At 35.7% G+C, this 1,153,433-nt stretch overlaps 3 protein-coding genes and 1 non-coding gene across 22 annotated transcripts; 3 read left to right on the top strand and 1 right to left on the bottom strand.

The window, feature by feature from the left end:
* Positions 1-90,148: 90,148 nt before the first annotated feature.
* On the top strand, positions 90,149-90,230 carry TRNAS-CGA (transfer RNA serine (anticodon CGA)). Its single transcript has one exon. It is a non-coding gene; the product is annotated as a tRNA-Ser (tRNA).
* A 21,683-nt stretch (positions 90,231-111,913) lies between these two features.
* On the top strand, positions 111,914-131,538 carry LOC141397688 (uncharacterized). Of its 6 annotated transcripts, XR_012411479.1 has the most exons (4): positions 111,916-112,225; positions 128,475-128,652; positions 128,807-130,238; positions 130,310-131,538. XR_012411479.1 is itself a non-coding variant. In XM_073974323.1 (3 exons), exons 2-3 carry the CDS (start codon positions 128,487-128,489, stop codon positions 129,349-129,351), a joined length of 711 nt encoding a protein of 236 aa, XP_073830424.1. In that variant the 5' UTR covers positions 111,914-112,045; positions 128,475-128,486; the 3' UTR covers positions 129,352-131,538. The 6 variants fall into 6 exon arrangements, 5 of the variants coding, with proteins under 5 accessions (XP_073830424.1, XP_073830426.1, XP_073830425.1 ...); XM_073974323.1 differs by having other exon boundaries at positions 111,914-112,045; positions 128,807-131,538; XM_073974325.1 differs by having other exon boundaries at positions 111,916-112,086; positions 128,807-131,538.
* A 1,938-nt stretch (positions 131,539-133,476) lies between these two features.
* On the bottom strand, positions 133,477-143,520 carry LOC141397685 (ubiquitin-conjugating enzyme E2 N). The gene is made up of 2 exons (XM_073974318.1): positions 143,318-143,520; positions 133,477-134,990 (listed from the first exon to the last, which is right to left on the bottom strand). Exon 2 carries the CDS (start codon positions 134,831-134,833, stop codon positions 134,378-134,380), a length of 456 nt encoding a protein of 151 aa, XP_073830419.1. The 5' UTR covers positions 134,834-134,990; positions 143,318-143,520; the 3' UTR covers positions 133,477-134,377.
* Positions 143,521-429,904: 286,384 nt separating this feature from the next.
* On the top strand, positions 429,905-1,128,139 carry mamo (maternal gene required for meiosis). Of its 14 annotated transcripts, XM_073974312.1 has the most exons (11): positions 504,089-506,429; positions 696,403-696,438; positions 733,717-733,768; positions 891,517-891,677; positions 1,013,475-1,013,666; positions 1,013,745-1,015,025; positions 1,016,451-1,016,576; positions 1,111,977-1,112,125; positions 1,112,195-1,113,698; positions 1,115,064-1,115,518; positions 1,115,590-1,116,373. In XM_073974312.1, exons 4-11 carry the CDS (start codon positions 891,537-891,539, stop codon positions 1,115,861-1,115,863), a joined length of 4,122 nt encoding a protein of 1,373 aa, XP_073830413.1. In that variant the 5' UTR covers positions 504,089-506,429; positions 696,403-696,438; positions 733,717-733,768; positions 891,517-891,536; the 3' UTR covers positions 1,115,864-1,116,373. The 14 variants fall into 14 exon arrangements, 13 of the variants coding, with proteins under 13 accessions (XP_073830406.1, XP_073830413.1, XP_073830412.1 ...); XM_073974305.1 differs by lacking the exons at positions 504,089-506,429; positions 696,403-696,438; positions 733,717-733,768 and adding exons at positions 429,905-430,385; positions 430,507-430,536 and having other exon boundaries at positions 1,115,587-1,116,373; XM_073974316.1 differs by lacking the exons at positions 696,403-696,438; positions 733,717-733,768 and having other exon boundaries at positions 504,090-506,610; positions 1,112,195-1,113,165; positions 1,113,223-1,113,698.
* Positions 1,128,140-1,153,433: the final 25,294 nt, after the last annotated feature.

Genomic DNA, 1,153,433 nt, shown 5'->3' with positions numbered 1-1,153,433 from the left:
TACGAGGTTTTGAAATTTTTCTGATACCTTTGTTAAAGAGTAATGTAATACCTAGAAATATTGTTTTTTCCCAATGATCGATTCGAACAATGCGTCTGAACTAACTTTAAATGAAAGGTGTTTACACCTGAGAATCCAATGTTCATAGATGAGAAAAATAAACAAAAAATAGCTGAAGGGCATTTTAAATAATTGCGGTCAAAGTTCAAATTTTTGGGGTTTCCTTAAAACCGCAAGTCCTATGGAAATGGGACTAAAGAAATTGTTTTATCAGTGAAAATTCTCTACAAAAACGGTAAATATTAAAAACGCCAATCCTGTAGAGCATTTTCACTGCTACAACATTTTCCTTAGTTCCATTTCGCTAGGACTTGCGGCTTCAAAAAAAACCAAAAATTTTTTTCGATTTTTCTAATCTATGAACATTGTAGTTTCAGAATCCGCGAAAACTTCCCAGGTAAAAGCATTTTTCATTTTAAGTTAGTTCAGGGAACCGTGATCGGTAAAAATCGTCAAAAGTGATATTGTATTTTCCTAATACACATTTAAATTTTTTTATGAAAACGGTCCGTCCATCCATTTTAATATAAAGAAAGTAACACATAAAGTGTCGCAAGTCATGAAAAAATTGTGCTCAGAGGAAGTGGTGTAGGGTATTATACGACCGGACCCGTACGATTATAGCCTTCTCTTACTTGTTTCCTTTAATTCCACACTCACTTCGATCTTCTCATTCGATTCGTTCATCATTCAGATGCGGTCATCCATATAAATAAAAATCAACTGTCTGTCGTTCGTTGGTAATGGCATCAGTAGAGAACGACTGGACCGATTTGGATAATTCTTTTTTTTTTTTTTTTTTTTGAAATGTTCGTCAACTTAGGTTTTTATGCAAAGAAAATTTGACCGCGCCTACTTTTTTTAATTTTAGATTTAAATCTTTTCTACAAAAAACTACTGATCTGACATTCCTTAAATTTTCATAGAATGTACGTAAGTCCTTGTAACGAATACTTCTCTATATCGAAGTAGTTTTTAAGGCACAAGTGGAAATTCTCACACAAAATAATCTCTCTATTACGGATTTTCTCTATAACGTACTAATTCGTCGGTTCCCAAGTGCTACGTTAAAGAGAAGTTCGACTGTAATTTGTTGAATTTGGGAATGCGCGGGATACTTCCCCTATACCCTAATTCTTTTAAAATGCCATATTTACAATAATTACGAATGTATAGATTTGGAAATTATTTTGCGAGACAAATGTGGTTGTGTCTCCCACCTTACCTACCTATTTGGGATCCAAAAACTTGACCACGCCCACTTTTTAAAATAAGTTACATTTAGAAAGCTTCTGAACCGATTTCCTTGAAATTGTCAGGGACTGTACAAGGATGGCCCCCGAAAACAGGCTACATATTTTTTTGTATTCCAGAGAAGGCGCGGTACCTCCCCTATGCGATATTTAAACAAGTAAGAACGACTTTAAGTTCGGCCGGGCCGAACTTGTTATATCCTCCACTACGAGTGATACGAGCCCTAACCACTATTAATTCGTATTGAAATAAACTGGAACAATTAGTTTCCTTTCGTTTATGAAGAAGACCTAATACAAAATTTCAGCAATTTCGGTAAAACAATGTCGCTAACCTTCAAAATACCGGAATTCGGGATGTACCGTTCTATGGGAGCTATATCAAAACGTCGATCTATACCGACAAATTTATTGTGTAAAGCAAAGAAGAAAGAAGGCTAAATACGAAATTTCCGATATTTCACTAAGATAATCTGGTTAAAACCTAAAAAATACCGTAAATCAAGAGGTACGCTTCATGGGACGTGGACCTATACTGATAATTCTTTTCTGGAACATTTTATGACTCCATGAAGGACTTAATAACGAAAATTGGAGGGGCTATATCGAAACGTGGACTATACCGAAAAGATTCAGTCGGAAAGGGTTTTACTTCCAAAGTAGACTAAATACCAAATCTCAGCCATTTCGGTGGGTTGTTGTGACCACAACTTCAAATATACCGAAAATCGGGAGGTACCTTTTTATGGGGGATATATGAAGGCGTGGGTCTATACTGATAAATACCAAATCTCAGCCATTTCGGAGGAATTTTGAGGCCACAACCTTCAAAATACCGGAAGTCGGGAGTTACCTTTCTTTGGGGGCTATATAAAGGTGTGGACCCATACCAACAAAACTCTGGGGGAAAATGTTATACCCTCAACGAAGGCTAAATACCAAATTTCAGCCATTTTAATGGATTATTGTGGTCATAACCTTCAAAATGCCGAAAATCGGTAGGTACCGTTCTATGGGGTCTATACGAAGGCGTGGACCTATGCCTTCAAATTTCTGGGGCAAAGTTTTATACCCCTGACGAAGACTAAATACCAAATGTCAGCTACGGATGAATATTGAGGCCACAACCTTCAAAATACCGAAAATCGGGAGGTACCGTTCTATGAGGCGTGAACCCATACAAACAAAATTCTGGGGGAAAGTTTTATTCCTCTAACGAAGACTAAGTACCAAATTTCAGCAATTTCGGTGTGATAATGAAGCTAAAACCTTCAAAATACCGAAAATCGGGTTGTACCGTTCTACGGGGGCTATATCAAAATGTAGACCGATATAGTCCATTTGCAATACCAAACATCTAAGAAGTAATATAAAACTTCTATACCAAATTACAAAGCTCTATCTTGATTTCAACAGACGGACGGACATATATACGGACATTGTTATATCGACTTAGAATTTTACCCTGATCAAAAATATATATACTTTATAGGGTCTCCGATGAATATTTCGATGTGTTACAAACGGAATGACAAATTTAATTATACCCTCCATATTATGGTGGAAGGTACAAAAACGCGATATTTGCAAATATTACGAATGTATCGGTTTAAAAATTTACAAATTAATCTAAAATCCAGGTACTTCTTTGGGGGCCTAAAAACCCGATCACGCCTACTTTTTTAAATATGTTATTTCTCCAATACTACTGAACCAATTTCCATGAAATTTGCAGCAAAAGCTCAAGGTTTGCCGTAACATATACATAAATGTAGCTTTTTAAGTATTTTGTGGTGAATTAAACTCCAACGTTTCATTAGGAAATAAATGAAGATTACCAAAATAACCCAAAATTTGACGCGTCAAAATAAAGTTTTGCCAAACGTTAGAATTTTGTTACTTCTCTCACAAAATGAACGGATATTTTGGCTTTTGAAGTTCTAGTCATTACATTCGAGCCTCCAAACAATAAACCAACGAGTGTTTTGGTGTAATCCGGTGATATTTCACCTCATTTCGGCATAAAATAGGCATCTATTTAACTTACTGTCGATTTTTTTCGGTAAGTACTGAATAAATTTGAGGTCTAAATACTTCAATGAGTGATCCGATATACATAGGAGTCAAATATAGCAGCATGTTGTTCATAAATATGGGCGAATGCGTCAAATCCCTGCCCATATATTACGTAAACCTTTGGTATTAGCCCCATTCCTCTAGACTAGGGTCTTTAATATCGTGTCGATTAGAGTGAAAGATATGGTTGTTATATCACTGAAACCATAAAAACCATTTATCCGCACACTGCTACTGTCATTACATACAGGAGACTTCAAAATAGTTGACTGCGTAGACGTCATGCTCACCGTTAAAATCTTCGTTCATATTTTTATACAGTTTTGGCATTTATTTGCGACCCAATGTTTTAAAAAAATTCTTACTTTTGGCAAAAGTGTAAACTTTATTTTGACGCGTCATGTTTTGGTAATCTTCATTTATTTCCTAATTCAACGTTGGAAGGGCCTAATATTTTCTGGATTTTAATTCACGACTAAATACTTAAAAACTTACATTTATATGTTACACGTATAATATCTCTACGTCGGTGTAATAATACAATCAAAAAAATGTTGAGAGGTAGAAACTTTATTTTGAAGCTCACTGTATTTGCAAATTTCCTTAAATGGTGAGGTTCAACGATCCATCAGTCATGAAAAACTAAAACATATAAGTCTCAATAAGCGGGAGAATTCGACTTAACCATTTTTTTTTTAACTTTTATAATTAGATCGCTTTATTAAAAGGACAGGGGACATGGACGATAATAAATCCTAAACAGCATTAAAGGAAGAAAAAAATCGACAAAGTCCGTAAGAGAATAGAAAGGTTAGAGACAAAATCTGTAGATACATTTAAAATCCTCCTCGGTTTGACAATGGACCGAAGAAGTGATGTAGAAAATACCAATTTTTGAATTGTCTAGCATAAAGTCCATAAAAAGTTGTCATTAAAACTCATTACGACGGGCCAGCAACGCGGCCCGCTAGTTGTAAAATAAACGTAAATCACATCCTCTTTACATCGCTGCAATTTATATATGTATTTGTATGTCAATTCATCCACCATAGGATGAAAAGAAAGAGGAAGTTTCGTTAAAATACTTCACTCTCGAAACTATTTAGAACGAAGGAAAAACGAACGACGGAAGAGAAAGATTCATGAACTATATCGCTCTCGAAACTATTTGGAACTATGGAACTTTATTAAGGAACTAGTTCCTTCTGGGAAAAGGAACTGGAAAGATCGATCCGCTCCAGGAACAAGATTGCCCAACTCTATTGCGCTTTAATTCAGCGTGTTGATACCATCCACTTGGCCTTGTCACCGTTTAAGAATCTTCTACTTTGGGTCTGACAGCCAAAGTAGAAGATTCTTATTCGACTTTTTTTAAAGGTATCAATGTCGTCGGCATAACCGAGTAACATATCGCCTGTCTCGCATGAAAAGGTCGTAAGTCCGCTTTTTACGAAAACCGCGTTTTTGTTACAGAATGAAAGTACTGGTGAAAACGCGCCGTATGAGACAGAGAAAATAGTATTATGTAGCGGTTTCATACCCTCAGCATTTATGCTAACGAGGCTATATACACTTTCATACGGGCAAAATGTAATAATAGTTTTAGAACCTAAGTATGTTTGGACTTAATCTGTTTCAGACAATTTGGAGTTGATTTAGCCATGTACGTCCGTCTGGCTGGAGCGCACGATAACTCTCGAACGGATCAAAATTTGGCTTTCGAAATATTTTTTCCAAACTTAGTTTAAGTTCGAAGATGGGTCAAATTGATCCACTCCTTCGGGTCCTTCCCCACAAAAGTTCAAACATGTTCGGAAATATTGTGTACATAATAACTCTCGAAGGCCGTAACCGATTTGGTCCATATGATGACGTGGTAATATTTCTACTAGATATAGATTGGGTTCTAATATGGACTCTATCGGTCCACTTCTTTGGGTCTTTCCCACACAAAATTTCGGAAAAATGCCGTTTAAGGCCTTCTCTCGAATCGCTTTATTCTTTTCGTAACGACTTCTATTCGCTGCCCCCTTAATGACGTTTTTTCAGGGGCAAGTGCATACTTCTTGAGAAAACAGTCCGAAAACAGTAAAAAAACCCCTAGCACCATATGTAATGGCTCGAGAGCACGATAACTTTCGACCGGATACCTACCGCCCATATTAAAAAAATCACTAAAATTGTATGAACGATATCTCTTGAACCAATATGGTCGAAACTTTGGATCTTTTAATGCTTTGTCCAAATTTAGTTTAACTTCGAAAATGACCAATATCCGTCCTCCCCTTAGGGTACCACTCTCACAATATTTGTGTGTAAGTGCAGTTTAGGGTCTGTTCGAAGATCCTTTGGAAATGTATACCGATGCTGTTCGTTGTGGTGCAAGTTCAAATGTCCAAAAAGGGCTATAACATTCTGAAAAGACCCTAAATACACTCCTGGTCATACAATGGGTTCCTTGGTGGAGGCCTCTGGTATTCAAGAATGGAATTTGCGGTTGTTTGCATGGAGTGGGCAATATTTTGCCACTGTGCTGATTTCTTAGTTGAACGAGCAGAGCTTTCTTTAAACAAATGGGCCAGTTGACTGGAGTATACCCGATGCCCTATTGCTTACGTACATTTGCTGCAACAAGTTAGTGAATGATCCGAGTCGATGTTTGCTTCTCGGAACGCCTGTACATCCAACAGACACGATGACATTTTTCCATCTAGCACAACGTGATCTAGTTGGTTTACAATGTAAACCAAAACTTTACATGCACAATGTTTACTCTTTACTTATGATGGTGCCCGATACTGTTTTACACCATTCGGATTCAATTTTATTTGTCTGCCAGTATTAAGACAATGTTTTCAGGATAACCAAGTTAGTCTCAAAGTGTGGAGCGGCTTTGTTGTAGTTATCCTTGACAGAATTTCGTAACCTTTTGTTTGATTCAAAATTTTTCTTGACAATAAAAGAAAGTCTCAAACTGGAAATTGTGAGACCATGGAAGAGACTATTACAAAAAGTTTTTTTTCGGTTGTATGTTTGAAGCCACAATATGCTGGGAAATGTAGATACGCCGATTCTTTTTTTGGAATTTCGTTTTTATGATTCAAGCCGCTTCACATTTTATTACTAATGGTGACGTTTTTATGAGGCATAACATTCAGAACGGCTGTTTCAGTTACATACTGGCTGGTGGTTTTCACGCTCTGATGTTACTTTTCATGGTTTGGTGTTGCCATTGCAAAATATTTCTTTTCATGCAAACACACCATAATTAGCTTGCAAAAAAAACATAATAACGTCAAGTCTCAAGTATTGTAAACGTTGCTTTCTCCACCGTACAAGGAAAGGAGTAAAGAAAGTCCTATTCTATATTTTAAAGGGGTTATACATTTTAAGACCAAAACAAAAAGAACATTTTTTTTGGTGACATTTGGCACCATTACATCAACAGTCACGCACTTGCAGGTTGTTGCCTTGTTTAGGGCAGAACTGATGTCTTTGGCCTCCTTAAACGACACAAATAACTCCACGACGTTGGTTGTTTTGAAAACGCTTTGTCAACAAATTCTTTTGAATAGTTTTAGCAGAAGATGGATATGAGAATCCTTTACGATTGACAACAAGCAATGCTGCACTGCTTTGCGCATTGATTTACATAAAGTTGGATGTTGTATGTATGTTTGTTATGGAATGTAATTGTTATGGCAGATGACATCCTGCCACAGCTCCTAGTTGGCAGTCCTACTGCAGCAGCACTTAGCACCTTTACTAAGTGCACAACCAAACTTAACGTATAAAATATACATATTGTATGAACACAAATAGCGTATTGCGGATGTGCTAAAGCCCATATATGTTGCCAAATGACAAGAGTACAATTCATGAAAATGTTTAAGATTGAGAACACTTGACCTTATATTGTATACCATCCATCACTTGGTCATATCCTCGTATTTCTGTACTTTCCTTACTAAGCATACTTACTCACTTAGTTATCCCTCTACAGAACATTTGACCTATAAGCCGAACTAAGAAAAGATTTCATCTCTGGAATGCAGCACCATATTTTTTAATCTCGTCTCCATCGAAGCTTTGGCCTTCCAGTTTTGCGTGTAAGGCAATGGGGGCCCACACTTAAACTCCTGTTTAGTGGGTTCATCATCGCTCATTCTTATGACATGGTATAGCCAACGCAATCGTCGTATTTCGATACGTTTAACTGACTGTATATCCCACTCTCAAACACGCCAAACATTGCGTTATATGTTTGCCCAAGTACCCAGGCTTCGCAACCATACTTTAGCACGGGAAGTATCAGTGTTTGCGAAGTCTTATTTTGTTTTGACGGCATGTGTCTTTGTTTTAAACCGCCTACCTAAGCTAAAGTAGAATCTGTTGGCCAATACAGCTCTTCTTCTTATTTCACAAGTGTGGTTTGTGGTGTTTATGGCGGTGCCGATGTAAACAAAAAAATTAACTACCTCAAAATTATAGGTACCATCTTCCACAGTTTTTCCCGAGATCTATGGACGCATTCTGTGTCGATACCATCCACTTGGTTTTGTCGCTGTTTACTGCCAGACCCACTTGGAAGAGATCACACAAAAAGTTGTATCCTTGTATGAGGTTCTTTCCTATTTTAACTGAGGACCGGGCATCATTTAAATTATCTTACAAAGCTGACTGAGTTTTGCGGGGATGTTAAACGTCGAACTGTATCTCTTGGGTCTTTTCCAGGAGTTACCGCCGTGTAAATATTTGGTCAATGGTGGATTTGGCAGGTCTAAAGCGGCATTGGTTTGGACCAGTTATTTCGTTGACCATGAGCTTTAGTTGTTCGCTCAAAATCCACGAAACTGTCTTATAAGCAATAGAGGGTAGACGTATGCCCCTATAGTTAGAGTACACAGTTTCAAATCTTTTCTTGTGAACTGGACCCAGTTTCCAAACGTCGGTACGCGTTCTTCCTGCCAGAAAATGCATACACCGTGTCGCCTCTGGCTTTAGAAAGCTAGGCTGGTAATCGGCTCCTTCTGCCGAGTTATTGCTGTCTTAACACCATCTTGGTCTGACGGTATGCACTCAATACCATTTTCTGGGTCGCTAGTATTGGATACGAACAATTTAGAGAAATGATCTTTCCATATCCTGAGCACACAATCTTTATCACTTACATGTACCAAAGACATCAGTTTGATGTTCCCCCTTTGGTGGAATTTTCGAATTCATTCTGGCTCCTGTACATTTCGATTGTTTCACACTTCCAATTATATATCTCTTTTTCCTACGGAAAATACCTCTTTTGTGAGCTACGACGCGTTGCTTCTGATCAAACTGGTCATAACATTTACTTCCTTGGAGGAGGTCTCTGGTATACAAGTATGGATTTTGCAGCTGTTTGCACTTGATATGTTATCGGGACGAGAAGTGCTTTGACTAAGCAATTGGGCCTGTTGAGTGGAATATGTTGTGGCTCTGTGTTGTGATTGAAGCTTACCGATGTCCAACTTTCGTGTTGTGTCTGTTCTAACTTTATTTAGTACGTTTAATCGGGTAGGTACCTATGCTGCAACACGGTGGTGGTGCGAGTCTATGTTTGTTCCTCTTACATCCAACACCCTCGATGAATGCCTCGCATCTATCACAACATGATCAATTTGATTTCTTCTTTTTTTCTGGTGACAGCCAGTTGTCCTTGGGGATGTCGATGTACTTAAATCTAGCACTGCTAACTACCATATTTTGCCGCTACGAAGTCTATCAGCATCATTCCATTGTCAGACGTTTCACTGCGGAGACGGAGACTTGGAAAGTAGAATATATTTGGTCTAACAGTCGGGAAATTCAGTCTTCACTGTGAAAAGTCTGACAATGAAATAAGTCTGATAGACATCGAAGCTGCAAACAACATGGCAGTTAGCACCACCAGATTTAAGCATCTCGACATTATTAATTGCACCTGGCTGTCGCCAGATCAAACACAAGAAATCAAATTAATCACGTTGTGATAGATGGAAGACATTCGTCGAGCGTGTTGGATGTACGAGAAGCACCACCACCTTGTTGCAGCAAATGTACCCGATTAACATTACAAATAAAGTACGAACAGACATAACACGGAAGTTGGACATCGATAAGCTTCGATCAAAACATTTAGTCACAGCATACTCCACTCAACTGGTCAATGAAAGCACTCCTCGTTCCCATACCACATTTCCCACAGTGGCAAAGAATTGCCTACGCCATGCCAACATCCGCAAAATCCATACTTGGATACGAGAGACCTCCACCAAGGAATGCATGGTATTACCAGGAAGGAGTGCCGTGCCGCTATCTTAGAGAAAAAATGAGACAATAGCAGCGCGTAGCGCGCAAGAGAGAGGTATCGGGAGAAAAGCAGAGAGGAGAAACGTCTTTTCCCCAGGAAATAGAGAGAAATGAAAAAGTGGGAGTGTGAAAAAATCGTTATATACAGGAGCCAACATGAAGTCCGAACATTCTACCAAAGAGTGAAACATCAAACTGATGGCTTTGGAACAGACGAGCAAGGTCATAGGTAACAGACACAGATAGTGCGCTCAGGTTATGGAAAGAAGAATTATAAGGCAACAGGAGCCATTGACATACCAGCCGAGCTGTTCAAAACCGGAGGCGACACCCTAATAAGATGAACAAATCAGCTAGTAGCTTTGCCCCTATTGCATATTATGTAGTGTCTGGGATATTATAGCTATGTTCCTTTACGTTCAAGAATCTTCAAGTTTTACCACTTTTTACTCGAAAAACGTTCCTTTACTTCAGGCACAATACAATTCATATGGGAGCATTTTACAACTCTTTTACTCTTTGTCGGTTTTACCATTTTCAGAATTAAAGGAACAGACCATATGTGAACGACTACATAATGGGGTCATACCAATGCACATTTAGACCTCGCAAATCCACCATTGACCAGATATTTACACTGCGACAAATCCATCTCTTTGTTAATTTTAAAGTAGTCTTCGACACCCTATACGGTCTTCGACACCCTTTACCGATTTGGTCCACATTTTGGCTTTCGTAATATTTTGTGCAAACTTAGTTTAAGTTCGAAGATCGGTTATATCGGTCCACTCCTTCCGGTACCTCCCCAACAAAAGTTCGAAAATGTTCGGAAAATTTGTGCGCATGATAACTCTTGAAGGGAGTAACCGATTTGGTCCATACTTAGCACATCCTGAAATTTCTACCAGACTCAGACGAGTTTTTAAATGTGGACTCAATGGGTCCACTTCTTCGGGTACCTCCCACACAAAATTCCGGAAAAGTTCAGTTTAGGACCAAACTTTCGAATCGCTTTGATTTTTGTTGTAGCAACTTGTATGCACTGCCCTTCATACGACGGTACATGTTTAACAGGGGCAAGTCCATACTTCCTGAGAAAATATCCTGAAAGGTGCAAACAACCCCTACAACACCGTGTGTAGTGGTTGGATAACTTTAGAACGGATCTGTCGATTCGGTCCAAAATTACGCTTTCTTAATTTTTTGGCAAACTTAGATTAAGTTCGAAGATAAGCCATATCGGTGCACTTCTTCAGGTACCTCCCCCACAAAAGTTCAAAAAGGTTCGGAAAAATTGTGCGCACAATAACTCTTGAAGTGAGCGGCCGATTTGATCCATACTTTACACATCCTAATATATCTACCAGATAAAGATATATGTCAGGTTTCAATATGGACTCTATCGATCCACCCTTCGGGTACCTCCCACACAAAATTTTGGATAAATTCACTTTAAGACCTGCCCTCGAATCACTTTGATTTTTGTTGAAGCAATCTGCATTCGCTGCCTCAATTACGACGGTAAAAGTTTTTTCAGGGGCAAGTCCATACTTCTTGAGAAAACAGTTGTAAAAACTCTATGGCATCATATGTAGTGGCTGGAGAGCTCGAACCGAAAACTGCGTTCGTCCACACTTTGGATATCGTAATACGAGGGCGGTTCGGAAACTTCTTAGCCTATCAATGAAAGAGAATAGTTAGTTTTTCAAAAATATAATCTCCTGAAACTTCAATACACTTAGTCCAACGCTTTTCTAGCAATTCTATCCCTTGATTAAAATAGTTTTCCTCAAGGTCTTCAAAATAGTGGTTTACAATTGTAATTGCATCTTCATTTGAGGTAAAACGCTTGCCAGCAAGGAATTTTTTTAGATTTGCGAACAAGTAAAAGTCACTGGGAGCTAAATCAGGAGAATAAGGTGCGTGGTCAAGCAACTCGTACTTTAATTCGCTGATTTTAGCCATTGTTAAAACACTCTGGTGCGCTGGTGCGTTGTCTTGATGAAATTTTTTTTTTTTTGTTGTAAGCCAGGACGTTTTTCTCGAATTTGTACATTTAATTGATCCAAAAGGTTGCAATAGTACTCTGAATTTATTGTTTTTCCCTTTTAGAGATAGTCAATCAATAAAATACCTTTGAAGTCCCAAAAAACCGTTGACATAACCTTACCAGCCGATTGAATTGTTTTTGCCTTCTTTGGGCCACTTCCTCCAGCTTCAGTCCATTGTTTGGATTGTTCTTTTGTCTCTGGAGTATAGTGGTGGATCCATGTCTCATCAACAGTTATGAAACGACGCTTAAAATCCATTTTATTGCGCTTAAAACGATCCAAACAAGCTTGAGAAATGTTCATTCTTATTCGTTTTTCATCGACTGTTAACAAATGTGGCACCCATCTTGCAGAAAGCTTTTTCATCTGTAGTTCTTCATGCAAAATTAAATGGACTCGATCATATCATTATGAATTTCTTGTCCCGACAAACCTTTTTTATGTAACTATTTAATGACAGCACGCATTTCTAATTTTTCCATTGTAAAAAAAATGCGGATGCGTCTTTTTTGAACACCTGTTTCTATATGAAGGAGTTGCCAGATCGAAACAAAATTTAACATGTGTTCATAACAGAGATGGAAGTTTCCAAAACACTTAACTTTTCTCTGTTTATACCGCACTTTTTGTGCTAGGCTAAGAAGTTTCCGAACTGCCCTCGTATTAGATGAATGTGGTACATATATGTCCACTCCTTGCGGTACCTCCCCCACAGAAGTTCGAAAATATTCGCTAAAATGGTACGCGCGATATCTCATAGACGTAGCAAATGATTTGGTCCAAACTTTGGATTTCTAAATGTTGTCGAAACTTAGTTTATGTTCAAATTTGGGCCCTATCTGTCCAATCCTTGGGGTACCACCCACACACATGGTCAACATGCTTGTGTGGTTAAGGGTCTGTCCGACGATCCTTTGGACATTATTACCGAAGGTTTTCCTAGTGGACCTGTTTACAGCGATATTATGTTTTTCGTATGGCAGTGTGGTAAAACACCCTATCTATCGATATCCCCGCAAATTTTTGCTCGATTCAAACGCTCAAAATTTTGAAAACCCTCCTAAATTCATAAGTTTTTTTTGGAAAAAAAAATATTTCAATCCACACAGGCTGAGGGTATATCTCTGACGGCAAAGCCGACTGATACTTTTTTACTTGTTTCATATAATTTTTAAGGGTTGTGGTCTCAATATACCATTGAAATGGGTGAAATTTGGTACGTAGGCTTCCTTCAAAACTTCCCCCAGAAATTTGCTAATATAAGTTCATGTTGATATAGCCCCCATAGAACGGTATCTTCCGAGTTTTGACATTTTCAAGTTTTTTTAGACACATTCTCCTATATAAATCATCTTACCGAAATGGCTGAAATTAGATATGAAATGAAATCTTCTTTGGAGCTACAAAACTTTCGCCCAGAAATTTGCCGGTATAAGTCCACGTTTTGATACGGCTCCCATAGAACAATACCTACCGATATTCAAGGGTTTTAGCCACATTATATTACCAAAATGGGTGGAATTTGGTACTTAGTCTTTTTTGTGGCTACAAAACTTTCGCCCAGAAATTTGACAGTATAGATTCACGTTTTTCAGTTTAACTATTTAAATCATTTCTTTTGAGAGAAATAATTTCACACACCGTATATACATACATGTTCTTATTAACATACTCGTATGTATGTCGTCTACCCAGCCATGAATTACATTCATCCTGTTTTAAAATATGAAATGAATTTGGCCACCTGTTTTCTAAGGAACTCATAAATGCCGTATACAAATTATCTCACATTAAAGACTACCTGGTCCTAATGTCAGTCAAGACATAAAACATTGAAACAATACAAACAAAATGTAAACAAACGTTTTTTAAATAGCGTAACCTCCCATACGTCCAAAATATTTACCGTTATTCCACCGTTCAGTTGGTAAAACGAGTGTCCATATGTAGATAAATTCATTAGATAACAATTTCAATTTGTTGTTCTTTAGGTGGTTATGCCCCTGACGACAACCATCATTTACCTGAGAATTTCCTTAACCCACCACACACAGAAGTGTTTAAAAGGACATTTCAGAGGGATGTTTGTTAAATTTCATATTTTGCAAAATAAATTCACATGTCTTACATCTCAGCAGAGTTCAATGATCTGGGTGACAGACATGTGTATCATATATTTTACGGTATGTACCTACAGAAATGTTAAAAAAATAAAAAAGCTGCGTGTGACTTTGTGTTGCTTTTTAAGAGACATTCCAATATTTCGAAATTCCCTTATATCCCTTCACGTGTGTCCTGCCAAAAACTTCAAAATAACAACAAGAAGTTGTTTGTGCAACCCAACAGATGATCTGAATGGGTTTATAAATGCGTAGGTCATATGAAACTGTTTTCTGAAGGTTGGTATTTCTAATTTGTATAAGATGGCAGTAGAGAGAGATAGTGTTTAACAATGGTGATGTAAAGTCTGAAAATTTTACAAAAGATAAAATATTTATGAATCTGATAGCTTTTGTGAAAACTTCGATACAGCACTTTGTATGTCAACCATAAAGCGGTAAGTCTCGTTAACATAAACTTAGACCATTTTAAGAGCTTTCTTTATAACCGCAGTAGGACATTCTACAATGGCTCAAAACATCGGACTGAGTACCATGTGGCTTTTTGTGCATTTTGTGTCAATATATCTAAAATCAGACGGAGTCGTTATATGGGGGTTATGACAAAAGTTGGACATATTTTGAAAAAAAGTTTACATACTTGCTTTTTGCACCCTCAATATGAATTGTATGAATCTTAAGGAAAATTGGTTGATCGATTTTAGCTACGACCGATCAATTTCCATTGGATACTATATACAGTCGTAACAGGTATATATAAAAAAACTGGTTACCGAATTTGTTAGTATAGCATAAAAAATCGATAAGTATATTCTTCCTCACGATGGAATCTCCCAAATAAAATACTTGCTGTTTAATTTTGCCGCTATTTTTAATTTAAATGCAAACGTTTTATTTGAGAAATTCCATCATGAGGAAGAATATACTTATCGATTTTTTAAGCTTGGGGGTATGTACTAACAAATTCAGTAGCCATTTTTTATAAATACCTGTTACGACTGTATATATATATAGTATCCAATGGAAATTGATCGGTCATAGCTAAAAATGGAATTTTTCATAGAAATTGTTCCGATTTCTTCATTGAAGTTCAGTATTTCTTCATTGAAGTTCGGTAGGGTGACGTAGGGGATGAATGATACCAAGCAACGGTCCTGACCGGTTTTAACATGGCAAAGCCCAGGATTTATCTTGGTCCCTCTTTCATCCCAAGTGGACACTGACCTCCCCGTGGTGTCACCTGGGGAACTGCCTTTAACACCCGTTAAAGGTAGTGAGATAACATGTGCCGCGCGTTCACCCATAAGAACGTTAAAAACTTGCGTTTGGGCGTCGGGTTAGTAACCCTCCCTTAGAAAAACAGCCAACTATGAAAAAACGAAAGAAAAACAAACCCCTCTAAAGTTGACGAACCCCGCAAACGTTTTAAGGACCATGATCTGCGAATCTGCACCTGGAATGTTCGCACTCTTTATAGAGAAGGTGCAGTCTTCGCATTGGCAGACGTACTTGAAAAGTACAAGGCCGATATTACTGCCATACAGGAAATACGATGGATTGGGAAAGGCGTCACAACAACACCTAAAGGTGACGCACTGTATTATAGCTGCCATGACGTAAAGCATGAGTTTGGTTGCGGATTCGTAGTTAGTCGGAGACTAAAACATCTAGTATCCAGCTTCACCCCAGTGAATGAAAGACTTGCTGCAATTCGAATAAAAGCTAAATTCTTCAACATCAGCTTTATTTGCGCTCATGCTCCCACTGAAGAAAAGGACGAACAGACCAAAGATATATTTTACGAGCGCTTAGAAGAAACATATGACCGTTGCCCTGCCCATGACATTAAAATCATTCTAGGCGATTTTAATGCCAAAATTGAAAATGAGAATATCTTTGGCCTAACAGTCGGGAAATTCAGTCTCCACAGTGAAACATCTGACAATGGTATGAGGCTGATAGACTTTGCAGCTGCAAAAAACATGGTAGTTAGCAGTACCAGATTTAATAATCTCGATATTCATAAGGGCACCTGGCTGTCTCCAGATCAGAAAACAAGAAATCAAATTGATCATGTTGTGATAGATGGAAGACATTCATCGAGCGTGTTGGATGTACGATCGTTCCGAGGCGCAAACATTGATTCGGACCACTACCTTGTTGCAGCAAAGGTACGCACCCGCATAAACGTAGCAAACAAAGTACGAACAGACACAACACGAAAGTTAGACATCGGTAAGCTGCAATCACAACAGATAGCCACAGCATATTCCACTCAACTAGCCCAATTGCTTAATCAAAGCCCTCCTTATCCCGATAACATATCAGCGCAATGGCAAAGCATTGCCCACTCCATGCAAACAGCCGCAAAATCCATACTTGGATACCAGAGACCTCCACCAAGGAATCCATGGTATGATGAGGAGTGTCGTGCTGCCACCGAAGAGAAAAATGCGGCATATAGGGCTACTTTACAATCCGTAGCAACGCGTAGCGCACGAGAGATTTACAGGGAGAAAAGGAGAGAGGAGAAACGTGTTTTCCGCAGGAAAAAGAGAGAGATGGAAAAGCGGGAGTGTGAAAAAATCGAGATGTACAGGAGCCAGAATGAAGTCCGAAAATTCTACCAAAGAGTCAAGCATCAAACTGATGGCTTTGGTACAGGCACATCCTCCTGTAGAGACCAGCAAGGTAATTTGGTAACTGATACAGATAGTGTACTCAGGATATGGAAAGAACATTTTTCAAAACTGTTGGTATCCAATAGCAGCGAAGACGACGAAGATACCACAGTCCCAATCCCAGAAGATGGTATTGAATGTATACCGCCCAGCCAAGATGAGGTAAAGACAGCAATAAATCGGCTGAAGAATAATAGGGCAGCAAGAGCGAATGGCTTACCAGCCGAGCTGTTCAAAACCGGAGGCGACACGCTGATAAGGTGTATTCATCAGCTAGTTAGCACCATCTGGCAGGAAGAACGAGTACCCGACGATTGGAACCTGAGTATCCTGTGCCCCGTCCACAAGAAGGGAGATAAGACTGTATGCTCTAACTATAGGGGCATAAGTCTACTCCCTATTGCCTACAAGATCATGTCAGGGATATTGTGCGAACGACTAAAGCATATGGTCAACGAGATAATTGGACCATACCAATGCGGCTTTAGATCTGGCAAGTCCACCATTGACCAGATATTTACCCTGCGGCAAATCCTGGAGATGACCCAAGAGATGCAGATCGACACCTACCACCATTTTGTCGATTATAAAGCAGCCTTCGACAGCCCGCTGCGTTACAAGGTATTCCAAGCCATGTCTGAATTTGGTATCCCCGCAAAGCTCATCCGGCTTTGTAAAATGACTTTAACTGACACGAAGTCCTCAGTTAAAATAGGAAAGAACCTCTCCGAAGAGTTTGGTACCAAAAGAGGTTTCAGACAAGGAGACAGCCTTTCGTGTGACCTCTTCAACATCCTGCTAGAAAAGGTTATACGAGGGGCAAACGTCAAAAGAAGTGGCACAGTCTACACCAATAGTCACATGTTACTTGCTTATGCTGATGATATAGACATCATGGGCCGATCAGTAAAAGAAGTAACTGATACCTTTATAAAGGTCGAAGGAGAATCTGCTAAGGTGGGTCTGGCGGTAAACGGTGAGAAGACCAAGTTGATGGTGTCGACGCGCAATGCGTCCATTGAGATCGGACCAACTGTTGAAGTTGGTTCCTATAATTTTGAGGTAGTAAAAGACTTCGTATACACCGGCACCTCCGTAAACACAACAAACGACATCAGTTGTGAAATAAAAAGAAGAATTGTATTGGCCAACATATGCTACTTTGGTTTAAGTTAGCAGTTCAAAAACAAAGCCACATCTCGTCAAACAAAAATAACGCTCTACAAAACACTGATACTACCCGTGCTGATGTATGGCTCCGAAGCCTGGGTACTTGCGCAAGCAGACATGGCAGTGCTTGGTGTGTTTGAGAGAAAAATTCTTCGAAAGATCTACGGACCAATCTGCGTTGACGGTGAATATCGACGTCGCATGAACCACGAGCTGTATCTGCTATACATCGACATCAATATAGTTAAACGTATCGAGATGCAGCGATTGCGTTGGCTAGGCCATATGACCGTGTTTAGACATTCAAACTGGAAACAAAATTTTTCTTCTCAATTTCTTTTAAAAATTTCCTTGTTGTTTAGACACGGAAATCATGTTTGTGTCAATTTTATAATTTTTCTTATTCTTCTTCACACTCATTTTCTCATTGCGCCGTTCAAAAACAAAGCCAAGGCAAAATTGTAATGAAAAGTAAAAATGGACGTGAGTGATAAACAATTAATTATTAAAGAAACCCTTGATTTGCATTTTAATTTTGATATTTCCACTTATTTCGAATTGTTTTTGCTTAAAAAAAAATAGTTTTTCCTCCAAAAGGTTTTTTCAATTGTCTTCGCTGTTGTTTGTTTCTCGACAGAGAAAATAAAATGAAAGAAAATGCAAAAACAAATATGCAGCCAACTTCAGGTTGTATACGAAGAAAATCGAAACAAAACAGAATTTGCCAGTACAGAGGTGTGTGTACCACCTCTTATTCCTCTCTACTCCCTCGCCCATAAACTCAATTTTCTTTCCCATCAACTTTCCCTGTGTAAAGACGGACTATCATAAGAATGAGCGATGATGAACCCGCTAAAAAGGCGTATGAATACATGCCACATGGCGGTGCACGCAGAATTTGCAGGCCAAGGAATAGATGGCGCAAACAAGTTGATGATGAGATGAAAAGGCACGGTATTCCAGAGTGCAAAGCAACATTAAAGAGGAATGGAGATCTCTTCTTAGTTCGGCCTATAGAGCAAATGTCCTGTAATGGGCCAGCTAAGTAAGTAAGTAAGTGGACAAAAAAAGTCAAAATTTAAATGTTTGGTTTAAAAAACTGACGTTTTGATTGGCAAAAAATTTGAAAAATAAACTCGATCGACGAGTTTCTAGAGTTTGATGTCCCTACTAGATTTTTATGGAATCACCTTTTAATAAAGATTTTATCTAATCTTGTGTAAAAGCTATTCAAAATATGATACAGGAATATCAGGCTTTAAAAAATCATAAACATAATAACCATCCGTATTTCATATATAGGTAATAACTTTTACGTAATGTACCGAAATACTTAAACATATGGATTTTTTGAGGAGGAAGATTTTTGTCGAATTTTTTCTTGTAGAAAATCCCGTCTTGTTTCTCTTTTTCAGTTCAAGAACAAAACGGACATGGAAGGAACTGAGCTATGAGATCAAAATATTCTACAAAAATATTCCTCATTCTATTTTACTGAAAACATGTCATTTTAAAATGATGAAACAATATCGCCAACCAAAGCTATAAAGCATTTTTTTTTTCAAGCGTTATTGGGGGCCAATCAAAAAAATCATTACGTCATAACTCAGAAATATCAGCTATGGGACCTTTGGGTTACTTAAAATACTCAATATTGGCTTTCATTCCTTAAAGGGATTCTTCATTCCAAGACTTTGACTTCCATTTGGTGTCACACGTAATCAGTAGTATATCCGAGGATACCACATTGTCTTTCGACGGAGTCCAACAGGTCCTTTAATAGAAGACAGGGATGATTTCTCACAAAAAACAAGATGAAAAAACCGGTAGACCTTTGTGAGAAGACCAGTAGGTCTTCTGACAAAAGACTTGTAGAACTTATATAGTTGACGTAAAATGTTCAATTATAACCCGATTGTTGTAGAACTTTACTTTTGCTTGCAACAAATTAAAAGATCAATTGGACCAAAAAATATTTTCCACATGAATTTTGTAATCAAAATAGAGTTGAAAAAGTCTAGACTTCAAAGGATATTAAATATGCTGTGAATCGTCCTCTAAATACCGTTCGCTTATATGTTTTTTTATAGATTTCTTTTCAAATAAATATTGTTTTTTGAAAAAATTGGTGTGCCGAATTTAGTGTTATATTTCTATAATGTAGAAAAAATTGCCCGGAGTCGGAGTCGAGTTATTTTTTTCGACTCAGACTCCGACTCCAGCAAAATTGCTCGACTCCGACTCCGAAACCCTGGTTGCAATCCATAACCTGGCGGCATAACATTTTGTAATTTTCCTTTCATATGAATTTATTTTCTTACAAATTTGCCGCTAAGTTTTGGTCCATAAAGCCATAGAAAACATTATTACAGCGGTATTTCATACTGGACCTGGGGCCTTAAGGCTGGATATTTGAGTTTTTCAGTTTCCTCAAAATATAATAAAGTTTGGTTCAATATGAGTTAAATTCGCAATTAAAAACAAGTGAGCAAAGGCAATATTCGGGACGGGGCCGACTAGGTGATACCCTACACCACTACCCCTGTGTATAAGTTTTCCACTCGTAAACATTTCTTTTAGTGAGATACTGAGATAACAATAAAATTATTTTTAATGGTAAATATTCGCGTTTTCATTGTTAGGTCAGAAAGGATATTGGATATTGCTTTGCCAACAAAATTTACGCCAAACCGATTCCAAATATTACAAGGCAGACATCAATTAAAATATCAATTGGTGTGAACCATATTCCCAATAATTCATACTTGCCAAGACACAAGTGGATAAGGGTAAATAAATATGTATATTTAACAACAACAAAACACTGAAACGGCTTAATGGCTAAAAGTAGGCAGAACAGACAATAATTTATAAATATATACGAACGTTTATACAATTCCTTCTTTATTCTGCTAAAATGGAAAAGTTCAATGTCCTTGTTGTTGTTAGATAGACATATGTAAGGCCATATATACATACATATGTAAGGCCATATATACATACATATGTATGTGTATAAAAACAGTATTATATGCTGGCACATTGGCTGGCTGGCCGTTTGGCAAGGTACATACTTAAGTTAATACAACATGGTTTACTAACCGGCTAACAAAAAATTTAGCACAAACAATAACAAAATATAGTAAGAAAACATTTTTTTGGAACGAAAAGCGAAACGCTATTGAAAAACAAAGGAACCCGAAAATAAATAAGGATAACAGAAAAAACACCATAATATTTCTTTGTTGTCACGGGGGTCTCTTGCGTTGTTGCTTTTTGTTACGCAGTCATTCAGTCAATATGTACTTAGAAAGAGAACACATTGTCATCATCATCGTCATTACAAAGGACATAATGAGACAAATAGACAGACCTACGGCCAGACTAAAAACAACACCAAAAGTAAGTTTTTGCCAAATCATGCGTTCATTGTCCTTTCGATCATATTTCGTCTTTTAGATTTTATAGACTATGGTGTTGTTGCTTTTGGACTAACCGAAGAAATACTCTCCAATAGTTTGTGACTGTCGATTTCACGGTCGAAATGAAGATATATTCAAAGCTGTAATAGTTGATTTTAAGGAATATTTTTTGAAAGTGCTATTACACCAATAAAGGGATAAGTGGACACCACTTTAAACAAAAAATTTTTGCAAAAGACGACCAGACATGAAGAGGCCTATTGATTCTGACCATCACAGATAATATTCAAAGGTCAATACATCTGTTGACAAATATTATCCATCTCTTTATTTAAAAACTGATGTTGTTTGTTTTATTTACGACGGTAACGAGATAGATGAAGTCATTAACTACTTCAAATGTGCAATTTTGGACGTACAAAACTTCACAAACCTGATTTTAAGTGTTTTGAGAAGTTTTGTTGACCGAACTATTTGTAATTTGACATTTGAGGTTCCTTGTAGTCATGAACCTTATCCAGCAAACACTGTCAATATAGGCCCATGTTTCGGTATGTTGAGGATTTTAGCTACAATTTTTAACCGAACTAGCTGTAAAATGCCCTTTGAGGTTCCCTGCAGTCACGAAAACTCTCCACTAACAAGTAAAAACGCAGTATTCGGTTCAGAAGTTGTCGTGCGCACCAAGAAAAATCAAAACGATTTGAGAGTGGGTCCTAATAAGCACTTTTCCGAAATTTGGTGTGGGAGATATTCGAAGGAGTTGATATATATATTCCATATTCCAACTTGATCTGTGTCTCGTAGAAATATTACAATGTCCAAAGTATGGACCAAATCGGTTACTGCCTACAAGAGTTATCGTGCGCACCATTTTAGCGAAAAGCTTTGAACTTCTGTGGGGGAGATACCCAAAGGAGTTGACCGATAAGGGTCATCTTAAAACTTGATTTTAATTTGGGCAAAATATAACGAGTGCAAAATTTTGGATCAAATCGGTTTATCTCCTGAAAAAAACTTGTTATAACAAAAAAAAAAAAAAACAAAGGATTCGAGAGGAGGTCTTAAACTGTACTTTTCCGTACTTTTGTGTTGGAAGCAGTGAACCGATATAGTCCATATTTGAACTTTATCTATGTAGAAATTTTACGATGTACAAAGTATGGACCACATCGGTTAGTCCCTTCGAGAGTTATCGTGTGCATATTTCTTGCGAAAAAATGTGAACATTTGTGGGGGAGGTCCCCGAGGCAGTGGATCGATATGACCCATATTCGAACTTAAACTAAGTTTGAACAAAATATTACGAAATTTGGTGTGGGAGATATTCGAAGGAGTTGATATATATATTCCATATTCCAACTTGATCTGTGTCTCGTAGAAATATTACGATGTCCAAAGTATGGACCAAATCGGTTACTGCCTACAAGAGTTATCGTGCGCACCATTTTAGCGAAAAGCTTTGAACTTCTGTGGGGGAGATACCCAAAGGAGTTGACCGATAAGGGTCATCTTAAAACTTGATTTTAATTTGGGCAAAATATAACGAGTGCAAAATTTTGGATCAAATCGGTTTATCTCCTGAAAAAACTTGTTATAACAAAAAAAAAAAAAACAAAGGATTCGAAAGGAGGTCTTAAACTGTACTTTTCCGTACTTTTGTGTTGGAAGCAGTGAACCGATATAGTCCATATTTGAACTTTATCTATGTAGAAATTTTACGATGTACAAAGTATGGACCACATCGGTTAGTCCCTTCGAGAGTTATCGTGTGCATATTTCTTGCGAAAAAATGTGAACATTTGTGGGGGAGGTCCCCGAGGCAGTGAATCGATATGACCCATATTCGAACTTAAACTAAGTTTGAACAAAATATTACGAAAACAAAATGTTGGACTTATTGTGCGCTCCAGCCAGACAGACGGACGGACATTGCTAAATCGAATACAAATTGTCTGAAACGGATTTCGTCCAAACATACTTGGGGTCTAAAACCATTATTTCGATTAGGTACATTTTGCCCGTATGACAGTGTATATACCCTCGTTAAATGCTGAGGGTATAAAAATGGTCAAAAAATGTTTTTTTTTTGCATCCGCGGTCATAAAATATCTCCACCTAAATGTGAATAGGGAAGAAAACTAATAACAGAAACATAATTATTTTGTTCAGAATATTTCATGGTGAAGGGTATAAACAGTTTGGCCCGGCCGAACTTAACTCCGTTTTCATTGTATGTATATGCATTTGCATCCTGCATAACCTTAAATAAGTCATGTTAAATAGGTCACGCGATACACTTACACCTTATCTGAAACCTCATTTAATCTCGGAGAGGTTCATTCTTATCAGCAGCCGCGTCAGTCATTTTTCATTCGCATAATCGTACCAATTTTGTAGGTTGTCTTTGGTTTACTGTAGATTTCCCATTGGCCTTAGGTTGTAATCGTTCACACAGCACTTTATATGGGATGAGTATTAGACTTATGCATCTGCAGTTCGCATATACCGTCTTGTCTCTTTTCTTCTGTACGGGTCTCCGATAGTTGAGACTGCGTTCCTCCAGCCAAATTTTGCTAATCAACTGATGCATACGCCTTATCAGTATGTCGCCACCGGTCTTGAACAATGGTAGGTAGCTCATCAGCTCCTTACTTACTTACTTAGCTGGCATATTACAGAACATTTGTTCCATAGGCCGAACTAAGAAAAGATCTCCATTTCTCCCTATTTGTTGCTTCGCACTCTGGAATACCGCGCCTTTTCATCTCATCATCCACTTGTTTGCACCATCTATTCCTTGGCCTGCCAATTCTGCGTGCACCGCCAAACGGTCCGTATTTATACGCCTTTTTAGCGGGTTCATCATCGCTCATTCTTATGATATGGCCTAGCCAACGCAATCGCTGCATCTTGATACGTTTAACAATATTGATGTCGTTGTATAGCAGATACAGCTCGAGGTTCATGCGACGTCGATATTCACCGTCAACGCAGATTGGTCCGTAGATCTTTCGAAGAATTTTTCTCTCAAACACACCAAACACTACCATGTCTGCTTGCGCAAGTACCCAGGCTTCGGAGCCATACATCAGCTCGGGCAGTATCAGTGTTTTGTAGAGCGTTATTTTTGTTTGACGAGATGTGGCTTTGTTTTTAAACTGCTTACTTAAACCAAAGTAGCATCTGTTGACCAATACAATTCTTCTTTTTATTTCACAACTGATGTCGTTTGTTGTGTTTACGGAGGTGCCGAGGTAGACGAAGTCTTTTACTACCTCAATATTATAGGAACCAACTTCCACAGTCGGTCCGAGCTCAATGGACGCATTGCCCGTCGACACCATCACCTTGGTCTTCTCACCGTTTACCGCCAGACCCACTTTAGCAGATTCTCCTTCGAACTTCATAAAGGTATCGGTTACTTCTTTTACTGATCGGTCCATGATGTCTATTTCATCAGCATAAGCAAGTAACATGTGACTATTGGTGTAGATTGTGCCACTTCTTTTGACGTTTGCCTCTCGTATAACCTTTTCTAGCAGGATGTTGAAGAGGTCACACGAAAGGCTGATGAATACACCTTATCAGCGTATTGCCTCCGGTTTTGAACAGGTCGGCTGGTAAGCCTTCGGCCCCTGCTGCCTTATTATTCTTCAGCCGATTTATTGCTGTTTTTACCTCATCTTGGCTGGGCGGTATACATTCAATACCATCTTCTGGGATTGGGACTGTGGTATCTTCGTCGTCTTCGCTGCTATTGGATACCAACAGATTTGAAAAATGTTCTTTCCATATCCTGAGTACACTATCTGTATCAGTTACCAAATTACCTTGCTGGTCTCTACAGGAGGATGTACCTGTACCAAAGCCATCAGTTTGATGCTTGACTCTTTTGTAGAATTTTCGGACTTCATTCTGGCTCCTGTACATCTCGATTTTTTCACACTCCCGCACACTTTTCCATCTCTCTCTTTTTCCTGCGGAAAATACGTTTCTCCTCTCTCCTTTTCTCCCTGTATCTCTCTCGTGCTCTACACGTTGCTACGGATTGTAAAGTAGACCTATATGCCGCATTTTTCTCTTCGGTGGCAGCACGACACTCCTGATCATACCATGGATTCCTTGGTGGAGGTCTCTCCAACTATGGATTTTGCGGCTGTTTGCGTGGAGTGGGCAATGCTTTGCCATTGCGCTGTTATGTTATCGGAATGAGGATTGTTTTGATTAAGCAATTGGTCTAGTTGAGTGGAATATGCTGTGGCTATCTGTTGTGATTGCAGCTTACCGATGTCTAACTTTCGTGTTGTGTCTGTTCGTACTTTGTTTGCTACGTTTAAGCGGGTGCGTACCTTTGCTGCAACAAGGTAGTGGTCCGAATCAATGTTTGCGCTTCGGAATGATCGTACATCCAACACGCCCGATGAATGTCTCCCATCTATCACAACTTGATCAATTTCATTTATTGTTTTCTGATCTGGAGACAGCCAGGTGGCCTTATGAATATAAAGATGATTAAATCTGGTACTGCTTACTACCATGTTTTTTGCAGCAGCAAAGTCTATCAACCTCATACCATTGTCAGATGTTTCACTGTGGAGACTGAAATTCCCGACTGTTGGGTCAAAGATATTCTCCTTTCCAATTTTGGCATTAAAGTCGCCTAGAATGATTTTAGTGTCATGGGCAGGGCAACGGTCATATGTTTCTTCTAAGCGCTCGTAAAATATATCTTTGGTCTGTTCGTCCTTTTCTTCAGTGGGAGCATGAGCACAAATAAAGCTGATGTTGAAGAATTTAGCTTTTATTCGAATTGCAGCAAGTCTTTCATTTACTAGAGTGAAGCTGGATACCAGATGTTTTAGTCTCCGACTAACTACAAATCCGCAACCAAACTCATGCTTTACGTCATGGCAGCTATAATACAGTGCGTCACCTTTAGGTATTGTTGTGACGCCTTTCCCATCGCATTTCCTGTATGGCAGTAATATCGGTCTTGTACTTTTCAAGTACGTCGGCCAATGCGAAGACTGCACCTTCTCTATGTTTTTTCTAGGGGAGGGTTACTAACCCGACGCCCAAACCCAAGTTTTTAACGTTCTTATGGGTGAACGCGCGTCACATGTTAGCTCACTACCTTTAACGGGTGTTAAAGGCAGTTCCCCAGGTGACACTACGGGGAGGTCAGTGTCCACTTGAGATGAAAGAGGGACCAAGATAAATCCTGGGCTTTGCCATGTTAAAACCGGTCAGGACCGTTGCTTGGTATCTTCCATCCCCTACGTCACCCGCTCATCAGTTCCTACTGCCTTATTATTCTTCAGTCGATTAATTGTGCTATGACCTAACTTTGCGTAGATGGCAAACACTCCGCCCCGTATTTTAGAATTGTTTCTGGGGTATAATCGCCTATAGTCAATACCAAAAACTTGCTAAAATGCTCCTTCAAGATCTTCAGTACGCTATCTGTGTCAGTTTCCAGGTCCCCTACCCTACCCTTTAGTCTGGGTAAAAATTCAAATCAATAGCTTCTCTACAAATATTTTGTCACACCTTCCCTATCCATAGGGTCAGGCCAAGTTGAGTAGAGAGTTATTTTGTACAAGTGATTCAGAATTTCAACATATTTTCACGAGTGTATCATTATCTTCCAAATTATTGCTGATATTCAGTAATGCCGGCGGCGTCGGTGGGTATTCAATGAAATGTTAACGCATTTTTGTTAAGCTGAACCGTAACAAGAAAATTCACAGTGTCAGCCGTCGCAGCAACAACAGTAGCAACAACACCTAACTACAATAACGGCAACAAAAGCTTATCCTCCACAAAGGACATTGACACCCGAAAAAGAAGGAAAGCAGGCAGTAAACCCGAAAATAAAAACAAACAAAACAGTTACACAAATTCAAGAAGCCTTATCAAATACGAACGAAGATACACACGCTGTCTCTGCTGACAGGGTTAGGGAATTCCTTTAAATAATATCTTTGGTTACGAGCAAGGCGTGTATCCACCACAATGCCTTAAACCCGTAAAAAAGAGCAGAACATCAACGACGATGGATGGAAACTAATAAACATACATAAATATTCGTACATACATATATACGTCCTTTAGTATACGTAGATGTGTACCCTTGCAGATGGATCAATGAATGAAATGAAATATGATTGAGAAGGCGAACATATGTACTTTATATAACACATACATATGTATGTATAACGAGTCGGGGCAGAAGAAAAGCACGTGCGTAAAATTTACGCCGTAAATGCCAAAAGAGATATTTGAGAAATTTGTTTTTAAAATAGAACTTGACATTATATTTGCAGTTGATAATACGAAAAAGACAGTACCATGGCCAAGAATAATTATATATACATATGTAATTATTGATACAGATAACAATAGAAAAACAAATAATAGATAAACAAACGACTCTAAAGTTGACGACCCCGACAAACGTTTTGAGGACCAGGATATGCGAATCTACTCCTAGAATGTTTCGACTATCTATAGAAAAGGTGCAGTTTACGCAGTGGCTGATGACTTGCAAAGTACAAGGTCGATATTACTGCCATACAGGAAATACGATGCATTGGGCAAGGCGTCGGAGGTTGAAACATCTGGTCTCCAGCTTCACCCCGGTGCATGAAAGACTTGCTACAATTCGGCTAAAAGCTTAATTTCTATACCCTCAGCATTTATGTCAATGAGGGTATATGCACTTTAATACGATCAAAAGTGTGCCTCATCGAAATAACGGTTTTGGACCCCAAGTATGTTCGGACGAAATTCGTTTCAGACAATTTGGAGTCGACATAGCCATGTCTGTCTGTCTGACTGTTGGTGCGCACGATAACTTTCGAACGTATTAACCGATTCGAACCAAATTTAGCTCTTAGTAATATTTTGTCCAAACTTAGTATAAGCTCAAAGGTGGGACATATCGGTCCACACCTTCGGGTACCTCCCACACGAAAGTTCAAAATGTTTCTGTAAGATCGTGTGAACGATCATTGTCGAAGGGAGCAATCGATTTGGTCCAAACTTTGCACATCGCATAGTTACTTCCAGATATAGATCGAGTTCTAATATGAACTATATCGGCCCACTCCTTCGGGTACCTACCACACAAATTTCGGAAGAAGTGAAGTTTAAGAGCTCCTTTCGGATCGTTTCCAAATTTTTTTCAACAGGTTGTCCTTGTAGAATTTCATACTTAAAGACCTAAACTCTCCAAAAGAACCCGACCGCACGAAATAAAATGGATAATCAAATAACACTCACAGCGAGTCAGAGCTGAGGGTATATCTCCGTCAGCACAGCTGACTGATACTTTCATACTTGCTTAACATTAGTTTTATTTGCGCTCCCGCTCGCTCCCACTGAAGACAAAGCAAGCAGACCAAATATATATTTTACGAGCGCTTAGGAGAAACATATGACCGTTGTCCTTCCCATTACATTCAGGAGATTGTAAGGCCAAAGGTGATTATCTTTGGTCCAACAGTCGGGAAATTCAGATTTCTCAGCGACAAAAAGTATGCTATATTTATCGAGAGTGTTGGTGTACGATAGTTCCGAGGAGCGAACATAGACTCGAACCACGTACGTACCCGATTAAACGTAGCAAATAAAGTACGAACAGGCACAACACGGAAGTTGGACATCGGTAAGTTGCAATCTAACAGCATACTCCACTCAACTGGCCAATTGCTTAATGAAAGCACTCCTCATTCCGAAAACACATCAGCACAGTGGCAAAGTATTGCCCACTTCATGCAAACAGTCGCACAATCCATACTTGGATATCAGAAACTTCCACCAGGGAACCATGCAGGTTGTGCTGCTACCGAAGAGAAAAATGCGGCATATAGGGAACAGGCCCAAGTGATCAGCTATGAGTAAGAAAAGAAATTGTATTGACAACAATCATCACAAGCTAAAGTTTGAGACTGTCGAGGTAAATTTACTGAAATTGTATATACCGCGAAGAGTAGCTGTGCCTTACGTTATATGCCCGACATTACTTCTGGAGGGCAAAAACAGCCTGGTGTTAGGGGGACTTCAATGCTTAGGCAACGACCAGAGTGGTACTGGGCTGGCCGAGGAAATTAATATATCCACATTTTGCACAGTCAACCTGACTTCAAAACCTCTGGCCGTCGTACTTTTCTGAACCATGGAAACCGCCGATTGGCAAGGGTTCACAGAATTTACCAATCACCGCTTCAGGGTGATTTTCATTCATTCAGATCCTCGGGTAGCTGATAGAACTTTCCGGGACATCATCACTGCAGCAGACGGTTGTTTTATACCTGTTTGTTGCATACCCGAAATCAGACCCGTTCCGTCGCATCTGCTGTGAAATTTTGTCTGATTTTGGGTATTCAACAAGCAGGTACACAACAACCGGCTGCTGCAGTGATGATCAGCCTGAAGCGGTGATTTTTAAATTCGTTATGATCATCGTCGTACTAAACCTGAAGACCCAATAGTTAGAGAACTTACTCTTGATGCTAACAGAACTTACTCTGAGGCGAACAGAAGCAGAAATAGTGGCTAATCCACCTGAAGCAATGCAACATTGGTGCACGATTAAGTAAATTGTTGTCAACGGTTAAATCACTACCGAATCCGGGAAAGAAGGATGAGAGAATAGCTTTTAATGGCGTGAAAGTAACTGATCCGAAGAGGTGTTATTTTAACCGGCAATTTATATAGGACCACGAGAGTGATAGGGCAAAGAGGAGCATGCTACGCCGTATAGGAGCCCTCCCAGCCAAGGAAGTACCACCACAATTTACAATGAGCGATGTTTCAGACGTCATCCGAAATGCGAAATCATCCAAAGCGTAGAGCCCACACAGAATCTCAATGGTAATACTTATGCAAGTGTTACCGCTCTAACGTTAGCCAACCATATTGTACCAGAAGCCTGAGAGGTTGGCAGGGTGGTCTCGCAACTGAAGCCAGGTAAGGATGCCAGCAGAGGTGAATTGTTTAGCTATCGCTAGTAGCAAAGATAATAGAAGCACTACTCCTCCCCATGATGAGAAGCAAAATCCCAAATCTCAATTGCCCAACATCAACATCCGTTCACATCCTGGACGGTTGAAATAGACCCCCCCATGTTGGTCGATGATGCACTGATTCCCACCACTAACTACCTCAAGATATTGGATGTAACGTTTAACATCATGTTAAGGTTGTCCGCGCAAGCCACAGCTATTTGCGGCAATATCAGAAGTACGAAGAAGGTTCTCAAGTCGCTGGTCGGCAGCAATTTTAATAATTTTATACCTTGTTGATTTCTTATAAAGTAATAGACCGGTATGTTGTATGCCAATGTTAGAGCTACGCAGTGGATGAATATTCAAACCCTCCATAATGCCGTATTGATGTCTGCAACAAGGTTCCTTCTCATGACACCAGTGGACCACCTTCGTGGGGAATCGAAAACGTTTTCACTACATCAACACGATGATCAGGCAAGAGATGTCCAAAGGTACAATCGAGAAACTCCAGATCAACGAGCCTACCAGGCATGCTTGAATAACAGTACAAAGTTACGGTGTGAACGCCGTACTCGCAGACCATCCGCCATTCATCGCAGCAAAAGAACGTCAGCGGCCAGACAAATACGAGTGGTTTTAGCCCAATTAAGATCCGGATGATGCAGCCGCCTCAATTAATATTGGACCCGAATTGATGACACCATACCCAATACATGTCCTTATCCCTTTTGCAATAAGACTTACCAATTTTAGCTTTTTTGCCAATCTTATCCAAATATTCTGGCCAAAAACAGAACATATAATGACGCAAATCGTAAGCTAACCAAATCTGTGGTCCAGGATTCTATTTGTTCGCACAGAGGACCATTTGAGTAATACGGGCAAATAGTGCGGAAAATTAACCGAACACGATATACACTTACATAAATACTGAGATCGCAACACTTAAACGAAACTGTTACGTTTTTATAACAAAAAAAAATAATTTTTTTCGGAGCCCTTTTTCTATGCATATGTGAGAACGATTAAAATGCAACTGCAACCATTGCAATCTACAGAAAAAACAATTAAAAAACAATCAACATAAGTAACGAAGCATTTATCATGTTCTTCAAACCTTAAATGACTTAATGTTCGGTGCATGCAAGCCAACAGGCAACATGACCAGAAACATGCCGCCGCTTATAGCCATGTCAATGTCTAAACTTTAACAAAGGGGAGATGGATGAATCGATCGACCATTGTGGATGTGCATCTGCTGGTGCTGCTTCTTCGTGTATGGTGCAATCGAAGATCCTGCAAACGGTAGCGACATTAAATGTCGTGTCCAACTAAATGATTCATTTGGCCAAAAATGAATTGGCATGGAAGTAAAGATTATTACGTACTACATGTGTGTGTATGTGAGTTATCCGTGGCTTCATACTTATCTATGGAGAGATCTACATAATAATTGTTAAAGGTTTATGATTTCGATACGATGTTTATGTTAATAATCTAATTTTGTTAAAGATTTTGATTTCTTTGAAGTAAAGGGAAATTAAGGCTTTTCAGTGTTGAAGTTCCCAGTAAAAAAAAAATCTGAACATTTCAAGAAGTCTCATGTTGTTGTTGTAACAGTGTTTTATTATTATGTTTGTATGTTCGTTCTCCTGTTCAATCTGGCTCCGGGTCTATCTCCAGTTCCAGGAAGTTGGCTACTTCGATGGGATGTAACCACAGATCGACTGGAGTCAGATGAGTAGGCTTTGCGGGGCAGTTGAATAGGTGCTTATTATCGTGCGGGCCCATGCCGCATACTGGGCAGATGTCTTGCACGGTGCGATCGATTCCGCCCAATAGGAATTTGGGCGACTCCAATATCCTGAGCGTAATTGAGCCAAAACTACTCTGGTTTATCGTGGCAGCTGACGATCTCCAGCTGCGATGGATGGGAGATGAGCTCCGATGACTGCATTCACACAATAATTGCTTATGGTCTTAGCAACTGTGTCCGTGTGAATGCTGTTCAAATCTTCCTGATATGACTGTTGATCTAGAGGTTCTCTCCTTTATTGTTGGACCGTCGTCTCTAGAGCATGAATATCCTTCTTGATATGCCTGGGTGTATCGGTGGCCAGCAGATGGTGATTGGGATGGCTCTCACGGTAACACCCGAGCAAGTACTGCTACAATAGCATCTCGTTATGTTGTCGTACTGGAAGAATCTTTGCCTCCTCATGTAGATGGTCCGCTGTAGATTTAAGGAGGCAACCTGTTGCTGTTCTCAGGGCGGCGTTCTGACAAATTTTAATCTTATCCCACTGCGTGTCACATAAATTCGGGGACCAAACTGGCGCCGCATAGCTTACAACAGACCGACCTATCGCTTTATTATGTGACCCCTATAATTTTGGGGCAGTTTGTGGTCGGAATTCTGTTACCATCGACACTGATATTCAACTCTCTTCTGTACTGCGCCGTCCATGTGGTGAACAAAGTGGCCGTCGATTTAGTGGCGGATATCTGCATATTCCTCGCGTGGAAAAACGTGGTAAGATCGGTTAAATAGGAGTTCAGTCTTTCACAGATGTCATCAGGGTAGGTACCTGACGCCAGGATTGTACAATCATCCGCATACGTTACGATCTCAATGCCGTCTAGAGGGGCGGAATACAGGAAAGGTAGAGGGTAAACAGTTCCGGAGATATCACCCTCCTTGGGGAACTCCCTATTTCACTCTACGGGGCTTGGATTTCTTGTTCCTGAATTCCACATACGACTGGCGACCACAAATATAGTTGATTATCCAACGTTTCAGACTTGACCGGAGGGTTGTCTGCCCGATGTCCTCTAACAGCGTGGAGTGCTTGACAGTATCAAAGGCTTTTGATAAGTCAAGCGCGACCATCACTGTTCTATCACACGGCCGCTCCTGGTTGAGTCCTCGACAAATATGTGTGGAGATGGCGTGCAGCGCTGTTGTCGTGCTGTGCTGCTTACGGAATCCATGCTGATGATCGGCAACTTGATAGCTATTTCTAATGCTGGGGAGGACTAAGGCCTCAAGGGTCTTCGCTACAGGTGACAAAAGCGAAATCGGCCTGTACGATTCACCTTTGCTGGCATCCTTGTCTGGCTTCAGTTGCGGGACCACCCTGCCCATTTTCCAGACTTCGGGAACAATAAAGGTGGCATAGCGACAGGTTGAGAACTTTAGTGAGATACTCCACTCCCGGCTCATCCAGCTATTTCAACATTACCATGGAAATTCCTCCAGGGCCCAACGATTTGGATGATTTAGCGTTCCTGATGGCATTCGCAACATCATCCATTGTAAACTGTGGTGGTTCATCCTCGGCAGGAAGAGATCTAATGCGACGTAACACTCTTCTCTTCGCCCTGTCACTCTCGGGGTGCTCGACAAACTGTCGATTGAAGTAACTTGCACACCTCTTCGGGTCAGTCAACGTAACGTCGCCAAACGTGACTGAAGTCCTGTCATCCCTCTTTCCGGGATTCGAGAGTGACTTAACCGTTATCCACAATTTACCTATACCGGCTCCAATGTTGCAACTCTTCAGATGATTAAACCACTTGTTCCGCTTATGCTCGCCGACCAGCTTGTTAACTTCCAGTGTCAGCTCCCTGACTCTGGGGTCATTGGGGTTGGTTCGGCGAAGCTAATCACGCTCATTTGCTAATCCCGTCGCCTCTGCTGGGAAGTTTGGTCTTACTTCGGGTATTCGACAAGCAGGGATATGGCGAGCGGCTGCAGCAGTGATGATGTCTCGGAACGTCCTTTCCGCTACCCGAACATCAGAAGGATTGGGTAGTTCTCTGAAGCGGTGATTGGTGAACTCTCTGAAACTCGGCCTATCAGCTTTCCCATGAGTGAAAAATGTGCGGCGTTCAGAGGTAATGAAATCGGGTGGTCTGCTTATGGAGACAATTATGGGGAGATGGTCTGATCCAAGGGAAATGACGGGTTGCCAGGTAACGTCATTTGTCAGACCAGGTGACACGATGGTTGTCTGGCGAGCTGCGACACTCTCCTCTAATTCTGGTAGAGCGTACTCATTGACCGTGCAAAACGTAGAGCTGTCAATCTGCTCAGCCAGCGCTGTACCTCTCTGGTCGTTTCCGAGGGCCTAATGCCACATCTCATGATGCGCATTAAAGTCCCCAGGACCAGACGATTATGACCTTCCAAATGCGGGCTAATGTTAGGCACGTAATCTGAGATACAGCTATTTCTCGCCGGGATGTATACGTTCAGCAACTCTATCTCGGCAGTTCCACACCTGACTGCTACCCCCATACATTCCATGTACGGGTCATTAGAGACAGGCTCAAGCGAGATAGGTCTGTATTGGACAGACTGGTGCAATAGGAAAGCTAATCCCCCACCTCCACTTCTGGTGCGATCCTTCCTTAGCACGTTATAACCATCGCAACGTTGTAAGCTACAGTTGTTGTTTAGCTTGGTTTCTTGCACCGCAGCGACCTTGATTCCTCCGACTCATGAAATCTACTATTTCCTCGATCTTACCTCGGAGTCAATTGCAATTAAATTGCAAAAAGGATGCATTTTCCGGGATTGGGACAACAACGACTGGTGTTAAAGGCTGCATGTGCGGTTGTTGTCGAGGGGACTGCGGGGGAGTCTCATAATCAGACAACGAGGGAGTTTCGTAATCCGATGACGACTCACTGGGGACTGTATTCACACAGCATGCAGCAACATAGTCCCTGTCGTAGTCCCTCGCGTGGGCAAGTCCAGAGCAACCCCTTAAATGCACCCACTCCTGACATCTATTGCATCTCACCGAAGATTGGATATGGGTGAAGATGCGGATGTGACAAACCGAGCACAAATATATTGGTCCTGGGTTTTCCTCCGTCCCGGCACGGACCAAAAGAATCCGGAGCAGACATTCCGGGATATGCCGCTCCCAGCACAGAAAAACGAAACAAATACAAACACATGTATACTGAGGTGGCAGCCGCTGGCCGGAACGCTGATGTTGTGTGGTCCCGTTCAATCCGGTACAGAGAACCCGCTGCCGTGGGATTGGAAGAAGCCTCATTGACGAATTTTGTTTTTTTTTTTACAGCAAACTTAAACGTTGATGATTTCTAAAAATTCTCACAACTGATGAAAATTAGTGAGAAACAAAAGGATATGAAATGTTTATGATTGTGGAAATAACAAACTGTTTCAAATTTATGCTGAATTACTCTTCGTATTCGGGTGACGCAGGAAATGAAAGATACCAAGCAACGGTCCTGGCGTCTTTTATATGGAAAAACCCAGAACTGATCTTACTCCCCCGTGGTGCCACCTAGGAAACTGCCTTTAACACCTGTTAAAGGTAGTGAGCTAGCATCTGCTGCTCGTTCGCCAATAAGAACGTTATCATCAGACAAGAAAAACAAACCCCTCTAATGTTGACGACCCACACAAACGTTTTAAGCACCATGATCTGCGAATCTGCACCTGGAATGTTCGGCCTCTTTATAGAGAAGGTGCAGTTTATTCATTGACAGATGTACATAACAAGTAAAAAAGTATCGTTCGGCTTTGCCGACAGAGATATACCCCCAGCTTATCTAAATGTAAACTTTCATCTACACTCAGAGAAGAGATATTGTTGGATCAATCATATTTTAAGAACAAAATAGTGTATTTTAAAAATCTAAAAATATATGTTGTTGGTCCAACAATATATTTTGTGTCATTTTGGTTCCTGACACAAAATATATGGTTGAAACAACAATATATATTTTTAGATTTTTAAAATACACTACTGTGTTCTTAAAATATGATTGATCCAACAATATTTTTTCTCTGCGTGTACGGACAGTTCGAATGTATTTAGGGAATTTTGTGACCCTTTTTGGACATTTGAGCTTCCCTAAAAACATGTGGATTAGGATTAAAGTGCAAAAGTGTTGCGGAGGAAGTACTTAAAGGAATGGACCGACTTTGTACATTATGGAAGCGGATCTTATTTTGGGAGTCATAGATATCGCGCCCACTAGTCATTTCAGTGGGTCATCGTATAACTTTTGGACAGGTATGCCTTTAAACATGACCACAGCGAACAGCATCGGTATACATTTCCAAAGAATCTTCGAACAGACCCTAAACTGCTGTTAGACACAAATGTTGACCTCTTGTAGGGAGGTACCGTGACAAGAGGACCAATATGGACCATTTAAGAAGTTAAACTAAATTTGGACAAAATATTTGGAGATCCAAAGTTTGGACCAAATTGGTTGCCCCGTTCAAGAGGTATAGTGCATACCATTTCCGAACATTTTTGAACTTGTGTGCGGAAGGTACCTAAAAGAGTGGACCGATATGGCTTATCTTAATAATTAAACTATGTTTGGATAACATATTGCGAAGGCCAAATGTTGGACCGAATCGGCAGATCCGTTCCAGGGTTACCTTTCGCTCCAACCACCACACACGGTGTCATAGGCGTTCTGCAACTTTCAGGCTATTTTCTCAGGAAGTATGGACTTGCCCCTGATGAAACTGTCGTATAGGGGACAGTGAATAGAAGTTGTAACAACAAAAATCAAAGGGATTCGAGAGCAAACTGAATTTTTCCCAAAATTTTGTGTGGGAAGAATCTTATCTAAGTCTGGTAGAAATTTCACGATATTCATGATACACAACAACATGATACTAGTGTATGATTTTTCGATATATCACTGCATCCACCTAAAATTGATGCTGACATTTTGAAGCCGGAATTTCGGTTTTTTTTTTTAATTTGTTTAATAATCCGGACGCGCAACAGTATAATATTCTAAACTCATAATAGGATTATAGAACTCGCGATTTTACGTCGTTTAATGTATATCACATGAGTGTGCTCCTTACACTATCCTAGTAATTGGAGTCTAAAAGCCAAAATTCGATGAGTGAATTTAAAAAAAAAATAAAGATTTTCTGCGTTTAAAATTTACATGCATCATTCAATCAAAGTTTGTAACGCATGAAAATAATGGCCGTAGACCCATACATATATATACCAAAATGAATGTCTCGACGAGCTAAGTCCGTCTGTCCATCTAAAGCCTATTGGTTTTTGTGATGGTCGGATAATATTCAGGGGTCGGAATGGGCAAAAAACTTATTTGGGGAAAAAAACTCAACATTTTATTTCAAAGGGAATATCTCCGCTTCTATAAGGGGTATATCACCTTTGCAGTCCAACAACGAAGATATCGCAATAGCCGTTAGTAGAACCCAACATTCATTTTTGCGATTTTTATAATAATGACGTATATCACAGCTTTGGTTGGGGAACTTCCAAAAACAATGTCTGACTGTGAAAGTAGAAAATTTCATCTTTACAATGATGCAAAGTAGGTTGGCGTCGGTGGCCAAATAACACCTTTACAACGATGTGAAGTAGGTTGTCATAGGTGGTCGAACAACAGAGATATCGCAATAGTCGTTAATGCACCCCGTTTTCCATTTTTTGTGTAAACACACTTCATGTCGGAATTTTGATCGGATCCTTACGAAATTTTGGGGGTTGAGAAAGAAGCCTGTTGATGTTTGACGTACATCCCACTTTTCCATTTTTTTATTTGAGTTGTACTGACGATGCACTTATTTTCATTTATTTCAACAAAATTGAACTGTATTAACAATTTTAATATTTTGAATTTTACCAGTCAAAAGCTTATGCACAGGGGTACTGGTATAGGGTATCACATAGTCCGACCCCCGGCTCCGACCCAACTATAGCCTTGGCTCACTTGTTTTTTTTTTAATTTTTTTATTTTCCGCGAAAATAAAATCAAATTTTAGAAATTATGATGCATCTACGGATGGAAATCAAATCCTGCTACTGATATATGCATACATTTTCTCAATACAACAAATAAAAAATTTAAAAAATGTTTTTCTTTATAAGATAATAAAAACCGATATAACTTTTGCGCGCATCGGCCAATTTTGTGAACGCGAACAGATTTGAAACCTGATTTTTTTCCTAACCTCTATACCAAAACTCGAAGATGTGCTCACAAACAATTTTTTTTAGTTTTGTTTCAAATGGAATTGTAAAGGAAATTTGGTTTAGTACCATATACCCTAGTTAGCATAAATGCTGAGTGTTTAAACTTTAAAGAGGTTCCAGACAAGAGAACATCCTTTCGTGTCATCTCTTGCTTATGCTGACGACATCGATATTATGGATCGACTAGCAGACCCCGGTCCGCGTTGCTGGCCCATCGTAATGATTTTTAATGAACATTAGGTTCAGTAGTTTTGGAAAAATAATGTTTTGAAAAGAGTGGGCGTGGTCATCAGTTTTCAAGATATAACATATTAAAAAAAGTAGGCCTGGTCCGGTATTTTGGCTTCAAAATGTACCAAGGGTGCACACAACTTCATTGCCTACCAAAATGTATGCTGAAACCGATATAATCATACATTTGGCTTATATATAGCGTTTAACAGAAAGGCATGGGGAAGGTACCCCACCTCTTCCGAAATTCATAATATATACATAACAACGGTAAAAATTGAGCTTTTGTCGCAAATTTTCTGGAAATCCCTTCAGTAGTATTGGAGTTATGACATATTAAAAAAACAGGCGTGGTCGGGCCTATTGGTCCTAAAGAAGTACCTAGATTGTAGATTAATCCATAAATTTTTAATCCGATACATGCATAATTTTTGCAAATATAACGTTTTTTTTTTAAATATGGCATAGGGGAGGTACCCCGCTGCCTCAGGAATTCAATAAAATATGTAACCTGTTTTCGGGGGGCGTGGTAAACTTTTCTTTCCAAAAAACCTAAGTTGGGTTATTACAGCATTTGATTTTTATTCATAAAGGTAAGGCGATTTTTTCAAATATGCCCCCTTTAATATTCAAGAAAATATGCCCGTACATTCCCTGACATTTTCAGGAAAATCGGTTCAGTAGTTTTGTAGATGTAACATATTTTAAAAAGTGGGTGTGGTCAAGTCATTCGATCCTTAAAAAGTGGGTAAGGTCTTCCGAAATAGATACATTCGTAATTATTGTAAATATAACATTTTTAAAAAAGTAGGGTATAGGGGAAGTACCCCGCCCCCTTCCGAAGTTCAACTGAATTTGTAGCCTATTTTAAGCGGTGGCCATCCTTGTACATTCCCTGGCAATTTCAGGAAAATCGGTTCAGTAGTTTTTGTAGAAATGATGAAAATTGAAAAAAAAATTGAATTGAAAATTTGCATAAAAAAATATCGAAATCGGTCCAGCCGTTCTCAACTGATGCCATGACCTACGAACGACATTTGATTTTTATTTTTAAAGATTTAAAAGTTTAGACAAATCGCGATTTCCTTGAAAATCCCTTCAGTAGTTTTGTAGATATAACCTAATTAGAAAGTGAGCGTGGTCGGATCTTAAGTCCCAAAATAAGTACGTAAGGTTGGAGACACAATCGCCATTGACTCGCAAATAAATTCCCAAACCGATACATTCGTATTTGTTGCAAATATTGCATTTTTACAAAAATAGGGCATAGGGGAGGTACCCGCCGATCCGAAAGTCAAAAAATATGTAGCCTATTTTTATCGGGGACCAACCCTGTACATTCGCTGAAAGTTTCAGGAAAATCGATTCAGTAGTTTCGTAGATATAACATATTTAAAAAAGTGGGCGTTGTCCAGTCTTAATGCCCCAAATAATCACATAAGGTCGGAGACACAATCGCCATTGACTCGGAAATTAATTTTCAAGGCGATACATTTGTAATTGTTGCAAATTTTGCATTTTTACAAAAATAGGGCATAGGGGAGATACCCCGCCCGATCCGAAATTCAACCGATTATGTAGCCTATTTCAACAGGGGGCCATCACTCTACGTTCCCTGAAAATTTCAGGAAAATCTGTTGAGTAGTTTCGTAGATATAACATATTTATAAAAGTGGGCAGAAACGTGGGCGGGCCAATTTTTCTTTGCATAAAAACCTAAACTGAACTATGACTAACATTTCCACAAAAAATTATCCAAATCGCTCCAGCCGTTTTCAACTGATTCAATTACCAACAAACGACAATTGAGTTTTATATATAAAGATCAGTGAAAAAAGTAACTGACACCTTTAAGAAGATCTAAGAAGAATGTGCTAAAGTGAATATGACATTAAACGGCGACAATACCAAGTCGAAGGTATAGACGCGCAATGCGTCTATAGAAATCGTACTAACTGTAGACGTTGTTTACCTCGGCACAGCCATAAACACAAAAAACAACATAAGTTGTGAAATAAGAAGAAGGATGGCATTGGCTTAAGTAAGCAGTTTAAAAACAAAGTCAGATCTTGCCAAACAAAAAAGCACTTTACTAAACACTCATACTTACCCGTTCTAAAGTATGGTTCCGAAGCATGCGTACTAAGCTTGGTATGTTTGAGAGAAAGATCTACGTTCTAGTATGCGTTGATGGTGAATTTTGATGTCGTCGATTCTCGAGCTGTATCGGCAATACAACGACATCAGTATAGTTAACCGTATCAAGATGAAATAAGGCTCAGTGATATGAAGCCGCACAGCTAAACGGCTATGCCTTCGATGGAGTAAACAAATGGAGAGCGAAATCAAACAAGTGAAAACGGCGTTAAGTTCGACCATACCGAACTTTGTATACCCTCCACCATAAATTATATTGGAACCAGAATCTGAAAGTATAGTTCTATGGGAGATATACTAAAACGTTGGCCCGCATCTACAAATTGTGGAGAAAAATGTGTAGTGAAAACTAAATACCATATATCAGCTCTTTCGGTGCGATAATAAGACTAAATCTTAAAAATACAGAAAATCTAAATTTTTTTAACCACAGAGAACCACAGAGAACCTGGTTGTAACTGTACAATGGATATAGTTTTTTTCCAAGGTGAGAGCGGAGAACCCCATTTTCTTGGTGCCTTAAACTGTCCGACAAACGTTTGGTTCATTCAGAGTCCAGCCAGCTAAACATCCATGGTCATTCACCCGACTGTTTTTCACACAAAAAAAGAGTTTGCCCAAGACTGTCAATTTAAGTCCCTGGAAAACGGAGGAGATTAAGCAAAAATACCAGAGTTATAAAAGCATTGAATTGCTGATACTATAAAGTGAAATGTTTCTATTGTGTTTTTCTAATTTTTGAAAAATTGTTTGTAATAACATCATTCGATTTTAAATAAATTAAACATTCGTCGTTTTAAATTTAGTCGACACTGTTACGACATGTCCTCGGGCCCTTAATTATTCTCTTATGAATGGATTTTTTTTAAGTTGTACATTTTTTGTTGTTGTTACATCTTGCTTTACATGCATAAAGTAATCATGTAAATCATGAGAAGAAGAAGAGAAGGAAGACCATAAACATATCTTATACACGTGATACAAATGAACCGACGACCACCAATAGCCCCTCCGTCTGTCGCTTTCAACATTGGACCAAAGTCACATCATCATCAACATCGTTGTTGTCATCATCGTCGTCCGTCTACATATTATCGACTACCATCGGATCTTTCGCGCAGAGAGATGGCGGCGGAATGAAAACTAAATGTTCTTCGTTGACTCACTTACGTTTCAACGCTTAACAGACAATTAAAATCCAATTAATTCTGACTTTTATTATGGTTAAGCCGCTTAATGTTTAACAATTGTTGATGTTTTTGTGTTGTTGTTTTTTTATCCTGCATTGTTGTTATTGTTGATATTTAACTACTGTCGGCCTGTGTTGGGTGGCTGGCTGGCTGGTTGACTGACTAACTCGGCGGCAAGTTGTTCGTTTGGCTGACTGTGTACTATTTTTTCACTGTTGCCGTTGCTTTATTTGAGAATTCACTTCTGTGGTTGGTCACTTGGTTGTCTGATCCTTGTTGTTTTCGCTGGCTGGCTTTTGTGGCAATGTGTGTGAATGTTGTTGCTCTTACTTCTTTCTGTCTTGCATTGCAATTGTAATAATGCCACCAAGTTGTTTTAAACTTATTTTCATTTGCTTGTTAATTTTTCCTCTCTATCTTTATATTGTTTTTTTTTTTTTTTGTGGGTAGGTATGTACAGTAGTTCCGTGGATTTAGAAAATATGCTTTACTATTTGCAACAATATTTAACTATTTAGTGCAAACAAATTCTACTTTGCTAAGCCGTTTTACGTGGTCTATGCCAACTAGAGTTGCGTCGTTCATGAACGAACCGGCTCAAAGGAACGATTCCGTGAAAAGAACGAACGGATCCGTATCCAGCTCATTCTTTTATATCGTTCATTTAGATCCCCGATGGACGAGTCATTGCTGCTTACAAAATTAGCAGCATTGGTTTTGCAGTTAAACTCTAAACAAACGCTGCGTTAGCACAAGCAGCACAACTTTCCACACAAAACAAACAATGATTCAGAGAGCTACTCTCGCTCAGTAACTCACCTCATTCAGTAGCACATCTCGGTCATATCTTTCATTTGCATCATTCGTTCATCTGGTTCTTTCATATCAAAACCACCACCACTACGTTCAGAAACAAAACCACCCCCATTAGCACACAACCAGCAAGTAACACAACAGTTGTGTCATTCGTGACCGAACATTATCAAAAGAACGATTCGGTGAAAAGAACGACGGAGTCATATGCAGCAGAGAACGAACGACTTCAAAAGAAAATAATACATTCAAATGTATTGTTGAACGAAAAAGAGCCAACGAACGAAGTAAACGACCCGGATCTTTTTGGTGAACGGAATGAAAAAGATCGATCCGCTCAATGAACGAGATTGCCCAACACTAATGCCAACACGAGGCCCTATTTCCACAATTTTTGGTAGATAAGTTTTTTGACCATTAGGAACCCTAAATGTCTAATTATATATTATTCGGTAGCTGCAAACGTAAAAATAATAGGAATCTGGTGGTACCGTTATGTAGCGGCTATTCAAAAATGTGGACCAATGTCCACAATTTTTGCTGGAGAATTTTTTGACCACATCGAACCCTTAATGCCAAATAAAATCTAATTCGGTCAGAAAATGTAGCTAAAAACGTCAAAATATCTAAAATCAAAAACAAGTAATAGAGGGATATAGTCGTACAGTGCCGACCATATGATACCCTACTCCACTACACCTGTGCACTATTTTCCAAGGAGTTTCTTTTATATGATTGCGACATATTTTAGCCAACCGGTCATACATACATAAGTTGATATACATGGTAACATACCAGAGATATAGAACGTACATACATATATATGCCGTCATTGCTGGAAACGTAAGGTATTATTTTCCGTATTTTCGTCCAAACATACTTGGGGTCTAAAATAATTATTTCGATAATCTCGTTGGCCTAAATGTTGAGGCTATAAACAAATATTAAAAAAAAATTAGAAATAGTTTTCGGTATTTTTTATCGAATCGATCAATGAAAAAAGACCAATATTTCGAGGTACTATGTTAGACAGCAGTTCAGTTATCTAACCGCTATATTCATGTTGGGTTTCAAGTTTATTTGCTTAGATTACCGAAATATGTTTCCTAGAAATAAAATATAGACCAAAAATTGAATTTGGATAGTTTTCCCACAAAAGTTCACCCGCTAAGAACTATTCGCTCATTATCCAAAATTGTTGACACCTTCCTTGACCAAAATTCTTATCTTGTGTAAAAATGTCTCAGTATTAAACTTATAGTGGTTTACGTCTGAAAACCCCCGCAAAAAAAACTATAACCGAATTTCTCACAATTTTTAAAATAAATATTGATCAAAACAAAAATTTAAAATATTTTTGAAAATTATGAAAAATTCAATTATAGTTTTTTGTGGGGTTTTTCAGACTTAAACCACTATAACATAGCCATTTGTTAACCGATTTAAAAAAATAATAACTTGTTAGAAAGATATAATTCACCCCTTTAAAAGGAAGAAGGATCAATAGAAATCTGTTTGTGTCTGTGAAAAAATAAGATATGCCCGTTTAAATTTGAAAATGTAAGAAACCTAGATTCTCACTGCTCTTACCGTTATAAAACAAAAATAAAACGAAATGACCCAAAAGAACTAAAGGCATTGTCGTTCTCCATGGATCCCAACACGATAGATTTTTGCATCAGTACGCTTGAATTTTTTTCTGGTCAATTTTTGTAGTACAGTGCCATTTATCGACATTTTCCGAAAAGTTTGCACCTTCTCAAGGCCAAAATCGACTGAAGGAGCATTCCAATGTTTTTGCGATGTATTAGAGACTTCTTAATTACTTGGATCGAAAATCTCAATGGTTTGGCCGTTATATGCCAAAATGTCAAAAAAAAAACGTGGATAAAAAACATAAAGTCTAAATCGGGAGGCTCGATTTTCACCGTAGACCTATGGTCTAGTGAACTTTTTTGCTCAGTTCAATCCCAGGAATCAGAAACGCGAAGGGCCCATTAAGTACATCAACATAATTGGCATCTATGGAAAGGTCGAGAGATCGTCTTTCAAAAAACACTCACGTGGGCGGAATGTGTCTACCAGCAATAAAAATATAAGATGGGAGCTATACCAAAACGTTGACCTGAATAGTCCAGCTTCGAACTTGAGCTTCTTGCAGACAAAATTTTCTACAACATTTTCTACACCATTAATTCTAAACAAGTAAAAAGTTACAATTGGATTTGGGTGAACAGTAGTGCGATTCTGTAACCTTTTTAAATAACGAACCGACATCGGTAGTTAACAAAAATATTCGGTTGAGTTAACGAATGTGCTATTCTGTAACATTATGTTAACAATTGTAGAAATCATTAGCACATACCGACGAATATGGATGGAAAGGCAATTTGTCAAATATTATATTTTGATATTTATTAATGTATTTTTGAATTAAAAATATTATTTCTTCGCAAATACACGCATAAAATGCGTAAGGGAGGAAAAAAGGCCCGCTTTTTGAAGAAATGCGCTAACAAAGCGTCAAGTGTGTATGTATGTACTTCTAGGAGGCAAATAAATCTCATAGATTTTCGTGGTTTTATTCCAGGATATGAATAAACATGTCATTCGCATACAAGTAATAGCTATGTAGGCAAGGCATTATATGTTTGGAGTGGGCAGGACAGTGTAATCAGAAGCATTGGTCAAAAGGTCACTTTGAAGTGTATTGTATTACACTGTGCAACATTTTTAAGGTGATCTTGTGCAAACAATTCGAACTGAGGATTTTTTGAAAGTACAGACCCAAACGACAAGAAACCTTAGTTGGGTTTTGTTGTGTCAGATCCAGCTCGGATTTTATGGCTCCATCTAAACATGGTTAAATGTTGAGTTTTTAAAGAAATTCGGGGCTATATCTCTGAAACCAATGCGAATCTTCTTCTGACCTCTGAAGCAAATTTGTAGATAAGGACAAAATAAAATATTTGGAGAAATAATGAACTCGTAAAACTACACTTATTGCCTCATATTTCAAAATATATGCAAAAATTCCACAATTTTTATACATTTCGCACCGTATCTCCAAAACCGTTAATTTTTTTCTGAATATTTTCTTTTGGAAAAATATTTCCTGGAATATAATACACAACTCTTCAGAACATGTCATTGTTGTGAAATGCCTCTGTGCCGTTGTTTTCAGTACATTTTTCAACGACGATTTAATAAAAATGTCAGTAATGTAGTGAAATCCGAAAAGCGGTGATAAACCGTTGGTGTGAACTGTGTTTGAAATACGTGTTGTAAAAGATATGATGCAAAATACGACTGAAACAACATGAAGTAAGCATTTTAGAGTTTCAGAATGTTCTAAAGAATTGTTGAGAACTTTATTTAGAAGATTTTTGCAAAAGGTTACTTTGTTCAACTCCCAATTGTTTGGCCGATACTGACCAGATTTTCAGCAATTATGTAAAATTGTCTATATTTTATAGATTTTGATGCTCTAGATGGAGTTTTTCTTATATGGTCTATTCAAAAGATAAGTTCTACTAGTTTAGGGCTTCAATATTTTCGAAGACAGCAAGGCCAAATTCCTATTCGTTTCTGAGATAAAGGCCTGATTATTGCAAAAAAGTGTAGATTTAGCCCGGTTTAGATGAGGCCATAAAATCCGAACTGGATCTGACAGGACAAAACCCTGCAAGGGTTTTTGTAGTCTAAATATGTACTTTCAAAAAATGCATACTAGAAGTTTTTTGCATTTTTAGTTAGTTGCATAGTGTTATTATGCATGTACAGATCAAGACATTTTTAACACCGCAATAAAACGAAGAGTTAATTTTGCCATTGAGTTTTAAAATTTGAAATGATTTAAGCCCCTACAATGATTGTACGTGGATCCACGTTACCGTCATTTGAGTTTATATATTCACATATTCAAATTCACACCCACATCAAATGGAATTTCTCATAGCGGAGAGTATGAAAAGTTCGGAAATCCGAACATATACACCATTTTTAGCATTCTGATTATTAGTGATGCTGAGTTTATTAGTGATGCTGAGTTTAAATCTATAATATTACCACAGAACAAAGTAGGTTATAGGTTAAGGCCATTGGTATAGACCTTATATAACAGTACCACATTTGAGTTCTTTTGAAGCTTTAGCTAACGTTTTCGGGGCCGCTTCGCCACTTTTGCGCCTTTGCCAGCGCCGATTCAGTTGATGCTACATGAAGATCGTCCAAGGGAAAGTTATGAGCTAATCGAAGATCTACAACTTTTTCGTTATGCAGCTTCAATAAAATCGGCGCTGGCGAAAGCACAACAGTGGCGAAGCTGCCCCATGTTATCCTACATAGTTAACCCTTATGTAAATGCCTTAAGAAGATTTTTCTCAATAAGGCGGAATTTACCTTGTGTACCCTCCTTATTAACATAACATATGTTCATATAAAAACGCCGTTCTTAAAAGAATTCATCAAAAAATTGCAAAAATGTACTGTCGTTAAGTCTGAACGACTACTTTTTTGGTTGTTAACTTAACAATAATTTTCGGTAATTAACGAGAAAATTTACCGACAAAAATCGTTAAAATTGGTGTACAGAATAGCACTTACCGAAAATGATCATTAACTACCGCCATCCGTCGTTAATTCTGTCGTTAAGGAGTTACAGAATCGCACTACAGGGTATCAATTCTTGTTCTATGAATATGTGAAATGAAAGAAATGTCAAATGAAAAAAATTACAAAGAAAATATTTTTCATTTCAAATTTTTATAGAAAACGAATCCAGCCCCAGGTGAGCAGTATTCCGGAGATGCAAGTTACTTAAGCGTGATTTGCAGTTCCAAGTCCAAACCATATAAAGCCGTTGGTCCAGACGGCTATGTTAAAGATGTAGACAGTAGGTTTGATCTACTTGACAAAAGTTTTGCAACTAGCAATTTCACAATTGGAAATTCGGGACATAATTACAATTCCAAAATCAGACAAAACCGCTACCAATGGAGAATCGTCCAGGCGGACCAGACGGTATATCCATTGCAAAGTTAAAGAAATTGGGAACAGTAGGTTTGAGCTCGTGGCAAAGGTCAAACTTGCTAGTTCCAAAAATTTTCCAATTGGTAATTTCGGACATGATTCCCATTCTAAAGCGAAACAAATTCGTTACCAATAGAGAATCGTACCGCCCGCCTTCCCTTCTTTTACCTACAGCAAAGGTTTTTGAATCCCAATTGAGTCCATAGCTGAAACTGTATTTCCAACACATTACGAGGGGGGTTCGGAAACTTCTTAGCCTATCAATGAAAGAGAAGAGTTAGTTTTTCAAAAATATTTTTATTTTTCAATATAATCTCCTGAAACTTCAATACACTTAGTCCAACGCTTTTCTAGCAATTCTATCCCTTGATTAAAATAGTTTTCCTCAAGGTCTTCAAAATGGTGGTTTACAACTGTAATTGCATCTTCATTTGAGGTAAAACGCTTCCCAGCAAGGAATTTTTTTAGATTTGGGAACAATTAAAAGTCACTGAGAGCTAAATCAGGAGAATAAGGTGGGTGGTCAAGCAACTCGTACTTTAATTCGTTGATTTTAGCCATTGTTAAAACACTCTTGTGCGCTGGTACGTTGTCTTGATGAAAAATTATTTTTTTATGTTGTAAGCCAGGACGTTTTTCTCGAATTTGTAAATTTAATTGATCCAAAAGGTTGTAATAGTACTCTGAATTTATTATTTAACCCTTTTGCAGATAGTCAATCAATAAAATACATTTGAAGTCCCAAAAAACCGTTGTCATAACCTTACCAGCCGATTGAATTGTTTTTGCCTTCTTTGGGGCACTTCCTCCAGCTTCAGTCCATTGTTTGGATTGTTCTTTTGTCTCTGGAGTATAGTGGTGGATCCATGTCTCATCAACAGTTATGAAACGACGCTAAAAATCCATTTTATTTCGCCTAAAACGATCCAAACAAGCTTGAGAAATGTTCATTCTTATGCGTTTTTGATCGACTGTTAACAAATGCGGCACCCATCTACAATTTCTGTTATTGTTGCTGTTTTTGGCCGTCCACTACGTGGTTCATCTTCAATGCTTGTACGACCACGTTTAAATTCAGCAACCCAATTTTTTACTGTTGCATATGAAGGAGCACTTTCACCTAACACATTCACCATATCATTATGAATTTCTTGTCCCGATAAACCTTTTTTATGTAAATATTTAATGACAGCACGCATTTCTAATTTTTCCATTGTAAAAAAATTGCGGATGCGTCTTTTTTGAACACCTGTTTCTATATGAAGGAGTTGCCAGATCGAAACAAAATTTAACATGTGTTCCTAACAGAGATGGAAGTTTCCAAAACACTTAACTTTTTTCTGTTTATACCGCGCTTTTTGTGCTAGGCTCAGAAGTTTCCGAACTGCCCTCGTAACATCTTTTCAGAGAATCAAATAGTACAACCATGGCTTTGCAACCAGAAAGATTGCGAATGACCTAAATCAGCGAAGACACCCGAACAGACCATTGTGAAAGCACTTGATCTGTCCAAGTCGTTAAAACATTATATAGATTGCTAACCAAATGGTAGGCAAGCTTTCCTTGAATTCCGAGGGCACGCATCAAAGTCCCGCAAGATTACAATGGAAGTACCGCAAGGCAATGTACTGTCCCCCATTTTATTTAATACCATATTTATTTAATAATAATCTTGCAAATCTCGCATCTCCATGATGACTGCACCATACGTAAGTGCTTAAATTTCCAGGTATTAAGCCACCATTACAAATTTCTTTCGGGAGTGCAATCTAAAGTTATCTTTCTTTCTCTACAGAATCCCCATTGTTCATAATCCAAAATTTCTTGGGGAAGTCCTAAACAAAAATGCTCAAACTATTTAGATAGAGAGCGACATCTTCCAAAGCAAACATGTTTCATACGGACACAACTTAAGTCCGGTTATAGTAGCATTCTTAATTCGTACTGAGAAAGCATTGCTCCCGGTACTCTAAACAACTGTCCCTTCTTTCATCAAAAACCTCACGGCACCCACCATGTATTAAACTGCCCATCCGCACCCACGAATCTAAGTTCTATCGATTTTTGTTAAAGCCCTCTGGTGCCTCCCCAACAAGAGTTAAAACATTTTCTGTAAAATAGTGTGAACGATAACCCTTGAAGGGAGCAATTGATTTGGTCCAAACTTTGCACATCATATTCCTTCCAGATATACATATATTGGGCTCGAACATGGACCATATCAGTCCAATCCTTCGGGTACCTCCACCACAAAATTCTTATAAACTGTATTTTAAGAGCACCTCTGGGATTGTTTTGAAACTTTTTTCAGTAGGTTGTCCTTGCGGCTTTTTCTTGCGCAAGTCCATACTTCGTGAGATATTAGCCTGAAAGCTCCATGAAACCCTGCGGGCACCAACCAAAATGGTAAACCCGCAAAATAATTCTCGCAGGGAGTTTCTGATTGGCACAGCCTTTGCACAGCATATTATTTCATCCAGTCATGTATCAGGTTAGAATATGGACTACATCGGTCCACTCCTTCGGGTACCTCCCACACAAAATTCGGAAAATGTGAAGTTGAAGAGCTCCTCTCGCATCGTTTTGAATTTTTTTTCAGTAGGTTGTTCTACCGGCCTCATTTACACGGGTACATTTTTTATTACGGAGTGAGTCAATACTTCCTGAGATAATGACAAAAAAGCTCCGAAATCCTGCAGGCACATACTAAAATGGCTTTTGTGCAAATGACTATAAAACTTTTTCAACAATTTCTTCCAAAGTTAGTTTAACGTAATTTAGTTTCGAGTTTTTTATGAAGAAGTTTGGTTACTAAAAATGTTTGGTATATGTCAATGATTTGGTATAGCCCCACATTATGATACCTACAGATTTTATTGCAAACTCATGATACAAAATCAACATAATTATTACTTTTTTTTGTCAGTGGCTGAGGGTATATCTCCGCCAGCAGCCATAACAGCCATACCATTGAGACACTAAGACTAATACAGTAAGACAAAAATTGTAGCCAAGACAATAACAAAGAACTCTCTAGTACATCGCGAAACCATTGGAACGCTCCTTCAAGATTTTCAAGTTTAAACGGGTATAACTTCTTTTTTCACAACGGATTTCTATTGGTCCTTTTTAAAGTGAATAATATCTTTCGAACAAGTTAGCCTTTTTTCCTCCGTGTAGATATTTCGAAGAAATTCTCTCTCAAACACACCAAGCACTGCCTTATCTGATTGGGTACTTCGGAAAATTACATTAGCACATATAGTATTAGTGTATTGTTAAGTGTTATTTTTGTTTGACGAGATGTCGCGTTTTTTTTTAACTGCTTACTTAATGGGGGAGCAAAATTGGCAGAGATATGAGCATTGGAAGGGAAAAAATTATTTTGATTTTCATGTAGCAAAAAAACTTTAAACGCATGTTTTTCGATTTTGAAGTTGATGCCAACGATAGCTCGAAAACGAATTGACCGATCTTCATACGGTTTGTTGAGCTTATTAAATACATAAGAAGCTTGTCTTGAAGCGAGACAGATTTTTGTTAAAATACCGTTTGCCCGATTCTTTGACATAAAAGTTCAATTTTTTCCGTTAAAATCGAAATTTTAACTTTGGCAGTTTAAAATTTGTTTTAACGGATTTTTAAAATACCCTCAGCCTATGTGAATTGAAGATTTCTTCTATGGTCAGTTCGAATGTATTTAGGGTCTTTTTAGTATTTTACGACCTTTTTCGACATTTGAACTTGCTGACGAAAATATGGATTAAGATAAAAGTTCAAATGTGTTGTAGAGGAGGTACTTAAAGGAATGGTCCGACATAGTCCATTAAGGAAGTGGATCTTATTTTGGGAGTAATATCTTTTCGATAGATATCTCGTCCACTAGTCATTTCAGTGGGTCATCGTATAACCTTTGGACCAGTATGCCAGGAAGCATGGATTTGTCCACGGGAAACATAATAAACCTTTAAACATTACCACATCTTCGAAGAGACCTTAAACTGCACTTAGACTCAAATGTTGAACTTTTTTGGGGAGGTACTTTAAGGTACCTCCATTTTAGAAGTTAAACTAAATTTGGACCAAATATTAGGAGATCCAAAGTTTGGACCAAATTTGTTCAAGAGAGGTATGCATGATACCATTTACGTGACATTTTTTTAATATTCGGGGGAGGAACCCGGAAGGAACTTAAACTATGTTTGTACAAAATATTATGAAGGCCAAATTTTGGACCAAATCGGTTTATCCATTCGAGAGTTATCTTACGCTCCGACCACTACACACGGTGTCATAGGATTTTTTGCAACTTTCAGGCTATTTTCTCAGGAAGTATGGACTTGCCCCTGATGAAACATGTACCATCGTATGGGGGGCAGTGAATACACCTTTTTACAACTAAAATCAAAGAGATTCGAAATGTACCCGAAGATGTACCCGAAGGAGTGAACCGATTGAATCCATACTAGATCCTTATCTAAGTCTGGTAGAAATTTCACAATGTGCAAAGTATGGACCAAATGGGTTACTCAATTCAAGAGTATCGACCTGTTCAAAGGCATCGGTTACTTCTTTTACTGATCGACCCATGATGTCAATGTCGTCAGCATAAGGAAGTAACATGTGGCTATTGGTGTAAATCATGCCATTTCTTTTAACATTTGTATCTCTTATAACTTTTTCCAGCAGAATGTTAAATAGGTCACACGAAAGGCTGTATCCTTGTCTGAAATATCTTTTGGTACTAAACTGCATGGATAACTTTATTTATTATTTTAACTGAGGAGCAGGTATCAGTTAATGATGCATCTTACAAAGGTTTGTAGGGGATACCAAATTCAGACATGGCTTCGAATACCTTCGAGCGAATGTGGCTGTCGAATATTGCTTTTTAATCGCCAAAAAGATGGTAAGTGTCCATATACCTCTCTCAGGTCTTTTCTCACAGGTTATATATCTGGTGAATTGTCGATTTGCCAGGTCTAAAGCCGCAGTGTTATGGTCCAATTATTTCGTTGATCATAGCCTATAGGCGTTTACAATATATTTCTGAAAATATCGTATAAGTAATTGTAAGCAGACTTATGCCACTGTAGTTGGAGCACACAATCTTACCACCATTCTTGGGGACGGGGCATAGGATGCTCAGGTTGCAATCGTAGGGTACGCGTTTTTCCTGCCAGATGGTGCTAACTAGCTCGGTTGGTACGCCATCGGCTGGTATTTGTCTTCAGTGGGAACATGAGCGCAATTAAAAGTGATGTTGAAAAATTTAGCTTTTATCCGAATTGTAGCATTCTTTTAAACCAATGCAAAATATCCACTGAAATCATGGCATGGCACCTGGAACCACTTCCATTCTGATTTAGATTTTAATATCTGTCAAATAAATATTTTATGTCCCAGTGTAAATTGGTCTAATCCAAATTTCAAAAATATCTTTCAAATGAATACGCGCCCGAGACACTGTTGCTTGGCGGTAGTCTTCCCTTTTGTCCATCTGTGCATACATTTTTTTTGCTGTTGTTCTACCTTTTTTCGCCCATTTTCACCCATTGTTATATGTTGGTGTTATTGTTGTAACCTTTCATGGCGTTCTGCCTGTTGAAGAGCCATGCTAATATGTTTAATATGTTAGTTGTTGATGGTGGCCCTAATATCGTTTCTCTGACACTGCTGGTACATTGCCGCCACTCCACACACATTTAGCAGGCCGGGCGGGCATACTGCAATAGTTATGCATGCATGCATGCTTGCATTCCACCAACCACCATCAACTCAGCCGAGTGGGTACCACCACTTTTTTATTCAGTCAATTCGTAGCATTTCCATGCGTTTCACTTCATTGTTGTAGGTCGGTCGTCGGTGGTCGGTTTTACAATGTCGTTTTTCTTTTTGATGTGGCCAGCGTTTCGGTTTGAATTATACCATGAGAATATTCTGCATCAAGTGGTCGACAGAATGGACTAGAGCGCATTATAAAGTGTTTAATTATTTAGTTGCAAAATAAACATATCATCGTGGAAAACATTTATGTACATGATCTCAGGTAGATGGATGGATGGTGTCTTTGTAGTAAGTATTTTAAATTATTTTCTCGTTGGTAGACCACAATCGAAGAATAAAATTTAGGAAAAACATTGCTATACATAAACTAAAATATTAGGTAATAGGTTAGGTTAGATTGAAAAGAGGGCAAGATGTCCCGTGTGACATACACACGTTGCCAAACAAGAGACGAAGTATAAGAGCAAATAATGGAAATGTAGGGAAAAATAGGAAAGCGATTTTGCATCTCATGAAAATATTAAATATTTCTGAAAAAATATTGGCTTTCGCATGCACCTGTGTCTTATGTAAGGTACCTGTACAGTATGAAAAAAACTACATACAACAACGAAAATATGTCGGCATTTCCCAATCTATAGGTTTTTATTAAACATTGGGCTAAACAGCTATTTACTGCTCTAGTAAGACCAATTTTGGAATATTGTTCTGTAGTGTGGGATCCACATTATGCTATTTATATGGCAAAATTGAATCAGTGAAGAAACTATTTTTGCTTCTTGCTCACAGAGGTTTGAATTGGAATAGCAATTTCAAACTCCCCTCGTACACTAACAGGCTAAAATTGATTAGATTACCAACATTCAAATGTCGGCGATCTATGCTTAGTTCAATTATGATCTATAACATTTTAATCGGAGATGTGCCATCGGCTTTCCTAATAGCACCAGTTAAAATAAATGTTCCATTTAGACCCTCTAGATTCTACAAATTATTGTATACTAACTTTCATCGTACTAACTACTCGTATTCGTCTAGTGACCTTATCAGTAGAATGTGTTTGAATATAATTTCTTATTTAAACGAATAATCATATTTTTCTACTCCTGCAATAATTCCATTGGGAAGAGTTGGGGAGTTGGGGACATGTCATACACTAACTGTGTGTAACCGCTGTCCAGCCTATCTTAACCTACGATTGTTGTTGTTGTTGTAAGAGTATTTTATATGTTTGTATGTTCGTTTTCTGCTTAATCTGGCCCTGGGTCTATACTCTGTAACCACAAAGCTACTGGAGTTAGCTGGGTAGCTTTGGCAGGACAGTTGAAAAGTTGAAGTTCGACTGGAGAAAGGTGAGTGGGGTTAGCTGGGCGGCTAAATAAATGCAGCGTGTCGTGTAATCCACATGCCGGGTATGTGTATGTGATGGATGGGGGTGGTTCCCAATTACGGCATTCCACGCGTGCCTCGTTGGTCTAGAGGTCCCCATTTATACCTTTGTACCTCTCTCTCAAGATCATGAAGGGCACGCCATAAGGTTGCTCTACTGGAATAATTTTGTCTCCTCATATATATGGTCCACTAAAGACATGAGGAGGAACCCAGTTAAGTCCTCAATGCGGCATTCTGACAGGTTTGCAATGTTATTCGCAGACCACACTGGCGTCGCATAGCTTACCGCAGATCGACCTATTGCGTTACATGGGGTCAATGAGGTCTCTTTATCAGTACCCTAAGTGCTGCCGGCTAGGGACTTAAGGACCTTGTTCGTACATCTCAGCTTGTCGCAGATGCCTGTGGCATGCGCGAACAATAGCTTCGTTCCCATACTTTTTTAGTGGCAAAAGTTGCAAAAGAGAGAACTCTCAAAAATGTCTATTATGTGCAACTTTTTCCATAATGTACGGGAACGGAAAAGTGGTAAAAATGTGAAAAAATGTCTGAATCAATAATGTCGTCACTTTGTATCAAAATCGCACTAGGGGTACCTAGCTAAACATGACATCAACAAAAATTAAACATTTTTGGATTCCTCCAATAAATGATGAAACAACTCCTTCTCTATATCAATTTATTGTGCTTTTTATCACAACTTTACATTTAACTTATTTTTTCCTTTCCAATTGTTTTTGTTTTATTTTTTTTTTCTTTTCCGACTTCTTGTTTGTTTTACAATTTAACTTTTTATTTTGTCCTTTCCGATTGTTTTTGTTTTTTTTTTTTCTTTTCCGACTCCTTTTTTCTTTCCTTCCTTTTGTGTGTACTCATCATTGAATCTTTTTCCTACGTAGTTATCCCTGGCAATTAAATGTCAAATTTACAAATTGCTACACGCAAAAAAACGGCCTCTCTAACATATGCCCCAAACATATTTTGAAGCAAACATATATATGTTTGCAACAGTCCCAAACATAATATATCTTTGGGTGCAAACAAAAATATGTTTGGGTGGAAACAATTTTATGTTTGTGTGCAAACAAATATATGTTTGGGTGCAAACAAATTATATGTTTGGGTGCAAACAAATTTATGTTTGGGTGCAAACAATTTATATGTTTGGGTGCAAACAAATACAAACCCAAAAGTCACAAAAAAAACGAACACATGCGCCAGTGGGCGATTACTGAGAGCAAGGGAGCGTAAATTTCAATGTAAAACACTTTGAAATGTATGCTCTCTTGCTCTCAGTAAGAGCTCACTTGATATCTCTATAATATACACACAAATGTTGGTGTTTTTGTTTACTGAAAGACACAACAACAACAACAGACACATACAAAATTCCAAAGAAATACATAACACACTTTAATAACAGAAAAACTGATTGAAGTAATTTGTAAATAGTCACACTTTTAAAAAGAAAAATATAGGGTAAGTGCACCAGTAGTCGGCACTTTAAGGATTCTCGTATCTTTAACCGTATGTAATTCCGAGCCTAAATATCCAATCAAATTGAATTTAAGTTGTTATGATTCGTTATTTTGTGTAGTTTTAGAATATATAAACAATTTTTTGATTATTTTTGATCAACATGCAAAAATTACAATTTTAGTGAAATACTGTTTTTTCACAAGTAGTCGGCACCATTACCCAATAGTCGGCATGATATGATCCAGTAGTCAGCATGTTATATTTAAATAAAGAAAAAATGCATACTTTATATTTTTTCTTAAATATTTGAAAGAACAATAGCTTAAGCATTAGTTATTTATACATTTCCAGTTTATTATATACATTTCTATTGATTTTACATCAAAAAATAAGGAAATTTAAACATATTGTTTAAATAAATTAGTTCGTACCAATAGTCGGCATCTATTACCCAGTTGTCGGCACTCCACACGTACGTACTTCAAATCATGGCTAATATTGCTTAAAATCGCTAAAGTTCCTTTCAAATTGAAACAATTTTTTATTAATTAGCCTTTAAAGTATTTGTTTAGTATTTTTTATCATTTTTAGCTAAAAGTAATCGGAAAAAACCCAATGTTTAAAACCCCATGCCGACTTCAGGCAAATTTTACATTTTTTGTCCCTAAAGTCGGCATCAGCAAAAATTGCACAATTATAAATATTTTTTAAAAATGTCTTTTTCTAAAGTGTTCTTTTAACTGTTCTCTACCTAAATAACAAAAATGTTGTGGAAAACTTCTTCATTTTAATATAAAGGGTGTTTTTTAAGCTAGATAGAACTTTAAATTGTAAAAAGTAACACAAAAAATTAAATTTTGATGAAACTTTTTTTATTTGTTTCAGTATACTCTGACAAATTATCATGAATAGACTCACGCTTGAACAACGCTACGAAATTATCCAAATTTACTTTGAAAATCAGTCGTCGATTCGCGCAACTTATAGAAGTTGTTTTATTGCAAAATTGTGTTCAGCGATGAGGCGCATTTTTGGCTTAACGGGTTTGTTAATAAGCAAAATTGCCGCATATGGAGTGAGACCAATCCACAAGAGACCCTACAGACTACATTACATCCAGAAAAATGCACCGTATGGTGCGGTTTTCACGCTGGTGGCATCATCGGACCTTATTTCTTCAAAAATGAGGCCGGAGCTCGCGTTACGGTCAATGGAGATCGTTACCGCACCATGATCAATGATTTTTTGTTTGAAAATATGGTGACATTGATCCGGAGGAGATGAGGTTTCAACAGGATGGCGCTACGTGCCATACGGCGAACGCAACCATCGACTTATTGAAATCAAAATTTGGCGATAAGTTGATTTCGAGAAGTGGACCTGTCAATTGGCCTCCAAGGTCGTGCGATTTGACACCTCTCGATTATTTCCTGTGGGGCTACGTGAAGTCACTGGTTTATGCTGATAAACCAGCAACAATTGATGCCTTGGAGGCCAGCATTGCTCGTGTTATTCGTGACATACGGCCAGCAGTGCTCGAAAAAGTGGCCAAAAATTGGACGTCCAGAATGCACTTCGTCAAGAACAGCCGCGGTGCCCATATGCCCGAAATCATTTTCAAATGTTAATGTCACGTATAGATCTTTCGAATAAAAAAAATTTTTGATTACAATTTAATTTTTTGTGTTATTTTTTACAATTTCAAGTTCTATCGGGCTTAAAAAACACCCTGTAATTACAGAGCTTATAAGGTTAACATCTCCACAATTTATTTTCTTAAGAAACATGCATTTTCGGTTGTGGTGAAAACCCTCCACTGACAAAAACTTAAATTTCGATATAAAAATTGGTCCTAGCTCAATGAAATTTTATATAAAGTTAGCTGACAATATTGTTAAAGCATTTTTAAGATTCTTTTCCTATTTTGTTTTCTTAATTTTCAGTTATTTGAGTTCAAATTCAAAAGGTGCCGACTACTGGTACATGCCGACATTAGGTGCACTTACCCTATAGAAACTTAGTTGAACGCTTCTCCTTAGTTGTGAAATAAAACAAATTTTACTCAAAGTTGACATCATCAGTGGGGAATCGGCATCTGGAATCAAATGATTATGTAATAAATAAATATGGATATTTGGGTTATGACTTTTTTACAACCTCATATCCCTGTATGATAGCGTGATGAGTTTTGCCATAAGATTACATAAAATCTTAATTATAAGGTGATTCGGTAAAAAACCTCACGCACAAAATGATTTTAAAATTTTAATTTATCAAAATTATAGACAATTTTTTGAAGTCACTGAAAACAGATATATAATTGAAAATACACTTTAGAGTGACATGAGATAATTAAAATGACATAAAATTTATTTCTCACTATTTTTCTTCAATTCTGAGAATCGTAAAAATGTCGTAAACGCTTTTATTCAAAAATATAATTTTTTAACAAAAAACAAAAAATTTAAAATTTTTTCAAAGTGACTTTTTTCGCAACTTTTTTAATATTTGAATGAAATAAACGTTATTATAGCTATTAGTAGGCTTATATTTATTCATTCGTTCAACAACAAATAATTTGTTGAAAATTTTTTTTTTCATTTCATATATTTTTTCAAAAATTATTTTTTTAAAATAGATTTGTGCGTGAACTTTTTTATATTTCAATGGAATAAACGATAGCATAGTGATTAATAGGCAAAAGTTCATTGATCCCTGCTACAGGAAATCATTTTTGATGAAAAATGTCAAAAATTCATAACCCTAATGGATATACCATATTTCAAATATACATATGTATGTAATTACTAATATTAAATGCGATTTCTTCCTTGTTCAATAAAATAATTCCATTCAACTTTTCGATTCAATTATAAAATGTATTGGGCATTTAATTTACTAAAAACACAATTTCTTTAAGAAAACACAAAACACTGATTTATTCACGCACTTTACCGTCTTGACGCTACGCTGGCAACTAAAACACTGAAGAAAGAAAAAACAAAATAATTCATACCATTTCTTCTTATCCTCTTCGTCGCTACGTTGGTTAACAACAAAACAAGAAACACACTGTTATTACCAGGGCTTCGGAGTCGGAGTCTGGAGTCGGAGTCTAGCAAATTTTGCTGGAGTCGGAGTCTGGAGTCGTGAAAAAAAGCTCGACTCCGACTCCGGGCAAAATGTTTTTTTCTACATTTATCAAAAGAGTTTTTATTTTTTTATGATAGAGAGATTAACTTTATTAAAATTTTGATAAATCGTTTATTCATTTTATAGGAAATCTATGAGTAAACTTGTAAGCAAAGGATTTATTATATTTAGTAATGTTCCATGACAATAGAATTATAATTGCATCTTTCAATATGAATCGATTTCTTAATATACCATCACATTTATGACAAAACGTATATACACTCTGGAATACTAGTTTTAGATCTCACATATTTATACTTCACAATATATAGCATTTCCAAATTAAATGAAACCTTTTCCAAATCAAATGAAACCTTTTCCAAATCAAATGAAACCTTTTCCAAATCAAATGAAACCTTTTCCAAATTGAATGAAACCTTTATTTTCATTGAAAGAAAAAAAAAACCGGACTATTTTGAAAGGAGAAAGAAATAAAAAATTATATGGGTTTTCAACAATTTTTACTTAAATTCTAATCTTAAGTATTGACATAAGATTGTAATTCGCTGCATTTTTTGCTTCCTTGAACTTAAACATTTTATAAGCTTTGGGCATCGATTAAGGTTACAGCGAAATAATGGTAAAGAGAGAGTTAAGGTTTAAAAAATTGCTAATAATAACAGGGGCTAATTGTACTTCCTTATGAAGTGGTTCACGATTTGCTGCATGTGAAATTTTCAATGGACATGGTCATTAAATAATTGGAGCAGTCCTGTTTATTGAGTTGTTGGTTACTATGCTCATTCACGTCAGCGGCATTACGATCTATTGTCTGATCGCGTAGTACCACTCAGGCACACAATTTTGTTTTTGAAAATGCCTTTACTATTGGGTTCAACATTGCTAAATATGGCATTAAAACTTAAAATTACACAGGTTTAATTCTATCATTATGTGTGTTACTTATTAAATTATTGCATAAAAATTATCCTGAAAAAAACTTTCAAAAATAAAATTGTGCGCCAGAGCGGTACTACGCGACCGGACAATAGATCGTAATGCCGTTGACGTGATTGAGCATAGTATTCAACAGTTCAATCAACAGGACTGCTCCAGCTCCTAAGCAGCAAATCGTGAACCACTTCATTAGGTAATGCAAATAGCCCCTGTTTTTATTAGGAATCTTTTAAACCTAAATTCTCTCTTTCGGAATATTTGGCTATAGCCTTAATTGATGCCCAAAAATTATGAAATGTTTAAGTTAGTGGAAGCAAAACATGAAGGGAGTTACACTCTTATACCATTATTTAAGTAAAAAATCGTTGAAAACCCATAAAATATTTTTTTCTTTCTCTTTCTAAAATAGTATGGCTTTTTTCTTTCAATAAAAATATAGGTTTCATTCAATTTGGAAAATGTTTCATTCAATTTGGAAAAAGTTTCATTCAATTTGGAAAAGGTTTCATTTGATTTGCAAAAGGTTCATTAAATTTGGAAAAGGTTTCATTCAATCTGGAAAAGGTTTCATTCAATTTGGAAAAAGTTTCATTCAATTTGGAAATGCTATAATGTAGAAAAGTATTACATATAAGTTTATTTTGTCCACAATTAAGGGGTTATGGTCACTTATTGTGCACGAAAAATTAAATTTTTCATGAATTTTTACAAGTAATCTACCAATTTTTCCCAAAAGATATTGTTTTCATCTGATTTATAATACCTTGAGCTACTTTCAGATTTTTTTTGTTGAAAAATATTGACAAATGACCACCTACGAAACACTGTTTTTACTAAAGCAGTTTGCGGTGACCACTGTAGCTCGAAAACGAATAAACCGATCAGCATATGTTTTTGTGGGATCATTAAGAACATAATAATCGTGTACTTAAGCGAAACGAATTAAAAACAAGTAAGAAAAGTCTATAGTCGGACGGAGCCGACCATGGAATACCCTATACCACTATCCCTGGACGATCGCTCTCCACGGAACTTCTTTTCAATTATTGTGAAAATTAAATTATTATTAAGTTATCTAGCATGACAAAGACATTTTTGTAGCAGGAAAGGAAAATTTAGTTCACACAAACTAAAATGTAATGAAACCCACTTATGTAGTACTACTACTTCCGTTCTTTAACCGCTATGTTATTGAAATTTTTACCAATTTCACATAAAAGTTTCAGTCACTTTAAACGGCTAAGTATTATCTGATCTTCACGTTGCACAGTGTCCGATTTTCCGAAAAACCTGGCCAAAACTCTAAAAATTAATAGATTTTGACCTAACCTTTGGTTCTTATGTTTTTTCGGCCGCTGATTACGTTTTTGATATTATTTAACCCTCAGGCGGTCATTTAAGTGGATTTTTGGTCCCTCCTCCTATAAAATGTGATCTTATCGGATCAAAATATTCTACAAATTTGTTCGCCATCAATTTTTACTATGGGTCCTAGAATACACCAAAACTCTATACCTTACCTAAACTCCAGAAATATGCAAAATTATAAACAAATTTTAGGGTTAAGGGCGTACTTCATGTGAGCTTTGGCAAAATTGTCATACAAAGCATCATTTTAGAAGAATGCCGTCAAAGACAAAAATGTTCTATGCTAAATTTCACTATAAGTTACCAAAGAAAAGAAATCTCTATTTGCATTACATACCAAGTAGAGTTGGGTAATCTAGTTCCTAATTCCTTGTACTAGTTCCAAAACGTATGAGTAACATCATGAAATTTAACGTGTGTTGTTAAGTATACGCAGTTTGTTCAAAGAAAAAATGTGGGCCATTGGAACTGCGAAGTGAACGATATAGTTCCATATAGTTCCTGGCACAACTCTAATACCAAGAAAATATCGGTATCAATTTTGCCAAAAAACCATGAAACTAAAATAGGGTTGCAAGCTTCCACCATTTCTAAAGTTTTGGAAATATTTGAGTTAAGATCACTTGGATTCCTTGCACTTTCGGTGTATAATGTCTTTGGTAACTATACTGACAAGAATGCGAGAAATATTTTTCTTAAAAAAATTAACCCTCGTGCGAGTCATAAAAGGGGTCCTTTTGGTCCCTTTTTCCACAAATCTTTAAAATCTCCTATAAAATGTGATCGGATCAGATCAAAATATTCTAGAAATTTGTTCGCCATAAAATTTTACTATAGGTCTTAGAATATACCAAAACTCCAAATTATACCCAAACGCCAGAAAGTGACCCTATACTATATTCTGACATTCTGAATGAAAGAAAATCTGTACATACCTGCAAGACAAAAAATATCACATAAAAACAAAAAGTGCAAATATGTGCAGGATGTTTCGATGGAAATTGGTAAAAAACCCTTCATTTTTTATGAAATGGTAAATTACACGGCCCAACTCAATCTTACTCACAACTATTTTCATAATTTATTGTGAAAATGATCTTAAAAAAAAATTAACAAGTACGGACATCAATTCATTGGCGACACTGAACATTTCATTGGCGACACTGAACATCTTAAATACGTTTCACATACCTTTTATTACAATTACAAAAAGAAAATATTTAATAACCGTTGTTTAGTTTGCATATTATCATAGATTTATAAACAACTTAAATATTGAAAAGAAAAAAATCCAAATAGGGTCACTTCGACCTGCTTTTATATATTTTTTCATAACTAAACGCACTTTTTTTCGATTTTTGGCCAGGTTTTTTTGGAAAATCGGACACTGTGCGTTGGTGTGTACGCTTTTTCTTCATCATAAACTCAAACTTTGTTTAAAATTTTGCGGGTTATTATTTTGACCTACAAAATTGGTTAAAATTTTGTTTTTGGTCCATTTCATCCCCTGAACATTTCACGATCATCACCAAAAACTAATCATTTCTATTCTGGCCCGAACCCAACCTATTTAAAAAATTCGTTACAATCGGTCCATAATTGCGGCCTTAAGCTTGTTTACAATTTTTAATGGACGGACACACATCGCTAAATCGCTTTATCTCGTCGAGATATGAATTTTGGCATACCAAATAAGGGGTCTAGGACGAATATTTCGTGGTGTTACATAAACTTTTGGAGAGACAACATGTAGCATGGGATAAAAATGTGGTTCTCTACACAGAACCCATTATATATTAGGCAGTAGGCCCGTTATCTAGCAAACACTTTATTGCAATTTACATCAGAGTTTTTTTCCATATGTAGGCTACTTTGCGAAATATATATGTCCTCAAGGAATTAAAATATCGACCAAAAATAAAATTTTTATATTTTTCATACAAACGTAATTGCCATTTTACCCGCTAAAGAATATCAGATCATCATTCAAAATTCTAGGCATCTTTTTCGACCTATACTCTTACCCGGTGCAAAATTTCGTGACTATTGATGTATAATTGCGACTTCTAGCGAGTTTATTATTACACTAGAAACACCTAACGGAATATATTAGGCTGTAACTCTGTTATCTGATCATGCACACCAACATAATTGGCATCAATTGAAAGGTCAAGCGTTCCACTTTCAAGTATATCTCACTTGTCCGGAATGTCACTTCCAGGAATTAAGATATAAGCTGTATATTAAAAATTTGCACAATTTTCACACAAAAGTTTTGGTCCATTTAACCCTCTAAATATTATCCCATCGCCATCTCAAATTGCATGCTTCTACTTCGTGATATACTCTTACCTTATTTAAAATTACGCGTTGATCGGACTATTATTGAGACCTACAGAGCCGCTAGAAAATTGGATAAATATTATGTTTTTGGTCCATTTCACCCGCTAAATATTTCACGATCATCACCAATAAGAATAGGGATCTATTCTGATCTAAACCCGACCTCCATACAAAATTTCGTGACGATCGGTCCATAATTGCGGCCTGGAACGTGTTTACAATTTATAATGGACAGACGGACGGACGGACGGACTGACGGACGGACACACATCTCAAAATCGCTTTATCTCGTCGAGATATGAAGATTGATATACCACATTGGGGGTCTCCGACGAATATTTCGCGGTGTTACATGAATTTTTACCAAAACAAACTTATAATACCCTTTTCCACATTGTGGTATAGGGTATAAATATGCATTTAAAAAATGTGAACTGTAGAAGTCAAAATTTCAATTTTACCTAAAAAAGTTGAGAGTTTTTTCGCCATAAATCCGTCAATTTTTTTTAAGCCTCTTGCTTAAGTACAATCTTTTTATACGTATAATAATCCCAAAATGCTATTTTGAGAAAACCGTGTTTCAAACTTCGATGTTACATACAAATCACAATAAATTTTCTATTTCTAACGCTCATATCTCAGCTAATTTTTATCCGTTCGACATATTCTATTCTACATGTACTTTAAAATGAGTCAGCAAAAAATTATCGCTTTCGTAAAATCTGTAAGTACCAAATTACTGTTGCCATACCCATCTTCATATTTCGACAAAATAAAACGAAAAAGATATGTGACCCGTCCGTACAAAAAAATTTTAATCAAACTCGTCAGTTCTACTTGTTTTTGTTTATATTTCGTATATTTCATATATTTCGGCAAAATCTACTGAAACTTTGTAAATTCTTTCTGTTGTTTTTGTTCTTTTTGATATAAGATACAGCAGATTCAATACGGAACATCAATTTTACATCGCATTGCATTACAAATTGTCTTAGAGAAAAGAACAGATAAGCATATAGGGTCTTAGTATAGGAAAAGTTGAAAAATTTAGCAAATTTGATTAATTTTTAGTGGTATAGGAAATTACCCTCGGAGTCGACTCCGGAGTCGGAGTCGTGAAAAAAAAACTGGCCTGGAGTCGGAGTCGAAGGAAAAATGGCTCGACTCCGAAACCCTGGTTATTACTCTCGTTGACAAACATCCTCTCTCCACCCATGAAGAAGATGTTCTAACATAAAAAATATGTTTTACCCAAACATATCAAATTGAGATATGTTACAAAATGTTGCAAACATATATTTGTTTGGATCCAAACATATTTCTAACATAAATTTTTCTGCGTGTAGATTTGCAAGCTTCTACACAGCCAAATTTGTGTAGTAGAAAATTGCAGAAGAGAGCTCAATTCAGCGCCATATTTGTTCAAAGAGAACTGCAAGTTTTGCTACTTTTTTTGTACAGGAACACATTTCTAGCACAAACTTGAAAAAATAGTACTAAATAAATAGTACTAATTTGCAGGTTCTGGAACACAACTAATGTGAACGTACTCTCAAATGTGACCCCAAAATCTTGGGGTAGTTGATGGTCGGAATTCTGCTACCATCCACTCAGTGCTCACCTGATTATGATCAGCAATTGCATACCATTTTTGACCACGAGGATAAGAAGATCTATCTCAATAACTTTTTAATGTTATTTGCATACCAATTATTAATTAATAGAAATAAATACCTCAAAAAAAGAAGAATAACTCTAATAACTCCGCAAGTGCATATTAGAATCGTATCGAATGATTCCAATCAAAAATTATCTACCCTTTTTATCCCCTTTTTTCAAATCCCCTTTTTTCAAATCCGTTCTTTTTTAATGTCCGTGCAAGCCAACTAAAAATTCAGAAAATTACATGAAGAAAAATAGAAAACATTTTTATCATGTGTTGGGCGATACAAACTACGACTCATAGAATCCAAATCTTATTCGCAGTACTGTTTGTGACTACGAAGCCCATATTTGAGCCTTGCAAAAACATGGTCAAAAAATATTTCTTTCAGAGAAAAAAAATTTTAGCTAAGCTAATTAGGCTAAGTCGAAAAAACTTCATCTGATACCCCAATGGTAACATAAGATTAATAACTTTAAAATGACTATGCTCAAAGATCAATCACTTCTGTCGGTACAACGAAAGCAAACTTATGAAAATTCATAACTATTGTTTTCCGCAAAACAAGTAGAAAAGTATCAGTCGGGTTTGCCGATAGAAATGTACCCTTAGCCTGTATGAGTTGAGACTTTTATCTATAGACAGATCTAATGCGGGCAACATAACCAAAATTTGTTTCCTAAAAATTGTATAGTCAGCGAGTTTCAGAATATTGTGTTCTTTTTAGACTTGTAAACTGTCCTTCAAGAATATCGAAACATATGGGGTCACTTCACGATTGTGAGCGTTGCGAATAAATTTGACTTAGGTAAATGTGCAAAAGTTGTGCACTTTTGTGGAGAAGATACCTAAAATAATGTACCAATATAATCGATTTTTGAAGTGGACCTAATTTTGATAGATTTCGTGTCAAGCCGTCATTTTAGTTGGCCACCGTAAGATTTAGAGCATTTGGGACATTATGTCAGGATGCATGGACTTACCGACGAAAAATAGAATGTCGCTGTAACCAAGACCGCAAGGAGTACCATTGATCAAAATGTCCAATGGATTCTCAAACAGCCCTTAAACTTTACTTTAGTTGATCTTTTGTGAAGGAGGCATCCGATTCTGTCCCAGATAGACCCTCTTGGTACTTGATATATGTATGTATGTCTGGATGCAATTTTAGGATGTTTAAAGTTTCGGTGAAATCGGATATTTGAATTTTTTTGTGGGAGCTACCTGAAGGTATGCACCGATTTAATCCATATTCGAACCTAATCTATGTCTCGAAGGAATCGATTTGGATCTTCGATTGTTATTATATGCATCATGAAATCTTGAAATCTTGTGGGGAAGTGCCTGAAGGAGTGGACCGATATGACTCAAAGTTTGCGAGATCCAAAATGTTGACCAAATCGGTTGATTCGTTCGACTCCAAATTATTTGAAGCGGATTTCGTTAAAACATATGAGATGTATAAGACCACTATTTCGATGAGTTACATATTTATCGCTAGCCTAAAGGCTGAGCATTAATTTTGTTTACGGTATTTTTCAGCTACCACTTTATTAATGACAGGAACAAAAGTCAGATGGGTATGCTACGTATAGCAGATATTAGCACTTTATGACTGACAACAATAAATTTTTCTCTATTATTAGCTGTGTCTTTTACGTGATAATTAGTTATAATTATTACAAATGTTTCTAAAACTGACAGTTGTATAAAGAAAAAGTTGGTGAAAAATTTGTTTCAGCATCATTTAGTAAGTACAAGGACAAACCTATTTTCTACTATTATTTATCAACAAATTTAAATAAAATGCTCGTACTTACTAAATGTTGCTGCAACACAGTTTCCAGCAACTTTTCCTTTATACATCTGTCAAAATTCGAAACATTTGAAATTCAAATTTTGACAGTTGTATAAAGGAAAATTTGCTGAAAAAATTGTATCAGCAACATTTAGTAAGTAAAAAGACACACCAATTATTACAAACTTGGGGACCCGGCGAACTTCGTCTCGCAGTTTGTTAGGTACCGGACGTTATGGCTTTGGTTCAAACCTATAATACTATTATTGCTATCACCTTGTTCAATGGCAAATATTTCTTTGTTTTGAACTGTTTAGGACGATCTTTGAAGCAGATGCACATTAGACAATTGTACTTTCGACAATTGTCAGTTTGAGGAAGAGAGAAGGTACTGAGAGGCAAAGTGTTTCTATTTTCCTCGACTCTCTCTTCTATAAACTGACAATAGCCGCGAAAAAATTAGGTAACTCTAAATCGGGACTAAGATATATTTTTTAAGTAAATAACACGTTTTGCGATGTAAATAAGAATATTTGGTAGCGCAGTTGAAGCAAAATAATAGCATAACGCCCTACTCGTTTCATAATCGATGGTTTTCTGCAATTCTTGTTTCCACCACTGAACACGATATTTCACTCAAGCAATTGAATATGAATTTGAATTTAATGCTGAATATAGTGCTTATTTAAATTTGCGTTTTAATCAATTAACCCATTTTAACCTATTTACCCATTTTGATCCGATCATTATCAGGTAATCACCTTTGTTTGTTTTTATACCCTCCGTCATAGTATGGAGGGTATATTTAGTTTGTTTTTCTGTTTGTAACACATCGAACCGGACGTTATGGCTTTGGTTCAAACCTATAATACTATTATTGCTATCACCTTGTTCAATGGCAAATATTTCTTTGTTTTGAACTGTTTAGGACGATCTTTGAAGCAGATGCACATTAGACAATTGTACTTTCGACAATTGTCAGTTTGAGGAAGAGAGAAGGTACTGAGAGGCAAAGTGTTTCTATTTTCCTCGACTCTCTCTTCTATAAACTGACAATAGCCGCGAAAAAATTAGGTAACTCTAAATCGGGACTAAGATATATTTTTTAAGTAAATAACACGTTTTGCGATGTAAATAAGAATATTTGGTAGCGCAGTTGAAGCAAAATAATAGCATAACGCCCTACTCGTTTCATAATCGATGGTTTTCTGCAATTCTTGTTTCCACCACTGAACACGATATTTCACTCAAGCAATTGAATATGAATTTGAATTTAATGCTGAATATAGTGCTTATTTAAATTTGCGTTTTAATCAATTAACCCATTTTAACCTATTTACCCATTTTGATCCGATCATTATCAGGTAATCACCTTTGTTTGTTTTTATACCCTCCGTCATAGTATGGAGGGTATATTTAGTTTGTTTTTCTGTTTGTAACACATCGAACTAATCATTTGCACATATATTCTTGATCAGGATAAAATTCTAAGACGATCTAGCCATTACCGTCTGTCCGTCTGTTGTAATCACTTTAGCGTTCGCAATAATTGAGCTAGACCGCTAAATTTTTGCACCCGAGCGTCTTTTTTTCCATAGGCAGGTCAAGTTCGAAGATGGGTTATATCGGAACACTTTTTGGTATAGCCCCCATATAACCCTACCTCCCGATTTTCGGTATTTTGTGTATTTTAACTACATTTTTTGACCGAACTACCTGTAATTTCACGTTTGGGGTTCCCAGTGGTCACAAAACATCTCCACCAAAAACCGTCATATAACGGTACCTCCCGATTATCGGTATTTTGAGGATATTAGATAAAATTTTTAACCGAACTACCTGTAATTTGACAGCTGAGGTTCCTGGTAATCACAAAACATCTCCACCAAAAACTGCCAACATAGGTCCATGTTTTGGTAGAGCCCTAATATAAGGGTACCTCCCGATTTTCAGTATTTTATGGATTTTAATTACATTTTTTGACCGAACTATCTATAATTTCAGGTTTGGGGTTCCGAGTGGTTCCCAAAGTATATCCACTAAAAACAGTCAAGGTCCATGTTTCGGTATATCCCCCATATAGCTAACATTTTTGATCGAACTACCTGTAATTTGACCGTTGAGGTTTCTAGTAATCACAAAATATCTCCACCAAAAACTGTCAACATAGGTCCATGTTTAGGTATAGCCCCCTATATAACTGTACCTCCCGATTTTCACTTTGATACAGCCTCATATAAGGTTCCTTAAGGGCTGTTTACACCATATATCAATGTCGTATGAGATGTCAAATTTTCTACCTGCGAATGTTGTACACATAGTGTGACCACTATGAAAATTTTCATCTATCAAAATGATTTGGCAACTCATATGTAAATTTTTCATTTAGGGGGCGCTCTATTTGATACGGCATTCTCGTATTTAAACATAAATTACTCAGCTGTTTTCTGGCATCAAAAAAATTGAAAAACAAAGTCTTTTAAAAAAGAAAATGGAGAGTTATGTATATTTAAATATTTAGAAAAGTAAATAAATGGTGTTTATAATGTTATTTTCAGATCGATTGGTCGGAAGAAGCAGTCTTGGAAATGATTGCTTTGTGCCAAAAACATGAATGCCTCTATAACCCCAAAAGCCTATTATACCACAACAAACATGCTAGATATTCATTTTCCTTCAACCAAAATTTAAATTTGCGCAAATTTGCAACTCAACAATAAATGTAAACAATGACAAAAACAGCTGTTTTTATATTTATAGTTTATGTCATATGAAAATAACACTTGTAGGTATGAACGCACAAATTGAATGTTGTATGTATGACGTCAATTTTGACAAACATAGAGAATGTCGAATGGGTGAAAGAAATGACAGCTCATATGACATTGATAGATGGTGTAAACAGCCCTTTACCGATTGAATACATTTTTTTATGTTTTTTACCTTATTTAGGTATCAGAGGTCACAAAATATCTTCGTCTAAAATTGTGGACAGGAAACAATATAATTATTCCGTTTTAGTTAAGAATATTTTATGGTGAAGGGTATAAAAAGTTCGGCCCGGCCGAACTTAACGCTTTTTTACTTATTTTTTGCACTGCACTGCAAACTCGGTATTAGATGCAATGGCTCTGGTAACATGGATAGAGGTATTCTATTAGTTGCCGTTCTTTGTGTGTTTCGGATACTTGAAGTCTTGTCACACTAACACGTGACTGTTGTCGATTACTTGGTCACCCTATACTTAATTTCGACGTAAATAACATAGTAAAATTAATGTCACAAACTAATTAACGATTAATAAGTATTTACCTACTTATGTCGCCGATAAAGAATATTTGTCAGATAATTCGACCAAAAAAATCTCCGGTACATCCGATTTCTTGTTTTTTCCAATTTTGAATATCATCCTTTTTTCGAATGACATACATACAGTGTACCAACAGTACCAATGTACATATGTATGTATGTATGTATTTGGCCGTTTGTAAATGCCTTCCAGCTCTGCGGGAACTAAACTGATTGAATTTATACTCTTTTACAGTGGAGGCATCATGTTTTTTGTATCATGACAGAATCTAAACAGTATCAAAATATATCTGGTACAGCTTAAATATTACATCGGAAGTTTATCTTTCGAAGATGTTTTTACCTACGGTTTAAAAGTATACATATATGCCACAACTTCACTTCCAATGAAATTACGTCGGAGCTCTTGATGTTTCAATTAACCCACCAATTTTGTGGATTTGTACCTTTTTCCTCAAAATTGTGGAAACCACTTTTGGCATTATCATCTTAGTCTTTTCAATCGGAATCTGACCAAAACCACCACTAATCTTTACAAACTCTAAACTAAGCCCTTTTAACCATTTTCGCTGTTAATTTTCTAAAAAGACGCTTGAAAATAAATGAAAATCGATTTGATTTTGAATAAAAAATTCTATACAACTTTCAAAAATTGACAAAGCAGAAGCGTACAATGGACCCTCACAGTAGGTGCAAATACAATTTTCGCCAAAAACTGTCCAAATAAGTGCCAAGATTTACTCCAAACGCGAAGCTCGATAGAAATTTGTGGAAAAATTGAAAAAATATTTTTGCAAATTTTTTGCAAATTTTCGCGATTTTTTTAGGTTTTATCCTTTTCTGCCTTGAGACCATTCCGAATTGGTGCAAATTGTCAAACCAAACCATATTAAATCCTTGACCTTTAAACACAATCTATACACATCTTTTGATAGCTGTGTACATATTAAATTTGATATAATTTTTTTATTACATGATTTGTTTTGTCTGTCCCATTCCCCATGATAACGCGTTGTCGTTTTAGGTTATTAACCTTGTGACAGGCAAACGTGCTGCTTTAGCTTGCCTTGTCCGTCTAACATGTCAATTGCCTTTTCGTTCGTTCGTTTTCATTTAGTAACAGCTACGACAGCCTGTTTTCCTTGGCCAAAATCTGTCTGTGTACGTATTTAGACATAGAAAAATGTGCGTAAGTTTTATCGCCAACACGTCTTCGCCTTCACCGCCAGACATTGCCTATTGGCCAGAGTACGGCACCGCAAAAAAAGGATACGGGCTTGTTGAGTGCGTATATATCAGGACTCTGTGGTAATGTCAAAAAGGGTCATAATATCCAGTCATTTATTTTGGTTTCTTTTCCTCGTGCGTTCTTTTTTCAGAAAATATAGGATTTTATTGAAGTATTTCATGGAAAACGTTCGTTTACCTTTTACATCTCATGTGTATTTGAAATGTTTGGCTGCTTAGCTTACATGGTAGGTATTTTATTTTTGGGTTTAGTTCAATGAACTGAAATGACTGTCGTTTTTTTTTACTTCTTGTTATACAAAACGGAAACTTAAGTTAAAATATGCAATAAGTTAAACAGGGAGTTCAATAATCTCTATAAGAATTTAAGAATTTATAAAAACTAAAACAAAAACAAATACGAATAGAATTTAAGAATGTAAAGAGAGTAGTGTGTGATAGTAATTTTACTTTTCAATGGAATTAAGATGCCAAGACACGACTAAATTGACTATAAAAAGACAAAGTACAAGCTTTATCTTTATCCTTATTTCATCTTAAGCGGGGACGAAGAATCCTGTGGACCTATACTGATAAATCTCTTCTGAAATATTTTACAACCCCATGGAAGACTAAATAAACAAGTAAAAAAGTATCAGTCAGCTTTGCCGACAGAGATATACCCTCAGCCTGTGTATATTGAAACAATTTTTCCCAAAAACGTATGTATTTAGGGGGTTTTAAAACCATTGGATGTATGAACCGATAAAAATGTTGATTAGGATTAAATATCGAAAGTTTTGCGGAGGAGATACATAAAGGAATGGATCGACATTGACCATTATGGAAGTGGATCTCCAGCCACTACATATCGTGCCATAGGGGGTTTTTACACCCTTCGGGATATTTGCTCAAGAAGTATGGACTTGCCCCTGAAAAAAAACGTTGGCCATCGTAATGGAGGTAGCGAATGCAAATCGCTTCAACAAAAATCAAAGTGATTCGATATCAGGTCTTAAAGTGAATTTATCCGAAATTTTGTGTGGGAGGTACCGGATGGAGTGGACAAATATTGTCCATATTTGAACCTGATCTATATCTGGTACATATATTAGGATGTGTAAAGTATGGACCAAATCGGCCACTCCCTTCAAGAGTTACCGTACGAACAATTTTTCTGAACATTTTTGAACATTTGTGGGGGAGGGACCTGAAGGAGTGGACCGATATGGCTCATCTTCAAACATAAACTACGTTTGGACAAAATATTACTAAGGCGAAATTTTGGACCGAATCGGCAGATCCGCTCGAGTGTTATCTTGCGCTCCAACCACCTAACACGGTGTCATAGGAGTTTTTGCAACTTTCAGGCTATTTTCTCGGAAGTGTGGACTTGCCCCTGATGAAATTTGTATCGTCGCATAGGGGGCAGTGAATACAAGTTGCAGAAACAAAAATCAAAGCGATTCGAGAGCAGGTCCTAAACTGAATTTATCCCAAATTTTGTGTGGGAGGTACCCGAAGGGTGGACCGGACCTGGTGGATATTTCACGATTTGCGAATTATGGACCAAATCGGTTAGTTTCTTCAAGAGTTATCGTACGTACAAATTTTCCGAACACTTTCGAACTTTTGTGGGGGAGGTACCGGAAGGAGTGGACCGATATAACCCATCTTCGAACTTAAACTAAGTTTGGACAAAATATTACGAAAGCCAAATTTTGGATCGTTTCGGTTGATCCGTTCGAGAGTTATCGTGCGCTCCAGGCAGACAGACGGACGGACATTGCTCAATCAACTCCAAATTGTCTGAAACACATTTCGTCCAAACATACTTGGGGTCTAAAACCATTATTTCGATGAGGCACATTTTGCCCGTATGAAAGTGTATATACCCTCGTTAGCATAAATGCTGAGGGTATAAAAATGTCAGTCATTTCTGTGGGATATTGACGTCACAACCTTCAGAATTACCAAAAACGGGAGGTACCGTTCTATGTGGGATATATCGAAACGCGTACCTATACTGATGAATTTTAATCGGAAAGTTTTTTACCTCCAGCGTAGAATAAATATCGAATTTCGGTGGGCCACCAACTTAAAAATACCGAAAATCGTACCATTCTATGGGGGCTGCATGAAGGCGTGGACCTGTACCTACAAATTTCTGGAGGAAAATTGTATACCCCCAACAAACACTAAATATCAAATTTCAGCCATTTCGGTTGAATATTGATGCCATAACCATCAAAATACCGAATATTGGGAACTACACGCAGAGAAAAAATATTTTTCGCTTTTGTTGGAACAAAAATATATGTTTTGGTTCCAAAAATGTATTTGTTTTGTTCAAACATTGTAATCCAAATCCAAAAATACCATCTTTTGTTCCAAACATAGAAAACAAAAACAACTTTCGAATTTCCGCAATATTGTTAAAATCGTTAACAATACCGATTGTAGGAACTATCATCATCTAATTTTGTTTACAAAAAGTATTGTCAATACAGAAAACCAGCCCAGAAATTTTTGATTTGAGTGCATATACTTCTCATATACACTTTTCCCATAACTTGGATATAAATGTCGTATAATAATATTGCAATCATTGATGAACACAATACATGGTTTGCTGCATTGGCTGACAACAAAGACAAACAAAAAGCACAAGAACCCACCACAACATAAGGAATAATTAAACACCATAACAAACATGAAAAGGAAAGAAGAATGAAACAAAACAGAAACAAATAAAAACAAGAGTCTGACAAGTACATACACACAAAAACAAAGGTAAAGGCAGCATGTCATACAAACACCACACCACAACTCACCAAAATTGTTTTTTCAACACGGCATCGAATAGCGAGAGAAGAGAAACAAATTTTCGAAGAAAAGAGAGAAATATTGTTCAGTTGACACAAACTATTTTTGGATTTACAATACTACATGAGGAATCCAACAATATGTTAACAATACATATTTTGCTCTTGGAATATTGTTGGATCAAACATTTTTTTTTCTCTGCGTGTACCGTTCTTTGGTGTGGACCTGTACCGACAACGAAGACTAAACACCAAATTTCAGCCATTTCGGTGTGTTATTGTGGCCACAACCTTCAAAATACCGAAAATCGGAAAGTACCGTTCTATGGGGGCTATATTAAGGCGTGGACCTGTACCGACAAATTTCTGGGGGAAAGTTTTATACCAACAACGAAAACTAAATAACAAATTTGAGCCATTTCCTTAGAATATTGAGACCAAAACCTTCAAAAGGAATGGAACGACATTGTCCATTTTGGAACAATGGCGTTTCGATAGATATCGCGCCTACCAGTTACTCCAGTTGGTTACCATACAATTTAGACCTTTGGACTTGCCCACGAAAAACATGTTATCGCGGTAAGCAACGACACTAGTACGTTCAGTAAAAACTTCCAAAGGATCCTCGAACATTTAAACGATATGCAAAGTGTGGACAAACGCAATATTCAGTTCGACCAGCTGGCCGTAGGGGTTTTTTACAGCTTTCGGGTCATTTTCTCAAGAAGTATGGACTTGCCACTCAAAAAACTTGTACCATCATAATGGCGGCCTTGAGTGCAACCTGTTGCAAGACAAATCAAAACGAGCTTGCTGAGAGCAAGTGAACATACATTTCAATGTGTTTCACATTGACATTTACGCTCCCTTGCTCTCAGAAAGCGCCCACTGGTGCATGTGTTTATTTTATTTTTGTGGCTTTTGGGTTTGTATTTGTTTGCACCCAAACATATAATTTGTTTGCACCCAAACATATATTTGTTTGCAGGACGCAAACATATGCTATGTTTGGGACCGATTGCATACAAATATATGTTTGCTGCAAAATATGTTTGGGACATATGTTAGAGAGGCCATGTAAATAATAAGTAAGAACGACGGTAAGTTCGCCGGATCGAATTTTTATACCCTCAATAACGGGGTTATTCCTAGGAGAAGTGAAATCTGCTAACTGAAGAATAGATGAACCTATATTGATCATTTTCTGCGTGGAGGTTTTCTACCCATTGAGAATCGGAAAAACCAAGTAATAGTCGCTATAGTGACATCGAGCGGTATCGTTGTGTCTTCTAATCTGAGAACCCACAATACCTCTTCTATGGGGGCTATATAAATACGTAGATAATTCTCCGCAGGAATGTTGTATATCCCCACATTATATACCTGTTTTTTCTATTCCGTTTTTTTCCTATTCCTCCAGGCATTTAAACATTAAAAAAATCGTTCTATGGTGCTACATCTAAAACGATAAATTTCTTTCGGTAAGATATTTATTCTTTTGGTCCGTGCCGGGACGGAGGAAACCCCAGATTTCCTATTGCACCAGTCTGTTCAAAACAGACCTAGCTCGCCTGAGCCTGACCCTAATGACCCGTACATGGAATGTATGGGGGTAGCAGTCAGGTGTGGAACTGCCGAGGTAGAGTTTATGAAGGTATACATCCCGCCGTTAAATAGCTGTATTTCAGGTTACAAGCCTAAAATTAGGCAGCTTTTAGTAGGTCATAAACGTCTGGTCTTGGGGGACAGAGAGTGTGACTGTTCGCCAGACATAAACCTGGCCCGTCATTTCAATCAACTCTGAACGCCGCACTTACGTCAATCATGGGAAAGCTGATTGGGAAGTGTCAGTGAGTTCACTAATCACCGCTTCAGAGATCTGCCCAACCCTTCTGATGTTCGGGTAACAGAACTGACTTTTCGAAACATCATCACTGCTATAGCATATAGCTTTAAAGAATATTATTTTGAAATGAATGAATTGGTTCATATTTTGAAAAAAAAAAAATATGTACATATATCCCATGTTTATGTTTCATTCAAAAAAGAAACCAGTATTTCGTCATCATAAATGCCCGAAGACGTAACCCACATGATTGAATATAATACATAAAGCTAAAACACATGCTCTGGTAAAATTTCAAGCTTCTACGTTCAAAAATAACGATCCTATTCAAGAAATGGCATTTCGGAAAATGAGATAAAATTGCTGATATTGCTGTAATGACGGATACCAAAACCAAGCGTTTTCGATTCATTATTTACACCCCTTCGTACATGATTGAAAATACTCCAAATACTCGCCCTCATAAGATTGATATTCTATAAAACAGTTTTTCATTTTATAACGTTTTTGCTTCTCCTGTAAAGTTTTGGTTTTGTGGGTTACGTCTTTGGACATTTATGGTGACGATTTATTGCTTTATGAATTAGGTTCATACAAAGTAAAAATCTAAACATTGGAAAAAATTGTTGAACACTATTCATAAATTGAATGAATTTATTTTTTCTGTGTACATCCGCTCGCTATGTACCTGCTGGTCGAATACCCGAAGTTACCCCAAACTTCCCAGCAGAGACGAAGGGAGTAGCAAATGAGCTTCGTCGAACCATCCCCAGTGACCCCAGAGCCAGCTGACACTGGAAATTAACAGGTTGGTCGTTGAGCATAAGCGAAACAAGTGGTTAATCATCTGAAGGGTTGCAGTTAAGTTGCGGTTAAGTCACTTTCGAACTCTGGAAAAAAGGAAGATGGTCCTCAGTCACGTTTGGCGACGTTACGTTGACAGACCCAAAGAGGTGCGCAAGTTATTTCAATCGGCAGTTTGTCGAGCAACCCGGGAGTGACAGGCGAAGAGAAAAGTACTGCGTCGCATCAGATCTCTTCTGACGAGGATGAACCAACACAGTTTACAATTGTGATGTTGCGAATGTCGTCAAGCGTTGGGCCCTGATGGAATCTCCATGGTAATGCTGAAACAGTTGGATGAGCCGGGAGTGGAGTATCTGACTAAGGTTCTCAACTGGTCGCTAGCCATCCTTACTGTCCCCGAAGTCTTTAAAATGGGGAGGGTGGTTCCGCTACTGAAGCCAGGCAAGGATGCCAGCAAAGGCGAATCGTCAGTTGCAAAGACCCTTTAGCTATCCAGTTACCGACCATCAGTATCGATTCCGTAAGCAGCACAGCACGACAACATTGATGCACGTCGTCTCCACACATATTTGTCGAGGACTCAACCATCAAAAGCCTTTGACACTGTCAAGCATTCCACGCTGTTTGAGGGTATTAAGCAAACAACCCTCCGGACAAGCTTGAAACGTTGCCAATTATGTGTGTGGACACGTCGTACGCGGAATACAGGAACAAGAAGTCCAAACCCTGTAGAGTGAAACAGGGAGTGGGAACTGTTTAACCTCTACCTCTCCTGCATTCCGCCCATTGTACGATCTTGGTGTACCTTCCCTGATTTCATTTGTGAAAGGCTGAACTCCTATTTGACTGATCTTATCACATGTTTCGACTCGAAGAATATGCAAATATCAGCCACTAAATCAACGGCCATTGTGTTCACCACATGGACGGCGCAGGTGGGATGAGAGTTGAATGTCATGATGGTAGTAGAATTCCGACCACAAACTTTCCCAAAATTCTAGGGGTCTCATTCGACAGCACGTTCTCGACGTCCGCAGCTATCTGTGACGAGCTGAAATGTAGGAACAAGGTCCTCCTGTCCCTAACCGGCAGCAATTTGGGGTACAAATAAAAAATCTCAACCTCTCCTGGATTCCACCCATTGTACGATCTTGGCGTACCTTCCCTGATTTCATTTGTGAAAGGCTGAACTCCTATTTGACTGATCTTATCACATGTTTCGACTCGAAGAATATGCAAATATCAGCCACTAAATCAACGGCCACTCTGTTCACCACATAGACGGCGCAGGTGAGAAGAGAGTTGAATGTCGTGATGGTAGTAGAATTCCGACCACAAACTTATCCAAAATTCTAGGGATCTCATTCGACAGCATGTTCTCCGCAACTATCTGCGACGAGCTGAAATGTAGGAACAAGGTCCTCATGTCCCTAACCGGCAGCAATTGGGGTACAAATAAAAAACTTTGCAATTCTATATCGTTTTAGCCATGTCCGTCTCTGGAAATCACTCTAGCGTCTGAACAGATTGAAGTAGGTAGATGCAATTTTGGTAAAATCTCTTGTACGTTTGTAAGACTTTTGGCATTGAAACCGGGCTATGTAGGTCCACGTTTCCCATTTTCCTCCCGATTTTCGATATTTTGATGGTTTTAGCCTCATTATTTCACCGAAGTGGCTGAAATTTGGTGTTTAGTGTTTTTCGGGGCTACAAAACGTTCGCTCAGAAATTTGTCGGTATAGGTCCACGTTTTCATAGAGCCCCCATAGAACGGTACCTCCCGATTTTCGGTATGTTGAAGGTTGTGTGCACAATATCCCAGCGAAATGACTGGCATTTGGTAGTTAGTCTTCGTTGGGGGTATAAAACTTTCCACTTTGGGTACAGGTTCACGCCTTCATATACACGCAGAGAAAAAATATTGTTGGAACAATCATATTCTAAGAGCAAAATAGTGTATTTTAAAATTCTTAAAATATGTATTGTTGGCGCAACAATATATTTTGTGTCATCATGTTTGCTAATAAAAAATATATGGTTGAAACGACAATATATATTTTCAGAATTTTAAAATACACTATTTTGCTCTTAGAATATTATTGTTCCAACAATATCTCTTCTCTGTGTGTAGCCCCCATAGAACGGTACCTCCCGATTTTCGGCATTTTGAAGGTTGTAGCCTCAATTTCCCACCGAAATGGCTGATATTTGGTATTACGTCTTTGATGGGGGTATGAAACATTCCATCCGAAATTTGTCGGTATAGGTCGACGTCCTCAGAAAGTCCCCATAGAACGGTACCTCCCGATTTTCGGTATTTTGAACGTTGTGGCCTCCATATACCACCGATATGACTGAAGTTTAAACTGCCATGGGTGTATAAAATATTGCAGAAGAGAATCATCAGTATAAATCCATGTCTTCAAATAGCCCCCTTAGAGGCGTACTTCCCGGTTGTGCCATCAATATCCCATCAAAACGGCTGAAATTTAATATTTAGTCTCCGTTAGTGGTATAAAACTTTCCACCTGAAAATTTCCGGTATTGTTCCATGTTTTTATATAGCCCCCATAGAAAGGTTCCTCCCAATTTTCGGAATTTTGAAAGTTTTAGCCACATTATTCAACGGGAATGACTGAAATTTGGTATTTAGTCTTCGCTGGAGTTACGAAACTTTCCTCCAGAAATTGACCGGTACAGGACAACGTTTTATACAGCCTCAATAGTATGGTGATCCCGATGTTCGTTAACTACCCAAATCCAGAATATCTAGTTTTAGGTCTAGTCGGTATTGCCCAATTTTATGTATTTCGCCCAATTCGGAAAATTATAAATATTGGTTCATGTTTTGGAAAGAACAACGATGTCACCCCATATGTGCTGTTTTGAAGGCAGTATTATCAGTTGGGATATATGTATGTATGTATTAGTCCTGCAATAAAAGGAAGAGTTTAGTACTTTCATAAACGAAATTAAACTAATTGTTCCTATTCACCTCAATATTGTTCGTGGTGGAGGATATAAAATTGTTTAGCCTTAAAGTGGCTACAATTTCCGCGCAAATAATTATTTTAAACATCTCTCGGTGAATCGTGGTAAAATAGTTTATTTTATCGAAATGCGTTTAAAGTTAATGTTGAAAAACAACAGTTCCCGCGTTATAACCCACCACACCAGTTGCCAATGAACGGAAACAAACAAAACGATTCCCGTACCAATCACACAAAGTCACAAACTTTTCAGTTTCTCTGAATCGTTTCGCTCTCAAAACAAAACCACAAACTTTTCAATGCAAAAATACATTACTGAATTATTGAAATGTACTTCGGCTATGCTTTACGATTACTGAAATGTACTTCGGCTATGCTTTACCGAGATGTTTCATTCACCACCGAAACAAAAAGAATTTTTGGCAAACATTTGCTGTGCGAAATGATTGATTAACAACCCTGTAAGGCTTACAGTGTAAGGCTTACACTGCAAGCTAACATCATCATTTGTGAGAGAGAAGATCTCTTGGCTTACTCGCGTGTAAAGGGCTGCGGAATGTTGTTTTTCAACCACCAAACGAATCATTCATTGAACCAATGGTGAACAAAACAGTACTCTAGCATCGATTACTCTTAATCTCAGCCATAATCGACACAAGTGCAATCAAAAAAAATATGCACATTGCTTTATAAATATTTTTAAGCAATATGTAACTTTTACTTTTTTAGAATACAATTAAAGTTTTAAAACATGAAAATATTTATGTGAAATATTTGTAAATATTTCTCTTATAACAGAAAATTTGTCCGATTCTCTCTTTGCATCCCTGCATTGAATCATTCATGGGTTTTGAACTTTTTCGTTTTCTATCTGTTGTTGTGGAATTGAGAACTTTTCGCTATTCGTTTTGTTCGCACTCACGAATGTAAACAAAACGAAACAAAACAGCGAGATCGGTCAACGTGGGTTATGTTTCGTTTTGTATTGTTCCTATGGAAAATACGAAACGAAACCACTGGAAATGTTTCACAAATTTTTACGTACGCTGTCAGCTGCTAATATTTTTCGAATGTTAGCGACAAGTTTCGAAAACGATATCATTTTCGGACATTTGGCAAATGTCTTTCTTGTGTTTTTCTTTTGTTCGCAAAAAGTTCGAAAACGATATAATTTTCGAACATTTGGTGAATGTTTTTTCTTCACAAGAACAATTGTTTCGAGAAACATTTCTTACTTTGGAAATGTTTTTGTTTCAAAAAATTATTTTATGTTGTTTGTGTAAAGTTCCCACAAAGACATAAAGTAATAAAGACCAGACAAAATGCATGCAACAAAAAATGTTTACGAAACTATGTGTAGAAACATTACCCTTAACATGTTGCAGTTAATTCAAAATCGCAACCAAGGAGGAACATTTCATGTAATGGTATCAGAAACGAAATTTATGAATTCAAGGATCTATTCAAGAATAATTCCATGTCAATTGGATCGGTAAATTCGGTTAAATACGTAAAAATGTATAAAAGATAAAAATGTTATTTCACCATATCGTAACATAACATTATGTTAAATTCAAAATCCATTCACTGAAGAATGATAGCAAAAAAATGTCTTATCTTGTTGTATTCATGTCTTTGGTTCCCATTTGCATTTTTCAAATAATTTCAATATAAATGCTACTTATAATATAAACAATAAAACGCATTTTACTTACAATGAGTGTCAAAAATATTCGGTTTTTTTTCTTTTACCAATAATAACACCTCAGTATGTTAGAAGTCCATAACCAAAAAACAAAAAAACGAAATACATAATAAAATGTTGGTCCTGTGGCTATTAAAACATGTATATAACATGCCGAGGGCAACCCTATAATCGAGAATAACAACGAAAAGTTCGTTAATCCTGTTTTCTATGCGTCAAAAATATTCGGTTTTTGCAAGTTTTGTTAAATATTTTGCCAAAAAACGGGTCAGTATCAACCTTTTTCTGCAATTTTCGTATACATTTTAATAAATGCGAACAGAATCATTGTTCCAGTGTGTAAAATGATTATATTTTATAGCAAATTATTAAAATTTAGCGCTAAGGAAAAACGCTATCCTAGAAAAGAGAAAACTGGTTATATTTTCATTATAAAAACGGTAGATATAAAAGGAAATTTAGCTTATTTTTAAATATTTAGTCGAATATAGTTGAAATCGTGTGCAAAAGTCACGAAAATATGGGAATAATAGATTTCGTGAAACACATAAGCCAGCCAAAACCATGGACTGCTAAATCGCCCTTAATTTTCTTGAAATTGGTTACCGAGTCCTAAATGACTCTCAGAAGATAGCAAATGTGCACTTACATTCCAAAAAATCGTAAGGTTAAAGATTGTATTTCGCATATAATTTCAACTATATTCGACTAAATATTTAAAAATAAGCAAAATTTCCTTTTATTTCTACCGTTTTTTAATGAAATATAGCCAGTTTTCTCTTTTCTAGGATAGCGATTTTCCTTAGCGCTAAATTTCAATTTGTTATAAAATATAATATTTTTACACACAGGAACAATGATTATGTTCGCAATTATTGGTCTGTTCAAGTACTGCAAGAATCTACTAATTTTTACTATTTTTTTTCGATAACATAAAGGGGAGTACACACTAACAGTCAAAACTGACAGTCAACGTACTTTAAGGACAATTTTCCGGCAAATAACAACTTTTATTTCGCTAAAAACGTTTGAAATACAATATTTACGGTATTATTTAGAGAATATAAAAGAAAATTTTCAATTAGGCTTTGATATTCACGAAATAGACCTCGATGACTGTCAGTTTTGCTTGTCAATGTGTACTATACTTAAAGGAAAAAATGTTATCGTAGTAAAAAGTAGTAGCTTCTTGCAGGTTCTGGAACAGAGCATATTAAAATGTGTACTAAAATTGCAGAAAAGGCCGATAATGACCAGATTTTTTGGGAAAATATTTAACAAAAGTTACAAAAACCGAATATTTTTGACGCATAGAAAACAGGGTTGACAAACTTTTCGTTGTTATTCTCGCTTTAGGGTTGCCGTGGATGCATGTGGTATACATTTTCTAATGGCCACAATACAAACATTTTATTAAAGTCGTGTTCCTTTACGTGCCAGAGGTTCCCAGTTTTTACCACTTCTTACCCGCAAAGTGTTCCCTTACTTTCAAAAGCATACAATTTATATGATTGCAGTTCACCACTTTTACCATTTCTTGCCACTGTTACCATTTTTAAAAGTAAAGGAACATACCATAAGTATTTGGTTTCTTCTTTATTGGGTATGGGCTTCTAAAGTACTGGCGTATTATTTATTATTGGTAAAAAAAAAAAACCGTATATTTTTGACATTCACTGTACATATACAGTTAGTCAACTATATTACTGCAATCGATGAATTTTTAAAAATTTAGATTTTTAATTAGGAATTTCTACAAGAAATTCTTTCAATAATATTGGGTTTTTTTTACATATCTGTTGATTTACCTGTTAATGACAACATCAAGCCAAAAAATGCAGAAATCGGTCGTAAATTACAAAAGCAACGGGCAAAAAGTATAGGTACCTAATTTTTGTGGTGTCAACTAAATAATTGCAAATGAATGAATGTGCAATAAAATCGTGGGATTTCGCAGCGATTTTTTGCAATTAAGGGTTTTTATGACTTTTATGATATGTGGACATGTAAATCCATAATTTTTGATCATAAATTACTTGTTGTGTGTGTAACATAGACGGTATATTCAGAAAAGCGAAAGTCAGGTATACGGGTTTCGGAAAATATGCTACATTTGGTCTATTCCAATTATAATAATGGTAAATCCGCCAGAGAATTCGCTAAAATCACATCTCATAAGCTGAAAACTGTATACAACATCATATAGCGCACCGGGAGAGAGAAGGCAGGCTCAAACTAAGGACGTTACATGGCAGGCCAAAAATAGTAACCCCAGGAGAATGATTAAAGAGATTAACGAAAGTCCCTAAAGCAGAACTAGATAATTGTTTTCTCTAATCAAAAATATTTTGGAGTATGTGTGTCACATGGAAAAGTCAGGAAAGTGCTACATAATAAAAAGGCTTCATCACGAGTGACTAGGTAAAAACCCTTGCCCTCCCAGCACAATATATAGAAACTATTCAGACTTGTTACAGACAACTTTTCACGCCATCTTAAGTATTGGGATGACATTATTGGTCTGTTCCAGAACTGCAAGAATCTGCTAATTTTTCTCGATAACATAAAGGGAAAAATGTTATCGTAGTAAAAGTTAGTAGCTTTTTGCAGGTGCTGGAACAGACCATATATTTTCTGATGAGACTAAAATTATGTTGTGCTATAACGATGGACCTCAAAAAGTATTGCGAGAACCCTTACAGCCGTGGAAAACAAATATTTAAAATATACCGTAAAGTTCGGAAAACTGTCAGTTATGGTATTAGCATAGACAAATAAAAGAATAGACAGAGAAATTGTAGTGTGCATGTTTTTTGTAGGGGTCGGCCTAACGAAAACTACGCAGACATCTCACTCAATCGCGTTTTGTTTTGGGGTAAAATGCAAGATTTTGTTGAATTTGTTTATATGTATGAGGATGTACACTACTTTTTTATTATACGGAAAACAAAAGAACGGTTTATATTAATCCACCTGCCGAATGAATATACTAAAATTTAAATTTTTATATGAGGGGACAAATTGTGATTTGAGGGTACTATATTTTCCCCAGACCATGGGAAAAGTGGCAACCCTGTTAGAGTAACAAATGCACATTCATTCTAAGATGACACTACCATGCCCCAAAAGACAACTTTAACATAAAAGTTCAGCTAATACCTAGAAACAAATAACATAACAATTTTTAATAATATTCTATTGTTGCTTTTGTTTTGCAATCCCCATGCTCGAGGATCACTCAATATTGTTGTGATTATTATCCCATCCAGCTACAAAATACAGAAACAACTTGTTGAAAGCTCTCTATACATAACAAGAAACAACTGGACACAAAATACTACATTTTAAAAAATTGAAACGTAAAATTGATTTAATGCAGAATACTAGATTTGTTGCTTTTGATATGCACAACACTGTACATACATATAGGTATACATACGTATGTGCATATGTATGTCACGGTGCACCTGTACCAACTTTAAGTGGAAGTTGCTTACACCTAGAAAGTTTTTGCAGATTCTGAATCTACAATGTTCATAGATGAAAAGAAAAACAACAAAAATTTTTAGTTTTTTTTAGGTTTTCACTAAACACCTAAGAAATCCTTTTGTTTTATAAAACTTTAATGGCCCTAAAAGTGTACATGTGTTCTTTTACTATCTGATGGATTTGAAAACGCAAAATAGACCAATTTGAAGGCATTAAAAATATAATTTTTACATCGAAAGTTAATGTCAAGAATCTCCTCCATGAAACTTAATCATCACTTTTAACTTTAAGTTAACCGGAACGCTATAAATCTGTTCGGTAAATCCAAACTATAACAAAAGAATACTTATAATAATGGGCGTTAGTGTGAATACTTTTCAATGTAAGGTACAAATTTATGTTTTTTAACAATTATTTTTATTCTCTATACCACAATGTGGAAAAGGGTATTATAAGTTTGTTTTGGTAAAAATTCATGTAACAACGCGAAATATTCGTCGGAGACCCCACATGTGGTATACCAATCTTCATATCTCGATTTTGAGATGTGTGTCCGTCTGTCCATTATAAATTGTAAACACGCTTCAGGCCGCAATTATGGACCGATCGTCACGAAATTTTGTATGGAGGTCGGGTTCAGATCAGAATAGATCCCTATTCTTATTGGTGATGATCGTGAAATATTTAGCTGGTGAAATGGATCAAAAACATAATATTTATACAATTTTCTAGCGGCTCTGTAGGTCTCAATAATAGTCCGATCAACGCGTAATTTTAATTAAGGTAAGAGTATATCACAAATGAGAAGCTTGCAATTTGACATGGCTTAGGGGGTTAAATGGACCAAAACTTTTGTGTGAAAATTGTGAAAATTTTTAATATACACCTTATATCTTAATTCCTGGAAGTGGCATTCCGGACAAGTGAGATATACTTGAAAGAGGAATGCTTGAACTTTCAATTGATGCCAATTATGTTGGTGTGCATGATCAGATAACAGAGTTGCAGCCTAATATATTCCATTATTTGTTTGAAGTGTAATAATAAACTCGCTAGAAGTCGCAATTATGCATCAATAGTCACGAAATTTTGCACCTGGTAAGAGTATAGGTCGAAAAAGATGCCTACAATTTTGAATGATGATCTGATATTCTTTAGCGGGTGAAATAGACCATTACTTTTGTATGAAAAATATAAAAATTTTATTTTTGGTCGATATTTATATTCCTTGATGACATATACATATATTTCGCAAAGTAGCCTACATATGGAAAAAAAACTACTGACCTTTCCTATGATGTAAATTGCAATAAAGTGTTTTGCTAGATAACGGGCCTACTGCCTAATATATAATGGGTTCTGTGTAGAGAAGATAGTACTAAATAATATCAAATTTAATATGTATATATGTAAATAAGTAAATGAAATGTACCTCAATATGTATTGTATTGTATGGTCGCTTACATTCGAAAATCGAATTAGCAAATAAAGAAGAAGTAGAGAACCACATTTTTATCCCATGCTACTTACTGTCTCTCCAAAAGTTTATGTAACACCACGAAATATTCGTCCTAGACCCCTTATTTGGTATGCCAAAATTCATATCTCGACGAGATAAAGCGATTTAGCGATGTGTGTCCGTCCATTTAAAAGTGTAAACAAGCTTAAGGCCGCAATTATGGACCGATTGTAACGAATTTTTTAAGGAGGTTGGGTTCGAGCCAGAATAGAAATGATTAGTTTTTGGTGATGATCGTAAAATGTTCAGGGGATGAAATGAACCAAAAACAAAATTTTAACCAATTTTGTAGCGGCTCTGTAGGTCAAAATAATAACCCGCAAAATTTTAAACAAAGTTTGAGTTTATGATGAAGAATAAGCGTACAAACCAACGTGAAGATCAGATAATTCTTAGGGGGTTAAATGGACTGAAACTTTTGTGTGAAATTGGCAAAAGTTTCAATAACGTAGCGGTTAAACAACGGAAGTAGTAGTACTACATACATACACATAGCCCAGAAAGTCTGCGTTCACCATACTACTTTTCAAAAACGATGCTAAAACTTTAATTAATAGGTGAACGAGATCAGTTTTTCTTTCATAAATATGTTATTGGCACTCTTTACTACTAGTATAAAAAGAAAAATTCCTGAAAATTTATTATTATTACGAAGATAACGGTAAAAAAGTCTTACAACTGCTAAGTTAGAGCCCCAAAAAGTCTGCGTTCACTTTGTATGTTACAATAATAACGTTAGTTTTTCTGAATTTTTTTGCAGTTTTCTCGCATTTTTAATCAATATTGTCACAACTGGTCATTCTGTGAAATCGTTTGCACACTTAACTTAAAAAAGTAAAATATTTCAAAAATGGAAAACAAGGACAAAGAAATTGGCATCGATAAAAGGAAAATTCTAGGTAAATTATGGAAAAAGCTATCGAAATATTGGCGGAACTGTAGGTAGAACATATTAGTCTATACATAGAGTGATATTTAACTATAAAAAAATCGGAAGTTTGAAGTCAATGCCCAGATCTGGACGGTCAAAGCTCAGTTTTGGACGGTCAAAAATATTATCAGAATGGGAGAAGCGTAACATAACTAATATAGTTAAAACAAACAGTCCGATAATTACTTCAAAAATTGTTGAAAATGTGAAAATGGCATCCAAAAAAAGTATTTGTGCACAAACCGCCAGAAAAATACTGCATAAAGCAGGATATCATGGTATAGTCGCACGGCGAAAACCGTACATATCACTAGTGAACAGGCAGAAGCATATTTAATTTGCTAATGAATACAAAAACAAGCCTCCAAGTATTCCGGAATCAAGTCATATTTTCGGCCGAAAGTATGTTCTATATGTTTGCAATGAAAGGACTTCAAACTGTTTAGAGAAAGCTCGAACAGCGCTTGAAAAACAAAATCTTGTTTTACACTGTAAAAAATGGTGAGGGTGCTGTTTTGGTTTGGGGTGTGTAGCAGCTTCTGGAGTGGGCCAACTTGTATTTATTGAATCGACAATGGACAAGTATGGTTACCTAAACATCATGAAGCGCAATTTGAACCAAAATGCAGAAGAACTACGAAATGTTGGTTGCAAAAACATAACGTTTTAAAGCATATTGCTGAGATTGTAAGGTTTTGGCTCCTATATAATGCCCAGATCTGGATTTTGACGTAAAAATTCTGGTTTGTTTATAGTTAATTATCACTCTATGTATGGACTAATATGTTCTACCTACAGTTTCGCCAATATTTCGAAGTTTTTTCCATAATTTACCTAGAATTTTCCTTTTATCGATGCCAATTTCTTTGTCCTTGTTTTCCATTCTTGAAATATATTACTTTTTTAAGATAAGTGTGCAAACGACCTCACAGAATGACCAGTTGTAACAATATTGATTAAAAATGGGAGAAAACTGCACAAAAATTCAAAAAAAAAACTAACGGTATTATTGCAACATACAAAGTGAACGCAGACTTTTTGGGGCTCTAATTTAGCAGTTGTAACACTTTTTTACCGTTATCTTCGTAATAATAATAAATTTTCAGGAATTTTTCTTTTTATACTAGTAGTAAAGAGTGTCAATAACATATTTATGAAAGAAAAACTGATCTCATTTACCTATTTTATAAAGTTTTAGCATCATTTTTGAAAAGTAGTACGGTGAACGCAGACTTTCTGGGCTATGTGTATGTGGGTTTCATTACATTTTAGTTTGTATGAGCTAAATTTTCCTTTCCTTTCTTTGTCATGCTAGATAACTTTTTGGTTTTGGTCATAAGTATTATACATTACATCTCTGATATTTGATCATTAAATTTTGACAATAATTGAAAAGAAGTTCCGTGGAGAGCGATTGTCCGGGATAGTGGTATAGGGTATCCCATGGTCGGCACAGTCCGACTATAGACTTTTCTTACTTGTTTTAACTGAATATACCAGAATATTGCTAATTTGATTTTATTAATTTTAAGTTCATTTACATATGTATTTACTCTTAGAAATCGCAGTTTCAATGAAAGAAACTTTAAAATTAGCTTAAAGTTCCATAAACCTCCAATATTTCGCACTGTGCAACGCAAACAACCATATCTACATACATACATATGTTTGTATATACTTTTAATTATTCTGAACAGCACACACTGACTACATTCTCTATACCTTGTTTGCTAAAGCATCTATTTTTAGACAGCCACCACTGTGTATTGCAATTAGAATTCTCAATGAATCAAATAGGAAAAGCAATGCGCAAATAATGAGAATGAACGACGATAAAGAGCATTCAAGCAATCAACTTTATTTGTACACTTATTCTTATTGGAACTGAGTAAAGGGAGAGCAGTATTCTCATGGTGGTGAACAGATGTTAGCATTTATGCAGCATTAACAAACAAGCAGTCGTGGCCGAGTGGTTAAGGCGTCTGACTCGAAATCAGATTCCCTCTGGGAGCGTAGGTTCGAATCCTACCGGCTGCGAATAATGGAAATAACAGATTCAAAATTTTTTTTATTTTTCAGAACTCTAAATTCAAAACCTACAATTCTACTCAAAACATTTGCAATTCAAATGCTTTTTGGGGACATTTTAGTCATTGAAATGTATTTATTTGTTTATTCCTTTAATATTTCAAATTGTAAAAGTTACAAAAATAGTCTTTTGATGTTAGTCCCGGTCCACACTATAGTGATTGCATTGATAAAATTTCATGAAATCATGCATCCATAAATCGAGTTCCATAGTCCCAGGCCACACTAGAGTAATGTCAATGTAATTTTAACATGAAACTTTGCATTTTTTTGGGAAAAAACACATAATTTCAAGAAACTAGTGTACACGCTTTCATATGTTCTGCAATTTTACTTTGTTGCAATATTTGTATGAAACAAACAGATCGTTTTATTTTACATTTTCTTTTACCTTCATGTCAAAATTTCAGTGAAATTACTCTTAGTGTGGCCCGGGACATAATCGAGTAACATCTTGAAATTGCTGTAGTGGGGAACTCGAGAACGCCTAATTTCATGATGTAAAAATGTTCGTGTATGTAAAAATATTATATTTTACATACTAGCAGTAGCGGGTCCGCGTTTCTGGCCCGTCGTATTTTAATGACAACTCTTTACGGACTTTATGCTTTACAATTCAAAAATTGTTAAACCCAGTTATTCATTGAGGATTTTAAATTTATAAACAGATTCGGTCTGTTCCTTTACTTTTGAAAATGGTAAAACCGGCAAAGGTAGTAAAAGGTGTAAACTGCTCCCACATGAATTGTATGGTGTCTGAAGTAAAGGAACACTTTTCGAGTAAAAAGTGGTAAAACTTGAAGATTCTTGCACGTAAAGGAACAGAGCTATTTTGTCTGTAACCTTTCTTCTCTCTTACGGACTTTGTCATTTTTTGCCCATTGATGCTGTTTAGGATATATTGTCGTCCATGTCCTGCATCTTTATCCGATCTTATTAAAATTAGATTAGATTGAAGCGATCTAATTATAGCTTTGTTCCTTTACTTTTTTAATGGTAAGGGTGGTAAAAGAGAAAAGTGTCAAAATTGCTCTCTCATGAACAATGTCGAAAAGAAACATAAAAAATCAATTTTCGTCTTTTATTTCACAGTTTTTAATTTAGTTTTATCAGCGTTCGACTCATTGTGAAATAATCGTCAAACAAAAGTCGAAAAATCAGTTCTGCCATTTTTTACCTGCAGAAATTTTGCTGGTAGCCTGTGGTAGAAGAGAAAGCCATTTTCGCTCTCTCCACTCTCACTCTCTTAAAACTTGCTTCCAGTTTTGCCACTTTTCGGGGTTAAGGAACACTTTGCAGGTTAAAAATGGTAAAAATGGTAACCTCAGGTAAGTAAAGGAACACAGCTTATGAAAGTTTAAAAAATTGTTAAGTCCAAGGCACATTTATAGAAGGTAGAAGTGACAACCAGCTGTATTCTTACTTTTTTTGTAAATTTAGTTTTCAAAATTTAATAGGGTCTACTCATGAAATATAAAACTTCGAAATTTGCTACCTTAAAATACTGTTTTTCATCCTAAACGTGTAATAAAAATGACCTACGACAGTTCTGAATGCTTTTTATTTACATTTTGTTTCAAATTTGTTCTATTTTAGAGGATTTTCAAAATGTATTTATGTTTTTCGTGAGAACATTTTTGGAACGACCCTATTATTCAATATTTTCTTTGACAATGAATTTTCAATAACAACATTTGAATTTGCCTTGGTTAAGTCGAATTGCCCCACTCAACATACATACAGTCAACCAATCAAGTCTACATACACCCTATAAATCTCGAGTTTTAAGGGTAAGGAATCATTTTTATGAAAATCCAAGTACATAGTTCTATCTCACATCCCTAATAAACAATATTAAATACAAAAAAAAATATATTCCATACTACGAATAACGGTAAATTCTATAAAAATTAAAAAAATAATAGGAAAAAAGTGTGCATACACCCCAATGAAATATTGAGATTACCGTAAAATTTATGGAATAAGCAATACAAATTTTACGTTTTCTTGCTTTTGCGAATGCCTCTGGTTGTCCATGATATCTTTTAGGCCAAATAGGAACATATTTGTGGATTACTTGCCGTTATTTCAGGTCAGATTTCGCGTATAGCTCGTTAAATTAGACTTTTGCAGATTTCTTTGAGATTTTGAGTTTGTTACTTTATAAAACCCCAGAAAATACAGTGGGACTGATAATTTTGAGATCCTGGAGCGCTTTGAAGTTGTCCTTGTAAACATTATATCCTCCTGAACTTCGCAAAATTTACGAATTCCTGACTTTTCTCATAAAGTTTATATGTTTCACAGCCTTGGAGTTACCTTGTAATAAGGTCTGGTACAATCCTCGAGCATCCATTGAATCAAAAATGTAAAATTATCCAACATTTATAGCGCTTTAAGTGACCCTAAGGATCATAATACGAGATCGTAGTAGTTAACAGTGTAAATTTCATGCATTCTTTGGCGGTGCTTTTATTTTGATGCTTTGGAAACTTTAGTACCGGGTTTGTAGAATAATGTTGTACATTTCTGATTGAGTTAAGGTCTAAAAATTATATGAGACCCTATTACAAGGTAATTCCAAGGCCTCTGCATGCAATTTGCCCCTTGGAATGCTGTGAAAACTATAAAATTTATGAGAAAACTCAGGAACTCGTATATTTAGCGAAGCTCAGAAGCACATATTTGTCCCAATTTACATTAGGCGAGTTTACTTGCGGCAATTGTCAGTTTGTAGGTGAGAGAGGGGGCTGAGAGGCAAAAGGTTACCATATGCCTCACCTCTCTCTCCATCAAACTGACAATTGCCGCAAGTAAACTCGCCTAATGTAAATTGGGACTTATCCACAACGACAACTTCAAAGCACGCTAGTATCTCAAAATTATTAGTCCCACTGTATTTTCTGGGGTTTTGTAAACTACCAGAATGAAAAACTCAGTGAAATCTGCAAGGGTCCGCTTTAACAAACCATACGCAAAGTCTGACCTTAAATAACATCAATTAAAGCACAAATATGTTCGTATTTTGTCTAAAATATATCAGATACATTCGATAAAGCAAAAAATATAAAATTTGTATTGCTTATCCCATAGATTTTACGGTAATCTCAATATTTCATTGGGATGTATGCACGCTTTTTCCCTATTATTTTTATACCCTCCGCCATAGGATGGGGGTATATTAAGTTTGTCACTACGTTTGTAACTACTCGAAATAATAATTGTAGACCCCACAAACTATATATATATTCTTGATCAGCGTGCAATTCTACATCGATATAGCCATGTCCGTCCGTCTGTCTGTCTGTCCGTCTGTGGAAGTCACTCTAGCGTCCGAACGGATTGACGTAGGTGGATGAAATTTTGGTACATTATTTGTACGTAGGACTTTTGGTATTGAAAGTAGACTATGTAGGTCCACTCTTTCGTATAGACCCCATACAAAATGACGCGTCGTCGTTTTAAGGAATTTTTAAGATATTTGTCCCATTTTACTACAGAATTGGTTGTAATTTGGTATTTTGTGTCTCCAGAGGCCAAAAAATATTCCTATCAGAGTTGGTTTATATATGTCCACGTTTTGGTATAGCCCCCATATAACGCCCCATTTGACAACAGAATCGGTTGCAACTTTGTATTTTGTGTTTTTCCAGAGGCTAAGAAACATTTCGACCATAAAATGTTTATATAGGTCCATGTTTTGATATAGCCCCCATAGGACAATATCTCCCGATTTTTGGTATTTTGAAGGTTTCGGCCCCATTATCACACCGAGATGGCTGAAATTTGGTATTTAGTCTTCGTTGGGGATATAAAACTTCCCCCCAGAAATTTGTAGGTATAGGTCCGCGCCATCATATAGCCCCCATAGAACGGTAACTTCCGATTTTCGGTATTTTGAAGGTTGTGGCCACATTAATCCACCGAAATGGCTGAAATTTGTGATGGTGGCCACATTAATCCACCGAAATGGCTGAAATTTGTGATGGGAGGGTATAAAAAGTTCGGCCCGACCGAACTTAACGCTTTTCCCACTTGTTTTAATTGTTATAGAATTTACCGATATTGGTATTATGGAATATATTTTTTGTTATATGTTATATTGTTTATTAGGGATATGAGATACAACTATGTACTTGGATTTCCATAAAAATGCTTCCATACCCTTAAAACTCGAGATTTATAGGGTGTATGTAGACTTTTTGGTTGACTGTAGGTTCGCGTTTTGGTATAGCCCCCCTATTAGCGTAGTCACAATTTAAGGGTTTTTTAAATATTTTAGTCACATTTTTTCTACCGGACTTTTGTGTTCCCAGAAGGTAGAAAACTTTCTCGCAAACACACTGTTCGTATTGTATATCCAGGTTAAACCTAGCCGGTATTGCCCAATTTAATGTATTTCGAGGTTATCTTGTCAAATTTTCGAACCTGATTGCTGTAATTTCATATTGTGTGGTACCTGGAGTTCAGAAGCTCAATTCGGAATATTGTAAATATTGATCCATGTTTTGTAAAGAACTACGATGACGCCCCATATGAACTCTTATGCAGGGAGTATTATCAGTTGGGATATACTACTCCTGCAATAAGAGGAAGAGCGTAGTACTTTCATAAACGAAATTGCACTGATTGTTCTTATTCACTTCAATGCAGTTCGTGGTAAAGGGTATACAAAATTCGGCCCGGCAAACTTAACGCCTTTCTTACTTGTTATATGCATACATTTATCCATGGCCTCTTTTGGACAATTTCCTTTGGCGTTCATCTATGATCTTTCTTCATATTTTTTTTTTTTGTATACTAAGCGCCGGCTTTTTAAGAAAATGATTTATGATCCAGCGGAACTAAAGACAGAATTGGGAATCACATTGTTTCTTGTTGGTTGAATGCCTAGCTTGGATGTTTTGCGGGTTATTGTTTTCATTGTATTTAACACTTAAATATGTGTCTCATATGTCCTTTTGTGTGGCATTGTCCCGCAGCATTACATGCTTCTTCTAGGGGCACAACTAACTCTGACTAAACAGTGGATAGGTATGGCGCGAATGGGCCATTAAAGAAAACAATTGTCGACAAAATTGAACGCATTTATGACTTGGTTAGATTTAAAGTAGCTATGTACTTAATTGGCATTCTCACCAAGCAAGAGAAGGTTTAGTAAATACTGAACATTTTCAACGATTGTTTGCCTCAATTTTCGTAGCGGCACACATTTATCACCCACTTTAACAAAACAATAATGGTATTGTGCCATTGAAAATGGGTTCGGAAGTGCTATGATTTTTTTATAAATCGTCTTCTTAACGTGATAACGAAAAAGGTTATTTCTTTGTCGGCTGAATGAAACAATGAAAGAAGGTGGTGGAGCGCTAATAAATGGAAATAAATTTGGTTAAAATAATTAATGATTATTTATTACATATTGTACACCGAACTGATCGCTGTTAATACGTTAATTGTTGCAATTTGGAAATTTAATTTGAGTCTGAGCATCTACATACCGCCAAAAGGCTTATTTTCATAGTGCTAATTTCCTCAGAAAGTGTCGTTAAGTTCGATTCCCAAAGAATTCTGTTGTCAAATATGTCTAAAATGTAAAAATACCTCAAATCGGGATTAACCTTTTAAGGGGTCATATCAAAATGGCAGATTACAGCTATTTTGGTCGGAAAATGTGGCTAAAATCCTAAAAGATTCTAAAATCATGAGGTACTCCTATATGGGGGCTATACAAAAATGTGGACCTATCTCCGCAACCTTCAAAATACCGAAAATCGGGAGGTATCTTTCTATGGTATGAAGGCCTGAACCTAAACCGACAAAATTTTAGGTGGAAAGTTGTCTACCCCCAAGGACGTAATACTAAATTTTAGCCATTTTGGAGGGATATTGAGGTCACAACCTTCAAAATACCGGAAATCGGGAGGTACCGTACTATGGGAGCTATATGAAGACGTAGACCTATACCGACAAATTTTAGGTGGAGCGTTTTATATCACCAAGGAAGACTTAATACCAAATTTCAGTCATTTCGGAGCCATATTGAGGCCACAATCTTCAAAATACCAGAAATCCGGAGGTACCGTTCTATGGTATGAAGGCCTGAACCTAAACCGACAAATTTTAGGTGGAAAGTTGTCTACCCCCAAGGAAGACGTAATACTAACTTTTAGCCATTTCGGAGGGATATTGAGGCCACAACCTTCTAAACAACAGAAATTCGAAGGTACCGTTCTATGGCTTTATATGAAGACGTGGACCTAAACCGACAAATTTCAGGTGGAAAGTTTTATACCCCCAAGGAAGACTTAATACCAAATTTCAGCCATTTTGGCGGGATATTGAGGCCACAACCTTCAAAATACCGGAAATCGGGATGTACCGTACTATGGGTGCTATATGAAGACGTGGACCTATACCGACAAATGTCGGGTTGAAATTTTATACCCCAAAGGAAGACTTAATACCAAATGTCACCCATTTCGGAGGGATATTGAGGCCACCCCCTTCAAAATACCAGAAATCCAGTGGTACCGTTCTATGGGGGCTATATGAAGACGTGAACCTATAACGAGAATCGATCCACTCCTTCGGGTACCTCCCACACAAAATTTCGGATGTGTTCAGATTAGGAACTGCTCTCGAATCGCTTTGATTTTTATTGCAACAGCTTGTATTCATTGCCCCCCAAACGACGGTACAAATTTCATCAAGGGCTAGTCCATGCTTCCTGAGAAAATAGCCTGAAAGATGCAAAAAGCCCCTATAACACCATGTGTAGTGGATGGAGCGCACGATAACTCTCGAACGGATCAACCGATTCGATCCAAAATTTGGCTTTCGTAATATTTTGTCCAAACTTAGTTTAAGTACGAAGATGGGCTATATCGGTCTACTCCTTCAGGTGCCTTCCCCACAAAAGTTCAAAAATGTTCGGAAAAATTTTTCGTACGGTAACACTTGAAGGGAGTGGCCGAACTGGTCCATACTTCACAAATCCTAATATATCTACCAGATATAGATCAGGTTAAAATATGGACAAGTCCCTACTTCTGGATCAAACAGCCCGAAGGGTGTAAGAACCCCCTATGGCACCATTTGTAGTGGCTGGAGACACACTTCCTTAATGGTCAGTCCATTCCTTTAAGTATCAACTCCGCAAAACTTTTGATGTTTAATCCTAATCAACATTTTTGTCGGTTCATACGACCAAATTTTTTAAAACACCTAAATACATACGTTTTTTGGGAAAAAAAAATTGTTTCAATATTCACAGGCAAACCCGACTGATACTTTTTTACTTGTTTGCTTTTAAAATTTACAAGTGCCATTCAATTTCCTTTGTCCCCTGCGTGAATATAGTTTTTTTACGCGACGGATCTAATAAGCCCATCCGCAATCGAATCCATCCACTAAAACCGCGGATATAGATACCCTGAAAATAGGAAAATCAGCAAAAATTTATTTTGACAAATCCGCGTACTAAACCGCGATTTTCTTTAAAATTTTTTACGTAAATGGAATCATTTATACGCGATTACAATATTTGCGAAAACGCGTGTCATAAATTACAGAGATTCGCGAGTAATATGGGTTTTTTACCAAAAATAGAATGCGGAGGCACATCCGCGGTTCTCGAAGAATCTGTTTAAAATATGTGTATATAGACGTATTTTTGATGAATGCTACTGAAACCGGATGCGCATCAAAATCGTATGCACATTGCGCGATTTATACCCAATTTAAGGTGTTTTGCATTGGGTGATGCAACTGGCGGCACACTTTGGCCGCTTGGTGAAACATCGAAATATGCATAAATATTGAAAGATATTGATTCGCTGTACCCAAAAACGGATGCGCATCAACTGATTTTAACTAATTCGCGAATAATAGGCTTTTTAATTTCCACATTTTTTGAATGATTGTAATTTCAATATTACTCTTAATTTCCTATCCTTATAAGTTATCACAGTAAGCAAATAAGCTTTCACGATGGTAAACCATATTTCTTGATGAAGTTTTAGCAGTACACATTAATTATTGTATGGGATTTTAGCGAAATAGTTGGAGAACTCCCAAATATTTTTTCTAATTTTTCGAATCAAACCAAAAAATATATTTGCAACAATATTTTCCAAAAATAAGTTTTTCTCTTTTGTTGTTGCTATAATATGCAATTTATGTACCCAATCTCTATAAAATTCGTATCATATTTTTCTACGCATTGTCTAGATTCCGCATATCGTCTGCCCCGTCGGAAAAGGTCGTAAGTCCACTTTTTTTGGAAATCGCGTTTTTGTTACAGGATGATAGTACAAGTCAAAACACGTCGTATGATACAAAGAAAATGGTAGTATATCGCGTTTTTCTACAAGTTTTGCCCCTGTCGGGAAAGGTCGTAAGTCCACAAAATGTACAAATTTGAGTACGAAAATGTCGTAAGTTTACAGGAAAATGTATACTTTAAAAGAATACTACAGCTAATGTAGTTCAGATAAAATGTTTGACGTCATCCAAGGTTGGGGTACAATATAAAGAACTAGCCTACACCTTTGGATGATAATCGGATGATATTTGGCGGAGCCTGTAGACCAAACTTTTGAACAAAAATGTGATCATTTTTAAATTACAACGAAAATTTACATTTGAAATCTATTTTTCCCTATAAGCGAACTGATTATGAAAAATGGACTTCTGGCCTTTTCTTTGATACAAATTGGGATGCTGTATGTGCTCAAATACCTCATATATTGAAAAATTTAAAAAAATCTCAATTTTTACCGTTTTTAATGTCGTATATCTTACTTAACTTTATCAACTGGTAATTTGTGGTTTCTCTCGGGTCATTTATTCACATAACGAGATAAGTTTGTATTCTGAATTCAATAAAGTAATACCTTCTAACGGACCGGTAAGTGCAATGCTTATATTATTAAATTATTCTAAAATAATAATAATTGATTAAAATGTTATTAAACTAAGAAGACAACATGGTTTTTGCTAACAAAGAGCAGTATGAATTTGGAATGGAATTAGACGATGGTGTTATAGGTCTAGTTCCCTATGGTTTTCACAGTTAATCTGAAAGCTCTGATGATAAACTTCCTAAACGCAGGAAGACATACATGCTGAAGATTCTACATGGTTTACCGACAAAAACTAAAGATGCAGGGAGTTGGGGTAGAAATACATGGGAGACAAAAGAGGACACTATTTGGGATTACAATGTAGCTAAGAAACCACGTAGATTAACGGAATTAATCATGAAATTTAATTGAAGGAAAATGTCGTAAAGCAAAAATAGAAGGTCGTAAGTACAACGTGTCATGTTTTATATTAAATATTAGCCGAACCGGTCCACGTTGCTGGCCCTTGAAACAGTTTATGTTACCTTTTCTTATGTCATTTATATTTTTGCATCGCAAATTAGTTGGGATATGCAAGTGACTATCAACAAGAAGAGAACTTCGTTAAATTCGACCAGGCCGAACTTGTTATACCCTCCATCAATTAGTTTCCGTTCGTTTATGAAGTAGACTAAATACCAAATTTCAGCAATTTCGGTAAAACAATGTGGCTAACCTTCAAAATAGCGAAATTCGAGAGGCACCGTTCTATGGGGCTATATGAAGGCGTGGACCTATATAGACACATTTATGGGAGACAGTTTTATACCCCAAAAGAAGAATAAATACAAAATTTCAGCCATTTCGGAGGAATATTGAGGACACACCTTCAAAGTACCGGAATTCGGGAGGTACCGTTTTATGGGGGCTATATGAAGGCGTGGACCTTTACAGACAACATTCTAGGGGAAAGTTGTATACCCGCAACGAAGACTAAATACCAAATTTCAGCCATTTTTATGAGATAATGAAGCTAAATCCTTGAAAATACCGAACATCAGGAGGTACCGTTCTATGGGGGCTATACAAAAACGTAATAGAAACTTCTATACCAGATCACGTAGACCTATCTTAAAAATTGGGAGCTGTATCTAAATTTCAAAAGACGGACAGACGATCATTGTTATACCGACTTAGAATTTTGCTCTGATCAAGAATATATATAATTTATAGGGTCTCAGCTGAATATATCGATATGTTACCAACTGAATGACTAGTTTAATTATACCCTCCATATTATGGTGGAGTGTATAAAAATCTTCAGAAATGTTGGTGTCGATATGCAATTTTAACATACCGCCAAATAACTGATGACTTGAGGCATGCCGACTGTGCCCACCTTTATATAATGTATCTTATATACCTGATGAAACTATAGCTATCGTCACTTCTGGTCGGAACCCGATCTCTCCACAAAATTTCGTGACGATCGGTCCAAAATTGAGGCCTGGAGTTTTATTACAATTGTTAATGGCTGGACGGACACACATAGCTAGATCGCTTTATCTCGTCAAGATATGAAAAAATAGCAAACGAAGGGGGTCTAGGACGAATACTTCGCGATGTTACACGAATATTGGACAAAACAAACTTATAATACCCTTTCCACATTGTTTTGTAAAGTATAAATATTTTATTTTAAAAACGTCCGTAAATTGTAGTAAAAGGTCGTAAGTCCCTACAAAAATACAAAACTGTACAAGGAAAAGGTCGTAAGTCCAAAGACATCCAATTATAACAAAGTACAGATATTGAAGCGGAATAAATAAACGAAGAATACTGCCTTTACCACCATAATAAAATCTTTAATACAGAACGCGCTGGAATGTTTTTTCTTCCTCCTGAAAAATTTATTGAGAGGGACTTACGACCTTTTCCGACGGAGCAGACGATATATTTTTTAATTTATTTTTTGATGGTATGTACCATGGCACAATTACCCAGGTAGTGGCATCGTAAAATTTTGAATATGTTATGTCAAAACTTTCTTTATGTTGTTGGGGAAATTACAACAAAAAATATTTTTTTATAAAGGCATTTGACTTTTCATATTCGATCAGCTGGTGCGATACCACTACCTGGTAGTTCTGCCATGGCATGGCACAATTACCCAGGTAGTGGCATCGTAAAATTTTGAATATGTTATGTCAAAACTTTCTTTATGTTGTTGGGGAAATTACAACAAAAAATATTTTTTTATAAAGGCATTTGACTTTTCATATTCGATCAGCTGGTGCGATACCACTACCTGGTAGTTCTGCCATGTGCCATGGTATGTACGGAGTGACAGGAAAATTATTTTATTTATTATTTGTTGATTTTTCGCGAAAATAATAATAAATTTAATAACTTTTTAAACATCTACGCATATATATGGAAAGCTGTTAATGATTTATGCATACATTTTCTCATAACAACAAATAAGATATTTTTAAATATTTTTTCTTTATATGAGAATAAAATACGCTATAACTTTTACGCACATCGTCCAATTTTGTGAACGCGAACAGATTTAAAACCAGCATTTTTTTCTTAACACACTATATATATTCATGATCAGCGTGCAATTATACGACCTAGATCAGTGTCCAGTTCAAAAACGTATGAGTAACATCATACAAACTAACGTGAAATATTAGGTATATGCATGGTATGTTCCTTTACTTCTGAAAATCATGGTAGAACAAGAAAAGGTAGCAGCAATACCCAGCTGACTGAATTGGGTTGTAGTGTTAGTGTCAAATTTCATATGACATTTTATACATTCATTTCTATTTCGATGTACATTAGGGACATATATTTTTTGAGAAAAAAAAAATATATCACATGGTATAAGTAAAGAGGTAGATTTAAATGAAAAAATCTATAGAACCCTTGTTTTTCTTGAATTCCTAAAACTTCAAAATAAAAGCAACAAGTGGGTTTGTTTACACTGCATTTTTTGAGCATTTTATAAAAACCGCGAAAAATGAAAGAAGAGTTAAGTTTTCTCCACATAATCGAGTTGTGAATATGATAAACTGATTGTTTCAATGCAAATCTCACCAATTTCTTCCATAAAAATGGTCTAAAAACAATTTTAAAAATCATTGAATTCGATTGTTTTTAAATTGTTTTGGCATATTTTTCAAACACCACACACACATACACAGTTTGTTTATATTGTTTTGAAGTTTTAGGCATATTCGAATGAAAAAAATTAAATTGACATAAAGCTTTGGCTAACCTTTCTTATTAAACCATGATATATCATTCGGAAAAAACCAATTCCCAGAAAGACTTCTTCATATCAATGATATGTAACCTCCTCCAAGTTCAAACGATAAGCCGCGCAGTAAATCACCGCTTGTAGAGGCGATACAACGTTTGTTAATATGTGAGGTATTTTGTTAAAATTTAAAAAAATAAAGCCCTAATAAATATGTGCTTCTTTGATTTCTAAAACAAAACATTGAAACAGCTTCTCCTTTTTCTATGAATTTCCAGCGACCCCAAACTTTTCTGCAGGAATTCTACTTTCTGCGAGAATTTATGCATTTAGTGGAATGATGTGGAACCATAAAAATTGAACATGTAACGAATTTTCATTCATGTTTTCCAAAATATTCAACCAAATGTGAAAAATTATTAGTTTTTTAAATTCCAATAATTTATAGACATTTCCTTGTTTTGTTTACAAATACAACTGGCAGTAACGTTACAAACAAAAACAAATTCCTTTGTGGTTGTTGTTCGAGTTGTATTTGTTGTAGTATTAACTTTACCTTGTATTTGTTCTACCATGTGAAAATGGCAAAACTGACAAAAGTAGTAAAAGTTGAAAACTCCTGCCATATGAACTGTATGGTGTCTAAAGTAAAGGAACGCTTTTCGAGTAAAAAGTGGTAAAACTTGCAGTTTGTTCATACAAACGACCGGTGTCCATTGAACTAGATTGTGAACTAGGACGTTCAATTGCCCAACTCTAGCTTCGTTCCAGTACTTTTTTAATGGTAAAATGTTCAAAAAAGAAAACTGTCAAAAATGAGTTCAACGCACACATTTTTCCAAAATGTACGGGAACGGAAAAATGGCAGAAACGTCAAAAAATCTGGAACAAATGTCAAAGTCGGCGTGTCAGCGAATCGGAAGCAGGCAAACATGTTGCACATTTTTGCTCGCTCAAATTTGTCGTGTAAAAAGTTTCTAAAGAGAAAGCCATTCAGCGCCATTTTTGTTCAAAGAGAAGTGAAAATTTTGCAACTTTTTTGGTGTACGGGAACGCATTTCGGTGAAAAATGTTCAAAATGTGTTAAATGTGTAAAAACTTTTTAGTTCTGGAACGAAGCTTCTATTCTACATCCATATAGTCATGTCCGTCCGTCTATTCGTTTGTGGAAATCACGCTAGCGTTCGAACGGATTGAAATATGCGGATAAAATGTTGATAAAATCTATTGAAGATATCTAAAACATTTGGTTTTTGTATAGACCCCGTACAAAGCGACGCGTGAAGCGTCGACGTTTTGAGGAATTTTGAAGATATTTGTCCCATTTGACCACCAATTTGATTGTAATTTGGTGTTTTGCGTTTTCAGAGTCTAAATAAAAATAATTAAAAAAATTAAGTTACAGTGTTTTATTTATAAATGCATTAGAAAATAATTTTTCGCTTAGACTTCTCTCAAATCTTTCAAATAAAACCCTGGCCGTTTAAGTTTACCACCATTTTTAATTTAAATGCAAGCGTTTTATTTGAGAGATTCCATCATGAAGAAGAGTATACTTATTGAGGCTAAGCGAAAAATTATTTCCTAGTTTCTAATGTATTTATACATAAAACACTGTAACTTAATTTTTTTAATTATTTTTTATTTTCAACTTTTAAGTAAATAACTTTTTTTTGCCACTGAGAACCCCATAACCAAATTACAGCCAATTTAGACAGAAAATGTAGATAAAAACTTTAAAATGCCTGAAATCGGGTGGTACGGCTACATGGTGGCTATACCAAAACCTGGATCGATGTATTGGTGAGGAAGTGTCTGTACCATTGGGAACACCAAATGCCAAGTTACAGCCAATTCGCCCTATACATGAAGATAAAATCCTCAAAATATCTGAAATCGGGTGGAAATGCTATATGTGGGCTATAGGAAAAAATTGACCCATATTTGGTTTTATATTCATGTATTGTCATCTGAAAAGTGTACAAAGTTTTAGATCGATCGTTCAACTGCAACTGTGTTAAAAATTAGATACTAAATTTGAACTAAACAGACAGAGAACAAAGCAAGTTAAATAAAACACTGTAAAAACATTTATACCAAAAATTGTTTATATAAGACCATATAAGATACGCGTCACTTTAAAGAATTTTGAAGGTATTAACTCCATTTGACCATCGAATTGGTTGTAATTTGGTATTTTATGTTTCCAGAGGCTAAGAAACATTTCTATTTTGTTCATATGGGTCCACGTTTTAGTATAGCCCCCACATAAAGTACGCGTCACATTAAGGAATTCTTATGTTATTAGCCCCATTTGACCACCGAATTGGTTGTAAATTTGTATTTACAGAGGCTAAAATATAGCCTCCATAGACCTGTACCTCACGATTTTCGGTATTTTGAAGGATTTAGCTATACTATCCAAACCCCAATGGCGAAAATTTAGTATTTGGACCTCTTTGTGGCTACAAAACTTTCCCAAAGAAATTTGCCAATATGCGTGTATGTTTTGAAATAGCCCCCATAAAATGGTTCTTCCAGACTTTCGGTATTTTCAATGTTTTAGCCACATGATCTTACCGAAATAGCTTAAATTTACGTTTTGATATAGCCCCCATAGAACGGTACACGCAGAGAAAAAAATAATTTTTTAACTGGTGGTGGGCAAAATTTTATTTTCGCTGGCACCAAATAATTTTTCTGGAGCACATATTATTTTTAAGGCGATAATGTATATTGCCAATTTTGATTCAGTTCACCATATAAAACAACAACAAATCACAAAATCTTGATATATGGTAATATTTTCATAATTATCTGATGGTCGATCCAACCACAATCTGCTTAACTTTCTCATTTTGATATATAAAGTGTCAAAAACTAGGAACAGCTGCTGTTCACTGCCAAAAGCAAATACATATTCTCTCATTAGTTGTTCTGTCGCTGAGTAAAGAGGTTGTAAATTTTGTTTAATTTTCATTTCAAAGAATGGTATGAAATTAGTAAAAACAGATTCCAAACAAAAAATGAAATAGTTCGAGTATTTGTTGACGGTATTAATGACAACAATTTATTTGTGAATGAAGATATGAAAATGTGTAGAAAGAAAAATCAAAAAGTGACAAAAAGATATCAGTTGAGTTGTGTTTCATTTTCTGTCACTTCTTAAATAAAAAGAATCTCCGAATGTTTCGTGCAAATTTTGTGCATTATTTCAATTTGTAATTAATAATTAATAAAAACCGTATGCAAGTGATCAAAATAACAAGAAAAAGAATGTATGAATAACATAAACATCTGTTGTTGTTTCGTAATGTTCTCCAACATACTCGTAAACATGTCTTCGGTATATGTAGGTATGGGACAAACGGAGAGACCACAGAGATAACTGCATAGTGTTTTTTAATGTTATCAAGTATAAGTGTATTCTATATTATACTTATTTATTCTATTATATCCAAAGTGTTCTTAAATAAATAAAACTTTTATTTAAAATATATAGAAAAATCTTTTAATGGGCAATTTATCACAGAGGTACAGTATAATTCCAAGAAAAATACTACTTATTACAGGCAACCACAACATGTTTTGAAGGCTACCACATCATTTTAAAATATTTCAAAAATTGTATTATTAAAATATGATAGAGATTACCATATATCTATAATATATATTTTTCTTTCAAAATATGGTGGCATGAATCATATTTTTTCTCTGCGTATACCGCCCGATTTCGGCCTTTTCAAGGTGTTAGCCAAACTAATCTACATGAATAGGTCAAATTTGATATATAGTCTTATACAACATTCCTGCAGATAATTTTCGGTATAGTTCGACGTTTTGATATAGGCCCCATAGAATGGTACCGCCCGATCTCCGGTATTTTGATGATTTTAGTCACATTATCTAACTGACTTTTGCACTATTTTACGATCAAAATACCTCTGATTTGCTATTTAGGGTTCCTAGTCGTTAAAAAGACGTAACCCACAAATCCAAAACTTTACAGGAGAAGCAAAAAATGTTATAAAATGAAAAACAGTTTTAGAGAATACTAGCAAAATGCGTAGGCCGAAAGTATATAAAAAACCAAATAAGACATTTTAATATGGAAATAGCGACCACTGAAAATTTTGTTGTACTAATACCAATATTAACCAATATGCATTTTTATTTAAGTACTGTTCGCACCACTTTAGTTTGATTTTCAAAAAAATCAACCGTATCTCAACAGCGAGCCACATCTTTTGAGGCATTGTAATAAGGGGTTTCTGTCCTCAGAAGGCAAATCATTCTTGTTAAAAAAATAAATCCAAGACCAATTTTAAAAATAAGTAAATACGAATTTCCGAAGCCTGCTAGTATAATTTCAAAAATTCCTACTAACTCCTTTACAAAATAACAAATTATACCAAATTCTGTACCATTTAATACTTTTCATGGTATGCATTTCCAAATCCATCTCAATATCTTAACCCCACATAGCAACAGTGACTCTAAGAACAAATTTTAGAATGCCAGCTTTGTTCCTACACCCGATACAACACATAGACCGAATCTCAGGATTTCAGCTGCGTTCGCCCATTATCAAATTGTACTAAACTCAGTACCATTTAGTACTATTCGTACCCATAATTACGATTTTCCAAAACTACCTCAATCCTTCATTTTAACAGTAATATTAATTCAAAATTTAATGATTCCAGCTCTATCAAATCCAAATTGTACCAAATTAAGTACTTTTCATAACCATAAGTACATACGAATTTTCAAAACTTCTTCAATCCTACCTGCAAACCATAATCATAATTTCAGGATTCAAGAGCTATGCGTTCACCCAAATCCAAATTGCACCAAATTTAGTACCATTTAGTACTTTTGGTACCCATAAATACGAATTTTCAAAACTTCCTCAATCCCACACTGTAATCTTAATTCCAAATGTCAGGATTCCAGCTCTATCCATTCACCCAAATCTAAATTGTACCAAATTTAGTACTGTTCGTACCCATAAATACGAATTTCCAAAACTACATCAGCTCTACACTCCAACAGTAATCTTAATTCCAAATTTCGGGATAGCTGCTCTATCCGTTCACCCAAATCTAAATTGTACCCAATTTAGTTCCATTTAGTACCTTTCGTACCTTTAAGTTCGAATTTCCATAACTCCCTCAATCATACACTCCAAAAGTAATCTTACTTGCAAATATGAGGATCCCATCTCTATTCGTTCACCCAAATCTAAATTGTAAGAAATTTAGTACTGTTCGTACCCATGAGTTCAAATTTCGAAAACTACCTCAATCCTACACTCCCACAGTAATCTTAATTCTAAATTTCAGGATTCCAGCGCTACCCGTTCACCCAAATCTAAATTGTACCAAATTTAGTCTCATTTAGTACTTTTCGTGTTCATAAGTACGAATTTTCAAAACTCCCTCAGACCTACACTCCAACAGTAATCTTAATTCCAAATTTTAGGATAGCAGCTCTATCCGTTCATCCAAATCCAAATTGTACCATATTTAGTACCATTTAGTACTTTTCGTACATATAAGTACAAATTTTCAAAACATCCCCAATCCTATAGTCCAACAGTAATCTTAACACCAAATTGCAGGATTCCAACTCTATCCGTTCGCCCAAATCCAAATTGTACCAAATTTAGCACTTTCCGTACCCATAAGTATTTCCACAGTAATCTGAATTTTAAATCTAAATTGTACCATGAAACTACCTCACTCCAAAAGTAATCTTAATTCCAAATTTCAAGACTCCAGCTCTTTTCGTTCACCCAAATCCAAATTGTACAAAATTTAGTGTCATTTAGTACTTTTCGTACCCATAATTACGAATTTCAAATACTACCTCCATGTCTTAATCCTGCACTCCAACAGTGATTGTTATTCCAAATTTTATATTTCCAGCTCTGTCAGTTCTCCCAAATCCAAATTGTATCAAATTTATTACCATTTAGTACTTTTTGTACACATATGTACGAATTAAAAAAAAAAAAAAAAAAACATTTCCTCACATCAGCACCACTTCCCAACCTTGATTCTATATCAAACTTCAAGATTCTAACTATATCCGCTCAATATACATATTCAATTGGTACTATATTTAGTAACTCTTAGTACTTTTCGTACACTTATTGGTCGAATTTCCAAAAACCCTTTGGTATATCACGCCATTAGTGACCCTCATTCCAAATTTCAGAATTCTAGATCTTCTCGTCTGCCTAATACGAATGGTACCTTTTAGTAATTTTCGTACCGTTCTAGTTCGAATTTCCAAAAGCCAAGTCTTATCTGACACCTTCAGACAAAGGGTAATACTCACCCAAAATTTCAAGATTCTAGCTTTAGCCATTTGGCCTGTGCGTTGATTACACTGTGAACCGAAATTTTGGGGGGTGGAAAATTCCTTTTGGGGATGAAAGCTCTTGGTGAGTATATACAGAACCCAGAAGGACAGATCCGCCGTGAGTCGAACTTTTGAGATATGGCGTGATGAATATTTTGCTGGATACCCTATAAGCCCTCAGATATTAGCGTTATATCTTTGTCCGCTGTTGTTTTAGCTTATTTTTGAGATCACATTTCTTCAGCCAAATCAAATGAGGATTATTTTCGTAGAGCATTTTGACCTTCTATCTCGCTTCCTTCAATGCCCTTTTCGTACTTTATTTAAAGAGCCGCTATAAAAGTACCACAAGATGACGTTTTTTAGCTTCGATATGTTCTGCAAAAATGTCGGCCAGAAAATTTTAGGTACGGCTCTCATCGACAACAAATCAATTTTATCGCGTTTTGGTGGTCGTTTTGTGTATTTACCCTGTTTTTGTTCAGAAAAAGACTAAATTTAGTTTTTTGTATATTCGTTACAGAACATACAAAAACACAAACACAGTTTTTTTTTGAGCAAACAGGAGTAAATGTAAAAAATTACTATTAAAACGCGACAAAATCGATTTGTTGTCAATGAGAGCCGTACCTAAAATTTTCTGAGCGTCATTTTTGCAGAACATTTCGAAGCTGAATAACGGCATCTTGTGGTACTTTTATAGCGGCTCTTAAAATAAAGGACGAAAAGGACATTGAAGGAAGCGAGATAGAAGGTCAAAATGCTTTACGAAAATAATCCTCATTTGATTTGGCTGAAGAAATGTGATCTCAAAAATAAGCTAAAACAACAGCGGACAATGATATAACGCAAATATCTGAGGGCTTATAGGGTATCCAGCAAAATATTCATCACGCCATATCTCAAAAGTTCGACTCACGGCGGATCTGTCCTTCTGGGTTCCGTATATACTCACCAAGAGCTTTCATCCCCAAAAGGAATTTTCCACCCCCCAGACTTCGAGCTCCATTTTGTTGCACAGTGTTATCAGTCAGTAAGTCAGTCATTCACTCATCTTTATCTCATCAATCTTATGAGGAAGAGTATTTGGGTATTGTACGAATGGGAGTAAGTAATGACACTAAAACCGCGAAAACGCTTGGTTTTGGTATCCGTCATTACAACAACATCTGCAATGTTACCCCATTTTCCGAAATGCCATTTCTTGAATAGGATCATTGTTTGTTTGTAGAACAGTGTTCATCAGCGAGCCCGTACTGAGAGCAACTGAGCATACATTACCGTGTGTTTTGGATTGAAAGTTACGATAATTTGCTCTTAGTAGCAACTCGCTGGTGAACACTGACGTAGAAGCTTGCCAGAGCATTTATTTTAGCTTTATGTAAAAGATTCCATCAAAAAACGAATTGCGATTTTCATGTGGGTTATGACGACGATATATGTATATATTTTACATATATAAAGGTTATACACCAGACCGACCCAAAAAAAAAAACAAAAAAGCTCTTTTTGGTTGGAAGTCCTAGCCCCTAAATTTGTTCCATTTGACTCAAAAACATGATATATGAAATCAGTTAAGGTTAACCCGTGCCACCAAGGCGATCTTTGTTTCCATAGTAATTTGTATGGGACAAAGGTGAATTTTTACGAAAAAAATTCTAATTTATGGTCCAATGGATGAACATTTTTTAACAGTTCATTTTTGTGGCGAAAAACGAATCCTACAAAAAATTGGGAAAATCGGATAAGATTTCAATATAGCTAAATAGGACTCAAAATACCTAATATCGGCCTATCGGATCTATATCAAACTCCGAACCGATTTTTTTCATCGATTGGACCATAAATGCTGCTTTTCGTGAAAATGCACCTTTGGCCCTATACAAATTACTATGAAAACAAAGATCGCCCGGGTGGCACGAGTTAACTTTAACCGCTTGTCATAAAATTTCATATACAAGGGTTTTGGGTCAATTGAAAAAATTAGGGGGTAGAAGTTCTAATCGAAAAATTGTTTTTTTTTTTTTTTTTTTTTGATCGTTCTATTGTACACCCATTGTCTAAATGGAATGGCTGTAACATGGTATTTCGGATTCTGAATGGGTAGAAAATATCGATGTCTCATTTGTATTAAACCTTGATAAAATATTCCATATTCCACTTCTTCTAGCTTAATACTTTCATAAACGAAAGGAAATTAATTGTTCCATTTTAGTTCAATGCAACTCGTGGTGGAGGGTATAAACGCCGTTCTTACTTACATACATAACCCGAATAAAAGTTTTTTAATCATTAATAGGCAAAAGTTCATTTATTCCTGCTACAGGATATCATTATGGAGAAAAAAAGGCAACAAGTCATAACCCAAGTCTACATATCATCATAGGGAAATGGCTAAGAACTCACGGTGTGCCTTAACCAAATTTAAATGGAAGGTGCTTACACCTGTGAAGTTTTTTGCAGATTCTGAAACTACAATGCTCATAGATGAGAAATATCAAGAAATAAAAAAAATCGCCGTTGGGATTTTACAATAAATCGCGATTTAAGTTCACATTTTTAGGGTTTGTTTAGATTTTTACGATTTTTCTTGGAAACCGCGAGTCCTATGTAAATAGGTCTCAATTTGAACTTCTATATCGCAAAAACCGCAAAACCTACGAAAATATCATAAAGGTCAATCTTGTGCAGAATTTTCACAGCTACAACATCTTCTTCAGGCCCATTTATATAGGACTCGCGGTTTCCAAGCAAAATCGTAAAAACCTTAAGGACCCCTAAAATGTGAACTTAAATCGCGATTTATTTCAAAATCCCTCCGGCGATTTTTTTGTTTCTTGATATTTCTCATCTATGAGCATTGTAGTTTCAGAATCTGCAAAAACTTCCCAGGTGTAAGCACCTTCCATTTAAAATTAGTTAAGGCGCACCGTGAACTACGTTAGTTGAAATATCGAGCTATTTTATTTCATGGACGACCCATCGGAACGTTTTTACAAGAACGCAATTTCAATGTTCGGAAAAAATCCGAAATTTATAAGATTTCCCCCAAGCCCGCAGATTTAAAAGTTGGCCCCGATTTGGGAAAATCCCAAATGATGGCAACACTTAACTTTATCTACAATCATTCGCGACGTCGAACGATTTCATCAGTATCGGAATAATCGTCAGCAAAATAACACAGTTTCTGTTATCCGCACTCGTTCGGATGAATACAACAAACAAAGAATCATAAACAAACAAAAGAAAATATTAAAAAGAAATTAAATGTGTCGAAATACGTAACTGATTTAATTTAACTGAAACAATTTGTTTTTGTGTGGTATTCAGATTGTAAATAAATCTGTTATACCTATACATATTTTTTAATGTTGATAACAAATCTTTGCATATTCGGATAATTATGAAATAAGTTTTTTATTTGCTTGAAAATCTAAACAAAAATATTTTTTTATACATAGGTACTTTTCAAACTAAAATTATGTGAACTTAAAAATTATTTGAAAATGATGATTTTACTTTAATTCAAAAGGGCTTCTGAAAGAACGGTTTAAAGATAAGCCGACTTTTTTACGATGCCCGCGTCAAGTCGATCAATTATTAATAACACACGTTCTTAATATAAACATTTATTAACATGTTGTATGTTTGTGCATGATATGATGATATATATACAATTACGTGTGTGTACATTTCTTATGACGGTGATTCACAATTTTATTATGACAAGTTGTAAAACTTATTAGTTTTGTCTGGTTACCCTAAAACAGCCAAGAGCACCTATATACGTTAACGTGACTGCAACAACAATATATGTTTTCTTTATTCTCAGTTGTCGTGGATTAGCAAAGGAAAGACTTGCTCAGAGAGGCTAATGCACAAAATATTTTGAGCACCACCGCCCGAAAATTTGTAACAATTTGTACCAATTGTTGCTGGAAGCATAGACTAATGAAAACATAGACGAAGGAATACTCAATTTTGTGCCGTCAAGTTACTCAAACACGAAAACTCAAAAAAGTTCGAAGACGATTTTTGCGGAAAATGACAATATTTTTATGGATATTTTTGTCTGAGGATATTGTTCCCATCAAAATCTAACCCCAAGTTGCCTTTTGCTGGAACAAAATATCAATATAAAACGCAAAATGAGCAGGCAGTCTTCGAAATGCGTTCGTTTGGAGCTGCTCTTTTAGGCAATATGCTTTTAGAGAAAGCTGAGCTATTTGCATTAAAAATAAATAAGCCATTTACTCCATATAGTGGCTGGCTATGGCGGTGGCAAAAAAATTATTGACTAATTTAGAAAATCAATGAATATTGTTGACCCAGTTTTTTTGTATTAACATACAATGTGATTTTTGACGAGCAGTAACAACCTACAATGTTATGGAGATTCAAGGGGAGTCAGAAAAGTTATGTCGGAGTAAGGCTGTAATGCCAACCAATACAACATTTCTTCATGAAATAGAAAACATAGAGCAATTCTATTTTAGACAATGCACAGGCAAAATTAAGGGACTTTTTATACCCTTCATCATAGTATGAAAGTTATATTAACTTTGTTTTTCCGTTTGTAACTCCTTGAATTAATCATTTTCAACACCATAAAGTAAAAATATTCTTTATCAGGGTAAAATTCGGATTCGATCTATGCATTTGCGTTTCTCCGTCTGTAGTAATCACTCTAGCATCCACAAAAATAAAGATAGGATGCTGAAAATTCGAAAAGATGAGTCTTTTGTTTGCAGTTCGAGTTTTGGTATAGCCCCCATATAACCGTACCGTCCGATTTCAGGTATTTTGAGGTTTTCAGCTACAGACCGATTTAGTTATAATTTGACATTTATGGTTCCTAGTAGCCAAAAAACGTATCTATGCAAAATTGTGGACATAATTCCATATTTTGGTATAGCCCCAAATACCGTTACTTCTCGATTTCAGATATTTTCAAACTTTTAGCTGACGAAATTAGCTAAAATTAGGTATTTGGGGTCCTCAGTTGTCAAAATATTTCTCCGCCTAAAATTGTTGACATTGGTACTTTCGTAACAGCAAAAAAAATATTTATTTTATATTAGTTAAGAATATTTAATGGTTCGGCCCGGCCGAACTTAACGCTTTTTTGCTCGTTTAAGAATAAAAATAATTAAGATTATTCTCTCTTTAAATATACGTAACTTCTATTGATATACGAGATTAATACTACACAGAGAAGTGGGATGTTTTCTTATGAATGAAATTGTTGATTAAAAAAGAATAAATTGTAATTTTAATGAGAATTTGTATGTGGGGGATTTATATATATGAACCGATAGTGCTTATAACCGGGATTTATATATAAGCACTGATTGTGCTTATAAACGTGATTTCGATAAATGAATCCCCCGCTTATATGCACAGCTTTTTTTGCATTTCCCACAGTGCTTATATCCGGGAAATGCTGAAAAAAACAAAATTGTTGCTTCCTTCATTGGCGGACAAATTGTTCTGTTTTGGCAAGTCAGCTGATTGCTTGCTGGTTTTTGCTGGGAAGGTGTCTGTTTACTTTTTACCATTTTCTTACAAAAGAGAATAAAAACTCCTTACTCTCTGAGAAAGTTCTTGCTGGACAATTCTTATTGGGAAAGTAACCAGACAGACCTATTATCTGTGATGCACACAGGCAAATTGTGAAAACGTACTCTTAGTCCCAATTTACATTAGGCGAGTTTACTTGCGGCAATTGTCAATTTGTAGGTGAGAGAGGGTGCTGAGAGGCAAAGGGTTACCATATGCCTCACCTCTCTCTCCTACAAAATGACAATTGCCGCAAGTAAACTCGCCTAATGTAAATCGGGACTTAGTTTTTGTGAACCATAAACAATTAAAAGTTTATGCAATTTTTTATTAATATTTTTTAATAATTAGCATTGTGGACGATTTTAGACAACATTAATGTTTAAAAAATGTTGAAATAAGTAATGAAACATCAAGAAACATCCCTTAAATTTGCCTCTCTCTCGATTTTGTTCAGCTCTGGACTGGAATAAAGTACCTATGCACAAAAGAGTACAAAAACGTCTTCACACCAGGGCTGTCAGATATGGCGATTTCTCGCCAAACGTGGCGATTTTTCAACGCGTTTGGCGACTTAATTTGGCGATTTTTGGCGGATTATAGAATAGTTGGCGATTTCGTTGGCTAATTTTAGGAAATGTCCTCTTTTTTATTAATTAAAAATTTTTTTTTTGTATTTTTATGTTTTATATGTAACGTTAAAAACTTAATTCAATTTGTAATATATTCCCAAAAAATCCATGCATGTGAATAATTTTGTAAATAATTACATAACAATGATAACATAGTATTTTTGCTTCGAGTGTAAATCAAAATTCTTAACGGTTTGGAAGATAGCGCTCATTTACTCAAAGAGTGACACATTTAAAAAATCAAGTTTCGAGAAAAACGCGTTTTAAGTTGTCGATTGAAATTTGACTAACCGACTTAAAAATAATATTACACAAAATAAAAAAAATTAATAAAAAATGACCTTCGCCTAATAGGCAAAATTTTCAAATAAAAATAAAAATCAGCTTGAGCCAGGCTGGGGTTCGAACCCACGTCCTTGAAAAACACATGGAAAAAAGTGTTGTCACGGCGTGTTAGTGTTCAGAACCAAACTCATAACTTTCAAAGGCTACGCTAAGCGTTTGTCATGAAAGCCATACAAAGATTTGAACAAAAAATTCAACTTTGTAAAAAAACAACTTGCATTTGAAAGAGGAAATAAGTTAGAGGATAGCGAAGCCGCCCCACAGTCGATGTGTCTGAGGAGCCTTCCTAAACCAAAGGCGAAACATGCATGTCACACAGTGGTGATTGTGTGGGTTCGTATCGTCGGCTTTCCTTTTTCAAAAAGCATCTTGGTCAGTAAGCTCGTCTCTAACGAGAAATTAATTAAAAAAAAAATTAATAAAAAATGACCTTCGCCTAATAGGCAAAATTTTCAAATAAAAATAAAAATCAGCTTGAGCCAGGCTGGGGTTCGAACCCACGTCCTTGAAAAACACATGGAAAAAGTGTTGTCACGGCGTGTTAGTGTTCAGAACCAAACTCATAACTTTCAAAGGCTACGCTAAGCGTTTGTCATGAAAGCCATACAAAGATTTGAACCAAAAATTCAACTTTGTAAAAAAACAACTTGCATTTGAAAGAGGAAATAAGTTAGAGGATAGCGAAGCCGCCCCACAGTCGATGTGTCTGAGGAGCCTTCCTAAACCAAAGGCGAAACATGCATGTCACACAGTGGTGATTGTGTGGGTTCGTATCGTCGGCTTTCCTTTTTCAAAAAGCATCTTGGTCAGTAAGTTCGTCTCTAACGAGAAATTAATTAAATAAAATAACTAGTTGGACCATATTTTGAAGAGAACTAGCCAGATATCAGTGCTAAATTTCTGTGCAAGATCAAGCATGACTTGAAGTGTTTTAGTGCTTCATAAATGCAAAAAACTTTTTTGATGATTTTTGCCAAACTCCTAGAAAATAAGCTGTATCTCGTTGAGTTTTCGAGATATTAACTTGAAAATTTGACACAAGATAAAGTAGAAGTCGTAGAAAAAATAGAAATTGTTAACTCAAAAAACCCATTTTTTGAATTATGCCACTCTTTGAGTAAATGAGCGATATGAGCCTGACAAAATACGTATGTTCTCTTTTTAAACCTGTGCCTGTCAGAATAGGGTCAATTTGTTCTTGTTGCACAGTGTTATTATTTACAAAATACGTTTGGACACACCACTGAATATTCTTGATCCGGGTAAATTCTGAATCGATACATGCATGTCCGTTTGTCTGTGGTAATCACTATATTTTCTAAACTAATTGAGATAATACGCAACAATCCTTTGTTTGCAGGCATTACAAATTCAAATATGGGCTATGGCCCATATACCTGTACCGCCCGATTTCAGTTTTTTTGTAGTTCTAGATAGTTCTAATATGGAATTTAAGGGTTCCAGTGGTCAAATCCGAAATTATTGCTAATTCGGTCGGAAAATGTAGTTAAAACACCTCAAGATACCTGAAATCGGTGGGTACAATTATATGGGGGCTATTCCAAAATATAGACCTATGTATGTCCATAATTTTTGATTGAGAAATTTCGTGATCACTTGGATTGAAAATGCCAACTTACAGCTAATTCGGTCAGAAAATGTAGCGAACAGTCGGGCTGTACTGTTATATATATATACGTATGTTATACCAACACGTAGGCCGATATAGACCATCATCGAACTTGACCTTCCTGCAAACAAAGGAGGCATTTGTGCAAAATTTTAGTGTCCTATCTCGATTTATCTGGATGCTAAAGTTATTAGCACAGACGGACGAACGGAGATGCATAGATCGACTTACAATTTCACCCTTATATGTATACTTTATAATGTCGTTACAAATGAAAAAACCCAACTTAATATAAACAGCTAAATGCTGTATACCTTTTAACATAAATTGACGAATTTTCGGTTTGGCGATTTTCGATACTTGATTTGGCGATTTGGGTAAAAAAAAACTGGCAGCCCTGCTTCACACGTTCAAATTCAATGGAAAAGTAAATTGAGAGTATAGGCGAGGAAGTAGAGGTGAATAAAAGGGGTACACACTAGAGCTGGCAGAGTAACGATAGTCCGATTATTGTTTTGACTGCTGTTGTAAAACAAAGGTTAATTCGGAAACCAAAGCAAGTTATTTCAGTTATTTGTCGCGAATCATTTAAAACATAAGTGCTTCTTAAGCTGGGTACACATAGTCAGTTTTGAATGTCGATATTTCGCAATTATCGATAACTGTCAAACCGTTCAGCAAGCACAAAACATTTTGTGGTTGCATGATGAATGACAAAAAATGAACGGCCACACTAGCAAGCAACAACAAAGCTGTCATTCAAAAATGACAATGTGTACCGAGCTTTAGTCCGATATAAACAATGCTTTACGACAGTGATCAAAACGATAGTCCGACTATCGATAGTACGCAGTACACACATGTACAGTGGCGGGAAATTCTAGCTCTGTTCCTTTACGTGCAAGAATCTTCAAGTTTTACACCTTTTTACTCGAAAAGCGTTCCATTACTTCAGACACCATACAATTCATATGGAAGCAGATTACAACTTTTGCTACTTTTGCCGGTTTTACCACTTTCAAAAGTAAAGGAACAGACCATCTGCTTTCTTTTCTTTACTCAGAAGTCACACGTTCAAAATGTATGGTATGTAAATTGAGTGTATGGGCGAGTGAGACGAGAGGTATAAAGAAGGGTAAAAAAATTGACACGCAAATTATTTGCGTGTCTAAACCACAGCCGATCAAGAAGAGGGCACACAAAATTCTCAATATTTGCAACTTTTGACAGTGTGTTAGTAACGTTGTATGCACGCATGCTGCAAAACAAAAACAAATCAAAACATTTGTGTGCTCTTTCGTTGCGTTCGGGTCGTGTGTGTGTGAATTGCCGAAAAACTTCGTAACTTTAACAATATCAAAGTACGACATTGCTCTAAACTGATCGGAAATTTTAACAGAAATTGAGAAGAAAATTTACCATTCATGTTTGAACGTGTGAATTCGGACTTACTCTTAATCGCAGCCATAGTTAATACTTCGTTTACATTTACGAAATCCACTCGATTTCAACTGTCAATTCCTTTGCCGTCAAATGAAAACTCATCTGAAATCGATTGGATTTCATATGACGTTTGAGTAATGGAATTGACAGTTGAAATCGAGTGGATTTCGTAAATGTAAACCAAGCATAAGACAACAACAAATAAAAATATCCCCATTTTTAAATAGTTTCAAATACAGTGAGTCACAATCAAAAGTATCCACTTGAGTTTCTTTCATTACAAAACACGTTTTACACTTGCACTTAAAACAGGTGTTTTGGGAGTTTACGTCATTTATTTGACATATATTAGTTGTGTTCCTTTACTTACCTGAGGTTACCATTTGTTACCATTTTTAACCTGCAAAGCGTTCCTTAACCCCATAAAGTGGTAAAACTGGAAGCAATTTTTAAGAGAGTGAGAAAGGAGAGAGAGCAAAAATGCCTTTCTCTTCTACCACAGGCTACCAGCAAAATTTCTACAGGTAAAAAATGGTAGAATTGAAAAGCGGAAGAAAAAGGCGAACACTGACAAAACAAAATTAAAAACTGTGAAATAATAGAAGAAAATTGAATTTTTATGTTTCTTTTTGACATTGCTACCAGTAATGGTACCAAATTTCAGCAAGTTCGGTAAAATAAAGGGTCTAACTTCAAAACAACGAAATTCGAAAGATACCGTTCCATGGGGGCTATATCAAAACGTCGATGTATAACTACAAATTTCTGTAGTAAAGTTTTTAGTCTCAAAGAAGACTAAATACCAAATTTCCCATAATTCGGTAAAACCATCAAAATAACGTGGACCGATGTAGCCCATTTGCAAATACCAAACATCCTGGGAGTAATAGAAACCTCTTTACAAAATTAGAAAGCTCTATCTTAAAAATTGCGAGCTCTATCTTTATTTCAACAGACCGACATGGTAATATCGACTTACAATTTTATCCTGATCAATAATATATGTATATGCTTTATAGGGTCTCTGATGAATATTTCGATGTGTTACAAACGGAATGACACATTTAAATATACCCTCCATATTATGGTGGAGGGTATAACAAGTAAGAACGGCTTTAGGTTCGACAGGGTCGAACTTTTTATACCCTCCACCCCGAAATCTGTTGAAGTAAATAGGAACAATTAGTTTCCTTTTGTTTATGAAAGTACAAAGCTCTTCCTCCACGTTAATAGGCCATTTAGATATGATCTCATTAGCCGGATTTAGCCCATTATCAGGATTTATTTGCTAAATCTGGCGATAATCTACCAGATTTTCCATTCAAAAATATATCCTCGTATTGAGTGTATTTGTTTTAAATCTGGCATAAATCCTCGTATACAACTCTGTTTTTTGCAACATGTTGGTAGAAAATACAAAAAGTTGCAAGCTGGCACAAGAAACAAGGTAAATGCATCGGTGAATTGCTACACTAAAAATAATTTAAAATGTAAAAATTTATAAACAAGGCGGAAAAATTATATTTGTTTTGATGTACAAAGTTGATTTTAATCAACCAAGACTAATATTTATAATGTCTAAACGATAAAATAATTCGTTTATTTATTTGCTCTTTAGTTAGCATTAGTAGCATAATGTGCTAACATTTTCAGTATTAAACAATACCTTTATAATTTTACGTATGTTTTTTGACAAAATTCAATTTGCAAAAAATTCTTTTGACGTTTCACATTCTTTCAGATGGGCTGATGCATCTACCTTGGTAATTGTGCTATGAACAAAAATCAGCTGACTAAATCCTCCAAAATGTATATCTAAATGCAATGAGATTTGTACTGGATTTATTAAATCCAGTCGAGGATTTATGGCTAGTCTAAAGGCCTGCGTACATAAGCCGCTCTGCCTGATTGCCTTGCTTTCCTGCTTCATTTCTGACGTAATAAAAATAATAGAATAAAGACGAAATTTTGAACTGGGTTGCCATCAGTTGGAAATTGGGTCGGCCTTCTTTGTTCTTTTATTTTTTATTGAAGCAGCAAAGCAAGGCAATCAGGCAGAGCAGCTTATGTACGCAGGCCTTTATGGCTTATTCCTTGGAGAAGTAGAATACCTTATGCTTGATTTAGACTATTCATAAATACTCCATTGGATTAAATAAATCTAATACAAATCTTTCGGCATTTAGATATACCTTTTGGAGGATTTAAATGAGAGTCAGCTGATTGTTGTTTATGTATACACAACAGCAAACAAAAAAGTACATCGCATTCTTTTGCCATCGCCACTATAGACGTTTGCAGATGTCTAAACAAATATCGAAACTTAAAACAAATATTGAAAAACTTTTTATTTTAATTATTTTCGATGTCCTTATTTTATTTTCTGTTTTTCATGTTTTGTTTGCAAATCGTATTTGACATTTAGCAAAAGTTGCGTGGAAATATGTAGTTGCAACTTTTGGTACTTTTCTAGCAACATACGTATACGAGGATTTAATAGCCCGTTTAGACTAGTACTTTTAAATCGACTCGATTTCTAAATCCAACTTTCAAATCCTAGTTGTTTACACTAGTCTATAATGATATAAGATACCAGTCAGCTGATCTTTGTTTACGTATACATACACGAATTTGCAAAAAGAATTGCTTGAAAATTAAAAATGGAATACTGCACAAATAATCTGAAAAATTGCTATTAAATATGTTGTTTACAATATATATTAAATTAAAGCAACATCCGTTTTATTTTTATTTAATATTTTTTTTTTTTATTTTTCCGCTTCTGTTTGTTTTTGTGCGTTTGTGTTTACAGTTATTTGAAAAATGTAAATAATAGGGTTATGACTTTTTTACAACCTCATATCCCTGTGTCATATTTGGATGAGCTTTTGCATAAGATTAGATAAAATCTTAATTACAAGGTGATTCGATAGAAAAAAGCTCACTCACAAAAAGCTTTTAAAGTTTTTATAGATGAGCTTTAGGGAAAAAGTTTTGGAGTCACTTTAAGCACATAAATAACTCAAAACAATCGTTAAAGCCACACGACAAAGTGGTTTGTGCGTGACCTTTTTTGGTAATGGCATCAGTTGAGAACGACTGGACTAATTTGGATAACTCTTATTTTGAAATGTTCGCTAACTCAACTTTGATTTTTATGCAAAGAAGATTTGACCACGCACTCTTTTAAATCTACTACATTTTTCAATTTTTATCTTTTCTACAAAAACTACTGAACCAATTTCCCTGCAATTGTCAGGGAATGTACAGGGATGGCTGAAATATGCTACAAATTTAGTTGAATTTCGGAGGGGCGGGGTACTATAAAAATGCTATATTTACAATAATTACGAGTATATCGGTTTTGAAATTAATTTGCGACACAATTGTGGCTGTGTCTCCGACCTTACCTACTTTTTAGGACCCAAAGACCACGCACAATTTTTAAATATGTTACATCTAAAAAATTCCGGACGGGCCATATTTAAAAAAACGCCATATCATTATGAATACAAATCCTATGACGGTATTAGGTTTTTATGTTTTTTTTTTTTTTAATTTTAAATTTACCCCCTGTTTTTGTAAAAGTTTTTATTTTTCTAACTCGAACTGTCAAAATTTCTAGATCGATTTACTCGCCTCAGCGCAAATGTAGAGCTCTGATTTTTAAAAGAGGAATTCTTAGCGGGAGTGTAAAAAAATCGAGATGTACAGGAGCCAGAATGAAGTCCGAAAATTCTACCAAAGAGTCAAGCATCAAACTGATGGCTTTGGTACAGGCACATCCTCCTGTAGAGACCAGCAAGGTAATTTGGTAACTGATACAGATAGTGTACTCAGGATATGGAAAGAACATTTTTCAAATCTGTTGGTATCCAATAGCAGCGAAGACGACGAAGATACCACAGTGCCAATCCCAGAAGATGGTATTGAATGTATACCGCCCAGCCAAGATGAGGTAAAGACAGCAATAAATCGGCTGAAGAATAATAAGGCAGCAGGGGCCGATGGCTTACCAGCCGAGCTGTTCAAAACCGGAGGCGACACGCTGATAAGGTGTATTCATCAGCTAGTTAGCACCATCTGGCAGGAAGAACGAGTATCCGACGATTGGAACCTGAGTATCCTGTGCCCCGTCCACAAGAAGGGAGATAAGACTGTATGCTCTAACTATAGGGGCATAAGTCTACTCCCTATTGCCTACAAGATCGTGTCAGGGATATTGTGCGAACGACTAAAGCCAATGGTCAACGAGATTATTGGACCATACCAATGCGGCTTTAGACCTGGCAAGTCCACCATTGACCAGATATTTACCCTGCGGCAAATCCTGGAGAAGACCCAAGAGATGCAGATCGACACCTACCACCTTTTTGTCGATTATAAAGCAGCCTTCGACAGTCCGCTGCGCTCAAAGTCCGCAAAGCTCATCCGGCTTTGTAAAATGACTTTAACTGACACGAGGTCCTCAGTTAAAATAGGAAAGAACATCTCCGAAGAGTTTGGTACCAAAAGAGGTTTCAGACAAGGAGACAGCCTTTCGTGTGACCTCTTCAACATCCTGCTAGAAAAGGTTATACGAGAGGCAAACGTCAAAAGAAGTGGCACAATCTACACCAATAGTCACATGATACTTGCTTATGCTGATGATATAGACATCATGGGTCGATCAGTAAAAGAAGTAACTGATACCTTTATAAAGGTCGAAGGAGAATCTGCTAAAGTGGGTCTGGCGGTAAACGGTGAGAAGACCAAGTTGATGGTGTCGACGCGCAATGCGTCCATTGAGCTCGGACCGACTGTGGAAGTTGGTTCCTATAATATTGAGGTAGTAAAAGACTTCGTCTACCTCGGCACCTCCGTCAACACAACAAACGACATCAGTTGTGAAATAAAAAGAAGAATTGTATTGGCCAACAGATGCTACTTTGGATTAAGTAAGCAGTTTAAAAACAAAGCCACATCTCGTCAAACAAAAATAACGCTCTACAAAACACTGATACTACCCGTGCTGATGTATGGCTCCGAAGCCTGGGTACTTGCGCAAGCAGACATGGCAGTGCTTGGTGTCTTTGAGAGAAAAATTCTTCGAAAGATCTACGGACCAATCTGCGTTGACGGTGAATATCGACGTCGCATGAACCACGAGCTGTATCTGCTATACAACGACATGAATATTGTTAAACGTATCGAGATGCAGCGATTGCGTTGGCTAGGCCATATCATAAGAATGAGCGATGATGAACCCGCTAAAAAGGCGTATGAATACATGCCACATGGCGGTGCACGCAGAATTGGCAGGCCAAGGAATAGATGGCGCAAACAAGTGGATGATGAGATGACAAGGCGCGGTATTCCAGAGTGCAAAGCAACAAATAGAGAGGAATGGAGATCTCTTCTTAGTTCGGCCTATAGAACAAATGTTCTGTAATGGGCCAGCTAAGTAAGTAAGTAAGAATTCTTAACTATATATGGAACGCGTCTACGAAAAATTAGGTCCGTATGTCATCTGGGGGCTGAGCTATGGATGCCTGAATTATTACGAATATAGACGAACGAACAAAAAATAGTTACAAAAACAGGGGGTTAATTTTTTTTGCAGAAACTACTGAACCGATTTTCCAGAAATTGTTAGGGATGGCCCCCGAAAACAGCCTACATATTTTATTGAATTCCTTTGTGTGATATTTTAAATAAAACACTATATTTGCAAAAATTGCACATGTATAGGTTTAAAAAATGTTAGATTAATCTACAATCTAGGTACTTCTTTGGGGTCTAAAGACCCGAACACGCCTGTTTTTTAAAATATGTTATTACTCCAATACTACTGAACCGATTTCCATCAAATTTGCAGCAAAAGCTCAATGTTTGCCCTTGTTATGTATATTTTATAAATTTCGGAGGAGATGGGGTACCTTCCCAACGCTTTTTTTAAACGTTGTATGTATAAGCCAAATTTATGATTATATCGGTTTCAGTATAAATTTTGGGAGGCAAACCCTAGGTACATATTTGGAGCCAAAATACCAGACCACGCCCATTTTTTTAAATATGTTACATCTTGAATACTGATGACAACACCCACTCTTTCAATACATTATTTCTCCAAAACTACTGAACCTAATTTCATGCAATTTTGAGAAAATGTTCAGGAATGTTGCGTGGTCCAAAATGCTAAATATTTGCAGATGAATTTCGGGGACTTATTGGTATATGATAGCTTTATTTGCTAAAGTTATGAGTGCATCGCCTTGCAAGTTAATTTTCGAGACAACGATCCTTGCGCCCCCGATCAAGAAAAACGATATATTTACAAATTTCTTAAAATGGATAGGTTCAACGGTCCATCAGCCATGGAAAATTAAAACATATAAATAAGTCTCAATAAGCGGGAGAATTCGACTTCACCATTTTTTAACTTTTATAATTAGGGTAAAGACAGGGGACATGGACGATAACGAATCCTTAAGAAAAGAAAGGTTACATACAAAATCTGTTGATAAATTTAAAACCCTCCTAGCACAAACCTAGCACAATTCAGTACAACTCAGCTTTTATCGAAATTCGAAAATTGCAATTCCATCGGATACCACATCAAAGAAATAAAGGCGAAAAAGGCACATAACAGAAACATCAAGAAACTCCACCAAAAATGTTTTTCGGCATTATCGTAAAAACTATCGTTAATCATTTGCAAATATTATTATTGCCGATTATTAGATTATTAGAAATCGAAGGTTTTCCTGCCACAAACTGAGCGACGAGTGTGTGTCATTCTCGAACAAAATATCCGCAAAACTATCGAGAAACATTCGAAAACGATATCGTTTTCGATTGCAATGGTATGGTGGGATACTACAACTAATACAACTCAGGGCCAAACCTATAGCTCTGCGTGTTGCGTGTGCGTTCAAAAATACAAAAACAAAATACATGTATTTCAAATTGAACCTCAACAACAACCACAAAGAAATTTGTTTTTGTTTGTAACGTTACTGTCACCGATACATGTAAACAAAACAAGGAAATGTCTATAAATTTTTGGAATTTATAAAACTAATATTTTTCACAGTTGATTGAATATTTTGGAAAACATGAATGAAAATTCGTTACATTTTCAATTAGAATGTTTCCACATCATTCCACTAAATTCATAATTTCTCGCAGAAAGTAGAATTCTTGCAAAAATGTTTGTGGTCGCTGGAAATTCATTGAAAAAGGAGAACCTGTCTCCAACTTTTGTTTTTGAAATCAATGAAGCCCATGTTTATTAGGACTTTATGTTTTTCAAATTTAACAAAAAACCACACATATTAACATTTATTGTACCGCCTCAATAAGCGGTGTTTTAGTGTGCGGCACGTCGTTCGGACTTGGAGGAGGTTACTTTTAATTGATATGAAGAAATCTTTATGGGAAATATTTTTTTTCTGATGAATATATTTTTCTTAAAAATATGTATATATCCCTAATGTACATCGAAATAGAAATAAATACAGTCGGACCTCGATTATCCGTGATGGTCGGGACCGGAGGCATTACGGATAATCGATTTTCCCGGATAATGGAGGCAATGCTTTTATGCAGTTTTTGAACATATTTTTGAGTAAAAATGATATAGTATTGTACAATAATATGAAAATCTGTAATTTTAATTAAAATTGTTACGGTAATCCACCAAATTTTAAAAGGATACATAATATCATCATCATCAGATTCATCTGAATTGACTTTGCCCAATGGTTTTTGTAATACTAAAAATACACAAATTGTGTAATACGGGAGAATTTCCAGTTTTCGTTTGTTTACCTTTTGTTTGCTTAATCAGATTAATTGGAAAGTGTGTTTTTACTCCCGGGCAATGAAGTTTATAACGAAAAATAGAAGAAATGGAAAAAGTCCAACATTTCTTTTCTATCACGGATAATGGAGGTTCCCGGATAATCGATTCACGGATAATCGAGGTTCAACTGTATATAAGGGCCAAAACTATAGCTCTGCTTGTTGCGTGAGCGTTCAAAAATACAAAAACAAAATACATGTATGTATTTAAATTTTAAATGTCGTATGGAATTTGACACTAACGTTACAACCCAGTTTAGTTAGCTGTGTATTGCTGTTACCTTTTTTTGTTCTACCATGACCACCATCGAAGAACAAATACTAAATACCTATACCAGTGCTGACCAGCGAGCCCTTACTGAAAGCAAGTGAGCATACATTACTGTGTGTTTTACATTGAAAGTTACGCTCACTTGCTCTCAGTAGGGGCTCGCAGGTGAGCACTGACCTATACTAACAAATTTCTGGGGGAACGTTTCATAGCTCCAAAGAAGACTAAGTCCCAAATTTCAGCTATTTCAGTGGCTAGGTGGCTTAAACCTTCAAAATACCGACAATCTGGGGGCTATAGCAAACCGTGGACCTTTCTGGGAGAAAGTTTTGAAGCCACAACGAAATATAAATGCCAAACTTCAGACATTTCTATCATTAGTGATGCAGCCGCTCGCCATATACATGCTGATCGAATACCGAAGTGAGACCAGGGGGTCGATTATGGATAGCAACCCAACTCCAGTTGCTTTGCCCACAATAAATTTAACTTTTTTACAATTAAATTAATAGCTCAAGATTCAAAAGGCTGGTATTGAATGAATTTGACAAAAATTTCTGTCGTTTAACTTATTTTAATTCTACGATTTTCTCTTCTGGCAACGTAACTACAGTTGGGTTGCTATCCATAATCGACCCCCAATCTTCCCGGCAGAGGCGACTAGGGATACGTAATCCAAGTCAAAAATCGACTATTCGATCTTTCGATTTTTACCTTCAATGGAAAAGTCGACTTTTCGATCATTCGATTTTCACCTTCAACAAAAACGTCGATTTTTCGATCTTTCGATTATGATCAAAGTCGACTAAAATCGATTTTAGAGCTTTTTTGATACATATCGCTGTCAACAGAGGGTGTTATTACAATATTTGTCATTTGTCGATTTCTCTATAACCAAAGGTCTACTTCGATTTTTAGACTTTTCAAACCAAATAGTCGACTAATCGATTAATCGAAAGTCGACTTGCCTATCTCTAGAGGCGACGGGATTAGCAAATATGCGCGATGCCAACCCCAGAGTCGGGGATCTGACAGTGGATGTAACCAGGTTGGTCGGTGAGCATAATCGGAACAAGTGATCATCTGAAGGGTTGAATAACAGGACCTCATTCACGTTTGGCGACGTTACGCTGACAAATCCGAAGAGGTGCCCAAGTTATTTCACTAGACAGTTTGTCTAGCACCCCGTGAGCGACGGGGCGAAGAGAAGATTACTACGTCGCATTAGATATCTTTCTGCTGAGGATGAACCATCACAATTTACAATGGATGATATTGCGAATTTCATTATGACAGTGAAAGGGTCGAAAATTGGTATTCAGTCTTTTTTTTTTTTTTGTCAGTACATATCCAGGTTTTGATAAAGCCATCTTAGAACGGTTTTGAAAGTTATGACCTCAATATCCAAACGAAATGGCTGAAATATGGTATTAAGCCCTCGTTGGTTAGTCTTGGTTGGGGGTATAAAACTGTTCACCTGAAATTTTTCGGTATAGTCCCCAAAGAACGGTACTTCCCGATTTTCGCTATTTTAAAGATTGTGGCCTCAATATCCCAGCGAAATGCTGAAATTTGGTAGTCTTGGTTGGCGGTATAAAATTTTCACTTGAAATTTTTCGATTTACGATTTAGATTATGGCCTTAATATCCCACCGAAATGGCTGAAATTTGGTATTTAGTCTTCGATGGTGGTATAAAACTGCCCAACTGAAATTTGTCGGTATTGCACCACGTCTTCATATAGCCCCCACTGAACGGTACCTCCAGATTTTCCGTATTTTGAGGGTTGGGCTCCCAATATCCCACCGAAATGGCTGAAATTTGGTATTTAATCTTCGAAGGAGATATTGAACTTTCCACTTGAAATTCGTCAGTAAAGGTCCACGGTACATCGATGTCTCATTGGTATTATATCTTGTTCAAATTAGCGATATTTTGTTGTTGTATGTATCATATACATATATTATTTCTATAATTTCTTTCAGTTAACAGCAGCAATGTCATATAAATGTATCATCATTATCGTTGGCTTTGATAAAAATCGAGATGGTTTAGAAGCAGATATCAAAGCAATAAAAGGCGCCTTTTCCGAACATTTCGAAGTTGAGCTTGTATCGTTGATTAATGAAGACCGTCCCACAATAGCAGAAAAGTACGAAGAATGTAAGTAGTCGCTAAATTGATAGACATTTTGATCTATGATGGGTTCACTTATGTATCCTCCATGCATAACATTACGATCTTGATTGTGGAAAACCAGTTTTTTAATTTTATTTTTACTATGCATTTTTATCTTTTTACGATATCTTTTCGACAGTTGAAAAACCAGAATGGTTGGAAAAATTTAATGAAGCGAGATTTGTTACTGTTTTCTGTCTTTGTCATGGCACAGCGGATGGTCAAATTAAACTCAGCTCCAAACGTGATACTGCGAATTGCCATAATGGAGTCCTTGAATATGATGAAGTAAAAGACGCCAAAAGGTTATTACTGAATCCTCTATTCAAAATAGAGCAGCTGGATATGAAACTTAAGTGGTTAGTTGTACAGGCTTGTCGTGGAAATATGAATGATTATCGACCGATGCAACGTGATGGAGAGGCTGGCGTATTTCCCGATTATAATTTTGTTTCGTATTGTACAGGTGAAGGTACTGTTAGCTTTCAAGTTGGTCATGGAGGTAAGGCGTACATTCAGTTACTCTGCGAAGAAATCAGACTGAATATTAGAGAGAAATCTTTATGCGAAATGCTAAGAAGTGTACATGCAGCTGTAGAAAGATTTGGCGAAACACAAAATTCCACGACCTTTGCAAGGCCTTCTTACATAGGCAGTGTAGATGATTACAATTTCTTTCAATAACTAATATGGCATAATTTAATCTCAACAAGGCTGAATCAGCAGGCATTTGTATAAATCTAAGAAAAGTATTCACACACAAAACACTGCTCAATAAGTTGCCGGTGTCCCGGCTTAACCTCCTATGCCATCATAGCGATTATGAATCTTCACGTAGGGAGCTACTCACAAGTGAGTTGCAGTTCACTTTCACCTGCTCGAGCTATTATGATTGAGCAGGGAGGAGCACAAAAAGTGAACAAGGGTTGACAAGTCGGAAAATGGAAAATAATGGCGCGACTTGTGAACCCTTGAAATAATAATTTGTGTTGCCATACCGTCATTTTTTGCACAAATAACTTTGAGATTAATTAATTCTTATTTTTTGTAAAAAAAATAAATAAATTTTCAAATTAATAAACATTTCTAGCAAGAAAAATGTCAGTTATTAACAATCCACTGTAAAAGAACATGGATATTGGTAAAAGAAAATACAACATTAAAACAACATGGCAACATCTGTAACAGCTGTTCTTTTGTTTTGGCAGATATGTGAAAATTGTTTATTTACACTGAAGAATTCGTGAAATTTATTGGAAAATCGTAAAAAAGTGAACAAATGTCGTTTAAAAACGTCATTAAATGGCTACAATAAGTAAATGTTTAATGTTGCATTTTGGGTGATAACAGAAATGACAAATTCTGAGGAATACCAAGGAAATGAAGTGGAAGTTGTGTTTAGCACCATCTCCCATTCTTTCCAAGACTGCGACCCTAAAAGATCCAAATCGTGTACATTACTCTCTCTAGGAATAACAATTGCAGACAGAATGCAGAATGTACCTTTTTGATCTGTCCATACCTGAAAACTCGATTTAGGCCTTCCTTCACTGATACATACCACGGGCAACGTTTTAGTTACAGTACTTGCTCGGGCATTACCGTGAGATAGGGATGGCTCTCACGGTAATGCCCGAGCAAGTACTGTAACTAAAACGTTGGGTGGGTTGGCCCGACACACTAGGTCCATCAAGAATGATCTTCACGTTCTAGAGAGGGAAGCCCAACCATACTGGATAGAATCCCCTGCTCAACAAGCATTTCAAGTAGTTTTGAATAGCTTTCACATAGTCGCAGGTTCTAATGTAAACAAATATAGTGTGAATAAAGTTCACAACAAACCAGAGTAGTTTTTGCTCAACTATACTTGGGATATTGCAGTCGTCTAAATTCTTAGGCAAATATTGATAGCACCATGCACAGCACTCTGCGTCTTTTAATGGTGCGATGCCAAACCTAGTCATATAACTCCAGTGGATAGTTACATGCCATTCTTGGAACTGAAGGTAGACCCAATTTTGTACCAAATTCTGAAAGAATTCAGAGATTCAGACCGAATTCGTAAAGAACTCTGAAAAAATGTTAGCGGTCAATGTCCTAAGCTTTAAAAAACAAGAACATTCGTTTTATGCAACTATAAACATTATGGTAGAAATTTATAATAATGATATTTCTTTCTTTTTATAAGAATAAAAACAAAAACGCCCATTTGTTTTTAAATTTTTAAGTTGACCTCAAGCCAAATTAAAACCAACGAAAATAGCGTCCAAAGGTCAACAATAACCTCACAACATAAAAAATCTCTTATTATTTTTTGTTACTTTCAACCTAAAATACAATTAATTATCATTACAGATACAAAATATTCGTATTTTTTAAAATAAATGTTCACACTTAAATTTTTTTGTTCAACTCACTTTGATTTCGGTAGTGAGAAATTTCAGCAGAAATTTGCCTCTTTTTCTCACTTTTTTTACATTTGTAATAGCTAATTTTTTCACGAACGTGAGTTTTGCTCACCCTCTTGTTGTTTATAATAAGGGAACAGTGAGAACATAACATCACTCACGGCGATATGATGTTTATAATAGGGGAGGAGGCGAGAAAGAGAAAACTCACGGTGAGAGGCCGTTCATAATTGGGCTGCATATGTCTCAGACCTCTCTCCATCAATATGGCAATTGCCGCAATGAAAATTGCCTAATGTAGATATGAATATTATGAGGATTTATTTGGCGTGCACCCAAGAGATTTAACTGTTATTTAAATAAATGTTGTTTAAGTAATATGTATGTAATAATTATGATGTTCACATTTAACTTCTAACAAAAAAATTGTCAAAAAGAATTGAAAATAAAATTCTCAAGTGTATTCTCATTGGTTTCCATAACCGATACAAGTTTTTCAGTGTAAGTATTATTCTCATCCAAGGCATATTTGTAGAAGGTAGAAGTAACAATAGGCTGTATTTTTACTTTTTTTGTAAATTGGGTTTCCAAAATGTAATAGGGTCTACTCATGAAATTTTAAAGTTCGAAATTTTCATCCATAAGATAATTCGTTTTATTTCAAACGTGTAATAAAAACGAACCACGACAGTTCTGAATGCTTTATATTTTAGAGTTGGGCAATCTCGTTCAATTGAACGATTCGCATCGCTATCTCGTTCCATGGTCACCAGTAATTTCTTTGACAAAACTGTGTATACTTAATTTCACACGTTGGATTTTATGATGTTACTCATTCGTCTTTGAACGAGGACAGTGATCCGGATCGTTCATTTTAACGAGATTGCCCAACTCTATTATATTTACACTTCCCTAAACTGCAAGGAAGTTTTAAACGAAATTGAGAACAAAGGGGTCGATTATGGATAGCAACTCAACTGTAGTTGCGTAGCCGGAAAAGAAAATCATACAATTAAAATGAGTCAAACGACAGAAATGTTTGAAAAATTCATTTAATATCAGTGTTTTGAACCTTCAGCTACTAATTTTATTGTAAAAAAGTAATTTCAATGTAGAAATTGGATTTTTTATCATTAAATTTGCTTTCGGCAACGCAATTGGAGTTGGGTTGCTATCCATAATCGACCCCAATATTTGCCATTCCAGTTTGAACGTATAAACACGGACTATGTAAGAACAAAGTCGTTGTTACAAGGCGTCTACACCAGACAATTTGTCTTCAAATACAACTCCGATTTACTATGAGATAGTTTTGGAAATTCGTACTTATGTGTACGAAAGACTGGGTATATGCAAATTGAAATAAGTAAAAATAAATAAATAATATTTGTACCAAAAATTATTGTTATAGCATCAAACATTTTTTGGATTTTTTTTTTTAAAATGGAAAACCCAGTTTTACAAATTTTTGTCATATGAGTAGCTGACTTATACACTGTCACAATGTTCACCACCTGGTCGGCTGAAATGAGACTTTCCCTGAACATTTTGGTCGATGCTGACCTGTTTCTGACCACTAACTACAAAGATTTGGGCGTAACGTTCGCCACAGCTATTTGCGACAAGATCAGAAGTAGGAACAAGGTTATCAAGGGCTGTCCGGCACCGATCGGGTTGCTGACAAAGAAACCTTGTTGGTCTCTTATCAAGCAATGGACCGGTCTGTGGTAAGCTGTTGTGTGGCGCCAGTATGGCATGCAAATGTTAGATCTTCGCAATTAAAGAATATTCAAATTAAATAGCATTCATACAGTGTGAATGCAGTACTTAAAAGGCAAATACCAGTGGTTTATTCTAGTTAAAATCCGGACGATGCAGCCGCATCAATTCATATTGGGCTCAAATTGATGCCACCATACCCAAACATGCCTGCAGATTGGGACACGCTACATTTGTTTGGCAGCTCAGCTAATCCCACTCACATGTCTCTTGATTCTTTATGCACGCAGCCAGTCAGGGATGCAGAATTTTTTAATCTGGATGCAGAGGAACCAGGAAATAATACACGACCGAACATATTTGCGTTGCTAACAACGTTTTATGTCACTGGCCTCCATTCCAATAAATCTGAGGTTTGTCATATTAAATTTTTTTAAATAATTACGGTGAAAATTAATGCTTTTACTATATCTGATATTTGTAGACATACAAAAGCGTTTACCGCACCACACCCCTGCAGTGTCCTGCACGATTTCGTCATTTTTAGAATTTGTTTGTATATTTTATTTCGGAAAAATTCAAATTTTGTCCATTGGGCCCCATACGACCCTGACGACATCACACATTGTCAACAAGTGCTTTGTCAACTTACAGACACACACTGAAAATAAAAAGAAGAATCTTTTTTGTTTTTTTATAATTGTTTTTATTTAAATATTTAGTTTTTTGTTTTCGTTTTTTTAATTAATAATTTTAAGATTGTTTTGTTTTTAGGTGTAATTGAAAATTAAAAAAGGGGAAATTATACATATCATTTGAATACACAATATAGATTCTAAATTTCATGAGGTTGTTGTATAAAGTGAAAAATGAGAAGAGTTGTTCTCTTTAGGAAATTATTTTGGATGTGATTTTCAATGCAACGAAGAAAATAGAAAGAGAAACAATATATTTTGTTAATGATTGGGCAGAGGAAAAGGTGTTTGTGGTGGCGGTGTTAAGGTAATATATGTTGTTCTTGTTTTTATTGTTATTTTGTTGTTTTGCAAGCTTTAAAAGTAAAACAAAGGGAATACTTTATATAATAATAATCATTATCGACATCATCATCAGGTGTTGGGGAAATAAATAAGTTTGCAGTATTGCATTTTTTTTTGTTTTCTTCTTCTTTACAATTCACGACGTAATACAATTTCCTCAAAAAAGTTTTGTTGTTGTAAACCCATAATCATTTCTCTACATTGTTTTTAATATGCTTAAGGAGTTGTTTTTATTTATTTATTTTTTTATATCAAACACCTTGCGCCTGCTCTTCATTTGTTTCAAAGTCAAAATAAAAATAATAAACTACAAAAATTACCCCCCTCAGTTTCGAATTACTAAGCAACTTCCAATCCAATTACAATTCAGTGTCACCAGAGTAGGTGGTGTGTTGTTGTATCCATTATTCTTTCTATATATAATAAACTTTCTTTATCCCCCGACCAGCAGACCGAAAATTTTTCTTAATACGCTCCTTCTTCTCTTCCTCCATCATCTTCTCGCTTAGTTTCATTTCTATACATATCTGCGGTATTGCTACTTCAGTCTTCGACAGCATACTTTTGGGTCCATTCTCGTGCATTTTTAATGGCCTCAGCCTCATTGACTTTCCATAATTCAGCGACATCATTGGCCAAAGGATCATCGGGATTTGGAGCGCTAAGCAGTGCCTGAATCGACAACAAAATGGTGCGAATTTGTAAGGCAGGACTCCACTTATCCTTAAGTACATCCAAACAGATACGACCTAAACGATCAATATTTGGATGATAGATTTTTGTGATAAATCTAACTTTTGGTGCCGACATTGGATAGTCTTCGGGCAAAAAGAGTTCCAATTTAAAGATGCCACCTTCGAATGGTGAATCCGTTGGACCTGTTACAATGACATGGAAATATCGTGCATTGTTTTCATCGGGAATGGCATTGATACCCGGTACGGGTTCTTGCATTAAACGTTGTGTTTCCTTGATAATGCGACGGGGTAAGCTGGACATGTTTGTTAAATTTGTTGGGTTTTATGCTTCTAATTAAAAAAATAATATTTTTTGTTTGGATATCACCTTCTCCACACTTTCTGCCTCGGTGTTCAACTTCTATCCGAATGATGGATGCACTGTAGCAGTGACTGCTTCAATTATATTATTGGAAACACTGTAAGTAAATAAAGAAAATTGAGAGAAACAAAAACATTGGTTAATCACAACTTGGGTATTAAACTGAGATTGTATTAGGATGCACCGTAATATTTGAAGTAATATTTATCTAAATACAAGCATGCGTAAATAAACGTAAGGGCGTAAATAAATGAATCTTGAATCAGAAAGCAATTCGAAGTCAAAGTACCACCCATTGCCATCGCCCTTGTAATAAGAAACCCATAATTAACATACATATGCTTCCTCGAAAAGGGATAGGGATATTTTCAAATACAAAATGTACCTTTATCTTAACACTTAATACTACGTCCACAATTTTTGGTGGAGAAATTTTCAATTTACATCAAAAATATAAAATTTAGAATATCCTTAATCGGGAGCTGATATTTGGGGGCTATTTAAAATTTCAGAATTTTTATTTTTTTATTTATTAATCAACTTTACAATAATTCTAAGCCATCGGCCCAATTAAAATGAATTATATTACATATTTGTATGTTATCACTACTCAAGAGTGCATATGAAACTTTATATATATGAAAAAAAATCCTATAGTTACGAAAATACTTAAAGCCATCAGGCAAAAAATTCATACAAATATTTATATTCCCACTCAAAGTAATTAAAAAATCTAGCAGAAGAAACATAATAAACTATAGAAAATAATATGCAAAAATCATATAAAGATTAACTGACACTTAAAAAATGAGATCATTTAAAAACAAAAGGAAAACATTCCAATCTGACGATGGAAAGATCTAATCAGTCTAAGTGATGCAGAAGATGTCTTGAGAAAGCTGCCAGTGATACATATATTAAATACCTTGAAATTGTTAGGTAAAACATTATAAAGAAGCGCTACTCTAACTAGGAATGATCTATCCATTAGATAAGCAACACTAGAGATATTCAATTGATTTCTTCTAGTAGAGGACATGGTAGAACAAGAAAAGGTAGCAGCAATACCCAGCTGACTGAACTGGGTTGTAGTGTTAGTGTCAAATTCCATTCGACATTTTATGTATTTATTTCTATGTTCGATGTATATTAGGGATATATATTTTTGAAGAACAAATGTATTCATCAGAAAAAAAAACTATTTCCCATAAAGACGGCTTCATATCATTGACATGTAACCTCCTCCAAGTTCGAACGATAAGCCGCGCAGTAAATCACCGCTTGTAGAGGCGATACAACGTTTGTTAATATGTGAGGTATTTTGTTAAAATTTAAAAAATAAAGCCCTAATAAACATGTGCTTCTCTGATTTCTAAAACAAAACATTGAAACAGCTTCTCCTTTTTCTATGAATTTCCAGCGACCCCAAACTTTTCTGCAAGAATTCTACTTTCTGCGAGAATTTATGCATTTAGTGGAATGATGTGGAACCATAAAAATTGAAAATGTAACGAATTTTCATTCATGTTTTCCAAAATATTCAACCAAATGTGAAAAATTATTAGTTTTTTAAATTCAAATAATTTATAGACATTTCCTTGTTTTGTTTACAAATACAACTGGCAGTAACGTTACAAACAAAAACAAATTCCTTTGTGGTTGTTGTTCGAGTTGTATTTGTTGTAGTATTAACTTTACCTTGTATTTGTTCTACCATGAGTAGAGGAGGAGAAATTGAACAAAGTAATTAAAAATTTAGGACATTGGTTACGAATCAACTCATGGTAGAACATTGTACCATGGAATCAACTTATAAAAAACAAAAGTTATCGAAGTCTGATATAACTGGGAAAAAGAGGCTCCTAGAAATTTAACGACATAAGACGTGATGTGAACACGTCTGTTAACGCCGTAAACATAGCGATTTACTTCCATTTTGGGCCGGAAACTTTGATAACTTTAAAATATCAGAAATTTTGAATGCAGCAGTTGTTTGACCAATACAAACCCTAGATTTCAAATTACATAAGATTTAGACCGAAAAAATCTGAAAAGTATGCAAAGTTTTAGTTAGACTGGTCAACTACAACTGTGTTAAAAATGAGTTACCAGATTTGAACTTAACGGACACAAAAGCAAGTTAAGTAAAACACTGTAAATATCGATAAAAAAAAACTTCAAATTATATAAAATCGAGTGTTGGACAGGTGCAAATCTCTGAAAAAATATATTTTTCACAAGCAAATTTTCGGAACTTCAGATAGTCATATCTCGGAAAGTAAGTACTTCCCCATAAACGTTATATCCATATACAGTGATGGCCACTGTAAGATATTTTTTGAAAGTGAAATTAAGTATTTTTTGCAATCATTTTTATTTTTATGCTTCAAAAATAAGAAAATAAAAAGATTTTGCTCGATATACAACAACAATTATGAACAAATTTGAAAACCCGCCTTAAAATTTAATGGTCAAAACATAAAACATATGCAACTGAACCAAATCACATGCAAAAAATCTTCAATATTTTGTAAAATATTTTTTTTAATGATTCAAATCATTTCCCTTTATTTTGGGAAGTCTAAAAGTGAGTAAAATTTTTAAAGTGATATCAGTCATACGTACTTCACCGGTGGGGTGGCGGGTAATAGGGGAGAAACATGAACATGGGTGCAAGAGTAAAAAACTTCGGAAATAATGGAAATTTCTTAACATTTTTCGATTTCATAAAATTCGGAGTTTAGGGTGCAGATATATTGTTTATTATCAAAAGTCAGAACTCTGTGTCTCGAAAACAGCTGACCCACAGTGGATGCGCACAGTGACAAAAATAAAATAAAAAATCATGTCATCATTTTAAGAATTTAATGCAAATCTCTTCTAAACATTCCAAACATGACTAAAGGCCTGGGTACATAAGCTGCTTTGCCATGTATTCAAAATTGAGGAAAATGTTTGTATTGTAAGCGAGTTTCTGAAACAGTGGACTATTTATTATTCACGTATTATGTTGACTGCTTTAGTAGACTTCCTAAGCATCGTTTTCCTACTTATTACAATTCCACTAATTTGCAATGGTTACCAAATATTTTAGTTTTAATTTAATATTGGCCAAAATGAAAATATTTAATATAGAAGTATGGATTTGCTTAAATGTTTAGTTACTTTCCAAGCATCTGCAAGAATCGCCACTTGTACAAAATTGAAGGCAAGGGTCAGATGTTGAATTAATATTTTTGTAATATTTCGAAATATTTTTATTATCCACTCTTATATGTACTGTGGTGGCCAATACATTTGCAACAAAATTACATGTTGTAGAAAAAAAGCTGTGTATTAAAATTGTTGTTGTTGTTGTAGGGCACAAAACGGAAATTGAGATTCTCCTATAATTTTTTATTGTTGGGAATATGAAATGTGGCACAATTTGTGAGAAAATTTGTTCAAAATGAAACTCCTCATGTGTACGGATTAAGGATTATTACATCCTTCGAAGGGACAATTGCCCCAAAAGTATGAATTTCCTTTAAGAAATTCCCTTTTTATCAAACAGAAAAAGTTGAAACACGATCAAGATCATCCCATATGGAAATTTTACAGGTTTTCTGAGCATTTCATGTCTTAAGAATTTATTAACAGGACATAACACCCGGAATTTTGTCGCTACAGTACAGTAAAGTTATATTTATAGATGACCAATTTTCTAGGTTTTACGATCCAGTGTACGGTGGATTTGTCAATATAAGCACTATAACTGCCATTACAACTAATTAATATCCTCTTGATGATCTTAGAAACAGATTTAGTTTCATTTTGTTCAAAAATATCAAACATTTTTCACACAGTTCCAAAAGGGATCTCCGGATCTCAAATGGAATAATTCGAATTACAAATAAAACAATTGGAATTACAAATTGAATTATCGAATTACAATGAAATGTTACGAATTACAACTAAAATGTTTCGAATTACATCTGAAAAAGGTGTATATATTAAATGTGTGCGGAAAAATATCGGAGCAAGTTGAGTTGAGTCGCTCACCTAAAACTTTTTTCTTTAAATTGTAAGTAGTCGGCCATCTGCCTGTATGTTCAATATAACGTTTTTTGTGCTATTAGCGATTTCTGAAAGAACAAGTTTTGGGGCTATTCACTTTATAAAATATTTTTCTTTTTTTGGACACCCTAATGTTGGACCATTCGTTTTTGTTTTAGCTTCTTCAGATCGATCGATTTAATGAATTCCGAAAATCTCATTATTAAATATAAATATTGCAACATAAGAGGAATCGAAAGAAACGAAACAAAAACATATTAGAAAACACTACAGAAGTGAGAATTGTGAAAATATTGTGTTTAAAGAAAGATTTTTTGTGCGAAAAGTTAATTTTTATTGGAATTTAAATTTTTCTATTCTTTCTCTAATCGAGGTGCAAAGTAATCAACATAATACCCTAGACAGACGGCATAGTTAATTTGCATTAAAAATGTCCTAATTTGAATTAATTTTTCGCCCTGACAGACGATAGTATCTGCATTTGTGAAACAGCTGTTTGTGTTGTTTGTTTGTACCCAGCAGACCATTTCATAAAGCTTAACAAAAGTTCGCCAAAATATGCGAAACAAATACACTTTCTACCTTTGATCTTTTCACCACGATGAAGCAAAAATAAATTTAATTTATTCGCGATATTTTTGAGTCTTTTTAATATTATAAAAAGATTGCAAAACTTTAAAAAACATTTGAGGAAGATATAATTTTCGATAGAATTGGTATGGTGGGTAATGAAATTTTTTGTGAAAATAAAAATTTGAAAAAGGGATTTGTTAGAAGGCGTGAAAACGATTAGCTGCTATTCTACTCGCGAAAGACCACTACTTATTTTGAAGAAACGCGAAAATTGCTGATTTGCTTTCCATTTTTATTTTCTTAAACATTTGGCAAAAGACAATTGATTTTCAACAGGATTGCCATATTGAAATTGCTAAATTCAGTTTAAATTTCCTTTGATTTTGTGCATTAAGAATGTGGATAATGCACGAATTAATTTGAATTAAGGCAGTTAATGCAAATTAACGCTGCCGTCTGTCTAGGGTATAACATTAAAAAATACGTTGTTTAAGTTCTTTATTATTTTGTTTTCTTTTACCTCTTTTAATTTATCATTGGTAAGCCAGGTGCCACGAAAAAATTATGTGGCAATACTTTGTTAATAACACTGCTCAACAAAATTGAAAAAGTTGAATGTTTCAGACGAAGTTGCAGTTGTTTCTAGATGAAATCGGTGAGTTATTTTCAAATCCGGTCCCTGTTTTTCTCCATCAGCTCTTGTTTTTGAGATATAGCTCAAAATCGTTTTCTACGAGTTTAACCCAGACTTTCGTTATTTTCGGTTACAAACAAATATTTTTTGGTGGGTTTTTCGACATTAATATATTATATGCAAATATGCAATTTTTACAAGGTCCGTCGTATATTTTCTATATTTTTTGATATATACGCACCATTACTATTTCAAAAATGATTTTTATCGAGCGTACAACATCTTCTTAATATATTAATGTCGGAAAACTCACAAAAAATATTTGTTTATATCCGAAAATAACGAAAGTCTGGGTTAAACTCGTTAAAACCGATTTTGAGCTATATCTCAAAAACAAGAGCTGAAGGAGAAAAACCGGGACCGGATTTGAAAATAGCTCGCCGATTTCATCTAGAAACAACTGCAACTTCGGTTGAAACAAAAGGACTGTTGACCAGTGTAATTGGTTTCGTTGATTGAGAAATAATGGAAATGTGCGAATTTTTTAAAATAAAATTATCAAAAATATGAATTTAAATGTGATTTTGTTAATAAAACAATAATTTTATTATTTTTAAGTGTTTCTGGAGTGTTTTAAAGTGACATGTTTCAAAAAAAATACAATTCCACTTGAGAAACCAAAAGTCGTTTCATTCCGAAAAAAATCATTTTTCGGTTTCCGAAGAAGCTAAATACGGAATCAATTCCACTTTCGATCGGAATTGGTTTTTGTGACATGCCTGTAAATAATATAAAGTACCAAAAATGGATGGTAACCCTATATGGAGACAGTGGTCAAAAGTGGACCAATATCACATTTCTTTATAAGGTGGTGTTCTGAACTCTGAATTCATTATTAGAACTTATTCGTTTTGAATATTTGGTTAAAATCTGCCGAAATAAAATGAGACATAGATCATATAAGAAGTATACTAAATCATGGACCAATACGGACAATTCTTCTCGGAGAGGTTTACTATGAAATAAAAACTCCTGGCACCGGATTACGACAATTTCGGTGGAACAATGTGTAGCAGTAAAATACTTCAATTCAGGATGATTCGTTACATGGGAACCAAGCGAAAACTTGGACCTAGGACTGTAATATTTTTGTTACAGTGTTTTCAGGTCACTAGAACCCATTGGTAAAAATTTCAGTTTGATATACTGATATTTGTTGCAGCTTATTTATTATTCATTTCTGCCATTTTCCCGTTCCCGTACTTTTGAAAAAATGTGTATGTGGAACTCATTTCTGACAATTCGTTCTTTTGCAATTTGTTTCAATTAAAAAAGTACGGGAACGGAGCTATATTGTTGTCAACAGAGGGTCTCAGTTCAAAACGAGTCATATACCTACAAAATCGTGGATAGGAAAATTCGACTTTTCGACTCTCTCGATAACTTCGCAAGTAAAAAGTATTTGCAAGTTCTTCCAAGTACTTGCAACTACTTCTCATTTCGGCATAAATAGAATACTCTACCAGCTGGCGGAGAAATCTGAAATGTTTACCACAGGTAGATCTTTACGTCCTGATTACAAAAATGTAAAGTTTGTTGGGTGAAGTCCATACTTCCCGAGATATGGGCCCCCGAAATTCCGAAAATTCCCTTGTTAAAGTAAGAAAAAAATTTAAATTAAAAAAATGTTTTCGTGCCCTAAATTGTCCATGGGAGAAAGTCTAAAATCCCCGGCCGAAGGCAGGCTACTTAGAAAAAACTTACAATTTAAAAAAAAATTTCAGATTTTTTCCGTCAGCTGGTAGAGTATTCAATTTGTTCCCTCATTTCTTTTTTATTGAACAAGTTTGTTATCGAATGGCATTTCGAACAACAGACCAATTGATTTTTAAGTCGAAAATACATCCAAAGTTTGAGTATTTTTGCGCCATTTCTATTAAAAGAATAAAAGACTAAGATGAATATAGTTCGATTTTTTTATTCTTTTATCAGAAATCACACCAAACTTTACTCAATCTTTGGATGTGTTTCCGGCTTTAGGATTTTGAAACATAAAAATACCTTGGATTTGTAATTTTTTCACAGTCATATTTGGCAACCCTGATAAGGAGTGATTAATTTTATAAAATTCTTTTACAATTGACGCTCTGCCCAACAGAATTAAACCAATAAATATGTTCACAAGATTATAATATTAAACACAAGATTATAATAAACACAATTTTGTTCACCAAAATGTTAAAGAAAATTGTATGATTTTCTTTGTTAGACCCCCGTATACAAATCTAATTAGTCACTTCTTCCGATGTTTCGTTGTTGTGTTTTTTCTTTTTGCGTAGAAACCAATAACAATTGTTTGGAACAAGGGTGAGGAGAGAAAACCCAACTCAACAGCAATAACAACGATGTATAAAATGTAACATAACAAAGGAGATGGATGGTTGGTTGTTGTCTGACAACGAATATTCCAGAAAAGTAAACAAAAAGAAAACATTAAAAATGTTTTTAATATTTCTTAAGAACAAAATAAATAATTACTTTTAAAAGGAAATTTTTTTGCCGATTTTACAATAACAGCACGTACTTCTGGCAGAGGGGAGCTTCACAGGAAAAAAGTAAGCAACATAGGAGAAAAATAGTGTAGGAATCACGTATGCAATACTTTGTTGTTGCCGTGATTCCACCACATAATTTGTCTTTTTAAAATAATCCTCATAAAATAATTTTATTGGTTTCTTGATTTTTACCAAAAAAATCACTTTACAAATCTCAATATTGGAAGCCTCACAACATTGTTGTAATACCATTAATTATGCGGGGGGTGGACAAGCAACGATATTTCTCGAAATCAATAATTTCTCTATTGATTTTTCGCTAAAATGTTCCCTTTTTTCAACACCAATAAATGTTAATATTAAATCCACGGAATTAAATTATTTTCTGCAAAATATCTTCATTTTTCCATGAACTGTTAAATATTCGCATTTACCGACTCCACCGAGTGTCCAACTAACAAAACTCTCACATAAATTGTGCCGTCATGAATGACCATGTTTCTTTTTGCTGTGCAATTTTTTCCATCTACTACTTCACGTATTTCACATTCGATTTTTGTTTCTTATATTTCTCGTATACTACAATAATTGGACGCCTACACTTACCACTACTTTATGTGGTTTTTTGTTATGAACATTTAGCGCAAATAATTAAAATTTATTAAAATAATTTTGATGTTCTTTCGTTCACACTTTGGAATTGGACTTTTTTTAATATTCACGAACGCACCACGAATTTTTTCTTTTATTCTTTTGTATTTTAGCTGTCAACCTCTCATTTTCTCTGTGTGAGTGTCATGATTGTGAGTAGTTGGTACCCAGTGTTGGAAAAAACAGTGTTGGTAAACGTTTAACTTATTCGCTCTTTAATCTATTACATATGTATACAAAACTTGTGCAATTGACTAATTTTAATGTTTAATTTATTAATAAATATGAAATATTATTAAATTATATGTAAATAAGGAATAAAAAAAAAATAGTAAGAAAATGGGAAATGAAATATTGTTTTAATTTTTAAATTTTTAAGATTTTGACTAATGTTGTTTTAAGCCGAAAACACGTTCGAAGACGGAAACATAATAAATGTAGATGCATCCATGGCCCAATTACAGGTCCTCCAGACCTGATTTGAGCTGTCAAAATTCAAATATGTCATTTGAATTCGCTGTGAGGTATAGAAATGTCAAACTGAACAGAAACAGGTAAAAAGAAAACAAATTAATTTAATGTTGTACCAGTAAAATGTAAACTTTTGTTGCGTTTTGTATGAGAATTTAAAAATGTAAAAAAACTACTGGCCTGTTCCCGTACTTTATAAAGTGGTAAAAGTCGTAAACGTTTTTCATATAAATTTTGTGTACGGGAACGCAAAATGTGTAAAAGTGGTAAAAATTGTAAAAACTTTTTTGTTCTGGAACAGAGCTTACGTCTCCACATTGCCTCCATGGGCAAATATGGAATGTTTTTATTTCGTGTCATATGACATTGATAGATAGTGTAAACTACCTCTAACTACGGTAACAACTTTTCTCGGAAAATATTTTGTATGTATCTACCTGAATCGAAAGAAAATAAATTTGCCTGGTATCACACATGGAAACGTGACATTTTTGGCGCCGGCGATCATATATTTTGGGTAAATAAAAAAGTATTTTGCAATTTATTAATTTTTCCTCAAACATCGTATAGTATTCATATGAAAAATGTTATTTAAAATCAAAACAAGCAAGTCACCGCCAATTGTTTTTGTTAAAAATGATTGTATTGTGTCAAATGAAATGTCAAATATCAAGCCGAATACTAATTTCAAATTTAAACAATTTTTAACTTCGGCGCCTGAAATCTTGCTTCGTTGTGGGGTGTGTTCTATTGAAAACAGTACAATTTAATTTCTCGCTTTCACGCCAAGCAAGCGGAGCAAGCAACAAAAATCCACTGTGTTTCTACCTTTAAGCAGTCATAAAAGAATAAAGAAAAATTCGAACTATATTTGCAATTTTTTTTTCTAAAGTTTGGCGTCAATTCTGAAAAAAGAATAAAGAAAAAATCCAAAAAATGACGCAAATCTTTACTTCGTCGTTGAAGGGCAAACCTCAAGTTGAAGTACATCCAACGTTTGAATGAAGTTTTGCATAATTTCTGTTAAAAGAATAAAAGACCAAGAGCAGCATAGTTCGCCTGCTTCTGATAAAATAATAAAAAAGAAAAGGGCCACCCAGTTTGTAATTTGCTCGGCCTTTATTCTTTAATTTTCAGAAATGAAGAAAGAAAGCAGGCGAGGCAGCATATGTATCCAGGCCTTTAATAATTTAGTGTCGCACTTTTAAAAAAACAAGCTACAAAACAGCTAACAGCTTATTAAAATTTTTTTTGTTATGGCTTCATCTGTCAAAACCGTGTTGACATGCAGAGTTGATATTTATTATTGATCAAAAAATTCAACTCTGTTTTGTTTTCATTTCAACATTTCGTTCTTCTTCTTCTTTGTTTACTCATCCGTTATCATTCATCAAAACAATTTTGACGTTTTAAGCCATAGCGACAGTGTTGTATTTTTTTGGCGATTCTCATACCTGGCCTACCTATGAATTATTGTACCATGCGTCCAGCAACCACAGAATATTTTGTGGTTGCCTGATGACTGACAAAAATGAACGGTCACACTGGCAAGGAACCGATTATTTGAGCAAAACTGACAGTCAAAACTGATCGTGTGAACCCCACTTTAGTTGTAAAATAAAACACATTATCCTGTCAAAGTTAAAATCATCAGCGGGAAATCGGTATCTGGAATCAAATGATTATATAATGTAATAAATAGGTACATCCATATTTCAAAATGAGAGTACCCTTTGTCCCACATCATATTTCCATTCATCTTTTTTGATTCAATTATAAAATGTATTGGGATTTAGTCCCTGTTTTTGTAAAAGTTTTTATTCTTCTCACACGAATTGTCAAATTTTGTAGATCGATTTACTCGCCTCAGCGCAAATGTAGAGCTCTGATATTTAAAAGAGGAATTCTTAACTATATATGGAACGCGTCTACGAAACATTAGGTCCGTATGTCATATGGGGGCTGAGCTATGGATGCCTGAATTATTACGAATATAGACGAACGAACAAAAAATAGTTACAAAAACAGGGGGTTAATTTACTAAAAAAACACTAATGGTCTGTTTCTCTAAAGCTGGGTACACATTGTCAGTTTTGAATGTCGATATTTCGCAATTATCGATAACTGTCAAACCGTCCAGCAACCACAAAACATTTTGCGGTTGCATGATGAATGACAAAAATGAACGGCCACACTAGCAAGCAACAACAAAGCTGTCATTCAAAACTGACAATGTGTACCCAGCTTAAGACGATTCGAATTCAAATTCGTTCGAATTACTACCAAAAATCTGTTGTTGTAGCAAATGTTTGTTTGATTGAAAATAAAAACATTCTAATATTTTTCAAAACAAACAAGTTTGGTAGTATTTCGAACGAATTTGAATTCGAATCGTCTTAGTGAAACAGCCCATAATTCACTTTATCAACTAGAGCGACCCACACTGAAATATACTTACTTACTTAGTTGGCCCATTACAGAACATTTGTTCCATAGACCGAACTAATGGGTACTCTACACGATATGTTTTTTACATATGAGTTGTCACTTTGCATATACATTTTGTATTGGAGAAGTGACAACTCATATGGAAAAAACATATCGTGTAAAGTACACATAAGAAAAGATCTCCATTCCTCTCTGTTTTTCGCTTGACTTTTTGGAATACCGCGCCTTTTCATTTCTTCATCCACTTGTATGCTCCATCGAAGCTTAGGCCTGCCGATTCTGCGTGCACCGCCATGTGGCATGTATTCATGCGCCATTTTAGCGGGTTCATCGTCGCTCATTCTCATGATATGGCCTAGCCAACGCAATCGTTGCATCTCGATACGTTTAACTATATTTGCATGTCTTTGTATAGCTTATATAGCTCGTGGTTCATACGACGTCGATATTCACCGTCAACGCAAATCGGCCCGTAGATCTTTCGAAGAATTTTCCTCTCAAACACACCAAGCACTGCCTTACCTGCTTGCGCAAGTACCCATGCTTCGGAGCCATACATTATCACGGGTAGTATCAGCGTTTTGTATAGTGTTATTTTTGTTTGACGAGATGTGGCTTTGTTTTTAAATTGCTTACTTAGGCCATAGTAGCATCTGTTGGCCAATACAATTCTTCTTCTTATTTCACAACTGATGTTGTTTGTTGTGTTAATGGCAGTGCCGAGGTAGACGAAGTCTTTAACTACCTCAAAATTATAGGTACCAACTTCCACAGTTGGTCCGAGCTCAATGGACGCCTTGCGCGTCGACACCATCAATTTGGTCTTTTCGCCGTTTACCGCAAGACCCACTTTCGCAGATTCTGCTTCGACCTTCCTAAAGATATCAGTTACTTCCTTTACTGATCGTCCCATGATGTCTATGTCATCAGCATAGGCAAGTAACATGTGGCTATTGGTGTAAATTGTGCCATTTCTTTTGACATTTGCATCTCGTATTACATTTTCCAGCAAAATGTTGTCTGAAACCTCTTTTGGTACAAGGTTCTTTCCAATTTTAACTGAGGACCTAGTATCAGTTAAAGTCATCTTACAAAGCCGGATGAGCTTTGCGGGGATACCAAATTCAGACATTGCGTGGAATACCTTTGATCGGAGGGGACTGTCGAATGCTGCTTTATAATAGACAAAAAGGTGAAATGTGTCGATCTGCATCTCTTGGGTCTTCTCTAGGATTTGCCGCAGGGTAAATATCTGGTCAATGGTGGACTTGCCAGGTCTAAAGCAACAACCAATTATTTCGTTGACCATTGGCTTTAGTCGTTCGCACAATATCCCTGACACTATTTTATAGGCAATAGGGAGAAGACTTATGCCCCTATAGTTGGAGCATACAGTCTTATCTCCTTTCTTGTGGACGGGACATAGGATGCTCAGGTTCCAATCGTCGGGTACGCGTTCTTCCTGCCAGATGGTGCTACTAGCTGATGCATACACCTTATCAGCGCGTCGCCTCCGGTTTTAAACAGCTCGGTTCTTTCCAACATGATCAATTTGGTTTCTTGTTTTCTGATCTGGAGACAGCCAGGTGCCCTTATGAATATCGAGATGATTAAATCTGGTACTGCTAACTACCATGTTTTTTGCAGCTGCAAAGTCTATCAGCCTCATACCATTGTCAGATGTTTCACTGTGGAGACTGAATTTCCCGACTGTTGGGCCAAAGATATTCTCCTTTCCAATTTTGGCATTAAAATCGCCTAGAATGATTTTAATGTCATGGGCAGGGCAACGGTCATATGTTTCTTCTAATCGCTCGTAAAATATATCTTTGGTCTGTTCGTCCTTTTCTTCAGTGGGAGCATGAGCGCAAATAAAGCTGATGTTGAAGAATTTAGCTTTTATTCGAATTGCAGCAAGTCTTTCATTCACTGGGGTGAAGCTGGATACCAGATGTTTTAGTCTCCGACTAACTACGAATCCGCAACCAAACTCATGCTTTACGTCATGGCAGCTATAATATAGTGCGTCACCTTTAGGTGTTGTTGTGACGCCTGTCCCAATCCATCGTATTTCCTGTATGGCAGTAATATCGGCCTTGTACTTTTCAAGTACGTCTGCCAATGCGAAGACTGCACCTTCTCTATAAAGAGTGCAAACATTCCAGGTGCAGATTCGCAGATCATGGTCCTTAAAACGTTTGCGGGGTTCGTCAACTTTAGAGGGGTTTGTTTTTCTTTTCTTTCGTTTTTTCATAGTAGGATGTTTTTTCTAGGGGAGGGTTACTAACCCGACGCCCAAGCCCAAGTTTTTAACGTTCTTAAGGCCTGCGTACATAAGCTGCCTTGCCTGCTTACCTTGCTTACTTCTGATAAAAGAATAAAAAAGAAAAGGGCAACCCAGTTCGAAATTTCCTCGGCCTTCTTTATTCTTTTATTTTTATTATGTCAAAAATTAAGCAGGAAAGCAAGGCAATAAGGCAGAGCAGCTTATGTACGCAGGCCTTTATGGGTGAACGCGCGGCACATGTTAGCTCACTACCTTTAACGGGTGTTAAAAGCAGTTCCCCAGGTGACACCACGGGGAGGTCAGTGTTCACTTGAGATGAAAGAGGGACCAAGATAAATCCTGGGCTTTGCCATGTTAAAGCCGGTCAAGACCGTTGCTTGGTATCATTCATCCCCTACGTCACACTGAAATATAGCCCAGAAAAAACTGCAAAAAAAATCAAGCTGCTTTTCTCGCAAAAACAACCAAACAGAACAACAAATAATAATCCATGAAAGTCCGTATTTATATTAGGCAATTTTCCTTGCGGCAAATGTCAGTTGGTATGAGAGAGAGGTGAGATATATGGTAACCCTTTGCCTCCCAACACCCTCTCACCAACAAACTGACAATTGCCGCAAGGAAAAATGTCGAATGTAAATATGGACTATCAATGTATAGAAACATTACTCCAAAGACATAAATACAACAAGATAAGACATTTTTTTGCTATCAGTCTTCAGTGAATGGCTTTTGAAGTTAACATAATGTTATATTACGATATGGTGATATAACATTTTTTTCTTTTATACATTTTTACGTATTTAACCGAATTTACCGATCCAATTGACATAGAATTATTCTTGAATAGATCCTTGAATTCATAAATTTCGTTTCTGATACCATTACATGAAATGTTCCTCCTTGGTTGCGATTTTGAATTAACTGCAACCTGTTAAGGGTAATGTTTCTATACAAAGTTTCGTAAACATTTTTTTGTTGCATGCATTTTGTCTAGTCTTAGTTGTATTTATGTCTTTGATTACTCTTAACAGAAACAATGCAGGTTGCAGGTAATTTAAAATCGCAATCTAGGAGGAACATTTCATGCAATAGTAACAGAAACGAAATTTATAAATTCAAGGATCTATTCCAGAAGAATTTCATGTCAATTGGATCGTTAAATTCGGTTAAATAAGTACAAAACGTATAAAAGGAAATAATGTTATTTAACCATAGGCCTGTTCGATAATTTCGCAAGTAAAAAGAATTTGCAAGGTTTTGCAACTACTTGCAAGTACTTCCCATTTCTCTTTTACTGATCAAGCATTTTGTAAAAGTTTGTACAAATTTTTACAAACTTTTGAGTTATAGTACCTCATGTCATAAAATTATATTTGGTGTTTCTTTGTACTTACTAAATGTTGCTGAAACAATTTTTTCAGCAACTTTTCCTTTATACAATTGTCAAAATTTGAAACATTAGTAATAATTAGTACTAATTATCAAGTAAAAAGGCACACCTATTATGTTAAATTCAACAAAGACATAGAACTGTAAAGATTGGACATAGTGCATAATGCAGTTAAATTTTACTATTAAACCATAGAGGGTGTTTGTGTATAACAGACAACCAAAGACATAGAACTGTAAAGATTGGACATAGTGCATAATGCAGTTCAATTTTACTATTAAACCATAGAGGGTGTTTGTGTATAACAGACAACTAACAGAACACGACGGCAAAAAACAGGTATAACATAATGTTATGTCACCATATTGGAACATAACATTATGTTAGACCTCCAGCGCCATCTGCCGATGTATAGTAGCAATGTAAATGTCCCATCTTGTTATATTTTATGTCTTTGAGACAACTAACAGAACATGACGGCAACAAAAACAAGTATAACATAATTTTATGTCACCATATTGGAACATAACATTATGTTAGACCTCCAGCACCATCTGCCGATGTATAGTAGCAATGTAAATGTCCCATCTTGTTATATTTTATGTCTTTGAATTCAAAAGCCATTCACAGAAGAATGATAGCAAAAAATGTCTTATCTTCCCAGCAAACCAAATGTCGCAAAAGTCGGATGTCCGACACATCTAAACAATTTCGGAAGCAAAATCGTTCAGATTTCGTTCCGATTTCTATACGATTTTTCGTAGGGGAATTCGTTCCGATTTCGGAGAGAATGTCGGATGTAAATTTCCCCTCGAATATGCTAATGTTTTTCTTCCGATTTCGTTACGAATTCGGATCGATATGTCGGAATCAAATTTCCCTTTACCACCTCTTGTATATATCTAATAAGCAACATTTTAGTTTGTTGTCGGAAAATAAAATGGCTGGTTATAAAATTCGCATATACAATTTTTAAATATTTTAAATATAAATGCAACATATAATAATTCAAGCTAGTGTTGAAAGACTCTACATATTCGTACAAAAAGTTTACATTGTTCTACAATAACTACAAAATGATAACAACAGTGAAACCACAGTTTATACAGTTGGACACTAACCACCTGTAGTGGAAATCTGTAACTCATTTTTTGAGTTACCGACAAAAATCGGTAAAATTAAAACTTAAAATTATAAATGAAAAGTATCAATAAAAGTTTACAACACTGTTGCTATCGGTAGGACTTAGCGACCACTTTATTTTGGTTGTTAACTTACCGAAAATTTTCGATAATTACCGAAATTATAAGCATTTTAATTTTACCGATTTCTGTCGTTAACTCGAAAAATGAGTTACAGAATTCCACTACTGATTGTTATGTTATAGTACGGTTACACTAGAGTTTTTTTTGGCGGGTTAACCCACTTCATGAGGATTTATTTGACGTTTGCGCTATGGAATTGACACTTGAAACCCAAACCCACTGGGTTAATCCGGTATAGTTTACACGGGGTATTAGTTGTCAAAAACATTATTGTGATTTAAAATACAAAGAAACTCAAATCACAATAATATGCCTGTTCGATAACTTCGCAAGTAAAAAGTATTTGCAAGTTCTTGCAACTGCTTCTCATTTCTCTTTTATTGAACAAGTTTGTTATCGAACAGCATTTTGTAAAAGTTTGTAAAAATTTGTACAAACTTTTGGGTTATCGAACAGACCTAATATAAAATCTATTATGTTTGTTGTCAAAAGTTGTTAACAGAACTCTAAATGGACGACCTTCCATAGTCCCAATTTACATTAGGCGAGTTTACTTGCGGCAATTGTCAGTTTGATGGAGAAAGAGGTGAGGTATATGGTAACCCTTTGCCTCTCAACACCCTCTCTCACCCACAAACTGACAATTGCCGCAAGTAAACTCGCCTAATGTAAATTGGGACATAGGCCTTGAGTGAAACCATTAAGCCGGAAGCACATCTAACGTTTGAGTAAAGTTTGGGTTCATTTCTGGTATAAGAATAAAGAAAAAAATCGAACTTGGCTGCAGTTTTCTTTTATTCATATAACAGAAATGAAGCCAAACTTTACTCAAACGTTGGATGTGCTTCCGGTATTAGATACATTTGAAATTACAATATTCCAATAAAAACATAACAAAGATAAATTGATCAATAAAAAAGAGACGTCAGAGAAAAATTTTTTCCTTCGATATTCATACGAAATTATTCCAAAATCGTTCGTTTCATACGACATTATTCCGAAATCGTTCACAAATCTGTACGAAAATTCGGAGGAAAAAATCGCATTCCGAATTTCCCAAGGATTTTCTTCCGACTACGTTGCGAATTCTGAACGAAATCGATCTGATTTCGCTCCGAAATTATGTCAAGCACTTCAATACAACTTTCGTTAAGATATCGTTACGATTTCGGATCCGATGCGATGCTGACGTAGCATCCGAATTTTGTTCCTATTTCGTTACGATGTCGGTACGATTGATTTGCTGGGTTATTGTATTTTTATCTTTGCTAAATCGAGGTACACACGATCAATTTTGACTGTCGATTTTCCGAATTATCGATAACTGTCCAACCGTCAAGCAAACACAAAATATTTTGTGGTTGCCTGATGACTGACAAAAGTGAATGGCCACACCGGCAAGCAACCGACTATTTGAGCAAAACTGACCGTATGTAACTCGCTTAATACCAAAGGTGTATTAAGCAATATTAATGAATAACATCTATACTTATAAAAGCGTTCATTAATGATGTGTGACTGACTGATACTCAACGCCCAGGCTAAACGGCTAACGCTAGAATCTTGAAATTTTGGGTGAGGGTCACTCTTGGTTCGAAGGTGTCAGATAAGTCTTGGTTTTTGGAAATTTGAACTAGAACGGTACTAAATATGGTACCATTCGTATTCGGCAAACGGGAACAGCTAGAATTCTGAAATTTGGAATAAGCTAAAAAGATGTACCGACGGTTTTTTGGAAATTCGACCTATAAGTGTGCGAAAAGTACTAAAAGTTACTAAATTTAGTACCATTTGTATATATTAAACGGATGCAGCTAGAATCTTGAAATTTGATATCAAGGTTGGGAAGTGGTACCTATGGGTACGAAAAGTACTAAAGGTAGAAACACAATGAAATACGCCGCTTTATCACGCTCAGTTTTATGTAAAAGACTAAAGGCAATGTACAACCTAATTTATTATACAGCATTTGAATTAGGTAGTACTTGGCCTTTAATCTTTGACAATAAACTGAGCGTGAGAAAAGCGACTTATTTCATTCTGTTTACACCTTAAATGGTACTAAATATGGCACAATATTGATTTGGGTGAACGGATAGAGCGGCAATCCCGAAATTTAGAATTAAGATTACTTTAGGGAATTTTGGAAATTATTTATGTGTTCGAAAAATACTAAATGGTACTAAAGGCCTGCGTAGATAAGCTGCCTCGCCTGGTTGCCTTGCTTACCTACTTCATTTCTGACATAATAAAAATAAAAGAGCAGCTTATGTACGCAGGCCTTTAGTTTTGTACCATTTTGTTATTGCATGAACGATAATAGAAGGCCATGTTTATATTATAGACTTTTGCAGGGTTAACCTTCTTTTTGAGGATTTATTTGAAATATAAGCAATGGAATTGGCATTTAAACCCCAGTGGGTTTGTTAAATCCGGTTATATATAAACGTACTATAAAGATTTTTTTAATGCGCACACATTTCTGAAATTTGGTATGAGGGTAAATGGTACTTAAATTGGTCTTGGGTTTATTTTTAACAAAAATGTTTACCTTCTGAGGACAGAAACCCCTTATTAATATGTCTCAAAGAATGTGGCTCGCTGTTGATGTGCAAGTGTGAGATACGGCTGATTTTTTTTGAAAATCTAACTTATAGTACGTTTAGACTTATAAATCCACTCGATTTTAAATGTCAACCCCATAGTATATACATCGTAGTATATATCGTAGTTCTAAATCCACTGGATTTTTTGAAGTATATTGTATGGGATTGACAGTTGAAATCATAGTATAATTTCATAGTCTAATAGGCGTTTAAGTTGGTACGAACAGTAATTAAAAAATAAATATTGATTAAAATTGGTATTAGTACAACAACATTTTCGGTGTTCGCCATTTCCATATTAAATATTGTTTATTTGTTATTTATATACTTTTCGAATACGAAGTAGCGGGTACTTTTCTAGTGTTGTTAGATTTGACTCCTATGTATCTAGGATCACTCAACGAACTAGAGAAATATCTGTGGATTCCACCAAAACACTCGTTGATTTAATATTTGCAGGCTCCAATAGGATGACAAGAAGTTCGAAAGCCGAAATATGCCTTTATTTTTTTAAAGTAATAAACAATTTCTTACGTTTGGCAAAAGTGTAAACGTTATTTTGACGCGTAAAATTTTGAGTTATTTTGGTAATCATTCTTCATTTATTCCCTAATGGAACTTTGCAAGGGCCTTATATTTTCTGGATTTTAATCACCACTAAATACTTAAAAAAAAGCTATATTCATATCTTATGTGTACAATATCCCCATGTCGGTGTAATAAGGCAATTAAAAATTGTTGACAGGTGTATACTGTACACTTTATTTTCAGGCTCACTGTATGTTTTCGTCCTATTTCATGTATTCGACTCGCCAAACACAAAATTGGACAAACATTTTGATTAAATTTGATGGAACTTGATCAAGAAAAAACTTGGCAAAATTATATTGAAATCGTGGTGGTGTAGGGTATTGTATAATTATAAGAGCGGTCCCACCTGACTTTATCCTTTCCTTACTGGTTTTTAAAACGCTATATTTGGAAAAATTTTTGGACGTGTCGCATTGAAAATTAATTTGCAAACAAATAACGGTTGCATTTCAGAATATAGGTTATTTTTTGGGACAAAAAGACTCGCCTACGCATACTTTTTAAAATATATTGTACTAGCAAAATACCCGCTACTTCCCAGCAAAATATTTTGGAAGTTGTGCAATTGGAGTTATGATTTCACAACATCGTTCGATGTAGTCCAACAGAGTTATGAAAAATGTACTCCTTTCGATACATTTTATAAGCACTTGCTGTAGGTACTTACTGAGAAAATGGTCCGAAAGTTGTTAAAACCACAATGGCACCATACGTGGTGATGGAGCGCCCTATACTTTCGAACGGACCAACCGATTAGGTCCAAAATTTGGCCTTCGTAATATTATGTCCAAACTTAGTTTACGTTTCAAGATAGGCCATATCGGTCCATTCCTTCGAATACCACCCCACACAATTTTTGGAAAAGTGTAGTTTTAAGGTAGAATTAGACGTGACATAGCTAGCCATAACGCCATAACCATAGAAAACCAAAACCCAATTGGTTTCTTATGGTTATGGCTATGGCATTATGTTATGTTACTACTAATCAAATACATTGATTTCCATAGGTTTGGTTGAATCAGCTTATTGATATGGCCTTATGGGTTTATGGTTATGTCACGTCTAATTCTACCTTAAAGTGTAGTTTAGTATCGCCATAGACTAATGAAGACATAGACGTCGGAATGCTCTCACCTAGTATGTTCGAATTGAGTGTGGTAACTAAGAAACTCAATATAAAATGCCAAAAATATAAATGTTAATAAATATTTTGTTCTGGCAAAAGACTACATGGGGTTAGTTATTGATGGGAACTATATCCTCAGATAAAAATATCCAAGAAAATATTGTCATTTTCCCCAAAAATCGTCTTCGAACTTTTTTCAGTTTTCGGGTTTGAGTGACTTGACCGCGGAAAAATTGAGTGATCCGTCTGTATGTTGATTAGTCTATGGTATCGCTTTAAATTTTATTGCATTACGACTTGTATGACGGTACAAGTTTTTTTCAGGGGCGAGTCTATACTTCCTGAGAAAATGACCAAAAGCTGCACTTTTAGTGGCTGCAGCGCACGATAACTCTCCAACAGATAAGCCGATTCCGTCCAAAATTTGGACTTCGTAATATTGTGTCCAAACATAGATTAAATTCGAAGATGTTCATATCAGACCACTCCTTCGGGTACCTCCCCTACTAATGTTCAAAACTTTTCACTAAAATAGTGTGTACGAAAACGCTCAAAGGCAGTTACCGATTTGGTCCATAGATAAGGTTCGAAAATAAACTGTACATATATGTATGTCAACTCCTTCGGGTACCTCCCATACGAAACTTCGAAAAAGTCCAGTTTTAGAGCTGCCCTCTAATTACGACGGTACATGTTGTTTTAGGGGCAAGTCCAAACTTCCAGAGAAAATGGCCCGAAAGGTGTATAAAAACGCTATGGAGCAATGTGCAGAGTCTGGAGTACACAATAAGCTGCCTCGCCTGCTTACCTTGCTTTCCTGCTTCATTTCTGACATAATAAAAATAAAAGAATAAAGAATAAAAGGGCAAACCTAATTCGAAATTGCACCGGCCTTCTTTATTCTTTTATCAGAAGAAAGCAAGGCAAGCAGGCGAGGCAGCTTATGTACCCAGGCCTTTACTCTCTAACGGATCAGCCGATTAGTTCCAAAATATAATATAAGTTCAAACATGAGCCACATCGGTCCATTCCTTCGGGTACCTCCCCCACCAAAAGTTCCAAACTTTTCGCTAAATGGGTATAATTAACTTTGTGATTCCATTTGAAACAAATCGAAGTATTCGTCGGAGACACTTTTCACATAAAATTGTTCAACCTGTGGGAGTATGTGAAATGGTACTGAATAGGCCGCGGGGGTACTTCGATAGTTTTTATAGAGAAATGGTACTGAAAAAAGTACTATTGTACTGAAATTTACACCCCTGCAGTGTGGTAGTAAGTTTATATGCACGCAAGCTACAAAACAAAAACAAATCAAACAAGTAAAAAAGTAAAGATCAAAAGTTTTGCGGAAGAGATACTAAAAGGAATGGATCGACATTGACCGTTATGGAAGTGGATCTCCAGCCACAACATATGGTGCCATAGGAGGTTTTCACACTCTTCGGGCCTTTTGCTCAAGAAATATGGACTTGCCCCTTAAAAAACTTTTACCATCTTAATTGAGTCAGCGAATGCAAGTTGCTTCAACAAAAATCAAAGTGATTCGATATCAGGTCTTAAAGTGAACTTATCCGAAATTTTGTGTGGGAGGTACGGGATGGAGTGGACAAATATAGTCCATATTTGAACCTGATCTATATATTGTAGATATATTAGGATGTGTAAAGTATAGACCAATTCGGCCACTCCCTTCAAGAGTTACCGTACGAACAATTTTTCCGTACATTTTTGAACTTTTGTGGCGGAGGTACCTGAAGGAGTGTTCCGATATGGCTTATCTTCAAACTTAAACTATGTTTCTCAGGAAGTATGGACATGCCCCTGATGAAACTTATACCGTCGTATGGAGGGCAGTGAATACTAGTTGCTAAACCAAAAATCAAAGCGATTCGAGAGATGGGCCTAAACTGAACTTTTCCGAAATTTTGTGTGGGAGGTACCCGAAGGAGTGGACCTATTGAGACCATATTGAAACCTCATATAACTCTGGTAGAAAGTTTACGCTATACAAAGTATGGACCAAATCGGTCACTCCCTTCAAGAGTTATCTTGTGCACAAACTTTCCGATCATTTGCTACAAATGAATTATTAAAGAATTATTACAAAAAATACTTAAACGTCCAAGTGTTGTTGAATTAATTAAATTAAGAGTATTTTACAGAAACCACCAGTGGATGGCCGTGCACACCATTGGTATATACCAGTGTTCACCAGCGAGCTGCTACTGAGAGCAAATTATCGTAACTTTCAATCCAAAACACACGGTAATGTATGCTCAGTTGCTCTCAGTACGGGCTCAGTGAACACTGGTATATACCCTCCTTAGCCTAAAGGCTGAGGGTATAAACATTTGTTCTCTCTTGATATTTCTTTGCGTTCGGATCGTTGTTATTAGTGAAAAGGATTTTGGTTGCGTAGCCGGAAATCTCATTCAGGTAAGTATATACATATATTATATGTAATGTAAGTATATACATATGCATATTATTGATCAGGATAAAATTCTGGACCAAATTGTGGACCTATATGGGTCTAGCTATATTCGTATATTGTAATCAATCTAGCGTCTAAAATAAATAAGATAGAATGCCATACTTTTACACATTTTAGGCACATTTTTGAAACCGAACTAGCTGTAATTTGACATTTGAGGTTTTTAGTGGTCGCAACACCTCTCTACCAACACTTGTCCATATAGGTCCATAACTTGGTATAGACCCCCCATAAAATTATCTCCCGATTTTCGGTATTTTATATGTAATGTAAGTATATACATACAGTGAATCACAGTCAAAAGTACCCATTTCAGTTTCTTTCATTAAAACTGCGATTGCTAAGAATTGGTTAATGATAGCGATTTCATTCCTTTGATAATTCCCTACGCCGGGATGAAATCATGATATTGGTAGCGATCAGTAAAATTTTGCAACACTGTAAGTTCGTTTTGAAAAACATTACTCTCTGTAATAGAGGGTAATAAATGAAGTTGAGCCATTGGGGGAATAGTCCAACTCAAGCAATCAAAAGAAATATTTTACGTATAGCGGAAGCATTTTATAGAATATATTCTGTTAATTTGTGTTGGGTAATATATACAAAGGGCTTTCGACTCTGCTGTTCCACAGGGCCGTCGGGTCAGCAGTTCCACAGTACCTTATGGGGACGCGACTGAGCTTACCCCGGCCGACGACAAGAAAGATGGTTGTTGCTTTTGTTTTGCGCACCCCACTTCCAAGGATCAGTTAGAATTGTTGTTACTATTATCCTTTTCTACTTTAAAACTACTTTAAAGTATTTCACAGCTTTGAACAATTAAATTTCTTTAGGGTACTTGTTTTGTTGCTTTTGTAGCTCCATGTTTTGGCATATACCCCATAAAACGTTACCTACCGGCTCACGAATTTTAATTACATTTGTTGACCGAAATATATATGAGGAAAAGTCAAAATTTGTTAGTTTCCATGAAGCCAAGGTGTTAATATGAAATCCGTTCCATTATTTTTATAACTAAATCTAGGAAAAATGAAATAGAGATGTCGTTTTAATCAATTTTTGAATTTGCCGAAAAACAACATACGTCATCTGTCAATGTTAGTTGTTAAGTTTTTTACTGAATAAACCCTCTCTTTGAATTCAACCATCAACCCAAGCACAAGGTAATCCTGTCTTTTGTTCAACGACTAGAACGACGAAACCTAAGTACAAACTACAATTCCTAAGAAGTTCATAGTCAATCCTGATAATTTCGAATGAGATGATATTTCTAAAGGAAAAATACTAATAATACAAGATTAGTCATTTTTCAATTTCGTTATGAGATTATGACTGCTGCAATTATAAATTGGTCCTAAAACGAGCCGGATTGGTACTGGGATACCCTCTATACATCATATTTGTGGCGGAATCATTTCTTTACACGGATCATCTCGTCACTTCCATTATAAAACAGGTTTGCATTTCATTTTGCTCGTTCCTTCAAGGTACAAGGTATGTACAAATTGTCCAAAGCAACTAGTTGTAAAGAAGCAAAGCAAGTGCGTGGTTAATTCGGAAAAGTAGCTTAAAAACGAAAAAAAATACTGAATGTCCGTCAGGTTCCTTTAAGGAAACTAAATACGTGTGCTTTAAATAAATCTAATCCTGATTTCCATAACTTAGAAAGTGAAAATTCATCCAAAATAGTTGCCATCAAATTTTCTATTACACTTGAATTTTCAATTGCACAACAAATATATATGTCCGTAAAACACCTTATTAAAATTGTCGAACAAAAATCTCTCAGAAATTTCATTATTGTGGTTTGAAGTGTGGTCAGTGAAAAAACATAAAAATAAAAAAACATAACCTGCAATTCCATGTGGTTATCTCATTACGACCAAAGATTTACCTAGTGATTTACATACAGACCATCTACATAAGTATATAAACATATGTACATTCGTACATATCTGCCTAAGCACATTCAAACGGCAAGCTAAGACCCAACTCGACAAACATAAGCGGTACGTACATACATATTTTTTTCTTTCTTCGTATCACACTTCATTTCTCACTTGTCCATAATTCTCTCCATAATCCAAATATACGTGTGACCATAATATTCTCATTTCCAGTGAGAATATCACTCGTCACTTTTAATTGTAAAGTTCGAAACAAAAGGGAAAGAAGAATAAAGATCAGATGTTCCATTCCACTTGTTTCAACAAAACTACTCGTTATTTTGAGCAATAACAAAGCAAAACATTACAATTTGCGAATAATACAATTTGTTATTCGCTATTTTATCACATTTCTCTATTAATTCATAACAGAGTTTATGTTACAAAATCTGTTTATTATTTCAATTAATTTGGGAATGAATGATATGTTTAGATCTTCTCAACTGGTCAACAACTGGTAGTAACCCTCTAGTGACCTTAATAATTCTTCGTGTACATTTGAAATCACACAAATCTGAAACTCATACATAATTATAAACAAAAATCTTGGAAAGTCTGTTAATTGTTGGTTTATTTTATCAACAAAATTTGTATTCATCTTCCGACATACATTTTTCATTACGAAATCTGAACATATACACTCTATTCAGTCCATCCGCTGCCCACTCCAGAAATTGTCATTATTTTATTTTTTCCAAACCTTCCGTTCTACTATGACTGCTCTTGAAAGATTTATACGTGCCAACGTAAAATTGGTAAATTTTGAACAAGAGCTAACTGATGCCATTATCGCAGAATCTACTATATTCGCTCTGGATGTCCATCGCGAAGAATTAAAGGCGATATGGGGAACGATTAAAAGTTTATATGAAAAGTGCATTGAAGTACTTGATAACCAGGAAGATGGTGGAGCGGACGGCGGAGAAGACGAAGACGATAAAGATTCCACCGAAGACAATACCCTGACTAGCATAAATGCCAGGTACCATGCTTCTTATGAGACTTATGTCAAAATAGTTTCCAAAATAAGTGCTAGCATCCACGAAAGATCTAAAGATTCTCCTTCTAGCACCCCTTCACTTTCCAATTTTCATTTACCGGCATGCGATACCGAGTCATTTCGTGGAGACTATCAGTCTTGGCCATCTTTCAAAGATATGTTCACGGCCATATATATAAAAAATTCAAGTTTATCCAAAGTCCAAAAACTTTTCCATTTGAGGAAAAAGACTGAAGGTGAAGCTAATGACATCGTTAGGAAATGCCCGCTTACTAACGATGGATTCGATATCGCTTGGAAGAATTTGATTGACCGCTTTGAAAACAAGCGAATGCTTGTACACAGTCAACTCCGCATACTTTTTAATTTGACCCCAATCACCTCAGAGACTAGTGAAGAAATAAAAACTCTACAACGTAATATAAATGCTTGTATCTCATCTCTAGAACTTTATAAAATAGACATCTCCAATTGGGACGCTATTTTTGTTTATATTTGTTCTACTAAATTGCCTAAGATCACACTCTCATTGTGGGAGCAATCCATTCAAAATAAAAAAGATATATCCAAGTGGTCAGATTTAAACGCGTTCTTGTCATCCAGATACCAAACTTTAGAAACGATTGGGGAAATAAATAATCCCCAAACATCTCAAAAACTCAATACAAACAACTTTTCGGGTAAAAAGGCTTCATTCACCGGTTCAAAGAGATTGAGTTCAAACCATACCAGAATCAACCCTTCAGAATGCAACATATGCTCTAAAGAATATCATACTGTACGAAAATGTCCAAAATTTAATGAAATGAATTCGGAAGACAGAACATCTTATATTAAAAAAACAAAATTTATGTCTTAATTGTTTTGCTAGTGGTCACACTGTGAAAAATTGTAAGAGTGCCCACAATTGTTTCACGTGCCACAAGAGACATAATACGCTTTTGCATAGTGACACTTTATTCTCTTTATCTAAACCGACAACATCCCAACCTAATGTTATCCCAAATATTCAACCGATACAGTCTACACCATCCTTTTCGAATCAAAAGTTTAAAAATAATTCTGGAGTATCATTAGGCCCCTCCACATCTCCCAATCATGTTCATAGTTGTTTCACAACCCACGCTCAAAATGTCCTCCTAGGTACTGCAGTAATTCAAATCAACCATTTAGGGTTAAATTACATATGTCGAGCGTTAATTGATTCCGGATCGCAAGGAACCTTTATTACCGAAAAGGTCTTCAATACTTTGAAACTTCCTTTCACCTCCATTGACGCTGATATCTCAGGTCTCAACGGCGTAACATCTGCAAGAGTACGAAAGTTGGCTCATTTTACGGTTTGTTCTCGATTTGACACTAAGACACCAATCAATACAACCGCCCTGGTTGTTCCACAACTCTCAGGTAACCTTCCCTCAAGCTCCATTGATCCATCTATTCTCAAAGACCTTGGTACTTTTAAGCTTGCTGATCCAAAATTATACGAGAGTTCGCGGATTGACATATTAATAGGGGCTGATATGTTCAATCAAATACTTCTAAACAGAGTTGAGCGAAATATTTGTGGATCTCTTGTTGCGCAAGAGACCATCTTTGGGTGGGTTATTATGGGTCCTCTACCTTCCGATTTCAAAATATCTTCCTTTTCTACCACCATCACAGTCCACGATGAAATTAGCTTAGAAAAACAGCTCAAGCGTTTTTGGGAGGTGGAGAATATTCCGCAAAAGTCTCATCTTTCCCAAAACGATGCCATTTGCGAAAAGCTGTATTTAGAAACAACCACCAGAGATAGTGATGGAAGATACATGGTATCACTTCCATTTAAAACGTCATTTTCAGAGCAATCTGTAAGCTTAGGCCAATCCAGAGCTAAAGTATATTCCTTATTCTTACGAAATGAAGCTCGGCTCTTAAAAAACGAAGACCAAAAACATAAATATGATTCAGTTCTTCAGGAATATATTGATCTTCAGCATATGAAACGCATTTCCATAAATCCCCCAGAAAAGCTTCCAAATCATTATTACCTTCCCCACCACGCGGTTATTAAACCCGAAAGAACTACTACTAAATTGCGGGTAGTATTTAATGCTTCCTTTCCAACCACTTCGGGTATGTCCCTAAATGATGTCCTTTATACAGGACCCACTCTACAGAACGATCTGACAATATTGTTACTGAAATGGCGTTTCTATAAATTCGTTTTCTGTGCGGATATCGAGAAGATGTATCGCCAGATCAAAGTTCGTAAAGAGGATACTTGTTACCAAAGAATTTTATTTCGAAAGAATAGATCTGAAGAAATGCAGGATTACGAACTTCAAACCGTAACGTTCGGACTAAATGCAGCTCCTTACTTAGCAATCAGAACGTTATTGCAACTAGCAGACGATTCTGAACAAATGTTTCCACTTGCAAGTAAAATTATTCGGAAGTCTATGTATGTCGATGACGTCATTGCTGGAAGTCATGACATATCCTCAGCAATTTCATCAAGAAACCAATTAATTTCAACAATGGACTCCGCATGTTTTCCTCTTCGTAAATGGGCCTCTAATAATCTTGAGATTTTAAAAGGTTTGCCAAAAGAAAATCTTCTTCAAGAAAATTTTCTTCATTTTGACGACAGTAGTCAGACAAAAACTTTAGGCATCGGGTGGGATGCAAAGAACGATTACTTTGTATTTCGTTCTATTCAATTCAGTAACAAATGTGTTAGTACAAAACGCGAAGTTCTGTCGGAGATTTCAAAAATATTTGATCCAGCTGGATGGCTGGCCCAATCGTCATTATCACTAAGATTCTAATGAGAAGGATTTGGCTTTCCAATGTTGGTTGGGATGATCCAATTACCACCGACTGTCTCCAGGAATGGGAGCAGTTTAAGCAATGTTTTTCAGTTATCGATTCAATCCAAATCCCAAGATGGATTTCATATTCCCCAGCTTATAATATCCAATTCCATGCATTCTGCGATGCATCGGAGAATGCATACGCTGCGGTTATTTACACTCGTGTCCAAATTGATAATCATTTTATCTGTACCCATCTCCTAACGTCAAAATCTAGAGTAGCTCCAGTGAACACTCTATCTATCCCAAGGCTCGAATTGTGTGGTGCCACACTCTTAGCCGATTTAGTTGAGTCAGTTATTCCAAACCTCAATATGTCAAAATATGAACTGTACAAGTGGACTGATTCAACCATTGTTTTATCTTGGCTGAGAAAACCTTCGTGTTTTTGGAAAGTGTTTGTGGCAAACCGAGTGTCTATCATTTCCTCCAAAGTTGGTGTCGACAATTGGTTTCATGTAGACTCCGACTCCAATCCCGCTGACTTAGTCAGTCGCGGAGTTTACCCACAAGATATAATCGACAACAATTTATGGTGGAATGGGCGGGCCTTCATGGTTAAAATCACCCCCAGACTTATGGCCAAAAAGTTTAGACATTGTAATGAGTACTGATTTAGAGAAAAAATCCATTGCAGTCAACGTTGCATTGCTGCCTGATGACAATGATGTCTTGGAACGATTCTCAAATTACAGTCGTGCTATCAAGGTAATATGTTATGTTTTTCGTTTCTATCATAGAACTCACCCAAGACACAAAGAGTCCTTTCATCATTCGTCTACACTTTTAACATCTACAGAGGCAATTTTCACTCGAAATCGCTTAATATCTCTAACTCAAAAAAGACATTTCCCAGAAATATTTAAAGCAAAAGTCGAAAACGAAACGATTCCGAAATCGTCATCAATTCTAAATCTTAATCCGTTTATTGACAAAAACGGTCTAATTCGCTCCCTTGGTCGACTCTCGTATTCGCCATCCTTAAAATACGATGAACGACACCCCATCATCCTCCCCTACAACTGTCAACTCAGTCGATTGTTAGTTCAATTCACTCACTTGTTATCCATACATGGTGGTAACCAGCAAGTCCTGAACCTTATTCGTATGCAATTCTGGATCCCTAGATTAAAGAACTTAATAAAAACTACTCTTCATAACTGTAAAACGTGCATTATCCATAAGAAAAAGGTTCAAGAACAACTCATGGCAGCATTGCCTCCAGAAAGGACAACGCTCCATCGTCCATTTTATTCCACGGGTATAGATTTTGCAGGTCCCTTTGACCTTAAAGCATTTAGCGGTCGTGGTAGCAAATTCACGAAGGGATATGCCTGCATTTTTATCTGTTTTGCCACGAAAGCTATCCATTTGGAAGCTGTATCCTCATTGACCACATCAGCTTTTCTTGCTGCTTTCCACCGATTCATTTCCAGAAGAGGATGTCCTTTAAACGTTTATTCCGATAACGGAACAAATTTCGTCGGAGCCTCTAAAACCATAGCCAAGAACTTTTTATCTGCTTCCCGTTCCGATACTACTTCCCAATTACTCCCTCAAAATTTGTCGTGGCACTTCATTCCACCCGGAGCTCCACACATGGGTGGTCTCTGGGAAGCTGGGGTGAAGAGTTTTAAGACTCATTTCAAAAAGATGTGCGGTTCCTACAAATTTACATTCGAGGAATTCTCCACACTTTTATCGAAAATAGAGTCCTGCCTCAATTCACGTCCGATATCGCCAATCTCTGAAGATCCTTCTGATCTAAACCCTCTTACACCTGGTCACTTCTTGATAGGATGTCCTATCCTTTCATTACCTGAACCTTCTGTTGAAACTAACCCTGAATCCATCATAAATCGTTGGCAACGTGTAAATGTCCTACAACACCATTTTTGCCAAAGATGGAAAATGGAATATTTAAAGGAGCTCCATAAACGTAATAAATGGAAAAATCCTGAGAAAAATATTGATATTGATTCCATTGTCGTAATCAAAGATGAAAATTTAAGTCCCAACGAATGGAGAATAGGGCGCGTTGTTCGTTTACATCCAGGTAAAGATAACCACGTTCGGGTCGCAGATGTATATACACAAAAGGGAACTATCACACGTCCAGTTGTCAAACTAGTTTTGCTTCCTACACAATAGTTCAGGATCAACATTTTCTTACTAAAATTATATTTCTTACAGAATGCCACGAATCATAAAAAATCGCACATCTCCAACTAATAAGATTTTTCAACAAAAAAGGAAACTATATTCATGCAAGGTTTGCAAAATGGTTCATCCACTAAAAACGTGCAAACAATTTCTAGCCATGAGTATAGGTGAAAGGAAACAAACAGTTGAACGATTCAAATATTGCAGAAATTGTTTAGCCCATAAACACTCGCAGTCAACCTGTTTCAGCAAGTCTGGATGTCACATTTGTAAACGCCGCCATCATACTCTTTTGCATGAAAATATATCCCACGCCATTGACAATAGTCCTTACCAACGAATCACGGTATTACCGACAGCCATCGTTAATGTATCCAATAAAGGAAGAATTTATGAAATTCGAACACTTATTGACACTGGTTCCACCATAAGTCGTATCGCCAAATCGTTCATCGATAAACATCAAATTGCAACCACTGTCATAGACAACTCAAATATGGCACAAATCTGTATTCGAGCTCATAGTAACAAATCTGTAAAGTTAACAGCATGTCTACGTGTAGATAACAGAATATCGATGTTAACACCAAGCAAATCTCTTCCCTCTTCGTTAAAGGATAAATTTGTCAACATTATTTTAGCGGATCCCACCTTCTACGAATGTCATGGCATACAAATGGTAATTGGAGCAGATTTATACCCTAAAATCATACTAAGCGGAACTATGCCGGGTCTTGAAGGAATACCAATGGTACAGAACTCGATTTTTGGATGGTTGGTCTCTGGCTCATTCTCTCAATAAAGAAGACGTTTAATGTAAAATTCACTACTATTTACAAATATGTATTTTACTTTGTTCAATGGATTTATTTGCATTTAATATTACATATCATGTTATATATCTAATAATTTTCTTTGATGGGACCCATCAAGGCGCCCCGGAATGTTAATATGAAATCCGTTCCATTATTTTTATAACTAAATCTAGGAAAAATGAAACAGAGATGTCGTTTTATGTCAATTTTTGAATTTGCCGAAAAACAACATACGTCATCTGTCAATGTTAGTTGTTAAGTTTTTTACTGAATAAACCCTCTCTTTGAATTCAACCATCAACCCAAGCACAAGGTAATCCTGTCTTTTGTTCAACGACTAGAACGACGAAACCTAAGTACAAACTACAATTCCTAAGAAGTTCATAGTCAATCCTGATAATTTCGAATGAGATGATATTTCTAAAGGAAAAATACTAATAATACAAGATTAGTCATTTTTCAATTTCGTTATGAGATTATGACTGCTGCAATTATACACAAGGTTTGCACTATTATAATACGCGAACTATTGTAGTTTACCAGAAACTATGACTATTGCTGGATTAATTTAGATGTTTTTGTACAAAGCTCAAAAATTTAGCAAAAAAATTTAATTTACGTGGTAGTTACGACCGCGTAAAGGAAAAACCATAGGTAAAAACACGTTGAATCTAAACAGGTTTTTTACATTACTATTCGATTTCTGATTAAACCATTCAAATGACGGACATCTGTCCAAAGTCAAAGTTGGAGAATACAAAATGAAGATTACACTTCTAATGTATCACTTTCCAAATTTTCAACTGCATCCACCTTTTATGGATGCTGATATTTTGAAGCCGGATTTCAGGTGTTTTTTGTATTTTTTATGTAACTGGGACGCGCATTCGGATATTTCGAAAAACCATTTATAGGACTAAAGAACTCGCGATTTCGCATAATCTGATATGTATATTAAGTAAGTAGCCCACACAGCAGCAGAGTAATCTACTGCCAAAGGCCAAAATTTAGTGCGATATTTTTTCTAAAAAACCTATTTTTTGGGTACAGTATTTACAATATCGTTTTGAGTGTGCTGGTACCCCGCGATATTTTAGTTTTTCGACAATCCGGATCATATGAATCACAGATCGTAAAAATCCATCTACTAGAACGGCGGAAATGGCTACTGCAAAAATTGAAAAATTTGCAAAAAATCTTTTTCAAAATATCGCTGACTAATTCGTGTTTTATGTGGATCGTTTCCATTTCAATGAAGAAAGTGAATCATCACTCGCGTTTGTGCGAAAACAGCGGTTTGAAAAATTTAGTGGCATGGGAGCTGTATCCGATTTATCCAAAAAATACTGTGTGATGCTACATCCACGGTTCATGATGGATTTTATTGAAATATGTTTAGATCGATGTATTTTTTCACGGTTGATAGTGAAATCGGATGCGCATAAAAAGTGTATGCACTTTGTGCAAAATATAAGCGTTATACAGTTTGTTGCACACTAAACTGCAGACGATGCTACATCTTAGCGGCCAAAGTAAATCCTGGCAAATGTGTACAAATTAAAAGAGAAGAACTCGTTGTATTGGTAAACCGCATGCGCATCAAGTGATTTTGAGGATTTCGCGATTTACACGCATTTCAAAATGAACATTACCCGATACAATTTTATTTCAAGATTATACCCCATTTAAAGGAACCCAACATTTATTTGAAAGATATCCATATCTTCTGCTAGATGTTAGCGTGTTTTCGAGAAGTGATTAGAATAAAAAATGTGATTTATTGCGTGGAATTTAACTAAAATAGAAGAAAAACTCCGACCTATTTTTCTTAAATTTTGTTCAACTAACTCACAAAATAAATTTTAATAAATATTTTCTCTTACAAAAATTTTATAAATTTCCTCAATATATTTTTTTGTTTTTTGCTAAAATATGCAAACCGCTAAACGGATTTGTATAGTTTTGGTTTCATTTGAATCTTCGCGATGTTTAGATTACGTACATATTTTTTATATATTTTTCAGATGCATAAACAGCTTGAATTTTATTAGAACAAGATGTAAACTAATAATTGTTTTGAATGCTTTCCTAATTTCCGCGAAAATTTACAACTTTTTCACTAAAGTTATGGGACCTCAGTAACCATATAGTATGTAGGGAGCCACTAATTAAGAGAGTTTCTCAATATAATGATTAGAGTCTTTTAAAGATATTTTTCTTTTTATCAGAATTGAAACCGCCATAACTTTTGCGCGCAACAACCAAAATTAGTATCTCGAACAGATTTAAGAATGGGATTTTTTCCCCAATCTGTGTACCAAAAATCATTCATGTAGCTTAAAAAAAAAATATTTTTTTTTTTTTTATGGAAAACTAAAAAATTAAAAAAATTTTTTTAAGCTACATGAAAGATTTTTGGTACATAGATTGGGAAAAAAATGTCATTCTTAAATCTGTTCGTGATACTAATTTTGGTTGTTGCGCGCAAAAGTTATGGCGGTTTCAATTCTGATAAAAAGAAAAAAATCTTTAAAAGACTCTAACCATTATATTGAGAAACTCTCTTAATTAGGGGCTCCCTACATACTATATGTTTACTGAGGTCCCATAACTTTAGTGAAAAAGTTGTAAATTTTCGCGGAAATTAGGAAAGCATTCAAAACAATTGGTAGTTTACAACTTGTTCTAATAAAATTCAAGCTGTTTATGCATCTGAAAAATATATAAAAAATATGTACGTAAACTAAACATCGCGAAGATTCAAATGAAACCAAAACTATACAAATCCGTTTAGCGGTTTGCATATTATAGCAAAAAACAAAAAATATATTGAGGAAATTTATAAAATTTTTGTAAGAGAAAATATTTATTAAAATTTATTTTGTGAGTTATTTGAACAAAATGTAAGAAAAATAGGTCGGAGTTTTTCTTATATTTTAGTTAAATTTCACGCAATAAATCACATTTTTTATTCTAATCGCTTCTCGAAAACACGCTAACATCTAGCAGAAGATATGGATATCTTTTAAAGAAATGTTGGGTTTCTTTAAATGGGGTATAATCTTAAAAAAAATTGTATCGGGTAATGTTCATTTTGAAATGCGTGTAAATCGCGAAATCCTCAAAATCACTTGATGCGCATGCGGTTTACCAATACAGCGAATTCTTCTCTTTTAATTTGTACACATTTGCCAGGATTTACTTTGGCCGCTAAGATGTAGCATCGTCTGCAGTTTAGTGTGCAACAAACTGTATTACGCTTATATTTTGCACAAAGTGCATACACTTTTTATGCGCATCCGATTTCACTATCAACCGTGAAAAAATACATCGATCTAAATATATTTCAATAAAATCCATCAAGAACCGTGGATGTAGCATCACACAGTATTTTTGGATAAATCGGATACAGCTCCCACGCCACTAAATTTTTCAAACCGCTGTTTTCGCACAAACGCGAGTGATGATTCACTTTCTTCATTGAAATGGAAACGATCCACATAAAACGCGAATTAGTCAGCGATATTTTGAAAAACATTTTTCGCAAATTTTTCAATTTTTGCAGTAGCCATTTCCGCCGTTCTAGTAGATGGATTTTTATGATCTGTGATTCATATGATCCGGATCGTCGAAAAACTAAAATATCGCGGGGTACCAGCACAATCAAAACGATATTGTAAAAACTGTACCCAAAAAATAAGTTTTTTAGAAAAAATATCACACTAAATTTTGGCCTTTGGCAGTAGATTACTCTGCTGCTGTGTGGGCTACATACTCAATATACATATCAGATTATGCGAAATCGCGAGTTCTTTAATCCTATAATTGGTTTTTCGAAATATCCGAATGCGCGTCCCAGTTACATAAAAAATACAAAAAACACCTGAAATCCGGCTTCAAAATGTCAGCATCCAAAAAAGGTGGATGCAGTGGAAATTTTGGAAAGTGATACATTAGAAGTGTAATCTTCATTTTGTATTCTCCTACTTTTACTTTGGACAGATGTCCGTCATTTGAATGGTTTAATCAGAAATCGAATAGCAATGTAAAAAAACCTGTTTAGCTTCAACGTGTTTTTACCTATGTTTTTTCCTTTACGCGGTCGTAACTACCAAGTAAATTAAATTTGTTTGCTAAATTTTTGAGCTTTGTACAAAAACATCTAAAATAATCCAGCAATAGTCATAGTTACTGGTAAACTACAATAGTTCGCGTATTATAATAGTGCAAACCTTGGCTTCATGGAAACTAAAAAATTTTGACTTTTCCTCATATATATATGTATCTGTAAACTCGTCCAAAATTCTGTAATGACTATCGATTAATTAGGCTAATGAGCCACGCACTCAAAATATTTCTAAAGATTATTCACTCCAGAATTTACCGGAAATGTGAAAACGCAATGGGGACCACCCAGTTTGGTCTTAAAGATGGGATGGGAACCCGCGAAGCTTTATTCGCCTTACAAACGTTAGTTCAAAAATGTCGAAATTCACAGGAGGACGTGTTCATATGCTTTATTGATTATGAAAAAGCATTTGACACGGTCCAACATGACAAAATGATAGAGATTTTATTGTCCATTGGAGTAGAAGGCAAGGAGCATCCAAACAGCGCAAATCAACGTCAATGGCGAACTGACTGAAAATATTAATATTTCTAGAGGTGTTAGATAAGGTTGTGTCCTGTCCCCTCTACTTTTCAATATATACACTGAACGAATATTCAAAGAATCAATAAATGATTTCCGGAAAGGAATATATGTAAATGGAACGTTCATTTACAACATAAGGTATGCCGATGACACCACTCTTATAGCTGATAATATGTCAGGACTTCAAGAAGTCGTCAACAGACTGACCACTTGCAGGGAAAAATACGGGCTTAAAATTAATATCAACATGGTCATCAGTAAACGTCATACATATAATAATGCGGCCCCATTAAAAATTAATGAAATAAATGTGGAAAGATTCCAAAGCTTTAAATATCTGGGAGTTATAATCAACAACGAATGGGACATTTCTAAAGAAATAGCCTGCAGGATTCAAAGGGCTAGAGACACATTCTTTAAATATGTATAAAAAGTCTTTACAAGCCATAATGTAAACTTAAAAACTAAAATAAGATATATTAAAACATATGTATGGTCTGTCCTATTATATGGTGTGGAAACATGGACCTTAAAATCCGTAGATATGAAACAAGTGAGCAAAGGCTATAGTCGGGATGGTGCCGACCATGTGATACCCTACACCACTACCCCTGTGCATAAGCTTTTCACTGGTAAACATTTCTCTTAGGGAATATAATCCGACTACCACCAAAAATAATATGCCTTTTTCTCTCTGAGATCCCCATAAGCAACCAAAATTTCGTGACCATCCGATCAAAATTACGACCTGTAGCTTGATTGCAAAAAATGGAAGAATTGGATGCATTACCGACTATTGTGGTATCTCTCTTGTTTGACCACCTTCGCCAACCTGCTTTACACCAATGTAAAGGTAATATTTTCTTCTTCCATTGACAGGCTTTGCCGTTGGAATACCCCAACTAGAAGCCGATATATTCACAAAGAATAAAACTTTGAATTTGTCTCCAAATGAGTGTTTCCCCATTCCGACCCCTAAATATTATCCGACTATCACCAAAATCAATAGGCTTCTTCCTCTGTGGGGCCCGCATCTATCCCCAAAATTTCGTCACTATCCGCTCAAAATTCCAACTTGTAGCGTGATTACAAAAAATGGAAAAATTGGGTTTATTACTGAATTTTGCAATATCTCGGTTGCTCGGTTTGTAACATACGTTGCATCAATATAAACGTGATCTTTTCTTCTTCCATTGACGGGTATTCCTTTTGGAATACTCCAACCAGAAGCGGAGATATTCGCATAAGAAATAAACGTTGACTTTTCTCCACATAAGCTTTTCGCTTATTCCGACTCCTGAATATTATCCGACCATCACCAAACTAAATAGGCTTCTTCCTCTGTGGGATCCGCATCCACTCCCAAAAAATTCGTGACGATCCGATAAAAATTGCGACCTGTAGCGTGATTACAAACAAATCAGAAAATGGGATGCATTACCGACTAGGTATTGCAATATCTCTGTTGTTTGAGCAGGTACGACAACCTACTTTACATCGTTGTAAAGGTGATATTTTCTTCTTTCTTTGCCAGGTTTTGCTTTTGATATACCTCTTAAAGAAACGGAGATATTGGCTTTTCTCCAAATAAGTTTATGCCCATTCCGACCCCTGAATATTATCCGACCATCATTAAAATCAGTAGGCTTCTTCCTCTGTGGGACCCCTATTAACTCCCAAAATTTCGTGACGATCCGATCAAAATTGCGACCTGTAGCGTGATTACAAAAAAATCGGAAAATGGGATGCATTATCTACTATTGCCAAATCTCTTCTATTTGACCACCTACGACAACCTACTTTACATCGTTGTAAAGGTGATATTTTCTACTTTCTTTGCCAGGTTTTGCTTTAGATATACCTCTTAAAGGAACAGAGATATTGGCTTTGAAATAAAACGTTGGCCTTCCTCCAAATAAATGTTTGCCCATTCCGACCCCTGAATGTTATCCGACCATCATCAAAATCAATAGGCTTCTTTCTCTTTGGGACCCCCATTAACCCCCAAAATTTCGTGACGATCCGATCAAAATTGCGACCTGTAGCGTGATTTCCACAAAATAGAAAAATGGGATGTATTACCGACTATTGCGATATGTCCGTCATTTGGTTACCTACGCCGACCTAGTTTGCATCATTGTAAAGACGGGATCTTCTACTTTTATAGTCAGGCTTTGCTTTTGGAAAGTTTAAACAAATGCTGTGATGTTCGTCAATATAATTAAAATCGCAAAAATGAAAATTGGGGTTTTATTTGCTACTATTGTGATATCTTCGTTGTTTGATCACCTACGAGCACGTACTTTACATCATTAGAAAGGTGATATTTTCTACTTTCATTGTCAGGTTTTGCTATTGGTATACCCCATATAGAAGCTGATATATTCGCTTTGGAAAAAACGTTGTCTTTTTACCCACCTAAGTTTTTTGCCTTTTCGGACCCCTAAATATTATCCGACCATCACCAAAATCAATAGGCTTCTTCCCCTCCGGGACCCCCATCAACATCCAAAATTTCGTGACGATCCGATCAAAATTGCGACCTGTAGCGTGATTACAAGGTTAAGATGGACAGACGGACAGACGGACGGACACACATAGCCAGATCGACTCAGCTCGTCGAGACATTCATTTTGGTATATATAAGTATGGGTCTACGACCATTATTTCGATGCGTTACAAACTTTTTGGCCAAAACCAACTTATAATACCCTCCCCACATAGTAGTGTAGGGTATAAAAACTCGAAGCCTGGACATATCGACGCATCGTAAAAATATCGTGGACACACTTCATATCAAATAATGAAGTGCTGAGAAGATTACACAGAGAAAAAGAGCTGTTGAATAACATAAAGAGACGAAAAACATCATACTTGGGACACATTATGAGAAATCAAAAATACAAAATGCTGCAAAGTATTATCCGTGTAAACTTTGAAGGAAGGCCTACCAGAGGGAGGAAACAACATTCAACATTCAAGAATGGACCGGCATACGTGACGTCATAAACCTGCTAAGCGAAGATAGAAACAGAGAGACTTTTGCCGATACATATTATAAACAATATTTAATAATTCAAACTATTGTAATACTATACTTATATTTGCATTTTGGTCGCCAACATTCGAAAATCGAATAGGCAAATAAAGAAAGTTTTTAGCTAAAAATTTCCACATTCTTTTTAGTTATGAAAATAAAACAGCAAAAATAAAACCAAAACGAAACAATTAGACAACCTCAACATTACTCTGTTTCAGACGCAATCGACGATGACAATGACGACAACCGTGATTAGTTGAAAATAAAACAGCAATAACAAGAACTTCAAACGGGCATTAAATGGCTGCACCTGAAATGCACACACCAACAAGTGCAAGCAACAACAACAAAAATACAACACTAACAAGGGCGGCCGAAAAATCTTTTACGTTATGGCCTGAGTTTTTTTTGTTTGTCTTACTGTGGTTTCGTTGCATGTATTTTATTTTTGATTTGCTATGTATTCTCTTGTCTGATTTTCATTCTTCCTCTGCGTTTTTTTCTTCATTTTCTCATATGTGCAATGCAAGATATTTTATTGGGTGTTGAGTTAGTCGACCAGCCGTCGCCACCGCCAGATAGTCAAAAGGCAATGTACACAAACACGCACACATTAGTAACACACTTACATCGTAACAACCAACCGAACGGGCAAACGTAGTACTCGCACTCACGAAACCCAACCCACTTTTACTTTAGGAAATATGCTGCAGCAGCACCTAACCAATATTAAATGTGTGAGAGAGGTGTGAGTACGTATTGCAATGGTAATGTTTATTGTTGTTTTTGTTGGGGATATAATGTTGCACTGAGTTTGGCTGTTTGTTGTTGTTTTTTTTTGTTTCATAGTTCATACACAGTAAATGCGTTTTAATATGAGAGTTAACAGTTCTGGGGCTCTTCTCTTTGCAAACGGCTAAGTGAGAGAAAAAGAGACAGATAAAAAATATTCGAGAGAGATACATTCAATGCAATGATTTTGTTGACCAAAGACCTGCCGAGGCATTATTCAACTTGTGGCTAATTAGAATGCTAACTAGCCTAGTTAAACTAGGTATGAACCTTTCTATTCCGACTTTCTTGGTCTGCAATGAGTAAATTGAATTGCCATACACTGTAGAGCTTTTTGCCGGGTTAACCTTTGCTCTGTTCCAGAAATTTGAAATTTTGTATGAAATGTCGAACGGGTCGACCTTTTTATACATTACACCACGAATTGTGTTGAAGTAGAATGAAACAAGTACTAAGTTCTTCCGCAAGTCAAGGCTCTTATCAAAGAACGATTCTGGTCGGATTTAACATGGCAAGGACTTATCAGGACTTATCTCGATCCCTCTTTCATCTTATGTGGACACTGTCCTCCCCGTGGTGCCACATGGGGAACTGCCTTTAATACCCGTGAGCTAACGAGCTAGTGAGCTAATATGTGCCACGCGTTCGCCTATAAGAACGATACAGACTTGAGTTGGGCGTAGGGTTAGTAATCCACACCTATATCCAGATTTTAGCAATTTCGGCTGAATGATATGGCTGAAACTTTAAAATTGTCCGTTCTACGGGGGCTATATGAAAACTTGGATCTTTACAGACAATCCTTTGCAGGAACGAATAAAAAATACGGAATTGTTGCCATTTCGGTTGGATAACATGGCTAAAATAGTTAAAATACATAAATCGGGAGGTACAGCTAAATCTTTCTGTCAGTTTAATTTTTTATACCCTCCACCATATTGAGGGTATAATTAAATTTGTCATTCCGTTTGTAACACATCGAAATATTCGTCGGAGACCCTATAAAGTATATATGTATATTATTGATCAGCATAAAATTCTATGTCGATTTGACCATGTCCGTCTGTTGAAATCAGGATAAAGCTCGCAATTTTAAGGATAGAGAGTCAAAAATTGGTACAGAAGTTTTCATTACTTGCAGGATGGTTGGTATTGAAAATGGGATATATCGGTCCACGTTTTGATATAGCCCCCATAGAACGGTACCTCCCGATTTTCGCTATTTTTAAGGTTTTAGCTTCATTATCTTTCCAAAATGGCCGAAATTTGGTACGTAGTCCTCTTTAGGGGTATAAAACTTTCCCCCAGAATTTTGTCGGTATCGGGCCACACCTTCATATAGCCCCCATAGAAAGGTACCTCCCGATTTTCGGTATTTTGAAGGTTTTAGCTTCATTATCACACCGAAATGGCTGAAATTTGGTACTTAGTCTACGTTGGTGGTATAAAACTTTCCGCCAGAACTTTGTCGGTATCGGTCCATGCCTTCATATAGCCCCCATACAACGGTACCTCCCGATTTTCGGTATTTTGAACGTTATGGCCTCAATATTCTACCGAAATGGCTGAAATTTGGTATATAGACTTCGTTGGGGGTACTCAAACTGCCCCTTTAAATTTGTGGGTATAGGTCCACGCCTTCATATAGCCCCCATGGAAAGGTACCTCCCGATTTTTCGTATTTTGAAGGTTGTGTCTTCAATATTCCACCAAAATGGCTGAAATTTGGTATTTAGTCTTCAATGTGATATAAAACTGTTCGCCAGAAATATGTCTGTACAGGTCCACGCTCTCATATTGCCCCATTTCTGACTAAAATTCGTCAGTATAGGTCCACGTTTCGATATAGCCCCCATAGAACGGTACCTCCCGATTTTCGTAATACTGAAGATTGTGACTTCAATATCCAACCGAAATGGCTGAATTTCGTTATTTCGTCTTTCAAGAGTTATAAAATATTCCAGAAGAGTATGATCAGCATAGGTCCACGTCTTCCTATATCCCCATAGAAGCGTACTTCTTGATTTTCGGTATTTTTTAAGTTTTAGCCACATTCTCTTACCGAAATATAGGAAATTTGGTATTTAGTCTTCTTTGAGTCCAAAAACTTTCCGTCAGAAATTTGTCGGTATAGATCGACGTTTTGAAATAGCCCCCATAGAATGGTGCCTCACATTGTTTTACCGAAATTGCTGAAATTTAGTATTAAGTCTTGTTCATACACGAAAGGAAACTAATTATTCCATTTTATTTCAATACAACTTGTGGTGGAGGGTATAACAAGTTCGGCCCGTCCGAACTTAACGCCGTTCTTACTTGTTTTCTTTCGAGTGTTCCCAAAAGTCCTTGGTCACACTAGATGGTTTCATTGAAACAATTTCATGAAATCCAGGGTTCCTACGTCGATTTCCATACTAGAGTAATTTTATGAATTTGCTATAGTGGGGAACTCGATTTAAGAATCCCTAAAAGTTTCAATGAAACTACTCTAGTGTGACCTTCGACAAACTTCAAAACAATATACACAGTCTGCGTATGTGTGTGAACTGATTGAATAATATGCCAAAAAATTTTAAAAACAATTGTTGTCGATTAAATTTAGATCAAGTTTAAAAATACACTATGCAACACTGAAAATGCACACAACTTCTAGTAGGCATTTGTTGAAAGTACATATTTAGAGTACAAAAACCCTAGTAGGCTTTTGTCCTGTCAGATCCAGTTCCGATTTTATGGCCTCATCTAAACCTTTTTTGCATTTATTAGGCCTCAGAAACGAATAGGAATTTGGCCTTGCTGTCTTTAGCAATATTGTAGCCCTAATTTCACTACATTATTGACATTTCTATTAAATCGTTGTTTAAAAATGTACTGAAAACAACGGGATAGAGGCATTTTACAACAATGACATGTTCTGAAGAGTTGTGTCACAGGGAATATTTTTTCAAAAGAAAATATTCAGAAAGAATTAACGGTTTTGGAGATAAGGTGCGAAATGTATAAAAATTGTGGCATTTTTGCATATATTTTGAAATTTGAGGCAATACATGTAGTTTTTCGAGTTCATTATTTTCCCAAATATTTTATTCTTGTCATTATCAACAAATTTGCTTAAGGGGTCATAAGAAGATTCGCATTGGTTTCAGAGATATAGCCCCGAATTTCTTTAAAAACTCAATATTTAACCATGTTTAGATGGGGCCATAAAATCCGAGCTGGATCTGACACAACAAAACTCATCTAGGGTTTCTTGTCGTTTCATACAATCCTCAGTTCGAGTTGTTTGCATAAGATCACCTTAAAAATGTTGCACAGTGATATTGATGCACTACCTCGCAACTCACCACAAAAGTTCAAAATTTTTCGCAAAAAATGGTGCGCATCCCTGTCACGGATCTTTCGAAGAAAGTAACCAATTTGGTCCATACTTATTATATCGTAATATTTCTACTAGAGGTAGACCAGTTTCGAATATGAACTACATATGTATATCGAACCACCTCTCACACACAAATTCGGAAAAGTGCAGTTTAAGACCTGCTCTCGAATCGTTTTGATTTTTGTTGGAACTGATTTTTTAGAAGTCCTGAGAAAATGGGCCGAAACTTTAAACCCCCTGCGGTCATCATGTGTAGTGGCTGGTACGTACGACAACCTTGGAACAAATTTTGCATATCATAATATTTGTTGTTGTTGTAACAGTGTTTATTATATGTTTCTATGTTCGTTTTTCTGTTCAATCTGGCTCTGGGTCTATCTCCAGTTCGAGGAAAATGGCCACATATCCACTGGAGTTAGATGAGCCACATATCCACTGGAGTTAGATGAGTAGGTTTGGCGGGGCAGTTGAAAAGGTGTTTTGTGTCGTGCGAGCCTATGCCGCATACTGGGCAGATGTTTTGCACGACGCGATCGATTTCTGCCCAATAAGAATTTAGGCGACTGTAATATCCTGAGCGTAGTTGAAAAAAGTGTTAGGTGTTGGAATTATGGTAAATCTGAGGCTTAAAAACATGGTCTCCAAATTCACACCGGGAGATGAGAGAATTGTCAAATATTGCCGTATAAAAGCTAAGTTCTTTAACATCAGTCTCATCTGAGCCCATGCCATAACCTAAGAGAAAGACGAAGAGATCAAGGATATATGTTCTACGAGCGCCTAGAGAGAGAGAGCTTGTGACCACTGCCTCGCCATGACATTAAGATTGTTCTAGGAGATTTGATTGCTAAAATTGGGAGGGAAAATATCTTTGATCCCAGGGTCGGCGAGTTCAGCCTTCGTGATGTAACACCCGACAACGGAATGAGGCTGAAAAAACATGACAGTGAGCAGCACCATGTTCCAACACTTCGACATACACAAGGTGGGAAAACCAGAAACCAAATCGATCATGTTGTGATAGACAGAATACACTCTCTCAATGTATCAAAAGTCCGATGGATTCGAGGACCGAACATGGATTCGGATCATTTCCTTGTAAAAGCTAAGGTAAGCACTCGTCTTAATGTTGTGGCAAAAGTGCGACGGACGGAAACTGTCGAGAAACTGTAAACACAACAGACAGCACAAACCTACTACGCTGAACTAACACTCACACTGGAAGACGGCACTCCTTGTCCCGATAATGTGGAAAGCTAACATCCCAGAAGGGACAAGAGAAACTCTCTTCAAACTGCCGCAAAATGTATACATGGGTACCAAAAACCATCACTTAAAAATACCTGGTAGGATCAGAAGTGTCGAAAGAGAAGAACGCGGCATACAGGGTAACCCCGCAGTCAATAGCCACACGAAGCGCCAAGGCATAATATTAGGAAAAGAGCTGAGAGGAGCAGGGTATTTTCAGGAGAAAGAAGAAGGAACAAAAACAAGTAGGAAAAGCGTCGAACTTTTTATACCCTCCACCACAATTTTCAGCCATTTCGGTGGATTAATGAGGCCACAACCTTCAAAATACCGAAAATCGGAAGGTAGATTTATACCCCCAACGAAGACTAAATACCAAATTTCAGCCATCTCGGTGTGATAATGAGACCAAACCTTCAAAATACCGAACATCGGGAGATATCGTCATATGGGGGCTATATCAAAACGTGGACCTTATATATAAACAGTTTATGGTAGAAATGTTTCTTAGCCTCTGGAAACACAAAATACAAAGTTACAACCGATTCTGTTGTCAAATGGGACTAATACATTCAAAATATATTAAAATGACGCGTACTTTTTAAGCGGCTTGCTTTCTTGTTCCGCTGCATTTCAGGTAACATAATAAAGATAAATAAATAAAATTTAGAAAAATGTTGCCCTTTTCTTTTTCATTCTTTTATCAGAAATGAAGCGGAGCAAGAAAACAATCCGCTTATGTACCTAGCCTTAAGGCATCTGTAACAGATGGACTGTCTGTCGAAGACCGGTGGCGACATACATTCAAAATGCCAAAACATGGAACTATGTTTACATTTTTTGGGGGAAGTTTTGTGTCCACTGGGAACTTCAAATGTTGCAAGGATGTATGGTGTCATACCAACGCATGGACCCACGTTGACAAATTACGGGGAGAAGTTTTGTGACTACTGGGAACCCCAAATGTCAAATTACCGTATTTCGGTCAAAAAATATTGCTAATATCTTCAAAATACCTACCGTACCGTTATATGGGGGCTATACCAAAACATGAACATATGTTAACACAAATGTCAAATTCCAGGTAGTTCGGTCAAAATATGTAGCTAAGAGCATTACGTCGCATTAAATATCTTTCTACCGAGGATGAACCACCACAATTTACTTTGATGCTGAAACAGCTGGATGTGCCTGGAGTCGAGTACTCACTAAAGTTGTCAACCTATCGCTAGCCACTCACATCGTTCCCGAAGTCTGGAAAATGGGCAGGATGGTCCCGCTTCTCAAGCCAGACAAAGATGCCGGCAAAAGTGAATCGTACAGACCGATTTTGCTTCTGTCGCCAGAAATAGCTAACCAGTTGTCGATCATCAACATTTCATGACAACAGACAGCGTTGCGACAGCCATCTCCACACATATTAGTCGAGGACTCAACCAGAACAAGTTGTGCGATAGAATAGTGTTGGTGACGCATAACTTAGCAAAAGGCTTTCATACTCTCAAGCACTCCATGCTGTTTGAGGATATCGAGCAGACAACCCTCCGGACATGTTTGACACGTTGGATAATCAATTTTATGTCAGTCGTACATGGAATTTGAAAACAAGAAGTCCAAGTGATATTGTAACGTATGCAGATGATTGTACGATCTTGGCGGTAGGTACCTTCGCTAATGTCATTTGAGAAAGGCTGAACTCCTATTTGACTGATCTTACCACTAAATCTACGTCCACTCTGTTCACCACATAGACGGCAGATGTGGAACAGAGTTGAATGACATGGTCGATGGTAGCAGACTTCCGACCACAAACAACCCCAAAGTTGTAGGGGTCACATTCGACAACATGTTCATGTCGTCCGCACATGCCACAGCTATCGGCGACAAGCTGAAATGTAGGAACAAGGTCCTCAGGTACATACCGTAAGAGCCTTCCTAATCACATTATGGTGGGTAGAACACCCCTCCCAGGCATGTCAGGAGGCATCCTCAAGATCTAGAAAGAGGGGCCCAACGTTACAAGAGAGAATCCCTAGATCAACAAGTCTATCAAGCAGGTTTAAATAGCATTCACACGGATGCAGTCGCAGATGTCATAAACAACTATCGTGTGAATGCGGTCTTCTGACAAACCAGACTAGTTTTTGGCTCAACTACGTTCAGGATGGCGCACCCGTCTATCTATAGAGTGAGGATCGAAGACACCGTGCAAAACATCTGCAAATACGATGCACAGACCAGCACACACTGCACCCTTTCTACTGGGGATAGACCCAGATCCAGATTAAGCAGAAAAACGAGTATAAAAACGTATCAAATCAACGAGCCGTAACAGCCACCTTTGGAAATGTTGAAAAAAGTCTGGCACAGTGGATCTGTCAGTAAATGGCGATAAAACCACAAGTCGTTCAGTAGGTTTGGACCAAGTGTGGACGTTGAAAGCTATTAATTTCTTAGTTAGTGACTTTATTTACCTTACGAATATAAAAGCCACCACAAATATAACAAACAGTATCAGTTTCGAAATAAGGAGAAGAATAACATTGGCCAACAGATGCTATTTTGGTCTAAGTAAACACTTTAAAAGCAAAACCACCTCTTGTCAAGCAAAAATTACACTTTACCAGACACTGATACTGATACCCGTACTTGTGTATGGATCCAAAGCATGGGTACTTGGGCAAGCGAATGAGCTAATTAATAAATAAAATAAAAATAAACAATAAATAACACTGTGACACAAAATGGAACTTAAAGTCTGGGGGATGGAAAATTCCTTTTGGAAATGAAAGCCCTTGGTGAGTATATTAAGAACACAAAAGGAAATTTTCACCATAGGTCAAGTTCTTGAGATATCACATGATGAACTTTTTCATTTTCCCCCTATAATGCCTGAGAAAATAGCTTTATATCTCTGTTGGCGTTATTGTAGCGTTGTTTTGAGATTACATGCCTTCAGTCAAATCGAATGGAGAATCTTTTCGTAGAATATTTCATCCTTGTAACTCAATTACCTTCATGTCCTTTTGGTCGTTTATTTCTTGAACCGTAGTAAAAGTACCACAAGATGAAATTTTTCAGCATCCAAATATTCTACAAAAATGTTGCTCGCAGGATTTTATGTACGGTTCATTGGCATATAATCAATATTGTCCCGTTTTCATTGTCCTTTTTGATATTTAATCGGTTTTGGTTCAGAAATAAACTATGTTTTGTTTTTTTTTTGTTTATTCGTCATTGCTTATTTATTGTTATGTAGCCATACCGATTGGTTATTACTTATGAAGACATCTGGGCGCTTCTGAAATATTTACCACAAATAGTCCTTGTAATGATGAACATGTTAATAACAAACATTCTTGGAGGATAGATCCGGTTATCTCAATTTTTGAACCGGATATTTCGACTGATTAAACTTATATGTATACCATTAAAATACTTATAGAATTGTCAATTGTCAAATTAAATTAATTCGCTTATTAAAACTATGCCAGTTGCAGTTCTAGAACAAAAAACCGTTTTTGGATAATTATTTTTGTGAAATGTTGGTCATAACCCGATTTAGGTTTTATGCAAAGAAAATTTCTACAAAAACGACTGAGCCGATTTTTCTGAAATTGTCGGGGAATGCACAGGGATGGCCCCGGTTAAAATAGGCTACAAATTTAGTTTTGGAGGTGGCGGGATAAAATGGTTATTTAAAATAATTACGAATGTATCGATTTTGAAATTAATTTGCGAGACAGTTGTGGTTGTGTCCCCGACCTTACCTATTTCTTTAGGACTCAAAGACTTGACCACGTCCACTTTTTAAAATATGTTACATCTACAAAAGTATTGAACCGATTTTCCTGAATGTACAGGGATGGCCTCCGGTGGAAGTAGGATGCATACCTTTTGAATTTCGAAAAAGTCGGGGTACTTCCCTTTGCCATATTTAAAAAAAGCCATATCTTTATGAATAAAAATAAAATGCCGTCATAACCCAACATATGTTTTTATGGAAAGAAAATTTTACCGCTCCCACTTTTTTCAATTTTCATTTCAATTTAAAGTTTTACTGCAAAAACTACTAAAGCGATTTTTCTAAAATTGTCAGGGAAAAGGTACAGGGATGTCCCCCGAAAACCGGCTACATATTTTATTGAGTTCCAGAGGGGGTGGGGTATCTCTCCTATGCGATTTTTTTTAAGAACGCTATATTTGCAAAAATTACGCATGTATCGGTTTAAAAATGTACGGATTAATCTACAATGTAGTATTTCTTTGGGGCTTAAAGACCCAACCATGCCTGTTTTTTCCATCAAATTTGCAGCAAAAGCTCAATGTTTGCCGTTGTTATGTATATTTTATGAATTTCTTCGGCACGTCTATCTTTTAAACGCTATATGTATAAGCCAAACTTATGATTATATCGATTTCAGCATAGATTTTGGTAGGCAATGGGGTTGTGTGTACCCTAGGTAAATGCCAAAATGCTATATATTTGTAGACGAATTTCGGAAGCCTATTGTTTTGTAAACGCTATATTTGCTAAACTTATGAGTGCATCGGCTTGCAAATTATTTGCGTTCCGATCAAGAAAAACGACATATTTGCAAATTTGAAATTTCCTTAAATGGTGAGATTCAACGGTTCATCAAAATATGCCTCATCGAAATAATGGTTTTAGACCCCAAGTATGTTTGCACGAAATGACAATTTGGAGTCGATTTAGCAATGTCCGTCCGTCTGTCTGAACGGATGAACCGATTTGGTCCAAAATTTGGCTTTTGCAATATTTTGTCCAAACTTAGTTTCAGTTCGAAGATGGGTTATATCGGACCACTCCTTCCGGTACCTCCCCAACAAAAGTTCGAAAAATTTGTGCGTATGATAACTCTTGAAGGGAGTAACCGATTTGGACCATACTTTGCACATAGTGAAATTTCTACCAAACTTAGATGAGTTTCCAATATGGACTTAATCAGTCCACGCCTTCGGGTGCCTCCCACACAAAATTTCGGAAAAGTTCAGTTTAAGACCTGCTCTCGAATCGTTTTGATCTTTGTTGTAACAACTTGTATTCACGGCCTCCCCATACGGCGGTACAAGTTTCATCAGGGGGCAAAATCATACTTCCAGAGAAAATAGCCTGAAGGGTTCAAAAAACCCCTATTACACCGCGTGGCTGGAGCGCAATATAACTCTCGAACGGATCTGACGATTCGGTCCAAAATTTGGCCTTCGTAATATTTTGTTCAAATTCAGTTTAAGTTCGAAGATAAGCCATACTCCTTCAAGTACCTCCCCCGCAAATGTTCAAAAATATTCGGAAAATTTGTGCGCACTATAACTCTTGAAGGGAGTGACCGATTTGGTCCATACTTTACACATCCTAGTATATCTACCAGATATAGGATATAGATCAGGTTGGAATATGGACTATATTTGTCAACTACTTCGGGTACCTTCCACACAAAATTTCGGATAAGTTCACTTTAATACCAGCTCTCGAATCACTTTGATTTTAGTTGAAGTATCTTGCATTCACTACCTCAATTACCACGGTAAAAGTTTTTTCAGGGGCAAGTCCAACTTCTTAAGAAAACTGTCCGAAAGGTGTAAAAAACTCCTATGGAACCATCTGGGGCTGGATAGCACGTTAACTGTCGAACTGATCAGCCGATTTGGTACAAAATTTGGCATTCGTCATATTTGGTCCAAATTTAGTTTCAGTTCGGAGATGCCAATACCGGTCCATAACTTCCGTACTTCCTCTCAATATTTAAAAAAATTAACTAAAATGGTATGCTCGATATCTCTTGAACGAGGCAAACAATTTGTTCCAAACTTTGGATCTCCTAATATTTTGTCCACATTTAGTTTAACTTCTAAAATGGCACATATTAGTCCTCTTTTCACGGTACATCCCCCACAAAAGTTCAACATTTGTATTTAAGTGCAGTTTAGGGTCTGTTCGAAGATCCATCGGAAATGTATACCGATGCTGTTCGTTGTGGTCCTGTTTATAGCCATATTATGTATTCGGTGGACAAGCCTATGTTTCCTGGTATACTGGCCCAAAAATTATACGATGACACAATGAAATAACTAGTGGGCGCTGTATCTATAGAAAAAATATGAGTCCAAAAATAAGATTCACTACCATAATGGACTATGTCAGTCCAGTCCTTCAAGTACCTCCTCCGCAAGACTTTTGAACTTTAATCCTAATCCACACTTTTGTCGGCAATTTTAAATGTCCAAAAAGGGCCACAAAATTCTGAAACGTCGCTAAATATATTCGGTCTGTCAGTAGATGAAAGTTTCAATTCACATTGGCTGAGAGCAAAGCCGACTGATACTTTTTTACTTGCTTTATTTGAATTGTACTGACGTGTATTTCAGCATTGGTTGGATGCGTATTACCCCTGTAGGACATATTCCAAAGAGAGAGCTTGATAATGATACTGAACCATCTGAGCTTTAAATTAATACAAATTGTGGCATTTATGGTAAAATATCAGAGTTATTGCAAAAGGCCCAAAGCTATCACAATTTTAATATTTCAAAGTTTTTACTTTAATGACAAATACCTCTGCTTCTAATCAAAGCTTTCAATCAGTACCAAGTAGATGTCGACAGCAGTCAAAAATAAAATTAAATATTAATTATTTTGGTTCAGTTCGCCTTAAGTCATTTAGGTGGAAGACAAAGAGGTGAAAACCTTAGTATCTCCCTAAAAGCAATGTTTGCGAATGAAAAGCTTATGTACAGGGGAAGTTCTGTAGGTTATGACATAGTCGGCCCCATCCCGACTATAGCCTTTGCTCACTTGTTAATATATAGGAAGGTATAAAAACACAATTATTTTGATGAAAAATATAAAAAAAACTCAAAAGTTTAACTTTGACTTTGAATTCCTCTGCAACTTCTGGACCGCATTTGACCTTCTTTGTTCACCGGAAAACTGATTGTGTTATCTGTCGAATTATGAAAATATGTCTATTCTTTTAAAAGTTACAGAATTTTTACCAAGAAAAAACAATTCAGAACCACAAGCTGTATTGAACTACAATGATTGTGTTAATGGGACCCTGTCAGCAAAATGGATAAAGATGCCCGCCAGAAAGTCAATGGGAAGGCATGGCCTAAACTACGATAGAATGACCAACTTCAAGATGATATCTCAGAACATGAAATTAAAAAATGATGAAGTAAAGTAGATGATCGGTGTTTGGATTATGGAACAAAACGTTCTGTTTAGAATATACTGACTAGTCCTAAGTACCATTTTCTATTGTATAGCTTTTCTTTAAACTTTCTCTGTTTTTTTGTGTGTATGCTACATCCTGGTTTCCAAAGCACATAACAAAGAGCCCGAGAGAGATACAGAGAGGGAGAGCGCGAAGAAAACATGAACTCTGTTGCCACCACTACACCATACTAATCAACCAACCCCTAAACTTAATATAACAGGATAACATTTAAAACGCACTTCTTATATCTATGCCAACATGCCGTCCTCACTGGCTCCTCGACATTGGTGTACCACCATATTGTTGTTGTGTTCTATTTCTTATTATTAGCTCATTTCAACCCTCATCCCCTATTCACTTTATGGATCTATGGGTCTAGGATGCCATTAAATAGTTTATTCTATCTACCATTGTTATGTCGTTTGTCTTCTTTGCTATTTTAATGGCTACAATTCCGATTGTTGTTGTTGTTTTTTTGTTGCATAAAATCCTTTCCCCTAACACACCCCAACCAACCAACCACCGCTAACTTCGAGAGTTTCTTTTTATTCATTCATTGTTTGTATGTTGTAGAGTTCCCTCTTTTTCATTGTTTGACATAGTTTTTCAAGTTGCAAAATAGCAAACGCGATAGAAAATGACGACAAAGAAGCAAGGGGAGGGAGGGGATCTTAAAAAATAACAACGTCGAAGTCTCAACAAAGACGACGGCGAGTTAGACGAGATGTTAAGAAACTATTTCAAGGAAAACTTCTTATAAAAGAGATGTTTTTCGCCACACCAAAGTTACGAAGAAGTTTTCTTTGTATACAATGAATACAGACAAACACACACATTGACTTACATTTATTTGTATGTGTATTGCATGGAAGTAAATACACAATCAGAAAAGTAATAGAATTAGATCACAGATGCTGCCTCCGATTTCGGAGCGAAATCTAAACGAAAATTTCATGAACAAATTGATATGTATTCAGACCAAAACTCCTGAGGGAAATGCCGAATTCGGACAGAAATCTGATGTACGAGGGCTGCAACACCGTGTGTTGCCAGGCACCATTTGATTTTTTTGGACAGTTTAACCGTTTTTAGCCTATACGTACTCAAGACAGCTTGTCATGCGACCTTGTGTTGTTAAGAGTGACTTGAAAAAATCACTTTGCAAAAAAATGGAATTTACTTGTGAACATTTTGGATAATCACGGAAAGAGTGCATCGATCAAATTAAATTACTATGTTGATAAAGGGCCATCCTATAGCACTATTAAAAATTGGCTTAATGAATTCAATCGTGGCCGACTCTAGCCAAAAACGAAGGTCCTGAGGGTCTCCCAAAATCGGTCGTTGTGCCAGAAAAAAAATTAAGACGTGCGTGAACGGATAATGCCATGTTATATACCGTGAGATAGAGGCATCCTTAGGTATTTCTTCCACCAACTAACATTTGATATTGCATGAACACCTGACCGCAAAAATGCATTTTTCTCGTTAGATTCAGCAAAATTGGACAATCTATCAAAAAGAGGCTCTTGTGGATTGGTGCAAAGAAATCGTGAATAAAAACGATCGTTCGTCACAGGGACGAATCTTGGATCTTTATCTTAGGAGCCCAAAACAAAACAGAAATCGACCGTTTAGGTCTTCGAAAGCTAGCCAAATCCAACGAAAGTTGTTCATGTAAGAAGCACTTCGAAGCAAATGGACGCGTGTTTCTTCGGCAAAACTGACCATGTGTCGACTATACGGCTTCAGAAATGTAGGAATTTTGAGAGGTACAATACAAGTTGTTTGGCAGAAGTCTCCTGAGAAATTCGAAAAACGGAAAAGAGAAAACGACTCATTGTACGCCATGACAATGCGAGCTCTCACACATCGATTCAAAGCAGCACCTGTTTGACCGGACAAAACGTGGAATTGATGGGTCATCCGCCATACAGTCCTGACTGGGGATCCAGTGACTTTATTTGATTCCAGCGATTCGAGAAAAAAAGGCAAAAAGGTCAACGATTTTCGTCGCCAGAAGATGCTATAAAAGCGTTCAAAACCGTGTTTTGGAAGATGTCAAAATCGGAGTTGACAAAGGGATTCAATAATTGGTTTGAGCGCATGAAAAAGCGTATAAATCATGCTGGAGACTACTTAGGAAACAATAAAAATATTTTTGATAGTAAATATCCGCGTTTTCATTGTTAGGCCAGATAGTTACCGTTCAATCCTCGTTTAATCTTGCAAGATTGTTATATTGAGAAAAACTCACAAAACTCGTTTCTAGAAACTCGTTAGTGTGACCGAGGATAAAGGATTGAAGTAAGGAAGGGATGTAATTGAACTAGAGCGCTATATTTTTGGACCCGAACGTCTTTTTTCCACAGGCAGGTCAAGTTCGACGATGGGCTATATCGGGCGGATGGGCTTAGTAGTCACAACACTTCTTTGGTATAAGCCCCATATAATGGTACCTGCCGATTTTCAGTCTTTTGAGAATTTTACATTTTTTGGCCTAACTACGTGTAATTTGACATTTGAGATTCTCAGTGGTCACAAAACTTCTGCACTAAAAACCGAACTTGCTGAAATTTGACATTTAGGGTTCTTATTGGTCTCAACTCTTTTCCACCAAGAAATGTCAACATAGGTGTATGTTTTGGTATAGACCCCATATAACTGTATCTCCCGATTTTCGATATTTTGAGGATTTTTGCTTCAAATTTTAAATTTAGGGTTCTTGGTGGTTACAACACTTCTCCACAAAATATTGTCGACACAGGACCATGTTTTGATATAGACGCCGTATAACGAGGATTTTTGATACAAATTTTAATCGAACTACTTGGAATTTGACAATTATGTTCTTAGTGGTTAAAACACTTCTCCACAATATATTGTCGACATAGGTCCATGTTTTGGTATAGCTCCCATATAACAGTACCTCCCGATTTTCGATATTTTGAGGATGTTTGCTACAAATTTTAACGGCACTTGCTGGAATTTGACATTTAGGGTTCTTAGTGGTTACAACACTTCTCCACAAGATATTGTCAGCATAGGTGCATGTTTTGGTATAGCCCCCATATAACGGGTATCTCCTTACTATCTGTATTTTGAGGATATTCGGTACAAATTTTAACCGAACTAGCTGGAATGTGATATTTGGGGTTCTCAATTGTTTCAACACAAAATATTCTCGACACAGGTCCATGTTTTGTTATAGACGCCATTTAACGGTACCTCCCGATTTTCGATACTTTAAGTCGTCTGACATTTGAGGCTCCATGCAGTCACGAAACTTCTCCACCAAAAATTGTGGATATTGGTCCAACGGTTGGAATATCCCCCATATCGCTCATTTACTCAAAGAGTGACACAACTCAAAAAATGCGTTTTCTGAGTTAGCAATTTCTATTTCTACGACTTCTATTTTATCTTGTGTCAAATTTTCATGCTGATATCTCTAAAACTCGAAGAGCTACAGCTCATTTACTACGAGTTTCGCATAATCCAACCCACAGGTTTTTTGAGTATATGAAGCACTAAACCACTTCAAATCATGCTTGATCTTGCACAAAAATTTAGCACTGACATCTGGCTAGCTGTTTGAAAAATATGGTCCACGCAGTTATTTTAGTTTTTGTGTAATAATCTTTTTAAGGTGGAAAGTCAAATTTCAATCGCCAACTTCAAACGCGTTTTTCTCGAAACTAGATTTTTTGAGATGTGTCACTCTTTGAGTAAATGAGCGATATGACGGCCCCAACCTATGTTAGTACTTTGACGTTTTTAGCAACATTTTAAGACCAAATTAACAATAGTTTGACATTTGAGGTCACCGTGGTGTAATGGTATGCACACCCGCCTTGCAGGCTGAAGGTCGTGGGTTCGAATCTCCGGCCAGGCAACATCAATCATTTTCAACGGTGGCAAAATACCCCACAGTAATGTTGGTGACAATTTGCTGAGTATTTCAGCCATGTAAAACTTCTCTACAAGTGGTGGTCCCATATCATTGAGCTAATATAATCGGGGTGCACTCATTGATAAGAGAGAAGTCTCCCTTGTCCCTTCTGGGATCTTCGTGGAACAATTATATATTGACATTTAAGGTTTAAGGGTTGGCATTTAAGTTTGCATTTTAGTTTAAGATTACTAGTGGACAAACAACTTATCTAACAAAAATTTGGAATAGCCCCAGTATATGAAGGTACAGCCCCATTTGGGCTATTTAGAAGTTTTTAGCTACATTACAAAACTTCCCACTAACATTTTTTAACTTACGTCCCAATTTCAGCTATTTTGTAAGCTTTATCTACATTATGTGTCTAAATTTACTATAATTTGAAATTTATGGTATATGGTATGGAGTAGTCAAACAAACTTCTCCACTTATGATTCAATATAAGTTCTGAATATTTCATGGTGGACGATATAAAAAGTTCAACCTTACCGAACTTATCGCCTTTTTTACTTATTCATAATTGCAACATTTTGATAGATGTTAAAATGCAAGATTGGACAGAAGTACAAAGCTAGATTGTTGTACAATGTACATACTCGACCTATAAAAATCGGTATATTTAAAGTAACAATATTTCGAGGGATTACCTTACTTCTGATCAAAATTAAAAAGTTCTCTATCATTTTAGCTACACTTTGTAGTATAGTCCAGTCAAAATAGAATTGCGTATAAAGGGGAAATAGCGAAAATTCTCACAAACCTGAATTTTGGTGGAAAGCTAGGGTTTGTCATTAGAAGTAACGTCCTAAAAGTACCCATCAATCCCATGTGTGCAATCGAAGTTATTCAGGGTCAAACGTCATTTTTGGGGGCCATATTCAGTTTTTTGATTTTTCCCAAAAACGGTAAGACCTATCTGAAATGAACTAAAGTAAAAGTTATGAGCTTACTGTCTATAAGAATGATATTGAAAAGTCATCAATAGGAGTCACCGTTTTTGAGATATCGCGATATAAATGTCAAATTACACATGTGAAGAACTAAGCCGCGTAAGAATATCATGAGGCGGACCGGTTAAAATAAAAAGGCCATAGGTTAGGTATTTCCATAAGCTTTCAAACGATACCCACAGTAACCAGTTCAGTATAATCAAGTCTAACCCGGTTTTAAATCTGGCCTTTCGGGTCATATAAAAATGAAAAAATAAAATAAAAAACAATTGAGCAAAGGCTATAGCCGGGACGGGACCGACTATGTGATACCATACACCACTACCCCTATGTATAAGCTTTTCACTTGTAAACATGTCATTTAGGTGGATACTCTATTTTTCACCTATCTGGCTTTTATACCAAATGACTTAAGGCGAACTGAACCAAAATAATTAATATTTAATTTTATATTTGACTACTGTCGACATCTACTTGCTACTCTGTCGGTCTTCTTGATTAGCATTTTACATGTCTGTAGTACACCAAATAGAAGCAGTAAAACTTCAAAATATTAAAATTGTGATGGCTTAGCGCCTTTTGCACTAACTCTGATATTTTACCATAAATGCCACATTTTGTATTAATTTAAAGCACGGATGGTTTAGCTTCATTATCAAGCTCTCTCCTTGGAATACGTCCAACAGAAGCAGAAATATCTGACATGTTAATAAAATTCCATAAATTGGAAATTGGTATATCCTAGCGTCTTGTTCAACTTCACAAGCATTTCACCAATTTGGGTAACGCTATTGGGAACATTTTTAAGCTCAGAATGTCTTTATTGTTCAAAAGCATCCAATCAAAGCTGAGATACTCGTCAGTACAATTCAAATAAAACAAGTAAAAAGTATCAGTCAGGTATACCCTCACCCTGTGTGAAGTGAAACATCTATTTCCCAAAAAACGTATGTATTTAGGGGGTCTTCAGAATTTTGGGCGTATGAACTTGCGGAACTTGCGAGTCATTCCTCTCGATAGGAACATTATATCAGGAAACATGGACTTGCCCCCGAAAAACATAATATCGCTTTAAACAGGGCTACTAGGGGTATCTTCGGTAAAAATTTTCAAAGGATTCTCGCACATACCCTAAACCGCTCTTTAAAAAACTGTTGCCTTTTTTGTATGGGTGGTAGGTACCCTAATGGACTGAACCGATACGGTCCACTTTTGAACATCCAAATTGGGCCAAAGTGGTTGCTCCGTTTATGAGATTTAGCGGATATTTTCGAACTTTTGTGGGCAAGGTATCGGAAGAAGTGAACCTATAAGCACCAACTTCGAATTTCATCTAATTTTCGATGATATATTGCGAAATGCAACGCGTGGACCAAGGCAGTATTCGGCTCAGGAGTTGTCGTGCGCACCAGCCACTGCACATTCAGGCCGTAGAGTTTTTCGTTTTCGAGCCATTTTCTCAAGAAGTAACATGCCACAGAATGTTCTAACCTACACTTTTCCAAAATTTGTGTAGGAGGTATCCGAAGGAGTTGACATATATAGTCCATATTCTAACCTGATCTATTGTCTCGTAGAAATATTATTTTGCCCAAAGTATGGACCAAATCGGTTCCTGCAGTCGAGAGTTATCGTGTGCACCATTTTAGCGAAAGGTTTTGAACTTTTGTGGGAGGTACCCAAAGGAGTGTACCGATAAGGTCCATCTTAAAACTTGATTTCACTTTGGGAAAAATAGTACAACTGCCAAATTTTGGATCGAATCGGTTTATTCGTTCGAGAGTTACCGCGCCCTCCATCCACAACACACATGGTGCCATGGCGGGGTTTTACAGCTTTCATGCCATTTTCTCAGGAAGTATGGACTTGTCCCTAAAAAACATGCATCGTCGTAATGGGGGCAGCGAATATAAGTTGCTACAACAAAAATCAAAAGGATTCGAGAGGAGGTCTTAACCTGCACTTTTCCGAAATTTTGTGTGGGAGGTACCCAAAGGAGTGAACCGATATAATTCATATTCAAACTGTATCTATGTCAGTAGTGCGATTCACTAACTAATTTTGTGAGTTACCGACAATTGTCGGTAAAATTAAAATGCTTATAATTTTGGTAATTACCGATGTTTTTCGGCAAGTAAGCGATGAATAAAAAGCAGTCGTAAGGTTATACCGATAGCAACAGTGTTGTCAACTTTTATTTGAACTTTTCATTTATAATTTTGCGTTTTAATTTTACCGATTTTTGTCGGTAACTCAAAAAATGTGTTAGAGAATCGCACTACTGATAGAAATATGACGATATTCAAAGTATAAACTAAATCGGTTGGTCCCTTCGAGAGTTATCGTACGCATAATGTTTGCGAAAAAAATTGAACTTTTGTGAGGGAGGTACCCGAGAGAGTGGGCCGATATGGCCTATCTTCGAACTTAAGCTAAGTTTGGACAAAATATTACGAAAGCTAAATTTTGAACGAAATCGGTTATTCCGTTCGAGAGTTATCGTGCGCATCAGCCAGCCAGACAGACAGACGGACGCACATGGCTAAATCAACTCCAAATTGTCTGAAACGGATTTCGTCCATACATACTTGGGGCCTACAACCACTATTTCGTTGAGGCACATTTTACCCGTATGAAAGTGTCTATACCCTAATTAGCATAAATGATGAGGGTGCGCTGTGATATTTTCCTCATCCATTGACGGGCTTTCCTTTTGGAATGCGACTAGGAAAAGCGGAACTATTTGCGTAAGAATAAAACTTTAAATTTTTCCACATAAGTTTTTTGCCCATTCCGACACTGTAATATTATCCGACCATTGCCCAACTCAATATGCTTTTTCCTCTCTGTTAACCCCGATTAACCAACAAAATTTCCGATCCGATCAAAATTGCGACCTGCAGCGTGATTTCAAAAAAAAAAAAAAAAAAAAAAAAAATGTAAAAATGCATTACCGACTTTTGCGATATCTCCGTTGTTTGGCCACCCACGCCAACCAACTTTGCATCATTGTAAAGATGGGATTTTCTACGTATTTGGCCATGCTTTACTTTTGGAAGGTCCCCAACCAAGGGGGACCAGATCGACTCAGCTCGTCTAGATATTCATTTTGGTATATGAAGAAAAGACAAAATTTTTTAGTTTTCCATAAAAAAAAATTTTTTTAAGCTACATGAAAGATTTTTGGTACATAGATTGGGAAAAAAAATCCCATTCTTAAATCTGTTCGAGAAAGTAATTTTGGTTGTTGCGCGCAAAAGTTATGGCGGTTTCAATTCTGATAAAAGGAAAAACATCTTTAAAAGACTCTAATCATTATATTGAGAAACTCTCTTAATTAGGGGCTCCTACATGCTATATGTTTACTAAGGCCCATAACTTTAGTGAAAAAGTTGTAAATTTTCGCGGAAATTAGGAAAGCATTCAAAAAAATTGGTAGTTTACAACTTGTTCTAATAAAATTCAAGCTGTTTATGCATCTTAAAAATATGGAAAAAATAGGTACGTAATCTAAACATCGCGAAGTTTCAAATGAAACCAAAACTATACAAATCCGTTTAGCGGTTTGCATATTATAGCAAAAAACAAAAAATATATTGAGGAAATTTATAACATTTTTGTATGGGAAAATTTTTATTAAAATTTATTTTGTGAGTTAGTTGAACAAAATGTAAGAAAAATAGGTTGAAGTTTTTTTTCTATTTTAGTTAAATTTCACGCAATAAATCACATTTTTTATTCTAATCACTTCTCGAAAACACGCTAACATCTAGCAGAAGATATGGATATCTTTCAAATAAATGTTGGATTCCTTTAAATGGGGTATAATCTTGAAATAATATTGTATCGGGTAATGTTCATTTTGAAATGCGTGTAAATCGCGAAATCCTCAAAATTACTTGATGCGCATGTGGTTTACCAATACAGCGAATTCTTCTCTTTTAATTTGTACATATTTGCCGGGATTTACTTTGGCCGCTAAGATGTAGCATCGTCTGCAGTTTAGTGTGCAACAAACTGTATAACGCACTTTTTATGCGCATCCGATTTCACTATCAACCGTGAAAAAATACATCGATCTAAACATATTTCAGTAAAATCCATCAAGAACCGTGGATGTAGCATCACACAGTATTTTTTGGATAAATCGGATACAGCTCCCATGCCACTAAATTTTTCAAACCGCAGTTTTCACACAAACGCGAGTGATGATTCACTTTCTTCATTGAAATGGAAACGATCCACATAAAACGCGAATTAGTCAGCGATATTTTGAAAAACATTTTTCGCAAATTTTTCAATTTTTGCAGTAGCCATTTCCGCCGTTCTAGTAGATGGATTTTTACGATCTGTGATTCATATGATCCGGATCGTCGAAAAACTAAAATATCGCGGGGTACCAGCACACTCAAAACGATATTGTAAATACTGACCCCAAAAAATAGTTTTTTTAGAAAAAATATCGCACTAAATTTTGGCCTTTGGCAGTAGATTACTCTGTTGCTGTGTGGGCTACATACTCAATATACATATCAGATTATGCGAAATCGCGAGTTCTTGAATCCTATAATTGGTTTTTCGAAATATCCGAATGCGCGTCCCAGTTACATAAAAAATACAGAGAACACCTGAAATCCGGCTTCAAAATGTCAGCATCCATAAAAGGTGGATGCAGTGGAAATTTTGGAAAGTGATACATTAGAAGTGTAATCTTTATTTTGTATTCTCCTACTTTTACTTTGGACAGATGTCCGTCATTTGAATGGTTTAATCAGAAATCGAATAGCAATGCAAAAAACCTGTTTAGCTTCAACGTGTTTTTACCTTTGTTTTTTCCTTTACGCGGTCGTAACTACCACGTAAACTATTTTTTTGCTAAATGTTTAAACTTTGTACAAAAACATCTAAATTAATCCAGCAATAGTCATTGTTACTGGTAAACTACAATAGTTCGCGTATTATAATAGTGCAAACCTTGACTTCATGGAAACTAAAAAATTTTGACTTTTCCTCATATATAGGTATGCGTCTACGACCATTATTTCAATGAGCTGCGAAATTTTTGGCCAAAACTTTGCCCACATAGTGGTGTAGGTTATAATAACACTTTACAAAACACTGATACTACCAGAAGCCGGGGTACTTGCGTAAGCAGATAATGCAGTGCTTGGTATGTGTGGGAATAAAATTCTTAGCAAGATCTACGGCCAATATGCGTTGGCGGTGAATATCAATGTCGTATGAACCACGAGCAGTATCGGCTATACAACGAGATAAGTATAGTTGAACGTATCGAGGTACAACGATACAGTTGGCTTGGCCGTGTCATAAGAATAGACGATGATGAACCCCTAAAATACCTATAAATACGGGCCACATAGCGGTACACGCAAAGCTGGTAGGTCAATTCTCCGATGGAGCAAACTTGTGGAATAAGAGATCAAAAATCCAAATTGGAGAAGTAAAGCAACAAATAGGGAGAAATGGAAATATTTTCTTAGTTCGGCTTATAGGACAAATGTTCTGTAGAGGGCCAAGTAAGTAATATCGAAAGTATCTTTTTCATTCTTCACATGTCAATAAGACAACATTTGGTGATATTATATTTTTTACGTGTACCAATACGTATATTTACTTTCTTTCACACACACCCATCTGAATACATACATACATACCCGTCATGTTAGCATATTTGTTTACGTGGCAATGAATATGTTCCAAGTTGTTCTTCTTATCTTAATAAAGTTTTACTTGGAAAGTACGACACTTTCACTTTTCCAGAAACCCTTAGTTTATAATACTACCCCCAAAGCAACACCATCACCACCATTGCCACCTTGGTTAGCGGCATCACAATGACGGCATCCCACCTTCTTGTAGTTCTTGTGATAGTGGCGTTCATGGAAATTGTGTCTTCGTTGTTATTTCCAATGTTATGCAGCATTTTGTTGCTGCTCTTGTTTGTTGTGTCACTATAAACTTTAATCGTTTTCATGTCGAGAAAACTTTAAGTTGAAGATTTGTTAGAATTTAATGTGTCATTCACCTACCGTGTGGCCGGTGAAAGTTATGGTATGCATTTCATAGAAATCTTGTTTTCAATATATCTGTGGTTTTCAAACAAAACAACATAAGTCGACTTATGCTATTAGTACCACATAGTTGTGCTTTTTGAGAGCTTTTCCCATCAATTTTCCGTTTTTGAAAAAAAATCCGTTATTGATATATTTTTTTGGCAAAACTACGTAAGTGGGCCTTTCTACAAAATAATTTTCATAATGAACTTATTATTAGACAGCGGAATCCTATGGAAATGCATATATGGTTAGCATGGCCGTAGAGAAAATCTGATTAGACAGAAACTCGTTTTACCACAAAATAAAACGAACTAGGCATATTTTGACATATTTGCATAAAATGAGCATATGCAAAACCATATTCAAGGACATGTGGCCTAAGCATTCCACCGAAATGTCTGAAATTTGGTATTAAGCCTTCGTTGGGGTATACAACCTTCCACCTGAATTTTGAGGGTACAGGTCCACGCCTTCATAAAACCCTCATAGTACTAAAGTTGTGCCAAAGGAACTATATGGAACTATCTAGATCACTTCGCAGTTCCAAAGGCCCGCATTTTTTCTTTGAACAAACTGCGTATACTTAACATCACACGTTATATTTCATGATGTTACTGATACGTTTTGGAACTAGTACAAGGAACTAGATTACCCAACTCTTCATAGTACGGTACCTCCCGATTTTCGGCATTTTGAAGGTTGTGGCCTTAATATCCCACCGGAATGAACGAAATTTGGTATTTAGTCTTCATTGAGGGTATAAAACTTTCGACCTGAAATTTGTCGGTATATAGCCCCCATACGACGGTACTTCCCGATTTCCGGTATTTTGATGGTTGTGGCCTCAATATCCCACCGAAATGGCTGAAATTTGGTAATAAATCTTCCTTGAGGGTATAAAATAATCCATCTGAAATTTATCGGTATAGATCTACGCCTTCTTATAGCCCTCATACAACGGTACCTCCCGATTTCCAGTATTTTGGTGGTTGTGGCCTCAATATTCCTCCGAAATGGCTGAAACTTGGTATTAAGTCTTCCATGGGGGTATAAAACAATCCAACTGAAATTTGTCACTATAGATCCACGTCTTCATATAGCGCCCATAGAATAGTGCCCTCCGATTTTCGGTATTTTGAAGGTTGAGGCCTCAATATCATCCTTGAGGGTATAAAACAATCCATCTGAAATTTGTCGGTATAGGTCCACGTCCTGATATAGCCCACATAGAACGGTACCTCCCGATTTCCGGTATTTTGAAGGTTGTGGCTGTGGTTATACATTTCTCTAATTTATTGACTTGTCTTAAGAGAATTTTAAACCGGAAAATTGTACACACAAACATTTTTGTACCTATTATTGAAATATTTGATGTATTGCATTTTGCATATGTCATATGTTTCGATTGCAATTTAATCAGAAGCCAAAAATATGGCCAGTCATGTCAAATGAATCGGACCAAAAATAGGAGTTGCATACAATTCCGCTCTCTACTTATTCCCAGCAAAATTTGAGGGAAGGGGTTCCATGCGATGACGTGATTTCATGGCATCTTTTGCATTGGTTCAAACGAAGTCGTGAAAGATCCGATCTTTTCATTAGCATTTGAACAAATGCAAAGGAATTCGTGAAACATCCGATCTTTTCATCAGCACTTGAACGAAGAAAGTCGTGAAAGATCCGATCTTTTCGAATATGGACTATATTTGTTCATTCCTTCGGGTACCTCCCACACGAAATTTTGGATAAATTCACTTTAAGACCTGCTCTCGAATCATTTTGATTTTTGTTGAAGCACCTTGCATTCGCTTCCTCAATTACGACAGTAAAAGTTTTTTCAGGGGCAAGTCCATACTTCTTGAGAAAACAGTCCGAAAGTTGTAAAAAAAACCCTATAGCACTACATGTAGCGGCTTGAGAGCTCGAACCGAGTACTGCGTTCGTCCACACTTTGGGCATCGTAATATTTCTTCGAATATTAAATGAAATTCAAAAGTGGTGCTTATAGGTCCACTCCTTCCGGTACCTCCCCCACAAAAGTTCGAAAATATTCCCTAAAATGTCTATATATATCTCATAGACGAATCCACAAAATTACTATTTAGTTTCTCTTTGTACTTAGCAAATTTGACTATCACTGTTCTCATTCGCAAAGTGGTTGTGCTATCTTGCTTAATTTTTCCGCCATTTTGCTAAGTCTCTCCGTTCTCTTGAAAAGTGTGGATGCTATTTGTTCCACAGAACAGTTTATCATCTTTGAATTATTTTCTACTTGGCAATGATAAATAAGACATGTAAAAATGGGACGCGAGAACAAAAATGAAAAGAAACTGGCGTTATTAATAGTGAGTAATGAAAAAAATAAAAATAAAATAAAATAAAAATAAAGTAAAAATAAAAATAAAAATAGAATAAAAATAAAATAAAAATAAAATAAAAATAAAAGGCCCGCATTTTTTCTTTGAACAAACTGCGTATACTTAACATCACACGTTATATTTCATGATGTTACTGATACGTTTTGGAACTAGTACAAGGAACTAGATTACCCAACTCTTCATAGTACGGTACCTCCCGATTTTCGGCATTTTGAAGGTTGTGGCCTTAATATCCCACCGGAATGAACGAAATTTGGTATTTAGTCTTCATTGAGGGTATAAAACTTTCGACCTGAAATTTGTCGGTATATAGCCCCCATACGACGGTACTTCCCGATTTCCGGTATTTTGATGGTTGTGGCCTCAATATCCCACCGAAATGGCTGAAATTTGGTAATAAATCTTCCTTGAGGGTATAAAATAATCCATCTGAAATTTATCGGTATAGATCTACGCCTTCTTATAGCCCTCATACAACGGTACCTCCCGATTTCCAGTATTTTGGTGGTTGTGGCCTCAATATTCCTCCGAAATGGCTGAAACTTGGTATTAAGTCTTCCATGGGGGTATAAAACAATCCAACTGAAATTTGTCACTATAGATCCACGTCTTCATATAGCGCCCATAGAACAGTGCCCTCCGATTTTCGGTATTTTGAAGGTTGAGGCCTCAATATCATCCTTGAGGGTATAAAACAATCCATCTGAAATTTGTCGGTATAGGTCCACGTCCTGATATAGCCCACATAGAACGGTACCTCCCGATTTCCGGTATTTTGAAGGTTGTGGCTGTGGTTATACATTTCTCTAATTTATTGACTTGTCTTAAGAGAATTTTAAACCGGAAAATTGTACACACAAACATTTTTGTACCTATTATTGAAATATTTGATGTATTGCATTTTGCATATGTCATATGTTTCGATTGCAATTTAATCAGAAGCCAAAAATATGGCCAGTCATGTCAAATGAATCGGACCAAAAATAGGAGTTGCATACAATTCCGCTCTCTACTTATTCCCAGCAAAATTTGAGGGAAGGGGTTCCATGCGATGACGTGATTTCATGGCATCTTTTGCATTGGTTCAAACGAAGTCGTGAAAGATCCGATCTTTTCATTAGCATTTGAACAAATGCAAAGGAATTCGTGAAACATCCGATCTTTTCATCAGCACTTGAACGAAGAAAGTCGTGAAAGATCCGATCTTTTCGAATATGGACTATATTTGTTCATTCCTTCGGGTACCTCCCACACGAAATTTTGGATAAATTCACTTTAAGACCTGCTCTCGAATCATTTTGATTTTTGTTGAAGCACCTTGCATTCGCTTCCTCAATTACGACAGTAAAAGTTTTTTCAGGGGCAAGTCCATACTTCTTGAGAAAACAGTCCGAAAGTTGTAAAAAAAACCCTATAGCACTACATGTAGCGGCTTGAGAGCTCGAACCGAGTACTGCGTTCGTCCACACTTTGGGCATCGTAATATTTCTTCGAATATTAAATGAAATTCAAAAGTGGTGCTTATAGGTCCACTCCTTCCGGTACCTCCCCCACAAAAGTTCGAAAATATTCCCTAAAATATCTATATATATCTCATAGACGAATCCACAAAATTACTATTTAGTTTCTCTTTGTACTTAGCAAATTTGACTATCACTGTTCTCATTCGCAAAGTGGTTGTGCTATCTTGCTTAATTTTTCCGCCATTTTGCTAAGTCTCTCCGTTCTCTTGAAAAGTGTGGATGCTATATGTTCCACAGAACAGTTTATCATCTTTGAATTATTTTCTACTTGGCAATGATAAATAAGACATGTAAAAATGGGACGCGAGAACAAAAATGAAAAGAAACTGGCGTTATTAATAGTGAGTAATGAAAAAAATAAAAATAAAATAAAATAAAAATAAAGTAAAAATAAAAATAAAAATAGAATAAAAATAAAATAAAAATAAAATAAAAATAAAATAAAAATAAAATAAAAATAAAATAAAAATAAAATAAAAATAAAATAAAAATAAAATAAAAATAAAATAAAAATAAAATAAAAATAAAATAAAAATAAAAATAAAGTAAAAATAAAAAATAAAATAAAAGTGAAATAGAAATAAAATAAAAATAAAATAAAATAAGAAAAAATAAATATAAAACAAGTGAAAAAGTATCAGTCGGCTTTGCCGACAGAGATATACCCTCAGCCTGTGTGAGTTAAAACCTTTGTCAACCAATGTCTTTTTCCCAACAAATAATGTATTAAGCAGGTCTCAGATATTGTGGCCCTTCTGGGCGTATGAACTGAGGCTCGCTAATAATGCGGAGGAGGTACCTGATGGAATGGATCGACATACTCCATTTTGGAAGTAGATCTTTTAATTTTGGACCAAATCGGTTGATCAGTTCGAGAGTTATTGCGCTCTCCAGCCACTACATTCTCAAGAAGTATGGACTTGCCCCGGACAAAACTTTTACCGTCGTCATTGAGGCAGCGAATACAAGTTGCTTCAACAAAAATCAAATTGATTCGAGAGTAGGGCTTAATGTGAACTTGTCCGAAATTTTATGTGGGAGTTACCCTAAGGAGTGGACAAATATAGTCCATATTCGATCTTGATCTATATTTGGTAGATACATTAGGATGTGTAAAGTATGGACCAAATCGGTCACTCCCATCAAGAGCTATAGTGAGCACAATTTTTCCGAATTTTTTTGAACCTTTATGGGGGAGGTACCTGAAGGAGTGGACCGGTATGGCTTATCTTCGAACTTAAGCTAAGTTTGGACTAAATATTACGAAGGCCAAATTTTGGAACGAATCTGCAGATCCGTTCGAGTTATCTTGCGCTCTAACCACTACAAATGATGTCATGAGGTTTTTTGCATATTTCAGGCTATTTTCTTAGGAAGTGTGGACTTGCCCTTAATAAAACTTGTACCGTCGTACAGGGGACAGTAAATACAATTTGCTACAACAAAAATCAAAAAGATTCGAGAGATGGTCCTAAACCGAACTTTTCCCAAATTTTGTGTGGGAGGTCCCTGAAGGAGTGGACCGATTGAGTCCATATTATGATCTCATCTAAGTCTGGTAGAAATTTCACGATGTGCAAAGTATGGACCAATTCTGTTACTCCTTTCAAAAGTTATCGTGCGGACAAATTTTCCGAACATTTTCGAACTTTTGTGGGGGAGGTACCGGAAAGTGTAAAATATGAATGTGTATGAAAGTGTAAAATAAAAATAAAATAAAAAAATTAAATAAAATAAAAATAAAATAAAATAGAAATAATATAAAAATAAAATAAAAATAAAATAAAGTAAAATAATATTTTTGTATTGTTAGTTGACCTTTGGTACGATAATTTTTCTGGAGATTAGTTTGGCTCGAGGTCATTCATTCACCATTACATTCAATCTTATAAAAAATCAAATGTGGTTTATAAGATTGAATGTAATGGTGACAAGTCCAACGTATGCCAAAAGGTATACGTTGGCACTACAAAGACAAAACTAAAAACCAGACTAAGTGCTCATAAGTCTGATTTAAAGGTAAAAAATAAGCCATTGGACCAAAAAACAGCCCTAGCGGCACATTGTTCTCAGACAGGCCATACCCCAAACCTTAAGGACGTAAAAATTATGGCACAAGAAAGCAATTATAAACGCAGATACATGTTGGAGATGCTGCATATAATCGATGTGCCAAATGAAACTCGTATAAATTATAAAACTGACACAGAACACTGTGCACAAATATATAGGAACATTGTTCAAAAGACACAGCAATTAAGAGAAAAATTCTAAAACGCTTCAGTAGCAAATCACCTGTGCAATAGAAAGAAAGTGAAGTTGTTATTAAAAGTAATTACCATTTATTGTATTTTTGTTAACATTTATATAATTAATGTTTTTATGTTTTATTTAATGTCAGAAATCCCTGATGATGATCGTCAAATACGGTCGAAATATTGGAAGAATAAAATAAAATAATAAAACTCAATTTTCATTGTTTTATTACATGACCTCGAGCCAAACTAATCTCCAGAAAAATTAAAGTAAAATAAAAAAATAAAATAAAATAAAATAAAAATAAAAAACAAGTAAAAAAGTATCAGCTTTGCCGACAGAGATATACCCTCAGCCTGTGTATACTGAAAATTTTTTTCCCCAAAAAACTTATGAATTTAGGGGGTTTTAAAAATGTTGGGCGTTTGAACGGACAAAAATGTTGATTAGGATTAAAGATGAAAAGTTTTGCCTAGGAGATACTAAAAGTAATGGATCGACATTGACCATTATGGAAGTGGATCTCCAGCCACTACATATGGCTCCTATGGGGTTTTTACAGCCTTCGGGGTGTTTTCTCAAGAAGTATGGACTTGCCCCTGAAAAAACTTTTACCATCGTAATTGAGGCAGCGAATGCAAGTTGGTTCAACAAAAATAAAAGTGATTCGATATCAGGTCTTAAAGTGAACTTATCCGAAATTTTGTGTGGGAGGTACCGGATGGAGTAGACAAATATAGTCCATATTTGAACCTGATCTATATCAGGAAGATATATTAGGATGTGTAAAGTATGGACCAATTCGGCCACTCCCTTCAAGAGTTACGAACAATTTTTCCGAACATTTTTGAACTTTTGTGTGGGAGGTACCTGAAGGACTGGACCGATATGGTTTATCTTCGAACTTAAATTATGTTTGGGCAAAATATTACTAAGGCCAAATGTTGGACCGAATCGGCAGATCCGTTCTAGAGTTTTCTTGCGCTCCAGCCACCTCACACGATGTCATAGGGGTTTTTTTGCAACTTTTATCTTATTTTCTCAGGAAGTATGGACTTGCCCCTAATGAAACTTGTACCGTCGTATTGCGAGCAGTGAATACAAGTTGCTAAAACAAAAATCAAAGCGATTCGAGAGATGGCCCGAAACTGAACTTTTCCGAAATTTTGTTTGGGACGTACCCGAAGGAGTGGACCGATTAAAACCTTATCTAAGTCTGGTACACATTTCAGGATGTGCAAAGTATGGACCAAATCGGGTACTCCTTTCAAGAGTTATCGTGCGCACAAATATTCCGAACATTTTCGAACTTTTGTGTTGGAGGTACCGGAAGGAGTGGACCGATGTAGCCCATCTTCGAACTTAAACTAAGTTTGGGCAAAATATTACGAAAGCCAAAATTTGAACCGAATCGGTTCATCCGTTCGAGAGTTATCGTACGCTCCAGCCCGCCAGACAGACAGACGGACGGACATTGTTCAATCGACTCCAAATTGTCTGAAACACATTTCGTCTAAACATACTTTATGTGTAAAACCATTATTTCGATGAGGCACATTTTGCCCGTATGAATATTGTCAATTATTTCATATTCCAACTTTTTTCAAAATGAAGGCCTATTTAGTGGTCATAAAATTACATAAAATTTTTTTGTGGATCAAAACTTCACGGCGAATCAAAGGAGACTACAATCATACAGATTGGTGTTATAATTTCGATGTTACAGCCAAAATAAACACATATTTTGGTCAAAAAAATAATTTTTTGTTTGAAAAATATTTTTTCACATGCATTATGTAGTAGAAAATATTGTAAAAATCTATAGGAATACTTGCTTCATTTTGCTTAAATCTCCCAAAAAATAGACGGATTTTGCTTTATTGACATTCGTATTAAAGCTTTTCCATTAGGGAAGGTAATTGGGTTGATGAGGATATATCTCGAAGCTTCTGAAAAGGAAATAGAGGTCAAATAACCCATTTTAATTTATATGCATTTTAAAATACGTGTAAATCGCGTAATTATCAAAATCATTTTGTCTGCATGTGATTTTCATGTACAGCAAGACCCTATCTTTAAATTTGTAAATATTTTTCGAAATTTTATTTGGAGGCTAAGATGTAGCATCGGCTGCATCTTAGCACTAAAAAACCTATAAAATATCGCTAATTTGCGCAAAGTGCATACAATTTTTGTCCGCATCCGATTTCAGTGTCCACCATGAGAATCTACATCGATATATATATATATCTATTTGAAGGCGATCAATCAAGAACCGTGGATGTAGCATCACACACTATTTTTTGTGATAAAATGAATGTAGCTTCCATATCAGTGAAATTTTCAAATCTCCGTTTCCGCTAAAACAAAGATGCTGCACTAGTTTTAAAATAAAATACGCGATATTTTCAAAACAAATTTTAGGTGATTTTTCTACTTTGGAATTTGTCGTAACTCGCGTTTTAGTAGATGGATTTTCACGAGGAATGATTTATTGGATCCGGAACGTAAAAAACTAAAATGTGCAATGGAGTACGAGGTATTCTAGAGACAATTGCAAATATTAGATCCGAAAAATATGATTTTTAGAAAAACATTTCATTTTATCCAAAAATATTTAATTTGTATAATATATAATCACAAGTCGCGTGTTCTAAAAGGGTAAACCTTGGCTTCAGCTATGTTAAATTTTCAAAAATATTGGTGATATACCCTCGTTAGCATAAATGCTGAGGGTATAATGAAATGAAATAATAAAAAATTATTTAAAAAAAAAAATTAAGTTTCAGTGTTTTATTTAGAAATGCACTTAAAACTAAAAATTAATTTGTCGCTTAGCCTCAATAAATATATTCTTTCTCATGATAGAATCTCTCAAATCAAACGCTTGCATTTAAATTATGAATGGAGGCAAAATTAAACGGCAAGCGTTTTATTTTAGTGGGGAAGTTCCTGGACTATTGAGAACTCCAAATGCCAACTTACAGCAAATTCGGTCTAAAAATGAAGACAAAATCCTCCAAATACCAGAAGTCGGGTGGTACCGTTATATGGGGGCTATAGGAAAAAATGGGCCCATATTGGTTTTGGTTTATATTCATGTATTGTCATCTAAATCTGAAAAATGTGCAAAGTTTTAGTTCGATTGGTAAACTGCAACCGTGCTAAAAATCAGTTACCAGATTTTAAAAGGGGGTCAGGTTAGACACCTTAAAAACACTGTAAGAATGGACCAATATTAGTTTTGATTTCATATTCATGTATTGTCATCCAAATCTGCAAAGTGTGCAAAGTTTAAGTACGATTGGTCAACTGCAACTGCGTGAAAAATGAGTTACGAGATTTGAAAAGCAAAATACCGGAAATCGGGTGGTACCGTTATATGGGGGCTATAGGAAACAATGGACCGATATTGGTTTTGGTTTCTTATTCATGTATTGTCATCTAAATCTGAAAAGTGTGCAAAGTTTTAGTTCGATTGGTCAACTGCAACCGTGTTAAAAATCAGTTACCAGATTTGAAAAGGGGTTCAAGTTAGACACCGTAAAAACACTGTAAGAATGGACCAATATTAGTTTTGATTTCATATTCATGTATTGTCATCCAAATCTAAAAAGTGTGCAAATTTTAAGTTCGATTGGTCAACCGCAACTATGTGAAAAATGAGTTACCAGATTTGAAAAGCAAATTAGATAAAACACTTTAAAACAGTGTAAAAATGGACCAATATTGGTTTTGGTTTCATATTCATGTATTGTCATTCACATCTGAAAAGTGTGCAAAGCTTTAGTTCGATTGGTAAACTGCAACTGTGTTAAAAATGAGTTACCAGATTTGAACTAAACACACACCAAAGCAAGTTAAATAAAAACACTGTAAATAATAATAATAACAAGTGAGCAAAGGCTATAGTCGGGACGGGGCCGACCATGTGATACCCTACACCACTACCCCTGTGCATAACCTTTTCACTGGTAAACATTTCTTTTAGTGAATATAATCCGACTATCACCAAAAATAATATGCCTCTTTCGCTCTGGGACCACCCCCATAAGCAACCAAATTGTCGTGACCATCCTGTAGCTTGATTGCAAAAAATGGAAGAATTGGATGCATTACCGACTATTGTGGTATCTCCCTTCGCTTTACACCAATGTAAAGGTAATATTTTCTTCTTCCATTGACAGGCTTTGCCGTTGGAATACCCCTACTAGAAGCCGATATATTCACAAAGAATAAAACTTTGAATTTGTCGCCACATGAGTTTTTCCCATTCCGACCCCTAAATATTATCCGACTATCACTACAATCAATAGGCTTCTTCCTCTGTTGGGCCCGCATCTACCCCCAAAATCTAGTGACTATCCAATCAAAATTCCAACCGGTAGCGTAATTACAAAAAAAAGGAAAAAAATTGGATATATTACTGACTTTTACGATATCTCGGTTGTTTGCCCACTTACGCCAACATACTTTGCATCGATATAAAGGAGATCTTTTCTTCTACCATTGGCGGGTTTTCTTTTTGGAATGCTCCTACCAGAAGCCAAGATATTCGCATAAGAAAAAAACTTTGACTTTTCTCCACATAAGCTTTTTGCTTATTCCGACTCCTGAATATTATCCGACCATCATCAATATCAATAGGCTTCTTCCTCTGTGGGACTCCCATTAACTCCCAAAATATCGTGACGATCCGATCAAAATTGCGACCTGTAGCGTGATTACAAGGAAATCGGAAAATGGGATGCATTACCGACTATTGCGATATCTCTGTTGTTTGACCACCTACAACAGCTTACTGTACATCGTTGTAAAGGTGATATTTTCTACTTTTTTTGCTTTTGATATACCTCTTAAAGAAACAGAGCTATTGGCTTTGAAATAAAACGTTGACCTTTTCTCCAAATAAATTATTGCCCATTTCGACCCCTGAATATTATCCGACCATCATCAAAATCAATAGGCTTCTTCCTCTGTGGGACCCCATTAACTCCCAAAATATCGTGACGATCCGATCAAAATTGCGACCTGTAGCGCGATTTTGAAAATAATTGAAAAATGGGATGTATTACCGACTATTGCTATATCTCCGTTATTTGGCCACCTACGCCAACCCGCTTTGAATCATTGTAAAGGTGGGATATTCTTCTTTCATAGTCAGGCTTTGCTTTTGGAAGATCCCCAACCAAAGCTGTGATATTCGTCATTATAACTCAAATCGCAAAAATAAAAAGATGGGTTGTATTAGCGGCTATTGCGATTTCTTCTTTGTTTGACCACTTACGACAAACTACTATACATCGTTGAAAAGGTGATATTTTCTACTTTCAATTGCAGGTTTTGCTTTTGATATACCCAGTATAGATGCGGAGATATTCGCTTTGAAATAAAACGTTGACTTTTTCCCCAAATAAGTTTTTTGCCCATTCCGACCCCTGAATATTATCCGACCATCACCAAAATCAATAGGCTTCTTCCCGATCGATGACGATCCGATCAAAATCGCGACCTGTAGCGTGATTACAAGGTTTAGATGGACAGACGGACGGACGGACTGACGGACGGACACACATAGCCAGATCGACTCAGCTCGTCGAGACATTCATTTTGGTACATATAAGTATGGGTCTAGGACCATTATTTCGATGCGTTACAAACTTTTTGGCCAAAACCAACTTATAATACCCTCCCCACATAGTGGTGTAGGGTATAAAAATAAAATAAAAAAAACACTGTAATAAAGTAAAAATAAAATAAAGTAAAATTAAATGAAAAACTCTGAAATAGAGTTTAGTCTAATTGATTTGTGGGGTGGTTCGAAAGGTGTTGTTCGGAGGTTGGAAGTTCGGAATGGGATCGTTCGCAAGGTCGAAGTCCGGGAAGTTCAGTAGGGTGTGGTTCGCAGGGTAGAAGTTCTGGGGGCAAGGGTTCTGTGGGTGGAAGTTGGAAGAGGAAAGTTCAGAGGGGTTGACGCCTTATAATTTCTTGTCATTACCGTGTTTTCAATATTTCGAAAAAAAAACTCCCTTCGTAACGTTTTAAAACTTTACTTATTTTATCAATGTACATTGGCAAATAGAACGTTTACCCTGCAAATTTTAGGCAAAGTTATCAAAAGTTGGTCTGCAAAAACAAAATGCAAAGTTTTCTGTGGAACGAATGTGCTCAATTTTTTTGCAAAATCTTAGCAAAATACACTTTGCAGTTACAACTTTTCATTTAGCAGAAGAGCAGGGTTGTGGAACAGAAATAAAAAAGAGAGCAACAATTTTTAGCAAACTCAACATATCATTAGCAATTTATCACTTATCAAAAATTAGGTTTCTGTGGAACGGAAAAAATTGCGAATTGTCAAAAATAATGCTAAGTGCAAAATGAAAATTTGATATGTTGTTTCGTTGAATAGGGCCAAGGTTATATCGACTTACAATTTTATGCTGATCAAGACTTTCTCCTCCATTTCTTCCAATTCCTCTCTCGTGCACAACGTGTTACTACTGTTTATAGAGTAGGCTTATTTGGCGCATCTTACACTTCGGTAGCAGCAGGACACTCCAGGTCGTACCATGGATTCCTTGGTGGAGGTCTCTGACATCCAAGTATGGAATTTGCGGTTGTTTGCATGGAGTAGAAAATAAATTGCCACTGTGCTGGCATGTGAGAGGTGAGACTGAATTTCCCGACTGTTGGAACAAAGATATTTTCCTTTCCAATTTTGGCATTAAAATCGCGTAGAATGATGTTTTTTCTAGCCGTTCGTAAAATATATCTTTGGTCTGAGCGCAAATAAAGCTAATGTAGCTATAATACAGTGCTTCCCCATCAAGGTGTCGTTGTTACGCCTTTCCCAATCCATCGTACTTGCTGTATGATAGTAATAACGGTCTTGTATGTTCGAGTATATCTCTTTGATGAGTTAGCGGGGCCGTCAACTTAAGAGGGATTTGATTTTCTTTTTCTTTATTTTTTCATAGTAAGAGTTTTTTTTTTATAGGTGTGGGTTACTAACCCGATCTACAACCCGAGTTGGTTTCGTTCTTATGGGCGAACGCGTGGCATATGTCAGCTCACTACTTTTAAAGTGTGTTGAATGCAGCTCCTTAGGTGACACCTTGGGGACAGTTTCCACTTGAGATGAAAGAGGGACCAATATAAGACCTAAGCTTTGCCATTTTAAAACTAGTCAGGACCGTGCTTATTATTTTCCACACCCTACCTTACCACCAAAAAATATTGAATATAGAAAACATTGTAATATTACACTGTGCAACATTTTTAAGGTGATCCTGTGCAAACAATTCGAACTGAGGATTTTTTGAAAGTACAGACCCAAACCACAAGAAACCCTGGTTGGGTTTTGTTGTGTCAGATCCAGCTCGGATTTTATGGCCCCATCTAAACATGGTAAAATATTGAGTTTTTAAAGAAATTCGGGGCTATATCTCTGAAACCAATGCGCATCTTCTTCTGACCTCTGAAGCAAATTTGTAGATATAGACAAGAATAAAATATTTGGAGAAATAGTGAACTCGAAAAACTATATTTATTGCCTCAAATTTCAAAATATATGCAAAAATTCCACAATTTGTATACATTCCGCACCATATCTCCTAAACCCTTAATTTTTTCTGAATATTTTCTTTTGGAAAAATATTCTCTGAAATGTAATACACAACTCTTCAGAACATGTCATTGTTGTAAAATGCCTCTATGCCGTTGTTTTCAGCGCATTTTTCAATGACGATTTAATAAAAATGTCAATAATGTAGTGAAATCCGAAATGCGTGAATAAACTGTTGGTGTGAACTGTGTTTGAAATACGTGTTGTAAAAGATATGATGCAAAATACCTATGAAACAACATGAAGTAAGCATTTTAGAGTATCAGAATGTTCTAAAGAATTGTTGAGAACTTTATTTGGAAGATTTTTGCCAAAGGTTACTTGGTTCAACTCCCAATAGTTTAGCCGATACAGACCTGAATTTCAGCAATTATGTAAAAATTTCTATATTTTATAGATTTTTATTCCCTAGATGGAGTTTTTCTTATGTGGTTTCTTCAAAAGATAAGTTCTACTAGTTTAGGGCTACAATATTGCTAAAGACAGCAAGGCCAAATTCCTATTCGTTTCTGAGATAAAGGCCTGATAAATGCAAAATAGTGTAGATTTAGCCCGGTTTAGATGAGGCCATAAAATCCGAACTGGATCTGACAGGACAAAACCCAACTAGGGTTTTTGTAGTCTAAATATGCTCTTTCAAAAAATCCATACTAGAAGTTGTTTGCATTTTCAGTGTTGCATAGTGTTATTACTCCTTAAAAGTTGCTACAAATGGAATTACTAGCTATTCTTGTGAGGCAAACAATTTCCCTTTGACTGAAAAATACTTTCTTTTTTCAGTCTTGGCGAAATTTAACAAAAAAAAAAAAAAATTATTTCATTTTTCTGTATCCCAACAAAGATGGATTCCATGTCTTTAATACGCTTAACAATAATTGTAGAAATTTGTTTTCAAAATAAAATGAAAAGTCAAAGCCCGAAATACAATGAACTTTGTCATAATAAAATTCGGTCTAAAGAAAGACGACGAAAGGCACGCAAAAGTGAAGAACAAGATGATGTTAATGATGACGATGATGATGATGATGACGGAGCAGACAAAAATCACACCACCCCAAATGCTCAAATGCCAAACAGGATAAAATAAAAATGAGTTCATTAACTTAGAGACCCTAAAGTCATACACAAACAAACAACAACCTACGTACATACATACATAAATACGTACTCATACTCTTGACTAACGGTTGTTTTTATTTTTTGGCAGCAAAAAGAATATTCGATTATATACAAAAACACTTCGTACATACATACAAGCAAGCACACGCAGTTAATGTGAGTTTTTGTGGTCTAAAAGTGAAAAGGGTAAAGAACTGCTACATAAGAGAACAAATGAGATTTTGTGTGAATAAAATTTCTCTTTATTCCATCATAAGGACATTTTGTGGGAACACCAATACCTAGGCATTTCCAAACAAAATAAAATGCGAATAAAAGGAGCAAAACAAAATCCAACAAAATGAGAAAAAGAAAGAAACGCATATACAGCATAAATGCCTGTCGTCTATGCCCCGTACGGCATATTGTGTTTCAGGACTACACTTAGTCATGACCATGCCTTATAGTATCCTCAGTCGCACACAATGTAAACGCAACGAAAACTTAAGCAAAACAAACTGTGTACAAAAATGCATACACACATAGACTTACAGTGTGTAAGATACACTAACAAGACCAACCAGCAACGGCAGGATAAAATAACAGGACCTAAACTTTAAGGCAACCAGTCACCAGCCAGCCAGCTAGCCGGGGAAAGATGAGACAGCCAGTCAATCAGGCAGCCGCCAAGCCAGCCGGTGTGGCAATGGTTGTTGATTGCCAACCTGCCTGCAAGTAGTGTTGGTGGTGGCAAAAGAAGTAGAATTAGAGACAGAACACAAAGAGACGGGGCCAAACAAACTAAAGTGGAACTCAGGCGTAATCAAGTGGAATATGTGTGCGTGTGAGTGTGTGTTTGAAGATTTAGCGTTCGAATTTTGACAATGGATTTGAAATAGTAGATAGGAGCAAGTGAAGGGCGGGGGAAGGAATAACACCGATCACACACACACGCACACCAACAAAGGAAACCCTTGGCAACGCAGGCCCACCAACTCACCAACAAAAAGTGGATGACGACGAAACAACAAAACACAAAAACAAAGACAACATTCAACCAAACAGAAAGAAAACACATGGTTATAGGAACGTTAACAAAACTCCAGAAAAAGAAAAAAGGAAAACCAAACAGGACATATTATACATGTGAAGTGTATAGGCAAGAGTATCCTACAAGTATGTAGATGTGCGTGCAAGAGTGTGTGGACAGTATATACTTCTAACGACTACTGTCTAGGCCGATTGGAGTTGAGAGTAGGAGTAATACTGTCTGCTGTTTTGTTTTTTTTTTTTTCAACATATAAAAAGAAGATGATGATAATTTTCAGCCCAAAGGTGTATCACAGCCCACCGAAGAGCCTTACCTAAACTAGGATATGTTCGACAAGAAACATAGACATCATTGTGGACATGTTTGTGTGTGTGTTGCACCGATTGGAATGTAAACTGAGCAGGGATAAATAACAGGCTGCTAAAATTGTTGTCCATGTACCCTCACACACACACATGCACACACCCAAACGTGAAATTGTAATGCCTTTCTTCCCTTACCACCTACCCTTTGTTTTTAGATCCAATCCAAAATAATACTCCAAAAAGTTAGACTAGAAATAATGTACATGTGAGTGTTTACCCTTCGATTTTATTGAGTAAACAAACGAAAAAAATTTTGAGCTTTGCCCGAATTCTCTACTCTTTTGATTCTTTCGTAGAATCTGGTGTTTTTGTTCTTTAGGATTATGCCCATTTTACACAATGGGCATGTACGGGTATGCGTGACCAAAGTAAACATGAAAATATTACATATAATGTACAAAGAAATATGTACATACATATTTATACATGTACAAAGAGTTTGCAATTCAGTGCGAACGCACTTGTAATACAGTAATGAGTAGAAGTATGCACATACATATATCTTAAAAACTAATCATCGGGTGATTATCGAAATTTATATGACAGTTTTGATCTTCTTTACTTTGAAGTGGACATTGATCTCCCTATCTTTTGATCGCTCAATGCCACCCATAAGAACGATGAAAACTTGGATTGAGGGGTCTGGGTAGTAACCCGCCATTGCGGACTCAAATCCTGCTTTATCAAATCCAAGGTCGTTAACATGTGTAGAAATCTGCTAGAATGACTACAGAATAAGATAAAACCAGTACGGAAAGGATCAAAGTCGGGCGGGATCGACTATATGATACCCTAAAGTAGAATTTGCTGAACTTTTTTCTAGACCAAATTGAGTCACAATTTCCAAATTTCATCAAAATGTTTCTCCAATTTTGTGTCTGCTGCATCATATACAAAAAATCATCCAAACATATCACGGTGCTCATAAAGCAACTTTAAAAGGAAGGTGCTTACACCTGGGAAGGTTTTGCGGATTATGAAACTACAATGTTCATAGATGAGAAAAATCAAGAAACAAAAAAATCGCCGAAGCACTTTTTAAATAAATCGCGATTCAATTTGACATTTTTAGGTTTTTTTTTAGGTTTTCAGGATTTTGCTTGGAAACCTCAAGTCCTATCGAAACGGTACTAGCGAAAATGTTGTTGCTATGAAAATTCTCTACAAGATTGACCTTTATGGTATTTTCGTAGGTTTTACAGTTTTAGAGATATAGAAGTTCATATTGGGACATTGCACTGACTGTATCGTCTCCTTATAAAACAGTGTCATGACTACAATTTCTCAACTTAAACTTATATATCTCAAAAAAAGTACAACCTAGGAAAAAATACGAAAGCCAATTTTGTAGAGAATTTTTACAGCTACAACATTATCTTTAGTCCCATTCCGATGGGACGTGCGGTTTTCAACCAAAATCCTGAAGACCTGAGAAAAAATCTGAATGATTGATCTGAACTTCTATATCTCAAAAACGGTAAAACCTATGAAAATATTATGCAGGTCACTCTTGTACAGAATTTTCACTGCTACAACATTTTCCTTAGTCTTATTCCGATAGGACTTGCGGTTTCCAAGCAAAATCGTGAAAACCTAAAAAATCCCTAAAAATGTCAACTTGATTTTTAGTTTCAGAATCCGCAAAAACTTCCCAGGTGTAAGCAGCTTCCATTTAAAGTTGCTTCAAGAGCACCCTGATATATATATGAGCTGTATCCAAGTCTGTACCGATATCAAAATAATTTGGCGACCTTATATCTAGTGCAAATGCTAAGTCCAGTTCATAAAAATTGGACATACGTAGAGAGGTTCATGCATAAAAAACCTAAAATCGGGCGAAAATATATGTATATGGGAGCTACATATATCTACATTAGAGCCCATTTTAATATTATTTGGCAATTTTTTTTCTAGTCCGAATTCGGTGACATTTTCCAAATTTCATCAATATTGGGCAGTATTTCCGATTTTCATGCACATAGGAGCATGTACGTTGGCACGGCCCAAAATACGACAAAATTATTTTTTGAAACGTTTACCCCCTAACTTTTTTCCATTTGATTCAAATCGCGTTCGGTAAGCCGGTCGGTTTCCATAGTAATTTATATGGGGCCAAAGGAGCATTTTCACGAAAATTCTCAAAAATCCGCATTTGTGGTCAAATCGATGACATTTTCTACGAGTTCATTGTTGTGGCAAAAAAAAAAACGATTCCTACGAAAAATTAGAAAAATTTGATCAGGTTTCGGTATAGTTATATAGGTTCCAAAACACATAAGATCGGCCTATCGGAGCTATACCAAAATCCGATCGGATTTTTCGATTTTTGTAGGATTCGTTTTTTAGCCACAACAATGAACTTGTAAAAGATGTTCATTGATTGGACCATAAATGCGGATTTTAGAGAATTTTCGTGAAAATGCACATGGAAGACTGAACCGGAGCACATCGTGCGACAGAACAGGCCTTCGATACCATCAACAATGCCAAGCTGTTCGAGGATATAGAGGGAAGACTTCCCTCTAGCCGTGTTAATCCAATCGTTTGTGGAATTCAGAAATAAGAAGTGTAAGACTCGCAGAGAGAAACAGGGAGTTCCCCAAGGTGGGGTGATATCACCGGAACTGAAATTCCACACCCTTCAGACGGCATAGAGATCGTAGTATGCGGATGATTGTACTATGTGATAGATTAAAAGTATATATTGTTGACTTAGTGCACTTCTTCCATCTGAGGAATATTAAAATATCTGTCACTAAATTCACTGTACCACAATTCAAAGTCAATTCAAGTTGAAGGTGTACTTATTCCGACCACTAAATATCCCAAGATATCGTGTGTAACGTTCGATATCATGTTTAGGCCACATCTAATGGCGACAAGGTCAGAAGTAGGAACAAGGTTCTCATGTAGCTTGCCGACAGAACATGGAGTAATGACAGAGAACCCTACTTAAACTTTAGTAAACTATCCAGGGCCTGTGTGGTACGTAAATGTTAGCGCTACGCAGTGAAAGAATATTCAAACCGACCAGTATGTAGTACTGATAACTGCAAGGGTGTGCCTCATCATGATTCTAGTGTACCATCTTCATGAGCAGACGATGATTTTAACGGTACATTAGCGCAATAAGATGTTTTCGATGTAGTACCTGCATCAAGGCACGTCAGGACAGATCTTTATGATTTGGAGAGGGATGTCCAAAGGTACAGGCGAGAACCACTAGATCAACGAACCTATCGGCAGGCTTGAATAACATTCACACTGATGCAGTTGAGTAGGCAGTACAAATGGACAGTATGAATACCGTACTCAGAGACCACCCCCAGCAAAAGGACGCCAGCTGCCGAGGCTAACACGGGTGGTTTTATCCCTGTTAAAATCCGGACGATTCATATTAGGCCCAAATTGATGGCACGACGCCAAACAAATGCCCTACATTTGGATTTGGGACTGTACGAGCATTTGTTTAATTGTCCAGTTTAATCAATTCCAGGTTGCTGAATTTTTGAATCAGTAAGGAAAGGAAGGTGGTGGGTATAAAAAGTTTGTCCTGGCCGAATTTAACAATGTCTTATTTGTTCTCTTTCGAGATGAGCCGAATAGTCAGAAGACTTTTGCAAATGAAAAAGAATGTCAGAGAAATATTCATTACTAATCGCTACACGCCATATTTCGCACTTGGTGACGGAGCTCATCAGACGTATTAAGTGGTGCCAGTCTGGCTATCACTCTTCTCTAAATTTAAGTCGTGTTTATTCCGAATTTATTGCAAAATTGCAATTCCATATTAGATACAAAGAATTTTAGGGCTTATGGGGTTTTTGTAGGATTCGTTTTTCATCAACAGCAATGAGCTGGTAACAAATTTTCATCGATTGGACCATAAATGCTGATTTTAGAGAATTTTCGTGAAAATGCTCCTTTCCTCTGGGCCAACGTTAACCGATCGCCATAAAATTTCATATATAAGGTTTTTGGATCAAATGGAAAAAAATTAGGGGTATGCGTTTCAAAAAAAAAAACTTTTTTCTTTTTAGGGCCGCCCTAATGTACAGTCTTCGATTAATACAGCAGATCATAGAGAAAGCTATACAGCTTCAGGAAATCTTTCTCCGATCTGTGGAATATTCGTTTTAAACTGTAATTTTAGGAACATTTTACTCAAAATATTTTTCATATTTAAACGTATTTGACATTATTAATTTTGCTGTACCTTATGTTAGTTTACTTTAAAGAACACAATGACAATTAAAAATATTGAAAATGTTACTATTTTTTAAAACCAGTTAACCGACCCAGGTTAGGTTAGGTTAGGTTGATAAGAGGGGTGATCCTAGATCACCACATGCCCATGTGGACATACACTTAAGCCATAAGTAGGCCTGTTGTGCGCTCTAATTTTTTGGGTTATGGAGGATTATCTTTTTTTTTTGACTTAGTCTAGGATCTCTGTCCTATTTACATAGTCTCTGATCTTTTTGAACTCGATTGTCCTAATTTGGTCGAGTCCTGGTATAATGTCATTCCCTAGTAACTGGGTTCTCAGATTTGTGAAGGCTTGACAATGGCAGAGGTAATGTTCCAACGTTTCGTCGTCCTCTCCGCATGCTCTGCATTCACTGTTTTCTGCACAACCTATTTTGTGCAGATGCGCTTTTAGGCCTAGGTGACCTGTAAGGATTCCTGTCAGTCTACTAATATCTTTTTTACTTAGTAAAAGTAATTCTTTTGTTTTGTCCTCGTCTGGGTTTCCCCATAGGATTTTTGTGTTTTTTCCCTTCTCTTCACTACTCCAGAGGGATACATGTGAATTTTTTGCCCATGTCTTTAGTTCTAGTCGCGTAGCTTTAAACGGCTTAGCGTTTTCTAGACTTAACGTGGGTTGCTCCTTGGCTTGTTTTGCCAAGGAGTTTGCTATTTCATTACCCCTAATCCCGGTATGCCCTGGTACCCATATAATGTTTTCCTTACCGTGTTGGGAGTAATTATTTATAGATTTAATACATTCCAAGACAGTTCTAGATTTCACTGTCTTGGTTGATATAGCTCTAATGGCTGCTTTGCTATCCGTAAGGATATTTACAGTGGTAGGCCTTGTGTGAGTATCAAACCAAAGCAGACACTCTGTTATCGCCCGGAGTTCCGCCTGTAGGATCGTGTTATGATCCGGCAGACGGAGGGAGATTTCCGTTTCCGGTTCCATTATATAAAGACCCAGTCCGGTTCTCCCCCTAGCACAGCCCCATCCGTAAACCCACAGCTTCCAGCGGGAATCTGTGCTAGAGCTCCCCCGATCCACATGTCTCTGTCAGGTATTGACACTTCACACAAGGCTACTTCACTAATTTCAGGTATAGATTATAGATTATATATTATAGATTCACCCGTTGTGACCTTTAATATGTTTTGGTGGTATGTTTGGTGGCTCTTTTCGATCCACTCGCTCATCGATTTTAGCCTTACAGCTGCGATGGCTGCCTCATACCTTACCTGAATATCTATTGGGTGTACAAACAAAATTGTTTCTAGAGCCCTAGTCGGTGTGGTCCTCATTGCTCCGCTAATGCTTAGGCAGCATGTACTTTGGACCTTTTGCAATATTTCCACATTGCATTTTTTGTCCATGGCTGTCCACCATACCACAGACGCGTACGTTAGAATTGGTCTAATTACGCTTCTGTATAGCCAGTGTATCATCCTAGGATTGAACCCTCATTTTGAGCCTATCGCCCTTCTGCAGGTTGACCAACATATTTGGGCCTTGTTAGCCCTTTCCATTTAAGTTTCCTATCCAGAATTACTCCTAGATATTTAACTGTACAGGAGATATTTATTGTCTTATCTAGAAAAACTGGTTCCTCGTAGTGTCCCATTTTCGTTTTTCTAGTGAATAGACATAATTCTGTTTTTTCCGGGTTGACGTTCAGACCTCTCGGCCTGGCTCAGTTTAAAGCAATTTTTAGAGCCGTTTCTGCTCTTCGACAGAGTTGATTCGGATTCTTTCCCCTCAGAAGTATTATAACGTCGTCTGCGTAGCAGACTGGGTCAAATCCTTCTTCGGTTAGGGTCCTCAAGAGACTGTTTATGGTGGTAACCCACAACAGAGGTGAAAGAATCCCTCCCTGTGGCGTTCCTTTTCCAACTTTGTCTCTTATTTTCACGTCGTATAGCCCGCAGCTTATCCATCTGTTCCTTAGCATGTGGTTTATCCAGTTCCTTAAGGCCCTGTCTACCTGAAACTCGTCTAAGGAGTGGATAAGTGTCTCGGTGCTTACGTTATTGAAAGCGCCTTCGATGTCGATGCATACAGCAAGTGTGTACATTTTCATTTCGAAGGTTCTTTCTATGTGGTGTACTACCTCATGCAATGCGGTTTCCACTGATATGCCTTTAACGTATGCATGTTGTTTGAATTTAAGCATATCGTTGGGGATCTTACTCTTTATCATGGTGTCGACTGTCCGTTCCATTGTTTTGAGTAAGAATGAAGTTAAACTTATCGGTCGATAAGATTTTGGTGTTGCATAACTTGCCTTGCCAGGTTTGGGTATAAAGACTACCCTTGCCTCCTGCCAGGCTATAGGAGTGTATGCAAATTTTAAGCATGCATTGAAGATCCCGACCATTTTGGACGCAATAAAGTCCACTTCCCTCTGTAGTAAAGCCGGGAAGATCTGATCTGGTCCAGCTGCTTTATATGGTGAAAAGCTTAAAATGGCTTGTTGGACCATTAAGCTGTCGATCTTTGGTGCCTCTTCCGATGAGTTAATACATTCCGTCGATGCCTCTGTGTTAACCATGGTATTCTGCGGGAAGTGCGTTTTCATCAGAAGCCCTAGAGTTTCTTCTGTTGTTTCAATCCTTTTTCCATTTCCATCGACCAATTGTTCGGTCTGTGTATGGGTTTTAGATAGAAACTTTTTAATCTTTGAAACGTCATTTACACTATCCACCTGTTCGCAGAAAAGCTTCCAGGAGTTTCGTTTGGCGTTTCTTGTTATTTTGTTGTATTCCTTTAATTTTGCCTGATAGTTGTCCCAGAATACAGCTGCTTTTTTACGTTTGGCCCTATTATAAAGTCAACTTTCCTCGACAACTTTCCTCGAAAGACTTTACTATTGCCTCAGTTAACTTTAGGACATCTCTCTCTATGTCCTCCTTACTTAGGCATTCCTCATCAGGTTGCCCAAGTCTTTCTTTTACTCGTTTTCCGAACTTTGTCCAATTTGTTTTGGATTTGTTTCGGAAGGTTATTGGGTTAGGCGATGGCCTAGCTATTTTAAATCTAACATACTTATGGTCTGAGAAGGAGTGTTCCTCCAGGACCCTCCACTCGTGTACCTCGTTTATTAGATTTTCTGAACATATCGTTATATCTAGTACTTCCTCCCTAATTCTATTAACAAAGGTTGGCGTATTCCCGGTGTTAAGTGTAATCAGGTCGTTAGTATTTAAGTAATCTATAAGGGCTTGACCCCTTTTGTTAATGTTAGTACTACCCCACGAGATGTGGTGAGAGTTAGCATCGCTACCTACTAGTACTTCGTTACCTGTTTGCTTTATCCTTCTCACCAGTTGCTGCAATTCCGACGAAGGTGGTAATGTCGGGGAGTCGAACGGCAGGTATAATGATGCTAGGTATATGTTACCATTCCCCTGCTTCAATACTGTGACGTCCGACGATGACAACTCTGGAGAAAAAAGAAAGCATAAGTTTTTGTGCCATATAATGCAGGTCCTCGGTCGGGATTCCGTATTTGCGTAAAAAAGTTGATAATTTATATGGTTAAGTCCAGAAACCTTGTTTATTATGGTCCAAGGTTCTTGGATTAAACCAATATGTATATTACCTTTAGTTATTTTGTCCATCAGGGCTAGTGTTGCCGTTTCGCTCCGATGGAGGTTGATCTGGATGACCACAAACATTGGTCCTCCAGTAGGTTGGCTTCTTGGGAGTCGCTAATTTCGTCTGCTCCTCCCTCCTGTAAGCCTTTTGGTAAGTTGACCTCTTGGTTGTTTGGTTTGGCAATCTCCTCCCCACCAACTCTTGCCTTTCCAATTTTGAAGAAGACCGAGTTCGAGACGAAGAATGCCTTGCCCTTGGTTTTGACGAGCCCGGCTAGCGAGAGATCGTCGATCCCCATCACAAGGAGAGTGCCGTCTTCCTTCTTCTCCCTGTGGAAGATCTCCCATCTTTCCACCTTTAGGGCCTCCACCGACCGACCCAAGTAACCGGCTTTTCGGTTAAACGGAAATTACGTTTTTGGTGAAACCCGGGTTCGGGTTTGGACACCCTAATGGCAACATAAACAGGCTTATTCATTTGCCACCTTCCGTCAATCAATTCTCTCATACTTACAGTCGGAAGTGTATTTTTAATTTCATAGGCTATTTATATTGTCTTTTCATATCCCCCTTTTGTAACGAATTTTCCTATAGTGTTTATATTTATAGTTTGTTATGCATCCTACCCACACCATCTACTTTGGACATTTCTCTTTCTATCCAACATATAAAAGTATATAAAAGTTTACTTATGTACATATACGTGTATATTTGTATGTATAAATAAGTCTGATACTTTCCTGAACACAATTCATGTTTTATTTTAATTGATTTTAAATAATAATGTGATTTTCTTCTGCAATACACGGAAGAGGTTACATGAAAGTGCACACATGGCACTTCAAACATCTACAACTACACATGTATGTACATACTTGTACTTGTACATACATGCGCTGTAAAATTTAGTTTAAGACTGGAACAAAATAAACCGAAAATATAGACAAAGAATTTCATATACCTGAAATCGGACTGTAGCGTTATATGGGATCTATAGCAAAACATGGACCTATGTTGAAAATTTTTGGGGTAAATGTTGTGTGACCCAAGAAAAAGGTAGATAAAACCTTCAAAATACAAAAAATCTCGAGGTACCGTTATATAGGAGCTATACCAAAACATGGACTTATGTTGATAATTGTTGGTAGAGAATTATCGCGACTGCAGCGAACTTCAAATATTAGGTAAATTACGGGTACTTTAATAAAAAAACACTCAAAAGGCCGAACATCGGGAGGTACATATAACGGTAAGGGTCTATACTAAAACGTGGATCTTTGCCAACAATTTTTAGTGTTGTTGTAGCAATGTAAATATTTTCGTTTTTATATTTTATTCAGGGAGAAGTCTCCCTTGTCCCTTATGGGATGTTTGTGGAACAATTATATTATATTATATATTTTATTCAGTTATCTGTACAGGTTCCTCCGTATACAAATTCAAAAATTATGCAACCTGAACTTGCTTTGTCCCTAAAGAATCAGGAGACAGATGAATGGGGTTAGCTGGGCAGCTAAACAAATGCGAAATGGATCACATTTGGTATTTATTCTTCGTTGGGGGTATAAAACTTTACACCAGAAATTTGTCGATATTGGTCATGTAGCCCCTATAGAAACGTGCCTCCCAATTTTCGGTATTTTGATAATTTCTGGCACATTATCATACTAAATGGCTGAAATTTTGCTTTTAGTCTTCCTAGGGACTACAAAATCTTCCCCCAGAAATTTGTCAGTATAGGGACACGTTTTGATATAGCCCCGGTTCCTCCCGATTTTCGGTATTTTGAACGTTGCGACCTTAATATTGCACCGAAATGGCTTAAATATGGAATTTAGTCTTCCTTGGGGCTACGAAACCCAGAAATTTGTCAGTGTAGCTAAACGTTTTTATATAGCCCCCAAAAAAAGTTACCGATTTCGGTATTTTGATCGTTCCCGCTAATAATAATCGATAGAAAGGTACAACAACACTTTAGCGACTGTTACTCGGTATTTCGACTGTTATTTGGTAGTCTTAATGGGTAGAAAACCTCCTCGCAGAAAATGAGCAATATAGGTTCCTCTTTTGGTATATTTCCAATATGAAGGTACCTTCAGATTTTACGTAGTTTGAAGTTTGTACACGCATTGTCCAAATGGAATGACTGTAACTAGGGTGTCCAAAACCGAAAGCGGTTAACCGGTTTTAAGTTACAAAACCGAAACCGGTTTTCACCAAAAGCGTCATGGTTAACAAAAAAAAAAAACAGGATATTTGTGTCGGTTAACCGATTTTTAAAAAATAGTAATATGTTTAATATTTCATTACAATTGTATTCGTGAGATAACTAACACAAGGTACGGCCGTGATATAAATGTCAGATGCCTTTAAGTTTGAAAAAAAAAATTCTGTACAAATTAAGGCCTGGGTACATAAGCAACCTTGCCTAATTGCCTTGCTTTCTTGCTTCATTTCTGACATAACTAAAATAAAAGAATAAAGAAGGCCGAGCAAATTTCGAACTGGATTGCCTTTTTCTTTTTATTATTTTATCAGAAGCAAGCGAGGCAAGCAGGCGAGGCAGCTTATGAACCTATGCCTTTAGAGTTGTGACACTTTTTCCAATGGTCCACATCATTTGTATGAAAAAACAGCGTATATGTAATATCACACCTTGGTTTGTATGACTTTACTTATACGTTTTGAAACTAGTACAGTGAACTAGGAACTAGAGTAAACAATTTAAAATCAATGCACAGCGGTTCCGCTTGTAATGGGAAGGTGCGGCAAGTATTTCTAATCATCGGATAGATCTGATCTCAGTAAATGCATAAAATAAGTAAAAAATACTTTAGCCAAAAAATCATCATATAACGGTACCACCCGATTTCAGTTATTTTGAAGCTTTTATCTATATCGAGTTGACTGCAACTTGGTATTTGTAGTTCTCATTGATCGGGAAACTTTCCCAACAAAAACTGTAGACATAGGTTCAGGTTTTGGTGAAGCCCCCATATGACGCTACCGTCAGATTTAAAGTTCTTTGAAGTTTTTATCTACATTTTCCACCTAAATTGACTGTAATTTGGTTCAGGGACGTACGCAGGGGGGTGGGGGCATGATGCACGCAACCCCCTACCCGAAATGGTTTGGTCCGACAAAATTTTTTGAGCTACTTTAACAAATTATTACTTTTTTTCTCTAAAATAAGTTTTGCTTTTGAAATTCTTGTAGGTAATCGGGAGTAGACTTAAGCCCCTATAGTTGGAGCATAAAGTCGTATCTCCTTTCTTATGGACGGGGCACAGGATGCTCAGGTTCCAATCGTCGGTTACGCGTTCTTCCTGCCAGATGGAGCTAACTATCTGAAGCATACACCCTTTCAGCGTGTCGCCTCCGGTTTTAAACAGCTCGGCTGGTAGGTCATCAGCTCCTGCTGCCTTATTATTCTTCAGCCGGTTCATTGCAGTCTTTACCTCATCTTGGCCGGGTGGTATACATTCAAAACCATCTTCCGGGATTGGATCTGTGGTATCTTCGTCGACTTCGCTACTATTGGATACCAACGGTTTGGAAAAATACTCTTTCCATATCCTTAGTACACTATCTGTATCAGTTACCAAATTACCTTGCTGGTCTCTATAGGAGGATGTGCCAGTGCCAAAGCCATCAGTTTGATGTTTCACTCTTTGGTAGAATTTTCGGACTTCATTCTGTCCCCTGTACATCTCGATTTGTTCACATTTCCGCTTTTCCATCTCTCTCTTTTTCCTGTGGAAAAGAAGTTTCTCCTCTCTCCTTTTCTCCCGATACCTCTCTCGTGCGCTACGCGTTGCTACTGATTGTAAAGTAGCCCTATATGCCGCATTTTTCTCTTCGGTAGCAGCACGACACTCCTGGTCATACCATGGATTCCTTGGTGGAGGTCTCTGGTATCCAAGTACTTGTCCTGATATGTTATCGGGACGAGGAGTGCTTTGATTAAGCAATTGGGCCAGTTGAGTGGAATATGCTGTGGCTATCTGTTGTGATTGCAGCTTACCGATGTCCAACTTCCGTGTTGTGTCTGTTCGCACTTTGTTTGCTACGTTTAATCTGGTACGTACCTGCATGTCTTCCATCTATCACAACGTGATCAATTTGATTTCTTGTTCTTTGATCTGGCGACAGCCAGGTGCCCTTATGAATATCGATATGATTAAATCTGGTACTGCTAACCACCATGTTTTTTGCAGCTGCAAAGTCTATCAACCTTATATCATTGTCAGATGTTTCGCTGTGGGGACTGAATTTCCCGACTGTTGGGCCAAAGGTATTCTTCTTTCCAATTTTGGCGTTAAAATCGCCTAGTATAATTTTAATGTCATGGACAGGGCAAAGGTCATAAGTTTCTTTTAAGCGCTCGTAAAAGAAACTTATGCAGATTCGCAGATCACGGAACTTAAAACGTTTGCGGGGGTCGTCAACTTTAGAGGGATTTGTTTTTCTTCTCTTTTATTTTTTCATCGTAAGCTGTTTTTTTTTCTAGGGGAGGGTTACTAACCCGGCGCTCAAACCCAAGTATTTAACGTTCTTATGGGTGCATTTTAGCTCACTACCTTTAACGGGCGTTAAAGGCAGCTACCCCAGGTGACACCACGGGGAGGTCAGTGTTCACTTGAGATGAGAGAGGGACCAAGATAAATCCTTGACTTTGCAATGTTAAAGCCGGTCAGGACCGTTCCTTGGCATCTTTCATTCCCTACGTCACCCGGATATATTAGGGTATAAATGTGTTACCTGATCACGTACATCAACATAATTGACTTCAATGGAAAGGTCAAGAAGTTTTCTTCAAAATACGTCTTAAGTGTGCTGTAGAAGAACGCTATAAGATTTAAAATCTTTACCAATTTACAGACAAAAATGTTAGCATATTTAACACTTTAAATTGGTTGGTTTTAATGTTGTTTTGGAGATTGTTATGTTTCCCCATGCCTATTTTTGCATCATAAGATAATCGGTATTTTGTTCATCGCATTTTGTATTAACAGCATAAAACAATTCATACCGTGCTACGCTCATGGTTTCATAAAACAGTCTGCGCAGCACCACAAAGCAGTAGCCAGCGTATTAACTTGATAATTGCACTGGAAATACTTTTGGCCACTTTATCCATGCAAGTGGATCCACTGTGCAGAGGCATCATTAGTAGTTTTGATGTGACACACGGAAATGCAAATATATGCAGCTGGAACCAAATTCTTTTTAAACTTGACACTATTTCGAACATTGCCTAAAAAATTGAGAGTGGCATAGTTAGTAAAACTCACCTTCAATTTTAAGGACTTGGAAAAAAATCCACAAAAAAGTTTTAAAAAAATAAATTCCAGCACATTTTATGCGAATAATTTGTACAGATGTTCATGCAAAACTAATCACAATACCTTAATCTAAAATTTCCATTTCGAAAAAAATATTTTATCTTTTAAATTCTTAGTTATTTGCCTTGTAAGAAGTCACAACCTTACTGACGTTTTTTAATTGTTAAAGACATCATACGTAATATCAACTTCTTCAGTTTAGCTTTCTTAAGTACCGTTATAAATAACAAAAACATTGTTGGAATATTAAAATATGATATGTTTAGAGATAATTTGATTAATTGTCATTGAAATTTGTTTATATAGATTTTTCGATTTTTTTCGCAGATTGGGACCACAGTGGAATGTTTGGTCCAACATAATCATTATTCAGCAGACCGGCGAATTTTCTGATGCTATCGAAAATCAGGTTATAAATGGCAACGGCGTACAGAAATAAGGACCCATGAAATAACACCCCAAACGGAAATGAAAATGGACCCCAATTTTTGTGTGTTTTTCAATTTGAAAAATGGCCTCAATACAGAAAGGCCCCAAGCTAGGATTTTTTTTTTTTTAAAATTTGGAGTGTAAATGAAGCAACAAATTTCTGGTGTATTTGCAAAAAGGATTTTTAAAGATATTCATATTTTTTATAATTTTAAAATATTGATACCACTTCTACTCTCTTTTTGTTTGAATTGATTTGGAGAGTTGCAGAGGAAAAATATATATTAAAATTTTTTAGAAAGTACAAAGTTTTTGTGAATATATGCAAATATTTTTTTTTAAAACCGAAAGCGCAGCAGTTGGAAATATTTTTGAAAAATAACGCGAATTTGTACAAAAATATTTTCACAATTTTAGAATATACAACATTTTTCTAAAAAATTGCAAATAATTTTTTTGACACCGAAAAGCGCCGCAGGCGAAAATATGTTTGACAAAATTTTAGAAAATATTAAATTTTTTTTCAATTCAATAAACTTCATTTTTCAAAAACGTTGTAATACATAAAATATTTTATATGAATATGAAATGAATTGAAAATATAAAGTACAAAGTTTTTCCAAAAAAGAAAATATTTTTGAAAAATAATCGCGCGATTTTTTACAAAAATATTTTCACAGTTTCACTAAATACAATGTTTTCTAAAAAATTGCAAATAATTATATAAAACCGAAAAAAGCCGCAGGCAAAAATATTGTTGAAAAAAAATCGGACGATATTTTTGCTATTTAAAAAATACAGAGTTTTTGTAAAAAATGCAAACACATAAAAATTTCCCGATTTATTATACCCTCCACCATAGTATGGAGGGTATATTAAGTTTGTCATTCCGTTTGTAACACATCGAACTAATCATTTGCCTATAAAGTATATATATTCTTGATCAGGATAAAATTCTAAGACGATCTAGCCATGTCCGTCTGTCCGTTCGTCTGTCCGTCTGTTGTAATCACTCTAGCGTCCGCAATATCTGAGATAGAGTGCTGAAATTTTGCACCCGTGGGTCTTTTTTCCATAGGCAGGTCAAGTTCGAAGATGGGCTATATCGGTCCACTCTTTGGTATAGCCCCCATATAACGGTACCTCCTAATTTGAGGTATTTTGACGTTCTTCGCCACATTTACAGACCGAATTAGCTATAATTTGGCACTTAGGGTTCATAGTGATCAACAAATTTATATCCCAAAGGATATGGGCATAGGTCCATGTTTTGGTATAGTCCCCATATAACGGTACCTCCCGATTTTCGGTATTTTGAGAATTTTAGCCACAGTTTTTAACCGAACTATCTGCAATTTGACATTTGAGGTTCTCAGTGATCATGAAACATCTCTACAAAACATCGTCAACATGGGTCCATGTTTTGGTATAGCCCCCATTTATCGGTACCTCCCGATTTTCGGTATTTTGAGAATTTTAGCCACAATTTGTAACCGAACTATCTGCAATTTGACATCGTCAACATAGGTCCATGTTTTGGTATGGTCCCCTTATAACCGTACCTCCCGATTTTCGGTATTTTGAGCATTTTAGTTACAATTTTTAACCGAACTAGCAGTAATTTGACATTTGAGGTTCTCAGTGGTCATGAAACATCTCCACCAAACATCGTCAACATAGTTCCATGTTTTGGTATAGCCCCCATATAACGGTACCTCCCGATTTTCGGTATTTTGAGAATTTTAGCTACAGTTTTTAACCGAAATAGCTGTAATTTGACATTTGAAGTTCTCAGTGGTCATAAAACATCTCCAACGAAACATCGTCAACATAGGTCCATGTTTTGGTATAGCCCCCATATAACGGTATCTCCCGATTTTCGGTATTTTGAGAATTTTAGCTGCAATTTTTAACCGATAGGTATTTTAGAATTTTAGCTACAATTTTTTTAAAATAATAATCGTCAATATAGATCCATTTTTTGGTATATTTCCCCCATCTAACAGTACCTCCCGATTTTCGGGAATTTTCAGTGGTCACGAAATTTCTTCACTAAAATTCGTCAACGTGGCTCCATTTTTGAGGGTCTACATTGTTTTGATGAAACTACCCTCAATTTGACTCTTGAAGTTCCCTGCAGCTATAAAACTTTTCCGCCAAAAAAATTAAAGATAGGTTGACTCTTTGATATAGCCCCGTAGGTGGTACCTTTCACCTAGCTGAACACATTTTTTTAGATTAGATAACACTGTGCAACAAAATGGAGGTGAAAGTCTGGGGCACCGAAAATTCCTCTTGGGGAAGAAAGGCCTTGGTGAGTATATTATGAACCCCGAAGAACAGATCCGCCGTGAGTCGAACTTCCGCGTTATGGCGTGATGAAATTTTTGTTAGAGACCCTGTGGGCCATCAGGAATTATCGTTATATCTTTGTTCACTGTTGCTTAAGTGCTCTTCAAAAACAACAAGCAAAGATATAATGCTAATTCATGATGGCTTACAGGGTCTCTTGCAAAAACTTCATCACGCCATAACGCGGAAGTTCGACTCACGGCGGATCTGTAATTCGGGGCTTTCATCTCCAAAAGGAATTATCTCCGCCTCAACATTTGTGTTCACAGTGTAATTTAAGCAATAGTGGGAGGCAGTAGGAGTCTATCCATTGTCGAAAAGTTGTTCCACCTAAAATTGTGAAAGGACCCTAATTATTCCAGTTTAATTAAGACTATTTTATGGTGGAGGGTATAAAAAGTTCGGCCCGGCCGAACTTAACGACTTTTAACTTGTTTTTTTTTCAATTTAAATAATTATTATACTCTAAAATTACTCTAAAACTAAATTTCTGCGAACTAAACAAACAAACATTGTTCCACAACATCCCATACGGGACAAGGGAGACTTCTCTCATATCAATGAGTGCACCCCGATTCATATTTAGCTCAATGATATGGGACCTACTGTTTATCGCCGAGTCCGAACGGCGTGTCTTAAGACACCACTTATGGAGAAGTTTTTCAAGGCTGAAATACTCAGGAAATGTCGCCAACATTACTGAGGGGTATTTTGCCACCGTTGAAAAACGTTTGATGTTGCCTGGCCGAGGAATCGAACCCCCGACCTTCTGCGTGCAAGGCGGGCGTGCATACCATTGCACCACGGTGGCACCCAAATTTCTGCGAACTGCTACTGACAAATTCAGATAGAATTTCATTTTTTAATATTCTTATAAAATCTGGAAGATTTTGTGGAGACTTCGGTATTGTTTGGCACTTACGCCTTCCCAAATATACAAATATATTATAACTTCTTCTCTAAAATTTATGAGAGTTCTTTGATCAATAGAAAATTAAGAAAAATTTCGAAAAGCAAAAAAATAACTTTGCCCTAAAAAAAAACGTTGGGATTTATGTCCGCCTTTTTGTGGTTATGTCCATTTTGCTTCACGGACATAACTCCCAACGGATTTTGGGAGGTATGTCACGGCACCGTGTTTTGTTTGTTCGTTCTTAATAAAATTTTTTAAATTACACCCTAATTTTTGTTCGTTTTCTTCATAATAGCTTTCGAAAATTCACCCCAATTTGTTTTTTCTGTTAAACCCTGGATTGCATTTGGGCCTTGAAAAACGCAATTAGACCCCAATATTTTTCATTTGATTTTCAAAATATCGATTTTCTTGTTGTGAAGACAAATTGGCCCCAACAGCTGAATGTATGCTTGATTCCACGATAATTTGAGGTTGGCAAAGCAAGACGAAGAATACGGATTTAATAAAATGTAAACTTAAGCAAACTTTGAGGTTGGCAAATCAAGTCGAAGAATCCGGATGTAATAAAATGTAAACTTAAGCATACCTCTGAGTTATATGGGAATTCAAAGGAAAATTAAACAAAATCGTTAAAAATTTCTTGTAACTTATGGGTAATAAAAAAAAAACTGGCGTACCCTTCAAACTTTCATTGTTCTATATTCAACTTGTTTGAGATTTATATATATGTATATTATACCAAAACATGTACCTATGCCCACAAATCATAACTAATTCCGTGTGAAAATGTAGCTGAAAACTTCAAAAAGTCGTTAAAAATCGTTGAGATTTGATCTTTTACATTTAAAATTTTTAAAACAATTGTAGACAAATAGCCGTCGGGAAATTAATATGAAGTTGCATAAATAATTTTGATAATTTTGTAGAGTGTCTCAAGAAGGAAACTGAGCTTTTTTATTATTCGGTTTTCAATTTATTTTGTTAATTTCTATTTGTCCAGCTCATTACGTATTTATATCGCTGGAAACATGGACACATGCCCAAAACATCTATGATAGTTATAAACGTATGTGTGTGTGTGGGCGGAAATAATTCAGTTCTTCACATTTTAACCTCACAAACAGAAATTGTGTAAAAAAAAGTTCTAACAATTCGACCAGTATCACTTTGTTTTTCCATTCCCCAATTGCTCGCCTCATCCAACAAAACAGTGAGGACAGGTGCTGCAGTGTGCGTTCAACAAACAATCGGATTAGAAATGCTTGCACATACAAATCCTTTTTTGTGGAGAATTCGTAGAATTTTTTGGAAACAAAAGTATTGGTTATTCTCAGAGCATTCCATTGTTAGTGGTTCTGTAGATGATATTATGCCGATGGAAAACTATTTTTCTGCACACATCTCTTATATGAGAATTTTTAGCATATCACAATGTTTCTTTTTTTATAATAAAAAAGAAATAATTGATTTTCTCTTAATTTAAGAGAAAATATTTCATAACTGCAGAGAATTTGCAATGAAAATATATATGTATGCATATTACAATGCAATATACATATATACTTCGAGAAAAATAATTTGTTTCTCTTTCGTTAGAGCAACAATATCTGTTTTGTTAAAATTTTTATTTGTTTTTCTAAATTATTGCTAATGCGAATCCGAAAACACCATCTTTCCTCTAACCATAAAATACAAAAACAAATATCGAAAATGAAAAATATTATAAAAATTACTTACGATAAACATAAATGATCGTCACAATCACAATCTAAACTCTTTATAAAATGCATAGTCATCCCGGAATACAAGTTGCCGAAGTATTTATTTTGATTGTATGTAATATTGCCACCTAATGTTTCATATTTGGTGGGAAAGTTTCGTGACCGCTGAGAACCTGAAACGTCAAATTACAACTAGATCGGTTAAAACTTTTAACTAAAACCCTCAAACTACCGAAAATCGGGAGGTACCGTTACATGAGGGCTATACAAAACATGGATTTATATTGACGATTTTTGGTAGAGAAGTTTCGTGACCACTGGGAACATGAAATATTTACAAATTACAACTAGATCGATTAAAACTTTTAACTAAAATCCTCAAACTACCGAAAATCCGGAGGTACCGTTATAAGCAAAACATGGATTTATATAGACGATTTTTTTGGTAGAGAAGTTTCGTGGCCAATGAGAATTCCAAATGTCAATTTACAGCTAGTACGCTCAAAAATTGTAGCTAACATTCTTAAAATACCGAAAATCCCGAGGTACCGTTGGCGGTTTTTTATAGAGAAGTTTCGTGGTCACTGAGAATTTAAAATGTCAAATTGTAGCTAGTATGGTTAAAAATGGTAGTTAAAATTCTCAAAATACCGAAAATCCGGATGTATTGTTATATGGGGGGCTATACCAAAACATGGACCTATGTTGACGATTTTTGGTGGAGAAGTTTCGTGACTACTGGGAACCTCAAATGTCGCATTACAGCTAGTTCGGTTAAAAATTGTAGCTAAAATTCTCAAAATACCGATAATCGGGAGGTACCGTTATTTGGGGGCTATACCAAAAAAAGGGACCTATGTTGACGATTTTTGGTGGAGAAGTATCGTGACTACTGGGAACCTCAAATGTTGGATTACAGCAAGTTTGGTTAAAAATTGTAGTTGGTTGTACCGTTATATGGAGGCTATACCAAAACGTGGACCGATATAGCCCATCATCAAACTTGACCTGTCTGCAAACAAAATACGCATATTCCCAAAGACTTCAGCGTCTTATCTCCATTCTGGTGGATGCTAGAGTGATTACCAGTACCCTGATGAAGATAATAGGTACTTTATACACAGAAAATTTTTTTTGCAATTTGATAAAATATTTCAAAGATTCAATCAAAAATTTATCGATTTTCCGGCGATAAAAAAATTGTCATATTGACAAAATTCTATAAAATTATTTGATCACAAAGTAAAAATACAACTGATAAGAAATCGATAAATATTTTAGTCAATATGTGAAATATTTTATCAGTTGTATTTTTACTTTGTGATCAAATAATTTTATCGAATTTTGTCAATATGACAATTTTTTTAACGCCTGATTTTTTCTGTTTAGGGTCGCAAATGATTTCTTCAATGCGTTGCCAACGGGAAAACAAACTTTTTATACCCTCCATACTATGGTGGAACGTATAAAAATCATACAACAAAATTCACCATCATTGTTTGTTGGTAAAAACTTATTTCCTTGCTATATATATTGTTGATGTTATCATACATATTATTAAAGAGACAAATGACATGCTTGTCCTAAACTTCTATTAACCTATTCTAGACGCGAAGAACTCTGTTATTAAGTATTATAGGCACTTGGGACACTATTTAGGTTACAGAAAAAGCTTCAAATCTCAACTAGAGGTGGGAGCGTTCTTGAAAAAGTAGGCACGAACATGCCCGAACACGGACCAACATTTTTATGCATTTTTCGTGTAGATGTGACATTGTAATTTCCAGCTCATAAACAGAGCAGTCTATGTTTTCACTTTGTATATTAAGTAAGGAATAAAAAAATACCAAGCAACGGCCCTGGCCGGCTTTAACATAGCAAAGCCCAGAACATATCTTGGTCCCTCTGTCATCTCAAGTGAACATTGAACTCGCCGTGGTGTCACTTGAGAGGCTGTCTTTAACACCTTTTAAGGGTAGTAAGCTAACATGTGCCACACAATTCTACAGATGATTCAACCACTTGTTCCGTTTATGCTCACAGACCAACCTGTTAACTTCCAATGTCAGATCCCTGACTCTCGGGGTCACTGGGGTTGGCACGACGAAGCCCATCACCCTCATTTGCAAATCCCGTCGTCTCTCCTGGGAAGTTTGGTCTCACTTCGGGTATTCGACCAGTAGGTATATGGCGAGCGGCCGCAGCTGTGATGATGTCTCGGTAAGTCCTTTCTGCTGCACGAACTTCAGAAGGGTAGGGTAGATCTCTGAAACTACTTCATTTGTTTGTTTTGTAGTTGTTACAAAAAAAAATTACACAATATCGACAATAGTTAAAAGTTACAGAATAGGCGCACAGGTAACACGATGGTTATATCTGACGAACTGTGACACTCTCCGTTAATTCTAAGAGTGGCGTCCTCTTTGACCTATAAAACGTAGAGCTATCAATCTGTTCAGCCAGCACTATACCCCTCTGGTCGTTTCCGAGGACCGAATGCCACAACTCATGATGAGCATTAAAGTCCCCCAAGAGCAGAATGTTATGACCTTCCAAAAGCGAACTAATGTTTGGCCTATAAGCTGGAGTGCAGCTATTTACCGGCGGGATGTATACGTTCACCAACTCTACAGTTCCTCACGTGACTGCTACCACCTACATTTCATGTACGGATCATTAGATCAAGGCTCAAGCGAGATAGGTCTGAATTGAACAGACTGGTGCAATAGGAAAGGTAATCCCCCCACCACCACTTTTGGTGCGATCCTTCCTTAGTACCTTGTAACCGTTACAACGCTGTGAGCTGCAGTTGTTTTTCACATTAGTTTCTTGCACCACCGCGAAATTCACTATTTCCTTGATCTGGGGATACTGCGATGGTGAAATAAATTCGAATTACAAATGAAAAAATTCGAATTTCAAATGGAATTCTCAACTTACAAATGAAATAATTCAATTGGAATTCTCAAATTACAAGTGAAATGTTTCGAAATTGAAATGAAATAATCAAATAACAACTGAAATTTTTCGAATAACATGTGAAAATGGTGTAGAGAGGAGTGAAAATATATTCATAGTTCGGCTTATAGGACAAATGTTCTGCACTTACATAAGTAAGTAAATGGAGCAAAAAGCAGGTGGTTTTTGAATTTTTGCTCTAATGCGGACGAGCAACTTGATTTGTAAAATCCTATTATGTGATTGTAGTATTCACGATTTCGCATTTTTTAATGGTTCAACAATTGGATTGAGCACATGAAAAAGCTTATAAATGATGCTGGAAACTACTTAAGAAAACACAAAAAAAAAAAACTATTGTTGATGGTAAGTATTCAGCCCTCGTCGAAAATATATTTGCAAATCCATTGAGACATTGCAGGAGTATTTTGACATCATCACTAAAAGTTTTCAAAGAGAGCGTAATTCTGCGCCATTTTTGTTAAAAGAGATGTGAACATTTTACAACTTTTTTGTGTAGGGGAACGCTTTTTCGGGTAAAATAAAAATGGTAAAATAAAAGTGGTAAAAATTTTAAAAACTTTCTAGTTCTGGAACAAAGCTGTTATTAAAGAGACAAATGGCATGCTTGGTCTAAACTTCTATTAACCTATTCTAGACGTGAAGAACTCAGTTATTAAGTATTATAGGCACTTGAGACACTATTTGGGTTGCAGAAAAAGCTTCAAATCTCAACTAGAGGTGGGAGCGTGCTTGAAAAGGTAGGCACGAACATGCCCGAACACGGACAATTTTGTAATAAATTTGATTTTTCGCGAATCCATTGAGACATTGCAGGAGTATTTTGACATCATCGCTAAATGTACTAAATGAGTTAACGACAATGACTTACGACAGATTGTTATATTTAGCCGCAATTTTTTTGGATTTTTTTCTAAATATTAAAGTTAAAAGCGTCATAGGCACGAACATGCCCGAACACGGACAATTTTGTAATAAATTTGATTTTTCGCGAATCCATTGAGACATTGCAGGAGTATTTTGACATCATCGCTAAATGTACAAAATGAGTTAACGACAATGACTTATGACAGATTGTTATATTAAGCCGCAATTTTTTTGGAATTTGTTCTAAATATTAAAATTAAAAGGGTCATATCTTTTGCGCGCAACGGTTAGGTTAGTTACAAAAACATATTTGGAATGCATGGTAGAACAAGTAAGGTAAAGTAAATACTACATCAAATACAACTCAACAACAACCACATAGAAATTTGTTTTTGTTTGTAATGTTAGTGTCAACGGTATATGTAAACAATATAAGGAAATGTCTATAAATTATTGGAATTTAAAAAAAAACTAATAATTTTTCACATTGAATATTTTGCAAAACATGAGTTACAACTCGTTACATTTTCAATTTGAATGTTTCCAAATTATTCCACTAAAAGCATAATTTCTCACAGATAGTAGAATTCTTGCAACAAATGTTTGGGATAGCTGGAAATTCTTTGAAAAAGGAGAAGCTGTTTCAATCGTTTGTTTTTGAAATCAAAGAAGCAAATGTTTATTAGGGCTTAATTTTTTCAATTTTAACAAAATATCACACATATTAATAAATGTTTTGCCGCCTCTATAAGTGGTGTTTTAGTGTGCGGCTATGTGCGGATATGAAGAAGTCTTTATGAAAAATAGTTTTTTCGGAATGATATATGTTTTTTCCCAAAAAATATATGTCCCACAGTTTATACAGTTGGCCATTCAGCCCAAACTAGTTAGCCCTGACTATTTAGTTTGCTGTCAAATACATAAAATACAAAGGAAATCGAATCACAATAATGAACAATCTATTATGTTTGTTGTCAAATGTTGTTAACAGAACTCTGAATGGCCAACTGTATAAACTGTGATATGTCCCTTATGTACATCGAAAAAAAATACTTACTTACTTAGCTGGCCCATTACAGAACATTTTTTCCATAGGCCGAACTAAGAAAAGATCTCCAATTCTCTCTGTTTCGTGCTTCGCTTTTTGGAATACGACGCCTTGTCATCCACTTGTATGCGCCATCTATTCTTTGGCCTGCCAATTCTGCGTACACCGCCATGTGGCTCGAATTTATACGCTTTTTAGCGGGTTCATCATCGCTCATTCTTATTATATGGCCTAGCCAACGCAATCGCTGCATCTCGATACGTTTAACTATATTGATGTCGTTGTATAGCAGATGCAGCTCGTGGTTCATACGACGTCGATATTCACCGTCAACGCAGATCGATCCGTAGATCTTTCGAAGAATTTTTCTCTCAAACACACCAAGCACTGCCTTATCTGCTTGCGCAAGTACCCAGGCTTCGGAACCATACATCAGCACTGGTAGTATCAGTGTTTTTTAAAGCGTTATTTTTGTTTGACGAGTTGTGGCTTTGTTTTTAAAGTGCTTGCTTAAGCCAAAGTAGCATCTGTTGGCCAATACAATTCTTCTTTTTATTTCACAACTGATGTCTGATGTTTGTTGTTTTTGCAGCGGTGCCGAGGTATACGAAGTCTTTTACTACCTCTAAATTATAGGAACCAAATTCAACAGTTGGTCCGATCTCAATGGACGCATTGCTTGGTCTTCTCGCCGTTTACCGCCAGACCGATTTTAGTAGTTCTCCTTCGACCTTCATAAAGGTATCGGTTACTTCTTTTATTGATCGTCCCATGATGTCTATATAATCACCATACGCAAGTAACATGTGGCTATTGGTGTAGATTGTGCAGCAGGATTTTGAAAAGATCACACGAAAGGCTGTCACCTTGCCTGAAACCTCTTTTGGTACAGAACTCTTCGGAGATGTTCTTTCCTATTTTAACTGAAGATCTTTTGTCAGTTAGAGTCATTTTACAAAGCCGAATGAGCTTTGCGGTGATACCAAATTCAGACATTGCCTTTGAACGTAGTGGGCTGTCGAAGGCTGCTTTATAATCGACAAAAATGTAGTAGGTGTCGATCTGCATCTCTTGGGTCTTCTCCTGCTGCAGGGTAAATATCTGGTCAATGGTGGACTTGCCAGGTCTAAAGCCGCATTGGCATGGTCCAAATATTTCGTTGACCATGGGCTTTAGTCGTTCGCACAATATCCCTAACACTATCTTGCAGGCGATAGGGAGAAGACTTATGCCCATATAGTTGGAGCATAAAGTCTTATCTCCTTTCTTATGGACGGGACACAGGATGCTCAAGCTCCAATCGTCGGGTACGCGTTCTTCCTGCAAGATGGAGCTAACTAGCTGATGCATACACCTTATCAGCGTGTCGCCTCCGGTTTTAAAAAGCTCGGCTTGTAGGCCATCAGCTCCTGCTGCCTTATTATTCTGCAGCCGGTTTAGAACTGTCTTTAACTCATCTTCACCGGGTGGTATACATTCAATACCATCTTCTGGGATTGGATCTGTGGTATCTTCGTCGACTTCGCTACTATTGGATACCAACAGTTTGGAAAAATGCTCTTTCCATATCCTTAGCACACTATCTGTATCAGTTACCAGATTACCTTGCTGGTCTCTACAGGAGGATGTGCCAGTGACAAAGCCATCAGTTTGATGTTTTACTCTTTGGTAGAATTTTCGGACTTCATGCTGTACCCTGTACATCTCGATTTATTCACACTCCCGCTTTTCCATCTCTCTATTTTTCCTGCGGAAAAGACGTTTCTCCTCTCTCCTTTTCTCCCGATACCTCTCTCGTGCGCTACGCGTTGCTACTGATTGTAAAGTAGCCCTATATGCTGCATTTTTCTCTTCGGTAGCACCACGACACTCCTGGTCATACCATGGATTCCTTGGTGGAGGTCTCTGGTATCCAAGTACTGATTTTGCGGCTGTTTGCATGGAGTGGGCAATATTTTGCCATTCATGATATGCTATCGGGACGAGAAGTGCTTTGATTAAAGAGTTGGGTCAGTTGCGTGGAATATGCTGTAGCTATCTGTTGTGATTGCAGCTTACCGATGTCCAACTTCCGTGTTGTGTCTGTTCGCACTTTGTTTGCTACGTTTAATTTGGTACGTACCTTTGCTGCAACAAGGTAATGGTCCGAGTCTGTGTTTGCACCTCTGAACGATCGAACATCCAACACGTTCGATGCATGTCTTCCATATATCACAACGTGATCACTTTGATTTCTTGTTCTTTGATCTGGCGACACTCAGGTGCCCTTATGAATATCGAGTTGCTTAAATCTGGTATTGCAAACCACCATGTTTTTTGCAGCTGCAAAGTCTATCAGGCTCATACCTTTGTCAGATGTTTCGCTGTAGGGACTGAATTTCCAGACTGTTGGGCCAAAGATATTCTCCTTTGAAATTTTGGCAATAAAATCGCCTAGTATAATTTTAATGTCATGGGCAGGGCAACGTTCATAAGTTTTTTCTAAGTGCTCGTAAAATATATCTTTGGTCTGCTCGTCCTTGTCTTGAGTGGGAGCATGAGCGCAAATAAAGCTGATGTTGAAGAATTTTGCATTTAATCGAATTGCAGCGAGTCTTTCATTCACTGGGGTGAAGCTGGAGACAAAATGTTTTAGATGTTTTAACCTCCGACCAACTACAAATCCGCAAACAAACCCATGCTTTGTGTCATGATAGCTATAATACAGTGTTGTTGTGACGCCTTTCCCGTTCCACCGTATTTCCTGTATGACAGCAATGTCGGCCTTGTAGTTTCAAGTACATCTGCTAATGCGTAAACTGCACCTTCTCTAAAAAGAGTGCAAACATTCCAGGTGCAGATTCGCAGATCATGGTCCTTAAAACGATTACGGGGGTCGTCAACTTTTGAGGGATTTGTTTTTCTTTTCTTTCGTTTTTTCATAGTAGGCTGTTTTTCTAGGGGAGGTTTACAAACCCGACGCCCAAACTCAAGTTTTTAACGTTCTTATGGATGAACGTGCGGCACATGTTAGCTCACTACCTTTAACGGGTGTTAAAGGCAGTTCCCCAGGTGACACCACGGGGAGATCGGTGACCACTTGAGCTGAAAGAGGGACCAAGACAAATCCTGGGCTTTGCCATGTTAAAGCCGGTCACGACCATACCTTGGTATCTTCCATCCCCTACGAAAAAGGAAATAAATATTTTAAATGTCGTATAGAATTGAATGACACTAACGTTACAGCCCATTTCAGTCACCTAGGTATTTCTGTTACCTTATATTGTTCTACCATGTTTAGAATGAAATTTTTTTTAAAATGGACAACTCCATTAAAAAAAGTTTCCCCATATGTATATTGACGAATCTGAAACTGAATTTAAGTTTTATTGATTAGGTATCGAAAATTGTAATAACAATAGTTGAATCCCATTGTTTCTCTTAACAAAAATGTAAGAGATGATACTAATTTTTATCAGAGAATGAATGATGCATTTACTAAGAGAAATTTTTATTGTAAATTACAACTGAATAAGAGAGACCCTTTGAATTTGCAGATATTGAGAATTTATTTTTCCCAACTGTTATGTTAACATTGATAATAATTAACTGGGAATGGTAGTGTCCACCAAATTGCAGTATGCATGCTGGTGATATATACATGCATACATATGTACATATGTATGTAATGGGGTTTACTTGGAAGTTCTGTTGTTTTTGCTGTTAGCTTTCTGCAAAATGAGTAGAAATATACTCTTAGTTTTCTTACTGTTCTAAACAAATTTATTTATAATTGAGGCAAAAAGTTTTGTTGGCTGTCTGGTTGGCAGGTTGGCTGGCTGGAAAGGTAGAAAGAGTGTGCTGCATCTGTTCTACTTCTGCACTGCAAGTTTTTGTTTTGGTCATTCTCTTTTGTAATTATTATTTTGTGTGTGTGTTGGCTTGTTTTGAATTTGACAATGTTTTTGTTGTGAAAGGAGGGGGATCCGCCGCACACCCTGCACCATTACTTGGTTTGTATTTTAAAAGGAATTTCTGGATTAAGTTTAATGGCAAAATGTGTTGGGTGACTTGAATGTGGAAAAGTATTGGCCCAATATTGAGTGTATTTAAAAAGAGGCCCATAAGAGATTATTTTGGGAGAATGTACAAATTTCTCCTGCAAAACTGAAATCTTTGACTGCGACGCAACATAAGGTGGCGACAAAAATAAAAACAAAACAACAATATATTGGGGTTTGGGTCACTTGTTTAGCTTATCAAAAAAGGGCATGGAATGAATTGTGGGCATATCTGTATGCGTATGTGTGTGGGAGAATTCAAGCATGTCATCAGTTATCGACATCTATCGAAATAATGTGTTTACGATGTCCGTCGCAATACATCTTGGAAAGCATTTCCACTCCTTCTTGCACAAAATGTGTGACTGACTGACGACCATTTCATTTATGCTTTTAAGACATTTGTTTTTATATAAAAGAGTGGGAGGGGTGTTATGTATTTCCCAATTGTTTTTGTTGTTATTTACTAGTAAAATAGAAGTCATAGTTGGCAGTAGCATGTAGTAGGAAATGTGGCATTGCTGCCTTTGCTGTTCTGCTTTTTTCGTTTGTGTAGTTTGGTCTAGTGTCTAAGCCACCATTGCCGTACTACCATGTGTTTTGTATTATTGTATGGAAGTCAGACTCCCGACACGTTTTGTTTAGTGTATTTAGCTATTTTGTTTTTTCTTTTCGCGCTATAGTTTTTGGCATAGAATACGGCTGGCATAGCATACGTCTCACACAACGAATTTAGCTGCGATTGCAACAACGCAATTTTACCGGGATTTCGCTTGTTTGTTGTCCACCACATGTATACGATGGGCCTACATCCGATTCATTAATAATAACAAATAGAAATACGGTCCGTACAGGATATTCTATAGATTCCATAACGTAAACGTGTGAACTTGCAATGAAATTGAAATAAATATGAAATGATGTTTCAAATAATCGGTAATTTTATGAAAAATATTGTGTGAGACAAAAAAAAAAAAAAAGAAAGAAAGAAAAGAAACTGAATATATCAAAAAGAAGTATGTAGTAGTGTTGAGTTAAACTGAAAATATTTTATTTCATGAAATACAATAAAAATGAAGAAAAAGTAATGCAAAGTAATAATACACAAATACAAATAGAAAGATGTATATATCTATATGCACATTAGGGTTATGACTTTTTTACAACCTCGTATCCCTGTATGATATTTTGATGAGTTTCTTCCTAAGATTACATAAAATCTTAATTGTAAAGTTATTCGATAAAAAAGCTTTTAAAGCTGTAAGCCGATATTTATTTATACACGACATAACCAAAGTGACATAACCGTTTGCTTCTCACTAATTGTATTATGGTATTATTACATATATATATAATTTTATGTTATTTATAACTCTATTTCATATATCATAAAAATTAAAAAGTGGTTTGTATGGGAAATTGTTCAATATCTAAAAGTTAAAAGTTCATTCATTCGTGCAACAGGAAATAATTTTTTGAGAAGCAATTTTTTTCATTTCATAGCATTTAAAAAAATCAAAGTTGTTTGTGTGAAACCTTTTTTATAATAAATGAAATTAATGTTAGGCAAAAGTTCATTCATTCTCACTACAAGAAATCATTTTTGAGAAAAAATGTCCAAAAGTCATAACCCTAATTCACATTTATAATATTTATGCGTGAAACCGTAATATCACCATGGTGTATCTCCATCTTCCTCTTTCATTATACCCTACACCACTATGTGGGGAGGGTATTATAATTTGGTTTTGGGCAAAAAGTTTGTAACGCATCGAAATAATGGTCGTAAACACATACATATATATACCAAAATGAATGTCTCGACGAGCTGAGTCGATCTGGCTATGTCCGTCCGTCCGTCTGTCCATCTAAACCTTGTAATCACGCTACAGGTCGCAATTTTAATCCGATCGTCACCAAATTTTGGGTGTTGATGAAGGTCCGTCCCGGAGGGGAAGAAGCCTATTGATTTTGGTGATGGTCTGATAATATACAGGGATCGGAATGGGCAAAAAACTTATTTGGAGAAAAAGTCAACATTTTATTTCAAAGCGAATATCTCCGCTTCTATATGGTGTATATCAAAAGCAAAACCTGCCATGCTGCATTACTGCAAACTCGATAACCATAGGAGAGCTGGGTACACATTGTCATTTTAAATGGTAGGTTAGCTCAAATATCGTTTGCTTAACAGAGTGACCGTCCATGTTTGTCCGTAAACGTACATTTTTGTTGTTGGGCAGTCGAAAATCGATAAAAAATTGTCATTTAAAACTGGCTGACAGCTTTAAGAGGGCATTTGTAGGAAGTTAATAAAACTGGACTAATATTTTTTGATAACAAAATAGATATAATTAATATTTTATCTCGCTAACTTTTTAAGGAAGGTTTTCATCGATTAACAAAACTAAACGAAAATTTTCAGCTCATGTAATTTGAATGTGGGGCAAAAACTACGAAATACTTGTGCCTAGATATGCCAGATATGTGCCTAAATATAGCCAATCCGTCTGGAAATTGCTATAAAGCATTAAAAAAAACCCAAAAATTGAGTTTGGAACATTGCTTTCCTTACAATATTTCGTGAAACTTTGGTCAAAATGTATTTATCGTCTTTTATTTCATGCATTTCTGGCTTACATGAAAAATCGTCATTTTGGACCATAAAATCGTCAAATCGTCATTTTTCAACTTTGGGCTAAAATATCGTCAAAATGACCATAAATCAGCAAATTCGGCAACACTGACTTAAATGCGTTTCAACAAAGTCAAAAGCTTATGCACAGGGGTAGTGGTGTAGGGTATCACATAGTCGACCCCGACCCGACTCTAGCCTTGGCTCACTTGTTTTTATTGCTTTTCTTTATATTTACCTTGAAAACTGAGATGTTTAATCGCATTTTAGTAGGATTTACGGTACTGAATTAAAGAAAATGAATTAGCTAATTAACTGAAATTTTCATAGGGGCTATAAGGCAAACATAAACATTATACTCTCCATCTTATGGCGGAAACCCTATGAAGTGTAAATATTCTTTATCAACCAAAAATTCTACGTCCTTTAAATGATATCCGTCCGTTCGTATGTTTGTTGAAATCAAGACACATCTCGCAATATTTAAGATATAGCTTTATAATTTGGTACAGATGTTTCTATTACTCCTAGGATGTTTGGTATTGAAAATACATATCTTATATCGGTCCACGTTTTTATATAACACCTAAAAACACTACCAACTGATTTTCCTTGTTTTAAAGGTTGTAGACTCATTACCTGGAAATGGTGGTAATGGTTCGTCAACGTTTTGACATACCCCACATAGAACGGTGCCGCCCGATATTCGGTATTTTTAAGGTTTTAGCCAAATAATCCAACCGAAATATCTCCCTTGGAGTTATAGAATATTTCTGCACAGAATTGTTGGTATGGGTCCACGATTAAATATAGCCCCTTATATAGTCGCACGGTGCTCTTGAACCAACTTTAAATGAAAGGAGCTTACACCTGGGACGTTTTTGCGGATTCTGAAACTTCAATGCTCATAGATGAGAAAGACCAAAAAAAAAAAAAATAAATAAACGGAGCGCTTTTTAAATAAATCGCGGTAAAAGTTCACATTTTTAGGTTTTTTTTAGGTATTCACGATTTTGCTGGGAAACCGTAATCCCTATCAAAATCGAACTCAGGAAAATGTTATAGCAGTGGAAATTTTCTACAAGATTTGCCTTTATAATATTTTCGTAGGTTTTACCATTCTTGAGATATGGAAGTTCAAATTAGGACAATGCACTGACTCCTTATACAACAATATCATGTACGTCGCGCCTTAACTAACTTTAAATAAAAACCACTTATACTCGTACCTGAGAAGTTTTTGCGGATTTTGAAACAACAATGTTCTTCGATGAGAAAAATCCAAAAAACAAGAAAAAAAATCTCTGGATGGAGTTTTAAATAAATTGCGGTCAAAGTTCAGGTTTATTTTAGGTTTTCGGTTTATTTTAGGTTTTCGCGATTTTGCTTGGAAGTTCTATCGAAGTGGGGCTTAAGAAAATTTTGCAGCTGTGGAAATTCTCTAGAGGATTAACCGTTATGATTTGTTCCTAAGTTTTACAATTTTCGAGTTATAGAAGTTCAGGTCACATTTTAAGCGTTTTTTAGGTTTTCACGATTTGCTTGAAGACGGTAAGTCTCATAGAAATGGGAGTAGAGTAGATCTTATAGCTTTGAAAATTCTCAATAAGATTGGCTTTGTAATTTTTTCCTAGGTTGTGCCATTTATGAGATATATAAGTTTAAGTTGGGATATTACAGTCATGGCATTGTTTTATAAGGAGACGATACAATCAGTGAATTGTCCCAATTTGAACTTCTATATCTCAAAAATGGTTAAAACTACGAAAATATCGTAAAGGATAATTTTGTAGAGAATTTTTTTGTACAATCCTACAACATTTTCTATATTCTCATCTACATAGGAATGTCGGTTTCCAAGCAAAATCGTGAAAACCCCAAAAAAAAAACATAAAAATGTGAACTTTGGCCGCGATTTATTTAAAAAGCTTTCCGTTTTTTGTTTTTTTTTCTCATCTATGAACATTGTAGTTTAAGAGTCCCCAAAAACTTCCCAGGTATAAGCTCCTTTCATTTAAGTTGGTTCAAGAGCACCGTGGGAGTAGTACACGATTTTTAGTATTTTGAAAGTTTTTGTGACACTGTACTACCGAAATGTGATATTTAGTCTTCGATCGCGGTTTAAAACACTCCAAAAAGAATTGTCGGCAGAAGAAGTTACCACCCGATTTACTTTGAAGTTTTTAGTCATATTATTTATTTCATACCTTCCACCATAAGATCATCATAAAATTCTAAAGCAATATAACGATGTCCACCTGGTTATCCGTTCGTCTTTCAGATCACAAAATATAAGATAGAGCTTTATAATTTGGTACAGAAATGTATATTACTCCTAGGATGTTTGATCTGGAAAGTGGGTTATATCGGTCCATGTTTTGATATAGCCTCCAGATTTTGGGTATTTTGAAGTTTTAGCTTCATTAGGCCACCAAATTTGCTACAATTTGATGCTTCATCTTCGTTAGGGGTATAAGACTTTCTTCCAAAAATTTGTTTTGATATGGTCCCCATAGAACGGTACCATCCGATTTTTGGTATTTTTAAGGTTTTAGCCACATTATCCAACCGTTGGGGATAAAAAATTCCCGTAGAGAATGATTGGTGCAGATCCACGTTTTCATATACACCCACCTCCCTCCGCACCAAGAACGTTACCACCCGATTTTTGGCATTTTGAATGTTTTTTTCACATTATTTATTCGAAATGAATAAAAAATATTCTTTCGCACTTATGTGAACCAGGACAAAAAATGCATTGTTTTAGTCCAAAAACTTTTTTCATCTTGTTCTTTTTCATTTCCTGATTATGTAAAATCCAAATCGGATTTAGTTGCCCTGATTTAAAAGAGAAGGGTAGATATTTCCTCATTATAGGTTTTTAACCTATTAATTTATTCATTCCCGATTTCCCAGGTAATATGATTTTGTTTTCCGAAAAAATTCTGTAGCCAAAATACCGAGAACTCCTGGGAATTCCCGATGCGGAAAATCCATACCCAATACCCTACCGAATGGATTAATAGAGACTTTTCAGTTATCAATGAGTGCAACCCGCGTTACGATTAAACAACCTTAGAATCCAACTACCCTAAGACTTAGGTATGCAATTTTAAGAAAAAATTAGATACCATGTTTCAAAAATTCCAAAAGCCATATCGGGCGAGTTTGCGTATGAGTATTATTGATTACATTTCTCGCTGATACGTATACGTATGATTAATTTCAATTATAATAGATCAGCGATAGGCACCATCTATTTCTATTGCATACTTTTGGGGTTGTCATTACGTGAGTGCATGCATTTTCAATTAGTTGAATTGTGTGTGTGGAGAGAGAGCCGTTTACTGAGGGCACATGTGCGCTCTCTTGCCTGACCCTGTAATAGATAACAATTAAAGACGCACAGTGTTTCAGAATTGTTTTATCTCGGTCAAAACTCTGTAAATTTTGAACGGATAGAGATATTTTCATAATTTCTTCGTTCGACAGATAACACAATCATCTTTCCGATGCAGTGTTTTTTTCATATTTTGTAGCAAATTATAAGTGTTTTTGTGTTTTTCAGTTGTTTCAATCTATTAACAAAAGTCAAACACAAATAAATAAATCATAAAAATACAAAAACAAAATTTCAAAAAAGTTTAAATTTGTACAAAAATTAAAAAAATACTCCTTATATATTTAAAACATTTTTATAATTTAGGAAACGGTATAGAAAAACACACATTTTTATGCATGTAATTTCAATAAATTTAAAAATGTATTAAACGGACGGGTTGGGTACAAAAGTATATATGGGCTGAAAGATGGCACTCTCAAGCACCATTCTGCGATAACGTTTCATGCTGTTTCCTAATAGGTGGACTAACCTAATTTGGAATTTCACTAAAATTTAGTACCTGAGGAAAAATAAAACAGGTCACTTTTCACGGAGCTTTTAAACTTTAAATGAAAGGTGTTTACCCCTGTGATGTTTTTGCGGATTCTGAAATTATAGTGTTCAAAGATCAGAAAAATAAAAAAAAATCGCAGGAGTGCTTTATGAATAATTTGCGATCACAGTTCACACTTTTATGGTTCTTTTAGATTTTCACGATTTTGCTTTGAAATCGCAAGTTCTATCGAAATGGGATTAGAGAAAACATTGTAGCTGCGAAAATTCTGAAATTCTGTTCAGCTTTCGTAATTTTTTTCTAGATTGTACCATTTTTGAGATATATAAGTTTATGTTAATAAATTGCAGTCATGACAATGTTTCATAAGGAGACGATATAGTCAGTGAATTGTCCCAATTTGAACTTATATATCTCAAAAATGGTAAAACCTACGAAAGTGTCATACAGGACAATCTTGTAGAGAAATTTCACTGCTACAACATTTTCTTTAGTTCCCTTTTAGAATGGCTTGCTATTTTCAAGCAAAATCGTGAAAACCTAAAAAACCCTAAAAATGTGAAATTTGACCGCGCTGTATTTAAAAAGTATGTAAACTGAGCTTCTTTATCTCAAAAATGGTACTGCCTGAGAACAAATCATAAACGTTAATCCTGTAGAGAATTTTCACAGCTACAACATTTTCTTTAGCTCCATTTCGATTGGACTTGCGGTTTCGAAGCAAAATCGTGAAAATCTAAAAAAACAACTAAAAATGTGAATTTTGACCGCGATTTATTTAAAAATCCCTACAGCAATTTTTTCTTGTTTTTGGATTTTTCTCATCTATGAATATTGCTATTTCAGAATTCACAAAAACTTCCCCTGTGTAAGCGGTTTTCATTAAAAGTTAGTTAGGGCGCACCCTTCATAATATTGTTTTATAAGGGGGCGATACAGTCAGTGCATTGTCCCAATTTGAACTTCAATATCTCAAAAATGGTAAAACGTACGAAAATATCGTGAAGGTCAATCTTGTAGAGAATTTTCATAGCTACATTATTGTCTTCAGTCTCCTTTTGATAGGACTTGCAGTTTCTAAACAAAATCGTGAAGACCTAAACAACCCCTAAAAATGTCATCTTGAATCGCGATTTATTTAAAAAGGGCTCCGGCGATTTTTTTTTTTTTTTTTTTTTTGAATTTTCTCATCTATGAACATTGTAGTTTCAGAATCCCCAAAAACTCCCCAGGTGTAAGCACCTTCCATTTAAATTTGATTCAAGAGCACCTTGTCTTGCGTTCATAAAAAGCAATTCTGTCCCGACTAGTTTTGTTTTTAAAACAATGAAAATAATGTCAAATATGAAAATATAAAACGAATTGCCTGAAAATTGCCGGTGCGAGCAATTTTTTTCCATATTCCCTTTATTACGAACAGGGACTTGCCATAAGTAAACTTGCCTAATGTAAATTGGGACTTATGGTATTTTATATATTAAAATTTTATTATTTTAAATAAAGTTGCAAAAATGTGTCTATAAAATGTTTGATATAATATTCAAAGAAAATATTATAAAAATAATACTCTGTTTAACGAACTGTAACTTTATAGTAACATTATGTATCGATAAAATACTTCCGCGAATATTCTATTTGGAGTGTTGTCAATCAAATAAAACTGGCAAAATGTACAAAATCGGGCAACACATTTTTTTTATTTTTTTCTACCAAGGCAACACTGTGCTTCGTCTTTACTTGTTATTTGTTACCCAGCAAAATCTATTTGAAGTTGTTCCTTGTAAAGTAGTGATTGAATAGCTTTTTTTGAAGCAGTCCACGCAGAGTCATGAAAAATGCAGTCCGTTCTTCACATTTTGACAATGTCCGATTTGAATCCATTTCATAAATTTTTCACATTTTAGAAATTTCAAAATTTTGCAAAAAAAAACTTAAAAAGACAAAGAACTTAATTTGTTTCTTGTTAATTATAATAACAGCAATATGTTTGCATCCATAAAAAGTAATTTGTATACAAAAAATAATAAAAGTGATTTAGAACTACATCTTTGTTTGTAGCCAAAGAAGTAGTTGAATCATATGTTGTTGTGATTTATTCACTACAAAGAACTAATGCAAAATGTGTGCTTAAGAAGTAAATTAGACAGTATCCTCACTGCACCATGCCCTTGTAAAAATCATGACTTCTTTCACGTAAAAAGATGTAGTCCGGAGTCACTTGCACTCATGATTTAACCACTTCTTTGGCTACAAGCACTTTGCTGGGTATAATTGAAATTAGTCATACGTATACGTTTCGGTGAGGAATGTAATCAATAATAATCATACGCAATATCGCCCATATGAATTCTTTCTTGCACTGCACGAGCAAATTTCTGAAAATCTAAACATTTTATTTGCTTCATTTTGAAATATAAGTAGAAAAGAACAAGTCGATTCGAATAAAAGTAACTGAGATATGAGCGTCTAAAAGGGAGAATTCGTTGTGTTTTGTATGTGAAATAAAACACGTTTTTCGCGAAATTGGAAACCGTTGACAATTGAAACGATCGTTTTACATTAAATAAATATAAAAATAATTGGCCTTTTTATACACCCAGCCTTTAGGCTAAGTAGGGAATGCACGATAGTTCGCGAACGGATCAACCTATTTGGCCTAAAATTTGGTTGTCGTTATATTTTCTCCAAACGTAGATCAAGTACAAAGATGGGCCATAACGTTCCACACAAGTATTCAAAAATAAATCTCGAACGGATCAACCGATTTGTTTCAAAATTTATTTCGCATAATATTTCTTCAAGACATATGATTTATATCGGTCTACTCCTTTGGGTAACTCTCACACAAAATTTTACATAAGTGTAGTTTAAAGATATGTCTCGAATCGTTTTACAAATCCTAAGACTCATACGATGACTTACTAAAATGGCGGGTTGACATAATATAAGCCAAAGAAATTACTCCCAGAATTGAATCCACTTCCAAAATGGACTATGTCGGTTCATTACATCAAAAGTTCATTCTCCGTACAAGTTGAGCAATTTTGCGTTTTAATCCAACTCAAATTTATTAGCAAAATATCCGCATTTATTGGACACGTCCACAGGCGTTAAGATAAATATCCTAAAAGTTTCTGCATTCTTATCGGTAAGTTCATACGTCCAATAAAGCCTACATATCTCTGAAAAACTCCTATGAAAAAGGATTGGGGTAGAGTTACCTGCCACTGTCCATAGATGAAAGTCTGAACTGACATAGACTGACTAATGGGTTTAGACCCCAAGTATGTTTGGACGAAATCTGTCTCAGACAATTTTGAGTTGGTTGAGCAATATTCGTCCATCCGTCTGGATGGTTGGTGCGCACGATAACTCTCGAACGCAGCAACCGATTAGGCATTCGTAATATTTTGCCCAAATGTAGTTTTTAGCTAAAAAAAAAATGGAAAGAAATGAAGTTTAAGATCTCCTCTCGGATCGTTTTAATTTTTTTTTTCAGCAAGTTGTCCTTGCCGCCTCCTTTACGACAGTACAAGTTTTTCGGGGGCAAATCCATACTTCTTGATATATTGGCCTGAGTGTTCCAAGAAACCTTGGTAAATTGAATGTCCGCGAGGTAAATTGCAAGTCCGCGGGCGATTCTGATTGGTCAAATTTTACACATCGTATTATTTCATCTAGTCATGTATCAGATTGGAATGTGGACTATATCGGTCCTCCCACATAAAATTTGAGAAAAGTGCTTAAAAGCTCATCTCAGATCGGTTTGAATTTTATTTCCAAAAAGTTCTTCTTGTGGCTCCTTTCAAGTCCATACCTCTTGAGATAATTGCCCAAAATCTACAAAAAAAAAAGCCTGCCGGTACCATCTAAACTGGGTAGTACGTAAGATAACCCTCGAAGGGACAAACCGTATTATTATTCTATACAGCCTTGAATTATATCCGAATATTGACTACATCGGACCACTTTTTCGGGTACCTCCCACACAAAATTCAGAAAGAGTGCAGTTTAAGGAGCCATCTGGAATCGTTTTAAAATTATTGGCAACATGTTGTGTATTCGGCGTAGTTAGGACGGCACAATTTTGTTCGGGGGCAAATCCATATTGCTGAGAAAGTGACCCAAAAACTCAAAAAACTCCTGTGTGTATATCTCTGCCGGTACAGCTGACTGATACTTTCTTACTTGTTTTTAAATTACTTATAGTGGTCACCGCAAAACGCTTTAATAACAAGTAAACAAGTATCTGTGGGCTTGGACGACAGAGATATACCCTCAGCCTCTGACCTAAAGAAAAGAAGTAACAAACAATACTTATATAACACTATGTACAACTTTTGGACCAAATCGGTTTCTCCCTTTGAGGGTTATCTTACCTACTACTCAGTTCAGTTGGTGCCGGCAGGCTTTTTTTGGAGCTTTTGGGCCATTATCTAAAGAAGTGAGGACTTGCGCCTGAAAAACATGTACCGTCGTAATTTAAAAAGCGAAAACAAGTTGTTACAACAAAGCCAAAGGGATTCGAAGTCCAAATTTTGAACTATTTCCTCAGGAAGTGTGGACTTTTCCCTGAAAAAACTTGTACTGTCGTAATAGATGCATCGAATACAAGATGTTACAAAAAGAAGCAAAACTATTTGAGAGCAGGCCTTAAACTGAACTCTTCACAATTTTTTGTGGGAAGTACTCGAAGAATTGGACCTGTCCATATTTAAACCTAATCTATGTCCCGTAGAGATATTACGATATGAAAAGTATGGAACAAATCGGTTACTCCTTTCAAGAATTATCGTGCGCAAAATTTTTCCGAATATTTTCAAAATTTTGTGGGGGAGTTACCTGAAGGGGTGGAACGATATGGTATACCTTCGAACTTAAATTAAGTTTGGACAAAATATTATAAACGCCAAATTTTAGACCGAATCGACTGATCCGATAAGGGGCTTTTATAGCTTTCGGGCTATTTATTCAGGAAGAATGGACTTGCACTTGATAAAAGTTATACCATCGTAACGGGTGAAGCGAATACAAGTTGCTACAATAACTATAAAAGCGATTCGAGAGCAGGTCCTAAACTGAACTTTTCGGAAATTTGGTGTGGTTCGGGTACCTCCCACACCTCGACCGATAGGTTCCATATTGAAATCTCATCTATGTCGATAGATTTTCACGATGTGCAAAGTATGGATCAAATCGCTCACTCACTCAACTGTTATCGTGCGCACAATTTTTCCGAACATTTTCGAACTTTTCTGGTGGCGGTATCTGAAGGAGTGGACCGATATAGCTCATCTTCGAACTTAAACTAAGTTTGTACAAAATATTGCTAACGCCAAATTTTGGACCAAATCGGTTCATCCGTTCTAGAGTTATCGTGCGCACCAGTCAGCCAGACAGGCAGACGGACGGACATGCCTAAATCGACTCCAAACTGTCTGAAAGACATTTCGTCCAAACATACTTGGTGTCTGAAACCATTATTTTGATGAGGCACATTTTGCCCGTATGAAAGTGTATTTACCCTCGTTAGCATAAATGCTGAGGGTATAAAAATAGGAATGAAAAAATATCTCGGGAATTCCTCGGAATATGTGACCTTTCATATAAAAATGATCTACAAAAAAGATTGGTAGTTTTCTTTAAAAAAGAACCGTTCTGTATTAATGTTCCGTTCTGTATTAGTGTTTTGTTCTGCTAACAGTTCTTCATAAAGTTTCGTTAAATAATTTTTAATGAGGAATGTCATCATCTGCAGGGTACCTTAAGGGAACCTTATAAACAAAATAATATGCAAAAAAATTGTCTAAAGGCTTTGACACAAACATGTAGTGCATATTAGTATAAACCGTCCTGACCTCGTCCATATTCAACATTTCCTATTTTTACTTCGAATAAAATTTAAACACAACACTTAAATTTGAATAAACTTCTTGGTTCATATTAGTGTGGCAGCACAACAAATGCCAACTCTAAATCCTGTCTAACTGACCTACCTCAAACAATCGTCGATGTTGTCTTCTTCTGCTGCTTGCGTTATGTTGTGTCTGAGAAGTTTTTCAAGAATTTTACAAAGTGGTAGGACGGGCGGTCGGTCGGTTGTCGGCAGCATCTTCAAAGTAAGTCATAAAGAAATTTAAGAAAACATTTTCGCGCCATTATACAAGGAAAACAATTCTTGAAGATACTCGCGCGATCCTTAGAGCGAGACATAACGTAAAAAACACACACAACAACAACACCAAACAGTAAAAAGTTCCTTTTTATTCATGAATGAAGTCCGTCCGTCGTGTGCAACAACAACAACAAAAAGTGGTTTAACGTAGTTTTGCGAAACATGTTAAGCATCCAATGTCACCCAAGAATACACCTTACTCTTACTCAGTTCCTCTCTGCCACTGTATGTAGTATTGTATCTTATTCTCACAGTGGGGTTCTCTCTTTTGGTCGGTGTTTTTTGTTTTGTGTGTGTGTGGGGGGAAATGATAGTAGAACGTGGCAGGTTATATGGCAAAGGCAATCATCATCATCAACATCGTAGTAGAAAGCTCTCGTGCAACACATTTGATACGAACAACAACGAAATCGATACAAAACGTGTGTGTGTGGGTAAATTTTCTGTGGTGTGGCTTACGTTGATTGCATGTGGATTGTTGTTGTTGTTTTGTGTGTATGAGTGTGCGAGTGCTCCAGTGTGTTTGCAGTCCATGAGTGTCCGTGTGCAATTTGCATTCTTGTTGTTGCTGTTTGTTGTTGTCTTAACGTCGTTGTCGTATGTTTATTATTTTTGCTGCCCCAAAACAACAACAAGAACAGCAACTAGGTTTTTTTGTCTCGTTGTTATTATTTTACGCCAAACTCATTCTGCAACAACACTGTGTGTAACAACAGCAGCAGCAACCAAGAGACAGCAGCAACATCTGAATGAACATAACAGTGCCACACGTAGACGCACGTAGACGTATTGCATGTAATCGGAATAACAAACGGCGGCACTAAGACGTCAACTACAAAAATTACAGAACGAAAAAACGCGAAAATATTTTTTAAACAAAAATATAGCTTGAGAAAAGTTTTCAATGCAAAACATGAAAAATAATTGTACGATAAATCGTGTGTGAATGAATTTGTTTTTTGAAAATAATAACAGGAAAAATTGCGGTTTGTGTAATTTTAGCTTGTGTCGAAATTGAGAATTGAAGGATAACAAATTTGTTGTTGAATTAAAAATAAATAAAAATTTTTTTCTTTGTTTGAAAAAAAATGCAAAAAAACTTAAATAAAAAAATTGAAACTAAACCAAACAATTGTTTGCAATAGTATGAAGGACCAACAAATTTAATAAAAATATAAAATATACTATATAACAAATTAAAAAAAAGTAAAATTTACTGAAAAAAAGAAAACAAAAAATTCAATGTAAAAAAAAATTTCAAATGTGTTTTTTGTTCTAAATGTCCGAATAAGAATCGCAAATCTTGTCAATTGTAAAATAGTGAATATAAATACATATAATAAAACACGATATTTTCAAACCTAATGGAAAAAGCAAAAAAGGTAAAATAAATATACCAACATAATTACCAATTTGTAATATAAATGTGTAAGTGTATATATAAATGCATGTCAAGTGTATTGCAAGTCTTACAATTTGTTTTCAGAATAGCTACATATTGTCCAATTAGACAATAGTAGTTATACAACATTATAATGTCTATTTAAAAAATATTAAAATCGGAACAAGAGAAAGAAAACTTGAAAATAAATATACATGAAATATTTGCATAATTTTGTTAAACGTTTTAATTTTTATTATTTGATGCATAAGTGAGTGTGCAATTTATATAAAAGAATTTATAATTATGTGCTGCAGTAAGTGTTGAAATTTATAGTTATTTAAATAATTTATTTGCAAAAACACTATAGAATTGTTTTTATTATTTTTGAAAATTTTGATAAAAATTAGTGATAACAAATATAAAAGTAACATTTTCATACATTGTGAAATTTGTGTATGTGTCGGTGTCTGTTTGGAAAGAAAAAATGTTGAATGAAATTAAAAAAGAGCAGGCCGATCATCAGCTTTCACGATTCTCAGTCTGTGCAAAAAAAAAAAAAAAAAAAAAAAAAAACAATGACAATAAAATCTTGCGCAAAAATGCTAAGAACAGATCCCTAGTTCCAAAAAGAATTTCTCTATTCCAGTACCTGCAAAAAACTATTTTTAAATTTTTTGACAAATTTACCGGCTTACCTAAATAATTGTGGTGTGTGTGATTTTATTTTAAATAAAAGTTAGATACATGTATTTCAATGATTGTTACCCAAATACGTTTTTCGTATAAAATAAATATGTTGCACAATGCTGCCCCACTGGACAAAAATCGAAAAATGTGTTGTCGACTTTTTTTATAATTTTATGACTTTATTTTATTGAGAGCACTTCAAATATGACAATCGTGAAAGAATTTTGTCGATATATGGTGTTACCATAAAGTTATAGCTCCTCAAACATAGAAAATTATTCGTAGGTAGCTGACATTGCAATTTATATAAAAAACCAGAGAGGAAAGGATCAAAGTCGGGCGGGGCCGACTATATGATACCCTACACCACTGTGAATATGTAAAATATAAATCGGAGCTATATCCAGATCTTAACCGATTTTGATATAATTTGGCACATTTATTTCCAGACCGAATTCAGTCACACATTCCAAATATCATTGAAATCGGACTTATATATCGTGTTTGGAGCAGAAAAAAAAACGAAATCGGCCGAAAATATATATGGGTGCTATATCCAAATCTGAACCGATTTCGATATAATTTGGCACATTTATTTCTAGACTGAATTCAGTCACACATTCCAAATTTCATCGAAATCGGAAATATATAGCGTTTTTGGTACAGAAAATATGTGAAATCGGCCGAAAATATATATGGGAGCTATATCCAAATCGGAACCGATTTCGATAAAATTTGGCACACTTATTTCTAGACCGAATTCAGTCAAACATTTCAAATTTCATCAAAATCGGATATATATAGCGTGTTTGGTGCAGCAAATACGTGAAATCGAGCGAACATATATATGGGAGCTATATCCAAATCTGAACCGATTTCGATATAATTTGGCTCATTTATTTCTTGACTAAATTTAGTCATCGAAATCGGACATATATAGCGTTTGTGGTACAGGAAATACGTGAAATCGGCCGAAAATATATATGGGAGCTATATCCAAATCTGAACCGATTTTGATATATTTTGGGACACTTATTTCTAGACCTAATTCAGTCAAACATTTCAAATTTCATCAAAATCGGACATATATAGCGTGTTTGGTGCAGCAAATACGTGAAATCGAGCGAAAATATATATGGGAGCTATATCCAAATCTGAACCGATTTTTATATAATTTGGGACACTTATTTCTAGACCGAATTGAGTCAAACATTCCAAATTTCATCAAAATCGGACGTATATAGCGTGTTTGGTGCAGCAAATACGTGAAATTGGTCGAAAATATATATGGGAGCTATATCCAAATCCGGACCGATTTCAATATAATTTTGCACACTTATTTATAGACAAAATTCAGTCACACATTCAAAATTTCATCAAAATCGGACGCATATAGCGTGTTTGGTGCAGCAAATACGTGAAATCGGGCGAAAATATATATGGGAGCTATATCCAAATCTGAACCGATTTTCACCAAAAGCAATAGCGTTCTTCCGACGGCTAAAAAAATGGTATTCCCCAATTTTCAGCGAAATCGGTCAACAAATGCGACCTGTATGTTGCGAACGGACGGACGGACGGACATGCATAAATCGACTCAGAAAGTGATTCTATGTATATCCCTAGAAGGAACTATGGGTCTATCTCGCTTCCTTTTGTATGTTACATACAAATGCACTAACACATAATACCCACATAGTGGTGTAGGGTATAAAGACCACATGTTCAAGGAAATGTATTCAAACAAGTTATTAGGAATATTAAAACTTTTGAATTGGGAATTAAAGAGTGTTTTGTCAACAAAAAGTTTACATAAAATGTTTATATATAAAATAGCGTTATGTTGATTGAAGCAATATCATGTTATACATTACTCACGAATTTCGTTTCTTTCATGGAGTGTATCTAAAAATTTCAGCAAATTGCAGCTTCGTCCATTTGGTACATGAAACAGACATCCCTTTCGAATAAAATTATGCAAAAATTACATCCGACAAAATCCGATTCTTTGAGACGCAACTACATTTTCATAAACAGTGTGTACGAAAAATACAAGTTTCCTGATTTTTCCTCAGTTTACCAATTCACTTTATTTGACTACTGTTATTTTGTTAAAATATTATTAAAATAACAGGAAAAAACTTAAAAAGGCTCGAATCTGAAATAATTTTGCCGATAGTAATTACCACTATTTTGATATGTTTTCGGACATTTCACGTCAAATAAATCGAAATAGAAAACATGACTATAGTTTCATTAAATTTATTTCAAATTCAAACGAACTATGTGGTAACTCTAGGCAGTTTTTTTAAGAAGGAATATTAAAAACAAAAGTACCGTTATATATAGGGACTACATCCAAATCTGAACAATTTTTTGTGTAAATCTGTAAAATTGAACAGGGACCTTAGAAAATATCGCATATTAAATTTGAAGGCTATTAAAAAAATTGACTGAGTTATAGCAAAATCGGAAAATGATGTATAAGGACTATATCAAAATCTGAACCGATTATTGATAAAGTCGATAAAACTGATCAATGACCTAAGAAAGCATTGCATATTAAATTTGAACGATACGCAATTAAAATTGACCAATTTATTGCAAAATCGGGGAAAGTATATATAGGGGCTATATCCAAATCTGAACCGATTTTTATCCAAATAGGTAAAACTAATTAGGGACCTAAGAAAATATCAGAAATTTAATTTGAAGGCTATTCTTTTAAAATTGGCCGAGTAATAGCAATATCGGGGAAAGATATATATGGGGGCTATATCCAAATCTGTACCGATATGGACCAAAGTTGGTATTTTTCATTCATATGCCCTCATAAGTACTTGTACAAAAATTCATCATCGTAGCTCAACTCCTTTTATTTTTGTCCACGTTTACAAGGAGGCGGCACCACTGTGCGTTGTGCGTTTATAAAGTTTAAAATTTCACTGTGCAACATTTTTAAGGTGACCTCGTGCAAACAAGTCGAACTGAGGATTTTTTGAAAGTACAGACCCAAGCGACAAGAAACCCTAGTTGGGTTTTGTTGTGTCAGATCCAACTCGGATTTTATGGCCCCATCTAAACATGGTTAAATATTGAGTTTTTAAAGAAATTCAGGGCTGTATCTCTGAAACCAATGCGAATCTTCTTCTGACCTCTGAAGCAAATTTGTAGATAAGGACAAGAATAAAATATTTGGATAAATAATGAACTCAAAAAACTACATTTATTGCCTCAAACTTCAAAATATATGCTAAAATTCTAAAATTTTTATACATTTCGCACCGTATCTCCAAAACCGTTAATTTATTCTGAATATTTTCTTTTGGAAAAATATTCCCTGGAATGTAATACATAACTCTTCGGAACATGTCATTGTTGTAAAATGCCTCTATGCCGTTGTTTTCAGTAAATTTTTCAAGGACGATTTAATAAAAATGTCAATAATGTAGTGAAATCCGAAATGCGAGAAAAAACTGTTGGTGTGAACTGTATTTGAAATACATGTTCTAAAAGATATGATGCAAAATACCGCTGAAACAACATGAAGTAAGCATTTTAGAGTTTCAGAATGTTCTGAAGAATTGTTGAGAACATTATTTGGAAGATTTTTGCAAAAGGTTACTTGGTTCAACTCCCAATAGTTTAGCCGATACTGACCAGAATTTCAGCAATTATGTAAAATTTTCTATATTTTATAGATTTTGATGCCCTAGATGGAGTTTTTCTTATGTGGTAGATAAGTTCTACTAGTTTAGGGCTACAATATTGCTAAAGACAGCAAGGCCAAATTCCTATTCGTTTCTGAGATAAAGGCCTGATAAATTCAAAAAAGTGTAGATTTAGCCCTGTTTAGATGAGGCCATAAAATCCGAACTGGATCTGACTGGACAAAACCCTACAAGGGTTTTTGTAGTCTAAATATGTACTTTCAAAAAATGCATGCTAGAAGTTGTTTGCATTTTCAGTGTTGCATAGTGTTTTCAAAGTTGACAATCCGCATTTTGTACATTTTCTTGATTTGTTGACGAAGAACATTTAGAAAAGTGTAAACTATTTTGAATGCGAATTCCAATGTCACTTTTATAAATGTCGCATTTTTGTGATTTGTTTGGTAATATGGTCGTACAACAAGGCACACTTTGGTAAAAAAGTATGTACAAGCAATTCAATTTAGATAATGCGCCTATAAAGGAAAAAGTTGTCAAAATTTCAAAGATAGTAGACTCTTGCAGGTTCTGGGAGAGAGCATATGTCAGGAATTCAATGACTTCACGCTATTTAAATTTTCACAAGCCACACTCCATATCGTTTAAATTTATCTAATTCTGAGAATCATTCCTTTCGATATTTTGTTGGTCACCGTAGATTTTGTCATCAAAAAGGGGGACAAATGACTCGTCTTTGCAAATAAAAAGCTTCAATTTTAAATTCTCAAATGCAAATTTGCAATATTGTACAAAAAATAGCAACAACATCTAACATACCTGATGATGTTACCCTAACCAGTTAACGAAACGATCGTCGCATAGCGGTTGATGTGTGTAGGACTTCGCTAGATATCAATTTTTCAATATAATCTCCTTAGGTCATACAGCTCGATTAGTAATTAAATTATTTAAAAATCTTACCAATAATGGCCTAAAAAGACAAAACACTTATATAGTTTTAATCAAAGTAACATGGGATGAATTCGATAAAAATTTCAACAAAAAACCTATGGGTGTGGACCAACATAGCCAATTTTCAATACCAAAAATCCTAGGAGTAATAGAAACTATTATTGCGAGCTCTATCGTGATTGTGATTTCAACCGACATACGGATGGACAGACCAACATCGTTTTTTCGAGGAGGGTATAAAAAGGACCACAATGAGTACCTCGGTCAAAATTTCAAAACTATCCTCGAACACCCCTTTAACTAGTTATTTAAGTTGCCTAAGGAAACCAAGGAAATATATCAAAGTATATGCCGTGGCGTGCTTCTGAAACGCCAATTTTCTCCATTTTGGAAAATACTTATTTTTGCAAATTTCCGGAGAAAGAACAGCTATTTCTCGGAAACTTAAAAGATATTGTGTTTATTGTTTTTTTGTTATGTTGACAGGGTTGTTGCCTTCAATAAACGTGTTAATATATTACCATAGCGTTTACACGTAGTGTGCTATTTTATTTTTTCTTATGTGCTACATTTTAATGAAATTCCGATTGTAGTGCAGTAGAACTTTCAGGGAAAAATATGGAACACAGTTTCAAATCGCATACAGGTGCATGGGTAAAATGTGTGTTTTTTCCAACCGTTTCCCATATTAATTATAGATATTTTACACAAATTGTCATTTTTTTATGGTGTCACACCAGCTCACAGTGGATGCGCCCAACGACAAAAATAAAAAAAATGCATGACATCGTTTTAAAAATTTAAAAATGCAAATCGCTTCAAAACATTCCAAATTTTTCGTAACTCAACTTATTCTTTCCAATTTTCGCGGTTCTTAAGGAGAAAAAGCCACACAAGCCTGACTAATTTTGAAGAAAAAATTTAATTTAAAAATGAGAAAAAATGGTTATATTTTAAGCGAATTTATGAAACAAAGGACTGTGACTTTTTGCGGAAATTTGTGGTTTTGGCAGTTATGACCAAAAGTTTAACACCCTTTTTAGTTGCTGAATTTATATTTTTTGGCATATTTTTAAGTAATTTTATTATCCTTTCTTAAATTTGGTTTCAGTATAATGTTTTTTGTACTATTAGCGATTTCTATGGTCATGGTTACTTAGAGCTGTAATGAAAACTCGCGAAAAAAGATTTGGGAGTGGAGATTTTTCCCCGCATTGAGAACCAAAAATACATTATTACAAGTAATTCTGCAGACAAATGTGGTTAAAACTTATAAGGTACCAAGAAAAGGATGGTAACCCTATATGGAGGCTGTGGTCAAAAGTGGACCGATATGACATTTCTTTATAAGATGATGTTCTGAAGTATGAGATCATTATAAGAACATAGTCGCATAGAATATTTGGTTGACAAATAAATCGATATATAAATCATAGGGGAGTAAACCAAATCATGGACCAATACTGACAATTTTTGGTGGGGATGCTTAAAATGCAATAACAACTCCTGGTACCGGATTACAGCAAATTTGGTTGAACAATGTCTTGGTAACAGTAAAATACTTACCCCCAGTTTTTGTAAACAATTTTATTCTTCTCACACGAATTGTCAAATTTTGTAGATCGATTTACTCGCTTTAGCGCAAATGTAGAGCGCTGATTTTTAAATGAGGAATCCTTAATGATATATGGAACGGGTATACGAAAAATTAGATGTGTATGTCATCTGGGGGCTGAGCTATGAATGCCTAAATTATTACGAATATAGACGAACGAACAAAAATAAGTTACAAAAACTGGGGGTTAAATTCAAGCAGATTCGTTTCATGGAAACCTCGCGAAATTTTGGACCGAGGACCCCAATATTTTACATAGAGTGTTTTTAGGCCACTATGACCCATTGATAACAATTTCAGTTCGATATTGCATTTAGAAGTATTTTTGTCACACCTTCCCATGTAAATGCCACCACTGTGCAGCTGTTGGTATATGAAAAGTCAAATCCGTTTATAATAAAAATATTTTGGTTGTAATTTCACCAACAACATAAAGAAAATTTTGACATAACATTTTTAAAATTGTATTATACCACTACCTTGGTAATTGTGCCATGCGAAAACCCAAGGAGATTTTCTTCAATTTTTGAAGAATAATTCATATTTTGATGAAAAATAGTAAAAAAAAACTGAAAAGTTTATTTTCGACCTTGAATTGCTCTGCAACTACTATTCCGAGTTTGGCCATTTTTGATTTGATTCTGTTGTCTGTTAAGTTACCTCTATTCGTTCAAATGTTACGGAATTTTGACCAGGAAGAAAATGGTGGGTTTTTTTGGTAGAGCTTTTGGGCCATTCTTTCAGCAAGTATAGACTTGAATCGAAACAAAATGTATCGTTGTTATAGGAGCCGCGAAACCAAACTGCTTCAAAAAATTTCAAAACGAAAAAAATGAAACTGTGTATTAAATATTACGAGAACCCAAATTTTTATCAAATCGGTTGATACCTTTGAGAGTTATTGTGCCCACCATTTTAGTGAAAAAATTAAGTTCTTGTGGGGAATATGTCCCATTTTCGAACGTGATCTGCGTTTTGGGCCATTATTTCACGAAGTATAGACTTGGCTCCGAAAAGAATTGTTCCCTTATAATCAGGGCTACCAAATTATCTTGAAGAAAAATCTTCAAAATGGCGATAAATAAAATAAAATTCGCCAAATCTATTTCATAAAATCGTAAAAAATTAAAATGCGCACATCTATTTGTATTTAAATACATTTTTAATTTATATAAATTTGAAATGAATATTCTAGTTAGTAAACATGTTTTTACTTGAAATAAGTATTAAAGTAAACGAGAATGTTATTCATGTTGTAAATAAATATTTGAGTTAACATTTTTAACGAGTCGTGTTTAAACAATGCGTCAAACAATTTGTTTTGCTAAGTTTCAAATAATCTTTAGTATAAAGTATCCCCTACATAGAATTCTTATGAAGAGAATTTCGATATTTCGTTTCACTAAGATTTACTTGGTTGAAAACATGTTCAACATTTGCTGACGAATGTGGTAGTGCCTTTGGTTATCTTCTTAAAATATTTTTTATTATAGAAAAAACATATGTACCATCAAATTAAATATTTCAAATGCGAAATAAATCCATTTCATTATTTTCAAGCATTTCCTCAAAATCCAAAAACTTAGGTTAATGAAATTCTGAATACAACTTTTGCTTTTAGTTCTTGTTGGCAAAATGTGAAAATTTTTGAAAGATGTCGAAAAATTAATAAAATTGTATTCAAAATCAAATCTATTAATCTTTTAAAATTTCTGTACAAAATTCAATATAAAAGTTAACTGCGTTAATTGCTCCATCCCAGAACACAATCTACTTTTGTTGAAATTTTTACTTTTTGCTCCATGATTTCGATGCGGCACATTTTTAAAATCTCCACCATAATATGGAGGGTATAATTATATTTGTCATTCCGTTTGTAACGCATCTGGCCTTGTTTTCAGCTGAATATCTGCTTACAGCGACTTCAAAAATTTTCCAAAGTTCTGAAAAATAAAAACCTTAAAAGGTTTTTGTGCGGAAGCATTTTATCGAATCACTTTATAATTAAGATTTTATGAAATTTGTATGTATTTTATGTATTTATTTTAGTATTTGGAGCGAATTTGTATTCGAATCGTCTTAGTGAAATAGGAAATTAGGGTCACTTGAAAATGTCCAATTAACGATGGTTGTTGGTAATTCTGTCTTTAACTAGTTACAGAATCGCACTACAAGTCGGCGGTCAAGCCCAGCTGAAATTCGAAGTATTATAGAGTAAATACGTTGTGTTGACCGCGCACAGTGATTCAGAATTGTTTTTCCGGGTCAAAATTCTGTAACATTTGAACGGATAGAACTATTTTGTTTTTAAATAAAAAATTTTTTTTTAATGTAAATTTTTTTTCAAATTAAAAAAAATCCATTGATTTTCATATAACTCATATAAAAACTCATATATTGTAAAAAAATGTTCATGTGTGTGTAAAAATTCTAATTAATATGGGAAATTAAGGGAAAAAATACATACGTGTTCACCCATGTAATTTCAAAAAAATTAAAAATTGTTAAACGGACGGAGCGAGACTTTGGGCATCTTTTTGCGAATATGTAACTTTGTTCCATATAAATTTGTACCTGAGGAAAAGAAAAATAGCTCACCATGTGTAAACGCAACGGTAATTTATTAAAACGAAAGAAATAACATTTTCTTTCTAAAGAAATTTGCAAAAATTACATATTTTCCAAAAATAGGGGAGCACGCCACGCCCCCACCTTCCAATATTTTGACATAATTTTTTGGTTTCAATATGATTACTATAGTATCCAATATGGAAATTAATAATCGGTGACGACAAAAAATTGGAGTTTTGGTCACGAAAATCTATTTCTGGAATTAAGTGTAGATGTAAAAAATAATCAGTTCGGGAGTTTAAACAATCCTTAATGTTCGTAGGCATGGCCTAGTGTGTAGTGTGTTCGGCTACAAATCAGAAGTTCGTGCGTTTAAATCCAGCAAGGAGCGAAAAAATAAAATTATGAAGTGTGTTTGAACTTGAAAACTAATTCCACCTCAACTGTTCTAAAAATAGAAAATATTTTTTTACCTTATAGCTAATTTTCAACTTCCAGTGTCCATAGAATAACTAGTAATTTAGTGCGACATGCCCTTGTTAAAATAATGGGTTAGTAGGGGGTTTTGTAAGTAGTTACGACTACCAAAAAGCTTTAATGGCATTATCTCAGGAAATACGGATATCCAAGGATATAAGCAGGACCACAGGAACCCGTAAAAGTGCGGTGTAAACGTAAAAACCCGTAAAAGTTTTTTAATGCTAATTTAAATAAGATTTATTAAATATTAAGGAGATGGGGAGAATGCCAATTCGTGCTGTAGTTAAATGAAGAGTATTTTTGCAAACAATATCTTAAATGAAGCGAGGTAGCTGGAAGCACCAATGCTTCTTGGAGGTCTGTCGCAGCCGATACCCAACAAAAGGGTATTATGATCATTACCGTCACTGTAGAGGCGGAAAGTTTCGGATAATTGTACACGTATGATTTAATTGATACCCAGGTATTGTATCAGACCCTATTACAAGGCAATTCAAGGCCTTTTGTATGTAATTTGCGCGAAGAATTCCTCGACTGTCGAAGCAAAAAACCGATTATTTCATATGTAAAGAGTTTTGACCTTGCAGATGAAGTTCGATGGATTATATGTGTTCACAATTTTGGTTCTTTAAGACAAGAGCTACAACTTTGTCTCTGAGATAAATTCAAATTTCCTAACGGTTTGGAAGATATAGCCCTGACTAAACGACCGCTTTTACATCAAAGCCTCAGACTTTTGGAGGCCTACAACCGCGAAAGTTGATGAGATAGGGAAAACGGTCTTCTCGTTTTTTCTGGTCTATCACACTGCGGAGTCAGAATATGGTTAATAAAACATGACTCAAAAAATTACACACAGTGTTATATTTAAATATTGAAAAAGGTCACGCACAACTTATTTCTCAAAATATATTTTTGTAAAAAAAATGAAAAGTTTTTTCTTTTGTCAAGTCTTATAACTTTGACGACAATCCACACAAACTATGAGCAAAATGAAGCATTAATCATAGCCTTTTTGTAGAAAATTTATTTATGTTGAAACTGAAGTATGGGGTATTGTAACTCGCGAGCCATAACTTTTAAAGCATTTCGGTAAAATAAACTGAGACAGCTTGGATGGCTGCATTTGAAATACAGAAGACGCTGTGGGATCCACAACTACGGCTTCTGCACAGCGAAAAGCTTACACAACAGCGACGGCTGAAACACAGAAGGCAACGGGAAACCACTGAAGTACTCTTCCTTGAAAATCATAGATTATGAAGCCTACAATACATAACACACGGTCCTAAGTCTCCGGCCAAACGAGGGTGCTAAGAATCCCCAGAGGTAAAACCAAACATAACCTAAAATTCGGAATATGGAACGTAAAGAGTCTTTTTGAAATCGGAAAGCTTAATAACACCATAAATGTGATGAAAAGACTCAATATATGTAGATATACTTGGAATAAGTGAAACATGGTGGGAAGAATGTGGAGATTTCAAGTCAGAAAATACTCATGTAGTATACACTCAGGGAATAAAGATGGGCATCGACGAAAAGGCGTTGCCGTAATTATGAAAGACGGTATATCTGCATGTGCTGCTGGATACTTTCCGATGTCAGACCGAGCTATGCTTGTTAAAATTGATGCTAGCCCACATATTTTAACAAGCATAGCTCGCCCACATAATATAAATACATATTATATAATTTTTTATTATGATTTTTAATTGTAATAAATATTTCGAAAAAAATAAATATTATATTATTATGCCCCAACATATGATTCAAGTTCGGAGGAAATTGAGCAATTTTACCATGAACTACACACAGAAAAAATGGCCTCTCTAACATATGTCCCAAACATATTTTGTAGCAAACATATATTTGTTTGGGTGCAAACAAATTATATGTTTGGGTGCAAACAAATACAAACCCAAGAGCCAGAAAAAAAACAAACAACACCAGTGGGCGCTTTCTGAGAGCAAGGGAGCGTAAATGTCAATGTGAAACACATTGAAATGTATATTCACTTGCTCTCAGCAAGCGCTCACTGGCTATTTCTAACATGTATACACATTTATAAATTACTAGCAAAGTACCCGCTACTTCGTATGCGGAAAGGATAACCAAACAAATAAAAAAATATAATATTTATTCGTATACAAAGTACGAATTTCTAAACCTACCTCTATCAACACTCCAACATCAATTTTAATTCCGTATTTAACGATTCCAAATGTATAGTTTCATTGAAATCCAAATTGTACCACATTTGGTACCATTTAGTACTTTTCGTACCCATAACTAAAATTTTCACAAATTTATCAATCCTATACACCAACGGTAATCCTTATTCCGAATCTCGGGATTCCAGCTATATCCCTTCATCCAAACCCAAATTGTACCAGATTTGGTACCATTTCGTACTTTTCGTACCCATAAGTACAAATATTCAAAACTACCTCAGTGCTATGCTCAAACAATAAGCTTAATTCCGAATTTCAGGATTCCAGATACATACATCCGATCTCTCAAATCCAATGTTTGTACCATTTAGTACTATTCGTATCCAAAGTACGAATTTTTAAACCTACATCTATCAACACTCCAACATCAATTTTAATACCGAATTTCACGATTCCAAATGTATCCTATCACTGAAATCCAAATTGTACCAAATTTAGTACCATTTAGCACTTTTCCTACCCATAACTAAAAATTTCCAAAACTTTATCAATCCTACACTCCAACAGTACTCCTAATTCCAAAACTCGGGATTCCAGCTATATCCGTTCACCCAAACCCAATTGTACCAAATTTGGTACTATTTAGTACTATTCCTACCCATGAGTACGAATTTCCACAACTACCTCAACCCTACACGCCAACAGTAATCTTAATTCCAAATTTCAGGATTACAGTTGCGTCCAATCACCGTAATCCAGATTGTACCAATTTTAGTACCATTTAGTACTTTTTGTTCCCATAGGTCCGAATTTTCAAACCTACATCTCTCCAACACTTCAACAGTAATCTTAATTTCGAATTTGAGGATTCAAAATGTATCTGATCACCCAAATCCAAATTGTACCAAATTTGGTACCATTTAGTACTTTTCGTAGCCATAAGTACGAATTTTCAAAAGTATCCCAATCCCACACTCCAATAGAATTCATAATTTCAAATTTCACTATTCCTGCTCTATCCGATCACTCAAATCCAAGATGTACAAGATTTGGTACCATTTAGTACTTTTTGTATCCACAACCAAAAATTTCCAAAACTACCTCAATCCTACACTCCAATAGTAATCTTAATTCAAAATTTTAGAATTCCTGCTATATCCGTTCACCCAAATCCAAATTGTACTAAATTTAGTACCACTCAGTACTTTTTGTAACCACAAGTACGAATATAGTACTTTTCGTTGCCATAAGTACGATTTTCCAAAAGTATCCCAATCCCACACACCAATAGTAATCATAATTCCAAATTTCACGATTCCAGCTCTATCCGATCACTTAAACTCATATTGTATCAAATTTGGTAACATTTAGTACTCTTCGTACCCAAAAGTACGAATTTCCAAAATACCTCTATCATACACTCCGACAGTAATCCTAATTCTAAATTTAAGTATTGGAGCTCCATCCGTTCCCCCAAATACAAATTGTACCTTATTTGGTACTATTTAGTACCTTTCGTACCCATATGTACAAATTTCGAAAACTACCTCCATAGCTCAAACCTACACAGTAATAGTAATTCCAAATTTCACAATTCCAACTTTATCGGTTCGCCCAAATTCAAATTGTACCAAATTTAGTACCATTTAGTACTATTCGTACACATGAGTACACATTTTCAAAACCACCTCCCTATATCAACTAATCTTCTAAACCTTGATTTTCATTCCAAATTTCAAGATTTTAGCTCTATCCGTTCAAGTAATACCAAATGGTACTAAATTTAGTAATTTTTAGTACTTTTCGTACCGTTCTAGTTCGAATTTCCAAAAACCCAGCCTTATCTGACACCTTCGGACCAAGAGTGACACTCACCCAAAATTTCAAGATTCTAGCTCCAGCCGTTTAGCCTGGGCGTTGATTATGAATCAGTGAGTCATCATTACTCAACTCTTTTATAAGTATAGATGGTGTTTTTTATCGAATGGCATAGAAAAAAAGCAAAGCAACAAGACATATAGGTACATACAAAATTCCAAGGAATACATAGCACACTTTAATAAAAGAAAAACTGAATAAAATAAATTATAAAAACTCGCACTTTTAAAAAGAAAAAAATATATAGTAACATCGTTGAACGCTTCTTCTTAGTTGTGAAATAAAACACATTTTCTTCAAAGTTGAAATCATCAGCGGGAAATCGGCATCTGGAATTAAATGATTATATGTATAATGTAATAAAAATAGGTACATCCATATTTCAAATATACATATGTATGTATGTATATGAAAAATGTATTGATGTAATTACGAATATTAAATGCGATTTCTTCCTTGTCCAATAAACTATTTCCATTCACCTTTTTGATCCAATTATAAAATGTAGTGGACATTTAATTTACTAAAAAGCACAGTTTCTTTAAGAAAAGACAAACACTGATTTATTCACTCACTTTACCGTCTTTACTCAACGATGTTCTCTAGAACACTGTTGGAAAAAGACCAAAATAATTAATACCATTTTTTTTCTTTTCCTCTTCGCTTGCTATGTTGGTTAACAACAACAAAGCACGAAACACACGTGTTTTACGCTTTACACCATGCACACAGCTCTTTATTATAAACCAGAATTCCGCAGCTGCGAGAGCCCTGTTGTTACTCTCTTTGACAAAAATCCTCTCCACCCATAAAAAATATGTTCAAACATAAAAAATATGTTACAAAATGTTGCAAACATATATTTGTTTGGACACAGCATACTTCTAACATATATTTTTCTACGTGTAGAACAGCTACTAATAATAACAAAGCCGCACGAAATAATCATAATACAAGGTGACTTCAATACAAAAGTCGGAAATGATGAAATACGTGGCATTACGGAGAAATATGGACTGCATACAAGAAACGATAGAGGAGAAGGATTAGTAGAATTCTGCCAAGCACACAAAATGACAGTCACAAATACCCTTTTTCATCTACACTCAAGAAGGCTATATACTTGGAAATCTCCAAGAGACAATGAGGACAACATTATACGGAATCAAATCGATTATATAATAATAAAAAGGTCATTATTGCACAAGTGTAACAAAATGCTCGACGTTCCCAGAAGCAGACGGTCCGTCTGACCACGACCTCTTGTTGGCCAATTTTAATTTAAATAAAATGCAAAATTAATGCAATTACAAGAAATAACTTAATGGAATTGACTACTAACGAAATTACGGAGCTTCGTCTAGAACGTAGAAAGTATCAAAACTCTAACTTTGAAAGATACTGGGAAATTAACAAGGAAATTCGCAATGCAACCAGAACTTCTGGAAGAGTATGAGCGCTGCAGAAAAAATGGTAAAAATGGTAAAAGCGAATAGAAGTGCAAAAAGAAAAATAAACCTCTACAAACTGCAAATTGGGAGCAAAGGCCGTATTTGTTACTCCAGCGGTAAACTATCCACCTATCCAAGCGAAAGAGGACAATGGAAGTGACTGTGCCCACACTTAGTACATCAACGATACCTGATTGTTTCAAAAATAGTGCGGACATAATAACCCAACAGGTATTGCGATACCTTAAAAACAGACATTGTCATTCCGCTTAAGACATTTAAATCCCAAGAACCCACAATTCAATCTAGAAGGTATCTCTTCGGCTGAAGTAGTAGGTGATAAGCACCCTTTATCTGGATAAGTGAAGCATGCATTTTGGCCATAAAACTTCTTAAGAGCTTTGGTATTCAAGAACGAATCTATAGCAATTAAGGAACTCAGTATGTGGTAGATGTGTTCAACCTGTGGGTGAAGAGCAGCTAAATGACAGGCGTTGTAGTTCGACTGCAGCAAATGTTCGAGAAGAAAGGTCTCCCCACACCCAAATTTAGCATCATGTCCTGCATCGCGTTCTTCGTGTAATCGAAGATGAGCTCCAATACTTCTATGTGCAAAGTTGGTGAACAATTATGCACAATTGAAAGCAGCCTTCTCTAATGGCAAAACTGAGATTAACGAATCCGACGGCAGCAGAGACGACATGAAGTTTCTCTTTCGTCACTTCACTGAGAGGAGTGAAACACCTTTTGTTATGCTATGTACGCTGAAACTTTCGTCCGATCCTAGATCTTCTTGCGTTATTTTGATTCCAGAATTCAGGAACAGATTGCGTAAAATCTGTTCATTCATTTCTTACTTATGGTCTAATCACTTATTCGGAAGTCAATGGTTCCGCACTGAAAATTCTGAAGAACTATCTGTTGCACTGAGTGGCTTTGTTCGTTATAAACATAGTTTCTTATAATCGATATTCCTTATAATTCGATTTTTGAAGATAGAGATTTATAATTTTGTGAAGAAGTTTCTATTACTCCTAGGATGTTTGGTATTGAAAATTGGCTATAGCGGGCCACGTTTTAACATAGTCCCTACTTAATAATACCTACCGATTTTCTTAATTTTTTATCAAACCGAAATGGCTGAAAATTGGTATTAAGTTTTCTTTGTGGCTACACAATTTTCCCTCACAACTTTGTCAGTACAGTTCCATGTTTTTATTTACTCCCCATAGAACTGTACCGCCCGATTTTCGATATATTAATGGTTTGAGCTTCATTATCTGACGAAAATGGCTGAAAATATATATTTAGCCTTGTTTGGGCCACAAAACTTTTCCCCAGAAATTTTTAGTACAGATACAGATTTTGCTATAGACCCCATGGAACTATACAGCCTGACTTCAGGTTCTTCAAGGTGTTAGCCGCATTATCCTACAGAAAAGGGTAAAATTACGTATATGACCTTCGTTGGGAATATAAAATATTCTGGCTGAAAATGGTCGGTATAGATCCACGTTTTGGTATAACCCCCATTGAACATGCTTGCTTACTTTCGGTATTTTGAAGGCTTTAGTCATATTATTCAACCGAAATGGCTGAAATTTGGCTTTTAGTCTTCGTTTGGGGTACAAAACATTAATGCTGAGAATGGTCAGTACATATCCACGTTGTGATCCCATAGAAACTGCCTCCCCATTTTCGATATAAATGGATGAAATTTTGTTTTTAGTTTTTGATAGCGGGTTCTCAGATTGGAGGTCTTTTAAAGTCTTTTCTATTTAAATGGGCGTAACTTGGTATATCGGATAATGAGTAAAAAAAAAATTGGTATTCTTCAGCTAACATATTCCATTTCTCCAAGGAATAATCCTTGATGCGGAAGACCTTAGTTCGTTCATAAGTGATTAGAAACTATTTTTTCTCTTTTTCTTTAATGCAGTAAATGTAATGGTGGAGGGTATATAAATTCGGTCTGATCGAACGCCGTTCCTATTCAAATTAAAATATAATCCCAGCAAAAGCCATTACAAAATAATGGGGTTTTGTTGTTCTTATTGATAGTGGTAACTACTTACAAAACACGCTACTAACCCATTATTTTAACAAGGGCATGTCGCAGAAGTTGAGCAAGTAAAACCATAAAATATTCTGAACTAAAATAGAATAATTATTTTCTTTCCTGTCCACATTTTTTAGGTGGAGATATTTTGTGATCAAGTATACCTTAAATGCCTAAATAAGGTAAAAAATTAATCTAAAATGTCTTCAAGGGTGGACATTTGTTGACACATTATGGTGGAAAAGTTTTGTAACCACTGGGAACCTTAAATGTCGAATTACAGATAGTTCGGCCAACGAATGTAGCTGAACCCTTCAAAAATAGCAAAAACATGGGCCTATGTTAAAAATTCTTAGTGGAGAGGTGTTGTTACCGCTATGAACCTCAAATTGCAAAAAGAGAAAATTCGCTTTAAAAATGTGGCTAATATACACAAAATATCGGAAACCGGGATGTATCGTTATAGGGGGGCTATACCAAAACATGGACCCATATTGAAAATTTTAGGTGGATATGTTTTGTGACCACAGGCAACCTCAAATGATAAATTACTGGTAGTTCGTTTAAAAAATGTAGTTACATCCTCACAATACCGAAAATCGTGAGGTACCGTTATATGAGGGCTATACCAAAACATGGACCTGTGTTGACAAATTTTTAACGGAGATATTTTGTGACCACTAGAAACCTCAAACCTCAATAACGAGAAAATTCGGTTTAAAAATGTGTCTAATATCCTCAAAATATCGGAAACCGGGACGTACCGTTATATGAGGGCTATACAAAAACATAGGATGTTTTGTGACCACAGGAAACCGCAAATGTCAAATCACAAATAGTTCGGTCAACAAATGAAGTTAAATCCTCAAAATACCGAAAATCGAGAGGTACCGTTATATGGGGGCTATACCAAAAAGTTGAACCTATGTTGACAATTTTTGGTGGAGATGTTTTGTAGCCATAGCGAACCTCAAACTTTAAATTACAGGTAATTCGGTAAAAAAATATAGCTAAAATCTTCAAAATACCGAAAATCGGGAGGTCCTGTGTTGACAAGTTTTTAATGGAGGTATTTTGTGACCACTAGGGACCTCAACTGTCAAATTACAGGAAGTACGGTTAAAAATTTTAGCTAAAGTCCTCAAAAATACCGAAAATCGGGAGGTACCGTTATATGGTTGCTATAGCAAAACGTGGACCTATGTTGACAATTTTTGGTGGTGACGTTTCGTGACCCAAATATTAAATTACAAGTAGTTCGGTCAAAAAATGTAGCTACAATCTTTAAAATACCGAAAATCGGGAGGTACCGTTATAGCAAAAATTTAGCGCTCTATCTCAATTATTGCGGACGCTAGAGTGATTACAACAGACGGACATGGGTATATCGACTCCGAAAAATACTTTATAGGGTCGCAAATGTATATTTGATTGCGTTACAAATGGAATGACAAATGCAATTATAGCCTCCATATTATGTTGGAGATTTTATTTCAAAGTAAAAAAGCGTTAAATTTTGTCAGGTCAAACTTTTTATACCCTCCACCATGAAATACTATGAGGTAATACGGAATTATTACTTTTCTTTCTGTTGTGAAGGTACCTATGCTCACAATGTTAGGTGGAGAGTTACTTGACAACTTGAAACCTTAAATGCCAAATTAAAGCTAATTCGACCAGAAAACGTAGCTAAAACCGTCAAAATACCTGAAATCGGGCGGTACCGTTATTTGGGGGCTATCAGAAAAGTTTGGCCTATGTCCATAATTTCTGGTGGAGAAGTTTCTTGGTCACTGGGAACCCTTATTATCCAATTATAGGTAATTCGGTCTAAAAATGTAGCTAAAAACGACAAAATAGCTGAATTCGTGCGTTACCGCTATATAGGAGCTGTACCAAATCGTGGACCTATGACCATAATTTTTTGTGGCGAAGTTTCTTGATCACCCTAAACGCCAAATTGTAGCTAATTCAGCCAAAACATTCAGCTAAAAACGTCAAAATACTGGAAATCGGGACCGATATAGCCCATCTTCGAACTTGACCTATGTTTAGACCAAAAACACATGTGACGGTCATCGCTAAATCGACTTAGAGTTTTACGCTGATCTAGAATATATATATACTTTGTAGGGTCGCAATTATGATTATTTCGATGAGTTACAAACTTAATATACCCTCCATATTATGGTGGAGGGTAGAATTTGTTTTCAATTGCAACACTCTTCATTTTTTTACCTCTGCTGGATTTGATCATGCGAACTTCTTAGTAAGTAGAACTAAGTAAGTAGTGAAATAAGTAGTTTCGACTTATAAAATTTTCAAGAAATAACCCATTATATTTCAGTTTACTGGTAAGATGAAAGCAGCTTGTTTACATTACTTTGTAATGGGTTACATAATGACTAGCGGATCCGGTTTTGTTTTTGCTGGGATATTATCAATGTATCTAAAAATAATTTCCCACAAATATACACAACGGAACAAAAAAAATGAGTGCAGACTGATTATGGTTAAGAACAAAGTTTTACATGGCCGAAAACGCAAGAGATAAAAGTCAACAACGTTAAAGCGTTTACATCCACCGAAAACTGTTGCCCAGTTTGGTATTCTGCTGTGCTAACCATTGTACCACGGTAACACCCATCTGAAACTACCAATACTAAGGAAAATATTTCAACAGAAAATACCAAAGTGGCAACACTGCTATCTAGAAACACGCACAACGGCAAGTAGGTTTGCAATGTCGATTAAACCTACCTACCTCCCCACCAAACTAATCAAAGTAATGCATCATCACTAAAGGCCAAAGCCACCCACTTCAAATGAAGCATGCACCACATTAAGAGTTTGATGCGAATAGTGTGAGCTGCACACTTGCCACTCGCACACCCATTAACCTGTACATAGATAATCCTTTTGCAGCATTAAAGCTACTCTTAAGATTTGGTGTGTTGTTTACAGAGCTTTGTCCTTCTAAAACTAAGAGTGAACGGAAACTGTTCCCACTTTAGAAGTTTGCAGAAATAAAAAAGAGAAGCAATAATTCATACTCTTTGCAAAAAATAAAGAGTATTGAAGGGTTTGCAAAATTCCTTAAATCAAGTCTGCAAAAATGAAATACTTGGCCACTTGAGACTTTAACTCTCTCTATATTTCTACTACCAACTTGCCATTTGTTGTGTTGTGTTGTGCATGTTGGTTTTGCGTGTCTGTTATGCACTCGTAAGTCTGTTTGGTCGGTGGCTGTTAAAGCCTCCTCATCACTTTTATTGTTACCCACTGATGAAGAATTGTGTGTGAGTGGTGCATGGTTTTTGCGTTTTTCGTTTTGCAGAGAGGCTTTTTTGGTTTGGTTGAGCTGCGCTTTTATGCTTCTGCTGCTGTTATTTGCAACAACAGCCATCGTTTTGCAGTGTGTGGCAATTACATAGACTACACAAACGCAGTGGCATGAACAATGACGACGACTACGACGATTACGACAATGTTAAGTTGGGGACCTTCACAGAGATTGAAGTTGCGTTAAGGCTGCAGTTCTTGCAGATACTTTCATACGTTCGTTTGTTACGCTTGCACCGGCCAAAACCAAAAAAATAAAAACAAAAACAAAAAAAGAAATTACCAAAATTTTTTGTAATATTTGTTTTCTTCTGTTTTGTGTTTTACTTCAGAAACAACAAAATCGCAAAACAAAAACAACAACTAAACACAAATCACATACAAATTTACCAAATAAAATTTGATTTTTAAAGGAAAGCAAGCAAAAAAAAATCCCTTAAAAAATACAACAAAAAAACTAATACGCGCGCGTTTTAAGGATAATTAAATATTTTCATATTCTCCAACAACAACACCAAAAAGCTAATTTCGGGTTACAATTTTAACGTTGGTTTAGAACCAAAATAACCAGAAAATAAACGCCGTGCATAGCTAAGAAATGTTTTGAAGATGAATAAAAAGTAAAAAAATATATATTTTTTTGAAGAAAGAAATTAGAAAAATAACAAAAAAAATTGCTACACCACAAATGTGTATTTTAAACAAATTAAAGTACAATTGGCCATAATTATAAAAAAAAATGTTGCAATGCGGTGAAATTTCTCAACAAAAATTTGTGGAATGTAACATAAGTCAATTAAAAATAGTTTTGAAAAAATACTATATCTGCAAAAACAAGAAAAATAAAATTATGTGAATGAAATTTAAATGGAAAAAGGTGGGTTCAAAATCTGTAAAAAATATTATCGCTAAAAGTTTAGTCAAAACTGTTATTCAACAACACCTGAACGTAATGTCAAAAATAATATTCCTAAAAGGACTAAACGAAAAAAATATTCTAAGAAAAATTCAAGTGTTTCTCAATACATTTTGTCGAAGAAATGGCAACAAATTTTTGGAGAAATGACAAATTATTTCCGCGGCTTACTGAGAGCACAGAAATTGGAAATTATTTTAAAAATTGGAAATTATTTTTTGAGATTTTGAAAGTATATTTATAAAAAGTGGAGTCCTAAAAAATATAATTTTTGTGACCTTCAGAAAACCACAGATTTAAAGGGTGAAACGTCCTGCACTATTACACCTGTTAAATAAAAAAACAAACAAAAGTAACTTTTCTCCACTAATAAATTAGTTGCTTTAATAAAATATTGAAACAACAAGAGTTGGATTAAACCAAATTAGTTTGGATCCCAATAAAACTTCACCAAAAATCAAAAGTTCAAAATACAAAAAAATATATATAAATAATATTGAAACAGCTATGTGACAAATGTGTTTAAGTGATAAAATGCTATTTCCACTTTTTCTTTGGCAAAATATTTCTTAGGTCAAAAATAGGAACGGATGGTATTTTTATACCTAAGCAGATATCTATAATTTAGAAAAAAATAGTTGTTTTGAAGATGAAGAAATTTAAAACTCGTTTACACTGAAAGTTTGGATTTTTTTAAAGCGCGTGCATAAATAGAGAATATTAATATCACTTTGTGGGTTTCTGAGAAAGTCGTAGAAGTCGGCAAATTTTTTAAGTTACTGTCACCACGTATTTTTTTCTTTTCGATAGCTGTTTATAGCAAAAACCCGTTTTTGGAAAAAGTGACCGCTCCCGAGATATTTTAGTTAAAATTCGTAAGCTCGTATTTTACAAAATTATTTAAAATTTTTTAAAAAATAAAAATATAAGTCGAAATAAGTAAAATAAATAATTAAAATATGCTAAAGATTGATTACCAAAAAACATTTTTTAAAAAGACAGTAGACAGAAAAATTAAAGCGCCCACAGAAAAATAATGAAAAAAAACTAATCAAATAATTACAAAAAATATAATGCATTTTTGGTTGTGCTCTATCTGTATATTAAAAAAACTTTAACAAATCGATCAATTTTAGCGTATAAAAGATATTATTGTTCTCCAGATAATGTGTAAATTTCGATTTAAATCACCAATTGATATCTAAGGTTGTTACGGACACATATTGATTGTGCTGCTGGCTGTATTTCGCCACACCTCACATTTATAAAGGTCTAAACAAGTCTATACGGAACTCTGGAAGTTTTTTACTTATGCATTGAACCGCTTATCGAACATTTAGAAAAGTTTAGAGCGGGAATATCCCAATACATAAATTGTGAATAACTGTGTAGCTGATTAATTTTTTTCAGTATATCTGACTTCTGTAAATTGGTATTTTGAGTATATATGTATGTATATTAGGGCTATAACCAAAGAAATACCACGCCAGTACCATGTGCGGAATATTGTCTGATAACGAAAACGCGTGTTTTAGTTCGATTCGGTGAAAAAAGTTTCCGCACGCACCGACTGCGATTACTAAAGCCTTTTTGATATTTTTTCTTTTTAAAAATTTAAATTTGCTTTGTTTGAATAAATATTTGTAGAAAAGAAATACGAGTACAAATAAATAATTCTCACAGGCAAAGTCATTAAAAACAGTCTGTAAGTTTTGCGAATTCATTGCAAATGACCACATATTCTCTTGTCAGATACGTACAATAAATATAACCATAAAATTCGCGAGTTTATAAAGAAATACAAAAAAATGCAATATTGTCGAAGGCACATTAATGCTCTGAAAAATCGCGATTTGATAACAAATTGGTCCAGAATGGTTTGATATTGATTTTAAATTAGATTAAAACTATTAATAACACTGTGCGACATCAAAAAAAATGACAAGGAAAACTAAGCAGATTATGAAAGTAGACCTAAAAATATGAGACACGTGTATCGGCGTTTTTAACGTTTACATCGAAAAGTAACCAAAGTAGGTGGGGCAAGTTCCGCCCATTTCTAGCTTTTTCGAAATATTCGAGTTGAAATATCATGGAATCTATGCACTTTAGGTGTATAGTGTCTTTGGCAATATTACAGAGGAGGATATGGGAAATATATCTGCTAAAAAACTTAACCCTCATACGGTTCATGAAAGGGGTCTTTTTGGTCCTTTTTTCAAAAATTGTTCAAAAACTCCCTTAAAATGTGGTCATATCAAATCCAAATGTTCTACAAAATTCTTTGCCATAAAGTTTTACTATAGGTAGTAGAATACGTCAAAACCGTAAAACTTACCTAAATGCCAGGAATAAGCAAAAAATAAAAACACGTTTTAGGGTTAAACTCGTACTTCATCTGAGTTTTTGCATAATTCTCCCACATGACATAATTTTAGAGCAAAATCGTCAAAGGCAAAAATATTCTCCATAAAATTTTACTGTAAGTCTCCAAAGAAATGAAACTTATATTTACATTATTTATCATTAAAATATATGCATCAATTTTGACGAAAAAACACGAAAATATCTCATCATTTTTTTGATGAATTTTGTCTTGGACTTTTTTCGAGTTAATGCATGAAAGTACCATGAAACTTAGTTTTAGACAAAAATTGTCAAAAGAAGAAATATTTTGCACAAAATTTCACTATGAGTCTCAGAATAAACTAGGTATCTATGTATAATACTTTTTAAAAGAATTGCATTACAAAATTATGTATTATAGGTGTAAATTTTTTGTTTAAATTCCAATCTGTTAATGTCGTATATTTCCAAACTGACGCAAAATCTTCCAAAATACTTCACTTTACGCAGATAGTGTCAAAAGAAAAAATGTTTATCATCGAATTTTATTATGAGATTGTGAACAAAAGACATCTGTAACAATAACATAGAACCATAAAAATTAGGCAGCAATTTTGGTATATAAAACTGTTTTTTATTTTCGTCGAATTTGGCATTTTTTCCCTATTTCGCTGCATTCTGTTTTAAAATTATGCACTTTAGAAGCATGTTATCAATGAAAGAAATGTTCTACATAAAATTTCACCATAATTTTTTTAATAAAATATACCTCAAAATATTACATATAAGGATAAAAAACGCTAAAATGTTTAAATATTTTAAAATAACATTGATTTTACTGATGTTTTTTTGTGGATCTTGGCAATTCTACACCATTGTCAAACAGTGTCCAACATAGATCAGCCATGAGGGAGTGTAGACTTTTACCGCAGTATCGTTCTTCTATAGGCGCACATATTTGATGAAACTGTTCGCCCTGTTCATCGGATTCTGTGGATAATTGTTGTTGGAAATAGTCCATATGAGTATGGATGCTTCTTATGCAAATGGGACAGCAGATGGAAAGGGAACCAATACTCAAAAAAATCTGGGAGTTTAGAGATGAAGAATCTCTAGGCGAGTTTAATATCTTCCATCAACATTTGGTACCAGCTGGGAAAATTCTCTTGCCACCACTACATATAAAACTAGGAGTAGTGAAAAATTTTATAAAATGCTTGCATGAAGATGCAAAAGTATTTCTAAAGTCATTGTTTCCAAAACTAAGCGAAGCAAAGATAAGAGATGGTAAAAACAACTAAGATATTTTAGAACTTATTGTATAACAATTTCTGTTTATCTTACACCTAATAGGCGTTCTTGTAGGACCAGATATACGAAAGCTGATGCAAAATGCCGAATTCGAGCAAATCCTTACCCAAGAAGAGCTGGGAACGTGGAAAAGCATAAAAGACGTCATTTACAATTTCCTGGGCAAGCACCGATCTCCAACAGCTCAAATATATGTAGATACTATGCTCAACAATTTTGAAAAGCTTGGTGTTCACATGTCAACAAAAATTCATTTTTTGAATTCTCATATGGACTATTTCCAACAACAATTATCCACAGAATCCGATGAACAGGGCGAACAGTTTCATCAAATATGTGCGCCTATAGAAGAACGATACTGCGGTAAAAGTCTACACTCCCTCATGGCTGATCTATGTTGGACACTGTTTGACAATGGTGTAGAATTGCCAAGATCCACAAAAAAACATCAGTAAAATCAATGTTATTTTAAAATATTTAAACATTTTAGCGTCTTTTATCCTTATATGTAATATTTTGAGGTATATTTTATTAAAAAAATTATGGTGAAATTTTATGTAGAACATTTCTTTCATTGATAACATGCTTCTAAAGTGCATAATTTTAAAACAGAATGCAGCGAAATAGGGAAAAAATGCCAAATTCGACGAAAATAAAAAACAGTTTTATATACCAAAATTGCTGCCTAATTTTTATGGTTCTATGTTATTGTTACAGATGTCTTTTGTTCACAATCTCATAATAAAATTCGATGATAAACATTTTTTCTTTTGACACTATCTGCGTAAAGTGAAGTTTTTATGGAGAATATTTTTGCCTTTGACGATTTTGCTCTAAAATTATGTCATGTGGGAGAATTATGCAAAAACTCAGATGAAGTACGAGTTTAACCCTGTGTGTGTGTGTTTTTATTTTTTGCTTATTCCTGGCATTTATGTAAGTTTTACGGTTTTGACGTATTCTACTACCTATAGTAAAACTTTATGGCAAAGAATTTTGTAGAACATTTGGATTTGATATGACCACATTTTAAGGGAGTTTTTGAACAATTTTTGAAAAAAGGACCAAAAAGACCCCTTTCATGAACCGTATGAGGGTTAAGTTTTTTAACAGATATATTTCCCATATCCTCCTCTGTAATATTGCCAAAGACACTATACACCTAAAATGCATAGATTCCATGATATTTCAACTCGAATATTTCGAAAAAGCTAGAAATGGGCGGAACTTGCCCCACCTACTTTGGTTACTTTTCGATGTAAACGTTAAAAACGCCGATACACGTGTCTCATATTTTTAGGTCTACTTTCATAATCTATTCAGTTTTTCCCATCATTTTGAAAAAAATTGAAATTTGTTGCACAGTGTAAGTTATTACGAAAAGCGTGTATGTCATTATAACAAATAAAATTAAATAATGCATTACTGAACTTCAATGTATTTGGTGCGGAAACTTTTTCGCGATAGAGAAAAAATGACACCGTTTTTCACATTTTCATGCTCTACACGGCTATGCGGTCGTATTTTTGATATTTCCAAAAATTGCAAAAAAGTTATAACCCTAATATATATATGTGTGTGTGTTTTTATACCCTAATATATAAGTTAGTTTTTCAAAAAATTAATGTAACACCGCTAAATATTCGTCGTAGATCCCCCATGTGGTATACTAAAATTCATATCTCTCCGTCCGACTGTCCGTCCATTAAAAATTGTAATCAAACTACAGGCCGCAATTATGGACTAATCGTCACGAATTTTTGTATGGAGGACGGTTTCAGACCAGAATAGACCCCCATTGTTACTGGTAATGATCGCAAAAAAATTAAGTGGGTGAAATAAACCAAAAACAAAGTTTTTATCCGACTTGGCAGCGGCTCTGTAGGTGCAATTTGCAATTTAACATAGTGATCAGTTAATATTTAGCGAGTGAAATGGACCACAACTTTTGTGTGAAAATTGGTAAAATTTTTAGTATAATGACTATAACTTTATTTGTGGAAAATATGTTGACCTTTCCATTGATCCCAATTATGCTGATGTACGTGGTCAGATAACAGAGTTACAGCCTAGTATATACAGGGATCCCACAGTTTTAATTGAGTGTAGTGTAACCATTATTACGCAGGAAGTATGAGTTTTGTTTTGGTCAAGAAAATTGCCAATTATTTTGAAAAATGATCGGATGGCATTTATCGGGTGAAATTTATTATTGACCATTGTGAAAAAAATCGAAATTAAATTATTGGTCCAAAATTGAAATACTATACTATACTATTGACCTTTCCTTTGATGCAAATTATATCAATAATAAATGATGCGAAAATATCATTTAATTATACCAATAATATAACGTGCCGCAATGATATAAAATAAATTCAGTGAAAACAGTGGTCAGAGGAAGTGGTGTAGGATATCAACTGGATATCGAAAAAGTAAGAAATACGTGCAGTTCAGGAACAGAACATTTTGGTCGATAACATCCATTCGCCGTCACTGCACTGAAATGATAAATTTGGATAAATTTGGAATTTTTCTTGCTTTAGTTAGAATAGTTTAGTTTTCAGGATATTATACAATTTTCGCAAATATGGACTATCGTTTTAATAACACTGTGATACAAAAGTTGACAAAAAATTTTTGCAGGTGTTCTGATGCATAAATTCGGTTTTGTGGGAGTCCGTGGAAGACGAAAATACCTCTGGTTTCTTTAGGTCACTTCGGTTTTTGGTTTTATAACGGTAAGTGTAGCAAAAAATAGGCATTCTTGGATTTTCAACTTTAAACGAACATTACTTTCTTTTCTCCTCAACCGATTTGCACCCGCTATTTTTCACTACAAAGGGGAGAATAATGTCTTTCGAATAAGCCATAGATTTTAAAAATCGGTTAACAAATGGCTGACTAATAGTGGTTTATATGTGACAAAAACCCATTAAAAAACAGTGGCATGTTTTTCCTTGTGCCCTAGGCTGCGTAAACGATAGCTAACAGTACGATTAATTACTGTTAGCAAGTAGGAAATTTAGTTGGCTTTCCAAAATGGGAAAAACCAACGAAATTGGTTGAAAAATGATTGCGCTATGTCATTTTTTGTGTTTCAACTTTTTGGTTTTTTTATATTTTCCTTTATAAAAGATTGGTAGCTTGTGCGTAATTGTTAAGCAAGATAATCACAATTAGAATCGTACATGCTAAGGTACCAATCTTTTATAAAGGAACATATAAAAAAAAACCAAAAAGTTGAAACACAAAAAATGCCACAGCGTATTCATTTTTCAACCGATTTCGTTGGTTTTTCCCATTTTGGAAAGCCAACTAAATGTCCTACTTGCTAACAGTAAATAATTGTACTGTTAGGTATCGTTTACGCAGCCTGGAGCACAAGGAAAAACATTTTACTGATTTTAAAGCGTTTTTGTCACATAAAAACCACTATTACTTAGCCATTTGTTAACCGATTTTAAAAATCTATCGCTTGTTCGAAAGACAATATTCTCCCCTTTCCAATAAAGGATTGAGTGTGAAAATCGGTTGTGGAAAAAAGAAGTAATGTCCGTTTAAAGTTCAAAATCCAAGAAAGCCCATTTTTCACTACATTTACCGTTATAAAATCAAAAACCGAAGTGACCCAAAGAAACCAAAGGTATTTTCGTCTTCTATGGACTCCCATAAAACCGAATTTATGCATTAGAACCCCTGCAAATTTTCACTGTAGCACAGTGTAATTATCGGTAAAAGAGAGAATAATCTGATCAAAAAATTTCCCAAATTTCCAAAAATGTTTTCAGGGATATCTTTAATCTTGCAAGACACATTCCGGCCAAGTAAATTGTATTTGGGAAATGAACTTGTTGACCTTTCCATTGATGCCATTGATCGGATAGTATTTAGTGAGTGAAGGTTACCATAAATTTTGTTTAAGACAAGTAAGAAAAGTCTATAGTCGGACGGAGCCGACCATGGGATACCCTATACCACTATCCCTGGACAATCGCTCTCCACGGAGCTTCTTTTCAATGATTGTGAAAATTTAATTATCAAATATCAGAGATGTAATGTATAATACTTATGACCAAAACCAAAAAGTTATCTAGCATGACAAAGACATTTTTGTAGCAGGAAAGGAAAATTTAGTTCACACAAACTAAAATGTAATGAAACCCACTTATGTAGTACTACTACATACTTCCGTTGTTTAACCGCTACGTTATTAAATTTTTACCAATTTCACACAAAAGTTTCAGACCATTTAACCCGCTAAGTATTATCTGATCTTCAAGTTGATCACGCTGATCTTCTCGCGGTGTTACATAAACTTTTGGAGAGACAATATGTAGCATGGGATAAAAATGTGGTTCTCTACACAGACCCCATTATATATTAGGCAGTAGGCCCGTTATCTAGCAAACACTTTAATGCAATTTACATCAGAGGAAAGGTCAGTATTTTTTTCCATATGTAGGCTACTATGTCCTCAAGAAATTAAAATATCGAACAAAAATATTTTTTTATATTTTTCATATAAAAGTAATGGCCCATTTCACCCGCTAAAGAATATTAGATCATCATTCAAAATTGTATGCATCTTTTTCGACCTATACTCTTACCCGGTGCAAAATTTCGTGACTATTGATGTATAATTGCGACTTCTAGCGAGTTTATTATTACACTACAAACAAATAACGGAATTTATTAGGCTGTAACTCTGTTATCTGATCATGCACACCAACATAATTGGCATCAATTGAAAGGTCAAGCGTTCCACTTTCAAGTATATCTCACTTGTCCGGAATGTCACTTCCAGGAATTAAGATATAAGCTGTATATTAAAAATTTTCACAATTTTCACACAAAAGTTTTGGTCCATTTAACCCTCTAAATATTATCCGATCGCAATCTCAAATTGCAAGCTTCTCCTTTGTGATATACTCTTACCTTATTTAAAATTACGCGTTGATCGGACTATTATTGAGACCTACAGAGCCGCTAGAAAATTGGATAAATATTATGTTTCTGGTCTATTTCACCCACTAAATATTTTACGATCATCACCAATAAGAATAGGGATCTACTCTGATCTGAACCCGACCCCCATACAAAATTTCGTGACGATCAGTCCATAATTGCGGCCTGGAGCGTGTTTACAATTTATAATGGACAGACGGACACACATCTCAAAATCCCTTTATCTCGTCGAGATATGAAGATTGGTATAACACATTGGGGGTCTCCGACCAATATTTCGCGGTGTTACATGAACTTTTACCAAAACAAACTTATAATACCCTTTTCCACATTGTGGTATAGGGTATAAATACTCAAATTTATTTTTTGTGCATATACCGTAAAAATGTGGGAGCCACATGATCCGAATAACCCATTACCTTCTGCATTACCAGTAAACTGAAAAATAATAGTTTATTTTTTTTAATTACACGGCAAAACTATCTCACTCCATAAGTACGGCGGACATATAGATCGTGTGTGACAGACTACACAACTCTCGGTTTTGTACAAAATCTAATATATTAGGGCTTGCAACTTAGTATGTCTTGCAATTAATTTATTTGTCTCAAAAAAATTCAATACGCAATAATTCATCGACATATTTTTATCATGTGGATTATTTTTCAATTTTTAGACATGCATATTCCCGAATCTGTTAGCGCTCAGAGGTGGCGTAGGTGTAGGGCGGCCCTGTCCGACTATAAGCATTCCTTGTGAATTATGGATGGATTGTCAATCGACCACGAAACTCTCATTACCAAATAATCGATTTAAATAGCACATTTTAGTAGCCGCAACTGCTTACAAATACACCTACCTACCCCTTATTTTTACAAGAACATATCACTCGAAATAATTATTTATTCTATGGCCAATCAAAGTCGAGAAATATGCGGAAAAACATATGTTCTATTTTTAGATCTGTAGAGGTGAATTTATGTTCAATTTGATAAAAATCCTCTCTCCACCCATAACAAATATGTTCTAACATAAAAAAATAACCCCCATAGAACCTTACCTCCTGATTTTCGCTATTTTGAAGGTTGTGGTTGTGGATTTTCGGTGTTTTTAAGATTGTGTCTCAATATTCCTCAGAAATGGCTGAAACTTGATATTGAATCTTCGTTGGGGGTTTAAACTTTCCCCCATAAACTTGACGGTAGAGGTCCACGCCTAAGTATAGCCACATAGAACGGTACCTCCCTATTTTCGGTATTTTGAAGGTTGTGGCCTCAATATTCCACCGAAATGGTTGAAACGTGGTACTTCGCCTTCATTTAGTGTACTAAACGTTCCATATGAAATTTGGCGGTATATGTCTAAGCCTTCATATAGCCCCCACAGAACGGTACCACCCGATTTTCGTTATTTTAAGGTTTTGGCCTTATTACCACACCGAAATGGCTGAAATTTGGTACTTAAGACTTTCTCCCAGAAATTTGTCGGTATAGGTCCACGCCTTCATATAGCCCCCATAGAACGGTACCTCCCGATTTTTGGCATTTTGAATGTTGTGGCTACAGCAATCCACCGAAATGGCTGAAATTTGGTAAAAAAGCCTTTCTGACTGAAATTCGTCGGTATAGGTCAACGTTTCGATATAGCCCACATAGAACGGTATCTCCCGATTTTCGTAGTTCTGAAGGTTTTGACGTCAATATATGTAATGGAAAATGGAAATAGCCTCTACAATGGTGTATATGTTGTATTGATTTAAAAATTGTTAAAAGAAAACTTTCCACATCTAATCTTAAATCCAATTACTTTTACAGCCTACAAGCATAAGTTTAGAAGAATAACTTTTATAACATGATTTTCAAGCTGAATATTTCATAATTTATAGATATTTAATTAAGGGCCTGTTTATGTATGTCGATAAGAAAACGAATGCGGAAGAAAAACTACCAAATTTGAGTGTGTATTTCAAATTTTTTTCTCAAATTTGGTAGTTTTTTTCCGCATTCGTTTTCTTATCGACATACATAAACAGGCCCCATTACTTCTTATCGAACTCTTTCAATGTCAAATATTTACTTTTATTATTAAAATGTATAATAAATGTATAATAATTTTCTTTTCAGGGGCTTTGGAAAATATTTGGAACAATAAAATGGACCTATGCTAATAAATAAAACGTAAACCAACAATTAAAACGCTGTAGTTCGGAACAAAATCTTGAAAAAAAAAACTTCAAAACAAAACAATTACAAAAACAAATATAAGACAGTAATTAACCTTTACAAATCATAAAACTAAAAACCATTTTATGATTCGGTTTAATAAAACTGCAATAATTTAGGCAAAGACGCTTAATAAAAAACTAGAGTTCTGTAAACAAAACTTTTTTTAGTTAAAACAACCAATGCACAAGGGAAGCCAATATTTTATTTAGTTTATTACAATAACCAAAAAAAAAAAAAACAAAATAACTCCCCTCCAAAATCAACAACAACAACAACCCAAAACAAAAACGAAATAACAAAATTCAAATTCAAAAATAGAAATTTTTCAAAACTTTCGCGGATACGTTTTCTTTTTTCACAGAGCTCTAGTAAAAACCAAAAAATCACAATAATATATCGTTTTTAAGTTTTACAAAAATCAAACAAAATTATAACATTTTGGATTTCAATTAAGAGAATCTTTTGAGTGTTAGTAATCATTTATTTCAAAACTAAAATAAAACAAACACAAGTAAAAAAAAAACTGAAATAAAAACATAAAACTCAGCAGCAAATGAAAAAATATAAATATTTAAAATTTTGAACTCAAACAAATTAAGACATTTCGAAATTAAAAAGGAAGAAAGTCGTTGATCTTAGACAAAAAACCATACAAAATTGAAAACATAATTGAAACTCAGCTGCAATCCTCTAGATTTTTTGGCAACTCATTTGGAAAACTGCGAATTTCAAGGATAACTTCGTACATATAAAAGGCGCGTAAAATATAAGGAGTCAGCTCTTAACGCTTAAAGAAGTGGTAAGTAGTAATATTGATTTTGAATTTAATTAAAGATGTGTATAACTCCATCAATGTATTTTGCATAGTACAATAATTTGGTGATATCGTTGGTGGCTCCCCCCAAAAAATCTATTTAAAAAAATTATAATTTTTGTGTAATCCGAATAAACATTTTCAGCTTCCGTTCTTATACATATGTATGTACATATATTCTGAAGTTTTGAATCTCATATATATGAATGTTCATTACGCCCGGGGCGATTTGAAAACCGTAGTGGGCGCGGTGCGTTTCTGATTTCTGCGATTGTACTGAGCAACATGTCCACTAGACCATATATCTACGGTGAAAATCGAGCCACCTGATATAAAATTGAAGTTTTTTATCCATGTTTTTGGATGTTTTGGCATACAAGAGCTAAACCATTGAGATTGTCGATCCAACACCAAAACAAAAATTGTAGCCAAGACAATAATTAAGAACTTTCTAGTACATCGCAAACCATTGGAACCCTTTTTTAGGCACTTGTGGCTTGGATACTTTGCAAGTTTTTCGAAAAAGATCGATAAATGGCACTGTTCTACAAAAGTTAACCAGAAAAAATATTCAAGCGTTCTGATACAAAAATTCTATAGTGTTGGGGTTCAAGGATACTTTGGTTCGTTTGGGTCACTTCGATTATTGTTTTATAACGGTAAAAGTAGTGCAAATTTAAACGGACATAACTTCTTTTTTCACAACGGATTTCTATTGATCCTTTTTCTTATTAAAGGGGTGAACAATATATTTCCAATAAGCTATTTTGTTTTTCAAATCGGTTAACAAATGGATATGTCATAGTGGTTGATTCATACCAATACAATTACTTTGTGCTTTAACTGAATTTCTCATACCCCCATTATTATAAGTCTTCTTTTGTTATAGTTTGGATTTACCGAACAGATTTATAGCGTTCCGGTTAACTTAAAGTTAAAAGAGATAATTGAATTTCAAGGAGGAACTTCTTAACATTAACTTTCAATGTAAAAATTATATTTTTAATGCCTCCAAATCGGTTTATTTTGCGTTTTGAAATCCATCAGATAGTGAAAGAACACATATAATAATGGCCCATAATATTCAAAATAAATATTGAACAAAGTAAAAGACATTGTGGGTCTATTCCAGTACTGCAAGAATCTACTAATTTTTACTATTTTTATCGTTAACACAAAGGAAAAATTGTTATCGCAGTAAAACATAGTAGCTTCTTGCAGGTTCTGGAACAGGCATTATATTTTTGGATATTTGTGATATATACACTACAACCTTAACTTTTTTCACAATACCATTATAAAACAATAAGTGACCCAAACAGAACAACGTATTTTCGTTGTCCATGGAACCCAACACGATAAAATTTTTGCATCAGAAAGCTTGAACATTTTTCTGGTAAGCTTTTGTAGCACAGTGTCATTTATAGATATTTTGCGATAAATGTGCACTGTCTCAATGCCAAAACTGCCTGAAGGAGCGTTCCAATGATGTACTAAAGAGTTCTTAATTATTGTCTAGGCAGCAATTTTCATGTTTGTGTTGGATCGAAAATCTCAATGGTTTAGCGGTTATATGCCAATATATCCAAAAAACTTCAAGTCAAACTCGGGAGGCTCGATTTTCACCGTAGATATATCGACGTCTCCAAACAATAGTATGCTAAGTCGACTTAGCATGTTTTCAAGTTCTTTACATTTTTATATTTAACGTCATTTAACTTAAATTCTGTCAAATTTTGGTAATAATCGGACAATCCGAACAGAAGTTATAAACAAATATTTACTTAGCATAGTACTGAAGGTAAAATAAATTTCCAAACTTTTAGAGCTTGTCCTGCAAAACTCACTGTTCAGAATTAGCAAACTATTATTTGGAGGTGTCGAACGTCCTTTAACTTAAATTCTGTCAAATTTTGGTAATGATCGGTCAATCCGAACAGAAGTTATAAACAAATATTGACTTAGCATAGTACTGAAGTTCAAAAAATTTTCCACACTTTGAGAACTTCTCCTGCAAAACTCACTTTTTAGACTTAGCATACTATTATTTGGAGGTGTCGATATGGTCTAGGGTACTTTTTTGCTCAGTGCTATCCCAGGAATCAGAAGCAAGACGTGCCCATTAAGGTTTTTTCCTTTCATACAAATCGTGTCGGCCTAATGTACATATTTCGAACGAATTGGGTTAAATCAGGCCTTATAGCTTCTCTTGTAGAAGATAATCTTTTTCCTCTAAAATGACACATGTTCTCAAGAAAAACGAATTCTACAAAAAATTGTGAATATCGGATCAGATTTCGATATAGCTATATAAGGCCCAAGATACACAAAATCGGTCTATTTTATTTAGACCAAGACCTCGCTTTGCGTCATAGATACGTTCCAAAAAAAAAACACGACAAAAGTGAAACGACTCAAAGCAAATTCTTTCTATGGAAAGCCATATAAGGCTCGGAGATATGTTCCAAAGTACAAAGCACTATTTTTTTATGCCCCCAATTTTAGGTGGAGAAATTACTTGAACAAATAGAAACTCAAAATACTAAATTACAGCTATTTTGGTGTAATTCGGCCAGAAAATGTAAAAAAGCAGTCAAAATATCTGAAATCGGGGGCCATATGAGGGCCATACCAAAACGGGGACCTATGTTCCTTATTTTTCGTGGAGAAGTTTCTACATCACTGAGAACACTAAATACCAAATTATAGCTAATTCAGTCTGAAAATGTAGCTAAGAACTTCAAACTAACTGAAAAAAAAAATCAGCCCGCTATTTAAAACAACAAAGGGCTAAATCAGCTTATAGGGTCGCAAATGAATATATCAATGCGTTTCAAACGGAAAAACAAAATACAAAATTAGACACTCAAACTTAAAACAACGCAACATCGAAATTTTTATACCCTCCACCGTAAATCATTTGCGACCCTATGAAGTTTATATATTCTTGATCAGCGTAGTATTCTGAGTCGATTTATGCATGGACGTCCGTCCGCTTGTGGTAATCACTCTAGAATCCACAAAAAATCCACAAAAATGGAGATAGGACGCTGAAATTTTGGGAAGATGCGTGTTTTGTTTGAACTCGACCAATGATGGGCTATATCGGTCCAAATTTTGGTATACCCCCCAAATAAAGGGTACCGCCCGATTTCAGTTTTTAGTCTCATTTTCAAACCGACATTTTGGGTTCCTAGTAACAGCAAACCTTTACTGGAAAAATTTTGGGCATAGGTCCATATTTTGGTATAGCCCCCTTTAACGGTACCTTCCGATTTTCGGTATTTTGAGAATTTTAGCTACAATTTTTAACCGAACTATCTGTAATTTAACATTTTATGTTCTCAGTGGCCATGAAACTTCTCCACAAAAATCGTCAACATTGGCCCATGATTTGGCATAGCCCTCATATAACGATACCTCCCGCTTTTCGGTATTTTAAGGGTTTTAGCTACAATTTTTAACCGAACTATCTGTAATTTGACATTTGGAGCCACTGCGAAGGCCACGAAACTTCCCCACCAAAAATCGTCGACATAGGCCTATGTTTTGGTATATATATAACGGTACCTCCTGATGTTCGGTATTGTGAGAATTTTAGCTAAAAATGTTAACCCAACTAGCTGTAATTTGACATTTAAGGTTCTCAGTAGTGACGAAAGTTCTCTACTAAAATCGTCAACATTGACCCTTATTTTGGTATAGAGGTTTTACCTTAGGAGTTCTTACAGGAATAGGCAAATAGGCACCAATTGATCAAGGATAATCAAGGACCACTCACTCCTTTAGAGAGGTTTAATTGCACACCATCCAGTATAGGCGGTGAATAGTACCAACTTGGTCATTGCTGGATTTACGCCAAGATGAGCCAAGCCATAGTTCAGTTAGAGTGGACAAAAATTTGCCATTAGAATGGCTGGTCATAGTTGTCTACTACCGCAGTTCGTTGTCGATCAAATTGCTTGATCATTCCATAGTAAAGAAGATAAAAACTCCCACCCTGTGGTTTGCCTCTGGCGATTGACCTCCTTACGGAGCTGTCTTCAATGTTAGAATTGATTAGTTTGCTTTCATTTTATCAATCCCATTAGTTAGGCTAGAGAAGACACTTAGTAGCTCTACAGCCGAAGGTGTGATTCTAGTCATACATATATTTTTCTATATCTCCCAGAACCTCGTTGATTTACCTTTGACATAAGCATGTTGCTTATGAGGTCCCGATTTATGTAGGATCTTATTTCCAAGTCCTGAAGCCTTTCTAGTATTTTCATTAGACGAGATGTGATACTAAACGGTCTATAGTCTTGCGGTAGCGAGTGACTTCTTGGACTTCCAGCCTTGGGTATGTATGTCACTGTAACTTCTTTCCATAGGGCCGGAATTTTGAGGCATCGCCGGAATGCTGCCATCTGGTCCATGAGATTTATAGGGTTAAAAGATACTGATCGCCCGTGAGATCCTTGGATTACTTAATAAACCATAAACCGATACCCTATTGTCAAGAAAACATGTCCTATTCGTATCCACACTAGGCAGATAAGAATTGGCATCCTTGCACTCCGGAATATGTGTATCTGCCAGTATGTCTAGAGTTTCTAGAACAGAGTGTGTCTACGCGCCTACACGCCATCTTGCAGCTGCATTAACTCATTCTATTGACTCACTGAAGTTTATCCAGGAATCTCTTCCAACTTTCCTGACTTCACTCGTATGCTTATTGAAACTATATCTATAAATATACTCGTAGGTCTTAATATTTATTATGTTTGGCTCTGCTTTATAATTGGGTGCTGGGGGTTCTATTACTCCTGGGATGTTTGGTAGTGAAAATAGGTTATATCGGTCCACGTTTTGATATAGCCCTCATAGAACGTTATAACCCATTTTTGGTATTTTGAAGGTTTTAGCCTCATTATACCATCGAAATTGCTCAAACCTAAAAACGAAGTGACCCAAAGAAACCAAAGGTATTTTCGTCTTCCACGGACTCCCACAAAACCGAATTTATGCATCAGAACCCCTGCAAAAATGTTTTGCCAATTTTTGTATAATAACATTATTATTGGTAAACATAACATTACTAACATGTTCACTTTAAAAATTATTTAAAATAACATTCTTATAATATATTTCGATAAAATAACGCACCGCAGCGCTTTTTTGTTGATATTCTGTTTTGTGGTATGCATGTGATACACATTATGACGAAATGTCAAGGCTGGCAGGGCAACCAACAGGCACTATCAACATCATCACTGTTACAAACCAGCTGTGTGATAAGGTTGAACAAAAAAACAGAGAGAAACACTAAACAAAGAATTTGTAAACACACCTTTTAGCTAATTAATTTTAATCAAGCAAATATCCAATCATAAAACTAATTCTCTTACAGATAAATACAAATTCACCGACGTAGTCAGGTTTGATTTTGGTTTTCATATTATGTCAACCTATTATACACATTTCAGAGGATATAATTTAACTACATCTATATACTATTGCCCAAAATATATGAAATATAAAAACTATGAAAAATTTGGGCTTTTTAAATATTTTTTTGCATAGTTTATATCAAGCCTAAAGTCGGTTTGAAGGGTATAATAGTAATTTTAGACTGATTGTAGTGTTTCTGACTTCAAAATTTGTGTTTATTGGACGTTTTTGGCAGATACCGTGCAACAATTTGGCTTATGAACGATATTTTTGTCTTTTAAAATTTTGACAAGAGCAATTCAACAATAAAAGATAAAATCGCTGCTTAATCTTTGTGGTTTTCAATTTTTGTATATTTTTTTCCAATATGTTTTTGTAAGCCGTATTTTGCACTATCTCTGCTAAAATCTCTATTGAGCAAAAAAGGATTTTTCTTCCGATTATTCTTACCCTCGCATAGTGCGAAATATGAGCACTTTAGCGGAACTTTACTAATAACTTTTAAAGTAAAGGGCGTAGATTCCTAAAATTTTGCAAAAATGTTTCTTATATTAGTGGATATTGTGGGGCTCAAATTGGGCCGCATAGGTCCGCGGTTTCCCGTAGCGTTCATGTAACGGCGGCTGTCGTTTTTACGTTTTACATTTATTTTTAAATCGATTTTGCTGCAATTTGGTATATTGAGTTTTCAGCAGATAGAAAACTTATGTACAAAATATTTTCAATATAGGTTCGCGTTTAGGTATAGCCCCCATTGAACGGTACCGGTCGATGGGACATATTTTAAATGTTACAGACACATTTTCCAACGTATTTGTTGTATTTTGGCATTTTATGTTCTTCGTAGATAGAAAACCTCTGTGCGAAATATTAACATCATAGGTACGCGTTTTTGGTATAGCCCCCATATCACGGGTTCCCTCATATTAGGTATTTTAAATGTTGAAGACAAAAATTGCACCAGATTTTGATGCAAATGTAAATTTTAAGATGTTAGCGAATAAAAATCCTCCTCACATAAAAGCTGTCAACATAGGTCCACTTCTGGGTGAAGCCCCACAACCCTACACATCCATTAAGGTGTAAAATGTCAATTACTGTTTGTTTTCGTTTGTACCTATAATGTTTATCGGTCTATTAACAGGTCTGTGCCATTTATATTATTAATAATATCTCTCAGATCAAGTTCAGGTTGGAACTGCATTACTATCTTTAACGTATATGGGTATTTGCACCACAGCATTCAAAAATGTTGCACTATATATAAATCACCAACATTTACAGGTCAAAACTATTAAAAATTGCGAGAGGATTCTTAATTTAACAGAAATCATCATTTGTCAATATTAGTGAGTCCATTTCTTCAAAACACAGTCAACAACGGCGTTCATCGTCGCGTTTACCTTCCACTTTCGAAAATGCAATTAAATGAAGTTTCCGAAGTAATTTTAAAAAACTTGAATTTCTCCGAAGACCGCACGTTACCGCAGCTCTTTTATGGCTTTGCGAACAGAGGAGACCCCAATCTTTCAGATCATATATATCTTAAAACGTGAATGTACGGGAATCACTTTTGTAATATCCTCGGAAAATAAAAAAAAATATTTTGAAAACTTCAAAAAACACTTTTTTCCGATTAAAATTGCACGAAAATAATAAGAGTTCTTGCATTTTTTTAAGAGTAAAATATTATAATAGTTTTGTAAAATATTAAGAAAAATAAATCATGGCATACTGACTTACCATCGCGCCACGCTATATTTTTAATGAAATCAAATTATATTTTTTAGAAAAAAAAATTATGAAACAAAAGTGAAACTTTAAGTACATTTTTAAGTCGTTTCGCGGAGTACATCGCCAAACTGAGTATGGGTCATTTGCAGTGGAGTGCTTAGCTAACGAATTCAATTAAGATTAAATAATTTTATGTACTTTCAAAATTCCTTAAAGTTTCACTAAACTTCCCATATTTCGCACTGTGCCTCGGCCTGTGTGAAGCGTGCATCTATGGACATCGAATACCGGCTAGACAACCAAAATCCTCTTTCCCAAAAATTATGTATTTAGGGGATTTTCAGAAGTATGTGTCCTTTTTGGACGTATGAACTTGCCGACAAAATATGGATTTGGATTTAAGACCCCAAGTGTTGTGGAGGAGTTGCATGAAGGAATGAGCCGGGTCGATGTAGTCCACTTCGGAAGTTGAACTTATTTTGGGAATTACACTGTGCAACATTTTTAAGGTAATCTTGTGCAAACAATTCGAACTAAGGATTTTTTGAAAGTACGGACCCAAACGACGAGAAACCCTAGTTGGGTTTTGTTGTGTCAGATCCAGCTCGGATTTTATGGTCCCATCGAAACATGGTTAAATATTGAGTTGTTAAAGAAATTCAGGGCTGTATCTCTGAAACCAATTCGAATCGTCTTCTGACCTCAGAAGCAAATTTGTATATAAGGAAAAGAATAAAATATTTAGAGAAAAAATGAACTCGAAAAACTACATTTATTGTCTCAAATTGCAAAATATATCTAAAAATGCCATAATTTGAATACATTTCGCACCGTATCTCCAAAACCGTTGATTTTTTTCTGAATACTTTCATTTGGAAAAATATTCGCTAGAATGTAATACTTAACTCTTCAGAACATGCCATTGTTTTACAATGCAAGGCCAAATTCCTATTCGTTTCTAAGATAAAGGCCTGATAAATGCAAAAGTGTAGTTTTAGCCCGGGTTAGATGAGACCATAAAATCCGAATTGGATCTAACAGGACAAAACCCACCTAGGGGTTTTGTAGTCTAAATATGTACTTCCAAAAAATGCATACTAGAAGTTGTTTGCATTTTCAGTGTTGCATAGTGTTATTGATTTTAATAGATATTGCGCCCAACAGTCATTTGAGTTGGTCACCGTATAATTCAGAGCTTTTGGACCATAATTTCGGAAAATATGGACTTGCCCACGAATACCATAATTTCTAAAGGATCCTCGAACAGACATAAAACTGCACATAAATAAAAATGTTGACCTTTTGTGAGGGAGATACCCTAAGAAGCTTAAACTAAGTTTGGGGAAAATATTACTTAACCCAAAGTTTGGTCCAAAATATAAATTTGTTTGCACCCAAACACAAATTTTTTGCAGGACCCAATCATATGTTATGTTTGGGACTGATTGCAAACAAATATATGTTTGCTGCAAAATATGTTTGGAACATATGCTAGAGAGGCCTTTTCCGTGTAGTTGCCCATTAACATACCCACGGTTGGCTCCAGAATTGGCCTATTAACAAACCACACATTGGTAACACTGTGCAGCAGCATTTTTGGGGGTGGAAAATTTCTTTTGGAGATGAAAGCCCTTGATGGGTATACAGAGAACCCAAAAGGAAATTTTCGCCATAGGTCAAGTTTCTGAGATATCGCACGATAAATTTTTTGATTTTTCCCTATAATGCTTGGGAAAATAGCTCCATATATCTGTTCGGCGTTGTTGTAGCTTCATTTTGAGTTGATATGTCTTCAGTCAAATCGATTGGCGAATCTTTTTGTAGAACATTTCATTCTTCTAACTCAATGCCTTTCCTGTCCTTTTCGTCCTTTATTACTTGAACCCTAGTGAAAGTACCACAAGATGAGATTTTTCAGCATCCAAATATGCTACAAAAATGTTGCTCAGAAGATTTTAGGTGCGGTTCTCTTTGACAACTAATCAATCTTGTCCCGTTTTCATTGTCCTGTTTGACATTTACCGCCGGTTCATGTATGTCGCACGGAAACCTGTACGAAAGGAAAGCAGTCACTCACTTCCGTCTAAAAATGCGTTCATGTATTTCGCAAACTATCGTGCGACTGCCGTTACGTATCCTATGCGAAATACTACTAATTTGAATGTACATTTGTACAACTATGTTCCATAAATGAGAGTCAAATGAGAAATGAAAACAAAATCCACATATACATACAAACTTTGGAATATGTGTGATTTGTTTTGTTTGAAAAATAAAATGTATCGGTATTTTGAATTATTTTATTTTATTGATTTCTTCAAAATAATAAATGAAACCGCCATTAAATAGTGTCTATAAAATGTTTATTTTGTTTCAAGAATGTGTTACATAAATTTCTTTTAAGATTTTCGGTGTTATTCGCGAGTTTACGTTCTACTCGGCAGCTACAAAGCAAGTGAGTGATTTTGACATTCTCTTTCTATAAGAGACAGTCCCATGACACAATAAGAAGGTAGAATTATCAGACCAGCTGAAGCCCAGCTGGTGGTAATATAATGTGTCAATTGCATTGAATTTATGTCAAATTTTGACATCTTATGTTACCAAAAACGGCAGTTGCTGCTACCTTCTTATTGTATCATGGACAGTCCTTTCGAAATACATAAACCCAAATTTAATGGAAAAGTGTACGTTTACGTGTTATTTCGTATGGCTTGTCGGTCGCTTAGATTTCCGTATCGAAGGCTCTTACATGAACAGAAAATGATTTTTTTCCACTTCCGAAGAGCAAAAAACCTTTCGGTCGACATACATGAACAGGCTGTTAATCGGTTTTGGTTCAGAAATAAACTATGTTTTATTTTTCTGTATATTCGTCATTGGGTATTTATTGGTATGTAGACATAACAATTGGTTATTGCTTATGTAGACATCTGGGGTGCTTTTGAAATATTTACCACCAATAGCTCTTGTAATGGTGAACACGTTAATAACAAATTTTCTTGGAGGATAGATCCGGTTATCTCAATTTTTGATCCGGATATTCCGACATTAAGACGGATTTTTGAACCGGTTTTAAGTAACCGATTAAACGTATATGTATTCCGTTAAAAAGCATATAGAGTTGTCAATCAAATTAATTCGTTTCTGAAAACTTTGTTAGTTACAGTTCTAGAACAAAAAAACCGATTTTTTAAACCGTTTTTAAGGAAAAATATCAGTACGCGCAAATATGGAGATCAAAGGCTGGGGGCGAAAAATTCTTTTTGGCGAGGAAAGTCGATGATGATAATATTACGAACCCGGAAGGACATTCATGCCGTAGGTCAAACTTCTGAGTTATGGCGCTATCAAATTTCGTTAGGTTTTTTTGTCATGTAGGTATGTATAGTTTGTCAAGAAAGAATTCATTTCGCCATAACTCAGAAGTTTGACCTACGGCATGAATGTCCTTCCGGGTTCGTAATATTAACCAATAAATAACCAATGACGAATATACAGAAAAACAAAACATAGTTTATTTCTGAACCAAAACCGATTAAATGTCAAAAAGGACAATGAAAACGGGACAAAATCGATTAGCTGTCAAAGAGAACCGTACCTAAAATCTTTTTAGAATTGTTGGCGTTTTTACCATTACTTTTATAACTCCTGAATTCTACATGTCGATACAAAAAAATACAAGTGGAGGAGGGCGCCTGATGTCTAAGGCGTTCCATCTGCATAGATAAATTCTTAACTAATCCTATCTTCCTTCCAAAAATTACTCAATAAAATTAGAGTGGACATTTGAAGTCTTATTTTTGAACTTTTGTGAAGTAGGTAACAAAGGAAAGGACCTAACAAGTCCATGGACATATTTAACGCAATTTTTACCCGGGGTTTAAGATATTTTTTCGGGAAGTGTGGATATTCTAAGAAACTGTGTAGTTGTAATATCCAAAGCGCTTTGGCTATGTTCTCTGTGATGAAATAAATATTTGTAAACAAAAAACATTGTTTTTTTAAATTTTCAAATATTTCTAAGGGTTTCCGATTGCTTTAAATTGAACTACGTTGGTGTTACCGAAATTATATCACTGAATTGAATTATACGTATATACTCTATTGGTGAGATATAGCTAACTTATGTAGTATTCTGACGAGGGCCTCCAATTGATTAATAAATGATGCGACCAAAAATATTTGCAATTATTTATAGATCTATTGTTTTGAAAATACATATATTAACTCCAATTGTTCAAAGTGTTCTAAAAACCAATGGAAATTTTACGTCTATTTAATGAAAAAAATATTAATGAAAATTATTTCATCTTTCTGAACAAGGTTTACATCAAAGTTAAATAAGAAATTTTCGCTAACATAAACTTCCAAAATGTTGGTCCAGTGACTCACCCCCCAACCACCCGAAATGAAATCCTGGTTACGACCCTGTAGAAATTAATGCGTGATAAAAAACATGTAATATCCACTTAATGTAAAAATACAGCTAACTTGCCAAAGATAAGCATGAAGAAAATATAACAAAAAAATAATAAAACATAAAAATACCTAAAATCGGCACGGTACTCTTAAATTAACTTTAAATGAAAGGAGCTTACACCTGGGAAGTTTTTGCGGATTATGAAACTACAATGTTCATAGATAAGAAAAAATCAAAAAATCGTCGGAGCGCCTTTTAAATAAATCGCGGTCAAAGTTCACATTTTTAGGGTTTTTTTTTAGGTTTTCACGATTTTTCTGGGAAACTGCGAGCCCTATCGAAATAGAACTAAGGAAAATGTTGTAGCGGTGAAAATTTTCTGTAAGATTGTCCTTTGAAATATTTTCTTAGGTTTTGCCATTTTTGAGATATAGAAGTTCAAATCGCCTCCTTATAAAGCAATGTCATGTACGGTGCGCCCTAACTAACTTTAAATAAAAACCGCTTACCGCTTACACCTGGGAAGTTGTTTGCTGATTCGGAAACAGCAATGTTTATAGATGAGAAAAATCCAAAAACAAGAAAAAAAATCGCTGAAGGAATTTTAAAATAAATCGCGGTCAAAGTTCACATTTTTAGGTTTGTTTTAGGTTTCGCGATTTTGCTTGCAAACCACAAGTCCTATCGAAATGGCACTAAGGAAAATGTTAGCCCTGTTCCTTTACGTTCAAGAATCTTAAAGTTTTACAACTTTTTACTCGAAAAGCGTTCCTTTACTTCAGACACAATACAATTCATATGGGAGCAGTTTTCAACTTTTACTACTTTTGCCGGTTTTACCATTTTCAGAAGTAAAGGAACAGACCAGTTGTAGCTGTGATACAATAAACGTAACAAAACGTACAACATTTACGTAAGAAAACGCACAACATATATATCACAGAGGATTTTTGGTTATGCAGCAGAAGTTCAAATTTATCACCTAAATGTTTTTATCAGCCATTCCTCTCCACACGTCTTCGATTTTAATACTCTTCTACGTGAATTCCATTTTGCGCCATTATTTCTCTGTGATCTGAAGTGTTACTTCTTCATGGTTATCATTTCGCAAAATCTATCTCGTAAATCAATTTGTATTACAAACAAGAAGTGATCTTGTTTGTTTTATTCTACAATTGTTCGCCATATCTTTGCGGTGGAAATTTATTCCTTTTAAAACCTGGATATGTGTGGAAGCTTTGTTATTATTTTATTAGTTATTGTTATAGTTATTTTGGTTAATATTATTTTCAAATTAAATAAAATTTCATATGTTGCTTTGGCAATGATGGCCTGTAAAATGGAAATTGTATTTTCAATTGCGTGCTAAATTTTGTGTGCATTTTTTTGTTTTATTTTAGGGTTTTTCTTTGACTTTTGCATTTTTTTCCATTTCGTCTTCGTTTAAAGTCCAATTAATTAATTATACAGGAAATAGCATAATTTTTTTGATGTGTGGAAGATTTAAGGTTTACACTGAACAAAAAAAAAATGGCTGTGAAGTGAGGAAAGGTATTTATTAAATGACAATTAATTTTCTCGGCGCAAGATTCCTGAAGTTTGTACACATTTTAGCTATAACTCGGCAATAAAAAGAAAAAGTAAACAACATTAAGTTTGGCCGGGCCGAAAATGTTATACCCTCCACCATAAAATAGTCTTAACTTAAATGGAATAGTTTCCCTTCACAATTTTAGATTGAAACATCTAATCTACAAAATGTGTTCAGCCAGTTTAAAAGGAACCACATACGGGGCTATATCAAAGTGTCGACCTATCTTTACAATTTTTGGTGGAAAGTTTAATAACAGAAGGAAACCTCAAAAATCAAATTACGGGTAGTTCCGTCAAACAATGAAACTAAGACCCTCAAAATACCGAAAATCGGGAGGTACCGTTGATGTTTTGTAACCACTGTTAACTTTAAATATAAATTTACAGGTAGTTTGGTCAAAAATTGTATTGTTATTAAATTTATATTTAATCTAAGTCCAGGTTGCGAAGCACACCGGGTTCAGCTAGTTTTTGTTGAAATAAACAATTTTCTCTCAGTGTGTTCAACTCATTATGGTGCATATTTATCTCGAGCTGAAAAAAATGGTTGCTCGATTTGATAAATATGTACTTAAAACTCTTAATAAATTACAACGACTCATTTCATATCATTAAATATTCATGTAGTCAACATGTTTATGATACATTGTAGTTGTTGTTGCTGCTGTTGGTAGGTTGCATTTCTTCTGTCCAAATTTTACAAGGCTAAAGAAAATGCAGTCGTCTGTAGTAGTTTTGGCCACTTTTCTCACTTTGCTTCTCCTTTCTTATGAACATTTTTGTGATTAGTTCAGCAGAATAAAAATTCATATGGCGGCAATCGAGGTGCGATATTTGTGCTACCTTCTACTTATCGCTTTAGTTGGTTGGATGGTAGATGATCATGTTATGGCAACATTTAAACAAAATTCGTTGTTAATTTTAATTAGTTTCGTAGTTCTGTTAGTTGGTAATTAATTTTATGTCGGCAGCCTTTCCATTAGGGGAGCCCTATCGGAAGATGGAGTGGTGACAAAGGATGAATATATGAAGTATGAAACAGTATGATCATCATAAAAAACTTTTAATAGAAAAACTGAACGCTACTAGATGCCGATATACTCATTAGCCTTTAAAGGCATGTTTGGACTATATCCTTTCTTCCAGGAAGGGTCTATGGAAGCCAGCCTTCTTCCAGAAAGGGTCTATAGAAGTCACCTTTCTTCCAGAAAGGGTCTATAGAAGCCACATTTCCTTCAGAAAGGACCCTTAGAAGCACCTATAGAAGCAACACTTGTTCCAGAAAGGGACTATAGAAGCCGCCGTTCTTCCAGAAAGGGTCTATAGAAGCACCCTTTTTTCCAGAAAGGGTCCATTGAAGACACCTTTCTCCCAGAAAGGGTCTATAGAAGCAACCATTCTTCCAGAAAGGGTCTATAGAACCCACCTTTGTTCCAGAAAGGGTTTAAAGAAGCACCCTTTCTTCCGGAAAAGGTTAATAAATGCTATGTTTCTTCCAGAAAGGGTCTATAGAAGACAACTTTCTTCCAGAAGGGGTCTATAGAAGCCACCTTTCTTCCAGAAAGGGTCTATAGAAGCCACTTTTCTTCAAGAAAGCGTCTATAGAACCATTCTTTCTTCCAAAAAAGGTTAATAGAAAACACCTTCCTTCCGAAAAATGTTAATAGAAGCCACCTTTCTTCCAGGAAGGGTCTATAGAAGCACCCTTCCTTCCAGAAAGGATCCATAGAAGCATCCTTTCTTCCAGAAAGGGTCTATAGAAGCAACCATTCTTCCAGAAAGTGTCTATAGAAGCAACCTTTCTTCCGGAAAATGTTAATAGAAGCCACCTTTCTTCCAGAAAGGGTCTATAGAAGACAACTTTCTTCCAGAAAGGGTATGTAGAAGCCACCTTTCTTCCAGAAAGGGTCTATAATAGCACCCTTTCTTCCAGAAGGGGTCTATAGAAGCCTCTTTTCTTCAAGAAAGGGTCTATAGAAGCTACCTTTCCCCAAAAAGCGTCTATAGAAGCACCCTTTTTTCCAGAAAGGGTCTACAGAAGCACCCTTTCTTCCAGGGAGGGTCTATAATAGCACCCTTTCTTCCAGAAAGGGTCTATAGAAGCACCCTTTCTTCCACAACATGTCTATAGAAGCATCCTTTCTTCCAGAAAGGGTCTATAGAAGCAACCACTCTTCTAGAAAGGGTCTGTAGAAGCCACCTTTCTTCCAGAAAGGGTCCATAGGAGTGCCCTTTTTTCCAGAAAGGGTCCATAGGAGCGCCCTTTCTTCAAGAAAGGGTCTATAGAAGCACCCTTTCTTCAACAAAAGGGTCTATAGAAGCCACTTTTCTTCAAGAAAGGGTCTATAGAAGCTACCTTTCCCCAAAAAGCGTCTATAGAAGCACCCTTTCTTCCAGAAAGGGTCTACAGAAGCACCCTTTCTTCCAGAGAGGGTCTATAAAAGCACCCTTTCTTCCAGAAAGGGTCTATAGAAGCACCCTTTCTTCCACAACATGTCTATAGAAGCATCCTTTCTTCCAGAAAGGGTCTATAGAAGCAACCACTCTTCTAGAAAGGGTCTGTAGAAGCCACCTTTCTTCCAGAAAGGGTCCATAGGAGTGCCCTTTTTTCCAGAAAGGGTCCATAGGAGCGCCCTTTCTTCAAGAAAGGGTCTATAGAAGCACCCTTTCTTCAACAAAAGGGTCTATAGAAGCCCCCTTTCTTCCAGAAAAAGTCGATAGAGGCACCCTTTCTTTTAGAAAGTGTCTATAAAAGCACCCTTTCTTCCAGAAAGGATCTATAGAAGACACCTTTCTTCCAGAAAGGGACCGTAGAAGACACCTTTCTTCCAGAAAGTGTCTATAGAAGCCACCTTTATTCCAGAAAGGGTCTATAGAAGCCACCTTTCTTCAAGAAGGGGTCTATAGAAGCTACCTTTCTTCTAGAAAGCGTATAGAAGTGGTTTATAGAAGCACCCTTTCTTCTAGAAGTGGTTTATAGAAGCACCCTTTCTTCCAGAAGTGGTTTATAGAAGCACCCTTTCTTCCAGAAGTGGTTTATAGAAGCACCCTTTCTTCCAGAAGTGGTTTATAGAAGCACCCTTTCTTCCAGAAAGGGACTATGGAAGCACCCTTTCTTCCAGAAACGGTCTATAGAAGCACCCTTTTTTCCAGAAGAAGTCTATAGAAGAAACCTTTCTTCTAGAAAGGGTCTATAGAAGCAGCCTTTCTTCTAGAAAGGGTTTATAGAAGCACATTTCTTCCAGAAATGGTCTACAGAAGTACACTTTATTCCAGAAAGGGACCCTTTCTTCCAGAAAAGGTCTACAGAAACACCCTTTCTTTCATGAAAACAAAAATGGTTTTAAAGAAGGAGCGCCCTTTCTTCCAGAAAGCATCTATAGAAGCACCCTTTCTTCCAGAAAGCATCTATAGAAGCCCCCCTTCTTCCAGGAAAAGTCGATAGAGGCACCCTTTCTTTAAGAAAGTGTCTATAAAAGCACCCTTTCTTCCAGAAAGTGTCGATAGAAGCCACCTTCATCCAGAAAGGGTCTATAGAAGCCACCTTCATCCAGAATGGGTCTATAGAAGCCACCTTTTTTCCAGAAAGGGTCTATAGAAGCCACCTTTCTTCAAGAGAAGCTACCTTTCTTCCAGAAAGCATCTAGAAGAAGCACCCTTTCTTCCAGAAAGCATCTAGAAGAAGCACCCTTTCTTCCAGAAAGCATCTAGAAGAAGCACCCTTTCTTCCAGAAAGCGTCTAGAAGAAGCACCCTTTCTTCCAGAAAGGGTCTATAGAAGCACCCTTTCTTCCAGAAACGGTCCACAGAAGCACCCTATCTTCCAGAAGTGGTTTATAGAAGCGCCCTTTCTTCCAGAAGAACAAAATGGTTTTAAAGCTAAAAGTCCTTCCGGATTCTCAATTTTAAGCTTAGCTTACTAAAGCTTATTTGCATCCTTAAAAATTTTTAAGAATAAATAACTGCAATCGCCAGCGATGATGCATTTTTTATCTCCAACGCTTTTCAATTTGCTATCTCCTGGCTTTTTTGATAGGGTCTGTTTCAAATGCATTCAAATTGCAGCAGACTCAACTGTACCTTATGTCCAAAAAATAACGACAATATATATATTGAAATATATACATACTATATATTCACATGCAAACTCATAGGTAACAAAAAATCTGAAAAGAAAGCACCAGCAGCAACGACCCTCAATGCAATTTGTGTGAAATGCAATGGCATATTCTCATGCATTTAAAATAATATTTCTTTTCGTTTGTTTATTTCTGCCAAAAAATAGACAAAAATTAAAAGAAAATAAAATAGAAATCAATAAATACCACATCAAATGCAATGCCCTGAAACACACCTATATATACATGTCAGCCACCAGCCAGCCTGCCTGCATGCATTGCATTCATGTTTGATGTCTATGGTGCTTTCCTCTATATAAAATACCTCACAAATGCATATCCTGCCATGCATGCATTCAAAATTTGAATACCTTCGAATCAAGCTCAACGACCAAACAAACTGCTTCCCCTAACCTCCCTAATAATTACCAAAAAACGAAGATGAATTAAGTGACACAGCAGAAGAGCAAAAGAAAAGAAAGCAATCCTGTTTTATATCCTCTACTTTCACTCTATCTACATTTGCCGCATGTATGTGTGTGTGTCTCACTCATCCCCGCTGTCGCATTTGTACTCCTGCTGGATTTCTCAAAAAGGATAGCAAAGCCAACATTTCATGTGTGTGTGTGTGCCTGTGTTTGTGAACGCGTGTTTTATGCATTGTCGGCAATGTTTTTGTTAGCGTTTTACAATAAAAACAGTAACTTGTCGTTATTGTTGCTACTGCTTCCATCGCTGCTGCTGGTGCTGGTGGTCTTTTAAATATTCTCCATTTCTCCCTCACATAATGGCACGCATCGCATCTATATGTATGAATGCATCAGTTTTTGTCCTCATTCTGCATTATCGGTGCAGCTCACAAGTAAGGCCATGTCACTGCTCACCCTTCGTCTCCTCTTACGGGTATGTGTTCTTGTTTTATTTTGGGCCACATTCGTTTACAAAATATAAAAAAATAAGAAATTTCAGAGTATTTTTATATCGAAATAAATGTAAAATTCTTGTTCTTATTTTCTTCATCTTCATCGTCGTCCTGTTTTTCCTGTTTCCTCTAGAATTTCAAATGAATTTCCATCCTCATCACCATCCAGCTGAAACCTTTTGATAAGCACGCTCTCTCACACACACAGACAGACATACCAACGAAAAAAGCAACACAATCAGACGCATGTACATACATATTTTGAAACAGCCAAATGCATTTGAAAAAGAAGAAAGCGCAAAGCGAGCGAATGGATGGAATGAAAAAATATAAAGTTTTTTTTTTTTTAAAAATATATCGATGGATTAGAGTGTAATGAGTGTATAGGGATCAAATCGGTTATTCCCTTCGAGAGTTATCGTGCTTATAATTTTAGCCAATATTTTGAACTTTTGTAGAAAAGGCACCCAAGGGAGTGGACTAATATAACCCATCTTCAAACTTGATCTAAGTTTGGACGATATATCACGACAGCCAAATTTCCAAACAAATCGGTTGATCCGTTCGAAAGTTATCGTGCTCACAATTTTAGCGAAAAATGTTGAACTTTTGTGGAAATTCATGGAAATTGATATAAGTTGGGAACTTTGATCGAACTTGAATACAAAAAATTTCAAGAAAATCGAAGAGTACAATCATTGTTAAAAATTGATTTTAGATTTTACATCACGAAAATTGCATTTCAGCCAACTGTGCAATTTTTTATTTTTTATTAAATGGCTGATAAAACAACAAAACATACAAACAAGGATTTTTTCAAATTGGACCAATATTAAAGAAGTTATGAGTATTTCTTTGCATATAGTTTTTACAGAAATCGACTTTTTTAAGGCGCGATATCTCTGAAACCATTAGTCAAAAAATATCTATGAAAAAATATCCTGAAATGTTTTGCTGATGAGCAGCATTACCACAGCAAAATATAATGGATATCAAAAACCTCATTTTGAAAAAAAGTGTCCGATTTCACTCAGAAATCCCCATAAATACTTTATATGGTGGCAAATGTTTAGTTCGATGTGTTACAAACAGAACAACAAACCTAATATACTCTCCATACTATGGTGTAGGGTAAAAAACACACATATTTTGATGCAAAATATTAAAAAAAAACCGAATTTAATCAGTATTGAAAGCATCATAGTCAGGCGGTGCCGACTATATGATACCCTTCACCACTGTGACTATGTAAAATATATATAGGAGATATATATCGATTTGAACTGATTTCTATATAATATGGTTCACTTATTAATAGACAAAAGTCAGTTACATATTCCAAATTTCATCAAAATTGGACAGACATAGGGTGCTTGGTGCAGCAAATACGTGAAATCGGGCGAAAATATATATGGAAGCTATATCCAAATCTGAACCGATTTCTATATAATAGGGTGCACTGATTTCTAGACCGAGTTCAGTCACACAATCCAAATTTCATCAAAATCGGACGTATATAGCGTGTTTGGTGCAGCAAATACGTCAAATCGTCCGAAAACTGTATCCAAATCTGAACTGATTTCGATATAATTTGGCACATTTATTTCTAGACCGAATTCAGTCACACATTCCAAATTTAATCGAAATCGGAAATATATAGCGTGTTTGGTGCAGCAAATACCTGGAATCGTGCGAAAATATATATGGGAGCTATATCGAAATCTGAACCGATTTCTATATAATTTGGCATACTCATTTCTAGATCGAATTCAGTTGCACATCCCAAATTTCATAAAAATCGGACCTATATAGTGTGTTTGGTGCCGCAAATATGTCAAATCTGCCGAAAATGTATGAGAGCTACATATATCCAAATCTGAACCGATTTTCACCAAAATCAATAGCGTTTTTCCTATGGATAAAAAATTATATTTCCCAATTTTCAGCTGAATCGGACCAAAAATGCCACCTGTACGTTGCGAACAAAAATACATGGACAGACGGACGGACGAACGGACATGCATACATCGACTCCGAAAGTGATTATATGTATATCCCCAAAAGGAACTATGGGTCTATTTCGTTTTCTTTTGTATGTTATATACAAATGCACATAGACATAATACCCCTTACCACAGTGTGGTGTAGGGTATAAGTATGAAAATATCTATATTCCTTCAAAAGTTACGGAATTTTCACAAAACAAAAAAAAAAAAACGATTCTAATACACTGTGAGCCGGCAACTGAAGCAAATGGCCTAATATTAACTGGATTTCAATTATACTTTTTGACCTTTTCTCAAAATTTATTTCGTTTTGAACGAATGAAAAATATTGTGCCTATTAATGTCTAAAATAAAGTTTAAGTTGGATTTAAATATTCAAAGAGCTCACGCACAAATTACTTCAAAATCATTTCTTTTTAATTTTTAAACTCATTTTCGATTTGTATCGAATCACTCACTTTATATGTAATATTTTATCTAATCTTAAATATAAACTCATCAAAATATGAAACAGGGAAATTAAGTTTTATAAAATGTATCACCCTAATGTGTGTATATTTTAACATTTCTACATATGTATATTTTGTTTATATCCCAGACAGGGTATAAAATGACAGTATTTTTATAAGAACTAAAAAGAAAGAAGAAACCCCCGAAAAATTGCATTGCAAAAAAATTAAAAGAAGACGAACAAATGTAGAAATGTTTGTCAGGATATACACACTCATATATATGTACATATATCCTGAAAATGCAGTAGAACACAGCTATAAACACACACACATATTTATACATTCAATTAACATGCAAACATATTTATAAAAATATGCATGTATGTATGAGTGTCTGTATGTATGAGTGTTCCAAAAAAATTGCCAAAAATTTCGTAACGAACAATAACAACAAAAGCCAGCCAAAAACAAATAATCGCCAAAAAAACAGACATTTGCAAAAGAAAACGGAAAATGAACCCTCATATGTCCCTTCGTTTTATGCCTTTTTGGTAACATTTCTACGAAAGCTACGCGAAGCTGTTAAGCAAACGCCGCTGTTTACTGCGCTCCCAAAAAATATTCTGCCAAAAATGTCCGGCGTCGCACGTACTTAAACAAGTTAACAATGAAACAGTCATACATACGCACACACTTACAGCAATGCATGTATGAAACGCACGCATTTACTCTTTCCCAAAAAAAATATACCAAAAGGATCATTTGTATCCTGTCTCCTGAAAATAAAATAAAAAATATAAAGAAACTCAAAAACGACGTAATCGACATTAAGTTAAGACCTCAGATGTCGTCGTCGTTCGTTAAGTTGGTGGCTGCAAGTACCCTTTTGTTGGTTGCAACGCATGGGTGTGTGTTTGTGTGTTGGCAGCGGGGCAGCGCCAGCCAGCCTGATTAATTGAAGTGTGAGTTTTTAACAACGACCACCGTGTGCTTTTCATATCACATTGCACTTTGTCTGCATTCGGCTAAATTAATTGTCTGCCAAAAATTAGTTCATTCAATTGATGGAGTTTTTTTTTTTTGCGAAGTACTTTGCATTACTGGATAAAATGTGAATTACATGAATAACGCATATACTTTGTGGAAATAATGTGAATTAAGTATCTACGTTATAGATATAATGGATTAATTGTGTATCCTTTTTTAGATAACGCGGATAATCTAGCTAACCTCTCCAAAATAAAACCAGTAAGGAAAGGATCAAAGTCGGTCGGGGCCGACTATGTGATACCCTACAACACTGTGAATATGTAAAATTTAAATCGGAGCTATATCCAGATCTTAACCGATTTTGATATAATTTGGCACATTTATTTCCAGGCCGAATTCAGTCACACATTCCAAATATCATTGAAATCGGACTTATATAGCGTGTTTGGAGCAGGAAATACGCGAAATCGGCCGAAAATATATATGGAAGCTATATCCAAATCTGAACTGATTTCGATATAGTTTGGCACATTTATTTCTAGACTGAATTCAGTCACACATTCCAAAATTTCATGGAAATCGGAAATATATAGCGTGTTCGGAAAAGAAAATACGTGAAATCGGCCGAAAATATATATGGGAGCTATATCCAAATCTGAACCGATTTCTATATAATTTGGCAGACTTATATCTAGACCGAATTCAGTCAAACATTCCAAATTTCATCAAAATCGGACGTATATAGCGTGTTTGGTGCAGCAAATACGTGAAATCGGGCGAACATATATATGGGAGCTATATCCAAATCTGAACCGATTTCTATATTATTTGGCACATTTATTTCTAGACCGAATTCAGTCACACATTCCAAATTTCATCGAAATCGAACATATATAGCGTGTGTGGTACAGAAAATACATGAAATCGGGCGAAAATATATATGGAAGCTATATCCAAATCTGAACCGATTTTCACCAAAAGCAATAGCGTTCTTCCTATGGCTAAAAAAGTTGTAGTCTCCAATTTTCAGCTGAATCGGGCAAAAAATGGGACCTGTACGTTGCGAACAAAAATACATGGACAGACGGACGGACATGCATAAATCAATTCAGAAAGTGATTATATGTATATCCCCAAAAGGAACTATGGGTCTATTTTGTTTCCTTTCGTATGTTACATACAAATGCACAAAGACATAATACCCCTTACCACTGTGTGGTGTGGGGTATAATGAATAATCCCAGCAAACCAATCGTACCGACATCGTAACGATATCGGAACAAAATTCGGACGATACGTCGATATCTGATCCGAAATCGTAACGATATCTTAACGAAAGTTGTATGAAGTGGTTGACATAATTTCGGAACGAAATGTCGGAGCGACATCGGATCGATTTCGTAACGAAATCTGAAGAAAATCCTTGGAAATTCGGAAAGGAAATTTCTTTCCGGCATTCGATCCGAAATCGAAACGAAATCGGTACAAAATCTGAACTATTTCCTCTCCAAAAATCGTTTAGAAATCGGAACGAAATCTGAACGACTTTGCTTCCGAAATTGTTCAGACGTGTCGGACATCAGACATTTGGTTTGCTGGGATGTTTCAAAGTTATTCACCAAATCTGGATAATGTTTCTGCCTTATCCAACGTAACGTAAATAAAGTGTCTACTTTATCCATATGACATACATATACGACTATCATGGATAGTAGTGTGTATAATGGGCCAATATCAAAAAATTCTGTGGATAGTGTTCTAAGCTATCGACGTTTTCCAAACGATTTCCATAATGTGTCAACATTATTAAACATATGTGGATAATTTACCTAAGTTATCCATATAATGTGGATAATACGTCTATGTTCTCCAAATATCGTGGATCATATTATATATCGATTTTCCCGGATAATGGAGTAACACTGTTTCTCATATATATTTTTGTCAAAAAATATATGGTTTGCAAATATTTAAAAATAAGAGCAAGCATGAATTTAATGTGCAGTTTAAGAGATTGAAACTTTTATAAAATAAGTCAATTGTGCATTGTTTTTGCTCAATTAAATTTGTCCGAATGAATTATATTCCCGGATCATAAAGATTTTCACGGTTAATCGGTGTAAAATTAAGAAAACAACTTCTGTGCTTTCCTTTCGCGCATGGTGGAGGTTTACGGATAATCGATTCCCAGATAATTGAGGTTGGACTGTACATATATGGCGAATAACAAAATTCCTTTACAATTCCATTTGAAAAAAATTAAAAAAATTTTTTACGAGCACATCTACGATTTTTGGTACAGAGGTAAAGGAAAAAAATCCGGTTTCAAATCTGCTCGCGTTCACGAAATTGGCCAATGCGCGCAAAAGTTATAGCGGTTTTTATTCTCATATAAAGAAAAAATATTTAAAAATATCTTTTTTGTTGTTATGAGAAAATGTATGCATAAATCGTTAACAGCAGTCCATATCTATTCGTAGATGTTTAAATAGTTATAAAATTTATTATTATTTTCGCGGAAAGTCAACAAATAATACAAAAATTTTGAAGTAAATCCAAATTATCCTGTCCCAGAATCCGTACAAACCCTCAAAAAATAATTTAAAGAATATATGCGGAATCTAGACAATGCGTAGAAAAATATGATACCAAATTTATAGAGATTGGGTACATAAATTGCATATTATAGCAACAACAAAAGAGAAAAAACTTATTGTTGGAAAATATTGTTGCAAATATTTTTTTGGTTTGATTCTAAAAATTAGAAAAAAATATTTGGGAGTTCTCCAACTATTTTGCTAAAATCCCATAGAATAATGAATGTATACAGTTAAAACTTCATCAAAACATACGGTTTACCATCGCGAGAGTTTAACTGATTACTGTGATAACTTATAAGGGTAGGAAATTAAGAGTAATATTGAAATTACAATCATTCAATTAATATTATAATTAAAAAGCCTGTTATTCGCGAATTAGTTAAAGTCGGTTGATGCGCATCCGTTTTTGGATACAGCGAATCAATCTCTGTCAAAATTTATGCATATTTCGATGTTTCACTCAGGGGCCATTGTGTGCCACCAGTTGCATCATACACTGCAAAAAACCTTAAAGTTGGTAAAAGTCGCGCAATGTGCATACGATTTTGATGCGCATCCGGTTTCGTCAGCGCCTATCAAAAATACGTCCAAATATACCAATTTTAGTTAGATTCTTCAAGAACCGTGGATGTGCCTCCACATTCTATTTTTGGTGAAAAACCCATATTACACGCGAATCTCTGTAATTTATGACACGCGTTTTGGCAAATATTATAATCGCGTATAAAGGATTCCATTTAAGTAAAAAAATTTCAAGAAAATCGCGGTTTAGTACGCGGATTTGTCGAAATAATTTTTGCTGCTTTTTCTATTTTCAGGGTATCTATATCCGCGGTTTTAGTGGATGGATTCGATCGCGGAAGGTCTCATTAGATCCGTCGCGTAAAAAAACTAAATTCACGCGGGGTACAAAGGAAATTGAATGGCACTTGTAAATTTTAAACGCAAAAAATAAGTTTTTTTAAAAAAATCACACATCAAATATTGGCCTTTAGACTCCAATTACTATGATGCTGTAAGGAGCACACTCATGAGATATGCATTAAACGACGTAGAATCACGAGTTTTATAATCCTAATGTGAGTTTTGAATATTATCTTGTTGCGCGTCCGAATTATTAAAACAATTCAAAAAACCCCGAAATTCCGGCTTCAAAATGTCAGCATCAATTTTAGGTGGATGCAGTGGATATATCGAAAAATGATACACTAGTATCATATTACCCATGAAGTATTCTTTGTGTCTTTCTTTGGGCATATGTCTATAAAATGTAAGGTTAAGCCTAAAATCGGAAGGGAGCATAAAAAAACTTGTTGGCTTCAACCCATTTTTACCTATTTTTCTACATTTATGCCAACACAGCTTCCACGTAAATTAATTTTAATGGTCGACCTTATGGGATTCCTGCTAAAACACTTCAGTTTAAAGAATGTATATCATATATATATATATAATTGTTCCACAACATCCCATAGGGACAAGGGAGACTTCTCTCATATCAATGAGTGCACCCCGATTCATATTAGCTCAATGATATGGGACCTACAGTTTATCGCCGAGTCCGAACGGCGTGTCTAAGACACCACTTTTGTAGAGAAGTTTTACATGGCTGAAATACTCAGGAAATGTCGCCAACATTACTGAGGGGTATTTTGCCACCGTTGAAAAGTGTTTTGATGTTGCCTGGCCGGGGAATCGAACCCACGACCTTATGTGTGCAAGGCGGGTGTGCATACCATTGCACCACGGTGGCACCCAATGTATATCATACTATATAGAATATGTTAACAGTTCGCGAATTCTGAAAGGGTGAAACTCGGATTCATCGATTGTAAAAAAATTTTGTTTTTCGCCATATACATTATCGAAATATTGTAGATAATATATCTACGTTATCCAAATATAGTGGGGGTAATATATGTACGTTTTCCAAATACCGTGTGTAATCTGCCTACTTCAAAAAATAATATGTATAGTGTATTTATGCTAAAGGGTTACCCATTTTGTAGTTTCAAAAGTAAACGTAAATAAATCACATATAAAATATGTTTTTTCATGATATTTCTTTTTATTATAAAGCATGGTAGAACAAGAAAAGGTAACAGCAATACCCAGCTGACTGAACTGGGTTGTAGTGTTAGTGTCAAATTCCATTCGACATTTTATGTATTTATTTCTATGTTCGATGTATATTAGGGATATATATTTTTGAAGAACAAATTTATTCATCAGAAAAAAAACTATTTCCCATAAAGACGGCTTCATATCATTGACATGTAACCTCCTCCAGGTCCGAACGACATGCCGCACACTAAAACACCGCTTATAGAGGCGGTACAATATTTGTTAATATGTGTGGTATTTTGTTAAACTTGAAAAGAATAAAGCCCTAATAAACATGTGCTTTTTTGTTTTCAAAAGCAAATGATTGAAACAGCTTCTCTTTTTTCAATGAATTACCAGCGACCCGAAACATTTTTGCAAGTATTCTACTTTCTGCGAGAAATTATGCATTTAGTGGAATGATATGGAAACATTCAAATTGAAAATCTAACGAGTTTTCATTCATTTTTTCCAAAATATTCAATCAAATGTGAAAAATTATTAGTTTTTTAAATTCCAATAATTTATAGACATTTCCTTGTTTTGTTTACATTTACGTTGACACTAAGGTTTACAAACAAAAACAAATTCCTTTGTGGTTGTTGTTCGAGTTGTATTTGTTGTAGTATTAACTTTACCTTGTATTTGTTCTACCATGATTATAAAGTTTGAACGTTGACATTTTATGTGAAAGACTACATCATTTAAATTACCTTTACGCGAACTGTTGCAAGCATGGAATTTTTGAGGTCCATTTCGACCACTTTTTTACAAATATTGGGCGGTATCTCAGCCATAACTTGACGAATGTTGGTGCTCAAGAGATGAAAGTTAATCTCCATAAACACGGTCTTTCGCGTAGCCCCCCTAAAAAAGTCTAGTGGTGTCAAATCACATGATCTTGGTGGCCAGTTGATATCGCAACGACGAGAAATAACGCGGCCAGAAAATGTCTCCTGCAATAAAGCCATATACGTTCGAGTTGTGTGGCATGTGGCACCGTCTTGTTGAAACCACATATTCTCCAAGTCGTATTCTTCAATAGCAGGCAAGAAAAATTCGGTTATCGTATGGCCATTCCGCTCCGAATTGACCGCGACAGTCGTTTTCGAAGAAGGAGGGTCCAATCACACTATCGGGCCAAAGACCGCACCAAACAGTGACTTTTTCTGGATGTAATGGCCTCTCTTCAATTACCTGAGGATTCTCAGAAACCAAAATACGACATTTTTGTTTATTAACATACTCACCGAGCGAGAAATGTTCTTTAAAAGAAGAAAATTTTGTTCAAAAATCACGAAAAATCAATCAAACAAAAAATCACCATTTTTGTAGTAGGTTTTGATCATTTTTATGCGTTTTGTGATAGTTAAGCGATCCAAATTAAAAAAAAAATGGTTTAAAAACTTTGTTTGACAAATGTCGAATTCCAGCCCCATACTTTTGAAACCACGTAATGGATAACCCTTTATTAGAATAACGTCGATAACATATCGATTCGTATATTACATCTTCGTTATCCATATGTCGTGGATTATGTGTCTACGTTACAAAAATTAAATGGATAGTTATCCATTTTACATAAGTACTCGAATATATGGGGATTTCTGAGTGAAATTGGACACTTTTTCAAAATGAATATTTTGATTTCTTTTATTGTTTGCTGATGTGATGCTGCTCATCCACAAAACATTTCAGTATATTTTCAGAGTTATTTTGACTAACGGTTCCAGATATATCGCTCCTTGAAAAAGTCGAATTCTGTAAAAACTATTTGCAGAAAATACTCATAACTTCTTTAATATTGGTCCAATTTGAAAAAAATCTTTCTTCGTTTTTTTTTTGTTTTATCAGCTATTCAATAGAAAATAGAAAACAAACAAGTAAGAACGGCGTTAAGTTCGGCCGGGCCGAACTTGTTATACCCTCCACCACAAGTTGTATTGAAATAAAATGGAATAATTAGTTTCCTTTCGTGTATGAAGGAGACTTAATACTAAATTTCAGCAATTTTGGTAAAACAATGTGAGGCACCATTCTATGGGGGCTATTTCAAAACGTCGATCTATACCGACAAATTTCTGACGAAAAGTTTTTAGGCTCAAAGAAGACTAAATAGCAAATTTCCTATATTTCGGTAAGAGAATGTGGCTAAAACTAAAAAAATACCGAAAATCAAGAAGTAAGCTTCTATGGGGATATAGGAAGACGTGGACCTATACTGATAATACTCTTCTGGAATATTTTATAACTCTTGGAAGACGAAATAACGAATTTCAGCCATTTCGGTTGGATATTGACGTCACAATCTTCAGTATTACGAAAATCCGGAGGTACCGTTCTATGTGGGATATATCGAAACGTGGACCTATACCGACGAATTTAGTCAGAAATGGGGCAATATGAAAGCGTGGACCTGTACAGACATATTTCTGCCGAACAGTTTTATATCACATTGAAGACTAAATACCAAATTTCAGCCATTTTGGTGGAATATTGAAGACACAACGTTCAAAATACGAAAAATCGGGAGGTACTTTTCAATGGGGGCTATATGAAGGCGTGGACCTATACCGACAAATTTAAAGGGGAAGTTTGAGTACCCCCAACGAAGTCTAAATACCAAATTTCAGCCATTTCGGTGGAATATTGAGGCCACAACGTTCAAAATACCGAAAATCGGGAGGTACCGTTCTATGGGGGCTATATAAAGGCACGGACCGATACCGACAAAGTTCTGGGGGAAAGTTTTATACCACCAACGTAGACTAAGTACCAAATTTCAGCCATTTCGGTGTGATAATGAAGCAAAAACCTTCAAAATACCGAAAATCGGGAGGTACCGTTATATGGGGGCTATATGAAGGTGTGGACCGATACCAAAAAAATTCTGGGGGAAAGTTTTGTACCCCTAAAGAAGACTACGTACCAAATTTCAGCCATTTTGGTAGGATAATGAAGCTAAAACCTACAAAATACCGAAAATCGGGAGGTACCGTTATATGGGGGCTATATGAAGGTGTGGACCGATACCGACAAAATTCTGGGAGAAAGTTTTGTACCCCTAAAGAAGACTACGTACCAAATTTCAGCCATTTTGGAAGGATAATGAAGCTAAAACCTTAAAAATACCGAAAATCGGGAGGTACCGTTCTATGGGGGCTATATGAAAGTGTGGACCGATACCGACAAAATTCTGGGGGAATGTTTTATACCCCTAAAGAAGACTACGTACCAAATTTCAGCCATTTTGGTAGGATAATGAAGCAAAAACCTTAAAAATACCGAAAATCGGGAGGTACCGTTCTATGGGGGCTATATCAAAACGTGGACCGATATATCCCATTTTCAATACCAACCATCCTGCAAGAAAAAAAAATTCTGTACCAAATTTTGACTCTCTATCTTTAAAATTGCGAGCTGTATCTTGATTTCAACAGACAGACAGACGGACGGACTGACGGACGGACGGACAGACGGACATGGTCAAATCGATATAGAATTTTATGCTGATCAATAATATATATACTTTATAGGGTCTCCGACGAATATTTCGATGTGTTACAAACGGAATGACAAATTTAATTATACCCTCCATATGGTGGACGGTATAAAAATTGCACAGAGGGATTGGATGCAATTTTTGCGATTTAAAAAAAAAGATTTTTGTTTTTAAATTGGACCAATATTAAATAAGTTATGAGTATTTCTTTGCATATAGTTTTTACGAAATTCGAATTTTTCAAGGCGCGATATCTCTTGAACCATCAGTAAAAAAAAAAATTGAAAATATACGGAAATGTTTTGCTGCTGAGCAGCACCACCACAGCAAAAAACAAGTGAGCAAAGGATATAGTCGGGACGGGGCCGACCATGTGATACCCTACACCACTACCCCGGTGCATAAGCTTTTCACTGGTAAACAGTTTTTTTGGGAATATAATCCGACTACCATCAAATATAATATGCATCTTTTATTCTGGGACCCCCATAAGCAACTAAAATTTTGTGACCATCCGATTAAAACTGCGCCCTGTAGCGTGATTGCAAAAAATTGCAGAAGTGGATGCATCACCGACTATTGCGGTATCTTCCTTGTTTGACCACCATCACCAAGCTATTTTACACCAATGTAAAGGTAATATTTTCTTCTTCCATTGACAGGCTTTGCCGTTGGAATACCCCTACTAGAAGCCGATATATTCACAAAGAATTAAACATTGAATTTGTCTCCAAATGAGTTTTTCCCCATTCCGATCCCTAAATATATACGACTATCACCAAATCAATAGGCTTCTTTCTCTGTGGGCCCCCCATCAACCCCCAAAATTTCGTGACTATCCGATCAAAATTCCATCTAGTAGCGTGATTACAAAAAATGGAAAAAATTGGATATATTATTGACTTTTGCGATATCTCGGTTGCTTGCCCACTTACGCCAACATACTTTGCATCGTTGTAAAGGTGATATTTTGTACTTTTCTTGTCAGGTTTTGCTTTTGATATACCTCTTAAAGAATCAGAGATATTGGCTTTGAAATAAAACGTTGACCTTTTCTCGAAATAAGGTTTTGCACATTCCGACCCCTGAATATCCGACCATCATCAAATTAAATAGGCTTCTTCCTCTGAGGAACCCCCATAAACCCCCAAAATTTCGTGACGATCCGATCAAAAAAAATTTAACTTTCATAGTCAGGCTTTGCTTTGGTAGCCTCTCAACCAAAGCTGTGATATTCGTCATTTCGACCAATGAATATTATCCGACCATCACCAAAATCAATCCGGGACCCTCATCAACACCCAAAATTTGGTGACGATCAGATCAAAATTGTGACCTGTAGCGTGATTACAAGGTTTAGATGGACAGACGGGCAGACGCACAGACGTACGGACACACATAGCCAGATCGACTCATTTTGGTATATATATTTTTTGAACCGGATATTCCGACATTAAATTCGATTTTTGAACCGGTTTTAAGTAACGATTAAGCTTATATGCATACCATTACAGGGCTTATAGAGTTGTCAATCATATTAAATTAATTCGCTGATTAAAACTTCGCCAGTTGCAGTGCTAGAACTAAAAACCGTTTTCTTGAATCGATTTTAAAGAAAAATATCGCTAAGCGCAAATATGAAGATCAAAGGCTGGGGGCGAAACATTCCTTTTGGCGATGAAAGTCGATGAAGATAATATTTAGAAGCCGAAAGGACAGTTATGCCGTAGGTCAAACTTCTGAGCCTTTGATCTTAAAATTTGTGCGTTGTGATATTTTTCCTTAAAATCGATTCAAGAATACGGAATCGATTTAATCAGCGAATTAATTTAATATGATTAACAACTCCATAAGCTCTGTAATGGTATGCATATAAGCTTAATAGGTTACTTAAAACCGGTTCAAAAATCGAATTTAATGTCGGAACATCCGGTTCAAAAATCGAGATAACCGGATCTGTCCTCCATGAAAATTTGTTATTAACGTTATTACAGGAGCGTTTTGTAGTAAATATTTCAGAAGCACCCAGATGTCTACTTAAGCAATAACCAATTGCTAAGTCTACATACCAATAAATAACCAATGTCGAATATACAGAAAAACCAAACAGTTTTTTTCTGAACCTAGACCGAGTTAACGTCAAAAAGGACAGTGAAAACGGGACAATATTGATTATGAGTTGTTGTCAAAGAGAACCGTTCCTAAAATCTTCTGAGAAATGATTTTTTAGAATATTTGGTTGCTGAAAAATCTGATCTTGTGCTACTTCGATGAGAGGATAGAAACGTCTTTACGGCAGGAAAACGAGAGAAGTGGAAAAGCGAGTATGTGAGAAATCGAGATGAACAGAAATCAGAATGAAGTTCAACAATTCTACCAACGAGTGAAACATCAAACAGATCTAATTCCAGAAGATGGTATTGCATGTATACCGTCCGAGATTAGATAAAGACAGCAATAAATCGGCTGAAGAGAAATAAGTCAAGAGCAGCCGATCTCTTACCATTCGAGCGATTGAAAACCCGAGGCGACACGCTCCCAGCAAAATTTTATGGAAGTGGTTCCATGAGATGCCATGATTTCACTGGATCTTTTGCATTGGTTCAAATGAAGTCATGAAAGATCCGATCGTTTCATCTGCATTTGAACCAATTCAAAGGAAGTCGTGATATTTTATTTAACACATGTATATATTCTTTTATTTATCTAAATATGTACGTAAGTACATGTAAGATTTATATTGCTAGGAAGTCCCAATCATTGAGTTAAAAGTAGAGTCGGACTGCACTCTTTGGTATTAGTCGTGTTCCTTTACGTGCCTGAGGTTACCAGTTTTTACCCGCAAAGTGTTTCCTTACTTTTAAAAGCATACAATTTATATGAGACCATTTCACCACTTTTACAATTTTTGCAAAAATTACCATTTTTAAAAGTAAAGGAACAGCCCAATTATAAAAGTTTCCTTGCCTGCTCTAGAGAACCCTGCTCTGCAAGTCGATTTGTAGATCCCTACAAAAAGAGTACATATGTATTTCCAAAATGTTGTAAAATAAAATTCACGAAATAGTTATCTGCAGTTGGAGTCCATGTCGAGCACCCCACGTTGTTTGGGGTCATCGAGCAGACTACGCACCGTCAAAGTTTGAAACGTTTGATAATAAATTATAAGTGCGGACGACAGTAGTACGTAGAATTTAGGATCAAGAAGTCCAAGACCCGTAGAGTGAAGAAAATCTCTTCTGAATTCTAAACGCTGCAGACGGCATTGATATCGTAACGTATACGAATGATTGTACGATCTTGGCGTAAGGTGCCTTCCCTGACGACATTTGTGAAAGACTGAACTCCCACGGTGCTCTTGAAACAATTTTAATTGGAAGGTGCTTACACCTCGGAAGTTTTTGCGGATTCTGAAACTACAATGTTTATAGATGAGAAAAATCAAAAAACAAAACAAAAAAAAAAAATCGGCGGAGCGCTTTTTAAATAAATCGCGATTTAAGTTGAAATTTTTGGGGGTTGTTTAGGTTTTCACGATTTTGCTTAGAAACCGCAAGTCCTATCACAATGGGACTTAAAAAAAAGTTGTAGTCATGAAAATTATCTACAAGATTAACATGTATGGTATTCTCGTCGGTTTTACCGTTTTTGAGATATAGAAGTTCAAATCCCCCACGACACACTGCTCCTTTTCAATTACCCTACCAATCCTGCTAAGAAACTTATTATGCAGCTTTGTGGTTACAAACTATATAAATAGCGAAATAGCCACATTCTTACGACAGATAGACCCAGAGTCAGATTAAGCAGAAAAATGAGAATACAAACATATTAACTACTGTTACAACAACGAGAGCTAACTGCAACTATAGATGTAAACTTTACGATGATAAATAAATTATAGTTATTTCATAAATTCCTTTGAATTAATAAAATAAAAAACATGAAAATCATATTTCAATACACCATTTTCCATTTTCCGAACAAGACGTGAAAATTACATTCCAAAGTTTGGTGAAAATGACATGCCAAAGATTAGTGAAAATGCTATTCTTGGGAACTGGTTAAGATGGCATGCCAAAGGATTGGTATGAATGTCATGCCAAAGAATTGTTGAAGATGTCATTCCATCGAGTTATTAAAGATGACATGCTTAGGATCTGAAAATGAATTGCATCATTTGGGGGTCACGCTCTTGTAAAAAGAATGAGTGAAGATGCTGAAAAATGACATTCCATTTCACTTGCACCCATTCTTGAATAGCATCTTTGGCATCGAACATTTTGCTGGGCTGTTAATATGTATTCATCTGCTAGTTAGCAACATCTGGCAAGAGAAACGCGTACCCGATGATTGGAACATGAGCATACTGTGAACCGTCCACAGGAAAGGAAATATGATTTTGTGCTTTAACTATAAAGGAATAAGCCTGCTCCCTATTGCTTACAAGATAGTGTCAGGGATATTGTGCGAATGGCTAAAGCCTATAGTTAACAAAATTATTGGGTCATACCAATACAGCTTTAGACCTGGCAAATGCACCATTGATCAGTATTTACCCTGCGGCAAATCCTAAAAAAGTTCCAAGAGTTGCTTATCGACACTTACCATATTTTGTCTATAATAGAGCAGCCCTCAACAGCCCCTTACGTTTAATGGTATTCCGCAAATTTAATTCAACTTTGTAAGATGGCTTTAACTGATACCCGGACAGACGTAGCCGAATGGTATTTTTAAAGAAATTTACTCACAAAACACCAAATTTTGTCCATTGGGCCGCCATCCCGGAATGCTGTCGAGATGCTTTTCCGACCACGTCCCCGCCCGGTCCTCAGTTAAAATAGGAAATAACCTCTCCAAACAGTTAAGTACCAAAAGAGTTTTCAGACATAAAGATAGTCGTTCGTGTGTCCTAGCCAACATCCCGCTCGACCATCTGTGAAGTTGGCACCTATAATTTTGAGATAGTTAAAAACTTTGTCTACTTCGACACCACATAAACACAACAAAAAAAAAACGGGCTAGAGAATTGTCTCGAAGTCTGGGTAGTTGCACAAGCAGATAAGGCAGTTGTGAGACTCATGAAACACGATCTGTGTAAGCTATACGACGACATCAGTATAGTTAAATTAGGGATAAGGAACCCGCGAAAGCATGGACTTGCCCACGAAAAGCATAATATCGCTATAAAGAGGAGCACAATATGTATCTTTGGTAAAAATGTACAAAGGATAATTAGGAAAACGCAGCATACGGTTCGAGAGTTGTCGTGCGCACCAGCCACTACACATGGTGGACATAGGGTTTTTATAGCTTTCGAAAAGTAGTCCTGAAAAGTTGCTCCTGAAAATACTAATATACTAATACGAAAAATCAAAACGATTCGAGGAGGTTTTAAACTGAACTTTTCTGAGATTTTGTGTGGGAGGTACCCGAAAGAGTTGACTGATATATGTTTGGTAGAGGTATAACGATGTGTTGGGCACCATTATGGCGAAAAATTTGAACTAAACTAAGTCTGTATAAAATATTACGAAGGACAAATTTTTAACCCAGTCGGTTAATCCATTCAAGATTTATCGTGCGCTCCACCCAGACCGACAGACGGACGGACGGACGGAGATTGCTAAATCGACACCAAATTGTCAAGGGAGGCAGAGAATAAGAGTTGTTGCAATAAAACTTTAATCAATTCGAGAGCAGGTCCTAGACTGAACTTTTCCGAAATTTTGTGTGGGAGGTACCCGAAGGAGTGGACTGATTGAGTCCATATTGGAACATTATATAAGTTTGGTTTAAATTTCACGATGTGCAAAGTGTGGACCAAGTGGGTTACTCCCTTTAAGAGTTATCGTGCGCACAAATTTTCCGAACATTTTCGAAATTTTGTGGGGGAGGTAACGGAAGGAGTGGGCTGATATAATTCATCTTCGAATTTAAACTAAGTTTGGACAAAATATTACGAAAGCCAACTTTTGGACCGACAGACAGACAGACGTACATGGCTAAATCAACTCCCAATTGTCTGAAACGGATTTCGTCTAAACATACGCGAAAACCATTATTTCGATAGCATAAATGCTGAGAGTATAAAAACTCCCGTGTCGACGATGAGCGTTGAACTTAGAGTTGTAGTCGGACACTTACGCTCTGTACCAACGTACTCATTACATAATAATGAGTAAAGTAGTTAGTTTTGTCTTTTTAAACATATTATGAAATACAAGGTGGCGCAAAAGTAATCTTCCGAAGTTTTTTGGCTGTAATTAAAAAAAAAAAATGAAAAACTTTGATTTTTCTTGTGGATTATTTTTATTTGGTCTTTTAATTTTTTTTACATCAAGTCGAGAATATGATATCAGATAAATGGCCGCCGCCATAGTTGTCATTTGTCATTTGAGCCCTTTTTATGGCATTTTACATTACTTTGGCAAAAACTTCCAGCGATAGGGCCTAACATTCTTGGCGGATATTGTCTTTAAGAGCTGAAAGAGTCTGAGGCTTGTTGGCATAAACCCGCGACTTCAAAAAGCCCCACAAAAAGAAGTCTGGAGCGCCTCATCACTCATGATTATTTTTGATGAAAAATCATCTTCCTCTTGGTGGTGATTAAGGATGGATTTATCTATGTTAGACGCGATTGGCGGTCAGCGTTTACCAGCTGATGCACCGTCTGGACTTTGTACGGAAACATCTTCAAATGTCGTACCAAAATTCGCTGTAAAGACAGTCAACTGATACCCATTTGCGTGGCACGTCGTCTGGTCTATGTCGAAGGCGCTTCCGTGACATCCTCGGCTACAGCAGCAATATTCTCTGTAGAACGGATACTCCGGGGCAGCATCTCGTGTTGTGCCAGTCTCTTCGAAGCGAGCGGCTAAACGACGAAATTCACGTTGTGCCAAAGTCACCGACCGATTATTGGTCAAATAAATAGTCACCAATATTCCGCGTTCTGGAGCAGTGTAGCGTAACATTGTTTATCAACGTGTATTTCGCATGTGTTTACTACACAAATGTCAAAACAGAACTGACATTAGGGGTCAATCGCAAAAATTATAGCATTCTCCGATAGGAGGATTACTTTTGCGCCACCTTGTATTAGCTTACAGGTAATGCAAAAGGCCCTTGTTTACACAAGTTTGTAATAGGTTATTCGACTCTTGTGGCTTCCAATTTTTTGCTGGATATATAAAATATTTAAGTTTTAAAAAAAAATGTGAAAACATTTATCTAGATAATGTAACTGCGTTATCTTATCTCTATGTATGTTTTTTGACAAAGTCTTTCTCAATTTGTAATATTCCAACAGTTGTTTATTTCTCTCTGCCAATGTCGATAAAATTTCTCACCTAACAGATATAACGGCGACACACTTTTTTGTCTTGTTTTTTATTATTTCAAAAAAAAGACAAAAAATTGTGTTGCTTTCAGGATACTGCCACTGCTGCTGCTGCAACAACGTCAACTGAGTTGCGTCGACAGACTTTATATCCTTTTGAATATTCTTAGTTTTTATTTTATTTAAAATTTTTGCCAAAAAATGTCTGTGTTCAATGGGTAATCAACATATGCACACATGTCTCTCACATTGTCTGTGTGAGTCTGTTGAGGTGGGGGATATTTTACTCTTGGCTTGGTTTCTTTTTGGGAACCAAATTGCCGGGTGGGGGTAAGCAGAAGAGGGATGAGTTGAGTGGTAGTAAAAGTGCATTTTATTCATCTTCGTTTGGGTTTATTTTTGGTAAAAAGGAATTGAATTGCATGTATGCAAGCAAGCAACAACAACAACACCAGTACATACCATATTTTTTGGCAACACTTGTGTATGAGCCCATTTGTTTGTTGTTGCCGTATTTTCTTTGTGTTAATTTCTTTTTGACTTGTTATTTTTTGGTGTGTGTGTCTGCGTGCTTTAAAAAAGGAAGTAAAAAGAAAGTAAAAGCAAAGTATACAAAATTTTAACCCTTAATGAAAAATTGAAATTTTATTAAAGTTCAAGTTGTTGAGGGGAACAAATGCTGGCCGATGCAATTTTTTGTTAATGGTAGACTGGGGGAGTATCGAAAAAACTGCTGGCAATTAGAGCGGCTATCAGACATGAGTTTAATTTTGCTTTTTTGTAGCTTAAAAAAGAGATGCATCACTGAATTGTAGTTAATAAATGCATTATGACCATGTCATGTGGGGCTCCATATATATTTTGTTGTCCACCACACCTGCCTACCAGGCAATCATTAATTATATGTGCGTGTATATTTCTAATAGAACTAATTTAATAATATATTGCTAAATGATGCCTGCTTGCCTGGCGTTTGTTCGAGGAAACAAGCAATTAAAAACAGGCAACAAGTCTACCAACCAACACCGCTGCCATCTTTCAAATTGTGGAAAAATTGATAGTTTTGTAACATTTCCAAGCATTAATTTGTAGATAAAGAATTGCAAATCTCTTGAAAGTGCCAGCAAAACAAATCGCTTCCATGTTCATAGCATTTCTATACAAAATGTTATAGATTGCGCTAGCGTTTTATAGGTTTTTTGCTTTCTTTTACATTGAAGACATATCATTGTGGCGTTATGTTGAGACACTATAAGAAAAGTGCGTTTTCTTGATAATTACAGATATTTTTATAAGTTCCAGTTTGTTGTGGTTGTGTTCTTTACGTGATGGGCCTCTCAGCATCTTCTAATAATCAATGAAGTTTTTAAAGCATATCGATATTTATACCCTACACCATGCGATGGTAAAGGGTATTATGTTTTAATGCAGTTGTATGTAACATGCATAAGGAAAGGAAACAAGATAGACCCTTATTTCCTTTTAGAATCACTTTTTGAGTCGATTTGTGTATGACCGTCCGTCCGCTCCCTACGTACAGGTGGCATTTATTATCATATCCTAGTGGACATTGAGGTTTGTATTTTTTGTTCAAAGGATGAACACTATTGCTGTCGGTTCAGATATGGGTGTAGCTCTCATATAATTTTTTGTCCGGAGGTGCACCAACCTCGCCATGTGTGTTCAATTTCAATGAAATTTGGAATGTGTGACCGAATTTGATCTAAAAATAAATTTTACAAATTATATTGAAATCGGTTCTAATGTGGATATAGGTCCCATATATATTATCGCCTTAACAAGCTATATCTGCAAAATGTTGACGGAATTTCCACTAGAAACAAGTAAAAAACGTTTGAGTCGACTTGGCAGACAGAGTGCAACTTTTATCCATTGACAAATCGAATACCGACTACACAACCAAAATCCTTTTCCCCAAAAATAGGGATTTGGTTTAAAGCTCAAAAGTGTTGCGGAAGAGGTATCTCAAGGAATGGATCGCTTTCCATTTTGGAAGCGGCTCTTATTTTGGGAGTCATTCGTTTCGATAGATATCGCGCCCACCAGTCAGTTCAGCTGGTTTGGTTTAAAGCTCAAAAGTGTGGCGGCAGATTTATCTTAAGGAATGGATCGCTTTCCTTTTTTGAAGTGGCTCTTATTTTGGGAGTCATTCGTTCCGCTAGATATCGCGCCTACCAGTCATTTCAGTTGGTTACCGTATAATTTAGAGCTTTGGGGATTACCCGAAGGAGTAGACCGATATGACCCATCTTCGAACTTAAACTAAGCTTGGACAAAATATTACGAAAGCCAAGTTTTAGACCGAATTAGCCAGACAGACAGGCAGACTTACGGAGAAGGCTAAATCGACTTCAAATTGTCTGAATTTCGTTCTCGTCTTCCACTTGTTTGCTCCATCGAAACTTTAGCCTTCCACTTCTGCCATGTACCGCCGTGGGGCCCTATTTATACACTTTTTAGCGGGTTCATCATGGCTTATTCTTATGACATGGTCTATACGTTTAACTATACTGATGTCGTTGAATATCGACGTCAAATGAAGCATATGTCGTATGACCCATAAATCTTTCGAAAAAGTATCCTCCCAAACATACCAAGCACAGCCTTATCTGCTGGCGCAAGTACCCAGGCTTCGGAATCATGCATTAACACGAAAATTATCAGTGTTTTCTAAAATGTTATGGTGGTTGACAAGATGTGTTTTTAAAGTAGAATCTCATGGTCAATACTATTCTCCTTCTTATTTCACAACTGATGTTGTTTTTTTGTGTTTATGGCGGTGCCGAGGTAGAATCTCATGGTCAATACTATTCTCCTTCTTATTTCAAAACTGATATTGTTTTTTGTGTTTATGGCGGTGCCGAGGTAGACGAAGTTTTTAACTTGCTCAAAATTATATGTTTTTTCCCATCAACTTGGATTGGTCGCAGTTTACTGGCAGATCCACTTTAACTGAATCTCCTTCGACCTTCTTTAATGTATCAGTTCCTTTTTTTACTGATCGACCCATGGTGTCAATGTCGTCTGAATACTCAAGTGGCATGGTGGTATTGGTGTATATTATATCATTTCTTTAAAGCTTGCATCTCGTATAACCTTTTCCAGCTGAATGTCGAACTGGTCTCATGAAAGTCTAAAACCTCTTTTGGCACTGAATTGTCCGGAGAGTTTCTTTTCTATTTTAACTGCGGACCGGGTATCCGTTAAAGTCATCTTAGAAAGTCGAATGAAATTTGCGGGGATACCAAATTCAGACATGGCTTGGAATGCCTCTAAACGGAAGGGGCTGTCGAAGAAAAGATGTTAAGTATCGATCTGCATCTCTTGGGCCCTTTCCAGGATTTGTCGCAGGGTAAATATCTGGTCAAGGGTGGATTTGTCAGCCGCATTGGTATGGCCCAATTATTGCGTTGCCCATAGGCTTTAGTCGTTCGCACAATATCCCTGACACTATATTATAAGTAATAAGGAACAGACGTATGCAGCTATAGTAAGATAAAACAGTCTTATCTCTTTTTTTGTGTACGGGACACAGTATGTTCAGGTTCCAGACGTCGGATAAGCGTTTTTCCTTCCAGATGGTGCTAATTGGCACCTCGCATCCTTTTTGATCAGCTCGGTTTTTAAGACATTGGCTCGTGCTGCCCCATTAGTCTTTAGCTGGTTTATTGCGGGCTCTAGCTCATTTCTGCCGGGCGGAATACATCTTCTGGATTGGATCTGTGGTATCTTCGTCGTCTTTGCCAGCATTGGTTACCAAATTACATTTTTGGTCTCTTCATGAGGATGTGTCTGTACTAAAGCCATCAGCTTGGTGCTTTGGTAGAATTTTCGTACTTCATTCTGACTCCTGTACATCTTGATTTTTTCACATTACTGCTTTTCGATTTCTCTATTTTTTCTCTCTCCTTTTTCTAGTGCACTACTCATTGCTATTGATTGCTGTTTGCATAGAGTGGGCAATACTTTGCCACTGTGATGATATGTTATCGGAACGAAGAGTGCTTTCATTAAGCAATTGGGCCAGTTAAGTGGAATATGCTGGGCTATCTTTTGTGATTGCAGCTTACCGATGTCCAACTTCCATGTTGTGTCCGTTAGTACTTTATTTTAATCTGGTACGTACCTTTGCTACAATTAAGCGTTGGTTCGAGTTTGTGTTTGCTCATCGGAAGGATCGCACATCCAATACGGTCCAATACGGCCATCTATCACAACGTGATCGATTTGATTTCTTGTTTTTGTTCTGGAGACAGGCAGGTGCGTTTCTAACTATCATGTTTGTTTGCCGCGGCGAAGTCTATCAGCATCATTCCATTGTCAAATTTTTCACTCTGGATACACAATTTCTCGACTGTTGAGTCAAAGATATTATCCTTTCCATTTTTTGCATTAAAATCCCCTAGAATAATTTTAATTTCATGGGCAAGACAACGGTCATATGTTTCTTCTAAGCGGCTGTAAAATATACCTTTGGTATGTTTGTTCTTGTCTTCAGATCGAGATTTTATTCGAATGATTGCAAGTCTTTCATTCACTGGGACACGATGTTTTAACCTCCGACCAACTACATACGCGCAACCTAATTCATGCTTTATGTCATGACAGCTATAATACAGTGCTTCAGCTTTGGGTGTTGTTGTAACGCCTTTCCCAATGCATCGTATTTCTTGTATGGCAGTAATATCGACCTTGTAGTTTTCAAGTACATCTGCTAATGCATAAGCTGCATCTTCTCTACAAAGAGTGAGAACATTCCAGGAGCAAATTACCAGTTCATGGTCATTAAAACATTTGCGGGAATCGTCAAAATCTGAGGATTTTTTAGTTTTTCTTTGTTTTTTTTTCGAGTACGACATTTTTTGGAGGGATGGGTTAATAGTAGAGCTGGCAAACCATCGATATTCCCAACATTAGATATTTTCGATATAATATTTTAAAATATCGATTGCTATCGATATTATCGTTAAGATGTCAAAACCATTAATTTGAAGATGAAAATGGCGAAAATGTCAATGATTTTTTGACATTTTGCACAAGTAGTTCACCGAAATGTAAAGGAGAATAAACAATTGGGTTTACTTTATAAAAATATTAAAAAATACATTTACTTTTCGGAAAAATGTGTACGTGTGACTACGGTCTTACTTTTTCATACACACAAAACCGAAAAACAGCGAAATTTCTATTTATTTCAATGAATTTTAGGTTGGGGGTTTTTGTTCCGATAATATCGATAGGCAAAACTATCAATCGATATTTGATTTTAAAAAAACAATCGATTTTATCGATAGTGCCATCGATTTTTTGCCAGCTCTATTTACTAGCCCAATGCCCAACGCAAGTTATTAACGCACATGTTTGCTCACTACCTTTAACGGGTGTTAAATCTAGCGCCCCAGACGTCAGTGTCTACTTGAAAGGAAAGAAGGACCAAAATACGTCCTGGGCTTTGCCATCACTTTGATGAAATTTGAAAAATGTGACGGAAGTTGTTCTTAAAAAATTTTCACCAAATTATATTGAACTCCTGGTGGTCTAGGATTTAATATGGTCGCCTCGCTCGACCTTGCTGGTTTCCCCTATATGTACTTACATTTGTATGTTTTTTAAGGTCTAGTATAAGTTTGTGTTCAATAAATACAAAATATGATTATGGAATTTCGTGTTAGCCCCGTATTGGGCGCCACTCCTGTAATTTAAAGTGAACTATCTAGTATAAATTTTTATACTCTCAGCATTTGTGCTAACGAGTGTATATACACTTTCATACCGGTAAAATGTGTTTCATCGAAACATGGGGTCTAAGTATGTATGGACGAAATCCGTTTCAGACAGTTTGGAGTTGATTTAGTCATGTCCGTCTGCCTGTCTGGCTGGCTGGAGCGCACGATAACTCTCGAACGGATCAAGCGATTCGGTCCAAAATTAGGCTTTCGTAATATTTTGTCCAAACTTATTTTAAGTTCGAAGATGGGTTATATCGGTCCACTCCTTCCGATACCTCCCACACAACATTTCGGATAAGATCTCTTTAAGACCTGCTCTCGAATCACTTTGATTTTTGCTGAAGCAACTTGCATTCGTTTCCACAATTGCGACGGTAAAAGCTTTATCAGTGGCAAGTCAATACTTCTTGAGAAAATAGCCCGAAAGGTTGGCTGGAGAGCACGATAACTCTCGAACTGATCAACCGATTTGGTCCAAAATTTGGCCTTCGTCTTATTTTGTCCAAACTAAGTTTCTGTTCGAAGATGGGCAATACGGGTCTACAACTTCCGATACTTTCCACCAATATTTAACAAAATGCCACTAAAATGGTACGAACGATATCTCTTGAACGCGGCAACCAATTTAGTCTAAACTTTGGATCTCCTAATATTTTGTCCAAATTTAGTTTAACTTGTAAAATGGCCCATATCGGCCCTCTTCTTAGGGTACTTCCCCCACAAAAGTTCAACATTTGTGTCTAAGTGCAGTTTAGGGTCTGTTCGAAGATCCTTTGGAAATGTATACCGATGATGTTCGTTGTGGTCCTGTTTAAAACGATATTATGTTTTCCGTGGACGAGTCCATGCTTCCTGGTATACTGGTCGAAAATGTATACGATGACCCACTGAAATGACTAGTGGGCGCGCTATCTATAGAAAAAATATGACTTCCAAAATAAAATTCACTGCCATAATGGAAAAAGTCGGTCCATTCCTTTAAGTACCTCCTCTGCAACACTTTTGAATCCTAATCCACATTTTTGTGAGCAAGCTCAAATATCCAAAAAGTGCCACAAAATTCTAAAAAGACCCTATAAACATTCAATCTGTCCGTAGGTTGAGGGTATATCTCTGTCGGCGAAGCCGACTGATACTTTTTTACTTGTTATAATATACATATGTATATAGAATATATGACATGGTTTTATATACATAGGTACTAAAAGTCCTTCCTTTTTTATAATCCCCACGTCACTGTTTTTTTTTTTTTGCACCACGGAAGCTGTGAATTATTTACAAACTGGAATAGCTGTTGCCACACAGTTCAACCAAAGAAAAAAAAAATTAATCCACAACTCAAGAAGCTGCTATTAAAACAAATCCACAGAACATTTCTGTTTCTACTTTTTGTTGTTGTTAATGTTGGTGCTACGTTTTTCTAAAGCAATTTACAAATGCGTTCTGTGTGCGCCATCAATTATGATAATTATCAGTTTTATTGACATGGGCTGTTGAAGTAGCCAAATCCGACAACAGTAACAGAAACAAACCTTTAAAAACCCATAGCGAAAGAGAATAAATCTGCTAGAGAATGAGCCATGCAAGGAAAAACTAGTCAACCAACCAGCCAGCAAAACATTCTGGCATGTGTGCCAAACACAAAAAAATTATGACCATAAATCCCAAAAAGGATATACACTCACACACTTCTTTGGAGATAGATGCGAGTACAAGCTATGGGTTAAGCTTCACACAACTCATGAAGGCATATGTTTATGCAGTGGACGAGCGAGTGTGTGGACTTGAACTTATATTTGCAGTTGTACTGAAAAAAAAACAACAAAATTTAATCCCGTTGTCTTTACATAACTTTACATAACTTGTGGCTGGTTGTATGGTTCTTAGTCGCACTTCAGACCATATCTGCCTTAGTTCAGCAGACACAACAATAGCAAACACCAGGCACACACACACACACCCAGAACACAAAACTTTGAATGCGTGAAAAACGATCGACTTGCGTATAACAACTGGCTGTATGTCTGTCTGTCTACCTATAAATGAATGAATATTTTCATCCTTCGTTGGAATTTTTCAGACATCAAACACGCACGCGTAAATTTTAAACGTTTTTTGTTAAGAATTGTTTTGTAGTGCCAAGAAGCTGTAGAGCGAAGATATGAAGTTTGCTGCTGCTGATGATGACTGTATATGTCATTATGTTAATTGTAGCCGGCGCTAAAAGAATAAAAGATAAACGCATTCTGCTGCAGATCGCTTAATATAACCCAGTTATAAATTTCAGAAGTGATTGGTCAGCTATAAGACTAAATGTGATATCGCCTTAGATATAGGAGATACGGAAGATCAAACAAAGGTTCTTATAACATGACAAAGTGCGAGGCATATGATGAACCATCTTTCAACTTCACTGAAAAAGTAAGTCATGCATACTTTGAATAGTTTTCACAAAGTGCTACCAAGTTACACATTCTTGTATACTTTGTACGCTGTTCCTAAAAAGGAATAGAAGAGGAAGTTGAATACTTTAAAAGTCCTGAAATGGGTTGATACCGTTATATGGGGGCTCCTTATACCCAAACGTTGGACAGTTTTTAAATCACAAATTACAATCAATTCGATAATTTCAAAATTCCTTAAAGGGACGCGTCGCGTTATGTGGTGCCTACACCAAGCCGTGGGCTATATAGCCTATTTTCAATGCCAAAAGTTCTACAGACATACAATACATTCCGACTCCAAGTATGTTTAGATGTTTTAGAAACTTTGGAGTCAATTTAGTCATGTCTAACCTTCTGCCTGGCTGGAGGGTACGATAACTCTCAAACGTATCAACCGGTTTGGTCCTCTTAATATGTTGTCCAAACATAGACCAAGTTTTAAGATTCACTCCTTACAGTACGCCCAACATACAACTTGAAATTGTTTCGCTAAAATGCTGCGCACGATTACTTTCGAACGAATGTGTTATTAAAATATGTATATTAGGGTGATGCAAAAAAAAAAAAAAAAAAAAAAACAATATTTTTTATGTTGGAGCTTCTACCCCCTAAATTTGTTTCCATTTGATCCAAAAACTTTATATATGAAATTTTACGGCGATCGGCTAACGTTAACCCGTGTCCATCGAGCGATCTTTGTTTCCATAGTAATTTGTATAGGGCCAAATTCTCAAAAGGCGGCAATTATGGTCCAATCGACGTAAACCCCCTACCAGTTCATTGTTGTGGCTAAAAAAACTTTCTCTTTAGACATACATACATTTGATGTTAATTAAGTTTCATGTTAAATAGCGACAAAATACCTGGTGTACGAATTAGTGGTGGTTAGGGCTCGTACATAGATCAGTAGTGCGATTCTCTAACTCATTTTTGTCGGTAAAATTAAAATGCTTATATTTTCGGTAATTACCGATGGTTTTCAGTAAATTAGCGACGAATAAAAAGCAGTCGTAAAGTTATACCGATAGCATGAGTGTTGTCAACTTTTATTTGAACTTCTCATTCATAATGTAACTCAAAAAATGTGTTAGAGAATCGCACTACAGGTACGAATATTTCACAAAGACACAACATTTCACCAAAGTGCAGTTTAAGGTCATGCCTGGGATCGTTCTGATATTTTTTGCACTATCATATCAGAATATGAGCCGTCTGCCGTCTCTCCAACAACAACAAACGCAGCATCTAACACGCCCCAGAAATGCATCATTCCTGCAATTTAATAGCAACCGTCTCCGCAACAAAGTGAGCGGAATTTTAGACTTTATGAGTCGGGGGTACGTTGCGGTCGCCGAGTTCTATGAAACGCAGCTCATCGTCAACTGCAGCTTGCAAAGTTGCTATGGTTACAACGTTTTTTCCAAAGGAAAATGGCGGACGCGGAGAACTTGGCTTCATGCCTTCTAAGAGGATAAGAGAATAATACCACAGCTCGCCTGACATCATTATTGTGGCACCCGGCCTGATAAGCGACGTGTCATGGCAACCAGATTCACTTGGCTTAGATCACCGTCTCCATTAACAGACTACCCAAATTCATAACTTCTGACCACCGTAGTTTTCTGAACTATGTAAAGGCTTCAGAGAGCACCCATTCAATCAGATCCTCGGATAGCTGAGAGAAGATTGCGGGACATCATCAAAGCTGCAGCCACTCACTACATACCTGTTGGTCGAATACCCGAAATTATTCCAAATTTCAGAGCAGAGGCGACGGAACTAGCAAGTGAGCGTGATGATCTTCGTCGTACGTACTCTGAAGACTCATACTCTTGTAGTCAACAGGCTGGTAGACGAACATAAGTGCAAAACGCGGCTAGACCATATAAAGCAATGACACTTTGGTATAGGATTAAAGCTGAAAACACATCCAACATTTGAGTAAAGTTTTGTGTCATTTCTGGTAGAAGAATAAAATACAAAGTGCTGCCAAGTTTCAAATTATCTTTATTCTTCTACCGTAAATGACACAAAACTTTACTCAAACTTTGGATGTGTGGGCAACGTTGAAATCACTCTCGAATCCGGAAAAGAAGGATGATAGAACGGCTTTTACATTCAACTGCGCGACAGTTACAGATCCGAAGAGGTGCGCGTGTTATTATAACAAGCAGTTTATAGATCATCCTGAGAGTAATAGGTGTGCTACGCCGTATAAGAAAAGCTCTTCAAGTCGAGTAGGCACCACCAAAACTTACGTAAAGCGATGTTGCAGACGTCATAAATAAAGCCCCCATATAACGGTACCTCTTTATTTTCGGTATATTTAATATTTTAGCCTAATTATCCAACCGAAAGAGCTAATCTATATATATAAAAGAGCAGTGAGGTGAGGTATTCACTGACTGACTGACTGACTGACTGATTCATCAGCGCCCAGACGAAACCGCTGAAGCTAGAAAGTTGAAATTTTGGGTGTAGGTTGCTGTTGGTGTGTAGGGGTGAGATAAGGCTGGATTTTTGGAAATTCGACTTAGAAGTGTACGAAAAGTACTAAAACCCTTTGTATTAGGCAAACGGTAAGAGCTAGAACTCTGAAATTTTGAATGAGGGTCACTGATGGAGAGTTAGAAAAATGTACCAAAGGGTTTTTGGAAATTCGAACTATAAGTGTACGAAAAGTACTAAAATTTACAAAATTTAGTACCAATTGTATATTTTGAACGGATATAGCTAGAATCATGGAATTTGGTATGGAAATCAAGGTTGGGAAGTGGTGTTGATATAATTAAATGGTTTTGGAAAATGTGTGCTAAATGGTACTAAATTAAGTACAACTTGAATTGATTGAACGGATAGAGCTGGAATCCCTAAATTTGGAATGAGGGCCACTGATGAAGAGTAACAATGAAAGGTTTTTGGAAATTCGAACTATAAGGGTACGAGAAGTACTAAACGGTACTAAATTTAGTACAATTAGAATTTGGGTGAACGGATTGAGTTGGAATCCTGAAATTTAGAATTAGGGTAACAAAGAAAAGTTTTTGGAAATTCGAACTAAATGGTACTAAATTTAGTACAAATTGGATTTCGGTGAACAGATAGAGCTGGAATCTCGAAATTTGGAATAAGGGTCACTGATGAAGAGTAACTATGAACTTTCAGTGCACGAAAAGTACTAAATGGTACTAAATTTCGTACAATTTGGATTTGAGTGAACGGATAGAGCTGGAATCCTGAAATTTTGAATGAGGGCCACTGATGAATAGTATCAATTAAAGGTTTTTGGTAACTCGAACTATAACGGTACGAGATGGTACTAAATTTAGTACAATTTGAAATTTGGAATCCTGAAATTTGGAAAGAGGGTGATTAATGGAAAGTAACAATGAAAGGTTTTTGGAAATTCGAACTATAAGTGCACGAAAAATAATAAATGGTACGAAATTTAGTACAATTTGGATTTGGGTGAACAGATAGAGCTGGAATCCCGAAATTTGGAATGAGGGTTACTGATGAAAAGTAACAATGAAAAGTTTTTGGAAATTCAAACTATAAGGATACGAAAAGTACGAAATGGTACTAAATTTAGTACAATTTGAATTTGAGTGAACGGATTGGGTTGGAATCCTGAAATTTGGAGAAAGGGTCACTAATGGAAAGTAACAAAGAAAAGTTTTTGGAAATTCGAACTATAAGTGCACGAAAAATAATAAATGGTACGAAATTTAGTACAATTTGGATTTGGGTGAACAGATAGAGTTGAAATCCTGAAATTTGGAATGAGGGTTACTGATGAAAAGTAACAACGAAAAGTTTTTTGGAAATTCCAACTATAAGGGTACGAAAAGTACGAAATGGTACTAAATTTAGTACAATTTGAAATTGGGTGAACGGAAATTTGGAATGAGGGTCACAAATGGAAAGTAACAAAGAAAAGTTTTTGGAAATTCTAACAATAAGCACACGAAACGTACTAAATTTAGTACACTTTGGATTTGAACGGGTAGAGCTGGAATGCTGAAATTTAGAATTAAGATTACTGTTGGAATCTAGAATTGAGGTATGGAGGTAGCTTTTGAAAATCATACTAATGTGCACGAAGCAGTACTAAATGGTACTAAATTCGATACAATTTGTATTTGCGTGAACAGATTGCTGTTGGAGTGTAGGATTGAGGTAGTTTTGGAAATGCGTACTTATGGAAAAGTGCTAAATGGAACTACGTTGGCTACAATTTGGAGTTAGGTGAACTGATAGAGCAGATTTATGAAAGTAGTTATAGGAAAGTCGTGTACGAAAAGTGCTAAATGGTACAAAATTTTGTACATTTTGGTATTTGCTATATGGTACAGAATTTTGTTTTTAGTATTATAATTGGTTTCAGAGGAAGAGATAATGCTGGAAAAGTGAATTGCGGTTGGTATTTATGTTGAATATTAGGAAGTAATTTTTGAAACGTTTACCTACATATGTGTACGAAAAGTTTGGTAACATGTTGGTACCAAAACCATTTTGGTATTGTGTATACGGTTAAAGTGAGAAATACATACTATAGGGGAACGAAAAGTACTAAATGGTACTAAATTTGGCGTTGGTTGTAGGAACAAAGCTTGGATTATATAATTTGGACAAAAAACTACGAAATGGAAAAATATTTGTTAAGAAGATCATTCTGATATTTGAGATAAAGTTCGGAGTTTGAAAATTTGTACTGAATATTGTTCTATTGATTTTATGTTAACGCGAAGGCGTTTCTAAGTAATGTCCTGGAATTATGTAGTCAAACGTGAAGTATCTTTTCAAAAAAATTTTTTGTTAATTTGAAAATGTGGTCCAATGCGACAATTTTGTAAAGTAGAAGGTTTTTGCCCCCTGATAATAAAAAGGCCTAAATTGAAATGCATCTGTTTTTTTCTAACCTTTCATGCCACAAATTCCGAATTTCGGTCGGAAAATGCGCATAAAATCTTCAAAATACTCTAAGTCTTCAAAATATCTCTTTTAATAAAAGTGGATTGAAGTAGAAATTTTTTAAATGAAACTTTTGTATCCCCTGAGTATTCAAGGTCCAAATTTAATGAAAATTTGGTAATATAGATTTTTTCTATTTTTAAAATACACTAAGTCGAGGGGTACCGTTATATGGTGATATATGAATTTTTGTGGCCATTTTGAATGCCGAAAATTAGGTTCGTAGAATTTTCGGGTTCTTGGCGAAACCGCTGAAGCTAGAACATTTAATTGTTGTGAAGGGATGAGATAAAGTTTAGTGTTTGGAAATTCGTACTGGGAGGGAATGCTGTTTTAGTGAAGCGGTAAAACCGGAAGTCAAGTCTGAAATTAGCAATATGAGTCGCTGTTGGTGTATGTCTGCGATATGAGGTCGTAGTTTTGGTAATTCGAAATAAAAAATATGGTAGGGGTGCGATACGGCAGATATTTTTTTTTTTTTTTTTGGGAAATTTTAACTACAGTGTACAGTATTAAAAGGAATTAAATCGATTAAATATTGAAATTAAAAATAGGTTTTAGTACAACAGAATCGCCAGTGTTCACCTCTTCCATATTAAATATTGTTCATATATATTTTATTCCCTTTCCGCATACGAAGTAGCGGGCATATGCTAGTATTAGATATTTAGCCTTCTTTGGGGATTCAAAATATTCCCAAATTACCCCAAATGCCTAAATTATCTAATCTAATCCAAAACAAGTAAAAAAGTATCAGTCGGCTTTGCCGACAGAGATATACCCTCAGCCTGTGTATATTGAAACAATTTTTTCCAAAAAACGTATGTATTTAGGGGTTTTATAAATTTTGGGAATTTGAACCGACCAAAATGTTCATTAGGATTAGGGATCAAAAGTTTTGCGGAGGAGATACTAAAAGGAATGGATCTACATTGACCATTATGGAAGTGGATCTTCAGCCATGTGGTGTCATATGGGGGATTTACACATTTCGGGATGTTTACTCAAGAAGCATGGACTTGCCCCCGAAAAAACGTTTACCATGGTAATTGAGGCAGCGAATGCAAGTTGCTTCAACAAAAATCAAAGTGCTTCGATAGCAGGTCTTAAAGTGAACTTATCCGAAATTTTGTGTGGGAGGTACCGGATGGATTGGACAAATATAGTCCATATTTCAACCTGATGTATATCTAGTAAATATATTAGGATGTGTAAAGTATTTACCAATCCGGCCTCTCCCTTTAAAGTTCCCGTATAAACAAATTTTCCGAATATTTTTGAAGTGGGAGTGGACCGATATGGCTTATCTTAAAGCTTAGACTATGTTTGGACAAAATATTACTAAGGCCAAATTTTGGACCGAATCGGCAGATCCGTTCGAGAGTTATCTTGCGCTCCAACCACTACACACGGTTTAATAGGGTTTTTTGTAACTTTCAGGCTATTTTCTCAGGAAGTATGGACTTGCCCCTAATGAAACTTACAGTGTCGTATAGAGGACAGCGAATACAACTTGCGTAAACAAAAATCAAAGCGATTCGAGACCAGGTCCTAAACTGAACTTTTCCGAAATTTTGTGTAGGAGGTACCCGAAGGAGTGGGCCGATTGAGATCATTTTGGAACCTAATCTAAGCTTCGCAGAAATTACACGATGTGCAAAGTATGGACCAAATCGGTTATTCCCTACAAGAGTTATCGAGCGCACAAGTTTTGCGACAATTTTTGAACATTTGTGGGGGATGTACCTGAAGGATTGGACCTATATGCCCATCTTCGAACTTAAATCGAATCTGGACAAAATATTTCGATACCCAAAATTTGAAGCGAATCGATTGATCCGTTCGAGAGTTATCGTGCGCACCAGCCAGCCAGACAGACGGACGGTCGGACATTGCTAGATCTACTCAAAATTGTCTGAAACGGATATCGTACAAACATACTTGGGGTCTAAAACCATTATTTCTATGAGACACATTTTTGGTCGTATCAAAATGTAAATACCCTCTTTAGCCTAAAGGCTGAGGGTATAAAAATTTGTTCAGCCAGGTGAAGGGTAGAATCTACGGGGCTATATCAATGTGTGGACCTATCTTTACAATTTTTGGTGGAAACGTTTTGTAACTGCAGGGTACCTCAAAATACCGGAAATCGGGAAGTACCGTTATATAGGAGCTATACCAAAACTTGGACATATGTTGACGATTTTTAGTGGAGAAGTTTCGTGACCACTGAAAACTTCATATGTCAAATTACAGCTAGTTCGATTTTTGGTGGAGGAGTTTCGTGACCACTGAATACTTCATATGTCAAATTACAGCTAGTTCGGTTAAAATTTGTAGCTAAAATCCTCAAAATACCGAAAACCGGGAGGTACTGCTATATGGGGGCTATACCAAAACCTGGACCTATGCCCATAATTTTTGAAATATAAGTGTGTTGATCACCAAGAACCCTAAATATTATATTATTGATAATTCGGTTTGTAATACTGATACAATGATCGAACTTGACCTGTCAAACAAAAGACGCATCTTCCAAAATTTCATCATCATATTTCAATTTTTGTGGATGCTAGAGTGATTACCACAGACGGACGGACGGACCCTTTTGAAAAGGGAGCTCTTTAATCTTGGATTTCTAAAGGTTTTTAAATGTCGAATACCCATACATACAAACCTTTTTTGAATATGTTCGCTGGGTTATACCTTTACGTTAAACAATATTCTTTAAATCATCTTAACTCCTCTACCTATGTATGTATGTACGAGTATGTATGTACATATATCAAAATCATAACAAAACTGCGTGAGCGTCTGTAGTTTGGCTGCTAGTTAATATATCTAGATTAGAAGAATTGGACGAGTACAAAAAAATCAAAATTTGTATGAAAGAAATAGCGGTGCCGACATTCATGACTTGTCGGTTGTTATTTTGGTTTTTTTTTTCTAGCAACAAAGTTTACGTGTTTGCAAACAATTTCTGTGAAGAAGATAAACAAAATTAACGCATTTGAAAAGAAGACTTCTTTTGTGCATCTGTTTTTTCAATGATTCATGAGCGCGGTGTATTATCTTGTCGAACTACCTTAGCTGCGATAGATGCTTCATAATTTAGAACGCATGAAATTATCTAAATTTCTTTTACACACATTCGAACAAAGTGTTGGTAATGCAGCTTACGGTTTACGGCTCATCTGATGAGGGTTTAGAACATTTAAAGTTCAGAGTTTGGTTTGTGACTACTTTACCAGACTACAAAACCATCAATACCCCGGTTTGTGGCAACTTTGAACAAATTAAATAAGGTGGCCTTTGAACAAATTAAGTAAGGTAGCGAAAAACATATACTTATTTATGTATAGTCACTTTTGAACAATGCTCTCCATTACCAACCCACATCCATGTTAAAATGTTGCCCAAAATCTCCTCTTATTCGTATGCATCTACCTCCATTCAACTGTCTGTCATTAGCGAGATGATAGTAGATATATTACTCTGGCTGCCGTTCTTTATAATTGATGATGATTAAATCAATGCTACCGCGAATAGTTTATTTTTCTTTGTTACTTCTTTATGTGTCTGTCCATAGATCTTTTTATTATTCCTTATCTTTTAGAATTTACGGCTACCCATATTTTTTCACGCAATTTTTCATTTACACGCTCTCCACTCTTCTCTGTGCTGCATTGTTTTCCTCAACGTCCCATATAAATGTTCTTATGCAATTCATTCTTCTTTGCCAATTCCATTTATGAGCTGCATAGCTGTGGATATGGAGCTGGTCTTTATTAAGCCATTTGATCTTAAGAGTGTGCAATGATGCCCGTTTTAACATTGCAACTTTTGATCTTTGGCAAGAACTTGTAGCCCTTTGTGAACTTCACTCTTGTTGCGGCGAACACAGGTGGAATTTTATTGGTGCGCCAATGTTTAAAAGAAATTCCGCCGGATGATGCGATAGCGCCAGCTTCATTAATAATGATGTTTTCTTTGGTAGATCATTTACACTACTGTGTGTGGAAAGGGTGCATGCATCATCGTAACGTATACTATCCACGACCATTTTATAATGGAAATTGCTCTGGCTATGCGTAGCAAATAATTATTTAATAGTAATTTGTTGTTGTTGTCTTCTTTATCGTTGTCTTCTCATAGCATTAATGATATTTTCTCAAATTGTTTTCTGTAATTTTCTGGCATTAAAATAATTTTAATTTGTTGCAATTGTTGTTGGCGAATTCCTCCGCACAGGCTCTCTATGGCATGAGGAACAATATTCGCAATGTTGTTAAATTAGTTTTGGACATGGGAACAATTCTAACATTGGAAAGTTCGAAATTTTCACCTCCGTTAATGAAAATGTTGGAGAAAAATTTAGGAATAGAAATTTTTGTTTGAAAAATAACAAGTAAAAAAGTATCAGTCGGCTTGAAACACTTTTTCACAAAAAACTTATGTATTTAGGGGGTTTCAAAATTTTGGTCGTATGAACCGACAAAAATTAAAAATGGACTTGCCCCTGAAACAAATTTTATTGCTTCAACAAAAATCAAAGTGATTCAATAGCAGGTCTGAAAGTTAACATATCCAAAATTTTGTGTGGGAGGTACGGGATGGAGTGGACAAATATAGTCCATATTCGAACCTTATCTATATCTGGTAGATATTATGAGAATGTGTAAAGTATGGACCAAATCGGTCACTCCCATCAAGAGTTATCGTGCGCACAATTTTTCCGAATATTTTTGAACTTTTGTGGGGTAGGTACCTGAAGGAGTGGACCGATATGGCTTATCTACGAACTTAAACTAAGTTTGGAAACAATATTACGAAGGCCAAATTTTTGGCCGGAATAGGAATTTCCGTTCAAGAATTATCTTGCGTTTCCACCCATAAACATGGTGTCATAGGGTTTGTTTTTCAACTTTCAGGCTATTTTTTCAGGAAGTATGGACTTGCCCCTGAGCAACTTGTACCTTCGTATAGGGGACAGTGAATACAAGATATTACAACAAAAATCAATGCGATTCGAGAGCAGGTCTTAAACTGAATTTTTCCGAAATTTTGTGTGGAGTTTACCGATTGAGTCCATATTGGAACCTCATCTAAGTCTGGTAGAAATTTCATAATGTGCAAAGTATGGAACAAATCGGTTACTTCCTTCAAGAGTTATCGTTCGCACAAATTTTCCGATCATTTTCGAACTTTTGTGGGGGAGGTACCGGAAGGAGTGGATCGATATAATCCATCTTTGAACTTGAACTAAGTTTGGAAAAACACGGCGTCATAGGGTTTTTTGTAACTTTCAGGCTTATTTCTCAGGAAGTATGGACTTGCCCCTAATAAAACTTACAGCGTCGTATAGAGGACAGCGAATACAACTTGCGTAAACAAAAATCAAAGAGATTCGAGACCAGGTCCTAAACCGAACTTTTCCGATATTTTGTGTGGGAGGTACCCGAAGGAGTAGACCGATTGAGTCCATATTGGAACCTCATCTAAGTTTGCTAGAAACTACACGATGTGCAAAGTGTGGACCAAATGGGTTATTCCCTACAAGAGTTATCGTGCGCACAAGTTTTGCGACAATTTTTGAACATTTGTGGGGGAGGTACCTGAAGGAGTGGACCTATATGGCCTATCATCGAACTTAAATCGAATCTGGGCAAAATATTTCGATACCCAAAATTTGAACCGAATTCATTGATCCGTTCGAGAGTTATCGTGCGCACCAGCCAGCCAGACAGACGGACAGACAGACAGACAGACGGACGGACATTGCTAGATCTACTCAAAATTGTCTGAAACGGATATCGTACAAACATTTTTGGGGTCTAAAAACATTATTTCGATGAGGCACATTTTGGGTCGTATCAAAGTGTAAATACCCTCTTTAGCCTAAAGGCTGAGGGTATAAAAATGGTAGGCTCAAGCAAGTAAAAAGTTTTCTACCCATTCAGAATCCGAAATACCACGTTACAGTCATTCCATTGGGCCAATGCGTGTACAATAGAGTTGTTTAAAAAATCGATATCGACGGCACACCCCTAAATACCTAATATCTGCCGTTTCGGTGTCGTAAAGAGGTTAAAATCTTTAACATACTGAAAATCGGGAGATACCGTTCTATGGGGGCTATATCGACACCTGAACCTATACTGGAGAAAAATTTAGTAGCCCCAAATACCAAATTTTAGCCACATCGGAGAGATAATTTTTTTTAAAACCTTCAAAATACCAAATCGGGGTGTACCGTTCTATGGGGGCTATATCGAAAAAAAAAATTTACAGCAAAATAAGACTACGGCCTGAATTTGCCTTTTGGATCACCTTATTAAATTTGCCTTGGTTTTTAGCCTAAGCGTACACAGGACAGTTTGATATACGACCATGTGTTGGGTTGTTTACAGTGGCTTCATTGAGGCACCTCCAAAACATGGTTTTGAACGTTTTTACAGCATTTTCTGGCGATTGCTGCTATTTTTCGGGTTCATACGCATATTTCCATGATTCGTCACCTGGATCCATCTTATATGCTCCGATAGACAGGGGATCCATGAATTTGGTTGAAGATTTGAAGTTGGTCGTAGGTTAAAACATCTGGTCTCCAGCTTCACCCCAGTGAATGAAAGACTCGGATGAAAGCTAAGTTTTTCAACATCGGCCTTATTTGCGCTCATGCTCCCATTGAAGACAAGGACGAGCAGGCCAAAGATATACTTGACGAGCGCTTAGAAGAAACATATGACCGGTGTCTTGCCCATGACATTAAAATTATTCTATGCGATTTTAATGCCAAATTGGAAAGGAGAATAACTTTAGCCAAGCAGTTGTGAAATTCAGTGTCCATTGTGAAACATCTGGCAATGGAGTGAGGGTGATAGGCTTCGTAGCGGCAAAAGCATGGTAGCATTACTAGCTTTAAGCATCTCGACATTCATAAAGGTACCTGGTTGTCTCGAGGCTAAAAAGCAAGAAATAAATTTGACGACGTTGTGATACTTAGAAGACATTTATCGAGCATGTTGGAGTCGATGAATGATCGCTCCGAGGTACACACATAGAATCATCATCACCACCTTGGTGTAGCAAAGGTACGTACCCGATTAAACGTAGAAAAGGAAGTACGAACAGACACAACACGGAAGTTGGACATCGGTAAGCTGCGATCACAATAGGTAGCCACCGAATATACCCCTCAACTGTTCCAATTGCGCAGCACAATGGCAAAATATTACCCACTCTATGCAAACAGCCACAAAATTCATACTTGAATACCAGAGACCTCCACCTAGGAACGCATGGTATGACCAAAAATGTCGCCTGCTACAGAAGAGAAAAATGCGGAATAAAGAGCTACTCTACAATCAATAGGAACGCATAGCACACGGGAGAGGTATCGGGATAAGAGTACAAACGCATTTTCCGCAGTCAAAAGTGGGTAAAAGAAAAGCGGGAGTGTAAAAAAATCGAGATGTACGAGAGCCAGAATGAAATCCAAACATTCTACAAAAGAGTGACACATCAAACGGATGGCTTTGGTGCAGGCACATCCCCTCGTAGAGGCCAGCAAGGTGATTTGGTACCATATACAGATAGTTTTCTCAGGATATGGAAATACGATTTTTCTAAACTGTTTGTTTCCAATACTACCAAAGACGATGAAGATACCACAGATCAATTCCCAGAATGTGACATTGAATGTATCCTGCCGGCCAAGTTGAGGTAAATATAGCAGAAAAACCTGCTGAAGAATAATAAGACAGCAGGAGCCAATGGCATGCCAGCCGAGCTGTTCAAAACTGAGGGCGACATACTGATAAGGTGTATGCATCAGTTGGTTAGCACCATATGGCAGGAAGAATGTGTATTCCGCGATTGGAACGTGAGCATCCTGTGCCCCGGCCACTAGAAATGATATAAGACTGTGTGCTCAAACTATAGAGACATAAGGTTGCTCCCTATTGTTTATAGGCTAGTGTTAGTAATATTGTGCGAACGGCTATAGAATATGTTCAACGAAATAATTGGTCAGTAATAATTCTGATTTAGACCTGGCAAATCTACCATTGATGATATATTTACCCTGCGGCCTATCCTGGAAAAGACCCAATAGATGCAGATCGCCACTTACCATACTTTTTTCGCTTATAGAGAACGCTTCGACTGCCCCTTACGTTCATAGGTATTCCAAGCCATCCCCACAAAGCTAATTCGGCTTTTTAGGATGACATGAACTGATACCCGGTCCTCAGTTAAAATAGGAAAGAACCTCTCTGACCAGTTTAGTACCAAAATAGGTATCAGACAGGGAGGCAGCCTTTCGTGTGATGTCTTCAACATCCTGTTAGAAAAGATTATACAAGATCCAAGCGTTAAAAGATATTGCACAATATTCACCAATAGATTCATGTTACTTGCATATGCCGACGACATTGACATCATGGGTCGATCAGTAAAAAAAGTAACTCATACCTCTAAGTAGGTCAAAGGTTATTCTACTTTAAAAACAAAGCCACAACTCACAAAACACTGATACTACCCGCGCTAATGTATCGTTCCGAAGCCTGAATATTTGCGCAAGCAGATAAGACAATGGTGGGTGTGAAGCAGCGTCAGGCACCATACTCTTCTGTTGCATACTTTACGGGGTGTCATTGTGTGAGTGCATGCTTTTTCAAAGGGTTGAATTGTGTGTACGAAGAGAGCAACGTTAAATAAGCGCACGTGGGCACTCTCTCGCCTGAAGCTGGTATGAAGAAGAAATCTTCGAAAAAATCTACAGTTGACGCTGAATATCGACGTCGTATGAACCACGAGCTGTATAGTATATACAGCGACATCAATATAGTTTGAGAGAAGAATTTGTGAAAATTCTGCAATGAACCACCAGTTGTATCGGCTATATAACGTCATTAGATACATAATTTTTTTTGGAAAATGATTTGAATTGTTCTCCCGGTATTCGATCTGTCCGACGATGAATATCTCAATTAACACAGTATGAGGGAATATCGACAGATACTGTTTTACCTGGTGCCATTTAGTGATCAGTTGGTACTTAAAATATCTTATGAAGTCCATTTGTAGAAGTCGGTTAAAAAATAATATTCACAAATATTCTTAAACAAGTAAGAACGGCGTTAAGGCGTTAAATTGAGTACACAAACTTCAAAATACCGAAAAATTGAAGGCTATATGAAGACATGGACCTATACCGGCAAATTTCAGGTGGAGAGGTTAATGCCCCCAATGAAGACTAAGTACCAAATTTCAACCATTTCTGTGGGGAATTGAGACATCAACCTTCAAAATACCCAAAGTTGAGAGGTATCGCTTTATGGGGGTTATATGAATTTGTGGATCTATACGGACAAATTTCATTTGGAAAGTTTAATACCCCCAAAGAAGTCTAAATAACGAATTTCAGCCATTTCGGTGGGATATTGAGGCATCCTCCAAAATACCGAAAACTGGGATGTGCCGTTCTACGGGGGATATTTGAATACGTGGAAAAATGCCGACATATTTAGAGGGGAAGACAAAAGCTGTGTTCCTTTACTTACCTGAGGTTAAAATTTTTACCATATGTTACCATTTTTATACCCTCAGCCTTTAGGCTAAAGAGGGTATTTACACTTTGATACGACCAAAAATGTGCTTCATCGAAATAATGGTTTTAGACCCCAAGTATGTTTGTACGATATCCGTTTCAGACAATTTTGAGTCGATCTAGAAATGTCCGTCCGTCTGTCTGTCTGTCGGTCTGTCTGGCTGGCTGGTGCGCACGATAACTCTCGAACGGATCAATCGATTCGGTTCAAATTTTGGGTATCGAAATATTTTGTCCAGATTTGATTTAAGTTCGAAGATGGGCCATATCGGTCCACTCCTTCAGGTACCTCCCCCACAAAAGTTCAAAAATGTTCGGAAAAATTGTCCGAATGATAGTTCTTGAAGGGAGTAACCGATTTGGTCTATATTTTGCATATCGTAAACATTCTACAAAAGGAAAATGAGGTTCCAATATGGTCTCAATCGGCTCACTCCTTCGAGTACCTCCCACACAAAATTTCGGAAAAGTTCAGTTTAGGGCCATCTCTCGAATCACTGTGATTTTTTGTTTTAGCAACTTGTATTCACTGCCCTCCATACGACGGTACAAGTTTCATTAGGCGCAAGTCCATACTTCCTGAGAAAATAGCCCGAAAGTTGTAAAAAAAACCCCTATGACACCGTGTGAGGTGGTTGGAGCGCAAGATAACACTAGAACGGATCTGCCGATTCGGTCCAAAATTTGGCCTTAGTAATATTTTGTCCAAACATAGTCTAAGCTTGAAGATAAGCCATATCGGTCCACTCCCTCATGTACCTACCCCACAAAAGTTCAAAAATGTTCGTAAAACTTGTTCATACGGGAACTCTTAAAGGGAGAGGCCGAATTGTAAATACTTTACACATCCTAATATATCTACTAGATATACATCAGGTTCAAATATTTGTCCAATCCATCCGGTACCTCCAACCCAAAATTTCGGATAAGTTCACTTTAAGTCCTGCTATCGAATCACTTTGATTTTTGTTGAAGCAACTTGCATTCGCTGCCTCAATTACGATGGTAAACGTTTTTTCCGGGGCATGTCCATACTTCTTGAGTAAACATCCCGAAGTGTGTAAATCCCCCATATGACACCACATGTAGTGGCTGATGATCCACTTCCATAATGGTCAATGAAGATCCATTCCTTTTAGTATCTCCTCCGCAAATCTTTTGATCCCTAATCCTAATGAAGATTTTGGTCGGTTCAAATTCCCAAAATTTATAAAACCCCCAAATACATACGGTTTTTGGAAAAAAAAAATTGTTTCAATATATACAGGCTGAGAGTATATCTCTGTCGGAGAAAAAGTCGAACGCTAACAAAACTAAATTAAAAACTGTGAAATAAAAGACAAAAGTTGATTTTTTTATATTTCTTTTTGACATTGCTGCCAGATCTTCCATTTTTCCGTTCCTTTACTTTTCTGGTAAAAATGTCCATGAGAGATCAATTTTGGGCAATTTTGACACTTTCCTCTTTTACCACCCTTACCATTAAAAAAGCAAAGAAACAAAGCTTAAATATCTAATTTCTGCCAATTCGATGGGATATTGAGACCACAACTTTTAAAATACCGAAAATCGGCAGGTACCTTTCTATGGGGGTTATATAAAAGAGTGGACTTATACTGACACATTTCAGGCGGAAAACATTCCCCCAACGGAGACTAAATACCAAATTTCAACCATTTCGGTGTGATATTGAGGCCAAACCCATCAAAATACCGAACATCGGGAGGCGCCGTTTATTTGGCCTATGTATATGAAGACGAGGACCTATACTGATAAATTTCAGGCGGAATGTGTTATACCCCAAACGAAGACCGAATACTAAATGTCAGCCATTTCGGTAGGATATTGAGGCAACAACCTTCAAAATATCGAAAAACCGTTTATGGAGTCTATATGAAGACGTGGACCTATACCGACAATTTTCAGGTGGAAACCTTAAAACTTGGGGTATTAACTACCAAATTTGGGCCATTTCGGTGGGATATTCAAAATCTTGAGGTATCGTTCAATGAAAGCTATATGAAAGCGGGGACTTGTACCGACAAAATTGGGTGGAAAGTTTTATACCCTTAACGACGACTAAGTACCAAGTTTCAGCCTTGCTGATCAAGAATATATATAGTTTATAGAGCCTCCGACGAATATTTCGATGTGTTACAAACGGAATAACAAATATAAGTACACCCTCCATATTATGGGGGAGGGTATAAAAGCCCACATTTAAATGTCGATTCAGCCTTCAGCTTCCACAACTATACCAACATAATTTTATGTGTCTCTCTGATTGTACTCAAGTTTTCTCTTTTTTCTTTTTATTTCCAGGGTAAGTCAGTCTGATTGCGATTTTTAATGGATGTGGAATTTGGAATAGACGTAAGTAAAATAATTTTGAATTTGTGCAAATACTATTACCGCTAAATATCATCATCATGGAAAAATTCTGAAACTGCTAGTTTAATTAAGGATATAAAATTGCATAAAACTGTAATGTACCTCTCCTGTCTGGCCTATTTGTTTAGTTGGTGCAGTCGAAAGTAACCAAATGAGGCCAGACGATGTCTCATTGCATTGCTGGCCAGAAAAAAGCAAAAAAAAAAAAAAACGGCGTAAGGAAAACGGGGAAACTTTATTTTATGGTTAACTGTTTCTCAGTTTTTGGGGGTTGTTTGTTTACAAACACAGCGTGCAAATAACGTGAAATGCAAATCATTATTAATGCCAAGTTTTTTTATTTTGTTGTTGTTGTCTGCTGCAATGTTTTCTTATGTCTGGCTGGTAGCGTCCTCATAGCGCGGTTGTGGTGATGGTGTTGCTTGCTGGTTGTTAATATTTGTCTGGCCTGACTTGGTTAATAAGGAAGAAAGAATACCTAACCCCATGTCTCGCCGGTGTCCAGTAATTTAACGATATCGTCGTCGTCGTTGTTGTTGTTATTTGTTGCCAAATTTCGCATTTTCTATAACAACAGACAGACGACCACCACCAGTTTTTTTTGTTTTTGATATCGTTAATTTTCATTCACATTTGTTTTTTCGTATTTTTTACTCACACTGATATTCTTACCTTTGCCTTATATATTTTGTTGATTATTTTCCGAGTATTTAGAGCGTAAAGTCAATTAAAAAATAAAACGAAACAACAAAAATACCACAAAATTTACACTACTGGAAAAGGGCTGTCCTATAGATACAATAGAGTTTTGTTAAATGAATGTATAAAACGGCACGGCGGCGGTGTCTTAGTCCCTGTTTAGCAGGTAACATTTTTTGTTTTTAATTAAAAAGCTAAACTTACTTCCGAATCTATATTAACAATCTTATTGTGCGAATATTGTATTAACTTCCTTCTCAAATTATCGTATGTTCCAGTTTTGTTCCACTATTTTTCGTTCATTCATTCATTACCGTAATGAATGAATAAATAGTACTGAGAGAACTATCCAAATAAAGTCCACAATTTAACCGCGAACAGGTCTTAATCTGTTCCTAAGCCTAAATATTTGAACTTTTGAGGAGGAGGTACCAGAGGAAGTGGACCAATATAGTCCATATTTTATGTGCAAAGATTGCACTAATCAAGGACCGTAGGGTCTTTTCAGCTTCAGGGCAATTATCTCAGTCAGTATGAATTTAACACCAAAACTGCCTGCTGAAAAAATTTTCAAAATTATTCTGAACTGCACATTTGCGAAAACCTTATAAATGTTGTGTGGGATGTACACGAAAAACTGGACCGAAATAGTCCAAATTCGAACATGAAATAAATATTGCGATGCGAAAAGGATGGAGAACTATAAACCACTCCTTTCGGTAGTTATTGTGCAAAAAAAAAAAAACACTTCAGTTGGTCACCGTAGAATTTTTTGAGCTTTTGGGTCATAATGTTGGGAAGCATGGACTTGCCCACAAAAAAATGTATCATTACCCAGCAAAAATGCTCAATACAAAACCCCCTACTAACCCATTATTTTAACAAGGGTATGTCGCGCGAAATAAGTAGTTATTTTTTGGCCACGTATATAACAGGGTAAATAAGCAGTTACTAAAAGTCGCGACTATTTATGTAACTACTTGTTTAAGTGGAAAAAACAGTTACTTACAAGCAGAGAAAAAATATTTTTCGCTTTTGTTGGAATAACAATATCTATTTTGGTTCCAATTATTCATTTGTTTTGTTCAAGCATTGCAATTGCAAATCCAAAAATAACATTGCTCCAAACATACAAAACAAATTCCTCAATATTGTAAAAATCATTGACAATACCTTTGGTAGGAACTATCATAATCTAGAATTTTTACAAAAACTATTGACAGACCAGGAAGCCTGTTACTCCAATTTTTTATTTGACCGTATATAATTCTTGTATACACTTTCCACATAACTTTGGTATAAATGTCACGTATAACATTATAGCATTGACAAACACTACACATGACCAGAGACTAAAATTGTCGAAGAAAAGATAATAATATTGTTCAGCAGACAAAAACTATTGTTGGATATGACAAAAACAATTGTTGCAATTAACAAAAACGATTGTTGGACTCACAATACTAAATGCGGAATCTAACAATATCATTACAATACATATTTTGCTCTTCGAATATTGTTGGACCAATCATATTTTTTCTCTGCGTGTACTTGTTAAATATAATGGATAGTGGGGGTTTTGCTGGGTGTAATCAGCTTCATATGGACTTCCTACGATGAAAATTAAAAAAATATATAATCATTAATAAGCCGTTAAACTGCATCTAAGCGAAAATGTTGATCTTTTGTGAGGGAGGTATCCCAAAGTTATGTCCAATATAGACCATATCGGAACTTTAATTACGCTTCGAAGAATTTTTACGAATTAAAAATTTTTGAACTAATCGGATACTGAATTAGAAAGTTTTAGTGTTCATCAGTAGAGCTGGAAAACTATCGATGATCGGACTACCGTTTTCATCACTGCAGTAAATCTTTGTTTACATTGGTCTCAGAAGCAATTATATTTTAAATAATTCGCGACAGATAACCCTAATAGCTTGTTTTGGTGACCGACGTAACGTTTCTTTTTAGACAGCAATAAACACGATAGTCGGACTATCGATAGTTTGCCAGCTCTTTTTATCAGTCATTTGATTTGGTAACGGAAAGGTAATTTAGAGCTTCTGGGGCATTATTTCAGGAAGTATGGACTTCACTCTGAAGAGATATTACGACGCTAATGATAGGTGTGGACTTCACCCAGAAGAGATATTACAGCAGTAATGATAGGTAGCCAACACAAGGTCATCATCCTCTCATCCGTCTACATGCCGGTCGAAAGCCCATACCAATATGTAGAGGGGCACGTTACGGAGATGCCTCATAATCCTAGGATGTGACGCTAATGCTCACCATTTCCACTGAGGTAGTAGCGACACAAATGCCAGGGTCCGTATTCGAGTTTATTTTGAGACATAATCATAGAATATGTAACCGGTGTGGATGAGAGCACTTTTAACAAGTAAAAACGGCGTTAAATTCGGTCGGGCCGAATTTGTTATACCCTCCACCACAAGTTGTATTGAAGTAAAATGGAATAATTTGTTTCTTTTCGTGAATGAAGAAGACTTAATACTAGATTTCAGCAATTTCGGTAAAACAATGTGAGGCACCATTCCATGGGGGCTATTTCAAAACGTCGATCTATACCGACAAATTTCTTACGGAAAGTTTTTAGGCTCAAAGAAGACTAAATACCAAAATTTCCTATATTTCGGTAAGAGAATGTGGCTAAAACTTAAAAAATACCGAAAATAAAGAAGTACGATATAGGATATAGGAAGGCGTGGACCTATACTGATAATACTCTTCTGGAATATTTTATAACTCTTGGAAGATGAAATAACGAATTTCAGCCATTTCGGTTGGATATTGACGTTGCAATTTTCAGTATTACAAAAATCGGGAGGTACCGTTCTATGGGGACTATATCGAAACATGGACCTATACCGACGAATTTTAGTCAGAAATGATGCACTATGAAAGCGTGGACCTGTACAGACATATTTCTGGCGAACAGTTTTATATCACATTGAAGACTTTTGGTGGAATATTGAAGACACAACCTTCAAAATACGAAAATTCGGGAGGTACCTTTCCATGGGGGCTATATGAAGGCGAGAACCTATACCGACAAATTTAGAGGGGAAGTTTGAGTACCCCCAACGAAGTCTAAATACCAAATTTCACCCATTTCGGTGGAATATTAGGGCCACAACGTTCAAAATACCGAAAATCGGGAGGTACCGTTCTATGGGGGCTATATGAAGGCATGGACCGATACCGACAAAGTTCTTGGGGAAAGTTTTATACCACCAAGGTAGACTAAGTACCAAATTTCAGCCATTTCGGTGTGATAATGAACCGAAAACCTTCAAAATACCGAAAATCGGGAGGTACCGTTTATGGGGGCTATATGAAGGTGTGGACCGATACCGACAAAATTCTGGGGGAAAGTTTTATACCCCTAAAGAAGACTACGTACAAAATTTCAGCCATTTTGGTAGGATAATGAAGCTAAAACCTTCAAAATACCGAAAATCGGGAGGTACCGTTCTATGGGGGCTATATGAAGTTGTGGACCGATACCGACAAAATTCTGGGGGAAAGTTTTATACCCCTAAAAAAGACTACGTACCAAATTTCAGCCATTTTGGTAGGATAATGAAGATAAAACCTTCGAAATACCGAAAATCGGGAGGTACCGTTCTATGGGGGCCTTATGAAGTTGTGCACCGATACCGACAAAATTCTGGGGAAAGGTTTTATACCCCTAACGAAGACTACGTACCAAATTTCAGCCATTTTGGTAAGATAATGAAGCTAAAACCTTAAAAATATCGAAAATCGGGAGGTACCGTTCTATGGGGGCTATATGAAGGTGTGGACCGATACCGACAAAATTATGTGGGAAAGTTTTATACCCCTAAGGATGACTACGTACCAAATTTCAGCCATTTTAGTAGGATAATGAAGCTAAAACCTTAAAAATATTGAAAATCGGGAGGTACCGTTCTATGGGGGCTATATCAAAACGTGGACCGATATATCCCATTTTCAATACCAACCATCCTGCATGTAATAAAAACTTCTGTACCAAATTTTGACTCTCTATCTTTAAAATTGCGAGCTGTATCTTGATTTCAACAGACAGACGGACGGACTGACGGACGGACGGACAGACGGACATGGTCAAATCGACATAGAATTTTATGCTGATCAATAATATATATACTTTATAGGGTCTCCGACGAATATTTCGATGTGTTACAAACGGAATGACAAATTTAATTATACCCTCCATATGGTGGAGGGTATAAAAAGAGAACCAGGGAGGAGGTTATCTCTATAACTCTCATTAACAGAGACAAATCCCTAAACATTAAAGAGTGCTGCTTTTCTGATCACCGGAAAATACTCTTTTCGACAACCACCACATAGAAATCCACGGAAAACTGATTGGAAAAAATTCACTGAACTAGTAAGCTCTAAACTGGGGATATCACATTACCCTTCAACAGCCGTTGATGTTAGTAGATAAGTGAATTTGTCACATGATTTCTTGTGGATGCCTATGGGACTGCCTGCCCATTTACTCACCCAGACAGAAGATGTCAAATGGTCTGGTGGTTGAATGATCTAACATATCTTAGGAAGATTAGCAGAGGGCTTTACAACATTGCCAATAGAACGAAGTAGTCCACATTTTGGAAGAACTACATACAAAGTGTCTTTCAATAAGTATGATAGTGAAATAAAGAAGCCTAAGCGCAGATCTTGAATCTACTTTAGCAAGGGAGTAATGAATGTTGCCATATTCCGTAGGGTACTCTTAAATGATCCCAAATCCATCAGCAGTATCAAACGGGAAGCTTGTCACTACGGCTCTATGGGGGGAGGTCAATGTGACATACATCCCCAAAGCAGGGAACCAATCAGCCAATCTTCTTTTTTATATTGAAAACCTTAGAAGGCTACTAAACTTTGGAATCAGGCCAGGCTTTCAAGTAATATTATAAAACCTGCTTAATATTCTTATATATTGGTGGAAGCCGTGGGTTTTATAGAGAGGAATATGGAAGGCTCAAAATATACGTTAGGAGCCTCTCTTGAAATAGGAGTTGTCAATAACGCTTATCTTGAATCCATCCATAATGCACTCGACACTGATCAATTGGATTAACGAAATGATCAGCATCACGATAATCAACTCAAATGTCGGTAACAATTCCATTCGGAAGTCTGACGACAGAGCACACTACAAGTTGGCGTTCTATCGCCACTGCTATACCAAATTACAAAGGTCTATCATAAAAATTGCGAGCTGTATCTTGATTTCAACAGACGGACAGACGGACATTGTTATAACGACTTAGAATTTTATCCTGATCAAGAATATATATACTTTATAGGGTCTCCGACGACTGTTTCGATGTGTTACAAACGGAATAACAAATTTAATTATACCCTCTATATTATGGCGGAGGGTATAATAATGAGTTTACGGCCGATTGGGGACTGAAAGCACAGGTCATCCATAGTACGTACAATTCTTACTTATGGTTCTCTGTTACGGTGGAATGATTAGAGAAAAGGGTGGCATCGCTACTAATCACAGGTGGCATGAAAAAATACTGTACAGGCGGTTGGCTCTCAATGTACTACTTGATGTTTTCCCGTTGAATATTGCAGTGCAAGAGCTGGCAGCCATAAGTGCTCTCCAGAGATGGTGCAGCTCCGAGTAAGTTCACTACGGTTATGGCTTTTTTACAGCTTCATATCCCCATATCATAGCGTGATGATTTTCTATAAAAGATTACATAAAATCTTTATTAAAAGGTGATTCGGCGGACAGTTTTGGAAGTAACTGTAAGCAGATAAACAAAAACATTGTTCCACAACATCCCATACGGGACAAGGGAGACTTCTCTCATATCAATGAGTGCACCCCGATTCATATTTAGCTCAATGATATGGGACCTACTGTTTATCGCCGAGTCCGAACGGCGTGTCCTAAGACACCACTTGTAGAGAAGTTTTTCAAGGCTGAAATACTCAGGAAATGTCGCCAACATTACTGAGGGGTATTTTGCCACCGTTGAAAAATGTTTGGTGTTGCCTGGCCGGGGAATCGAACCACCGACCTTCTGCGTGCAAGGCGGGCGTGCATACCATTGCACCACGGTGGTACCCACTGTAAGCAGATATATAATTGTAAATTAACTTTAGAACAACATGAGATAACCAAACTGACAAAACATTTGTTTCTCACTAATTTTCAATAATTCTGAGATATAATTAAAAAATCGAAATTTCTTCAATGGGGTTTGTGCATGACCTTTTCAATATTTATTGGCATAAATTTATTCAATCGTGCAACAGGAAATAATTTTTGAGATTTTTTTTTTCATTTCATAAATTTTTTCAAAAAAATATATTTTTAAAATCGATATGTGCGTGAAATTTTGTTATATTTCGATTGAAAAAACATTATGTTAATGATAAATAAACAAAAGTTCATCCATCCGTGCTACAGGAAACCTTTTTTGGGAAAAAATGTCAAAAAGTCATAACCCTAATATTCACTCAGCAATTTTACGACGATCTGGGAAGTGACTTTATATCACCTCAACTACACTTTGATGTAAAAATACTCCACAGGTAGGCCTGGACCTTTAATTTATTTCTGAATTTATTTTTATTTGACATGTTGGAAGACCTTTAAAATTTGGATATTTTGAAAAATAATTTGGTTTTGATTAACATTACGGTAATGACATTACCAAGATTAAGTTAACTCAGTTCCCCCTTTTTAGTTTAAGCCAAGTTAATCATCTATCTTTGCAGTTAACCAAGTTATTAAGATTTTTAGTTTATGGTCTCACCACATTGTGGTTGGTTTTTTTTTGTTTTATTATGTGTGGCAATTATAAATCACCGCTAAACGTTTAAAAGTGTTAAAATATTGACGTTGTTGTTGTTGCTCCTTATTTTGGTGGTATATCGTTGATTCTCTGGTTCGTCATTTCATTATGCAAATCATGAACAATCATGAGGAGAAAAAAAGCGCGAAAAAATGAAGAAAAACAAAAAAATACATACAACCATAACTAAGCTCTAACCATTATCATCGCCATCATCATCATCACGATCGTCATAATGATTACGATCATCACTCACCATTTTGATCATTGCCAAGTTGAACGATGATGGATCATGGTTGTTGTTTGAATCATCATAGTTTTGCCGTATTCTTTTCCAAACTTTAATTTGTTTTATATGTTATTGTTTTTTTTTGCTTTTGTATTTGCAAAATTAGTTTTTTTTTCTCTTCGCCCAGACCTTGACTTTGACTTTAAGTTTTAACATTTAATTAATTACCATAAAAGTTTAATATTCAATAGCTGTTGTTGCCGTCCGTTATTGTTCAAACTGATGTTAGTCAGTCTAGGAAAATAAATTATGATTTTCTATTAAAAAAGAGTTTCTATTTATTTCTCAGGCAGATGGAGTTATTTTTTCGTGTGAATATATAAATACAAAACTCCTCAGAATATTTTAATAGCCAAGGGGAGGTGGTTTTAATTGTCTAGAATTGTCAAGAATGGAAAATAGCATTTGATCGATTAGTTTGGTAAATATCCATTAAAAAATACCATAAAAGATGCTCAGGACCAGTCAACGGTTCATGTACCAAGGCCTTAACCCATTATTTTCCAGACTATGGGTAAAGCAAGTAGTTTGGTTTTGTAATATTTTAAAGAAATAACCCATTATTTTTGAGACAAATCGTAATGTAGAAGGTTCGGTTCATGTGGCCCCCATGCCTTTGGTGGGTAGATTTGATTTGCAGAAGACCAAATTATTTTGAAATTTTTGATACAGTTAAAAGAATGCAGGATTGTTTCTCACAATTCCAGCGATTTCCATGTTTGAAAAGTGAATACACTGCACTTGTATTCTCCATACGTTTACATAGACAAACCAATGCCTCCTTCCACATTTCACAAATGCAAATTGTAAATGCATTTGTTTAATATTTTCTTTATTTGTTAATTTTTTATATTTTTGGTACTGCATGTCTCTGAGAAAACACCGATTTTATTTTGGGGAATATTAAATCTGTTGATATGAGGGTTGAATGTGTTTGGTTTTGAACGTTTTTTTTTTTTTTTGGGATAACAACTTTTGTCCCAATTTTTTGGTAGTTCTTTTTTGTGCAATTTCATTCTTTACTACGTTGTCGTGTTGTAAAACAATCAGCTAAAAGGTGATGTGAGGGGAGCGGGAGATACACTTCTTCTTCTTCTGTATCGGCTTTATGGTGCTGGCGCTGGTGGTAATGTTTGGTGACTGAACTGGCAGAATAACATGTGAATTTGATGATTTTTATGATGAGATTTTGTGTGCATTGTTGTCAGCTTACAGGTTCGAGTGTTGTGTGTGTTTGTGCCTGTGTGAGTATAACCAAATACTTCTTTTTTTTTTTTGGTTAACCCCTGGTCCAAATGCATTTTAAGGGTAACAAGGGTGTGGTATACAAATGACGGTAAAAGAAAATCATAATTTTCCAATTAAAAACAAATCTGCTGTGCTAAGTGCCCACTAGTTTTTCGAAAAGGTTTATTCGAGGTCTATACAAGGTAGGTCAGTTAGACTAATTTATTGCCCTCAGAGGTACAGTATTTAAGTATTCAAACTTTAATGGAATATCAGTTCCAAAGGACAAAAAAGCTGTCCTCTTAGAGATGTAGTTCGAAAATATAGGCAAAAAACTGTAGAAACAACACCTGAGACAATTTTTGTTAAAGTGGTTTTATATCCAAAGAGATATTTCGAAACCAAATTACAATCAAGGAGGAATAAAAACATTTTTATACCCTCAGCCTTTAGGCCAATATGAGTATACGCATACTGATAGGATCAAAATGTGCCTCATCGGAATATTAATTTTAAACCCCAAATAAAAACATTTGTATGAAAACCGTCTCAGACAATTTTGAGTCTGTCTGGTAAGCACGATAACTCTCGAACGTTTTAAGTTATTTGGTCCAAAATGTATTTCGGTCCACTCCATAGGGTACCTTCGACCTTCTTAAAGGTATCAGTTACTTCTTTTACTGATCGACCTATGATGTTAACGTCGCACAGTGGTTCAGAATAGTTTTTTTCCTGGTCAAAACTCTGTATCTCTTGAACGGATATAGGTATTTTCATAATTCTTGTACGACAGAAGATTGGTATACCACATTGGGGGACTCCCACGAAAGTTTTCCAAAACAAACTTATAATACCCTTTACAATAGCGGTGTAGGGTATAATTAAAAAACTTTTTTTGGAAAAAATTTAAAAAATGTTCTTCAAAAAATTAAAATTTAAAAAAAAATTAATTTTTTTTCCAAATTTAAAAATACTCCTTGGGTTTTCATAAAACTCATATAATTCCTATAAAAACTTATATATTAAAAAATTTCCATTTGTGGAAAAAGGCTATAATTTATATGGGAAACGTTAGGGAAAAAACACAAATTTTAACCATGTAATTTCAAAAAATTTAAAATTGTATTAAACTGATGGAACGGGAATGGTAAAAAAGTATATATGGACTGAAAGACGACACTCTAGGGTAATGGTGAGCAAAACATAATTTAAGAGAATTTAACATTTGTCGTTTTTCATGGTTTTTCTAAATTGTTTTTTAATTGTGAAAACACAATTTTAATCTAAGATCGTGGATGAAATTATTTATTAAATAATAATTACAAAAAATACTTAAACGTCTGAGTTTTGTTGAATTAATAGAAGTAAGAGTATTTTACAGCAGCCACCAGTGGATGCCCGTGCACAGGGCTGCTCTAGGGCATCATTCTGTAAAAGGGGAACATTGTTTCACGCTGTTCCTTAAATTTCTAGTCCACCAAAATTGGAATTTCACTAACATTTAGTAACTGAGGAAAAATCAAATAGCTCACTCCTCGTAATCGGTACGGTAATTTATTGAAACGGTTCTTAAAGACAACAATCCTACCTACCTAACAAAAAAAAAAAAAAAAAAAACAATGAAGACAATTGCTCTGTTCCTTTACTTGCCTTAGGTTACTATTTCTTAGCATTTTTAACACGTTTGCGGACGTGAACGCTATAGCATTCATTTTCATGGTTACGTAAAATGACGTGAATGCTATAGCATTCTCATGCAAAGTCATTTTAGTCATTTACTTGTATACAATCGTAAGGTTTTGTGATTAATGTACATAATACGATTAATTTCATAAATATCCATAATATAATAAATAAAAAATTATATGAATATTAATAATTCTTTAATAAATACAAAAAAACTAATTTCGAAAAAAATGAGTGTAATTTTTTGCGTCCGCGAACTTGTTAACCTGCAAAGTGTTCCCTTACTTTAAATAGCATACAATTTAAATGACAGCAGTTTACCGCTTTTACCATTTTCTGTCATTGTTACAATTTTTAAAAGTAAAAGAACATACCAAAAATCTGTTATAGTTTCCGAGCAATGGCGTTTCTTTCTCCAGAAATTTGCAAAAATGACGTATTTTCCAAAATTGCGAAAAAATTTTCATCTTTAGGAGCACGCCACGCCCACACCTTCCAATATTTTGACCTAATTTTTTAGTTGCTTAATTTCAATATGTCTATTATCGAATCCCATACGAATCGGTGACGACAAAAAATTGGGGTCTTGGCCAGGAAAATCGATTTCTGAATCACTGTGCGTCGTCCGCAAAAGCAAGTAAAAATCGGCTATTGGTGTATATTGACATATAACCTTTTCCAGCAGGTTGTTTAAGAGAAAGACGGTCTCCTTGTCTGAAACCTCTTTTGGTACTGAACTGTTCAGAGAGGTTCTTTCCTAATATAACTTAAGACCGGGTGTCAGTTAAAGTAATCATACGAGGTAAACTAAAAAAGCTTCTTGCTTAACAATGAAAACCCGAATATTTACCATCAAAAATAGTTTTTTGTATTGTTAAGTTGTTTCCAGCATGATTTATACACTTTTTAATGCACTCAATTGTTGAAGCACTTTTTCCACTCCAATTGAGACACCTCCAAAACAAGGTCTCTGAATGGTTTTACAACATCTTCTGGCTATTTTTCGGGCTCACACGCATAGTTCCATGACTCGGACTTGGATTCATTTTATAAATGTCTTTTGAAGCAACGCGATCGTATTATTGTTTGCACCGCTCACCATGGGATCCAACGAGAAAAACCCCATTTCATGCAATATCAAATGTTATTTGGTGGCACAACGGCCGTTTTGGACGACCCTTACGATTTTCGTTTTTTTGCGTGTTTTATAGAGCTATAAGATGGCCCTTTATAGACATACAAATATTTGATTTGATCGATGCACTCTTGCTGTGATTATTTACGAAGAATGTTGTGAAAAATGACTGGAAGAAAATGTTCATAAGCAAATTCCATTTTTTTGCTAAGTAATTTTTTTAAGTCGCAGTAAACACACAACACATGATCGTATGTAAATGTGTCCTGTTAAACTTTCAAAAAAAAAAAAAATAATAATAAATAAAATAAAATGTCAAATGGCGTCTGGCGTCTGGCAACTCCGCATATTGCCTAGGCCAGAAACTTTTTTAGTTTCCCTTGTACAAAAATGAATGAGCTTTGCCGGGATACCAAATTCAGACTTGGCTTGGAATACCATTGAATGTAAGGGGCTGTCGAAGGCTTCTCTATAACCGACTAAAAGATGGTAAGTATCGATCTGCCTCTCTTGGGTTTCTTCCAGTATTTGCCACAGGGTAAATATTTGGTCAATGGAGGATTTGCAACGTCTAAAGCCTTAATTGTGTAGTTCAATTATTTTGCTGACCACAGGCTTTAGTCGGTTTTTTCAATATCACTTTAAGCCTTTACCTAATTAACTGCGTGTTGCGTGTGCGTTCAAAAAAACAAAAACAAAATACATGTATTTGTTTTTAATTTGAAATACATGTATTTTGTTTTTGTATTTTTGAACGCACACGCAACACGCAGTTAATTAGGTAAAGGCTTTATAAAGCAGAATTATTCCGCTATACATAGAGTACACAGTCTTATCTCCTTTCTTGTAGACGGCACTCAGGTTGCTGAGGTTCCAATCATCGGGTACGCGTTCTTCCTGGCAAATGGTGTTAGCTGTTCTTACACCATATCAGCGTGTCCTGGCCTCGAGGTATATATTGAATACGATCATCTGGGATTGGATCTGTGGTTTTAAACAGCTCGGCTGATAAGCCCTCGTCATGACCTCGAGGTATATATAGAATACAATCTTCTGGTATTGGTTCTGTGGTAGAGTTGTACAATCTAGTTCATTTGAAAGATCCAGTTCAATAGTTCAGCTCTTTTCACTGAACTAGGTCAGTAATTTAGTTCATAGTTCACTATTCAGTTCAATCATTCGGATCAGAATCGTTCATCTGCTCTTAATCGTTCACTTGATGAAAACACATACATACACCAAACAGGAACAAACAATAGAATAATGTAATTTAAAATATCACATTTAGATATTTTTATTCCATTCATAAAGATAGATTATGTTAGTATTAATTTAAAAAAACGTCCTTCATTTAGTTGGTTGGCAAAAAATCTTATATGTCAAGAAATTGTCATTGCGAAAAAGCTTTGTGCGCGTGTGTCTTTTTATTTTCTTTCTATCCAAAACAAGGCACATTGAATAGGTGGTAATGGGTTGGAAGTATTGGAATATGTTGTCTTATTGTTTTTGTATCTTCATTTTCGAACAGCTATTCCATATACCATGATCCAAAACATGAACAAACATATCAAATTACTAAGGCATCGCATAACACAAACGACGGCGTCACTTTATGCATTGAACGATATGTTGAACTAGATTGTGAATCGTTCGTTCGTTGATCGTACGGCTACAGACTGATTTTAGTTCAGTGAACTATATAGACTGATCTAGTTCATACGCTCTTTTTAATGAATGGTTCAATTGAACTAGTTCGTTCATGAACTGTACAACTCTAATATTCCTCGACTTCGCTAGTATTGCAAACCAAGAGTTTTAAAATATGCTCTTTCCATATCCTGAGCCCACTATATGTATCAGTGACCAAATTACCTTGCTGGTCTCTACTTTCTGGATCTTTTACATCTCGATCTTTTAACACTTCCGCTTTTCTATTCCTCTACATTTCCTGTGAAAAAACGTTTTTCCTCTCTCCTTTTCTCTCATGTACTATGCGGATTGCTACTGACTGTAACAGCACGATACTTCTGGTCATATTACGTGTTCTTGGTAGAGGTCTTTGGTATGCAAATATGGATTTTTACGGCTGTTAGCATGTCGTGAGCAATAATCTGTCACTGTTTTGGCATGTTACCGGAACGAGGAGTGCTTTAAAAAGGCGATTGGGCCAGTTGAGTGGAATATGCTATGGCTTTCTATTATGATTGCGGCTTACCGATCTCCAACTTCCTTGTTGTGTCTGTTCGTACTTTATTTGCTACGTCAAATTGTGCAACAAGGTGGTGGTCCGAATATGTGTTTGCTCCTCGGAACGATCGTACATCCAACACGCTCGATGAATGTCTTTCATCTATCATAACGGGATCAATCAATTGTTGTCTGGTCTGGAGAAAGCCAGATTCCTTTATGAATGTCGAGACGCTTAAATCTGGTACTGCTAACTATAACATCTTTCGCGACTGCGAAGTCTATTAACCTTATTCCGTTGCTAAATGTTTCACTGTGGAGACTGAATTTCCCGACTGTTGGGCCAAAGATATTCTCCTTTTCAAGTTTGGCATTATATCAGAACTGATTCCGATATAATTTATAACGCGTGGTTTTACCGAAGGCTGAGGTTAGCTCAGTCGTTTCCAGGGTCGACTTAAGGACCCACGAACCTTAAGTAAGAACAACAGTTAATTGTGCTTCAATGCTTTATTGATGCAATTACGTATATATGAATATTCAATGGTTTTGAGATTAGTCGGGGATGTAGTGTATCTCGGATGGATGCTTGTCGGCCCGATGATGATCGGTTATGGCGATGGGATTAGTGATAGTCGGTTGGCTGTCGGCTCGACAGTCGTCGGATAGGTGGATCGGCTCGGTGATATTTGGTTGTTGGTCGCTCGTCGGCAATCGTCGGATGTGTTGCTCGGCTCTGGGTAATCGGATGCCGTCGGATACGGTCGGCTCGTTGATAGTCGTCGGGTGTGTTTGCTCGGTTCTCGGGTGCGGTCGGCTTGTTGGTAGTTGTCGGCGATATTCTTCTCGGCAGTACTCGGCTCGGTGTTGGATCGACAATCGGCTGGGCGGCTTTCGGGTGATTGACCGTACTCGGCTGTTGAGGATCGGTTCTGCTACTCTGCAAAGAGAAGAGTCGGAAATGGTTAGGTAACGGAGCGAACAAATCGCAAGGAGCGAACGAATCGACAGGAGCGAACGAATCGGCAGGAGCGAACAAATCGCAAGGAGCGAACGAATCGGAAGGAGCGAACAAATCGCAAGGAGCGAACGAATCGGCAGGAGCGAACAAATCGCAAGGAGCGAACGAATCGGCAGGAGCGAACAAATCGCAAGGAGCGAACGAATCGACAGGAGCGAACGAATCGCAAGGAGCGAACGAATCGACAGGAGCGAACAAATCGCAAGGAGCGAACGAATCGGCAGGAGCGAACAAATCGCAAGGAGCGAACAAATCGCAAGGAGCGAACGAATCGCAGGCCGACGGCTGTTGCTAGGTTCGGTTCAAGTGACTGCGGACAATGCCACACGTCTTATCTTGTACTTCGTTTAACGACATCACTCGACAAATTCAGCGACGAAAACTAAACATCTTATCCATCCGGGTTTACGGAGTGAATGAGGTTTATTTGTAAGGCGAGACAACCAGGAAATACACTGAAGTTTAAATAATGTATGAATGGAGTTGTAATTATGCGCGAAGTTGGGATTAAGCATGCACTGATAAGGTAGTTTTGTATTGATACTGAATGTAATATTAGAGGGGCGGTTTTGCAATGTAGCGGTCACGTTACATTCCCCCCTTACTTCATAAAAAAAACATATTACGTATGTTTTTTTCCGTATTCTCGTTTCCCTTTTGTAATCAGGTGTAGGAGCGGTCAAGTCAAATCATTCCTAATCCTTTATTACTCTTAGATGCTTCGGCTTCATTTTCGCGACCGGTTTATCCTGCGGCGAACCAGTTTCGTAACCATTTGTCTTCCTTGGCGATGTCTTTACCATTGGTCTTCCTACCAGTAAGTTCCCGGTTGCGGACGGTGAGGTTGGGTTTGGTTTAGAAATTTTAGAACGGGAGCATTTTATCTTGGCTTGCTCTGGTCTAGTCATTGCGCCTTCCTTGGGCTGGTGATCGTCGACGTTGTAGAGCTTGTGTCGAATTTGACTCGGAAACGGTTTTGTGCTTCTGGTCTTCTTGTGCTTGGTAACACCATCAGATTTTAACGGGTTCTCCATTCTTTCGGACTGGGATGGACGGGTTCGGTTTGAGTTCTTTTGCGATTTTAAAGGTTCCCGCTTGGAGTGGGGTATAACGGTGTGAATGTATTCCGTGTGCTGCTCGGCAATGGATGTTGACACGGTCTCTCCATCAAGGGTTAGGCTGCAGTTTCTTTTTGCCAGGAAATCCATCCCTAACACAAGGGGCTCGGCCAAAGTTGGGATCACCGTAACAAAAATATTAGTCGTTTTTTCTCGATAATGTACTCCTAACCGAATATCGGTTTCACACTCCGCAAGCCTTTGATCTGCCATCTGGATAGCTCTTTTTGACGTACCCGGCTCTGGACTGCAACATTTGACGCATTTTCTCGTCGATGTAGCTAAGCGATGACCCCGTGTCGATGAGCGCATTGACCTTTATCCCTTCCACTGATACTGGGATAAAATATCGACTGTCTCGTGAGGAAGTATTCGTCTCTGAATACATCAGTTCCTTTTTGACACAGCTACACTCCCTAGAAAGTACGTCATCCTTGCCACAACGCGAACAGAATTTAATAGAAGTTCTCCGACACTGCCACCGAAAATGACCTGGGCGTTTGCAGCGCCAGCAGTGTGTGTCACGAGCGTAGGGCACCTCGGCCTCTTGAATCATATGAGAGGTATGCGGCTTTTCTAGTCTGGCTTCATCCCTTTTCAATATCTCGAAGTCATCGGTTAACTCCATCAATTCGTCCAACGTTGTAAAATCTTGACGACTTACATAGTGCCTGTATTCTGGTCGCAAGCCATCGTAAATGCGATCCAAATGGTTCATCTTTCGTAGTTGCGGATGTCGTCGGGACGTGGTCAACATGGCCAGGATGTAATATTTTGCTCTTTCCTTATGGTGCTGGCGACAATTGTAGAACGAGTGTTCGATCTGACTCATATACCGCTTGGACAGGAAAAATCGTTTAGCCTCGGCCCGGAACTCGGACCACAACTTGATCTCTTCTCTCTTGACCCGATACCATTTCAACGCGTTTCCCTCCAAAACAGTGAGTAATGACGGGAGAAGACGGTCAAATGGGATGGAATGACATTCCGCCAATTCTTCGAACCGCTCTAGGAACTCGACGAGATCGGTGTCACCCGAGAATTTTAGTGACCACCGATGAATTATATTCATGACGTCCAGATCTGACATACTCATCCGTTGGAGTGGTGCGGGTACCTCAACGAAGAGTGACGATGGTTGCGTCTCGTGTACCGATGATTTAACCTCCTTCTCTAATTCTCGTAGCAAATTCTCAGCAGAAGCTCGTGTCTTTTTCTCCCTCAGATATTTGCTAAGCAGTTTCCGAAGGTGATCAACGGTATATCCTTCGGTCACTATGCCTACCTTCTCGCACTGCTCCATCAACTGTTCTCTTTTTAGTAGGTATATCCAACTAAGGGATTCAGGACTCAGTGAGTTCTCCAACTCTGAATCTCCAACCATGCTGCTCGTAGAACTCGACAAATTTCCGGTGGCGACTGGTTTAGGTTTTTCGCTATTCGTTTCTTTTTCTTGTCCCTGCTCGGGCGCCATTTATAACGCGTGGTTTTACCGAAGGCTGAGGTTAGCTCAGCCGTTTCCAGGGTCGACTTAAGGACCCACGAACCTTAAGTTAATTGTGCTTCAATGCTTTATTGATACAATTACGTATATATGAATATTCAATGGTTTTGAGATTAGTCGGGGATGTAGTGTATCTCGGATGGATGCTTGTCGGCCCGATGATGATCGGTTATGGCGATGGGATTAGTGATAGTCGGTTGGCTGTCGGCTCGACAGTCGTCGGATAGGTGGATCGGCTCGGTGATATTTGGTTGTTGGTCGCTCGTCGGCAATCGTCGGATGTGTTGCTCGGCTCTGGGTAATCGGATGCCGTCGGATACGGTCGGCTCGTTGATAGTCGTCGGGTGTGTTTGCTCGGTTCTCGGGTGCGGTCGGCTTGTTGGTCGTTGTCGGCGATATTCTTCTCGGCAGTACTCGGCTCGGTGTTGGATCGACAATCGGCTGGGCGGCTTTCGGGTGATTGACCGTACTCGGCTGTTGAGGATCGGTTCTGCTACTCAGCAAAGAGAAGAGTCGGAAATGGTTAGGTAACGGAGCGAACAAATCGCAAGGAGCGAACGAATCGACAGGAGCGAACGAATCGGCAGGAGCGAACAAATCGCAAGGAGCGAACGAATCGGAAGGAGCGAACAAATCGCAAGGAGCGAACGAATCGGCAGGAGCGAACAAATCGCAAGGAGCGAACGAATCGGCAGGAGCGAACAAATCGCAAGGAGCGAACGAATCGACAGGAGCGAACGAATCGCAAGGAGCGAACGAATCGACAGGAGCGAACAAATCGCAAGGAGCGAACGAATCGGCAGGAGCGAACAAATCGCAAGGAGCGAACAAATCGCAAGGAGCGAACGAATCGCAGGCCGACGGCTGTTGCTAGGTTCGGTTCAAGTGACTGCGGACAATGCCACACGTCTTATCTTGTACTTCGTGTAACGACAGCACTCGACAAATTCAGCGACGAAAACTAAACATCTTATCCATCCGGGTTTACGGAGTGAATGAGGTTTATTTGTAAGGCGAGACAACCAGGAAATACACTGAAGTTTAAATAATGTATGAATGGAGTTGTAATTATGCGCGAAGTTGGGATTATGCATGCACTGATAAGGTAGTTTTGTATTGATACTGAATGTAATATTAGAGGGGCGGTTTTGCAATGTAGCGGTCACGTTACAAATTACTAGATAACTTTTTACTAGACCACATTCCGTCACACATTCCAAATTTCATCAAAGTCGGACGTATATAGCGTGCTTGGTGCAGCAAATACGTGAAATCGACCGAAAATATATTTGGAAGCTATATCCACATTATTTTTGCAGCAGCAAATACCTGTAATCGGGCCAAAATATATATGAGAGCTATATCCAAATCAGAATCGATTTCGATATAATTTGGCACATTAATTTTTAGACTGATTTCACTCACAAATTCCAAATTCATCAAATTCGGACGTATATAGCGTGTTTGGAACATCAAATACGTGAAATCGGCCGAAAATATATATGGGAGCTATATCCAAATCTGAACCGATTTTCATCAAAAGCAATAGCGTTCTTCATATGGCTAAACAATATATATTCCCTAATCGGGCAATAAATGCGACCTGTACGTTGCGAACGGACGGACATACATAAATCGACTTTATGGAATTTAGAACTTCACTCTTTATATGTTAAATGTACCAAATAGAGTGAAAAATAAAAATTACTTCAGCTAGGCTAGAAAAGTATTCCAAAAATAGCAACAGCTGTGCCCAAACATATGACAGTGGAAAAAATGTCATTCTCTTATTTTTTTTACTTCACAAGTTTGGCTGATCTAACATCGTGATTGCTGGCATCCGTTTTCCAGCTAGAATTTTCACAAACATTGTAATTTTTCCATTCCCGTACTTTTGGAACAAATTTCAATTGGTATCAATAATTGGCGAATTGCTTTTTCGCAAGTATTACTATTAAAAAAATTAATAATTTTATTTTGCCATGCGAATAAAAATCATTTGAACTTGTTTTTAATATTAAGATATAGCGTTGCAGCAGAAGTTTTTGTTGAAACAATTGAGCGTTGCATCTGCCTTTATTATTGCATAATGTCAGCAACAAGCCTGTCAAGCCTGCTTTTGAAAGAATAGGCCATAATAAGAAAAAATTTTAATCAGCTGTTAGTGGTGGCCTACTTGTAATTATTCTACATTCGAAGGAACTATGGGCCTACCACGTTTCCTTTTGTATGTTACATACAAATGCACAAAGACAAAGACAAGACAAAGGGTATAAACATTTTTTTGAACTCCTACCCCCTAATTTTTTTTCCATTTGATCCAAAAACCTCATAAATGAAATTTTATGGCGATCGCTTAACGTTAACCCGTGCCAACCTAGTGATCTTTGTTTCCATATTAATTTCAATGGGGCCAAAGGTGTATTTCCACGAAATTCTCTAAAGGCCGTATTTAGGGTCCAGTTCATTCTTGTAATAAAAACCGAATTCTACAAAAATTTATGAAAATCGAGCCAGATTTTAATATTGCTCCGCATATTTGGCCAATTATAGGTAATTCGGGTCCTATAGCTAATATTAAAATCCGAGTCGATTTTCATAAATTTTTGTATTCGTTTTTTAGCCACAACAATGAAGTGGTAAATTTTTTCATATTTTCGCCTTTGGCCCCCGTACAAAGTAGTATGGAAATAAAGATTTGGCAGTCGGCATGGGTTATCGTTAACCAATCATAAATTTTTGTAGATTTTATCACAAGAATGAACCGGTAAAGTTTTTGCATCGATTGGATCATAAAAGCTACATTTTCGTGAAAATGCACCTTTGGCCCCATACAAATTACCATGGAAAGAAAGGTCGCTTGATTGACACGGGTTAACGTCAACCGATCGCCATAACATTTCATATTTAAGGTTTTTGGATCAAATGCAAAGAACTTAGGGGAAGGAGTTTCAAAAAATATATATCTTTGGGTCATTCTACTGCATACGCTACGGGTTTTTAGGTGCCATATCAATTAATTAAAAATAGAATTGGGTTGCAGTCTTTGAAGTGTCCTTTGCTGCTTCTCTGTCCCTCAAAAATATTTTTCACCATTTAATTGACCTGAAATCTTAGAATGACCCTCCATGACATTAAAATATTTATGCGCCACTCTGCATGTGACTACGTTCACATGTGCTGCTCGTACATGCACTTCAGAGAGAGAGGTACATGACACAACGAATGAAATTCAGCTCAGCTAACTTTCGAATTTTGTGGTGACTTTGTTATATTCACTTGAATTTTTATTAGGTTTCCGGCGTTATATTTCTTTCCCCAAAAAACAAAAATCTTAAAAAAAACGACATAAAGTAGAACTCGTATTTTTGGCAATTTAGAATAGTATGGGTTGGTGTGTATGTGCGTTTGCCGGTTTTTTTTTTTTTGTTAACCATTCATGTTCCCAGGCTGAAGTTTTTTTGTCGTCTGGATGTGTGTGAATGAGGCTTTGTGTAACAAAACAACCTGGTTACCGACCGCTACCGTCATCCTGTAAGCATTGACGATGACAATGCCACTCGGTCGGCAAAAAAGGGTTAAAATTCCATTAACCAAAACAAAACCCAAAAAAGAACAGAAACGTTGTGGAGGTCTCAAAGTGATGCAACTGAGCAAACATTTGAATAAAAGTCGCTGGCGTTCTGTTCTCTGCGGCGCATTTCGAGTGCACAACAATGTAATATTTCTTCCTGTTTCTTTCTTTTTGTTGTTTCAATGAATTTAAAATTTTTGGCAATATTTTGAAGTTCTTCTTTTTATTTTACACATATAACCATATACCTATGTATGTGTGTCCGTTACTTTGCAAGCTCTTAACGCAGCGTAACAACTAACCCTTTTTCATACCCACTCCAAGTTTCTTTTTCGGCTTATGTGTCCTGTGAGAGACATGTGGTTTGAGGTATTTTTATTTTGGCAGAACCACTGCAACTGAGGAGTTAATTTTGATGTGCTGTTCAACATCAGCTTCGCTGCGAAATATCATGAAAGTGAAGATAGCATTTTGGTATATTACGCGCTTTAGCTTTGCTACAGCTACAAATAAGTTTTGTTACATTTGTTTTTAGATTCGAAGACTATCATGTCAGCTGTTTCTGCAGTTTAGTTTATGGATTGATTACCATGCAAATGTTCTTTAATAATTTCACTTTCTTTACAATTTTCTAAACCGTTTTAAAAGCTCATTGAAAGGCCCTTCATCATTAAGTGAAAAAGAAACATCACTTAAGCACGCACTCATTGTGGGACAAAAAAGCTTCTGCCATATAGTACTACTACCATTTTGTTTAAAGCTTCCACTATAGTATTGTTAGTTGGGAGAAATAAATTGGCTTGAATACAAGCTCGAAGGTTATGGGGATTTAATATTGGAAATTCAAATTGCCCGAAGGCCCTTGTAGACTAAAAAATATTTCTACCAAATTTTGTTTATATAGGTCCACGTTTTGGTATAGCCCCCATATAACACCCCGTATATAGTACGCGTCACTTTACGATATTTTGAATGTATTAGTCCCATTTGACCACAGAATCGGTTGTAACTTTGTATTTTGTGTTTCCAGAGGCTAAGAAACACTTCTACCATAAAAGGTTTACAAAGGTCCACGTTTTGATATAGTCCCCATAGGACGATACCTCCCGATTTTGAAGGTTTTAGCCTCATTATCACACCGAAATGGAAATAAAATTCGGTATTTAGTCTTCGTCGGGGGTACAAAACTTTCCCCCAGAAATTTATAGGTATAGGCACACGCCCTCATATAGCCCCCATAGAACGGTTCCTCCAGATTTTCGGTATTTTGAAGGTTGTGGCCACATTAATCCACCGAAATGGCTGAAATTTGGTATTTGGTCTTCATTTGGGGTATTACACGTTTCATATGAAATAGGTCTAGGTCATATGGTATAGGTCCAGGCCTTTATATAGCCCCCATAGAACTTACCTCCCGATTTTCGGTGTTTTGAAGGATGTGGCCTCAATGTTCCCCTTAAATGGCTGATATTTAGTATTTAGTCTTCGTTGGGGGTATAAAACTTTCCACCTGAAATTTGTCGGTATAGGCCCACGCCTTAGCATAGCCCCCATAGAACGGTACCTCCTGATTTTCGGTATTTTGAAGCTTGTGACCTCAATATCCCACCGAAGTGACTGAAATTTGGTAGTTAGTCTTCGTTGAGAGTATACAACTTTCCACCCGAAATTTGTCGGTATAGGTCAACACCCTCATAAAGCCCCCATAGGACGATATCTCCCAATTTTCGGAATTTTTGGATATCACTTCAATACAGTTCGTGGTGGAGGGTATAAAAGTTCGGAACGGCCGAACTTAACGCTTTTCTTAGTTGTTTGACTTCGAACCGAATCAAGACGCAAAATTATTGGCGACAAACACCCATTATCCAAAGAAATATACCATTCTATGACTACCTATGGTACCGAGTATACATTTTTAAACTATTCTGTGTGTGAGGTGGTATCAGTGATCCTAAATATTCGACTGACATACGAAATCATAAAATGAATGAAATAACAAGTAAAAAAGCGTTAAGTTCCGGGCCGAACTTCTCATACCCTCCACCATAAAATATGGGTACCTAAAAATGTTATTTAATGCACCTAAAATGTCTTCATTCGGCCGGCACTTTTATATGGTGCCTATCTACCAATGTATGTTGACAATTTTTGATGGAGGAGCTATGGGACAACTGGGAACCGCATATGACCAACTACATCCGGTTCAGATAAAATTGTAGCTAAAATCCTTAAAACGGGAGGTACTGTTATATAGGGGTTATAACAAAACATGGACCTTTGTTGACAGTTTTTGTTGGAGAAATTTTGTGACCACTGGGAATCTCAAATATCAAATTAGTAGTTTGGTTGAAAAATGTAAGAGAAATTGTAGCTGGTTCGGTTAAAAATTGTATCCTCAAAATACCGAAAATCTGTACGTAACGTTATATGGAGACTATACCAAAACTTAAACTTATATTGAATATTTCTAGTGGATTGTGAGCAATGGGAACTTGAAATGTCAAATAACAGTTTGTTCGGCTAAAAATTGTGGCTAGAATCTTCACAATACCGAAAATCGAGAGGTACCGCTATATGTGGGCTATACGAAAATATGGACCTAAATTAACAATTTTTGTTGTAGAATTTTGATAGCTCTCAAATTTTAAATTACAGAAAATTTATCCAACAAATGAAGCTAAAATACTGAAAATCGGAAGGTTTTGGGAAGTTTGTATGGGGGCTATACCAAAACATGGACCTACGTTGACAATTTGTGGTTTAGAAGTTTTGCGTCCACTGGGAACCTCAAATATCAAATTACAGCTATTTAGGTAAAAACAAGTAAGAAAAGTCTATAGTCGGACGGAGCCGACCATGGGATACCCTATACCACTTTCCCTGGACAATCGCTCTCCACGGAACTTCTTTTCAATAATTGTGAAAATTAAATTATCAAATATCAGAGATGTAATGTATAATACTTATGACCAAAACCAAAAAGTTATCTAACATGGCAAAGACATTTTTGTAGCAGGAAAGGAAAATTTAGTTCACACAAACTAAAATGTAATGAAACCCACTTATGTAGTACTACTACTACTTCCGTTGTTCAACCGCTACGTTATTGAAATTTTTACCAATTTCACACAAAATTTCAGTCCATTTAACCCGCTAAGTATTATCTGATCTTCACGTTGGTTTGTACGCTTCTTCTTCATCATAAACTCAAACTTTGTTTAAAATTTTGCGGGTTATTATTTTGACCTACAGAGCCGCTACAAAATTGGTTAAAATTTTATTTTTGGTCCATTTCAACAATTTTAACATTTCACGATCATCTCCAAAGACTAATCATTTCTTAAATGGCCCGAACCCAACCTCCTTAAAAATTTGCTACAATCGGTCCGTAATTGCGGCCTTAAGCTTGCTTACAATTTCTAATGGACGGACACACATCGCTAAATCGCTTTATCTCGTCGAGATATGAATTTTGGCATACCAAATAAGGGGTCTAGGACGAATATTTCGTGGTGTTACATAAACTTTTGGAGAGACAATATGTAGCATGGGATAAAAATGTGGTTATCTACACAGAACCCATTATATATTAGGCAGTAGGCCCGTTATCTAGCAAACACTTTATTGCAATTTACATCAGAAAAAGGTCAGTAGTTTTTTTCCATATGTAGGCTACTTTGCGAAATATATATGTCCTCAAGGAATTAAAATATCGACCAAAAATAAAATTTTTATATTTTTCATACAAAAGTAATGGTTCATTTCACCCGCTAAAGAATATCAGATCATCATTCAAAATTGTAGGCATCTTTTTCGACCTATACTCTTACCCGGTGCAAAATTTCGTGACTATTGATGTATAATTGCGACTTCTAGCGAGTTTATTATTACACTACAAACAAATAACGGGATATATTAGGCTGTAACTCTGTAATCTGATCATGCACACCAACATAATTGGCATCAATTGAAAGGTCAAGCGTTCCACTTTCAAGTATATCTCATTGTCTGGAATGTCTTTTCCAGGAATTAAGATATAAGCTGTATATTAAAAATTTTCACAATTTGCACACAAAAGTTTTGGTCCATTTAACCCTCTAAATATTATCCGATCGCCATCTCAAATTGCAAGCTTCTCCTTTGTGATATACTCTTACCTTATTTAAAATTACGCGTTGATCGGACTATTATTGAGACCTACAGAGCTGCTAGAAAATTGGATAAATATTATGTTTTTGGTCCATTTCACCCGCTAAATATTTCAAGATCATCACCAATAAGAATAGGGATCTATTCTGATCTGAACCCGACCTCCATACAAAATTTCGTGACGATCGGTCCATAATTGCGGCCTGGAGCGTGTTTACAATTTATAATGGACAGACGGACGGACGGACGGACGGACTGACGGACGGACACACATCTCAAAATCGCTTTATCTCGTCGAGATATGAAGAATGGTATACCACATTGGGGGTCTGCGACGAATATTTCGCGTTGTTACATGAATTTTTACCAAAACAAACTTATAATACCCTTTTCCACATTGTGGTATAGGGTATAAAAAATGTGGATACAATTCTCAAAATACTGAAAATACCCCTTAGTTCCTAAAAACATGTCATTTCTATGTAAAAAATTATAAACAGTACGAAAGAACAAGCATTTGCCGCCCCCCATAGAACGGCCAAAAAGCATTCCTGGCTACGCCAATGGAAACATGGACCTATGTATGTTGACAATTTTTTACAGTGATAATTGGGGCTATACCAGTACATGGACCTATCTTGACAATTTTTGGTAGAGAAGTTTCGTGACTGCAGGGAATCTTAACGGGTATTTCAGTTAAAAAATGTAGGTAAAACCTTAAAAAAATGAACATCGGGAGGCACCGTTATATGGGTAATTCAGACAAAAAAATTAGCATTAATCCTAAAAATACCGAAAATCGGAAGGCACCGTTATATGGGGCCAGTATCCAAACATGGACCTATTTTGACAATCTTTGGGGGAGAGGTGAAGTTTTCACTAAGAACATCAAATGTCAAATTGCAACTATTTCGGTTGAAAATTGTAGCTAAATTCTTCAAATTACCGAAAACTGGGAGGTACCGTTATATGGGGGCAGTATCCAAACATGAACCTATATTGAAAATTTTTAGAGGAGATGTGTAGTTTTCACTAAGAACTTCAAAGGTCAAATTGCAACTATTTCGGTTGAAAATTGTACCACAATTCTTCAAATTACCGAAAACCAGGAGGTACCGTTATATGGGGACAATACCCAAATATGGACCTATGTTGAAAATTTTTGGAGGAGAGGTATGATGACCACTTAGTACTTAAAATGTCAAATTACACCCAGTTTGGTTAAAAATTGTTGGTAAAATTCTCATAATTTCGAAAATCGGGAGGTACCGTTATATGCACCTGTGTCCTTTTTTGTATATAAGCTTTGTGGGGAACTAGGAACCCTAAATGTCAAATTACACCTAATTCGGTCTAAAAAAGTGACAAAAAAGGTCAAAATACCTAAAATCGGGCGGTACCGTTATATGGGGGCTATACCAAAATAGCCCATCATCGAAATTGACCTGCCTGCAAACAAAAGACGCATTTCCCAAAATGTCTGCGTCCTATCTTCTTTTTGGTGGATGCTAGAGTGATTACCACAGACGGACGGATGGACATGCATAGATCGACTCAGAATTTTACCCTGAGAATTTATATACTATATAGGGTAGCAAATGAATATTTCAATGCGTTACAAACGGAAAAACTTAATATACTCTCCATACTACGGTGGAGGGTATAAAAAAGAAATTGATGTATGCTCTTACTCGATTCGTAATCGATGGACTATTTTTATTTTTTTACTGTCATAGGCTAAGAGTACGGTGCAAAATCGTTTGACACCCTTTCAATTGTTTTTGTTTTAATATAAAATTGCTTGTCTCTATTAGTTTTCTAAATTGTTTGCTTGTGCTTGAGATAAAAGATCTCTTTCGTTATTCTTTGAATTGTAATTATTCTATGGTTTCGCTTGGAAATGCGTACGTAGCCACTTGAGTATTATAACTAGAATTACGCACTCGTGGACATACACTTGGCGACATATAGTTTGTCAAGTTTCATTGATTTGTATATAAATGAACTTGCTGCTTATAATGATACGAGGATGGTATTTTAAATTATGGCATACGACAATCCAGACAAAATTAGTTTTAGAAGCAAAAAGGTTTCCTTCACATTGCTGATGCTAAAGCATAGCTGAGCAAAAAAAAAAGCAGCTATGTGCAGCGCCTTATGACAAACGAACAGAAGTACACGCACAGCATAAACAACTTCGTGTGCTTTCGTTTGTTGACGCATTGTTGTCATCGTTCGGGTTTTACTGCCACTCATACAAACATAATTTAGTGTTTAAAGTTATCTGGGTGCACATAGCTGTCCTAAAGTCATAATCCATTTGATATTGCAACTACGTATTCCATCTATCAACAAAATACCTCTCCACTAACCCAGGGTGCCACCTTTTCGTGTGCATCTTTTTTCCCACAATTACCAGACCGCACACACACTCGAATAGCCTATGCCGCTCGGTCCATGTGTCATTATAAACGTGCATAATTTTAAGTTTTGCTTACGTGGTGACACCACACACAACATTACGCTAACGTTAGAGACTGATTTGTGTTCAGATTTCCTTTGTAAATATGTCAAGAACACTTGCCTTGTACTATATTCCGTACATACTCGAATCATACATATTTTGTTTGTTGCTTTTGCTAGCCAACTACATTTACATTATATTAAGTGTATTGCACATCCTTTTATTTTTCATTCAAGCAGGGATCTTTTCTAGTTATGCTGCCGCAAAGCTGCTTGGTTGCATGCTGCCATGTCATGTGAAGCATCTTTGAACTTTGCAGAAAAATTATCAAACGTCAATGTCCTCTAGCTGTTGTTGTCATTTCGTCATACATATTCATTTTGTAAAGGGATTTGAATGTAATATTTAGGAAATGTTAAAGAATATGCTAATTAAAATTTTTAAAATGTATGCAACTGCCAACTTTAAATGGAAGGTGCTTACACCTGGAAAGTTTTTGCGGATTCTGAAACTAAAATGTTCATAGATGGGAAATATAAAAAAACCTCAGAGCGCTTTTTAAATAAATCGCGGTCAAAGTTCACATTTTTAGGTTTTTTTTAGGTTTTCACGATTTTCCTCGGAAATCTCAAGACCTATCGAAATGGTACTAACGAAAATGATGTGGCTGTGAAAATTATCTACAAGATTGATCTTTACGATATTTTCGTAGGTTTTACCATTTATCGCCTTCTTATAAAACAATGTTATCACTGCAATTTCCTAACTTAAACTTGTATATCTCAAACATGGTGCAACCTAGGAAAATATTACAAAAGACAATCTTGTAGAGAATGTTCACAGCTAGTCTAGTCCCATTTCGGTAAGACTTGTCGTTTCGAGCAAAATCGTGAAAACCTAACAAAAAACATCTTAAAATGAGACCTGAACTCTTCTGTATCTCAAAAATAGTAAAAGATGAAGAAAAAGAAGAATGTTCCGGAAAATTGTCGACGTTTTGTACTATTATTTTATATTACTCAGATGGGAGAATTACACTAGGTCAGCTTTGTAGACATTTAACCTATCACATATGTCATCGACGATAGGACCGGACGCCAAGATCGTACAAATAATCCGCATACATTACGATCTCTATGGAGGATGTAAAATTTCAGAGTTTAAACAGTTCCGGAGATATCACCCCTCCTTGGGGAACTCCCTGTTTCACTCTCCGAATTCCAAATAACGACTGGTGTCCGCACAATCCGTCGTATCTATTGGGTCAGATCATTAGCCCATAATTGCCTTTGACAGCAGATTTCATCACCTCTGAACCCCGCACTTTCATCAATCATGGGAAAGCTAATTGGCCTTGCTTCAGAGCGCTCACTAATCACCGCTTTGGAGATCTGCGCAAACTTTTTAATGATCGGCTAACAAAAGAAAGTTCCTAGAAAGTCGAAGACCCGAATTGACACCAAATTTCATAGCTGCTGCGACTGGATTAGCAAATGAGCATAACGAGCTTAGTCGTGCCAATCAGAGTCTGGGAGTTCTCACTTGATGTTAACAGGTTGGGCAGTGAACATGAGCCGAACAAGTGGCAACATTAAAGCCGGAATAAGTGAATTGTGGACAACGGTAAAGACACTCTCGAACCTTGGAAAGAGGGAAGAGAGGAGCGCAGTCACGTTTGGCGATGTTACGCTGACTGATCCGAAGATGTGCGCAAGTTATTTTGATCGACAGTTTGTTGAGCACCCTGGGAGTGACGGGGCGAAGAGAAGCATTCGATTTCTTCCTGTCGAGGAGGAACCACCACAATTTACAATGCATGTTTCGAATGTCATCAGGAACTCTCGGTCACCCATAGCCTTGTACCCTGATGGAATCTCCATGGTAATGTTGAAATAACTGAACGATGCAGGGTGGAGTATCTCATAATAGTTTTCAATCTGTCCCTAGCTGTTGGTGGCTAGCGTTCCCGAAGTCTGGAAAATAGGCAGGGTGATACCGCAACAGAAGCCAGCAAGGATGCCAGCAAAGGTCAATCGTACAGACCGATTTCGCTTTTGTCGCCGGTAGCAAAGACTTTTAATACTTTACATTTCTCTCTAGCGTCAGAAATAGCTATCAGTTGTCGTTCCTCAGCGTGAGTTCCACACAGCACTACAACAGGCGTTTAGGGCAGTTAACACATATTAGTCAAGGACCTAAACAGAGCAAACCGTGAGTTTGACTTATGGAAAAGCCTTTGATAATGTCTATCACTCCACGCTATTTGAGGACATTGAGCAGACTACCTTCCGGCCAAGTTTGAAACTTTGGATAATCAATTATATGAGTGAACACCAGTCATAATTGGAATTTAGGAATATGAAGTCCAAACCCCGTAACGTGAAAGAGGGAGTTCGCCAAGGTGGGGTGATATCTCCGATACTGTTTGACCTCTACCTCTCCTAAATTCCAACCCTCTAAATGGCACTGTGGCACCGAAAGTATGCCGGTGATTTTAATATCATGGAGTCAGGTACCTTCCCTGATGTCATTTGTGAAAAGCTAAAATCCTATGAAATCCTTTTTTACCACCTTGCAAATATCCACCACTAAATTTACGACCACTCTGTTCACCACGTGGACTGCACAAGTGAGCAATCAGTTGTATGTCATGATCGATGGTAGCAAAATCCCGGCCACCAAACATCCCAAGAATCTGTAGTTATATTCGACAACATGTTTACGTCGTCCGCACATGTTTAAGCTATCTGCGACAAACTGAGATGTAGGAACAATGTCCTGAAGTCCTAGCCGGCAGCACTTGGGGTGCAGATAAAGACAAATTGTTACCACATATAACGCGATAGATCGTTCTGTGGTAAGCTATGCAACACCATTATGGCCCGCTAATATAAGTGCAATGCGATAGAATAATATTCAAACCTATCAGAATACCGCCGAAGAACTTCAACAGATTTCCTGTCGCCTCATGTCTTCAGTGGACAATCTACATGTCGTTGCACTACCCCAGCAAAACGTTCGATGCCAAAGATGTTATTCAATCATTGGTGCAAGTGATCTGGCATGCCATCTTTTTGGCATCTTCATCGATGAATTTTATATGAGCGTGGACCCCAAAAGATGCTATTCATTTTTGGATCCAAAGCATGTCATTTACACCAATGCTTTGACATGTCATTTTCAACAAAGCTTTGGCATGCCATTTTCACCAATCCTTTGCAATGACATTATCATTACGACGCACAGAGGGGAAACATAGGCCTAAAGTTGCTCAAAACTCAAAATATGAAAATCGTTTTTTTATGAAAAAATGTTGATAAACGACAACCAGACTCTTTTCTACATTTGCTCTAACCATCCTCGACTTTGTAAGATTAACCAATCCAATGCAGCAGTCGATTGAACTCAGCCGTACTGAAAACAAAAAGTAAATTTTCGAAAACTATGAAATTAGGTGAACATTAAAATGACATTATTTTCGCGAAAATTTATATTTTTCAAGATTCATTGTTTTTGTATAGTCTCCGAACAAGATTAGCATTTAAAATTTTCAGATTGATTTTACATCTTTGCTCTTTAATAATGGTGATACATATCCTCTTTATGAAAATTTTTTATGATAATTTTTAAGCTTACTACAATTTCAATAGTGAAAAAGTCTATTTCCCCGTCGTTTCCCGACCATAGTTTCTTCTAATGTTTTATGCGCTTGAGTCTCAAATATCAGATTCAATTATAAAAAATTGCGCATATTTGCGCCATTCCGAAAAAATCTAATTTTTCTCAACTAAAATATGAAATACTTTTATATGGAATTGCTAGGTTTACTCACACTAAATGTTGTTCCGCCTTATAACCGGGACTCTTATTTATCAGACTAAACCAACACCTATCAAATATGTTTGCATTATTCAGAAACATTCACGGCTTTTCCCATGTGAATTGAGAAAAAATTAATTTAAGTAAGTTTCAAAAAATAAAATTTGGAATGAAATATATTTATATGGGACTATATATACATCTGTACCGATTTGTTTGAAAATTGGCTCAATGTTTTTTTAGGCTAGTTCAGGTTGCATGTGCTAAATTTCAGTGATATTGGTGCATTTTTATCTCATATCAGATGCGAATATATATGGAAGCTGCATCCAAAGCTGGACCGATTTTCATTATTTTCTATAGGATTAATCCTTATACAGAAGATATGCTTTGTGCAAAATTTTATATCAATCGGACTATAAATGAGCTTTCTAGGGCTTTTGATTAATTTTTAACACAATTTTCCCCTCTGTGCGACGATAGTTTTAACAACGTTGGTTGTGATTTCGAGTCTCCGATAACATCAAACCTATTGTAGATAAATAATCTTATATATTTAGAAAAATGTGTATAAATAAAAACACAAAATGCATCCCTATTGGATCGATAGAATGGGTTCAAAGATCTGATCTTTCACGACTTCCTTTACATTGGTTCAAATGCTAATGAAAATATCGGTTCTTTCACGACTTCGTTTGAACAAATGCAAAAGATGACATGAAATCACGTCATCGCATGGAAACCCTTCCTTCAAATTTTGCTCGGACTTGATCGAGATCGAGAGCTATTGTGGATAGGAACCCCCAGGGATCTTCATGATCTAGAAAGAAAAGTCCAACGTTATAAGAGACAAACCCTAGATCCCCAAGCATACAAAACAGGTTTAAATAGCATTCGCGCGGATGAAGTCGCAGATGTCAAAAACAAATATCGTGTGAATGCGGTCCTCGGAGAACATACCCCATCTATCGCAGCTTAGGAGCTTCAACTACCACGACAAACCAGAGTAGTTTTGGTTCAAATGACCTCGGAATGGGTAACCGTCTAAATTCCTTTAGGGCAAGAATTGATAACACCGTACAAAACATCTGCCCAGCATGCGACACAGTCCCGCACGACACACTGCTACTTTTCAAACGCCCTGCCAAACCTACTCAACTAACTTCAGTAGGTTTGTGGTTACATCCCACAGCCACATTCCTAGAATTGGAAATATACATAAAGCCAGATTAACCAGAGCAAGTGAAAAAGTAGCAGTCGGCTTTGCCGACAGAGATATAACCTCAGCCTGTGTGAGGTCAGACCTTCATCTATTAACGATATAGAATCGAATAAATCCTTTTCTTCAATAATTATGTATAAGGGGGTTTCAGATATTGTGGCCCTTTTGGGCGTATGAACTAAAGCTCTCAAGTGATGCGAAGGAGGTACCTGAAGGAATCGATCGACATACTGCATTTTGGAAATTGATCTTATTTTAAGTGTCTTTAGACGCTACAGATGGTGCCATAGGGTGTTTCAACAACTTTTGGATCATTTTCTCAGAAAGAAAATTATATAAGTTGTTGCAAAAAGAATCAAAGCGATTCGAGAGCAGGCCTTAAACTGCACTTTTTACGAGATTATGGGTGGAAGGAGTGCCGTGACATAAATCCCAAAATAGTTTTGGGAGCTATGTCCAACTACTACTCTACTCTAAAATTTATAAAAATGTTCATAATTCTAAATTTCAAAATTAGGCAAAATAATAAGTTTGAAATTAAGAAAATAAATCGTTGGAAGTTATGTCCGAGAGTAATCGTGCGCTCTAGTATGAAACGGATTCCATCCAAACATTCTAGGGGTCCAAAACCATTATTTCTGTGAGGCACATTTTGCCCGTATGAAAGTGTATTAACCCTCGTTAGCATAAACGCTGAGGGTATAAAAATGAACAAACGAACATATCACACACTGTTACTGTTGTGCTTTCGCACAATTTTGAAGACATCGGGAATCTGAATTTCCATTGATTTTAATGGGGATTCTATTTAACTCTAAGTTTGGTGGTTTGGAAGTGGATAATCCTGTAATACGATAGGGAACACTTTTCAGATACCCTCCAATTCATTATATAGAAGCCATCTATGTTAGTGTGGGTTATATCAATTGCTTCCCCTCCAAATCAGTTTTGAAAAGTTGGAGTACTGTTTTTTCTGTTTTCTTCAATTTTAACAAATGTCTCGCCTACGATTTCTTTGGTCGTTTGCATTTCCTTTGAAAATCAAAAAGAAAAAAATAACAGCAACAACAACTTAAAGAAAAACTGTCGATCTGTCATTAAAAAGAAACGTCTGATGTGAATTGAGTCGGTGATACAATTTAGAACTTTGTTTATTTTTGCTGTTTTTTTGTTTGACTGAATGAATTCCTGGAAAACCACTTGGCAAAAAATGTATTTCTTGGTTAATGCAATTGTTACACTTGCGTTGCATTTTCTTTGAGAATGCAGTTCACACAGAGAACTAGAAGAAGAAGAATGGGAACGAGCAGGCAGGCATGTGTTGACATTTTGGTTGGTTAATCTGTAAAGGAATTGATTTCAAAAAAAAAGTTGTCGTATAATATAAACATTAATAGTGGAGAAAATCACATATTTCTAAGAATTTTTTTCATAAAATCAAGTTGACATCATCTTGCTTTTTGGGATAGAAATTACTTCATACATAAGTTACCAAAATCTGTTGTGAATAATAAGTCGTTAGTGGAGAGGGTGTTTTAGTCAGGCTTATTATTAGCCCGCACATAATTTCCCACCAAATCTTCTTTTAATAATAGTTGAAGACACACACATTCACTGCTTCAAGGCATTTTATGTCACATTTACATCCAGCATAAAAGAAGAAAACTGAATGAATGACAGACTGGCTGGCTTGCTGTATGACTGACAAAGTGAATACTCTATGTGATCATTCTTGATGATATGCGTATCCTTTTGCTATTTGTTATAGTTGTAATTTTCTCTACAATTTTCCTCTTAAACAAATGTCTGACGTTTAATGTCAACGTTGTGTCATGCATTCAGGCATTTCGCTAACCTTTCCTTTTGAAGTGAAGCTAGTAGCTATTTTACATCTTCGTCTACTTCTTGTCCTCCCCCCGCAAAAAACGCAACTTTGTTGAAAGAGAAGCAAACGAAAAAACATTAAAGCCTTATCTTCAGTCCTTATACGCATTTTTTACGTTTCATTGTTTGACTCTTCTTTTGTGCATTGGTTGGTGGGTGATGTCTGTTGTTGTTTTGTTATCTGTCTCAGACTCTGAAAATTTGTCACGAAACATTGCTTGCTTCTTCAGTTTCATTTGGTTTTGTTCGGTGAATTGGCTACACCCTCACTTGGTGTATGATGCGGAAAGAATGAGTTTGGGCATAACCTTTAAAGCATAGTTAGACATGTCTTACTTAATTAGTTGCCTCTATATACATAATATTTGTCTCATAATCCGAAATAAGAATAGATTTAAAACAGCGCCGGTCCAATGATTTCAGATATAATAGATCACCAAAACTGAAAAATCCTAACTAGGGGTAGACGCCCTTTTCCGAATTGGCTCAAGATTGTGTAACACCATTTTAGAAAGAAAGTGTCAAAGACGAATATATTCTACATCAAATTTTAATCTGAGTTACCGAAGACATGAAATCTTTATAAATAATATTTACTTGTTAAATATCAGAATCTATTTTAGTAAAAACGCCGAAATTTGTTGTTGAATTTTTTGCTTAAATTATTTTGCTCTTTTTTTTTGTTGACTCATGAAAGTAACATGAAACTTTTTACTATATATATGGTGTCAAATAATGACATATTCTACTTCAAATTTCACTATAAATTTAAGAAAATTACAGCTCTTAATTTTAATGTAAGTTTCTAAATCTGTAAACGTAACAACTATCATAACAAGTAAGGATGTATCAGTCAGCTGTGCTGACGGAGAAATACCCTCAGCCACTGACCAAGAAAAAACAACAAAACCAAACCAAATACAATAATTATGCTGTATATAAAATATATTCAGGCCAATTATGAATATTTCCCTCGGAATTTTCCGCACGGAAAATAATTTTGAAAAGTGAAATTCTTTTAAAAGTAATATTTCAAAACGTTGAAAACTAATAGAGTCACTTGATTATGGAATATTTTCGCCGAATCGACAAAAATACTCCCTTTTTGGACATAAATATGGAAATAAAAAAGTGTGTAATTTGGGGAAAGGGAAACAATTACGCATGGAATTTTTATTCATGATTGCCCTGATTGATTTTATATCACGAGTTTGCTTTAAAATCTGTAGGTACCGTAACGTGGGCTTATACCAACTCATTGACATATACCAAAAATTTTTGGCAACCAAACTTCCCCATAAAGGACTCAAAATATTAAATTATGTTAAAATAAGTTTGAAAGAAATTTTTGAAAAAGTTTTAGAGTTATCTTGCACAATATCCGACAGGGTTTAGAAGCTTTTGAGCCATTATCTAGGAAGTATTGATTTACTCCGGAGCAAAATGTAGAAAAAGAGTCAAAACTATGCGAGAGGGGATCCTAAACTTCACTTTATCCGAATTTTGTGTGGGAGGTACCCGAAGGAGTGGACCGATATAGTCTATATTTCAATCCCATACTGGATTGGATGAAATAATACAATGTGAAAAGCCTGCATCAATCAAATACTCCCTGCGATGATTATCTTGCGGATTTGCCATTTTGGTTGGTGCCGCCAGGGTTTCTTGGAGCTTTTAGGCCAATATCTAAGGAATTATTGACTTACTCCGGCAAAAAATTGGACAGTCGTAAAGCGAGCCACAAAAAAAACTTACTGATAAAAACAGCAAAACCATTAGACTTTAAAAGGAAGAAGGATCCGTTTAAATTTGAAAATGTACGAAACCCAGATTTTCACAACTTTTATCGTTCTAAAATAATAAAACGAAGTAACCCAAACGAACTAAAGGGGTTGTCGTTGTCCATGGATCCCAACACGATATAATTTTGCATCAGAACACTTGAATATTTTTCTGGTCAACTTTTGCAGCACAGTGCCATTTATCGACATTTTTCGAAAAGTTTGCACCTTCTCAAGGTCAAAACTGCCTGAAGGAGAGTTTTAATACTTTTGCGATGTATTATGGAGTTCTTAATTTCTGTCTTGGCTACAATTTTTGTCCTTGTGTTGGATCGAAAATCTCAATGGTTTGGCTGTTATAAGCCTAAATGTCTAAAAAACGTGGATAAAAAAACTTAAAGCCAAAATCGGGAGTCTTAATTTTCACCGTAGACCTATGCTCTAGTGGACTTTTTTGCTCAGTTCAATTCCAGGAATCAGAAACGCGAAGGGCCCTTTAAGGTTTTTTCCTTCCATACAAATCGCCCCGACCTAGTATATAGCCTTTTAGCCTAAAGGCTGAGGGTATAAAAAGCATGCACATATCCAGGGACGTAGCCAGGATTTCATTTCGGGGGGGGCCCACCTGACCAAAATTTTGAAAGTACGTGTTAGCGAACATTTCTTACTTAGCAAAGATATTAACCTTATTTTAGACTTGTTTTACTGATGAAATAATTTTCATTACTATTTTTTAATTCGAATGGCGTAAGACTTCTTGGCCAATTTGATCTTGTTTTTAGAACTTTTTTGACAATATGTTATAGTTAATATATGTTAAAAACAATGAATATATTAATAATCCCATATATATTTGGGCGTATCATTTATCAAATAATTCACAGCTATAGTGAATGTTATGAAATTCAGTGACTTCAGTCACTTCGGTAAGACCAAAAGAAAGGGAATACAATCGGAAAACCTTAGAAATATCATAACATTTAATTTTCAAATCTCTTAACATTATAATTTTCAAATATATGCAAAAATCCGATGTCTACTTATCACAACGAATTTCTGAAGGCCAAGAACTAATGCTGAGCAATAGTTAGTCTATCCATCAAGCACATAGTCGCTGTTATGTAAATGACAAATTCTGTCGCCAAAACATGCATCTGTCAATAGACCAATTTTGGCGTCCAATCGTAGGACTTCACTTATAGAAATTCTGGTTTCCTATCCTGGATTTTCTCATAAATAAGGGAAACTCTCGAATCCAGTCTTAAATTCTTTTAAAATGAAATTATGTCGCCCAATCCAAGGTCTAAACCTGTGTACATTCTGTTAGCAAAAATCCATAAACTCAATTTTTCCCAATCTACATTCATTTTTTATACTCTCAAATTTAGCCAAAATGTGCCTCATCGAAATAATGGCTCTCGGGCCAAAGTGTGTTTGGAAGAAATCTGCTTCAGAAACCTTGGAGTCGGGGTAGCTGCCAGGAGAGCACAATAATTCTCAAACAGATCAACCGATTCTGTCCAAAAATTGGCCTTCGTGATATTTTGATCAACTTCGAAGATGGGCCGTATCGATTTACTCTTTCGGCAAACTTCCGCATAGTATTTCAAAAATGTTCAGCGAAGTGCAGTTAAGACCTCCCTGGATAAGCTGTTATAAGTAAAAATATGAAATAAATAAAAAGAACTCTCTGGAAACGCTTTACTTTTTTTGCAACAAGTGTTCACGGGCCCCTTTACTACAGTACAAGTTTTCCAGAGGCAAGTCTATACTTCCAGAGAAAATGGTCCGAAAGCTGTAAAGAACACCTAAGGCAATCATGTGTAGTGGCTAGTGCGCACGACAACTTTCGAACCGGATACTGAGTTGGTCCAAACTTTATTTATCGCAATCATTCAGCGAGCCTTATATATACAAAATTCGAAGATGATGCTTTTCGGTCTACTTCTTCTGGTATTTTCCCCCAAATTTCAAGAATTTTAGCTAATGTGGTATGCGCGAGTTTTCTTGAACGGAGCAACAGATTTGGTCCAAACTTTAGATTTAGTAATATTTTTTCCAAACTTAGTTTTTGCTCGAAAATGGACCATACTGTGGTACCTTCCTCACAAACCTTCAAAACTGCACTTAAGTGTAATTTAAGGTCTATTTGAGGATATTTAGACATTTTTACTGAAGGTATTCCTTGTGTTTAGAGCGGTATTATGTTTTTCGTGGGCAAGTCCATATTTCCTGACATAAGGGTCAAAAGGTGAAAATTATACTATGACGAACTGAATGACTGTGGGCGCAATACCTTTTAAAAGGAATGACTCCCAAACTAAGATCTACTCCCAAAATTAACTATGTCGGACCGGTCCATTTCTCCATACCTCCTCCGCAACACTTGTGATCAATGATACAAATCCATACTTTGTTTGCAAATTCATACGTACGAAAATGGCTACAAATTTCTAAAAATCTCCTAATACATAGTTTTTGGGTTAAAGGATTTTTGCTATTCGATCTGTCTATAGGCAAAGTCGAGTGGTACTTGTTGAGATTTTGACGAATCAGTTTTTAGATTTCGTTTGTCGTCACAAAGACCGAAGGAGGAAAAATTAACATTTCTAGAAATGTGCATCCATTGAAAGTACTTCCCAAAATACAATTGCTTTGGGTTTCTATGACGTTTTCTTTTGGTTTTATTAAAAGAGTAATCGACAGAAAAATCCCTAAAGAGGAAATTCATTGTGATTTTGAAATATTGGAAATAATATGTAATAAATCAATATATATAGTAGAAAAATGTGTGTACGTTTGTTTGTTTGAAGTTTATGGACTCAAAAACAGCTGAGCTGATCTTCCTGAAATTTTCAGAGTATATCACTACATGGCCTGAAAGTAACATAGGCTATAAAAAATTCTGAAATTCCGCGTTGATCTGGAGATATAGCATCAGAATCAGAGGTACATCCAAAACATTTAAATTTTTTATGCAAATATCTATAGAATGGTAATAGATAATGTCTCCAAATTTTGGTTGTGTGCTGGAATTTGGTCTAGAATCAAATTTTCCAAATTATATTTAAATCGGTTCAGATTTGGATATAGCTCCCATATATATTTTTGTCCGATTTCATGTAGTTGATGCACCAAACACGCTTTATATACCCGATTTTAATGAAAGTTGGAATTAGTGACGAAAATTGGTCTACAAATAAATTTTTCAAAATATATTTTACCTTATTCGGAGTAGCGAAGCACACCGGGTTCAGCTAGTAAAATATAAACATTGACCTCAAGCTCAATAATCTTGATTTTATTAACATTCGAAAAGTCGAACAAAACATAAAAATTCGACAGAAAAATCCTTTTGTCTAATAGACATTTACGACACTGCGGTGGAACAGAAATTATATCATAAAAAATGGTTGATATAGTTTTCTTATTGCAAATTTCAAACATAATAAAGAATTTGTAATTGTTATGAATTTCAAAATAGTTCATTATAAAAACGTGTTAAACCACAAAGATAAAGCAACGGTTTTATCTTTTATTGTTGAAATGCTCTTATAAAAGATTTCAAAAACAAAATATCGCAAATATTTTTTTCTGGATGTAGTTTCTAAGCCGATGTCATGGACGAAATATGTTACAAACGTTCAATAAATACCAATAAACGTTTTGTTCTGAACTCAGTAACACTTACAGTCAGCCTAAAATTCCGATTAAACTCTTAAGCCATAAGGGTCTTTACAAGGGCGACAAAAGCGAAATCGGTCTGTTAGATTCACCTTTGCTGGCATCCTTGCCCGGCTTCAGTAGCGGGACCACTCTGGCCACTTTCCAGACTTCGGAGATGATGTGGTTGGCTAGTGACAGGATGAGAACTTTAGTGAGATACTCGACTCTCGGCATATCCAGCAGTTTCAGCATTACTATAGAGATTCTATTGGGACCAAACACTTTGGATGCGTTAGCGTTTCCGATGACATTCGCAACATCGTCCATTGTAAATTGTGGTGGTTCATCGTCGGTAGAAAGAGATCTTATGCCACGTAGTACTCTTCGTCCTGTCAATCGCGAGGTGCTCGGCAAACTGCCGAATGAAATAACTTACGCACCTCAACGGATCAGTCGGCTTAACGTCGCCAAATGTGACTGAGGTCCTATCTTCCTTCTTTCCAGGGTTCGAGAGTGACTTAAGCGTTGCCCACAATGACCTTGTTCCGGCTCCAAGGTTGCAGCTCTTCTAATTATTTAACCACTTGTTCCCTTTATGCTCACAGCCCAATCTGTTAACTTCCAGTGTCAGATTACTGACTCTGGGGTCACGACGAAGATCATTACGCTCATTTATATTCACTGATCAATCTGGGGCCGCATAGCTTACCACAAACCGAAATATCGCTTTATTGGAGGTCAACAATATTTGAGGGACTTGAGCACCTTGCTCCTACATCTCAGCTTTTCGCAGATAGCAATGGCATGCCGTGACGACATGAATATGTTGTCGAATGTGACCCCTAGAATTTTGGGGTACTTTGTGGTTCTGCTACCATCGACCATGACATTTAACTCAGTTCTCACCTCTATCGTTCATATGGTGAACAGAGTGGTCTTATATTTAATGGCGGATATATGCATATTCCTCGTTCATAGTTATTTCTAGCGCTGGGGAGAATTGAAGCCTTAAGGGTCCTTGCTACGGGCGACAAAAGCGACGTAGTACTCTTCTCTTCGCCCTGTCACTCGCGAGGTGCTCGACAAACTGCCGATTGAAGTAACTTACGCACCTCTACGGATCAGTTAGTTTAAAGTCGCCAAATGTGACTGAGGTTCAATCTTCTTTCTTTCCAGGGTTCGAGAGTGACTTGAGCGTTGCCCACAATGCCCTTGTTCCGGCTCCAAGGTTGCAGTTCTTCAAATGATTTGACCACTTGTTCCCTTTATGCTCACCGCCCAATCTGTTAACTTCCAGTGTCAGACTACTGACTCTGGGGTCACGACGAAGCTCATTACGCTCATTTATATTCACTGATCAAACTGGGGCCGCATAGCTTACCACAGACCGAAATATCGCTTTATTGGAAGTTAACAATGTTTGAGGGACTTGAGCACCTTGCTCCTACATCTCAGCTTTTCGCAGATAGCAATGGCATGCCGTGACGACATGAATATGTTGTCGAATGTGACCCCTAGAATTTTGGGGTACTTTGTGGTTCTGCTACCATCGACCATGACATTTAACTCAGTTCTCACCTCTGTCGTTCATATGGTGAACAGAGTGGTCTTATATTTAGTGGCGGATATATGCATATTCCTCGTTCATAGTTATTTCTAGCGCTGGGGAGAATTGAAGCCTTAAGGGTCCTTGCTACGGGCGACAAAAGCGACGTAGTACTCTTCTCTTCGCCCTGTCACTCGCGAGGTGCTCGACAAACTGCCGATTGAAGTAACTTACGCACCTCTACGGATCAGTTAGTTTAAAGTCGCCAAATGTGACTGAGGTTCAATCTTCTTTCTTTCCAGGGTTCGAGAGTGACTTGAGCGTTGCCCACAATGCCCTTGTTCCGGCTCCAAGGTTGCAGTTCTTCAAATGATTTGACCACTTGTTCCCTTTATGCTCACCGCCCAATCTGTTAACTTCCAGTATCAGACTACTGACTCTGGGGTCACGACGAAGCTCATTACGCTCATTTATATTCACTGATCAAACTGGGGCCGCATAGCTTACCACAAACCGAAATATCGCTTTATTGGAGGTCAACAATATTTGAGGGACTTGAGCACCTTGCTCCTACATCTCAGCTTTTCGCAGATAGCAATGGCATGCCGTGACGACATGAATATGTTGTCGAATGTGACCCCTAGAATTTTGGGGTACTTTGTGGTTCTGCTACCATCGACCATGACATTTAACTCAGTTCTCACCTCTGTCGTTCATATGGTGAACAGAGTGGTCTTATATTTAGTGGCGGATATATGCATATTCCTCGTTCATAGTTATTTCTAGCGCTGGGGAGAATTGAAGCCTTAAGGGTCCTTGCTACGGGCGACAAAAGCGACGTAGTACTCTTCTCTTCGCCCTGTCACTCGCGAGGTGCTCGACAAACTGCCGATTGAAGTAACTTACGCACCTCTACGGATCAGTTAGTTTAAAGTCGCCAAATGTGACTGAGGTTCAATCTTCTTTCTTTCCAGGGTTCGAGAGTGACTTGAGCGTTGCCCACAATGCCCTTGTTCCGGCTCCAAGGTTGCAGCTCTTCTCTTTGCCCTGTCACACGCGAGGTGCTCGACAAACTGCCGATTGAAGTAACTTACGCACCTCTACGGATCAGTCAGTTTAAAGTCGCCAAATGTGACTGAGGTCCAATCTTCCTTCTTTCCAGGGTTCGAGAGTGACTTAAGCGTTGCCCACAATGCCCCTGTTCCGGCTCCAAGGTTGCAGCTCTTCAAATTATTTAACCACTTGTTCCCTTTATGCTCACTGCCCAATCTGTTAACTTCCAGCGTCAGATTACTGACTCTCGGGTCACGACGAAGCTCATTACGCTCATTTGCTAGTCCTGTCGCCTCTGCTGGGAAATTTGGTATCACTTCGTGTATTCTACCAACAGGTATATGGCGAGCGGTTGCAGTGATGATGTCTCGTAACATCCTTTTTGCTACCCGAACATCGGAAGGGTTGGGCATGTCTCTGAATCGTTGATTAGTGAACTCTCTGAGACTCGGTCAATTAGATTTTCCATGATTGATGAAAGTGCGGCGTTCAGAGGTGATGAAAGACAGTTATAGGGTTGCCAGGTGTTGTCATTTGTCCGACCAGACGACATGATGGTTATGCCTGGAGCAAAACGTAGAACAATCAATCTGCTCAGCCAACACCATACCCTTCTGGTCGTTTCCGGGGACCTAATGCCACAACTTATGATGAGCATTAAAGTCCCTCCAAGAATATGAAATTTCAAAAGCGGGTTAATGTTGGTCCTATAACCTGGAGTATAGCTATTTATCGGCAGGATGTATACGTTCAGCAACTATTTCTCTACAGTTCCACACCTGACTGCTACTCCTATACATTCCATGTACGGGCCATTGGAGCCAGACTCAAGAGATATGTATTGAACAGACTGGTACCTCCCACACAAAAAAAATCAGTTAGGTGCAGTTTAGGACCTCCTATCGATTCGTTTTGATTTTTTGCAACAGGTTGTCCTCGGGGCCCCTTTTACAAGCGTACAAGTTTTTTTCATTGACAAGTCCATACTTTATCAGAAAATGGCCCGAAAGCTTTAAAAACCCCAACGGCCACCATGTGTAGTGAGCGGTTGGTGGCCACGACAACTTTCTAACCGGATAATGCGTTGGTCCAAAAATTGAATATCGTAATATTTTTGCGACGGTGCTTATCGGTTTACACCTTCGGGTACTTCCCCTTCCCCAAAAGTTTAAAAGTTTTCTGTAAAATCTTACGCTCGATATCTCTTGAACGGAACAACGAATTTGGTCCACACTATAGATCTCATAATCATTTGCCCAAACTTAGTATAACTTCGAAAATGGACCATATTTGGACTACACCCAAAAAAATTTCAACATTTAGGTATAGCTGACACAAACAAAAGTTGGGCAGAAATTTTAATAAAATTTGGAAAACATGACGGAGTTTAGAAATTAGAAAATCTGTTGCCAAATTATATTGAAATCGTGTTAGGTTAGGTAGGTTATCATAAAGTCGTCCCCGCCCGACCTATATCCTTCACTTATTGGTTTTTATTTCTTTTTGTTTATTTTGTAAAAAATACAATTCACAACTGCGAACATTTCCAATCTACAGACTTTACTGTGTTATATTCCAATTACGGTGGATTGCATTGGACCATAGCTAAGCTATGTTATTAAAACGCCTAAACACTTTGAATGCACATTTACAGAATTCTCGGTAATAATAGAAGTTTTGGCCACCGTTTTTGTTGCACTCATAATTTTTAAATGATCAAATTTCCATACACACAATTCTTAGTTGGTGTCCCCATCCATTGAAATGGAATGACATCAAACAGCTGGAGGAGGTTGGCAGCAGAGTGACCAGAGTAACACTAAGATTTGAATGCAACCAGCCGCCGCCACCATCATTATCATCATCTTTATTGTTATCATTAGCTGACTCAATCATTGAAGTTTTATTTCATGTTGTTGTTGTATTTTTTTCTTTGTGCTTAAAAGCGCACTCGTGTGTTACTGTCCAAGCACTGTGACGCCAAATTGATGTTTTCTATATACTGGTCTTTAGATCTTAACCTATACATGCATACATTTATTTGTTAATGATGTGTTTATGTGTGTGCGGTTTTTATAATTTTGTTTAATTTCATATTTCATTCTTGTTTTTTTTTTGTCATTTCTTAACTTTAATTCTATGGAAGTTTGGTTATTTGCCACACTGAAGTTTGTCGTTTTGTTCGTTCATTTTTCGGTTGGTTTTCATTTCATTTCGCTTTGCTTTTGGTTCTTGAGAATTTTATGAAATTTTATACTTTGCAAGTGTTTAGTTACGCAAAACAATGTTGCTTACAACAAGTAGAACGCTTTTGTTTCTTTTGTACTTCAGTAGTTTGTTGTTTGCTATGTATGCAGGCTGCTAGGCTGCTATAATTTGTATTGTTTAGTGAATTTTGTTGTTGTTGCTGTTAAAAATATCACTTTATAATCTACGTAGGCATGGTTATACGTTATTTTTTGCGTTATTGTTAAATTTAATATTGTTAAACATTTAGATATTACGTTGATTTTTGAGGAAGTACATATACATGCATACGTATGCATACAGAGATGGGCAACCTGCTGGGTGAATCAGTTATGATGGACTATAATAGGGTCTCAATAATCACCAGTTTTTACAGAAATTAATCATTTAACCCTAAATCTGTTAAGTGAGAATTGTATTTATTTATCCCCAGCAAAAATGTCACATGAGCAGAATAAATCGTTACAACGTTATGTAAACTACTGCATTACCAGTATGCAGAAAAATAATGTGTTATTTCTTTGAAAAATTACTGATAATAAAGTAATTAGTAAAAGTGGCACAGTATTCTATATCGGCTTTGCTGATAGAGGTATACCTTCAGACTGTGTGAACTGAAACACCTTTTTCCCAAAAAGAAAAAAAAAATATGTATTCAGGGGGTCTTCAGATTGGGCGTATGAACTTGCCGACAAAGTTATGGATTAGGATAAAATCTCAAAATTTCTGCGGGGGAGGTAGCTAAAGGAATGGACCGACATAGTCCATCTTGAATGTGTCTTATTTTGGGAGTCATTCCTCTCGATACGACCATTATATCAGGATACATGGACTTGCCCACGAAAAACATCATATCGCTGTAAATAGGGCTACTAGGAAAACCTTCGGTAAACATTCTCTCACAGAGCCTTAACCGCACTTAAACAAAACCGTTGATCATTTGTATGAGTGCTACCCTAAGGAATGGACCCATAGTACCCTCTTTTGATCTTAAACTAAGTTTGGACCAAATATTTCGAAATCCAAAGTTTTGACCAAATCGTTTGATCCGTTTATGAGATATTGCGCTTACCATTTTAGCGAATTTTTTCGAACTTTTGTGGGGAAGTACCGGCAGGAGTGTTCCTATAAGCACCATCTTCGAATTTCATCTAATATTCTGAGAAATGTTACGATATGCAAAGTGTGGACCAACGCAGTATTCGGTTGGGGAGTTGTCTTGCGCACCAGTCACTACATATGCTGTCCGTAGGGGTTTTTTTACATTTTTCGGGTCTTTTTCTCAAGATGTATGGACTTGCTACTGAAAAAACTTGTACCATTGTAATAAGATATTTGGGCCTATGCGCCCACGATTTGGCGTAAAAGCAATAAATAATAATCGTAATAGGGACCTTGAGTGCAACCTATTGCACGAAAAAATAGGTAAAAAAACTTTTTAAGTTAAACGGTTTTATGTTAAACATACATTGCAATGTTTAAGATAAATGTACTAAAAACCAAAAAATAATAAAATAGATACAGTCGTGGGAATTATAAACATATGCATAGACTAGACTAAAATAAAACCGTGGGGCACGTCAATTGTCTACAATCGTTGATTAAAATGTTTGTTTTGTAATGTTACATTATAATTAGGCAGTTGTTCAACCGACAACGATGGACGTGTGATAAGTAGGTCTAGAATGTGGAAACAAGCTAGCAAGCTCGATTATAAGCGAGTTTTAAGGTTTCATAGTGGTGAGCGAGTAGTACTTTGTCGATTAAAGACAAACTACTAGCAGTGAAACGCTTCCTCGCCAGGCAGCAGTGTGAATGTCCAACGATAAACTAGTTGGAACATCTCTTTTATTTACATGGAGTGTAAACTATTGGAATTTCCATGAGCAAAAAATATTAAGTAATTTCCTCACCGTCTGCGGGCCAACTGCCTAACGACGAATTAAACGATTCTTCTATCGCACATTAAGTCGATAATTTGTAGACAATTGACGTGCCCCACGGTTTTATTTTAGTCTAGTCTATGCATATGTTTATAATTCCCACGACTGTATCTATTTTATTATTTTTTGGTTTTTAGTACATTTATCTTAAACATTGCAATGTATGTTTAACATAAAACCGTTTAACTTAAAAAGTTTTTTACCTATTTTTATTTTCTAGTTTTTAGTTTTTATTTCGCATTCTGTTTAATTCATTTAGTGCTTCATTATTGCAAGGTTTCTTGCCCGTTAGTTTATTGCAGTCCAACTCCTCTATACGTAGTCCCTGCAAAGATCTTACTCTACTAAGAGCCACGTAGGCTTGACCTTCTTCAAACAGTTTCGCACCTAAATATACGACTGCGTGATCCACAGTGCTGCCCTGCATTTTATGTATTGTAGAAGCCCATGATAGTATTAAAGGTAACATTCTTCTTTCAGCCGTCCCGTAATTGTACTTAGCTGGAAACTGTATGGCTTTCGGGTGTATAAGATGTACTGTATAGTGCACTATATTCTTCTTGTCAAGCCCTTTTATTTGATACCCATATTGGTGGGATTGATAAAAAATTGTTATCAGCCATTTGGTAGCGGCGGCCATCTTAGATTTCAGTTTTGCATAGTAAATTGTATTCTACTTGTTGAGACCTTTCATTTGATACCCATATTGATGGGATTGATAAAACCTACGTTATCCGCCATCTTGGATTTAAATTTTTTATAGTATATTGTATTCTGCTTGTTGAGCCCTTTCATTTGATACCCATATTGATGGGATTGATAAAACCTACGTTATCCGCCATCTTGGATTTAATTTTTTATAGTATATTGTATTCTGCTTGTTGAGCCCTTTCATTTGATACCCATATTGATGGGATTGATAAAACATACGTTATCCGCCATCTTGGATTTCAATTTTTTATAGTATATTGTATTCTGCTTGCTGAGCACTTTCACTTGATACCCATATTGATGGGATTGATAAAACCTACGTTATCCGCCATTTTGTAGCGGCCGCCATCTTGGATTTAAATTTTTTATAGTATATTGTTGTTGAGCTTGTTGAGCCCTTTCATTTGATACCCATATTGATGGGATTGATAAAACCTACGTTATCCGCCATTTTGTAGCGGACGCCATCTTGAATTTATAATGATAATGAATAAATATAATTGTATTGTCACCAAAATCCAAAGTGTATACAAAATTTCAGATTAATCGGTTGACAGGAAGAGGGTGAAATTTGAATTACTAAATTTGACCCAAGAATAAACAATAAATAAATAAAAAAACAAACGGGGTGAGCTAAATAAAACCATTTAAAAATCAAAACGATTCGAGAGGAGGTCCTAAACTGCACTTTTCCTAAATTTTGTGTCGGAAGTACCAGATGGAGTTGACATATATAGTCCGTATTCTAACCGGATCTACGTCTGGTAGAAATAATACGATGTCCAAAGTATGGACCAAATTGGTTACTGCATTCGAGAGTTATCGTGCGCACCGTCTTAGCGAAGAGTTTTGAACTATTGTGGGTGAGGTACCGAAAAATGTGGATCGAAAAGGTCCATCTTAGAACCTGATTTAACTTTGGACAAAATATTATGATTGCCAAATTTTGTATCGAATCGGTTTATCCGTTCGAGAGTTACCGCTCGCTCCATCCACAACACATGGTGCCATAGCAGGCTTTTACAGCTTTCAGGTCATTTTCCAGGAAGTATGGACTTGTCCTTGAAAAAGCTTGCACCGTCGTAATGGGGGCAGCGAATACAAGTTGTTAACACAAAAATCAAAAGAATTCGAGAGGAGGTCTTAAACTGCACTTGTTCACTTGTGGGTGCTACCCGAAGGAGTGGAGCGATATAGTCCATATTCGAATTCGATCTATGTCGCGTAGAAATATTAAGATGTCCAAAGTTATGGCCAATTCGGTTACTCCCTTCGAGAGTTATCGTGCGCATCAGCCAGCCAGACATATGGACGGACATGGCTAAAGACTCCAAACTGTCTAATACACATTTCGTCCAAACATACTTGGTATCTAAAACCATTATGTCGATGAGGCACATTTTGCCGTATATACCCTCGTTAGCATTAATGCTAAGGGTATCTGCGAATCTGCACCTGGAATTTCCTGATTCTTTAAAGAGTAGGGCAGTTTGAGCACTAGCGGACTTACTTGATTAGCACAAAGCTGATATTGCCGCCTTACAGGAAAACCGATGGAATCGTACAGATCACGCACTGTATTATAGCTCCCATGAAACGAAACATGAGGTAGGCGTTTAATTTATACTAAATCGGAGACGGTAGATGAGGGAATTGAATCAATCCGTATTAAATATAAGTTCTTTAATATCAGTTCCATCTGCGTCCATGTCCCGAACGATGAGAAAATTGAACATACAAAAGATACCCAGAAAAAATTTGGGAGCCACATGAAAAGTTGAAAAATAATGGGTTATTTCTTGAAAAGTTTACAAACCAAAACTACTTATTTTAGTCATTACGAAATAATGTTAACGGAGGCACAGACAGTGCGTGTTCGACTATAAAACCGAGAGTTGTGTGTTTAACTCTCACCGTCGGCAAACAATTTGTTTATTAGTAAAAATACGAAGGGTTGGTGGTGCACATGTAAGCGTTTAATTATAGTTACGACTACCAAAAATTACTATAAAAACTCGTTATTTGGTAATGATATGGTAATGCTGGGTATATTCTACGACCGGCTAGACAGAGCATATGACGAATACCCTAGACATGACACTAAGATTTGAATGCTAAAATAGGGGTGGAGGGATATATCGGCAAAAAGTAGTGCGCAACACCAGGTTCAGAAGCCAGATCGATCATGTTGTGATAGACGTGCTTCCGTCTACCTTACATGTCCGATCATTTCGAGGAATGAACATCGATTTGGACCGTTTCCTTGTTGCAGCCAATGTATGCACTAGTCTTAGTGTCCGATCAGGCATGTCGTAAGAGAAAAACGCTGCATACAGCGCAACACTGCAGTCAGTACCAACACAAAGCACCAGGGAAGAAAACAATTTAAAATGAAGTACGAATATTTTACCAGACTGAAGGAACATTCTTCTGCATAGGTAATGGAGGGAACCTGGTAACTGATACAGACAGCGTACTGAGGATCTGGAAGGAGCATTTCATTTCAATATACCCCCCAGAAACAATCCCAAACGACGGCATTGAGTGTTTACACCAAGGTGAGACCATGACAGAAATTAATCGGTTAAAAAACAATGAGACAGTAGGAGCTGATGGGCTGTCTGTCGAACTGTTCAAGACCGGAGACCAGTTGATTGGAATTTTAGTCTGCTATGTCCCGTGCGCAAGAAAGGAGACAAGACGGTTTGTGCCAACTACAGAGGCATAAGTCTACTACCCGTAGCATTTTAAGTGCTAAAACCTGTGGTAAATGGAATAATCGGATCATAGCAATGCGGGAAATCAACAATAGACCAAATCTTCACTGTTCGCCAAATCATGGTCACCTTGGACAGCCCAATAAGATCAAAGATGTTCCACCCCATGTCTGAGTTTGGTATTCTTGCAAAATTAATACGATTAAGCGGAATTACATTAACTGGCACAAGATCAGCCGTTAAAAAGTAAAGAATCTCTCCGTACCTTTCAACACCAAACGAGATTTCAGACATGGTGACAGCCCATCATGTATTTATATACAAAGAAGTCAAAAATCCTTAAGTTCGGCAGGGACAAACTTTTTATATCCACCACTATAAAATATTCTGAACTAAAATGGATTCCTTCCTCTCCAACAAATTTAGGTAGAGATTTTTTTCAGACACAGATGCCCCAAATGCGCGGATACCAAAATGTACATATACATATAATGATGTCATCAATGGGACGTGTGGACCTATGTGGACAAGTTTTGTTGGTGAAGTTTTGTGACCTCAAATGTCAAATTACAGATACTTCGGTCAACAAATGCAGCTAAATTCCTCAAAACACCTAAAATCGGGAAGATTGACTAAACCAAAACATAAATCTATGCTTCAAATTTTGGTATGAAAGTTTTGCGACCTCTGGGAACCTCAAATGTCAAATAACACTTAGTTCGGTCAGAAAATGTAGATGAAATCCTCAAAAGCACCTAAAATCGGGAGGTACCGTTTTATAAGGGCTATACCAAAACATGAACCTATGTCGTCAATTTTTTGTGAATACGTTTTGTCACCACTGGGAATCTCAAATTTCAGGTAGCTCGGTTAAAAAAATTAGCAAAATTTACGAAAATATTGAAAATCCGGAGGTACCGTAATATGGTGCATTTACCAAAACATGGACCTAAATTGGCATTTTTGGTGGAGAAGTGTTGACCACTAAGAATCTCAAATACCAATTTACAGCCAGTTTTTTAAGTATCATCTTATGTCGCCTTCAGGCCATCTACACGAGAAATGAAGATTATTATACCCTACACCACTATGTGGGGAGGGTATTTTATGTTGGTTTTGGCCAAAGGTTTGTAACTCATCGAAATAATCGTCGTAAACCCATACTTATATATACCAAAATGAATGTCTTGACGAGCTGAGTCTGGCTATGTGTGTCCGTACCTCCGTCTGTAAGTCCCACCGTCCGTCCGTCTGTCCATCTAAACCTTGTAATCACGCTACAGGTCGCAATTTTAATCGGATTATCACCAAATTTTGCGTGTTGACCCCCATAAATTTTTGTCGACAGTAGTCAACTATAAAATTAAATATTAATTATTTTGGTTCAGTTCGTCTTAAGTCATTTGGTATAAAACCCAGATAGGTGAAAACTTTAGCATCTCCCTAAAATAAATGTACGAGTGAAAAGCTTCTGCTTCTGGTACAGGGTAAAACATAGTTGGCCCCGTCCCGACCGTTTATATGTCGAAAGCAATATAGTCATTAGTAGACTGCGGAATCCTATGCAAATGCATATATGGTTAGGATGGTCGTAGAGAAAATCTGATTAGACAGAAACTCGTTTTATTACAAAATAAAACGAATTAGGTCCAGAAATTTTTGCATATTTTGCATATTTTACATATCGTGCATATTCTGACATATTTTTACATATCTGCATAAAATTAGCATATGCAACACCATATGCAAAAATATATTCAAGGATTTGTGGTCTAAATATCCCACCAAAATGGCTGAAATTTGGTATCAAGCCTTAGTTAGGGGTATGCAACTTTACAACTGAAATCTGTCCGCATAGGTCCACGTAGGGTGTCCAAAACCGAAACCGGTTAACCGGTTACCCGGTTTTGAGTTTGAAAACCGAAACCGGTTTTGGCCAAAAACGTCATTTTCGATTAACCGAAAAACCGGTTATTTATGTCGGTTAACCGGTTTTAAAAATATAGTAATATTTTAAATATTTCTTTACAATTGTATTCTTGAAAACAAACTAAACTTAACCTTTACCTTTAAATTTGAAAAATATGTTGTGTAAAATGTGGAGTTGTGTCAATCTAGCTCAATCGAACGATCTACGCAGTTCCAATGGCCACATCATTTGTATGAAAACACTCTGTATACGTGATATCACACGTTAGTTTGTATTACGTTGCTCATACGTTTTGGCCGCCGAAGTTTCCGATGCTGTATAATATTCACAATGGTAAGCCTTCGTAGGCGAACTCTATGCATAACATGGAATTTGAAATTAAATGATCACTTAAAAATAAGTTAACAGGAACGCTAAAATAAATTAACTGGAACGGAAAATCAAAACTACAACAAAAGAAAACTTATAATATTGGGGGTTAGAGCACAATTTATGTCTTAATTTTGCTGTACCTACTTCGAGGTGGAATGTCAATTAACAAGGATATTATAAGATAATTATAGAATAACGAAATCGTTATACTTTTTTACTCCTTGAAGCACATTTTTAATCAAATATTTATCAATTATGAGCAATTTTGTACCTATTTAAGAAAACCGGTTTAAACCGGTTAACCGGTTTTGAAAAATTTCTGATAACCGAAAACCGGTTTTTGAAAATATGTAAAATTTCGGTTAACCGGAAACCGTTTTGTTTGGAAAAACCGGTTTTTTGGACACCCTAGGTCCACGTCTTCATATAGCCCCCATAGAACGGTACCTGCCGATATTCGGTATTTCGAAAATTGTAGCCTCAATATCCCACCAAAATGACTGAAAATTGGTATTTAGTCTTCGTTGGGGGTATAAAACATTTCACCTAAAATTTGGCAGCATAGGTCCATGTCTTCCTATAGCCCCCATAGAAAGGTACCTTCCGATTTTCAGTATTTTGAAGGTTGTGGCCTCAATATCCCACTGAAATGACTGAAATTTGGCATTTTGTCTTCGTTGTGGGTATATAACTTTCCACCTGAAATTTGTCGGTATAGGTCCACGTCTTCATATAGCCCCCATAGAACGGCACCTCCGTATTTTTTGTATTTTGAAGGATGTGCCCTCAATATCCCTCCGAAATGGCTGAAATTTGGTACTAAGTCTTCCTTGGGGGTACAAAAGTTTTCACCCGAATTTTGTCGGTATAGGTCCACGTCTTCATATAGCCCCCATAGTACGGTACCTCCCGATTTCCGGTATTTTGAAGGTTGTGGCCTCAATATCCCTACGAAATAGATGAAATTTGGTAGTAAGTCTTCCTTGGGGATAAAAATCCTTCCACCTGAAATTTGTCGGTATAGGTCCATGTCTTTATATAGCCCCCATAGTACGGTAACTCCCGGTTTCCGGTATTTTGAAGGTTGTGGCCTCAATATCCCTACGAAATAGATGAAATTTGGTATTAAGTCGTCCTTGGGGATAAAAAACTTTCCACCTAAAATTTTTCGGTTTAGGTTCAGGACTTCATATAGGCCCCCATAGAATGATACCTCCCGATATTCGGTATTTTGAAGGTTGAGGCTGTGGTTATACATTTCTCTATTTTATTGACTTGTCTGAAATGAATTTTAAACAGAAAAATTCTACCTTTTGTACCTATTATTGAAATATTTGTTGCATAAGAAAATATGTAAAATGCATAAATTTTGCATATGCAAAAATTTATACATTTTGCATAATTTTGCATATATCATATGTTTCGAATGGAATGTAATCAGAAGCCAAAAATATGCCCAGTCCCAAAATTTGACATGAATCTGACCAAAAATAGGGGTTGCATAAAATTCCGCTGTCTAGTCATTAGTCATACTCTCATAAACTATAACAAATATAATTTTGTTGACACTTCATCTTCTCCAAGGTATATAAAGAAATCTCCGTCTCAAGATTACGGTGTCAGTTAGAAAAAAAAAATAATAAATAAAACACTAAAGCCCTCTGACCAAACACATACTGTTCAACTCTGCATCGTTTCAATGCGTACGCTTTAATTTCTTGTTGTGAAAAAGACAAGGTTTGTTTCTTTTTTGTGTATTTTGTCGCCTGTAATCTGAGTATAATTCGTGCTTACACATGTTAAATAGACATTGGTATGTGTTTCATGTCAAAAATTACCTCATTTGTAATTTAAATTCTGTGCTCAATGTCTTATTATTTTAAAGATTAATTTCAAACCAAAGAAAGAAATATACAGTCAAATTTTTTATGAGAGTAATTATTCATAATAAAAAAGAAACAGTTTATGTTCCCATGACACATCAGCAAGCCTCCAGATCGTATCATAGCAGATCAAAGCGTTTCCTGGTCCACTCTTAGAAGAATGTAGGAGTCAACTACGTCTTCTCATAGAGGTTTTCTTCTTAGAGAATACAATTAAATTTTTTCACTGAAGAGTATTGGTTCTTTTCATAGAATACCAGTGGGTCTACTCTAAGAGGATCGGCCTGCATTCTCAATGAAGAACTTTGAATGAGTTTATGTCACAGAAGAATGAATGAAGGGGAACTTCTTCATGTAGACATGGTTTTCAGCTCATGGAATTTAATCAATGGACCTTCTTCTTCCCTTTGTCCTTCTTCTCATGAAATGCAACCGTGTTCATTTCTTAAACAATATCAGTAAAAAACTTGCATTTGAAAGAAGAAAAGTTCGATGATAGAGAAGCCGCTCCACAGCCGATATGTCTGAAGAGCCTCTACCAAAGGCTGTGTGGGTTCGGATCTTCGGCTTTCCTTTTGTACTTGCAAAAATAAACAGTCATTAAGCTCGATTCTGACGAGAAATTAATTAAAATATCAGTATGTGTTTCACTTTAAGCTTTCTTCTACTTTCTTTCATTTAATGCGTTATAGAAGAAGTTAAGCAAATCTTTATCTTATAGAATTTTCCATAAAAGCCGACATCTTTAAGGCTCGTCTACAAACTCCTTTTTAAATTATACCGTTAGCTTAGAATAAAATTGAAAGTATAATCTGTTCTTTTCAATGGCATTTCCTCTTGGCTTTTTTTAAGAGCAGCATAAAAAAGGAATACAAAAACAAAGAAGTAGGAAAAACAGACGACGAAAAACCACTTGGCACAAGTGTATGTAAACTGTCTGGGAATATTAAGAAAATTATGTATCCTTCTTTTTCTTCGTCTAGGTTGCAACAAAACAACAACCAAAGCAATAACTTCAATGTCGACATTAGCGGCAACAACTTCAACTTGAGTTGGGACAAAGAGATAAACCAACAAAACCAAGCAAGAAAATCCCATGTCGCATAATTTCCATGAAAAAAGAAAAAGATAAAAATGTTGGCGTTACAACGTCATCATCAGTCCTTATGAAAGCAAATAGCTTTACATTCAGCTTTGTATTGCCACCAACCATCAACCAACTATATTTTTATTTTGTCAACCTACTATAAGGAGTAAGGTATAGGCCGCCACAAACCAACAACAACAACAGTCGTCAATGTCAGCTTTCTTCCTTAACCAGACCAAGTAAATATTCATAGAGAAAAGCGAAGCTATTCTGATTCAGAAATACCATTGAAAAGGAAAACGATAACATTAAAGTCCTTTTGGAGTTAGAAAAAAAAAACGGTAGAAGAAACGTCTTAATTGCATTTCACATAACAATCCTGTTTTACAGCGCAAACGAACGAAAGAACGGTAAAATAAAACTTCAACAAAAACATTGCAAAGTGTGTGCGTGTGTGTGTGTAAGAATTTCCAACTAACTGCATTTGTCCTTGCCACCATAAACAGCATTTCCGTTTTGCATTTTCTCTCCAACCCTTGTGCATGTGTGTCTTCACTTTTATTTTATGCTTGCATTGTGGTATAATGCCGAACAACATTTGCCGTCGCATAAACGGCATGCATTTGAGCCATCGAAAAAGTTGCTGCATTGTGTTGGCGAGAAATACTACAGTGGGGATTAGTAAGAAGTTTTTGTTCTATATATACATAAACAGACCTGGGATCTGTGAATATTGTTGTATAGAAAAAACACTCAGACCTGGGGTCCGAGAATTTTTTCTATAGAAACAACACTCAGACCTGGGGTCCGAGAATTTTTTCTATAGAAACAACACTCAAACCTGGGGTAAGAGAATTTTTTCTATAGAAAAAACACTCAGACCTGGGGTAAGAGAATTTTTTCTATAGAAAAAACACTCAGACCTGGGGTAAGAGAATTTTTTCTATAGAAAAAACACTCAGACCTGGGGTAAGAGAATTTTTTCTATAGAAAAAACACTCAGACCTGGGTTCAGAGAATTTTTTCTATAGAAAAAACACTCAGACCTGGGTTCAGAGAATTTTTTCTATAGAAAAAACACTCAGAACTGGGGCTAGAGAATTTTTTCTATAGAAAAAACACTCAGAACTGGGGTAAGAGAATTTTTTTCTATAGAAAAAACACTCAAACCTGGGTTCAGAGAATTTTTTCTATAGAAAAAACACTCAGACCTGGGGTCAGAGAATTTTTTCTCTAGAAAAAACACTCAGACCTGGGGTCCGAGAATTTTAGAAAAAACACTCAGACCTGGGGTCCGAGAATTTTTTCTATAGAAAAAACACTCAGACCTGGGGTCCGAGAATTTTTTCTATAGAAAAAACACTCAGACTTGGGGTCCGAGAATTTTTTCTATAGAAAAAACACTCAGACCTGGGGTCCGAGAATTTTTTCTATAGAAAAAACACTCAGACCTGGGGTCCGAGAATTTTTTCTATAGAAAAAACACTCAGACCTGGGGTCCGAGAATTTTTTCTATAGAAAAAACACTCAGACCTGGGGTCCGAGAATTTTTTCTATAGAAAAAACACTCAGACCTGGGGTCCGAGAATTTTTTCTATAGAAAAAACACTCAGACCTGGGGTCCGAGAATTTTTTCTATAGAAAAAACACTCAGACCTGGGGTCCGAGAATTTTTTCTATAGAAAAAACACTCAGACCTGGGGTCCGAGAATTTTTTCTATAGAAAAAACACTCAGACCTGGGGTCCGAGAATTTTTTCTATAGAAAAAACACTCAGACCTGGGGTCCGAGAATTTTTTCTATAGAAAAAACACTCAGACCTGGGGTCCGAGAATTTTTTCTATAGAAAAAACACTCAGACCTGGGGTCCGAGAATTTTTTCTATAGAAAAAACACTCAGACCTGGGGTCCGAGAATTTTTTCTATAGAAAAAACACTCAGACCTGGGGTCCGAGAATTTTTTCTATAGAAAAAACACTCAGACCTGGGGTCCGAGAATTTTTTCTATAGAAAAAACACTCAGACCTGGGGTCCGAGAATTTTTTCTATAGAAAAAACACTCAGACCTGGGGTCCGAGAATTTTTTCTATAGAAAAAACACTCAGACCTGGGGTCCGAGAATTTTTTCTATAGAAAAAACACTCAGACCTGGGGTCCGAGAATTTTTTCTATAGAAAAAACACTCAGACCTGGGGTCCGAGAATTTTTTCTATAGAAAAAACACTCAGACCTGGGGTCCGAGAATTTTTTCTATAGAAAAAACACTCAGACCTGGGGTCCGAGAATTTTTTCTATAGAAAAAACACTCAGACCTGGGGTCCGAGAATTTTTTCTATAGAAAAAACACTCAGACCTGGGGTCCGAGAATTTTTTCTATAGAAAAAACACTCAGACCTGGGGTCCGAGAATTTTTTCTATAGAAAAAACACTCAGACCTGGGGTCCGAGAATTTTTTCTATAGAAAAAACACTCAGACCTGGGGTCCGAGAATTTTTTCTATAGAAAAAACACTCAGACCTGGGGTCCGAGAATTTTTTCTATAGAAAAAACACTCAGACCTGGGGTCCGAGAATTTTTTCTATAGAAAAAACACTCAGACCTGGGGTCCGAGAATTTTTTCTATAGAAAAAACACTCAGACCTGGGGTCCGAGAATTTTTTCTATAGAAAAAACACTCAGACCTGGGGTCCAAGAATTTTTTCTATAGAAAAAACACTCAGACCTGGGGTCCGAGAATTTTTTCTATAGAAAAAACACTCAGACCTGGGGTCCGAGAATTTTTTCTATAGAAAAAACACTCAGACCTGGGGTCCGAGAATTTTTTCTATAGAAAAAACACTCAGACCTGGGGTCCGAGAATTTTTTCTATAGAAAAAACACTCAGACCTGGGGTCCGAGAATTTTTTCTATAGAAAAAACACTCAGACCTGGGGTCCGAGAATTTTTTCTATAGAAAAAACACTCAGACCTGGGGTCCGAGAATTTTTTCTATAGAAAAAACACTCAGACCTGGGGTCCGAGAATTTTTTCTATAGAAAAAACACTCAGACCTGGGGTCAGAGAATTTTTTCTATAAAAAAAACACTCAGACCTGGGGTCAGAGAATTTTTTCTATAGAAAAAACACTCAGACATGGGGTCAGAGAATTTTTTCTATAGAAAAAACACTCAGACCTGGGGTCAGAGAATTTTTTCTATAGAAAAAACACTCAGACCTGGGGTCAGAGAATTTTTTCTATAGAAAAAACACTCAGACCTGGGGTCAGAGAATTTTTTCTATAGAAAAAACACTCAGACCTGGGGTCAGAGAATTTTTTCTATAGAAAAAACACTCAGACCTGGGGTCAGAGAATTTTTTCTATAGAAAAAACACTCAGACCTGGGGTCAGAGAATTTTTTCTATAGAAAAAACACTCAGACCTGGGGTCAGAGAATTTTTTCTATAGAAAAAACACTCAGACCTGGGGTCAGAGAATTTTTTCTATAGAAAAAACACTCAGACCTGGGGTCAGAGAATTTTTTCAATAGAAAAAACACTCAGACCTGGGGTCAGAGAATTTTTTCTATAGAAAAAACACTATGACCTGGGGTCAGAGAATTTTTTCTATAGAAAAAACACTCAGACCTGGGGTAAGAGAATTTTTTCTATAGAAAAAACACTCAGACCTGGGGTAAGAGAATTTTTTCTATAGAAAAAACACTCAGACCTGGGGTAAGAGAATTTTTTCTATAGAAAAAACACTCAGACCTGGGGTAAGAGAATTTTTTCTATAGAAAAAACACTCAGACCTGGGGTAAGAGAATTTTTTCTATAGAAAAAACACTCAGACCTGGGGTAAGAGAATTTATTCTATAGAAAAAACACTCAGACCTGGGTTCAGAGAATTTTTTCTATAAAAAAACACTCTATAGAAAAAATACTCAGACCTGGGGTCCGAGAGTTATTTCTATAGAAAAAAACACTCAGACCTGGGGTCCGAGAGTTTTTTCTATAGAAAAAAACAATCAGACCTGGGGTCCGAGAATTTGTTCTATAGAAAAAACCCTCAGACCTGGGGTCCGAGAACTTTTTCTATAGAAAATGCCCTTCGATTATTTTCAAAAAAGCTCAGACTTTTGTCAGACCTAAGCGTGTTATCGTGTGTAAACATTAGCAGGAACTTTCAACCCATCTCCACGTTTTGAAAATGCAGTAAAGAAAATCAACGGCATCGTATAACTTTTTTTGCATAATGCATCACTGGTAAAATAAACGAGGCAACCAAACGACCTCCAGACAGACGGATGGACAGCCATCCAGACAGACATACATTTCAAATTCCTTTTCCCTTATGTTTATCCTTTCTATGCTTAAGTTTCATGTCTGTTACGTTAATGTTTATGTTTTGGTTCATGTTTTTTCGTGTTTTTACTTTTATTTTCATGTTATTATCATCATTATTATTATGCACTTATTATGAATATGAAACGGAGACGTCGACGACGATGACGATGACTGTGCTAAGGACACAAACACACACTTACAGAGATAAACGAAGTATACGCAACCATATAACCAAGACAATAATACAAACAAACGAAACGAAAAAAAAACACAGAACGCTCTACTCCAGACATCCAGACATAAACTTTGGAAGCAGCAAACTGTAAACCAGACAGACAGACTTACGGATCGATAAGAAGGACTACTATATACAGGCATTTTGTGACAAGTGTAAGACCCGTTGGCGACGGCTGAATGGCTGGCAGTTTGGCAGACTGACTGAATACTTTTGTACGACCCTTGTTGTTGCAATGGCAACGATGAAACAAACAAAACAAACGAACCAAATTTTGTGTTTCATTATTTTTCACTTTCCCTTAACCCCTGCCCCCAGCTTACGTGTTTGTTGTTGCCTTAAAATAAAAGTAAAAATTTTCGTAAATATTCACCTGCAGTATGTTGTGACAACAGAATGCATTTAGCCGATATCGTTTTACATGATTCACAAAAGTTTTTGCTGTTGTTGTTGTTGTCTCTTTTCTGTTGGCGATTATGTAGCAGATATTGTGTCATAAAATACATACAGCAAGGAAATGGTGATATTTTATAAAGTTGGTTTTGTCTAATTGGAAACGACTTTTTTGGAAATTTATATGCGCTACAAAAGGAACTAATGGAAGGAAAGAATTTATTATGAATGGGAAAACGTTATGTCCAACGAAAAACGTTGAAATGTGCAATCTGCAATCCTTACTAACTCCTACCGAAATTTTTGTCCTATTAGCATAATCGCTCATTCTAATGATATCCCCCAACTATTATGCAAAAGAAAACATGTAACAATATCAATGCACAGCTTTTATAAATCTTTTTGATTTATGTCACAATGATAATCACAATTAACGCGGATTGGACAATGAATCCTTTGAAGATTTGTTCTCTTAACCACACCATGTGTTCATGCAAGCTAGGGTAGTCGATGTTAGCAGTGTCCTTTATTCGAAACAACCTCTGAAAATACCAATTCCATTATGGTTAATTTTTCGATACCGAACCCCACAATACCGGCTGCCTCCTAAGTGTACACGCAAACGTGTGTCGTTTTTCTGTGTTGGGTGAAACATATCCCGGATTCTGGGACGGGACGAAGGAATATCCAGCACCACACTCAAATGTCGGTTATATGCAATATTTGCCGGGAGTGAGTGCATCTCAGGCTCTGGACTCATCTATGTGACGGTTTACGGTAGTGACCAGGTTGCTAATCCAACACCAAAATTCAGTCATTTCGATTGGATATTGTAGCTTAGAACTTCTATTTCGGTTGGATAATGAGGCTAGTTCTTTTGAAAAGTCGGGAATCGGGCGGTACGGCTCTATGGGGCCTATATCAAAACGTTGACCTTCATCTATATTTCTCTGTAGGAATGTGTTAAACCTCTATCGAAGACTAAATACCAAATTTCATCCATTGCGGTCGGATAATGTGGGCAAAACACTAAAAAAGCGAAAATCGGGCGGTACCGTTATAGGGGTGGCTATATAATAACGTGGACCTTCGAAATTGTTTGTCTTTGAGATTCTCAGTAAACAATAAGTTCTTGTACAAAATTGGTCCACCTACAACAAGTCCTTATATTTTTGTTCACCGTTGATACGAACCCGTCACTTCCCTAACAACTGCAGCATTTAACACCAGCCGTTTCTGTTAAATTTTTTGAAAATTCATCCTTTTTGCAATGGACTCCAAGGTAAGATCTAGGAAATGATGGATTTTATGAGTCAGAATAATATCATAATCGCTACGGTGCAGGAAACCGAACTAAGCAGTAACTGCAACTTACAGCGTTGTTATGGTTACAACATACTGAGGAAGGATTACACCAGAAGTCGATATTGGGGATTAGCTTTCATATTGCACAGGTCTATTCAATACAGACCTATCGCGCTTGAGCCTGGCTCCAATGGAATTGATGGGGGTAGCAGTCAGGTGTGCCGAGGTAGAATTGCTCAACTTATTCACCCCACTGATAAATAGCTCTACTTTAGGTTATAGACCCAATATTAGCACGCTGTAGGTAATTATAAATAACTGGTCTTACGGGACTTTAATGTTCATCGTGAGTTGTGCCATTCGGTGCTCGGAAATGAGCGGTATAGCGCTGGCTGACCAAATTGTTAGCTCTACGTTTTACACGGTCAATTAGAACGCCCCAACCATACTTAGCATTCGTGTGATCTGGTCTGACAAATTACGTCACCTGACAACCTTTGGGTATCAGAAAAGACGTTCCGAGACATCACCAATGTAGCAGCCACTCGCCATATACTTCGAATACTCGAAGTGAGACCAAATTTCCCAGCAGAGACGAAGGGATTAGCAAATGAGTTTGATAAGCTTCGTCGAATCAACCGCAGTAACCCAAAGTCAGGGAGCTGATAGTGGAAGTTAACAGGTTGGTCGGTGAGAATAAGCAGAACAAGTGGCTAATCATCTGAAGGGTTGCAACCTTGTTGCCAGAATGAGTGAATTATGGGCAACGGTTAAGTCACACCCCTAAACCCTGGAAAGAAGCAAGATAGGACCTTAGTCACGTTTGGCGACGTTACGCTGATTGATCCGAAGAGGTGTTCAAGTTATTTTAAGAGACTGTTTGTCGAGCACCCCTGGAGTGAAAGGGCAAATAGAAGATTACAACGTTGCATTATATCTATTTCTGCGGGGGAAAACCACCACAAGTCACAACTGATGATGTTGCTAATGTCATCAAAAACGCTCAACCATCCAAAGCGTTTGGCCTGGATGAAATCTCCATGGTACTGCTGAAACAGCTGGATGAGCAGGGAGTCAAGTATGTAGCCAAAGTTCTCAACCTGTCGCTGGTCGCCCACATCGTTTCCGAAGTCCGGAAAATTGGCAGGGTGGTTCCGTTACTGAACCCAGGCAAGGATAGCAGCAGAGGTGAATCGTACAAATCGATCTCGCTTCTGTCGCTCGTAGCAAAGGCTCTTGAGGCTTTACTCCTCCCCATCGTCAGGAATAGCTATCCCGTTTCCGATCATCAGCATGGGTTCCGTAAGCAGCAAAGCATGACAACAGCGCTGCACGACATCTCCACACATATTAGTCTAGGCCTCAAACAGAGTAAGCCTATCGCACGGACAGTGTTGGTAGCGCTGGACTTATCCAAAGCTTTTGATGCCTTTAAACACTTCACGTTGTTTGAGGACATTGAGCAGACAACACACCGGGCAAGTTTCAAACGTTGTATAATCAATATTATGTCAATCTTGCGTGGAATTCGGAAACAACAAGTCCAAGCCTTGTAGAGTAAAACAGGGAGTTCACCAAGATGGGGTGAACTGCCGCCCCCTTCAGACGGCATTGATATCTTACGTATGCGGATGATTGTACGATCTTGGCATCAGGTACCTTCCTTGATGTCACTTGTGAATGTCTGAACTCTATTTGACCGATCTTTCCATATTTTTCCACGCGAGGAACTGCAGAGGTGAGAACATTGAATGTCATGGTAGCAGAATTGCGACCCCATCATTCTAGGGGTCAGATTTGACAACATGTTCGCATCGTCCGAGCATACCACAGCTGTCTGCTACAAGTTGAGATGTAGGAGCAAGATCCTCAAGTCCCTAGTCGGCAGCACTTGCGGTCCAGATATTCAGATATTGTTGACCACAAAAAACGCAATAGATCGGTCGGTGGCAAGCTATGCGCCAGCGTGATCCGCGAATATAAGTGCAACGCCATGGAAAAATATTTAAAACTGTCAGAAAGCCACACTGAGATCTGCATCATCTGGTGCCTCCTCATGTCTTTAGTGGAGAATCTACATGAAGAGACAAAGATGTTTCCTGTGCATCAAGTCATGCTGTGGCTGCAGTACTTGCTTGGGGTGTTCCAATGAGAGCCATTTTAATCATCATAGGACCTCCATCCAGGCATGTCAGGAGGGATGTTTGTGATCTAGAAGGAGATGTCCAACGTTACAAAAGAAAATTGGCCGAGAGCAATATGCCTATCAGGCAGGTTAAATAGCATTGCAGTCGCAGATGCCATAAAGAGCTATACGTTCTTCGGAGAACATCCCCCATCAATCGCTATGCAAACCTGTTTTAGGGTTATAAAATGCCGATGATTTTATGATTTTGTTTTTTTTTTTTTATTTTCAGCTGATTGCAAAAATAAAATAACTCATTAAAGAATGTTTCACATATTACGTAAAAAAATTGGTAGGTTAGGGGATGTGTAACTACTTTTGAGACTACGCCACACGGATACCTTCCGGTCCAGTGTAATCATCCAAAGATATCAGTAAGGACGTAAGAGCTAGAGTATTGTATTTGCAAGATAAGTGGGTGCCACCGTGTTGCAAAGGTAAGCACACTCGCCTTGCATGCTGAATGCGCGGGTTCGATTCACCGGCCAGACAACATCAAATTTTCAACGGCGGAAAAATACCACGAATATTTTAGCCATGTAAAACTTCTCTACTCTGAAGAAAGTCTCCCTTGTCCCTTTTGGGATACTTGTGGAACAGTTGCGTCGTTGCATAGTTAATACCAATTTTGACTATGCGTCGTTGTGTTGTTTTAAATTTGAGTGTCATTTTTTTAACCCTCGCGTTTTTTTAACGTATCAATCATGAGGATTTTGGTCTTGTATCTGTAAGAAAAGAGATTGTAAAAAATATATAAAGAAGGTAAAAAGATGAAATAAGTAGAAGAAGGTATTTTATATATTGATGTAGAACATTGACGTTTATCGGAAATTTTGTTGGAAATCCGGCTGAGAAGCAGAGTACGATTCCAGGTTGAGCCGTCTCAGCTTCTTCAAACTTTTGTTGATATTATTGACGGCAATGTGCTCTATGAATAAATTGTTAGGCTAGGAGAAAAGTGGACAACTAGGATGCCATGTAGCTTGTGAGCAAGCATTGGCCAACATGTAATAGATGGTCTATCGATTCTACTTCATCTTCGCAGAGCCTGCAGTAATCAACATGGTCATTGTTCCACTTGCTGATAAAAGCTCTAAGATAACAGTGCCCGGTAATAATTTATATATTTATATTTATAAATTACATAATTAAGAGAGAATTTGTCCGGTTGCTTGTTGAAGTCACTCAAATAGACCATGACACGTTTCACCGGTTCATAATTCTTTCGCTCTTTCAACAACGAATATCCTGGTACCTAGTAGAGTCGTAAAGCATTTGTAAGGTTTTCAAATGCAGTTCTGTGCTCAGGTATGGTCTCAGATTTGATGTTAAAAGATTTGGTGGCTTTACGAGCAGCTTCCGGCCTTTTATTAATTATGTTGCCTTCCTGATCGAGAAGATCTCAACTTGGAATATACTAGAGTAGAGTAGTCGTCGAAAGTAGTCGTTGGTATAAAAGGCCAAGCCGTCCAGAGGGGAGTTACTTTGGTTCCAGGAATCTCTACTAGGGATACCGACATCTACATATTCATGTCTCAAAACTGGCGGTATACAGTCGGTAGTATTCTCTCAAGCGTTCATTTTAAGGTCTGTTCTTAATTCCATTTGGACACATCCATTCCCATAGATGCTGTCGCGCCAAAGATTTAGAGCTCTACGGGCTGGCTGACATTAAATGGTAAGTCCCAAAGGCCGGAGCTTCAGCTTTGCATTCTGAGCAGCTAGTGGAAAGGCTGCTACTGAACGGCTCTCGTTATTAGAGTTAATGCGCTTCTTTGCATCTTATCCAGTTTGCTGGATTTCGACTTATAGTGCAATTAATCCTTTCTTCGTTCGCTTCTCATCGTACATTTTCCTTCAAAGTTGAAAGTCCAGTACGTATGTAGATATTTAGCTTCGGAGAAGCCGTATTTAGTCAGTTTTCTGAAGTTTGAACAAACGGTTTCGGTAGTGGTTTAGGATATGACAGTGGTCATGACTCCACATGCGCATGGTAAGAGAAACACTGTTTTTTCGACGTCTTTCTCGTTCATAATGCAATACAGATGTGGATAATGTTTCAGTTTAATATGTAAATACAATCAAAAATTCCAACACCTTCAATTTTACTAAAACCATTAAGAAACCTTAACAGCAATTCCTCAAAAAGTGAGAAACAGTATCACAATTTAATATTTAAAAAGGGAAGCAAAGGCAAACTCCGAAATCCTCCAAATACTTCACCAACAGTGAAAGTTGTGCATAAATCGTTTTCCGCCATATAAGATAATATAACATTTTCACTCTTTTCTTAAATACAAAATAAAACTTTATAATTTCACTTTTCTTGCTTTTGAAAAGTTCCACTGATAGTTTGGGAAAGAAAGAAAGTGTTTGGAAGAGAGTATAGTGAATCCTTCATCTGCTTCTACTTCTTATTTTCTTTCCATGAACAACAAAATGTAACTTTGAAAAAGTTTTCTTCATATGGTTTATTATCCTTTGACTTAACCACAACGCCAGCCATCCTTTATGCCTGGCGGCGGTGAAAATAGACGAGTAAAAATAGCATTTCTTAATTAGCATGCAACATGTCGAGAGCGTTAAGAACATAAAACAATAACAACAACCATGATTCAACTTTGTTGCAACAAACACACAGCCATGACATCGAAAAAGTTAGATACCGTCGTACACAAACTTAGAGAAGGAAAATTGGTTAGTTTTGTTGCTTCTGCAAGAGAGAAATGAAAAGTTTTATTATGATTTCTTAACGTCTTAAAGTGGCGACTCACTAAAAATATGCGATATGGATACGGTGCTGTTTGTAATTGTTACAAATTGTTGATGGAGCACTCACTCCTCACTGAATGTAAAAATTGTATGCAAAAATATAACACAGACACTGAATGAATGACACATGACATATAAGTTAATATAGAAAAGACAACAATTGGTCTGATATGTCGACATTCAAAAGATACATAAAACAGACACTTTTATTAGAATAACACTGTGCAACATTTTTAAGGTGATCTTGTGCAAACAATTCGAACTGAGGATTTTTGAAAGTACAGACCCAAACGACGTGAAGCCCTAGTTGGGTTTTGTTGTGTCAGATCCAGCTCGGATTTTATGGCCCCATCTAAACATGGTTAAATATTGAGTTTTTAAAGAAATTCGGGGCTATATCTCTGATACCAATGCGATTCTTCTTCTGACCTCTGAAGCAAATTTGTAGATAAGGACAAGAATAAAATATTTGGAGAAATAATGAACTCGAGAAACTACATTTATTGCCTCAAATTTCAAAGTATATGCAAAAATACCACAATTTTTATACATTTCGCACCGTATCTCCAAAACCGTTAATTTTTTCTGAATATTTTATTTATTAAATATTCCCTGGAATGTAATACACAACTCTTCAGAACATGTCATTGTTGTAAAATGCCTCTATCCCGTTGTTTTTAGTACATTTTTCAACGACGATTTAATAAAAATAGTGAAATAGTGTAGTGAATTCCGAAATGCGAGAATAAACTGTTGGTGTGAACTGTGTTTGAAATACGTGTTGTAAAAGATATGATGCAAAATACCGCTGAAACAACATGAAGTAAGCATTTTAGAGTTTCAGAATGTTCTAAAGAATTGTTGAGAACTTTATTTGGAAGATTTTTGCAAAAGGTTGCTTGGTTCAACTCCCAATAGTTTTGCCGATACCGACCAGAATTTCAGCAATTATGTAAAATTTTCTATATTTTATAGATTTTGATGCCCTAGATGGAGTTTTTCTTATGTGGTTTCTTCAAAAGATAAGTTCTACTAGTTTAGGGCTACAATATTGCTAAGGACAGCAAGGCCAAATTCCTATTCGTTTCTGAGATAAAGGCCTGATAAATGCAAAAAAGTGCAGATTTAGCCCGGTTTAGATGAGGCCATAAAATCCGAACTGGATCTGACAGGACAATACCCAACTAGGGTTTTTGTAGTCTAAATATGTACTTTCAAAAAATCCATACTAGAAGTTGTTTGCATTTTCAGTGTCGCACAGTGTAATTTAATGTACTGAATACAATATACAGAATGTTGTTTGGCTCACCTAAAAAACAACACCACGATTACCTATGAGAACGTTATATGTAACCAAAAAACCTCTATGTATTATGAAACAAGTAAACAAAGCCTGCAGACGGGGTGGCGCCTACCATATACCTAAGCTTTGCGCAGAGAGCAAAAAAAATATTTTTAATTTTTTTGAAATTTTGCCTGTTAAGGCGAAGATAATTTTTAATGATTTTTATCAATTTTCTCGTTTAGAGTTAAGCTTGATGATCGAATTTTTTTGCAAATGAAAAAGGAAAGCCAAGGACTCGAACCCACACAGTCACCAAATTACGTGACCTGGTTTCGCTGTTAGTTGAGCAGCTTTTTAGACGTATCGACTGTGGAATGGCTTCTCTGTCCTAGAACTTTTTATTTTTCAAATGCAAATGTGTTTTTATACATTAACGGATATTTGGCCGTTGAAATGTATTTCTTCTTGACAAACGGTATTTTGCGCTGCCTTCGAAGTTATGAGTTTTGGCTTTGAACGCTAACACGCCGTGACAACATTTTTGATATGTTTTCAAGGACGTGGGTTCAAATCCCAGCCGGGTTCAGCCTGTTTTTTATTTTTTTTTTTGAAATTTCCAGTGTATGGCTCGGAATGATGTCTGGGGTTACTTAAAATATAATTTTGTTTTGTAAGGGCAATAAAGCACATTATAAGGGATTATAGGAATACTTCGGCCCCTTAAAGGACTTGGCGTGGTTGTAAAGCATGAAATCAGTTGAATACACTATAAATTAACTAATACCATCAATTCTTGTACAAAACTGTGCATCAGTTAACCTTAAAGTTGATTTAACCAATTATGTCCCTAATTAGCTGGCCAGGCTAATATGAACCATTTTTAGAAAAGCGGGATGTCCTTCCCCAACATATGGGGAATCTCAGAATGTTTTGCTTCTAGCAATATTTTATATAGAAAACTTATTTCATCAAAATCTTGACATTTTTAAATGAAATCGAGTAATCTATTAAACTGAATTTCTTGTCCCTAATTAGTTGTCCGCCACTGTATACACTTTATAGGATCGCAAATGATTATTTCAAACAGAAAAACAAAGTTAATATACACTCCATACCAAGGAGTGATCCAAAAGGCAAACTTGTATTCACTGTCCCCTATACGATGGTACAAGTTGCATCACGGGTAAGTTACACTTTCAGAGAAAATAGCCTAAAAGGTGCCATAAACCCCTATGACACCGTGTGTAGTGGTTGGACCGCCAGATAACTCTCGAACGGATCTGTCGATTTGGTTCAAAATTAGGCCTTCGTAATATTTTGTCCAAACTTAGTTTAAATTCGAAGATAAGCCATATCGGTCCACTCCTTCAGGTACCTCCCCCACAAAAGTTCAAAATTTTTCTGAAAAATTGTGCGCACGATAACTCTTGAAGGGAGTGACCGATTTGGTCTATACTTTACACATCCTAATATATCTACATAGTAAAAAATGGCATCTCTAACATATGTCCCACACATATTTTGCAGAAAACATATATTTGTTTGCAAGCAGTTCCAAACATAACATTTGTTTGGGTCCTGCAAACAAATACATGTTTGGGTGCAATCAAATATAAACCCAAAAGCCACAAAGAAAAACAAACGCATGTACCAATGGGCGCTTTCTGAGAACAAGGGAGCGTAAATGTCAATGTGAAACACGAAAGTTTTTGCGATGTATTCGAGAGTTCTTATTTACTGTCTTGGCTATAATTGTTGTCTTTTCTGATCAGATCAATCCCAGGAATCACAAACGCGAAGGGCCCATTAAGGTTTTCAAATCGCCTCGGCCTAATGTATGCATGTATGTATGTATGAATATGAAAAATGTATTGATGTAATTACCAATATTAAATGCGATTTCTTCCTTGTCCAATAATATATTTCCACTCACCTTTTTGATTCAATTATAAAGTGTATTGGAGATTTAATTAACTAAAAAGCACAATTTCTTTAAGAAAAGACAAAGCACTAATTTATTTACTCACTTTACCGTCTTTATTCAACGATGTCCTTTAGAACACTGATGAAAAAAGACCAACATAATTAATAATACAATTTTTTTCTTTTGCTCTTCGCTTGCTACGTTGATTAACAACAACAAAGCACGAAACAGACGTGTTTTACGCATACACATCACAAAACGTCTGCGTCGCCTATTACACCATGCACACAACTCTTTATTATAAACCACCTGCGAGAGCCTTGTTGTTACTCTCTTTGACAAAAATCCTCTCCACCCATAAAAATATGTTGGTACCCAAACATATAAAATTGAGATATGTTACAAAATGTTGCAAACATATATTTGTTTGGACACAAACAAATTATGTTTGGATCCAAACATATATTTGTTTAGATCCAAACATATTTCCTCCATATATTTTTCTGCGTGTACCAGATCAGGTATAGATCAGGTTCGAATATGGACTATATTTGTCCATTCCTTCGGGTACCTCCCACACAAAATTTCGGATAAGTTCCATTTAAGACCTGCTCTCGAATCACTTTGATTTTTGTTGAAGCAATATCATTCGTTGCCTCAATTACGACGGTAAAAGTTTTTTCAGTGGCAAGTCCATATTTCTTGAGAAAACAGCCCTAAATGTTTAAAAAAACCCCTATGGCACCATATGGCTGGATAGCACCATAACTCTCGAATTGATCGATATTTGGTCCAAACTTAGTTTCAGTTCGAAGATAACCAATACCGGTCCAAAACTAGCGGTACTTCCCCCCAATATTTAAAAAAATGTTACTAAAATGGCATGCACGATATCTCTTGAAAAGGGCAACCAATTTGGTCCAAACTTTGGATAACCTAAGATATTGTCCAAATTTAGTTTGACTTCTAAAATGGCCCACACAAAAGCTCAACATTTGTGTTTAAGTTCAGTTTAGGGTCTGTTCGAAGATCCTTTGGAATGTATACCGACGCTGTTCGTTGTGGTCCTGTTTACAGCGACATTATGTTTTCCGTTGACAAGTCAATGCTTCATGGCGTACTGGTCTGAAAGTTATACGATGACCCACTGAAATGAATAGTGTGCGCGATATCTATCGAAAAGATATGACTCACAAAATAAGATCCACTTCCATATTGGACCAAGTCGGTCTATTCCTTTAAGTACCTCCTCCGCAGCACTGTGAACTTTAATCCTAGTCATCATTTTTGTCGCAAGCTCAAAAGTCCAAAAAGCAAAGATCCTAAATATATTCGATCTGTCCGTAAATGAAAGTTTAAATTCACATTGGTTGAGGGTATATCTCTGTCGGCAAAGCCGACTGATACCTTTTCACTTGTTAATATTAGGTGTGCTCGTTTACTAAACAATTTGTACAACTTTGTACAAATGTCCAGCATTGTACTGTAGAGTAAACGAACAACATCCAATAACAACACACATATTTTAAATTTGGTCATCTCATAACTTATTTTTCGATAAATACTCTCATTTGTTGGAGATGGGACATATTTTATCATCGTTCGGAGAGTAATTTACAGTTATCAATGTACAAAAATTATTGTTCGCTTACACATATTTGTAAGAAAAATTAAGTAATTAATTTGGAGACGAACATTGAATAGGGAGCAAACTACCGTCTTACTGACGGTATGTAGTATAAAGCAAGTATTTTCAGCATATTTGCAATACAACAATTAGCATGTTTACATTACTTTGTAATGTTTTATTCGGCTCATGTGGCTTCCCAATTTTTGCTGGATATAATCAAGGCTGTTGACGGCATAATAGTAATCAAACTGCGAAGATATAACATAGCATGTATAATATTCCAAATTTAATGTAAAAGTAAAAATAGGTACTATTGGTTCGACTTATGGGACAACTGTTGTGTATTGGGCTACTTAAGTGAGTGAAGTAAGTATAGAGTTGTTACTCTCAATGTCCCAGTTAAATCAATAGTAGGAAAGTGTGGTTGTAGTTAGTTCTGTAGTCATTACCTTATAACCGATGCTTGTGTTCCATTATTCCCTTAGATCAAAACTATTCTCCTGCAGAGCTCATATATAGATACACTTAATTATAGTGTTAATTGCATTTTCTCAAAATTAAAAACATTTGTATGTAACTTATTTCGGCTTAACATCTCATCAAGTGGTAATTGAACATCCTTTCTTCTCAACACCGAATAGGGGAATTATTCCAACGTATTAATGTCATATACAAACTCACATATTAAGTGTATTGAGGCTTGTTACTTAGTTACAGCATACAAATTACAATCATTCTAATTCGCGTGTATATTTAAACCACGTGTGTTTGGGTATTAATTACACTTTTCCAAACACGATTAGGCTGAGTGTGATATGAGATTTTGCTAACTTTCTATTACATCCAACAATTGCTGAGTTAATTTGCATCCTACTGTTTCAGTTATTAAACAGTTTAAAGTTCATTTGCCAACATGCGCACGTGAATCATGTACATACAGTGATGAACAAAAACACTGTAATGAATAAAATGCTGATAGTAAAAACATAATTTGCCTATGCCGCATACTGGGCAGATGTTTTGCTGACGCTCCTCAGCTGCGATAGATAGGGTATTATGGCCTTGCAACTGCGTCTGTGTGAATGCTATTTAAACTAGCTTGATATGCCTGTTGATCTAGGGGTTCTCTCCCCAATCGTTGGACCACTATAGAAACTAGCGCGTGGATATCCTTCCTGATATGCCTGAATAGGGCGGGCGTACCCACCAGATGGTGATTGAGAGTAGGGCTAGGTAATGGAAAGCAATAATCGATTTTTATACTTTTCGTAGTCGTTTTTGTCTGGAGGGAAAATCGCACAATTGATTATCTTGTGATCGAATTTGCCCATAGATTGTTTTAGTTTTAAACCAACTGAAACAATCGCCAGCCTGTTCCTGTATGTCGAAACGAAAATCTATGGGTAAACTCGAAATTCGATCACAAGATAATCAATTGTGCGATTTTCCCTCCAAAAAAATCGATTAATCGAAAGTCGAGTTACCTATCCCTATTTGGGATGGCTCTCACGGTAACACCCGAGCAAGAACTGCAACCTAATTGTGTTGCTGTACTGAAGAATCTTTGCCTCCTCATGTAGATGGTCCACTGAAGGCTTGAGGAGGCACCCTGTTGCTGTTCTCCGGACTTCATTCTGATAGGTTTGATCTTTTTATACCCTCCACCATAGTATGGAGGGTATATTAAGTTTGTCATTCTGTTTGTAACACATCGAACTAATCATTTGCGACCCTATAAAGTATATATATTCTTGATCAGGATAAAATTCTAAGATGATCTAGCCATGTCCGTCTGTCCGTCTGTTGTAATCACTCTAGCGTCCGCAATAATTGAGATAGAGTGCTGAAATTTTGCACCCGAGGGTCTTTTTTCCATAGGCAGGTCAAGTTCGAAGATGGGCTATATCGGTCCACTGTTTGGTATAGCCCCCATATAACGGTACCTCCGGATTTGAGGTATTTTGACGTTCTTCGCCACATTTGCAGACCGAATTAGCTATAATTTGGCACTTAGAGTTCCTAGTGATCAACAAACTTATATCCCAAAGGATATGGGCATAGGTCCATGTTTTGGTATAGTCCCCATATAACGGTACCTTCCGATTTTCGGTATTTTGAGAATTTTAGCCAAAATTTTTAACCGAACTATCTGCAATTTGACATTTGAGGTTCTCAGTGGTCATGAAACATCTCCACCAAACATCGTCAACATAGGTCCATGTTTTGGTATAGCCCCCATATAACGGTACCTCCCGATTTTCGGTATTTTGAGAATTTTAGCTACAATTTTTAACCGAACTAGCTGTAATATCTCCACCAAGCATCGTCAACATAGGTCCATGTTTTGGTATAGCCCCCATATAACGGTACCTCCCAATTTTCGGGATTTTGAGAATTTTAGCTACAGTTTTTAACCGAAATAGCTGTAATTTGACATTTGAAGTTCTCAGTGGTCATTAACCATCTCCAACGAAACATCGTCAACATAGGTCCATGTTTTGGTATAGCCCCCATATAACGGTATCTCCCGATTTTCGGTATTTTGAGAATTTTAGCTGCAATTTTTAACCGAACTAGCTGTAATGATCGGCATTTTGAGAATTTTAGCTACAATTTTGTCTATTCAAAAATAATCGTCAATATAGGTCCATGTTTTGCTATATCCCCCCATATAACTGTACCTCCCGATTTTCGGGAATTTTCAGTGGTCGGGATTTTTTATAAACACACACCAAGGGCTTTCATCTCCAAAAGGAATTATCTCTGTCCCAACATTTGTGTTCACAGTGTAATTTAAGCAATAGTGGGAGGCAGTAGAATTCTAACCATTGTCGAAAAGTTGTTCCACCTAAAATTGTAAAGGGACCCTAATTATTCCATTTTAATTAAGACTATTTTATGGTGGAGGGTATAAACGACTTTTTACTTGTTCTAATTCGTATCACATATTCCCGTGCACAAACTGGAGCCGCATAGCTTACCACAGACCGACCTATCGCGTTGTATGTGGTCAACAAGGTTTCTTTATCTGCACCCCAAGAACTGCCGGCTAGGGACATAAGGACCTTGTTCCTACTTTTCAGTTTGTTGCAGATGGCTGTGGCTTGCGCGCACGTTTTAAACGTAGTGTCGAATGTGACCCCTGGAATTTTGGGGTAGTTTGTGGTTGGAATTCTGCTACCGTCGAGCACGACATTCAACTCTCTTCCAAACTGCGCCGTTCATGTGGTAAACACAAGGGCTGTAGATTTCGTGGCGGAAATCTGCATATTCTTCGCGTGGAGAAATGTGGTAAGATATCGATCTGAATGCTTGAGGAGGCACCTTGTTTCTGTTCTCAGGGCGGCATTCTGACAGGTTTGGATATTTTTCCAATTCGTATCACATATTCCCGGGCACAAACTGGAGCCGCATAGCTTACCACAGACCGACCTATCGCGTTATACGTGGTCAACAAGGTTTATTTATCTGCACCCCAAGTACTGCCGGCTAGGGACATGAGGACCTTGTTCCTACTTTTCAGTTTGTCGCAGATGGCTGAGGCTTGCGCGCACGTTTTGAACGTAGTGTCGAATGTGACCCCTGGAATTTTGGGGCAGTTTGTGGTTGGAATTCTGCTACCGTCGAGCACGACATTCAACTCTCTTCCAAACTGCGCCGTTCATGTGGTGAATACAAGGGCTGTAGATTTCGTGGCGGAAATCTGCATATTCCTCGCGTGGAAAAATGTGGTAAGATCGATTAAATAGGAGTTCAGTTTCTTGTTGATGTCATCAGGGAAGATACCTGACGCAAGGATCGTGCAATCATCCGCATGCGTTACGATCTCGATGCCGTCGGGAGGGGGCGGAATACAGGAGAGGTAGAGGTTAAACATGTCCGGAAATATCACCCTACCTTGGGGAACTCCCTTTCTCACTCTACGATGTTTGGACTTCTTGTTCCTGAATTCCACGTACGACTGGCGTCCAAACATATTATTGACAATCCAACGTTTCAAGTTTGGCGGAAGAGTTGTCAGCTTAATGTCCTCAAACAGCGTGGAGTGCCTGACTGTATTAAAGGCTTTTGATAAGTCAAGCGCCACCATCACGGTTCTTTCACACGGCGGTCTCTAGGTGAGTCCTTGACAAATATGATGATCGGCATAGCTGTTTCTGATACTGGGGAGGACTAAGACCTCAGGGGTCTTTGCTACAGCCGACAAAAACGAAATCGGCCTGTACGATTCACTTTTGCTGACATCCTTCCCTGGCTTCAGTAGCGGTACCATCCTGGCCATTTTCCAGACTTCGGGAAAAATGAGGTTGGCTAGCGACAAGTTGAGAACTTTAGTGAGATACTTCACTCCCGGCTTATCCAGCAGTTTCAGCATTACCATGGAGATTCCATCAGGGCCCAACGCTTTGGATGATTTAACGTCCCTGATGGCATTCGCAGCATCATCCATTGTAAACTGTGGTGGTTCATCCTCGGCATGAAAATATCTAATGCTACGTAATACTCTTCTCTTCGCCCTGTCACTCTCGGGGTGCTCGTCAAACTGTCGATTCAGATAACTTGCACACCTCTTCGGGTCAGTCAACTGCGGTGGTTCATCCTCGACAGGAAGAGACCTGATGCGACGTAATACTCTTCTATTCGCCCTTTCACACTCGGGGTGCTCGACAAACTGTCGATGGGTCAGTGAATGTCGCCGAACGTGACTGATGTCCTATCTTCCCTTCTTGCAGGGTTCGAGAGTGACTTAACCGTTGCCCGCAATTCACTTATACCAGCTCCAATGTTGCAACTCTTCAGATAATTTCACCAATAGTTCCGCTTATGCGTACATATGTTTTTAATGATATCAGTATTCTCGATTACTAAATTGTCAAAGAATTTGTGTGAACAGCCGAATATGTTCCAAATGGAACATTGTTTTGCCGTTCTATAACCAGTATTTAATAATCCTTTTTTCAAAGGTTGAATGCATTTTTCCAGTTTATTTTAAGTAATAAATTGACCCTATTATTTGTCCACCACTGTATGTATGCCCATAAATACACGTTTTTCTCTGTGTCACAGATCTTTGTAAATGTGAAATTGTTTGTGGTTTTCACAATATGCAAGTGTTCATGTTTAGCTACTACTACTACCATTCCTGTGATTGGTTAATGCTTACGCTACTTTATTCATGTTGTACAGAAAAAGCAAAAAGTCCTTTGAAGGTTGATGACATTGCAAGCATCTTTTGTGGGGAGTACCATTTTCCTCATTTGAAATTTCTACTGTGAATGACACATACATTATTGTGTTGCATATAAATAAAATTGAAAAGTTTTGTTAACTTTGAAATATGTAGTTTAAACGTTTATTTATATTATTATTAACCTTTTTACAAGGTACCTTTTGTTGTTGGTATATTCTAAGGTAAAGTTATCCTCCCTTCAATTAAAGTGAATTTTTACAAAAAATTTAATTTAAAAAACTGATGATTTTAGATCTTTTTAATTTAAATAACAGATAACCTGTAGTAAAGAGCTACCTATTATTCAATAATGTTCTAATACAGTATTTTTGGTAGCCTGACTGCTACAACCCAATCTATTAACCACTTTTAAAAGAAGGGCGTTAAGAAGGAAGTTAAACGGCCAACATTGAAAAATAGGAAGAAAAAAGTAACACCCAAAATTTGGTGACGATCGGATTATAATTGCGACCTGTAGCGTGATTACAAGGTTTAGATGGACAGACGGACGGACGGACGGACGGACGGACGGACGGACACGCATAGCCAGATCGACTCAGCTCGTCGAAACATTCATGTTGGTATATATATGTATGGGTCAACGACCATTATTTCGATGCGTTACAAACTTTTTGGCCAAAACCAACTTATAATACCCTCCCCACATATAGGGTGTAGGGTATAAAAACTGAGAATATACCTAAATGTTTTGTTGATAATCAGCATCACCACAGCAAAAAATTAAGAATTTCAAAAACCACTTTTTAAAATGATGTCCGATTTCACTCAGAAATCCCCATATATTTCGCAATGAAATAATTGTCACGTAAAATATTTATTCATTTCTTTTTTGTTTTTCTTTCTCTTTGCAGAACAATTAAATCGAAATTCAAAATTTTCATTAAAACAACATTTTGGAAATATAAAATTGAAGGCGTTGCACAAAAACTTTATACAAACGGAAACGTTTTGGCCCCCATCTTATTATTGATGATCCAGTTCGAAAATCATACCAAATTATCTCGTGAAATTCTCATTAAATTCGTAAATGGCAAAACTCTCGTTAAAATCTTAAAGTTGAATTACGTACATTCTGGAATTATACAAACCACGGAAACAAAATTTGAGCTCAACAAAAATACTGACTTAAAAAACAGTTTTCAAACGAAGAATTTTTATTTCGGAACATCTTTGTCACTTTTATTTGAAGACGAATTATAGTTTTGTTTTGGAAAACCAAATTAAATAATTCAACGCTATACAAAAAAAAAAAGCAACAGAAAAAGGACGTAGCGAGCAGAGGCAAAAACGGCCAAGATAATACATTATCATATGGATTGCTGGACGGGTAACGCCCGACTGGCGAGTGTTTTAGTTTAAGGTAAGTTCACAATGTTTTAATGTTTGAAAAATTAAGAAAATTGTTCATACAAATTTTTTTTTCTTTTTTTTGCATTATTTTCTTCGCTTACGTGGCTATGACAAAACGGAAATTATTATAGCAGTGGAACTTACCAAAGCGTACTTGAGGGGTAATCAATATTTAGTTGTGCAGACAAAAAATTATTTTTCATAAAATTTTTTCAGAGGAACTACCAATATTTTTAAGTAGATCTTTATTTTACCTGAAAGAGCACATCTTATACTAATTTTGGATTTTTGTTTTGAAAAATATTCCACAGTTTTGTGGTAAATGGCTACCTACAAAAACTTTTTTTCGAAAAGCGTTTTGCGGTGCCAACGATAGCTTGTAAACGTTTTAAGAACCTAACAATCTTGTCTGTTGGCGAAACATAATTTTAGAAAATCTATTTAAAAAGATTGTGAACTGTCAAAGACAAATTTCGATTTTAACGAAAATAAGAAAAAAGTCGTTAAGTTCGGGCGGGCCGAAATTTTTATACCCTATATCAAAGTCTCGACCAATCTTTTCAATTTTTGGTTGAACCTAAAGAAAACCTCAAAAGTTAAATAATTGGTAGTTCCGTCAAATAAACAACAATAAGACCCTCATAATACCAAAAATCGGGAGGTACCGTTATATGGGAGCTATGTCAAAACATGGTCCTATGTTGACGATTTTTAGTGAAGAATTTTCGTGACCACTGAAAATTCAAATATCAAATTACAGCTAGTTCGACTTTTAGGGAAGAAGTTTCGTGACCACAGATAACCTCAAATGTTAAATTATAGCTAGTTTTCTGAAAAATTTTAGCTAAAATCCTCCAAATATCGAAAATCGGAAGGCACCGTTATATGGGGGCTGTACCAAAACATGAACCTGTATTGACGATTTTTGGTGGAGAAGTTTCGTGGCCACGGATAACCTCAAATGTCAAATTAGAGCTAGTTCGGTTAAACATTTTAGTAAAGACCCCCAAAATACCGAAAATAGGGAGGCACCGTTATATGGGAGCTATACCAAAACATGAACCTATATGGTCGATTTTTGGTGAAGAAGTTTCGTGGTCACTGTCAAATTACAGACAGTTCGGTTAAAAATTGTAGCTACAATCCTCAAAATATCGAACATCGGGAGGTACCGTTATATGGGAGCTATACCAAAACATGGACCTATGTAAAGAAGTTTCGTGGCCACTGAGAACCTCAAATGTGAAATTAGAAAATTGTAGGTGAAATCTTCAAAAAAACCGAAAATCGGGAGGTACCGTTATATGGGGGCTATACTAAAACATGGACCTATGTTGACGATGTTTAGTAAAGAAGTTTCGTGACCACTGAGAACCTCAATTGTCAAATTACAATTGTCAAATTATAGTTCGGTTAAAAATTTCAGCTAAAACCCTCAAAATACCGAAAATTGGGAGGTACCGTTATATGGGAGCTATACCACAACATGGACCTATGTTGACGATTTTTAATGGAGAAGTTTCGTGGCCACGGAGAACATCTAATGTCAAAATACAGCTAGTTCGGATAAAAATTGTAGCTAAAATCTTCAAAAAGCCGAAAATCGGGAGGTACCGTTATATGGGGGCTATACCAAAACATGGACCTATGTTGACGATTTTTGGTGACCACTGAGAACCTCAAATGTCAAATTACAGCTAGTTCTGTAAAAATTGTTGCTAATATTCCCAAAATACCGTAAAGCGGGAAGTACCGTTATATTAAGAGTCATACCACAACATGGACCTATGCCCAACATTTTTATACCCTCAGCCTTTAGGCTAGAAAGGGTATATACACTTTCATACGGGAAAAATGTGCCTCATCGAAATAATGGTTTTAGACTCCAAGTATGTTTGGAAGAAATGTGTTTCAGACAATTTGGAGTTGATTTAGCCATGTCCGTCCGTCTGTGTGTCCGTCTGTCTGGCTGGCTGGTGCGCACGATAATTCTGGAACGGATGAACCGATTTAGTCCAAAATTTGGCTTTAGCAATATTTTGTCCAAACTTAGTTTAAGTTCGAAGATGGACCATATCGGTCCACTCCTTCCCGTACCTCCCCCACAAAAGTTCGAAAATGTTTGGAAAATTTGTTCGCACGATCACTCTTGAAAAAAGTAACCGATTTGACCCATACTTTGTACATCGTGAAATTTCTGCCAGACTTAGATGAGGTAACAATATGGACTCAATCGGTAAATTCCTACGAGTACCTACCACACAAAAATTTTGGAAAAGTTCAGTTTTGGACCTGCTCTCGACTCGCCTTGGTTTTTTTGTAACAACTTGTATTCGCTGTCCCCCATGCGAAGGTACAAGTTTCATAAGGGGCAATTCCATACTTCCTAAGAAAATAGCCTGAAAGTTGCATAAAACCCCTATGACACCGTGTGTAGTGGTTGGAGCGCAATATAACTCTCGAACGGATCTGCCGATTCGGTCCACAATTTTGTATTCGTAATATTTTGTGCAAACTTAGATTAAGTTCGCAGATAAGCCATATCGGTCCACTCCTTCAGGTACCTCCCCCACAAAAGTTCAAAAATGTTCGGAAAAATTGTGCGCATGATAACTTTTGATGTGAGTGAGCGATTTGGTCCATACTTTACACATCCTTAAATATCTACCAGATATAAATCAGGTTCAAATAAATTGTTGTCCACTCCTTCTGGTACGTCCCACACAAAATTTCGGATAAGTTCACTTTAAGACCTGCTCTCGAATCACTTTGATTTTTGTTGAAGCGATTTGCATTCGCTACCTCCATTACGGCGGTAAAAGTTTTTTCAGGGGCATGTCCATATTTCTTCGGAAAACAGCCCGGAAGGTGTAAAAAACCCCAATGTCACCATATGTGGCGGAGACGATATCTCTCGAACTGTTCAATCGATTTGGTCCAACATTTGGTCTTCGACATATTTTATCCAGACTTAGTTTCATGGGGCAATACCGGTCCACAACTTCCGGTACTACTCCCCAATATTTAAAAAATGCCACTAAAATGCTAGGACGATATCACTTGAATGGGGCAACCAATTTGGTTCAAACTTTGGTTCTCCTAATATTTTGTCAAAATTTAGTATAACTTCTAAAATAGCCCATATCGGTCCTTCCTAAGGGTACCTCCTCCACAAAAGTTAAACATTTGTGTCTTAGTGCAGTTAATTCGTAATCCTAATCAAATGTTCAAAAAGGGCCACAAAACTCTGAAGAGATCCTAAATACATTCGATCTGTCTGTAGATGAAAGTTTCACTTCACTTTGGCTGAGGGTATATCTCCGTCGGCAAAGCCGACTGACACTTTTTCACTTGTTAGAATACAAGTTTGATGATCACTGGGACTCCTAAACGTCAAATTATAGCTAATTCGGTTTAAAAATGTGACTTAATATTTCAAAATACCTGAAATCGGTCGGTACCGATATATGGAGGCTATACCAAATTGTGAACCGATATAGACCATCATCGAACCTGCATGCAAGCAAAGGACGCATCCTATCTTTAGCGTCCTATCTCCATTTTTGTGGATGCTAAACTGATTACAACAGAAGGACGAACGGACGTACATGCATAGATCGACTCAGAACTTTACCCAGATCAAGAATATATGTATATGTATATATTTATTTATTTATTTTTATTTATTTAACAACCGAACATTAATCTAAAGGCATCGGGCCAAAGAAAATGAATTAAATTATAACAATTCATTGTATGTTATCACTACTCAAAAAAAAAAAATAATTTGACAATTGTATGATTAAATTTATACAATGAGGAATATAATAAATTTATCTATTTATATAGAATATTAGATCTGGGGTAAAAATGGCAAAAACCTTATAACGATCACATTAAAACTCATTAAAAGTAGGAGAAAAAAACTTAAGTTATGTGGCATATAAGACGTTTTGAATAAGTTGACGGTGACACATTCAAAACGTGTATATCGTTGGGCAAGATATTAAAAAATCGAGCTATTCTTACTTCAAATTACGTATCCATAAGATGAACAGCATTCAAAATATTTAATTGACTACGCCTTGTAAAGATAGAAAAATTAAAAGAATGCACCAAGAATCGGGGACATTGGTTCCTAACAAGTTTGTAACAAAATAAAAGCAGACGTACTTTTATAAAATTTGGAAAAGTTGAGCCTAAAAGCTTTACCACATAAGGTGAAATATGAACACGCCGATTTACTCCATATACGTAACGAACGAAATATATACTCTATAGGGTCGCAAATGATTATTTCAATGCCTTACAAACGGAAAAACAAACTTAATATATCCTCCATACTTTGGTGGAGGGTATAAAAAGTGACCATTTTTAGTCCAAAACTCAGGCTAAGAAATTAAACTGTCTTGGTTCATTCGTTTTCGAGCTGTCGTTGGCACCGACTTCAAAAATGCCATTTCGAGAAAAAACTCGTTATAACTTGCATCTCTTCACACAAAACACAACGTGTTCTTCTTTTTGAACGGTCATATCTCACCAATGTTGTCCCGATCTGGTTAAATTTTTTGCCGTATACTTAGGCAATAACTTTTTTCGATAATTAGGTGTAACCATAGCTTTTCCACTACTCAATCTTACACGAAATTTGAGCTTTCCATTTTTTAATCATTCGTATCTTTCCTTTATATGAATTTTGTAATTGTCTTCTAATGTCCAAACATACATTGTACAAATGATCGCTCGAATTGCTGAAAAAAAACAACTTTGCGCCGGGCAGAAACATAAAATCGGAATAAAGCGGAAGTTAATGCGACAATAAGCACACGGAGCAGTTCGCAGCAGCAACACTCCTTAGTGATGTTGTTGTTGTTTTCATTATCCATTTGTCTTAATTATTTCAAACAACGCTTTTTTTCTGAATGACATTTTTGTTTGAAGCTCAGCCATTGTTGTCGATCAAAGCTTTGCTGTTGTTGTAGCTTTTAAATGTCAGCAGAAAACATGACGCCTTTATATTCTCACTGAGATTAAAACGATTGGAGTTTTTTTTTGATTATAAAAAATTACTACAAATATTTTTTATGAAACACCGAAAACACATGAGTAGAAGTAAACTGAAAAGAAAAACATGAAACAAAATTGCATGAAAGAATTCAAGGTCATTACCAAACACAACTCAACGCATGTTACTTATTTGCAGGCCACATGAGTGAACAATGTTTTTCTTAACGAAATAAGCTTTATTTCACACACATACATATGTATATGTACAAGAAATTGAGATTTTAACCAGTTTGAATCTTATGATGATGTTAATCGAAGAGAATAAAATAATCTAAATTTGGGAAAAATCAGAACATTGCAAGCATTATATTATCAATGAATTTGCCCTTAGCAGCTATGTCCACATGTCTAGGAGGCACATACGTTTATTAAAACACTGTTCGTATAAAAATTTGAAAAAAGGGAATAACGATTTTTTATTCAAAAATTTCTCACCTTCTATAAATCACTTTTCTCCTGGAGTCATAATTTTTTACTTTTTCCGTTCCATTCCATTCAAGAAAGAACTACAACTACAAATTCCATTCGATAAAAATATATAATCAAATTCTGTATTTATTCCGAACTTATGACGACAATTGTGACGATCACATCACTGGCCTTGGCATTGAATCATAAACGGATTTTTTTCTTCATACATTTATTGTACTATGTATGATGAATATGTATCTCACACATCCACAAAACAAGAATCGTACGCAAATGTATGCAAAAAATCGGCCATGCATGCATTCGCTACATGCGCCAAGAGTAGTCAATCACATTTGGCAAAGGGTATCTCCAACCCGACCACTTTCACGCACATTGAAATTCTCATGTGGTTCTTTGCAATCGAAGATGATGAGTTTGGAGACTTATAATAAGAAGATGCATTAGCGACATTTAATACCTTAATACCTGTTACACTAAAATATGAGTGAAAACATAAATTGAAAGACCAAAAAAAAAAAACGTTTCCATGCAACAGGTTTCTGCTCATCCCTTTAATATACTGTAATACAGAACTTGAAAAAAAATTATACAGGGATTCTGATGTACCAATTCGTATTTATGGAAGAAGGAAATATCTTTGGCTTTTTAAGTCACTTCATAACGTGATTTTATAACGGCAATTGTAGAGAAAAACGGGGTTTCTTAGATTTACAATTTAAAACGGACATAACTTATTTTTCACAACGGTTTTCTATCGCTTTTTCTTTAGCCTTGTAAAAACAGTGGGTATGATTGTTATTATTTAGAAAGATTATAATAACAATCATACCCACTGGTGTTCCCATGTTAATAAATACAAAATATTAATTAATTGTTTCCCCATTTCGAAAGCTTATTTGTTTGGCAAAATAAGTTATGTCCATTTAATGACGAAAATCTGAGAAACCCCGTAGATTTATCACTATTACTTCACTTTATAAAGTGCCCCAAAAACTAAAGGTATTTTTGTCTTCCATGGACTCCAACCGAACCGAAGTGGAACCTCAGGAGTACCCCAGTGATATTATCCAGACTACGTCTATGCCAAATTTAGTGGCCATCTGCCGAATATTTACAGGACATTTAAATATGCCACTTAGGTTTTCACACTCACTGTGGGCTTACGGGTTGTGACTCTGTTACTGGTTTCAGAAAGTAAAACATTTTATATTTTTTTCTTGGACTTCATTTTGGAATAATTCTTTCTTTCATCGTCCAAGCTATAAAAATCTATTTGGTTTATAAATATACAATGATAATCACTAAAGATACAAAGATAACTAATGATTTTATGGCATTCCGAAAATAATCGTTTAAAAATTCCGGTAATTTTTGTATAGTGTTGTATATCATTATACCCTCCACCATAATATGGGTGGTATAATTAAATTTGTCATTCCGTTTGTATCACATCGAAATATTTATCAGAGACCCTATAAAGTATATATCTTCTTTATCAGAGTAATATCCTAAGTAGATATATCAATGTCCGTTTGTCCGTCTGTTAAAATCAAGATAATTTTTAAGATAGAGCTTTGTAATTTGGTATAGAAGTTGCCATTACTCCTAGGATATTTGGTATTGCAAATGGGCTATATCGGTCCACGTTTTCATATTGTCCCCATAGAACGGTACCACCCAATTTCGGTATTTTAAAGGTTTTAGCTACATTATCACACTGAAATGGCTGAAATTTGGTACTTACTCTTCTTCATTTGGGGGTGTTAATCTTCTTCATATAGACCCCGTAGAACGGTAACTGCCGATCTTCAGTATTTTCATGGTTGTGACCTCAATATCACACCGAAATGGCTGAAATTTGGTACTTACTCTTCTTCGTTGGGTGTGCTAAACTTTCCACCTGAAATTTTTCGGTATAGGTCCACTTAATCATATAGACCCCATAGAACGGTAACTGCCGATGTTCGGTATTTAGATGGTTCAGTAGTGGGATTCTGTAACTCATTTTTGCTGTTACCAACAAAAATCGATAAAAATAAAAATAAAATAAAATTAAAAATTATGACTAAAAACATAAAGAAAAGTTGGCATCACAGTTTGTGTCGGTAGAGGCTAGCGACTACTTTTTATTCATCGTTAAGTTACCGAAAATTTTCGTTAATTATCGAAATTATAAGCATTTTAATTTTACCGACAATTATCGATAACAGCAAAAATGAGTTACAGAATCCCACTACTGGCCTCAATATCACCCCGAAATGATTGAAATTTGATACTTTGTCTTCATTGGGGGTATACAAATTTCCCCCAAAATTTTGAAGGTATAGGTCCATGCCTTCATATAGCCCCCATTGAACGGTACATCCCGTTTTTCAGTATTTTAAAGGTAGTGGCCTCAATATTCATCCGAAAAGGCTAAAATTTGGTATTTAGTCTTTGCTGGGGTACAAAACTTTCCCCCACAATTTTGTCGGTATAGGTCCAAGCCTTCAGATAGCCCCCATAGAACGGTACCTTCCGATTTTCGGTATTTTGAAGGTTGTGGCCTTCGAAATGGCTAAAATTTGGTACTTAGTCTTCGCTGGGGGTATAAAACTTTCCCCCAGAATTTTGTCGTATAGGTCCACGCCTTTATATAGCCCCCACAGAACTATACCTCCCGATTTTCGGTATTTTGAAGGTTGTTGCCTCAATATTCCACCGGATTGGCTGAAATTTGGTGCTTACTCTTCATTTGGTATAGGTATAAGTCCACGGTAACAGGGGTATAACAATTTCAGCCCGGCAGAGCTTAACGCCGTTCTTATTTGTTTTTTAGCAGGCTATTAGGGAAATCAAGGAGAGGCACAAAAAAAACAAGTAAAAATGTGTCTGTCGGGTTGAACTTTTTTATACACTCCACAATGAAATATTGTTAACTAAAATGAAATAATTGCGAAGTTCCCGGACCCCTGGGAATTCTCTTTACCAATTATAGTAATTTTGGGCCGAAAATTTACATTAAAACTTTGAAATACCTGAAATCGAACGGTATGTTTATATATGGTGAAAGTTGTTTGCCAACTGGTAACCCCAAATGACAAATAATAGCTAATTCACAATATTTGAAATTAAGAGGTACTGTTATACGTCGTCGTATGTTCACAATTTTTGGATAAGTTGGAACCCTAACACCAATTTAGACCGAAAATGTAGGTACCAATTTCACAATACTTGAAATCGTGTAAAATATGACGTATATTCCAAAACGTGAAATTATATTATTATATAAGAATTTAAAAATACGGGAAATTAGTTAGTACCGCTCTATGGTGGTATTCCAAAACGTGGAACTATGCGTGCAATTTTTGTTGAGAACCCCAAATTTCAATTTACAGTAAATTTAGACAAACAAATTTAGATAACATTTTCAAAATAATATATGTTCCAAAACATAGACCCATATCCACAATTTTTGGTAGAAAAGTTGTTTGACCACTGGGAACCCCATATGGCAAATTACAGTTAATTCGGTCTATAAATTTTGCTAAAAAACTTAAAAATACCTGAAATCGGATGGTGCATTATATGGGGGCAATTCCAAAACGTGGAAATGTGTCCACAACTTTTTTGGAGAAGTTTTTTGTCTACTTCAAAACCCAAATTCCAAGTAACAACACATTTAGACAGAATATATATAATTGTTCCAAAACATCCCAGAAAGGACAAAGAAGGATTCTCAATGATTCATATTAGTTCAATCTTATGAGACCTACAGTTTATCGCCGAGTCCGAACGACGTGTCCTAAGACACGACTTGTAGAGAGGCCAAAAATGTCGTATTTGCCACCATTGAAAATTTGATGTTGCCTGATCGTGTAATCGAACTCACGACATTCAGGGTGCAAGGCGGGAAGGCATACCATTGCACCACGGTTGCACCCTAAATTTACACAGAATATGTTTATAAAATCTTCAAAATAAATAAAATTGGGTGACACCGTTACATGAAGAAGTTTTCTGTTTTTTTGTCCTGAGTGTATTACATATTCCGTGATAGCGTTTTACATAAAGACAATTTCGCAAAGTTATCGTTGATGAAAACGTCATTGTAAACTTAAATTCCAACTGGGTATTTATAATTTTTTGTTCGCTTGTATTAAGTTTTTTTCAGAACTATTTGAAACGTCTTCTTGTTTTATGTCTCTCTATCTCTTCGTATACATATTTAATTTCTTTTTATTGTTGTTTTTTGCATATGCGTATCTCACATTAGGTCTGTGCGATAACTCAAAAAAAAAAAATTACAAATTCGTACAAATGTTTACCGAATGTTGTTCGATAACAAAATTGTTTAGTAAAAGAGAGCGAGTTTGGAGAGATTTTTTGAGAGTTGTGTTACTGAGAACTTACAAATTTTTGCTGAAAAAATTTGTCCCGTACAATATTGTAAGCTTGGCCAGCTGACATTTAATCAGATGTTCAATGTAAACAATTTTAAATGTTAATATTTTTATCCAAGCAAATTTCTAAATTTTATTTTTTTTATTCCAACCCCCATTATTATATGTAAGTCTTCTTTTGTTATAGTTTGGATTTACCGAACAGACTTATAACGTTCCTGTTAACTTAAAGTTAAAAGTGATGATTGAATTTCAAGGAGGAGCTTTTTAACATTAACTTTCAATGTAAAAATTATATTTTTAATGCCTCCAAATTGGTTTATTTTGCGTTTTGAAATCCATCAGATAGTAAAAGAACACATATAATAATGGCCCCAAGAATTATAAAATTATAAATATAAATAACTAAAATGTAATTCAAAAATAATATTTTTGTTTCATTGGAATTAAAAAATCATTTTTGGACAAGAATGCGACTGTCGTTTTTAGTGAAGTTTCCGTAGAAAATTACTGCAGGGCTATGTGGTGTTTTTATCCATTTATGTGTTATCTTTGTCGCTGGAAATGATTTTGTTGTTGGAAATGATTTTGCTGTTTTACTTTGTTGTAGCAAACAATTGATGTTCGTTTTTCTGCTAATTCTGGCGCTGGGTCTATCTCTAGTTCTAACAATGTGGCTGCTTCGATGGGATGTAACCACAAAGCTGCTGACTGTAGTTTATTAAGTAGGTTTGGTAGGGCAGGTGCCGTGTGTGCCTGCGGAATGTAGTTAAGCCAGTCTGGTTTGTCGTGGCAGCTGACGCTCCTCAGCAGCGATAGGTGGGGGATGTTCTCCGGGGACCGCAATCACACAGTAATTGTTTATGACATCTGCCACTGCATCTGTGTGAATGCTATTTAAAACTGATTGATAGGCTTGTTGATCTTGGGGTTCTCTAACGTTGGACTTCTCTTTCTAGAACAAGAAAATCGCTCCTGACATGCCTGGGTATGGGGTGTGTTTTTCGCCAAATTGTGATTGGGTGGCTCTCACGATAACACCCGAGCAAGTACTGCAATGGGAGATGCCATTGTGTTGATGTACTAAAAGAGTCTTTGTCTCCTCATGTAGATGGTCCACTGAAGACACGAAGAGGCAGCCTGTTGCAGGGCAACATTTTTACAGGTTTCAAGATTTTCAATCGCATTGCACTTATATTCGCGGACCAAATTGGCGCCGTATAGCTTGCCACAGACCGACTTATCGCGTTATATGTGGTCAACAAGGTTTCTTTATCTGCACCCCATGCTGCTGGCTTGACTTGAGGATATTGTTCCCACAACTCCGCTTGTCGCAGATACCTGTAGCCTACGGGGACGACATAAAAGTGCTGCCGAATATGACACATAGAATTTTTGGGGTAGTTTGTGGTCGGAATTCTCCTACCAACGACCATGACGTTCAACTCTGTTCTCACCTCTGCCATCCATGTGGTGAACAGAGTGGCCTTGAATTTACTGGCGGATATATACATATTCCTCGCGGAGAAAAAGAGTACAGCCTTTCACAAATGACATTAGGGAAAGTACCTGACTCCCAGATTGTACAATCATCCGCATACATTACAATATCTATGTCGTCTGGACGGGGGGAATTCCGAAATATAACCCCACCTTGGGGAACTCCCTGTTTCACTCTACGGAACTTGGGCTTCTTATTCCTGAATTTCAGGTACGACTGGCGTCCACACATATAATTGGTTATCCAACGTTTCAAACTTGGCCGTTGGGTTTTCTGCTCGATGTCTTCAAACAGCGTGGAGTGCTTGACAGTATCAAAGGCTTTTGATATGTCATCACTGGCCTAGCATACGGCTTGCTCTGGTTGAGTCCTCGACTAATATCTGTGGAGATGGCGTGCAGCGCTGTTGCTGTGCAGTTCTGCCTTCATCGAGGACTAAAGCCTCAAGGGTCTTTGCTACGGGCGACAAAAGCCAAATCGGTTTGTACGATTCACTTTTGCTGGTATCCGTGTTTTGCTTTAGTAGAGGAACCACCCTTCCCATTTTCCAGACATCGGAAACGGCATGGATAGCTATCGACAAGTTGAGAACTTTAGTGTGATATTCGACTCTCGGCACATCCAGCTGTTTCAGCATTACCATGTAGATTCCATCAGGGCCCAATGCTTTTGATAATTTAGCGTTTCTGATGACATTCGCAGCATCATTCATTGTTAATGGTGGTGGTTCATCCTCGGCGGAAAGAGATCTAATGCGATGTAGTACTCTTCTCTTCGCCTTGTAACTCCCGTCACAATCACTGCCGATTGAAATAACTTGTGTACCTCTTCAGTCAGCGTAATGTCGCCAAACGTGACTGAGGTCCTATCTACCTTCTTTCCAGGGCTCGAGACTGACTTTACCGTTGCCCACAATTCACTTATTACGGCTCCAAAGTTGCAACTCTTCAGTTGATTTAACCACTTGTTCCGCGTATGCTTGCCGACAAACTTGTTAACTTCCAGTATCAGCTCCCTGACGCTGCGGTCACTGGGGTTGGCTCTATGAAGCCCATCATGCCCATTTGCTAATCCCTTTGTCTCTGCTGGGAAATTTTGTCTCACTTTGAGGATTCGAAGTATATGGCAAGCTGCTGCTCTAGAGGATGATTTAGCGTTCGCTACATAATCAATTGTGAATTGTGGTGGTTCCCCATTGGCAGGAAGAGATCTAATACGACGCAGTAGTCTTTTCTTCGGTCTCTCATTACCGGGTTGCTCAACAAACTATCGATTAAAATAATTTCTTTCCTGGGTTCGAGAGTGACTTAACCCTTGCCAACAATTCACTTATTCCGGCTCCGATGTTGCAATTCTTCAGATAATTCAACCACTTGTTCCGCTTATGCTTACGACCACCCTGTTAACTTCTAGTGTCAGCTCCATGACTGTGGGGTCGCTATGGTTGGCATGACGCAGCTCATCACGCTCATTTGCTAATCCGGTCGCCTCTGCTGGGAGGTTTGGTCTCACTACGGCTATTCGACAAGCAGGTATATTGCGAACGGCTGCAGCAGTGATGAATTCTCGGAACGACCTTTCTGCTAGCCGAATATCAGAAGGGTTGGGCAAATCTCTAAAGCGGTGATTAGTGAACTATCTGAAACTCGGCCAATTAGCTTTCCCATGATTAATGAAAGTGCGGCGTTCAGATGTGATGAAATGGGAGATGGTCTGATCTAAGAGTAGCGAAGAGTGGCCAGGTGACGTCATTTTTTAGACCAGGTGAAATGATGGTTATGTCACACTCTATCCTAATTCTGTAGGTGTATCCTCATTGACCGCGCAAAACGTAGAGCTATCAATCTGCTCAGCCAGCACTATGCCCCTATGGTGGTTTCCTAGGAAAGCATGTTGCAACTCATGATGAGTATTAAAGTCGCCCAAAACAAGACGGGCTAATATTTGGTCTATATACAACTATTCGTCGGCGAGATGTATGTATAGGTTCAGCAACTCTACATCGGCAGTTTCACACCTGACTGCTACCCCATACAATCCAAGTACGCGCCATTACAGCCGGGCTCAAGCGAGATAGGTCTGTATTGAACAGACTGTTAATATAGAAAAGCTAACCCCCCCCTCCACTTCTGGTGCGATCCTCTCTCAGTACGTTGTAAGAATCACAAAGCTTTAGGCTACAGTTTATGCTGAGCTTGATTTCCTGCACCTACTGGACCTTGATATTCTTCCGACTCATTAAATCCACTATATCCTCGATATTACCTCCGAATCTATGCAAGTAAATTGCAAAAAAGAGTGAATTTTCGGGGATTGCAAATGGCCACGACTGTGTTGAGTACTGTGCGTGCGGCTGCTGTTGTGGGGACTACGGGGGAGTTGCGTTTTCTGATGATGACCACGAGGGACTACGGGGACTATGTTGCTGCAGTCCACAGTCAGTGACTGTGTACACGCAGCATGCAGCAACATAGTCCCTGTCGTAGTCCCTCGAATGAACGAGTCCAGAACAGCCCCTGAAACGCACTCACTCCAAGCATGTATTGCTTCTCACCGAAGCTTGAGAGGGGTGGATGCGGGTGTGACAAACTGAACACATATAATATGATCCTGGGTTTTCCTCCGTCCCGGCACGGACCAAAAGAATCCGGAGCAGGCATTCCGGTATATGCTGCTCCCAACACAGAAAAAGTTTTCAAATACGAACATGAGTATACTGGGGTGGAAGGCGCTGGCCGGAACACGAGTGTTTTGTGGTTCCTGGTCAATCCGGTCTCGAAGAACCTGTCGCCTTGGAATTAAAGGCATAATGTGGGAATCCTTGCTGTACTGGAAGCTCCATTTAGACTTTGCGCTAAAAGAGAGAGGGAAATAGTAAACTAAAATTATAAGGAAGATGTTTTCCATTGTCCCGTTTTAGATATTCATGTGAAACAGATCTTTCAGTTCTAATGTGCATACATATTTGTATGTACATCTTATCCGCTTAATTACACTTCATAGCCGTACTAATTAGAAACTCAATATGTGTGACATAATCCCTAAGTGTTTTGAAAAATGCCCTGTTTTGTGACTTCGGTTGTGAATAACTTTTTCATACTTACATTACGCATCGTAAAACTAGAAAAAAACCAAACAAACGCAACAAATGCTGCAACAATTTACTCAACCAGGTCTGTGGGTATTCATTACACAATCAACTGCAAATAAAAACAAAAAAAAAAAAAAAACGTGCAACAACAACACAAAGAAGAAAATATTGCCGGTAATAATTTCTTGAATGACTTCACTTTGCATTCATAATTGTAAAAGTCAACTGTTTTTTTTGCATTTTTGTTGTTGGGCCATAATTGAAAAAATAGCGGTCGTAGTTGTTGTCGCCAACAAATGCGTTTGTTTGTATTTTTTCTTGCAATTGTCCCGTTCCTCCGCCCTCTAGCCATCAGCATTCATTCTCGCATTTGTTTTTCCGCAATAATATCATAGGAATGGTATGTAGTTGTTGTTTATTCTTTGTTTTTTGAAAATTATGACAAGTAGAAGTGGCGGGAGTTTTCAACTCATTGTTGTAGTCATTCATTATCTGCGTAGTTTACACGTTTTTCTGCGTGCTTTACATTGCACCGCAGTTGAAAAACGTCCACACAAATATGGGAGAAAAAAAAACATTTAACAACAACTGTGAATTCTAGTTAACGTAAAAGAGACCCAGAGAAAGGTTAGAACTGGAATATATAAATATTTACTTTGCAATTCATTCAGAGTTGTTCATTCCTCATTTATGTTACTATGCATGCCCCTGCAAACTGCCAGTCAGTCAGTCAGTCAGTCAAGCAACCAGCCAGAGTCACTCAACGAATTGCAGATCTACACGCGTAGTTGCAGTCAATTACATTGACTAACATCAAGCCAACTGTTGACAAAACGCAATATGAACGAAGGTCGAATCTGGCGGATGGGCCGATATAAACACAAATGGGTAGATAAAAAAGCCTATGCCTACCACAGTGGGAAATTATCAATAGGTGCAATACTTTAGTATTTTAATGACATGATAGACACCAGTAGTAGGTAGTTAGTTCTGGAACTAATTAACGACAGAGTTGGCGACAATTTTCGTTAAAAGGGAATTTTTAATCCATTACTTCCATTACACTGTGTATCATTTTTTGAGTCTTGGCCAATAAACCCTATTCTTATACAGCAGCCTGATAGAAGACTAAAAAAAGAAGACATGTGTCTCGGCGTTTCCCATCACTTGCACTTTCTCGGTTATTTTTGGATGATTTTTTTGGGCTCATATCTTTTAAACCGCTAAGAATTTTGATGTACTTTCGAAAGCAAACCAAGAGATTTCTTGATTTCAAGAGATCCAGCGGAGTTTTCCGACCATGTGCCGTTATTTCATTTTATTTATGTAAGTGGGATTTCTGTGTCCCTTTGCCAAAAGTTTACATAGTCTGATGTCTTTGGCGCTATCTAACTATCCACAGAGTTCAGAATTGTCTGCTTTGTATGACTGTATCCTTGTACGACTGCGGGTTGTTGTTGTATCGACGCAAATATGTTCGTTCGTGTGTTATTTTAGTTTCAGGTTCTGGTTCCTTTGTATCCAGACTCAGAAATTCTGCAACCTGGACTGGCTGCGTCCATAAGAAAACAGGCCTATTGCTTTGTAAGAGAAAACAAGGGTTCTTTGTCAGCACCACCCAAGGGTTCTTTGTCACCACCACCCTTTGTCAGCATCGGCCAACGACTTGAGAAACTTGTTCCTACTTCTTATCTTATCGCAAACAGCTGTGGCTTGCGCTGACGCCTTAAACGTGCTATCGAACGTTACTGCCAATATTTTGGCAGATATCACCCCGCCTTGGGTAACTCTCTTTTTCACCCTACGTGGTTTGGACTTTTTGTTTCTGAATTCCACAAGCGTCTAGCATCTGCAAATATAGTTGATTATCATTGAAATATTAGATAATCTACTACACGAACAGCTAGTCATGGTTGGCGGTATCGAAGGCCTTTGATATGTGAAGTGCCCCCATGGCTGTTCGGTCGCACGGCATGTTCTGGTTCAGTTTTCTACTAATATGTAAGGATATGGCGTGTAATTCTGTTGTAGTACTATGCATCGTGGGGAGGAGTAGTGTTTCTAGAAGCATTGATATTGGCGACAGGAGTGAAATCGGTCGGTACGATTCGCCTCTACTGGCATCTTTGCCAGGCTTCAGTAGCTGGATCACACTGCCATCTTTCCAGGCTTCTGGCACAATATGACTGGCTAACGATAGGTTGAGGACACTTGTTGTTCATTCAGTTGCATAAGCATTACCATTGATATTATGTGGGCCTTACGCGTTGAATGATTTCATGTTTTTGATGAGGTCTGCAACATCGCCCATCGTGAATTGTGGTGGTACCTCCACGGCTGGAAGGACTTTTTATACACGCAGAGAAAAAATATTGTTCGCTTTTGTTGGAACAAAAATATCTGTTTTGGTTCCAAAAATGTATTTGTTTTGTTCAAACATTGTAATCCAAATCCAAAAATACCATCTTTTGTTCCAAACATAGAAAACAAAACCAACTTTCGAATTTACGCAATATTGTAAAAATCGTTAACAATACCGATTGTAGGAACTATCATAATATAATTTTGTTTACAAAAAGTATTGTCAACCCAGAAAACCAGCACAGAAATTGTTGATTTGAGTGTATATACACTTTTCACATAACTTGGATATAAATGTCGCGTATAATATTGCAATCATTGATGAACACAATACATGGTTTGCTGCATTGGCTGACAACAAAGACAAACAAAAAGCCACAAGCACCCACCACAACATAAAGATTAATCAAACACCATAACAAACTCCGGTATAACACCAACCCTCAAAGCACAATGAAGATAGAAGAAGGAAACAAAACAGAAACAAATAAAAACAAGAGTCTCATTGTTGGTATACATACACACAAAAACAAAGATGAAGGCATCATGTCATACAAACATTGTTTTTTTCAACACGGCATCGAATAGCGAGAGAAGAGAACAAATTGTCGAAGAAAAGAGAGAACTATTGTCCAGTTGACAAAAACTATTTTTGGATTTAACAAAGCCCAATTGTTGGAATCACAATACTACATTTGGAATTTAACAATATCTTTACAATACATATTTTGCTCTTCGAATATTGTTGGATCAATCATATTTTTTTCTCTGCGTGTAGGTCGTATCACACTCCTATTCGTCCGATCACTCTGGGGATGCTCTATAAGCTGTCGGTTAAAATAACAAGCCCACCTCTTTGGGTCAGTTACTGTCACGCTGTTGAAAGTAACAGCCGCTCTATCACCCTTCTTTCCCGAAATCGAAAATTTACTTAATTCTGTACCAACGTTGCATTGTTTCAGGTGGTATAGGCACTTTGTCTGCATATGTTCGCCTACTAGCTGTTGCCTTCAATAGTAAGTTCCCTAACTCTTGGGTCTTCAGCGTTCGTACGACGAAGCTCATCACGCTCATTTGCTACTCCCGTCGCCTCTACTGAGAAATTTGATCTGATGTCGGATATTCGGCCAGCAGGTATGTAGAGAGCGACTGTTGCAGTGATGATGTCTCGGAAAGTGTACTCAGCTATCCGAGGATCTGAGGGAACGGGAAGCTCTTTGAAACGGTAATTGGTAAATTTTCTGAACCCTTGCCAATCAGCTTTTCCATGGCTCAGAATAGTACGACGTTCAGGGGTTTTGATTCACGTGGTCTGTTTACGGAGACGATGATCGCAATATGGTCTGTGCCAAGAGACATAACGGGTTGCCAGGATATGTTTTTCGACAATCCAGGTGCCACCATGGTTAGTCCGGGGGAGCAGTGGCAATCTCCTCGTAGGAGCGTCTTCATTCACCGATCAAAATGTGGAAATATTCATTTGCTCGGCCAGCCCTGTATATGTCAATACAGTTAGCTTGGATACAAATTGTAGGTAAAATCCTCAAAACACCGAAAATCGAGAGATACCGTTATATTGGGGCTATATCAAAACGAGGGTACTTATTAGAGTTGGGCAATTTCGTTCAATTGAACGATCCGTATCACTGTCCTCGTTCAAAGACGAATGAGTAACATCATAAAAACCAACGTGTGAAATTAAATATACGCAGTTTTGTCAAAGGAATTACCGGTGTCCATTGAACGAGATAGTGATCCGGATCTTTCAATTGAACGAAATTGCCCAACTCTAATAAGTACCCTCGTTTTGATATAGCCCCAATATAACGGTATCTCTCGATTTTTGGTGTTTTGAGGATTTTACCTACAATTTGTATCCAAGCTAACTGTATTTTGACATATACAGGGCAATGGAAAATAATTGAAAAGGGTGAAATTCTTTAAAAATCAATATTTTAAAACGTGGAAAACTACTAGAATCCTCTAGTCATGCAATATTCTCGCCAAATCGACAAAAATATAGGTTTTTTTGGACATACAAAAATAAAAAATTGTTTAATTGGGGAAAGGGAACAAATTCCGCACGGAATTTTTATTCGTGAGTGCCCCATAGAGTTCTTAGTGGTCACAACACTTCTCCACCAAAAATTGATAGGTCCACATATTTTGGAGGTGTCTCAATCAAGCCACTGTAAACAAGCCAAAACATGGTCGTATGTCAAACTGTTCTGAGTACTCTTGGGCTAAACGGTGTCAAACTTTCATAAAATGTCAAAAGACGACTGGCGACAATGCGTGTTGCCTAGACCAGAAGGTCTTTTAGTGACCCTCGTATGAGCTTCTCTCGAATCTCTTTGATTCTTTTTGCAAAAACATGTATTCGCTGTCCCCATCACTACGGTACAACGCTTTTCAGTGGCAAGTCAATACTTCCTGAGAAAGTAGTCTGAAAGCTGTAAAAAGCCCTTCGCAGCATGTGTAGTGCGCACGATAACTCTCCACCGATTCGGTCCAAAATTGGCATTCGTACTATTTTGTTTAAACTTTTTTTAAGTTCGAAGATGGGCCATGTCTGTCCACTCCTTCGGGTACACCCCACAAAAGTTCGAAAATGTTCGGAAAAATTGTGCGCACGATAACTCTTCAACGCTGTAGCCGAGTTCGTTCATAGATGAGGTTCCAATATGGGCTCTATCGGTCCATTCCTTCGGGTACTTCCCACACAAAATTTCGGAAAAGTTCAGTTTAAGACCTGCTCTCGAATGGCTTTGATTATTTTTGCAAGAACTTGTATTCGCTGCCCCCATTACGACGGTACAAGTTTTTCAATGACAAATCTGTACTTCCTGGGAAAATAGACTGAAAGCTGTAAAAAGTCCTACGGCACCATTTGAAGTGCCTGCAGCGCATGAAAACTGTCGAAAGATTCTGCCGATTCGCTCCAAAATTTGGCCTTCTTAATATTTGTCCAAACTAAGTTTAAGTTCAAAGAAGAGGCATATCGGTCCACTTCTTCCGGTACCTTCCTCCCCAAAGTGTAAACAATTTCACTAGAATGGTACGCAAGATTATCATGAACGAAGCATCCGATTTGATCCATACTTTGAATCTCCTAATATTTTGTCCGAATTCACTTTAACTTCGAAAATGGTCTACATCGGTCTTCTCCTTAGGCTACCTCTCCCTCAAAAGGTCAACATTCTGTTCAAACATCCTTTGCTTCTCCTCGTGTTCGCGTTTACAGCGTTATTATCGTTTTCGTGGGAAAGTCCACACAGGCTGAGGGTATATCTCTGACAGCAATTTGACTGACACCTTTTTACTTGTTTTTTTTTTCTTTCCCATATGTACCCACTGTTATTGGGTGTATCTCATGCCGACAGTGTGTGTGTGATTTTTTTTTTTAGTATTTTCAAAACGTTAGTTAGGCTTGACTTTATTTTACGTCATTCGGTGCGCTTTTTAGCGGTCTAAAGTGTGAGAAATTTATTATTGCGTATTTACGTTTAGTCGCCACCGTTACGACATGCCCGTGTGTTCTTTTTGTTGCTGCTGTTGTTGTTGGCATTTTGCATAAAACGCTGTTGTTGGGAATTTGCAATGATTTGTTGTACAATTGTTGGTGTTTGTTGTGGATGATGTTGTTGTTAATGCCATTGATGCTATTGTTTGTTGTCTTTTGTGCGGTACTGTTGATTGTAGTTATTAAATTTACATTAAATGGCACATGCTTTATATGCCGTTGCATGTTTGACACCTAACATACCCTAGGGGACTTATTACAGAATTGCATTTATGCTAATGAGGTTATATACACTTTCATACGGGAAAATGCTCCTCATCGAAATAATGGTTTTAGATCCCAAGTATGTTTGGAAGAAATCCGTTTCAGACAATTTGGAGTTGATTTAGCCATGTCCGTCGTTTGTCTGTCTGGCAGGCTGGAGCGAACGATAACTCTCGAACGGATCAACCGATTCGGTTTAACATTTGGCTTTCGTTATATATTTTATATATTTTTTTATATATTTGGGTGCCACCGTGGTGCAATGGTACGCACGCCCGCCTTGCACGCAGAAGGTCGGGGGTTCGATTCCCCGGCCAAGCAACATCAAACATTTTTCAACGGTGGCAAAATACCCCTCAGTAATGTTGGCGACATTTCCTGAGTATTTCAGCCATGAAAAAACTTCTCCACAAGTGGTGTCTTAAGACACGCCGTTCGGACTCGGCAATAAACAGTAGGTCCCATATCATTGAGCTAAATGTGAATCGGGGTGCACTCATTGATATGAGAGAAGTCTCCCTTGTCCCGTATGGGATGTTGTGGAACAATGTTTGTTATATATTTTATCCAAACTTAGTTTAAGTTCGAAGATGAGTTATATCGGTCCACTCCTTCCGGAACCCCAAAGGTTCGAAAATGTTCGGATTTGGTCCATGTTTTGCACATCGTGAAATTTCTACCAGACTTAGATGAGGTTCCAATATGGATACAATCGGTCCACTCCTTCGGGTACCTTCCACATAAAATTTCGGAGAAGTCCAGTTTAGGAACAGCCCACAAAAGAACCCTATAACACCGCGTGTTGTAGTTGGAGCGCAAGATAACTCTGGAACGGATCTGCCGATTCAGTCCAACATTTGGCCTTTGTAATATTTTGTCCAAACTTAGTTTAAGTTCGAAGATAAGCCATATAGGTCCACACCTTTAGGTACCTCCCTCACAAAAATTCAAAAATGTTCGGAAAAATTGTGTGCACCATAACTCTTCTTGGGAGCGACCGATTTGATCCATACTTTACACATCTTATCATATCTACCAGACATGTATCAGCTTTGAATAGGGACTATATTTTTCCACGCCTTCGAGTACCTCCCACACAAAATTTCGAATAAGTACACTTTAAGACCTGCTCTCGAATCACTCTCATTTTTGTGGCATCAGCTTGCATTCGCTGCATGCATTACAACGGTAAAAGTTTCTTACCGCAAATCCATACTTCTTGAGAAAAGGTGTAAAAACCCGTATTGGTCCAAACTTCTTCAAGTTCAAACTTACTTAAATTAAATTAATTAATTCAATTAACTGACATAATTTCGCCTATGCATTTATATAATGAAGTGCGATATATACTAGTATCCAAGCTTTACCTTCGTCTGCCACAAAAACAACATTCAATACGCCTGAAGATCGGCTTAACCACCCGTGAAACGTAGCGTAATGGGTGAATGTGTGGGACTTCGGTAGACTCCTAATTTTTCAATATATATAATAGGTCTAATAAGTTCAACTCGAAAGTGAATTAATTAAATAAATTAAAACAAGTAGGAAAAGCGTTAAGCTCGGTCGGGCCGAACTTGTTATACCCTCCACCACAAATTTTAGCCATTTCAGTGGATTAATGTGGCCACAACCTTCAAAATACCGAAAATCGGAAGGTACCGTTCTATGGGGGCTATATGATGGCGTGAACCTAAACATTTATGGGGGAAAGTTTTATACCCCCAACGAAGACTAAATACAAAATTTCAGCCATTTCGGTGTGATAATGAGGCCAAAATCTTTAAAATACCGAAAATCGGGAGATATCGTCCTATGGGGGCTATATCAAAACATGGATCTATATAAACACTTTACGGTGGAAATGTTTCTTAGCCTCTGGAAACACAAAATACAAAGTTACAACCGATTCTGTTGTCAAATGGGACTAATACATTCAAAATATATTAAAATGACGCGTACTTTATATAAGAGCTATACCAAAACGTGGACCTATATAAACCAACGTTGGTAGGAATGTTTTTTGGCCTCTGGAGACACAAAATACCAATTTACAACCAATTCGGTGGCAAAATGGGACAAATATCTTAAAAATTCCCTAAAACGGCGACGCGTCACTCGTCATTTTGTATGGGGGCTACACGAAAGCGTGGACCTACATAGCCCGCTTTCAATACAAAAAGTCCTACGTACATACATATAATAGATTTTCCCAAAATTTCATCCACCTACGTCAATCCGTTCGGACGCTAGAGTGATTTACACAGACGGACAGACGGACGGACATGGCTATATCGATGTAGAATTGCACGTTGATCTAGAATATATATAGTTTGTGGGGTCTACAATGATTGTTTCGAGTAGTTACAAACGTAGTGACAAACTTAATATACCCCCATCCTATGGTGGAGGGTATAAAAAATTAAATTAATTTTAGAATCAAATGTATATCTTACCTATGAGAGATTGATTCTAATAAAAGCCTAAACAGACGATGAAGGAATATCGGAATTGTGCTGTAATTAGCATACCCACCATGCGCTCATTTTTAGCGGTGGTCAGAATGCTCTCAGTATACTGTTGACTATATTCCTTAATATTTCAAGCAAGTAAACTTCTCAATAAGAGGTGTCGTCTAATCCCTTTTGAGTTAGGCTTTAAGAAACATGTGCTATATTCATAAAAGAATTGCTTACCTAACAATAGTCGTTCAGATCTACTAATAAAAGTGCGTAAGAAGGTATTGGAATCAAAAACTACACTGATGTGTTTATAGAAGGTCAGAAGACGCCCAAAAAACTATTTTTACTAAGGCAACAAAGTCTGACCCAATCACGACATATCATCAGTTACCTTCAGAATGGCAATAAGTTAGAATCATTTGGTATTCTTAATAACTGAGCGGTTTAGCAACAAACCTTGCAACGACATAAAATCGTGAGGGGCTATCCGTTGGGGGGCTACAGTAAGAATTGATTTGTCACGCTGCTGCATAAATTGCATAATTACATAAGCGCTGTATAGAGAGCTTTGCAGTCTGTTGTTTCTATTTTCTAGATTTCCTTTTCGCTTCACAAATGCCATAATTGTTTTTAGCTGTTATTCACTGGTTCAGTAACAGCTTAGCGAATGAGGAGAATATACACCATCGGGAGACAAAAACACGGGTGGTGGGGAGGGTTACATAGTTCACATTCACATTTGTTGTCACATAGCCGTTTAAACGCCAGCAATCACGTTCTGTATGAAGTTTTTTTCTAGTAGCCAAGTCAATGGTACGTAAATAACTGAATTCCAGCAATTTAAGTTCAATACATATTTGCCGGATATTTCCGTAATGAATGCATATGTTCATGTGTGCGGTTGTAGCAAGTGCAGTTCAGCACAAGCACCAGCTGGAGTTATATTGTGGCGTTTAAGTTAATTAAATGAATATAACTGGAGTTTGCTACGGTAAACATAGTTTGTTTTGTTGTTGTTTTTTTCTCTTCACTTCGTTTTGAAAGTCATCTCAGCCATGCTAGCTGGCTAGCCGGCGTCGTCATTGAGTCTTATGTTGGTTGGTAGCTGCGGAAGTGCAACAAGGTTAAGCTGGGAATGTGTGGCGTCACCAATATGTATTTCCACATCGTCAAACTTTATTATATCTTTGGCACTAGGTGAGAGGTGTTTTGAATAATATTTCTCTCACTTTTTAGACTGCAATTCTCAGGTCGACAATTCTTGTAATAGAAGAGAAAGGCTTTGTCTATCAAGGACAGAACGTATGTTACATTATAGAACATACATATTTTTTCCACAACCTCCTCGAGGGACAATGGAGACTTCTCTCATTTTAATGATAGCATGCCGATTCATATTGGCGTAAGTATATGGGACCTACTTTTTTATCGCCGAGTCCGAAAGGCGAGTCTTACGACACAACTTAAAGAGAAGTTTTTCATGGCTGAAATAGTCAGGAAATAGAAGCCAAGATTACACTGAGAGGACTTGAAACCACCGAAAGTTTTGATGTTCTGGTCAGAGATGGAACGGCAGACCTTTGGAGCGCAAGGCGGACGTGCATACCACTGCATCACGTGCTTACCACTGCCACCTCATCACACAAATATGAATGTTACATTGGAGAGAATGAAGAAGTTGTATAAGTCATACAGAACTTTGATCTCGATCTCGAAGAAATGCTCTATGTTTGGTGATTTTGTCGACCCATGGGGGTCATCTTCGGACTCTGGGTCTATCTCTAGATCTAGGAATGTGGCTACTTTGATGGGTTGTAACCACAAATCTACTGTAGTTAGCAGAGTAGATTTGGGGATGATCTCCGAGGACTGCATTCAAACGATATTTGTTTATGGCATCTACGACCTATCAAACTGGCAACAAATCGATGACACTATCGATAGTATTGATTATTTTTTTAATTCAATATCGATAGATAGTTTTATCTATCGATATTATCGGATTACAAATGAATGAATTGAAATGAATCACGTTTCTTTTAGGTTTTGTGGATGTTAGAAAGTAAGTCCGCAGTCACACGTACATACAAATTGTTTTGGAAAAGTAAATTGCATTTTTGTGTCTTTTTATTAAAAACCCCAGTAAAGAAAGGATCAAAGTCGGTCGGGGACGACTATATGATACCCTACACCCCTGTGAATATGTAAAATATATATGGGAGATATTTATATCTAAATCTGAATCGATTTCGATATAATATGGCACACGTATTTTTTTAGACCAACTTCCGTCACACATTCCAAATTTCATTAAAATTTGATAGATATAGGGTGTTTGGCCCATCAAAAACCCCAAATCCGCCGAAAATATATTTGGGCTATATCCAAATCTGAACCGATTTGAATATAATTTGGCACATTTATTCCTTCACCGAATTCAGTCACACATTCCAAAATACGTGAAATCGGCCGAAAATATTAATGGGAGCTATATCCAAATCTGAACCGTTTTTCACCAAAAGCAATAGCGTTCTTCCTATCGCTAAATATGATATTCCTCAATTTTCAGCTATATCGGACAATAAATGCGACCTGTACGTTGCGAATGGACCGACAGACATGCATACATCTACTCAAATCTACATAATGGTGATGACAAATTACGATAATATCGATAGTTATCGATATTTTGAAATAAAATATCGAAAATATCTAATGTTGCAAACATCGATAGTTTACCAGCTCTAGCTTTCTGATCTAGGGGTTATCTCTTGTAACGTTGGACCTCTCTTTATAGATCATGAAAATGCCTCCTGACATGCCAATGGGGCGGTGACCATCCTATCCACCATATGGTGATTTGAATGGTGGATAGGACACGGTAATACCTGAGAAAGTATTCCAACGTGAGCATCCCATTGTTTTGCTGTACTGGAAAAACCCGTTTTGTCCTTTTGTAGATGCTCTACTGAAGACATGCGGAGGCAGGCACCCTTTTGAAGTTCTTCTGGCGACATTTTGACAGGTTTGAATATATTTCCATTGCGTTGCACTTTTATTCGTGGACCACACTGGCGCCACATCGCTTACCACAGACAGATCTATCGCGTTATATGTGGTCAACAAAGTGTCTTTATCTGCACCCCAAATGCTGTCGGCTAGAGATTTGAGAATTGTGTTCCTACTTCTGAGCTTGTGGCATGTGCGGACGACGTAAACATGCTGTCGAATGTGACCCCTAAAATTTTGGGGTAGTTGGTGGTCGGAATTCTGCTACCTTCAACTTGGTGCTTACCTGCGCAGTTCATGTTGTGAACAGAGTGGACGTAGGTGGCTGACATTTGCATATTCCTCGCGAAGAAAAAAGAAGCTGAGATCAGTCAAATAGGAGTTCAGCCTGTCACAAACAAAACCCGTATGCGTTATGGTATCAGTGTTGTCGGAAGACGGTGCAATACAGAAGAGGTAGAGGTTAAACAGTTCAGGAGATATCGTCCACTTTGGGGAACTCCATGTTTCCCTGAATTCCACCTATGGCTGGCGTTCACCCCCATATTATTGATAATCCAGCATTTAACATTTGGCCGGAAGGTAGTCTGCTCAATGTCCTCAAACGGCGTGGAGATATTGACAGTATCAAAGGCACTTGATATGACGAGCGCCACCATCCCTGTTTTATAGAACGGCTTGTTCAGGTTGAGTCCTCGATTAATATGTATGTAGATGGCGTGCACCGCTTACGGAACCCATGCTGATGATCTACAACTGGATAGCTTTTTTTGACGCTGGGGAGGAGTAACGCCTCAAGAGTCTCTGATACAGCCGACGAAAGGGAAGACGACCTGTACGATTCATCTTTGCCGCCTTCGTTGCCTGGTTTCAGTATCAAGACCACCATGATGTAGGTGGCTCGCGATAGGTCGAGAACTTTAGTGACATAGTCGGTTCTCGACTCATAAACCTGTTTCCGCATGACGGAGGAGATTGCAAAGCTTTAGATGACTTAGCGCTCCTGATGGCATTCGCAACGTCATCCATTCTAAATTGTGGTGGTTCATATTCGACATGTTTTCTCTCTGTCACTCCCAGGGTTCTCGACAAACTGTCAAATAAATAAACTTGCGCACATCCTCAACGTAACGTCGCCAAATGTGACTGAGGTCCCGTCGCTTTTGCTAGGAAATTTAGTCTCACTTCGAGTATTCGACCAGCAGATGTACACATGTTTGTTTGTGTTGTGACCTTTATCTTCGAATATTTGTTGCAGTCGAACCACAACACCTATAATTTGGTTGGTATTCACGCTTGTTCTATCGGCAAGAATCATCGAAATGTATCCCCATCTTCACGGCATGGACAAAGGTGGTAAGGAAGATGTTGGACATCAAGACATGACAATACCAAAAGACCGAACATCAAAAATACTCGGCTTTATCTTTGACAACCTGCTAACTTTCTCGAAACATCTAGTCGGTAAGACTCAAAGGCCAGACAAGAAATCTGCTACACAAAACCATCTCGGGTGCCATCTTGGTTACTATTCACAAAGCAGTTAGCCACTCAGTCCTAAATTATACAGGACATGATTTTAAACGACAACCAGAGGAAGGCATTGCAAACCAATCAACATAATGGTCTTCACGCGGAGAAAAATATTTTTGCTTTCGCTGGAGCAACAATATCTGTTTTTGTTCCAAAAATTCATTTGTTTTGTTCAAGCATTTCAATTGCAAATCCAAAAATACCATGTTTCACTCCAAACATACAAAACAAAAACAAATTGCAAAATTCCTCAATATTGTAGAAATCATTGACAATACCTATGGTAGGAAATATCACAATCTAGAATTTTTACAAAAATTATTGTCAGCCCAGAAAAACTGGAACTGACATCCTTTTTGATTTCTTTTTATATAATTCTCAAATACACTTTCCACATAACTTTGATATAAATATCACTTTTCATATTAAGAGCATTGACAAACACTACACATGACCAGGTTTTGCCACACGCAGAGAAAGAAATATGATTGATCCAACAATATTCGAAGAGCAAAATATGTATTTTAAAGATATTGTTAAATTCCAAATGTAGTATTGTGATTCCAACAATTGGGTTTTGTTAAATCCAAAAACAGTTTTTGTCAACGGGACAATAGTTCTCTCTTTTCTTCGAAAATTTGTTCTCTTCTCTCGCTATTCGATGCCGTGTTGAAAAAAAAAAAACAATTATGGTGAGTTTTGTTTGTATGACATGATGCCTTTATCTTTGTTTTTGTGTGTATGTATACCAACAATGAGACTCTTGTTTTTATTTGTTTCATTCTTCTATCTTCATTGTGCTTTGAGGTTTGGTGTTATACCGGAGTTTGTTATGGTGTTTAATTATTTCTTTTGTTGTGGTGGGTGCTTGTGGCTTTTTGTTTGTCTTTGTTGTCAGCCAATGCAGCAAACCATGTATTGTGTTCATCAATGATTGCAATGTTATACGCGACATTTATATCCAAGTTATGTGAAAAGTGTATATGAGAAGTATATACACTCAAATCAAAAATTTCTGGGCTGGTTTTCTGGGTTGACAATACTTTTTGTAAACAAAATTAGATTATGATAGTTCCTACAATCGGTATTGTTAACGATTTTTACAATATTGCGGAAATTCGAAAGATGTTTTTGTTTTCTATGTTTGGAACAAAAGATGGTATTTTTGGATTTGGATTACAATGTTTGAACAAAACAAATAAATTTTTGGAACCAAAACAGATATTTTTGTTCTAACAAAAGCGAAAAATATGTTTTCTCTGCGTGCAGGTCTAACTAAAAGGACAACAATTTGAATGAAGAAACATAATTACTCCATTGCGCTCATCCTGCAAACACCTAGCCCAACACATTACGACCAAAAGCACTTCTCAGATTGTGGTGTAACTCAACATTCAAAACACAAAGAAGAATGAGAAAGAAGAAACAAATAAAAAGAAGAATCTCATGATTTACATACACAAAAAAAAAAAACAAAGATAAAAATAAAAAACAAAAACAAAGATGTGGGGAACTCACACAAACAAAACTCTCTAAAACTGTTTTTTCACCACAGCATCGAATACCGAGAGAAAAGAATAAAATTGTCGAAGAAAAGAAGACAAAAACTATTGTTGGATGTGAAAACATCTATTGTTGGATATGACAAAAACAATTGTTGTAATTAACAAAAACGTTTGTTGGACTCACAATACTACATGTGAAATCTAACAATATCTTTACAATACATATTTTGCTCTTCGAATATTGTTGGATCAATCATATTTTTTCTCTGCGTGTACGAACTGCTACCTGATGTGTCCAGATATCTAGTGTGCATCAGCATATCTAGTGAGCATCTGCATAAGGAGGCTAGGATGCTGTCAGTGCAGCTCAATAAACAATTCCTGCTGGTATGTATGTCATCAGCCATAGAATTCCAACCCCCATATTGTGGAACATGATTCATGATTCACATCCGAAAATACATCCACCGTTACAGACCCGAGATCCAAGATGTAATACCAAATGACATCGATGGAATGTCAACTCAACAATTGAAGTCAATCGTGTCCTGCAACAACATTCTCCAGCTGTTTCAGACGTCGAATGTTCCCAGCCAAGAGCCGACCGAACAATTGAGGTCTGGTTGGTCCACAATACTCAACTCACAATATTAAGTGAGAATTATTTTAGGGCCACACAACACGGCGCATATTTTATTCTGTCCAGGTTTGTACCAAATTGATTAATCCAGTCAGACGGACGGGACCAAAAGGACTTAAAATTGTCGGAAACCGATTTCGTCTAAAAATATTTCAATGAGGCGCATTTTTCTTGATGTGTGTTTCTCCAATTACTACCTGTTGGGTATGTCCGGCTTACAGAATTACGCCTACTCGATATGTGTTGTCGACATGTTGAAATGACAACTTTTTTCCAGCTCAACACTTAAATACTATCATCCCACCTCTTAACCAACCCAACTCAATAACAAATCCACACATCTCATCCAAAACACACACTAACTCCATTTTTGTATTCTCGCGGCAAAATATTCGATTGATCCTTTCTTCGTATTATATCTTTTGGAATGCAGGGAAATCACGAACGAATTAGCCAAACATTTTACAACAACAACAGAAGTTTGAACCGATCTTACACCTTATGATGTCTTTCTACGACTGTTTGAACTTCACCACCTTTCAATTTGAGCTCAGCCAAGGTAATTTCAATAGATTCATTCTTGAGGACCACTGTTTATATCCAAAGCTCTAAAGGTGTTTGTCTTCACAGTGCATTCTCTTTTTCTCCAGATAAAGGGTGCGAAAACCGAGGTGTCTTTGGAGATATCCTGAGTTGTGTTAAAAGAACAGACTCTTCATCGTAAACCTATATTGTTTTTTTTTTTTGGATGAACTATTAGAGCTCTATTATATTTTATTTGAGACGGGATAGCTCCGGCTCTTGGCTATATTCTTCATTTTCCCTATTTCCATTTTCCCAGACTAACTTTTTCTCACTATTTCTCAGGCTGTATTCATTGCCAAATTATTAATAGTCTCAGCAATATGGCAAATGACCTATCCAAAACTTGAGCGGCTTTTCTCACTCTTCGTCATAATGTTTGCCCAAACAAAAACTTGTTTTTGTTTAAAGTCTATTTTTAAACCTGGCATAATTATTAAAAAAAATAATACTATTTTTTGCCGCTCTTTATAATCTGGTAGTTTTAATTAACCACGTTCTGGAAAATAAAAGTTGGTTTAGTTCACGTTTGTTGTTGTTTTTTGGTTCTCAAATGAAACCAAAACGCTGAAATCATAAAGAAGCTCGCCTAAATGGCGTTGAATAGCAGACAATAAGAACAACAACAACATCAACAACGTAACAAAATTGTGAAAGTCGCATTTTTAGCAAACTACGGGTTGGCGCCTATTATTCGCAGCTTGTCGAATGTTCTTTTGCAATTGTTGCTGCTGTTATTGTTGGTGTTAAGAAAATATTTAATAAAAAAACTAAAACAGTACAATACTAAATACGATCTGATTACAGAACCAAGAACATAATTTTTTATCAAAAAACCTATTTCTGCTGAATTTGTAAAGTTTTACCAATGAACTAACTTTGGTTGTTTGGGCTTGTGGCGGCGATTCACGTTCGTTCGTTCGCTGTTGACGTTCTCGGTTTCATGGAACGTGGTGGTTGGGTTCATTAGCATTTTTATGTAATGGGAGGAAAAATTTTAATTGTCGCCACTTTGACGGATTACTACGATTTGAAAATATTGGTTTACATGTTTGTATGTATGTGACATTTCAATGATTAACTGAGAGGGGGCTTTGATAGGCTTGAGAACTTGAAGATAATCACCAGGAAGAAATATCGGATAATTTTGTTCGTATCTGATGTTTTATGAGAAGATTTTCGGACCTTCGATTATACGAAGACAACAGTGTCTTATATGAGTTGGTACCCTTATGGTATTCTATAAGAAAAAATGTCTTCTGGTCTTATGAGGGAAGAACATCGAAGTTTCTATAATGAAATCATCTGGTCCATAAAGACATTTTTGGTCCAACCCGTCTTCTTTGGAAGAGATATGCCCTATAATAAAAAGGAAAATATGAACTGTTTTCTCCAACAATCATTTAACCTTGAAGTCTATAAAATATATTGATTTTACACCAATTGTTTTTTGTGTGGACTAAAAAAAATGATCCAAGGCATGTCATAAAACTGCAATTTTACCAAAAAAAATTTGGAATTTTGTATCTGAGGAGGGGAACTAGGAATATTGACCAATTTAATCTCTCAGTTTGTACAAAATATTACGACGGCCAGGTTTGGACCAAACCGAAAGTCACACAGGCGAATAAGGGCAAATTCAAATTACCGGAAACGGATTTCATCCAAACATACTTAGGGTCTAAAATTATTTCGATGAGGCGTGTGTTTACCTACCTGTTAGGGCTATTTTTTACAGAAACCAAATTTATGAGCGGTCATTATTTAAAACCCTACTTAAAGCCTAAAGCCTTATAGAGCAAAACTATGAATTGTGGCGAATAAATGCATCTGATCAACAAATTTGTGCAAAATTAACAACACTTCTGGAATAGTACAAGCGGGGTAGAAAAAAAAAAACAAAACTTTCATTCATTGAGTGAACAGTTTACATGACCATGGTAAACAGCGAATGGATGTGCAAAGAGAGCAAGTAAGAAAGTATCAGTAAGCTGTGCTAACGGAGATATACCCTCAGCCTATGACCAAAAAAGAAGTAAACACATATGAAATATTTTAATTTTGTATCACGAGTTTGTTTCAAAATACGTGGAATCTGTAGGTATGGGTAATGTGGGGCTATACAAATCATTGACATATGCCAACAATTTTTAGTAAACAAACTTCTGATTCAATGAGAACTCGAAATATTAAATTAAATTAAAATAAGTTTGGAAGAAATTTTTTAAAAAAGTTGAGAGTTATCTTGGTGGAAGTACCCGAAGGGGTGGTAACCGAACTTAAACTAAGTTTGGGCAAAAATATTACGAAGTGCAAAATGTGGTTCGAATTTTTTGATCCATTCGAGAGTTATCGTGCACACTAGCCAGACAGAAGGACACGGCTAAATCGACTGCAAGTTGTTTGATTTTTTCTCAGAACAGATTTGCAGTAGCGAGAATGAATGAACTTTTTCCTATTAATGCCAAATATAACGTTTATTCAATTCCATTTAATTATTGAAAAAGGTACCGCACATACCACCTTGAATTTTTTTTTTTTTTTAAACTATGAAATAAAAGAAAGAAATTGTCTCAAAAAATTATTTCCTGTTGCACGAATGAATGACCTTTTGCCTACTAATAACTAAAGTAATTTGTATTCAATTTAAATATAAATATAAAATTATATATATATGTAATGATTAGACAGCGGAATTTTATGCAACCCTATTATTGGTCCGATTCAAGTCAAATTTTGGGACTTGGCATATTTTTGGTTTCTTATTAAAATGCAATCGAAACATATGACATGTGCAAAATGTATAAACTTTCCATATGCAAAAAAGTATATGTGCATATGCAAGATTTATGCATTTTACACATTTTCTTATTCAACAAATATTTCAATAATATGTACAAAATTGCTTTGTGTACATTTTTTCTGTTTAAAATTTTCTTCAGACCAGTCAATAAAATAGAGAACTGTATAATCACAGCCACAAACTTCAAAATACCGAAAATCGGGAGGTATCGTTCTACAAATTTAAGGTGAGAAGTTTTTACCCCCCATAAAGACTTAATACCAGATTTCAGCCATTTCGGAGGGATATTGAGGACACAACCTTCAAAATACCGGAAATCGGGCGGTACCGTTCTGTTGGGGCTATATGAAGACGTGGACCTACACCGACAAATTTCAGGTGTAAATTTTCATACCCCCAACGAAGACTTAATACCAAATTTCAGCCATTTTTGGTGATATATTCGGGCCACAAAACCTTGTAATATTTTTGCATATGTCAAAATATGCACGATATGCTAAATTTGCTGGGCCTAATTCGTTTTATTTTGTGATACAACGAGTTTCTGTCCAATCAGATTTTCTATACGACCATCCTAGCCATATATGCATTTGCAAAGGATTCCGCTCTCTAGCTTATGTCATTTTGTTATGTCGTGTGGCTTTAAAGCTTGTTTTGACTTATGCATGTGCTTAAAGCAGCGTTACCCAAGAATTTCCATCAATGGTTTAGTACAGTGGAAGTCATTGTGACTCTCAAGAGAGACCATATGCTCTAAGTGAGCGTAAATTGGTTATCGCTCACAGCCTGTGTATATGCTAACACGTTGTGAGCATCAACAAATTTACGCTCATTGAGAGCACAAAGGAGACCCAAAAAATGTCTCTGCCTTACTCTGGTTTAGTATGTGTGTATGTATGGGTGAAGAAAACAGCAACCAAATCATGTTTATCGTTTGTTTTTATTCACGTACACTGTGAGTGAGAGAGAGAAGCAAATGCAAAAACAACTCAGTGAGAAACCCGTCTCTGGCTTAAAGTGACTCCAATTTTTTTCCAAAAAAGCTCAAGTATAAAAACTTTAAAAGATTGACAGTCAGTTTCTGTATGTCGAAAGAAGAATGCGTGCGATTGAAACACGCCCGAACTTTAGTTTTCGAAATAATTTTACCTTTGCTTTTGCTTCAACCAAAAAACAAATTTGAAAAACACACAAGAGTTTGGACGTGTTTCTTTCGCACACATTCTTCTTTCGACATACAGAAACAGGCTGTTAATCTTAGGTAAAAGCTAATCAAAATATGATACAGGGATATGAGGTTGTATATAAGTCATAACCCTCGTCATACCCTCGTTAGTAGAGTGGGGCGATTTGAACACCATCACGGGCGCCTGGAGTTTCTGATTCTTGGGATTGTACTGAACAAAAAAGTCAACTAGACCATATGTCTACGGTGAAAATCGAGCCCCCGGATTTTGACTTGAAGTTTTTTTTTCAAGGATTTTTGGATATTTTGGCATATAACACCCAAACCACTGAGATTTTCGATCCAACACAAAGACAACAATTGTAGCCAAGACAATAATAAAGAACTTACTAGTACATCGCAAAAGCATTGGAACGCTCCTACAGGTAGTTATGGCCTCGAGAAGGTGCACATTTTTCGGTAAATATTGATAAACGACACTGTGCTACAAAATGGAACTCAAAGTCAGTGGGTGGAAAATTTCTTTTGGAGATGAAAGCCCTTGGTGAGTGTACTGAGAACCCAAAAGGAAATTTTCACCATAGGTCAAGTTTCCGAGATATTGCGTGATTAATGGTTTAATTTTGGCCCCTTAATTTGTGATCAAATAGCTTTATATCTCTCTAAAGCGTTATTGTAGCTTCATTTTGACATTACATGTCTTCAGTCAAATCGAATGGTGAATCTTTTTGTAGAATATTCCATCCCTCTAACTCAATTCCTTTCATGTCCTTTCCGTCCTTTATTTTTTGAACCGTAGTAAAAGTACCACAAGGCGAGATTTTACAGCATCCAAATATTCTACAAAAATGTTGTTCAGAAGATTTTACGTACGGTTCTCATTGATGACCAATCGATATTTCCTTGTTTTCATGGTCCTTTTTGACATTTTACCGGTTTTTGTTCAGAAAACTATGTTTTGTTTTTATGTATATTCGTTATTAGTCTGTGGTGCTTTTGAAATACTTACCATAAATAGCTCTTGTAATGACGAACACGTTAATAACAAATTTTATTGGAGGACAGATCCGGTTATCTAAATTTTTGAACCGGATATTCTGATATTAAAACCGATTTTGGAACCGGTTTTAAGTAACCGATTAACCGAATATGTATATCATTAGAAAGCTAATAAAATTGTCAATCAAATGACAGCAAGTAGCTGATTACAACTTTGTTGGTTCCGATGCTTAAACAAAAAAACCGCGTTCTTAAAATATCACTGGGTTCTTTTTGGCGATGAAAGTCGATAAAGATAATTTTATAAATCTGGAAAGGCAGTTATGTCATAAGTCAAACTTCTGAGTTATTTTTTTTATCATGCACTTAAAGTTCATCAAGAATGAATTAATTTCGCCATAACTCAGAAGTTTGAACCACGTCAATAACTGTCCTTATCATTTTCATTTTTCCATAGCGCAAATTTATAAAAGGTTCTACTTCTTATTTTTCCTACATTTTATACAAAACTATAATGTTTTTTGTTTTGTTCAATATTTATTTTGAAAAGCTTCGTAACAACAAAGTTGTAATCAGCTACTTGCTGTCATTTGATTGACAATTTTCATAGCTTTCTAATGATATACATTCGGTTAATCGGTTACTTAAAACCGGTTCCAAAATCGGTTTTAATATCAGAATATCCGGTTCAAAAATTTAGATAACCGGATCTGTCATCCAATAAAATTTGTTATTAACGTGTTCGTCATTACAAGAGCTATTTATGGTAAGTATTTCAGAAGCACCACAGACTAATAACGAATATACATAAAAACAAAACATAGTTTTCTGAACAAAAACCGGTAAAATGTCAAAAAGGACCATGAAAACGAGGAAATATCGATTGGTCATCAATGAGAACCGTACCTAAAATCATCTGAACATTTTTGTAGAATATATGGATGCTGTAAAATCTCGCCTTGTGGTACTTTTACTACGGTTCAAAAAATAAAGGACGAAAAGGACATGAAAGGAATTGAGTTAGAGGGATGGAATATTCTACAAAAAGATTCACCATTCGATTTGACTGAAGACATGTAATGTCAAAATGAAGCTATAATAACGCTTTAGAGAGATATAAAGCTATTTGATCACAAATTAAGGGGCCAAAATTAAACCATTAATCACGCAATATCTCGGAAACTTGACCTATGGTGAAAATTTCCTTTTGGGTTCTCAGTACACTCACCAAGGGCTTTCATCTCCAAAAGAAATTTTCCACCCACTGACTTTGAGTTCCATTTTGTAGCACAGTGTCGTTTATCGATATTTTCCGAAAAATGTGCACCTTCTCGAGGCCATAACTACCTGAAGGAGCGTTCCAATGCTTTTGCGATGTACTAGAGAGTTCTTTATTATTGTCTTGGCTACAATTGTTGTCTTTGTGTTGGATCGAAAATCTCAGTGGTTTGGGTGTTATTTGTCAAAATATCCAAAAATCCTTGAAAAAAAAACTTCAAGTCAAAATCCGGGGGCTCGATTTTCAACGTAGACATATGGTCTAGTTGACTTTTTTGCTCAGTACAATCCCAAAAATCAGAATCTCCAGGCGCCCGATAACACTTTTTTCCTTCCATACAAATCGCCCCGGCCTACTCGTTAGCCTTAAAACTGAGGGTATAAAAAAACATATAAAAACTTCAAATTGAGAGTAAAGGGCACATTAGTTACTCCAGAAAAAATCTTGTGGTGCCAATACCATTCACCCATTCAAGCGAAAGATGACAATGGAAGCGATTATATCCAAGCTTACCAGCTCAGCGATGCCTGATTGTTTCGAAATTATCACGGACTCATCTGACAACAGCAACGGTGTGGCAGCAGCTTTCTGCTAAAGGTATTGAAATCCAAACCCAAAACAGGGGCTGCATAATTTAGGACTGAGTGGTTAACTGCTTTGTATGTAGTAACCAAGATCTGCTTGATCTAGCCCCGAGGAACCGATGGCATTGAGTAACTTATTTCTTTTCTAGACTTTGGATTTTACCGCGACTGCGTGTTTCAAGAAACAAAACACTGATTTATTCATTTACTTTACCGTCTTTATTCAAAGATTGTCTTGAGGAAACTGAACAAAAAATGGTCCCCGCCTTTCTCGCAAAAGGAACAAAAAAAATCATAAAATTTTTTCTTTTCCTCTTCGCTTGCTAACTGTGGAAGAATAAAAAAAATGCAGATATCCATACATACGCTCTTTGACAAAAATCTTCTCAACACATAAAAAATATGTTCTAACATAAAAAATATATTGGTAACCAAACAAATAAAATTGAGATATGTTACAAAATGAGCAAACATATGTATATGTATTTGTTTGGATACAAACATAATGTATTTACAACCAGTCCCAAACATATATTTTTTGCTGCGTTTGAGTATCCGATTTTCCGAAAGTTTATAAATAATTGTTCCAGAAACATCCTATAAGGGACTAGGGAAACTTCTCTCACATCAATGCACCCCGATTCATATTAGCTCAATGACATGGGACTTACTGTTTATCACCGAGTCAGAACCGCATGTCTTAAGACACCACTGGTAGAGAAGTTTTACATGGCTGAAATACTCATAAAATGTCGCCTACATTACTCAGGGTATTTTGTCACCGTTGAAAATTGTAGATGTTGCCTGGCTAGAGAATTGAACCCACGACCTTCAGCATGGAAGCCGGATGTGCATAACATTGCACCACGGTCGCACCGAAAGTTTGCACATCGTTAAATTTCCTTCAAGCGTACATCAAGATCCAAGGAGTTCATTATTGGAAAACAAATTCGGGTATCTCCCTCACATTTTTACTTAAGTGCAGCTTAAGGACTGTTCGAAGATCATTTGCAAATTTTAACCGTGGTCCTGTTCCGCTATATCAGTTTCTTCGTGGACAAATACATGTTTTCTTACATAGCTCCAATCCTTCGCGTATCTACCACCCAAAAATGTCAACATTTTTCGCAATTGTGCAGTTTAACTACATGTCTAGCATCGTTTTGAAATGTTTACAACAGATAGACCTAGCCGCTCATATTACGACAATATAATTTTTAAAAAATAAAAACCTATCGCCCTCAAGGGATTGGTTCAAACTTTGAATATCGTAATCAAGCTTCCAACATTATTATTGGGTGCCACCGTAGTGTAATGGTATGCACACTAGGGTTATGACTTTTTTACAACATCGTATTCCGGTATCATATTTTGATGAGCTTTTACCTAAGATTAAATAAAGTCTTTTTGGAGTCACTTTAAGCACTTTTATAACTCAAAACAAGCTTTAAAGCCAAATGACATAGGCTTTTGTTTCTCACCAATTTTATCGTCTCGCTAAAGGAAGTAGTTTTTTTTAAAAAAGTCAAAAATCATAACCCTATGGCGGGTGTGCTTGCACGCCGAAGGTTGTGGGTGCGATTATCCCTTGGCCTGTCTGGGATGTTTGTGGAACAATTATTATTACTTCTTCCGTTACATCCTCAGACAAAAGGTCAAACATTTACACTTGAGAACAGAATGATACCTGTTCGCGGATAAATTTTAGACCTTATTTAAGATAGTTCTCGCATTACTGTTGTAATGTTTTGGAAAAACCGCCCATAACGTCGGTTCGCAAACCCGACAGATACCTCTTTAATTAATACTTTTTCGAAAGAATATTTTTAGTTGTTTCCAAAACAAATTTCCATGATTCCCCAAAGGCTTAATTTCCGTTTTTGATGGATGCAGTGCAATTTATTTGCATATAATGCACTGGGTTATCGTAATTAACCTCGGTTCTCGCCCATTTTTTTAACGAAAAATAAAATTATTAATTATTCGTTTCTTTACTGACCATACCCCACACTTTTGTGCGTGTTAGAGATTCTACAACTCTTGTTATTTCAGACATAATTTTCCATAGGTGTGTGTATGTGTATGTGCGTGCAAAATTAATAGCAATAATTTATTATAGTTTTTCAAATATTTTGTGAAATGTGGTTCAGGCAGAGGGATAGAGAAACATTCAACAGCACACACACAGAAAACTCTAACAAGAACAAAAGCCGCAACAACAACAACAAATATTCATGCAATAATAACAATTAAAATTGTAGATAAATTAACCTTGTTGTTCTTTTCGCATGCGATGGAAATTTTCATTTATTGTTTTTGTTATTTTTTGTTGTTATAATATCAAACTAAAGATCCATTCACAGTCAAAAGGCCAGCTATATAGCATAGCTAGTTCGTTCGTCAAACCCCGCCAGATACTGCTTTACGAAAACGGAAATATGACATGAATTTGTTGAATACCACACGGCCAGTTGTAGTACAGTGGCGAACGCATTTGTGTTTAACCAACCAACCCCCCCGAACACACCTCTCCTACTGAACCATCTCTAGCTAGCAACTTTTTCATAGATTGATGTATGCGTGAATATATCCATTAATAGTGTACACACACGATATAGTAGTAGCGAACATCAAAGTCCTTCATCATAATTAAGTCGAAAAACAAAACAAAAAACATGCATCAGTCACTTAAAATCGTCAGTCAGCCGGTAAACTGAACAGCCAAGATCGATGATGAAAAAAATGAAAACAAACGCACCATCATAAAAAACCTTCAAATAAATCAGATCGAATGGAAACAGCAGCAGCGTTTAAAATTTACAAGGCTTTCAAACAATGCCTTGTTATGAGTGTGTCTACCGAGCGGCTTCTGTCAAGCAAATGGTGTGTGTGTGTGTTAAAATTAACTAGTAACCCAGTAAAATAAAGTGGGGAATCCTTGCCAAACGTAGATATTATACGGTTTAGAATTCCAAACTAGTCGATCTTCTGTGCCGTTTCTTTTGTAAGACCTTTTTTCCTTTATATGATTACAATCGAATTCCATTAATATTATAGAAATCGACCAAATTTTAGTTAATCACTGTAGGTTTTTTTAAGTTTTGTGTAATTTTGGGTTGTTACAATCGAAGAATGCTGAAAACAGTCCTCACACAACCCTTAAACTGTACATAAGCTGCACCCGAAGCCGATGATTCCTGGAGCTTGAGCGAAGTTTGAGGGACGTATTACGATGTGCAAAGTTTGGACGAATGTCAGTCACTCCTTTCGATTATCGTTACACCAGCCATTCAAATTGATCACGCAGAATTTTTTACATCGCACTATGGGTCCTATGGCAGGTTTCTGAGGCACTTTGGAAAACTTAATAAGAAAAACACCGTTAACATAATTAACGTTTTTTAAATGGAAATACGTGGAAGGATATACTAAGAAAGAATTAAAAAAGTTAGATGTTATAAGTAATTGTAGGTGCAGACATGTGATATATTTTTGTGTAGTTTATATGTTTTTTGGAATAGAACTCTCGGTATCGCGACGCACAGTGTCACGACCGTGGCCAAAAATGGTAAAAACTAAATACTTCGTTGAACAAATTTATTGATGGGGAGTGATAGAAAACATATTAATTAAGAAGAATCTGAATTTTGGCACTGATACGTGAAGTAGTTTTTGCTATATGAGGATTTAAATCCGACAATTTTAGTTAATACGTATTTTTGTGTTTTTTTTTTCTAAAATTAATAAATTATATTATGCGTTAATATTTAAAATTTAAAAGTAACGGTCGCTGCAAAAATTGTTCCTAAGTTCTCTTGGGATGTAATAAACTTGGCTACACTTTTGTTTGCATGTAAATATTAATCATATGGTGTTTACATTTACCCAAACATGTATTACTAAGTTTATTTATTTTCTGAAGCAAATTTTAGATTGAGTGGAGTGGGAAAAAAATTGTATAAAAGTGTATATCGATTTTTTTTGCTGTATGAGTAGTAAAAAGTGAGTACTTCAAATATATCAAGGTCCCAGCTGCAGAGGTTTGCAGACGAATGTGTCATTTCTCTTTTTCAGCGACCACCTCACTGAGAGGATACCCCCTTTTTTAACAAATCGTTTTGCGGTGTTGGCTATAGCGCGAAAACGAATGAACCGATCATCATATATTTTTGTGGGCTTATTAAATACCTAATAATCTTGCTTTAAAACGAAAGAAATTTTAAAAATTTCAATTTTTAAAAAAATTGTGAACAGCGAAAATCAAAATTCGATTTTTTACAAAAAATTGGCCGCTTTTTGACCACTAATCGGTAAAAAAAAATTTTAAAGGAAAATTCTCATATATAAAGACAAGAGTTTGATATATTCAATATGCTCACAAACAATATGAAGATTAACCACCAAATTTCAGTCATATCGGGTGGATATTGAGGCCACAACACTCAAAATACCGAAAATGAGGAGGCACGGTTCTATGGGGGCTATAGGAAGACGAGGACGTATACCGACATATTTCTGGTGGAAGGTTATAAGTCCCCCAACGGAGACTTAATACCAATTTTCAGCCATTTCGGTGTGATAATCAGGCTAAAACCTCCAAAATACCGAAAATCGGGAGGTACCGTCCTATGGGGGCTATATGAGGCATGGACCTATGCAGACAAATTTCAAGGTGAAGGTATAATGCCCCCTACGAAGACTAAATACCAAATTTCAGCAAATTCGGTGTAATAATGAGGCTAAAATCTTCAAAATACCGATAATCGGGAGGTACCGTTGAATGGGGGCTATATCAAAACGTGGACCTAAGCCCACAATTCCCTGTTGGAATGTTTGATACCTCTGCCGAAGACTAACCACAAAATTTGAATACTTTCGGTTGGTCATTGTGTCTAAAACATTCAAAATACCGAAAATCGGGAGGTACGGTTCTATGGGGGCTATATATAAACGTGGACCGACCAACGCAATTTTTTGTCCTGAAGATTGTAAGTCAATAATAGGTACTTGTACCAAAATTGATGCACCTACGACAACTCCTTCTATTTTTGGCCACAGTTAATATGAACTCGCGACATTGTGCGACGTGTCCGCAAAACTATTTATATGGGGTAGAAGGTAATATTGAGTACTACATGTGCAAAACAATTTATCTTCGTATGGCCACTAAAATTTTTAGAAACCTATAAGATGACACTTAAAAATTTGGATATTTTTAAGTTTTGGGCTGGGCCGGGTGTCGGACTTGTCAATATGACAAATTTGATAGTAATCTTATTCGAGTTATACCAAGCATTGAAATCTTTTATGTTCAAGATCTCTAAATTTAGTAACTGGGACTACAAGCACCTACTTAACTTAGAGATCTTAACCTGTAATCATAAAGTCTTCAAAAATCGGACACAATCGCGGTATTCTACTTCTAAAACATCAATTAATGATATTGCTATTATATTATATACCAGTAGGTCTAATAATCTCTGAGATTTCGCGATTGGCTAAAAGCCGTTGTGGGGGAGATCCCCCGCCCCCTAAATTGTTCGGTATAGCGAATCTAGCAAACCAAATTTTATCAAATTCGGTCCAGCCATTTTACAAGAGTTCTACCTCGAACATCATGACGTGCATGAAGAATTTTTTTTATGTATAGATATTGTTACGGAATTAGATTTAACTAATGTCCGTGTAGACGTTGTTTTATTCCCCGATACGATTTGTACCAAATAAAACAGGGTTCGTTTTAGATTACGTTTCTACAATGCTTTATTTACTTTATTACACTTATTCAGAACCGACTTTAATTACAAAGCACACAACAAGTCTCTAGTTAGCACGCAGCTCTTATTTAACCGATCTGTTCAGTTCAACGCTTAAAACACAACTCAACTCGTCATTGCCAGTTCCCCTCTATTTATACCCCAAAGTCTCCCTGTTCTAGAGTCCTCTAGAACACATATGGCAACACCTCGAATCTGTGCAGCGAACACACAGACGCACATTCGCACTAAGCGAACAACCATACTCACATACATACATGGGGGGAATACAATTGGACGACAAGCACAGTAATGACGTAACTACAACAACAAACAGATGCAAGAAATAAAGAAGTGACAAACTAAACAATAATTACATGACTATGGCAAAACAAAATAAAAGCACATTAATGAAAGGTAAAGTAACATCTAGAATAATGAAGAGAGTTCTACATGGTAGTTGTTGTTGCTTAAATAAAGTAACTGTGTAATAAAAGCTTTAAGTTACAATTCAAATTTTTAAATTAACAGAAATTAAACTAAACTAACTTAAACCTATCAGTTACATTCGTAACAATATATTTATCTGAACCGATCAAAATCAAAATTTCTGGACATAATTCTAAATTTACCATATCAAATTTTAAAACCATCGGATGCAAATTGTGGCCTTTGTGCGGCTTAAATATAAAATCGGATAAAATCGAATTAAACGAATTATATATGAAAGCTATATCTATATCTGAACCGATTTCTATCAAAGTTTGCAGATGTATTTTTATGCTCATTATAAATATCGGAATGAAATTTGAAAGTCCCAGCAGCTTTCAGTGACTTGTTGCCTCAAACACTTGTCATTGGGCCCATAGTGCATCGCTGTAAACTGGGTCACAAGAAGTAGCTTTAGTAAAAATTTCATAACATAACATAACTAATTATAACTAAAAGGTCTTCTGTATGTTATAGAAGACTTTAAAAGGTCCTCTGTATACCATGGAAGGCCTTAAAAGGTCTTCTGCTTACTATACAAGATCTTAAAAGGTATTCTGTCTACTATGGAAGACCTTTAAAAGTCTGTCTACTGAACCATTGTCACATGTAATTCGAATAATTTCAGCTTAAATTCGATACACTTTGTAATTTGAGAGTTACAATAGAATTTCGAATTATTTCATATGTTATTTGAGAATTCCAATTGAAATTCGAATTTTTATACCCTCCACCATAGGATGGGGGTATATTAAGTTTGTCACTACGTTTGTAACTACTCGAAATAATCATTGTAGACCCCACAAAGTATATATATTCTTGATCAGCGTGCAATTCTACATCGATATAGCCATGTCCGTCCGTCTGTCCGTCTGTCCGTCTGTGGAAATCACTCTAGCGTCCGAACGGACTGACGTAGGTTGATGAAATTTTGGGAAAATATGTTACATTTACGTAGGACTTTTGGTATTGAAAGTGGGCTATGTAGGTCCACGCTTTCGTATAGCCCCCATACAAAATGACGCGTGACGCGTCGTCGTTTTAAGGAATTTTTAAGATATTTGGCCCATTTTACCACCGAATTGGTTGTAATTTGGTACTTTGTGTCTCCAGAGGCCAAAAAATATTCCTACCAAAGTTGGGTTATATAGGTCCACGTTTTGATATAGCCCCCATATAAGGCCCCATATAAAGTACGCGTCATTTTAATATATTTTGAATGTATTAGACCCATTTGACCACAGAATTGGTTGTAATTTGGTATTTTGTGTCTTCAGAGGCCAGAAAACATTCCTACCAAAGTTGGGTTATATAGGTCCACGCTTTGGTATAGCCCCCACATAAGGCCCCTTATAAAGTACGCGTCATTTTAATATATTTTGAATGTATTAGACCCACTTAATCAAAGAATCGGTTGTAACTTTGTATTTTGTGTTTCTAGAGGCTAAGAAACATTTCTACAATAAAATGTTTATATAGGTCCACGTGTTGATATAGCCCCCATAATACAATATCTCCCGATTTTCGATATTTTGAACGTTTTAGCCTCATTATCACACCGAGATGGCTGAAATTTGGTATTTACTCTTTCTAAACTTTCCCCCAGAAATTTGTAGGTATAGGTCCACGCCATCATATAGCCCCCATAGAACGGTACCTTCCGAATTTCGGTATTTTGAAGGTTGTGGCCACATTAATCCACCGAAATGGCTGAAATTTGTGGTGGAGGGTATAAAAAGTTCGGCCCGACCGAACTTAACGCTTTTCTTACTTGTTTCATTTGTAATTTGAAATATTTTATTTGTAATTCGATTTTTTTCATTTGTTATTCAAAGTTTTCCATTTTAATTTGAATTTTTTCATTTGTAATTTGAATATTTTCAGGTGAAATAACAAATGAAAATGTTTGATATATAAATAGAAAAATTCAAATTGCAAATGGAAATATTCGAATTAAAAATAAATTTCAAATGAAATAATCAAATTACAACTGAAATTCTTCGAATTACATGTGAAAATGGTGTAGAGAAGAACATAAGGGGTCTTCTGTCTACTAAAGAACATTTTAAAAGGTCTTCTGTATACTATAAATCACTTAAAAGGTCTTCTATCATCTACTATAGAATACCATAAATGTCTTCGGCCTATTATAGAATACCTTAAGAGGCCCCCTGTCTATTAGATAAAACCTTAAAAAGTCTTTTCCCTACTTGATACGACCTTAAATGACCTTCCGTCTACTAGAGAAGACAATAAAATATTATCTGCCTATTATAGAAGACCTTAACATGTCTTCTATCTACTAGAGAAGAACCTAAATGCTCTTCTGTGGACTATGGAAGACCCCAAATTGTCTTATGTCTACTATAGAATAGCTTAAGATGTTTTCTATCTACTAGCGAAGAAAGTTCTTCTGTCTACTATAGAAGACCTTATAAGGTCTTCAGTCTACTATAGAAGACCTTAAAAGGTCTGCTGACTACTATAGAATAGCTTAAGAGAAGATCTTGAAAGTTCTTCTGTCTACTATAGAAGAACTTAAAAGGTCTTCTGGATACTATGGAAGACCTTGAAAGGTCTTATGTCTACTATAGAAATCCTTTAAAGATCTTCCGTCTACCAGAGAAAAACTTAAAAGGTTTTCTGTCTACTATAGAAGACATTAAAATGACTTTTTTTCTATTGGAGAAGACCTTAAACGGTTTTCTGCCTATTAAAGAAGACCTTAAAGAAGACCTTCTGTCTCTTAGAGAATACTTTAAAAAGTCTTATGACTACAAGATAAGACCTTGAAAGGGCTTCTGTTTACTATATAAAACCCTCAAAGGTCTTCAGTCTACTAGATAACACAATAAAAAGTCTTCTGTCTTCTATTGGAGAAGACCTCAAATCAGATGGAATGGAAACAACAGCGTTTAAAAATTACAAATCTTTCAAAGAATGTCTTGTTATGAGTGTGTCTTAAAGGTCTTCTGTATACTATAGAGTACTTTAAAAGGTCTTCTCTCTATTGGGGAAGACCTTAAACGGGTTCTGCCTATTAGATAAGACCTTAGAAGGTATTCTGTTTATTAGAGAAGAACTTAAAAGAAATTCTGCCTCCTAGAAAATACCTTAAAAGGTCTTCTGTCTTCTAGAGTATGCCTTAAAATTTCTTGTCTACCAGAGATTCCTTAAAAGGTCTTTTGTCTACTAGAAAGATCTAAAACTGAAGGAAACTTTGAGGTTGACTGGCACCGATTATTGGCGCCCATGAAGATACCACAGCAAATCCAATTGTTGGCAATAAGGTAGCAGGGCTGATATCTTGTTGCCAGGCTATCTATTCAATACCGGTGACGAAATTCTGATAACGAGTAAAAATCAGCTCAATAGCAAAATCTAATCCGAGGGAATGCATACCCAGTGATTGAAGGCTCTGTCTGCTGTGTCTCTAAGGCTGATGTAGCTGATGACCGGTGACGAAATTCTGATACAGAGTATGCATCTGCTAAATAGTGGTTAGAAGGGTGCTCTTCAAGACCGACGACTTTAAAACTGCACGGTAAGAGACCATAGCATATAAAGTACTGTAAAGTTATCTATATAAAACAGTGCAGAACAGCCATTTGTCGCTGGTTACGAAGATTTTCGGCATACAATATTACTAACACACTGTCATAAATTGTTAATGTTTTGAATACATTCACATTTGTGGCTTCGCTCTTCTTGGACGGCACTGATATAAAGTATGTTAACAAAACTATAGTCCTCGAAATAATCTGGTCATACCAACGCAGTTTTAAAGCTGGAAAATACGGCATAGGTCAGATCTTATAACATCTATAAATTCCATCTATTCGCCGACTACGAGTTCGCCATGGACTGACAGTCTCATAAGATAAAAGTTAATACGGTTATGCAAGATACATTTTGCTTGGAAAAAATACCATTACCAAATAACGGGTAAGTCGTAACTACTTACAAATCAACTATCTAATCTATTTGAACAAAAGTACGTCGCATTGAATAACTACTTATTAAGCTAAAAAACATATGTTTTATTTTTCGAACAGTTGAGGTGACTTTAGGTTCACTTTCGACACAAAGCACGTCTTTACTTTGCTCTCGAATGAATTTGAGCATGCGAACTTCTGATGTGTGGCCAAACACACTACACACTATGCCATTGTGCCGAAAAGTATGGGTTTTTTGAACAAGTTGTTTAAATCAAAAATTGTTCCTGGGTATTACGCACATGTTGCAAATACGGTTGTAGAAACAACCATAACAAGCTTTAATTATTCACATTTCTACTAATTCTGCAGAATTGTAGGCGTAACTTCTTAGAATTAGCACCTCCTGTAAGGTGTAACTCATTGCAGCCCCTCTCCCCACACACCTTACAAGGGTGACAGATGAAAAAGCGCACATACCAAAACATACTGATTAGGGGGTATAAGGTGGCAACATCGAACAACAAAGTTTGAATCGCTTGCATTGTGAAGAGTGCACGCAACAACAACAACAGCAACATTAGAACACCGACACCATTAAGGCAACAAAGTTTTAAGGGGGCGTTAGTGTGGGAAATAACAAATAATACAACAAGGTTAGGCATCAAAACCTGAGTTTGTTGCAGTGTGGCATGGGTGAATGTGGGGATACACATATATAAATACATACATACATGATATGCGCCGCATACAACAATAACAGCAATACATTTTTATTTCATTCATGGGGATATTTTGTTTTCATACACAATTGAAGAAGAATCAGCCAAATATGCATACATACGTATATAATAAGTACGTATGTACGTGTTTATATCGACTTGAGCATTTGGCGTTAATTGTGCCACAATTGTGTACATTAAAAGTCAAAGGCGTAACGCAATATTGCAGTGTCACAGAAAAGGCATTTTTGAGCAGAACAATATTAGGGGTAAAGAAAAGATTGTGCCTGCAAAAATTCAATTGAAAGATGTAAGTCTTTTGGAAAAGATTTCTTCGCAAAACCCCCATACCGATCGACGGTATATAAACATTGTCATTCCGTCTATAACACATCGAAACATTCGTCAGAGACCCCATAAGGTTTATATATTCCTGATCAGCATAAGATTCTTAGTCAATGTAGCGATGTTGGTCCGCCTCTCTGTCTGTAGAAATCAATATACAGCTCGGAATATTTCAGGTAGAATTTTATAATTGGTACTGAAGTTTTTTCCGTTCGGCCTGGAATACCGCGCCTTTTCATCTCATCATCCACTTGTTTGCGCCATCTATTCCTTGGCCTGCCAATTCTGCGTGCACCGCCAAGCGGTCCATGTTTATACACCTTTTTAGCGGGGTCATCATCGCTCATTCTTATGATATGGCCTAGCCAACGCAATCGCTGCATCTCGATACGTTTAACAATATTGATGTCGTTGTACAGCAGATACAGCTCGTGGTTCATGCGACGTCGATATTCACCGTCAACGCAGATTGGTCCGTAGATTTTTCGAAGAATTTTTCTCTCAAACACACCAAGCACTGCCATGTCTGCTTGCGCAAGTACCCAGGCTTCGGAGCCATACATCAGCACGGGTAGTATCAGTGTTTTGTAGAGCGTTATTTTTGTTTGACGAGATGTGGCTTTGTTTTTAAACTGCTTACTTAAACCAAAGTAGCATCTGTTGGCCAATACAATTCTTCTTTTTATTACACAACTGAGGTCGTTTGTTGTGTTTACGGAGGTGCCGAAGTAGACGACGTCTTTTACTACCTCAATATTATAGGAACCAACTTCCACAGTCGGTCCGAGCTCAATGGACGCATTGCGCGTCGACGCCATCAACTTGGTCTTTTCACCGTTTACCGCCAGACCCACTTTAGCAGATTCTCCTTCGACCTTCATAAAGGTATCAGTTACTTCTTTTACTGATCGGCCTATGATGTCTATATCATCAGCATAAGCAAGTAACATGTGACTATTGGTGTATATTGTGCCACTTCTTTTGACGTTTGCCTCTCGTATAACCTTTTCCAGCAGGATGTTAAAGAGATCACACGAAAGGCTGTCTCCTTGTCTGAAACCTCTTTTGGTACCAAACTCTTCGGAGAGGTTCTTTCCTATTTTAACTGAGGACCTCGTGTCAGTTAAAGTCATTTTGCAAAGCCGGATGAGCTTTGCGGGGATACCAAATTCAGACATGGCTTGGAATACCTTTGAACGCAGCGGGCTGTCGAAGGCTGCTTTATAATCGACAAAAAGGTGGTAGGTGTCGATCTGCATCTCTTGGGTCTTCTCCAGGATTTGCCACAGGGTAAATATCTGGGTCAATGGTGGACTTGCCAGGTCTAAAGCCGCATTGGTATGGTCCAATTATCTCGTTGACCATTGGCTTTAGTCGTTCGCACAATATCCCTGACACAATCTTGTAGGCAATAGGGAGTAGACTTATGCCCCTTTAGTTAGAGCATACAGTCTTATCTCCCTTCTTGTGGACGGGGCACAGGATACTCAGGTTCCAATCGTCGGGTACTAGTTCTTCCTGCCAGATGGTGCTAACTAGCTGATGAATACACCTTATTAGCGTGTCGTCTCCGGTTTTGAACAGCTCGGCTGGTAAGCCATCGGCTCCTGCTGCCTTATTATTCTTCAGCCTATTTATTGCTGTCTTTACCTCATCTTGGCGGTATACATTCAATACCATCTTCCGGGATTGGGACTGTGGTATCTTCGTCGTCTTCGCTGCTATTGGATACCAACAGTTTTGAAAAATGTTCTTTCCATATCCTGAGTACACTATCTGTATCAGTTACCAAATTACCTTGCTGGTCTCTACAGGAGGATGTGCCTGTACCAAAGCCATCAGTTTGATGCTTGACTCTTTGGTACAATTTTAGGACTTCATTCTGGCTCCTGTACATCTCGAGTTTTTCACACTCCCGCTTTTCCATCTCTCTCTTTTTCCTGCGGAAAAGACGTTTCTCCTCTCTCCTTTTCTCCCTGTATCTCTCTCGTGCGCTACGCGTTGCTACGAATTGTAAAGTAGCCCTATATGCCGCATTTTTCTCTTCGGTGGCAGCACGACCCTCCTGATCATACCATGGATTCCTTGGTGGAGGCCTCTGGTATCCAAGTATGGATTTTGCGGCTGTTTGCATGGAGTGAGCAATGGTTTGCCATTGCGCTGATATGTTATCGGGATGAGGAGTGCTTTGATTAAGCAATTGGGCTAGTTGAGTGGAATATGCTGTGGCTATCTGTTGTGATTGCAGCTTACCGATGTCTAACTTTCGTGTTGTGTCTGTTCGTACTTTGTTTGCTATGTTTAAGCGGGTGCGTACCTTTGCTGCAACAAGGTAGTGTCCGAATCAATGTTTGCGCCTCGGAACGATCGTACATCCAACACGCTCGATGAATGTCTTCCATCTATCACAACATGATCAATTTGATTTCTTGTTTTCTGATCTGGAGACAGCCAGGTGCCCTTATGAATATCGAGATGATTAAATCTGGTACTGCTAACTACCATGTTTTTTGCAGCTGCAAAGTCTATCAGCCCCATTGTCAGATGTTTCACTGTGGAGGCTGAATTTCCCAACTGTTGGGCCAAAGATATTCTCCTTTCCAAGTTTGGCATTAAAATCGCCTAGAATGATTTTAATGTCATGGACAGCGCAACGGTCGTATGTTTCTTCTAAGCGCTCGTAAAATATATCTTTGGTCTGTTCGTCCTTTTCTTCAGTGGGAGCATGAGCGCAAATAAAGCTGATGTTGAAGAATTTAGCTTTTATTCGAATTGCAGCAAGTCTTTCATTCACTGGAGTGAAGCTGGATACAAGATGTTTTAGTCTCCGACTAACTACAAATCCGCAACCAAACTCATGCTTTACGTCATGGCAGCTATAATACAGTGCGTCACCTTTAGGTGTTGTTGTGACGCCTTTCCCAATCCATCGTATTTCCTGTATGGCAGTAATATCGGCCTTGTACTTTTCAAGTACGTCTGCCAATGCGAAGACTGCACCTTCTCTATAGAGAGTGCGAACATTCCAGGTGCAGATTCGCAGATCATGGTCCTTAAAACGTTTGCGGGGTTCGTCAACTTTAGAGGGGGTTGTTTTTCTTTTCTTTCGTTTTTTCATAGTATGCTGTTTTTTTCTAGGGGAGGGTTACTAGCCCGACGCCCAAACCCAAGTTTTTAACGTTCTTATGGGAGAACGCGCGGCACATGTTAGCTCACTACCTTTAATGGGTGTTAAAGGTAGTTCCCTAGGTGACACCACGGAGAGTTCAGTGTCCACTTGAGACGAAAGAGGGACCAAGATAAATCCTGGGCTTTGCCATATTAAAACCGGTCAGGACCGTTGCTTTTTTTGGTATCATCCATCCCCTACGCCACCATTGTGTTCTATGGAAAATTTGATCAAAACAACGTTTGATGCAATCCGATAATCGTTTATTTTTCTCGTGTGAAAACGGCCATATTTTTGTGGTCGATTTATAAACCATGTAATGAATTTTGAGATTTTTTAGGAAGAAAAGCTTGACATTTAAACATGGATATAGAATAGATAAATTTAAATTTAAATTTTAAAATTAAATAAGGGAAAAAATCTTCGATAATAGCCAAATCCCTGGACAGGCCAATAGGTTTTGTCTAAAACATATTAAAACCAAAACAATAGTGAAAAACACGGTCTAAAAAGACAACATGTGATTAAGCTGGGCCTTACTTTAAAAATAAAAATAATATTTTTTACACACATCTGTACCATTATGGACTCATTTATGGATCAATATTTCAAGGATATAGGGATATTCAAGAGATTTATCATTAAACAAAATTTTATTATCTCGGAATATTTTGCGCATTTCGATTTTTTATGTGAGTAAAGCGGGTTACACACGATCAGTTTTAACTGTCGATTTTTCGGAATTATCGATAACTGTCCAACCGTCCAGCAACCACAAAATATTTTGTGGTTGCCTGATTACTGACAAAAGTGAACACACTGTATATTTACAGGGTTTTCAGTATTTTGATATTAATTCGTTACGAAATAAACAGATAACTGCAGCAATAACTAATCGCTAGCTTCATTTATCACCGAAACTGTCATTTTAAATTTCGTTACAAATTTTGACACCAACATTCTCAGTTTTAATTTAAATTATATGACTGTCAAGTACATTTTTATTTGAATGTTAATAATTTAGCTAAAGCAATTAATTTTGATAGATCGCGTCCAGAATATGCAATCTTGGCAAAACAAATAGATTTGTTAAAGATTTTAATAAAAGAGCGTGTCGCCATGGAACAAGCTAACACATTTAATAAAAAATTGCAGGATATTCGACCGGGTCCTAGAGCGTACAAACAAATTAATAATATCTTAGGCAAAAATAAATTATCCACTTGTAAAGAAATTTCTGTCAATGGGTCAGTTATATCCGATGAATGCGAAAAATTGGTTGTATTAAAGCAACATTTTGGTAATGTTTACAGCGGAACACCTTCTCTTAGTACAATGCCGGAGATAGAAGCTTCAATTCAGACTCTTATTGAAGATAATTCAACGTCTATTACCACTTTCAGCGACGAGAATTCTGCGTTAAATGAAAATAATTCACATGAGTTCTTGTCTACTAATGATCTTGTTAAAATTGTTAAAACTCTTAACGGCAAAAAATCGTCTGGTCCGGATAACATCTCTAATTATTTGATTAAAAAACTTCCAGTGGCTGCTCTTCAGTTATTAACAATAATTTTTACAATTGCCTTAATATCAGTTACTTTTCTGATAGTTGGAAGGTTGCAAAAATTATTCCAATACCTAAAAAGAGAAATGCAACTGACGTAAATAATTTTAGGCCAATTTCTTTATTATCGAATCTAGGAAAATTATTCGAGAAGGTAATAAAATCTAAAATGAATATTGGTGTTCCTACTTCCTATATTTCTCCCTATCAGTTTTGGTTTAAGTCAGGGCATTCAACGGAACATGCTCTGCTTAAATTTGAAGATGATGTGTTATGTAACTTAAGGCAAAAACGTTGTACGGTAGCGATAGCACTGGATGTCGAAAAAGCCTTTGACAAAGCCAATCACATAGGTACACTTTATAAGATGATTAACATTGGATTTAAACCAAATATTATAAAGCTTTGTCAAAGTTTTTTCAAAGATAGAAAATTTTTTGTTTATCTGTCTGGTTCAGAGTCGGCTTTAGGTGAAGTGAGTTGTGGTGTCCCTCAGGGCTCAATTTTGGCACCACACTTCTACAATATATATATGAGTGACTTTCCTCATCAATTCCGAAATTGTCAGGGGATTTTGTATGCGGATGATGCTTTGCTTTACTCTCACGCTGAATCTCCCAACAATGCCTTATCTGAACTTTCTCTTTACCTCAATATGGTTAACAATTTCTTCACTGATTGGGGTATTAAAATTAACATTTCAAAATGCCAAGCAATTTGTTTAAGAAACGCATCAGGGAAATGTAAGTACTTTGTTGTTCCCCAAAGCAAGAACCTGCATTTGTTTCTGAACAACGAAGAAATTCCCTTTGTTGAAATTTTTAAGTATTTAGGAGTACATTTTACAAAACTATTGCAACTTAATAAGCACGCCCGTCTTGCTCTTAGCAAGGCAAATGGAGTGAAGGCTGTATTTTCTCCTTTATTCAACAATAAGTACCTTCCAAAAGAAACGAAACTATTAATTTACAAGGTCAGCATTCGCCCTCTCCTTTTATACGCATTTCCGATTTGGTTTAGCATATCTCCGTCTGTAATGCTCGAATTTTCAGTTTTTGAGAGAACAATTTTGCGTTTATGTGTAAATAAAAATTTCCAGTCTTTAAATAAACGATTCCCAAATTGGTACTTATACGATTTAGCAAACATTACGCCCCTGCCCACTTATGCGTTAAATCGAATATCTGTTTTGTTATCCCGATTAGCTACCTCCCCTAATCCTTTAATTGAAAATATTTTAGCGAACCAATCCAATTTTAACTGGTCAAACACTTACTACATTTCACCGTTAGGCTTCAGTGAAAGTGAATTAGTTGCAAATTTCCTTTCAGGAATTCCAAATTTTTATACAAAATCTTTAAGTAGTTCTCATAGGGGTTGATTTCCCACTAGAACTTTGTTTTTATTTTTTTTGTACTTAGTTTTAGGTTTTATTTTTTAATTCTTAGTTTGTAAGTCCTAGTTTTAAGTCTAAACATCGGAGTTTTCTCTCCCTGCGATGTTAACGCTATGAGCAAGCGTGTTACCTTTTATTTTTCAATTTAAAAAATTGTCTATCGTATCACTCAAGGCGAATTTAACAAGGTGATCCAATAGTTGACGTTAGGTTGTAGTCTTCATTTGCTGTCAAATTTTTTTTGCGCGAAATATCCACAAAAGTTAGAAGAAAACGTTAAAATATTATTCGCGAAGCTTAAACAAAGATGTTGTACACAGATATTTTTTATAGAAGCGAAATATTTGTTATTTATTTTTGATTAAAAATATGTTTTGACAGCAAATGAAGACATAGTTTGCTATTATTGTATCACCTTCTTTCTTACACCATGGTATCACTAAAAACACGAGTTGAATCTCCTCTACCGTTATTAAAATAATACACTATAGTTTTAAGTATGTCCAATAATGTTTGTATTTTGCTTTAATGACTCGTAAAAAGACTCAATAAATTCCAACTTCAACTTCAACTTCAACTTGGTACCAAAAGGTACGATTAAGTACCGAAAGTAACATAATTATGACGTGTCAAAATACTTATGCCGTTAGCTGGAATTTCTTTGATTCATTAATTTTTATTTAGCTGAGGGGTCAAAGAAAACCCCTAAGCTGTTAATTTCCCGTTTTATGAACGCATTATATGCATTTTAAGACAAATGTAAATGTTGTCAAAATAATTATGCCGGGTACTGTAAAACAGTGCATTGGTACACAATCGTTACAAAAAAAAACGTAAAATTTGGAATTTTATACAAAAATTGGGGTATTAAATAAATTTTGAAAATTATAGCAAACATCTAAGGAATATGCAAAAAAAAAAAAAAAAAAAATACAAAAAGTAGTTCAAAATAAAGGGGGAAGCACCTAATATTAGTAATATGAACATCCTAAATTACAATCTATCCTAAAACATACATTTTTATGACTTTTTTTCTTAATATCGCATTTAGAAGTTTGTTCATCTTGAAGATCCACACAAAATTTATTTTTTAAGTGTCATACGGGACTTGGGAGACTTCTCTCATATCAATGAGTGCACCCCGAGTCCGAACGGCGTGTCTCAAGACACCACTTGTAGAGAAGTTTTACATTGCTGAAACTGGCCCTGCAGTCCAGTTAACCTACAGCGGGAGCCTTAAGTGGCTATGTTGCGGGTCATCCCAGACTAGTTACGCACTACCGAAAGTACCATGTTGTTGTCCATATATGGTTATATGTTTTCGCATTGTATGTACTGTGTAATAAAAGGTTGAACAAAACCTTAATATTTTTCGTTTACAATGACAGAAATGACATATAAATGTTTATATACAACGTACGATTGTAAATTTATTTGTGAATAAATTGTAATCAGAATGTTATTGAATACTTTACAACAAAAAGGCAACTATAATACCGAAAAATAAACACGCAAATGCATGTAAAACTCTGCCTGATAGAAAAAAACAAGCCACGACATCACTAGCAATCGTCGCTCCCAAAGGGTGTGAAGATAAAATCAATGCACACGGGGTAATTTTGTGACAAATGCAATAACTTACAGGTGGTGTGTACACATCTCAGTGTACATTTATTGTAAAAATAATATTATGTAATTATTAAATCTCAAATTTCCACAGAAGTCATTTTATTAACAACACAATTCGTTGAATGAACAATTGCGACTAATGGCAAAGGCTACAGGATATTGCGTTTGACAAAAACTGACTTTACGGTTAATTAATTCAAAATCATAATACATACGACTTTAGAGTATTGTTGATAAACACTTAACATGGATGCAGGGACGTACGTAGGGAGGTAGGTATAGACGGCACCACCCAGCTTTCTCGAATGACTATTTTGCTTCCAAGAAGCCACTTTTTTTCTAAGGTCATGCCATAAATAATGCTCGAAAAGCTTAATAATTCTTAGATACACCTTTGTGTAATACGTCTTTGAGTCGAAAATCGAACTAATTTTTCTTTCTTCTTTGTTTCAGGTAAGAGTTTTGGATATCTTTTCCCATAACGTACAAATGTTTCAAAATCAACTTGTAAGTATGCGCTGTCCATGTTTAGAGTTTGTTTCACGAACGAACTAGTACAAGGACCGATTCCGTAAAATGAACGACGGAGCTGATCTCGTTCATTTAGTTCCTCTCATTTAAATAGCTCTTCTAGTTTATTAGGCTAAATAAGTGAATAATGTTTTATTTATACAGTTTACTGTAGTTTTTCGCTCTATCTCTTAAACAAGTAAAAAAAGATTTAAGGCTAAATTTGTATACCATCTACCATGAAACATTCTAAACTAATATGGAATAATTAATTTTCTTTCTCTTACGACAGAAGTTATTTGACCACTAAAAACCCTAAATGCCAAATAATAGCTAATTCGGTCTAAAAACCTTGATAAAAACGTCAAAATATCCGACATCGAATGGTATCTTTATATAGGGGCAATCCCGGCTGGTTCTTCGATTCGGATTGACCCGGATCCACACAACACCAGTGTTCCGGCCAGCGGCTGCCACCTCATTGTACACATGTTTGTATTTGTATCGTTTTCCCGTGTTGGGAACAGCCTATCCCGGAATGCCTGCTCTGGATTCTTTTGGTCCGGGACAGAAGAAAGCCTAGCACCAATTTCGATGTGCTCAGTTTTTATACCCTCAGCATTTATGCTAACGATGGTATATACACTTTCATACGGGCAAAATGTGCCTCATCGAAATAATGGTTTTAGACCCCAAGTATGTTTGGACGAAATGTGTTTCAGACAATTTGGAGTCGATTGAGCAATGTCCGTCCGTCTGTCTGTCTGGCTAGCTGGAGCGCACGATAACTCTCGAACGGATAAACCGATTCGGTTCAAATTTTGGCTTTCGTAATATTTTGCCCAAACTTAGCTTAAGTTCGTAGATGGGCTATATCGGTCCACTCCTTCCGGTACCTCCCACACAAAAGTTCGAAAACGTTCGGAAAGTTTGTGCGCACGATAACTCTTGAAGGGAGTAAACCATTTGGTCCATACTTTGCACATCCTGAAATGTGTACCAGACTTATATAAGGTTTCAATATGGACTCAATCGGTCTACTCCTTCGTGTACCTCCCACACAAAATTTCGGAGGAGTTAAGGTTAGGGCCGTCTCTCGAATCGCTTCGATTTTTGTTTTAGCAACTTGTATTCATTGCCCCTAATACGACGGTACAAGTTTCATTAAGGGCAAGTCCATACTTCCTGAGAAAATAGCATGAAAGTTGCAAAAAATCCCTATGACACCGTGTAAGGTGGTTGGAGCTCAAGATAATTCTAGAACGGATGTGCCGATTCGGTCTAACATTTAGCCTTAGTAATATTATGTTGAAACATAGTTTAAGTTCGAAGATAAGCCATATCGGTACACTCCTTCAGGTACCTCCCCTATAAAAGTTCAAAAATGTTCGGAAAAATTTTTCGTACGATAACTCTTGAAGGGAGTGGCCAAATTGGATCATACTTTACACATCCTAATATATTTTCCTGACATAGATCAGGTTAAAATATGGACTATATTTGTCTACTCCATCCGGTATCTCTCACACAAAATTTCGGATAAGTTCACTTTAAGACTTGATATCGAATCACTTTTATTTTTGTTGAAGCAACTTGCATTCGCTGCCTCAATTACGATTGTAAAAGTTTTTTCAGGGGCAAGTCCATACTTCTTGGGAAAATAGCCCGTAGGGTGTAAAAACCCCATAGGCACCATATGTAGTGGCCGGAGATCCACTTCCATAATGGTCAATGTCGATCCATTCCTTTCAGTATCTCCTCCGCAAAACTTTTGATCTTTAATCCTAATCAACATTTTTGTCGGTTCAAACGCCCAAAATTTTTAAAACCCAGTAAATACATACGTGAACACAACCCCCAGTGAATCGTCGTCATCAACATAGCCGACTCCTCCGCAGTCCGCCTAACATCTGCCTCGCACGCAGATCTTAACACCAGTCATTGTTGTTCCTTCAAGGATTGAAATGCATCGTTTTTGCAATTTAATTGCAATGGATTTCGAGGTAAGGTCGATATCAACTCCAGCTTACAGCGTTGTGCCAGACATAGTGTCGCCTGGTCTGACAAATGACGTCACCAGGCAACCATCCCGTCGTTTTACTTGGATCGGATCAGCACCCCATAATTAAGTCACCTCTGAAAGCCACATTTTCACCAAAGCGAATTGGTCGAGTTTCAGAGAGCTCACTAATCACCGCTTCAGAGATCTGCCTAACACTTCGTCTGATGCTCGGGTAGTAGAATGTACGTTCGAAGACATCATCACTGCTGCAGCCGCCAGCCATATACCTGCTGTTCGAATAACCGATGTGAGACCAAAATTCTCAGCAGAGGCGACGTCATTACCAAATGAGTGTGATGAGTTTTGTACTGCCAACCACAGTGATCGACGCCAGATTCAGGTAGCTGACAGTGGCTGATATCAGCGAATTGGCCGAGTTTCAGAGAGTTCACTAATCACCGCTTCAGAGATCTGCCTAACACTGAGGGAGCTGACAGTGCCTGATATCAGGTTGGTCGGTGAGTATAAGCGGAACAAGTGATTAAGTTATTTGAAAAGTTGCAACATTGGAGCCGGAATATGTGAAGCGTGGACAACAGTCAAGTCACACTCAAACAGTGGAAAGAAGGAAAAGAGGACCTCAATCGACAGTTTGTCGAGCATCCCGGGAGTGACAGGACGACGAGAAGAGTACTCCGTCGCATTAGATCTCTGCCTGCCAAGGATGAACCATCACAACTTACAATAGATGATGTTGCGAATGGTATGCACACCCGCCTTGCTCGTTGAAGGTCGTGAGTTCGATTCCCCGGCCAGACAACTTCTCAAATTCAGGTAGCTGACAGTGGCTGATATCGGCGAATTGGCCGAGTTTCAGAGAGTTCAGTAATCACCGCTTCAGAGATCTGCCTAACACTGAGGGAGCTGACAGTGGCTGATATCAGGTTGGTCGGTGAGTATAAGCGGAACAAGTGATTAAGTTATTTGAAAAGTTGCAACATTGGAGCCGGAATATGTGAAGCGTGGACAACAGTCAAGTCACACTTAAACAGTGGAGAGAAGGAAAAGAGGACCTCAATCCACAGTTTGTCGAGCATCCCGGGAGTGACAGGACGACGAGAAGAGTACTCCGTCGCATTAGATCTCTGCCTGCCAAGGATGAACCATCACAACTTACAATAGATGATGTTGCGAATGGTATGCACACCCGCCTTGCTCGTTGAAGGTCGTGAGTTCTATTCCCCGGCCAGACAACTTCTCATTTTCAATGATAGCAAAATACCCCTCAGTGTAACGTTGACGACATTTCCTGGGTATTTCAGTCATGTAAAACTTCTCTACAAGTGGTGTCTTAAGACACACCTTTCGGGCTCGGCGATAAACTGTAGGTCCCATATCATTGAGCTAATATGAATCGGGGTGCACTCATTGATATGGGAGATGTCTCCCTTTTCTTGGGTGAGACTAAGGCATTGGCACCAGCAGGTTTGCCATTGGAGTAACCAGTAACACCTTAATGCAGTGGTAATCACGTCTGCCCTGCACTCAGATGGTCTGCGGTTCAATCCCTGGCCAGAACATCAAAAATTTCGGCGGTGTCAAATCCGCTCAGATGAATGCTGGATTACATTTCATGAGTATTTTAGCCATGAAAAACTTATCAGCAAGTGGTGTCGTAGGACACGCCATGCCGTTCGGACTCGGCGCTGAATAATAGGTCCCATATCATTAAACCAATATGAATAGGCATGCGCTCATTGATATGAAAGAAGTCTCCCTTGTTCCTTCGGGGACATTGTGGGAACATATGTATGTATTTAGTAACACCTCGGACGATGAATAGAATTTAAGTTTAGAAGAAGAAACAAATCTTAATCAGCTCTGTTTGACTGATTCGTTCTTGTTTTTTTGTTTTGCATGTCAAAATCTTATTGATTTTTCAATACAATGAACCCGTGAGACCAAAAAAGTTCATTCGTATGCGGGTAAATCCATTTCAAAGAAAAATACCGTTTTGTTTAATTTAAGACAGGCTTTGTAGAAAAAATCTTCCTGATTATGATTTCATGTAGCTAATTTTTTACATATCAAATCATGGTACGATTAAAATAGTTCCCGCCAAAACCTAAAACTAAAGCAACCTAAAATCAAGCTGTTCCTTTCAGAAGAACGCCTCTTCTCTGTTCGATTTGATAATGCTATGTTTTTCTTTTCTCGTTTGATAATTTTGCCGCTTCGAGGCTAAAATCAAGTTCACTGTGATAGATTTAAATCCGCTTTTTATGATGTATTCACACAACAGTTTTTTTCTTTCATTCGCAAAATTTTCGCTAAACGAAATAGAAAGAAAAAAATAATTAAAATTTTTAATTAACTTTTCAGACAGCATTATTAATGATGTTTGCCGATCTTCGCCAATTTTTGGCAAAGCCCAAACAAAAAAATCTACCACGCTATATCAAAGCAGGCAACGAACGTTTCAAACAAAAACTAGAAAAAGCGAAACTGAAAAATACAATTCCCTACAAGCCGTGTTTTTTGTTGTTTCGACCTGAAACTAGCACAAAACCTATTTTTTGTTGTATTAAAAGAAGTGACCGAATGTTGTTCACTCTAAAAGTTAATTATTGCCAATTTCTTAGGCAACTTCTATCGCTCGATCTTATTGCGAATCTGATATCGTTTATGTTTCTCATTTTATTATCATGGCATGGAAAGACGGACAACGATGGCAGAGTCGCAGTTATGTAGCGCAGAATATGCGTGAGATTCGCTACAGGGTCTATTGAACTCCAGCAAGCCAAGTCAAATTGATGAAGCTCCACCCCCTCCTCGGCCCCCATTTGCCCAACAACACCACCACACTATTAGCCATCCGCCGAAAATTATCCATGTTTGCAAACAAACCCAATAAGCCCACATAGAAGTCTATTTACCTCTCTCTTTCAGTTCTACTCCGCTGTTACACCACACAGCAAATGACGGCAAATCGACAACCTTCAGCAGAAGCAGCATGCTATCAAATGTTTTTTTTTCTCTTCAAAAAAAAAAAAAAATCTTAAAACATTGGCCCCTAACAAATGTAAAAGAAACAACAACAAAATATTCCCAAAAACATCACTGTATGTGCGAAAAAGAACAAGCGTGTATAGTTCATTGAACTCTCTAGCTCGACATTGCTGATGTCTGTCCAAAATCGCAAAAAATTCGCCATCATCGCAGTTTTAGATAGGCAACCGGCCGGCTAGCCGGCCTAGAAACTATAGAGTCATAGAGAGCATTGACACGCACGCACGAACGCACAAAACAAAAACAACCAAAAAATAGTTCAAACTATCAACAAAACACTAATTTCGCGAATAGCAAAACCGGCAAATAAGCATACGCAAAAATGAATCTAACAATGCGAATACGTCACAACGACGTTACGCATACTGGCGTCTAGGTCATAAATGCCGTCGTGTTTCATTAGGCCTATATGGAGAATACACGAACGCACTTCTGCTGTGCGTAAGCCTATCAGTCAGTTCGCAAATGCGTGAGCGAGCAGACGCTAAAGTTTGCTGATTGTTTATAAGCGGGTTGTTTACTATCAGCTTTGCTGTTGTATAGTTGATAGTAAACTAGCAACCGTAGAAGCTATGCAAATTTTGGAGAAAATCATCATATAATTTCGATGCTAATCGGGAAATTCGGTACGATGAATACCAAATTAAGGGGGTCTCTATAGATGACAAGATGGCCAAACGGAAGGTAGACTAAAAACGACCAGGAGCGAGCCCAAAGATGACCAGAACCAAGCCTTTATGGACAGCCAGAGGGGATTTTTTGTAAAAAACTAGAAGGGGAACTTCAATGTTGAATAGAATAAATTATATATAGGCGACTCGAAGATTCTCTTTTTAGAAAACCAGAAGAGTTTCTATAAACGACCAGTTGGAGTCTTTATATATGATCAGATAGGAGACTTAGTAGATGACCAAAAAATAGATTGCCTAAGTGGGGATATTTTTCGGAAATAGGGACAACAATTTTGCCATCGTGCAGGTCCACTTTTTTTGTTGTGGGAAAACTTCTATAAATGTGGGAATTTCATGAGATTTTTTCCGAATTTTGGAATTGCATTTTCCTAAAAAACTATTTGATGGTTCAGAAATTAATAAAATCTTTCAAATTCTCAACAAAAGTAGTTCCTCCACCATAACATAGAGGATATAATTGTATTTATCATTCCGTTTGTAACACATTGAAATATTCGTCGGAGACCCTACATCCGTATGCATGTACCGTCGAATTTCTCTATAACGAATTCAACTATAACGATTTTTTCTCTATAACGAATAAAAATTGAAACACAATTTTTTCCACCCATTTTCACCTATTTTAACCTCTCTATAGCATACTTCCGTATAACGAAGATTTTTTAATGCACAAGTGGAAATTCTCACACAAAATAATCTCTCTATAACGAACTTTTGAAATGCGTTATTCCTTCGTTAAACTATCGCTCTTGAACTAACTTTAAATGAAAGGAAGTTTTTGCGGATTCTACAACTATAATGTTCATAGATGAAAAAAATCAAAACAAAACGAATAAGAACGACCAGGCCGAACTTGTTATACCCTCCACCACGAGTTGTATTGAAGTAAAATGGAACAATTAGTTTCCTTTCGTTTATGAAGAAGACAAAATACCAATTTCAGTAATTTCTGTAGGATATTGACGTCACAACCTTCAGAATTACGAAAATCAGGAGGTATTGTTCTAGGAGGCTATATTGAAACGTGCACCTACACCGACGAATTTCAGTCGAAAATGGAGCTATATAAGGGCGTTGACCTATTCCAGCAAATTTCAGGTGGAACGTTTTATATCCTCAACGAAGACTAATTAACAAATTTCAATCATTTTGGTGGGATAATGAATCTAAAACCTTCAAAATACCGAATATCGGGAGGTACCGTTCTATGGGGGCTATATGAAAGCGTGAACATATACCAAAAAATTTTAGGTGGAACGTTTTATATCTTCAACGAAGACTAATTAACAAATTTCAACCATTTTGGTGGGATAATGAAGTTAAAACCTTCCAAAAACCGAATATCGGGAGGTACCAATCTGTGGAGACTATATTAAGGCGTGGACCTATACCAACAAATTTTAGGTGGAAAGTTCTATACACCCAACGATAACTTAATACCAAACTTCAGCCATTTTGGTGGGATAATGAAGCTAAAACCTCCAAAATACCGAATATCGGGAGGGACCGTTCTATGGGGGCTATATGAATTCGTGGAATTATACCAACATATTTCAGGTGGAAAGTTTTATACACCCAACGATAACTAAATACCAAATTTCAATACCGAATACCGAAAATCGGGAGGTACCGTTCTATGGGGGCTATATGAAGGCTTGGACCTATATCTACAACTTTCTGGGTGAAAGTTGTATGCCCCCAACGAAAACTATACACCAAATTTCTGCCATTTCGGTGTGATAATGAGGTTAAAACTTTCAAAATACCGAAAATCGGGAGATATCGTCCTATGGGGGCTATATCAAAACGTGGACCTATATAAACATTTTATGGTAGAAATGTTTCTTAGCCTCTGGAACACACAAAATACATTAATTCACCGAAATGACTGAAATTTGGTATTTGGTCTTCATTTGGGGTACTAAACGTTCCATATGAAATTTGTTGGTATAGGTCCACGCTTTTATATAGCCCCCAAAGAATTTACCTCCCCATTTTCGGTGTTTTGAAGGTTGTGGACTCAATATTCCTCAGAAATGACTATTTGGTATTTAGTCTCCGGGGGTATAAAACTTTCCCTAAGAAACTTGTCGGTACAGATCCACGCCTTAGAACGGTAATTCCCTTTTTTCGGTGTTTTGAAGGTTGTGGCCTCAATATGCCACCGAAATGACTGAAATATGGTAGTAAGTCTTCGTTAAGTGTAGACAACTTTTCACCTGAAATGTGTCGGTATAGGTCCATGTCTTCATATAGCCCCCCCCCCCCCCATAGAACGGTACCTCCCGATTTTCGGCATTTTGAAAGTTGCTGCTCAATATCCCATCGAATATATCGAATATAACAGCGATATGACTGAAATTTAGTATTTAAACTGCCATTGGTATATAAAATATTGCAGATGAAAATTACACTGTGAAACATTTTTATGGTAATCTTGTGCAAACAATTTGAACTGAGGATTTTTTGAAAGTACAGACCTAAACGACAAAACCCGTAGTTGGGTTTTGTTGTGTCAGATCCAGCTTGGATTTTATGGCCCCATCTAAACTTGGTTAAATATTGACTTTTTAAAGATAGTCGGACCTCTGAGCAAATTTGTAGAAAAGGACAAGAATAAAATATTTGGAGAAATAGTGAACTCGAAAAACAACATTTATTGCCTCAAATTTTATAAAATATCGAACATTTCCATAACTTGTATACATTTCCAAAACCGTTCATTTTTATACCCTACACCACTATGTGGGCAGGGTATTATAAGTTGGTTTTGGCCAAAAAGTTTGTAAAGCATCGAAATAATATACCAAAATGAATGTCTCGACGAGCTGAGTCGATCTGGCTATGTGTGTCCGTCCGTCAGTCCGTCCGTCCGTCTGTCCATCTAAACTTTGTAATCACGCTACAGGTCGCAATTTTGATCGGATCGTCACGAAATTTTGGATGTTGATGGGGGGCCCGGAGGGGAAGAAGCCTATTGATTTTGGTGATGGTCGGATAATATTTAGGGGTCGGAATGGGCAAAAAACTTATGTGGATAAAAAGACAACGTTTTTTTCCAAAGCGAATATCGCAGCTTCTATACGGGGTATACCAAAAGCAAGACAATAAAAGTAGAAAATATCACCTTTCTAATGATGTAAAGTAGGTTCTCGTAGGTGATCAAACAACGAAGCTATCACAATAGTCGCAAATAAAACCCAAATTTTCATTTTTGCGATTTTAATTATAATGACGAATATCAAAGCTTTGGTTGGGGACTTTCCTAAAGCAAAGCCTGGCTATGAAAGTAGAAGATCCCATATTTACAATGATGTAAACTAGGTCGGCGCAGGTGTCCAAATAACGGAGATATCGCATTAGTCGGTCATCTCATTTTTCGACTTTTTTGGAAATCACGCTACAGGTCGCAATTTTAATAGGATCGTCGCGAAATTTTAAGGGTTAATGGGGGTCACACGGATGAAGTAGCCTATTGATTTTGGTGATGGTCGGATAATATTTAGGGACAACGTTTTTTCCTAAGCGAATATCTCAGCTTCAATATGGGATATACAAAAAGCAGAACCTGGCCATGAAAGTAGAAAATATCGCCTTTCTAATGATGTAAAGTAGGTTCTCATAGGTGATCAAACAACGAATACATCGCAATAGCCGCTAATAGAACACAACTGTTCATTTTTGCGATTTTAATAATAATGACGAATATCACAGCTTTGGTTCGGCACCTTCCAAAAGCAAAGTCTGACAATGAAAGTAAAAAATCCCATCATTACAATGATGTAAAACAGGTAGTAAAAATCCCATAATTACAATGATGTAAAACAGGAGATATCGCAATAGTCGGTAATACATCCCATTTTTCCACTTTTTTGGAAATCACGCTACAGGTCGCAATTTTAATTGGATCGTCACGAAATTTTGGGTGTTATTGGGGGTCCCATAGAGGAAAAAACCTTTTGATTTTTGATAATGGTCGGATATTATTCAGGGGAATGTGAAAAAAAATATTTGGAAAAATACCAACGTTTTATTTCAAAGTTAATATCTCCCTTCTGTTGGAAAGCAAAACCTGGCAAGGAAAGGTTGTCATATGTGGTCAAACAGCAGAGATATCGCAATAGTCGGTAATGCATCCCTTTTTCCATTTTTGTGCAATCACACTACGACATTTTGATCGGATCCTCACGAAATTTTGGGGGTTGATGGGGGTCTAACAGAGAAAGAAGCCTATTGATGGTTGGCATACATTTTTCCACTTTTCCATTTTTTATTTGGGTTGTAAAGTCGATGCACTTAAATGCGTTTCAAAAAAATTGACCTGTGTTAATGAAGACATTCAGAGCAAAGGCGCTAAGCTATCCCAATTTTAATATTTATTTTGAATTTTATTAGTCAAAAGCTTATGAACAGTGGTAGTGGTGTAGGGTATCACATAGTCGGCCCCGACCCGACTATAGCCTTGGCTCATTTGTTTCTTAATGTTTCCTTTCGGAAAAATATTCGCTGGAATGTAATACACAGCTCTTTAGAACATGTCATTGTTGTAAAATGCCTCTATCACGTCGTTTTCAGTATATTTCTCAACGACCATTTAATAAAGAAGTCAATAATGTGAAATCCGAAATGCGAGAATAAACTGTTGTTGTGAACTGTGTTTGAAATACGTATAGTAAAAGATATGATGCAAAATACCGCTGAAACAACATGAAGTAAACATTTTAGAGTATCAGAATGTTCTGAAGAATTGCTGAGAACTTTATTTGGAATATTTTTTTTTCAGAAATTATATAAAACTTTCTATATTTTATCGATTTTGATGCCCTAGATGGAGTTTTTCTTATGTTGTCTGTTCAAATATAAGTTCTACTAGTTTAGAGCTACAATATGGCCAAATTCCTAAGCGTTTCTAAGATAATGGTCAGATAAATGCAAGAAAGTGCAGTTTTAAACCAGTTTAGATCAGGCCATAAAATACAAACTGGAACTGACAGGACAAAACCGTCGCACAGAGGGGAAACATAGGCCTAAAGTTGCTCAAAACCCAAAATATGAAAAACGTTTTTTATGAAAAAAAATTTTGATACACGGCAACTAGACTCTTTTCTACATTTGCTATAACCATCCTCGACTTTGTACGATTAACCAATCCAATGCAGCAGTCGATTGAACTCAGCCATACTGAAAACAAAAAGTAAACTTTCGAAAACTAAGAAATTAGGTGAACATTAAAATGACATTATTTTCGCGAAAATTTATATTTTTCAAGATTTATTGTTTTTGTACAGTCTCCGGACAAGATTAGCATTTAAGATTTTCAGATTGATTTTACATCTTTGCTCGTTAATAACGGTGATACATATCCTCTTTATGAAAATTTTTTATGATCATTTTTAAGATAACTACAATTTCCATAGTGAAAAAGTCTATTTCCCCGTCGTTTCCCGACCATAGTTTCTTTTAATGTTTTATGCGCTTGAGTCTCAAATATCAGATTCAATTATAAAAAATTGCGCATATTTGCGCCATTCCGAAAAAATCTGATTTTTCTCAACTAAAATATAAAATATTTTTATATGGAATTGCAAGGTTTACTCATACTAAATTTTGTTCCGCCGTATAACCGGGACTCTTATTTATCAGACTAAACCAACACCTATCAAATATGTTTGCATTATTCAGAAACATTCACGGCTTTTCTCATGTGAATTGAGAAAAATTTAATTTAAGTAAGTTTCAAAAAATAAAATTTGGAATGAAATATATGCATATGGGACTATATATACATCTGTACCGATTTGTTTGATTTGTTGGCTCAATGTTTTTTAGGCTAGTTCAGGTTGCATGTGTCAAATTTCAGTGATTTTGGTGCATTTTTATCTCAAATCAGATGCGAATATATATGGAAGCTGCATCCAAATCTGGACCGATTTTCATTATTTTCGATAGGATTAATCCTTGTACAGAACATATGCTTTGTGCACTATTTTATATCAATCCGACTATAAATGAGCTTTCTAGGGCTTTTGATCAAATTTTAACACAAATTTCCCCTCTGTGCGTCGTAGGGTTTTTGCAGTCTCAAAAAAAATGCTTACTAGAAGTTGTTTGCATTTTCAGTGTTGCACAGTGTTATCAGTATAAGCCCTTCTCTTTAAATAACGCCCACCGATTTTCGGTATTTTTAAGGTTGCATCATCAATATCCCATCGAAATGGATAGAAAGGTCCCTCCCAATTTTCGGTATTTTCAATTTTAGCCACATTATTCAACGGGAATAACTGAAATTTGGTATTAAGTCTTCGCTGGTGTTACGAAACTTTCCTCCAGAAATTTATCGGTACAGGTCCACGTTTTATATAGCCTCCATAGAACGGTGCTTCCGGAAAGAATATCCAGATTTAGCACCAGTCGGTATTGCCCAATTTTTTGTAGTTCGTTCAATTCAGAAAAATGTAATAGTCCATGTTGTGGAAAGAACAAAAGTGTCACCGCATATGAGCTGTTTTGAAGGGAGTATTATCAGTTGAGATATATGTACTACTCCTGTAATAAAACGAAATTAAACTAATTGTTCCTATTTACTTCAATAGAGTTCGTGGTGGAGGGTATAAAAAGTTCGGACCGGCCAAATTTACGCTTTTCTTACTTTTGTTTTTTTTTTTTTTGTTAGGTTTTCACGATTTGCTTGAAAATGTTAAGTCTCATCGAAATGGAACTAGAGAAAATCTTATAGCTTTGAAAATTCTCTTTCGTAATTTTTTCTTAGGTTGTACCATTTTTGAGATAAAGTGCTGCTCACTTGAATAGAACCCACTACTAAATTTTTTCAACCACCATTCTTTTCATTTCTATACATGATATGAAGTGTTGGTGTTTTTTATATTTTGTTTGTTTCATGTATTTGGAGTAAACTTAGTCATTCACTTGTATTCAAATCCGATTTATATAAGAATTGTATAATTCTTTAAAAGTAAAAGAAAGACAAAAAAAAATTCAAGTAAAAATTTGGCGCATTTGAATAGAATCCCCCTTTCAAACTTGGGTATACACAAAGATTGTATTAGAATATCGATGTATATTCCCTCTATATTAAAAATGAAGTACTTTCAATAATATTCAATATAAGTATATCCGTCCTGATTAAGAAAACACCCGTAAAACACTTTGGCAGGATTCTTTTTATAATCAAGTGTAATAATGCCTGACAAGGCTTGCTCTTATTATTCATTTTATTTATGTTGGGAAATTGCAGTCATTACATTGTTTTATAAGCAAATATCATACATGTCAATCTTGTACAGAATTTTCACTGCTACAACACTTGCTCTAATCCCATTTCGATAAACTTGCGATTACGAAGCAAAATTGTGAAAACCTAAAAAAACCTAAAAATGTGAACTTTGATCGAGATTTATGTATATAAAAAGCTCACCGGCGATTTTTTTTAAAGTTGATTCAAGAGCATACAAAAAAAAACATCTAATTATGTCATTATGTTTGCTTCATATACCATAATAATTTAATTAGGATTATGACTTTTTTACAACCTCATATCCCTGTATCATAGTTTGATGAGTTTTAACTTAAGACTAGATAAAAATTTAATCATATTGGATATTCTTCTTTCCGGAAGCACCGTTCTATGGAGGCTATAAAAAAGCTCACGTACAAAAAGCTTTTAACGTTTTTAAAGTTTTTATATATGAGCTTTTTTGACAATTTTTTGGAGTCACTTTAACCACATATATAACTGAAAAAAAAGCTTTAAAGTCACAGGACATAACCAAAATTACATAAGCTTTGGTTTGTCAACAATTTTATCGCTTTATCATCTTATATTATATATAGCTTTATTTCATATGTCATATCGATTGACAGTGGTTCGTGCTCCACTTTTTTCAAAATTTAAATGGAATAAAAGTTATTTTAGTTATTAATAGCCAAAATATCATTCATTCGAGCAAAAGGAAAAAATTTTTTGAGAAAAAATTAATTTTTCATTTTATAGTATTTTTTTCAAAAAAATGTTTTTTAGGTGGTTTGTGTGTGACACTTTTATACCCTCCACCATAATATGGAGGGTATAATTAAATTTATCATTCTGTTTGTAACACATCGAAATATTAATCGGAGACCCTATAAGGTATATATGGGGATTTCTGAGTGAAATCGGACACTTTTTCAAGATGTGGTTTTTGATTTTCTTTATTTTTTGCTGTGGTGATGCTGCTCATTAGCAAAACATTTTAGTATATTTTTAGATTTTTTTTGACTAACGGTTCCAGAGATATCGCGCCTTGAAAAAGTCAAATTCTGTAAAAACTACATGCAAACAAATACTCATAAATTCTTTAATATTGGTCCAATTTGAAAAAATCTTTTTTGTATGTTTTGTTGTTTTATAAGCTGTTAAATAACAAATAGCAAAAAAATTGCGCAGTGGGCTTGGATCCTATTTTCGCGATTTAATATTTAAAATCAATTTTTATCTTTTATTTAATAGCTGATAAAACAACAAAACATACAAAAACAGATTTGTTCAAATTGGACCAATATTAAAGAAGTAATGAGTATTTGTTTGCATGTAGTTTTTACAGAATTTGATTTTTTCAAGGCGCGATATGTCTGGAACCGTTAGTTAAAAAAATATATTCAAATGTTTTGCTAATGAGCAGCATCACCACAGCAAAAAATAAAGGAAATCTTGAAAAAGTGTCCGATTTCACTCAGAAATCCCCATATATTCTTAATTTGGTAATTTGGTGAGCCTCGTTAAAGGAATATTTGTTTTACTTATTCAGTATCTAAGAATTTAAATTTTTTCAATATTTTTAACCCTATTATACACCCATATACAGCTATGGACGCATAAATGGTCTCCAAATTTTGCCAAAAATCAATATAACGAGAATCGCTACAGAAAATTTAATCGAATCCTAAAGGTTTTTGTCAAGAAAATTTCCATAGTTAAGAAAATTTTGCCACAAATACACATTTTCATCCTCTTCCCATATCACAGGCCTTCCTCCCCCGGTAAGACATGTAATCCTTACATAATTTACTAAATTTTCTTCTTTTTATCTCATTTCCAAGTTTCTATAAATGTTACAGGTGATTTGAAAGAAATTAACACTGATTATTGCAATTTAAATAAAGTGTGTCCATCTAAAATCAGCAGTGCTTTTACAAAATATTATAACCGTAAATAATAAGCGAAATATAAGGGAACTTTTGAACGGGATTGGAACAACTACCTTTGCAGCAATAACCAAAAATTATAAAACATTCAATTTTATTACATTTTAGTTCAAAAATAATTAATTTTATTTTTAAATTTTATAACGTGCCATTTATGCGTCCATAGCTGTATAGAAGATAATAATGCTATAGGCCCACATTGCACAGTGGATCCACTTGTATGGAGAAAGTGGCCAAAAATATTTAGAGTGTAAAAATCAAGCCTATGCGCCGGTTACAGCTTTGTGCTGCTGCGAAGAGTGTTTTAAGAAACCACGAGCGTAACATTATCTCCCCTTTCCCCTCTGGAGGGGCTAGACGGTAAGAATTGTCCTATGCTGTTAATACAAAATGACATGAACAAAGGTCCCAATTATCTTATGATGAAAAAATAGGCTTGGGGAAACAAAACAATCTCCAAAACAACATAAAATCCAACCAATTTAGCGGATTAAAAAAATCAACATTTTTGTCTGAAAATTGGTTAAATTTTTAATATAGATCTTATAGCGTTCTTCCTGGAGAGCACGTACCGCCAACGTAAGACAAATTTGGAAGAAGATTTCTTCATGTTGCCACTAATGCCAATTATGTTAATGTACGAGGTCAGATAACAGAGTTATACGCTAATATATCCATAGAAACCCTATTCTAGGGCAGATTTAGTCAGCGACCTACCATTTATAGTCTGGCACTATATGACAGCTGATTTTAATACTGCATAATCTAAAACCCATGACCTACTTTGGAAAAATATTCCAAATATTGGTGAGCATCATGACTAAAACCTCAGGTCAAATTCAAGTATATGACCGAACTGGCATTACAAATTGCACTAAGAAAATATGCAGCTAACTAGAATTCCACAACACGCTAAAACACTATTTTTAATGAAAATTAAGCTATTACCTCCACCTTCAAAATCCACTATAATATTTTGCTGTACGTATTAGTTTCGTTGAATATATTTACTTGCACTTAAAACATAGGTTGTACTCCCAACAAAAAATATTAGTCAAATGTTCCGATTTTGAAGCTATTCTTAAGAAGATCGCGTTTGAAGGAGACAAAAACTAATATATTTTTAAAAAGGTCCATGTCATAGCTGTCAGAGTTGCCAGATGTTGTACCAAAATTTTGACATTCATTTTTTATACCCTACACCACTATGTGGTAAGGGGTATTATGTGTTAGTGCATTTGTATGTAACATACAAAAGGAAGCGAGATAGACCCATAGTTCCTTCTAGGGATATACATAGAATCACTTTCTGAGTCGATTTATGCATGTCCGTCCGTCCGTTCGCAACATACAGGTCGCATTTGTTGACCGATTTCGCTGAAAATTGGGGAATACCATTTTTTTAGCCGTCGGAAGATCAAGTTCGAAGGTGGGCTATATCGGTCCAAGTTTTGGTATAGCCCCCATATAGCGGTACCTCCCGATTTAAGGTATTTTAAGGATCTTAGCCGCATTTGTTGCCCAAACCAGCTGAAATTTTACATTTGAGGTTCCCAATGGCCGCGAAATTGCTCCACTAAAAATTGTCAAGATAGGTCCAAGGTTCGGTATAGTCCCCATACAACGATACCTCCCGATTTAAGATATTTTAGGGATCTTAGCCACATTTTTTGCTTGAACTAGCTGAAATTTTACATATGTGGTTCCCAGTGGCCTCGCAATTTCGCCACTTAAATTGAGCCAAATTATATCGAAATCGGTTCAGATTTGGATATAGCTCCCATATATATGTTCGCCCGATTTCACGTATTTGCTGCACCAAACACGCTATATACGTCCGATCTTGATAAAATTTGGAATGTTTGACTGAATTCGGTCTAGAAATAAGTGTGCCAAATTATATCGAAATCGGTTCCGAATTGCATATAGCTCCCATATATATTTTCGGCCGATTTCACGTATTTTCTGTACCAGACACGATATATATTTCCGATTTCGATTAAATTTTGAATGTGTGACCGAATTCAGTCTAGAAATAAATGTGCCAAATTATATCGAAATCGGTTCAGATTTGGATATAGCACCCATATATATTTTCGGCCGATTTCGTGTATTTTCAGCTCCAAACACGATATATAAGTCCGATTTCAATGATATTTGGAATGTGTGACTGAATTCGGTCTGGAAATAAATGTGCCAAATTATATCAAAATCGGTTAAGATCTGGATATAGCTCCGATTTATATTTTACATATTCACAGTGGTGTAGGGTATTATATAGTCGGCCCCGCCCGACTTTGATCCTTTCCTTACTGGTTTATTTTTGGCCAATGGGTGGATTCATTGTGTATTGCTGGAAATATTGCTCGAGGAATCTTTGGTATGGGGGCAACCTAGTGGAGTTTCAAAATACCTGCTGTTACCATAGATTTAAAGATATTGGTAATAGATGGTGTCAATGCCAATAGTTCAGATGTTATGTTATCCACACCATGGCACTTCATTCTTTTCATATTTGCAATAACACGACTAAATTCAAAACTAGACAAAAATCTAATTAACGTTTTTAATTGATTGCAATGATCACCAACATACTTTATCACCATACTTAAAATCTTGTCACGACTTCCAGGAAGCAAACTTGGCTATCACGGCTCTGCATTGCAGGACTTCCAAATTCGTTCTTCCAAAGGCATTCCCTTAAAAATGTGGAGTAATAGCTTCTCTAAACAGTATTATTAAATATTTTGTAATCCAACAATTCATATAATGTTCTTTTACTTCCGAATTTGTTTTGTGCGAAAATCGCAAATAAAAAAACATAGTAAAGAAGAGCATAAAAATTCTCAAAAATGCCTCTCCAAGTCTCCCTTCCAGTTAAAAAAAAAAAACAACAAATGCTAATCATAATTTTAATTATGTTTTGCAAAAAAAAAAAAAAAAATAAGAAAAAACGACAAATTTGTGTTGATCAAAGAGAGTCGTTGCTTCACTCGTATATAGTAAGAGAATCATCTTCCATAAATTGCGTGAGAATGGGATAATGACGAATGGGGGCAAAAAGAGCGCCGCCACAACATTCAATTGTGCGAATTTCTATGACCAAGTGTTGATTGTTGTTGCTGATTTCATTTGTGGGGCTTGTGGGATTGTGTTGTTTTTTGCAAATTCGTTTTTTTTTTGCAAAAGTTGTGTTGTGGTCAGGGATGCCAACTGTTCCGAGGCAAAAATCGCTACAGCCACATACGCACCCTAGGTCTGTAGCGATTTTTACCTTATAACAGTTGACATTCCAGCTTAAACAGTGGTTTTTGTACGTCAAAAATCACCACAAGTAACGGGAAAACCACCAACTTGGCACCCCTGGTTGTGGTGGTGTTAGTAGTGTTGTTATTGTTGCTTATGCTATTTTGCTAGGGTTTGTTATCTCTGCGGTTGGAGGTATCTCATCATCATCGTCATGAACAATAATATTAACAATTCTTTTATTTTGTTAGAGAGGGATTAGTTTGAAATCGTAAAATGTTTGAAGCCACACATACACACATTTTTAATTTATTGCTATTTTTGTTAATTTGCCAGTTGCGAATTTCAAAGTCAAGTTGAAGAGCGACGGCAATGTTCGTTCACTCAGCCAGGCAGGCATCCAATCATATGTATGTGCAAATTTTGTGAGTTTTCTATGCTCTTTGACTGAACAACGAACCTGGCAAAATGCTTTGGCAAGGAGAATTGAGACATTCATTGTTGAGACTCTTTATTTTTGCGATATTTTTTGCAAAACGCCAACGCTGCGCTGGCCGCGAACGCTATTCGTTGTTCTGTGTATAGTTCCTCTGCTTTCCGCTGCTCTGTGTGTCCGATTCCAATACATTTGCAAAAATTAGGTTTTTGCACACAATTTCTTGTTGTTGTTTTGCAAATGTTGTCAATTTTTGCTTGGCATTGTTGTTGTCGGTTTGCGTTTTTTTTTTCTTTTATTTTTCGCATGTGTGCGAAATAGTTTGTTTGGTTGGTTTTCGCGTTTTTATTTTGCCATTTGCCATTTTTTTTCTTCCCTGAGCATATTCTTTTAAGTTCTTTTAAATTGTATTTTAGTTTTTATTTCGCCATTGTTCGCAATTGATCGCGCTATAATTTTTTTCGTTTATTTTTCTTCCGTTTCGATAAAAATACAAAATCATATTTTTGGCAATAATTAAATAAAACAAATCCGGATTAAATGAGCGCGTATCAACGCAAGAAAAAGTTGAAAACAAAATTCAAAATTCTGTTTTAGAAACCAAACAAAAAATATAAAAAAGAAATTTCTTCTAATACCTATTCTTTGGTGAAATTTTAACAAAAAAAATCCAAATTGTGTTGCGGTGTGGTGCGTACGTGCCAATTTTGTAGTGTGTGAAAGTGTATGCGTGTGTGTGTCAGAGAGGCCTAAGTCCCTTTCCCCTTTTGCAAGTTTTCTTTGATGCGATAAGGAGACAACCAACCATATAAGCAACAACCAACCACCCACCTCCCTTCGTAAACAAACATTTTGTTGTCATCACATAAAGGTAGATGCAAATCCAATAAAAGAAAGTCATTTAAAGAAAAAGTGTCCCATGTTTTTTCCGTCGGCATTTGCAAATTTTCTCATCATCATTAATTCAATGGGCGGCCGTCGTAAACCTAAATTTTCTTAAAACCAAGAGGCAAAAGAGAATAAAGAGAATTTTATCAAAAGCCTAATGTCAAATGAGAATGTGAATACTACAAAATCTCTCGCAATAAAATTATAACGATATTAAAAGAAATTCCCAAATTAAATTTGGAAAATTGTGCAGAAAATAAAAATTAAAAAATTAATTTTATTAAGAAAAATCTTATGGATAAATTTCTCTAACAAAATTGTGGCAGTCCCAAGACAACAAATAGTTGGTTTTTATTATCAAACATACTTAACATAAAAATTTGATAACTTATTTCAATAAATAAAAGAAAAACGAAAATATAACAATATTCTTTACATTGTAAAAAAATGGTCCATATAAACAAAATCATGACTCATCAAATTTACACAGTCCTTAAAAACAAACATAGAAATTGCAAATGTAAAATGTTGAAAATTTAAAAAGAAAACTAAAAAAATTGGCGGTCAAAATTTAAAAATAAAATTGAAACCGATTTATTGAAATTGAAAATCGATTTAAAAATTAAAGTTGTAAATAGGCAATAAATATCAAAATTCTTAAAATATAACAGGATTATCCAACGAATATAATATAAACAAACAGAAATAAAAACACTGTAACTGAAAAATTAAAAAAGCAACTTATAATATAAATAAATACTATTCACTATTGGTTATCTTGTATTTGACAAAAATAAAGTTCACTTCTAATTTAAAATTATTTGGTGCGTAGATAAAAAATATTCAAAATTTGTGAGAAATACTTTATATTGATTGACAGATCAACAGGAATTGCGACAAAATATAAATAAAAATAACAGAAAAAATTGCAAAACAGAGCAAATTGCAAAACCTTAAACTTCGGTCCAACCAAACAAATTAATCCCTATTATCCCCCAATATTGTACATAAAGTCATCTATAGTTTACCAAGTGAATTTCCCTTACTTCAGTGCCCATATAAATAAAAGTGTATCAAGAATATCTAACAAAGTCGTTGTGAAAATAAAAATTGTAACATTCAATTTATACAATAATTGAATGTAAATCCAAAAAAAGTATATTTGTTAAAATTGAAATTCTTATAAATTATACCCTGAGATAATATAAATTAAATTTTTGTGCAAGAAAAAATTTGTTTTGTTCCCGACCATCACATCATCATCATTATATCCTGTCTGATTGTGAGCTACAAATTTAAATTATTCGATTTTGATTCTAAATTCGTTAAATTTCTATTTTGCGGAATTGATGACAAAAATTATTTACATGTCTGTTCAGTTGAAGAGATCTTTATTGGATTAAAATACGGCAAGTATCCAAATAAGTATAATTTATTTTCCAAATTTTTAATACAAAATTAAATTAAAAACAAAAACTAAGTCACATTCAAACAGGACTAATATATTTGAGAAAACAAATTAGATTTAAGAATTTCTCATATGTTATAATTATAATCGAGGACGGACTGATACAGTGATTTTGCAAATAGCTTGAAATTTTGTTAAAAAGATTCCAATATGATGAAACAAGTACGTAATTTTTCAAATAATTATACTAACCGAAAGTCTGAAGTGCGGGGTCTAATGAACAGTTAAAGTTAAAACGAAATTTTGCCTAATACAAGGTGGCGCAAAAGTAATCCGCCTATCAGAAAATGCTATAATTTTTGCGATTGGCCCTAATGTCAGTTCTGTTTTGACATTTGTGTATAAACACATGCGAAATACACGTTGATAAACAATGTTACGCTACCTACACTGCTCCAGAACGCGGAATATTGGTGACTATTTATTTGACCAATAATCGGTCGGTGACTTTGGCACAACGTGAATTTCGTCGCAGACATTTAGCCGCTCGCTTTGAAGAGACTGGCACAACACGAGATGCTGCCAGGCATGGCAGACCCCGGAGTATCCGTTCTGCAGAGAATATTGTTGCTGTAGCCGAGGATGTCACGGAACGTCAGTTGACGGTCTTTACAGCGAATTTTGGTACGATATTTGAAGATGTTTCCGTACAAAGTCCAGACGATGCATCAGCTGTTAAACGCTGACCGCCAATCGCGTCTAACATACGATCAATCCATCCTTAATCACCACCAAGAGGAAGATGATTTTTCATCAAAAATAATCATGAGTGATGAGGCGCTCCAGTCACGGGCTTATGTCAACAAGCCTCAGACTCTTTCAGCTCTTAAAGACAATATCCGCCAAGAATGTTAGGACCTATCGCCGGAAGTTTTGGCCAAAGTGATGTAAAATGCCATAAAAAGGGCTCAAATGACAATAAACTGTGGCGGCGGCCATTTATCTGACATCATATTCTCGACTTGATGTAAAAAAAAACATAATTCACAAGAAAAATCAAAGTTTTTCATTTTTTTTTTAATTACAGCCAAAAAAACTTCGGAGGATTACTTTTGCGCCACCTTGTATAAATAAATAAAAAAATATAGTATATAGTAATCCTATGAACGATTTGGGGATGTGCATGGAATAGTGTTACCTTAAGAGGTTATCACTTTCAATAAATCGAAAAAAAAATTTACTGGCTTATTACGAAGTAAAGGGTGTTTTTTTTATAAAGGTATAGAACTTTAAGTTGGGTGCCACCGTGGTGCAATGGTATGCACACCCGCCTTGCACGCTAAAGGTCGTGGGTTCGATTCCCAGGCCAGACAACAACAAATTTTCAACGGTGGCAAAATACCCCTCAGTGATGTTGGCGACATTTCCTGAGTATTTCAGCCATGTAAAACTTCTCTACAAGCGGTGTCTTAGGACACGCCGTTCGGACTCGGCAATAAACAGTAGGTCCCATGAATCGGGGTGCACTCACTGATATGAGAGAAGTCTCCCTTGTCCCTTGTCTGGGATGTTAGTGGAACAATTTTTATTATAGAACTTTAAGTTGCAATAAAACAACGATGAATTATTCAATTGACATGAATTTTATTAATCCGAAAGATGATCTTGTGGCATTGCATTTTAAATATGATTTCTGGAATATGACCGCCACAGCTGGCACGGATGTAGTCCAATCTAGACGTCCAATTTTCAATGACTTTCCAACATTTGTGGCCATATATCGGCAATAACACGTTGGATGTTGTCTTCCAAATGGTCGAGCGTTTGTGACTTATCTGCATAGACCAAAGACTTTACATAGCCCCACAGAAAGTAGTCTAGCGATGTTAAATCACAAGATCTTGGAGGCCAATGCACAGGTCCAAAACGTGAAATTAGGCGGTTACCAAACGTGTATTTCAATAAATAAAATATAATTGCACTATTTGCATGCGTTGTTCACGTGTGAGTCTATTCATGATGAGTTGCTAAACAAAACTGAGAATAAATCACTTGACTGAGAATGAATCGGTTGCCATCTTTAAAAGTAATGACAACTTAAAGTTCTATACCTCTATAAAAACACCCTTTATAAGTGCCACAAAATTGACTGAGATATGAGTGTTGGAAGAGAAAAATTCATTGCGATTTGTATTTAGGAACATTATACGCGTGTTTCCAGAAATAGCATGACATAACATTGTAGTCGGTGTCCGATCATCACATATTTCTATGGACTTTTAACTAGATCCAAATTCTGATAAAGCAATGAAGTTTTGTTTAAATCTTTTTTTAAACGTTTTATGGACTAAAAACTCCCTAATTTAATAGAAAAAAAACAAGTAAAAAAGTATCAGTCGGCTTTGCCGACAGAGATATACCCTCAGCCTGTGTATATTGAAACCATTTTTTCCCAAAATACGTATGTATTTAGGGGGTTTTATGAATTTTGGGCGTTTGAACAGACAAAATTGTTGATTAGGATTAAAGATCAAAAGTTTTGAGGAGGAGATACTAAAGGGAATGCATCGACATTGACCGTTATGGAAGTGGATCTCTAGCCACAACATATGGTGCCATAGGGGGTTTTTACACTCTTCGGGCTGTTTGCTCAAGAAGTATGGACTTGCCCCTAAAAATACTTTTACCATCGTAAATGAGGCAGCGAATGCAAGTTGCTTCAACAAAAATCAAAGTGATTCGATATCAGGTCTTAAAGTGAACTTATCCGAAATTTTGTGTGGGAGGTACCGGATGGAGCGGACAAATATAGTCTATATTTGAACCTGATCTATATCTAGTAGAAATATTAGGGCGTGTTAATTACAGACCAATACGGCCACTCTCTTCAAAAGTTACTGTACGAACAATTTTTCCGAACATTTTTGAAATTTTGTGGGGTAGGTACCTGAAGGAGTGGACCGATATGGCTTATCTTCGAACTTAAACTATGTTTGGACAAAATATTACTAAGGCCAAATTTTGGACCGAATCGTCAGATCCGTTCGAGAGTTATCTTGCGCTCCAACCACATCCCACGGTGTCATAGAGGTTTTATTGCAACTTTCAGGCTATTTTCTCAGGAAGTATGGACTTGCCCCTGATGAAACTTTTACCGTCGTGTAGGGGGCGGTGAATAGAAGCTGCTAAAACAAAAATCAATGCGATTCGAGAGCAGGTCCTAAACTGAACTTATCTAAAATTTTGTGTGGGAGGTACCAGAAGGAGTAGACCGATTGAGTCCATATTGGAACCACTTCTAAGTCTGGTATATATTTCACGATGGGCAAAGTATGAATCAAATCGGTTACCCCCTTCAAGAGTTATTGTGCGCACAAATTTTCCGAACATTTTCGAACTTTTGTGGGGGAGGAACCGGAAGGTCTGGACCGATATAGCCCATCTTCGAACTTAAACTAAGTTTAGGCAAAATATTACGAAAGCCAAAATTTGAACCGAATCGGTTCATCCGTTCGAGAGTTATCGTGCGCTCCAGCCAGCAGGACAGACAGACAGACAGACGAACGGACATGGCTAGATCGACTCCAAATTGTCTGAAACACATTTCGTCCAAACATACTTGGGGTCTAAAACCATTATTTCGATGAGGCACATTTTCATCGTATCAAAGTGTATATACCCTCCTTAGCCTAAAGGCTGAGGGTATAATAATTTTTGATTTTCACAGTGGAACATTTTTTCTAAGAATCAATATTTTTAAAATTCCCTCACTTAAAGACAAGATTGTTAATAGAACATTGGATTATGCCCAAAATTGTTGATGGAGAAGTTTTGCAACCACTGCGAACCATAAATGCCAACGGACATGCAATATTGTCCGAAAATGGAGCTAAAAACGGTAAAATAACTGAAATCGGGCGGAACCGTTTAATGGGGGCTATTCCAAAAAATGGTTAAAAAGATAAATATTTTAACCACTTCCAACAATAAATGTAGCCAAAGTTGGAAGTATAGCCAATTCAGTCTGAAAATGTAGCTTAAAACGCAAAATATATGAAATAAGGTGGTTCCGTTATATGGGGGCTATACCAAAACGTGAACTGATGTAGCCCATCTTCGAACTTGTCCTGCTTGTAAGCAAAATACGCAGCTTTCCTAAATTTCAGAGTCTTATCTCAATTTTTCTGGATGCTAGAGTGATTGCCACAGACGGACGGACGGACGGACATGTATCGATCGACTCAGAATTTTACCATGATCAAGCTACTAATTTTAACCGAACTAGCAACAATTTAGCTAAAATTTTTAACCGTCCTAGCTATAATTTGATATTTGAGGTTCTCTGTAGTCACGAAACTTATCCACCAAAAATCGAACTAGCTGTAGTTGGGCATTTGAAGTTTTCACTTGTCTCTTATTCACTAAAAGTCGTCAACATAGGTCCATGTTTTGGTATTGCTCCCATAAAACGGTACCTCCCGATTTTCGATATATTGATGGTTTTAGCTAAGTTGTTTAATGGAACTACCCCTTATTTGAATTTTGAGGTTCCCTAAAGTTATAAAACTTTTCCAACAAAATATGTAAAGATAAGTCGACACTTTGATACAGACTCGCAGGTGGTACATTTCACCTGGCTGAACTTTTTTAGATTAGATAATAAAGGTATTTGGGGTAAACAAGGTCGAAAAATTTGTCCATCTAAAATTGTGAAAGGAATCTAATTATTCCATTTTAATTAAGAGTATTTTATGGTGGTGGTTATAAAAAGTTCGGCCCGGCTGAACTTAACAACTTTTTGTTATAATTTGCAGATGCTATTCATTGGTGTACCTTACCATGATGAAAATCTTGAGTTTACCGAATAAATTGACAGTGACAGTTCTATGATTAGTGTGAGGGTGGAAACGCCCACTGGAAACCCCGTTATTTCGAATTATCACTGGGCTGAAATCGCCGAAGTTTCATTGATGATAAAAACTGTACCATTGTAGCATGTTCTAGTTTTTCTAAGAATACTCCTTGACGTTATAGCTGCTATACATATTTTAGCTCGATTTCATAAATATGACGCACCAAACACAAAACTGGACAGACGTTATATTGGAATCGTGGTGAAGTATGGTATCATATAGTCGACCCAGCTCGACTTTGATTTTTATACCGGCTTTACATGTTTTATATGTTTGTTCCGAAGGATCTATATAAAAAAAATACCTCTCTGGTCGGGAACGGTGCCGAGTGCATCTTAGTAACTTACACCATTAGAAATGTGATGAAAATACATTGTCAACAATGTGATTAGTAATCACTATGCATATATGGTTAGGATGGTCGTAGAGAAAATCTGATTAGACAGAAACCCGTTTTATCACAAAATAAAACGAATTAGGCCCAGAAACGTTTTGTATGCATATCGTGCATATTTTGACACATTTTTACATATTTGCACAAAATGAGCATATGAAAAACCATATGCAAAAATATATACAAGGATTTGAGGTCTAAAAATCCCACCGAAATGGTTGAAATGTGGTATTACGTCTTCGTTAGGGGTATGAAACTATACACCTGAAATTTCTCGGTATAGGTTCACGTCTTTATATAGCCCCTATAGAATGGTACCTCCAGATTTCTGGTATTTTGAAGTTTGTGGCCTCAATATCCCTACGAAATGGCTGACATTTTTTATTAAGTCTTCCTTGGTGGTATAAAACATTCCATAGCTGATGGCCATAGTAGCTAATGCTTTTTACTGTATATAATACTCTTATATTTACTATAAGTTTATAATAATAATAAATAAATAAATAAATAAATAAATAAATAAATAAATAAAACATTCCACCAGAAATTTCTCGATATGGGTCAACGTCTTCATATAGCCCCCATAGAACGGTACCTCCGGATTTCTGGTATTTTGAAGGATGTGGCATCAATATCCCTCCAAAATGGCTGAAATTTGGTATTAAGTCTTCCTTGGTGGTATAAAACTTTCCACCTGAAATTTGTCGGTATAGGTCGACGTCTTCATATAGCCCCCATAGAACGGTACCTCCGGATTTCTGGTATTTTGAAGGTTGTGGCCTCAATATCCCTTCAAAATGGGTGACATTTTTTATTAAGTCTTCCTTGGAGGTAAACAACTTTCCACTTGAAATTTGTCGGTATAGGTCCACGTCTTCATATAGCCCCCATAGAACGGTACCTCCGGATTTCTGGTATTTTGAAGGTTGTGTCCTCAATTTCCCTCGGAAATTTGTGAAATTTGGTATTAAGTCTTCCTTGGGGGGTAAACAACTTTCCACTTGAAATTTGTCGGTATAGGTCCACGTCTTCATATAGCCCCCATAGAACGGTACCTCCGGATTTCTGGTATTTTGAAGGTTGTGTCCTCAATTTCCCTCGGAAATTTGTGAAATTTGGTATTAAGTCTTCCTTGGGGGTAAACAACTTTCCACCTAAAATTTGTCGGTTTAGGTTCATATAGCCCCCATGGAATTTTGGAGGTTGAGACAGTGGTTATACATTTCTCTATTTTATTGACTTGTCTGAAAAGAATTTTAAACAGAAAAATTGTACATACAAACATTTTTGTACCTATTATTGAAATATTTGTTGCATACGGAAATATGTAAAACGAATAAATTTTGCATATGCAAAAATTTATGCAGTTTGCATAATTTTGCATATGTCATATGTTTCGATTGCAATTTAATCAGAAGCCAAATTTTGACATGAATCGGACCAAAAATAACGGTTGCATAAAATTCCGCTGTCTATTGATTACTGATTACTTTTTTACAATCTCGCATCTCTGTATCATATTTTTTATGAGTTTTTATTTAAGATTAGATAAAATTGTACAAATAAGGTAATTCGATACAAAAATTAAAGAGATTTGTGTATTCATTTGCAGTACAAATGGCATCCATATATGGTGCAAAATTGGTAAATAGACTCTGCGGAGTCGAGATTAAAATGTTTAAAAATCGATATTGCAAATACAAATTCATTTTTAGTATTTTTCTTTTAAATCATTCAATCTTAAGGAAATTACAATTTGTACAGTCTTTTAATTCCTTTATATGGTATGTATTCATACCAAAAACTTTATTCCAAAAATATACATTAAGTACCACAAAATCATGGATACAACAATTATTCGTTTAGTTGGTTGCATTTACAAGTTTCTCATTAATTTTTATATACAAAAATAAATTAATTAAAATATTCATAGAAAATAAGATTGCATGACTCTCTTTAGCAGAAAACACATCACACTTGCAAAAAATTATTCAATACCAAAAATACACGGAGAGGAAAAAATAGAAATTTACAACATTTTTACATGTTACATTGTATAGGTGGTTGCAGTTTTTTTCATAAAACCAAAACACGTTGATGGGAAACGCACAAAATATTCCCAATTTTACAGCGGCATTTTTCTTTAAGTGCACAATATTTTTTCCAGGCAACTCTTGAATCTCATTGATTACTAATGAGCACATGGCTGATCTTCATCTGTATGACGATAATGATAATAATGTTATATGGCTTTGATGATGATGATCAAGATGTTGTTGTAGGTGTGAATATTGATTTGTTTTTGTTTTTTAATTTAAAACAACGACATCAGCTATGTTTGCCTGTCTAGCTGGCTGGCGGTTCGCAAAATAATTCATAAATATTAATTTTTGTTTGTTGTGTTTTTTTTTTCTGCCATCCATAATAAACCTTAAGGAATCTTAACATTTTTTTGTATGCGAATTGTATTTTTGCATTATAATTTTCCACTATATTTCGTTGTGTGCTTCTTCATTTTAGTTTTTGCACAAAAATTTGTCTAATGTCACGCAATTGGGTTTTGGTGTTGTTGTTTCTGTTTTTTTTTCGTTCAGTATTGTGAGTACCTTTTGACAGTTAATTTTTTAAAAATAAATAAAAAATATGTGTATTGTTTTTGTGCGGTCGTAATGCGTACGTGTTGTTTTGTTAGATTTTTGGTTTGAAAATTTCTTTAGAATGAAAAAAACAACAAAACAAAAAACTCGTTAAAAATCAATACGTTTCGTTTCGAACAATTTTGAAAAGGTTTACTAATAAACGGACCATACAAAATGGGTCAACAGCGAAAAACAAAACAAATCAAGGGACTGCCAATTCTTTATTTTGTGTAATTTTTGTGTATCTCAATATAGTCGTCTATGTGTAAATATGGAGAGCTGATTTTTAATCGAGGCATTCTTAGCTATGTATGATTCGTTTCCGCGAAGGATTAGGTCTCTACTTCATTTAGATTATTACGAATATATAAACGAACATAATTTGCTTGCACAAAGTGGTTATGTCCATATAAATATTTTTTAAAAAAAAAAGTAAAAAGTATTTGTCGGTTCACCGGCTGCTTTACAACCTCAGCTTATAACAAATAAATAACGGGGGACAAGACCGTGAGTTAGGGACCATTCGCCGGGACCTACGAATAGAAATTGTGTTGTTAACTTTTCACGGCGCGCCCTAACCAACTTTAAATGAAAGGAGCTTACACCTGGGACCATATACCAAAGACGAGAAAAATCAAAAAACAAAAAAAAAAAAAAAAAAAAAACACGGGAGGACATTTTAAATAAAGTTCCAAAGGGTTAGGGGTTTTAGGTTTTCCCGATTTTGCTTGGAAACCGCAAGCCCTATGGAAAAGCGACTAAACAAAATGTTGTAGCATTGAAAATTCTCTGCAAGATTGACATTTAAGATACTTTTTTAGGTTTTACAGTTTTTGAGATATAGAAGTTTAAATTGGGATGATACAATGACTGTATCGCCTCCTTATAAAAAAAAGACATGACTGCAATTTCCCCACATTAAATTTGTATATCTCAAAAATGGTACAACTTAGGAAAAAATCTTATAGAGAATTTTCACAACTATAAGGTTTTTTTAGTCCCATTTCGATAAACAAAATCGTGAAAAAGAAACCTAAAAATGTGACATGCACTTCTATATCTCAAAAATGTTGAAACTTAGGAAAAAATCATAAACGTCACTCCGCTAGAGAATTTTCACAGCTACAACATTTCCTTTAGCCCAATTTTGATAGAACTTGTCGTTTTCAAACACAATCGTTAAAACACAAAAAACCCGTTAAACGTGACCCTTTTCCGCGATTTATATGAAAATCCCTCCAGCGATTTTTTTATTTTCCTTTTTTGATTCATTCATTTGATTTTTACTGGTTCAGAATCCTCAAAATCTTCCCAGGTGCAAGCGGTTTTCATTTAAAATTAGTTAAGGCGCACCGTGCATGACATTGTTTTATAAGGAGGCGATGCGGTCAATGCATTGTCTCAATTTAAACTTCTATATCTCAAAAATGGTAAAACCTACGAAAATATCATTAAGGCCAATCTTGTAGAGAATTTTCAGTGCTACCATATTTTCCTCAGAGTAGTGCGGTTTCCAAGCAAAATCGTGAAAACCAAAAAATCCCAAAAATCGCCGAAACGATTTTTCTCAACATTGTAGTTTCAGAATCCGCAAAAACTTCCCAGGTGAAGGCACCTTTCATTTAAAGTTAGTTCAGACGCACCATGTTCTATATTCCAATTTACCTTTTTTTGTTGTTAACGCCTAAAAGTTGCAGAATTCTGCGCTAAACGTAAAATTTTGAGCATTTATGATCAGAATCCCTTATCTTAGGACTTGTTTCCAAAAAAATAAATTACAGTGCTTTAATCAGAAGGGATTAGGGAAGTAAAATTTCTAGCTATTTCGAATCATTATTTCATGAACTATAGGCTTCCTCACGATCCGCGAAATTGCATTAAACTGCTTTGCGTCCAAGGAGTGGACCGATAGGACTCGACATAAATATTACGATATGAAATGTTTGGTCTACCGCGGATAATCAGTTCGAAAGTTGCCGGGTGCACAAACCAGTACACTTGGTGGCCTTAGGTGGTTTTACAGATTTCCCGCCATTTTCTAACGAAGCGTGATCTTACCTCTGAAAAATCTTTTACCACAAGGACAACCAGTTGCTCAAAAATTCAAAACGATCATAGAACTGGTCTTATACTGCATTTTAACAAAAAATGTTTAACTTTTCTGAGGGAAATACCCGAAAGAGTCCATCTTCATGCCTGATCTCTGTGTGGAAGAAATATTGCAATGAGAAAGGTGTGCTCACCGTTTTTAGCCAACATTTTTGAAATTTTGTGGGAAAAGTACTGGAAGGGATGCACAGTGGATCCACCCATTGGCCAAAAATAAAAAAATAAATGTCATCATTTTGGTACAACATCTGACAACTCTGACAGCTACGATATGGACCTTTTTAAAAATATATTAGTTTTTGTTTAATTCGAACGCGATCTTCTTAAGAATAGATTCAAAAGTTGGAACATTTGCCTAATATTTTTTGTTGTGAGTACAACCTATATTTTAAGTGCAAGTAAATATATTCAAAATATAGCGAAACTAATACGTATAGCAAAATATTATAGTGGAATTTGAAGGAGGAGGAAATAGCTTAATTTACATTAAAAAATAGTTTGTTAGCGTTTTGTGGAATTTTAGTTAGCTGCATATTTTCTTAGTGTATTTTCTAATGCCAATTCGATCATATACTTAAATTTGAACTAAGGTTTTAGTCATGATGCCCACCAGTGCCCACCACGGGAATAATTTTCCAAAGTAGGTCATGGGTTTAAGATTATTCAATATTAAAATCAGCTGCCATCTAGTGCCAGACTATAAATGGTGGGTCGCTGACTAAAGCTGTCCTAGAATAGGGTTTCTATCGATATATTATCGTATAACTCTGTTATATGACCACGTACATTAACATAATTGGCATCAGTGGCAATATGAAGAAATCTTCTTCCAAGTTTGTTTTACGTTGGCGGTACGTGGCTTCCAGGAAGAAGGCTATAAGATCTATATTACAAATTTTACCAATTCTCAGACAAAAATGTTGATTTTTTTAATCCGCTAAATTGGTTGCAATTTATGTTGTTTTGGAGATTGTTTTGTTTTCCCAAGCCTATTTTTGCATCATAAGATAATCGGGACCGTTGTTCATGTCATTTTGTATTAACAGCATAAAACAATTCTTACGGTATACCCCCTCCAGAGGGGAAAGGGGGGAGAATGTTACGCTCGTGGTTTCTTAAAACACTCTTCGCAGCAACACAAAGCTGTAACCGGCGCATTGGCTTGATTTTTACACTCTAAATATTTTTGGCCACTTTCTCCATACAAGTGGATACACTGTGGGATGGACCGAAAAAGTTCAAATACGAACTTAAATTAACCTTGCGGAATACATACAAAATTTGGACCCAATCGGGTATTCAGTTTGAGAGATGTCGTGCGCTACAGCCAGCCAGATAGACACAAAAAGATGGACAAACAGGGCAAAATTGACCTTTATTTCGAGAAGGCTCTTTTTGTCCCTCTGAGCCTGAAAGCGGAGGGTATAAAGCGAATCTTTGTACACAAAACACTTGTTTTAATATAATCAGGAAAACAGGTACGAGTTGCAGGGAGATTCGATTGCCTATCTAACGAGAGCTGTAGGGTCATCTCTATTAACAAGATGAAAGGTCATTATATTCTCCGAAGGGATTTTTATAGAGGTAGCGAAGGGAATCTTTTATAGCCCAGTTGAAAAAGGATTTTTATTGATAGATGTTTTCACAGATTAGCTGATGAAGTTCGTATAGACCATATGTGTTCACACCTGGCACGGCGGTGCTACGTTTTTAGGCTATTTTCACACATACGACACGATTGCCAAGAAAGAGTGTAACAAAGACTTCTTGGTTCTTGGTCACCTCTGTTATAGACTAACCGAAAATAATATTTTTAATATATAAAATGGTCGAAGTGAGGACTAAGTACTACAGTAAATATCATTTGTTTTGTCGAGCTGAAGAACAGTTTTTATAGTCAAATTTGTTAAAGTCTTTCAGATGAGTTGAAGAAAAACTTTTTGAGAGTTTTATTTAATTTAATTAATTGAGCTATCATGACATAAGGAGTTTGTATTGAAAAAGTGATATGTAGCAAAGTCCACACACATCCTACCACTATGCTACGATCGTTTCGCTGGTGGTTTAATTCAGCTCATCAGGCATATTAGATGTGGTGATATACAAAGGCTGAGTTTGAAAACTTGTATACATACTAAACTTATTGCAAATTTGCAGTTGTGAAGTATTTTTAAGGCCTTTTTACTATCAAGTCAACCTAGTGTCTCTGGCCTTCCTAGAATCCTTCTTCAATACACACACATATACAAATCCAAGGTGTTGTTCCTTCATGAATTTTAATAGGCATATAAAAGTTTTCAAACTCAGCCTTTGTCTAGCACCACATCTAATACGCCTGATGAGCTGACTTAAACCACCAGCGAAACGATCGTAGCATATTGGTTGTATGTGTGGACTTCGCTAGATATCACTTTTTCAATACAAATTCCTTAGGTCATGATAGCTCAATTAAATAAAACTCTCACAAATAAATTACCTTCGTCCTAATAAGACCGCAATTAAATGAAAAACTTTTTGGTCGAGGTGAGAGTGAAGTGAAGGGGTATTATAGTATTTCAGGAGTGATTTTGTATAGTGGTGATGAAGGGAGTCTTTTATAGCCCAGATTAGAAAGGGGTTGAACTGATATGGGTTTATATAGACAAGCTGATAATTATTGCTATGTCAAAACGTGAACTATATTGACAATTTTTGGTGGAGAATTTCTGTGACCACTGGGAAAGTCAAATATCAAATTACAGCGAGTTCGGTCAAAATATAGCTTCATTTTGCATCTTCATATATCAAAAATTGGGAGGCTCCGTTATGTGGGGGATATACCAAAATGTGGACCTACATACATAAATATGTTGACAATTTGTGGACAAATTGTGGTGGGTGAAAACTCAAATGTTAAATAACAGCTGGTTCATTTTGACGATTTAGCTACATTTTCTAACCAAATTGGGTAAAATTTGGCGTTTAAGTTTCGAAGTGACCAATAAACTTCACCACCAACAATTATGGACATCTTCTAACTTGACATGTTCCGATCCATCTATTCAAAATTTCCGCGTCCTATCTCAATTTTTGTGGATGCTAGAGTGATTACCACAGACGGACTGAGGGACGGACTTGCATAAAAAACCAAAAAGAATTAAAAATTATCTATTTTTCAACCTATTTCATAAGTTTTTCCCGTATTCGAAAGCAAACTTAATTTGCTTTTTGGTGAAAATAAATCATTTTACTGTTTGTATCTCCTAAGAGCACGAGGAAACGCATATTCCTGTTTTTTGATGTGTTTATTTTCGACTTCTACCACTATAACTCAGTCAGTTGCTAACCGATTTCAAAATTTGATGGTTTCTTGGAAAGATATTACTCTCCCCTTTAAATAGAAAAAAAACGAGTAGAGGCCCGTTGTGAAAAGTTTAAATTATGCCCGTTCGAAATTGAAAATCTTAGAAACCCCGTTTTTCACTACATTTACAGTTATAAACAAAACGAAGTGACCCAAAGGAACCAAAGATATTTTCGTTGTCAACATTTAACTTGTTAAGGATTCTAATTGAATTTCATATTCATTCAAATTACATTTTTTTCCATTTGTAAGTCGATCCTGGTGGGTTGAAAATCGTAGTTTTCAATTTCGAATTCGAATGTTATTCGTTTTTTGTTAATATTTACAGTGTTTTATTTAACTTGCTTTATTGTCTTTCATTCAATTTTTAATTTTAATTTTTTCATTATATATTTTATATACTTTGTGAACTCCTCACACTATCAGTCAAAACTCACAGTCAACTTACTTTAAGGACAATTTTCTGGCAAATAAACACTTTTGTTTAGCTAAAAACTGTTGAAATGCAATATTTAAAGTATTATTTAAAGATCTGGAAAGTAATTATTCAGCTAGACCTTGATTTAAACGAAATAGACCCCGATGACTGTCAGTTTTGTTGGTCAGTGTGTACTATGCTTTAGTATTTCATTTAAATTTCGAAATATTTCAAAGAGTTATAGAAATAAAACATTTTGAATTACACATTAAAAAATTCGATTATCAATTGTTATAATTGAAGTAATTGATAATAGAATTTTTCAATGTGTAATTCAGAATGTTTTACTTCTATAACTCTTTGAAATGTTTCGAAATTGAAATGAAATTCGTATTACAATATAAAAATTCGAATTTCATTTAGAAAAATTAAAAAAAAAAACAACGGAATAATACGAATTCCAAATTAACATAATTCCAATTTTCAAAATAATATTTCAAATTACAAATAAAAATATTCAAAAACAAATTACAAATGAAATAATTCATTTTATAACAATCACAATTCAAACTATAATTTAAAAATTCTATTTTAAAATAAAATTGTGAAATATTATGTGAAATTTCGAATTTTAAATGTAATAATCAAATTACAACTGAAATTCTTCGAATTACATATGAAAATGGTGTAGTTCCTGAAAAGCCTTCTTGGCTTTCTATAAAAATTAAGTTCTTTGAGTGGAACCCTACAAATTAATATGAAACTAAAATAATCGTGTTAGATTACCTGCTTCCTTTTAATTTAAGGTACTTATGAATGTAAGACATACATACTTGTTGCACGTTTTATGGATAATGTTGTTGCTGTTGCCGCTATCATGTGTTTAGGCCACGATGTGGCATAAATGATGACGCTGATGAAGATCCATATATGTTTAGTGTGTGCACTCTTACGTATAAAACAAAAACATATCAGATAGAGAATGACGTACAACCACAATGCACAAAAATGATAAATTCATTCATTAATAAAACATTAACAACGATTTAATGAAACAAGAAAAACAAAAACTATGTTAGCTTTAATGTCTGTCTGTCTATGTATGTATGTATTTATGTCGTTTTATGCTATTGCTCTATTTGTATTTTATTCACACTTAATTCGCAAACTGCAAAAAAAAAAACAAAACATAATTTTCCGGCTTGTTTTTTATTATAAATTTAATATGCACAACATTAACAACAACAAAATCGTCTATGAGCATGGAAGAAAAAAAAACGTATTTAATAAATTATAAATAATGTGCTATTCTTTAAGATATTATAGCCGACTAACAGCCACCATCCAACCAGCCATAATATGTGAAAAACGAATCCCATTGAGATAATTTATGAAAATTTGTTTCGTTTTTCATACTTTTTCCGTGAGCTGTCATCGTGTTATACGGATCGCTCATGACTGCTAGTGGAGGCCACACATTTAAGCAAACGAAAAAAATATGTAACAACAACAGCACACTGCAAACTACTGCCACTAAATCCATAACATCAAACCAACATCACATAAATGTCATTTTAATTATTTTTCTTTTTAAGATTAAATAGCAACATTGTTTCTGTAGAGGGGGAGGATGTTTGTTATGGCAAACCAGAAGAAAATTAATAATACAAATCAACATATGCTAAGGTATTTATCATCGGATGGGCTAAAATGCCAAATAGCGTAACTAAAAATATTTGTGAAGTAAAAGTTAAAATATATACGCAGATAAACTAACGTTTTGCTCACTTGGTGTGCAGGCTATGACAGACCTAAGTAGGAACTTCGATGAACTTTTTCAAATCTTCAATTTGAAAATATCATAGTAATGTTTTTCAAATTCTTGTATTCATGGTAATTGTTATATTTTATCTCTTTGAAAATGGGAAATATGATGATGGAATTTTTACAACCTCATATCCCTCTATTACATTTTGTTGAGTTTGTGTTTATGTTTAGATAAAATCTTATATATAAGATGATTCAAAAAAAACCTCAATCACAAAAACCTCGTTAACTTAATTAAAAATGTTTTTGCAAAATAGAAAAATATACAAAAAACATGATTGTTGGTGATCAATCATTCTGATTTCAATTGTTGTTTTTAAATATTGAAAATCTATTGCTCTGAAAGTCCTACCCTAAAAATATGTTTAAAAAATCTTCCTTTAAGAAATATTTGTAAACAAAAGCATAAGCTCCTGACAATCGTTGCAACATTGGCGTATAAGTTACGACAGTTATCATACGCCCCTAAATGCTTGTTCACTTAACATTGACATTTTGTTGTCGTTTACAGTTGTGCTTCAAATTCCCTCAATCCATAAGAAAATAAATATTTTAAATATGAACATGGCAAGTTTATATAAGTATTTATTAAATTAATTGCTTCCATGTCAAAGTAAGTCAGCATACAAATTTGTTAAAAACTAATTAATTATAAAAACAAACATATAGACAAACAAATATTGTGTTTGATGAAAGAAAATGTGTTTTTGGCAGTTATTCTCAACAAAAGAAATTAATAAAAAGATTAACATATTTTTAAATGTTAATTAAAATTAATTTATACTTTTTCATGTTTTCACATCTTTTTCTAGTGTCAGTGTTTAATACTAAACATGTCGTAAAATTTTATAATAATTATTTAAATATCGAAACAGAATTATTTTATCGGAATTTTTTAAAAGCGTCTACTGCCAAAAACAGAAAAATTAACGTCAGATACCCATATCGTATATGGATACTTCAGTTAACTTTCAATTTATTAAAATTGTATTGCAAAAATTAAAAAATTTTGACGTGCTTGTATGAAAACCGAAAACTGATCTTCTCATAACCAACAAACATATTTTTCAAACAACAGATTTTCGTTCTAATATCACTCCCTGTTGACAAAACTATGTATCAAAAAACCTCTATAACTATAAGTATACCCCAACACAAAACAATCATTACAAAATCATTTGTAACTACTTACAAATCACCCTACTAACTAACCCCCTATTTTAACAAGTTTGGCTACAAGAATGTGAAGAAGTAAAAAAGTATCAGTCGGCTTTGCCGACTGAGATATAACCTCAGCCTGTGTAAATTGAAACTTTCATCTACGGACAGATCGAATACCGGCTACAAAACCAAAATCCTTATACCCAAAAATTAGGTTGTCCTTTTTGGACATTTGATCTTGCCAACAAAACTGTGCTCAAAAGTGTTGCGGTAGTGGTACTTGAGGATTTAATCACATAGTCCATTTTGGAAGTAGATTTTTTTGGAAGTAATTTCTTCTCGAAATTTACGAAAAACATAATATCGCTGTAAACAGAACCACAACGAGTAGAATCGTTTTTTTTTTTTCTCAGAAAGTATGGACTTGGCCCTAAACAACTTGTAAACTCGTCGTAATGGGGGCAGCGAATACAAGTTGTTACAACAAAAATCAAAGCGATTCGAGAGTAGGTATTTAACTGAACTTATCCGAAATGTTGTATGGGAAGTACCCGGTCGATTGTTCCGATAGAGTTCGTATTGCAACCTCAGCTATGTTTGGTAAAAATTTCACGATGTGTAAAGTATTGACCAAATCGTTTACTCCCTTCAAAAGTTATCTTGCCCACAATTATTCGGAATATTTTTTGAACTATTGTGAGGGAGGTACCTAAAGGAGTGGATCGCTATGGCTCATCTTCGAACTTAAACTAAGTTTTGACAAAATATTACGAAGGCCAAATTTTGGACCAAATATTTTTTAAATACGACATTTTTAAATATTTTTTCTTTATCTGAGAATAAAAACCGCTATAAATTTTGAGCACATCGGGTAATTTTTTGAACGCGAATCGATTTGGAACCACAATTTTTTTCTTAAATTCTATACCAAAAATCTTAGATGTGCTTGCAAAAAAATTTTTTTAAATGTTTTCAAATGGAATTGCAAAAGAAATTTGGTTTTTACCATATTCTCTCGTGAGCATAAATGTTGAGTGTATACAAATAACCTAAATAAATATATGGTCTACTTTTAGAACAGTTGAGGTGACTTTGATTTCAATTTCAACACACTCCACATTTTATTTTGCTCTCTGCTGGATTTGTACATACGAACTACTGATTTGCAGCCAAAGTTACTACACACTTTTCCACGCCATAGTAATTTTGCTAACAGAAAATGGCGGCAGTAAACTTTGAACACACAAGTCTCGATGTTATAGCCAGGCACACACGATCTGTGCCATCGTACTCATTACTTGTAATGGGTTATTCGGTTCATGTGGTTTCTAACTTTTTGCTGCGATCTCCACTATATAATGGTGAACATATTAAGTTTGTCATTCCGTTTGTAACTCTTCGAAATAATCATTTGAGATCTCACAAGTATATATATATATATATATATATATATTCCTGACCAGCGTGCAATTCTACATCGATATAGACATGTCCTTCCGTTTGTGAAAATTTCTCTAGCGTCCGAACGCATTAGAAGTAGGTGAATACAATTTTGGTGAAATGTATTGTAGGTCTTTCGGTATTGAAAATGGGCTATATAGATCTACGTTTTGGTATAGTCCCCATACAAAGTGACACGTCGACCCTTTAAACAATTTTGAAGATATTAGTTCCATTTGCCCTCCGAATTGGGAGGGGATTTGCGATTTTGTGCTTCCACAAGCCCATTTTTTTAAATAGCGACAAAAATCGGTTACATTAAAATACTTATAATTCGGCAATTAAGTATATATTTCAGTAAGTAAGCGATCAAAAATGTAGTCGTAAAGTTCTTCCGATAGCTAGGGTGCTGTCAACTTTTATTGGAATCTTTATTCATAATGTTGCGTTTTAATTTTACAAATTTTTGTCGGTAACTCATTAAAAGTTCAGCCCGGCTGAACTTAATATTTGTTTATATGTTTGGCATGAAAAATCGACAATCAATTTAGAACTGATTTGACCACATTTTCAGTTGAAGATAAAACTCAATGCTTGATAACGTATGTGTACGATGACGTATTAGTTATGTCACTATTCATACGACACTGATTTCTATTAGGGCAAAAGGCGAAAATGTTCTATCTATGCCTAGGCCTTGTTGTATAAGATCGTATTTTTAATCCAAAGTTTAAGTGGATGCTAGTCGTTGCTGTTTTTCCCTCTGTTTATACCCTTCATTCCTATGTGGGAGGGTATTATCAGTTGGTTTCGTCATGAAATATTTGGTGGGGGTAAACAAATAACAATTAGGAATTGGAATGTCCTCTCTGGAGCCTTCAAACTTATGCGAATATCTTTAGCTTCTATTAGGGGTATTCAAAAGCAATGCAAAATAGGTTGGCGTAAGGTATGTCGCAATAGTTCCATTTTTTAGATTTTAATTGTAATTATGAAAATCCATGCTTTGGGTGGGGGCATTTGAATAAAAGTGACTAATATTAAAGAAGTCCTACTAAGCCTTGTATTGATCCCATCTGCGTTACCAAAAGTTACCAAATACTGGAGCTATCCCAGTTATCCCAATTTGTAGACTTTTATTTCCATTGCGGATATCTCCTACTCTATTGGACATTAGGGTTATGACTCTTTTAAAAAATCTTAATTATAAGGTGAATTTATCAGATTTATGGGCAATTTTTTGAAGTCACTCTAAGCAGATATATAAATGAAAATGAATTTGTGAGCCACGTGAGATAGCCACACTGGCATAACATTTGTTTCTCACTTATTTGATTTAATTCTGAAAATCATAAAAGTGTTGTAAACGTTTTTTTCAAAGATGTAATTTTTTGACAAGAAAAATCAAAATTTTTTCAGAGTGGTTTGTGCATGACCTTTTATACCCTCCACCACATATATTAAGTTTGTTTTTCTGTTTTCAACACATCGAACTAATCATTTGCGACCATATAAAGTATATATATTCTTGATCAGTATAAAATTCTAAGACGATCTAGCTATGTCCGTCTTTCCGTCTGTTGTAATCACTCTAGCGTTCGCAATAATTGAGCTAGAGCGCTATATTTTTGCACCCGAGTGTCTTTTTTCCCTAGGCAGGTCAAGTTCGAAGATGGGCTATATCGGCCCACGTTTTGGTGTAGCCCCCATATAACGGTACCTCCGGATTTTCGGTATTTTGGGCATTTTAGCTACATTTTTGACCAAACTACTTGTAATTTCACGTTTAGGGTTCCCAGTGGTCACAAAACATTTCCACCGAAAACTGTCAACATAGGTCCACGTTTTATTGCAGCCCCCATATAAGGGTACCTTCCAATTTTCGGTATTTTGAGAATTTTAGCTAAAATTTTTAACCGATCTACCTGTAACTTGCCGTTTGAAGTTCCCAGTGATCACACAACTTCTCCACCAAAAATTGTCAACATAGGTCCATGTTTTGGTATAGCCCCCATATAACGGTACCTCCCGATTTTCGGTATTTTGAGGATTTTAGCTACAATTTTTGCCCGAAGTATCAGCAATTCGACATTTGAGGTTCCAAATGGTCACAAAACTTCTCCACCAACAATTATCAACATAGGTCTACACTTTTATTTAACCCCATATAAGGTTGCCAACCGATTGGAGAAATTTCTATATGCATTGTTTTTATCTTGTTTAGGTATAAATGGTCAAAGAATATCTCCGCCTCAAATTGTGGAAAGGATAGAAAATAATTATTCTGTTTTAGTTTTGAATATTTTATGGTGGAGGGTATAAAAAGTTCGTCCCGGCCGAACTTAACGCTTTTTTACATGTTCAATATTTGAATGGAATAAACGTCTTTATAGTTATTAGTAGGCTTAAGTTTATTCATTAGTGCAACAGGAAATCATTTTTGAAAAAAAAAACTGATTTCATATACTTACTTACTTACTTAGCTGGCCCATTACAGAACTGATTTCATATACTTTTTTCAAATCGATTTGTGCGTGAACCTTTTTATATTTCAATGGAATTAATGTTATTGTAAAAGGCAAAAGTTCATTCATCCGTACTACAGATAATCATTTTTGAGAAAAAAATTTCGAAAAGTCATAACCCTATTGGACATAGTCCAACGGAAGAACCTTTTTAACGATAATAAAGGTAGACCGTTTGAGCTTAACTAAGTGATGATGTCCAAATATCCAAGTTATTGCAAAATACCCTAAGTTAGGGCATGTAGTGACTGTAGGGTATATCAACCTCCTGATACCAATTTGTTTTCGTTTGGTCCCCATATTCTTTCAAATCAATTGGTATAAAAACATGCAATCAGTTAATAAAGAAAACTAGCTGAACTTTAAATCAGTGCCAAGTAGGTTGTCGGACGTGGTCAAATATAAGACATATATCGACGCCTCCAAACAATAGTATGCTAAGTCGACTTAGCACGTTTTCATTTTTACATTTTACGTCCTTTAACTTAAATTCTGTCAAATTTTGGTAATGATCGGTCAATCCGAGCAGAAGTTATAAACAAATGTTTACTCAGAATAGTAGTGAAGGTCAAAGAAAACTGTAAACTTTGAGAGCTTCTCCTGCAAAACTTACTTTTCAGACTTAGCATACTATTATTTGGAGGTGTCGATATAAAAAAAAATATATAACCAAGATTTAATCATATTATTCAGAGGACTTTCATGTTTCAAAATATATGTTCCACAATCATTCTTGTTGTGGCAAGGGAGACTTCCCTCATGAGTACATCCCGAATCACATAAGCTCAATGATATGTGATTTACTTTTTATCGCCTTCTGCGAACGGCTTATCTTAAGACACAACTTATAGAGTATAGACATCACTTGTAGAAATACTCAAGAAATGTCGCCATCAGAACGCAGTGGGATATTTTTGCCACTGCTGAAAATGTGATGTTGTCAGGCCTGGGAGTGAAAACCGAGGACTCAGTGTGCAAGAGGGTGGCACTCTTATATACATTTATGAAAATACATTTTTGTGCCAATGTGTCAAATATCTTTAGAGTGTCCCTAAAAGAAATCTTGATCCACAGGGGTTGTGGTGGTTAAATAAAATATTTCAGTGATTAGGGGTTCGTTTGCTGAGCCGATCGTTGCAACATTATTCAGTTTTACCATCGTAGCGACCTATTACACATCAATTTTACACACATATATCTCATTCGCAATTGCTTTGCAACATTGTAATACTTATGTTGGACAGTGTCCTTCTATAAATTCGTTTATCATAGCCACTATGACCCTCACTGTTATTGAAAAAAGAGAACAGCAAAAAATAGTGTAGTTCATCTTCACCAGCACAATGATCACAGTTGGTTGGCCCCTTTAATAGGTTGCGTATCTAATGGCTGTTTCACATGATAATAGTGACGATGATGATGATGATATAAAATATGTGTGATTACTCTTCCATTGGACGCACCCGCCGCTCAATTCCATACAGTAAATAATTTGTGTATGTATGTTTATCTGTCGAGTAAGTTTCTTTTTGTGTGGTGTAATTTAGTTTCATTTTTTTGTTGAATACTTTTTTTTCAACTATGTCAAGGACAGAAATGTGCGAATTTTCTGCTTTCTGTTGTTGTTGTTGTTGCTTTATGAATGTTTGAGCTATTTAACGCGCGTATAGATAGAGCTTCCCTATGTACAGCACAGCCGTCACACCTCTGGCATACTCCCTTGCTCCGAATCCTAAGCATAACAAACGCAAAGAAAGACAGACTGATTGTACATAAATTCGGTTTGATAATTTTTGTAGTAGTTTTTGTTGTTATATGTGTGTGCAAAAAAAAAAAAAATATTTTGTGGTCGGCATTTGCCGGGTACGTAGGTATGTATGACGAACGTATGTACATATTTATGTTAGTGCAATGTAATTAAAATTTTAAGAGAAACTCTTCTTCTTCCTCTTTTTATTTTCTGTGTTCAAGGGAATCACTTTTGCCACCCAAGAGAATAAAGAGGCACTCAATATAGAAATTTATAACTTTTCATAGGCACATTGAGGGTTTCAATGGAGGGTCTCAATGAGTATTATTAGCATTGCTAGAGCATTTCTTGTGAGTATAGCACAACTACATAACTATTACGGAAGTGCGAAAAATAATTGAGATCTCAAATAAATGTCGCCCAATTGGAAATTTATTAACTATTGATGGCGGGAAATATTTTAATTTCCAAATTGTTTTAATAGGTATAAATGAAGGGAGATGTTATGAAAGACGACCTACATATATTTACGTACAAATTTAGATGAACTACATATACTTAAGATGAACTACATATATTTACGTACAAATTTAGTTAAAGCGTAGGTCTTGCAGTATTGTTATGTGCGAACAATTGCATTTCAACACATCCTTTGAACGTAATTCGATCAAGAAATGCAGGTTTAGAACAAATTATTATTTGAGTGGAAACTGTGGTTATATTTTTATAGAAATAACAATAAAAATTGTTATGTTCGGCCAGGCCGAACTAACATGGAATAATTAGTTTTCTGTTACGAAAGTACCAATGTCCACAATCGGTGGTGAGGATGTTTGCTGGGAATCCTAATTAATAATTACATCAAATTTGCCTCGAAAATGTAGATAAATACTTCAAAATACCTGAAATCCTATGTCCACAATTTTAGGTGAAGAAGTTTTTTGACCACCGGGAACTCCAAGTACTAAATTGTTGAAAATTTAATTTATTATTAGGGAGACTTCTCTGATATCAATGGGTTCACCACGATTAATATTGGACCTGGCCGATTCTGAACGAGGTGTCATAAGACACCACTTGCAGATAAGTTTTACGTGGCTGAAATTCTCAGGAAATTTCGCAGAGAGCTATTTTTGCCACCGTTGAAAATTCGATGTTTGCCGGCTTGGGCATCGAACCTGGGCATACAGCGTGCAAGAAGGTTGAGCAAACCATTGCATTAAATTGTAGCTAATTCAGTCAGAAAATCTACATATGTACGCATGAATCTACGTTTTTAATCTTGTAGGGATTTAAGGTCTATGATGTTCCGTATCAAACACCGACAAAATGATAGTCGATAAAGCAGGGCTTTCTAATCATTTTTCACCAAAGAAAACCTATAAATTATTCTACGGACACCGAAATAACAGCGTGAAAGGGCTTTAATTGACAGATGAAACAATTGAAACATATCGGAATATGTCATATTTCTTCACAGTAGGATGGATATAATATGACACAGACAACCTCGACGGATTCAATTGAGTGCCTTGGGTGCTGAAAAAAAGAAAAAAAAATTATGAAAAATGTCAAAATTTCTAATAAAAACAGTGATGTTTGTTCAATAAAATGATTTTTCCGCGAACAAGTTTAAAACGTGGACCTATCAATCAATATACATTATGGTTGTAACGTTTTGACCTTTTTTTATCTCAAAAATGATTTCCTGTAGCGGGAATGAATGAACTTTTGCCTATTATATGACGTTTGTTATATTTAAATAATAACCATTTGGAAAAATACTTTAAAATGAAAAAAAATTTAACAAAATTATTTCCTGTCATCCGAATGAATGAATTTCTGCCTATTATCAATTATAATAACTTTTTTCCATTTAAATATTGAACAAGTAAAAATAAAAAATCTTAATTGTACAAAAGTCTAAATTATCTAATCGAATTTAGAAATGTGTACGTGCCACATACGGGGCTATATCAAAGTGTGGACCTATCTTTAAAATTTTTGGTGGAACAATTTTATAACTGCAGGGAACCTGAAAAGTCAAATTACGGGTAGTTCCGTCAAACAATGTTAGTAAGAACCTCAAAATACCGAAAATCGGGAGGTACCGATTTTTTGTGGAAAACTTTTGTGGGCGCTGAGAACCTCAAATGTCAAGTAACAGCTAGTTAGGTTAGAAATTGTACCTAAAATCCACAAAATACCGAAAATCGGCAGGTGGCTTTATATGTGGGCTATACCGAAACATGGACCTATATTGACGATTTTTTGTGAAGAAGTTTCGCGACCACGTAGAACCTCAAATTTTAAATTTTTAGCTAAAATCCTCAAAATACCGAAAATCGGGAGGTACCGTTATATCGGGGCTATACCAACACATGGACCTATATTGACGATTTTTGATGGAAAATTTTCGTGGCCACTGATAACCTCAAATATCAAATTATAGCTAGTTCGGTTAAAAATTGTAGCCGAAAATCGGGAAGTACCGTTATATGGGGTGCTATTTTAAAACATGGATATATGCCCATAATTTGTGGAGTATACGTTTGTTCATCACTTGGAACTCTAAATGTCAAATTATAGGAAATTCGGTTTGAAAATGTGACTAAAAACGTCAAAATACATGAAATCGGGCGGTACCGTTGTATGGGGCTATACAACAAAGTGGACCGATATAGACCATCATCGAACTTGACCTGCCTGCAAATAAAAGACGCATCTTCCCAATATGTTAACGTTCTATCCCCATTTTTGTGGATGATAGAGTTATTACCACAGACGGACGGATGGACGGACATGCATAGATCGACTCAGAATTTTACACGGATCAAGAATATATATACTTTATAGGGCCTAAGCTTATTTTCAGTTATATATCTGTTATATAGTGACTTCAAAGGTTTGTCGAAAAAAGTAGACCTATGTCTACAATTTTTGATGGATACATTTCTTGACCACTGTGTATGCCAAATTACATCCAATTCGAGCTGAAAATTTAGATAAAACCTTCAAAATATCTGTCATTGCAGGGTACCGTTATATAAGGGTCATTCCATTGGGAGTCATACCTTTCTAAGTAATTGCACCCACCAACCATTTTGGATAGTCACGTTAAGATTTAGAGCTTTCGGTCCATTATGCCCCCGTAACACATAATATCGCTGTAAATAAATTGTTAGTTTAGAAGGAATTTTATGATTCGCAATGTTTCGGCCAAATCGAATACTCAATTCGCACGTCATCGTCATCTTCACTTGCTATTGTTCTTGTAGCTCTGGTTCCTCCGTATCCTCATTCAAAAATGCTGCAACCCGCACTGGCTATGTCTATTAAGATTCAGGAGACAGATGAGTGGGGTTAGCTGAGCAGGTAAGCAATTGCAGTGTGTCGTGCGGGCCCAATCCACAGGCAGGGAATGTGTTTGGTTTCTTGTCATCAGGCGGCTGCATAGTCCAAATTTTAACTGGACTAAATCCATCTGCGTTTACATTAATAACTGGTGTTCTTCTGCTGCAGTGAACGCGGATGGTCCCAGAGTGCGGCATTAACTCTGTACCTTTGTACCTCTGTACCTTTTAGTGAACATTTGTGGGGAGGTACCCCATGGACGATTTTCTAAGTTTGGACAAAATATTACGAAATCCAAAGTTGAGAAATCGGTTGATCCGTTCGAGAGTTATGGTGGGCAATAAGCGAAATATGTCGAACACATCAGAAACTACCCGTGGTAGCTGACATTTTCTTAGGAAATATGGACTTGCACCTGAAAAAACTTGTAACTTCGTAATTGGGAGAAGCTTATGCAACTAAAATCAAAACGCTTCGAGAGTTGGTCTTAATGGACACTTTTCCGAATGGACCGATATAGTTAGTCTATATTCGACCTACCCAGCAAAATGTTCGATGCCAAAGATGCCATTCAATCATGGGTGCAAGTGATCTGGCATGTCATCTTTTTAGCATCTTCATCGATGAATTTTATATGAGCGTGGACCCCAAAAGGTGCTATTCATTTTTGGATCCAAAGCATTTCATTTACACCAATGCTTTGACATACCATTTTCACCAATGCTTTGGCATGTCATATCCACCAAGGCTATGGTATGTCATTTTCACCAACACTTTGCAATGACATTATTATTACGACGAGAGTTTTAACAACGTTGGTTGTTGTTTCGAGTCTCCGACAACATCAAGCCTTTTTCAATTAATTAATCTTATATATTTAGAAAATTTGCACAGCAAAATGTTCGATGCCAAAGATGCCATTCAATCATGGGTGAAAGTGATGATCGTGGACCCCAAAAGATGATATTCCATTTTGGATCCAAAGCATATCATTTACACCAATACTTTGACATGTCATTTTCACCAATGCTTTGGTATGTCATTTTCATCAACTCTTTGCAATGACATTATCATTACGACGAGAGTTTTAACAACGGTGGTTGTGTTTTCGAGTCTCCGACAACATCTAGCCTATTGTAAATAATTAATCTTATATATTTAGAAATTGTGTATAAATAAAAACACAACGTTCATTCCTATTGGATCAATGAAATGGGTTCAAATGCTGATGAAAAGATCGCATCTTTCACGACTTCCTTTGCATGGGTTCAAATGCTGATGAAAAGATCGGATCTTTTACGACTTCATTTGGACCAATGCAAAAGATGCCATGAAATCGCGTCATCGCACGGAACCCCTTCCTTCAAATTTTGCTGGGTATGTCTAGAAATATTACAATGTGCAAAGTAAGGACCTCCGATAGTTATTTACGCACCATTTTAGTGAAAAATTTTAAACGTATGTGGGGGAAATACCCGAGGGAGTGGACCAAATTGTCTGTAAAAGGATTCATTTTGGTCATATGAAAATGTATATAAACTTGTTAGTGTAAAGTCTGAGGGTACAGAGACAGCTTAAACATTCAAAATTCCTAAGATCAGGCGATATAGCCCATCTGTCTAATTCCGTTCCCCAAAACCCTTGTTTTGGTTGCCAGGCTAAATAAGGTTTTCGAGCTATATGCGATTTATGAACAATAGAAGATTCAAAAACGTCATAGTTTTTCTACAATAAAAATGTCCCCCACTACCCAACATTTTAAAGCAACATTATCACTGAGGTTTACAAAACTGATATTTTTTTTTAATTTCTTGTTTTAGTTGGTATAATTTCGAAATCACTTCCTGCGTTTCGCAACCAATTCCATATCATTTACTGTTGTTTTGTGTAAAATAAGATATTGATATACAACGATTTCCGTTTGCCTATTGATTTATGTATATCCCAACATTAATCTGGTCCATGACAAAATAAATTCCCCAACTGTTGTTTTTATGTGTGTGTTTTTTAAGATTAGCGTCTCTCCCATTATTGGCAAAGTTTTTTCTCCTCCTCTTGTCGTTTCTTTTGCTATTTCCTTTCTTCCTAATGTCGATTGAAGAGTGTGCATTTTTTTTGTTTGTTTCTTTGCTCTTCCGCCGTCAATTTGCGAATTTTTTTGTTGTTGCTTGCCGTAGTGAACGCATTGCGTAATCTCATCAAACTTTTTTTTGCACACTCATACGCATACCCCACACAAACACTCAAGCATCCGTACTGGCATGAAGTACAGTTAGACAGACAATAGTCAAATTTTGGTGAATGGCCAGGCCCAGCAAGGCTAAGCATAGGTTAGGTACAAGGTACTACAGCTCAGTTGCTTCCAAAACGGGCTATATTTATTTGTTAGTTCTAACAATTCGCCTAGCGAAACCATAACCTAAGGTGTTTTTTGGCAAAAAAATCTAAATATAAACATTGTTGGCGGCCCATCCATAAAAACTAGTTCGTACCTATTTCATTGTAGGCATTCTACCAACAATGTGTGTGTGTGTGGTGACAACAATCATTATTAGCCCCAAAACCGGCAGAAGCACCCGAAAAAACGTTGCTCTAGCTGACTTGTTGGCTGGCTGACTGACTAACTGACTGACTGATGAATTCGAAACAAATTTCTCAAAGCATGGTTGTTGTTGTTGTCCAACAATGTTAATGATTGTTCGTACAAACGACATACAATGTTGTCGTCATCATTCTGTTGACGCAGTCGTCCGGTGATCAAGTGAGCACCCAAGCGTTATGTGAGCTGCGAACTTATTCGAGTGCGTGTGCTTCAAAACGTTTGTATTCAAGAGCATTCTTTATCATTTAATTTTTTTTTTTTTTTTGGTTTTTTGTAGTGTTTTTTTGTTGTCACTAACTTATTTACTCTCGGTCTCTCTCTCTTTCTTTATGGGGGCAAATCAGTTGTTTTCCCGTCGAGGGTGTTATAAAAAGGTTGGGAAAATGTAATAAGAAATAAGAGTCATTAACGAATATAATTTTATGCCCTCTATCGTAGTAGAGTTGGGCAATTTCGTTCAATTGAACGATCCGGATCATTATCTCGTTCAATAGACACCGGTAATTTCTTTGACAAAACTGCGTACACTTTATTTTACACGTTGTTTTTTATGATGTTACTCATTCGTCTTTGAACGAGAACAGTGATCCGGATCGTTCAATTGAACGAGATTGCCCAACTCTATATAGTAGTATTAAGGATATACTAACCCCCTGTTTATGAATTTCGAAACGAAAATGCGTGCTCATGAAACACACCCAAACTTTAGTTTTGGAAATATTATTTTCTTTGCTTTTGCTTCAAAACAAAAAACAAATTTAGAAAACACACTCAAATTAGGTAGTTTTTCTTACGCATTCATTTTCTTATCGACACACATAAACAGACCCTAAGTTTGTTTTCCGTTTGTAACACATTGAACTTATCATTTGTATTGTATCGTCAAGTATTGATCTTGATTAGTATACAATTCTGAGTCGATCCAGCCATGTCTATATGTCCGTCTGTTGTTATCACTTTAGCGTTGGTATTAATTGAGCCAGATCGTTATATTTTTACGCCCGAGTAAGATTATCTATCCCCCTATATTCGGTATTTTGAGGATTTTAGTGGGAGGATTTTAATTTGACATTTGAGGTTCTCTAACCAAAATTGTCAATACAGGTCCATGTTTTGATATAGCCTCCATATAACAGTACCTCCCGATTTTATGTATTTTGAGGATTTTTTGTTAGTAATTTGAACCAAAGTAGCTGTAATTTGACATTTATTGTTGACAGTGGTCAAAGAACTTCTGCTCTAAAATTGTTCAACAAATGTCCCTGTTTTGATATTGCCTCCATCCGATTTTTGTATTGTGAGGTATTGTGTAGTCACGAAACTTCTCCTCTAAAAATGTCAACATAGGTCCACGTTTGGGTATAGTTCCCAAAGAACCGCACCACCTTGACTCATATATTTTGTGATTTTTAGTCACATATGCTGACTAATTTGACACTTAGATTTCAAGGGAGTCAACCAACTACTCCACCAAAAATTTTAGACTAAAATCCACGTTTTCGAAAGGCTACCACACGATTTTTGGTACGTTGACGATTTTTATGAATATTTTCGGCACATATTTTTGGTATTAAGGGTTCAAAGCAGTCAACCAACCACCTACACCAACAATTGTGGACATAGGTCCACATTTTGGAATAGCCCTCATGTAACGGTACCGATCGATTTAAGGCATTTTGAAGTTTTTTTATTAAAGAAAACAGAAAACTTGTCTGTCAAAAATTGTGGGCATAGGTCCACGTTGTGGCCCCTATATCAAACTTGGATGTAATTTAGCATTTAGGGATCAAGGTGGTCAGAAAATTTCTCTACAAAAAATTGTAGTAATAGATCCACGTTTTGGTCTAGCCCCTAGAGAACTCCACTACCGGATTTTAGGTATTTTAAAGTTTTTATCCAAATTAGATGTAATTTGGCATTTAGGGTTTAGAGTGACCAGAGAACTCCACTACCGGATTTTAGGTATTTTAAAGTTTTTATCCAAATTAGATGTAATTTGGCATTTAGGGTTTAGAGTGGCCAAAACACTTATCCACCAAAAATTGTGGAGTTGGGTCCATGACTTGGAATAGCCCCCATAGCATACCTCCCGAGTTCAGATATTTTGGAATTTTTAGCTAATCTTTTCCAGCATGATGTTGAGAGATCGCAGGATCATAGTCAGGAACGTCTTTTGGTAGGGAACATTTCGCAGATATTCTTTCCTATTTTAACTGAGGACGGGGTATCGGTTAAAGTTATCTTACAAATCCGAATGATCTTTTCGGGATCTCTAAACGTAAGGGACTATCGAATGCTGCCTTGTAATCGGCCAAAAGATGGTAACTGTTGATCTGCATCTCTTGGGTTATTTCCAGGATTTGCCGCAGGGAAAATATCTGGTATATTTGCCTGATCTGAAGTCGCATTGGAATGACCCTAATTATTTCGTTGACCGTAGGTTGACCGTTCGGACAATATCCCTGACACTATCTATAAGCAATATGGTGCAAGCTTATGCCCCTATAGTTAGATCATATAGTCTTATCTCCTTTTTTGTGGACGAGGTACAGGTTGCTCAGGCTCCAATCGTCGGGTACGCGTTTTTCTTGCCAGATGGTGCTAACTTGCTTAGGCATACATCCTATAAGGGTGTCGCCTCCGGTTTTGAACAGCTCGGCTGTTAAGTCATCGGTTCCTAATACTTTATTGTTCTTCACCCGGTTTATTTATTTTCGGACTTCATTCTTGCTCCTATACATCTCGATTTGCTCACACTCCCGCTTTTACATTCCTCTCTTTTGTCTTACGGAAAAGGCTTTTCTCCTCTCTTTCCCGATGCCTGGTCATACATACCATGGGTGCAGGTCTCTGGTATCCAATTATGAATGTTGCGGCTGTTTGCATGGAGTGGGCAAAACTTAGCCTTGTTCGGAATGTTGTCGGGACGAGGAGTGCTTTGATGAAGCAATTGGGAAAGTTGTGTGGCATATTCGCTGGCTGGCTCCGTGTTGTGTCTGTTCGTATTTTATTTGTCGTCCATCACCACGTTATCAATTTAATTTTTTTTGCCTGGAAACAGCCTTAATGAATGTCGCCATGCTTTAATCCTGTACTGCTAGCTTCCATGTTTTTTTTGCCGCTGCGAACCCTATCAGTCTCATTCCATTGTTAGATATTTCACTGTAGAGACTGAATTTCCCGGCTGTTGGGCCAAAGGTATTCTCCTTTCCAATTTTAAAATTAAATCGTCTAAATAAATGTATTTTATACAATTCTTTTACCCAGAATTCTTTCATCCGACTACTACAAATCCGTAACCAAATTATGATTTATGTCATATAATATTGTTCCAAAAATATCCCATACGGGACGAGGGGACTTCTCTCATATCAATGAGTGCATTCCGATTCATATTAGCTCAATGATATGGGACCTACTGTTTATTGCCGAGTCATATTTGTTCTAGTGGGCCCCCAAAATTAATTTCTGTATTCGTTCCTGCCCTCTTCCATAGTTGTTGTTATTGTAGCAGCATAGAAACCTACGTGAAGCACAGGTTTGATGCTGGGTTGGCAACCGCTGGCCGAAGCACTATGGTTTCGGGTCAATCCGGTACGAAAGAACACGCTGCCGCGGAGGGTATATTAAGTTTGTCATTCCGTTTGCAACTGATCGAAATAATCATTTGCGACCTCATAAAATGTAAAATTCTACGACGATCTAGCCACATCCATCCGTTTGTCCGTCTGTTGAGATCACGCTTTCTTTCGAATGAGTTGAAATAAATTTTGTACACATGTACATATCTGTGGTTTAAGCTTAGAATAAGTTCGAAGATGGGCTATATCGGTCAACTTTTTGGTACAGCTCCCATATCAGTGTACCGCCGATTTCAGGTATTTTGACGTTTTTAGCTACATTTTCAGACCGAATTTGGCATTTACGGATTCTAGAAGTCAAAAAACGTATCCTGTAAACATTGTGTACATAGTTTAAAGGAAAACAAATAAGAAAGTGTCAGTCAACTGTGCTGACGGAGATATAAACTCTGCCGAAGACCAAAAAAAAAAAAAAAAAAAAAAAAAATAAGAACGAAACCAAACACAATAATTATGTCGTATATAATATATATCGATTTTGAATCAAGAGTTTGCTTTAAAATCTGTAGGTAACATAATATAGGGCTGACCTTACCAAAGTCTGCACCAATCGGAAACTCCCTGCCAGAATTATCTTGAAGATTTGCCATTTTGGTTGATGCCGTCAGGGTTTCATGGAACTTTAAGGCCAATATCTCAGGCCAATGCTTATAACATTTGAGTAAAATTTTGTGTCATTTCTGGTTGATGTATAAAGACAAAGTGCTGCCAAGTTTCAATATTTATTTATTCTTCTACCAGAAATGACACAAAACTTTACTCAAACGTTGGATGTGTTTTCAGCTTAAGGACTTGCGGACGGACATGGCTAAATCGACTCCAAACAGTTTGAAACTAATTTCGTCCAAACATACTTGGGATCTAAACCCGTTATTTCGATGAGGCAGGGTAAATGCACCAGTAGTCGGCACTTTAAGGATTCTCGTATCTTTAGCCGTATGTCATTCCGAGTCTAAATATCCAATCAAGTTAAATTTAAGTTGTTATGATTCGTTATTTTGTGTAGTTTTAGATTATATAAACAATTTTTTTGATTATTTCTGTTCAACATGCAAACAATAAAATTTTAGTGAAATACTGCTTTTTCACCAGTAGTCGGCACCATTCCCCAATAGTCGGCATGATATGATCCAGTAGTCGGCATGTTATATTTAAATAAAGAAAAAATGCATACTTTACATTTTTTCTTAAATATTTGAAAGAACTATAGCTTAAGCATTAGTTATTTATACATTTCTAGTTTAGTATATACGTTTCTATTGATTTTACTTCAAAAAATAAGGAAATTAAAACATATTGTTTAAATAAATTAGGTCGTACCAATAGTCGGCATTATATGACCCAGTTGTCGGCACCCCACAACGTACGTACTTCAAATCATGGCTAATATTGCTTTAAATCGCTAAAGTTCCTTTCAAATTGAAACAATTTTTTTATTAATTAGCCTTTAAAGTATTTCTTTAGTATTTTTTATAATTTTTAGCTAAAAGTAATCGATAAAAACCAATGTTTATAACCCCATGCCGACTTCAGGCAAATTTTATATTTTTTTGTCCCTAAAGTCGGCATCAGCAAAAATTGCACAATTATAAATATTTTTAAAAAATTTCTTTTCCTAAAGTGTTCTTTTAACTGTTCTCTACCTTTATAACAAAAATGTTGTGGAAAATTTCTTTATTTTAATATAATTACAGAGCTTATAAGGTTAACATCTCCACAATTTTTTTCTTAAGAAAAATGCATTTTCGGTTGTGGTGAAAACTCTTCACTGACAAAAACTTAAATTTCGATATAAAAATTGGTCCTAGCTCAATGAAATTTTATATAAAGTTAGCTGACAATATTGTTAAAGTATTTTTAAGATTATTTTCCTATTTTGTTTTCTTAATTTTCAATTATTTGAGTTCAAATTCAAAAGGTGCCGACTACTGGTACATGCCGACATTAGGTGCACTTACCCCACATATTTGGTCGTATCAAAGTGTATATACATACCCTTTCTAGCCTAAAGGCGGAGGGTAGAACTAATTATTCCATATTAGCTCAGAATATTTCATGGTGGAGGGTATAAAAAGTTCGTCTCGGTCGAATTTAACGTTTATTTACTGCAGAGTGAGGCAGAGAACATTTTTGGGTCTCTCTTGTGCTCTCAATGAGCGTAAATTTGTTGTTGTTCACAACGTGTTAGCATCTACAAAGGCTGTGAGCGATAACAAATTTACGCTCACTTAGAGCACATGGGCTCTCTTGTGAGTCACAATGCCTCCTCCTGATTTACTGGTTAATGTAGTTATAGGCGAACGCACGGCTCAAATTTTCACACTACCTTTAAATGGTGTCAAAGGCAGCTCCTCCGTGACACCACTAGGAGGACAGTTTCCACTTGAGATGAAAGAGGAACCAAGATAAGTCTTGGGCTTTGCCATGTTAAAGCCGGTCAGGGACGTTGTTGGTATCTTTCATATCCTAAGTCACCCATGTTTTGATTTTTGTCGCAGGCAGGAACCACTGTGCACCGTTTCGTTTGGGGTACTTTAAACCATAGCCGACCAAGAAGAGCGAGCGCTTAAATTGTTTATGTGTGGGTAAAATTACACTCCCAGCAAACCAATCGTACCGATATCGTAACGAAATCGGAACAAATTTCGGACGTTACTTCCGATATCTGATCCGAAATCGTAACGATATCTTAACGAAAGTTGTATGAAGTGGTTGACATAATTTCGGAACGAAATGTCGGAGCGAAATCGGATCGATTTCGGTCAGAATTCGCAACGAAATCGGAAGAAAATCCTTGGGAAATTCGGAATTCGAATTTCTTCCTCCGAATTTTCGTACAGATTTCTGAACGATTTCGGAATAATGTCGTATGAAAATCTGAGGTACCTTCCGAACTTTCGTAAAGGTTTCTGAACAATTTTGGAATAATTTCGTATGATTATCGAAGGAAAAAGTTTTTCTCTGATGCCTCTTTTTTATTGATTTTTTTTTTATTGGAAGATTATAATTTCAAAGATATCTAATGATTTTCACTGTTGTTATCGTTTTGTAGTTATAGTAGAACAATGTAAACTTTGTGTACGAATATGTTGAGTCTATCAGCACTAGCTTTAATTATTATATGTTGCACTTATATTTAAAATATTAAAAAAATGTATATGCGAATTTTATAACCAACCATTTTGTTTTTCGACAACAAACTAAAATGTTACTTGTTAGATATATACAAAAGGTGGTTGTTGTGCGAAGGGAAAATTGTTTCCGACATATCGATCCGAATTCGTAACGAAATCGGAAGAAAAACATTAGCAAATTCGAAGGGAAATTTACTTCCGACATTTTCTCCGAAATCGGAACGAAATCTGAACAAATTCCCCTACGAAAAATCGTATAGAAATCGATACGAAATCTGAACGATTTTGCTTCCGAAATTGTTTCTATATGTCGGACATCCGACATTTGGTTTGCTGGGCTGACAGAACAGAACAGGGTGATGATTTTCATATTGAGTATGAAATGAAAAACACAGGAAAAAAGTTGCCACTGCGTGTTAGCGTTCAGAGCCAAACATAGTGGTGGGTGTGTGGGTTCGAATCGTAGGCTTTCCTTTTTCATTTGCATTATAGATCATAAAAAGCTAGATTAATAAATTAAAAAAAAATTAATACTAAAAATTATCTTCGCCTAAAAAGTCAAAATTTTCAAATAGAAAAAATATATTGTTGGCGCGTTCGCTTTGTATGACTAAAATTAAAAATAATATACAGTGAATCACAGTCAAAAGTATCCACTTCAGTTTCTTTTATTAAAACTGCGATTGCTAAGAGTTAATTAATGATAGCGATTTCGTTCTTTTTTATATTTTTACATTAGGGTCTTAACTTAAATATAATATAAAATAAAATTAACGAAATTCGGGTAAATTTAGATAAAAAAAATAAAAATTGTTAAACAACATCGATTTCTACCTCACAGTGAAAATTATCCACTCATATTATTTTTTCGCACATTTCCCATCATTAAATGATATTTTGTATGCGTATTATAATGACGCCTAAGGTAAGATGGATATACATTTTTTATTGTTGCATTGCAGACGAGGCATTCTGCGTCATTAAAAATATTACCTCTGTTCCTTTACGTGCAAGAATCTTCAAGTTTTACCACTTTTTACTCGAAAAGCGTTCCTTTACTTCAGACACCATACAATTCATATGGGGGTAGTTTACAACTTTTGCTACTTTTGCCGGTTTTACCACTTTAAAAAGTAAAGGAACAGACCAATTAATACAAAACAAAAAATCATTTTCAAATTCTTCCCTCCACATATTTGCTGTACAACTGCAGAATCTTTTCAGTGTACCCAAAACAAGCAAATAAAGCGGCATCAACCTGCTTGCATGGCATTCAGTACAAAACTGAAGTAAAAAAAATCAAAACATTTGCTCTCTTACTTTGCGTTCGGGTCGCGTGTGTGTGATTTGCCGAAAAAACTTCGTAACCATATCAATACCAACGAACGGGTTTGCTTTAAACACGTATCTTTATCGTGTTGAAGGCAGAAGTATCAATAGTTTTTTTATTGTTCTTCTTGCATTATTATTTCATACAATTCCCATAATACCCTCGTTTGTCTAAAAATAAACACTAAAACAAACATTAGATTTGCTTTTAAATTAATACAAGCTATAAAACGTTATAATTTTAGTTGTTTTTGTTTAATTATGTTTCTATTGTTGTTGCTATTCCATACACTCTTTGCCATGCGGATAATGTGAATGGCTTTTGTGGGCTACGACAGTGTCTACGAGGTACTGTGGTATTAAAAAGTTGAAATGACATTGCTGGAATAAATAAAAAAATTAAATAGAAAATTTAACAAATGTTACTGTTACCAAAAAAAAAAAAACGAATATAAAAGGGAGCGATAGATCTTAGCTGCTAGTGCTTTTTTATAATTTTTAATTGTAATAAATATTTTTAAAACAAAAAATTTATAAAATAAATATAAAGAGAATGATGTACTTAACACCCGGAAATTTGAAATTTGAATATTACAAACTCTGATATAAGAGTTTATTCACATAATTGAGTATTTTTTTGTTGTCTCTAAAGTTGTAGATATTGCCAAAATTTCCCTTTTCTTATTCATAAATTTCCACACGAATATAATGAAAATAAAACATGTGACGCTAAATTATTTCATTTCTGCACAGTTAAATGTCTGTCGGGAGGTTGGTACATTTCGTTTTTTTTTTTGGTAGTAATGAAAATAAATAGAAAACATATGGCTGAAATTGGGTCAAAAACATGAATGAGCAACAATTTGTTGTTGTCCAAAATGACAATAACAACAGCATTTAAATTCTACCCAACACCGCCACTAACACCTCGACGGCCACCAACACCATCCTATTCATGGATAATAATCATGATAAATTTCTAAATGGGCGGTTTAATGAAATGTCTTCTTCTTCTTTTTCTTCTTCTTAGATTGTGGCAAATTTCCGGCTTGCCATTTCTATTCACATCTGCTGTTTTTTCTCTTTTTTTTTTTTTGGAATGCCTCGCCAAAAAATAAACTTGTAATTAATTATTTTTTATTTTTCTTGCTGTTGTTGGTGTCGGATTTTCTTTCATTCCGTTTTGGCAAACAAAATATGACCACTAATATCGTAAATTTCAAGTAATTTGCCAATATTTGGACTTTTCTTGTGTTTTAAAAGAAATTTTCTATGGCACTTTGTTAGAATTATGTGCGAAATGTTTGCCAAGAAATTTATTTATTTAGGTTAGCTGCTGAAGGCATAAATTTGTGAATAATTAAACGGTTTTATGTGAGAGCAATGTAGGAAGAGTAGTGGAGGGGTAGAGAAAGGGATTTAAAATTATAGTCCATAATAATTATCATAGAAAATCTTCCGTCTAAAGCCATAAATGTGATATGGCTTAAATAGGTCAAGAGTTTTATTATAGGTGGCGGTGAAATATTGGCTTCAACGGTTTAAATTGTATAATTTAAATCATAAGCTAATATTGTTCAAACGTAAGCTTTGGGATTTCTGTTTGGGCAATTTAAACAAAATATACTTAACCATATATTTGTTTTTAATATTTAGGATAATTGTTATGATCAGTTATCTTAGGAATAACTTGATTTATATTTGCACCGTTATATGGGGCTAGTTCAAAACATGGACAGACAGTGCTGCTCAAAACGTTTGCAACTCAGATTCCTATTTCCCATTTAATCTAGTTTTAGGGACATTTTTAATTTTTGAAAGTTTGTATAAAATAATTTTTTCCGAAATCTGAATATATTTAGATTTTCCTGAAATACATAGGCTAGATGGACATTCGATGGCCTATCCAGAAAAAATATCCCGTCGACGAACCCCTCCCCATTGTTTGGTGGGGCCCCCAAAGCTATTACCCTTTAGCAGCTTTCGCAGTGGGTATATAAAATATGTTGTTTCCAAAATCCGAATATATTTAGATTTTCCGGAAATACATAGGCTAGATGGGCATTCGATGACCTTACTTACTTAGATGGCTTTTATTCTAAACAGAACTTCTTGTTCCATAAGCCGAACTAAGAATAGATTTCCAAACGCACCGATCTTTTCCCTTACTTCTCCAATTTTGGACGCCATGTTTTGTGATATCTTCTTCAACTTGGTCTTTCCATCGGAGTTTTGGCCTTCCCTTGGGGCGAATACGGTCGAGTGGCTCGTATTCAAATGCCTTTTTGGAGGGGCCAACTCTATCCATCCTGCTGACATGGCCAAACCAACGCAATCGTTGTAGTTCCATACGTTTTATTATATGGATATCTAGTCCGGTCAAAATAGACATGCGTATAAGGGGGAAATAGCAAAAATTCCCACAAAGCTGAATTTTGGTGGAGAGCTAGGGTTGGCCATTAGAAGCAACGTCCTAAAAGTCCCCATCTATCCCATGTGTGCAAAACAAGATATTCGGGGTCAAAGGTCATTTTTGGGGGCATTATTCAGTTTTTTTAATTTTTCTCAAAAACAGTAAGACTTAGCAAAAGCCGGCTAAAGTAAAAGTTGTAGATTCAATAATTGTCTACAAGAGTGGTCTTTATGATTCTTAAACAAGACTTACCATTTTCGAGATATCGCGATCAAAATGTCAAATAAAAAATTAGTCGCGTAAGTACATTGTGAGGCGAACCGGTTAAAGTAACGACACTATGTGTTAGATACTTCCGTAAGCTTTCAAACGATATCCACTTTGCAGTAATCGGTTCAGTATAACCGGGTCTAACCCGGTTTTTAAATTTGGCCTTTCTGGTCGAATAACCGCCAAACGGATCCGCAACCGTTGAAAATTATACATTTCCGTAATCAGCGCAACAATCCCTACCTTCGGACAAAACTTAAAAAAAATCGGAGAGTTTTCGTTGGGGTCGTTCCCGTTGGGCTTTCGATTATACATGTGGGTTAAATGGGCTATTTTTACATAAAATGATTCCAACATTGAATAACTCTACTAAACACGCTCTTCAAGAAAATATATATTTTTTTGGGGGACAGACCCGATTACTTCGCTTATTTTAGCCGGTTTGTCTGAATATGTGCTTATTTCCCTTATAAGTGCATAAAAATCATATGTTTTTTAGAACAGCTATATCTCAAGAATGGTTCCTTCTAGGAAAAAAATTATAAAGTTCAAACTTGTAGATAATTTTTCTGTCTACAATATTCACTTTAGTCACTTTTTGATTAGATCAACCGTTTTCAAAAAATAAATCCGAAACCCTAAAAACCCTTAAAATTTGACCTTTGACCCCGAATAATTTTTTTTGCACACATGGGATCGATGGGGACTTTTAGGACATTGCGTCTAATGGCAAACCCTAGCTCTCCACCAAAATTCAGCTCTGTGGGAATTTTTGCTATTTCAATGTCTATTTTGACCGGACTAATCGGTCGGCTGGTATAGCTCGTGGTTCATACGACGTCGGTATTCACGCATATTGGTCCATAAATCTTTAGAAGAATTTTTCTCTCAAACACACCAAGTTCTGCCTCATCTACTTTCGCAAGTACCCATGCTTCAGATCCATACATAAGAACGGGTAGTATCAGTGTCCGGTAAAGTGTAAGTTTTGTTTGACGAGAGGTGGTTTTGCTTTTAAACTGTTTATTTAGACCAAAGTAGCATCTGTTGGCCAATATTATTCTTATCTTTATTTCAAGGGTTATATTGTTGGTTTTATTTATGGCGGTGCCGAGGTAGATAAAGTCATTTACTATCTCAAATTTATAATTATCAACATCCACGCTATCTGTATCAGTTACAGTTGTATCAGATTCCCTTGGTCATCTTTGCAGGAGAATGTGCCTGCACCATATCCTTCAGTCTGGTGTTTTACACTCTGGTAAAATTTTCGGACTTCATTCTGACTCCTGAACATCTCGAGTTTCTCACGCTCACGTTTTTCTTGCTCCTTCTTTTTTCTCCTGAAAATACGCTTTTCCTCTCTCCTCTTCTCCCGATAAGTTTCTTAGTTTCCAAAATCTGAATATATTTAGATATTCCTGAAATACATAGGCTACATGGACATTCGATGCCCTATCCAGAAAAAATATCCCGTCCACGAACCCCTCCAATTGTTTGGAGGGGGCCCCAAAATAATTACCCTTTAGCAGCTTTCGTAGTGGGTATATAAAATATTTTTTTTTTTTTCAAAATCTGAATATTTTTAAATTTTCCTGAAATACATAGGCTTGATGGACATTCGATGCCATATCCAGAAAAAATATCCCATCCCCAAAGTAATTACCCTTTAACAGCTTTGGTCGTTGGTACTTTTGTTAGAAATTTACACATATCGTCTGCAAAAATGCCAGAAGACGAAACCCACACGCAAATCGAAATTCGTTTTTTTGATGGGATCTGAAACATAAAGTTAAAATACATGCTGCGTCAAAATTTCAAGCTTCTACGTTCAAAAACCACTATCTTATTCATGAAATGACATTTCGGAAAATGGGATAATATTGCAGATTTTGTTGTAATGACGGATCCCAAAACCAAGCGTTTCCGCTGTTTTGGTTTCATTTATTACTCCCATTCATATAGGATTGATAATATCCCGAATACTCGCCCTCATTTTTCATTTAATTACGTTTTTTGCTTCTCCTGTAAAGTTTTGATTTTGTGGGTTACGTCTTTGGGCATTTATGGTGACGATATATAATTATTTAAACTTTTAAACAAATCTCATTTATATAATTAAACTGTATACTAAATACACTTCAATTAAATTTTGTCATTAAATTCCAATTTCAATTAAGCCTCAGCAGTGCTCTGTTAAGTCGTTAACAGAGATCTGTTAATCCTTTAACCGTACAATGTTTAGGGTTCGTGTCTTTGCTAAAATTAAATTTTCCAATTTAAAATCCAATTTTTCTTCACATACATTCTCAGTCGGAGTGGAAAAAGTGATTCGACAATTGTGATTTTTGTTAGGCGAGTGGTGTTGTTTTAACTACCTATAGATCTAAGCATATTGTTGGCCAATATTAATCGTATACCCTTTTATTTATTCTACACGCACACAACTACAACTATTTTTGTCAGAAACTGATCTATATTCTGGATTCATTTCAACTTTAATGTTTGATGATTTTATGTTTTTTTCTTGAATTTCCTGTTTCATTTTCATACGTGGCTCATTATCGCTCGATTTGCAGATTATAAGAAAGAAAAATAATGAAGAAGAGAGCGACAAAAAATATTGTAGGAAAAAAATTGACAAATCGGGACAAACATTTTTTGTTTGCGGAAAGATTCTTGCATATGAAAAACTATGAATATGTGATACCCGTTCAACATATCTATTAGAAGCTCAGAAAATTGTAGAAATTAATTTATTTATAAAAGCTGAGTTTGGAATTTTTTCATAGAACTTCGTAAAAAAGTATCCTAATATATATTGTAACAATAGTTGTGTTTACGTGGACTAATTCTGAAATTTTGCCATCTTTACAATTTTTAGCCCAAAACCAGTCCCGATTGCCAAAAACAGATGCAAAATTTAAGAGCAAAAAATACGGTCGTTCTCTTTTGCTTCTACATACTATATATATAATATTTGCTGGGAAATAATTGGCATAAACGAATGTTGATTTGAAAAAAATTTTAAATTGGCTTTCTGAAGGGTTTATTCTTCCACACTATAAAATAAAAATGCATTATAGAACAGATTGCTTATTTGCGGCTTTTATTATAGAAAACTTTGGAAAGGAAGCTGCATTTATTGTATGTTGTTGGACTTTTAATAGAACATTTTGAATCTAAAGATATAAAATAAAAACTTTAACTTTGTTCTTATTTCACATTTCTCGTTAAATCCTCCCAGGTTTCCTTCAAACATTCTTTAAAATATTATGCAAAATGTTTTGCAAATCAATGACAAATAAGTTTTTTTACAATTATGAATTAGAGTCTAAATATTATTCTGTCTTTCAAAGCAACAAACAAAATAGTTATCAGACATGGTTTATAACAATACTGGATTTTATAGCAAGTTTATGTTAAAATATGTTAAACAGTCAAGTTAATTTATGGCCATAGGGGCTTAAACTTAAATCGATTGAATGCTAAACACATAAAAAAGAAAAGACAAAAAGTCTACAGTTATGCACGGTTGCAACGAACATACATACATATGAAGAATGCATACAAACAAAGATTGAGATTGAATTTCATTATTTCCATGCGTGTTCGCATATGCATCATTTCGTCATCGATTTCTAATAGTAACACCTCAGGCAGAATGGGCCAATTGAGTGTCGCGTCAACTTTCATCAATTTTTTCCAACAGACATAATTTTTCTACAGAAGTTTTATTTTGTTATAAATAATAACTTTTTATGACTAGTGTTCGTCATAACCATGTGTGACTGTACCGACAACACCAACCTTTTTTTTCTGTAGAAAATGTCCAAACAAATCTCGTTAGAGAGAAAAAAATCGTTGACTGTTTATTATTATGGGAGGCTGGATATTTTTTTATTTCATACACACGTTAGAGGCAGTGTGACATTATGGCTAAACGACAAGATTTTTATTTTAAATAATTTATTTGAAATTTTTGTATAATTAATGTTTTCTTTAACCGAATGTTTTTTATTATTATATAGACATTAAAATTCAAAACAATTTAAATTAATTACAGAAAATGTGCAAGTGGGTAGCAAATGTCGTATGCGTGTATTTACAGGGACGGATAAATAATAATACCTAAGAACTAACATGTTTAGATATAGAGAAGTTTTTAATAAAGATAGCCTTAGTTGCTAGTGCTATTTTTATTTTAATTTCAATTTTTTAGTGTAGCAAATATTTCAAATAAATAAACAACAAAAGCGTTGAGTTCGGTCAGATCAAACATTTTATACCCTCCACCATGACATATTCTGAATAAATATGAAATAAACAGTCTTCATTCTGTTACGAAAGTACAAATGCCCACAATTTTAGATGGATGAGATTTTTTACCACTGGGAACCCCATTCATGGAGGCTACACAACCACGACAAAGTCCCAGTCCACAGCTTTTGGCGGAGAAGTTTGTTCACCACTCGGAATCGTAAATACCAAAGTACAGTCAATTTGCTAAATTAAAGCAAATTCGTTCTGAAAATATATCTAAAACGTCAAGATACGGCGGTACCTTATGTTTTGGTATAGCTACCATATACCAAAACATGGATTTATGTACACAATTTTTTTCCAAATCATGATTAATTCGGGCTGAGAATGTGGCTAATCAGCCAAAATACCTCATATCGGACGACACACTTACATGGGCGCTATACCAAAACGTGGACCGATACAGCTCATCTTAGAACTTGACATGACTACAAACAAAAGACCAATCTTGGTTCTGGTTCCTCTGTAACTGTAATTTGCTCCTCTTTATCCAGACTCAAGAATTCTGCAACCTGGACTTGCTGCGTCCACAAAGAATCAGGAGACATGTGAGTGGGGGGATCGGACCCAATAGGAATTGAGGTGGATGTATCGTACGGATATTAACTGTGATCGTGTTTGCTTTGGCAGCTGGCATTTTTCTGCTGCGATTGTTGGAGGTGATCTCCAAGTACGACATTCACACTGTATCTCCGTACTACCTGCTCGACTGTATCTGTGTTAAAACTATCCAAGCATGTCTGATAGGCTCGAGAAGTCCAATGGTACAAACGAGAACCACCAGAGAGAACCTAACATTAGCCTTCTTTTGAAAGGTCATAATCGTCTGGTCCTGGAGGACTTTAATGCGCATCATGAGATGTGGCATTCGGCACTCGGAAACGACCAGAGAGGTACAGCGCTGGCTGAGCAAATTGACAGCTCTACGTTTTGCACGGTCAATGAGGACACCCCTACCAGAATAAGAGGAGAGTATCACAGCACTACGGTGGCAGTGCACGCAGAAGGTCGTGGGTTCGATTCTCCGGCCAGGCAACATCAAAATTTTCAACGGTGGCAAAATACCCCTCAGTAATGTTGGCGACATTTCCTGAGTATCATGTAAAACTTCTCTATAAAGTGGTGTCGTAAGACACGCCGTTCGGACTCGGCGATAAACAGTAGGTCCCATATCATTGAGCTAATATGAATCGGGGTGCACTCATTGATATGAGAGAAGTCTCCTTTGTCCCATCTGGGATGTTTGTGGAACAATTATTATTATTATCACAGCTCGCCAGACATAACCATCGTGTCACCTGGTCTGACAAATGACGTTACCTGGCAACCCGTTGCCTTGGATCAGACCATCTCCCCATAATTGTCTCCATTAGCAGACCACCCGATTTTATTATTTCATTATCTCTGAACGCCGCACATTCGTCAATCAGAAGAAAGTTGATTGGCCGGGTTTCAGAGAGTTCACCAATTACCGCTTCAGAGAACTGCCCAATTCTTCTGATGTTCGGGTAGCGGAAAGGACGTTCCAAAACATCATCAGTGCTGCAGCCGCTCGCCATATCCCTGCTGATCGAAAACCCGAAGTAAGACCAAACTTCCCTGCAGAGGCGACGGGAGTATCAAATGAGCGTGATGAGCTTCGTCGAACCAACCCCAATGACCCCAGAGTCAGGGAGCTGACACTGGAAGTTAACAGGCTGGTCGGCGAGCATAAGCGGAACAAGTGGTTAAATCATCTGAAGAGTTGCAACATTGAAGCCGGTATAGGTGAATTGTGGGCAACGGTTAAGTTACTCTCGAACCCTGGAAGATAGGACCTCAGTCACGTTTGCCGTTACGCTGACTGACCCGAAAAGGTGCGCAAGTTATTTCAATCGACAGTTTGTCGAGCACCCCGAGAGTGACAGGGCGAAGAGAAGAGCATTACGTCGCATCAGATCTCTTCCTGCCGAGGAGGAACCACCACAGTTTACAATGGATGATGTTGCCAATTCCACCAGGAACGCTAAATCATCCAAAGCGTTGGGGCCTGATGGAATCTCCATGGTAATGCCGAAGCAGCTGGATGAGCCGGGAGTGGAGTATCTCACTAAAGTTCTCAACTTGTCGCTATCCACCGTCAGTGTTCCCGAAGTCTGGAAAATGGGCTGGCAAAGATGCCAGCAAAAGTGAATCGTACAGACTGATTTCGCTTTTGTCGCCCGTAGCAAAGACCCTTGAGGTCTTAGTCCTCCCCAGTATCAGAAATAGCTATCAAGTTGCCGATCATCAGCATGGATTCCGTAAGCACAACACGACAACTGCGCTGCACGCCATTACCACACATACTCGTATTTGTCAAGGACTCTACCAGAGACGGCAGCGCTTGATTTATCAAAAGCCTTTGATACAGTCAGGCATTCCACGCTGTATGAGAACATTAAGCAAACAACCCTCCGGCCAAGCTTGAAACGTTGGATAGTCAATTATATGTGTGGACGCCAGTGGAATTCAGGAATAAGAAGTCCAAGCCCCGTAGAGTGAAACAGGGAGTTCCCCAAGGTGGTGTGATATCTCCGGAACTGTATAACCTCTACCTCTCCTGTATTCCGCCCCCTTCAGACGGCATCGAGATAGTAACGTATGCGGATAATTACATGATCCTGGCGTCAGGTACCTATCCTAATAACATCTGTGAGAGACTGAACAACTATTTAAACGATCTTACCACCTTTTTCCATTCGAGGAATATGTAGATATCCGCCACTAAATATACACCCACTCTGTTCACCACATGGACAGCGTTTGGACGTGAGTTGAATGTCGTGGTCGACGGTAGCAGAATTCCGACCACAAACTGTCCTAAAATTTTAGGGGTCACATTCTACACTACATTCACGTCGTGCGCACACGCCATACCTATCTGCGACAAACTGAAAAGTAGGAACAAGGTCCTCAAGTCCCTAGCTGGCAGCACTTGGGGTGCAGATAAAGAAACCTTGTTGACCACATATAACGCGATAGTTCGGTTTGTGGTAAGCTATGCGGCTCCAGTCTGGTCCCCGAGATTATGTGATACGAATTGGAAAAAGATTCAAACTTGCCAGAATGCCGCCCTGAGAACAGCAACAGGGTGCCTCCTCAAATCTTCAGTGGACCATCTATATGAGGAGCAAATATTCTCCCAGTGAATCAACACAATGAGATGCTTTCGTTGCAGTACCTGCTTGAATGTTACCGTGTGAGCCATCCCAATCACCATCTTGTGGGTAGGCCTGAAACATTCAGGCAGATCAGGAAGGATATCCATGCTCTAGAGGGAGAGTTGCAACGATACAGTGAATCAACACAATGAGATGCTTTCGTTGCAGTACATGCTTGGATGTTACCGTGTGAACCATCCCAATCACCATCTTGTGGGTAGTCCTGACATATTCAGGCAGATCAGGAAGGATATCCATGCTCTAGAGGGAGAGTTGCAACGATACAGGAGAGAACCCCTAAATCAACTAGCATATCAAGCAGGTTTGAATAGCATTCACACGGACGCAGTTGCCAAGGCCTTAAGCAATTATAGTGTGGATAAAGTACTCGGAGTACATCCCCATCTATCGCAGCTGAGAAGCGTCAGCAGCCACGACAAACCAGAGTAGTTTTGGCTCAACTACGCTCGGGATATTGCAGTCGCCTAAATTCTTATTGGTCGGAAATCGATGGCGCCGTGCAAGACATCTGCCTAGTATGCGGCATGGGGCACAGAACACCTTTTCAACTGCCCCGCCAAACCTACCCATCTAACTCCAGTGAATCTGTGGCTACATCCCAGAGCCAGATTGAACAGAGAAACGAACATACAAACATAATAAAAAAACACTGTTACAACAACAACAACAGGTTGTGGTGTAAGATGCTGCTTTTGTTGTTGTTGAGGAGACTGCGGAGGCAGCAACATAACTCCTATCGCAGTACTGCTATAGGCGACTAAGACCTGAATAGCTTCGGATCCCCTACATAAATTACATTTCTCCGAAATTGACAATTGGTGGATGCGCATCTGGCAACGGAACAGATCGGAGCAGGCATTCCGATATATTTTGCCGCTAACAAAAACACAAACGGAGGATCGTAGATTCCTCTGGGTCGGTCCGGTGAATAGAACCGGCCGCTGTGGGACTGAGAAACATTGTGTTTTATTTTGATATCTAGACTAGAGATGGCCGAGTGTTACGATAACAACAACATTTTTTTTGTACTTAGTCGTAACTAAAGTGCTTATATGTTTATGTGCTTAGTTGTTATTGTTTTTGGTGTCAAGATTGTGACACGCGCCCATCTCTTGTTTCGACTGTCCTTGACTATTTCCTTACGGTAAAAGGCGTAAAGTTTGGTAAGACCGATCTTAACGCCGTCATTTGTGACAGGTTTATTCACGTTATATGTGAGTTAAGCTTGAACCCCTGTATTTAAGAGTAGGTTAACGAGGAACTGATGACTGAGATTTCAAATTTCAATCACAAACGATAAATATAAGTAATATTTTAAAAATTCTTCTATATCACTAGAAAAGTAGATTGTAAATATGTTTCTAATTTATATTGTTTTGCTTATATTTTCAGGTATGTAATATTAATCTATAAAATAATTTGGAAATTTGAATTTGAGTCATATTCCATGTGACAGGTAGGTAAGTAAGTGCCGCGATTAATTCACAATAACGATAACTTCGACAGCGTGGGTGACATTAGCTGACCTTATTGTGGCACCTCATAACTGCTTAATATGTGGATCCAAATTCGTTTAGAAAATTTGAGTGATATAAGTGAAATTTGAAATCCAATTTTAGATTTCTCAAATCCTACAATGAGTAACGGTCTAGAAAATTATTTTAAAAAAAGTTCACAATTGGCTCAGTACAAGTATGTATATGTAAAAAATCCGACTAAGCCTTCTAATATCGTCTGTTGTTAACTCAAAATGAAACACAACACTCAAAGTTATGACCTTGAATAACTGGAAGTCCAAAACGATATAACTTTGTCATGACTTAAAACCAAAAAAAAAAAAAAACAAATAAAATAAAATAAAAAATAAACTCCAAAAACACATAATCTCTTTTTTGTTTAATTCTTCTATTATTGTTAATGGTTGTTAGATTTTTTTCTCACATTTTTTTGCAAATGCCACCAGCTTTTAGGAAATAATAAAATATAATGCAAAACTTGCTGGTGCGCATGCGATCATGTTGATGATGATGATGCCGAATGCAAGGAAAAGAGTCAAATATGACGAATCATTCAATGTTGGACGGGGTTATCGTTTTGGGAGTACTCCAAAAACCAAATGGTTGAGAAATATTTATTTATTTATTTAATATTATTATTATTATTATTATTATTATTATTATTATTATTATTATTATTATTATTATTATTATTATTATTATTATTATTATTATTATTACTATTATTATTATTATTATTATTATTATTATTATTACTATTATTATTATTATTATTATTATTATTATTATTATTATTATTATTATTACTATTATTATTATTATTATTATTATTATTATTACTATTATTATTATTATTATTATTATTATTATTATTATTATTATTATTATTATTATTATTATTATTATTATTATTATTATTATTATTACTATTATTATTATTATTATTATTATTATTATTATTATTATTATTATTATTATTATTATTATTATTATTATTATTATTATTATTATTATTATTATTATTATTATTATTATTATTATTATTATTATTATTATTATTATTATTATTATTATTATTATTACTATTATTATTATTATTATTATTATTATTATTATTATTATTATTATTATTATTATTATTATTATTATTATTATTACTATTATTATTATTATTATTATTATTATTATTATTATTATTATTATTATTATTATTATTATTATTATTATTATTATTATTATTATTATTATTATTATTATTATTATTATTATTATTATTATTATTATTATTATTATTATTATTATTATTATTATTATTATTATTATTATTATTATTATTATTATTATTATTATTATTATTATTATTATTATTATTATTATTATTATTATTATTATTATTATTATTATACACTGTGCAACACGAAAACTATTTACCATATTCTGACACCACAGCGGGATAGATGACCAAAAATAACAAGACACGTGTCCCGGCGTTTTTCCCTGTCACTTGAACTTTCGCGGTTATGGGCCCCAAAAGACCTGCGGCCTTGATGTCAAAAGGGATCATATTGTCATGCATATATCATTTAAACCGCCAAGAATTTGGGTTTACTTGTAGAAGAAAAGTTGTAGCTCTCGTCTAAAAGAATAATAATTGTGAACACATAAAATCCATTCAACCTCACCTTCAAGGTCAAAATCGGCAAGATCAAATTTCCCTTTTAATTTTTTTCGGATTTTGGTCTACAGATGTCAAACCGATCATAATTGAAGTAAACAACCAACCAGAAAAATGTACGTTAGATCTTTGTAAACAACTTCCTAGAACATACGAACTCTGTAGAAATGGTTCTTTATGGTCAAAATAGCAAATCAAATGCGATTTGTATACTCTTTTCTCGGTTCCTGCTCGATAGATACTAAACCGTTCAAAGTTAAAGAAAACAATGGACCAAAATAATGTAGTATAGTTATCAGCCAACAACATTCTGGAACATACGAAACGTCTATGACGGGTTCTTAAATGTGAAAATAGCCAACAACTTTTAAAAATATTCGATTTTTATACTTTTCTCCGATTCCGGTCCACAGATGCCAAACCGACCAAAAATTGAAGATACAGTCAACTACAAAAATGTACCTAAGATTTCAATAAACAACTTTCTAGTACATAAAAATATTCTAGGAACGGTTGTTCAAGCTCAAAATTCGATTATGTTAGATCATTCTTTCCTGTTCAGGTTCGTAAATAACAAAACTTTCAAATTTCCTTGAGTTTTTGAACAATTGTTATTTCCAGACCTGAGCTTGGGAAAACGTTGAAAATAATTTAATTTTTTGTGAATTTCAGCTTGAAGGACAGTTCCTAGAATCTTGTTATGTTGTAGAAAATTGTTTATTGAAACCTTAGGTACACTTTTGACATCAAGGCCTCAAGTCTCTCAAGTGGGGGCCCATAACGGCGAAAGTTGAAGTGATAGGGAAAAGCGCAGGGACCGTATCTTCTTATTTTTGGTCTTCTATCACGCTGCGATGTCAGAATATGGTTAATAAATCATGACTCAAAAAATTACACACAGTGTTATTATTATTATTATTATTATTATTATTATTATTATTATTATTATTATTATTATTATTATTATTATTATTATTATTATTATTATTATTATTATTATTATTATTATTATTATTATTATTATTATTATTATTATTATGTAATATTATTATTATTATTTTGGTTATGATTGAATTATCACCTAATTAGATAGATATTCATGTTTGGTAGAAAAACAAAAATATGGCATCTCTCCAACTGCATAAAATACACAAACTCAAACCTTTGCCTAGAAATAATTAAAAGCTGTGAGATCTTACTAATAATAGAGCCGCAGGTATAATAATTTTGTTAAATGACTCTGTTTGAAAACAATCGCATTTCAAATTTTAGTTCCGTCAGTTCAACAACAATGTTGCATTCATTTGTTATCCAAGCAAATCTGCGGGTTGGAGATATTAACGAATAACATCATGCAGAGATGAAGGGTATGTTCAATGCCAGTGCCAAATTGCTTAATTTTGTTAAAACGAAATTGCACCATTGAAGGTTGTTAATCAAATATTATGCTTCATAATTAATTAATTATTTAATTTACCATAAAATTTGCAATATGCTACAAATTTACACTGCGGGTTTGCACTGATCAAAGGTATACGGAGTTATGAGATTGACATTGTTGAAAGAAGGGCAGTTATATTTGGAAATACACAATAAATGAAATAAATTAATATTTAAAGTATATCTCACGGAACTAGGAGGCATTATTTCGATTAGACACATAGTTAGTCTAACCTAACAACATCCCCTGGCACCGACAAACTGACTTTCGCAAGGATAATTGCCTAAAGTTAATCTGGAACTATATTTATTAACTAAGAAAAAATAAATAAAAATTTAATTATTTCCTTAGACAAATTTCCCGATTCCGATATGACCACTTTCCATATCCAGACAACAAGCAAGGCACGCATTAATCGATAATTTGTTTTCTGTATTTTTCCCACTTAAGCATGCATGCAATTCGCTAGATTCATGGTGTTGCAGAAAAAAAAAACAAAACAAACAACAAGAACATAATATTACGAGACTAAAACAACAATGGCGTCCGTATTCAGTACCAACAACAGCTATGGCTGAATAACTTCATTGACATACCTACATATATTTTTTTCTAAACTGCTATACAAATTCTATTTTTTATTGTTTTTGGGTTTTTACTATTACTGAGGTTAGGATTGGTATTTTTTAGAATAAAATAACTTTATTTAGGAGCGCAAAACAAATATGGACGACATTCGATGTAGAAATGCAATTGGAAGTTCCATTAGGTAGCTGGGAATGCGGAGACCTTTTCATACAACCAACAACAATAAATGCAACGAAAACAACAACGACAACAACAACACTACGAATGGCGATAACAATCATTCACTGTGAAAACTATTTAAACGGAGGGTGAAAAACTAACAAAACAGAAAAACACACACAATAACTAAAACAAATACTTAAAACACCAAATAGTTGTATAGACCATGCTGACGACCACCCATTTATATGGAAATAGTAAAGGTTTAAATACATACTGACTATTCGATCATTAACTACATACATACATATGTAAGTATTAGTATGCCAATCTATATATGCATGTACCCAGCATACCAAATATCTCATGCCCGACACGTCTGAACAATTTCGGAAGCAAAGTCGGTCAGATTTCGTTCCGATTTCTAAACGATTTTTCGGAGAGGAAATAGTTTAGATTTTGTACCGAAAAATTTTCTTTTCCGAATTTCCCAAGGATTTTCTTCAGATTTCGTTACGAAATCGGACCGAAATCGATCCGATGTAGCTCCGACATTTCGTTCCGAAATTATGTAAACCACTTCATACAACTTTCGTTAAGATATCGTTACGATTTCAGATCAGATATCGGACATATTGTCCGAATTTTGTTCCGATTTTGTTACGATGTCAGAACGACTGGTTTGCTGGGTATGTACATATGTATGGGAGCAATTGACAAATGATTCAAATAAGTGTTGCCGCCTTTCGCCATTACATAGGAAAATGCTCGGACATCTTCTAAAAATAATTTTAGGAGTGACTATCAGGATCCATTCAAACTTACTTCGTAAGCTGCGTACATTCCTGATACAGCCCTGTATCTGGTGCCTTGGAAAAAAGTGCCAGTTGCTAAAAGGAAGGGGTATTAAAACGAGTAAAGAAGTACCAGTCGGCTTTGCCAACAGAGATATGCCCTCAGCCTATACCCTATTATCTACGGACAGATCGAATGTGTTAAGAGTCTTTTCTGAATTTTGTCTATTTTGGAAGTGGACCACTGGCCATTTAAGTGGGTCATCTTATAACTTATGGACCAGTATGCCGGGAAACATCGACTTGTCCACGAAAACATAATATCTCTGCAAACAGGACCACAACGAAAAGCATCGGTACAAATTTCCAAATGATCTTCAAACAGATCCTTAACTGTACTTAGACACAAATGTTGAACTTTTGTGGGGAAGATACCCTAAGGAGAGGACCAATACGGGCCGAGAATAACTAAATTTAGACAAAATATTAGGACGGACATGGCTAAATCAATTTAAAATTGTCTGAAGCGGATTTCGTCCAAACATACTTGGGGTCTAAAACCATTATTTCGATGAGGCACATTTTGCCCGTATGAAAGTGTATATACCCTAGTTAGCATAATCGCTGAGGGTATAAATATACCTAATATTTAGCCCAATTTTAGCTAATTCGATCAGATAAAAACTTGAAAATGCCTGAAATCGTGCGGGAAAATGACCTAAAATCCTAAAAAATGAAAATGGGTGAAATCGAGCGGGACATTGACCTAAAGCCCTAAAAATACCTTAAATGGGGAGGTACCGTTATATGGGGGCTATACCAAAACATGGAGCTATGATGATAAATTTTGGTGTAGAAGTTTCGTGACTGCTGGGATCCACAACTGTCAAATATCAGCTAGTTCGGACAATAAATTCAGCTAAATCCATAAAATACCTAAAGTCGGAAGCTACTTTTATATGGGGACTATACCAAAAAATGGACCTCTGTCGACAATTTTTGGTGGAGAAGTTTTCTAACCACTGACAACCTCAAATGACAAAATACACCTGAAATCCGGAATTACTGTTATATGGGGACTATACCAAAACATGGACCTATATTGACAATTTCTAATAAAGAAGTTTCGTGCCCACTAAGAACCTCAAAAGTCAAATTAAAGCTAGTTCGGTCAATCATTTCAGCTAAAATCCGCAAATACTGGAAATCTTGTGGTAGCGTTTTATGGGGCTATATCAAAACATTGACCTATGTTGACGATTTTTGGTGGAGAAGTTTCGTGACCACAGAGAACATCAAACGTAAAATTACAGCTAGTTCGATTAAAAATTGTAGCTAAAAACATGTAGCTATATCAAAACCTAGACATGTGGGGCTATACCAAAACATGGACCTATGTTGACGATTTTTAGTCAACAAGTTTCGTGCACACTGAGAACCTCAAATGTAAAATTATAGCTAGTTCAGTCAAAAAATGTACTGAATATCTTCGGAAGGTACCGTTATTTAAGGGCTATACTAAGATATACACTTCTGTTGATAATTTTGTTGGACAATTTTTGTGGCCAACATCTTTTAACATGTACATCTCGTGTAAACTTTTCCAGCAGAATGTTGAATAGGTCACACGCAAGGCTGTCTCCTTGTCTGAATATTCTTTTGGTATTAAACTCTACGGAGAGGTTCTTTCCTATGTTATCTTAGGACCGTGTATCAGTGAAAGTCATCTTACAAGGGCGAATAAGCTTTGCGGGGATACCAAATTCAGACATGGCTTGGAATACATTTGAGCGTAGTGGGCTTTTGAAGGCTGCTTTATAACCGACAAAAAGATTATAGGTGTCGATTTGCATCTCTTGGATCTTTTCCAAGATTTGTCGCAGGGTAAATGTCTGGTCAATGGTGGATTTGCCAGGTCTAAAGCCGCATTGTACGGTCCAATTATTTCGTTGACGATAGGCTTTAGACGTTCACACACTATCCATGACTACACCTTTTTCACACGTAATTCGAAACATTGCAGTTGTAATTCGTAACATTTCATTTGTAATTCGATTATTTATTTGTAATTCGTAACATTTTATTTGTAATTCGAGAATTCCAATTGTAAATGAAATGTTTCGAATTACAATCAGAATTCCTGAATTACAAATAAAATGTTACGAATTACAAATGGAATTCTCGAATTACAACTAAAATGATTTGAATTACATCTGAAAAAGATGTAGTGGCACAAGATGCTCAGGTTCCAATCGTCGTGTTCTTCCTGCTAAATGACGCTGACTAGCTGATACATACACCTTATCAGCGTGTCACCTCCGGTTTTGAACAGCTCGGCTGGTAGGCCATTGCCTCCTGCCGCCTTATTATTCTTCAGCCGGTTTATTTCTGTCTTTACTTCATCTTGGCCGCGCGGTTTACATTCAATACCATCTTCTGGGATCGGATATGTGATATCTTCGTCGTCTTCGCTACAATTGGATACCAATAGTTTGCATAAATGCTCTTTCCATATCCTGAGCACACTATAGATATCAGTTACTAAATTAACATGCTGGTCTCAGCAGCAGGATGTGCCTGTACCAATGCCATTAGTTTGATGTTTCATCAGTTGGAAGAATTTTCAGACTCCATTCTGGCTTCTCTAAATGTCAATTTTTTTTCACACTCCCGCTACTCTTAAGACACACTGTTCGGACTCGGCTATAAACTAGGTTGTTTGTGGACCAATTATTATTATTATATGTTACTTTTTGGAGGGTGTGAAAGCCAGCTCCCATGGTGACACCACCTGGAGGTAAGTGTTCACTTGATATGAAAGAGAGACCAAGATGAGTCCGGGGCTTTGCCATGTTAAAACTGGTCAGGGACGTTGCTTGGTATCTTTCATCCCCTACGTTGCAGCTAGTTCGGTTTAAAAATGCTGCAAATTACTTCAAAATGCAAATTACTTGAAATCCGGAGATATTGTTATATGGGGACTATACTAAAACATCCATGTTCGAACTTTGTAGGCTTATGAACTCGGGTGCCAAAATATAGCGTTCTAGCTTAATGGTTTTGAGGGACTCAGGATGTTACCCTGATCAAAAATCGATGAGTTACAGGCAGAAAAACAAAATTAATATAACATCTATACTATAATGGATATCCATCTAACATTGGCGGTGATATCTTCGGACAGAATCTCTGAACAAATTTCCGTCTGCGATGCCAACAAACCCCACTTAGAGACAATTTTCTATTAATGCGCTATTTATGGAAGTTCTTTTATGGACGTTGTAATGATTTTCTTGTTGTTATCGTTTTGTAATTACTAGTAGAACAATGTCCACGAGTATGTTGAAGCTATCAACACTAGCTTGAATTATTATATGTTGCATTTATATTAAACAAAAATAAATAAAAATTGCATATGCGAATTTTATAACCTATCACTTTGTTTTTCGACAACAATCGAAAAAAATCCTCTGGAAAATGGAACGAATTCGGAAAGAAAATGTGCAGAGATTCTTAAAAAAATTGTAGAAAATACATACAATTACTACACGGAGGGAAAAAAGGCCTCTCATATATATATTTGTTTGCAACCAGTCCCAAACATAACATATGTATGTTTGGGTACAAACAAATATTTGTTTAGATAAAATATAAATACAAACCCAAAATCCACCAAAAAATACACATACATATACACCAGAGTAAGACAATGTGCCTCCTGTGAGCGTAAATTTATTCTCGCTCACAACCTGTGTAAACTATAAGTGGTGGCGACCGAGAGTAAATTTGCGCTCACGGGAGACCCATTGCCTTACTCCGACATACACACATTTATAAATGGTGGTTGTGTTTCCTTTATTGAAATGTATAGAAATACCAAACACAAAAGCAACAACAGACGCGTAGAAACATACAAATTTCCAAATAAAAGAAATAGTGTCACACTTTTAGAAAGAAAAACAAATAAAAACTATTAATTATAAAATATAGAAACATCGTTGAACGCTTCTCGTTAGTTGTAAAATAAAACACATTCTCCTCAAAATTGAAATCATCAACGGCAAATCGGCATCTGAAATAATGTAATAAATAGGTACATCGTACATCTATATTTCAAATATATGAATATATATGAAAAAGGTATTAATACATTTAATTAATTAATGAATAAATATTAAATGCGATTTCTTCTTAATTCATACAATTTTTTCTTTTCGTTTTCGTTTGTAGATGAATAAATCGCAACAACAAAGTACGGAAAACATGTGTTTGGTCGCGATATGCATACACGCCACCAAAGTAAAAACAAACTTTTTCACCCTCCCGTCGTCGCTTCTATGTCTTCTATTGCACCATACACACAGCTCTTTATTGTACAGGGCTCGCGCTTACCCTGTTGTTACGCTCTTTGACAAACATCCTCTCTCCACCCGTAAAAATATGTTGTAACATAAAAAATGTGTTGGTACCCAAACAATTAAAATTGAGATATGTTACAAAATGTTGCAAACATATATTTGTTTGGACCCAAACCAAACATATATTTGTTTGCAACCAGTCCCAAACGAATATTCGGATCCAAACATATTTCTTACATATATTTTTCTGCGTGTAGGAAAATATTAGAGACATTTTTTGCAATCAGTTCTTTTGCTGGTTGTAATCCGTTGCTTACATTGCTTTGTAATGGGTTATTCGTCTTATGTGGCTGGGTTAATGTCTCCAGAAAATGCATTCGGTTTTGTGAAATATATTCAGAGCAGTATTAATGGATTTTTAATTCTTTTTCAAACACCTATCACGACTTGACTGATGGTTGATGGTTCCTCGTTTTCCATAAATCTCTGTGGCACTTTTCTGTAAGCTTTCATGAATTCGGAAACGGCAACACTGATCTCAATTGTGTTTCTGTGTATGACGCTTTCTAATATGCGTATGAAAATGTGAGTAAATGAGCACTATATATACATATGATTTGTGTACATAGTGTTTGTCACCCTCTTTCTCTATCCTTTTGAATGACAAATACTATCTACCCCCTGCTGCTCACAACACGCAATATTCCATATTACACTCAACCCCTATTTTTTTTGTACCCAAGGGGTGGAGTGATGAAATGTAATGGCAGTAATAATGTCAGAAAAACACACACTCATACACACAGAAAACCGGTAGGGTGTGTTTTTCTAGGCTCACGACTTAACACCGGCAAATGTAAACCTACTGCCCCTTCCACCTTCTTTCTTTTGCCACTCTTCAAATAATAACCCCCAACAGCATTTGTAAGAAAAAATTGTAATGGGTTTGTTTTTCTTTGCTCTCTGTCCCGCTGCAGCTACACTTCAAGTTGCCATTTTACATAGTTATATACTTATCCATGTACCTCTACAGGGAAATATGTGTATGCTCACAACTGTTTATTTACATAGTCCTATGTATGGTCTTACGTAGACGCATATGTACAAAAAAAGCATTTAATGTTTTTATTTCTTTGCCGGAGTGTGCTTTATTTTTGTCTTGTTCTCTGCTGTTTTTGCTAACTTCACAGTTCCTTGTCGTTTGACAAATCAACCCCTAGGTTAGGCCCATCAATTTGGCGGGAGCAAAAACAGCAACAACAACAACATGCCATTACCTACAATAACACCAACCAACCATATTTTTAATACCAGAACGAACTGCTTCTTATATCATTTATTTGAGATTTGTTTTGTTGGTGTTGTTATTTTTTATGCGAATTCATATTGCAAATGTACTTAGTAGACGCGATTTCTGCTGGTTGGTTGGGCTATGGGGTATTTTACATATACTACACCGACAAAAAATATTAATAAACATTTTCTTTAAGTTTTAGTTTGGCTTGAGGTCATTAAATTAAAAACATTTTATTTTGTTTTTAATATTATTTTTATTCTCCGATATTTTGGTTGTCTCCGACGACCATCTTCAGGGATTTAGTATCACTAGAATTAACTTCCTCGTCATTTCAGAAATACTTTCCAAACAATTTTATCCTATGGATTAGTCTACACGAAGGAGAAGAAACAGTCGCTCTAACATATGTCCCAAACATATGTATGTATGTTTGCAACAGTCCCAAACATAACATATGTTTGGGTCCTGCAAACAAATATATGTTTGGGTGCAAACAAATAGTTGTTTGGATGAAATATAAATACAAACCTAAAAGCCACAAAAAACATAAAACAAAAACACATTTATAAATGGTGGTGGTTTTTCTTTTATTAGAAATACCAAACACAAAAGCAACTATAGACGCATAGGTTTTTACACTCTTGCCCCTAAAAAAACTTTGCTTCAACAAAAATCAAAGTGATTCGATGTTAGGTCTTAAAGTGAACTTATCCGAAATTTTGTGTGGGAGGTACCGGATGAAGTGGACAAATATAGTCCATATTTGAACCTGATCTATATCTGGTAAATATATTAGGATGTGTAAAGTATAGACCAATTCGGCCACTCCCTTCAAGAGTTATCGTGCACACAATTTTTCCTAACATTTTTGAACATTTGTGGGGGAGTGAAGGAGTGGACCGATATGGCTTATTTTCAAACTTAAACTATGTTTGGACAAAATATTACTACGGCCATATTTTGGACCGAATCGGCAGATCCGTTCGAGAGTTATTTTGCGCTCCGTGTGAGGTGGTGTCATAGGGGTTTTTTGCAACTTTCATGCTATTTTCTCAGGAAGTATGGACTTGCCCCTGATGAAACTTGTACCGTCGTATGGAGGGTAGTGAATACAAGTTGCTAAAACAAAAATCAAAGCGATTCGAGAGATGGCCCTAAACTGAACTTTTCCGAAATTTTGTGTGGGAGGTACCCGAAGCATTGGACCTATTGAGACCATATTGGAACCTCATATTACTCTGGTAGAAAGTTTACGCTATACAAAGTATGGACCAAATTGGACACTCCCTTCAAGAGTTATCGTGCGCACAAACTTTCCGAACATTTTCGAACTTCTGTGGGGGAGGTACCGGAAGGAGTGGACCGATGTAGCTCATCTTCGAACTTAAACTAAGTTTGGGCAAAATATTACGAAAGCCAACATTTTAACTGAATCGGTTTATCCGTTCGAGAGTTATCGTGCGCTCCAGCCAGCAGGACAGACAGACAGACAGACGGACGGACATTGCTCAATCCACTTTAAATTGTCTGAAACACATTTCGTCCAAACATACTTGGGGTCTAAAACCATTATTTCGATGAGGCACATTTTCATCGTATCAAAGTGTATATACCCTCCTTAGCCTAAAGGCTGAGGGTATAATAAAAAATAACAATTTTTAATACCCAACATCCTAGGAGTAATAGAAACTTCTGTTCCAAATTATAAAATTCTATAAAACACGCAGAAGGACTGGCTGATTATATCGACATAGAATTCTATGCTGATCAAGAATACATGTATGTACTTTATAAGGTCTCCGACGAATATTTCGAGGTGTTACATATGGAATGACACTGCTAGTTATACCCTCCATATTATGATGGAGGGTATAATAATACTTTTTTAATTATAATTATAACAATAAAAAAATTATAATAATATATAATTATGTATATCATTTTTTTCAGTGTATGGCAATTTGTAAAAGTATTCTTTAAAAAAGAAAACGCAAACTATTGCACGCGTTTATTGTTGTTTTAGACCGCTGTAATCGTCGACAACGGTCGTAGTTGTTGTTCGTATTCCTGAACTTAGGGGTGGTTTAGTTCATTGGTTGCCATTAGATTTCGTCGGTTCCATGTTGTTTTATTTCTATGTTGTTGTTGTTGTTTACTACCATAATATTCTAAGCTGCCATTGTTGTTATTGTCAATCGTCTAAACAGATTTGTAATATTATACCAAGGGTGGCGTTCAGGCAGGCGACTTCCTCTTTTTTGTTTGAAATGTTTTTATTTTCAAATTTTAATCGTTTTAGGCAAAAAAAGTTCTGCGCTACATAACAAGTATGTATGGATGTGTAGGTTTGATTGTATAGTAGCAATGGGCTGGCAATTGAAAACGATTAGAAAATACAGTTGAACTTCTCTGCGGGGTAGCTTCTGGGAACGAGGAGATACTTATTGGAGAGAAAAGTCGTAAATAGAGGCTAAGATGAAGGAAATTACCGAAATTGCGGATCCACCGGCTTAGAAAATATTCTAATATTTTTACCTCCAAAAATTTAATGGATACCTAAATTTCTTCATGTACGTTTAAGCCTGATTTCCAATAGCATCCATAATTGTCCTCGAAAATGCGTAAGCGTGCATTACGTTTAGCTTTTTTTCATCATCAATCAGCTACACTGGCATATAATCAAACCTTCCTAGTTTCCTTGGTTTGCCTTATCTTCTTCTTTTCTACCTTTGATTTTCCAAAGAAAACTATCTAAACATTTTGATTAGTAAGGGGGCATGGCAGCACATCTCTGGCGGCTAACCAAAAGGAGGAAAAAACTTACATTTCACGCTAAAAATGCGTGCTCTGCGTGTAGTGAATAAAGGGGGTCGTGATTACTTAATGCGCTTCGTAGTCTCTTACATTTTGGCATCTTTCATTTTTTCCTTATCCTCAAATGTGAATGGTAGTTATCTGCGGTGGGAGTGTGCTAAAGGTAATATGATGACGGTGTGCCTGTGTATAGCTCTGCTGGCAGGCTTACTTCCAAATTTGTTTTTTTGCTTGCACTAACTATGAATAATGCCTTAAAATGTGTAGGTGATGTATGCGTGAAATTCAAAAGGACTGTTTTCATACTTTTCAATGTTAAGACAGCCATTGTACGTCGTTGATCCAAAAACGTGATCAAAGAAAAACAATGTTTTTTAAACAGACAAAATGTGTCGGTGAAATCTGCGAAATAGTAGGTGGATCAGAAAAGTGAAGAAACCGTTTAGCTATAGTTTTCTTTGAGTTTTGTATAAACCTTAGGGTTATGACATTTCGATTTTTCTTTACAAAAGAATGTTGAAGCAGGGGTAAATGAACTTTTGCTTAAAATAGCCTAAATAGCGTTTATTCAGACGAACTAGGAAAGTCTGCATCTAGCACATCAAAATCAATATGGGGACCGTTTCTTGGTATCTAAGTAAAAAGTCCTTCACATGTGATCTAATTTCCCTAGGGGGCAATAGGTCGGTGTCTATTTGAGGAAATTAGTGGAGTAAGTCTAAGAAAAAATTAGTTGATCAGGGGACTACAATTGCTTACGCCTCTGTTTTTTTTTTTGGAACTTCTCCTACCCTCTAATTTTTTCCATTTGAACTAAAAGCATTATATTTGAAATTTTATGGCGACCGGTTAACGTTAACCCTTGCCACCTGGGCGATCTTTGTTTTCATAGTAATTTTGATAAGTATGTTTTATAAGGCCAAAGGTGCATTTTCACGAAAATTCTCTAAAAGCCACATTCATGGTAGAATCGAGGAAAATTGTTTACCAGCTTAAAAACGAATCCTATAAAAACTTATGAAAATCGGATCAGATTTCGATATAGCTATATATAGGGCCAGTCTAGAGTTGCGTGTGGCCAGTTGATATTGTCTGTTGTTTAAATTATCCTCCTTACCCACAGCATTGATAGTGATTACTTTATTTATATGGCAAATGATCATGTTTTTGAGTGATTGAAAATTTAAGAGCTTTTCCTTTTATTCCCTTGGTATTTGTCTTTCGTCCTGCATCTTCTTTTATGGGCATCAAGATCATGAGGGCTAATAACATTTGCAGCTTTTTGTTATTGATTTTCAAAATTTGGAAATATGTATTAATCATATTTCCCATCCAAACGTTTGGGACACTAAAGCCCTGTTAAGCATACATATGTATATGTATCTTTTGTCTATGCTACTGTTATTACTTTCAATGTTTACTGTTGAGGATAATGTCAGTTTATCTTGACCACCATCATCAGTATGCAGTTTTGTTATTGTTTGTCGACAATTTTGATTGTTTGATGATCAGGATGATGATAATGGTTCTGTCCCTCTAATGTTTTACCTTGTTAGCATTTCAATTGGCTATAAATTTTAGCTAACAATTTCATTTAGCCATTTTCATAAGCCAAATATTGCCAATACAATTGAGGCAGCAAATGGAGACCTAACTACAGTCATGACAATATTTTTTGAAGAGCCATGGAAGTGGTTACCGCACATTTAGAAGGTTCTATGTATTTTGATATTGAAAAGATAGGTGTACTAAAGTGGTTATTCCGTTTGTAACTTCGATGGCTCTTTATCAAAGATTACATATACATTATAATTATATGTTATATATTATGTATTATATACACATATATATTATACTTTATAGATAAATAAATAATTTTAAAATCCTTTTTATAGAACTTCTTGTTTTCTTTTTTTCAGGTAAGTGTCCTTTGATATGTTCACAAGATTTATATTGAATGTAAGTTTGTTTATAATTAAGATGATTGGAAATGGTTAGTGAAATATAGAAGTTACTATATCCTGCTTGTTATGGAGGAGGTGAACAAGTCAGAAAGTGTCAGTCAGCTGTGTCGACAGAGATATACCCTCAGCCTCGAACCTAAAGAAAAAAAGTAAACACAACAATACTTCCGACGTCCATAGGATTTTTAGAGTTTTTGGACCTATTTATCAGGAAGTATGGACTTACCCCCGAAAGAGTGGTCCGATGTTGTCAATATTAAGACATGATAATACGATGTACAGCGTTTGGACCGAATCAATTTCCCCCTTCGAGGTTTATCCTACGTACTACGCGTATTAGTTGGTGCCGACAGGCTTTTTGGAGTTTTGGACCTTTATATCAGGAAGTAAAGTTGCCCCCGAAAAAAATTGCGCTGTTGTAACAGGGCCCGCAAGAAAAACTTGTTGCACAAAATTTAAAAACGATCCGTGACGAGCTGATAAGCTTTAATTTTTCCAAATTTTGTATGTGAGGTACACAAAGGAGTATACCGCTTTAGTCCATACTCAAACCTGATCTAAGCCTAGTAGTAATATGTTAAGTTATTAAAAATTCGGTTACTCCCTGCGAGAGCTATCATGGGCACCATTTTAGGGAATATTATTGAACTTTTGTGGGGGAGTAACCGGAAGGAGGTGGCCGATATGGCCTATCATTGAACTTAAACTAAGTTTGGAAAAAATATTACGATATCCAAAACCTTAAAATCGGTTGATCCGTTCGAGAGTTATCAACAAACAACTTAAGACGCGTTGAGTTTAAACGGCCCGAATTTTTCATAGCCTCCACCACGAGTTGCATTGTAGCAAAATTGAATAATTAGTTTATTGTATTTTGTGTTCCTACCAAAACATTGATTTGTATTAATAATTTTCCCAAACAAGTTTTGTATCCACATGCGATAAAGAACTCACCCTATATTAATACGTGGATCTACTCCAATCTCTGTAGGAATGTTTTATACCCCTAGCAAACACTAAATACCTAATTCCGTTTCGGTGTGATAGTATGGCTTAAACCTTGAAAATATCGAAATCTATAGGGACTATAGCAAAGCGTGGAGAGGAAAGTTTTATATTCCCAAGGAAAACATGATACCAACATTCAGCCATTTCGGTGTGATAATGAGGCGAAAACCTTAAAAATAGCGAAAATCAGGAGGTACCGTTCAATAGGGACGCATTCGCTGTCTCAATTACGACAGCAAAAGTTTTTTCAGGGGCAAGTCCATACTTCTTGAGAAAACAGCCCGAAAGTTGTTAAACAACTCCTATGGCAACATATGTATCGAGAGTTAGAACCGAATACTGCGTTCGACCACACTTTGGATATTGTAATATTTCTTCTAACACAAGCAATTTGTTTTTTTCAGCAACACAAAATCAAAAATATATTCGAATATTAGATAGGTCCACTCCCTCCGGTACCTCCCCAACAAAAGTTCAAAAATATTCGCTAAAATGGTACGCGCGATTTCTCATAGACGTAGCGACCGATTTGGTCCAAACTTTGGATTTCTAAATATTGTCGAAACTTAGTTAATGTTCTAATTTGGGCCCTATGTGTCCAATCCTTATGGTACCACCCCCACAAATGTTCAACATTTTTGTGTGGTTCGAGAATCCTTTGGACATTTTTACCGAAGGTTTTCCTAGTGGCCCGTAGGCTAGTGTCATAAAAAGCCCTATCTGTCGATATCCCCGCAAATTTTTGAGCTTGAATCCTATCCATACTTTTGTCGATTCCTACGCCCAGCATTTTGAAAACCACCTAAATACATACGTTTTGTTGGGAAAGAAGTATTTCAAACCACTGTCGGTAAAGCCGACTGATACTTTTTTACTTGTTCTATTTTAAGAACTGTTGATGTTGGAATTTGTTTTAATTTCTACACACTTGCTCTCTATGGGACGCTTACATGCCTACATGTGCACCACCAACTATTCTTTGTTTTTTTAACTAGAAGTACCCGGCCGAAGGTAAGCGTTGAACACACAACTTAGTAAGCATTTAGTAGTTATTGTTGTTTACATTACTTAACAATGGGTTATATAATGACTAATGGATCCCAATTGTTGCTGGGTAGTTATTTTCAGATAATGAGTTTAAAACTTTGAAAATACCGAAAATTGGGCGGATCCGTGCTTTGGCGGCCATATCAAAACGTGGACCTAGAGCAACAAATTTCTAGGGGAAAGTTTAGCGCTCAACACGAAGACCAAATTCCAAATTTAAGGCATTTTAGTGTGAGAATTAAGTTAAAACCTTGAAAATTCCGAAAATCGGGAGGTACCGTTCTATCAAAACGTGTATCAATATAACCATCTTTCAATACCAAACATCCTAGGAGTAACATAAGCTTCTGTATCTGTCTTAAATATTGCGAGCTGTATCTTGACAAACGGACATCGTTATTTCGACTTGGAATTTTCTGGGGTCTCCGACGAATATTTTAATGGGTTGCACATGGTATATAGGACGGTCAATTCTATGTGGAAAACCACAATTTCTTTGCCTGATGTCCTCGGGCGAGATCTCACACATCGATCCAAATTCATGCCTTTTTGATCGGCCAAAACATGGAATTGATGGACCATCCGCCGTACAGCCTTGACTTGGCACCCAATGAATTCCTTTTTTCCTGCACATCAAGTAAAAATGCGTGGTCAACGAAAACGTTCGAAAACCATGTTGGAGGTGTCTCAATTGGAGTGGAAAAATTCTTCTACAATAGATTTTTTATACCCTCAGCCTTTAGGCTAGAAGGGTATATACACTTTGATACGAAAAATGTCTGTCTGTCTGGCTTGTGCGCACGATAACTCTCGAACAGTTCAAACGATTCGAACCAAATTTTGGGTATCGTAATATTTTGTCCAAAGTTAGTTTAAGTTCGAATATGGGCCATATCGGTCCACTCCACAAAAGTTCAACATTTTTCTGTAAAATGGTCTGAACGATAACTCTCAAAGGGATCGGTTTGGTTAAAACTTTGCACATCGTATTATTCCTTCCAGATATAGATCTGGTTCGAATATGAACTATATCTGTCCACTCCTTCGGGTACCTCCCGAACAAATTTCGGATAAAGTGAAGTTTAAGGGCTCCTCTCGGATGGTTTTGCAATATTTTTTCAGTAAGTTTTCTTTGCGGCTCCCTTTATGACGATATAATTTTTTTCTTGCGGAAGTCCATACTTCCTGTGATATTGGCCTAAAAGCTCCAAGAAACCCTGACGGCACCAACCAAAAAGGCAAATACGCAAGATAATCCTCAAGGGAATTTCTGATTGGTGCAGGATTTGCACATCGTGTATTATTTCATCCAGTCCAGTATGGGATTGAAATATAGACTATATCGGCCCACTCCTTCGGGTACCTCCCACACAAAATTCGGATAAAGTGAAGTTTAAGAGCTCATCTCGCATCGTTTCGACTCTTTTTCAGTAGATTGTTGGAGAGGCCTCATTTACAATGGTACATTTTGTTCCGGAGTAAGTCAATACTTCCTAAGATAATGGCCCAAAATATTCAAAACCCTGTCGGATATTGTGCAAGATAACTCTAAAATTTTTCAAAAATTTCTTTCAAACTTATTTTAACATAATTAAATATTTTGAGTCCTTTATGAGGAAGATTGGTTGGCAAAACTGTTTGGTATATGTATGTCAATGATTTGGTATAAGCCCACGTTGCGGTACCTACAGATTTTAAATCAAACTCGTGATATTAAATCAGTATATTTTATATACGGCATAATTATTGTTTGGTTTGGTTTTGTTGTTTTTTTCTTGGTCCGTGGCTGAGGGTATTTCTCCGTCAGCACAGCTGACTGATACGTCCTTACTTGTTTTAATTGACATCCAGCCAAAGGTATCAAAACGAGGGTTTGAGCGCATGCAAAGTTGCATAAATCACCCTGAAGAATACTTTGAAAAACAATAACACCAATCTTCTTGTAAGAAGGGTTATCTTAAAAAATGACAAGAAGATCATCTTAAAGAATACTCTGGATTTTCTCATAGAAATTCTGCAAGAAATCATGTAGGAGTGTGCTCACAGGGGATCAATATCACTTCTATAAGAGAGCAGTTGGTTTTTTTAGTCATCTTAAAACACCACAAGGACTTAAATAGAGGCCCAGTAGGTACTTTTAAAGAAGAGTTGTCGACGTTCTAAGCCATTATCAATCTTCCGAACCGAATGACATAGCACAATGTATGACAGAAAAAAGGGGTTACATATGTGTATGTATTGAAAATTATTCTGGAAGGTAGATATATCTAGAATACTGGGTTGTTTTGATAGAAAAAAGGGTTCCAAAATACTTCACATCTGCAAATAAGCAATAATATTCATATAAATAGAAGTTATCAACATCGGTATTTGTCTAGCCCAAGGCAGATCCGGAAAGGAGGAGGGCGGAGCAAGTCAAGAAGACGACCGGCATATTTGCATACATATACACTTTTAAGATCAAGGTGGTGAAGGAGTTGTGCCGAGGATCTGAATGGCCAATAAGTCTCGAGAGAAGTCTGATAGTTCCCAACTTCACCTAGGCGCTGGGGCACGGATCGGAGTACTTATTAGTAGCACAGTCTGCGAAAGCCGTCACTGTACACTATTGGTTGGATGTGTAGGACTCGCTAGATTTCATTTTTCAATACAACTTTCCCCAGGTGATGATAGCTCATTTAATAAAATTTATTTAAAATGAACCAAATAGGCTTTTGATTTTTGTTTGCAAGAGAATTCGTTTTCAATTTAACACTAATGGCCAAATTCTTAAAAAAGTTCACTGTAAAGCAGTTTCTAATTCGACCATGCCAAAATTTGTTTCTTTATTATTTTTTGGTTGTTGTCTTCTTGCAGGACATCTTACCCATATGTTGTTGTTTATGGTCAGGGTGATACTGCTGCGGCTAAGCTTCCCCATGTAGCTAGAAAAAAATCCCCAAACAGTAGATTATCTTAATTTAAAGATATAGCTTAACTTGAACTATTCAGCATAGCCAACATACGCATGTCGTCCTCTGGTCCTCTTTCACCCATACTGGTCACACACATTTCACTATTCAGTCAGCCAGATAGTCTTTAAAGCTGTTGTGCCATTTTAGGTGGTGCTCAATCTAAGAAGCATGTTGGCTTATTTACCAGTGGCGTGAAGGTACAAGAAATTGACCGGCTGTTAGTGTGTCGTCGTATGACCATAGGAAAACTCCTTGACTTGAGGTTATACGCCTGCCTGAATGCCTGCTTTCTGTTCTTTTTCATTGTGTTTTAGTTTTTTTTGTCTTCTTTGCCAGGCTGTTGATAGGATTATAAATAATTCACATTTGATTAGAGTTGAGAATAAATTTTTGTTCTAATTCAGGAAAATCACGACAGCGTTTAGCATTTTCTTTTGTTGGTGGTTGTGTTGTTGTTGTTTTTTCGTTCTGCTCTGCTGTTGGCACGATCACCACCGTTCTTTTTCTTTTCTTTCGAGTATCTGTTCTTTTTTTGAGGGAGTTTTTAAATGCGAATCGCCTGTTTTTTCTTTTGGCTGTTTGTGTGTGTTTCGTTTATGGTTAAGTCTAAAATTTCCTAAGTTTATAAATATAGCTTTATTGGCCTTTATAGCTGTTGTTGTTCTTCGTTTTAGTTCACTTTATTATTTTTTCATAGCTTAAATAAGATCACGTTTATGGCTAACTTATGGTTTATTACAACCTTATGTGTGTGTGCTCAAGTCATTAAATATCTGTGTTTCTTTTTTTTCTGACTTCTTTGGTTTCTTTCGTGGTCAGGCGGAGTACTCGTATATATTAAGGCAGTGTACAGCAAAGGAAGGTTACAAAAGGTTAAAAAGGTAGTTACAGATAATGAACTAGAGAGAGGGTAGTCTATGAAATGTTGATACTTGAAGATATCCATAAATTGTCGATAATAGAAATCACTAGCCATGAATGTTAGATAAAGTAAAGATTGCAATGGCGATATATATTAGAGAAAAAGTTTTTCGGATAAGAGAGTAAATGTAAATGACAGAAAATACTGTTAGTTAAAACATTGTTGCTTTTACTCCCAAATACAAACAAATTTTCTCCTTGGCTTGTACAATTAGATTCATTGAGCATCACGCCTTGAGGTTATTTCTTAAACGTTTTACCAGGCAAAACTACTTACTTCACCAATTACTAAGTAAGAGTACGTGCCACAGAGCGTATGTGTCCGACTACAGCAAATTACGAAGAGTTGGTGTGCTAAAAATAAAAAGTTCGCATGTTGAAAAATCGCAAAGAGCAAAATAACATGTAAGAAAGTATCAGTCAGTTGTGCCGGCAGAGATATACACCCAGTCTCTGACCCAAAGAAAATAAGTCAACACAATATTTCTGACGTCTGCAGGAGTTTTTGGGTCACAAAAAAATACAGCATGTTGCCCGACTTAAACTTTGTGGGGGACGTACCCGATAGCAGAGTCCGACGTAGTCAATATTCGGACATAATCCGAGTCTCTAAGAAATAATACGATGTACAACGTTTATCGGTTTCTCCCTTAGAGGATTATCTTACGTGCTACCTAGTTTGGTTGGTGCAGGCAGGTTTTTTTGGAGCTTTTGGACCATTATCTCAGGCATTTTGTACAGAAGTTAAAATTGGGACATTGCGCTAACTCCTGCCCACAAAAATACTCGATATTTGGTGATTTTGTCGACCCATGAAGCTCATCTTTCATGACAAGGCTAAGAACGCGATCCAGTACATGAGGCTGAAGGTGGGTTAGGGGTGACCATTATCTGCCAACATTTGCTGCAGTCAAACTAAAACGCCTGTCACGTAGTAGTAGTTGTTGTTGTTGTAGCAATGCAAATATGTTCTTTCGTATATATTTTCAGTTATCAGGTTATGAATCATATCCAGACTCAAAAATTCTGCAACTTTGACTGGTTGCGTCCATAAAGAATAAGGAAACAGGTATATGGGGTTAGCTGGGCAGCTAAACAAATGCAAATGTGGTCAAAATCCCATGCCTGTTGCGTATTGTGGCATCAATTAGGGCCATTAACTGGCCTAAAACCATTTGTGTTTGCTGGCATTCGTGTATTGCGAAGGGAGTGTTCCCGCGGTGCGGTATTCACACTGCATTTCAGTACTGTCTGCGCGACTGCGTCATTATAAACGCTATCCGATCCTGCCTGAAAGGCTCGTTGGTCTCGATTATACCTTTGGACCTCTCTCTCTAGATCATGAAGATCTCTCCTGACATGCCATTAAATCGTGACGGGGATACACACTACGATAACACCCAAGCTGGTACTGCATCGACAACGTCCTGCCAAGCGCAGCTTTATTTCTATAGGAAGGGCTCTAAAGACGCTTTCTTTCTTTAACAAGGGTCTGTAGAAGCTTTTTTCTCTAAGAAGGGGACTGTAGCAGCTTTTTTTCTTTAAGATGGGGTCTATAGAAATTTTCTTTCTCTCAAAGGGGTCTACAGAAGCTTTTTTTCTCTAAGAAGGAGTCGAAAGAAGCAACCTTTTTTTCAGAAATGGTCTATAGAAGCTCCCTTTATTTCAGAAAAGGTCTATGGAATCACCCTTTACTTCAGAAAGGATCTATAGAAGCACCCTTTATTTCAGAAAAGGTCTATAGAATCACCCTTTATTTCAGAAAGGGTCTATTGAAGCACCCTTTATTTCAGAAGCACCCGTTATTTCAGAAAAGTTCTATAGAATCACCCTTTATTTCAGAAAGGGTCTATAGAAACACTTTTTATTTCAGAAAGGATCTATAGAAGCACCCTTTATTTCAGAAAAGGTCTATAGAATCACCCATTATTTCAGAAAGGGTCTATAAAAGAACCCTTTATTCAGAAAGGGTCTATAGAAGCGCCCTTTATTCAGAAAGGGTCTATAGAAGCACCCTTTATATCAGAAAGGGTCTATAGCAGCACCCTTTATTCAGAAAGGGTCTATAGATGCACCCTTTATTTCAGAAATGTTCTATAGATGCACCCTTTATTTAAGAAAGGGCATATAGAAGCACCCTTTATTTCAAAAAGGGCATATAGAAGCACCCTTTATTTCAAAAAGGGCATATAGAAGCACCCTTTATTTCAGAAATGGTCTATATAAGCACCCTTTATTCAGAAAGGGTCTATAGAAGCACCCTTTATTTCAGAAAGGTTCTATAGATGCACCCTTTATTTTAGAAAGGGTCTACAGATGCACCCTTTATTTCAGAAAGGGTCTATAGCAGCACCCTTTATTTCAGAAAGGGCCTATAGAAGCACCCTTTATTTCAGGAAAGGTCTATAGAAGCACCATTTATTTCAAAAAGGGTCTATAGAAGCACCCTTTATTTCAGAAAGGGTCAATAGAAGCACCCTTTATTTAAGAAAGGGTCTCTAGAAACACCCTTTATTTCAGAAAAGGTCTACAGAAGCACCCTTTATTCAGAAAGGGTTAATTGAAGCACCCTTTATTTAAGAAAGGGTCTATAGAAACACCTTTTATTTCAGAAAAGGTCTACAGAAGCACCCTTTATTCAGAAAGGGTCTATAGAAGCACCCTTTATTCAGAAAGGGTCTATAGAAGCACCCTTTATTTCAGAAAGGTTCTATAGATGCACCCTTTATTTCAGAAAGGGCATATAGAAGCACCCTTTATTTCAGAAAGGGCATATAGAAGCACCCTTTATTTCAGAAAGGGCATATAGAAGCACCCTTTATTTCAGAAAGGGTCTATAGAAGCTTCCTTTATTCAGAAAGGGTCTGTAGAAGCACCCTTTATTTCAGAAAGGTTCTATAGATGCACCCTTTATTTTAGAAAGGGTCTACAGATGCATTCTTTATTTCAGAAAGGGTCTATAGCAGCACCCTTTATTTCAGAAAGGGCCTATAGAAGCACCCTTTATTTCAGGAAAGGTCTATAGAAGCACCATTTATTTCAGAAAGGGTCTATAGAAGCACCCTATATTTCAGAAAGGGTCAATAGAAGCACCCTTTATTTAAGAAAGGGTCTATAGAAACACCTTTTATTTCAGAAAAGGTCTACAGAAGCACCATTTATTTCAAATGTGGTCTATAGAAGCACCCTTTATTTCAGAAAGTGTCTATAGAAGCACCCGTTATTTCAAAAAGATTCTATAAAAGAACCCTTTATTTCAGAAAGGGTCTATAGAAGCACCTTTTATTTCAGAAAGGGTATATAGAAGCACCCTTTATTTCAGAAAGTGTCTATAAAAGAACCCTTTATTCAGAAAGAGTCTATAGAAGCACCCTTTATTTCAGAAAGAGTCTATAGAAACACCCTTTATTTCAGAAAGGGTCTATCTGCGGAAGTTGACTCGTTTTTTACTTCTTAGTTGTATCGATCCTGTTAGAGATGATGTTATCGGCAGCAAAAATATCGTCTTCAAATATTTTCTTCTTCTAAGACATATCGACATCAAAAAAATTGGGCGGGAGAAATTAAATTCCATTTCATCGTTGTCCACTTTGGTCAAATCGTACCAATCGTAGATATTTTTTCAACATTTCAAAATATGACTTAAATTAAATGTTAACAGTAAATCTTAATGTTGATCAGTGTGTTATAAGCGAACAAACCAACAAAAAACACCAAACCTATTCGAACAAATGAGAATTGATGTTTTCTTGCTGTGCTGTGAAACATTTTTCTTTGCCGTCACTCCAATGTGGGGCTGCTGCTCAACACTGAAATGTGTTACAAATTTGGAAACCAGCATGACGAAATTCTAGGCTAAATTTTTCTTCAAACGTCTATGCATTCCTTCGTTCATTTATTCCAATAACCAATAAATGTGTTGTTGCACCATCTGCGGTCGTGGTGGTGTACAACTCCTGGTACTGTCATAACACAACAACACCACGCTGGACTGACACAAGACCAAAAAATTTAGATTACTCTGTAAAGTCACAGCAAAAGAAAACTCTACAAAAATAATGATGGTGGCGTTGGTTGTCTGCGATTCGTAACCAAATTCAATACCATGAACCATACACAAAAATTATGGTAACAACCATTAAAGAAAGTCATTACATTTTAGCCGCCTCGTAACTGTTTAATAAATTATTGCCACAATTTGCACAAACGCACATTTCAAACATAGATACACAGATGTTCTGTGATTTTGTCTAGCAAAAGCCTACCAACTGCTGGTGGTGAGGCTGATGATGATGATGTTCACAATGACGAGGACAAATCACAACAAGAAGCGGGTCTCTATGATTTCATCTTTATTTCACCAAAGCCATACTGGAGCAAACGTTAACAGCCTCATCTTAGCAGCCTTCACCTGAGTCAACATCAGTGGACTCGCATTGTCGTCGTCATAGACTGCACCAACTAACCAACCAACCATTCCTACTCATTGAAGGCGGTTAAATTTCCAATTTTGTTCTCCTTCTTCTTCTCTATTTACGAAATTAAGCATTTTAGGTTGTTGTCGCTATTTGCTTGCCAGTCAGTCAGGCCGAAGAATATTCAACCTAAACAAAAAAATTGCAAGAACCCTTGCGGTAAAAAAATTCAACTGAACAGACGCATCCAAAGAGGAATAATCAGTAAGTTGTAAGAAACAAAAAACGTTGACTGTTGTTTATGACTCGAGATTTTCCGATGGGAAAACAGTTGCCAACAATCACGACAGTAACGCAACAACACTAACACCACCAACAACTAGCAATACTAACAACAACTATAACATCTATACGATGCAAATTTCTAGGCAATTTTCTGTCTTCCTTCCTTTCATAAAACAGTTAATGTTGCAATGATGCGTTGAGTTTTTGTCTTATGCCTCCCACTTCCTAGGTCTTCTTCTTCTGCATCATCACCTTCTTTTGGCCAATTCGTTGCATTTAGTGGTGGGGATTCAATAGCAAATTGCGTATAGTTTGAACGTGTGTGTTTAAAATTCATTTTCAGGAGCTATTAAACACAAGGGTGTACTAAGTTTACTCAATAGTTTGCTACTGCAACAATGTGAATAATGTGTTAGGTATTGGCTGAATAAAGTGAATTGGCCCTCTACAGAACATTTACCCTATAACAAGAACTAAGAATCGATTTCCATTCCTCTTTATTTGTTACTTTACTTTTCCAATTTGAAACATCGTGTTATTCGGGTCTGTTTTCCTCTTGTTTTCCGCATCGATGCCTCGACCTTCCAGTTCTGTGTGTACCGCCAAGCGGTCTATAGTATTTATAAGCCTTTTTAGCCGGTTTATCATCGCTCATTCTTATGGCATGGCCTAGCCAAATCAACCGTTGTATGTCGATACGAAAACGTTGTATAGCCAATACAGCTCGCGATTCATACGGCGTCGATATTCACCTTCTACGACTTCAACGATATTCAGCCCCGAATTAATGTCACGATACACAACACATGCGCGGCATGAGGATTGGGACCAACTTCCACAGTTGGATCGAGTTCTTTGGACGTATTTGTTGCCGTTTACTGCCATACCCACTCTAGCAGACTGTCCTTCGACCTTGTTAAATGTATCAATTACTCATTTTACTGATCGACCCATGATCTCAATATCATCAGCGTAAGCAATTAACATGTGGCTATTGGTGTAAATTGTGCCACTTCTTTTAACATCTGCATTTCCTATAACCTTTTCCAGCAGATTGTTAAAGAGATCATACGAAAGGCAGTTTCCGGGTCTGAAACATATTTTGGTACTGATCTGTGTGGAGAGGTTCATTCCTATTTTTACTGAGCCACTGGGTATAAGTTAAAGTCACCTGAAGGGTGTTCAGCCTCTTCAGTCATGGAATACCTTTGAAAGTAAGTAGCTGGCGAAGGCTGCTCTCTTAACGACAAAAATATGGTAAATGTAGATCTGAATTTCTTGTGTATTTTCCAGGATTTGTCGAAAATGTTCTTTCCTATTTTTGCTGAAGTCCGGTTATCAGTTAAAGTCATCTTACATAGTCGAATGAGCTTTGTAAGGCTACCAGGTTCAGACATGGCTTGGAATGCCTTTGATCGAAAGAGCTGCTCTATAATCGTGAAAAAGATGGAAAATATCGACAGGCATCTCTTGGGTCATTTCAAGGATTTGCCGAGGGTAAATATCGGGACAATGGTGGATATGGCAGTTCGAAAGTCGCATTGATATTGTCCAATTATTTCGTTGACCATAGGCTGTAGTCGCTCACGTAATATTCTTGACATTATCTTATAAGTAATAGGGAGCAGACCAGAAGGTCATCGGCTCCTGCTGTTTCTCTCTACTCTCTATGAAAAAACCATAACTCAAACTAATGGTTGGAATAATCATGGGACTCTGCAGAATAAGATCAATGATCTGCAAATGGGATAGAGATTATGCGAAGATGAAGAAGAAACAGAGACGATTGAGCACTTATTATGCCGTTGTACAATGATCCATGACCAGGAGAATTCAAACAATGGGAGAACATACAATAACATCTATGACAACGTTCTGTCAAGCCGAGCCGATAACACTGCTTCTTCTCGCCGAGGGTCTGAAGTGGCTTCAACATGAAAAAAATACAGCACCTTAATATGACAAACTCTCCTCACTCGCTCTCCTATCTAAAATAATTGCTCAATGTCTTTCAATCCATAGTACTCACTTAATTACTCTTACTTCTTTCCTAGATACCTATTTATTTATTTCTTTTCTTTTCTCCAACCCACACTATAGGGTGAACACAATGGACCATAAGGTCTCCGAGTGGAGTGGCTGTCCAACACCACAGCTGCGCGTCCTTTAACCAAACCTAACCTTTACCTTCTCTATAAAGGGTGGGAACATTCCAGGTGCAGATTCGCAGACTATGGTCCGTAAAGTTTTTAACCAAAGTTTTTATGGGTGAACGGTACATGTTAGCCCACTAACTTGAGCGGGTGTTAAAGGCAGATGATACCACGAGGAGGGATTTGCCTTGTTAAAGCCATCCGCCCGCTTGTAGCAAGCACGCTATCTTCCGAATTAGTTGCGATATAAGGCTGAAATTTTGTATACATGTGTCTAACGTTACCACCCGATTTCAGGTATTTTCACATGTTTAGCTACATATTTTGGTTGAATTATCTATAATTTGGCTCTTAAGGTTCCCAGGGGTAAAGAAACGTTTCCACCAAAAATGATGGGCACAGGTCCACGTTTTGTTATAGTCCCCAAGTTTTCAGACCGAATTAGGTACAATAGTGGTCAAGTGACCAGAAAGAAAACTAATTATTCCATATTATCTCAGAATATTTCACGATGAATGGTGCAAAAAGTTCGACCCGGACGAACTTAACGTTTTTTCACTTTTATTATTGTTTTCAATGAATTGGCGGCACATTATGGCTTGTCCTAAGGAAAATCAAGCGGGTGTTGTTTGTTATAATCATCAAAAGAACAACAACATTATTTCGTATGAGATTGAGTTTTTGTCATTATATATGATGATTCTGATGAAGATGCGAATGATGATGATGTGGATGTCGAATGGCAACAACATAAAGGTACAACAACAACGTTTCAAAAATTGTGACGCAGTCTGAGAGATGTATAAAATGAAATAAGATGTTTTAGTTTGCCAACTATGCTGGTGTATGTTTTCGCTAATGTCTTTAGCCATTGTCCTACTTATGTGACGGTATTGTTTTTTCATTGGGTTTAGGTTAATTTGCAATTGTGTTCCTATGGTGCGTTGTTAGCATTTTCTATATCGTGACTATTGAGGATTTATATTTTTTGTGAGGTTTACAATCTCTTGTAGCTTGTAAGTAAAATGGTCAAACATGGGTTATGCTTGTTGGTAGGGGGATATTGTTTGATGTCTTCATTGGCTGAGTGCACAGGCAAAGGATTACTTTTATGATTATTTAATAGGGTGTAGAGTTAGCAGGCATTTAAAGGTATTTTTATAATAAGAAACAACTCAGGGAGATAATTCCCCTTATCCAAGTTGCTATATTTTCTCAAATCTACAGATACAACCACTTTTCATAGTTCCTTCTTATCAGCCTTCATATGTCAAGTTACAATATGTATGCCATATTTTGTATAAATTTTGTTTCCTTACCATTTTGATTTTACTGTTTTTATTACACATGCAGTTTTAATCTCTTTGTCAGGATTACCACTTTTTCTATGTCACACACAGCTCTAAGTCACGTAGGTGCGTAGGTTTTTCTTGGTTATTTTAACTTTTTTTTGGCTATCCTTTCCTTAACGGTATGTACTGTTGAGATTATTATTATTTTTTCAAGATAAAAATCTATTCAACAAAGCCTGAACATGATTATGTTCATGTTAATAATTTGAAACAATCTAAATTTGTGGATGAGAAAAAATTGAAAACATTTACTCTCTAGCGTTTCGTCGCCCCCTCAAATTTCGCAAAATAAATACACTTATGTTTCGTAATATACAGTAACACCTGGATACGTGGATAATTTTTCTACAGGAGTTGCGGATTTGTAGTTGGTCAGAGGTTAAAACATCTAGTTTCCAGCTTCACCCCGGTGAATAAAAGACTAAATTTTTCGAAATCAGCTTTATTTGCGCCAAAAATATATTTTACGAGCGCTTAGAAGAAACATATAACCGTTATCCTGCCTATGAAATTATAATTATTCTAGGCGCTTTTAATGCCAGAATTGGAGAGTAGAATATTTATGGCACAACAGTCGAGAAAATTCAGTCTCCACAGTGTAACGTCTGATAATGGCATGAGGCTGATAGACTGTGCAGCGGTAGTTTGCTGTACCAGATTTAAGCATCACGACAATAATAAGAGCACCTTACTGTCTCCAGACCAAAAAACAAGAAATCAAATTTATCAATTGATTGTGATAAATGTAAGACATCCATCGAGCACCCAACATGCTCGATGAATGTCTTCTTCGTTCCGAGGAGTAAACATAGACTCGGATCAACACCTTGTTGTTGCAGCAATTGTATGTACCCAAATAGACGTAACAAATAAAATACGAACAGATGCAATACAGTTGGACATCGGTAAGCTGTAATCACAACAGATAGCCACAGCATATTCCACTCAATTGGCCCAATTGCATAATCAAAGAACTCCTCGTTCCGATAACGTATCGGCACAATGGCAAAGTATTGCCTACTTCATTTAAACAGCCACAAAATCCATACAGGGATACCAGAGATCTCCACCAAGAAACCCATGATATGACCAAGAGTGCAGTGCTACTACCGAAGAAAAAAAATGTGGCATAGGGCTACTCTAGAATCAGTAGCAACGCGTATCGCACGGGAAGAGTATCGGGAGAAAAGGAGAAAGGAGAAACATCTGCAAAAATCGAGGTATACAGTAGCCAAAATAGAGTCCGCAAATTCTACCAAATAGTGAAGCATCAAACTGATGGCCTCGGTTGCGTCCCACAGTGGAAAAAAGTACCGATTTAGCACGCCAAACGTACAAATCTATGTTTTATTGCATGTTTGTCCATAAATTCGATATGAACAGCTATAAATTGACAATTTTACTTCATTTATTAATATATTTGGTAAATATGTATTTTTACCGTACACGCAGAGAAAAAATATTTTTCGGTTTTGTTGGAACAAAAATATCTATTTTGGTTCCAAAAATGTGTTTGTTTTGTACACACATTGTAATCCAAATCCAAAAATACCATAGTTTGTTCCGAACATAGAAAACAAAAACAACTTTCGAATTTCCGCAATATTGTAAAAATCGTTAACAATACCGATTGTAGGAACAATCATAATCTAAATTTTTTACAAAACATATTGTCAGCCCTGAAAACCAGATACTAAATTTTTTGATTTGAGTGTATATACTTCTCATATACACTTTCCACACAACTTTGAAATAAATATCGCGTATAATATTACGAGCATTGATGAACGCAATACATGGTTTGCTTCTTTAGCTGATAACAAAGACAAACAAAAAGCCACAAGCAGCCACCATAACAAACATGAAAAGGAAAGACGAATGAAATAAAAAAGGAGAAACAGAAACAAATAAAAACAAGAGTCTCATTGTTGGTATACACCAGGGACTAGCTTCTTTGCTTAGATCGTATAGTGAGGGCGCCCACTGAGTTGTTTTTGCACAGTGTAAATGAATGAAAACAAACAAAAACATAATGTGGTTGTTGCTTTTTTCACTCATACGTTCATACATGTCTTCGCTTTGGTTGTATTTCTGTGGTCGTCGCTGGTATACATACACACAAAAACAAAGATAAAGGCAACATGTCATACAAACACCACAACTCACCAAAATTGTTTTTTCAACACGGCATCGAATTGCGAGAGAAGAGAAAAAATTTTTCGAAGAAAAGAGAGAAATATTGTTCAATTGACACAAACTATTTTTGGATTTAACAAAAACGATTGTTGGATTCACAATACTACATAAGGAATCCAACAATATGTTAACAATACATATTTTGCTCTTGGAATATTGTTGGATCAAACATATTTTTTTCTCTGCGTGTAGAATGGTACCTATCGATTTTCGATATTTTAAAGATTTCTACCACATTATCCAACCGAAACCGCTAGGATTTGGCATTTAGTCTCCGTGGGGGTTATGCATACACTCCTATAAACATTTCTGGTATAGGTCCACGTTTTCATATAGCCCCCATAGACCGGTACCACCGAATTCGGTAATTTTTGAGGTTTTAGCCACATTATCCAACCGAAATAGCTGAAAGTTGACATTTAGTCTTCGTTGGTGGTATAAAATATTCCGACGTCGAATTTTCGGTACAGGTACACGCATTGATATGGCCCCCATAGAAAGGTACCGCCCTAATTTCAGCATTTTTACGTAAAAAATACTATTAATAAAAATAGTAATAAAATAAAATGTTGCAGTTTGTTGCAGCTAAAATTTTACAAATTGGTTAAGAACTATGTGTACTAAAAATAAAATAAAAAATCTACGCGCCATCCCTATATTATGAAAACTAGTTCAAAAAATGTCAACCAAAAATGGACCGTTATTCCGCTTAGACTGATGCAATATAAATTATTTTAAATGCCGTTGCATTCTGTGGACACCTTAGATTAATACTGCAATAATAGTTTTTAAATTGGCGTATGTGATTTTTTTGACTTTTGCCGCGCTAGATCGGTATTTTTTTCCACTGTGCGTCCCCCTATAGAAACGAGCACGAATTTTGGGTACATAAGCAGCCTCGCCTGGTTGCCTCGTTTGCCTGCTTCATTTCTGACATAATAAAAATAAATGAATAAAGGAGAAAAGTGCAGAAGTTCGATATTGGCTCGACCTTCTTTATTCGTTTATTTTTATTATATCAGAAATGAAGCAGGCAAGCAAGACAACTAGGCAAGGGTGCTTATGTACCCAGGCCTTAACGCTCAGTCAAGTTGAGGTAAATACAGCAAAAACCCGCTGTAGAATGAAAAGGCACCAGGACCCTATAGCATACCAGCCGAGCTGTTCAAAACCGCTGGTTACACGTTGGTAATGTGTGTTCATCAGCTTGTAGCACTATCAGGCAGAAAAAAGCTAACCCGACGATTGGAACCTAAACATCGTGTGTCCCGTCCAAAAGAATGGAAATAAGACTTTGTTCTCTAAAATAATCGAGGCATAAGTCTGCTTCGTATTGGCGAAAATACCACAGGTCCCATACCGGAAGTTGGTATTTGAATGTAAACCGCCCGGGCAATATGAGGTAAAGATAGCAATAAACCGCCTAAAGAATATTAAGACAGCAGGAGTCGATGACTTACCAGCAGAGGTGTTCAAAACCGGAGGCCACGCGCTGATAAAGTCTATGTATCAGCTAGTTAGCACCACCTGGCAGGAAGAACGCATATCCGACTACTGGAGCCTGAGCATACAATTTCCCGTTCACAATAACGGAGATAAGACTTTGTACTCTAACTATAGGGGCATAGGTCTGCTTCATATTGCTTATAAGATAATGTGAGGAATACAGTGTCGTCCACATTACAAGCTATGGTAAATGAATTAATTGGCCCATACCAATGCGGCTTTTGACCTGTCAAATCCACCAGGGACTAGATATTTACTTAGCGGCAAATCCTGGAAAAGACACAAGAGATAAAGGTCGACACTTTATAACGAGTGGTTTTGTCTAGGGCTGAGGTAAGATCAGTCCCTGCCAGAGTCGACTTAAGGACCCACAAACCTTAAGTAAAGACAATTTCAATGTTTATTATAAAACCCTTTGTGTGAGGAATATGGATGAGATGTGTGTTTGATAAGCAATGGATCGATGACAATCGGGTTGTTGTAATGGGCTCGGGTTAGTTGTCAGCTTGATATAACCGGCTCGATGACAATCGTGTTGTTGTTGTTGAATCGATGGCAGTTGGGTTGTTCCTGTCGACTCGATGGTGATCGGGTATCGGTAATCGGTTCAACGACAGTCGGGATAATGCTGTCGACTCGATGGTAATCATGTATGTTTGCCTCGGCTCTGATGTATTCCGATGCTATCGGCTTGGTTGAAATCCAGATGGCTGTTAGCTCAGAGTTTGCCGGGTGTATGGCTCTGTAGTATTCGGGTTGCTGTCGGCTTGTTGGAAATCGTCGGGTGTGTGGCTCGGCTCTGTGGTGTTCAGTTTGCTGTCGGCTTGTTGGAAATCGTCGGGTGTGTGGCTCGGATCTGAGCTATTCGGGTTGCTGTCGAGAAAGATATCGGTTAATGGGAGCTTTCTAAGAGCATGGAGCTGGCTATGAGCATGCCCCTGGCTATGACCTTGAGCTGGCCGATAGCAGGGAGCATGCTAAGCGCTGGGAGCTTGCTAGAGCTGAGAGCTTTCTATGAGCTGGGAGCGTGCTTCTCGCTGAGAGGTTGTTAAGAGATGGGTTTCCTAAGAACTTAAAACTTAAAACGAAATTGTAGAAAATTTTCTAATTTAAAAACATTAACTGTCTTGTTTGAGTCTATGGTTAGATCACATCTGGAGTATGCTAGCCTAATTTGGAGTCCATTTTATGCTGTCGCAATAAACCAAATAGAAAAAATACAAAAAGATTTACACCATATGCTCTATGAAATGAATTTTCGTTTGATACTATGCCTTCATATATATCTCGTTGTCGTTGGCTTGGGATTGAGAGTATAGAAAACCGTAGAAAACTTCAAAGTGTACTTTTTGTTAAAGACATATTAGATTCGAAACTAGATTCACCTGATTTATTAAATATGCTTCCATTCTGTGTGCCCCCTCGTTTGTTAAGGAATAATCATTTATTTGCCATAGAGTACCATAGAACAAACTATGGGTTGAATGAGCCCTTAACGAGATGTTTACTATTATTTAACAACGTTGCCGATTTAGTTGATGTCAATCAAAATAAGCGAATGCTTAAAAAATCTGTTCTCGAAATAATAGATAATATTTAATTTTTAATACAACGTATTTAATATATTTAATTTTATAATAATACCGCTTGTAAGTTGTCTGTCAGAGTTTATCTCGATAGATGAATAAATAAAATAAAAGAACTGGAAGCGTGATAAGCGTTGGGAGCTTGCTATGAGCTGGGACCTTGCTAAGAGGTGGGAGCTTGCTGGGAGCTGGATCGAATCGTGACTAACTACTGTGGTAGACTGCGGACGACCCACACGTCTATTCTTACTTTGTTCGACTGGTGATCGACAACCCCCTTGGGGAAAACTTGAAATATACCTTCAGGTGCAAGCACGAGGTGAATGAGAATTATTGTGCTGCAGTGATTGTAGTTAATTACACCGAAGTTAAATTTGTCCACTATGCTGACTGTACAGTTGTGGTTGATGCTAATGAACGAGTGTAGGAGTATATGAAACGGTCACGTTACACCTTACCATATTTTTGCCTTTGTTCTTACGTTCAAAAGTATTCCAAGTCATATTTGAATTTGGTATCCTTGCAAAGCTCATTCGGCTTTGCAAGATGTCTTTAACTGATACCGGTCCTCAGTTGAAAAAGGAAAAACCTCTTCCAACAATTTAGTATTGTTACCAATCTAAGTGGTAGATTTAAGGAATTTGGATGAATTCCTGCTAATTTAAGAATTTGAATTGTAACGTAAATTTTTATTAAGCATATAGTCTAATTGTATCAGTTTTGCAACAACAACTACCGTATGGAGTTTACTGCAATCATGAAATTATCGCCCAGTCTTAATTTGCACTGTTTACTTCTTAGCTTATTGATTTTTTACTCTCTCCCTCTTATTTATTTTGACTATTCACTTATGCTTCTACATTGTGACGTCATTCATTGTTACCCCTCCTACATCCTCGTATTTTCGTCTATATGTATACGAGTATGTGTATTTAGATCTCGTCGGAACATTGGAAAACGTCCCAGATGAAGAATGCTAAATCAGTCTACGCATATTCAAGCGAGTAATATGGTGGCGTAGCGGGTGGGAGATTTAGTAGTAATTCAGACCGCCACTTAAAACCATCAGTGTAATCTAAAGAGTAATGAATCAGCCTAAAAAGAGTAAAATTTTGTGTTTACTAGAGTTTATCTGTGTGCTTATTATACTTATACCCTCATTTTATTTAATACACATCGTATGAGGGAGCTAAGTTAAACCATAATTCCGCAACAGTATCAAATGAGTTTTCAGACAAGCCTCCTGTGACCTATTCAACATTCTGCTGGAAAAGGTTATACGAAAAGCAAACTTCAAAAAAACCAGTAAGGAAAGGATCAAATTCGGGCGGAACCGACTATATGATACCCTACACCACTGTGAATATGTAAAATATAAATCGGAGCTATATCCAGATCTAAACCGATTTTGATATAATTTGGCACATTTATTTCCAGACCGAATTCAGTCACACATTCCAAATATCGTTGAAATCGGACTTATGTAGCGTGTTTGGAGCAGCAAATACGCGAAATTGGCCGAAAATATATAAGGGTGCTATATCCAAATCTGAACCGATTTCGATATAATTTGGCACATTTATTTTTAGACCAAATTCAGTCACAAATTCCAAATGTCATCGAAATTGGACGTATATAGCGTGTTTGGTGCAGCAAATACGTGAAATCGGCCGAAAATATATGTATATTGGAGCTATATCCAAATCTGAACCGATTTTCACCAAAAGCAATAGCGTTCTTCCTATGGCTAAAAAAGTTGTAGTCCCCAATTTTCAGCTGAATCGGACAAAAAATGCGACGTACGTTGCGAACAAAAATACATGGACAGGCGGACAGACAGACAGACAGACAGACAGACGGACAGACAGACATGCATAAATCGACTCAGAAAGTGATAATATGTATATTCCCAAAAGGAGCTATGGGTCTTTTTCGTTTCCTTTTGTATGTTACATACAAATGCACAAAGACATAATACCCCTTACCACTGTGTGGTGATTCTTTGGCCCAAGTAAGCAGTTTAAAATCAATCAAACCACATCTCCTCAGACTAATTACCCATGTTAATATTTGGTCTAAAGACTGGGTACTTGTGCAAGCAGATAAGACAGCGCTTGGTATGTTTGAGAGAAACATTTTCGAAAGATCTATGGACCAATGTACGTTGATATTCAACGATGTCGTATGAACCACGAGCTGTATCGGCTATACAACGACATCAGTATAAACAAAACGTATCGAAGTACAATTATTGCACTGGCTACGCCATGCTATAAGAATGAACTATGATGAACCCGCTAAAAAGGTGTACAAAAACACAGGCACCGACAGTGAATATCGATATCATATGAACCACGAGCTATATTGACTATACAACTACATCAGTATAGTTAAACGTATTGAGATACATCGATAGCGTTGGCTAGGCCTTCTCATAAGAATGAGCGATGATGAACCCCCCTAAAAGGATGTATAAATACGGGGCGCATTGCGGTACACGCAGAACTGGAAGGCCAACATGGATGGACGCAATCGAAAAACACGGTAATCCAAATTGGAAAAGTGATGTAACAAATAGAGAGAAATGGTAATCTTCAAATATTTACAGTTAACGAATTTTTCACCTCTATTCCATTTTCATAGGTCTCACTGTTTATTGCTAGGTCTTTTTTTGACGATCAGATAAATACCAAAACCTAAAGCCTGCGAAATTTGTGAGACATATTTTTTTTCTTTTTGGCCAAACTTCTCTGAATAAATATGTATGTATGTTGCAATCATAATCGACAACATTAACAACAATAGCTTTACATGACAAACGACAGTGACGACAGCGGCAGCAGCAACAACATTTCGTACCCTAGGTTCCCTATAACATCAACGGGTTTCTTTTGTGCGTAGTTTTTTTGCTGTTGTTTTGCTTAAAGAAAGAAAATTACATGTTTCCTAGCAAAATACATTTTAGTTGTTGTGCTGTGTTTTGTTGTTGTTACTATTTTCGGCCAAAACATGAGAGCAACAACATGATTAAAGACAAAACGTCATTTGGATTATTGTTCAATTACAACTCAATGTTGGTTGGTCGGTTACTTTTGGTGGGTGACGACGACTGTTCCGTTTTCGTTCCGTTGTTTGACAACATTGTTGATTACCACAAACAGAGGGACAGATGAATTTTGGGGACAGACAACAGCAAAAAAATAAACGTTGTACAACAAAAGGGGCCACCCACACACAGTTGTTGTTCGTTCGACTTGTTGGAGTTGTTTGTTACTGATATTAAAGAAAATGATCAATGTTTTTGCTGAATTGTTTATTGTTTAGGCTGTTAGCGCATTTTTTCTTTTTTTTCCGTTCTCATTGTATTGAGCGGACAATTTGACATATATGTGTCGTGGCCGCCGTGGGCAATGTGTCAGTGTGTATTGTAGAGAACCAAAAAAAGTTAATGATTTTGTTCAATTTAGGATGTTTATTTTGTCAATATATCCGTATTTAGGAGAATGAAATGTAAAAATTGCAACGGCTGTGGGGGGTTGGTCAACCGTTGATCTCAACTATAATAGGGGACAGAAGACTCGGATGATTTACTAAGATGTTATCAAAGAGTCGAAACGTCGGAAACAAACCAAAGAGAAGAAAAACGTGAGTTGCTGCTTTTAATCATTCTTTGTAATCACTTTCGTTAATTTGAAATTGGATTTCCGAGACTTTGGCCTCAATGACGACGTTTTTATAGAATTTGCTCCTGTTGAGTATTTGTTGTTACCAAGAAGCTTTCTATAGAAAAAATCCGTAGTTTATTGAGGATTTTCGTTTGACTTTTTTTTGTTTTCGTCAATTTTAAGGATTTCTTCCTATAGAAAAAACAGTTCTCAGTTTATAAAGATTTTTCTGAAGAAACGAAGAAAAAATTGGTCGAGTTTTCTCAAGTTTTTTTTTTGTTTTGTATAGAGAAACATTTGTCTAAAGCAGCTGAAATTTTTCCATTGCAAAAAAAATAGTTTCTATAAAATAATATTCCACGATGTGTGGGAACAATTCTTCTACTTTAGAAAAAAAATCTCAAAAACTGAGGACCAATTTCTATAGAAATAAGTAAAAAAGTGTCAGTCGGCTTTGCCGACAGAGATATACCCTCAGCCTGTATATATTGAAATAATTTTTCCCAAAAAACGTATGTATTTAGGGGTTTTTAAAAACATTGGGAATTTGAACCGACAAAAATGTTCATTAGGATTAGAAATCAAAAGTTATGCGGAGGAGATACTAAAAGGAATGGATCTATATTGACCATTATGGAAGTGGATTTCCAGCTACTACATATGGTGCCATAGGGGGCTTTTACACCCTTCGGGATGTTTGCTCAAGAAGTATGGACTTGCCCCTGAAAAATTTAGTTTACCATCGTAATTGAGGCAGCGAATGCAAGTTGCTTCAACAAAAATCAAAGTGATTCGATAGCATGTCTTAAAGTGAACTTATCCGAAATTTTGTGTGGGAGGTACCGGATAGAGTGGACACATATAGTCCATATTTGAACCTGATCTATATTTGGTAGATATATTAGGATGTGTAAAGTATGGACCAATTCGGCCACTCCCTTCAAGAGTTACCGTATGAACCAATTTTCCAAACATTTTTGAACTTTTGTGGGGGAGGTACCTGAAGGAGTGGACCGATATGGCTTATCTTCAAACGTAAACTATGTTTGGACAAAATGTTACTAACGCCAAATTTTGGACCGGAATCGGCAGAGCCGTTCTAGAGTTATCTTGCGCTCCAACCGCCTCACACGGTGTCATACGGGTTTTTTGCATCTTTAAGGCTATATTCTCAGGAAGTATGGACATGCCCTAATGAAACTGGTACCGTCGTATGGAGGGCGGTGAATATAAGTTGCTAAAACAAAAATCAGAGCGATTCGAGAGATGGCCTTAAACTGAACTCTTCCCAAATTTTGTGTGGGAGGTACCCGAAGGAGTAGGCCGATTGAGTCCATATTGAAACATTATCTAAGTCTGGTACACACTTTACGATGGGCAAAGTATGGACCAAATCGGTTACTCCCTTCAAGAGTTATCGTGCGCACAAATTTTCCGAACATTTTCGAACTTTTGTGGGGGAGGTACCGGAAGGAGTGGACCGATACAGCCCATCTTCGAACTTAAACTAAGTTTGGGCAAAATATTACGAAAACCAAAATTTGAACCGAATCGCTTCATCCGTTCCAGAGTTATCGTGCGCTCCAGCCAGCCAGACAGACAGACAGACGGACGGACATTGCTCAATCGACTCCAAATTGTCTGAAACACATTTGGTCCAAACATACTTGGGGTCTAAAACCATTATTTCGATGAGGCACATTTTGCCCGTATGAAATTGTATATACCCTCGTTAGCATAAATGCTGAGGGTATAAAAATTGTTTCTGCAGAAACTATTTAGAATCTAAGTTACATATTTTTTACTATAGAGAAACATTTGCCTTCATATGCTACATTTATTCTATAGAAAAAACTTCAGCCTCAGATTCTAAGATGTTACTGTAGTAAAACTTTTTTTCTATCGAAAAATGACAGAATTTTTTTATTGAGACATTTTTTCTATAAAACAAAATTTCAGCATCTGGAGACAAATGTTTCTCCATATAATAATCTCAGAAATTTGCCACCAATTTTTTCTATAGAAAAGTCTTCAAAAACTAAGGACTGATTTTTTCAATAGAGAAGCATTTGTCTTCAGTTGCTGAAATGTTGTTCTATAGAAAAAAACTTCAGCCTCAAATTCTGAGGAGTTTCTGTAGAATATTTTCTACAGAAAAAAATTGCTTGTACTCATTTGAGATATTTTTCTTTTTTTTTTTATTCTCAGTGTTTGAGAAATTTTCAATAGAAAAAAATTTTTCCACAGTATCTGAGAATTTTTTTTATAGAAAAAATGTTTTTCTCAGTATATGAGTATTGGTTTCTACGGAATATTGGTCCACAGTAACTGAGAATAAAAGAAATAAATATGCTGATGATTTCTTCTATAGATTAAAATTGGTTGCAAGCTTTTGAGGTCTTTTTTTCAACAGAAAATATATTTTCTATAGATTCTCAAAATTTGTTAGTTTTGTCTAAAGGAAAACATTGATTACTAGTTTATGCAGATTTTTCTCTAGACAATATGTGTCTTCAGATTCTGAAGTTTTTCTTCACATTCAGCAGAAATATACATCAAATACAAAATCATCTCTTTCTGAAGACCAGGGCCGTTCCCTGTTATCTTTTATCGCCTAGATCACCCGTCCCCTCTGAACCAGATGTATTTTGAATATGTTCCTTCAAATTATTTTCCCATTTTACTTCCAATAAAGCTGTGTAATAATAGCTCGCTAATGCATTATATTTTGCCACTACTACTTTTTCGTATAACCCCCATATAGCGGTACCTCCCAATATTTGGTATTTTTAGAATTGTAGCTAAACGAACTACCTGCAAATTTACTTTTTTTAGGATCTTAGTTAAATATTTTTTCCGAACTACCTGCAATTTGACACTTGAGGTTTCCAACATTTACAAAACTTCTCCATACAAAATTGTCAACATAGGTTCATACTTTGATATAGCCCCCCACATAAAGGTACAGCCTTACTGAAAACATTTTAGATACATTTTCTAACCTAATTAGGCACCTACAATTTTGGACAGGAATCTAAATTTCGACCCGGCCGAATTTACCATTTTTTTCCTTTTTTGCATGATTAGAACTGACTTTTCTTCAGCCACCCCGTGCGTGTACAGGATAAACTGCTCTACTTCTCCTCAGGAAAATATAAAAAATTTTTCTTCCTTCCTCCTTCCTTCTTTCTTTAAGTTTTTTTATTTTTATTTTTTTTTAATGGACACTTTATTTGTTGTTGGAAAATTAATTCCCATTGGAATCTTCACACCGCTGCGGTGGTACTTGCTTGTTGGTATTAACTTCCTCATGTTTCTTTAATTTTATCACGCGTAACTGTCAAAATGTCGGTTTTCATTTTACTCTTACGGTTTGCGATGTTGAACCCGGTAAGACCTTTGGTGAACGTTGTAAATCATGGCGCATATATAATAAGAAATTTCTTCATTCGTTTTCATGCCGCCGTCCTTCTTAGAGTCACCGTACTAGCTGTTGTTGGCAGCGTTCAGCTTCTGCATTTGTCTGCCCACAACAATAAGCGGCAAAAAACCGAAACAACAACAACTGAATTGCATTTTAATCATTAACTCGGAACGTGTTATGTTACCATACCATGAAGTGAGATGTGCCTACGACGATGGTATGGAGCACCACTATATGCGTGCAAGCATGCGTGCCTACATGTCTGCATCACTGCGTATGTCTTTCAACGAATGTTTTGTCACATCATTATCGCACAAACAGACAGACGGGCAGAGGCGCTCTCTTTCTCTGGAGGATCCTTTGGTTTGGTGTTTTGGGATTTTGTGGTCTTTTTATGCTGGGAAAATTGTGATCTTTGGTGAATGGTGGTTCCGTGGCGGCTAAATCTGTGGACATTGCTTGCATTCTGGTGCGAAATTGAGCTCCTCATTCTCTCCTGTGTTGTATTTGTGTTTTGTGCGTGTTGCACATATTTGACATTATCGACATGGCATGAAGTTTAGGTCTTAATGTTTTACTCTGATGGTGGTGCTGGTGGTGATTTGCCATACGAACACCATGTTATGCTGCGTTCGAAAAGGAATGATCAATGGCTGGACTTTACTGGGGTTTTTGGGTGGGCAATCAATCTTTAACACACATTCCAGCAGTAAAGAAATTAATCAGTTTGGAGACCTGTTGTATTTGCGATTGGCAACATGATGTTCAGAGTGCAGGGAGGGTACCGTCGTAGAGTGGTGCTCCACTTATATACAAGACATAATGAGACATAATTGTGGTCAAAGGTCATGACCAACTGCAATTTGTTCTGTTAACAAGTGTTGTAATGAAATATTGAGTTGTTTTCTTTTATAAATTTTACTTAAGACCCCTCGGAGAACACCTACCCAATTTATTAATTTGACAAGAGACAAAACATCGGCCACAACTGGGCATTTGAAGATACATGGCAACTGTTTTTTTTTGTGTTTTTTCAGATGAAGAGATTTTTTGCCACTAAACATGACTTTGTCATGTTCATTTGGCAATCACAACATATTCCTCTGAACTGGCAGGTAATTCTATGAACACTACAACCTAAAGAGGCTAACAGGCATTGATGGACTTCTTAGAGGCTTCAACTGACTGACTGACTCTACTGATGATGAGGATGTTGTTGTTGTAACTGCTCTTTACTGTCATATTTTTAACGATTAATCTCAATCAAAAAATGTTGAACTTCAAAGAAGTTGTTGTTGTTGTTTTTATTCTTGGTTGGCTTAGAAAACATCCCATGTGGACGGGCGTATGTTTTGCGCCCAAAGTGATCTTAATCCAAATACAATGACGTCTATTAGAAATTGTTGTTGTTGGCTGACTGACTGACTGCCTGGGATGCAGACCTGTAACACACATTATTGATGCAACTGTTGCTCTGTTGTACAGTTTAAATGATGATGTCGACCATAGTTCTGTAGTCTGTCAGTTGATCTAATGTAATGTTCGGGACAACAACAAAACAACGACAATAACCACTTGGCAGCTAACAGATATACCCAGTAACTATTTTTGGGAAATAACGAGGCAGGCAGAATTAGTTTTTATACCCTCAGCATTTATGCTAACGAGGGTATTTACACTTTCATTTGGGGCAAATGTGGCTCATCGAAATAATGCTTTTAGACCCCAAGTATGTTTGGACGAAATCCGTTTCAGACAATTTGGAGTTGATTTAGCCATATCCGGCCGTCTGTCCGTCTGTCTGACTGGCTGGTGCGCACGATAACTCTCGAACGGATCAACCGATTCGGTTCAACATTTGGCTTTCGCAATATTTTGTTCAAACTTAGTTTAAGTTCGAAGATAGGCAATATCGGTCCACTCGTTCCGATACCTCTCCCACAAAAGTTCGAAAATGTTCGGAAAATTTGTGCGCACCATAACTCTTGAAGGAAGGAACCGATTTGATTCATACTTTGCACATCGTGAAATATCTACCAGACTTAGATGAGGTTCCAATATGGACTCATTCGGATCACTGTTTCAGCTACATCCCACACAAAATGTCGGACAAGTTTAGTTAAGGACCTGCTCTCGAATCGCTTTGATTTTTGTTGCAGCAACTTGTATACACTTTTTTTAATCAGGAGCAAGTCTATATTCCGAGAAAATAGCCTGAAAGGTGCAAAAAACCCTATGACACCGAGTATGGTTGGAACGCAAAATAAATCTTGGAGGGATCTGCAGATTCGGTCCAAAATGTTGCCTTCGTAATATTTTGTCCAAAGATAGTTCAAGTTCGAAGATAAGCCATATCGGTCCACTCCTTCAGGTACCTTTAGGTACGGAAAAATTGTACGCACGATAACTCTTGAAGGGAGTGACCAATTTGGTCCATACTTTACACATCCTAATATATCTTCCAGATATTGATCAGGTTCGAATATGGACTCTATTTGTCCAATCCTTCGGGTACCTATCACAGAAAATTTCGGATAAGTTCACTATAAGACACGCTTCCGAATCACTTTGATTTTTGTTGAAGCAACTTGCATTCGCTGCCACAATTCCATACTTCTTGAGAAAACAGCTCGAAAGGTGTAAAAATTCCCTATGGCAACATATGTGGTGGATGGAGGATAACTCTTGAACTGATTAACCGGTTTGGTCCAAAATTTGGTCTTCGTCATATTTTGTCCAATCTTTAGTTTCAGTTCGAAGATGGGCATTACAGGTCCACAGCTTCCGGTACCTCTCTCAATATTTTACAAATGTCACTAAAATTGTATGCACGAGGTCTATTGAACGGGTCAATCATTTTGGTCCAAACTTTTGATCTCCTAACATTTTGTCCAAATTTAGTTAAATTTCTAAAATGACCTATTTCAGTCCTCTCCTTAGGATACCTCCCCCACAGAAGTCCATCATTTGTGTCTAGGTGCAGGTTTGATGTCCTGTCTACAGCGATATTATGTTTTCCGTGGACTAGTCCATGCTTCCTGGTATACTGGTCCAAAAGTTATACGATGAACTACGAAAATAAGATCCACTCCGATAATGGACTATGTCGGTCCATTCCAGGTCCAGGTACTTAAAGTACCTCCTCCGCAACACTTTTGAACTTTAATCCTAATCCACATTTTTGTCGGTAAGTTTAAATGTCCAAAAATGGTTTCAATTCACATGGGCTGAGGGTATATCTCCGTCGACAAAGCCGACTGATACTTTTTTACTTGTTTTTATAAAAGAAACAGTCTCTCCAAAAAACTTTTTCTATACAAAAATATTAATTTCTTTGTGAGCATTTTTTATAAAAAAACGATTTTAAGAATACAGTAAATTGGACCTCATATCCTGAGGAATACTTTGTCAAATGAAATGTTCCCCATATATTCCCATGAAACCAGAAGTCTTTTAATTATATTCCTTCGAATTATTACCCCACCTTATTTACTATAACTCGGAAAAAAAGAGATCTCACAAGAAATGACGAATTGCTGTGAAAGACTAGCTCACTGATGCATTCTAGTTTGCCACTAGGTTCTATCGGGCCAATGTCTGCGGAGAAAACACCACAACTGCTGGGATAGCTGCCTTCCTTGCTCTTGCTTTGGCCAATGAATGACTGCATTAATGCAGCAAAGCTCTAATACACAATGGTCATTTTGATGAACAGTGAATTATGATGAATAATATTTTTTTTTTGTCGACTTAAAAGTCAAACTGAGAGCAACGACAACAACAAACCAAAATTCATTTATTTTCACAATTGTGGGCACATGGACCAAGCCATGCCAGCAGCAACAGATGTATTAACGAACTAACTCATTGGCAAAAAGAGACAGACAGACGGACAAACAAACAAACGAAAAAAATACTGGTCTTGGTCTCTAGGCACGCTTCTTAAGATGACTGATTTTGTGCGACGCGACTCGTTTGGCATGTGTAAACGCACATAGGCTTAAAAGTGGTTCGTTGGTTCGTTCACCATCATTGGCACGCGGCGGCACTCTTAAACATATTACAGTTCATAATTGAGATATGAATGTGGCAATAATTCATGGTAACGCTTTGAGTGCCAATGTTGTATTGGTGAGACAAAAAACAACAACAACAACAAGGAGGAAAAAAAATCAAAGCCCAAGACTTAACTGACCATATCTGGGCAATTGTAACATAATGATGTGATTGTGTGGTTATGTCTTGAGTTTTCTTTAGCAAACAAAATTGAAAAAAAACTCAGTCTTTTCTAAGCTTAAAATCATAGGCGACTCTTTTTTGCATCACTCACAGCCATAAGTCCATTTCTGGCCATATATACGCCTCTTCTGGGTATTTTCTTTCTCCAAGGTATTAGCATTGAATATCTACACATGCGTACCTTTCACGAGGATGAAATAACTTAATTGTCACTCAATTTCTCAGGTTTTCAGCTAAGTGCATTCATTGTGCCAGCTTAATGTCAAGCGCGGCCACAACAACAGCACAACGCATGAATAATTTATACATTTCATATATGAATAATACATACAAACAAACAAAAACAAAATATATCAAATTAAGAAGAAAATTCTTTACTAAGTTAGGAAAAGCCTTTGGTACTTGTGGTGGGAAGATTGTTGCTCAAGATGGGAGATTTCCTTCCCTTGGTTCTCATAATATAATAACATTAGGTAAAGAGTACAATCTTGCTAAATTAAATTAGTCGGAAATGTGAAGAGCAAATTGCAGGAAGCAAGCAAATCAAAATTTACGAACGTATCACAGGATACACTTTGAATAAACAACAACAAATCAATGTTTGCTAAATGTCCATGTTTTGGTATAATATACTTTACGACCTAATTGCCATCTGGAGGGGGTGGAACCTCTCATGTAGAGGTTAAACAGTTCCGTAGATATCACCCCACCTTGGAGAACTCACTGTTTCACTCTCGCGGGGCTTAGACTTATTATTTCTGAATTCCACGTACGCCTGCCGCACACACATATAACTGATTATCCCACATTTTAGACTTGGCCGGAGTGCTTAACAATGTCAAAGGCTTTTGATAAGTCAAGCGCCATCGTCACTGTTCTATCACACAGCTTGATCTGATTGAGTCCTCGACTAATATGTGTAGAGATGGCGTGCAGCGCTGTTGTCATGCTTGTGCTGCTTATGGAACTCATGCTGATGATCGGCAAATGGATAGCTATTTTCGACGCTGGCGATGACTAAAACCCCAAGGGTCTTTGTTATGGGCGACAAACGCGAAATCGGTCAGTACGATTCACCTTTGCTGGCATCCTTGCTTGGCTTCAGTAGAGGGACCAACCTGCTCATTTTATGGACTTCGGGAATGATGTGAGTGGCTAGCTACAGGTAGAGAGCTTTTGTGAGATACTCGACTCCCGGCACTTCCGGCTATTTCCGCATTACCAGAATCTTCATGGATTAGGGCTCAACGCTTTGGATGACTTAGCCTTCCTGATGCATTAGCAACATCATCTATCGTAAATTGTGGTGGTTCGTTCTCGCCCTATCACTCTCGGGTGCTTGACAAACTGTTGACTGAAATAACTTTCGCACCTCTTCGGATCAGTCAGCGTCGCCAAACATGACTGAGGTCCTGCCTTCCTCCTTTCTGGCGTTCAAGAATGACTTAACCGTTGCCCACGGTTCACTTATTACGGTTGCAACTCTTCAGATGACTGAACCACATGTTCCTCAAATGCTCACCGACCAACCTGTTAACTTCCAGCGTCAGCTCTCTGACTCTGGGGTCACTGATCCCGTCGCCTTTGCCGAGAAGTTTGGTCTAACTTCGGTTATTCGATCAGCACGTATATTGTGAGCAGTTGCAGCAGTGATGATGTCTCGGAACGTCCATTCTGCTACCTGAACAGCGGAAGGGTTGGGTAGATCTCTGGAGTCGGTTATTAGTGAACAGTCTAAAACTTGGCCAATTCGCTTTCCCATGATTGACGAAAGTGCGGCGTTCAGAGGTGATGAAATCGGGCAGTCTGCTGATGGAGACAATTATAGCAGGTGACGTCATTTGCCAGACCAGGTGATACGATGGTTATGTCTGGCGAACTGTGACATTCAGCCCACTGACGGTACCAAACGTAGAGCTATTTATCTGCTCGCACACGCTATACCCCTCTGGTCGAGGACCTAATGCCGCAACTCATGATGAGCATTAAAGTCCCCTAAGACCAAACGGTTATCACCTTACAAAGCGGCATAATCTTGGGCCTATAACATGGAGTACAGCTATTTATCGGCGGGATGTATACTTGTAGCAGCTCTAACTCGTCAGTTCCACACCTGACTACTACCCCCATACATTCCATGTACCGGTCATTAGAGCCAGGCTCAAACGAAATAGGTCTGTATTGAACAGACTGGTCCAATAGGAAAGCTAATCCCCAACCATCACAACGCTGTAAGCTGTAGTTGTGGTTGAACTTGGTTTCATGCACCGCTGCGAACATGATTTTCTTCCGACTCATGAAGTCAAGTATTTCCCCGATCTTACCTCGGAGTCCATTGCAATTATATTGCAAAAAGGATGCAGAGATTGGAACCACAAAGGCTGGTGTTAAATGCTGAGTGTGCGGCTGTTGTTGGGGGACTGCAGGGGAGTCGCGTAATCTAACGACGACTCACTGCCGGCTGTCTTCACGCAGCATACAGCCACATTGTCCCTGTCGTAGTCCCTCGCATTGACACGTCCACTTTCGGCATATCAGCGAAGCTTGAACTTTGGTGTGGATGCAGATGTGACAAACCGAGCTCAAATATATTGGTCCTGGGATTTTCTCCGTCCCGACACGGACCAAACGAATCCGGAGCAGGCATTCCAGAATATGCTGCTCCCAACACAGAAAAACTATACAAATACAAACATGTGTACACTGAGGTGTCAACTGCTGGCCGGAACATTAGTTTTGTTTTGTTCCTGGTCAATCCGGTATCGCAGGACCCGCCGCCGTGGGTTTGTTTTGAAGATATTAGCTACAGTTTGTGACCTAAATACTTGTAATTTATTTATTATTTATTTGAGGTTCCCAGTGGTCCCAAAACGTGTCCACAAAAAATGTTCAACACAGGTTCATGTTTTGCATAGCAACCATATAACGGTATCTAACGACTTTGAGGATTGTAGCTAATATTTGTAACCGAACTAGCTGGAATTTTAAGGTTCCCAGTGCTCCCAAAATGACTTCACAAAAAAATTGTCAACATAGGTCCATGTGGTGGTGTAGCCCCCATATAACGGCACCACCCGATTTTGATATTTTGAGGAGCTTAGCTAATATTTTTAACCGAAGCTATAATTTTCCTTTTTAAGGTTTGGTATAGCCCCCATATAATTGAGTGTTTGACATTTGAGGTTCGACCAAAAATTTTCAACAAAAGTCCATGTTATGGTATATAACAGTATATAACGGTGGGTTCGGAGGATGTTTTTAATTGAAAACATGTTTGTCCTAATTTTTGTAACATTTTTCTATATAAAAGAATATTTAGAGGTTCTAAGGACTTTATTTATCGTCAGGTTCTAAAATGAGTGTCAAACTATGTATAATACGGTAGGATTGTATTTCAAAATTTTTAGGTGTCTCAAGCACGAATTGTTAGCTAAATATCCTGGCATCCATTCATTTTGTTATCAGAATTTTACAACTAGTATTTCTCTCGCCGACTTTTGAGTGAGTGAGAAAGTGACTTTCAAACAAATATTGTGCTGATGTCGATGTTTTACGTTAACGTTACAATGCTGCGAACGAACTATCTTCTACAGTGCACACTCTTCGGTGTTCGTTCACTGCTCAGTACGGGTGCGCTAATCTTTCATGTGCCCCTTCTATTTGGCATTAGACATTCACTTGGTAATGAAAAAAGTTTAAGTGCGCTAAACAAAACAATAACAGCAACAACACCTAGGATGGATGGATGCTGTGCTGGTGCAATTGCCTGCCGCTGTGTATTGAACGTCAACGCCGCCACCAACAATGAACTGCAAAAAGGAAATAAACGCTTAAATCGTAAACATAAGCTTTGTTGTTGTTCTTATTTTTGTTTGATGCATTTCAATTTTGTTGCAGTTGTTGTTCTACTAGTGTATGCGTTTTTTTGTATGTATGCTGTCTTTACACGCGCACCAATACCCCTACAAGCAATTTGCAGAACGTGTCTATCTATCTAAATATGTTGAGGAAACTGCATTGCTGGCTGGTGCATGGCGGCGAGGCGATGCAGTGCAATGTGAATGATGCTGTGATTGAAATGAATTGAATTCTAACGAAAGTCAACGAAAGCAATAACTAACCATATAGTAAGACAGACAGACATATATGCCAAACAACACCTTCTACTTCCCCCCGTCACATCCATCTCTTGCTTGTTTGCTTATGCGAACTTGAACTAATCAAGAAATCATTTGTGAAATGTTTGATCGGCCGCATTGCTTGCATTACGGCATGGTAACGTGGGAATGGTGGGTTAAAAAAGGTAAAATGCTAACAACAAGCGCTGTTTGTCAATAGCAGATCTAAGTGTTTATATGGGTATCGCCGCATTGTAATAGTTAATGTTTGGTAAATGAGATCATCCACCCGATTAATGGGGCCCTATTGAGAAAAGGGAAAAAATAGGAAACAATTTTAGGATTTAAGGAAATTATGATAGCTTTTATTTAAGTTCAAGAATTTTTGTACTCTGTTATTAAGGAGAAAGTGGAGAAAAGTGAGTAGACTCTGGACACCCTTATATTAGAGCTGGCAAAAAATCAATGGCACTATTGATAGTATCGATTTTTTCTTAAATTTAATATCGATAGCTAGATTTGTCTATCGATATTATCGGATTAAAAACTCCTAACCTAAAATCTATTGAAATTAAGAGAAATTACGCGGCTTTGTAGATGTGAGCAAGTAAATCAGCAGTCACACGTAGAAATTTTTCGGAAAAGCAAATTGCATTTGTTGTCTTTTTTATACCCTCATTCCGTTTGTAACACATCGAAATATTCATCGGAGACCCTATAAGGTATACATATTCGTGAAAAGGGTAAAATTCTAAGTCGATATAACCAAGTCCGTCAAGATACAGCTAAATTAAGATAGAGCTTTGTAATTTGGTATAGAAGTTTCCATTACTCCTAGGATGTTAGGTATGGCACGTCCACGTTTTGATATATAACTCAAGGAACGGTACCACCCATTTTTTGGTATTTTAAAGGTTGTAGCTTCATTATCACACTGAAATTGCTGAAATTTGGTATTTAGTTCTCATTTTAATTATAAAACTTTCCAATGAAATTTGTCGGTATAGATCCATGCCTTCCTATAGCCCCCATAGAACGGTACCTCGGGATTTTCGGTATTTTGAAGGTTGTGGCCTCAATATTCCTCCGAAATAGCTGAACTGTGGCATTTAGTCGTCGTTGGTGGTAGACAACTTCCCCTAAAAATGTGCCGGTACAGGTCCAAGCCTTAAAATATCCCCCATAGATCGGTACATTCTCATTATCGGTATTTTGAAGGTTATGGCCACAATAATCCATCAAAGTGGCTGAAATTTGGTATTTAGTCTTAGTTAGGGGTGCAAAACTAAATTTGTCAGTATAGCCCATGCCTTCATATAGCCCCCATAGAACTGTACCTCCCGATTTTCGGCATTTTGAAGGTTGTGGCTTCAATATTCCACCGAAGTGGGTGAAATTTGGTTTTAGTCTTCATTGGGGTGTTCAACTTTCCTATCTAAATTTGTCGGTATAGGTCCACGCCTTCATATAGCCCTCATAGAACGGTACCTCCCGATTTTAGGTATTTTGAAGGTTGTTGCCTCAATATTCCTCCGACATGGCTTAAATTTGGTATTTAGTTTTCGTTGGTGGTATACAACTTTCCCCTAGAAATGTGTCGGTAAAGGTGGTCCACGCCTTAATATAACCCCATAGAACGGTACCTCCCGATTTGCGGTATTTTGGAGGTTATGGCCACAATAATCCATCGAAATGACTGAAATTTGGTATTTAGTCTTCTTTGGGGTGCAAACTTTACACCTGAAATTTGTTGGAATAGGTCCACGCCTTCGTATTGCCCCCATAGAAGTGTAGCTCCCGATTTTCGGTATTTTGAAGGTTGTGGCCTCAATATTCCTCCGAAATGGCTGAAAGTTGGTAATTAGTCTTCGTTGGTGGTGTACAACTTTCCTCTAGAAATGTGTCGATACCGGTCCACGCCTTAAAATAGCCCAAATAGAAAGGTACTCCCCAAGTGTCGGTATTTTGAAGGTTGTTGCTTTAATATTCCACCGAAATGGTATTTAGTCTTCATTGAGGTATTCAACTTTCCCCTCTAAATTTGTCTGTATAGTCCACGCTTTCATATAGTCTCCATAGAACAGTGCATCCCAATTTTCGGTATTTTGAAGGTTGTGGCCTCAATATTCCACCGAAATTACTGAAATTTGGTATTTAGTCTTCGTTGGGGGGCGCAAATCTGGCCACCTGAAAATTTTAGGTATAGGTTTACGCCTTCATATAGCCCCCATAGAACGGTACATCCCAAGTTTTGGTATTTTGAAATGACTGAAATTTGGTTTTTAGTCTTCGTTGGGGGCGCAAAACTTTCCCCTGAAATTTCTCCGTTCATATAGCGCCCATAGAACGGTACCTCCCGAATTTTGGTCTTTTGAAAGTAAGCCACATGGTTTTACCGAAATTGCTGGAATTTGGTATTTAGTCGTCTTCATAAACGAAAGCAAACTAATTGTTCAGTTTTACTTCAATACTATTCGAGGTGGGGGGTATAACAAGTTCGGCCGGGCCGAACTTAACGCTTCTTGTTTTTTTTTTTCTTTATGTTTCTGTGAAGTGCTTGTACAAAATGTCAACAAAACCATATTTAAGCCATTTTGATTTTCAAATCAATGCTGATGACAAATTAACAATAATGTCGAATGCTTTCGATTTTTCAAATGAAATATCGAATATATCTAATGTTGGGTATATCGATAGTTTGCCAGCTCTACCTTATATGTCAAAAGAAACTTGTCATAAACAAAATAACGCAATTGTTTGTCATTCTCTGAAAATGTTTTCTGTAGGAAAGGTCAGTCCCCAGGATCTTTTAATTTGTGTAGGTCCACACGTCTCTGTTAGAAGTCCTTAAACATTGTTTCCGTAAAAAAAAACTTGTGACAAGCAAATATGATTTACAGCCAACGCAAAGCAAAAAACGAGTGCAACTAGAAAGCATAATCACAAAACGCAGTTTGGGGCCACCAAACCTTTTTGGTGGACATCAACAAAGTCGGACGAGGAAAATGTTTGTTGCATCAACAACCTCCTGCTGTCAGCGCAGCTATTGCTGCTTGTCATTGGTTTTGTTGCCTAACAGAAACAAGCAAAACAAAAAACTAAACACTTTGTCAAGTGGCTTTAGTATGTCACCTCAGGTGAAAACACTCCACACAAAGTTGGTCAAAAAATTTACCTTCACAAGTTCGTATCTTCCAGCTATCCCAGCTAGCTAGAACATTGATCATTCTGTGCGTTTTGCTGCTTTGGCAGTTTTTGCCTAATCTTAACATTGTCGTTTGTCATTAGGCTACGTGACCAATTGTCGTACATAATTCGTTATGGCAGGTAGTCAAGACAGGCTGGCCAAACTTTGTCCTACTCTTTGGACGGTTGACCAAACACAGAAGCGACTGATGAGCCTAGCATAATATTGCTGTTTTCCACTTTTTGTTTTCTTCTTTTTTTGTTATCATCACCTTGGGTAGAATGTCTAAGAAAACAGCTTCATACACCGCATGGCTTTGCAGAAGCTAGAATTCTAGAAAATTCTATGTCCATGGAGAGTGAAGGTTATCATCATTGGATAATTCATCGTTAATATTGTTGTCCGTTTCCAAAATCGAAAATATACACACTCACACCAACTAACCGTATTATCTCTCTAGAGACATTTGGGCAATTTATAGCCTAACATTTAATGAATTTTGAAACGCACAAAAGATTGATACAATTTTATTTTAAATGAGATTGCGAAACAAGCGTACTTTCAGGAATTGAGCAGAAGCATTCAGGAGCAGAAATAATGTTTACTTTGAAAATTTAACAATTTTATAGCCTAGTGAAGCCTTCTTTAAATAAATTATGTATCTTTATATTTTATTTTATAGACATATATTTTCATTCATACATATCTAATAAGATATTCTATAAATAAACTTTTCTTCACATTTAAATTAATTTTGTAACATTTCTCTTTTTATTTGCAGGTAAGAAGAATGTTTTTAACCCAAAAATCCAGTAAGTTAAGTTTTAAGAACGAACCGTATTATATGTTAGTATTTATTTATGCAACTCTTATTATACCCTCCACCATAGTACGAGGGGCACTAAAAAACTTTCTGTGTCGCCAGGCGTCATTTGACATTTTTTGCAAAGTTTAACATTTTTAGCCTAAGCGTACTCAGGACAGTTTGACATACGACCATGTGTTGGGTTGTTTACAGTAGCTTCATTAAGACACCTCCAAAACATGGTTCACGCCATTTTTCTAGATGTTCTGGAATCAAATGAAGCCATTGGATCCCCAGTCAGGACTGTACGGCGCATGACCCATCAATTCCCCCAACAAAGTAAGGTTTTTGAACGCTTTTACAACATCTTCTGGCGATTGCGGTTATTTTTCGGGTTCATATGCAAAGCCAACAAAATACCTGTATACCAGAATGTACCTTAATATAGCCAATTTGGCTGGAAATTGTTTAGAACATTATAAAAAGCTCATAAAATCGAGTTTGCAACATTGTTTACCTTAAAATCTTTCGTGAATTTTTGGTCGAAATATAGTTATCATGTTTTAATTTATGCAATTTTGGCTTACATGAAAACTCGTCATTTTAGATCATAAAATCGTCATTTTTCAATTTTAGGCCCAAAAATCGTAAAAATGACGATAAATCAAATTCGGCAACACTGTATAGCCCCCAAATAAAGGTACAGGCCAATTGAAGACATTTAGATACTGACCTAATTTAGGCATTTGGGAGGAGTTGGGTAATTTAGTTAACTGTACTAGTTCCAAAACGTATGAGTAACGTCATAAAATGTCACGTGTGATATTACGTATACGCAGTGTGTTCATATAAATGATAGCTTTGTTCCAGAACTAAAAAGTTTTTAAAATTTTTACCACTTTTACAAATTTTATCCGAAAAAGCGTTCCCGTACACAAAAAAGTTGTAAAATGATCACTTCTCTTTAAACAAAAATGGCGCTGAACGACGCTCTCTTAAAAAACTTTTTACACGAAAAATTTTGGGCGAGTAAAAAAAATAGTAACACGGTTGCCGGCTTCTGATTGGCCGATACGCCGACGTTGACATTTGTTCCAGTTTTTTTGACGTATTTTCTATTTTTACGTTCCCGAACTATTCCAAAAAACTTGTGTGTGAGAACAAATTTTTTGCAGTTCTCTCTTTTACGAGTTTTACTATTAAAAAGTACGGGAACGAAGCTGATGTGTGCCATTGGAACTGCATAGCGAACTAGATAGTTATATATAGTTAATTTGGCACAACTCTACATTTGGGGTATACGTGGTCAATAAAATGTTCCACCTAAAAATGTTAATAGGAAAGGCAATTAGTTATTCCATTGTAGTTCAGAATATTTTATCGTGGAGGGTATGAAAAGTACTGGACGGACGAACTAAAGGATTTTTCTTGTTCTTTTTTATTTAGGTTAGACTAGGTTAAGTCAGGCTAGGTTTAAGAATGAGCAGTCGTCTGATAATATAGTGATGGCACGTAGACCTTTGGTCCCTTATGTTCATCCTGGAAAGGTTTGAAGAAGATGATGATAATATTCCATGGTAATTGCTTGTTTTGTAACCCCCAGAAGACCTATACCGACAAATTTTTTGGGGGAATATTTTAGACTCCCAACAAAGACTAAGTTCTAAATTTCAGACATTTCGGTGGATTATTGTGGCCACAACCTTCAAATTACGGAACATCGGGAGGTGGCGTTCTATGAGGGCTACATTAAGGCGTGAACCTATACCGAAAACTTTAGGGGGCAAAATTGAAAACCCCCAACGAATACTAAATATTCAGCCATTTTGGTGGGTTTTTGTGGCCACAACCTTCAAAATACCGAAAATCTTTAGGTACCGTTCTATCGGGGCTATATGAAGGCGTGAACCTATACCGACAAATTTCTGGGGGTAAGTTTTATATCCCCAACGAAGACTAAATACCAAATTTCAGTAATTTCGGTGGATTATTGTGGCAACGACCTTCAAATTACCGAAAATCGGGAGGTGGCGTTCTATGAGGTCTATATTAAGGAGTGGACCTATAACGACAAATTTCGGGGAGTAAGTTTTATATCCCCAACAAAGACTAAATACCATATGAAGGCGTGAACCTATACCGACAAATTTCTGGGGGTAAGTTTTATATCCCCAACGAAGACTAAATACCAAATTTCAGCCATTTCGGTGGATTATTGTGGCAACGACCTTCAAATTACCGAAAATCGGGAGGTGGCGTTCTATGAGGGCTATATTAAGGCGTGGACCTATACCGAAAAATTACTGGGGGAAAGTTTAGTACCCGAAACGAAGACTAAGTACCAAATTTAAGCCATTTTGGTGTAATAATGAGGCTAAAACCTTCAAAATACCGAAAATCGGGTGGTACCGTTTTATGGGTCTATATCAAAACTTGGACCGATATAGCCCATTCGCAATACCAAACATCCTAGGAGTAATATAAACTTCTGTACCAAATTACAAAGCTCTATCTTAAAAATTTCGAGCTATCTTGATTTTAACAGACGGACATGGTTATATCGACTTAGAATTTTACCCTGATCAGGAATATATATACTTTATAGGGTCTCCGATGAATGTTTCGATGTGTTACAAACGAAATGACAAATTTAATTTTACCCTCCATATTATGGTGGAGGGTATAAAAATTTGACCGCTTCGTTTCCTCTTCTTATGCTACACTAAAGCTGACCCAAGCTTCCGGTTTCGTTTTTTTATTTCAGTCTTTTTTTTATTCAAATTAACCTTCTAGACATCCCAATCAGTACTGAATTTCATTCTACCGACGTTCCTAAGATCTTTACAAATAGTAGCTAGCTGTTTGATCCACCAAACCGGTTGGAATTTCCTCCGCGGATAGGAGATTGAATAGGAATGCTTGTTGCAAGTCTGGAGAGTTTTGGTTTGGGCATCCACAGCTTCTTCGACTTCCTCCACTGTGTGTAAACTATTGTTTTGAATATTCTTAAATTACTTTAGCATAAAGTTGAAGAACCACTGGCAGTTTTGCTTCCCCTGTGGAAGTGGTGACCATTCCAAAGATTACCAGGGTTATACTTTCAAGCTCATCAAACAGTTGCCGTCCTACCTCCAAACGTACTTTGGTGATGCCACCTCTACTGTAATTAGACAGAACAATTAAATTAAGGTTCTTTTTATCAACTATACACGTTGTCTCCATTTGAGGTGGAGAACACAGTATAGGCATGGACCTTAGTTCACTCACCTGTTGAAATTACCTTCCCCACAAACGTCTAAAATGCCAAGTTAAAAAAATCATTCATAGGCGATTAAATACATCCTTATAAGTTGTTTTTTTTTTCGCCTTGGAAACACATTTTGAATTTGTTTTTGTATACCACTTTTTTATGAGATAAAGGAAGTAGAAGAATATTTGGCTCATTGATAGAAAATATTTTTCTCAAATCCAAAACAAACAAAAATATTCTGGAATGTTTTCATGCAGGTGGTCAAATAAATGATCCACCCTAAAGTCAATGCGTAATTCCGCAATAAAGTACTATTCATTAATATATTTCAGCCAATGTAAGTAATGAATGTCATTTCACCAAATAAGAATACCGCCGCCCAACATCTTATCAGTTGTTGTGACTATATGGTAGTGGTTCGTTCGTACTCCGAAAAAGTAGCCGCAATTGTGTGCAGTAGGTTAGCAACGCACATACAAAAGAAAATAGAACGTATGTATGTAAGGCATTATATAGAGCTCCATAGCAAATAAATACACAATCGCTGGGTGTGTGCCGGTCGGTCCGTTGATCTGCCTGCCTGCCCGACAAACCACATTTATCCAACACAATGCTAGGTTTTTGTTTTATTTTAACTCTTTTTTTTTTTGCATTTAGAAAGCTCAACAACATTCCAAAATCATTTATTATACAACAGCAATAGCTGTTGCTACAGTTGGGAGTGAATGTAGCAGCAAAAGGCAATCAGACACCCACACGTTACAGAAAACGCATACACACTAACACGTATCAAGCAAGCTACGACACCAACGTGACTAACGCGCTATGCCTAGCAATGAATGACTGACGGAATGGCTGGCTGGCTGGCTAGTAGCTACAGCTGCGAAATGCATCCATCCACATACACACATACTCTGTGCACTCTTCCGTTTTGTTGCATTTATTCGCACACTTTAGCAGTCATTGCAGTTCGCAATTTGCTGCTGAAATGACCGAGAACTTGAACGTGAAATAAATAAATAAAAAAACAACAGCAACAACAGTCAACAGAACACTAAGCAGAACTCGTGCAACTGTGAAACGAGAACGCAATGAAACGGAACTTAAAAATAAAAAGTTCAACAAGAAGATTGATGCTGTGCAGTGTAGAGAGAGATGCAAAGGCACTTGGGGACCAAAACGCAGGCGGCAAGCAAGCAAAGACAAATATATACCATTTTTATAGGCAAGAGAAGAAAAGTTTTGCAACAGAGAGAGAGCATTAGTATCGTGTACAAATGTGTGTGTGTTCCGTTTGTACTACGTGTTCTGGTGCAATATATGGAACACACACGATTTTTTATGTGGGACCACAAAAAGCTTTTTTTCCAACCCACTCTCTCATCTCGGACCCTTCCCTCAGTCCAGTAATGTTGTGTGTGCGATAAGGCCTACATAAGAGATTGCCCCAATTTGAGGGTGGTGGGGTGTAGAGTAGATTTTTACACATTCTTCGTGCTAGAAAAAGATGATGCTATGCTTTCGCCAACGTCGTCAATTGAAAAATAATGATTTACCGACTCATAGTCCGTACATTGCTCTAAATTTTTTCCTCTACAGAATATTATCAATTAGAACGCCTTCGAGCTTTTTAATAATTTGCATACATCCCTACTATGTATTACGAACTATTGAGTAAATTGTATGAAATGGGTAGGTACGCAAGATACGTTTTTATATACATATTAAAAAAAAAAAAAACAAAATGACTTTTGGTAAAAAAATAAATAAATCGTCATTCCAAAACTGTTCTTTACACCGTTTGCACTTAACCGGATTTAATAAACCCACTGATTTTCAAATGTCAATTCCATAGCGCAAACTTCAAATAAATCCTCATAAAGATGGTTAACCCGACAGAAAGCTCTAATGTAAACGCCGTTTTTGGAACTTACCTTGATCGTTGCGCGCAAAAAGAAATTCTAAAAAAATCGCGTCTTAATTTAATAAGCTGTTATATATCATTACCGTTAGCTGAATGCGATGATGCAAAAATACTCCCGAAATGTCAAAATGGATTCGCAAAAAATCAAATTAATGAAAAATTTTTACGTATTTGCAGACATACATATTTCTGAAATAGTAGCGCATATGCATACAAAATATATATACAAAAAATTACAACATCATCCAGATTTAGTAGGAAGTAAAATCAAGCCTATGTCGTGAAGGTCGGAGCTATAATATGCCTGTTATGTGAAAAAGTATGAAGAAAATTTGGGGAAAATTTTTTTATTGTTTTAATTTTATTATTTTCTGATGAGTTGAAGAAAAAATGTTTCGAGTTCTTTTCTTTTTTGTCAATATTTCTTGCGATATACGGTTGCCAATTTTTGCCTTATAGTTTTCCTATTAGCGAACATTTTTAGATCATTAAACCACAACGAGTTCCAATCGTGGCATTAAATTAAAGTAAATTTATATTGAATATGACAACACTTGAAACGCATGTTAACCGCGAAATAATGGAAATGACATCATGCACATCCGATTTTCCGGTATAGGTCCACGTTTTCATACAGGCGCCATAGAACGGTACCTCCCGATTTTCGGTATTTTCCAAAAGACCCACGTTTTCATATAGCCCCCATAGAACGGTACCTCCCAATTTTCGGTATTTTGAAGATTTTGTCTCCAATATCCCAACGATATGGCTGAAATGTAGTATTTTGTCTTCGTCTTTTGTCTTTCCACCTCAAAATTGTCGGTAAAGGCCCACGTTTTCATATAGCCTCCATTGAACGGTACCCCCCGATTTTCGGTATCTAGCCACATTGTTCAATCGGAATAACTGAAATTTTTTATTTAGTCCTCGATAAAAGTACAAAACATTTTTATAGGTACAAAACATCCCTTGCAAAAAATCAGATTGGTCCAAGTCCCCATAAAAGGGTGCCCCATTTAAGATTTTTGAACATCTTAAGGCACAAGGTCACATTAGGCAAATATTTGCCCCAGACATAGGCCATATCTGTCCGATTTTGATGAAATGTGACGGAATTTGGTCTGGAAACACATTTCCAAACTATATTAAAATCAGTTCAGACTTACTTGTAGTTTCCACAAATATTTTCGACCGATATCATATATGTATTTGACGCGCCTAACTTCATCTATGACTGTTCAATAGATTTTAGCAAATTTAGTTCCAAATAGTTCAGAAACCGATTCAAGGTTCGTTTTATTTTCCTTCTAAATACTTTCCATACCGATATAATTAAATTAATCTTTCAATTAACCGTTCTTTTGTGTTTTAGCGCGTTATCATAGTTCTGATGTATGGAGATGATACATCTCGTTTTTTGGTGTTGGCGTTTCCGGTACTACCCAACTTTATTGTTCAATTTCAATAAAATGTGACTGAAATCGGTTTGGTGTAGGTATCATATAGTCTGCTTCACCTGAATTTAATCTTACTGGTTATTATTAATTTAGAAAAAAGAAAACTACTAAGGTAATGGCAATTAAGGATACACAGTGAAATGCAATAATCGGGTTTTCGATTATTCGGTTTTCATCTAAAACTTAATACTCGACTTTGCGTTAATCAATTTTATAATGGTTTTCTGAAAGTTGACTTTCGATTTCGACTTTTCATTAACAACCGAAAAGCAGTAATTTATAATCGACCATGCTCATTAAGCGTGATCGTGCTGACTACGATTAATGGTCGACTACGACTTCCCAGCAAAATAAATTGGAAGTAGCGCAATGTGGACCAGTTCTTTCACGGCATGTTTTGATGCAGTTCCAACGGGGTCGTGAAAAAGACACTCCATTCCTTACATCTTAATCGCATTTGGATGCAATCCAAAGAATCGCATCCACTTTCCAAAAAGAGATAAGCGTGTTAACATCTGGGTTTCGGAGTCGGAGTCGAGCAATTTTGCTGGAGTCGGAGTCTGAGTCGAAAAATAACACGACTCCGACTCCGGGCAAATTTTCTTTTACATTATAGAAATATAACATAAATTCGGGACACCAACATTTTTTCAAAAATCATTATTTATTTAAAAAAAACTATAAAAAACATACAAGCAAACGGTATATTATACTAAGTTAGAGGAAGATTTACAGCATATTTACTATCATTTGAAGTCTAGTCTTTTCATCTCTATTTTAATCACAAAATGCGAGTCGAGAATATATTTGGTCCAATTGATCCTTTAATTTTTTAATCAATGTGTGCACTGAGCGGCTCAGCTATGCACGATGGGGCCAATAGCAGGTTTTCGAGGCAAAAAGTCAATTTTTGAAGTGAACAATTTGAAAAAAATAATAACGGATTTCGATAGCCAACACTCTGAATCACTAAAAATAAAAAAATAAATCAATCTGGTAACATCAAATAGCGACATACTGATCTGGCAATGGTGACATATTTTCTTATGCATCATTTTCCGAGATTCATTATAAATAAGTAGTGAAATCATTTTAGGCGCCAAAAAGAACATTTAACATTTTTATATTTTTTAAACATGGAAAGCTCTTCAATGGGTATGTAAAATAAGATAGTGTTAACAAATAATAAAAATGTTATGTGTGGTAAATGTATTTTTGAGTTAAGATGTTATGTCTTTTTTGGAGTATTTTGCTTTGTTATCCATGTGTTCTCTGGAGTATAACTTTTGAGATCTAGGTAGATCTAGGATATTATATATATGTGGTGAAAGGTATTAATGTGTACTATCATTTTGTGAATAAATTAGCTGCGCCTATCTGCGCCTTTTCATAAAAATCTGATTTCAGATGTCGTAGTACTTAAAAATATGGAAATTTTTATGTTTTGGTTGGCGAATAATCGGAAACCCATTAATGTTACCAATTGGATTTCGGAAAAATTTAATAGACGTATATAATAATAATAATATATAATTTCAAAGATATCGCAGACAAACTTTGGCTTTTGAGGCGGAATCTTAGCCGATTTTTACTAAATTTGGAACCTTTTTTATTAACTTATAACAAACCACAGACAAAACCATGAAATTTGAACATATGTATATAGGGGAGCTATTTCTATATCTGAACCGATTTTAATATAACTTGACAAACTTATTTGTAGTCCGAATTCCGTAACATTTTCCAAATTTTATTGTAATTTGATGGAATTTGCATGCTTGGTCAATCATTTTCCTGAAATATACATATATATGGGAGCTATATCCAATTCTGAACCGATTTCAATATGATTTGCCAAAAATGTTTCTAGACCAAAATCCGTCACACATTCCAAATTTCATCAAGATTGGACATACATAGCTGGATTGGTTCACCAAATACCTAAAATCGGGCGAAAATATATATGGTAGCAATATCAAAATCTGAACCGATTTCAATATAACTTGGCAAACTTATTTGTAGTCCTAATTCCGTGGTATTTTCAAAATCGCATAAAAATTGGGCAGAATTTGCGTGTTTGGTCCATCAATTGCTTGAAATCGGGCGAACATATATACGGCAGCTATATGTATATATGAACCGATATGAACCAAATTTGGAATATTAGTTTCTAAGCCCATTATAAACATCTGTACAAAATTTGGAAGGTCTAGCTTGCCCCAGTGATTTGTTGCCTCGAAAACCTGTCGTTGGCCCCATCGTGCTATGTATGAATTTCAGATGCTTGCTAGGGTTATGAATTTTTTACAACATCATATCCTTACATGATATTGTGATGAGCTTTTACAAAAGGTTACATAAAATCCTAGTTATGAAAAATTTAATAAGGACATCAAAATCTAATAATTAATTGATTGGTTTTAATCGATTTTTTGCCTTTTTCTGACTACCATTTCCGTAAAATCTAATATCTTTACAAAAATATTAAAAATATTACATTATTAAATTACCCTCGGAGTCGGAGCCGGAGTCGTGAAAAAAATTGGCCTGGAGTCGGAGTCGACCCAAAAATACCTCGACTCCGAAACCCTGGTTAACATATCCAAAAATTTGTTAATATAAAATAAAAAATATTTAATTTGCGAAAATTTTTAGGTAACTCACGAGAAGAAAATTTCCTAATGGAGTGCAGTTGGAGTACATGTCGAAATCTTAACTGGTGATGGGAAGACAATATCAAACCCATTTAGCAGATGAAGCAAGAACAGTTCAGCTTGGATTGAATGGAGAGCGGAGGAAACACGCATGGTTGCAATTGAATTCAATGGAGAATTTTCATAATTTGTGTTAATGTAATAAAGTTCTTAATATTTTTGTTTTACACAAATAATAAATGCATTTTATTTGTTCTGGCATATTTTGTAATGGCTTGCACACATTCCTCAGAATGCCTGTATCAAAACATCGAAACATGTAAATCGAAGTTTTTCATTTGGAATTTCAAATGAAAAAAATTCAAATTACAAATGGAAAAAATTTGAATTACAAATGAAATTATTAGAATTACAAATGAAAAAATACAAATTACAAATGAAATCATTCGAATTTCAAATGGAATTCTCAAATTACAAATGAAATAATTCGAATTTCAAATGAAATTCTCAAATTACAAATGAAATAATTCGAAATTCAATTGCAATTTTCAAATTACAAGTGAAATATTTCGAATTACAACTGAAATTATTCGAATTACGTGTGAAAATGGTGTAGTGGTCGACTCCGTCTTTCGAATGTCGATTACGAATAATCGATTATCCGGTTTCACACAGTCAATAGTCGACTACGGTTTTTACAAATTTTACGACTAATAATCGATTAACCGAAATCGACTTTACTTACCCCTAATGGGAATTTTCGTCAAAATTAAAAAAACTAACAGCCTGTTTCTGTATGTCGAAAGAAGAATGTGTGCGAAAGAAACACGTCCAAACTCTTGTGTGTTTTTCAAATTTGGTTTTTGTTTTGAAGCAAAAGCAAAGGTAAAATTATTTCGAAAACTAAAGTTCGGGCGTGTTTCATTCGCACACATTCTTCTTTCGACATACAGAAACTGGCTGTAAAATAAAAAAATATGTATTTTCGGTATCACGCCTTGCTCACACCTAATATCTTAATCTAATTTGTTAATTACTATATTTTATGATGTTTACTTTTGAAATGCAGAATATTTTAGTAATCGGCGATGAAAAAACAATGGAGGAATTTGACCAGTAGTAGCACTTCTATGGACCGGCTTATAGAAACTTTAAACTAGGCCTACGTTTTTTGAGGTTTGTTTGTAGCTTCCCAACATAAAAACAAAGACATATCAGGAAAAATGTCTAAAATTGTCTTTTACATTTCAAAAAAAACCAAAAAGAATTTTGATACTACATGAATGATTTTTGGTACATAGATTAAGAAAAAAATCAGCATTCCAAATCTGTTTTCGTTACTAACATTGATCGTTGCGCGCAAAAGATATGACCGTTTTAATTATGATAATTAGAAAAAATTCTAAAAAAATCGCGGCTTAATATAGTTAGCTGTTATATCCTATTATCGTTAACTGAATTCATACCCTTTGCGATGATGCAAAAAATAATCGCAAAGTCTCAATGGATTCGCGAAAAATCAAATTTGTTAAATAATTTCACGTATTTACAAACATATTTTTGAAACAATAGCGCTCATAGTTACGAAAAATATATAAAAAAATTATAACAGCATCCAGACATTTTGAGGAATAAAATGAAACCTAAGTTGTGAAGGTTGGAGCTATAGTATTCATGTTATTTGCAAAAATACGAAGAAAATATTACGAAAAAATTAAAATCATATTATTCTAATTTTATTTTTTTATGGTTTTATAGGAAAAGTTGGAGAAAAAATGTTTGAGTTCTTCGGCATTTTCGTCAAAATTTCACGCAATAATGATGATATTCCGTTGTAACAAATTTTTCGCTTATAGTTTTCCTATTGGATAATATTATTAGAACCTTATATTAAATCACAAGGAATTCCAATTGTGGCATAACGTTAAAATAATGTTATATTGAATATTACAACATTTGAGACGCATATAAACCGTGTAATTATCAAAATGACATGATGCGCATCCGATTTTCCAACACAGCGAATCAATCCCTTTTATTTGATGTACAGTTTGTCAAATTCTATTTGGCGGCCACGATGTAGCATCTGCTGCATTTAAGGGTGAAAAATACTGTAAAATGATCATAATTTCCGCGAAGTTCATTTACATTTTATGCGCATCCGATTTCAATAATCACCATTAAAAAATACATCCTTCTATGCCGTTTCAATGCGATCCATCAAGAACTGTGGATGTAGCATCGCACTTAATTTTTAGAAAAAATATATTATATCTCTGGATTAGCGATAGTTTTGAAATATCTGTTTTCGCGCAGTTTAAACACGCGTATCGATCTATTTATTTAAGTAGAACTGACACATCCAAAACGCGTTTTAATATGCGATATTTTCAAAAAAAATTTTGGCAAATTTTCGAAATTTGAGGGGTATCATATCCGCCGATCTAGTGGGTGGATTTTTACGCGTCGTGGCTTGATAGGTTCAGAACGTAAAAAAACTAAATTTACGCTGGTTTCCACGGAAATCGAATGACGTTTGTAAATTTTAAACCAAAAAAATAGGTTTTTGAGAAAAATTTACGCACAAAAATTTCGTGTTTGGGCGCAGATTACTGTGATCCTGTGAGGGCTACACCCTCATGTTATACATTAAAAAAATGCGAAATCGCGAGTACTACAATCAAATAATGAGCTTTTAGGGAAACCCAGCTGCGCGTCCCGATTAGAGCAAAAAACCCCATTTTTCAGGTTTCAAAATGTCAGCATCCGTTTGAGGTAGATACAGTGGATATATGAAAAAATGATACATTAGAAACTTCAACTCTGAAGTGTGCTCTTTAACTTCTCCTTTGAGCATTAAGCTCTACATTGTGTTGTAAAACCACTAATTGGAAAATAACATAATGAAACTCGTTTGCTTCAACGATTTTTTCCGATTTTTTTACATTAGTACGACCACAGCTTCCGCTCAAATTATTATTTTAAGAAACCCCTCGGTGAATCGGGTTAAAGCAGTTTATTTTGCCGAAATGCGGTCAAAAGTTATGGTATAGTAAAACTGATCGCGAGTTACAATACCCCATACCTCAGTTTCAACATAAGTTAATTTTCTACAAAAAGCTTGATATGTCTTTGTAAAATTTTTCAAAATAAAAGCAAATGTTCACTTTTGTAATTGTGTGACTGAACAAATTGACACACACCGACAGCTCGTGGGATCCCAATTGAGCATTCCTACTTTAAACAATCCTGTCTTCTTTTAGCACTACAAAAGTAAACTGATTAAAGCCAAGGTATTGGTATTCAATAGTGTTTTCCAACAAATTCCATTTCCCAATCACATAATCTGTTTTGGAAGTTCTTTCTCAACCAAACCTCGTATTGATTTCTTTCTATTGAGATTGTTGAGATAATATTGGCTTTCAAGTGCATGTCTAATATTCTTGCATATGTAACTACACGACAACGTCGTCGTCGTAATACGCCGCGATTTTACAAGCTTTTTTATGATCGTCTAATAAAGAACCGCATTCATTCCGGACACACTTATAGTGAAGCCAAACATTTTTTTACAAAAACAAAGCGTGTCTATCCACGACAAGCGAACGACGAGTAGCAGCGATTATGTGATCGTGAAAAAAAGCTTGTTTTCTCTCTCTTCCTCTCATCGAATGCATTTGCGTTGACGCTTGACGCCGTTGCATCCATAAACGTTAGCTTACGCTTTGAACTATTTCGTAGCGCAACGCTGCGTTCATTATTTGTTTCGCAGCTTTACATTTGCTGCGTTTTTATTTTTCTCTTTTTTTCATTTTTGTTTGCATTTCGCAGAACAATGTTCGACCTTGACAATGAAAATAGTGATATAGTGGTGCGGTTATCGCTTGACATTTGACGCCGCTACAGCCACCGCCACCGCCACCGCCACCGCCCGCTTCAACACACACTTTCTTCAATTTACATTTGCTGTTGTATTGTTATGTCTGGCTGTGTGGCTCTTCTATAATTTTTTCTGTTTGTTTGCATCGGTCTTTTTTGGCAAATGGGTTGTGTTTGATGTAAAAGTTGCCAGGAAAAAACACTTTTCGCTTAGTTTCACAATCCTATGTTCCTTTGTTTGCAACAATATTGTCAGAATGTTTGTTACATACGAAAATAAACAATCAGCGATTACTTACAGTGATACTTGCCTTAGTATTAATGATAGATATGTAGCATCTTTATTCAAATACACGGTGGAGAACTATTGAAATATGACACTCTACACTAAGCAATTATTGACAAGAATTTATCTCCGCCATGAAGGCCTTACAGGAGGGTAGGGATGTATAGTTTACGAACGAACTAGTTCAATTGAACGATTCATTGAAAAGAGCGTACGAACTATATCACTCGATATAGTTCATTATAATTCAGCACCGACCGATAGAAAAAAGAACGATCAACAAATCAACGATTAAAGAATGATTACACCAATCTAGTTCAGCACGTCATTCACCTTGTCTGAGTTAACGGATGCCTTTTTGAAGGTAATGAGTTTTGTTAACATTTTGTATTTTACATACATACACACACAAAACTTTATTCTTCGTGATTTTAATATTTTCATTTATTTTTAAACTTTAAAAATTTAAAGTTTTCGTCGTGGAGTTATTTAAAATATTCCACTGTTTTATTGTTCCTTTTCGGTATATCCGAAGGATTCAGAGCTGTTGAACGATAAAAAAAAAGATTTTGTTTTTCAAAATAGTCAGGCTTAATCCCATAGTCGTTGTTTTAATATTTTATTAAAACAACTTTAATTTATTAGTGGGAAAAAGATAGCTGTCCGGCAGAGTTTATTGCCGAACGACCTAGTTCGCTTAAAAGAGCTGAACTGAAAAGAGCGATCAGCTAAAAGAACTAGTGATTTGTTTTTTAGAACCGCTATATCTCAAGGATGTTTCCTTCTAGGAAAAAAATTATAAAGACCAAATTTGTAGATAATTTTTCTGTCTTCAATATTTGCTGTAATCTCTTTTTGATTAGACCAACCGCTTTCAAAAATAAATCCGTAAACCCAAAGGTAAGGTCACATTAGGCAAATATTTGCTTCAGTGACCGGCAGTGTGCGCTTACTGAGAGCTAGTGAGCATACATTTCACTTATTTAAAATTAGTTAATGCGCACCTTAACTAATTTTAAATGAAAGGTGCTTATACCTGGGAAGTTTTTGCGGATTCTGAAACTACAATGTTCATAGATGTTCAATCGCCGGATGGATTTTTCAAATAAATCGCGGTAAAAGTTCTAATTTTTAGGGCTTTGTTAAGTTTTCACGATTTTGCTTGGAAACCACAATCCCTATCGAAATGGGATTAGAGCAAATGTTGTAGCAGTGAAAATTCTCTACAAGATTGACCTTAATGTTATTTTCGTAGGTTTTACCATTTTTAAGATATTGAAATTCAAATTGGGTCAATGCACTGACTGTATCGTCTCCTTAGAAACCGCAAGTTCTATCGAAATAGAGCGAAAGAAAATGTTGTAGCTGTCAAAAATCTCTAGAGGGTTCCCCTTTATGATTTGTTCCTAGGTTGAACCATTTTTGAGATAAAGAAGCTCAGGTTATATTTTTAGGTTTTTTAGTTAGGATTTCGCGATTTTGCTTGAATACGACAAGTCTTATCGATATAGGACTTGAGAAATGCTTATAGCTGTAAAAAATCTTTACCAGACTGGCTTGTGTAATTTATTCTAGGTTGTACCTTTTTTATCTATTTAAAATTAAGTTGGGAATTTGTTGTCATGACATTATTTTATAAGGAGACACAGTAAGTGCATTGTGTCAATTTGATCTTCTATATCTCAAAATGGTAAAACCTACGAAAATAACCTTAAGGTCAATCTTGTAGAGAATTTTCACTGCTACAACATTTGCTCTAATCCCATTTCGATAAGAATTGCGGTTTCCGAGCAAAATCGTGAAAACATAATAAAGGCCTAAAAATTTTAACGTTGACCGCGATTTATTTGAAAATCCCACCGGCGATTTTTTTGATTTTTATGATTTTTCTCATCTATGCACCTTTCATTTAAAATTAGTTAAGGCGCGCCGTGAACATTGGCTATTTGCCAATAGCCTGGAAAGAGGCACTAGTGGTACTGATCCCAGGAGCTGATGCTCGCCTGCGTGGAAATTATAAACCAATTTCATCCCTTGAAAAATTGTTCCAATATTTCCTGCTGCCACGCATCAATCGGCTCATCGAAAAAAGGAGAACTCTGAGTGACTACCGATTTGGATTTCGAGCCAAACACTCAATCAGCAGTAGGTTTTAAAACCAAAAATTCGCCATAGCGGGGAGCCTGCATTTCGCGAAAGTATTCTCTACGGTATGACATTTAATACAAAGTGATTAGGCTAATGAAGGTAGGAGAAGCAGTGATCCGTTTTCTCGCCATCCTATTTAATCACTGTCCAAACATTGGCTATATCCCGATAGCCTTAAAAAAGCACTAGTGGTACCGATTTCGAAAACTGGAGCTGTGATTGTTTGCGTGGAAGTTTGGGAAATTGTTGGAATATTTCCATCCGCGACGGACGCATCAATCATCGAGACAATGAGAATTCTTAGAGACTGCCAACTCAATACTCAACATCCCATGCTCTGACAGCCTTCTCGATATACATAACCGAAGGTTTTAAGACGAAAAAGAGGGACCAATACCGTGATCTTAATTTTCGCCAAATCTTTTGATACGGTATGGTAGAATGGCATTTAATAGAAAACTAATGGTAGGCTGCGATCGTCAAACCTGCCGCATAGTGTTCTTTTTTTTGCCGGATCGATCCTTTTGAGTGGGAGTGAATGACAAAATGTCCAAACAGCAGTGCTTCACGAGTCACTTCTGGGATCAGTCCTGCATAACTAGCAATCGTTAAGCTACGCCAAGGTTTTCGATACGGTATGGCAGAATGGCATTTTATACAATATGCAGTCGTTAGGCTTCGATCGTCAATCATGCCGCTTGGTTGCACGTTTTTCGAAAGATGATTATGTGCAGGTATGAGTGTTTCACAAGTCACTTCTGGGACCAGTCCAGTATAACTTGTTCATCAGCGATATACCAGGACCACCTGAAGCAAAAATTATTCTCACCTAGACAGCGGAATTCTATGCAAATGCATATATGGTTAGGATGGTCGTAGAGGAAATCTGATCAGACAGAAACTCGTTTTATCACAAAATAAAACGAATTAGGCCCAGAAATTTTTGCATATTTTGACATATTTGCATAAAATGAGCATATGCAAAAACATATGCAAGGATTTGTGGCCTGAATATCCCACCGATATGGCTAAAATTTGGAATTAAGTCTTCGTTGTGGGTATGCAATTTTACACCTGAAATTTGTCCGATTAGGTCCACGTGTTCATATAACCCACATAGAACAGTACCACCCGATTTCCGATATTTTGAAGGTTGTGACCTAAACATCACACTGAAATGGCTGAAAATTTGTATTAAGTCTTCGTTGGGGTATAAAACTTTCTAGCTGAAATGTGTTGGTATGGGTCCACGTCTTCATATAGCTCCCATAGGAAGGTACCTCCCGATTCCCGGTATTTTGAAGGTTATGGCCTCAATCCATAACCTTCACGTATTCATATAGCCCCCATAGAACAGTACCACCCGATTTCCGATATTTTGAAGGTTGTGACCTAAACATCACACTGAAATGGCTGAAAATTTGTATTAAGTCTCCGTTGGGGTATAAAACTTTCCAGCTGAAATGTGTCGGTATGGGTCCACGTCTTCATATAGCTCCCATAGGAAGGTACCTCCCGATTCCCGGTATTTTGAAGGTTATGACTGAAATTTGGAATTTAGTCTTCGTTGTGGGTATAAAACTTTCCACCTGAAATTTCTCGGTATAGGACCACGTCTTCACATAGCCCCCATAGAAGGGGACCTCCCGATTTACGGTATTTTCGAGGTTGTGGCCTCAATATACCACCGAAATTACTGAAATTTGGCATTTAGTCTTCATTGGGGGTATAAAACTTTCCACCTGAAATGTGTCGTATAGGTCCACGTCTTCATATAGCCCCCATAGAACGGTACCTTACGATTTCCGGTATTTTGAAGAATGTGGCCCTAATATCCCTCCGAAATGGCTGAAATTTTGTATTTTGTCTTCGTTGGGTATAAAACTTTCCAGCTGAAATGTGTCGGTATAGGTCCACGTCTTCATATAGCCCCCATAGAATTTTAACTCCCGATTTTCGGTATTTTAAAGGTTGTGGCATCAATATCCCTCCGAAATGGCTGAAATTTGGTATTAAGTCTTCCTTGGGGTAAAAAACGTTTCACCTTAAATTTGTCGGTTTAGGTTCAGGCCTTCATATAGCCCCCATAGAACGGTATCTATTGATATCCTACGGGCGATTCGAGTAAGATTCGGGAGCACTGTGGAAAGTAGTCTGAATTTGTATATGGCTACACTTCACAACTACACATGGAAATGTGAATATGTGTGAATGTGGGAAAGTTTCCGGAGATATATAACAGACACCAAAGTTGGTAATGAAATAATAGGACTTTTAGACAGGATGAAATAATTTGGCAGATTCGACTTCTGACGGCACATCGACTATGTGCTGTGGAAGCCTAAAAATATGAATTTTGCCTACCAAAGGCTTTTTCGATCATTACCCACGGTGCTCTTGAAACAATTTTAAATGGAAGGTGCTTACACCTCGGAAGTTTTTGCGGATTCTGAAACTACAATGTTTATAGATGAGAAAGATCAAAAAACAAAAAAAATCGCCGGAGCACCTTTTAAGTAAATCGCGATTTAAGTTGACATTTTTAGGGGTTGTTTAGATTTTCACGATTTGGCTTAGAAACCGCAAGTCCCATCAAAATGGCACTAAAGAACATTTTGTAGCTATGAAAATTCTCTACAAGATTGCCCTTTATGGTATTCTCGTCGGTTTTATTGTTTTTGAGATATAGAAGTTCAAATTGGGACAATTCAAATTCAATTCAATTCTGTATCGCCCCCTTATATAAAAATGTAATGACTGCAAATTCCTAACATAAACTTATATATCTAAAAAAATGGTACAACTTAGGATAAGTTACTTAAGCCAGTCTTGTAGAGAATTTTCACAGCTTTCAGATTTTCTCAGGTCCTATATCGATAGGACTTACCGTATTCAAGTAAAATCGCGAAAAAATCTAAAAATGTAAACTGAGGTTCTTTATCTCAAAAACAGGCTGGGAACAAATGATAAACGTCAATCCTCTAGAGAATTTTCACAGCTACAACATTTTCTTTAGCTCCATTTCGATTGGACTTGCGGTTTCCAAGCAAAATCGTGAAAAACTAAAAATCTCCTAAAAATGTGAATTTTGACCGCGATTTATTTAAAAATCCCTACAGCGATTTTTTCTTGTTTTTGGATTTTTCTCATCTATGAACATTGCTGTTTCAGAATTCACAAAAACTTCCTCTGTGTAAGCGGTTTTCATCAAAAGTTAGTTAAGGCGCACCCTTCATGATATTGTTTTATAAGGGGGCGATACAGTCAGTGCATTGTCCCAATTTGAACTTCTATATCTCTAAAATGGTAAAAACTACGAAAATACCGTAAAGGTCGATCTTGTAGAGAATTTTCATAGCTACAACATTTTCTTCGGTCCCATTTTCATAGGACTTGCGGTTTCTAAGCAAATCCGTGAAAACCTAAACAACCCCTAAAAATGTCAACTTAAATCGCGATTTATTTAAAAAGCGCTCCGGCGATTTTTTTGTTTTTTGATCTTTCTCATCTATAAACATTGTAGTTTCAGAATCCGCAAAAACTACCGAGGTGTAAGCACCTTCCATTTAAAATTGTTTCAAGAGCACCGTGTACCTACTTTATTGCCTCCTGAGCAGAGTTTTCGACAGATTAGGATCTGAGAATGAAGAACATTGAGAGCATGTCTGAGAATATCATAAATTTGTTTAAAAAAATAGTGTGTAAGGCACTATTCATAACCTGACGACTGCCTATCATTGCAATGCGGCACATATAAAAAATTATTATCGTAGTCTTCTACACTTAAGCCCTATGGCAAAGGAAAATGTGTATATTATAAACTAACCTAATTTTCAAACGAAATGACAATTATGAAACGATTTTCTATGGATATTAAAAATCTGCAATCTATCGGATATCATTTTGTATACCTAACTCTTCTGTACCTTAAGAAAAATTATACTTTTTATACTATTTGTGATTATATAAAGTATCATTAACGTGTGTAAGCCTTTTATTCGGTGTCATTATCTGTTTTCTGTTGGCATCAGTACGATACACATGTACCTCATATATCTATTGCAAGAAAGTACAGTCGAACCTCGATTATGCGTAAATCGTTTATCCGGGATTCTCCATTATCTCCATTATATTTTTTCCATTACCTCTATTATTTTTTATAGACACCATTATTCACGAGTAAAAGTACACATTCTAATTAAAAATATAAATCAAAGAGAAATTGAAATTCGTCTATTTAGCTTAAATTATGTGTTTGTGGTATGTTCAGATGAATCTGATGACGATGAGATAATTCATCCAAAAAAAAACTCCACAACATTGAACTTCGTGGAGACCACTGGCTGCCCTCCTATTTCAGAACACGAAAAGTGCAATTTTACTTATTATTAACTGAAAGAACGAATAGGAAGAGAGCAAAAAAGAAATACGACAACAAGCGTAAATAAATTGCTTTATGCTTCCGAAATATTTTTATGCAGATGCAAATTCCCGAATACTTAAGTTTATTTCATTTTTTCCCTTAAATATTTTTTAATAAAAATAGCACAGTTAAATATTATTGTAAAAATGTGTACAATACAATGCAATTTGTACTTTAAAAAATGTTCAAAAGCTGCATAAAAACATTGACTCCAATATCTAGGAAAATCGATTATCCGTAATGCCTCCGGTACTGACCATCACGGATAATCGAGGTTCGACTGTATTTACACTCTGTGACTAATAATTCCTATTTATTTGTTTTCCCCAAATTAATATCGTTTCCAGAGATTAAATAGTGTCTTGAGATGCGCGTTTCAGCTGTGGATTCACGGACAGTGGACATGAGAGGATACCCCCTAATCAATGCCTGAGATATCAGAGACTTTGTATAAAGAAAGACTGCAGAGACATCCTAGCCGAATACTTATATCGGATATATTTTATTCAACAATACACAGGTGTCAGAAAACAAAATTGAAATCCAGTGTAAAAATACACCTTTACTTTTCCTAAAAAAACAATTTCTTAACTTTTCATTTCAATTGGATCACTAGAACAGAACAGCCGAGAAATGCCAACAGAATTTTAAGTAAAATATCACTTTATTTGTTAAGAAAAATGTGCCAACAAATCCCTGACATCATGTGGTCTGCATGGGGTTCAAAGAGAGGAAGTATTGTAGCGCAGAGAATGTGTGTTTCGGGGGGCTAACACATTGGGAGAAAGGGAACCTAATAAAAGCGGAACTAAATTAAATGCAGTGCACAAGCCGTTCGGCCTGTCGTTCGTTGGATCGATTGTTTGTTTGTTTGGCTTGCTTGGCTCGCTTGTTTGACTACACAAACTACACATGGGGTACACTTTTCAAGGGCAAACTTACATACACACCGACACATACACAAAGAAGTGTTCGCAGCCAAAGCGAATGCAAAACCGACAGCATAAAACAATACAATATGCGTTCGATCATTTAGAATGGTAGGGGGCTAACTGCTGTTCTCATTCTCTCATCCACAAAAAGCTTTGATTGTTGTAGGAAACTAACAGGCTGCTACTGCGTTGATGTTGTTGGCCGGCATTGCCGAAGCAGCGTAACGCCGCGCCAACTTTATCTCTATTACTCAGCTAAACTATAGCCACTAATAAAATGTGAGAAGATTGCATGTGGTTGGTGACAGTGTGTTATGAATGAGTAATGATGATGATGGTGATCGTTTGCTAAGTGGGAGGGAGCGGCGCATGGACTTACCACGATGTGAAAATCATTATTTGGCCCGAGAGTGAAGAGTTCGCGTGCATTTTAAGAACGCAATACAAATAAATGTGCAATGTTTGTCGTTGTAGCAGCAGCAACGACGACGACAATGCGCTTTGATAAAAAGTGAAAAGGTTTGTTTGACTTTTTCGCAAAATAGGTACATTCTAATCGAACTGTGATCGAGGGCAGTGTGATTGGTTCGGCAAGATCATTGACTTCCGTCGTACAGATAAATATTTCACATGAAAGGTTCTTGACTTCAGATAATAATGTCTAAAAATGTCTACCCTCACCGCGGAGAATACCCGCTGTACCTAGCTTAAAAATCTAAATCCAATAATGAATTAAGTATATAAAATTTTGTATGTGGGTCCTATAGCATGCATTCCTTTTACACGTGAGATATTATGTTACCTTGTCACGATGTCATTGGAGAGGATGAATCTCAATGAGAGTTTGTCCTTCTTGCTGCAGGATTTAAATAAGTTTTGCACAACTTACAGCTTCGGCCAATACTGATTGGAGATTTGTTTCCAGTGTGTCTTCAAGTATTTGATAAATTTGAGGGAATCATTCAGAACTAAAGATAGTTCTTTAAAATCTTAGGCGCGGCACAACTGACTAATGAACCAATGATTTGCTCACAAGTACGATATGAATGAACCAAATTGTGCGCTACCTGTTCCGGATTTCAGACATTAGAATAAACGCGGTGCGCCTTAACTAACTTTAAATGAAAAGTCCTTACACCTTGGAAATTTTTGTGGATTTTGAAACTACAATGTTCATAGAAGAGAAAAATCAAACAACAAAACAATCGACGGGGTCAAAGTTCACTTTTTTAGGGTTTTTTAGGGTTTCACGGTTTGCGTGCTGAACTAAAAAAATGTTGTAGCAGTAAAAATTCTCGACTATATTGACCTTTATGATTTTTTCTTAGGTTTTACCATTTTTGAGATATAGAAGTTCAAATTGGGACAATGTACTGACTGTATCGCCTCCTTATAAAACAATGTCATGTACGGTGACCTTAACGGATTTTGAAACAGCAATGATAAGAAAAATCGAAAAAAAAACGAGGACGCGGTCAAAGTTCACATTTTTAGGTATTCAGGATTTTGCTTGGAAACGCCAAGTCCTATCGAAATGGGACTAAAGAAAATTTTATAGAGGATTTTCTCCGCAATTCGGGCCCAATACGAATTGAGGCGGCTGCATCGTCCGGATCCGAATTGTGGGTTTTCCTTGGCCCCTGGAGTTATTCTGCTGCGATGGATTGGGGAAGCCTACCCGATAGGCTCGTTGGTTTAGATGTTCCCTTTTATACCTTTGGACCTCCCGCTCTCTCTCTAGATCATGAAGACCTCTCCTGCATTAAATTGTGGTATGGATGCTCACTGCGATAACATCCAAGACAACATCCTGTTGTGGTGATGCACGGGTAAAACCTTGGTATCTCATGAAGATGGTCCACTGATGTCATGGGGAAGCACCCTGTTGCAGTCCTCAGGGCCGCCGCATTCTGGCAGGTTTGAATATTCTTCCACTGTGTAGCGCTAACATTTGCAAACCACGCTAGCGCTGCATAGCTTTACATATACCGCCACATTGCTTTGTAAGAGATCAAAAAGGTTTCTGTATGAGCACACCAAGTGCTGCCGGCCAGCAACTTGAGGAACTTATTCCTACTTCTGATCTAATCGTAAATAGCTGTGTCTTGTGCGAACGACTTAAATATGCTACCGAACGTTACACCCAAGATTTTGGGGTAGTTAGTGGTCGGAATCAGTACAACATCGACCACTATGTTCAGAGTTTCATTTCAGTCGTCCATTTAGCTCGTATTCATCCTGATTTTATCAGCAACTGTCATTACAATTGATCCCAATCCCACGACGGCGGTTCCTTAAGTACCGGATTGACTCGAAACCATAGTGTTTCGGATAGCGGCTGCCAACCCAGCATCAAACCTATGTTTCTGTGTAGGTTTCAGGCTGCTACAACAATAACAGCAATTGGTTCCCACAGGTTGAACTCATCTAACACATTCTGGAGTCCTTCTGCAATTGTTTGAGCTTTCCTTTCTGTAGATTCATTTTTGAGGACCATGATCTGATATTTAAAGATCTCCACCTGTTTGTCAAAGGGTATGCTCCTGATACAGGATATGTTCTCCTTCATCCGAGCAGCTTTCTCGATGATAGTCTGCCGGACATGGGGTTGGGATTTCAATAGCCTCGGTCCATGTGTCCGCATGTCCACATTATCTCACCGAAATGTCTGAAATTTGGTATTTAGTTTTCTTTGAGGCTACAAAATTTTCTTCCAGAAATTTGTCAGCACAAGTCCACCTTTTGATATTGCCCCCATAGAGCGGTACCTCCCGATTTTCGGTATTTTAAAGGTTATAGCCAATTTTTTTCTGACCGAAATCGTTGAAATTGGGTATTTAGCTTTCTTTGTAGTAAGAAAGCTTTTCCCCAGAAACTTGTCTCTAAAGGTCCACGTTTTCATGTAGCGCCGATAGAGCGGGATCTCCGAATTTTCGGTATTTTGAAGGTTGTAGTCTCACTTTCTCACCGAAACCGCTGAAATTGGGTATTTTGATTCTTTTGGGGCTACAAAACTTTCACAGACAAATTTGTCAGTATAGGTCCACGTTTTAATGTAGCCCCCATAGAACGGTTCCTTACGGTTTTCGGTATTTCGGTTTTAGCCTCATTCTCACACCGAATTGGCTTAAATTTCGTGTCTAGTCTTTCCTATTGCTATACGTCAACGCTTTGATAAAGCCCCCATAGAACGGTACCTCCCGATTTTCGTTTTTTTTAGTTTTAGACCCATTATTCCACAGAAATGTCTGAAATTTGGTATTTAGTTTTCTTTGAGGCTACAAAACTTTCTCCCAGAAATTTTTGAGTGTATGTCCACGTTTTTTATAGCCTCCATAAAACAATACCTTCTGATTTTCGGTATTTTGAAGGTTTTCGACACTTTTTTCTCACCGAAACCGCTGAAAATTGATACTTAGCCTTCTTGGGTGCCACAAAACTTTCTCTCACAAATTTGTCAGTTTAGCCCCTATAGAGAGGATATATAGGTTTCATAGGGGTATAAAATTTTTCTACATAGAATTGTCGGTATAGATACACGATTTATTGTAGCCCATAGCGTCTGATTTTTTGTATTTTTTGGATTCTGTGTCACATTTTCGGAACGAAACGTGGATATAAAAGATTTATTCGGAAACATTTTAACACAGGGCAGTGTTTTGGTAGGAAAGCCGTGGCGGAGGAGCTTCGTACTTTCATAGACTAAAGAAAACTCTTTATTCCATCTTGCTTCATACAAGTCGTGGTGGAGTTTATAAAATTTCATAAAAAAATTATAATTGATTTAAAATTTTTAAGAAAATTAAGTAAAAAATAAGTAGTAGCCATCTCAAATTGAACTATATTCAAAATTTGCCTTCAAACCTATTTTAAACGAAAAATGCTGCCTACAGGAAAATATTTTTTTTTTTTTTTGTTAAAATTCGCAATTGCTTTCTGAAAAAAAAATCGCGCGATTTTTTACAAAAATATTTTCACAATTTGAGAAGATAAAAAGTTTTTATAACAATTATTCAAATACTTTCTGAAAAACGAAAAGCGCCGCGGCGAAAGTATTTTTGAAAATAATCCCGCGATTTTTTACAAAAATATTTTCAAAATTTAAGAAAATAAAAAGTTTTGTAAAAATATTCAAATGCCTTCTGAAAAACGAAAAGCGCCGCAGGCGAAAATATTATTGAAAAAGATCGCGCGATTTTTTCAAAAATATTTTCACAATTTAAGAAAATAAAAAGTTTTTGTAAAAATTTTTAAATACTTTCTGAGAAACGAAAAGAGTCGCAGGCGAAAATATTTTTGTAAAAAATTGCGTTTTTTTTTACAAAAGTATTTTCACAATTTAAGAAAATAAAAAGCTTTTGTAAAGATATTCAAATACTTTCTGAAAAAGAAAAGCGCCGCAGGCGAAAATATTATTGAAAAAGATCGCGCGATTTTTTACAAAAATATTTTCACAATTTAAGAAAATAAAAAGTTTTTGTAAAAATTTTTAAATACTTTCTGAGAAACGAAAAGAGTCGCACAATATTTTCACAATTTAAGAAGTTAAAAAGTTTTTGTAAAAATATACGCGATTTTTTTGCAAAAATATTTTCACAATTTAAGAAAATAAAAAGAAAATAAAAGTGTTCAAAAATATTTTCACAATTAAAGGAGATAAAAAAAAAATCGAAAATATTTTTGAAAACAAAAATCGCGCGATTTTTTACAATCATATGTTCACAATTTAAGAAGATAAAAAGTGTTTTTAAATATTTTTAAATATGCACATACTTTCTGAAAAGCGAAAATGTTTTTGAAAAAATAGCGCAATTTTCTTAACAAATATTTTTACAATTTAAAACTTCTCCTTACTGCTACTTACATAATTTCGGGCATAATTTCGTTTTTAAATAATTTTATGAAATCAGGAGGATTTTGTGGATACTTCGGTATTGGTTGGCACTTAGGCCTTCTCAAATGTATAATTCCGCTTACATTCTAACTTCTATTATAAAATTTAAAAGAACATATAACTATAAATTTCAAAATTAAGCAAAGAAATAATTTATAAATTAAGAAAAAAATCGTTGGAAGTTATGTCCGCGATATTTTTTGGGTGTTATGTCCGCTTTGATTCACGGACATAACACCCAACCAATCATTTTGGGAGTTATGTCCGTAGGAGTTATGTCCGGGCGCCGGCATTTTGCTTTCTTTTAATTACCCATAATTGTTATACCATCCCTTGCATATGACCGAATGCAATTGTGTTAATCAGCTGTGTGTGTCTGGTCCTACTTTTATTCCTATTATTTTTCTATTTCCCCATTTCGTCAATTCTCTATTTTTTTTCTAATTTTGCTAATTGTTGCGATCATTGGGTTCCCCTGCTCGTTGTTGGTGGTGTTGATACTTGGCATGAAGTAGAAGCAAAAACAAATTCAAAAATAAAAGTGTTTGAAGTTCGTTTGACTAACTAAACAAAACTACTAAATTGAATACGATCTATGCGATCGGATTTTATTGGTTTGCCAGTGAGTGTTATGCGCCGCCGGCTATTGCTGCTGCTATTTTGTTTTGCAGCACCAAAGAACGTTAATGCATGCTCGCGTACATTGCGCTGTTGTTGCTGTAACGTAGCAATACGTCCGTCGTATTATGTGCGCTTACGCTGCTAATGCTATTGCGTTGTTGGTGCTGCAGTTGCTATTATTGACGTAGAAAATGTTGTTGCTTGCTGTTTTCTTTTTTTTTTTTTGCAATCGCAGTTCGCATTCGCCTACTCTTACTATAGAATGTTTGGGGCCTTAGTTAGTAGTTTTCTATGCAACCGTTAAGTCAGTCTCCATTTTGAAACGTATGTTGTTTAGAAGGTGCTGCGACGACGACCGACCACCATCACTCTGTTGTTCGTTTGAGAAACGGAAAAACAAAATTCACACGGCGGCGGGTTTGCAAATAGAAAACCAACAAAACAAACGAAGAAAAATATAGAGACATACGACGACGCACTAACGCACTTTCGTATCGATTTACTTAAACGTGTGAAAAGGAATTTGTTTTGTGCCTATGTTTGTGTGCGTGTTTTGTAAATAAAAACATTTTGATTAAAAAGAAAATCCTATGAAAATCTAGTGAAAGTTTTTTTTATTTCGGCTGCAAAAGAAAAGTAAACCTTGACCGCCGGTTGCGAGGAAATTTTTGGCCATACCACTCTACCCTCTTAAAATTCATTATAACATCATATTTGTGGTCTGAATTCTCAAAAAAAAAAAAAAAATCTAAAAGTAACATCCTGTCTCCCGATATAGCTCTGCCGTCGGGTATCTAGCTATCTATTCAGCGAAAGTGTTTCATTTGTGTTCCCCCAAGTTCAGTGCTGACGTCACATACAATAACGGTATTGCTGCCGTTACCATCAAAGATGCACTAATTTAATGCTGTCCACAACAAGCATCCGCCAAATGGAATCCATAAAATTATTTGTATTTTGAAAAAAAAAAATCGAAATCTATCAAGAAAATCTATTTTTAAAAAGCCAAAATTTATTTTACCTCTGGGCAAAGAATAAAAAGTAAAAAAGTAATTAGCGAAAAATATTTAACCAAAAAAATTGAAAGTGAATTTTCATAAGATTACATTTTACTGTTTCAAATAGTTCTGCAAGTGTGGTGAGGGGCGTGTGTGTGTGCATTATTTTTTCTCGAGTGTATTCTCCAGGAGTTGCCAGATTTGCTTAGGCAAACAAGGGTAAGTCTTAAAGGGGTTCAAAGCCTTACCAACAATGATATAATTTAATACATGTGATATGTAGATATGTATGTACATGTGTTTATGCAATACATACACTTGTCTGTTTGTATTATTTAATTTTATATTTAGATAAATAGTCTAATGTTTTGTATGAACGAACGACCGACATGCAATTAATAATCGTAAAAATTTTCTTGCTAGACATTGTGGCAGACATGCCAAGAAAACATGAAAAGGAAAAATAAAAACAATTTAAATATTTCTTATTTGAAAGATAGAAAATAAAATGTCATATACGAGCTGACTGAGAATGACATTGATGCAGATGGAGGGTTGGAGTAATAAGTCTTCCTTTATCGCAAAAGGTTTCATTTTATGGGATCCAAAATCTATTATTGAGGTCGCCATTTTAGCCACCTTAATTCAAAGACGTGTGTACAAATGTAGATCATCTACGCCAATGAACACCTTACATATTTTAGTACATATTGTCTAAAAATTTATTTTGTTGTTGCCAAGGAAGACATTTTTTTTAATTGAAAAAAATCATATAGTTTGTTGGAAATTTGTACAGTAATCCCAATACTTTGTCACATTTTTTCAAATCAGAACAAATTTTGAAAACATTGGGACAATAATTGTTATTTACGCATATAGAAGATTCGGCAACAAATGACAAACAGTTTTTAATATGTTAAGAACGATTTGGGAGTTACATGAGCGGAAACCCATTACAAAGTGAAGTAAACCAGCTGCCTTCCTCACTACCATCCAGCAATAATAATCAAACCCCTTAAAACCCATATGTTGTTATTTTTGGCCAATAGAATAAGTATGTAGTTACTAACGGTCATGACTGCTTAACTTCAAGCGACATGCCCTTGTTAATAACACTGTGTGTAATTTTTTGAGTCATGGTTTATTATTCACATTCTGACACCACAGCGTGATAGAAGACCAAAAATAAGAAGACACGTGTCCCGGCGTTTTTCCCTATCACTTCAATTATCGCGGTTATGGGCCCCCAAAGACCTGAGGATTTGATGTCAAAAGGGATCATTTTGTCAGGCACATTTCTTCTAAACTGCTTAGAATTTGGGATTACACGTGAATGCAATGTTGTAGCTCTTGTCCTAAAGAATAATAATTTTGAACACATAAAATACAACTTCATCTTCAAGGTCAAAATCGTCAAAGTCAAATTTTCATTATATTTTTTTTTCTCGGATTTTAGTCTGCAGATATCAAATCGATCAAAATTGAAGCAAACTGGTCCACAGATACCGACCGTCCAAAAATTAAGGATACAGCTAACTACAAAAATATACCTAAGATTTCAATAAACAACTTTCTGTTTGGGACATATGTTAGAGAGGCTTTTTTCTCCGCGTTGAATCCTTATATTTTCTAAAAAGTTTTTTATTGAAATGTAAGGTAAATTTTTGTAGTTGACTGTATCCTTAATTTTTGGGCGGTTCGGTATCTGTGGACCAAAATAGGAGAAAAAAGTATAAAACTCTGATATTTTCAAAAGTGTTTGGCTATTTTTGTACTTAAGAACCGTTCATAGACATTTCGAATATTCCAGAAAGTTGTTTGCTGATATCACCACTATATTATTGAGGTTGATTGCTTTCTTGAATTGTGAACTGTTTAGTATCTATGGAGCTATTTTGGCCATTAAGAACCGTTTCAACAGAGTTTGCATGTTCTACAAAGTTGTTAAATGAGATCTACTTGGTTGTTTGCTTCAGTTTTGATCGGTTTGATATCTTCAGACTAAAATCAGAGAAAAAAACATAATGGAAATTTGACCTTGACGATTTTGACCTTGAAGATGAAGTTGAATGGATTTTATGTGTTCACAATTATTATTCTTTGGGACGAGAGCTAATACCTTGCATCCACGAGTAATCCCAAATTCCAAGCGGTTTAGAAGATATGTGCCTGACAAAATTATCCCTTTTGATATCAAAGCCTCAGGTCTTTGGGGGGCCATAACCGCAAAAGTTGAAGTGATAGGGAAAAACGCCGGGACACGTGTCTTCTTATTTTTGGTCTTCTATCACGCTGCGGTGTCCAAATATGGCTAATAATTTTCGTGTCGCATAGTGTAATGATAGTTTGTGGTTTTGTAATGAGTATTTTTGCTTAGCAGTAGTTCAAAAAATGTTAAAGGTGGCACGTTTCCAGCGAAAGGTTAAAAATGGGTCAATATAATATAAATACCAAATTTTAGCATGTTCGGTGAAACAATGTAGCTAACCTTCAAAATGCCGAAATTCAGGAGGTACCGTTCTATGGGGGCTATATCAAAACGTCGATCTATACTTACAAATTTCTGGCGGAAAGTTTTTAGACTCGAAGAAGACTAAATACCAAAATTCCGATATTTCGGTAAAACCTTCAACATACCGAACATCAGGAGGTACACTTCTTCTATACCTACAAATTTCTGGCGGCAGGTTTTTAGATCCAAATAAGACTAAATTCCAAATTTCCTATATTACGGTAAAACCTTCAAAATACTGAAAATCAAGAGGTACGCTTCTATGGGGGATATAGGAACCCGTGGACCTATACTGATAATTCTCTTCTGGAACGCAATGGAAGACTACATAATCCCGCGGAAGATGGAAAATAACAAATTTCAGTTTTTTGGTGGGATATTGACGTCACAACCGTTAGAATTACGAAGATCGGGAGGTACCGTTCTAACTATATGAAGGCGTAGACCTATACCAACAAATTTCTGGGAGAAAGTTTTATACCCCCAACGAGGACTAATTACCAAATTTCAGTCATTTCGGTGGAATATTTATGCCACAAACTTCAAAATACCGAAAAAAGGGAAGCACCGTTCTATGGGGGCTATACTAAGGCGTGGACCTATACCGACAAATTTCATATGGAACGTTTAATATCCATATTGAAGACCAAATACCAAATTTCAGCCATTTCGGTGGAATATTGAGACCACAACCTTCCAAATACTGAAAATCGGGTGGTACGTTCTCTGGGGGCTATGTGAAGGCGTAGACCTATAACGACAAATTTCATATGCAACGTTTTATACGCCAAATGAAGACTAAGTACCAAATTTCAGCCATTTCGGTGGATTATTGTGCCACAACCTTTAAACTTCCGAAAATCGGAAGGTACCGTTCTATGGTGGCAATATTTCCGGGGAAAAGATTTACACCCCCAACAAAGACTAAGTGCCAAATTTCAGCCATTTCGGTGTAATAATAAGACTAAAACCTTCAAAATACCGAAAATCTGTGGTACCGTTCTATAGGGAATATATCAAAACGTGGACCGATATTGCCCATTTGTGAGCTGTATCTTGATTTCAGCAGATGAACGGACGGACAGACGGACATGGTTATATCGACTTAGAATTTTACCCTGATCAAGAATATATATACTTTATAGGGTCTCCCATGAATATTTCGATGTGTTACAAACGGAATGACAAATTTGATTATTCCCTCCATATTATGGTGGAACGTATTAAACAGATCAGACCGACGTCTTTAAGATGAATCAATAGAACATAAGTTGGCTGCACACAAATTGAAAGATGGGAATGCCCAAACAACTGCAGAATAACTCCAGAATGTGTTAGATGTGTTCAACCTATGAGGATCAATTGTGACGAGAGTTGCCGATACACAATCGTAAATACCGACAAAAAACATGCTTAACAGCAGTGGAAGGCATTGTGACTCACAAGAGAGCCCATGTGCTCTAAGTGAGCGTAAATTGGTTATCGCTCACAGCCTGTGTAGATGCTAACACGTTGCGAGCAACAAAAAAATTAGCGCTCATTGAGAGCACAAGGGAGATCCAAAAAACTTCTCTGCCTCACTCTGCTTTACAGTTCGACTGTAGCAAACATTCGAAAAGAAAAGTTACCTCACACCTAAGTTAAGAATTTGCCAGCACCATGTGCGGATGGCGCTCTTCGCGTTGTCATGTATAATGTGCGCCATTGGTCGACTACATTACCAAACATCGAGTACTTCTTTGTGCAGGATTTGATTAACAATTATGATCAATTGAAAGCAGCCTGCAGCAGGGGTAGAACTGCAATTAAGGACCGGCGGCTGGAGATACGACATAAAGTTTCTCTTCCACCTCATACGTATCTTCGGTCACTTGACTCAGAGGAGTTAAATCTTTTTTTATAAAGTTTAAGAATATCCTAAAAGTTTGCAATGCACGATGAACTCTCGTATCATTCTACCTCTTCTTGCGGAAAAGGTTGCATAAAATCAGTTCATTAAATTGTTACTCATGGGTAGCTCTGAATGACAACCAAAAACTGTCAAATTCTTGAAGATCCACTCGAAAATAGATAAATCGCCAGTGCTGTGAGCGTGCGATTCGTAATTCTGAAGGTTGTGACATCCATATCCCACCGAAATGACTGACACTTTTATTCAGTTTTCCATGGGGTTATACCATATTCCAGAAGAGAATTATCAGTATAAGTCCACGTCTTCTTTTATCACCTATAGAAGCGTACCTCTTGATTTTCGGTATTTTAAAGGTTTTTAGTCTTCTTTCGGCCAGAAATTTGTCGGTATAGATAGACGTTGTGATATAGCCCCCATAGAACGTAACCCCCGAATTTCGGTATTTTGAAGGCTAAATTGCTGAAATCTTGTATTTAGGAAAATCTTGTATAAAGGAAACTAATTGTTCAATTTTTTTCCAATACAGCTCGCGGTGGAGGGTATAACAAGTTCGGCCCGGTCGGACTTAACGCCGTTCTTACTTGTTAATATATAGGAAGGTATAAAAAACAGAAAAACATGTATTGATGAAAACTGAACTGAACTTGAATTCCTCTGCACCTACTAGTCCGAATTTGACCGATCTTTTTTAATCGAAAAGCTGATTGTGTTATCTTTCGAAGAAGTATAATAATATCTCTATCCGTTCAATAGTTACAGAGTTTATGAGGATCAATTGTGACGAGAGTTGCCGATACACAATCGTAAATACCGACAAAAAACATGCTTAACAGCAGTGGAAGGCATTGTGACTCACAAGAGAGCCCATGTGCTCTAAGTGAGCGTAAATTGGTTATCGCTCACAGCCTGTGTAGATGCTAACACGTTGCGTGCAACAAAAAAATTAGCGCTCATTGAGAGCACAAGGGAGATCCAAAAAACTTCTCTGCCTCACTCTGTTTTACAGTTCGACTGTAGCAAACATTCGAAAAGAAAAGTTACCTCACACCTAAGTTAAGAATTTGCCAGCACCATGTGCGGATGGCGCTCTTCGCGTTGTCATGTATAATGTGCGCCATGGGTCGACTACATCACCAAACATCGAGTACTTCTTTGTGCAGGATTTGATTAACAATTATGATCAATTGAAAGCAGCCTGCAGCAGGGGTAGAACTGCAATTAAGGACCGGCGGCTGGAGATACGACATAAAGTTTCTCTTCCACCTCATACGTATCTTCGGTCACTTGACTCAGAGGAGTTAAATCTTTTTTTATAAAGTTTAAGAATATCCTAAAAGTTTGCAATGCACGATGAACTCTCGTATCATTCTACCTCTTCTTGCGGAAAAGGTTGCATAAAATCAGTTCATTAAATTGTTACTCATGGGTAGCTCTGAATGACAACCAAAAACTGTCAAATTCTTGAAGATCCACTCGAAAATAGATAAATCGCCAGTGCTGTGAGCGTGCGATCAAAGTTATGCTAGGCGAATAAAACTCCTGCCGGAACAAGAAGAAACTCCATTGAGATTCATCCTTTCGAATAACAACGTATTTAACTTTCATCAACAAAGTTGCAAAAATTAATAGGAACATTGGCATGTAGTCTCCTCTAATATGCAACCAAATGAATAATACTCAAATTTTTTAATCAAAAGTAGATCTGTCGAATGTTTAGTACCAGCAAAAATCCCACTGGCTTTTAAAATAATTTTTGGTAGTCGTAACTACTTCCAAATCAACTTAGTAACCCATTATTTTAACAAGGGCATGTCGCTCTGAATAGCTATGGCAACTAGAAACTGAAAAGAACGCTAAAAATACGCACACTACATACTGTGACACTCGTACGGTAAGGGTTCTTTAAACGCTTACATGTACACCACAAACTTCGTAATTTTGTTTCAAAATTGTTTGCCAATGGTGAGCGTTGAACACAATTTTCTTTCCATTATTCCATTTTTATTTGGAAAACGGGCTCTTTTATTGATTTTTTCCTTTTTCTAATTATTGAATTAACTAACATTATAATGTTGTTATTATTCACGTTTCTATCATGCGATGCTAAAAGGGTGGCACTAGGTCATTTCCCTTCCTGAGCAATGTAATCAGTTCATTTACATTTGATTTTCATTATCATTTAAGACTCGTTCAATCTGTTTTATGAGATCGTTGATTTTATTGACCTTTTTACTAATTATTTATAGCTATTTTTTTTTATTAAAATTATGTTTTAACTAAATTGTAATTTAATTAATATTAGTAGTTTCAAAGTACCAATTTGGGTTAGGGAACTAGTATGTTACTGCAAAATAGTACAAAATGTACCGCATTTATTCCTTTTCCCAGTTTGTCTACCTTTCAGTTGCATAATTTGTACATACCAAGCACTGAGCATCACCACATATGAAGCTCTCTGAGCCTTAAAGCGCCTCTGTACCTTAATACATGTTTATGCTAAGATGCAACAAGCCACTCTATTATACAACCAATGTATTATACATATGTGGTTTGAGATCTAGTTTTTGCCTATAGAGTTCTATCAGGAATATAGCAGCAACCAAGTTTCTCTTCTTGCTTTTCCTCCGTATTTCTTTTCCATCTTATTCAAAACCAAAGCCACAATTTTTTTCGTCGCTGATTGTTAATTTCTCTTTGGAATTCGATAGTTAACACATTGAAAATAAGAAAACAAAAAAAAAAAGGTCAAAAAATTGGAAGGAGTGCGCGTAGCGTGCTCCTAAAGTCGAGAAATTTTTCCAAATTTTGGAATTCCAATTTAAGTGGATCAAAACAGTTAGGGACACAATAGAAAACAAGGTTTGCTATTAACAGGAAGATGCCCGAGAGTGTCCTCTTTCAGCCCATATACATATACGTTTGTACCCGTTCCGTCCGTTTAACACTTTTTTGAATTTATTGAAATTACACGCGAAAAAGATGTGTTTTTTCTATGCCGTTTCACATGTTAATTACAGTTTTTTACACAAATCGACATTTTTTAAGTATATGAGTTAGGCCATGTTCATATTATAGTCTTTTGCAGGGTTAAACTTCTTAATGAGGATTTATTTGACGTATACGTAAAGGAGATGACATTTGAAACCCAGTGGGTTTGTTAAATCCGGTTAAATATAAACGTACTATTATATGAGTTTTTGAACAAATTTAAAATTTTTTGAATTCTTTTTTAAAATTTAAAAAAAATGTAATTTTAGTTTTTTGGTATTTATATAGCCTATTTATTAGAATTTAACCATTTTCATACACACACAACACAATATTATGGAGGGTATAATTAAATTTGTCATTTCGTTTGTAACACATAGAATTATTCATCGGATACCTTATAAAGTTATATAATCTTGATCAGGGTAAAATTCTAAGTCGATATAACCATGTCGGTCCGTCCGTCGGTTGGAATCAATATACAGCTCGCAATTTTTAAGATAGAGCTTTGTAATTTGGTATAGAAGTTTCTATTACTCCTAGGATGTTTGGTATTGCAAATGGTAAATATCGGTCCACGTTTTTATATAGCTCCCATAGAACGGCACCACCCGATTTTCGGTATTTTGAAGGTTTTAGCCCCACTATCACACAAATATGGCTGAAATTTGGTACTTAGTGCTCGTTGGGGGTATAACATTTTTCCCAGAAATTTGTCGGTATAGGTCCTTGCCTTCATATAGCCCCCATAGAACTGTACCTCCCGATTTTCGGTATTTTGAAGCCTTGGCCTCAATACACCACCGAAATGGCTGAAGTTTTGTTTTCAGTCTTCTAGTGGTATTAAACTTTCCCCCAGAAATTTGTCGGTACGGGTTCACGCGTTAATATAGCCCTCATAGAGCGGAACCTCCCGATTTTAGGTATTTTGAAGGTTGTTGCAACAATAACCCATCGAAATGGCTGAAATTTGGCATTAAGTCTTTGTTGGGGTATTCAACTTTCCTCTCTATATTTGTGGGTAGAGGTACTTCATATAGTCCCCATAGACCGGTACCTCCCAATATTCGGTATTTTGAAGGTTATGGCCTCAATATTCCACCGAAATGGCTGAAATTTGCTATTTAGTCTTCGTTGTGGTATAAAATTTTCCCCCAGAAATTTATAGGCACGGGCCCACGCCTTAATATAGCCCCCACAGAATGGTATGTCCCAATATTCGGTATTTTGAAGGTTATGGCCTCAATTTTCCTCCGAAATGGCTGAAGTTTTGTATTTAGTCTTCTTCTGGTATTAAAATTTCCCCCAGAAATTTGTCGGAACGGGTCCACGCGTTAATATAGCCCTCATAGAACGGAACCTCCCGACTTTAGGTATTTTGAAGGTTGTGGCCACAATAACCCATCGAAATGGATGAAATTTGGTATTAAGTCTTTGTTGGTGGTATTCAACTTTCCTCTCTAAATTTGTCATAGAGGTCCTTCATATAGTCTCCACAGAACGGTATGTCCCAATATTCGGTATTTTGAAGGTTATGGCCTCAATATTCCACCGAAATGGCTGAAGTTTTGTATTTAGTGTTTATGGGGGATATACAACTTTCCCCAAGAAATTTGTCGGTACAAGTCCACGTCTTTATACATAGAACGGTACCTCACGATTTTCGGTATTTTGAGGTTTGTTGCCCCAACAACGCACCGAAATGGTTGAAATTTGGTATTTAGTTTACGTTGGAAGTAAAAAAATGTTCCGATTTAAATTCGTCGGTTTAGGTACACGTTTCGATATAGCCCCCACAGAACGGTACCTCCCGATTTTCGTAATTCTGAAGGTTGTGACATCCATATCCCACCGAAATGACTGACATTTTTATTCAGTTTTCCATGGGGTTATACCATATTCCAGAAGAGAATTATCAGTATAAGTCCACGTCTTCCTTTATCACCTACAGAAGCGTACCTCTTGATTTTCGGTATTTTAAAGGTTTTGTTGGTTTTTAGTCTTCTTTCGGCCAGAAATTTGTCGGTAAAGATAGACGTTGTGATATAGCCCCCATAGAACGTAACCCCCGAATTTCGGTATTTTGAAGGCTAAATTGCTGAAATCTTGTATTTAGTTTTTTTCATAAACGAAAGGAAACTAATTGTTCCATTTTTTTCCAATACAACTCGCGGTGGAGGGTATAACAAGTTCGGCCCGGTCGGACTTAACGCCGTTCTTACTTGTAAATATATAGGAAGGTATAAAAAACAGAAAAACATGTATTGATGAAAACTGAACTGAACTTGAATTCCTCTGCACCTACTAGTCCGAATTTGACCGATCTTTTTTAATCGAAAAGCTGATTGTGTTCTCTTTCGAAGAAGTATGAAAATATCTCTATGCCGATAGCAAGAGTGCTGTCAACTTTAATTGAACTTTTCATTCATAATTTTGCGTTTTAATGTTAACGATTTTGGTCGGTATCTCTACAAATGAGTTAGAGAATCGCTCTACCGGTCCTGGAGATTTATAGGTTTTGAAAACAAAATTTAATGGATTGTCGGTACTTAGTACCATGTTTACATTATAACTTTTTGTCACTAATGAGGATATATTTGACATGTACGCAATTGTATTGACAATTTTAATCCTCTGGATTTACCAAATCCTGTTCAAAATACATCTAGTATAATCTAGAGTTAGTAACATTAGTGTAGTAGTCACTTTGTGTGCAAGCGGATACGTGCATTCATCATATACATGTACATATGTATTTTTCGAAACAATCACATCCGTACTTTGCTTGACGGCTATTTTCTGCGTTATCAAAATGCGAAAGAAACAATTCTTACAATCAGTGAGACGTCGTTGGTTGTGTACACTTGAAATTCAACAAGACAGACCAGAGGCATGACAACGACACTGCGACGACGGCGACATAGACGAAAAAAGTGTAGGTAAACTTTAATAAAAAGTTCATTATCAAGACTCTTGTGTTGTTATTGTTACTTTTAAAGACTCATATTTATTCGGTTAATGGTGATAATAATATCAGTGAAATTGTGGGGAATCATTTCAAAACCACAACAACAAAATACAAAATAAGACATATAGACGACGTCGGTGGCGACCTGTTATCAGTTATCAGAAAGCATGTAATAACAAAAAATGCACATGCGTTTTATAAGCAGCTAACAGCCTAGGGAACTAAGGTTTTAAATTAAAGGTTTTAAATTAAACCGCAAAATACCAAAATGTGTGATATGAATATAATTTCTTTCACATTTCTTTTGGGAAGAAAGTGCTCGGAGTGAAATATTGTAATCGTTTAGAATGTAAGAAATAGTTCCTGAAGTACTTTATTCATTTCGCCGTAAGCAGTTTATGGCGCTATTATAATGAAATGAATCACATAGAAACGTGCTTAAAGCCTGGTTTTCTTATTTGTCCATTATTCAAACAATTCATTCAGTAAAGTCATCGGGAAGATATGTGAACAAAAAGAAAGTAAACTTCGCACGTTTAATACAAAACTAATCTAACATGACTTTGCCACACATTTCAAGTAATACATGGACAAAGTGATTACAATTTCCAGTATCTTGCAGCATTTCAAACTTCAAAATATATTTAGATGAAGTCCAATTTTTTTGTGTGTTCACATAAACAGACATTATCATACCCATCTCTCACGAAAAAGCACATTTCACACACCTACAAAAAATATAAAATTCATTGTGACATATCGTAAATTGTGCGGCATCTTAAAAAATAACTAAAAATCGTTACAAAAAATTTAAATCGTCATGTCATTAGTTAGGCAGGCACTTGCGCCAGCAACACATAGAACAATTGGTGTCATTTCATTACATCATTCTATATTTGGATGCTTGTGAACTGTTCTAAGTTACAAATGAAAGTTGAGATCATTGAGTAGGTAAATGCGCTTTAAATCAAATAGTTGCGTCGTTGGCATTAACCAAATTGGAGGAGGTGCTTTTTTCTTGGAACAGAATTCTCTATTCGAAAGTAATGAGAATCCAACGTTTGGAGGTTTACAAAGAGTGATTGTTTGGCAACAAATTGGGCTGTAACCTTTTATGGTTTATGATAATTTTTTACAGTTTAAAGCAAATCAAATTGAAACAAACTCTGAATGGATGGCCAATATAAAAGAAATTGTTAGGCAACGCCAACAAGAGAATTTCACTAAAAAGTACAAATTTGTTCCTATTTACTTTAAGTAGGTATTAGTTGATGAAATAATTAAAGTTAGGTGTATCGTTAGAATTGACTGAGTATTTATTGCTGAGAAATCGTGGTACACCTGTGGATTGTGGGTGGACTGTGTAGAACAGCTTCTAAAGACACTCTCTGGGCTCTGCTAGGGCTGGCTTCTTTAATTTAATGTGCTATGTGGAAATTTTTATTTTTCTGATGTGAATGGGGATTTTAAGGGGTCAGGACATTCATAGAAGCCTGTGTTTTGTTGAGGTAGTAGCCCTAAAGATGAAAGACACCAAGCAACGGGATGGAAGACATCAAGCAAAGGCCTGACCGGCTTTAACAGGGCAGAGTCATGGGCTTATCTGGGTCCATCTTTAATTTCAAGTGAACACTGACCTCCCCGTGGTTAAAGTTAGTGGCCCAAAATATGCCACTCTTTCACCCATGATAATGTTAAAAATTTCATGATTTTGCTTGGAAACCGCAAGTCCTATCGAAATAGGGCTAAACAAAATGTTGTAGCTGTGAAAATTCTCTAGAGGATTGACCGTTATGACTTTACCAGGAAAATCATGTTGCTACCGAAGAGACGAATATGTCATACAGGGTTGTTCTACAACCAGTAGAGAGAAGATACCTCTTTTTCGCAGAAAAAAGAGAGAAATGAGAATCTTATTTTTGTTAATTATTTATTTTTAATATTTGAGTAAATAGATTATACTATTCCGAACAACCTCCTCCGAACTTCCAAACAACTTCTCCGAACAACCTCCACCGATCCTCCAAACAACATCCTCGAAATTTCCAAACAACCTCCTCCGAACTTCCGACCAACCTCCTCCGAACTTCCCCTTCTCAACTTGCCCTTTCCACTTTATTCGGAACCCCATAGCCAAGTTACAGCCAATTCGGGCTTAAAATGAAGATAAAATCCTCAACATACCTGAAATCGGGTGGTACCGCTATATGAAGGCTATATACCAAAACCTGGACCTATGTCCACAATTTTTCGTGGGGAAGTTGGGAACTCTAAATGCCAAGTTGCAGCCAATTCGGGCTTAAAATTAAGATAAAATCCTCAACATATCTGAAATCGGGTGGTATCGCTATATGGGGGTTATAGATTCAAGTATTGTCATCCAAAATTGAGAGGTGTGCAAAGTTTTAGTTCGATGGGTCAAATGCAACTGTGTTAAAATTGAGTTACTACATTTGAACTAAACAGACACCAAAGCAAGTTAAATAGAACACTGTAAAAAAGATCAAATACCAATAAACAAACCATAAAAATAAAAAATAAATATAATTAAAAAAAAAAGTTTTCATTTGTTTTTCAAAAAAATTAAGTATTTTCCAAAATTAAAAAAATACCCCTTGGGTTTTCATAAAACTCATATAACTGGTCACGGTGCTCTTAAAACAATTTTAAATGGAAGGTGCTTACACCTTGAAAGTTTTTGCGGATTCTGAAACTACAATGTTCGTAGATGAGAAAAATTAAAAAAAACAAAAAAATCGCCGGAGCGCCTTTTAAATAAATCGCGATTAAGGTTGATATTTTTAGGGGTTGTTTAGGTTTTCACGATTTTGCTTAGAATCCGCAAGTCCTATCAAAGTATGACAAAAGAAAATGTTGTAGCCATGAAAATTCTCTACAAGATCGACCTTTATAATATTTTAGTAGTTTTTACCATTTTTGAGATATAGAAGTTCAAATTGGGACAATGCACTGACAGTATCACCCCCTTTTAAAACAATGTCATGAAGGGTGCGCCTTAACTAACTTTTGATGAAAACCGCTTACACAGGGAAAGTTTTTATGAATTCTGAAACAGCAATGTTCATAGATGAAAAAAATCTAAAAACAAGAAAAAATCGCTGTAGGGATTTTTAAATAAATCGCGGTCAAAATTCAAATTTTTAGGTGTTTTTTAGGTTTTCACGATTTTGCTTGGAAACCGCAAGTCCAATCGAAATGGAGCTAAAGAACATGTTGTAGATGTGAAAATTCTCTAGAGGATTGACGTTTATCATTTGTTCCCAGCCTGTACCATTTTTGAGATAAAGAAGCTCAGTTTACATTTTTAGGTTTTTTTGTTAGGTTTTCGCGATTTTGCTTGAATACGGTAAGTCTTATAGATATGGGACCTGAGAAAATCTTAAATCTGTGAAAATTCTCTACAAGACTGGCTTAAGTAACTTATCCTAAGTTGTAACAGTTTTTTAGATATATAAGTTTAAGTTGGGAATTTGCAGTTATGACATTGTTTTATAAGGGGGCGATACAGAATTGAATTGAATTTGAATTGTCCCAATTTGAACTTCTATATCTCAAAAACGGTAAAACCGACGAGAATAGCATAAAGGTCAATCATGTACAGAATTTTCAAAGCTACAACATTTTCTTTAGTCCCATTTTGATAGGACTTGCGGTTTCTAAGTAAAACCGCATCGTGTAAACCTAAACAACCCCTAAAAATGTCAACTTAAATCGCGATTTATTTAAAAAGCGCTCCGGCGATTTTTTTGTTTTTTGATTTTTCTCATCTATAAACATTGTTGTTTGAGAATCCGCAAAAACTTCCGAGGTGTAAGCACCTTCCATTTAAAATGGTTTCAAGAGCACCGTGTGGTACAAAAGTATATATGGGCTGAAAAAGGGCATTCTCGGGCATCATTCTGCAAAAAAGGAACTTTGTTCCAAGATGTTCCCCAAAAGTTCTAGTCTACTGAATTGGAATTTCACTAAAATTGAGTACCTGAGGAAAAATTAAATAACTTACTTTCTGTAAACGCTACGGTAATTTATTGAAACGGTTCTTACAGACAAAAATCCTACCTACCTAACAAAAAACAATGAATACAATATATGTTATAGTTTCTGAGAAATGGCTCTCTTTCTTCAGAAATTTGCAAAAATTGTGTATTTTCCAAAATTGCGAAAAATTGTCGTCGTTAGGAGCCTTCCAATATTTTGACCTAATTTTTTGGTTTCCTTAGTTTCAATATGTTTACTATTGATTCCCATATAGAAATTAACAGTTGGTGCCGATAAATATTGGGATTTTTGCCAGGAAAATCGATTCCTGAATCACTGTATATGATCAGGGACGTAAGCCGATAGCTTTAGTTGTTAGTGCTTTTTTATATATAATTTTATTGTAATTTGTAATTATAATAATTTTTTTAATACATAAATGAAAAAATAAATAATAAATGATCAGGGAAGGATAATTGACTTGAAAAGACATTTCTACAGAATCGGTCCGATGTTGCTTCCGGTATAAATATCGTGACAACGTTCTTTGAATCCCTTTCAGTATAACATTCTACCATACCCCATATATGTATGTGTCTATGCAAATGTCTTTCGTACGTCTACGGATAAATCTTGGACTTACAGCTATAGTTTATAATACCCATTTTGAGTTGGTTGTCGTCATAGGTTGATATGGCGCTTGCTTTTTACCGTAACTAAGTTGAAGTTTTGTTGATGATTTGTCGGTCGGTACTTTTTCCTGGTCCTTCCAGAGAGTGGAATATATATATTGTAGTAGTTTTGGCTACTATATAGAAATGGAAGACTTGCCTAACAGCCAACGTGTGCATCTATCCATGGTGTGATCACATATATATGCATCGACGCATTGAATTCAGCCAGCTTTCTCTCTTGCGTTGATAAACAAACTATTTTTTTTTAATTCAAAATTTTGTTTTTGAAAACTTCACAATTATTTATTTAAAGAAATTTGATTAAAGAAATTCCCTTACATATCGTTAGCATCATTACCCACTGTAGGGTAACATTTCGCACATTTAACTAGAAAAAAGGTGCGTATGTATTTCCCTTTTTATATTGAAATTCAAATCCCCAAAGCAATTATGCACAAAATCAACACCATTGTTGTTAACGCCGCCAAAACAACACCTTCTCTTTCGTAAATCGTGTTTTGGGCCAAACTAATTGTCTCAAGTCTCTGCGCCTCTCTGTGTGCTTGTTGTTTTTGTTTTTGTTTTCTGATCTATGTGAATTGTTTTCCAAGATCTCTAACCGTGGGAATTAATTTTTTGAATACGTAGCTATACATATATTTTGATCAGACGTCTTTCTCTCCCCCGCCGTATCCTCTCTTCGCCTAAATTATTCTTCATCTTCACCACACTGTCGGTGATAATGACTTTGTAAGATGTACGTACCTACCAGTAATGCAACGCCAAATGTTAGTGAATGAAAAACTACAACAAACATCAAACAATCGACGTTATGGACAAAAAAGCGTACACCCAACCAGCGTTGTAAATCAGAATGCTTAGATATGGAGGAGGGGGTGGAGAAGGAGGTATGTGGCTGTTAGGGAAACGTGAACGAGCCTTAGTACGGCGAGTACATGTAAAATGATCTACTACTCAACTCGACACGGGTGATTATATATTCAAAGTTTTATGCACTCGCATGTTGCTGTTCGTTGTATTCAGATGATCTCTATTCGACTTAGGTGTGGGTTGTTTATTTGTTTGTTGTTGTTTTTTTCTGCTGCCCGAGATCTAGTAATAATAATAAAGACAATTATTGTGCCTCAAAACAAAACAACAACCAAAAAACCTCATGCCGCCAAGTGTGCGGCCACAAAGTTACTCGTGAGTAAATTAGATATAGAAGAAGAGATTTATAAATTATAACCCAGCAAAATATTTATTTAAAAAATATATAATAGTTTTCATTTGCTCCTCTTGCGTCTTTTGTTTGCAGGAGAAGTTGAAAGATGGGCCATACCGTACCACTGTTTCGTAGAGCCCTCATAAACCGCACCTTATTTTAAATTTTAAGCTAAATTTTCAGACCACATTAGCTTTAAATTGACAGTTAATGTTCCCAGTGGTTAAGAATCTTCTCCACCAAAAATGGTGGACATATGTATGTATATCTACGTATTGGTATTGCTTCCATATTCCGATTTCTGAAATTCGATTTCAGTAATTCTGATGTTTTTTTTTATCGAAATTTTGGCTCAAACTGGATGAAATTTGGTATTAATGGTTCCAAAAGATATAAGAAAACTCCACCAATAGTTGCAACCATAGGTTCCCGTTTTGGTATATAACAGTATCACCAGATTTCAGGTGGACCTATACTGGCAATTCCCTTGTGAAATTTCATTCATTTCGCTTTGATACCAACGCTAAAACTTTCAAAATGCCGAAAATAGGGAGAGCCCGTTCTATGGGGGGCTATATGAAGACCTTGACCTATATCGACAAATTTCTGGTGGAAACTTTAATACCCTCAACGAAGACTAAGTGCCAAATTTCAGTCTTTTCGGTTGAATATTAAACTAAATACCAAATTTCGTCCATTGATAACGTTGTGGAAACTTTCAAAATACCGAAAATTGGATGGGACCATCCTATGGGGGTTATATGAAGACGTGGAACTATAGCGACAAATTTCAGATGGAAAGCTTTATACCCCTAACGATCTTTTCGCAATAAGATTATCGACGTCTGCACCATCCCGAGCGCAGTTCAGCCAGAACTCTAGTTTGTCGTGACAGATGAAGCTCCATAGATGGAGGATATTCCCCGAGGACCGCATTCACACGATAGTTGTTTAAGGCATCTGCGATTGCATCGATAGGCTTGTTGCACTGGTAGGATGGACCTCTCTCCAGATCATGTTGATCCATCCTGACATGCTTAGGTGGGAAGGTCCTATCCACCATATGGTGATCAGTAGTGGGATTCTGTAACTCATTTTTGCTGTTACCGACAAAAATCGGTAAAATTAAATCGCAAAATTTTGACTAAAAACATAAAGAAAAGTTGGCATCACTGTTTGTGTCGGTAGAGGCTAGCGACTACTTTTTATTCATCGTTAACTCACCGAAAAATTTCGTTAATTATCGAAATTATAAGCATTTTAATTTTACCGACAATTATCGATAACAGCAAAAATGAGTTACAGAATCCCACTACAGGATGGCTCTCACGGTAACACCCGAGCAAGTACTGCAACGAGAGCATCCCATTGTGTTGGTGTACTGAAAGAATCTTTGTCTCCCCATGATCCACTGAAGATATAAGGAGGCACCTTGTTGTAGTTCTCAGGACGGCATTCTGAGAGGTTACAATATTGTTTTCATTTCGTTGCACTTATATTCACGGACCATATATGTGTGGTCAACAAGGTTTCTTTATCTGCACCCCAAGTGCTGTCACTTAGGGACTTGAGGATCTTGTCCCTGCACCTCAGCTTGTTGCAGATAGCTTTGGCATGCGTGGACGATGTGAACATGCTGGCGAATGTGACACATATAATCTTGAGGTAGTTGGTAGTCGGAATTTTGCTACCATCGACCATAACATTCAACTCAGTGCTCACCTCTGCAGTCCATGTGGTGAACAGAATGACCGTAGATTTAGTTGCGGATATTTGCATATTCCTCGCGTGGAAAAAGGTGGTAAGATCGGTCAAATAGGAGTTCAGCCTTTCACAAATGACAACAGGCCAAAATCGTACAATCATCCGCATACGTTTCGATTTCAATACCGTATGGAGGGGTGACATTCAGGTAGAGTCAGGTAGAGGTTAAACAGTTCCGGGGATATCACCTCACGTTGGGAGATCTCCCTCTTTCACTAAGATCGAACTATCTGTAATTTGACATTTGAGGCTCCCAGGGGTAATACTTTTACATTACAAACAATTTTCAACTATATATATGGCTATCGGTCCACATTTTGGTATAGCCCCCATATAATTGTACCTTCCGATTTTGGGTATTTTGAGAGTTTTAGCTACATTTTTTGTCTGAACTACCCGGAATTTGACAGTCAAGGTTCCCTACATTGATGAAATTTCTCCACTAAAATTTTTAATATAGGTATAATAGACCGAACATACCTGTACCTCCAGATTTCAGATATTTTGACGAGTTTAGCTACAACTTTTAAACGAACTATCTGTAATTTGATATTTGAGGTTCAAAGTGGTCATAAAACTTATCCAACAAAAATTCTCAATTTTGGCCAATGTTTTTGTACAACCTCCATATAACGGTACCTCCGGATTACAGGTATTTTGAGGATTTTAGCTACATTTTTGGACCGAGCTAGCTGTAATTTAACATTGGACGTCACAACACTTCTCTACCAAAAATTGACAATACCGGTACCTCCCGATTTTCGGTATTTTGAGAAATTGGGCTTCTCTACCAAAAATTGTCAACATAGATCCACGTTTTGGTATAGCCTCTATATAAAGACACCTCCGTATAATAGGTATTTTGAGGATTTTTTAGTTAAATTTTTACCGAACTAGTGTTTATTTGAATTTTCATGTACCTTTTTTGACCTAATTTAGGCATTTGGGGATCCGTGGTCACAAAATACTCCACCTAAAATTGTGGACAAGAATGAAAACTAATTATTCTATTTTAGTTCAGAATATTTTATGGTGCAAGGTATAAAATGTTCGGTCCGGCCGAACTTGACGGGTTATTGTACAATACTATAATTTATCGTTTTCTGCTCTTTATATATTAGTTTTTTTTTGCCTTTCCGTGTCGTAGGTATGTAACGTTGTACATAAATATATTTAGCATTCGATGCATAACTTCTTGGAGCGAAGGTTGTATTTTGTCTTAGTAGCTCAATTCATTTTCGTTAAATTTGTTCCCTTTGCACATATCTTCTTGCAAATATTAAATTGAAATCATCTACAAAGTTTAGGACATTTAGAAAATGTCATTGTTCATAGGTTGCATTGGATACATTGGATACATGGCATTGTCCTATTATCATCCCATCTTAGGAACGGTTCATGTAAAACCGTTAATGATCTCAAATTATCCTACTCAAATTTCAGCGCCTTTTTTCTTCTTACGAAAGATTGTGAAAAAATTTATTTCACTTCTTCTTTAACTGCTTTTGCATTATGTATCTTTTTAATGGGGAATTCCTTTTTGCACATCATCCGATGATACATCCCTAGATTTTATTTTTTAGCATCCCAAATTTAGTTATTTAGGTTTGTGCCAATTTATTGGCGTCACACTTCTTATCAGAGAGGTATAGAAAAAAAACAAACACTTTTTTTGCGAGGTGTTCGTTCGTTCACTTGATAAAAGTTTTAAAACATCAATGGATGGGGGAAAGAAAGTTGGCACCACAATGCTGTCGCACACGAATATTTGATAGTGGTGCATTGTTGAAAATTAAAAGTGACACGAAAAAGGCACCTGCATCAGAATTTACCTCAGATAAATTTCGTTTTTCTTTTTGTTTGTTCTTTAGTAAAGAACAACAACAACAATAGCTGCAGCAACAAAAACAAAGAAATTGAATAAGATGTATACTAGGCACATATAGAAATGGTTAAATTTACTTCGGTAAGGCGATTCGGGATTTCGAGCGTAAATCAACTACACTCACTTCAAGCCAGAAATGGACAAACATCTACAAAATCAATGTGTTTTTCAAAAACCGTTGAAATAAAAATTCAAATAAATAAATAAATAAATAAATAAATAAATAAATAAATAAATAAATAAATAATAAAAAATAATTATTATAATAATAAAATATTCTCAGCCATAAAAGGAGAATAAGAATTTTTTAACTTGTAAGAAAATATATCAAAAATTCTGAAATAACCTAAAAATCCATGTACAAGTCAATGTAGTTCTGTTTAATTGTGCTTTTCTAAACGTAATGTAATGAATGATTGATATTCACACACTTGTTAATTTTGAAATACCTCTAACTCACCCTGAATACTTTAAAAAACATTTCAAAATAAATATTTTATTAATATGTATAAATTCTTTGTAAAATAACTATTTAATAATAGATTATCTTATTTTATTTTTTTTTGTTATTTCTTCAAAGTGTTGTATCCCAAATGGAGATCTTCATTTCCAACTAAAGATAAATTTCAGTGTTTGTGTGTGTCTTTTGTCAGACTCATTACAATTTCAAATGATTTATAATGAATTTTCCATAGAGGTTTTAGTGACAAACGCTTAGCACATTACACACGCTACACAAATGGTTGTTGAAACAATGGCATAAGTAATAATATAGCGAACAACGCCACCAACTTCTCCCAGCACACATTGTAATAAAATCGTGACAAATACCGGGTTTTATAAAAAAAACAATGAACAAAACTCCATTACCTGTTCCTCAGCCATCAATATTCGCAATACAGCGCAAAAAATATTCACATTTAGATCTTCATTTAAAAGTTCAAGGGTGACAAAATGTTCTTCCCTCCCCCCTTCCTACCCATTGACAATATGTGTGTATTGTATTGTTCAATACTTGAAGAGTCTATAAAAATACCATTGTAATGATTAAAATGAAGATACATTTATAAGTTTTTTGTTTCTTTAATTAACATTTCTTTAATTAGATTAACACGTTGGAATTTAACATATATTATGCTTGAGAGCATATACCAAGTCCAGAATGAGATTAAGAGTATTTTGCTACAAAAGAATAAGTTGGATCGTATATCTGACTTAAAGTTTTCATTGCTAGAACTTCTATTAGGTTTTCATAAAATATTCAAAGAGAGTTCCGAAAAATTAACCTTCGAAAAGTCCCCTACTATGCACACTTTTGCCCTTTGGTCTAAAAAACTTTTAAAAGTCTGATCAATTGATACCATTGACACTCAATTCGTGAAAGATTTGAAAGCTAAAACTAAACAATCATTGCTTAAACGTTTTGTACCAACAATGACACATCTTATAGGGTCGTTTTTATTTCCGCCGTGTAAGGAGATGAATTTTTTGTAAGCTAATGTAAAAGCAATGTTACTTGCTATACAAAGTGAGAACATAAAGTTTTCTAATGGTGAGCATGGCAAATGGCAAAACGACAAAAAAATGAAAAATCTCCAATTGATACAGAAATTGATACATATTATCGAGCCAGACTTATGTTTTTAACTTTTGGAAACAGTCTATTCTAAAATATTTGAAACAATTAACCAGGAAATGTTTGGCTATACCCGTCAGCTCAGCAACGAGCGAGAGATTTTTTCCTACATCTGAAAATTTTCTCAATGAAACACATACTAGACTTTTGAGTTCTAACTTGAAAATAATAATGTTTTTAAATAGAGCAGAAATTAAATAAGAATAGAAAAATTAGAAGTACATATGATTTTTGTTGAACAACTAAACGTACACCTATTTCGATTTCTCTTTTTTTTTGTAATTTCGTGCGTGAGTGTGCTGTTCGTGCCCCCTCGAAAAACGCCTGTTTGTGCGTGAATGTGCATAAAAATTTTGGTCCGTGTTTGCGCGCCCATCTCTAAACGGTACCTCCCGATTTTCGGTATTTTGAAAGTAGTGGCTACAACAACCCACAGAAATGACTGAAATTTGGTATTTAGTCTTCGTTGGGGGTATAAAACTTTCCACCTGAAATGTGGCTATATGAAGACGGAACTCCACGTCTTCATATAGCCCGGTGCCTCCCGATTTTCGGTATTTTGAAGGTAGTGACCACAATAAGCCATCGAAATGGCTGAAATCTGGTATTTACAGCCTGTTTTTAAAAAAATGCTTGCCTGTCACACAAACCGTTCGTAATAAAACGTATACCTTCAAATTTTGGTTCTTGTAAACTTTTACGAACCATTCGTCTTTATCTAAAAGCTTTCGTCTATTTCGGAAAAGCTTTTATATTTCAGTGGTTCCATAATGCTTATTTTGTTAATTTTGCATCTGCATCAGTACGTAATATGTGTTACTTGATGGCAACCCCGATAAACAGATGACAAACAAACAAAGGTAGACAAAAATGTAAACAACTTTGCCTAAAAATAATTCACATAATATGAAGAATCAGCGGTACTTCTTCTTTTGTGCTTCATTGAAATTAAATAAAATGAGGTTTCCCACCAAATTTCATGTGTTTTGTGTCATTTATTACTCAAATAATTCAGTTTTAATTCACAACGATGGGTCTTTTCCATTCGTTTATTTTCGACGTATTCGTTCGACTGATTTTGTAACGAAAACCAAAAAATTACGAAAATTAAAAATTTTCATTTGTTTGTCCCACGAATACAAAGCTCAATCGATATGAAAACCAAATTGGGTCTTCGTTCGTGAAATCGACGAACGAATGGGCAAAAACTTTTTACAAAAACAGGCTGTTAGTCTTCGTTGGGGGTATTAAAATTTTCCCTCTAAATTTGTCGGTCCACGCCTTCATATAGCCCCATAGAACGGTACAGCCCAATTCCCGATATTTTGAAGATTGTGACTTAAATATTTCATTGAAATAGCTGAAATTTGGTATTTAGTCTTCGTTGTGGGTATAAAACTTTCCACCTGAAATTTTAAGGAATAGGTTCACGCCTTCATGTCCCCCTTATAGAACGGTACATCGCTATTTTCGGCATTTTAAAGGTTTGTGGCCACGACCTTCAAAATACCAAAAAACAAGCCACCGACATGGCTGAAATTTGGTATTTAGTCTACGTTGGAGGTAAAAACCTTTCCGACTGAAAATCGTCGGTATAGGTCCAGGGTACCTTTCGATTTTTCAAATTTCAAAACATATTTGTATACCCTCAGCATTTATCCTAACGAGTGTATGTACACTTTCATTCGGGCAAAATGTGTCTCAGTGAAATAATGGTTTTAGACCCTCAATATGTTTGGACGAAATCTCTTTCAGACAATTTATATTTGATTTAGCCATGTCCGTCCGTCTGTCTGTCTATCAGTCTGATTGGCTGGCTGGTGCGCACAATAACTCTCGAACGGATCAACCGATTCGGTCCAAAATTTGGCTTTCGTAATATTTTGTCCAAACTTAGTTTATGTTTGCAAATGGGTTATATCGGTCCACTCCTTTCGGTACCTCCCCCCAAAAGTTCGGAAATCTTGAAGGGAGTAACCGATTCGGTCCATACTTTGCACATCTGCACAATATTTCGGAAAAGTTCAGTTTAGGACCTGCTCTCGAATCGCTTTGATTTTTGTTGTAACAACTTGTATTCACTGCCCCCTATACGACGGTACAAGTTTCATCAGGGGCAAGTCCATACTTTCTGGGAAATAAACTTAGTTTAAGTTTGAAGATGAATTATATAGGTCCATTTCTTCCGGTACCTCCCTCACAAAAGTTCGAAAATGTTCGGAAAATTTGTGCGCACGAAACCTGTTGAAGGGAGTAACCGATTTGATCCACACTTTGCCCATCGTAAAATTTCTACCAGACATACATGAGGTTCAAATATGGACTCTACCGAACCACTCCTTCGGCTAACTCCCATTCAAAATTTCGGAAAAGTTTAGTTTAGGACCAGCTCTCGAATCACTTTGATTTTTTTTTGAAGCAACTTACATTTGCTACCTCCATTACGACGCTATTTTTTTTTAGGGCCAAGTCCATACTTCTTGGGAAAATAGCCCGAAAGGTATAGAAAACGCCTATGGCATCATATGTAGTGGCTGGAGATTTGGTCCAAAAATTGGCTTTCGTCGTATTTTGTCCAAACTTCCGGTACTTCCCCCAATATTTAAAAAATGTCGCTAAAATTGTACGCTTCAAACAAGTTAGTCCAAATTTTGGATCTCCTAATATTTTGTCCAAATTTAGTTTAGCTTCTAAAATGACCTATATCTGTCCTCTCCTCACAAAAGTTCAACATTTGTGTCTAAGTGCAGTTTAGGGTGTGCTCGAAGATCCTTTGGAAATGTATACCAATGATGTTCATTGTGCTCCTGTTTACAGCGATATTATGTTTTTCGTGGACAAGTCCATGCTTCCTGGCATACTGGTCTAAAAGTTATACGATGACCCACCAAAATGACTAGTGGGCGCGATATCCATCGAAAAGATATTACTCCCAAAAAAAGATCCACCTCCGTAATGGACTATATCGGTCCATTCTTTCAAGTACCTAATCCACATTTTTGTCGGCAAGTTCAAATGCCCAAAAGATACTGAAAAGGCCCTAAATAAATTCGATCTGTCCGTAGATGAAAGTTTCAATTCACATAGGCTAAGGGTATATCTCTGTCGGCAAAACCGAATGATACTTTTTTACTTGTTCAAATTTCAAAACATATTTTTTAAACAAACGTTAGTTAGTCTGGTTGTCAGTTTTTTTATGTGAGCTATCAAGACGTCACCAAATGTGTTGTCCCACATTTTACGTTCCATAGTTATATATAAATTTATCTTTATTATTTTCTGGGTCATCAATTTATTGTTTTTCTATAATATATTACCTGGATTAGGGGATGTTTTGAAAAATCAAAAAATATTTGTTATTCTCTGAAGATAATCTCAAACTATTTGGATTTTTCATGTTTTCTTTGATATTTTACCCCCTCGCGATAATCCATAAAGAAAATATTTATTTTTAAATCACCAATATTTATCTCTTTCCTAATTTTGTTTCTTTTTCGTTACAGGTAAGTTGAACAAATACGTTTGACAGGCCCGTCAGACTGACTGACTGTCTGGCTATTTCATCTATGGGTAAATATGTCGAATTGTCATACATATGATTTATTTTTGGCATTCAAAGACGAAAACAAAAAAAAACACATTTCTTCTTAGTGGACCAAAAACCCAAACGCAAAAGACAAGAAAAATGAAATTTTCCTTTACGTATTTCAAAGGTTTAGTTGCTGTTGTTGGGATTATGGGAAGCAACAGAAAAACGTAAAATTCACACGACGCCTACACACAACATGACGATGGTAGTAGTTGTGGGGTAGTGGAAATGCAAATAGTCTACCAAGCAATGGCAATAATTCGTCGCCACAATGGCTAAACAACAATGTTGAAATTTTATCCATACTACCTAGGATTTCTTCTAATTCAGCTACCAAAGCGGTAGCTTTGCAAACTCCAGCTTAATTGACAGTGTTTGGACGTTTGGCGTATAAACTACATGCTTTGAGCTTTGTTGAAAAAGTGTCATGCATTGCTGAAATTTTTTTCTTAGCGAGTTTTTTTTGGAAACTTTTATTTATGCATGTCTGCTGAGCGAGCGTTCAAAAGAATTATAAGATCCCCATAAATTGGGATCCCCCCTTCTTGATATTGCCCTGCCATAGATTCAACATTTTTTTACGTTTGCATAACAAATGCGTTTCTGTTGAATTTATTTTCGAAATTCCTTTAGCAGAGTTGACTTCGTCTTTATTCGCATTCGTGTTCCTTAAGTCATCCATTAATTTTTAAAATATGCGTCAATCAATTATTGATGTCTGTTTTTTCGTCAGTTTTTTCTTTCTTAAACCTTCTCATAGTACTGCTGCTGCTGTTGTTGCTGCTACATTGGCCTGCTAACTGACTGTTGAACAGTCATTGTTCACGCTCACATTATGAAAATATTGTTCATTTTTAACTGGCACATCTGAAAATGTCTCGTTTTGTTTCGTGTATCTGTCTCGTCGCTCTTTCCATCTTTTCTGTTCAATTCATATGTCAGTTCTTCGATATGCGAACAACAATATTATGCAATAATTTTTATGATTGATAGTTTTTTTTCAGTTGAAAACTGTAAATTGTTTATGCATATTTCAACATTTATGTATAAGTTCTGAGGAAACAATTTTCGTGTTTTACGAGAAGCGCGCCCGCTAATATTTATCATTTTGGGTTATTTTTTTAGAAAAATAGTTTATCGTTTTCGTTTGCTGACATTTCAAAATAATTTTAAATGCTATTTTGACACATTCAATAGTCTGTATACATACATACATACATATGTTGGCAGGCAACATGGGCTAATCGTAATCATTAATGATTTCTTATGTTAGTAATTAGTTACGTCACTATGAAGGAATGTATTAAAGACCCATGAGATCAAGTATCTATACATAATGGGTGTCAATAGCATCCACATATCCGAGCGAAAGAGGACAATGAAAACTACTGTGCCCATTACTTACTTACTTAGCTGGCCTTTTACAGAATATTTGTTCCATAAGCCGAACTAAGAAAAAATCTCCAATCCTCTCGGTTTGCTGCTGTATTTTCAAAATCTGGGATATGTAGCTTTCTGATATCTCGTTTCACTTGTTCGCTCCAACGAAGCTTTGGCCTTCCAGATCTGCGAGAACCTCCATGCGGCCCGTATTTATACGCCTTTTTAGCGGGTTCATCATCACTCATTCTTATAACATGGCCTAGCCATCGCAATCGTTGTATCTCGATTCGTTCAACTACATTGATGTCATTGTATAGTTGATACAGCTCGTTGTTCATACGACGCCGATATTCGCCGTCAGCACAGATTGGCCCGCAGATCATTCGAAGAATTTTTCTCTCGAACACACCAAGCACTACCTTATCTGCTTGAGCAAGTACCCATGCTTCGGAACCATACATTAGCATGGGTAGTATCAGTGTTTTGTAAAGTGTTACTTTTGTTTGACGAGAGGTGGCTTTATTCCTTAACTGCTTACTCAGGCCAAAGTAGCATCTGTTAGCCAACACTATTCTTCTTCGTATTTCACAACTGATGTTATTTGTTGTGTTTATGGCGGTGCCGAGGTAGACTAAGTCCTTTACTACCTCAAAATTGTAGGTACCAACATTCACAGATGGTGTGGGGTTTGTGGACATATAACGCGTCGATACCATCAATTTGGTTTTTTCGCCGTTTACTGCCAGACCAACTTTAGCAGATTCTCTTTCGACTTTTGCAAAGGTGTCAGTTACTTCCTTTACCCATGATGTCAATTAGTCGGCATAAGCCAGTAACATATAGCTGTTCGTGTAAATCGTTCCATTCCTTTTTACCTTCGCGTCTCGTATTACCTGTGCCCATTTAGGGTTATGATTTTTCGAACTTTTTTTCAAAAATGATTGTCTGTAGCACGGATAAATGAACTTTTGCCTATAAATCATTAAAATAACGTTTATTCCATTGAAATATAAAACAAGTTAGAAAGGCGTTTTATACCCTCCACCACGGACTTTATTGAAGTGATTTAGAGCAAGCACTTACTCTTATCGCAGGAGTAGTATATCCAAACTGATAATACTTCTATCATAAGAGCTCATATTTGGCGTCATCGTAGTTCTTTCCAAAATATGGATCAATATTTACAATTTTCCGAATTGAGCTTTTGAACTCCGGGCAACACGCAATATAAAATGACAGCAATCTCGGAAATTTGACAAAAACAACTCTCGAAATGCATTAAATTGGGTAATACCAGCTGGACTTAAACCTGAATATATATATATATCACGAATATTGTCAATTATTTCATATTCCATTTCAGAAAAAAATGATAAATTTTTTTTCGCGCTACATCAACAATTTTTGATATGTAGGCTAAGAAAAAAATTCCCAGTACGAATCTGGTCGCGAGCCAATTTTTGGTTGTTGCGGACAAAAGTTATGGCGCTTTTATTTCGCTTTTTAAGAAAGAAAATATTATAAAAACGCTAATGATTTTAATGAGCACAATTGTTACAAAAAAGTTCTCTCGAAGTGACTTCAGCGAGTAGATTGCATAATACCTGCAAAATGTTACACAGAATTCGCGGAATGTACATAAAATTGATAAATTATTGAATATAAGTCTACTTTTTTCAAAATTAATGCCCATTTAGTGGTCATAAAATTACATAAAAAATTGTTGTGGATCCAAACTTCACGGCGAATCAAATGAGACTACAATCATACAGATTGGTGTTATAGTTTGGACGTTACAGCCAAAATAAGCACATATTGTGGTCAAAAAAAATTATTTTTTGTTTGAAAAAATATTTTTTCACATGCATTATGTAGTGGAAAATATTGTAAAAATTTATAGGAATACTTCCTTCATGTTGCTTACATCTCCCAACAAAATAGACGGATTTTGCTTTATTGACATTCATATTAAAGCTTTCCCATTAGGGCAGCTAATTGGGTTGATGAGGATATATGTCAAAGCTCCTGAAATGGAAATAGAGGTCAAATAACCAATTTTTATTTGTATGTATTTTAAAATACGTGTAAATCGCGTAATTATCAAAATCATTTTGTCCGCATGTGATTTTCATGTACAGCAAGAGAATATCTGTTAATTTGTATATATTTTTCGAAATTTAATTTGGAGGATAAGATGTAGCATCAGCTGCATCTTAGCATTAAAATACCTATAAAATATCGCTAATTTGCGCAAAGTGCATACAATTTTTGTCCGCATCCGATTTCAATGTCCACCATGAAAATCTGCATCGATATATATCTATTTCGATCAATTAAGGACCGTGAATGTAGCATCCCACACTATTTTCTGGGATAAAATGAATGTAGCTCCCTTATCAGTGAAGTTTTCAAATCTCTGTTTCCGCTAAAACGAAGATGCTGCACTAGTTTTTTCATTGCTGTGGAAACGATCCGCAGAAAACGCGATAAAATACGCGATATTTTCAAAAACAATTTTAGGTGATTTTTCTACTTTGGACTTTCTTGTAACTCGCGTTTTAGTAGATGGATTTTCACGGGGAATGATTTATTAGATCCGGAACGTAAAAAACTAAAATGTGCAATCAAGTACGAAGAAATCGAATGACAATTGTTAAAATTAGGTCCGAAAAATACGATTTTTAGAAAAATGTTCGCACAAAATTTTCCTATTTGGATGTAGTTAACTATGAAGCTGTGCAGACTACATTCACATTAGTCGTAACAAATAACTCAGAATCGCAAATACTACAATCCTATATATGATTTTTTGAAAAACCTGTTTGCGGAATGAAATTAGAAGAAAATTTCAAAAAACACTGTAAATCTGGCTTCAAAATGTCAGCATCATTTAATGGTAGAAGCAGTTCAAATTTTGAAAAGTAATACATTAGTGAGATGATCCTTATTTAGTTTGCATCTACTTTTACTTCAACAGGAAAATCGAGAGAAGTGTGGTTTACTCACAAATCGAGAGAAAACAAAAAAAGACATGGTGGCTTCAACCCATTTTTACCCATTTTGTAACATAAATATAGCCACAGCTTCCATGCAAATTATCTTTTAAGGCCAACATTGTTTTCCATGTCCAAAAACATTTCATTTTATCCAAAAACATTTAGTTTGTATAATAAAGAACCACAAGTCGCGTATTCTAAAAGGGTAAACCTTGGCTTCAGCTATGTTAAATTTTCAAAAATATTGGTGATATATATATATATATATATATATATATATATATATATATATATATATATATATATATATATATATATGGACAGTTTGTTTGCGAGTAAATTTGCTATCTTCTGGGAATACAAAAATCCAATTAACGACCAATTCGGTAGAAAATTGTAACTAAAATCTTCAAAAAAAAACAAAAAAAAAAAATTAAATGGTGGCTATGCTAATATGGGGGCTATACCAAAAGGTGACCCTATGCTGTCTGATTTTTTGTACCTTTGGCGAAGACTAAATACCAAATTCCAGTTATTCCGGTTGAATAATGTGGCTAAAACTTTCAAAACATCGAAAATCGAAGGGTACAGTTCTTTGGGGGCTATATGAAGACGTTCCGGTGAGATATTGAGACCACAATCATCAGAATACATACCGAAAATCGGGAGGTACCGTTCTATGTATGGCTGGCTATATAAAAATGAGGACCTATATAGACGAATTTCGGGTGGAAAGTTTTATCTCCCCAACAAAGACTAAATATAAAATTTCAGAAATTTCGGTGGAATATTGAGGCCGCAGCCTTCAAAATATCGAAAATCAGGAGGAACTGTTCTATGGGGGCTATATGAAAACGTGGATCTATAAACCAAATTTTAGGTGGAAAGTTTTATACCCCAACAAAGACCAAATACCAAATTTCACCCATTTCGGTGAATTGGATATTGGGACAGCAACCTTCAAAGTACCAAAATTCGGGAGGTACCGTTCTATGGGGGCTATATGAAGACGTGGACCTAAACCGACAAATTTCAGGTGGAAAAATTTACACCCCCAATGAAGACTAAATACCGAATTTCAGATATTTTGGTGGGATATTGGGGCCACAACCTTCAAAGTACCGAAAATCGGAGGTACCATTCCATGGGATCTATGTGAAGACGTGGACCTATACCGGCAAGTTTCAGGTGGAAAAATGTACACCCCCAACGAATACTAAATGCAAAATTTCACCCATTTCGGTTGCATATTGACGCCACAACCTTTAAAATGCGGAAAATGGGGAGGTACCGTTCTATGGGGGCTATGTGAAGACTTGGACCTATACCGACAAATTTCAGGTGGAAAAATGTACACCCCCAACGAAGACTAAATACCAAATTTCAACTGTTTTGGTGGGATATTAAGGCCACAGCCTTCAAAGTACCGAAAATGGGAAGGTACCGTTCTACGGGGATTATATGAAGACGTGGAAATATACTTTTAATTCTCTTCTGGAATTCTGGAATATTTCATAGCCTCATGAAGGACTAAATACCAAATTTCAGCTATTTTGTTGGGATATTGAGGCCACAATCTTCAATGTACCGAAAATCGCGAAGTAACGTTCTATGGGGGCTATATTAAAACGTTGACCGATATGGCCCACTTTCAATGCCAAACATTTTAGGGGTAATAGAAACTTCTATACCAAATTACAAAGCTCTATCTTAAAAATTGTGAGCTGTATCTTGATTTCAAGAGACGGACGGACAAGGCTATTTCGACTTAGAATTGTATGCTGATCAAGAATATATATACTTTATAGGGTCTCCGGTGAATATGTCGATGTTTTGCAAACGGAATGACAACTTTAATTATGGTGGAGGGTATAAAAAGTTCACGCACAAATCGATTTAAAAAAAATATTTGTTTTGAAACATGTATGAAATAAAAAAGCTATTTTTTCTCCAAAATTATTTCTTGTTGCGCGAATGAATAAACTTAAGCCTACTAACAAATAAAATAACGTTTATTCCATTCAAATATTGGAAAAGATCATACACAAACCGCACTGATTTTTTTTTAATATATCCCAGCAAAATAAATTGGAAGTAGTGCAATGTAGACTAGTTCTTTCAAGGCATGTTTTTATGCAGTTCAAACGGAGTCGTGAAAAAGGCACTCCATTCCTCACATTTTAACCGCATTTGGATGCAATACAAAGAATCACATCCATTTGTCACATTTTAACAACATCCGGAGGCAGTTCAACGGATTCATGAAAAAGGCACTCCAATTCCTCACAATTTAATAGCATCCGGATGCAGTGCAAACGGAGTCGTGAAAAAGGCACTCCGTTCACTACATTTTATTAGCAGTTGTTAGAGATCCCTACATGTACATAAATCAGTTTGTACATCTCTACAGGCAGCGGAATATATTTCCAAAAAGAGATAATCGTGTTAACATTTCCAAATATTTGTTAATACAAACTAAATTATATTTAATTTGTGTGCTGTTGGAGTACATGTCGAAATCTTAACTGGTGATGGGAAGACAATATCAACCCCATTTAGCAGATGAAGCAATAGCACTTAAGCTTGGATTAAATGAAGAGCGGAGGAAACACACATGTTTGCGATTGAATTCAATAGAGAATTTTCATAATTTGTGTTAATTTAATAAAGTTATTAATATTTTTGTTTTACACAAATAATAAATGCATTTTATTTTGTTATTCAAAACACGTGCTCTGGACTGCCTCCTATTCTACCCCAAAGGGTCAGTTAAAATGCAATGCCAAAGGGTCAGTTAAAATGCATTGCCAAAGGTTCAGTTAAAATGCAATGCCAAAGGGTCAGTTAACATGCGGTGCAATGGAGTGCCTCTTTCCGGGGTCACTCCCTTGTAAAAATCATGAGTGAAAATGCATAATTTGATGCACTTCCAAATCACCTGTACATATCATTTAACTGCCTCTTTGGAGGCAAACTTTTCGCTGGGTATATTTGAAAAAGACGTTTACAATATTTAATTATTCTCAGAATTAAAGAAAATTGGCGAAAGTTTATTTTCAATAATATATCGCGTATTTACTCAAAGAGTGTCATAACTCAAAAATGCGTTTTCAGAGTAAACAATTTCTATTTTTTCTACGATTTCTACTTTATATTGAGTCAAATTTTCATGCTGATATCTCTACTCATAAACTCATCGAGTTATAGCTCATTTACTACGGGTTTGGCATAATTCAACAAAACAGTCTGCTAACAGTGACTTCATAATTTGCCAATAATTCTGATAAATTCAAATTTTAAAATCATTTTGTGCGTGAAGTTTTCTCAAGACACATTGTTACAAGCTCAAAGCTGTCGTCCCCCGAAGCAGCAACGGTGTGCTACAAGCTTTCCGCTGAGGGCATTGAAATCCCAACCCCATGTCAGTCAGGAAACCACAAAGATATCTAAGAGAAAGTTGCTCGAGTGAAGGACTAAGATCTCTTTCACCCAAGCCATTTCTTTGTAGATAGGAAGAAATCGGTCTACATCATTGAGCCAATATGAATCGGAGGGCATTCGTTGATATGAGATAAGTTTTCTTTGTACCTTAGTGGATGTTGTGAGAACATATATATGTACATATTGTGTATGTACTTATAACTATTGGAGCGAAAATATATATCTCACTGCAATTTCTGGCCATACTTAATAAAACATTACAACAATTTTTTTTACAATTTTTCCAATATTTTGAAATTATTTCCAATGAATCCCTGCTGCTTGGCCATATTCTATAATTTCATGCATCTAACAAATATCTGAACAACGCAGTTATTAGTCATTCAAATAGTTTTACTTGTTGTTGTTTTTGTTGCGGAAACAACAAAAATAACATGTGTTTTATTTATTTGTTTGAATACGTGACGTGGTTCACTGCCTGCAGCCAGGCCGTCCATGAAATGCCATTGCATGAGGGTTTTTTTTGGTTTCTATTGGGTGGAGTAACAGCAAACAGGAAATAAACCAAACACACTAAGGCGTTATCATAATTAATGATATATAATTTGTCCTTTTCGAGTGACTTTGCTTTGTCTTTGGTTAATAGAATTATAAGAAAATAATGTATGTTTTGTTAAAAATATTAACATTTTTAAAGGCCTTTCAAAGATTTTTAATTAAAAAATTCAAAAGAATGTAATTATCTAAGATCAAAGCATACATCACAATGTAATCAAAGTTCTGTTCTGCTACTCTTTTTGAACTTATAGATAGGCCTCCCTATTATACCTCCAATAATTGCGTGATTTTTAATTACTTCGCCATATTTCCTAAAACTCTACAAAGACCACAAAAATGTTGCCAATAAATGGCTATTAATTAATAATTGTAAATGAAATAGAATGTTATTAGAAAGAAAATCTCTGCCATATTTTATACATTTATTATCGATCATTTGTTACTACCCTCAACGTTTGTTTCACTGGCAAAAAGTATACGTACCTGAAGATAACACATGTACATCTTACAAAATGGAGGAGTTTCCTTGCTAAGCTGGTGTGTGCTCTATTTTGTTTAAGATTTAGCCACTAAATCTTGGCCATATCCTATTTTAACTTTTTTACAAAGAAAAAAAATAGAACTAAAATCGGAGAAAAGTAAAGAGGCCCATTATTAAAGTAATTAACGTATTTTTACCATAACATGCTATAGCGCGATTTATTTGTGTATGTATTTGTGTTAACATGTATTTCTGCGAGACAGGTCTAGGCTGTGTAGATGAATGATTAAGCTATGGAAGTTTGTTATTTTAGGCTTATTCGAATAAGAAAACATTTGGTCGAAAATAGGAAATAATAATTAACATTTTTGGTCGAATTTACGAGTTAAAAAATAAAGACAAACTGGAGAGTATTGATCATGGTGGACGAATGAAGGGGATACAATAATACAAACTGCTATCTTCATTTGCTGTCAAAACATATTCTCAATCAAAAATAAATAACAAATATTTCTCTTCTACAAAGAATATCTGTGTACAACGTCTTTACTTAAGCTTCTCGAAGAATATTTTACCATTTTCTGACAGCGAATGAAAACTACGGCCTGAGTTCGCCTTTTGGATCACCTTCTTAAAGTCGCCTTGGTGTTGATGTTTTTCTTTGCTAGAGAGTTAATCTTGCTCGAATTTGAGCGGTTGTCCTCCCGCTAAAAAAGAAAAACGAAATCGATATTTTTCTTTTTTCAGAAGATAGGGATTCGATTCATAATGAGATACCTTCACTTAATTGATTCACGGCGGATCTGTCCTTCAGGGTTCTCGACATACTCACGAAGTGCTTTCATCTACAAAAGGAAAATCTCACAGCGGCGGTTTTTTCGATGTCGAATTGACCCGGAACCGAACATTACCAGTGTTCCGGCCAGCGGTGGCCACCTCAGTGTACACATGTTTGTATTCGTATCGTTTTTCTGTGTTAGGAGCAGTATATTCCGGGTTTCTTTGGTCCTTGCCGGGACGGAAGAAAACCCAGGACCAATTTATATGTGTTCAGTTTGTCACGCAGCAGTTAACAACAGTCGCTGTCGTTTCAATCTCTGAAAATGCTACCTTTTTACAATTTAATTGCAATTGACTCCGTGGTAAAATTTTAGAAATAGTGGATTTCATGAGTCGGAAGAATATCAAGGACGCGGCGATGCAGGAAACCAAGCTCAACAACAACTGCAGTTTACAGCGTTGTGATGGTTACAAGGAAGGATCGCACCAGAAGTGAAGTTGGGGGTATTAGCTTTTATATTGCACCACTATGTACAATACAGACACATCTCGCTTGAGTCTGGCTGTAATGACCCGTACAAGGAATATAAAATTGATGAACATATACAAAGCTCGCGACGGCTTATTATTCGTCCCTAACTTTCCGAAAAACATCTCTAATTACCGAAATCATAAGCTTTTCAATTTTACCGACAATTGTCGGTAACTCAAAAAATGCGTTAGAGAATCGCACTACTGGTCTGACAAATGACGTCATCTAGCAACCCTCGTCCCACATGGATCATACCATCTCTCCATAATCGTCTCCATCAGCAGAACGCCCGATTTCATCACTTCAATCATGGCTTTACTAATCATCGCTTCAGAGATCTGCCCAACCCTTCTGATGTTTGGATGGCAGAAAAGACCTTCCGAGACATCATAACTGCTGCAGCCGCTCAACATATACCTGCTGGTCGAATACCCGAAATGAGACCAAAGTTTCCAGGAAAGGCGACGGGATTAGCAAATGAGCGATGAGCTTCATCGTGCCCACCCCAGTAACCCCAGATTCAGGGAGCTGACGCTGTAAGTTAAAAGATTGTTTGGTGGGTATATGCGGAACAAGTGGTTAAATTATCTGAAGATTTGCAACAATGGAGTCGAAATAAGTGAATTGTGGGCAACGGTTAAGTCACTCTCGTACCCTGGAAAGAAGGAAGATAAGAACGCTGACTGATCCGAAGAGGTGGTCAAGTTATTTGAATCGAGAGGTTGTCGAGCAACCCGGGTGTGACAGAGTGAAGAGAAGAGTACTACGACGAATTAGATCTCTTCCTGCCGAGGAGGAACCACCACAATTTACAATGGATGATGTTGCGAATGTCATCAGGAGCGCTTAATAATCCAAAGCATTGGGCCCTGATGGAATGTGCGTGGTAATGCTGAAACAGATGGATTTGCCGAGAGTCAAGTATCTTACAAAAGTTCTCAGGCTGTCGCTAGCCAACCATATCGTTCCCGAAGTCAGGAAAATGGGCAGGGTGGTCCCGCTACTGAAGAAAGACAAGGATACCAGTAATATCGTACAGACCGGTTTTGTTTTTTTCTGCCCGTAGCAATAACCCTTGAAGCTATAGTCCATGCCAGCGGCAGAAATAGCTATCCACTTACTGCTCATCAGCATGGGTTCCATGAGCAGCACAGCACGCTGCACGCCACATTCACACATATTTGTCGATGAATCAAACAGAGCAAACCGTGCGATAGACAGTTTTATTGGCGCTCTGCTTATCAAGCAGTCAACGCTGTTTGAGCACATCGAGAAAACAACCACCCGGCTAAGTTTAAAACGTTTTGGATAATCAACTATATGTGTGGATGCCAGTCGTACGTGGAATTCAGGAATAAGAATTTCTAGCCCCGTAGGGTGAACCAGGGAGATCCCCAAAGTAACCTCTACCTCTCCTGTATTCCATCCAAATCAGATGACATTGAGATCGTAACGTATGCGGATGATTGTACAATCTTGACGTCAGGTACCTTCTCCGATATCAATTGTGAAAGGCTGAACTCCTATTTGAGCGATCTTATCACCTTCTTCCAAGCCAGGAATATGAAAATATCCCACGGTACATCTAGGGCCACTGAGTTAAATGTCATGCTCAGTGATAGCAGAATTCCGACCACTAACTACCTCAAGATTTTAGGGGTCGCATTTGACAGCATATTTACGTCGCAGAAACAATGTCCTCAGGTCCCTAGCCAGCAGCAGATAAAGAAATATTTTTGACCACATATAAGGCGATAGGTCGGTCTGTGGTAACGGTCTGTGCAACGCGTTGGAAAATTTTTCAAACCTCTAAGAATACCGCCCTAAGAAACCACTGATGTCTTCAGTGGACTATCTACATGGGGAGGCAAAGATGATTGCAGTACAGCAACTTTCGTTGCAGTGCGTGCTCTAGTGCTACCGTAAGAGTCATCCTAATCACCACATGGTGCATAGGACCCCCCACTCGGTCTGTCAGGAGGGATCTTCATAATCTAGAAAGAGAGGCCTAACGTTACAAGAGCGAACACCTAGACCAATAGCATTCACACGTATGCAATCGCAGATGCCATAAATAACAATCAGGTAAATGCGGTCCTCGGACAACATTCCCCATGTATCGCAGCAGAGTAACGCCAGCTGCCACGACAAGCCGTAGTAGTTTTGGCTCAACTACGCTCGGGATGGTGCAGCCGTTTAAATTCCTCACGGTGCGCCTTAACAAACTTTAAATGAAAGGTGCTTACACCTGGGAAGTTACAATGTTCATAGATGAGAAAAATCAAAAGACAAATAAAAATCGCCGGAGGGATTTTCAAATAAATCGCGGAGAAAGTTCACATCTTTAGGGTTTTTCTAGGTTTTCACGATTTGTCTTGAAAACCGCAAGCCCTATCGTAATGGAACTAAAGATAATGTTGTAGCAGTGAAAATTCTCTACACGATTGACCTTTATTACCTTTTCCTAGGTTTTATTATTTTTGAGATATAGAAGTTCAAATTGGGACAATGCATTGGCTGTGCGTCTTAACTAACTTTAAATGAAAACCGCTTACACCTGGGAAATTTTTGCGGATTCTGAAACAGAATGTTCATAGATGAGAAAAAATCAAAAACACGAAAAATTAGCTAAAGGAATTTAAACAAAAATGCAGTAAAAGTTCACATTTTTAGGTTTATTTAGGTTTGCTGGGAATCGGCAAGTCCTATCGAAATGGGACTAAAGGAAATGTTGAAGCAGTGAAAATCCTCTACATTGTTTTCTTTAGTCCCATTTCGATAGGACTTGCCGTTTCCAAGCAAATCCCGAAAGCCTAAAGAAACCCTAGAAATGTGAACTTTGACCGCGATTCAATTGAATTGAGGTCAATCTTATAAGAATTTTTACTGCTACAATATTTGTTTTAGTCCGATTACGATAGGACTTGCGATTTTCAAGACAAATCGTGAAAACCTAGAAAACCCCTAAAGATGTGAACTTTCTCCGCGAATATTTGAAATCTCTCCGCCGATTTTTTTGTTTTTTGATTCTTCTCATCTATGAACAATGTAGTTTCAGAATCAACAAAAACTTCCCAGTTGTAAGCACCTTTCATTTAAAGTCAGATAAGACGCACCATGTTCTATAGGGGGAAGATTGAAGACACCGTACAAAAAATTGTCCGGCATCCGGCACAGGTTCGCACGGCACACTGTTCCTTTTCAACTGCCCTGCCAAACCTACTCAACTAACGTCTGTAGATCTGTGGTTACATCCCATCGAAGCAGCCACATTTCTACAACTGGACACTTTTTTGTTCCACTCGTGGATCATTTTGACTGAGATTCGAAGTCAAGTTTTGGTAGTAAAATTAATCAGTAACCCTGCTTACAAGCTACCTTCCTAACACTATAACCACCTTTTACATGTTGCATTGATAACAAACGTTTATACTCTTAAACTTCGAAGTGTAGCGTCTGCGCATACAAAGTGAACGCATTTTTCACAATTGTTTGCCAAGTTAACAAACATTTGTTGCTGATTCTACAACAGGCAAGCATTGCAACGAAAACATAACCTCAAATGTGCACTACACACTGTATTTATGATAAATGTTGCAACGCCTTCTAAGTAAATAACAACAAATTTGCTTAGAAAACGATGCAATGCAATGGCAAAAAAAAAACCAAGTTAAGTTGAGAGCTACGACGACTCAGCAGCATTAAATGAGCCTTCATAAAGCAACAACCCACTCACGCACTTTATTTTGCACACCACGTTCACGTTGCGGACACAAAACATGAAAAATAACAGCTTTCAACATTATAATTAGAAGATGAATTGTAAAATATTAAAACGTTTAATCGTAGAAGGAGTTGCGGAAGAAAGTCATCGTGTTGTATTCGTGTGGATGATGTAGTGCCTAAAAGTGACCAAACCCATTTCGATTAATTTGGAATGTGGTCAGTTAAAAATTTAATATACTCATATATTAAAGGATGGTATAAGGGTAAATGCAGACATACATACATACATACATACAGAACATAAATGAAGTAAAACAACTAAAAGGTGGGAAGGTTTTCTTTATGTAAATGTTTTAAAACAAATTTAAGGCATTTTGTTGAAGCTTATCTTTGTTTAGTGAGTGTCTAGAGGTTATTTCTTCAAATATGTCCTGAATAATTTCCCTCATTAGGCCCAAACGGTTTCTTTTTTATCATTCGATGATAATCTACGGTTCAAAGATAACCCCTCTTTTGAAAATTTACAGTTAGATGAAAAAAGAAATGGGCCACAGAAACCCATAGTTTTGGCAACAAAGTTGCAAACATGTGATGCAAGAATCAACCTCCCCATGCAGTTTTGCATAAAACTAACTGTACGTTTACATACGAAAATTACTGGTCTGAAACGGAAGTTAACTGTTCAATTCCAATTAATACCAAGGCAGCAGTTAGTAGTGACTACATTTGGCTAAAACAAATTTTGGAACGAAAACAAACAAGCCGGTACGTCCCCCATTTTTTTCTGAGAGAGAATTATCCTTAATGGTTTTTCGGTTACTCGGTTAAGCAGTTGAACCTGTGTGATGGTTGCAAAACATGACAAATAGTTTTTGAGTGAACAAATGAAAAACACAAAAAACAGGTCAGAAGTGCGGTCATGTTTCCAAGTTTTGTTGGCGTTTGTTGAATACAGCAGATGTATCGATGTGGACTGCAACAATTGCCAAAAATGTTTTGTGTTAAAGGACATTTTTGTTAAGGATAAACGACAGTTGAAATTGAGGAGGGGAAAAACCAGTAAAATAATTTTAGGAAAACAAGAATTCGCTTAACACTTGTTTTTTTGTTCCTTCATTTGATCCTTCTTGGCATGGACAGCAGAATAAATAAATAAAAAACGAAAGGGCTTTGACACTTAACTGATGCAATAACAACAAAATACACTTAAAAATTATAGCAGCTGATATTTTGGGCCATAAAAATTAGGTTTTAATTTTAGCACACCACCAAATTTTAGGGGTCTGTATTTATGCTTATTTGTTTTACAGTTATAAACACATTAAGGACATTTATGTATCTCTCACTCTTTACCATGTAGACAATATTTGAAAAATAACAAAGGCAGAGGTAATGTGACCGACCGATTCACATGCTGTAGAAAGTCGAAACTACTTTCTGCGAATAAGCCATATTATTAAAGCGAACCACTCAATAGGGAAACGAAAATTATGGTAAGCATTTATTTTTTAGCATTTGCATTTTTTAGAGACCAAGCTACTTCTTATCAGCACAAGAGAAGATGCTCCAATAAAATAACCCAACCTTTAATCTCTCTTTGCCAAGTAACTACTGCAAAAATTGTGAATTCAAAACAAAAACTTAATTTAAACGATAAAAATCTATAAAAGACCATCAACATTTCACCAGCCAGCCAGGCCTTGTTTATTTGAAGCATATGAGTGCATATGTTTTTTTCTTTTCATCCTTTTGCCAAAAAGAAAAGATCGATCGATTACTGCCAACTATTTTACGAACAACAAAAAAATTAGGTCACCATGCAAAATTTTGAAGAGCAGATGTTGCATTGTTTGCTAACCGTGAACTCTATTTTATTTAGAGGGGTAGCTAAAGCTGCTGTACTAATTTTATGAGCTGCTGGGACACATGCCAAAAAATATTAAAACTAACATTTATATTATGTGGAGGACAGTGGTGGCGGTGATATATGGAACAAGGAAACTTCATTAACGGAACCAGTCAAATAGAATGGGGGGAAATTTGAATATTGTTCGCAAAATATGGATAAGTGGTATTAACTGTATGAACGTTGCAAACGAAATTCAAAATGTGGACACAACTGAGTCAAATATTTTAATGACTTTGCTATGGAAGGAATTCATAAATGTGATCATCTTCCAACTTTTAGGAAAGGAGGGTTAATAGTAAATTAAAATCGCAATTAATTTAAAAACTTTCCAACAAGTGCGTTTTTTCAAAAAATGATTGATCGCACGAAATAAATAATTATGAAACGGCCGGACCGATCTTTTTATACCCTCCACCATGAGTTGTATTGAAGTACTAAGCTCTTTCGCCACGTCTAAGCTTATTCCTAGGTGAAGTGGGATCTGCTAACTGAAGAATTGCCATTCATATCCGATATGTCTGATGAGCTGAATTAAATCACCAGCGAAACGATATTAGGATTTTTGTTGGGTGTGTGGGACTTCGCTAGAATTCACTTTTTCAATACAAACTCCTTAGGTCATGTTTGCTAAATTTTTTCAACAAATAATATTTACATTGTTTTAAACAGGATTTAATACCAAAGAGACATCATGTTTTCTATCCAATCAGAATCAGAAATACCATGTTGCAGTCATTCTATTTTCAAGATGCGTGTAAAATAGAGCGACCCGCAAAAAAAAACAAAATGTTTTCTCATTGAATTTCCTACTCTCTTAATTTTTTTCCATTTCCAAAAACCTTATATATGAAATTTGATGGCGATCGGTTAACCCGTGCAAACTTTGCGATCTTTGTTTCCATAGTAATTTGTATGGGGTCAAAGGTGAATTTTCAGAAAATCGCTCTACAGACCACAATTATTTTTCAATCGATGAAAAAACGAATCCTATAAAAATGAGTAAAAGTCGACTCGGATTTTAATATTAGGTATATTATAGGACCCAAAATAATCAAAATCGTCCAAATTTGCATGTTGGAGCTATATCGAAATCCGATTAGCCACAGCGTTTCATCGATTGGACCATAATTGCGGCGTTTAGAGTATTTTCGCGAAAAAGAACTTTAGCCCCATAAAAATTACTATGGAAACAAAGATCGCTAAGTAGTCATGGGTTAACGTTAACCGACCGTCATAAAATTTCATAATTAAAGGTTTTGGGTCAAATGGATAAAAATTCAGAGTGTAGGAAATGCAATCAAAAAAGTTTTGAATTTTTGGGACACTCCTATGTACAATCTTCAAACTACGTAAAATCATGATATTGAAATATACCAAGAGATAAAGCTACATATATTGATCATATTCTGCGTGGAGGTTTTCTACTCATTGAGAATCCGAAACACCAAGTAACAGTCGCTATAGTGACAACGAGCGGTACCGTTGTACCTTCCAATCTGAGAAGCCACAATACCTCTTCTATGTGGGCTATGTGTATCAAAACATGGATATGAATCGATCATTCTCAGCGTAAACGTTTTGTACTCCCAACGAAGACTAAAAACCAAATTTCCGCTATTTTGGTTGGATAATGTTGCGAAATTAAAATTGGGTGCCACCGTGGTGCAATGGTATCCACACCCGCCTTGCACGCAGAAGTTCGTGGGTTCAATTCCCCGACCAGGCAACATCAAACTTTCAACTGTCGGAAAATACCCCTCAGTAATATTGGCGACATTTTCTTAGTATTTCAGCCACGTAAAACTTCTCTACAAGTGGTGTTTTAGGACACGCCGTTACAACTCGGCAATAAACTGTAGCTCCCATATCATTGAGCTAATATGAATCGAGATGCACTCATTGATATGAGAGAAGTCTCCTTGTCCCTTCTGGGATGTTTGTGGGACAATTATTATATATGTGGCTAAAACCTTCAAAATACCGAAAATCGAAGGTTACCGTTATACTATATACATATCGAAGTTAACATATTCCCCCAGGATAATGCGGCCAAACCTTGCGGAAGACCAAATACCAAATTTCACCCATTTCGGTGAATTTGATATGGAGGCCACAACCTTCAAAATACCGAAAATCGCAGGTACTGTTCTGTGGGGGCTATATGAAGACGTAAACCTATACCGATAAATTTCGCTTCTGGAATATTTCATAGCCCCTTGGAAGACCAAATTTCACCCATTTCGGTGAATTGAATATTGAGGGCACAACCTTCAATGTACCGAATCGGGAGGTACCGTTCTATGGGAGCTATGTGAAGGCGTGGACCTATACCGACAACTTTCAAAGTACTGAAAATCGGGAGGTACCGTCATATTGGTGCTATATAAAGACGTGGACCTGTCCTGACAAATGTCAGGTGAAAAGTTGTATACCCACAACGAAGATTAAATACCAAATTTCAGCCATTTCGGTGAATTGGATATATAGAAGCCACAACCTTCAAAATACCGAAAATCGGGAGGAGGCTATATGAAGACGTGGATCTATACCACCAAATTTCAGATGGAAAGTTTTATACCGCAACGAAGACTAAATACAAAATTTCACCCATTTCGGTGAATTGTATATTGAAGCCACAACCTTCAGGTGGAAATTTGTATACCCCCAACGATGATTAAATACCAAATTTCAGCCATTTCGGTGAATTGGATATTGAGGCCACAACTTTAAAATACCGAAAAGCGGATGTACCGTTCTATGGGGGCTCTATCAAAATGTGGACCGATAAAACCCGTTTTCAATACCAAACATTCCAGAAGTAATAGAAACTTCTATACCATCTAATACCATATTAAAAATTGCGAACTGTATCTTGATTTCAACAGACGGACTGGCGGACAGATGGACATGGTTACATCGACTTAGAATGTTTTTGATGATTCAGAACATATATACTTTATAGGGTCTCCGACGAATATTTTAAAGTGTTATACGTGACATATTTGATTATAACCTCGATTATATGATGGAGGGTAAACAAAAATACGGGAACACAATCTGATTCCCAAACTGACAACCGATTTGTAGCAAAAGCAAATTTAGTGGTGCTCCCAAATTAACTACACACAGACAAAATTGAGGATGTTCAACTCGAATATTAAATCTGTAGTGATGTATGGATGCGAGACCTGGAACGTAGCGTTAAATAAGGTTCATAAACAGTTGTTTGCGAAGCGTCATGAGCATATTCTTTCCCAATACTATATCCCCTGCAATAAGTTAACAGTGCTGCGGGACGGATGGTAGAAAAATAAGAGAGAGGTACAATATCATGCACTACTAAGAGCCTGTGTCTTTTGGCTGCTAATCTAGGACACAGACTAGGCTAGGATTATTTCAGTCTCTTCACCGACGTAGCCAGGGGGTGTATTGTATATTTTACTTAAGGTAAGGTCACATTAGGGAAATATTTGGTCCAGCGACAGGCAGTGTGCGCTTGCACTCAGTAAGTGAGCATAAATTTCAATACAATATTTACAACTTCAGTATTTGTAGTCGGAGGGGGTATACGGTGAGAATTGTTTTATGCTGTAAATACAAAATGACATGAACAAAGGTCCCGCTTATCTTATGATGCAAAAATAGGCTTGGGGCAACAAAACAATCTCCAAAACAACATAAAATCCAACCAATTTAGCGGATTAAAAAAATCATTATTTTTGTCTGAAAATTGGTAAAATTTTTAATTTTTTTATTTTTGACCAATGGGTGCACCGCACTCATTACTTAGTAAGTTGTAAAGTAAGTAGTTGTAGCTTGTTACATTACCTTACATAATGACTAATGGATCCGAATTTTTGCTGGGCCCCTTCAGGTACCGCCCACAAAAAAATTAACATTTTTCACACAATTGCAGTTTAGTGATATGTCTCAGATTATTGTTATGTCCTCAAAAAGTAAATGGTTGATGCGGAAATTAGCGGCAGGAATGAACCCCCTCAGACCCAAAATTTAGATTTTTTAACTAAAGAGGTCGATTTCTTCAAAATAAAGCCAGTAATGGCATTTAAAGTGGGTTCTTTCTTTTACGTTTGTAGAGTTCAGTTTTATTTTTCGATAATGTTCTTTAAAATGTTTTTATTGTCTGAACGCTTAGCAGCACATGTAAACACACTTGTTTTTTTTACAGTGTTTTATTTAACTTGCTTTGGTGTGTGTTTAGTTCAAATCTGGTAACTCATTTCCCAGCATACCAGAAAAGCTTGAGAATTATATTATAATAAGCTTACCAACATAAGCCTTAAGCTTATAAAAGACTTGAGAAATCAGTTGTTAAAAGCTTATGCCATAATTGTAGAAAAATCGAAACGGAACCCTTGTAATTGTAGAACAAGCTTATGCAATTAATATTATCTTAAGCTTACCCTTGTAATAGTAAAACAAGCTTACATATATTTTTTTTAATTTTTTATTAAAATTTTATAAATTCAGTTCATATTTTGAGATTTAGTTATAAATTAACAATGTGTGCAGTGTATTTTATCATTGTTATTTTTTAATTTAAATTAAGTTGATTAGTGATTTAAGTTTTCACTCTATGATATAATTGAAAAAATTATATTTACAGTTACGTTTTTTGGTTTTATAATTATTTCGCATCTTTATACGATTTTTCGCGAACCGTCTTGAATGAAAGTGTCGTTGGAGTTGCGGCATCTATAAAAAAGTAGAAATTTAGTGATAATTTTTCAGTTAATTTTGTAAATTGAACTTACTTTATATAGCCGTTCTAGTGCAATAGTTGTGTGCTTTGCACTCTGTATGCACGGTTTCGATTCTCAGGTCGGGCAAAAACATCATACTCTCCAACGGTGGCAAAATATCCCTCAGCGTAATGTAGACGACATTTTCTGATCAACCATGAAAAACTTTTATACAAATGGTGTCATAAAACACTCCGTTCGGATTCAGCGATAACAAGTTGGTCCCATATAATTAAGTCAATATGAAGCGGCGTGCACTGATGGATATGAGATAAATCTCCCGTGTCTATTATGGATGTGTATGGGAACATATGTATGAATGTCAATTATATAATTATTCAAATTTTCATCACTTTCACTTTGTTCGCATTCACTTTCATCACAACCGTTATTTATGTCACCAATTCTGAAAACTTCTTCGGATTCGTAATTTTTTGGTTTTTAAGAATTCAACCGAACTTCTTCATGGACTTTTTTGTCTTTCAACACTTTTTATATTTTTTGGCATTGCAATTATGTTTTAGCACAACACGGATACTTATTTGTTAACACATCGCGGATATACATTTAATTACATAAAAACTAAAAGGTCACAAAAAAAGTTTCAACAAAAACTAATTTATCAACAAATGTCAATTAACAAAATACTTTTCAGGCAGACTTAAGAAAAGTTTGTGCATGTAATAGTTTTTCAAGCATTGTTAAAAATTGATTGTGAATTTTCTATTTCTTTAATATTATTCTCAAGTCCTATTACTTTTTATTTTTATTTGGTATGTTGGGTTTTAACACAGTTGCAGTTTACCAATCGAACTAAAACTTTGCACACTTTTCAGATGTGAATGACAATACATGAATGTGAAATCAAAACCATTATTGGTCCATTTTTACACTGTTTTACAGTATTTTATCTAATTTGCTTTTCAAATCTGGTAACTCATTTTTCACATAGTTGCGGTTGACCAATCGAACTTAAAATTTGCACACTTTTTAGATTTGGATGACAACACATGAATATGAAATCAAAACTAATATTGGTCCATTCTTACAGTGTTTTTACGGTGTCTAACTTGACCCCCTTTTCAAATCTGGTAAGTGATTTTTAACACGGTTGCAGTTGACCAATCGAACTAAAACTTTGCACATTTTTCAGATTTAGATGACAATACATGAATATGAAACCAAAACCAATATGGGTCCATTTTTTCCTATAGCCACCATATAACGGCACCACCCGACTTCTGGTATTTTGAGGATTTTGTCTTCATTTTTAGCCCGAATTTCCTGTAAATTGCCATTTGGAGTTCTCAATAGTCCAGGAACTTCTCCACTAAAAATTGTGGACGTAGGTCGAGGTTTAATAAAGCCCCCATGTAACGGTACCACCCAATTTCAAGCATTTTAATCTACATTTTCTGCTCAAATGGACTGTAATTCGGCATTTGGGGTTCTCAGTGGTCAAGCAAATTTATTTACTAAAAAGTTAAAAATAAAAAATAATTTAAAAAAATTAAGTTTCAGTGTTTTATTTAGAAATGCACTTAAAACTAGAAAATAATTTGTCGCTTAGCCTCAATAAATATATTCTTTCTCATGATGGAATCTCTCAAATAAAACGCTTGCCGTTTAATTTTGCCTCCATTTATAATTTAAATGCAAGCGTTTTATTTGAGAGATTCCAACATGAGAAAGAATATATTTATTGAGGCTAAGCGAGAAATTATTTTCTAGTTTTAAGTGCATTTCTAAATAAAACACTGAAACTTAATTTTTATAAATTATTTTTTATTTTTTTGTCAATAATATTTTTTTATTTTATTTTTTCAAAATAGTCTGGCTTAATCCCATTGTTATTGTTTTATTAATTACTACTGTGACCTTTTCACTAATAAATTAGTTTTTTCAAAATAATAAAACAACAATGGGATTAAGCCAGACTATTTTGGAAAAAATATTTTTTATTTTATTTATTCTTTTATTTTAAAACAAAATTTATTTTTTATATACGAGTATTTTGTGTTACTAAATCTCTTGACCACCGCTTCGATTTCAAAGACATTCCTCAAATTCCATTCTCACACTAAGCTCTACTGTGACCTTTTCAGTAAAATACGCAAAAATCTTCGCTAATTGTGATCAGTAATCAATAAATTTAACCCTCTTTTATTATTCGTTTGCCACAAAAGGAGAACGAACAGCTTTGCACCGAACTTAATGGAAAATTCAATGAATTCCTCCTGAAAAACTTCTAATGATGTCCATTGTCGCAAAGTGTATGTAACGACGCGTAAAAACGGCATGTTTCTAATCATAACATACACTTGAAGATCATTAGTCATCTACTTAAAGCTAACAAGAATGGAGCATTTGGCTAGGTGTTTGTTTGTTGGCGAAGTTAGGCTAAACTTGCCATTTAACTCGACTGAGAAAAAAATATATACATATTTATTCAAATTTAAACCAGATTTACTTACCACAGACGTTTAGCTGACTCTGTACCAACAATAGCAGCAACAACAACAAATGCATGCTACCAAATGCTACATTGCAACATCACCACCAGTCAGCCAGCCAGCCGGACATGCACTGAGTTAGCTTATAACAATGTTAAGCTTCTCCAACATATCATAACATTGTTATGTTCTGCCAGGTGATCAAATCAATTGTTGATTGTGTCAAAATCCAACAACAGTAACAACAACAAGCAACAAACAATATCCAACCGTCACAACCAGGACAGGACACAGTGTTAGCGCTGGAGATACACACACAGACACATTTACCACGCAGATGGGGCCATAACAAACGTCCACAATTTAAGGCATTTGAAAAAGATTGAACAACAACGATTCGTAAAATAACGACGATTGTCGACAAACGAAGAAAAGAAAAACGCTATGCCAAAAAAAAAAAAACGAACAACGAAAAACATTAGACACATGCTGAGGTGCCATTTCTTTTCATTTGATCTGTGTAACGTTTGTGGTGCGTTAAGAAAGATTGTCTTGCTTTGGATGATATTAGGGGGATTCACATTTGGATTTTGATTGGTTAAGATTTCGAGACGTTGCACTCAGTGGGCGATTATACTTTGAAATGAGATTAATGGTTCTATGACTGGATTCCAGATTTTGGAAGTCGGAAAGCTTGAGATAGATATGGACAATTTAAATTTAGGAACTTAGCATGTTCAATGGGTTGTGATTCCAAGATTGACGTGGCGAGCAGCGTGAATAATATGGTGAGAACTCCATTTAAATATTTCTGATCTAATAAAGAAAATGCGAATATTTGTCACCAAAAACGGCTTGATTGTATTTCAAAGTATTCTCCAGCATGATTTATAGAATTTGCATGCACTCAAACCAATTGTCGAAACACCTTTTTCCACTCCGATTGAGACACCTCCAAAACATGGGTTTTGAATGCTTCAACAGCACCACCTAGAGATGAAAATCGTTGATCACGCTTTTTTCTTGACGACATTCGGTGCCAAGACTGGACTGTACGGCGGATGACCCATCAAGTTTCTCTCGCATTGTCATGGTGCGCAATGATTCTGGCAAACAAATTGTTGTGTACCACTCAGAAATGACCGTCCTACTTTGCTCAAGCGGAATAGTCGCCACAAACTGGTCATTTCACCGACGAAACAGGCAACGATATGCGTCGAAGTTCTTATTTCACGAACAGCTTCCGTTGGATTTGGCTCATCTTTCGGGCTCATACGCGTAGATCCATAGCCCGACACTTGTGACTTATAAAAGCCATTCGACGCACCGCGATTGATTTTTTTCTTTTTTCAAAAATTCCTTTGCTCCAATCGACACGAACCCTTTTAAGCGATTGCGAAATTGTGCTGGACCGAATGTTCTTTGGCACAACGCCCGTTTTTGAACGGCCTTCACAATGTTGAAGATATCACACGAAAGGATGTCTCCTCGCCTGAAACCACATTTGATACTAAACTTTTAAGATAGTTTTTTTTCGTATTTTAATCGAGGACCCAGTATCAGTCAATTCAGTGTGATAATTAGGGAAGAAAAAACTTGAACATACCGAGGTACTGTTATATGGGGCTACTCATGTTATGTTGTTACGATTACTCGTATTTCCCCCAAATCGAGAAAACCAGAAGAAAATTGTCTCATGTCTTGTTGTTGATTGAACCCATCGTCCGAAGCTAAGATTAGCATCAACTTTGGGCGCCAAATTGTCATCAACAGTAAACGCCAACTTTTCTCAATAAGTTTTTTTTATTATGGTTACACCTAATATCTTTTGAGATATATTTTGTTTATTTTTGTTTTTGTTGTTATTGTTCATTATTATTATTTTTGTCTCCGTTAAAGATTTATGTTTTGTTACGGCATCAAATATTTGTTTAACTTCATTTTTAGTTGATTTTCTTTTTTATTTGCGTTCCTGCCATGCCACTAGAAAGGAAAGAAGAAAAGACATTTGTTTGCTCAAAGAAAACGACTAACTGTCCAGAGGTTGTTAAAACTGTATATAGAGAGCGCAAGAGATGGCAACTGTTGAGTTGAATGGAGTTAGTAAGGCAAACTGGGCCATGAAGCTGCCTCTGTGGTGGAGGGTGGGTGATTTTTATATGGAAAATATATACCCAGCAAAATTTATTTGAAGTTGTTCCTTGTGAAGTAGTGATTGAATAGCTTTTTTTGAAGCAGTCCACGCAGTGTCATGAAAAATGCAGTCCGTTCTTCACATTTTGACAATGTCCGATTTGAATCCATTTCATAAATTTTTCACATTTTAGAAATTTCAAAATTTTGCAAAAAAAAAAAAAAAAAAAAAACTTAAAAAGACAAAGAACATAATTTGTTTCTTGTTAATTATAATAACAGCAATATGTTTGCATCCATAAAAAGTAATTTGTATACAAAAAATAATAAAAGTGATTTCGAACTACATCTTTGTTTGTAGCCAAAGAAGTAGTTGAATCATATGTTGTTGTGATTTATTCACTACAAAGAACTAATCCAAAATGTGTGCTTAAGAAGTAAATTAGACAGTATCCTCACTGCACCATGCCCTTGTAAAAATCATGACTTCTTTCACGTAAAAAGATGTAGTCCGAAATCACTTGCACTCATGATTTAACTACTTCTTTGGCTACAAACATTTTGCTGGGTAGTTTTGACCACATGTTGAATTTTAGTTTCATCTTTGTAACAGGTAAAAATGTTTATTAAATGAATACTACTGCTGCTGCTGCTTGGACTAGCCGTTAGCATGACAATTCAGTTTCTTTAATAAATGTGTGCCATGGGACATGTTAGCTCAGATCTTGTTTTGTAATAAATTGTTATACTCTAAACTAAGCTTAACACCTACGCTTTTGTTAAAAGTAGTGCTTCATTTTCTTTTTGTGGATTTTTGCCTTAGCGATCCTATGGTCGTTTCAACGCTAGTTTGTATCGGTAATGTGTAGCCAAGTCTTTAGGGAATATCTTTGTATCATTTGTGTGGTGTAAAGTTTTTTCTTTGACCAATGTCTTTTTGTCATTTATTTCAAATGTAACTGTTGATTATTTGTGGAAAGGGGTTGTGAGTTCTGCTATTTATTTTGACTAGTCTTTCATTTGAATTTTCAAACTTTGAAGGTTTATCCAATAGAAATATGTGTGGAATTATGTGCCTCCTAATAGGGATATTTCGCAACCACATCGTCAGATTTTGACTATGAAGGAAGGTACAACTTAGGCAAACATAGGATAGCTAGACTTTTTATTCCGTGATATTGCTTTTTAAGCAATATTGATAAAACCCCACTTTTGAGGTAGTTATCGTGATGCTAGATTGCCACCATGGTGCAATGGTAGGCATAAACGCATTGCACGCTGAATATCCGGGTTCGATTCCCAGGTCAAACTACAAATGGTGTTTTAAGACAACCCAACCTGCGACAAAAATCGAAAAATCGATATCAACAAATTTCAATGACAATTCAGCAAATTACCTCTAAACATATCACATTTTAATATTCCAACAATGTTTTTGTAATTTATAACGGTATTAAAAAAAGCAAAACAAAAGAAGTTGACATTTACGTATGATCTCTTAAAGACTTTAAAAGACGCCAGTAATGATTGGTTTACATTTACGAAATCCACTTGATTTCAACTGTCAAATCCTTTGCGTATACGTCAAATGAAAACTCATCTGAAATCCATTGGATTTCATTTGACGTTTAAGCAATGGAATTGACAATTGAAATCGAGTGGATTTCGTAAATGTAAACTTACTATACTGTTTACAAGACAAATAACTAAGAATTTAAAAGATTTTTTTCGAAATGCAAGTTTTAGCTAAAGGTTTTTTAATTAATTTTATATAAAAATCTGCACAAATTATGCACATAAAATGTGCTAGAAACTACATTTTTTAAACTACTTTTTTAGTGGATTTTTTCCAAGTCCTTAAAATTGAAGTTGAGTTCCATCCGATGCCACTCTGAATTCTTTTTGGAGAATGTTCGAAATAGATTCAAGTTTAAAAAAGATTTGGTTCCAGCTGCATACATACATATATTTGCATTTCCACGTGTGATATCAAAAATACTAAAGATGCTTCTGGTCGTTTCAAAGATTATTGTGTTCTTTTGTTTTGTGTTTTAATTGTTTGTTTTGGTTTTTTCGTTCAAGATTTGGATATTTTTGTTTTGGGATCTGATTGTGAGTGTATTTTACACACTTGTATATTTTTGATATATGATTCTCTATATAATATGAAAAAAAAAATGCTTGAGGCGTGAAGTGAGAGGTGGAGTGTGTCTCAGAACATACCCGATAAAAGTATCAGTGGGCTTTGCCGACAGAGATATACCCTCAGCCTGTGTGGATTGAAATAATTTTTTCTCAAAAAAAAAAAACTTATGTATTTAGGGTGGTTTTCACAATTTTGGGTGTATAAAAATTTGCTGAGATATCGATAGATAGGGCTTTTTTGTCACTCTAACCAGCGAAAAACATAATATCGCTGTAAACAGGGCCACTAGGAAAACCTTCGGTGAAAATTTCCAAAGGATCCCCGAACCACACAAAAATGTTGAACATTTATGTGGGTGGTGCCACAAAAATTGGACAGCCACTACATATGGTGCCATACGGGTTCGTTTACAACTTTCGGGCTTTTATCCAACATTTTGTTTGTGAGGTACCCGAAGGAATGGACTAATATAGCCCATATTCGAACCTGATCTGTATTTCGTAGATATATTAGGTTGTGTAAAGTATGGACCAAATCGGCCACTCCCATCAAGAGTTATCGTGCGCACAATTTTTCCGAACATTTTTGAACTTTTGTGGGGGGAGGTACCTAAAGGAGTGGACCGATATCGAACATGAACTAAGTTTGCACAAAATATTACGAAGACAGGCAGTGAATACAAGTTGCTACATCAAAGCGATTTGTGAAAAGGTCCTAAAGTGAACTTTTCCGAAATTTTGTGTGGGAGGTACCCAACGAGTGGACCGATTGAGTCCATATTAGAACCTCATCTAAGTCTGGTAGAAATTTCACTATGTGCAAAGTATGTACTAAATCGGTTACTCCCATCAAGAGTTATCGTGCGCACAATTTTTCCGAACATTTTTGAACTTTTGTGGGGGGAGGTACCTGAAGGAGTGGACCGATATCGAACATGAACTAAGTTTGCACAAAATATTACGAAGACAGGCAGTGAATACAAGTTGCTACATCAAAGCGATTTGTGAAAAGGTCCTAAAGTGAACTTTTCCGAAATTTTGTGTGGGAGGTACCCAACGAGTGGACCGATTGAGTCCATATTAGAACCTCATCTAAGTCTGGTAGAAATTTCACTATGTGCAAAGTATGTACTAAATCGGGTACTTCCTTCAAGAGCTATCGTGCGACCAAATTTTCCGATCATTTCCGAACTTTTGTGGGGGAGGTACCGGAAGGAGTGGACCGATATAACCCATCTTCGAACTTTAACTAAGTTTGGACAAAATATTACGAAAACCAAATTTTGGACCGAATCGGTTGATCCGTACGAGAGTTATTGTGCGCTCCAGCCAGACAGACGGACGGACGGACATGGCTAAATCAACTCCAAATTGTCTGAAACACATTTCGTCAAAACATACATGGGGTCTAAAACCGTTATTTCGATGAGGCGCATTTTGCCCTTATGAAAGTGTATATACCCTCGTTAGCATAAATGATGAGGGTATATACCCCCACCATGAAATATTCTAACCTCAAATGGAATAATTTCTTTCCTTTCCTGTCCACAATATCAGGCGGAGACTTTTTTGACCACTGAGAACTCCAAATAGGAAATTACAACCAATTCAGGCCGAAAATGTAGATAAAAACATAAAAATACCTGAAATCGGGAGGTACAGTTGTTTGGGGCTATACCAAAACCTGGACCTATGACCACAATTTTTGGCGCAGAAGGTTTTTGACCACTGAGACCTGCAAAAAGCAGATTACACCCATTTTGGGCCGAAAATGTAGATAAAAGCCTCAAAATACCTGAAATCGGGAGGTACCGGTGTATGGGGGCTATAACAAAACCTGGACCTATAACCACAATTGTTGATCAAGAAGGTTTCTGATTACTGGGAACGCCAAATATCAAATTACAGCCAATTCGGACTGAAAATGTTGATAAAAGCTTCAAAATACCTGAAATCGGGAGGTACCGTTATATGGTGGCTATACCAAAACATGAAGCTTTATTGACGATTTTTGGTGGAGAAGTTTCGCGGCTACTGAGAACCTTAAGTGTCAAATTACAGCTAATTCGGTTGAAAATTGTGGCTAAAATACTTAAACAAAAACACAAACATTGTTCCACAACATCCCATACGGGACAAGGGAGACTTCTCTCATATCAATGAGTGCACCACGATTCATATTTAGCTCAATGATATGGGACCTACTGTTTATCGCCGAGTCCGAACGGCGTGTCTCTAGACACCACTTAAGGAGAAGTTTTTCAAGGCTGAAATACTCAGGAAATGTCGCCAACATTACTGAGGGGTATTTTGCCACCGTTGAAAATTGTTTGATGTTGCCTGGCCAGGGAAACGAATCCCCGACCTTCTGCGTGCAAGGCGGGCGCGCCTACCATTGCACCACGGTGGCACCCAAATACTTAAAATACCGAAAATCGGGAGGTACTGTTATATGAGGGCTATACCAAAACATGGGCCTATATTGACGATTTTTGGTGAAGAAGTTTCGCGGCTACTGAGAACCTCAAGTGTCAAATTACAGCTAGTTCGGTTGAAAATTGCAGCTAAAATCCTCAAAATACCGAAATACCTGAAATGGGGAGGTACCGGTGTATGGGGGCTATAACAAAACCCGGACCTATGACCACAATTGTTGATCAAGAAGGTTTCTGATTACTGGGAACCCCAAATACCAAATTACAGCCAATTCGAGCCGTAAATGTAGATAAAAGCATTAAAATACCTGAAATCGGGTGCTATCGCTATATGGGGACTATAGGAAAAACTGGACCCATATTGATGACTTTTTATACCCTCAGCCTTTAGGCTAAAGAGGGTATTTACACTTTGATACGACCAAAAATGTGCCTCATCGAAATAATGGTTTTAGACCCCAAGTATGTTTGTACGATATCCGTTTCAGACAATTTTGAGTAGATCTAGCAATGTCCGTCCGTCTGTCTGTCCGTCTGTCTGGCTGGCTGGTGCGCACGATAACTCTCGAACGTATCAATCGATTCGGTTCAAATTTTGCGTATCGAAATATTTTGTCCAGATTCGATTTAAGTTCGAAGATGGGCCATATAGGTCCACTCCTTCAGGTACCTCCCCCACAAATGTTCAAAAATTGTCGCAAAACTTGTGCGCAAGATAACTCTTGTATGGAATAACCGATTTGGTCCATACTTTGCACATCGTGTATTTTTACCAAACTTAGATGAGGTTCCAATATGGACTCAATCGGTCCACACCTTCGGGTACCTCCCACACAAAATTTCAGAAAAGTTCAGATCAGGATCTGGTCTCGAATCGCTTTGATTTTTGTTAACGCAAGTTGAATTCGCTGTCCTCTATACGACGCTGCAAATTTCATTAGGGGCAAGTCCATACTTCCTGAGAAAATAGCCTGAAAGTTACAGAAAACCCTATGACACCGTGTGTAGTGGTTGGAGCGCAAGATAACTCTCGAACGGATCTGCCGATTCGGTCCAAAATTTGGCTTTTATAATATTTTGTCTAAACTTAGTTCAAGTTCAAAGATGGATTATATCGGTCCACTCCTTCCGGTACCTCCGGTACCTCGGTGGAAGCGCCATATAATTCTCGAACGGAAATGACGATTCCGCCCGAAATTTGGTCTTCGTAATATTATTTCCAAACTTACTTTAAGTTTGTAGATAAACCGTATCGGTCCACTCCTTTAGGTACCTGCCCCACAAAAGTTCGAAAATATTCGGAAAATTGTGCGCACGATAACTCTTGATGGGAGTGACCGATTTGGTCCATACTTTACACATTCTCATAATATCTACCAGATATAGATCAGGTTCGAATATGGACTATATTTGTCCACTCCATCCCGTACCTCCCACACAAAATTTTGGATAAGTTCACTTTAAGACCTGCTATTGAATCACTTTGATTTTTGTTGAAGCAACTTGCATTCGCTGCCTCAATTACGATGGTAAAAGTTGTTTCAGGGGCAAGTCCATACTTGTTGAGAAAACAGCCCGAAGGGTGTAAAAAGCCCCTATGGCACCCCCATGGTCTATGTCGTTGCGTTACTTTAAGTGGCTTTTCCGCAAAATTTTTGAACTTTAATCCTAATCAACATTTTTGTCGGTTCACACGACCAAAATGTTGAAACCCCCTAAATACATAAGTTTTTTTGTGAAAAAGGTGTTTCAATTTGCACAGGCTGAGGGTATATCTCTGTCGGCAAAGCCGACTGATACTTTTTTACTTGTTATACTTATCTTAAGCATTTACTGAAAAAATCAGATCGATTGGACGATCAGAAATATTTTTGTAGCACCTTCCCATGCATGTGGGACCACTGTGCACAGTTCGTACTCGGCGCACAGTGGTTCAGAATCGCTTTTTCCTGGTCAAAACTCTGTAACTTTTGAACAGATAGAAATATTTTCATTTCATTCATTTCAGCTTTCCGCCTCAATAAAAGCCACTAAATTAGGTCTAGCGGTTGCAGAGGAATTCAAGGTCAAAATTAAAAATTTATGTTTTTCATATTTTGCATCAAACTATGAGTGTTTTTGAGTTTTTCATATGTTCTAACTATTTAAAAAAGGTCAGAGGTCAATAAACAAACCATAAAAACACAAAAAATATTGGAAAAAAATCAAAAATTTTTATTTTTTTTTTAATTTAATTATTTTCCTAAATAAAATATACTCCGAGTCTTCATAAAACTCTTATAAAACTCATATATTAAAAAAATTGCCATTTATGTGAAAAAAGCTATAATTTATATGGGAAACGGTATGGAGAAAACACATATTTTTACATGTAATGTAATTTCAAAAAAATGTAAAAAAGTGTTAAACGGACGGAACGGGTTGGGTACAAAAGTATATATGGGCTGAAATATGACGCTCTCCTTTTTTATTCTGTGAAAACGGAACATTGTTCTAAGCTGTTCCTTTAAAGTTGTAGTCCACTAAACTTGGAATTTCACTAACATTTAGTAAGTTAAAACAGTTCTTAAGGGCAACAATCTTACCTCTCTAACAAAAAAACAATGAACACAATATTTGTTATAGTTTCTGAGAAGTAGCTGTTTCTTTCTCTAGAAATTTACAAAAATTGCGTATTTTGTAAAATTGGGAAACATTTTTTGTCTTAAGGAGTACGCCTCGCCCACACCTTTCAATATTTTGATCTAATTCACAACAAAAATTGGGGCTTTTGGCCAGGAAAATCGATTTCTGAACCACTGTGCAGCGTAGGTCTCACATTATTGATCCGATTTGAAATGGTATGCACTCAACGATATGAGAGAAGTCTCTCTTTTTCCTTTTGGGAGTTTTGTTATTGGATTATCATGATGCTATATAAAAAGCTGAATTGACCTGATTTTCTAAACTATCCCAAAATTTTTTGGCTTTTATTCCACATCCTCTCTCAAACTCACAGAAACACACACTAGGTGGTTGTTGTTATTACTTCTTGTCTAAGAAAATGTTGATTACTTGTAACGAATGGTCATAAAATACCATAATTACAAAATCAACAACAAGATCAAATAAGTTTGTTTTTTTTTTCAAAATTTACAAGCCTGCCAGTTAAAGCCAGAAAACATGATATAAATTCAAGCACTTGACGGGATCACAGAAAAACACACTCAAACAAACACTGAAAACAAGTACAAAAACGGTAGCCGAAATTACCGTTTTACAAAACACAGATTTTTTCTGCTTCTTGCGATACATAAATCTGTTTAATTATAATTAAATTTGTTGGATGTTGTTTGGTTGTATTAAATGACCAAATAACAAACTACTAGGCATTTGTAGCGTTTTTTTTTTATAACTTGTCTTTTGTGTCTGCATGTTAATTAATGTTTCGTGTAATTTGTTTAACAATTACATGAACATTTATAGTTTAAGCTATAGATTTGATTGCATTGCAGCGATAATTGTTTGACCTGAACTGTGCGACTTTTGACTAGTGCAAACAACTTGTTGCAATTTTTTAAGAAGAGGAAAATTCTTAAGTGGCCTCCACAACATTCTTGATGGGAAAATTGTTGTCCAAATATTTTCCTGAAAATCGGATCGTATTTTGATATTTCACTAGGATACTAATGTCACGCGCTCCTTATTACTATTTTTGTGTATTTTTTAAATATTTTTTTTTATAAACGAATAATTTATTTTTTCTTTTTCACTTTCAGGTAAGCCACTATCTTAGCATAATTGCACTGCAAGCAGTAAGTCTATGTTTTATTTTCTGTTTAATTAAAATTGAATTTATTTCATGATCAGAATTAAGATAAAGATAAGTTAATTTGAGGTGGATCGATATCGCCTGTCATGAATGAACATTTGTTTGGAAATAAAAACTGGAAGATATTGGCACGAGCCACAAAACGAAAAACATGAAATAACTTCTTCTTACCACAAATACAAAAAAAAACTGGAACAACAAAACTATCTTGCAGTCCACATAACAAAAAGAACGAACAAAAAACACCATCACACAAATCATCTGGTTAAAGATCATGATGCAATAACAACAACAAAAACGAAAAATATATATGCCACTGGGTTAAAATGTTTATTAAAAGAAATTGTCTGGATGTGTTTCTTATAGCATCAGCGGCAACAACATTAAAGGCAATCACCCTCAATGCCCTGCCATTAAACTTTGTTGATATGTTTTTTGTATTCCCCCCAATTCGTTTTGCTCAAGCAGAAGCATCTTTTGCTGTTTTCCTCCTTTGATTCCGTTCTCTGCGATGAAGATCAGCAAACAACATTTTTTTTGTTTCTTTTAAACACACAACAGTTATGGGGGTCCATCATGTTGCGGCTGATTGCTGCTGTTGCTTCTCTTTGAGCGTTTCCATATGAATATTTTAAGGACTCCCTAATGTTTTGCCATGCTTGTTATAAATGTTGGGTTTTTGTGCTTTTTTTGTGGAATTGAATTTTTGTGTTTTTTTTTGAACACATGAAAAATTCATTTGTTGTTGTACTTGGTGGCGTTGACGAGGTCTGAACAACATCACCTTCACGGAACCAAACAGATAACATATACACAACACACCTGCTGTTGCTGCTGATTGTTGTTGTCGGAAATAAAATTGGAGGAATGACGTTCGTTGGCGGTGTTTGGTCTCTTTTGCTCCACCAAGGCGATGCAGTCAAACTAAAAGTTTACGAATTTTTTCTTTAAAGCAAAAATTGGTTAAATACACACAGAAAGTATATGGTTATAGGAACAATATTATGTATAAAATAACTATAGTTGTGGTAGCTACATAGAAAAATAATTTGGCTGCAGAAAAGTTATTACTATATATTTCTGTAAAATTACCATTATTTTGTGGCTGCTTTTTTGTGAATGTAAAATTGGATTCAATTATTTACTTCATGAAAAACATTGCAAATTTGGCCGGTATATCCATGTTTGACTGTATTGGATATTTCTTTTGCCATGTTGTTCTATTGCCAGATCGCTTAGAGAGATCTGTTTTAGTTATTATTTTTTAAGTTAATATTTTGCAATTATCTTTATCTGCGCCATAGAATGCAACTGTGGCGGAATTTTTTAATCCCTGACTGATGTGGTTAATCTCATGGACAAACTCAGTTACTAATATTTCGGACCGGGATTTTCTCCCGCCGTTCACTAAATATTTAGGATTACTTACTATTTGTTACTATTTGTTGTTTAGGATTACCGAAATGCTTTTCTGTACAGAACTATGGGTTACCCGCATGACATCCCATCAATAAGTTTGCAATTCAATCACCAGTGTAAACGCTATTAAAAAATAGTCCCGCTCCGCCGTGAAAAAAAAAAAACTTTAAAAGACTACATTGGTTGGTATCGCTTACCTGTCAATCTAAGAATCCGATGGATGAAATTAAAGAACTTCGGTCGTTATGCCAAAATGTGGACCTATGTATGTGGATAAGTTTTTTTTAACTAAAAGAAACCATAAGTGACAAATAAGAGCTATTTCGGTCGAAAAATGTAGATAAAGTCCTCAAAGTACTGCGATATGGCGATGGTACCAAAATGTGGATATAGCAAGTATGAAAGTATCAGTCAGCTGTGCTGACGGAGATACAACCTCAGCCACTGACCAAAAAAAAAAAATAAAATAAACCAAACCAAACACAATAATTATGCCATTATCTTACGAAGTATTGACTTACTCCGAAAAAATTGTTCCGTGAAAATGTAAATGAGGCCGGTCGAACAACCTACAGAAAAAAGAATCAAAACGATGTGAGAGAAGCTCTTAAATTTCACATTATCCAACCTGATACAGGACTGGATGAAATAATACGATGTGCAAAGTTTGCAAAAATCAGAAAATCTCAGCGAGAATTATCTTGCGGATTTGCCAATTTGGTTGTTGCCGTCAGGGTTTCTTGGAGCTTTAAGGACAATATCTCCGAAAGTAAAGACTTGCGCAAGAAAAAATTGTACCGTCGTAAAGGGGGCCGCAAGGACAAGTTACTGAAAAAAATTCCAAATGATCCGAAGGGGGAAGACTAAATACCAAATTTTAGCCATTTCAGTGAAAACATGACGATTCTCTAGAGTAGAGTTTTATCTTCAAAAAAATTGATATTCCGAATCCAAGCAATATCAGACCACAAATTTTACGTTAGGACTTTCCGACTATACGATACCCTACACCACCACGATTTCTATAAAATTTGGCGAAATTTTTTCTAGACCAAATTTCATTAAAATATCTGTTCAATACATGAAATCGGGCAAACATATATGGAAGCTGTATCCAAATCTGAAACTTTATCAAAAAATTTGGAGGACTTATTTCCAGTCCAAATTCCCGCACTCACTTAGAATTTCATCAAAATTGGACATACATACATAGCGATGCTGGTGCACCAAATACCTCAAGTCGGGCGAAAATGTATGTGGGAGTTATATCCAAATCTAAATCGATTTTATTCCAATGACTAAAAAATTATCTTCAATTTCCAGCTAAATCGGACAATAATTGCGAATTGTACTTTGATCACAAATATACATGGACATACGAACGGATATGCATAAATCGAATCAGAAAGTGATTCTATGTACAATATCCCTTAAAGGAACTATGGGTCTATCTCTGTTCCTTTTGCATGTTACATACAAATGCAGAAATACATAATACCTCTTACCACAGTGTGGCGTAGGGTGTAAAAAATAGTGGCATTAAACTTTTGACATTCACAGATTATGTATCCTTAGTATGCCTAAAATATCTCAATATTACTATTTCCCTCTTAAAACAGACACTTTTTGAAATAGCATTGCCATGGTTTGGATTCCGGGCAACGTCATAACATCTTTTAAGTGAAAGTAGAAAAAATTTGACCCAGTTATAGTGACTATAAACTTCACTGTCAAACTGAAACTCAAAGCTACCCAAACGGCTAACGGCTACCTAAAAATTCCTTTTTTTCTTCTACGGGCAAAAATGATCCACAAGAACACAAACCCCAGGCATAGTAGCGAAAGCGAAACATAAACAACATCAAAGGCATCAACAAATTCTAAGTTGACCAAGCGGCACATATTCACACATACGAAATATAAAAATAAGGCCAAAAAAGTGAGCAATACCAACATATTGCATCCTGCCGAGGTGATTCACTTTCAGTGAATGAATGGACTTGGGTATTGTTCGGCTTACCAAAACTCCCATGTCGTCACACCAGACATTGGTGACAGACATTTCGGGTTTTAACTTTGCCAGCCTCCGCAGAAACAAAAAAACTGATGCCGTTTTTATTGTTTCTCTTTTATTTCGGTTTCACAAATCTTTGGTGCTATCCTTATGAACAAAAGGAGAAAAGGCACAAACACTAAATAGGGCCAAAAGCGAAATAAAAACGAAGTAAAACAATAACAACTTGTTACCAATTTTAACACACGTTTATTTCGTTTAAACAAAGGATGGTGATCGCTTCTGTCACACATGGATGATGCATCATGGGGACTTTAAAGCTAACAGTAGTTTTGTTTGTCTACTTGATGTTCTGTTGTGTATGTACATTTGTGTGCGTTTTATATTTGGGTAATGGGTATTCGAATAAATATCTTTTTTCTTGACTTGCCTGCGATACTTGTGTCGACATGTGTTCAAACACTTTTGAAAATATAAAATTCCTACAAAACCCCAAAAAAAAAACACACATTGGAATATTATGTGAGTGTTAGTGTGTTATCTTTACGTTATGGAAATCCATACCGTTGCATGAGTGCAATACCCCCAAAATATTGGTGATATTTTTTCAGGTGACACGAACTTTATCTTCAGTGTTATATTACAGGTGTAAGTTTGAAAAAAAAAACAACAACAAAACATTAATAAATAATATTAATAAACTTATAGTTATGTTTTGATGATGACCATGAACTTGAGAGAATTAACAAGTTCCTTCAAACAATAGTACCTTCAAATTACAGTTAATTCGATTTTTGGTGGAGAAGTTCCGTAGTTTCGTGACCTCAGAGAACTTCAAGTGTCAAATTATAGCTAGTTCGGTTAAAAATTGTAGCTAAAATCCTCAAAATACCGAAAATCGGGAGGTACCGTTATATGGTCGCTAAACCAAAACATGGACCTTTATTGACGATTTTTAGTAGAGAAGTTTCGTGGCTACTGAGAACTTCAAGTGTCAAATTACAGCTAGTTCGGTTAACAGTTGTAGCTAAAATCCTCAAAATACCGAAAATCGGGAGGTGCAGTTATATGGGGGCTATACCAAAACATGGACCTATATTGACGATTTTTGGCGGAGAACCCTAAATGTCAAATTACAGCTAGTTAGGTTTTGTCGCTAAAATCCTCAAAATACCGAAAATCGGGAAGTACCGTTTTGTGGGGCTATACTAAACCATGGACCTATGTCTATTATTTTTGGAATATAAGTTTGTTGATCACTAGAAACTCTAAATGTATTATAGCTGATTCGGTTTGAAAATGGGACTAAACACATCAAACTACCTGATATCGGGCGGTACCGTTGAATGGGGGCTATACCAAAACGTGGACCGATATAGCCCGTCATCGAACTTGACCTGCCTGCAAATAAAAGACGCATCTTCCCAAAAATTCAGCATCATATCTCCATTTTTGTGGATGCTACAGTGATTACACAGACGGACATGCATAGATCGACTCAGAATTTTCCCCTGATCAAGAATATATACTTAAAATGGTAGCAAATGATTACTTCAATGCTTTACAAACGGAAAACAAACTTAACATACTCTCCTTACTATGGTGGATGATATAAAAATAAACTAAGTAAGCGAGTACTCCTGGTTTAAAGTAAGAGTTTACTCGAAGAGTAAAATCGTGGCATGTTAATCGGGCATGTTGGGAGGGTGGGCATTTTTCAATTTAATTTAATTTTTAATTTACTCGTCGAATAAACATGAATTCTATTTCGAGCATTTTCACTCCCACTCTTTTTTTCTTGCAAAACTCATACTCTTCATGTACCCATACTCGCAAACACTTTTCACACGGGAGAAAAATCGAGCAAGTCTGAAATATGCTTCACCAGTAAAAATATCCCACTCGAATTCGAGTGGGTTTCTCTTGCGAGTAGAATTCAAACGAGTATTTCGGAACTCTGGTTTTAAAACAAGCCGTTCGGACTCGGCAATAAAAAGTAAGTCCCATATTAATGAGCTAATATGAATCGGACGCATTCATAGTTGCGAGAGAAGTCTCTATGAACTATGATTATAACATATATATCCAGCAAAAATTCGGATCCATTTGTCATTACGTAACATATTACAAAGTAATGTAAACAAGCTTCTTTTTCCATTACAAGTAATCTGAAAAGTAATGGGATACTTCTTAAACAAATTACAAAGCAAACCTACTTACTTTGCTCCTCACTAAGTAATGAGGACGGTGGCACAGTGAGTGTGTGTCCGACTATAAATCCTAGGGTTGTGCGTTCAACGCTCACTGTCGGCACGCGAGTTTTTTTAATTAAAGAATAACAGTTCGTGGTGTATTTTAAAAGTTGTAGCCTCATTATCACACCGAAATGGCATAAATTTCGTATTTAGTTACTTTACCCCCGTAATTTGTTAATATGGGTTACGGTTTTGATATAGCCCCAATAAGCAGTACCTCCCGATTTCCGGTATTTTTAAGTTTTAGCCTTTTTATAGCACGGAAATGGTTAAACGATTTAGCCTCATTATCACAACGTAATGTTTAATTTTTGGTATTTGATCTTCGTTGGGGCTACAAAACAATTCCCCAGAATTTTTTCGCTGCAGGTCCACTTTTAGATATAGCCCCAGAGAACCCTATTTCCCGATTTTCGGGATGTCAAAGGTTTTAGCCAGATTATTCAACCGCAATGGTTAAAATGTTTTATTTAGTCTTCAGTGGAAGCAGAAAACTTCCCTCGATATTTATCGGTATAACAGGTCCAGGTTTTGATATATTCCCATTACTTGTAGCATCGTTACTCCACCGAAATGGTTAAAATTTGTTCTTTGATCTTCGATGGGGCTGCAAAACTTTCCCCCAGAATTCGCCGGTGCAGGTCCATGTTTTGATATAACCCTAATAGAACACTACCTCCCGATTTTGGGTTTTCTAAGTTTTTTGTCACATTATTCAAACAAAATTGCAGAAATTAAAGTTTGTGGAGGGCTTTAAACATTCCAGGACATTCACTGAATGTCCACGTTTTGTAATATTCACCATAAAACTGTTCCTCCTGATTTTCGGTATTTTGAAGGTTTTAGCCACAATATTCAACCGAAGTGGTTACAATTTAGAATTTTATCTTCGTTGGAGCTGTAAAATATTTCTGCACAAAATTGTTGGTATAGGTCCACATTTTTATATACATTTTTAAGGTTTTAACAAACAGTAAAATTATGGTGGAGGTTATAAAAGGATCGGCCTGGCCGAACTTAATGCCGTTTTCACTTGTTTTCTCTCAATTTTTTCCAAAAGTGTAAACTGGATATTCTATTTATTCCATTGTTTTCAAAATGCGGTAAATTCGTTTCAGTTCATAACGCTGTAAACAAATCACAACTTTGACAGTGTACCGTTAAACAGCAAATGATAATTTACAGGAAATACATATTTTTGTTGTTGGTTTGAAATGTTAATTTTCATATTTCAATACTAAACACAACTTGATTAATGTCAAAATTATTCTTTTGACCAACTTCACTAGTTCATGAATGATCCACTAGTTCACAAATGAATCACTAGCATACCAATAGTTCACTGGCTTGACTAAACAGTTCACAAATTGACCAACCACACCAATGTCTTACTAGCTTAACACGTTCGCGGACGCAAAAAACCTCAGAGAGGTGCAAATGACACCCAACTTTTTTCGAAATTTGTTTTTATTAATTAATTATAAATATTCTTATAACTTCTTATTTATTATATTATGGATAGTTAAAAACTTACAAATGTGTATAAGTAAATGACTACAAAATGACTTTGCATGTGAATGAATGCTATAGAATTCACGTCCGCGAACGTGTTAATAGCACTGTGATACAAAAGTGGACAAAATTTTTTTGCAGGGGTTCTAATGCATAAATTCGGTTTTGTGGGAGTCCACAGAAGACGAAAATACCTTTGGTTTCTTTGGGTCACTTCGGTTTTTCATTTTATAACGGTAAATGTAGTGAAAAATTGACTTTCTTGGATTTTCAACTTTAAACGGACATTACTTCTTTTTTCCACAACCGATTTGCACACGCTTTTTTCATTATAAAGGGGAGAGTAATGCCTTTCGAACAAGCCATAGATTTTTAAAATCGGTTAACAAATGGCTAAGTAATAGTGGTTTAAGTGTGACAAAAACGCATTAAAAAACAGTAAAATGTTTTTCCTTGTGCTCTAGGCTGCGTAAACGACACCTAACAGTATAATTATTTACTGTTAGCAAGTAGGAAATTTAGTTGGCTTTCCAAAATGGGAAAAGCCAACGAAATCGGTTGAAAAATGAATGCGTTATGGCATTTTTTGTGTTTCAACTTTTTGGTTTTTTTCATATTTTCCTTTATAAAACATTGATACCTTGTGCGTAATTGTTAAGCAGGATAATCACAATTAGAATCATACATGCTAAAATACCCATCTTTTATAAAGGAAAATATGAAAAAAACCAAAAAGTTGAAAAACAAAAAATGCCATAACGCATTCATTTTTCAACCGATTTCCCTGGCTTTTCCCATTTTGGAAAGCCAACTAAATTTCCTACTTGCTAACAGTAAATAATTGTACTGTTAGGTGTCGTTTACGCAGCCTAGAGCACAAGGAAAAACATTTTACTGTTTTTAATGCGTTTTTGTCACACTTAAACCACTATTACTTAGCCATTTGTTAACCGATTTTAAAAATCTATGGCTTGTTCGAAAGGCATTACTCTCCCCTTTATAATGAAAAACAGCGTTTGCAAATCGGTTGTGGAAAAAAGAAGTAATGTTCGTTTAAAGTTGAAAATCCAAGAAAGCCCATTTTTCACTACATTTACCGTTGTAAAATGAAAAACCGAAGTGACCCAAAGAAACCAAAGGTATTTTCGTCTTCTGTGGACTCCCACAAAACCGAATTTATGCATTAGAACCCCTGCAAATTTTCACTGTAGCACAGTGTAGTTCACATAGCGAGCTCTATATATGTTCTGAATTATACAAATTTGCGAACTCCAGCATCGCTTTCTTAGATAAAAAACTATATATTATGTCTTAGCGATATAAACACTCATATTCCATAGAAGCAGAAAGATAAATATTTTTCACGGTTTGATGCACCATATCTACGATATTTTAGATTTTTGTTTAAAATTCATTCATTTCAGATTCTCAGAACCCCATTGGAAAAAAATGTCGATATAGATCCTGTTGCCATCTGAAGTCTCTTAAACGATCTGTAATTTGCCATTTCGAACTCTCAATTCAAAGAATAAGGTTATTAAATTTCCCATCCATAATCAGTACCACTTCACTACAACATTTTAAAAAAGTTATGGTTTCCTCATGAAAAGATTGCGAACAAGTCGTTTGTTTTTTTACATACAATTCCATTCTTTAACATCATCTTTTAATATTTTCTCTCTTTCTCAAAATCCAACATCCTAATACCTTACAAATCAACAGAACTAACACTTAATCTTAGCGATTTACCATAACACCATCACATTCAATTGACCACAAGATAAAAAATCCTCTAATATACCTCTGGCTGTTGCTGCAGATACCAAACTAGCAAACCTTGCTTGACCAAGCCAACACATATCAATATGTCCTTGAATTGATTTCGTATTCAAATGCCAATTGTATTCAATTAAAATCCTACAATAGCCACCACCAACTACAACAACGATATTTGCCTTTCAAGAAAATCTCGCAGATTTGAAACACTTGCTACAGTTATTTGAAAAAAGGGGGCCATCAATGACGAACACATGCTGTAAAAAATCCTTGGAATAACTAAAACAAACAAACCCTTTAAGCCATCATCAGCAGCAAACAGTTGGTGGCGGCATCAGCCGACATCATCGATACTCCAAATATGGCCAGACATCATGTTACCACCAATAACAAGAGTTTCAAAAAAACACAAAAAACAAAACAACTGAGTCCCAAAAAAATCGTAGCGATTAAAAGTCAATGCATTTAAAAGGAAACCCAAATGGTCGGAGACGATATCAGAAACCGAAAAAATACAAAACTGAAAAAATACCGAAATCAAATACCAACTATAACCAGTTAGTGGTTAGAGGGATGAACAATTCAGAACAGTAGTTTTGAATTCAATGCTTTAAAACACACTGCATACCACACACGTATGCCGAAATATTCATAACATTCCTGTACCACCATCATATCATAAGAGTGTGCGATATTTTTGGTCATAACATGAAGTAGCGAAGACCTTGCAACAAGTGAACCAAAGGAATTTTTATTGAGTAGGAAGTTGGTCAGGTTGTTGTTGGTTTTACTTTTTTTTTGCTTCTGAAAACAACGGTTTAGAATGCCTCAAAAACGAAAACATAACACAATAATAGCCAGACGACAACACAAGCATGGCTATCGGATGCAAAATCTGTCCAAACAACAAAAACACAGCCTCAGATTACCGACAATGTTATTGCTTGTAATAAAACAGAAACCTACAAAACAATGAATATGTTTGGTTGGTATTCCCAATTTTTTTCGTATCAGTGGTCAAAAGAATTCAAAGTCGTTTATGATTTGGCATAGTTTTCAATTAAAAAAAAAAAAAACTGTCATACAAGGACGATGACTTCGTTAAGTCATTCTTAATATAAAGTAGAATTTGGTGAATACGCAAAATGTTGCAGACCAATTGTTTTTTGTATGATACGATGTTATTTTATAAAACAGCGCATCTATTTTTTTTTTTTTTTTTTTTTTTTTGAAAAATTGTGAAAAAGTATTATGTTAAAAACATCCAGAATAAGGATGCTTTATATTGACAAAAATTGTTGTTTTTGCCTTATCATCGTTTGTCATAGCTTAACATTGGCCATCTATGGCCAATGCCTACAAATGCGTTGAATGTTGCACCACAAATTGTTCTCATCAACATCATTGTCGTCTCAGAATTTCTCGTAGTACTAAAATATTATGCAGTTGCAGTGTAATTGCAATTCTTCTCGTATTTGCCATTTTTCGATTGGTTCTTTCCACCCCACCATTCAAGGCTTTCACAGTCAAGTTAAGGTAAGAGCAAATTCCGCTCTCTGAGAAGAGCTAATTCCTTTTACGAGAAGAGCTATTCTATGAGAAGAGGAAATATGAAAAGAGCTACTGCTCTTCTGTGAGAAGAGCTACTGCTCTTCTATGAGAAGAGCTACTGCTCTTCTATGAGAAGAGCTACTGCTCTTCTATGAGAAGAGCTACTGTTCTTCTGTAAGAAGAACTACTGCTCTTCTATGAGAAGAACTACTGCTCTTCTATGAGAAAAGCTACTGCTCTCCTATGAGAAAAGCTACTGCTCTTCTATGAGAAGAGCTAGTGCTCTTCTATGAGAAGAGCTACTGCTCTTTTACGAGAAGGGTATTGCTCTTCTATTAAACGAGCTAAGAGGAGATAAATTTTATATGAAAAGAGCTAATGTTCTTCTATGAGTTACTGCTCTTCTAGGAGAAGAGCTACTGCTCTTCTATGCGAAAAGATACTGCTCATCTATGAGAAGAGCCATTGCTCTTCTATGGAACGAGCTTCTGCTCTTCTAAGAAGAGAGCCACTGTTCTTCTATAGAACGAGCTACTGCTCTTCTATGAGAAGAGCTTCTGCTCTTCTATGAGAAGAGCTTCTGCTCTTCTATGAGAAGAGCTTCTGCTCTTCTATGAGAAGAGCTTCTGCTCTTCTATGAGAATAGCTATTGCTCTTCTATGAGAAGAACTACTGCTCTTCTGTGAGAAGAACTACTGCTCTTCTAAGAGAAGAGCTACTACTTTTCTTTGAGAAGAACTACTGATCTTCTATGAGAAAAGCTACTGCTCTTCTTTGAGAAGCGCTAGTGCTCTTCTATGAGAAGAACTACTGCTCTTCTATGAGAAGAGCTACCGCTCTTTTACGAGAAGGGTATTGCTCTTCTATGAAACGAGTTAAGAGGAAATAAATTTTATATGAAAAGAGGTAATGTTATTCTATGAGCTACTGCTCTTCTATGAGAAGAGATACTGCTCTTCTATGAGAAGAGATACTGCTCTTCTATGAGAAGAGCCACAGCTCTTCTATGAAACGAGCTATTGCTCTTCTATGAGAGGAACTGCTGCTCATCTATTAGAATAACTACTGCTCTTCTATGAGAAGAACTGCAGCTCATCTATGAGAATTGCTACTGCTCTTTATGAAACGAGCTACTGCTCTTCTATGAGAATAGCTACTGCTCTTCTATGAGAAGAACTGCTGCTCATCTATGAGAATAGCTACTGCTCTTCTATGAGAAGAGCTACTGTTCTTCTATGAGAAGAGCTACTGTTCTTCTATGAGAAGAGCTACTGCTCTTCTATGAGAAGAGCTACTGCTCTTCTATGACAAGAGCTACCGCTCTTCTATGACAAGAGCTACCGCTCTTCTATGACAAGAGCTACTGCTCTTCTATGAGAAGAACTACTGCTCTTCTATGAGAAGAGCTACTGCTCTTCTATGAGAAGAACTACTGATCTTCTATGAGAAGAACTACTGATCTTCTATGAGAAGAACTACTGCTCTTCTATGAGAAGAACTACTGCTCTTCTATGAGAAGAGCTACTGCTCTTCTATGGGAAGAACTACTGGTCTTCTATGAGAAGAACTACTGCTCTTCTTTGAGAAGCGCTAGAGCTCTTCTATGAGAAGAACTACTGCTCTTTTACGAGATGGGTATTGCTCTTCTATGAAACGAGCTAAGAGGAGATACATTTTATATCAAAAGAGCTAATGTTCTTCTATGTGCTACTGCTCATTTACGAGAAGACCTACTGCTCTTTTATGAGAAGAGCTATTGCTCTTCTATGAGAAGAGCTATTGCTCTTCTATGATAAGAGCTATTGCTCTTCTATGAGAAGAGCTACTGCTCTTCTAGGAGAAGAGCTACTGCTCTTCTAGGAGAAGAGCTACTGCTCTTCTAGGAGAAGAGCTACTGCTCTTCTAGGAGAAGAGCTACTGTTCTTCTATGAGAAGAGCTACTGCTCTTCTACGAGAAGAACTACTGCTCTTCTATGAGAAAATTGTATTAGATGTACTAATTCTCTTCTATGAAAAAACCATATAAAATGACTACTGCTGCTTTATGAGAAGAGCGCCTGCTCTTGCATGATAAGAGCTACTGATCCTCAATTGTAAAATCTACTGATCTTCTATGAGAAGTCCTACTACTCTTTAGAAAAGCTTGTTGCTCTTTCTATGAGGAGAATCTCCCTAATAGTGGCAAGTGACCAGAGTTTACTGTATGGAGGTTATCCCATTGTCTTCAGTGCATTCAAAATGGGCATTGTTTTTTGCTTTGAACATCACTAACAAAACCCCCAAAACTGACTGACTGTTGGACACTACTGCTGCTGCAATTGTTATGTCCCAACAAAAACGATTGTCTCCAATAGATTTGTTCTAGAGTGCCTGCCTCCACTTGTATTGTGTACACAAAATTTACCGTTATCAACAGTAGCACTCATATAAGCCAAAAATGGCACAAATTGTGTGGCTAATATGTTTGTTTTGTTAGTATTTTCATGTTTACCATGTTGCCATTCTGCTTAAAGGATGAGTATGGGGGAGACCATTATGTAACAATTTATTCAAGATTTTTTTTTCTGGTTTGACAGAGTAGGTGGATGGTACACTATCAGACATACACAAGGAAGGATGAACAAGAGTTAACTGGGTCAGCTTGTTTAGTGTGCTTGCCATTTTGGCTATAGAACTGACTGCTCTTACATGTTTACCATTATGAATGCATGTAGCATCTTTGTGTTCAATGTCATTATAAGATATTGTCATTGCGTAACAATGATTTATTTTTAGACAAAATATCCCGATATTTTGAAATTTGTCTGGGTATGGTGAAAACATCTGTGATTGGGATAATTCGGAGACAAGAAGCTGGGACTTCATAGGATGGCCTTAACCTATGACATTCTAATAGAACAATTTTAATGCGATTTCTTCCCAGAATAGAAAATCCGCCCTGATTAAAAAATGAATATATTTGTAACTAACCAACCGCTGCAGGTATGTAATCCTAACTATTTTATTGGTGTGTCGCCACAAGAGAAATTTAAGTAGGTGAGTGAAATTGCATTGTAATTCTAAAAACAAACAATAACAACAATACCATTTACATTACACTTAAAATATCAATAGACGGGTGAAAAAACTGCTGAAATAGCAATCCATTCAAATTTAAAACTTTGAAACGGTTTCAAGCTTCAACATAGGCACCGAAAACTACTAAAACTACTGTCCAACATGTCTTAGTTTCTTTCCCTTGTTTTGTTCAAATGCATTGTTGTTGTAGTTGGCATCGTTGTCTTGAAAAAGAATAACAATTGTCTGGAATTTGCGTCGCCACGACTACTGGTTACACTTTGAAAACGAAATCGAACCGAAAACAGCAAAAACCATTGACTTTGATAAAAACCAGAAAAAGTTATTTTGCTGGTCCATATTTCCGTTGGGGAGAGAATTGAATCCTCTAGCCTACTTACCAAATATTCCTTACAGTTCAAGTGTTACTAAAACGCTACCGTAGAAGCAGCAGCAAAGTTAACATTTGCAATTTTCTAGCAAGTCGCCTCTAACCCAGTAACCACCACCACCACCAGATGCAAAAATACTTTCCTTTGGCCATACCGATTTTTTTGTGTATTAACTTACAACTTTTTTGTTTTGTTTTATATTCTTTTATTATGAGCTAAATTATTTCACATTTTGTTGCTATTGCATTTTTGCTTTTCTTTCTTTTTTCTATAGACCATCTGTATATTTGACGTTTTCTATGCAGCGTTTGGTTGTTTGCTTAGTTTGCTTATTGGCTTAAAAAGCCCATCATAGAGTCAGAGTATGGCCGGCCATCATTATTGCTGGCAATTGAGCATTTGGCATCAAATAACCCAACAAACAAAAAGTTTTGAAGTTGTAGAAAAACATGTATCAATGATAACAGGGGCTGGATTCCTTCAGAATGGGTCTACAGAAGCCCTCTTCTTCCAGAAAGGGTGGACAGAAGACCCCTTTCTTTCCGAAAGGGCCTACAAAAGCCCCCTTCTTTCAGAAAGGGTCCACAGAAGCACCTTTGCTATCAAAAAAGTTCTACGAAGCACCCTTTCTTTTAGAAAGGGTCTACAGAAGCCCCTTTATTTCAAAAAGGGTGGACGGAAGACCAATGTCTTTCTGAACGGGGCTACAGGAGCCCCCTTCTTTCTGAAAGGGCCTACTGAAGCACCTTTGATATCAAAAAGGTTCTACGAAGCACCCTTTCTTTTGGAAAGGCTCTACAGAAGCACCCCTTCTTTTAGAAAGGGTCTTCAGAAGACCCCTTTCTTCCAGAAAGGTTTGAAAGAAGGCCACTTACTTACGAAAAGTCTTGAAAGAAGACATATTTCTTTCAGAAAGAGTATACAGAAGCCCCCTTTGTTTCAGAAAGGATGGACTGAAGACCCCTTTCTTTTAGAAAGGGTCTACAGAAGCCCCCTTCTTTCAGAAAGGGTGGACAGAATACCCCTTTCTTATAGAAAGGGTCTATAGAAGCCCCCCTTCTTTCAGAAAGGGTCGACAGAAGTACACCTTCTTCCTGAAAGGTTTGATAGAAGACCTCTTTCTTTCGGAAAGTTTCGAAAGAAGACCCCTTTCTTTCAGAAAGGAGAGAAAGAAAGGGTCTACAGAAGCCCCCTTTGTTTCAGAAGGGATGGACAGAAGACCCCTTTCGTTCAGAAAGGGCCTACAGAAGCCCCCTTCTTTCAGAAAGGGTCTACAGAAGCACCTTTGATATCAAAAAAGTTCTACGAAGCACCCTTTCTTTCAAAAGGGTCTACAGATGAACACTTTCTTTCAGAAAGGGTCGACAGAAGACCTCTTTTTTCCAGACAGAGTCGACAGAAGTACACTTTCTTTCAGAAAGGGTTGAGAGAAGCACCCATTCTTTTAGAAATAGTCAACAGAAGGCCCCTTTCTTTCTAAAAGGGTTGAAAGAAGATCCCTTTCTTTCGGAAAGGGTTGAAAGAAGACCCCTTTCTTTCAGGAGGGGTTGAAGGAAGACCCCTTTCTTTCTGAAAGAGTCTACAGAAGCCCCATTTCTTTCAGAAAGGATGGATAGAAGCACTTTTTCTTTTAGAAAGGGTCTACAGAAGCACCATTTATTTCAGAAAGGTCTATAGATGTACACTTTCTTTCAGAAAGGGTCGACTTAAGACCTCTTTTTTCCAGACAGGTTCTACAGAAGACCTCTTTTTTTCAGAAAGGGTTAAAAGAAGACCCCTTTCATTCAGGAAGGGTTGAAAGAAGACTCCTTTCATTCAGAAAGGGTCTAAAGAAACACTCTTTCTTTCATATAGGGTCTATAGAAGCACCCATTTTTTCAGAAAGGGTCTACAGATGCATCCTTTCTTTTAGAAAGGATCTACAAAAGCACCCTTTCTTTCGGATAGGGTCTACAGAAGCACCCTTTCTTCCGGAAAGGGTTTACTGAAGCATGAATTGATCTTCAAAGAGAAGTTCAACTAATCTTCAACGATAAGATCAACTGATCTCCGAGGAGATGATCAACTGATCTTCAACGAGAAGACCAACTGGCCTTCCGTGCGAATATCATCTGGTCTTCTCTTTTTAAGAAGACCACTGGTCTTCAGCGAGAAGATCAACTAGTCTTCACTGAAAAGACTCTTTTCTATGAAAAGAACGTCATTCTCTGAGGCGATATTCAACGAGAAGATCAACTGATCTTCAGCGAGAAAACCAACTGGTTTTCTACAGGAAGACCATGTCCATCCTTTCTGAAAGAAAGAGGGCTTTTCTAGAGACTTTCTGAAAGAAAGGGGGTCTTCCATCCACGCTTTTTGAAAGAAGGGGGCTCCTGTAGACCCTTTCTGAAATAATAAGAATACCACTGCTCTTCAGCGAAAAGAGCAACTGGTCTCCTACAGGAAGACCACAGCTAATGAGCGAGAAGACCAAATATGAGTTTACAAGCTGCTCTTCTATGAGAGGACCAACTGCTCTTCTATGAGAAAACCACCTGCTCTTATTTGAGAAGACCAAATTTCCTTCTATAAGATGACAAACTGATCTTCTATAAGAAGGCCTACTGTTGTTCTCTAAGAAGGCCAACCATTCTATGAGAAGGACAACTGCTCTTCTATAGAAAGACCAACTGATCTTTTATGAGATAACCAACTGCTCTTCTGGCCTTCTGTGAGAAAGTCTAGTGAGAACGAGAAGATCAACTGATCTTCAGCGAGATGATCAACTGATCTTCAATGATCTTAGGATCTAGGGCCACACGTTTTACCCTCCGAATATCTTTGCTGGGATTTTGCTCAATTGTGGCAACTGTTCGACCACACTGTTACTTGATGCCCGTTATTGGCTACATTCAGGAGAGAGAGAGAGTGTTAACTAGAAATGAGGTTTACAAACGTAACAAAATCGTATCCTAGTAAACAAACAAACAAAAATGCGGCAGCAAACAGCTTTTGCTACAACAAAAAAACAAACGCCATTAACAACAGAAAACGCCAGAAAATAGCGCGTGAATTACAATGCATCCAATCATGGTGTAACATGAAAATGCATTAACGCCAAAAATTGTTGCTCATAAATATTGTTCAGCAGCCTAGACTTGGAACAGAAAAAAACAAAACAAATACCGCAAAACAGCGAAAAGCACAAAAAGAGGACCATGGTCACTACAATTGAAGAAAGAAAAAATGTAGCTGGAAGGCTCATACAGATTTTTTTTGCTCGATGTTAAATAATGAAAGTAGCCTTGTCTAAGGTATGCCAAAGGAGTTTGAAACGCATGTTGTTAACACCATAAACACAACGACGAACGGTAGATAGAGTGTACATTTTTGGAGCATTATTGTGAGGGATTAGACGAGCAGAGAAAGAAGAAGAAAACATAATAAACAACGTTTTACATTAGTCCAAGATGGACTGCCGTTTATCTTAAAGTCTTAAAGCTTTCCTCCTAACAGCCGCCCTTGCTAGACTTCCTTGCCAATTTTACGCAGATGGCCATTTTAAGTGACTGACATTTTTTGGTCGTTTTAGCTGTCTAACACTGTAGCCTTTAAGCCTTAACGAGCTGATAGATGACAGTAAAAAGACACAAATTTTCCCTGTTTAACTTCCATAGGCATTATTTCGTTTCTTTTTTTTGGGCGCAAATGCTTAAATAAATCGATACATATTGTGAAGCGGGAATGCAGTTTTTCACTTTGGTTTTGGCTAACTTGACACTTAAATGATTTTCATATTTAATGATCCATAGAAGCTGTTAAGTATTCAAGCAAAATGGGGTGACACTAATAATACCATTTTATTGGGAGGGGTGTTTTGTTAAGAGAAGACCTTAAAATCTTCCAAGAGGAGTCCTCATGAGAACTTCTCATGGTATTTTAAGGAAGGCATTATGGTCTTCGATAACTTCTACAATAGACTCCATGTTATTTATTTATATATGTATATATGAATACCCTAATCACAAGTATAAAGGGGGGAGTGAAACCATGGCTGCAGATTTCTTAGGCTTATACCCCATTTTATTTTATAAGGTCGGGTTTCCATTTTTATATTCTCCCGTTTTGATCGTCTTTCACTAAACCAAATAAATCAAATAGAACAGATAAAACTAAAACTATTCTCCTGGAAAATGAACTAATACCATCTTATATTACCTCATAGCTTACGGCAAAGTGTTTTTTATTTATTGTATTCCAAACATCCGAACAAAATATTATTCTGTCAAAAAACAAAACTACAAACAAACATCTGAAATTCGATTGGAGGAAGAGTTGTAAAATTAAAAAAGAAGAAAGAAAAACGCCATAAACAAAACTGCATTGTAATATTTTCATGTTGCTGGAGGAAATTTTGCATGGCCAAGTGACAGTTTCGTTTAAATCAACTAAATGAGTCTCTCTGCAGCGCAAAAGGTAACCACAGCCACTGGCAAAGCAAACCCCAGCGATAACAATAACATCAATTTACACTGAAATTCCCCTGGTCTGCTTGCCGCATGATGGTTGGTTGTAAATGAAAGAAGATGCGCATGCGTGAAATGTCACTTTTCATTAGAGCTTACAGGCATAGTATCAACCATAGGTAGCTGTTATGTGTTCAAGATGCCAGCCACCATATACAGATATAGCCAAGCTATATTCAAGATCAAGCTTAATGCTTACCCCAACTTAAGGAGTATTTCATTTTACAAAACAACACAAAAATGAGCATCATTGTAAAGTTCTGGATCTCCTCAAGTAAGTATCCACACACACACACACACACTTCTTGACCATTATGATTTACTTTAAGAGGGTTTTACCTTGTATTGCGCTTTGGCGGTCATTGGATTGAAGTTCTTTCTGTGGCATTGTGGTGTGAGGATTGAGTGTTGCTCACTCAGTCCTGGCACCTGCTTTTAAACATAAATAATAACAATGAGACCAACAGCCACCAAACAGTGATGGTTTTTCCAAAAGCCACTTACTCATCAATGCCAGTAGTGAAGATGATGACAACAACGTTGTTGCCTGCCTGCCTGTTCGCTGCCAACAGTGGATGCTGAACGATAACATCCAACAATGAAATTGTTAATGACAAGCTTTGGACTGACTCGTGTGTTCGGTTGGCGAACAAACAAACAAAAATTTGGTATCAAGAAAAAATGAGATGTCACCAGAGCTGTCATCAGTTCTTGGATTTTGGTTTGTAGACGAGGCTGGTATTGTAAGTAGGGGACGGAGAACTATGAATAATCATGTCTACAATAGCACTTTTTCAGGGTAGAGGATGGGGTCTTACCATAAAAGAATGGGAGCTCTTCTCATAGAAGAGTAGGGACAATTCTCATAAGAGAGCAGAAGCTCTTCTTAAAGACGAGCATAAACTCTTTATAGAAAAGAAGACAGTCTCCTCTACTCACAAAAGATTAGAATCTCTTCTCATAGAAGAGCGACCCTTGTCCACATTATAAAAGGAGCTTTTCTCACAGAGGAGCAGATGCTCTTCTCACTGAAGAATATAAGCTAATCACATAGGAGAGCAAAATCGCATTACATAGAAGAGCAGAAGCTCGTTTCATAGAGAAGCAGAAGCTCTTCTTATGGGAGGGGAGAAAATTTGCTTATGGTAGAGTACAATATCTTTTAATAGAAAAGAAAACAATCTTTTCACAGTACCGCAGAAAATTGTCTTATAAAGGAGCAGAAATTATATTGAGACCAGATTTCATCCATTTCGGTAGGAATTTGTGGCTAAAATCGGGAGGTACAGTCCCATGGTGTTGTATATCAAAACGTGGGATTATACTGACAATTTTGTGCAGGAACATTTTACAGCCCTAACCGAGACTGAATTTTAGCCATTTCTACTGTGGATAAACCCCTAAAAATTCCCAAAATCGAGGGGTACAGGGCACAGATCCATGGGGGGCTATATTAAAACGATGACCTTCAGTGATAACTTTCTGGAGAAAAGTTTAAAGATTAGAAAGATTTAATGCCAAATTACAGCCATTTCTATGCGATAATTAGGCTAGAACCTTTAATAAAACGATAATCGGCAAACCTTTAAATGTCAACTATTTCGGCGTGATAATGAGGCTAACACCTTAAATATACCGAAAATCGGAAAGTACCGTTCTGTGGGAGCTATGTCAAAACCTGGACCCGTGTTGAAAAATTTCTGGGGAAATGTTTTGTAACCTCAAAGAAGACCGAATACCAATTTTCATCCATTCAGGTTGGATAATGAGGACAAGAACCTTAAAAATGCCGAAAAGCGGGAGGTACGTTCTGTGGGGGCTATATAAAAACGTGGACTGTCAAATTTCTGAGGAAAAGTTGTCGCGGCGAAACCCAAATACCAAATTTCAGCCTTTTTGGTGAGAGGATGTACTGTTCTTTTGAGGAAAAGTTTCGTTCCTCACACATTTGCAGCCATTTCGGTGAGATAAAGAGAATAATCTTTTAAAATACCAAAAAAATCGGGATGTACCGTTCTATGGGGCTTTATCAAGGGTGGACTCGCACTTACAAATTTCTGGTGAGAGAGTTTTGTGGTACCAGCGAGGGTTAAATACCAAATTTCAGTCATTACGATGGGATAATTAAGCAAACACTTTACAAATACCAATAATCGGGGTAAGGGTATATCCCGATTATTGGTATTTGATGGTGAGCTTTATCAGAATATGGACCTGCGCGACAACTTTTTGTGAAACAGTTTTGTAGTCCCAACGAAGGTCAATTTCCAATTTTGAGCGATTTCTTGGAGATAATGAGACTAAAACCTTAAAAAAAGTGGGAAATCGTAAGATAGTGTTGTATGGGGGCCTACATCAAAACGTGGCACAGTGCAAAATATGAGCACTTTAGCGGAACTTTACTAATAACTTTGAAAGGAAAAGGTGCAGATTCCTAAAATTTTGCACAAATGTTTATTATATTAGTGCACAGTGTGGGGCTCAAATTGGGCCACATAGACCCGCGGTTTCCTGTAGCGCTCATGTAACGGTGGCTGCCGTTTTTACGTTTTACATTAATTTTTCAATCGATTTTGATGCAAATTGGTATATTGAGTTTTCAGCGGATAGAAAACTTCTGTACAAAATATTTTCAATATAGGTTCGCGTTTTGGAATAGCCCCCACATGCCGGGTTCCCTCATATTGGGTATTTTAAAGGTTAAAGACAAAAATTGCAGCCAATTTTGATGCAAATGTAAATTTTAAGATGTTAGGGAATAAAAAAACCTCCTCAAACAAAAGCTGTCAACATAGGTCCACTTCTGGGTGAAGCCCCACAACCCTACACATCTATTAAGGAGTAAAATGTCAATATTTTGTGTTTTCATGTGTATCTATAATGTTTATTGGTCCATTCAGCAGGTCTGTACCATTAATTTTGTTAATAATGCCTTTCAGATCAAGTTCAGGTCTGCACTGCATTACAATTATTAACGTATTTTGGTATTTGCACCGCAGCATCTAAAAATGTTGCACTATATGTAAATCACCAACCTTTAGAGGTCAAAACTATGAACAATTGCGAGAGGTTTCTTAATTTTACAGAATTTATCATTGTTAGAATTAGTGAGTCCATTTCTTCAAAACACAGACAACAATGGCGTTCATTGTCGCATTTGCCTTCCACTTTTGGAAAATGCAACTGAATGAAATTCCCGAAGTATTTTTAGAAAATCTTGAATATCTCCAAAGACCGCGCGATACCGCAGCAGTTTTATAGCTTTGAGAACAGAGGAGAATCCAATCTTTCAGATTATATATATCTTTACACGTGAATGTACGTAACTCAATTTTGAAATGTCCACGGAAAATAAAAAATTATAATTTTGAAAACTTCAAAAAATCACTTCTTTCCGACTAAAATTGCAGGATTTTTTGCATTTTTTAAAGTGTAAAATATCATAATTGTTTTGTAAAATATTAAGAAAAATAAATCATGGCATACTGACTTACCATTTGTCCGCGCCACTTCATGTTTTTAATGAATCAAAAATACATTTCTTACAAAAAAAAAAAATATTAAACAAATGTGCAACTTTAAGTGCATTTTTAAGTCGTTTCGTGGAATAAATCGGCAAACTGAGTATGGACCATTTGCAGTGGAGTACTTAGCTAACGAATTCAATAAAAGTTCAATTAATTTCATGTACTTTGAAAATCCCTTAAAGTTCCACTAAACTTCCCAAATTTCGCACTGTGCGTGGGCTTGGACCGAAAAATTTCTGGGTAGGAATTTTGTAGCACCAGTGAGAATAAGATACCCATTGCAGGCATTTCGATAAGATAATGAGGCTAAAACGTTTAAAATACCAAAAATCGGAAGTTAACGTACTATGGGGGCTGTATCAAAATCAAAGTTCAGCCATTTCGATGGTATGGGGTGCAAGCGTGTTTCAATGGTATGCACACTAGGGTTATAGCTTTTTTACTACCTCGTATCCCTGTATCATATTTTGATGAATTTTTACCTAAGATTGGATAAAACCTTAATTAAAAGGTGATTCGATTAAAAAAAACTCACGCAGAGAGTCATTTGAACATTTTTCTATACGAGCTTTTTTGACAAATTTTTAAAGTCATTATAAGCAAATATGTTACTGAAAAAAAGCTTTGGAGCCACACGACATAACCAATATGGCATAATCTTCTGTTTCTCATTAAATTTATTATCATTACATATATACCATTTTATACCATACTAGCGGACCCGGCGAACTTCGTCTCGCTATTAAGGAATAAAAGTTCATACAAAAACTCAAATTTCGATTTTTCCAATTTTCCGACTTTTCCAGAGAGATTTTCCAAAATTTTCTTCCGTAAAGACCTTCTCCTCGAAAATACGAATAACTGACAAAAAATTTTACAGAAATCGGCCTAGCCGTTCTCATTTTATGAATTACTATACATTTTTTACACCATTTTTATATATATATAGATATAATTTTATTTCATATATCATATCAATTAAAAATGGTTTGTGTGAACCTTTTTCAATATTTAAATTCAATATAATTTACTATAATCAATAATAGGCAAAAAGTCAATCATTAGTGCAACAGGAAATAATTTTTTCATTTTTTTTTCATTTCATAGTATTTTTTCAAAAAAAGTTTTTTTAAATGGCTCGGGCGTGACATTTTTTAATATTTCAATAGAATAAACGTTATTTAATCATTAATAGGCTGTGGTTGAAAATCCTATTTTAAAGTTCATTCATTCTTGCTGCAGGAAATCATTTTTGGGAAAAAAAGTCAAAAAGTCATAACCCTAATAAACACCCGCCTTGGACGCTATTCCCAGTTCAGAAAACATATAATAATAATATAAACGGTAACGGTAAAATAGTCCTCAGTGTAATGTTGGTGAAATTTCCTGAGTATTTTAAGCCGTGAAAAACTTCTCTATAAGTGGTGTCATATGACACGCCGTTAGGACTCGGCAATAAAATAAATTGAAATGAAATTGAATTGAATTGTGGAACAATTATATTATTTCGGTGGAATATTGTGGCCATTTTCATACCAAACACTTCTATACCAAAATATAGCGAAATGTGTCTTGATTTCAACAGACGGACGGACGTGACTATTTCGACTTTAGAATTTTATGCTGATCAAGAATATATGTGTATACTTTATACCCCCATACCAAGTGCGGATATTATTCGAATGTCCGGCACAACTTTCGAAAACGATATCACTGTCGAAGGATTGACAAATGTTTTTCGGGTGTACACAAGCACGTTGTTCTTTTGTTCGTCAAAAGTTTAAAAACGATATCATTTTCGAACATTTTGCGAATGTTTTTTCTTCTCAAGAAAAATTGTTTCGAGAAACATTTTTTACTTCGGAAATTTTTTACGTTTTAAAAAATAATTTTATGTAGTTCGTGAAAAATTCCCATTTGCTTTTTTCAAATATTTTCGATATAAACGCTTCTTATAATATTAACAAGAAGCGATGATAAACACAACATATAGCTTGGTTTCAAATACAAGACAACAATGTTTATAAACTTTTACACGCATTGAATCGCAAACATTACAAAGAAGAAAAGGTACATAACAGAAAAATCAAGAGCCGTCAGATAAAGTTAAACATGTCATAATATCGAAACTCCGCCAAAAATGGTTTTTCGGCACTATCGTTAAAACTATCATCTTTCATTCGCTAATAATATTATTAACGGCATTCGAATTCGAAGGTTTTCCTGCCACAAACTGAGCGACGAATGAATCGTTTTTAATTCGTTCTCGAGTGTCGTTTTCGAACAAAATATCCGTAAAACTATCGAAAAACATTCGAAAACGGATCGTTTGCGATAGCAATGGTATGGGGGGGGGGGGGGTCTTCGACGAATGTTTCTATGTGTTATAAACGGAAGGATAAAATCAATTATATCCTCCATATTATGGTGGAGGAAGTAAAAGGCAAAAGGTCTTTTCAGATCGTCTTCTGGTAAAATATTAGATTTTTTGCCTTCTAACATAAAAGAGGTGATTTAAAGGAGAACTAAATTTATATTTCTCTTAATAAGAGAAAAATGTTTCACTCAAGGTGAGGTAAATGTATTCTTGAAAGAGAGAAATATGTATTCTCATAATAGAACAGAACATCGCTAATACATACTAGACGCTGTTCCCACTGGGGGCAGAATCTCTACTTATAAAGAAACAGAATATTTTTCCTAGAGGTAGAAATAAAGTTCCTCTCACTTTTCTTTAAAAACTAAACATTTCAAAGAAAAAACCAAACAAAACATGTCAAAAGGAAAAAATAACGAAAATTACATACTCCATGGTTTTCTCATAGCTAGAATAACACAAATTCTTCTCATACAAGATCGGAAGTACTTCTCATGAACGAACGTACGTTCCTCTCATAGAAGAACGAAATCTCTGTCATAGAAAAACAAATGAGCAGAAGATCTTCTCCTTTTTCTTAGAAGAGTGGATAGTGGCTTGATGGAAGTGCGTAAGGTTGCCCACAGGATATCTGACGGTTTTCATATGGAGATGATTCATCTTAAAGAGGAGCATAATATCCCAAATATTGGGGGTTGAAAATCCTCTTTTAGTTCCGAAAGCTATATACCAAAAATTCCTCCTACCATTTAATCCTCCTTCTTATCACACGTACAAAAAGCTTCCACCAAAATCCATTGCTGATGATGTCTTCTTTTGGTCATCATATTGTCAAAGTCTTTGACATTGTCGCCATTGACTTCTTCTGATGGCCATCAGCAAATTTAGTTGGACAAACTTCAGGCGCGTTTGCTTCTATATCCAGTGTTGATCGCTCTTGTCGCTCTACGCAAGATTCCGCATAAATCATACTGGCTGCGGCGCGGCTACAACAGTTGGCTATTTAAGGCTACGTGAAAATTAGATTAGTCTCTGTAATTAGTTAATAACATGGCAGGTATGTCTAAATTGTGTTTAGTGGCATCCAACAACTTCCACAACCATCGAAATGACATTGCACACAGCTCAGTTTTGATGATGACAGTTGCAGAAAATCGTTGTCTTTGAAGAAGAATAGTAGATGGACCCTGAAGCTCAACATAAAACCGACCACAGACGGACGGACGAATTGGTAACAACTTTCAAAGGCAGAAATCGTTTTGTATTTAACTGCAGCAGCATCTGCGAACGACAACCAAACAAGTGTTGTGTTCTACATGATTTGATTGATGGTTTTTTGATGGTTTCTATGCCCATAGGCATAGCGAAACAACAACAACGACAACATTTGTATGATGTTTTCTTAGCTCATATTTAAAGTGACCAAAAACAAAGAGGGGCTGGATGCTGGGCAATATACGTGAAATATGGTTGGTTTCATTATTTAGCATAATCCCTGGACCAACGATGTGATCAAGCAAGTGGCATGGTTTTGCTTTAAAAAGAAAACTGAAATAAAAATTTGCAATGCATAATTTTAATTGATTTGGAATTTTAACACGTGATAAATTTTAATGACTGGTACACCGTATGGAAATGCGTACATTATTTTAAACATTTATGCTTGCAAAAACTATCTGCCGCCAAGTCCAGCCAAACAACAAGCCATTTAACCAACTGAACAGGCATGCACCGAACCAGTCGTCGTGTCAACCACTGTCAATTTTGGATGATGTACGATTAAATGGCTCATAAATTTAATCGATAATAGTTACACAAACGAACGGACAGCGATTAGATATCAACGTTTAAATGATCATCACATCAACATGGTGTTTGACAAAACAGCTGCAGCGGCAGCAGCGGCGGAAGAAGAAAAAGAAGTCTTAAAGCGTAATTTAATCGTTGACAGAAATTGTATGTTGTTGTCATTGTCACCAGTCAGTCGTCAGCTATCAAAGCCAGTAGTAGTAGATCAATATGAAATGATAAGCATTAATGGTGTAATTATTTCAAACTGATTGGGTTTGATGAGGTACCACAACATATACATAGGAACAGAGTTCTGAGCAATGAATTGTTGGAAGAAAAATATTCTGGCCCTTTGGTATTTTTCAAAGGATGACTAGGCAAGTGAGACAGAGAATGCCCAGAATGCCCGGGCATTCCAACAAGGACCAGATACCAAATTTCCGCTATTTTCTTTGGAGACTGTGTCCAAAACCTTAAATATTCGTAAATTTGGGCTGTACCATTCTATGGGGGACGTTCGTGGACCTGTACCTACATGTCTGAATACAAATGGTTTTTAACCACAACGAAGACCAAGTACATTCAAATTTCAGCTATTTCAGTTGTCAGGAGTTATCGTTCTATCACAACGTGGATCTGCACCAACCATTCTCTTGGGGAATATTTTAATCCTTCAAAACGGAGTAGCTACCAAATGTCAGACATTTCAGTGTTATACCCACATCGAATACCACGTACAAAATTCAGTTATTGCAATCGGATTATGCGAGTAATTCCTTAAATATATCGAAAATCGGGCGGTACCATTATATGGGCCTGTATAAAAACGTTGACCTGCACTGAGCTGGGGAGGGTTTTGTAGCCTCAGAGAAGATCAAATGTCAAATTTCAGTCATTTCGATTGGATAAACTGAAAATCGAGCGGTATCGTTCTATGGGCCGTATATCAAAACGTCGACCTGTACCAACTAAGACTTAATACCAAATTTCAGCTATTTCGGTTGAATACTGTGCCTTAAACGTTAAAATTTCCCAAAATCGGGAGGTAACTTTCTATGGGAGCTATATTATAGTATTCAGCTAAAGCGGTAAGTCCTTGAAAACATCGAACTTTGAGGGGTATCGTTCTATGGGGGCTATATTAAAACATAAGACAACCTGAGTATCGGGAGGTACCGTTCTAACACAACGTGGACCTGCACCAACCATTCTCTGCGTAAATATTTTAATCCCTCCACGGAAGATTAAAAACCAAATTTCAGCTATTTCGGTAAGAAAATGTGGCTTAAACGTTGAAAATTCCTAAAATCGAGAGGTACCGTTCTTTGGAAGCTACATCAAAACGTTGACCTTCACCGACAAATTACCGACATTCTGATAGATTAATTAATGAGGCTACACACTGAAAAATACCGGGAGGTACCGTTCTATGGGGGCTATATCTAAAGTAGACGGAAGACCTATAAAAGTCTTCTCATGTAGACACAAGACCTCTTAAGGTCTTTCCTTACATTTTAGGGTCACTTAAGTAGACGGAAGACCTTTTTGAAATTTTCTAGGAGACAGAAAACCTTTTAGGGTAATCTCAAAAACCTTGTAAGGTCTTCTCTAGTAGATGGAAGACATTTTTTAAGGTCTTTTTTAGTACACAGAACACCTTTTTTATGTCTTTCCTGGTAGACAGAACACCTTTAAAGGTCTTTTCTAGTAAACAGAAGACATTTTAAGGTGTTTTCTGGTAGACGGAAGAACTTTTATAATATTCTCTAGTACAAAGGAGACATTCAAAGTCTTTTCTAGTAACACAAGACCTTTTAAGGTCTTCCCTAGAAGACAGAAGACATTTTAGGGAGTTCTCTAGTAGACAGAATATTTTTTGGGGTCTTCTATAATAGACATAAGACAATTTAAGGTATTCGCTAGTAGACATAAGCCCTTTTAATGAATTCTCTAGTAGACATATGACCTTTTAAGGTATTCTTCCATATACAGCAGAAATTTTCTTCTCTAGTAGATAAAAAATATTTTAAGGTCTTCTATAGTAGACAAAATAACTTTTAGGGTATTTTTTAGTAGACAGAAGAATTTTAAGGTCTTCTTTTGTTGACAACAGGCTTTTTAAGGTCTTCTTTAGAAAACAGAAGACCTTTTAGGGTATTTTCTAGTAGACAGAAGACCGTTTAAAGTCTTCTATAGTAGACAGAATACCTTCTAAGGTTTTCTATAGTAGACAAAACAAATTTTAGGGTATTTTCTAGTAGACAGGAGACATTTTAAGGACTTCTCTATTAGACAGAAGAACCTATCAGGTCTTCTATACTAGACAATGCACCTTTTAAGGTCTTATACAGGTTGTAACCGTGGTGCAATGGCATGCATAACCGCCGTGCATGCTGAATGCCCGAGTTCGATTCCCAGGAAAGTTGGTGACATATAAAACTTCTCTAAAGTGTTGTCTTAAGACAGGCCGTTCGGACTCGACGATAAACCATAGGTCTCATATCATTGAGCTAATATGAATCGGGATGCACTGTAATGGGAGAAGTGCCCCTGCCCCTTCTGGGGTGTTTCTGGAACAACCATCTGGAAGACCATTCTCTAGTAGACAGAAGTCCTTTTAAGACCTACTGTAGTAGACAGTGGACCTGTATCCCAGCAAAAATTCGGATCCATTAGTCATTATTAGACAGCGGAATCCTATGCAAATGCATATATGGTTACGATGGTCGTAGAGCAAATATAATTAAACAGAAACTCGTTTTATCACAAACTAAAAGGAATTAGGCCCAGAATTTTTTGCATATCGTGCATATTTTGACATATTTTTACATATTTGAATAAAATGATCATATGCAAAACCATATGTAAAATATATACAAGGATTTGTGGTCTAAAAATCCCACCGAAATGGCTAAAACGCGGTATTAAGTCTTCGCTAGGGGTATGAAACTTTACAACTGAAATTTGTCCGCATGGGTCCACGTCTTCATATAGCCGCCATAGAACGGTACCTCCCTATTTCCGATATTTTGAATGTCGTGTCCGCAACATCACACTTAAATGGCTGATATTTTGTATAAAGTCTTCGTTGGGAGTATAAACCTTTTTACCTGAAATTTGTCAGTATAGGTCCACGTGTTCATATAGTACCCATAGAAATGTACCTCCCGATTTTCGGCATTTTGAAAGTTGTAGCCTCAATATCCCACCGAAATGACTGAAATTTGGTATTTAGTCTTCGTGGCGGATTACATATATTTAAGGCACCAAACTTCGATGAAATTTTAAATGTTTTGTCTAGAAATAAATTTCCCAACTTATATTGCGATTTGTTCAGATTTGGATATAGTTCCGATATACTCTTTCGATTTCATGTATGTGATGCACCGAACTCGCGATGCACGCCCCATTTCGATGAAATTTTGGATGTATAACGGAAGTCCGTCTAGAAATAATTTTTCAAAATTATATTGAAATCGGTCATGATTTGGATATGTCACTCATATATATTTTCGTCCGATTTGAGCCATTGCACAGTGGTTCCGCCCGTGGACAAAAATCGAAAAAGTGATGGCGACAAATTTTATTGCGATTAAAATAAATATTCTCTAAACATGTCAAATTTTTAACATCCAGCCTTATTTTTGTAAATTAACAGCGGTTATATGCCAAGTTAAGTTGAAGAAGTTGTGATTTGTATGTGAGCCCTTAAAAACGAAAAATACATCCGCAAAGCATTCGTAGGTTATGAGTAAAATTATAAAAAATTGGAGAGGAAAATGAAACTTATAGGCGATGGCATTGGCAATATTTTTACGAAAAAACAAATTCATAATTCGTTTTCTAACTTCATTAAAAATAAATTCTTAATAAATGACTTTTTCTGCTATTTTTAATATAATTACTATTAATTTAGGTTGAGTTTTACTAATGTTGTGAGCATTTGTGAGTTTCGAAATTTTTTTTTGGAATGCAGGGAAAAGTCTCTTTTTTACGACTAAAAAAAGTCCAGCTGCCCCCATCTGCCACCCGCTATGTTAAACCTCTTATACCACACCAAAATCGTCAAAATTCCGAAAATCGGGAGGCAAGTTTATATGGGAGCTATTCTTAAACTTGGACCTATACTGAACATTTTTTGCAAGGAGGTATTTTGTTCACTCAGAACTCAAAATGCAAAGTTACATCCAAATCGGTTGGAAAATGTGGGTAAAATCGTCAAAATTCCGAAAATCGGGAGGTACGTTTATATGGGGGCTATACCTAAACGTAGACCGATATTGACCATTTTTTGCATAGAGGTATTTGGTTCACTCATAACTCAAAATGCCAAATTACAGCCAGGGTTGTAGTTTATTCAATCAGAACCCAAAATGCAAAATAACATCCAAATCGGTTGGTTAATTTGGCCAAAATCGTCAAAATACCACAAATCGGGCGGTAACTTTCTATGGGAGCTATACCGAAATGTGGACCTACATCCACTAAAAATGGTTTTCTATCTTTTTGGCTTGTTGTAAACCTATGTTTAAAGTTTGGAGGCGGTAGCTGTATTAGAACTATTTTTGGCACTCTTTTCCATACAAGTGGGACCACTGTGCATTGGTTGTTTTGTTGCATCCATTGCCACCGTACAATTATGATCAGATTTGGAAATGTGACACAATGTGGGGTGGGAATAAATTTACCTAATTATATTGAAATCGGTCGAGATTTAAGGATATATTTTCGACCGATTTCATGTAATTGATACATCAAATACGCTATGTCCAATTCGACGAAATTTGAAATGTATGACGGAATAACAAAAAACAAAAACATTGTTCCACAACATCCCATACGGGACAAGGGAGACTTCTCTCATATCAATGAGTGCACCTCGATTCATATTTAGCTCAATGATATGGGACCTACTGTTTATCGCCGAGTCCGAACGGCGTGTCTTAAGACACCACTTGTGGAGAAGTTTTTCAAGGCTGAAATACTCAGGAAATGTCGCCAACATTACTGAGGGGTATTTTGCCACCGTTGAAAAATGTTTGATGTTGACTGGTCGGGGAATCGAACCACCGACCTTCTGCGTGCAAGGCGGGCGTGCATACCATTGCACCACGGTGGCACCCGAATATGTTCTAGAAATAAGTTTGCCAACTTATTGTGAAATCGGTCGAAGTATCTCGCATATACATTTTCGGTCGATTTCATATATTTGACGCCCCAAACAAACAATGTGTCCAATTTTGGAGAAAGGGATGGAATTTGGTCTAGAAAAAACTTCGCCAAATTATATTGAAATCATGGTGGTGTAGAGTATCATATAGTCAGCTCCGCCCGACTTTGATCCTTTCCTTGCTGGTTTATTCGATGTATTTTGCTACCGACTTGCCTTTTATTTGATGTTATGCGTTCTCGCTGTAAACTAGTTCTTTTGAAACTAACTTTCACTTAGAACCGGGTATCTTTAAAACCCTATGACTTGTGGATTTAAAAAAAATCGTTAAACATTGAGAATAGTGAAAGTACATTTATCACAGAACCCTAAACGCTTTTACTATACAACCCGCAAAATGCAACAAATGCAAATTCAACTCCATCCTCTATGACAAAACAGAAAACTTTACTTGGTAGCACCTCAAATTAGTGGAAAAAAGCACAAACAACAATAATAATAACACACAACAAAAGAAAGTAAGAAACGCAGGTGGTTTAGAAGAAAATTTGTGGCATTAAATAGACACGTACACCCATATTCAGAAACACACACACACACCTGTATTTCTTTTTTTATGTGTGCCATGAACGTACCGAGTTGTTGTGATTGCTGTAGAATGACTGATCAACAACAGATTTGATGTGATTTCCTGACACAACTATACCGGATTTGATATCATTCCTCAGACAACAACAAAACAAGACTGGACATTGTAACTGTTTCGTTCATTTGCTATTGCCGTTTTCTTGTTGTCCAGCTTGTCTGCAAGTGAAAAGACACTTGCGTTAGCCGGGCGCTATGAAGAATGTTTTCCAGGCACTTGGCACAAAGCCATGCCAAACAACCGACCAACCAACCGACCATCCTGGAACTCAAGTAACATTTGTTGTAACGTTAAGTGTAACGAATGGCAAATAATGTTTTAGTTTTGACCGAGAACAACAACAGCAACAAAATAGCTAAAACACCATCAACAATCACCGAACGCAACTCAAGAAAAAGAAGAAGAAGAAAAAAACTAAAACACTACAATGCACTAAATTAGATAAAAATACAAATTACAAGCGGTTTTGCTTAAAGCGTATTATTTTAAAACAAAATTTACAAAAAAATAGTAGAAGAAGAAAAAAAACGCCTAGGAATCTGCAAGCAGGCCTCAGCCCACTCTTTGAGCCAGCAGTAACTCCTTCAACAAACGGCCGCATAGCCAGCAAACAGCTTCCACTTCACATATCCGCAGCATGTGTACGACACAAAAAAAACCTACGTAGTCTGTAGTTGGAGGGACAACAACAAATCTCTCTTTGGATGGACGGACCCACGGTCCAATGGAAGGAGTTTAGATCACTTGTAGATCTTGGTACATTGATTTAAATACGAAATCATAGCTAAGAGCAATGATGACGAAGACGACGAAAATAATGCTGGTTGGTGGATTGCACAGCCCATGCCAGCGCGCTATTGTTGACGGGTAGTGGTGGTGGTGAACATGCGCTGCGCGGCATGAAAAAAGAGGGCGAATAACTACAAAAAGTTGCGTTGTAATAATAATGATAATAATAATGCGTACAAGATTAAAAAATCTGATTATGCTCTGGGGAACACACATTCACCGCCATTCACCTACAAAGCACGCAAAAATACACACATACACTAAAGTTTAGCAATCGCCTATGCCTGTTTATTGTAGGAAAAAATACGTATGTTTTAGGACACAAAAACTCTACAACACATCGATCACAAAGGGGCATGTACTGGCGGCACTCATGCAGCGAATTAAGGCCAGGGATGGAAATTTGGAATTTTTCCATATAAAAAGTAAGGCTTTAAAAGTCGGGACCATAATCTAGGAGTTTTAGAATATTTTTGGAGACGAAAACTTACACTTGCGCTTATTATGAAAATTTTGAAATTTTAGAAATGTTGAAGACTTAGGACACATAATTTAAGTTTGCTACTCTACGTAAAGCATCTAGGAGTTCATTTAACAAAGCCAGTAAGACAAAACTCAGTATTAATTGAAATGTTCGTTAGTTACATTTCAATAAGTACTTGATTCAAATCAAGGAAGCTAAGCGAACATCTTGGTTCAGTTCTAGCGGGTCTCTAGCGAAGCGGCGAGGTTTCACAAGATATTATCTAAGAATCCCAAATCCTTAGGTAGCATTAAGAGCGATGGTTGTATGGATCTTGATGATGACTAGCATACAGCAATCCAAAATCAATCCCGCACTGAAGTGGATGAATGGGTGATTGGTAGCCTCTCAAGATATCAATGGGCGATTAACAGCATTCAGCCTTACAACTTGCGGGAACCGAAATGTAGCGGAACCTATGTTAACAATTTTAAATGAGATGTTTACACTGCTTGCGTCTGCTTTTCTCGTACATACCTGGTCTATGGAAAGAGGTAAAGGTGGCCTTCCTCCGCAAAGCGGGGATACCTGGTCACACTCTTCCTAATGACGAATTAGTCTTTCTCACTTTATATTGAAGACATTAGAATGTGTGCCCCCGTGGTGCAATTGTATGCACACCCGCCTTGCATGCTGAAGGTCGTGGGTTCGATTCCTAGGCCATGCAACATCAAATTTTCAATGGTGGCAAAATACCCCTCAGTGATGTTGGCGACATTTCCTGAGTATTTCAGCCATGTAAAACTTCGCTACAAAGCAATATTATTAATCGGGGTGCACTCATTGATATGAGAGAAGTCTCCCTTGTCCCATCTGGGATGTTTGTGGAACAATTAGAATAGCTATTCTGATCAGTAAATTTCAGCACGCTTAATCAAGAGAAAGTCAATATAAACCACCTTAAATGAGGTGAAAAAATAAACTTTCCGTGTAGAAAACTGTTAGCAGAAGAACAACGCAGTGGGGAGTTCTCTCACTGCATTTCTGGCTTCTGATAATAAACAAAATTCTTATGTGTTTTGACCATTTAAAAACGAAGTTGGTGGCTCATTCTAATGATTTTGTAGTACCAGAGTTCCGATTAGCTTGATTTTACGCGGGATTGGGAGTACTCTACGAGTACGAATTTTACAAGAAGTTTACTCTACAGTCTGTTGTTTAATGTGGCAGCGCTCCCGATTGTTCCTTGTTGTCTTCCTATAGACGAGCAGAAGGTTTTTCTACAGAAGAGCAGAAGGCATTCTTATAGAAGAGTAGAAGGAGTATAGTAGAGCAGAAAGTCTTACTTCAGAAGAGCAGAAGGTCTTCCTATAGAAGAGCAGAAAGTCTTTCTATAGACGAGCAAAAGGTCTTCTTATAGACGACGAAAACTTTTTCTTATAGACGAGCAGGGGGTCTTCCTATAGAAGAGTAAAATATGTTCATATATTAGAGCAGAAGGCCTTCCCATAGAAAGAAGAGTGTCTTCCTATAGAAGAGAAGAGTGTCTTCCTATAGAAGAGAAGAGTGTCTTCCTATAGAAGGGCAGAGGACCTACCTATAGACGCTAAGAGTGAGATCGAATAAAAAATAAATTTATTTTTTACCGTTATGTGCGTTCTTGTGTTGCTGGGGACGTGTTTGTTTTTGTATAGTTTGCAGCTGTTGATTGAGAAATACCCACAAATACAAATAAAAAAAACGGTATTACAAAAACTAAAAGAGTGCTCGTCAAGAGTAGAATCTGGCTTATTCGATCGAGCTTATTTTACTCCCACTTGAAAACGAATGACAGGAGTACTCCCGTTCGTATTCGAGCGAACATTTGGCAACTCAGTGTAGTACGAAAAAGTGGTAAATTTTTACCATCCTTGTCGTCAGGAACCATTAACTTGCGAGCTATCCTTGATTGTACACGCAGAAAAATATAAGTTAGAAATATGTTTGAGTCCAAACAAATATTTGTTCGGGACAAACATAATTTGCTTGTGTCCAAACAAATATATGTTTGCAAAATAACATATCTCAATTTTATTTGTTTGGGTACCAATATTTTTTATGTTAGAACATATTTCTTATGGATAGAGGATTTTTGTCAAAGAGAGTAACAGCAGGGCTATCGCGGATGCGGAATGCTATTTTATAATAAATGGAGGTGTGTATGCAGTCAAACACGTGAATTTCGTGCTTTGTTGTTGTTAACCAACGTAGCAAGCGAAGGGGAAAAGAAAAAATTTGTTCTTTTTCTTCAGTTTTCTAAATACAATCGTTGAGTAAAGACAGCAAAGGGAGTGAATAGGTCAGTGTCACTAAGGAGAAGCTTTCAATGATGTTTCTATATATATTTTTTTCTTTTTATAAGTGTGACTTCTTGTAAATAATTTCATTCCGTTTTTCTTTTATTAACGTCTGTTATGTATTTCTTTGGAATTTTTATGTACCTATGTGTCTGTTGTTGCTTTTGTGTTTGGTATTTCAATAAACCACCACCATATATAAATGTGTGTACATATATGTTAAAGATAGCCACTGAGCGCTTACTGAAAGCAAGTGAACATACATTTCAATGTGTTTTACATTGAAATTTACTCTCCCTTGCTCTCAGTAAGCGCCCACTGGTGCATGTGTTTTTTTGTATTATATTGTATCTATATTATATCTAAAAAATATTTGTTTGCACATAAACATAAATTTGTTTGCACCAAAACAAATATTTGTTTGAGGACCCAAACATATGCTATGGTTGGGACTGATTGCAACCAAATATATGTTTGCTGCAAAATATGTTTGGGACATATGTTAGAGAGGCCTTGTTTCCTCCGTGTAGAGATGTGTTAAAAAAACATTCTATTAAGTGTTTTTTTGATGGAGTTTCCATTAAAAATTTACTAAATTTCCCATCCCTGCACTGATCTCATTTTACCTCCAGGTAATGTGAGATAGAGAGGGGAAACAAAGAAACATGTTGCTAGTATTTTACATTTTTATTTAATTCTTCATCTGAAACAATTTTCATTCTCTTCCTAAACTTTTAAAATTGATGCGAATCTCTTTAGGGGTTTCTTTTCAAATTATATCAACTTAACATTTTTCGAAAAGATGATATAATAATACTTTCAAAAGATCGCAACTAATATTGAATATTCATATGACATTATTACGAAGCTAAAGAAAACGCAGAACATGCAGAGGATAAAGTCATCGATTATACATTGATGTTATCTATTCTAAATTTCATTTTAATTATAACCCTCGAGAGCTTGTTATTGAAGACGATTATAGTTATGGATATATGAGAAATTATTTTAAATGACTAAAAGAGTTGAAACATTTTTTTAGACGCTCTACAACAGGGGAAAAATTAGAGAGACATCACTAAGTTTGCTTAATTATGGGTGATCGGGAAGGTATAATTATATTTTTATTAATACATTAAATCAAAGAGTGTCCACATTGCAACTTGACTGGACATAAACTAAATTTTTAAGGAAGCTATATGACGCATGAAAATAATAAGTAAAAAAGAATGGGTTATTACTCATTACTAAGTAATGAGCGTGTATGTTCGATTGCAAACCCGAGAGTTGTGAGTCCATTGCTCACTGTCGGCCCGCAATATTTTGTTTGTGTACATTTCGACTTCCAATGGCCATAGAATAATTAGATATTTAGTGCGTCACACACTGACCTGTTTTTTGGCTATTTGTTTTGTTTTTTTTTTTTGGTAGTAATTAATAAAATAAATAGTTTTGTCTTGTAAAATTTTGAAAAAAAAACCTATTGATTTTTAACCTACTGGTAATGCATGTGGCTCCAGTGCAGCAAAACTATAACATTTTGTGTTATTTCGAAATGTTGAAAAAATTAAACAAATATTATTATTTAGTAAAAATAATTATTATATAGATATTACGAAATTTCACTTCACTTCTTTTATGAAAACCAAAATAATAACCACTATTTCTTTGTTTCTTTCAGGTGAGTCTTACATGACGAAATTTAAGCTAAATCTAATTTGAGATTAAACAAGGTAATTAATTAAAACATGTAAAATAGCCGTAAAATTCCGTGGGCAAAAAGCACAATCATAATGAAATTGATAATAGCGCAAGAAAACTCTCGAACTGAGCAAACCGTCTAAAATTTTGCCCTCGTAATATTTTGTCCAAACTTCCTCCACTCACTTGGTTACCTCACCCACAGAAGTTCAACATTTTTCGCAACAATGATTCGCACGATAACTCTTGAAGGAAGTTACGAATTTGGTCCATACTGCAATATTTCTACCAGATATATGTAGATCAAGTTAGAACTTGCACTATATCGGCCCACTCCTTCGGTCGCAACTTCGGAAAATTACAGTTTAAACGTGCTCTCAAATAGTTTTGATTTTTTTGCAAGTGGTTGTTCTCAGGACCCCTACTACTCGGTACAAGGTTTTTTTCAGGGACAAGTTCATACTTCCTTGGAAAACGGCCCGCTGTAAAAAACCCCTACGGTCTTCATATAACTAGATACTGTGTCGGTCCAAACTTTGCATATCGTAATATTTCTACGAATCTTAAATAAAGTTCGAAGATTGTGCTTATCGGTCCATTCCTTCCGTCACCTAACCCACAAAATTTCTAAATGTTTTGCTAAAATGGTGTGCGCGATATATATTGTATGGGCTTAACTGACTTGGTCCAAACTTTATATCTCGTATTACATTTTCCAGCCTACGTTTATGTTCGCAAATGGGCGACATTTGTTCCCTCTTTAGGGTACCTTCCTCACAACATTTCAACATGTTTGTTTAAGTGCAATTTACGGTCTGTTCGAGGATCTTTTGGAAATTTTTACGAAAGTAACTCATGTTGCTCTAAATAATACAGTGCCCCACTGAAATAAATGGTGGGTGCGAATATGTCGATAGGAATAACTTCCAATATAAAATACATTCCCAAAATGGTACCACTGCTATCGAAAACGATATCGTTTTCGAATATTTCTCCATAGTTTTACGGGTATTTTGTTCGTAAACGACATACGAGAATGAATTGTAAACGATTCATTCGTCGCTCAGTTTGTGGCAGGAAAAATGAATGACGTTGTTTTTACGATAGTGACGAAAAAAATTATTGTGGAGTTTCTTGATGTTTCAGTTATGTACCTTATTCGTCTTTATTTCTTTGTGATGTTTGCTATTCGATATGTAACTGTTGATGAACACTGTTGTCTTGCATTTTGTAACCTACCCATATGTTGAGTTTATCAACACTTACTCGAAACAATTTTTGTTGTGAAGAAAAAACATTTGCCAAATGTTCGAAAATTATAACGTTTTCGAACTTTTGGCGAACAAAAGAAAAACAGTTGCCAAACCTTCGACCATAAATAATAGTCGTTTTCGAAACTTGTGGCGAACATTCGAAAAATATCAGCAACTTCTATGTGGTTCCTCCTCTGCAACACTTTTCATTTTAAATAATTTAATTCTGAAAACCCCCTGAATGGGGGAAAATTTTGGTTGTGTTGCCGGTATTCGATGAAAGTTACAATTCACACAGGCTGAGGGTATATGATATATCACCTTATATGTAGTCTATGGGGACTATATCAAAACGTGGACCTGCATCGACAATTTCCTGGGGAAAAGTTGTGTATACCCAGCGAAGATTTAATAAAAAATTTCAGCCATTTCTACTAAGTTGGTGTTGGCCAAAAAGTTTGTAACACATCGAAATAATGGTCGTAGACCTGTACTTACACTGTGTGTAATTTTTGAGTCATGTCTTATTAACCATATTCTGACTCCACAGTGTGATAGAACACCAAAAATGAGAAGACACGTGTCTCGCCGTTTTTCCCTATCTCATCAACTTTCGCGGTTATAGGCCTCCAAAGGTTTGAGGCTTTGATGTAGAAAGGGTCATTTAGTCAGGACTATATCTTCCAAACTGTTAGGAAATTTGAATTTATCTCGGAGGCAAAGTTGTAGCTCTTGTCTTAAAGATCAAAAATCGTGAACACATATAATCCATCAAACTTCAGCTGCAAGGTCAACCCCATCGCCATAGTCAAATTTCTTTTAAAATTTTTCTCAAGTTTTGTTATACAGCTATCAAACCGATCACATTTGAAGCAAACAGCCAACTATAAAAATGTACCTCAGATCTCAATAAACATCTTTCTAGAATATACGAACTCTGTAGAAACGGATCTTAATGGTCAAAATAGCAAAACAATTTCGATTTTTATCCTCTTTTCTCGGCTTCTGCTCCATAGATAATAAACCGTTCAAAATTCAGGAAAACAATCAACCACAATATTGTAGCAAAGGCATCAATAAACAACTTTCTGGAACATACGAAATATCTATGAACGGTTCTTAATGGTAAAAATAGCAAAAATCTTTTGAAAATATCCAATTTTTATACTTTTTTCTCCGACTCTGGTCCAAAGATACGCAACCGGCCAAAAATTAAGGATACAGTCAACTACAAAAATGTACCTTAGATTTCAACAAACAAGTTGCTAGAACAAATGAAGATTCTAGGAACGATTCTTTCCTGTTCAGGTCCGTAAATAACAAACCTTTAAAATTTCCTTGAGTTTTTAACAGTTTGTTATTTCCAAACCTGAGCAGGGGGAATGTTACAAAAAAAAAATTTAATTGTTCGTGAATTTCAGCCCTAAGAATCATTCCTAGAATCTTCATATGTTCTAAAAAGTTGTTTATTGAAATCTTAGGTACATTTTTGTGGTTGACGGTATCCTTAATTTTTGGGCAGTTGCGTATCTTTGGACCAGAGTCGGAGAAAAAAGTATAAAAATTGGATATTTTCAAAAGATTTTTGCTATTTTTACCATTAAGAACCGTTCACAGACATTTCGCATATTCCAGAATGTTGTTTATTGAAGCCTTTTCTACAATATTGTGGTTGATTGTTTTCTTGAATTTTGAACGGTTTAATATCTATGGAACAGAAGCCGAAAAAAGAGGATAAAAATAGCAATTGTTTTGCTATTTTGACCATTAAGACCTGTTCCTTCAGGGTTCGTATATTCTAGAAAGATGTTCTTTAAGACAAGAGCTACAACTTTGCCTCCGAGATAAATTCAAATTTCCTAACGGTTTGGAAGATATAGTCCTGACTAAATTACCCTTTCTACATCAAAGCCTCTAACTTTTGGAGGCCTATACCGCGAAAGTTGATGAGATAGAGAAAAACGGAGAGACACGTGTCTTCTCATTTTTGGTGTTCTATCACACTGCGGTATCAGAATATGTTAATAATTTTCGTGTTGCACAGTGTTATTATATATACCAAAATGCATGTCACGACGAGCTGAATCGATCTGGCTATGTGCGTTCGTGCTTCCCTCAGTCTGTCAATCTAAACTTTGTAATCACGCTACAGGTCGAAATTTTGAACGGATCGTCACGAAATTTTGTGTGTTGATGGGGGTCCCGGAGGGGAAGAAGTATATTGATTTTGGTGATGGTAGGAGAATATTTAGGGGTCGAAGTGGGGGAAAACTTAATTGTGGAAAAATTCAACGTTTTATTCCAAAGCGAATATCTCCGCTTCTATAAGGTGTATTATACCTACCAATGAAAGTTGAAAACATCACCTTTACAACGATGTAAAAAAGGTCGGCGTAGGTGGTCAAACAACGGAGATGTCGCATTAGTCGTTAATCCAACCCAATTTTTCATTTTTGGAATTTTAATTGTAATGACGAATATCGTAGCTTTCGTTAGGGAGCATCCAAAAGCAAAGACTGGCAATGAAAGTAGAATATCCCACCTTTAAAATTATACAAAGTAGTCGCAATTTCCGATAATGCATCACATTTGTCAATTTTTTTAATTGCGCTACAAGTCGCAAATTTCATCTGATCATCACGAAATTTTTGGGGTTAATGGAAGTCTCATAGAGGAAGAAAACTATTGATTTTGGTGATAGTCTCATAATATTCAAGGGTCGGAATGGGTAAGAACTAATGTAGAGAAAAATTGAACATGGTGTCCTTATGAAAAATATCTCGGCTTCTAGTAGGGGTATTCCGAAAGCAAAGTCTGTCAAGGGAAGACGAAAAGTTAAAATTTACGATGATGCAAAGTAGGTTGTCATGCCATTTTTGAATTGTATTGTAATGAGAATATCCCAGATTTGGTTGCACGCATTTAAACAAAAGTGACCTATAACAATCAAGACATTCGGGACAAATGTTGAGGTGTGGAAAAAAAACGTTCAGATATCCCGATTTCCAATTTGTGGAATTTTATTTCCAATGCGGATATATCGGCTTCTGCTGGACATATTCCAAGGGGAGAGCTTGAAAGTGAAACTAGACCATGTACCGGCGCCACTGCACATGAATTGTGAGCGCTCTCACCAGGGCTGCCAGATGATTTTTATGAAAAATAGTCAAACTGACGATAAATAAAATAAAAATAGTCAAATTCTATAAAATAATCGTCAAAAAATTTTTAACAATTAAAATACACAGATTTATCATTAATTAAAAGAAACATAAAATGAATATTAAAATTAATAAACATATTCTTACTTCAAGTCTGTAAATTGAAGCAATCTATATAAATCTCATAATAAATGTCATGTCATGTCAAACATTTCCAAAAATCTTAGGCCAGGTCCACACTAGAGTTAAAAAAAATTCATGAAATTATGCGTTTTTAGATCGAGTTCCATACTAAAATAATTTAAGGAAATTGCTGTAGTGGGTAGCTTGAATATAAACGTATAATTTCATGAAATTATTTCAATGAAATCACTCTAGCGTAGACCGGGACTTCGCTCACGAAATTTTGAATCCATTTTTTGCTTTTCTTTCATGGTCACGAAATGTGAAAATTCTTTCAAGACTTCGAAAAACGAATACAATTGCTTTCAAAATCAATTTTAAAAATTTCAGGACTTTCAAGAGTCCACTATTATTGAAATTTTGACAATTATTACCTTCACAAGTTTTCCAAAAAATTAAAAAATAATAAATTTTTTCAGGTTCTGGAGCGTAGCAATTATATATTTTGTTTGTTTCACTTGAATCCTGTTTTGTTTTTGTTAAAAATGTCTTAGTATATGCAAATAATATTTAATTAATGTCAAATCGAAAATTAATTATTAAAATCAACTGAGAATATTTGAACAGTTTTTTAGAAAAAACCACAAATCTTAATTTTTGGGTAAAAATAGTCATTTATCAATTTTTGACCAAAAAATCGTCAAATCTAACAGCCATGAGGCTCACGCATACAACACCGAGGGCGTTAATTTCGCTCTCTCCACAAACATCGTGTGCGTTAATGCATTGCTAAAATTATTAATCATTGAAACAAGCGACAGCACAACCCTCTTCATTGACTGCTGAGCGAAGACTGAAAGGTGGTTGTTCTGTTGTTACTCTCATCAAGGGCACGTTTGCTTAACTCAGGGATGCACAAAGAGAATCTGACACATTTTCTCTTAAATATTTCACACTGCATTTTTGTTGGCTTTTCTTAACTTTTTTATGTTTTAAAACTTTAATTGTATTCTAAAATAGGAAAAGTTGTATATTGTTTAAAAATATTTATAAAACAATGTGTATATTTTTGATTATACTTGTGTGAATTATTGCTGCGATTAAGAGTAATCGACGCTAGAGTACTGTTTTGTTCATCATTAGCTTAACTAGACCATCTGAGCTTTAGTACAATCTACTTGGTAATTAATTATTTTGGTTCAATTAGCCCTAAGTCCTTTAGTATAAAAGTATCTCCCTAATAGAAATGTTTACCAATGAAGAGCTTAAGCACTGGTGTAGGGTATCACATAGTCGGCCCCGTACCGACTATAGCCTTTGCTTACTTGTTTTTATCTATCCCAGTGGCACCAGATGAATATCAATAGCCGGCTTAGATAAAATATAACTACAGGACTGGTGATAGCTCTAAAAAATATTAATAAGTAATGTTAGATGATAGTCTCCCTGAAAACATTGTATGCTACTGCATAAAACGATAAGTTTAACATTCACGCATTCCAGTTTATCAAGATGGACCTACAACTTTTTTAAACCTTATCTAGAACAACGTCAAATTCTTTGCAATCTCAGCTCAAACATTTCAATTGCAGCTGCATTTCTTTTTTATAGAAATCTGAGCAACAACCTATCCTTGATGAAGGTGTTGCAGGTGGTAACTGTCTACTAAAGCGTTGTTTTCTTACTTTTTGACATTTAGTTACGCATGTCAACGCATGTTTCCTATAAAAGATAGTTTAGCTGTTTTTTGTAACACTACTGCAGCTTGCTGCCTCTCCATGACTAGTGAAACTAACCAACAACTTATCCATGGTTGTTGCTACAGATCAACAACATTTTTATTATAATTAACAACCAAGCTAGCAACAGGAGCAGCAATAACAATAACAACAACAATAATAACAAAAACAACAACTACTGCTCCAAATGTGACAGCATAAGCTCGAAGGAAAAAAAATCTTTATTTGCATAGATAGTGGCATAAGTCTGAATAGAATGTTTTATTCTGCCAACAACAATAACAACACGATGGAGAGTAACACAACAATTGTTCCTCGGTCAATTCCTGGCTTTATTGCTGGCCAGCTGGTTGGTTTCATGCAACAAGTGTTCTCGTTTTGAGTTTGCTATTTGATTTGATGACGAAGCTCTGATGTTCGTTCTTAGTACTTTCGTTGTTTAAGCATTACTATTGTTTATTTTTACACTTGAAAAAAATCAATTTGTTGTTAGTGCGAGGCCATAGAGGTATCAAAATATTCAGATATTACAAGTCCTGATGATCATCATAGGATAAGTACGCAATGTGTAGCATATATTCCATCCAAGATTTTAAAAATCATATCAACGATTTTTGAACGATTGTGATTCTAGCTTAACGAGCTATGTTGCGTTCGACACTTCTTACACAGAATGTATGATCTTGTTGGCCATGCCAGTTGGCCTCACGGCGGCTATATCGCTTTTCCATCGACATGTGGAAATCTGAATACGAAAGAATTCGATCCTTGCCTTTGACGTTATCCCTAAGGATGCATAATCTGAAATCTTTTGAACTGAAGTTTTTTTCCGTGTAGTCTTTTTTCGAAACATTATTATAAGGCTATGTCATGGCATGCCAACCATCCATCTCTATATTCAAATATCCATCTATTCATGGTGCAATAGTAGTTCAGTACATACCTCCATGCAATTTTTGCAACATATGTTGCTTTGTAGCTCCTGTTATTGCTGGACATTTGTAGTTTCTTTTGCATATGGAGAAAAACGTTTGTTGGACAAAAATATTTGTTTGCTCTGAAGCCAATGAGTTTGCAAGCATCTAAAACATTTGAACAAACATGCATTCATTCGCTCACTCACTCATTCAGTCACTTACTCACGCAGTCACCCATGCAAGTGGTGGCACACAGAAATGGATAACCACCACACAGTGTCAGGCTGCTGTTGCCATCCAACAGAAATCTAGCCCACAATATCTGAATGTGTGTCCATTGAAGATGAAAAACTCACAGCAAACAAACGAAAAAATGTCGAGAAACGTAAAGATAAAATATTACATGACCATATGAGGTGTCGTTTGATGGACTTTGTGGCACTAGTGGCAGTTTAGTGGCATGTCAAGGAAACGCGCTGTATTAGAAAAGAAACAACAAGAAAAAAAACAGAACGACGCTAGCCCCTCCACGGCACAGCACTAGCACTATCCAGGAGTCTGTGGTGGCATTTTGGACTATACGTTAGGTTTTTTCTATCATTTTCAGTTGCGACATTTTGCGGTTACAACTACAAAACAAAAATAAAAACCTTACCGAGAGTCAGTCAGTCACTATTATCTTAGATCTGATGGTTGGCTTTTCCAATGATTAGCACATCTAAACATTTTTAGTTGGTGTTTAATATGTTTTAAGAATATCTTTTTTTTATTATTTCTTTTGTAAGTAATATTGACTAAAGGTAGAGTTACATTAGGCAAATATTTGCTCCAGCGACCGGCAGTGTGCGCTTACTGAGAGCAAGTTTGCATAAATTCAATGTATTATTAACACTCACTTGATCTCAGTAAGCGCACAATGCCGGTCGCTGGAGCAAATATTTGCCTAATGTGACCTTACCTTAAGAAGTTGAATAAGTTCGACAAAGTTTTGGGCGCATTTTCAGGGGTTAGTTTAAAAGGAGGTCAAACATTTCTTCATTCATTCTTCAGTGGATTCAAAACTCATGCTCAATGCATTTAATTTTTTGACCTTGGCTATTTCAGGCTTCTTAAACTACTCTAGTGTTAGTGCCTTATCATATTCGAAAGCTCATTCAGCTGGACGATGAGAAGGATGTCTCATAACAACAATTTTCTCCCACCAACAACACTACAGAAGGATTTTCTCTCATACCTGTGAGTGTACAGAAAAATACATAACTCACATACATATTATGAATAATGTTGAGAAAGTGCTGTCAATATTCATTCATATAATGAACGTTGTTCTTAAGGCAAATATTTAGTCTTATAACAGCAACTATGTTCTCCAAACATCACAGAAAGGCTTTCAGTCAAATTATTGGGTACAGCTATTCCTCTCTATACCCAGAAAACAACCAAATCATAAATGTTGTAAATAACATTTAAAAACTGCTGTGAATTTTCAGATTCATGTTTATTGTGAACGCTGCTACTAAAGAAAAAAATGCACTGAAAAACATTCATCATTTATATTATGAATATTGTTCAGAAAGTGCAGTCAATGCTCAGATTCAGGCATATTAAGAATGCTGTGCCTAAAGTAAAAAATGTGTAACAACTATGTCCCAAAAACATCCCTCATTCTCCCTATATACTTTTGTAAAGCTTATAATTATTATGAACAATGTTCTGAAAGTGCTGCCAATGTCTAGATTCGTGTATATTATGACCGCTGTTCCTAAAGCAAAAATGATGTCTTCTAACAACAACTGTCTCCCTCAAACATAACAGAGAGGGTTTCGTCAGAAAAAAAATCATAAATATAATGAACAAGTGACGAGACGGGACCGACTATGTGATACCCTACACCACTCCTCCTGCGTATAAGCTTCGACTGATAAACATTTATTTTATGGAGATACGAAAGTTATCAGTCACCCTGACTTTTATACCAAATGACGTAGGGCTGAAGTGGGACCCCCTTCAAACCCCAAAATTTCGTGTGTATCTGATCGCAATTCCGACCTGTAGCGTGATTACAAAAAATGGAAGAATGGGATGCATTGCCGACTATTGCGATATGTCTGTTGTTTGACCATCTACGCCAATCTACTTTGCATCCCTGTAGAAATGGGATTTTCTACGTGAATTATCTGGGTTTCCGTTTGGAAACTTCCCAACCAAGGCTGTGAAATTCGTGATAACAATTAAAATCGCAAAAATGATAATCTGTATTGGATTAGCGACTATTGGCATATCTCCGTTGTTTGACAGCCCCACATTACTGTACATACTAGAACAGATTTTAAAGCAAACTCGTAACACAAAATCAATATATTTTATATACCGCATAATTATTGTGTTTGGATTTGTTTTTTTTTTTTGTTTTGTCAGTGGCTGGTATATATAAATATAGGTCTACGAGCATTATTTCGATGTGATACAAACTTGTTGGTCAAAACCAACTTGTAATACCCTCCCCACATAGTGATGTAGGGTATAAAAATGGAAAAGTGAAAAATAGATGTACATCAACCTTTTTTGCATTAGTGTAAAGGTGATTTCTTTTCTTCCATTGGCGGGCATTCCTTTGGAATACACCTTCTAGAAGCAGAAATATTCGCATAAGAATAAAACGTTGAATTTTTGTTTACATTAGTTTTATTTGGCAATTCTGACCCCTGAATATTATCCGACCATCACTAAACTCAATAGGCTTCTTACTTTGGCAAAACCATAAAAATGCAGAAAATAGGGAGGTACCGTCCTATAGGGGCTCTATCGAAACGAGGACGGGTGTAATCTACTTTTAATACCAAACATCCTAGGAGTAATAAACTTTATCAGCCAATAGGTCTCAACCTGTTATTAAGCCTAAATATTTGAACTTTAGTGAATAAGGACCGAAAGAAGTGGACCGATAGAATTTTTCTTCGAATTTGAATTAGTTTTGAATGAAAGAACCGAACCTAGGACTCGCTTTAAGAGTCATAGTTTGTGGCGCAGGTTTCTACAGCTTTTGAAGTAATTATCACAGTCAGTATGGACTACGCTCGCGATAAAAATTTTACGGTCGTAATATGAGCCGCTAGGACTAACTTCTCTAAAAAAATTCCAAAACGATCTTCGACATGTCCCTAAATCGCACAATTTTGAAATTTTATGAGGAAGGTGCCCGAATATGTTTTCCAATAGAGAGCTTCTTAGAACATGATATATGATTTTGAAATTTTACGATGTACTCAAGCACAACCTGCTGTAAAAAGTTTAAACCTATATGGTTAGACCCTTCGAGACTTTTCGTTCGCAACATTTTAAACTTTGGTGGGGGGAGGTATCCGAAAGGGTGGACCGATATGGGACATATTCGATATGGCTCGTGCCATAATTAATTTAATATTATTATCTAAATATTACCTCCTTCAGAATCCAAACTAGAGCGCACAACAGGCCTACTTTACCATAAGTGTATATGTATATGTACGCACAAGTGGCGTTTTTTATAGCACCTCTTCCGAGGTAACGCTTCAGATTTTTTTTCAGTTGCAATGTTTGTTTTCGATTCAAGTAACTGGACATTTAGAATTTCAATTGGATTCCGCTACATAACACCATTGAAGTTCCTTTATTTACGTACACCACAACAAGAGCAAGAAGAACTTATTAAGAATATGGCTAAAAGAAACTGGAACAGATCATAAACTCAAATAAAACATCCGACAAATTACAAATCTCTTACTTGAGGCAAAGCACAACAAGCAGCAAATAAAGAAGATAACAAACAGGAAAATAGAAATGTATCAACAATGAATAAGTCTCAGATGAAACTAAAAAACACAACAAAAACTGAAATAAGGAGTGGTCATATTTGCTAAGATGATAGCATATTGACCAAGTCAAGTATACTGCCTAGGCGGTATAAATGGCATTTACCAGCCACTGTAAAATCCAACAGTAGCCTAATAATTACAATCAAACTGAAGAATAAAACAAAAACGTTAGATTCTTATAAAATAGTATCACGACCATTGTGCTAGCGTAAGAAATTTGTTTTCATAGCTACAGCAAACTACCATCAATAAGTAGGTGGCTCTGCTGTTATTCTTGTGAATAGTCATACCATCCTAGATTGCAGTCTCCTTGTGAAATGAATCATAATTTGATGGTGCTTCAATGAATGGTTGGTTGTAAATTATTATGATTTGTGTTGCTATTGCCAATGATGGGACTGGGGCTGATTTCTAAGGTTACTGATGCTGATGTTGTTGTATAACCACCACATAATGACATATTGCCTAAATATTAGTGAAATGTGGTCAGACTAGGAATCAAGAAAAAAAACCGAGAACTTGTTGTTCCAGAAAAATTACAACCACATTTTTCTTAAATAAAGCCGCCAAAATCAACCAAACATCTTAACAGCAAATATTAACCAAGTTTATGGCCATGCCTAGAAGAGGAGAACATTGTTAAGCCACTAAAAGTGTGAGAAGGAAATTTGAAACTTTTCACAAACCATACAGAAAACTCATAGAAAACTAAATCATAACCTCGGGCCTTAAAACGCATAATGTTTGTCTATGTGTGTGTATAATTGGATTCCTGTAACACCAGTAGAGCCCAACAGCAATGGCGCTTTTTTCTATTGGACGTTTAAGCGATTTCGCCACATCAGCCACCAAAAAACACTATAATTAAGAAACATATTCAGGGCATCTCCACTCTGTTCGTGAAGAAGAAAAATAAGTTTGCATTATTATTATTGTTTGTAGTTGCAGTTGTTGCTACGATATTGTTTCTATTATGACCAAGAAGAAGAAAAGAAAGTGCTGCCACAAATGATGCCACATCATCAATTATAGTGTGAAGAAACAGAGAATGTGTGTGGCATGCAAACATCCTTTCCACTCCCATGCGCTCTTTAATATATGTATTGCCTTAAGACTGATGACACCAAACCATTTTAAAGTTGAATTTAAAAGAATAAGCAAATAATATGCTCGAATTACACATCTTGGCTGCTTGATCGAATTAATATTTATACTGTATACTACTTATACTTATAATGTATTGTACAGAATCAGGTCAGAGACAGAAATAAATGCTGTAGCTATAAAAATTCTCTACAAGATTCACCTTTACGGTATTTTCGTGGGTTTCATCATTTTTTGAGATATTGAAGTTCAAATTCGGGCAATGCACTGACTGTATCACCCCCTTATAAAACAATGGCACGAAGGGTGCGCCTTAACTAACTTTTAATGAAAACCGCTTACACAGGGGAAGTTTTTGTGAATTCTGAAACAGCAATGTTCATAGATGAGAAAAATCTAAAAACAAGAAGAAATCGCTTTAGGGATTTTTAAAAAAATCGCGGTCAAAATTCACATTTTCACGTGTTTTTTAGGTTTTCGCGATTTTCCTTGGAAACCGCAAGTCCTATCGAAATGGAGCTAAAGAAAATGTTGTAGCTGTGAAAATTCTCTACAAGACTGGCTTATGTAATTTTTCCTAAGTTGTACCATTTTTTTAGATATATAAGTTTAAGTTGGGAAATTGCAGTAATGACATTGTTTTATAAGGAGACGATACAGAATTTAATTGAATTTGAATTGTCCCAGTTTCAACTTCTATATATCAAAAGCTGTAAAACCTACGAAAATATCATTAAGGTCAGCTTGTATAGAATTTTGACAGCTACAACATTGTCTTTATTCTTATTTTGATAGGACTTGCAGTTTCCAAACAAAATCGCAAAAACCTAAACAACCCCCAAAAATGTCAACTTGAATAGCGATTTTTTTTTTTTTTTTTTGATATTTCTCATCTATGAACATTGTATTTTCAGAATCCGCAAAAACTTCCCAGGTGTAAGCACCTTCCATTTAAATTTGATTCAAGAGCACCGTGTACAGTTCGTGATGGAAAGTATATATGTCGTCCTTACCCGTTTAGGGAAATTTAGGCGGTAGTTTCGGAACATGAAGAAACTATCCATGCAACTTGGCAAGAATTCTCTCTAATTGAAAAAGGCAGCGCTAAGCGTTTGTCATGAAAGCACAACTAAAAAAAATCACCACTGTTGTTGTAAAACAACAAAACAAAATGCATTTGAAAGAAGAAAAATACGCTGACAGCGAAGCCGCTCACAACGGATATGTCTGAGGAGCCTTTACCAAAGGCGAAACATTTTATGTCACGTAGTGGTGGGTGTGTGGGTTCGAATCATCGGCTTTCCTTTTTCACTTGCGTTATTGATCATTAAGCTTGATTCTAACGAGAAATTAATTAAAAACAAGTAAGAACGGCGTTAAGTTCGACCGGGCCGAACTTGTTATACCCTCCACCACAAGTTGTATTGAAGTAAAATGGAATAATTAGTTTCCTTTCGTGTATGAAGAAGACTTAATACTAAATTTCAGCAATCAAATCAATCAAAATTTAAAGGGGAAGTTTGAGTACCCCCAACGAAGTCTAAATACCAACTTTCAGCCATTTCGGTGGAATATTGAGGCCACAACGTTCAAAATACCCCTAAAGAAGACTACGTACCAAATTTCAGCCATTTTGGTAGGATAATGAAGCTAAAACCTTCAAAATACCGAAAATCGGGAGGTACCGTTATATGGGGGCTATATGAAGGTGTGGACCGATACCGACAAAATTATGGGGGAAAGTTTTGTACCCCTAAAGAAGACTACGTACCAAATTTTAGCCATTTTGGTAGGATAATGAAGCTAAAACCTTAAAAATATCGAAAATCGGGAGGTACCGTTCTATGGGGACTATATGAAGGTGTGGACCGATACCGACAAAATTCTGGGGGAAAGTTTTATACCCCTAAAGAAGACTACGTACCAAATTTCAGCCATTTTGGTAGGGTAATGGAGCTAAAACCTTAAAAATACCGAAAATCGGGAGGTACCGTTCTATGGGGGCTATATGAAGGTGTGGACCGATACCGACAAAATTCTGGGGGAAAGTTTTATATCCCTAAAGAAGACTACGTACCAAATTTCAGCCATTTTGGTAGGATAATGAAGCTAAAACCTTAAAAATACCGAAAATCGGGAGGTACCGTTCTATGGGGGCTATATCAAAACGTGGACCGATATATCCCATTTTCAATACCAACCATCCTGCAAGTAATAAAAACTGCTGTACCAAATTTTGACTCTCTATCTTTAAAATTGCGAGCTGTATCTTGATTTTAACAGACAGACGGACGGACGGACGGACAGACGGACATGGTCAAATCGACATAGAATTTTATGCTGATCAATAATATATATACTTTATAGGGTCTCCGACGAATATTTCGATGTGTTACAAACGGAATGACAAATTTAATTATACCCTCCATATGGTGGAGGGTATAATTAATATAAAATATTCAGTTTATCCCACTTTATCTTAAACAAGTAAGACCGGCGTTAAGTTCGCCAAGGCCAAACTTGTTATACCCTACACCACGAGTTGTATTGGAGCAACATGGAACAAATTTCCAAATTTCTGCCATTTCGGTGAATAATTGTGACCACAACCTTAAAAATACCGAAAATCGGGAGGTACCGTTCTATGGGGGCTATATGAAGGCGTGAACCCATACCGACAAATTTCATATGGAATGTTTAATACCCCCAATGCACAGTGGTTCCGCCCGTGGACAAAAATCGAAAAATTGATGGCTACAAATTTTATTGCGATTGAAATAAATATTCTCTAAACATATCAAATTTTTAACATCCAGCCTTATTTTTGTAAATTTACAGTGGTTATACGCCAAGTTAAGTCGAAGAAGTTGTGATTTGTATGTAAAGCCTTAAAAACGAAAAATACCTCCGCAAAGCATTCGTAGGTTATGAGTAAAATTATAAAAAATTGGAGAGGTAAATGTGCAATTTTCAAAATGAAACTTATGGGTGATGGCATTTGCATTATTTTTACGAAAAAACAAACTCATAATTCGTTTTCTAACCTCTTTAAAAATAAATTCTTAATAAATGACTTTTTCTGCTATTTTTAATAAAATTACTATCAGTTTATGTTGAGTTTTACTAATGTTGTGAGCATTTGTGAGTCTCGACATTTTTTTTAGAATGCAGGGGAAAGTCTCTAGTTTACGATTAAAAAAAGTCCAGCTGCCCCCATCTGCCACCCGCTAAGTTATTCCTCTTATACCACACCCTTAAAATCTTCAAAATTCCGAAAATCGGGAGGTACGTTTATATGGGAGTTATACCTAAACTTGGACCTATACTGAACATTTTTGGCAAGGAGGTATTTTGCTCACTCAGAACTCAAAATGCAAAATTACATCCAAATCGGTTGGAAAATGTGGTTAAAATCGTCAAAATTTCGAAAATCGGGAGGTACGTTTATATGGGGGCTATACCTAAACGTAGACCGATATTGGCCATTTTTTGCATGAAGGTATTTGGTTCACTCAGAACTCAAAATGCCAAATTACAGCCAAATCAGTTGGAAAATTTCGCTAAAATTGTCAAAATACCGAAAATCTGAGGGTACATTTATATGGCGGCTATACCTAAACGTGGACCTATATTGAATATTTTTTTGCAAGGAGGTTGTTTATTCACTCAGAACTCAAAATGCAAAATAACATCCAAATCGGTTGGTTAATTTGGCCAAAATCGTCAAAATACCACAAATGGGGAGGTACCTTTCTATGGGAGCTATACCCAAATATGGACCTACATCCACTAAAAATGGTTTTATATCTTTTTGGCTTGTTATAAACCTACGATTAAAATTTCGAGGCGGTAGCTCGATTAGAACTATTTTTGGCACTCTTTTGCATACAAGTGGGACCACTGTGCAATGGAGACCAAATACCAAATTTCAGCTATTTCGGTGGAATAGTGAGGCCACAACCTTCAAAATACCGAAAATCGGGTGGTACTGTTCTATGGGGGCCATATCAAAACGTGGGCCAATATAGTTCATTTGCAATACCAAACATCCTAGTTTCCAAAATTTCAAGGCTCTATCTTAAAATTGCGATCTGTATCTTGATTTTAAACGACGGACGGACCAAGTCCGCCTGGTTATATCGACTTAGAATTTTACCCTGATCAAAAATATAATATATTTTTGATCAGGGTATCGGAGGCCCTATAAAGTCTATATTATAGACTTTATAGGGCCTCCGATGAATATTTCGATGTGTTACAATGACAAATTTAAACATACCCTCCATATTATGGTGGAGAGTATAATAAGACAACAAAAAATTAAAATATCAAGAATACCTAATCCTGACTAAACTGGCTCCCTCCACCACCTTCACCATCAACTACACATACCAACTATCAATATCACTAATCGAAATTGAAAATCGTGAGTGAACTAAAAGTAGCCTATGATATATTCATGTAACATAATGTTAATAATATAAAGCGCTGTGTTTTTTCCATGGTGTTTTAATGGCACATGGCCGGAATGCTATCATCTAAGCGAGTTTATTGTTGGCTCATGCCTCTTAGAAATAACATTTGAAAGCACCACATGTATCTCGCTCTAGTTTATGTAGAAAAAAAGAAAAAATGCAATTAGAGGGTGGATGCGTTATTAATATAGAGCAACAACGATGTAGCCAGGCGAAAACATGCTAGAGTCTTAGCTGCTGCTAAACATCCTTGGACTCAAATTGCTTAAAATTATGATCGCATATTTATGATATCCACCTTCTACTCCTGCACAGCACAGACAGAGTCGGTGATCACGCATTAAATTTCATTAAATGATCAAAGTTGGTCATGTATCTGAGTATTACTTCAATTTATCTATGTGGCGAAGGTGAAAGCTTGAATGTGGAGAAGATGGTTGTTGGTACATTTAACACTAGATTACAGCTTTAAGGTTGGAATAAAATTGTTGTGTATCCATACTACCAGCTTGAATAAGTCATCAAGGTCAACATTTTGGAATATAGAGCAACAGACAACACATAAAGGCATCATACTCGAGAATCAGAACGAACATTAATGTTTTATCGAGAAATGCAGTGCAACCTACATATAGGAAAATGTTAATTTAATGGAAAATTTTCCACAGAGAGGAATACCCGGAATGTATGTATTCAGGCTTCGTCATGGTCATATGATGGCTTGATTTAATTGCTTTCCTAACATAACTTAATCTATTCTTTGGGAACTATTCTAGCCTTAATATTGTCCACCCCACTTCAGAGTTGATTTTCTGAGAAAAATATACGATTTTACGCCTTAAATTCAGTTTTTGGTTATACACAATTTTATACCTGTTAACTATTTAATAGGTTTTTGAACAAAAAAAAAAAAACGATAATTGAAAAATGTTTAAAAAAATGAATAAATCTTTTGTGATTCGAAAAACGTTTGTTCTGAAATCCTATTTATTTAGAAGTTTGGATAAATCCGATCCATCTCCCTTTTGTAGTCTAGTGAAATCAATTGTTATTCTATTGATTAATATTGCAATTTTATATAACAGCGCCATCTATATGTAGCATTGGCATGCGGAAGCGTAACATGGCCAAATACAATGTGGACCGTATTGTGGCACAATTGGAAGTTGCTAAGTCAAGCTGGCCATAAGTCCGTTCATCTAACCAACAGAATACATATAGTAAATACGCACGTGTTACCTGTTGATCTTCTTTGCGAAATTGAAATTTTATTCGATTTCAAAATAGGAGGTGGAGTAGTTTTTTTCTTTCTTTGAACAAAAAACTATTTATTTTCTGCCTGCTTGTCCTCATTTTTGTACTCCTTTCATGTGCCACATTTCGCAACAATGGACAAAAAATCGTGTAAGTCATAGCGAAAAACGCATTAAAAATTATTGGTTTCATTCCAACGCGCTCTCTCAATATTACGGACAAAGTCGGGATAGCAATCACTAGGAAAGAAAAGAAGCAACAAATGAAGAAAAGTGGGCGTTTGAAGCTATAGAGCAGCAACTTTAAAGAGATGGGTGGGTGTGTGTGACGATATTGTTTGAAGCGAGTCCATACATACATTCTGTCACATACTCTGTGTGTTGACTACAGTTGTATGTGAGAGTGTGTTCAGTGCTTCGACCGGCAAACATCCAGCTGTGGTTCGACATCGTGAAAAAAACTTTATTTTCCAGTATTCGCTGTATAAATTATCGCTCTAGTCCTGTATACATATTAAGGTGGTTTAAACGAAAAAAAATCGTTATCGGATTTTATTTAGGCGGCACCCCCCAATAGTGTTTAGTTTTGTTATATTTTAAGATTACCAAAGTTTGAGCACAATCGCAAAATGTTAACACGTACCACTAGGGCCTCGAAGTTTCCATAGAAATTTGTATGGGGCCAAAGCCGTATTTTCACGAAATCGCTTTACAGACCACATTTATTGTCCAATCGAGGAAAAGTTGTACCAGTTGTTTGTTGTGGCTAGAAAACTAATCCTACAAAAAAATTGTGAAATTCGGCTCGGATTTTAATATTAGCAAGGGCCCATGGAAACTTTGAGTGCCCAGTGCACTGGGGCCACTCCAGTGGCACGTGTTGACATATTCTGATTGTGCTCAAACTTTGGCAATCTTAAGATCTAACAAATTAAACATTTTAGGGGATTCCGGTCTAAAAAATCCGACATCGATTTTTTAAAACCACCCTAATACATATGCATTTAGTTTTTCTTGTTATTGTAATGATTATTAATATAAAGATATAAAGTCATCGACATCGAGCTGTAAATATAATAATAACAAAAGATCGATGACTGCAAATATGATGTCCATCTAATTAACCCATTATGGGGGAAATCATACCAAAAAGGTTGAGGTTTTACTTTTTGTTTAAGTTGGACTTTTTAATTTTTGACAAACGCATAAATCACACCCGTTTAGTGTTAACATATCTTTTGCAACTATCATGTCATATAAATATGTACATCAGGGTGACGTATTTCTTTAAGTTGTTTTTCCTGTAGCTGTTATGAATGAAATTTTGCTTAGTAATGACTAAAAAAACATATTTTCCATTTAAATATAGAAAAATGCGACAAAAATGTAAATTATATTTAAAAACTATATATTTTTGCTTTTTGAAATCAATCCTTGTCAAACACGTTAACGTTTTCTCTGTGTTTCTCACAATTAAAAGCAGCAAGGAACTGATCAAAGTCGGTCAGGTCCGACTATATGATACCCCACATGTTACAAATTTAATCAAAATTGGACATACATACGTAGCGTAAGTGGTGCACCAAATACCTAAATTCGGAAGCTACATCAAAATCTGAACCGATTTCAATATAATTTGGCAACCATACATCCGTCCATCTATCCAAGCGAAAGGGACAAAAGAATCGACTGTGTCCACGCTTACCAGCTCAGCGATACACAGAAAAAAATTACTGTATTTTAGGAATAGTGTTCATACAGTCTTGCCAAGGTTCAAATTTCTGTAATTTACCGTTCCTTCTAATGATTTTCACTGTAGTTGTTATCGTCTTGTGAGCATGTTGAGTCTATCAGCACTAGGTTGAGATATTAGAGGTTGCCTTTATATTAAAGAAATTAAAAAATTGTAGATGAGAACTGTGCATCTACAGTGAATCCCTTTGTTTTTTTTTTCGACACCAGACGCACTGTAGTTGTTTGGTTTGTCATTTAACTAATAAAAATTGTTGCGACAGTGGTAGTTGTTGTGTGTGTGCTGTGGTTTGTTGATAATATGTGTGTTCGTTTACTCAAAATTTGTACGAATTTTTACTGGATGTTGTTCGTTTACTCTACAGTACAATGCAAAAGACCTTAGTCGATTACAAGAAGTTACTGGACTTTTACAAATTTGTACAAATTGTTGAGTAAACGAACATACCTAATGTCTCAATGTGATGGTGAGATGATGGTGGGGGTTGTTTTGTGGTTTCTTGTTACAGTGTCAATGTGATGATGAGACGATGAGACCATTCAAAAGAAAACGAGAACAAAGTTGAGAGCATTTACCAAACAAGAGACGAACTATGAGAGGAAATAATGGGAATATAGGGAAAAATAGGAAAGTGATTCTGCATCTCATGTAAAACTTACATATTTTTGAAAAAAAAAAAAATAGTGGCTTTCGGATGGATACAAGAAACTGCACATGTATCTTATGTGAGGTACAGTATGAAGAAGCTACATCACGAACGAAAATATGTTAAAATTCTTGAAATATTTTTTTCTGTATACCTGATTGTTAAGAAAGAAGCACGGACTCATCCGACAGCAGTGCAGATAATCCTCGGGAGGATGACAGTGCAGCATTAACGATGAAAAGGATATATGACCTAACAGGCATTGCAAGATTTTGCTATAATATAAAATATAATATAAAAATGTCGTCCAACAACGCAGCAACGGTGTACCACCAGCTTTCCACTGAGGGCATTGAAATCGAAATCGCAATCCCATGTCGGTCAAGAATCCACAAGGCCATTTGCAATAAATTTGCTCAGGTAAAGGAGTTGTTGGTATGCATGCTTTATCTGGAGAAATGGAATTGTTTGGAAAATTTATACTACTTGTAGTCCTAACTGTAATTAGTTTGAAGAAATTTATACCTGTAGATGGTGTTGGATCTGGTCGCCTTTTATTAACAGCGTTATCTACACTTTGATACGACCAAAAATGTGCCTCATCGAAATAAAGGTACGAAATTCGTTTCAGATGATTTGGAGTCGAATTAGCCCTGTCCGCCTGTCTGATCCGTCTGTCGAACTGATCAACTAATTCGGTCCAAAATTTTATCGTCGTAATATTTGGCGAAGCAAGTTCGAAGATGGGTCATATCTGTCTACTCCGTCGGGTACCTCATCCATAAAAGTTCAAATTCGCTGAAATCGTGCGCAGAATAAATCTCGACGGGAGTCCCCGCCTTTTTCTATACATTCCACATAGTAATATTTCTAATAGACATAGATCAGGATCGAATATGGGATATATCAGTCCACTTCAGCGGGAACCTCTAATACAAAATTTTGAAAAATTGCGGAAAAGTGCATATCGACCCACAACTACGGGTACCTCCCACACAAAATTTCAGAATTTTTTCGGAAAAGGTCAGGTTAATGTCAGTTTAAGCCCGGCGCCTTTTGCAAAGGTACATGTTTTTTCAGTGGCAAGTCCATACTTCCTTAGAAAATTACCTGAAAGTTGTATAACATCCTACGGCCTTCACATGTGCATCAGTCACGCATGATAATTTTAGAGAAAAGAAATAAAACTATTTACTTGGAACTTGCACTAAAACCCGAGATTTATGGAGTGTATGTAAACGGTTGTCCCTAACTGTATTAAAGTCTCAATTCATGCAGGCTGAGGGTATTTGCTACAAGTTTGACATAATTCAACAAAAACGTTTTTGAGTTTATGAAGCAATAACTCACTTCAAATCATGCTTGATCTTGCACATAACTTTATCAGCGATATCTGGCTCGCTGTTTGCAAAATAGGGTCCAAGTAGTTATTTTATGTTTTGTGTTATAATCTTTTCAATTTTTTTTTGTATTTATATGATTTCTTCTGGGGAATTTTGTAATAATATTAAGTCTCGTTTACATTAATTTATATTTAAAAGTAAACATAAAAATCTATGAAAATGGCTTAAAATTATTATTACAGATTTGTTTATGTTACTGCCACTCCATAACTTTTTAAGTTGGGTAGTCAAATTTCAATCGCCAACATAAAACGCATTTTTCTCGAAACTTGATTTTTTGAGATGGGTCACTCCTTGAGTAAATGAGTGATTTGTTCCTGTTTTTTTCTTTTTTGTTTAGTAATAAAGCAGATAGAAAAAGAAGAACCCTAACCTGATTTCCAATCCACAAACCAATTGATTAATTATTAACAATCAATGTTGTTAATTATGTTGCAAATTATCTCACCTTTGGACTTGATTTCTTACCGACTTATTAACTCTTTGCGAAGCATATCATCAAGATCAGGAACCTTAGCACTAAGATTCAAAGTCAGATACATACATATCGTACAAGCGGTTATTGTTAATCTACCAAACTGGCAATTCACATTAATTATTTCTTTCCGTAAATAACTTCTTTTCGCCGTTGAGATTTTAAGGCATCCATATTCGCCAAACACAAGCCACCGCAAAATGATCAGACTAAATCTAGCAAAATATTACATTGAAATCAGATAAATTGTTGCTCTTGTATTCATTTAGATTCGTCCAGTGCGCAACATGAGATGCGGTGGGGGATACTGTTGTGGTGGCAAAATATGTCCATAGATCTGCATCAATATCAGCGGCAATTGTCCGTTAAAGTTTCTTTTTTTTCCTTCCTCTTTGTCGGTTAGTTTGTTTGGACATAAGTGAAGTGCTTGCTTGCTGTTGGTGGTGTTGATGCTAAACCATAAACCAGATTATGAGAGATCATCAGTAAGTCATGTAAGACGACGACGGCTACGACGTCGACTATGATGATGGTGCGATTAAAGCGTGTTATTAATGGAATTAATAATGAAAATAATATGTGGCAAAATGTGCCTTGCTATTCGAATAGAAGAAAATTATTGGATAAATTTGCTTAAAAGTGTGTGTTCACATGTGTTCATATAACGCGTAAAACACAAGTGCTAATACACAATGCGTATACGTGGTCAAGTCGGGAGGAATGTGGCGACGGGTTTGAAGTAGAGGAGTAAACAATTTTGTAATTGAAATAAAAAAATGGTTATAACGATCTCCGATTTCTTATATATATGTGGCGCCCAACTAGGGGCTTAAAATGGTTTCAACCGTAGTCGATCAAGCAGAGATGACATATATTTATTGCATAAAGTGAACGCTTTGTTATGTCAGAGGAGCTGTTGAATAACAAGATATCAAAACATTTGTTTACTTTGTAAGACTCTTCCTTACACTTCGGGTCGTATGTTTGGAAATTGCCTTGTTATGTAAAAATAATTGAGATGTCTCACCTCAGCTGCATTCCTGTTCATATCAAAAAGCAACCTATTTTCCCATTTACATCTCTTGGTTATAGAAAACTCTTCAAAATTGTCTGTTTTTTTAAAATCCAATATAAATTGCTTAAGCTTAGTTTATCTCCAAATATATATGAAACCTAATTTCTCTATACAAAATTTATGTTTTAATTTAATCTGTAAAACATTATTTTTGAGTAAAGCATGAAAATGCTTTTCATTAGTATGGCAAGTTACTAAATATTATGTGGTTAGTTTAGCCTGGCTTAGGCGAATGTCAGCTTAGCATTAGGCCACAATGGTGACCCACACGTTCACTTCAGTTTAACGTTTCTGTTTTTTTTTTTTTCAAAAGGGGTTTATTTTTATTTCGCTGATCCAAATATAGTTCTCCCTCTCTTTGTCTCATTTACTCCCCTTGCCCACTCTTTATCCCCAGTTTCTTGTTATGCGGAAGCTAATATCAACCAAGTGGTGGTAATATGTTGGCAAGTATAAAGTCGATAAGTACCTACTACTTGCCGTTGGTTGTATTGTATTTTTTTCAGTTTTTTTTTTGCTACGCCACTAGAAAGTCTTAAATTTTACATGTTTCTATTATCAGTTGTTGTTTTTGGTTCCTAAAGCAGCCAGCTACAACAACAACATACATAACAACAAACGATCGAACAGGCCGCCAGAAATTAAATGCTGCTAACTAAACTAATAAAGTGTGTATCGTTTGCGGCTGTCGTTTTTATCAGTTGGTGCAGTTGTTGTTGTTGCTTTCATTTTGGCCAAATGGTTCACTGTTATCGCAGCTATTGGAATATCTCATAGAAGAGAGGGAAATAAGAAACAATGGCAGAGAGTACCCCGTTAAATTGTATGGCATATCGGTCATACGGAGATTTTCAATAGCCTTCGTTTCAAATTTTAAGTATATACAATTTTATTATGGAAGAAAAAATTCAAAAATATTGGTGTTTCTCCAAGGGAGCCATTTCCTTTATGTTCAATAATTTTCATATGTGGATTTCCATGTGCAGAGGGAAGAACAGGAATTTTCTAGCAACGTTCTCCGAAATAAGGTTAGCGAAATTGTGGACTTTATGAGTGAGAAAAACATCATGATCGCCTCGATCCAGGAAACAAAGGTCACCGCAACCTGTAGTTTGCAACGTTACGATGATTACAACGTTTTGAGGAAGGATCGCACAAGAAGCGGGGGAATTTTCAGGGAATTTACATAGCTACAACGTTTTCTTTGGTCCCATTTCGATAGGACTTGCGGCTTCCAAGCAAAATCGTGAAAACTTAAAAAAACCCTAAAAAAGTCAACTTGAATCGCGATGTATTTATAAAGCGCTCCATGAATATTTAGTTTCAAAATCCGCAAAAACTTCCCAGGTGTAAGCACCTTCCATTTAAAGTTGCTTCAAAAGCACCGTGGGAGGACTTGGCTTCCTAATACACCAGTCTGTCCAGTACAGACCTATCTCGCTTAAGCTTAACTCTAGTGACTCAAATGTGGTAGTGCCGAGCTAGAGTTGCTTAATGAATATCTGTTCCCTGTGTTATATGTCCGATATTAGCTCTCTCAAAAGGCAATAACGTTTGGTGATGGGCTACTTCAATGCCAATCATGAGGTTTGACATTCCGTCCTAGGTAATGGCCTAGCAAATTGATAGATCTGCGTTTTGCACGGAGTATGAAGATGCCACAGCTCGTCCGATATCACCATTCCCTTCACTCAGACAGACCACCTTCCCGACTTCATAACCTCTAAATGCCGTATTTTTCTGAACCTATATCATGGTCTGATTGGCAAGGGTTCAGAGAATATACCAATCATCGCTTCAGAGAGCTGCCCATTCCCTCATCGGGTAGCTGAGAGAACTTTCCGGACATCATCACTACAGAAGCCGCTCGCCTGGTCGAATACCCGAAATCAGACCAAATTTCCCAGCAGAGGTGACGGGAATAACAAATGCGCGTTAAGTAAATTGTGGGTAACAGTTAAGTCACTCTCGAATCCGTAAAAGAAAGATGATAGAAAGGATGTTACCTTCAACAACGAGTCAGAAACTGACCCAAAGAGGCGCGCGTGTTATTTTAAACGACAGTTAATAGAGCACGCCATAAGTTATAGGGCGAAAAGGAGTGTGCTACGCCGTATAACAAGATGCCTTTCAGTCGAGGAGGTACCACCACAATTTACGATTGACCAGGCGTCATCCGAAACGCGAAATCATCCAAAGCGTTAAACCACACGGAATATCATTGGTAATGCTTATGCAACTGGATGAACCCGGAGTTTAGTATTCACCAAGTATACCCAACTTATATTGTACCAGAAGCCTGGGAAGTTGGCAGAATGCTCCCGCTACTGAAGCCTGTTAAGGATGCCAACAGAGGTGAATCGTGCAGTTTTTCATTTTACCCCTCTCTCAAGTAGCACAAATTCTGGACGCACTACACTTCTCCACGATGAGAAGCAGTTTTCCAGTTGCCCAACATCAACATGGATCCGGTAAAAGGCATAGTACTACAACAGCATTACACGTCATATCCACACAGAGAACTGATCTCAACAGGCCGTGGGACCGAACAGTCATGGTGGCACATCACCTATCGAAGGCCTTCGATACCGTCAACCATAACAAGCTGTTCGAGGATGTAGAGAAGACCACTCTCCAGCCGTGTTTGTTGTGCGGACACCAGTCGCTTGTGAAATTCAGAAACAAGAAGTCCAAATCCAGAAGTGTGAAGCAGGGAGTTTCCCAAGGCGGATGATATCCCCGGAACTGTTTAACCTCTACCTTTCTGAAATTCCACACGGCATAGAGATCGTAATGACGGCATAGAGATCGTAATGTATGCGGATAATTGCACGATCTTGGTGTCAAGTCAATGACATATGTATGTGAAAGTAGCTGACTTAGTGCAGTATTTCCATCTAAGGAATATGAAAATATCCGCTTAATCCACTGTCACACTGTTCACCACTTGGACGGCTAAAAGAGGCTACCACTGCACATATTCGTTGATGTTGCACTGATTGCGACCACTAACTACCAAAAAATATTGGGGGTAACGTTCGATTGCCTGTTTAAGTCGCCCGCGCAAGCCACAGCTATTTGCTATCAGATCAGAAGTAGGAACAAGGTCCTCAAGTCGTTTGCTGGCAGCACTTTGGGTGCTAACAAATAAACCTTGATGACTCCTTACTTACTTACTTAGCTGGCCTTTTACAGAACATTTGTTCCATAAGCCGAACTAAGAAAAAATCTCCAATCCTCTCTGTTTGCTGCTGTATTTTCCCAATCTGGGATATGTAGCTTTGTGATATCTCGTTTCACTTGTTCGCTCCAACGAAGCTTTGGCCTTCCAGATCTGCAAGAACCTCCATGCGGCCCGTATTTATACGCCTTTTTAGCGGGTTCATCATCACTCATTCTTATAACATCGCCTAGCCATCGCAATCGTTGTATCTCGATTCGTTCAACTATATTGATGTCATTGTATAGTTGATACAGCTCGATGTTCATACGACGCCGATATTCGCCGTCAACACAGATTGGCCCGTAGATCTTTCGAAGAATTTTCCATTTCTCTCTTTTTCCTGCGGAAAAGACGTTTCTCCTCTCTCCTTTTCTCCCGATACCTCTCTCGTGCGCTACGCGTTGCTACTGATTGTAAAGTAGCCCTATATGCCGCATTTTTTTCTTCGGTAGCAGCACGGCACTCCTGGTCATACCACGGATTCTTTGGTGGAGGTCTCTGGTATACAAGTACTGATTTTGCGGCTGTTTGCATGGAGTGGGCAATATTTTGCCATTGTGCTGATATGTTATCGGGACGAGAAGCGCTATCATTAAGCAATTGGGTCAGTTGAGTGGAATATGCTGTGGCTATCTGTTGTGTTTGCAGCTTGGTGATGTCCAACTTTCGTGTTGTGTCTGTCCGTGCTTTATTTGCAACGTTTAGACGGGTACGTACCTTTGCTGCAACGAGGTAATGGTCCGAATCTATGTTTGCTCCTCGGAACGATCGTACATCCAACACGCTCGATGAATGTCTTCCATCTATCACAACGTGATCAATTTGATTTATTGTTCTTTGGTCTGGAGACAGCCAAGTGCCCTTATGAATATCGAGATGCTTAAATCTGGTACTGCTAACTACCATGTTTTTTGCCGCTGCGAAGTCTATCAGCCTCATTCCATTGTCTGATGTTTCACTATGTAGACTGAATTTCCCAACTGTTTGTCCAAAGATATTCTCCTTTCCAATTTTGGCATTAAAATCGCCTAGAACAATTTTAATGTCATGGGCAGGACAACGGTCATATGTTTCTTCTAAGCTCTCGTAGAATATATCTTTGGTCTGTTCGTCCTTGTCTTCGGTTGGGGCATGAGCGCAGATAAAGCTGATGTTGAAGAATTTTGCTTTAAATCGAATTGTAGCAAGTCTTTCATTCACTGGGGTGAAGCTGGAGACCAGATGTTTTAACCTCCGACCAACTACAAAACCGCAACCAAACTCATGCTTTGTGTCATGGCAGCTATAATACAGTGCGTCACCTTTAGGTGTTGTTGTGACATCTTTCCCAGTCCATCGTATTTCCTGTATGGCAGTAATATCGGCTTTGTACTTTCCAAGTACGTCTGCCAATGCGAAGACTGCACCTTCTCTATAAAGAGTGCGAACATTCCAGGTGCAGATTCGCAGATCATGGTCCTTAAAACGTTTGCGGGGTTCGTCAACTTTAGAGGGGTTTGTTTTTCTTTTCTTTCGTTTTTTCATAGTAGGCTGTTTTTTTTCTAGGGGAGGGTTACTAACCCGACGCCCAAACCCAAGTTTTTAACGTTCTTATGGGTGAACGCGCGGCACATGTTAGCTCACTACCTTTAACGGGTGTTAAAGGCAGTTCCCCAGGTGACACCACGGGGAGGTCAGTGTCCACTTGAGATGAAAGAGGGACCAAGATAAATCCTGGGCTTTGCCATGTTAAAACCGGTCAGGACCGTTCCTTGGTATCTTCCATCCCCTACGTCACCCATGACTCCTTACAAAGCAATATGCTAGTCTGTGGCAAGGTATTATGCACCAGCGTGGCATGCAAATGCGAGAGCTACGCAGTGGAAGAATATTCAAACCTGCTAGAATGTCGGCCTTAGGACTGTCTTCTCGTGACACCAGTGGACCATCTTCATGAGGAGACGAACGTTTTACCGGTGCATCAGTACAACAGGATGTTGTCGATGCAGTATCTGCTTGGGTGTAATCGCCGTGAGTGGTCACAAAACTTCTCCACCAAAAATGTTCTGCATATGTAAAGACAATCCGTCCGATTGTTGACGATTTGGGTTATCCGTGGTCATATAATATTTCCAACTAAAAATTTCGGCTGGAAAGAAAACTAATTATCCCATTTTAGTTCAGAATATTCTATGGTGGAGAGTATAAAAATTTTGGCTTGCTAACTTAACGCCTTTTAACTCTCTTCAATTCATTTCTTTCTAGATCACTTCCAAGATATGTCCACAACAAGTTTACTGATGGCATGCATACAACTCATTTAAAAAAGATATTAAATTACAAAGTTTTTTCCGACAAACCTACTAACTAACAAGTGTCCATTAAAAAACAGTATCCCCCTTTTTTTGATAGATTATTTTGTAAATTTGTTACATTTCTATCAATTGCATCAAGCATCGTGGATGGATGGCGCGTGTTCGCATGCGTGCTACGCAGTTATCTATGCAATTTCATATTCCATCATAGAACTGCGAGCTAATGGATCTGTTACATGATTAATGACATTTTATTATTGCCACTTAAAAGTGTTAATAAGATTTTTTTCTACATTGGCTCTTGGGACTTGGTTTACGTTTCTGGATGTAAACATCCAGTTTGAATCTCCTGTCAATTCAACTTTTTAGTTGATTTCATTACTATACGATTCATCTAGTCTAGTGGTGAATAATAAATGAAGTCGTTTACTCTAAACGACATGACGCATAAATGCCAAAGCTTGCCTCTAAAAGACGACACACTTTGTGTGTCTTTAATGTTGTGTTACAAATTAACAATTCCACACTCGATTCAGTTCCAAGTCCCGCAGATCATTAACTTTAGCTAGTCACTCAGCCAGCTAGCTAGTCAGTTAGTGATGCGAATGAATGAGTGAGTGGTCTAACAACTACCTTTTCTAGTGTAGTGTTGCGGTACCATATACGAACGGCATTGCCAAAGATCAATCTCAATAACATCTAGTTCTTCATACTCAAAAAGCTTTATTGCCTTCCATCGAACATTGCATTTTCCTCAGAACTCTTCGCAATTTGCACTTAATCTTAGGAAATTTATCTAAAATTAATATATCGACACAGAAAGACAGCGTGAACAAATTGCTTTTCATTTAAACTTTATTTCTTTGTGTTCTTTTCTACGCAGCTTACAGAGTGTGTTGTTGTTGCTCTGCGCTTGTGCGTTGTGTGTTGGGAATTTATTATGCGCCAAATCTTGCGAAATGAACTGAACTAAATTGATGCTCGTCAAGATGACAATAATAGATAGTGGCAAAACTGAATAACGCTTAAAAATAAAGCTTCATTGTGATTTTTTCACAGCTATTTTTAATGGAAATTATACCGGGTGAAGGTGGTATTGAGAGCTAGATTGTATATCTATGGTGTTCATTAACCCATTATGGGGGTTAATGCTGAAACAGACAAGTGTATATGGTCATTGACCAATTTATGTTATCTTAAAGTAAGATCCTTCTTCTAAACATCATCAAAGGATAGCGCCTAGATTCAGATATTGTTTGCAAATAAAAAATATATTTTTAAATTCAAAGCATACAAATAATTGTTCTGTTCCGCAACCTGCAAGAATCTAATACACGGTGCTCTTGAACCATTTTAAATGGAAGGTGCTTACACTTGGGAAGTTTTTATGGATTCTGAAACTACAATGTTCATAGATGAGAAAAATCAGAAAAAAAAATCGCGGAGCGCTTTTTAAATAAATCGCTATTTAAGTTCACATTTTTAGGAGTTTTTTAGGTTTAGACGATTTTGCTTGGAAATCAGAAGTGCTATCTAAATGGGACTAAAAAAATTTGGTAATTATAAAAATTCTCTACAAGACTGACTTTTATGATGTTTTCGTGTGTTTTACTGTTATTGAGATATAGATGTTCAAATTGGGACAATGCATTGACTGTATCACTTCCTTATAAAACATGGTGCGCCTTAACTAACTTTAAGTGAAAACCGCTTACACCTGAGAAGTTTTTGCGGATTTTGAAACAGCAATGTTCATAGATGAAAAAATCCAAACACAATATAAAATCGCTGGAGGGATTTTTTAATAAATAGCGGTCAAAATTCGCATTTTTAGATTTATTTTGGGTTTTCGCGATTTTGCTTGGAACCGTAAGTCATATCGAAATAAGGGTAAAGAAAAAGTTGTAGCTGTGAAAATTCTCTAGATGACTGACCGTTATGATTTGTTCCTAGGTTTTACCATTTTTGAGTTATAAAAGTTCAGATCACATTTGTAGGGTTTTATTGGTTAGATGTTCACGATTAGGTTGAAAACGGAAAGAGTGACTAGAGAAAATGTTATAGCTGTGAAAATTCTTTACAAGATTGCCTTTCGTAATATTTTCGTAAGTTGTACCATTTTTTAGATACAGTCGAAATCGCTTATAACGTCGGTCAAGGGACCGACGGAATTTGTCGCTATAACCGATATGTCGTTATAAGCGATAGGGGTATAAAGGGCCCCAGAGATTTGGGACTTTTGGATATCGTCGTTATAACCGATATGATGTTATAAACGACGACGTTATAAGCGGCGATTTCGACTGTATAAAAGTTTTAGTTAGGAAATTGCAGTCATGACATTGTCATTGTCCCAATTTGAACTTTTATTTCTCAATAACGGTAAAAACTACAACGATATAATGAAAGTCAATCTTGTAGAGAACTTTCATAGCTACAACATTTTCTTTGGTCACATTTCGATAGGGGCTGTGATTTCCAATCAAAATCGTGAAAACCTGAAAATTCTTAAAAATATTAACTTGAATCGCGATTTATTTAAAAAGCGCTCCGGCGATTTTTTTGTTTTTGATTTTTCTCATCTATAAACATTTTAGTTTCAGAATCCGCAAAAAATCCCAGGTGTAAGCATCTTCCATTCCAAAATACCAACTTCATCTGAAGGTACCTTCAAATTGGGTATACAGCAAAAAAAAAAAACAACAGTAAGGAAAGGATCATAGTCGGGCGGGGCCGACTATACACCCTACACCACTCTGAATATGTAAAATATGTATAGGATATATATATATATATATATATATATATATATATATATATATATATATATATATATATATATACGTCAAATTGGTCGAAATATATATGGGAGCTATATCCAAATCTAAACCGATTTCGATGTAATTTGGCACATTTATTTCTTTACTCAATTCAGTCACACATCCTAAATTTCTTCAAAATCGGACGTATATAGCGTGTTTGGTGCAGCAAATGTGTCAAATCTGCCCATAGTATACATATATGGGAGATATATCCAAATCAGAACCGATTTTAACCAAAAGAAATAGCGTTCTTCCGACGTCTAAAAAATTATCTTCCCAAATTTTCAGCCAAATCGGACAATATATGCGACCTGTACGTTGGTAACTGACGGACAGACCGACGGACATGCATAAATCGACTCAGAAAGTGATAATATGCATATCCCTAGAAGGAATCATGGGTCTATCTCTTTTCCTTATGCATGATACATACGAAGGCACTAACACATAATACCCCTTACCACAGTGTGGTGTAGGGTATAAATATAAACCTATATTGTGGGGGTTTTCTATGCATTAAAAGTCTAAAAAAGTACACATCAGACAGTATTGTATCTTCTAATCTGAGAACCCTTCTATAGGGCCATATCGGAACGAGGGCCTATGCTGACAACTTTTTGGGCGAAAGTTTTGTAGCCCCAAATAAGACTAAAAATTTCAGCCTTCGTTAAGATAATGTGGCTTAAACCTTCACAATTCTGAAAATCTGTAGAAACTGTTCTATGGGTTCTATATCAAAACGTTGACCTATACTGACACATTTCTGGGGAAAAGGTTCGCTGCCCCAAATTTCAGCAATTTCGGTAAGATAATGTGCTTAAAACCTTCAAAATCGGGAGGTGCTGTTCTATGGAGGCTATATTTAAATTTGACTGACAAAATTAGTTAAAATTCAAGAAATACCGAAAATCGGAAGGTACCGTGATATGGAGGCTGTACTAAAACATGCACCTATGTTAACAATTTTTTGTGTAGAAGTTGTGTGATGCGACTGGGAACCTCAAATGTCATTTTACGGGTAGTTCGTTCAAAGCACACAAAATCGGAGGTCCAATACCAAAACATGGATCTATGGTGGCAATCTTAGTGATCACTGGGAACTTCAAATGCCATTTTACAGGTAGTTCGGTCAAAAAATGTTGCTAAACGCCTCAAAATACCGAAAAGCGGAAGGTACCGTTATACGATATATAACAAAACATGGACCTATGTCTACAATTTTGGCGGAGAAGTATTGTGACCACTGGGAACCTCATATGACAAATTACAGGTAGTTCGATCAAAAAATATAGCTAAACTCCACAACATAGTGAAAATAGGAAGTTACCGTTATATGGGGTCTAAAACAAAACATGCACCTATGTATGTTGACAATTTTTTGTGATGAAGTTGTGTGACAGCTGGGAACCTCAAATCAAATTACAAAAGTTTAACTAAAATTCTCAAAATATCGAAAATCGGGAGGTACCGTTATATGGGGGCTACAGCAATACATGCACCTATGGTGACAATTTTCAGTGAAGAAATTTTGTGACCATTGCGAACCTCAAATGTCAAATGTCGAAAACCAATGCCAAATCAACGAACAATTCGGTTTAAAAATTTAGCTAAAAACCTGGAAATGCCTGTAGTGGAGAAACCGTTTATGGAAGCTATAATCGAACGTGGACCGATATGGTCCATCTTCGAACTTGACATGCCTGCAGACAGAAGACACATCTTTCCTAAACTTCAGTTCTATCTCAATCTTTGTGGATGCTAGAATGATAACTACCGATTTGGTCCAAACATTGTACATCGTATTATATAGACGTCAGAAGTATTGTGTGTTACTTCTTTTCTTTAGGTCTGAGGCTGAGGGTATTTCTCTGTCGGCCAAGCCGACTGATACTTTTTTACTTGTTTCATCATCTGGTTACTGTTTTTACTTGATACCTACATTTGTTTCGAAGTTCTTAAGGCAATATGACTTTATGCTACATTACCAACATTTCAGATCTCCCTCTATTAATATTGATTTCCCGAAGCTAATACATATAACACTGGTACTAATAAATTCCTTTGATTAATTTCCTTACAGGTAAGACGACTTTTTTAAACGTTAAATATTTAAGGTATTTTCAATTTCTTTCATTGTTTTGCCAATAAAACATATGTATGTATTTATATTTTGTAATTTTTATTGACATAAAAAAAAATAGAATTTTTCTCTCGTTACCTCCAAGAGATTAAACAAATTTTGCATGCAACCATTTAAAGCCAATTAATACAAATTGGCGCTTTGTTAGATGCCAATAATCCAAACCATTATTATTTTATTTAGATATTGAACCATTATATGATTTGTATAGAATTAGCTGTCAAAAGATTTTGATCAAGACAAGCAACAGAAAAACGCTCACACACATACACAACAATGAAGCACAAAGCGTGAACAATTAATGAAAATTTAGTTGTCAATAAAGAACAAAACGCTCACCGCTATTACCCTTCCAGCCTGAGTGTGCGTTTAAGTGGGCACCGAAAAAAAGAGCAAATTTGAAATAGAAAAACTGAAATCTTTTAAGAAACAAATTTGAATCATTTAACTAAACTTTGGCCTAAGCCTGAACACAGCGACATGAATGGCTGTCAAGAATTGGAGAAGGGAGAGGGAGGAGAGAGCTAAGCAACAAAAGATCCAAAATCCATTTGCATATCAATTCAGGGTATTTTCCAAAAAGCCTGCCCCAAAAAACGACACACACACAACATTGGGCTGGCATATGGTTGGGCTGGCTACAAAGTCAATGGCGGCTTAACATAAAAGGAAAGCCTGGAGTTTAAGAGTGATTTTATTGTTGCTGTTGTTGTTTTTACTGTTGATTGTTTTGCCTTTTGCGCCTTAACGTTTATTAATTCATTTGTAGCGATATTTGTAACATTTGCATTTTCATGGAAATGTATCGGTTGTGCTCGGTTTTGTTGAGTATTGAAATCCAAAATGAATAACCAGCAGGAAGGCCTACAATAACAAGAAAAAGAAGAAAAAAAAACACCAAAAACTCCAAATGCAAATTTTTCTAAAGTCAAGACCTAACCAAATGTATTGTAGTTCCAATTTTTCGTCAAACAATAGTTTCTTGGTATTGACGGTGGTGGTGGTGGTTTTGGTACTGTGTTTTCCATCATTTGCTGTCGTTTTGCATGCCATGCAATTCCACCGCCATATGTCAGCCATACAAAGTTTACAAAACTTCCATTCAATGTTGGTGTTACTTTGATTTATTTCAGCTTTTAAGGAAAAATTTCAAAGGTTTTGTTTCTATGGCGGTTTTCGCATTTTCGACATTTGTTTTAACAAATTATTTTCCCTTAAGGTTGGCCTAAAAACCAAATTAGAGGCTTTTTTCAGGTGACAGCCGAAATCTCAGGGTTGCCAGTTTTGTATTTTTACAATAATAGAGATTAAATTTGATGGGATGGATATAGAAACATTGAGGGCCCAATGGCACGTGTTAACATAATCCGATTGTCCTCAAACTTTGAAATTCTTAAAATCTAAAAAACTATACACTCTACACCGATTTTACCTTTGAGTTAAAATCACCTTACTTTACTTACTCACGCACTACTTTACTAAGCACACGCTTTACTCTACTTACACTTTACTTCACTGACGAGTTTTGTTCGCGGTATGATGTACAACAACTCACCCGCCTGCTACTCTCCCGTATATACACTCACTCTCTAATGCATAGCCTGTTCGTTCTAGCATCCTTAATCTAGGATGTTCTACAATGGTCCAACGAAATGACAATCGACTCGCAAATACACATACACACACATAAAAACAGACCGATGAATGTAAACAACAAATGCGGAATTAGCATTAAATACGAGAGACAATAGAAGGTATGAATATTGAATGACGTCACGTCGTTATGTGGTTTAAAAAATAGAAATCTGTAACGGCAACCCTAGACATAAGTAACCAACAAAGCTTCCAAAATAGTTCGACAATCATTTGACAAGTGCGTTGTTGTTTTCGCTGTCCAAAATGTGTCGGTCTAACTCCGTTTTTTTGGGTGATCAATTGACGCTCGTCAATTGTTTTGCAAATGTAACCGAACGAATGCTATTTTGTTTAATGACTTCTTATTATTTTGTTTTTTCCTATTTGCATATTGTACTTTTTGTAGCTGTTGGGTACGGTTGTTATTGTAGAGTTAAGTGTTTGCAGCTGTAATAATATTTATGTTAGGCACTATGGTGAACTGGCCTTTTGGCATAAAACGCATTGTGAGATAATTGCCCAAAAAATAAAAATAGTTTTTTCCCAAGCGCAATTAATATCCCTCTGGATAAAATCAATTTATTTATTTTTTTTGTTTCAACTTAATAAATACAGAATTGATCTACGATTTCAATTAAGCCATGAATTGTAGGGTAATTTGTTATAGACATCACCCTAGGAGTCTGATAGATACAAAATAGATACACAAATTCCTGAGACTCTGTCGGTATAGTGCATTTGTAATATATTGTATTGACTTCTTTTTCTATAGACTTTACATAGCAAGATTCCCCCTGACGGATGTTGAAAATCATCTGAAGATCTAAGTGTTTCATTACGATTCCATAATGCTTTTTATGAAACTTATTTCACATATTCACACACGACTTTACTTTACAAGCACAGAGCTTGTTTCTAGTACACACACAGCTTTACACTTACTACACTTTACTTCCCTGACGGTTTTAGTTCGCTGTATGATTTACAACAACACACCCACTTGCTACTCAAGTACTTAAACTCGCTCGCAGAATCACGGACTGTTCTAACATCCTCAATCTGGGATGTTCTACAATGGTCAAGTGAAATGACAATCGATTTTATAACGCCTATTTTATAACTGTTAATAGTAAGATTCTCAGGACGGATTTGAAGATCACTTTACTTACACATTACTTCCCTGATGTTTTAGTTCGCGATATGATTTACAACAATTCACCCACCTGCTACTCTCCCGTATTTAAACACGCTTGCTGATACACTGTTCTAGTATTTTTACACACGACTTTACTTTACTAAGCACACAGCTTGACTCTCTTACACCTTACTTCCCTGACGTCTTAGTTCGTGGTATGATTTACATGAACTCACCCACCTGCTACTCTCCTGTATTTATACTCGCTTGCTGATCCATAGACTGTTCTAGCATCCCCAATCTAGGATTTTCTACAATGGTCAAGCGACATGACAATCGATTCGCAAATACACATACACACAGATCAAAGTCTTTCATTATACTGTGATAGAGAGAAGACACGGGATAGAGAGAAGACACGTGTCACGGCGTGTTGCTCCATCAGTTGCACTTTCGCCGTTAAGCCCCCGAAAATACTTCAGGCCTAGATGTCAAAATTGAAAATTTTATCATGTTCATATCGACGCCTCCAAACAATAGTATGCTAAGTCGACTTAGCATGTTTTCAAGTTCTTTACATTTTTATATTTAACGTCCTTTAACTTAAATTCTGTCAAATTTTGGTAATGATCGGACAATCCGAACAGAAGTTATAAACAAATATTTACTTAGCATAGTACTGAAGGTCAAAGAAATTTCCAAACTTTTAGAGCATGTCCTGCAAAACTCGCTTTTCAGAATTAGCAAACTATTATTTGGAGGTGTCGAACGTCCTTTAGCTTAAACTCTGTCTAATTTTGGTAATGATCGGTCAATCCGAACAGAAATTATAAACAAATATTGACTTAGCATAGTACTGAAGTTCAAAAAAAAAATTCCAAACTTTGAGAGCTTCTCCTGCAAAACTCACTTTTTAGACTTAGCATACTATTATTTGGAGGTGTCGATATCTTCTAAACCACTATGAGTTCTGGTTTAATTTCGCAGACAAAGTTGTAGCTCTTGCCATAAAGAACAAAAATCGAAGCACATATGTAATACCCATCAAACTTCAGTAACCAATGCGGCCTTTTTCCTCAATTTGCAGTTTGTAGAGGTTCTTTTCCTCTTTGCATATATCTGATCAACCAACTAACTAACGAAACTAGCTTCTGTAAGACTACGAGCGGTGCAGAAAAAAAAACAAGACGATGATTAATTGAAGGATCTGTTTGGCAACACCAAAGTAAACGACGACACCAAACTCCAACGCTGGTACTCTTCCAGAAGATTTGTTCGTTTAGTACAATTGTGCATTCGGCAAGTTTTATATAAAAGATTTAAATAATGGCAGCCGAACTAATCAAAGGAACTATATGCACAACAGGAACTATGAGAACTACATAAATAAACTCACAAGCTGAAAATAGTTCATATAGTTCCTTGCACGGAATAGTTCCTTTCAACTGGTTCATTACGGAACCACACAACTCTAGTTGTCAGCATTAAATTGGTTCGTTTCGGTTTTAGGCAAGCTTCGTATTTTTTTAAGAGGCGAAAGTTTAGCACAGTAACTTTGCTTGGGTGTTGGTAATTTTGGTTTCAGGTAACCTCGATGTTGATGATTTACCCATTAGGTCTGGTATCACAGTCCATTAAGACCATTGCTTGATATATATTATCCACTGCACCTGATTTTCTGCGATTTTGCTGAGGGCTACTTAACCAAATATGAGTTTTTGGAAGCAAAATTTTCAAGAGGTGTGTTAAAAATTTTCCCCTGGGAGGTAAAATACTAAAAAATGCTGTTGTCCATTGCTTGAGAAGTTTAAGATATGTTCACTCCTTTGGGATGTCTATTGTCACGGGATTAGGTTTAACTTAATACCAGGTAGAAGTAGTTTTATTCCCCGATACGATTGTACCAAATAAAATAGGGTTCGTAACCGTAATCCAGGTTCTACCATACTTTATTTACTTTATTACACTTGTTGACAACCGACTTTAACTACTAAGCACGCAGCTTGACTCTAGAAGGCACACAGATTTACTTTACTTATTCTCTAACAGTCTGTTTCAGTTCGCGTTACAAATCACAACTGACTTGACTGCCTCTCAATTCTCTGTTATTTATGTCCAATCATTCTCGTTGCCGATTTTTCTAGAAGATCTGGTAACATCACGAAACCAACTTTGCAACATATACACAGACGCCTATGTGAATAACACACACATATATTGGCGAGAGGGCTTCAAACACAAGAGAATCGAAAGAACAGCAATGACGTCAAAACAAACATGCGAGGGAACAACAGCAAACTAAGCGATAACTGCATGATTATACAAAAAAAAAAATGTAAACCAATAACATGGAGAGCAAGAATGGAAGGTTTGAGAAAAATCTAGACGGTAGTTGTTGTTGTAAAACCAATTTAAACAAACTAACTGTTTAATAGAAAATTAGGTTGCGATTAAATATTTCAAATTAACAGAAATTAATCTAAACTAACTTAGACCTATCAGTTACATACGTAACAATATTTATACATCAGAAATATTCTCAGTTCTTAGCAAATTATAGAACGATTATAGTTTCTACCAAGGCGAATTTAGGAATGCGATACAAAAGGCGAATCGTTAGCGGTCGAGATTGTTCTTCTTTGAAAATATATTTTCAAATATAAAATCGTAGGTTTCTGCTGCCAACGAGGTGTAGTGGTAAACGAGCCCTTCCTGTACACAGAAGATATGTGGTCCAATTCCTGTCTAGAATTTCACGGTTTTCGGCAGTTGTAGTCCCCTTAGTAAAATGCCAGCCAAAATTTCCGAATAGTTCTGCTATTAAAGAAAATAACGGTGTTTGACACATAGATATGAGAGAAGTCTCCCCTTAACTCTTCGGAGATTTTCGTGGTAATAAAACTGTGTAGGAATAAATAGTCTCTTGCCTAAAAGTTGCTCGAATATTGAAATTGTGTTCTTATAAACTTCTGTTCCTATATCCTGCCCAATCCGCATTACGATGTACATACTTTTTCTTCCGCATGTCTTTTTCGATAATAAATAACTATTTACTCACAACGTATCTATGTATGTAGTTATTTTCTAAATTTCTTAACATCTGACAGCCGATTCATTTGGTTTTTGTTTTTCTTTAGATTTAAGTTCAAATAATCACTATAGCTGAATGCGCTAGCAAGGCAGTAGCTCTTTGTGGTGTAAATGACTTTTCAATTTTGTTGTACTTTTTTCCAAGTAGGGAATAAGTCTTATAAGATTTATACCATAGGTAGGTATTAGGCACAATGTTTGGTCAACCTGTTTGCTGACGATCAGAATCATGGTTCGTGGCTGGCTAGTCACCGACCAAACCGCAAATGTATCATAAACATCAGTAAAAATTATGATGATGAAAGTAATTTTCTGCTTCAGTAGCAGGTAGCTACTGCCAGCTGCTGCTACTGCCACCACTTCCATTTGGCTTGTCTATTACAATTTCTCGATGTTAACTTCAACTGGATTAAGGCCCACCAAAGCAAAGTAGTAGTTAGTTGTGATAGTTAGGAGGGAAGGGGGAAATTGTGCCAACCTCATCTGACAGGAAATTCTTTCATTCTTTCTTTGTATGAAAAGTGTTATATGTAGACAATAAACTATGATAAAATGATTTAGTTGTTGTTTTGATCTCTTTGTTGGTATTTTGCCACTACTGTTGCTGCTGCTACTGGAGTACTTGAAAAGTAGTTTGAACTTGTTCAAGTTAGAGAAAATAAAGCGTAAATTGAAATTAATTTGCTACATATGGTTTAACTCTATTAAAAGTCGTTTATATAAATAGGGAGAAAAATGGCAAAAGGGTTATAAGGAGGGAAATGAAGGAAGATATTTGTCTAACATTAATCAAAAACCGTAAAGTGGATAATTATTAACATACACGCCTATTTTATAACTATTAATAGCAGGTCGTGGTAGGAATTTGTCATCTTACTTAAATAGTTGGCCCTCTACAAAATATTTGTCCTATAAGCTGAACTAAGAAAAGATTGCCATTCCTCGCTATTTATTGCTTTACTTTTCAAGTTTTGAATATAGTGTTTTTCGATCTCGTTTTCCACTTGTTTACTACATCGAAGCATTTCCCTTAAATTTAGCGTTTTAAAAAGAACTGAATAGATACACAAATTCCGTTGACTCGGAGGGTATAGTGGAGTTGTAATATACTGTCTTGTCTCCTTTTTCTATAGACCCTACATGGCAAGATTCCCCCGGACGCATATTGCAAATCATCTGAAGATTTCATTACAATTCCATAATGCTTTTTTACGAACCTTAGTTCACTTATTCACACATGACTTTACTATACACGCACAAAGCTTGATTCTGGTATGCACACAGCTTTACTCTTCTTACACTTTACTTCGCTAACGTTTTTAGTTCGCGGTATGATTTACAACAACTCACCCACATGCTACTCACGTACTTAAAGTACCTCGCAGAATCACAGACTCTTCTAGCATTCTCAATCTAGGATGTTCTACAATAATCAAGCGAAATGACAATCGATTTTATAATGCCTATTTTATAATTGTTAATAGCAAGATTCTCAGGAGGATTTTGTATATCATCTGAAGATCACTCTACTTACACACTACTTCCCTGATGTTTTAGTTCGCAATATGATTTACAACAATTCACCCACCTGCTACGCTCCCGTATTTAAACACGCTTGCTGATTCACAGACTGTCCTAGCATTTTCACACACTGCTTTACTTTACTAAGCACACAGCTTGACATACACCTTACTTCCCTGACTGTTTTAGTTCGCGGTTTGATTTACAACAAATCACCCACCTGCTGCTCTCCCGTATTTAAACTCGCTCGCAGATTCAGAGACTGTTCTAACATCCTCAATCTAGGAAGTTCTACAATGGTGAAGCGAAATGACAAACGATTCTAAAACGCCTATTTTATAATTGTTAATAGCAGGTTGTGGTAAGATTTTGTAACCTTACTTACTAAGTCCTATAAGCCGAACAAATAAAAGAGTTTCATTCCTGTTGGCTACTTTACATGTTTACTCCATCAAAGCCTTGGCCTTCCAGTTCTGCGTGTACCGCCATGCGGCCCCTATTTATACTCTTTTTAAAGGGAATCATTATCGGTCATTCTTATGACATGGCCCAGCCAACGCAATCGATAATCTTAACTATACTGATGTCGTCGTATAGCGTGGTTCATACGACGTCGATATTCTTAGTTAAAGCCTATTGACCCGTAAATCTTTCGAAAAAAATATTCCCAAACACACCAAGCAATGCCTTATTTGCTTGCGCAAGTACTCAGGCTTCAGAACCATAATAAATACCAATTACAACAGTTGGTCCCAGTTTTGGGGAACTTGGTATTGTCGCCGTTTACCGCCAACCCACTTTAGCAGATTCTCTTTCGACTTTTTTAAAGGCATCAGTTACATCTTTTAATGATCGACCCACGATGTCATTGTCGTCAGCATAAGTAACATGTGACTATTGGTGTAAACTGTTCGAAGTTGTTCTTTTCTATTTTATATGAGGACCGGAATTCATTTAATACCATCTTACAACGCCGAAAGTGATTTGCAGGGATACCAAATTCAGACATGTCTTGTTTTTTTTAATCAACAAAAAGATGATAAGTTTGGCATTGGCTGGTATGGCTGTTTTATAATCGAAAAAGATGGTAAGTGTCGATTCAAAAATTTTGAGGCAATATCTGGCCATTTATGGATTTGTGAGGTCTAAACCCACATTGGCATGTCCATTTATCCTCAGGGATATTGTGGTCAACATATGGTCAACGAAATAGTTGCCATGCGGCAGAGAGAAGACTTAGCTCTATAGGTAGAGCACACGGTCTCATCTCCTTTCCTGTAGACGGCTCACAGGTCGTGTTCGGCTGCTGCTGCCTTACTATTCTTCAGTCGGTTTATAGCTGTCTTTATGTCATCTTGGCTAACGCGGTATACACTCAATACCCTCTTCTGTCTACTATCTGTATCTGTAACCAGATTACCTTGCTTATCTCTATCGGAGGTTGTACCAGTTCGAACGCCATAAGTTTGATGTTTCTCTCTTTGGTAAAGTTCTCGAACTTCATTCTGGCTCCTGTACATTTCGACTTTTGCACACTCCTGTCTTTGCAGGAGAAGGTGCCTGTGACAAAGCCTTCAATTTGAATTTCATTCTTTGGTGTACATGTACAAGTTGATTTTTTTTTTTCACACGCTCGCTTTTCCACTTCTCCCTTTTTCCCACGTAAATGACAAGTCTCCTCTCTCTTATTCTCCCTATAACTCTCGTCGTGCGCTACGCGTTGGTATTGATTGTAGAGTAGCCCCATATTCCGCATTTCTCTCTTTGGAAGCAGTACGACACTCCTAGTAATATCATGGGTTCCTTTGTGGAGGTCTCTGGTCCAAGTATAGATTTTGCGTGGAGTGGGCAATACTTTGCCACAGTGTAAATATGTTATCGGAACGAGGATGTCCAACTTCCGTGTTGTCCCTGTTCGTACTTTATTCGCTACGTTTAATGGTACACGTACCTTTGCTGCAACAATGTGGTGGTCAAAGTCTATGTTTGATCGTATCCCATCCATTACGTGATTACTTGTTTTGTTTTGGTCTGGTGATTGCCAGATGCCCTTACGAATGTCGAGATGCTTAAATCTGGTGCTGTTAACTACCATAATGCGCTCCGGGTTGCAACAGGTTGTGTTCAAATGTCCAGTGTGGATCACCTTCATTAGGAGATCAGGATGTTGTCAATCATACAACATAATGTGTTGCTGACAAATGCAGTTCCTGCTGGTATACTATCTGGTATATCATCCCAGCCATCCCACTGATGGAAAATCCACCATCATACTGATTAAAAATCAACCTCCCCAACACATCCGTAAAGACTTCAGGTGTTATCGTGCGTGAAGGCACCCAAGGTTATAGATGATGTAAAGTCCTAAATCAAGATCCTACTGCAATTTCGGACAGTGAGCGGCAACTCCCCAGCAAACACGTTCCATTCTGGTACAAATTCGGCCCGGGTATAGCAACGGTTCTCATTTCCTATATAGAAGCTATTTACCTCCGACCGATATCCTTTAAAGCCCTCAGCATACTTCTCTTTTGTTCCATTGCCCATAGATTTGTGGTCAAAAACCATTGACGTAGCGCAGTTTCTCCACCTGTCCATATCCAACTCCATGCACACAAATATCGCGTACAACATCTCCTTGATATATTCGAATCGAAAAACCCACAAAAAATGTTTGTTTATTATCCGAGAATAACGAAATTCTGGGTAAAAATCGTAAAAAACGGTTTTGAGCTATATGGAGAATGGATGAACGGATGAAACATCCAACTTCAAGAACACTCGAGTTCAGCCGAACTGTTGCAACAGCAAAAAGCCTGTTTTTTCCGCTGCGAAGTCTATCAGCTTTAATCCATTTTTAGATGTTTCACTGTAGAGACTGATTTACCGACTGTGGGGCCAAATATATACTCCTTTCCAATTTTGACACTAAAATCGACTAAAATTATTTTAATATCATGGGTAGCAGAACAGTCATATTTAGAACAGTATATTTAGGTGTTGTTGTGACGTTTTTCCCCATCCATAGTGTTTCCAGTATGGCAATAATATCGGCCTTGTACTTTGCAAGTAAATCTGCCAGTCCCTAAACGTCACCTATTCTTCAGAGAATCCGAACATTCCAGGTGTAGATTAACAGATCAATGTTTAGAAGGGATTGTTATTCTTTTCTTTGTTTTTTTCATAGATCGATGTTTCTTATAAGGGTTGGTTACTAGCCCAGGGCCAACCCAAGTTTTTAACATTCTTATGGTGTTGCAGGTAACACCAAGAGGAGGTCAGTGTCCACTTGAAATGAAAGAGGGACCAAGATAAGTCCAGGTCTCCGGGACCTTGTCATATTGAAACCGGTCAGGGCTGCCGCGTCGTATCTTTCAACTAGTTCCTTAAATACACATTCTACAGTAGATTTTCATAATTGCGAAAGGTGTTTTTTTTTTCAATTCTATTTTTATTTATTACTTGTTGTCTGCTTGTCTTGCTATGCCCTATAGGCATTAGGTGTGTTCACTTATTCTACGTCTCTCCAAACGTTTGGGCCTGAGTCAGATAATTATAAATGAGAAACTGCATAAACGAAACAATTATTTCATTGTGTGTTGTTGTGATTTATTCACATAGGCTGACTCAGCATTGTTGTAAACAAATGTAATAATTATTCGCAAATGTGAAACTATGGCTAAATCAAAAGTATTTTGCATTATATGGGCTTATTATTTTGGTCTCCAGAATCAGATTCATATGAAAATTATGCGAAAAAAACTATTGGACAAATGAATGCCTTTCCTTCATTCGTTTGTCTTCCTTTGGTGTTATTTCGAAAGACTCCAAAAGATATCTGCAATTAAAGTGACTTAGATTTTTAATTTTTTTTAAAACACTTGGAACATTTTCGTAGTTTTCCATCAAGGAAATCTCAATATATTTGCCATTTCCTACTCTAAACCGACCAACCAATGCAATGATTGCTGCTAGTATCTTTTGCTCTCGTTTGACGTGTGTAAACATGCGTCGCTTTGCATAAATTTTAATTTAATTTGATCGCTTTTATGCCTCATGTGAGTCGGGCGTAAAGGTACTGGTGGTGTTAGTGGTGACGGTGGCAGCAGTAGGCACAGCATCAACCAACCAATGCACTTACTTGCAGTCAATTGGAAACCGAAAAGAGTGGCACCAACTAACAATTCAAATGAATAAACGAATGAATGAATCGCTGTGGCAAGTGGTTGCTTGCTGCCTGGTAATGTGAAACGTATCACAATGTTTGATTCCAAGCTGCAGCAAAAGGAAAATAAGTGTCTGATGTTGTTATAATCCCACACATTATAACTACCGGTGGTAGCGGTAATACTGAGCTGCGTGTGCGGGCCCGGCCAGGCAAGGGAATGCATGCAATGTGTCTTTCTTAGTTAAAAAGTTGATATTGCTACTTGTGTGAATACAATTAAGACAAGTGTTTATTTGCTTAGATAGAGAAAGACAACAACAACAATACCACCACCAACAATAAAAGAAAACGGGAAAAATCTACCACAAAAAGTGACACAATCTTTTGACTTTATACTTCGATTTGACTTGATATTAAGAAAATACATACTATTTGTTGGTGGTCCAATGGAATTTCGATTTTGGCTTGGTTTTGTCATTTGGAAGAAGGGAATTGGACATTGCGTCTGTCGTTGTGGGACTATACGAAGGCTTCGAACAACTTGAATCACTAATAGTGAATATGTAATTGATTATTAGAATATAATATATAGTCGACCTTTTGGGGATGTATGACACAGTGATTTCCGTCCATAGAGCCGGAGTGAGCGATAGAAACAATCTCTGTAGTGCGATTCTCTTAACTCATTTTTTGAGTTACCGACAAATAAAGGTAGAATAAAAATGCTTATAATTTTGGTAATTACACTGTGCAACAAAATGGAGCTCAAAGTCTGGGGGGTGGAAAATTCCTATTGGAGATGAAAGCCCTTGGTGAGTATATACAGAACCCCGAAGGACAGATTCGCCGTGAGTCGAACTTTCGCGATATGGCGTGATGAAGTTTTTGCTAGAGACCCTGTAAGCCAGCCCTGTAAGTTAGCGTTATATATTTGTTCACTGTTGCTTTAGCTTATTTTTGAGATGACATGTCTTCAATCAAATCGAACGGGGATCATTTTCGTGGAGCACTTCGACCTTCTAACTCGCTTCCTTCAATGTCCTTTTCGTCCTTTATTTTAAGAGCCGCTATAAAAGTACCCCAAGATGACGTTTTTCAGCTTCGAAATGTTCTGCAAAAATGTCGGCCAGAAAATTTTAGGTACGGCTCTCATTGACAACTAATCGTTTTTGTCGCGTTTTGTCTATTAGTAGTCGTAAATTTCCACCGATAGCAAGAGTGATGTCAACTTTTTCTTTTTGAATTTTTCATTTATAAGTTTGCGTTTTAATTTGATAGGTTTTTGTCGGTAACTTAAAAAATTAAATTGGACTCCCAGATTCCGAATAACCAAGATTTGGCTGCAACTAGCCTAAACCCTTGGTGATAAATGCATGGAAAATGTAGCTTAAATCCTCAAAAATACCAAAACTCGAGCGGTACAGTTAAAAGGGGGCTATATAAATACGATTTTGGTGAAGAAGATGTATAACCAACGAGTATCTCCAATGTCAAAATTCAGCTTATTCGGTTTGAAAATGTGGACAAAATCCTTAAAATACCGAATATTGGGATGTACCGTTGTATGGGGGCAATACCACGACGTAGGCCAATGTCCACAATTTTTGGTCGAGAATCTTTGCGACTACTGGGAATCCCAAATACCAAATTACACCTAATTTGGCCCGAAAATGTAGCTTAAATGCATCGAAATGCTGAAAACAGGAGGTACCTAAAAAGTGTCCTCGACAAAAATGTAGACCTATGTCCACAATTTTTGGTGGAAAAGTTTAGTAACATCTAAGAACCCTAAGTGCCAAATTACAACTAATTTTGAAGGAAAATGTGGCTTCAATTCTTTGAGCGCTCTGGTGCATTCGTGCAGTTGGGGGCGTGGTTATTGGCTAGGTGATCCAGAGTCTTCAATCTTCTATTTTGATACTGCCGATGGGTTTGTGGTCCTTCGAGAGTACTCCAGGGAATTTGACTACGTCCTTTACTCCCTCTATCGAGGGAGCAGATCCAAGTTCAGCGTTTAGCCTTTTTTATTTAACTGTTGTACTTATTGAAAATAGCTTTGTAGTTCCTTCAATCTGTACATAACTTCGTTTTATTGGCTTTCCTTTAAAGCCATCTACTAATTTTCCTAAGATTTGTTAGATCTTTCGACCACCAGACCGCTTGACATCATCTGCCTGGGTGAGCAAGTGGGCAGGCAGTCTCTCAGCTATCCACAGGAACCTTTGTCACATGCTTCACTGCGCTATCAAACTCAATGGCAGCTGAAGGGTAATGTGATACCCTCAGCTGGAAGTTTACTAGTTCAGGGAATTTGTTCCAATCGTCAATGGAGACTTGGAAGAGTATCTTTCGGTAATCCAAAAAGTATCACTCTTAATATTCGTTCCACTCAATAATTAGGGATTCGTATTTTTTAATAAGGGCTATATCGATACCTCCACCCATGTTCTATTTTGGAAAGTGCTCTCATACCCCCGTTAAATATTCTAAGAGTATGTCTTAAAATAAACTTGAATACGGACTCACCCCTGACAATTGTGTAGCTACTACCCCATTGGAAATGTTGAGCATTGGCTTCACAACCTAGGGTTATAAGGCATGAACTCCCCTCCCCCTAACGAGTCTATCAAAATGTTAGCCTAGTAGGTAAGGCTATCGAACGGTATGTAAATGACGTCACATCCTTGGGAGGCATGAGCTACTTAGCGAGACTCTCAACATCTTGGGCTGGTGGGTCAGGACTTTCGCAGGGCATATAAATACAAAAGTGGACAAAAATAGAAGGAGTTGACCTAGATTGATGCAATTTTGCACAAGTACTTATGATGTCATAGGAATGAACAATTTCAAATTTGTTCCATATCCATCTTTACTACCTACACTACCTTAGATCCTTGACTAATTCCCATTGCTTTATTGACCAATAGTGTATGGATCATTGAACAAATGTCAATGGAACCTTTACTCCACTCCTCTTTTAATTCTCACCATAATTACCAAGGCTTCCGTATTCCGTTATACCTCTATCAAGGAAACTTTATGTATAATCAAACTAATTTTCCAATATGCGTAAACAATGTGAGACCAAGAAGTTCTGCAGAATGAGATAAATTCCTTCTTGCTGTTTCTGGAGCAACAAGCAACAAGTTTTTCCTAACTAACCAACAACAACAAAAACAGACTATTACAGTAGTTTAGTATTTAATGGTTTCTAACATCCGCAAATTCATGTAGACAACAATAAATAAAAAGACCGACAACCACCAAGTTGAGATAATGATACAATTTAACAGATTGTTAAAGGAAAAGCGTATGTAGAACGCAAAATAGATACGCGCGTATCGTCACTTAGTTTTTTTTCTTGTTGTTGTTGTCGTTTTATGCGGCATGTGGCAATAGTTACTAACTATGTACTGCAGCACAAGAAATCAACAAAGACAAACTAACAACAAACGCTCATATGAAGATAGATAGATTTTCATACATATTTAATGGGTTTTTAACTCTAATTTGAATAAAATGCGTTTCAAATACGGGAAGTCAAAAGAATGAAAGAAGAAATAAGAAGAAAAAAAAAATTTGCAGTTGCAGTAGGCCTTCTTCTCACACTGTTTGCCTTGCCTCTTCCCTTGCTTACGCGATATCAATGCAAAGCAAGAAAAAAATGCACAATTTACGTTTTGTAGGTAAATGAGTTTGCCAAAGAACAATGTCGTTGTTGAAGTTGTTGTTGATGTTTTTGCTGCCGTTATTTGCTGACTTGCTGTTGCTGCTGCTGTTGTTACTATTTGTAATGTTAAACTGTAAGTTAAACACTCGATCATTTCGCATAATGAAGCGCCACTTTAAATGCCAAAACAGTAACAGCAGCAGAAAATAGCTGCGAGAGTACAAAGTATATATATAGTCAGCAGTGTAGACTGCAAAGAAGACTATGTATGAATGTTGTAAAAATGGAATAGTTTTGAAGGGTCGTGAAAGGTACTAAGTGGAATTTTTAAAACAATTTAATTAGGACAAGAATTGTGGATTTTGAGAGAATTTTTGCAACTATGTAAGAATCTTAGGGAAGGACTATTAAATGATTTTAGGGTACCGCGACCCTAATATTTATGGATTTATTGACAATATGCAAACGCATTTCAAGTTTTATCGGTTCCACCATCTTAAGAATTAATTTTAATGACTATCAGTCCACACAATATTAATTCTGAGTCGATCTAGCCACGTCCGTCTGTTGTAATGACTGCAGCGTCCGCATAAATTGAGCTGCAACACTAGATGGGCTATATCGGCCCATGTTTTGGTATAGCTCCCATATAATGGTACCTCCGGATTTTCGGTATTTTGAGGGTTTTAGCCACCATTTTTAACGGAACAAGCTGCAATTTGACATTTAGGGTTCTTAGGGGTCACAACACCAATCCTCAAAAAACTGTCAACATAGGTCCATGTTTTGGTATAGCTCCCATATAACGGTACCTCCCGATTTTTCGGTATTTTGAGGGGTTTAGCTACAATTTTTAACGGAACAAGCAGAAATTCTTAGGGGTCACAACACTACTACACCAAAAACTGTCAACATAGGTCCATGTTAAGGTATAGCCCCCATATGATAGTACCTTGCGATTTGAGGATTTTAGCTACAATTCTTAACCGAACGTGCTGTTATTTGACATTTAAAATTCTTGGGGCTACTCCACCAAAAACTGTCTACGTTGGTCCATGTTTAGGTATAGTTCCCATATAACGGTGCCTTTCGATTTTCTGTATATTGAGGACTTTTAGCTAAAATTTTTAACCGAACGAGCTGTAATTTGACATATAAAATCCATGGGGTCACAACACTACTCCACCAAAAACTGTCTACATAGGTCCTCCATATAATGGTACCTCCTGATTTTCGGAATTTTTAGGGTTTAAGTTACAATTGTTATCTGAACGAGCTGTAGTTTTACATTTAAGGTTCTTAGGGGTCCCGAAAGTTCCCCATGATACATGCTCCCATATAACATTACCTCCCGATTTTCCGTATTTTGTGGATTTTAGCTACAATTTATTTACATGGAATTTAGTTACATAAAATTTCTCTAGCAAAAATCGTCCAAATAGTGGCCACAAAACCTCTATGTCAAAAAATCGTCAACATTTGTTCATGTTTTGGTATAGCCCTCCATATAACGGTATTTCCCGAATTTCGGTATTTTGAAGATTTTTGTTTTGTGTAGCCCCCAAATAACAGAACCTCCCAATTTTGAAAATAGAAAAATTTGAAAATTGAATTTTCGGTATTTTGCTTGACGGAACTACCCGTAATTTCAAATTTTATGTTTCCTGAAGACATAATACTTTTCCACCAAAAAATGTCACACTTTGATATAGCCCCCATATAAAACTACCACCTGATTGAACACATTTTTAAATTAGATTAGAGAATTTAGGTTTTTGGATTATCCGTAGTCGAACAATTTATGCACCTTAAATTGCGGGCAGGCAAGAAAACTACTTATTCCATTTTGTTTAAGAATATTTTATGGTGGAGGGTATAAAAAGTTCGGCCCGGCCGAACTTAACGCCTTTTTACTTGTTTGCTTTACAAACAACGACGACAGCAGCAGCAATTTTCTGCTCAAAAGCAAAATTGTTAAAGTCTAAAATATGTATGCGATACGCATTTATGTAAATTTCCATGTTGTTGTGACGTTTACTGTTGTTGTTATTATTGTTGTTGCGGATGCTGTTTGCATTTTTCTTGGCATTATTTGTTTTTCCACCACAAATCCACTACGTTATGCCTAACAACAATCTTGGCTGGATGCAATTTGATATTTTTGTCTTACAACCAACCACCACCGATCATCTGAAAGGCCAGGCCAGTCCACTTGAAGAGTGTGCAGACCTATTGATTTGATTGCATACAACAAAGAAATATTGTATTCAGTTGGCAAGATTAAATATTTTTTTTATAGAAGAAGCCAAAGCAAAGAGGCCTGGTTTGCGTTTTACTGCCAGGTTGGTTGATGGTAGCCTCCTCACAATGTCTCAAAAGACAAGAGGCACGTGTACATCGTCTGAAATTGTAATTTTGCCAACTAATGTTATGCCCATTGGATTCTAGTATATTAGAAATAAAGCTTAAAGCGTTACAATTAGCAGCACTGATGGGGAAGGGAGGCATAAATTATTTGTCTTGCCCTAATGACTTATTTTTGATAGTCCGGTAACAGCCTTTAGAAAAATTGTTAGCGATATCACCTCAATCTTTCGTAACCAACAAACGATTAATTATATCCAAAAACTCAATATTATTCAAAATAAATTTATGATAGATAAATTATAATTTATATTATTTTGACATTAAAAATTTAACAAAATTTATAACATCGACGTACGGAACGAACAAATTAAAATTATCTCGCATAAGCTATAAAATACTTTGTCTTCGCATTAAAATTCTCGCTTAATAGCGCCAATATTAATCACATTTAGTTAAGCGTTTAAATTAAACCAGTTAATATTTGAATAAAAAAAGCTTAACAAAATATTTAAAAGAAATCTGCAAACTAACTAACCGCCGAACGTCACACATGTCAAGAAGCCTAATGATAAGCGAAGCAAAAAAACGACAATAAGTCCCATAACAAGACCAATTGACTTAAAGCAGTCATTGGTGCTGGTTGTTGGTGGTATTAACACAAAACATGTTTAATTAATTATTGTTTTTTTTCTGAAAATAGACAATCTAATAATATTTACAACATTTTACAATAAGACAACATCAACCGAATAACTAAGTACATATGTATACTTAGACACTCAACATGGAGCTGTATAACAGGTGGTCGAATAAATCGATTTATACACGCAGAAAAATATATGTTTGCATCAAAAGAAATTTATGTTTGTTACTGGTTGCAAACAAATATATGTTTGCAACATTGTGTTATATATCTCAATTTTATTTGTTTGGATACCAACATATTTTTATTGGGTGGAGAGAGGATTTTTGTCAAAGAGAATAACAACAGGGCTCTCGCTTATTTTATAATAAAGAGCTGTGTGTATGGTGTAATAAAAGACGCAGAAGCGAAGGCGGGACGGCAAAAAGTGTGTTTTTGTGTTAGGGATGTGTGAACGACTAAAGCCTATGGTCAATGAATTTTTTTTTTTTTATTAAGATTTATTTTATTCGCTTATATTTCATTACAAATAATAGGGACGAATCGATGCGGTGCAAAACTATCGTTGAAAAGATATTTACTATGAGGCAAATCCTCGAAAAACAACAAGAAATGCAGATATTTTTGTCGATTATAGAGCAACGCTCATTCGACTTTGTAAGACGACATTAACTGATATCCGGTCCTCAGTTAAATAGGAAATAACCTATCCAAACAGTTTAGTGTCAAAAGAAGTTTCAGACAAGGAGACAACCTTTCATGTGATCTTATCAACATTCTGCTGTTAAGGTCATACGAAATGCAAACGATAAAAGAAATGGCACAATATACACCAATAACCACACGTTACTTACCTTACAAAACATTTCTAAGGTACGGTCACGAAGAATAAAGAACTTGTTTATGGTGTAATAGAAGATGCAGAAGCGAAGACGGGAGGGCAAAAAAAACTTATTTTTGCGTTGGTGGCATGCAGTATGTGGCAAAACGCGTGTGTTTCGTGCTTTGTTGTTGTTGTTGCGGTTACTTTCACACATGCAGTGGAGTCATGCAGCGAAGTTGTCACCGCCAATGTTAGTGATGACTTTACGATATATGGTGTGGTGTGTTAAAGGTTCCCATGTAGTGTGCTTACTTCCTATAAACAACGTTCGCACTTATCTTATACCCAGGTCAGGCAATGTGCGCTTACTGAGAGCAAGTGAGCGAAAACTTCAATGTAAAATGCATTGAAATGTATGCTCACTTGCTCTCAGTAAGCGCACATTGCCTATCCATGTCTTATACCAATCGCTTTATTGTATTTTATGTACAAAAAATGATCGTAGGGATTTTCGCCGTCACACCTCCTCCCTCCTGGTGTGGGATCCTTTTAACTTCTAGGGATGACCACAATTTATCCTTTTCATCCCATTAGGACTGGACTGTGACCATTCGTTTATATTGCTCCCCGAGACGCTGTAGCGCTACTGCCATCTTTAGGCGTGGTTGTTGCTCCCGGTTTACATTCTCGGAAAGTTCCACCTCGCATGCGAACTTCACCATCCTCCAGATCAGTCCATTCGACTTGACGTAGGCCGAACGGAGAGTCAACCAGTCCCATTCTCCTGTAACGGGGATCTCGATCCTTGGCCTGATACTGGCGACAACTTGGGCGACGGCGTTTCGGATGTAGCACGGGCTCATTTCGTGGATCTCGGCGGTGTGCAGGCTTCATCATCTGATGAAAACAGAATGACATTAGAAACGGGTTCAGCAACCAGGCCCCTGCTCCTAAGGGTGTTCAATGATTCTCTAACTTCTTCCGGACGAGGGCGTGAGATGGATGCCTCGAGGGGTTTGCTTTATAAGATTGACTTGGCGAGGCTTCGTAGCAGGAATATTATAGCCTTGTTTCAGGGCTGCTTCAATTTTCGTGGATGACATGTTACCTTGTATAGTTTAGACCTGCGAATGAAAGGGGGGAAAAGCACATTAGTTTGATACAGATGGTTTAAGCTCGCTAAGGTTAGCTACGTTGATCGAGCGTTGGTCTTGTCCTTGCAATCTAACGATTACGGGGGAAATAATCTCAATAACATCGAATGGTCCATCATATTTTGATGCGGGCTTGGCTGCGAGCTGATCGATGGCCTTCGAGTTTGGATGTTGCTTTACTAAAACGCATTTTCCGATAACTGGTTTCCAAGGGCGGCGTTGAAGATTATAATGAATTCGATGTTCCTCTTCGGCTCGGCTGAGCTGGTTTCGGACTGTTTTAAATACATAATGTAGGTCAGATTCCCACTCCAAGTACTGCTTTGTCGTACAATGTTTTTGGCAGTCTGGGTCACGCCATTTAGTTAAATATGCTTGGCTATATCCTGTTGACTGCGAGATGGCTGTGTTAGTTCATGCGGACAGTACCCTGTCGGACTTTTATGAACCAGTTGATAAAATGTTTAATAATAAATCGATTATTTGTAGACTGACTATAAATTGGTTGAAAAGTCATCTAGAGATCAACCACACTGAAAACCAAAACATGTACCTTCTGCAAAGTATTTGTGTCGAAAACATACGGCACAAATGTATAAATAATTCACATTTGCTTTTTCTTAATATTTTTCGCATAAATGCAGCATCCAATAATAGAAGACAGTGTTGATGGACTGAACGTGTTCGTACATATTATTCATATTGTTCTGATTTAAAAATGGAACACAAAGGGAATATACAAATTTGCCCCTTCTTCTCTCTAACAAAACATAACAGAGAGATAAAGAGAGGGAGAGAGAGAGAGAATATGAAAAGGCAAAGTTAAAAAAAAAATACACAAAAACAAAAATTGTTTTTTCACATTATTATTTAAACTGACTACAAATAGGCAAAGAAGTTAGTTAATAATCTCTCCCGCTGGAGCGACCTTATATGGTTTATATCGCTGACAGGACTCACAACTTCCTGTAGGATCTCGATGGAGTTAAGCCACTTCAAGGATAGGTGATCACATTAAAGTGGTAGCCCTCTAGGTAAAGACGCATCTTCCCAATTCTCCAAACGATGGCAAGGCACTCTTTAACCGTGGGGGAATAATTTTTCTCTATACCATTCATGACACTGCTAGCGTAAGCAATGACTCTTTCGCTACCTTCGAGGACTTGTGTCAAAACGGCGTCTAGTCCATAGTCCTTAGAATCGGTTTGAGATTGAACATAACGGAGAAAGCAGGACCAATACTGAGGATTCGGTATGTTGCAGTTTTAGGATTTCGAACACCGCTTGTTGGTCTTCTGTCCACCGCCAGTGTTTGCCTTTCCTTAGCAAGATGTGGGAGGACGATACCAGGATACGACGCCTTGAAATCGTCTGGGTTATTTGAAACACGCTGGAATGTGGATGCCATGCGCGCTAACCACAGGACAAAGGCATTTTGTCTCCTTCTTAAAAAATTCGCACTTCTCCGTATTAATCCTTAATGCCATTTCGAGAACGCGTTTGAAGATTTTATTTCACAGACAAAACACAACGGAATCTTCCCTTTGGCCGACCTTTTCATAAATTCCAACTATTTCAAACAGCTCACCATAACGATGCTTATTTCCAGGTATTTTGAGATATTAGAAATAGTATTGCTGAATGGTATAGCTAAATATATGTATACCGACAGTCACTCAGAACTGAGTTTAGGTCTCTGGGGGATACAGAAAAATCTGATCATGCATAGTGTAGAAATTAACACATTTCCATTTCGCAATCTGGAGATGCCTCGTTTTCTGATTTGACAAAATATTTTTTTAAATTAAAATCCTTTAAATATCTTCAACACAATTTGTGGTAAAAATTACCTCCATTTTCATTTATTGTTTTTTTCTTTCGTTAGTCTATTTCAAAAACTTAAATCATACCACAAATTCCAGTGGCTATTATTTGAGAATTTTGTGTTAACTTTTGTTGGCCATGTAATTTATTAGATTTTAATTTTTGTAAACATAACAAAAGCGTTACACTCGTCAACTTAACCAGTTTAACAAATTATTGCCGTTGATTGTCTGCATATTTTTTGCGCATTTTTTACGTTTGTTCATTTTCCCAATGTGCTTTTTTTTTGTTACTCTACTTTATAGTGTAAAATAACATAAATTTCTAACACTTGTTGTAATGTTGAGGAGTAACAATTGTTGTCAGTTCAAGTTTTGTTATTATTATGTTTTTTTTTCTCCTCAACTAACCGCAAAAGATAACAACTGCAATTTTTTTTGTTTGTTGGCCATATTCTGTCAAAAATGCTGAAGTCCATGTCCATAGCCGTTTGCAGTCTTGAGCTGGGCGTTTTCATAGTAAGTTAAAAAAACTACATTTAATGGTGGATGTTAGGCTTTAATTAAATATATTTCACTAGGTTTTTTTTTTCATATTTTCTTGAATTGTTGAACATTAAAAATGTTGAATATGTTGTGATAAGCATGAAGAAATGAAAGGATAATTAAAGGTTTTCACACTTGTTTTGCGTTTCAATGTGAAACGAGTTTTTCATAAAATGTACGCCTTACTTTTTTAAGATTACACTGTGCGACAAAAAATGACTAGGAAAACTGAACAGATTATAAAAGTAGAGCTAACAATATGAGACACCTGTGTCGGCGTTTTTAAAGTTTACATCGGGAAGTAATCAAAGTAGGCGGGGCAAATTACGCCCATTTCTAGTTTTTTTTTTTAAATATTCTATTAAGATATCTTGAAATCCTTGCATTTTAGGTATATAGTGTCATTGGCAACTTTACTGAGGAGGATATGGGAAATATTTTTGTTAAACATTTTAAAATTCATGCGTTTCATCAAAGGGGTCTTTTTGGTCCTTTTTTCAAAAATCATTCAAAAAAATCCTTTAAAATGTGATCATATCAAATCGAATTATCCTACAATATAGTTCGTCATAACATTTTTATATAGGTCTCAGAATACACCAAATCTGTAAATCTTTACTAACCGCAAAAGACACTATATATCTAAAATGCAAGGATTCCAGGATATCTTAACTCGAATATTTCTAAAAATAAAACTAGAAATGGGCGGAACTTCCGATGTAACCTTTAAAAACCCCGATACACGTTTCTCATATTTGTAGCTCTACTTTTATAATCTACTGGGGTTTTCCCATCATTTTGAAGAACAAACATCAATTTTGTTGACCAGTGTTATTTTTCTTATTGGAGACAATGGAGTTTTATGTAACCAACGGTTAAAATATGAGTAAAAGAAGTGCTAAAGAACAGAGTTTAGAGAAATGTTAAGGAAATGGAATGGGTTGGGAGCCGAAAAATTCGAAAGTAAATGGAATTAGGATTGGCTGAGGACAAAATGAAAACAGTAATTATAACAGTCGAATGCGAAAATCGCAAAAATATTATGCAAGAAATTAGGTTTTGAACCCAATAAACCATTATCATTGATTAACAAGTAAGACGGCGTTATGTTCGGCCAGGCCGAACTTGTTATACCCTCCACCACAGGTTGTATTGAACAATTAGTTTCCTTTCCTTTATGAAGATGACTGAATACCAAATTTTAGCAATTTCGGTGAAACAATGTGGCTAACCTTCAAAATACCGAAATTCGGGAAGTACCGTTTTACTGTATCAAAACGTCGATTTATACCCACAAATTTCTAGCAGATAATTTTTAGACTCAAAGAAGACTAAATACCACATTTTCGATATTTCGGTAGGATAATGTGGCAAACCCCTAAAACGAAAATTGGGATGTACCGTTCTATGGGGGCTATATGAAGGCGTAGACCCATACCGACAAATTAAGAGGAGAAAGTTGGAAACCGCCAACTAAGACTTAATACCGAATCTTAGCCATTTCTATGGTTTATTGTGGTCAAAACCTTCGAAATACCGAAAATCTGCAGGTACCGTTCTATGGGGGCTATATGAAAGCATGGACCTATACCGACAAATTTCATATGGGAAGTTTTATACCCCAACTGAAGACTAAATGCCAAATTTCAGCCATTTCGATGGATTATTGTGGAAATAACCTTCAAAACACCGAAAATCGGGAGGTACCGAATATTTTTGAATGAGCAAACTTCAAAACTCCCAAGGATTTTGGACACTCTCCGTTCCTCCTTCATATTGATATGTTTATGAAAAATATTTTTATCCTTTTTTCATACGATTTCAGAAAATTCTTCCCGATTTCTTTTAAATAAAAAAATCTTTTCAAATATCGTTTCTATTTAAATGCTGCCAAAAACCTATAATTTGTGTATATTTGTTGTTGTTGTTATTTTATTGTTAACATAAATTAGCATTTAAAGATGGTAATACTTCAAACTGCCGGTATCTGATAGCCACTCAAGAAGGCAAAGAAGCAGGCAGCACTCTTCAAAATGATGATAATAATGATGTAGATGACGAAGGCATCGTCTTTGGAGATAATTGTGAATAGAAGAAGAAGAAAAACAACAATGATCATGATTTTCAACAACAAGTTTAGTGAGCAGCTAACAACAAAAACAAAAAACCACCAGAACGATAGAATTGTATGCGTACCTCCATAATATTAAGATTTATTTGTAATCAGTGTTTATTACCATATAATTTAAGATAGTAACATGAAGGTGGCTGTGCGGATGGTTCACTGGCTCTATGGTTTGTTGGTGGTTTGGCTTGACTGAAGAAGCCTTAGACTCAAACAATTGCCATATAGAGACACACCGTCATGTATGTAACTTCATGTTCCATCATCATCAGCCGCAGCATCCACATCATTCTCTTTATCATCATCATCATCGTGTGCATCATGTAAACCTAATGTAATTGTGCGTTTATGCAGCTGCAATTTTAACGCATAAAAACGTTGTACAATTATCTGTGTTATTTTTACTATGGCTGTTGTTTGTTATCTTAACACACTCAAGAAGAGTTTAGTTAAATTAGACAAAGATTTGTTACTTTGGGATTTATTCTTGCTTACAATTCTGGCAAAAGCAAACTGAATTACAGATCTGTCGATTATCTTAGCCATGCAAATATACTTTCATTTTAAGCGTATTGTAGATGTTATAGAGATTAGAAAAGATATTGTGTAGGTAGATTTACATAAATGCGGTTAGCACGATTTAAATATCGGTTAGAGGTTTGATAAGAAAAACAAAATTGCATGAACTATTGCTTCAAATAATAACATATAAATCAAGGATGATAAGGAAGAAAGAATGGGAAGCAACTGCATTTAAAGATATGGAATATTGAATTATTGAGTGTATTAATAGGAAAGGCTACGACGATCCACCGTGCTAGGTATAACAGTACTCGATACCGCAGTTAAACATATACGCAGACAAACAGAATAAAAATACAGAAGAAAAACTTTAATAATTTTACTTTACGAATATGTCACTGGAACGCTGGATAGAACAAGTGAATGGAATGGAAATGGTCCAGTGTAAAGCAGACGATCACGACGGATATTATAGCTGTAATTACACGTGGCAAGCATTGAAGTGTGACTGCGTGAAAGTACTTGATTTCTACGCGGATTAGCATAGTATTTATGAAGGAATATTTCCTCATGGTATGGAGCTGAAGGACTGATCTAGTTAATCGTATAAATTACACTGTGATACACCAACATTATGCAGTTATTCTAGTGTACCAATTGAGGTTTGTTCGAGTCCAAAGAAGACGAAAGTACCTTTGCTTTTTAGGTTACTTCATAAACAGATTTTAAAATTCCAAAAGTAGAGAAACACGGGGTTTCTTAGATTTTCAGCTTTTAGCAGGCATTACTTCTTTTTACATCTTTTTTGTCTATAAATGTTTTTCTTTGGGAGCGTCGAATACTATCTTTCAAACAATCCATATATTTTTTAATCGGCTAACCAATGACTAAGTTATACTGATTGAAATGTGAAAATAAAAACGAAAAGTAAATTAAAAGTAAGAACAACAATAAAGTCGTTTAAAAACAGAAAAGTTATAGAAATTTCCGTGTTTTAACTTTTTAGTTTTTTACTAGTATTTTTTATTTCTTAATATTGGAAGCCCAGAGCGTATGCTTTTTATTAATTATAAAGATAATCACAATCATACGCGTTGCGGTTCCAATGTTAAGAAATAAAAAATTCGGTAGGGCAAAGCTTTTTACAACCTGTGTATAGAAACTGATAATGTGGGTAAGAATTTCAAAATTTACAACAATCGGGCGCCATACGAAGACGTGGACCAATACCGCCAAATTTCTGGTGATAAGTTGTGTTTCCCAAACGAAGACTAAATACCAAATTTCAAAATATTTCGATAGGATAATGTGGGCAAAAAATTCAAAATTCCCGACACATTTCAGTAGTGCGATTCTCTAAGTCATTTTTTGAGTTAACGACAAAAATCCGCAAAATTAAAATGCTTACAATTTCGGTATTTAACGATATTTTTCGATAAGTTGTCGGGCAATAAAAAACAGTCGTTAAGTTCTACCAATAGCAAGAGTGCTGTCAACTTTTATTTGAACTTTTCATTTAAAATGTTGCGTTTTTATTTTACCGATTTTTTCGGCAACTCCAAAAACCGGTTAGAGAATCGTACTGCAGGTCAAAAAATGTATACCCCCAACGAAGACTAAATTACAAATTTCAGCCATTTCGGTATTTTCAAGGTTGTGGCCTCAGTACAACCTTCAAAATATCGATAATCGGGAGATACACTTCTAAGGGGGGTTTACGAAAACGTGGACCTATATTAATAATTCGTTTTTGATATGTTTTTTACGTCCACTTAATACCAAATACCACATTTGAGCCATTTCGGTTTGATAATGACGCTGAAAACTTCAAAATTCCGATAATCGAGAAGTACTCTTCTAAGGTGACCGATAAATTTCAGGTGGAAAGTTGTATACCCCCAACGAAGACTTAATACCAAAGTTCACAAATTTCTGTTGGATATTGGGGGCCACAATAATCGAGTCTTTCCGTTCTACGTTTCCTATACAAGCAATTCTCTTCTATAATGTTTTATACCCCATCGAAGACTAAATACAAAATGTTATTCCCTTCGGTTTGATAATAATGATAAAACCTTCAAAATACCGAAAACCCGGAAGTACCGTTCTATGGGGTCTATATGAAGACGTTGACCTATAATGAAAAATTTCTTGTGAAACATTGTATACCCCTAACGAATAGTAAATTCCAAATTTCAGCCATTTCGTTTGGATAATGAGGCCTTCAAAATACCGATAATAGGGAGGTACACTTCCAAGGGGGCTTAATGAAAACGTGGGCCTACACTGATAATTCTCTTCTAGTATGTTTTATACCGCCATCGAAGATTAAATACAAAATATCAGCCATTTGGTTAAGATAATGGCTGTAACACCTACAAAATACCGACAATCGGGAGGTATCGTTCTACGGAGTCTATATGAAAACGTGGACCCATACAGCAATTCTCCTCAGGAATATTTTATACCCCCATCGAAGACTAAATACCGAATTTCATCCATTTCGGTTTTATAATGACGCTGAAGTCTTCAAAACACCGCAAACCGGGAGATGCCCTTTTAAGTGGAGACGTGGACCTATACCGAAAAATTTCATCTGGAAAGTTGTGTAGCCCTAACTAAGACTAAGTGCAAAATTTCTACCACTTCGGTAGAAGTGTGTATGTTAGTATGTTTGTATGTTCCGTATAGACTCAAAAACGGCTTAACCGATTTTCTGCAAAATTTCAGAGAATGTACAGGGTGAAAATAGGCTATATATATTTTTGCATTTCGGAGGGGGCGGGAAACCTCCCCTATGCCCTATTTTTTAAAAACGCTATTTTAGCAAAACTGACGAACGTATCGGAGAGAAAATTAATTTGCGAGACACTGGTTGATGTGTCTGCGATCCTAGGTAATAATTTGGGGCCTAAAAACCCAACCACGCCCACTTTTTTAAATAGCTTATATATCAAAAACTGCTTAACCGATTTTCTTGAAAATTTCAGATAATCTACTGAGAGGACCCGTGGTGAAAATAGGGTACATATTTTGTTGAATTTCGGTGGGGGCGGGAACCTCCCCATGCCCTATTTTTTAAAAGCGTTATTTTAACAAAATTGGTGTACGTATCGAAAAGAAAATTTATTTGCGAGACAATGGTTGTTGTGTCTCCGACCCTAGGTACTGATGTGGGGTCTAAAGACCCGACCACGCCCACTTTTTTAAATACCTTATATATCAAAAACTGCTTAACTGATTTTCATGAAAATGTCAGAGAATATACTGGGAGGACCCGTGGTGAAAAAAGATTATATATTTTCATGAATTACGGTGGGGTGGGGAACCTCCCCCATGCCCTATTTCTTTGAAAACGATAATTTAACAAAACTGAAGAACGTATCGGAGAGAAAATTAATTTAGGAGACAGTGGTTGTTGTGTTTCCGACCCTAGGTACTGATTTGGGGCCTAAAGACCCGACCACGCCCACTTTTTTAAACAGCTTATATATCAAAAACTGCTTAACCGATTTTCTTGAAACTTTCAGAGAATCTACTGGGAGGAACCGTGGTGAAAATACGTTATATATTTTGTTGAATTTCGGAGGGGGCTGGGAACCTCCCCCATCACCTATTTTTTTTTTTGAAAACGATATTTTAACAGAACTGAAGAACGTATCGGAGAGAAAAATAATTTGGGTACAATGGTGGTTGTGTCTCCGACCCTATGTACTCATTTGGGACTAAACAACGCCCACTTTTTAAATATCTCATATATCCAAAACTACTAAACCGATTTTCTTGAAAATTTCAAGGAATGGACCCCTGGTGAAAATAGGCTATGTATTTTGTTGAATTTCTGAGGGGGCGGGGTACCTCCCCTTTGCCCTATTTTATTAAAACTCTGTCTTTGCAAAATTTACTAACATATGGCTTACAAAATTAATTTGCGAGATAACGGTGGTTGAATCTCCGACCCTAGGTACTTATTTAGGGTTTAAAGACCCGACCATGATCACTTTTTTAAATATGTTATATCTCTAAAACTACTGAGCCGATTTTCTTTAAAATTTCAGAGAATGTACAGCGATGGCCCACCATGAACACCCGTTGTAAATATATATATATATATATATATATATATATATGTATATATATTAATTTCGGAGGGAACGGGGTACCTCCCCCATGCCCTCCTTTTTATAAAACCCTTTCAGCACGCACATTTTTTAAATACTTTATATCTGCAAAACTTCTGAACCGATTCCCATGTCATTTTCAGATGATGTACAGGGAAGGCCCCTGGTGGAAATAGGCTATATAAACTTACGAACGTGTCCGTTTCCCCAACCCTGGGTCCATATTTTAGCCGTAAGACCCGACCACTCCCAATTTCTGAAATATGTTACAAATCAATGGACATACCAGATGTTATGCATTACAAAGCTTTGGTCTTATTGGAAAACAAGTCTTTAGATTTGAAGGCAACATATATAGCTTCATCAGGTATACATTATAAGAAGGTGCAAGGACGACACAGTCGACCCTTAAGTTGCCACTGGACATTCTTTTGATTGAATTGCACACATGCAATATTAAATAGAAGTTATCATCTGGAACGAATGTACGATGGCACATAAAAATTCCCAAGAAGCTTTAGAACGATTCTTAAAGGATTTAAGAGCAATTCACGTTCTGATTTCAGACAAATACTGCCAGTTATACTTTTCCAGCAGATGAAATAAGTGCATTTCTCAAGTCATCAGTTAACATACAGCCAAAATTTCATATAGACACCAACATTTCTGAAGATGTTTTATTTATAGTCACTTGCAGTTCCCGACTATTTGTCGACGCAAGAAAAATATAATTTACTTAAGAAAAGGTAACATAAAACTGTTTCAAGGGCCAGCAACCGGACCGGGCCGGCTAGTTGAATATAAAAAAACATAGATATCTGAAAATCAAAAAGAATCAACCCGAAGATAAATGAAGATTTTTATCAAGATGAATTAATGAATTCTGAGGTTTCCGTCAATAATTTAAAGACTGATAATGCAGATCAAGCACTAAACACAAAGATATTGGTGAAAGAAGAATCCATGAACATGTTTCTCAAATTGAAATTTCGGCGACTTGTATATATCAACAATTCTCTTCTGAAATATTTAATACCACCATCGAATACTATATACCAATTTTCAGCCATTTCGAAAATCGAGAGAGACTGTTCTATGGGGAACTATATCAAAACGCGGACATATACGAGTACCGATTTCTGGGGGAATTTTTTGTAGGCACATTTCATGCCAAATGGCAAATTTTAGCCGTTTCGGAGAGGAAATGTGGCTAAAGCCTTTAAAATATTGACAATCGGGAGGTCCCGCTCTATGGGGGATATATTAACACGTGGATTTATACTGAAAAATGTCTGGGGGAGAGTTTTGTAGCCCTAAAGAAGACTAAATGAAAATTTTCAGCCAGTCCAACCTTCAAAATACCGAAAATCGGGAGGTGCCATATTGTCGTAAATGATTTCATGCCGGTATTACATAAAGCAGGCAATGTAATAAAAGACAGCAAGAGCTGATGAGTGAGTGGGTGACACCATGTTGCAATGAACCTCAGACCAGACAAGATGAGATTTTTCAGAGCTTATGCTCGACATAAATTCTCTTTTGAAGACCATTAAGCATCAGCTACTAAGTGATTTCCACATTTCGCACAGAGAATAAGGATACTTCGTTAAAAAAGTTATTATAGCTCGACAAAAATCACAATTTTTTCGCCCAGTTTTATGCAAATAAGTTATATGTCCTGGCGGCCCGTCATTTCTCTTATTTCAGACAACCCGACTTTTTTCGTTATAATTTCATTACAATATTAACAACAAGAGGCCTTGTAAGAACTCAAAACTGTCTTCCCTCGTAGCAGCAACAGTTGGCCACCAACATTCCCAAATCCACGTCTGTCAAGAATCACCAAGGTTACCAAAAAGGGAAGCTGCTCGGGTGAAGGAGTACTTGAGGAGTACTTGATGATTTATCTGAAGAAGTGAAGCATGTACTTTGACGGAAAACATCTTAAGAAATTATTAGATTTTCGAACTTGTTTAATTTCCACTAATTTTAAGAAAAAGTAGTCATAATACATACATTTATTACGCATTCCCTCCCAAATGCCCATTTACCCCGTACATCTTTGGTTACACACCTATGACTTGATGAAGAAATTTGATATAATTATTACAGGTTCTCACCAAGCAATGTGATGTGGTAACATAACCAAAAAAAAACTTTAGAAATTGACAACAACAAAAATTATGTCAAATAGCTGCCTGACGGCTACAAAAATTTATAACTTTCAATGGTATTTATTTCTTAATGTTATCACTGGGTTCGCATCAACAAAATAATTTATATGCCTGCAAGTAATAATCTCCACTCCCACACATTGATTGTTGTTTCTTGCAGCCGTACGATTGTATGGTTATAACGCAAAACTTATGTTTGGCATGTTAAATTGGACGCTCAAACTAGCCGACAGGCTGCCTGCCAACCAACCAACCAAGCAGCCAGCAAGCCTGGTTGCCTTTTGCCACATACATTACGCAATAAATATGTATTTCTGAATATATTTTTGTTTTGCATTGTGCGGCATTTGTTGCATGTATTAGTGGCAGTATTACGACTACTTAACATGGCATTGTGACTCTGTTTGTTGTTGGCTGTTTTTGTTGTTCCGAGTGCCAGGCGTACGCACGCATGCCTATTGCCATCCATCTATTTTCAATGTGAAGCTCTTATATGACAGAGAAGCGGGTCGACTGCCACCATAAGAGAATTACAATAAATTTAAAGAAGCCTTTTAAAGGTTTGTCTGTCCATTCGACGGCAGGCAGGCAGGCATCCTACTTACCGACGACAACCTACCTACATATGTAGAAATATAAAACACCACTCAATACAAATGTTAAACGCATGTAGACGCTTGTGGCACAAAAGCTCAATGCAAAATGTAAAATAATCTACCGCTTTTTGAATGAAAAATCTTGTTTGTACAAGATGATTAATGATGCGCATGCGTACAATTATGCAAAAAGATTGAAAGGCCTGGTCACTGGTCCACACACAGCAGTGTGGTGAGCAGCCAACATCGAAGAGATATACGGTGATGACGCCAACAACATTCAATGAAACCAAACCAAAAAAAAAGGAACAAAAATTACACCATCTATCATTACAACGGTTAAAACAAAATCCATGCACACACACATGCACCCATTCATGTGCATGTGTGTGGCGTTAGTCGGCACTTATTATAGTACTCTATATGATTTATGATAATCATTCTAAACGAATTACTCCAAGTTTTTTCTTCATTTTAAGTGATTTTTCATGAAAAATTGAAAGAGTGGCTAGAAAAGTGTCCAGTTGCTGTGAGATTTTCATCCACTATCTATTTTTGGATATTGTAACTTAGTCATAACGTAATGTGATTTGAAAACCTAACGCAGAAGTTTAAAATGAGTCACGTTAAGACATTTATGTAGTATATGGGGATTTCTGAGTGAAATCAGATACTTTTTCAGAAATTGGTTTTTGATTTCCTTAATTTTTCAGTATATTTAAGATAGTTATGATAGTTTTGACTAACGATATCGCGCCTCGAAAAAGTTGAATTCATTAAAAACTATAGACAAAGAAATACTCATAACTTCTCTAATATTGGTCCAAATAGAAAAAATTTTTTTTTGTATTTTTTTGTTTTTTTTTATCAGCTATCTAGTAAAAATGGAAATAATTGCACTGTGGGCTTGGGTGAAATTTTCGCGATTTATTATTAAAAATTATTTTTTATCAATGATTGAACTCTTCGATTTTCTTGAAATTTTTCTGTATAAAACTATGATTAAATAAAAAAAAATTTAAGTTCTATTTGGTAGTGGGATTCGAATGAATACTATTTTTTTTAATTTTTTAAAATTTGTCTATACAATTTTTCCTTTATATCAGTGTGTGACATTTTCTGTTTTATCAAAAAAACTAATAATAATATGTGTTTTGTTGTTTTATTCAAAAATTTATCTTAAACATCTTAAAAACTGCTTCATTTTTTTACACCCTCCACCTTAATATAGAGGGTATAAATAATAAATAAATTTGTCATTCCGTTTGTAACACATCGAAATATTTATCGGAGACCCTATAAAGTATATATATTTCTGATCAAGGAAAAATTCGATATAACAATGTCCGTCTGTTAAGATAGAGCCTTGTAGTTTGGTATTGCAAATGGGCTATATAGGTCCACAGAACGGTACCAACCGATTTAGGATATTTTCAAGGTCTTAGCCTCATTATCACACCGAAATGGCTTAAATTTGGTACTTAGTCTTCGTTTGGGGTATAAACTTTCCCTCAGAAAATTTGTAAGTACTGGTCCACGCCTTCATACAGCTCCCATAGATCGGTACATCCCGATTTTCGGTATTTTGAAGGTTGTGGCCACAATAACCCACCCAAATGGATGGAATTTGGTATTTAGTCTTCGTTAATTGTATAAAACTTTCCCCCAGAAAATTGTCTGTACATGTTCGCGCCTTCATGATACCTCCCCGCCCATATAACGTACCTCCCGACGTACAACCCACCGAAATGGCTGAAATTAGGTATTTGGTCTATGTTAGAGGTAAAAGGCATTGGTCCACGTCTTCATATAGACCTCATGAACGGTACCTCCGGATTTTCTGTATTTTGAAGGTTGTGTCTTTAGTGTCCCTCCGAAATGACTGAAATTTGGTAGACAGCCTTCGTTGGGGGGTATAAAACGTTCCACCTGAAATTTGTCGGTATAGTTCCACGTCTTCAATAAGCCCCCGTAGAACATTACCTTCCGATTTTCGGTATTTTGAAAGTGTGGCTTGAAATAGTGGCTTCAATATTCCACCGAGATGGCTGAAATTTGGTATTTAGTCTTCGTTGGTAGTGTAAAACTTTCCCCCCAGAAATTTGTCGGTACAGGTTCACGCTTTCATATAGCCCCTATAGAACAGTACCTCCCTATTTTCGGTATTTTGAAGGTTGTGACCACAACAACCCACCGAAATGGCTGAAATTGGCTATTTGGCCTACGTTGGAGATAAAAAGCTTTCCGACTGAAATACGTTGGTATTGGGCCATGTTTTGATATAGCCCCCATCGAACGGTACCTTCCGATTTTCGGTATTTTTAAGGTTGTGGCCACAACAACCCACCGAAATGGCTGAAATTTGGTATTTGGTCCTCGTTGGGGGTATAAAACTTTTCCCCAGAATTTTGTTGGTACAGATCCACTAATCCATATAGCCCCCATAGAACAGTACCTCACGATATTTGGTCTTCGTTGGGGGTATAAAACTTTTCCCCAGAAATTTCTTGGTACAGATCCACTCCTCCATATAGCCGCCATAGAACGGTGCCTCCCGATTTTCGGTATTGTAAAGGTTGTGACCTCAATATCCCAGCGAAATGGCTGAAATTTGGTATGTAATCTTCGTTGATGGTACAAAACTTTCTACCTGAAATTAGTAGGTATTGGTTCACAACTTAATGTAGCCCCATAGAACGGTACCTCCCGGTTTTCGGTATTTTGAAGGTAGTGGCTTCAATATTCCACCGAAATGGTTGAAAGTTGATACTTAGTCTTCGTTGGTGGTATAAAACCTTCCCCCAGAAATTTGTCGATACAGGTCCACGCCTTCATATAGCCCCCATAGAGCGGTACCACCCGATTTTCGGTATTTTGAAGGTTGTGGCCAAAACAACCCACCGAAATTGCTGAAATTTGGTATTTAGTCTACGTTGGAGGTAAAAACCTTTCCGACCGAGATTCGGTTCACGTTTCGATATAGCCCCCATAGAACGGTTCCTCTCGATTTTCGTAATTCTTAAGCTTGTGACATCAATATCCCATCGAAATGACTAAAATTGTTATTTTGTCTTCCAGGGGTTTATAAAAAATTTCAGATGAGAATTATTAGTATAGGTTCACGCCTTCCTATATCCCCCATAGAAGTTTACCTCTTGATTTTCGGTATTATCGGAAATATGGTATTTAGTCTTCTTTGAGTCTAAAAACCTTCCGCCAGGAATTTGTCGGTATAGATCAACGTTTTGATACAGCCCCCCATAGAAAAGTACCTCCCGAATTTCGTTTTTTTTAAGGTTAGCCACAAATGCATGTTCTCGCTTTCAAGAGCAAGAGAAACAAATTTACGGCATACAGTGATGTTGGTTTAGGTTTTTTTCTTGAGAGGTGTGTGTGTGTGGCGTTGATATGTTTATTTCAAAGCGTGGAGGAGTCATTTTTGAGGCATTTTTGTTGCATGGACGAATGCTTGTATGTATACATACATATTTTAATCAACAAAATAATTGTAAATATGAACATTTTTTATCGACCTTCGCTTTTATATTTAAAAAATTTTATTTTATATGTGAATTGATAAACACTGTTGTCTATGTGATCATATTTTATCAAAGAATTAAAAAATCGATAAACTATTTTGTTTATATGAACATTATTGTATCGAATAAAATGCAACAAAATTCTTATTTAATGTGAGAATTACTTTATCAAAATGATTTCGAACGAGTATTAAATTTTTTATTGGCGATTGTAAATATGGCAATTATGTAAGAAGTTCAATGGTTTGTTCCGAAGGTCTTTAAGCAATAAATAGGGCTTTAAATAATGACCACTTATAAATGTGATTTCTGTAAAAATCATCCCTAACTGCTGATCAACGGATAATGCACAAAATTTCCTCTTTCAAACGCTTCCATTTGCTTTTCAAAATTTGGCGAGGTTAAGAAAATATGACCAGATGAGTTCAACCATCACAGTACAGATGAGTTTCTATGCAAATCCAACGTTTCGATGTGTAGTTTTAATTTTTTTCTTTGTGGAAATTTTCAATCGAAATAATTTTCTCTATCAATGCACTGTAGTCGGTCTGTATGTGTAAAGCAGATATCAATATGAAAAGTTCAGTAAGGGTTCTGTAGCAACACAAATAATTAAAATACACAAAAATTCAACATAGGTCCAACTTTAGGTATTTCCCCCATGATTTCTGGTATTTTAAATGCGTTGGCCACATAATTCAAAGAAATTTGTATTAGAAATCCTACTTGAATATATATTTTTGTGAATTTAGCAAAAATTTCTGAAATTCCATACAAACACTTTTTGTCAATTTTGATACCTACATATTTTTCAATACCAACTGTTGTTGGCCAAAGGCCCAACTGTATATATAATTTTAGTACGATATCACGAAAATTGTAATCACTCACAAGCTTTATATGTACACAAAACGAACAAACACTTTGTACATGTCTTCACAAGACCATAATTTTGTTATGTTTTGAGTTACACCAAAACCAAATACATACATCAATGGAGAGTTGAGTTTTTCTTAAATGGTGCCAAAAATAATAGAGCCAAGTATAATGTCAATTAGAAGGCGTATCTAGTTCCATAATTACGAAGTATTTATCAACATGTGCCAAAACCTATGTTATTATACCCTTCAGTACCCTATAGTCTACCACGAGATTGTACTTTTCTAATTACAAAGTTCATCCGGATACGAGATGTTTACTTACAACAACAATTCTACCACAAAGAAATGATTAAATAGTTGTACTAAATGTTGTTCTTTATTTTTTGTTTCAGGTAAGATTATTGGCAAGAAACATAATACCGTAAGTATTACCGCATAACTCAATTTCCGGCGCGACGTACAAAATACTCACCTTTCTACCACAACAGCGTTCTTTGAACGTCTGCATTAACAAATAAGTTATGGTTGCAACAGCATATAATCCGAACATGAATTGGACCTTTTGAAAGAAGAATGTTCAGAAATTTGCGAAAAATGTTCACTATCCACTATATCCGATTAACCCTCCGTCATGCACATGTATCTGGCCAGATATTTTACGAATTCAACTTAAATATATTTCTAATTTAGCTAGGGACTTGAGTCTCCAGGTACCCTCTACAAATATTGTAAGGTATCGTTTTATGAAAAACACATTAAAAAAACAACAAACTAAATTTATGTAAATTTTTTCATCTATTCGTCGTATACGTAGCGCATGTATCTGACCAGATACAAGTTCCAAGTGCTCCAATACGGTATGCCTACAACATTCGAAATCAGATTATAAATGTTTTAGTTGCTTACCTGAAGTTGTGTAAGACTTTTTTAATTAAGAATTATTTAAAACTTACTTTATAACTACTAAATTTAATTGAAATGAACTTTGTAACAACTTTTTTGACATTAAACACAAAAATACAATTTTTCTCGATTTATTTCTCATATTTTTTTACACGGGTTAAGAACAAAAAAAAATAAAATATATATAACAATATAATATTATCGCTAAAATAGCATATTTTTCAAATAATGTACTGAAATACATACTGTATGTGGCCAGTTACATGCGCTACGTACGTGACTATCGGAACATGTGCATGACGGAGGGTTAAAAAAAATTAAAAAATTGTTCGAAACCCATGGCTTGTTGGCCTATTACTTGTTCATAGTGGCGTATGATTGTTATTAATTATCAGGCATCATAGCGTATTAGTAATAAAAATTATTTATTATTTATCTCATTTTATGTTTCATCGAAAAAATCTAATTTTTAAAGATATTTGTAGCGGTTATTGGCTAACATTACACAACCAGAGATGGTCTGTCTGCAATAATGACGTATCTGACATACATTTATGACGTATATTACATACGTCGGAAACGTCGTAAACCTAGCCAAACAAACAAGGTATTTGACAGAATAAACAAACGAATTTTATAACCTAAAAATCTATGTTTTTCATAATAATAGAACTCATTTTATTATTATTTTTTTTTTGAGATCCTATTTTATTATAAAACAGACATACAAAGATTCCACTCTAAAATGTACATTTTATATATATTTTTTTATTATATGGACATTATACCTATGTTTTTTATTACCTCATCCGCAAATTCTTTGAAACATAGGTAAAGTAGTGATAGTGTTCGGAATAGATTGTAGATGGCGTGCTAAGGGCATAATCCAATTTATTGTTCAATTATTTCAGATATTTTAAAAATTAAAATATTAATAAAAATATGCTGTTATTTACAAAAAAGGCACGGACGCTTTTCAATAACAAAGACAGGCTTGCAGAATTAATATTAAGTGAAAAATATGGTGGTAACATACTTTTTTTTAAGGTTTATGACGTTCACTACTTTTTATACGTTTTCTACGGGTAAATGACGTTTTCGACGTTTACAACTTTCTTACCGTCGAAAACCTAAAAAATCGTCATACAGACCATCTCTGTACACAACATACGTACTAACATGAAGTTTTTGTCTTTCAAATATGCATCATTATATGTAAACCACAATAGTGGATTCCCATTGTAAAACTGAACAAACTTTTCAAAACCCATGACTTGTTGGCCTGTTACTAGTTCATGGTGGCGTACGACTGTTATTAATTATCAGGCATCATAGCGTATTAAATACGATAATTATTTATTATTCTTCTCATTTCTTGTTTTATTGTAAAACTCTTGATTTTCAAAGTTATTTGTAGCGCTTATTGGCTACCTTTACATACCAAACTTACTAACATAAAGTTGTTTTTTTTTTTCTTCAAAAATGCATCATTACATGTAATAAAACGCGCAAATATTTCAATTTCATGACCTCTGGGTGGTCATGCCTTCTTTGCAGCAAAAATAAACAAAAAATGGTGTTGCATGGTTTTCATGACTCCTCCGTTCATAGCCACAAAAATACCACATGTACGCCGTACATACATATACACACTCATACATAGACTTTTGTGGCACATAACCCATACACACAGTTTAATTGATGGCAATTGCCACATGTAATAGTCATTGTCATCGACAGACCGTCGTCGTAGTTGGATGTTAGTTACAATGAATCAATGAAACACAAATCTGAAAATTTCGTTGTTTTTGCCCAATGCTTTATATCGGCAATGTAACAAAAATTTGTTTGAAATTTACGTTAATTAACGTAATCGTGTAGCATAATCTAGGTGCAAATATTAGGGTAAAGGGTTGCCAATGCAACAATGGAAATGCAAATGGACAAACACCAAGTAAGAACGACGTTAAGTTCGGTCGGGCCGAACTTTTTATACCCTGCACCATGAGTTGTATTGAGGTAAAATGGAATTAGTTTCCTCTCGTTTATAAGTAGTATAAGTACTAAATTCTGCGCCACGTCAAGGCTTATTCCAAGGAGAAGTGGAATATGCTAACTGGAGTATATCACTTTCTTTTAAACAACAGTTCAGGATCGTATATGCCATGTTACAGTAATTCCATTTTGACGATAAGTGCATAACATGCTAACAAAATATTTACCCATATTGATCGTTTTCTGTGTGGAGGCTTTCTACCCATTTCTTTGAATCCGCAATATCTCCTCAATGGCAGCTATATTACCCACAATTCTTTGTAGGTATGTTTTACACCCATGTCGAACACTATATGAAGAATTTCAACCAATTCGCTGAGATAATGTGACTAAAATCAGCAAAATAACGAAAATCGGGTGGTAGGTTCAATGGGGCTATATTAAAACGTGGACTCATACGAACTAGTTTCTGGTGAAAAGTTTAAAACCCCGTTGTTGTTATCCCCCAAAAAAGACTAAGTAGCAAATTTCAGTCATTGCGATGAGATAATATAACCGGGAAGTACCGTAATATGTGGGCTGTATCAAACGTGGCCCTATGCTGATAACTTCCGGGGGAAAGGTTGATTAGCCGCAAAGAAACCTAAATACCAAATTTCACCCATGTGGTTACAATCTTCAAAATACCGAAAATCGGAAGGTGACGTTCTATGGGGACTATATCAAAACAAAGGACAAAGGCGTTGATCTATACCGACAAATTTCAAATAAAAAAAATTTGAATACCCTAAGGAAGACGAAATGTCAAATTTCGGACATTTAGGTGGAATATTTAGGCCACAACCTTTAAAATACCGAAACTCGGGAGGTACCGTTCGATGGGGGCTATATGAAGACGTCGGCCTATACCTACAAACTTCAGGTGGAAAGTTTTGTACCCTGACGAAAACTTAATACCAAGTTTGAGCCATTTTGGTGGGATATTGAGGCCACAACCTTCAAAATACCGAATATCGGAAGGTACTGTTCTATTGGGGTTATATGAAACCGTGGACCTGTACCGATAAAATTTTTGGGGGAATGTTTAATACCCTGACGAAAACTTAATACCAAGATTGAGCCATTTTGGTGGGATATTGAGGCCACAGCCTTCAAATATCGAAAATGGGGAGGTACGGCTCTATTAGGGTTATATGAAGCCGTGGACCTGTACCTACAAAATTCTGGGGGAATGTTTAATAACCAAATTTCAAAACGTGGACCGATATAGCCAATTTGCAATACCAAACATCCTTAGAGTAACAGAAGCTTTTATACCAAATAACAAAGCTATATCTTAAAAATTGCGTGCTGTATCTTGATTTCAACAGACGGACATGGTTATATCGACATAGGGTCTCCCATGAATATTTCGATGTGTTACAAACGGAATGACAAATTTAATTATACCCTCCAGATCATGATGGAGGGTATAAAAAATACAAAATATTAATAAAAAACCTACAAGTTATAACACAAAAAATGCTTAAATCATCTATATTTTAACTGCTTTTATTGTTTTTCCCATTGATTTCCTTTTCCGTAATAGTAAAGAAATAATGATAATCGCCACATGGCAACCCTGATTATCGCCATTGAAGAATCAATTGTCATTTGCCACAAACATTGTTAAAAAACACAGACAAATGAAGACAAAAAAACCTACCAAATAGCCAAAGCAGTATTAGCGGTTAAGGCTGGCCGGCCAAGCAGTCAGGCAATCACACAGCTTGCAAAGAGGGTTAAGGCAAAAACCAACTTCAATCTGTACGGATTGTTTGCAGTTTTATTGGACATATAATTTAACATATGAAATTTTACCATCATTTGACACGCAAAACTTGGTATTTGTTGATTGTCAAGACAACAAGTTAATGGTGTTAAAATTTTGTAGTGTTGTTGTGTTTCTCTTTTTGTTGTTTTTGTGGTAATTTGAAATTATCGATAAAGACCCAAAGATTTAATACTAAAATTGGATTGTCTTAAAATTGCCGGCACAATAGATATTTTTGGAAATTTTGTTTGAATTTTTACACCTGCCATTTTTGGCTATGCTAAGGAAGGATCCCGTAAATACCATCCACCAATTACCTTGAACATATTTTCCCATGGTTTTTAGGTGAATTAAAATGAATTGATGGTGGCGGACAGTGGTGACAGTTTTGGTTTGATGTTTTAGTGGTACATTGAATTTTAATTCCAAAGTTGTTTATGGTGCATATAACTAGAATTATAAAAATATAAATATAAAATCATACATACTTATGAACAATCGTTATGTCGAATAAATATCAATCATACGACACCAATAAAATATTTATTTTAGACTTCTTTTTCAAAATGAATGAATTTTTGAAATTAATGACTAAAATAACTTATATTCCTTTTAAATAACGAAAAATGTTACGAACAAAACGCTTTTAAAATATATATTTGTAAAACATATTTTTTTAATAAATAAAATCGAAAGCTGGAGAACAAAATTTTTTTTTAAATGTCTTTTAGAGCGAAGATCATTTTAATATTCATTTTAATTAATTTCTTGTTGAAATTGAGCTTTATCATAGAAGATTTTTTTCACTCGCAAAAATCTTTGATCATATCTCGCTTTAAAAAAAAAAACGTTGATGTTGAAAGTTGAATTGCTCCTCGGGTTCTTTTAAGGTAGTTACTCCTTTTTGATGGGGTAACAAGGAAAGTGAATTTCTCATTCATGTTGTTGCTACGTCCATAAAGAATTATGAGACAGGTTAGTGGGTTTAGCTGGCAGCTAAACAAATAAGCATGCAGGACTATCGATCCGGATCTTAGTGTTTGCCTAGATCTAGTGTCTGTCTAAATAGCTGGCGTTCTAATGCTGCAATTGATGGGGGACGGTTTCAGAGTACGGCATTTACACTGTACCTTTGTACTGCCTGCGCAACTGCAACAGTATGAATGCTATTCAAGCCGGCCTGATAGGCTCGTTGATCGAGGGGTTATTTTTATACCTTTGAACTTCTCTCTCCAGATTTGAACCTCTCTCTCCTGAGGTGCCTGGCTGAGAGAAGCCTGTCCACTTGATCGTGGCAGGGATGATCACGACGCGCCGCGGCGTTTGCAACCAAGCGCTAACATTTTCATACAAAACTGGCTTAACACAGACCGGTTTATTGGTTTATAAGAAGTCAATAAGGTAACGTCAGCACGCTTTCGTGCTTTCGTCTAGCGACTTGAGAACCTTTTCCTACTTTTGATCTTGTGGCAAATAACTGTGGCTTTTACGGACGACTTAAAAATGCTGCCGAAAGTTACACTCAATATCTTGGGGTAGTTAGCGGTCGCAATCGGGACAGCATTGACCAGTATGTTCAGGTGGAGAACAGTGTGGCAGTGGATTTAGCTGCAGATATTTTAATGTTCCTCAGATAGAAGAACTGCACCTAGCCAGCTTTGTAGACATATAACCTCTCACATATATCATCGACGATATGACTCGACGCCAAGATCAAACAATCATCTGTACACATCAAGATTTCTATGCCGATGTGTGGAATTTCAAAAAGGTAGAGATTAAACAGCTCCGGAGTTATCACGCGCCTTGGGGAACTCCCTGTTTCACTCTATGGGTCTTGGACTTCTGGCGTAAATACGTATAGTTGATTATCTTATATACTCTCAAACGCGTCGGCATGGTTGACGATATCGAAAGCCTTCAATATGTCAAGAACCATCATATCTGTTCGGTCACACGGCCTGTTATGGTGATATGGTGTAAAAAGCTTTTGTGGTGCTATGCATTTTCCGGAATCCATGCTGATGTTGGGCAATTGGGAAACTGCTTCTAATCATTGGGAGGAGTAGTGCCTCTAGAATCTTCACTACTGGCAACAAAAGAGGGAAAGGAATCGGCTTGCACAATTCACCTCTACAGGGATTCTTGCCTGGCTTTAGTAGCGGGACCACCCTGCCAATTTTCCAGGCTTTTGGTACAATATGGGTGGCTACTGATAGATTGAGGATACTTCTTAAGTACTCAACCCCGGATTCATATAGTTGATTAAGCATTATCATTGAGATTCCGTGATTGCGCTTTGGATGACGCATTCAACAATGCTCATCGTATATTGTAGTGGTACCTCCTTTGCAGGGAGGGCTCTTATACGGGGTAACACACTCCTCTTCACCCTATCACTCTAGAGATGCTCTATAAATTTCCGATTAAAATAACACGGGTGCATCCATTCTTTCCCACATTCGAGAGTGATTTAACGGTTGCTCACATTTTACTGAAACCTGTACCCATGTTGTATTCATTGCTTTAGGTGGTCTAACAACTTTTTCCGCCTACTAGTCCGTTGACTTCAAGGGAAATTTCTTTAACTCTTGAGTCTCCAGGATTCGTACGACGAATCCATTTGCCTCTGTTGGGTAATTCAGTCTGATTTCGGGAATTCGACCAGCAGGTATGTAGCAAGCGGCTGCAGCAGTGATAATGTCCCGAAAAATTCCGTCAGCTAACCAAGGTTCTGAGGGAAGTGGGAAGCTCTCTGGAGCGGTGATAGGTAAATTCTGTGAACTCTTGCCAATCAGCTATTCCATGGTTTAGAAAAATACGGCGGTCAGAGGTTATCACTTCGGATACGATGATCGAAAAATGGTCTGGGCCACAGGAAATAACGGGTTGACAGGACAAGTCATTAATTTGACAGGGGGCCCTAATCGTGATATTGGGCGAGCTGTGCCTCTCTCCTATTATTCTCGTAGGAGCGTCTTTATTCACCGTGCAAAATGTGGAGCTATCAATTTACTCGGTCAGCACTGTACCCCTCAGCCTAGAACAGAATATCAAAGCTCACGATGAGCACTGAAGTCCCCCTAGAACCAGACAGTTATTGCCCTGCAAAAGCGAAATAATTTCGGGCATATTTCGCAAGACACAGCTGTTATTCGGCGATATGAACACTAGGGTTATGACTTTATTACAACCTCATACCCCTGTATCATAGCGTGATGAGTTTCTACATAAGATTACATAAAATCTTAATTTTAAGATGATTCGGTGAAAAAACCTCACACACAAAATGATTTTAAAATTTAAATTTATCTGAATTATGGGCAATTTTGTAAAGTCACTGTAAGCAGATATCACGGTGCCCTTGAACCAAATTTAAATGGAAGGTGCTTACAACTGGGAAGTTTTTGCGGATTTTGAAACAGCAAAGTCCACAGGTGAGAAAAATCCAAGAACAAGAAAAAATCGCTGGAGGGATTTTTAAATAAATAGCGGTCAAAATTCACAATTTTTGGTCTGGTTTATGCTTTCGCGATTTTGCTTGGAAGCCGCAAGTCCTATCGAAATGGAGCTGAAGAAAATGTTGTAGCTGTGAAAATTCTCAAGAGAAGCGACCGTTATGATTTGTTTCTATGTTTTACCATTTTTGAGATATATAGATGTTAAGGTCACAGTTTTAGCTTTTTTTGTTAGGGATTCACAATTTGCTTGAAAACGGTAAGTCTTATCGAAACGGCACTAGAGAGAATATTTTAGTTGTGAAAATTCTCTAAAGAATTGGCTTTCGTAATTTGTTCCAGGGTTTAAGTTGGAAAATCGCAGTCATGGCATTGTTTTATAAAGAGGCGATACAGTCAATCCATTGTCCTAATTTGAACTTCTATATCTCAATAACGGTAAAAACGACAACGAAATCATGAAAACCAATCTTGTAGAGCATTTTCATAGCTACAATATTCTCTCTAGTCTCATTTCGATAGGGATTGCGGTTTCAAAATCGTGAAAACTTAAGAAACGCTTAAAAATTCCATCTTCAATCACGATTTATTTAAAAAGTGCTCCGACGATTTTTTGATTTTTGGATCTTTCTCATCTATGAACATTGTAATTTCAGAATCCGCAAAAACTTCCAGGTGTAAGCACCTTCCATTTAAATTTGGTTCAAGGGCACCGTGATATACATATAATTGAAAATAAACTGTAGATGCATATGAGATAACCAAACTGACATAACATTTGTTTGTCACTAATGTTCTTTAATTCTGAGAATCATAAAAATGTCGTAAACGCTTTTTTTAAAGTTATATTTTTTTAACAAAAAAAATAATTTTTTTCAATTGGTGTAAGTGTAAGTTTATTTTTTCATCTCATAAATTTTTTCAGAAACATATTTTTTAAATCAATTTTTGGGTGAACTTTTTATATATCAATAAGTTTAGTGATTAATAGGAAAATTTAATTCATTCCCGCCACAGGAAATCGTTTTTGAGAAAAAATGTCACAAAGTCATAACCCTAATGAACACAGTATGCAACTTAACTACGGCAGTCTTACACTTTTCTGCTACCAAAACAAAAGACCAGAACTGAAAAGTGTTAATTTGTTTTGACTTTCACAAGTGGCGTACATTGGTCTCTCCTTTAGTTTCACTTATGTTAATATTTAAATTCCCATACCAAATCTTATGTATCAACGCTTAGAAAAAGTACCCAGGAAAATATAATTCAACTACGCCACTGGCTACTTCCAAAATGCATGTCTTTCCATAAATTCAAATTTGTCTCATAAATTTCCCAGGCTTTCAGAAAATGAAACACATTTTTTTGTTTTGTTTTATGAATTTCAGAACAATCATGGTATTATTTAAAATAATCTACAATAATTTGCATGATATCAAGATTATGATACGGACATAATTGTTTTGCAGCAGCACTCCTTTGTTGTTCAATACAATATTATGTCACTATAATAAACTCATAAGAAGTTCATACATATAAAGAACAAAAGTCAAATACAGATAGACGGAAAAAACAAAAAATTAAATCCCCTTTCGAAATTGTCATAACCTTGTGTGATAATTAATCATGAAAGGTCTATTTGGTGGGGGTAAGATAACTAATTCGTAACACTACAACAACCACTAGAATGCATTTCAATACCTAGAACACATAAGAAATACTCTGACATGTAGCGCTTAATAGAAGATAATTATGTGGAAAATTAGTTTTGTTGTTGTGTCTTTTGGTTTTTTAGAGAGGTTTATTTATTTATTTTTTTTTCTTACAACTAAGAGGCTGAGTTGTTGAGCTAATCAGTAACGTTCTTCTATTTCACGCTGCAATTTTCGATTTATAGCTGATGTGTTTCGTGTTTTTTTTTTTCAAAATTTTTATTAAAGTAACTTATTTCGTGGTAATTACATTGAGAAACCTTGAACTAATTTTGCGTAAATGAACAGCAACAACAAACAGCGTTAAGAAAAAAATATTGAAAAATCATGATCATTAGTTGTAATTTTGCAACATTATTTTATATGACTTCTTCTACGTGATCATCTTTGGTTAAATGTTAGGTTGCAGAAGGTTAAGATGTTATAAAGTATGTTTACTGTTGCAATTGAGTGTGTTATGATGTACCCTATGGAAAGGTATATTAGTTTGTTTATCGTTAAACTTTTTACAATATTAAGAAATGGTGACGTTCAAGGTGATGTATGAGTGTTATTTATTGTATGTCATTAGGGCGTATGAATAATGTGAAATGCCTAAATGATGATATTGACAGAGTTTTCGTTCCGAACAAAGATTAAAAGTGGATTATTCGCAATTGGGCAGATACTCCAACAATGATTTTCTTAAAAAAAATATATTTAAAGATCCTCAATAGGAATATTATGTGTTCATTAAAGTTCTATAATCTACTAAACACTATATAAGGGGTTATATCTACATATTGAGTACCAAAAAACCCCTTTTCATGAAGTATTTACAACAACTATACTAAGTTTTTTAATAGATTTTATCGAATTTTTTTAACACTGTCTCCATTTAAACAAGTAAGAGAGTATCAGTCAGCTGTGCTGATGCACAGTGGATCCACCCATTGGCCAAAAATAAAACCAGTAGGAAAAGACCAAAGTCGGGCGGGGCCGACTATGTAATACCCTACACCAGTCGAAATATGTAAAAATGGAATAATTAGTATACATCCCAATACGCAAATTGGAGCCATATTTGGGGAAAATCGTTAAAATACCTAAAATCGGGAGGTACCGTTATATGGGGGCTACAAAAAAACATGGACCTATCTTAACAATTTTAAGTGGCGAAATTTCGTGGCCACTGGGAACCACATATGTAAAATTTCAGCTAGTTCAAGCAAAAAATGTGGCTGAGATCCCTAAAATACCTTAAATCGGGAGGTATCGTTATATGGGGACTATACCGAACCGTGGACCTATCTTGACAATTTTTAGTGGAGCAATTTCGCGGCCATTGAGAACCTCAAATGTAAAATTTCAGCTAGTTTGGGCAAAAAATGTGGCTAAGATCCATAAAATACCTTAAATCGGGAGGTATCGTTATATGGGGACTATACCGAACCGTGGACCTATCTTGACAACTTTTAGTGGAGCAATTTCGCGGCCATTGGGAACCTCAAATGTAAAATTTCAGCTGGTTTGGGCAACAAATGCGGCTAAGATCCTTAAAATACCTTAAATCGGGAGGTACCGTTATATGGGGGCTATACCAAAACTTGGACCGATATAGCCCATCTTCGAACTTGATCTTCCGACGGCTAAAAAAATGGTATTCCCCAATTTTCAGCGAAATCGGTCAACAAATGCGACCTGTATGTTGCGAACGGACGGACGGACGGACATGCATAAATCGACTCAGAAAGTGAACCTAGAAGGAACTATGGGTCTATCTCGCTTCCTTTTGTATGTTACATACAAATGCACTAACACATAATACCCCTTACCACATAGTGGTGTAGGGTATAAAAATTAATTTCAAAATTTTAGTACAACATCTGCCAACTCTGACAGCTATGACATGGACCTTTTTAAAAACATATTAGTTTTTGTTTCATTCGAACGCTATTTTCTTAAGAATAGCTTCAAAAGCCGGAACATTTGATTAATATTTGTTGTTGTGAGTTCAACCTATATTTTAAGTGCAGGTTAATATATTCAAAATATCGCGAAACTAATACGTATAGCAAAATATTATAGTGGATTTTTCATGAAAAAAATGTGTTTTAGCGTGTTGAGAAATTCTTCTATTTAGCTGCATATTTTCATAGTGTATTTTGTAATGCCAATTCGATCATATATTTAAATTTGACCCAAGGTTTTAGTCATGATGCCCACCAGTGCCCATCTCGGGAATAATTTTCCAAAGTAGGTCATGGGTTTAAGATTATTCAGTATTAAAATCAGCTGCTGACTAAAGCTGCCCTAGAATAGGGTTTCTGTGGATATATAAGCGTATAACTCTTTTATCTGACCACGTACATTAACATAATTGACATCAGTGGCAAGATAAAGAAATATTCTTCCAAATTTGTCTTATGTTGGCGGTACGTGCCTTCCCGGAAGAACGCTTTAAGATCTATATTAAAAATTTTACCAATTTTCAGACAAAAGTGTTGATTTTTTTAATCAGCTAAATTGGTTGGATTTTATGTTGTATTGGAGATTATTTTGTTCCCCTAAGCCTATGTTTGCATCATAAGATAATCGGGACCTTTGTTCATTTTTATTTTGTATTAACAGCATAAAACAATTCTTACCGTATACCCCCTCCAGAGGGAAAAGGGGGAGAATGTTACGCTCGTGGTTTCTTAAAACACTCTTCACAGCAGCACAAAGCTATAACCGGCGCACTCTTAATATTTTTGGCCACTTTCTCCATACAGGTGGATCCACTGTGCAGCCTAAGAGAATTGAAACCGTCATATACGTATAGATCGAATGAAAATAGTATAGACATTTGAATTTTCCGACATAAATGTGAATTAGGATTGAAGTTCAAAAGTGCTGCGAAGGAGGTACTTGCAGGAACGGACCGACATAAACCATTATGGAAGTGAATCTTATTTTGGGAGTCATATCTTTTGACAGATATTGCGCCCACTAGTCATTTCAGTGGGTCATCGTATAACTTCTGGACCAGTATGTCAGGAAGCATGGACTTATCCACGGAAAACATAATATCGCTGTAATGAACAGCATCGGTATACATTTCCAAAGGACAGACCCTAAACTGCACTTGGACACAAATGCTGAACTTTTGTGGGTGAGGTTCCCTAAGGAGAGGACCGATATGGGTAATTTTAGAAGATAAACTAAATTTGGACAAAATATTGGAAGATCCAAAGTTTGGACCAAATGACTTGCCCGTTCAAGTGTATGGTATGGTATTGTATGGTATGCACGATACTATTTTATTGACATTTTTAAAATTTGGGGGAAGTACCAGAAGTTGTAGACCGGTTTGTCCATATTCGAACTGCAACTAAGTTTAGACAAAATATGGCGAAGGTCAAATTTTGGACCAAATCGGTTCATCAGTTCGAGAGTTATCGTGCACTCCAACCACTACATATGGTGTAATAGGGGGTTTTTACACATTTCTGGCTGTTGTCTCAGGAAGTATGAACTTGCCCCTGACAAAACTTTTACCGTTGGGTGATTGGGGCAGCGAATGCAAGTTGCTTCAACAAAAATCAAAGTGAGTCAAAAGCAATTCTTAAAGTGTCATCCGAAATTTTGTGTGGGAGGTACCCAAAAGAGTGGACAAATATAGTCCATATTCCAATCTGATCTATATCTGGTAGATATATTAGGATGTGTAAAGTATGGACCAAGTCGGTAACTTCCTTTAAGAGTTATCGTGTTCACAATTTTTTCGAACATTTTTGAATTTTTGTGGGGGAGGTACCTTAAGGAGTGGACCGATATGGCTTATCTTCGAACTGAACTTAGTTTGGACAAAACATTACGAAGACCAAATTTTGGACCGAATCGACAGATCCGTTCGAGAGTTACCTTGCGCTCCAAAAACTACATATGTTGTAATAGGGGTTTTTTGCAACTTTCAAGTTATTTTGTCTGAAAGTATGGACTTGTCTCTTTTGAAACTTGTACTTTTGTATGGGGCAGTGAATACAAGTTATTATAACAAAAATCAGAGTGATTCTAGAGCTAGCCCCAAAACTGAACTTTTCCAAAATTTTGTGTGGGAGGTAGCCGAAGGTGTGGGCCGATTGTGTCCGTATTGGAACCTCATCTAAGTTTGGTAGAAATTTCACGATGTGCAAATATGGACCAAATCGGTTAGTTCCTTCGAGAGTTATCGTGTGCAAAATTTTTTCGAAACATTTTGAACTTTTGTTTTAGTGCGCACCACCTAGCCAGACAGACAGACGGACATTACTAAATCGACTCCAAATGGTCTGAAACGGATTTCGTCCACACATACTTGAGGTCCAAACCCAATATTTCGATGAGGCAGATTTTGCCCGAATGTTGGTAAACACAATACATCCTGGTGTAAACCCCTTGAGGCCATCGGAAAGTTGTGGCTAAAAATGTTGGTGAAACTTTAAAAATAATGCAAATAGGAACTTCCAGGAATTGATTGGGGCTCTTATTCCTGATATACGTCCTAGATTAGTTCGCAGAAGAAGTTTTAAAAACAATTTGTAAAGTTATACATTTGTACAGTGTTGCGCATATAAAACAGCACTGTACACACATACATACATATGTTACCACAACATTACCAAAGGGACAAGGGGACTTTTCTCCGAACGGCGACACCACTTGTAGAGAAGTTTTTCATGGCTGAAAAACTCAGGAATGTCACCCAAATTACACCGAGGGGATAAACCACCGCAGAAAATTATCAATATTATGGTCAGAGATTGAACTGCAAAAAAAAAAAATCAAAATGATCCAGAACTGCACTTTTACGAAATTTTTGAAATATTGTGGAGGTGCTATGCATGGGAGTGCACACTGATCTATCGGCGCAAAATTAATAACTTGCAAACGAATTGAGATATGTTACTGAAATTTTGCAAAAACTCAGCCTGTGTCTGTGGGTAATAATGGGCCAAATACGAGTATGATCAATATCGTCTAATGCTTTGGTATATCCCCCATATAACGGTATCATCCGATTTTCGGCATTTTTAAGATTTAAACCACATTTTCGTAGCAAATTAGCTGTAATTTAGTACTTATGGTCCTAGTGGTCACAAAACATTTCCACAACAAAACATGGCCATTTGATATAGTCCCCATGTAGTCGTACCTCCCGATATAAGGTATTTTGGACATCATTACCACATTTTTTACCCGACTGTAACTTTGCATTCCGTGTTCTCACTGCGTATAAAATGTTCTTACAAATAATTTTCAATACGGATTTATGTTTCGATGTAGCCCCCTTTTATGGTACCACCCGATTAGTTGAATTTTTACTTGTTATTCCATATTTATTAACAGATATGAATATGGTATTTAAGTGTCTCCGGGGGCAGAACTCCTCCATACAAAAATTTCTCAAGATAGATCCATTTTTTGATATAGTTCCCATACAAATGCACAGCTTAATTTGTATTAATTTCAAGCAATGTCCACTCGAGTGGGTCGATATAGTGGTTTTTCTTCTACCTTAAACTAAGCATGATACAAATATTACGAGGCGCAAAATTTAGACAAAAACCATGGGGTCCAAAACCATTATTTCGATCAGGCGAATTTTTGCTATGAATGTGTATATACGCCCGTTAACTTAAAGACTGAAGGTATAAAAATAAGAATTTTCACAGAAAATAGTCCATAACAAAGTTGTTAAGAACGTATACATTTTTCGAAGTAGGCGGTCGTGCTTTTTTGCGGCCGATATTGTTCTTTGAGTCTTGCATGATTTTGATCGAACCGATTGCTTCGGGCAATGCTGATTGGAGATTGATATTTTTCCAGTGAGTCTCTAAGCATTAGAGGTCTTTTGGGTAGTCATTCAAATCTACTGCTAATTCTTCCAAATCGTCAGCGCGAAATAATTGACTACTGAACCAATGTTTCAGCCCATGTTCCGGGTTTTAGGTATCAGAATAAACGTAAGAAGAACTAGAATGGCACGAGTATTCCAGCGTGCATTGGCAATATTTACCATCTGCTTAGTCTTTACACAAAGGATCTCACTCCTCACAGTGAAGTGACGGAAGAACAACTTCATGTCGTCTCTGCATCCGCCTGTTTCCTTGATCATTGAGCATAATTGTTCATCAAATCCTGCAGAAAGATGTACTCGATGAAGCTAATCTTTCATGACAATGCGAAGAATGCGATCCAGCGCATGATTCTGAATTTAGTTATGAGTTGACCTTTTTCTTCGAATATTAGCTGCAGTCGAACTACAACGCTCTGTCATTTGGCCGATATTCACGCTTGTTGTATTCACAACAATAATCACAAATGATCCGCATTTAACACTTTCTGGAGTCCATCTTCGATTGTTTAAGCTTTCCCATCTTTCAATTCGAGCCATCTTAATTTCAATAGATTCATTCTTGACGACCACAATCTGATATTCATAGCTCTCTAGGTGTTTGTCGTCACAGGACATGCTCCACTTCCCCAAATAAAGCGTGCTTAATAATTTCTCGTTGTCCCGAGCAGCTTCCTTGTAGAAAGCCTTGAGGATTTCTGGTTGACTAATATGACCAAAGCTTACACGCCAAATATTATTTTAAAATATCCCTCAGTGAATCGTACTAAAGCAGTTATCGAAATGCGATCAACAGTTGCGTTGAAATACAACTGTTCCCACATTATAACACTCGAAACATACTCTTCATCGCATCTTTAATTTGTACGTAAAGGTCGATATTCATTTTTCACTATAGTCGGTCCAAATTCGAATAATTCTACAACAACCAAGTCATATATTCTGACAATAGCCCCATAGAAATTCCAAGTCATCCAAACCACCATCACCATTGAGCAATCATAGCTATTCACACATTTATGGCCATTTGTGGATGTGGATATAATTGTTAATTTTTATTAACGGAACCCGTAAAATATCTCAAAACTTTATTTACATCTTGCTACTGGATTTTGTTAGTAGCTAGCTGCTGTCTGTTTGTTGTTACCATATTTGTTGTGTTGCTGCTGATGTGGTGTTACTGTTGCAGTTATGTTTGAAATGCAATCAGAAGAATAAAAAATGAATTGGAAAAAAGTGGTACTGTTATCGTGTCATATTGTAAATCAGCGTAACAGCAGTTCCTTCGCACATAGTCATTCAAATAACATTTAAAAAAAGAAGTCTTTGACTCTCCTTGTGGCCTGAGCAAATAACGAGCCTTTGATATTTGGTTTTGTTGTTGGCATCAATGCAGATGCATGGTTTGTTAGTATGACGATGACGACGACAACGACGATGTCTTTTTTGAGGATAAGGGTAATGGTAGTTGTGGTGCGGTATTGGTGTTTGTGGACTACCATAAAATGCCACAACAAACTGCCGTAATGCACGCATATGCTGCTGTTGCTGCTGCTGTACGTCTAATGTTGATAATGGGTCTCCGCACACATTATGGCAGATACAACTTGCAACTGCCGCAACAGTTGTAGTAGTCAAAATAACACATACACACAGCTGTTATTGTGTAGTGTTGCTGCAAACTATTTTAAATGTTACAAAAATTGGTGTCATAAGAGTTTTTGCTTTGTTTGTTTGCCAACCTACTCCTCCACTCAATCACTCCCTCCCTTTCCATGGGGTTAATGTAACATATTGTGTGTGTTATTAACGTTGGATTGTGTTACGGCAACCGTGTTTTGTGCCACCATACAACCTCTAATCATTTGCGGCCATAATTTTACATACTTTACGCAAACATTTGACATTTAAAATATGTGACATATATAGAGATTTAACATGTCATTGGAACAATGTTCATAATACAAACCCTTTTTTCTTCTTTGTATAAGAGATAAATGGAAAGGAATATTATTTTGTAAATTTTATTTGTTGGCTGTGGAATGAAACGTTATGATTTAAGTTATGTACTTTTCGATAGTAAATATTCAGAAAAAAATCTAGATATAAAAATAGTGAAAATAATAACTACCTTCCTCGACTACAAGAAACGTAGTTTCTTTTAAAGAATATTTTCATCGACTATCAGAAGCGTGGTTCCTTTTAAAGAATATTTTCCTCAACCATCACGAGCGTGGTTCCATTTAAAGAATATTTGCCTCGACTATCACAAGCGTGGTTCCTTTTAAAGAATATTTTCCTCTACCATCACAAGAGTAGTTTCATTTAAAGAATATTTTCCTGGACTATCACAAGCGTGGTTCCTTTTAAAGAATATTTTCCTCAACTATCACAAGCGTGGTTCCTTTTAAAGAATATTTTCCTCAACTATCATAAGCGTGGTTCTTTTTAAAGAGTAGGTTACACAACTATGATAAGCGTGGTTATTTTTAAAGAGTAGGTTACTCGACTATCACAAGAGTCGTTCCATTCAAAGAATATTTTCCTCAACTATCACAAGAGTCGTTCCATTCAAAGAATATTTTCCTCAACTATCATAAGCGTGGTTCTTTTTAAAGAATAGGTTACTCGACTATCACAATCGTGGTTCTTTTTAAAAAGTGGGTTACTCGACTATCACAACGTTGTTCTTTTTAAAGAATATTTTCCTCAACTATCATAAGCGTGGTTCTTTTTAAAGAATAGGTTACTCGACTATCACAATCGTGGTTCTTTTTAAAGAGTGGGTTACTCGACTATCACAACGTTGTTCTTTTTAAAGAATATTTTCCTTGACTATCACACACGACTGTAACAAGCGTGGTTAATTTTAAAGAATATTTTCCTTGACTATCACACACGACTGTAAAAAGAGTGGTTCATTTTAAAGAATATTTCCTTGACTATTACACACGGCTGTAACGAGCCTGGTTCATTTTAAAGAATATTTTCCTTGACTATCACACACGACTGTAACGAGCCTGGTTCATTTTAAAGAATATTTTCCTTGACTATCACACACGAATGTAACAAGCGTGGTTCATTTTAAAAAATATTTTCCTTGACTATCACACACGACTGTAACAAGCGTGGTTCATTTTAAAGAATATTTTCCTTGACTATCACACACGACTGTAACAAGCGTGGTTCATTTTAAAGAATATTTTCCTTGACTATCACACACGACTGTAACAAGCCTGGTTCATTTTAAAGAATATTTTCCTTGACTATCACACACGACTGTAACGAGCCTGGTTCATTTTAAAAAATATTTTCCTTGACTATCACACACGACTGTAACAAGCGTGGTTAATTTTAAAGAATATTTTCCTTGACTATCACACACGACTGTAACGAGCCTGGTTCATTTTAAAGAATATTTTCCTTGACTATCACACACGACTGTAACAAGCGTGGTTCATTTTAAAAAATATTTTCCTTGACTATCACACACGACTGTAACGAGCCTGGTTCATTTTAAAGAATATTTTCCTTGACTATCACACACGACTGTAACAAGCGTGGTTCATTTTAAAAAATATTTTCCTTGACTATCACACACGACTGTAACAAGCGTGGTTCATTTTAAAGAATATTTTCCTTGACTATCACACACGACTGTAACAAGCCTGGTTCAGTTTAAAGAATATTTTCCTTGACTATCACACACGACTGTAACGAGCCTGGTTCATTTTAAAAAATATTTTCCTTGACTATCACACACGACTGTAACAAGCGTGGTTCATTTTAAAGAATATTTTCCTTGACTATCACACACGACTGTAACAAGCGTGGTTCATTTTAAAGAATATTTTCCTTGACTATCACACACGACTGTAACAAGCGTGGTTCATTTTGAAGAATATTTTCCTTGACTATCACACACGACTGTAACAAGCGTGGTTCATTTCAAAGAATATTTTCCTTGACTATCACACACGACTGTAACAAGCGTGGTTCATTTTAAAGAATATTTTCCTTGACTATCACACACGACTGTAACAAGCGTGGTTCATTTTAAAGAATATTTTCCTTGACTATCACACACGACTGTAACAAGCGTGATTCATTTTAAAGAATATTTTCCTTGACTATCACACAAGACTGTAACAAGCGTGGTTCATTTTAAAGAATATTTTCCTTGACTATCACACACGACTGTAACAAGCGTGGTTCATTTTAAAGAATATTTTCCTTGACTATCACACACGACTGTAACAAGCGTGATTCATTTTAAAGAATATTTTCCTTGACTATCACACACGACTGTAACAAGCGTGGTTCATTTTAAAGAATATTTTCCTTGACTATCACACACGACTGTAACAAGCGTGGTTCATTTTAAAGAATATTTTCCTTGACTATCACACACGACTGTAACAAGCGTGGTTTATTTTAAAGAATATTTTCCTTGACTATTACAACCGTGGTTCCTTTTAAAGAATATTTTCCTCAACTATCACAAGCGTGTTTCTTTTTAAGGAATATTTTCCTCGAATATCACAAGCGTGGTTAATTTTAAAGAATATTTTCCTTGACTATCACACACGACTGTAACGAGCCTGGTTCATTTTAAAGAATATTTTCCTTGACTATCACACACGACTGTAACGAGCCTGGTTCATTTTAAAGAATATTTTCCTTGACTATCACACACGACTGTAACAAGCGTGGTTCATTTTAAAGAATATTTTCCTTGACTATCACACACCACTGTAACAAAAGAGGTTCATTTTAAAGAATATTTTCCTTGACTATCACACACGACTGTAACAAGCGTGGTTTCTTTTAAAGAATATTTTCCCCACTATCAGAAGCGTGGTTCCTTTTAAAGATTATTTTCCTCAGCCATCAGAATCGTGGTTCCTTTTAAAGAATATTTTCCTCGGCCATCAGACGCGTGGTTCCTTTTAAAGAATATTTTTCTCAGCCATCAGAATCGTGGTTCCTTTTAAAGAATATTTTCCTCGGCCATCAGAAGCGTGGTTCCTTTTAAAGAATATTTTCCTCAGCCATCAGAATCGTGGTTCCTTTTAAAGAATATTTTCCTCGGCCATCAGAAGCGTGGTTCCTTTTAAAGAATATTTTCCTCAGCCATCAGAATCGTGGTTCCTTTTAAAGAATATTTTCCTCGGCCATCAGAAGCGTGGTTCCTTTTAAAGAATATTTTCCTCGACTATAATAAGCGTGGTTCCTTTTGAAGAATATTTTCCCCACTATCAGAAGCGTGGTTTCTTTTAAAGAATATTTTCCTCAGCCGATTCTTATCGTGGTTCCTTTTAAAGAATATTTTCCTCGGCCATCAGAAGCGTGGTTCCTTTTAAAGAATATTTTCCTCGACTATAGTAAGCGTGATTCCTTTTAAAGAATATTTTCCTCGACTATAGTAAGCGTGGTTCCTTTTTAAGGATTTTTTCCTCGACTATAGTAAGCGTGGTTCCTTTTAAAGAATATTTTCCTCGACTATAGTAAGCGTGGTTCCTTTTAAAGAATATTTTCCTCGACTATAGTAAGCGTGATTCCTTTTAAAGAATATTTTCCTCTGCCATCAGAAGCGTGGTTCCTTTTAAAGAATATTTTCCTCGACTATAGTAAGCGTGGTTGCTTTTAACGAATATTTTCCTAGACTATAAGAAGCGAGGTTCCTTTTAACGAATATTTTCCTAGACTATAAGAAGCGTGGTTCCTTTTAAAGAATATTTTCCTCAACTATCGCAAGCGGGGTTCCATTTAAAGAATATTTTCCTCGACTATCGCAAGCGTTATTCCGTTTAAAGAATAGTTTCCTCGACTATCGCAAGCGTTATTCCGTTTAAAAAATAATTTCCTCGACTATAGTAAGAGTGGTTCCTTTTAAAGAATATTTTCCTTAGCCGTCAGAAGCCTGGATCCTTCTAAATAATATTTTCATCGGCTATCAGAAACCTGGTTCCTTTTAAAGAACACTGCTTCCACCACCTACTTCAATCATGTCAATTTCAAAATAAATTCCAGCCAACCCACCATTCAAGCACAAATATAACAATTGCTGAACATTTATTGAGTTTATTAGCTCATTTACCAACACGTTAGATGCTTTCTGGTGGAAATTCAGCCGCTACCAAGTACACACAATATCTGGAACAGCTAAACATTAAAACATGCCACAACTATCAAATGAACCAACCAACAGACCCCAGTGATATTTCATTGATACATTAACACATGGCTAAGTTGGACTAAAAAACACACTCACGCACTCAAGTATTCCGCTACATAGAGCTTAGGCCTATATTTTGGTTATGGCCACCGCACATCATGTGACAGACAGTTAGAAGCTTAAAGTAAACAATAGAGCAATGGCGGTGGCCTATGACAACTAACCGACCGCATGTCCGCACGAATGATCGCATAACATACTACTCACACAGATACACAAAGTGCCATAATGAAACACTTAATGCGTGTCTTACAACTACCATTTATTGGCAAGTAAATACTGGGCTACACAATGCAGCACAACGGCTACTACGGCGTGCATTTGCAAGCGGTTGGTTGTCTAGATGGACACACTATTAGATACTTGGACAGTTTTCGAACACAAATTTACATGCATGAAATCACATATCCAGCGGTTGTACGTGTGTATGTACGTACGCCCGACGTACGTCCAGATGACTGGGAGTTGAGTTTATCTAACACAGAAAATGCATGTTAAAAAGCACCTTTTGTCACCTTAAATTAAGTGTCAAATAACAATCGATAAAATACATTTCAGTAGACCAACCAAACCAACAGACACAAAAACAGCATTGAAAATATCCCTAAAAATTGAGGAATTTTAAAGAAAATTCAATTCGCCTAGAAAATATTAGTCATCGCCCTAAATTTGTTTTCAGCCTAAAGCATGTGGTATTAAACTTCAATTTTGAATTTTCAAGGATTTGTCAGATTATAGTTCATGAATTTTAGGGTATTAAGGTTAGCTGGCTGGCTGCTGTTCTCATTGTTGTTGTTGGTGTTTTATTTTTCTTACAATATTTGCAAAAACCGTTGTGAAGGTTGGCAGCTAGGGCGATAAGGGTTAATTGGTAATGGTTGATTGAAAAAACTACGTTGAGCTTTAATTGAAATTGGGTGCGTTTGACAGCTTACCCAGCTATGGGCAATAAGTCAAAATATGTCTACATTTAAGAAAAAAAAAAGAAAACTAAAATAGAATTTATTCTTGACGTTTCCAATGAAAAATTAAGGACAAATTGCATGTACATACATATGTATGTACGTGCGTTAGAGGCATAACGAGTTTGTCAGAAATGTTTGGATGCAAATAGAATTTATAAAGAACAATTTGTTTTTTATTTAGTTGGTCCTTATGTGAACATTTTTCCTTTAATACGTGCTGAGGATAAATTACCAATAACGAACAACTTTTTAGAATTTCTTGTTTTTATACCCACCACCATAGCATGTTTGTAACTCATCGAAATAATCATTTGCGACGCCATAAAGTATATATCTGCTCGATCATGATAAAATTCTGAGTCGATCTAGACATATCCGTATGTTGCTATTACTCTAGCGTCCGTAATAGTTGAGCGAAAACGCTATTTTTTTGATACACGATTGTATATTTTCTATAAGCTGGTTAAGTACGCATAGTCCCCACATAACAGTATCTCCCGATTTTAGGTATTCAGAGCATTTTACATCAATTTTTGAGGTTTCCAGTTGTCACAAAATATCTCCACCAAAATTGTCAACATAGGTCGATGCTTTGGTATAGACCCCATATAACTGTACCTCCGGATTTTATGTATTTTGTGGATTTTAGCTTTATTTTTTTCCGAACTAGCTGTAATTTGACATTTGAGGTTTCCAGTGATCACAAAACTCTTTCGCCTAAAATTTTCAGTATAAGTCCATGTTTTTGTATTGCCCCCATCTAACGGTACCTCTCGTTTTTAGGCACCTTGAAGATATTAGCTACGTTTTTCGACCGAACTACCTGCGGTCACAAAACTTCTGCACCAAAAATTGGTAACATAGATCCGCGTTTTGGTGAAGTCTCCATATATAGATACCTCCAGTTTTAGTAATTTTCAGAATTTTAGCTGTATTTTTGTCAGAACTAGTTGTTAGTTGATATTAAAGGTTCCCAAATTTTTAACAGAGGTCCAGGTTTTTGTATTGCCCCTATAGAGGTATCACCGGATTGTATGTATTTTGAAGGTTTTAGCTTTATTTTTTGTCCGAACTAGCTGTAATTTGGCTTTTGAGGTTTCCAGTGGTCACAAAAATTCTGCACAAAATTGTCAACATAGGTCCATGTTTTGGTATTGCCCACATACATCCAGATTTTATTTATTTTTTGTATTTTATCCAAGTACGGCATTCACCCTGTACCTTTGTAGTACCTGCGCAAAAGCATCAGTATGAATGCTATTCAAGTCCGGACGCCAAGTTGCCCTAGAGGTTCTGGCTAGAGGTTCTTAGCTTTGGACCTCTCTCTCAAAATAATGATCTTGTCGCAAGTAGCTGTGGCTTGCGCGGACAACTTTAACAAACTGTCGGGCGTTACACCCAATACCTTGGGGTAATTAATGGTTGGAATCAGAACACCATCCACCAATATGTCCAGGTGGTAAAAATTGTGGTGTTGGATTTAGGGGCGGATTTTTTCACACTCCTCAGATGGAAGAACTCATCCGAATACATTACGTTATCTGTGCAGCCTAGAGGGAGGGAAATTTCAGAAATGTAGACCATAAATAGTTTCAGAGATATAATCACGCCTCCCTGTTTCACTCTACGGGTCTTCAACTTACTATTTCTGAATTCCCCAAACGACTGGCGCCAACACATATGTCCTAGAATAGCTTGGTAGGGTTGACGGTATCGAGAGCCTTAGATAGGCCAAGCGCCACCATAACTGTTCGTTAGCACGGTCTGTTCTGCTTCAGTCTTCGGTTGATATTTGTGGATATGGCGTGTAATGCTATTGAGGTGCTGTGCATTTCCGGAATCCATGCTGATGTTGGGCAATTGTGAAAATGCTTCTTTTTAGGAGATAAGTAGTGTCTCTACAACTTTCGCTAATGGCGACAAGATTCTGGCATCATTGCCTGGCATCAGTAGCGGGGCCACCCTGCCAACTTTGCTGGCTTCTGGTACATTATGGATGGCTAACGATAGATTAAGGACACTTGTGAAATACTCAGCTGCGGGTTCATCTATTGGCTTAAGGATTATGATTTCGATTTCATGTTTCAGATGAAGTCAGCAACATCGCCCTTCGTAAATTCGGGTGGTACCTCCAGGGCGTAGCATGCCCCTCTTCATCCTATCACTCAATGGGTTATATACAAATTGCCGATTTAAATCATACACGCACCTCTTCAGATCTGTCGTTGTCACGCCATGGTAAGTAACAGCCGTTATATCATTCTTCTTTCCCGGATTCGAGAGTGATTTAACCGTTGCATTCAAGGTAGTTTAGCAACTTTTTCCGCTTTTGTTGTTAGCTTGTTGATTTAAATAGAAAGTTCTGAAAATCTTAGGTTCGTACGATGAAGCTCATCACCCTCATTTGCAAATCCTGTCGCCTCTGCTGTTATGGTGTCCCTGAAAATTCTCTTAGTTACCCGAAAATCTGAGGGAATGGGCAGCCCTCTGAAGCGATTATTGCTAAATTCTCTGAATTCTTGTCAATCAGCTTTCCTATGGTTCAGAAAAGTACGGCGGTCAGAGGTTTTAAATTGGGGGGGTCTGTTAAAGGAGACGATAATCGGGGAAGATGATCTGAGCAACGAGAAACAACGGGTTGGCAGGACATTTATTTATAAGATCTGGATGCTCATCGAGCTGTGGCAATCATCTCTTAACCCTTTTAGGAGTGTCTTCTTTCGCCGTTCAAAATTTGGGGCTATACTCCTCTGGCCATTGTCATCGACTGAATGCCAAAGCTTATGATGAGCATTGAGATCCTCTATCACCAGACGGTTATTGTTCTCCGAAAGCAAACTAAATTTGGGCGTATAAAGCACATTGAGCTACTCTAGGTATTCCCACAACTTACTGCTACCCCATGTATTCCATATATGGGTCACTAGAGTCAGGTATGTACTGCACCAGACAGTCAGACTTGTGTATAAGGAAGGCAAGTCCTCCTCCCCCGCTTCTTGTTCTACCCTTTTGCAAAACGTTGTAACTATCGCGACCTTGCAAGCTACAGGTGATAATGAGTTTTATTTCCTGACCGATATTCCTCCGGCTGATAAAGTCTATAAATTCGATGACTTTGTTGCGGAGAGCGTTGCACTTGAATTGCAGTTATGATGTATTTTCGGGTCGCTCAAGAACAACATGTGATGTTAGATGCTGCGTTTGTTGTTGGAGAAACTGCGGGAGTGCCTCGTATTCCAACGAGCACGATGATAAATCCGACGACGAAGTCTGAAACACGCTGTGAGATGATCTGATCTGATCTGACGCAACATAACTTGTATCAGTAGTCCTCTGGAGGACCATCTCACCGATATTGACATATCATAAGTACGGATCTGACAAACGGGCCCCTTGGCCCGGGGTTCTTCTATATCCCGGCACGGACCAAAAGAGCTTGGAGAAGGCATTCCGTGATATAATGCCTCTCCCATGGTGAAAAAATATACGAACACAAACATATATTTGCTGAGGTGACAGCCCTTGATCTAAGATTCCTCCTAGTCAGCCTCCATCCGGGTTTTAAAAAGTCTTTCATGATTAAGCTTATCTGCGGCTAACACATTCCCCTTTCTATTGTAATTCTTGGAAGACGGCTATATCCGGCAATCTTTGCTAAAATACCGACGTTATGGGGCAGACTTGTAGGTTGTGATATTTTAAATGTTTGCGAGTTCCATTATCAGCAGGACGGCAATCATCTGTTAAAACTAACCACAAATAAACACAAAAAGCAATTCTGAATATATCCGTAAAAATCACTTTATCCGTAAAAAAGACTTCTTCTAAACGTTCGGATATTACACTATGCAACACTGAAAATGCAAACAACTTCTAGTATGCATTTTTCGAAAGTACATATTTAGACTACAAAAACACTAGTAGGGTTTTAGTCAGATCCAGTTCGGATTTTATGGCCTCATCTAAACCGGGCTAAATCTACACTTTTTTGCATTTATCAGGCCATTATCTCAGAAACGAATAGGAATTTGGCCTTGCTGTCTTTAGAAATATTGTAGCCCTAAACTAGTAGAAATTATCTTTTGAAAGAACCACATAAGAAAAACTCCATCTAGGGCATCAAAATCTGTAAAATATAGAAAATTTTAAATAATCGGCTAAACTATTGGGAGTTGAACCAAGTAACCTTTTGCAAAAATCTTCCAAATAAAGTTCTCAACAATTCTTTAAAATATTCTGAAACTCTAAAATGCTTACTTCATGTTATTTCAGCGGTATTTTGCATCATATCTTTTACAACACGTATTTCAAACACAGTTCACACCAACAGTTTATTCTCGGATTTCACTACATTATTGACATTTTTATTAAATCGTCGTTGAAAATGTACCGAAAACTACGGCATGGAGGCAATCTACAACAATGACATGTTCTGAAGGGAATATTTTTCCAAAAGAAAATATTCAGAAAAAATTAACGGTTTTGGAGATACGGTGCGAAATGTATAAAAATTGTGGAATTTTTGCATATATTTTGAAATTTGAGGCACTAAATGTAGTTTTTCGAGTTCATTATATCTCCAAATATTTTATTCTTGTCCTTCTTTTTCTTCAGAGGTCAGAAGAAGATTCGCATTGGTTTCAAAGATATAGCCCCGAATTTCTTTAAAAACTCAATATTTAACCATGTTTAGATGGGGCCATAAAATACGAGCTGAATCTGACACAACAAAACCCAACTAGGGTTTCTTGTCGTTTGGGTCTGTACTTTCAAAAATTCGTCAGTTCGAATTGTTTGCACAAGATCACCTTAAAAAATGTTGCTCAGTGTTATATATTGATCTGCTGGCCCTTGTCTGTAATTAACACATCATCATTGTTGGTAGTCTTTCATTCAAACGGCTGAATCTGGAGTCGATATCTGTTTAATCCCCCCAAAAATCTGCAACATGCATCCAAAATCTTGTGAGTTTTAATACAGAGCAACTCCTGAAACCTTTGTTTTAATGCCTTTTCTATTCCATAGCGTTTCTTATAGGCATTCCCTACGTCAATAGAAAAATTATTACCTCCTAGACTTTATCATTTATACCTTGAGAATTAAGACGGTTGCGAATATTGCGAAAATATTTCGCATCTTCTTTCAGTTTTGGGAAATATCATTTACATATTTTCTTACATTAAGAAATTTGAGGACCTTTTTCCCAAAAAAAATCTCAGGCCTTTTGAATAATCTTTGTATTTTTTTTAATTTTTTCTGAATATTAACCCAGGAGACACCTCTCTTTTCCTGCAAATATACATATATAAAAGTTGACACAAAATTCCGCCTCCTTTCATTTATTGTTAATCACAAAATACTTGATTCGACTCCAAGAAACACATATCGTATTACGTGTCTCTGCCACTTGGCAACTCATTACACGAACTAAGAGGGGTAACTTAAGTATTGCTGGCCAACAATAAAACAACACGACAACAAACGCAATGGCAATAACTACAAGCAAAGTGAGAAAGAAGAAAAAAACAACAACTGAAACGGCAACGCCCGTATAAGTAATTTTAATTTTTTACAATCAAGCTGGCAATCTCATTAATAAATAGCTCGGCATGTTTGTTGCTGCTCTACAGTTGCAGTGCAATTGGTTGATGGTTGGTTGGTGGGCAACAAAATAAAACAGCACCAATAAACAAACGTTACTACTACTGCTTACTATCTGACTTAGTTGCAATAAGACAGACATACTCGTACACACAACAAACATCAAGCAATTTGTGGCCACCAATACTAACCTGGCCATATGCCGTTGCTATCTGAGACACTATTCGTTAAACCCAGACTAAGCAAAAGGCTTGATGTTGCGCTTGCGCTCTTATTTATTTATTCATTTAGTTTTACCGTTCCGTTGTTGTTGTCACAGAAAATTTGCTGCGTGCCACAATTGTTGTTGTTGTTATTTTTTGGGTGTTTGCAAGACATAAATAAGTATGTGGTTAATATAAAAGTTCAAATTTTTTATGGTTTTCGTTACTCTTAGGTGGTAGTGGTGGTGGTGGCATATCAATTTTCCCCAGTCCCCCAGCAAGCGTCGATAGGTAGCACCGCTTGATACTGGCCCAGTCTGACTTAATCTTTGCCGGCTGTAATATAACTAGCATGCCAGCCTCCTCCTGATTTTAGCTTGGTTTGCTAAGCCTCCATGCTTTAGTTTCATATTGATTACCAGCCAACAATGCAGGCATGTAGGCCGGCCTGCACCTTTCCCAAAACCAACCTGGCAACCTCTGGCTCATTTTTTCACCACTGTTTTGCGTTTTAGGAGACAACAATAACAGCAACAACATTTAAAACACTTTATTATGATAACAAAATTTAATGTTCAGTTTAGTTTTCGAGCCGTGCCATGCAATGCCACAAACTGGGTCTTAATAGCCACAGCTACTTGCTACTACTTACTGGCTGTTGACCGACCGTTTGTTGGGAAATTTAATTATTAACGACATTTTAGTGTCAAATATTATGATAGTCAACGAGTGGTGGTTGGCTTAGGCAGCATATGGACAATGCCAAGTCAGCCAAAAGAGTTGGGGAGCACAATTATTGTGTATTGTCGTATCTCCACCCGCGTGACCCATTCATGGCAGCAATTCATGTAATTACTTGTTGTGACCACATACAACACCCGTACCAACACACCACCGCCACCATCAACAACGGGCCACATTTTAATGGACCACTCTTTTGGCACTACGAATGCAATTACCACCATTTGTGACTGGTGTTGCGGCTGCTACTACTCTATTCCAGCACCAGTGGGTGACATCAAATTTATGACTTTGTTTGTTTCCTTAGTCGTTATTAGAGTTCTCAATTCTCAAATTGAACAGCGTTTGGCCATTCGAATAATTGAATTCGTTGTTTCTTTTTCAATAATTGATGCCTCCAGGACGTATGAGTGTTATTAATTTTTAATAAACGTAGTTTATTTACCACCACAATATGCCCCCGGAACCAAGCAGCAGCAATATTAAACCGTTCACTATATTTTATTGGATTAATTTGTCTATGGAAATGCAAGTAACCACAGGAAATGTCTCATATTTTTGAATGTCAATGTTTTTTTTTTATTTTTTGGAATTTTCCTGGAGGTAGTTTGCAAATGGTAATGTAGGAGATGAAGGATACTAAGCAGCGGCATTGATCGGTTCTAGCATGGCAGATTTCAGGACTTACTTTGGTCTCTCTTTGATCTCAAGTGGACACTAACCTTCCCGTGGTGCTACATGGGGAGCTGACTTTAACACCCGTTAATGGTAATGAGCTAACATGTGCCGCGCTTTCACCCATAAGAACTTTACACACTTGGGTTGGGCCTTGGGCTAATAACCAATCCTTCCAAAAAATTTCGTAGTATAAAAAACAAAGAATATGGAAAACAAGTAAGAAAGGCTTTAAGTTTGGCCGTGTTGAACTTGTTATACCCTCCACCACGAGTGGTATTTAAGTAAAATGGAAAAGTTAGTTTCCTTTTGTTTATGAAGAAGACCCAGCGAAAAGTTTGCCTCCAAAGAGGATATGTACAAGTGATTTGGAAGTGCATCAAATTATGCATTTTCACTCATGATTTTTACAAGGGAGTGACCCCGGAAAGAGGCACTCCATTGCACCGCATTTTAACTGTCCCTTTGGCATTGCATTTTAACTGAACCTTTGGCACTGCATTTTAACTGACCCTTTGGCATTGCATTTTAACTTACCCTTTGGGGTAGAATAGGAGCACGTGTTTTGAATAACAAAATAAAATGCATTTATTATTTGTGTAAAACAAAAATATTAATAACTTTATTAAATTAACACAAATTATGAATATTCTCTATTGAATTCAATCTCAAACATGTGTGTTTCCTCCGCTCTTCATTTAATCCAAGCTTAAGTGCTTTTGCTTCATCTGCTAAATGGGTTTGATATTGTCTTATCATTACCAGTTAAGATTTCGACATGTACTCCAACAGCACCTCATTGAAAAAGTTTCTTCTCGTGAGTTACCAGAAAAATGTTCACAAATTAAATATTATTTAGTTTGTATTAACAAATGTTTGGAAATGTTAACACGATTATCTCTTTTTGGAAATGTATTCCGCTGCCTGTAGAGATGTACAAACTGATTTATGTACATGTAGGGATCTCTAACAACTGATAATAAAATGTAGTGAACGGAGTGCCTTTTTCACGACTCCGTTTGCACTGCATCCGGATGCTGTTAAATTGTGAGGAATTCGAGTGCCTTTTTCAAGACTCCGTTGAACTGCCTGCGGATGTTGTTAAAATGTGACAAATGGATGTGATTCTTTGGATTGCATCCAAATGCGGTTAAAATGTGAGGAATGGAGTGCCTTTTTCACGACTCCGTTTGAACTGCATAAAAACATGTCGTGAAAGAACTAATCCATATTGCACTACTTCCAATTTATTTTGCTGGGGACTTAATGCCAAATTTCAGCAATTTCGGTAAAACAATGTCGTTAACCTTCAAAACACCGAAATTCGGGAGGTACCGTTCATGGGCTGTATCGAAACGTCGATCTATACCGACACATTTCTGGCCTATAGTTTTTAGACTCAAAGAAGACCAAATTTACGATATTTCAGTAATATAATGAGGTTAAAAACTAAAAAATAGCGTAAATCAAGGTGTACGCTTCTATAGGGGATATAGGAAGACGTGGACCTATAGTGATAATTCTTTTCTGGAACATTTTATAACCCCATGAGAGACTTAATAACAAATTTCAGTCATTGACGTCACATCTTTCACAATTACGCAAATCGGCAGGTACCGTTCTATGGGGGCAATATCGAAGCGTGGACCTATACCAACGAAATTCAGTCGGAAAGAGTTTTACTTCCAACGGAGACTAAAAACTGAATCTCAGCCGAAAATCGGGAGGTACCTTTCTATGGGTGCTATATGAAGGCGTGGACCTACACCGATAAATTTCACATGCAAAGTTTTATACCTCAAATAAGGACTAATTACCAAATTTCTGCAATTTTGGAGGAATATTGAGGACACAACCTTCAAAATACCGGAAATGGGGAGGTACCGTTCATTGCGGGCTTTATGAAGGCATGGACCCATACCAACAAAATTCTGGAGGGAAATTTTATACCCCCGACGAAGGCTAAGTACCAAATTTTAGCCATTTCGGTGTGATAATGAAGCTAAAACCTTCAAAATACCGAAAATCGGGAGGTACCGTTCTATGGGGCTATATGAAGGCGTGGATCTATAGTGATATTTCTTTTCTGGAACATGTTATAAACCCATGAAAGACTTAATAACAAATTTCAGTCATTTCGGTGGGATATTGACGTCACATCTTTCACAATTAAGAAAATCGGCAGGTACCGTTCTATGGGTGCTATATGAAGGCCGATAAATTTCATATGGAAAGTTTTATACCTCAAATAAGGATTTAATACCAAATTTCTGCAATTTTGGAGGAATATTGAGGACACAAACTTCAAAATACCGGAAATGGGTATACCAAATTACAAAGCTCTATCTTAATAATTGTGAGCTGTATCTTGATTTCAACAGACGGACGGACAGACGGACATGGTTATATCGACTTAGAACAAACGGAATGACAAATTTAATTATACCCTCCATATTATTAACAAGTTGACGAAACCCGCAAACGTTTTAAGGATCATGATCTGAGAATCTATAACTGGAATATTTGCACACTTTATAGAGAAGGTGTAGTTTAAGCATTGATAGAGGAGTTCTTGCACTGTACAAGGCCGATATTACTGCCATAGAGGAAATTCGATAGACTGGGAAATAGTTGGTATACAATACTAGCGAAAAAAGACGAAGATACTACAGATTCAATTGCCGAAGATGGTATTGAATGTATACCGCCCGGCCAAGGTGAGGAACCTGAGCATACTGTGTTCTGTCCACAAGAAAGACTGTGAGACTGTGTGCTCTAACTATAGTTGGATTAGTATGCTCCCTATTGCTTCTAAGATAGTCTCAGGGTTATTGTGCGAACGACTACCTATGGTCAACGAAATCATTGGCCCATACAAATTCTGCTTTAGACCTGGCAAATCCACTACTGACCAGATATTTACCTTGAGACAAATCTTGGAATAGACACGGTAGATGCAGATGGACACTTTCAATCTTTTCGTCGATTACAGCGGTATTCTAAGCCATGTACTAATTTGGTATCCCCGCAAAGCTTATTCGACTTTATAAAATGAATTTAACTGATAGCCGGTCCTCAGTTAAAATAGGAAAGAACCTCTCCAGATATTTGGTTTGCGGCAAGCAAATAATGCGGTGTTTGATGTGTGTTGAGAGAAAAATTCTTCGAAAGATCTACGGGCAAATATGCGTTAAAGGTGAATATCAACCTAGCATGAACCAAGAGGTGTATCGGCTATACAACCATAGTTAAACGTATCGAGATACAACTAGGCCATGCCATAAGAATAAGCGATGATGAACCCGCTAAAAGGCATATAAATTAGGGTCGCACGCTGAACTGGAAGGCCAAGGCTTCGATGGAGTAAACAAGTGGAAGGCGAGATCGAATAACACGGTATTCCAAATTGGAGAAGTAAAGCAATAAATAGAGAAAATGGAAATAATTTTTTAGTTCGCCTTATAGTACAAATATACTGTATGAGGCCAACTAAGTAAGTAAGGTAACATGGGAAAATTTCGCGACTGATGTGACTTGGCTAGGACCGATTTTATTGATGCCACATAAAGATCATCAAAGAAAAGTTGTTGAGTTAATACTCTTGCGAGTTGAGCTGTTTTAACCTAAAAGGTACATTGAAAAATTAGAAGTTCACCTATGTCCCACACGTTCAACCATTATGCTACGTTTCACGGGTGGTTTAGTCCGATCATCAAGCATATTAGAATGTTATTTTAGTGGGTGAACGAAGACTAAGCTTGGAAACTAGAATTTATACGTAAATCATTCGAAAGTTGTATATACGAATTAATCTCAGTTATTTAATTCCAAACTATTCCTATAGTCCGACTTGGCTGGCAATCCTATTTTTCAATGCTTTGTTACAAATACTATCTCAGCTTTTTCCACCTTTATTTGTATTTGTCATCGGTTGATGGTGGCTTAGAACTCTGAGACACCGGCAACCGTGTCACTTGGTTGTCGGAGTCCCAGGTTCGAATCATGCTGAAATTATTTTTGCCTTATTATAGTTATATTTGAATTAATTCTCTTTCGAGATGAGCTGTTATGACCTAAGAGGTGCATTGAAAAATTCGGAGTTCACCGAAGTCCAACACATTCAACCACGGGTGGTTAAGTCCAATCATCAGGCATATTAGAATGTTATTTTTTGAGTTAATCGAAGATCTGCAACTTCGACGATTGTTATGTAGCACCAATAAAATCAGCGCTGGCGAAGGCACATCAGTGGCGTAGCTGCCCCATGTTAACATACTTTGCAAAAGAAAATCAAACAGAAGAAAAGGTGCATTTTGTAGAAGTGTTGCGTTATCTGAATCACTTGACTAAAACATCCAGAAGGGCCAAGAGGCGTATACTTTCATATAAATCAGCGCACCCCGATTCATATTTGCTCAATGGTATTGGGCATACTATGGATTGCCCAAGCCAAACGGCGTGTCTTAAGACACCACTTTTAGAGAAGTTTTACATCGAACCCGTGTATTCGGGTTGCAAGGCTGGTGTGCGTGAATACAACTGCACCACGATGACACGCCAAATGATTAGAACTCTTACTTTGTTACTTTTATCCCTTGTATATTATTCTTAAAATAACACATATTTTCTCTCCTTTTTTCATTTTAGGTAAGCATCAATGACTATGACCATGCCATATACTACGAGTATATCACTTCATTACTTCAAAATGTCGATAAAATATCATTAAAATCGTAAGTAAATCATAAATTTCAATTCCAAAACAATAAGGATTACAAATCGCCATATGCAAATGTTTCATAAAAAAGCTAATATACCGGCGAATAACCTAAATCCAAAGACACACCAAATAAATGTCAGTCAATAACTTGCAAGATTTGAATCGCAATGTACAAGACACACACACACAAACATTCTAATTCCACGCTTAAAAGTCAAACAAGCAAAAGGAAAACCACAACAACAAGCAGAATATGGCATTCGTGTTGAAAACTGTTAATGCCACCAACTTAAGAATACAAATCGAATTTTGTGAAGAAAAATTGGTAACAAAAAAAACGAAACATGCATTGTGCGGTCAAATATCTGATTTATTTCATTTTTGGCCAACAAACAGCAAATGACATACCAATTAGGTGCACAATGGATGTCATGTCAATGTAAACTATACATTATTATTGTTGTTTTTAGATTTTGTGGTAGTGGTGGTGGCAAAAATTCACACAAAATACTACTGTGTCACACACAAGAATATGTCATAGGCTCTTTTGCAACTCCATGTACAAAAAGCAACAACAATGGACCCACCTATTCAAAATAGCATTTTGTTTTTAACAAATAATACTCTGACATTTTTATGACTTTAAGCCTCCTTATTTTCAATATTTTTTTGTGGCCACGTCATGCAAATGTGAAGGGTGGGGTTTCAAAGGATGTCATTTAATTGTCTACGTATTTTACAACAACATCGAAACAAAATTTGTCATTCATTGGAAATTAAAGCGATCACAAATTTGATCCTTTATTATATTTATAATTATTTATTTATCTTTTGTTATATATAATACCGTTATATAATGTAAATTACACTGAACACTTCAATCTATTTAGGTCATTGATAACTATTTTTTCAAATAATCAAATTGTTGAAAAATATTCTATAAATTATCTTCCGTCCTACCTTATTAATTAATTATTAATTATTTAAAAAAGTTCATCAATTGCATCCAACTGAAATTCTTTAAAATATCCAGGATTTGTAGGCCTTTGAAAAAATATTTTTATAGATTCACGTTCTGTATATCATTTTAATTTGTTTAATATCTATAGTTTTAAAACCCCTCAAAATATTGAATTTAAAATATTTCCCATGAAAAGTAAACTAGGAAAAAAATTCAACATTTCACTTTCTATCCGGCATCAGATCTATCCACAACCTTAGCTCTCATATTATGTTGACTTTTCTTTTACTGTCAAGAATATTACCTTAACTGCCTGTCAATTGTTTTTTAAAACTCCATGTTTTCCTTCATTAATGTTTAAACTATAGAAAAACAAAACACATAAACGTGAACACATAATTATTCATTGATTTGTGATTTTTTTGTTTTTGCTATTGTTTAACTATTTTCCATTTCGCTTTGTGTATCCGCGTTTATTTTGATTTATTATTGGCAAATAAACGCACACAACGTGCTCTTTTCTTGATATGCCGCCACTAAATTCAGAAACAACAAAAAATATATGTAACAGCAACAAAAAGTGCAATCAAATTGCACTTAAATGCATACTGTGATTATTACCACTGACTGTGAGAGAGTAGAGTAGTTCAATTCCGCTTGCAATCAAAGTCTGTTTATACATATGTATGTACGAGTGTTATAAACGTATACGCATGCGCTTTTCTATTTGCCATCAATTACACTGTTCGTCACATACCTATGTTACCACAACAACCCCGTAGGCACAAATGAGACTTTTCTCATATCAATGAGAGCACGCCGGTTTATATTGGCTCAACGATATGGAACATTCGTTTTCTCGCCGATTTCGAACGGCGTGTCTTACGACACCACTTATAGAGAAGTTTTTCATGGCTGAAATACTCAGGAAATATAATCCAACATCACGCCAAGGGGATTTGCCACCGCTAAAAATGTTGATGTTTTAGTCAGTGATTGAACCGCACAACTTCTGAGTGAAACGCGGACCTGCTTACTACTGCACCACTGTAGCTCCCGTATGCGTAATAATCTCCCATATGCTTAATAATCGTAACATTTTTGAAGTTCCGATAAAGCTGTAAAAATATTGTACACCGATTAAAAAAAACCTGAGGTGACCGCCTTTTTTTGATTTGAGCTTCGAGATTTTGTGAAAAGCTCTCACTAATGGTCGAGTTTGGTTGCCGTTTTCTCTAAAGCTGTAATAAATTGTCTTGTATATTTTCATTTTGCACTATGCAGCGAACACTTAGACAGCAGAATGTCCCCCACGGAGTTCAAATAATTCGTGTACTAATCCACAGGTTCCTGTGAGCTTGATATTAAGATTATTCTATAAAATTTTGATATCGAAATTGGAAAAGAGAATGTCATTGGTGAACAGAGAAACAACTGAAAATGGAATGAGGCTGTTAGACTTCGCAGCAGCAAAAAAAAAAACATGGTAGCTATTAGTACCAGATTTAAACATCTCGACATTCATAAGGGCACCTCGTTGTCTCCAGACCAAAAAAAAAGAAATGACGCTGTGATAAAAGGAAGACATTCATCGAGTCTGTTGGATGTACGATCGTTCAGAGGGGTAAACATGGACTCGGATCACCTCCTTGTGGCAGCACAGGTATGTACCCAACTAAACATAGCAAATAAAGTACGAACATTGGTAAGCTGCAATTACAACAGATAGCCAAAGCATATACCACCCAACTGCCCCATTAGCTTAAACAATGCACTCCTCGTCCCAATAACATATCAGCACAATATCAAAGTATTGCCCACTCTATGGAAACAGGAGCAAAATCCACACTTGTTTTCGAAGAGAAAAATGCGGAATATAGGGCTACTCTACAATCAGCATCAACGCGGATGCAATAATATGAGGAGAAAAGGAGAAACACCTTTTCCTCAGGAAGAAGTGAGAAGTGAAAAAGCGGGAATATAAAAAAATCGAGATGTGCTGGAGCCAGAATGAAGTCAGTATAATAATAATAATAATAATAATAACAATAACAATAACAATAATAATAATAATAATAATTATAATAAAACAGGAGGCGGCACACTGATAAGGTGTATGTATCACTTAGTAAGCACCATTTGGTAGGGATGACGCATTCCCCACGATTGGAACCTGTGTTTCGTCCACAAGAAAGCATATAAAACTGTGTGCTCCAACTGTAGGAGCATAAGTCTGCACCCTATTGCGTATAAAGTAGGGTCTGGGGTATTGTGCGAACGACTAAAGGTAATGGTGAACGAAATAATTGGGACATACCAATGCTACTTCAGATCTGGCAAATCCACCATTGACTAGATATTTACCCTCTAAGCCATGTCTGAATTTTGTATCCCCACAAAGTTCATTTGGCTTTGTAAGACGACTTTAACTGATACCAGGTTCACAGTTAAAATAGGAAAGAACCTCTCCGAACAGTTCAGTACCAAAAGACTTTTCGGACAAGGAGACTGCCTGTCGTGTGATCTCTTCAACATCATGTTTGAAAAGGTTATACAAAATGTAAAAGTCAAAAGAAGTGAGACAATATATCGCTCATTTACTCAAAGAGTGGCATAACTCAAAAAATGCGTTTTCTGATTTAGCAATTTCTATTTTTTTCACGACTTCTACTTTATCTTGTGTCAAATTTTCATGCTGATATGTCTAAAAGTCAACGTGTTACAGCTCATTTACTAAGAGTCTGACATAAATCAACAGGAACGTTTTATGGGTTTATGAAACACTAAAGCACTTCGCATCATGCCCGATCCTGCACAGAAATTTAGCACTGATATCTGGCTCGCTCCTTGGTCTGTTCGTCCTTGTCTTCAGTGGGAGCATGAGCGCAAATAAAGCTGATATTGAAGAATTTTGCTTTCAATCGAATTGCAGCGAGTCTTTCATTCACTGGGGTGAAGCTGGAGACCAGATGTTTTAACCTCCGACCAACTACAAATCCGCAACCAAACTCATGCTTTGTGTCATGGCAGCTATAATACAGTGCGCCACCTTTAGGTGTTGTTTCCCGTTCCATCGAATTTCCTGTATGGCTGTAATGTCGGCCTTGTACTTTTCAAGTACATCTGCCAATGCGTAAGCTGCACCTTCTCTATAAAGAGTGCGAACATTCCAGGTGCAGATTCGCATATCATGGTCCTTAAAACGTTTGCGGGGTCCGTCAACTTTAGAGGGGTTTGTTTTTCTTTCGTTTTTTCATAGTAGGCTGTTTTCTAGGGGAGGGTTACTAAACCGACGCCCAAACGTTTTAAACGTTCTTATGGGTGAACGCGCGGCACATGTTTGCTCACTACCTTTAACGGGTAAGTATCTGGCTCGCTCTTTACAAAATATAGTCCAAGTAGTTATTTTATTTTTTGTGTAATAATCATTTGAAGTTGAGAACTCAAATATCTATCGCCAACTTCAAACGCGTTTTTCTCGAAACTGAATTTTTTGAGATGTGTCACTCTTTACGTAAATGAGCGATATGCAAACAGCCACATGTTACTTGCTTATTGACATCATGGGTTGATCGGAAGACCACTCTCCAGCCGCGTTTGAAACATTGGATAATCAGCTATATGTGCGGACGCCAGTCGTTTGTGGAATTCAGAAACAAGAAGGCCAAAACCCGTAGAGTGAAACAGGGAGTTCCATAAGGCGGGGTGGTATCTCCATAGCTGTTAAACCTCTACCTTTCTCTAGACTGCATAGAGATCGTAATTTATACGGTACGATCTTGACGTCGTCGACCAATAACAAATCACTGACTGGTATCACTTGGGGTGCCGACAATGAAACATTGTTGACTAAAGCAAGCTATGCGGCACCAGAGTGGTATGCTAATATTAGCGCAACGCAGTTGAAGAATATTCAAATGTGCCAGAATGCCGCCCTGAGGACTGCAACAGGTTGCCTCCTCTTGACACCAGTTAACCATGAAGAGGCGAAGGTGTAAGCGGTGCTCCAACACAACATGATGTTGTCGATGCAGTACCTGCTTGTGTGTTATCGCAGTCAGCATCCCTGTCACAATTTAATGGACAGGGCAGCATGTCAGGATCGATCTTCATAATCTAGACAGAGATTTCCAAAGGTATAAACAGGAACCTCTAGACTAACGATCCTATCAGGCAGGCTTGGGTAGCAATCACACTGATCCAGTCGCGCAGACAGTACAGAAATAAAGTGTGAATACCGTAACAGAGAATTTCGTAGAATTTTTGAGTCAGAATACAGAGGAACCCGAAAGTGATAAGTGAAGTGATACACGATCGAACATATTTCTGGTGTTATCACAACAACTGATACCTTAAAGAAAGTCGATGGAGCATCTGTTTAAGTGAGTCTGGCAGAAAACGGCGACAAAACCAAGTTACTGGTATATAGGGCAATGCATAAATAGAACTCGGACCAACAGTGTATGTTTGTTTCTACAATTTTCAGGTAGTTGTTGTTGTAGAAAGAAACCTAGGTAGAAGCATAGCTTTGATGCTGGGTTAGCAGTCGCTTGATGTGTTTGAGAGAAAAATTCTTCGAAAGATCTATGAGCCAATATGCATTGACGGTGAATATCGGCGTCGTATGAACCACAAGCTGTATCGGCTATACAACGACATTATTATATTTAATCGTATTGACATACAACGATTGCATTGGCTAAGCCATGTCATAAAAAAGATTGCCGACGAACGCACTAAAAAGGCATATAAATACTGGCCACATGACGGTACCCATGTGGCCACATGACGGTACCCTTACCCTAAGGCTTCGATGCAGTCAAAAAGTGGAAGACGAGATCGGAAAACTCGGTTTTCCAAATTGGAAAAGTAAAGCAAAAATAGAGAAATGAAAATATTTTCTTAGTTCAATAGAGGACCAACTGATTAAGTAAGTGGTTTCCCTCGCCAGGGGGATTCTGGAGAAAATGTCTTTACCTTATTCGTTCTATAAAAAAATTAGCAACCACAAAATGTAGTCATTAATTTTAATAAATATTTTTCTTTTACATGAGCAAAAGAGTTAAATTAAGGCATACACTCAAATCATTTTTCATTTCTCAAATAAAATAATTTATCACAAAATTTCTTGGAAATGACTTAATTTTACAAAATTCGAACTAATCTTTGCCATTAATTTTGAGATAGAATGAAAAAAAGCAAAATTCTAAATTAACCATAACGCCCCTACGTTTTAGTCAAAAAGCGCTCAACAATTTCATAAATAATATCTTGTGTCTCAAGTTTATAACAAATAATTACCAATTTTAATGAAATTCATTAATTATATTGCAGAAAATTGCTAATTTGTTTAAGAATAATACATAAATTTCTGTGTTCACACACTCGCCGGGGTATTGTAAGCCAGTGTTTAACTGAATCCCCTCGACTTCTAACTTCCAACTTTGATGACTGTTGGTGGTAGCGGCATTCAATGTCTATAGATACGTTGTGTGTATGTTGTGTTGTGAACAACGTACGTTCCATTAATTAAAATTGACGAGAACGTGCAACATTAATAACAACAACAGTGGCAACAACGCGTGATCTACGCAGGAAGTGATTGCACAAAATAGCAACAACAGCTAAAAGGTTAAAGCTATTGTTTTGAGTTTTTTCTTTAGTATTTTTTTAACTAGTAGCCGACTACCATCTGGGCTTATTGCAAAAATAACAACAACAACAAAATTGACGTTAACATACATCATTACCACGGCTATGGTATATTTAGACTAATTCGCAATTTTGCTTAACTTTTAATAGTTGGTGTTAGCGTGTGAGTTAGTCAGTGAGTATGTGTGTGTATGTGGTTGTGGCTAATATTGTTGCGTTTGCTGGTTGTGGCGTCAATAATGTGTTGTTGGTTTTTTTTGTTTAAAATACTAATAAACAATGCACATGCGCGCAGCAGTTTACCTTTCACCAAGTCTATGTCTAGTCTGTCAGTTTTTTTTTACGTAAGAACTTAGAGAGGAAAACACAACAACAACATAAGTCCGTATGGTAGAAGCAGAAGCAGTGGTGGTGAAAGAGTAAAACTAAACGCAATGATCTATAGCTTCTATGCTAAAATATATATATAATCTACACATATCTTGTCGGTTTCTTCCACCATTAATTTTCGCACACACAATGCTGAAACCCCTGGAGACCGGTGTGTGAGTGTGTGTGTTCTTTTCTTAATAATAATTGCCCATTGTTAAATGTTTCAAATAATATATTAGAATGTTTACTAAGTTTTTCCGATGTAATTGAAAAATTACAAGATAATAAATAGCACTAGGAGGTGCTTAAAAATATAAACAAACATACATACATATGCTAGTAGTGGTTACAGACCCTACTTATAACACTGTGCAGCAAGGTTTCTGTGCGGTTGAAAATTTCCTTTTGGAGATGAAAGCCCTTAGTGAGTATATTAAGAACCCAAAAGGAAATTTTCCCCATAGGTCAAGTTTCTGAGATATCGCGCGATGAATTTTTTGAATTTTCGCCTATGATGTTTGAGAAAATAGCTTTATATCTCTGTTTGCCGTTATTGTAGCTTCATTTTGAGATTACATGTCTTCAGTCAAATCGAATGGCGAATCTTTTTGTAGAACATTTCATTCTTCTAACTCAATTCCTTTCATGTCCTTTTCGTCCTTTCTTTCTTGAACCGCAGTAAAAGTACCACAAGATGAGATTTTACAGCATCCAAATATTCCACAAAAATGTTGCTCAGAGAATTTTAGGTACGGTTCTCATTGACAACTAATCGATATTGTCACGTTTTCATTGTCTTTTTTGACATTTACCCGGTTTTTGTTCAGAAAAAACATATGTTTTGTTTTTCTGTATATTCGTTATTTGTTATGTATTGGTGGGTAGACATACCCATTGGTTATCGCTTATATTGACATCTGGGATGTATCTGAAATATTTACCATATATAGCTCCCGATATGCGGAACACGTTAATGACAAATTTTCTTTGAGAATAGACCCGGTTATCTAATATTTTGAACCGGATTTAGCGATATAAAACCCGGATTTTGTGCCGATTTTAAGTAACCGATTAAGGTTATATGTATACCATTAGAAAGCTAATAAAATTGCCAATCAGGGAAAATAAATTTTTTGACAGCATCTTACCTGAGTTCGGTGCTAAAACAAAAAAACCCGTATTCTTGAACCGTTTTTAAGAAAAATATCACTGCGCGTAAATATGGAGATCAAAGCTTGGTGGGTGAAATATGCTTTTTGCCGATGAAAGTGGATGAAGTTAATATTATGAACCCGGAAGGACAGTTATGTCATAGGTCAAACTTCTGAGTTATGGCGTGATGCATACATTCTTGATGAGCTTTAAGAGCACGACAATAAACCCGTAACATAAATTCCATTTCGCTATAACTCAGAAGTTTGACCTATGACATAACTGTCCTTCCGGGTTCATAATATTAACTTCATCGACTTTCATCGGCAAAAAGAATATTTAACCCACCAAGCTTTTATCTTCATATTTACGCGCTGTGATATTTTTCCTTAAAAAACGGTTCAAGAATACGAACACAGAGAAGATGCTGTCAAAAGATTTATTTTTCCTGATTGGCAATTTTATTAGCTTTCTAATGGTATATATATAAGCTTAATCGGTTACATAAAATCGGTACAAAATCCGGGTTTTATATCGCTATATCCGGTTCAAAATATTAGATAACCGGATCTATTTTCGAAGAAAATTTGTCATTAACGTGTTCAGCATATCGGGAGCTATATATGGTAAATATTTCAGATACATCCCAGATGTCAATATAAGTGATAACCAATGGGTATGTCTACCTACCGATACATAACAAATAACGAATATACAGAAAAACAAAACATATGTTTTTTCTGAACAAAAACCGGGTAAATGTCAAAAAAGACAATGAAAACGTGACAATATCGATTAGTTGTCAATGAGAACCGTACCTAAAATTCTCTGAGCAACATTTTTGTGGAATATTTGGATGCTGTAAAATCTCATTTTGTGGTACTTTTACTACGGTTCATGAAAGAGAGGACGAAAAGGACATGAAAGGAATTGAGTTAGAAGAATGAAATGTTCTACAAAAAGATTCGCCATTCGATTTGACTGAAGACATGTAATCTCAAAATGAAGCTACAATAACGGCAAACAGAGATATAAAGCTATTTTCTCAAACATCATAGGCGAAAATTCAAAAAATTCATCGCGCGATATCTCAGAAACTTGACCTATGGGGAAAAATTCCTTTTGGGTTCTTAATATACTCACTAAGGGCTTTCATCTCCAAGAGGAATTTTCCACCGCACAGACCTTGAGTTCCAATTTGTGGCACAGTGTAATGTATCAATTATTATTTAATTATGTTTTCTTACCATTCGTTCTGGTAGATTACCTGAATAGGCTATTTTAAGTAAGTTTTTATACCCTATACCACAATGTGGAAAAGGGTATAATAAGTTTGTTTTCCCAAAAATTCATGTAACGCCGCGAAATATTCGTCGTAGACCCCTCATGTGGTATACCAAACTTCATATCTCGACGAGATAAAGCGATTTAGCGATGTGTGTCCGTCCGTCCGTCCGTCCGTCTGTCCGTCCATTAAAAATTGTAATCAAGCTAGAGGCCGCAATTATGGACCGATTGTCACGAAATTTAGTATGGAGGTCGGGTTTGGACCAGAATAGAACTGATTAGTTTTTGGCGATGATCGTGAAATGTTAAAGGGATGAAATGGACCAAAAACAAAATTTTTGCTCGATTTTGTAGCCGCTCTGTAGGTCGCAATAATAGTCCGATCGGCGCGAAATTTTAAACGTAGTTTTGGTTTGAGATGAAGAAGTAGCGTGCAAGTCAACGGTATGATCGGATAATATTTAGCGGGTTAAATTGATCAAAACTTTTGTGTGAAAATTGGTAAAATTTCTAATGCACATCTTATAACTTTATCCCAAGAAGACGCGTTTAGTGGTATAGGGTATCACATGGTCGGCCCCGTCCGACTATAGTCTGTTCTTACTTGTTTTATAACTAAAATAATACATTAAATTCCCAAGAAATACAGACTTTTATTCTACACTCTACAAGACCACCTAAAGTTTTTTACATATAAAGGATATATCAACAAAATATTGAACTATTTCAGTTTGAAGTAATACTTCCACCGCTCCTTCTTTGAAGCAGTAGGGAGTCATGATAGAAGCGCCCTGCGTTTTATATCCTCCACCATAGTATAGAGGTTATTTAAATCAACGAAATAAGCTGTTGCGACCCCAAAAGAGTGAAGACGGACACTTTTGCAAAAAGTTGTTTTTGATTTCCTTTATTTTTCCTGTCGTCAGCAAAACAAACAACAACAAAAAACATTATTCCACAACATCCCTTACGGGACAAGGGATACTTCTCTCATATCAATGAGTGCACTCCGATTCATATTTAGCTCAATGATATGGGACCTACTATTTATCGCCGAGTCCGAACGGCGTGTCTTAAGACACCACTTATTGAGAAGTTTTTCAAGGCTGAAATACTCAGGAAATGTCGCCAACATTACTGAGGGGTATTTTGCCACCGTTGAAAAATATTTGATGTTGCTTGGCCGGGAAATCAAACCCCCGACCTTCTGCGTGCAAGGCGGTCGTGCATACCATTGCACCACGGTGGCACCCATGTCAGCAAAACATGTCAGTTTATTTTCAGATTTTTATTACAAAAGGTTCCAGAGATGTCGAGCCTTGAAAAAGTCGAATTCTGTAAAAACTATATGCAAAAAATATCTATCTAATAAAAGATTGAAAAATTGCACAGTGGGCTTGGGTGCAGTTTCGAGATTTAATATTAAAAAATTGTTTTTATCAATGACTGTACTCATCGATTATCTTGAAATATTTTTGTATTAAACTACAATTAATTTGAAAAATGTTTTAATTCCTATTTGGTAGTGGAATACGAATAGTAATTTTTCTTAATTTTTTTAATATTTGTTAATACAGTTTTTCCTGTGCGAAACATTTCTTTTTTTACTATAAAAAATTAAAATTTTTTCGATTTTGAATGTAGATTATTGTACCAAATAACTACGAAAACTAACTATTAAATAGAAGAAGATTATTATTTAAATAAAAAAAAAGGTTTGAGATATGCAATGGCTAAACCTATCGCGGGCACCAAAAAACTTCATTCTGTTAAACCCACTAATGCTGGTACAGTAATTGCTGAACCATTTTCAAAATCGAAAAATGAACCAGTTTTAAGATAAATTCTTAAATAAAATATAAATAAAACTTTTTATCTATTTTTATTTTTTTATTTTATTTATTTATTTTTTTTTTTTTTTGTAAAATAAAGGAAACATTTTATGGAAAAATTTAAAAAAATAGAAAACATAGTAATAATCGAATCCCACTAAAAAGTAGGATTTAAAATTTCTGTAATTAATCGTAGTTTAAAACACAAAAAAGGTCGAAAAAGTCCAATTCTGTGCACAGTGGGCTTAGATGCAATTTTCGCTATTTAATATTTAAAATCAATTTTTAATAATAATCGATTTTCTTGAACTTATTTTTGAATTAAACTACAATAAATTAAAAAAATTTTAAGTTTTATTTGGTAGTGGGATTCGAATAATTACTATTTTGTCAAAAATTTTTAAAATTTGTCAATACAAATTTTCCTTAATACCAATGTGAAACTTTGTTACATTGTTCCACAACATCCCATACGGGACAAGGGAGACTTCTCTCATATCAATGAGTGCACCCCGATTCATATTTAGCTCAATGATATGGGACCTACTGTTTATCGCCGAGTCCGAACGGCGTGTCCTAAGACACCACTTGTAGAGAAGTTTTTCAAGGCTGAAATACTCAGGAAATGTCGCCAACATTACTGAGGGGTATTTTGCCACCGTTGAAAAATGTTTGGTGTTGCCTGGCCGGGGAATCGAACCACCGACCTTCTGCGTGCAAGGCGGGCGTGCATACCATTGCACCACGGTGGCACCCAAACTTTGTTATGTTACCAAAAAATTAAAAAAAATTATTTTTGCAATTAATTGTAGTTCAATACACAAAAAATTCAAGAAAATAGAAGAATGCAATTATTGATAAAAATTGATTTTAAATATTAAATTGTGAAAGTTGCACCCATGCCCACTGTGTAAAAATCTTTTTCTAGTTTTTATTAGATAGCTGTTAAAAAATCTCTGGAGCTGTTAGTCAAAAACAAATGTGAAAATATACTTTTGATTTTCGGTATTTTGAGGGTTAAACATGTTAAGGTTAAATATAAAAATTTTTAATTTTTAAGGCTAAAATTTAGTATATATTTTCATTATAGATCTTTGTTTTAATATAGCCCCACTGAACGTCTTCGCCCGATTTTTTACATTTCTATAGTTTTAGCCACATTATCCAACCGAAATGTCAGAAACCTGATTTCAATATAACACATCTGAACTTCTATTATTAAAAAATAATACTCGTAGCTTGGTCTATGTAATTATTATACGTATACGTGTTGGTAATAGGCATACGCACCATATTTCTTTGGACCGATTAAATAATGTTCACAAATCGTATTATTTTCAAAGTCACGAATATTGATTATATAATCAGATGAAACAAATCAAAATGAAATGTTTAGGAGAGTGAAATATATACAGTATTTTATTAGAAAAGAATTCCATCCCTCTCTATTTGTTACTCTACTTTTTCTAATTTGGAATATCGTGTTTTTTGATTTCGTCTTCACTTGTTGATTCCATTGAAGCCATGTCCGTCGTATATATACGTTTAACTACACTGATGTCGTGGTGCAGCCGAGCAATGCCTTATTTGCTTGGGCAAGTACCCAGGCTTCGGAAACATAAATTTGCACGGATAGCATCAGTGTTTTGTAAAGTGTTATTTTTGTCTGACAATATGTGGCTTTGTTTTAAGGCTGTCAAATTATCATCTGTTGGCCAATACTATTCTTCTTCTTATTTCACAACTGATGCTGTTTGTTGTGTTTATGTCGAAGTATCAACTTCCGCAGTAGGTTCGTGTTCTATGGACGAATTGCGCGTCGATACTATCAACTTGGTCTTACCCCTTTTTACTCCGAACTCACTTTAGAATATTCCCCTTCGACTTTGTTTAATGTATCAGTTACTTCTTTACCTAAAAAAGTGTCGATCTGCATATCTGGCCAGTTATGGATTTCCAGATCTAAAACCACATTGGTATGGTAAGTTATTTCGATGACCATAAGCTTTAGTCGTCCACACAATATCCGTGACGGACTTTGAGCACACAGTCTTGTATCCGTTTTTTTTTTTTTTTTTTTTGACGGGACATATGATGATCAAGCTCCAAACATAGATCCCGCGTTCTTTCTGACAGATGGTGCTTATTAGCTGAACAGCTGGCAACTGCGACTATTATTTTATCTCTGCCATCTTACCATACCATCTTCTGCGGTTGTATCTGTAGTATTTTCTCCGTCTTCTCTAACGTTGGATACCAACGTTAATGTTGTTTCCATATCCTGACCAGAATACCTTACTCGTCTCTACACCTCGATTTCTTCAAAGTCCCTCTTTTTCATTTATCTCTTTTGTCTGCAGATAAGACGTTTCTCCTCTCTCCTTTTCTCCCCATCTTCATCTGTCAGCAAATTAAAATATTCTTCCTTGAAACCTCCCCCTACCCCTCGATGGTACGGTTCATTTTTGAAACCTATATTTTTGGAGACTTTTTAAATTAATTTTAAAAATTTATAAAAAAATTAAACTTTAAAAGTAATCGTGGGAAATTATTTGCCAATATATGTTAGCGCTTAAAATATAAAGAACATGATTGCAATGCGCTAGAGCGACTTTACATATATGTATGCAAAGTTGACTGTTCGAAATTTCGAACTCTGGTTCTTATCCTATATGCCAGGGGCTATATCAAAACGTGGAAATGTACTGACAAAATAGGGGGGAAATTTATTATAGCCCAATACAATACTAAATACTAAATTTCAGCCATTTCTGTAGGATAGTACGGCTTAAATCCATAAAATCCCCTAAAGAAAAATCGGGGGACACCGTCCTACTGAGAATATAAAAAACATGGACCAGTGCTGACAAATTTCTGGAGAAAAGTTTAGTAGCCCCAAAGACGACTAAATATGTGTCAAATTACAACCATTTTTGTAGTAGAATGCAGCTAAATCCATGAAAAAAAAACCGAAAATCGGGCGGTACTGACACATTTCCGGGAACAAGTTTTGTAGGCCAAAAGAAGGCTCAATACCGCTCTTCAACCATTTTTTCATTCAAAACTGATCAAATAAATCAAACATTTTTAGTTCTACTAACGCCCTAACCAACATGCCTATATATTAGGATACGCGCCAGTGTTCGTAATTTCGAACACCATTTTCCGGGAAAACGAAAAATCGACAAATTTTTTTAAGTAGATTTTTGACATCAGTGGTTATTAATTACCCTAAAAAAGTATCTTTTTTTCTTAAAAAATAAATAAGGAAATTGTCTCGGGGCGAAATGGGTCAATGATGCAGAACACATTCTAACAAGTACAAATGCAAGTGCAAATGCAATAAGCTACCGAACAGGACGTTATTATCACGAATTTGTCCAATGTTTGTAATCATCATCTCATTCATAGCCTCTGCGCTAACAGCTGTTAGTAATCATATGAGTTCACATGCATTTATAGATACATACATTGTTGGGGGAATTGTTGTACCTTGTAAATTATAGTATAATTGCTTATTTGTTGTAATAGTCTTAATAAGTTATTAAATATAATTAAAACGGTATATACACGTTCAATACAATGCATACATGGACAAACACGCATGACAAGCGCTACTCTCTCACATGTTAAATGCTCAACGACGAATCAATGAATAATAATTCAACGCTGCAATCGTGAAATGCTTTAAAAATTCATGGCGCACAACAAATCGTGTTGTGCATTCGTTTAATGCCGGTATGTTATATGAATGAATTAATTATTATTGTTGTTTGCCTTTTTTATATATAAACTATTTGATAGAATGTCTTATATGCGAAATTCACGCTATGGGAAAAATAGTATAGTGCAATAAGAGGAGATTTTTAGAAAAATTATAGATAGTCAAACATTGTCAATGTGACTAATGAGAAACGAAAGTTAGTCACCTGAGTTAATTATGAGATGGGTTTGTCAAATCGACAAATTCGTAGCTATCCGTCATCCATATACTTAGATGGTTCCTTGTTAAATGTTTCTCCTAATAAGCCCGTCTCTTCAAAACGCCTTGGTCTCTAAACAGGTCAAGCTATATTCTAAGTACCAAGAAATCTTACAAATTCTTTATGTCAAAATTCATCTAGGTGATAATTTGCTTTTCCTCGCACACAAAACTAATCAGCCATAGCAGAAAAATAATTCCTTTCTAATCTCTTTTTAGACATTCATACGAGCACTTGTCACAACACACAAAACTAAATTCCACCTAATACGCAATGACGTCTTCAAAGCGAGCAACAAAGTAATTTGCCATTAGCGATTGTATGGTGTCAACATTTAGAACAAAACGAAGAAAACAAACATCTAACATGCCGACAGTTTGCCGACAAAAACTATGTTGTTCTTTAAAGCTATTAACGGTTATTAATTACAAAACAACACACCAACCAACCATCCGAAATAAAAAGATGTGAAGGCAATTTGTTGGCTATGAGAATTCAAAAAAAAAGAATGGCATTAACGCTTCTAGACATCATAATATTTCATAATACATAATAGTTAGCCAACTAGATAGACAGTTGCATAAACTAATACGGCCATCAAGTTGTGTTTTTTTTTTTTCGCCAGTCAGCCTGCCAGTTCTACATGAACAATATTTTGTCTGACTTTTTGCTGTTTTTCTTGCATTATTCTTCAAAATGTTCTATGTTGATGTCTTAAGCCCACTACTTGAATTGATGATGACGGTAATGATGAGGAAAATAACTGACTCTAATTCTATCTTATTGACGTTTTTGTTTGCGATTGTATTTAAAATAAGCTTTAAACTGTAAAGAAATTATTCAAAAAAGGTTTACTTTATATTGTATACATTATATTTTATAGTTTATATGTTATATATTTTTTATTTTTTTTTTGTATTTTATAGTTTACATTTTATATTTTACGTTTTATTGGTGGGGTTTTTTATTGGGATAGCTGATACAATTTCGTATTTTCACAATAGTCTGGCTTATTCCCATTGTTGTTCTTTTAATATTTTAGAACAACTAATTTATTAGTGGCAAAAGTTTGGCATTGTTCGTCAAGGGGTAAGGCAGGGAAGTCTAGTTTCGATCATCGCCACAGGATCTCATCAGTTCCCTTGTTTGTGGATATTCTCCACCTAAGTTATTTTTCAATAACTTCTTCAACAAAAAACTTTTTATACCAAAACATCAATCGTCAGCTCGATGTATAAAGGTGAACAAAGAAAAAACGTCAATGAGAAGTTTTTCTTTGGCAACCTCACACAACACCGACGAAAGTGTTTGCAAAACAAACCAAACCTTTTCCACAGATATGTGTCGTTCAAATTCAACGAAGGCAACATAACAAAATGTTGTTGGTAGCTTGTCACAGTCACAACCAACCATACATACCGTACCAGTGTTTCTCAAACAGAACATTGGTGGCGTTTTTTATTGGGATAGCTGATACAATTTTTTTTAATAGTCTGGCTTAATCCCATCGTTGTTGTTTTAATATTTTAAAACAACTAATTTATTAGTGGAAAAAGTTTGGCATTGTTCCTAAAGCGGTAAGGCAGGGAAGAATAGTTTCGATCCTCGCCACAGGATCACTTCATTCTCTTGTTTCTTGTTTGTGGATATTCTCCACCGAAGTCATTTTTCAATAACTTCTTCAAAAAAAAAAAAAAAAAACTGTTTATACCCAGAAAAAAACAAAATTATATTTTAAGTTTTTATATTTTACTAGCATAGAGCCCGCTACTTCGTATGCGGAAAGGATATAAAAGACAAATAAACAATATTTAATGTGGAAATGCTGATCACTAAAAATGTTGTTGTACTAATACCACTTTTAATTAATATTTTTACCACTTTAGTTCAATTATCAAAAAATCTGCCGTATCTCACGCCTACATATCAGCAGCGAAACACATTTTTGAGATATTTTAATTAATGGATTTCCGTCTCAGAAGGTATAACATTATTCTAAAAAATACACCCAAGACCAATTTTAGTACCATTTATTCCTTTTTCGTAGCTTTATTGTGGGTCATTTCAATACGATTTCAGCCCTCAGCGACCTCATACCAAATTTCAGAATTGTTCGCCTTTCAAAGAAACCAAACTTCTTATATTATGGTATCCAAATTAAGTACTTTTCTTATCTTATATCACCCGAAACCTCCCAATATATCAAAATTCCTGCTAGCCCTTTTACGCAATAAGTAATTGTAGCAAAGTCTGTACCATTTGGTACTTCTCATAGTATGAATTTCCAAAGCCATTTCCATATCTTAACCCCACCAACCAATAATGACTCTAAAAATTTTTTAGAATTCCCGCTCTGTTCCTGCAGCCTATAGATCGCCCTTTTCGTAAATTTATGGTATGTATTTCTTAAACCAACCCCATATACCAACGTTACACACCAACTCTGTCCCTATACCCAATAACAAATTGAGTACCATTAGTAATTTTAGTATACTTATGGCACGTATTTCGACAACACTATATATCAACCCTACACTGACAATAACACCAAATCTGAGGATTCCAGCTCTAACCGTTCGTCCAATACCAAATTTTACCAAACTTTGTACCATTTACCACTCTTTGTACCCATAAGCACGATTTTCTAAAACTACCTCAATCCTTCACTTCAAGAGTAATTTTAATTCCAAATATCAGGATTCAAGCGCTCTCCGTTCACCCAAATCCAAGTTGTACCAAATTTAGGACCATTTAGTAATTTTCGTACTTATAAGTGCGATTTTCCAAAACAAACTGAATCCTACACTCCAACAGTAATCTTAATTCACAATTTCAGGATTCACCCAAATCCAAACTGTACCAAATTTTGTACCGTTTAGTACTTCTCTATCCATAATAACGAATTTCAAAAACTACCCCCATATCTCACTCCTACACTCCAACAGTAATCTTAATTTCAAGTTTCCAGCTGTATCCGTTCACCTAAATCCAAATTTAGTACCATTAAGTACTTTTCGTACACATAAGAACGAATTTCCAAAAGTACCCCCACATCTCAATCCTACACTCAAACAGTAATCTCAATTCCAAATTTCAGGTTTCCAGCTCTATCCGTTCACCCAAATCAAAGTTGTACAAAATTTAGTACTATTTAGTAAACATAAGTACGAATTTCTGAAACTACCTCCATCTCTCAATCATACACTCCAACAATAATCTCAACTCCAAATTTCAGGTTTCCAGCGCTATCCGTTCACCCAAATCTAAGTTGTACTAAATTTAGTACCTTTTAGTTTTTTCCATGCACATAAGTACCAATTTACAAAATCATTTTCTTATATCAACACATTGATTCCCATTCCAAATTTCAAGATTTTAGCTATAGCCGTTCAAAATATGCAATTGGTACCACATTTAGTAACTTTAAGTACACTTATAGGTCTAATTTCCAAAAACCCTTTGGTACATCTTTCTACGCCTCCATCAGTGACCCTTACTCCAAATTTCAAATTTCCAAATTTGGTACCATTTAGTACTTTTCATAAGTACGAATACCAAAAGTACCCCCACATCTCAATCCTACACTCCAACAGTAATCTCAATTCCAAATTTCAGGTTTCCAGCGCTATCCGTTCACCCAAGTTGTACAAAATTTAGTACCATTTAGTAAACATAAGTACGAATTTCTAAAACTACATCCATCTCTCAATCATACAATCCAACAGTAAACTCAACTCCAAATTTCAGGTTTCCATCTCCATACGTTCACCCAAATCCAAGTTGTACTAAATTTAGTACGTTTTAGTTCTTTTCATGCACATAAGTACCAATTTACAACATCATTTTCTTATATCAACACATTGATTCCCATTCCAAATTTCAAGATTTTAGCTATAGCCGTTCAAAATATGCAATTGGTACCACATTTAGTAACTTTTAGTATACTTATAGGTCTAATTTCCAAAAATCCTTTGTACATCTTTCTACGCCTGCATCAGTGACCCTTATTCCAAATTTCAGAATTCTAGCTCTTCCTGTTTGCCTAATACAATGTGTACCATATTTAGTACTTTTCGTACCCTTCTAGGACGAATTTCCAAAAACACAGCCTTATCTCACCCTTACACACCAACAGCAATCTACAGTCCAAATTTCAACTTCCTAGCTTCAGCGGTTTCGTCTCGACGATGATATATGTACATGTCACTCAGTCATCACTAAGCTCTTAATATTTTAAATTTTATATTTTTTATTTTATATTTCATATTTTATAGTTCATATTTTAAATTTTATATTTTTGTATTTTATATTTTATTTTTATTTATACCCAGCAAAAAGTTTGAATCCGCGGATGCAGTTGAATCACTACAAGTGTACAGTACATTTGCCGTTGGAGTACATCTTTTCCTATGAATTCACTTATGTATTTTAGAAGAGAGCGCTCAGCTAGGATGCACTCTATTTTGCTTCCACAGCACACAGCTAGGATGCACTCCGTTTTCGATCCAAATCACAGCTTTTGATGCAGTCGTTTGGATTGAATTTAAAGGCACTCTTCGGATTGTGTTTTTAATCAATCTACAGATGCAGCTAAAATGCAAGCTATTGCGAAATATCCCAGAATAAATAAATTATTTGTGAAAAACAAGAATACAAAGAACTTTATTGTATAAACACAAACTAAAAAAGTTTCCATTAAATTCAATCACAATTGAGTGTACTTCCTTCGTTCTCCGTTTAATCCAATCGCAACTGATTTTGTTTCGTCATCCTAAAGGTTTTTTATGTTGCCTTCCCATCACTTTCGACTCCAACTCCACTTCATTAAAAATTTCCGTCTCGTAAATTACCACAAAAATGTTCGCAACTTTAGTTTGTAGTTTTTTATTATATAACAAATTCTTCGAAATATATTCACACTTGTTTCTCTTTTGAAAAAATTATGTCGGCAGCGACGGGTAGGGATCAACCAACTGTTTTTGTTTTGTAGGGATCTCTAAAACAACTGCCTATAAAATGTATCGAACGGAGTACATTTCTCATAACTCTGTTGGACTACATCCAATTGCACAACTTCCAATTTTTTTGCTGGGTATATTTCATATTTGTTATTTTATATGTTATATTTTTTATTTCATATTTGTATTTTATATTTTATACTTTATATTTATTATATTATATTTATTTATATTTTTTATTTTATTTTTTTATTTCATATTTTATTTTTTATACTTTTAATTAATATATTTTATTTTATACTTAATATTTTAATTTTATATTTCATATTTTATTTTCTATATTATATATTCTGTATATTATATTTCATATTTTGTATTTTACATTTTATGTTTTATATTTTCTATTTTATATTATATTTTTTATTTTATATTTTTATTTTTTTCAAATTTTGATTATTGTATTTAGATTTCAATATCTGCAGCTCAAATATATGTTCCTCAAGTAAATTTTTCCCTGTGTATGGCCTGAAAATTTTCAATATCAGAGTAGTTATCTTAAAACCATCCATGTATAGATATATGTATGTACTACTACTGTGAAAATCCGATTTACTTTTATATATAAATTATCTTTTTAGCATAGATTTTACAATTGATACACTTTTTTGTTAGTCAATAAAATCATCAGATAAGATAATAACGGTTCAACACAATATTCCCTCGAGTATGCAGCTTATAGTAAAATAGACTTGGACAGTAGAACATGGTTACAATAAACAAGTTGTGTAACACATTTAAAACAAAAGTATCGATTAGAAAGTATTTTGTCTAACGGTTATTACTGTGTCTGAAACTCGAAGTGGTTGTAATTTTGTGAATTTGTGCTGTTAACACCCTGAGTACACTCTGTGTTCGCTTTCTTAATCATGAAATCAGGCGTGGGATAGCCATAGAAAGATGGTTATCATTTAGCGTTGGTCTTATTAACGCATGCGTGCGTAAATGTGAAAACATTTTGTTCTTGTTAGCACAAAATAAATTACTTTGCATAGATATAGGAATTGCTAAGCAACTAGGGAAAAACGGATAGACCTCAACGGACATCAACAATATATTGCTCGTTATTATGTGAAGACAAAGGATAAACTTTGCAGATGACTAACTAACTGTATTCCATTCTTAGTGGCCTATCTGTCAATTTGTTAATACATTATTGTTAGTATGTGAAATTCATAGCATTTTCCGAGACCAGTTTTATTAAAAACCAAAAAAAGAAAACAACTAACAACCCAGACCTCCAGTTTATGGGTACAGCAACAATAACCAAAAACGAAATGAAAATATTGTTAAAACATGCAAATTTAATTTACATATGCAATAAGCGTAAATTTTTGTTAGAAGTTTTAGCACAAAAAAATTGTAAACTAACAATAATAGCAACCAAAAAAAAAATGGGGAAATGAACATCTACACAAAAAAAGGAAAAATACTCATATGAAGTGTAAAAAATAAAATAACACAAATTGGCGCAAAACTAAAACGAATACACTCAAGAAAAATATTACATATATTCTGTCCATTAATGCCCATAGAAATATATTGACTTCGGGAAAATGTTCAGAAAAACATCTCTTAATTGTTTGGAATTTGTTAATTTAATTTAGATAAATTCGTTTACTGCTTTCCTTTCGTACTTGGCGATGAAAATAAATTCCCAGATAAAACAAAAATAAGTCTTCCGTAGTACAGAATCTTCGTAGAAAACGGAAATATCCGTACACACATTTATAACTTATTGCCGTCTGTTATATTATATATTTTCATGTAGAATATATTACCAAGTTTATTCTTTGAGTCTACTCCATAACATATAGCGTGCATTAAACTATGGTTTAAACTATGGAAAACTTTTAAAAACATACAACATTGTATAAAGCATGGTCAAGTTATAACTAAGCCACGTTTTGCCGTTTTTTATTTATTTCAAACATTGTTTTTCATTACCTCTTCAATTTTTTTTTTTTTGTTTTTTTTTTTGATGAATGTTAAAGTAATTTTTCGCACCAACTGTTTTAATTATATTTTGGCATAAATGGCCAAGGCAAAAATATTGGCTAACCACCATTCTTTCTCAAAAAACGCATACGCTACACTCACACACATTTAAAATGAACAATTTGTGCTGGCATTAGAGTGAATCAGATCACAAATTATTTTTAATAGACAAATCTTTATTTTGTCTATACATTTTTATAGTTAACAACGACGCCACCAAGCGCAATCATTTTGGCTGCTCTCAACTCTGCTATAAATGCAGACAGCATAATGGCTAGAGACACTTTGGGTATTATATTTAGGTAACGCCAGTATTGCTTTTGGTTTTAAAGGTGGGTTAAGGTGACATGGAAGGAACCTTATATTTCTACGGTTTACTGCAGGAGTAGCCACTTTTGATAATACTGAGTTATTGATACCATATTTCTGGATATTTTGTTGTATTATAGGTTCATTCATTTCTTATGGCAGAATGCTAATTTTTCATATTTTCAAAATATATTTTTATATATAAAAAAATATCTTTTATAAATTTTGCACCAGGATAGTCTGATTATTCCTTAATAATGGAAAGTTGTCAATGTTTTTGGTATGTATTTAAACTCCCCTAACAAATCAACAGCAGCACGGCACTGAGAATAAAACGCATTGTCGTTACCTCTGCCTTTTCTCTGATAACGATCTTTGAAGATCACATACATATGCTGATGTTAAGCACTAAACTCGGCAAGAGCATATTGAACATTTTCTTAAAGGCCACATTTAAATATTACACTAACACATTTTTGAGGAATCTCTCTACCCTCCTCTATGAAAATAAAACTCCACCACTCACCGTTCCTTCTTCTATATAACCTCAATTTGAGAAAAAAGTGTTAAACTAATGCAATTGACCAGCAAATCTTCAGCAAGATTTTTCTTTTGTAGTTGTTTGTCTTTTTTAGTGACTTTTGTAGCTGCTGGCAAAAACACATTAAATAAAAAAATTGTAAAATTGTTAGACGTAGAAAAAAATCACAAAAACAGATCTTAACAGTTACTCACTCGCTTGCAGAAGAAGTCTGCTGCAGAATCGTCGTGATCTGTAGTCAAATGTTAAACATGGTCAAAAAATAACTTTTGAAAAAAAAAAAAAAAATAAGTTCAAAACTAAAACTCTAATGCCGTCTGTCCGTTACTCCAACTCTATATATGCCTATCTGTCTCACTGTCTGGCTGTCTTTGTTTTTTTTTTTTTTTGAAAATCACAGTCAAAGTCTAGCTCCAGCTCCAGTTGTTGCTGGAGTCTATTTGAAAAAGCAAGTGTCTATTTGAACGATGACTTTAACATTAAGCTTTAGATGACCTGTGTGTATTGTCTAAGGCAACATGTGGTTCATTTGTCTGCGATTTGCACAATGGGTCTGAAAAAGATACAGTGAGATTTTCAAAAAAATAACCTATATCTAGTTGAGAACGGCTAGACTGATTTGAATAATTCTTTTTTTGAAATGTTCGTCAATACAAAACTTAGGTTTTTATGCGAAGAAAATTTGACAACGCCCACTTTTTTCAATTTTAATCTTTTCTACAAAAACTACTATACCGATTTCCCTGAAATAAATAAAAATCAAATATCCTTCGTTGGTAATGGCATCAGTTGAGAATGCCTGGACCGATATTTTTTTTCAATGTTTGTCATAGCCCAACTTATTTTCTTTGCATCGAAAATTTGACCACGCCCACGTTTACACCCATTTTTTTAAATTTTCAATTTTAATCTTTTCTACAAAAACTATTGAACCGATTTCCCTGAAATTGTCGGGGAATATACAGCGATGGCGCCCGGTGGAAATAGGTTACTTATTTTGTTGAATTTAGGAAGGGGTGGGGTGCTTCCCTATACCCTAGTTCTTTAAAAATGATATATCCCACTTTTTTTCAATTTTCAATTTTAATCTTTTCTACAAAAACTACTGAACCGATTTCCCTGAAATTGTCGGGGAATGTACAGGGATGGATAGGTTACATATTTTGTTGAATTTAGGAAGGGGCGGGGTACTTCCCTATACCCTAGTTCTTTAAAAATGATATATCTATATAAATAAAAATCAAATGTCGTTCGTTGGTGATGATATAAGTTGAGAACGGCTGGTCCGATCTGGTTATTTATTTATTTATTTATTTATTTATTTATTTATTTATTTATTTATTTATTTATTTATTTATTTATTTATTTATTTATTTATTTATTTATTTATTTATTTATTTATTTATTTATTTATTTATTTATTTATTTATTTATTTATTTATTTATTTATTTATTTATTTATTTATTTATTTATTTATTTATTTATTTATTTATTTTTTTATTTATTTATTTATTTATTTATTAATTTATTTATTTATTTATTTATTTATTTATTTATTTATTTATTTATTTATTTATTTATTTATTTATTCATTTATTTATTTATTTATTTATTTATTTATTTATTTATTTATTTATTTATTTATTTATTTATTTATTTATTTATTTATTTATTTATTTATTTATTTATTTATTTATTTATTTATTTATTTATTTATTTATTTATTTATTTATTTATTTATTTATTTATTTATTTATTTATTTATTTATTTATTTATTTATTTATTTATTTATTTATTTATTTATTTATTTATTTATTTATTTATTTATTTATTTATTTATTTATTTATTTATTTATTTATTTATTTATTTATTTATTTATTTATTTATTTATTTATTTATTTATTTATTTATTTATTTATTTATTTATTTATTTATTTATTTATTTATTTATTTATTTATTTATTTATTTATTTATTTATTTATTTATTTATTTATTTATTTATTTATTTATTTATTTATTTATTTATTTATTTATTTATTTATTTATTTATTTATTTATTTATTTATTTATTTATTTATTTATTTATTTATTTATTTATTTATTTATTTATTTATTTATTTATTTATTTATTTATTTATTTATTTATTTATTTATTTATTTATTTATTTATTTATTTATTTATTTATTTATTTATTTATTTATTTATTTATTTATTTATTTATTTATTTATTTATTTATTTATTTATTTATTTATTTATTTATTTATTTATTTATTTATTTATTTATTTATTTATTTATTTATTTATTTATTTATTTATTTATTTATTTATTTATTTATTTATTTATTTATTTATTTATTTATTTATTTATTTATTTATTTATTTATTTATTTATTTATTTATTTATTTATTTATTTATTTATTTATTTATTTATTTATTTATTTATTTATTTATTTATTTATTTATTTATTTATTTATTTATTTATTTATTTATTTATTTATTTATTTATTTATTTATTTATTTATTTATTTATTTATTTATTTATTTATTTATTTATTTATTTATTTATTTATTTATTTATTTATTTATTTATTTATTTATTTATTTATTTATTTATTTATTTATTTATTTATTTATTTATTTATTTATTTATTTATTTATTTATTTATTTATTTATTTATTTATTTATTTATTTATTTATTTATTTATTTATTTATTTATTTATTTATTTATTTATTTATTTATTTATTTATTTATTTATTTATTTATTTATTTATTTATTTATTTATTTATTTATTTATTTATTTATTTATTTATTTATTTATTTATTTATTTATTTATTTATTTATTTATTTATTTATTTATTTATTTATTTATTTATTTATTTATTTATTTATTTATTTATTTATTTATTTATTTATTTATTTATTTATTTATTTATTTATTTATTTATTTATTTATTTATTTATTTATTTATTTATTTATTTATTTATTTATTTATTTATTTATTTATTTATTTATTTATTTATTTATTTATTTATTTATTTATTTATTTATTTATTTATTTATTTATTTATTTATTTATTTATTTATTTATTTATTTATTTATTTATTTATTTATTTATTTATTTATTTATTTATTTATTTATTTATTTATTTATTTATTTATTTATTTATTTATTTATTTATTTATTTATTTATTTATTTATTTATTTATTTATTTATTTATTTATTTATTTATTTATTTATTTATTTATTTATTTATTTATTTATTTATTTATTTATTTATTTATTTATTTATTTATTTATTTATTTATTTATTTATTTATTTATTTATTTATTTATTTATTTATTTATTTATTTATTTATTTATTTATTTATTTATTTATTTATTTATTTATTTATTTATTTATTTATTTATTTATTTATTTATTTATTTATTTATTTATTTATTTATTTATTTATTTATTTATTTATTTATTTATTTATTTATTTATTTATTTATTTATTTATTTATTTATTTATTTATTTATTTATTTATTTATTTATTTATTTATTTATTTATTTATTTATTTATTTATTTATTTATTTATTTATTTATTTATTTATTTATTTATTTATTTATTTATTTATTTATTTATTTATTTATTTATTTATTTATTTATTTATTTATTTATTTATTTATTTATTTATTTATTTATTTATTTATTTATTTATTTATTTATTTATTTATTTATTTATTTATTTATTTATTTATTTATTTATTTATTTATTTATTTATTTATTTATTTATTTATTTATTTATTTATTTATTTATTTATTTATTTATTTATTTATTTATTTATTTATTTATTTATTTATTTATTTATTTATTTATTTATTTATTTATTTATTTATTTATTTATTTATTTATTTATTTATTTATTTATTTATTTATTTATTTATTTATTTATTTATTTATTTATTTATTTATTTATTTATTTATTTATTTATTTATTTATTTATTTATTTATTTATTTATTTATTTATTTATTTATTTATTTATTTATTTATTTATTTATTTATTTATTTATTTATTTATTTATTTATTTATTTATTTATTTATTTATTTATTTATTTATTTATTTATTTATTTATTTATTTATTTATTTATTTATTTATTTATTTATTTATTTATTTATTTATTTATTTATTTATTTATTTATTTATTTATTTATTTATTTATTTATTTATTTATTTATTTATTTATTTATTTATTTATTTATTTATTTATTTATTTATTTATTTATTTATTTACATATTTTATTGAATTCCAAAGGGGGCGGGGTACCTCAACCATGCGGTATTTTGAAAAACGCTATATTCGCAAAAATTACGAATGTATCGATTTAAATCTACAGTGTAGTACTTTTTTGGGGCCTAAAGACCCGACCACGCCTGGTTTTTCTTTAATGTTATATCTCCAATACTACTGAACCGATTTTCATTAAATTTGCAGCACAAGCTCTATGTTTGCCGTTGTTATGTATATTTCGGAGGAGGTGGGGTATCTGTCCCACGCCTTTCTTTTAAACGCTATATGTATAAGCTAAACTTATTATATTGGCTTTAGCATACATTTTGGAAGGCAACGAGGTAGTGTGTGTACCCTAGGTACATGTTTGGAGCCCAAATAGCGGACCACGCCCACTTTTTAAATATGTTTATCTTTAAAACTGATGACAACGGCCACTCTTTTCAATACATTATTTTTCCAAAACTAATGAACCTAATTTCAATTAATTTTCAGAAAATGTTCAGGAATATCCCGTGGTCTAAAATGCTATATATTTATAGACAAATTTCGGGAGCCTATTGTTTTATAATCGCTATATTTGCTAAGCTTATGAATGCATCGGCTTGCAAATTAATTTTCGAGACAACGTAGGTTGCGCCCCCGATCAAGAAAAACGATATATTTACAAATTCCCTTAAATGGTGAGGTTCAACGGTCCATCAGCCATGAAAAACTAAAACATATATGTATGTCTCAATAAGCGGAAGTATTCGACTTAACCATTTTTTTAACTTTTATAATAAGTTCGCTTTAGTATAAAGATAGGGGGCATGGACGATAATAAATCCTAAACAGCATCAATGGGCGAAAAAATCCGACAGTCCGTAAGAGAAAAGAAAGATTGAGCACAAAATCTGTTGGCAAATTTAATATCCTCCTCGGTTTGACAATAGACAATGGAATTCTCAAGCATAAAGTCCATAAAAAATTGTCAAAACCGCGGAGTCAGGTCTGCTAGTAAATAAATAAACAACAAGTAAAAAAGCGTTAAGTTCGGCCGGGCCGAACTTTTCATACCCTCACCATAAAATATTCTGAACTAAAATGGAATAATTAGTTTTCATTCCTGTCCTCAACTTTAAGTGGGTACGTTAAAATGGTGCCTATATCTAACTATGTATGTTGACAATTTTTGGTGGGCTAGAAATTGGGAGGTACCGTTATATAGGGGTTATAATAAAACATGGACCTATGTTGACAGTTTTTGATGAGAGCCTTTAATGTCAAATAACTCCTAATTCGGTTAAAAATTGCAGCTAGAATCCTCAAAATACCGAAAATCGGTACATAACGTGGGAACTTCAAATGTCATTAACAGCTAGTTCGGAGGTATGTGGGCTATACTAAAATATGAACTTAAATGAACAATTTTTGTTGCAGAATTTTTGTTGGCTTTTAAATTTCAAATTACAGAAAGTTCGTCCAAAAAATAAAGCAAAGGTACGGAAAATCGGGAGGTCAAAATACCGTAAATCGGGGGGTACCGTTATATGGGGGCTATACCAAAACGTGGACCTATGTCCACAACTTTTATTATATAAGTTTATTGACACTTAAGAACCCTAAATGTCAAATTATAGCTACATCGGTCTGAAAATGTAGCTAAAAACGTCAAAATACCGTAAATCGGAGGGTACCGTTATATGGGCTATACCAAAACGTGGACCGATATAGCCCATCATCGAACTTGACCTACCTGCAAACAAAAGACGCATTTTCCCAAAATTTCAGCGTCCCATCTCCATTTTTGTGGATGCTAGAGTGATTACCAGAGACGGACGGACGGGCGGACGGACGGACTCAGAATTTTACCCTGATCAAGAATATATATACTTTATAGGGTCGCAAATGAGTATTTCAATGCGTTACAAACGGAAAAACAAACTTAATATACCCTCCATACTATGGTGGAGGGTATAAAAAAGAGACACCCAGAGATTTCTTTCATACCATACATTTATATCGGGTGTATCATATATATTCATGTGATACACCCGATTCTATATTTAGCTTAATGCCCTGCCTAGAAAGGACATGGCTGAAACATTCCAAAAATTTAAGAAACCCTCCAAATGCTGTATCTCTCCATAATTAGCCTATATCTAACCATTCTCCTCCACGCACCAAAACCATCAACCATCCCCTTAGTAATCTAAACAATTTCACTAAATCCGGACGCAAATCATAATCCACTGTGCCACACAAAATTATATCGTTTTGTTTGTATCTCCAAACTCAACACTATGAGCTGCGCTTGCGCATTATACACAACGCATGCTGTGCGTATGGCTATAAATCAACATTTTATTTGTTGAAATAAATCTGCACTTTATTGCTTCATTATTATGCGAAATTGTTATTTATGGCAGCAGGAAGTGGTGGCACACACACTCACTGCCAAACAACACTCACTGGAAATTGCAACCTATGTATCTCTCCACTTCTTGCCTGATCCACTTCTTCTTTGGTGAACCTAATAAAAAAATAAGTATGCCAAAGAAATCATCAAGAAAACAAATCAGATCTTTATTTAACTAAAAGAAACCAAGTTCATTTGAAGAGTTGTCCTTTCCACATGAATAGGCATGGGAAGAAAATGTTTGTCATTATTGTACGAAAGGGGTAGGGGTAGAGACTTTTGACCAATGAAAAAACACAAAAAAATCAATCAATTTTCTTGAAAACCTAAATGGAATTGAATTCCAAACCATATTATGATAAGTTAAATCAAAATTAAAAGCAATTTGTGCTTAATCATTGCCATTAGGATTTGGAATGTGTCTTCATTTAGAAATCTCTCCCTCTCTTTCATTGAGGGTAATACTGGTAGGAATGAGTAGGGAATTTTTGTTGAATTCTACATATGAAGGAGGAATAAAAATGGTTAAGTAACATTTGTGCAAACACGAAGTGAAGTCCGGGCAAATTACACGACAGTCACTCAAAAATGTAGCGAAACCTCACAAAATACGTCTATCGGGGTTGAACGTTCTATGGGGTCTGTACCAAAGCATTGAGTTATAGAAGTCTTCCAAGGCGATCCAACTCCAACAAATGTTATTCGTGGAAGAAGATATTCGAATCAAATGGTTGCTTGTTTCTTCGGCAAAACTGCTCGCCACATGACCAGATCTGTTTGAGCAACGTAAGACGTTCAATTCTGAGAGGTACACCAGAAATTATTTGTCTGAAGTCTTCAGAGAAATTCGAAAAACGAACAAGAAAAGACGAATCATTGTGCACCATGACAATGCGAGATAGGCCAACACAGGAAATTTATGGGTCATCTGCCGTACAACCTTGACTTGGCGCCAGCGTTGCCGACAGTTTTTAATCGAAAATCGTCAATAAAATTTGGCTAACGTTAAAAATCGTCTTTTCAGGGCATAAAACCGTCATCTTCAATTTTGGGCCAAAAATCGTCAAAATGACGATAAATCGTCAAATTCAGCAACACTGCTTGGCACCCAAACCTTCATTTTATTCCCGCACATTTATGAAAAAATGCGCGTGGTCAACGTTTATCGTCTCAAGAAGATGCTGTTGAAGCGTTCAAAAACCATCTATGGGGGCTATATGAATACGCTGACCTACACTGAAAAATTTTAGGTGGAAAGTTGTTCACCCCCAACGAAGACTAAATACCAACTTTCGGCCATTTCGGCGGGATATTATGGCCAAAACCTTCAAAATACCGAAAATCGGGAGGTATCGTTCAGGTTGAATATTTTAAACCCTCAACGAAAACGAAATACCAATTTTCAGCAATGTCGGGGGGGATATTACGGCCAAAACCTTCAAAATACCGAAAAACGGGAGGTACCGTTCTATGGGGGTACATGAAGACGGGGACCTTACCGAAAAATTTCGGGTGGAAAGTTTTATACCCCCAACGAAGTCTTATTACCAAATTTCAGCCGTTATCGGGGGAATATTGAAGCCACAACCTTCAAAATACCGAAAATCGGGAGGTACCGTTCTTTGGGGGCTATATGAAGACGTGGACCTATACCGAAAAATTTCGGGTGGAAAGTTTTATACCCCCAAAGAAGACGAAATACTAAATTTCAGCCATTTCGGGGGGATATTGAAGCCACAACCTTCAAAATACCGAAAATCTGGAGGTACCGTTTTATGGGGGCTATATGAGGACGTTCATATATACCGACAAATTTCAGGTGAAAAATTGTACACCCCCAACGAAGATTAAATACCAAACTTCACCGATTTCAGAGGGATATTGAGGCTTAAACCTTTAAAATGCCGAAAATCGGGAGGTACCGTTCTATGGGGGCTATATGAAGACGTGGACCTATACCGAAAAATTTCATGTGGAAAGTTTTATACCCCCAACGAAGTCTTATTACCAAATTTCAGCCGTTTTCGGGGGATATTGAAGCCACAACCTTCAAAATACCGAAAATCGGGAGGTACCGTTCTATGGGGGCTATATGAAGACGTGGACCTATACCGAAAAATTTCGGGTGGAAAATTTAATAGCCCCAACGAAGTCTTAATACCAACTTCCAGCCATTTCGGTGGAATATTGAAGCTAACACCTCTATGGGGGCTACATCAAATCGTCGACCGATACTGATGAGTTTTCAAACTCGACTGTTGAGTTTTCAAACTTTTAAAAAATTGAAAATCTTTGAGTGCCATTCTTTGTGGGCTATACCGACAAATTTCTGATGGAAAGTTTTACAACTCCAGCGAATACTAAATACCAAATTTTGGGCATTTCAGTGGGACGTTTAGGCCACAACCTTCATAAATAAATACCGAAAATCAGCATGTACCATTCTATGGGGATTATACGAAGACGGGGATCTATACCCAAAAAATTCAAGTGCAATGTTGTATACCCCCAACTAAAACTAAATACTAAATTTCGACAATTTCGGTGAAATATTGAACCCACAACCTTCAAAATACAGAAAATCGGGAGGTACCGTTCTATAGGGCTTTATGAAGACGTGGACCTATACCGAAAATTTCCGGTGGAATATTTCATGCACCCAACGAAGGTGAAATACCAAATTTCAGCTATTTCGGGGGATATTGAAGCCACATGTATCTTGTTACGAATATCGGGAGGTACCGTTCTATGGGTGCTATATGAAGACTTATACCGAAAATTTTCCGGTAGAAAGTTTTATAGCCCTAACGAAGTTTTAATACCATTTGGGTGGGATAATGAGGCTAAAACATTCAAAATGCCCAAACTCGGGAGGTACCGTTCTATGGGGGCTATATCAAAATGTCGACGGATATATCCCATTTACGATACCAAACATTCGAGCAGTAATAGAAACTTCGATACCAAATTATAAAGCTCTATCTTAAATATTGAGAGATGTTAAGCTGTTGCTTCAGTTGCTGTTTTCTGCACCTCCCATACTTTTCCAGAAGTTTTGTTAATTTTGCACAAATTGGTTGATCAGATATATGCGGCAAGTAAAATGTATTTTTGGGCTTTAAATAAATGTGGATTCTGTCCCATTTTTTTAGAGTTTTGAGGTTTTAGCCGATTTCAATTTAATCGAATAAGACCATGCTTATAAAGTTTCAAACATTCTTCTGTACCTCTACTCTTCATCATACTCGTCATTATTGATGCATTATTATTGCAAATATTGTGACAATATAAAAATATCAACTTACCACAAGGACAGACACTAAGTCATCCGCATCAACAGCCAAACCAAACGAATTTGAATATATTTGACATTAATCTATATTAAGGAAAAACGAATATGTTTAACAAATCAAAATGACTATAATTATTGATCTCTAAGACAGAACATACTAATTTGTTAATTATAGGCCTATAACAGTAGCGGAAAACAGGTGTAACAAGTGGCCACAGTTGTTAGCCATGTGTTGTTGCGGTTAACCGAAAAAACGAAGAAAAAAAGGAACAACAAAAAGGTTGTTAAAAACAATTTAAGACTATCGATAGAAGAGAAAAAAGCTTGTACAAAAACTCTTAACAAGATACATAAAACACAGAAGAACAAAAAAAAAGACAACAACTCAAACTTGTCTGCCTTTGGGCCAATAAAATTATGCGTTTAATAAATTTGAACAAACGCATATCATTAAAAGCAACTTGCCATACATGCACATACATATTGTGTGCTTTACTCTCTTGGAAGAAACGCAGTTAATGAAGGCGCCACTTCAGTGAAAAAAACACACCGAGTTGTTACAATGCTCACAGCTCAATAACTTTGAGCCATGTTTGTGGCTTGTGGCAACACAGGCTGTACAGCAATTACAACTACAGCGACAGATCTAGTCAAGTTTATTTTAGAATACCAAGCATTTTTCGTAGTACTCCATACAGTAGCGGATGCTCCATGCGGCGGCATCTTGGCCTCTTGTTGCCAATAATTTCTTAATTTCTGCCATCCATAGTCTAGGATTTCATTTGATGTTCTTTTGTGGACCATGATTTATGAATATTCATGCAGAAAAAAGGAATACATAAATAAGTTATTAATTTGTAAATTTTGTCCGTACAACCAACATATACGAACACTGATTAATTTGTCTTGTTGACGCAAAAGACAGACGTCATTCTGCAGAATGCACCTCAAAAAAAAAAACGAAACCGTTGTCGTTTGTCAAATGATTTGTTAACAGATCATGGCTGTCTTTCAATGCGTTGCAAAAGACCTCACAGGAGGGTGTGTGAAATATCAACTTGAATGTGAAACCAAAATACATAAATACGTTAGGGTTATGACTTTTTTCATATTTTAATGAGTTTTTTATATAACATTAGATTAAATCTTAATTATAAGGTGATTCAATAAAGAATGCCCACAAACAAAGTCATTTGAAATTTTTTCTTTATAATCTTTTTTGACAACAAACTAACAAAAAAAATGTTAATGCTTAAATAGAATAAACACTATTTTAGTCAATAATAGACAAAAGTTCATTCATTCTAGCTACATGCAATTTTTTTTGAGAAAAAGGGTACACATTTCATAACCCTAACTTACATACATATGTATGTACAGTGCTGCTCAAACCATTTGCAACTCAGATGTCTTTATCACATGTACTCTATTTGTATGTCTTGTACATACTAACTGTAATTCGCTCTCTATTTATTCATTTACATTGTTCAGTTTAAATTACTCTCCAAACGAATATAATATATGTCCCATCTCTAACAAATGAGAGTATTTATCGAAATAAATACAAAATTTAAAAATGTATAAAAAACACAAACATTTTTAGAAAAACTGTAAAACATGAATGAAAAGAAATCGTTTCAACAATTATTATACATTCAAAGCCTAGTAAATTTTGTCTTCTCTTTCATCAGTTACATTTCTTGTCACTCGTTTCAAATTCGCGTACAAATCTAGAAACTAAAACCAAATACCTGCCTAAAAGTCTGTATACAAAAAAGTTCTTTTGGCAGGTCTATCTCTCGTTAATTTTAAAAATAGAACATTTGAAAAATTTATTGAAAACACCAACATTTTGAGAATAAATTGAAAACATTAATGAGAATAATATAATTTAATATTAAATACATATTTGATGAAAAGGCAATTAATTTTCCAGTTCATATCAACTAATTTTACATGGTTTTTCTTTTAAACTTCCTTTAAAATCGACAAACAAAAAGTATGAATATATGAACTATGTTGGTATGAAGTATGGTACATACGTGTATGGTCGTATGAACGGTTTAATTCGTGTAGGTAATTGTGAGAGTGAACAACGTAATTAAAGCACTGGTATGAACATGACATTAGGGACATTTTGAGTTTTAAAATGTATGTGTTTTTATAATTTGATTCTTTATTGACCCTATTTTCATGATTTAAAAACGATTACTCAGTTATTCGGAGGAACACTTGTTTAAGCCTGCTCAAAACATTTGAAAGTTTTTGTATTGATTGGCATATGAGTTTTTTTTAATCAGAAGAAGGGGGCACCTATGTTTACTTTTGACCAATGAACGTAAACAAACAAAACGATTCCCATACCAATCACACAAAGCCACCGACTTGTCAGTTACTCTGAATTCTTTCGTTCTCACAACCAAAAAAAAAAATTCAGTTTCTCTGAACCATTTCCTTCTCACAACCAAAAAAACAACAAACCATTCAATGCAAAAAGATGAAAACCGTACGATTGCTGCAATGTACTTCGGCTATGCTGTGCCGAGTGGTTTCATTCACCAACGAAACTAAAAGAACGAAAGAACGTTTGCTGTGCGAGATGATGAATGACACACTCATACACACACATGTGATTGCTTAACAATCCTATTGCTATAAGCTAACATCAGCATACAACGGTGGATGTTTTATCAACCACCAATCGTTTTTTTGAATTATTCACATGTGTTTAGTAGGGTAAACGCTCCTATTGTTGGCCGGTTCCAGTATTCGGCCACATTTGTACATAAACACGAATAAATAAGAATACCGTTATTTATATAGTCAAATAAGATTACTCCCTTCTCCCTCTATTCAAGTTTTCATGGTCCTGGGAACGGTATTTTAGCATTTATAGTAGTTTCTAACGGTACTGATTTGTCAACACGTGTTGAAGTGCATTTTTTAAGAAATTTGTTAGTTTATAAATGAAAGTAAAATAAGTAAAAAATCCTATTAATTCATATCTTGTTTCGAAATGAGTGACTTCCATATTGTATATTATTAAAACTAATAAAGCAGATGTGATAAATGTTTATAAAAAATGCGAATTCTTCGTATTTATGGTATGCCGACAATAGGAACAATAAAATCACAGTTGTTCCAATAGTCGGCATAGGTATGCCGACTATAAGAACATGCCAGTTTTTACATGGTTCCTAACGTCGGCCACCAATAAAAATTTTAAAGATATGTATTTTTGGTCTCGTAGTTTCAAAATAAGAGTGCGACTGAAAATACTCGAAATGGAGTACGAGTTTATTCGTAGAGTAAAATCGAGTGAAACATATTTTTTTGCCGTTTGTGTGTTTCTGCGTGTGTAGTAGCGCACAGGTTTTAATGTTTCTGTGGACTGAATGTGGAAAGAGCAAGTTGTGCGGAGGTTCAGAGGAGGCTATGACGAAGTTCGAAGATGGGTGATAGGCGGTCCAGAGGAGGTACTTCCGAAGTTCAGAGGAGGTAGTTCCGAAGTTCGGAGGAGGGCGGAAGGAGGTCCAGAGGAGGTAGTTCCAAAGTTCGGAGGAGGGTGGTCGGAGGTCCGAAGGAGGTAGTTCCGATGTTCGGAGGAGGGTGATCGCAGGTCCAGACGAGGTAGTTCCGTAGTTCGGAGGAGGGTGGTCGGAGGTCCAGAGGAGGTAGTTCCGAAGTTTGGAGGAGGGTGGTCAGAGGTCCAGACGAGGTATTTCCGAAGTGCGGAGGAGGGTGGTCGGTGGTCCAGTGGAGGTAGTTCCGAAGTTCGGAGGAGGGTGGTCACTGGTCCAGAGGAGGTAGTTTCGAAGTTCGGAGGAGGTTAGTCGGAGGTCCAGCGGAGGTCGTTCCGAAAGTTCAGGCTTTTAAGTGTATGGTGCACTACAGCACTTCAAATAATGATATATCTTGCACAGAAATTAAGCACTGATATCTGGCTAACTCTTTGCAAAATATGATCTAAGTAGTTATTTTATTTTTCCTGTAATAACCTTTTTAAGTTGGGTAGTCAAATTTCCATTTTCAACTTAAAACGTGTTTTTCTCGAATCTTGATTTTTTGAGATTTGTCACTCTTCTAGTAAATGAGCGATATTGGGAAATAAATTTCAATTAAATAAATATAAATGTTAAAATGATTAATTTTTTGTTATATTTGTAAGGCGTATTAATGTAAATGAATTTGTCAGATTTAAGTTTTATTAATTGATATAAATAGGGAATTCCAAGTGAATTCCAGTTCGGAGAAAAGTAATTTTTGATTTCAATTGTTTTTGGTTCAATTTATGCTCCTAGCCAACAGAACATTTTAGTATATTTTAAAATTATTTTTGACCTATTGAAGTTATCGCATTTTTAAAGAACTATTTTTAAATAAATACTCATAACTTCTTTAATATAGGTCCAAATGGGACCATCTTTTTTTGATTTGTTTGTTTTTTTATCAGCTATCGAAAGAAATATTTAAAAGAAACATGCACAGTGGGCCTCAATGCAATTTTTGGGATTTAATATTTAAAATCAATTTTTAAACATGATTGCACCCTTCGATTTTTTCAAAAAAAAATTATGTTAAACTACGTTCAATTACAAAAATTTTAAGCCCTATGTGGTAATGGGATTCGGACGATTACTATTTTTTCTGAATTTTTTAAAATTTGTCAATACAATTTTTCCTTAATACCTTTGTCCAAAATTTGTATTTCCTGTATTTTTGAAGCTAAGAATACATATTTATCATTATATATTATATATTTATCATAAAAAATAGAAAAAAATCCACAGTGGACTTTAATGGAATTTTCGCTGATGCATTTTCAAAATCGAAAAATGACGCAGTTTTTATGATATTTGAGATAAATTCATAAATATAAAATCAAAACAAATATTTATAAATGAACCTTTTAATTTTTTTAATAAAATGGTAAATGTTGGACAAAGGTATAAAGGAAAAATTGTATTGACAAACTTTAAAAAAATCAGAAAAAGTAGTAATCGTCCGAATCCCATTACCACATAGGGCTTAAAATTTTTGTAATTGAACGTAGTTTAACATAAATTTTTTTTGAAAAAATCGAAGGGTGCAATCATGTTTAAAAATTTATTTTAAATATTAAATCCTGAAAATTGCATTGAAGCCCAAAAAAAAGATGGTCCCATTTGGACCAATATTAAAGAAGTTATGAGTATTTCTTTGCATGTAGTTTTTACAGAATTTGACTTTTTCAAGGCGCGATATCTCTGGAACCGTTAGTCAAAAAAAATTTGAAAATATACTAAAATGTTTTGTTAATCAGCAGCATCGCCACAGCAAAAAATAAAGGAAATCAAAAACCTCATCTTGAAAAAGTGTCCGATTTCACTCAGAAATCCCCAAATATATTTATGTAGGTTTTTAGTCGAAATAAATTCTTATTTTTTTAAGTTTCTTCTTTTTTCTACAACGGTAAAAGGGGTGCCGACTATTGGAACATCAGTGGCAGAACTTAGGAACATGCATGCCGACTATTAGAACATAGTATGTTTTAGGAAAAAAATGCAAATTGGCAATACTTATTAAATAATTAATAAAAACAAGTTTATAAATTCTGAAACATAACCCTTTAGTGATGTGTAAAATTAAATATTTGCAGTAAAATTATATTCCCACAAGCTGTGTCACCAGTTTAAAAATGAAAAACAGTTAAAGGGCCGACTATTGGTGCATTTTCCCTACTATTTTGTTTTTTATCTGCTGTTGTGGAGTTGAGAACTTTTCGCTTTTCGTTTTGTTCGCACTCACGAATGTAAACAAAATGAAACTAAACAGAGAGCTCGGCTAACGGTTATGTTTCGTTTTGTATTGTTCCTATGATAAATACAAAACGAAGCCATATGAAATGTTTTTTAAAGTATTTTTACGTACGCTGCTTTTGACGGACAATTACGAAACCAAGACATGTCTGCATTTTTAAGAAAACACAAATTATAGGCCGACATTTATATCAAAGCTTTGCAAAGATTTTATTTATTTTTGAAAATTGTGTCCACAAATATACATAGGAATACCCAGCAAAAAAAGTCCTCCCAAAATCATGGGTTTCGTAAGGGATTTTTGGTAACCGTAACTACTCTCAAACCCCCTTTCTTCCCCATTATTTTTACAAGGGCATATCGCACTCAGTTTGTAGTTATCTTATGACCACTAGAATAACTAGTTATTCTGTGGCCACTAGAAGTTGAAAAGTAAGGTGAAAAAAATTCTATTTTTAGACAGTTGATGTAAAGAATTTGTTTTTAATTTCATCACACATTTTACTTTATTTTATTTCGCTGTCTGCCCGAATTGAACCCACGAACCCTCTGATTTCTAGCCAAAGACACTACACACTATGCCACGCACACGAATATTAAGGGTTGCTTAAGAACATAAATGTGCAGTGCACATGTGCACCACTAACTGTTATTTTTTATTAAAAAAAACTCGCGTGCCGACGGTGAGCGTTGAACACACAACCCAAGGATTTATAGTCGGACACACACTCACTGTGCCACCGTCGTCATTACTTAGTGCGGAGTAAAGTAAGTAGGTTTACCTTGTAAATATTTTATGAAGTAACCCCTTACTTTTCAGATTACCTGTAATGCGAAAAGAAGCTTGTTTACATTACTTTGTGAAGGGTTACGTAATGACTACCGGATCCAAATTTTTGCTGGGTAGTACAATATTGAGCTAGATACCGCATAAAAAGTACTAAAATCTCCATGAGATGGAAGAAGGTGTATGGACAACTATATCTCCTGCTGAGAATGTTCAAATAATAGGTCTGTACGATAACCCAAACATTTTTACAAATTCATACAAATGTTTACTGAATGCTGTTCGATTACAAAATAATCCAGCAAAAGAGAGCGAGTTTGGAGAGATGTTTGGAGAGTTCTCTTACTGAGAACTTGAACATTTTTGCTGGGAAAATTTGTCCCGTAAAAATTTTTAAGTTCGGCCAGTTGACTTTTAATCAGATGTTCAATGTAAACAACTTGACTAAGAAAATTTTAAAATTTCAAAATTTTTTTAGATTTTAAAGCATTGTGGATAGTATTACTGCCTTAAATAAGTCAAATGCAATTTTAAAATTTATGTTTTTGTTCCATTTGGTTTAAAATATCAAAAGATACAAAACCAATTGCAATACATTTTCGAAAACAGCTGACTTTTTTGCAAGTTTTTGCAAAATGTTGTTCGATAACTTTCTGATTGCTTGAGAGAGTAAAATTCACTGAGAGAAGTTGCTGGAACTTGCTGAGTATTTTTTCTGGGAAAGTTATCGTACAGACCTAATTATACGAATTACGAAGCAGATATCTCAAAGGCCATCAACAGATGTTAAAAGAAGTCTTACCACCGATATATCTATACAAACCGCTCCGATATATACCATGGATACCGGTATACCAATATAGGCAAATTTTAGGAAAACAGCAATTTCTGAGGAATGTGGAATTTTTCATAGAAATTTTGCCAAAAATGTTTGCAAACCGAGCACTTTTTTCGATTTAAATATTGAAGTTATAAGACTTTAAAAAATGCACTTGATAACCAGGTTGAAAGATAATAGAATTTGTCCCCTTATATCAAAAAGTTGACTCAATACATAGATATTTATTAGATTCAAGAACTAACCGGCCAGATAACATATCGAAATCGCATCATTTGTATACCAATAGTGTCGTATCATAGGATGCTTTGTCATAATACCGCCACTATATGCAAGTATAATCACGTAAAACTAGTACTTTTTTGCAAATATGCTTATGTTGTTATCGGACCCGATCAGCGTAAGTGATCTAAATTCATATATAGGAGGTTCCGGAACCCTAATATTAACTCTAGACTGGTAAATATCGAATAAAACCTGGGTATTAAACAATTATCTTTAAAGCACAGGATTGCAAGGGATGTATTAATTTATTTAGTTAACAGTATTTCTTAATGATATCTTCAGATAATAAATAAAAGATTTAACCCACAATATATTATCAAAACAAAAATAATTTCTTCATGTTTTTAAATCAAAATGTCTCAGTTGAAATTTTTTAGCAGAACCAAATGTGAGTTCGAGCTTTATTTTGTATATTTTTGTAAAATAAGCGCAATTATTCCAAATTATTTTTTTAATCTCTAAAAAGAGCCCAATAAACAATCAATCTACAAACATATTTGCATTTCAAATCCATAAATTACCTTAGAACTATATAAAATGTGAAATTGTCATTCCAGTTGCAAATGTTTTGAGCAGCACTGTAAATTTGTGTATACACGTACTATAAAAAAGTTTACACACAAACCATTTGCATAAATTTGCCTTAGATTCTTCCAAATAAAATATCAACTTCTTAGGCTTCCACTAAATGCTTATTAAAACTGCCCACAAAAATAATTGCTAAATAGTTTTGACCAAGACTCTTTTGCTGTCAGTTAACTAATTTATGCAATGCCATTATGATGGGTCAAATGTGTAGTTCTTCTATACCAAACCCGCAGTGGTAGTAGACACAAAATAAATTAATGCCTCAGTACCATGCACTTTACACCGAAATGTTTAGTTGAAATTTTAATTTTAAATAGTCATCCAACAAACTCAACAAATACCATAAAGACTGACGAGCGTCTGTGTCTACGCAAAGGTGACCAACATAAAACACGACACAAACTCAGCAAAGAATATATGTTTCCAATTAAAACTGTTCATAAAATTAACATTGGCAATCCAAGCAGTGAGGGCCCGACCTCATGAAAATCAATGACAACCTCCCAAAGAAAGCTGGTGGAAGCATACAAACACATCACACGACACAAAACAGCTACAGCTAAAGTAGATCGTAAAAAATGTTTGAAATTCAAGCCTGTGCATCGTTGGCTGCCTCTGGATGCTTGATTGTTGGCCGAGTTCACTCACTCATTTCATTTGTGTAAACGCAATTTATTATGTGGCATGCGTCGGTGCAGCACTTGTTTTGCAAATTGCACTTAAAAATACATTTATTAGCCTACCCCGCATGTTCAATACCTCACTAGTGATGAGTATGATCATGATGATGTTTGCGGTGGTGGGCATTCGACGACACAACTTGCTGTGTTCTTGACAACCAGTGATGCCAGATTTGCCGATTTATCGGCATTTTAAAGATTTTTTTGTCCAAAAAAACAGAAATGACAATTTGTTTTTAGTTGTGACAACTTTTTCAGATACAATTTGCGTTTTATATGAATATTCTGGTTGGTAGCACTGATCTCTGAAAGACAACTATACATAAATCTATCAGCTGATTATAGTAGTTGTATACCCAGCAAACCAAATGTCGGATGTCCGATTTTCGGAAGCAAAATCATTCAGATTTCGTTTCGATTTCTATACGATTTTTAATAAGGGAATTCGTTCAAATTTCGTTCCGATTTCGGAGAGAATTGCGGAAGTAAATTTCCCTTGGAAAATACCCATGTTTTTCTTTCGGTATTTCGAATTTCGGTAAAAATTCGGAGCGAAACGTCGAAAAGAAATGTACCTTTGCTCAAAAACCACTTTTTGTATATATCTAACAAACAACAAGGGGTTGGTTTCATTTTAGTTTGTTGTCGAAAAACTATGTGGTTGGTTATAAAATTCGCATATACAACTTTTAAATATTTTAAATACATATAATTGCAATATATAATAATTCAAGCTAGTACTGATAGGCTCAACATATTCGTACAAAAAGTTTACATTGTTCTACTATAACTACAAAATGATAACAAATCATTAGAAACGTTTGAAATTACAATGCTCCAATAAAAAACATAACAAAGAAAAATTGATCAATAAAAAGACAGCAGAGACATTTTTTTTCCTTCGATATTCATACGGCATTAGTCCGAAATCGTTCCGAAATCCTTACGATGATTCGAAAGGTACTGACCGGAAGACCAAAGTTTTCGGTAGTCGCAAATCCTCTCAGTATAATGTTGGCTTACATTTCCTGAGAATTTCATCCATAAAAAGCTTCTATGCAAGTGGTGTCGTTAGTCACGCCAGAAACGATTCTCCTGGCCAAAAATCAAAATTTTGTTTTGTCACAGATATTTAACATCTATATGGGATTCGATAGTAAACATATTGAAACTAAGGAAACAAGAAAATTTGGATAATATATTGGAAGGTGCGGGTGTGGGGTGCCCCAAAAGACGAACATTTTTCCCATGTTTGAAAAATACGTAAATTTAGCAAACTTCAGGAGAAAAAAATAGCTATTTCTCGGAAACTATAACAGATATTGTGTTCATTGTCTTTCTGTTAGGTAGGTAGGATTGTGGCCTTTTAAAAGTTTAAGCAAAATGCCGTAGTCTTTACCTTACATGAGCTATTTTATTTTTCCTCAGGTACTAAATTTATTTAATTCCAAATTTAGTGGACTAGAACTTTTGTGGAACAACATGAAACAATGTTCTGTTTTCACATAAAGATGTCCGAGAGGAGTCTCATCTTTTAGCCCATATATACTTTTGTACCAGTCCCGCTCCGTCCGTTTAACACCTTTTTAAATTTATTGAAATTACATAGGTAAAAATGTGTGTTTTTTCATCCCATTTCCCGTATGAATTACAGCTTTTTTACACAAACTAAAATTTTTTGAAAATGTTCTTTAATTTTCGAAAAAATTTAAATTTTTTGTATTTTTTATACCCTCAGCATTTATGCTAACGAGGGTATATACACTTTCATACGGGCAAAATGTGCCTCATCGAAATAATGGTTTTAGACCCCAAGTATGTTTGGACGAAATGTGTTTCAGACAATTTAGAGTCGATTGAGCAATGTCCGTCCGTCTGTCTGTCCGTCTGTCTGGCTGGCTGGAGCGCACGATAACTCTCGAACGGATAAACAGATTCGGTTCAAATTTTGGCTTTCGCAATATTTTACCCAAACTTAGTTTAAGTTCGAAGATGGGCTATATCGGTCCACTCCTTCCGGTACCTCCCCCACAAAAGTTCGAAAATGTTCGGATAATTTGTGCGCACGATAACTCTTGAAGGGAGTAACCGATTTGGTCCATACTTCGCCCATCGTGAAACGTGCACGAGACTTAAATAAGGTTTCAATATGGACTCAATCGGTCCACTCCTTCGGATACCTCCCACACAAAATTTCGAAAAAGTTCAGTTTAGGGCCATCTCTCGAATCGCTTTGATTTTTGTTTTAGCAACTTGTATTCGCTGCCCTCCATACGACGGTACAAGTTTCATCAGGAGCAAGTCCATACTTCCTGAGAAAAAAGCCTGAAAGTTGCAAAAAAACCCCTATGACACCGTGAGGTGGTTGGAGCGCAAGATAACTCTCGAACGGATCTGCCGATTCGGTCTAAAATTTGGCCTTAGTAATATTTTGTCCAAACATAGTTTAAGTTTGAAGATAAGCCATATCGGTCCACTCCTTCAGGTACCTCCCCCACAAAAGTTCAAAAATGTTCGGAAAAATTGTTCGTACGGTAACTCTTGAAGGGAGTGGCCGAATTAGTCTATACTTTACACATCCTAATATATCTACCAGATATAGATCAGGTTCAAATATAGACTATATTTGTCCACTCCATCTGGTACCTCCCACACAAAATTTCGGATAAGTTCACTTTAAGACCTGATATCGAATCACTTTGATTTTTGTTGAAGCAACTTGCATTCGCTGCCTCAATTACGATGGTAAAAGTTTTTTTTAGGGGCAAGTCCATACTTCTTGAGCAAACAGCCCGATTAGTGTAAAAACCCCCTATAGCACCATATGTTGTGGCTGGAGATCCACTTCCATAATGGTCAATGTCGATCCATTCCTTTTAGTATCTCCTCCGCAAAACTTTTGATCTTTAATACTAATCAACATTTTTATTGTTTTAAACGCACAAAATTTTTAAAACGACCTAAATACATACTTATTTTGGGAAAAATTGTTTCAATATACACAGGCTGAGGGTATATCTCTGTCGGCAAAGCCGACTGATACTTTTTTACTTGTTTTTTTTTTTTTTTGAAAGTTGAAAAAAAATTGGCCGCTTATAACTCACCGGAAAGCTTATTGTGTGTGAAAATATCTCTATCCGTTCAAAAGTTACAAAATTTTGACAAGGAAAAAAACGTTTCTGAAACACTTTGCACCGTTCAGATTAGGCGATAAAAAGTAATTCTCATATTAGTGGGCAAATATCGACGTGCACTCATAAGTATGATAGAAGTCTCCCTAGTCCCTTGGGGATGTTGTGGGAACATATTTATGTATGCATGTGACGCCAGTATGACATTTTTTTTCCTGCATGACAGCAAGATCGGCCTTGTGTTTTTCAAGTACATCTACCAATGAGTAAACTGTACCTTCTATATAAAGATCCGAATATTTCAGATTCGCAGATCATCGTCCTTAAAACGTTTGCGGGGGCGTCAACTTTAGAGGGGTTTGTTTTTCTTTGTTTTTTTTTTTTTTCTTATAAGACGATGTATCTTTAACTGGTTTTAAAGGCAGCTCCCCAGGCGACAATACGGAGAGGTCAGTGTCCACTTGAATCGAACAAGGGAACAAGGACTTTTCTATGTTAAAGCCGATCAGAACTGTTCCTTGGTATATTTCATCCCCTACGTCATTGTGGTTATATCCAACTATAATCCCAAAAAAGTGTAAATACCTATAAATCGTCTTCAATTTGATTGTCGGCGGGAGAGTCAAAGTTTCAATGCATTTTTCTCTATCAATAATAAATCGGTATACAAACCACTCAAAATTCCCTTTTAATTTTGTCAGATCGCTAACTAAGCTGTCAAATTTTTTTTAATTAAGATTTACTTCATTTTACGTTTCACCATTCAAACCCACTTGATTGTCAAAATATTTTATATTAACCGAACTTTTCTATATCATTCTCCCTCTCTTACTGTATTTTCGGCTCTTCTGTGAACGTCAACAACAATGCCGCATAATTAAAACAACTCAAATTGCAACAACTTACAACATGTGTGGATAAAATTCTCCCCTCTTACCACTGCACGAAACCTTTCACAGATCACACAAAACACCACAATTAACACTAAACTTGAAACCATCCGTCTTTTACCCATTCGTATGCCAACCATACTGACCATCCCCACCACTCTTCCTTCAAAATATTCACACATCCATGTTATAGGCTAATAAAATATAAAACCTCGGGGACTTAACAATAAATCCAAATCAAATTAAATTAAAACAACACAGTGCACTTCGTTTTGTCTTAAATAGAAAGAACTAAAGGGGTATTTGAGAATTGCAAGATGAAGCAGAAGACAACGATGACGACAAAGAGTAGTGATCTGCTCTGACTAATGGCTGGCATAGAATTTTTTGGACTGCAATTTATTTAGTTACTCTTGGTTGGGTAACCAACAACAGTTCAACGCCGAACAGTATAGTTTAATTACATTTTTGTTCTAAGGCAATAACAGCAGAAAGCCGGAATAGTATGGACCCCCACTTTTTTGTTAACTATAAATAAAAATGCGTGAGTGAATGACTAGAGTAACGCAAGAACAGTAATGCCTTCAGAGTCAAAGCGCGTTCCTGTTGTGTTGATTTTGATTTTTGTCGTTTTTGTTTTTTAAGTTCATTGGAAATGACCGACACGTCTTTGGTTTGGAAATGTTCGAAATCATGTTAACAAAATTGCCCGAGTGGGTAGTAAGACATTGTGTTTTCATTAGGATTAGGATTTTTTCATTGGAGTGTTGTAAAAAAATCCAACCAGAAAACAAATGTCGAAAAAAAGCATAATGTTATTGGCTGGAATTAGTTGGAAACTATTTGGGAAAGCGATTAAAAAAAGTAATTTAATATAGAGAGATATCAAATTATTAGCTTCAATAGAATGTTTTGAAAATAAGAGACACAATAGTAAGGATATATTCATCTGGCCAAAATTTTTTTTCAAATATAGTTTATTCCTGCATATTGTTTATACTGCAATATTGTAATGCATATTAATTTACAATATCATGAGACTACCCAGCAAAAAAAGTCCTCCCAAAATCATGGGTTTCGTAAGGGATTTTTGTCAGGCGTAACTACTCTCAAACCACCTTTCTTCCCCATTATTTTTACAAGGGCATGTCGCACTCAGTTTGTAGTTATTTTATGACCACTAGAATAACTAGTTATTCTGTGGCCACTAGAAGTTGAAAAGGTGATGTAATATTTATTTATTATATTTATTTTACTTTATTTTATTTCGATATTACGAATATTAAGGGTTGCTTAAGAACTTAAATGTGCTGTGCACATGTGCACCACGAACTGTTATTTTTAATTAAAAAAATCGCGTGCCGACAGTGAGCGTTGAACACACAACCGTAGTAGCCCATTACTTTTCAGATTACTTGTAATGCGAAAAGAAGCTTGTTTACATTACTTTGTAAAGGGTTACGTAATGACTACCGGATCCAAATTTTTGCTGGGTACTATCCCAAATCAACAAATTTGGGTGTTGACGACCACACTCAACACACTCCAATTTTCCACATGTAAGTAAGACCATTTCTTTTCAAACGCATAAAAAATGCTCAGATTCTGAGAACTCAGCCTAAGATTTAGAGTTGTGTACTTCCGGAACATACTAGTTCAAACCAAGCAACTATTCGGTAGAAGGAACTATTGGAACTATTTACAGCTCTTTTAACACTGAAACGCTGAAATTTATTTATGTCAATTCATCCACCAAACGACGAAAGTTAAAAATTGGTTGAACTATTTCGGTATCGCAATTATTCGGAATGATGGAAACAAACCGAATGGTGAAAGAGAAAGATTCATTGAACTTTATCGGTCTCGAATAGAACTATATTAAGGAACTAGTTCCACCAAACGATGAAAAAAAGGAACGGTAAAGGAGAAAGATTTGTTGAACTATTTCGGCCTCGGAACTATTTGGAACGAAGTAAACAAAAAAAACGATGAAAGAGATTCATTGAACTACATCGGGAAAATATGGAACTATATTAAGGAACTAGTTCGTATTTCAATTCATTCACCAAACTGTGGAAACAAAAGCAAAGATGAAAGATTAAGTTTCGTTGAACTATTTCGGTTTTGGAACTATATGGAATAATGTATTCAAAAATAACGATGAAAGAGAAAAATTCATTGAATTATATCGGTCTAAAATGGAACTATATAAGGAACTAGTTCGTTTACCAATTCACCCACCAAACGATGAAAACAAAAGAAGCGATGCAAGAAAAAGATTCATTGAATTATCTATCTCGGAACTATTCGGAACGAAGGAAACAAAAAGAACGGCGAAAGAGAAAGATTCATTGAACTATATCGGTCTCGAGTAGCAATATATTAAGGAACTAATTCGTTTGTCAAGTTAACCACCAAACGATGAAAACAAAAGAAAATAGAAAAAGAGACTCATTGAAATATTCAGGTTTTGGAACTATTTGGAACGAAGTAAACAAAAATGACGATGAAAGAGATTCATAGAACTATATCGGGAAAATGTGGAACTATATTAAGGAACTAGTTCGTATGTCAATTCATCCACCAAACTATGAAAACAAAAGGAACGATGAAAGAGAAAGATTCATTGAACTATTTCGGTTTTGGAACTATTTGAAACTAAGTAAACAAAAATAACGATGAAAGAGAAAAATTTATTGAACTATATCGGTCTCAGATGGGACTATATAAGGAACTAGTTCGTTTACCAATTCATCAACCAAACGATGAAAACAAAGGAAACGATGAAAGAGAAAGATTCATTGCATTATCTATCTCGGAACTATTTGGAAGAAAGTAAACCAAAAGAACGATGAAGGAGAAAGATTCATTGAACTATATCGATCTCGAATAGAACCATATCAAGGAACTATTTCGTTTGTCAATTCATCCACCAAACGATGAAAGAGATAGATTCATTAAATTATACATCTCGGAACTATTTGGAGGGAAGTAAACCAAAAGAACGACGAAAGATAAAGATTCATTGAACTATATCGGTCTTGGAACTATGGAACCGTATTTAGGAACTAGTTCGTTTGTCAATTCATCCACCAAACGATGAAAACAAAAGGAAGGATACAAGATATAGATTCACTGAACTTTTTCGGTCTCTGAACTATTTGAAAATGTGAAGCTTCCTAAACTTATGTCATGCTTTCACATTGGTGGAGGACTTCACCAAAAAGTCCAGAAAAAAGTCCATTTTCTCTAAGGTTGACAAACAGTCTTTAAATCACTCCCCCATTCTACAAATGCTCGGAATTCGGAAGACATGAATATTCTTGGAACTTGTCGCATAGTTTGCAAATTATTTTAACATTAACTTCCCTCCACATTCCAAACGCACTATTTCTGTTGCTCGCTTCCAATATAAGAGACACTGGCCATGTGATTGGAATAATAAGTTTTCAATACAGTATTTATCATTCAAATCACAATATGATTTGAATTTTGTCAGAGTGATTTATGGCCTGTTAATTGTTATTTTGTTTTTGTACTTCTCTTTTTTTGTTCGCCAAATGGGCAAAGTGACGCAGCGGTGCATATTACTAATAAAGCCTTTAGGATAACCCCTAAAGTAATGACGACTTACACTGCATTTGAAACGCGCCAATACTGGAAGATGTTACGATGATCTTAAAAAGTAAATCTTAAATCTTAAAAATAAATTAAATCTTAAAAAATAAATAAAACTGATGTTATTGCAAGAAGTGTTCCACCTGTGGGGATCAATTAATTGTTAGGATTGTTGCCGATACAACAAATGACAGGCGTTGTAGTTCGGCAGCAGCAAATGTTTGCTGAGGAAGGTCACTCCACTTCCAAGTTCAGCATGTGTTGAAGCTGATCTACGTGGGTAGACTAAATCACCGAACATGGAGTACTTTTTTGTTCAGGATCTGATAAGCAATTATGATCAATTGAAAGCAGCCTTTACAAACAGGAAACTTTGGTCTCCCTTTTGCCAAAGAACAGTTTGTTTCCCAATCTCGCCAGTGTCTTCACTCCAACCTCTGTTATTGTTAGAACTAGACTCCTGCTGTTGTTATTTGGTTGCTCAGTAGATATTAGGGATAAATCGTGCATTGGAACACCATTGTTTATCATCGCCAGACCTTTAAGCAGCTTTGGGCGGGATCATTCTTTCCTGGCAACCAAACTCTTGAGGTCCCAATGGCCTCAGGCTGATGTAGTCCCAAGCATTGCTGAGCTTAGCTATGCATTTTCCAGAAATTCCTTCGATGTATTTGATGACTCTGGAGGAGATATATATGTTCCACAACTTATTCGGACAACCTAGTTTCTACTTTACCCCATTCCGCTATGGTGGACAAATTTCCCTTCTTGTCGTTAGACACAGCAACCAACCTGATGATCCTTAAAGACTTCGTTGAAAAGACGTATTATTGTTGAAGAGACAGTTGGGATTTGCTTTAGTTTCTTCCGCTGTCCGGGAACGTTTTCATCGTTTGGGGAGATTTTGGCTCTCTCGTAATCTTCGTAATCTTCTAGTAGTTTGTTGATGAAGGGGGACAAAACTGTTTCCTGTGCTGACTGCACAAAGCTACCAGCAAATACTCGTCAGATGCAATGAGGTTAACCTCGGAAAAGTTGGCAAACTGCAACAGAGGGTTTTTGTATTTTTCTTCACATGTTGCTCCCACTAGTGTACCGTAAAGGGATGGACTAAGTACTACCGATCCTTGCTCTAGCATCGAGGGGGAGTTGCTAGATACCTGGCCTCTTAAAGCACATTTCGGCTATTCAGATTCTCGATCGTCCAATGGTGTACCTTGAAATAGTCACTCCATTCTCAGCCGGGCTTGGAACCGTCTTTAGCGCAGTGTCATTCTAGCTCTTCTTGCGATTATTCTGATATCTGAAACCCGGAACAGGTTGCGCAAAATGTCTTCATTAATTTCTTACTCAATGCATTGTCCCAATTTGAACTTCTATATCTCAATAACGGTAAAACCTACGAAATTATCGTAAAGGTCAATCATGTAGAGAATTTTCATAACTAAAACATTTTCTTTAGTCCTTTAGTTGGGACTTGCGGTTTCCAAGCAAAATTGTGTAAACCTAAAAATCCCCTAAAAATGTCAACATGAATCGCGATTTATTTAAAAAGCGCAGCGGCGTTTTATTTTATTTTTCTCATCTACGAACATTGTAGTTTCAGAATCCGGTTTCCCAGTAAAATCGTGAAAACCTAAAAAACTGTAAAAATGTGAACTTTGACCGCGATTTATTTAAAAAGCGTTGCAGCGATTTTTTTTGTTTTTTTTTTTAGATTTTTTCCATCTAAGAATCCGCAAAAAAGTCCAAGGTGTAAGCACCTTCCATTTAAAGTTGGTTCAAGAGCACCGGGTACTGTTATAAATTCAGTTTAGAGAATAAGATTTAGTTTTTCTTTGTAAAGTAACATTTTCACAATATGTATTCTTAAAAATTATTGTCTAACTTTCATATTTCGATAGTAGTTCCTTTTCCTAGTGGGGCATGTTGTCCACTTTCCCGGTTTTTAGGTATGAGGTATGTGGATTGTGGACATTGTTGTTGCTGTTGTTGATCGGTATATGAATGAGGTATGTGGTGGTGATATGTTCTCATATCAATTACGATACATTTAAAAGCAATTAAATTGCAATGTAATGCAAAACGTAACAAGCATTTAAAATAAATTCAAATGTAATCACAGCGCATGAGCGAATGTACGTACGTACCACAGCGACGAGGTACGTCGAAGCAACGTCTAAAATAACCAAGTGCATATTTGTTTTGTTGTTTTGACGTCGTCGCTGAATTCATACCACAATATTAACAAAATCATACAAATTAAATAAAACGTATGAAAAACTATACGACATAAAGAAGGTTGTCACGATGAGAGGGAGGGAGGGATGGCGGGAGGGGATAGTGTTGGTATTTGGTTCTGATGGTGGTGTTGTAGTTGCTGTTGTATTTCTTATGTTTTGAAAACGTGTAAACACCACATGACATCGAACACGCGCGTGCGCAAATGCCAACTGAATGCATATTAAATGCAATGAATGCCAAACCAAAGCAACCAACCAACCGAGCGACCAGCCAACCAACCAACCATCCAACACGTCATCCAATCTCTATAACCAAGTGTATCGTTGAAGTGCAAAACGCGTCACCACCAACCACCATACTTATGCAGATTTGTGTATTTTTTCAGATTCATTCAAAGGCTGTTGATACCAAAATTTATGTATAGTTTAGTCTCTCTCTCCTGCTATATCTCCGATGTTGTTGTATGTACGTACGAATGTTGTTGCCATCCCGCAGTTGCTGTTGCTTGTAAACACCAACAGTTGTACAGATTAAATTACAATTTCCGTGATTTTTATTATGTTATTAAGATTTATATTAACACAAAAGTCCGCATATACGGATCTTTACTTTGATTTAGTACTCTAAGTTAGCCGAAGCTAAATACCGACATCTATAGCTAATGAAGACTTTTTGTTGTTTCTTTTTCTTCTGATCTTTACAGCAGCGTAAGCTGTCACCGACATGGGCAGTGAGCACTACTGCTTGAGGTGGAACAATCATCAATCCAACCTGTTAGGGGTGTTTAGTCAATTACTACAGGACGAGAGTCTGGTGGACGTCACATTATCTTGTTCAGAGGGCGCTCCCATCAGAGCCCATAAGGTAAGTGGTATTGAACTGAAAATAAATAAATAAATAAATTTAAATAAAAAAAATTAATATTAAATGTTGTGATGGAATAAACTTTTTTAATGATGAAATCTTAAAAATAAAATAATAAATATTGGATCAATTCGGCGCTCATATCAAAGTAAGCAAACCTAGCAAACAAGAAAATGTAGTAGTGCCTATTAAAATTTCCACAAGCCATAATCCATTTTAAAGTGGATCTAATTTTGGGAATCATTTCTTTAGATAGTTGTAGTGGCAAGCTACAATTTAATTTTTTTAGCGAAGCAAGAATTTGTCCGAAACAGAAATTGCTTTGTTGTAATCGGAATCGCATGGACTAGCTTTAATGAAAATTTCAAAACTTTCATCTAACGGCCCTTAAACAGCACTTAAGCAAAATTTTGAACTTTTGTGAAGGAGGAACCCATGATAATAAATAATATATACGGGTATAGAGTTTTTTGGACTGTTGTTGGTATGTGCAAATCCCCTCACCTAGATCTAGGAAACTTACGACAAATTGTAAAATCAGTACCTCTTAGAACAGCTTCGTAATTATGACATTCACTATTCATCACAGTTTCACCCATCATAGTTTTGTCACATTGACAAGGTCATTGTTGTTGTTAGTGTGCAGTGTACGAATTGTGCATCGCCACATTTTTGCCTCTACACAAATAGTTTCTATTATGCTGAGCATAGAATGCGTTTGTCAATTGAAAATTCTTGTTAAATTAAGCGTAAAATTCTAGTAAGGCTTCATTGTTTTAAAAATAAATAACAACAACAATTGCACTAACGCAAATAATATCATCACCATTGGAAAAAATTCACATTCATGACTTTGTTTTTAAATTCACATTTTGTCTACAGTGGAACTCAAAGTAGAGAAGAAACAGAGGTGTTTCTGTGTATAAAGAAACAGCCTCTCTATCAGAAAGGCTCCATAGAAGCAGCATTTCTTTCAGAAACAGTCTATAGAAGAAGCCTTTCTTTCTGTAAGAGTCTACAGAAACACTCTTTCTTTCTGTAAAGGTCTATAGAAGCACACTTAATTTCCGGAAGGGTCTATAGAAGCAACCTTTTTCCGGAAGGGTCTATAGAAGGTCCTCTTTTACAGAAAGGGTCTATAAAAGCAGCCTTTCATTCAGAAATGGTCTATAGAAAGAGCCTTTTGCTCAGAAATTGTTTATAGAAGCAGCAGGGCACATAAAAGCAGCCCTTTCTTTCAGAAATGGTCTATAGAAACAGCACTTCGTTCAGAAAGTATCTATAGAAGCACCACTTATTTCTTTTAGTAATGGCCCATAGAAGACATTTTTCTTTCAGAAAGGGTCTATAGAAGCACCCTTTCTTGCAGAAAGGAACTCTATAAGCACCCTTTCTTGCAGAAAGGATCTCTAGAAGCACCCTTTCTTGCAGAAAGGAACTCTATAAGCACCCTTTCTTGCAGAAAGGATCTCTAGAAGCACCCTTTCTTGCAGAAAGGATCTCTAGAAGCACCCTTTCTTGCAGAAAGGATCTCTAGAAGCACCCTTTCTTGCAGAAAGGATCTCTAGAAGCACTCTTTCTTGCAAAAATGATCTCTTAAAGCACCCTTTCTTGCAGAAAGGATCTCTAGAAGTACCCTTTCTTTTATAATGGATCTTTAGAAGCACCCCTTCTTTCATAGAGGATCCCTAGAAGCACACTTTCTTGCAGAAAGGATCTCTAGAAGCACCCTTTCTTGCAGAAAGGATCTCTAGAAGCACCCTTTCTTGCTTTCTTGCAGAAAGGATCTCTAGAAGCACCCTTTCTTGCAGAAAGGATCTTTAGAAGCACCCTTTCTTGCAGAAAGGATCTTTAGAAGCACCCTTTCTTGCAGAAAGGATCTCTAGAAGCACCCTTTCTTGCAGAAAGGATCTTTAGAAGCACCCTTTCTTGCGGAAAGGAACTCTAGAAGCACCCTTTCTTGCAGAAAGGATCTCTAGAAGCACCCTTTCTTGCAGAAAGGATCTCTAGAAGCACCCTTTCTTGCAGAAAGGATCTCTAGAAGCACCCTTTCTTGCAGAAGGGATCTCTAGAAGCACTCTTTCTTGCAAAAATAATCTCTTGAAGCACCCTTTCTAGCAGAAAGGATCTCTAGAAGTACCCTTTCTTTTATAATGGATCTCTAGAAGTACCCTTTCTTTTATAATGGATCTTTAGAAGCACCCCTTCTTTCATAGAGGATCCTTAGAACCACACCTTCTGTCATAAAATATCTCTAGAAGCACCCCTTCTTTCATAGAGTATCCCTAGAAGCACACTTTCCGTCATAAAATATCTCTAGAAGCACCCCTTCTTGCAGAAAGAATCCCTAGAAGCACACTTTCTTGCAGAAAGGATTTCTAGAAGCACCCTTTCTTGAGGAAAGGGACTAACGAAACGACCTTTCTTGCGCAAAGGGTCTAAAGAAGCACCCTTTCTTGCACAAAGGGTCTAAAGAAACACCCTTTCTTGCATAAAGGGTATATAGGAGCACCTTTTCCTGGACAAAACCCCTTTCTTGGAGAAAGGGTCTAAAGAAGCACCTTTTCTTGCAGAAAGGGTCCAAAAAAGCATCCTTCCTTGCAGAGAAGGTCTAAAGAAACGTCCTTTCTTGCAGAAAGGGTCTAAGGAAGCAGATATATAGAAGGACCCTTTCTTTTAGAAAGGATCTATAGAAGGACCCTTTCTTTCAGAAAGGATCTACAGAAGGACCCTTTTTTCAGAAAGGATCTATGGAAGTACCCATTCTTTCAGAAAGGATCTATAGAAGCACCCTTTCTTTCCTCCGCATATTTATTGTACAATGTAAAATCTTTTCAGTGTAATAAAAAAATACAAAATAAAGCGGCATCAACCTGCTTGCTTCACATTCAGCACAAGACTGAAGTAAAAAAATCAAAACATTTGCTCTCTTTGTGTGCTCTTTGTTTGCGTTCGGGTCATGTGTGTGTGAATTGCCGAAAAACTTCGTAACCAGCGGTCAATGGATGTTAGGGACTGCTATAGAAGAACTATTTCTTTAAGAAAAGGTCAACAGAAGCAACCCTTCTTTTAGAAAGGATCTATAGAAACAACATTGCTTTCCGGAAAGGTCTATAGCAGTGAATGCCAAAATCACACATTTGCAGATTATAACTTGCGCTAGTGTGAGTGGAAACGTAAACAATGCGTTAACCGAACGAATGGGTTTACAGTGTACGTGTGTGTCGTACGCCCGCGAGCATAGGAAAGTTGTTGTTGGTGGCCATCACTGGTCTATGGGAGTACCCTTTTTTCAGAAAGTGTCCCTAGAAGCACCCTTTCCTTCAAAAAGTTTCTCCATAAGCATTCTTTCTTTCAGAAAGTGTCTCTAGAAGCACTCTATCATTCAGAAAGTGTCACTAGAAGCTCCTTTTCTTTCAGGAAGGCTTTATAAAATACCCATTCGTTTAGAAAAGTTCTATGGAAGCACCCGTTCTTTCAGCATTGATATATAGAAGCAGAAATTTTTTCAAAAAGCGTCAAAACCTCCGGGTTGAGTTACATTTCTCTACTCAGAATCCGTCAAAAGCAAAATCTTTCTCCGGTTTTATAAAATTCCTTTTTTTAATTAATTTCTAATGAAAACCTTTTGAATGGATGTAGGAATATTTTACAAGGTGCGCCTGAACTAACTGTCAATGAAGGGTGCTTACACCTGGGAAATTGCGGATTCTGAAACTACAATGTTCATAGATGAGAAAAATAAAAAAAAAACAAAAAAATCCCGGGGTGCTTTTTAAATAAACCGCTGTCAAAATGCACATGTTTAGTGTTTTTTTAGGTTTTCACGATTTTGCTTGGAAACCGCCGAAATGGAACTAAAGAAAATATTGTAGCAGTGAAAAGTTTCTACAAGATTGACCTTTATGATATGTTCGTAGGTTTTACCAATTTTTGAAATATAAAAGTTCAATATGGGACAACGCGCCTCCTTATAAAACAATGTTATGCAGGGAACACCTTAAGTAACTTTGAATGAAAACCGCTTACACCAGAAAAAGTCTTTCTATCAGAATTTTAATTTAATTATTTCAGAATTTTTATTTTAATCATAACTTTAGAAAAAAATCCAACATAAATAAATTCCATAACGATCCATAGTTTTACACCTGACTGTAATTGCCACAATGATAATATCAAGCCAACCACAATAGAATCTCAATGTCATTTCATGGTGTTTTTCATGTTGTTTTGCAATTTTGTCACAACCGTATTTCCCGGCAACAACAATTGGCGCTGTGGCTGCTGCTGCTGTCGTTGCCACTACAAGTGGCAGAGTGGCAATATGATAAAGTTATTTTCTTTAAAGGTGTGCATACCGACATATGATGTACACTGCGTCCGGCCGTTTACATTTTTTTTCTCATTCTATTCCCCTTTCCCTCCATTGATTCTCAAAGCACATTGCATTGCTTGGATGGGGGTATCATTACTATGGAATAAAAAGAGTGCAATTTGGTGCCAGCGCCAGCTATCACACACTGCTGCCACTCACTGCACCACCATCACCGCCACCAAGTTGTCAACTGCAGCGAGTAAATTGATCAATTATTATGCGTTTAAAAATGCAACTTGTTCTGTGTCTTAATAAAAGGCAGAACCAAAGCGAAGCAAACAAAAAAGAATAAAAATACATACAAAAGAATCGAAACGAAAAAACAACACTCTTGACATGTAACTAAGCTACTTCATAAAGCTAGCCCGGCAGCCAACCAACCAACCAGCCTAGCTCTTGACTAGGATGGATGGATGTATGGCAAACTGCTGCTCTACAAATTCTTCCCATTCCCCCACTGCTATTCCAAGCTCGCTTTAGACAATAAATTGAATTATTTATATGGTGGTTAATATGAGTCGGCTTTTCATTTTATGTTTTATATTCGCAGATTTACTTAATCACGTAGATAAAATGCAAAATGATATAAATACAATAAGACTTTGTGTAGAGTTTTTGAAAGACAGAAATACCTTATATAAATTTAACCATAGCTTTGGCGTTGCAAGACATAAGGAAGAGCTTAAAGATGTATTTTGGAAAATAATCCCTGTAATTTGCCTGGCTTTAGCAAATATTGATAGCTTATTTATTTTACTTACAAAAATATTAAATTGTGCAGGTAAAGCCAAAAACTCAGCTAGCCTGATGCAGGTTGTCATAGGATTCTGAATAGTTTAACAATTTGAGATGTTTTAGTCCCACAAAATCTCTTAGTAGGAATAAGTTAAACGATTAATCTCAAACTGATTTAAATAATGCTACACATGATTGTATTATTATTTTTCCACTTACAAGTTAGAACACTTTGGTTTTTATCTACCACAAAATAAATCAAAAACCAATTGCACTATGTGTGTGCCAAAGCGAACACCCTGTTTAGTGTGGTCTTTATGCATATTTTATGGTATATTTAATATGTAAATATGATTATGCGGAAATTGTATGTATCGAATAGACAAAGTACGAACAGAAGAAGAAGGAGAAGCAAATGTTTTACTTCTTAAACGATATGTCGCCGTTTATCTTCTTTGTAACTACAGCGGCTTTATTGCTGCTGATTAGACAAATTTATTTATGTTAATTTTTTAACGTATAGAAGAATTTATGAAAATCATAAATTAAATGCGAATTGATTGGGAATCATCAAGACATCGAGAGAATGTCTAACTATTGCATTGTTGTCATGCTATTGTCATGTTGTCATGTTATTATTGACTTCATAGGACCACCCTTTGGGGACCTCCCACACAAAGTTTGGAACAAGTGCAGTTAAAGGACTCGACCAGTCGTTTTTAAATTTTTGGTAACATGTTCTGTATATGACCCTAGTTAAAATGGTATATTTTTTTTCTTTAAGTCTGTGGCTGATGGTATATCTCAGTCGGCACAGCTGACTGATACCTTCCTACTTGTTTTGATACGTTTAATGGAGAACGTACCTTTGCTTCAACAAGATGGTGATCCGAGTCGATGTTTGCTCCTCAGTGTCCACTTGAGATGAAAGAGGAACGAAGATAAGTCCTGAGCTTTACCATGTTAAAACCCGTCAAGGCCGTTGCTTGGTATCTTTCATCCCCTACGTCACTCTCGTTCAATTATCAGAGAATTATTTTTTTAGGCGAGGAAGTATTTTCTATTCTAATTGCTAATTTATTATCAAAAACATTAGACGTTCTAATCCCTTTTTAGTACGTTGTTGTTCTTTTACCCCGCTAGTTCACCATTTCTGTTTGCTCTTATAATGAACCGTAGTTCCTTTCTGTGAATCTTTTACTTGAACTTGTTTGTTAGAGGCACCACTGACAAATATCTAAAAAATATTCAGAAAATTTCAGAAAAAAAAATCGGAAATCAGAGCCCTCGGAAAAAATTGTTAGATGGGTTTACAGTGAAATACACAAACCAAATGGAAGGGACTTTGTAAACTAATGGAAGACTTCCCAGCTAAAATTTTCTGCGATTTTTTTCCGAATTCGGAACGAAACTCTGCACAAGTTCCCGATTCTGAGGCCAAATTCGTTCCGAGATATGAACAAAATTGTGAGAAGGTTCCCACGAATTCGGAAAGTTTTTTCGGAAAAAAATCGGAAGGAACATTCGAGTTTCTTTCCGAATTCTAAACGAAATCGTTTAAAAACTCGAATGAAAGAAATTGGACATTTTGAGGGAATTTTCGATATTCTGCACAATTTCGGACAAAAGTCTAAAGGACCATTCGAAAATGGGCAGGATGAATTTTGGTTACTTTTTCAGAATATCGAAACAAATACTGATGTTTGATCCGACTTTCGGAAAATCACCGGACGTTTAATGCGATATTCGGGAAAAAATCGGAAAGTTTAATCCGAAAATCGGAACAAATTCTGTTGATTTATACGAAATTTGGAAAAATTTCTAACGTATTATGCTAAGTTCCCAATAATTATTTTCTTTATTTGTTGAACTTTATAAATTGGATTTAATAGTATTCATTATGAGACACAGCCTTTCCTGTTAAAGTTTCCATATGTCATCACGCTGTTGTTCTTTATTTGACGTATCTAAAATAGAATTAACAATATTAAATTAATAAAGAAAATATTATAATATTAATAATAAAGAAATTTCCCTTGCCTTTGATTGTGGACAATCAAATCTCAAGCGAAGTTCGGGAAGTTGGCTCGCGAGAAAAAGAAACGAATCAAAATTTATTTTCAGATTATGTGCAGAGTACTCGGAAACTAATGAAAAAAACGAATTAAAATTTCCCTGTGCAGGAAATCGGTAAATGTAAATGAGCGTTATTTTCTTTTAAAGTCAAACCTTTAACTCTTTCTTTTACAATGATACGAAGTGAATGAGAATTACACAGTGTATTACGAAGTACTATTCCAACTCGTGGTTGTTAAAGCGACTTAAAATTCAATTTTAAAACTTATCCCGTCTACAATATGATACATCCATTAAAGAACAGTTTTTAAATTTCTAATAAATTTCTATTCCCAATTATCTACAAAGTGTTATTCCACATTCTCTGTCACTCTGTTGCTTCTTTAAACCAAGATCTACCCTTTGAAAAAATAAACAATAAAACGACTATCCATTTTAACTCTTTCTTTTACAATGATACGAAGTGAATGAGAATTATACAGTGTATTACGAAGTATTTATTCTAATTCGTGGTTGCTAACACGATTTAAAATTCAATTTTAAAACTTATCCCGTCTACAAATAGATACATTATAGAACAGTTTTTAAATTTCTAATAAATTTCTATTCCCAATTATCTACAAAGTGTTATTCCACATTCTCTGTCACTCTGTTGCTTCTTTAAACCAAGATCTACCCTTTGAAAAAATAGACAATAAAACGAATATCCATCTTTTTTCTTCTTCTTCTTCTTGTTCTCACTTCAACAACTCCAATAGTTAGCAATTATTCAAAACTGACCAAAAACGTTTACGGCCAATGTATCAGAATTTCAATACCTCTTAAATGGTGTTGGTGGTTTTCATGTTCTTCATTGTTTTTGCTACTGTGCTCTGTGTACGTCATGTTCGACTTGTGTAAGCACAAGGGATTTTGATAGGTTATGTTCTTCTTTTTTTGTCGACTTTGTCTCTAATGGTGTAAATGGCTAACTGACTTTTCTAAAAAACATGGCCTAAAGAAATCCAATGAAAAGTCATGATGGGGAAAAAACTATTCTCTGGAACATTTGGGGAAAAAAGCCATATTCAGTGAACTCTACCAAGCAAAGGATTCTTGCAGTTTTTTGTATCTTCACAAAGTTGTTGCATATCAAATAAACATGTATCCTCTTGCTGAGGACTCTATAAATGTCTCAAATTGAGTTAGACAACAGTGTAACATCCGTTTGCCTATTGGATTTTAGAGGATGAAGGATGGGAATAGGGAAAAACATTCAGTATTTTTTTGTCAAGAATGGAATGTATTTGCAAAAGTTGTAACGTTTTTATTGCTGGTTGCGGATCCCTATGTGGTAAATGACACTTAAAGGATAGATGATGAAAACTGCAAAAAACATAGCATTGAAAAAGAGCACACAGAAACCCTGGACAGCCTGTGTAAATTCTAGTATCATGAACAACTTAGCTGCGTATGCATTGAGTATTAGTGTTAATTTCTGTTGTAGTTTTGTTTTTTTTTTTTTTTTTTGTTCATTTCCATTTTCTGCCCTAAAATAACCCTTAAGGTGTGTTTGATTGGATTGTAAGGTGTCGATAGTTGGATGATGTTGATGTTTTCAAAATGAAATAACATTTTTTAGAAAGCAGTTATTTTTTCTAGAACTTATGATGGGCAATGGAAGTAATGCAAAGGTTGGTTGACATTATGAAATTCTTAATGGAAATTATGAAATAAGAGCAATTATGCTCTGAAGAATCACAATATTAAGTACATCAATACAACTATAGTTCTCAAATGCATTCTTAATTGGAATAATGAAAAGAATTATTTCTAAATTATTTGTTGCTATAACAGTATATGATATGTTTGTAAGTTCGTTTCGCTGCTTAATCAGGATCTCTGGACCTATGTCCAGTTCTAGGAATGTGGCTGCTTCGCAGAGCTACTGCAGTTAGTGGAATATGTTTGGCTGGACACTTGAAAAATTGCAGTGTGCTGTGCGGGCCTGTGCCTCATGTTGGACAGATGTTTTTCACGTTATCACCGATCATTATCCAAAAGGAATTAAGACGACTGTACCATCCAGAGCCTAGTTCAGCCAAAACTACTCTGGCTTGTCATGGCAGCTGACGTTTCTCAGCTGCGAAAGATGGGGGATGTTCTCTGAGGAACGCATTCACACGATAGTTGTTTATGGCATCTGCGACTGACTCTGTGGGAATGCTATTTAAACCTGATTAATAGGCTTGCTGATCAAGGAGTTCTCTGCAGGAACGTGGACCTTCCGTAATAGATTATGAAATTCCCTTCTGACATACCTGGGAGGGGTCCTATCCACCATATGGTGAGTAAGATGGCTCCCACGGTAATACCCGAGCAAGTACTGCAACGAAATCATGAATTGTGTTGCTGTACTGTTAGAATCCTTGCATTCTCATGTAAATGTTCCACTGAAGACATGAGTAAGCACCCTGTTGCAGTTCACAGGGTGGCATTCTGACAGTCTTGAATATTTTTCCAACGCGTTGCACTTATATGCGCGGACCATACTGGCGCCGCCTTTGCTGACAACCTTGCCTGCCTTCAGTATTAATGGTTTGGTTCGAGCGACACCATCACTGTTCTATCGCACGACTTGCTCTGGTTGAGTTCTCGACTAATATGTATGGAGATGGCGTGTAGCGCTGTTGTCGTTCTGTGCTGCTTACGGAACCCATATTGATGATCGTCAACTGGATACCTATTTCTGACGCTAGGAACACTAAATCCTCAAGGGTGTTTGCAACGGGCTACAAAAGCGATTTACTATTGCTGTAATCCTTGCTTGGCTTCAGTAGCTGGACCACCCATTTTCCAGAATTCGTGAACGATATGTGTGGCTCGTGGCAGCTTGTGAACTTTAGTCAGATACTCGACTCCCGGCTCCTCCACATGTTTCCGCATGGAGATTTCATCAGAGCCAAACGCTTTGGATGACTTAGCGCAACATCATCCATTGTAAATTTCCTTTCTGCCACCCGAATATAAGAAGCGGTGATTGGGAAACTCTTTGTCACTAGCCCAATTAGATTTCTAACCCAATGATTACACATGCAAGTAACTTACAGACAGTTGTGTATACATATTATAGTCGAAACTTCAATTTTTTCGAACTGACACTTGCATGTGTAGACGTTCGGAAAAAAATTGAAGTTACTTTCAAAGCACTTACATTGATTACTGACAAGAAAATTTTGTCGGCAGTGAGGTCGTTAGTTGGTGTGGCAATGAATATGTGTGAGTGTATTTGTGTTTTTCGAACTGCCACTTGCATGTGTAAACGGGGGGTTATGAAATTGAGGCGTTAAGAGGTGATGAAATCAGGCGGTCTGCTGATTGAGACAATTATGGGTAGATGGTCTGATCCAAGAGAAACGACGGATTGGTAGGTAACGTCCTTTGTCAGACCAGGTAACACGATGGTTATGTCTGGAACTATAACACTCTCCGCTAATTCTGGTTGACGTCCGTTTTGTCGTCCTCAAAACGTATATCTATCAATATGTTTAGCCAGCACTACTTCCCTCTGATCGTTTCAGAGGACCAAATGCCACAACCCATTTTGAGCGTGCTAATGTTGGGCCTATAACCTGAAGTACAACTATTTTTCGGCGGGATGTATACGTTAAGCAACACTACCTCGGCAGTTCCACACCTGCCTGCAACCCCCATACATTCCATGTACGTGTCAGTAAAGCTAGGCTCAAGCGAGATATGTCTGTATTGAACAGAATGGTGCAATAGGAAAGCTAATACCCCCATATCCACTTCTGGTGCGATCTTTCCTCAGTACGTTGTAACCATCACAATGCTGTAAACTGCAGTTGTTGTTGAGCTTAGTTTCCTGCACCACCGCGACCATGATATTCTTCCGATTCATGAAATCTACTATTTTCTCGATCTTACCTTGGAGTCCATTTTCAGGAATTGCAACAGCAACGGCTGGTGTTAAGGGCAGTTTGTGCGGCTGCTGTTGGTGTGCTGCGGGGTAGGCACGTATTCTGATAACGACGACGACTCATTGGGGGCTGTCGGCAGCCTAGAACAACCCATGAGATGCACACATTCCCGGCATCTATTGCATCTCATCGATGTGTGAGTGTTGTGGGTGTCACAAACTAAGGACATATCAATTGGTCCTGAGTTTTCCTCCGTCCCGGGACGGTGTTTATGGTAGCAAAACCTCTCTGCTACCTCGCCAATCAGCTGTTTATTCTACAAAATGACATAGGCATTTCATCTACCGAGAATTCATATGCTATACTCTACGTCATGGTTTAGGCTATTAAAAGTTCATTTTGAATTTAAATAAATTCCATCATTCCCTAAAAGACTCACATATTTCTGTTCAGATTTCCGTTTTTCTTGATTCTTTTTTTTCATCATTCATTAACTCTCTGGCAAGTGTTTTCATTTTCATGGTTGACAAACTAGTCTTGACTTGGTTAGGGTGGTGTGCTGTAGTGGACTAACTCTTAATCATAATGTTGTTGCTAGTCATTCAAGCGTTTAGTGCAATCAATTTTAACTAATCAACTTGCCAAGCAAATGGGAAGAGGCTTCTTTAGGTCTTCGTTCTCTTGCTACTTGTTTTCATTCTACATCATTTTAGTCCTTGTTGTTGTTTTTATTTTGCGTAATTGACAGTTTTAGGTTTTCCATTTTTCCTTCGATGATTGCAAGTTTTTCTTGCAAAGTTTTTTTGATGGAACCACCAATACCCGCCACATGAGTTTAATTTCTATGTGATTTTTTGCCGTTACTGCTGAACACTTTGTTTAATGTTTACTCTTTCTCTCTCTGTCTCTGTAGGTGGCTATGTTTGACAAGTTGTCTCGATATCGATGTTGTCTATTTTTACTCAATGTTACTACCTGGCTGCTTGCCTGGTGGTATCTGGTGTTGGAGATCGGTTAAATTCATTAAATTCGCATAGACATTGAATTGGAGGGAGTGTTGTGTGTTGTTTTTGTTGATGCTATTTACCTTTTTTGAGCAATTTCTGTTTTCAAGCTCTCATTGTGGTGGGGGTAAACAATTTTAAAGTTGGTTGTTTTTTTCCTCTGTCTCCTCATATCTGCCTGTCGTCTGTGACTGCCTGCCTGCCAGCCTGGGTTTTTCAGATATCCTTGGCGTTTGTGTCTGCTTTTGTTAATTAGTTTTGACATGTGTTGATTTTGTTATCTTTCTTGTGATTTTTCATGTTTGATATCTATGATTTTGATTTTTCTTTTTTGTTGTTATGTTTCGTTTGGGGACTTTAATTTTTTTGGTAAAAACAAATTTAAGCCGAAAAATAAACTTATAAAGTTCTTAAAGCACAAAAATAAAGTTATGTGCAATAAATGTACTTTAGAAGAAATACATTAGGACGGAAACACATTAGAGGAAATACATTAGGGCGGTATTTTGATCAATTGGGAGTTTTTATTAGCTTTTATTCCTATTGTTGGTTTAAGTCATAACTAATAACTAGTATTGGAAACGAGATTAGAACCCCAAAGCATGGACTGTGATAAAGTGGTCAGAATATTTGGAGGTATATATTTTCTTCACTCAGAACTCAAAATGCAAAATTATAGCCAAATCGTTTGGAAATTTTGGCTTAAATCGTAAAAATACCAAAAATCGGGCGGTAAATTTATATTGGGACTAACCAAAATGTGGACCTACATCCACCAAATTTTTTTCTATCTGTCTGGCTCGTTATTAACCTATGTTTAAAACTTGGAGGCGGTAACTCAATTAGAATTATGTTTCCATACAAATGGGACCACTGTGCAATGGTTTGACCAGCATAGACGTAAATTGGAATTTCGTATGTGGTAGCCAATAAACGGGTTTCAATTTTTTATTATTACTTCTTGCTTACTTATTTGGCCATCTACAGAACATTTGTCCTAAAGCCGAACTAAGAAGAAATTTCTTCAATTTGGAATACCGTGTTTTTCGATCTCGCCATCCACTTGTTTACTCGATGGAAACCTTAACCTTTATACGCCTCTTTAGCGGTTCATCATCGCTCATTCTTGACATGGCCTAGCCACTGCAATCGTTGTATCTCGATGCGTTTAACTAATATACTGATGCCGTTGTGTAGTCAATGCAGCTAGTTGTTAATACGACCTCGATTTTCACCGTCAGCGCATATTGGTCCGTCGATATTTCGACGAATTTTTAACTCAAACACACCAAGCACTGCTTTATCTGTTTGGGCAAGTACCCAGGTTTCGAAATCGTACATTAGCACAGGTGGTATCAGCGTTTTGTAAAGTGTTATTTTTGTTTGACGAGATGTGATTTTGTTTTTAAACTGTTTACTTAAGCCAAAGTAGCATCTGTTAGCCAATACTATTCTTCTTATTCCACAGCCCTTCATTTGGTGGCCTGAAAAAAATATTTTTTAACAAATCCATGACTGTGGCTTGAAAAAATATGTTCTTAAAAAATCCACGGCTTGGTGGTGGATTGATAATTTTTTTTAAAAATCCACGGCTTGGTGGTGGCTAGAAATTTTTTTTTTAAATTCAAGGCTTCGTGGCGGCTTGAAAAAATGTTTTAAAAAATCCACGGTTTGGTGGCGGCTTGAAATTTTTTTTTTTTTAAATTCAAGGCTTCGTGGCGGCTTGAAAAAATGTTTTAAAAAACCACGGCTTCGTCGTGGTTTTAACCAATATTTTTTTTTAAAATCAACGGCTTGGAGTTGGCTTGAAAAAATATTTTTAAATAATCCACGGATTGGTGGTGGTTTGAAAATATATTCTATAAAAAATTCTCGTCTTTTTGGTGGCTTAAATTTTTTTTTTTAAGAAATCCACGGCTTGGTGGTGTCTTGAAAAAATATTTGTTTTTAAATCCACGGATTGGTGGTGTCTTGAAAAAATATTTGTTTTTAAATCCACGGCTTGGTGGTGACATGAAAAAACATTTTTTAAAAAATCCACGGCTTGGTGGTGGCTTGAAAAAACATTTTTTAAAAAATCCACGGATTGGTGGTGGCTTGAAAAAACATTTTTTAAAAAATCCACGGCTTTTTTCAAAAAATCCTAAAATTTTTAATCAACGGCTTAAAGGCGGTTGAAAAAATATATTATATTATATTTTTTCATAAAATCCTAGACTTTGTGGTGGCTTCAAAAAATATATTTTTTAATATATATTTTTTAAAAATACAGGGCTTGGATTGAAAATATATTTTTTTTTAAATCCCGTCTTGTTGAGCTTTATCAGCGTTTAGCCACCGGTTTCAATAGCTCGGCTAGTTGTTTGTTGTGTTGATGGCGGTGCTGAGGTAGACAAAGTCCTTAATTTCATCAAAATTTTGTGAAACAACTTCCAAAGTCGTCGGTGTTCTATAGAAGCATTTTCGTCGATATCATCGGTTGGCCTTGTCTCCGCTTACTGCCGGACCCACTTTAGCAGATTCTTCTTCAGTCTTCTTACCGATCTACCCATGACGATATTTTTAGCCTTTTTTAAATTAAAAATAATTGAAAAAATGTATATTAAAAAAATTACATTTTTTTTAAATCCACTTCCTATTGATGGCTTGAAAAAATATATTTTTTAAAAATTTCACGGCTTGATTTTGCCTTGAAAAACATTTTTTTTTTAATTCGACCTGTTGGTGTTGGTGATGAAATATTTTTTTTTTTAAATCCGCGGCTGTATTGGATTGAAAAAATATTTTTTTTAAATCAACAGCTTGGTGTTGGCTTGAAAAAATATTGTTTAAATAATCCACGGATTGGTGGTGGTTTGAAAATATATTCTATAAAAAATTCACGCCTTCTTGGTGGCTTAACAAAATATATTTTTAAAAAATCCAAGGCATTGTAGTGGCCTGAAAAAATATTTTTTAACAAATCCACGACTTGATGGTGGCTTGAAAAAATATTTTTTAACAAATCCACGACTTGATGGTGGCTTGAAAAAATATTTTTTAACAAATCCACGACTTGATGGTGGCTTGAAAAAATATTTTTTAACAAATCCACGACTTGATGGTGGCTTGAAAAAATATTTTTTAACAAATCCATGACTTGATGGTGGCTTGAAAAAATATTTTTTTTTTAAATCCACGCGGCTTGAAAAAATAATGTTCTAAAAACCACGGCTTGGTGGTGGCTTCTAACAATATTTTTCTTTAAAAAAAATCAACGGCTTTGAGTTGGCTAGAAATTTTTTTTTAAATAATCCACGTCTTGGTTGTGACTTAAAAAATATATATTTTTAAAAGTCCAGGGCTTGGATTGAAAAATATTTTTTTAAACCCCGTCTTGTTGAGCTTGAAAAAAAAATATTTTTTTTCTTGAAAAATATTTTTTGGAAAAATCCACGGCTTGGTGATGGCTTGAAAAATATTCTTTCAAAAATCCACTTTATCAGCGTTTAGCCTCCGGTTTTCAATAGCTCGGCTAGTAAGCCATCGGCTCCTGCTGCCCTATTATTCTTCAGCCGGTTTATTGTGGTCTTCTGGATTGGATCTGTGACATCTTCATCGTCATAGCTTGTATTGGATACCAATAGTTTGGAAAAATCCTCTGTCCATATCCTGAGCATACTATCTGTATCAGTTGCCAAATTACTTTGATGGGCTCTACAGGAAGATGTGCCTGTACTAAAACCATCACTTTTTTGTTTCACACTTTTGTACAATTTTCGGTCTTCAATCCGACTCCTGTACATCTTGATTTTTCCATATTCCCGCTTTACCATATCTCTTGTATTTTCCTGCGGAAAAAACGTTTCTCCTCTATCCTTTTCTCCTGGTACCTCTCTCGTACGCTACTCCAACTTCCGTGTTGTATCTGTTCGTACTCTATTTCCTATTTTTAATCGGTGTACGTACCTTTGCTGCAACAAGGTGGTGGTCCGTGTCTATGTTTGCACCTCGAAACGATGTTCGATTGATGTCTTTCACCTATTTCAACGCGAATAATTATTTTTCTTTTTGCTCTGGTGACAGTTAGGTGCCCTTATTAATGTTGAGATGCTTAAATCTATTACTGCTAGTTACCATGTCTGTGCCACTGAGAGGTCTATTAGTCTCATTTCATTGTCAGATGTTTCAATGTGGAGACGGAATTTGCCGACTGTTGGGATAAAGGTATTCTCCTTTTCAATTTTGGCATTAAAATCGCCGAGAATAATTTTAACGTCATGGGCCGTACGAAGGCCATCTGTTTCTTCTAAGCGCTCGCAAAATATATCTTTGGTCTGTTCCTCTTTGTGCGAGGTAGGAGTAGGAGAACAAAAATAGATGATGTTGAACAATTTAGCTTTTTCAGTCTCTAACGTTCTCATGGGAGAACGCGCGGCACATTTTAGCTCACTACCTTTAACGGGTATTAAAGGCAGCAATTAATTAAAAGCACAATTCAAATTTACAATATTATTAAATAAAGAACTAAATTCGAAAACTTGACAAACTGTATGTACATCGTTCTTCTATAAAAACTACATACATTTATTCCAAATATTTGTGATAGAGTAGAAATATTGTTTTGCTTTAAAAGGGTTACTCTCCGCGATCATTACGGGAGCCAAAATAGTTAGCACATACACTTAGCACACCTCACAATTTAACAACATCCCACTTAATCACCTGTTTTTATAAATGTATGTATGTTTGTACGTTTTTTCCAGACAATATTGTGCCATTAAGTTGTCACCACCTTTTAAGCACCCACGTTATGTTTTATGTCTTTCACTTTAAGTTTTTTTTCTTCTCCTGACAATCGTCGATTAACTCTCAAGAAATACAGGCAAGCAAAAATTTAATGTCCAAACAGCAACAATACCAACAAAAAAAAAATATGTGTCATAAATTTTCTCATTTATTTCACTTTTTTCTATGACACACGGACGGACGTCCGTCCCATTACATTAAGATGAAGAAAACGAGGTGAGAGAGGCTATGAGCACACACATAAAATCACATATAACTCCTTATGTAATTTTCTGGAACACCATTATACCGTAACTTATAGTACTGGCTTACATTCCGGACAAATCGAAGTATGTTTGGACGTATGTTTGTTGGTATGTTAAAGGTATGCGGTTGAATATGTTTCTGCTCCCTATTTTGACACCACTCATGTTTTTTGAACTGACAGCATACATAATACTTTAGTAATTTTAACAACGACAGCAGCAGCACCACCACCACCAACAACAACAAGAACAACTACATATTGCAATTGCAACAACATCAACACTTGCAACCAATTTGGTTGGTGGCAGTAGTCGGCCGGTAGTATGTATGAGGTAGCTGAAATGCTCCAACAAAAAGAAACACAGCCTACCAGCAGCGGCAAACGATTGTATGGCAGAAGAAAATAAAACTGAAATTTGGTGAATATGTATTTTTTTCCAATAACGAGAGTAACGAATTCGTAGCACCCTTCCAAATACTTATATTTGAAGAAGAAAACTATGGCCAAGGGACAAAGTTCTGTGATTGCTCTTCCAATCTGAAGTCCTTTCAACAACTTTTTCCTTTCATTGGGGAATTTCCGCAAAGTCCCTGGTCATAGAGGGCATATGGATTTTTTTAATATTAAATAATCCGCATATGATCGACGACACAGAAGTAACCGGGATCTGAATATGACGATGATTGGTTTACAATCTGTTTGGAACTGGGATCATTAGATTGTTGGCTTTTAAATAATTTCCAAATTTTTTCATCATCAAACCCTTGCCGTTGATATAGTATACCATCATTCCGCTACCTAACTACTTCTGTCCAGACCCATGTACACACATACATACATATCCCATACCTTCGGCATTTATTGCGCATAATGTTCGAACACAAATTTACTCATTAACTTGTTGACAGTTTAACTGACATTGGCGCCTATTCTTACATTGAGTTCTTGTCTCCCGCCCCTAACAACCCACCCTTTTGCTTCTGACGATGGGTTTTTGTTTCTTTTGGTCTTTCAACTCTGGCTATTGTCGTTGTTTCTGTTGTTGGAGAAGTCGTTGTGGTGTCCTGTTTAACGGGACCAACCAATGCAACAACACCAAATGTAGTGTAGGTGATTGTTAAATAAAAGTTGTGTCATGTTGTTGTTACGACGACGGGGCAAACAAAACGACCAAAAACTACCAGCCAACAAAAAGAAAAAAAACAGCAGTTTTCCCAACTTTTGTGGTCGTATTATGAGAAGCCAATATGTCGTTAAGTTGTGCTGTCGTTGTTGTCACAGAAAATGGCAAAAGTGTTAAATGTCATGTAAACAATAATCTGCATAAATGCGGGGGACAGATGACATGAACAAGTAATGTGTAACGATGACGATTACCCCATCTGTGGTGGGACAACTGTGAGAAGGAATTTTTCTGTTTTCATTATGTTAAGGAATATTTTTTTGTTTGTGTTTGTAGTTTTCAATAACTTTTACTTTTTTGGATAAAGATGATGATTAGTGGAAGTTGATAAAAAAAGTCTGGCCTTAAAGTTGTCAAGTGACTTTGAGACAATAATTGCAAAGCTTAAAGAATATAGACAAGGTATAATTATCTCTTGACAGGGCAGAAATGTTAGGAGATGCATGGAAAATTAAAATTTGTAAGGAAACAATAGATATACCAACAGTACTCATTGTGCTCTTGAAACGACTTTAAATGCAAGGAGCTTACAACTGGGAAGATTTTGCGTATTCTGAAACTACAATGTTCATATATGAGAAAAGTCAAAAACAAAACAAAAAATCACTGGAGCGCTTTTTAAATAAATCGCGGTCAAATTTCACATTTTTAGGTTTTGCTGTTCTTATTCTCTATAAGATTGACCTTAATGATATTTTTGTAGGTTTTACCATTTTTGAGATATAGAAGTTGAAATTGGGACAATAAACTGACTGTATCGTCTCCTTATAAAACAATGTCATGTACGGTGCGCCTTAACTAACTTAAAATAAAACCCGCTTGCAACTGGGAAGTGTTTGCGGATTCTAAAACTACAATGTTCATAGATGAACAAATCCTAAAACATGAAAAAATCGCTAGAGACATTTTTAAAGAAATCGCGGTCAAATTTCACATTTTTAGGTTTATTTTAGGTTTTCACGATTTGCTTGAAAACGGCAAGTCTTATCGAAATGGGGCTAGAGAAAATCTTATAGCTGTAAACATTTTCTACAAGACTGGCTTTTGTAATTTTTCCCTTGGTTGTACCATTTTTTATAAATAATTTTAAGTTGGGAAATTGTAGTCATGACATTGTTTTATAAGGAGACGATACAGTCAGTGAATTGTCTCAATTTGAACTTCTATATCTCAATAATGCCAAAACCTACGAAAATATTATAAAGGACAATCTTATAGAGAATTTTCACTGCTACAACACCTTCTTTAGTTCCATTTCGATAGTGCTTGCGGTTTTCCAGCAAAATCGTGAAAACATAAAAAACTCTAAAAATGTGAACTTTGTCCGCGATTTATTTAAAAACGCGCTAATTAATTCAAGAATTATATACACATTTTTAAATATTTTTTTAAATGTTTGTTTTTTCTAATCCATAATTTCCTTTTTTCTCTCTTCTCTTTTCAGGTATGTTGTTGTAGCAATTCGACAGGTATAATTAGATACGATATGAACGAATTTATTGGGTTTTAGTTACGACTGATGGACGCGAAAAGCCAACCTAACTCCAATATCAGTTAAATATTTTTGAAACCCACAAATAACAATTTTACCTACCTACTTGGTTAGCCCTCTACAGAGCATTAGACCTTTAACATCCACTTGTTGACTGCATCGAAGCATTGGGCATTCAATTCGTTGTGTTTTTATACGCCTTTTTAATGGACTCATTCATCATCGCTCATTCTTACGACATGACCTAGCCCACACAATTGTTGTATCTCGGTCGTTGTATAGCCGATACAGCTCGTGGTTCATACGACGTCGATATTCACCGTCAACGCCTATTAGCCTGTAAGTCTTTCGAGGAATTTTTCTCTCAAACACACTAAGCATTTCTCTATCTGCTTGCGCAAGTACACAGGCTTGGGAACCATAACACGGTGCGCCTTAACTAACTTTAAATGGAAAGTGCTAACACCTTGGAAGTTTTTACGGATTCTGAAAATACAATGTTAATAAAAGAGAAATATTAAAAATCAAAAAAATCGCGGGAAGGGTTTTGAAATAAATCGAAGAACAATGTTTGAGGTATCGACTGCTTATAAATACTATGTCATGACTAGCATTTTCTGGAAGCAGGTGATCAAGTCAGTGCAATGTCCCAATTTGAACTTCTATATAATAGTCAATCATGTAGAGAAATTTCGCAGCTATAGCATTTTCTTTAGTCCCATTTTTATAAGACAACCGTTTTCAATCAAAATCGTGAAAACCTAAAAGCCCCTTAAAAATGTGGCCAGAGCTCAAATATCAAAAATGATAAAACCTAGGAAAAAATCATAAAGGTGAAGATTTGTAGAGAATTTTTATATTTCCTAAAAACAAAACAAAAATTATAAACTTGTGACGTACCTCGATTAATTTTAAAATACCTCCGACCATTTGTTGTTTTTTTTTTTAATTATTTTACTAATCCTTCCATGATGTCAATATCGTCAGCATAAGCAATTAACATGTGGCTATTTGTTTATATTGTGTCAGTTCTTTTGACGTTTTCATCTCGTATAACCTTTTCCAGCAGGATGTTGAAGAGATCTCAGGAAAGGTTGTCTCCTTGTTTGAAACCTCTTTTAATACTGAAGACTAGTTCAAAATTGACAAAGGGTCGATCTGCATCTCCTGGGCCTTTTTTTCTTCTTTTACTGAGTAAGAGATTACCTTTCTTTTGTCTACAAAGATGTCAATCTCTTTGGTTGAATTTTTGACATCATTCTGGTTCATGTACATTTCGATTTTTTCACACTCCCGGCTTTCCATTTCCCTCTCTTTTTTTGTGTGGAAGAGAGGTTTCTCATTTCTCTCAACTGTATCTGCCGATTTCCGGTATTTTGAGAATTTTAGCAACAATTTTTGACCGAACCCTTTGTTATTTGACATTCCCAGAGGTCACAAAACTTCCCCACCAAAAATGTTCAATATAGGTCCTTGTTTTAGTTCAGTCCCCAGAGTTTCGGCATTTTGAGGATTTTAGCTACATTTTTGGCCGAAATATAGGGTGTTTTTTTAAGCTAGATAGAACTTTAAATTGTAAAAAGTAACACAAAAAATTAAATTTTGATGAAACTTTTTTTTTATTTGTTTCAGTATACTCTGACAAATCATCATGAATAGACTCACGCTTGAACAACGCTACGAAATTATCCAAATTTCCTTTGAAAATCAGTCGTTGATTCGCGCAACTTATAGACGACTTCGTCATTTTTGGCTTACGGTTTTGTTAATAAGCAAAATTGCCGCATATGGAGTGAGACCAATCCACAAGAGACCCTACAGACTCCATTACATCCAGAAAAATGCACCGTATGGTGCGGTTTTCCCGCTGATGGCATCATCGGACCTTATTTCTTCAAAAATGAGGCCGGAGCTCGCGTTACGGTCAATGGAGATCGTTACCGCACCATGATCAATGATTTTTTGTTTAAAAATATGGATGACATTGATCCGGAGGAGATGTGGTTTCAACAGGATGGCGCTACGTGCCATACGGCGAACGCAACCATCGACTTATTGAAATCAAAATTTGGCGATAAGTTGATTTCAAAAAATGGACCTGTCAATTGGCCTCCAAGGTCGTGCGATTTGACACCTCTCGATTATTTCCTGTGGGGCTACGTGAAGTCACTGGTTTATGCTGATAAACCAGCAGTGCTCGAAAAAGTGGCCAAAAATTGGACGTCCAGAATGCAAATCGTCAAGAACAGCCGCGGTGCCCATATGCCCGAAATCATTTTCAAATGTTAATGTCACGTATTGATCTTTGAATAAAAAAAAATTTTGATTACAATTTAATTTTTTGTGTTATATTTTCCAATTTCAAGTTCTATCGGGCTTAAAAAACACCCATTACTTGTCATTTGACATTTGAGGTTCCTAGCTGTCACAAAACTTCTCCATAAATTTTAAACAAATTTTAACCGTACTAAATGTAATATGACATTTGAGGTTCTCAATGATCACGAAATTTCTCCACCAAAAATCGTCAACATAGGTCCATGATTAGGTATAGCCCCTATATAATGGTACCTCCCGATTGTCTGTTTTTTTTTTGAGGATTTTAGCTACAATTTTTACCCAAACTAGCTGTAATTTAACATTTGGGGTTCTTAGCGGTCACAAAACTTCTACTCCAAAAATTGTCATCCTCAGTTCATGGTTTGCTGTAGACCCCATATAACGTTAAGTCCCGATTTTAAGTGTCTTCGGTCCAGCCACAACTTAACGATACTGGTTTACTCGTATTAAATGAAAAATTGTCAGATATTTAGGGCAGATTTTAGCATGATTTTAGGCTTACGTTTGTGAACGACATTCAGACCTTTACAAAAAAGGCCAGACAGTAATATCAGATCAGTCTATTATAGTAAAAACCATGTAAGAAAAGACAATTGTCGGACGGGGCCTATACGAGGGCAACTAGAAAAGTTTCTGGCCTAACAATGAAAACGCGAATATATTCACAATAAACTGTTTTATTGTTTCCTTATCTAGTCCCCATCAATTTTTATCTACTTTTACTTACATGCGCTCAACCCAATTATTGACGCTTTTTTCCACTCCGATTATGACACCTCCGAAACATGGTTTTTGATCGCTTTTACAGGATCTTCTGGCGAGAAAAATGCAATATAAAATGTTAGTTGGTAATTTAAATTCCCAATTATGTCTCTATCTCACGGTATAAAACGTGGCGATCTTTCATTATCCGTTCACGCACTGCTTAAGTATACCCTACACCACACTGTGGTAAGGGGTATTATGTCTTTGTGCATTTGTATGTAACATGCAAAAGGGAAACGAAATAGACCCATAGGAAACGAAATAGACCCTTTTGGGGATATACATATAATCAATCATCTTCTGAGTCGATTTATGCATGTCAGTCCGTCCGTCTGTCCATGTATTTTTGTTCACAACGTACAGGTCGTATTTTTTGTCCTATTCAGCTGAAAATTGGGGAATATAATTTTTCAGCAAAAGGAAGAACGCTATTGCTTTTGGTGAAAATCGATTCAGATTTGGATATAGCTCCCATATATATATTCGGCCGATTTGATGTATTTGCTGCACCAAACATGCTATATACGCCCGATTTTGATGAAATTTGGAATGTGTGACTGAATTCGGTCTAAAAACAAATTTGCCAAATTACATCGAAATCGGTTCAGATTTGGTTATAGCACCCATATATTTTTTTCGGAAAAGTGTGACTGAATTTGGTCTAGAAATAAGTGTGCCAAATTATATCGAAATCGGTTCAGATTTGGATATAGCTCCCATATATATTTTCGTCCGATCTGTCCAATTTTGATGAAATTTGGAATGTGTGGCGGAATTTGTGTAGTAATAAGTGTATCATTTTACATATTCACAGTGGTGTAGGGTATCATATAGTCGGCCCCGAATCGTCTTAGTGAAACAGGCCATAAATGTTTTATCGTTGATTGATCTCAGAAAAAAACAGATTCTTTTCCCACGTCCAAAAGAACGGGCCGAATCCAATTTGCACTAACTGATATTGGTCTTTCCTCTTATTGGCCCATACGTTTGGTCATTCAACATATTTAGTAATATTTTTTCAGTGGGAATATATAGTAAAAATATATGAGTTCAGAATGACCAAAACACAAAATATAATATTAAAAAATATTCGAATGACGGTATTTGTTGACCACGTCTATAATCATAATTAACTGTTTTCCTGCGTACGTTCCTGTGTTGTGTTAGAAATATAACCATTCACCACATTTTTGTGTGAGGGAGGTTACATGTAGCTTCTTTTTTAATTAATAATTAAATAAAGCATTACCATATTTTCAAAACGATGCAATTATTTTCTTCCTTGATTTTGCCCAACCTATCTCTAATATTCTCAATACCTGCCAATGACTATTAGCATCGCTTTTTGTTTTTTTTTTTTTTTTTCTTTATCATGTTTTTGTAATTTTCCCACTATTTCTCTAAGCCATGATTAAATTGAAAATTGAATTTAGAAAAAAAAAATAACAACACTAAACAAATTCTCTCACATTGCCCGAACATGGCTATAATTATTTTCTAATTAAGCCAATGAATAGAAAACCACAATCGTAGTCGCCACCCATAGCGAATGTAGCACAATTACGGTTAACTTTAATGTTTTAAAAACGGCAACTTATGGCAGAATCCATGTTCTGTTCAACGTGGAAATCAAAATCTATGCCTTACCGGCAATAGCATGCATATGTATGTGTCTGTATGCTATCTTCGTTTTGTTTTGTGCAGTATTCTCTCGAAACGGAAATTTAAAAAATGCAAATAATCCAAATAATTACAGGCTATGGCTTACACCAAACGGCAACCAAACCCAAATGAACAACAAATCTTAAGAAGCTAATAAAGTCAACTACAAGTGCCTAGCTCTAGCTGAGCTAACAAATGAATAAGCCAAGATATAATCATGGAAAAAAATTAATTAATATCTTATGAGTCGGCTGCGGAGAATCGAATATACCCTACATGATAAACGTCTCAAGGCCTTGACAAGCCCCTTGTTAATTTGTGGGATTTTTAAGCAGCTTAAACATTTGCAAAATTAAAGCAAAATCTGCTAAAGAAAGTGATTCTGAATAAGTTATACCAAAAGTTTGTCCGATACGGTCCTATTGGAGGCTTTCAATCTCAATATATCTTTACACCTACTCTTAGTTTTTCTTTGGTTACTAAGACTACAATAACGATCTATAATTATTTTTTTCACAACGTTTCAAATACAACGATCCACGTGGTATGTCCTCCATTCCATGATAAGTATAAGACTATAAAAACAAACAACCCCAAACCAACCCTTGTTTTCTAGAGGGCGTGCAACTCAAGATCATAAAAATTGCGATTTAACTATGACAGCAATTGTTGCCGTTTTGGCCCCGCAATGAACGCTAATTGCAAATTTATGTTAACAACTTTGCGCGATAGAAGAGGAAAAGGAGAAACAAACGAAAAATATACGCCACAGTAACCAACTGTGAGGGCGACACACACTCAGTCACCCATTTACCCATGGCACCACTTATTATTATATGGCCACTTGAGTCGCCTTGCCAGCCAGCCAACAAGCACTACAAAATTATTATCTTTCATCGCTTTGCAATCATAAATATGAAAATCGTATTGAAATCATGCCTAGCATTTAGCCAAAGCAAATGAAAAAAAAAACAACAAGTATATAAATCGGCAATAGCTAAAGCTTAAAGTTATAATTTTCCAATAAGTTTTACGTTATACTCCTTCCTGCGGTTCAACTTATAAGTCAGGCTGTAATACTGCAGAAAAAAGGGTGCTGCCGTTAGATGAAAGTGGGAGTGGCGGCGGTGTTGCTCTTTGCGATAACACTTCTTTTACGTATCAATTGTTCGTATTTCTACAGCTGTTTAAGTGCGTTTGGGCGGAGGGGGAGATTTGTGTTCCAACGGTCGCATTCAATTGATTGTTATTTACAAATATGATTTCACATTTGGGTTCAAACGTCAATGGCTAATATTTACAAATATTCATAACATACAAATGAATAGTAATTTTTGGCAAAACGAAACGTATTTTACAGAGAGGTGGAATGATAGTTGGAGACTAAAAGGTAAAACTATACCTCTTTTACATATCGCTTTGGGCATTTCAGGTGACGATATACAAGTCTTAAGAGAGTTGTTAGGAAATGATTCATGTGGATATCTTCTTTTTAAAGGACTTAATGTTAGGATACTATAAATAGTGGTAAATAATGGTACTACACATCATCATCGCTCCAGAGAAAATATGTTTTTCTTTATCCAGGGCAACAGCATCTTTCTTGTGTTTTCTTGAAACTGTCATCTCCGTAACCATAAAAACAGTTGATAACTTTTGCATAAGTCGTATATCCAACGAACATTGATGAACAAACATACGACCAATTAGCAAGGTTTTGCTGGTATATCTCAAAAGGCAACAGAGTAAATAAAAAACAGTTACACATTATACTGACCCAAGCAAAACATAAAGAAAATTAGAAAAAACAAGTAAGAACAGACTATAGTCGGACGGGGCCGACCATGTGATACCCTATACCACTATCCCTGTGCACTAGCTTTCCGGGCTAGCTTTTGATAAATGATAACTTTTATTTAAATGTATACATTTATTAAGTAATAAAGAAAACAATAACATGTTGAAATAATAATCTACATACATATATTTGTTCTAAAGCAATAAATGTAAAACAGTAACTAATGCAATACTATAAGTGCAAGAATTTTGTTCTCATGTGAAAATGTAACATTAAACTATGTTATAATCAATTTTATTAAGATAACATATGAAACATATTTGGGCGAAACGCGCCTTCTTGGGATAAAGTTATAAGATGTGCATTAGAAATTTTACCAATTTTCACACAAAAGTTTTGATCAATTTAACCCGCTAAATATTATCCGATCATACCGTTGACTTGCACGCTACTTCTTCATCTCAAACCAAAACTACGTTTAAAATTTCGCGCCGATCGGACTATTATTGCGACCTACAGAGCGGCTACAAAATCGAGCAAAAATTTTGTTTTTGGTCCATTTCATCCCTTTAACATTTCACGATCATCGCCAAAAACTAATCAGTTCTATTCTGGTCCAAACCCGACCTCCATACTAAATTTCGTGACAATCGGTCCATAATTGCGGCCTCTAGCTTGATTACAATTTTTAATGGACGGACAGACGGACGGACGGACGGACACACATCGCTAAATCGCTTTATCTCGTCGAGATATGAAGTTTGGTATACCACATGAGGGGTCTACGACGAATATTTCGCGGCGTTACATGAATTTTTGGGAAAACAAACTTATTATACCCTTTTCCACATTGTGGTATAGGGTATAAAAAGAAAAATACAGGTAAAATTAAACAATTAAAATCACATTAAAGTCATCATAACTATAAATATTATTGAGGTGATCATACCTATTTTTAAGAGGGGCAGTGGCATTATATTTGGGCTTTATATTGTCGAAGTGCCCAAAGAAGTGGTAACACACATAATATTGTCCACAATAACAAAAACTATTATTGTAGGAACAATATAACATCTCGAATCTGACACTAGCTTTACAATACACATTTGGCTCTCGAAATATTGTTGTATTAACCATATGGTTTTCTCTGGGTGCTGGTTCTTCGGGATGGTGTTCCTAAGACCTATTTTTAGGAGGGCATTATTTGTGTGCTTTGTGTTGTCGATATGATCATACATATTTTTGAAGGGGCCAATGACATAATTGGCCCAAAGAAGTGATGACACAAATTCCAGATTAGGATACATAATATTGTCCACAATGACAAAAATTATTGTTATAGGAACAATATATCTTCCCGAATCTGTCAATAGCTTTACAATACACATTTGGCTCTTGAAATATTGTTGTATGAAGCATATGTTTTTCTCTGGGTGACGATACTTCGGGATGGTGTTATTGAGACCTTGTGGAGATCTTTCATAATTACAAAACCAAAACCTTATAGATAGAAGAGCTGTGTTGACTCTCATAAAAAGAAGTTCAGTTGATAACATTCTATGCTTTGCATAATGACATAACCATTTGTTTCGCACCAGTTTTATCATCGTATCATTATATGTTATATATAATTTTATTTCATATATCATAAAAATTAAAAGTGGTTTGCGCGGGAACTATTTTAATATTTAAATATAAAAAGTTATTTTAATTACTAATAGGCAAAGGGTCATTCTTTCGTGCAAAGGAAAATAATTTTTTGAGAAAAAAAAATTTTCATTGCGGAACCTTTTTTAATAATAACAAGTAAGAAAAGCGTTAAGTTCGGCCGGGCCGAACTTTTTATACCCTCCACCACAAATTTCAGCCATTTCGGATCAATGTGACCACAACCTTCAAAAAACCGAAATTCGGAAGGTACCGTTCTATGGGGGCTATATGATGGCATGGACCTATACCTACAAATTTCTGGGGGAAGTTTTATAAGCCTAAAGAAGACTAAATTCCAAATTTCAGCCATCTCGGTGTGATAATGAGGCTAAAACCTTCAAAATATCGAAAATCGGGAGATATCGTATTATGGGGGATATATCAACACGTGGACCTATGTAAACATTTTATGGTAGAAATGTTTCTTAGCCTCTGGAAACATAAATACAAAGCTACAACCGATTCTTTGGTCAAATGGGTCTAATACGTTCAAAATATATTAAAATGACGCGTACTTTATAAGGGGTCTTATGTGTGGGCTATACCAAAACGTGGACCTATATAACCCAACTTTGGTAGGAATGTTTTCTGGCCTCTGAAGACACAAAGTACCAAATTACAATCAATTCCGTGGTCAAATGGGTCTAATACGTTCAAAATATATTAAAATGACGCGTACTTTATATGGTGCCTTATATGGGGCTATACCAAAATGTGGACCTATATAACCCAACTTTGGTAGGAATGTTTTTTGGCCTCTGGAGACACAAAATACCAAATTACAACCAATTCTCTGGTCAAATGGTCCTAATAAATTCAAAATATATTAAAATGACGCGTACTTTATATGGGGCCTTATATGGGGACTATACCAAAACGTGGACCTATATAACCCAACTTTGGTAGGAATGTGTTTTGGCCTCTGGAGACACAAAGTACCAAATTACAACCAATTCAGGGGTAAAATGGGACAAATATCTTAAAAATTCCTTAAAACGACGACGCGTCACGCGTCATTTTGTATGGGGGCTATACGAAAGCGTGGACCTACATAGCCCGCTTTCAATACCAAAAGTCCGACGTACATATAATATATTTTCCCAAAGTTTCATTAACCTACGTCAATCCGTTCGGACGCTAGAGTGATTTCCACAGACGGACAGACGGACGGACATGGCTATATCGATGTAGAATTGCACGCTGATCAAGAATATATATACTTTGTGGGGTCTACAATGATTATTTCGAGTAGTTACAAACGTAGTGACAAACTTAATATACCCCCATCCTATGGTGGAGGGTATAAAATGGAATGAATGTTATTTTAGTCATTAATAGGCAAAAGTTCATTCATTCATACTACATGAAACCATTTTTAAGAAAAAATTTCAATAAGTCATAACCCTAAGGTACACATAATAACGCTAGAAGTGTTTATTAGTATTATAATAATCCAATAATGTTCCACAACTTTATTCTATAGGAACAAAGGTGTAGTGTGGTGGAGGGGGCTTGAAAAATATAATCAGACTAAAATCGAAATAATAATTGCGCGCCACCGAGGTGCAAAGTTTGGCACCTACTACGAAGATTGTTCAATACTCCGGCGGTGGCTAACCTATAAGTATAATGTTGGCGTTTTTTTTTTTTTTTTTTTGAGTATATCGTCCATTGTCATGGAATGATTTCGTACTATGCTCAGAACTCCGTTTGATCCATGTCATTAAAATAAACAATAACTGCATTCTATGGTATGTCAAAAGTCTCCCGATGTCATTTCTGGGACTGTGACCTAGTTCGTAATTTTATGCGACTATTCATTGTGTTAAATTAACTTAATGTGAATCGGAATGCTCTTTAGTAAAGAATAATCACAAAAACCTTCTAATAGGTCACATAGGCTGCGGGTACATATCGCTCATTTCCTCAAAGAGTGGCATAACTCAAAACAGTGTTTTCTGAGCTAGCAATTTCAATTTTTTCTACGACTTCTACTTTATTTCGTGTCAAATTTTCATGCATATATCTCTAAAACTCAACGAGTTACTGCCCTTTTTTTATGAGACTGACATAATTCAACAAAAAAGATTTTTGAGATTTATGAGGCACTAAAATACTTCTAAACAAATGCTAAACTAAAATTTTACAAAACACAGATACTACCCCCAAGCAGATAAGGTGGTGCTTGGTGTTTGAGAGAAAGATTATTCAAAAGATCTACGGGACAATATGTTTTGACGGTGAATATCAACGTAATATGAACCACGAGCTGTATCTGTTATCCAACTTCATCAGTATATTTAAATGTATCAACCCAGCAAACCAAATGTCGGATGTCCGACACATCTGAACAATTTCGGAAGCAAAATCGTTCAGATTTCGTTCCGATTTCAGAGAGAATGTCGAAAGTAAATTTAAATTATTCCGAAATCGTTCAGAAATCTTTACGAAGATTCGGAAAGTACCTCCGATTTTCATACGACATTCCGAAGTCGTTCAGAAATCTGTTTGAAAATCGACTTCCGAATTTCCCACGGATTTTCACCGATTTCGTTCCGAATTCTGACCGAAATCGATCCGATTTCGCTCCGACATTTCGTTCCGAAATTATGTCAACCACTTCATACAACTTTCGTTAGGATATCGTTACGATTTCGGATCCGACATCGGACGTAGCGTCCGAATTTTATTCCGATTTCGTTACGATGTCGGTACGATTGGCTGTCATAAGAATGAGCGATGATGAACCCGCTTAAAAGTAAATAAGTTGAAGATGAGATGGAAAAGCCGGTATTCCGAATTGGAAAATGGAAATGCTGTCTTACTATGGCTTATAGGAGAACTGTTCAATAAGCGCCAACTTAGTAAGTAAGTGTTAGGTAATATCGTGTGCCCCTATACCTTGTTTTCAGTTAAATATCTGCTTACTGTGACTTCAAAAAATTGAAAATAAAAACTGTAAAGCTTTTTGTGTGGAAGCTTTTTTATCTAATCACATTATAAATAAGATTTTATGTAATCTTAGGTAAAAACTCATCGAAATATCATACAGGGAAATGAGGTTGTAAAAAAGTCATTACCCTAGTGTACCTATGCAAGTTTTCTTCATCGACTTATATGTACTATATGTTGGCGTTACTGGCCGTTCTAACAATAAAATCACAAATTTGTAACATTACAAATGTTCGTTGAAAAAAAGTATTCATATTTTTTGATGCCATGTGCAGATAAATATTTTGTTTCTACGACAACAATAGCAATATCAATATCAAAACGCAGAATTTGTTGTTGTTGTTTCTTGTGTTATATACCACACATACAGTAAACCGAAATTAGTGTTACCAGATGTGTTAACGTGTTTTACCATAGGCCCACAGAGATAGAGTTGTGCCAAATTAACTAAATGGAACTATCTAGTTCACCACGCAGTTCCAATGGCCCACATAATTTGTGTGAACAAACTGAGTATACGTAATGTCAGATGTTAGATTTTACGACGTTACTCATACGTTTTGGAACTAGTACAGTCAACTAGGAACTAGATTACCCAACTGTACACAGAGACCACAATTATCAATGACAATCTGGCTAGATCTGTAGTTCAAAACTTCAAAGACTGTAGCCGTATGAACGTGCATAATTTCCAAAGGAAGATTAGTCAATGCCTTTAGACTTGTGCTTTACAAGGGAAACAAGGGAAACTTCTTCCAAAAAGGGACAAGGGAAACTTATTTCAATAGCGATGATATTAGTACGAAGGAAATTGATGGAAGCATAGAGGAACTCTCAATTTTTTTCCGTGATGCCTCTGATATCTATGTCCTGTATATGTATTAATTTTAACAATCTGGCAACCCAAAATTACAAAACCACGCATGAAAAGCCAACAAGCATTCGGGTCGAATTGTTGGGTTGCTGAAGTTTACCAAAGGTGAACACATGCAACAAATTTAACAAATGGAAATGTTGCAGTCTTTTTTTCTTGTCAGCTGTTGTTGTTGTAGTAGAAAGAGTATTGGTGGTGGTATAACAAAAACAAATAACATTGTCGGAAATGAATTAATTTTTAGCAACAATTTGACACAATTATTATTATTATTTGAGTGTTTGTTTCAATGTTGTTTTTTGCGAACATTCAATTGTTGCAACATCGTTGTCGTTCGTCTGTCTAACGTTCCAAAATGTTTATTTGCCCCCAAAACTCTTATGCATGTGGCCCATGATTCTCTCTCGCGGTTTAGATGAATGGTTGGTTGGCTGGCTGGCTTGCCTATCTGCTCTTTGGCAACAAATTGCGTTTGCCTTTTGGAAACTTTAGACTTTTACGAAATCCAATACGTGGTTGACTGGCGGGCTGGCTGGCATATGCCATAACTAAATGACCTTTTGATTAATTATGTTGCAGAAAAGTGCTGCGAAGAAGCAAAAAAAAATCAAACGGAACATTGACACATACACAACCGACCATTGTAGATGCAGTTGCATTCGAAATTGTACCCCTTCAACTTCCTTGTTATGGCAAATCCGCACATACATATCTCATTGCTTTGTTGCCTGCCCCTCCCCAACTAGGCTCAGAAACGTTTGGTTTGTTTTATTTCTTTGGTTTTTGTTTCAACATTTTGCCTTAGGTTTCGGTGTGGCATTATTACTTTTGGCAGAATTTGTTAGACTTTTTGCACAATAAATTGTCAGAAAATATTTTTCAAATAATTAATTTATACCATTTTTGTGGGGATATAAAACTGTGTATATTGCTTTAATCTCTGATTAATCGATGTTTGGATTATTTATCACTTCGTATTTTTTAAGTTTTTTTTATTACCTGTTTTCGCAATTTGACACTTAGTGTTTTTCTCTGAATGCTAACAATTTATTGACGTTTTGACATAAATTACGGACAGTTATATGTCCACATTTGCTTGAATGATTTTTAAAAGATTTTAACGCAAGAACACGACCATTTTTTTTAAATTGACTTAATTGTAGGCGTGAAGTTCTATTATATTGTAATCTATAAAGACTGGATACTATGTCTGAGAGTCACCTAAATATTCTGACCATGAAATATTCTGAACTAATGTGGCATAATTAGTTTTATTTCTGTTACGAAAGTACCAATGCTCCCAATTTTAGGTGGAGACGTTTTTTTGACCACTGGGTACCCCAATTAATAATTTAATAAATCGCGATTCAAGTTGACATTATTAGAGGTTTTTTAGGATTTCACGATTTTGCTTGGAAACCGCAAGTTCTATCGAAATGGGACTAAAAAAATGTTTGTAGCTGTGAAAATTCTCTACAAGTTTAACCTTTACGATGTTTTCCTAAGTTTTACCATTTTTGAGATATAGAAGTTAAAATTGAGACAATGCACTGACTGTATCGCCTCCTTATAAAACAATGTCATGTACCCTGCAACTTAACCAACTTTAACTTAACTAACTTTACACCTGGGAAGTTATTGCGGATTCTGAAACAGCAATGTTCATAGATGAGAAATATTCAAATACAAGAAGAAAATCGTTAGAGACATTTTTAAATAAATCGCGGTCAAAGTTCGCATTTTTAGGTTTATTTTAGGTTTTCGCGATTTTGCTTGGAAACCGCAAGTCCTATCAAAATGAGGCTAAAAAAATGTTGTAGCTGAGAAAATTATCTAGAGGATTGACCGTTATGATTTGTTTCTAGGTTGTACCATTTCAGTTTTAGGGTTTTTATTAGGTTTTCACGATTTGTTTGAAAACGGTAAGTCTTATCGTAATGAGACTGGAGAAAATCTTATAGCTGTGAAAATTCTCTACAAGACTGGCCTTCGTAATATTTTCCTAGGTTGTACCATTTTTGAGATAGATAAGTTTAAGTGGGGAATTCCAGTCATGACATTGCTTTATAAGGAGACGAACGATACATTCAGTGAATTGACCCAATTTGAACGTTTGTATCTCAAGACTAGTAAAACCTACGAAAATATCGTAAAGGACAATCTTGTAGAGAATTTTGACTGCCACAAAATTTTCTTTAGTTCCGTATTGATAGGGCTCATAGGGCCCAGCAAAATCGTGAAAACCTAAAAACCACTAACAATGTGAACTTTGACCGTGACTTATTTAAAAAGCGTTCCGGCAATTTTCTGATTTTTCTCATCTATGAACATTGCAGTTTCAGAATTCGCAAAAATTTCCCAGGTGTAAGCACCTTAAATGGAAATTGGTTCAAGAGCACCTTGAGCATTGATTACAAAATCTTCCATAACGCAATCAAATTACTTGAAAAAATTTTTTTAAACCATCAAAGTGTTGGCAATCGACAATTCTCTCTCTAAACATCAACAAATATTTTTTCCAATAATTTTATCTCCACATTCTAAAACACTGCAATGTGATTTTTTATTTGTTCTCAAGCCGACAGCGGTATTTGATCTTTTGCAAAGAAACAACTTCTATCTATATACTCACCAATTTTATTCGCATACAATTAACAATAGTTTTTGTTGTTGTTGCTGCAGTTGCTTTTTTCTGTAATTTTCAATGTTATTTATGATAATTTATTTAACTTAAACAATATTTATTGTCGTGTTTTATAATTTTTATTTCCTTCAAACATTTGTAAATATGGATGGAGACTGTGTAAGTCAGTTGGCGGCACAGCAGTGGCTGGCTGAGAGTGGCCTGACTAACAAAAGAAATCCAAAACAACAGAAATCTCTAACAAAAAAAAAAAAAAACAAGATAACAAACAACCCCAACCCGAACAACCCACCGCTACACACACATCCATCGACAATAGTTATTAATGTTTGAATGTAGGAACGAATGGTTTACTGTTCGTTGGCAAATAAATTTACATTAAATTCTATTAACATGACAATTTTATTGGATTTTAATGTTTGAAGCATTTGCGCGATCATATATTAAAAATCAATACGAAAACAACAATCATTGAGCTGAGCTAGAGCTAGAGCTAAGTTGAGCTGTTAGGCAGCAAATAACAGTAACTGGCAATCAAACATTGCACGAACCAACAACCACGGCCTGGACGGACGAACATTTAGACGAAATGTTATTTTTGTAAGAAAATAAAATTGAACAATAAAGTAATTGAATGCGTGAATTGTTTTCCAAGGGAGTTAAGTGGGTAGGTAACCCAATAAACTTTTTTGGGAAAACAAAAATAAGATTATTTGAAATTTTAAAGTTTTGGTGCTGAAATTTCCTTCCATTGGGAACCAAATATTCTCTTTAAAGCTAATTCGGTTGGCTACAGGTACCGTTGTATGGAGACCATGCCAAAACATTAACCTATGGCAAAAATTTTTATAAGAATATTTGTGGTTCACAGAGAGCCCCCTCATATTTATGAATATCATGTTGCTATATTTGAACTCTCTAGACTTCAAATCCATTTAGTAATTACAAAAAAAATCGAAAGAAAGTTAAATAGAGGCCCATTTTATGTAAAACCCTCGGTCCAATGGGGGAAATATCACTGGATTACACCAAAGCACTCGTTGATTTAATGTTTGCAGGCTCCAAAAGAATGGCAAGAAGTTCAAAAGCCAAAATATGACTTTATTTTGTTAAACAAATAGAAAATTTCTTACATTTGGCAAAAGTGTAAACTTTATTTTGAAGCGTCATATTTTGGGTTATTTTGGTAATCTTCATTTATTCCGCATTGGAACTTTGTAAGGGCCTAGTATTTTCTAGATTTTTATTCACTACTAAATATTTAAAAAAGTTACAATCATATCCTATATGTGCATTATATTATCCCTATGTTGGTGAAAAAATGCAATTATAAAATTGTTGAGAGGTGTAAAGTTTACTTTGAGCTCACTGCATATTATTGATCAGCATAAAATTCTATGTCGATATAACCATGTCCGTCCGTCGGTCTGTCCTTCCGTCTATCTGTTGATATCAAGTTCAGCTCGCAATATTTATGATATAACTTTAAATTTGGTTCAGAGGTACATATTACTCCTAGGATGTCTGGTTTCGATGCAGCCCGCATAGAACGGTACCTCCACATTTTCGGTATTTAAAAGTTTTTGGCATTTAATCCCCGTTGGGGCGACAAAACATTTCCTCCGATATTAGTTGTTGCAGGTCAACGTTTTGATATAACCCCGTTTTTAGAAATTTTTAATTTGTTAGCCGTGTTATTGGGGGATGGAATATTTCAGTTTTGACGTAGACCCCATAGAACGGTACCGTCCCATTTTGGGATCTTTTATAGCCTTTTCAATATTGCCCAAACGAAATAGCTGAAATTTGGTGTTAGGTCTTCACTGGAGGATTCATTGAAGGATTAAAACATTCCCACAGAGTATGGTAGGTACTACAGGTCCATGTCCATAGAACGAATTCTCCCGATTTACGGTATTTTATAAGGTTTTAGTCACATTATTCAACCGAAGTGACTAAAACTTGGTATATAGTCTCCGTTGAAGCTACAAACTGTTAAGTCCACGTTTTGACGTAGACCCCATAGAACGATATCGTCACATTTTTGGATCTTTTAAAGCATTTTCCATATTGTCCAAACGAAGTAGCTGAAATTTGGTATTAGTTCTTCACTAGGGGATTCATTGAAGGATTAAAACATTCCCACAAAGAATGGTGGGTACCACTGGTCCATGTTTTAAAATACTCCCTATAGAACGATATCTCCCGATTATAGGTATAGGTAGATTGAAGGTTTTAGCCACATTATTCAACCGAAGAGGCTAAAATTTGGTATTCCGTTGAATCTATTAATTATATCTGCACAAAATTGTCGGTGTAGGTCAACGATAGGCAGCCCATGGAACGTTACCCGCCGATATTCGGTATTTTGAATGCTTTATTCAACCGAAGTGGCTGAAATTCTTTCTGCACAGAATTTTTGGCATAAGTCTACGTATTGATATAGCCCCTATAGGACGGTACCGCCCTGTTTTCGGTATTTCTCAAGTTACAGCCCCATTACCCAACCGGAATGGCTAAAATCTGGCTTCAATATATAATATTTATAATGGAGGATCAAGCTTTGATGAGATGAAAAATGTGCCTTATCGCAATAATGCTTTAGGCCGCCCTATATTGGGACGAAAACCCACTTCGTCCATCCGTCGATCTATCCCACTGTACAAAGTTTAGCAATCGTAGTGTTTATATCCTCAGCCTTTAGGCTAATGAGGGTATATACATCTTGATACGAAGAAAATGTGCATCATCGATATAATGGTTTTAGACCCCAAGTATGGTTGGACGACATCTGTTTCAGGCAACTTGGAGTTGATTTAGCCATGTCCGTTCATCTGTTTGGCTGGCTGGAGCGCACGATAACTCTCGAAGGGATGAACCGATTTGTTTATCGCAATATTTTCTCCAAACTAAGATCAAGTTCGAAGATGGGCCATCTTTGGGTATCTCCCCCACAAAAGTTCTAAATGTTTCGCTAAAATGGTGCACAAGATAACTCTCGGAGAGGAAACCTGACGTGGTCCAAATATTGCACATTTCTTCCCGACATAAATCAGTATCGGATATGGACACAATTTAAAAAAAAATTGGCACAAGTGCAATTGAGGATCATCATCAATAATTTTTCAAGCAGGTTGTGCTTGCGATCTTTTTCACCACGGTAAATTTTTTCGGAAATGCATAATGCCCAAAAAGCTTTAAATAACTATGCCGACACGAACTCAAATGGTTGAGGAACACGAAAACTTATGAATTGATTATCCCATTTGGCCGAAACTTTGCACATCGTAAAACTTCTTCCAAAATGTACATCAAGTTCAAAAAAGGTCTATATCGTACCCGTAGGTGGTACTTCCCTCACAATGGTTTACAATTTTGGCTTGTACTGTCAGAGATATATAGTGTTTAGATGGCAGGTCTATGTTTTCACCAAAACGGTCCAAAAGTTATAAGAGTCCAACGGTGGCCAACATAAACGGCTGGTGGTCCTGATTATCGAGATCAGTGACTGACATTGCTCCAACTTTTTACATCGTAATATTTCTCTCCGACGCACAGAGGGGAAATTTGTGTTAAAATATGATCAAAAGCCCTAGAAAGCTCATTTATAGTCGGATTGATATAAAATTTTGCACAAAGCATATCTTCTGTACAAGGATTAATCCTATAGAAAATAATGAAAATCGGTCCAGATTTGGATGCAGCTTCCATATATATTCCCATCTGATGTGAGATAAAAATGCACCAACATCACTGAAATTTGACACATGCAACCTGAACCAGCCTAAAAAACATTGAGCCAATTTTCAAACAAATCGGTACAGATGTATATATAGTCCAATATACATATATTTCATTCCAAATTTTATTTTTTGAAACTTGTCTAATTAAATTTTTCTCAATTTACATGAGAAAAGCCGTGAATATTTCTGAATAATGCAAACAATTTTGATAGGTGTTGGTTTAGTATGATAAATAAGAGTCCCGGTTATAAGGCGGAACAAAATTTAGTGTGAGTAAACCTTGCAATTCCATATAAAAATATTTCATATTTTAGTTGAGAAAAATTAGATTTTTTTCGGAATGGCGCAAATATGCGCAATTTTTTATGATTGAATCTGATATTTGAGACTCAAGCGCATAAAACATTAGAAGAAACTATGGTCGGGAAACGACGGGGAAATAGACTTTTTCACTATTGAAATTGTAGTAATCTTAAAAATTATCATAAAAAATTTTCATAAAGAGGATATGTATCACCAGTATTAAAGAGCGAAGATGTAAAATCAATCTAAAAATTTTAAATGCTAATCTTGTTCGGAGACTGTACAAAAACAATAAATTTTGAAAAATATAAATTTTCGCGAAAATAATGTTATTTTAATGTTCACCTAATTTCTTAGTTTTCGAAAATTTACTTTTTGTTTTCAGTATGGCTGTGTTCAATCGACTGCTGCATCGGATTGGTTAATCTTACAAAGTCGAGGATGTTTATATCATATGTCGAAAAGAGTCTGGTTGCCGTTTATCAACATTTTTTTCATAAAAAACGATTTTCATACTTTGAGTTTTGAGCAACTTTAGACCTATGTTTCCCCTCTGTGCGACGTACATCAAGCTCCAAGATGGTCTATATCGGAGAACACGACTCCCTCACAATAGGTCAAAACTTTGCTAAGAGCGGTTTAAAATTTGTTCTAGAATCATTTTCAAGGTTTTACCGAAGGTAGAAAAGTTCAAGACTTTGTTTAAATACAGTTTAACGGCTGTTTGAGGATCGTTTTGAAATGTTTACCAAAATACCCTTGTAGTCCTTTTTACAGAGATATAATATGTTTCGAGGTAAGTCAATGCTTTCCAACACAATGACCCAAAAGACACAACTTGTAGAGAAGTTGTACATGGCAGGAATGCTCAGTAAATGTCAGCAACTGTGGGTATTTTGTCACCGTTGAAAATTTGATGTTGCCTGGGAATGGAAACCGGGTGAACATACTATTGCACCACGGTGGCACCCAATTTTTTTAGTAGTCTTTGTTTTTTTAGTAGTCTTTTTTCTGTGTAAAATGTCTTAGCTAGTCTGTCAGTGTAATAATTATGACTAAAAATTTATACTCCATTTCCAAAACTTATTTTGTCACATACGAAGCTGCTATTTTTATACCCTCCACTATAATATGGAGGGTATAATTAAATTTTTCATTCCGTTTGTAACACATTGAAATATTCTTCGGAGATCCTTAGCTTCATTATCACACCGAAATGGTTAACGAAATCTTCGTTGGCGGTATAAAGCTTTTCCCCAGAATTTTGTCGGTATAGGCCCACGCCTTCATATGTATAGTCCCCATACAACGGTACCTCCCAATTTGCGATATTTTGAAGGTCGTGATCTTAATATTCCACCGAAATGGTTGATATTTGGTATTTAGTCTTCATTTGGAATATAAAACTTTCCATATGGAATTTGTCGGTATAGGTCCACGCCTTCATATAGCCCCCATAGAACGGTACCTGCCGATTTTCAGTAATTTGAAGGTTATGGCCGCAATAATCCATCGAAATGGCTGAAATTTGTTATTTAATATTCCACCGAAATAGCTGAAATTTGGTATTAAGTCTTCGTTGGTAGTGCAAAACTTTCCACCTGAAATTTGTGGGTATATTTCCACGCCTTCATATTGCCCCCATAGAACGATACCTCCCGATTTTCGGTATTTTTTTTGGTCTTCATTTGAGGAATTAAACGCTCCATATGAAATTTGTCAGTATGGGTTCACGCCTTTATATAGCCGCCATAAAACGGTATCACCAGATTTTCGGTATTTTGAAGGGTTTAGCCTCATTATCACACCGAAATGACTGAAATTAGGTACTTAGTCTTCGTTGGGGGTATACAACTTTCTCCCAGAAATTTGCATATATAGGTCAAAATTTGGTATTTAGTCTTTGTTGGTGGTGCAAAACTTTCCACCTGAAATTTGTGGGTATAGGTCCATGCCTTCATATAGCCCTCATAGAACGATACCTCCCGATTTTCGGTATTTTGAAGGTTGTGGCCACAGCAAACCCATCGAAATGGCTGAAATTTGGTCTTTAGTCTTTGTTGGAGGTAAAAGCTTTTCTTACTGAATTTCGTCGGTATAGGTCCACGTTTTGATATAGCCCCCCATAGAAGAGTAACCCCCGATTTTCGTAATTCTTAAGATTGTGACGTCAGTATCTCACCGAAAGGCTGAAATTTGTTATTTAGCCTTCCATGGGATTATAAAATATTTCAGAAGAGTGTTATCAGTATAGGTCGTCGGGGTCCTTTAACCCCCAAAGAATCTTAGCTTAATTTTCGGTATTTTGAAGGTTTTTCCGAAATATCGGAAATAGCCTCTTTGAGTCTGAAAACTTTCCGCCAGAATTTTGTAGGTATATATCGACGTTTTGGTATAGCTCCCGTGGAACGGTACCTCCAAAATTTAGGCATTTTATAGGTTAGCCACATTGACTTACCGAATTTGCTGAAATTTGGTATTTAGGATTCTTCATAAACTAAAGGAAACTAATTGTTCCATTTTACTTCAATGCAATTTGTGGTGGAGGGCCGAAATTAACACCGCTTTTACTTGTTACAATTAGGGATCTGTTCTTAGCAAAAAGCTTACTGATATATTTTTACTTGAACATATTGTCTGTTTTTTTTTTTATACATAAAATGTTTTCTAGCCTCTGGGGGAAATAATTTATTTATTGATTAGCCAACATTTATTCCCAAGAAAAAACAAGACACAATTTTTCTTACATGGACCACATCAATAAGTTTGTGGTATTGTATCCAATCTTTTAGCAATTCAAAACAAATAATATATTATTGAGTTAAGTTTACACTATAATCATTTTATTGGTTTGTTGAGTGGCTAAGAAAGCTTATGTGAAATAGCTGAGAACCAATTTAAGCGTTATTAGAGTACCCTAATACAATTGCAACCTGCTTTTTGCTTTCTGCTTTAACTGGAAATTGTTTTGAATGAAAAAAAAACTAAAATATTAAGAAACAGTTGTTTGAAATAGAAACAAAAATTGTTAAAATACTCTGTAGTGAAAAAAAACAGTTACTAGGACCGATTTCAACTGAACTACTACTGATGGACTGATGAACGAACAAATGTTCAACTATTATGTAGTTATTCTAAGTGTTCCCTGTTAGAGGTTGCAGGGAGAAGTGAGTGAGTCACAAGGTAAGCAGGCAAACATTTTAAAGGTTCGCAGCTGAGGTTTAGAGCGTGAAAACGTGACGATATATTTAACAGTTGTTGTTCACTGCCGCGAATGGGATACATGGTTAGTATGTAGTATGTTCATTCGGCGATCATAGAAGATTGAATAGTTTGTTTACAATTTTTCCTAGCTCTTTTTGCTTAACAAAATTTTTTTCCTCTGCTGTTTTTCATGTTTTCCTCCGTTAGCCTGTGCTGATATAAAACATTAACCAATGGTCCGAATGATTGTGCTTGTAGTTATTTGAAATACTTGGAGAGCTTTCTTGTTGTTGTTACTGTTGTTATGGGTACAGTTTTTCCGAATTGTTTTCTATAATTTTCAATTTAAATTAAATTTGGTGAGATTTTCCCAGGCATTAAAACGATTAGCTTACAAAATGACACACATAGCGTTTGCAGTTTTTTTTTTTTTTTTTTTTTTTTGCATTCACAGGCAATAGTAGCACATTTGGTGGATCCTCTCTCTATTGGCTATTATATGTCTTGCAACAATTATGGGATGTTCTTTCACCGAAGATAATATAATTGATGAAGTATTCAGCTGTTGCAGATGAAGACATTTCCTTAAAACCGAAAAGAGTAAAATATGGGAAGTAAAGATGATACAAAAATAGAAGATATTAGGAAATTGGATTTTTGTAACAACTTGTATTCGCTACCTTCATTACTGCCGTTCAAGTTTTTTCATGGGCAAGTCCATACTTCCTGTGAAAATGGCCCGAAAGCTGTAAAAACCCGCTAAGATACCATGTGTATTGGATGCAGAGCACGATAACTCTCCAACGGATAAACCAATTCGATCCAAAATTTGACAGTCGTAATTTTTTACTCAAACTTAAATCAAGTTCTAAGATAGGCCATATCGGCCCACTCTTTGAGTACCTCCGCCACAACAGTTTAAAACTTTTCGCTAAAATGTTGCACACGATAACTCTCGAAGGCAGTAACCGATTTGGTCCATACCTTGAACATATTTCTACGAGATACAGATCAGGTTATAGTATGGAGTTTATATGTCAACTCCTTCGGGTACCTCCCACACAAAATTTCGAAAAAGTGCAGTTTAGGACCTCCTCTCAAATCGTCTTTATTTTTCATGCAACAAGTTGCACTCAAGGCTCCTATTACGATTACGTTTTTTGAGTGGCAAGTGCATAGTTCTTGAGAAAATGACCCGAAAACCCCTACAGTCAATATATGTACCCAGCAAAATAAATTGGAAGTAGTGCAATGTAGACTAGTTCTTTCACGGCATGTTTTTATGCAGTTCAAACGGAGTCGTGAAAAAGGCACTCCATTCCTCACATTTTAACCGCATTTGGATGCAATCCAAAGAATCACATCCATTTGTCACATTTTAACAACATCCAAAGGCAGTTCAACGGAGTCGTGAAAAAGGCACTCCAATTCCTCACAATTTAACAGCATCCGGATGCAGTGCAAACGGAGTCGTGAAAAAGGCACTCCGTTCACTACATTTTATTAGCAGTTGTTAGAGATCCCTACATGTACATAAATCAGTTTGTACATCTCTACAGCAGCGGAATACATTTGTTAATACAAACTAAATAATATTTAATTTGTGAACATTTTTCCGGTAACTCACGAGAAGAAAATTTCCCAATGGAGTGTTGTTGGAGTACATGTCGAAATCTTAACTGGTGATGGGAAGACAATATCAAACCCATTTAGCGGATGAAACAAAAGCACTTAAGTTAGGATTAAATGAAAAGCGGGTGAAACACACATGTTTGCGATTAAATTCAATAGAGAATTTTCATAATTTTTGTTAATTTAATAAAGTTATTAATATTTTTGTTTTACACAAATAATAAATGCATTTTATTTTGTTATTCAAAACACGTGCTCCGGACTGCCTCCTATTCTACTCCAAAGGGTCAGTTAAAATGCAATGCCAAAGGGTCAGTTAAAATGCAGTGCCAAAGGTTCAGTTAAAATGCAATGCCAAAGGGTCAGTTAAAATGCGATGCAATGGAGTGCCTCTTTCCGGGGTCACTCCCTTGTAAAAACCATGAGTGAAAATGCATAATTTGATGCACTTCCAAATCACTTGTACATATCATTTAACTGCCTCTTTGGAGGCAAACTTTTCGCTGGGTAGTGATTGGAGCGTACGACAACTCTCGAACCGAATTCTGCGTTAGTTCACACTTTCATAATATCATAATATTTCTTCGAATATTAAATAAAATTCGAAGGTGGTGCTTCGGTACCTCCCCCACAACAGTTCGAATATATTCGCTAAAATGGTACGTGCGATATCTCATAAACGGAGCAGCCAACAAATTTGGTCCAAACTTTGGATCTCGAAATATTTTGTCCAAGCCTAGTTTATGTTCAAAAGTGGGTCCTATAGGTCCACTGCGTGGGATACCACCCACATAAATATCCAAAGTTTTTGTTTAGGTGCGGTTAAGTTTCTGTTCGAGGATCCTTTGGAAAATTTTACAGAAGATACTCCTCCAAGTGTTCATGTTTACACCGATAATATGTTTTTCGTGGACAAGTTCTTTCTTTAGGTACCTCCGCAGCAAAACTTTTGATATTTTAATCAAATCCATATTTTGTCGGCAAGTTCATACGCCCAACATTCTGAAACCCCCTAAATGCGTAAGATTTTTGGGAAAGAAGTGTTTCAATTCACACAGGCTGGGGTTATATCTTTGTCGGCAAAGCTGACTGATACTTTCTTACTTGTTTTACATATTTTAAATATAGCCCATCTTCGAACTTGGAGAACGGTGGAGAGTATTAAAATTAATCATTGTCAAAAAGCAATTTTTCAAAAATTAGCTTATTTCAATCTCCAATTGTTGGTGTTTCCAAGAATTTCCTTAAACAATGTAAATTAATAATGCCACCCAATTAGAATTCTCCCACCATTTTTTCGTAAACATTTGTATTTCTTTTTTCTTAAGTAATTTGTATTTGATTAATTTGATTAGTCATTTAAATTGTCATTCGGTTTAGATTTTCATTCCGGTTAAAGTATACCAACGACAACAACAACAACAGTTTGTGTTGTTAACAAATTATCCACGTTGTGTGAATTAAAAAATGATTTCTTGACATTTTGTTTGTCGTTTGGCGTCTACAGAAAACTTTGAATTCTTAAATTACTTTAGGGGCTAAACAACCGCTGAAACCAAATTACGTACATTTTTGAAATGTGCAACAAATTGTTTTCTTGATTATAGTATTGAATTCAAAAAAAGTTATTTTGTTTCTTGTTTTTGGCACTTTATTAACATGAAATAGTTGTTTGTTGATACGAGGAATATAAAGTAGTCCGAACAACAGGCATTGGGGGTTTTATTTCGTTGTTTTCGTTGTGAATTTAAGAGCCAATATGTCTGATAATTTGATAGAGACCATATATGTACAAACTTCAAAAGTGTCATGCGACAATAAATTATTTTGGCCACTTTAAAATAATTTGATTTTTTTTTTTAATTTTTGAGTTTTGCATAAAAATATTTCATTGTTATTTTTTAATAAGATTGGTATAATTATAAACTTACTGGGATAGGTCTATAGATATTTTAATTAAAATGATTCATACAATTACACAGATTTGATATTGCAACTAATTTCGACTTCAATCGATTTTCAATATAAAAAAAATAATTGCTTCTCAAGAAAACAAGCCCTTTACAATTACCGGTTATATGTTTTTTTTCTAATCTCAAGTTTTTTTACCATTTAATTGAGGCAATTTTACATAAATTATTTTATCGCAGAATTTACCTTGTTTCGAACGCTACCTACCCTACCGCCCCTCCCCCCGCAAGTAATAACTCAGCATTTGTGCCTATATATTTGCAATGATTACGAATTGTTTTGTATTTAATTAAAATACTTTAAATATTACATACATATGTACATACATAAGTCAATACAAACACTTATGACTGTAACAATATTTCATGCCTCAACACCATAACTAAACCGTCAAATGGCCAACAGTCAACTAAGTAACCTGGCTTGGCTAATAACTATGCTTAGGTGATTTGTATCTTACACACATAGAGAGATATAAACATTACGCCAGGTTGCGTTGTATTGTTTTCCGATTTGTGGTGGTTTTTTGTTTTTATTCACCTCCCACCTCTTTCCCTGTCCATTTTTATTTCCGAACCATGATCTTTCATTCTATAGATTTGTAAGTCATTCGGTTGAACGTCAATCGACGTGAACAAAATGAGCGAAAAAAATACAAAACACGACACACTGACAATCTCGCAGTCAGTTAATAGATTGTTGTTGGTGTACTGTAGTTTGCCAGGGTGAAAATTCTATGGACAGAAAGGTATATGAAGGTTTTCTGTCGAAAGAAGATCTACTTGAAGACTTCTATTAAAATATAGATTTTATCGTCTTTTGTGGAAAGGTCTTTTATGGCCATTTCAAAGATTTTCTATAGTTCTAACTTTTTAAAATATGTTATATAGACAGAAGACCTTTTAAAAGGCGTACACAGACCGAAGACAATATAAAGGTCTTCTATAAATATTCGCCCTGTTAAAGAATACCGCAGAACTCTTTATATATGTACATTAGGGTTATGACTTTTTTACAACCTCATATCCCTGTATCATAGCGTGATGAGTTTTGCCATAAGATTACAAAAAAATCATAATTATAAGGTGATTCGGTGAAAAAACCTCACGCACAAAATGATTTTAAAATTTGAATTTATCAAAATTATGGACAATTTTTTGAAGTCACTGTAAGCAGATATACAATTGAAAATAAACTTTAGAGTCACATGAGATAATTAAACTGACATAACATTTATTTGTCACTAATTTTCTTCAATTCTGAGAATCGTAAAAATGTCGTAATCGCTATTATTTAAAGATATAATTTTTTAACAAAAAACAAAAAATTTAAAATTTTTTCAAAGTGGTTTGTGCATGACCTTTTTCAATATTTGAATGAAATAAACATTATTATAGTCATTAGTAGGCTTATATTTATTCATTAGTGCAACAAAAAATAATTTTTGAAAAAATTTTTTTTTCCTTTTCATACATTTTTTCAAAAAATTATATTTTTAAATTCGATTTGTGCGTGAACTTTTTTTATATTTCAATGGAATAAACGATAGCGTAGTGATTATTAGGCAAAAGTTCATTCATCCCTGCTACAGGAAATCATTTTTGAGAAAAAATGTCAAAAAGTCATAACCCTAATGTACATATATAGACACTAGAACATTTAAAGGTCTTCTTTATAAAGAGTCCGTATAAAGCAGAGCTGCAAAATGCGAGTAGAGAGTGAAAATCGTTCGAAACTCTCACTTTTATTTGTCAATAGGGAGTACCACATAAAACAAAAAAGTGGAGAGTAAACTTCTTTAAAACTCTAGACTGGTACTCGCGAGACCAAAAAATCGACCAAATCGAAGCTCTATTGTTAGAGTTTGTAAGCAGAAAATAATGTTGAAAGTTTTTATAGGTAGATGTTCGTGTCAGTTTCTTATAAGAGGCTTTAATTGGCTGATGACCATTAGCATGTCTTCTACTGCCAGAAAATCATATAAAGGTCTCATACATGCAGAAGACCTTCTTCTATAGTAAGAATTCCATTTACAGGTTTTCTACAGACAGAAGGTAATTTTAGGAGAAGACACTCAATTAGCTAAAATACCAAGGGTATTCTATACTGAAGACCATTTACAGATTTTTTTACGGCTAGAAGACCATTTGTAGGTCTTCTACAGCCAGGAAACCATTTATAGGTCATCAATAGGCAAACGCCATTACCATTTAAGACCATTTACAGGTCTTCAACAGTCAGAAGACTATTTACATATTTTTCTTGTAAGACATTTACATAGGAAAAATACCCTTCAAGGGTCTTCTATATGCAGATCATCTATAGCCAGTAGACCATTTAAATGTATTTTATAGGAGGAAGGGTCTTCTACAGACAGAAGACCATTCAACCGTCTTCTATAGGCAGATCTTCTAGAGATTTAGGACCATTTAATGGCTTTATATAGGTATAAACATTTTCAAGGGTATAGACTGAACTTTTTTGTAAGGGCTGTACATAGGAAGAAGACCATTTGAGGGTCTTCCATTGGCAGATCTTCTTTGCATATCGTTGCAGGTCTTCTACAGCCAGGAAACCATTTACATATAATTTGTAGTCAGAATACCACTCCACGTTCCTCTACGCATAAGACCATGTAAAGATCTACTACAGCCAGAAGGCCATTTAAAGGTTTTCTTTAGGCAGAACACCATTCACAAGTCCTCTATAGACAGAAGGCCATTTACAGTTCTTCTACAGACTTCCTTAGATAGAATACCATTTACTGGTCTTCTACAGGCAGAACATATTTTTCTTGTAAGACCTTTACATAGTAAGGAGACCATTTAAGGGTCTTCTACAGGCAGACCTTTTATAGCCAGAAGACAATTAAAAGTATTCTACAGACAGAAAACCATTCAAGCATTTTCTATAGACAGATCGTCTACAGCTTTATGACCATTTAATGGTTTTATATGGGCAGAACAGCTTAAGGCTAATAGTGTAGGACACCGTTGGTCCATTGTGTTCACCCTGAATAAGTTTGAAGATGATGATCATGAGAGAGTTTTTATGGTTATTACTTATTGGATTGAACATGGAGAAGGAGTTTCCAGAGCTTTGTCGCGTTGTTCGTCGATGGTTTGAGCTGAAAATAGTTAACTTCTTTCTACAGTAAATTTAGTTGTTATGCATGTTTGCTAAGCCATAATAGGTGCGCTAGGTACTTGGAAAATTAACAAATAAGAACAGTGTTAATATCAGTTGGGCCTCACTTTTTGTACCCTCCACTACGAAATATATTGAAATAAAATGGAAAAAAATAGTTTTCTATCATTTATGAAAGTACTAAGCTTTTCCGCCTTTCAATCTTAGAATTTTCCGTACCAAAATGTATCGCTATAATTATTGTGCATAACCATAATCATAAATAAATGGCAAATTAGAGCTATTTTGGTCGAAAAAATTTAGCTAAAATCCTCAATGTCTGAACTCTTGGCTTTTTTTGTATGAAAAATAAGCTAGAATCGTCAAAATAGCAAAACTCGGAATGTACAGTTATGTGGAGGCCAAACCAAAATTTTGACCTATGTCAACAATTTTTCTTGGAGTTGTCTGACCTCTGAGAACCATAAATGTGAAATTATTGCTAATTTAGTTTGAAAAATTTGGATAAAACCTTACAACTACCGAAAATCGGGCGGAAGGCCTAGGACCAGTACTGACACATTTGTGGGGATAAGATTTGTAGCTCCAAAGAAGACTAGATACCAACTTTCAGCCATTTCGGTGTGATAATGAGGCTAAAACCTTGAAATTCCAAAAATTGGGAGGTACCGTTCAATGGGGGACCAAATTAAAGTTATTTCAGTGTGACAATAAGGCTAAAACCGTCACAATACTGAAAATCGGAGGGTACCGTTCTATGAGGGCCTATACTGATAAATTTTGAGGAGAACGTTTTCTAACACCGAAGTAGCCTAACCAGTAAATTTGAGGTATTTCGAAAAGATTATGTCGCTAAAACCATCAAAATACCGAAAATCGGGAGGTTTCGTTCTCTGGGGGATATATAATATAGCCTAAAATAAGACTAAGTACCAAATTTCGGCGATTTCGATGTGGTAATGAGGCTAAAACCGGTTAAATACCGAAAATCGGAGGGTACCGTTATATGAGGGCTCTATCAAAACGTGGACCTATATCGACACAAATACTGCAGAAAATTTTTTTTAGCCGAAAACAATACTAAGTACCAAATTTCAGCGATTTCGTTGTGATAATGAGGCTAAAACCATTAATATACTGAAAATCGGGAGGTTTTATGAGGGCTATATCAAAACGTAGACCGATATAGCCCATTTTCTATACCAAATATCTAGGTTCCACGAACCATCTGCGATGTGCTTTCTCGAGGTAGATCTCAGGAAATTTGTCGATGTAGTAGCACACTGGTGAGGAGTCAAACGAACCCTCCCCCATGTTTTGGGTACCTACTTTGTGTCTTATGGCTTCTTCTCAGCCTTTTTCATGACTTAGCCGCCTAAGGTTAGGATGTATCCTTATTTGAACACGAGGTCCCCTCAGTCGTCACTTCGATAAGAGTTCCTCCTGTTCCCTCTTAGTTGCGTGAGGATAGTGCCTTCGTCATAGCCAAGATGTTAGATACTATCACCTGAAATTCCCTTACGCCGATTGTGTTCGGTTCTTTATATTCTAAACAGAATATGGCTTATGAGCGTTTTATTGATGAATGTTTCCACCTTACCATTTTTCTTCTCCACTTTTTTTTGCCTGAGAAGTAAGGGGTTTGACTGATTTTTCCGACGCTAAAACGTCCGGTCATGTGGGATAGGTATGTTCAACAACTTTTCTAATTAATTGGGCTACAGTATCATGACTGGAGTTAGAGTCATGTCCATGGCTGCATACTCTTCCTGTCGTGATAAATAATCCCAAATGTCGTCAGTGATGTTCTCTTCCCTGAGAGTTAAGGGAGCGTTTTCCTCAATGAGATTGAGGAGTACCCGTTCTGGGATGTCGTACCCACCCTTAGGTACAGGCCGTTTCTTTGTCTTACCCGAACTTGAGCTGCTAGCGACAGCAGTGAGGGGTTTGCAATAATCAGGGATAGTGAAGTTGATTCATATGTAGAAGCGAAGACTGAGGGTATCAAGGCTGTTTACATCAGTCGAATATTTGTGTTATTGGTATTTGGTTGCATTTTAGCAAAATTTCGTATATTCATGAGATATTGGTTAGCGGATGTATTGAGGTTGAAAGCGGCATAGCCTCCTGACATGACAACTTGTTTAGTAGAGGCAACCATGTATCTACTAGGATCCGTTCAAAATACATTTAGTTCCTTACTGCAAACCTGGATATAGTACACATGTAGAAGCGAAGAATGAAGGTGTCAAGGCACCCACATCAGTCGAAGATTTATGTTCGGTGCATTTGAGTTTATTTTAGTAAGAGCTCGTGAGATATTGATTAATGGAGGGATTGACCTCGGCATAGCCTCCTTACAATGGAAATGACTTGACAATTAAGCCTACTACTCGCTGAGACGCCCAGATACCAACGAAGCTTTGTTCAAATACAGTTGAAAAACAACAACAACTTGGTTGCTTAACACCCGAAGTAAGGGGATCCGTTTTAAGGTTTGAGATCACTACTTGATATATCACGAATATTGTCAATTACTTCATATTCCATTTCAGAAAAAAGGGATAATTTTTTTCGCGCTACATTAACGATTTTTGATATGTAGGTTAAGAAAAATCTGGTCGCCAGCCAATTTTTGGTTGTTGCGGACAAAAGTTATGGCGCTTTTATTTCGCTTTTTAAAAAAGAAAATATTATAAAAACGCTAATTATTTTAATGAGCACAATTGTTACAAAAAAGTTCTTTAGAAGTGAGTTCAGCGAGTAGATTGCATAATACCTGCAAAATGTTACACAGAATTCGCGGAATGTACATAAAATTGATAAATTATTGAATATAAGTCAACTTTCTTCAAAATTAAGGCCCATTTAGTGGTCATAAAATTACATAAAAATTGTTCGTTGATCAAAACTTCACGGCGAATCAAATGAGACTACAATCATACAGATTGGTGTTATAGTTTCGATGTTACAGCCAAAATAAGCACATATGTATTTTGGTCAGAAAAATAATTTTTTGTTTGAATAAATATTTTTTCATATGCATTATGTAGTAGAAAATATTGTAAAAACCTATAGGAATACTTCCTCCATTTTGCTTAAATCTCTCCCAATAAAATAGACGCATTTTGCTTTATTGACATTCATATTAAAGCTTTCCAATTAGGGAAGGTAATTGGGTTTATGAGGATATATCTCAAAGCTTCTGAAATGGAAATAGAGGTCAAATAACCCATTTTAATTTATATGCATTTTAAAATACGTGTAAATCGCGTAATTATCAAAATCATTTTGTCCGCATGTGATTTTCATGTACACCAAGACCATATCTTTTAATTTGTATATATTTTTCGAAATTTAATTTAGAGGCTAAGATGTAGCATCGGCTGCATCTTAGGACTAAAATACCTATAAAATATCGCTAATTTACGCAAAGTGAATACAATTTTTGTCCGCATCCGATTTCAGTGTCCACCATGAAAATCTTCACCGATATATATCTATTTAAAGGCGATCAATCAAGAACCGTGGATGTAGCATCACACACTATTTTCCTTCCTTATCAGTGAAGTTTTCAAATCTATGTTTCCGCTAAAACGAAGATGCTGCACTAGTTTTTTTATTGCAGTGGAAACGATCCGCAGAAAACGCGATAAAATACGCGATATTTTCAAAAACAATTTTAGGTGATTTTTCTATTTTGGAATTTCTCGTAGATGGATTTTCATGAGGAATGATTTATTGGATCCGGAACGTAAAAAACTAAAATGTGCAATGGAGTACGAAGTATTCTAGAGACAATTACAAATATTAGACCCGAAAAATATGATTTTTAGAAAAATGTTCGCACAAAATTTCCTCATTTGGATGTAGATTTCTATGAAGCTGTGTAGACTACATTCACAATATACGTATCAAATAACTCAAAATCGCAAGTATTACAATCCTATATATTTTTTGAAAAACCTGTATGCGGAATAAAATTAGAATACAATTTCAAAAAACACTATAAATTTGGCTTCAAAATGTCAGCATCATTTAATGGTAGAAGCAGTTCAAATTTTGAAAAGTAATACATTAGTAAGATGATCCTTATTTAGTTTGCTTCTACTTTTACTTTGGCAGGAAAATCGAGAGAAGTGTGGTTTACTCACAAATCGAGAGGAAACAAAAAAAGACATGGTGGCTTCAACACATTTTTACCCATTTTTTAACATAAATATAGACACAGCTTCCACGCAAATTATCTTTTAAGGCCAATATTTTTTGCCACGTCCAAAAACATTTCATTTTATCCAAAAATATTTAATTTGTATAATATACAATCACAAGTCGCGTGTTCTAAAAGGGTAAACCTTGGCTTCAGCTATGTTAAATTTTCAAAAATATTGGTGATATACATATCGCTCATTTACTCAAAGAGTGGCATAACTCAAATAATGGGTTTTTGGGGTTAGCAATTTCTAGTTTTTTACGACTTCTACTTTATCTTGTGACTAACGTCTTAAGACAAGTAAGGCTTTTAAAGGTCTCCCCCTTTTCAAACGACATCTACATAAAGGTATTCCAACGACAAAAGACCGTTGTCAAGCTAAACTATATGTTGGGGATAGTTTAAAGGTCTTCTTCTATGGATAGGCCCGTCATGGATAGAAGTGCTTTTATAGGTCCTCCCTAGATCTTTTAAAGGTCAACTATTTTAATCTTTTTACTTTGGCCATCAACATGGGGTTCATGGTTGAATATGATTAACCTTAGAGTAGTTCTTCTCTAGACTCCAAATAAACCCCTGTGCTTCCTTCAAAAAACACAACAACAATCTGCCAGCTGTATACAAAAGACAAAATTGTATAGATAGACAATCTTATTAACATTATTAACTCTATGTTTTTGTTGTTGCTATTATGGTTGTTGTTGCTTATATAATTTTGTGTAATTGTTGCACAAGTGGCGGCGGTCTTGCTTATTTGTTATTTATATCCCTGTTTGTTTCTTCTATGGCTAACAGCTTCTCTCATTGTTCTAGTCTGGCTTAATGATGTTGTGATGGTAGTGGTGCGGTACTGGCGGTTTAGAGTTCTGAATTCTGATAGTCGTTTGACGTTTGTATTTTTTATTATTTTGGAACGCAACTTATGCACAAGTTTGCGCTTAGAACTATTCACCAACAACAGCGGAATAAAATATATAATGTTGTTGTTGCTGTTTTTGTTTTGTTTTATTATGCATTCTAGAGAAACGTAAGAGAGAAGAAAAAAATGTAGGAACAAATTATAAAAATAACAAATTAGAAAAAAAATAACACAACAGCAACCAACAAATGCCGCATAGAAGTTTTTTCCTGTGTTCAAGGTCATGTTTGACACGACTTTTGCTTCAATCTCGAACTCACTTGAATCTTTCTCTGTAAAAAAATCCAATCTAAGCTGTTGTTGTTTTTTTTATGTATGTGAATACCTACATTGTGAGGCTTAGTGAATAAAAAAGGGGTTTCAGAGATGCCAGCGGGGTGTTTTCACTTATCAAGATTTGTTGTTGCCTGCTAACGGCTGACGTTGCCATTTTTTGCCATGGATATTATTCAAGAAAATGTTTGCTAGTAACGATCGCTATTAGAATCCAAAATGCGTTCTTTTAAGGTCGGAGCGAACTAGAATCCCAAATAAAATTTCAAATTTCTTCGTTGTTCGAAACATCGGTATTGTGGAGTAGAAGTTTGTAAGTTAGACCACGTTTTGAGGGATAAGGGTCTTCAGAGAAATGTCTTTAAAAAATCCACGTTTTGTGGTATAATGGTCTTAAGAGAAATGTCTTTAAAAAATCCACGTTTTGCGGTATAATGGTCGTCAGAGAAATGTCTTAAAAAAAATCCACGTTTTGTGGTATAATGGTCGTCAGAGAAATGTCTTGAAAAAAATCCACGTTTTGTGGTCCCAGCAAAATTTGAAGGAAGGGGTTCCATGAGATGACGTGATTTCATGGCATCTTTTGCATTGGTTCAAACGAAGTCGTGAAAGATCCGATATTTTCATTAGCATTTGGACCAATGCAAACAAAGTCGTGAAAGACCGGATCTTTTCATCAGCGTTTGAACCCATGCAAAGGAAGTCGTGAAAGATCCGATCTTTTCATCAGCATTTGAACCCATTCCAATAGAAACGAATTTTGTGTTTTTATTTATACACATTTTTCTAAATACATACGATTAATTACTTACACTTCGGAGACTCGAAAGCACAAGCAACGTTGTTAAAACTCTCGTCGTAATGATAATGTCATTGCAAAGGGTTGGTGAAAATGACATGCCAAAGCATTGGTGAAAATGACATGTCAAAGCATTGGTGTAAATGACATGCTTTGAATCCAAAAATGAATAGCATCTTTTGGGGTCCACGTTCATATAAAATTCATCGATGAAGATGCTAAAAAGATGGCATGCCAGGTCACTTGCACCCATGATTGCTGGGGTATAATGGTCTTTAGAGAAATTTCTTTAAAAAAATCCACGTTTTGTGTTGTGGTGGTCTTCAGATAAATTTCTATAAAAAATCCACTTTTTGTGTTGTGGTGGTCTTCAGAGATATTTCCTTAAAAATTCAAGTTTTGTATTCTGTTGGTCTTCAACGTTTTTTGTTGTGGTGGTCTTTAGAGAAATTTCTTTAAAAAATCCACGTTTTGTGTTCTGTTGGTCTTCAGGTAAATTTCTTTAAAAAATCCACGTTTTGTGTTGTGGTGATCTTCAGAGAAATTTCTTTAAAAAATCAACGTTTTGTGTTCTGTTGGTCTTCAGGTAAATTTCTTTAAATAATCCACGATTTGTGCTCTGTTGGTATTCAGGTAAATTTCTTTAAAAAATTACGTTTTATGTTCTGTTGGTTTACAGGTAAATTTCTTTAAAAAATCCAAGTTTTGTGTTCTGTTGGTCTTCGTAAATTTCTTTAAAAAATCCACGTTTTGTGTTTTGTTGGTTTTGAGGTAAAATTTATTTAAAAATCGAAGTTTTGTGTTCTGTTGGTCTTCAGAGAATTTTCTTTAAAAAATTCATGTTTTTTGTTGTGGTGGTCTTGAGAGAAATTTCTTTAAACAATTCATGTTTTTTGTTGTGGTGGTCTTCAGATAAATTTTTTTAAAAAATCTAAGTTTTGTGTTGTGGTGATCTTCACAGAAATTTCTTTAAAAAATTCACGTTTTGTGTTCTGTTGGTCTTCAGGTAAATTTCTTTAAAAATCCACCTTTTGTGTTCTGTTGGTTTGAAATTTCTTTAAAAAAAATCCCCATTTTGTGTTGCTGTGGTCTTCAGAGACATTTCTTTAAAAAATCCACGTTTTGTGTTCAGAGAAATTTCTTTAAAAATCCACGTTTTGTGTCGAGGTGGTCTTCAGAGAAATTTCTTTCTTTTTTATTTCAATTTTCCTTCATTCAAGTTCAGAGGTCTATGTGGTCTTTTTCGAACTATTGTTTGCCTTATATAATAACCATTTTTTTCTCTCGATTCCAGCCATGCTTTTTTTCAATTCAATTCAATTTGTATGCCTCCTCAACTGGAACAATAAGGAATTTACAAATGCCCCCAAAACAACGAACAAAAAACCCCAACTTAAATATCCCAAATATACAAAGTCGTTATACAAATTCCACAAATTTTAGACAATAACTGACATATGAAGCGATAATTTTCGAAATGTACAAATTCCAAACATGCAGCGATAAAAACAATTTCATTTATGTGAACAGCAAAGTGTTTACAATTCATATTTTTATGGTCTCGCCAACCTGGATCGGACAACTGCTGGCCACAAATGTGTTGTGGTGAAAATACATACAAGCAAACGGAACACCACCCGACTAAAATAAGCCGATATTAAGGCAAAAAAGCAAAGAAAACTAAAACAATTTCAAGCTATAGCTGCTTCACGAAGTGGCCAATAGCACCACCACCTTTTGTCCAGCTAAATGAATGAATTTGCAGTACCTGAAACACTAATAACCGCAGTTGCATGTGGCAAAATTTTGAGATACGTTGCAGTTGATAGTAAGTAGTTGGTTGTGCTTTCCTAATATTCGTGCAGCTTGGCGCGTGAATTTATCCGTTTTAGATTTTTCTCAATGGCATTTTGTTGCAAAGAAACACAACAAAAGAAAAACCAAATGAACGGTCATAATAAAATAACAACAAATATAATATGAACAAATTCGGGCTTTGCTCATTCATAGTCAGTTGATTTTTTAATAGTATTTTTTAATTTTGTTTTTTTTTTTCTTCAAGAGAATTAGCAAACTGCTGGTCAATTGGTTGGCATTTCTTACAGCAGTTCCACCGCGGCAGCAGTAACCGTGTGGCATCTGAGATAAATTTACATGAATCGCTTTATCATATGCAACTTGGCCAGTCAGTTACTTAGCCAGCAAACAAGCAACATGGCAATCACACACAAGGCGTGTTTACACAGCCCACCACTAACCAATGGCTTAGAAGAAATCGTTGAAAATTATGTGCACCACTTGGTTATTTTTGCAAAATTCCTCAAGCTTCGCGTTTACATAGAAGTCCTTTTTTCTACTTTTGTTGGGGTTTTCTATTAAAAATATCATGTTTGATTACTTGTTAAGATAATATGAATGGAGCAAACTATGGTTGTTCTTGTTGCTGTTGTCCATTCATATTTTAACGCAGTGGCATTTACACAAATACTTTAATAATGTCGAACATTTGCTATGATCCAAAAAACGCACAGATGCATGCATTCGCATACAAATCAACACCCAGAGGTATTGGGTGGAAAATCAAAAGACATTTCCTTTTGCATACACCGTAAGGAAATTTTCAATCATAACTGCGAGATCCAAAGAGGAACGTATTTTACTCGATTTCAAGGGTATATAGACGCAACCTTTCTTACAAAAGGGGCTATAGAAGCAATTTTTCTTGCGGAAAGGGTCTTAAGAAGCAACCTTTCTTGCAGAAAGGACCTATAGAAGCAGCCTATCGTGCATAAAGGGTATATAGAAGCCAACTTTCTTACAGAAAGTGCCTATAGGAACACCCTTTCTTTGAGAGGCACCCTTTCTTTCAGAAAGGGTTTTAGAAGCACCCTTTCTTTAAGAAGGGTCTTTAGAAGCACCCCTTCATTCAGAATGGGTCTATAGAAGGGACCATTAGAAGCACACTTTCTTTAAAAAAGGGTATTTAAAAGAACCCTTTCCTTCATATAGAATCACCCTTTCTTTCAAAAAGGGACTATAGAATAACCCTTTCTTTCAGAAAATGTCTTAAGAAGCACCTTTCTTTCAGAAAGGGTCCATAGAGGTAGCCTTTAGAAACACCGTTTTTTCAGAAAGGATCTTTATAAGCACCCTTTCTTTCAGAAATGATCTTTATAAGCACCCTTTCTTTCAGAAATGATCTTTATAAGCACCCTTTCTTTCAGAAATGATCTTTATAAGCACCCTTTCTTTCAGAAATGATCTTTATAAGTACACTTTCTTTCAGAAAAGATCTTTATAAGCACCTTTTCTTTCAGAAAGGATCTTTATAAGCACCCTTTGTTTCAGAAAGGATCTTTATAAGCACCCTTTCTTTCAGAAAGAATCTTTATAAGCACCCTTTCTTTCAGAAAGGATCTTTATAAGCATTCTTTCTTTCAGAAAGGATCTTTATAAGCACCCTTTCTTTCAGAAAGGATCTTTATAAACACCCTTTCTTTCAGAAAGGATCTTTATAAGCACCCTTTCTTTCAGAAAGGATCTTTATAAGCACCCTTTCTTTCAGAAAGGGTCTATAGGGGCAGCTTTAGAAACACCGTTTTTTCAGAAAAGATCTTTAGAAGCACCCTTTCATTCAAAAAGAGTTTTTAGAATCACCCTTTCTTCCAGAAAGCGTTTTAAATGCACCCTTTCCTTCCGGAAGGGACTATAGAATCACAATTTCTTTCAGAAAGGGACTATAGAATCACCCTTTCTTGCAGAAGGGGTCTATTAAAGCACCCGTTTCTTTCAGAAGGGATCTATAGAATCACTCATTTTGCAGAAAGGATCTACAGAAAGGGTCTATGGAAGCAACCTTTCTTTCAGAAAGGGTCTTTAGATGCACCCTTTCTCATAAAGGATCTATAGAAGCATCCTTTTTCAGAAAAGATCTATGGAAGCACCCTTTTTCATAAAGGATCTATAGAAGCACCCTTTTTTTAGAAAGTTTCCTTCTGACAGAAAGGGTATATAGAGTCAGCCTTTAGAAACACGCTTTCATTCAGAAAGGGTATAAAGACGCAGCCTTTAGAAGCCGCATTTATTCATAAAGAGTATATAGAGGCAGCCTTTAGAAGCACACTTTCATTCAGAAAGGGTATATAGAGTCAGCCTTTCAGAAAGTTTCTTCAGAATCACTCTTTCTTTCAGAAAGGGTCTTCGTAAGCAACCTTTCTTTCAAAAAGGGTCTTTAGATGCACCCTTTTTTCAGAAAGGGTTTTTAGATGCACCATTTTTTCAGAAAGGATCTATAGAAGCACCCTTTTCAGAAAGTATATATAGAAGCACCCTTTTTCAGAAAGGATCTATAGAAGTACCCTTTCTTTCAGATGGGGACTATAGGAGCATAATTTTTTCAACTAGGACCTGTAGAAGTACCCTTTCTTTCAGATGGGATCTATAGAAGCACCCTTCCTTTCACAAATTGTCTATAGAAGCACACTTTCATTGAGAAGGGGTCTATAGATTCACCCCTTTTTCAGAAAGAATATATCTTTCCTTTCTTCTAGAAACGATCTTTAGAAGCAACCTTTCTTGTAGAAATCATCTCTAGAAGCAGCCTTTCTTTTAGAAAGAGTCTCTAAGAGCAACCCTTCTTTCAGAAAAGGTCTTTAGAAGCACCCTTTCTATCAGCAAGGGTCTATAGAAACACATTTTATCAGAAAGAGTCTATAGAAGCATCCTTTCTTTCAGAAGGGGTCTATTAAAGCACCCGTTTCTTTCAGAAATGATCTATAGAAGCACTCTTTTTTGCAGAAAGAATCTACTGAAGCACTGTTTCTTTCAGAAAGGGTTTATGGAAGTAGACGTTCTTTCAGAAAGGGTCTCTCAGAAAGGAGCTAAAGAAGCACCATATAGAAGAACCCATGCTTTCACAAAAGGTGTACAGAAGCACCCTTTAAGTCATAAATTTAAAACATACCCATTATTTTACTTTCTCAGTGTAAGCTCATCACTAACCTCACAATCTATGGCTACAAATCAAACCACAGCTCATTTATTTTCTGTTACGCTTTCTTCTTTGTTTTGTTTTCTTTGTGTTGCTTGCCTATAACAAATTTATCAATTTGTGTATCTTTTTGTGTAAATATCTTTACACTTACAGCATGTCAATTAAATAATTCATAAATTTTTTTGTTGTTTGCACCACCTTTCGCACAAGCGTATTTGGTGCGTTTCTCACTACTGGACATGTGCGAGCTTTTGAAGAAAAATTTTTCATTTCATATCTATGATCCGCAAAAAACGCAACAACAAGTAAGCAAACATGTGTATCATTCGAAGTTGGTTTTAGATCTTCACAATACTGTGTAGCCGCAAACTAACTCTCTAACCACAAATATTATTTCCTAGCTTAGTTTTCTCGTTTGATTAACAACAACAACAAAAGACTGGAAAAGAAAAGCCGTGAACACAAAATGTGGTGGTCATCAATGATATCAACACGTGCCTTATTGATATCGTTTTATGGTCAACTCGTTTGTTGGTGACAAATAGAAAACGAAAAAAAAATAGTATGAAAAACTACGGCATAAAAGCAATCCTGTTTTGATTTGTCAATTGTTAATAGGAGATCCAAGAGAGAAACAGGGAGATCTCGTAAAATGGGATTTCTGGGTTTTCATTCAGAAATACAATTGAGGGCTTGTGAAAATATATAGTTTAGAGCACTATTCAAAGCTTAAATCCCTAAGAAGCAAAACATTAAACTTGTCGCATATATCTGATCAACCAATTTCTGCAAGAGTACAAACGGTGCAGAAAAAACTTAACCTTGGCTCATTGAAGGAACCGCTTGACAACACCAAGGTAAAAGGCGAATGAATGTGCAATGAGGTAAAAAACCTCTATAAACTGTAAACAGAAATCAAAGGCCGTATTGGTTACTACAGGGGCAATCCTACTTGTGTCATCCAAGCGAAGAAAAGATATGGAAAAGACTACGTCCATATTTACCAGCTCAGGAGATTCCGGATTGTTCCGAAAGTAGAACGGACTCATCCGATAGCAGTACATATAGTCCTTGAGAGGATAGCAATGGATCACAAACGAATAAAAGGATGCATAACCCAAGGGGCATTGCAGTACGCTTTACTATAAGCTCAAAGCTGTCGTCCCACTTTTTCCTTCTTCTTTTAAAGGGGTGAATTATATCTTTCGAACAAGCTATTATTTTTTTAAATCGGTTAACAAATGGCTAAGTTATAGTGGTTTAAGTCTGAAAACCACACAAAAAACTATAACTGAATTTCTCACAAATTTCAAAATAAGTATTGAACAAAACAAAAAAACATTATATTTTTGAAATTTATGAGAAAATCAGTTATAGTTTTTGTGGGGTTTTTCAGACTTAAACCACCATAACATAGCCATTTATTAACCGATTTAAAAATATAATAACTTGTTCGAAAGATATTATTCTCCCCTTTAAAAGAAAGAAGGATCAATAGAAATACGTTGTGAAAAAATAAGATATATCCGTTTAAATTTGAAAATGTAAGAAACCCAGATTTTCACTACTTTTACCGTTATAAAAAAAATAAAACGAAGTGACACAAACGAACTAAAGGCATTGTCGCTGTCCATGGATCCCAATACGATATAATTTTGCATCAGAACGTTTGAATATTTTTCTGGTCAACTTTTGTAGCACTGTGCCATTTATCGAAATTTTTCGAAAAGTTTTCACCTTCTCAAGGCCAAAACTGCCTGAAGGAGCGTTCCAATGCCTTTGCGATGTATTAAAGAGTTAATTATTACTGTCTTGGTTCCAGTTTTTGACCTTGTGTTCGATCGAAAATCTCAATGGTTTGGCTGTTATATGCCAAAATGTCTACAAAACGTGGATAAAAAACTTAAAGTCAAAATCGGGAGGCTCGATTTTCACCGTAGACCTATGCTGTACTGGACTATTTTGCTCAGTTCAATCCCAGGAATCAGAAACGCGAAGGGCCCATTAAGGTTTTCAAATTGCCCCGGCCTAACCACCAGCTTTCGGCTGAAAGAATTGAAATCCCAACCCAATGTCAGTCAAAAATCCATATAGTTATCGACAAAGAAACAGCTCGGACTGAGAAGTGGATCATGCACTTTGAGGGCAAACTCCCTAAAAGCTTTGAATATCAGACCGTGGTCTCAAAGAATGAATCTAAAAAAAATTATGACTAGATAAGATGGGAATGCTGAAACAATCGCAGAAGGTCTCCATAATGTGTTTGATGAGTACTACCCAGCAAAAAATCCGTCGCACTGAATTAATAGTTATTCTATGACCACTATAATAACTAGTTATTCTGTGGCCACTATAAGTTGAAAAATAAGCTAAAAAATACTATTTTTAGAACAGTTTAGGTGGAATTTGTTTTCAATTTCAACACACTTCATATTTTTATTTTATTTTATTTCATTCTCTGCTGGATTTGACCATGCGATTTGTAGCCGAACGCACTACACAGCAGGTCACGCGTACAAATATTAAGGGTTGTTTAAACGCTTACATGTGCACCACTTTCTCTTTTGTTAATCCTAGGATTTGTGCCACCGTACTCACAACTTAGTAAGGAGTAATATAAGTAGTTATCTTTGATTACATTACTTTGTAATGGGTTGCATAACGACTAAGGGATCCGAATTATTGCTGGATACCCCTGGCGATCAATTGCAATGATTGATTCCGATATAACATGCTTGAATACCGGCAAAATGACACGTGTTGTAGTTCGTCTTCTTGGGCGACGAGCTCGATCGACTAAATCCAACCAAACATCGAGCACTTCTTTCCGCAGAAGTTGATGGGCAATTATGCTCAATAGAAAGCAGCCGTGTTTAATGCTAAAACTGAGATAAAGGAAACAGGCGGCTGGAGAGACGACATGAAGTCTCTCTTCCTCCTTACTCGCGTCTTCCGACACTTTATTGAAAGAAGTGAGTTTCCTTATATACTATTTAAGAAGATCCCAAATATCTGCAATGCACACAGGAATTCTCGTGCCATTCTAACTATTCTTGCATTTATTCTGCTGCCTGCACCGTGGAACAGGTGGTGTAAAATCTGTTCATTAATTTCTTACTCATGGCCATGGTCATTTGGTCAGTAGTCAATTGTTCCGTGTTATCAGTTTCTCTTAATGCTCTCAAATTCTTGAATACATTGCCCGAGGCAACCTGTGCTGTGAGCGTGCGTTCAAAGTTATGCAAGACTTATACAACATCTGTCGTAACATGGACAACCTCCCACTGAATTTCATATCATCCAATGAACCCCTTATATGTTCGGACAAAATCCGTTTCACACAATTTAGAGTCGATTTAGACACTTCCGGTCATCTAGCTGGGGCGATTTGATCATTGCAATGATTTGTCCAAACGTAGATCAAGTTCGAATTTGGACTCCATCGGTCTACTCCTTTGGGTATCTCCCACACGATCGTTCTAAATTTGTTCGGAATAATTTTTCTTCGTGGTCAACTCCATACTTCTTGAGATAATGGCCAAAAAAGTCTATAAACCCCTACATAGCACTAACTAAAATGACTGATGAGTACGAGTGCTTACGAATTGAGTATCCGATTTGGCCGAAACTTTTCGGATCGTAACATTTCTTTCAATCCTATATCACGTTCCACCTTCGGTTACTTCCCTCACAAATGTTTAACATTATCGCTTAATTGCTGTTTAAGGGCTGTTGGAGAAATGATTGGTGGTCACAATAATCGATAGGAATGACTGACATTGGTCCAAACTTTGCCATTTTTCTTAAACGTACATCAAGTTCCAAGAAGGTCTATATCGGACAACACTTTTGGCTACATCCCGCACAAAAGTTCAACATTTTCGCTTAAGTGCAGATTGAGGACGTTTTGATCGTTGTGAAAATTTTACCGGAAGTACTTCTTGTGGTCCTGTTAACAGCGATATAAAGTATTTCGTGGGCAAGTCCATGCGTGCAGACATAGTGGTCAAATAGCTCTAAAAATCCTACGGTAACCGGCTTTAATGGTGGTCACCAGAATCGAAATTGGTCCAACCTTTACACATCTTAATATTATATTCAAGAGTGCCATCGTGGTGTGGTGGTATGCACACCCGCCTTGCACACAGATTCGATTCAATTTTCAACGGTGGCAAAATACAACTCAGTCTAATGTTGGCGACATTTCTGACTAATTTAGACGTGTAAAACTTCTCTACAAGAGGTGTCGTAAGACACACCGTTCAGATTCGACGATAAACGGTAGGTCCCATGCCATTGAACTAATATGGATGAATTAAATATGAATTTTATACTGAAACACCTGTTGTTTGACATTCGAGATTCCCAGTGGTCCCAAAACTTTTCTGTACCTCGATTTTCGGTACAAATCTTATCCACCGAAAATTTTCAACACAGGTCAATATTTTGGTATATCCCCCCATATAACAGTACCACCCGATTTTCGATATTTTAGGTTTTCTAGAGGCCAAAAACTTTTATATTAAAAATTATGAACATAGCCACATTTTTAGACCAAATTGCCCGATTTGATGTATTTTTATGGTTTTAGATACATTTTTGGACCGAACTACCTGTTTTTGACATTTAAGGCTCCCTGCAATTCTTCTTACCAAAAATTGTCAACATAGGTTCATGTTTTGGTATAGTCCCATATAACGGTACCTCCCGATTTGAACGATTTTTTACTTGTTAAATATTACCAATTTCTGCCCGTTGCATTCTCACAGTTCCATCTGTAAAGTACACGCACATATGACACTTAGCTATGATATCGCAAACATTTCTTTACACTCACTCCCAGCTGATGGTCAGATGATCATTTTCCACAAACGACCACGTATCCCGAACAACTCACATTGGTTTCTTAGTATTCATTTCAGGCATACATGTTTTGGCTACAAATTTTCCAGCTCCACCATATGTAGCACCCATTATATTGGGTGTTGCGTACGAACTCTCTGTCCAAGAAGATTGGTTGGTTGGATGGTCGTTGTATCTGTTGGCGATTGTAAAAGTGCGGCAACTTGGATCGAGTGGCACATATTGAGTGTTTATGAATTGTTATTGCCTCAATGTTGTCATCGTTTTTGTGATTTGTTATAATTGCTTTTACATGATAGTGAAATGATCTTTTGTGTGTCCAAAGTGGGTTTGTTTGTTTTTTTTTTCACATTTTATTTTATGATAATTTTCATTTGATGCTATTTCAGATAATTATGATGTTGATGATGATGGTGATAATATGTGTGGGTCATAGGGGTTTATTCAAATTACCTTGTTAGGTTTATTAGGGAAAAAATTATGATCGGACATAAAAGGAGATGGGGAGATACTTTAAATGACCACAACAATGTATTGCAATGGGAATTTGGTTCTGGAGGAAAAGGTGACAAACAATTAAGGGCGCGTTTTAAGACTACATGTTAAGAACTGTTTGCTTTATTTAATAATATTTATATTTTTTATTGTAAGCTCCATTGTCATGACCCTGAATAATTTTTTTCTCTCTTCTTTGTTTCGTTGCAGGTAAACATTTTTCAATTCACAATCATCTAATGCGTAAGTTTTCTTTTCCAAATGCGTGGGATAATTTCTGTCTTAGACATTGTCCAGCATTTTAGAACAAAGACTTATATCCTGTTGCCCAGGTAACCAAAAGGATACTCGATTTATTGTGCGTAGCATAATCCTTTGTCTGATGTGAAGAATTTTCTAAACTGACCACTGTCCATTGTTTAGAAATAATATGCCAGACATGCAGGACAAAACATTGTCCGGTAGCTGAGCAAAATTTAAGTTTCGCACAAAAGGTCAAGTGTGCGTCTGCTTCCGTTAAAAACAACAAAAGACAAAAAAACATATGGACAATCACCAATAAAAGGACATTTATAAAAAGGAATATGCATATGCAAGGAGACAAAACAAGTGCTTGTCTGTCAGGTTTTTTGTGGTTTTGTCAATGTCCAAAAAACAATTCTTTATTAAATCCAAATTTTGTGTTGACCTTGAACCGCAATGATTATCCCACACTTAGTTTTGAGAAGAATAACAAAAAAATGAAAACCAGTCTTCTTATATTGAAAAAAGGAAGCAAGAAATAAATATTTTGGTGCTGAGTTTTATGGCGACTGGCCTAGAGGATATTCAAATGTCGGTAATGTCAAAATGTAATAATAATAATTGTTCCACAAAGATCCCATGCGGGACTCTTCTTTAAACTTATACAAGAAAATACCTATAACTAAAATTAAAAATAATAATCTCGTATCTATGGTCTCACATTTGACCATTAGTTTTCCAATTTTGTCATAATTCTATCAATAAAACAAAAGTTCAATATAACCACTTTTGCAGGTTATCCTGCTTTATAATCCTTCACTGTTTACCCAAAGCCTGCATAAACACTTCCAATGGACAAAAAAACTACAAATATACCCCAAGACGTCAAAGTGACACCAGACAGGATAAAACAAAAAACAAACAAGAACAAAATCAATAGTACATATTTAGCAAATAATAAAAATATAAAGGACACCCTAACAAAGACAAACAAAAAAACACACACACAGGACAATAGACCAACATCAAATTGAATACAAAGCAAATTAATATTTTTTGGAATCCATTGCGTGTTAGGGCATCCTAAAGGAATGAAGCACACAAAAAGACATTTATACTATTTAAAGGAGTGAAATTTAAATTGTTTTCTACAAAGTTTTTGTGAACACAAAAGACAGAGAAGATCCTTAAAAAAAGGCAGACAATTGATATATTGTTAAGAATATGCGTGTTTGTGGTCATTGGTCATCATATCGTGCGTGTTTATGTGGTGGTCACATTAAACATATTTCAAAGAGCATTTGGTTTTTTTTTCCTTAAAGTTCTCTTTTTATGGCAACGAACAGTTGTTAAGCAACAAAAAACCTAATAAGGATAACAAAATTGTTCTGCAGCATAAAAAGAACCAAGTAATTTGTTATAATTATGGTCCTTTTGACAATAATTGATGTGATGGGTTATTGAGACAGGTTATTTTTTCAATATAATCTTTTTTATATATTGAATAAAAAGTGATATTGGTATTCAATTGTGGGACAATTACACTGTTACACTAAATTTTGGTTTCTTGGGTTTGTTTATCCGCTTGTAACGCATTGAAATAATCATTTTCGAGTTTATAAAGTTAATATATTCTTGATCAGAATAAAATTTGGAGTCGATCTAGCCATTTCCGTCTGTTGTAATCACCCTAGCGTCCGCAATAAATGAGATATAGCGCTATAGTTTTGAACCCGAATGTCTTCTTCCCATAGGTTGTTCAAGGTCGAAGGTGAGCTATATCGGTCTAGTTTTTGGTATATGCCCCATATAAATGTACATGTTTCGAGAATTTTAACTTTTGAGACTTTTAGTATTTTGTGACTTTTTTAACGAACTAACTGACATTTGGCATTTGAGGTTCCCAGTGGTCACAAAACTTGTCCTCCAAAAATTTTCAACATAGGTCCATGTTTTGGTATAGCCCCTATATAACGGTACCTCCCGATTTGCGGTATTTTGAGTGTTTCTGCAAAGTTTTTTTTTTTAACTTAACTACCCGTAAATTGGCACGTAAGTTGACATTTGAGGTTGTCAGTGGTCACAACACTTCTCTACCAAAAATCGTCAATATGTTTCCATGTTTTGGTATAGTCCCCATATAACGGTTTTGAAAATTATAGCTACATTTTTTGAACAAACCAGTTTTTATTTGACATTTGAGGTTCTTAGTAATCACAAAACTTCTCCATAAAAAATTGTCAACATGTTCTGGTATAGGCCTCATATAACAGTACCTCCTGATTTCCGGTATTTTGAGGATTTTCGGTATATTTTTAATCGAATTTGACATTTGAGGTTCCTAGTGGTTTCAAAACTTTTATACCAAAAAATTTCAACATATGTCCATGTTTTGCTGTAGGCCCCATATAACGGTAGTTCCCGATTTCCGATAGTTTGAGGCTTTCAGCTACATTTTTTACTGAATTACCCGTAATTTGACATTGGAGGTTTCCGGCAGTCACGAAACTGCTCCACCAACATTTTTATACCCTACACCACACTGTGGTAAGGGGTATTATGTCTTTGTGCATTTGTATGTAACATACAAAAGGAAACGAAATAGACCCCTAGTTCCTTTTGGGGATATACATATAATCACTTTCTGAGTCGATTTATGCATGTGCGTCTGTCCGTCTAACCGTCGGTCCATGTATTTTTGTTCGCATTTTTTATCCGATATTGGATATAGCTCCCATATATATTTTCGCCAGATTTCACGAACTTGCTGCACCAAACACGCTATATACGTCCGATTTTAATGAAATTTTGAATGTGTGACTGAATTCGTGTGACTGACTTCGGTCTGGAAATAAATGTGCCAAATTATATCAAAATCGGTTAAGATCTGGATATACATACCTCCGATTTATATTTTACTTTTTTAACCTTACTGGTTAAAAATAGGTCCATGTTTTGGTATGGGCCCCATATAACGTTATCGTTTAGGATTTGAGGTAATTTTTTTACCAATCTACCTGTTATTTGACATTTGAGGTTCCTAGTGGTCACAACATTTTTTTCCATCAAAAATTGTCAACATAGGTCCATGTTTTGGTATAGCCCCGATATAAACTTACTTCCCGATTATTGATATTTTGAGGATTTCAGCTACATTTTTCGATCGAACTACCCGGGATTTGATATTTGAGATTCCCAGTGGTCACAAAACTTCTACACCCAACATTGTCAACATACATAGGTCCACACTTCGATGCAGCCCCTATATGAAGGTGCCGCCCGATTGAAATCATTTTTAGATATATTATCAGACCTAATTTATGCATGGGTCATGAAATATCTCCACCCAAAATTATCATACCATTTTAGGTCCGAATATTTTAGGGTATAAAGGGTATAAAATGTTCGGCCCTGAACTAACCTTTTTTCTTACTTGTTTACATTTATCTCAGAAACTAAGTTACAGCTCTCAAACAGTAGAACTTAAGTGTTAAACAGACCAACTAGGAAATATGTATCTAGCGCATCAAAATCGATAAAAAAAAATCGAAAAATTTACATAATTTCTTGGTGACTTCGTTTCATCGGATTATCAACCCTTAATCAACGTCGATGTATTAAACGGGGGTGACCTAAAAGCCAAACACCCATCTTGCGGTGCTTTAGAAACAAATAGTGGGCTCTATGTTCGGCAGATTGCCCTGATTTCCAAATCTTGACTTCAGCTCGTCCCTTGAGACCCAATGACTCAGTTGGTTCTTTTATTGATGTTTTTCTACGTACCCCAGGCATACCACTAATGGAACAGCAAATTATTTCGATTTCGAATCAGACCCTAGGTCAAATGAGGTTGTTCTCCACATGGGTATGTTTACCACCAGAGAAGTGAGAGCATTTCTAAACCTCGAACGTTAATCACTTTAGGGCAGGAATACCTAAAATAACCTAGTAGATGTCTTTAAAAATTACATTGCTACTTCGCTTCACAGAAATCTAGGAACATGTCTTTAAGGAACCTTCCGCCTAGGATACTTGTCTTTAAGGGAAAAGGAGAATCTGCAAGACTCATCGGAGATCTAATTATCCCTCCAAATTCCCGGTACTAAGAGCTGATATTCGAAATATAGACCGCACCATCGACGATTCGATACTAATATTCGATCAGGAGCGTTTTCAGATTTTTCTAGAAGGAATTACCGCTGCTGAGCTTGGCTCTAGGGACCCAATTGGTAACTCAACCGACTCACCAAGGAGGGGCCGATCAATCATTCTTTCCAAAGTTCAGTTAATCGAACTGCTGAGAGATTGGACGATCAATCTCCCATGGAAACGTTCAGCGACACGTTTACTGCTAACGGTTCTTTGATTGTCAGTGTTACCATGTGGTATCAATCTGGATTAATCGTCCCTCAAGCCCTGGCTAGTAGACCAAGAAAAAATCTAGTGGCTTCGACAGAATTCCCAACAACGCTTTGGAAAAACTGACAACGCCATCATCGGATATCTGTCAATACTTTTTAGACACAGTGTGAATGTAGGATATTTTCCATAAGCTTGCAATCAAGCCATGGTAGTGTGCCTATTTCACAGAAAGTCTCCCACCGTATAAATGTGAAAGCTATAGACCCAATTCGATACTGTGGGCCTTTGAGAACCTTTTTGAATCCTCTTTTACCAACCTGTAAAAATGGTTGTGGAAGATAATGGGATAAGATAAGACTCCCATTTCGGATTCCGAACCGGCCACTCAACGTGTCATGCTTTCACAGTATTCTCTAATTTTGTGGTGAGAGGCTTCGACGAAAACATGGCATGTTACGTGCGACTGTATTTCGCCAGAGCCTTTGACTCGGTGTGCCACATCAAACTTGTAGAATTGTACCCAACTTCCTCAATGAAAGGGGCTTTGGGCTTAAGGTAGATGAAAGTCTTTCTAATGAAAGACCAGTGTTGGCAGAAGTATCCCAGGGCTCTCTTCTGGGTCCCATGCTATGTATATAAGATATTTATTAGAGACATGCCTGAACCCCCTTCAGATGGTCTACAGCCAGGGTTTAAAAGCCAGCATCTAAAAACATTAGCATTAGCTGCACACTTCAACTGCTTCACAATATTGACACACACGGCTAAATAAGCAACCGAACGCATATTTATTTTTGTACATTTTTGCTTATTTCGTTTTTTACGCCTAATCTTTTTTTCGTTAGGCATAATCGACATCCACGCTACATATTTAGCAGTCGGCTGACCATTCGTCGCAGAGAATTAGCCGCCGAGTGTGTTTTTGTGGTTAGAATTGCCAACGCAGTAATAAAAAAGGTGTCATTTAATGTCAAAATGCCTCCATTATATGGTGAAACATAAAAAATACTTATTATAATTGTTAAAAATTAACAAAAACAAATATTAAACGGCTTCACCAAAAACTCACATGTCCTTTGAACGAAAAATTGGAATTAATTATATCGTGGTTTTTAATGCATTACACTGGTAACCCTGACCTCAAAAACAATTGTTTGCTGAAAACATGGCTAAGCCGTTGAAACTTTGTTGCTTATTCTCTTTTCTGATATGTGTTGATCATGTGTGCTGCAAAATATGAGTATGCATCTCCGATGCTTTTTTATTACAGCAACAATATCGAATAGCATCAGCATCGCTAGCAATATTTTTGTGAAATTTGTTGCTACATGTTGCCGTTGTTCATTGTTGCTAAACATATTTCGAAGAAATTTTAGCACGCAAAGCTGCAAATATTGGGTGCTTTTGCTAATATGGCGTTAGCATTTTAAACCCTGTATACAGCTGTTATTCGTTATTCTGGAAATTTGTTGACCTAGGGCCAACACTGTGGAATGCCACTGCATGTTGCATACTGCATACTGCATACAAGATACGTTTCTATATGGGGTCTCAAGCTAAACGTGGACAAATGAGCAGCCGTAATTTTTAGAGGAAATCTAAAGTTGTGTACATCAACTTTAGCCATACCGCCTGGTGCTGAAAATTGGGGACAGGACATACAAGTAGCCGATAAAATCAGGTATGTACTTAGGAGTAATATTAGTCAACAAATTCGAATTTTTTCGGCACATCGATTCTGTTTTAGACAGAGCCAAGAAAATATACTTTGGCTACCGCGGCATTTTACGCCATAGTGGAGGACTCTCGAATCAGATAATCCTTCTAATCTATAAATAGATTATAAGACCTACTGCTATCATGATGGGTAATTTACAATACTGCCGATCTAGAAAGAGTAGACAGATTCTTCATAAGAGGAGCCCAAAACATCGTGGAGGCTACAAAGAGTATGCAGAAGGAACTCGTAGGAGGATCCCGATATGTTCAAACGACGAAAGTTCCTTGGAAAAAGTTCCTTGGGCACTAGTAAACATTTAGCATCTAGTTTGCTTCAAAAATGAAATTATGAAGGCTACCTTTCTAATAACGAAGGTTAACTATTATTTCACCACAGAGAGAACACGGTTTGATATTCAAAGCTCTCAAGGTCAAATTACTCCTTCAACCGAGCAGTTTCCTTGTAGGTAGCTTTTTGAATTACTGACTGATATGGGATTGAGATTTCAATGCCCTCAGCGGAATGCTGGTGGAACACCGTAGCTGCTTTATGGACGACAGCTTTGAGCTTATAACAAAGCGTCATGCCATGCCTATTGGGTTATGATTCCTTTTGCTTGTTGGTGCTGCGATGTCATCTTCCCAGAGACTGTCTGTACTGCTGTCGGATGAGTCCGTGCTATTTTCGAAACAATCAGGTATCGCTGAGCTGGTAAAGTGTGGACACAGTCATTTTCCGTTTTCGCTTGAATAGGTGGTTGGTATTGGCAACAGCAGCTTCGCCGCTGGAGTAACCAATGCTAGTATTGCCCTCATTTTGCAGTTCGTAGAGGTTCTTTTACGCTTGAGACCTCTGCAGTCATGACTTCAATTCCTTTATACTTATAATTTGGTTTAAGTATAAATATTAAAAAATAAATAAAATAAAATAGAATAAAACTAAATAAAATAAAATAAAATAAAATAAAATAAAATAAAATAAAATAAAACAAAAAAAAGTAAAATAAAATAAAACTAAATAAAATAAAATAAAATAAAATAAAATAGTGGTTATTTTCACCAGCAAGTTCGAACCCTGTTTAAGCTTAATGATGTCCCATTCTTTTTATAGGCTATTTCACAAGGAGGAATTTAACAAATGTTGAACAATGAATGTGATGTTGTCTTACCTCGCACACGCAACCTTCCGGATGAGCATGGTTTGCGTTTTGGTAGCACCCTCTGACACTACTTTTAGCCTAATTATTATTCGTTCAGGAAGGTAGACCTCAAAATTGATATTTTTAAACATGTTTGTATATTTAACTCGAAAAAAAATCAAATTTGTCCACTCTATGTACGCCATTAAGCTGTAGAACTACAACAAGAAATTTGTACCCAGGTATTAACTGTCACAATAATGGGTACTTTACACTATATGTTTTTACATATAAGTTGTCACTTTTAACACTTTTTTGGCTTGTCCAAATTAATTTCTCATGAGTTACGAGTTCAAACTTCGTGAATTTTCTCATTTGATGAATATGCAATGATTATCCATACCACAACAAAAAATATTAAATTATTTTATTAATCAAACCATCAACAGCTAGTTTACATACATACAATGTACATATTTCTTCAACTAACAACTGTTAACGATAAGATAATTAACTTTATTAATAAACCACAATTTTTAATAGACACAATTCATTAAAAAAATCACATTTTCACACACACACACACACACACACACACTAATTATGTTACGCACTTAAAAAACAACAATAAAACACTACTAAAAAAAAACAACGAAAAAATTAAACAAAAAATCCAACAAAGACTATAGGCCGTTGAACTATTATGCTCAGCCTATTGAAATGTGGGCCATAAACAACAAAAACCAACTACAACAAACAACCACAACAAAAATATCTATACGATTTTTTCAAGTTCATGTTCACAAAATTTCAAGTTCAAGTTCACGAGCAATGCTGCTGCTACGCAGCGACACCATTGTAGGCCCAACAATCAGCCGTTTTCGTTTTATTTTCGACAGCCAAGGTGGAGCAATGTGTGTATGATTTTATTTTTGTAAAATGGGAGGGGAAGATGATGATTGTCGGTGTTCTTTATGGGCGCCCTGTTGATAAACGATTACGAGTCATTCGGCAACAACAACAAAATATCAAAGCAAATCTTTCAAAATATCGCTGGCACAACAATAAGTCTGTCTGGTTACTTTCCCAGCAAGAATTGTCCAGCAAGAACTTTCTCAGAGAGTAAGGGGTTTTTATTCTCTTTTGCTAGAAAATTGTAAAAAGTAAACAGACACTTCCCAGCAAAAACCAGCAAGCAATCAGCTGACTTACCAAACCAGAACAATTTGTCCGCCAACAAAGGAAGCAAACACGTTGTATTTTATTAAAAATAAAAAAGAAAATGAAACAAAAAAGTATTTTTCCACTTTACAAATTTGTTCTCCATAAAACAATACAATCAGACTTTGTTATTTCCACAATAAAATTGTTTTTAATGTTCACAAACATAAATCAACAAAAAACTAAAAACGGCTGATTGATTGTTTTCAGGAAGAAGAAGAGCTTGCAAGTGCTTGCTAGAAGAAATTTGTCCAGCAAGAATTTGCAAGCTCTCAGTGAAAGAACTGTCAAAATGTCTCTCTCGAATCGCTCTCTTTTGCTGGTTTTTTGTGTTAACAGACGACTTCCAGCAACAATTGGTACAAATTGTTACAAATTTTAGGGTAACCAGACACAGCTAATGTTGTCGAAAACGATAACAACAACAATAATGCTGTGGTGTTGACTGCAATAGCAACAGAGTAAAATGCCACAACAGTTTGCCAAGCCTCCACAAATGTGTTGACCTTGATGTGATGTAAATATTAGCGACGCAAACAACACTCACAACAACAACAACGCACTATATAAATGATTAAGAATGCTTTAACTTTAACGCACAGCAACACTTGATGCGTCGTCGACAAGGAATACATACACAAGAGCAATTAGCGAGGTGGGTTGGTTCAGGCGGCATAAATCAAAATTGCGGATTTTCCAATTTCTTGGAGCGAACATAAAGGACACACAAAAAATATTTGTCTCTGTTACCTTTTTCCAATTTAAGAATTAATGGCCCACGTGTTTCTGTCCGGAATCTCGTAAAGCGCTATTTCAAGCAACTAAATTGGAAATTGCCTTGAGGTCTTAGTATGTAGACTTAGTCCACGGATTTTCCAAAAACCGATATTTCAGATTTTTCGCTATTGTTTGCGTTAAGTAAATGCATAAAATTTGATTTTAAGGCCGGCTTTATAGCACATACATATGAGCTACGAAGTCTTCTTCTGCGAAGAAATCGTAAATTTAGGAATAAATCCTTGATTAAAACACGTGGGATGCCAAGCGAACACTTAACACCGCCATTTTGTCAAAAAATTGTTAGCCCGTAGGCATGAACTTCAATTAAAATTGTTGTCTGTGCTGTGAGCCGTCCGAAGATAAACTGGTCACTATTGCTTTGCTCAAACGTTATGAACAAACTAGTTCAATTAAACTATTCATTGAAAAGAGCGTGTGAACTAGATCAGTAATTCCCTGAGCAACGCCCGAACGATCAAACATCGATTAAAGAACGAACGATTAACAATCTAGACCAGCAAGTCATGTTCGTTTGAATAAAGTACACCCGATTCCAAAATAAAATAGCACGGTGCTCTTGAAACAATTTTAAATGGAAGGTGCTTACACCTCGGAAGTTTTTACGGATTCTGAAACTACAATGTTCATAGATGAGAACAATCAAAAAACAAAAAAAATCGCCGGAGCGCTTTTTAAATAAATCGCGATTTGAGTTGACATTTTTAGGGGTTGTTTAGGTTTTCGCGATTTTGCTTAGAAACCGCATTTCCTATCAAAATGGGACTAAAACAAATATTGTAGCTATGAAAATTCTCTACAAGATCGATTTTTATGGTATTTTCGTAGTTTTTACCATTTTTGAGATATAGAAGTTCAACTTGGGACAATGCACTGACTGTATCGCCCCCTTATAAAACAATGTCATGTAGGGTGCGCATTAACTAACTTTTGATGAAAACCGCTTACACAGGGAAAGTTTTTGTGAATTCTGAATCAGCAGTGTTCATAGATGAGAAAAATCCAAAAACAAGAAAAAATCTCTGTAGGGATTTTTAAATAAATCGCGGTCAAAATTCACATTTTTAGGTGTTTTTTAGGTTTCTACGATTTAGCTTGAAAACCGCAAGTCCAATCGAAATGGAGCTAAAGAAAATATTGTAGCTGTCAAAATTCTCTAGAGGATTGACTTTATTATTTGTTCCCAGCTTGTACCATTTTTGAGATAAAGAAGTTTTAGTTTTTTTGTTAGAGTTTCGCGAATTTGCTTGAATACGGTAAGTCGTATCGACATGTGACCTGAGAAAATATTAAAGCTGTGAAAATTCTCTACAAGACTGGCTTAAGTAACTTATCCTTAGTTGTAACATTTTTTTAGATATATAAGTTTAAGTTGGGAATTTGCAGTCATGACAGTGTTTTATAAGGGGGCGATACAGAATTGAATTGAATTTGAATTGCCCCAATTTGAATTTCTATATCTCAAAAACGGTAAAACCGACGAGAATATCATAAAGGTCAGTCTTGTAGAGAATTTTCATATCTACAACATTTGTTTTAGTCCCATTTTGATAGGAAATGTGGTTTCTAAGCAAAATCGCGAAAACCTAAACAACCCCTATAAATGTCAACTTAAATCGCGATTTATTTAAAAAGCGCTCCGGCGATTTTTTTTTTGTTTTTTGATTGTTCTCATCTATAAACATTGTAGTTTCAGAATCCGCAAAAATTTCCGAGGTGTAAGCACCTTCCATTTAAAATTGTTTCAAGATCACCGTGATAGGTGTATTGAGGAAATATCCTTACATACACTCCGGTTCATCTGAATAGAACCAACCAATATTTGCCTACAAATACCGTTATATCTGACGATAGGAGTGGAATTGTAAATTATATTTTTGTGGACATGTAGAGCATATAGTAGCCGATATTTTCAATACCTAACATGTTTCACATATGCGTTATAACGGTACTTTTTTCTCGCTTTATGAAAAAATTCCAAAATATTAGCATGTTTTAATGGCTCACCAGGATAGAACCAACCTATGAATTTACCCAAATCCTTTGTCAGATGTGGCAAAGTTTTACAAAAAAAAAAACTATTTATAATTATAAATAAAGGCCGTGAGTTTTCATTGCCAACAAATATTGTGAAAAAAAATCGTATTAGGGTCTTGAAAATCGATGCTAAGAGCTCCAAAAAATATTCTTATGAAGGAATCGGTAGAAACAATTTATAAAGTAAAAATTTTATGCTGAGTTATATTCAAAATTTTATAGACTACAATAAAATTACAAAAAAGTCACATTTGATAGGTTTATAAGTACGAAACTGAGGAAATATGGTAAAGATAACTCAAAATTCTACCTTTCCAATCCAAAAATTGGTATTTTATCTCAGGAAAGTGAATGGGTTCCGCTCAGTTTCGTTGGCTGTGGACACAAACAGGTCTAAAAAATAAAAAAAAATTTAGTAATAAATTCAATTTATTAGTATATATTTAAAATATTGCCAGAGTAGTTAATCTTCTGTGATTTTGGTATTAGCGTAACAACTTTTTAAATATAAAACTTCGTTTGCCGTAACGAATTATCGGGACTTAAATATCACGGTACTCTTGAAAGAACTTTGAATGGAGGATGCTTACACCTGGGAAGTGTTTGCAGATTCTGAAACTTCAATGTTCATATATAAGAAAAATTAAACAAGTAAAAAAGTATCAGTCGGCTTTGCTGACAGAGATATATCCTCAGCCTGTGTGGACTGAAATATTTTTTTTCGCCAAAAAAAATGTATTTAGGGGGTTTTCAAAATTTTGGCCGTATCGGTGCATAGGATTAAAGCTCAAAAATTTGCAGGGATAACGATAGATAGGGCTTTTTTCACACTAGCCTTCGAAAAACATAATATAGCTATATTTGGTAATATATTCGGTTCGAGCCCTCAAGCCACTACATATGGTGCCATAGGCGTTTTTTACAACTTTTGGGCTTTTTTCTCTAGAAGTATGGACTTGCGCCTGAAAAATTTTTACTGTCGTAATTGAGGCAGCGAATGCAAGTTGCTTCAACAAAAATCAAAGTGATTCGAGAGCAGGTCTTAAAGTGAATTTACCCAAAACTTTGTGTGGGAGATACCCGAAGGAGTGGACAAATATAGTCCATATTCTAACCTGATGTATATCTGGTGGATATTTTAGGATGTGTAAAGTATGGACCAAATCGGTCACTCCCATCAAGAGTTATCGTGTGCACAATTTTTCCGAGAATTTTTGAACTTTTGTGGGGTAGGTACCTAGAGGAGTGGACCGATATGACTTATCTTCGAACTTAAACTAAGTTTGCACAAAGTATTACAAAGACCAAATTGTGGACCGATTCGGCAGATCCATTCGAGAGTTATTTTGCGCTCCAACCACTACACACGGTGTCATAAGGCTTTTTTGTACCTTTCAAGTTATTTGCTCAGGAAGTATGGACTTGCCCCTGATGAAGCTTATGCCGTTATATGGCGGGCAGTAAATGCAAGTTGCTACAAAAAAATCAAAGCTATTCGTGATCGGGTCCTAAACTGAACTTTTCCGAAATTTTGTGTGGGAGGTACCCGAAGGAATGGACCGATTGAGTCCATATTGGAACCTCATCTAAGTCTGGTAGAAATTTGACGATGTGCAAAGTATGGACCAAATCGGTTACTTCCTTCAAGAGTTATCATGCGAACTTTTGTGGGGGAGGTACCGGAAGGGGTGGACCGATATAACCCATCTTCGAACTTAAACTAAGTTTGGACAAAATATTGTGAAAGCCAAATTTTGGACCAAACTGGTTCATCCGATCGAGAGTTATCGTGCGCACCAGCCAGACAGACAGACGGACGGACATTGCTAAATCGACTCCAAATTGTCTAAAACACATTTCGTCCAAACATACTTGGGGTCTAAAACCATTATTTCGATGAGGCACATTTTGCCCGTATGAAAGTGTATATACCCTCGTTAGCATAAATGCTGAGGGTATAAAAAAATCACCGGAGCGCTTTTTATAATATATATAATATAATTTATAATAAATCGCGATTAAAGTTGACATTTTTAGGGTTTTTTAGGTTTTCACGATTTTACTTGGGAACCGCAAGTTCTATCGAAATGGGACTAAAGAAAATATTGTAGCTATGAAAATTATCTACAAGATTGACCCGTATGACATTTTCGTAGGTTTTACCGTTTTTAAAAAATAGAAGTTTAAATTGAGACATTGACTAAAAATGATTTTTTTTCATCTATGAACATTGTAATATCAGAATTCGCAAAATTTTCTCAGGTGTAGTTCCAACAACTTTTTTTCTTGATATTTAAGGCAAGACCTTAATTATCAAAGCGATCAAGTAGCCTATTATATTATACAATAAATTATCATTATAATAATAAAATAAGGCCATTATTTTATTTCAGTGGGAACAAGCAAATCGTTTTGTATTTTTTTTTTCAAGGAAATTATCCATTATCAATTGTCAATGAAATCGATAAACCAAACAAAATATAATTGTAGACCCGAGGCCAGACATCTAGATTGGCCTTTGATAATGCCCCTTAATATGAAAACATATTTTATAAGTGTCAAGTTATTTACATATAAAACACATTGAGTAATGGTAATGAGGTAATGAGTATTAGTGACATCAAGCTAAGCAGTTGGACATTCACACCTAACAGGAAGGGCGATAATTGGGTAAAATATTTATGGGTGCAGAAGTTAATAAATAAATTAAATTAATTTTAACAAGTAGAAAAGGCAGTAAGTTCGACCGTGGCAAACCTAAAACTTTGACATTTGTCAAATCGTACCGACTGCATGAAGTCCAAATCGAAACCATATCTTTTATTAAATGTGGCTAAATCGTTCAGAATGGGGAAAGTTGATCAACATGTCATAAATCAAAAAATTCAGTTATTTAGTGACCTATGTGCGGACTTATAATGGTAAAAATATAAATCAGTTCGATATATACGTAGCAAAAACTAAGCTCTCTAAGGATCTTGCTCATGAAACACTGAATTGTTTGTGCAGCGTTGAATATCCTTCTCCGCGACGGGAATTTGAAAATATCCTTCTACCAAATCGATCTTTGAAAAAAATACCTTTCCATGCAAATTACTGGCAAAATCATGTATATGCGGAATGGCATATCTATCTGGAACGGTTACCTTATTTAATGAAATTGTTGTCCCCACATGGACGCCATTCATTGTTCTGTTTGGGTACCAAATTCAGTGGGCTTGACCAATTGCTCATCGAGGGGCGACAAATTCCAAGATCATATGTTCAAATTCCTTCTTTACAATGTTCAGCTTTTCAGGCGACAATCTTCTGGGCTTGCTATGAATGGGCAATCCTTTTGTTTCAATATGATGTATCACGGAATGTTCGACAGGACACAATTTATTAGAGGGTTTAGTTATATCTTTGAATTCTTCTATTCGAAAGTGGAAATGAGAATCTCTTGGAGTCGTATTGCTTGTTACAGATGAAATTTGCTGTTCGTTATATATTGAGCATACAATTTTCATGTTTGTTTTCTTGTCAATTAGACAGTGTCTTCTAACATCAATTAGCAAATTGAAATGCTTCAGAAAATTGGACCCAATAATTGATTGTGGTACTTCAGTAATAATAAATGGCCAAACAAAATTTTTTCGCAAACCAAGACTCAGCTCAAGGATTTTCTCACCATAAGTTCTTATAGTAGTGTTATTGGTTGCATGGGGCTCCATGTCATGAGGAGTTGAACGTTTTTGCAAAATTGAAGCGGGTATCACAGATACATCCGCGCCGTTATACACGAGGAACTGCTGATTATTTTGTGTATCTCCTAAAATTAGGCGACATAGGTTTAAGCTCCCTTCATCCGTCCCCACAGACGAAGGAGTTTTTAGTTTTCCGGCTTATATGTACACGGAGGACGACACTTGGTTGCCTTATTTCCAAGTATGAAAGCATACCAGCATAGACGTCCAGAAGCATCACGAGATTGACTGGAATTTCGATTTATGCTCTTGCTTCTTACTTACTTGTGATATCGATGAATTGCCTAGTTGATCATTAATTTTATCTGCCATGACTCCAAGTTTGTCTAGGCTGTCGGTATTTACGGCTAAAACTGTTTTCGTCATGATCGGTAGAAACCACGAAGATTTTAGCATGTCGTCTGATACTTTCCATGATGATAGCTGGCGCTTCTATCTTAGGGATAGGTAAGTCGACTTTCGATCAATCGATTAATCGAGTTTTTGCAGTCAAAAATCTAAAAATCGTTGTCGACTTTTGTTTGGAGGGAAAATCGCATTCGAGTTTGCCCATAGATGGTTGACTTGGCGGTTTTACACTTTTGGCGGTTTTGCAGTTTCAAAAGAAAACTCGAAAATCGTCGAATGTTCGATTATAAACTATTTTCTGCAGTTATGAAAAAGTCGAAAGTCGAGTTTTAAGACAACTGAAATAATCGCCAGACCGAAATTTTTTTAGTTTTAGACCACAATCGAAAAGTCGAAAAATCGATTATTGCTTTCCATTGCCTATCCCTAATCTATCATAGTACGTTCGTCTCAATTGATCCAGCCTCTGTATGCTATTTGGTTTCATCCTGCGTAATTCCAGCTTTAAAAAATTGGCTTTCAATTTGACGGAACCAAAGCATAGGATTTGTCTTTCAAAATGGATTTTTATACCAACACGAGATATTCCAATCGGTGGAGATGAAGAAGCAAAGGAAAATTGTTCATCGTTGGAATTATAAATTAATTAATCAAATTATCGTGGGTCACCAATGTAGAAAACGAGGGTTCAATATTTTCTAACAAAATGTATTTTATTTATTTAATAAAAATTCAGACTTGAAAAATTTTCATAACATTGATAAACAAAAATATTTTTTTAAACATAAAGTGGAAAATTGAGAAGTAATATTCTCACAAGTCTATATATAACCATATCTTGAATTTTATTCCGGTTTCAAAGAACAAATACCTTGGAAGCAAAAGTGGCTAGCCACGAAATACAGATCAGGAACACACTGCCTAGTAACGAGATAGGTGACAAAATGTCCCTTTAAATCGGCTCCAATCATTACAAAAGAATTACAATTGTTTATCAGTGCAAGATCTGTATGTAGACCGAGCAGCCAGATATATGTAGACCGAGCAGCTCATATAAAAACGTATCTAATTAAAAAGATTGCCAAAGCTCATTCTAATTGAACTCCAGACTATTGGGGAAACATTCTATTCGATGACATATTAACATTTAATGTAATCGCCAGTGATGACATTAATTAGATGAGAAGACCCAGAAGAAAACGTGTTCAGAAAGACTACTGTGTTAAGACGTAAAATGCAGTCTTATTCAGAGCTCCGAAATTTGAGGTCAATCCCAAACTTATCTCAACCACATGTCCCAAAGTACATGAGACTCTTACTCACTAGTACTTTTCACTGGCGAGTCGACTCTAGCAAGTCTGAAATAAGCTTCGTGAGTGACGATGAAAAATAGGCTATACTCTATAGTTTTCTGTTCCCGAGTTCTTCCGATGGAATTTGAGGGAGTTTAACTCGATATTACCCGATTTTACACTTAGAGTAAACACTTTATTTCGAGCATTTCCACTCCAAAAAAAAATAAATCGTGGAGAGTAATTAACTTTTTAATGAATCGATGAACTAGTTCGTTCGTTTACTACTTTTTACTAGGCGGTTACAAATCCACTAAGACATCAAAATGACAAATTGTAGTCAATGTATTTCCAATTGGTGAAAACATGGACCTGTCAATAGTCAATTTTCGACCAACTGACAATAACAAATGTCACATGATGTATCTTTCCTTCACACCAATCCGATGTTCTTCTGAAGCAAATTTTTGGATATTTGTAATTTACATACTGCCCTCTTATGTTTCGATTAAACAACACTAAATGTGCGTTCATTCAATACATAGTACGTACATATGTATGTATGTTGTTGTGACGCCTCTTCCACGTGTTGAGTTTAATCGAAAAATAGCTAACGGCACTTTTATGTGTCGTATAGCTCGTATCAGTCAGATGAATGTTGACGCTTTAATTGTTATTGTTGTAAAAAATTGTGCGTATACCAAACAGAGTTACCATATCCACGAATTCTACGACCATAAATGTTGTTGTTATAGTAGGCCATCGCTATGCATTGAGAGGGGGAATAGGATATCTGTTCATAAAAATGTGAATGAATTAATGATGGATGCGTGACACGAAACAACAACAACTAATCACATACATAAATAAACAACTAATTTTAGCGACGACAAAGTGTTAAACTCTTTAGTAGCAGTTTAGTGTCACGATCGTGACACGCTCCATCTGTAGAATGAATATAAATTTCTCATATGAACATTTCGATTTGGTTTCCATAACATTTTTGTTCCACTTTTCAAGTAAAACTTTTGGTAAAAGATAAACAAATAAAAATCTTATTGGCATCCCTTCTACGGGTAAATTCAAAGCCATTAATCAACAACAATCATCGTCACCCATAATCATTATCACGTTAATCGTTCAATTCACTACTTTGCCCCCCAATTATATCATTTTCAAAATGCGGTATTCATATTCAACAATGAAACGCACATTCCATGCCATACGCACATATTTGTTGAATTTCACTGTCTACCAACAATTTTTTTTAGCAGGCAAATATATACATACATATAGACACAGACTGACAGACAGACAATCAAACAGTACGGTTGACTGGCAGTCAACAATTTAGTATCATCAACAGCAAATATAATGCGTAGCACTCACTGTCTGTCTATCTGGTATGTCTGAGTTTCGTTCGTTATTGTCAACTATTTAACGAATGAATGAATAACGCAGGCACACACAACGGAATCAGTCTGCAACACATAACAACAATGCAAAGACAATGTGACGGCAACGATAACAACTTGTTGAATGTGTCGTCAATAAGCTTTACAAACAAAGCGACACACTAACAACTACAACAACATAAAGAGAACTACATTCATAGTAGGCCTGTGAGTGTTCTGCACGCATTGTTAGTGGCTAATGCGTACGTATAGCGGGCCCGATTGTGGAATTTCTATATCAAATCTACAGTGGCATCAAATTGTAAACGTTTTCATACTCTCCACTTCCACAGATGCGTATTTTGTTTGAAGGCAGGTTAAGTTCGAACAACAGAGTTGCTCCAAAGGAACTATATGGAACTATCTCGTTCACTTCGCAGTTTCAATGGCCCACATTTTTTCTTTGAACAAACTGCGTATACTTACTATTGCACGTTACTTTTTATGATGTTACTCATATGCTCATACTCATGCTTTGGAACTAGTACAAGGAACTAGATTACCCAAATCTAGCCACCATATAACGGTTAAAATATTTATGTAACCTAGAATTTGTAACGTGACAAAATATTTAAGTTCATAAACCTATCATAGACACATTTTACTACAAGCTTCTACACATTAACTCCATAACACAGCCCACCATAATCCCTATGGATTTAGTTCACTTCTTTGCAACTTCATCAATGACTAAAGGTAGAATTAGACATGACATCACCATAAAGCCATAAGGCCATATCAATCAGCTGATTCAACCAAACCTATGGAAATCAATGTATTCGATTAGTAGTAACATAACATAATGCTATAGCCATAACCATAAGAAACCAATTGGGTTTTGGTTTTCTATGGTTATGGCTATGTCACGTCTAATTCTACCTTAAAGGAAATAATTCTCATTCATTCCATACCATCTGAGCCTTTGGTATTTTACATTTCGCCGTTGAAATCAGGTTGCTGCTGCAGGGGGCTTGCTATCGGCCATGGTAATCATGGGTGAGACGTTTCGAAATGCTGTTAGGACTTAGCCATAAAAAAGGTGGGTCCGAGCACAAGACTGCCACCATCCCTTGTCCCATGTGAGATATATATTCTTCCTCCTGATTTAATATTCATCACATTTCGAACCCACTGTGCCAATATCTTGTTAAGTGTTTGACACAATGACACACTCTTAATCAGTGTTACTTACATTCGGAAAGAAATTACAAAAAATAAATAAAATGAAAAACACAACGAGTCAAACAAACACATGACACATGGAACGAACACTGACTGCACAGCTGCAATACAAGTGTGACTAGTGAGTGAATGAGTGAGTGCACCGACAATGACGGCAAGCGAATAAACAAATAATTCGTCATATCAGCAAAAAATTCAAATTTTTGCAAAATGTTGAATTGCGTAGGCTGGGCAAAGAAAAGAGTTGGATTTGTTTGCGCCGTCTTATCCTGAACGGGTGTAAAAATGAACACATGCAATCGTACATTTGTCACGCCGGCATAATGCAATGTTTTTTTTTATTTTCTCTACAAAATATATGTACATTAGGGTTATGACTTTTTTTACAACCTCATATCCATGTATCATAGCGTGATAAGTTTCTACATATCTTGATAAGGTGATTCGCTGAAAAAACCTCACACACAAAATGCTTTTAAAATTTGAATTTATCAGAAGTATGGGTAATTTTTTGAAATCACTGTAATCAGATCTATGTATAATCGAAAATAAACTTTAGAGCCACATGAGATAACCAAACTGACATAACATTTGTTGCTCACAAATTTTCTTTAATTCTGAGAATCATAAACTTTTTTCAAAATGCATGACCTTTTTATACCCTCCACCATAATATGGAGGGTATAATTAAATTTGTCATTCCGTTTGTCCGTGTTTATACGTTCAAACTAGAAAGGCAAATTTTCTTCTCAATTTCTTTTAAAATTTTCTTGCAGTTTAGACACGCAAATAATGTTTGTGTAAATTTTCTGATTTAAAAATAATTTTTTGTTAAATTTATTTTTCATCACAAAAAATTTTAATTGAAATGTATGCGTTGATGTTGACGCAGAGAAAATAAAATGAAAGAAAATGCAAAAAATATCTGCAAAGAATAAAGAAACAAAACAAAAATTTGCGAGTACAAGGGTGTGTGTACCTCCTCTTATTCCTCTCTACTCCCTCGCCCATAAACTTAATTTTCTTTCCCATTAACTTTGAACGTCTAAACATCGACTTTGTAACACATTGAAATATTCATCGGAAACCCTATAAAGTATATATAATATTCTTGATCATGGTCAAATTCTAAGTTGATATAACGAAATCAAAATGCAGCTCGAGATTTTTAATATAGAGTTTTGTAGTTTGATATAGAAGTTTCTATTACTCCTAGGTTGTTTGAACGGTTAATCTTCGTTGGCGGTATAAACCTTTTTTCCCAGAATTTTGTCTGTATAGGCCCACGCCTTCATATAGTCCCCATAGAACTGTACCTCCCGATTTTCTGTATTTTGAAGGTTGTGACCTCGATATTCCACCGAAATGGTTGAAATTTGGTATTTAGTCTTCATTTGGGGTATAAAACTTTCCATATGAAATTTGTCGGTATAGGTTCACGCCTTCATATAGCCCCCGTAGAACTGTACCTCCCGATTTTCGGTATTTTGAAGTTTGTGGCCTCAATATTCCTCCGAAATGGGTGAAATTCGGTATTTAAACTTCGTTAATGGTATAAAACTTCCCCTAGGAATGTGTCGGTACAGGCCCACGCCTTAGTATAGCCCGTATAGAACGGTACCTCCCGAGTTTCAGTAATTTGAAGCTTATGGCCCCAATAATTCATCGAAATGACTGAAATTTGTTATTTAAAATTCCACCGAAATAGCTGAAATTTGGTATTCAGTCTTCGTTGGGGGTGCAAAACTTTCCACCTGAAATTTGTAGGTATAGGTCCACGCCTTCATATTGTACTCATAGAAGTGTACCTCTTGATTTTCGGTATTGTGGCTTCAATATTCCACCGAAATTGCTGAAAGTTGGTATTTAGTCTTCGTTGGTGGTATAAAAATTTCCCTGCGAAATTTGTCTGTACAGGTCCACGCCTTTATATAGCGCCCATAGAACGGTATCTCCCAAATTGCGGTATAACATGTTCGGTCGGTCCGAAATTAACGCCCTTCTTTCTTGTTAATATTTGAATGGAATAAACGTTATTTTAGTTATTAGTAAACTTGATTTTATTCATTGGTGCAACAGGAAATAATTTTTGAGAAAAAATGTTTTTATTTTAATTTCATAAAATTTTTAAAAAAATATTATTTTTAAAATCGATTTGTGCGTGAACTTTTTTTAATTTCAATGGAATAAACTTTATTTTAGTGATTAGTAGGCAAAAGTACATTCATCCGTGCTACAGGAAATCATATTTGAAAAAATGTCGAGAAGTCATAACCCTAATGTACATATGAAGCGTTCAGAGCACACTTCGACTAACTCCATAAAACAAAAAGTTGAGAAAAGCAATGATGAAATGTATATTGTTTTTAAAAATTCCCCTGATAATATGGATTCAAATATATAATGTAGAATGCATAATAGCAGGTATAGCTTTCATCTAACGGTATATAAAATAAAATAAAAACAATAGTCAACAAACAATCGTTAGTAATGTTGTGGTAATGGTGGAGTTAATCGAAGTGTGCACTGAAAAAAGTAATAAAGTTAGGTTTTGAATTTTTTTATTAACGAAAAACTTAGTTTTATACACATATATTACAGGTTTCACATAAAAATTAATGTTGGCAGTTCGGTTATAAAACAATATTTGTAATTAATTCATGCTAGCTTTATGTTAGCGTCATTCTTCATGGCTAGGTTTACGACGTTTTCGACGTATGTAATATACGTCAAAAATGTATGTTATACATATACGTCATAATTTTCTAAAGGCCATCTATGGTTTCAACAAAAGCCGAAAGAGTATTGCATGTACACGTTGCGAGCAGAGCTACATTTGAATGTGGAGTTAATCGAAGTGTGCACTGAAAAAAATTGCATATTATTCAGTGGTCAATAAAAACTTGTTATTTAAAGGTGCTCATCTTTATTATTCAGGAAAGATATTATAATCATAAATTGATATGGCGATATTAAAGGCTTTGACACTAAAATCTCAAATTTTTCAAAAAGTGGAGTTAGTCGAAGTGTGCACTGAGCGGCTCATAAGTGTGTACATTTACATATGGTAAATAATTACTTTTAAAATTGAATATTTATTTATTGTAAAACATTTCGAATGTGGTGGAAATTATGAAGTTTCTTACGTTCCTCTTAAATCTGGAACTGTTGGGAGACTTTTAAAATAAGCCCCCAGAATGGTTCATGGTAGAATCTAGATTATTCACATTAAAAGTTTTCGTTTTAACGAGGTTGAAATAATATTTTAAGGGCCGACGAATTATTGAGCTTCTTGGATTGCTACTGTAGAATCCTGATTATCCACTTCTTTCAAAATGGGCACAGGAAGGAACAGACAATGTGTTACGAATTATAGATATGGTATTATATAGGTATGTTTTTTCCAGAATTATTATTTTCCCACATTTCTAATGGCGTTTCCCAAACAATTTTTATCTTGAATCCGCTCACAGTTTTGGTATTAATTCTTTACCACTTTTAAGTAAATATATATGTACGTTTATATGTATCTATCTATTAAAGTTTAAAAAAAAAATCACCAAAAATTTAAAGCGTGGGTAATTATAATTATGTATGTTTCTTTAAACCACTACAACTGCAGTTTGTGAACAGCTGAAGTTTTTTTTTTTGCAAACATTCAAACAATAACCTTGAAACACCCAATAAAGGAAATAACACAGAAATTGTTAATGAATGATTTTGATAGATTGCAGCAATTTAAACGGACAGGCGGCGGACAGACATGCAAACCGAACGCATATAACAATCCTAACCATTAGTGTTAATAATTAACAGAAAAATAAGGAAATTATATTCAAGAGATAAAAAGTGATGTGGGTAAATTGAAAAAACCATACAGATGAACCTCATATAACACAGCGTACAAATTACTTTTTTTCACTTATAAAAATCTTCGATCATTCAGCTCAACTATCCATTTAGAGGAATAGGTTGGAAACATCAGAAGTGAACATAAATCAAATTTTCATTCATGATTTTCAGATCTATGAAACTAAATCTAAAAATATTTATTTTTGAAATTAAAATAATTTATTGACATTTTATATGTTTTGTTTACAAATGCCGTTGACACTAGTATTACATACAACAACAAATTTCTATATGGTTGTTGTTACGTTTGTTGTACAACTACACTTGCCTCTACCTTTACAATAACACTGTGCAACACTGAAAATGCAAACAACTTCTAGTATGGATTTTTTGAAAGTACATATTAAGACTACAAAAACCCTAGTAGGGTTTTGTCCTGTCAGATCCAGTTCAGATTTTATGGCCTCATCTAAACCGGGCTAAATCTACACTTTTTTGCATTTATCAGGCCTTTATCTCAGAAACGAATAGGAATTTGGACTTGCTGTCTTTAGCAATATTGTAGCCCTAAACCAGTAGAACTTATCTTTTGAAGAAACCACATAAGAAAAACTGCATCTAGTGCTTGAAAATCTATTAAATATAGAAAATTTTACATAATTGCTGAAATTCTGGTCAGTATCGGCTAAACTATTGGGAGTTGAACCAAGTAATCTTTTGCAAAAATCTTCCAAATAAAGTTCTCAACAATTCTTTAGAACATTCTGAAACTCTAAAATGCTTACTTCATGTTGTTTCAGCGGTATTTTGCATCATATCTTTTACAACACGTATTTCAAACACAGTTCACACCAACAGTTTATTCACGCATTTCGGATTTCACTACATTATTGACATGTTTATTAAATCGTCATTGAAAAATGTACTGAAAACAACGGGATAGAGATATTTTACAACAATGACATGTTCTGAAGAGTTGTGTATTACATTCCAGGGAATATTTTTCCAAAAGAAAATATTTAGAAAAAATTAACGGTTTTGGAGATACGGTGCGAAATGTATAAAAATTGTGATATTTTTGCATATATTTTGAAATTTGAGGCAATAAATGTGGTTTTTCGAGTTCATTATTTCTCCAAATATTGTATCATTGTCCTTATCTACAAATTTGCTTCAGAGGTCAGAAGAAGATTCGCATTGGTTTCAGAGATATAGCCCCGAATTTCTTTAAAAACTCAATATTTAATGTTTAGATGGGGCCATAAAATCCGAGCTGGATCTGAGACAACAAAACCCAACTAGGGTTTCTAGTCGTTTGGGTCTGTACTTTCTAAAAATCCTCATTTCAAATTGTTTGCACAAGATCACCTTAAAAATGTTGCACAGTGTAATTGTACCATGGGTAGCCTGTGGTAGAAGAAAACGCCATTTTTGTTCTCTGTTTTTCTCTCTTTTTGAGGTTAAGGAACGCTTCGCAGGTTAGGGACCCTTTGCTGGTAAGAGATGGTAAAAATGGTAACCTCTGGCAAGTAAAGGAACACAACTATAAGAATGCATTCAGCAAGTGGTGAATGGACAAGTGATTATTTTTTAAAATTTAATTTTTTTTTGTCATATTTGTAAAAAAATATAACAAAATATGTATGTATATTCAAAATCACGTAAGAATAGCAAATTTTCCTAATTGATTTTTTTGAAAACATGCAAAATCAGATGTCTAGTGATATGCTCCCGTACTTTTAGATTTAGTTACCCAAAGATGTCTATTATAAGTTCGCTCTTAGGACAAATACTAATATTAATTAAATTAAAATAGAAATTACACCAAGTTTGGGGTTTTATTCTTGCTTATGCACCCAGTTTACTGTATATATGTGTATATGGTGAAAATGGTTTGCCTATTCACAACAAATAAGAAAGTTATACTCCGTTTCGACTATGCTTCGTTTAGCACATCCATTGGATTTAAATTGTCATTTTTATACAATATATGCTAAATAAATCCAGATAATGCACTTAATCATCCTATAAGTGTCAAAACCTAGTCAAAACCTAGTTTTAATATATGTATGTATATAAATCATTGCTTCAACTAAGTGGCTTAGCAACTATTTTCATCGTCTTTTTAAATGAGGCATAACTGTAACTGAACATAGTAAAGTGATAAATCAAACTGCCATCATCTTATAGCCAATGATCAACATAAATAATATTGTTGCAAATTAATCATAATTTTTTAATGAATTTTTGATTGATTCGATTAAAAATACTATAATTACAATACGGCAAAAACATATCTATAAATGTATAAAACTATTAATACGAAAAAAAACAAGAACTAATGGCGATATTCAACCTAATGATTTCAAGAACTGCGAATAAGAATCTGCGTAACCATTTAGGGAAGTCCAACTAAAAATGAAGTTTCCCAATGAATGTCCTTCTTTGAGTCTTGAAAATATTTTTGAAAATATATATTTCCGATTACTAGAATAGGAAAAAAATTTAAAAAAAATAATGCAGGGGTTCTGATGTACCAATTCTGTTTTGCTGGAGTCCTTCGGTGTTTGTAGGTCATTTCATAAAGTGATTTTATAACGGTAAAAAAGAGAAAATAGGATTTCTCATGATTTCAAACTTATTTCCTTTTTTACAGCGGGTTATTATGTTTTTTTTTTTTTCTTTAGAAGGGTCGAACAAATGCTCAAGTTGTTGAAGTTGTGCAAAAAACACATTAAGAAACAAAAAATGTTTTTCCTCGGGCTCTAGCTGCTTAGAAGATATCAAAAATATTTAGAAAATTGGGGAAACACGATCAAGTTGGTAAAAAATAGATGAATTATGCAATTTTTTGCGTTTTAACTTTTTGTTTTTTTTTTTAATTAATTTTTCTTTCTATTTTTCCACACATGCGTATGATTCTTATTATAATTTTTCTAAATAATAGGACTCATACGCATGGGGGTACCACGTTAGAAATACAAAATATTGATATACAAGTAAAAAAGTATCAGTCGGCTTTGTCGGCAGAGATATGCTCCCAGTCTATGTGAATTGAAACTTTCCTCTATGGACAGATCGAATACCGGTTACACAACGAAAATTCTTTCTTCCAAAAATTATGTATTTTGAGGGTTTGGACATTTAAACTTGCCGACACAACTATGGATTTGGATTAAAGCCCGTACTTAACGGAATGGACTGACAGAGTCCATTTTATAAGTGGATATTATTTTGGGAGTCATTAATTTCGATCAGAGCTCCAAATACTCGCTCTAATTCGATCGATTTCCACTCGCGAGTGAAACTCTTCTTGAATTTGATTAAGTTGAGGGGGGGGGGGGGGGGGAATTGCCCCCTTTCCCCACACAAACAAAAATTTGGCGCAACCTCAAAAAAACATGCCCCACCCCCACCAAAAAAATTGCACCCCGAATTTTTTACTCGCGACTAAATCGGAGCTCTGCTTTCGATAGATATCGAACCAACCAGACACTTCAGTTGGTCACCGCATAATTTAGAGCTTTTGGGTCATTATATCAGAAAGCATGGACTTGCCCACGAAAAACATAAAATCGCTGTAAACAGGGCCAAAACGAGTACATCGTTGCTCTTAAAAGTGTTGAATTATTGTGAGGGATGTAACGTGAGGAGTGGACCGAAAATGGGCCATTTCGAACTTAAACTAAGTTTGGGCAAAAGGTAAAACTTTCGTGCCATTTTCTCAGGAAGTATGCACTTGCCAATTAAAAAGCTTGCACCGTCGTAATGGGGGTAGCGAATACAAGCTGTTGCAAAAAAACAAGGCGATTCGAGAGCATATCTTAAACTGCACTATTCCGAAATTTTGTGTGGAAGGTTATAGTATTCGAACATGATCTATGTCTGGTAGAAATATATACGTGCAAAGTATAGACCAAATCGGTTACTGCATGCGCATGGTTTTAGCGAAAATTTTTAAACTTTTGTAGGGGAAGGAGTGGACCGATAAAGCCCTGGCCCATTTTCGAACTTAAACTTAGTTTGTACAAACTATTACGAAGGACAATTTTGGACCGAAACGGTTGATTTGTTCGTGAATTATAACAAGTAAAAAGTGTCAGTCGTCTTTGCCGACAGATATATTCCCTCAGCCAATGTGAAGTGAAACTTTCACCTACGGACAGCTCGAATGTATTGTAGATATATTCCCTCAGCCAATGTGAAGTGAAACTTTCACCTACGGACAGCTCGAATGTATTTAAGGTATCTTCAGAATTTTGTGGCCCTTGTTGGACATTTGAACTTGCCGACAAAAATGTGGATTAGGAATTAACTGCACTTAGACACAAATGTTGAACTTTTGTGGGGTAGATACCCTTAGGGAGGACCGATATGGGCCATTTTAGAAGTTAAACTAAATTTTGACAAAATATTAGGAGATCCAAAGTTTGGGCCAAATTGGCTGCCCCATCAAGTGATATCGTCCTAGCATTTTGGTAACATTTTTAAATATTGGGGAGAAGTACCAGAAGTTGTGGGCCGGTATTGTCCCATGAAACTGAGTTTGGATATAATATGACGAAGACCAAATGTTGGACCAAATCGGTTGAACAGTTCGAGAGGTATCGTGCTCTCCGACCGCCACATATGGTGACATAGGGTTTTTTACACCTTTTAGGCTGTCTTCCCAAGATATATGGACTTGCCCCTGAAAAACCTTTTACAGTCGTAATGGAGGTAGTGATAAAATCGCTTCAACAAAAATCAAAGTTATTCGAGAGCAGGTATTAAAGTGAACTTATCCGATATTTTGTGTGAGAGGTACCAGAAGGAGTAGTAAAAAATAGTCCATATTCGAACCTGATCTATATCTGCAAAGTATGGATTACATCGGTCACTCCCTTCAAGTGTAATCGTGTGCACAATTTGTCCGAACATTTTCAGATTTTTGTGGTGGAGGTACCGGAAGGAGTGGACCAATATAGCCCATCTTCGAACTTAAACTAAGTTTGGGCAAAATATTACGAAAGCCAAATTTTGGACCGAATCAATTGATCCATTCGAGAGTTATCGTGCGCACCAGCCAGCCAGACAGACGGACGGACATTTCTAAATCAATCGCAAATTGTCTGAAACGGATTTCGTCCAAACATACTTGGGGTCTAAAACCATTATTTCGATGAGGCACATTTTGCCCGTATGAAAGTGTATATACCCTCGTTAGCATAAATGCTGAGGGTATAAAAAAGAAAAAACGAGCCACATCCAAATACCTAAATTTGGGCGATACCGTTGTATGAGGGCCATACCAAAAGCGTGGACCTATGTCTGCAATTTTTGGTAAACCCGAAGTTCCAAATTACTAAGCCAAAACATTTTATAAAAAGTTTAAAATATCTGCAATCATTTGATATTTTACATGGGGACTATTCCGAAACGTGGTGGAAAAGTTTTTTGTCAGCTTGCAACCGTAAATGCCAAATTATAGCTAATTATAGTCTAAATTATAGTCTAAAAATGCAGCTAACATAATCTCTTCGTTCGCTCCTTAATGTTCCCTTTCCATCGCATTTGCCTGTTAAGAACTGTATCTAGGTATTTAGGTTCAGAGGAGAGGTGTAATTGCACTCCATTCATCTCTGGTAGCACAAAATCGCCAAACTTACACTTTTTAGTGAACTGTGCCAGTTTTGCTTTCGCTGTGGCCCACGGAGACAGCTTTTATAGGGCACTCTACGTTTGTAAATAGCTAGAGTGCTGAATATCTGTGCAAGATCAAGCATGATTTGAAATGTTTTAGTGCTTCATAAACATAAAAAAACTTTTTTGTTGATTTATGTCAAACTTCTAGTAAATGAGCTGTAACTCGTTGAGTTTTAGAGATATCAACACAAAAATTTGTCGTAGAAAAAATAGAAAATCAGAAAACGCATTTTTTTGAGTGACATAACTAGGAAATGAGCGATATGTAAAATAACATATTGTGTGAACAATGTGGAGAGGGTATTCAACACCCTATGTGGTATACCAAAAGTCATATCTCGAGGAGATAAAGCGATTTTGAGATGTGAATCCGTCCGTCCATTAAAAATTATAATCCAACTCCAGGCCACAATTATGGACCAATCGTCACGAAATTTTGTATGGTGGTAGGGTTCTAACCAGAATAGAAATTATTAATTTTTGGTGGTGATTTTGAAATATTTCGAGGTTGAAATGTACCAAAAACAAAATTTTTATCCGATTTTGTAGCGGCTCTGTAGGTCGAAATTATAGTCTGGTCGGCTCGAAATTTTAGGTAAGCTTGCAATTTAGCATGATGATCAGATAATATTAAGCGGTTTAAATGGATCAAAACTTTTGTGATAAAATCTTTACATCTACCTTTATCTCTTTATTCTGGAAGATATGCTTCATCCCCTTAAGTTACAATTAGATGATGCTATTGATGCCAATTATGCTGATGGTCAGATAACTTAGTATATACAGGAATTCCACAGTTTTAATTTTGTGTAGTGTAACCATAATCACGCTAGAGGTCGCATTTATATTTTAATAATGGCAAATTTTTGCACGAAGTGAGAGGTTTGGTCAAGGAAAATGCGGGAAAAATATCCAAATTTAATTTATGGTCCAAATTTTAAATTCTGGCGGTGTATTCCGGCAATTACTAACACTAAACTTGAAGGGAACTCTGACCTCTCATTTGATGGAAATTTTATCAATAAAAAGTGATGCAAAAATATCAATTAATTGATAATTAATTAATATTAAATAAATTCCGTGAAAAACTAATACCCAGGTGAAGTGGTGTAGGGTATCCCTTGGTCGGCCCGCCCGACTATTCCCTCTCTTACTTGTTTTAACTTACATATATGCATTTAGTATCCCACTGGCAACGTCCCTGTCCTCTAATATTTCTTATGCTAAACTAATCATTGTGGGCTTTGCCTGAGACTGCGTTTAGTAGTAAATGGTATTTTTTGTTTGTTTGCAATGCCGTTTAGATTTGTTTGCTTCTTTTGTTCTTGCTCATTCCATTTGTCAAAGGCACTACACATTGCGAATAGTTAAATAACCGATGGAATAGAGGGAGGGGGAGGAGGAGCTAAGCGCAAGAGGAAATGCAGGGGTTGAAATTGCAAAAACAAAAACACATTTGAGATATTTGCCATTATTTGTGTATGATTATATAAAACCAAAAGCAAAAAAATCAGCAGCAGCAGCAGCCCGCAACGCCACTAGCGAAAACGCATAACAACATAGCAAATGGTTACTTAGATTTCAGAGCAGAGGCTTTGCTAGTGCTAAGCTTAGCGCGTCTAAATGAATGACTGCTTGAATGGATGGCTGGATGGACCGACCGATCGCCAGCCAGGCAGACAGACAGAGAGACGAACAAATGGACGACGTAACATGCAGACGAATGTGTGTTTCTATGCTCCGTCAATCTTATTTATTGTTCCGCTGTTAAAATTTCAAGGTCACAATGACGTTTTGATTAAATGAAATAAAAATGGAAAAAAAGGCGTTCATTGCATGTGCCCGTACTCACACACAGAGAAACGTACTGACATTTAAGTTTTTATTTTTTTGCACACTCACTTAACTACACATACTCGTACTATGTATGCACGGCGTTTCTTTGGGTTTCGTTTCTGAAGCGTATCTGGTTTTACGCTTATTATATTTCTTCAGGCGTTTATTTCATTAAGTTCTCTGTTGTTCTCTGTATGTTGTGAACGTTATACAATTTATATTTACGTACTTACCTACTTAAGATGTTGTGGATTTCATCTACACTGGACAACAATTAAAAATAACATGAAAAAGCATTAGAACTGCAGTTTGCTGATAAGTATTGGTTGATTTTTCGTACACTAAAAATCTTTAGTGCGGAACAATTGACAACCAAAGCAATGATGAGCCCATAAGTAAGCCCGAATTTCAGGCAGGCATCAGAATAAACGCACGAAGAGCAAAAGTGGCACAGGAGTTCCAGTGTGCATTGCAAAGGGAAAGGTAAAGTGACCGAAGAGAAACTTCATGTCGTCTCTGTAACCGCCTGTTTCTTTTATCACAGTTTTACCATTGATGAAGGCTGATTTCAATTGAGCATAATTGCTCATCAAATTCGGCACAAAAAGTATTCTATGCTCGGTGAATTAGACGACCCATGGAGCTTCCATAAAAACTCGAAGAACGCGATTCTGCACATGATAGTAATTTGGGTGTGGAATGACATTTATGTTCGAACATTTGCTGCAGTCGAACAAAAACGCTTGTTGTATAAGCAACAATCATTACAATTGAGGATCTTGTTCCGACCAGCTGAGATGTAAGAACAAGGTCCTTAAGTCCATGGCCTGCTGCACTTGGGGTGCAGACAGAGAAATCTTGTTGACGACATATAACGCGTTAGGTCGGTTTGTGATAAGCTATGAGACGCCAGTGTGGTCCGCGAACATAAGTACCACGCGATGGAACAGTATCTAAACAGAAGGCTGTCCTGAGAACTGCAGCAGGTTGCCTCCTTATGTCATTAGTGGACCTTCTTCATGAGGAGTCGAAGATTCCAAAAGGGTGTTTGGGTGTGGAATGACCTTTCTCTTCGAAATTTTGCCGCAGTCAAACAAGAACGCTTGTTGTATAGGCAACAATCATCACAATTGAGGACATGAGGACCTTGTTCCGGCAAGAGATGTAGGAACAAGGTCCTCAAGTCCCTGGTCTGCTGCCATATAACGCCATAGGTCGGTCTGTAGTCAGCGTACATAAGTACAACACGATGGAACAGTACTTGAACACAACGCTGCCTTGACAACAGCAACATGGTGCCTTCATAAGCATCAGTGGACCATCTGCATGTCGTAGATTTGCAGTACTTGCTCGGGTGTTACCATGAGAGTCATCCTAATCACCATATGGTGAATAGATAGGCATAAGGAGGGATCTTCATAATCTAGAGCGGAAGGTTCAACGTTATAAAAGAGTACCCCTTGATCAGAAGGCCTATCAAACTGGTTTGGATAACATTTACATAGATGCAGCCACAGAGATTTAAACAACTATCGTGTGAATGGAAAACGTCAGCTGCCACGACAAACCAGAGGAGTTATGGCACAATTACGTTCAGGATGGTGCATCCGTCTAAATTCCTATAGGACTGGGATGTTTGACACCGTACAATACACTAAACTACCCGTAATGTAGCATGCGATGTTCCCAGTAGTCAGGAAACTTCTCCACTAAACAATTTTCGACATAGGTCCATGTTTTGGTATAGCCCCCATTTAACGGTATGTTGAGGATTTTGGCTACATTTTTTGACCGTAATTTAACATTTGAGATTCCCGGTAGACAGAAAACCTCTCCATCAAAAATTGTCAACATAGCTTCATGTTTTGGTACAGTCCTAATAAAACGGACGCTTATTAACGGTACCTCCGGATTTTAGGTATTTTGACATATTCAGCTACATTTCAAATCGAGTTATAACTAAATTAACCATTATAACCATATAACGGTACCGCCCGATTTCAGGTATTTTGATGTTATTATCCTTTAGGCTAAAAAGGGAGGGAATACCAGGCCGGAGCGATTTTTATGGAAGAAAAAACACCATATTGGGCCCTTCGCGTTTCCGATTCCAGGGATTGCACCTGCAAAAAAGTCCACTATGTCTACGGTGAAAATCAAGCCTCCCGATTTTAAGGTTTTTTATCCACGTTGTTTTGATATTTTGACATATAACAGCCAAACCATTGAGATTTTCGATCCAACACTAAGACAAGTTGTAGCCAAGACAATAATTAAGAACCCTCTAGCACATCGCAAAAGCATTGGAACGCTCTTTAGGCAGTTTTGGCTTTGTGAATAAAAAATGTCAACTCCAAGTCAAAATCGGAAGGCTCGATTTTCGCCGTAGACATATGGTCTAGTGGAATCTTTTGCTCAGTACCATCCCAGGAATCAGGAATGCGAAGGGCCCAATAAGGCGCTCAAATGGCTCTCACCCTAGTGTTGTGCTTCATCAAAAAAATAGCTTCGTTTTTTTTTTTTTTTTTTTTTTTGAAGTAGTTCGGGAAAAGGAACATGGAAAATACGTACAAAAACTGGAACAAATGTCAATGTCGGCGTATCAGCCAATCAGACACCGGCAACCATGATACTATTTTTTACTCGCCCAAATTTGTCTTTTGTTTAAAGAGAAGTGAACATTTTACAACTTTTTTGTGCACGGGAACGTTTTTCCGGACAAAATGTGTAAAAGTGGTAAAAATTTAAAAAAAAAAAATAGTTCTTAACAAAGCTGATGGATTTAGATCCCAAGTATTTTTGAACGAAATCCGTTTTAGACAATTTGAAGTTGATTTAGCCGTGTCCGTCAGTCTGTCTTTCTAGCTCAGCGTCGTCCAACAGAATACCATCAAACTGAAGCAAGTGTTTATGTATAGGTGAAAAAACAACAACCACATGATGTTTATCAGTCGTCTTCTGCTCACGTACACTGTGGATGAGGGAGAATGGCAAAAGCAAAACCACTCAGTGGGCGCCCGCAGTATACAGATGGGCGACCCTGGTCTAGCTGGTGCGAACGATAACTCCCGATCGAATGAACTGTTTTGTTTCAAATTTAGGGGGTTGTAAAATTTTTTAAGTTTTTCAATTCGAAGAGAGAGCATATTGGGCCACTCCTTCCGGTACATCCTCCACAAAAGTTCACAAATTGTCGATAAAATAGTGCGCATGATAAGTTTCAAAGGGAGTAACCGAATTGGTCATAACTTTGTCTATATTAAATATGGACTAAATCGGTAAAATCCTTTATGCACTTCCCACAAAAAAATTTGGAGAAAGTACACCTTAACAGCTCGTCTTGGATCCTTTGGAACATTTTTGCAACAAGTTCTTCTTGCGGTTCTTTTACGATGTCGTAATTTTCCTGATTGGCTCAGAAACCCAAAAAACCCTGAAAAAAGTCAGAAGTATTGTGTTTTCTTATTTTCTTCTTGTTTTGTTTGAAAAACGCCCTATAATCGGTCTACACTATCTTATAGGGATAAAAGTGTCTCCTTCTCTCATTTGACTATATCTGTGGCTCATTTTCTAGGACATAACTACATAGCTGGTGTACCAAAATGTCTATTTTTTATTAATTTATTTATTTGGATTTTTTATTATAATAATAAATTACAATAAATTTATATAAAAATTTGCATCTAATGCTATCGGGTAAACCAAAATTTCTAATTATTATTTTTATTTTTTGTATTAAATCACCTCACATCGGTTAAAGTCCACGCTTGCGCACAATGCATCTCAATAATTTTCTTCTTGATTGTCAAAGTCCTTTTCAGTTACACAACTAGAGATATATATAGTAGCTATTAGACGATTTACCAGAGGTTACTTTAAATTCCATCATGTTTTGTGACACCTCCTGTAGAAGTTGTCTTTCCGCAAGGATGATGTATTGCCATCGGAGCCTTCCATTGTCCACCCTTCGCACAATACGGAATAAAGTTATTTATATATAACAACAATATATTCCATGTTTTTAAATGCTGAATGAAGAGCTATTGGCTAGCCAGCCCTGAAACAATTCTTGACGAATATTAGTTACGTGTTTCCAAATTCATGACAAAAAATACAATTAGCACTTTTCGTAACCAACTACTTGACTCTATGATTATGCACTTTTTTCTCTAAGAGGTATCCAATTGAAGTTGTTCAAAAAAAAACATCAACTTCAAATTCCACAACACTTGAAGACCAATTGAAAGGAAAGGCAAATTGGAGAGGCAAAGGGAAGCATAAGTGATTTGTATTTTATGAGTTTGGCATTTGCACCTAATAAGATAAAGAGTTTGATTGTTAATAAAAACAAAGCAACAACAAACTCAAGCTATGCACCACAAAAGAAAGAGAAAGGGAATTGACGACAATACAAACTTCACACATAGCCATAATAATAACTCCAACGACAAATATAGTGCAAGCTACAAAACGAAAGACTTAAGAACGAAACTTGAGTTCTAAACAACAAATTAAAAATAAAACTAAAACAACAACAACAACAACCACGAGACAGCCAGACAACAACAGTTTGTATGACAGCAATATAAAATCCAGAAGCAAAAAGAAAAAGTGAATACAATCACGCATGCGTAACAAAACCTGCCGTAGTTTTTAATTGCGATTCTCTTGTTTTTTATTTGATTTCATTTGTGGTGCAATTCTTGTCATATTCTTAATGGTATTTGCTGTTTGTGTTGGATAATATTGCTTGGTAATGGATAAAATTTAGTTATTGGATTGTTGATGTGCCCTAAGAAAAATAGAACAATCTTTTTTTCCAGTCGATTTTTCTACTCTTCTATTGAATGAACGAATCGCATAAGAAGTTACTTAGAATCTTTTTTAATTTACTGCCTTAGGTTGTCTCGTGAAATAAAATGGCCACTGGTTTTCTTAGGTTTTGCTGTTGTTGTTATTGTTGCTAGTAAACTCGAGTATAGAACATTTTAAATGCAGACGGTATTTTGATAGTCGCAATTTTTAAATTTGATGACGATTTTATGAGTTGAAATGGAAATTGCAACGCCTCCAGACACGCAATTTTTTGCAGTTGTTTACAACAAGTAGTTGTGCCTGGCAATACAAATTATTGTTATGATCTTTGGAAGATTTGTCTTTTCTTCTTCTACATCACTGGCATAGACGGAGTCGCTTTGTGGGGAAAAATATTAAGGTAGACCATCAAACATTGTAGACTTTTTCAAAAATCAAAAAAGTTGCGTCATAAGATTTTTTATCTAAGAAACTTCTAAAACTTAGGTAACACTTTGCTTAAATCATTTTTGGTAAAAGAACAAAGGACTTCTAGAACCACATGTATATTAGGTCGTATTTGTGTAGAAAATTCTTTAATTGGATACAACAACAAATTAGAAAATTTTCTTGAATTTAAAAATACAAATAAATTTAATTTTTTAATATTTATTGATACAAATGCTATTAATTATATTATTGACATATGAAGTAATTACAGCAGGTAATTCTATAAATGAGACTTCTACACAGTAAAAAGCTTCTTCTTATATTCCCTGCTAACAATAATTTACTTACTACGCCCTTACCATTTTCATTCTTTAGTCACTGTTGTTGTATTTTTATTCACCAGACAACTTCCGTATTTTAACCCTTTCGGCCCCAACGTTGCTTATAAGCAACTTCGATTTTAACGTCATTTTATTTAAAACTAACGGAAGTTTTTCCTCAAAGAACACATAGCTTTGGCTAATTGTAGTCCTAAGAATGCAAAAATTATAAAAAAGTGTCAGTTGTATCCCGATCAACAGAACTACGATGCATTATTCAGTGTGAAGTCTGGAAAATCACGGCATGTCAAAAATCGATGTGTACAGTCCAAATTATTTAAATCGTTTCTAAATCAAAATGTATGAGCTTTATGTTAAACTTTAGTTTTGATTCTTCAAAAGTAAGGTCAGAGGTATACTTCTATACGATTACAACATTTATATTTACATAATTGCACAAAATAATGAGCAAATAAATTTTAGATAAAATGTACTGTATATTCCGAAATAGGTGTGGTAACGCCCACCAATTTATGTTCTGTCTTAGTTTTGACTTATACTTTAATTCTATGTTTTGAAAGTAACTACTAATGCGAGGAAAAAAGTTCGGGGCCGAAAGGGTTAAGATCTTTGGCACCATTATTTTTCTTTTTCCAATTTATTTTCGCATTTCCCGCCATGTGTTAAACATGACGGAATTCTTGGGAAATTATCATTATCTTGGCAATTTGTTAATTAGCTTAGCTCAAGCTTTAACTGGGGTGTTATTTAGTTGGATAAAGGTTTTATAGATACTTAAAAAGGTATTATTGTTTTTTTAACACCAACAGTTGTAAGTCGAAATATGTTATAAGTACCAAAAGTGGTTTTAAGAAAATTATGTTTGCAGAATAATACTTTAAAAGTGTCACTGGAAAATGGGAAAGGAATAAAAACAGAGATAACTTGATAGTAAAAAGGCTTCAAAAATACTTCACAACTTTGCAATAAGTTTAGTATACATACATGTTTTCATGAGCTGAATTTAACCACCAGCAAAACGATCGTAGCATATTGGTTGGATGTGTGTGGACTTCGCTAGATACCACTTTTTCAATACAAACTCCTTAGGTCATGATAGCTCAATTAATTAATTCAATTAAATGAAACGTATTAAGGAACAACAAATACATAATTTTACAAGCATCATGGACTGGACAGGTTATACCAATGAAACTGATCTGCTGAATGCTGTCTTGAGAGCTGACAATATACATAATCTAACAAAATACATAATTTTACAAGCATCATGGACTGGACAGGTTATACCAATGAAACTGATCTGCTGAATGCTGTCTTGAGAGCTGACAACCATTACACAATAAGATAATAACTAAAATGCGATAAAATTAGAAAAAAGATGAATTGTACGATCACTTATATCCGGATAACGGATGAGTAAATAAAGAAGAAGAAATGAAACTTTCAAAATAAATAAAAAATAAAAAAATTCAGTTCGGCTTCACCAACCAAAAAAAAACTAATTTGGGTTTCTATAGTTTGAAAACTTCAGCCATTTCCGTTGGAAAATGTTTGTAACACCTTAAGAATAGGTCCACGGGCATAACCACTACCGAGGGAAAGCCTTCAATTCGAAATATAAATTAATTTCATTGAAGATTACGCGACCCGCAGGGGAAGTTTTGTGTGAATCACAAATATTTTACTGCCGAACATTAAACTCAAACAAACATATACAATTTTCAAAAATAATTGAAATCGTATAATAGCATTATGTGGACTGTACACTAGGGCTATAAACCAAAAATATCAATATTGTTTCCATGCTGAAATCGCTTTCTAAAGACCTTTTGATTATTTTTTCTTTATAAAATTTCGATTTTATTTCTTTTAAACGAACGCGAAAATAAGCATAAGTCTTATGTAGAACGGACCAATGTTGCGGATTATATTCAATTAAATTTAAAAATAGATTATCTTAGATATAACTTTCCAAATAAAGATTTTTTTATGGGAGGGGAAAAGTGACAAACCAGTTCTTGATATTTTTCCATGCTATACACGGTTATGTGGTGGTATTGTTGGATAATTTCAGGAAAATATCAAAAAGTTATAACCCTTCTGTACACCAAGCTGATAAAAATAAGGCCATCAAAGAGATTGCCTGTCGGAAACAATGAATATTCTTGGTAAGCCTTCTTTACTTAGGATGCCTAAGTCGATGAGTTCTTAAGGTTATACCTACCACCAGTTGTAGAACCCAATAAAAACAAGTTCTTATGATTTTTTCCAAAAAAAAAAAAAAAAAAAAAAAAAAAAAAAACAAGTAAAAAAGTATCAGTCGGCTTTGCCGACAGAGATATACCTTCAGCCTGTGTATATTGAAACAATTTTTCCCCAAAAAACGTATGTATTTAGGGCGTTTTAAAAATTTTGGGCGTTTGAACCGACAAAAATGTTGATTAGGATTAAAGATCAAAAGTTTTGCGGAGGAGATACTAAAAGGAATGGATCGACATTGACCATTATGGAAGTGGATCTCCAGCCACTACATATGGTGCCTATGGGGTTTTTACATCCATCACTGCACTCCATACAACGGTACAAGTTTCATCAGGGGCAAGTCCATACTTCTTGAGAAAATAGCCTAAAAGTTGAAAAAACCCCTATGACACCGTGTGAGGTGGTTAGAGCGCAAGATAACTCTCGAACTGATCTGCCGATTCGGTCCATAATTTGGCCTTAGTAATATTTTGTCCAAACATAGTATAAGTGTGAAGATAAGCCAAATCAGTCCACTCCTTCAGGTACCTCCCCCACAAAAGTTCTAAAATGTTCGGAAAAATTGTTCGTACGGTAACTCTTGAAGGGAGTGGCCGAATTGGTCTATATTTTACGCATCCTAATGTATCTACCAGATATAGATCAGGTTGAAATATAGACTATATTTGTCCACTCCATCCGGTACTTCCCACACAACAATTCGGATAAGTTCACTTTAAGACCTGATATAGAATCACTTTGATTTTTGTTGAAGCAACTTGCATTCGCTGCCTCAATTACGATGGTAAAAGTTTTTTAGGGGCAAGTCCATACTTCTTCAGCAAACAGCCCGAGAGTGTAAAAACCCCCTATGGCACCATATGTTGTGGCTGGAGATCAACTTCCATAACGGTCAAAGTCTATCTATTCCTTTTAGTATCTCCTCTGCAAAACTTTTGATCTTTAATCCTAATCAACATTTTTGTCGGTGCAAACTCCCAAAATTTTTAAAACCCCCTAAACACATACGTATTTTGTGGGAAAATTGTATTGAGGGTATATCTCTGTCGGCAAAGCCGACTGATGCTTTTTTACTTGTTTTTCTTAATAAGTATTACTTCCAAACTGAAAAAATTACGATAATCTTCACATTAATTTTTCCGTATTACTTGGCAAAATTTATATAATTAAAAAGTGTATTTATTAAATGTACCTTTATAACGGCCAATAACCATTAAATGCTATGCTATTTATTATTTTGATGACCACTGGTATGTTTAGAAAAATACTTCATTAATGATTTTTTATTTTCTCTTGGTCAGTTTTCAGACTCTTTTCCCGCTAGATCTGAATTCCGTCTGTCTGGCTGGAGCGCACGATAAATCTATCGTATCGATCAAGTTCATATCGCTCCACTCCTTCGGATAACTCCCCACAAAAGTTTTTTTTTTTTTGTTAAAATGGTACACAGGATAACTCTTAAAGGGAGAATCCGATTTGGTCTATACGTTACACATCATAATATTTCTAGACTTAGATCACATTCAAATATGGACTATATCCGCCCATTCCTTCATGTGCACCCCACACAACATTTCGGGAAAATTCAGTTTAAGGCCTGCTCTCGAATGGTTTTGATACGGCGGTACAAGTTTTTCCAATGGCAAGTCCATACTTCCTGAGAATATGGCCCGAAAGCTGCCAACATGTGTAGTGGCTGGTGCGCCCGACAATTTTCGAACCGGATACTGTGTTGGACTAAAATTTGTATATCGTAATATTTCTGCGAATTTTATATAAAGTTCCACGATAATTCTTATCGGTACCTTCCTCACATATATAAATTTGGAAGAAAAGTGTTTTTTTGTGTAGGTAGTAGTCGATTTGTCCATAGATGAAAGTTTCAATTCACACAGGCTGAGAGTATGTATCTGTCGGAACGATGTTGATGTACTCAATATTCTGACAAAACCAAAGGATGATCTTTCCATTATTTTTCGAGTTTGAGTAAACACCGATTTAAAAAACGCATTTTATGTTCTGTAGCAGAAGCAGCAAGAATCTTTTTTATCTTATTGTCAAAATTATAAAGGAAAACATTCCAGAACAAACAACGGAGAAAACACAACGGATTCTTCCAGGCAATTTCGTTCATTTGGCAGGCCTTTCATTTGTTAATAAAAAAAACAGTTCGTTCAATTCGTTCGTTGGTTCTATTTTGTACAATATTATATTTCACTCTATAATTTTCTTGTAAATATCGTTCATGCTTCCCCTTCTCATCCCCAATTGTCAGTAGCCATTTTTTTCTGTCCAAATTATAAAAGAAAATAAATGTTACGTACTTTCCAGTGATATGTGTGAATCCTATTATATTTTTTTTAGTTTACTTAACTTTAGAATTTTTACATATTCCCGGAGGATGCAAATAGTTTTATTTCGAACTCTTTCCAATCACTATAAAACTATTATATAAAAATAACATATTCTTTTTAATTAATATAAATTAATAAGAAAAAAGTAAAAAACTGGGCCGGGCCACAAAATTATATTGACAGCAGTTGTGGATAAGTTTCAGTTTGTCAGTTTAGTCTCCCACTAAACCATAATATAATTCCATTAACCAACAATAAATTGCTATAATCTGTTCAATCCAATGATAGGTTATCAATGATGATGGTTCTATGTTTACATAGTAGACCACCAACTAAACAACATTTTTTTTTCAATCTCTAAGAAAAACACTAGAACATTGAATAACCAATTTAACGTTAAACAAAAACCCTAACAATAAACAAAGAGAAGAATGTCGGGTATTAAGACATCAAAATTCAACAAAAAAAAAACCTTTTTAAGAATTTTACATTGCATGTAAAGGCATTGTAAAAAAACAAATTTCATGGGAGGTGGTATAACAATTGTGAGCAAAAAAAACGTGAAATTTTGTAGGCATTTAAATTACACTGTGCAACACTGGAAATGCAAACAACTTCTAATGGGCATTTTCTGAAAGTACATAGTTAGACTACAAAAACCTTAATTGGGTTTTGTGTTCTTAGATCGGGGTTAGATTTTATGGCCTCATCTAAACCGACCTAAAATGAGCCTTTTTTCCAGTTAACGGACCTTTATCTCCGAAACTAATAAGAATTTTGCTTTGCAGTCTTCAGCAATATTGTAGCCCTAAAGTAGTAGAACTTATGTGTCAAACAGATGAACTAGGAAAAGCTGCATCTAGCGCATCAAACTCGTTAAAATATAGAAAAGTTTACATAATTTCTGAAACTCTGGTCAGTAACAACAAAACTGTTGGAAGTTGAAACAAGTAACCACTCTAAAAATTTTCCAAATAATGTGACCATCAATTCTTCAGAACATTCTGAAACTCTAAAATTGTTATTTCACATTGTTTAAGGGGTATTTCATAACATACCTTTTACACAACTTATTTCAAACAATGTTCACACAGACTGTTTATTCTCATGTTGAGGATTTCAATGAACTATTGAAATATTTACCAAATTGTTGTTAAAAAATTTGCTATAAACAAGGCGATAGAGGCATTTATTATGTTCTGAAGAGTTGTGTATTACATTCCAGAGAATATTTTCCCAAAAGGCAACATTAAGAAAAATTTAACATTTTGGGAGATACGCTGCGAAATATACACAAATTATAGCATTTTTAGATATATTATAAAATTTGAGGCAATACATGCAGTTTTTTGAGTTCACTATTCCTCCAAATATTTTCTTCTTGCAAGAAAACAAAATTCGTATTGGTTTCAGAGATACAGCCCCGATTTGTTTTAAAAATTCGATCTTTAACCATGTTTAGATGAGGCCATAAAAACCGAACCCGATCTGAGAAAACAAAACCCAAATATGGTTTTTGCCTAGTGGCCCTCTACTTTCATAAAATTCTGAACAGAAGTTGTTTGCACATGATTGGCTCAAAAATGTTGCACAGTGTTATTAAAGTCCAGCGAAAAATATGTTTGTATGATAATGGGAATTATGTTATTATTGTAAACACACTTACATGTTTGTGGGGATCATAACATCATCTGGTAAAATCGTACATTATAACTTTTATAATATGTTTCTCGTTTTGACTATATAGAAAAACTACGTATAAAAAATTTAAGGTAAATAAAATTAAAAAAAATAGAAAACTTGATGAATAAAAATTAATTCTTTGAAAGTTTCTTGTATTGTTAAGGAAATAACACGATTTCAATGAAATGCTATATGATACGAATTGAAATTTAGAGTAACACCAGTTGTTTTAATTGCAAAACTACATATAAATATATTTCGAAATACGGTAATATTGTTGATAAATACAAATAAATTCTCTGAAATTTGTTTGCATTGTTAAGGAAATCATGCAATTTCAAAGAAATAAACATTATTTGTGATAGGAAATTAAACACTGTATGGTTGCAACAAAAAACGACCATAGCATGGTAGGGAACTAACATGTTGTGTTTAATGAACTTAAACTAGATTAAAAAGCATTCTACAATTTATTCCATACAATATCTGTCAAATAAATGACGTAAACTCCCAAAACACCTGTTTTAAGTGTAAGTTTAAAATTTGTCCCTAAGAGTCATTAAAAATCATCATAAAAGATCCGAAAACCCGCTAGGTGTTATTAAAACTTTTTACACCAACGATTATGACCCGATAATATTTCCATTTTTTTTTCAAAATATCGACTTCATTACCAAATAATCCTCGTTCCGAGCATTGCGTTAAGATATTGGTTTTACTCAAATCATTTTATTTCTCTCGCAAATTTTGCCTCAAGCTTTGACCATAAAGGCCATGATGACCAAATAAACCAAAAAGAAAAAAAAAATGAAAAATCAAACTATGAGGCATTGTAATCCCACAGCACCAACAACAGCAAAATAAAACAAATAATATTATTCAGATTCAGCAAAGCCTCCTGTTGTTGGTAAGGTTTTATTAAAAGCCAAGATCAAAAGCTTAAAATCATAATAATTTACATATTTGTAGGCAGCAGCAGCTTCAACATCAGCGGCAGCTGGGGTCCACAAGATTTTGACAACGATGCCACCACTATAAGCTAGAATTGACTCAACAACAAAGCCATAGAGGTAGCCATTACTAAACTAACATGGTGCCATGGAAAAAATTGGTGAGGGTTAGTTTACCAGCAAATATTGGTGACGGTGGTGCACTATTCTTCTTTCTTCCTTTGCCTCCTTCTATTTGCAACTCTTTACTTGACTTAGAGAAACTTAATAGAAATGTTAACCTTTTGCCATTCAGCTGTATGCCTCTTTTTACTTGTTGTTGTTTTTTGCTTTTGGTGGTGGTTGAGCTTAGAGTATTGTTTCTTCTTGCATGTCCGTTCCTTTACTGGCGGAATATGTTCCTTTGGCATTTTTGTGTGTTTAATTCATATTCATAGGAGTATGTATGTGGCAACTACTACCACTTACACATGTTCACCTACCTTCCGACCTCCCTACCTTAGTCCACAGCTCTTGTCGGACTATTTGACCACAAACAACGCCTACTGTCCTTTTGTTTTGTCGTTGCATTTGTAAAATTTGTTTTACTTGGTGGAATTTGTATAGATTTTTTATGTATGTGTGCGTACGCGTGTATTAGCAGCGATAAAGAAGTCGCCGGGTTTTGCTAGGTTTTTGTTGTATTGTTTTGTTTTTACCTCTTCTATTGGCTAGTCACACCCTACATTTGCCAAGGAATTGTGGTTGCAGTTTTTTTTTCCTATCAGGGAGTAGTTTTGCAAAAAAAAAAAAAACAAAAACCAACAACAACATATTTTGTAAAACCCCCTTAAGGGTTTTTTGTATTGTAATTGCGGTTATTGTTTAATATTCTCATTTTATAATGTGCATTATATTTACCATGGCAAACTAACCAATCGCTGATCCCGCCAGGCAACATATGGCCGTTTGGTCACCACCTTAAGGGTTATTTGCATTGGTTATATTGGCTTTGCGAATAATATTGCCATGTGTGGGGTTTTTCTTGTTGTTGGAAACAATTTGTTAGGCTAATATGGGATAGTCAGAGATGTCAAATAAGCAAGGAGAGGGACCGGGAGATTTTATAAAAATATTTTTCTGAAACCTATTAGATCAATAAAATAGTCACTTTGAATGTTAGAAAATCTCCGTAGCTTTAAAATTGGGTCAATGTTTGAAGTCCTATTTAAAGCTTAAAGCATTATGGAGCAAAACATTTAATTTGCCGCATATATCTGATAAACCACTTTGGACAAAAATAACCAAACTTCTGGAAAACTAACCAAATTTCTAAAGACCCTTAATAAGAGAAAGCGTGCTTCTTAAAAGTTTTCTAAAAAAAAGGGTTTCTAAAGACCCTTCCAAAGACCCTTTATCAAAAAACGGTTCTTCAAAAGACCCTTTCTCAAAGAAAAGGCACTTCTAAAGACCCTTTCTCAAAGAAAGGGCGCTTCTATAGACGCTTTCTCAAAGAAAGGGTGCTTCTAAAGATCCTTTCTCAAAGAGAGGAAGCTTCTAAAGATCCTTTCCCAAAGAAAGGGTGCCTCTAAAGATCCTTTCTCAAAGAAAGGGTGCTTCTAAATATCGTTTCTGAAAGAAATGTTGCTTCTAAATATCGTTTCTGAAAGAAATGTTGCTTCTAAAGACGCTTACTCAAATAAGGGGTGCTTCTAAGGACGCTTTTTCAAAGAAAGTGGGCTTCTAAAGACACTTTCTCAAAGAAAGGGTGCGACTCTTACTCAATGATAGGGTGCTTCTTAAGGCTCTTACTCAAAGAAAGGGTGATTCGAAAGGCGCTTTCTCAAAGAGGGGGTGCTTTTAAAACCCTTTCTCAAAGAAGGGGTGCTTCTAAAGACCATTTCTCAAAGAAAGGGTGCTCTTAAACCCTTTCTCAAAAGACGGTGCTTTTAAACACTTTCTCAAAGAAAGGGTGCTTTTAAACCCCTTCTCAAAGAAAGTGTGCTTCTTAAGTTCCTTTCTCAAAGAAAGGGTGCTTCTTAAGCTACTTTCTCAAAGAAAGGGTGCTTCTTAAAACCCTTTCTCAAAGAAAGCGTGCTTCTAAAACCCTCTCTCAAAGAAAGGATGCTTCTATAGGTCCTATCTTATAGAAAGGGTGCTTCTTAAAACCCTCTCTAGAAAGGATGCTTTCAAAGGCCCTATCTTATAGAAAGGGTACTTCTAAAGACCCTTTCTCATGGAAAGGGTGCATCTAAAGACCCTTTCTCAAAGAATGGCTGCTTCATAGGACTCCTTCTCAAATAAGGGTGCTTCTAAATACCCTTTCTCAAAGAAAGGGTGCTTCGTAAGACTCCTCAAATAAGGGTGCTTCTAAATACCCTTTCTCAAAGAAAGGGTGCTTCATAAGACTCCTTCTCAAATAAGGGTGCTTCTTAATACCCTTTCTCAAAAACAGGGTGCTTCTAAATACACTTTCTCAAAAAAAGGGTGCTTCTAAATACACTTTCTCAAAGAAAGGTGAAAGGTAGCTTTTAGGCCTTTTTTCAAAGAAAGGGTGCTTCTTAAGACTGTTTATCAATGAAAGGGTGCTTCTTATGATCCGTTCTCAAAGAAAGGAAGCTTGTAATGATCCTTTCTCAAAGAAAGGGTGTTTCTAAATTAATACCCTTTCTCAACGAAAGGGTGCTTCTATAGACCATTTCTCAAAGAAGGGGTGCTTCTAAATACCCTTTCTCAAAGAAAGGTGAAAGGTAGCTTTTAGACCTTTTTCAAAGAAAGGGTGTTTTTTAAGACTGATTATAAAAGAAAGTGGGTTTCTAAACCCCTTTCTCAAAGAAAGGGTGCTTCTAAAGGCCATTTGTCAAAGAAAGTGGGTTTCTTGAAGTCCATTCTCAAAGAAAGGGTGCTTCTTAAGACTGTTTATCAAAGAAAGGATTCATCTAAGGACTGCTTCTCAAAGATAGGGTGCTACTTTTACTCAAAGAAAGGGTGCTTCTAAAAACCTTGAAATTTTTAATAATTATATACAAACCTATTTTCAAAATCAATAAATGATTTTTGTCATAAAAAATCCACATATGTATATAGCTTTACTTAAATTTGAACAGAAATCACAAACATAAGAAATATGTTGATTTCGCAAAAGATTTATGCCATAAAAATGTCAATTTAAATGACTTTTACAACAAACAATTTATGTTGCAGTAAAAAACTAAAACAAAGCCACGATTCGAAATGGTCAAAACCATGTTAGGCAATTAGAAAACAACTTGTTTGTTTGTAGAGAATTTGATTGGACACAAGAAGAGACGTTTGCACCAGCAGTTGTCAGCTTAAATTAACAACTAACACGCCCCAAAACTTCTAAGAGTTATAAAATTCTCAGTTTTTTCATTCCTTCTTTATGGTCTTGTTTTTTTTTCTTAAAAGTTTAAAATTCAAATTTTCCAATGATGAATTGAAGCTAGCCAAGAAAGAAAGAGAGAGAGAGAGGGAGTTAAGGTATTTCAAAGGAATTTATGTTTTCCAGCTATTTGCTATGTGGCATATGTCATAGAGAGTTTGTTTAACAATTTATTTATTTAAAACAACACAAACTGCAATTTTTTCTATAGCCCCAAGACATTTATTGTATTTGATGTTCAGTGAGTGCATGGCTTCTTCATGTCACCCCTTAAGCAACTATTCATAAATTCTCGCTTGTTTCTGGTATGTGACAGTGTAGCCTGCCTGGCAGCAGCAGCACTAGCCATCATATATTATCTTTCATAGCTTTTGGAATTATTACACGCAACCATTAAATTGGCCAAAAACTAATGGGAAGGAGGGTGAGGTATTTTAAGTCGATTGTGTTATGAATTTTCTAAGAATTTTCGTATTTAACCGAGAGTGAGCGAAATTAAAGGAATTAATAGTAATAATATAAACTCAAGAGATTATACTGTCAAACATTAAGCTTCAGTTCCTGAATTTAAATCCAACACTCTTTAGTTATTGTGCCTTAATCTCGTTGATTCATTTGAAATATGTATGTATGTGCATATATCAAAACATACACCCAAAAATCTCTTTAACAAATTGATATCCTTTATTTCACAACCTCAGCCAATAATAATCTCCTATTATATTCGTTTTATTCATTACATATTGCCATAAGGTCAGCTCCAAATTACCCTGGCCATATGCTTAGGCCTGAAAATTTATTACAAATAATTTTTAATGATTTGTTAAAAAGTAAGATTTTTTCTAATTGAATGGGAGTTTGTTGTCGTTATAATTTAAGATTCATTTTTCAAAGCAATATCCAACGACGACGGACAGCCTCTATACTCTGGGAGCTATGTTTTTTGCTTGTGTGTTAATTTTAAGTAAATTTTGCAGCAAAGTGCCAAACATGATCACCTTTAAATTGCACGCGGCAATTGCCAATGATGGTTGACTGGCTGATAGTTGTCGTGATTCCATGTGTGTGTGTGAATAGGCACTGCTAGAATTTAGCCTATAAACGCCATCGGCATTCATTAGCTAAAGGGGCGTTACATGGCTCGTTATAAACGGCGCGATCAATTAAAGAACAAAAATGTAATGTATGCCAAACAAGCCATACAATGCAACGCCTGCTTGGTTTAGCCGCCTATGGAGGGTTGAAATTTGCCAAACCGCAGCATGTTGCCCCCAACCATACTCGTACATATGTATGCATAGTTAACGACATGACTAACTGAACCAATCAGGAAATTTGATTTTCGCTAATAATATGGCAAATAGTTGTGCGGTGCTGCAAAAATATATATTGGCAATGAACGCAATCGACGCAAATATACATACATATGTATATTTATTTTTTGTAATATATACACTTAAAGAAAACAAGTAAACAATCGTTTAGTTCGGCCGTTACAAACTTTATACTCGCGAAGAAGTATTTCGACCAAGGATACACCAAATGCCTCCACCAGGTCAGAAAATGTATATATAAATTGTGCAATCAGGCGGTACCTTTGTAAGGGGGTTGAATGTGACAATGTTTGGTCGAGACATTTTGCGACCACTCGGAACCTCCAATGTCAAATTACAGATAGTTCGGTCAACAAATGCAGCTAAAATCCTTAAAAACCCGAAAATCGGGGGGTTCCGTTATAGGGAAGCTTTACCAAACCATAGACCTATGTTGACAATTTTTGGTCAAATAAAAGGTATTTTGGTCACAACATTTAGCTAAACCCGTCCAAATGTCGAAAATCGGGAATTACCGTTATATGGAGGCTATTGCAAATTATGGACCTATGTTGGAAATTTCGGTGGAGAAGTGTTGTAACCACTAGGAACCTCAAATGACAGTCAACAGCTAGTTCGGTTAAAAACTAAGTTCTCAAAATACTGAACATCGGAAGGTACAGTTATATGGGAACTATACCAAAACATGCAGGTCTGTTGAAAATTTTTAATGGAGAAGTTTTTTAACCACTGTGAACCTCAAATTTCAAATTACGGATAGTTCAGTAAAAAATGTAGCTATACCCTCAAAATACCCAAAATCGGAATGTCCCGCTGTATGGGGGGATATACCATTACATTGCACTTTGCTGACAATTTTCCATGAAGAAGGTTTTGACCACTGGAAACTTCAAATATCAAGATAGTTCGGTCAAAAAAAAATGGCTAAAATCCTCATACTAGCGAAACATGGATCTATGTAGCATTTTTTGGTGAAAAGTTGTTTGACCGCAGGGAACCTCAATTTCAAACTACAGGCAAAATAATTGCAAAATACCTAAAATTGGGAGCTATACCAAAAAGTTTTGGTGGAGAGTTTTCGTGACCAAAGGCGACCTCAAATCTCAAATTATGCGTAGTTCAGTCAAAAAATATAGCTAAAACCCCTCAACGTTCTGCAAATTGGGAGCTATAATTATATGGGAGCTATACCATAACATAGGCCTATGTTGACAATTTTTGGTGAAGAAGTTTTCTGACCACTGGGAACTTCAATCCTCAAAATACCTAAAATCGGAAGGTAATGTTATATGGGGGCTATACCAAAACATGTACCTACATTGATAATTTAAGTGGAGAAGTGTTGTGACGGCTAGGAACCTGAAATGGCAAACTACAGCTAGTTCAATCAACAATTGTAGCTAAAATCAAAAATCGGAAGCGACCGTTATATGGAAGCTATATCAAAGCATGGACCTATGTTTTTTATAGGTTTTAAATAACAGGTATTTCGTTCAAAATATTTAGCTTAAAAAATTTGAAATTTTTTGGAGAGGTTTCGTAACTGCAGGGAACCTCAAAAGTAGTTCAGTCAAAAAATATAGCCAAAATCCTCAATATACCTAAAATCCGGGAGGTTCCGTTATATGGGCTACACCATAACACATTCACAATTTTTGATGGAGATATTTTGTGACCACTTGAAATCTCAAATGTCTAATAAAGGTCAAAACATTTAGCTAAAACCCTTAAGAAGCCAAGCATCGGGTGGTACCGCAACATGGATTTTATACCAAAACATGGATCTATGTTGACAATTTTTGATGGAGAAGTTTTGTTACCTATGGGAATCTCAAGTGTAAAAAAAAAGGTAGTTCGATAAAAACTTTAGCTAAAATCCTCAAAATATCCAAAATCGGAATGTACCCTTATATGGAAGCTATAACAAAACATGGACCTATGTTGACAATTTTTGTGGAGAAATTTCCTCAAATGTCGAATTATGGATAGTTCAGTCTAATAACTTAGCTAAAATCCTCAAAATACCGAAAATCAGGAGGTACCGTTATATGGGGGCTATAAAAACATACGTTTTTTCGACCACTTTCAACCTTCAATACCAAATTACTTATATAATCAGCCTAAAATGTCGATAAAATTCTCAAAATACCTGAGATCGGAAAAAAACGGTTTATGGGGGCTAGTTGTTTGTCCACTGAGAACCCTCAATGTCAAATTGCATCAAATTTGGGCCGAAATGTGTCAAACCTCAAAATATCCGAAATCGGCCGCTATGGTGCTTACTCCACAACTTGGACTTATTTCCACAATTTTTGTAGCAGTTTCTCGACCACTGTGAACTCAAAATGTGAAATTATAGTTTATTCCGTCAGAGATTGAAGCTAAGAATTCCACAATACCTGCAATAGGGGGTTCCGTTAAATGGTACCTAACCCACAATGTGGACCTATGTCTACAAGTTTTGGTGGAGAAGTATTCTGACCACTAGGAACCCTAAATGTCAAATTACAGCTAATGCGATAAGCAAAAAGATTGGCGATACACGGATCAGCAATACTCGGAGTTGATCAAGGGTGATGAATGGATAGAAATATACAGATGATCAACAGTGGTCGGCTTTCAAACGATCTAGTAGCGGTAGAACGATTGGTATTCGGCTGGGTGACGCTTGGGTAAGTGGTGGTATTCGGCAGTCTGACGATCGGCTGAATAATGGTATTCACCTAAGTGACCCAACGCTCGTTATGGTGATGGTGTTGAGATAGGTGACGATGGTGTTCCTCTATGTTAAGATCGGCTGAGTAATATTATTTGGCTAAGTGATGATCGGTTGAGTGATGGTGTCCGGATAGGTGACGATGGTGTTCGGTGACTATCGGCTAAGTAAGGGTATTCGGCTATGTGACGATCGGTTGAGTTATTGTGTTCGGTTTGGTGGCGTTCGATTGTGCAACTTTGTAAAGAAAAGAGTCGAGTATGATTAGCAACAGAGTGGAGAGAGCAAATCGCAGGACCGACGGCTGTCGTTACCATCAAAATACGCCTTACAAAACCTCTTACTAACCCATTATTTTAACAAGGGCGTGTGGCGAAATAAGTAGTTATTTTTTACCACGACTTTCAGCGACTACTTATTTTAAGTCATGGTCTGGTTAGGTATTAAACCTCTGCACCAATTTATCTCCCGCTTTCTTAGTATACTTTCACTAAACACAAATCTGCCATATTTCCTTGCATTCATGTCTTCAAATTTGTCTCTTCCTCATAATTTCATAATTCCACCCATATATGAAGTCTCTCTACAACTATTATTGAAAAAAATATACTTCAATATCTTTCTCTCAATTTATGAAGCGATACAAAATCAATTTTACCAACTTTACGGCTGCCAAATATTTATGACGAACAACGAACGATTTGAAAGTAAATAGAAAATGTTTGCAGGAAATCTACGGCATATTCACCACCATTAGCAACACTCCTACCATTGGAATCGCCAAACCTAACAGCAAAGCTATGAAAAATCACTACACGCATTATTGGAAATATAACGCCCTCGATTCGACCGACGGCTTGGCATAAAATATTTGAATTCAAAGGCTTGAGGAGAAATTAACAAGAAAAAAAAAAGAAAACGAAGAAGAAAATCGTGATTTTATGTTTCTGCCCAAAAATTCACGAATGTCTTGGCTAGGAAAAAAAAACAAGTTCACACACACACATATTCTTACGAGATAAATGAATGTGGATGAGTGAAGAAAATATGGTATTGTTGGCAATACTCCATATCATTGCATATCCTGAGGCGCGCAATTGAAATGTGTGTCTTTGTTGCACATGCGTATGGGGCTTTGAATAGCAAATCTAAGATAGACAGATTTACTTTAGCGTGCTGGTCCTTTGCACAAAGCTTACATAAAAAACGATACCTAATATATATTATGTTGTTTCTGTTGCCATGGCAGAAGGCAAGGCTACGCAATAGGCGGCCTGCAAAGCATTTTGCCACTAGGTCCTATGAGTTTTTGTGGTTAACATTTCATTTCACTGCTGGACCATGTCACATGTTTTGTACCGCCAAGAGATGTGCTAAAAGTAGTGCAACACCAACACCTAAATTTGTTGTTGTTTTTGCATTGCCAAAAGAAAGCCAAAGCCAACGGATAGCATCTTATTCATGATGACTGTGCCAACAACACTTGCCGCTTAGATTTTCTTTAAATCTATGAATTTAGATTGTTGGATTTTCTTTGTGCTCTTTGTGTTCACAACATGTCAAAAAAATCGAAAAAAAAATTGTTAACGCCCTCGCATGCCTTTGGCGATTGTCGCTATTCGCCTTCACCTAAACCAACCTTAAAATCTACCATCACTTATATTAGTGGACCTCAGCAGTTTGCTTTAAACATTCCAACATTCTATGATGATGACGATGATGATGACTCTTACAATGGCGATGATTACATGTTACCGCCAATGTTGACGACAAGCAATGGAGGTCGAGTAAGTAACTGCCGGTGCTGCCTGCTGCTGCATTGTTTGCTTGCTCGATTTACTTCAATTCTTCATTTTCAATTTTCAGTTGGTTTTTTCTTTAAGTTAGTCGTATTGGGTGTTGTTGGTGTTACAGTTTGGAAGCAAATCATAAATCTAATATTTTTTTTTCTTTAGCATATCATAAAATATTTCACCACAAACACTCCTTAATTTTTTTTGCTATAATTTTGTATATTGACTGATGCCATACTATATCATAGCATATGTATATGTGAGAAACTAGATGTCCACTAGTAGTAATCCATGATAAATTTTAAAGTGGCATGATCGAAATTTTAAATTATTGTTACCATTTTAGGTCTGTTCCTTTACGGGCAAGCATCTTCAAGTTTTACCACATTTTACTCGAAAAGCGTTCCTTTACTTCGGACACCATACAATTCACATAGGAGCAGTTTACAACTTTTACTACTTTTGCTGGTTTTATAATTTTCAAAAGTAAAGGAACAGACCATTTATAACCTCAGCCTTTAGGTTAACGTGGGTATGTACACGTGGATACGATAGTGATGTGCCTAATCGGAATAATGACTTGAGAACCCACATATGTTAAGACATCTTGGGGTCGATTTAGCCCTGGCTGTACGTCTGTCTTGCTGGACGAAGCTCATGATACCTCTCGAACGGATCAACCGACAGTGACAGACACGAGTTGGTGCGTGATAGGGCGAAGAAGCCATCAATGACGAGGACGTACCACCATAATTGTGGTGTTGTATACGTCATTCGAAACGCAAAATCATCCAACCAAGAAAAGACTTCCCTCACGCCGTTTTTGAAAGGTTGGATAATCAATTATATGTGTGGAAGCCAGTCGTTTATGGAATTCAGAAATAATAAGTCGAAGCCCCGTAGAGCGAAGCAGTTCCTGCCCAAGGCGGGCTTATATCTCCGGAACTGTTTAACCTCTACCATTCTGAAATTCCACATCCTCTAGACTGCACAGATAACGTAAGATGTTCGGATGATTGTATGATCTTGGTGTTGGGTCCAAAGTCGCAGACATATGTGGCAGGTTAAATGTCTAAATAGCGAACTTAGTACAGTTCTTCCATCTGAGCAATATGAAAATATTCGCCGCTAAATCCACAATCACACTGTTTACCACCTGGATGGCTGAAATGTGGCTCCCCCTGAACATATTGGTCGAGGGTGCCCTGATTCCGATCACTAAGTTCCTCAAGTTGTTGGGTGTAACGTCCGCGCAAGCCACAGCTAAGTTCAAAATTTCACTTAAATGCAGCTTAAGTACCGTTAGAGCGTTGCTTTAAATATTTCATGCACAGCTTCGATTTACTGGATTTTACTCACTAGTGAAAAATACTCACGAATGAGGGGGAGTTTTTACTTTCTACTCAAATACCAGGGAGCATTTCGGAGTTCTGAGTCCTTTTGATTTTCAATGTAACGATTTTTTTTGTGGGCAAATTCATGCTTTTAGACATAATGACCCAAAATTACAAAAATATCCTATATTTGGCACAATAACTTCCGAAAGGAATGCATTCTGAGTCGATCTAGCCATGTCCCTCTGTTGTTATCATCCAGCGTCAGCAATAATTGGGCACCCGAGTATATGGACTATATCGGTCCTCGTTTTGGTATTGCCCCCATATAACGGTACATTCGGATTGTAGATATGTTGGCAATTTAAGCTACATTTTTTTGGGAACTAGCTGTAATCTAACATTTGAAGTTCCCAGTGCTCACCCAACTTCTCCAAAAACAATTTTGGCATTGTCCCCATAGAACCTTCCGATTTTCGGTATTTTGGGGCTTTTAGCTAAATTTTTTACCGAACTAGCGGTAACATTACATTTGAGGTTCCCAGTGGTCACAAAACTTCTCCACCAAAAATTGTCAACATAAGTCGATGTTTCGACATAGCTCCTATATAACGGTATAATTCTAGGTATTTTGATGATTTTATGTGGATGTATGTCCATGTTATGTTATAGCCCCATATAAGGGTACCTCCAGATTTTCAGTATTTTGAGGATTTTTGCCTAAATTTGTTGGCCGAACTACCTTTAAATCAACATTGGAAGTTCCCAGTGGTCATAAAAGCGTCTCCACCGAAACCTGTTAACATGGGTGCATGTTTTGGAATAGCACCCATATAAAGGTACCTCCCGATTTTAGGTATTTTGAGGATTTTAACTGTATTTTTTGAACGAACTACCTGTTTGTTAACACCTGAGGTTCACAGTGGTAACAAAACTTTTTTCCATGAAAAATTATCAACATGGGTCCATGTTTTGTTATAGCTCCCATATAACGGTACCTTCTGATTTTTGGTATTTTAGCTAAAATTTTTGATAGAGCTAGCTATAGTTTGCCATTTGAGGTTCCTAGCGGTCACAACACTTCTCCACTTAAATTATCAATATAGGTACATGTTTTGGTATATCCCCCATATAACGGTACCTCTCGATTTGAGGTAGTTTGAGGATTTTAGCTAAATTTTTTGACCGCACTACCTTTTGCTTGACTTGAAGTTCCCAGTGGTCAGAAAACTTCTCCACCAAAAATCGTCAACATAGGTCCATGTTATGGCATAGCTCCCGATTTTCACTACCTTGAGGGTTTTAGCATTTTTTTATCCTGAACTAACTGTAGTTTGAAATTGAGGTTCCCAACAGTCATGAAATCTCTCCTCCAAAAATTGCCACAACGGAACCTCCCGATTTTCGGTAGTATGAGCATTTTAGCTACATTTTGTTGACCAAACCACCTTGTATTTGATGCTTGAGGTTCCCAGTGGTCAAAAGCTTCCCCATGGAAAATTGTTAACATAGGTCCATGTTTTGCTATAGCCCCCTATAACACTTATTTAGCTTATATTTCATATATCAATATAGCTCCATGTTTTGGCATAGCCCCCATGTAACGGCACCTTTCGATTTTAGGCATTTGAAGATTTTAGTTACATTTTTTGACCGAACTGAATGTTTTTTTGTTTGTGTTCATAACTGTTTTAAGGTGTTTACCATCTTCTAAGTCGCTTTGCTTGCTTCCTCAAATGTCAAATTATAAAGGAATGCCAGAGCGTCTTTGCAAATCCGCCTGCGTTCCCCTTTAGGAGGCTCTGGCATTTCTTTCGCAAAGCAAGCGACGATTGATTCTGTTCTGGCCTTAAGACCTAAATCTCTTAAAACCTTTTGCCATCAATATATTTCATTTTAAAATGTGATCCTTTAAAACAAACCAACAACACTCATAGCCAATCTTTGGCATTTTTTTACACAAAGTGTTGATTTACCGGACAATTATTGCCAATGAAAAATTGCAGATAATTTTTTATTTATACTCCGCATGATGTGAATGTCTTCCACATAAACTGAGAACTTTGGTCACTCTTCAAAGGGGGTTTTGCTACAACAGATTTACAACAACAAACCAAGTACTTTCTATCATCTGTTGTCAGTCTGTCTTTTGTGTTTTTGGCCTTGGGCTGTAAAGCATAAATCCTATGGTTAAACTTATATTTACCCAAGTAAATTATTACAATTGCAGTGTTGATATTTGGTCTAATGTCCAGCTGGACTCGTCAACCATTATTAGGCTGTCATTAATGGCAAATTATTGCTGCAGATTGTATGTTTGTTATTTGAAAATTCTAATTTATATTTTTTCTATTTTTATTTTATTTGCAGGTGGTCCTCTCGGCCTGTTCATCGTATTTCCAGAGCCTATTTCTGGACCACCCCGAAAAACATCCTATTGTGATATTAAAGGACGTCCGTTTTGCCGAACTACAAACCTTAGTTGAATTCATGTATAAAGGCGAAGTAAACGTGCAATATTGTCAGTTATCGGCACTGCTGAAAACGGCGGAGTCTTTAAAGGTAATTATTTTGTTTAGGCATAGCTGAGGATTTATTTTGTAAACAACAACATAATTTGTTCATATATTTTCTAAACAGGTCAAGGGTTTAGCAGAAATGACAAATCAGAACACAACCCTACGAGAGCCAGAACGTGAACCTGAACGTCTACGACCCCATTCACAGCCCTGTAAAAGTAGTAGCTCGTGTGACAGTCCTGTCGATGCCACTCTATCGGGAGCATCCACATCAACGTCCAATATTGTTGCATCATCATCAGCCGCCTCAGCGTCCGCCACAAGCGCAGCACCATCAATAACAATAGCATCAACATCAACAACATCTGCCACAACAAATACCACCAGCACAACTTCTGCTGCTGCAGTTGCCACATCATTAAGTTCGAAACGCAGCACCAGCCATGAACAGTCAACAACAACAACAGGTTCAGCATCAACAACAGAACGTTGTAGTCCCTCACCTCCAAAGCGAATTCATGTCAAATCGGCAGCCTCAATACAAGAACCACAACATCGTGGCTCACCGCAACCTTTAGATCTCTATCAAAGACGTTTGGAACAGCAACAAGAAGACAGCAAGGAAAACTCCCTTGTAAACAATAATAATGCAACCTCTTCATCAGCAACAACAACAGCAACAACGCCTAATGAAAAGGCACCCAGTACAACACCTCAGAGTTCATCAGCGAGTGGGACCATGTCGGCGAAACACCAAACTACAACAACACATGAGAGCGTTGAAATGACCATGAAACATGAACGTGACAGTGATCGAGAAACAGGTCGTGAAACACCCGAACATTTGGGAGATGTTCATAGAGGCTTGCGGGGAGACCTAGAGGATACTGGTGTAGGGAAAATCGAAGATATTGAAGATGTCGATTATGGTGATGAAGAAATGGATTTAGATGATGATGGTGACAACAGCTCCGATGATATTGGCGGTCTAAATATGAAAATACGCAGTAGTAGCTTAGCTGCCGCCTTAGTTAGTCCCAATTTGCGTGCTGGCCTGGAAAGCGGCCTTTGCTCGCTAAGCGGTAGTCGTGAACGTGATCATGGTGATGGTGGTGGCGGCGGTGGAGCTGGTGTTGATTCGGCACGTTCTACACCCCTAACCGGTAGTGCTGCACTGGCCTTAGACCCACATTCGCAACGTCCAGCATCGCGTAGTTCTCGAGATGGTTCAGGCTTAGATCGCCCAAGCAGTAGGGGTGGCTTAAGCGGTTTACCCTCTACCTCTGGCACATCGCTAGCTGGCGGTCTTAGTCCCAGTTCATCGACGGCAGCTGCATTGGGCTTGGTCAGTGATTCACTGGCCGGACCGTCGGGATTGGGTCCAGTACAATCGGTGCCCTTGGTAAGTATGGAACCTCAAATGTCAAACTAGGGGTAGTTCAGTCATAAATTGTTGCTAAAACCATCAAAATACTTAAAATCGGGAGGTACCGTTATTTTGACAATTTTTAGCGAAGCGGTTAAGTGACTACTGGGAACCTAAAACATCATATTAGAGCTAGTTTGGTCAAATAATGTAGTTAAAACCCTCAAAATATTTAAAAACGAAAGGTACAATTATATAGGGGTTATATACTGGGAATATCAAATTACAGACAATTCGGTAAAAACAAAAATAAATAAAATCCCCAAAATACCGAAAATCGAGAGGTACCGTTATGTGGGACCTATACTAAAACATGGACCTATGTTTACAACTTCCAGCGGAGAAGTTTTGAGAGCACTGGGCACCTCAGCTGTCAAATTCCAGGACAAAAAATACCGAAAATCGGGAGGTACCGTTATAAGGGGCCAATACTAAAAAATGGACCTATGTTTACAGTTTTCTTTAGAGATCTTCTGTACCACTTAGAACCTCTAATGTCAACTTTAGCTGCGATTTGACATTTGATGTTCGGTTAAAAATTGTAGCCAAAATTCTCAAAATACAAAGTCAGGAGGTACCGTTATGTGGGTGATATACCAAAACATGGACCAATGTTAAAAATTTTTGATAGAGAAGTGGTCAGAAACACTGTCAAATAACAGATTTTGCGGTAAAAATGTAGCTAAAATGTTCAAACTATCTAAAATCAGGAGGTGCAGTTAGAACCTCAAATATTAAATTACACGTAGTTCGGCCAAAAAGTGTAGTTCAAATCCTCAAAATACAGAAAATCTGGAGGCTACATCAAAACTTGGATCTATGTTCAAAGTTTTTAGTGGAGAATGTTGTGACTACTGGGAACTTCAAATATTAAACTGTAAGTAGTTCGGTGAACAAATGTAGTGAAAATCCTTACAATACTTAAAATAGGCAGGTATGTTATATGGTAACCCCATAGCAAAGCATGGACCTATGTTGACAATTTTTGAAGGAGAAGTGCTGTGACCACTGAGAACCTCAAATGTCCAATTACTTTTAGTTTGGTTAAAAATTGGAGCTAAAATCCTCAAAATAACGAATATCGGGAGGTTCTGTTATATGGATGATATACCAAAACATGGACCTATGTTGACAATTGTTGGTGAAGAACTTTTGTGACCAGTGGGAATAATGTTAAAAAACAGGTAGTTTGGTCAAAAATGTACCTAAAATTCTAAAAAATACGTAAAATCGGGAGGTACCCATCATAAAGGGCCTAAACCAAAATATAGACCTATGTTGCAAATTTTTTGTGGAGCTAATTTTTGACTGCTGTGACCTCAAATATTGAATTACAGTTAGTTTTGCTAAAAATTGTAGCTACAAATAAAATAAAAAATGTCTATTCTCTCTCCATTTTAGTCTCTCAAAAAGGAAATCGATTGTAGTGAGGATGACAACAGCAGCAGTCGTCATCTACAGCCCCGTTCCGCCTCAGCCAGTGGAATATTAGGCGGTGAACTCGATTATCGAACCTCACACGAATCGGTAAGTGTCCGTTTTGTTACTGTTATCACCAGTATTTTTTTCTTCGTATACTTCACCTTTGTTGTATCTCTTTTTTCTCTTTCTAAATATTTATGTATACGTATATCAAAATTATATATAAATAAATATTTATATACATATATAAACATTTGCTATCAGTTGTCTCTTTTTAATATACTATATGTATTTCATCATAAAATATATATTTTCCTTTCGATATATAAAAAAATCATTGGAAAACAACAACAAAAATACAAAGCAATTTACAAAAAAAAAACTAAATATTTTTTGCTCTTCGTCGTGTTCTTTGTCTATGAATTTGTTATTTTTTAAAACTATTTTTAGTTCCAATTTTTTATATACGTACATATTTCACAACAACAATCCAAAAACTAAACACTTTAAAATTGAATTGAATTTGTTTCCCTTGATGTGAAAATATGAAATCCCAACTTTTGTTTCCTCTAAACCTCTGTACGTAACTGCCAATCCCCACTTTATCAGCCTTATTGTATATTCTCCCTCAAACGCCCGTCCCCTACCCACGAAAACGCCTTGCTCTCTCACACATTTCACCTGAAACGAATTTGGTGAAATGGAAAAACTACAATTTGAAATTGCATGTTAAATTGAAATTTAGTTTGTTTTTAGTTTTGTGGGCCAAATACCCAGTACAAATTTTGCAGATTTTTTTTCGTCCAAATAAACCAACCAACTGCTGCTACCCACCCAACAACACCTTTGTTTTGCTACTAAGCCTATTAAAATATTCTATCTCCCCTTATAGAGATTTTATTGTATCGTCTCACTTTTTTAGTTTTGTTTGTTTGGTTTAGTCCTATCTATGCTTTGCCAAGCCTATATTGATTTGTTGCTTTTGTTTCTCGTATTTTGATTTTGAGTTTCGTTTAGCCAAAACAAAATGTCTATCCATTTTTATATTTAATTTTTTATATGTATGTTTTTTATTTCATGAACACATATTGTGTTATTCTCATAGAAATAAAATCCCACATAGAACTGAATTACTATCATCATCGCCCTGTTAAACTACTAGGACCCGATCCACCTCCCAACCTATTTGTTTTTAAGTTATGCTGGCAACTTCCTCTCTGCAAAACTATTTGTTTAAAGTTGTTATGGGTTTTTGTTTAGTTTTTTATTTGGTTTTTCATTGTTTTTGTATTATTTATTTGTCACATCGTTCATACATTTATAGACAGCTAAATGTGTGTATGTGTCTCACACACACATACATATTTATACAAATACACTGAAACCTGAAATGTAGTAAATGTCGCATGTTTCCGTGTCCTCAATTTGTTGTATTTGGTTGAGTTTTTTATTTGTTTTCTAGAAATATATGTATATTGTGTCTCTTTCACTCTGTCTCTCTTTTTCTCCTTCTATATAGCCTGTATATTTTTGTCAGTATTTTTATTTTAGATTTCCTGCTTTGATATTTTGTGATTTTATCCACTTTGTATTTGCACTTCCGTTTGGTTATTATTGTGAATTCTTTTTATAAAACGGAGAGGGTGGCCGATACAATGCAAAATATAAAGTTATCTGTAGTAGAATTTCAAATGGATAAGGCAAAAGCTGGTATTCACTTCCTGTGGATAAACTAAAAACATTATCTACAATCATTAAAAAACTTAATCCACTTCCTGTGGATAAACTTAATGGGTTACTTTGCGTACACATTTTGTATATAAAAAGTGACCACCCATATGTAAAATACATATCGTGTAAAGTACCCATAAGCGAAATAACATAATCTTAAATATATGAATGAACTAAAAAACAAAGTCAATTTGAAACAGACATTTCGGGGCTCCTATCTCAGGAAGTATTGAGTGACCCTAGCCAATGTTTCAATTATCCTCACTGCGACTACCCCTATTAAAATTCCATTAAGGCGCAAAAGTGTTGAATTTTTTAATAGGGGTCATCATTTCGATAGTCACACTAGCTATTTTAGTTAGTCACCCTAGGATTTTTTCCGAGCTAGTATGTTCATTATGTCAGTCCATATTTACATTAGGCAATTTTCCTTGCGGCAATTGTCAGTTTGTCGATAAGTCCCAATTTACATTGGGCGAGTTTACTTGCGCAAATTGTCATTTTGTAGGAGAGAGAGGTGAGGCATATGGTAACCCTTTGTCTCTCAGCACCCTCTCTCACCTACAAACTGACAATTGCCGCAAGTAAACTCGCCTAATGTAAATTGGGACTTAAAGAGGGTGTTGAGAGGCAAAGGGTTACCATATGCCTCTCTCTCTCCTTCAAACTTACAATTGCCACAAGGAAAATTGTCTAATGTAAATATGGACTCAGGAATCACAAGGACAACATTCGATTACAATTTCAAAATAATCCTCGAACAGTCCTTAAAGTGCATTTGAGTGAAAATAGTTCAGTCTTGTGGGGAAGGAATGTACCGGAAGAAGTTGTCCTATATAGTTAATTTTCGTTTGATGTTTGAGACGCCTTGCACGTAGAATGTCGGGGGTTCGATTCCCCGGTCAGGCAACATCAAACAGTTTTCAACGGTGGCAAAAATACCCGCAAGTGGAGTCTTAAGACACGCCGTTCAGACTCGGCGATAAACAGTAGGTCCCATTTCATTGAGCTAAATATGAGAGAAGTCTCCCTTGTCCCGTATGTGATGTTGTGGAACAATGTTTGTTTGTTCTGTTATTACGATGTGCAAGGTTTGGACGTTTCGATAGTTATAATGCCCCCAGTCATTTTAGTTGGCCACCGTAGAATTTTTTGGAACATTTGTGTTATTGCATCAGGAACCATGGACTTGCCCACGAAAAATATAGTATACGTTGTAATCATGCTTAAAGGGACTACCTTCGCTTAAAAAATAGATGTTTACCTGTAAATAATGTTCTCCTGAGTTTACTCTTTACTTTACTGACGGTTTTAATTCGCGGTCGGAATTACAACTCTTTCAATTACCTGCGACCCTCCCGTATTTAGGTATGGATGTTCTACAATGGTCGAGCGAAATAACAAGCGATGTACAAAGCACAGCACATGCTTTTAATTTACTAAACACACAACTTTACTTGAGTTACTCATTACTTTACATAGCTGACGTTTTTAATTATCGGTCTGATTTAGAGCTCATCCCACCCACCTGCTATTCTCCCGTATTTATATTCGCTGGCTGATGCAAAGACTGTTCTAGCATCCTCAATCTAGGATGTTTTACAATGGTCAAGGGAAATAACAACCGATAGGCAAACAAAAAATGGGACGGAGGTTACTCTTTACCTAGTTTACAGTTTTAATTCGCGATCTGAATTACAACTCACTCACCCATCTGCTACTCTCCCGTATTTATACTCCCTCGCTGATGCATAGACTGTTCTAGCATCCTCAATCTAAGATGTTCTACACTTACAAAGCGAAATGACAATCGATTCCCGAAAGCACAGCAAACGACTTAACTCTATTGAGCAAACAACTTTACTTTACTTAGATTACTCTGTACTTTACCTAGTTGACGGTTTTAATTCGCTATCTGAATTACAGCTCACTCACCCACTTGCAACTCTCCCGTATTTATAGTAGCTCTTTGATACATACTCGTAGATTCGCAAAGCACAGCATACAACTTAACTCTAATAAGCAAACAGCTTTACTTTTTTAAGGTTACTCTGTACTTTACCTAGTTGACGATTATAATTCGCTGTGTGAATTACAACTCACTCCCCCACCTGGTACTGTCCCGTATTTATACTCGCTTACTGATGCTTAGACTGTTCTAGCATCCTCATTCTAGGATATTTTACATTTGTCAAGAGAATGACAATCGATTCGCAAATAGACATAAACACATACAAACAGATAAATGATTGTAATAAATATGAGAGAGTAGAAGGGGTAATAATGAGTGATATCACAATTAAGCTAAAACTGAATAATCAAATCACATATAGGAGAGAATACAACTTAAAACAATAGAAAACTAAATCCAATGGATTTAAGTTGTCATTTTAAAACAATATACCAAATAAATCGAAATAATAATCATCGTATACATGTAGCATAGTGTAAAAGGTGTTTATGAAATAATTGTTGTTGTAATACTGATTAAAATAAAGTATATGCTCGATAAAAATTTACGTTACAACTAAATTTTTAAATTAAAACGCCGTTTGCATTAGAGCTTTTTGGCGGGGTTAAATCCGGCTATATGCAAACGCCCTGTAACAGTAGATGTTATACTTTCCGGACAATAGTTCAAATATTTTTATCTAAATTGTTGATTTTAATACAAATCAATGATATTAACAAAGTTAGGGTAAAATCTTGAATTTGAATCATTGTGCGTCAATAACACTGTGCAACATTTTTGAGCCAATCGCGTGCAAACAACTTCTGTCCAGAATTTTATGAAAGTAGAGGACCAATAGGCAAAAACCATATTTGGGTTTTGTTTTCTTAGATCGGGTTCGGTTTTTATGGCCTCATCTAAACATGGTTAAAGATAGAATTTTTAAAACAAATTGGAGCTGTATCTCTGAAACCAATACGATTCTTGTTTTGACATGTGCAGCAAACTTGTAGAGAAGAGCAAGAAGAAAATATTTGGAGGAATAGCGAACTCGAATAACTGCATTTATTGCCTCAAATTTTATAATATATCTAAAAATTCTATAAATTGTGTATATTTCGCAGCGTATCTCCCAAAATGTTAAATTCTTCTTAATGTTACCTTTAGGGAAAATATTCTCTGGAATGTAATACACAACTCTTCAGAACATTATATTGTTGTAAAATGCCTCTATCGCCTTGTTTATAGCAAAATTTTCAACAAAAATTTGGTAAATATTTCAATAATTCATTGAAATCCCCAAGATGATAATAAACGGCCTGTGTGAACATTGTTTGAAATAAGTTTTGTAAAAGGTATGTTATGAAATACCCCTTAAACAACGTGAAATAACAATTTTAGAGTTTCAGAATGTTCTGAAGAATTGATGGTCACATTATTTGGAACATTTTTAGAATGGTTACTTGTTTCAAATTCCAACCGTTTAGTTGTTACTGACCAGAATTTCAGAAATTTTGTAAAATTTCTATATTTTAACGAGTTTGATGCGCTAGATGCTGCTTTACCTAGTTCATCTGCTTGACACATAAGTTCTACTACTTTAGGGCTACAATATTGCTGAAGACTGCAAAGCAAAATTCTTATTAGTTTCGGAAATAAAGGTCCGATCACTGGAAAAAAGGCTCATTTTAGGTCGGTTTAGATGATGATGAAATGAATCTAAACCCGATCTAAGAACACAAAACCCAATTAAGGTTTTTGTAGTCTCAATATGTACTTTCATAAAATACCCATTAGAAGTTGTTTGCATTACCAGTGTTGCACAGTGTAATTTAATTGATGACAATAGGTTTCTCAGGGGCTGAATTCTTCTTTATGAAAATTCGAAATGGAAAATAGTTTCTCTATAACATTTTTCATTTGACATTTATTTCCTTTATAAAATTTTTCATTTCAAATTTTCATAAAAACAGAATTAAGCCCCTGGTTACCCAAAATTTTGTAACAATTTGCACAACAGACATTTTGACAGATCTTTTATTGAAAGTTTGCAAATTCTTGTCGGACAAATTTCTTCTTGCAATCGCTTCCAACCTTTCTTCTTCCTGCAACAATCAAACAGCTATTTTTATACCCTACACCACTATGTGGTAAGGGGCATTATGTCCTTGTGCATTTGTATGTAACGTGCAAAAGGAAGCGAGATAGACCTTTGAGGGATATATGTACATAGAATCACTTTCTGAGTCGATTTATGCATGTCCGTCCGTCCGTCTGTCTGTCCATGTATTTTTGTTCGCAGCCTAGAGGTCGCATTTTTTGTCCGATTCAGCTGAAAATTGAGGACTACAAATTTTTTAGCAACAGGAAGAACGCTATTGCTTTTGGTGAAAATCAGTTCAGATTTGGATATAACTCTCATATACATTTTCGGCCGATTTGGCGTATTTGATGCACCAAACACGCTACATACGTCCAATTTTGATAAAATTTTGCTTGTGTGACTGAATTCGGTCTACAAATAAGTGTGCCAAATTATATCGAAATCGGTTCAGATTTGGATATAGCTCCCATATATGTTTTCGGACGATTTCACGTATCTTTTGTACCACATACGCTATATAGTTCCGATTTCGATGAAATTAGGAATGTATGACTGAATTCGGTCTGGAAATAAATGTGCCAAATTATATCGAAATCTGTTAAGATCTGGATATAGCTCCGATTTATATTTTACATATTCACAGTGGTGTAGGGTATCATATAGTCGGGCGGGGCCGAGGTGTTCCATACAAAATACATTGATACACAAAAAAAAACGTCAAACATTGTACTAATTTTTGGGTGGTGGTCACTCTCATACCTTTAATTCGACACTTACATTGATCCTTCTGGGTCATTTCCTTGAACTGTTTCGGTCTCGGAACTATTTGGAACGAAGGAAACAAACAAAAAAACAACTATGAAAGAGTAGAATTATTTGAACTATATCGGCCTCGGGACAATTTGGAACTATGAAAATATTATGGAACTACTTCCATTTGGGAAAATAAACTAGTTCCTGAAATATTGATCCGCTCCGGGAACTAGATTGTCCAACTCTAGTTTTATCTCCTATATAATCTTTTTGAGTTCTTCCATGTAAAGAAGGCATGTAATTTCGAAAAGTGCATTTAAAGGTATTTTTATATAGTACAATACTTCTTTTTCTAGATGGCCTTGTAGTGATCTTCTATACTCAGAAATGGAGCTAGAAAGATCAATCCACTCCGGGAATATGTTTGAGGTCTTCAATACAGAAAAGCCCTTTTATGTAGAAAAGAACTCTTGAAGGCATTTTATATAAAGTAACTAATTCTACTTTCGCTGTTCTTCTTTGAGACCTTGTAGTGGTTTTCTATACTCAGAAAAACTACATAAAGTCTTATATGACGTTCATGACCTTCTCTTTTATTATTGCTGCCTTATTTCTTCGGTTTGCTATTTCCATGAGCTTATTCTTTTTTTTTTTTTTTATTACGACTGAGTTAAACTCATCAAGCAATATTTTTTGTAGTTTACATATACATAATTAAGTATATTAAGGGTTTGGTTCATATTGAGTTAGTAATTCATCAATTACACTCTAAAGGATTAGTTTTTGACTTAGATGGCTAAATCCATTGGTGACATCCTTCTAAGCCGCCTGCTGCTTCTGTTCATATGGTCGTAATATATATTTTGCATATATATGTTGTTATGGTGACGGAGTTTATTTGCATACGCCTGTGCGTGAAGTTTTATTTCGTCATTAATCGAATTAATTTTAAGATCTCTATGTAGATCAGAATTTCTGACGTACCAAGGTGCTTTTACTATGGTTCGTAATATTTTATTTTGAAGCTTTTGGAGCTTGTTTATTTCACGTTTATTTGTGCAGCCCCATAGTTGAATCCCATATGTCCATATGGGTTTTATAATTTGATTATATATCAAAATTTTATTGGTAATTGTGACATTGGATTTTGTTGAAAAGATCCAGTTCAGTTGGTTCATCTTCAGCCTGATTTCTTGTATTTTTTTCTTAACGTGTTCTTTCCATCTTAGTTTGGTATCGAGTGTCATTCCTAGGTATTTTACTGTATTTGCGAATGGAATTTTAATGGTGTTAATGAATATTGGAGTGGGTTGTGGTATATTTTTATTCGTAAAAAGCATGTGTATAGATTTGTTTTCATTAAGTTTCATTCTCCATAATTTAGTCCAAGCCACAACCTTGGATAGGGCATTCTTAAGCTTGTTTGTCGCAATTTCTTCTGTTTTTCCACTTGTTAATATTGCTGTGTCGTCAGCAAAAGTAGCGATTGTTGATTCAGATGTCAGTGGCATATCGTTGGTATATATGAGGTATAGAAGGGGACCTAGAACACTGCCTTGGGGCACGCCCGCCCTTATTGGTTTCAGTGAAGAATACTCAAGCTCAATTTTAATTCTAAAGTAACGATCCTCCAGGTATGACTTCAATATTTGAAACATTTCATTTGGTAGATATTTGTGTAGTTTATATAGGAGACCCTTGTGCCATACTTTGTCAAAAGCTTGACTCACATCTAGAAAAACTGCGGAACAAACTTCTTTGCTATCGAAAGACTTTTCTGCCATATGTATTATTCGATGGACTTGCTCTATAGTTGAATGTCGTTCTCGAAATCCAAATTGATGCATAGGAATTAGATTTCTGAGCTTATTCTGGCTAAATTAAATTGCTTCGGTGGTATGCTCGACACTTGGAACTAAGGAACAAAAGAATAATGAAAGAGAAAGATTAATTGAACTATATCGTCCTCGGAACACTTGGAACTATATTAAGGAAATAGTGTCTTTTGGGAAAGGAACTAGGAAAATCTATCCACTCCGGGAACTCTATAGGATTTGTAAGAGAAGACCTTTTATGTCGAAAAGTCCCTTTACTGATATTTTACATAGGGTAATCCTACTGCCGGCCTTCTTCTTCGAGTCTTCTATACTTAGAAAAACTTCGTCAGGTCCATATTAGGTTAAAGTTAGGATTTTAGGTCCATCGGTGGAGGTCCACATTACTAAACATTCTATAATGTTAATGTTAGTTAGACCTCTCGAAACCTAGACCCCATACTCGAACTTGTATCACAGTTTTAGCAGCTCAATAAAGCTGGAGACATTTTTGAGTATTACTTAAACTTTTCCAAAAGGGGTTTCGTTCTGTTATGGCATGTTTGTCCAAGACGATTCGAATTCCAATTCGTTCGAATTACTACCATACTCCTATTGATGTAGAAAATTTTCGTTCGATTGAAAACAAAAATGAATAAAAAAATTGTTAAAAAAAAAACTGAAGTTTGGCAGTAGTTTGATCAATTTGTATTCGAATCGTCTTAAGCCCTAAACACATTCAACGTTTGAGTAAGTTTTTGTGTCATTTCTGGTAGATGAATAAAGGGTAAAGTGCTGCCAAGTTTAAATTTTTCGTTATTCTTTTACCACATATGACACAAAACTTTACTCAAACGTTGGATGTGTTTTCAGCTTTATTGAAACAGGCACTGAATCTAAAATATAAACTATCAGTATTATTTGATAAGGAACAGTGCTGGAATGTTCATTGGAAATATGCAAATTAGAAAATTATGTCGACCTTTTCAATGGGGTTTATATTCCCTTATATTTGTATATATAAATTTTGAAAACTTTTCCGTGTTATACTATAAATGGTGTGCTGTTAAAATTTGGTGAAAAGAAGGCAGTCGCACCTGAATTGAGAGATATTCCACTTGAATCCTGTGGAGTGGAAATGGAATAAGTAAAATAGACAAAGAATAGTATGTCGAATAAATCATCTAATACAAATTACCCTTGTGTTTTTGTTACTTGCCTAAAAGTATGCAGCATTCATTGAAAAGTATATAAACTCTTAAGTGCCAAAGATAAAGGCAAACAAAGATATTTTTAATTAATAAAGAGACTTCATATCCTCAAAAGTTAGGAGAGTTGTAAGTCTCCTATCCCATTTCATAACGTATACACAACAATAAAATAACTATAATTTACTCTTACAATGACAATTAATTAAATAAATATTTCTGGATTCCCTTCAACATAAAACAAGTAAAAGTTCATATAAACATGTATACAAGTATAGACTGTATATAATAGCCAACTGCTTCCATAAAATAGGGTGAATGCAGGAATTAAATCAGGAATTCAGTTTCTTTAATTTTTATTTGGAAGGCTATAGGGGACAATCCACAGCTTTTCTTTTTATGACATTTTTTCTGATGTCAAAGTTTTCATTTTCTTTTCCTATATTATTGTTATTATATTTCATGGGTTTCCTTATTTTTTGTTGTGGACAAAAATATTTACGACAGCATTTGTTGTTGAAAATACATCAGGCATTACCTTCCCTCTTAACGTTGGGCGCCACCCTTACCATTGGCCGACGCTGTAAGCGGGTGGGCATACATTTCAATATAAAGTCGGATTTTGGCGATTTGAAGAGCTGCAGTGGAGAGAGAGAGAAGTAAGAGCGCTGAAAGTTCCTGGTGCGAATGTAAATGCCAAACGTAATTTAACTCATACTACGCACTTAGTCAGAAAAACACACCTCACTGTCCAAGTCCTGCAAAAACTGTTTGCATTTCACTTTTTTTGCTGTTCCCATCCATCTTCACTTTCTTCTCATTTTAAAAGTCTACAGCATATTCTGCATAACAGCTCGTCGTCGTTCAGTGTCTATGCTTTGGAACAACATTCAACGTATACGTGCGTTGACGTTTTCTTTTTTTGCTCCTTTTTCGTCAAAAAAAAAAAAGAAAATTATATAAAAATTCTATTTTTTGTCTTATTTTGGTAAAAATGAATTCTATATAAAAATGTGATTTTTCTTGTTGTTCACATGGTGATGGGTGATGGTGTGTTATGCAGTCACTCATGTGCCCAAGTAAAAAAAAAATGAGCAAAAATGAATCAAAACAAGTAGACTTATATGCAGCATCCAAGCTTTGGTTACGTGAAGGAAAAATAAATGAAAGAAAACCTCGAAAATTATATACCTTTAGGTTGTGCCAGAGATGAATTTGTTTTCTTTTTGGTTTGGTTTTTTTATTTTTTTGGTAATCGTATGTATGACTCTGTCAGGGGATTTTTCGGTTGTTTTATTTTGGTTGCATTTTTTTGTTTTTGTCAATGAATCTAGGGGTGACAAACAAATTGGTGTGAGAACTGCCTGAATACAGTTGTATAAGTATATACATACGTATGTAGTTGATATAATATTTGTCAAGCTTTACTTTTCGTACTAACGTACAGTTGTGTTCAGCAAAAAATAAGCTGTTCTCATATATTTTAAAAATATTTAAAAGCATGCGGATGTGAATCTTAGTCTTAGGCGCCTTTAATGTTAATATCAATCATTCTATTTGAAGAAATTAATTGCTTTGATGAAAAACTCATAATAAACAGCGATATTTAAATAGCAAATAACAAGTTGACTTCGACCGGTCCGAACTTTGTATACCCTCCACCATGAACTGTATTAAAGTAAATGGAAACAATTCGATTCCGCTCGTTGATGAAGGTACTAAGCTCTTTCTCCACGTTAAGGCTTATTCCTCAAAAGAGTGGAATATCTTAACTGATGATAATCACTTTATATTGATTATCATGGAGATTCCAAAATACCAAGTTACATTCACTTTAGAAGGAAAATGTAGCAAGGCTATTTAAAACACATGGGTCATCATCGTTGTTCTTTCAAAAAAATGTACCAATATTTGCAGTTTTCAGAATTGAGCTTTTGTATCCAAATTACAGCAATTTCGCAATACCAATTCACAGCGATCTCGGTTCGAAAATTTGTAAAAAAAAACTCTCGAAATACAATGGGCAATATCGGTTCATGGGAGCTAGACTCAAAGGCTTTCATTAGGAAAGCTTTTTTGTTTTAAGAAGCAAAACTTTAATTCAGCGGGCAATTACTTATATCATCTGGCTAGTTTTCACCCGCGAGCCTTAGTAAAACCACAGAATTCACAAAAGTAATTTTTAAAAGTGGAAGAGTTAAAAATGTTTTCCTCGACTTCGTTGTATTCATAGTTTTAATGGCATCTATACAAATTGTATACACTTTATAAATAAACGCTACCTCTTTCATATACACCAGTTGAGGCAGTATTCCATCATTATAATATTGCCACTCATTAGCATATTTGTAAAAAAAACTTCAAAGGGATGCGAATTACTTCAACTTCATAAAAATTCCATATCAATAATAAGCCTTACTCACTGGCTCTATATTTTCCTTTCTCTCTCACTCTGCATTTCTCTTTATATAAATATAAAATTTCCGGCAACCATTAGCCAAAAAAATCACAACAAAAGCTCCCAACTTCAGTGCGTCTGTATTTGTTGTCTACTATTGCGCCAGTAATGTCCTTTTTTCGCAAAAATCCTTTTGAAGCGTTACCCTTTCCCTCTCTCATATTATACACACATCTAAATGAAAACAGAAAAAAAAACAACAGATGAACACTCCAAAATGTAACAAATACATATAAATGCAACGAATTGTGGTGGCGGAAAAAAATGATTATTATAAAAATGTCTATAGTGTTTTTTTTTATGCTGTTGTTGTAGAAAATAATATATGCTAAAACGTATGCAAATATTTCATGTTTGAATATTACATCATCAGTCATCAACGAACGTTCTTCTTCTGTCATAGCATTTTGTAATTTTCAAAAAATGCCCGGACTTTATTTTTGTTTTTCCGGTGTCTGATATGAATGGTAGTTTGGTCTTGAACTCAACGCGTATGTCAACACCAATAAGTTCGGTGTTGAAAAGGGTGACAGGGGAAATATTATGGATATATTAGTGAATATTAGTCATAAAACAATGGACATTTTTTACATATTAATTTCGCTTTTATAAAATCGAATATTTATTTTTGAATTAAAGTTTTCCTAATGGAAAGATAATTCCACCGGGATGAATAAAAGTTTTCCTAACTGAAACATAATTCCGCCGGGCTGAGTTAAAGCTTCCCTAATGAAAACCTAATTCAGCTGTGCTGAATTAAAGTTTTCCTAATGATAACCTAATTCTTCTTCTTCTTTATTTGCTAATTCGTTTTCCGAATGTTAGCGACCAATACAATACAAATATTTTTTTTATAAATACATATGGATACAATATTTGTAATATTTTTGTTTATAGATTGCTTTGTATATCTGCAAACGCCTCTCTATCTCTAGCCTTAAACAATAGGGTTGTAATGTCTCGGATGCCAGTCCATTCTGTGATGTTATCGATCCATGTTGTCTCCTTTCTACCTCTAGCAGGCCTTCCTTCTATCCTTGTGCGGATTACAATTTGCAGTAATTTATATTTTTGATTCTTTCGTCTTTTTATAACTGAGATAAGTTCTCTTTCGCAGTGCATCCTTCTTAGAACATCGGAATTTGTCACATGGGCTGTCCAAGGAATTTTCAGAACTCTCCTATAGATCCACATTTCAAAAACTTCAAGTCTTCTTTGTTTCAAGATTAATGTCATGACTCGTAAACACTCGTCTGTGTTTTGAAAATGCTTCTCTGGCCAGTTCAATTCTGCATCGTATTTCTTTTGAACAGTCCCACTGTTCAGTTATTGTAATTCCTAGATATTTGAAACTTTTAACCCTCTCCACATTGGTGTTGTGAAATTTCAATGTTGCATTATTGTGGCCATTCTTTTTGCTTATAACCATGAATTTTGTTTTACTGATGTTAATTTTCAAACCATATTTCTCGCTGTGTGTTGAGAGCTTATTCACAAGATTCTGAAGTCCAGATATGCTATGCGACAGTAAAGTTGTATCATCAGCATATCTTATGTTGTTCAGAAATGTTCCATTTAAAGGAATGCCGATTGGAATTTTGTTTATCGATTCTTGAAAATTTTTTTCTGAATAGATATTGAATAGCAAAGGTGATAATATGCACCCTTGTCTGTCTCCCTTGGATATATCAATACTATTTGTCATTTCCCCGTTCACTTCTATTTGTGCAATTTGATTCCAATATAGACTTTTAATACATTGTACTTCTTTCTGATCTAGGCCAATGGAGATGAGGATGTCAATCAACTTATCGTGTAACACTGTGTCGAAAGCTTTTTCGTAATCAATGAAGCATAGAAATAGGTCTTTTTGTGCGTTTTTACATTTCTGAACCAATGCACGATGGGGCCTATGACAGGTTTTCGAGGCAACAAATCACAGGGGCAAGCTAGACCTTCCAAATTTTGTACAGATGTTTATAATGGGCTTAGAAACTAATATGCCAACTTTGGTTCATATTGGTTCATATATACATATAGCTCCCGTATATATGTTCGCCCGATTTCAAGCAATTGATGAACCAAACACGGAAATTCTGCCCAATTTTTATGCGATTTGGAAAATACCACGGAATTAGGACTACAAATAACTTTGCCAAGTTATATTGAAATCGGTTCAGATTTTGATATTGCTCCCATATATATTTTCGCCCGATTTTAGGTATTTGTTGCACCCATCCCGCTACGTATGTCCAATCTTGATGAAATTTGAAATGTGTGACGGATTTTTGTCTAGAAATATTTTTGGCAAATCATATTCATTCCATCAAATTACAATAAAATTTGGAAAATGTTACGGATTTCGGACTACAAATAAGTTTGTCAAGTTATATTGAAATCGGTTCAGATATAGATATAGCTCCCCTATATACATATGTTCAAATTTCATGGTTTTGCCTGTGGTTTGTTATAAGTTAATAAAAAGAGGTTCCAAATTTAGTAAAAATCGGCTAAGATTCCGCCACAAAAGCCAACTATTATTATATATATATATATATATATTATTATTATATACGTCTATTAAATTTTTCCGAAATCCAAATGATAACATTAATGGGTTTCCGATTATTCTCCAACCAAAACATAAAAATGTCCATATTTTTAAGTATTACGACATCTGAAATCAGATTTTTATGAAAAGGCGCAGATAGGCGCAGCTAATTTTTTCACAAAATGATAGTACACATTAATACCTTTCACCACATATATATAATATCCTAGATCTACCTAAATCTCAAAAGTTATACTCCAGAGAACACATGGATAACAAAGCAAAATACTCCAAAAAAGACATAACATCATAACTCAAAAATACATTTACCACACATAACATTTTTATTATTTGTTAACACTATCTTATTTTACATACCCATTGAAGAGCTTTCCATGTTTAAAAAATATAAAAATGTTGAAATGTTCTTTTTGGCGCCCAAAATGCTTTCACTACTTATTTATAATAAATGTCGGAAAATGATGCATTAGAAAATATGTCACCATTGCCAGATCAGTATGTCGCTATGTGGTGTTACCAGATTGATTTATTTTCTTATATTTTAGTGATTCAGAGTGTTGGCAATCGAAATCCGTTATTATTTTTTTCAAATTGTTCACTTCAAAAATTGACTTTTTGCCTCGAAAACCTGCTATTGGCCCCATCGTGCAATGTTTGTATTGAAAAAAGTGCTTCTCGGGTTCCCATACCTTCCTTGAATCCAAACTGGGATGTTCCCATGGCTTTTTCACATTTTGAGTATATTCTGGAGTGGATAATACGCAGAAATATTTTTAGAGCATGGCTCATAAGGCTAATAAGTCTGTATTCGCAGCAATATTTTGCATGGCATTTCTTCGGAATGGTAATAAAAGTTGATTTTAGCTAATCTTGCGGGAATCGGCCTGTATCATATACATGGTTAAATAGTTTTGTTATAATTTCTATATTTTCATCATCTATTAGTTTTAGGATTTCCGAGGGAATCTCGTCCGGCCCACAAGCTTTCTTATCTCTTAGACTTTTTATAGCAGTTTCAACTTCTCTTCTACTTATTGGTGTTCCTGTAAGAGTATGTTGCGTCTGTTCTTCAAAAGTTGTTCTATGTTCATCAGTAAAAATTTGTTTTATATAATCTCTCCAGATATTTTTCTTTTCTTCTATGTCAAAAATAGGATCATTATTATTGTTGTAAAGTACTTTTGAGGGAGTTTTGCGGTATACACCAGCAAGTTCTTTTAACTTTCTATGGAGATTAAAATCGTCGTGAAGGCTTTTTAATCTTTCAATCTCCTGACATTGTTTAATTATGTGGTTGTTTTTTGCTATTCTTACAGCGGTTTGGATTTCCCTATTTAGTTCCCAATATCGTTCAAAATTTATGTTTTTATGTTTTCGTCTCTCTTCCATCAAGTCGAGAATATCCTGTGTCATCCACTCTTTCTGTTTAGATATTTTGTGGTATCCAAGGGAATTATCCGCTAGGGGCTTGAGCGTAGTCCTTAGTGCGTTCCACAAGTCGTCAACGTTTTCAATATTTATGTTTCTCAGTTCTTGATTTATTTTATCTCGGAAATTTGCTTTGAATGTGGTATTTTCAAGCTTTGCCACATCGAGTTTACGGCGAATCTTCCGTTTTTTTGCTCGTGGCAATTTTTATGCGCAACTTCATCATCAGAAGATTGTGGTCTGAAGGAACATCAGCACCTGGATACGTTGAACATTTCATAACCGAAGATCCGTATCTAGTAATAATTAATATAAAATCTATTTGATTTCTCACAATAGTGTCCCTTCTATCTTGCGGTGATTTCCACGTGTATAGTCTTCTTGGGGGAAGACAGAACATTGTATTTGTTACCATCATTTTATGTTCCCAACCTAATTCAGCTGGGCTGAATTAAAGTTTTCCTAATGAAAACATAATTCAGCCTGCCTGAATTAAATTTTCGCTACTGAAAACCTTGTTCAGCCGGTCTGAATTAAAGTTTTCCCAATGAAAACCTAATTCGCCCGGGCTGAATTACAGTTTTCCTAATGAAAACCTAATTTAGGCGGGCTGAATTAAAGTTTCCCTGATGGAAGCCTAATTCAACTGGACTGAATTAGAGTTTTCCTAAAGAAACCCTAATTCAGCTGGGCTGAATTAAAGTTTTTCTAATGAAAACCTAATTCAGCCTGGCCGAATTAAAGTTTTCCTAATGAAAACCTAATTCTGCCTGGCTGAATAAAAGTTTTCCTAATGAACACAAAATTCAGCTGGCCAGAAATTCATAGTAGAATATTAAACACTATCACTGGTTGTAATTGACATACCCGTGTGTTCCCCTTTCTCCAATTGAACATTGATTCAATCAAAAAATCATTATTTATGCTGCGTTCAAAGTAATTATAACTCCTATGTGAACATTTATGAAACCACACGACCTTACCTTAGGCTTTGCTTTAATAATATCATTCAGCAAAAAGCTTTCATTGTCATTGTCAATGAGAATTTCGTACCGAAAAAATTATAGCATTGGTATGGCAGTTAATGTATATTTTAGCCCTCAACCCCCTTTTTTAAATGTCTTATCCATTAAAATTTTTGCAGTCTCGAAGCTGTCTCTAACCGATGGTTACTGCTCTTTTTTTGGTACGCTTATTTTCGAATATCAAACGATGCGTTTGGATGCATTCAGACTAATTTGAATGCATTTCGAAAAAAATACGAAAGCAACAAAAACTAAATTGCAACGTTGACGACGAGGACGACAACAGCATCATTTTCCATCTGCACTCCACACAAAAAAATATTAATAAAAAATTTCCCCCAGCCTTGCTTATTTCAAGCAACAGATCCAAAGAAACAAAGTAAATAACCTTTGCAGGAGATAAATAAACAAAACAACAACAACAACCCAAACAAAAAACGTGATGCATACCCAAAAAGAAATCTATAAAATGTGCTGTATGCATTTAGGCGCGTACTCTTGCTTTGACGTTTATTTTAATTAGTTCTTGCAAACAAAAAATGAAAAAATAATAATAAAAATCTATGGCATCAGTGGCAGATAACGTTGCATTTCAATGTGAGAGATAGCTAAAAATAACCAGACGCGGACCATATGAAATATATTTTTCCCACTCTTTTTCAAATATTTACTCATAGCTCACCAAGGTTTAATGCAGTACATCGTACATGTACGTCGCGTAGGCAGATACCAAAAGGATTCAACAAATTTCACCACGCACTGCATTGCCATTATTAAGCAACGACAACAACAATAAATATGAAACCAAAAAAGCTGGGCAAACAGCTGAACGACAACGAAATCCTATGCAAAACGCCTAAAAAGCCACTTAACTTTGTGTTTTATACAAAAAATACAAGAAAACAGTGAAAAAAATTAACGAAAATTATTTTCATTTTTGTTTTTAATTTTCTATTTCAATGGTTTTGGCACAAGCAGATAAGCATGAAGTAATGCGTAGGGTATAGAAAAAGGTATTCAGAATATAATGAAAATCAATGCACCCACACAGTAGCAGCTCCCTTAACCTATGCAAAAGAAAATATGGTGTCTAAACCTTTTCCAAATTAAAAGGACTGTGAATTGCTAAAGAACCCTTAAGGTACTCAATTCTTGTTTTATGAAAATGTCAAATTACAACATTTTAAAAGTAAACATAAAATCACCAAAAATTTTTAAAACCGACCAGGATGACCGAAAAAGCCAGTCACAGTAAATTTTAAAAATTCTTTCTAAAATTTACGAAACTTTGGCTCTTCCCCTCCTTTAAATACACACACACATTTGCATTAATATTACAATATTTTTTAAAAAATATGTATATAGAAACCCACACACGCAGACATGGCCTTAACTTTAGTTAGGACGAATTGTCATCCTACACTTTGCTACGTGGAATCTACATGACTACCCAAGACTGCATTCCAAGTGCGTTATTTTTAGGAGTATTTTTAGGTTACATTTCTATTTTGTTAAATTTGTATACGGACATTCGTTATTTAACCGATAGAGAGAGAGAGTAAACAGTATACATTGGAAGAAGCGAGGAACGGAACCAACATGTGCACTTCACATAAAGTTTTTGTCTGCTTCCCATAAAAATAAATATCACTCTACACCTCCTACATGATTTCACACTTCAAAGATTTTAGAGTTTTTGAAAAAAAAAAACATACAAGGATTTGTTTATTTTTTACCGACCTTCTGCAAAACTCACTTCTCTCACATTCTGTAGAGAATAGGATTTTTACTGTAATTATTTTGGATTTTAAAAAATAAACATTTAACTGTCTGGCTTTTCTAGTGAAATGAATGAAACTGTCAAAAACATTTGAAATAAATATGTACTTGTGTGGAGAATTTAAGAATTTATATCAGACATTTCAACGGAATATTTTATTTCACCATAATAACAGAATTCAGCCTGGCTGAATAAAATTTTTCCTAATGTAAACCTAAATCGGTCAGGCTGAATAAAAGTATTCCTAAGGAAATCTTAATTCAGCCAGGCTGAACAAAAGTTTTCCTAATGAAAACCTAATTCAGCCTGACTGAATAACAGATTGCCTAAGGAAAACCTAATACAGCCAGGCTGAATAAAAGTTTTCCTAAGGAAAATCTAATTCAGCCAGCCTGAATAAAAGTTTTCATAAGAAAAACCTAATTCAGCCAGGCTGAATAAAAGTTTTCCTAAAGAAAACCTAATTCAGCCAGGCTAAATAAAAGTTTTCTAAAGAAACCCTAATTCAGCCAGGCTGAATAAAAGTTTTCTAAAGAAAACCTAATTCAGCCAAGCTGAATAAAAGTTATCCTAGGGAAAACCAAATTCAGCCAGGCTGAATAAAAGTTATCCAACGGAAAACCTAATTCAGCCTGGCTGAATTAAAGTTTTCCCAATGAAAACATAATTCAGGCAGGCTGACTTAAAGTTTTTCTAAAAAAACCTAATTCAGCCAGGCTAAATTGAAGTTTTCCAAATGAAAACCTAATTCAGCCAGGCTGAATTGAAGTTTTTCCAATGAAAACCTAATTCAGCCAGGCTGGGTTGAAGTTTTCCTAATGAAAACCTAATTCAGCCAGACTGAATTGAAGTTTTCCTAATGAAAACCTAATTCAGCCAGGCTGAATTGAAGTTTTCCTACTGAAAGCCTAATTCAGCCAGGCTGAATTGAAGTTTTCCTAATGAAAACCTAATTCAGCCTGGCTGAATAAAAGATTTCCTAAGGAAAACCTAATTCAGCCAGGCTGAATTGAAGTTTTCCTAATGAAAATCTAATTCAACCAGGTTGAATTGAAGTTTTCCTAATGAAAACCTAATTCAGCCAGGTTGAATTGAAGTTATCCTAATGAAAACCTAATTCAGCCAGGCTGAATAGAAGTTTTCCTAATGAAAACCTAATTCAGCCAGGCTGAATAGAAGTTTTCCTAATGAAAACCTAATTCAGCCAGGCTGAATAGAAGTTTTCCTAATGAAAACCTAATTCAGCCAGGCTGAATAGAAGTTTTCCTAATGAAAACCTAATTCAGCCAGGCTGAATTGAAGTTTTGCTAATGAAAACCTAATTCAGCCGGGCTGAATTGAGTGCTTTGTTTCCAAAATGTTTCCTAATCTATATTTAATATTTTTCGAATTTACTTCTTGCTCTTGACCTTCATGAAAAGACTAAATCCAAGGCCAATGTCTTTATATCCATTTCATGTAACAATATAAAGAAAATTCTGTGTGCGTATTTACCACAGATATACAAACACATCTCTTTTGATTATCGTCTTTTGGGGGTTTCTTTGACTCCCAATCAAAGCGTTCTTTTTGGGAAAATACTGGATAGAATTGCATGAAGAAAATTAAAAGACGTTCAGAGGTTATTGACTGGCTGTCAACGGACAAACTCTTATATAAACAAATACAGACGATTCTGCTTATGTGAAAAAATTATATTGAATAAAATATTTTTAGTATTCGATATTTTTTCTGAAAAATGAAATCAGAGGCAAGCAAACCATATGTGAAACGCATTTTACACTTGCATTTTATTTAAGTCATTTATTTGATAGATATTCCATGGAATTGGCAATTGAAATGATGCATGTTTTGTAAAACATGTTAGATGTAAAAACCGCTTTATCGATATAATGCGACAAGGAAACCATTCGCTTTTTATAGAGCCGATTCAATTTTAAGTCATTATTATAGACTTGGTTTCATATTTACGAGTTTGAATAGTGTTCAAAAGGTACTACACCTCTAATAGCACAAAGCTGAATCCCTAAGTACCTCGGGAGTTACACAATCATAATTTGGTACGAACGAAAAGCAGAGAATTTACAAACATTTTCTAATCGCCTTGAATTCTACAGCATCTGTTTATTGTTGCTCTTTTATATTTGTTTTATTTAAATGATTTTCAATTATCCACCGTTATCTGTATTAACAAATATATAAGAAGAACATACACACGTACGCTCATCAAACGAACGCAGTTCATTTGCAGGCATTTGACGATGACAAGAAAAACGAAAATGACTATAGCGACGAAGACGACGACAAAGCAAGCAACACACCAGACGCATTTGGATCGATATTTGATTATTATTTTATACCAACAAACAAAGGGACGGAGAGAGACCCATATCCCCACCCACCACTCAGGGGTTATAAGTTTATTGGTCTATGGGCAAACAATGTTGCCATCACAAAAGTAATTTTCTTACTTAACAAGGCCCAAAGGGTGAAAAATTTTAGAAAACCCTTTAACCCTCTTCCTTTGCTTTTGGGCCAAGATTTTTTAGCATCACAATTGCTGTACCATGATGGTTTTGCCTTGGAAATATAAATTACTTCTAAATCATTGGGTAAAGGACCATGGATATGTCTAGAGTTTCCTAAATATCTTATTAAGGGATCTTCTGTTAGATGGAATAAACAATAAATTGCTGGTAGAACTTCTTGGTATCAAACAATGGCGATGTCGCCTTGATTATTATTTGGACCGGATAGACGCTTGATTCTAGACCATAATTTGGATATTCTCACCGAATAATAACTTCTGTGGAGAATATCCACAAACAAGAAACAAGGGAACTGATGAGATCCAGTGGCGTGGATCGAAACTAGTCTTCCCTGCCTTCCATGCCAACCTTTTTTCCACTTATAAATTAGTTGTTTTAAAATAATAAACCAACAACAATGGGATTAAGCCAGACTATTTTGAAAAACAAAAGGCTACCTACTTTCTTTAAAGAAAAAAAAAAAAAACACAGAAAAATCAAATTGAATGGGGAATGTTTATTATCGTTTGAAAGAGCATTCGATGGCATGCATTTTTTGCAGATTATGTCAAACAAATATTGGCCGAGGCTACGTCTCAGACGGTTCATCCTTTGAGTCGCCATTGACGATGAAGTCCTAACCGGCATCATTTTGAAGAAATAGGGTCCGACGATTCCATAGACCCACAAACCGTTATTTTTTCTTGATGAAGTGCCTGCTTTTAAATCTCTTTAAGTTGCTCTTCTTTCTGCATGTGGCGATTTTGCTTCTTTACATACCTATAAAGCCAGAAATGCCAGAAATGATGATACATCACTGAACAAAATTAGGCTCAAAACACACTACCCACACAACGCGAATTTTCGTAATAATGTTGAACAATTTGTAAACCTTGTAGAGGCGTAAGCTTTTCCATGATAAAATGCCAAACAGTACTAAACAAAAATGAACAAGTGACACGACTCATGCGTGATGTGTCAAAAAACGACTTTTGAAAAAAGTACCTCTTGTTGGATCACCCATTAGAATAAATATGTTTTGTTTTCTTAGAAGAATTTTGATGTCCATTTTTGATGTCCTTGTTATCCTTGAATGCAATAAATGAAAATTATTATATAAGGCCAATATTCTCTTATTTAATATGACACCAATACCAGCATCGTGTGAACAGGATGAGAAAACAAAAAAATCTTTGGTGCCATTTTACTCTATTTTGCCTATAGTTTCAGACGTATATAGTCCGGTTCATGTGTAACGCAATTTTTTGAAAATTGTCGCACGGTGTAACCAATAAAAATTCAAATAATTACATTGAGAATTTTTTCAATGCATGTTGGGCGCCATTTTATTACACTGTGCAACATTTTTAAGCTTTTCGTGAGCAAACAACATCTGCCAAGCAATAGACAAACCCCCTATTTGGGTTTTGTTTTCTTAGAACGGATTCGGATTTTATGACCTCATCTTAACGTGGTAAAATATTGACTTTTTAAATCAAATCAATTTGACCTCCGCAGCAAACTTGTCGACAAGAGCAAAAAAAAAAATTTTTGTAGGAATAATGAACAGGAAAAACTGTTTTTATTGCCCCAAATTTTATAATATATCCAAAAATCCCATATTTTTATATTAAGGCCTCGACACATAAGAAGCATGGTATTCTTGCTGAAGTCATATCTGATAAATGACTAAAGACCAAGTTCGACCTAATAAAAAGATTTCAGAATCACATTTAGGTCGAACTTGGTCTTTAGTCATTTACCAGATATGACTTAAGCCAAAATGACATGTTTCTTATGGGTCGAGGCCTTTAGGCTTATGTGTTCAAGGTTCCTTGTATATAGAAGTTGTCAAATTGTGGAAAAATATTCCAAGTAGCCAATAGTTCGCACTTTATTTAAACTTATTCATTAGAATTTCTGTCTCCATGGTATAAGGCTCTTAATATTACAGACATTTCCAACTAATAATTGAATTTTTAATAAAATTTGCAAATATAAATTACAAAGCAACTCATCTTTATACATTTTGCCAATAAAACTAAATACCCAACATGGTGGCATCCCTGTCTTAAGAACAACAATGTAAAGACTGGCATATTGTCACCATATCCTTATTGAATTTTCATTTCATCACACATTGTACATTTTAACGCATTTCAAGAAACCCACACCCAGGTTAATATCAAAAAATCAACTGCAGACCCAACAAAATTAAAGTGCCAGTGAGGCGTTCTGTCCATTTTATAAGATGATTTCTTTCTTATGCAAAAACTGCAAGGGATATTTTACTCTTAAAGCCAACAGACAAACTAAATTTCTCTTTATTTCTATTATTTGTCTTATTTTGGTTCTCAGTAATTTTCGGGATGAAAATGTCCATTTGTTTTGGTTAAATTCTCTTTATACACTTTTCGTTTTCATTTAGGAAAGTCTTTCCATTCAGACTGCAAGACATTTGTTAGAATTTGTCAAAATATAAGTTCAATGTCCTTTAATTGAATTTTTGTTCAGTGAACTTTCTATGAATTTGTGAGTGTGTTACTGTCTGTCACACACATACACATATTTGTATTAGAGGCAGAACACAGTCCTTGCTGTTTGATTTCTTGCAATTTTTGGTGTGAGTATTTCAACATTATAGTAATTTCCCTGCCTCTGCCTGAGTGGGCGTGTGTCTGTTAGCATTTCGTCCATTCACTTTTCTTTTTCTAATTTTCCCTTTTTCTTGTATTTATTACTTGTTTGTGTATTTGCAGGGCAATTGACTTCTTTACGCGTGTTGTCATCATCATGTAAATGTTGTTGACTTACATATATTGAATCTATAATTTGTGGTTGTGTGTGCGTGGGGTTTTGAAAAGGACAAAAGACTTTCTTTGTCATTGTTTATCGTATTTATATGAAACATTATGGTTTAATGACAAAATTAACGTAAACATTTTCTAATATAAAATGCATCCCACATATGTTCCACCACATCATTTACTAAAAGTCCAACTTTTCCAGCTTAACGTTACACTTGTTTTTTCACAGCAAAACAGAAAAAACATGTCTTTAGGTCATTTTGTTGGTATCAAACCACCACAATGAAAATTCATTATTTCAACCACTCCTCTTTTTTTGGGCAAAGAAAGTCGAAAACGAAAAAAAAATCTCTATAAAAGTCATCAAGAAAACCATACTTGGCATAGCATTTATGTCGAGATTAACAACAACTCCCGCAATTTAACAATGTTTTCCAGTTCACCAAAGGCGGCGGGTGGAGGTCTTAAGTTATAGAGCTCCAATATGCTCTAATAGTTAGCATTTAACATTGACCACACACATTGAGGCAGTGAGTGCATTTGCCATCCACCATGTTTTAGGATAATTCACTTACTTTGCTGGGGTGAAATGTTTAATCCAAGTATCCGTATATCTTAACGGCGTGGGATTGGTTGAAACACATACACATTTGCAGAGGCGTAGACAGGAGTTGAAATTATAATTTCTCCAGCATAAAACAATATTCGGCTAAGCTAAAATGAAACTTTCCTATGGGAAACATTTTCCTCGATGAAATTTTCTATAAGAAAATTCACCTACCATGAACTTTTCTATAAGAAAATTCATCTCCGATGAACTTTTCGATAAAAAAATTCATCTCCGATGAACTTTTCGATTAGAAAAGTCATCCCCGATGAACTTTTCGATAAGAAAAGTCATCTCCGATGAACTTTTCGATGAGAAAAGTCATCTCCGGTGAACTTTTCGATAAGAAAAGTCATCTCCGATGAACTTTTCGATAAGAAAAGTCATCTCCGACAAACTTTTCGATAAGAAAAGTCATCTCCGATGAACTTTTCGATAAGAAAAGTCATCTCCAATGAACTTTTCTATACGAAAAGTCATCTCCAATGAACTTTTCTATACGAAAAGTCATCTCCAATGAACTTTTCTATACGAAAAGTCATCTCCAATGAACTTTTCTATACGAAAAGTCATCTCCAATGAACTTTTCTATACGAAAAGTCATCTCCAATGAACTTTTCTATACGAAAAGTCATCTCCAATGAACTTTTCTATACGAAAAGTCATCTCCAATGAACTTTTCTATACGAAAAGTCATCTCCAATGAACTTTTCTATACGAAAAGTCATCTCCAATGAACTTTTCTATACGAAAAGTCATCTCCAATGAACTTTTCTATACGAAAAGTCATCTCCAATGAACTTTTCTATACGAAAAGTCATCTCTGAAATTTTTCTATACGAAAAGTCATCTCCGATGAACTTTTCTATAAGAAAAGTCATCTCCGATGAACTTTTCTATAAGAAAAGTCATCTCCGATGAACTTTTCTATAAGAAAAGTCATCTCCGATGAACTTTTCTATAGGAAAAGTCATCTCCGATGAACATTTCTATAGGAAAAGTAATATCCGATGAACTTTTCTATAGAAAAAGTCTTTAAGAAAAGTCATCGCCGATGAACTTTTCTATAACAAAAGTCATCTCCGATGAACATTTCTATAAGAAAAGTCATCTCCGATGAACTTTTCTATAGGAAAAGTCATTTCCGATGAACATTTCTATAAGAAAAGTCATTTCCGATGAACATTTCTTAGGAAAAGTCATATCCGATGAACTTTTCTATAGGAAAAGTCTCCGATGAACTTTTCTAAAGGAAAAGTCATCTCCGATGAACTTTTCTATAGGAAAAGTCATCTCCGATGAACTTTTCTATAGGAAAAGTCATCTCCGATGAACTTTTCTATAGGAAAAGTCATCTCAGATGAACTTTTCTATAGGAAAAGTCATCTCCGATGAACTTTTCTATAGGAAAAGTCATCTCCGATGAACTTTTCTATAGGAAAAGTCATCTCCGATGAACTTTTCTATAGGAAAAGTCATCTCCGATGAACTTTTCTATAGGAAAAGTCATCTCCGATGAACTTTTCTATAGGAAAAGTCATCTCCGATGAACATTTCTATAGGAAAAGTCATCTCCGATAAACATTTCTATAGGAAATGTCATCTCCGATTAACTTTCTATGGGAAAGTCATCTCTGATGAACTTTTCTATAAGAACAGTCATCTCTGATGAACTTTTCTATAAGAACAGTCATCTACGATGAACTTTTCTATAAGAACAGTCATCTCCGATGAACTTTTCTATAAGAAAAGTCATCTCCGATGAACTTTTCTATAAGAAAAGTCATCTCCGATGAACTTTTCTATAAGAAAAGTCATCTCCGATGAACTTTTCTATAACAAAAGTCATCTCCGATGAACTTTTCTATAGAAAAAGTCATTTCCGATGAACATTTCTATAGGAAAAGTCATATCCGATGAACTTTTCTATAGGAAAAGTCATCTCCGATGAACTTTTCTATAGGAAAAGTCATTTCCGATGAACATTTCTATAGGAAAAGTCATCTCCGATTAACTTTTCTATGGGAAAGTCATCTCTGATGAACTTTTCTATAAGAACAGTCATCTCTGATGAACTTTTCTATAAGAACAGTCATCTCCGATGAACTTTTATATAAGAACAGTCATCTCCGATGAACTTTTCTATAACAAAAGTCATCTCCGATGAACTTTCTATAGGAAAAGTCATCTTCGATGAACATTTCTATAGGAAAAGTAATCTCCGATGAACTTTTCTATAGAAAAAGTCTTTAAGAAAAGTCATCGCCGATAAACTTTTCTATAAGAAAGTCATCTCCGATTAACTTTTCTATAAGAAAAGTCATCTCCGATGAACTTTTCTATAAGAACAGTCATCTCCGATGAACTTTTCTATAAGAAATGTCATCTCCGATGAACTTTTCTATAAGAATAATCATCTCCGATGAACTTTTCTATAACAAAAGTCATCTCCGATGAACATTTCTATAGGAAAAGTCATCTCCGATTAACTTTTCTATAGGAAAAGTCATCTCCGATGAATTTTCTATGGGAAAGTCATCTCCGATGAACTTTTCTATAGGAAAAGTCATTTCCGATGAACATTTCTATAAGAAAAGTCATTTCCGATGAACATTTCTTAGGAAAAGTCATATCCGATGAACTTTTCTATAGGAAAAGTCTCCGATGAACTTTTCTAAAGGAAAAGTCATCTCCGATGAACTTTTCTATAGGAAAAGTCATCTCCGATGAACTTTTCTATAGGAAAAGTCATATCCGATGAACTTTTCTATAGGAAAAGTCATCTCCGATGAACTTTTCTATAGGAAAAGTCATCTCCGATGAACTTTTCTATAGGAAAAGTCATCTCCGATGAACTTTTCTATAGGAAAAGTCATCTCCGATGAACTTTTCTATAGGAAAAGTCATCTCCGATGAACATTTCTATAGGAAAAGTCATCTCCGATAAACATTTCTATAGGAAATGTCATCTCCGATTAACTTTCTATGGGAAAGTCATCTCTGATGAACTTTTCTATAAGAACAGTCATCTCTGATGAACTTTTCTATAAGAACAGTCATCTCCGATGAACTTTTCTATAAGAACAGTCATCTCCGATGAACTTTTCTATAAGAAAAGTCATCTCCGATGAACTTTTCTATAAGAAAAGTCATCTCCGATGAACTTTTCTATAACAAAAGTCATCTCCGATGAACTTTTCTATAGAAAAAGTCATTTCCGATGAACATTTCTATAGGAAAAGTCATATCCGATGAACTTTTCTATAGGAAAAGTCATCTCCGATGAACTTTTCTATAGGAAAAGTCATTTCCGATGAACATTTCTATAGGAAAAGTCATCTCCGATTAACTTTTCTATGGGAAAGTCATCTCTGATGAACTTTTCTATAAGAACAGTCATCTCTGATGAACTTTTCTATAAGAACAGTCATCTCCGATGAATTTTTATATAAGAACAGTCATCTCCGATGAACTTTTCTATAACAAAAGTCATCTCCGATGAACTTTTCTATAGGAAAAGTCATCTTCGATGAACATTTCTATAGGAAAAGTAATCTCCGATGAACTTTTCTATAGAAAAAGTCTTTAAGAAAAGTCATCGCCGATAAACTTTTCTATAAGAAAGTCATCTCCGATTAACTTTTCTATAAGAAAAGTCATCTCCGATGAACTTTTCTATAAGAACAGTCATCTCCGATGAACTTTTCTATAAGAAATGTCATCTCCGATGAACTTTTCTATAAGAATAATCATCTCCGATGAACTTTTCTATAACAAAAGTCATCTCCGATGAACATTTCTATAGGAAAAGTCATCTCCGATTAACTTTTCTATAGGAAAAGTCATCTCCGATGAATTTTCTATGGGAAAGTCATCTCCGATGAACTTTTCTATAGGAAAAGTCATCTCCGACGAACTTTTCTATAAGAACAGTCATCTCCGATGAACTTTTCTATAAGAACAGTCATCTCCGACGAACTTTTCTATAAGAAAAGTCATCTCCGATGAACTTTTCTATAGGAAAAGTCATCTGCGATGAACTTTTCTATAGGAAAAGTCATCTGCGATGAACTTTTTCTATAGGAAAAGTCATCTGCGATGAACTTTTCTATAGGAAAAGTCATCTGCGCTGAACTTTTCTATAGGAAAAGTCATCTGCGATGAACTTTTCTATAGGAAAAGTCATCTCCGATGAACTTTTCTATAGGAAAAGTCATCTCCGATGAACTTTTCTATAGGAAAAGTCATCTCCGATGAACTTTTCTATAGGAAAAGTGATCTCCGATGAACTTTTCTATACGAAAAGTGATCTCCGATGACCTCTTCTATTGGAAAAGCCATCTCCGAGAAAGTAATCTCCGATGGCCTTTTCTATAGGAAAAGTCATCTCCGGTGACCTTTTCTATTGGAAAAGCCATCTACGAAAAAGTAATCTCCGATGGCCTTTTCTATAGGAAAAGTCATCTCTGGTGACCTTTTCTATTGGAAAAGCCATCTAGGAAAACGTAATCTCCGATGACTTTTTCTATTGGATATGTCATCTCGGATGAATTTTTCTATTGGAAAAGTCATCTCCGATGACCTTTTCCATTGGAACAGTTATCTCCGATGAATTTTTTACGAGAAAAGTAATCTACGATGTATTTTTAATAAGAGAAAAAATCTCCGATGAACTTTTTTCATAAGAAACCTATTTCAACTAAGTTAAAATTAGGCTTTTATATAGGTAAACTATTTAAGCTAAACTCAAAGTTGACTTTCCTAAATGAAACCTCTTTCGGTTAACTTGGAACTTAATTTTCTATAGGAAACCGTTTTCACTTAAGCTGTAATTGAGCTTTACTATAAGAAAACCTTTTTCAGTTGAGCTGAAATTTAACTTTACTATAGGAACCCTATGAACCTTTCTTATAGAAACCTGTTTCAGATAAGCTGAAGGAAAGCTTACCTATTTTCTTTCCTACGAATGCAACCGCAAAAAATATCCAAACTTAACTACGCATCTGACGCGAGTACATGTCAACCTTGCCCATCAGCAGCATCGTTGATATATTTTTTGGTCAGTATCCGCAACATCATCATGGCTGGCCTTAATATCTTAAACGGTATTAGATTTGGGGGTCTACTGCTTGATGCAACAGTCCATGTCGCCATCGTCCACATCGTCATCAACTCAATTGCATATTCATTGTTAGATGACGATGACAACGATGTCGTCAGCATGCTCCATCCATCCTAATTCCTGGGTGCAGAGTTTTTGGTTAACTATTTTTTTTTTGCTTTTTCTATGACCACAAGGAGTTTTATGGGGACTTTTGCTTTTGCATATCACGATTTTTGTTTTTTCGGTTGGACAACAGCAGCATCTAAAGTCAAAGAGAATATGATGTAAATTCCTCTTCTGTTATTTTTTGTAGACTTTGAAAGTTATCGAGGAAAAAAATTGCTAACTTTTCTAAGCTAACATCGTTTAATACAGTTTAGTGGCCAGGGAAATTGTTTCGTTTTTTCACTTTAACCATATGACTGACCGTGATGATGTTAGTTTCTCTTTGAATTTTAGGTTAGGTTGAATGTTCCCTTTTTTTGCTTTTGTTTCTAATTCAATGCATAAAAGTTACCACCACACGCCTAAACAATTTACTAACCATTGAACCGTGCAGCTATCATCAAGTGCGCTGTTGAGGAAAAACTGTTATATTGACGCGGTTTAACTAAAGTGGAACAGATGGAGAAGCAACAACACATCAATATGTGCAATTAAGCGCCAAGAAAAAAATTGGAACTTCTACTTCAGGAGTTATATGGTGGTAGACCAGGGGCTCTATTCTGTTTCTATGAAAATGTGAACTAAAATCTTTTATAAAGGAAAAATCTGTCAAATGAAAACAAATTATAAAGGAAATACTTTTGATTTCAAAATTTCATTCAGCTCTTGTTTTATACATCGATTTGGGTTTTAAGATTTCATAAACATTTTACCAGTACTTTTAACAATCGTATCAACGAAAAATGGAAGAATTTCTCAATGTTGATTCAAGTTTTAAAACTCTTGGGTGCAAGGATATTTTGAGTAGAAAATTAATGTTTTTTTTTTCTTTTATTATAATGGATAACCTGGCAATGAGGTTTTTAGTAATTAAATTTTTTATTCTACATCATGGATAGGCACCATATGTCCTTTTGCATACTTTAGGGTTTTTATTTTAGCCGTTAATAGGCAAATGTTTATACATTCGGAAAAAATTTTTTTGAAAAAATTAAAAAGTTGTCACCCTAATATACATCCTATTATACATTCCATTATACACTTGTACCTAACATATTTTAATTATGGATACTTTTTAATTGATAAAGATCTACAAGACATTGGGTCATGTACACTTTTAATTGAAATTTCTGTATGTTCAATTACTTTGCCAATATGCACTGAGTTGTCGTTAGCTTTGTAAGGCTTTTGAGACTACAACTACTGGTGGTCTTTGGTACATAACTTTTCCTCACACTCACACACAAAAGTGTTACAACGCAATGCGACAAAACGTAAATTGAATTTTTAAAAACACATCAACAAAATGCATCATGTCCTTCATAATCGAAAAAATCAGCAATTATTATGGGTTTTCTGTCATCATGAATTCTATACCGTCACCAGCATCATCATTACCAACCAACAGCGGTGTTGGCCAAAATGAAATTGTCATCATCATAGATTCCTCAGGTTTGCTAGTCTTTGATGTGTTTGCTTCAAAAATCAATTTGCTTGTAATGTAATCAAAAAAATTGTTTTCATTGATAGACCTGACCATACTGACCTACAAAATTTTAGTTTGGCCCAAAATGTCACACTTTGTTAGTAAGCACAAGGCTCCTACTAACTATGAGTCTCGTGTTGTCGTTCTGTTGACTTTTGAAATTTGAAAAGTCATATTGTTAAAATTTTGTATGTTCACCATTTTTTGTGGTCATGATCTGCATTTTGGTTATGTGTTATACGTACATCTTTGCTTGGCAATGGTCGGTCGGTCATGCATATACAGCAATATCATTGCTTTTTGCACCAACGCCACACATGAGATTATATAATTACACATACACCTGATGGTTTGTCAAATGCTGCTAATACATTTTGACCTAATGTAATTTACTTAATGGTAATACACATTGGCAAAAGAAAGTCCTCCAGTCATAGGATACGTTTTCAAAAGAAAAAGTTAACATGCAGTCATTTTGTCAGATTTAAGTTTAAATGTAAGCTTTTGTAAAATAATGTTTAATAAGTTGAACCTAACACTTGTTTTATAAGCTTAACCTAGAATAGGTGTTAAAAAAGTCGACCTTTTACAGCCGCTTTGACAATTTGGTATGTGATTGTTTAAATATGAGGTATTCCTCAACTTATTTAATATATTTCTCTGTCAAATTGAATTTTAGTGTGAATTAATTGTATGAAAACGTAAAAAAAAATTTTGATAGCTTCAAGAAATTTCTTGATGTTGTACTCGTTACATGAGCTGTTAAATAGTCCTTGATTGAGTTCAATCAGCTGGCAGTTTTACGCCACCTTCATGGTACATTCAGGCGTCGAAATGGACAAAAAACTTATTTCAAAGCAAATATCTTTTCATCTATAAGGGTATATCAAAAGCAAAACCTGCTAATGAAAGTAGAAAATATCACCTTTGCAACGATGTAACGTAGGTTGTCGTAGGTGGTCAAACAACGAAAATATCCAAATAGCCACTAATAGAACCCAACTTTTCATTTTTGCGATTTTAATAATAATGACGAATATCACTGCTTCGGTTTGGACATTCCAAAAGCAAAGCCTGACTTTGAAAGTAGAATGTCCCACCTTTACATTGATGCAAAGTAGGTTGGCGTAGGTGGCCAAATAATGGAGATATAGCAATAGTTGGCAATACATCCCATTTTTCATTTTTTTTACAAATCGCGCTACCGGTCGCAATTTTAATCGGATCATCACGAAATTTTGGGAGTTAATGGGGGTCCCACAGAGGAAGAAGCTTATTTTGATGATGGTCGGATAATATACAGGGGACGGAATGGGCAAAATACCTATTTTGAGAAAAAGTCAGTCGCCAACTTTTCATTTTTGCAATTTTAATTATATTAACGAATATCACAGGTTTGGTTGGGAAGCTTCCAAAAGCAAAGCCTGGCTATGAAAGTAGAATATCCCACCTTTACAATGTTGCAAAGTAGGTTGATGTGGGTGGCCAAATAACGGAGATATAGCAATAGTAGGCAAAACATACCTATTTTCCAAATCGCGCTACTGGTCGCAATTTTGATCGGATAGTCACGAAATTTTTGGGGTTGATGAGGGCCCCACAGAGGAAGAAGCCTATTGATTTTAGTGTTAGTCGGATAATATTTAGGGGTCGGAATGGGGAAAAACTCATGTGGAGACAAAGTCAAAGTTTAATTCTTTGTGAATATATCGGTTTCTAGTAGGGGTATTCCAACGACAAGGCCTGTCAATGGAAGAAGAAAATATTACCTTTACATTGGTATAAAGTATGTTGGCGAAGCTGGTGAAACAAGGAAGATACCACAATAGTCAGTAATGCATCCAATTCTTCAATTTTTTTTCAATCCCGCTACAGGTCGCAATTTTGATCAGATGATCACGAAATTTTGGTTGCTTATGGGGGTCCCAGAGAGAATGAGGCGTATTATGTTTGGTGGTAATCGGATTATATTCCCTAAAAAAATGTTAACCAGTGAAAAGCTTAGGCACTGGTCGGCCACGTCCCGACTATAGCATTTGCTCACTTTTTTTTCTTTTTTTATTGGTTTTTGGCCTTTTTTAATAGGCTGGAACATATGAAAAGCTCAAAAACATTCATACTTTGATGCAAAATTTCAAAAAAAAACTCAACATTTTAACTTTGACCTTGAATTGCTCTGCAACTACTAGACAAAATGTGGTTGCTTTTGACGTATCGGAAAGCTGAATGTGTTATATGTCGAACAAAATATTATGGAAATATCTCTATTGGTTCAAAAGTTACAGAATGTTGACCAAGAAAAAACGATTCAGAAGCACTGTTCGGCATAAGTTCGGCCGATCCGAATATTGTATACCCTCCACAACGAACTGTTTCGTTTCGTTTATGAACATCCCAAGGTCTTCCTCCATGTTAAAGATTATTCGTTGGAGGAGTATATTATAGAAAGAGTTCACATGGGGCGTCATCGATGCAATCAATAAGGTGAACCAGAAACAACAGAACTATTTCGATTGAAAGTACTTCAAATTGTCATAATTTTTGTTTACCTTTTCATACGATTAATTTACAATAACAATGAATGTGACAGATTGTGTGAAATCTGCTGGTATTACTGTTTCAACCTATGCTTTACACCATGAAGTCAACCCTGCTTTTGACAGAACAGCTTTTACCCCGTTCGCACTTAACCGTATTAACCCATTGTGTTTGGGTTTGAAATGTCAATTCCATTGCGTAAACGTCAAATAAACCTTCATAAAGAATGTTATCCCGAAAAAAGCTCTAGTACAAACGTCGTTTTATAGTGCATTTGCATATAACACTGTGCAACATTTTGGAGCCAATCGCGTGCAAACAACTTCTGTCCAGAATTTTATGAAAGTAGAGGGCCAATAGGCAAAAACCATATTTGGGGTTTTATTTTAAAGTTTTTGCCTTTTTAGGGGCGAAGGCCATTATTTGGGGTTTGTTTTCTTAGATCGGGTTCGGGTTTTATGGCCTCATCTAAACATGGTTAAAGATCGAATTTTTGAAACAAATCGGGGCTGTATCTCTGAAACCAATACGAATCTTGTTTTGACATCTGCAGCAAACTTGTAGATAAGAGCAAGAAGAAACTATTTGGAGGAAAAGTGAACTGGAAAAACTGCATTTAGTGCCTCAAATTTTATAATATATCTAAAAATTCTATAATTTGTGTATATTTCGCAGCGTATCTCCCAAAATGTTAAATTCTTCTTAATGTTGCCTTTTGAGAAAATATTCTCTGGAATGTAATACACAACTCTTCAGAACATTATATTGTTGTAAAATGCCTCTAACGCCTTGTTTATAGCAAATTTTTCAACAACAATTTGGTAAAAATTTCAATAATTCATTGAAATCCCCAACATGAGAATAAACAGCCTGTGTGAACATTGTTTGAAAAAAGTTTTGTAAAAGGTATATTATGAAATACACCTAAAACAACGTGAAATAACAATTTTAGTGTTTCAGAATGTTCTGAAGAATTGATGGTCACGTTATTTGGAAAATTTTTAGAATGGTTACTTGTTTCAACTTCCAACAGTTTAGTTGTTACTGACCAGAATTTCAGAAACTATGTAAACTTTTCTATAGTTTAAAGAGTTTGTTGCGCTAGATGCAGCTTTTCCTAGTTCATCTGTTTGGCACATACGTTCTACTACTTTAGGGCTACAATATTGCTGAAGACTGCAAAGCAATATTCTTATTACTTTCGGAGATAAAGGTCCGATCACTGGAAAAAAAAGGCTCAGTTTAGGTCGGTTTAGATGAGGCCATAAAATGTAAACCCGATCTAAGAACACAAAACCCAATTAAGGTTTTTGTTGTCTCAATATGTACTTTCAGAAAATACCCATTAGAAGTTGTTTGCATTTCCAGTGTTGCACAGTGTAACCGGACTTAAGAAATCCCGTAGATTTCAAATGTCAATTCCATTGCGTTTATGTCAGATAAATCATCATATAGAATATTCATTGTACCATGAAAATACAGTTGATCGTGATTTCAAAATACACTATTGTGATTGATTCGCAGTGCAAAAAGTAAGCAAAATGTTGACATAAAGTATAAAACTGTTATACTATGTTTACATTTACGAAATCCACTTGATTTCAACTGTCAATTTTTTTGTGTATACGTCAAATGAAAACTCATCGGAAATCGACTGGATTTCATTTGACGTTTGAGCAATGGAATTGGCAGTTGAAATCTAGTGGATTTCGTAAATGTAAACATAGTGTTAGATGGGCCATGCGCAATGTCATTTCAACATGGCGATTTGAGATGAATGTGGAAATGTAATGTTTTCTTCCCAAAAACTAGCAAACTGCCTTGATGTATGTATGTTTCGCTTACTTTAATTTTAAGTAGCATTGTGCCAAATAAAGTATATAGAACTATCTAGTTCACCACACAGTTCCAACGGCCAACATCATATGTATGAACACACTGTCTATACGTAATATCACACGCTAGATTTTATGACGTTACTCATACGTTTTGGAACTAGTAAATTTATCTAGGAAGAAGCTTACCCAACTCTAATTTTATGCGTTTAATACGTTTATACCTGAACTTATTTACATGATAAATTGCTCTAACCCCTTTTAATTGACATGAAATAATAAATCAACATAAAGTAGTTATGATGGTAATAAGCGTTATTGTAAACGTACTCTAAGCTTTAGTTATTTACACTGGCACGTAAATAAGGTGTTTTAAGCAAATATGTCATGTATTTGACAGATATTCAATAATATTTGATGTAAATGTGTCTTAACACTTAAACAATAAATATAGAAAGCAATTTACATGTAACGTGTTTTAAGTTGTCAATTCCCTAGAATATCTGTCAAATAATTTGCGTAAATTCCCAAAAAACCTGTTTTATGTGCAAATGTAAAATGCGTTTAGGACTCTATAGACCGATGTATGATAAATCTGCAACAGTAGCTTCATTGAATAAATTTAGCACAATACTTTTCCCAAGGTATGTTTTTGTTTTCTTTACATTTCCTCACATACAAATTAATTGCCTACCGATCCCTCACTTAGTAGTAGCTGCATACATTTAAAATTAGTATTTAATTTTAGTTTTGTTTGTTTAGTTCATACCTTGCTTATAAAACGTTTTTATCAAAGCCATTTTAAAACACATATAACTTTTTTCTGTTTCATAGCAAAATATTTAATGCACTAAACTTTTTTTTGAAAAATAATAAAACAATATTATTTTTTAAAACAAAAACAATTTATTTTAAGAAAAAAAACAATTCTATTATAAAAAAATATACCAAGAAAACAAGAGGGTGAAATATTCAATTTTATTTCTTCATATTTAAACGTTGTGTGCAGTGTTTTTTATTGAAATATATACAAAACATATATAAATTTTGTTTTAAGACAAACTAAAGAAATAACAAAAACAAGCTTTTGGTGTTGTGTGTACTTTTTTCTCAAACTAAAAATAAACATTATTACTGGGCAGTTGTAATGTGTGCTACAAACAACTACAAAATGGGTAATACATAGAGGTGAAAGGATAATAAAGGTGTTTTAACCTACCGTATTAAGGATTGAAAACAAATATCTACACAGCATTGATCTTTCACCTTAAAATACATTTACATTCAAATGGAATTGGCTACATAAAAACGAGTTTGATGTAAACATAGCATACATATGTTACCATAAAAAACGTTGTTTTTTTCAAAGTTTTCAGTTTTATTTTTTTCTAAATATTATTTATTTTTCTCTATATGTATGTATAAATAAGCGTGATTGATGATCACTTTTACATACAACAATTTTTAAATGTTTTAATTTGTCACGAATAAATAGTTTGATTGGTGGATTGAATGATTGATTAATAAATTCCCATTTCTATTTGGGAGTTTAAACTAAATTTATTTTTCCTCAATAATTATTTAATTGTTGTTTCTTCATTTTTTGTTTGTTTTCAATTAACACTATATCAGTGTGTATGTGTGTTTCTATAAAATATTTTCTCTCTCTCTCTCATTCTATAAGTGTTCGTTCAAAACTACTATATTGATGTGTATCTCAATATTTTATATATAGTTTGGATATTTTTTCTCAATGTTTTTCGTTTTTTTTTTTCTTTCATATATTGATGTGTCTCTGTGTGTGTTGTTTTTTAGTTTTCTTTTTATCTATTCAATGTGTTGGTGTATTGTTTTCTTTTTCTTAATCTCTCAATATCTTGTGGTCAAGAAAATTAAATACAATAATTAATCGATGTCTTTATAAATGTGTGTGCGTGAGTGTTCTATGCGTCTAAATGTTGTAATTTATTAATAATATTTTTACAACAAACAATAATAAAATATACTATTTTTTCTAAAGAAAACGAATATTAAAGCTATCAAAAACTCGAATTAGTAACAAATCAACAAAATCAAGGGATGTTGCATAAAACATATTTTTGTGGATATTTGTACCCTATAGAATTACATATAAGTGAAAAACTTTTCTTAAGGGAAATACACATGTATTGAACTGTTTAAAAATAATAGTACGGATATAAAAGTGGTGAACGACTTTCATATACATTTTATATTAAGGAACTCAAAATGTCCAAAAGCGGTAAACATTTTAAAAAATTTTGAGTTCTTGAATAGAGCTAGGGATTTCAAATGTCAATTGCATTGCGTATACATCAAATACAACCTCATAAAGAAGATTGGACCGGCAAAAAGCTCTAGTGTAAACAGAGCCTAAGCCCATTTTATGCATACCATACTTTGTTCCTGAACCAGAATGTTTCTACCATTTTTACCAGCTTTACCATTTTTTGCGAAAAAGCCATTCCCGACTCCGAAATTTTGTAAACATTTTGAAGAGTTCGCTCTTTTGCTACTTTTACCATTAAAAAGTACGGGAACACACTGACAATGCCTCACATTCGTTTAGGGTATATAAATCCCTACAGTGGTAGAGACTATAATGTCTTCGTGCATTATAGTACGTATACGTCAAATGAAAACTCATCTGAAATCCATTGGTTTTCATTTGACGTTTAAGCAATGTAATTGTCAGTTGAAATCCAGTGGACTTACTTTCACAACTACTACTTTCACTTTTTATTAATGTCCAACTCTACCCACTGTAAAAATCTCCTATTATTTTGTTTACTCTTTCGTCAAAAAATACCGTTATACCCCGTTTGCACTTAAACGGATTTAATTAACCCAATGGGTTTTAAATGTCAATTCCATCGAGCAAACATCAAATTAACCCTCATAAAAAAGGTTAAACCGGCAAAAAACCCTAAGTGCCGTTTTATACCACTCTTCTGGATTAGTCCCGGTCCACACTAGCGTGATTTCATTTGGCGTTCTTAGATCGAGTTCCTTACTACAGCAAATTTCATTATGGTACTCTACTGTGGAACTCGATCTAGTGACGCATAATTTCATGAATTTTTTTCAGTGCAATCACTCTAGGGTGGAACGGGACCTATGTATACAGGCCTTTACTAGTAATATATCAAGATACTACCCTTTGGTGTAGGCTTCCATATAGTCGGCCTCGCCCGACTTTGATCCTTTCCTTACTGGTTTAATGGTAAAAATATCAAAAGAAATGAAATAAAAAATGAGTTACAGACACAATTTTGATCAAAAAGTATAGGAACGGAAAAAATTGAAGAAAATTCAAACAACTGGAACAAATGTCCAAATCGGACTACCAGCCAATCAGAAAACGGCAAATATGTTACTATTTTTACAAGCTCAAAGTTGTGTTGTAAAAAGCTTTTATAGACAGCGTCATTTGGCAGCATTTTTGTTTTAAGAGAAGTGAACATTTTACAAATTTTTTGTGTACTAGAACAGTTTTTGGGGTAAAATGTGTAAAAGTGGTAAAAATTGTGAAAACTTTTTATACATCGTTTTCAGTTCAATCGTGCGCTGTTTCACGAGAAATTTCACTGATAAAACAAAAGTGAAAGTAAATGAAAATTGAAAATAGTGTCAAGTGGTTTCAAACAAGTAGTATGTTTTCTTAGTCGAAAGTCAGATTACAGTGGCTTCGTGAAACAAATTGCGTTAATTTGGGTGTGCATATGTAGATTGATTTCTCCTATATAGCAAATTTGATGATTTTACTCTAGTTTGATTGTCCAAAAACCAAAATGTTCCCGGATGACTTACAAACAAGGATGGTCACTAAAGTTGTGCCAATTGGACTAGATGGAACTATTTAGTTCCCTACGTAGTTCACTTGTATGAAAATCACTGCGTTTATGTAATTTCACACATTACTTACATGTTTTGGAACTACGACAGTGATCGTATGTATCCCGCTTAAATCAGAATTGACAATATGCATGGTACCATTTTCTGTCATAAGCAGGGTTGGTATTTTTTACTCTTGTTGATATCATGTAATAGTGAGGGTAGATGCATTGGTGAATTATTCCAACAAAAAACTTCTGCTGTAACACAATATCTTGAAATTTGAAAGCCATTCCTACAGGATTGTATTTTTCAACGATATTCAAACATAGCCTACCTTAAATGGCCAAATACGGTCCGTTGAATGTCGCGTTACAACATCTACATGAAACCTTCAAGAACAAACTTGGCATCACTTATCCATTTTTCATGTTGTTGTTGAGTCGCGTCACTCACAACAATGTATGTATTTGGCCCCTAAAGCCATCGGCACCTACGGTCCGTTTAGTGACACGTTGGGACACGCGTTGTCCCAAAACAGTTCAATTATGTTTAACTTTAATACGTCAGCCATATTGTTGTTTTTTAACAAAAAACTTGGCTTCACTTACACTTTTTTCATGTGGTTGTTGTAACGGAATGCACAACGCACCGTATGTGCCGAGCGCTTAAGGCGACGCGTTGCACGTTAAAACAACAACCACACGAAAAATGTGTAAGTGATGCCAAGTTTGTTCGTGATGTTTTCATGTGGTTGTTGTAACTCGGCACTCAACGGACCGTATGTGCAGAGGCACAAAATATTTATAAATAATGGCCCCGGCACATACGGTCCGTTGTGCGTCGCGTCAAGCGTTGATAACAACAACCACATGAAAAAAGTGTAAGTGATGCCATGTTTTTTCTTGAAGTTTTCATGTGGTTGTTGTAACGCGACGCTCGACGGACCGTATGTTCCGCGGCCTTAAAGCCCTCGGCACATACGGTCCGTTTAGTGACACGTTGGGACACGCGTTGTCCCAAAACAGTTAAATTATGTTTAACTTTTATGCGCCAGCCACATTTTTGTTTTTCAAAAAACTTGGCATCACTTACACTCTTTCATGTGGTTGTTGTACCGTGACGCTCAACGCATCGTATGTGCCGAGCGCTTAACAATACGTTGTCTCCGATCCATGGTTTAAAAAGGTTATTTTTGTTCTTATATGTTCTTTATTTGCTGTTGCAATACCAACCAACTTTACAAAAAAATGGAAGTGGTTCCATGCCAGGCCATGATCTCACTGAATCTTTTGCATTGGTTTAAATGAAGTAAAATCCCAAATCTGATCTTTTTTCAGCATTTGAACGAAATACAACTTGCGAATCATCCGATTTTTAGAGCATTAGGACCAATTCCATGAAAGCTAAGTACAATTGTGAAGCGTCAGATCTTTTCTTCAACATTTGAAGCAATTTCACGAATTCTAAATTAAATTTCAATACGAATAACTTTCTTGTTTTTATTTGTTATGTTGTCATTTACCATAGTGTTCAATAAATATCGAATTGTTACTCCATTTTTTAATTAAAGAGAACAAAACCCAAAATTCTTCAAGCTGTCAAAATGTTCGTTTACGTTTTCATACGATTTATTCACAATAACAAATAATTTGACAAATTGAAACCATCCACCTTGTCGTTTTACACCACCTTATATTTTCACCAAGAGTTAAAACTTTATTTCCTATTTTGGCTCTTTTTCATTTAGATGACATGCCAAAGATTATAAAAATACTATTCTAGGGAATTGGTTAAAGACGCCATTCCACGTTGAAGATGTCATGCTTAGGGTCTGAAAATTATTTGGATCTTTTGGAAGTCACGCTCTTGTAAAAAGAATGGGTGAAGATGCTTAAAAGATGGCATGCCAAATCAGTTGCATCCATGCTTGAATAGCATTTTTAGTATCGTATATTTTGCTGGGTTTGTATGGAGGCAGGGAAGACTTTAGGTAGTGATGTCCCCACACAAAATCATCAGTTCCCATTTTCTGGTTCGGAGTCAATGAAAATGTTCGTGCTTCTTGGACAGTCCAAAAATGTTTCATTAAAAACTGATGGTGTTTACTTAAAAATATAGGGGGTTATTCTGAACGAAAATTCTCCGTTAGATTTGTCATTCCGTCCTTTCAATTTAAAGGTGAGGATAGGAAAACTCCCTGGGAATATACGTTCAGAATAACCTCATAAATTCTATAACTGGGAAACTTTTGCAAAAATTTTCTAAATAATGTGCTCAACAATTATTCAGAACATTCTGAAACTTTAAAATTCATTTATTTTCATGTAGTTTCAGCGGAATTTTATATCATACCTCCTATTCGGTATTTAAGCACTGTTCACACAGGCATATTCTATATTTTTGGGATTTCCCTACATTTTTGATATATTTGTCAAATTGTCCTTAAAACTATGTTAGAAATAACGTTATATTACAGTAATGGAATATTCTGAGAAGTTGTGTATAACATTCCAGAGAGTTTTTCACAAAGATATCACTTCAAAAAATTTAACAGTTTTGTAGATATGGTGCGAAATATATAAAAATTAGGTAACTTTCAGATATATTATACATTTTCAGGCAATATATGTAGATTTCCGAGTTGATAATAATTTCTTCGAATAGGATGGCCAGCTTTTTTATTTGGGATGACGACTTCTGTTTGGCTTTCCAAAATAGTCAGTTTTAATCCCATAGTCGTTCTTTTAATATTTTATTAAAACAACTTTAATGTTTTAGTGGGGAAAATAGGCGATGTTTACCCAGGGGTAAGGCAGGGAAGACTATAGTTTCGGATCTCGCCACAGATCGTCATCAGTTCCCTAGTATCTTGTTTTTCAAAAAGAAACTTTTTATACCCAAGTGTCAATTGCTCGCTCAAATCGGTACGTATCCAAAGAAACACTCTGAACGAGAATTTCTTTGGCACTACCTAAACTAGAACAACTTCTCCTGCAAACAAAACCTAATCATTCCCACTGCTATGCTTTCGTTGAGTCTCAACGAAAAACACATAACTATGCTGTTTAAATATTTTCTTTATGATCTTATTTACAAATTAGCTACAGAGGTTAAAACCAGATTCGAATTGGTTCCAGAGATATAGCCAAGATTTGCGCTAAAAAATCAATATTTTGTCATGTTTTGATGAGGCCATAAAATCCAAATTCGAAACCCAACAAGGTTTTTTGTCGTTTCGGTCTGTGCTTTCATAAAATCCTTAGTAGAAGTTGTTTGCACACGATTTTCTTACAAATGTTGTACAGAGTAATTAATGATATGGGACCTTTTTTCTATAGTCGAGTCTGGACGATTGAGACACCTCAACAACATGGTTTTTGAACGCTTCAACAGCATCTTCTGGCGACGAAAATCGTTGACCACGTCATTTTTCTTCATATGCTGCTTTTGTATAGGAACCAAGTACGAGGACTGCACGATAACTATCTGGCTTAACAAAAAACGCTCATACCAATTGTTCAAGCACTTTTTCCACTCCGATTGAGACACATCAAAAACAGGATTTTTAACACTTCAACAGCATCTTCTGGCTACGAAAATCGTAGACCACGGCTTTATTTCTTAATATGCTGGAATTAAATGTAGGCATTGGATCTCCAGTCAGGGCTGTACGGTGGATGACCCGTTGATTCCACGTTTTGTTCGGTCAAGCAGGCGATGGTTTGAATCGGTGTGTGAGAGTTCTCATTGTCATGATGCAGAAGGATTCATCTTCTCTTATTCGTTTTTCGAATTTCTCAGGAGATTTGTAGTATTAAATTCAGAATTAACCGTCCTACATTTCTGAAACCATATAATCGCCACGCGGTCACTTTTGCCGAAGAAACAGGTAACCATTTGCTTCGAAGTGCTTCTTCCATGAACAAATTTCGTTGGATTTTGCTCGCCTTCGAAGACCCCCACAGTGGATTGATGTTTTGTTTCGTGCTCATACACATACATATATCAAAGATTCGTCGTCTGTGACGATCTTATACACGTCGTTTGAAGATCCAAGAGCCAATTTTGCTGGATCTAAAGAGAAAAATCCATTTTTGCGGCCAGGTTTTTATGCAATAACAAATGTTAGTTGGTGGAAGAAATGTCCAAGAGTGCCTCTATCTCACGGTGTATAACATGGCGATCTTTCATTAATATGTTTGTCGAGTGTCGGCCACGACTGAATTCATTAAACCCGTTTTTTTATAGATGTGCCGACACCTTAAAGGACTTGGCACGTACAGTCCGTTGTGGGTCTCGTCACGCGTTAAAAACAACCACATGAAGAATGTGTAAGTGATGCCAAGTTTGTTCTTGAAGTTTTCATGTGGTTGTGCCGCATCACGCGATGTAAACAACAACCAAATGAAAAAAGTGTAAGTAATGCCAAGTTTGTTCCTGAAGTTTTCATGTGGTTATTGTAACGCGACGCTCAACGGACCGTATGTGCCGGGGCCGTAAGAGCTAATGAGAGTGAGGGCTAAACTCAGCCTTAGATGTTGTGTGACTTCAATGCTATGGTCTTCACCACGGGGCTTGCGAGCCCTTACAGAACATACACATTCTCAATTGTGTTGAGTTTCAACGTAAATCCCACCACCGATCATCTTGTGTGCCAAACATAAACGGAGCGGTTGCATTTGTAGTTGTTGGTGAGCTCTGCTTCAGTCATATAGCATCACAGTTTCAATAAAGCACGCAGTTTACTTTATGCCTAAAAGTAGGCAATGCAACATAATCCGTTAAATCCAGGTCAGGCAATTAGGCGCCCGTGTGCGCTCATTTAACGTTGCTCTCTCCACACACACAATTCAACCCATTGAAAAAGCATGCACTCACACAATGACGCCCCGTAAAGTATGCAATAGAAAAGTATGGTGCCTGACGCTGCGTTAAATGCATTCAATTAGAGCAGTGAAAGGTGTTTTTAGTACAAACTTGTTTAAAACATTTCAACGTTAGGGTTACCAACGTTAGAACTCTATTTTTAATGAGTGTCAGTAGCAGCGAAAGCAAAAATATCCACAAAAATCTAACAATAGTATACAAAAAATTTAACTGTATTATTACATCTGCTCTCAATACCCAATTTATTTAAAATTAATATTTTAATTATGCAAACAACAATAAAAAATCTGCGCAAATATTATGATTTTTTACGGAAAAAATATTCAAATTATTGTCAAGAAGTTGATCTACGTTTTTTGGAAATGGCCTATTAATTTCAAAAAATCTAAATGTGTTTTTCATTATATTTTTTTGTTATTTTCTCTTATAATAAATGTTATCAATTGAACAAAATATTAAAATAAATACATTTTATATTAAAACTAAGAAATCGTAAAAAACAATGGAAAAAGAGTGGCTTATAACAAGGCAAAACAAAAATCAAAAACAATTTATTAATAAATGAAAATATATATTTAATAAATTGTTTTTCTTTACGAAAATATTTTTTCTTTTAATAATAAAAAACTCTGTGGAAAAACTTCTTGAAAATATTTATTGTATTAAAATGACTCTTTGAATTAAGCTTTAAGAAAACAAAACATTTATTCGGTTATTAATTTTTTTAAACTTTTTGGAAAATTACTATTAGTTTTGAATGAAATCCCTTCGTATATGTATGTGTATATGTTTTTGTACATGCATATATTTTATGGGTAAATATTCACAAACTTTGAGCCAGAACAATAAAAATAACCTCATTTGGAACACTTCTAAATTGGCAAAACCAGGCAAACGAAAATTATAAATTATATTCAAAATTATATTTTTACAAATTATTTTTTTCAAAATTTTTGTTATGAAATAATTGTATTGAGACAAGAAACAATCATCTACGACAAACGCTCTTTTTTCACCATTTGTTTGTATATGTTATGTTTAAATAAATAAAATTAAAAAAAATACAAACGCGTTTCAACTACACACAGTCGCTAAGTTTTTTTAGAAAAGTGCGTAAAAAATATTTTTAATAAAAAATAAATAATACGAAACTTACGTTTCTTTGACAGCGCCCAAACAAAAATCGAAATTCAACTTCTTGAGAAAATAAAAAAATAATTTAAAATATTAATTTTAAACAAAGAAAGGATATTCTTAGCACCTCAACAAAAACAAAATACTTCTTAAGAAATAACAACGTTGAAATATGAGAATACGCTGAAACACCCTCTTGTTTTTGCGACAAAATGAAAATAATTATTTTTTTATAAATAAAAAAACAAAATCTATGTTTTTCTAGTATTGAAACATTTTTATTAAAGAAAATCTTTGTATGACCTAAGTAACTGAATTATAATTACAAAAGTTTTACCACATTCCAATACTTTTTTCCTTTCATTATAATTTTCCCCAACCACAAATGGATTTAGTTTTGAATTTGAAAATCCCCTAATTTCCCATTTTTAATGAATATAGATTTTCGCATTTGTTTTTTTTTTTCTAAGACTTAATTTTCTATTTCCACTTTCCTTTTTTTAATTTTTAAAACAAAAATTAAAAAAAATAGAATAAAATTTTTTCCTAATTTTTTTATAAAATCGTTTTTAATTAACGACAAAGAAAACGAAGAAGAAGCTTTAATACCAAAACTTTGTATTTCAAATAAAAACTTTTCGAAAATTACAAAAACTCAAAATTAAAAGCAAAAAATAACTCGAAAAACGATGAAGGCAAAAGAAGTTGATGTTTGGATTTTTGTTTGGTGTTGTTGCAGGAAACGTCTGAATCGCCACATGGCTTAGGTTCAGCTGGCATTTCCAATGCCGGCGGCATTGGTAGTGGGTCCATGGGCAGTGGTGGTATTGGTGTTGGTGGCGCTGGCAGCAGTAGCCTCTGTCCCAGTGCCTCATCATCCATTAACACTGCCTCCTCCAGTTACATGCATGAACATCCGCGTACACCACCACCTTATTCCTGTGTTTATTGTGCAGCCGGTTTCCCCACCCAGAGTAAATTAACACGCCATATACTCTCGCATTCGTTAAAAACCTTGGAATATCGTGAAACCGCGGCCACACATGCCCTACTGCATCCGCATCTATTGGCGCACGATTTGAATATGTCACCGTTAGCATACCAAATGAATGCTGCTATGGCAGCAACAGCAGCCGGTGGTGATCCCCAGGAACAGGCAGCTGCCGTTGCAGCCATGGCCATGGATATTGATTTTGCCGCAGCCATAGCAGCGGCAGGTGGTTGTGCTTTTCCCTCGCTTACCAGTTGTACAGGTCGTGGTGGTTTGGATCTTGATGGTAGTGGTGCTGGCGGTGGCGGCGGCGGTTCTTCCTCATCTGGTCGTGGTGGTCGTGATTCAAGAGGCGGTGGCGGTGATGATAGCCGCACTTCTTCCGGCAATGGTGGTTGTCCCTCAAGCAGTCTATCTCTACTAAGTGGCGCTGGTTCGTCTACATCAGCTGCAGCGGCGGCAGCTGCGGCTGCAGCAGCAGCCAGTTCGTCGGCCACATCGCTCTTAGGCTCATCAGGTGTATCGTCCAATGATCCGAATAGTGTTGTTTTATGTAAATTCTGTGGTAAGAGTTTTCCCGATGTTACCTCACTTATTCAACATCTGCCGGTGCACACCGGTGATCGACCATTTAAGTGTGAATTTTGTGGTAAAGCCTTTAAATTGCGTCATCATATGAAAGATCATTGTCGTGTCCATACAGGTAAGTGTGATTTTTTGTTATATCCTATTTATTTAGTTTAAAGAAGAAACGGAAAGAAATGTGTAAAATTTGGAAAAGCAAATGGATATGTACTGTGGACATGGGTCCACGGTTTGGGAGAGCCCCATATAACGGTACTGCCCGATTTCTGGTATTTTGACGTTTTATGCTACATTTTTGGACCGAAGTGGCTACAATTTGGCATTTGGGGTTCCTAGTGGATGTTTTGCAATAACCCATATAACGGTACCACCCGATTTCAGTTATTTTTACGTTTTAAGCCACATTGGTTATACTTTGGCATTTAAGGGTCGTAGTAGTCAAAAATCTTCTCCACCAAATATTGTGGACATAGGTCCACGGTTTGGGATAGCCCCCATATAACGCTACCACCCGATTTCGGCTACTTTAACGTTTTTATCTACAATTTCAGACCGGTCATAAAGCTTATTTACCAAAAATTGTGAACATAGGTCCACGTTTTGGAATAGCCGTTATATAACTGCATAGCTCAATGGGAGGTGTTTTATAAGATTTTTACTACATTACGATTTAAGATTTACCGTTCCTAGGGGTTACAAACCTTCTCCACAAAAATTTTGGCTTTAGGTTCACGGTTTCGGTTAGCCCCTATATAACGTCATCTCCAGATTTCAGGTATTTTGAGGGGTTTAGCTACATTTTTCACCGAAATAGCTAGTCACAACGCCAAAAATTTTCTAAACAGGCATGGGCCCCAATATAACATGTACCGTTATAACATGTACCGATTATCAGTATTTTGGAAATTTTAGGAACTTATCTTTAACAAACTACCTGTAATTTGTCATTTGAGATTACCAGTGGTCACAAAACTTCTTCACTAAAAATTAACAACAAAGGTCCACGTTTTGGTATGGCCTCATATAACGATACCTCCCGATTTTCGGAATTTTGAGGATTTTAGCTGAAATTTTTAACCAAGCTGTCTGTAATTTGATATTTGAGGGTCGAAGTGGTCCCAATACTTCTCCACCAAAACTTGTCAACATAATAACGGTACCTCCGGACTTTCGGTATTTTGAGAATTTTAACTTTTTGACTGAACTACCCGCAGTTTGACATTTGAGGTTACCTGCACTCATGGAACTTCTCAACCAAAAATTGTCAACATAGGTCCATGTTTTAATATAGGTTTGAAGTGGTCAAAAAACTTCTCCACCAAAAATGTTGGACATAGGTCGACGGTTTATGATAGCCCTCATATAAGGGTACCATCCGATTTCAGGTATTTTGAAAAGTTTAACTCCATTTTTACCGGTCCAGCCTTAATTTAACATTTGAGGTTACCCCTAGTCACAGCAAATCTCCACCAAAAATTGTCTATACATGTCAATATTTTGGTATAGGCCCCATATAACGGTATCTTCCGATTTTCGGTGTTTTGAAAATTTTACTTTTTAAACGACTATCTGCAATTTGGCAAAGTGGCCCATCCGCCGATTTTTGGTATTTTGAGGATTTTAGCTACATTTTTTGACTGAACTACCCGTAGTTTGCCATTTGAGGTTACCTGCAGTCATGAAACTTCTTAACCAAAAATTGCCAACATAGGTCCATGTTTTGGCATAGACCCCATATAACGGCACCTCCCAATTTTCGGTATTTTGAGAATTTGAGTTACAATTTCAGATCGTATTGGCTAAAATTGGGAATTTAAGGTTGGAAGTGATCAAAAAACTTATGGACCTAAATTGTGGATATGGGGCCACATTTTGTAATAGACCCCATATATTGGTACCACCCGATTTCAGGTATTTTCAAGTTTTTAGCTGACCTAATAACTTAACATTAGGTATTTTGGATCACTGGGAAGGTCAAAAGTTGTAGGGATCGTTACTTTCGTATTAGTTCAAAATAGGGATAGGTAATGAAAAGCAATAATCGATTTTTCGACTTTCCGATTTTGGTCTAAAACCAAAAATGCGATTTTTCGGTCTTGCGATTATTTCAGTTGTCTTAAAACTCGACTTTCGACTTTTTTATAACCGCAGAAAATCGATTATAATCGACTCTTCGTCGATTTTCGAGATTTCTTTTCAAACTGTAAAACCGCTAAATTGTGAAACTGCGAAGTCAACAATAGGTGTGTACGATAACTTTCCCAGCAATAATTACTCAGTCAGTTCAGTAACTTCTCTCAGTGAATTTTTCTCTCTCAAGCAAGAAAATCGATTATAATCGACTTTGGGTTATCGTGCAAACCTAATATATGGGCAATCTCGAAAATCGATCACAAGATAATCGATTATGCGATTTTTCCTCCAGACAAAAGTCGACAACGATTTTTAGATTTTTGACAGCAAAAAGTCGATTAACCGAAAGTCGACTTACCTACCTCTAGTTCAGAATATTTCACGTGACAGGGTATACAAAGTTCGGCCGACCTGAACTACTGGCAATTTATAAATTATTCTTATTTATTTTAATAGAAAATGAAGCATTGATTTGTGTTCTTGCCTGGCCTCTTCTTGTGTAGGTCTTAACCTTAAATAATTGTTACTGACTTAAACTAGGCCTAATCTCTCCGGTACTGTACAACTTATAATTTTTTCGGGTTTTTTTTACCGGGAAAATAAAACAATGATGGGAAATATGTACTGCGCACCTCATTATTGTTAATATCCAATACAAATTTAATATAAACTCGATCTAATTCTCATTCACAAACAATGTACAGTATCTTTGTACTGTACCGTTTGGATTATACGATTTCTTTCCGTTTCATTCAAAACACATATTATCTTATTATTAGATTTATATACCAATACCTATGCAATATTCTGATTTAGGTGAACGTCCATTTCGATGTCAAATGTGCGGCAAGACATTTTCACGATCAACGATATTGAAGGCGCATGAAAAAACCCATTTTCCCAAATATGCACGCAAGTATTTGACCCCCAGTCCTGTGGATACAAAAGATGAGTTGCCACAATAGTGAAACGATTTTAGTTTATTATTAAATTATTATTATTATTACTATTATTACTATAATAATAACAATTATAATATGCTAAATCACAACAACAACAATAGTAATAGTAATAACAACAATAACAACATCAACACCTACAATTACAACAATGTGAATATTAAAAGTGACTACGATAGCATGCAACAACAACAACCATCACCACCAACTCAACAACAGCAGCAGCAGCAACAACAACAACAGTTTCAACAACATAACTACTACTAAATATTGAAAAGGGGGTTGACCTATCAACAAAAGTTTATGAAACAGAAAACGGAAAAAAGTATTTTTTCATATATCGAAAGAAATTATCACTAAATATTGTAAAAATTATAATAATTTTTTTTATATGTTCAGAATGTATAAAAACCCCTCAACTATTTAGGAGTTACATTTTAAGAAATTTTAACTAAAGACCTAAGAACGGGGGGAAAATTATGCAAAACAAAAACCCTCAACCGAAGAACTAAACTCCTCTTAGGGGATTTTAGAAGAAAATTATGAGGAGAAAGAAGTAAAGACAAGGCTTGAAAAATATCATTTTTTTAAATGCATACAAGAAGACAAGACGAAGGATTCTTACTATGAATGTATGTATAAAATACATACATATATACTTATTTAATATACATATGCATACAAATATACAAGGATTATACATGGATTTTTTTGTAAAATAAATTATCAAAAATTAGATATATTTAGAAGATGATGAAGAACAAGAAGAAAATGAAGCTGAATACATACTGAAATATATGCCTACATACATATATAAGAAGATCATCATTAACCGACAAGAGAAACAAAACAAAAACTCAAAAACACAATATGACTTTAGGATTTATAGGCAAAAAATACACGAAATATTTATTGAGTAATGAAGAAATGCTTTAGCAAACACTCCCTCCTGGCTTAGAACATACATAGGCGGAAAACCTGCTAACCAAAAAAAATAAAAACAATAATAGCATTTAGACAAAAGCGCCTAAACAGTTATTGCTAATATTTGTTTACCTATTTCCTATTGTTATGTTGTGTTATATAACCAAACCCAATAACTTTTTCTAGTTTTATACAAAAGAAAATAGGAACACAAAACGTTATACAGTTAAACCATATTTTCATAACTACCAACAAATGATATTCGACCGGCAAACAAACATATAAAAAAGTGAAACAACAATTTTAAAATTAATTTGGAACAAAGTTCTATACTTAACTGAATGATGGATAAATGCAGAACAAAGACACCGTTGACAATTTTCAAAAAATTTCCCATAATTATTTCTAAAAGTGAACATTTTTTCTTAATTTTAAAAAATTGAATATTTCCTATAAATTTTGGACCTACAATGTTTGCACACAGTAGATGATTAAGGGCTTAGCAGTCTATTAAACCGGATTTTCAGGTTGTCAATATCAATTCCGAAACTAATATAAAACACAACATAAAATTAATATATACAAAAATTAAAAATACTAATACGCCACAAGGTACCCCAACTGAAATATTAATATAAATCATACGCACCAAGCCAATAAAAGTTTTAAAATGTATTACAAGAATGTTCCGCTCCGTTCTGCATTTATCCTTAATTTATTGACATGTTTTTACACAAAACGCTAATAGACGACAAACAAAAAGTTGTTGCAAACAAATTGTAGGCATACAAAAAACAACAAAAAAGTGTTTTTAATAAAAAAATTAAATTAGTTTTGTTTCCGTTTTTATTTGATAATTTTCTTTAAAACAAAAAAACCTATTTTATAAGTACGTACACACATAAAATGTATTACTTTCAAATAGCGAACGATCTCATGTGATCCAATGTTGTTTATTTTTTTCTTTTTTTCGTCGAGTGCAAAAACGCTGCACTTGAAAAAGAAACTATGACACATAATAACACAGCATACAAGAATTTCAATTGGTTGTTACTAAACTTATAACAAAGAAACCGAAAAACAATACAACAAAAAAATAACAAAACAATAAATCACTTAATGACACATTCACGTTGAAATTATTTATAAGTAACTCCGTCTTATATTTTGCTTTTTTAAGATTAGAACGAAAAAGAATCAATAGAATTTATGTTTTCTTCAATTTTTGTTTAAATACATTTGTTTGTTAGTTTGTTTTGTAAATTTAACCATAGTTAAAATTTTATCACAAGATCATCATCCCACATTTAAAACAAATAGAAAAAAGTAATAATTATCTAATCCCTTTTTAAATAACAATAATTACATAGAATTGGTGCTATCCTATACAGAGAATAACTTTTTTGTTTTCTTCTACAAACATAAATACCTTTTTATAAACAATAACATCAAAAGTTCATTAAAAAAACTTAAGCAATAATAACAAAAATATATATTTAAACAATAGTTAACTTCGTTGCAATAGATTTCATTAACAAAAAAAGAAATAAAATTTTATTTTGAAATTTTCAACAAACTCTATCATACTGAACATATTTTTGAGAGAAACATTAACAGTACATTTTGGAAAAATATGCTCAAATCGTTTAAAAGCCCATTAAAAACATGACATGCCGAAATCTTAAGCACGTTAGTTCAACATAATAGGTTTGTCTGGTTACCCTGAAATTTGTAACAATTTGTACAATTGTTGCTGGAAGTCGTCTGTTAACACAAAACCCAGCAAGAGAGCGATTGGAGAGAGACATTTTGACAGTTCTTTTACTCAGAGTTTGCAAATTCTTGCTGGACAAATTTCTTCTTGCAGCCACTTGCAACTCTTTTTCTTCCTGAAAACAATCAATCATTAAATTGAAAAAAATTTTATTGTGGAAATAGCCAAGTCTAATAGTTTAGTTGCAAAATGGAAAATTCCTTTTTGAGTCATTTTCGTTTTTATATTTACAGCCAGTTTCACTATGCCGAACGAAAATGAAAACGAAAGAAAAACTACTTACTACTTGATTTTCAAATTTTGTGATTGTTTCGAAGCAAAAACAAGGTAAATATTACCATGAAAAGCAAACTTTAGGTGTTTTTCGTTCCCATTCATCTTCTGTCGACATAGTGAAACAGGCACTTAATAAAATAAAACATTCTTGCTTGCTTTGGGTCCTTTAATTGCGGACAAATTGTTTTGTTTTGCAAATCAGCTGATTGCTTGCAGGTTTACAGTTTTCTTGCAATAAATAAAGAATAAAAACTCCTTACTCTCGGAGAAAGTTTTTGCTGGGAAGGTACCCAGACAAATCTAATTTTTCAGCATCCGATACGTGCAGTGATGGACATAAATATTCACAAAAAACATGTCTTACATTCAGTCCTCAATATTAAAAAACCTCATGGCCCAAAAACTTAACGATAAAAAAACGATAACAATATATTTCTTTATTTCCGCCTATCAAGAAAGAATATTACGTTTTTCCTTTGCGAACATTTTTATATGCACTATTTTTATTAAAGTAAAAATACTCTTAAGAACTAGGTATTACAATTTGACATAGCGTAACTTAGGCCAGAGTTCATAAGTCCCGGGCAACACTAAGAGTAATTTCACTGAAATTTTGACATGAAAGTAAAAGAAAATGTAAAATAAAACGGTCTGTTTGTTCGAATATTGCAACAAAGCAAAATTGCAGAACGCATGAAACCGTGTACACTAGTTTCTTGAAATTATGAATTTTTCCCAAAAAATGCAAAGTTTCATGTCAAAATTACATTGAAATTATTCTAGTGTGGCCCGGGACTAAACACACTTTCCCCACGTCTTTATTTAAGGCTGCCTACCGCAATGTAGCCTCTCGCTGACCTTGGACATACTCATAACTGTTTCGTGTTTCGTTTCATCGATCAGTTGAATACCCCAGTCAATCAGTTTAAGAGGTTTTCTACTTCTTCCTCAATTCTTGCCACCGTTTTATTCTGACGCAGCATGGTGAATATCCAACTTTGTTGATAGTTTGAAAGACTTCACCACTTTTTTTCTTGCTGCGGAATATCCTGCATATTAAGGCAAATTTGCAGCTTTCCAGAGTTTGTGGATCCAGCTCGAAGGACCAAACCCAAGTTCAAATCTACAAGAAAAAAACAAAACGTCTTTATACGATGATTAAGTACATTATCTCGATTTATTTGACATATATATTTGACATACATATGGAATTGACGTTTCAAATCAAGTGGATATATCAATATAATGCTCTGTCCCAGAACCTGCAAGAAGCTACTATTTTTTACTACCATAACATTTTTTCTTTATGTTATCGAATAAAAAACAGTAAAAATTAGTAGATTCTTGTAGTATTGGAACAGACCATAAACGTACTATTAAAGGGTTATGGCCACTTACAAAATCGCAATTTTTTTATTGGCCCATTTTAAAGTAAAGTAGTAGAATAGAATATGTTGCAATAAATTTCGAGTCGACCGGACAAAAATTAGCTGAGATATGAGCGTTAGAAACGAAACATTGATTGTGATTTGTATGTTACATCGAAGTTTGAACTCAAAATTGCATTTTGGAATGTGGTGTCTACTGTAGGTTGAAAACGGATGATCCGATACATATAAAAAGCTTGTACCTAATCGAGAGACTTAAAAAAAATTGACGGATTTATGGCGAAAAAACTATTAATTTTTTAGTTAAAATCGAAATTTCGACTTTGACGGTTCATAATTTTTTAAAAAATTAATATTTTTTGTTTCCGTTTCGCTTAAGTACAAAATTATTAGATTAGATTATTAGGTTTATTCGTTTTCGAGCTACAGTGGGCACCGCGAACTGCTTTTGTAGAAACAGTTCAACAACAAAAATTCCGAAAGTAGCTCAAGGTGTGGTCTATAAGATGAAAACAAAATCTTCTAAAAAAATGTAATAGATTTCTTGTAAAAAATTAATTTTTCCAAAAAATTCGTGTTTAATAAGTGATCATAACCCCTTAAGATGAAATCACATCCAACGTTTAAATAAAGTTTTGCGTCATTTTTGGTAGAAGAATAAAAGAGAAAGTGCAGCTAAGTTGAAGTTTCTTTACTCTTTAACCAGAAATGAAGCAAAACTTTACTCAAACGTTGAATATGTTTTCGGCTTTAATTATGTATCTTATATTTAGCAAGCAAACACGCGCTATCCAGCCCATCCAGCCCAGATTACATACAGTAGTCTAACTCTGACATACAACATGTAGCAATGGAAAGTCTTATCTAATTTTATTTTATTCTTGTTGAGCAGACCCCCACCACACATTTATCTCTTCAAGTGGACTGTATATTAAAAACAGAAATCTTTCTCCTCCACACAAAAACCAAAAATTCACTACCTTTTTTAGAAAATCAGACTTTTCGCTACGTGAACAGCCCTACTCTGAACGAGTGGGAGATGGGAATTTTTCCCTTCTGGCAGATATATTTATAATGGGAATTTTCTCCCATTCCCCATTTCCCTTTATTCTAAACGATGTTCGAAAATGGGAAACTCTTCCCTTGTGGGTACAATGCAAGCAGATATTGCCCGAGGAATGCCCATCTTAGGCTGTTTTGTTTAACTTTCTTTTTTAGCGGCTCAATTTCTTACAGGGAAAGAAGACTATTCCATGAAGCGTCAAAAAGCTAAGTCTTGAAAATATTATGAAAGATTGCGGTTTTTTGTGAATATTTATGGCCGGCACTATATTATCTAGTGTTGGGCAATCTGGTTCACGGAGCGTCGGTCTTCTCGTTCCTTTTCTCACTCGGAACTAGTTTCTTAATATAGTTCCTACATTTCAAATAGTTCCGAGACTCATATGGTAGAATTGTTTAGTTCCAGAATGAAATAGTTTCAAGGAACTATTCCGGACACGGAACTATTGGAACTATATCCAGCTATTGCATTTATATAGTTCCTTTAGTTCATACTGTTCCAATCGTGCACACTTCGATCTTTCTCGTTCGGTTCGTTCATCATTCAGATGCGGTTACATTGTAAAATAAACGTAAATCACATCCTCGTTACATCGCTGCAATTTATTCATTTATATGTCTGTTCTTCCACCATAAGATAAAAAAATAGAAAGATTTGTTAAACTACTTCACTCTCTGAACTATTTGGAACAAAGGAAATATAGAGAACGACGGAAGAGAAATATTCATTGAACTATATCGGTCTCGAAACTATTTGGAACGAAGGAAACATAAAGAACGATGAAAGTGAAAGATTCATTGAACTAGTTCCTTTTGGGAAAAGGATCTAGAAAGATCAATCCGCTCCATGAACTAGATTGTCCAACACTAGCATATGGTTCAATAAATCTCTCTGTTTCATCGTTCCTTTTGTTTTCATAATTCAGATCTTCGGTGCTGATAAATTAAATATTCTCGATGGCAGACGAAATAACTGAATCTGAAAAATGAACAAAACGAATGGATCGACATAAGTGGAAAATTAAAGGAATTATATAAAAGAAAGGAACTATGTATACGAATGATCTGTTAATGGTTCCAATAGTTCCATGTAAATAGTTCAATGTGAAACTTCACAACTCTAATTATATAAGCAACGATTCTCTTTTGATCGTTCCATCAAACATTTGAGTTGCAAATGCTGTAGCGCTGGCTCAGTGAGAAATTGAAGAAATGAGATGTACTAAACGAACTATATAAACGAGTATGCCCGGAGTATGTTTTTTGAACTAGTTCCTTCCGGAACTACACTTCACGAGTATTATTAACAACGATGCACTATTTCTTTTGATCGTTCGATCAAACTTTTGATTTCCTAAAAACCTGGTTCAGTTTTAATTCCAGTTTTTGCTCCTTTTTCGTTCAATGCTAAAATTATTCATACTATAGACAGTATTTTATTGAACTTTTCTCAAGTAGATAATGGAAATTTAAACATCACTTGATAAATTATTTTGTTATAGCTGTGCTATTCGTTTTCTAAAGATAAAGTCTCGAACATGGAGCAAGAAAGAAGGTGATACAATAATGCCAACTGATGTCTTCATTTGCTGTCAAAACATACTTCTAATAAAAAATAAATAACAAATATTTCGCTTCTGTAAAGAATATCTGTGTACAACATCTTTATTTAGGCTTCGAGAAGAATATTTTACAGTTGCTTTTGCGTTTTGTGGATATTTGCCACAAAAAAATTTGAAGACTACGGCGTGAATTCGCCTCAATTCGCCTTTTGGATCACGTTCTTAAATTCGCTTTGGTATCGATCTTAATTTTTATTATATGTATGTATATTGTACCTGACGTCCAGCTTAGAGTGGTTCGGAACGAAACGTCGGAGCTAAATCAAAAGAAAATGTTTGTGAAATATGGACATTTCGCTCCGAATTTGTAAGGAAATCTGAGCGAAATGGGTGAACAAAATTTACTTAAGAAAATCGAAACGATTTTTTGGGAATGTGCTTCCGAAATTGTTCAGATTTGTCGGACATTTGGTTCGTTGGGTTATTACTCACGATTCAAAAAATATAAGGGTACATTTATACTGGCACTTATTACCGTAATACCTGGATTGAGTTGTCGTAAAATGAATAAGATAGAGAGAGACATTACCATGGTAATAAATGCTAGTGTGAACGTAACGTTAGTAAAACATGTTAACATATACTCCTGGATAGAAACTTCTAACTAACAAATCTTTGAAAATTCTTCACTGCGGACTTGCAAATTTTTCCAGAAAAAACAACTTTCGCATACACAAATACCGCTAGTACATACCCAACAGATAACAAGATTCAGTTAATATTTTACAATGTACTGCTAATGATTTCTCAAAAATATACAAATTGTCATTACGATTACAAATGTGAACATGATTTCAATATCGATAACATTCGATAAGTTAAGAAAGTTTCTTCAAAAGAAAGGAAAGTTTAATGGTAAGAGAGATAGATAAAAACTTTACTCTTTCATCTTCTCTCTCGTAGAAATTCTTCATAAAAAATTGTCAATGGCCACACGATCAATTTTGAATGACAGTTTTTACCGATTTCTGACTGACCAACAATCAAAATGTTCGTGGATGACTGACAAACAAAGATGACTGTCGAGGATTAAACATTTGAGCAAAACTGACATTCAAAACTGATCATGTGAACTTAAATGACAGTCAAAGAGTATATTTCATTATTATAAAATAAAAAGTATGGCCTGTTTACATGAGTGTTTTTTTCAGGGTTAACCTCCTTATGAGGATATTTTCTTGAAAATTGACTCAAAAGTGCCTTGACTGTCACTAAAAACCCCCAATTAGAAACATTTTTAAGCTATCGAAGTATGATCTTACGTATGAAGCATGTTTCAAATGACAAATTGAAATTCATTTCAAAATAAAAATATTTCTAATTAAATTACCGTTTGATTTATGCTGTTTACTAATAATTTTTCGCATCTAAACTAAGTTTTAAAATAAATAGTATAAAAGCAAAATTATTGTTTCGTTAATACAGATTACTCTAACAAAATTAAAATTTTTCGAAAACAGACAGACACACAACAAACAAAAAATTGAAATTCAAGGCAAATTTTTAAACAAACAAAATTTACAACAATACATTGTTATCGATAACAATTAATGTTAAAAGGCCAATAAATGCACCTTAATGGTGAATAATAATAATTATGGCAAAATATTGGCCTTTTACTTCAGAAAGAACAACAAATTTAAGTAAATTCAAAATATAATTATGAAATAAATTATTGAAAACTCCAAACAACAAAAATATTTGAAAGCAAACCAAGGAAAAATAATAATGATAAGAACAATAAAATGTAAAAGAAAACAACAACAACAAACAATTTGAAGAAGAACAGTTTAAATAGAATATCTGTGATCTTAACGATATTTATATGGAAATAAATAAAAAATATAAAAAATAATAATAAATTAAAAATATGAAATTGTAATAATTTTAATAACACATATTATATACTATAAGCATATTATTAATTACAAACAAAAGTATATACATTATTATTATATATTAATTATTGTAATTACTATTATTATTAAAAAACAAACAAACAACAATTAAAACGAAAAACATAATTAATGTAATGTAATAATTATTTAGTTTTTAAACATAAAACAAAGAAGAAAAACAACAACAATATTTTCCCTTATATCTTGTAATTTAATTATATGTTTTCTTTGTTTCTTGTTTTTATTTTCTGTATAATCCTTAATGTATTTTGCCACAACACAATTTCAGTTTATCTTCAGTTGTTAATTTATTTTCAAGTTATCTTTACTTTAAAAAATTGTGTAATTAAACTTAAAACGAAAAAAGAAGTTAATTTCAAAATATTTAATAATAAAAACAAAATTGTAGTGAGACAAAGAGTTAACACACTTATGCATATTCAGAAATAAATTACAAAAAAAAACCTAAACAAAAACACGTATACTTAAAAGCAGAACAAAACCCGAAACCACACATTTTGATTTTTCTCAAAATACAATATATTAAATATTTACATATTTATAAAAAAAAACAAGCATAGAATACAAATTGCACAATAATAATCGAAATTACTTAGATATTCTGTTAAATTTTTGATTTCAAACTAAGGTAAATCAAAAAAGAAATTGTTGCAGAAAATTATAAAATTTTGCGAAAAAAAATAATAATTTAATTTCTAGTGGCGAAAATGTTTAGCCTTGTAGCTTTTTTATATAACCTATTGTACTCAGAAGTGCTCAATATCACTATAATATCTACAATAAAATTACTGTTGTGTAGATATGGGACTAAATATATTAGCAACGACTAAGTACTAAACGCTTTAGTTAGGCTCGGTCCACACTAGAGCGATTTCATTGAAAAACTTTCATGAAATTATGCGTCACTAGATCGAGTTCCATAGTAGAGTAATATCATGAAATTGCTTTAGTGGGGAACTCGATCTAAGAACGCCTAATTTCATGAAATTTAAATTTATTTAATGAAATCGCCTTAAAAAACTTCCAAACTCCAGCTAACAATTTTACACCATATTTGTTCAAAAACGTTCTGCAACATTTCTTTAATGATTTCCTTTAAAAAATATAATTATTACCTACATACACACAAATTATGCATATAAAATAATGTTAACACGAAGAAGAGAGTGCAAGCACTTTAGTAATTTTATTCTTTTGATTTAATTTTCGATATATTTTTTGGTAAGTTACGCCATTTGATTTTGCCCCTATTTTCCCAAACAAAAAGGCAACTATATTTGGATCAAAGAATAATAAAACACCTTTCCTAGACCTTTAAAAAATGAAATTTTAATAAAAACAAATTATTTATGTTAAAATACAAAAAAAAAACTCAAAACGATCTCAAAATTTATTTGTGTTAAATGTTAAAAATATTAAAATTTCATTACACAAAGGTCTGACATTTTAATAGGGTTATTAATTGTTTATAATCTTTTCCCTAAATATAAATCATTTTAAACATTAATTGAGACAAAATTCAAAATTCTAAATTAAAACAAAAATAGTAAAGATTAAAAAAGAAACAAACAATACAAATACAAGAGGAATATTATCTCCAAATCACAAAACTTTTTGGCTTATACAACCCTTTGGCTTATAACAATTTGGCTGTGATAGTGTTTAAAAAACATATATAACAAAAAACAAAACAAAATCCAAGTAGTCTTAACTTTAAAAACAAAACAAAAAAACTATCCAACAAATATATACCTTAAAAAAATTAAATAATTTTTAGAAAATGTTCTAAACAAAAACAAACACACACAAGGTTAGGGCTCAGTATTACATTGTGATGTTAAAAAATTTTTCATAAAAGAAATTAATAATTATTAAAAAGTAATAAAACCCATTCACCCTGAAAATGACACACACACACTCATAACGTTTAGGCAAATCTATCTAAATTATGCAAATAATAATATTAAAAAGAAAAACAAAATTGTGATTTTCGGCCTTTTAAATAAAACCAAAATTAGAAAACAACAACACAACTTTTGGATATAAGAATAACAACAAATCGTCAAACAAATGGAACATTTTTTTCAACACACAATCTAATTTTTGTTTATGAAGAAGAATTAATGATGAAAAAAAAACACAATTAAACTCCATTTTATTTTTGAGTTCATAATTTAGGGAAAAAAATTAAAATTAGTAAAAATTGTTTCAGGAAAAAATTATAAACAATTATAAAAACACTTTGCACGCAGAATTTAAAAGCCATTTTTAAAAGGAAGTTTATATTTAATTTAAATCTTCCATTATTATTTTTAACCCTTGAGAAACATTTTTTATCTAAATTATCTAAATAATATATTTATGCTGACCTCATTTCAAAACTTCTGACCTTGATATTTCAATTCGATTCATCTAATATTCTGCATTAGAGCTTTTTGCCGGGTTAACCTTCATTATGAGGATTTGACATTTGAAACCCAGTGGGTTTATTAGATCCCGTTAAGTGCAAACGGAGTATAAACCCAATGTTGCTTGTAATATGGTCTGTTCCTTTACAGTGGCAAAAAATGGTAAAAGTTGTGAACTGCTCTCATATAAATTGTATGCTTTTTTCACTTTGCGTGTAAAGAGTGGTAATAACTGGTATCCTCAGGCACGTATAGGAACACGACTATAGTTATAGATGTATAGTTTACGAACGAACTGGTTCAATTGAGCATTTCATTGAAAAGAGCGTATGAACTAGATCAGTCGATAAAGTTCATCATATTTAACTAGTTCACAGACCTCATTTTATATCAAAACTTCTGACTTTGTCATTTTGAATAGCTTCTTCTAACTTCCTGGAAGCAGATATAACTCATCTAATATGGTCACCCTATGTACACAGACATCAAATATTAAAAATTTCAAGCGCAATGATGATGTGTAGAGATAGTTGAAGAACGAACTAGTTCACTTGAACGATTCACTGAAAGGAGCTTATGAAGTAGATTAGTCGATAAAGTTGATCATATTTCACTAGATCACTGATCACAGACCGAGAAAGACTGACGAAGAGACGAAAGATTATCGTTGTAGTTCAGCCCGTCATTCAAGGATGATTAATGCAACGCCGACGTCCACGTTAAATAACGCCTTGGTAAATGTTATTGACAGACGATTACACAATAAACAAAAAGTGCAACCTAGTTCACCTCAAAGAGCTGAACTAAAATTAGAGATCAGCTAAATGAACTAGAAATTTTCGTAATCCAGATATGAACCATCTAATACAACCGGCAGAAACATTGCCTCTATGCGTAGACAGACGGCAGCGTTAGTTTGCATTAACTGCCCTAAATCAAATTAATTCGTGCATTATCCACATTCCTAATGCACAAAACTCAACTGAATTCAAATTGAATTTAGGTATTTCAATATGGCAATACTGTAAAATAGAACCCATATTCATGTATTAGAAGAAATTCATAGGGGTACGAAAAAAGGCAATAAACTAAAATGAACTTATCAACTGACCTTGTTCATGCGCCCATTTCTGTGAATGATTTAATTGAACAAGTTCGTTGGTAATCATCACATAACATAAGCATCACGGCAACACTTAACATAAGCTTCGTTCCGGAACCAAAAAGTTTTTACCATTTTTGTGTATTTTCCCCCAAAATGAGTTCCCGTACTCCAAAAAATATTCAGTTCACTTTAAACAAAAATAGCGCTGAATAGCATTCTCTTTAGAAACTTCTTACACGACAAATTTGGGCAAGCAAAAAGTTGCAACATGTTTCCGGGCATCTGATTGGCCGAGACGCCGACTTTGACATTTCTTTAATTTTTTTGATGTTTCTGTCATTTTCCGTTCCCACAATTAATTAAAGGCATACAGTCATTTAGTGTTCAAAAGTTCCTCTTCTGCGAGATTGGCCAATCACATGTTTGTTAAATTACTACTTACCAAAACGCATTTTTCAATATTTTTCTTTTTTGGACCGTATGCCTACTATGTGAGCCATCCGAAGACGAACTCTGATGTTAATAAATTCTGAACTAGATTTGGTAATCGTTTGTTATCAACTGACCTAGTTCATATGATCTTTTCCATGAATAGCTTAATTGAACTAGCTGTTCGTGAACCAAGCAACTATGGGGGTTTTTTGAACGACATTTCCCTGTGAGTATTTTACATTACCTAAGGGAGAAAGTGAAAAAAACTCACGGGTATTTTTCGTTCTGAATAACCCCCTATATCTCACTCTTGTGACAAATAGATGATACTTTACCCTATGAAGCCTTTTCCATTCTATAGAACTATCAATTTATATAGAAAATATCTTCTTTGAGAGTATATATTCTCTTCTGTCCCCAGCAATCTTTAACACAACCCTAATTGGCTATTCGATTTTTGTGTGCAAAGCTAAATTGTATTTTTTCACTCCACTAAAGAGAAATGTCATTAAACATTCCATTGAATATAAAATTAGACATGATATATAAGGATTTATAGTGAATAAATATCAAATTATAATTTCTTTCATATATGACAATTACTCTTAAAGGAAAAACTACAAACAAAAAATATTTAAAACCCTATTACAATGTAGGAAACCCCAAAATCCAAATTATAGTTGTTTTCTTTTCTCAACTGTTATTAAAAATTAAAATGAATTCTCTCCCTATTTTTGCCTTTGTCCTATCTTTTTTTATAAGATGTATTCATATAATTGCTTAATTAAGTTCTTAATTATCTAAAAACTAAAAAAACTACGTTAATTTATTAATTATAGAAATTTGTAAAAATTATTATGTAGTTAAATTAGAAAATAATAAGAATTAAATTATAAATGAAATTATTAATAATTTTTAAATTGTTTGTGTTTCTTAAAGTAAAACAATTTGTATTGCTAAATTATTATTATAGTTTTACAAAACAGTTAAGTTATTCTTTTTTTAGTTTTAGCTTAAATATTACATAACTATTTTTAAATGTAGTTTATATACTTCTTTTTTAATTTTTTCTTTAAACTTTTTTAAAATAACATCCAACCACACGAGACACAATGAATTTGTAATGTTATCTTTTGCTTTTGTAAAAAAATATATTAAATTTAATTTTCTTTATTTTTTCTTATGTTCGTTCTTTTATTTTGTTAGTTATGAAATGTTAAAAACACAATTATTATTGAAAACAAAACGAGATAATAAAATAATGCAACAAACAAAAAGAGTATTTTTTGAATTTTTCTTTTGGTATTTGCCATTAATGTTCATTTTTAAATAATCATAATTTTCATTTTAAATCAAACTCATCTGCATAAAAAAATCATTAAAATTCATTGTGTTCATTAAACTTTCAAAGAAATTGAAATAACCAAAAGAGTAAGAAAATTATACCATTCTAGAGATCTGCCTACCTACTGACATAATTGTTCCTCTTTTTTTTTTGTATTCCCATTTATTTTACCGAAAAATTTGTACGTGTAACCACTGACTTATCGATGATTGTTAATTGGTTACAGATTTTCACTCCATTTGCTTATTTCACATAACTAAGATATAGCATTTTTGCTTCAAACTGTTTCTAAAATGTTCGCCACTTTTGCACATTTTTCGTTCCCGTACTCCAAAAAGTTGCAATTGACGCTGAATATCGTTCTCTTTAGAAACATTTTACACCGATTTCTATTCGCTTTTTCCTCCTCCTCCTTTCATTCTTATTTCGTACCGAATTCGGAGATTTCGGGACGATTGGTTTGCTGGGAAGTAACTGCATATCCTTATTTATCGAAGTTTTACAGAGACTGAATGATAAAGTTGTGTCACTCCGTAAGAAACTAGTTCAAAGGAACTATAATGAACGCTAGGTACTACAACGGACTATGCAGTTTGCTCTTCCCTTTCATTTAGTTCAGCTAGTTATTTTTGTTCCTTCATTAATTTTTCTCCCATTCTTCTTGCTCTTTCCTCTCATTTAGTTCAATAAGCTCAAGCTCATATATCCGACTATGCGGTTCAGCTAGTTCTTTTTGCTCTCTCGTTCATTTTGCTCCTATTCTTCTTGCTCTTCTCTTTCATTTAGTTCAATCAGCTCAAGCTCATAAATTCCATCTGTTCTTGTGATATCAGTTGTCTCTCTCTCTTTTATTAATGAAAAATGAAATTTGTACACATAGTTTTACTATTTGTCGAATTCAATTGTCAACAGCAAAAACTTAAAGCAATTTCAATATTTTTAAATTGAAAAAAAGGATTCAAATGCTTCTGCTTATGTATTTTATTGATGTATAACACAATTTACTTTCTTTTTGACATAAAAACTCACAGAATGAACTTAGAGAACGAGTGTAACATAGATTGTTTTTGAAAGAACTGTGGAACTAAATTAACGTCCTAGTTCCTTTAGTGGAATGGAAGGAAAAAGCTCGAACCGCAAATAGAACAAGATTGCCAAACTCTACCAGTTCCAATTATCTATACCGGAAAGGAACTATTGGAACTATTTTTGCTTTCTTATAGTTTCTGTCGTGCATACACGCAGTTCCTTTCATTCGTATAGTTCATTACCTTCCTTTAATTCCAGACTCACTTTGATATTTATCCTTTGTTTCTTTCATCTTTCTTTTTAATTTTTTTTTTTTTTTTTGCTTATCAATTGATTCACCAATCCATTAAAACTAAAGCTGTGTTCCAGAACTAAAAAGTTTTTACAATTTTTACGACTTTTACACATTTTACTCGAAAAAGCGTTCCGGTACAAAAAAGTTGTAAAATGTTCACTTCTCTTTAAACAAAAATGGCGCTGAATGACGCTCTCTTTAAAAACTTTTTACACGACAAAATTGGGCGAGTAAAAAAATAGTAACATGGTTGCCGGCGTCTGATTGGCTGATACGCCGACTTTGACATTTGTTCCAGTTTTTTGACGTATTTTCCATTATTCCGTTCCCGAACTATTTCAAAAAAATTGTGTGTGAGAACAAATTTTTTGCAGTTCTCTCTTTTACGAGTTTTACTATTAAAAAGTACGGTAAAGAAGCTTAAGAGAGCAATGAAAGATTCGTTGAACTATTTCCGTCTGGAAACTATTTGGAACGAAGGAAACAAAGTCTTATGCCAGACTATGAACATTTTCATTAGAAAATTCTTTGTTATTATCTTTTAAATTTTCATTGACGTCCACACACATACATACATATATGAAATCATATGAAAATTTTAATATTTTTACGAATTTGAACACAAATTATTTCAGATTACAGAACCTTGTGTACAGAGTTTCACACCCTTCACACCTCTTACCTATAGACTCATTTCCATGTTAATGAAAATTTTCATAGTCGGGCATAAGACAAAACGAACGACGAAAGTGGAAGATTCATTGAACTATTTCTGTTTCGGAACTATGGAACTTTATTAAGGAACTAGTTCATTTTGGGAGAAAAAACTGGAATGATCGCTCTGCTTTCAAAAAAAGTTCTCTCGGTGGTGTAGTCTTCATTCATGTTTCTTTAGATCTTTAGATGAGTCTCTCTTATGGGTTGAAACTAGAATTGTGTAGTTCCGGAACGAACTAGTTCCAAGGAAATATTCCGGACAAGGAACTATTGGAAATATCTCTTGCTTTCACATAGTTCCTGTCGAGCAAATGTAGTTCATTTCATTCGTATAGTTAATTAGCTTCCTATAATTCCAGACTCACCTCCACCTTTCTCGTTTGTTTCGTTCTTTATTCAGATGCTACCACATTGTTTTATAAACGTCAATCAAATGCAGGTTACATCCCATATTTTTCTCTTTATGTCAATTTATCCACCAAGCAATGAAAACAAAGATTCATTGAATTATTTCGGTCAGACGCTGCCACATTGTTTAATAAACGTAAATCAAATGCAGGTTATATCGGTTAATTTTTTTCCTTATGTCACTTTATCCACCTAGCGATGAAAGCAAAGATTCGTTGAACTATTTTGAACGTAGGAAACAAAAAGAAACGAAACAGAAAGATTAATTGAACTATATTGGTCTCGAATCTATATTAAGGAACTAGTTTCTTTTGTTAGTTGATCCACCAAACGATGAAAACAAAAAAGCGATGAAAGAGAAAGTTTCATTGAACAATTTCGGTCCTGGAACTATTTTGAACGTAGTAAACAAAAAGAACGATGAAAAATAAAGATTCAATGAACTATGTCGATCTCAGAACTGTTCGGAACCATTTTAAGAAAAAGGGAACTAAAACGATCTATCCGCTACGAAAACTAGATTGCCTAATTCTAGTTAACACGATACCTTATAAGATGTAAGAAGCTCAAAAAACTAAATTAAACTATAGAGTTTATGAATTTATTGTCCGTAATTTTACAGGATAGGGAGTAATTGTAACGTTATACTACCCTCTGAGCACTTAGGTGGCAGAATTCTACAAGTTTAGGGCAACTTTGCTCTTTTGACTTGTTGTGTTGTAATAAATTGAAGCTTTAGTGCTAATGTTTTCACTGTAAACTTTTCAGTTTCCGGAACGAACTACTTCCAAGGAAATATTCCGGACAAGGAACTATTGCGTTCCCATAGTTCCTGTCGTGCATATGTATATGTACTTCATTTCATTCGTATAGTTAATTTCCTTCCTTTAATTCCAAGCTAATTTCTATCTTTCTCGTTTGTTTCGTTTATTATTCAGATGCTGCCACATTGTTTAATAAACGTAAATCAAATGCAGGTTACATCACTTATTTTTATCTTTATGTCAATTTATCCACCAAGCGAAGAAAACAAAGATTCGTTGAATTATTTCGGTCTTGGAACTATTTTGAACGTAGGAACCAAAAAGAAATGAAAGAGAAAGATTCATTGAACTATACTGGTGTCGAAACTATATTAAGGAACTAGTTTCCTTTGTTAGTTCATCAACCAAACGATGAAAACAGAAAGTTTCGTTGAACAATTTCGGTCCCGGAACTATTTGGAACGTAGTTAACAAAAAGAACGATGAAAAATAAAGATTCATTGAACTATGCCGATCTCAGAACTGTTCGGAACTATTTTAAGAAAAAGCGAACTAAAACGATCGATCCTCTCCGAAAACTAGATTGCCTAACTCTAGTTGACACAATACCTTATAAGAAGTTAGAAGCTCAAAAACTAAATTGAACTATAGAGTTTATGAATTGTTTGTCCGTAATTTCACATGATAGGGAGTATATACTGGCGTTATACTACCCTCTGAGCACTTAGGTGGCAGAATTCTATAAGTTTGGAACAATGTTGCCCTTTTGTCTTGTTGTGTTGAAATAAATTGAAGATTTAGTTCTAATGTTTTCACTGACAACTTTTCAGGCACCTCTAATTTTCTTACTCTGTTAAAACTCATATAGACGCTGCCACATTGTTTAATAAACGTAAATCAAATGCAGGTTATATCGGTTAATTTTTTTCCTTATGTCACTTTATCCACCTAGCGATGAAAGCAAAGATTCGTTGAACTATTTTGAACGTAGGAAACAAAAAGAAACGAAACAGAAAGATTAATTGAACTATATTGGTCTCGAATCTATATTAAGGAACTAGTTTCTTTTGTTAGTTGATCCACCAAACGATGAAAACAAAAAAGCGATGAAAGAGAAAGTTTCATTGAACAATTTCGGTCCTGGAACTATTTTGAACGTAGTAAACAAAAAGAACGATGAAAAATAAAGATTCAATGAACTATGTCGATCTCAGAACTGTTCGGAACCATTTTAAGAAAAAGGGAACTAAAACGATCTATCCGCTACGAAAACTAGATTGCCTAATTCTAGTTAACACGATACCTTATAAGATGTAAGAAGCTCAAAAAACTAAATTAAACTATAGAGTTTATGAATTTATTGTCCGTAATTTTACAGGATAGGGAGTAATTGTAACGTTATACTACCCTCTGAGCACTTAGGTGGCAGAATTCTACAAGTTTAGGGCAACTTTGCTCTTTTGACTTGTTGTGTTGTAATAAATTGAAGCTTTAGTGCTAATGTTTTCACTGTAAACTTTTCAGTTTCCGGAACGAACTACTTCCAAGGAAATATTCCGGACAAGGAACTATTGCGTTCCCATAGTTCCTGTCGTGCATATGTATATGTACTTCATTTCATTCGTATAGTTAATTTCCTTCCTTTAATTCCAAGCTAATTTCTATCTTTCTCGTTTGTTTCGTTTATTATTCAGATGCTGCCACATTGTTTAATAAACGTAAATCAAATGCAGGTTACATCACTTATTTTTATCTTTATGTCAATTTATCCACCAAGCGAAGAAAACAAAGATTCGTTGAATTATTTCGGTCTTGGAACTATTTTGAACGTAGGAACCAAAAAGAAATGAAAGAGAAAGATTCATTGAACTATACTGGTGTCGAAACTATATTAAGGAACTAGTTTCCTTTGTTAGTTCATCAACCAAACGATGAAAACAGAAAGTTTCGTTGAACAATTTCGGTCCCGGAACTATTTGGAACGTAGTTAACAAAAAGAACGATGAAAAATAAAGATTCATTGAACTATGCCGATCTCAGAACTGTTCGGAACTATTTTAAGAAAAAGCGAACTAAAACGATCGATCCTCTCCGAAAACTAGATTGCCTAACTCTAGTTGACACAATACCTTATAAGAAGTTAGAAGCTCAAAAACTAAATTGAACTATAGAGTTTATGAATTGTTTGTCCGTAATTTCACATGATAGGGAGTATATACTGGCGTTATACTACCCTCTGAGCACTTAGGTGGCAGAATTCTATAAGTTTGGAACAATGTTGCCCTTTTGTCTTGTTGTGTTGAAATAAATTGAAGATTTAGTTCTAATGTTTTCACTGACAACTTTTCAGGCACCTCTAATTTTCTTACTCTGTTAAAACTCATATAGCTCCCTCTCTCTATATATATCTCTCTCATTAAAAATATTTTCATTTTATATTAAAATTTCATTAGTTTCTATAATTTAAGATTTATTTTTTAATTCAGTTAAAAGTTCCTTAATTTTGGTTTCCTGATTTACAAACAACGAAATAAACAAATTTCCAAAACAAAAAGCCATATAAAATTAATTGTTGTTTTAATTTTGATTTTAAGATTATTAAAGTATGCCCAGCACTCTCTAAACAACAAAAATTATAATAAAATTATTAAAATTTATTTAGTATGAAAATTGTTTGGCTTATATAAATCTTTTGTGTTTAGACTATGTTGCCTTGTTAGATCAACAAAATTTTGTATAAAAAATTAATTATTTTCGGTATTTCTTTTAGAGAAAAGGCTAAAACAAAATTACACGCTAAATTAAAATTTTTAGAAAAAATTTTACCCACAAACAAAATTTAAAACAAAAAAAGTTTAGGCATACAATAACAAAATTATCATTTTTGGATATTAACAAAAACGTTATAGCATTTTAGGAGCAATAAATAGTTGATTACAAAAACAAAATTAAATTTTTAGGCAAACAATTATTATGAAAAACAATTATACAATACAACAATTTTGGCCCAAAAATACAAAAAAAAAAACATTTATACCGTTGAAGAACCTAGAATATATATAAATTTATTACACATAAAATTATATATACAAACAAAATTTAAAATATAAAACTCCCACACCAATATATAAAGTTATAGGCATATACATACATATATGAAAAACATAGTTTCGTTTATAAGGAAATAACAAGACAACAAATTAACATAAAAGGAACTTATCACAAAAATTAAAATTTAGGACTCACAGAAAAAAATATTATTTTAGAAATTAAATTTACCTTAGATTTATTTTCATTTTTTCTTGAATTTACAACCCACATGCAGGCAACATAAAGTAATATTTAAATTTACAAATCATACATCGTAATCTCATAACAGGTCATTGTCATGGTTACACAGTATCTTTCTCTAAGGGCGTTTTTACACCAATGTTGATGGGTATTATTGCATGAAACTATGAAACAACCACATGTTGTTAAAAGTATGACGACTCTAAACTTAGAGGATTTCAATATCGCTATGACATCTCGATGTATGCCCTTGTACATTTACTTATAACAGAAAAAAATGAAAAACAAAACATTTTGTAACACAAAATTGAAAAAAATCACCCATTCAGCATATTTTAAAATTCAACAACCACTCACTCATACATACATTCATATATTTATATACATATATAAGAAAAATAAAATAAATATTTACATATATTTAGCAGAACAACAACAAGATAAAAACATAATTTTAATGCATAAAAATTAGACAACCGAATATATAAATTAATCTTTTGTTGGTTTTTGTTTTCACAAATTAAAAAAAAAACAAATTAAGGTAAATATTTAATTAACTTGCCTACTTTATTTTTTTTCAATCTATAAGTATCTTACAATCCACACATAAATAAAAAATTATTTTAAAAAAATATCATTAGCGTACCACGCATAAAGAAGTTGCATTTGTTTCACAATAAAAAAAATTAATTTACATAGATTATTATGTAAATTGACTTCATTCACATCCTTATACATACATATATACAATATATTTATATAAAAGAAAACAATATGTACATTTGATATGAAAACAATATATATTTTTGAAATAAGAAAAGAAAAAAAAATACACAAACACACCCATAATAATGCTTATAGTGCCTCTATAAAAAAAACCACAATACATCATAAAAAATCTCCAAAAAAATAAAAATTATTACCTAAATTCGAAAAACGAAGTATATACTGAATCGTAAACAAAAAAAAACTTCTTTTGAAAATTTCTATTTGTTAAAATGTAATTTAATTACATTCCAATCATATTGGCGCCCAACATGAATTTATAGTTACCTACTTACTTTCATGGCTTTTATTCTAAACAGAACGTTTTGTTCCAAAAACAGCACTAAGAATAGATTTATAAATGCCACGATCTCCGCGTTTAACGAATTTTTCAAGCTACCTTCACTCAACAAAGGCGTGAATATGTTAAAGAATTTTTTATGCCACCTTTTCCCAACCATGGCGTGAATATTTAAACGAATTTTTCAAGCCACATTTTCCCAACCAAGTCGTGGATATTTTAAAGATTTTTTCAAGCCACCTTTACCCAACCAAGGCGTGAATATTCAAAAGAATTTTTCAAGTCACCTTTTCCCAACCAAGGGTGAAAATTTTAAAGAATTTTTCAAGTCACATTTTCCTAACCAAGGCGTGAATTTTTTAACGAATTTTTCAAGCCACCTTTTCCCAACCAAGTCGTGGATGTTTTAAAGATTTTTTCAAGCCACCTTTTCCCAACCAAGTCATGGATATTTTAAAGAATTTTTCAAGCCACCTTTTCCCAACCAAGTCGTGGATGTTTTAAAGATTTTTTCAAGTCACCTTTTCCCAACCAAGTCGTGGATATTTTAAAGATTTTTTCAATCCACCTTTTCCCAACCAAGGCGTGAATATTTTAAAGAATTTTTCAAGTCACCTTTTCCCAACCAAGGCGTGAATATTCAAAAGAATTTTTCAAGTCACCTTTTCCCAACCAAGGGTGAAGATTTTAAAGAATTTTTCAAGTCACCTTTTCCCAACCAAGGCGTGAATATTCAAAAGAATTTTTCAAGTCACCTTTTCCCAACCAAGGGTGAAGATTTTAAAGAATTTTTCAAGTCACATTTTCCTAACCAAGGCGTGAATATTTTAACGAATTTTTAAGCCACTTTTTTCCTATCAAGGAGTGGATATTTAATCCTTTTTCCAACCAAGGCGTATATATTTTAAAGAATTTATCAAGCCACCTTTTCCCACCCAAGGCGTGAATATTTTAAAAATATTTTCAAGTCACCTTTTCCCAACAAAGGCCTGAATATTTTAAAGAATTTTTCAAGCCACCTTTTCCCAACCAAGTCGTGGATGTTTTAAAGATTTTTTCAAGCCACCTTTTCCCAACCAAGTCATGGATATTTTAAAGAATTTTTCAAGCCACCTTTTCCCAACCAAGTCGTGGATGTTTTAAAGATTTTTTCAAGCCACCTTTTCCCAACCAAGTCATGGATATTTTAAAGAATTTTTCAAGCCACCTTTTCCCAACCAAGTCGTGGATGTTTTAAAGATTTTTTCAAGTCACCTTTTCCCAACCAAGTCGTGGATATTTTAAAGATTTTTTCAATCCACCTTTTCCCAACCAAGGCGTGAATATTTTAACGAATTTTTAAGCCACTTTTTTCCTATCAAGGAGTGGATATTTAATCCTTTTTCCAACCAAGGCGTGGATATTTTAAAGAATTTATCAAGCCACCTTTTCCCACCCAAGGCGTGAATATTTTAAAACTATTTTCAAGTCACCTTTTCCCAACCAAGGCGTGAATATTTTAAAGAATTTTTCAAGCCACCTTTTCCCAACCAAGTCGTGGATGTTTTAAAGATTTTTTCAAGCCAGCTTTTCCCAACCAAGTCGTGGATATTTTAAAGATTTTTTCAATCCACCTTTTCCCAACCAAGGCGTGAATATTTTAAAGACTTTTTCAAGTCACCTTTTTCCAACCAAGGCGTGGATATTTTAACGAATTTTTAAGGCAACTTTTCCCAACCGAGGCGTGAATATTTTAACGAATTTTTCAGGCCACCTTTTTCCAACCAAGGCTTGGATATACGAATTTTCAGGCCACCTTTTCCCAACTAAGGCGTGGATATTTTAACGAATTTTTAAGGCAACTTTTCCCAACAAAGGCGTGGATATTTTAACGAATTTTTAAGGCAACTTTTCCCAACCAAGGCTTGGATATTTTAACGAATTTCGCAGGCCACCTTCTCCCAACCAAGCTTTGCCATGTTTGAGCCCGAATATCACGTATATGACCTCAGACATTAGTTCTGTTCCCGTACTATTTGTGAAGTAACACCAGCAAAGGACCGAAATTTCAAAACTTGTTTTCTCGTTCCAATTAAATTTCAAATCAATTAATTTTTAATTTGAGAACTTCAATTTTAAGATTTCATCAGTATATGCTTCAAACATCAAATCGAATTTATATTTGAAAAAAAAAACAAATAAGCATAGAATATATACTTAAAATTAATTAAAATAAAAAATTGTATCTCCAAACAAGGTCAATAAGCATAATGATATTTTTTTAAAAACAAAGAACTGCATACGATATAAATATAAACACAATAGTTTTAAGATCAGTCCCAAAACAAAGTAAAAAAAATGACTTATAAAACCAAAATAATAATTTTCACTTTGATTTTGTATTGTAAATCAGCAAAATTACAAAACACAAAAATAATAAAAATATTTCAAATTCAAAATTTTTAAATTTGAAACACATTAAAAATTAACGAAAACAAAAAACAAAGAAATAACAAAATTTAATAAGCTTTGGCACAACAAAAAAAAAAGATATATCAATTTTTTCTGCTCAAAATCCAATTTCGAACCAATAAACAAATCAATAACAACCAAATTCCAACAAAAACGGACAAAAACCAATTTACGATCTATCAACCAAAATTCCAACCATTGGAGAAGGGACCTTTTCCCCTTCGCCAAGTCTTGAACAACCAAACAAACAAACTAAAAGCAAGTTTCGGCAAACAAATACATTTTCGAAAAGATTTTTCGGCCAACGATTTTCGGTAACGATATTTGACCAACTAATATAAAAAAATTTCGGTTAACATTTTTCGATTCCAATCACAAACAAATTACACATAAAAACATATTTTCGTTTAAATTACAAGTTTTGGTTTTTAAGTTGATTTATCAATTTGATTGTTTAATTGATTGATTGATTAATTGAAGCATTGAAACAACGTACAAATTTAAATTACTTTATCTAACCGCCCCTCTCCCACTCAACATAGCGCAAACCCAACATTGATAAGCATTCGTTTACGGCGATTGCAACGAACTCAATATGATGAATCTTAACACCAACAACTGATGACAAAAACTGATGATAAAACTGAAAACAACAACATATTTTATTATGGGTTTTATTTTGCAATAGAGCAACAAAAACAACAATAATAAACAAACAAAAAAAAAAAACAAAATATTTAAGCAGTAAACTTTAATAAACTTAACCAATAACAAGAAAACATATACAACATTAAAAAATATATGTGAACAACAAAAAGGCTCAGGGTAAAAAGAATACAGATTCTTCCAATTTTATTACACAAACAACTATTACAACAACAAACAACAATAGTACCAATATTTTTAAATCAAGCAAAACTACAACAGCAATGTTAAAAAAAACAAACAACATACCACAATAGCAACAACAACTAAATAGCTAAACCGTATTTATTATTAACCGTGACTACAAATAACAAATAAAATATTTTTTTATTAAAAACATAAAATTATACAAAATATTTAATATGAATGAATTATTTACAATCAAACCAATAGTGATCAAGTTAAACGATTATTTATTTCCTTATTTTTTTTCACATTTTTAAATTCTAATTTTACAACAACAATAACAGAAAATAGTGCAAATATTTACATATGTATAAACTAATCCAAATATGCCTTTTTTAAAAAACAAAATGGAACAACAACAACAACAGAACAAATAAAATTAAACCGAATTTTTAATTTTTAAAATCCATATCTTAAAACCGTTAAAGAAAATATTTACCCGTAGCTGCCGTATATTCATACACAATTGCCCCCCTCTCTCTTCTCTTTAATGCCCCAATGGGGGGTGGGTGGGGTTGATAGTTTTAAAAACACTCACCCCCACCATGTTGGGCATGGCAATCCTGCAACATACAATACAAATCGTTGATATAAAACCGAACCGGAATCCTTAGTACCCTGTTTTGAAATGCCTTGATTTTTGTGTTTACTTTTAGACTCGAGAAACAGATGATAATACCGAAATAACCGAAATGATGATTTTTTTTATAAATCAAATATTTTTTAAACATAAGACGTTATCTCAATATATACACAATAAATATAAACGTTACATACTATATAGAGAACTGCATAAAATGGTTACGACTTTTATTGTTTCTTCATCTTTAATTATTATTAAAATATGAAATTTTATTTTGAAAATTTTTTTATATTATTTAAAAAAAAATAGAAGCTTCTTTAGTAGATTTTCCATACCAAAAGTTTTGTAAAGGGAAATGTTTGGAACTCTCAGCTTCAGGAGGGCATTTATTGCCCATTGAATTTTCCTTTAGGATAAAACAAAAGTTTATTCATTAGGGTGACCCAGAAAAACAGATGATGATCTAAATTTCTTCTTAAATATGAAATTTATGACGTTATCCGATAACGTTAACCTGAGCCCCCTAACCGATCATTATTTCGATACTAATTGATCAAAATGTCAGAAATTGCTGTAAATGCCAGTTTATGAAAATCGAGTCCGTACGGAAACGGAAAAATGTGCAAATACTTTACCATAGATGTCAAAAACAACTTATCAGCCAATCTAATGCCAACATACATGCTGTTAGTTTCTACTTAGCCAAATTTTCTAATAGAATATAGGAGGAGAGAGCGTCATTCAGCGCTTTTTTTTAAGAGAAGTGCAAGTTTTTTAATATTTTATTATTATAATCCAAGTTCCAAGGTGTAACAAAGGGTCATCTTTCTTGCAAGTTGCACTCAAGGGCTTCTTTGGCAATATTTCCGTCTTGTCAAGGGCTTCTTTGGCAATATTTCCGTCTTGTTGGATGATCTCCATTTATTTTTGAGTGCTCCGAAGGCTTGGTTTTTGTGTTGCCTTTCAAATGAATATTCTGCCGAGATAATTAAATTCATATAATTCTCTGCGTATACTCTAGCACTTGGTATATTTGATGTTGCATGTTTGAGTTCAGTAGTGAAATTCTGTAAATAATTATTTAAGTTACCGACAAAAATCGGTAAAATTAATATGCAAAATTTTGAATGAAAAATATCAGTTGAAAGTTGACAATACTGTTGCTATCAGGAATTAGCGACAACTTTTTTTGGTTATTAACTTTCCGAAAAATTTCTTTAATTACCGAAATTATAAGCATTTGAATTTTACCGATAATTGTCGGTAACTCGAAAAATGAGTTACAGAATTCCACTACAGATGCGACAAAAGGCTTATATCATCAGCGTAGTTTAGGGATCCGAAGAAACGAATGACTTAATTTACTACGAGTAATAACGGGTGATCCAAGAAGAGGTAATTTTTTTCAACAGCCTTTTTTTGACAGATCACGCGTGAGTCGTGTCAGGTGTCATGTTATTTTTGTTTAGTACAGTTTGACATTTTATCATGGAAAAGCTTATTTCAACTTTATTACGAAAATTCGCGTTAGGTGGGGAGTGTGTGTCGAGCCTAATTATGTTCAGTGATGAGGTATATATCTGGCTTTATAGGTATGTAAAGAAGCAAACTTGCCACATTTGGGAAGAAGAGCAACTTAAAGAGACTCAAGAGCTGCCACTTCATCCAGAAAAAATGACGGTTTGTGGGTCGGTGGAATCGTCGGGTCTTATTTCTTCAAAATTATTCTGGTTAGGGCTTCATCGTCAATGGCGACCGTTATTGCTCGTTGACCGTTGAAGCTCGTAATCTCGGCGACTTTTGGTTTCAACAAAACGGCGCCAACTTCCCACACATCGCATCAATCAATGGATTTATTGAAAGAACACTTCGGCGAGCACTTTTTGGACCAGTCAATTGGCCACCAAGATCGTCTCATATCACTCCGTTAGACCTTTTCCTTAAAGTCAAAATTGCATGGGGATAAAGCCGCTTCGATTCCGGTCTTGGCATCAGACGTGCCATTCGCCAGTTACCAGACGAAAAGCTTGAATTGAAAATTGGACTCAAAGGATGGACCGTCTGAGACGTAGCCTCGGCCAATATGTGGTTAGACATAAGGCCATTATTACATGTCTTCTTTTACTATTGGATGGATTTGAAAACGCAAAAAAAAACAAATTTGGAGGCACTACAACTATAATTTTCACATTAAAAGTAAATGCCAAGAATATCCTCCTTGAAATTTAATGATAACCTTTAACTTTAAGTTAACCAGAAAGCTATAAATCTGTTCGTAAAATCCAAACTACAACAAAAGAAGACTTATAATAAGGGGGGATAATCTGCAAAAAATAAATATCATCGTATGTTTTTTCAAATGATAATAAACATTTCGCATTCAATTTGATTTTTCTGTGTTTTTTTCTTTAAAGGAATTTTTTTCTTTAAGAAACTATTCTTAAGAACTATATATTACAATTTGGCTTAACCTAACTTAGACTAGTGTGTAAAAGAGAGAGGAGAGTGCACAAAAATGTACGAACGCACCTGCTACACAAGCTTTTGGAGAGGTCATACCACACTTACTTATCTTACATGTGGCAAACACACATGCTTATCAGTCAGCAGCATAGATTACATCCAGTTATCTAACTCAGTCATACCACATGTAGCAAGCAAAAGGTCTTAAACGACCTCCAACAATAAGAGTCGGTCTACCTACCACATGTTTATCTTTTAAAGTGGATTGTATTCAAATTAGATCCCTGTTCAACTAAATATCTCTGTCCTCTGCACATACAACCTTCACCAAGACATGCACTATCTTTAAACCACAAATGATGGAGCCAAAATCCTGAGTCGCTGAAGTCATCACCCTGTCCAAAACATTATTAAAAAGAAGCGAAGATACTTGTCATACACATATTTTTTTCTGGCTCGTTAAGTACAGTACACATTGTCAGTTTTGTATGACGATTTTTTGCAATTATCGATAAGTGTCCAACCGTCCAGCAACCACAAAATATTTTGTGGTTGCATGATGAATGACAAAAATGAACGGCCACACTAGCAAGCAACAACAAATATGTCATTCAAAACTGACAATGTGTACCAAGCTTTAAACCAAAATTCTGCAATGGGAGTCATCATAGAGAGCCCTATGAGAAAGTTAGATATATTGGTGCTATTAGTTCTATAGATGTCTTTATGATAATTCTAAAGCGGGTTACACACTATCAGTTTCGACTGTCAGTTTTGCTCAAATAATCGGTTGCTTGCCAGTGTGGCCGCTCATTTTTGTCAGTCATCAGGCAAACACAAAATATTTTGATGTTGCTGTACAGTTTGATAGTTATCGATATTTCCAAAAAATCAACAGTCAAACTGATCGTGTGTACCCCGCTTAAGGCTATTTATATGATCCACAAAGGAATAGTTTTATCGAAAGTCAGCTTGCTGTTTTCTAATTTCGGATGAAATTCTCATTGCTGATGAAATTCGTTTAGAAAATACGCAATTGTTTTATTTGCAACGTTCAAAAGAGTTATGCCTCCATAGTTTAAGCATTGCAAAAGATTGCCTTCTTCCATGTCATATTTCGTCCATGGAAGAAGGTGTTGCGCTTATGTCGTCTCTAGTTTCATGATGTTTGTAGTTGAAATATTTAAATTCTGTACTGGGTGGTTTATGGGCAGTATGTTAGTGTAGTGATGTACCCATATAACGTGTTGTGATCGGCTGCTTTCATTGTTCCTAAGCCATGTTTGACCTTTATACATTCAAAGTTGTCATTGTCCGATCCTAGCTGAGTTTTGAAATCGCCCATTATGATCTTTTTATCACCTCCGACATTGCCACACGTTTTTTTTAAACGTTCAGTTCCCGCAAAATATGCCAGATTGTTATAATTTCAATGGAATTAATAGAAAACAACTTTAATTTAGTAGTTGAAAATAAATATGATATAAAAAACAACACCAATAATATTGAAGAATTTGTATATTGAATGTGTGGCAAAAGCCGGGGCGATTTGAAAACTATAATGGGCCCTTCGCGTTTCTGATTCCTGGGATTGAACTGAGCAAAAAAGTCCACAGGGCCATATGTCTACCGCGAAAATCGAGCCTCCCGATTTAATTATAGTGGTTGATTAATTGTATTGGTATGAATCAAACACTACAACATAGCCATTTATTAACCGATTTGAACAAACAGTAGCTTATTCGGAAGATATTATTCACAACTTTAATAGGAAAAGCGATCAATAGAAATCCGTAGTGAAAAAAGAAGATATGCCCATTTAAAATTGAAAATGTAAGAAACCCAGATTGTCATTACTTTTACCGTTATAAAATAATAAAACGAAGTGACCCAACCGAACCAAAAGTATTTTCGTTGTCCATGGACCCCACACGATAGAATTTTGTAACAGAACGCTTGAATATCTTTCTGGTCAACTTTTGTAGTACAACGTCATTTATCGATATTTGCCGACAAATGTGCACTTTATCAAGGCCAATACTGCCTGAAGGAGCATTCCAATACTTTTGCGATGCACTAGAGAGTTCTTAATTATTGTGTTGGCTACAATTTTGGGTTGTGTTGGGTCGCAAATCTCAATGGTTTGGCTCTTATATGCCAAAATATCCAAAAAACACCAATAAAAAAATTAAAGTCAAAATCGGGAGGCTCGATTTTTGCGGTAGACATATGGTCCAGTGGACTTTTTTGCTCAGTTCAATCCCAGGAATCAGAAACGCGAAGGACCCATTAAGGTTTTTTCCTTCCACACAAATTGCCTCGGCCTAGTGTGGCAATATAAAGATACCATGAGAAAAATCTCCCAAGAAATATTTGTAAAAGGGCTGTATATATCTTGATTTAATAAAACTTATTTTTTAGAGAGTTCACACCGCATACATTTTCCCAATTTTTTCCGCTATGAAAATTGTATCTATAACTGGTGTAGTGCTATGTTCGAAACGCCGTTCGGCTTTCGAATCAGGCTGCACAAATTGACATGAGAGAAGTCTCACCTTTTGAGAACAAAGCATAGTTCTTCTTAAAGAAATTACTTAAACTACTTCCCTTTTCACAAAACTTTTGGTATTTTGTCTTTTAAAACACTAATGTCAATTTTAAAAGATTTTCCATTGAATTTCTTCAAATAAAAGTAAATTGAAAACGATGTTACCAGAAACTTGTATAAATGAAATAAACCAATTGAAGACCCGTTATAAATCTTAAACAAAATAGGATTTTAATAGAACAAAAAAACGTAAACTAAACAAATTAACAATACAATAATTATCGATATTGGTTTCAAAGCAATAAACTTAACAAAAGACACACACAACACACAAATAGATCGATTAAAAAAAGACAAACAATAAAAAATAGCTAATTAAAACAAACAACAACAACCAATCATTTAAAAGAACCTAAAAAAATAAACAAATAAAATAGTGAATTATATAAAATAAACTAAAAATAAACAAACAACCAATTAATTATAATTTGAGTGCCAAGCTATTAAAAGAAACCCCTAAACATAATCGAAAAGAAAAATATTATTAATCATGATATAATTGAATGAATTAATTGACAATTGATAAATGAAAATTATTCCGTTTTTTATTCACCACTTTGTTTTGTTGTATATATAAAAAAATAAAGCATTTATCTATGTTTTCTTTTTTTCTATAAAATGTATATAGGAATAACAATTTTCTTTTTTTATCCCTTAACTAAAGAAACAGGAAACAAACATGTAATTATAAAATATTTACAAAAGAAGAATAGAAACAAAAACCAACAAATTAATTTCAATGAATGTCTTTTTACGACAAGTTTGATTGGCCATAATCCAAAAATTTTGCTTAGAATTCGAAAGGATTTTGGTATGAAATTGCTCAATATTTATTTATCTTTGCAGTTGATTGGTCTACAAAAACAAAGAACAAGAACATTTTTTCTGGATTAAAATTATATCACACATTTTTTGGTAAAAGAAAAAAATTACATAATACACACACTGTAGTGCCTAATCTCCCATTTTTATAAAAATAAAAATATATAATTACATATATATTTATATGTCGTAAAACAATACTACATATAATATTTTATAACAAAACAAGTAAGTTAAGATAAGGGATTTTTTTTAAACCACTGTAAAGGAGCAAACATAGACCCACACAAAATTGAGTATAATTTTTTTTTTTAATTTTTAGGCTTTTCGTCGGTTATCATTTAGAAAGCCTAGTAGAAAGAAAAAAAGCATTGCTAACCAACAAAAAAGAGTTAGAGCTTTTATATATACATAGTAACAACCAATAACAACTGAGTAGATCAGATCTACAGGATTAATAGAAATAACAACAACAACTGCAACCACTTATAGATATAAACAACTCAGACAAAGTAGTTTTTGCATATCCCCCAAAAGAAAATACAACAACAAAAAATTTACTTAAAATAACCAAAAATATATAAAATAAAAACAAAAAACTGAAAGTTTTGTAAAATGTTTTAGATGCAAAAGATAAAATGATATTATAAGTATTTTCCACAATGAGACTATAAAAAGTCTTTATAATATATTTTTAAAAACAAAAAATACTAAAAATCAATAATCATAAAGATTTTTAACCTATCCGAAATATCAAAACAAAACAAAAAGAAATCCACAACACAAAAGAATTTATTTTCAATTCTTTATGGTAATTACAAATGAAATAGACATTTTATTTAACAAACATATTTAATGGAATCCTCCCATGTAAATGAATTATTATTTTATTAATTTATAATTAGTTTTTTTTTTTATTAAAAATATTGTTCCTTTTTTAATGATTATCATTTTATTTACATTTTATTTAGACAAATTTGTAAAATATTCCCATATAAATATGGCAACACTAACCATCATCTAGACACCAGACAGAAAAGTAAATAACAAATCCACTAACATTAAAAACAAATAGTAAATTTATTATTTTATTACACATACTTATAAAAATATAAAATAGTACCTAATGGTTGAAAATTTAAGTTTCCTATGAGGCTCATTTGTATACATACAGACAGACATACATACACACAATTGTTTTTTGTTTTTTCTTGAGAAACAACCAACTACATCCCATAGAATAAACTACATATTTCACTTATATAAGTTTAAACATCTTTTTTAGTCTTCTTATTAATTTTAATACGATCTAAGAGTTTTTTTTTCATATTTATTGAGAACAAAAATGGATTTGTATCTTTGGTGGTCAAGATTACTTTTCCTTGTCAAATTGGGAAGCAAAGCCACCACAAACACTCCACATAATCTCAAACATTCTCATTTATTTCACTTTCTTCACATACATTTCATGTTTTTCATTCCTTTTTTTTTAATATTATTTGCTTATTTTTAATAAATTTATAAGAAAACAAAAATAGCTGCAATACGTTAAAATTACGTCAATATGTTCCTACAATAAAATATATATTTTTAATAATTACATATACTTAAGACAACACATAAAGATTGATTACATACAAAACAAGCAAAAACAAACAAAAAATAAATAAATACAAATACAATTAACAACAAACACAAATATACGTTATGTTTATATTAAAACAACAACCAACAACAAACAAGAAAATAAAATAAACATTAAAAAAAAGAACCAAAATTATCATAAAAAATGAACTTAGTTTTATAAAACGTATTACTTATTAAGGGTAAAAAATAAAAGTTTTTAAAAATTGTTTAACAAAAACAAAAACCAACCATTAAAATTAAGAACGTACTTAAACATACTAAAAATCTAAGCTGGAACTAATTAAACAAATCACAATATTTGCATTGATCATATAGACATTTACATTTAATACTAAAAAACGCAAATTCATTCATTGTCATTTCATTAGTTTATAATTATTATATGTATTTTTTAACTTTTATTTTCATTTATTCATTTTTATAGATATTTTAAGGACTTACATTATTTTTATTATTATGAATTTTTTATTACAAAATGAAATTTTAAGTTCCCATTATCATAAAATATATATTTAGTATTTTTTTTATTAATTTTAAATTATTAATAAAGATTTTATTTAAACAAAAAAAAACAAATACATAAACCATATTTTTCTTTTTATTAAATACAAACATTTCGGAAGGTTAAAATTTTTGCACCCAACAGTAGTTTATTTCCACCAAATCATTAATATTAAGACATGGGCTGAAAAATTAAGAGCAAATATTATGCTTTCAAAGTCTTGAAAATTACCAGCATCTATTGTCCAAAATGGACCTTAAGCACTTCTCCATTGAAACACCTACGTTTGGGGTACGAATCTTGCCCACAACGGTGAAAGACCTAACCTATAGACATAAATTCCTAAATTATCTTAATAATTGAAATATTAAACTTTTGTGAATTTTCGACCTTTTTATTTGTTTGTAAATACTTGAACTCAAGAATTTTGGATGGGAACAAAAACATGTCCGCATTGCGCACTGAATGTCTGAGTCACATGAACGGGAAGTTTCATATAATTGAGCGAAACATTTAATGGGACAGCACTCACTCCGTTGTCTCTTTGGGAATGTTAATGGGAAAATGTTTATGCTGCATCGGTACATTATTTCTTCCTTTTAAGGAATTGGTATGTTCAGATCCTTAAAAAGTATATTTATGTATGAATATAATATTCTAGAGTTGTAAATTCTAGTTCATTTGAAAGATCGCTCCATATAGTTAATCTCTTTTGACTGAACTAGTTCAGTAATTTAAAACAAATTGTATTTGAAAGAAGACAAGTTAGATGACAGCGAAGCCGCTCCACAACCAATATGTCTGATGAGCCTCTACCAAAAGCGAAACATGTCACATAGTGGTGATTGTGTAGGTTCGAGTCTTCGGCTTTCCTCTTTCACTTGCAAACATCATCGGTCATTAAGCTCAACTTCAACAAGAAATTAATTAAAATCAATATTAAAAACTATCGTCGCCCTAATAAGCAACATTTGTAAATAAATATAGTTCATAGTTCACTATCTAGTTCAAATGTTTGGATCAGAAACGTTCACCAGCTCTGAATCGTTCGCTAACAATTTCGTTCATTTGTATGAAAACACATACAGTCTCAAGATGGGTAATCTAATTCCTAGTTCACTGTACTAGTTTCAAAAAGTATGAGTAACTTCATAAAATCTAGCGTATGATGGGGGCTATTGGAACTGCTTAGTGAACTAGATAGTTCCACATAGTTCATATAGCAATTTCATTCGTTTGTATGAAAGCACATACAGTATAGAGTTGGGTAATCTAGTTCTTAGTTCACTGTACTAGTTCCAAAACGTATGAGTAACTTCATAAAATCTAGCGTATGATGTTACGTATACGCAGTTTGTTCATACAAATGATGTGGGCCATTGGAACTGCGTTGTGAACTAGATAGTTCCTTATAGTTAATTTGGCACAACTCTAATACAGTCACAACCTAAAAAGGAACGAGCAAGGGTTTTGTTAGATTACGAAGAGAAGCGACATGCCCGTATGGAAATACACTTAAACCAGAGTAGGCCTACAAAAACTAGGCCTGGTGTGTTTTGCCAGAGAATTAGACCTGGTACCCATATAATGTTTACCGAACCATGATGGGAGAAGTCGCTTATTGACATTTTCACTCCAAGACAGTTTTTGATTTTGCTGTATTGTTTGTTATAGCCTTAATACGAGGGATACTTTATAAGTTTTTGGTCTTGACAACACTACGTGTTTCCAGGAGCTATTTAACATTTCCTGCGACATTTCTTCCACCAGCATACATTCGATATTGCATGGATTTTGAAAAACAAAAAACACGATCGCGATGCTTCGAAAGTCCTTTATAAATTAGATTGTCACAGGTGGCGAATCATGGATCTATGCGTATGCTCAAACGACCGAGTGGGTTTACGAAGACGAGCGAAATCCAACCAAATCGTTCGAAGCAAATGGTCGCAGGTTTTGAGAGGTACACCACAATATTTTTGCTTGAAGTCTTCGGAGCAATTCGAAAAACGAACAAGAGACGAATCATTGTGCACAATGCGCGTTCTCACACATCGACTCAACCCTGTGCCTTTTTGATCGGCAATACGTGGAATTGATGGGTCATCCAGCGTACAGCCCTGAGTTGGCACCCAATGACTTCTTTTTATTCCCGCACGTCAAGAAGAAAGGGGTGGTCAATGATTTTCGTCGCCATAAGATGTTGTTGAAGCATTTAAACCCAACTTTAGGAGATGTCTCAATCGGAGTGGAAAAGTACTTCCATAATTGGTTTAAGCGCACAATCCGGCTGAAGGATCGTGTTATGATCCGGTAGTCGAAAGAAGTCTCTTGTTTCCGGTTCTGTTATATAAAGACCCAGCCCGTTTTCCCCCTAGCACAGCCGCTCAGCACAGCAGTACACCCGTAGCATACAGCGGGTATCTGTACTAGAGTTCCATCGATCCACATGTCTCTGTCTGGTATCAAAACTTCACATAAAGCAACTTCACTTGTTGCAGGTATACGGTCTGATACAATATGATCTATTGACTCACCCGTTGTGATCCGTAGTATTTTTTGGTGGTCACTTTCGATCCACTCGCTCCTCGACTTAAGTCATATTGTTGCGATGGCTGCTTTATATCTTACCTGAATTTCTATGGGGTGGACAACAAAAATTTTTTCTAAAGCCCTGGTCGATGTAGTCCTCATTGCCCCACTGATGCTTAAGCAGAAAATGCAATGTGAACAAATTTGTACATAGCTGTCCACCATATCACAGCTGCATGCGTTAGAAGCGGTCTAATTACGCTTCTGTATAACCATTCCATTTAAGTGTCCTATCTAGAATTATGCTCAGGAACTTAACTGTTTAAGGTATTTAATTCCGTTTTTTTCGGATTAATATTTAGACCTCTCGGTCTGGCCCAGATGTAAGCAATTTAAGAGCCGTTATGACCCTCCTACAAAACTTTGATTTTTTTCCCCTCAGAAGTATTATAACGTCGTCTGTATATCGCGCTGCTTATCCATATAATTCTTAGCATATGGTGTATCCAGTTCCTAAGGTCCCGGTCTACATGAAACACCTCTAAGGAGTGGATTAGCGTTGTGGAAAGCGCCTCCGATGACGATGCATACATCTAGTGTATACATCTTCGTTCTCTCTATACGGTGTACTACTTCATGTACGACGTCTGATTAAAAAATACCCGTTATCAATAACTAACTTCTCCCCTTCAAAATAATCGACCTCAGATCTAATACACTTATGTCAGCGTTTTTTGCAATCCCCGCAACGCGCTTTTTGGTATAGCCATCAGCTCCTCTTTCAATTTTTCTTTTACATCCTCAGTCGTAGCCAATGAACGCAAATAAACAAAACGATTCCCGTACCAATCACACATGGTCACAAACTTGTCAGTTTCTCTGAATCGTCTCGCTTTTAAAACAAAACCACCAACTTTTCAATGCAAAAATACGAAAACCTTACGATTACTGAAATGTACTTCGGCTATGCTTTGCCGAGTTGTTTCATTCACCACCGAAACAACAAGATTTTTTGGCAAGCATTTGCTGTGCGAAATGATCAATGCCACACTCAGACACACATTTAATTGCTTAACAACCCTATCAGCTAACATCATCATTAGTGAGCGGAGAGAGAAGCTCTCTTTGCTTCCTCGCGAGATGCGGAATGTTGTTTTTTCAACCACCAAATGAATGATTCATTGAATTATTCATGTGATTTAAACTTTTTCGTTGTCTATCTGTTGTTGTGGAATTGAGACCATTTCGCTATTCGTTTTGTTCGCACTCACGAATGTAAACGAAACGAAACATCGAGTTCGGTTAACGTGGGTTATGTTTCGGTTAGTATTGTTTCTATGGAAAGTAGAAAACGAAACCATTGGAAATGTTTCATAATGTATTTTTACGTACGCTGGTCGTAGCAATACGCTTTCCTATTAGCAGTGTCTTCTGTTTTGGGAAGAGGAAAAAGTCAGCCAGCAGGGGCCAAGTCCGGTGTATACGGAGGTTGAGACATGTGAACTGGTGCGTTATCCACGATTTGTTTTTGCACAATTCTGTTTCTGACGATTTATTGATCATAGGAACTTGTGGCAAGAATTCCTGATGCACCATTACATTATAGCCGAAGAAACGGTTGACCGAACTTTTGTCGTTCGAAGGTTTTCCGATACATTAAAAGTGATCAAATTCGGTCAAGTAGTTGCGGAGGAATTCAAAGTTAAAATTTTGAGTTTTTTTCATATTTTGCATCATAGTATGAGTGTTTTTGACTTTTTAACAACAAACATTAAAAAATTACTCCTTGGGTTTTTATAAAACTCATCAAAGTCGATTTCGGAACCACTGTGCCTAAGTGAATAACATGCGATTTTAGTTCAGTAAACTGATCTAGTTTAAAAGATCTTTTCAATGAAATGTTCAATTGCACTACTTCCGTTGTGAATTAAACAACTCTAATATATTCCTTTTAATTGATATAAATTAAAAAATGCGCAAGATATTTGTTAAATATTTAATTTTCCAACAGACTAGTTTTAACAAGAAAATTTAATGAAACGTTTTCGTTCATTTTTGTAAGGTAAGTGGGAGATAGAAGGAAAACTAATTTAAAATGGCCTGAAGGAACTATGTACATTCACTCGTTCAACCTAAAAAACTAGAAGAGCTATATGAACGAATGGAGCTAAATGAATGAGATTATCTAAATGCACGAATGAGCTGGATATGGTTCCGTCGATTAATTTCATGGAATCCTTACTTTGAACTAGTTCTTTCATGAACAATGGTTAAAGTATGTTACTCCGGAATCGGAAGCAATTTGATTGTATTGGTGTTTCTAATGGTTATACACACCATATGCTTTTTCACATGTACGAGTATGACATCAGCTGGTCTGTATATTAGTATACCTAAAGTGACAACATACATGTGAAAGAGCATATGGTGTGATATAGCCATAAGCTGTTGAATATTTTCAATATGAAATAAATTAATTGCTGCTTATTGACATTTCAAGCCCATGTATTAGTAATACAAAACAATACACAATATGATTTTAATTTCATAAATAAATATATAAAAATAATATTTGGTACTCTCAAAAAGAAAACATAGCATATGTTGTACTCATTAAACATTTTACAGCCATTAAAATATACCGAGCTATACAAAATACACACATATTTTAGAACAGAGCCTATTAGGAGCCACAAATGAAAATTTTATCCCTCAATTCTTTGTAAAAAGAATTTCCAAAAGAAACTTAAAACATGTGGAAAATTTACAAAAAATGCATATCATAGCTGTAAATTATGAAAAATAAACCCCCCCAAAAAAAAACACAACACACCCTCATCAACAAACATTTAACCCATTTACCACATCTAAATTTACATATAATTTTCCCAGCAAAATATAGTAATTCGAAGAAGAGACAAGCAAAATAAAACAAAAGAAATTATAAGGATCAAGATTGCAAATTTAGAAGAAGAAGCTAATTAAAAACGAGAACAAAACAAAAACCTACACATATTTAGATGATGAAAAAAAAAAACAAAACCTCAGAATTATGGACAACAAGAAGAAACAAAATCTATACATACATATACACGTATATTATATATGACAAAAAATAATTACCTTTAATGAAAAAAGAAGAAAAAAAAGCGCCGTATTGATGAAGCTAAAAAAGGAAAATACATAAAAAAGAAAAAAATGTACTAAATTATATTACAAGAACAACAACATCAACCAGAAGTAATGAAACTGATTTTTATTGTAAAGAAAACGTGTTACGTTTTTTTTCTACACATATATATTTTATTTTTTGCATAAACAGAAAATATAGTTATAAACAAACCAAAACAAAAACATATATTGAAAAAAAGAAGAAAAAAATACCAAAATTACAAAAAAAAACAACATTTTGAAAACCAATAAATATTAAAATATAAAAAAGAAGCAAATAAATCTTAGGCATTTTTCTTTAACAGATATTTGAGTGTAAACATTGGCGAGCTTGAAAAAGGTCAAGGTTCAAAATTATTGGCAAATTTCAATGGTTAAGGGTAACTCTGTTTATGTGGCTACCAAATTGTTTTTGGTATACGGTGATGACTTTTTTACTCTCTTATTAATATCATTTTATGCGTGAAGTTGTTTTATCTAATCGCGTTATATATAAGATTTTATAAAATCTTAAATTTAATATTAATCTTAAGAGGTTTGTGCCTCACCTTTTTCAATGGGCAACATTAGTGTAACAGGAAATTATTTTTGGGAAAAATTCAAAATGTCATCAGCCTAATATGTCATATGTCAACAAAAAGCAATACATCATATCGACGCCTCCAAACAGTAGTATGCTAAGTCGACTTAGCATGTTTTCAAGTTCTTTACATTTTTATATTTAACGTCCTTTAACTTAAATTCTGTCAAATTTTGGTAATGATCGGACAATACGAACAGAAGTTATAAACAAATATTTACTTAGCATAGTACTGAAGGTCAAAATATTTCCAAACTTTTAGAGCTTGTCCTGCAAAACTCGCTTTTCAGAATTAGCAAACTATTATTTGGAGGTGTCGAACGTCCTTTAACTTAAATTATGTCTAATTTTGGTAATGATCGGTCAATCCGAACAGAAGTTATAAACAAATATTGACTTAGCATAGTACTGAAGTTCAAAAAAATTTCCAAACTTTGAGAGCTTCTCCTGCAAAACTCACTTTTCAGACTTAGCATACTATTATTTGGAGGTGTCGATATGTCAACCAATCCCACGCGCACAGTGGTTCAGAATCGTTTTTTAGTCCAAAACTCTGTAACTGTTGAACGGATAGCGATATTATATCCCGTGAATGAAAATAGGTAAAATTCAGTGTAGTAGATGTAGAGCAATTCAAGGTCAAAGTTAAGCTTTTGAGATGTTTACTATTGTCGGTAAAATATGAGTGTTTTCTATATCTTTATAAAAAAACTATCAAAATACTAAAGGATAATTTTTTTTTCAAAAACATGTAGTATTTTTGTTAAAAATTAAAAATACTTCTTGGGTTTCATAAAAAGCTATTATTAATATGAGAAACGGTATGGAAAAAACATACATTTTACTCATGTAATTTCAATAAATTAAAAATGTCTTAAGCCGAACGGTACGGGCACAAAAGCTTATATGGGCTGAAAGAGGACACTCTCAGGTATCCTTCTGCGAAAACCGAACATTGTACCGTTTTGTTCCTCAAAAAAAGCTAGTACAGTATCTGTTATAGTTTCCGATAAATAGCTATTTTTTCTTAAGACATTTTCAAAAATTACGTATTTTCCAAAGTGGGGGGAAATTGCAGTCTTTAGTGGCACACCACGTCCACACCTTCCAATATATTGATAAAAAATTTTGGTTTACTTAGTTTGAATATATTTACTATCGATTAAATATCAGTTACGAAAAAAAATGGAGTTTTGGCCAGGAAAATCGATTGCTGAACCACGGTCCTATGTAGCGGATTGACTCGGATGTATCTTCGACCAGAAGCCGTTACCTACACCATTATATGTTTGTATTCGTATATTTTTTAACCTTGATGGCGGCAATATATGCCTGCTCCGAGCACCTTTGGTCCGCGCCGTGATAGAGAAGAACTCCGGGCCATTGATCTATTACATTTGCCAGATCCACCATATGTCAACTTCGGTAAAATGTAGTGGATGTATGGAATGGGTGTATTTTTAATGTGTGGGACTGTCTAGGCAGAGTTGCTTAATGTGTGTAAATACATACCGCTGATGAATAGCTAGACCTTGCGTTATATGTATGCCCGACATTAGTTCGCTTTTGGAGGGCAATAACCGTCTGTTGCTGATTGGCAAGGGTTCAGAGAATTTACCGCTTCAGCGAGCTGCCCATTACTTTAGATCCTCAGGTAGCTAAGAGGATTTTTCGGGACATCATCTGGACTGCAGGCGCTCTTTACATATGTGCTGGCCGAATACCCGAAATTATACCAAATTTCCCAGCGGAGGTGGCGGGACTAGCAAATTAGCGCGATGAGCTTAGTCGTACAAACCATGAACACACAAGAGTTATAGGACTTACTCTTAAAATCAACAGGCTAGTAGGCGAACGTAAGCGGAAAAGGTACTTTGACTACCTGGAGCAATGCAGCATTGGTACAGAATTAAATAAATTGTGTAAATCACTCTCGAATCCGGAAAAGAAGGATGATAGAACGGCTTATATTTTCAACGGTGTGAAAGTAACAGATCCAAGGAGGTGCGCTTATAATTTTAACCGGCAATTCCAGCCGAAGAGGTACCACCACAATTTACGATGATCGATGTTGCAGACAAACGTCATCCGAAACGCTAAATCCCACTCGGAATCTCTATGGTAATGCTGAAGCGACTGGATAAACCTGGGGTTTATTATTTAACAAGTGTCCCATAGCCACCCATATTGTACCAGAAGCAGTTGGCAGGGTGGTCCCGCTACTGAAGCCATGCAATGATGCCAACAGAACTGCATCGTACAGCACGATCTCTCTCTCTCTCTGTCTCTTACAGCCAGTAGCAATGATTCTAGAGGCTCTTTGTCTCCCCATGATGAGAAGCAGTTTCCCAGTTTCCCAACATAAGCATGGATTCCGGAAAATGCACAGCACCACATATGGTCCTACACGCCATATCCATACATATCAGTTGAGAACTGAACCAGAGCAGTCCGTAAGACCGAACGGTTACGGTGGCTCTTGGCCTAATGAAGTCTCTCGATACCGTCTGACATGACAAGCTGTTCGAGGATATATATAAGACTTCCTCCCAGTCGTTTGCATATATAAAAAGTCCAAAAACCGTAGAGTGTAACAGGGAGTCCCCCAAGGCGGTGTGATATCTACGAAGCTGTTTAACCCCTTCCTTTCTGAAATTGCACAACCTTCAGACGGCAAAGAGATCGTTTTGTATGCGTATGAAAGTATGATCTTGGCGTCGGGTCCTATCGTCGATGACATATGTGATATGTTAAATGTTTACATAGCTGATTTAGTGCAGTTCTTCCATTTATTCTTCCGCTTTACTCTTTGAGGAACACGTGTCGCAGTTGCGGAGGATTTGACATATGCCTGTAACCGCCTGGGAGATTACAATTTCTTTCTTGTTTTGGTGACGAAATTTGTCAGGAGTTTTTCTTTGCTTGGGAGGACAAGGAAGAGATTAGAGAGCCTAGCACTCAACAACTTCTAAGCACTAGCGTAAACTTCTTCGAAGCCTGTGGGCGCCACCGTTAACCATCATGGACTCATCCGCTGCCATCCATACTGCCTTGTCCGCTATAGCAACGCAGATATGTGTAGACCCTATTCCTCAAGTACTTCGAGGTATATCTTCCATACAGCGGTTTAGGGTTATACCGCCCATGATCGTTCAAGTTCTTCCATCTGAGGAATATGAAAATGTCTGCCGCTAAATACTCTGCCACACTGTTTACCACCTGGACGGCTGAAATGAAGCTCCCCCTGAACGTATTGGTCGATGGTGCCCTGATTTCGATAACTAACTACCCCAAGATATTGGGTATAGCGTTCGTCCGCACAAGTCGCAGCTATTTACAACAAGATCAGAGGAAGTGCCGTCAGCACTTGGAGTGGTGACAAAGTAACCTTGTTGACCTCTTGTAAAGCGATAGGCCGGCCTGTGGTAAGTAATGCGGCGCCAGTGTGATATGCAGCGCTACACAGTGGAAGACAATTCAAACCTTTCAGAATGCCGCACTGAGGACTCCAACATGGTGCCTTCTCATAACACCAGTGGACCATATTCATAAGTAGACTAAGATTTTACCGGCACATCAGCACAGCAAAAAGTTGTCGATGCTTGAGTGTTACTGCCATGGGCATCCCTGCCACTCACAATGATGCAGTTGCGTAGGCAGTACCCCTATCCAACGCAGCAGAAGAACGCCAACAGCCAAGACAAGCACGAGTAGTTTTAGCCCAGTTAAGATCCGGACGATGCAGCCGCCGCAATTCATATTGGGCCCGAATTGATGGCACGATACCCAACACATGCCGTACATGTGGATTGCGACCGCACGACCCGCTACATTTGTTTAGCTGCCCACCTAACCCCACCCACCTGTCTACTGACTCTTTATGGAAGCAGGCATTCCGGGTTGCAGAATTTTTTAATCTGGATACAGAGGAACTAGAACCATTTACCTGAATACAACAAACATACGAACGAACATATTTGTGTAGCTACAACAACAACACCATCTGTCAACAATATTATTTTTCATCGGGATTTAAAGGCATTTCTCTCTTCTGTTTATTTTTTCTTTCATTTGAACTATTTTTATTGAGAGCAAAAATTGATTGAATATTTTTTTGACAATGATCCACTATACTCTGCCAATGGTAGTGGCATCGTAAAATTTTGAATATGTTATGTCAAAACTTTCTTTATGTTGTTGAGGAAATTACAACAAAAATATTTTTTTATAAAGGGATTTGACTTGTGATACCACTACCTGGGTAATTGTGCCATGACTCTGCCCTAAGTTTGAGAATTATTGATACTTTGTTGTGAATGAAAACAATTGAAAGTGGCGGATCAAATTGGATTTTAGCCATTATTATAGCCATTAGCTGATATTGCGGAAAACGAAAACAACGTTTGAATAACATAAATGTGACAAACTTACAATGCAGTTTCCATTTTTTATAATTGTAAATACCAACATATACAAATTCTATATTTAATTTATAAAGTATGCTTTAAATCCCAAGTTCCCCACAAGTTTTTATTTGTCCCTCACTTAGAATTTCTATCAAGGAGTAAATATTAATATTTATTTACTGTTTAACTTTTTTCGAAATAAAACCGACAAAAAATTACAAACAAGTTTTAAGAAAATCTTGCCTAGTCTGGGCTTTAGGATGTTATGGTAAGCCTTATATAAGATTTACCCTTTAAACAAAACCGAAAATATGATATTAGAAAAAATAGTATATTTCTTAAGTTTTAGTCACAGCTGCCAAAAAAAAAAATCAAAAAATAAATTATTTCCCATATATAATTTGTGTTGTTTTAAATGTTGTGTTTCTGTGTGTAAATTAATTAGCTGCATGTTTATTTGTTGATTACTCCATTATTGGCATTCATTTTTATCAATAGTCTGTCTCTTCCCATATCAACTATTTTCTTTAAAACTAGGAACTAATATTAAAATGTGAATTTCTTTTTATTTCAATTTACTTTATAGCTATTGCGTAACTTTGGCATGGCCGCCAGATGTCCAACACCATTTGCTTTTCCTTTTACACCGCTGGGTTTGAGTTTATTCGATATTGATCCGTCCAGAATTTTGACAATGTTACACCATCAAACTTGGCTAGCAGAAGAGGCTTTAAGGTGAGTGTTCACTCTTTCAACAGTTGCTACATTTTTGTTTATTTATTTTGTTTTTTTTTTCTTGTTTAGAAATCGCGGTTTACTTACCCCACCACCATCTACATCAAAGGATTTCTCCCACCGTTATAATCCTTTAAGCGATTTACTTTCCAAAGATTATCATCCAAATCACATGCATCACTTAAACACTGCCGATCTACTGACTAGATCTTCATCATCTACCCCCTCCAATATGGGTGGGGTGGGGCCAAATGATTTGGTTAGCAAACAACAACAACACCGTTCCATAACACAGCAACAGCAGTACAAACAACAACCACCTTTCAATATACGTTATCCGTCGCCTAGTGCATTTTTCCATCATCAGCAACAGCAGCAGCAGCACCAACAATCATCACAACATAACCATGTATCCCAACAGTTACAGCCACAGAAGCTAATCAAATTAAGTAGACAAAATACACCATCTCCCCATCAATCGAATGCCAGTGGTCCTTTACACAAGATTTCCGAACGTTCTGTGACCCCCTGTCATCCCACCACCAAGGATGACAACAATGACAGTGATGTCCCCATTGAGATGACTACAACACATCACGATGAGGCAGCAGCTATACGAGATCGTGACAGTGGCAATTCGAGTGCTGCCACCACGAGTTCCATTACCTCATCGATGATCTATAAGGATTCCTTAGAGCAATTATTGCAACGTCGTCATTCCGGTCCCTCACTGGCCGCGGAGGCTGGCTTGAAGTCGTATACGCAATTTTTACTGAACTCAAGCACTCCAACGGATACCTCAAGTTGTAAGGAGAAAAGCTCCTCTTCATCTACCTCATCTACACCGCCACCAGCCCCTGGAACACCAGGTCAACTTTCACTTAGCCGTAGTAGTATGCTAAAAAGCCCCTCGGATACCTCATCGCTGTTCAGCGAGCCCATCGAAGAGGAGACCCGTTGTGTAGTGTGCAATGCCCATTTTCCCAATGTTTGGCTATTGGAGCAGCATGCTGCCCTGCAGCATCCCCTATTGGGGCCAGGTGAGGAAAAACCTTTTATTTGTGAACAATGTGGTCAATCCTATCGATATCGTTCAGCTTATGCCAAACACAAAGAAACCAATCATCGTTCGCGTCTACCCGCTGACAAACTGTTCACCTGCGATGTCTGTGGCATGCAGTTTCGCTATTTGAAATCCTTTAAGAAGCATCGTCTTAATCATGCTCTGGAGCGATTACATGGCAAAAAGGGGAAACATCCATTTGCCATGCATTTGCAGCAACAAATCCAGGAACATGAAATGAACATTGCCAGTGGACAGGAGTCTGCTATGGGTGTAATGGGCCCCGAATCAGACGGGGTTGAAGATTTGCGTATTAATATCAAGAAGGAGCGTGAAGATGACGATTCTCAGCAGCAGCTGCACCACCACCAACAACAGCAGCAACACTCTCAAAGGCATGAAGATGAACAGGATGCCGACATTGACTCTGCTGTAAGAGTTCAATTACAGACCAATACGAATGAGCCGAATATTGAATGCTCTGACGGAATACATAGTACAAACAAGAGGGTAAGTTTTGATAATATAATAAATATATTGCTTAGAAAAGATGGGGATACAATTGAGCAAGTACTGCATTTTATTTCCTTGAGGGCAAACATTCCATTATCTTAAAAAAATATATTAGGCCCCGTGTCACGATCGTGCCTAATTTTTAATGTTCAAAAATTGTCATTTAAAAATCGTGTAAAAATACACCAATCGATGAACAAATTTTGTTATAGGTAAAAAAAACGAATCTTACAGAAATTTGCGAACATCGGCTTGGATTTTAATATACATAGCTAATCACAATTTTTTAAGGATTCAATTTTAGCCATAACAATGGGCTCTTAACATGTTTTCATCAATTAAACAATAAATGTCGTACTTTGTATTTTTCACACGATTTTCAAATGAAACTTTTTAAAACAAAAATTAGGCACGATCGTGACACGCATGTGTCGTACGTGTTTAAATTTTACAAAAAAAGCACAAGAGAATCCAAAAAAAAAGCACGACCCAAAATTGGCACCCATGACCCGAAACACGATTTTTTTAATAAGACACGCCATATAACTCCTATTTTAGGTATTTTAAGGGTTTTAACTACAGTTTTTACTGAACTACCCATAATTAACCATTCCCTACGGTCATGAAATTCCTTTACCAAAAATGTTCAACATACGTCCATGTTTTGGAATAGCTCCCATATAACGGTACCTCGAGATTTTCGGTGTTTTGAGAAAATTAGCTAGGTACCATTATATAGCCCCCATATAATGATGGTACCTCCCGATTCTAGGCATTTTGAGGATTTAGGCTACATTTTTGACTGAACTACCTGTTATTTGACAATTGAGGTTCACAGTGGTCACAAAACCTATAAATCAAAAATTGTCAACACATATCCATGTTCTGGTAAAGCTCCCATATAACGTGCTTTGAGATATTAGCGGCATTTGTTGACCGAACTATCAGTAATTTGACATTTGAGGTTCACCAGTGGTCACAAAACTTCTCCACCAAAAATTGTCAAATTAGGTACACACTTTGATATAACTTCCATATAAAGGTACTGCACGATTGAAGACTTTTTTAGATAAATTTTCTGGCCTAATATAGACATTTTGGGTATCCGTGGTCGAAAAAGCTTCTCCACCTCAAATTGTGGACAGGAAACTAATTAATTCATTTTAGTTGGGAAAATTTTTTTTGGCGGATGGTACAAAAGTTCGGCCCGCCAAACTTAAGGATTTTTTACTTGTTTGGACTTCCATGTATCCTTTGTCCCCTGTTACACGCTCAAAAATCCTTCTCCACATTATATTTTCTATTTCTATATTTTCCGATTAAAAACTCCTTACATACTTATATTCTTCTCTCTGACTACAGCAACGCCTTCTTAATGCTCCCCCACCATCCCACATGGAAACAGATCCCTCCTATCATCATATATCGCATCAACTTTCTTCGATTCCAACACCACAGCAGCAGCAGCAGCAACAACACCATTTGCCACCGCATCATCACCATCCACATCTTAACTCTCAACTGCCTGGCCATTTGGCCCATAATATGTCCGCTATGGCGGCAGCAGCAGCTGCTGCTGCGGCCACTACACCACAACATCAGCAACAAATTACTCCGCAAACAGCTCAACAGGCTGCTGTGGCAGCTGCAGCCGCTGCTGCCAATTCAATGAATTCCTTAAATTCTCTCAATTCAATAACATCTCTCATCAATGCTGAGCGTTTGCCCAATGAACAATTTTTGGGTTTAAATCCACAGGAGGCATCAATATTGAATTTCCTACGAGTGGATGCCCAGGAAAGGCAAAGGGACAAGAGGTAAGTATGGATGTGTACCTTTTTCACTTCTCTCTCTCTCTAAATTCATTCCTCTTTTATATACAAAGCAGACCACCAGCTTCACGTTTCGCCTGCCCCTTCTGTGGCAAATGTGTGCGTTCCAAGGAAAACCTCAAGCTACATGTACGCAAACATACTGGCGAAAGGCCATTCGTTTGCCTATTCTGTGGCCGTGCCTTTGGTGGCAAATCTGATCTAACACGTCACCTACGAATCCACACAGGTGAGAGGCCTTATCACTGTGAATCATGTGGCAAATGTTTTGCTCGGGCCGATTACCTCTCCAAACATTTGACAACACACATACACAATGCTCCACGCTGAGATGAGGTGCGAAGGAGACGACTCCTTCGCCGTTAGGTATTTGGTATTTTGAAACCTGCTACCGGCTAAAAACTACTACAACTACAACATTCACACGAAATTATCAAAGGTCATGTGGAAAAGAAACAACAAATGGATACACAAGGATTCTAGAATAATACGTAAGAAATTTGGTATATACAACTACATACCTACATACATACTACACAGTAACAAACATACATACATGTAAGAAAAACAACTATTTTCCAATAGAAAACAAACTAAACACCAGAAAATGTTCTGTTCATAAAGAGAAAGAGATAAAACAACCAACAACCAACCAACTTTGTTCAAATATTGAGGCGTATTTACAGGTATCTTAAATTAAACTAATTAATTATTTTACTATTAAAAACAACAAAATGTTCATATATAAATTAATTCAATGCCTATGTTGAAGTTTTTAGTGTTAAGTTCTAAGATTTGATTTTGTAAAAATGGAAACTAAGTATAGGAAATTGAGGTAAATTCTCGTACTTTTTTCTTAGTTTCCTTTGGGCACATTTGACACATTTCTTAGGTGATGTGGGATCAAATTATGGGTATTATTTTCTTATTTCTAATTTTTTTAATATATAAAAATCGGTTTTTAGAAAAGATCGTTTCTTTCAGGTTGTTACTAATTTTGTCCTTATGTTTTGGTAAAAAATATTCATTTAGAGAAAAAAAAACTAATTATTTATTGAGAACGAAAATTAATTGCTGCTTAGAGCATTTTCGACAGAAAATATGATGAAATGCCAATACAATAAATCCATTATCTGCAATATTTGAGATATTCGCACAGGTCAGAGACAAGCAACAGGTTGTTCAGTAGAGTTGTGCCAAATGAACTATATGGAACTATCTAGTTCAATACGCAGTTCCAATGTTCCACATAATTTGTATGAAAAACTGGGTATACGTAATACCACACGTTATATTTTATGACGTTACTCATACGTTATGGAACTAATACAGTGAACTAGGAACTAGATTACCCAACTCTATTTTCCCGTCTCAACTTTCGTATGAATTTTCCAAAGTAAAAAAAAGTCAATAGTCATGAAAAAATTACACGGAATTTCGCTTGCGTTAAAGACATTTCAAAACAGTTCAGAATTTATTCCCAAGCTCCTCTCTCTTCTGCGTTACTTTATTTACATTCTGATTCTATTCCCAAGCTCGTCCCTCTTCCGTGCTAGTTTCTCCACATTCTGATTTCAAGAATTTTTCGCCCAATTTATTTTCCGTCAATTTTTTACATAGCTATGTATGTCGGAACATAGCTAATACACATCATGGTTAATCTTTTGAAGTTTATTTCTTATATTTTTATTGACGGCTCTTTCAGATGATAAAGACACCAAGAGATGTCTGGACTTCGCCTATCGTAACTGCAGAAAACTCCGAATGACGGATGAAATATAGAATGCTACCCAAAGGCTACTGGAGTTACAGTCGAAATTATTGTTACGGAATTAAGTTTAACTGAATTCCGTGTATACGTTGTTTTATTGCCCGATACGATTTGTACCAAATAAGACAGGATTCGTTTAGATTACGGTTCTACAATGCTTTATTTACTTTATTACACTTATTCACAACCGACTTTAATTACTAAGCACACAGCTTAACTCTAATAAGAACATAGCTTTCCTATACTTCTGCTCTAACTGTTGTTTTAGTTTGCGGTCACAATTACAACTGTCCAACTTTGCAGCGATACCAAATTCAGACATGGCTTGGAATACTTTTTATAATCGACAAAAAGATGGTAAGTGTCGATCTAAATCTCTATGGTTCTTGCCAGGATTTTCCGCAAGCTAAATATATGTGGATTTGCCAGGTCTAAAGTCGCATTGGTACATACATACATATGTTCCCATAACATCCCCGTAGGGACAAGGGAGAATTTTCTCACATCAATGTGTGCACGCCTATTCATATCGACTCAATGATGTGGGGCCTACTTTACTAACGACATTATGTGTAAAGAAGTTTTTCATGGCTTAAATACACTTGCAAAATCTACGTAAATACGCTGAGGGGATTTGCCACCGCCCAATATTTTGGTGTGGGATTGAGTGCAAAACGGACGTGCTTACCCGGTGGCTCCCAAGCTGCATTTGTATGGTTAATTATTATGACTTATGCCCCTGTATATTGAGCACGCAGTCTTATCTCCTTTCTTGTGGACTAGACACCCGATGCTCACGTTACAATCGTCGGATAAACGTTCTTCCTGCCAGATGGTACTAATTACTTACACCTTATCAGCGTTTCGCTTCCGGTTTTGAACAGATCGCCTTGTAGGCCATTGTTGTGTTTATTAGATGGTCGCTTGTCTACGATCGGGAAACTGAGCAACCACAGCTAAGCATATAAACAACTAAAGGTAGAAACACCATGGATTTTTGTTGCTTGCTCCGCTTGCTTGGCGTGAAAGCGAGAAATTAAATTGTTCTGTTTTCTATAGAACAGCCATCAACGATACAAGATTTCCGGCGGCGAAGTTAAAAATGGTTTAACTTTGGAATTCGTATTCGGCTTGATATTTGACAGTTCATTTGACACAACACAATCAATTTTAACAACAACAATTGGCAGTGACTTGCATATTTCCATTTTAAATTACATTTTCCGATTAATAATAACAAAAATTATAAGATGATTGAGGAAAAATCATCGTGGAAAATACTTTTTTGTTTACCAAAGACATGTGATCGCCGGCGTGTGTGATACCAAAAAAAAAAGCGACGTGCTGAAGCAATAATTTTGACATTTGGACAGCAAGCAACAGGCTGATAGTGTTTCTACCTTAAGCCCTTTAGTGACGACTAACTACTAAACACTTTAGTTGTTTTTGTGACATGATCGTGACACGCGCCAATCGCTAGTCTCAACCTCACCTTGGCCAGGTGGCATACACTCAATACCATCGTCTGTGATTTGAGCTTTGGTAACTTCGTCGTCTTCGCCAATATTGTGCCTGTACCAAAATCATCAGTTTGATGTTCCACTCACTCTTTGGTAGAAATTTTGGATCCAGAATCCTGCACATGTTGATTTTTTCACATTTCCGCTTTTCCATTTCTCTGTTTTTAGTGTGGAAAATACGTTTCTCCTCTCCCTCCCTTTCTCTCGATACTTTTGATTATAGGGTAGCCCCATATGACGCAATCTTCTCGTCGGTAGCAGCACGACACTCTTGACTATACCATGAGTTCCTTGGTGGATGTCCTTGGTAACCAATTATGGATTTTGTTTACATAAAGTGGGCAATACTTTCCCACTGTGATGATATGTTATCGGAACAAGGAGTACTTTCATTGGGCAATTAGGTCAGTTAAGTGGAATATGCACTCGCTATCTGTTGTGATTGCAACTTACCGATGTTCTATTCCGCGTTGTGCCTGTCCATATTTTATTTGCCACGTTTAATCGGGTGCGTACTATTGCTGCAACTAGGTGATGATCCGAGTTGATGTTTGTTCTCGGAACGATCATAAATCCAACGGGCTCGAAGAATGACTTCCATTTTTGGTCAGTTGACAGCCAGGTGCCTTTATGAATGTCGATATGTTTAAATCTGGTACTGCTTACTTCAATGTTTTTTGTCGCTGCGAAGTCTATCAGCCCCATTCCTTTGTCAGACGTTTCACTGTGGAGCAAATGTTTTCTTCTTAAGCACGGAGGCGCCGAAGTTTTTTGGCCCGAAAAGGTTTTTTTATGTATGTTGTCCTCCCACTCTAGTTCAGATTTCGAAATCAACTCCAACTTCACTCCAAAACTAATTTCCGCCTCGTGAATTACCTCAATGTTCGCAAGTTTATTTTTTTTAAGACACACTTTTTTGTATTTGGAAAAAAATGTTGCTTGTAGGGATCAACAATCTGGGTTTCTTATAGGGATATTTAAGCAAGTGCTTTTAAAATGCATCGAACGGAGTGCATTTTTCATAACTCCGTGTGGACTGCATCGAAAGGTGTAGTGAAATCATAACTCTGCATTACACTACTTCCAAACTCTTTTACTGGGAAAAGTTGTCAATAGTTTGAATACATTCACATTTTGGTCTGCTCTCTTCTTGGTCACCCATGCTGCGGAAACCTAATTTCCCGACTGTTGGACCAAAGATATTCTCCTTTCCAATGTTTTTGGTATGTTCGTCCTTGTCTTCAGTGGGAGCATGAGCGCAAATAAAACTGATGTTGACATAATTAGCTTTTTTACGAATTGTAGCAAGTTTTCAATTACCGATGTGAAGCTGGAGACCAGATGTTTTAATCTCCGACTTACCACAAATCCGCAACCAATCCACGTCACCTTTAGGTGTCGTATTTCCTGTATGGCCGTAACATCGGTGTTTTATTGTGGCTTATTGAAGATCTCTGGTACCCAAACTTGGGGTTTATGTTGGTATTTCATTTATCTGTTATATGGGGCTGCAGTCTCTGACTGTTCTGGAATTTCAACATTCATTATGCTCTGATTTCCTTCATTATTTCCTCTTCCCCTCTAGCTGACCTTATCGGTTTAACCGTTGAGTTAAAACTTATTTTGATAGAAATGGATTGCACAAAATTATTGACATTTCAAAACCTCTAAAACAAAGCAGTAATTTGTTAAAATTAAAAAAAAAAACAATGTTTACTTTAGTTATAATTTTAAATTTTAGTTTAGGAAATGTTTATAAAAAATCTTTAATATTTAAAAAATTTTGTTTTTGGTGCTGGACTATTTTTCTTCAATTAAGGATTAGGAATAAATAAAACATTTTGGAGAATAAAACAAATTTAATATGTATTTCAAAATCAAAACTAAATGAAAAAACACACATCACAGTTGAGAGTTTTCTTTCCATAAAACTATGAAAACAAAACAAATCAAAATCTTGGTTTCAAAGTAATAAAACTTTAATTCGAAAAAGTTTTTATTAAAGATCGACTCCCCCTACAAACAATGAGTATTAAATACTATCACATACATAAATAAATACATTACAAACTAATTGATGGAAGTAAATATTTACATATTTAATTTTATATACAACAAATGCATAACACATACAAATATAGACACACATGTACGTACATAACAACCAGCCAGAAACTATTAAGGTGTTGGGCCAAAGCCAAAGAAATTTAGATCCACATGTGTTTTTTTGTGTAGCGGTCCTCCACCTTTACCTAATATACATAACATATATTCTGCCGTTTATTTATTTTTAATTTCCATTAAGAACCTTATAAGTTATATAGCAAATAACAAATAACGCAACCAACTATTAAAAAATAGCCTTAAAACAAATCAAATACAAAACTACTATATACATTATAAAAAATAGCAAAATTTTACAATAGTATAAAATACAATTTCTTTTTAAGAACAACAACAAATAACAACAACATATATGCAATAATTGGTATAATTTTTTTTTAAACTGAACATATTTTATACAAAATGCAACAGCAACAACAAACATATTGTTAACTATTTTATAACAATAAAACAAAATTGTTTATAAAACATAACAGCAAAAAAGAGGCATAGCAATAGTAACAATTTTATTATTATATATACAAAACAACAAACTATAACAAAATAATAGAACAATCACACATGTATTCTTTATACAGCAAACATACCTACATAATTATTTCTTCTACAATTTTCAAATTTTCATAGTTAAGATTTTCTTTTAATTTAATTTTTTTTTGTATATATATTTTTTAATGTTTTATTTTTTTTATAAAAATCCACATAATAGCAATAATTTGTACCATAACAAATAGACAACGTTTCTGAAACGATAAACCCGCCAACGCCAATAGTAAAATTTTATAAATTTTTTATTTTGTTTGTTTAAAACCATAGTTAAGTTTTAATTGACCAATCAATCAAATTTGTTTGACACAATCAATAACCAATAAAACAAAACAATTACAAAATAATCTGTGATTTATAGCGCAAGAAACTTAAATCAAATCAAATCTAAAGTAATAGTTGAAATACACACCGCCACAACCATATTCTCAAATCAACCATTGAAGATTATAAAATTTGTTCTAATTTGTAAAAATTCAGTTCTCCTTAAACAAATGTTGAGACAAAATGTGTGAATTAACAAATTATTTATATATTACAGGAAATACCGAGTCCTGAAATCGGTAAAATTAAATTTACAAATTATGATTGAAAAGCACAGTGAATGAATGGTCCATATCCATTTTTAATTGAAATATTTCAGTTTCATCAGTAGTGGGATTCTCTAACGCAATCCCACTACTGTGATTTCATGAATCATACAATCGAAGTATGGTTCAGGTAGAGTAATTGTCCTTTGAAAATATATACGCTACGCAAGGAAATCACCCTTCTTATTTTCGGAATCGACACACGATTTTATGGATACCAGGGTTATGACTTTATGACTTTTTGTCAAAAACAGGGTTTAAAAGCCAGCATCTAAAAGCATTAGCATTAGTTGTACACTTCAACTGCTACACAATATTGACACACACGGCTAAATAAGCAACCGAACGCATATTTATTTTTGTACATTTTTGCTTATTTCGTTTTTTACGCCTAATCTTTTTGCGTTAGGCATAATCGAAAACCACGCTACATATTTAGCAGTCGGCTGACCATTCGTAAGAACAAATTAGCATCCGAGGGTGGTTTTTTGATTAGAGTTGCCAACGCAGTAATAAAACAGCCGTCATTTAATGTCAAAATGCCTCCATCATATGGTAGAACCTATAGAATACTAATTATTATTGTTTAAAAATAAAAAAATATATATTGAACAGCTTCACCAAAAATTCACATGTCCTTTGAACGAAAAAGTGGAATTAATTATATCCTAATTTTTAATGCATTACACTGGTAACCCTGAACTTAAAAACATGGCTAAGCCCATGATACAATGAATAGGTAGCAGCAACTGCCGTTTTTGGTAACATAAGATGTCAAAATTTGACATAAATTCAATGCAATTGACACATTATGTTAGCATCAGCTGGGCTTCAGCTGGGCTGATAATGCTACCTATTCATTGTATCATGGCTAAGCCGTTGACACTTTGTTGCTTATTCTCTTTTCTGATATGTGTTGAGCATGTGTGCTGCAAAATATGAGTATGCGTGCCCGATGCTATTTTATTAAAGCGACAATATCAAATAGTATCAGCATCGCTAGCAATATTTTTGTGAAATTTGTTGCTACATGTTGCCGTTGTTCATTGTTGCTAAACATATTTCGAAGAAATTTTAGCAGGCAAAGCTGCAAATATTCGGTGCTTTTGCTAATATGGCGTTAGCATTTTTAACCCTGGTCAAAAATGATTTCCTGTAGCGGGAATGAATGAACTTTTGCCTACTAATCACTAAAATAACGTTTATTCTATTGAAGGATTAAAAAGGTGACGCACAAATCGCTTGGAACAAAAATTTTTTTAATTAAAATAGTATGCCTATTATTGACTATAATAACTTTTATTCCATTTAAATATTGAAAATTTACCCGCTCAAACCACTTTTAGTTGATATGATATATGAAATAAAAATATACATATATGATATAAAATGATGTATATTTAATCATATGATGATAAATTTAGAGAGGAACAAAAGTTTATGCCATTTTGGTTATGTAGTGTGGCTCCAAAGGTTATTTTCAGTTATATATCTTCTTATAGTTTTTTTCAAAAGTTTGTCAATATAGCTCATATAGGAAAATGTTCAAATAACTTTATGCGTGAGCTTTTGTTTATCAAATCACCTTATAATTAAGATTTTATCTAATCTTAGGTAAAAACTTATCAAAATATGATACAGGGATACGAAGTTGTAGAAAAGGCATAACCCTAATGGACACACAACCTTCACGCCATGTTTACATTAGTGCTTTTTGTCGGGTTAACCTCATTTATACGTAACGTATACGCAATACGTTTAACAATTTTAATCCCCTAAATCCAGTTATGTATATGTAAAAATACTGTCACACTAACGCCCTTTTGAAATTTTTACTATTACGAAGTACCGGAACAGAATGAATATTAGCGATATTAGCAGTGTTGTTCAGTTAAATGTATAATAGGCCTTATGATAGTAGCAGTGATATAATGGCTAATATCCACAAGTTATTCTTGTCGTAACAACACAAAAATGTTCGTCCGTATTTTTATTCGTTTATCTGGTTCCGGTTCCTCTGTGTGCAGATTCAAAAATTCTGCAGCCTGCGTGCATAAACATCAGATGTCTGGGATTGGCTGGGCAGGTAAACAAATGCAGCGTGTCGTGCGGTCACAATCCACTGCTGAACATGTTTGGATATCGGGCCCTATATGAATTTAGGCGGCTGCATCGTCCGGATCTTAACTATGATTGCTATTTAAGCCTGCTTGATAGGCCAGTTGATCTAGAAGTTCTCGCCTATACCTTTGGACCTCTCTCTCTCTCTTTCCAGATCATTAAGATATCTCCTGACGTGCCTGGGTGGATGAAGCCTGTCCACTACATAGTGGCAGACATGCTCACGACGATAACACATATGTTATCGACTATAGGACCCGACGCCAAGATGATTGCATCGGTGGAATTTCAGAAAGGTAGAAGTTAAACAGTTCCGGAGGTATTAACCCGCCTTGGAGAACTCCCAGCATCACTCTACGGATCTTGGGCTTCTTGTTTTAGAATTCTATAAACGACTAACGTCCTCACATATATGTAGTTGATTATCCAACCTTTCAAACACGGCTGGAGTGAAGTCTTCTCTATATCCTAGAACAGCTTGGCATAGCAGACGGTATCGAAAGTCTGGATTAGTCCTCATTTGGTATGTGTGGATATGGCGTGTAATTCTGCTGTGTAGAGGAGTAGAGCCTCTAAAATCTTTTCTAATGGCGAAAAAATGGAAATCGGCCTGTACGATTCACCTGGTATACTCACCTGGCTTAGTAGCAGGACCAACCTGCTTTTCAGACTTGTGGTACAATATGGGTGGCTAACGATAGATTGAGGACACTTATTAAATACTCAAGCTCGGGTTCATTCACTTGCTCAAGCATTATCATTAAGATTCCGTGGGGGTCCAATGCTTTGGATGATTTCGCGTTTCGGATGACGTCTGCAACATTGCTCATCGTAAGTTATGGTGGTACCTCCTCGGCTGAGAGGGCTCTTATACGGCATAGCACACTTATTTTCGATCTATAAAATGCCGGTTAAAATAACATTTGGACCTCTTGGGATCACTGCCACTCCGTTAAATGTAACAGCCATTCTCTCATCCTTCTTTCCCGGATTCGAGAGTGATTTAACCGTTGCCCACAATTTACTTAATCCTGTACCAATGTCGCACTGCTTCGCGTGGTCTAGCCACTTTTTCCGCTTATGCTTGCCTAGTAGCCTGTTGACTTCAATAGTAAGTTTTCTAAATCTTGGGTCTTCCGAATTAGTACGACGAAGCTGATTACCCTCATTTGCTAGTCCCGTCACCTCTGCTGGGAAATATAGTCTGGTTTTGGGTATTCGACCAGCAGGTATGCAGTGAGCGGCTGCAGCAGTAAAAAAAAAATATCCCGGAAAATTCTATCACCTACCCGAAGATTTGAGGGAATGGGCAATTCTCTGAAGCGCTGATTAGTAAATTCTCTGAATTTTTCCCAAACAGCTTTTCCATGGTTCAGAAAAGTACGATGGTCAGAGGTTATGAAGTCGGGTGGTCTGTTTACGGATTCTATGACCGGAAGAAGGCCTGAGCCAAAGGGAAATAATGGGGTTGCCGGGACACGTCATTTATTAGACCGGGTGACACAATGGTGATGTTTGGCGAGCTGTGGCAATTTTGTCTTATTCTCTCAGGAGTGTCTTCATTCACCGTGCAAAATATGGATTCGATTATTGCCCTCCAATCTGGATCTGGAGACACGCTGGGAGATGCTCTGGCGGAGCAAGCACCAACATAACATCTATCGTAGGCGACTAAAACCTGACCGAAATTGACATATGGTGGGTGCGAATTTGACAAAAGGAATAGATCCATGGCCCCGGCATGGACCAAAAGATCTCGGAACAGGCATTCCGAGATATATTGCTGTTCCCATGTTGAAAAAATATACACATACAAACACATAATAGTTGAGGTGACGGCTCCTGGTCCAAGATTCCTGCGAGTCATAGAATCGGCCGCCGTGGGATTGCCTTAAGCTGTTGGTTTTTCTCGCTTACTTATCAGACGCCAATGATCACATATAAATTAAGTCACCCTTGCTTTTATTACATTTAAAACTGATTCTTGCTTAAGCGGAAATCATATTTTCTAGTGGATTTCTGCCTTAACTTTATCTGTAAAGTCCATAAACGTTTGAGGAATATTTTGATTCAGGTAAAAGAATTAAAGACAAATGGCAACCAAGTTGGTTTTTTTTATTTTTACCGGCTTTAGCTTTACTCTGTTTTCGACTTAAAGGCCTCGACACATTAGAAGCATGGCATTCTTGCTGAAGTCATATCTGATAAAAGACTAAAGACCAATTTCGATCTATTAAAAAGATTTCAGAATCACATTTGAATTAGGTCGAACTTGGTCTTTAGTCATTTACCAGATATGACTTAAGCAAGAATGCCATGCTTCTTATGTGGCGAGGGCTTAAGACCTACCGAATTTGTCACTTCGAATGCAATTTCCCTTTGAAATGACAGATAACATAAAATATATGAAACGTTGTTTCATATACTGCATATACTGCAAACACACACACACATTTTGACTCAACATTTTTCATCGAATTTCGTCATAAAGAACACCATGCAATTCACTGTCAAAATTCTCACTTTGTTTACAGGAGAGGGGTCTTCATTTTCATAGCCTCATCAACAAACTGAGAATTGTCAGTGAAAATGAAGACTTTTTTATAAACCACAGACAAATAACAATATTTCCTGCTTTAACAGAACTACAATAAACAATATTGAACCAAGAACATCGAATTAAAACTAAAAGAATATATAAAAAATATTAAATGTAACAAAATATATGAATTATAAGGACAAAATCAAAATACACATTTTCCGTACCAATGAATTAGTTTTTTGTTTAACAAAAACAAACAAAACAAATGCAAACAACATATAAAAATCAAAACCTATGAATTAGTTTTTTGTTTAGCAAAAAAAAATAAACAAATGCAAACAACATATAAAAATCAAAACCTAAAAAGTCGTTTAAAAATAATTGAAATGAAAGAAACAACAAAATATGAAAAAAACTTTCACTGTGCCAAAAATATAAAAGTACCTCATAAACATAAAAAACAAAGCAGAAACTAAAATAACAACAACCTTATTACCATAAACACATACACATTATGCAATATAACAAAAAAAGTAATATTATGACAGAACTATTTATTTGTAACAAATTTTGCTTCATTTTCTATTAATATATTCTTCAATTAGATTTTTGTTCAATTCTAATACTTTGTCTAACATAAAATGATGATCAATTTCTTAGAAAGAACTTATCACAAATTTTATTCAATAGCTTGTACTTGCTATTTGCAAATCATTAATTTCCAATCAAAGTGTTCTCAATTAACATACATACATACGTATTTTCATACTTTTGTTTATTATCATAGAACTTTCTTTATCTTTTATTTTCATCATAAATAGAAATATTATTTCTTCTAATTTTCATTGAAATGGATTTAACTTAACTAAAGTGTTCATAAAATTATTTGCTTTATTTTTACTTTTTATTATTTACGCTATCAATTAAGGAAATGGATGTTCATAAATAGTTACATAACAGCAAAAATGTATTCTAAGTTTATTTCTTAGCTAAACAAAAAATAAAAGACGCTGCTTATTTCATTTTTCTGCCCAAGCAATTGTCAAATTTTAAAAGAAATTCATGTAGTTTTGGCCTTTAGTTTTAAGACTTCATGGCTTCATATAATTTACAACACTGCCTATATTATAATTTATTTCGTTTTTTTTCTTGGTAACAGAAACTGTCCTTTTACACCACCTTACCTATGTTTAAATGCTATTAAACACAACTATTCATAGCATCACAAAACCACACTTGTTTCAAAAACAAAATAATGCTTCTTATTTTCCCATATTGTATTATTATACAATATTCAACCATGCAAAACAATATAAATATAGATAATTTTTATTTTGAAATAGGAATCAAGCTGTGAAATTTTGTGAAGATTAATAAAACATGTATTTTTTTTACAAAATATATAGATCAATATTTATATAATTAAAATAATAATTTTTAATTATTATGTTTAATGTTATTTAATATAATTTTTAAATAAAATTTAATTTTTTATTTTAACATAAAAACAAATGTTTCTTTTTCTTTTTCAATTTGTTAATTAATTTACTTTTTCCGCTCTAAAAAAAGCAACACTACATTCATACAAAGAACCTCGTGTTTGTCACAATTTTCATGCACACAAGAAAAACATGTACGTTTTTTATCAAAGAAGATCAATTTACCAAATGTTATATGCATTGTAATCAAAGCCTAAAAGTATACTCTGATTTGTATATATGCTTTGTCAGAATAGACTTGCCAGATAGAAACAATCAACTAAAAGAATATTCGGTTATTTCGGTCATTCTTAAAATAATAGTTTTATGCCAGACAGTAAAACTTTCCACGAAACTTTTTCTTCATTATACCCTATTATACCATAATATTGTGGGTATAATTATAGCTCTGTTCGATAACCCAAATGTTTGTAACAATTTTTACAAACTTTTACAAAATGCTGTTCGATAACAAACTCGTTCAGTAAAAGAGAAATGAGAAGTAGTTGCATGTACATACTTGCTTTTTGATGGTTTATTGGGAAGAGAGTTTTCATTTTGTATTTAGCCTAAGAACTTTACCACCATTATTATAAGTTTTCATTTGTTATAGTTTGGATTTTACGTACAGATTCACAACGTTCCGGCTAAATTAAAGTTAAAAGCGATCATCTTTTAATGTGAAACTATAATTCTAATGCCGCCAAATTTGTTTATTTTCCGTTTTAAAATCCATCCAACAAAACATTTTCTTCATATTAGGCCTATTCGATAACTTTGCAAGTAAAAAGTATTTGCAAGTTCTTGCAACTACTTGCAAGTTCTTCTCAGTTCTCTTTTACTGAACAAGTTTGTTATGGAACAGCGTTCCTTAACTCCAGAAAGTAGTAAAACTTGAAGCAAAATTTAAGAGAGAGCATGCCAAAATTGCTTTCTCTTTTGCTACTTCCTGCTCTGATTTGTATATGTGCTTTGTCAGAATAGACTTGCCAGATAGAAACAATCAACTAAAAGAATATTCGGTTATTTCGGTCATTCTTAAAATAATAGTTTTATGCCAGACAGTAAAACTTTCCACGAAACTTTTTCTTCATTATACCATAATATTGTGGGTATAATTATAGGTCTGTTCGATAACCCAAAAGTTTGTACAAATTTTTGCAAACTTTTACAAAATGCTGTTCGATAACAAACTCGTTGAGTAAAAGAGAAATGAGAAGTAGTTGCAAGTACATACTTGCTTTTTGATGGTTTATTGGGAAGAGAGTTTTCATTTTGTATTTAGCCTAAGAACTTTACCACCATTACTTACTTTACTTCTTTTGTTATAGTTTGGATTTTACGTACAGATTCACAACGTTCCGGCTAACTTAAAGTTAAAAGCGATCATCTTTTAATGTGAAACTTATAATTCTAATGCCGCCAAATTTGTTTATTTTCCGTTTTAAAATCCATCCAACAAAACATTTTCTTCATATTATTCGATTATTCGATATTCGATAACTTTGCAAGTAAAAAGTATTTGCAAGTTCTTGCAACTACTTGTAAGTTCTTCTCAGTTCTCTTTTACTGAACAAGTTTGTTATGGAACAGCGTTCCTTAACCCCAGAAAGTAGTAAAACTTGAAGCAAAATTTAAGAGAGAGCATGCCAACATGGCTTTCTCTTTTGCTACTTCCTGCTCGACAAATTTCGTGGTGTAAAAAGTGGAAAATCTGTCAAACTGCTGATTTGACATTTATTTGACAATTAAGGCAAAAGAACAAAGAAAACAACGCGCATTGTCAAAGCAAAATAAAAAGAAATAAAATAAGTATAAATAATAAAAAATTTAAACCAATTAAATAAAAAATAAAAAGCAGTCATGTTTGTTTTTTGACATCGCTGCAAGATCTACAATTTTTCCGTTCCTTTACTTTTGTGCAAAACTTTTTACGTGAGAGCAATTTTGGCAGTTTTCTCTTTTGCTACTTTTACTATTAATCACTATATGTTTTCCACATGTATGATATCAGCTGGTCTGTATATTAGTATACCCAGAGTGACAACATATATGTGAAAAAGCATGTGGTGTAATATAGCCATAAGGGTTTTCACTGTTGTATTTAAGTAAACAATGAACATTTTAATGCAAATTGTGAGTACTATCATCACTTCAAAATTAAATGTTGAATCCACCAATCAGATTAGATTAGGGTCATTCACGTTTGAAGTAAGTTTACTTAGCTATCGTGCACTTATATATTAGATCTGTTCGATAACTTCGCAAGTAAAAAGTACTTGCAAGTTCTTGCAACTACTTCTCATTTATCTATTACTGAACAAGTTTTTTTTACCGAACAGCATTTTGAAAAAGTTTGTACAAATATATAAAAAATTTTGGCTTATCGAACGGACCAATTGTTACGAAATTAGATTTAACATAATCGTGTGTAGACGTTGTTTTATTCCCTGATACAATTTGCATCAAATAAAACCCAAGTTCGTTTAGATTACGGTTCTACAATGATTTATTGACTTTACTTGAACTATCCGCAAACGACTTTATTTACTAAGCACACAGCGTAACTATATTAAATACACAGTTTTCCTTCACTTCGTCTCTAACTGACGTTTTCAGTTCGCGGTCTGAATTACAACACAGATGTCAGCCCATATACGTTGTCGCAACAACAAACCAAATTTACGCTCTCTTTTTCCTATAGCAGCCGCTGTTAAAACAAAGCACATTACCAAAAATTCTTTCTCAATCATTCTGGACAGTGTTGACTACAACTGACTGACTGACTGCCGCATAATTCTCCGGTATTTATGCCCAATCGCTTCTCGTTACCGATGTTTCCAGACCAACGGTGCTCACTTGAGTTCCCACGTGCTGTCGGTGTGTATCAATTTGCTCACTGGGGCTTTACTTGAACAGGCTTGTTCTAAGGTCTAAATGATCTGGTAACATCTCGAGTACCAACAATACATCAGTACAACAAACTCACAGCTCGCATTAATGTATATATCACACCATATGCTTTTTCAGTGTATGTTGTCACTTTGGGTATACTAATATACAGACCAGCTGATGTCATACATGTGAAAAAGCATATGGTGTGATGTAGCCATAAGCGAACAAGAACACATGCATATATGAGCGAAAGGGTGACAAATGCAAGAGAATTGAAAGAACAACAATGACGTCACTAAACTATCAAAACAGACGTGAAGAGAATACAACAAAAACAATAGCAAAATAAACAGGGAAAGTTTAGACTAATACTATGTTTACATTTACGAAATCCACTCGATTTCAACTGTCAATTCCTTTGCCTATACGTCAAATGAAAACTCATCTGAAATCGACTGGATTTCATTTGACGTTTGAGCAATGGAATGTAAACATATGGTCGTAAATGTAAACATATGGTCTGTTCCAGAACTGCAAGAATCTACTAATTTTCACTATTTTTCCGATAACATAAAGGAAAAAATTTTATCGTAGTAAAAAATAGTAGCTTCTTGCAGGTTCTGGAACAGAGCAATAGTGTTAGCTATAAATTCATGATTGTGAAAAATGTAAAACTAAATGACATAAAGTAAATGGCTAATAAAAATGTGCGTTCCAATTCAAATTCTTAAACTAAAGCGCCGTGTACATTAGAGCTTTTTGTCGGCTTAAAACGCCTGTTACACTATACACTTATAAGATGTTTAAGTGCATTATTTCGATTTATTTGACATATATTGTTGAAAAGTATGGTTTGTTCAATCCAGCATAGTCTAAATGTACTGTAACCATCTTCATGAGGATTTACTTGACGTATGGCCAATGGATTTGACATTTGAAACGCAGTGGCTTTATTAAATCCGTTTATAAGTAAACGTACTATAACTGAAACTAATAAACAAAATTAAATTAAACCTAACAGTTAAGGCCTCGACACATAAGAAGCATGGCATTCTTGCTTAAGTCATAGCTGGTAAATAACTAAAGACCAAAACGCCTGCTAGGCTATACACTTATAACACGTTTAAGTGCATTATCTCGATTTATTTGACGTATATTGTATGAAAATGACGACTGGATTTGCTAAATTCACAATAGTCTAAACGTACTACAAGTTCGGCAAAATTCAAATGTGATTCTGAAAAAAAAAGGTCTTTTGTCTTTTATAAGATATGACTTAAGCAAGAATGCCATGCTTCTTATGTGTCGAGGCCTTTACATTTGTAACTATATTATTGATCAGCCACAGTTCGAAATATAATGCCTATTCGATAACTTTGCAAGTAAACAGTTTTTGCAAGTTCTTGCAACCACTTGCAAGACTTCTCAATTCTCTTTTACTGAACAAGTTTGTTATCGAACAGCATTTTGTAAAAGTTTGTGCAAATTTGTACAAACTTTTGGGTTATCGTACAGACCTATAATTTGATACAGATGTCTCTATTTCTCCTAGGATGTATGATATTGAAAATGGGCTATATCGGTCCACGTTTTGATATAGCCCCCATATAACAGTACCTACCGATTTTCGCTGTTTTGACGTTTTTACCCACATTATATTGCCAAAATGTCAGAAATTTGGTATTAAGTCTTCATTGAGGGTGCAAAACCTTCCCCCAGAAATAGGTCCACGCTTTGTTGTAACCCCATAGAACGGTACCGCCCGATTTTGGATATTTTGAAGGTTTTAACGACATTATGTTACCGAAATGATTTAAAAGCCTGTTTCTGTATGTCGAAAGAAGAATGTGTTCGAATGTAACACGCCCAAACTTTAGTTTTCGAAATAATTGCTCTGTTCCAGAACCTGCAAGAAGCTACTATTTTTTACTACGATAACATTTTTTCCTTTATGTTATCGGAAAAAATAGTAAAAAAATAGTAGATTCTTGCAGTACTGGAACAAACCAAATGTTACCTTTGCTTTTGCTTCAAAACAAAAAACAAATTTGAAAAACACACAAGAGTTTGGGCGTGTTTCATTCGCACACATTCTTCTTTCGACATACAGAAACAGGCTGTAAAATATGATATTTGACCCTCTTTGTGGCTACAAACTTTCCACCACAAATTTGTCAGGAAAGGTGCACGTATTGATATGGCTCCATGGCTCCCGATTTTGGGTATTTTGAAGGTTTTATCGACATCATCCATATCCAGATTATAGTCTAGCCCCGTGAACCGGAATTATGTATTTTGATGGTTCTTTGTAAAATTTTCGAAGCGAGATTGCCGTAATTTGGTATAGCTTAAAGGTTTGGGTACATAAGCTGCCTCGTCTGCTTGTCTTGCTTTCCTGCTTCAGGGTGAAACCTATAGCTCTGCGTGTTGCGTGTGCGTTCAAAAATACAAAAACAAAATACATGTATTTCAAATTGAAAACAACAACAAATACATGTATTTTGTATTTGTATTTTTGAACGCACACGCAGCACGCAGAGCTATAGGTTTCGCCCTCATTTCTAAAATAATAAAATAAAGAAGGCCGAGCCAATTTCGAACTAGGTTGCCCTTTTCTGTTTTTTAGGTCTGTACGATAACTCAAAAGTTTGTACAAATTTGTACAAACTTTTACAAAATGCTGTTCGATAACATGCTGTTCGAAAGCAAGGCAACCAGGCGGGGCAACTTATGTACCCAGGCCTAGGAATAAAACAGAAAAGAGCAACCTAGTTCGAAGTTGGCCCGGCCTTCTTTATTTCGAACTGGGTTGCCCTTTTCTTTTTTATTCTTTTATCAGAAGTAAGCAAGGTAAGCAGGCAAGGCAGCTTATGTACGCAGGCCTTTAGTACCTTCATAAACGAAGCGAAACTAATTTTTCCTAATTCTTTACCCTGCGTTTACACATGAAAGGACAGTTGAGTACATGTATTGATTGTCAAAAACCCAGAACTTGGCTGAGTGAGGTAGTCGTCCAGACAACTGCACAAAAATTGTAAAATTATGAATGAAAATGTTTTTTTTTTTTTTGTTTTCCGTTCACATATTTTGTTTTTGTTCATGTTCTTTTATGTTCAACACATTTTAATTATTATCTCAGTTATTTTTACAAAAATGTCAAAAATTTGTTAACCCGCATGTCTGTGAAAAAATCATGGACAGCTGGACAAATATATGTATGTGTTAGTAAATCAGAGTTGTATTTGAAGACAAATTGTCTGGTGTTAACGCCTACCCAGCTAACAATTTTTTCCGAGGGCTCTGATTTCCGATTTTTTTCCGAAATTTTCTGAATATTGTTTAGATATTTGTCGATTTCTCTAATATTTTTCTAGATATTGTACCGATTTTCTAAAACTTTTTTTAAGAATCTCTGCACATTTTCTGAAGAACTTTAAGAATCTCGTTCCGATCTCTAATCGATTTTCTAAAGGGGAGTACACACTAACAGTCAAAACTGACAGTCAACGTACTTTTAGGACAATTTTCCGGCAAATAACAACTTTTATTTAGCTAAAAACGTTTGAAATACAATATTTACGGTATTATTTAGAGATTACAAAATAAATTTTTCAGTTAGACTTTGATATTCACGAAATAGACCTCGATGACTGTCAGTTTTGCTTGTCAATGTGTACTATACTTAAGGGATCTTTTTGTTCGATTGTTGTCGAAAAACAACGTGATTTTTTATAAAATTCGCATATACCGTTTTTGAATTGTTTTAATATAAATGCAACTTATAATAATTCAGGCTATTGTTGATAGCTTCAACATATTCGTGTACATTCTTCTACTATTAATCACAAAATGATAACAACAGGGAAAATCATTAGGACGTTTGAAATTAGAATCATCCATAAATAGTGCATTAAAAGAAAAAAGTTGGGGATTTGTTGTTCTGTGTTGTGTGTCAATATCAAAGGCGTCAGCGACCAAGAATTTCATCAGATTTTTTCCAGAAAATCTAATCTTTTCTTCGAATTTTTCCAGAATTTCTTTCCGAATTCGGACCGATTTTCTTCAAGAAATCTAAATTTTCCACCGAATTTTCCAGAATTTTTTTTTCCGAATTCGAACCGAATTCGTTGCGAAACTCTAATATTTTGTTAGAATTTTCTTAGAAAATTCTTTCCGATTTCGGTGGACACGTCCATACAACTTTTGTACCGAATTCGGAAAGAATTCGGCATCAGAATCGGCAACTTGTGCAGAGATTCTGACCGAATTCGCAAAGAATTCGGAAAAAATGTTAGCTGGGATGTACTGATAAGAAAGGCGTTGATTTCGGCCGGGCCGATCTTTTTATACCCTCCACAACTAACTGTAATGAAGTAACTACCCAGCTAACATTTTTTTCCGAATTCTTTGCGAATTCGGTCAGAATCTCTGCACAAGTTGCCGATTCTGATGCCGAATTCTTTCCGAATTCGGTACAAAAGTTGTATGGACGTGTCCACAGAAATCGGAAAGAATTTTCTAAGAAAATTCTAACAAAATATTAGAGTTTCGCAACGAATTCGGTTCGAATTCGGAAAAAAATTCTGGAAAATTCGGTGGAAAATTTAGATTTCTTGAAGAAAATCGGTCCGAATTCGGAAAGAAATTCTGGAAAAATTCGAAGAAAAGATTAGATTTTCTGGAAAAAAAATCTGATGAAATTCTTGGCCGCTGACGCCTCTGATATTGACACACAACACAGAACAACAAATTCCCAACTTTTTTCTTTTAATGCGCTATTTATGGATGATTCTAATTTCAAACGTCCTAATGATTTTCCCTGTTGTTATCATTTTGTGATTAATAGTAGAAGAATGTACACGAATATGTTGAAGCTATCAACAATGGCCTGAATTATTATAAGTTGCATTTATATTAAAACAATTCAAAAACTGTATATGCGAATTTTATAAAAAATCACTTTGTTTTTCGACAACAATCGAACAAAAAGATCCCTTAGAAAATCGATTAGGAATCGGAACGAGATTCTTAATGTTCTTCAGAAAATGTGCAGAGATTCTTAAAAAAAGTTTTAGAAAATCGGTACAATATCTAGAAAAATATTAGAGAAATCGACAAATATCTAAAAAATATTCAGAAAATTTCGGAAAAAAATCGGAAATCAGAGCCCTCGGAAAAAATTGTTAGCTGGGATTACACGATATGTTATTTTACATATGTGTTGTCACTTTGCATATACATTTTGTATATAAAAAGTGACAACCCAAATGTAAAAAACATATCGTGTAAAGTACCCATTACTTGTTTATATTTTCACAAGCCCCCAGCCACATCGTACTTAGTCCCGGTCCACATAGAGTGATTTCATTGAAAAATTTCAATTTTAAAAGGCAAAGTGAAATCTAGTTCGTAACTGACTAGTCCGTTCTTTTCTTTTGCCAGAAATGTCTTAAGCAAGAATGCCATGCCTTAAGACCCAAACTCAATCCGCTCGTTGCTTGCTTTGCTCTAGTAAAAGAATAAATGAATAAGGGCAACCTAGTTCGAATTTGTCTCGGCCGTTCTTTATTCTTCTATCAAGCAAGAAAAATCCATTAAGTTTGGGCATTTTGGCTTCGTGAAACAAATTGCGTTAAATTAGGCGTTCGCGATTTTAAAAGAATTTCTGTAATGTGAAACTCGATCTAAGTACACCTAAATTAACGCAATTTGTTTCACGAAACCTCTTAGTACGACCTTCGTCCCGGTCCACACTAGAGTGATTTCATTGAAAACATTTCATGAAATTATGCGTTCTAAAGTAACTCTAAGTCCCGGTCCACACTACCGTGAATTTCATTAAAAAAATTCATGAAATTAGGTGTTCTTAAAATTTCATTAAGTATCTGTCAAATAAATGACGTATTTGCCCCCAAATATTGGTGCTATTTGCAAGTGTAAATTAAGTTTAAGGCCTCGGCCCATATGTCATTTCTGATAAAATTGCCATATTTATATTAGGCAATTTTCCTTGCGGCAATTGTTAGTTTGATGGAGAGAGAGGTGAGGGAAACCGACAAACTGACAATTGCCGCCAGGAAAATTGCCTAATGTATATATGGACAATAATATAAAACGGTATTACGCGTATTCGTGTACTCAATAGTTCGATGTAAAAGATCTTAATCGCTTACTAGAAGCTACATATTTGTATTGAAAAAGAAAACGTTCGTACATAATGTTTTTCTTGCGTGCAACAAAATGATGCAGCAACACGACCCAACACACAGTAAGTCTGTGTTTAGACACACAAATTTCTCGGGAAAGTAAATTGAGTTTTTGGGAGAGAGCGGGGAGGAAAGAGCTCCTCAATACTCTTTCCTACCCCCTATTGCCTAAAAACTTAATTTACTTTCCCGTGTGTGTAAACACGGACTAAGTAATGCAAGCAATATTCCATTTTAAACAAAAAATAATGTGTGTAAATTTGAAATTGTAATTTTCTTAGAAAAATTGTATTGTAAATATTGAACAACAAATTAATATAAGGAATATGAAATTATTATTGGAAATTGTAGAAAATGCATAACATCTCATCAAACCCATATTGAGAATTAAAGCAAAAATCAAACAATCAACATGGATCATTTTTCATTAACAATTGGAGGGATTTAAGACTTTATTTAGAAAAAAGAAAAACATATTAAGTTCACATTATAAAAAACAACAAATTATACATAAACAAAAACATTGATATATTTTTATAAACATGATAAAGAAAATAATAAATAAATTTGTACTTATATAAACTCAGAAAAATAAAAATATAAAAAACACTGAACTACAACGAACATTTTTTTGCATTCAAAATGTTTAGAATATTTGCAATGCATTTTAAAAAGGTTACAAGCAAAATATAAATAAATATACCAAAAAATAAGATCACGAAATCATTACAAAAACAAGAAACATAAAAACCATTAATGTCTGTTTTTCGGTGTCTATTTATAATCAAAAGAAATGTCTTCAAAAATATGTTAAAAAAAGAAAACAACAGCAAGATTTTTGTAACTACAATTATTGATGTCTTAGAAATTTTACAAACCAAAAAAAAAACATGCAAACGCAATATACAAGAAACAACAAAAAATCCATAAATTTTTCTCAAAAGACAATTTTTAAATAAATGACAATTTTAAGAAGGTTTCATAAATTAGTATATTTTAACATATTAGAATCAAAAACAATTTTTATTTATTTATTTTTTTTTTAATTTGTGTTTGTATTTATTAATGGAAATATTTATTTGTTCTTTCATTAAATTTCCTTTATAGTGTAAAAATTCAAAGCAAACAATCAAATTCAATATATTTAACTTATAGAAAATAATCGTTGTGATCGAGATCCTGCAAGATTGAACCACTTAGCTCCAAGGGTAGCGTTTTCATACTCCAACTATGAAACTAGAGCGATTCTTTTCAAAACATCAATATCAGGCTTTGATCACAGGGTGTTTCGAGAAGGGACATACGGAAAACGGGTAAAAGTGGCCTGAGTATCTTATTATATGTGTGTTCGTTTACTCAAAATTTGTACAAATTGTTACTGGATGTTGTTCGTTTACTGTACAGTACAATGCAAAAGACCTTAGCCGATTACAAGAAGTTACTGAGCTTGTACAAATTTTTACACATAAAAGAGGTAATTTCCACGATTAACATTTAGATAATGAATAGTGGTATGTTCCTTTTCTTTTAAAAATGGCAAGAGTTGTGAACCGCACTCATATGAATTGTATGGTATCCATCATGGCAGAATAATACAGGTACAGCGGCAAAAACAGCTGATCTTCATAACAGTTGTCAAAATGCATTATTGTGAATAAAATCACATGCAAAATGTAAACAAGCAATTCACAATAATGCATTATTGTATGATTTGATGGATACCATGTGTGATAACCAGCTGTTTTTGCCGCTGTACCTGTTTATTGTGTCATGATGGTATCTGAAGTAAGGGAACGATTTTCGAGTAAAAAGTGGTAAAACTTGAAGATTCTTTCACTTAAAGGAACAGAGCATATGTTTAATAATCACGTAGACTTATTCGGTCCCAAGGTCTACATAACGAGTCGAAATGTTTCGTACGATTAATTCGCAGTAGCAATGACGTTGACAGTTTGGTTGCAATACATAAGGTGGAACAGTAAGACCAGCTGATTTCACCCCAATCTGTCAAATCCATTGTTATTGTGAATTGGTGGTATGAAAAAGTAAACAAAAATTATGACACCTTAAAGTACTTTCAATAAATATAGTCTTGTTGTTGCAGTTTCTGGTTCACCTTATTAATTGAATCATGCTTGCCTTATTACAACAAAATTACTATTGTAAGCTGGTGTTTACAAATGAATGTTTTCAACAGATAATAGCAAAAATTCAAACCTTTTTACAGCGTTTTATTCACCAATACATTTATAAATTTTGAAATATGTATAGAAAAAACTATGAATGTATGAATGTATTGGTGAAAATGGTTTGTACATTTGCTATTGTCTGATCAAAATTGTATGTGTGTAAACGCCTAGTAACTCAAATAACTTCAAATTGTCAATTTGTTTGCTTATATTTCGTACGATTAATTTGCACTAACAATTATTATTGAACAAACGCAATTTACACTTCCATTTAAAACACGTGATATGGGAATTTACGTCATGTATTTGACAGATATTCTATGGAATTGACAACTTAAATGACGCATGTTTTATAAAACATGTTATGGGTATTTTACACGACATGTTTTTTACAATGGGTTGTCACTATTTATATACAAAATGTATATGCAAAGTGACAGCACATATGTAAAATAACTTCGTCTAAAGTACCCATTAGACGTAAAGGCCGCTCTATACTCATGATCATGATGCAATATATAACGTGGAACAGTAAGACCAGCTGATTTCACTCAATCTGTGAAATTCATTGTTATTGTGAATCAGTCGTATGAAAACGTAAACAAACATTTTGACAGCATGAAGAACTTTCAATCAAAATAGTCTTGTTGTTGTCATTTCTGTTTCACCTTATTAATTGCATCATGCTCATGATGATAATGATTTGAGCTGTCAAAATACACTATTGCAATTGAATCACAGTATAAAAAAAAACAATTAGGTACATTTAAAGTACAAAATCATGACCAGCTATTTTTGCCATGGCACATGGCCGTTCTCGTATAGGCCTTGGAAACCACAGATAACTGTTTGGTCTGTCCCAGCACTGCAAGAATCTACTATTTTTTCGATAACATGAAGGAAAATTTGTTATCGTAGTAAAAATTTGTAGATTCTGCTTTTATGTGCAAGAGCAAATTAGGTTTAAGTCTAAGTAAAATGAGAAATATCAATCCTAGCGATAAGTCCAGCTGATTTCACCCAATCTGTCAAATTCATTGCATGACAGCTTGAAGTGTTTTTTCGGCTTTACGCTGTTCGAAGTTGATACGTTGGAAATAGTACTCGCTTTGAGGTGAAGCCTAGAATGAAAGAAAAAAATCTACTCAGGCCATAAAACTCTCCATGTTTTGTATTTCCCCTGTCTTTATATGAGATTAAAGCCAAAAACACAATCAACGTTTGAGTAAAGGTTTGGGTCTAGTAAAATTACAAGGAATGACACAATACGTTACTCAAACAGTGTTTTCTTTCTAAAACTTCCTTTTTTCATTTTAAAGTAAAATGAATTTTTGGTTTAATATATTTGTTTTTTTCCTTAGTTTCATTTCAAATTCAAAAAATCTTGTTAACAACAAAGTAAAGTAAACTATCTCATGTAAAAATATTACAAATACAATTTATATATACCTACATTATATACACGTATACATGCATATATACTTATATGAAACAAAAAAAAAAAAAACATTTTATAAATCTATTTTTTGGTGTTAGATGTCTTTTTGGATATTAAAAAAAGCAAATAAAAAAAAAACAAAAAAAAATATTTTACTGTTGATGTTGTAAGCAATATTTTAAACAAAAAAACTTAAATTTCTTAGATTTATAAAAATGATTCCCTCATCTCTCTTTATATAAGTGTCACTTTCTTCAGTAAAAACAAAAACTTTTAAACTAGAAATACTAAAACAAAAATTGCAAAGTAATTTTTTATATAAATGTCTACAATAATAATAGAGTTAATAATAAAATACAAATAGAATATAAATATGTTCATATAATGTAAATTTCAGACCATATACACAAATACATACAGATGGGCTATGGTAAATAGGTTAAATAGTCCGAAGTATGTTATTCCAGAGGATTTCAATATATCTTTCCACAATTTCTTGCTTTATCAGTTGTAGTGGTTCTTATTTGAGTGCTTCGGATTTTTTAACCGTAATGAACCTAAAATTAATTACATCACAGTTGCATATATAATTACTACCACTATAACGCCCAATAACAACAACAAGAACATACACTTCTTAGCAATAATTTTCGTAATGACCTCAACAAATGATAATTGATATATTTTTAAATAAATTATATAAAAATTTATATACAAGAATATAAATAAATATATTTTAGCAAAAGATAAATTATAAAACAAAAACACTGTACATAAGTAAAACTAAAATTAATAAATTTAAAACAAGAAACAAAAACAACAACAAAAAGTCTCTCGATCGAACGAAGTAAGAATGTGATATTTTTTCTAAGGCACATACAATAGTTTTAAAAATAAAAAGAAAAACCCAATGACGAAACAGAAAAAACTATATAAAATGCAAGTAATAAAATTGCGTATCTCAAGAAAACTACAGTTAAAAAATACCATAAAATAAGATGAATGCAAGTCAATCGCACTAGGTAATAAACTACAACTACAAATTCGATTCAAAAAACTAAACTTAAAACCACAACAATAGCAATAATTTACCTAAAACAATATTTTAACGGACTACATACAGCTACAACACATGCAATAGAGACTGATTTTTCAAATATTTAAAGTATAAAAATAAACCACTATAACTACTTATATTATAGAACGTTTAGATTTACGAAATCCACTGGATTTTAAATGACAATTCCATTATTACATTAGTTTATCACCGCTATAGAATTTGCATTTGAAATCCAATGGATCACGTAAGCCTAAACGTACTGTTATGGCTATTCTACACGATATGTTTTTTTTTTTAATTTTTTACATATGTGTTATCACTTTGGGTATACATAATATATACACAAAGTGGCAACACATATGTAAAAAACATATCGTGTAGAATAGCCATTACAAATTAACTAAATACATCGTTATGCATCACTGCTGCACTTATGTATACTTCATCACACAGGAAAAATGTTTTATTACGTATCATGATGCAGTACATAAGATCTGTTTCCGTTCCTTCACTTTTGTGCAATTTTGACTCTTCGCTCTTTTGCTACTTTTACCAATAAAAAAGTAAAGGAACAAAGCTAAAGTGGGGTTCAGACGATCAGTTTTGACTGACAGCTTTTGGTCAAATATCGATTGCTTCAGTTTTGTTGTGCTGTTCGTAGCGGCCAAACAGTCATTCAAGTTTGATGACAAACCAACAGTCAAGTTGAAAAATTACTGTGTTCACATAGCTATAAAATCATATAAATAACAACTTTTATTAATAAATATGGATGACAAAAAGATTGGATGTGCATTTTTGATCATTTCGCTTTTAGAGGAAGAAAATAAAGTGACAAGAAGAAGGAAATGGGTAAAAAAATGGATAGCCTCCCGAAAACAATATTCACATGTGAATATTTTAAAAGAAATTCGAGATTCTGAGCCAAACGCTGTCCACTCCAGCTCCAGAAGATTCAGATTGCTTTATTTTTTTCAATTCCCTTCTGTACGATGAGCGGATTACGTTTATTTTCTACTTGACGTCGTCAATAGAACAATCCTTCTTGTATTTCTTCATAACATTTAGTAGTTCTCCATATGCTTTTGTTTTAATGTCGCGCATCATATATTCTGGACTGGTTATGTCCCAGAGGCATCTTTGCATTTCGTAGCAACATAAAAATTCCTTTAAAAATTCATTTTCATTGTCCATGTTTGTCGTTTAGTTTGCAATTTTTTGCTTGGCCGATATTAAAATGAAGGAAAAGATTTTTGTCTGCTATTTTTATCTCTTATTTGCAATAATAATCAATCAAATTAATAAAAACACACGACTTTTTTAACTTTTATTTGATATTTACTCTGCTAATTTATTCCTTGACTGACGTTGTTTCGTTCACACGGTCAAACAAACAAACAACAAACAGCTGACTGTCCAACATCCACAAAAAATTTTGTGGTTGCCTGATGACTGACAAAAATGAACGACCACACTGGCAAGCAACCGATTATTTGAGCAAAGCTGTCAGTCAAAACTGATCGTCTGAACCCCACTTAAGGTGAAGCCATGGCGGAATAATAGTAATACTATGTTTATATTTACGAAATCCACTCGATTTCATCTGTCAAATCCTTTGTGTATACGTCAAATGGAAACTCATCTGAAATCGATTGGATTTCATTTGATGTTTGAACAATGGAATTGACAGTTGAAATCAAGTGGATTTCGTAAATTTAAACATAGTATAAGTTTATATATAACAAACCCACTCAGTTTCAAATGTCAATTCCATTGCTTACCCTGCGTTTACAAATGACAGGACAGTTGACTTCATGTATTGATTGTCAAAATCCCACAACTTGCCTGTGTGACGTAGGCGTCCAGACAACTGCGAAAACAGTTGTAAAATTATGAATGAAAATCACCGATTTATTTTTGTTTTCCGTTCACATATTTTGTTTTGTACATATTCTTTTGTTTTCAGCACATTTGAATTATCATCTCACTTCTTTTTCACAAAAATGTCAAAAATTTGTCAACCCGGCTGTCTGTGAAAAACTGATGGACAGCTGAGAGACAAACGACAAATGTATGCATGTGTTAGTAAATCAGAGTTGTATTTGAAGACAAACTGTCTGGTGTAAACGCCTAGTTATATTTCAAATAAATCCTCATAAAGAAGGTTAACCCTGCAAAAAGCTATAATATAAACATGGCCTAAGAAGGGGTTACATCAATAACAATAGTAGTGTTCCCTTACTTGCCTGAGGATACCAGTTTTACCATTTTTAACATGGAAAGCGTTCCTTAACCGCAATTTTTAAGAGAGAGAGAACAAAAATGGCTTACTCTTCTACCAAAGGCTACCAGACAAATTTCTTCGGATACTGATCTTTCGACATTTGTTTGACGATTATTTGGCGAGCGATTCCAGCGAGATATTTTGGCAGTTTTTTTTACTGAGATTTGGCAAATTCTTTCTGCACAAATTTCCTGAAAACAATCCATTATCTGTTTTTAATTATTCGGTGATTTATGTTTGTGAAAATTAAAAACAATTTATTGTGGAAATAACAAGCCTAAATGGATCTTTTTTTGAAAACAAGCTTGCAAATTTGAATTATTTTAGATCATTTTCTCATTTGTTTTTAATTAATTTAATTTTTAATAAAATACAACATTTTTGCTTGCTTTGGTTCCTTTAATAGCGGAAAAATTGTTCTGTTATGGCAAGTCAGCTGATTGCTTACGGTTTTTGCTGGGAAGATGTCTGTTTACTGATGATGGTTTCAAAATACCCAATTTTTTTCGGTAAATACTTAAAAACCTTAGTTGCGTATAATATCCCTACCTAATATTGTTGACACTTGTTAGTAGTTAATCCTTATTAACAATAAAAGTTATAACATTTCATGATTTTTAAGTATTTATGGGGTTTTTACACGGTATGTTTTTTACATATTCATGCATAGCAACTGTCACTATTTTCGCCCATATGTAATTCCTTCTGCACGGCAAAATTTTATTTTTCATTCGTTTTCTGTTGTTTTCTTTATTTATATCGCGTACAGACAGAACAGATGTTTACCTTTGGTTGTACAGACGAGAATAGAACACGTTCTATTCGAAAAATATACGTACATATGTATGCACATAACACTTTGATGCATTGAAATTGCTGTATGGTTCACACCATGTGTACCAAATTGAGATTTGTAAAGTGACAGTTGGTATGCACAAATATGTAAAAAACATACCGTGTAGAACACCCTTTACCGAAAAATTGGTTATTTTGAAACCTTCATTACATTTTGAAAACATTTGTTTGTCGCCTTGTATAACATGCTAATTCATGGTTGAACAAATATAAGGTAAAGTTAATACTACAACAAATACAACTCGAACAACAACCACAAAGGAATTTGTTTTTGTTTGTAACGTTACTGCCAGTTGTATTTGTAAACAAAACAAGGAAATGTCTATAAATTATTGGAATTTAAAAAACTAATAATATTTCACATTTGGTTGAATATTTTGGAAACATGAATGAAAATTCGTTACATTTTCAATTTTTATGTTTCCACATCATTCCACTAAATGCATAAATTCTCGCAGAAAGTAGAATTCTTGCAGAAAAGTTTGGGGTCGCTGGAAATTCATAGAAAAAAGAGAAGCTGTTTCAATGTTTTGTTTTAGAAATCAAAGAAGCACATGTTTATTAGGGCTTTATTTTTTTTTAAATTTTAACAAAATACCTCACATATTAACGAACGTTGTATCGCCTCTACAAGCGGGGATTTATGCTTACGGCTTATCGTTCGAACTTGGAGGAGGTTACATATCATTGATATGAAGAAGTATTTCTGGGAAATGGTTTTTTCCGAATGAGATATTTTTTTTAAAAAAATATATGTCCCTAATGTACATCGAAATAGAAATAAATGTATAAAATGTCATATGAAATTTGACACTAACGTTACAACCCAGTTCAGTCAGTTGTGTATTGCTGCTACCTTTTCTTATTCTACCATGATGTTAATTATTAGTTTTGGTTATTATAGTTGAACTACGTGGGTTAATTTTTTATTTATTCATTTAATCTGGTCTTAAACAATTCGACTAACTAATTTTTGCAAAAAAAAACCCGACATTTTTATCACAATTTTTTGTCATTTTTCACTAATTAATGCATGAAAAGTGTTCGTTTTCTTAGATTGAAAACAATTACTCGTCAAACTGTATGTAAAATAACATATCGTGTAATGTTTTATAAAACATGCGTCATTTAAAGCTCTGCTCCTTTACGTGCAAGAATCTTCAAGTTTTACCACTTTTTACTCGAAAAGCGTTCCTTTACTTCAGATACCACACAATTCATATGGGAGCAGTTTACAACTTTTACCACTTTTGCCGGTTTTACCATTTTCAAAAGTAAAGGAACAGACAATAAGTTGTAAATTCCATAGAATATGCGTCTCCTTTATGAGGATTTATTTGCCTTATACGCTATTGATTTGACAATTTAAATCCACTGTATTTAATAAATTGTTTTATATATAAACGTACTATATATTTCTGCCCTGAGAGCCATTTTTAATACCAGTGATGAAGTATACACAAATAAGCAATTGGTTTCCTATTTTTATTACAGATATAATAATACACAAAATATTAAAACAGACAATTTTCTTTGCCCAAGTTTTTTTGTTATATTAAAATTTTGAAACAATTTTACTTTATACACAAACTAACGAGTGAGTGAGACAAACGTAGATATGAATTGGCAAATGATACTGCAAAAAAGATGGCTTAAGCGGAAAACCGTTTACTAGATCTGAAAAGTAGCCAAATGGAAAATTAATTTACAGAAAATAAAAAAGACGAAAAGAATTTAGCAAAGTAAGAAGAGAAATAAATCGTGGAAATCTATTATTTATAAATGTGATAACGATATGAGTTTGAGTCAAAAGGATGGATGATACAGGCGAAGTTAGAAATATAAGCTAAACGGTTTTATAAATGTAAGTAATAGATAAAATGTTTACACTAGGTCAAAAAAGTAAGAAAGGAAAATGTATGTATGTAAGTAGAGAGTTCATGGATGGGAAGAAGTAGAAGAAGGAACAGTAGGTAAAAGTATTTGTATAACAAAACTTTTACAAAAAAACCTAAATTCAAAAGTATTTTCAAATTTGGCATAAAGGCCATTGGCTTGAAAGTGATTTGAATTCAGGTTTATCAGGTGCTAAGAACAAAGACGTAATGCAAATGTGATAAAGTAAAATTTCTTTATTAAATATTCCATTTATTTTTTATGTTTATTTTACACGCAACTAAGAGAAAAGGAACAAACCAGAATAAGAATTCAAAGTTTTTCTTTTTATTGAGTTTACAAAAAAAAAAAAAAAAAACAATAGAAAAGATGAGAACAAAAACAAAACAAGAATGTGCTGAGAAAATGTATTTATAATCTAACAAAAGTAAATCAAAATTATATATTTGTAAAAAACACACACACCACAAAAATAATACACATTTAGGTAAAAAACCCCCCTTACATTTTCGATATTTCTCTCTATCTCTAATGGATCTATCTCTTTCTGTCTTGGAAAAAATGTTAATACAAAAAATTATGGAAACAAAATCTAAATTTAAGCTTTCGGTGTTTTAAATAAGAAAAAATCGAAATATACATTTTAAGGATCAAGCAACCCACAAAATTAAAGGTTTAGACTCTAAAACAGAACAAGTCAAAATTTTTTTATTCGATTAGGAAAAACAAAAAACTTATATTAAACATTTTTAATGAAAATCTCTCGGTGTGTTTTTAATATTTAAGAATACAAAAAACCACACATTTAATTGATAAGTGAAACAACTTAAGGTAAACAATACATTTTTGAAAAAAAAATCAAACTCTTTCACTTTCGTGTCTTTTAATTCAAGAAAAAAAAAACAAACTACAACATTAATATTGAAAATCCATATTTTATTAAATACTAATAAATTATACATCAGATAAAATTTAGCACAAAATCCTAAATAAACTAATCATTATTAAATTGGCTATTACACAGTGCTACAAATACTTTTCAGATGATTTTCAGGATTTACTTTCTAATTTGAAGTGTTGCTATAAGGTTTTACGAGTTTGTGTTTGTGTTGTGTCCTCCAGTCATATAATATATTTTATGTTAATAAGAGGTAGTTTACACTATCTATCAATGTCATATGACACGAAATAAAAACATTCCATATCTACCCACGCAGGCAATGTGGAGACATAATTTTATTAAAATTTTGCTGGTGTGGACGCACAAAGTAGATGGCGTAAATCCCCAATATCGCACATATTAGCGACTATATAATGATGGAAAATTTTATGTCATATGACATTTACATATAGTGTAAACTACCCCTAAATAAACAACGTCAATTAAAGGTATCAGATACCAATCATGGTACTTCTATTACATTAAACGTTGAAAGAGTTTACATTGCTAAATAAAGTCAAAAAAATTGTCAATTCCATTGCATATACGACAAATAAATCCGCAGAATATATGATACATATGCAATGGAATTACCAATTTAAATCCATATACACTGAAATGGTATTCTAAATACATAATAAATCATTTAAAAAAATTTGTAGCACTATGTTAGAGGCAAACAATAGATTTTTTCTTTTCAAAATTTTTATTTATTTTTGTTCTTTATTATTGTTTTTAAGAGCAAATATAAAATGAAATACAAAACTATGAAATGCAAAGCCTGCCATTATTAATGAAACTCTCTATCTCGTTACGAGAAACCGAATGAAGTTGAAACTAAATAACAAAAATAGCCACTAATAAACCAACTAAAGTTCAATTGTTCCGTTCCAATTTTATTAAAACAATAAAATTAAATATATAAACTAAAACTAATTTATTTCTATTTCTTTTTCACAACGCAAGTTAAAGAAAATTCGAAGAAGAATATAGTAACCATAATTCCTCAAAATCAATATTATTATATAAATATACAAAAAAAAATACATTAAAATTGTGTACAATTTTATATGATGTATTTATTATCCTTCATCATTAAGTTGTAATATTTTGTTTTATTTTAACACAAAAATATAATAAAGACAAACATAAATTACTGTTGTAAAAAAACATATTGTCATTTTAATTGAATGTTAAAACCTAAACAAACAAAAATACCACACGAAAAAAGAACAAAAAATAAAAAAAAAACTTTCAAACAAAAAATTAATCAAAAGTGTGTTTTATTTATTGAGGGTTTTTGGGTTATAGTCAGCGATGCCGAAAGTCTTTGGCCGAAAATCGCGAAAAAAATTTGTCAATTAAAATTTCAAAATAGTAAAAACGAAGATGGTTGTTTATTAAATCAGGGGCTAAATCCTTGTTCTATGAAAATTTGAAATGAAAAATATTTTCTTTATATTTTTTTCATTGTGGCATTCATTTCCTTTATTAAATGTTTCGTTTCACATTTTCATAGAAACAGATGGTCTGTTCCAGTACTGCAAGAATCTACTAATTTTTACTATTTTTTCCCATAACATAAAGGAAAAATTGTTATCGTAGTAAAAAGTAGTAGCTTCTTGCAGATTCTGGAACAGAGCAAGAATTGAGCCCCAGACCTGCCCATACAAATACAAGGCCTGTTTCATAACTTCGCAAGTAAAAAGTACTTTCAAGTTCTTGGAACTACTTGCAAGTACTTCTCATTTCCTTTTAACGGAACAAGTGTGTTATCGAACAGCATTTTGTAAAAGTTGGTACAAATTTGTACAAACTTTTGAGTTATTAAATATATGGTCGGTTCCTTTACTTTTAAAAATGGTAACAGTGGCAAAAAATGGTAAATGTGGTGCACTGCTCTCATATAAATTGTATTCTTTCTAAAGTAAAGGAACGCTTTGCAGGTTAAAAATGGTAAGAAATGGTAACCTCAGGCACGTAAAAGAACAGAGCAATATAAGGTCTGTACGATAACTTCGCAAGTAAAAAGTACTTGCAAGTACTCAGCAAGTTCTCAGTAACTTCTCTCCACTAATTTAACTCTCTCGAAGCTAAAAATTTGCAGAATGTTATCGAACAACAACTTACATTTTGGCATACATTTCCTTTATAAAATGTTTCGTTTCACATTTTCATAGAAACAGAATTGAGCCCCAGGCCTGCCCATACAAATACAAGGCCTGTTCCATAACTTCGCAAGTAAAAAGTAATTTTTAGTTCTTACAACTACTTGCAAGTACTTCTCATTTCCTTTTAACTGAACAATTTTGTTATCGAACAGCATTTTGTAAAAGTTGGTACAAATTTGTACAAACTTTTGAGTTATTAAACAGACCTACAAATATATATGGTCGGTTCCATTACTTTTAAAAATGGTAACAGTGGCAAAAAAATGGTAAATGTGGTGCACTGCTCTCATATAAATTGTATTCTTTCTAAAGTAAAGGAACGCTTTGCAGGTTAAAAATGGTAAAGTACAGTACACATTGTCAGTTTTGTATGACGATTTTTTGCAATCATCGATAACTGTCCAACCGTCCAGCAACCACAAAATATTTTGTGGTTGCATGATGAATGACAAAAATGAACGGCCACACCAGCAAGCAACAACAAAGCTGCCATTCAAAACTGACAATGTGTACCCAGCTTAAGAAATGGTAACCTCAGGCACGTAAAGGAACAGAGCAATATTAGGTCTGTACGATAACTTCGCAAGTAAAAAGTACTTGCAAGTACTCAGCAAGTTCTCAGTAACTTCTCTCCACTAATTTTACTCTCTCGAAGCTAAAAATTTGCAGAATGTTATCGAACAACAACTTGCAAGAAGTCAGCTGATTTGACAAACAAGAAGTTTGGCGGGTAATATGCTGTTTATATTAGAGCTTTTTGCAGGGTTAACCTTCTTTGAGAGGATTTGTTTGAAATATAAGCAAAGGAATTGACATTTAAAACCCAGTCGGTTTGTTAAATCCGGTTATATATAAACGGGGTATTAGATTTAATTTAACAATCGAAGGTTGTTTACGAAAATTATTTGATTATCCATTGTCACAAAAATAATTCTCTTTTCATATCATAAATAACGGCTGGCCTTTCACTTAGCGTTCCTCCTATTCCATGGATGCGCCGTTTTTTGCTGGGATTTGATAACTTAGAAATAAAACAATCATCACAAACTACAAAATAAGTCGTTTTCCATAATTTATTTAGTTATCTCTTCTCTTTTTTATCTTGTAATTATTTTAATAACCAAATGTTTGTTTATGTTTTTGCCAAAAATTGCAAAGTCCGCCACAAAAACATTCGAATTTAAATCAACTGATCAAACTTGCAAATTCTTACAAGGAAAATTTTGCTTGCAAAAACTTGTAAGTTCTCAGTAACAAAAGTCTCCAAAACTCTCTCACAATTCTCTCCAAATTCGCTCTCTTTTAGTTTACAAGTTGGTTATCGAACAGCATTTTGTAAAAGTTTTTACAAATTTGTACATACGTTTGGGTTATCGTACAGACCTATTTTGTTATTGTGTTGGTTTTGAACACACAAATCCCAGTTGTTCAATAAATAGCAATTGTCTACTTTGGCATAGTTATGTAACTAGTTAATCATTGATCCTAGTTACTTTACACCCAAAATGGCACACAAAATATCCTATATAGCTTGCTTTTGTCACTGGAAATGCGCTCGCCTGCCTATCATGTCAATTCCCTAGTTACAGGTAATGCGGCGTGTAATCTATTGGCTAGTTTATAGACTACAGATGGATAGCGTAATATACAATGTTTCTCTCTTGAAATCTCTTTTCAACATTATTTCTCTTTTTGAAAACGAAATAGATAAAATGTTTTGTCATTTCATTTAGACTTTTTATTAATAAATAAAAAACGTATTTTGATGCGTTTTTTGTGCAAAAATTATAGAAAGGATGAATAATTTAAGAAGAATATTTATAATATATGTATATGTGGTAAGTGTTGATACATTTTTTATTACAGCGTAATTTCATTAAACTTTTATACATTTTATTTCAGGGACTTTTGAATGATCTGATCATGGTAGAATAAAGTAAAGGTAGGCCACAGCTAACAGCTGATTACAATTTTTTTCTTTTTATGGCCTAATCTGTCAAAAGCAGGGTTGACATTTTGTACTGTTTTTGACATTATGCAATCATAAAGGTAGATGTATCGCTGAATTGTTCAAACAAAAAACTTCTGCTGTAACACTAAATCTTAAAATTGAAAACAATGACAAATTATGTGTATTCGCGTGGCAAAATAAAATTGTTGATTTGTTTCGCAAAACATACGAATGAACAATTTATCAAATATTGATATTAATTTAAATTTGTTCCAAAAGTACGGGAACGTAAAAATTACAATTTTTGTAAAAATTCTGCTGACATTTATCTGCAAATCGGATGCCAGCAATCACGATGTCAGATTAGCCAAACTTGTCAAGTAGAAAATAAGTGAATGACATTTTTTCATTGTCATAAGTTTGGGAAGAACTTTTGCTATTTTTGGAACACTTTTCCAACAAGAATATTCTGGAGCCTAGCTAAAGAAATGTTTTAACATATAAAAAGTGAAGCTCTAAGTTCCATATGTTTTTGTAATACGGGATAGCTATGCAGGTACATCTACCATTATTATTGTACCATGCCATTTGACGTTTTAAGCCATGGCTGCAGGTTGGCATTTCTCAGTGATTTTCATACCTGGCCTACCTCTACTTTTTTGTACCATGGATCTGATAATACAGTAAGGGGACTATAGACCACCTCCTATAACATCCGCATGTTAAATTCATTGCGAGTAGATTGGGTGGTAACTAGTTGTGTTTACCAGTTGCCAGCAAAATTGCTAGTTATTCCCTAGTTACCCGAACAACTGGGATTCTATAATTACACGGATAAGCTAATAATTAGCATACACATTCAATATTTTCAAGAGGATCCAGTTTCGTTTATTATCCGGTTGCTACTAAGCATTTAAAATTCTATTATAACATTCTCTCAAGTCATGTTAGTTTGTTGGGTTGCCTTTTGTAATAGAAAATATTTGTGTATTGAAAATGTTCATTTCGAAAACAACGGCTGTCTCTTCTAATTGTGTGTGTGAGCAAATTGACACACACCGACAGCCCATGGGCACCTAATGATATAACTGCAATTTTTAGCAGATATTAATAGGTATGGTTACCCTAAAATTTTTAAAAATTTGTACCAATTGTTGCTGGAAGTCGTCTGTTAACACAAAAAACCAGCAAAAGAGAGTAATTCGAGAGAGACATTTTGACAGTTCTTTCAGCAAATTCTTGCTTGACAAATTTCTTCTAGCAAACATTTGCATCTCTTCTTCTTCCTGAAAACTATCAATCATCTGTTTTTAATTTTTCGTT

The sequence above is a fragment of the Musca autumnalis genome, unplaced genomic scaffold (assembly GCF_047663935.1).
Source record: "Musca autumnalis isolate F117 unplaced genomic scaffold, ASM4766393v1 scaffold_3, whole genome shotgun sequence".
Lineage (NCBI taxonomy): Eukaryota > Metazoa > Arthropoda > Insecta > Diptera > Muscidae > Musca > Musca autumnalis.
Note: the sequence above shows the minus strand (reverse complement) of the source record. Positions and strands in the feature narration are given on the sequence as shown.

Coding starts and splice junctions, on each gene's coding strand:
- LOC141397688 (XM_073974323.1), top strand. CDS start 128,487: ATGTCATATAAATGTATCATCATTATCGTTGGCTTTGATAAAAATCGA. Junction 128,653..128,806: donor AGCAGAAAAGTACGAAGAAT/GTAAGTAGTCGC, acceptor TCTTTTCGACAG/TTGAAAAACCAGAATGGTTG.
- LOC141397685 (XM_073974318.1), bottom strand. CDS start 134,833: ATGTCCAGCTTACCCCGTCGCATTATCAAGGAAACACAACGTTTAATG.
- mamo (XM_073974305.1), top strand. CDS start 891,537: ATGGGCAGTGAGCACTACTGCTTGAGGTGGAACAATCATCAATCCAAC. Junction 891,678..1,013,474: donor CTCCCATCAGAGCCCATAAG/GTAAGTGGTATT, acceptor TTTTATTTGCAG/GTGGTCCTCTCGGCCTGTTC. Junction 1,015,026..1,016,450: donor CAGTACAATCGGTGCCCTTG/GTAAGTATGGAA, acceptor TCTCCATTTTAG/TCTCTCAAAAAGGAAATCGA.